The sequence below is a fragment of the Pongo pygmaeus genome, chromosome 2, assembly GCF_028885625.2.
Source record: "Pongo pygmaeus isolate AG05252 chromosome 2, NHGRI_mPonPyg2-v2.0_pri, whole genome shotgun sequence".
Classification (NCBI taxonomy): domain Eukaryota; kingdom Metazoa; phylum Chordata; class Mammalia; order Primates; family Hominidae; genus Pongo; species Pongo pygmaeus.
This window is the reverse complement of record NC_085930.1, coordinates 88,468,404-89,467,782: the sequence shown is the minus strand read 5'-3', so window position 1 is coordinate 89,467,782 and position 999,379 is coordinate 88,468,404. Positions and strand designations below refer to the sequence as shown.

Genomic DNA, 999,379 nt, shown 5'->3' with positions numbered 1-999,379 from the left:
GCATAGACCTCTTACTATGTGCTGGGGGTACCAGACAGAGAAGTGGTCGCAAAATTCATGGGGTTCACATTCTGGTGGGGAAAGGGTAGAAAGAGACAGAGAAGCAATACACCATTAAATACATTATTCAATTAGTGGCAAAATTATTGAAGGCATGAATGCACGAATGGAATGGAAAAGGTTTTTTTTTTTTGATGAAGTGATATTTGAGGTTAGATTAAAACGATGGGCTTGGGTTAGGATCATCTTTAAAGACAGTTACTTTGTGCCAATTTCCTTAGTTCCTTTAATAATTACCCCCCTTTGAGTATAAAATAAGTGGTGATAAAGAGGTTTTTCTAGCTTGTTTTCCTCTTTGTGGTTTGAAAATCAGCACACAGTCACCTGCAGGGTGCTAAGTATATGATCCTGGGAACATGATGTGAAAAATCAAGAACTTGCAGCTGAACCAGCGCAGCCATTGAGAAGTGGCCATCCTCCCACTTCTGGTAAATTGCCTAAAATTTACATATCAATCATGTTAACCTGTCATACCTCTAGTTCCACCCACAGTCCTTCTGTAGGGCTCATCTTGGGTAGACACATGACACCCAGGGAAGCAGTTTGAACTGCAAGTGATCATCTACCTGAAGCCTACAAAATGTCCTGGCATGAAAAGTGTTGTTCCAAAGGGAAGATCTGGGACACTCAGACTTTTACTTTTCAGAATCTGAATTAGAAACTGTGTCTAGAATCACCGGCTAGTAGTGGGTGTAGACACCATAGGGTCATGAAATAGAAGTGAGGATGTTGGAGGAGAGCAGCCGGGATCTGTCAGAGATTGAATAGCAGGCTGAAATCATGAGCAAGGAGGGGCAGGAGAAACAGAGGTATGCCTTACTGAGCAAAGGAGCCCGGAGGGAATCTGAGGAGAAGCAGACAGACAGAAAAGAGCCTAGCCACAGAAAATGATGGCACACAGGGGTGGATCATCATCAGCCTATGTGGCAAAAAGACTTAGGTCAACCTTACATGCAAATCCAGCAGCAAAACCATCTTTACAACACCAATTCATGCTACTATTCCTGCTCTTCCCAACTCTTTGAGTTTACGCCTCTTGCCTTCGCTGATATCACACCCTATTTTCTTGAGTACTAATATTCCAGTGTTTTTAACCACTTGTTAAATTATCCTCACAATAAATACTAGTCACTTGCAGTCTCATAGGGAGTCTCTCACCCTAAGAAGAACAATTTCCTGCAATTTAACAACAATACCCATGCATTCGCCCTTTGACCCAGCATCCTGCTTCTGGGAACTTATCCTGAAGCTACACCTCCAAAAATTCAAAAATACCCATGCACAAGGTTATTCATTAGAGTATTGTTTAAAATTGTAAAATATTGGAAACAACTTAAATGCCCAAATATAGGAAAATGGTTGTATACACAATGGTACATAACACATGATGGGGTATTATGCAGCTGTAAAAAATAATAAATAAATAAATAAATAAATAAAATCTTTATGAGCTGATATGGAACAATTTCCAGAAATCAAATGCAATTATTTAACAACAAAAATGATAAAGAGGACTAGAGGAGAGACACTATAAAAAGCATAAATTCAAAAGTAACCACTAGAATATGAAATATTGAAAGAAAAAAAAAGAAGGGTGAGTCTCTGATTTGTGTAAGCAAACAAGTGAAACTAAGACACGGCCGCAGAGCACTATGGTAACACATGCAGCAAGTACATTGCAATTTTCTAAGATAAACTTGAAGAAACTACCCTGCACATATTGAAACGGCACTGTCTCAACCACCCGCTGATGCAGCAAAGCATAGGAACAAGAAAGTGAACATTGGGAAAGAATTAACTAGTAAACATTTAAACAAGAGGTGTGGTCTAATCATGGGACCAATCAGAACCGTGTTGGTCTTCCTATCACTCATCTGTACTACTTAGTACTGTTTTTATTTTAACTAATTAATTAATACTTTTTTAGAGATAGGGTTTTGCTCTGTCGCCCAGGCTGGAGTGTAGTGGAGCAATCTCAGCTCACTGCAGCCTCGACCTCCTGGGATCAAGTGATTCTTCCACCTCAGCTCACTAGTAACTGGGATTACGGGGGTCGCCACCACACCCGGCTTTTTTGGGTAGTTTTTGTAAAGACGAGGTCTCGCTATATTGCCTAGGCCGGTCTGGAACTCCCAGGCTCAAGCAATCCACCTGCCTCTGCACCCTAAATTTCTGGGATTACAGGTGTGAGCCACTGCGCCTGGCCTGTTTTTATTTTGAAAAAAAAAAAATTTTTTTTTTGTTTTTTGCAAGGTGCACAGGAGGTTGGTGGGTGGGTGAGCTCGACGGTTTCGGGCTACAGAGGTTTCGAATCCATCCCTCTTCTCGTGCTGCGATTTTTGCTTATTCACAGCCCCTTTCCTCGGAAAAGCCCAGGAGAAGTGTTTCAAGTGGTGACCAGCAGAGGGCAGCAGTATCCACCGCTTCCCGCAGAGCACGGCTTGAGGATGTAGACTGTCTTCCGGTCCCACCGGGCGATCGGGAATTCTAGGCCAGGTGGGTGTGACGACGTGCAGCCTTAGCAAAGGACAGGGGTGCACGACAGAGGCACTGGATGGTAAGCACAGCATTTTCTAAATCTCACAGGAGAAAAATCACTGAAAAAAACCACTGGTGTAAAAGCTGAGTCTGTCCTTTGAACCGCTGCCCTGATTTTTATTTACAAATGAAGCAAAAAAATCCTTAAAGATCCATATTCCTAAATTTAGACCTTGACCTCAAAGATCACCTCGGAAAACATACAAATCATTATTTTCTTCATTTAGTCAACTATCTATTGATTTAACCCCTACTTCCTGTTCAACTCAGCATCCCTTGTCATGGGCAAAAAAAGTGAATGGACCCCAGAGCATTGAAACAAATAAATTTAAACTTGGTTAGAAAAATTCCAAGTCAATGAATTTTAAAAAGTGAGTTAGTATCATACCAATTTAAGTGTTTTTTAAATAATGTTTAATAAGCAGGTGAATAATTAGCATTGGCCTAAGAAGGCAGCAATGCTTAAATCACAGAAAAGAGGTATTTCAGCTGTGGCTGTATGTCGGACTTTGTGATTCCTTTATTTCTAATTTCCTTAGTAAGTTATTCAACCTTACAGGGAAACTTTAAATTTTACTTTGCTCTTTTAAATTAGCCTAAGAATAATAATACTGCCAAAATCTTGTATAGCACTTGCTATATGCTAGGTACTTAAGCATTCCGTATATATTAAGTCATTTAATCAATTAAACAACTGTATCAGATAGATATTATATTACCCCATATTACAGAGGTTCAGGGAGGTTAAGCAGTTTGACCAAGGTCACACAGCTAGTTCATGACAGAGTAGGATTTGAACTCAAAAAGTCTGGATTCAGACTCCATGCTTCTAGCCATAATATCATACTTCTTATTATTAAATATTAGCCACAACATGTCCTCCACAAATAATGGCCTTCCATATAGAGTCAGCTCCTTCTCCCTCCCTTGAATTCCTACCTTGGAGCATTCTAGATTGATTGATTACCCTGGTCCTCCCTACCTCCCTCCTTTCCTATGAAATGCCATGTCATGTCACATGAACCTTGACATTTAGAAGATAGAATTCTTTTGTTTGATTCAGGTTTTTTTCCTAAAAGAACATCACACTCGATTCTGATCTTTTTTTGAAACCCTTTGTTGATAATTTAAATGACTGTTTTGTGACTTTTTATAGAAGCCTAATTAAAAATGCATAGTTTAAAAATTAATCACCCGAGTCACCCAGACTCAAAACATCTGTCATCCTCCCTCCCTTTTTTCCCCGAGGTAATTTTGCCAGGTCCTGTGGCTGCTTCCTCCTGTATATTCCCTAAAATGTCTCCTAAATCTTCTTTCCCATTTCAGTAGTGGCTCCAAGTGCTCCTTACCCCCAGCCTGGGCTTTCATAACAACCTCTCAACTGGTCTCCAGACCCCAATCCATCCCACAAACCACTGCCAGATGAAGCTTCTGAAAGCAATGCTCTAGCCGGGTTGTATTTTTTGCTCAGAAACCTTGCGTGGCTTCGCTTGTCTACGGAATTCAGTACTGAATCGATTAAGAGGTAGTCTTCTCACTGACTTAGTTTTACTGCTGCCTGGTACACAAAAATACTTCCTTCTATAGGTAAATTCATAAAGAAACACACACACAAAAGTAGAACAGAGGATACCAGGGGCTGGGGAAAGGAGAATGAGGAGTTAGTGCTTAATGGGTACAGAGTATCTGTGGGGAGTGATGAGAATGTTTTGGAAAAAGATGGCAGTGATAGTTGCAATTAATCCCTGTGAATTATGCACTTGAAAATGGTAAAAATAAAATTAGCCAGGCATGGTGGCTTGCACCTTTAGTCCTAGCTACACTGGAGGCCAAAGGAGGAGAATGGCTTGAACCCAGAAAGTTGAGACTGCAGTGAGCCATGATTGCACCACTGCACTCCAGCCTGGGTGACAGAGCAAGACCCTGTCTATAAAAAATAAGAAATAAGAAAATGGTTAAAATGCCAAATTTTATGCATTTTTACCATAATAAAAAATTTTTAAAGTATACTTTCTTCTAGTCCAATTAGATCAATTGCCCTTTTCTCTCTGAACCCCATTCCCCTGCTTTTTAAGCTTTGTACGAGGCAGAAAAATGTGGTCTCTCCTTATTGCTGACAACTATTTCTCGAACCTTGCAAGGCTTCCTGCTTCTTCCTTCTGGTCAGTGAAATATTAGAATAAAAATTTCAGAATGTCTCTGGTGGCTTTTATTGCTTTTCCATCACAAGTTTATAGGAACATTCTTTTCTTTCTTCTCAGTGAGCATAGGCTTCCTAAAAGCACACAGAAATAGCAAGACAAGTCTATTTCATGGACTCTGCTTTCTAATCAGATGGTCTCATGTGGAATATTGTCTCTGGAGAGGTCGTAAATGGTTGTCACGCCATGTGCTGTGGAGACTTATCTTCTCCTTTTCAAAAGCAGGCTGCCTGGTAGGTTTCCTAGACCATGAACAAGCCAAATTTTTGTTTGAAATTTTTAATATTCCTCTTCTTTTATTAATAGAGAACACTGATTCCCACACATTCAGCTTTATTTTAGGAAGAAATAATTTAGCGCCTAACCTGTTATTTTTATTTATTTATTTAGAGACAGAGTCTTGCTCTGTGGCCCAGGCTGGAGTGCAGTGGTGCAATCTTGGCTCACTGCAATCTCCGCCTCCTGCGTTCAAGCGATTCTCCTGCCTCAGCCTCCTGAGTAGTGGGGATTACAGGTGCCCGCCACCATGCCTGGTTAATTTTTGTATTTTTAGTAGAGACACAGTTTCACCTTGTTGGTCTAGAACACCTGACCTCAAGTGATCCACCCACCTCAGCCTCCTAAAATGCTGGAGTTACAGGTGTGAGCCATGGCGCCCAGACTAATTTAGTGCCTAATTTGTTTAAAATGATGTTATAGTTATTGTACAGCCACTTTGTTGTCACTGAGAGATCTCTCAATTTGAAGAGCTCACATCTCTAGAGGAAAAATTATAAGCAAGCCTTGCTTAAAGAATTCCACTCTAAGGGATGAGGGGCATTCTGGGCCCATGGCTACCCGAAAGCAACCCTCTTTATCTCCATGCTCAGTTCTGCCTCTGCATCTCGTGAAGTCTTCCTACTGAGGCCTAAGGGAAGTGAGGTTCAGGGGAGACCTTTAGCTCTCTGGAAGCCCAGGTGGAGAAAACTGGTGGAAATATTTTTTCCCTATAGGCTGGGGAAGTACCTGGAGATGAGGCTTCAGATAGCCTAGGATGAGGACAAGACAGTGGCAGATGCTGGAAAGAATTTGACCTGCAGTCATCCATGACTCTTATGATGAAAGTTGATGTGAATGGTGCCTCCTGGAATTGTGCGTGGTGACACCTGGTTGACATTGTTTTCCCATCCTTCAAACCACTCCTCTCATCCACAACAGACATATACATACAGCGAAAAACTCATCAGAGTGGCCTGAGACTTCTCAGTTGCAACAGTGACAGCTAAAACACAATGGAGTCACATCAAAGAGAGAAGGACAGCAACCTAGGAATCCTATACCCAGCTAAGATATCTTCCATCTGTCAGGCTGAAAGACATTTGAAGATAAGCAAATAGAAACTATAGCACCACAAAACCCCTTTCCGAGGAAATAAATAAGACTGAAAACCAACCACAGGTGAACCAGAAGAGGCGTCTGAAGATGGAAGAAGATGAACAGAAGAGGTAAAATCACTCAACAGGATGTGGAGGGCCATTTTGGAACCACAATACTGACATTTATTAAAACAATGCAACTGACAAAATATTTACACACCAAACGGTAGAAGCCCAATGCCTCAAGCAAAACTATTACAAATCCAAGGATAACTTGATAAAATTACTATTGTAATCAGGGGCTGCTATATAGTTCCCTTAGCATATGCAGCAGAAAAAAAAGTAAGCAAGAACATAGAGGATTTAAAAATACAATCAGTAAACTAAATGTAACTTGTACTATAGAATGTTACATCCATTGAATAGGGGTATATTTCTCCATTATTTCAAATGTCCAGGAATATCTATAAAAAGTGATCATAAGAAGTGACATAAATCCACAATTAAAACCTTAAAAATTCAAAAGCATTGAGATGTTATAAGACATGATTTTCCATTACACAATCTTAACAAAATAAGACATAAGCAATTTTAAAATGGCCAAACATTTCACCAATTTGGGAATTAAAAGGCAGCTGTTGATAACCTTTGGATTAAAGAGAAAATCAAAAGAAAAATCACCAGCTTTCTAGAAAGCAATGAAAAGGCGTGCACAACATACAAAGTCCATCAGACACAATGACACCCAGCCTGGAGAAGAGTTTACAGCCTTGAATGCCTTCACTGCCAAAGAACCACCAAAGAGGTGCTAAAGACTCACTTCTATAGTTTTCTAAAAAGAACAACATAGTAAACCCAAAGAAACTAAGAAGAGGGATGAAATAAAAATAAAATACAAAGGTAATAAAATAGCATATCTACAGAGACAAAAAATAAACTCAAATACTGCTTCTTGGCGAAGACCAGTGACATTTACAGATAAGCCCCTTCAAATCCTCATTAAGGAAAGAGTGAGCAAGAGAGATAAAGACGGTGAGTGTGAACAAAAATAGGTTAGATTAGAAATGTGAAAGGAGAAATAACCATAGATATAGGAGTGATTAAAATCGTTTAAGAGAATATAATAAGCAACTCTATATAATAGTTTTCAAAACTTGGAAGGATGAATTCCTAGTAATATTATAAATTATGAAAATTGATCCAAGGAAAAAAGTTTAAAATTCTAAATCATCAAAGACAAGCTAGAGATATTAATAAAAGATCTATCATATATTTTTAAAAAAAAACAGCCATAGATGTTTTGGAGACATTAGAGATATTTGAATATGGACTGTATATTAAATGATATTTGGGGATTATTACTAATTTTCTTTGCTGTGACAAGTATGACAAAGCCCTTATTTTTAAAACTTGCGTATTAAGTATTTAAGGAACAAATGTCCTGATGACTGCAACTTTCTTCTTCCCCACACCCACATATCCACACACACACACACCCAAATATGACAATATCATTATAAAACTATAGTAATCAAAACAGCATAATATTGGTGTAAAGACAAAGTGTTCAATGAAACAGGCTAGAGAGTCCAGAAAGAAACCAAACAGATATAGACAACTGATTTTTGACAAGGATGCAAAGGCAACGCATGAAGGATGAGTCACTTTTCAATAAATGGTACTGGAACAAATGGATATCAAAATGGGTGGCTCAAAATCTCAACACACAACAAGCACACACACCTTTCCAAAAGAGTGGGAACCAATGTACCCTATTTACTACTTACATCTTAGTTTTCAGAGTCTGATTCCACAGGCATTATATTAACTAGGGCTCTTTTGTGGTTGAAAGCCACAGAAATAGACTCTGGCAACTAAAGACAAAAGAAAATTTATTCAAGGGAGATATGGATGCCTACAGGATGCAAGTCAAGCCTGGAGAACCAGTTTTATTACGATATCTCCAAGGAACTCCAGCAATTTGACTACTTACTTTAGGGAGCCAAAGCTGAGATGAATTAATTTTAGCATTTGTTCTTCCTTCTAGCACCCACTTCAAGACTCAGAGTGGGGAGAGTGAAGCCAATTGGTCCAGTTGGGTCCCATACTTGTGCTTGGCAAGGCAAGCCCCCTGAGTGACAATCCTCCACAAGCATGCACTTTAGGGAGGAAAGTCATTGCTCCAAAAGGTATCAGGGTGTGTTGCCAGAAAAAGAAGGGGTGATGCTGGGCAGGGAAGAGCAACTGTGATCACCACTGTCAGTGTTCTGCTTGGAGTCTTGGCACAACTGGGTGATTAATTCTTCCATAGAGGGTGTGTTCCTACTTGAGTTCCATTTAACAAGCTTGGGTGTGAAAGTAGTATTAAAGTAGTATTAATTCACATTATTTTTTGAATTAATAGTCAAATTATAAAATATCTTTCTCTGTATCTCCATCTTATTGATCTGGCAGAAACTCAGCTGAGTCATTATTGCACTCAGGGGTCAGGAAGTGACAAGGCTGGAGCCCCATGTCCTGGAACTATGCCTGGAACAGCACTCTCTCTTCCAGAGCACTGAGAGAATGCCGTGAGAGGCCTGCACTCACTGAGCCCCATGAGCCCTTCTGGTCTTGAAGAATCTTCTCCACTCCTCTGCGTTCTTCATTTCGGCCTCCTCCCATCTTCTAAGAAACCAAACTTCTTTCCCTCTCCCTGAACTAATCCCTTCAATGAACTTAAGATTTGGGAGAAAAGTCAAGGAGGGAAGTTGTTTTCAGGGGGTTTCTACGTAAAGCTCTTAATACCAACCTTTTTGGTCAGTGTGTATGAGTCTGCTCAGGCTGCCGTGACAAAATACCACAGGCTAAGTGACTTAAACAGAAATGCATTTCTTCCCAGTTCCGAAGACTGGAAGTGCAAGATCAAGGTATCGGCAGGGTTTTCTTCTGAGGTCTCTCTCCTTGGCTTGCAGATGGCCACCTTTTCCCTGTGGTTTTAGAGGGTCCTCTTCTATGTTTGTCTGTGTCGTAATCTCTTCTTATAAGGACACCAGTCATATTGGAACAGTGCCAGCCCATATGACTCCATTTCACCCTAATTACCCATTTATTTATTTTGAGACAGAGTTATTTATCTTTTTATACTCTGTCGCCCAGGCTGGAGTGCAGTGGCATGATCTCGGCTCACTGCAACCTCTGCCTCCCAGATTCAAGCAGTTCTCCTGCCTCAGCCTCTCAAGTAGCTGGGACTACAGGTGCGCACCACCACGCCCAGCTAATTTTTGTGTTTTTAGTTGAGACAGGGTTTCACCATGTTGGCCAGGCTGGTCTTGAACTCCTGACCAGAAATGATCCGCCCTCCTTAGCCTCCCAAAGTACTGGGATTCCAGGCGTGAGCCACTGCACCCGGCCATGCTTTTGAATCTGGCTCTGCTGCTTATGGCCACTCAGTGGTCTTGGAAAAATTAACCTTTCTATGCCTCACATTTTCTGTCTATAAAATGGGTAATTATAATACTGCCCAATCCTTAGGACTCCTGGCTGGTTACAAGTGATATTACATGAAAAGTTCTTAGAACAGGGTCTGACAACTACTAAGTGCCCAATAGGTGCTAGCTATGATTTGTTATGTAGCAGCCAATTTAAAATCTTACCTTAAAAATTAAGAATCATTGGATGACTTGAAGAACAATTTTATTCTCAAAGTTGCTACACAGATAGAAATCAATACCTCCCTAGCTATCCGAGTGCCAGATCTCTGAAGACCTAATCCATTTAAATTGAACAGTTGAAACAGTAATCATGAAGCCCTGTACTTTATAATAGTCAATGGTCCTTGGACCATTACTTAGCATCCATAGACTCTTGCTTTATATATATTTCTAGCAGCCTTGCCTCTCAGGCTTTCCAGAAGCAGCAAATTAGGAAGTAAAGAAGGAAGGACTTAGAACTGACAGTAGCAAGAAGTGACAGCTGACAGCTTGACAGCTAAGGAAGAAGAGAGAAAATTTAAAAAGCAGAGCAAACAGTCCCACGTGGTCCAGTTCCCCCTGAGGGCCTCCCTGCTGGGAACATGATTGATGTTCTTCAGGATGACCTGCAGACCTGCGTCCCCAGCCAGTAATGGTCCCTCCATCCACTTGGCCATCCGATCTAGAGAAATCAGCCTCCTCTTCAGCTACTTCTCTTTCCTCCTGAAATTTAGTTGGTCACCAAATACTATTAATTCACTCTGAAATGTATCTGGTCAACACACATTTCCCAACACTCTACTGTAAACCCTTTATTACTGCCTGCTGGACAATTGTACAAGGGACTTCTACCTGGTCTTCCTACCTCAAGTCTCAGTGTCTATGGAAAGTATAATCATGGCAAGGGTGGAAGTTGGAGACACACAGTAAGGGTTGCTGAGTATCTACTGTGTGTGAAGTAATAATGCCCACTGTTCTGTTCAAATTAAAAAAAAAAAAGCTCCTCTTGACATGTGCTATTAAGAGTATTAAAAGCTGCTATTTTAAGTTATTTTAGAAAATAAGACTAAATATATGTATTCAGAATGAATTACAGAAAGTGAAGTGATAGCTCAATAATTCAGATCCCAAATACCAGCCTCACTTCTTCCTTACCTCCTCTTCTTCATCCAACTGTATGGATAATTGAAGGAAACTAAGGGGCGAGGGTGTGTCTTGGAGTGTCCCTCAATTCTTCACTTTGAATAGCACAACATTTGGTTTTCCTTTTCTATTTCAGTATCTCACGTTATTCTTCTGTTCAGACACCATCATGAGCTTGATGAAACATTCATCTTGTTTTTGTTTTCCTACAGATATAAAATCTCTACACTGGCTCTCTTTTAATCCTGCCCATCCTGATTTGCAAACCCTTTACAGTGGCACTGTGGCTAGAACAGTTGGCTGTGCTGCTGTGCTGGGTGTTCGCATGTGTGTGGGTTTGCTGGTGAGAGAACGTTTGTGTGTGATGGTCTGCTGCTGCTGCCAGAATCGTTTGGTTCTCTGTGCAGTAGGATGCAGTGTCCAGCACACATCTGGGGTTATTATTTTCCACTCACTTTATGTGAGGCTGGACTCCAGGAGCGGCATTAACACAAATGTAGTAAAGAACTTAAGATCTGTATCTTAAGAGAATTCTTATTATTTTCCCTCTACCCGTACTCTGAGCTGAATGCAAATGTGCTTCCCTGTCTTTAATGCGGGCATTTCTAATAATCAGCATCCTTCTGATCATTAGGTAGATAAAGTGCCTTCCAATTATGAATCTTAAATGGAGCATTTTGCCTGCTCTGACGCAATTTGCCATTTAGCTCAAAAACCTTTTAGTAAGCATATTAGTTGACTCCATTTAGGCAGGTACTTGTTTTGGTTGCTCCAGGAAGCACCCTTTATTAACAACTCCCAGATATTAACAAAATATTGCTGTCAACACATTGTCATCACCTCCATTGCCTGCACATATAGACTGCTGTCCTAGATTTTCCTCTGTCATTTGAGTATGCCCTGTTAATTCCCCATTCTTGCTCAGAATCTCACTGATCTCTGCCATGCCTTGTCCTCAAATCAATAGTGTTCAGTGTCTGTACTCTGATGAATCACTGGACCACCAAGCAGTGCCTCAGATGGCCATGTTGCATTGCCCTGAGACAGACTGCCCTTACACAGTGACATTTTCTCCACTATGTCTTACAGCTTTGAGGCGTATGTCATGGAATGTCACAGAGCCAAGTCAGAACTCCGCTTCCCCGCCAAAGCAAAGCAAAGCAAAGCAAAGGGTGGGCAGAGTTCCACACACAAGTCATGCAAACAAGAAGAGGAGATTTTATTCTTAATATCTACTCACTGACCACCCACTCTCAGCCTTCCCTTGGTTTCTCAGGATAATGCCTATTGAAACTCTAACCTTATACTGTGTTATTTTAATCTCTGATGTGTTCACATTGTGAGCAAGAGTCTGAGAGAATGAGAACACTTCTGTTATTTTTTTTTCTAACCCTTTGGGCTAATTTTACATTTATAGGAAGTAGAAACTGATACAAATAAAATACTTTTGCTTTGAATTGACAGGTGTTGCTTTTATTTTTAAGTGTGGCTTTTGACCTGAATTGTTCAAATAATTGTATAAACCCAGCTTAAGATGCTCTCAATATTTTCAGACCTGCTTATATATTCAGTTTTTGTATGTCTTCATACACAATTTTATTTTGTTTTATTTTTTTGAAATGGAGTCTTGCTCTGTCACCCAGGCTGGAGTGCAGTGATGCGATCTAAGCTCACTGCAACCTCCGCCTCCTGGATTCAAGCGATTCTCTTGCCTCAGCCTCCTGAGTAGCTAGGATTACAGGTGTGTGTCACCGCACTCAGCTAATTTTTGTATTTTTAGTAGAGACATGGTTTCACCATGTTGACCATGCTGGTCTCGAACTCCTAACCTCAGGTGATCTGCCCATCTCAGTCTCCCAAAGTGCTGGGATTACAGATGTGAGCCACTACACCCAGCCTCCATACATAATTTCTTTTCATCCTCATTCTTTTTCCTTTTTGTTGAATTTTCTCTTCTAATCCTTTAAGAAATGATCTAGAACATGTGTAATTGATGCCAGAGAAATATGCACTCCACCTCCTCTGAAAGCCTAGGAATACTAAGGAAATGGTTTATTTTTATTCTTTATTAAAGAAATGTTAACATTTAACTTTTTTCTTATTAGACTTCTTGCTATTGTACAAGATGAGACAATTAAAATGGTCTGTAATTCTCCTTCTCCGATATAATTATTGTTAACATCATGTATAGCCACCTAGTCTCTTATAAACAGAGAAAACATGGTAAATGGTTTCTGCACATTTTAAAAGTAACATTTAACGGTAAAGTGAAGTCAAGATTTGGTAGCAAATTGAAATAGCCTCAATGTCCAATAATAAATTAACTCAAAATGAACTTTTTCCTGAAAAACTGAGGGCAGTCTAATGTAGCTGTCTGAGATTACCCCAAATATACAACTCCAAACTTCTAATTATGGTATGTGTGGTAAGCGTTTTTTAACAAAAGTGAAAAGCTTAGCCACAAAAGAGCAGCAAGCTCAGAAACCTGCAAGAAGACTGGATTTGTACATCAGAAGCAGGAATTTGTGTCCTCTAAAAAATGGCCCACTAGAGAATTATTTTTTATTATTTTTTTAATTTTTATTTTATTTATTTATTTATTTATTTATTTATTTATTTATTTATTTTGAGACGAAGTCTCACTCTGTCACCCAAGCTGGAGTGCAGTGGCGTGATCTTGGCTCACTGCAAGCTCCGCCTCCCGGGTTCATGCCATTCCCCTGCCTCAGCCTACCGAGTAGCTGGGACTACAGGCACCCACCATCATGCCCAGCTAATTTTTTTTGTATTTTTAGTAAAGTCAGGGTTTCACCGTGTTAGCCAGGATGATCTCGATCTCCTGACCTCGTGATCTGCCCGCCTCAGCCTCCTAAAGTGCTGGGATTACAGGTGTGAGCCACTGAGCCCGGCCAGGAATTATTTTTAAAGATCCTTCTTCCTTGTGTTACCATAAAGCAATTTCTTCTGTATATTTGGCTGATGTGTTTTTGAAAGTGGTTATGATCTCCTATTAGGAAGCATGTATACGTCACCTTTCCTTTGAAAAACTAGAGAATGTCAAGTTTTCTTCCTTGCTACAATTAAAACAACAACTTGAAAATATGAACATGTGGTCAAAATTAGATAGGAATGGCTAATTTTTTTTACATTTGGAGGAGCCGGAGCACGATATATATTTCTTTACAACTGCGGGGCTTTTCCAAGGATAGGCAAAGGTTTCAGCAGAGGTTCTCTGACAACATACTTTACCCAAATATCTTTTTAAAAATAATTTGAATTTCAATAATTTGGGGGGTACAGGTGGTTTCTGGTTACATGGATAAGTTCTTTAGTGGTGATTTCTGAGATTTTGGTGCACCTGTCACCTGGGCAGTGTACCCAATATGTAGTATTTTATCCCTCACCCTCCTCCCATATGTAATTATGGTATGTGTGGTAACTGTTTTTTAACAAAAGTAAAAAGCTTACCACAAAAGAGCAACAAGCTCAGAAACCTGCAGGAAGACTGGATTTGTACATCAGAAGCAGGAATTTGTGTCCTCTAAAAAATAGCCCACTAGGGAATTATTTTTTTATTTTTTATTTTTTATTTTTTTAATAGTCTGCAAAGTCCATTATATTATTCTTATGTCTTTACATCCTCATAGCTGAGAACATTTGATATTTGGTTTTCCATTCCTGAGTTACTTTACTTAGAATAATGGCCTCTAGCTCCATCCAAGTTGCTGCAAAAGTCCTTATTTCATTCTGTTTTATGGCTGAGTAGTATTCCATGGTGTATGTATAACACATTTTCTTCATCCACTCATTGGTTGATAGACATTTAGATTGGTAATATTTTTGCAATTGCAAATTGTGCTGCTATAAAGATGTGTGTGCAAGTGTCTTCTTCAAAAAATGACTTCTTTTCCTCTGGGTAGGTATTCAGTAGTGGGATTGCTGGATTGAATGGTAGTTCTACTTTTAGTTCTTTAAGGAATCTCCACACTATTTTCCATAGTCATTGTACTAGTTTACATTCCCACCAGCGGTGTAAAAGTGTTCCCTTTACGCCACATCCACACCAACATCTATTATTTTTTGACTTTTTAATTATGACCATTCTTGGAGGAGTAAGGTGGTATCTCATTGTGGTTTTAACTTGCATTTCCCTAATAATCACTGAGGTTGAGCATTTTTTCATACGTTTGTTAGCTATTTGTATATCATCTTTTGAGAATTGTCTATTCATGTCCTTTGCCCACTTTTGATGGGGTTATTTGTTTTTTTCTTACCGATTTGTTTGAGTTACTTGTAGATTCTGGATATCAGTCCTTTGTTGAATGCATAGTTTGCAAATCAAATATCTTTTTAATGGGAATCATTAAACAAGTCTGGAAAAGAACGTTGGTATTTTATATAAATTTTATATCCAGGGTAACATTTCTACCATTGGTCTATAGAAAAAAAATAAAGGCAAGGAATACTATTCCTCTGGTTTTACCCTAGAATAATTTGCTCTTTGGATCAGTATCTAGGTATAGATTGTGACTAAGCATTGGTTAAGTTTGGGAAGCTGGAGAAAATCGTCTGTGTTTATCCAAAGAGGAAGTTTTAAGAGACCTATGGGCTTCTTTGACTTACACCCATGCTTATTTCACATATTTATAGACATTGCAGCCTCTATGTAATGTCTATGCTCTTAGCTTAGGGCTATGTGGCTATGGCAATACCTCACTCACCATCCTGCAGAACAAGAGCATCCGTGGATTTTATCACCCAATCCACTAGCTGAAGCAGAACATGACCCATATACAACTGGGTTCCCACATGGCTGGAGCTCGGGGCTATGCCACGTTCAAAGAAATAGCAGTCTGATAGAAAATGAACATCAAAAGCCATTTAAATCTTTACTCGGTCTCACAAGAAAACCCTATAAAGAAGAGATCATTTTTAGTGCAAAGTAAATTTCCTTTGCAAAGCCTCCCAAGGTGACTCTCCATTTTCAAACCTTTTCACACTCCTAAGAGTGACTTCTACCAAAACACTATCTTCTCTCTCTACTCTTCAAAAACCTTCTGCCCACATCCAGACCCAGAGGGCCCTTCCACCTCTGTCCCCATCTTCACTCCCTTCCTTGTTCTTTATTCTATGAATGGATTCACACTTGCCTGCTTCTTTGTCTTTTGCTTTTCATTTCTTCTATTAACAGGATTCTGAGCAACAAAGCAAAGACTAAGAGCTGACCAAGCAATCAAAAAGTAAGAACCCAAGAAACTTTCCTTTTTTGGTGGCATTAACAGGGACAAATATGATCAGCTAATGGGATTACAGGTTTACCTGTTTCCTACAAGCATGCCTATAATTTTTGATTCTTTGCTTTTGTGTGTGTGTGTGAAAAAGCCAACTTTCTTCCCACCCACCTCCTTGTTCCAAAGACCCTATTCTCCAAGGGAAATGTTATATGCCTTTCAAGAAGGCCTTTGCTTTATGCCCACTCATCTTCTCCTGTATTCCACCTAATTCATTCAACACATATTTTCGAAACACAGTGCTATGCTGGACCTCATATGAAGCCTGGTTTACAAGATGTATAAGTAATATGCCAAAATGGTGACACATACACAAATGGCCTTCAGAACTGATACTATGTCCTTTATTTTATAATTATACTCAGGGAATATGGGTGATGTGGTGTGGATCACTAATTTCATCTTCAAATGTAATTCCCATTGTTGGATGTGGGGCTGCGTGGGTGAGAGTTTTTGGATCACAGGGTCAGATCCCTCATGAATGGCTTAGTGCCATGCCCTTGGGGGCGAGTGAGTTCATATGATATCTGGTTGTATAAAAGTGTGTGGCGCTTCCCACACACTCTCTCCGCCTCTCTGGCCATGTGAGTGCCTGCCCCTTCTTTGCCTTCTGCCATGAGTAAAAGCTCCCTGAGGCCTCCCAAGAAGCCAAGCAGATGGTGGTGCCATAGTTCTATACAGCCTCCAGAACGGTGAGCCAGTTGAACCTCTTTTCTTTGTAAGTTACCCAGTGTCAGATATTTCTTTATAGCAATGCAAGAACCGCCTAACACAATAGGCAAGTAATGTGTTAAGTACTCAGATAGAAGGTGTATCGAAGGACATGGAGTCCAAGTTAGAACATGGCAAGGAAATGTGTCGCAAGCAGAAGAAACAGCATTTGCAAGAACTCTTCTCTAGAATATAAGGCAGAAAGGAAAAGAGGGTCACAATGATTAGCTTCAAATACTTGGGACACACATGGAAGGCAGTTAAGGCTTGATCTGAGTTACTTCAGGGGCTGAGAAATGGGATAAACAGGCAGGAATAAGAGAGGCCAAATTTACTCAATCTGAAAAAGAACTTTCTTATCCATGGAACAACCTGAATGACAGTGATGATAATACTAGCAAGTACATATATGCCACTTATTATATGCCAAGTATTAAGTGATATGTGCACTTTATGAATAAATATATAAATATTTACTTTATATAATTTTATATATGTCTATGTGTGTGTATATAAATATACAATTAATAATCATAACAGCACTCTGCTACTACTATTCCCAATTCATGGGTACAGAAACCAAGGTATCAGGTAACATGTCCAAGGTGCAATCAGTAGCTGGTGGCCCCTGGATTTGAACCTTGGCAGTCTGGCTCTAGCATTTGTGTTCGTAACTACCCTTCTTTACTGCCAATGGACTAGCACATGTCCTATTACTGAAGGCATCCAAGTAAAGGTTAGGTGGCCCTTTGATAGGAATGCCTTAAAAGGGCTTCCTGCATTGAATGGGAGGCTGAGCCATATCACTTCTGAGGCCCCTTTCTCCTCTGACCCTGTGAGGCTGGTAACTTAATTCAAATTGTCTTTATACTTTCAAGGTTCATAACTCACAACTCGTAACCACACTGCTTCCAGTCTCCTTTCTTCCTTCTTCCACTCAAACCATGAAACTCTATCAGTCCTAGCTGCACAATTTTCCCTCCACATACTCTTGATGCTCTCTCCCAATTCTCTCGTTATATAGGTTAGACCAAGCCTTTCTGGAAATGCCTTTCCATCCTCCCCTCCTGCCTCTCCAGTTCCTTCATATGTTTTCTCTCTCTGTTCCTCTCTCTGTAACTACATCACCCAGGTCGAGAAATTCATCCAGCAAAGACAGCATTTACCTCTGAGAGTGAGTAGAGGAGATGCCCAGGGTGGGAGCAGGCAGGGAGATGGCTGGTTGGGCATTGCCTTTCCCATGGCAGTTTGGCTTTGAGGCCACTTTACTCTTGTGACTAAGAACTCCTCAGGTTTAAACAGCAGAACAAGAGGACAGAGGAAAAGGAAAAAGTGAGCTTCTGTGTGCCAAGCCTGGCCACTCAGGCTGGAGGGCTTTTAGCTGAAGGGTCTCTCAGACTTGGCACGAAAAGAGGGAGCCATTTCCCTTGTCTTTATAGAACCAGGGAGACCTCAGACATTTCTGTTTGTCTTGTGAACAGCTGGTGACTCCTATGTGAATCTAATTAAGCATCTTCCTGGCTGCAAACACTACAAGTTCTATTTTTAAGATTAAGAACATTTTCCTAAAATGTATCTCATAAAAGATTGGCTTCAGACATTTTATCCCCAACACACCATTTTGTGGTGCAGGCTAAATCTCATTATAGAAATTACTCCAACCTGAAGCTTGGCCAAGTCAATAATATTGATTGATGAGCCCAGGATGTCAACCATCTCAATACCATGCTTCAGACCCGACCCATTGTTCTTTAACCTTGTCATATTTGTGGTTAATGCCCCTTCCCCTGGCAGCCCCTCCCTAAAAGAATAAATGTCAAATACAAACCAATTGCATTTGCTTCAGTCAAATGAAGCAAGATGCAGCAGCGTTTCAGTCTGGAATCTGTGCTGCCATTGGAACTTGGAGGGGTTTGGTTGGTTGATTCTGAGCTCTCCTTCAAGTGCACTTGTGGCATGCTTTGTTCTGTCCCAGGCACTAAGATCTGCAGCGTGACATTCCAAGCAAAAGAGACATGCAGATACCAGGTTGCTCAATTTGGGAAAGTAAAAGCCAGAGTCAAAGAAAGACAATCACTGTGGAGTAAATTCCAGGGCTCCTGTGGGATCTGCCTTTATTCCCATAAATACATACTTAAATCAAGCAGTCCCTCTTAGAACTCTGTCTGAGTCTCCTCCTGTTTGTTGCCACCATCATTAAAGGGTATAATCAGGTGACAGCCTCTGTAAATAGGAGCAGAAATCAAAACCAGACAGATTGCTACCTACCTGTAATATATTTCACCTTAAAAAATAATAGTAAAAAATACAATAGTAAAGCAAGGGCTGTAGAGTGAAATATATATATTTTTTCTGCCTAAAGAAAAAGAGAGAGGAAACAAGTTCAGCTAATTCAGAGTGGAAGGTTGTGTATTAGGGACCTCACATTTATCCAAATAGAGGATGGTGTGGTGAGGGGTTGCCAGGGGAGGAAAGCATCACAGAAATAGCACGGAGAAAAGAAAGCGACAGGATGATGGCACAGAGCCAGACTGTAAAAAGGGGGAAATGGTAAAAGAGCCTGAAATTCTTCTTCAAGAATTCTTTCTTTTCAGCTGAGTGCAGCCATGGTTTCCTGTAATTATCCAGTCATGTGGCTGGCATGGATATAAGTGGGGCTTCTCTTTAGAAAAAGAAGAAAAAGAGAAGGGTGTTGGGCCATAGCGGGGTCCTGTGTTGACAGTGGGATAATTTCAGCAGACCTCAGTCGGCAGCTCACCCAAGCCACAGCACAGACTGGCTTCAGAATTCAAAGTGCAGGTATCCTCAGTAATTGCCAAAAGGCTTTTGGATGGGGAAAACAGTTTTCCAGGACCCTCCCGGTCCATAAAGCAGAAAGGTGAGCATGTCATGCTGAAAGGTTGGCTCCACCTTGGTCCTTGGTTGACCTAACAACACAGCCTCAGCTTCCTTCTGTTTTCCAAGTTTCTCTGCTTGTCTGTGAAAAAGGAGCAACCCTTGTACACAGAAGAAAGAGTGCAAAATGGAGGAAATCCTTCTTCAGGCATAATCGAAGCTGAGTCAAAGAGCAGGAGAGAGACCAACCAAAATGAGCCAAACAATAGGGACTTAAATAAAACCCAAGCCCAGTGAGGCCTCTTCAAGAAGGCAGCAAAAATTACAGACATCACTGGAAAGGATGGTGGCCACTGAAAACTGCAGGCAACAGCAGTTGTGGTGAGGAATTGGCTTGGACTAGTGTAATAATCGTTCTGGATATTATGTAATGGATGATTTGGCATCTTGAAAGCATGGGCCAAACTAATGGCCAATGTTGTTTGCATTCATATTTCCCTGTGTTTTTTGCAAGCACTTGGAAATGGTATTACAAATCCTCTGGCCACAAACTCCAACATCTGTGTTTTGCATCCTGCCCTGTAAAGGGCATCCTCACCCAACAACTTCCTGCCACTATAGTAATAAAGGCCATTGCCCACGCTTTCTCATTGTTCCTTCTGACTCTTGACTAACTCTGGCTGTTCTCCTTGTGACCCCTGCAGGGCGCTGTGTGCCCCCTCCTCTTGGAACTGTGCGTAATAAACTCTTCTTTCAAATGCAATTGGCTCCATGCCTGTCATCTTGCCCCACCTGAGTCAAACAAGACCCAGGCACATTGTAAAACAGCTACAAAACATCATTTTGGATTCTCAATGGTGTATGCATTTCTAAACTGTGTTTGTGTGAGCAGTGGTCTGTGAGACAGACTTTTTCCTCACAGCCTATGTGATTCTGAAGGTGGAATTCACAAACCAGCTAATGATGATAACAGCTAACCTGGCTTGACAACTTGCAAACAATGAGTACTTCACATGACTCAACTCATTTCATCCTCATCTCAGCTCTATGTGGTAGGTCCCATCATTATTCCCATTTTACGCATGAGGAAAGGCCCAGAGAGGGTAAGTAAGAAGCAGGAGATGACTCAGCCTGTGGGCAACAGAACTTAGAGGCAGTCTGGCTCCAGAGGCAGGGTTTCTAACACTGTACTTACTCTTACCTCAAATTCACTTGCTACATTTTTAGTTCTTTCTCACTGTGATGGCCAAATAGTCATGAACAACGACAAACATTTACTGAGGCCAAATGTATGCATGTCATTATCGTAGGCACCAGGAATACCTGACTATGAGAAAATGAGTCCTACTCTTGGCGGATACGATGAAAATATAACAGACCAGCATAGCTTCCACCGAGAACCAGTTATAGAGACAACAGATGCTTGCAAAAATAAGAGAGAAAAAAATCATAAGCTTTAGGGGAGCTGGAAAATTTGAGGGTGGGGGTGATTAACTTGTACTTTAAAGGAAAGAGAGGGCTAGAAAATGGACAGCTGAGGGGAAGGCATTTCTAGGAGATGAAAAGGAGAGAAAAAAGGCAACATAGGAAGACTGGCATGTTTACAGTTTGGCTCTATTGATCCTTTTTTTATTTGAGTGAAGGATTAGGTTGACATTAAAAAGGTTGATGCCGATGACAAAGGCTCTCCCATTGTGATGCTCAGGAAGCTAGTGCATAGGCTGAGCTTTGTGGAAGACTTGTAAGTAGAGGGGAGGAGGTGAGCAAACTCAAGAGATTAGGATAAGAGGGAGGGAGCAGCCCGGGAGGTGGGATGCCAGAAAAGAGGATGGTCGGGGCTCACTGAGATTGGGAAGGGCTGAGCTGAGGCCCACTGCAGGCAACAGAGAAGATAGGGATGAGACTGGAACAACATGTCCTTTGGGTTCAGAGGGTTCTTGGAGTCCAGTTCCATCATGGATAAACAAGTACCTGTAATTAGGATTACTGGTGTTATAAGAAACAGTATTAAAAACAACCGCTAAAGTTCTTGCCTTCCTTCCCTATTTCAAGTCCTACTAGAGGCATTTAAAAAGCTGGCATATAGTGGATTTCTAACAACTTGGATTACTAACACAACATGCTAGTGTTACATTTGTCAGTAAATCTTTTGCTTTAGGTTATTTTCTTTTAATTTTTGTTTTATTAGATAAGTAGAAAGTTATTAAAGAAAACAGAAATTTTAGATATTAAAAAGGAATATGCTAAATTACATGTAATCCTACCAGCTGGTCATAATAAAAGTTTTTTTGGTATTAACTAACCTGTCAGACATTATAAGTGTTGTATATACACACACGTGTGTGTTTATGTAATACACTTGTTTTATAATGAAACAATCATAACCAGGCATATGGCTGTATAACCTTCTTTAATTCATTCATGGCATACCGTTACTGTATTTTCATGCCAGTAATTTTATATAGAGAGAGCTGGGTACAGTAGCATGAGCCTGTAGTCTCAGTTTCTTGGGAGGCTGATGCTGGAGGATTGCTTAAGCTCAGGAGTTTGAGTCCAGCCTGGGCAACATAGCAAGACCCAATCTCTTAAAAATAATTATACATACATACATATATATATATATATATATATATACACACACACACACACACATAAAAATGATGTATATATATGTTTTTGACCTAACAGTTACATGAATGTCCCCTGATTTGTTTGAATATTTTACTTGCTTCCTTTTTTTAAGTATTTTACATAATGTAATGTAGCACTAAATATTTTTGGACATTAGTTCTGAGTACTTGTCTGGCTATACAAGTAATTCTCAAAAATAGATGAGAAATGTTACTTCTCAGACTGTCTCCTTTGTTGTTTTCAAGATTTTCTCATCATCTCTACACATCTGTTGACCATAATTTTCTCTTTGGTCAATTTCCTTTTATATAGTCTCACTTGAAAAATGACTACATGAATCTCCCATGGCAATTCCAAAATTCCAACTAATTTATGTAGATACTCCATCTTCAAGGAGGGGGAGCATACATTCCTACTCCTTAAATGTGGGCTATGCATAGTGACTTCCTTCCAAGGAGTATGGCATAAAAGGAGGAACAAAAAATAAAAGTAACTTGACAGTGGAGCAACATGACAACACCACCTCATCCAGGTGATCAAGGTCAACATCAACAGCTATAAATCATGTTGATGTTACATACTCCTGATAAAATGTGATGAAAATGACAGTTTACCTCTGTGGCCTTCCCCCTGCCCCGCCCCCCAGTAACCCAAAACACCAGTCTTATCAGGATAAAAACACCAGACAGCATTTTAATAGTAGGGCATCCTACACAACATCTAACCAATACTCTTCTAAACTGTCCAAGTCATTAGAAACAAGGAAAGCCTGAGAAACTATCACAGCCAAAAGGAGCAAAGGAGACATGACCAACTGTAACCTGGTAGCCTGGATAGAATCCTGGAACAGAAAAGGGACAGCAGGGAAAAACTAAGGGAATCAGAATAAAGTACAGACTCTAGTGAACAGCAATTTATCAATATTGGTTCATTGATGGTAACACATGTACCATACTAATGTAGGATATTAATATCAGGGAAACTTGGCATTGGGTATATTAGAACCCTCTGTACTATCTGTTTGATTTTTCTGTGAATCTACAACTATTCTAAAAATAAAGTCTATTAAAAATGAGCTTAAGAGCATCCTAAACGTGGTTCTTTTCTTGGTGCTGTCTGAATGTGCAAATGTAGACATGTGAACTGCACTTCAGGCTACTGAAGTCAGGCCTAGTCTGGGCCTGCCCTCACTGGTGAGGGTGGGTGTGGGGATGGTACACAGAGCAGAGGGCAGTCCCTGGCCAGATGGAGAGCTCAATGTGGAGGAGCCACCCTTATTATTTCCTCCTGCTTGAATATGTGTACTCATCCTAGAAGCTGCACATTCTTTCACTCCAGCAATACTAACAACAGTAAGAAGAAAAATTCTCAAAATTGAGTGAAACACCGCCACCACCAACCATATCAAGAAAGAACACACCTGCAACAGCTTTCTCTGCATCGATTTAATTTGCCCTCCGACAAGCTGAAGCCTTCATAGGATGGAAAGTCCACCTGCGTGACTAACTCTGCTGGAGAAAGCCTTGGACCTGGAACTTGCCCAGAGAGTTAGAAAAGCTGAGAGTGTGGCAGCAGGGTGCCACCAAGAATTCACTCTCTTCAAGAAGAGCAAACAGGAGCAATAATGCTATTACTGTAGCTGACTGTGTAAAACACGCATAAAACACACCAATAACTTATAAGTTTCTTGTTCACAGCTAACTCAGTTTTTTAAAATATGGGTTACTTGGACTATTTCTAATAAAATAGCTAATATTTGCTAAGCTGAGCACTTGCTACCTGCCAAGCTCTGTTTCAAGCACCTAATATGTATTAATTCATTTAGTCATTGCAACTCTATGAAGTGGTTACTATTATTGCTCCCATTTTATAGATGAAGCTGAAAGAGAGGTTAAGTAGCTTACAAAAGGTCTTACAGAAGGGAGAATTTACATCATAATAGTTTGACTCCAGAACCCAAACTCCCAATCTCTATACCATATAATATGTAGCCTTACACATATATATGTGCACATATATACACATTCATATAGGTATATATGCATATATGTTTGTGTGAATGCACATATCTTTACTATAAAACATTCTAAAACTGGTCAATTCTTTATGATGTAAAGTTCTATTTCAACTGAAACACAGAATAGAAAAATTATTGACTGTTTAAATGTTCAGAACATTTGTAGATGATACTGTACACAAAACAGAAAAGTAATGATTTGATACTTAGAGATGAATTGGTAAATAAAATGCCATTTTCATATCAGTTTTAGCAGATAAAAGCCTTTGAAGATTGATTGAATATTACACAGAAGAAAAGAGCTCTCTCTTAGGACAACTGTCACCAGAGATATAATACTTAAGTACAATTGGAAAATTCTAAATCCCCTTGGAGTTGGAGGGAAGTGGATTTCTCTAATGAGTGCTACTTCCAATTCTCTTAAGAAAAATAATAAAGGCCAGATTGATTTTCCTTTGGAGAGACTGAGTAGGCATTTCTTAAACCTCACTCACAGGTAGCTGACCTCTGACTTGGTATTTTGAATCTGTAGGTCACAGATATGTCATTTTCATGCATGCTTACATAAGTAACCTGGGAAATAGATGATGCTGGCATTTTGAAGCCTGGTTTTTATTATTATTTTTAAAATAATATATAATTTCAAATAACTTTAAGGTAGGCCAGAATTGTTTATTTCTGCACTAGAGGGAAAGCTCCCTCTCACAATAGCCCAAGGAAGCTTGCAGGGAAGCATTTTTCAGCAGCAAGGACAGGGATGAGAACTGGAGCTCTGTGATCCTGAGGGAAGGCTGATTGAAACAGCAGATAGGAGGAAGATTAGAAGCAGCCAAAGATAAACAGAACCCATGAGATTATTCTGAGCATCCTATGCTGCTGTGGTACACATGGTGGCTGAAATTCTCCCCAGGGGTGTGTATCACAAAGCTGCAGGTTTTCCCTCCATGATTAGGAGTACTGCTTCTGTTCACGTTACCATGGTGATACCAAGACCGATTAAAGGGAGTTCTCTGAGGCAGTGTGTTCCATGAACATGTATTCCTGTATGTGTGCATGCCAGGGGTAACACACACACACACACACACACAAACACATACACGCACAAGTCAAATCTAATTCTGATTCTTTTGTTGGGTGGGAATTTGATGCCAGTATTTACTTATTTGGAATCTTAGTCCTCATAAGTAGGTCATCAGTTAGAGACAGGAGAACATCCTGTTATACAGAAATGTTCACAATTGTAACTGTGGGGCTTCCTGAGGCAAAGTTTTCCCTTCTCAAGACCAAAGGTGAAATATAGGTTGGAGAGAGGTGCCAGGGGAAAGGTAAATATGAGAACTGTCTTAAGAATTTTTTTCTTTTGTTTGTAAAGTCCGTTGGAACCTTCTTGGGCAAATCAGAAGCAGCCTTTATTGTGTGTCTAGGTGTCATGAATTCCTAAAAGGCAATATTGTGATGTGGTAAGACAATTTCAACTCCTCTTATTTTGCATTTGGTTAACGGTACCTCCTGGGGCCCAAGTTGACATCCTCATTTACCCATGTTTTTGTCTTTTCACTTGCTCCCAATAGTCTCTAAATTCAATGCAGTGCCTTCTTGTAGCCTCTTAAATCTAAGCTCTTTCCTCCATCCTCACAGTCTCAGCATTAATTCAAGCCCTCACCATCTTTACTAGGACTACTTCAGTAGCCTCTCAGTGACAGTCTCCAGTCCCACTGTTCCCTAGGCCACCATCCACATGACCACCAGAAAGACCTTTCTAAAACAGTTGTAGTTTTGTCACTGTTTTAGTCAACACCCACGCCCCCCACCCTGCCCCACCCCGGCAGAGCATTCAAGGCCATAATCACATTCCCAGGAATTTCTCCAATTAAAATCCTGAGGCCAGCTGAAGTCAGTATGCCCTTTGAGACTTAACCAAAATTTAGCTCACTCTTGAATTCTGAGGAAGGTCTAAGAATCTCCCAACAATTTTTCTTAATTCCTAGGGTTTATGTTCTCTTGGTCTAGCTTACTGAAGTTGATCTGTGACCCAGATATATTCTAGACATTCTATAGAGATGTAACGTATTCTATGCTTATTTTATGGGCAGTATTACGGTAAATGTATTACCTGTATTATTTCATTTAACCCTCACAACAGCCCAAGAAGGCTGACACTATTATTAATTCTATTTGCTGGATAAGGAAACTGAGGCTTAGGGAGACACATGTCTGAAGACACCAGACCATAAGTGGAAAGTGAGTAGACAGTCATGAGGGTCTGACTCCACCACCGTTCTACACTGCCTCCCTTTCTTGCCTCTCATTTCCTGATCATTCATTTATTCATTTACTAATTCATCTTTGAATGAATGCCCTTTGTATGCTAGCTACTGTTCTAAGAATGAAGGCGGATATCAGGCAGAATAGGAAATGATCCCTGCTCTTAAAAGGAAACAGAAGTGTGCAGTATGTGGTGACAGCATTTCAGGAGCAGGGGCAGACCTAATGCAGAGTGCTCTGCACCAACCATAGCCTGGCTCAAGAGTTTAAATCTCCTCATTGCTCTTCAACTAACATCCAGAATTCTCCGTAACTTGCCCTCTTCTACCCACCTTCATCCATCCTGTTCTTCCTCTCTCTTCCTCCCTTTTCATCCTGGTTTTCTCTGCAAACATGCCAGATCATTCCTATCCTCTGGTCATCATCACCCCCAATATTTACCTGATTAGAATGTTTTCTGCCTCCCTCAGTCCCATCTATTCTTCAGCATGCATCTCAAGTCCCATGTACTCAAGGAAGGCCCCCCAGATGCCCCCTGGTGACAATGATTTCTTCTGCTCATGCATTTACATCACACCTTGCCTATTTTTTTCCCCTTGTAATTTTGTTAGACTCCCAGCCCACTGCTTTATTATCACGACCCTTTTTCTCCCCTTGCGTTCCTTTGCAACATTTACTGCCTTTTCGGTAGGAACATGGCATGGCACAATGCTTAACAATTTGGGCTGTTCAGCTGAACAAGCCCAGTTTGAATCCTGACCCCCCTGTTTGTTAGTTACATAAATGTCTCAAGACACACAGCTAAGTCTTGGTTTCTTCCTCTGTAAAATAATGGTAGCAGTAGTAGTATGTTATGACTGCATGTTTGTGTCCCTCCAAAATTCATATGTTGAAATCTCCAGTGTGATGGTACTTGGAGATGGGGCCTTTGGGATGTAATTAGGCTATGAGTGTGGAGCACTCATGCTGAGCTTAGTGCCATTTTTAGAAGAGACATGAGACAGTTTGCTTCCTCTCTCTGCTCTCCATTAAGTGAGGAGATGGCTATCTGTAAACCAGGAATGGGGTTTCCACCAAGAACCTGGCCATGCTGGCACACTGATCTCACACTTCCAGCCTCCAGAACTGTGAGAAATAAATGTTGTTTAAGCCACTCAGTCTATGGTATTCTGATACAGCGGCTGGAACTAACTAAAACATACTGTCTACCTCATTGAGTTGTTATACATACTAAAGGTTGTAACACTTTAGAAAAAGCCAAGAAACACACACACACGCACACACACAAACATGCCACACAACCAGGAAGTCATCTATGATGAGATGTATTTACTAGGTATGTGTTTCAGATGAAGTCTAGGTAACATCACAGTCTGGAGAAATAGAACAAAGATAAAGTATAGGTAACATCATAATCTGGAGAGATAGAACTCTGAACATACAAACAAAGGATCAATACACATAATTCAGATGTCAGCTGGGTCACCTTGCTTGACCCAGACCTGCTGTTCATAGATTCTGAGAAGCCTAATGTTTTCCCTAAGACGTCTTTAAATTCCTTGGGGGCTTTAGGTGTTTGTGAATCACCCATGGCCCTGAGCTCCCTGTTCTGCCAAATAACTCCTCTGTGGTCTCAGTTCCCATACCTTGCCCGCCCTTTCTTCTTAATTTCCATTAAATGAATGACTCACACAAGCAGAGCATTTTCCTGAAAGTCTTGGGAGTTCTGTTGCAGAAATGCAAACTGCTCAAAATTTAATGCTGAAAATTTCTGTTCCTTAAACACCCCCAGCCATTTCCCTCTTAGTCACCTGGTCCTTCTCTCACTTCTTCCCACCACCACTTGCACTGTTGTAGTGGAATTACTTCCAATACACGAGCCTCTGCCAAATCTATGCTCTTACGACCTCATCTTGTTCCTTGGAATCTCATTAAGGTGTTTTTCCAGAGACAGTTGTGTCTTCCTAAGAGGAATTCTGGTCTCTGCTACTAATACATTTTAAAACTCTGCCACATTTAAATTATTAAAAGTATCCATCCTCATTGGAACACTGGCATCTCTGCCACTAACTATGGGCACACCTAGGCCACTTTAGATCTAAAGAATGAGGAGATGAACAAGATGATTTCAACTGCCAAACCATATATGAAAACTGCATAGCTGAAAGATGTAAAACTCATGAAATGTGTCTGAAAGCAGTTAGGGAATATAATGCTAGCTCAAAACACAAGTTCAAGGTTTAAATGTTAGTTATCAAGGTACTCAAGAGGAAAGGTGAATATGTTGTCTATCACTGTGTATAACACATTATGTAAAGATTTAACAGTTAGATCAATGAACATTTATTAGGTCACAGAGTTTTGTATAGTTGGGAAGATGGGAGTGGCTGAGCTGAGTGGCTTCAGCTCAGAGTCTTGAAGGATGCAGCCAAGCTGTTGATTGGGCTTGATGTCAGGAGTAACTGAGGATTTCAACTTGGGCCCCCAGGAGACCCCATTAACCACACAGAAAATAAGAGGGGTTGAATTTGTCTTACCTTATCACAATATTTCCTTTTAGGAATTCATGACTCCTAGACACACCATAAAGCCTGCCCCCAATTTGCCCAAGAAGGTTCCAACCATAATATTTAAAACAGTCCTCATATTACCTTTCCCCTGGCACCTCTCTCCAACCTATATTTCACCTTTGAGGATAAGAGGTGAAAACGTTGCCTCGGGAAGGCCCATAGTTACAATGAACATTTCTGTATAACAGGATGTTCTCCTACCACCAACTGATAACCTACTGTGAGGACTAAGATTGACTGGGGCTAGAGGATATGCTCCCAAGACAGCTCACTTGTGTGGCTGTTGGCAGGAGGCCTCAGTTCCTGGCTGGCTATTGGCAGTTGCTAGCCACACAGGCTTGTCCACAAAACTGCTTGAGAGTCCTCACAACATGGCAGGTGGCTTCCCTAAGATTGAGCGATGCAAGAAAGCGCAAAGAGGAAACCATGATGCCTTTTATGGCTTAGTTTCAGAAGTTTCACACGGCCATTTCTGCCATATTTTATTAGTTAGAAGTGAGTCCATACATCCAACTCACAGTTAAGGCAATGGGAATTAGGCTCCAGGTTTGAAAGGGAATGTCAAGGAGTGTGGGCCTGTTTAAACCATCACTGTGAGAACACCTTTAATCTCTTCAGACCACCTCAGGTGGAATGGTTTTGAACTTCAGGTGAAAACTGAATTAAGTATTGGAAAGTTTAGGGAGGACTCCTACTCTTTTCCTCTCTCTCCACAAGTCCTTGGGGGAAGTTCTATTCCTGTTCTGCAGAGAAAATCTGACAGAGATGTATAGGAGGCAACATGGAGCGGAAGAATATAAATGTGGAGCATGCCAATTTTTAATATTCGATGCCATCCAGAATTATGTCAGAAGCAGAGTGAGATTAATTGGGGAATTAAGTTTCCTCTTTTCTTATTCTATGCCTTTCCCTCTCAAACTCTTCTCCTTAGCCAGGGAGGTTATCAAATGACACGCAGAGTTTTTTTTCTCCATTATTCTTAGCACTAAGGACCCATTAGGCAGCACTGATGTTTCCTGGGATCAAACAATCAATCATTTCTTTCTCTGAAACGAGGACAGAGTGATTACACATTTTGTTCTGCTTTTTGAAAGCTATGGCTGGGGAGCTAGCATACACATGATAAAAATACTTTCCAATTGATACACAGCTATTATTAGAGCTGGTATTTACTTAAATGGTTTGTGTCACCATATTGCATTTACTGTATTGTGTCAACGGAGGAATTTTTAACTCCACAAACAGATTTCTTTTTTTGATGCTGCTTAACTGCTCTGATTTACATCTGCAATTTCTAGACATGGTTTTCACCTCCTAGAAAAGATAGCCCTCTCCCTTTTTTAAATTAAAGTTTTCATTTAAGGCAAAAAAAAATCCAGTTTTAAACCAAGTCCTAAATTCAGAACTCTGTATATATCTAAAAAACTGATCTGGCATAATTGATTAATTCATAGTTTTGCCAAAGACCTTTACTGTATTTAGTGTAACAATATCTCAAATTAGATGCAGCTGGCCAGAGGAATATTCTTTTTAAGCAATGGCTACTGTATAAGATTCGGTCATAATTTTGATGATGAACAGAACAGATGACTAACAGAATCAGAAAGCTAATTCCTGTATCCCAATTCCTTTATTAGGTCTCCTCTTTCATTTCCAACTACTGCATTTAATGCCATCTTACAATGGAGTTCGATGGTTACTTGCCAGGTCAAAAGATCATCATGTTGTCTCAGATGTGAAATCTCATTTATGATAATAGGGACTGACCCAGTAAAAATAACTCTCCCTCTGGATCATAGTGAAAGAAAGGAAAAAAAAAAAAAAAATTAAAGGAAAGAGCACAAAGGACTTGTGGTGTCTGTCTGGATCCCTTTAGTGAACTGCCCCTGAGACAAGCATCCTCAGGGGAAGTGAGAGTACCTGGGGGAAGTGAGAGTACCTGGGGGAAGTGAGAGTACCTGGGGGACGCCAGGAAAAAGAGATGACCCGAAGATGATACTATGCTTCAAGCAGCCCCGAGCAGGATACCTGACATGGTGTAGACACTCATGAGATATCCTGTGAGGCTCATTAGATAATTAGAGGCTCATTTGATATTTTGAAATAACTTAAGTCAATTTAGGGGAAATTAGAATATTTGGGGCCTAGATCCTAAAAGATGGATATATTATTCTCCAAGTATAAATTAGGCATTTTGGAGAAATCTCAACTATTCCAGGAATTAAGGGCATATGTCATTACTACAGGAATAGTAACAACATTGTGGAATTTCACAGAATCTCCCCTTCTCACACTCCTCCTCAAATTTCAAGCCTTTAAAAATATGTTCATTATTTAAGATTATAAATCCTCTGTAGGCTCTTTAGAGAGAATTTGAAACACACATAAAAATATAAAGAAAAAAATCAACCATAAAGCCTTTACTTAGGAACAGACATTGTAAACATTTTGGCTTATTTCTCCCCAGTAATTTTGTAAGCACATGGTTACAGAACTAGGATAATGCTGCATGTAAAGCTTCTTGCATCATGCTTTTCAGAATTTAAAAAAAATAACATTTTATTTTGATTAAAAAGTGAATACATGTTTGTTGTAGAAAATCTGGAAAAAAACAGAAAAGTGTAAAGCAAGAACTAAAAAAAGCACTCCAATCTTGTCACTTCACAGAAGCACTGTTAATATTTTGGTGACCCTCCCTTCTGGGATTTTTAATTTTTTCTGGTCCTTAACAAACCTTTAGACTTACTTGAGAGAGTTGAGGCTATTTCTTGAGTGTCCAGTTACCATTTAACCAAGATGGAAGTTAAAGACCCCTGGAAAAGTCAAGTAGCTTAATAAAAACTAAGTGGATTTCTTTTCCCAGTTGACATTTGTTACTGTGACCCTTGAGGGTGGAGGGAAAGTACAGTACTATCTGGAAACAAAGATGCTTCATGAGTTGCAACCTATGTGATGCTCCCAAGATGGGAGACTTCATGTCCCTGCATTGAGAGGTGGGCTGGACCAAGGGAAAGGACCATGGGAGACAATAATGTATGAATGGACATTCTGGGGTTAAGAGGTAGCTTGAGATGCTGTGAAAGCCTCAATGATCAACTCTAATTCAAAATGTCTCTGCTACCAAAAATTATATTTAGCTCATAAAATTTATATTGAGCAAAATCATGCTAATCAGTGGCCCCTCTTTTCCTCCCATGGGACTTCTTTATTGTGATAAGCTAGGGTCATATAGATTATTGCCAAGAGGAATGAAACTCAATGGTCTCATAAAAACAGAAATAAAAACCCAAAAAATCATTATCCTGAATCTTATGTTTCACTGAAAAATGATTTTACCAAGCTGACTTCCAGGAGGCATCGTGGTGTGGAACAGGCACTAGTGCAGCTCTGCCATGTATTTGTGTGTGAACATTGGCATGTTACTGTTACTCTGAGTTCTGGATTTATCGTCTATAGAACCAGAGCTAACTATTCCTCCTCTGCATAGGTAGTGAGTGGCTCAAATTGGCTAACATGGGAAAGTGTCTGGCACCTACAAAGGAGACAGTGTTTGTTAGTTCCTTGTTTTAAGTTCATGGACTGCCTCTCATGACAGCAAGTGTGGTTGGTATATTGTGGGGCACAGGTTTTGTGCATCAGTGTTTATTGTCATGGATTAATTTGAATATGGAGAATAACAATATTCTTTTTGCTTCTCGCAGGTCTGCAGAATTGGAGAGAGCAAAAAGATTTGAGATAGGAAGGATGTTTCGGTTATATATCTTGAGTAAAGGGAAAGTTTATGACAAACACAGCATATCCTTGTCATTAAAAAGTTAAACAATACATGAGTATATGAAGTAAATAATGAAGGCACTCCACCCCTATCATACACACCACCATGGAAGTAAACACTGTCACCAATTATGTGTGCACAGTTCCAGAACTCTTTCTATTCATCACATGTACATGAACACACATATTTGTGGTTTCACAATATTTGCCCAGTATTGTGGCAATTTCCTTGCGTTAGTGTACCATGGAGGCATCTCGTTTTTAAAAAACAGCTGCAACAGTTTCCCAAAATTTGGATGAACCATAATGTAACTGACCAGTCTGAGAAAAGGAAGAGGTGCAAATGCCAGTTCTTTGAATGCTGTTGGAGCAACTGTGAGCAAATACTTTAAGACTCTTTGAGACTCACTAACTTCATCTGCATAATGGGCAAAAGAATACCATTGCCACCCATGGCATTATTACGGCATTATCACATATTTCAAAGTATTTGACAGACTATAAAGCAAAACCTGATGCTGCCTTTTATTTATTCCTGATTGGAGGAGGAAAGAGGAAGACTAGAGCCCATGCTAAAAGCAGGCACATTTCAGCTGTTTGTGTATTAATGTTTAATGCCAGAGCTTTGGGAAAGTCAGTGATGAAACATTTATGACAACTTGTTTAATAGCAAAATTGTTTGCCTTGGAATTTTAATGTTAGTTCTATTTTGATATAACTCCAAAGACCTTCGTTTCCCTCCTTTCTAGGGTGGTCTATTGTTCACTTAGGCAGAAACCATTGGATTCAGAGGGCTCTTTTTACTAATCTAAAGGAAATGGCAAGAGGGTATCTCCCTGTCCGCTTTATGAAGATAATACAGAAATGAAGCTGGGATCTTTTTCAGTGCCCTTCAAAAAGGTGGGCTGGCCGGGTGTCTAGATTACTTAATTAAAGTGGTTGATGCCAGTAAGCAGTGGGAAGATAAGAGGCTAAAGGAACAATCACTATGGGTCAGATGAATAAAAGCCCTTTCTGTACTCTCTCTCTCTCTCTCATATAATACTGTGGCATCTCACTTCTTACTAAGGCAAGGCTATTCCATCCTCTCGACAACAAGATAGACTTTACTTCGCATCTAGAATGGCCTGCAGCCCTATCTCTAGGTCACCAGCTCTTTCGCAAATGACACCAGCCTATGCCATGCTGATGTTTTCTTCAACTTTTTTCTTGGATGTGGCATTAAAAAAAAAAGATCAAGGCACAAAATCAAGGCCTTTGATTTTTAGGAGAGAGGAAAGGAAGTGGGGTGGCTCTAGTTCCCCAAGTTACTAAGGAAACACATTCCACCAGGATGTTGAAGTTCCAGGATGATAAGAAAGGATACTTATTGAGACTAGCTGAGACTGACGCATTAATGAAACTCAGTATCAGTCTCCACAACCACCCTCCATGAACTAAAGGTCAGAGTCAAGTGCACTTTGAGCTAAGCAGAAGGAATTTGGTTCTCAGACAGATTGCTCACTAAATCAGTGGTCCTCGCAGTTCATACAGGAATTTTTCAACTTCTTGATTCTACCTTGAATAATAAACCTATTGCATAATTCATTGGCTCTTAATCAAAACACTGTGGATCTTCAAAATTGACCAAGTGAGTACCCTAACTTGAAGCCCCTTTTTTCCTCTACCCTGTTGACTAATGAGTGTTTTCTACTTAATAGTTGCTGACACTTGGGAAATACTTTGAAAATATATTTGGGTTTCTTTTGGAAAAATATTTCCATGATCAAAAAACAGATCTTCTCATTTTGTCAGGAACAAAAGTCCAGTTACCAGAGCGTTCTGCTAGCAGTGATAATATGCTCCTGCTGCTGCCTGTGGACCTGGCTCTACTCCATGTTGCATATTTTTTAAAACCAGGAAAGTTTTCCTTAACTGGAGGACTACACTCATCACAAATTTCAAGATGCTTTTCTGCTTTAATTCTCAGGTGTGGTGTTGTTTGTTCTGCCTCCTTGGAAGCAACTTTCAAACTCATTGTTCAAGTGTCCTTGGAATGAAAAAGACAAACCATCCTGTCAAGGGAACAATAGTTTCTACTTAGGGGGAAAGTACATCTTGCCAATTTCAGTTTGCATTGTCCCAAACATGTTTGTAAAACTCTACCCTGAATTATCTGTGATGAATACAGTATAAAGTTAAACCCCCACACGGAATGACTAACAAAAGCAGATGCGAAACAGCTAACAAGGAAAGCAAACACAAAGATAAAACAGCATGCGTCAAATCCTATGTCAATCATAAGAAAATGTTTTTCACATCTAATCATCAAAGATTAAAGGCCAGATATTTAAGGAATGCAAAAGAGGATGTCCTTCAACAAACAATTTAAATAAGGTGAGAAGGCCGTGTGGTGGGTGGAATGGGAAAAAAGAAATTTGAAAGGCAGACTTGGGGTTCGAGGTTCTATCTCTTCCATGAAATAGTTGGGTCACAAGAGGTCATCTAACTAGTTTCCAAGACTGATTGTCACCACCTGTAGACAGAGACAATAGCAACAACAGCTCTCTATCTACCTTGTCAGGAATGAGGGAGGATCCAATGAGATAAGATACATGAAGTCACTGTACAGTGCCATATAAATGTCTGCATTTCTAAAACAAAAGTTGGCAGTTGAAAGAGCAATGGCAAGTGAGTGGATATGACTGTGGAGTTGTGGGAGCAGAGAACGGCCTGCACCTCCAGTCTGACCGCCCCTGTTTCCCTGTCCCTCAGGAAGGCCAGATCATCAGGCCTTTTCAGGGGTATAGGGGGAACTCAGGGGCAGGCCACTCAGCTATGGAGCTAAGCAAGGCTCTGGGACTTTTCTCCTGTTCACACTGATGGCCCTCCTTCACTAATTGTTTCCAGGGAAAAATCAAGTGTGTCCTAGCTTGAAAGAATAATTATTAAATTAGCAGCAGTAGTTCCCAAACTCAGTGATGCATCAAGAATTACTCCGGGGGCCTTTATTTAAAAAGTACTAATTCTCACACTCCCAGACCCCTGCTCACCTTACAAAATCTGAATTGTTGGGGCTCATACCCAGGAATACATATATTTTAATTATTATAATATTGAAGTATCAGATATCCAAGAAAAAGAGTGTCCCCAAATCCCAATCCCAAAACATATCAATTTAAAATTTTTTCCATTTTTAACTTCTAATCCCACCCTATAGGCATATTTAGTACTTTCCTACTTTTAATAATATCGGAGGATTTAATATTCTACAATTTTCATCAGCATTATCTGATTAATATTTTTGTATTTCAATTGTTTCTTTTTACCTCCCTACGCCCCTTCCAGATAACCACTGTTAAAACTTGTCATGTTTTCTTTCCTATCTTTCTCTATGCCAATAGAAACAAGCACATTTTTGGCCACTGCTTCTCTTACAACATGTATCTCCACATCTTGCTTTTTCCACTTAATAATGCATCATATAAATCCCTCCAGGTTCCTAGGTATAGAGCCAACTCATAGGTGCATAATAATCCATGGGGTATTAGTCCGGGTTCTCCACAGAAACAGAACAGGAAGTGCAGATAAATAGATAGATAGAGAGGTGGATTTATCAAGGAATTGACTCATGCAATTGTGAAGGCTTGGTTAAGTCTAAAATCTACAGGATTGGCCACAGGCTAGAGACCCAGGGAAGAGTTGCAGTCAGAGTCCAAAGACAGTTGGCTGGTAGAATTTCTTCTCACTCAGGAGAGATCAGTCTTTGTTCTATTAAGGCCTTCCTGTGATTGAATGAGGCCCACAGACATTATGGAGGGTAATCTGCTGTTCTCAGAGTCTATGAATTTAAATATTAATCTCATCTAAAAACACCTTTACAGAAACAGCCAGAATAATATTTGACCAAATATCTAGACATATGGTCCTGTCAAATTGACATATAACATTAACTGTCATATATAGTAGGGACATACCCCAATTCATTCATTTCCCAATTCATTTCTCTATTAATGAACTTTTAGGTTTTTTTCCCCGTATTTTTTTCTTCTATAAACAATGCTCAGTTATCAAAAACTTTTTATTTCCACTGCATAGAATCTAAGAAAAAGAGATGTGGGGGTTCAGCAGAATGGTTATTTGTAATTTTAATGATGCTGTGGGATCACTTCTGAAAGGAGTTTTTATTGTTCTTAGGGTGATCCTGACACAGATGGGTCAGCTCTAATTATTGAGAGTACAAATATACAACTTTTTATTCTTTGTTTTCTTTCTGAGCTGGAGTTTTGCTCTTGTCACCCAGGCTGGAATGCAATGGTGCAATTTTGGCTCACTGCAACCTCCGCCTCCTAGGTTCAAGCGATTCTCCTGCCTCAGCTTCATGAGTAGCTGGGATTACAGGTGCCCGCCACCATGCCTGGCAAATTTTTGTATTTTCAGTAGAGATGGGGGTTTCACCATGTTGGCCAGGCTGGTCTCGAACTCCTGACCTCAGGTGATTCACCCCCCTCGGCCTCCCAAAGTGCTGGGATTACCGGCATGAGCTACCACGCCCGGCTGAAACTTTTTATTTTTATGCCAGTGTGGAAATGTTGACATAAAACCTCCTCCAGGGCTGAGACCTTAAAATCTTTCTCATTCGAGTGTGATGATGACTTAGGTTAACATATCTGGTAACCGATGTTAATAACTTCCCACCACCCACAGGCATGAAAGGCAGAGCTGTGGGAAGAAGGCTTGGGGACTCCTGAATGGCCCAGGGCAAGGATGGCACAAGCTCCTTAACCTGACTTCACTGGTGCCTTTGTAACTGCTGGATAATATTTTGAATATTAATTTATGTGGTTTTTTTTCTCCCCACTCTGTCCTATTTTCCCCCTTCTTTAGTCAAGCAAGGCTCTCAGGGGAGGTTTATGCCAAAGATGAAGGTAGAAGTGGCCTGAGAAATTTATTTTCTCAGGAGATTTCCTAAGTACTGAGAAGAAGAAGAGGGCGAGAAGAGGTAGAGTGGCAGAAAGAGCAGGGAAAAGATACTAGATAAAGGGATTTGCCCATGCTAGGGGCAGAAGAGGAGAAAGTGATATGGAACTCTGGATGTCACTGAACTGCCGAATGGAGAAGGAAGGACAAAGGGTCTCAGGCAGATGGGGCCTTGACAACCTCCCAGAAGATTCCATGTTTTCTTTTTCTTTTCATTTTTTTTTTTTTTTTTGAGACAGAGTCTCACACCATCACCCAGGCTGGAGTGCAGTGGCATGATCTCAGCTCACTGCAACCTCTGCCTACTGGGTTCAAGTGATTCTCCTGCCTCACCCCCCTGAGTAGCTAGAATTACAGGCATGCACCACCATGCCTAGCTAATTTTTGTATTTTTAGTAGAGATGGAGTTTCACCATGTTGGCCAGGGTGGTCTTGAACTCCTGACCTCAAGTGATCTGCCCACCTCAGTCTCCCAAAGTGCTGGAATTACAGGCATGAGCCACCACGTCTGGCTAAAATTCCATGTTTTCTAAGCATAGCACCCCTCATCTAACCTTGGCTCAGCCCTAAAGACCACAGAACTGTGGTGCAGCTCTGGTTCAAAAAACAGCAATAAAAACTGACATTAATCATTTTGCCAGAAGAATGGGAGGCTAGAAGTAGAAATTATGTTGGTTTAAGGCAGGGTTTCACAACCTTGGCCCTATGGACATTTTGGATAATTCTTTGTTTGGTGGGCTGGCCTGTGCACTGAGGATGCTTAGCAGCATCCCTGGCCTCTGCTCACTAGATGCTAGTAGCATCCCCTTCCCAGCATGACAACGAAAAATATCTCCAGACGTTGACAAATGTCCCGTGGAGGGTAAAATTGCACTTGACTGAGAACCACTGATTAAAGGGAACATAAAGAAAGGTTGTGTGTCTTGAGTTTATGGACAGAGATTCTTACCAGCTGTATGTACTGATATCGATTTTATTATGTGCTAAGGGAGACCACCAAGACATTGTGTTTGTCCCAGATTTGCCTCCCTGACAATGTTTTGCTTGGGCTAATTGGTAGACATTAGCTTTCATTCTCTGAGCAACTTGTCAACAAAGGGATGGCATCCAGAAATGGAGGGACATGGTCTTAATCATACCTGCAGTGGTTAATGGGCCAGTGAGGCTTTCCAGATACTCTAAACCCTTGCTGACTTCTCCTGAGCTGGGGCCTGTCAGCTCTATCACTGTGCCAGGCTGCAACGAGTGCCAGTTCTGGAAAATCTGGCTGCCCTTCAGGGCCTTTTAATTTGACACTAATAAGCCTGATTTAGGCTTTGTATTATGGAGCAGCAACCAAATATTATTGCCAGAAAGGGCAAATAGCTGATGTCAGCGGTCTTTTCTAGGCAAGAAATGAACGTGATATTTTCTCCGCCTCCTCTCTTCTCGCAGAGAAGATGATTCCTGGAGATAATCCACTTGGTTATCTGTGGATGTGAACATAATTTGGAGGCAGCAGTCACTCCAGATGGCCCGCTGAAGCTGGGAGTCCTGAGTTAATTCCAAGCCAAATTTCTCACTCCCTGGAGGAGCAGAGTGGAGGGTGTGTGTGTATGGGGAAGTCCAAGCTTTTCATATCTGGAAAAGAAGACTGGGAGAGGCCAGCATGAATGGCCACTGTCCTTGCCAAATATGGATGGTATGTCTTAGGTGAGTTGTTAAGAAAACTTCCTGACTGCCGGTGTGGACAGATCTTGGAACAGACTGCTGAGGGCAGCTGCAGGATGACTTTTCCTGGAGTTCAGAGCTGCCTGGGTGGTTTCAATGCTCTTGCCTGACTTAGCTAGCCCAGGCATCCTGAGTGACCTCTGAAGGTGTGCCCCAACTCACTGAGCCCTAGATCTGTGTGGGCTTCTGAGGGGTGGGGAAGACATGGGGCCAGTAACATAGAACTATGGTGGATTGGTAGCTTCAATGAGTACAAAAGGAATTCCAGAGAAACTTAGATATTTGGGTGTACATCACTGCTCACTGGAATAAAAGAGAAAAAAAGAGAAGCAAAGAGAGAGGGAAGAGGGAAGAAGAGAAAACCAAAGGGAGGATTTTTACAAAGCATTACACATAGACAATCAAGCAAAAGATAAATGAAAGCCATCAAGATGACTGCAGTGACATTTGATTTAATAGAGTAGAAAGGAAGAAAAGTAGATTTCAGGATGATGGAATGGGACTGTTTCATCATATCAATTTTTAAAATATGTATTTCTTTTTTATTGCTAATTTATTACTGAAATATATCAGATTTTCATCTTTTGTTTTGCAGCTTGGGTCTTGGGGAAAACTCACTTGGGCTTTGGTCTTAGGAACATGTTTCTGTCTATTTTTTTGAATAGTTTGAGGAGAATTGGTGTTAGTCCCTCTTTGAAAGTTTGGTAGAAGTTGGCAGTGAAGCCATCCAGTCCTGGGCTTTTCTTTGTTAGGACACTTTTTATTACTGATTTAATCTCTATACTCATTATGGGTCTGTTCAGGTTTTTATATTTCTTTCTGGTTTATTCTTCATAGGTTGTATGTGTCCAAGAATTTATCTGTTTCTGCTAGGTTTTCCAGTTTGTTAGTATATAGTTGTTCATAGTAGTTTCTTATGATCTTTTGTATTTCTGTGGTATCAGTTGTAATGTCTCCTTTTCCATTTCTGATTTTGTTCATTTGGGTCTTCTCTCTTTTTTCTCGGTTAGTCTAGCTAGTGGTTTATGATTTTGTTTATCTTTTCAAAAAGCCAACTTTTCATTGTGTTGATCCTTCATATTTTATTTTTAGTCCCTATTTCATTTAGTTCTGTCCTGATCTTTATTATTTCTTTCTACTAATTTTGGTTTTTGTTTATTCTTCCTTTTGTAGTTCCATGAGGTGCATTATTAGGTTGTTTATTTGAAATCTTTCTACCTTCTTGACAGGGGCATTTATTGCTATAAACCTCCCCCTTAGCACTATTTTGGCTGTCTCCCATAGGTTTTGGTATGTTGTGTTTCCATTTTTATTTGTTTTTACATATTCTTTCTTTCGTAATTTATTCATTGACCCAATTGTTACTTAGGAGCATGTTGTTTAATTTCCATGTATGTGTGCAGTTTTCACAATTCCTTTTGGTATTGATTTCTAGTTTTATTCCATTGTGGTCTGGGAAGATACTTGATATGATTTTGAGTTTTTAAAATTTGTTGAGACTTGTTTTGTGGCCTAATGTATGATCTATCCTGGAGAATGTTCCATATGCTGATGAGAAGAATGTGTAATCTGTAGCTGTTGGATAAAATGTTCTGTAATTATCTGTTAGGTCCATTTGGTCTAAAGTACAATTTAAATTCAATGTTTCTTTGTTGATATTCTGTCTGATCTGTCTAGTGCTGAGAAGGGGGTATCAAAGTTCCCAACTATCATGTTGGAGTCTATCTCCCCCTTTAGATGAAATAATATTTGCTCTATATATGTGGGGTCCCTAGTGTTGGGTACATGTGTATATTTAGAATTGGTATATCTTCTTGTTGAATTTATCCCTTTATCATTATATAATGACTTTGTCTTTTTTTACCGTTTTTGACTTAAAGTCTGTTTTATCTAGTATCTGTTCACTTTTGATTTTCATTTGCATGGAATATCTTTTTTCATCCCATTTATTTATAGGTGAAGTGAGTTTCTTGTAAGCAGCATATAGTTGGGGCATTTAAAAAAATCCACTAAACCAGTCTGTATTATTTTAGTGGAGAATTTAATCTGTTTACATTCAAGGTTATTTATGATAGGTGAGGACTCATTCCTCTCATTTTAAAAATTGTTTTTTGGTTGTTTTGTATAACCTTTGTTCCTGTCTTTTTTTCTTGTCTGCCATTGCTTATGGTGGGTTTGTTTTTTTTTTTTTTTTTTGTAGTGGTAACATTTGGGTCCTTTCTCTTTCTATGTCTGCTCTACCAGTGAGTTTATATTTTTGTGTATCTTCATGATAGTGGATATTGCTCTTTTACTTCCAGATATAGGACTTCCTTAAGCATTTTTTTTTTTAGGGCCAGCCTAGTAATGAATCCCCTCAGGTTTAGCTTGTCTAGGAAAGATTTTATTTCTCCTTTATTTCTGAAGGATAGATTGGCTACAGATAGTATTTTTGACTGACAGTTTTTTTTATTTTAGCGGTTTCTCACATTCTTTCTTACATCACATTCTCTCCTGATCTGTAGTTTCTGCTGAGAAATCCACTGTTATTCTGATGGAAGTTCCCTTATGTGTGACTTGATGTTTTTCTCTTGCTGTTTTCAGAATTTTCTCTGTCCTAGACTTTTGTAAACTTTCCTGATTTTAAATTTTAAGGATTTCAAAAAATTTAGAACCAGCCCCTGTGTCCAAATAAAGTATGTCACAGGGCTGGATATGACTGTGAGCTACAGTTTTCAACATCTGGTTTTATTTATCATATATGTTGAAATAAAAACAGAACTAGAGAAATCTATAAAAACAGCAAGAACTATTAATAGTTGTTCCAATGTGTGTGTGTATTTTTTTTTTTTTTTGAGACGGAGTCTTGCTCTGTTGACCAGGCTGGAGTGCAGTGGTGTGATCTCAGCTCACTGCAACCTCTACCTCCTGGGTTCAAGAAATTCTCTGCCTCAGCCTCCTGAGTAGCTGGGATTACAGGCATCCACTGTCAAGCCTGGCTAATTTTTGTATTTTTAGTAGAGATGGGAGTTTCACTATCTTGGCCAGGCTGGTCTTGAACTCCTGACCTCATCATCCACCTGCCTTAGCTTCCCAAAGGGCTGGGATTACAGGCGTGACCCACCACACTGGGCCCCAATGTTTATTTACTTGATCAAATCATTCCGGTCCTTCAAAATGCAATATAAGCACAACCTCTTACTAAAAGCCTTTCTAAAGATGCCCTCCACTTCCCACTCCATCATTCCATCCCATCTGCCACCTCTGTGGTCCAAGCCATCATAATACCTTCTGATTATGGCATGAGACAAGACAGCTGCTAGAGCTCCAGCCATCACATCTGCACTCCAAGGAACAGGTTAGGGGAAGGAGGTGAAGTGCAAATGGGCCTCCTTCCAGATGAGGCAGTCCCTCTCAGATAGCTTTCAGCAGCTGTACCCAAGAACTTCACTTACTTATATGTCATTGTTCAGTCCTTGCTGCAAGGGAGTTTGGGATATATAATCACATCATTAACTGAAGTAAAATCAGACATCTGTGTAAAGGGGAAAAAGATTATTAGGTGGGCAATTAGCATTCTCTTCCATGACTTGTTTTCCTGTTTTTGTTTTTTTACAAATATGGGAACCACTCGGACTGCAGTCTCTCCCTCTTACTATCCCAGAGGAAGAGAAGAATGGTTATCAATGGCAAATAGCAGTTGCAGCAGAGCAACACCAAGAGCTGGCTTTTCACTCAGGAGCAGACACTGTGTCTCCTTGTGTTTTTTCATGCTTTACACATTCAGAGAAACTTCTCTAGTAACAAACTATAGAAATGATTCCTGAAAGTATAATCTTTCCCCGCTTTTACTGTTGTCCCCTACAATTCATTCTCCAAACAACCATTGTTTCTAAATACATTATGCTGTGTTTCCCAATTTAAACATCTTTAACGGCTCTTATTGTCCTTAGGACAAGGCTACAAATTTTAGTAAGAACTAGAATGCGTGTGCGACTTAGCAGTGCTGTTCAGCCTCCTTCCTCCTCCAAGTCCCATCTCTCTTGCTCTCATTCTTGGCTTCACCTACACTGGCATTACTTCAATTCTTTGAATGTGTCAAGTTCTTTTTGTCCTTTGCACAGGCTGTTCCCTCTGTCTTGAACTCTCTGCCCCCAGCTGAATGACACTGCCAAGTGTTAGCTGAAATGCTGCCAGGTGTCAACTAAAATGTCATATCCTCAGAGAGGCCCTTCCTCACCATTTCATTCAGAGCACCTCTTCCACCCATTCTTCTTGGGCTCTACATTCTCACTCACAACCTCCCCACAGTTCAGACACTGTATTGATGTCTGTGATCACTTCTGATGGCCAGTCTTCCTCACTAGACTCCATCTAGAGTAAGGACAGATGCACCATTTGGTATGCTTGGCATGCAATCTAGTACCTGACAAATTAGAGGTGCTCAATGAATATCTATTGCCTGAATCTCTAAAATAAGTTAGTATGTTTGTTTGGTGCTATGGTATTTAAACAGGTAAAGGGTATATGAGACTCAGTTAAACTGAGGATGTAAATCCTCGGTTGTGCAGGATCTGCAGGATCTGATATAATCCTAGATTCATAAGTTTTTATGCTGGGTTTGGGGAGACACCCTCTCTCCCCAAACCCAGCACAAAAACTTATGAATGTAGGATTATATCAGATCCTGCACAACTAACCACTTGTCAATACCTAAAGTCACCCCTCCCTTTTTTTTCCTCCTTTATTCTTATACAGAATGAACTTTCTAGGCCTTCCTAGTTCAGCTGTTCTATGCTGGGTGATGAATGTGAGGTGTCTGCTCCTTTATCCTCAATTCAGTTATGTGCATTAATTAAGCACAAATAATTGAGCAGTGGATGGGGGAGAGGGTGCCCATTTATTTACATCTTGGGATGTAGCTCTATTGCTCTAAAAAACAAACATAAACAAATACAACCTTTTGAAATTATTCTCCTTTAAATCTTTGCATCCAAAATGCAGGAAAAAAAAAAGAAAAAAAAACTAGGAAGGGAATTCTCAAGAGAGGTATCATGTAACTTTATCTGAGGATGCAAACTGAAGGTGAATGGGGAGTACATAAACCAAAGAGCTGGCAATGTTTGCAGCTTGAGCAGGGAGAGGCATATCAATTATTGATACTTTTCCTTCTCTAGATGTGTGTGATTCATTCCATGCTGGCTCTAACATATGCAGGGGAAAAGGAGAGAGAAGAATGTTAAGATTTTCTCACTGGCCAGAGTGCTGACACTGGTTTTCTGCTCCAATTAAAGTGGGACCTTGAGAGTGTAGGGGTGATACTCTTTGTCCAGATGAACTTTGGCAAAGTGATGGAGGATGGGAGGCCCAGATGTGTGACCCAACAGCAGATGTCAGCACTGGGATGGTCCAGCTGAGTGCACGTTTATGCCTTTCCTTCTCCAAGGGAGACCTCAGAAGATAGTATCTCACAGGCTTACAACAGATGCTAGTCAGATTATATCCAGATGCTCTATAAACATATGTCAGCAGTTGAAAAGACCTACTCTAATTGAGGCAAAATTACTTTTTCCGATGCTGTAGGTAAAATGCACAAGTAAAAATATAACTCTGTGGTTGTTTAAATACACCCTAAGGTACTTTTTCTTTAGCACACAGAAAGCCCAGGTTGCACAAATATTGTATGTGCTTGCAAGAAGTCTGTTGAAGAGAGAAGAGTGGAGAGAGAAAGGAAGTAGGCAGCCTCTTCAGCTCCCTGTGCTTACAGATGCAATTTCTTAATGGTTTAGGATTCTATCATCCAATTTGAAAACTGTGCTTTAGTAAATTCTCTTTCTTGCTTGCTGATTGAGGAGCTCCTAATGTTAACAAGTTTAATTTATTACATACCGAAGAACATCCAAAGTGTTTTCTTATGTATTTAGTGCAGAACTTGTGTTTTTCAACAAATGCATAACCACCATTTGTTGAGGGTCCACTTTATGCACTGGGCAGTGAGGAGACATCAGTGAACAGTGTTGTAGACAGCTGTGAGCTTTCAAGGAGCTCATAGTGTCATAAGGGAGGCAGACAAGTAAACAGGAAATTACGACACACGTGGAAACACCATGATGGAGAAAGCTTAAGATGCTATGGGAGTATAGAGGAAGCTCGCCAGATGCAGCCTTGCTATGGGGATGGCTGAGAATGCTTGAGGAGGAACAGACATAGGCTGAAGGGGCTGGATGGAGTAGAGGGTGAGGGAATGGAACCCTTAAGACATGAAACATGCCACACAAGACTATATCAGTGGCTATAAATTACACAAGTTCTGATTAGAAGATAAATAACTAAAACTGTAAAAATGGAATGGGCTTCCTAAGAAAACCCCAAAGTTCTATATTATTAGAGGTATGCAGAGACCAGATTAGCAGTTTGGGAAATTACAAAAATACATTTTTGTCCTAGGTGGGAGGCCATACCAGCCAGCTCCATAGTGCCAACCTCAGAGCCAAGCCAAATTTCCAGAGGTAGAGTTTAGAAATGTGCATTTGTTTAAAAGCTTCCAAGGTAGTCATCAGGCAAATCAAAACCACAATAAGATACCAGTGCACTACCATTAAGTGGGAGAAACCATTAAGATGGTTTTTTTTTTTTAGAAAAAAAGGGAAAACAACAAATATTGGTGAGGATATGGAGAAATTGGAACCTTTGTGCATTGCTGACAGAAATGCAAAATGGTATTGCTGCTGTGGAAACTGTGTAGTAATTCCACAAAAGTGAAACATAGAATTACCAAATGATTCAGCCATTCCATTTCTAGGTATATACCCAAAGGCATTGAAAGCAAGGATTCAAACATATTTGCACATCCATATTCGTAGCAGCATTATTCACACACCCAAAAGGGGGAAAAACTCCACAATTCCATCAATAGATGAATAGATAACCAATCTGGTGGTATATCCATACAATGGAGTATGATTCAGACATAAAAAGAAATGAAGTTCTGATATATGCTATGACACAGATGAACCTTGCAGACATTCTGTTAAATGAAACATAAAGACACAAAAGGATAACTACTATATGATTCCACTTATATAAAGTATCTAGAAAAGGCAACAGAAAATGGATTAGAGGTCACCAGGGGCTGGGGATGGGGAATAGGGACTCATTGCTTAATGGTTATAGAGCATCTGTTGGGGTAAGAAATAGGTTTGGAAATAGACAGTGGTGATACAACAATGTGAATGTACTTAATGCCACTAAATGGCAGGCACACTTAATAATGGTTAAAATGGTAAATTTTATGTTATGTATATCTGACCACAATTTTTTTAAAAAAGACAAAAAGCCCTCTCACTGATTTTAAAGCAGTCAGTCCACAGAGCAGTTATTTTTTTTTAATTTTTGATTTTTGTGGGAACATAGTAGGTATATATAATTATGGGGTACAGAAGACATTTTGGTACAGGCATGCAATGTGAAATAATCACATCACAGAGAATGGGGTACCCATCCCCAAGCATTTATCCTTTGTGTAACAAACAATCCAATTATACTTTTATTTTAAAATGTACAACTAAATTATTGACTATAGTCCCCCTGTTGTGCTATCAAATATTAGGTCTTATTCAGTGTATTTTTTTTTTTTGTACCCATTAACCATCCCCACCTCCCTCCCCCTACCCTTCCCAGCCTCTGGGAACTTTCTAATCTCTATTTCCATGAATTTAATTGTTTTGATTTTTAGATCCCACAAATAAGTGAGAACATGTGATGTTTGTCTTTCTGTACCTGGATTATTTCACATAATATAATGACCTCCAGTTCCATCCATGTTGTTACAAATGACAGAATCTCATTTTTTATGGTGGAATAGTGCTCGATTGTATATATGTACCACATTTTCTTTATCCATTTATCTGTTGGACACTTCAGTTGCTTTCAATTCTTAGCTATTGTGAACAGTGCTGCAATAAACATGGGAGTGCATATAGCTCCTTGATATGCTGATTTTCTTTCTTTTAGGTATATACCCAGCAGCAGGAAGGGTGAATCACATGGCAGCTCTGTTTTTGATTTTGAGGAACCTCCCCAAACTGTTCTCCATGGTGGTTGTATTAACTTGCATTCCCACCAACAGTGTACGAGGGTTCATGTTTCTTCACATTTTCATCAGCATTTTTTATTACCTGACTTTTGAATAAAAGCCATTTTAACTGGGGCGAGATGATAGCTCATTGTAGTTTTGATGTGCATTTCTCTGATCAATGATGTTGAGCACCTTGTCATATACCTGTTTGCCATTTGTATGTCTTCTTTTGAGAAATATCTATTCCCATAAGGCAGTTTTGGGGAACCTCTGGACTAGCTTATAGCTTATAGAGCTTACAGCTCTAGATGTTTCACAGGCTAAAAAAGCCAAAGTGGTCGCATGGTTTCTCCCGTATAGGGCAAAGCCAGGTGCAGATGATGTCACCATCACTGTCAACCGAGAAGACCCTGAGCTGTGTTGTGTAAATATCTGCCTCTTAAACAAAAATACACTGTAGGATGTACTTTTTGGATATAGCTACTTGTGAGGACAGATAAGCTCCAAACCTTTTTGATATCTGCCTGAGTCAGTAAGGGGCTTCCCTCTGATAAAAACAGTTAGTGAAATCCAAGGTCTTTCTCCAGGACAGGTGGCAGATGGGGGTATATTTCAGTTCCTGTTGCCCACTTCCATGGATCACTTATGGGTAATTTCATTTCTTAGTGTCAGATAGAAGCCAACACATGCCAACATTCCCTTCAGCAGATACTCCAAATTTCACATGCACATATGCACCTTGAATCTTCAGATTTGCACCAATCTCACAAAAGTGGGAAAGGAGGAAGGTGGGTGCAGTTCGGTGTATTCAGTGTCCTACCCTGAGTTCTCTAAGAAGCAGAGCATGAGACAAAGGCTTGAGTGCCAGTAGGGTTTATTTGGGAAGTGATTCCGGGGAAGAGTCGGAGTCGGGATGGGGATGGGGATGGGGATGGGGATGGAGATGAGCTTAACAGGGAAGGAGAAAAGACTAGGTATACTAAGAGTCATTACTTAGGTGGACACCTCGATGGGCAATAAATAACCCCATAGAACATTTTGAGAAGCATATAGCTGAGAATCCAGAACAATTCATCTAGGAATTGAATAGGGGAAATATTTGTACATTGGCTCAGTTCCCTGCTGGTAGGAATGGCCTCGTGGGCATTCTATGCTTTGGCTTGAGTGTGCAAGGAGTCAGAGCTGACCCATGACAGGAAGTGAGAGGCAAGTAGCCCAGGGCCAAGACCCAAGAGAATGCATTGTCAGGCTGCACCTACATGAAACTGAAGGCTGGGTTGACCTCAGGGGCATAGCAGCAGGTGCAGTAAGAGGTAGGGCCAAGATGATGTGAAGTGGTATACAAGAGGGGGGCAGTGTAGTAAGAAATAATCCTGCAATTCTAAGCAAGTGTGAGACTACTGCATGGATCCAGCATCTTCCCAGGGACCTCCAAAGAGCAGCCCATGAAGCTCCAGACCAGTGTATAGACATGTCTACACTCAGGGGAAAAAACAGGGGTTTGATGGGGAGAAGAGGCAATACTGCTCATAAAAGGGTAGTTTTTACTTGTTTCATTTATAACTTCAACTCCTGCAAACGACAGCAAATTAAACAAAAATAAATTTTATTCTTTTCATTATCCACTTATCCCAGAAGGGATTCCTTTCCCAGAATTTCTGCTTGGTTTCTAAAATTAGAAGCATTCATTTGCTTGAGGTGGTTGCAAATTTAGCTCAATGGTTCTCAAAGTGTGGTCCCAAACTAACAGCATCATCACCTGGGAACTTCTCAGAAACTGACATCATCAGACCCTACTCTAGACTCTTTGAATCAGCAATGCGGGGGGGTAGGGCCCAGTAATGTATTTTAATGAGCCCCCCAGGTGATTCTGATGCATACTCAAGTTTGAGAATTGCTGCCTAGAGCACTAAATAAATCCATCACGTGCTCTCAGCCAGGTTTTTAGGACTTTGAATTAGAAATATGGGCATGAAGTAATAAATCAATCTTCACTTTTATATCAGCAAATACTAAATATGCTTGTATTACATTCCTAGGACTGCCAGAACAGATGATCATAAACCAGTGGCTTAAAACAACAGAAATTTATTCTCACTCAGTTTTGGAGTCCAGAAAGTGTCAGCAGGGCCACAGTCCCTTCCAGGGTTCTAGGGGAGAATCCTTCCTTGACTCCTCCAGCTTCTGTGGGCTTCTGGCATCCCTTGGCTCTGGCTGCGTAACTCCTATAGCTGCCTCGTCTTCTGATGGCCTTCCCCTCTGTGTGTCTCTGAGTCTGTTTGTCTCTCTCTCCTTTCTCTTATACCACCACCAGTCATTGAATTTAGGGCCCACACTGAATCCAGGATGATCTCATTTGGAGATGCTTAACTTAATACATTTGCAAAGGCTCTATATAAGCTCACATTCACAGCTACTGTGAGGTTAAGACTTGGGACATATCTTTTTGGGGATCAAAATTCAATCTACTACAATGTCTAACATGCTGGAATCCAACGTCTTTATAAAATTCCTTATTCACCTTTTTTTTTTAAAACAGGTAAGCGAACATAAAATCCACAACCACTTGATCACTTTTTTCTCCTCTGTAGGCAATGCCAATAGAATCATATGTAACTAGGATGTCTATTTACCAGCTTGGTGTACAAACATTATCACTCCACAGTGATGTTGACTCCTTGTCCCTGACTGCTCAAATTAGCCCCTGTCCCTCCCTCACCCCATATGCTAAAGAAGCATACTAATTAATCACACCCAATGCCTGCTTTCTTACAGGTGATACTTGCCCCAGTGAAGCTGAAGGTCACGATTACTGCCTCAAATACTCACTGCCCTGGAAACCGGCCACCTCTGCTCCAAAGCAAGGGCTTGCTATGTGCTGACCTTGTGTCCCAGGCTCCATCCCTGCTGCTTGTTCCAACGTCTTGCTCTCTGTCTTCCTCCAGTCCGACTGCAGTGGGGTTGGCAGGTGTAGGTGTGGGGGTGGGAGTGGAGATGTGGGTGGGGGTCTTTTCTCTACCACATTACCGAAGCATGGCTGCAGGCTCTCTCAACTTATGCATAAGCCCAGACATACTCCAGGTCCTCCCACTGAGCCACTTCCTTATTTCTGTGTGGCACAGGGCCACCCGGCTGTACAATTCCAAGGGGCACCATTCACATCATATTCTCAGAGAATGGTGCCCTCACACACCATACACAACAACAGCCCTGACACAGGTAGGAAACTGATTCCTCCCGTGGAACCTCTTAATGCCTCTTGGCTTGACTCACCTCCAGTCTGACTGTGAAGAAAGTTCTCTCATCCCCCAAGAGTGACTTATAGTCCAAGTTCACTGGTAATGGGGCCATCCATTCCCCTCAGGGAAAGCTCCACCCCAGGAAGACAATTCCCAAAAGCTCTGACATTCTAAGAGGTCCCAAACTAAATGCTATTCAAGCTTGCCCAATCTTATTATCCTGGCTACAAGTATAACAATTAAAAGACATTTGTAGACATTACAGTGTTGGGAACAAATATAGCTTTTTAAAAAAGGAAAGTAAACTTACTCATGTGCTTGCCAAGTCTCAATCAAAAGGTGCCATATGGAAATGGTATAAATATGATTGGCCTCCAGCACTGGCCAACTTTGAATCTCCCTGGAGCTCACAGATGGGATGCCACATGGATTAGATCCAAAGGCTTGGTAATATGGTCCTCGTCCTTTCCTAGATAGTTCTCGCTGGAAGAGAGTGAGAGGAAACAATATGGTGTTCCACTGGAAAATAAATGGAGGCCTGTCTGTCTGCAGTGCAACCGGTGTTTCAAAAAAGACCTCCCCTTCTCCCTCCACGCTTCTAAACTAGCCCCAGCAGAGCTGGCTTCCAGGTGTAGAAGTGGGTGATGAATGTCACCTGAAAATGAAGAAGCTGAATAGGCACGAGGGCAGGAAGGAGTAGCAACCAGAGTCAACCACACCGGCCCATTTTCTTTCTTTCCTTTGTTCGGCCTACTAGGGCTTCATTTGTACCCACTCACCTCTTAGTAAAGGAGCACTTCTCTTTGCCTCTCAGGTGTCATACCTTTTCCTATCCGGGGCCTAAAGAGAGCAACAAAGTACTCACATGCACACAATTGTCAAGGGGCGGAGCTAAGATCTACAATGTGAACAGTCAGAATCTGTGGCATGGTTCCCTTGAAAGTGATCCCAGACTCCCAGAAGGCCACAGCTACTGAAAGAGGCATCCCATTGAATACCAGCAAAATACTCTCCCTCCTGGTTGGTTCCAGGTTGTTCTTCCCATTGCCCATCTTCAATAGTTTCACCACCCTGCCTCTTTTCACCACTCTTTCCAGCTTTTTTTCCCACATTTTCCCATCTGATGCCAAATGTCCTGGGCAAATGGAACATGGAACACTTCAGGATCTCAACTTCCCTTGCTCAGATTGAAGCCACAGTTTCTCTGACCTCAGGATTCAGTTTTTTATTTTTTTCTACCCTAAAATTATACTGCATATTCCTGCCAGGGTAAGCTTTCTGCAAAACACATTGAATCCATCTGTGCTCCTGCATAAGACGCTTTGAGGCTCCTCACTTCCCAGAAAATGAAGCCGGAGCTCCTTTGTATGACACCCAAGACCTTTTGCTATCTCTTCATCTATCTCCTCAACCTTGTCTCCTAGAACCTGGGATCCAAGCCACACTCAAGTCACAGTCTTTCCTGAACACATCACAGCATTTTATGCCTATGAGCTGTCTTTTCACTCCATCTCCCGCTGCTGAACTCTTACATATCCTTAAAAAAAGAAACTCAAATAGTTCCTTCAAGAAATCATTATGTCTATTTCTCTTGTTAGATTGACTCATCAAGACTAGAGCTATATCCTTTTAAATATGTCTGCTGCCCAATGCAGTCGCTGGCACACAGTAGACTCTTCATGAGATTTTATTAAGAATGTTTTATTGAGCACCTACTATGGGTCAGGCTCCCTCCTAGGCCCCAAAGGTATAGAAATATAATAACCAACACTCTTAGGATGCTCTTTGGGGCAAAATGAGGAATATCCTCTCTTATATCAGAGAATCCTCACTTCTTTATAATTGACTCACAGCACCTAAGATATGTATTAGTGGTGGCTGTTACATGCATGTTTTTCCAGTCACATATGCCTCATTCTAGCCACAAGCTTGTTTCTAAGAAATAGGTAAGTGAGGCTGGGTTCAGTGGTTCAAGCCTGTAATCCCAGCACTTTGGGAGGCTGAGTTGGGCGGATTGCTTAAGCCCAGGAGTGTGAGACCAGCCTAGACAATAACGGCGAAACCCCATCTCTACAAAAAGTACAGAAAAGTTAGCCAGGTGTGGTGGCACACATCTATAGTCCCATCTAATCTGGAGGCTGAGGTGGGAGAATCACTTAAGCCAGGAGGCAGAAGTGGCAGTGGGCCAGTGGCAGATAGCACCACTGCACTCCAGCTGGGGTGACAGAGCAAGACCCTGTCTCAAAAAGCAAACAAACAACAACAACAATAAACCAAACCAAACCAAACCAAAACAAAACAAAACAAAAAAACCAGAAACAGTAAATAAGTGAAATTTTTATAAAACTTTCACTAACAAGCCCTTAAACCAAAAATATTGTTGGTGGACTTATTACAATACATTAAATCTATCTGCTTTGGTAGATACGTATAATTCCTGAAAAAAACAGATCCTTACAAATGAGTAGCGAGTGTGTCATGTGTGTGCACACATGCATGCATGCAGGCATGTTATTAACATTCTTTGGTGTACAATGGGGAAGGCCTTGGGTCCAATTATGTTGCCAGGATCCAGGGTGCAGCTGAATGCAGAACCTCTGCTACACAGGTGTCATCCTTGGCTACTTAATTGTCAAACTACTTTCCTTTGTGATGGCAGATGATGGATGCAAGAGAGAGAAGGTCTATTTACAACCAACTTTTCTTTCTCATGATACTGCCTCAGAGAAGAGAGTAAGAGGAGCAAAATCAAATATTCAATAGAAATAGTAAAATGGAATTCATCTGCCTACACAAAATATAGATGATTCCCTTAATTTCACTCCATTGAACATGATCTATACAAAAATTAACAAACACCTACTGCTTAGAAGTCTGCTCCTTAGGGCAATACTCCTAGAGTATTCTAGGCCCAAACTAGAAGTGGGCTTTTCCCCTGCTGCGGTCATAATTGTTGACAAAGACCCATCTGCAGAAGGCAGGGAGATATGTCCTATCCAGATTTCAAACTTATAGACCTATCAGTGTTGGGAACTGGAGGAGCCTGTGTCCTCCCTCTTCCTTCTTTTCCCTTTTCCCTGTAGCTGACTCACACTCTCAGCTGAAATCTGAGTTCAGAAAGTTCTGCATGCTTGCCTTGCTGAAGGTAACACAAAGCCTCCTTTTCCCAAGCACTATCAACATTTTGGAAGTATTTTCACTCATTTGTATACCTGTTATTTACCTGGATGGCCTAGCAGATAGAAAAAAGAAGCCTTGCTGTCCCTTGTGGGTCACGGGCACATGTTCAAGGCAGGGGAGGAGGCAGCAAGAAGAGGAAGGGGCCCCAGGAAGAGAGCAAAGGAAGACCTGGAGATCCCCCACATCCTTGCTCCTTGGGATCCTATTTCTTTCCAGGCTTCTACAGCTTGTTCTTTGCAGGGAACTTTACTCCCCACTCTAACTAAGGATTTTATTTGCAGCTGTCAGCATGCAAGGCTGAAATCTTGTTTGTGCCCTGGGTTGGTGTGCCCTGGGTTATTATGCCCAGCTCTCAGCCTCAGCCTCAGCCTTTTAAAAAACAATTCACTTACAGGATTGTTTGGATGGCATTAATTTGCAGAACAAAGAGCTGCGAAGAGGAGGAGGTGGAGGAGGACTGCCCCGATGATGTCAGGAAGACTTCTCTCTGGAAAGCACATGTTTCTGGGTGACATATATCTCCTGGGTGAGGTTGGGTGTACTCAAAATGCTGGCTGAGCATTTGAGAGACCACAGAGATGCAAAGGCAGAACTGGAGACTGGAGAAAATCTCCCTCCATCCCAGCTCCTTGAGGGTGGTTGGCTTGTATTTACAGCTGTTTGGTGACCCTAGAGGTGGCTGAGGGAGGAAAGCATTGGCAGGAGAGGGGTCATTAGCAGCTGCGCATTTGTCCTGCTGCCCTTCTGAGTGTTGCTCAATGCTTGGATACTGCTCTGTGTGGTCTCACGCAGTGCTTTGAGCAACACATCGAGGAGGAAGGAAACTTTTTTCTTGAGTCCTTTGCCCAGTTCAGTGCTGACTTCAGTTAGGACTGTTGGGAGCATTTCTCTGAAGACACGGTGACCCTTTTGAAAATATTCAAAAGTTCTGAGCTCCTGTCTGAGGACGTTTAACATAGGGCAGGTTACCAGTTCATCTCCAAACCACCTATGACAGAAAACAGCAGGGAGTGGACCTAGGAAGAGATCAAGACACGCTCTCACAAGGAAGCAGCACAAGTGCTCATTTCTTAAGAATGAGGTTGGGCAAGTCAGGAGGGTAGGAACCATCTGCTCAGTCAAACAAGAACTAAGGAGGTGGGAATGTCCAAGGGGAAGCAGCAGTAGGGTAAAGCAAGGCAGGCAGGTGAGTCATCAAGGGCTCTGGGGAAGTGGGATTTGTTGAAGTGAAACATTGCTGCACTGTGGACCTTCTGCCATGCTTTAACTTTTATACCAGGTAACTAGATATCTGGGATATTTCCTTTTGCAGGCCAAACTCTGGCTTTTAAAAAAGATACGTAAGAAAAGCAAAGCAGGGCTCCGTGAAGACAGGAGATTTGTCTGACTTATTGTTTTATCCTCAGACTTAGAATAATGCACGCAGTGGGTGCTCCATAAATATCTGAGGAATAAGCAGGCTGCCCAGTGTATTCAGTGCAGTGATTTTCTTCTACAGCCTCTGTTTTTCTATGAAAGGGGAAAGTGTCCTCCATCTTTCAAAGGGAACACTTGGGGTGACTAAGGGCTGTATGCAATCTACATAATCTTTGTATGGGTCATTTTAATTGTTTAGTTATTTTATTCCTTTCATTCAGCAAATATTTATTGCGCAGTTAGTACTGTACGGGTAATAAGCTTAGTATATGTGAATACAATGGTAAGCAAAATAGACTGTGTGCACCATGCAGTCTCATAGGCTGTAGTTCTCTAAGACCATTATTAGAATTCCAGGTTTTAATTAACTGATCAGTTTAACCAAGCCAAAGCAACCTACCAAACCAACAAACAAAAAAACTACATCCAAAGCACTGGCCCCTTTGAACTTCAGAACTTCTCATGAACATCAGATGATACACATGACTCAGTCCTCTGGGTTAGAAAGAACCTTGAGAGGACATTTTAGACTGGCCCTTATGTATTAGTCACAATAGGCTGGATTATGCTGCAGTAAAAAATTAACCCTGAAATCTCTTCAATTTAAGACAACAAAGGTATATTCCTCGTTTAAGCAAAGCTCCTTATGGATGGCTGCTTCCACACAGTGACTCAGAGATCTAGTCTGCTTCTATCTAATGATTCAGCATCTAAATAAGTGGCATCCATGTTACCATGACTTGAGATCAACGATTGTAGGCAAATGCCTAGTGGCTGTCCACTGTCTTAGTCTGGAAGTGACACATCCACCTCCCCTCACAGTTCTTTTGCTAGGACTAGTCACATGACCACATGCAACTGGGAGGGGGCTGGGAGGTGGGTGGGAACACATGGATATTTGATGAGCAGTAAATATCTCAGCCACACTCATTCTTTACACAAAACTCCCCTGAATCATCATTCTAAAGAATTGAGAAACAACATTGAAACAATTGATAGATGAGATTTAGAGAATAGATTTTTCAAATAAATGAGTCAATTTCCTTTCTAGGATATTTATCTGAGACTAATTTTGAAATTAAAGGAACATAGTTATTCCTCTTTCTAGTTCAGAGGAATTCACTATTGACTTTGTTGTACATCCATCATTCTTTGATTTCTTTCTTAGGTCAGGAAAACTTCATCTTATGCTGCATATTTTCAGGTGGTAAGGTTTATTTTTTCATCCTGGTAAAAAGAGATAACACTCTAGATTGTAAATTTGTTTTATTATCTCTTAAAACTCTATGGTAGTAGCATTACCTGCCTTCTGAGTGTTTCCTTTGCAACCCTTTGTCTACTGGACTCCTATTTATAATAAATATTTAGCAGATTGTGTCTGAGATGTTAGAATAACATTTGCTTTTTCTAGATTCACTTTTTGTTACTGGATAGAAAGCATCAACTTGTTTCTTTGTGTTTCTTCTGCCATTGGGGCTTTTATTAAATTAAATATTGTAGCATCTCATTTATTTCTAATTCAGCGGCAGATTTCTGCCTAAGTGTGCCCTGATTGTGTCCTCGCTAGCTCAGGCACATTCTCCAATAAACTATAGTTCTGTAATTAGCACTAGACCCATGAAAGAAATATGTTGAAATATGATAATTTATTCCATTTGCTAATATAAGTTTATTCCTTGGTAGCATTTTCCAGAGCCACATGGATTTGATTATTCTTAAATCTTCACTTCCTAGTGATGGTTCTTTCATTATATTATAAATTATCTGATTATAATTCAGTGGCATAAACTCTTGACTTCGTGTTTTTTTTTTTTTTTTTTTTAACTTGTAGTTGATAGTATTTGAAATGTTGGTAGCTTCATTATGGAATCCAAAGGCACTATTACTCTTTGAAATTGGAAAACGCTATTGCCTAACTGGAGTTTATTAGAAAAGAAACCAATTTGGGGGAAATTCAGTAATGCAAACTTGATCTCAGACGTAACCACTAATAGGAACTTTGAGTGAAATTTTGCCTTGCAGCAACTTATCCAGAGAGAAAAAGACTTCTCCTTGGAAGGAAGGCTGAAACTTTTTTGTTTGTTTGTGTTGTTTTTTAGTGTTTCATACTCAAAGGTTTGTAAGGTTAAAGTCATACTCCCTCTTCTTCCTTTTAATTTACTGAACCAGAATTTTTAGGAATTTTTCTTTTGACACTCTTTTAAAATTTTTTGAGCATCTACTATGTGTTAGGTCCCAGAAGAAAAGACACCTGGGCTCCCTACCCCCAAGGAGTACTGGTTCTAATGAGGGGGAAAAGGAAACTCAGAATTACAAGATGTTGCTAGCAGATATGCAGAATCCCAGGGGAGCCCAAGGCAGAGATCCTATTTCTAACTTGCTGAGACCAGACTTTTCATCCTAGAAGAAGCATATCTACGTTGAGACCTGAAGAATGAGAAGCAGTTAACCAGGTGATCAATAGGTGGAAAGAGGAAAGTAGAAATATGAGTACTTTAAGTGGATGGAACAGCAAGTCCAAAGGTCTGGGTGCAAGGGAAAGACCATGATGAGAAACTGAAAGATCGATTTGGCCGGACATTCATGGCATTTGTTCGTTGTATGCACATTATGCAATGCTTTCCAGCAATTGTGGTTTGTGTGAGAGGGGTGACAAGACAGAGAGAAGGTGCCAGACCTGTGACCTTGTCTACCATAAAGGATCCTAGAGGGTTTTGGGTCTTGACTATGAACAACAGACACAACTTTCCCACAGATATTCTCTTACCTGCCATGATGTCACCAGCTGGATGGAATTCATACAGTCCATGAAGTAATAGGAAGAAGACCTCTGTGGTCCCTGCAGCCCGGGAGAAAAGGACTCATTCAGGGACAGAAGCAACACAGTCCTGAGGGAGTCGGGGTATTGAGTGAAGCAGAGATGAAAACAAAACAGGACAGAGTGGTGAATTTGATTTACATAATAAGAGCAGGCAAGGAAGACTGGCAAGTGTGACAGAAAACACCTGTGCTCTAGATGTGTTTGGGGTGGAAGTTGAGAATAGGAAAGAGACAACTCAAGAGACAAGCTGGCATTCACATGCAGGGTATTGACGGGGCAGCAATGGTGAGAGAGACTTTTTAAATGTCTGCCATGCATTAAGAATTTACCTCCTCCTTCAGTGTTTCCTTGATAGACAGGACAGATTTGAAATGCTGAATACAGACTTATATTACTTTCTGGTTGTATTTGTATTTCTTTGAATGCAGTACTTGGCTGAGACTGGACCAATTGGAACCCTAGGGCTCACAGGGTTGTGGAAATTTTCTCATGAGACTGTAGCTTCAACTTGCTAAGTAGAGTGCAGATGACCATTTAGAAATATAGCCAACAGATAATCTCAGTTCTTACTCTTGGGTTATTACTAGGATAGTTCCTAAAGTGATACATTTGGGGATGTCTGCCCAGCCCATGAATTTCTGCATCCAAAAAACTGTTCCCTCACCCATAAGAACTAGCACTCTGGCCAGGCATGGTGGCTCACGCCTGTAATCCTAGCACTTTGGGAGGCTGAGGCGGGCGGATCACCGGAGGTCGGGAGTTCGAGACCAGCCTGACCAACATAGAGAAACCCTGTCTCTACTAAAAGTACAAAATTAGCTGGGCATGGTGGCGCATGCCTGTAATCCCAACTACTCGGGGGGCTGAGGCAGGAGAATCACTTGAACCCGGGAAGCAGAGATTGCAGTGAGCCGAGATCGCGCCATTGCACTCCAGCCTGGGCAACAAGAGCAAAACTCTGTCTCAAAAAACAAACAAAAACAAAAAACAAAACAAAGAAACAAACAAAAAATAGAACTAGCACTCTGCCAGCATGCTAGCACCTAGCACTTCACCCCTGTTCCAACAATGGTTGATCAGACCAGGAATGAGTACCTGACCCCAACTGGGCCAATCAGAGTATTTTTTTGAGAATAAGATATTAAATGAAGAAGATGGCAACTTGGGAGCTGTGGAGAACCACATATGTCCATGAGTTCCCCAAAGCTGAAAAAACAAAGTAATAAAGGGAAAAGATTAAGCAGACTATGGAAGAGAAGCTGAGCTTTAAAACTTAGGGTAGAAACTTTCTGATCTCTTGGCTTTTCTATTTTGGGCTCCAGGCCCTCATGAAACTTTCCCTTAGCTTCTTGCAAGATATGCAGTATCTTTGAAACAAACGTTCCTTTTTTTGTTTTTTTTTTTGTGGCCCAAGTTAGTTCGAAGTAAGTTTTGATTACTTAAAATCCAAAGAACCTAGCCTAAAAAAATTGCCCTTTATGGCCCAAATTCCTTAGGTTATTCAGTTTACTTTCTAGTATTTCTAGACCCATCTGTTTGCGAACTTCTTGTGTGTTAAGGACAAAAGGCCATCCATCAGCCCTGATGATCTGTTTTATCATCAGAATCAGCCAGCCAAGCAGAGGAAACAAGTATCTGCTAGTATTTTGCTGAGAAAGCTCTTAAATCATCTAATCTCCTGCTGGGTATAATTGCGTCATTTAATAGCTTAACAATTTCCCCCTAAACTTCAGCCTGTGTTTGCCTTTATTTATCTATTGCATCTACTAATGAGCTTTCCTTTTTAGGTTCATGACTGGATGGCTGTCTCCGTCAAAATTAGCTATATTTAGAATTTAGGCTGGGATGGGTTTTCCAAAGGGGCTGGTGTTTCTTGTTCTAAGCTAAAAGTAAAACCAGTATCTACTTTACACATAGGGCAGATGAGTATTTGAGAAGCAGACCCTTCAACCCCAAAGCTCTATAACACAAACAGGACTGAGCCCTTAGCATACAAGGACTCACGGAAAATAAAGACTTTCCCATGGTGAGGGGGTGGCCCTAGATCTCCAAATGTTTATGAAAAATGTGATGACCCAGGGCCCTGCTGAATCAGACTCTCTAGGGATGGGGCTGGGGATCCTGAATTTTACATAATCTACCCAGTTAATTTTGATGTGTGAATACCATTGGCTATGAGCCCAAGTAGCAATTCTCAAATCCAAACATAATTGTTAGACTGTGTTTTACAATAAGCTCACTCTCTTCTTCAGTGCAGCAGTGGTATACATCTATCATAAAAATTAAAGCCAATTGAAGTATGTTCCTTTTCTGATGACTGCCACTCCTGAAAAAAAGTGAACCCACTCCAGATCCTCCAGAATTGGAATGGAAGTCACTGGCTCAAGTTTCTTTATTCAGACTAATAAGCTTGTTAGGTTCTCTTGAAGCATCAGGGACTAGGGGATGTGTTTTTGTTTGTTTGTGATAGGGGCAGGAGGCAGACAAATGTCTAGGCAGATAAGGGTGGGTCTCCAGCAAAACCCCACCTTCGAGCTGGAAATAGTCCCGGGTAAATCCTCGAACTGGATTGAGAAACTGCCTTTGAACTTGGCACATTTTCCCCTGATTTTTTTTTTTTTTTTGAGATGGAATCTCGCTCTGTCACCCAGGTTGGAGTGCAGTGGTGCAATCTCAGCTCACTGCAAGCCCCGCCTCCTGGGTTGTCTCAGGCTCCTGTCTCAGCCTCCCAAGTAGCTGGGTTTACAGGGATGTGCCATCATACCTGCCTAATTTTTGTATTTTTAGTAGAGATGAGGTTTCGCCATATTGGCCAGGCTGGTCTCAAACTCCTGACCTCAGATGATCTGCCTGCCTCAGCCTCCCGAAGTGCTGGGATTATAGGCGTGAGCCACCGTGCCTGGCCGCTTTCCTCTGATTGGTCCCCACCCTTCACCTATTTTACATATACCTACCTTTTCCTAATTGGTTTTCTACACTATCATGCCCACCTTTGAGTGATGTCTTTGCTTTAACGTTTTTTGCATACTCACAAACCAATCAGGACGCACTCCTTATTCTGAGCCCATAAAAAACCTCAGATCCACTGAACCAGAACCTCTTTGAGGAGGACAAGGACTTTTCATTAAGTTCTATGGGCATTTTTTACATGTAGTAAAGATTCAGGCCTTCCTCGAATGTCTCTAAATCCTATCTAATGCTTACATTAAAAAAAGATAAGAGCATTCTTAGACTAGATATGGCTCAGTAATATTGGGAACTCTCCTGCCTTCAGGTAGGGGGACCACCCCTGCGTCCCCTCCCCGCCAAGAGCTGTTGCATCACTCAATCAAACTTCTTGCCTAACTCACTCTTCGAGTGTGTGCGTGCCTAATCCTTCCTGGTGGTGAGACAAGAACCCAGGCCTAAGCTATGGAGCAAAAAGACTGCATCATGTGTTTATTTGTTTCAGAGACTTGGAAGAGAACAAGAAATGCCAAGGCAGAATTTCTTGAGCTGTGATTCTCAAACCACCTAGATCATAAAGATATAAAGGGCATTGTTATAAAAGCAGATTCTGGGGCTCTACCTCAGATCCACTGAACCAGAACGTCTTTCAGGAGGATGAGGAGTTTTCAGTAAGTTCAGTGGTCATTTTTTACACATAGTGAATATTCAGACCTTCCTTGAATGTCTCTAAATCCTATTTAACGCGTATACTAAAAAAAGATAAGAGCATTATTAGATTAGATACCACTGGTATCTAGTTCTTGCCAGCCTCTCTCTTTGGGTAGACTAAAAATACTAATGATAGTAATAACAATAGCTAATGTGTTTTGAGCTCTTATAATGACAGGTAGCACTAAGAGCTTTACACGTATTATTCCAGTACATCCACACAATAACCAAATAACGACTCTTCTGTTATTATCTCATTTAATAGATTAAGAACTGAGGCTCAAAGAGGATATGGACATTTCTCAAGATCAACAACTAGCAAGTGGCTGAGATGAGATTTAAAATGTTAAAGGAACATGGGGCCAAAATAAAAGGTGCACAACTGGCATCTAGTGCATATGGGATCCTTCATATGTTTTAACTGGGATTGCAAGGGACTCTTGAGCCCAAAGAGGTTACGTAGGTATGTATTGTCACAGTACATAAGCACAATGGGGAGGGGTATGTGAAGGACCAAAATCAAATGGTAACCCTAGAAGGGTACCTCCAGGGCAGGAACTAGGACCTGTTTGGAGATGAGGAAGTCCTGAGGACCAGCTCCTCTGCGTCCATTCTGATGTCTTGTCTTTGCTCTTGGATCTGCTCTCAGCCTAGACTTTTGCTTATTTGTTGCTTCTGGTTCCTCATCCTTCCTCTTACCGTGTTGCTCCTGTGCCGGACTCCACCGCCTGGTTCCTCCCCATACATTCTCTTAGCTTCCACTCCCACTGCCAGCTGCCTCATTCTCTCAGAATTTCTTAGTTTATAATCTTATTTAATCTTATTAGAGACAAAGTCTCTTGCTGTGTCACCCAAACTGGAGTGCAGTGGCACAGTCGTAAGTCACTGCGGCCTCAAGTTATCTTCCTGTTTCAGCCTCCTCAGTACCTGGGACTACAGGTTTGCACCACTATGCCAGCTACTGGTTTTTGTTTTTGTTTTTTTTCCATAGAGACGGGGGCGGCGGGGGGGGGGGGCGGGTCTTGCTATGTTGCCCAGGCTGGTCTTGAACTCCTGGCCTCAAGTGATCCTCCCGCCTCAGCCTCCCAAAGTGCTGGGATTATAGACATGAACCACTGTGCCCAGCCTGTATTCTTGAGAGATGGAATCTGATTAGCCCAGCTTATCATGCTTATAAGATTGCTGGTAGGGTGCTATACTTGACTACAATCACTTTGGCTGAAGAGGAGAAACAGGGAGGCTGTATATTAAAAACCATGGTTGCCTGCAGGCCATGCTCTATGGCAGGTCTGTAAGCAGAACAGGCACAATTGCCATTTCCAGTTCAAGTTTTTATTCAAAAGCTCTTAGAATGTCTTAGAATGAAACAACTCTTGTTGTCTGCCACTCCCAAGTCCTTGTGATTAGTTAGGATGGGTAAGACTACTTACTGTTCCAAATGTCTTGCCTAGTTGAAAGTAAAGTTTGTAAGCTCCTTTAAGGTAGGGATTTTTGTTTGTTTTGCACATTATTGTATTCCAAGCACCTAGAACAGTTCCTGGCACAGAGAAAGCCTTTGATAAATATTTGTTGAATGAATGAATAGATGATATTATAGCATCCAGCAACTCCCTAATGTTGTGGATCAGACACGGGGAAATCGAATTTACATGCTGCCTTGGTCCTGGCTCCCAGTCAATGTTAATGCCGCCCTAACCAGAACACAGACATGGATGTAATTCTCCAGACAGACCACTTATTATTTGCTTAAAAGCAAACACAAATATTTTTGGGTCATCTGCTGGTTTCAATTCTTGCTAATAACTGAAAATTAAGTGTGTGGCCTGGGTAGGAATCAGTTTCAAGAATTCTCAAGGAACAGAGACACCAAGAAGGCAATGCATTGAAACCAGTGGTTCTCAACAAGGGGCAATTTTGCCCTCAGGAGACATTGACAATGTGTGGAGACATTTTTAATTGTGGTTAAATAAACATAATATAAAATTTACCATCTTAACCACTTCTAAGTGTACAGTTCAGTAGTATTAAGTTCATCTGCATTGTTCTGCAACCTGTCTCCAGAACTCTTTTCATCTTGCCATAATGAAACTCTATACCCATTAAATAGTAACTCCCCATTCCCTCCTCCCTTCAGTCCCTGACAACCAATCACTCTTCTACGTTCTGTCTCTATCAATTTGACTCTAGGTGCCTCAGATAAATGGAATCATACACTCACTTGTCTTTTTGTGACTGGCTTATCTCACTTAGCAAAATGTCCTCAAGGTTCACCCATGTTGCAGCATGTGTCAGAATTTCCTTCCTTTTTAAGGCTGAATAATATTCCATTGTATGTATATACCACACCTTGTTTACACATTCATCCATCAGTGGACATTTGGGTTGCTCCCACTTTTTGGATATTGTGAATGCTGCTTTTATGGATATGGGTGTACAAATATCTCTTTGGAGACCCTGCTGTCAATTTTTTTGGGTATAGCTCAGAAGTAGCCTATGGTAGTAATTCTATTTTTAATTTTTTTTGAGTAACTGCCATACTGTTTTCCACAGCACTGCATCATTTTACATTCCCACCAACAGTGTACGAATGTTCCAATTGCTCCACATCCTCACCCACATTTGTTGTTATTTTTAATAATTGCCATCCTAATGGTTGTGATGGGAGACATTTTTAGTTGTCACAGTTTCTGGGGGCTGCTACTGGCATCTAGTGAGTAGAGGTCAGCGATGTTGCTAAACATCCTACAATGCACAGGACAGCCCTCTGCAACCGAGAATTAGCTAGCACAAGATGTCAATATTGCTGAGGTTTAGAAACCCTGATTTAAACAATCAGGTTAATATTTCATAGTAAAACTCATCCCTCTATACCTGTGTCCTTTCTTTTCTTTGTTGAAGTGCTCAAAGGCAGAGACCACCCCTAAAATCTGGAAAGTGAGGGAGGGCTGAGAAGAATGGCAACATTTCTTTTATTCAAATTTTATTGGAAGTTTACAAATGTATTACAGACATCAGTAAAACATCATATTCATTTTACAGGGCACGGATCTCAAGCAAAGTGTTCAGAACAGTCTCTGGCAGAGCCCACACCAAAGGCCTGTTACAGACCTTCTTAACAAATAGCTTGACACTCAACACAGAACACAGACTCTGGCCTGCCTCACCTTCCCAGGCCCTTTGAGGTTTTGTTTATGCACTTGAAATGAAAGCAGGAGATGGACAAAGCAATCCTGTGGAGGAAAGAATGAGTTTAGGAGAGGAAAATCTGCCGAAGTCCTAATTTGCTAAAAAAAAAAAAAAAAATTAATTAAAAAAATGGAGGACTCATAGTCCTTACAATGTTAAGTCAGGGTCTATGACAGAATCATGACACTTTATGGAAAGATATGAAAATCAACTAGGTAGGTTTGAGAACAGACCTTATTGGTAAGTAACTCTCTCTGAAAAATTTAGAAAAGCTTGGTCAGTGACCTGTTGAATATCAATGGCCAAATGCCGAGGAGAGTGAAGGGATATCTCAGAGAACTCTCAGAATAGAACAAGAAGATTTTTCTCTATCCTATGGATTCATCGTATTTAAAACACAGAAATGTTTTCCTAACACTATGTGACTTTCCCCTCCTTTATATTTCCTTGAGGAAAGCTAGTTTTGTCAGCAGGAAGTAAGCTTATAAAATAGTATGGCTCCCAATAGTGAGTCGTATTTTATGGGAGTCTTGTGTTGACCAGGCTACTATTATGAGAAAATGGAAAAAGAATCCAATTTTTTCTTGATCTTAACCTTGAGGACTACTTCCAAATGGTCATAAGAATAAGCTCTGGTATCTGCTGAGGCACCAGAGGGACAAACCACTGGAGACAAGGCAAAGGCCATTTCCACTTCTCTTGTGCTTAAAGAAATGTACCTCAAAAGGTGGCGATCTGAAACTGCCTTCAACGATTGGCAGTGGAGGCTTGGCTATTGAGTCTTGCATATGCAAATGCTGTCTGCAGAGCCCATTTTAAAGCCCTGAAGGTGCAAAACAGTTGCTAATAGCAACTGTCCTGGCATGAAGTATTCAGATAACTGGTTCAGTTTTCCACTTTCCTTTGTCATGGACAGATCTTCCTTCTTAGGCTTAAGCGTCTGTTTTCTGCTAGAAATACACAAAGAACACTTCTCCTTGGAATTTAAATATTTATTTATTTTTTGTTAGAAGGTGGGATCACATGAAGAATAAGATGAAGTCTTACCTCACCTCTGCAAAATGAAGACTGCCTATAGTAGTTGGCAGAGAACATGAAAATGGCAAAGGAGGTAAAGAGATTTTTTGTCCTTTAGCCTAAGAAGTCAGCTTCCTCGAGCCTCCACAACCTGGGATGGGGGAAGGATGGGTGAATTGGAGTCTCCGAATTACTTATACATATTGGTTCCTAAATGTTCGTAATTATGCTTCCTAAACTGTTTTTGTTCTATGGCAAGAGAACCAAGAGTGGAAAGACAGATATGAATCAGTTCACAAATAAGATTTGTTACCAGACCAATAAGATCAGTTCTGATCAACTGGTCCTGGCTGGTTGGAGTGTTGCAAAGATCTGTGAGGCTGCATCCACATTCTCAGCAAGAGTATACAGTGATGCATTGGTTGTATCTGCTCAGCTTGCAGGGAGCGCAGAGCACATGCCACATATATGTCATCACAGGCCTCACCTGAATTGAACAATAGCTACTAGTACCCAAGAAGCAGAAAGCTGCTGCAGAAGGAAGAAAACATAATCTTGTTATAGTGCAGGAACATCCTACAGGAAATGAGGATTAGAAAGCACTACTTCCACATCCTGTATTAGAAACACAAAATTGCTCATTTGCTTGACTGGTTGGGGGTAGAAAGGAAGGAATAAAAAATAAAAGGTGAAAGTAGAAAGAAGGTGTCAAACAACCCACACCAGGACTTCTTCCTTGGACGTATGAAAAAGCAAGAAACATGGTTCTGATCTCCCTTACCTCATTCACCTTCACACTTGGTAGAGATCCCACAACTATATGACAGAAGGAAAGCACCCTGAATGCCATCCTCAATGCCACCTGGCTGCCAAGAAGCCTTTTCACAGTACCAAGGGTGGTATGGATTGGCAGAGCCACTCAGGAAACTGTCAATGACTTATACTTCCTGGGCCTGGGAACAAGCCAGCTATGTTGCTACTGAATTGAGCAGCAATAGGAAATGAACTCAACTCCGAAGTTGCAGTTCTAACCAAAAGACAAGAAGATCAATATTAGGAGAGGTGGGAAAAATAACAACCAGGGCATTGGAGAAGAGAGAACACTGGAAAAAGATTACTATTCTGGAAATCAGTCTGTTGAAGATGGAATTATGATCTAAGAGGAAGTGAGTACAGGCTCCACTCACAGGAGGAGCTTGTCCAATATGAGTTAATGGTTGTGGTGGAGGAATCAGATGAGGACCTTAAGTTCTTGCCTCAGGAAAGAATGCATTGGGAGTGGGATTCTGGGATGTGATGTGTGAGCTATCACTAGCACGTGGAATTCCAAATACAATGATGTCCTTCTCCTCAATAGGGCATTCACTTGGAGGTTCTGCCATCATTGTAAGGAATTGGCCTTCCTCATTCAGCATTCTCTGTAAGGTTGCATTTGGGGTCAGAAGAAATCTGCAGTGGTAGAATAGAGGGAGGTAATCTTGCTAGTGGACAGTTTTACCCTGAAGCTTGTATGTCATTTCATCTCAAGCTCTGAGCAGTTCAGTGCCTGGATGCTCTCTGGGCATCTAGACTTATGCCTCCAGACCCCTCTGGGCACTGGCCATGTGTCAGTTTTTAGGCCACCTTCTTTCTGCTGATGGTGGTTGAAGCTTTCTTTGAGAAATGTAAGAGGTATTCTGAGAAAAACAGAGTTAGGAAGCAACTTTTACTGGGAGAATTTCTTTCACTGGATTTGGGGCCACAGAGGACAGACATATTTTCAACCGTTTGCTAAGATAAGTGATCTACTTTTCCCCCTCTCTTTTCTTTTTCCAAAATTGCCTTTTTAGTTCATCAATCAAAGAACTTAAAACTCCAAATTGGACTCGCACAATTTCTACCAGAAACCTGCCACTTTAGTAGCACGGTATTGCAAATTATTTCTTAATCAGTTTGCCAAGCAGTTTACAAACTTACTATACAAACGTAATAGAGTTAATTCTCCGGAGGCTCGGATAATTAATGAAGCATTTAGATATGAAGATAGCATGCGGAAAACAGCCACAACCAACATGTGCATTGCTTTTTTAAAAAAATCAGTGACAATGACAAATGTCATATCAATACCTGAAAAGCAAATTATTTTAATACATCCCGAATGGAGTGCCATTACCATGTCCTTTACAGCCTTCCTTTCCTCAGACCCATCTGGGACGGGGTCTGAAATGCTGCTTTTAACATTCTCTCCATAAAAAATACTAGAAAATGTTAACTACTATACTGAAAAGAGATCACGCTCACCTCACCATGGCAGATGGCCACTGAGATACACCGGGCACTACATCGACAGTACATCTCACTACAGGTGGGTCCTCCGATGGATTATTTCAACTGCCACAATCCATTAAGGGGAGGAGGAGGATGGAAGAAACCAAGTGCTTCATTTTTAACTGAAGCAAGGTAGGGAGTTTTATTTTACTATAAACAGCACAACCGTTAAATGTCTTCATTAAGCAAACTCACTTTTGAGCCCATTTTCTGACGAACAATCCTCAAAGTTCAAAATGGAAATACCCTCCCAACAAAGCCTGTTTTTTAAAGACATTGCACCACTGAAATCTCAGCAGCTCAACCTTCCTGGGTAATCCAGATAATCTGGTTACTAAGCTGGTTACACTGGATTCTTTCTACAATCTCTGGGAGCTCTTCGAGGTGGTTGTCACCTGTCCTCTGTTTCATTTCCAGTTCTTCTTTTCCCTGACCTGCCTTCAGATTCTCCTTTAACTTCTACCCTTGACCTGCTTTCTGTTTTCAAATAGCCTTGTTCCTTCTCCAGGCATGACATGTCACACACCATCCCTCCCAGAGCCCCCTCAGAATCCTTCTGTCCCTCAATCCCAAATGCTTAAGTTCATTTGCTTTGAGGACAACCGGTTGTCAGGCTAAGGCAGCAGTTCTGTCTGCCTTGGTAAAGGAAAGCAGATAATACAATCCAGGAAACATGAGCACCAGAACATAATGCCACATTCAAAACAACGTCATGCTGACATCACACAACGGCACCACTCACAGTCACTTTTACTTTCCCCAAGGGATAGATCAACATTAAGTAACTTCAATATTCCCAGCAGGGATGGCATTTCTCACAGAATTTTACTGACACCGGTTGGTTTCTCTAATTGGCAAAAATTACATTTGCAATTTAAAAAAAATTACTACCACTTTGTAGAAAATAAATTCTACTGAGAGTGGGAGCAGACTTAAGGATGGCTCCTTAAGATGGAACGGAGCATAAAATGCTTTGGGTCTAATAGTTATTTTTTTTCAGCCACAAAAAGCCAAATTGAATATGTTCCTTTGAAAAAGGTCTCACTGACATGTAACAAATTTGTATAGAAAAAAAAAAAAAAAAAAAGGTGGTACCAGGCCACCTTTTAATACTACTCAAAGACAATGGTGGATGTGCATGCAAGTCCCCACTGAGTCCTACGATATAGAAATTCCTTTGATATTACAAAATACAAAAATATTTTATCAGAACTCTCATTTACATTGCATTTACAATGGACATGTAAATAACTTAGTCTTGGGTCCTGGCTAATAAACAAATTACTTACTGAAAAAAGGGTCCTAAAAGTAAGAGAACCAGAGAGGATAAAAGCGAGCAGGAAACAATTTACCATCTTGAGAGATGGCAACTCAACACAGAACTGATGGGAAGGAAGTGACCAACCCTGGCCTCGATAGAGTCTACTGTGTTTCCAAAGTGAAATGTGCAAATAATATTCAACATGCCAAGAACTGTGACTACCTATTGAGTCAATCTGTAACCTTGCCTGCATCTACTGACAGTATTTTCCCTTTTCTCCCCATAAGCCACCCCCAAAAGCGCTTTAACATTTAAAACAGTGCAAGTTTCTGAATTTACATTCTTAGCTCCCATCTTCTCCCATTCCCTGATCCCAATCATATTAAGAAATGATACAGTTTTTGCTCTTCTGTCTTTTCCTGCTGTGCAACTGTCCTCTGCCACCTAATGTGGAAGATTTGGGGAGGCCGTAGGAGCTGTATTTGTGCAGCAGCTCATCGCTCGTGACGTATCGCAGGCGCGCTGGCTGGGGGATGGGTTCTCCTAGGAAATAGCCCTCGTTGTCAGACTCTGAAGAGGAGGAGCAGGTGGAACACCAATCATACTCGGCGAAGTAGGGTCCCCAGCGGTCCCCAAAGGCATTCTGCAAAGCCAGGTCCGACACAGTCCTAGGGCACTGGCCGTACAGGTCCCTCCGGGACCCATGCCCCATGCTCTCCTGGAAGCTCCGCTGGCGCATGAATTGGTCATAGTCCTCCCTGGCTCTCAGAGGGGGCCTATCTTTTAACCGAGAGATGGCCTCGCGTTCGCTGGCCAGGTGGAGGGCGTTGTCCGAGCGAGAGCGTCGGGAACGCCTGGACCTGTGAGGTCGGAAACGGCGGTTGTCGTCGCGTGAAGTAGCTCTTCTCCGGGTGCGTTCGCTCATGGGCTGGATCCTCACGCCCTCCTGCCCTGGCAGCTTGCTGCCTGCCATCCCTCCATCAAAATCAAAGCTCTGATGCATCCTTCCGTGGGACTGCAGGTCTCTGTAGCCAATGGGGTTGCTGAGCTGGTGGAGGTTTCCCTCCATCTCCTGGTACTGCTGGGCAGAGAGCAGGCTGCGAACCGACTCTGCGCTCCGGAACTGCATGGACGAGTTAAGAGTGCCCATGTTGCTCAGCTTCTCAGACACATTCATTCCAGAGTCTTTGCTGAGGTCAGGCATGGAAAATCGGGATAGGTGCTCCTGGCGCTTGGCACCACCATCAGCAGAGAGGCCTGGGGGAGAGAGGAGGGGACCACAGAGATTAATACAGATGTGCAGCAATGGGGATCACTGTCACTGCTGGTCATCTATCTAGGGTCATTACATACCGTTGTGCAGTTGCGTACTGCACAAAGGCCCTCTCAGGGGGCACATGTGCCTGTGAGGGGGTTCTCCCCACTCCACAGTAGGTCACTGTCTACCTAGAGGGGCCACTTGCTTAAAATGCATCCAGAGATGTATTTTACCAGTTACTAGTTCCTCCAAAGGCTCATCAAAGTTATTAAGAGCCCACTGTGTATCTTATGCGTGATGCTTCCTCTATTTGGAGTTTCACTTTGCAAAGTACTTTAATTACATTTTTGATCCTAATGATGCACTATAAGCTCTGTAGGACAGATATTTTGGATGAGTAAACTTTAAGCTATAGAGGCTGGATCATGCCCAAGCTGTTTCTGGCAACACCGAACACTGGTTCCACAATACTGGGCCGGTTCACTTCTCTGTTAGCTTGCAGCAGTTTCCTGCTTTGCCTGCTGTCCCTAAGTGGCAGGTGGCTCCCTATCAAAAGTGTCTTGGACACTAAATGACTCCCTAGGTATAGATAGAGAAATATTTACTCTCTCAGACCATTCACTGAATGCTCCGAGGTTGTAAATGGGTCTCTAGCAGCCAGAAGATGTGGGTGGGACCCCAGGGACCTCTCTGTCGCATGAGGAGGGACTTTCAAAAGTAAAGCAGTGGGTCTGATGTTCTCTAACAGCAGGTGCCCCAGCAATGGACCTCCATTTCTTAACTGCTGTCAGATGAGCTCCTGGCATCCCTGAGATGAAAACCATTTTGAAGGTAGTGGGAGATACCGACTGCAGTAACTTCCATTTTGCTCATTTTCAAGCAGAGCTCTCTAAGGAGATGTTTAAGAATGGGCCAGGAGGCAAAGTCTCAGCATTTTCCACTCATTATATATTGCAAGGATCAGCAGTTTGCCCTTTCTGGTCATAGACAACATGCCTTTGGATTGCAATGGACCATTATCGTCCCTGCTACTGATTATTCCTGTCTCCTACCGGGGCCTTCAACTTCCTCTTCTGTGACAAAACCTAAAGCAGTGTTACGAGCACTTTGCAAAATTACTTGGCAATATTTACTAAAGCTAAATACACATATACATATATGAATTATGAATAAAGCCGCTCTGAATATCCTTGCCCATTTTTTGTGGACTTATGAATTTCTGTTGGGTGTACGACCAAGAGTAGAAATTCCACAATTCTCCATCTTCACTCTTGGTTATATATTAAACAGAAGTTAGTAAGAAGGTCCAAGAAATGGACAAGGGTATTCAGAGAAGCTTTCTTGTAATAGCCCAGAAATGGAAACGGCTCAAATGTCAATTATCAGGAAAATGGATACATATATTGTGGTCTTTTCTACCATTCCCCACTAAAAGGAATCTAGGCTCTTTAGAAAAATGGCCAATTCCAGGATAAAGGCAAGGAAATTAAAAGAACCAGGATCTTGTTATGCCATAAAGTAAGAAAGTATTAAAAATAAGATATGGTAGGGGTTTGTCAGAAGAACACAGGGCCTAGCTTGAAGGGGCCCCCACTGGCCAAATCTGAACAATTTGAGCATTAAAATATTTAAGTGAAGTAATGATTTATAAACCACTGAAACAAATAGGAATTCACAAGTCCGTACTGATAAGAGATAAATAAAAACATAAATAAATATATAAACGGGGAAAAGAGAGGGGTCTATGTATAATGGAATGCCAACCACTGTCAGTAGAGCGAGTTCAGAAGGAGGAAGCGGGTGCCAGATTTGGAAAGTCATTTTATAACCATTGGAGGTAGAGTGCTTCACACAAGAATCAAAAAGTGTGCTAAATTTAGGGGGTAAAATTTGATGGGAGAGAGCATTGTTTTAAAGTGTTTCCCTACACATTGCTTATTAGTTGCAAGGGAAGAATTAGTAACTGAACAAAGGTAAAAATCAGACAACACCTTGACCTTAAGTTCAAACTTAACATCCCCGGTGAGATGCAACTGCACCCTGCATGCCTCCAGTTGAGATGTACTGAGAAGGGTATACTATCCCTTATGTAGTATTCCAGTCAAGAATGTATTTCCTGAATGTATTCAGGAGGAGACATTAGACAGATCCCAAAAGGAGGGACATTCGTTATGAAAAAAGGGACTGTAGTCTTAAGACCAGACAAGACTGAGAGAATGTTCTAGATGAAAGGGTATGAAGGAAACATGGCAATTACATGTAATACCTGATCCTGGACTGGAATCTGCTCTGTAGGGAAAATAAATGCTATAAAGTAGGGGTTCCCAGACCTCATGCTACAGACTGGTTAGGAACTGGGCCACACAGCAGGAGGTGAGTGGTCAGTAAGGGAAGCTTCATCTGTATGTACAGCCACTTCCCATTGCTCCAACTACTGCCTGACCTCTGCCTCCTGACAGATCAGCAGCAGCATTAGATTCTCATAGGAGTGTAAACCCTATTGTGAACTGCTTATGCAGGATCTAGGTTGTGTGCCCCTTAAGAGAATCCTCATGCCTGATGATCCATAACTGTCTCCCATTACCCCTAGATGGGACTGTCTAGTTGCAGGAAAACAAGCTCAGGTCTCCCACTGATTCTACCTTATAGTGAGTTGTGTAATTATTTCAGTATATATTACAATGTAGTAATAATAGAAATAAAGTACATAATAAATGTAATGCACTTGAACCATCCCAAAGCCATCCCCACCCCCTGGCCCCAGTCTGTGGAAAAATTATCTTCCATAAAACTGGTCCCTGGTGCCAAAAAGGTTGGGGACTGCGTCTATAAGGATAATTTTTGGTCAACTGAAAAAAAAATGGAACATGGGCAATAGATAAAAGTATTATGCTAAATTTACTGTGGTCAATTGATAATGGTGATAATGTGGGAGAAAATCTTTATTCTTGGGAAATATATATGGAAGGATATGGCGGTAAATGGCCCAGATGGATGCAATCTGCTCTCAAATGGTTTATAAATAAAATGTGCGTGTGTGTGTGCGCACGCGTGTGTGCGTGCATGTGGACATGAAAGAACAAATGTGGCAAAAGGTTAACAATGGATCAATCTACGTAAAGAGTACATTATAGGTGTTGTTTGTTCTATTTTTATAACTTTTTTTAAGTCTGAAATTATTTCCAAATAAAAAGTTTCTTTAACATTGGAATATATTCATCAGATATGATGATTTTTAATTCTGAAGGAAATTTGGAAACATCTGGACACATTTTTGGTTGTCACTATTAGGTTGGGATTCTCCTGGCGTCTAGTAGGTAGAGGCCAGAGATGTTGCTAAACATCCTACAATGTGAAGGATGGCTTCCTTGCCTCCACACAGAATTTTCCAAACCAAACTGTCAACAGTCTCAGAAGAAACCCTGATAAAATGGAATATTACACAATAATGAGAACGAATAACTACACCCAAGAACATAGATGTATCTCGTAGAAAATGCTTGGACATGCAAAAAGAATACGTGCTGTATGATTCCATTTATATGAAGTTCAAGAACAGGCTGAGGCTATCTATAGTGATACAGGTCAGGGCAGTGGGAGGGGGTATGAAGAAGGCTTCTAGGGCACTGCAATTGTTCTATAACTAAATCTGGATGGTGGCTGTAAAACAACACACATGTGTAAAAATTCACTGAGGTGTAGTTTTAATATTTGTTTGCTTTATTTTGTGTAAGTTATATCTCAATAAAATGGAGTAAAAGTAAAGCAACATTTGGCCAGGTGTGGTGGCTCATGCCTGTAATCCCAGCACTTTGGGAGGCCAAGGAGAGTGGATTGCTTGAGCTCAGGAGTTCGAGATAAACCTGGGCAACATGGTGAAACCCTGTCTCTATTAAAAATACAAAAATTAGCTGGGCATGGTAGTGCGTGCCTGTAGTCCCAGCTACTCGGGAGCCTGAGGTGGCGGTATCACCTGAGCCCAGGAGGTCGAGGCTGCAGTGAGCCGAGATCGTGCAACTGTACTTCAGCCTGGGCAACAGAGCGAGCCCCTGTCTCCAAAAAATAAACAAATAAATAAAAAAAAAATAAAGCAATGTTTGTTAAAGGGTCAAATTTTAACATTGGATATGCCTATAAAGAAATTAATCTGCTAAATATCATATACTCCAGTAATTTTTTGTTTTAATTTCGTTCCTGAGATAACTGTCAGGTCAATAGCAGTCAGGCCCTCCAAACGCTTGCTTACTCTGCTGCTTATCTCTGACATACAAATCACAAAAGCTGATTTACAACAGCCTAATCACTTCCAGAGCCTCCCCAATATGAAAGCAGAGAGGAGAGGATAACAACCTAAGATGATGAATGAGTGGTTTGAGTGGATGAACTCTAGTAAGAAAGGAAAGAAAACATCTTCAAACTCACATCTAGAAACAAAAGGTGGACACAATGATCTTTGCAGAGCTTTCCACCCTAGCTCTTGAGTAGAATTAGGATCAGCATAAATAACTTAGCAAATACTATTAATTCCCCAGCATGCTGTTTTCCCGAACCTGTCTTTCATAAGCCCAGAAGTGAAATGTTTTTGAGAGCATCCTGCTTGTGAACAGATTCCTATTTCCATGAGGAGGTAACCTCGAAGAAGAGCAGCTTCTATTCTGCTGGGAGGTGTACTGCCTTCTGGTATCAGGCTTCTGCATCCTGGGAAAGCTCGGGATACCCTGAGGCACCCCCTTGAAAAAGAAAAGAGCTTGATCAGAGCAGGAGGGTCCTGTTGCACAAGCCCAGCATCTACTATCAGTTTTACCTAAATGTAAGCTATTCATTCCCCTGGAGTATGTGTGGGTGGGACTGGAAATACTACCTGCTCACTCTAGAGAGGAGAAATGCCTCTCTTCTGATTCATTCACTCAGATTTTCCTCCAGGGTCTTCTTGCATGCAGAGCATGAACAGAAAGGCCAATGTTGACCAAAGATGAGCAATAATTGTGTACTTGCCTCTAAAAAGGGTAGTTCTGTGGTTACTTTCATTACTGGCAAAATCCAGAATCCTTATGCAGACCTTAAGGCCCTACGTGACTTGGCTCCCTTCTCTCTCTCCAAGATCAACTAAACACTCCTCGCTTAACTCTGCTTCAGCTGTGCTTACATTCCTCCCCCTCTCCCCAAACACAACAATAAGCTTATTCCAGCAGGCCTTGGAAAACTCTTCCCTTTGCATGCCTGACTTCTGTTTGTTAAAGTTAAAGTCCTCGTGTAGATGTCACCTCCTCAGCAGTGTCTATCCTGAACACTCCTTCTAAAGTAGCAAAGTTAGTTGTCTTTTGGCCAACCACTCACTACTGCACTTGACCTTTTTTAAACTACCCACCCTGACTTATTTAAGGTCATACATAAGTTTGCAGCTGAATGAATCCCCTGGGAGCCGGGATCTTCTCCCCACTCTTCACTGTATTCTTGCAAAGCTAGCAGTGCCCAGCACCCTTTGGTGCTCAATACATATTCATGGAATAAACGTAAATGGATTCTCATGTTACCCACAGCTTGGAAAAAAGCAACCACCCTCCGACCTGGAGTGGGTCAGTGCTGTGATCCACATGGGTGGGATTCCAAACATCAAGAAAAAAATAACATGATCACACCTGTCAATCTCCATCTCTGGTGATTCATTATATAGCCCACCATCTGGGGTTTCTCCAGTTTTAAAGTCAAAGTACACGTGATTTATAATGAGCTCCCTGCACTGCAGAAATGTTTTCTCCTTATTAATCACAGCTCTGTTGATGTGTTTAAATTAGCAGCTGATACTGTCCCCAAGATGGAACTGTACTGTCACAGGTCACACTCCAACTTGAGAAACACTCCTTCCCCCTCTAACTATGAACAGAACTGGAGAGCTACTTTCTGGCTGGGTGACTTGGGGAAATTTTTAAACCTCTTGAGATGCATCAGTAAGATGGGCATAATGACAGGATGTGAGTACTAAAGCTGTAGTGATGATTAGATGAGGAAAAATATATCTTTCCTTTTTAAGGTTCATCATGACTATGGTGCATCTGTGTAGTTTTTGTTTCATCTCTCTTCTTGATAGATCAGCAGCTCCAAGAGGGCAGAAACTGTGCTCCTGTTTGCTAGCCCTGACCTCAGTACCTGGTATTCAGTATGCAGGGAGAAGGTTTAGTAAGGCCTAAAATTCCCCAAGGAAAGAAAGCACGCCTCAAGACTGTGAATGCCCTCCAGACATTTACAACTCATACTGATGATTTAGCTCCCTTTCAGGAGGGTCTTTCCTATATTATTTATTATTTATGTGCTGGGGCAGAGACATGAAGAAAATGGAATTGTTTAGAACACGAGTTTGCAAACTACAATGGCCAGTGAACCAAATCCAGCTCACTGCTCACTGCCTGTTTTTGTAAATAAAGTTGTATTGGAACACAACCACACCTATCATTTGCATATTGTTGAGGGTTGCTTTCTGGAGTTGGGAGTTGTGACAGACTGTATGACCTGCAAAGACTCAAATATGTTACAGGCAAACAAATACTCATTGAATGCATGACTGTATGGATTAATGAATTTGACAAAAAGGGCCTGACGCAGTGATATTCACTTGAACGCCAGCCACTGTTGTAAATTATCTGTGCCTCCAAACCGTGGCTGGGATTCCTCCTGTACACAGATGAAGCTCAACTCTTCATTCCATTTGTCTGTGGTGAACACGACACAGTGTCAAAATACTGCAAATCAATAGAATCCAACCTAATGGGGCTCTAACACACCCTTACTCTCCTGTAATAAACACATTTTTCTTTTCTTGTTGTTTAAGCCATGGGGTGTGTGTGTGTCTGTGTGTGTGTGCTCAAGCACATGTGTGATAGGGAGGTGGGAGCTGCAAGCTAAATTTGCCAGAGAACTCTGGCTGCAGCACATAGTCTAGGGCAGTATCAGTACCCCCACATCCTCTGGAGGATCTGGCAGAAGAATCCCACCTGATGGCAAGGAGACACAGATATCAGGTCATTTCCCTCTCAAGCAGAGCTCTGTTTTCTTAATTAACAGAGAGGGTTTTTCCCTGCCAAATAATGCAGGCTTTATGAGAGGTGCTCAGGGTGATGAGAGAGTTAAATGCAGTGATTTATCCACATCTCAAGGGTCAGTGTGACTGGGAGCTACGCAAATGTCCACGCACCGCAGGGGTGCAGGTTCCCACAAGATCCTTGGCCGTGCTTCTACAAAGAGAGGTCAGCATCCAATTCAGCCTGCGGTTCTCCGTGGTTTAACTGCCAACATGAAGGTGCAGTTGGGGCATTCTATGGTACACTGGCATTTCTGTCTGAGTAATGTTTCCCTCTCTACAAATAAGAGGTCTCACAGAAACTGGCGTCTGCAAGAAAATCAATGTTCTTCAAAGAATGCTCAAGGTCTGATGGAACAGAAAGAAAATCTTTGCTGGCTCCCCTCCCCCATGTCTTTGGGGGCAAAAGGTATGCATGCAAGTCCAGAAAGAAGAAAAAGACTAAGATTGAATGGCAGACTTTAGGCACATCTTTCTGTTCCTTATTTATTGTCCTGTCTCATCCCACTCTGCACCAGAAGACAGAGAGCTGTGTTTCTGCCAACTTCAAAGATACATTACCAGGCATGGTGGCTCACTCCTATAAGCCCAGCACTTTGGGAAGCTGAGGTGGGAGGAGCTCCTGAGCCCAGGAGTTGGAGACCAGCCCTGGAAACATACTAAGACCCCCTATCTACAAAAAACAAAAAACAAAAAATTAGCCAGGCATAGTGGTGTGCACCTGTAGTCCCAGCTACTCGGGGGGCTAAGGCAGTAGGATCACGGCTACAGTGAGCTATGATGACGCCACTGCACTCCAGAGCCTTTCAAAAAATAATTTTTTTAAGTATTCACATTTCACATTTCTGTGCGGTAAAGGAAATAGTATCTATTCAACCATGTCCTCCAGACATTTACAACTCATATTGATGATGTAGCTCCCTTTCATTAGGGTCCTTCCTATATGATTTTTATTTTCTTTTTTGCTGAGATAGAAACATGAAGAAAATGGAATTGTTTAGAACAGGGGTTTGCAAACTACAGTGGCAATGGGCCAAATCCAGCTTACTGCCTGTTTTTGTAAATAAATTTGTTTTCGAACACATCTACACCTATTCATTTGCCTGTTGTTGGTGATTGCTTTCCAGATTTGGGGAGTTGTGACAGACTGTATGACCTGCAAGGCCTCAAATATTTACTTTCTGGCCCTTTATAGACACAGGTTGTCAACCTCTGGTTTAGTATGCTGCAGCAAGCCTGAACAGCCCCGTAGTCATGGGCGCTACACAGTTGAAGCCTCTCAGACCATGCAAAAAGTGTCCCGAGGTACATATTTGTTTGTTTGAAGCATGTGTGGTGGTAGCTTGATCAGGTCCCTTGGGATCCTTTTTCCAGCTAAGTCAATCGATTTCATCAACACCCTGAACTTCAAATTGGCAACAGCTGGAGAGATACTGTCATCTGGGCAGTGGAGCTTAAATGCCACCACATGTTTCTTGGTGACAGGGCACGGAATGGCTCAAACAGAGTATGACAAAGAAGGCTGGGGGTGGGGACAGAAAGAGGAGACTGGGACAATATGAATGCACTCGAAAGTGTGATCTGTGGACCAGCCACAATGCCATCCCTTGGGAGCTGGTTGCAGACTCTCAGGCCCTCACCAGACTTGCAGAATTCAAATCCACATTTGAACAAGATCCCTGGTGATTCCCATGTTCATGAGAGTTAAAGGAACACCAAGATGATGGGAGTTTCAAGGATGATTTTCTTTGCAACACAAGGGTGCCTCTACTCCAGGAAACAAGACTCTCATACTCTCAGAGACTCTAATTCAGGGTTTCCCAACCTCAGTACTACTGACATTTCGGGCTGGATAATTCTTTGTTTGGTGGGCTGTCCTGTGCACTTCAGGATGTTCAGCATTATCTCTGGACTCTACCCACTAGATGCCAATTGCACATCCCTCTGGTTGTGACAGCCCCGAAATGTCTCCAAACAGTGCCAAATGTCCCTGGAGGGCAAAATCGCCCCCAACTGAGGACCGCTGCTCTAACAGATCCTGTCCTCCACCTGCTGCTTGACTATAGCCCAAGGGGAGCTCTGTTCCTGTCCACCCAATTGTTGCAGTGAGTTGAACCTGCTCCACCCTACCCTGCAGACAGGAGCCTCATCACAATGGGGGTTGCCGCTCCTTCTTTCTAGAGAAGGATTATCAGGGCTCTGCCTGGTTGGGTGTGGTATGTCCCCAAAACTGGGGAACTCTAAAAGTTATTTTCTCTCTAAACTCTTCTCAGAAAATTCACATTCCTTTCTCTCAGTGGGTATCAAGAACTCCCCAGTTAAGGCCTTTGCTGTCTAATTTTCCTGGCAGGTTTGAAGCTTTTGAAATCCTGAGTTTTTGATGTATCTTTTTTACTTCCTTACTCCAGCCACTGGCCTATCTAGTAGGTCTCAGGTGATCAGCAGATCACAAGTTGGCTTGCAGTCAGTTACACATCTGCCATCTGCTCTGGTGCTACCAGGAGCAGTAATGGTAGTCTAGAGAACGATTTCCTCTGCCAGCTGCACTGGGGAAGGGAAAGGGAAGGGGGAGGCCAAGCCCTGGGGCAGGGGTTGGGGAGGAGGGGAGTGTGCATAACTTCTTACTTCACACTCCCACCCCCCAGGCTTGGCCTGCCTTCCCTCTCAGGGACGGGTTGTTTCAGCCCAAACTAAATAACAGCCTCTTTACAACCATCTGCTTCCAAAGAGGGTCCTGGACTGATCTTGGTTTTCCCAACAATAGCGACTTTGTTTTTTAGCAGCATTCATTCTAGGGACTTGCCTTTGAACTGGAGGTTGGGGAGTGACAAGCATTATAATGGGACTAGAATCACTTCTCTGACAGACCCAGTACAGTTACAAGGACAAGTCAGATAAAAACTTGAGTGTGGATTGGAAGTTTCTTACCTTCTATCCCTTATTACTTGCTCATTCTATTAACTTCCTGATAAATCAGTGACCCCAATAAAGATGGAGTCAATTTTAACTAATACCACTTGTAAAAGTGAAGGAGGAAACCAGGAAGGGACATCTTCCAGAATCATGTGGAGTCAGTTTTAACTACTACCACTCAGCTCCATGGGGGATTCTGGTTGTATTGCCACAAAGCATATTGCTAATTGAAAGGATGCATAACAAATTCAGACCAGTTGAGGATTGTTTGCCAGAGTTTGCTCTGGGTTTACACTGACCCCATGCTGCTTTCTAGAACCCATTAGTCTGGGTCAACAAGCAGACCATGCTGTATTTACTTGGGAAACACTTGACTACACGAGGACAAAAGCTAAATGGCTCCCAAGTGGTAGAGAGTGGGCAGCCAAGAACCTGGGGACCCACTGAGTTGCTTCAAAGATCTTTGACAAAGCCCTGCTATTGCCAGGCACTGGGAGCACAACTGTGAACAAGGCCCTTTAAGAGGACATCGTAGAAGGATATGACCTAGTGCAGGAAAAACAGATAACCAAGTCAGCATAACAAGGTGACCATTACAGATAATAATCACTAGGAAGGAAATAAAGGGATGCTATGGCAGAGAATAAAGACTGGACCTACTTTGAGTGCTGGAAAAGAACTCTGTGTTGGTGACGACTATGGGGAGACCTAAAGGATGAGAAGGACCCCACCCAGCCAAGGGCAGAGAAAAGTGTTCCAGGCAGAGGGAGCAAGAATATTTTGTACTAGAGAAGGTGCCACATGCTCTAAGATGTAGCAGAAGGGTGATGACACTGGAGCGTTGTGAGCAAGGAGGACAGCAGCAGGAATGAGGCTCAGAAGGTGAACAGGAGCCACACAAAGGTTCCTCCTAGGCCACTCTGGGTTTTGAAAGTGTCGGGAGGCTGACGCAGGAGAATGGCATGAACCCGGGAGGCGGAGCTTGCAGTGAGCCGAGATCGTGCCACTGCACTCCAGCCTGGGAGACAGCGAGATTCCATATCAAAAAAAAAAAAAAAAAGAAAACAAAGTGTCTTTCATGTGCTGTGGGCAAAATTTAAAAAAGTAACTGAGAGGCAGCACAGGGGACCAGTGAAAGCATTGGCTTTGGAGTTCACCTTCCAGCTCTGTCCCTTGAAGCTGTGCCTTCTCAGGCAGGCCTGGACTGTTTTGTGCTCAGTTCCCTCATCTGTGAAATGGGAATAATCATACAACCTATGGGAGAAGGTATTAAACGGGTTAAAACACAAAGAACTTAGAACAGTGCTGGTGCGGGGACACCAATGAAATGTTCAATCTTCTTACTGTCCTTTACTCCATATTTATCTGTCACTTTTAAAGCATTTTTACGCATGTTGTCATATATGAAATTGCTGGGCATTGTTATACAATCTTTCTAAGTGGGAAAAGGGAGTTCGGATGATTTGCCCAAGGTCATACAGAAGCTACTTGAGAACTCTTCTCCCACCTCCTGCCTTTTATTACTGTGAATACAAAAAGTAAAAGGAATGTGGCCAGAGTGCTAGCAGTCAGAGATTTGAGGGGGCAGGAGGCAGAGAGAAGTACAGATCCAGTGACACTCCCCAGCTTCTAACCAGCAGCTGCAATGAAAAAAATCCTTTTTATTAATGTATAGTTTTCTATTATATAAATATGAATTACATGCAACAACATGGATGAATCTCATAAATAAAGTAAAAGATACCAGATATAAAATAACATGTATAGTATATCCCATTTATAGAAAGTTAAAATCCACCCCAAATCATCTATGCTGTTAGATGTCAGAATAGTGCTTACTTTGGAGAGGAGGGAAGAGCAGCGGCTGGGAGGGGGCATGAGGGAGCTTCTAGGGTAATGGCACTGCCTATTGCTTGACTTGGGAGATGGTACCATCAGTGTAATAATTCGCTGAGTTGTCACTTGTGATTTTTGCATATTTCTATTTGTTATACAGCTATATAATGTTTATGAGAAATTATAACTGAGAGGCAAGAATGCACTCATGACAATGTAAAAGGTAAATATGCAGAACTCACAATCCCCTACCCCAACACACACACACTTCCTCAACGGCATGTCTCATACACTAGACTTGTATGGCTGGCACACATGGTTCCACCTGGTGGCCAACACACTAAGCTTTATTTAATCTCAAGGGTTAAATTTCCTTTTGCCTTTTTAAGTTGGGATACACCAGGACCTTTATCACCTATGCTCTTACCCCTGGCCAAATTTACACATTTATTATACCTGCCTGTCCACACCCCTCCTTTCCCCATTAGACATATGCATTTCCCACTGGTGTCAGCCAACTTGATGAGGTGGGTTAGATGTTTGGATAAAAGTGGTTTATGGATTTAAGAGGCAAAATACAGTGTACTCTTTTAGGCTTGGGATCTTTGCTTCTCAAGATCTCCCTTCTCTACAGGTAGGGGTTGATAAAGTGCCATTTGTGGGACAGCAGTTCATGACCTCATGTACAATAGACCCAATTACTAGATTGCCTGACAGATGGATATATGGGTACAATGGACAAGAAGATGGAATAATTTTTAAATGGATGGGTGTATGGTATAAAGGATAATAAAGGGTGGGGATAAATAAATGGAAGGATAACTGAATTAATCAATGAATGGATGCAACAGTGATGTAGGTACAGGAGAGACAAAGTTTTGGGCTCTCAAAAAAAGTTAATCTCCAAGTGGGACCTAATTAAACTAAAGAGCTTCTGCACAGCAAAATAAACTACCAACAGAGTAAACAGACAACCCACAGAATGGGAGGAAATATTTTCAAACTACACATCTGACAAGGCCTAATATACAGAATCTATAAAGAACTTAACTGAATAAGCAAAAAACAACTCCATTAAAAAATGAGCAAAGGGGGAGAATGCAAGATTGCCAACTAGATGGAGACAAGAGGAACAGCTCCCACTGAGGGACTGAGATGACTGGCATGCTTTTAACAGATCTTCAGAAGGAGGGCACTGAGAATGGATGGAGGCAAGACACAGAAAGCTGGGAACCCTGCATGGGCTACCCTGCAGAAGGACTCACTTTTGAACAACAACAGCTCAGGGGGAATGGATGAGTTGAACTGGCAAGGAGCAACCTGCTCTTGTCACAGGCCTTGGGAACCCTAGAAGGAAGGGACCCCTTGACCACCACGGACACTTGAGGTGGCAGGGAGGGCTAAGAAGTGTTGGGGCAACAAGCCAGCTGATGTGGAGCCCAGAAGGTTTGCTGTGGGGGTGTCTGTAGTGTAGCATGGCCAGGGGTGGCCATCCCTCTAGACTCAACTTGCTCCCATAAGAGACTTTAGCCCTAGGAGAATTGTTGGACCTGATCACTGAAGGGTGGTCTTGCACATCAGATGGGGCTGGTCTGACCTGAGCACCCCTTAGTCTTTTGGCCTCTTCTGGGGCCCCAGCCTGGCCACACCTGCTTAGACGGCAGTCTTGGGTACCTTGGGGGCCCACAGCATAGCTTCTGTGCCAGTGAAACTTGCCTGACTGGTGGAGAAATCCAGTGAGGTGTGGCCTATACAGCCATGCACATGCTCCCTCCCCATACTGCAGCTTCCCCAGGGCCCATGGCAATGCCCTACATCACTTTGCTGGCACATGTCCACACAGATAGGTTTTGCTTTCCTTGCCCTGCCAGCACACTAGAGTGTAGTCTGCACCCACCCAGCCCCTAGCCACCACTGCAGATGGAGCTTTGGTGGGCATAAAGCCAGCAAGCCCCACCCCTGCCAGCACCCTGCCCTTACACTAATACTGCACAGAGAACAGCAGATACCCCCACACCCTCAGGGATCACTCCTGCTTGCAGGGCACAGAGAAGGCACCCAAACCTGCCCCAGCCAGCACCCTGCCCCAAGCCAATACCACATCCAGTACAACCACACACATAATCTCCAGCAGGGGCCCCCCACTCCACCCATCTGTGCTGCCTCTGTCATTGTGGTGAACACCCACAGGGAGGTAGGCACCCCTGCATCTGCTAGCACTCTGTTACAGCTGCCACACCTTGGCACCTCCAGTGCAGTGGACTCCAAACATTGCAGAGCCAGATAACAAAGCTGAGGCCCAATACGAGTCCCCCAGAGTAAAAGCACAGTCTAGGAGTTGGGAGCTGGTTGTTGGCCCCCTAAAATCTCCACAAAATGAAGCCAGTCAGCTGAATCCATCTTATACCAAAATCAAACCCTCAAAGTCATCAAATAGGATTAAGAAAAAAAAAAAACCCATGCAAAGGTCAGCAACCTCAAAGATTGAAGGTAGATAAGCCCACAAATATGAGAAAGAATCAGGGCAAGAATGCTGAAAATATGAAAAGCAGAGTGCCTTCTTTCCTTCAAACAACCACATCACCTTTCCAGCAAGGGTTCATAACTGGGCTGAGGCTAAGATAGCTAAAATGACAGAAATGAAATTCAGAATATGGATAGGAATGAAGATCATTGAGCTCAGTACACTGAAACCCAATGCAAGGAAGCTAAAAATGATGATAAAACAATGCAGGAGCTGACAGACAAAATAGCAAATACAGAGAAAAACATAACTGACCTTATAGAGCTAAAAAAAACCCATTACAAGAATTTCACAACACAATCACAAGTATTAATAGAATAGAGTAAGTGGAGAAAAGAATCTCAGAGCTTGAAGATTGGCTTTTTGAAATAAGACAGGCAGACGAGACTAGAAAAAAAAAAGAATGAGAAGGAATAAACAAAACCTTTGAGAAATATGGGATTATGTAAAGGGACCAAATCTATGACTGATTGGTGTCCTTGAAAGAGATGGGGAGAATGAAACCAACTTAGTAAACATACTTCAAGATATCATTCATGAGAACTTCCCCAACCTAGCTAGAGAGGCCAACATTCATAAGATACTTCAAAAGAAGATTATCCCTAAGACACATAATCATCAGATTTTCTGAGGTCAAAATAAAAGAAAAAAATGTTAAAGGCAGCTAGAGGGAAAGATCAGGTCATCTACAAAAGGAAGCCCATCAGACTGACAGCAGACTTCTCAGCTGAAACCCTGTAAGCCAGAAAAGAATGGGGGCCAATATTCAACATTCTTAAAGAAAAGAAATTCCAACCCAGAATTTCATATCCGGCCAAACTAAGATTCATAAGCAAAGGAGAAATAAGATCCTTTTCAGACAAGCAAATGCTGAGGGAATTTGTTCCCAATAGACCTGCCTTACAAGAGCTCCTCAAGGAAGTACTTAATTTGTAAAGGAAAGACCATTACCAGCCTCTGTAAAAACACACTGAAGTACATAGACCAGTGTCACTATAAAGAAACTACATAAACAAGTTTGCAAAATAACCAGCTAACATAATGATGACAGGATTAAATCTACACATATCAGTACTAACCTTAAATGTAAATGGGCTGAATGACCCAATTAAAAGACACAGCGTGGCAAGCTGGATGAAGAACCAAGACCCATTAGTATGCTGTCTTCAAGAGACCCATCTCACATGCAGTAACACACACAGGCTCAAAATAAAGAGATGGAGAAAAACCTACCAAGCAAATGGAAAACAGAAAAAAGCAGGAGTTGCTATCCTAGTTTCTGACAAAACAGAGTTTAAGCCAACAAAGATCAAAAAAGACAAAGAAGGGCATTATGTAATGGTAAAGGGTGCAATTCAGCAAGAAAATCTCACTATCCTAAATACATATGTTTCCAACATAGGAGCACCCAGATTCAAAAAGCAAGTTCTTAGAGACCTTCAAAGAGATTTAGACTCCCACACAATAATAGTGGCAGAATTTATGGCCCCACTGACAATATTAGACAGATCATCAAGAAAAAATTAACAAAGATATTCAGGACCTGAACTCAGCTCTGGATCAAGCAGACCTGATAGATATCTATAGAATTCTCCACCCAAAAAAACAGAATACACATTCTTCTCATCACCACATGGCATATATTCTAAAATAGATCACATAATCAGAAGTAAAATTCTCCTCATCAAATGCAAAAGAACTGAAATCATAACAAACAATCTCTCAGACCACAGCACAATCAAATTAGAAATCAAGACTAAGAAATTCACTCAAAAGATACAATTACATGGAAATTGGATAACCTGCTGCTGAATGACTTTTGGGTAAATAATGAAATTAAGGCAGAAATGAAGAAGTACTTAGAAAGTAATGACAACAAAGATACAACATACCAGAATCTTTGGGACGCAGCTAAGGCAGTGTTAAGCAGGAAACTTATAGCACTGAAATGTTCACATCAAAAAGTTAGAAAGCTCTCAAGTTAACAACTTAATATAAAAACTAAAAGAACTAGAGAATCAAGTGCAAAGAAATCCCAAAGCTGGCAGAAGACACAAAATAATCAAAATTAGGGCTGAACTGAAGGAGACTGAGACACAAAAAAGCCATTCAAAAGATCAATGAATCCAGGAGCTGGTTTTCTTGAAAAAATTAATAAAATAGATAGACCACTAGCTAAACTAATAAGAAAAGAGAGAAGATTAAAATAAACACAATCAGAAATGACAAGAAGGATATTATCACTTACCCTACAGAAATACAAACAACCATCAGAGAATATTATGAACATCTCTATGTACATAAACTAGAAAATCTAGGAGAAATGGGTAAATTCCTGGACACATACACCCTTCCAAGACTGAACCAGGAAGAAACTGAATCCCTGAACAGACCAATAATGAGCTCTGAAATTGAGGCAGTAATAAATAGCCTACCAACCACAAAAAGCCCAAGATCAGATGGATTCACAGCTGAATTCTATCAGGTGTCCAAAGAAGAGCTGGTATCATTCCTACTGAAACTATTCCAAAACACTGAGGAGGAGTGACTCCTCCCTAACTTATTCTATGCGGCCAGCATCATCCTGATACCTAAACCTGGTAGAGATACAGCAACAACAAAAAAAAGTCAGGCCAATATCCTTGATGAACATTGACGCAAAAATTCTTAAAAAATTACTGGCAAATCGAATCCAGCAGCATATCAAAAAGCTTATCCACCACAATCAAGTAGACTTTATTTATCCTTGGGAACAAGTTTGGTTCATCATATGTAAATCAATAAATGTGATGCCTCACATAAACAGAACTAAAGATGAAAACCATATGATTATCTCAATAGATGTGGAAAAAGATTTTGATAAAATTCAACATCTTTTCATGTAAAAAACTTTCAATAAACTAGGTACTTAACGAACATACCTCAAAATAATAAGAGCCATCCATGACAAACCCATAGCCACCACCATACTGAATGGGCAAAAGCTGGGAGCATTCCCTGAAAACCAGCATAAGACAAGCATGCCCTCTCTCACCACTCCTATTAAACATTAAATTAGAAGTCCTGGCCAGGGCAATCAGGCAAGAGAAAGAAATAAAAGGCACTCCAAATAGGAAGAGGGAAAGTCAAATCCTCCCTGTTTGCAGATGACATGATCCTATATCTAAAAAATCCCACAGTCTCAGCCCACAAGCTTCTTAAATTGATAAACAACCTCAGCAAAGTCTCAGGATCAAAAATCAATGTGCAAAAATCACTAGCATTCCTATATACCAACAACAGTCAAGCCAAAAGCCAAATTGGGAATGAACTCCCATTCACAATTGCCACAAAAAAAATACATTACCTAGGAATACAGCTGACTAGGGAGGTGAAAGATCTCTACAAGGAGAACTTCAAACCACTGTTCAAATAAATTAGAGATGACACAAACAAGTGAAAACACATTCCATGCTCATTGACAGGAAGAATCAACATCATGAAAATGGCCATACTGCCCAAAGTAATTTATAGACTCAATGCTATTTCTATTAAACTACCACTGAGATTCTTCACAGAACTAGAAAATACTATTTGAAAATTCATATGGAAACAAAAAAGAGTCCAAATAGCCAAGACAATCCTAAGCAAAAAAAAAAGAACAAAGCTGAAGGCATCACACTCCCCAACTTCAAACTATATTACAGGGCTACAGTAACCAAAGCAGGATGGTACTGGTAGAAAAACAGCCACATAGACCAATGGAACAGAACAGAAAACACAGAAGTAAGGCCACACACCTATAACTATCTGATCTTAGACAAACCTGACAAAAACAAGTAATGGGGAAAGGATTGCCTGCTAAATAAATGGTGCTGGGATAACTGGCTAGCCATATGCTGAAAACTGAAACTGGACCCCTTCCTTACACAAACATTAACTCAAGATGGATTAAGGACTTAAATGTAAAAACCCAAACTATAAAAACCTTGAAGAAAACCTAGGCAATATCATTCAGGACATGGGCATGGGCAAAGATTTCATGAGGAAGACACCAAAAGCAATTGTGACAAAAGCAAAAATTGACAAATGGGATCTAATTAAACTAAGAGCATCTGCACAGCAAAAAGAAACTATCAATGGAGTAAACAGACAACCTACAGAAAAGGAGAAAATTTCTGCAAACTAAGCATCTCACAAAGGTCTAATATCCAACATCTATAAGGAACTTAAACAAATTTGCAAGAAAAAAACAAAACCACCCCATTAAAAAGTGGGCAAAGAACATGAACACATACTTTTCAAAAGAAGACATATATGTGGCCAGTAATCATGCAAAAAACTCAACATCACTGATAATTAGAGAAGTGCAAATCAAAACCACGATGAGATAACTATCTCATACCCATCAGAATGGCTATTACTAAAAAGGCAAAAAATTACTGATGCTGGCTATTATTGAAAAGGCAAAAAAAAATACAGATTATGGTTGCAGAGGAAAAGAAATGCTTGTACACTCTTGGTGAGGGTGTAAATTAGTTCAACCATTGTGGAAGACAGTGTGGCGATTCCTCAGAGACCTAATAACAGAAATACCATTCAACCCAGCAACCCCATTACTGGGTATATATCCAAATAAATAAAAATTGTTCTATTATAAAGAAAGATGCAGGTGTTTATGTTTATTGAGCACTATTCACACTAGCGAAGACATGGAATCAATCTGCATAACCATCAATGATAGACTGGATAAAGAAAATGTGGTACATATACACCATAGAATACTATGCAGCCATAAAAAAGAATGAGATCATGTCCCTTACAGAGACATGGATGGAGCTGGAGGCCATTATTCTTAGCAAACTAAGGCAGAAACAGGAAATCAAATACTACATGTTCTTACTTATAAGTGAGAGCTAAATGATGAGAACACATGGACACATGGAGGGGAACAACACACACTGGGATCTACTGGAGGGTGGAGGGTAGGAGGAGGAAGATGATGAAAAATAACTAATGGGTACTAGGCTTAATAGCTGGGTGATGAAGTAATCTGTACAACAAACCCGCATAACACAAGTTTACCTACATGACAAATGTTTGCATGTAACTTTGTGAACTTAAAATAAAAGTTTAAAGAAATGGGCAAAAAACATGAAAAGACACTTCTCAAAAGAACACATACAAGCTACCAAAATACAAAGGAAAAAATTCTCAATGTCACTAATCATCACAAAAATGCAAGTCAAAAGCACAATGAGATACTATCTCATACCAGTCAGAATGGCTACTATTAAAAAGTCAAAAAACAACAGATGCTGGTGAGGCTGTGGAGAAAAGAGAACACTTATGTACGATTGGTGCAAATGTAAGTGAGTTCAGCCACTGCGAAAAGCAGCTTGGAGATTTCTCAAAGAACTTAAACCAAACTACCGTTCGACCCAGCAATCCCATTACTGGGTATATATCCAAAAGAAAATAAAACATTCTGCCAAAAAGACACATGCACTCATATGTTCATCACAGCACTGTTTACAATAGCAAAGACATGGTATCAACCTAGATGCTCATCAATGGTGAACTGGATAAAGAAAATGTGGGGCATGTACACCATGGAATATGATGCAGCCATAAAAAAGTATGAGATCATGTCCTTTGTAGCAGCATCGATACAGCTGGAGGCCATTTTCCCAAGTGAATTAAGGTGGGAACAAAAAATGAATTACCACATGTTCTCACTTGTAATTGGGAGGTAAACATTGGGTACTCATGGATGTAAAGATGGCAACAAGAGACATGGGGGCTACTAGAGGGGAAGGAGGGAAGGAAGCAGGGTTTGAAAATCTAACTATTGGGTACTATGCTCAGTACCTGGGTGACAGGAGGAATCACACCCCAAACCTCAGCATCACATACTACACCCAGGTAACATGCACACGTACCCCCTGAATCTAAAATAAAAGTTGAAATTATAAGAAAAAGTCAACTTCTAATAAAATAGAAGCTATGGAATAAAGGTCTTAGGTAAGAATTAAGTTTTCAGATAATCATTACTGCTTGTATTAGTAACTTGCATTTACAGAGCTCTTTATACTTTTTAAGAGTATAAAATGCATTGGTGCTTCCGGAAATCTGGAAAGACAGCAGATGGACCTTCGTTTGGCAGATGAGGAACTGAAAACAGAAAAAAGATGAGCACCTTGCCCAAGGTCATGGGTGAGGGTAGGAGTCAGTGATGGAGGCAAGAATCAAACCAGGTCTCCAGACTCTAAGGCAACCTCTTCTCAAGCTTCAGAAGGCATGCAAGTCACCCAGGGATCTTCTTAAAATGAAAATCTGAATCCACTAAGTCTGAGATTCTGAATCTCTGACAAGCTTCCAGAAGATACTGGTCCACAGACCACATTTGGAACAGCAAAGGGTCTGGGGTGCTTTCCTTTATCTCAGGAATGTGGAAAGAAAGCCTAGCTCCCCTTGTTTCTCATAACATATCCAGGAAGGCATATATCATAGAGACCAACCAGGGGCTGTACCTGAGCATGCCACACTCCCAGGCTTCTGGCCAGGCAGCTAGGGAACCTCAGGAATAGGAAGAGAAAGCATGGCTTTGCACTATGCTGTGTCCTACTTCTCTTTTCAGCAAAAGTGAAGCTGCCACAAACCCATTATCCTGTCTCTGCCAACAAACAACAAAGCCAGGACTGGATTCTTGGAGAGCATAAAGACCTTGAACAGGGCCATGAAAACTTCTTTTCCTGCTCTTGGTCTCCAATTTCTGTCTCAGCCAGCCTGTGCCCTTCGTCTGGCTTCCTGAGGCAACCTGGGTTTGGCTGGGCTCCCCCTCTGCACAGATGGAATAAGCAGCTGCTTACCTGGTAGGAGCTGAGTACCTGGAGAGTCCTCCAGGGCCCTCAAATCTCTTTCCTCCCACCTTGCAAATCTTTATATCGGTCCAGCTCATGAGCTAAGGAAGCCTTTCCAAACTATCTTCTCTGGATTATGCAAAAAACGATTGGGTTAGCAATTAGGTTTGGGAATTTCTATAGCACTTCTCAAAAACAGGCTTCAGTGCAGTAGGAATTTTCAGAAAGAAGATAGAAAATGCATTGTTTTCCATACTTTGGAAACAGAACCCCTTCTCTATCCAGCCCCACCCTGACTCAAAAATATGTTTTGAGAAATAGTGGTTTACCAACATTGATTCCTTTTAAAATCCAAACATATCTGCTTATAATTTCTGTCTCAGTTACTGTAACTCGGCTGTGTTCAGCCAAACTGGAGCCTAAGGCAAAAGAAAAAAAAAAATCAGTAAAACAGATCCTGTCTTTATTTATAAATTGTATTTTTTTCTTAGTCACAATTTTTTTTGTATGAATTTTAATGCTTAAAATATTCCTTATCTTGACGGCTAGTTTTTTAGCACCCCTTTAAATTATGTAGCCATGGGGGAGGGTGTTTCTTGCCTCCCCCTAGTCCCATGCTGGCCAGACAGGCCACTCCCCTTATACCTTAGTCAAATCTTTGATTTTCATTCGTGAAGTTCCATGTGTTGTATATTTGCTATAAACTGTGCTTTCTAGGGTAGCAGAAAAAAATGACTGGCTCGGAAAGCAGAGCGCACTGCCATAAATACCAGTGAGATCCTGAATAAATCACTTCTCTCCTCTGAACCTTGGCTTTCTTCTGAACCTCTAGCAGAGACGCTCCAAGCTCCTCCCAGCTGAGAGTCTGTGATTTTGATTCCAGATACCACCCATTATCAGATCAGTGTGGATTACGGTTGAGGAATATCTGCAGAGTATCTTTGCAAAGGGAATGTTATCTAGCAAAGTAAGTTTTCATAAAGGGGGTAAAAGGGAGGGAAAGAAGAGCTATGGAATGCTGCCAGAGAAGTCAGAATGGAAAACACTTAGGAGGTTCCTAGATGACCAGGGGGTAGTTTGTTGACAGAAAGGAACATAAATGAGGGAAAGAGAAACCTAAACCCAAGATTTGTCTACCTCATCATCTGTCATTAGTCAAAACCTGCCACCAGGTCTCAAGTAGATGTCCCCACTAGCCCACCCTTTGCCCCCAGAAATTCATAACCCAACAGCCAAGGCTCTCTTCAGGGTGTCATCTGGGAACCACTGCTGTGTCAGAATCACAGAATCACCGGCAAGTTCCCCAGTCCTGTCCCAGACCTAGTGAACCAGAACTTCTGGGAGTGGGGCCCAAGAATCTGCATTTTCAGCCAGTTCTTCGGTTGATTTTTGATGCCTTTAAAGATCCAAAAAATGACTGCTTTGAAGTCATGTGGGTGTGAACAAATGATCAGGTTTCCCAGCACTGGCTGCCCTCACTTGTGGGTGACCTTAGAATTCAGACTCTGAAAAACTGCCTGTTAGGTAACTCTGCCTTGTCACTGCCAAGCAAGGTGTGAGGATTCTGTGACCTGCCAAAGCCCCGGGCCTCTGTCAGACATAGGCTTTCCAGGACGATTTGTGTTACTCCTCCCGCCAAATCCTGGCTGGTGGAGACTGATGACTTTATTCCCTGCTCCTGTCACTAAATGTGGTCCCTGTGCCAACCCAGCCAGGGTGGATGGTGACCCAGCTCCCCTGGAAACTGTTCAGATGGTCGGCACCTGAGAAATCCAACAGGATGCTAGAGACCTGGAAGAGAGGGAGGAACTTTGCTTGGTTTGCCTCCAACTCTTGGCCATCAGAGCTGTTCTCTGCTTGAGCACTTACAACCCCAAAATATCAGAGCAGGTGTGTGAACACTCTGGGAATGCTGTGTGGGTCCTGTTCTCAGCAGGATTTGTGGTTCTGTCAAGCACCCAACTCAGAGCTCCTACCCTTTTGATGGAAGTGCAACTGATCCAGCCTTTAGAAGGACCATTTGCTATTATCTGTATAAATTTATAATGTGCACACTCCTTGATCCAACAGTCTTATTTCTAGGAATTTATGCTATGGAAAAATCAAAATATCCAACAAGAAGAGGTAGGTTAAAATAATTAGGATACAATGGAGTAAAGCACAACTTCTGATGACTTTGAGCTATAAGGACCAACAGTGAAGGATGAACAAGGTACAAGTTGAGTATCTCTGATCTGAAAATCCAAAATGTTCCAAAATCTGAAACCTTTTGGGTGACAATATGATACTCAAATGCTCATTGGAGCATTTCGGGTTTTGGATTTTTGGATTAGTGATGCTTAGCTGGTAAGTAATATGCAATTATAGATACCATGTTTTATTGAGCGTCACTTTATTGCATCTTGCAGATACCGTGATGCTTATGAATTGAAGGTTTATAGCAATCCTACATTGGGAAAGACTATCAGCACCATTTTTCCAACAGACTGTGCTCACTTTGTGTCTCTGTCACGTTGTGGTAATTCTCACAATATTCCAAACTTTTTCATTACTATTATATCTATTATGGTCATCTATGATCAGTAATCTTTGATATTACTACTGTAATTGTTTTGGGGCATCATGAATTGCATCCATATAAAATGGTAAATAATATCATTAAATGTTGTATGTGTGTGTGTTCTAACTGCTCCACTGACCCACCATTCCCCCATCTTTTTCCCTGTTCTCAGGCCTATTTCCTGAGACCTAACAATATTGAAATTAGGCCAATTAATAATCCTATAACGTCTTCTAAGTGTTCAAGTGAAAGGAAGAGTCGTGCACCTCTCACTTTAGATCAAAAGCTGGAGATGACTAAGCTTAGTGAGGAAGACATGTTGAAAGTCAAGACAGGCCAAAAGCTAGGCCTCTTGCACCACTTAGCCAACTTGTGAATGCATATAAAAAGTTCTTGAAGGAATTTAAAGGGATACTCCAACACATGCATGAAAATAAAGTGACCTAGCCTTATTGCTGACACAGGGAAAGTTTAAGTGGGCTAGATAGAAGAACAAAGCAGCCACAATATTCCTTTAAGTCAAACCCTAATCCAGAACAAGGCCCTAACTCTTCAGGTCTATGAAGGCAGAGTGAGGTGAGGAAATTGCAGAAGAAAAGTTAGAAACTAACGGAGGTTGGTTCATGAGGTTTAAGGAAAGAAGCCATCGCTATAACATAAAAGTGCAAGGTGAAGCAGCAAGTGCTAATGGAAAAACTGCATCAAGTTATCCAGAAGGTCTACATAAGATCACTGATGACGATAGCTACACTAAACAGATTTTCAATGTAGATGAAACAGTCTTCAGTGGAGAAGATACCATCTAGCACCTTACTAGCTAGAGAGGAGAACTCAATGCCTGACTTCAAAGCTTCAAAGGACAGGCTGACTCTTTAGTTAGGGGCTAATGCAGCTGGTGACTTTCAGTTGAAGCTAATGCTTATTGACCAGTTCAAAAATCTTAGGGCTCTTAATAATAATGCTAAGTCCACTCTGATTGTGCTGTATATATGGAACAACAAAGCCTGGATGGCAGCAAATAAGCTTATAGCATGGTTTACTGAATATTATAAGCCCACTGTTGAGACCTACTATTCAGAAAAAAAAAATTCATTTCAAAATGTTACCATTTATTGACAACACACCTGGTCACCCAAGAGGTATGATGGAGATGTACAAGGATATGAATGTTGTTTTCATGCCTGCTAACACAGCATCCCTCTTTAGCCTATGGATCAAGGAATGATTTCAACTTTCAAGTCTTATTCATTAAGAAATAAATCTCATAAGGCTGCATCAATAGTGATTCCTCTGATGGATCTGGGAAAAATAAACTGAAAATCTTCCGGAAAGAATTCACCATTCTAGATGCCATTAAGAACATTTGTGATTCATGAAAGGAGGTTAAAATATACGCAATAATAGGAGTTTGGATGAAGTTGATTCTAACCCTCATGGATAACTCTGAGGGGTTCAAGATTGCAGGTATAGTGGAAATAGCAAGAACACTAGAATTAAGAGTGGAGGCCGGGTGCGGTGGCTCATGCCTGTAATCCCAGCACTTTGGGAGCCTGAGGCAGGTGGATCACGAGGTCAGGAGATTGAGACCATCCTGGCTAACACGGTGAAACCCTGTCTCTACTAAAAATATAAAAAATTAGCTGGGCGTGGTGGCGGGTGCCTGTAGTCCCAGCTACACGGGAGGCTGAGGCAGGAGAATGGCATGAACCTGGGAGGTGGAGTTTGCAGTGAGCCGAGATTGTGCCACTGCCCTCCAGCCAGGGTGACAGAGCGAGACTCCGTCTCAAAAAAAAAAAAAAAAAAAAAAAAGAGTGGACCCTGAAGATGTGACTGCACTGGGGCCATCTCATGATTGAACTTGAATGGATGAACTGCTGCTTTTTATTGATGAGGAAAGAAAGTGGTTTCTTGAAATAGATTCTACTCCTGGTGAAGATGCTATGAACATTGTTGAAATGACAACAAAAGATGTAGAATATTACATAAACTTAGTGGATAAAGCAGTGGCAGGGTTGAAGAGGATTGAGTCCAATTTTGAAATAAGTTCTACTGTGGGTAAAATGCTATCAAATAGCATCACATACTACAGAGAAATCTTTTGTGAAAGGAATAGTCAATCAATGTGTCAAACTTCATTGTTGTCTTATCTTTGGAAATTGCCACAGCCAAGCCAACCTTCAGCAACCACTACCCTGATCAGTCAGCAGCCATCAATATGGAGGCAACGCTCTCCACCAGCAAAAACATTATTCACTGAAAGCTCAGAGGATCATCAACACTTTCTAGTAATAAGGTATTTTTAAATTAATGTACACTTTTTAGACAGAATAGTATTGCACACTTAATATAATGTAAATAAAACTTTTATATGCATTGGGAAACCAAAAAATTTGCATGACTCACTTTATTGTGATATCTGCTCTATTGAGGTGTTTTAGAACTGAACCTGCAATATCTCTGAGGTATGCGTGTATTCCAAAATCTGACAAAATATCTGAAATACAAAATACTTCTGGCCCCTAGCATTTCAGATAAGGGATACCTAACCTGTATAATATTAAGTGAAAAAACAAATTGCAAAACATTATCATGAGTCTTTTTTTTTGTTTTTAATTATATACGTGTCAGCATATGCCTAACAGCAAATACCAAAGGAATAGTCAATGGGGGGAGAGTAATTATGGACAATTTCAATTTATACATTATATATTTCTGTAGTTTGTAATTTTTTAAACTATTTTTGCTTGTAATTAGAGAAAACAGTAAAATTTCATGAAAAGATTGGGGGGCCTACCCTTTTCCATCTTGGCCTATCTCCCAAGAGAATCTGAAGCTTTTTCTGGGGCTGAAACAGTCTGGGACAAGAATGTTTAGCATTTATATTTATAATTTAAAAAAAGATGGGGGAATAGTGGGTCAGTGGAGCAGTTAGAACACACACACATACAACATATAATTTATATTGATAAATAAACAATATTTATCATTTCTGAAACACTAAGAGATGCAGCAAAGAAAAATTCCTCCCCAAATCTTGTGCTAAGTTATTCACAGCTGTTTTACAACAGAAAATCTAGAAGTCACGGCAGGTATGAGAAACCACAGCAGGTAGTTTTAGATCTTGCAGGCATCTTAAACCATCCCATCTCAACCCACGCCTCTACCTCAAAGCTCAAAACCCAAAGAAAGGATCCACTGCCTCTGCAGCTGGTTTTAATGGTCATCGAGACTGACCAAACAACACTGCATGATGGTTAAAGGCTCTGGAGTCGGGCTGCCTCTCATTAGTCATGTGACTGTGGGCAGGTTTCTTTTTATTTTTCTTTTTTTAGACGGAGTCTTGCTCTGTTGCCCAGGCTGGAGTGTGGTGGCATGATCTCGGCTCACTGCAACCTCCGCCTCCCAGGTAAAAGCTATTCTCCTGCCTCAGCCTCTTGAGTAGCTGGGACTACAGGCGTGTACCACTGCGCCCAGCTAATTTTTGTATTTTTAGTAGAGACGAGGTTTCACCACGTTGGCCAGACTGGTCTCGAACTCCTGACATCATGATCTGCTGGCCTCGGCCTCCCAAAGTGCTGAGATTACAGGCGTGAGGCACCGTGCCTGGCCTTGTGGGCAGGTTTCTTAACCTAAGCCTCTGTTTTGTCCTCTGTAAAATGGAGGCTCATTCATTCCCAAATAGTTCGTGAATGCCCACTCATCTGTCAGGTTTATCAAATGCCTACTATGCATCAGGCAGTGCTCCAGCTGCTGGGGCAACAGCAGCAAAATAAAATCAGATAAAGTTCCTGCCCTTAAGGAGCACTCATTCCAGTAGGGGAGACAGGCAATGAATAGAACAAATAAGTAAAATATACACTATGTCAAATGGTGCTGAGTTAAATATAGAGAAAATAAGGCAGGAAAAGAATAAGAAGAGCAGTTCATGGAGGACAACATCCAGGCAATACAAGCCCAGCCATACCCAATAAGATAATGTGCAACATAATGCTCTCGGGAGAACCCCCATCCCGTAGTCACCACTCTATAACTCATGCCATGACTACCGTTACTACCACTTTGTCCATGGGGACTCTTCCTCCTGCAGCCAACGCTGGTCCTCTGTAAGTTTTCCTCTATTGGTATTTAATGAGAAGTACCATTGTGAGTATCTTCCACGGGCAAGGCATGGTGCTGGGCAATTTTACATATCCAACCTCATCTGACTCTCATGAACCCCCTAAGAGCAGGTATCATTATTCTCGTTTTTTCAAAAGAGGAATCTGAGGCTCAAAGAGGTTGGGGGCTACCCTGATCACACAGGGAACATTCAAATCCTGGTTAGCCTGACTGAAGGCTTAAGGTCTCAGCTGGGGAGCTCTTCTGCCTCCCAGGTGCAAAAGCAAGACTGTACCCAGCATCCATCTCAGGGCATCCTCAGCCCTTCTTGAGGACCTGAGCCGTCAGCCCACGGCTGGTGGTGCCCTCCAGCGCCACCTCCTGCTTGGTGAGCTATGCTAGGCCCTGATGCTCAAGATAACCTGTAAAGGCAAACTTGGTCCCATTTTGTGATTTGGTTTTCTCTCTCTTGGTCCCATTTTGTGATTTTGGATCTCCCAATCAGAGAGACTCAGCTGCCTATCTTGAACGTTTTCCTCTACAGGAAGAGGGCAGCAGGCACTGATTAAACCAGAACCCTTGACAAGAGAGTGGGGTTTGAGCAGGGCAGATTTATTGAACAGCTGAGGTCAAGCAACCAGAGGATTTCCTCATATTTTATATAATCAAAAAAAGTTCCACTTCTGTTCACTGCCCTTTGCAGCAGTTGGGGGTTGCTCCCATGGAAGGAGCTCCCAGGCTTAAGGAGAGGAGGCAGCGTTGGGGGCATTAGAGGTGGCAGGAGGGGTCATAGTGTGGGAAGGAAGGGCTGGCCTGGTCTAAGAGTGCCCACAGCGGATTCAGAGGGTGACAGGCACCCATCACTTTCTCCACACCTGGAACAACTGAATTACTGGAGCTGGGAAAGCATAGCAACTGAATGTCTCTGCAAGCAAAAAGAAATTTCTGAAAACAGATTCAACTTTAGCTGTTAACAGGATGCAGTAATTTTGCCAAAGCCAAAGCCAGGGATTCTCAAAGTGGGGAGTGGAATGGCTAATGCTTCCCTGCCTAGAAGAGAACTGTAGAGCAAGGGGAGGGGCATGAGCAATTTAAAAAGCATATTTGGCCAGGTGCAGTGGCTAACGCCTGTAATCCCAACACTTTGGGAGCCCACAGCGGGTGGATCACAAGGTCAGGAGTTCGAGACCAGTCTGGCCAACATAGTGAAACCCCGTCTCTACTAAAAATACAAAAAATTAGCCAGGTGTGGTGGTATGCACCTGTAATCCCAGCTACTCAGGAGGCTGAGGCAGGAGAATAACGTGAACCCAGGAGGCAGAGGTTGTAGTGAGCCAAGATCACACCATTGTACTCCAGCCCAGGCAACACTGTAAGACTCTGTCTCAAAAAAAAAAAAAAAAAAAGGCATATGCAATGTTATGATACCATAATTACATTTTAAAAGAAAAAAAAAGTGTTATTTTCACAATACATATCCCCTCCCTCTCCCCTCCACCAAACAAACAAACAAACAAAGAAACAAACAAAACCTTAGTAGTTTGGGGTTATGGCAGGGATTTTTTTTTTTTTTTTTAACCTCGACACTGTTGATATTTGGGGCAGGATAATTCCTTGCTGTGGAGGCTGTCCTGTGCATTGCATTGTGGGATGTTTAGCAGCATCCTTGGCCTCTACCCACCAGATCACAAGCCAGCAGCATCCGATTCTCTCTTGTGACAACCAACAATGTCTACAGATATTGTCAAATGTCCCTTGGGGCAGGGATCGGGGGGTAAAATCACCCAGGTTGAGAACCATCGGATTATGGTTAAAAATACAACACTCAAGTGTTGAGATGCCTGGTTTAATCACTTGCTAGTCTGTGATCCTGAACGTGTTACTTATGCTCACCCAGTCTTGGTTTTCTTATCTATAAAATGGAGATGACATCATGTATATGCTTCACAGCATTAATGTAAAGATTAACCAAGATAACAATATATTAGTAGTTAACACAGTGTTCCAGTTGGAAGGCTTCATAGCTGTTAGCTCTATGTGTGACAGTAGATCTTTGTACCTTGGGGATGAAAAGACGATAGTCTCTGGACAAGAGATTGGGAATGCAAAGAATAAAAAATGCGGGAGTGTTGGGGGGTGGGAGTCTCATGTTTAGTTAAAAAGAGGGCATTAAAAAAAAGACTTGAGAAACACTGGTCTGAACCACGGCTGTTGAAAGCAGAATTGCAGAAGATCTTGCTTCTACCTGGAGTGACAGGAGGAACAAGGAGAGGAGAGACCCATTGAGCCTAGGAGTTTAATCTTGCACTGGCAGCTACTGAGGTTGTTTGGGCTGAGACTTGGCTTTAATGTATAATCAGATTTATGTATTAGTCAAGGGCTGTGTCCTGGCTGCTGGGGGGTCCACAGGGTCTGGAGAGGTGTGAGGAAAGGAAACAAACAATGAAAGGGAGGGAAGATGATTTTTGAGGTGTCTGTGGCAGTCAGCTCATTTTGGCTTTATCTGCTGATCCCTTTCTGGGGAACCTCTTCCTATCAGAAAGACTTGAGCTTTGTGTCAAGCCCCTTTTACCAGCCAAGATTAAGGGCTGATGTCGCCAAGAGTTTTTATTTTATGGAGAGAAATGTGGAGTAGTGGTTCAAACTACACACTGGCAAACTGCTCTAATCCTCACTCATCCATTCATTAGCTGTGTGACCTTAAACTCTGTGATCCTTTGTTCACTCATCTCCAAGATGGGGATAATCACTATCAATGTGGTTGACATTTATTGTAGTTCACTTGACTTTTCCACTTCAGCCCTTAGCTATCACAATATTAACATCTGGATGTCCTGAGAGTATTCCACATCTCTGTTGGTGATAATTATGGCAAATGTTTTTGAGTGTTTACTGTGATCTAGGTGTTGTGTTAAGTTTTTCTCATTTAATCCCATGAAAGAGTTTTTATAGGTGGGGAAATTCAGGTTCAGAATTTAGATAACTTGCCCATGGCCACAGAGCCAGTAATGGACAGAGCCAAGAGTGAACAGTGGTCTATCTAACTCTCAAGATCTTCTTGAGAGAGGCAATGTAATGCTGCAACCTCTGCAATTTCTAGGTGTTTTGGGTAGATTTTGGTAGGGCAAAGGTTACTAGAGGAGAGCATTTTGTGTGCTCATATATGAGCTCTCTTTCTCTTAGGATGAGTGCTAATTCTCTCTCACACATGTACACCCAGAACCAAACCAGGGCACTAGGAGCAGAACCACCCACAAATTATCCCAGAAGCTGGAAACATAGGCACCTGATGAAGAATTTTGGTTTGGCCTTAATACCATGGTTCTCAATATTGTCTGACTGGTAGAATTATTGGACAATTTTAAAACAGTCCCTCACCCAGGCCAAATACCAGACCAGTTAAATTGGAATCTTAGGGGTGGGGTCTAGGTATCAGTATTTTTTTAAAGCTCCCCAGATAACTCCAAGTGTAGCCAAAGTTGAGAACCAGTGCCTGGGTATTTTAGCCTCTGCCTTACATCTTTCCAGTGGGTACCCAATCTAATTCTCTCTTACAAGAGATGGAGAAGGCCTGCTGACTGTTTAGAGTAAGTGTGAAGTATTCACTCTAAACCTGTTGAGGTTGAGGTTGGAGTTCCAACGAGATACTGTCTCCCTTTTCCATGTTAACCAGAGCAAAGCTGAGTGTGGTAAAAGGCCTCAAATCTGAGATGGCTCTTGAGATTTGTAAGGCTGAGCCTTGGTCCCAGTCACTGAATTTGCCCCAAATTGCGAGCCTATTTGGTCTCATCTGTTTCATCACAAGTGATAAGATTGTAGGAGGATAATATTCCATATGATTTCCCCCCAATAATGGAAACTCTTCCTGCTGAAGTCCTGGACCTCAGCCTTAGAAAGGGATTTTTGAGGTAGGATGGAGGGATCCAGATCTTTGAGAGACAGGTGAAAGCCTTCTGTAACTGTGGCAACACCCACCTGGGAAAAATGACAACTGCTCAATCTTTCTTCTTAAGGACCAACAGATATATCCAAAGAGCCCTGATAACAATCTGCCATGGCTAATACTGGCTAATTGGTGCAAGAGAAGAAGAAAAATAAGGGGATTTGTGAATCAACTTCTGTTTAGCCATATGTTTTCAAGGCTTACTGTTTACTTAAGGAAAGGTTTTGTGCTTTAATCAGATTTGTATATTAGTTACTTGGCTAAGCCAGGATACCTGGGGTAAAATTCAAATGTACTGTGTATATAAAATCCAGGATATAGCCAAGAGAGAAATCAGCCCTGAAAGGAAAAATAAGCTATAGCAATAGAAAGAACAGTAGAAAGAGTTCACAGATATTTTTTCTTCTGTTATAAATGGAAAGCTCTCCACCCTGTACTTCTCAATGCACGTGATATTTCCGACCTACTGCCTCTTTGCAGTCTTGCATTTGCTTTCTCAATCACCTCTGTAAATCATCTGACTTTTTCTACTTTAAGACATCCCACTAAAAAAGGGGACCAGGGCAGTGTTCTCAGAGGGATACCAGGAGGTGGAATTTGAGCCAGCAATAAAATGTGAGTGCTTTACCACTCCAAATATAGCTCTTTCCTCTCGACAACTATACTCTCAACACACTGGCCTCCTTTAAGCTCCTAGAACTGGACAAGTTCTCTCTTGCCTCAGGGCCTTTGCATATTAGATAACCTTCTTCCTTTGCCAATTCTTTCCTTTGCAAGGCCAAGTCCTTCTCATCCAAGTCTTAGCTCACACATCACTTCAGAGAGCTTCCTTGACCATCCTTTCAATGCGGTTAACCCTCAATATTCACTCTTCTTTTCTTTGCTCATTTTTTTCTTTGCAACTTATCACAATCTGTCCTTCCCTGTGTGTTTGTATGTCCCCTCCTAGATTATAAGCCATTCTCCACCCTGCTCTGCCCTGAATGGCTCTCTTGCTCTCTGGCTGCTAGGTGGGTTTGACCAATGGGAGAAGATCAGAGGGCAGAAAGTATTTATTGTCCTGGCTCCCTCCTGCTAGGCTGCAGCTTGGCTGCAGCATTCTACCTAGGGCCTCAGTTTCTATCTATCTCCTTCATTAGGTTTTCTTTAATTACCCCTTGAATATGCCATCTGTTTCCTGCTGGAGTCTGACCCACAGAAGGACTAGTCTGATTTATTCACCAATGTACACTTGGCAACCAGCAGAGCGCCTGGCACATGGTAGACACTCAATAAATATTTGTTGAATACATGAATATAAAACAACTCAGAATCAAAAATTTAAAACATCTTTCTCTTCTCCATTCTTTTTGTTTCCAAAAAGATCTTGATCAAACTCTGGTATAGAGAATAGATAAAACAGTGTGGCTGGGGTTGAGGGTAGATGGGGTAGCCCACCAGCATGGCCCCCTCTTAAATTGCTACTCTAGAAACCCAGTACATTAGAGATATATTTTGGGCAGATGCCGTGTGGGAGGATGTGGCACCTTACACAGTTTCTGTAATTGAGGTACACAATATTAGGGGCTGAGTTCAGACTAAATGATATTTACAATTCCATGTTTCCAGGAAGACTTTGAGTTCATCTCTGGAAGACAATAGGGGTAGGAGTGGGAAGGAAATGGGGCTTTATGAACCCACTAAGAGGATTTAAAATTCTTCTTTTGCAGCAGTCCCTGGGCTCAGAGGAAGCTGGAATAAAAGATGTCCTCTGATTTGATGTGCTTCATCCAGTATTGCCAGATAAAGATGTGTCATTCAGATTCCCCTACCCTAATGTGCCCCTATATTAAACAGCTTCAGAAGGCAGAAAGTGACAGAGGTAGTCCTAACTCCTGAGTAGAAAGAGAGGCACAATGGGTGACAGAGGACCTGGACATGTACGGCTCATGGTTCACTCAGGGATGCTGAGCCTTGGGTTGTATAAAGGGGAGCTTGATGGGAAGCTCAGGCCAGGTTCAAATTTTTCTCCTGGAAAAGGAGCCAGAGATGGAAACAGATTTGCAGCCAAGGGCCTGGCTGGGCTTGTTCCAGGAGCTGATAATGATCTTAGTGGAAAACTTCCATTGCTGTACTCTCCTCATTGTCTTCCTCACTTAGGGACCAAAGCTGGGCCTGTTTCTCATCCACAGACTCAAAGAACAAATTAACTCCTCTAAGCTGTGGCAAATGGGAATTCTCTGTGAAGTTTATTGATACTGGGGTGGGGGGCCAGGGGATCAGGGCAGGAAGGCTGAGCTCTGTGAGCTGACAGTCTACTTTCTCACATGTGAAGGCTGGGCTCTATTAGCATTAATAGGTGTAACATGGGCATAATTAGGCCACAGATTCTGGTAGCCTCTTTTGACTCAGACAAGGTTGTAAATCAGATTCAAGGAGACAAGGCTCATCTTTCTGGCTGCAAGCATTCCTAGAAATGCAAGCAAAGTGCTCCCCAGTTATAGGGGTCAACATGGGTCTGGATCATTGACATGTACAGAATCACCAAATCTCACACTCATCCATTGATGTTGGTTCTAGCCTTCTATCCCTTTCTATTAGAATGATTGCTGAGTTCTGGTCAATCTTCCTTCTCCCTGTTAAGTGAGCAATGGGCCGAGACAGAGTGAAGAGGAAGGTGGCAGGAGGTCAGGGTACCAAATAATACAAGTAATAGTTACTCTCAAATAATGAATTTTCCATGTACTGGGCAGGCGGTGAAGTGCTCCATGCATGTTACCCCACACCACCCAGCAGCCCCACTGCAGCAGACATTACATTTACTCAGGAAGCTGAGGGATTGAGAGATTTAAGCCACTTGCCTGAGTCACACAGCTAGAGAGGTGGTATGGTTTCAACCAGGTCAACTGGGCCCTTAAACACTAAGTGTGAATGTGTGTTGCAGCTAGGGACAGAGCAAGAAGCAAAAAAAGCTCTCTCAGCTGCAGACAGGTCTTCTGAAGTACCAAGCTGAGGAAGTCCCTTCCCGTGACATCATATTCCCCTCAGATGTGGTTCAGAATGACTTAGGTTGGGACTAATGATTTCCAGTGGAATTCCCTGTGTTTAGGCCAGGCTTTCTCAGTCTTGGCACTGCTGGCTTATGGAGCTGGATAATTCTTTGTCGACTGGGTATAGGGGGGTGACGTTTTGTGCACTGTAGGAGGTTTAGCGGCACCCCTGATCTCTACCTACCAGAAGCCTGTAGTGTCCTGCACCCCCAGTTATTACAACCAAAAATGCCTCCAAACTTCGAAGTGTTCCCTGGGTGGGAAAAATCACCACCCCTAGTAACTACCCCCACCCATCTCTGTTGAGAATCATTCATCTAGACCACTCTGTTTCCCCTGGGGTAGTGTTTGTGTATGAGTGTGTACCTTAGGCAAAGGGAATTTCCCCCCTCATCTTTTTACCTAGGACCCATTATTCGAGTATAAAGAAAGAAAAAGGGTGAGTTATTCTAGTCTGTTTCCTCTCCTTTCTCATTTCCAGTTATGAGCTCAATCTGCTCCCCAAAGTAAAGACTGAACTGGACTTTTCTGCCTTTTAAAATTGGCATCTTTGATTTCAAAGGCAGCCACTGGGAAGTCTGCTGCTGCCAGGATGAGAAACCCTAGCAAGGTATGAGCTGCTCACTGCTAGGCAGTAGAGTCACTTCTAGGGATGGTCTCACCAAAAGCACAATGTCAGAATCAGAAACAAATCCCTGCAGGTGTCCTTGGACTGATAACACCCTCGGTGGGGGCAGATTTGAGTGGGTTGGATTAATGACTCGAAGAAGCAACAACATGCAAGAATCCCTCAGACTTAGCACAGCTGAGAGTCAAGGATTTATTCCAAGGAAAGACTCAGATAACAGAAATGCACAGAGGTAGAGTCTCTACTCTGCTTGGTAAGAAGCAAAATGAATGAGTATTTTCCTCCATTCCTTGTGCATGGGAAAAATAAGAGAAAAGAGGAGACAGGGTCTGAATAATCTGCAAAGTAGAACACTAAATCCTTGGGTAACAAAGAGTTGAGAAAGGCAATTTTCTAGGAGAGAAAGAATGGGAGAAATATGCCTGCTTTAGCTAAATGGATGGGGAAATTCTGGATGACATTTTTAAGCCATTAAAAGTTTTTGCACCAAGGAAAACACTACGTGTTTTCTTAGTAACTTTGAAGTGGAAGACCCAGACTTTATCTTCTAAATGGTGCCCTGCCTGTTTGCTCAGCCTGATTTGTGATAGCTGCCTCCCAGAGATGTATGATGGTCTGATTTTAATTTGGGGTGGGCAGGCTGAAAGAGATTCCTGGCAGAACAGGACGAGGAACGATCACAGATCACCCACCCGCGCACACACATACACAGAGCTATCTGGGTGCTCAAGGTAATGCCGGTAGAAAACTGGGGAGAGGGAAACTTATTGGTGGAAACTATTCTAGGTTAAACAATCAAACCCACAACAAACCAAGCTACCTTGAAATTTTATATGCAACTTTGGGCTCATGATCTTTTGATTTTCACACTGATTCTAGAGCGGAAACAGGTCCTATTTCAAGATTAGAGTGTTTTGTTGTCCACCTTTTCTGATGCAGTCAGTGATGATTCCAAAACCACCAAATGCTCTTGGCAAGTATTACCCTCTTTCCTATTTAATCCATACTATGTAATTAAGATATGTATCATCCACATGCTTCAGATAATGTGCTCTTAACTCACTAAGGTGCTATTTACTATACCAAGAGTGATTTGATGTCAAGGACATCTTCAGAAACTTTGAGAGGAGATATAATCCACTTTTTCTTTTGTCTCAGCAGGAGGCTAGACTCAGGGCTAAGAGAAGAGGCAGTGTAGGACAGATGCAAGTTCTAACTACAGGTGAGCTCATGGGTATGGCACCTCACCCAGATATAAGATGAGGAGTCTGGGTTTCCTTAGCTCAGTGGTCCTCAAACTTAGTGAATCTATGAGTTCTCTGGGGGCATGTGTTCGAAATGTTGATTGCTGAGTCTAAGCCCTGAGAGATTCTGTTTGTGGGTGTGGGATGTGGTCCAAGAATTTGCATGATTGACAGGCATCCTAGATGAATGCAGTGTAGGTGATCCCTGGAATACTCAAATTGATGGAGTGGATAGTTTACTGTTTACATGGAGAAACAGACTCCCCAAAGCTAGCTTAGGCTGCTTGTACTAGGAAGTGGGGTTTTAGTCATGTTAGTTTTCCACTGCTCTGGGAGGCACTTTACGTATAGGCAGAGGAGGGGAGGTTAAGGAAGGTGATGGTCGGTGCAGAATCACTCATAAGTCCCCTATGACCACTAGAACACTGTGGGAGGGAGATGCTAAAGAAGTTTTGCCAAGTGGCCAGGTAGGAAGGTCAAGGATCTAGCCTTGAGACAAGATATTTAGAAGGGTTATGTATATAAAAAAGGAAGTCAAAACAGTATATTTTGTTGATGGCAGACAAAGGAAATCAGGATTTAAACACAGATCATTTAAAAAACTGCCTATATGTCCAATTCTGGAGGTGTGGTAACACCCATTCAATTGCATATTAATGCAGTCATTAAAAATGATGGTTACAAAAGCCACACACATAAGCTAAAGATAGAATGCAAATGAAGAAATGCAGGCCACAAACTATTCACTATGTTTATAACCAAGTTAGAGAAAAATAGTGAACTAATACGTAGGGAAGAAACTTGAAAATTCATGAAAATATGAACACTGGTCAAGTGGTGAGATTTGGGGTATATTTTCTCTATTTCTATCTTTTTCCAGAATTTTTCTTTTCTGTGTTTTCCTTACTCTCCATATTTTAAAAACTAAATGGCTTGAGTTTTAAAGCCATTTCCAAGTGAATAAGAGCTTTCTCATTTCCCTTTGTGAGATTAACAAATTCAAAAGTTAAGAGAAATGTTCATACATTCTTAAAAAAAATCACTCTATAAAATCTTGCACCAGTCTGGGGAACCCATCACGACACACCACGCCCCAACCCCACCACTGCCGGCCTCCACCCTGGACGTAATTCCCAGCGTTGCCTTTTCAGTAACAAAGTGAGTAAAATCAGCAATCTTTTCTCCCTGTCAGCAGCCATGGTTACTGACTGTGGGTATAGATGACTGCTCACGCCCAAGGAGGTTATAAATAAGCCTTTCGAACAGTTATCAAAAACCAGGACGCTGGAAAAATTTCTCTGGGCCCAGAAAATGTCAGTGAGACCACAACATTGTAGCAGGGGTATATCGCCTGCTGCAACTGCCCACTGATTCCCTGTTCTCCTTGCTCTGACATTGTCCTCGGCTTCCCACATGCCAGGAAAGCAAAGCAGAAAAAGAAACGAGGGATAGATTCTCCTGAGACTTTCACTCTGCTGGTTTTCATCTGGCCCCTGTGAGCTAGGGGTGATGTTCAGAGTCATGAAATGCCAACAACAGGGCACAGCTTCCTTGGGGATCTATGGGACCAGTCATAAGGTGCTCCTTAGGATGTACTAACCATTGAGTGAGAAGACTGGGCTCCATCTAATCTCTCCCTCCAAAATATCTCCTCATAGCCTGAAACCCCTACATTAAAATCACCACAGGCCACACCCCAAAGACTAGAGCTTTGTCTCCAGAAAACCATAGCTGAAATACATAATGGGTGTTTGATGTTAAATTCAAATATGGTGGGGCTTTTAGAGGTGGGGATCAGATAAAAATGTCAGTCCTGGATGGATGGGATACCAATGGTGCAGGAACAGATGCCTGTGGTTTTACCTCCTTGCAGCGTAATCCCTCTTCCTTTGAGAACATGACCTTGATTTCCCTTTGAACATCTTCCTTCTCCATTGTCAGTCCTGAAGTTTTGATGGGTTGGACCTCATTGCCTAGTTCCTGGGATGGGACATGACTCAGGTCTGACCTATTGGAGCTATCATTCTCCTGGCCACTGTGGTTAGTTTAAGAATTTTTGGATGACCAAAGTCAGGCAAACGAGAAGACTCAATTCTGGTACTTTTGGTGACACTACTAGAGAAGATCAATTCTTTTTCCCCTTCACCTGATGTTGATGGACATTGGTCTGCAGTGACAGACAGCCCTCCTGGCTATCCCTGGGAAGAGGCTGCCTGAGACTGAAGCCAGTGTACAGGGAGCTCAGAGACAGAAAGAAACCGAGTCCTGATGACATCATTTGGGCCCCTGGAACTAAACATCTGTGAAGTTTGAAGTTACTTAATCAAAAAAATTTTGTTTACACCCATTGGAGTTAGAATTCTGACACTTCCAAACAAAAGAGTACTGCAATACCAATGAACAAAGGCAATCTCTATGCATTTCCCAAGTATATCCCAGGCTGGCCCTGTGGTCAATGGATAGGACTCAAGGTGAGTTCTAGGTTTTAAAATCTGTGATTCCAGACTGGACCACACATCTTCCTCAGTGACAGGAATGAACAAAAAGATCTGGGCCACACAATTCATATAAGCACATCTGAGGTGTGGCCAGTCAAGTAATGGGTGCCAACTGGTTAAGAGGTTTTACCCAATTATTTAAATAAAGAAATTGGGTTAGAGGATGGTTATCCAAGTTATGCAGAAGAATAGACCTGTCTCTTCCTTAAATTAAATATAGAAGTGTATTGCATTGCAAGGATTACAAAACATTTCAGACATTCTTGGTAAAGTGAGTGGTTCCAGTTGTTGCTTTATATCCTCATGTTGTTGTTTTCTGGTTCTTTCCCAGTTTGTCTGCAACACTGAAAAATTACCCTGCTACCTTCTGGCATTGCACAACTAAGTTTCCCTTGCCAAGGTGTGTAGACGAGGTGTGTAAAAGGCATGGCCTTGACACAACAATGCAACACTGATCAAAGAAGGCAGGAAGCCCTTGCAGATTCCTGCTCCATGTCTCCACTTATTCAGGCCAATAAAACATGCACTTGCAGTTGATGCTGGCCTGAGTAAAAAAACACAGAGTAGACAAACCTTTATCTATGCTAATTTTTTCACATCTATTTTCCTTTGTATCCCAGGACCCACTCCCCTTGGGACACTGTAAACCTCTGCCAATTTCCTCTCCTAAGTCACTGTCATATCCATCCACTTATTTTGGACTTGGCCATTAACCTTCACCTCTAGCCTGGGCTACAAAGCCCCAGATTGCCTCCTAACAGGTCTCCCTGCATCAGCACTTGCCCTTTTCCAATCAATTCCCCACATAGCAGCTGAAGCCATCTTTTCAAAATGCAAATTGGATCATGTCACCTCCCTCACTGCAGGGCCTGACATTTTAAGGGCTTTCCATTGCCCTTATTAGAAAGGCCTACACCATTAATATAGCCCTAAATGGCTCTGCACCATCTGGCCCTTGCTTTCCTTCCAAGTCTTATTACTCTATGCACTCACCCAGCCATAGGACCTTCTGACAACTCTTCATATATTCCTACCACAGGGCCTTTACACATGCTGCTCCTGCAGCATGGAATGCCCATTTCCTTATCCCTGAAGCATCACTTTTTCAGGATGTCCTTTGACTCAGCCACATCCCTCTTTGTAACCCATCCTAGCCTCACACTTACTTATATCATACAGTTGGATGGTTACTGTCTATCAACTTCACTAGACTGTGAGGTACAAGAGGGCAAGGCCCATGTCCAATTCAGCTCAGCATTGCATTCCCAGCACCTTGCATAGGTGGCACCTACAAATACTAATACCAACCAGTATTCAGTGAGCACTTAGAGGGTATTAGACACTGTTCTAAATTCTTTCTATGAATTCACTCATTTAATTCACATTACAACCCTGAAAAGTAGGGTCATTACATTTCAAAGATGAGGATAGTGAGGTGCAGAATAGATAAATCAGTTGCCCAAGGTCACAGAGCTATTAAACTATAAGTCCAGTTTCCAGCTCTGGCACACTGGTCTACAGCCCGTGCTCTCATACTATTCTGCTATAACTCACAGGGTAGGTGCTCATGTCATATTTGCTAAGTGAATCAAAAAATAAACAGAAACGTTCTTTCCCTTTCCCTCACTCCCATCCTTACCTGGAGGTCCTTCCTATGGGACCCAGCTCTCTATGACCAGCCACCCCTTACAGAATGTGGCTGATCCGCAAGGAATGGTCATGTTTCCAGCCTCATCATTCCACACCAGCATCCTTCACCAGGGAGCAGCTCACAGTCTCCAGTTGCCCTGTGGTGTGGCCTCTGCCTAAGGCAGCCAGTTCCAATTCCAGCTCTACTATATACCTGGTTCCCGTGTGTGACTTGAGCCCTGACCTCTAATTTGCAACTAATGCCTTGGTCTCCCTCTCTGCCCTTGGTGTCTCTTGCCCAGGCACCAGCCCCTGGACCATCTCTGCTTGTCTGCCTTGTCTTTCCTACCTCTGACCTTGGCACATCATCTTGGACTGCCACCTCTGACTTCTGTCATTCACAGCTGTGCTCACATGCTTCTCTTTAGCATTGGCAAACAGACAAATCAACAAGCCAGCTGTCACAGGAGAGAAAATGCCTATCCCTTCAGCTAAAGCCATTGTGCAAATCTTCTGACTGTGATTATGACCCTTCTTGTGAGGAATATCAGGCCAGTTAAGTGCATGGCTTTGCAGTCGATCACACGGGGGATCAAGTCCTGGACATCTGTGGCGACTACAAAAAGGTTACTTCTATGAACCTTAGTGTACCCATATGTAAAATGGGTATAATGATCAGATTTATCTCACAGCATTTAAAAAGGCATTCTACATGAAGCCATTAGCATGTCAGGTCATAGCCAGTGGTCTATTATGATTATCATTGGTTACAATCAACATCAGCAGCAGCAGTACATTTACCATGGTCATTCACATCAGCCATAGCATAGTGTTTAAGAGCACAAGTTCTGTAGCTAGAATGCCCAAGTTTAAACTCTGCTTTTCTACTTCCAAGCAATGTGGCCTTGGGCTACTCAGCCTCTCAGTGCCTCATGTGTACCATTTGTAAAATGGGAATAACAACTATGCCTACCTCATAGGGTTGTTGTGAGGACTGAGTGAGTTTAATTTATGGGAAGTACTTAGAAAAATATCCAGTCCATATAAACACTCAATAATGTTAGTTGATCTTGATGTTGTTATTATTTCTACTTCTAATGCTACGATTAAGCAGGCTGCAAGCTGCTTTAGAGGCATGTTTAGGGACTGGCAAAGTTAAAGCGCTTCTGCAAGGCTTCTGCATTGCGGTGGTATAAATGGTGGCTGTGCCTGCCTGAGTCACTCTGTGTAAGCATAAGGGATGAATTGTGTTTTCCAAGGAGAAGGGACTGTACACTCCCAGTTGGGAGGGGCCAAAGCCCAGATCTGAGGCTGACAAGCCACTGCAGCTATCTGTTTTTTCAGATCTGTTCTGAGGAAAAATGCTGCCCACAGAAAGATCACACTTCATGCCAGATTAAACACTACAGACTTATTCAATAACATAAGTTACTGACCATGGAAGAAAAAAGAATCCATCATCTTGAAATCTAGCTTTATCTGAAGGATCAAGGTGCTTTCACTAAGCCTTTTGTGGCACGTACCTGGTATTCAGACTGTGATTCTAGGATTTAAAGATATGCAGATAGTTTAGAATGCTATCTAAAAAAAAAAAAAACTACTGAATTTTCTAGCAAAATTCAAATGTAAACAGTGAGGGACAGCAGCAAAAACACCAACTTTCCAAGTCTAGTCCTCGGTGTATGTGTGTGCAGCGTAGGATGTGAAAGGCTATTTAGGGTCTGCTCCAATGAGGAATGATGAAGCCATGCTTAGAATATTAGCCACCATCTTTCTTCGACACTGTCATATGTGACAGAACCATAGAAATGCACACAAAATGACTTTCTTTAATTCCCTGTTTTTCATGATTTTCTCAGGCTGGTTAGGAAAAAAGGAGCCTGCAGGAGTATTTTCTTTCTTTTTTTTTTTAGACAGAGTCTTGCTCTGTCAAAAGGCTGGAGTGCAGTGGTATGATCTTGGCTCACTGAAACCTCCGCCTCCTGGGTTCAAGTGATTCTTGTGCCTCAGCCTCCCAGGAAGCTGGAACTACAGTCATGCACCACCATGCCTGGCTAATTTTTGTATCTTTAGTAGAGACGGGGTTTTGCCATGTTGGCGAGGCTGGTCTTGAACTTCTGGCCTCAAGTGATCCGCCTGCCTCGGCCTCCCAAAATGTTGGGATTACAGGTGTGAGCCACCACGCCTGGCCCACGCAGGAGTATTTTCAAATCTAAAATGCAAACCTGCACAGCTGGTGGATGGAGGGAGAAGTTAGTAGCCACAACAGGTCAAAACTTGAATCAGTGTGTTCGGGAGGAGAAAGAATTAATAATAATAAAAAATAGCAGGTAACCATTACAGAAGGTCATATGTGTCAAAGACTATATTAACGATTTTAAATGCATTTATCATTTAATCCTCACCAAAGCTATACAAAGAAAGTACTACAGGAACACCTTTATCCATTTATTCACAAAATTCCATGGATGAGGAAATTGAGTTTTGCAGAGTTTAAGTAACTTGTTCAAGGCCACACAACTCCTAAATGATGAAGGTTTGATCTCATTCTAGCAAGTGTGACTCCAGAACCAGTAATCCTAACTATTAATTAATTAGAAAGACAAAAAATTAGGGCTCATGTAAGAACTTCAGAGACTAATGGTGGCTTAATACAGTGCCCATCTTATCAGTTCACTCTGTCATCTGCACCTTCTAGCAGGGTCACCACTAGCCACAGGAGGCTACTGAAATTTAAATGAATTAAAATTAAATAAAATTTAAACTTCAGGCCATTGCTGTTGAGTACTTAAAATGTGTCTAGTGCAACTAATGGCCTGAAATTTTAATTTCATTTAATTTTAATTCATTTAAATTTTCACAGCCCCATATGGCTGCCATATTAGACAGTGTTGATCTCAGGAGTTTTTTTCCCTTGGTTTTATCAGGCATGGTCAGGGTTGTTTCCCAAAAATCTGAGGCAAAGGGGCAGTAGTTGCTTTGCTCAAGGATCCTAGAAAATCATGAGAGTAAATCTCCCATGATGTCTTCTTTAGGAATGGAAACTGCGTCCACTCCCTCCTTAGGAATGGAAATTGAGTGTCTTCCTCACTCGCGCTTTCCAGCATTCCTCAACCTATAGCCCTCCTGATTTCCTCATGAGCCACAATGTGAGGATGATACAGTCAGAGCAGACAAACCCAGGCACATCTCCCCTCAGATAATGGTGCACATCAGCCTCGGCAGAGATCTGCTTAACATGCAGATTCCTGGGCCCCACCTCTGTAGCGTTCTGATGCAAGGGGTTAGGGGGAGGCCCAGGAGCCTATGTTTGAATCAAGCACCCCCATGATTCTAACGCAGGTGGTCTAGCTTTGAGAAACTCTTCTTCAGAGGCTGAAGTATATATTTATCTGCTGTCCTCTTAAATAATTATAGCACATAAATCTTTCGAGAATAACATAACCTGGGCTGGAAGCCAGGCAGTCATCACTCTGCACTAATTGCTCACTTCTAAGACATCAGGCAAGGCGCTTAGTCACCAAGGCCTCATTTTTTTTTTTTTTTTTTTTTCCATCTGAAACATGGGGATGAGGATATCTACTCTTTGTTCTTGGACAAATGGGAACACAGATGTGGATGTATTTGAGGAGGATAGAAAGTAAAACCCACTGCATGGACAAGCTACAACTCAGAGCCTCGTTTTGTTTGTCCAGCAGTGTTGAAATAGATTTCATATTTTAAAAAATCCATATTTTTAACTTCTCTGGAAAAATTGGAAGATCTGACAGGATGCGGCTCATATTAGACTGGCAGCCTGGTGTGATTAAGAGCAACGTTCTGGAATCATATGCACAGGTTCAAATCCCTGCTCTACCACTCTAAATGCTGAGTGACTTTGGGTGAGTACCTCAACTTCTCCATTTCTGTTTCTTCAACTCTGAAATGAGAATCATAACAATATTCCTCCCTCACAGTGTTATGACAATGTAATTAAGCAAGCTAATATTTATGACGTGCTTAGAACAATGTTTGACACATTCCAAGAGCTATATAAGGGTTAGGTGGATACATAAATATCCCAGCACATGGCAACAAGCAGCTGGAGCTGAGCAGTGGCCGTCCCCTTCAAATGGGGCTAACATTATCACAGTCTCTATCCAGATACCATTGACTATGGAATCCTTGCTGTAACGGGCAGACGTATGTCTCCCTCCTCTGGTACCTTGCCCACAAAGGGGCAGATATACTCAGCGCATCTTAGAGCGCTACTCTTCTCAAGCTATCAGTGGTGAAGGACCAGTTTGTTTTTATTTTCATTCCCTTGTGGACTGACATATGGCCCTGCTGAGCATGTCTGAGATACAGCGCAAAGCACAAAGAGCTCAGTATGTGAGTTCTATAACACCCTGATTGGTCTATACCCTGCAATAAGACAAGCCTGCTGAAAATGCACTTGGATGGCACCGCAACATCGAACTGCTGTAAGAGTTTCTAAACACTTCAGTTTCAGTACTAATCTCGCTGCTGATGGGTGATAGTTCTCAGCCAGTGTTATCCTCAGATTCTGCTTTAAGTAGGACCATCACAGAGAAAAATCTACATTACTCTATTTTTTCCCATATTTAAAAATATTTTTTAAATAAATAATATTTAAAATATTAAATCAATAATATTAAATTTTTTTTTTTTTTTTTTTTAGAGATGGTTGTCACTCTGCTGCCCAGGCTGGAGTGCAGAGGTGGGGTCATTGCTTAGTTCAGCCTCAACTTCCTGGGCTCAAGTGATCCTTCCTGCTTTAGTCTCCTAAGTAGCTGGGATTATGAGCATGTGCCACCAAGTCCAGCTAATTTTTATATATATATAATATATTTGTATATATCATATATATTTATATATTATATATATTATATATACACACAATATATGTTATATATATTATATATGATATATATATATACACACAATATATATTTTATATATATATACACACACATATATGTTTGTAGAGACAGAGTCTCACTATGTTGCCCAGGCTGGTCTCAAACTCCTGGCCTCAAGTGATCCTCCTGCCTTGGCCTCCCAAAGTGCTGGAATTACAGGCATGAGCCACCACGCCTGGCCAACATCAGTCTTCCCACGCACACAAAACCAGCTGGACAACTTCACTGGAGAAAGAAGCATGCCATTATCTCTCTCTACTTCTGTTCTTTTCAGCCTGCCTGTCTTCTCCTTGTCTAGCCAGACATTTCTTATGTCTTTATCCGCACTTTGAAGCCAGTTCCCTGGTGAGAAACAGGTTCAGAACAGTCTCAGAAGCTGTCATGGATGATTTGGTGCCCCAAGCAGCACCAGGCTGGGGCAACTGGGCTCTGGCTGCTGTGAGTACTGCCATCAGCTCACAGCTACACCTTCTCCACCTTCATAGGGTACAAGCGGCAAACAAGTTCCCTTGGGCCTCTTTTATAAGGGCATTAATCCCATTCATGAGGTCTCCACTCTCATGACTTAGTCACCTCCCAAAAGGCCCCAACTCCTAATGCCATCACCTTGGGATTTAGGATCTTAACTTAGGAATTTTGGGGAAAACATTCAGACCATAGTATTTTCTTTCTTTAATGCTGCCTTTGGCCAACAGGAGCTGCCTTGCCCCAAGCCCACATCCACAATCTCACCCCCTTGTCACTCCTCAGCAGCCCAAAGCTGATGACCAACTGACACGATGGTACAAAACATCAGCCCCTTTGTCACAAGAAGCAATTGACTCTATAGTGCAACTCATCCATCAGAGTCCCCTGTGGGATTAGGCAGAAGCCAGACCCCAGTGGAGACACCATTCCTCACTTGGCTCCTCCCCGTGCTCTGTCCTCTTTCTCTCACTCCCCTTCTCCTGGGAGCACTCCCTCAATACATCACAGGCATCTGGACCTGTCTCAGGTTTTGTTTACAGGGAAGCCCATCAAAGATAGAAGCCATCTCAAACTTGGGTTTACCTTCCTCAGCAGCCTATTGGAAGAGGGCACATGGCAGAAACCACATTAAAATCCTGAGGACCAGGCCGGGCACGGTGGCTCACACCTGTAATCCTACCACTTTGGGAGGCCAAGGCAGGTGGATCACGAGGTCAGGAGATCGAGAACATCCTGGCTAACACGGTGAAACACGTGTGTACTAAAAATACAAAAAATTAGCCAGGCATGGTGGCGGGCGCCTGTAGTACCAACTACTCAGGAGGCTGAGGCAGGAGAATGGCGTGAACCTGGAGGCGGAGCTTGCAGTGAGCGGGGATCGTGCTACTACACTCCAGCCTGGGGGACAGAGGGAGACTCCATTTCAAAAAAAAAAAAAAAAAAAAAAATTCCTGGGGACCAGCATCCAGTCACCCAGAGATTACCCCCTTGCTATCCGTTTTCGAGGTGAACAGAACCTACCTGTTGCATTAGACAGGGCCAGGGATTCCATGGAGCCCCGAGGGGTCTGCTCTGTGGGCGTCATGTCCTCTGTGTATTTCAGGGAACTGATGGGATGACGGGTCCGACACTGCTGAGTGGACATGCCCCCTTCCTCTTCCTCTTCCTCCTCATATTTGGGGACTTGGATGCTGCCTCGGGTCTCACTGAAACTCTGACTAGACATATCACTGTAGCTCTCCTGAGATCTCAGCCTCCCCGGGTAATAGTCTTCTCGGCATTCCTTGATGAAGCTGCCAGCATGTCCTGTCATGGCCAGTGACGAGCTCCTTTTGGGGTTGCTGAAGTGCTTGCCCCACATTTCGGGCTGGGCCCCAGCCCCTTGCCCTCCTGGACTGTAGGAAGTTCTGATGTTGCACTGGCTGAGGAGCTGCAGAGGGCTCTGGGACTGGTTCTGCTCCATCTTGTTCCCATAATGGTAGGGCTCTTCCCGGCTCCTCCAGATGGGGTCCCGGTTGAGGCTGGGTGTCTGGCTGGACAGGCTGAGCATGTCCATCTGCAGTGACAGGGGGTCTACATCGGCTGACAGCCGGTTGGAACTCACTTGCAGCTGGCTGTGCTGGTTCAGCATGGGCTCCTCCGTCTTGCCCTTGTTCTTGCCAATTTTGGCACTGCGCCGGGACTCCTTGGCCCTGGCATTCTGGAAGGCGGAATCGGAGGAGTCAGAACCATTGGGGTCTTCCCCAGCACTGCAGGCCCGTGAGCAGAATATCTGGCCCTGCTTCGGGAGGAAGGGCCGCCCCAGGAGGGATTTCTTGCAGTGAGCACAGCAGAAACAGGTCTCGGTGGCGTGCCAATGTTGGCCGTCATAGGTCATTTGACCTTGGTCGATACCTAAAAAAAAATGAGAGACATTGGAGAGGCTGATGAGCTGCTCAGAGCTCTGCACTGGGACGTGAAACACACAGCACCTTGGTTTGTCTCAGGATTCCAGGTGCGGCAGGATAAATTGTCAATAAATCAACAATCAGACCCTTATGTAAATGGTATTCATGTCCTATTATGAGAACTCCTATTTGTACCAGTATGCACCTTAACTCATTTGCTCCAAGCACAAAGACTCTAGGTTAAAATGGCTTGTCCATGAATCCTTCTGCCTGGGACACATTTCCCCCTGACAAATAACAATAGTAATATTAACGTATGATCATGTACTGCTTTAAGAGCTTTATATATGTAAACTCATTTAATCACTCAGCTCCTTGAGCTAGCTTTCTAATATTACTTGCAGTTTTCACATGAGAAAATAGAGGCAGATGAGGCTAAGTAACTTACGCAGGGTAACATAACTAGGAACCACAGATGAGATCTGTACCCAGGAAGCCTTATTCTCAACCATGACATTGACACTATCTCCTTCACTCTAGTTAGGCATCTGCTCGAAAGCCAACTCCTCTGAGAAGTCTTCCTATCCACACTAAATAGTGATTCTCCATTACTCTCCACCCTTACCTACTGGAGTTTTCTTGATAGCATTAATACCGCTTTACGTTGCAACAGTATATATATGCATCTGTTTATTATTTCTCTCCCCCGCTAAAAGTGAAGCTCTATGAGGACAGACTCATTGAGTTTCTACAGCATCTCCAGGACCTGGAACATGGCCTGGTGTATGACAGGGCTCTTTGTGTATAGATGGATCGAGTGGATCCCATTACTAGCATATGCTGTTCCAATGGGTCAGTCACAGCAGCAGCTCAGTGAATGCTATGGTGAATGCTTTCTCCAAAACTCCTAAGTTGAAATCCTAAATCCTAAAGTGATGGCATTAGGAGATGGAGCTTTTTGGGAGGTGGCTAGGTCATGAGAGTGGAGACCTCATGAATGAGATTAGTGCCCTTATAAAAGAGGCCCAAGGGAGCTTGTTTGCTCCTTCCACCATATGATGACTCTGCCAGAAGGCATCATCCAGGAAACAGAAAACAAGCCCTCAGCAGACACTGCATTTGCTGGTGCCTTGAGTTTGAACTTCCCAGCTTTCAGAACTGTCAGCAATACATTTCTGTTACTCAGAAGCCACCTAGTCTGTGCTATTCTGTTAAAGCAGTCTCAATAGACTTAGTGGGAAATAAAAATGTGGATTTCAACTCTTGTTAAGGAAAAATCTGCTTTTGGTAAAGAAAAACCTAGACACGGTATTGCCAAAGCTATTGCCCCTCTGGGAGCATAAGTACCCTTTGCTTAATTTCATCAGGAAAGGAAGAGGTACAATTCCTCCCTGTGACAGGTTTATAGAGCCTGGCCACACTGCATACTAAGGGAGCCTCCCACAGCCCTGGGGGTTCTGCCTTCTCATCATCTCTGCCCTTTTCTGGTTATAGGACTTCATCTCCCTGCGGGACACCATTTCCCTGTCATCTTCAGGCCGTGAGCTTTGGATGGGGCAAAAGCTGACCTGGGGCCCAACGTAGGCCAGCAAAAAAAATCTGCTCTCCTGGCACCCAGGGACTGATTCAGGGGTGGGCAAGTGACCTGCACTAAGCCAACACTTCTCATTGCTTTTTCTAAGGCAGGACTTTTGCTAAGGCAGTCACACAGCAGGCTCTTTTTATAGCAGTTGTAAAACTGGCAGAATGGAAACTGGGAGCTGCTGGGGCCCCTTCCTGTGGGGAGAACCTGCTGGGAATATAGCCTCAAGCTATGACTGTAGGGTGGACCAGGACCCTTGCAGTCTCCTGATGCATAATGATACACGGCTTCCCAGAAAAAAGGACTAATGTGGCCTTTATCGTCAGTAGCTGAGAAAGTTCCTCAGCCTGGACTTTCAAGGAAGAACTTCTGGAGACTTATCTAAAGAGGCAATGAACAAGAAATTAGGGAGAAGAAGAGAATTGCAAGAACAAAAGGCCACTGGCCCAAGCAGCCTATCTTTCTCCTCCTCTGTCTATCCCCTGACTCACTTTTGTGTCTATGGAGCCCAGGGAGAGGGAAACGAGGGCAATTCTTCTCATATTAGCTGTTTCCCAAACTATGGGGTTCTCTTTTCATTTTGGAACCTGGCCTTAGAGACTAAGAGGGGATTTTTTTATAAGGATAGGAGCAGCCACAAGGGTCACCCCAAGTGGGAAAGAGGGAACTGTGTGAATCAACTGAATCAACTCCATCTTTTTTTTTTTTTTTTAAGACGGGTCAACTCCATCTCTTACAGCACCAGTGCTCCCCAGCAGAGTGAGAAATAACCAGCTGGGGTGGGGCTAGAAACAGACAACCCCGAGCGCCGTGGACACTTCCTCCCCAGACCCTTGGGAGAAAGCCGAGGCAGACATCACAGGGACACGGGACTCTGTAGTAGTTAAACATAAGGCTTCAGGACCCTGATGAACACAGGTTCAAATCCCAGCTCCATCCCATTGCAGCTGGTTGTAAAGATGCTGAAGGCCATCTGCTTGGGTTCAAATCTTGACTCTGCTGCATTCCAGCGGTGTGACCCTAGGCAAATTGCTTCATCTCTCTTCGTTTTGGTCTCCCCATCAGTACAATGGGGATAATCATAGTACTTGGTAACTGAGTTAATATGCATGGAGTGCTGAGAACTGGGCCTACTGACCACTCTTCTTTTATTGCATTAGGTCTGAAAGCCTGTCTCTTTGCTGAGGGTCACTGCCCAGATGCAGTCCAAGAAATAACTATGAGGCTGCTCTGTCTCCCTTGCCCTCTCCCACCCTCCTTCTTCCTTCTCCTCCTTCTCACTCCCTTTCTCAAATGCCAAGAGGGCAGAGAGCTCATGATGGCATCCCTGGGTCCTTTGGTGAGCTCTAATCAGCACAGCATCCAGAGCAGCTGCGGCTATCCCCACTCCCTATTAGAGGTACACAGGAAGTCCAGTCCCTCTGGTCTGTCTGCCACCAGATGCTTCTCCATGCTTTGGCAAGCACACATGCTCAGATGCAGCAGCAAGGGCCTAGTTCCTCGGGATGGGGGCCTCATGGAAGGAAGGGCTCAGTTTGGGAGAGTGGAGGGGAGGCATATCATAAAGCGGCCTGGCAGGCAGCAGAACGTGGTCCCCGATAAACATCGATGTCAGATGGTCCTCTGAACTGCTCCTGAACTCTAAACATCTGGAAAAGGGCTCTGCTGTTCAACATCTAAGCGTTCCTTTTTTATTCCTTCTCTAAGCCCTTTAAGTACTTCTTGGAGGGTGTGTGTGTCTACTGCTGCCACAGCCTCGGTCTGTTTATAGGACTGTTTACTCTGCTGTGCACAGGCAAAAGTACCGTTGTCCTAGCAACGGCTGCCTGACGCAGGGCCTGCTCTGAGTGGCTGTATAAATATGGAATATTTGTACAGTATGGTCAGAGGTAAAGCACCCAGTGACTGAGGTATGTATGCTATATAGAGCGTGCTCTTTCACTGTCACAGGAAAATTATGTTTGGTAGAAAAGTGGATTTAAAACAAACATTAGGGACAGCATTTTAACTATAGCAGCAATAATACTGCAGGCCACCACGGTCACCTTTTCTGATAAAACACTGACACCCTTTTATGGATTTAATAGGAAAGGAGGAGGGAATGCCAATAAATGTGCTGAGCAGCCAAAGGGAGACAGTAAGAGAAGAAAACCGAGGGGCCATCTGAGGTGTACATGCTGCAGCAACAGAGACATTTTTCTCTCTGCCAAGTACTTAGCAAAAATTCTAAGTGGCAGTTTCTGGAGAGGCTCTTAGCCTCCAAGGACAGAAACAGGAAAAACAGACATATGGATGGGAAGGGGTATTGTTGCCATGGGCTGGTATTCTGCACACATGGACCCTCTCATCTGAGCAAGTGTGCACTTGCAGACTTGAATCCTTGGTTGGGCAATACTGAGTCAAGACATTGCACCATTTTCCCTGACACTGTCCTACCTCTCCCCTTCCTCACACGTCTTGCCACTTGTCACAACTGATCTTCGCATTTCCTAACTCTTAGCAAAAAGAAGGTTTATCTGTTTGACTACTTTGATCTTGTGAGACATGAAAGCTCCTGGGTACTGAGTTGAGGCAACAGGCTGTGAGAGGGGTGAGGATTTTAGGGGTTAGGGGATGGGGAATCTGCCATCATCTAAGCCCCCAGAAGGAAATGCAGCTGAACAGAGGTCTTCACAGCAGAGCTTAAGCCCAGGCCTGAGTATGTGGGACAAGAATGCCCAATGACAAAGCACTGTTGAACACACGATAGGTGTCTTGTCCACAAAGCCAGGGTTTTGATCAGCACACAGAGCTCTCCAAATACTAGCTAATTTTTTATTTGAATACATCACTTCTTATGAACCAGGAAGACAAAGCCACTTTTTTTTGGTCCCAATAAAACCTTTTAAGTGGGGCAAAATGGTCTCCAAAATGGATTATCTCTGTATCTCCTCACTCTAGGTAAGAAATTGGCAGCTTCTGAACAGACTTCTTGGGATTGCACAAGCCACTGGATGATCTGGCTGTGATCTCACAGACATTCAGCCACTGCCAACTTTTTTTTTTCCCCCAAGGTTGGCTCCTTCCCAAGGTGCCAGAAAAGGCAAGTTGAATGAATAAGCCACATGCAGTATGATCTGGAACAGCGTTAAAGGGTTGAACAAATTGGTTATTTGCAGAGGGAAAATGATTTTCACCATCTCAGATCTGCCACTTATTGGGGGAGTTAATAGTTTATGGACTATTTGAGGTTCATTTGCTTTGCATTTGGCTGGAGTAGCTTTTGCTATTTTTTTTTTTAAAGACATACTTGCCAGAAGCCACTGGGTTTCCTTGACAATCCCTCCCCACCAAGAGGACCACTTTGGTTCCTCCTCTGCAAATCCCCAACTTGTCCCAAGGAGGCTATGGAAGGTATCTGTTTAGATTTTCCTTCTGAGCTTCCCCCACTGCCCTGAGCCTTGGTTGTGGGACTGTATGGCACATAGTCCCCACTTGGTGGTGGGCCCTTGACCAAAGCAAGGCTGATAAGATTCTTATTTGGAAGAACTGACCTGAAAACTGGAAGAGACACAGTTCCTCTCCTTTTGAGAATGCAAATACTAAGACTAGTATCACTAGTGAGTCATCTCGACCATTAGGTGAAGACAGCTTCTCCCAAATGATGTTAACAGAAGGCAAATTAAGCTGAGATACAGAGAAAAAAATCGGTTTTGTCTGAACCCTTGATCCACCCCTACCTGAAGCCAGTATACTCCTTGGCCTTTCTAGTGTTGTGGATCAAGAAATTCCCTTTTTCAGTTAAGTTAGCATGAGTTGGGTTTCTATCACTTGCAATCAAAGATATTTTAACTACACCCAAAACAAAGGTGACCCCATCACAGAAGGACCAAGCTGACTGCCAAGTATTGCCTCACCTATATGTTGGGCACAGGTGTCACAATATTCTGCATACAAGGACTCGAAGCAGTGGCAACAGTAGGGTCTTCCCTCCTTCATGATGTAGCGCTGGCCGCCCAGCACTGTCTCACACTCGAAGCAACAAAAGTGTTTCATGTGCCAGTGTCGCCCCTCAGCTTCTGTGCATTCATCTGCAAAGATGATCTGGAGATGGGGAAGCCAAATGGTCAGTGTGTGAGACCCATACAGAAGAACATACTTTAAAGGAAGAAAGCTATGGGGGCCCTGAACTAGAAGGGTAAGAAAGCAGATCCCACTCACAAATAATTAAACAAAAATCCATATGTATATGTTTATTCTATATGTATATCAGTTCCTATACATGGATTTACCTAAAGCATAATTAAACATGATTTCTGGCTTAGCCAGTAATTAATGTAACCACATTTAATAAGAGAAAGAATGTTCTACCCTGGAGAATATAAGGCAGGATCAAAAACTGACAGCTCACAGGCACATTGGACATACATATCTGCTTCATTTGGCCTGGACATATTATTTTTTTAAAAGGAAAATATCATATTAACACTTGTAATCCTGGTTTCTCTTTTGAAAACACAACATTTGCAATGCTCAGTGCACATTCCTACATGGCAATAATAAACTAGAGCTAAGAAGAGAGGCTGCTTTCTAATGAGTGGCAAGTTCTCCGGTTTGTCATATTCTTCACCCTTCCCTAGTGCCTTAAAATAAGTCACCTTCATTTACAGCACCTGCCAGGCCCTTACAAGTGTTTGCATTTTCCCCCAATATAGAGTTTTTAAAGTTTCAAACCACAGATTTCAAAATTTACTATAAAGCTACAGTAATCAAGCCAGCATGGCAATGGCATAAGGCTGGGCATATAGATGAATAAGTATCCAGGCTTAAACTCATACATATATGGTCAATTAATGGTTGAAAAGGAGGCCAAGACCATTCCATGGGGAAAAGAATAGTCTTCTCAACAAACGGAGCTGGGACAACAGGACAGCCTCATGTAAAATAATGAATTCAAACCCCTACCTTGCATCATACATAAAAATTAACTCAAGGCTGGGCATGGTGGCTCACACCTGTAATCCCAGCACTTTGGGAGGCTGAGGTAGGCGGATCACAAAGTCAGGAGATTGAGACTATCCTGGCTAACATGGTGAAACCCTGTCTCTATTAAAAATACAAAAAAATAGCCGGGTGTGGTGGTGGGCGCCTGTAGTCCCAGCTACTCGGGAGGCTGAGGCAGGAGAATGGCGTGAAGCTGGTAGGCGGAGCTTGCAGTGAGCTGAGATCATGCCACTGCACTTCAGCCTGGGCGACAGAGCGAAACTCCATCTCAAAGAAAAAAAAAATTAACTCAAATGAGATTAAAGGGCTAGGGGCAAAAAAAACAATAAAACTCTTAGAAGAAAACACAGGTGTAAATCTTTATGACCTTGAACTAGGCAATGGTTTCTTAGATATGATGCTAAAAGCATAAACAACAAAAAATAAAGTAGACTTTATCAAAATTAAAAACTTTATACTTCAAAGGACATCATCGAGTAAGTGAAAATACAGCTATAGAACGGGAAAAATATTTGCCAATCATCTATCTGATGAGGGACTAGTACACAGAATATATACAAATCACTCTTACAACTCAATAATAAAGAGAAAAATAGGCCAAGTACAGTGGCTCACACCTGTAATCCCAGTGCTTTGAGAGGCTGAGGTGGGTGGATCACATGAGGCCAGAAGTTTGAGACCAGCCTCGCCAATATGGTGAAATGCCACCTCCACTAAAAATACAAAAATTAGCTAGGCATGGTGGTGCATGCTTGTAATCCCAGCTACTCAGGAGGTTCAGTCAGGAAAATCGCTTGAACCTGGGAGGTGGAGGCTGCAGTGAGCCAAGATCATGCCACTGCACTCCAGCCTGGGTGACAGAGTGAGACTCTGTCTTAAAACAAAAAAAAGAAAAAAAAAGAAAAAAGAAAAATAACCCAATTGAAAAGGCAGTCAAAAAATTTAAGTTAAAAAAATTTTTCAGACATTTCTCTGAAAAAGAAGATACACAAATATCTAATAAACACATGAAAAGATGCTCAACATTACTGGGGAAATGTGAATCAAAACCTCAATGTGATACTACTTCATACCCATTACGATAGTTATAATTTAAAAAAAAAACAGATAATAACAAGTATTAGTGAGAAAGTGGACAAATTGGAATCCTCATTCATTGATAGCAGGAATGTAAAATGTTATACTTGTTTAGGAAGACAATTTGGCATTCCCTCAAAAAGTTAAACTTAGAATTATCATATGACCCAGCAATTCCATTCCTGGGTATACACTCAAGAGAACTAAAAATATACGTACACACAAAAACTTGTACATAAATGTTCATAGCAGCGTTGTTTAGAGTAGCCAAAAAGCGGAAACAACTTAAATGTCCATCAATTGATACATGGCTAGACAAAGTGTGATATATACATATAACTGAACATTATTCAGCCATGAAAAGGAATGAAGTACTTACATATACTACAGTATGGATTAACATTGGAAACATGCTAAATGAAAGAAACCAGACTTGAAAGGTCACATATGATTTCACTTATATGAAATGTCCAGAACATGTAAATCCACAGAGACAGAAATAGATGAGAAGTTGTCAGGGGCTAGGGAAAGGGGCAAATGAGGACTGACTGCTAATGGACACAGAGTTTCTCTTTGGTTGATGAAAATGGTCTGGAATCAGCAGTGATGGTTGCACAGCTTTGTGAATATACTAAAATCCACAGAATTATTTACTTTAAAAGGGTCCTTAATGCTATGCAAATTATATCTCAATAAACAAATTTCAAAGTGTGTGCTTCAATCATACTCTAATTGCCATTAGACAACACAAAGTTGTATTCTGAGCACCAATTTTCAGATGTGGAAACTGAGGCATGAAGGTAAAAAAGTGTTCTAGAACCACATAGTTGGACCTGAATTTAGTTTTCCAGCTATCTTTCTAGGAGGTCTCTCCAGAACATCACCATTAGTGTTAGAATTCAAATTAGTTAAGCCTGATCAGCTTCCTCCTAGAAAGTGAGTCCCTCGTAGGTAGTTTGTAAGAAAGAAATGCCCATGTAACAGTAGGCTGTCTGGCTGAAAAAGGGGAGTGTTACTCACCTCCCACACTGCTATTTACAGGGAAAGATAGACGCAAAAAACTCCTTTGCACAGGAGGAAACCTCTGTCTAGGACTTTTACCCAAATTATTCCCATAAAAGTGGTTAGATTTAGAACATTCTTTTTTCTGCTCCCAACTTATAAAGCTAAACCAGGTTTTCTATTTTGTCAGCTTACACGGTAGGGTGTGCTTCTAGTAGGGGAAGAAGGCCAGGCAGAGGTCTTGCGTTCTATCCTGCTTTCTTACATAGGGTACTTCTCAGAGCATGGGGCAGAGACATCGAAATGAAGTATCCATCTGCCTCCTGAATTTTCACTCAGAACTTTTATAAACTGTAGAAAAATCAAATAATGCTACCCATTTTCTTCTCTTTTCTAATCATTTTGCAGCACTGAATCTTGGAAAATGAAGCAATTTTAAGATATAAGTGGCACTCCATTACTGATTATTCCATGAGATTAGGGTTAATATCTAAAGATGCACAATGCAATTTTGTTTTGTTTTGGTTTTAGAGTTCTGAACTTACTTAGGGCCAGTTATATGTCACTTGGGGATCTTCATGGATATAGAAACTGCCTTCCCAACAGGAAGCTATGAGACCTCCACACTCAGTAAAGCAGGCCACAACCCCAGACATTCTAGTAACCAGGGATGGGTGGGGCTTCTCTCCCAAAAGGGTTAATGCAAGAAAATGAAGTTGCCTATGGCTTTCTTCAGTGCAGAAAGCCAGAAGACCGTATGTTGGCTATGGTGCAACGAAGGGGTGATGGGCAGGTAAACCTGCTGGAGTTTGCTCTAACCTCATCGCAGGCAGCACAGCGCGGCTTCAGGCACTCAGCATGGTGCCTGCCACAGTATATCTTCCCATCTTGGTAAAAGTAGATCAGGTCCACCAGGAGCTCATTGCAGACAGTGCATACGAAGCACGGCGGGTGCCAGCAAACGCCGTGGCCAGCACGTGACGCAAACACAGCGATGTCTCCACCATTGATCTGGCCTCCGCACTGTGAGGCAAACAGAAACATCAGCAGTCACACTAGCCCCCATCTCCCAGTGCTGTGCATAAATGATAAAGGACAACCACCATTAGCTGGCTACTGAGTGCTTATGTTCAAAGCAGTCACTATGCTTCCTGCTTTACATAGGCAGCGGGGCAGGTTTTTCTTGTCCTCCCTGAACTCTCCTTTCCTAAGGCTTACAAATAATGTAGAGATACAGTCATTGGGAGAATGAGGAATCACAAAGATGGGAAAGAAAGAAAAGCTCTTTTAGCACAATAACGTACAGGGGCTCTGCACGCAGGAGGCAAACTGGCATAGAGGAAAGCCTCATTATCTTTTAGATACTTTAAACTCCATGCAGAGACACAGCCAGGTTTAACACCAGGAGGAGTGGCTGCGGAGGGAGGTGGGTGGGAGGACGGGGCTTGGAGGAGGTGGGGCCTATACTTTTAGATGGGAGGGAGGGTGGGCACATAATAGCACGCTCACCTTTAACTACCTTCTCTGTGTGCCTTTCAGGTATGCTTTTAGTCTGCTTCCTCTAACATCTTTCTACATAGTCTTGATTGACACGGCACCACTTCTAAGGCCAAACTACGGAAAGGGTTTCTTCCTATCCCTTCCCTACCTTTTCACTCATTTTCTCAAGTTCCCTCTTGATCCTGAAAGAAACAAGGCAGGATCACTGGCCACCTATGCTTACAGTTGGGGTTGGGACAAAAAGAATATGGTTTGAGGGACTCTGAGGGAAGAATAAAGTGTGGAAAGTGGGTCTAGGGAGTTGCTCTTGCTGACCATGTCATGGGCCATGAGGTTCACAGGTTGAGTATAGTTCTAGGGTCCTACAAGAGTGGCTGAGCTCAGGGGACAATGTCTAAAGAGCAGAGAAGTTACCTCCAAATCTTTCCCATGCTATGCATTGAAATGCATCTTAGAAAATGAAGTAAAGACCTCACAAATAGTTTCTGGGAGCTCATCCACGTGTGTGACCGGACAAAAGAAAGGCATCATGTTATCCTTACCTTCCGTGATAATGTTAGCAGAGCTAAAGCATGCAGACATAATCCTATACAACCCTCACATGAGTCATCATTCATCCATTCTATAGATGACAAAACCAAGGAAAAGTAACATGGTCAAGGTCATCTGGAAGAAACATGAGTCAAACTTACGAAAGCTCTTTCTGCCTTCACACTCTTGGCACTATTCTACACAATTCTTGGCACCTGCCCACAAAATGCCCAACCTTCCTTCTCCCTTAGGCAAACTCAGCTTGCCTGGTTCCAGGAGACTGATCTGAGAGTAGCAAGTATTTCAGCTTGCCTGGATGGAGCACAGTGAATCTCAGATCACAACCACTGACCATCGGTACCTTAAGGGTAGGTCCCAGATATACTTCATAAGAATAAAGATCCCACTGCCAAATCGCTAGTCAATTAGCTCCCCCATCCCATATAACTGAACCTTCTCACTCTACCCCTCTGAAATCTCAAAAAACGGCCTCAAATGACATCTGCTTCCCTTGGGCAGCATCCCACCTCCTCTTCTTTGATCCAGTTAACATATCTTCAGCTCTCAACGGGTCTATGCAGAGCTTAAGGAGTTAGATAGGAATGTTCAAAAAGCTGTAGGACTTAGAGAAGTACCAAGAATGACGATCAGCACTGGAAAGCCTATGGCAGCTGAGAGGTGAGGCAAGGTGTATTCCCACTCTGCAGTCTCTAAAACTCTTCTTCACCACACCCTGAGCACTCAACAGGAGCAGAGGAGACAGGAAATCCAGAATCTTGAACTCAGTGAGGTCCCAGGGAGAATGGCTCTTCACTCCCCTGAACCCACTCTCACCTGTTCACAAATAGCTCCTGTCAACATGACTGGGAAGGGCTTCATGCACTTCAATAAGGAACTCTCAATTCTCGGGAGAAGATCATTTACCTCCCCTTTAAATGGCTCTGGTTCTGGGATGATCCTGGGAGGGAGGCTGACCCACGGCCCAAGCCAAATCCATTTTCTAAAGGTCTCTTTTTAAAATATAAATCCATCATGCCATTGCTCTGCTCAATCCTTCCAATGGCTCACCCAGAACTCTGACTTTATCTGAATTCTCTCCCTTCACTCCCTCTCCCCCAGCCCATTGGCCAACTCACTGTTCCTTGAACATAACAGACCCCCTCCTGTCTCAGGGCCTCTGAGCTGGTCATTCCTTCTGCCTTAGCATTCCCTCTGCCCTAAAATCTGCAAGACTCACTCCCTCTTGCACATCTGTGCACATCTTTGCTCAGATCTTCCAAGTGGGGTCTTCCCCATCAACCTTCCTTAAAACTGCAGCTTCCCCACACTTCCAATACATTCAAGTCTCCTTCCTTGCTGTATTTTTTTCTATTTTGTTGATTACATATATTGTCTGACTTCCTCCCCTAGAATCCAACTACTTAGAAGGGCAAGATGAAACTTTCCCGTCTTTTGTTCACTACTGTATCTCAGGCACATAGTAGGCACTCAGTAAAACAATTGTTGGATGAATGAATGGGTGAAAAGATGCCAGAACAATGCCTCTTCATTCCCCTGAATCCATGCTTACCTGTTCACAAATAGCACCTGTCATGGTGACTGGGAAAGGCCTGACATTCCCGCGGCCCAGGTTTTCACGTTTCCTCTGGCTGCTGAAAAGCTTCAGCTCCCTCTTCTCTTCCTCATCCAGGGAGTTGCAATATCGAACCTGAATAGACACACACAATGGCATGAAAGAAGTCACCCTTGCTCCTTAAGATTTCTGAAGCCCATGACTCTGAGTTTTCTCATTAAATACACTCTCATTTGGTTTTATGGCCCTCGCCTGAACTTTAACCACAATGGCCTTGGAGAGATTTAAGGTGAGTCTCTACTAAGATTGCTGACAGCCAAAAGAGCTTACCAAAGGCTCTGAATTCTGGATCCCAAGCCTTGGGCAAGCTAAAGGTTTTGTGACTGCTCCTTATCCTGACTGCCTCACTCTGCTCACCATGTTAAGATCAAATCATCTGGGGTGGCTCAGCTGCCAGGAAAGAGCTGAGAAATTCTCCTTCTTCCAAACTGCAGGCACCTGATACTTTCATCTCCATGTGCCCATGCAAGTGATCCTTGACACCAACAATGACTCTAAGTCAGTGAGCCAGAGCAGGTGTCCATGTGCTCACAGCTTCTGTTCTCCCATCTCATTTTGGAAAAATAGGGAAACAAAGGCGTGAGCCTGAGGAGTTGGACCAGGCATCTGTGATGCTGCACAAAAGTCTCTGCATGTTTATCTTTGTAGAGAGGGGAACAAGCTGCCTGTTAGGCTTCAGTTGAGTCGACTTCCAAGAGATATTTTCCTTCTTGTTAAACATAGAAACTCAGAGAATTAAAGGAGGAACATTAAAGATAATTTGAATCCAGTATCTCCCCTTACTTATGCACACCTTGGGAATTGTGCTATATTCTTGTACTGTTATTTACTTAATGCTGTTTTTAATACTGACTTAGTTTTTTGGAAACTTGGATGCATTTATTTCAAAAGAAAGTATATTATGACTACAGATGGAAAACCAATATCACCTGTAAAAACAAAAACAAAAACAAACAAAAAAAACAGAAGAAACCTAAATAGACTGGGAACAGAACCATGTTGTTAGATTCTAGCTGGTCACTTTGCTTGCAGGAAATCCTAAAACAGAGATTCCCTGATGCTCCTACTTAAAAGTGGAGGTCAGTGTGAGTTAGAGAGATATGAGACACCTGCTAGCACTAAATAGAAATTTCCTCCTTGATTATTCAACTACTCTATCACAAGGAATACAATACAATTTAAAAGACAGTAACTCTCTCAATATGTGGTTTCGTTTTATTTACTGTCATGTCCACATAACACTCAGAGTCATGTATATACCACACTTTGGGAAACACGGTCCCAATTCCGTCTCCTGTCATAATTTGGAGCAATCTGGACACCAGAAAGGTTAAGTGAATTGCTTGGATGATTTGTTACACAGATGGTTAGAGGGAAACCTTTGAACTAGGACTGTCACATCCTAATTTGAAAACCAGGACAGCTGTGGATATCAAAATTGTCTTATCTATGCAAAAAAGAAAATGGTCAAATATTTACTTTAGAATCACAATCACCCTTTGTCTTCAAAAGAGCCATTTCAAATAGGCTAAATCTGCCCACTGGGTCACACACACACAATTCCTACCAACGGGACATTGTAATCTGAATGGTGTTTCTTTTCATAAAAGCACAGTTAACCATAAACACAACAAACCACTAAAATCAGAGAAGAGCCAATCCCTTCCCTCTGTCAAATAAAAAGAGTTTAAAAAAAAAAAAAGTCTTCATGTAAATGTCCCAGAGAGAACTGCAGTGACCTGAACAGCCCAGAATATATGGTTACACCACTGACATTTTGGGGACATGCTTTCAAAGGAAGGCACACCCTTCCTGCTTGTAAAAACCCGCATTTTCACTTCCAAATTAGTTAAACAGGCATCAGGTTACAATGCTTGCTCTCATCTTTAAAGGAGAAAGCATTATTTATATTTGCTTTATAATGTCTGAAATAAGCAGCAGTAAAGAGGATCATAGCTCTCTTTCTAGGGAACTGCTTCAGTTTTAAAGTTTTTGTCCTGCTTACTCAAATTTATTTTTGAGGCTCTCAAATGATCCCCTTTCATTCTAATGTGGGAAAATAAGACTGAAAAGCACTCATTTCCCCTGGGATGGAGCTGCTGGGATCCAGCTCGTGGGTGGGAGAGTTGGTAGAAAGCCTGTGTCCACCTCTCTAAAGGGGTTATTTCTCCTAGCAATTTAAAATTACATTTTTGTTTTAAATGCAGTCAGAGGCAAGTAGACAGTTCAGTTCCATAGGATTACTATTTTTAAAAACCAGATACCTAAAAATGAATTTCTAGCATGTAAACTGATTTCTCTTCCAGCAAAATGATCTTTTAAAACCATGTTTACAAGTTTCTCTTTATGAGCAATCAGATTTCAAGGATAAGAGATGCCCACTTACAGTGCCATGTTTCTGGGTTCAGAAAAAAGGACAGTTTGCTAGTCCACACTTTCAAGAGTACAAAGAACAACCTCGGCAAGTCAGACTTCACCATGACAAAAACACAGATGTTTAAAGCTACAAATCTGGACATTTAATTCTCCTGCAGTGTAGTGTGGAAAACTTGCACACTCATTTAATATGAAATGATGCTGAAAATTCAGCAGAGTCACAAAGCTTTTGCAGGGCTTGAAGTGGTCCAGGGGATCTCAATCATCTCTCCAAAATACACAGGCAACCCACGTGGCATATTCTTCAAGTAAGAAAACTTGGAATCATAGCTTTTGAATTTTAGTGCTCCCTGGTTACCCCCAAATAGCTAGTAGTGCCAGGCATAGAGGCCAATCCAGTTTATAATGAGATTCTGCTTTTTTAGTAATACTCTCTAGAAGTAAATTGTTGGCCAGTTTATTTTGGCTCTAATTAAGGAAGCTAAAACCTAAAATAAATTGCCAGAGTTCTTCTTTGGCTACCTCATTGGTGGCAGATTATGAAAAGGGTAACAATTCATAGAAGGTACTAAGAAAATTCTGCATAAGCCCCCTCTAGCCCCTTACCTCATTGTCATGTGGCGGCAGCTGGTGTAGTAGCTGCTTGATTCGCAGTTTCTCTCCAGGACTGTTGACATAAGGGACTTTCTCTTCTGGGAGACAGCTATAGTACTGGTGTACCTGAAGGACAGAAAGCATATAGATGACTTGCCCATTACTCAAACCATGTGCCTATTCCCACTTACTGGGAAGATGATTCCCCCAGCAGGATGTAACTGACTTCTGCTGCTGTCCTGACCCTTTATGAAAGTCAACAGCAGATGAGTTCCCTATGGTATAAGCAGAGAAATTCATCCTTAAAGCAAGAGTCAGGCAAATCATCCATATCCGGGATTTTTCCCTCTCTCTGTGAGGGAAAAATAAAGCCAGTAAATTTTCCCAGAAACAGAGAATTCAGCAGACATGCTGGTGAACCAGAGGGTAGGGCTTTCTCGGCAGACTCCCCTGAGAGCTGGCTTTACCATTTTCTCTGTTAGTCTCCAGCATGTGACGTGCCTCCCCAGCCAAAGGGATATGTCAGCACCTGCCTCGGCAATGGAGTTAAAGCCAGTCTTTGGCACTCGGCAAACCCCTAGGTACCTCAGCCTCCACCTACATTTAAAGCCCTCCAGGTTTCGAGACTTTTGTAACGCAGGCAGCAGCTGACATCCATCAGAAATAGACTCACTAAATCTGGGATGCAGAGCATGTAATTAAAAATTGTCACTAACATGAGGATTTTTGCACATCCCAGAACATTCCTGTTTACGACTGTTAGGACATATTCTTGTACTTTATGAGGCTCATTCAACCCTAACAACAACTGGGGAAAGCACCAAGCAGCTAATTTTGCCTGAGAAAAGAAAACAGACATTCCACCATTCAGCCACATGCAAAACTAGAGAAAGAAAAAACTGGCTAATACAGAAGGTATGTTATTATATAGGAGAGGCAAAAAAAAAAAAAATAATAATAATCTCACAAGCCCAGATGACATCATGGAAAATACTCTCAAGCATCTCTTATTTAACAACATGACCACCTCTTGCGAAACAAGGCATTCATTCAACAAATGGAGAAGATGGAAGACTGGGGGCTCTGAAAGTCATCATATTTGGCCGGGCATGGTGGCTCACACCTGTAATCCCAGCACCTTGCGGGGCTGAGGCGGGCGGGAGAACCACCTGAGGGTGGGAGTTTGAGACCAGCTTGGCCAACATGGTGAAACCCCGCCTCTACTAAAAGTACAAAAATTAGCCTGGCCTGGTGGCGCATGCCTGTAATCCCAGCTACTCAGGAGGCTAAGGCAGGAGAATTGCTTGAACACGCCACAGCCTGGGCAACAGAGCGAGACTCTGTCTCAAAAAAATAATAAAAATAAAAAAAATAAAATTTGTTACATTCTACAAACTTGATCTAAACTTGGTCTAATTCCTTTGCATTTAGGGAGCCGTGGGTATGAACACATGTTTTGGGAATGCTGGGATGAAGAGTTGCGAAAGCTCTGTCTACTTTGATCTCCAGAAACTAAGTCATAAATGTTAGAAGAGGGGGTGAAAAGGCTTTGTCATGACAAGGCCTTAAAAAATGTGAAAGCTATCTTTGTTTTCATAACTAATGATGGTAACCATTAACCATCATGTGCCTATCATCCTTTTAATCAAATCCCAGAGGCAACTATAAAAAGAATTCTTGTCCTAGACTAGCTAGATTTCCAAAGGCAGGGTCTGTATAAGCCCCTCCCTATAGGCAGTTGGCAGAGAACTATGCCCAGGGGCAGGAATGAATGGTGCCAGGTTCTGAAGACAGCCCACTGTTGACCAGTACTCTGAGAAGAAGTAAAAGCCCAGATCACTAGTTAGTTTGGGATTAGAAGCTGGCAACTTGCCTATTAGAGACTTGCACAGCATTCCATCCTCAGAAGAGTCTCTGTGCCATATGCCTCATCAGGCAAAGGCCAGGTATAAAAAAGCAGGCCCAGTCTCATGTCTTGGGGAATGGGCTTTGACTCCCAAGTCAGAAGATTGCTTGTAGAAAGGCCTTGTTCCATCATTACTTTGTCATTCTCACAACTTCCATTGTCGTTATGGAACATTAGGGACAATTGCTAATATGAGATGAATTACTATGGATGCTTGAAAATGCAGAGTCTAGTTGCGGTTCCATCAACCCTCCTCTTAATCACCTCTAATTACTCACATACCCCCTGCCCATTGCCTAGAGCACAGTCAGGCCTGAGAGCCCTTCTGAACTGGTACTTTGAACCAAGCCCTTTCTGATGCTGTCTAAGGCTGGCCCAAGTTGGAATCTTCCCTGCACCCTCTAGGGCATGGCCAGTAGATCTGGACCTCGAGTCAAGGCTCTGTTGTTTCCCATCTCTGGGTTCCTGAGCAAGTTATGTGGCTGTTCAAAATACTCATCATAAGACTGTGATGATTAAATGAGAGTGTAGGCACAAGCATGTGGCTCTTAATAAAAATAAATAACATGAATACATGACAACAGTTATACTATCAAGCCTGGCCTACTCTAAACAGAACAATCCAGATGCTTCCTGGACTAGGTCTTGCTCTGCCACCCAGGCTGGAGTGCAGTGGTGTGATCATGGCTCACTGTAGCCTTGACCTCCTGGGCTTAAGCACTCTTCCCACCTCAGAGTAGCAGGAACTACCAGCGCATGCCACCATGCCTGGCTAATTTTTAAAATATTTTGGAGAGACAGGGTCTTGCTATGTTGACCAAGTTGGTCTTGAACTCCTGGGCTCAAGCTATTCTCCTGCTGTGGCCTTCCAAAGTGCTGGGGTTACGGGTGTGAGCCACCCATCAGGCCCACTTTTGAATGGGCAGCAACACTGCTGGCTTGTAGAGTGAGACCAAACCCTGAAGCCACTTATATTAGTCAAAGCAAGAAAAATAGGTTGCAAGGAACACAATGGTATTAAAGCTAGTTTGACTTCAGGGGAAAAACGGCAAACTGTTATAAAGGGGGGTGTGTGTGTGCGTGTGTTTTGTTTTGTTTTTGTTTTTAGAAACTTAGCCATGTATATAAAAGGGTCTCATGAGGAAACAGAATATGCCACTGGAAGGTGATTGTACCAAGTTTCTGTTCTCTCTGAGCCCAGTGTCCTCTTACCTCTGCTCTCTTCTCTTCCTGCAGATCTGCTTCTCACCTTCTCAAAGGTTAAGCTTTCCCATAGCACTTGAGTTTGCACAGCATCAGTTCAAGAGTCTGTCCTAGAGTGACTCGCTTTTCTCAATTCCAAATTCCCCAGAGAAGGACCCTGATTACCCTGTCTTGGGCAGTATCCACACCCAGAAATGAGATTAAAGACATTCAATACTTTGAAAATTGGAGAATAAATGAATCCCAACATGACATGACTGAGTGAAGGTGTAGCCAGCAGTGATGGAGGACTCTGGAGAAACTTAGGAGTAAATAAGTCCCCCAGTGTGCTGAGATCCATCCTAAAGACTGAATTCTGAAGTCAACAGAGGCAGTGACTACTCTTTGGGAACACAGCTCTATCTTTCCTGGACATCTTTTATAATTCAAGCCTACTGATAACCACTCAAAATTATTCCAGTAATTCCTCAAATATAGAATATGCTAGAATATCTTCTCACAAGGCAACTAATACTTTGATGGATGACTTAAGAACTTACCTAGGTAGCAAGATGGCCCATTTCTAAAATAAATAAGTTAATATTAATTAACAACCTACCAAATCACTCCCATATCACATGGTAGGTGATGTGGCTTGCTCTGAGGAAGGAGAATGAGTTAGTCCTTTCAGGACTTCCAATCCTCTTCAAAGTCCATTGAAGTCCAGGAGAAAAACGCATCCCTCTAATGTTAGCTTTGTGTCGCCTCCTGGTGTTTAGATGCTGGACTTTCCAAATTTTTCACTGGGCAAAGGGGATTAACAGATGGATGGGAGGGAGGAAGAAACAGCTCTCCTGAATTCTTTGGCTGGATACAGGAATGCTGCCTGCATTTTCCTCTGGCATTCTCCACAATGAAACTACTGTATGGCCCAAAACAAACATCAAGTGAACCAAGGGTAATGGGAAAATACTGAGTATACTTTCTGGCACTACACAAATTAAATTTGGCACAATCCCTGAAAATCCTGCAGATTGTTCATTTTAGTCCAAACATGTTTCACTTGTTCATTTTTTGGAGTAAATAAGCAAATCCAATAGAATTTTGTCAATGATGATCATTACCAAGCTATTACCCATTATGCTGATAACTGTATTTTTCATTCTGTGTGTATTGAGCATATTTATTCAAAAGCATGTCTGTTCAATGTGCTAAAGACTTCGCTCCATTTAGACATCCCCAGATAAAGGTGCCCTGTGATTCCACCCCGGGTGAAATCATACTAGGTAACTTTCACCTAAACAAAAGCATTTTGAACACAATAAACTGGCTTATGAAAATGAAATAGCTGAAGGCCTTTATTTAAGGTGTAACTCTGCAACAGGAAAGGTTTGGCAGCAACTTCAGTGTGTGTCAGACAGATCGCAAGCGCTTTAGTCAGTGCGCAAATGAAGTCTACAAAGCAAAGCCTCGCCCAGCTGGAAAGATGAGGCTTGTTGGAAGGAACTGCACGTTTGACAGCATTTCTGCCTGGGCAGAAAGATGGAGCCTGGAGAAGCAATGACTCTGCATTTGGGAGAAAAGTGTACTAAAACTAAGCTGATTTTTTTTTTTATAAAGAAGTGTGCAAAGCACTTTATTTAGAGCACTGGTTCTCAAACTATAGCTTGCATCAGAATCACCTGGAAGGCCTGTTAAAACACAGATTTCTAATTTAGTAGGCCTGGGATGGGGACATTTGCATTTCTGACTCCTCTTCAGGTCCTGCTGTTAGTCCAGGGAACACACTTTGTGAGTTTTAGAGCTTTCTATTGTTTTCTCTCAACAACCAACATTATGCAGTTGCCAGGCAAATGGTAGGATTCCCCTTTTCTTCAAGAGACCTAGGAAGCCCAGAAAAGGGAAGAGAACTTGTTGGACCTCACCCAATTTTTCAGGTGTCTCCTTCCACACCTAGATATATGATTCAGCAGGGGATTCCACCAGCTCTGGCAAGAACAAGAAATCCTAAGGGCAAAGTGCTCACATTTTTGGATGGCAACATTTTCCTTATCAAAGCATCCTTATTTTCTTAGAGCAGGAACCCACAAAGGAGAAGTTAGACTTTCTTGGCTGATTTCAGAATCAATTGTTCTTCACCATCTAGATGGGGAGGGGGCCCAATATTTTGGCTTCCCTGGGCCACACTGGAAGAAGAAGAATTGTCTTGAGCCACACACAAAATACACTAACACTAATGACAGCCGATGAGCTTTAAAAAATTGCAAAAAAAACTCATAATGTTTTAAGAAAGTTTATGAATTTCTGTTGGGCCGCATTCAAAGCCATCCTGGGCTGCATGCGGCCTGTGGACCACGGGTTGGACAAGCCTGATCTGAATGAAGGAAGCGGTCATCGAACTATTGACTTACTGAGTGACCCTAAGGCTTGAAGCGTTTTTATATACAGTATTTCATAAACCTTCTGCACACTCTGGAGGTGGGTATTTCATACTCATCAGATTGAATATCACATAGTTACAAAGTGAGAGAGCCACCTTTGAGCTTGACTTCCCCATCGTCTCCTTCTGTTCTCCTTTATCAAGAAAAAAGAGACTGAAGAGACTGGCAGATGGATGGGAAAGAAGGAAGAAAAAACCAAATCATACCCAGATACAGTAGATTCCCAATAGGTCTGCATGGCTGACCACAGAAATGATGAACACATTTTCCTTTGGTATTCTCCAGAACATAACCAACACACAGCTCCCAAATAAAGCCAAAATGAACAGACAGTAAGTGAAAAATCTCCAAATTACACAGTCTTTCCACAACACCATGGCATGATGGTAAGAGAGTTGTGGCAGAGTTTTCCCAGCCATATCCATTTTTTTTCTTCCTTAACAATACCCTCATTTTACTGAGAGCATCAACATACTCAGCTAAGAATAATATTTCTGCAGCTCCTTAGTAGCTACATGTGGCCTTACATATTCTGGCCAATGACATGGAAGGGTGTGACTTCTGGGAGGCTCTTTTAAAGGAGGCTAGACAGTTGTTAGCCAAGACCTTTTTTTGCCCATTCCCCCTTCTTTCTGCTTCCTGTCTGGAATGTAAACACAATGGCTTAGAGCTCCAGCAGCCATCTTGTGTCATGAAGTAACCTTACAAATGGGAATGGAAGCTGTAATCTGAGGATAGTAGGACAGAAAGTTATGAGCCTGGACTTCAAAAAATTTTTAAAATTTTTATACCATGGAGCCACCAGACCAACCCTGGATTGCCTTTCTCTGAACTTCTGAGTGAGAAAAATAAACTATTTCTTTATTTACAGTCTCTGTTGCTAGGAAGTGAATGCAATTCCTAAATGATACAGCAGTGGTTTTCAAACAGTAGCATACTTTAGAATCATCTGAGGCCTTTATTAAAGATGATTGCCATTTTCATCCCTCTGAGTCTGAAAAGGAGGCCAGAACTATGCACTCTTAACACCTCAGACCACGCCAGGAGAAACACTAGTTTAAGGAAAGGGCAAACACAACCACAAGGTAAAGGCCAACCCTCCTGAAGTGTAATCTCAGACATGAGCTGATACATTTGGAAGGTTTTATAAAATCCAACTTAACCCAGGGACTAATTCGAACACTGATCCTTTATTTCACATTCCCCCTCACCTGCAGTTTGAGAAGCTTGGAACCTTGTTTAATCTACCTCAATTCGGGGAGGTAATATCTAAAATGCACCTGAGCATCTCAGAAGGCAGGTTGTACAGAGAAGGGAAAGATGCTGCCTGAATTTGCTGCACGTGGTGGTCTTTAAAATAGTACACAGTGGTTCCCAAATGGGGACCTGGAGGATCATCAGGTAGCATTACAGCTGTGAGCAAATAGGGATAGGCTGCTCATGAGGGCCTCTGTGTTCATTTTGCCCCTATTTGCCAGAATTTCATTACCCAAGCAATAGGAAAAAAGTGCCGTTAAGTGGCATTTAAGAGGTGAAATTGTACCAAGTTTGGCTCCTTCCCTTTTCTCCTGGAGACCCACATTATAATTTTAATTGGTTTACTCAGGAAGCAATTTAGGAAACAACAGTCTAATGCCTAATGCCTAAACAATGTCTCCATCATGTTGAACTCCCCTAGGATTAGGATCAAAATCAGAAATAAAAGCTCATTTGCATTATTTTCAAAGAAGAATCTTTCAAAGACTCCTTTCTTTTGTTCACACTTCATGTCTAATTCAACAGTGATTCTTGTTGGATGTCGGTTCAAAACATATCCAGAATCCAGTCATTTGCCACCACCCCTGCAGGACCAGTCTAGCTATGACTAAGTGCTCGCCTGAGCTATTGCTGTGGCTGCTTCTGGACCCGGCTTTCACCTTTGTGCCTCTGCAGTCGACTCTCTATTCAGCAGCAATAACAACTCCATTGGAATATAAACCAGGGTGTGTCACTGCTCTGCTCAAAACCCTGGTTGGTCTGGGTGCAGTAGCTCATACCTGCAATCATCCCAGCACTTTGGGAGGCTAAAGCAGGATGATTGCTTGAGCCCAGGAGTTCGAGACTGGCCTGGGAAACAAAGGTAGACCATGCCTCTAGAAACACTTAAAAAAAAAAAAACAAAAAAAAAACAGCCTGGCTGTGGTGGTGCACACCTGTGGTCCCAGCTACTCTGGAGGCTGAGCTGGGAGGATCACTTGAGCCTGGGAGGTTGAGGCTGCAGTAAGCAGCGAATGCGCCACTGCCCTCCAGCCTGGGTGACAGAGCGAGATTCTATCTCAAAAAAAACCAAAAACAAACAAACAAAGGAAAAACCTCAAAACCCCCCAGAACAACAACCCTGGATTATCTCCCATGCCTCTATAATGCAAAGCCAAAGTCTTCACTATAGCATCATGACCCCACCGCCTTACAACCTGGTTGACTCTGTCTCTTACCATGTTCCTTTTGTTCAGGTCTTTTGCTCACAATGACCTCCTTGCTGTTTCTTTCACCTCATGGCCTTTACACCAGCCATTCCCTCGGCCTGAAAGGTTATTCCCCCAGATATTTACATGGTGTCATCCTCCTTTCTTCCAGTCTTTGCTCAATGGCCACCTTAGCTGCCTTCCTTGACTATCCTAATAAATTAGCACCTCTATCCCTTATCTTCCAACCCAGTACTTCTCAAATGGGGGCAATAATACCCCCGAGAGATATTTGACAATGTCTACAGATATTTTTTGTTATTGCAACTTGGGGATGGAGCCGCTTTGGCATATATAGCGGGTAGAGGCCAGGGACGCTGCCGAACTTCCTACAATACATGGGTCAGCCCCAACAGCAAAAGATCCCCATCAAAATGCCAACAGTGCTGAAACTGATAAACTCTTCATCTGCTTTTTGTCAAAGAACTTACCAGTTGTTGACAAATGATCTATTTGTTTGTTGACTTTCTCTTCCCTCTAGAATGTGAGTACTTAGGACTGTGTTTGCTGTATACTCCTAGAAGAGGGTCTGGCATGTACCAGATACTCAATAAGTGTTTGTTGAATGGATGCAGGCTATATTCAAACCTTACATTTCTAGCTGTCTGGGTTATTAGAGGATCTAGACAGACACATACAGCAAGAGAATAAACAAGTGAGATTTCAAGAGGAACCAGAGTAAAACTCATTAAGCTTCTCTTTCATTCCATCAAAGCATTTGCTTTTTCACCAAAGATTAGTGCTGTGGGGTGGGTGGAGGAGATGCTAAGTAAAGGATGCATGGAATAACTGTCAATATACTGTTTATTTCAGAGGAAGTGACAAAAGCGACACCCATTTGTATTTGAAGCCAGAGAATTTCTTTCAAGTTGAGTTAACTTTGTTTGAACAAATTAAGGAAAATAATTATGTTATGCCCTAAGCCGGTACCATAATTCAAAATCACATGAGTTGCTTTGCTCCTATGCCTGTTCGTTCTCACATGCCCACTCTTTCCAACCCTGTTTATTATTTTATTTAGAATATTAAACTTCAATGTTTTGTTAGAAAATACATTCCATTTAGTTTGGAGCATTATCTGACATTTATTTTATCTTGTGTTAAAGAAAAAGTTGCAGAAATGGAAGAACTTGGGGTTTGAACATTTTCTACTTAAGCTACACTTAAATAGACTCCCTCACCCCAATTTTGTCAAAACACCCTTTGCAGATTGTCTACACATTTGCATATATGCCCTATTAAAAATTCCCCAACAGTTGCTAACTTCATTTGACAACAGTTTCAATACTGCCTTTAGATAAAATACACACATACATAAGTATGAAAAAAGCAGGATGGCAGTTTCTTATAGAGGTAATTACCTGTTTGGATTCTGGAGTCAGATTGTTTGGGTTCCAATAACGGATGTAACACTTACCATCTGCATGTAGTTGGGCAAGTTATTTTATCTCTTGTAGAAAGTTAATATCTCCATCTGTAAAATGGGGACAATAATATCTACCTTGAAGCATTAATAAGAGGCTCAAATGCTATCGTGTAACTAACGAAGAGAGAGGCACAGGCTGAAGGCTCTATATTTCTTGGCTTTGAAGTAGTCTAATGCATAATTCATAAATGTCTATGTTATAAACAGAATTGTGTACCCCCTGTGATTCACATATCAAATCTCTAACCCCTATGTGTGACTATATTTATAGATAGGGCCTTTAAGGAGGTGATTAAGGTTAAATGAGGTCATAAGGCTGGGGCCCTATTCAATAAGACTGGTGTCCTTGTAAGAAAAGGAAGAGATAACCAGGAGCGTGCACAGAGAAAAGGCCATCTGCAAGCCAGGAAGAAAAGCCTCACCAGAAATCAACCCTGCTGACACCTTGATCTTGAGCTTTTGGACTCCAGAACTGTGAGAAAATAAATTTCTGTTGTTTAAGCCACCCAGTCTGTGCTATTCTGTTATGTTATCTGTGATACACAAGCATAAGGAACCGTTGAGTGCTTGTGGGGAAAGAACACACACATGAATGAGAAACCACCCCTAGGTGGAAAGAGGTTATATTTGGCAGAGGGTACAAGACAAGTAGACAAATGACTACAATACAAAGTTAAAATAATGCAAAAGCCATAAGAGGTAGACAAAAACACTACAAAGATTCAATAAAAAATAAGTTAGGTACTGATTTGTAGCATTTGCCAATTTCCATAGGGTATGTGATCCCACTGTGAATCCCACATTCAAGCTACCAATGTGATGTCATTGGATGTGGAATTGGGAAGAGCTATACATAGCATACCATCACACAGCACTCCCACTATACAGATATAATAGGCAAAACAGTCTCAAGAACATAGATAACAGTGGAATAGGATAAATTAATTAGAAAGTGATGAATTTCAAGTATTTATCATCTTTAAAAAATATAATTTATTTAATTATAAGTTTATATAATTAAATTTTCATAATGGCTGTATTTAACAACTGATTTACAAAATTCCTGAAAACTGACCAATTGGCTCTTGCAAGGCAGTATGAGGCCGGCTCTAGCATATCACCGTCAGAAGCTTAAATGGCCGGTATCCTTGGCAAATTCTCTTTTAAAAAGTAAAAAGAGCAGTAGAAGAGCTGTAAAGGAGTTTAAACAGCTAAAGAGCACTTCAAAGAGTATGATGACAACTTATCTGTTGCCGAACTCTGTCTTCAACAGTCCCAACAAATCACACATTAAGCCAAGTTGTCTATCTCAGCTGACACATACTTCAGAGTAGTCACAGCTCTTCTGTCTCTCAGTCTTTACCAAATCCCCAGAATTTTGCCCTTTCTCTAAACTACCCTTTTCTTTTCTCCCTTCCTGTTTTCTTTCTAAACTCCCAGGAATAATAAGAACTGATGAACACTCACAATTATTTATGTATTGGCAGGTGTTTTGTTTTCTCAAAGTAAAGAAGATGTGAGTCAAACATAGTGTAGTTCCCCATGAAGAAGAAAAACAACAACAAAACCCCCGCCCAAACCTTAATAAAACTCCTTTTTTATGCTAGCACGTTGTTATCAAACTGTGTTCTAGTAGGCCAGTGATTCTTACTTAATAGAGAAAAAAAAGATTCTCCGCTTTGGGAATAGCTACTCCAGTATCAACTAACTTAATATTTACCTACAGTATAGGACAAAGAAACTGATGTTGAATGTTTGAGTCCTAACCATGACAAATTCTAAATGTGCAAAATTTGGCCAAGTTAACTACCTTCTCTGGGCTTCAGTGTCCTTATCTCTAGGACTAGAATAATTGTATTCATCTCATAGAGTTACTGTGAGGATTTAAAGTGATGAAAAGGTGGCTCCTGCATGCACTGAAGATGGTGGCCACTGTGGGAAGGTTGTTTCAGGCTTCGGTTGCCTGACATGTGCACACCATCCTGTCTCTGCAGTCCTTAGGCCTGTGGCTTCTGGAGAAAACATGCTTGACAAACATATTGTGGTCTGATTCTGGTCGAGCAGAATTCGCCTTTGGCACAAGTTTCCTCATACCATGCACTTGCTGTCGCTCTATTTTAAAGGTACAGCCTTTGTCAATGGAGAGTTTAAAGATCTAAGCCTTGATGATAATAAGGGGAAATGTTTGGTGCTTTTCTTCTATCCTTTGGATTTCACTTTTGTGTGTCCACAACAATTTCTTGCTTTTAGTGATAAAGAATGAATTTTACAATGTGAACTGTGAAGTTGTTGCAGTCTTAGTGGATTCCCACTTTAGCCATCTTGCTTGGATAAATATACCAAGAAAGAATGGTGGTTTGGGCCACATGAACATCACACTTTTGTCAGATTTAACTAAACACATTTCCCGAGACTATGGTGTGCTGTTAGAAGGTCCTGGTTTGCACTAAGAAGAGTCTTCATAATTGACCCCATGAATTTATCAACCATTTGAGTGTCAGTGACCTCCCAGTGGGCTAAAGCGTGGAAGACACCCTCTTCTTGGTAAAGGCATTCCAGTTTGTAAAAAACCCATGGAGAAGTCTGCCTTTAGGACACTAGAGTCTCCTAAAATTAAGTCAAATCAAACTGTTTCCAAAGAATACTTTGAGAAGGTAAATCAGTAGATCACCCCATGTGTATCTGCACCTTCTCACCACAGAGAGGAACCCCAGTTAGAACCTGCTTTTAGCATTTCAAAGATGATTATTTTTGTAGAAGGCAAAGAACCTATTATGCTTGTATTCATAAACACTACTCTAAATGTTTTGTTTTTGTAATACTGGCTAAGGTTTTTTAAACATGGTTAGTTGCTAGTATAAGGAGTCTTTAGTGGAAATATCTTGATGACTAGCTAGTTAGTTTCTACAGAACACTAGTTCACCTATTTCTTAGATCATGTCTTCAATGGAAACACTCTTCTTTCTTGGCCTTATTTGAATATTTGTCTACACCAAAGTAGTACAACAAGCATTACAAGCTTCTGATCAAGGGTCCCGAAATTTTCTTCCTGAATTTCTTCATATGAAACTGAATTTTTTTAAATTAACAAAGATCGCAGCTTTAAGTTCCCTTAGATTTATAGTTTGGTCATTTTGTTCATGACATCTACATACGTTTCTAGATATTGACCGGTGTAATTGATTATACAGGATATTTATTGAATCCAGGTATTGCATTTTGAAATTATTACAATTATTTTCTTTGCTAGTGTTCAATATAAAATATAATAAAAATAAACATATTTCAAAATAAAGTGACAAAAGAATGAAAATACACTGTGAACTATGAGGCTGTACATAATTGTCAGATTAGTTTTATTATTATTAAAAATAACAACAAAACTAGAAATTAGAATTGCTTTGGGCTGCTAGTAATCATGACCTAAGAATAGTGGCCTAGGACTGGTTTGGCATTTTATAAAAACCATGAAGCATCTAGGCTCTTCCTGTCTTTCTGTACCCACCATCCATGTGTTAGTGACATCTATGCTCAAAATTGCAAAATGGCTACTGGAGTCTCAACCATCACATTCATGTTCCAGGTAAGAAGGTGGGTAAGGGTAAGAGGCAGATGGATCAACAACATTTAAAGAGTTTTACTAGAAGTACTAACCTCCTATTTATAATTCCTTGAATAGGACTAGCTGCAAGGGAAGCTAGGAAACAGGGTCCTTAGTAGGGCATACTGCTGCCCAGAATACAATCAGGTTCCGTTAGTAGGAAAGGAGGAGATGCTAAAACTGGGTGACACCTAGCAATCTGTCTCCAAAGAATATCTGAATTTTGAGTTATCTGTTTCTTATGTGGAGTCCTTAGGAGTGTCCTACATGGTATCTTTTCTGTGCATTTTAAATCTTGTTTTTGATTCTGCACTTCACATATAACATAATTAGTCCATTACCCCCCTCTATTATTATTAGTTTCACAGGGTTATGCAAAGCCAGTCTGAATAAAGTTTAGAAAGCAAAGACAGAAGGAATTCTAGGACCAATTCAAGTTTTCAAGTGTCCAAAGTGATTCATAATGACACATGCTATAATCCAAAGAAAGAATTCTTTTTATAAGAGACTGGAGCTTGCTGATCACAGGACATTGTTGGAAACACATTTTAGAATACAGGTAACCTTTGTTTCAAGTCAGTTCATTTAAGGCAGTTTCATTTCTGCACATTAAATACATGATTGAGAAATGACCAGAAAATATGAAAATGAAGAAACTCACTTATACATTACAAAGGATATATTTCTGACTACCATGGCTACTTTCAGCCTGAGTAACTTGCCTTGCCCGCTAAGTTTCAAATGGATCATAAAAACAATTGTGAGAATTCGGTCTTTCCTGTTCCAAAACACCAAAAGATCAGTGAGGGTAATACCTTGGCCTGCGGGTTATAGTTTGCATATAGCCATAAAACCCTAAAGGGCCTATATTATGCCACTTTAGAGAAACAGACAGGAAAGATGGTTTGGTTTGGATGAGCTAGAGTATGCCACAAATCTCAAACACCACCAAAATATCACTAGTTTTGTACTGCAGTGTTTTTTAATTAAAATTTTTTATTATGGTATATATATATCACAAGATTTGCCATTTTAACCTTTTTTTTTTTTTTTTTTTGAGACGGAGTTTCACTCTTATTGCCCACGCTGGAATGCAATGGCGTGATCTCGGCTCACTGCAACCTCTGTCTCCCAGGTTCAAGTGATTCTCCTGCCTCAGCCTCCCGAGTAGCTGGGATTACAGGCACTCACCACCATACTCGACTAGTTTTTTGTATTTTTAGTAGAGACAGGGTCTCACCATGTTGGCCAGGCTGGTCTCGAACTCCTGACCTCAGGTGATCCACTTGCCTCAGCCTCCCAAAGTGTTGGGATTATAGGCATGAGCCACCATGCCTGGCCTCATTTTAACCATTTTTAAGTGTACAGTTCAGTGGCACTGGGTACACTCACAATGTCATGCAATCATCACCACTATCTCATCACAAAATTTTTCATCATGTTAAACAGAAACTCTACACCAAATAAATAATAATTCCCCATTTCTCCTCCCCTCAGCCCCTGGTAACCTCTAATTCACTGTCTATCTCCATGAATCTGCCTAGTCTAGATACTTCATATAAGTGGAAGCATGCAATGTTCGTCGTTTGTGTCTGCTTATTTCACCTAGCATGTTTCCAAGGCTAATTTCTGTTGTAGCATGTGTCAGAACTTTGTTTGTGGCTATTATTTCATTGCATGTATATACCACATTTTGTTTATCCATTTTTATCTGTTGACGGAATTTGGGTTGTTTTTACCTTTTGACTACTGTGAATAATGCTTCAGTGAACATTGGCATACAATTATGTTTGAATCTCTGCTTTCAATTATGTTGCATATATACCTAGCGGTGGAATTGCTGGATGATATGGTAATTCTGTTCAGCTTTTAGAGAAACTGCCAAACAGTGCTCCAAAGTGGCTGCACCATTTTACATTCTCACCAGCAATGCACAGAAATTCCAGTTTCTCCACATCCTTACCAACATTTATTTTCCAGTTTTTAAAATTATAACCATCTTAGTAGGTGTGAAGCAGTATCTCATTGTGGTTTTGATTTGCATTATATTAATGACTAATGATGTTGGACATCTTTTCACGTGCTTATCAGCCGACTGTATATCATCTTTGGAGAGATGTTGATTGAAGTCCTTTAGTCATCTTTTAACTGAGTTGTCTTCTTGTTGAACTGTATATATTCTGTATCTTAAACCCTTATCTATACCATGATTTTATTTCTGTCTCACACTGTATCCTCCTATAGGTAGGCAGAGACCCAGGTGATGGGGGCTCCATATGGAGATATGCCTCCATGAGGATGGCAGCAGAGAAAAGGATGGTTGGAGCTGAACACTGGCAGTGAAAAGCTTTTTCCTGGATATGATACATGTGACTTCTGTTCACATTTCATTGGTGAAAGCAAGTCTCATGGATATGCCTAACTTTAAAGGGACTGAGAAAGTACATTCCCCCTTTGTGCCTGGAAGAAGAAGGAACCAACCTTTTGTAAATAGCCATAATCCCTGCCACAGCAGGGAAAGAATAGAGTACTATGTAAACAGGATATTACATTTTGCAAAGGTAAACACAAGTGATTCTCTTTATTCATGGCAGTTATGTGCTATAAAATCACAGCAAACACTGAATTTCTGAATACTAAACATTCCTCCTAGGAGAAATATGGGGTTAGGTTCCTGTGAGCCTCTGGTCCCAACATTTTCATCAACCAATTAATCCATAACCTTGTTTCATGTGTGTTTCTGTTTAAGGGCAACTTACTTAATATGTATTGTTGATTCATTAACATTTAACTTACGGCCAACAGCACTATAACTCGTGCCCAACAGCACTATAACTCATGCCTGACTGAAGATTATCTAACATACATATTTTCTTTCTTTCTTTCTTCCTTTCTTTCTTCTTTCTTCTTTTCTTTTCTCTCTCTCTCTCTCTTTCTTTCAGACTGAATTTCGCTCTTGTCATCCAGGCTGGAGTGCAATGGCACAATCTCGGCTCACCACAGCCTCCACCTCCTAGGTTCAAGTGATTCTCCTGCCACAGCCTCCAGAGTAGCTGGGATTATAGGCATGTACCACCATGCCTGGCTAATTTTGTATTTTTAGTAGAGATGGGGTTTCTCCATGTTGGTCAGGCTGGACTTGAACTCACTACCTCAGGTGATCCGCCTGCCTCAGCCTCCCAAAGTTCTGGGATTACAAGTGTGAGCCACTGTGCCTGGCCTAACATACATATTTGCTCCATAAAGCACATCACAGCCTTCTTGCTTTTAGAAACACTAGATGGCACTTCACTATGCTTGGCGCTATTTTAAACAGTGAAATCACCAACAAAAAGCATAAGATGCAAAAAAGTGGCCCTAAATAGACCACTTGTTTATTCAGTCTGTGAGCTGGAATAAGAAAGCATAGAATTAGCTGTTCTACCTCAGCTGTCCATGTATGCATTGGGCAATTCAAATTTTTTATCCCTCAGTGTATGCCTGTTAATGACCACGAGAGTGCTGCAAATATTGATTTTGAGGTTACAAGTAAAGTCTGCAAATGACCATGAAAGTGCTGCTGCAAGTATTGATTTTGGGGTTACAAACAAATTTTGGCAAGTGGGCACATTTGCAAGTACAGAATCATGAAAAATGGGGATCAACAAAATTATAAACCATTTGATCATCATGCAGTAAAGGGCTGAGCCAGGATTTAAATTTAGGTCTGACTTCAAAGCTCATTCTCTATCCATTTCACCCCACTGTCTCCAAAAACTAGTCAAAGGATTACACTCTGTCCTATGTATTTGATGAATCATTGAGCAGTGTAGTCACAGTTCATTCTTCAAGCTTGCAATTCCTGCTAAAACCTTAAATACTAAACAGGCCAGAGTGGCTGCTTAATCATGAAAGCCACATGGATCAGTTTGAACTCCAAAGAAGGTAGAAATCAACTGCATTACTGAGTAATGTGCATACTTTGAATGTTATGTGCATATGTATATAATGAGGATTATGGGAACTAACTCAGGCTTGGTGAATTTGTTTCCCCTTTGGTCTGTGCAAGAGAAGTTAATGTGCCCAGGTTCGTCCTCAACAAAGGCCATGTGGTCCTTGAAGGGACTGCTCCAATTCCTGAGAGTTATTTATGTATGTATGTGTTTATTTATTTTGTGGTAAAATATACAGAATATAAAATTTAGCATTTTTACCATTTTTCAGCAGCATTAAATACATTCACATTGTTGTGCAACCACTACCACGATCTATCTCCAGAACTTCTTTTATCTTCCCATACTGAAACTCTCTACTCATTAACCACTCACTTCCCGTTCTCCTCCCCTTCAGCCCTTGGAAGCCACCATTTTCCTTTCAGTATCTACAAATTTGACAATTTGAGAGTGATTTTTTTTTTAATAGAGTCTCACTCTGTCACCGAGGCTGGAGTGCAGTGGCACTATCTCTGCTCACTGCAACCTCGACGTCCTGGGTCCAAGCAATTCTCCTGCCTCAGCCTCCTGAGTAGCTGGGATTACAGGCATGTGCCACCACATCTGGCTAATTTTTGTATTTTTAGTAGAGATGGGGTTTCACCATGTTGGCCAGGCTGGTCTCAAACTCCTGACCTCACGTGATCCACTCACCTTGGCCTCCCAAAGTACCAGGATTACAGGCGTGAGCCACTGCCCAGCCGAGAGTGATTTTTATTACGTATTGGGAACAAATGTTTTTCTGTGGTAAATTCTCTGAAATTATGGTGAAAATCAATGGGGAGAAAATGAGTCAGACAGTGTATCTACACTTACATTTAAGTCCTTTCATAAGTAACTTTCCTTCTGTTTTTAATAAGACAATTAAGGATCACAGGGAAGATGCTGGCCCCAGCCATTAGTATCTATAACAAATGAAATGATCTGGGAACTCAGTTGTGTGTAGCATTTTCATTGAGAAGACCTAGGAAATAAATCACCACTGATAATTGGACAAGTTATAGCTTCTGAATTATTAGTCTCAGGCCATTCACTTTATTATATTTTACAGATTATAGAATTCCATTTATACAGTACCTCTTCCTGGCTCACGACAGACTTTCTGATTGCTCTAGGAGTGGCATCAGAAGCAACGAAAGGTGTTAGCCAACAATTGTGAGAGACAAGCACTCAGTATCAATGAGGCTCAGACCCAAAAAAGCAGTTCTGGCAGGCACCCTTCCGCATCCCGACAGTCCCAACATCCAGACTAAAACAATGCTCATCCTCATGCTATCACAGTCTTCATCCAAAACTGGAGATACTGTCAGGTGGTTAGCCAACAACAGTGCCTCACTCTACTAGTGCCCTTTAGTTTTGATTATCTATTATAATTATGTCCTTTCTCTTTGTTGTGTATAGCATGCTTTCCCCTTGTTTTAGTTATTCTACTGAGAGCTCTTCTAGACCCTTTTGGAAACTAGGCATAAAATAGATTGAAAAGAAAAAAAAAAAATCTTAACTCTTCTGCCACATGTTTAGGAAGTAACCTTTGAAAATGGGAGTTTCAGAATCCGTTGTTATGTGTTAAGTGAAGGGAGCAAAGATGTGTGAAAAATAACAGACATAAAATGATCTTAAAATTCTGAGTATTCATATGATTTAGTTTTAAAGAGAAACTACCCAAAATTATATTTTACTTTGGCTTGAGTGAATATGAACCCAAGGTCTGGTGAACTGGTTCAGAAGTATATTGAGATGCAGGCTACTCAAGATGGGAAGAAAAATCTTTCATGGGTAATCTAAGATGTGGTATTAAAACGTGTGTCACAGAAGATCACTATTAAGAAGGAAGACAAAAACGCTGAATAACTGGAGCTTTGTTAAAAGTGAAAGAAGGAGGAAAGCACAGCAAGTGCAAAGGCATGGGGTGGGAGGAAGCTTGGAGTTCTTGAAGAGTGGCCCTATGGTCTGAATGTGTCCTCCCAAATTCATGTGTTGGAAACTTATCCCCAATGCAACAGTGCTGGGAGATGGGACCTTCTGGAAGTTGCTTGGAATAGATTAATGATGACATAAAGAGGACTTGTGGCCAGGCGTGGTTGTGGTCACTCACACCTGTAATTTCAGCACTCTGGGAAGACAAGGTGGAAGATCCTTTGAGTCTGGGTGTTAGAGACCAGCCTGGGCAACATGGTGAAACCTTGTCTCTACAAAAAATACAAAAAGTAGCTGGGAGTGGTTGTGTGCATCTACAGTCCCAGTTACCTGGGAGGCTGAGGTGGGAGGATGGAGGATCACCTGAGTGCAGGGAGGTTGAAGCTGCAGTGAGCTGTGATTGCACCACTGCACTCTGGCCTAGGTGACAGAATGAAACCTTGTCTCAGAAAGAAAAAAAAAAAAGGACTTGCTGGAGTGGGTTCATCTCTTTTGCTCTTCTGCCATGTGGGGACACATTCCCTCTTTTGCCCTTTTGCCTTTCACCACCTGAGGATGCAGCAAGAAAGCCCTCACCAGATGCTGGTGCCTTGATCCTGAACATTTCAGCCTCTGGAATTGAGAGAGAATAAATTTCTGGTCTTTATAAATTACCCTGTCTCAGGTATTCTGTTATAGCAGCACAAAACAGACTAAGACAAGTGGCTAACAGACTAAGACAAGGATCCAGTGTGGCTGGATGTTAAGAAATGGTGAATAGCCACTCTAAGAATAGAAATATATTCTATAGCTTTCCACCAAGCAAAGGAAAATGAAGAAAACTGGGAAGGCATCATTAAAAAAAATAGAACCAAAGAAAACAGAAAAAAGCAGAGGAAAAAAGATAGCAAATACAAAATAAAGTGGTAGGAATGATTATAAAAGTTATCGTAATAAATTTAAATGTATTATACCCATCAATTAAAAGATGGATTATCAGTTTGGAATAATAGGAATGCAATATCCATCATGCGCTGCTTGCAGAGTCCCACTTAAAACCATAAGAAAAGTCTTAAAAGAATGGAAAAGCATAGTCTTGCAATTACTCACCAAAAGAAAGCTAGTATGCAATGTTAGTATTATACAAACCAGAATTTGAACAAATACAATCAGGCAGGATATAAAGGGATGTTACAATTAATAGATCCTTGGTCATTTCAAAATTATTAGTGATACAATTTATTGACCAGTTTTATAATGGCCACCAGTTCACTACTTCTATTCCTGAAAAATATTATGTAGCTGTTCATAAACTTTTTAAAAGTTATTTTGTTAAAATAAACTAAAAATAAATAACACATTTATTTATAAGGAATGTTACAAAAGAATAATCTATCAAAACTATAGTATAACCATACGTTATGTTATATATTATATACTATACCTTGTAGGCACCTAAAAACATAGCCTCAAATGCATAAAGCAAAAACAGAAACACAAGGAAAAACAAATCTATAATTACAGAGAAAGATTTTAAGTTGCCTTCATTTGGCATTGATAGACCAAAAAGGCAAAAGTTATGAAAGCTATAGAGTATATCATAGCAATAGTAATTACTGTTCATGAACTCTATCATCTTTCTTCTAACAATTTGGAAATATTGCCATGTTTATTTTTACTTTATAATGGAAAGAAAATATTTCACATCTTTACATTCCGAATGGGAAAAGAAGCTAGAAGATGCAAAGAAACTTGGTCAAGGCCACTTGATCACTGTCTGAAAACAAACTTTTCTGATTCATGACGTTTTCTGCACTTGAATGTTCTCTTTTCTGTGTATCTTCCCAGTCTACATTCCTTGGGTATTTCCCCTGATGTGGTAGGGGAAGAGTGGTATATTAACTGCTCCCTAAGCACTGGCCCTATGTGACAATGAGCAAGTCACATATGTTCTCTGAGAATGTTTTCTTAAATATTAAATCCAAGGTTTGGGCTTAAGAATTTCGGCTCTGTCTTGTTTTGCTTATATCTTAGAATGCTTTAATTCTTGCCCCCAACATCTATGGACAAGAACTTCAGACTTAGATCTCAGTCTTGCTTCCCCAGATAGGCGTTACCAAGAAAAGTGTTTTCAAAACAATTGGCCATTCTAGTCTGGAAAGATATACATTTCTTGAAATGCCAGGTACTGATTAAGTGCTCTATAAGGCAGGAAACATTACTGTCTTCATTTTATAGGTGAGAAAGAATGACCTCAACAAGGTAAAACAACTTGCTCCAGTTATAAATACAGCTGGACAGTGGCAGAACTGGATCAGGTCCCAGCTGCGTCTGATACCACAGCCATGGCTCTTAATTACTGTGCTTGAGAAACACCACAGTAAATGGTCCCACTGATCGTATTTCAGCAGAACTGTTTCTTTTAGTTATGTTTAGTTATTTTAATTTTATTTTTTTAAGACACAGGGCCTTGCTCTGTCACCCAGCTGTAATGCAATGGTGCTATTATAGCTCACTGCAGCCTTGAACTCCTGAGCTCAAGCAATCTGCCAGCTTCAGCCTCCTGAATGGCTGGGGCTACAGGCCCACACCAATGACTGACTGATTTAAAAAAAAATTTGAGATGGAATCTTGCTATGCTGCCCAGGCTGGTTTCAAACTCCTAGACTCAAGCCATCACTCAAGCGATCCTCCTGTCTCAGGCTCCAAGTAGCTTGGATTACAGGTATGAGTCACTGTTCCAAGCCAGAAGAGCTGTTTCTCATGGCATATTCACCATCCAGATGAATTCTTGACTATCCACACAGCAATGGGGCACAAAAGAAGATGGATGTTTCAAAACTATGTTCAAGCCCAACCTCAAATTTATCCATGTCATTTGACCTCCTCTCTCAACACACATAGAATTGCCAAGTGGTTGGCAAACTTAGTTGGTTGGCACTGCAGCTTTTTTCCCTGGTTGCCTCTCTAAGGCTATGATTCTTGCAATAATTTACAGAATGATGGAAGGGAAAGGAGACTATAATAAAAGCCCAAATGTTAGGGCCTACATGTCAGATATTGTCCTTGGGAACATACAGAGATTAAGTGTTCACAATTTTGATCATCAACCCTGAGGAAATTATTACCTTCTCACCAAACACTGGATCCAGTGAGGATGGAGACAGCACCTCTTTTTTCCTAACACCCTTTGGCAAGAGTCAGAAAGGTTTCTCAGGACCCCAGGATTGTAGGGAAGTTAATGTTTACAGACCCCGCTGGGTTGCTGCTAGAATTTTTGGTATCTTTCAGTAAGTTAGGAAAAGACAGCCTCCCAACTAAGAATTAGAAAAAGTCAGTCCCCAAGCTAGATTATCTGATAAAAGTAATGGCAAAAACAGCAATTACTTTTGTACCACTCTAATAATTGCCATAGCAATAACAACTACCACCACTATTTACTGAGTGCCAACTACGTGTTAGGCACTGTCCTTGGGAGCTTAGAGATTATGAAATGAGCCAGTCTGTGGAACTCATTTTCTTGTGCCATCCATCTGGATGTTGATGAGTTTCTGCCCCAAATCTCCTTTTCATTGTGCATGATTAATACTGAGCAGTTCTTTCTGACAAAAGCTTGGCAAAAGACTTAGCTACTCCCTGAGGCAACTGAAGAAACCTTAGGAAGCCTCCACCATGGGCATGGGAGGAAGCTTGCCTTCCTGTTTGCTAAAGAGTAACTTCATTCATTCATTTATTCAATCACTTTATCGAGGTATCAACATATAATAAATCACATGTAAGTATACAATTTGGTAAGTTCCAACATATGTATATACCCATGAAAGCATCAACATAATCAAGATAGCAAATGTACCTATCACCCCCAGAACTCTCCTCCATCCTTTTGTCGTTCCTCCCTCTCATTTCCCTATCCCCAAGTAACCATTGATCTGCTTTCTGTCACTATAGATTAGTTTGCATTTTCTAGAGTTTTATATCAATGAAATCACATAGTGTGTACTATTTTGCCTGGCTGCTTTCATTTGGAATAATGATTCTCAGACTCTGATTCACTTTGCATAGATCAACAGTCCATTCACTTTTATTGTAAAGTAGTAGTATACTACATGGATATAATACAACATGTTTATCCATTTACCTATGGATAGACTTTTGAGTTATTTCCAATTTTTGACTATGGAAAAGAAAACTAAGAGCAGCCACTTAAAAAACCCCAAATGTTTAAAGCATTGTTTCATTTAATTTTCACAACTATGCTGTAGTTAAGTACTGACATCCTTATTTTTCAGAAGATGAGATGAAAGTTTGGGAAGGTGAATTAACTTGGCCAATGTTGGAAAGCAGCACAGCTAAAATTTGAACACAGAGCTAGTTATCATCAAAGCTTAGACTCTCAAACACTTATGAGCCCAGAAGGATAGGTACTCAAAAGACAGAAGTTATCGGAGGCCAGCACAAAGCCTGATGTCTGTATGGGTCTTCCATGAGACACTTTCTACATCTACCTGTGTATGGCTCCAGGCCATCTAAAGCAACATATAAAGACTGGTGTTGGAAGGCTCCAGTTTTTGATTGGACCTGGAAAACTGCCATATTGAAATCACACCTATACTAACAGCTTGCATATATGGGTACTTAATAAACAACTGTTGAACGAATAAATGGCTGAATGTACAAATGAATGAATAAATGAAGGCACAGGCAGATAAATAGATTGAGGAAGGAAGTTAGTTACTTGCCGATTTGGTGGTGGATTAACCCAATCATCCCATGAAATTACTCAAAATATCTCCTGCCTCGTAAGGCAGAGGAGATCATCTTGATACTACATCAACTCTCACACCAGGCTACAGTGTAGACTGCCCAGTCAGCAGAAAGGGTATGCAGCTGTGAATTTATGCAGGAAGTCTAAGTAAGAGGCCAAGTCCCAATCTTTAGGACCCCAGAGTGAATTTACTGTAAAGGTTGGAGATACCTGTCTTGAAAGCTAGAACTCCAGTTGCAGGTCTCTCTTTCTGCATTTGCAAATGAGCCTTGGCCTCTCCAGGCCTCATAATCTGCATGCAAGCCTTGACAAGCCCTTGCTGGTGGAATCCGGCCATGTTGCTGCTGACTTCATCTGGCAGAGGCCCTAAAGCCTGGGAATCCAGGTTCTAGTCCCAACTCTGACAGCTCCGTTGAAAACAAGTTTATTAACAGGCAGTTTTATTGAAAGCTGCACACACAGGCATATTTCCCATTGCCATCTGATGACATCAGTGTATTTCTGGAGCCAAGATAAATACAGCATTGTTCATGTGACTAGATTCCCGAGAAGAGTGAGGTGGACTGCTCTGAAGCCTCCTCCTGCCCTGCCCCCTTCTTCCCTCCCTTCCCAACTCATCTCTCAAACTGCATTGAAAACACCGAGGTGAGTGACAGTGAAGGCTAACTAGGAGATGCAGCTTAGGGGGAATTTAATCCAATTCAGTTGGAGAGACATGCATCTCCCTGTATCATGAAATCCCATTTTGATCTCAGTATGTGCTGATGGAGTAATGAAATAAAGACAACACTCTGCAAATGGCTGGTGAGTCTAATGATGGTTTTTATGGGGGTTTTAGAAGGGCTATTAGATTGTGCATTTCTTTCCTATAAGCCAAAACCACCCAGCAGACCTTGGGAGATGAACCATTTTGTCATTCTTCTCTCCCTTCCCCCAGCATCTGCCAGCCTTTGTCCCTCCTGGTATAAATAGCTTCTCACATAAAAGAGCAAACTGTCAGTAGCCTGAAAGCTAACAGTAAAGCTGGACGCCTGGTACTGTGGCCCCAGCCGGGTGGTGGTGAGTCACAGCTGTATAATTCATGGTCCTGCAGTAAAAGGTATCAGCGCATGCTCTAGGTTAACAGGCCAGAAAGGGAGCTGAAGAAACAGGGCCAGTGAAAGACTTTTAAAAGCATCTTGAGTTTTCCTTTAACAATCAGCCTTGTATTTGGGTGATATCCAGGGCATGCCAGTCAAAGGCAAAAAGACAGGAATGGGATTGGGTAGCTTCTGGGGCACACCCTTCATCAGTATCTGCAAGCAAATCTGCTTCAGTGTCTTGGAGATTCAAATAATGATTCTGATGAGGACAGCAGCTACCATTTGCTGAGGACCTATTTTGTGTCTGCTTTCTCCTAGGATCCTTACAAAGATGAATTCATTTCTTCTCTGTTAGCTACTTTAGACTTGGGCAGAAGCATCCCCGTGTTACAGCTAAGAAAACTGATGCACGAGATGCCCAACGTTACAGAGTTAAGTGACAGAGTCAAGATGTGGCCTCATCTATTCCTAGCAATGTGGCTTTTCCATTAGCCAACAGTAATGGCTCTCAAGCTTTGTCATGCATGAGAAACACCTAAAAGCTTTGTTGAAACAGATTGTCGGGCTCCATCTTCAGAGTTCTGGTTTATTTGGTCTGGGGCAAGTCCCAAGAGTCTACATTTAACAAGTTCCCAGGTGATACTAGTGCTACTGGTATGGGAACCTTGTTTTGAAAACCACCGGATGAGGCAGACCAAATCTGGGTAATCAAGCCATCATTCCATGTAAAGACCCAGCTCAAATGTCACTTCTGCAGAGAGGCTTTTCTTAGCCATTCAATATAAAGTAGATAGATCCTCTAAATCAGGGGTCTGTGTTTCAAATCAGGCCCCCTTCCTGTTTTTGTAAGTAAAGTTTTATTGTCACATGGACATGCCCATTTGTTCACCTATTGTCCATGCCTGCTTTCACATTACAACATCAGAGTTGGGTATTTGCCACTGAGACTGTATAATCCATGAAGCCTATATTTACTATCTAGATCTTTACAGACAAAGCCTGTCAACTCCTTGCTCTAGAGCATATCACCCTTTCTAATTGCTTTGTTAATAGACATCGGTCTCTGAATGTGTCTTGTTATTCAGCTATTAAGTTGTCTGCATCCTTCACTAAACTGTCAGCTCCACAAAGGCAGAAGTACTTGTTTTTCTATTCACAGCTGTCCCCTAGTGCCTAGGAAGGTACTTGGCATATAGTTGGCACTCAATAAATATTTGCTCAATGAATGTCACTATTGAGTGCCCAGGTACATGACGCCGTCTGTACCAATAACATGAGAGCCCCTGGAGGAAGTACAGTAAAGCCAGGGTAAGAGAGTGAGAAGAGATAAGGATAAACAGAGATTGTCGATAGGGAAACAAATCTTTGAAGCAGGGCCATGCTGTTTCCTGCAGTGGTGGGGAAACTGGAGGTGGGGAAAAGATGAATTCCTTAGTCACCAAGGTCAACCTCAGATTAGGAGAAATTTCCCACCCCTAAGTATGAAAGAGCCTGTGTGACTCATGCTGCTCCCCTCCTCCAACTCACATCACGTCTGCTTTCTTGGATCTGATTCCCTGAGTGGAGCAATGTGCATGCTCTTCACTGTGCATGAGGAAGGGGTGGAGGAGGAAGAGCCCACATGGGCACCGGAGTCAGACAAATGGCTAGTTTAAGTCCTGTCTTTGTCCCTCGCTGACTGTGGCATCTTGGTCAAGTTTCTGATCCTGTGAGCCTCAATGATTTCAATGGAGAAATAGAAGATTTTGTACCAAGGATTAAATGGGATTGTTTATTCATGCAAACCCTGTTTATTAAATGGCTAGTATGTGCCCAGCATTATTTTTGGTATTGAGCACAGAGTGGTGAATAAGACAATGTCCGTCTCTAACAGACTCACATTTTGGAAGGTAGCATGGACATAAATAAATGTAAGTAGAGTACTAGCTATGAATTTAACATATGGAAGATGTTACCTCTGTAGTCAAATGGGGGCTCTCTGTTGCCCTATCTGCACCTGGGGCAGAAACATCAAGGGGATGGATGATTAAGCGCCTCCAATTTTCCAGGGGCAAGCAAGGTAGTAGGACTGTCCCGCCTTCATGTCCAGGGATGTCTTGGCAAGCACTGAGCACTGCATGGGCTCCATTCATTTCTCCCCAGTCTTCCAACACTCTCCCCAAATTCTTTGTGCACAAAGTTGGTACTGATTTTATTTCACTTCTGAGTTTCACTCAAATGAGTATGTTAACTTCTGTAACAAATGAGACCTCTGCATAGTTGGCTTCTTCAGTAGCAGCTCAAATACTGCCTCCCCAAAGACGCCGGACCTGACCCATCGGGCCAAATTAGCCAATCCCCCCAGCACCCCGCTCCACATCAATGATCTCAGAAGCTGTTTTTTTGTTTTGTTTTGTTTTGTTTTTATAGGACACATTAAGTGAGAAGCAACTTGTAAAGCACCCAGGAAAATATCTGACACATGTAAGAGTTTTCTAAATATTTACATCCCTATTCTTCACATCACTATGTTTTTTTTAAAAAAATCACAACCTGAAATTATCTTATGTATTTGTTTTCTAATTATTTGTCTTTACTCTTCACATAACTACAGTGCGGTAGAAACCTTAAGTCTCTTGTTTATCGTTTTGTCCCCAGTGCCCAGAACACTGCCTGACACATAGTAGGTATAAAATAAATATCCTTAAATAGGTGAATGAGTGAACAAAAAAAGCCCAATGGCCATTTCCTTTTCACCCAATTTTCTAGCATGCGCTCTGATTTATTCCTTGGACTCTCATGGGGAAAATCAAGTGGAACGCTGCCAAGAAGCCCATAGTCAAACCATTAGAGACAGGTACTAACAAGGTTCCAACTGGCACAGAGGCCAAATCAAGGAGCCTCTGCTGACCTGTTGATCCCCTAAGAGAGATGTGTAGAATATTCTTTGTGGGAAGACTCCCTTTGCACTCTGAGAAGCCTACAGAAAATTTCCCAAGGACTCATTCCCCCCAGGTCTGAGGACTGTGATGTTGCAGGAGATCTCAGGCACCAAGGAAGGTGGGTGGCAGAGCTCAGTACTTCAGCAGATAGTCCCAAAGCCTCCTTGGGGTATCAGAGAATTCAGAATCAAGAGGCTCCATCTGGGGCCCTGAATAACTTCCTCAGGCTCCATAGAGCCAGAGAACCCCACTGGGACAAACTTGTATCTTTATAACAATCCCACAGCAGAAGGCCTGGGAAACAGAAAGGTTCCCATATTGGCAGAATTCAAAATTACCTTATGAAAACCTTTTGAGAAGGCTGAGAAGGACCCTAGGATTCCTACAAACCCTGTGCTTAATCCACCTTCTCCTTCTCCACATAACCTCCCTCTTTCCCGGAAGCCAAACCTTCCTTCTGCTCCTCTTTGAACTGACTCAGGGCAATAGTAATTAGTTAGTCACATACTATTTCACAAGAAAGACGGGAAGGAAACAACTGACTTATTGAGCAACTTCTATGTGCAGACAGAGGGCCAGGAGCATTATAAGCACTCTCTCATCCGTGGCCAGATCAGCCCTGTGATCTCCAGGTCTAATAGTACTGGCTCCAAAGTCAGGTTGTCTGTGATTTTATCTGTCTCTGCTACTCATTAGCTGTGTGATCTTGGGCAAGTTATTTAACTCCTCTGAGCCTTGCTTTATTTACCCTACAGTGAAGACAGGAAGAGTAATTACTAAATAAGGTCGGTTGAGTATTAAATGAGACAATGCATGCAAAGTGTTAAAAAGGATGGTGGGTCCATAGCAAGTGTTCAATGAGAGTCTAATTACTTTTCCATCATCATTATCATCTTCATCAAGAGGAAACTGAGGGTCCCACTTTACTGTGGTCAGAAAGTGGTGGAGTAGTAGAGAGATTTGCCTGAATCCGGAAGCAAGGCTCTTCCCACTGGACCATGCTGCTTCCTCCTAACGCCATGGCTCCCACTGGGCTCCTGAGATTTGAATTGGGACATAAATGGTGCCTGGGTTTGGATACACAGTGGGCTTTTGCCAGACCCACTGCTCCTCCCACCTTGCTCCAGACCCAGAGACTTGGAGCTGGTGGAGGTGCCTCAGGTTTGCTAAGTGCAACCCTTGGCAAGATGTCACCCTCTCTGGCCTTTTGCAACCTAAGCAAACTCTGAAGCAGGTGGGATGGTTAGGGGAATCTGCTTAGAATACAAATCTTTAGGAGCAGCCGAGGGAACAGAAATAACTGATATGGAATAACCCTTTATGTCAAAAATAATGCCACAGGCTTTTATCTCTTCAGTGTGATGCGACCTGAACATTTCTGGTTCTACAGAGGACCCCTGTCGTTGGCCTGTCTCTTAACAGATATTTGCTGGGTGCTGGCCATGTGTCAGGCACTGTGCTAGGTGCTGGGAGGATTCCTAAACAACAAAGCATGCAAGATTCCTGCCCTCCTGGGCCTTAAAGGAAAGTAGGGAAGCCAAACATTAAATAAATTATTATACCAATAAGTATCTAATTACAAGTTTTATAAGTGTTAATAACAAAAATTGCAGGGTTTGCTACAAAGCATGTAACTGAGGACTTAATCTTGTATTAGGGGCCAGCCAAAGTAGTTATTTGAGGAGATACATTTAATCTGACACCTGATGGATGAGTAATAGTCACTAAAATAAAAGCCAAATAAAGAATTTTATACACTCCCAAAAGAGATATTTTACAGCTTTATAGGGCTCAAATCCAACTAATTCACCCCTGTCTCTGGGTAGTACTGGATGTTCTATTTTACCACTTAGAAGACAATGCTTTCGAAAGCCAAAAACTGGGCAATCAAACTTGGTATCTACTCTTCATCCTTCCTGCGACAGTTTGAAGTGAAAGTTGAGTGTTCTGGATGATGAATCTAATTGCAACTTATTCTCTGCTAAAACATAGTTACGGTCAAGGTAAAACTACTAACCTTTGGAGATATTCATATTTAAGAACCCTCCATGAACACTTGGGAGTATCCAAAACATCAATGAAAAAGACATCCACTCAGGAGAAGCAATCTGATGGCCTCTTCAGAGTTTCATGGAGCAGCAAGGACGAGAACTAATATAAAATCCACATGCATCCAATGAAAGCTATCCACCCACAAGACATAGCAGTTATGACCTTCCTGGAGAGTGGTGTAGCATCATGAATCTAAAACCTTAGAGAAGCTTACACATGACCACTACACCTCCAGAAATTATGCTTATGGAGAGGAGCAGGCACATGTACAAAATGCATAAGGTTAGCTGCTGCTGTCTTGTAATACAGAGGAAAGCTGCCAATAAATGCAAGTGGTCAAAACTAAACCCTCAGCTCCATGGTGCTCAATGATGGTATCTTGGCATTTGAGATGGGTCTATTCTCCTTTGCGCAGGGTCATCTGGTACTTTTTGGGATGCTTAGCATCTCAAGGCCCCATGCATAGGCTAGTGGAGTCCCCTAGTTATTTAGACATTAATTGCCCTCTCCCAAACATACATTTCCAAATGCCCTCTAGAGGTAGTGGTACCACTCCAGGTTAGAACCTACCAAGAGAAAACTATCGAACCATTACAAAGGATAATCCAGATCGAAATATACTGATGCAGAAAAATGTTCACAATATATGGCCTAGAAAAGACAGCTCAGGATAAGTGGAGAGCATCATCACATTTTTGTCCAAATCAAAGCAGAAATATACTCCTACACACATAGAAACTTGAATATACAGGCTGATATGGTTTGGCTGTGTCCCCACCCAAATCTCATCTTGAATTTCCATGTGTTGTGGGAGGTACCCAGTGGGAGGTAAATGAATCACTGGGGCAGGTCTTTCCCATGATGGCCTCGTGATAGTAAGTCTCACAAGATCTGATGGTTACTATAAGGGGGAGTTTTCCTGCACAAGCTCTCTTTGCTTGCTGCCGTCCATGTAAGACATGACTTGCTCCTCCTTGCTTTCTGCCATCATTGTGAGACTTCCCCAGCCATGTGGAACTGTAAGTCCAGTTAAATCTCTTTCTTTTGTAAATTGTCCAGTCTTGGGTATGTCTTTATCAGTAGTGTGAAAACAGACTAATACACAGGCAAAAAGGTTGAAACACAATTTTCCTTGGTTGGTGGAATTGTGAGTGATTTTTATTTGCCTTCCTGGATGTCTCACATTTTTTCTTTTCTTTTTCAATGAACAAGTCTTCCTTTTATAAAAGAGGAAAAAGTTATTTTTGGTTTAGAGAACAAAAAGGTGACCTTCCATGGCCAGCTGGTCATGCAGCTCCAATTCTCATTTTGATTTAGTGAAGATAGCAGGATCTGCCTCAGGGATCTGCTAAAGCAGCGTGGGATCCCCACTTTTTCACTCTGCTGAATACTCGACCATATTATAAGGCAGCAACTATTCTAAGCTGGAACTAGAGCATGGTAGGTGCTCAATAAACATTTGCTAAATTGAGTCATCCTTTTTTTGTCTTGACTGGGCCAGAATTCTGCTGAGATGTCCTCCAGTTTTTAACATCACTTTCACCCAGTGGTTCTCCTATTCCCCAGGAACATTGGGTAATGTCTGGAGACATGTTTGGTTACCTCAAATGGGAAGTGCTTTTGGTATCCAGTGGCTAGAGGCCAGGGATGCTGCTAAGCATCCTACACAATGCAGAGGACAGTCACCACAGAAAAGAATTATCCTGTCCAAAATGTCAATAGTGCTGAGGCTGAGAAATCCTCTTCATCATTTGCCCTTCTTATAGCTTGTTAATTATTTTCTAAGTTCTTATTTTAATATTATCTACTGTAAATGTATCATCCTAGCACCTCAAAGAGATAGGGTATACACTATTCACTGTTTGAGTTTGAAATGAAATTGAAGACTTAAGAATGTCTTCAGACCAGGCGTGGTGGCCCATCCTGTAATCTCAGCACTTTGGGAGCATTGCTTGAGGTCAGGAGTTCAAGACCAGCCTGGGCAACACAGTGAGACCCCCTTCTGTACAAAAAATACAAAAATTAGCTGGGTGTGGTAGCATGTGCCTGCAGTCCCAGCTACTTAGGACTGAGGCAAGAGGATTCCCTTGAGCCCAGGAGTTCAAGGTGGCAGTGAGCTATGATTGTACCAGTGCCCTCCAGCCTGGGTGGCAGCAAAACCCTGTCTCTTAAAAAAATAAAAATAAACAAAAAATAAAAAAAGACTTCAGATGATCAACTAGGGGCAGATTCCAGCCCTCTGTTCTGCTACCATTAAACCCCTTATTTGGAGTGAGCAGAGGCAAAGGATCTGAACAACTTCTCTCATCAGTTTTCAGTTCAGTCATTAGAGATCACAAGATAAATGCCTTTCCTTTCTGGCATCATCTGTTATATTCATTATTTTCCCACTATTTTTAAAAGGCTGGGTTTTACAGCTAGTGAATTTTTATGAAATTAAATGCCCGTATTCAAGAAAACTTCCCTAAAAGGGAGGGGACTTTCATTTGCATTATATTCAATTGAAGGCATTTCTCAGGAGAAATAAAATAATAAAGAGTATCACCTGAAGGTATATTACCAACCTACGACCTGCGTGTGAAATGAAAGGTTTCTAACAAAAATGAAAGTACATTACTCTCAACCCTAACTAGTCTTTAATATTTTTACCTCCAGGACAAAGCATTTTTACACTCACTATAATTTCTCTTGATAGAAAAACAGACTTTCTCAGACAGCTAATATGATATTAAACATCAGAATTTTTATTAGTGAAGGGCATTTAGGAACTCAATTTTTTCTTATAGCATACTACACAGCTTTCTAAAAAAAAAAAAAACCTTTACATTCATAAACAGTGCTATATGTAATAGACTTTAAAAGATCTTCCAATTTAAAAATTTGAAGCCCATTTCTTACATGCAATATGACCCCTTCAAACACCATTAATATAGACGCATATTTTATTAGGTGCTATCGAATTTTTAAAATAACTTGAGAAGATTTCCTCTCTCTGCAGAGCTATTTCCTTTTCTAATCATCTGTGTCATAAAGATTTGAGTAAGTGTAGGAAATAGGGAAAATCATCCAAAGAACAACAGAATTATTAGAGATAGGACTACCCTTTCATTTGACATAATTCAAACCACTTGTTCAATGGCACTAATGATTTTCTTTCAAAACAAATCGAAGAAATTTCAGATTTATGCTTCCCAAAGACATTCATTTTGGATGAGTCAAGGGACCTCCAAAAATACCATTAGCACTCACTTTTGAAATCATAAATTGAATCAAAACCCTAGCTTCTGCAATTGTCTTTTTTCTAGGGTCAATATGAGTAGAACGTTTTCTCTGAATCTGCATTTCATAGAATGACGTTTAATCATCTTAGAGAAAACTCTATTTAAGCAGGAAACCGACAAAAGCTTAACTTTGGAAAATTCAGAGCTCAATTTAGCAAGAAGCAACATCCTTCAGGTAAACAAAAGAAAGACGGGCTGCTTAAAGCAGAAGTTGTTGGAAATAAGGTTAGCAAGAAACTGAAACAAGCTCACAGGCATATCTAGGTATGAAAACACACTGTTCAAGTACTGGTGATAGAATGGCAATGTCAAACAAAGTTATGCGGTCAGCCACTACCTCTCTGAGTGTCTAAACAAACTCAATCAAACACTCTCATTCTTCTTAAACTAATTATTTAATAATAAAATCTTTACTAAAACAGAAGATATAACCTCAACTCACAAACTGGGAGAAAGCACTCATTTCTTCCTGTTAATAACCCAACAGAGAATTGCCTTCAATTCTCATGGAGATTATTTTCTGGCAGTGTTTCTATTCTAAGACATTTTCTCCCCTGTAGTGGGAATTAGAACAGAGATCACAAAACAGAAGTGCCTGCAGGTTTCAGGAAGGTAACATAAAAGAATAAAAAGGACTTTGTAGAGACTGGGATGATTTGGTATAATCAAGTTTTGTTTTGTCTACAAGGAATGGCCATCACTCAACTCCAACCAATTATATCCTTACAGGAATGAGATTCCAGATCTTCAAAATTTCAAGACATACCTGAAAAAATCTCTAATTTTGAAGTATTAGTAGCTAATTAAATTTTAAAACAATACCTTGCTGGCCAAACAAATCCCACCATGTCCCTGATTTCATCCGCCAATTTGCAACTTCAAAATTAGAAGAAAATGAGCAATGGCTAATCAATAAGTTTATATTAGTATCACTACTCTTAAGTTATGGGTGAATTCTTGGGTTCTCCTTTATTATAAATAATTTTCTCTATCCAGTCTGTCATTGATGGGCATTTAGGTTCATGCCATGTCTTTACTATTATGAATAGTGCTGCAATGAACATACGTGTGCAAGTGTCTTTATAATAGAATCATTTATATTCCTTTGGGTATATAACCAGTAATGGGATTGCTGGGTAAAATGGTATTAATGCTTGTAGGTCTTTGAGGAATTGTCACACTGTCTTCCACAACGGCTGAACTCATTTATGCTCCCACCAACAATGTAAAAGCGTTCCTTTAAGTATCTGTTCATGTCCTTTGCTCACTTTTTAATGGGGTTGTTTGGTTTTTCTTGTAAATTTGTTTAAGTTCCTTATAGAGTCTAGATATTAGACTCATATATGCAATGGGATACTATGCAACCATAAAAAAGTACAAGATCATATCCTTTGGAGGAACATGCATAGAGTTGGAGGCCATTACCCTTAGCAAACTAATGGAGAAACAAAACCAAATACTGCATGTTCTCATGCAGTGGGAGCTAAATGACGAGAACACATGGACACATAGTGGGGAACAACACACACTGGGCCCTATCAGAGAGTGAAGGCTGGGAGGAGGGAGAGGGTCAGGAAAAATAACTAATGCGTACTAGGCTTAATATCTGGGTGATGAAATAATCTGTACAACAAACTCCCGTGACACCAGTCTACCTGTGTGACAAACTTGCACATGTACCCATGAACTGAAAATAAAGTTAAAAAAAAAAAAGCTAAAAAAAAAAAAGAATTTTCCCTAAAAGCATTGTCACACCTAAAGTTTCCAAGTTAAAATTTCAAGGGCTGATGGCCGGGTGTGGTGGCTCACGCCTGTAATCCCAGCACTTTCGGAGGCCAACACGGGCGGATCATGAGGTCAGGAGATCGAGACCGTCCTGGCTAACATGGTGAAACGCCATCTCTACCAAAAATACAAAAAAATTAGCCGGGCGTGGTGGCGGGCACCTATAGTCCCAGCTACTCGGGAGGCTAAGGCAGAAGAACGGCGTGAACCCGGGAGGCAGAGCTTGCAGTGAGCCAAGATCGCGCCACTGCACTCCAGCCTGGGCGACAGAGCGAGACTCTATCTCAAATAAATAAATAAATAAATAAATAAATAAATAAATAAATAAAACAAACAAAATTTCAATGGCTGTTTAAACTTTAAAACGTTTTTGTCGGACATAGAGAAGATGTCCTGAGAAAGAAATTTTATGTGTCAGAGGAAGTCAACAGTGGTCAAACACTTCAGATTCTGGCACTTCAGATTCTCACAGGAAACATCATGAAAATACCCAGCTTATAAAAGAGCTTCTTAAACAACATGGGGCTGGTGGAGGAGAAAATTTTAAGTATCAAGAAATACAAGAGGCTGTATGTCACTGAGAAAAATGTGGTACACCTCTGAGACGTTTCTAGACAATCCTGGTAACAGTTAATAATGACAATACAGAATGAATTAGCAATGGATCACTCCTGGCTCAATTTCATTTCCCTTCCTCATTTTCCATTGGGGCCCCTGGCATCTTCAACATATTTAGCCCTACCACTTCTCTGAATCAGCAAAGTCTACTCTTCCTACAGAACTAGAATGAGGAAGGACCAGCAAGACAAAGTGAAACACCCAAATCACCAGCATGCTCCCATCCAGAATGGTACCTGTTCAGGCTTCAGACCCGGCGGGACCCAGGCATACTCTTCCAAAGCACAGCCTGAGTCATCGTCTGAGGTCGAGTTCCTCTGAAAGTCGAACATGAGTTTGCTGATGGTCTTCTCCATCTCCAGCGGCATCACTGTCACCATGTGCTCCTCCTGGGGACACTTGCAGTGCAGGCAGATCTTCCTGCAGGCAGTAAAGGTAGAAGGTGAGAAAGAAGAGAAAACCTTTTCTTTTTTCAAGAGCCTGCCAGTCACTAGCCCCTGGATCCCAAACCATAAACACATTCCTTGGCAATGGGCATCAGGCAAAGGCATCGCGAGCAGTGTTCCAGAATATGCCTGTCTTTGCAGAGGGCATGGTACATGCATGTGAAAACAGCATGAAAGGTCAGAGGCCACCAGGTAAGCATGCTAAGGGTGTTTACATGTGGACCCCAGCCTTCTCTTCTAAATCAATACCACAAGAGAAATGGTAATGTAGTTTTTATTTTACTAAGTAGACCACTGGATATGGCCCATGACCACAATTTCCTTGACTGCAATAGCAATTAAATATACATAATACATATGTTGACCAGAAATGTTACTTGTAGATTTAACAAATACTGACAACATACTGCTTTTATAAAAGGTTGCTAAGCCCTGGAAAATGGAAAAAATGGTTGAAAAAATGCAGCTAAAATGTTCTTTAAGAAGAAGAGCAAACACACATATTTTTTCTCATGAAACGTATCTGGCCCTAAGATCTCATAGGAAAGACAATTTCACCTCCATTAAAGATCCCTATAGGTTTGGAATTCTAATTAGAAACCCAAATTTTCCCTATGTTGGTGGGGTTTTTTATATACAAGAAGATCATGCATGTGAATTATTTCAAAAGGTAGCAGCCAAAGATAAAAATCTCCCAAACTGAACATTTCTCTTTTAAGGTTACCATCTGTTCTCTTATCCATAGCTACAGAAATGATGAAGCAATAAATATGTTGATGTCAGCAACACAAAAGCATTTCTAGCTTCCACCAATAAAATAAAAAGAGAAAAAAAAAGAATAGAGGAGGAAAATTTTAGGGAAATAATTTATTCCGTGTTCACTTTTTAAAAATTATTAGTTTCAGTAGCACCTTATAAAGGTGATAAAAGAGCCCAGAATTTTAATCCCCAGATGTGCCTCAACGTTCTGATAACAGCTTTGTGAAGATACAATGTACATACCATAAAACTCACCATTTCAAAGTGTACAATTCATGGACTCTTAATACATTGAGAATTGTGAATCATCACTATCTAATTTTCATCCCCCCACAAAAGAAACCCCAGGAGCATTGGCAGTTATTTCCCATATCCCTCTGCCCCCAGGCTCTGACAACCACTAATCTATTTTCTGTCTCTATGGTTTTGCCTATTTTGGACATTTCATATAAATGCAATCATATAATATGTGGTTCTTTTGAAGCTGGCTTCTTTCACACAGAATGACTTTTCAAGGTTAATCCAAGTTATAGCATGTATCTATCTTTCATTCCCTTTTATTGTTGAATAATATGCCATTGTATAGATATACCACATTTTCATTGATCAGTTGTGGACATTTAGACTATTTTCACCTATGGCTTTTATGAATAATGATGCTCTGATTACTTATGTATAATTTTTTGTGTGGATATTTGTTTGGTTTTGTTTTTTGAGACAGGTTCTCATTGTTTCCCAGGATGGAGTGCAGTGATGCAATCACGGCTCACTGCAGCCTTGACCTCTTGGGCTCAAGCAATCCTCCTGTCTTAGCCTCCCAAGTAGCTGGGACTACACAGGTGCATGCCACCAGGCCTGGCTTTTTTTTTTTTTTTTGAGACAGAGTCTCGCTCTGTCACCCAGGCTGGAGTGCAGTGGCGCCATCTCAGCTCACTGCAACCTCTGGCCTCCCAGGTTCAAGCAATTCTCTTGCCTCGGCCTCCTGAGTAGCTGGGACTACAGGCACGCACCACCATGCCCAGCTAATTTTTGTTTTTTTAGTAGAGACTGGGTTTCACCATGTTGGCCAGGCTGGTCTTGAACTCCTGACCTCATGATCCACCCGCGTCAGCCTCCCAAAGTGCTGGGATTACAGGCATGAGCCACTGCCCTCAGTCGGATACATGTTTTTAATTTTTTTTTTTTTTTTTGAGATGGAGTCTTGCTCTGTCGCCCAGACTGGAGTGCAGTGGCGCGATCTCGGCTCACTGCAAGCTCCACCTCCTGGGTTCATGCCATTCTCATGCCTCAGCCTCCCGAGTAGCTGGGACTACAGGTGTCTGCCACCACGCCTAGCTAATTTTTTGTATTTTTAGTAGAGACAGGTTTCACCGTATTAGCCAGGATGGTCTCCATCTCCTGACCTCGTGATCCGCCCGCCTCAGCCTCCCAAAGTGCTAGGATTACAGGCATGAGCCACCACGCCTGGCCAAAGTTTTTAATTCTTTTGGGTATATTCCTAGAAATGAAATTGTTAGGTCATGTGGCAAGTTTAGATTTAACATTTTGAGGAACTCCCAAATTGTTTTCCAAAATATCTGCACCTTTGTACATTCCCACCATTGATGAATGAGTGTTCCATTTTCTCCACATTCTTGTCACATTTGTTATTGTCTGTCTTCTTTTATTGTAGCTACTATAGTGGGTATAAAGCAGTATTTAATTGTGGTTTCGATTTGCATTTCCCTAATGGCTAATGATGTTGAATATCTTTTTATGTGCTTATTATGTATCTTCTTAGAATAGAGACATGTCTATACAAATCCTTAGTCCATTTTTTTCCATTGGGTTGTGTTCTAATTGTTGAGTTATAAGTGTTCTTCACATATTTTCTGGATACAAGTCCTTTATCAGATATATGATAGGAACATTTTTTCTTCCATTTTGTGGACTGTCTTCACTTTCTTGATGACATCTGTTGAGCACAAAAGTTTTTAATTTCGATGAAGTCTAATTTTTTTGTTGTTGTTGTTGCTTTTTTTTTTTTAATCATTTCTAAGAAGCCATTGCGTAACTCATGGTCATAAAGATGTATTCTTACATTTTAATTGAAGAGATGTATGGTTTTGGCTCTTACATTTAGGTCTATGGTCCATTTTGAGTTAATTTTTGTATATGGCACTAAGTAGGAGTCCACCTTCATTCTCATGTGGCTATCCAGTTCTTTCAGCACTATTTATTGAAAAGAATAATCTTTCCCCATTGAATTGCTTGGTACCATTGTCAAAAAATCAACTGACCATAGCTGTAAGAGTTTATTCTGGACACTCAGTTCTATTCCAGTGGTCTGTATGTCCATCCTTGTGCCAGTACCACACTGTCTTGATGACTGCAGTTCTGCGCATAAGTTTTAAAATCATGAAGTATATATGAGTCATGCAATTTTTGTTCTTCTCTTAAAAAACTGTTTTGGCTCTTCTTCAACCCTTGCATTTGCATTCATAAAATATGAATTTTAGGATTAGTTTGTCAATTTGTGCAAAAAAAAAAAAGCCAGCTAGAGTTTTGACAGAGATACACTGACTTTGTAGATCAATTTATTAATTTGAAGAGTATTGTCATTTTAATGATACTAAGTCTGCCAATCCATGAACACAGGCTACCTTCCCATTTATTTCAATCTAATTTCTTTCAATGATATTTTGTGGTTTTTAGGCACAAGGCTTGCACTTCTTTTAAGTTTATTTTTAAGTATTTTATTCTTTTTGATGCTACTGTAATTAGAATTGTTCTCAATTTCACTTTCAGATAGTTATTGTATAGAAACATAAATGATTTTTATATTGATGTTAAATCATACAATCTTGCTAAAATCATTTATTAGTTGTATTAGTTTAGGTACGTGTGTGTGTGTGTGTGTGTGTGTATTCTTTAGAATTTTCTATCTTATATAAGACCATATCATGTGCAAATAGAGAGTTTTACTTTTTCCTTTTCAATCTGATGTCTTTTATTTCTTTATCATATCTTATTGCCCTGGTTAGAACCTCCAGTACAATATTCAACAGAAGTAGCAAGGGTGGACATCTTTGTCGTGTTCTTGATCTTAAGGGAAAGCACCAGTCTTTCAGCACTAAGCATTACGTTAGCCATGAGTTATTTGTAGATGCTCTTTATCGGGTAGAGGAAGTTCTCTTCTATGCTAGTTTCTTGTTTTTACCACAAAAGGGTGTTGGAGTTTGTCAAATGCATTTTCTGCATCTATCAAGATGATTAGTTATTTTACGTCTTTATTCTATTAATGTGTTGTGCCTAAATTTCGACATAAAAATGTACTTGAAGAAACAAAATCAGCTTAGTCTAACCAAACTGATTTTGGCTTGTCAGATTCCCCCACTTTCTGCTTCTCATCAGATCAGAAATATACACAGATGGAATGCACACCTTGGATCTGGTTTGCATCTCCAAACTCAAAGAAGTTCCATCCAAACCCTGGTTGTTGCTTTTAAAAATAGTCAGAGCTCATTTGAACAGTAACCCTTTAATTAATCAGCTACTGTACAATGGTCAGGTCTGTTGGGAAGCAGTCAGTTTATTTCTCCAAGAAATTTTTATGCCAGTTTATGACTTAAGGAAAAACAAGTTTCAGTGTGTTTAAGTAAGTTGACTAAGCTCTTTGGTGACTAATGCTTTTTACTAGAAAGTCATACTTGAACATCAAAATGTAGAAAACTTTTACCAAATTCCGTCCCAAAATATCCACCAATTAAACTTATTTATTCATGTACTAATTATGCAGGGAAGAGCACACTAATGCCGGATGGACATGATTTAATGAACTGAGGCTCCAGGAGAAGGAATAAAGATAAAAAGAAAACAAAGGAGGAGTGCAGAATCAGATCCAGAATGAGCATCAACAAGTAGAAGGATAAACAGAAAAGAGAAGATGGGGAGGGCTGAGGCCCTATGTGGTCATTCAACAAATAACTCGAGGTGGATGGATCACTTGAGGCCAGGAGTTCGAGACCAGCCTGGCCAAATGGTGAAACCATGTCTCCACTAAAAATACAAAAAAAAAAAAAAAAAAAATCAGCTGGGCATGGTGGCGGGCACCTGTAGTCCCAGCGACTCAGGAGGTGGAGGCACGAGAATCGCCTGAACCCAGGAGGTGGAGGTTGCAGTGAGCCCAGATCGCATCACTGCACTCCAGCCTGGGTGACAGAGCGAGATGCTGTCTCAACACACACACACACACACACACTTTAAAACAAAAACAAAACAACAACAACAACAAAAACCCAAATAACTATCAAGCACTTACCATGTACCAAGGCCTGCTCTAGGTACTTGGGTACCCAACCAAGACAAAGATCCCTGCCCTCTTGGCCTACATTCTCAGAGGGGAGAAACATACAATACATATAACAAGCCATTCAATCACAAAGTATATTAAAGGCAGCAAGTGCTACTGAAAACCAGAAAGAAGCAGGATATGGGAGGTCAGGATGGGGAGGGGACATACACCGAGCCATATGCCCGGCATTTGAGTTGCTTTATACCTTACATACATGATCCCAGATTCTTCCGTCAGTCCTCCAGGAAAGGAAATATTATCTCCACTTCCCACAGAAGAAAACAAAGGCCCAGAGTGGTTAAGTGGCTTGTAAGTAGTTAAGCAACTGAACTATTCACAGCAGTTGATCAACCCTAAATAGTGAGCAGAACATGGACTCAAAGTAGGCTCTAACTGACCACTGAACCAAAAAGTTACTTATAGAAAATCATCTGATTCCAACCACAGAATACACTTTTACTTCTGAACAACAACAACAACAACAAAAAACCTCACACACACACACAAAAGCAAAACCAAGGAGGGGGGAAGAAAAGGAAAAAAACCCCAAAACCCTAAATAGTAACTCAAAGCCACAAGGACCTATCTGTCTTCCATGCTAGCTGCCTGCCTTCCACTTCTAATTTATAATTAACTGGCACTCCCGTGGCAAGACATTTTTCTTTGTAAAGAATTTTCAACCTTTGAGTGATTCCATGACAACCTTTGGTAATGGCTAATTTAATAACCTCCATCTATAAATTGGGAACCCAAGGCCCACACTCTCAGAAGGGGGCAGAGGGTCAGAAGTAATGCTAAGAGGATTTCTCTTCATTCCTGCATCTCTCCCCCTTTGGCAAAATGCACACAGCAACACCCAACAGCTCTCTTTCAACACACTGATTAAAGCTTTTAACCTGAATGAAACATATTCAGAAGTGTGTGGGGAAATATATGATTTGGCTTTTTTTTTAAATAGACATTTATGAAAATAGAACCTGCTAGTAAAGCAGGATTTCGTTAAAAAAAAACATACAAAGGGTGCATTGGTTTCATTCTGTCAGAGCTGACATTCTACCTGCACATAATTGGGTTTGTGAATGACAGGTTTCTGAGGAATAAGCCATGATTCAGAGAGGGGAGATTCTGCATTCTCCTCTACCCCAAAACAACCTCTGCAAATCCTCTACCCCAAAGTTGCAGCATTAAATCATGGCTTCCATATCTCAGAAGCCATAATCGGCCCTTTCATGGCATACACAGTATTGTCAGGTGGAGGCCCTCTCTTTAACTATCTCCAAGTAGCTTGGTCATCTGCACCAGTGACTGTTATCATTTGGAAAATGACTAACAATCTATACCAATTAACTTGCCTGCCGTTACATGAAAGGATTCATCATGAGTAGACTGGGGACAGGGTTGGTGGCGGGAATACTTATCCTTGAGATTTTGACAGGTTATTTACAACACTGAACCCTGAACCACAAGGTCTTGTTTTATGTGAGAAGTGATAGGATGAAGGCAAAAAAGGGATCTTCCTTTAGAACATGATTTTTGAGAAGTTCAAGTAGCAAATAGTAGAAAATGAGATTCGAATGGGATTGCAAACATCATGAAGCCTGTGTTTTACTTTTCTGTTTCTTTTATTCCCCCCACCTTTCTTAATAAGAGGAAAATATATTTTGTAAAAGCACTCACAAGTGGCAACTCAAAATAGAAAACAGGGCTGCCCAAGTTGATGTGGAGAAGAAGACTATGAGCCCAACTTCTCCCAAGCTCAACCTCCTCCCCAAACTCCAGGCACATTCATGGCCTTGAAGTCCTCAAGGTTCCAAAGCCACAAGGCTAAAAACCACCATATTTCCTAGACTCCATGAAGTCATTTCTAGCATGTGCCAAAATATGAAGTAGGTGCTTGGTAATTTGCTAGATGGAAAGAAGAAAAAATACAGAGGCTATTAATGGCTTTTAAGAAATAAATAATTCCTAATCATGAAACTCTTATATAAATAATAATTCTAGTTGTGAGAAACTGTATATCTGGTTGCCAAGACATTACATGGAGATGCATGGGGAATAGTAGGATGTCCCAGTGACTCTAACTGGATAGGTCTGAGGCAGGCTCAGGAATGTGCATTTTCACCAGTGTGCCTGGTGACTGTGATGCAGCTGGTCCTCCAAGCACAGCTCAAGGCCACTCTTCTGTAGTAGCCTCCTAGTAAGAAAGGAGCGCCTTAGAGTGTGGTTTAAAAACAGGTGCGGGTTTTACCAATATACTCGATGGTCTCAGCAACTCTGGGCAATGTACACTTTCAAACTGTCCCAAAGAATCTATGCCAGCCCTTCCTTGCCACCATGTCTTAACCTCTTGCATCACTAGGCAATTCTGCCACTCAGCTGGGTACCCAGTGGGGTGTGAAAAGGCACTGGTGAAAGGCAAGACTACATCAGACATGAGAATAGTGTCTCTTGTTGCCAGCCCTGCCATCTGTCTTGACTTCCACCTCCCTTGTGGTGTGGGCTCCTCTGTCCCAAGTCCATGGCTAGATCAGGTTCAGGCCACTTTCATGCACAGGGACAAGGGACAGACTGCTTAAAGAGTGGTTCAGCCCCAGTACAAACCAAGTGACTGACAAAGAATGCACAACATAGGATTCAACATGGCTATGCCCAAGGCAGGCAAGGCCAGAGGTGGGAAAACACACTTTTGCTAAAAACAACGGCTAAAATAACCCAAAGCTCTCCACTGCTTTTTGCTAAATAACAGATGTATCCTAGATATTTAAATTCTTCCATGACTCTAGCTCACTAAAGGCAAAAGAACAAATTTTTTTTCAGACAGGGTCTGTCTCTGTCACCCAGGCTGGAGGGCAGTGGTGCAATCATGGCTCACTGCAGCCTCGACCTCTTGGGCTCAAGCAATCCTCCCATCTCAGCCTCCTGAGAAGCTGGGACTAAAGGCACATGCCACAATGCCCAGCTAATTTTTGTATTTGTTGTAGATATGAGGTTTCACCATGTTACCCAGGCTGGTCTTGAACTCCTGGGCTCAAGCAATCCTCCTGCCTCAGCCTTCCAAAGTGCTGGGGTTACAGGCATAAGTCACCGTTCCCAGCTCTCTTTTCATTCTTAATAAGAAAAAAAAGAGGAAAACAGTTTCCTCCTTATACTTATTATAACGTTATTACTTCCTTATTCTTAAAAAGCAATATACAACTAATGTAGAAAAAATCAGAAACTACAGATAAGAAGTAAAAGTAAAAAATTTTCAAAACACTCACAATCTCAAAGATAATCACCATTAAACAGAAACAGCTGCTGGTCCTCTTTTCCCTTAGTATTAAGAAACTGGAGACCAGACTCCATTCTATGTGTTCTTCATCAGCCAGAGCCAGGGGATAAAACTCTGGCCGGTAACGACAAGACATGAGCCAGAGCCACCCACACATGCACACACAACACTCTCAGCAAATAGATGTGCATTATTCAATCCAGATAAGTGGGTCTGTTCTGAACTGGTGCCCTGTAGCAGGATCAAGAATCCACTTACGTAATGTAAAAGATACCTCCAACGTGGGAATTACATATAACATATACTTACAGGTATCACAGAGTTAAAAGTTAGGTCCCTTCGATAAAAAAAACATCTGACAACCAGATTTCACTAGCTATCAACTAGCAATTTTCTGTGCAAGTGGAGAGAGATGGGGCATGGATAATTTAAAACCGCTAAGACTTGGCTTTGAATTGTGTCTTTGTACACTAGTCATATAACCTCCAATGCTGTGATAACATACATCACTTCAAACCATATAATAGATCTCTGGGAAAGGCTGACGCAGGAGGAGCTGGGCAGCGGCCTGACTTACTCCATCTGCTCTGTAGCCCATTTTCCCTGAGTTTCCAACGAAAGCATCAACTCTTCACATGCACGCATGACACCAGCCTAAAATGAACCAAACATTCTTTTCAAGTGTACTGCCCTTTAGTAACACCTCCCTCAGGTTTTAGGAGGCAATTAGGTGTTTGGGTAAAGAGAGTTTTTTCTAGACTGCAGGCTGCCTAGAAAAGGTAAGCAAATGAAAGGACAGTGGCTGTTGGCAAGAAAGGCATTTCCCGGTTGTGTTTCACCGAGTCTGTGAGAACTGGAAGCAAGGTCTGCCCTAAGACATTGCTGAGATAATCCTGCCTTGAACAGGTCAGAGTTGTTAAAATTGAGCTATCACAAAAAACACAAGCAACCCTCCTCAAAAACTGTACGGATCATGTGACCCCCACACAGGGCTTCAGCTCCTACCTTATACATCCCTCGCAAAAGGGGTAAGTGGAGAGTCAGAATGCCAGAAAGGAAGGAAGGAAGAAAATACATTCATAGAGGCTGGCCTGAAATCAAATGCGAATGTTCCAAGAGGTAAAAATCTGCTCCAAAAGATCAAGGCCTCCAGATGGCAGGTGTGACCTCCAGACCCTGACTCCTGTTGCTCTAGCCCAACCTGTGCTTTTGACTGAGGATGGCAGGTGAGGGGTGAACAGAGCAGCTATGTTCTATTGTTAACATAATTGCTCATACTTGCGAAGGTTTATAATATTCAATAATTTTCACTTAATTTATCTCATTTCTCTCTCAGCAGTCCTATAAAGTTGGCATTTTTATCCATTTCACAGATACAAAAATTTAGCTGATAAACTCATAAGTGACTTGACTGAAGTTAAGGACCTATGTCATCTGACTCTAAAACCAGTGCTTTCTCCTACCTTGTTTTAGGTACAGTGTCAAAATATTCCTTCTCTTATTCCATCCATTTCCATCCATCTACCTGTCCATCCATCCACCCATCTATCCATCCATTCATATCCGTACATATATCCATATCTATCTATACATCCACCCATCTATCTATTCATTCATATCCATAAATACATCCCATAAATACATCCATATCTATCCATCCATCCATCTATCCATTCATTCATATCCATAAATACACACATATCTATCCATCCATCCACCCATCTATTCATTCATATCCATCCATACATACATGTCTATCCACCTATCCACCCATTTATCCATCCATTCACATCCATACATACATCCCATAAATACATCCATATCTATCCATCCATCCACCCATCTATCCATTCATTCATATCCATAAATACAGCAATATCTATCCACCTATCCACCCATCTATCCATCCATTCATATCCATACATACATCCATATTTATCTGTCCATCCACCCATCTATCCATTCATTAATACCCATACATACATCCATATCTACCCATCCATCTACCCATCTATCCATTCATTCATATCCATAAATACATCCATATCTATCCATCCATCTACCCATCCATTCATATCCATATATACATCTATATCTATCCATCTATCCATCCATTCATATCTGTAAATACATCCACATCTATCCATCCATCCACCCATCTATCCACCCATTCATATCCATACATACATACACACCTATCCATCCAGCCAACCAACCTACCAACCAACCAACTGCCCACCCACTCACCCACCCACCAACATTGACTGAGCAGCTACTGTGGTTAGGCACTGCACTAAGATGCTGGGCACACAACAGTCATTAAGACAGACAACATGCCTGCCTGCGTGGAGTTTTGAACCAAGTGAGGAAGACAGTCAACAGTTAAGTAAACAAACAGATAAACCTGCCATTTACAGATTGTGATAAGTGTTATGACAGAAATAGGGAAATCAGAAAGAGAGGAACTGAGGATGGGTGAGGACAGGCCTCCCACTGAAGTGACATTTGAGTTGTGATGAGAAGACTGACTATGAGGCAGATATGAGAAAAATCAGAGTACAAGTTTTCCAGGCAGAGAAGAAGTGAGCACACAGGTCCTGAGGTGGGGAAGAGCACTGTGTGAGTCATTCTCAGAAGGTGATATTGTGGCCTCCCTCCTCCCCCACCACTGTCTAGATTAATGACAGTGACCAAACTGGCCGGGCCACTGCCTGTCCCAAAGCCCAAGCACAGATGTGAAATTCAGGGGACGGTGCCATTTTAGTGGGTGTAGGAAAGTTCCCATCCTCCCTAACCCGTTTCTCCTTGGAATTTCTATATCCCTCTGTCTTGATACCCAGACGTCAGCATATCCTGTTATTTGCAGCCTTACTGGCTCCTTAACTCCCTGCCCCTAGCCACAATACTTTGTTTTTCCCCTTTTTTGGCAAACACTCTGTCTGAATGAGGGACCCAGGCATGAACCTTGACACTTGCCATGTCTGGGAGCAAGATTTCTATCTCTGTGAGAAAGGAAAAATGGTTTCCTAATAAACACAGAAGCTCAAGGGCGGAGACTGTGACGGGGCCAGCTGGGTATGAGGCTGGTGTGTGCTGAGTGCCAAGACCACACTGCCTGGTCCTATCCAACTCCCTCCCTTCCGGCTGGGCTCCAGCGGCTCTGGCCATCTGCACCAAGAAGCGCTTCTCTCTACCAGGGGTTGCTGAAGTTGGTACAGGGTAATTTCCAGGGGCAGTTGTTTCCTTTTTTTAATATGCCAATTCATGCTTCAATGAAGAATTATATGCAGTGCCCTACTTTAGACTAATTTATCTTGTAACTTTTGAGAAGTGGAAATGCCCTCCCTTTTAAAAATAAGCCTCCTGGGTGACTTTGCTTAGAAACATATAATTTAAAGATCTCTTACTGTACTTTGATTTGCAGAAATGATGCCTCAGTCATTGAGGGGCAGTATCTTAGATTGGGTTTCCCCAGAGTAAGACTCTTGGAAGATATCTGAATCTTGTGGGAGATGATGCCAAAAAGGCCTGACAGGGAACAGAAGAATGAAAGTGGGGAAGGGTAGGATGCCAATAGAGTGTAAGTTAATGAACAGGTAGCAGCTTTGGGCAACCAGAACTCATTTCAGCTGAGGACCTATGGGAGACAGTACAGAACATTCTTCAGATATGTTCCCCTTGACAGTCAAGGAAGTAGGGGTACTCATCAACCAATTCTCAACAGCCATTGGTTGAAGACCACTCCTTGGTGCTCTCTGCCCTCTCCCACAGGTGAGACAAGCAGGCTCAAGCAACAAGGTAGAGTTTCTACAGAAGCAGGAACCATGAGTCCAAAAGGCAGAACAGAGGCAATGCCGAAATACTTGTGGCAGTCAATTTCATTTATTAAACAATAATTCACTGAACATTTACTATGTACCACGCATTGTGGTAGGTGTTGCAAGGAGTTAAAAAAATAAAAAGGAGTTGCTATCTGACACAATGATACAGCCAGAAATAGCTAGACCATAAATTTCAAAGTGGAGAGTTCTTGTGAAAAAGATATTTAAAAGAATGTTCTTGTTCTGAAGAGAAAGATGCTGAAATATATACAGATAAGGGATGATGCTTGCAATTTATTCTCAGATGGTTCAACAAAAATGATATGTGTATATGCCTGTGTGTGTGGAAACAGAGAGGAATAGAGGGAGAGAATAAGCAGCACAAATGTGGCAAAATGTTAACAGAAAAATCTAGAAGCATGTTTGGGAGTTTGTTATACTATTCCTGTAACTTTGATCTAATCTTGTAATTTTACAAAATAAAAAGTTTTAAAACAAAGAAAGTGGTTGGTACTGCGACTCTGTTGTTAGGCCATCATTAATGTGTCAGCCACTGTGCTACAGAAGGTTCCTGGTTAACAACAAATCAGGGAAGGCCTCCTTGAGGAAGCTGGACCCAAAGGTTGCTGAGTAGGAGAGGTTTCTAGGCAAAAAGATAATGAAAGAATAGTCCTAACAGGTGAATAAAGTCATGGCCGGGGGAGAGAACATGCTGTCACTGAGATGTTGACAGGAGTCTAGGATGGTAACAAGATGGCAGCTGGGAAGGAGTTTTGGCTTTATTTTAAAAGCGTTCACAAGCCAGTGAGGAATCTGCCTACCAAGCACACAGAGAGCTAATTCAACTTCGTGATGAGTAGACGGAGTGAGCCCTCAAAGCAGAAGAGCTTGGCCACTGATGGTATCTCCATGGCAACACTACTACCTGCATCCCCACATCACTGTGTCCCTGTGCAAGGCTGTGGGGTATCTAGAAAAGCTCTGATTTCCTCAGCTGCCTGTCAGACCTGCTGCTCTGTAAAGAATAAGCCAAGGTAGATAGAGTTGGTTACTCCTTCTAGATATATTTCTCCACTTCACTTTGTCTACATGCCACCTGTGATTTTATGGCATGCACATTTTTGCTTCATTGGGCATTTATCAGAGCAAGTTCTAAGAGCCCTTCCTTTCCAGATAAATCCTTTGGGGGACCAGTTTCTGAGGAAATGAATGAAAACTGAATTCTAACACACCTCATCTCTAAACTTCAAGGCAAGGATCAGAAGACTCCACAAAACACCTCTTTGTTTGCTTTTCTCTTCCATGCCACCTGCTGAAGTACTCGTTTAGTCTCTACCTTCTCTGTGGACGACGTTGGCTAAACTTAAACAGACAAGATCTGAGGCATAAAATATTCCCTAAGTATTTAAAGGCAGTATACCACAGTGGGTTAGGATCTTAGATTCTGTGGTTACCATAACTTGGGCTCAAATCCTAACTTCACTGAGTTGCCACTAGGATTTAATAACTTAATATATACGACATTCTTGGTATAATGAAACTTGACTATGTGCCAGTGTGCTAGGTCCTACCCTATGTCTAGAGATAAAAAGTCAAACAAACAAACAAACAAAAGTAGTTAGGGTTCTTGTTCTCTAGAAGTCAACCTAGACCCTACTAATCTATTCCAGCTAGGATGGAAAGAGATCAATGGAAAACAGACAAGTGGTGAACAATTCACTTTGATAAATCTTAGCAAATCCTTAGTGTACACTTAAAGGTGTGCTGGACTGAGCAAGGTAAATTCATTATTATCCCTACCAAAGGATTATGTATCCTTGACCAAGTTTTTAATTCTTCAAGGTCATACTAATGACTGTTTTTTGTTCTTTTTTTTTTTTTTTGAGATGGAGTTTTTCTTTTGTTGCCCAAGCTGGAGTGCAACGGCGCAATCTTGGCTCACTGCAACCTCTGCTTCCCGGGTTCAAGCAATTCTCCTGCCTCAGCCTTCCACCATCTAGCTGAGAGGACAGGCATGTGCCACCACGCCCAGCTAATTTTTTCTATTTCGTGGAGACGGGGTTTCACCATATTGGCCTGGCTGGTCTCGAACTCCTGACCTCAGGTAATCCACCTGCCTTGGCCTCCCAAAGTGTTGGGATTAAAGGGGTGAGCCACCGCGCCCGGCCATGACTTTCTTTTCATACCAAGATGCAATAAGGCAGACAGGTTAGAGAGTAAATTAATGACCTGTTGGATGAATCAAGGACTTTAGAGTTACCAAGCCCTTTCATTTCATGTAACTTTTGAATTGCCAATAATCTCTACAAGGTTAGTCAGAAGAGCAGGAGTTCTTTATAGATGAAGAAAGTGAAGTTCAGAGAAGCCAAGTACTGTGGTTACTACTGAATACTGGAGGTATCTGGAACTCCAAGTTTACTCATTTTCCCCTGAGCCCAGGGGCATAAGGTCAGTTTGGCTTCATTTTGGGGGTGTGATTTCTCCAATTTTTTTCAGAAAACATTTTCTGAGTATGTGCCAAGCTCTGTGTCAAACACTTTCCATGCCTTTCTTAGTTAACCCTCAAACCACACTATGAGAAGAAAATTATTGTTATCCTTCTCATTTTACAGATAGGACAACCAAGGCTCCAAGAGTTTGTGGAACTTACCCAAAGCCCTTCACCAAACACCTGAATACCTTTTGGCAGCCCCTCCGGACGGGCTGCACTGGTCCCTTAATCCATGTAAAACAAGATGTGCTTTTTCCCCTGTTCACATAGAGGCCCCCAAATCACTGGCAAGTCATAGGAAATTCTTAAGTGGCTGCTTATTAATAACATTTTCAGTTTATATTAGGCCGCCTTTCATCCAGGGGAACTGGGCCAGCTCCATGCACAGAGAACCATAGAAATTCAGCCATCTCTGGTATGGACGTGAGCCAGCTGGCAGCGGAATCCCTCAGGGGCTTGGCTTGTGGGGATTCTGGCAATGGTCACACCCTTCGAAACTTGACAGGGGCCCTTTAATATCTGTGCTGAAGGGCTGGAGGCAAAAACTTCCCAGAAATCCATGTGCTCAGCAAACAAGGCCAGAGGCTCCGGACGACCCCAGTGGACTTGCGAAACAAGAGAATCCAGCGATCGGAGGTTTACCAGACACCAATGCTGGATGTAAAGCCCCTCAATTCAGATTGAGTTAGACACAACAGGGAAAGACATTATTTTCAGGAGAGACCTGGCTTTAGTCAAGGCCAAAGAAAGAAACAAAACAAACAAAATTCTCAGGGTTTTCTACAGGATGGACAGGCAGCAAAAGTGAGATGCTGATTTCCCTGATTTGAGCTGGATCTATGGAAAGGTTTTTGTGGTTTTGTTCTGAGCTACAACTCGCTTCCTCATTCTTACAGCAGTGAAAGGAAGGAGGGACGTACACAGAAAGAAAATATCGTTTCCTGGTGTTCATGATTTTTTGGAAAGAAGCCCTTGATGAATTGGATTCACATGTCTACAGGAGTAAGGTTTTGAAAATATTAAAAAATTTGTTATACTCCGATTTGACAAGGTGCTTGTTGAAGGATGTACCCCTCCTCCATCCCAGCCCCCGCACTGTGTCCCAAGCCTGCTAGATGTAGCAACGCCAACACACTTTTAGCATAGTTGAGGAAATGAATAAGGAGGAGCCGGGACCGTGGACTTCCTTGGTGCACGGAATGAGTCTTAGTCATTTATTCATTATCTCTTTTTACCACCTCTGTCTTTACTATCCTAGTCCAATTCACCATTACCTCCTGCTTGAGCTACTACAACAGCCTACTTCCTAATTTCCTGCCTCCATGCCTGCCCTTCTAGAATCTAATTTCCACCACTGTTTGTTTTTTAAACAATGATGATAACACTCAGCTCTCCTGCTTAAAATGTGCCATTAACTTCTGACAACAGTGAGAATGAAGCACAAACTCTTTAACCATAGCCTACAAGACCCTATATAACCTGGTCTGTTCCTCTCTCTCCAAATTTATTTTGTTCTACTCTATTCCCCATCTTGCTCCAGCCTCAGCAGTCTTTATTTGTCCTTTGAATTTGCCAAGGCTATCCCTCTCTTAGGATCTTTGCAGCAGCTGCTCCTCGGCCCAAAACACCCTTTCCTCAGTACTTCAGGAGCTGCCCTGCTTTTCACTATTCCCATCATCAACCAGAGACATCTTTTCCTTAACATCAGACGCCATTTTACTTGTTGGTGTGTCTATAATACCTTTTCCCATTGTAATGTAAATTTTAAAATCCTATATCTAGAATAATAAGCATTCAATAAGTAGCTCTTTGAAATTTTGACTCTCTAATACTTAGTCTGAAATCTAACTGCAACCAGTGAGCTACAAACAAGATATGACCAAAGCGTAAACTTAATTTTTCATATTTTTTTTTACAATAACTGAAAATGTGTATTGCTACAATGATGTCAAAAACGTAGAATGTGATTCAACTACATGATGAGTAGTGTTTGGCCAAGATCACATTAAAGAAAGACTGCCTTTGTCCTCAATTAAATGAAAGTATGCAAAAGCTTAAGATGAGGTAGAGACAAATGTATTATAGCTGACAATGTACCATAACTATAGTGTAGTAATTTAATTCTGTTACTGTACTGCAAAATGTCAAGTATTTGAAAGAATGCCTCAAGTACAGAAATACTGAAAAACTCTGGCCTAGCACACAGCAAATGTTCAAAAAGTTGTTAAACTGTTGAGTGAACAATAAAAAGTATCTGAGAGATAGAAGGAACAAGAACTCCTGTGGCCTTGGCATCTGAGACCACGACCCTTAATGTACTCATCTATAAAATGGAAGAAAATCAGGTAACTCTCTCCTTCTAGCTCCACAGGGTTTAACATTAGCTCCTGGGTAATCATGTAGAAAAATGCTGCATTTCTCTGGGCTATCTGCTCTGGGGCAGAAAAACATTTTTTTTTTTCCAGTCTCACATTAACCTGTAGAGATTTCTCTGGATGAGTTTACAACAACCTACCACCCAACTTAGCAGTTCTAAACCTTTTGGGTGACTTGATGCCCTTAAGAATCTGATGAAAGCTGGGATCCTCTCCCTTAAAAAATGGACATATGCACATTCACAGAAAATTTTGCATTAAATTTCAGAAAGTTCATCAATTCTGTCTGGTCCTTTGCTGTCCAGGGATCCTAAGCTAAAAACATCTGGTTTGGAAAACTGGTTAAGTGCAAAAGACCGGCTGTGATATTTTAAACTACCCACAGGGCCAAAGTCAGCGCCTTACATCTCGCAGATGCTCAATTGCTATTTCTCACTCTCTGTAACATTCTTTTAAAAATTCAAAATAGCACATGATATCATAGTTACCATTTAGGATGCTTCATCTTAGCAATTCAGTGGTGCGGGATTTAAAACCATTTTTAAGCATTACAAGGGCAAACAACGTGAGTGTTTAGGCAGCTGGTTAGGCAGCCAAATTGACAGTGAAAAGAAGGCAGGTTCAAGCTTTCTGATCAGTCAGGCCCGTGATTACGCTGCTTTCTACTTATTCCCCTTTCAGAAGCCAGTCTAGCAAGAATCGAAGCTCCTGTTGAGAGACGAGCATGTGAATTCTTTGCTGTGCATTTTCACCCTCCTTCCTAATGAGGCAGGCACTTCGGAGTGGCCCAACCTCCACAGAATGCAAGGGTGGGGGTGTCATCTTTCCAGTCCGTGGCAAGCTCCTAGTCTTGACAGGCTTTCCTGGCAACTTCTGAGATGATGAACTCAAAAGCAAGTAATAGACTCAGGCAGCGATTTAAATGCAGTTCTGACTCTTGATGGATAAGCTGTCAGGGGAACGGGAGAGCTTTAGCTGAGGGCTATGCAGTTGCTGTGCCAGGAGCGCGCACTTCATATCCCCTGACTACCTAACCAATGGCTGGACTGCCAGGAGGATGCCTACAGAAAACAGCCCCTTGTAAAGGAGGTATTCCTCTGACAGCATCACAGCAGAAGACCTGGAGAAAGACCCTACCTCACTGGTAATGAAAAGGGACAGGAGCCCTAAGGTGTTAATCAGAACAACAGGATGTATATTACAGAGAAAGAAAGAAAAAAAGACTATTGAAACTTCAATTTACCAAAAATTAAACTTTCTTTTTAATTTGTATAAATTTAGGGGGTACAAGTGCAGTTTTGATACATGGATATACTGCATAGTGGTGAAGTCTGGGCTTTTAGTATATCCATCACGTGAATAGTGTACATTGTACCCATTAAGTAATTAACTAAAACTTTCAGTAAGCCTGCAGAACATTCACATTCATGAGAACAAATAAAATACAGAGTAAATAGAAAACAGGGTTTCATTCCAGCACTCTTAGGCTATTGGTAGGTGTTCAATACGTATTTACTAAACTGGAAAGAGAACCAACTTCCAGGGGGTATCCAAGGGTTGAGTTAGCATGTAGGGTAAATCTCCTGGGCCAACTGTAGCTCATGGGTACGGGCTGCCTCCAGTGCTGTGTTGAGAAGGACTCTGAGGATGCATTGGGGATGGACAGAAAAAATGTGTCGATTATTTGGGAGGTCTGAAGTGGACTAAGGAGACTGGAGCATGGTGATATAGGTGCCGGGTATTTGACATACTAATCATATGGTCAGGACATTTATAAGAGTAAAGTCCAAACAGCCTGGTGTCTAGTGAAGTGACAAATATCAAACTCAGATAATGTTCACAATCAACCTCTTTTGGCTTCCATACAAAATAGGATCACTGGGATTCATTTTCAGGACAGTAATTTGCATGGTTGCCATAGCCTGAATCACAAGATATACTCAGTTGGGCTAACCCTGCTTTTCCTATTAAGGCAGAAAAGGTATCTGTCATACTGTACAAATTTACAAAACCAAGACGGATAATGAACTGGGATTTAATTTAAAATAGCCAAAACCTCAGTTAACTAGAAACCCCCATTCCTCAGAATACTCCTTTCATGTACCACTTCCTCCCCACCCCAGGTGACAACAGAGCAAACACCTGTGCTCTTTGAAACTTCACAATGCCTTTTACTTTAATTTATATAAATCAGAACATTTTTTACTTAAAAACAATAAAACCTCATCTGGGAAACATCTACTTCTTATAATCTCAAGTACCTGAAATATTTGTAATTGTACATATCATATAATTACACACACATTCACACAGTAAGTCCCAAGATATTTCACATCTATTATGTCTATAAGTCGTGATGGTTCCAGAGTCAGGTGATATGAATTCAAATCCCAAGTTGGCCACTAACTAGCTGTGTGACCTCGGTCAAGTTATTCAACCTCTCTGTGCTTAGTTACTGCAGAATGCAGATGGTAACAAAGCCTGCCTCCTAATGCAAGGATCAAGTAAAATACAGCACATAAAACAGTGAACACCTAGTGAACACAGTGCCTGGCACACAGTAATCTTTAAATATTAAATATTATTTTATTACTCTGCAGATGGAGAAATTGAGTCATGGTGCAGCTGAGGGATTTATTTGAGGTTTACTCAAATAAGCGACAATTGGAACCAGACTCTGGACTTTCTGAATTTAGTCAAATTTTCTTTCCTCTATGCCTATTATAAAGGTAGTTTAGAAGAAGTAGCATCAGCATCCCAGGGGAGCTTGTTAAAAATTCAGAATCTGCATTTCAGCAACGCCCCCAGGTAGATGCACATTAAACTTGAGAAGCCTTGCTCTCTAGCACTCTGTAGGATGCTTGCATACATAACAAAGCCCTGGAGAGCTTCTGAAAGTGAACGAGCAACACCAACACACTGCCCACTGACACCCCCTCTTCACTAGTGCAAAGCATCCAAAGGTCAGACATTCTTCCAGGAAGCTTCCTGCCATTCTCTGGGGGGCTACCACTTCTCATATTCCAGCACATATTCACAACACAGAGAAGTCAGGTCCTGATCTAAAACCTGACCTTTTAGTTCCCCGCCAAGAGTGGCGGACAGTGCAAATTACACTCCTTCCCTGATGAGGCTGAATTCATTCTGACAGTTCGCACTCATCAAGGTCATGGCTGGAAGACAACATATAGATCACCTGATTTAGGACCTTCATGTTCAAGATGAAAGAACTGAGGCTCAGAAAAGGGAAACATACATTTTAGTTAGAACCTGATGTGCACACAACTGGCAATCAAGAGCAACAAGTTGGCTTCCCTCTCTTCAAACTCCCAGCGGTTTGCCCACAGTCACAAGTTCAGACCAGAAGAATTCTCTATGTTCCCTGTAGTCCAGCAAAGCACTTCTTCTACCTGTCTGCAGTTTTTACTTCTCATCTCAGGGTGTCTTCTGACTTTCCAAGCAATCTCACACTTTCATTCCAAAAGCCACATTAAAAGCAGAAGGTGAAGACACCACTATGTTCTGTTTCAAGTCTGACATATTCTCTTGGGTGTTTCTAACTTTACCAAAGATCAACCAATGAGATTTTAATTCAATGGCTAAATAATGAGGTGTTTCTCAAATGAGGGATTCATAAAGGAGCTATATAAGAGAAACAAACACATCCCCAGGGGACATTATATGAAAAGTATAAAGAAGCCTAGAATGGTGGACAGGATTTGGACTCTAATTATCCTGGGTTCAAATCCCAGCATTACTCTTTACTGTCTGTGTAAGCTTGAACAAGTTACTTAACTTCCAGGAGTCCTGATTTCTCAATTACTAAATAGAACCAATAATATTTAGCTGCATGATTGCTGTAAGAATTAACAAGGCAAGTTTACATAAAGCATCTTTCGTAGCAAACACTCAGTAGGCGCTCAGTCTGTGACAGTTATCATACATCCACATCAACATTAACCACAAACTATACACAGACACATAGACACTCAAAACATACATTGCCTTCTATATTAACAGTTACCTTAAAACCTTACCAGATTTTGTGACCACAGAAAATAGGCTGTCTCTTAGTTAAGTCTTGGAACTTTCATGAGCAGGCATCTCTAAGGACTCATGACTGATCAATGGATGCCAAGAAAAGAGCTGGAAAAATTGGCATCTTGCCCAGTTGAAATGAAATGCTAAGAATTTCTGCCTTGGCTACCCTTAACCCTGGATGGGGCTGGAAAATATTTACAAGGTTTGATTTTAAGGAGTCGAGGAGAGGAGGGTGACTTGAAGCCAACAGCACTCCCAGTGTGAGAAGAATGGAGGCAACTCAAGTCAGCCTCTTATCACTCAAGGCAGGCTGGGTGCTGGGTTGGAAAACATACCAACCAGAAGTGGATCTTGCTCCATGTCCAAAGAGATAAAGAAAGGGCTCCTGTGCTACCTTCAGTGCCCCAGGATACAGCACTCAAACACTTACATACAGCAGCTCAAACACATACAGCAGCTCAAACACTAGCACCAGAAAGAAGGGAGCTATCAGAGAACCTCCTGCAGGTTCACTCTGCTGTTCTGAGTGAGCATGACTCTGGCAATGCTTTGTCAAATGAGGCCAGCCCCGATTTTCTTCATGCCTCCAGTTCCAACCAGCAACATCTCTGGATTCTGTGCCCCCTGGAGTGTTAGGTTTCATCTTCCAAGTCAACACTCATATCTGAGTGCTTGGTTCAGCCAATTTGATCTTTACAGACTTCACAGCCAAACATGCGCTAAAGTTTACCCCCTACACCCACCAGGGAAAGGCAGGCTCATATTGTACTTGAAAATCTGCTCCTTTTAATTAATGTACTTTTAGAAATGGTCCATGGTGCTCTAGTGGAAAACATGTGCAGTGCTTAGTCATAAGGAGGGTTTTCGGATTTAAAATGGCTTCGCTGTGAGTTTTGTAGGACAGATGGGGAGAGGAGTTTTTAGCTAAAGGAGAACAGAGTTGCCTTCTGAGTTGCAACTTCACCCAAAGGGAACCTTCAGCTTTGCACTTCCATGGTGGATTGGCAATTGCTCTGATATTCTCCCAGCTGCTTCTCCATTCTGTCTTCCTTTCCCTCCCCTCCTCTTAAAGCTCCATCCAAACTCACACACTCTCTCCCCTCTCTCCAGCCTTGCTTTTTTCTCCTCTGCCTTATCCCCAGGGAAATAACACAACGAGCAAGCCTATGGTTTTCAGACACCAAATAATAAACTGCTCAGACAATAGGCCAAAGAAAAAAGAAAATGAAGTCTCCAAACTCAACTGACTCAATCCCCAAAAGAGATCTTTCACCCCTGCTTGATTCATACACACACACACACACACACACACACACACACACACACACACACAGCATAAAAACCAGAACATTTCATTTTAAATGTTTACAGGTTAAGACAGAGCAAAGGGGCAAATGTCACTCAAAAGCATCAACAAAGAAAACAGATTTGGCCAATACCTCATCCTCAAGCTTCTTAGTTTGCAAATAGCTCATGGTCACCAGCAGTTCCCTGTTTATAAGCACCACAATCACGGAGGGAATGAACAGAGAAAGGTTTCAGTGGGTCTTTAAGCACAAAAGAAAGTCTTTATCCAAATGCCACCCAGAATTCCTATCTGAGGGACAGAGCCTTTTGACTGTTGTGTGTTTACAGACAGCATAGAAGAAATGACCACAGCCTGGGGGCTACTAAATAATGAGGTTTCTGCTAATTCAAGGCAGGCAGGGCAGTTGGGTCATTGAGCCCTTCTCAAATTCAGAGCGTTTGGAATTGATGTTTATTAAAAGAAGCACTAGACGGGTACCACGGTTTGTCATCTGCTATGCCGTTTTATTTGGATTTCCCAAATACCTTGTTGTTGTTGATTTCTAATTTAATTCTATTGGCCTTCAGTTTCTCTGTTAAATAAATATTAAAATTACTGCCCCCTGTTGTTCACAGATCGAGATTAACTGGGAAATATGCTCAACATCCAGTCAGTACCAGGAATTGGGCAAGGGCATTATAGCTGCTATCTTCACAGCAATCCCATGCATTCAGGGGACTTTATTTCCAATATTCATATGAGGAAGCCAAAGTTCAGAGAGGTCAGGCAACTCTCCTGAGATCATACATCCAATCAGGAAGTAAGGGAGGTGGGCTATGCTTAAGGTATAAATATTATTCTCCGTGCAAAACACAGCTCTACTAAAGATGAGTAGCAACCAGGAATGACCAACTCCCAGTTCTGAGTTTCTTGAGAAAGAATTTTATGGCAGACTCCTCTGACTCTTCTAATTCACTTTTGTTTTTCAGATCCCTGTGTCAGAGTTCTAATTCCCCAAAATTAAAAAGAAAGATCTTGGGAGGAAGGGGAGAAACAGCAGTCCACTTGTGTGACAGAAGTAGGCCCACCGGCATGAAGGAGGCAGACTACGAGCCTGGCAAAATTGTACCATGGCAGTGACACAAAACAAAAGCAGACAGACTGGGCCATGGGTAGGCAAGCAGGCAGGGGAGGCCTATTCCTTTCCCTTAGCAGCCAACCCATAAGCTGAAGGCACCGAGATGGTGGCAAAAATTCAGCCTTGGAACTTCTGAGGAGCCAACCAGCAGGTTAAGCACATATTCAGTGGCCTCCCTGGATAGAGAAGAAAATGCTCAATGTCTGCACTGAAAAGAATTAAGAAAGAAAAGGACTGTCTCTCACATGCATAGTTGAAGCAGAAGAGAAATCTAGAAATGCATTGATTCCAACTGGGACCCCGCAGCTTTCTACATGTGACCTGTCAGCTGCCAAAACAGGATGCCTTCTTTAAGGCTGCCTAAGCCCCAGCTAGTTCTAAATGATTTTCATTATACCACCTGGTCACTTTCAGTTCTGCAAAATACGGTAGTTCTGGATAATATACTTTATTCTGTCAACTCAATCAATAGGGTGGAAAGTTTCTTTGAGTGGGAATCATTTGGATAGAACAGTACCAGAGATGGCATCTTTTCTGCTAGCAAAACGTTTCTGCAGGCAAATGGATGTGAACATGTTGCCTTTTCAATACTGTTTTTTAGCAACAACACTTATGATGATAATGACAAAATGGTAACAATGACAATAACAACAACAACAGCAGCTAATATTTACTGAATATTTACTATGTGGCTGCCACTGTGCTCTGCATAGGTCATCTCATTAAATCCTTACACCTATCACCTTAACTATAGATTCCATTGCTCTCTCCACTTTACTGGAAGGAATGGGTAGCTCTAAGTATCTTCAGCTCTTTCCAACTCCAGAGTCTGAGCCCAGGATAAATATCATCTCATACTATCTAACCTCTAAGTTCCCTTCTCATTCTTTAAGCTTCCATAAATGCATCTTTCTTCCTCTATTTCTATCTTTTTCCCTCACATTTCATGGGTAAATCTTTATAAACACACCATTTCAAACAATGCTATTTTACTATTTCTGGCTGCCCCGTGAATCTTTATAGACTGAGATGCCCGATGAAACCAGTATGTTTTAATTTTTACATGAAAAACAGAATTTCCAAGGGGAGGGAGCATTTGATGGAAAGGCAAAACCTTTATAAGCACTCAAGGCATTAAAATCCAAATTTCCAAAATATGGTAATTATGTCAAAGTTGTGACTTACTCTGGAGCCCTTGGGGACACTCATCCTGACCCATCTGTGAAAGCCATCAGCAGGCAGTAAGCCTTCTGAGGAGCAGGATTACAGCAGCCAATTTGGCCTCTAGCAAAGAGGCAAGGCTGCTTCATTTAGTTTAAGTCTCACTGAGATGGTTTAAAACACTCTTTGGGAAGAGATGTGCAGGCGAAGCAAATCACAGCCTTACCAGCTGCAGATTCAGTACACGGCAGTCTATGCCTACATATTCATGGCACACTGGAGCCCTCCCCTGACTGTGCTCATATATGCATTGATATGGGAAGCAGAACTCTCTCACTGGGGAAATAATCTATGTGCCTAAGTTAGACAACAGCCACATTTGGACAAGCGGATGGCATCACATCTGGTATGGATCGCTAACCTCGGTATGATGTGGCCCAGCCTGGATTATTTATGATTCATAAAAGTCCCACTGGACCCCAGCATAGTCCAAGACCACATAACAAAAAACCACGGGATTAAAAATCTGTATTTCATTGCAAGACCCCCATGGCAAATTAGTAATGCTATGATTGGTTTTCGAGAAGCCAAGAGTGAGGAGAACTAACTATGATCACTCCCTCAAGAAACCCAGCGTAGAGGGCAAACCAAATCATGTGTTTCAGCCAGGCTATGCAGTCATATTCTGAAGCTCTGTCACCATTTCTAATCTGAAAGCAGTGTCTAAAATTAAACCTAAATAATTTGAAAGCCATTTCTTTACCTGGAAGTCTCAGCTAAGTCCTTGTTCCTCAGATCCCCTAATGGTTTCTGACATCATGTGTTGAAATGAGTACTGTGCATGAACACTATCAGGTATTTGGTCTGTTAGCCCCTTTCCCCATATTATTATGGTTTTTTAAAGAAAGCTACACTTTTAGAGAAACGCTGCTTCTTCTTAAGCATCAAGATTTAAGCGTTTCTTCAGGACTCCCTAGAGCTGTGACATAACACTTTGTAATTGAGCTTTCTAATAAGCATAGAAAAGGCAACAGGGGTCGCAGGGCCACCAAAAATGCTACCTGGCCAAGAAAACGAAGCCCCAATATCCTCCCCCAATGCAAAGGCCCTAGATCTGGCTTTCTCATCCTCCTTAGAAAATACACTGCTGTTTAATTTGTGAATTACAGCAAATTTCTTACCCACCTCCAGGGAGGATGAAATGCCCAGTCTCAGAGGAAGCTTCTGCCAGACCCTTGGAGCTTGTCAATTGTCCCAGTTCACTTTCTCCCTGGGTCTGACTTCTAAGAACGCAAGCAGGACCCCAGGCAGCCAAAGCATCTTCTCCTCAAACCCCCTTTTCAGTCTGAACCCTTCCTGAAGCTGGCAACAGACTCAAGCCGAGCTGCTCCACATTCCCTCAGGGAAAACAGCACTGCTGGATCCAGACTCTGCTGGAGAATTCACCAAGCAGGGAAAAAAAGTATGACTTCTACTCTTCCTCTAGATCAGCCTGAGTGCTCAGATCGCCTTCCGGAGGACCTCCAGTTTCCTCTTAACTCCCCTTCTTCATGACAATCTGAAGGAAGAAGTCACAGACTCCAGCCTCAGCGTCACCAGCTGATCCTGAGCCAGACCCGGGGTGACTAGTCAGCTGCTCACAGAGCTCAAGCCACTGAACCAGGAAATGTGCTGCTTGGTCAAAAAATAATAATAACTGTCAGTGGCGCTGCTGGTGGTGCCTGAGAAGTCGCTGTTGCAGTGCTTGCATCCTCCGCATGCTAATGAAGCTGTGATGTCAGCAAGTCAGTCACGGCATCTGGACGTCCCATCCCGCTGCCCAGTGCTGAGATTTATTTACATGTAAATTAGCCTTGCCTTCCAAATCAATAATCCCCAAGCCAGGGAGAGGGGAAGGAAGCCTTTGCTGGATGCAAAGGCCCAGCTACGTAACCTCCAAATGAGCATGAAAAAAATCACATATAAGAAGAGAGGCTTTAAAGACACATGCCTATTTTTTTTCTTCTTAAAAGCTGTGCTCTTATGTGCCAAGGTTCAGATCTGGGCACAATTATCAACCTGAACGCCTGTTTCAGGTTATATGCTGCACCAACCTAGGAGTGGAATCAGAGCACTCTTTTTTAAATTAAATGCTGTGCCAAGCCTTCAAATGCCTCTCCTTTTTTTTTTTTTTTTCTTTCTCTTCTCTCTTCAACTTTCATTTTGGGGTGTTGCTTGTTTTTTGGCCTGAGACTATGTCACCTTTGAGTTTTTGTGCACCTTGAAATAAAGCACAAGTGACTCCTTTCCTCATGTGCTTGGGTGGTGAGTTAGTCAGCTGCCCTTTAACCCCTTACTCAATTCCAAGCGCATGCAGAAGAAGACAAAGCATAAACCTTCCCAGGGGCATCTGAAGACCCTGAGACCCTCAGAGAGCATTGCTTCCATCTCCTCATTTTACAGATTAGAAAATGGAGACAACTGGAGAAAGGACTTTTCTAAAGTCACACCAGGATTTCAGCAAGGATGGGTCAGAACCCGCATTTCCTAGAACTCAGATAGAGCTTGTGTTGAATACCTTTTGGGTCTCCGATCTCCATTTTTCTACACCACTAGGCAGCCTAACCAAGCGATCTGGAAGAAAGGAATCTATACATTTGGAGAGCCCTGTGTTCAAATCCTACCTTGCCTTCCTGCTAGCAGTATGATCTTAGGCAAGTAACTTAACTTGTGGGATCTTCAATAACCTCATCTGTACCATTCACTCATTCAATAAATATTTACTGAGCACATACTCTATGCCATTCACAGCTCTAAAAACTGGGTATAAACACAGTCTCTGCTTTCAAGGACCTTATGGGCTACTGCAATTAAACAAACTAAAATATTGAATAGAACTATGCTGAAGATTAACACAATATCACATACTCAATAGCTATTTCTGATATTTTGAATGAAGTTAGAAAAATTCACCGAGGCATACTATCAACTAGGCTGATCACTGTTCCTAGGATCTGAGTATTTCCATGGTCATCTTTAATTGTTTAAAATCATATATTCCTTCAATGCTGCCTGTGCAGTATCCCGGGCCAGGAGACAGGCAAGAGCCAGGCAATATTCTGGACTCTGTGCCTGTGATAAGGAAGCACTGTGAGCGAAAGTGAAGGGTGAGGGAAAGGTTGGGGAGGCTGGGAGTGAGGAATATCCCATCATGCACAGAAGTGTCCCAAAGGACAAAGCAGCTAGCACGGCTCCTTGCCCACACTCCCCCGCCTGGGGAACCCACTCTGATGAGCTCTGCCCTTCCAGCTGGAGTTCCTGAAGCTTCAAATGAATTTCTTTGTTGGATGTGGGGAAGTTAAATTATGTCTTTTGTTGTACGTAATTGTATTAATAATGCTTAATAACTTCTTTCAGAATGCTTCTCTCTAGTTCCCAGAAGACATTTCATGGTGAAAATCACGAGACCCGGAATAACTTCTCAGTAAGAGAAATAAAATACAAGCAAATGAATAACACTCAGCCTTCAGTTTCCATCACACAAAACTCAGAGCGTGTAGGGAGGGAGATGGTCTCCCCAGACTTCAATATCCTTCAAAAAGTCAATTAACAAATCTAACAGTTTGGGGCCCCCAATAGCCAAGTGGAAGCAGTGACATTCTAACCCAGTGTGGCCACGAACAAGTCACTTCAACTTTCCATGCCTCAGTTTCTTAAAAATGGGTACACTACTCTCTAATCTACTCATGATCAGCATGGTCATATAAGAGGCAATTCACAGGTGATCAACAATGAAATAAGACAGCTGAAACATAGCAAGAGATTAATCTTCACCTGGAACAGATGTGACACTTGACTACCAACTTCATAAGAATTAACACCATAACATGGAGTCTAAAATGGATTGCCTGGGGTCAGACTCTGGCTCTGACACTTGCTAGGTCTATGACTTGAGGCCTGAGGTCCTTACATGTAACCTAGGGCATAATGATAGTGCCTACCTTCATGGGGCCATTGGGAGAATCCAATGAGAATTAATGTGAAACATTTAACACTGAGCCTGGTACACAGCAAACACTCAAGAAGTGTTAGTTATTGGTAATATTAATAGAAGCAATCATGCTTCCACCATTAACTTCAGCGCAAATTAGTTAAGTAACCAGTTAAAATTCAAAAGGTGGGGAGAAAGCGGTAAAGGGAAGACTGCAAAATCATCTTTATTCCTAGAGCATATCTCAAAGTTCCATCTAATGTGGGTGAGCCACTGATATGCCATTTTCCATATGATACAATACAAATGCTTTGAATTGCTATGAATCTAGGAAATAAAGGAGTAAAAAAGACCAAGAGGTGGGCCCCCTCTTCTGAAACTATACACCAGGACAAGACAACTATATTTTTGAGATGAATACATGCTTCATCCATTCATTCATATATCCATTCACTCATTAAATAAGCTCCTACTATTTGCCAGTCACCGTGTTAGGGTCTGGGGACAACATGGTGACCAAGATACACATGGATCCTGCCTTAAAAGAGCTTGGCAATCAGAGAGAAGACAATTAAGTAGGCAATTAGAGTAGAATGGGGTGTGTGTTATGGTAGGAGGCATGCAGAGTCCTCAAAGGCCTAATTGCATTCAAGAGAGGGACGGCACAAAAGCACGCTGCCCAAGTCCTTTTGCCAGCACACGCTCTGTGAGCTCAGCTTGGTGATAAGGAAGCTGGATATCTATGCATCACACTTACACAGAATATTAAAATTACAAAATCCACAGACTGTTAATTCCCTGTGGTCATTATTTTCTTCCTGGAGACCATTCTAATGAGGATTTTTAGAAATTATACTGGTAGGTATTAGACAAAGTGAGAAAAAACTACTTTAAAAATTTCGGAGACCTAGTAAATAGGAACAAAACTCATATTGTTTTTCTAAAAAACAGTGAAATTCCACATTCATGACAGCAAACTTCATGCGAGTAAAGGCAGGGAAGAACAGGTAATACATATGAGAAACTCAACCAAATGTTTATTAGGGATTTGTGAAGCAGAGGACACTCTTGTCAGGAGACAAGGATGCAACTGTCGACCTTCAGAACTTTCTGTTTAGGTAGAATGATAGGATATTTATACAAATGACCATAATTGCATATAGTGTATAGGAGAAAGGACAAGGAAGACAAAATTAATTATGGCAGAGGTGATCGGAACCAGGAAAAGTATGATCTGGGTCAGGCCCAAGGTCAAAAACGCTTTTACTTTTTTGGAATTAAAAAACAATTTTATAGTGGGGGAAGGCCTTACTAAACATGTCACAAAATCCAGAAGTATAAAAAGACTGCAAAAATTTGACCTTAGTCAAATTCACCTTCTGCTAGAGGTGTTCCAGGCAGGAAGAAGAACATGAGTAGGAAGGAAAATTATGAACACAAATGCAGAATTAAGAGACGCCTGCATGGACACAAGACAGCAAAACAGCACCAACATGACACTGGCAGGTAATAACAAAGAGACAGCTCCATACATGCTGGAAAATCAAATCATCTTTCCATTCTAGACAGCTTTAGGCAGCATCTTGTTAGAGGATTACAGGGAAAGGTCAAGTATATCTCTACTGGTCAGGTTACAGAAGGGAAGGGTAAGTGACAGGAAGGGTGGTAGCCTCCTAGATGAAGAGCTGTAATGAGGAAGGCTGCAGTGAACAAGTTTTAAATCTCTGTTTCTACGGGCATAAAATAAGAAGGAATGGATTTAAACGACCTAAAGAGGGTCCTAAATTCCTCTTTAGGTCATTTAAAATCTTTCTTGGACCTAAGGAAGACTTCTGAATATTGAGATAAGAACTGACATGGGTCACTCAAGGAAATGGCAGTGTTTCAGTTTTTGGAGAACTTTAAAAAGATAGACATCACTCATCCTAGCTCATTTAGATTACTACCTTCTGGCCCTTCTATTGGGAAATTCTAATTGTTGTAAGGGATATTACCAAAGTTTCAAACCACTCATCTAATAAGGTTTCCCTTTTCAAATGTGTGCATTTGTGTGTGTGCATGCTTTTAAATATTTTACTCAAGAGTAATCCTGATATTTAGATTTCAAAGTCTAATAAAGTAAATGTGGGAGAGGAGGCTGACAAAGAATTGTCATGTAAGTTGGTCTAGCATAGGTGATGATGCAGTAACATATGATCCCAGATGTCAATGGCTTAACACAAGAAAGTTTGATTTCTCTCTCAGGCAAAGTTGGTTGGAGGCCCAGAGGCCTTCCAGGTACTCCATTCTAAGTAGCAACTCAGGGATCTACTCTGCTTCCTTCTTGCGCCTCTGTGATCTCAGTAAATAATTTCCAAGTTACAACAACAGCAGAAGAGAGAACTGAAAAGGCTTTTAGGTGCCTCAGCCTGGAGATGAATGATATCACTTCTAGTGGTCAAACTAGTCCCATGACCTCACCCAGCTGCAAGGAGGCTGGGAACTGTATGCTCACAAAGAACAGGGAAAACAGACAATGGAGGACCCCAGTAATGTCTGCCATAGCTGTCCATTTTAATTTGTGCTATGTAAAGACATTAAACAAAACAAAATACAATCTATTAAACACATAATGCCTTTAAACAAAGGAATGTTTAACATGTAAAAAACTATGATAGTCCTAAATGAGTATTAGAGATCAAAGTTGCATCTGTTTTACCTCAGAACAAAGAAAAAGAAAATATTGTAAATTTTAATTAACTTTCAAGCAACAACAGGCAACCCATGTAACCATACAGAAAATAAATATTTGAAATATGTGAAGCTTCTACAATGTAGGTAAAGATGCATGAGGCACCCACAAAGGTGGAGCTGCATTCATAAAAAAGAAATGCTCAAAAGTGTTATCCTCAACAGTTTCTAGCCAATTTCTAATCCATACTGATAATCTGCCTCCTGCAAAAGCAGAGTATTGTCATTGAAAAACTCCAACAAAAAAGACCTGAATTCACATCTGGCTCGATTACCTCCTAGCAGCATGACCTAGCAGATGACAGCTACCTCACCTCTATGCCTCAGTTTCACCAACTATAAAATGGAGACATCTCTTTATCAAAGGCTTTGGTAAGATTAGATGAACTGAGATATATAAAGTACTTTGTAGAGTACTTAGCATATAGTAAGTGTTAAATCAATATTATTCTCCACTTGGTTTCCAAAGAAGGCAACAGGAAGGAGAGCTGCAAATATAAATGATAAAATTGTTCATGATAACATAATGACAAGCACCCCCTCAAGCCTTCTGTCTTGTCCATTTGTGAAGATTCCGTATCATAAACGCTTCTTATCCACGGACATTTCTAAATCTTGTGAAAAATAATTTGGTACACTTCAAATTCAGAAAAGGGGCCTTCCTTTTTCCCTGTCATCTTAGGAATCTGTCACATTTCATACATTTTAATTATTCTTGATCCCAATAATCTAACACACAAAATTTTAACACAGCCTTTTATCCTCTTTTAATTACATTAATTAAAATGAGAAATATGGACAGGCTAGACTGTGTACATCAAAATGAAAGAGTGCTAAAGATTTTGCTCCCTCCCCACAAAAAGATTAAAGATTGCATCAATGATTTCACCAGGCATACCATTGCACATTTCCATGAAAATATTGTTAAACTGACATGGTGTGCTAGCAAATGGTTTTTTCTTAGACAAAAAAAGCTGCACTTATAATGGCAGCTTTTGGGAACTACTAATTTTCATTAAACAGCTGAAACCTGAATTTTCTTTATGTAAAGGACTAGGAGAACAACAAAGATCTGTACAGGGATGCTTTGGTTTTTCAGTATTCCCTAAATATGAACACTCAGGTTCCTACATGTTTCTCTTGGAAGAGAACATTGGTAAAATGAATGATATCCTAGAAAAAGGCTAAAAAACTCTCTGCCTCATAAAGTAGCAAACTGGCAATAAAGATCTGCTCAAGAAAAATTATTACTACAAAATATCACAGATGTACAAACTGAAATATTGTTTTCCTAAAGGAATGAGGAGGACTGGACATACCAGACATCTTGCATACTTTATCTCATTTAGTCCTCACCATAAACCAAAAATGTAGCATTTATTATCCCCTATCATACAGATGAAGACGCAGAGGTCCAAAGAGGATAAAAGAATGATGCAGGGGTCCACAGCTGAAGTTTGGTCTTGGGTCTGATGACAAAACCCATATTCTTTCCTTTACTTCAGAGGATCACAAATTTCTTCTAAAAACAAAAACAAAAACAAAAACAAAAATGAAAACCAGGTGTGTTCCCGTTAGGGTGTGAAGTGTGGGAAATAATGTATTATTAAAAACAGAAAAATACAGGAGGTTCCCTGGGCCATCAGATTAGATCAATTCCTTTGTACAAGGGAAGAATACATAGAGTGTTGCACTCTTAGATGTGTGTCCTTTCCCTTAGGACTCTCATTCTGGTTCACAGTTCTACATCCTTGGTTAGTTAGGATGATCCATCCTTGGTCAATGTTAACGATTATGTGATTAACCTCTCTCTCTTACTAACCAGACTCTATGTGGCCTAAGAGCAGAGACCATGCCTTTTGTGGCTCACCATTCTATTCAAAGGACCTACTGCTTTGTGGCCTGACAGCTAATGAACATTTTTTGAATTAATAAAAAGCTTGACAATGCTTCTTCTAATCTAGAAATTAGAGGAATTTCAGGGTTATTCCTGTAAGAATATCTCTCTGTTCATTTGCATTCCAACATACTCTTTTGAGTGGGAAAGGAAAGGATGGAGTTCAGCTCACTGAAACCCTTCTTAGCTTTGCTTCCAGGATGCCACATTCTCCTGCTTTCCCTCCTACCCTCTGGCTGCTCCTTCTCAGGCTCTTTTGCTGGCTCATGCTCATCTCCTTGACAGCTTAGTGCTGGAGAACCTGCGGCTCAGTCCTGGGACTCCTGTATATCTACATTTGCTTCTCTGGTCTAGGGTAGGGTCTTAAACACACCTTTAGGCTGATGACTCAAGGCCAGACCTTTTCCATGATCTCAAGACCAACTGCCTATGTCACATCTCCATCTCTTAATTCCCAATTGAGTCCACACCATATCCCCCACAATCTGCTCCATCTGTAGTCTTTGCTGTCTCAGTTAATGGCAACTCCACACTCCCAATGGATGAGAACAAATACCTTTGAGCCATCCTTCACCCCTGACATCTAATCCAGAGGAGGTTGACAAACTATATCCCACAGGCCAAATCTGGTTTGCTTCCCGTTTTTGCAAATACTTTTATTGGAACACAATCATGACCGTTCATTATGTGCTATCTATGGCTGCATTCATGCTACAATGGCAGGGTTGAGTCATTGTAACAGAGAATGTACAGCCTGCAAAGCCTAATACATTTACTATATGGTCCTTGACACTGAACATTTTCCAGCCCTTGGCAAATCCTGTTAGCTCTACTGTCAAAATATACACAGGATCTAACATCTTTCCTCCACCATTATCACACTGGTCCATGCCACTGCCATTTCTCTCCTGGATGAAGTTCCAAGTCACCATCAACTCTTGCCTCCTACCTGGTCTATTATTGCTCCCCTTCAGTCTATTCACAAAACTGCAGTCATCTTGATTCTCTGAAAACAAACATTACAGCATGCCATGCTTCTGCTCAAGACTACATTGGTGATGCTGCTCATCTCAGACTAAGTTCCTGGAGATCTAGGTCCTATTGCTTCTCCGACACTATCTCCTGCTACTGTCTCCCTTCCTGTCACGTGAACACTGGCCCTCAAACATGCCAGACACATGTGTGCCTCCTGGTCTTTGCACTTGTCTGAATATTCCTCCTGCAGAAAGTCATGTGGATTGCTCTGTCACCATTTCAAGTCTAATGTCACCTTGGTGAGGTCTAAGTCTTTCCATCCTATCTGAGATTGTCATCCTTTCGGCATCTTCCTAACATGGCCAAACCATTCCCTACTTTATTTTTCTCCTTAGATTCTTTTAAGAAGAGTTATATTGAAATATAATTCATATACTATACAGCTCACCCATTTAAGTATATTCATAGGGTTGTACAACCATCACCACAATCTAACTTTAAAACTTTCTTCAACTCAAAAAGAAACCCTCTAGTAAGCAGTAGTCACTCCCTACTTGTCCCACCACTCCAGGCCTAGGCAAACACTAATCTATTTTCTGTCTCTATAGAGTTGCCTATTCTTGACATTTTATATTAGTGGAAACATATAACATGTGGCCCTTTGTGCCTGGCTTTTCACCTAGTGTATTTTTGGTTCATTCTGTAGCTTATATCAGAATTTCATTCTTTTTATGACAGAGTAATATTCCATTGTACTAATATACATCATATTCATCTGTTCATCAATTGATGGATATTTGGGTTGTTTCTACTCTTTATTATTATAAATAATGCTACTATGAACATTCATGTATAAGTTTTTGTAGGGATGCATGCTTTTTATTTTCCTTGGATACATATCTAGTAGTGGGATTGCTGGGTCATATAACTCTAGGTTTAACATTTCATAGAACCACCAAACAGTTTTTCAAAGTGCTACTCCAGTTTCACATTCTCACAAGTGATATCTGAAGCTTCCCATTTCTTCATATCTTTGCCAAAACTTGTTATTGTCTTTTTTATTATAGTCATCCTAGTGGGTATGAAGTAATACCTCATAGTGGTTTTGATTTGCATTTGCTTAATGGCTAATAATGTTAAACCTCTTTTCATATGTGTGTTGGCTATTTGCATACCTTCTTTGGAGAAATGTATATTCAAATTTTTTGCTCATTTTAAAATCGGGCATACGTGTGTTAAAATTAGTAAGTTATAAAAGTTCCTTGTATATTCTGGGAACATGTCCCTTATTAGATATATGATTTATAAATGTTTTCTCCCATCATGTGGGGTAGATTCTTTTTCTTGATAGTGTCTTTGAAGCATAAAGATTTTTAATTTTGATAAAGTTCATTTATCTATTTTTTCTTTTTTCCCTAGTACTTCAGTTCTGCTTTTTAAGAGCATTCTTCTAGGTCTGTGCCAGAACTACAAAGTCAGCTGTGGTTCCCTTGTATGTGATGAGTTGTTTCCTCTTGCGGTTTTCAAGATTTTCTTTTTGTCTTTCAACATTTTGATTATGACGTGTTTGAGTGTGAATCTCTTTGAGCTTACCTACTTGGAGTACTTTGGCTTCCTGGATGTGTAGACTAATATTTTTCATGAGACTTCGGAAGTCTTCTACCATTATTTCTTCAAATATTTTTTCAGCTTTTTCTCTCTCCTCTTCTACTTATCCCAGTAAGCATATGTAGGTGTGCTTGATGGTATCTCACATTCTTAGGAGCTCTGTTTATTTATTTTCACTCTCTTTTCTCTGCTCTTCAGAGTACACAATCTTTATTGACCTACCTTCAAATTTGCCAATTTTTTTCTTCTACCAAATTAAATCTACTCTTGAACCCCTCTAGTCAATTTTTCATTCCAGTTATTATACTTTTCAACTCAAAATTTTCATTTTTATAATTCTTTTCTAACAATTTCTCTTCATTGATATTTTCTATTTGATGAGATGCTGTCATCATGCCTTCCTTTAATTGTTTAGAAAGTTTCATGTAGTTCTTTGAACACATTTATAATTGTTGCTTTGAAGTCTTTGCCTGCTTGCTCCAACATTTGGACCCTCTCACGGGCAGTTACTTTTGTTTTCTTCCTGTATATAGGTCACACTTTTCTGTTTCTTTGCATGTCTCAAAATATTTTGTTGAAAAATGGACATTGTAGATACTATATTATAGCAATTCTGGATATTGACTGTGCACCACCGCCCTGTCCCCCTTCTGGAGCTTTTTGTTGTTGTTTGCTTATTTGTCTAGTGGCTAGGTAGCCAAGTTGAGCGAAGTCTGTTTCCCTGGCAGTGTGCAGCTTCTGATGTCCCTCCTTGGAGGGCCTGAGACCAGTTTTCCTATTGATATCACACCCAACAGTTAACCTCCACTAATCACCAGCTGATTGTTCTATTGTTTTGACAATTCCTTTTGGCATAAATTGTTCCACAGTCTGATCTGATGAAAGCTGGCTTCCTTTTCAAGGGTAGGGTGTTGCCAGTCTTTGAGGCTGCCCCTCCCAGTGTGAAAGCGTAGCCCTAGACTAGAAGCTAGGTGGAGAAAGAGCCCAATCTGCTTGGCTGAACACACCCAGAGTGGAGTTTCCATCACACTGATCTGCGTTGTGTATGTGTAGGAGGGGAGGGGCAGTACGTGGCTGGGGTACCTGGAGAAGAGAGGATCATGGTTAAAATGCCACAGACTCTCACTCTTCTTACCAAGATTTAGATTTCCTTGTGTTTTTCCATTTGCTGTATACCCTTGGGACAATTTCCAGAAACTTTAAATGGTTGCTTGTATTTTAAAATAATTTTCAGCAAATGATTGTTTTGATTAAAGAGCCTACCATGCTCCTCACACTGCCATACTGGAAGTTGATGCCCAACACTTAGCATACTTAGATCACGATATGTTTTACTTGTTTATGCTGCTTTATTATGTCAGTTTTATTCAGCCCTCTATCCCCAGGGCCCAGAAAAATACCTGGCACATAGTAGGTCCTCAATAAATATAGGTTGAATAAAGAAATGAAAGAAGAAATGCCCATGACCCACAGCCTATCCTATGTATGCCATAGCCAACCATAAACTGCCACAGCTGATGTTCTGTATCCATGGTTATGACAATTAGTAACCCAAGCTAATCACAGCATAGGGACACTGTCACATCTGTGAATTTCATTAGCCAAGTGACTGATGAAAAAAAGAGAATGAGGAATGTAGCTACAGCTTACATATCCCTCAAACCATTGAACTGGATCCTAGCTCTGTTCCCTCCAATCTTAAATATTCCATAAGACCTATAAATAACTTGCTATAAATAAACAAAGGACATCTAATTTATCTTGGTTTGAAAGAAAGTCCTGCTATAATGGAACTCACCCTGGTATTAGAATTAAGAAGTCTGTGTTTGATTCTTGGGCTATGGCTCTTGCTGTCTGTGTGATGTTGGACAAGTTATTTAACCTCTCTGCTCTTCAGAAGCCTCCTCTGAAAAACGTGAATGATGGTGACAATTGTAATATCTTCACAAAGCACTTTGTATGGTGTCAAATACACCAGGAGTGCTCAGTAAGTGTAAGGTACTATTATTATCTGCCAAACAGTAATCATAGATCTTCCCACTTATCATGCTGGGGTGATCTCTGCATCTGAGTGAAATGGGATAGTTCCCTTAACCCCTTTGTGGGACTCATGAAGGGGTTGGCTCATTTACTCAGCCTACAGCTCTCAACCCCTCACAGGATGGGGAGCACGCAGGTGAGTGGGTTCAGAGGCCAGGACGAGCACTTCTGGGCAATCGGCAGGAGGAGAACTCCATACAAGCCCACAGCAGTGTCTAGGGATTGTCTATGAGCCCCAGAGCTCCAGAGAGCATATGTTACAATGTGCTCTTTTAGTTTTGGCATCTGTGGATGGCTTAAGTGTTAGCTCAGTGGAGGGTCAGTGTGACTGCCTCTTGCATCTGCACCCCGGTCCTTGTCTGGCATCCAGCAGGAATCAGGTTGCACAAATGAACTGAAGATAATAAATGTGGAGGATTTTATTGCTAATGAAAGTGGCTCTCAGTGGGATGGGGAGCTGGAAAGAGGATTGAGTGGGAAGGTAGTCTTCCCCTGGAGTTCGGCCATCTCCAGCCAAACTCTTCTCCGAGGTCCCACTGCCAAGCCATCCCTCTGAAATCAAGTTGCTTCTCTTGGACATTCAGCTCCTTCTCTTCTCTCCTTTCCTGCCACTCTGCCACTCCACCTCTCTGCCCTGCTCCTCTGCCAGTGGAGCCTGGGGTTTTTATGGGTACAGGATGGGAGGCAGGGCAGGCTAGGTTAGTTTTGGAAAAGGCAAAATTTCGGCAGGAAAACAGGAATGCATGTTCTCACTTGGGGCCACGCATCCAGGCTTGAGGGTAGGGCTTCACCGGGGGGCCCCACCCTTTTCTGCCTAGTATTTCCCTGCCTCCTGTCCATATCATAAGGAGACAGTGGCCATGAAGGTAAATTCTGTGTGATGTATTGTACAAAAGTTACCTTCCTAGAACTGCAGAACTAACTCCTCTTGGCTTGCCAGGTTGAGAAAAAGCCCTTTCTTGTTTGTTTGTCCATCATTCTCCTCCTCCAAGTCTGTCTTTCACTCTTCCACCCCTAGGCTAACTCAAACCCTGCAGGAGGTTGCTGGGAATTCTGCCTGAAGACTGTCAACCTTCCCTGAGGGCAAGAAGTTCAGTGGACAAGGCCATCATTTTGAAAATGGCCTTGCAGCCACCATCTTGATCAGGGGAGGACCAGACCAAAGCAGGGTCCAGACTATAAGAAGCAGGTATCAGAACCTGAAACAGTTGAAATGAACAGAAGAGGTTTAGTTATATACCACAATGTGCTTCCTTTTAGAAAACTTGGTAGTATTGGCTGGGTGGGGTGGCTTAAGCCTGTAATCCCAGCCCTTTGGGAGGCCAAGGCAGGCAGGTACGAGGCCAGGAGATCAAGACCAGCCTGGACAACATGGTGAAACCCCATCTCTACTAAAAATACAAAAATTATCTGGGCATGATGGTGCCTGCCTGTAGTCCCAGCTACTCGGGAGGCTGAGGTAGGAGAATCACTTGAACCCAGGAGGTAGAGGTTGCAGTGAACTGAGATCACGCCACTGCATTCCAGCCTGGCAACAGAGCGAGACTCCGTCTCAAAAAAAAAAAAAAAAAGAAAAGAAAAAAGAAAACTTGGTAGTATTAGGACTAACATGTAGGGGTCTGAATCACCAAGAGAGCCAGTGTCTGGAAGAGGGAGAAAAGGTCCCCTGTTGCCAGGGACCTCTGGATAACAGGCACTGTGTCAGGCAGGAGGTGGGGTAAGGCAAGTTCTGTCCCTACCCCTTCTTATTAGCTGTGTGAATTGGGACAAGTCACTTTCCTTCTTTGAGTCTCATCTAAGAATCTCTGCCACATGGGTTTTCTGAATTATATGAGGTAATGCAGGTAAAATTGCCAAACATACAGCAGGTGCTTACTAAATGTTTATCAAGTCTGAGTATCAACACTATCAATCTTGCTCTGTACAGCGAGGGCATCTGAAGCCCTCTGATTTGAGTGGCCATCAGCAGACACCAGTTAGCCCACCCAACCCAAGCCCATGGAATCCCTGACAGCCAGGGCAGTTTTCAGGCTGCCTGTTTATTCTTCTAGCTCCCTGAGATGCCACAGCAAGCAGGAGCCCTGCTGGTGTATCCTCAGGGTCACCAGGGGACAGGCCCAGATGGATGTCAGAGCAGACTGCCTTGGCGAATTATTTAGCACCCTCCTCTGAGGGGGCCAGGCACGCACCTCACAGCCGGCTCCACACACCACACGGCGAGGTAGCAGCCTCTGACTCATCCGTCAGGCACCACATTCCTCTTCCCTTAAATGGAGCACACAGAGCCCTGCTGGGGGGCGGGGGGCTGGCAGCGTCCCCTCTGCTCAACTCATCACAGCTGGGGCAGCTGTGGAAGGAAGGGCTGTTAGGAGCGTGGCCAAAACAAAGATACACAGAGGAGGTTCAGCTCGCTGGGATGAGGGGAGACATATTCTGCACTAAGAAACACCAGGAATGAAAGAAAGTTACAGTCAGCCAGTGGCCGGAGATAGCTGCCCAGGGAACATGGAGATGCTTCCTGGAGGGATCCTTTGGCAGAGCCAAATCTGAGCCACCAGGTGCTATCCACAGACACTCCGAAGGCCCGTAATCCTGTAATCCTTTGGGAATCTCTAAGATAATTGCTATCAGGCACTCCCAGCCACAGGGACAGGGGAGGGGAGGTGATTTATAAGCCAGATTTGTAGGTGACATTTACTGCAGACACAAATCTAATTCAACCCTCACAGCAACCCTTCAAGGTTATACCTACAGTTGCTTATCAGAGATAAGAAAACTGAGGCTCAGAGAAATCAAAATAATTATTAAGTGTAAGCATCCATCTAATTTCTGAATCGATTTCCTTTTTCTTTTATTTATTACTGTTCTTAAATTTTCCATGTAGGGCTTGGTGCTGTGGCTCATGCCTGTAATCCCAGTACATTGGGAGGCCAAGGCAGGTAGATTGCTTGAGCCCAGGAGTTTGAGACCAGCCTGGGCAACATGACAAAACCCCATCGCTACCAAAAAAAAAAAAAAAAAAAAAAAAAAAAATTAGCCCAGCATGTGCCTACAGTCTCACCTACTTGGGAGGCTGAGACAGGAGGATCACTTGAGGCTGGGAGGTCGAGGCTGCAGGGAGCTGTGTTCACACCACGGCACTCCAGCCTGTGCGACAGAGACCCTGTCTCAAAAAATAAATAAAATTTTCATTTAGCCTGCTGAATCTGTTCTTTCCATTCCATCCTAGGATTGAGTCGAATGTGACATAAGGGACACCTGGGTTTGGCCAGTTACATGGGGAAGCCATGAGGTCACCAAGAGATTGACCAGGCCAAGGAAAACAGTTGGAAGAACAGGTACTCCAGGTCTAATCAAGTTTCTTGTGCTTGTCAGTGAATGAAGGATTAAACGAGCTACAGCCCCTCTGCATAGCACCACCAATGACGGGAAATACTGAATATTTTATATACAGCTAATGCCTCTTTGCAGGCTAAATGGAGTTGGGCCTGAATGGAGCCCAAGGGATACTCTTCAAATTGAGGAAATATAGGAACTCTGCAGGACTCCAGGGATCCACAGAATTCTTTGCTTAAAGTCCCCGTGTGTGCTATGAAATGCCTCAGTGAATCGGTCCCATGGGGCCTACAGAATTAATTCCTCTCCTCTGGACAACTTAGTCACTTGCTTGGTAGGCCAGGTGCTTTGAGATCTCCCCCACAGCATGGAGTGTCTGAGCCAGTGGTTCTCACAACATGATCCTGGACCAGCAGCGTCAGTATCACCAGTGAACTTGTTTAAAGTGTGGATTCTCAGGCCCTACCCAGACCTACAGAATCTGTAACTCTGAGCATGGAGTCTGGTCATTTGAGTTTCCACAAGCTCTCCAGGGGATTAGGCACACAGGTTTCATTTGGGGAACCAGTGGTCTAAATAATCCCCAACAACTGCTTTTTATGGCCAAGAGGAGGAAGGGGTGAGCAATGGCAGAGGCTAGAGGAGACTCTGAGGGTCCAGGATGGCCAGTTGGTGGCATGGAGCTGGAATTTGGCCCACATATGCATACTATTGGGTCTACACCAGAGGTCGAGAAACTTTGTAAGGGACCAAGTGGTATATATGTTAGGTTCTGAAGGCCACTCAGTCTCTGTCACAACTACTCAACTCTGCTGTCATAGAATGCAAGCTGTCACAGACAGTATACAAACAAATGGGCATGGCTATATTCCAATAGAACTTTATCAAAACAGGCATCTACAAGTTGTAGTTTCCCAACTCTCTACCTATACAATGGCTCCTCTTAACAACATCTGGATACACTGAGCTCAAGCTCCTAGGAGGCAGCCACTAGCTGGAGCTGACTGATACAGCTCTCTTTTAGTGGGGACACATTCTACACATTTCCACAGTCCCCAGTTCTTCTCTCTGAAACACCAGGGCAGAGAGTCAGTTCACATTTATTATCCTGCTCGTTTCTCTTATTCATCTACTTATATTGACATAAATGCATGTCTGCATACACATACATGTATATATGTATAAAACATGGTTATGTACTTATGTGTGCATGCATGTATATTTTAACACCTACCAGCTTTTCAGTACTTCATACTATATGAATCCCCACCCCCTCGTCTCAATTGTCTCTAAAGTGCTCCAATACCACCATGGTATGAAGCCTGGTTTAGAATTCAGGGATGAGGGCCACAGCTCTTGATCTGTCCTTGACTTTGCAACTTGAGCAAGACCTTGACCATCTCAGAGGCTGTTTCTTCCTGTGTCCAGCTGCAGAAATCATCCCTCTTCTGCTTCCTTCACAGGAATGCTATGAGAGCATGTCAGCAGTACTGTCTGGGAAGGCAACACAGAAGGGTCTGATTGTCGGCAGCCCCAATCATGCCTTCAGCATTGGCCAAAGCAAGGGAAAATGTTTTATTTTGTTTTGTTTCCCTACACCAGGTATCTAAACATGTCCTAAAATTAAAATGGATAACAGTCTACCACATCAGTCCTCTCATTCTCCATCTCATACCCTGCAAATGAGAGATCGTGGAGAGAAATCCCTCCATGTATATTATTTTGCTCAGATTAGCTGAAGGGTCCTTTGGGAAGCTTGGGATGCCAGGCATGCCTTCTAATTCTCTTTTCTCTTTTTTGCAAGCAGCTTAAGGAATCAGAGGTCTTATTTGGAGCCTTCCACCTTCATCCCGTTTTTCTTTCCTCTTCTTCTGTCCCCACACTACCCCAAATAAATAAATAATGTGCACATAATAATAATGATCTTTTTCTCAAAGAAGGAAAAGGGCATATTTAGTGTCACCTTCTTAGCAGTCTAGCTAGAGCCTCGCATTTTAACTTCAGTTTCTTGAACTAAGTGCAGCATATCCAACTGCACATTTTCCTTAGGAGTGTTTCCATGAAGGAAATTCCTCTACCTAATCACTTCCCAACCCCCTTTCTTCAACTTATATCCTCTTTCCCACCCTGTCTACCCTAGAAAAGGTATTTTAAAAGAAAATACATAAATCTTCAGCTTATCTGGGTGGTATGCTCCACAAAGAATCACGAAGATCGTTTGATTGGTTACACAAGTTAATTTTCCATTTACAGTATACAGTAACAATTTATTCTACAATAAAACTAGCCAACCCTGAGAGTCCACTTCAGTGGACACCTTGGCCAGGGGCCAAGATTCCCGGATTCTTTTGCTTCTACTGCTCCTCCCCCTACACTCACATTGGGCCATCATTGCTTTACAGCTGCTTCTCTTTGGGTACACTTCACCCACTCCAGTTCCTGTGTGTCTAAGACACTGAGCATCAGTCTGTGAATGACAATCTGTGCGCCCTGCCAGCATTAATGATGGGGCCAAGAGCATACCTGGTCATCTGTAAGAGGAGCACAGTCTGTCTGAGATATTTACAAAAGGAAAGAGAGGCACTGCTGAAAGAAGATAACTATTTATTGAGCACTTACTATGTCCTAGTCATCCCAAGATAGAGAATAATAATTTCTATCTGAGAGATGACAAACGAGAGGCCTAAGAGTTTAGGTGGTGGCCCCAAAGAAAAACAGAAAGTGAGAGAGCAGGGATTTGGACTTAGGTCTGTCTTATACCAAAACCTGTGGCTTTTAAATACAAGCATGTACTGAGAGTGGGAATATGATGTGCATGTGTGCAAAAACTCTAAAAACAGGAATGTCATCCCTTGAAGACAGCTTTTTAAAAAATTGTCTGTGGACAGTAGAAAACAGTGTTTCAATGATGTACCCATTTCTTTATTGGGCCTAGAACAGCATTTCTCAGCCTTCACATTATAGACAATTCATGCCAATTTCTTTGTTGTTGGAGGCTGTGCCATGTATTGCATGGTGTTCAGCAGTACCCATGACCTATATCCATGAGATGCCACTGGTCACCCTTTCCCCAGTCGTGAAAACCAAATATGTCTCCAGAAATTGCCAAATATTCTTGACGGACAAGATTGCCCCCCTTGGGAACCAGTGGTCTAGAATCATTTTAGAAAGCCTATCTTGTCACATGCTACTTTGGGGTTCATATAAGGTAGAGGATGAGAACACAGATTCTGGTATCAATCATACCTGGGTAGAAATCTCAGCTCTGTCACTTACTAGCTGTGTGAATTATTCAACCTCTTTGAGGCTTTCAGTGTAAAACAGGGACAGATAATAGTATTCTGAGGATTAAAGGAGATTATGCAGATGAAGCCCTTAGCAGACTGCCTGACACACAGTAATAGTGCTATAATAATGTCAGTTATGATTATTAAGAAAAACAGATGTTAGAAGGTGTCAGATTTAATCACTTCATCTCAGATATGAGTAAACTGAGGCTCAGAAACAAGAAGACTAATTTTGGTTAGGACCCAGTCTACTTCTCCAAGAAATATACATATCTGATCACTGTTCTCAATGCCCTGTCTCATTTTACCCCAATAAAATGGTATCTGTGAGCCTCCTAGTATGTTATTTCTGTACTACCCATGCTCTTTCATGTCATAATTGTTAGTATTCCAATTTGTGGCAGCCAAATTATGGAATAGGAAAAGTTGCATCTTTCAGGGAAGACCCATCACCCGTTTGATGCCATGACGAATCAAAGGCAACAGAAAAACTAACAGGATGAACAGAAATGTTAACTTGCATGGAATCAAAGCAGTGGCTCAGAGCAACCCTTATAGCATTTGGGAAGTTACAGTATTTTGGCCTTGATATTCTGCCGAAATCAGCCACAGTCCTGGAACACCTTATGTTTAATTTTACTCAGTGAAAATGTTTGTGCTGCCACTGGTAACCAAGGCTGGATACCCTGGAATCTCAGTTCAAATGCAAAAACGCCATCTCAACATGCTCCAATTTGTATACTTATTTGTGTCTTGTCATTTTCAGGGAGGATATAAGATGAGCTAACTGGCAAAGGGAATTATGTAGTAACTGATGCAATAATTAGTCGCTCACTTGAAAATGTCGGGGATAATTACCAAGTCATATTTAGGAAGGAGCTCTCCCTGGCCAGGGCTGATGTTCAATTACCCTGGATTTAGTGAACATATGCTAGACATTCTGATGTTGGCCACTAGGTGATGATGATAAAAGGGGAAACTATGATAAACCTAGAGGAGAAAAAGTGAATGACTGGTGTGTGTGTGTGTGTGTGTGTGTGTGTGTGTGTGTGTGTGTGTGTGTGTGTGTGTGTGTGTGTGTGTATGTGTGTGTGTCTGACAGAGAGAGGGAGAACGAGACAGGGAGAGAGAGACAGAAAGAGAAAAAATGGGAATGGATATATTAATACATGCCACAAAACACAACTTAGCATGATCTAGGCTTCATCTGGTCACCAAGATACAGTAGAAATATAGCACGGTAATTGGGTCAAGTGGCTCATGGCTCAAAAAAGAACAGTATCATTACATATGTAATACACAGGTATGATTCTACTGCGGTTGTGGGTAGACCAATGGTTCTCAACCAGTATGTCATAGCACACATGAATATACCCCGAATCTTTCAAAATCAGGTTGCCATGTTTTGATCCATGTGTGTAAATTATTTTTTCAATCATAGATACGTACCATAACATCGCTACTAATCTAAAGAATGTGGAATTAAGTTATTTAGCCACTTGTTGTCAATAGGGTAAATTATTACTAATAAGAGGTAAGAAGGACAGAAAATTTCAAGCTGATTTTTCTAAGAGAAAAAATGTGTGTTCACTGGATAATGCTAGAATTTTTTTTTCAATTTTTCCAAAGCTTGATTTAAAAAGAAAAAATAAAGCTCAACTCCAATCCCTTAAAATGTCCTGCCCAAAATTCTAGAGTTTGAAAGGGTTCTACAACAAAAAAGATTAGATGGGTTAGATGAGGAAGGACGGGAAAGCTATCTCTGCAAGAATTATGGGGTTTCTCGGGCTGGGAAAACTGGGAAATACTGGATTAGAAGTCTTTTTTGTAGTCATGGCTATCTCAATGCTAGTGGCCCTCACCTCTCAGTCTCATCTTTCCACTTTTAGAGCATTCAGAGTACTCTGAAACACATATTCTACACGTAGATTGCTGCTTCTGTTTGGAATCAGTGTTCATCCTCACAACAATAGAAGATCTTATAGGAAAATGATAACCTTGAAGAGGTGACGTGTGTTGCAATGGACTTTAGGAGGTTGCACTGAGCAGTTCTGGGGCTTTTGACCAGGCAATGTAAGTATTCCTGTCTGGGCCAACCATTCAAATCCAGAGAGGCGTTGGGGAGGATTCCTCTTTTTGTACCAATAGGTGATTCCTGAGAAAGTTTTAAATCCAATGGAATGGGCAACTAAGCATTGTTCAGCTGAAGATCCAGGGTTTGAAATCTACATTTAGTCTCAGAGCTTTTAGGTTTAAAAGAAGGCAGGAGTGAAAGGACCAGGTGTCTGAATAACCATGCGTGCTCTCAATTTGCCAATAACCTAGTTATTTCTGCAAAGATGGGGTTCTCTCTCATTAAATGATAATTCACTGAGACTTTTCCTATCGGTTTGAGCTCTCCTGAATATCATTTAAAAACCACTGGGTGTGGTGGCTCACACTTGTAATCCCAGCACTTCAGGACGCCAAGGCAGGTGGATCACTTGAGGCCAGGAGTTCGAGACCAGCCTGGCCAACATGGCAAAACCCCATCTCTGCAAAAAACACAAAAATTAGTCCGGTGTGGTGGTGCATGCCTGTAGTTCCAGCTACTCAAGTGGCTGAGGCAAGAGAATTGCTTGAACCTGGGAGGCAGAGGTTGCAGTGAGCTGAGATGATCCCACTGCACTACAGCCTGGGCGACAAAGCAAGACTCCATCTCAAAAAAAAAAAACAAAACAAAACAAAAAAAAACTGTACACCTCTCTTCCTTGGAAAACCTCATTGCTATAATTATCTTTAAAAAACGCTGTCCAAGGGATCTTGATGATGCTATTAAAAACAGAGCCCTGAAGTTGGAAAAAACTTTAGTGATCTTCTCAGATAACCGTGACCCAACCTATAGCACCCCCACACCCGTACCTTCCAACATAAGAATAAAATTCTCTTTTCTTTCTTTTTGATCTTCGTATTTCTCTATTTGATAATGCCTGTGGTCTGAGTTCAGTTAGATCAGTGTTTCTAAAACTTTAATGTGCAACAGAATCATCTGGAAGGCTTGTTAAATACAGATTGCTGGGCCCCTGGCCCAAACCCCAGTGGGTTTTTCAGGGGGTCTGAGGTGGATGGAGCTGACACTTTGCATTTCTAAAGACTTTCCAGGTGCTGGTAAAACTGATGTTGCTGATATGTGGATCACACTTTGAGGAACACTAAATTAGATGCTTAAGCATGAAAGGCTAAGATATGTCTAAAGACTTTGGTCCAGTTCACAGCCAAAGGTTTTACTTTCCTATGCTACATGTCTGCCTTCATTTCAAAAATTATTAGTAGAAAGTACCCTCATGAAGTTCTCTGGTTCCCCTGGACTATCCTGCCTTCTAATACACCGAGGAATCCCAGAGGAGGGGCACGATGTAGCCACATTCATTCATTCTCAGCAATACTTATTCACAGGAAGCTCTGAAATACAGCCTCCATGGTTCAATCGAAGTCCACTTTGTAAAAATCACATATTTAAGCATTTCATTTTGTAGATGAAAATCCTGAAACCAAAACAGGTCATGTGACTTGTCCAAAGCCACGGCGCTGGTAGCAACTGGCCGAGCTGCCTCTAGAATCTAGGGTTCTTGCCTGGTCACCTTCTAGTAAAACGTCCTCTAGCAGGCCAGGCTCCCTGATCAGATGACACATTTTAATTATGTATATCATATTTTTTCCCCATTTGAACAGAAGACTCCCAAAATATAGTTTGATAATAGCAACTATTACTATGCATGCATTTTAATGTGCACAAAAGATATCAGTGTTTTTTTTAAAGCATCACCATCCTATTTATACTACCTTTCCATGTATTTATAGGCTACAGATTACCCTTAAGTATTCTGATCTTAAAAGAGTAACCAACACTCTAAATGACTATTATTCTCAGGGGATAAAGACAATTCATTTTGTAATCTTTTTGTCTTACATCATACATAATCTCCTGTATCTTACTGAATCAGGCTTTAACTGTAGGCGGATTCTTTTGAATCCATTGTTTAGCTATGCAAAATTTTTCAGCAATTAGGAGCAAGGCAAAAAGTTCCTTCCTTTTACTTAATAAGACATTATTTCAAAAGAAGGAGTGCAAAGATTGAAGTACTGTAGATCATAACTTAAACAACCTGGGCTATGACTATGACATATGAGAAAGTTAACTCTCCCTATCTCCTGCCAAAATTTCTTTAGCAATGCACCGAGATTCAAAGACTTCATGACAACTTAAATTGCTTCCTAATAAAGAAATTAATTTAATTAGGAGTTACAGCATGGAATTTCATTTTCTAATGGGCCTCAAACACAAGTGGTTGTAAAAAGTCATTTTGAGATCAAAGTGATTTTGGGTCTGGACGGGTTTTTGCCAGCTTGTTACCAACTAAGAAATCAGCCATTTATTCTTTAGAAGGGTCAGAAAAACTAACATCTTCCCCATGCTGGGCACCTCAATCCACAAAACATTAAAACCCAACCATCTGCTATAAAACTTATGTAACTGAAACTTTACTCACTGAAAATTTTTGCAGGAGTAAGTTGAACACATTTCAGTTTTAAAAAGGCAGCCCACTATCTCACCAGATGAAAATGTAAATGCATATTAGAAATAATTCACTCAACATTAGTTAATTTTTGTGAGTCATTCTCACTAACTTCTTGCTAATGATCTGTCTTGGCAGCAAATGGTTTCATCTAGACTCCTCTTCAATGCTCCTTATTCATTTCAAGGAAAGCATTTAATAAGGGGCAAATGGCAAATAATTAGGCAAAAAAACAAAAACTTGCCAGTCAACTCCAAAGGGAAATTGACTCCTTTCCCCAATAAGTTTCCAATGAGAAAAGATCAGAGAGTTAATTAATGAGTAACCAACCTGCGGATGCCGGGACACCCACACATGCAGTAAGTTGCAGGCTAATGATTAAAGTCCACCTCGTAAACCAAAAAAGGTCAGCCTTTCTAGCTGTCAAGAAGGTGGTGACTTGAACCACATATCAATCACCATTCACATCAAAGGAGTAAGAGGTGAAGCCATTAAGACAAACCCAGCTGGAAAAACCTTGTCCCTTCATTTGATATCACCTATTTAAACAAAACAAATCCAAAACCAAAAAAAAAAAAACAAAACAAAAAAAACAAAAAACCATTACTTCCCTCCCCATCCCATTCCATATTGCAAAATGTGGCAAATCTTTGATCCTAATGAACATTCTTTGGAAACCAAATCAAATAATACAAAACTCTATAGAAACCATGATAACATACTACCTGTGCTAGTAACAGACCTGAAATGAAGCTGAAAATGAGTTGAGAATTTAACTCTTAAGGGAAATTCTTTTTAAATTCCTTACCCAAAGCTGTAATTTAAGGCTGTGATTTAAATACCTTTGATTTATTAAGTTATTTTCACTAGTATTTACTACTTTTAAAACTCTGGCAATCTTTTCCTATTACATAAAGGAAAATAAATGCATTAACAATCTGTATTAGTCTGTTCTCACACTGCTATAAAGAACTACCTGAGACTGGGTAATTTATGAAGAAAAGAGGTTTAATTAGCTCTTGGTTCTGCAGGCTTAACAGGAAGCATAACTGGGAAACCTCAGGAAACTTAACAATCATGGCAGAAGATGAAGGAAAACCAAGCACCTGTCACCATGGCAGAGGAGGAAAGAAAGAAAGTGAAGGGGGAGCTGCCACACACTTTTAAACCATCATATCTCATGAGAACTCACTCACTATCACAAGAACAGCAAGGGGGAAATCTGCCTCCATGATCCAATCACCTCCCACCAAGCCCTTCCCCCAACATGGGGGGATTACAATTCGACATGAGATTTGGGTGGGGACACAGAGCCAAACCATATCACAATCCAATGTAGGTGATAGCTGCTACAGTAACTGTAGTAGACTTGCAAGATATTAACTGTCATTGTCTTGTCAAATGGAGGCTCAGTACAAAAGATTAATATGCACCAATCAGTGAACCACACAGCCAACCATTTGTTGCCACATTGCTCAACCCCAAGGGGAAGAAAGTTGCAAAATAAATGATGTGAAGACTCCATAGCCCTTTTTCCTTGAACCCTACTGGTCATCTGTTCTATTCTACTTCCAGAATGTTCTGTCATCCAGGTCTGAATCCCTCTCACCTTTTAAGGGCTACTTTTCTACTTGCTGTCTTGTAGTTCAAGTATGTTCCTACCTTCCAGACTATAATAAATGCTCCTTGAAGGCGGAGACTCTCTTTTGTGAAATAAATAGCACGTAATATAACGCCCTGCACACAATATGTTTCTTACTAGAGAGCATGCAGTGTGTAGCATATCAATATTGCTTTCACATGGCATTTCTAATTCAACCCTCCCAGAGACTTGGTGAGATGGTTTGACAGAAGCTTAATGACTTGCTCAAGGCCTGAAAATTCTTATGAAGCACAGCTAGAACTGAACCTAGGACTTCAAATGCCACATTCACATTCACTTCCCTTCCCTTTACCACCAAAGCAAGCACTGGTCTTACCTCTCAACCACAGCATCACCAATCAGCAAGCTTCATGGAAGGCTATGAGAGTCAGCCTTTTATCAGGCCTGCAATACACGCTCTCCTGTGGAGCAATATCCTCATGGAGTTAGATCTGGGTTTCTCAACCTCAACACTGCTGACATTTTCCATGGATAATTCTTTGTTGGAGGGGGTTGTCTTGTGTACTGTAGGATATTTAGCAGCATCTCTGATTTCTACCTATTAGATTCAAGTAGTGGCCTCATCTCCCAAACTGTGACAATAAAAGATGTCTCCAGACATTACCAAATGTTTAGGGGAGTGGGGCAGGTGGGGAGTTCAAACCAGCTAGGAACTACTGGGCTGTTGCAGAGGCCAGATTTACCTAGCATGGGGGTGGGCATACAACCCAAATTGACAACCAGAGCATCCCACACTCTTCCCCCATCCCTGATTAGTCCATGAGTGTATGTTATCAAGGCAGGGCCAATCAGTAGGTGTTTTTGGTGGAGAGGGCATTGATAAGAACATTAAAAGAGTGAGAAAGCCTCACTCATGAGATCATGGCACTTTGTAGTTTGGTTTATACTGGTTTGACTTGAGATGTTGAACCTTGTAACCCAGAAAGGCCTGATTAATCTATCCACTGTATCACTGTAGTGCATGAAGTCCGACATGGGCTTCCCTTCCTAGCACAGAGTGAAACCCCAAGTCCTTTTCCAGATCAGCATGGTCTTATAGACACTGGTATTTCCTGCATTGTGCTAATATAGGTGCTGGTCCCTCTGCCAGAGATACTCCCCCAATAGCAGCACACCTCACTTCCTCCAGTTCTAAACTCAGTGTGGCCTTTCCTGACATTTTCTTTGCAGGAGCACCCTCAGCCCACCCCCAGCAACATAGTAGTCACCATCTGACACGCTATATATCTCCTTTTTGTCTATCTTCATCCATTAGACATATCAGATCATGAGGGCAGGGACTTTGTCTCTATTGTGCCCATGTTGGATATGCAAATAGGTGCTCAATAAAGATATTTTGATTAAATGAATGAATCAATCAATCCAAGATGTGGTGCCCAGTCTGAGGGAGGCTGGTTAGCTTCATTTCCATGACTATAAGGCTTAGCAATATAAGGCTTGGCAATTTGAAACACTTAAAGATGAGTCAAAACCATCTCTGCTCCAGGTAGTCCCTGCTCCAGGCAAACACAAAAGGATCACAGTCCACTATGAATCAGGAGAGCATCTGAGTGTCAAAAACAATACCAGGAGCTGGCAGTTCCCACTCTGCCACCATTTCTGCATGTCCCCTCCCACTCCCCCACCACAGTAGGCTCCTTACTGGTTCTTTGTCAGTGGGACAGGGGGGCAAGAAATCCAAGTTCCCACCAAGCAATCATGTTACACCTAATCAGTATGCATAAGATGACAAATCCTGATACAGCCGACTTTGACAAAAAAGGGAAAATTCCAGTGTGGTGGGAGAGAGCCAGCTATGAGATTCCCCTTCACATATTGGTCAAGAAGCAGAGAGTTCATTTTGTTTACAGGGCAGGGGAGAAGCATGGACAGACATCAGAGTTTGGGGCTAGCTCACACCTGGGTGTCTCTTATTCAGTGCCTTCCATCTTCATTTGCAAGTCTCAAGTGTTCCATTTCTGAATCTGCATCTGGGCCCCTTCATCCAGACTGGGTTTTCCCTTGCTGCAGAGCAATCTAGTTATATTTGGTGACTTAAGCTAAGAACATTTCACATCATGAAATCTGGTTCATCAAATACTCAACAAATATTTACTAAGGTCCTACTACATCCCAGGCTCTGTTCCAGGCTTTGGGGACACATCAATGCACATGGGAGATAAATGCCCTGATGTACCACCTAAGGATAGGGGCCTCTTGCCATTTGCACATAGACATCCTTTACTGCCTGCCTGGTCAGACCTTCCTATGGGTGAATTCACATTTCAATGGAACACACTGGAGACATAGCAAAGTGATTAAGAATGCATCCTATCAATCAACCCAACATGGTCTAAAAAAAGTAAGTAATAGGCATAATCTACACCCATAGTTTCCTACCTGATAAGGTTGTTGGGAAGATTAAATGAAGTGCTTCAAATAGGAAACTAAAAATGAAAAATTTGAGGCAATCACCATGATTAGATACTCTGAGGTAAAAAAGCTTATTCCAATCACCCTGCACCCCCATAAGGGCTCCTATACCAACTCTCCTTTCTCCCAGGAAAGTTCAAACTTGGTCACCACTGACTACGCCCACTCAGGTCAACCACAAGCTATGGGAGCCAGCTGGAAGCATAGCCCCTCTACATCCCTTGGGTGAACTGTTGGAGAAAACTGAACATAAAATTGGAAGCTCTCAGCCGATGCAGTAACAGAGTACTGGGCATGAGCCAGCATCATCCCAACATCGATTCTTTACCTCTAAAAAGTGGTTTCCTCCATGGCAAAATTGGTTATTTATGGTCAATAGCACTTTTGCCACAGTTTTCAACACACAAGAAGCATGAGCTTTTCCCCCAGCCCTTCCCTACTAAACCAGGACCCAGGATGCATGATGGTGGGAAGAGGCATGGGAGTCAGGAACCTTTTGTGAAAGACTTGGTTATGTATTTTGGCAAGTCATTTCCTTTCTCTGGATCTTGATTTCCTCAGGGGTAAAACCTCACTGGATTAGATCAGGGGTCAGCAAACTTTTTCCTAGCAAGGGTCAGGATAAATATTTTAGGCTTTGTGGGCCATATAGTCTCTGTCATGACTATTGAACTCTGCCCTTGTAGTGTGACAAGTGAAGACAAGACAAAAGTAAATGGGCATGGATATGTTCCAATAAAACTTTACAAAAACAGGATGCAGGCTGGATTCAGCCAGAGAATCATAATTTGCATACCATTGGATTAGACGATCTATGAGTACCTTCCAGTAACAATTTTCCATAACTTGATTGTATAAGATTCACCTCCCACCTGACCTTACAGAAAATCTTAAAGACTAGAAGCCCTAGGTTAAAAATAAAAGCTCTGGAAATAATAACAACTATCATTTATTAACTGATTGCTGTGTACCAACTATTATGCTAATGACTTTAATGTGCTTTATCTCATTTCTTTCTCAGGGCAATTTGTTGAGGTAGATACCATACTTAATCTATTTTATAAGTAAAGAAGCTGAGACTTCAGCAGTCTAAGTAATCCATTCTACATCATATAACTGGTAAGTGGCAGAGGTGAAACTGGAACTGATGTCTGACTCCTGAGTTCTTGTTCAAAAGTACTAAATTATGGGACCATCACACAGCTGTTTAGACACCTACCTCTGCCGGTCACCCTACCCACTTCCCCAGTTACTCTCTCATGAACCCTCAAGAAGTTCACATGAGAAACCCCATTCTTGCACGTCACATAAATTAAAAGATTGGCCTAAAAATAACACCCAAGTTCACTACTCTAGATGATGAATTGCTTTTTAAAGCATAATAACTGGTTCTTTGACCGGCTCAAGACCTTATGCTGGTAGAATACCTTCGACATGCCTTATTTGGAAGGCAACCACGAGACAAGTGCTGGATCTGCTGATGGAATCTGCAATCTCTCATCCAGGCAAACACAGCCCTATTTAAAGAATTCTTAAACTAAGAAGAAGGGGGAAGAAATTCAAGGACTTACTTCTTACCACAGTTTATCACAGTTAAACTAATCATAAACAAAGCTCTCAAGAAACAGTGACCTTGGAAAAAAATCAAAGGGTAGTGTGGAATGTGCATGAGATCCGCTGGCCAGTGTCATGAGAGGCGTTTCAAGGTGAGGCGCCTGCTGGAGCTCCATCAACGCTTGTGCACCGTCGCACTCTCCGAAACCTCAACAAAGTCTCCTCGCGAGATGGGTGATTACCAATGCAGTCTCTTTGGGGCCTTCAGATGGATGGAGGTTTGTAATAATACAGGTGTATGTTTCGGTGCAGCCACAACTCCCTTCCTCTTGCTTGGTGGTAGACAGCTGCATTCTCCAGAGTGCTCTAATGTCCACAGCAAGCACAGTGAAAATGTTAATGCAACAATTTGATAAATATTTAATGGCTCTTTCCTTAGCTTGCTGATGCGATTAAGCCGGAGCCTCATTACTAAAACCTAGTTTCACCTCCTATTTTATTTATGAGCTTGATTCCTTTACACTAACACACAGCCAGGTTTAGACAAATTGAAGTCAGGAATACAGTGGAAAGAGGAACCAACAACTCAATACCAGAGCATCAAAACTCAGTGCAACTCAGCTTTTGGCAAGAGGTATTGCTCCTGTCTCCCAAGGCGACAGACAAGACTGAAACGGAACTAGACAAGAAACCACCTAGATGAGAAACAGCCCCAGGAATACATATCAGCTGTTTTCATGGTGATGGTGATATTTGGAAGGTGAACAAAAAGACAGGGACCCTCAATCTACTTCTCACTTCCTAACTGGCCAGGACTATTTATTATTAGAGTATATTATACGCTTGACCAACAATAATTTCTCTTCATGGATTTTTGTTCTTCCACCCATGCAGTCCTAGTCATTCTTTGAGCCCAGCTCAAATGTCATCACCTCTCGGAAGCTTTCTTGATCCCTCCTCTCAAGTCAAAATTAATCATTCCTTCTGGTGTAAACCCATGTGTTTTGTTGATAAGGTTATCATAGCTTTTATCTCACAGATTGCCTTTAGTATTACAGCCAGAAATAGTACAGTTGAAAATGAAGACTTGAGTCCAACTACGTGGGTTTACCACTTACCAGTTGTATGGTCTTAGGCATGTTAACCTCTCAACACCATATTTACTTATCTTTAAAAATGGAATGATGATGCCCCTACAGGACTGTTGTGAGACTGCCTGAGATAAATGTTTCAGTACCTAGCAAGCATTTAGATATTCTCCGTAACAGCTAGATATATACATGCCCATATGCATGTAGAAGGAACCTGAAAGCTCCTATCTACCTCCCACATCTTCCCATTTAGGATAAAAAAAACTGAGCCATGTTGGCCAAATTCCAAGCCATAGTAGTGAGTAGGGTCACTTTAAAAGATCACATACCCAGTTACTGCTTTCATTCCATGTCCCATGTCTTCCCTCCACGCTTCCCTCCATACTCTCTGTGTGCATGCCTGAGCTTGTTGGTCACTGAGCTTACTTCTTGTTCCATGTGACTAGAGAAAAAGTTTGGTAGAAGCTCAAGATTTGCATTTATGTTTAGGAGTGATCAGGAGGCCCTGTGTAGGCTTCAACCTCAGCCATGTGCCCTGATTCAGTCTTTACAGGGCCCTCCACTAAAGGGGAATGTTGCCATCCTTCCTTATAGGTTCTTGGGAGCATCTTTGGAGGGAGCAAGTGTTTATACAAACCAAGACCACACCTCATTCCTAGCAGGATGCATACGGACCTCCTCACAGTGCTTGAGGGCAGATGCAGGGAGAGAGAGAGAGAGAGAGAGAGAGAGAGAGAGAGAGGAGAGCCTGGACTTAAGCAGGCCTCAGTTCAAATCCCAGTCTGCTGCCATAAGGCCTCAGGGGCAGATGGAAATCTCTCTAGCGCTCATTTTCTACCTTGTTGAATACAACAGAGAACTCTAGTTACTTACCTCAGCATCTCCTCTTCCTCCTCAGTAGCAGGATTCCAGTTTTTATCTAAGCACACTCACAACTTGAGTAAACAACTGCATTTCTCAGCCTCTTTTGCAAAGACGTGTGGTCATGTCAAAGTTCTGGCCAAGGAGATGCTAGTAGCATTGGGTGGGACAAGGGGAAGTCTCCTTAAAAGAAAGTAACTGTATACTGCTTCCCTGCTTTTTTTTCTTCTTACTGCCTGGAATGCAGACATGGTGGCAGCAGCTGAACTATGGAGCGACTCTGAGGAAGGGAGCCATATGCCGAGGTTGGCAGGGCAGGAAAAAAGCAAGCTGGGTCTCTGTGACATAGTGAAGCTGCTAGACTAGCCCTAGGCAGACACCTTTAAACTTCTTTGAGGAGAGACAAATAAAGGCTTGACTCATTTATGCCACTATGGAGGATTTCACTGTTCTGTGCAGTCCAACTTGATCATTACTTACATATAAGGCTCAGCCAGAATGTAAATAAAACTATGACCTGCAAGCCAAGTCCAGCCCCACAGCCCATTTCTATATGGCCCATGAGCTAAGAGTGATTTTTATAGATAAATATTTGCAATCAATTTGGTAGTAGGAGACAGTAACTCTAAACCTCACTTCCTCAAAAATGAATTCCATTCTTCTCATTGGGAGACCTGTATTTCGGAAAGGTTACACTCAATTATTACCATTGTATTTTGAATTTTGTCAAAAAAAATCTGTAGAAATTTGTTTTCTCATTACACAAGTACCTACATACTAGTCTTGATTTCGCCTCTTGACTTGCATAACCTAAAACATTTACTATTTGGCTCTACAAAGAAAAAGTTTGTTGACCTATGATGTAGAAAAGTCTCCAACATGCTGCTGATCATAAAGAAAATAACTCAATAAATGATACCTGCTACTATAATTAAATCTCCAAAAGAGGCTGGCACAAAGTTACTCAACTATTTATTCATTTTTGTGAGATATTATAATCCTATAGAAAAGTATGGCTTAACTCTTTGTTGATTTAAAGAGATAAAAAATTTCCAGAGTCTACCTCACCCCTTCCAAGCATCCCCACCTTCTTTCCTACTTCTTGGTCATCACGCAAGAAAAAATAAACACGACAGCATAACAAAGACACTTAGAATGCACTGTCTCCCATGTCTCCCTCCCTACCCGATCAGTCACATATGCATTTTTAAGGCCACCTAACACAAAGGGACAAAATGGATATGATAAAGAAGTTTTTGGCAGTGAGTCTCATTTCATTTAAATTTTTCTGGAATGGTTTGGTAACTGAGCCTAATATCCATCAGATATTTCCCCAATAATACCAGAATTGACAGGTGTAAGTTGCCAACCTGGTGCCAATTAATAGAACCCTGGGCAAAGTCACGTACATGATTCTACCATTCAACACATCATAGTAGTGCTTCACCCAATCATTTGGGATCCAGGAAAAGTCTCTGATACATGTATCACCAGGAGCAGTTGAAGCATGAGTTTCAGCCTTCCCCTATATAAGAAAAATTATTTGGCTGAGTTAAACCAGTGGTTCCCAACCTTTTTGGGCAATGGTGCCAAGCTTCTGGCTCATGTTCACATCACTCTGCCAGTTTGTGCCAACTCCTCCCTCCACCCTTCTGTTCCCAACCCTCAGTTGGACATGCTCTAATCTGTAAGACAGTCTGGGCTGTTCCAAATACCGGGGTTGGGAGTATGAAAGGGGGGTGTAGGACCAGTTCAGTGGAGGCCTGATGGAGAAGAAAAGGCGTATGTGCGGCCCATCATGTCTCTCCTTAAGGCAGTCAGGGAAGAAAAGGCTGACTTGGCACTGGCAGTGGGGGTGTGAGCAAATGAATGAGGTGGCCCTGAGTGGGATGCAGAAAGGTGGAGTTGTGTCTTTAGCTGGGTGTTTACTCCTTCAAAATTACCACATCCAGTCCCAGCCCACTGGAAGGCAAGCCAAAGGGAAAGTCTTATGGAAAGAGTGGTAGCTCAAAAGATTTCAACACATCAAGAGAATGTAGGCATGGCTAATGGCTTGGGAGGGCAGAGGATGAGAATCATCCCTACTAATCAGCTATTATCCTTTGCCATGGTTTGAATGTTTGTGTCCTTCTCCCTCAAATTCATAGGTTTAAATCCTAACCCCTAAAGTGATAGTATTAGAAGATGGGGCTTTTGGGAGGTGATTATGTCATGAGGACAGAGCCCTCATGAATGGGATTAGTGCTCTTATAAAAGAGACCCCAAAGTGCTAGCTCTTCCCTTCCACTGTGTGAAGACACAGCAAGAAGGCACCATCTATGAACCAGAAAGCAAACCCTCATCAAACACCGAACCTGCAGGCACCTTGATCTTGAACCTCCAAGCACCAGAACATAAAAAATCTGTTGTTTATAAGCTACCTAGTTTATGGTATTTTGTCACAGCAGCCCAAACAGACTAAGATACCCTTGGTTATAAGAAGCTCTCATGTTGCAAAGCATCTGAAGCAAGCAATTAGCGGGTGGGGGTGGGAAGACATCTTGGATGAAAGTACTGTGGATTTTGTCCCAGCACTGCATGCACTCCCAAATGATATGTACTAGAATGTCCATAACAGCACTTTTTGTAATAGTCTCCAACCAGAAACTAAGGAAACTCCCAGCAACAATTGAATGAATACATTTTGATCTATTTAACAATGGAACCCTATACGACAACTAAAATGAAGGATCTACAACTATACACAAGAAAACAATTGGATCTCACAAACAGAATGTCGAGTGAAGGCAGTCAGGTATGTAAGAGTACATATTGTATAATTCCCTTTATGTAAGGTATAAAAACTGATAAAATCTATGATGTTAGAAATCGGAGGCCAGGTGAGATGGCTCACGCCTGTAATCCCAGCACTTTGGGAGGCCAAGGCAGGTGGATCATGAGGTCAGGAGATCGAGACCATACTGGCTAACACTGTGAAACCCTGTCTCTACTGAAAAAAAAAAAAAAAAAATAGCCGGGTGTGGTGGCAGGCGCCTGCAGTCCCAGCTACTGGGGAGGCTGAGGCAGGAGAATGGCATGAACCCGGGAGGCAGAGCTTGCAGTGAGCCGAGATCATGCCACTGCACTCTAGCCTGGGCGACAGAGCAAGACTCTGTCTCAAAAAAAAAAAAAAGAAAGAAAGAAAGAAATCAGGAGAGTGGTTAGAATTAAGTAGGGATGCAAAAAGGGCTTGTGGGGCACTGGTAATATTTTATATCTTGATTCTGTATGCTGGTAACACTGGTATATTTAGCTTATGAAATTTCATTCAGCTGAACACCTATGATATGTTCACTCTCCTATATGGATATATTATACTTCAGTGAAAAGATCTAGAAGATGTAATGTGGCCATTGAGAGATCTGGAACCCACAGTGTGCTAATTTTGAAAGGATCCCTGACAATTCTTGGGCCAGAGTTAGCCTTAATCACTTCATTTGACAATAAGACTCAAAGAGAAGGAAGATGATAACAGTGGCAGCAACACAGCAGTAGTAAAAATATATAACAGTAAACCAATATTTACTTGACATTCACTTGTGCTAAGTGCACCACAAGTTTTGTCTCATTTAATTTTATAATACCCCTATGAAGTATACAGGTATATCCCATTTAATAGCTGAGGACACTGAAGTTCTGAGGGGTGAGGAAATAGGCCTGACTCCTGGTTTAAACACCCTTTCTGCCTCTTCATGGGACCGAGGAGCTTGTAGCTAAGTGAGAACTTGATCCAAGTCTCCTAATGCTTGAGTCAATGTGCCTCCGTGGTAGGTTGCAAAATGCCCTCCCAAAGATATGTCCATGTCCTGATCCCCAGAACCTGAAAATCGTAACATATTTGAGGAAGAAGCCCTTGCAGATATAATTAAATTGAAGGTTTTGAAATGAAGAGATTTTGTAGATTATACAAGTGGGCTCTAGATGTCACCTCAAGTATCCTTAGAGAGGCAGAGGGAAATTTGACACTTGCACAGAGGAGAAAGCAATGTGAAGATGGAGGCAGCTAGTGGAGTGATGCGGCTGTAACCACGGAATGCCAAGGATGGATTGTTGGCAGCCACAAGAAGCCGGGACAGACTCTCTCCCAGAGACAGCCAACACCCAGACTTTCAAACTTCTGGCTTCCAGAACAGTAAGAGAATAAATTTCTGTGGTTTTAAGCCACCAAGATTGTGGTAATTTGGTACAGCAGCCCTAGGAAATGAACACTCTCCCTAAACATAACACAGCAGCATCTAAAGAGAGTGTTCTACAAAATGGCAACAGGTGTCCTTGAAAAACATGCCAGAATCACCAGGTTTGGAAAACAATGTTAAGTGGGTTTCTTTATGATTGGACTTCTCAGGCCCTATGTCATGCTTATTGTCCCTTATGAATCTTTGAGAAGGAGATATGGTACCATAGACTTTTCCAAACTTGACCGGCCTCAGAACTCTCTTGTGAGGCTCTGCTGGCACATTCTCAGGAAGTGCTGCAGTACACCACACTGAACGCACTGACGGGACCCAAGAGGGAACAAAGGCCTGAAAAGCTAAGAGTTATCACTTTGCCAAGCTCATGATTATTCTTCTAAAGCCCCCTAACACAGTGCAGTAGCTACGAGGGCAAGAGTTGCACTAGATAATCTCCATGGTCCATTCCAAATCTAACATTCTCTAATTCTTTATGTACAACAACAGTTCTTGCCCATGGCAGACACTGCTAATCAATTGCAGCACTATTTCCCTAAGCCCTAAAGGGGCTCCTTTAATTCTTTTTAACCAGAGCTGCAGGCAAATAAAACCTCTGTGCTATTCCTGTCTTAGTAACTCAATGAACAGTCCAAATAAATAAACCATGGCTTGTGGGTTTTCAGAAATGCCTGCATTCATTATTCTCTTCTTGTCCGGGGAAGGACATCCTCTTCCCTGCCAATATCTGTTGATGTTTTTTTCCACTTTTAGAATATGCAACCCTTTGCTCTGATTTTTAAATTAGTACTCCACCAATAACATTCAGTGAGAGGTTGTGGCTTTTGGGGCCAGAGAAAAGAGCAAGTTTGGGGCACTAAACATACAGTTCAACGTTTGTTCCCTGGGAAAGATCAGCTCTGACAGATTAAAAAATATATATGTTTACTGCTTTCTGAGTTCCAAAGCCATTTGTGGGAGTTGTAGTAGATCTTAAAAACTTTTGGATCCCAAATCAATTCCCAGGACAGCTGCATCTGATCAGACTTCCTAGGCAGGAGAGTTCAGAAGCTTGGGGTCTTCAGACAAAACCATTAGCTAGGGTTGCAGTTTTTAAAAGGTGATGAGACACTCATGCCTCACTTGTACAGAGTGCTGAAATAATGTCTCACTCCAAGGGGTTTACAGACCTCCACAAGGGGCAACTATAATTGATCTGGTTTACAATTAATAAAGAAAAAGAAGGCACAGAAATGTGAAGTGTATGGACTTAGCAGCATTGGGAAGCACATTAATCTCTACATCCCCCAGGAAGTAAGAGGGAGATGAGGAAAGGAGGAGAGTAATAAAAATAACTTAAAAATTTTTAATTTCCTAATAATTTTCTTGCAGTGTTAGACACTGGCCCAGGTACCAGTTAATCAGTCAGTCAAAATTTGTTTAGGGAGCCCTCCTAGAAGGAAGGTACTGTCACTGAAGATGGGATTTAAATGATGCAACCCTTGCCTTTAAGGGACAAGGAGGGACAGGGACAGGCTTGTCATATTGAAAATAAAATATTTTGGATCTTGAAAAGTGCTTTGGAGAAAAGTTGGTAAGATAATGTGGCCAAGAAAAATGTGGGCTGTGGAGTGTAGCCACGGAGCAAGGCTAGGCAGGAAGTTCTCTTGACAGAAGGACATTTAAGCTAAGATCTCAATGATGAGAAGCTGCTAGCCAGGCAAAGATCTACGGGAAGAGCATTCCAAGCAGAAAGAACAGCAAGCACAAAGGCCCAGAGATAGGCAGAAACTTGGGCTGGCCTGTGACTGAAGCATGGGTGCCAGTAGCCAGGTAGGAAGATGCCCTTGAGAGGTAGGCACGGGCTAGAACTTGCTAAGGTGGGAGAGTCTCACAGGTCACAGCAAAGTGTTTGGGTTTTGTCCTTATTGCAATGAGAAGCTGTCTGAAGGTGTTAAACAGGGTCATGTTATGATGCGATTTAAGCTTCAGAACCACTAGGTGTTTGGGAAGGTTGTCAAGTAATCAAGGTGAAAAATGATGGCAGCATGGACTAAAGTTGGACCTGTGGAGGTTTGAGATATGTATCTTTTCTATCATATTTTTTATAGAGGTGTGATTTACATACAGCAAAATCCATAGACCTTATAGGTAGAGTCTCATCAATTTTGAAAAATGCCTATATCCATGTATCGCACACTTTATCAAGATATCAAACATTTTCAGCACCCCAGGAAGTTACCTCAAGCTCCTTCCTAGTCAGTCCTCCCTTCCTCTCACCCTCAACTGCTACAATTTGGGGTATGTTTTTGAAGTAGAACTGAAAGGACTTATTCCCATTGGATAGGATATGGGAGGGTAAGAGAAAGAGAAAGAGAACAATCAAAGTTGCCGAAAGTTTTTAGCTCAAGCAACTGGGTAGCTGGAGTTGCCACTTGTTGACACAGTCAAGGCTTAAGGAAAGGAAAAAGCTAGCACTATGTTTTGACACAGCAAGTCTGAGAAGCCGATTGGACATCTAATGAAGATGCTGAGAAGAGAAGTGTATCTAAGTCTGGAGCTCAGGAGAGAGGTCCAGGCTGGAGATGTGACTCCACTAGTCAAGAGTACAGTGTAACATGAAGCCACAGGCTGGATGGCGTCAACAAGGAGCAATAAAGATGAAAAAGACATGAGCAAGCAGGAAGGAGGCAGGAGCGGCTGACCTAAAAAAAAAATTAGAAGAAAAGAAAGAGCAGCAAAGGAAATTGGGAGGTAGGAGGAAGATAAAGCAAGAATGAGACAGAAAGTTATACAAGGAAGCAAGAGGAGGGAATGATCCACTGGGACAAACCCTGCTGACAGGCAGAGGGTGACCTTGACATCTCTTAACATATTTAACCCTCCCTAAAACTCTGTAGGGTAGGTGTCCCAATTATTTCCATATTACGGACAAGGAAACTGAGGTTCAGAGATGTAAATGACTTGTCACATTGCTAATAAGTGGTGGAGCCACTGTTTTGAAGTTTAACAGCTTCCCCGAAGTGTGTTCTGTGGCACACTTAAGAGGTGAGGCTGAAAGGGGGTTCCAGGGTCACATTAGCACAGAACATGCAACATCAAGGCTAAACGGGTTTCTCTACTCCAGGGCTTCTCATAGCCTTTGAATTGTGATTGCTCAAGAGGGAGATGTAAAACATCTTATGTTCCACGCACACATGGTGCCTCTTTTTGTTTTCTTTTTTAGAAGAGCAATTCACCAAACAGGTATTCCCAAGATCCCAGTAAGAGAACCACTGCTAGAAGGCAACACGAGTAAGTTTTCAAAATGTGTTTAAACAAAGTCCAAAGTGCCTTCTTGGACATTACATCACTTGTACCCGAAGGAGAAAGGGTCGACATGTACATACCATTTTACAGATAATGAAGCTGAAGCTCATGAGGTTAAGTGGTCTGTCCTGTATCCACAATTCTGCAGCAATTAAGCAAGAAAAATAATTCCTGATCCATGTGCCCCAAAGAGTAGGAGAAATCAGGTCAGGCCAAGGGAGAATCAGGCAAGAAGCTTAAATGAGGCTTCGTTCAGTCTCTGCCTCTCCTCTTTACAATATTCCCTTTGAGTTCACTTTCCACAGGATTACACTCAGAGTGGGGGGATATACAGAGAATGGAGGAAGGGCTGCAAGTGAGCTCAGGCCTTGAGCATTAGGAAATGGCTTCAACTTTCTTGGGCTGTGTAGGGTGAGGTCTTGTGAAAGGATCCTGTGGGAGGCATTATGGATTGGAGGAAAGAAAGTGGCACCTACATCCAGGTAGAAAGGGCCCTTGATGGAAACATAACTGTCTTAAGAATTCCAAAAGCTGCAGGAATTAAAAGCACTTCACAGTCAATCAGCCTTATCTTGGGTCATCTTGGTTCAGAACTTAAAAAACCCAAAGCAAATCAGCTGGACACTCCTCAAGTTGTTGCCACGAGGGCCTCTGCCCCATGTGGTCTCCCTCAATTCCATCACAGTGGATTGTCTAAATGGGGACCTCGTGGACTGCTGTCTACAGAATGCCAGCATGTTAGAGAAGCAGCCTTCGGCAGAGTGGCAGCAGGGCAGTGGGAAGGGTGGTTACTGGGTACAAATTATAAAGAGAAGACCTCCCACCCCACCCCACCTCCGCAACCCGCCAACAATCCACCAAGAGCAAATGCTTGAGAGCACAGGCTGCATTTAAGAAGCATCCCAGGTAGATGCTTGGAATTAGACAGTTGTAGGTCCAGGTCCCCCGCATGGCCACTTGGTAGCCTTGTGTCTCAGGGGAGTTACCGAACCTCTTCAAGCTTATCCTTCATCATCTGTGAAATAGGCTGGCTGATGGCACCAACCCTCATAGGGTTGATGTAAGGATTTTTCAGTAATAAAGAGCAAACAGCAACGTGCTTCTCAAGATACAGTCCAGGGTTCCACCTGGATATTTCTTAAATGCAGATTTCCAGGTCATACTACAGACCTATGAAATAGACTCCCTGAAGGATATCCCTATGCACTATAAAGTCTGAGAAAGACTGGTAAGACATTAAGTCTGTGCTTGGCAAAAGCTCAGTAAGTTAACAGGCACCATTCTGTATATTGATGTTATCATTTATAATATGGCAAGATGAGACCTCTTCTCCAGCCTGGACAACTTAGTGTTCAAAATTAGAATTTATCTAACATCCAACTCAACAGATGTTTGCTTATCCCCAGAAGCCTGAACAGAGCCTCAATCATCAGAAAATATAAAATAAAACCAGTGACTAATTACAGCAGCCTGGGTGAATGCAGAGTAACCTTTTGCAAATGTTCCCAAAAGATCAAGTAGTAGCTGTTTTAAAGAAAAAGTAGTAAGAAGCAACCTTTGAAAGATGTGATAAGCAATGTCACGTACACGCTCCCTGTGGATTGGCATCTTGCCTGGGAAGACGCTTTGTGAAGAGGGAGACCCTAGTGATAGGTACAAGGATTTCTCTACACAGGCTGGCTGTTAAAAGTCAAATATGAAGCAATTTTCAAAGGCCTCCGGGCTAATCTCGCAGGGAGATCATTCATGAGTTTTCCCAGACATTGAGTCCCACAGTACCTGCGTCTGTTCCCTCCGCTACCCCTACATCTTCCATTCTTCTAGAAGTTGTCCAGATTACAATCTTTGCAAAAATGGATTTTCCTTTGCTGGTCACACAGAGGAGCAGGATATGAAAAAACATCACCAACAAAACAAAACAAAGCAAAAAGAAAAACAAAAAACAAACAAACAAAAAAAAAACTGAATGGCAATCAAATGCTAAGTATCCCAGAAAAGAATTCCTCTCCATTCAGATTTTGAGAAAATAAAAAATATCAAAGAAACTTTTTTGGAACATCACATTTAAACCCTCAATACAATTTCCATAAAGTCTCATTATATTCAACTAGGATTACCATTCTGTGTTTTAGTAGCTAAAAAAAATTATTCCCTCTGCTTCCTTTCATTGACATCAGAATATCGCACAGAGTTTATATTCACCCAGCGCTCTCCTACTTTATGATAGTGATAGGAAGTGCTTAATGTGACTGAGTACTTTTCAGGAAAGATTAAGAAAAATAGCCTGGGGAGCACAGCATCTCTGAGATTTGGTTTTCTAAATTATTTTTTAAAACCCACAGATCTCTGCATACACAGCTACACAAAGCAGCATGCGTGTCCCTCGGTTGCCCCTTACCGTCTTTTCATTGCGCATTTTCTATATTGTTGATGCACTTCAGGGCAAACCCAACACAGGACCACTTAGCCTGCTCCGCAAACAGCTCTACAAAGACCATAAATGTCACCACGAAATTGGTGAGTGCTAGTTCAAACCTTTGCATCTCTCTCATTCCTCGAGACATCTGTGTCCCTAAGGATAACAATTCTGGCTTAAAAGAAATCTTGGGAAAAGGAGCCAAGAGTTTTTCCTGTTGAAGCTAAGTGGGAGGAGGCTAGTGGGGAAGTGGGCTCGATAAAACTGTCTCAAAAATAAGTTCCATCTTAAGCTCACAGAGGGAATGAGAGAGTTATTTCAGTTTCTTAAATGGAAGCACAACCCCAAAAATAAAAAATAAAAGGCTTGTTGATGGAGACGCTTGAAAGCCTGTGTGAGATTGAGGGTATCACTGAGGAAAGATTGCCTTGTAACAGAGCTTTCTTGTATTACACCCAAAGCTGTGTACCATCTGAGGCTGATTCAGGAAAATACTCAAATCTCCTGGTAATTTCCTGCAGACAGGACGTTTAATCATCTCCAAGCCTCCACCGCAAAAGCAAAAAAAAAAAAAAAAAAAAAAAAAAAAGCTAAACCAAATGATTCACACTCTTAAAACGAATCTGCCTTCAGAACAAGAACCGTTTTCTGGTCTTGAAAAGCAGCCACAATTTGTTATTCTAACAAAGTGTTCCTTTCCTCCAAACAGAAATAAAAGTTGCTCAAGGAGGGCTTGTCCTGATTTCTGTTCTGCATTTCTTGAAACTTCCATCCAGTCAACAGTTTCTCCTGGCAGGTTCTCAGAAATCCAGAGAGAGCTGGGTAGTCAGTGACTAAGAACACAGGATCATTTTTATATGCCTCCCTAACCCCCACTTTTTGGCCCCATGGGAAGATGCTTTATTGTAGGATGAGCAGAATTAGTTGCATATATAAATTCTTCACTGCCCAGCTCACTTGACACCTTTATCTGAATTGCCCAACAGGCTGAGAAGATTTGGCAATTGATGATTTGAAAAGAAAAGACCCAGATCTTCCCCAAGTGGTATTTGTTCTGTCTGTACAGACAGGGCCATGTCCGTGTCTCTAATTACTCAACTAGCTGCACAGATAAAAACATTTGTGTACAGAAAGCAGGGAACTCAAAGTATACAAATGATTCACACCACCTAAACAACTGCAAATAAAGGCCAGCCCAGCAAAATAAGGGCTTCTAGAAGCCAAAATAATTTAATATGGGCGGAAATGGAATTTGGCAATCCACACATCAGACTCTGCTCCAATTTTGGAAGGCATGTCTTCCAGCTGCCTCATCTTAATTAAAAAAAAAAAAAAAAAAAGTAAACTCTGACCCTCTGCATTCGATTCTCAACCTCTTGCTTAGGTACACACAAGTGAACAGATGGGTGGGGGGAGCTGAAACCTCATCTTTTAAATCTTACCCAGCACCTACCCACAATCTCTCCTGATTATTTTGGTTTTAAAATTTCCCAGGGCACGGCTGCCCAGGCATCCCAGATTTGTAATCCTAACCTTCACCAAGTCCTGACTCTTCCAGCATCTGAGAGGGTGCATTTGGTAACTTGGAAAGTAAGAATTAACTCTCTCATCTCCAAACTATACACTCCCCTATGTAGAGCTACGAAGGGCCAGGAGAGGGGCCCTCTCCACCTACGCCAATTCAGAAAGAACACATTAACAAATCCAGAGTTGCTTCATTACCGAAGTCCACCAAGAAGAAAATAAATGGATTTTTAAAGTTCTGGGAAAATAAACAACTTTTATCTTTTCAGGGATATAAGCTCAAAATATAAAGGTATGTGGGAAGAAGTAAGTCATGTTTTCAAGTAGATCTTCCTGGAGATGTTAAGAAATATTTTGAATAGAAAATAACTAGGTCATTAATAGTAAATACCTTTTAAATATTTAGGGGAAAATGAATTCTAAGAGAATAAAGGCTATTTAAAAAGCAAGTCCAGGGATGTTTTCATGTTCCCTCTTAAGTAGTCCTAATACAATAATACCACCATCCCCTCGTGATATTATTATTACTATTGCTGGTTAATAAAGTGGCTGCGCGGAAGGTGGCTGACACTCAGACCCTCAGTTCACCAGGTCCCCACCGCGGGGCTCCTGACTTCCCAGCGTCTGGGTGGCAAAGCGCATCTCTCCTAGAGCTTAGTTGCCAGCTGCAAGGCCCCTTTTTCAGGGGAGCTCCTGAAGCCAGGAGCAAACATGCCCCTGCGCCCCCCTCCGTGCTCCGCGGCTATGGGGGGGCCACTTACCCGGCTTAGCCTTGCATTGCTCCGACGCTGCGGCGCCTCCGCCGGCCCGGGAAACTGGGGGGAGGCGGGGAACGGGGATTGGAGACCCAGGGGCAGGGGTAGCGGCCGCAGCTAAGGAACCCAGCGGGGCGTCGGCAGCCAACTGCCCGGAGCCGGAGGGGGCCCTGCAGGGGCTCCGCACAAGGGGGGTAACATTCCCGGGGCGGCAGCTGCTCTGTGCGCAGCTCCGGATCCAGGAAAATCGCTCAGGTCTTGGGGAGAGGAGCTCCAAGCTCTCTGGGCTGCCTCCCGGCTGCTTAAAGGGACGCCTCCCCACCTCCCACTCCGCTTATTGGTGAAAATCTCGAGCCACAGGCCAATCCTAGGCCTGTTCCCAAATTGAGATTTCAATCAAGGGAGCTACTACTTTAAAATTAGAAAGGGCTAATGGAGTGCTGAGCCACCTTTCAAAAGCAGAAGGACACAGGCTCTCTGGCCCTCAGACCAGAGGTCCTGAGAGCTGGCAGTGGCTGGAAGAGAAAGATTCGACTGTGCCACGCACACAAGGAACAGGGGGCATGCTAGACTCCTAGGCTTCACCCCTCCTGTGCCCCCCTCAACCCACTGCTGTCCTTCAAGGCTCATCCAGTTTATCACAGACACTGGAGGCCTTCGTGGCTCTCTGCTCTTGGTGCTCCTAAAGCCTTTGCTTATGTCTCTTTTCAGCCACTCATCACATTTTCACTTTTTTGCTTAATCTGTCACTCCCTTTACACCGTAAATTCTACCAAGGTAGGAGTGTTTTTATCAAGACATATCACTCCCTACCTGGAACGTCGTGAGCTCTCCGTAAATGTTTGTTGATTGATTGAATGAATGAATACACGAAAGAATGAACAATGGAAATATGTCCCATGTTGGCTGTGCCAGTACAATTGTTAATTAAGAGAGTAGTCAAAAGGCCAGGCATTAATTTCACACAAAACTGTGTTCATATATGGACTCTCCCTCTTACAGGTAGGTAACCTGCATTTTAGTTTCCTTGTCTGTAAAGCATGATCATGAAATTTACCATCTCATAGGGTTGTAGTAAAGATTGCATGAGCTCATGTTTAGTCCAGAGGAGGTGCTCAGTCAATAACCTCGGACAACTGAATAGTCAATAGCTGTTGTTATTACTGCAATTAAAATACATTTGCTGGAGATTTGGACTGAGTCTGACTGCTGATTTGACTTTGTCGTGAGCACAGTTATTAATGAAACAAACGTGAATTAAGTGCCAGCTCAGCGCCAGGCCCCATTCCAGGTACTAGGATCATCAATGAAAGATAAAGTCATTGACCACAAGGAACCCACAGTGGTGGCGGGCAGAGGAGGGGAGAGAAGGAAACAGACAAAGTGAATTATGCTAAATGATATACAAGCAAAGACATATGTAAAGGAATGTTTATTGTAGGATAGTTTATAATATCAAAATAACTGAAAACATAATTATCCAATAATAGGGGACAACATTAGTAAATTATGATATATCCATATGATAGAATACTATACAGTCATGAGAAAGAAGAGGCAGAACTAAGTGCACCAGTATGCACTGAGCTCCACAATACATTGCTAAGTACAGTGCAGACAGTAAAACATATTTCTGCTTGCACGAAACATCATGTATTACGTATGTGCACATACATATGCTGTATATGCAAAAAGTACTTCTAGAACTATGCCTAAGAAAACGATAAAGGTTGTTGTTACTGACAAGGTGATTTGAGGCCTAGGCAGATCTAAGAGGATAAGGACACTAACGTTTCATCATATGTCCTTGTATATTATTTGAACCTTTTACCATGAGCTTGTAATAAGGTCCTGGTTCTGGCAAAATGGCAAATGATGACAACCTGAAAATTCCAACTCTGCAAATACCTAGACATGCTAGATAAAATATAACAAAAATTATTTTAAATGCCTAGCTGACTCACAATAAAGAAAGGAAGTCTGGGCACGATGGCTCATGCCTGTAATCCCAACACTTTGGAAGGCCACACCAGGAGGATCACTTGAAGCCGTGAGTTCAATACCAGCCTTGGCAACATAGCAAGACACCATCTCTACACAAAATAAAGCACTAACTGGGTGCATTGGTGTGCACCTGTAGTCCTAGCTACTTAGGAGGCTGAGGTGGTTGGCTCGGCCCAGGAATTCAGGGCCTCACTGAGCCGTGATGGCACCAATGTACTTCAACCTGGGTGACAGCATGAGACCTTATGTAAAAAAAAAAAAAAACAAACAAAAAAAACAAAAAAAAAACACAGGAAAATACCAAGAAATAAAGAGGTAATTAAAAACAAGAGTAAGAAGCATGTAAAGTTATGCTGTGGTTATGAGAGAGAGGGAAGAGTGGTTGGTGGCAGACAAAAGGGTTCTCTTGGTTCCCTAGGGGCTAGGATTGTAATGCCCACACAAGAGACAGACAGTGCCTTGGGACAAAGAGAAGCAGGAAGCTGTTACAAGACCTTTGTAGAAAGCCAAGAATATTCACTGAGGGCTGCACCTTCAATGAACAAATAGATTGGAAAAATTGACAACCAGCTAGGTAAAACTTGTCTGTCTCTACCTGTATAGTGGGTGAGAGAGAAATGTTTTAACTGAGAATGAGAAATCCTAGGCCTGTGTCTTTCTTGAGATTCTAGGAATAATAAAAGTCAAAATCAGGAAGCTCTGACTAAAAAAATTAATATTAAAATTAGTCCTGTTCGTGACATGCCAGGAATGCCTTATAGAAACAAATGAAGATTTCTCTGGCCACTTCTACAACCCAGGCTACAACCAATCCCACAAGCATGAGATCCCAACAGTAAATTATACAACATCCAAGAAACTGATGTTACAAGTCGACAAATAAAAGAATAAGAGGCTCAAGAATTACAGGTCATAAAACAATTGAAATTCTGAAAAGGAACATGGAATGAGAAAGTTTATAAGGATTTAAAACACTGAAGCTAAAATTGAAACCCTTAAAAAGAACAAAACATGATGACTATTCCTCTCCACAGATCCACTAAAATTAAAAACTCAATGGATAGGTTAAATAGACACTACTAAAGAGAGAAATGTAGATCTCACAACACTACACAAATAAAGCACAAAAGGATAAAGAGTTGAAAAATATCTGAGAGATAAAGAGATACGGGGAATTGAATGAGAAGGCCCAATCTGTGTGTAATAGGACTCCCATAGGGAGAGACCAGAGAAATCAGGAAGAGCCAATAACTGAAGATATAATGGTTGAGAATTTTCTGAAATTTTTAAAAATCATGAATCCTCCCATTCAAGAAGCACAAGCCATCTCAAACAGGATAAACATAGAACATTTGCAAGTATTAATTATTCAAAAAACAACAGTTAATAAAAAACTGAAGTGGGGAAAAATAAAGCGGTGTGATAATGCAATGACAGCGGTAAGTAGCAGATGGCACTTTGTAGTCCAAAAGAGAGGCAACTTCTGCCATCCCACATTTGAAGCTGGACTCTATTTTCCTGAATTTTTCATCCCCAAATATAAGGAATACAAAACAATAGCATGTTCTTGAAGACTTAGCTTTGTATTTTCTATGGTGTTCAGGTGCCCCGGGCAAAGTGGCAGAGATCTCCTGGGAAAGATGCATTTATTCAGCCACCAAACAAAAGCAGCAAAAAACAGAAAACAAAACAAAACAAAAAGCCCCAAGTCCCTGCCCTCAGGGATCTTACTCTGGTGGTAGAAGCAGCTATCACACAATGGAGAATAAGGGAATAGAAACTGCTATGGAAACTCAGAGGAAGAATGTCTCAACTAGCTTTGCAGAGAGAGGTGGTAGCTCAGGGAAGGCTTCTTGCAGGAAGTCACATCTACCATGAGGGACCTGGTATCTTTAGGGGAAAAGATTAGAATCAGATCTGCCTTTAAACCTCAGTACTGCCACTTATTGTCTTGTGACTTTGGTCAGGTTGTGTAACTTCTCCAAGCTTCATTTATCTCATCTGTAATGGAATTCTTATCACTAGTCTTGGGGCTGTTTTGAGAATATATATTAAGCATGTAGCAGAGTGCCTAGCCCATAATTAATTTCTACTAAATAGGTATCCAATATTATTATTAGATAAAATCCAGTGCCTGGGTAGAAAAAAAACTCTTATGTTTTCAAAGATGATTCTCTTCTAACAGTTAAAGACAGACACTTCAGTCTACTTTCATGAAACTACCCTGAGAAATATAAATTGTTTACTGAGTATCTATCATATGAAAGACATATCATCATCAAAATACAGAGTTATCAGACCTAGTCTTTTCCATAAAATAATTTCAAATCTACTTCCCAAAATACAACTAATAAGGGCTACCTATGTTAAGTGTCAAATAAATGATTTTCTCCAGTGTTAAATCTTGAATCTGTGACAAAATTCTTGTTCATATCATTAAACCTTCAGATTCCCAATTACACATCAAGTTGAAACAATTCAGTGTCAAGCAGAAGGATTAAATGGACCCTCCTCAGCATTACTCATAGGTTTGTGAATGATGGGGATGATAGATAGAGAGGAAACTTGTAAAGTCCAGCCAGTCATTGCTGGGCTGTGCCAGTGCTTGGTGGAGAAGAACACAGAGCTATCTAGCCAACCCAAAAGTTGTGCCTGCCCTTTGGAAGAAGCACTGAACTGTAAAGTCTTAGAGAGGAAAGAGTTGGGCAAGGGCATGCTCTTCCATTAATTCCTTCATACACCACTTAACAAACATTTGTATAGTATCTACTATGAGATATAGTTTACCATGTAGGCTGGGTATACATGGAGAAACAAGACTAAAACACAATCCCTGCCTTCAGGAGCATAAAATGTAGTAATTTGAGATCCTCTTTACTTGAAAAATAAGGCACTCTGACATTCTTCCTTCTACTGTCCAATGAGTACCTAACTTTTGTAACCATCTTGAGTATACTCCTGGGAGTAAACACCACTTGTTTCACAATGGAAATAGATCTCATGTCTTGGGCTAGCATCAGTTGATTAGTAGTGGCTTCCTGGAATGCTGACTTGATAAGAATTCATGCTGCGTTGGCAGGAAAGCACACTATGATTGGTTAGTGATGTCTGTCATGTGGATGGATAAGGAGTGACAGCACTAATGCTATAAATTTGACATCTTCCATCTAGTCCAACCCCCTCATTCCACAGATGATAAAACAGAACAGATCTTTCTTTTTCCTGTGGCATTTAAATTCAGCAACACTTGCAAGGGCAACCGAGGAGAACCTCCATATCTGAAATGTTGCTGAGAGAGAAAAAAATCTATAGCTTAGAATATTTCTGATGAGCTTTTAAGATATGAACTCAAATCCTTGAGCAGACTTTGTATTCTGCAACAAGCTGACTAAATGGAGAAAGCTAGTAACTTTGATCTCCCCATTAGCTACAAAGTGTATCCCCCTCCACATATACAAGATTATATTCAATATACATAATTTGAGGATGTTTGAGAATTTAAAATGCATTGAGGGACAGAAATGTCTATAAACTGAATATATTTCAGAAACACAAAATGAATAAATACATAAAACAGCAATTAACATGTTATTTAAGAAAGGACAAAGATTTTTATCATTTTATTCTATTAAATGCTATAGATAACATCAGCCAAACAAAGGAAAAGAAAAGCTCTTATTTATTTTCATACAGACACTTTATATCCTGGGGACTCTGTAACAGTAACTAAGGAGATAGGGTTTGTCCCCATTTAGCAGGTCTATGCCCAATCAACACTTAGAACCATCACCCAGTCCAATCACAAAGAATCCAATCCAGGCTCCTTGGCTGCAAAGGACAGAATGGTAAAAATGGACAACAGATAAGCAGTTAAGTCCAACCTCAGCCTCATTCAGATACAAAGAACAAATTGTAGCATTTGATTAATATGCCAGCTCTTCTGTCATGCCAACTGCAAAGTGAATTTTCTGGAAAACCAACTCCTTGAGAAATAGGTCTAATTAATTCAGTTATATAAACTCCAGTGAAATATTAGGGGGAAGGGACAGGAGACAGAGAGTGAGAAGGAGGCTAGGAAGGAAGAGGAGAAGGGAGGAAGCAAGGAAAGACAGAATGAATGAAAATAAGTGAGGAGATTATGAAAAGGATGCTCTGGAGATCCTGGGTTACTTTAAGAACCAAGGTTGGGCACGGTGGCTCACACCTGTAATCCCAGCACTTTGGGAGGCTGATGGGGGCGAATCACGAGGTCAGGAGTTCGAGACCAGCCTGACCAACAGGGTGAAACCCCGTCTCTATTAAAAATACAAAAAATTAGCTGGGCATGGGGGCAGGCGCCTGTAATCCCAGCTACTCAGGAGGCTGAGGCAGGAGAATCGCTTGAACCTGGGAGGCAGAGGTTGCAGTGAGCCAAGACTGCGCCACTGCACTCCAGCCCCGGTGACAGTGTGAGACTCTGTCTCAAAAACAAACAAACAAAACAAAACAAAAAAAACCAAAAGGTATATTCTGACTTAAGACAACAGGAATCATATTTATATTTCAATCAAATGCACTGTTGAAGGTATGGATAAGAAATTAAAGGATGGCCTACTCAAACAACTCTGTAATACATACATTTGTTAGACTAGTTTTTATCCCCCCCAAAACTCAGTCATTGGCATATCACCTTCAGTGTATCTGCTAAATCTGCTTTCACTAAGTACCATGTTTGTAAATTGTCTTATTGAATATACCTTATATTATTATTTATAATGAATAAACAAATTGTGATACATCCACAGAATGAAACAGCACTCAGCAGTTAAAAGGAAATGAATAAAGCTGGGCGTGGGCGTGGTGGCTCATGCCAGTAATCCCCGCACTCTGGGAGGCCGGGACGGGTGGATCACCTGAGGTCAGGAGTTTGAGACCAGCCTGGCCAACATGACGAAACACCATCTCTACTAAAAATACAAAAAAATTAGCCGGGCATGGTGGTAGGTGCCTGTAATCCCAGCTACTCGGGAGGCTGAGGCAAGACAATCGCTTGAACCTGGGAGGCAGAGGTTGCAGTGGGCTGAGATCTTGCCACTGCACTGGGCAACAGACAGAGTGGGGCTCCGTCTCAAAAAAAAAAAAAAAAAGGCAAATGAATAGCAAATGAATAGATGCAATGAGACAGATGAATTTCAAATATATTATGCTATATGAAATGAGATAGACTGAAATGGCTGTATACTATATGACTGCACTACGTGACATTCCAGAAAAGGCACAATTACTATATACTACATGACTGCACTATGTGACATTCCAGAAAAGGCACTATGTGACATTCCAGAAAAGGCACAATTACAGAAACAGAAAGCAGATCAGTAGTTGCCAAGAGTTGGGGATGGGAGGTGAGGATGCTCGAGAATTTAAAATGCACTAGGGGGGCAGAAATTTCTATAAACATACAGGTAGCATGAGAAAATCTTGGAAGGTGGTAGAACTGACTTGTATTCTGAGTGTAGGAGTGGTTATATCACAGTATATTACTCTATGCATACTGTATATTACTATACGCATTTGCAAAAACTCATGCAAGTATAAACTAAGAATTAATTTCATTGTATGCAAATATAAAAACTGGAAAACAAAAACAGACAAAACCCCAAAACTTAAAACCATCCCTTGTAACATTTTGGTTTTAAATATTTGCCTGTTATCTTACTTGCTACTTGCTCTTATATAGATGTTGAATGAATTGCTCAAAAAATAGCTCATGAGGTACTCTTGCCTGCTAAAAACTGGGAACCTAAAGTTGCTCTTTCTTCATTAGAAAGGAAAATGATGAAATTTTAGAGGTGTGTCAACACTAACCCTCAAATGAGACCTCCTCCTTGATGCCTTACAAGGTTTGGAAGACTGAAAAGAGAATGTTTGTAACTACATAGAACTCAATGTTAGTTCTCAAATTGACCCTGCATCCCCCTCACCCATCTCACCTTTTGGGAACAGTGCTATAGATCCAAAGCTCCACAAGGGAAGAGATTGCACCTGTCTTATTGTTCACATCATCCTCAGTATCTAACATAGCAGGCACTTGATAAATATCCATAAAATGAGCACGTGAAACCTCTCTGCAGTGTCTCACACTCCACCCTCCAGGTGAGAAAACTCCTGAGGCAGCACAGTTCGTCACAAGCTGGCATTCCTCCACTGCAGACCACAGAGAGCAAGTCCAGCCCCTCTTCTGCTCAACATCCTTCCAAACCTGAGCCTTGTCTTCTAGCAACTCAGTTCTGTTAGGTGCTGCTTGCGGGACATTGTTTCAAACCTTCTTTACCACCCCAGCCACTCAAAATGTGACATCCAATTAAACAAGAACAAGGAGTTATTGTCAATATTGTCAGGTGAGATGTAGTTAGGTAAGAACACATCCATGCTTTCCAGAGAAACATGTTTAAATATGTAAGGCTAAAATAACACAACATCTGAGATGTGCTTTGAAACATTTAGGAAGGAAGCAGGAAGGTGGGATAAAGGGAGGGAGGTCAAGCAACAGGAAATTTGGACATAGGAAGAAAATGTAGCTAGACTTCGATAATTGTTAAATCTGTTATGTGGAGATACATTGTACAGGTCTCTCTTTTTAATTTATTTTAGAGACAGGGTGTCATTCTGTCACCCAGGCTGGAGTGCAGTGGCATAATGATAGCTCACTGCAGCCTTGAACATCTGGGCTCAAGCCATCTTCACACCTCAGCCTCCAAAGTAGCTCAGACCACAGGCACATGCCACCACGTCTGGCGAATTTTTTAAATTTTTTGTAGAGACGTGGTCTTGCTATGTTGACCAGGCCAGTCTCAAACTCCTGGCCTTAATTAACCCTCCATCTCAGTCTCCCAAAGGTCTAGGATTACAGCTGTGAGCCACTGCACCTGGCCTGTACTGTTCTTTTGATTTTTTATTATGTTTGAAAATGGTCTTAGGAATAAAAAACCTTCAAGCATGATTTGTCCAGGGCAGGGTGGAGTGGGTTTATGCCCTCCTCATTCCCAACACATGATTTCAACATCATATTAATTTGATAAACACTGAACTGTTAGCCAAAACCTGTTTAAGATTAGTTGTTTTTCTTTTTTTTTTTTTTTTTGTGAGATGGAGTCTCACTCTGTTGCCCAGGCTGGACTGCACTGGCGCAATCTCAGCTCACTGCAAGCTCCGCCTCCCGGGTTCACGCCATTCTCCTGCCTCAGCCTCCTGAGTAGCTGGGACTACAGGCGCCCGCCACCACGCCCGGCTAATTTTTTGTATTTTTAGTAGAGACGGGTTTTCACCACGTTAGCCAGGATTGTCTCGATCTCCTGACCTCGTGATCCACCTGTCTTGGCCTCCCAAAGTGCTGGGATTACAGGCGTGAGCCATCGCACCTGGCCAGTTGTTCTTCTTTTTATTTGTGTTGTGTGTGTGTGTGTGTGTGTGTGTCTGTGTTTTCTTTTTCCTCTACACATCTCTCACTACACTATCTATTCTACAGCTGGGTAATTGGGTGTCTGACTTCAAGGGCAGTTCTCATTTTTAAATTTTTCATTCAGCCTTTCAATAAACAAATCAGTACCAAGGGCAAGTACCTAGATCATCCCTACTTGTGCAGATATTAGGGATTTGCAGTCTGCTTCTTACTGCCATGTACCATCCATTCTATATATTTCTAAATGTTTGACTATGACTGTCGACAAAAGAACCAACCTGGGAATTTGACAATTCCGTAGATTTCTGGGCCTCACTCTTAGAAATTCAAATTTATTATGTTTGGAACAGGATCTAGAAATTGTATTTTTAAAGCTTCCTCAAAACCCAACTAACATATTTATTATTTCTCCACTATATCATTAAGTAGGTTAGTAAACTGATCATGAATTCTAAAGACTGAATAGAATCTCTTGGCTACATTTGTGGGAGGGAAAGAGGGAGGAAATTGAAATATTTATATTATCTAAATTTGACTGCCCCTAAATTGAAAAAGCAAACATTCCAGGACAGAGGGGAAACAGATGCCTCTTAAGCTCTTAGAGCATTTCTAGAAGAGGTAACTTGTATGTGCAGGGAATCTAGGTGTCAGTATTTGCATTTTCTGGGCCTAAATCTTGATGCCTCTTTTCTTGGTAGTTATGGAAAGAGTTTTTGGCCCTCTGTTTTTAGGCACATTACTTTGGAGGTGTACACCACATTTGGCCATGCTGACGGGAATCCACTGGCACTCTCTTGTGTGCACTCTCTCTCTCTTTCTCTCATTTTCTCTCTCTGAACCTTCTGCCCCAAACACTCTCCTTTACATGATGTCTCATGTTGATAAACTACTATCCTGCCTACCATTGATTATCTCCCAAATGGTTGCATGACTTTTCACTTTGGGGAGCTTTTTTTTTGTTGTTTTTTTGATCTGTTCCTCTCCTCCCCTCCCCCTACAAAAAGCAGCACTGGGAAGATAAAGGTCACATCTTCAAGGCTCTCTAGAATTTCTCACAATGCTTGTAACAACGCTAAGCCAATTGTAGACACTCGATCTTTACTAATTGATGGCCATAGTTTCCCCACTTACCACTCTGAATAAGCGGAGAAGAGGTATTGCATGCTACTGCCAAAATCCACCTTCAGATTGAATGACTTGGAGCAACTTGCTCACATTCAAAGAACTATTAATATATCAGTAGTTACTTACAGGAGAGAGTACTCTCTCTCAGGGTCAAGTGATGAACAATTACCATAAGCTGCCAATCATAAAGTCTCAATGCTTTTTGCATTTTAGTCTCTTTGCTGCTGTTCCCCTCTGGATATAAAGTTTGAGGTTTCCAGTTACTGAACTCCTAGTTAGGCGACAGAATTTGGGAGGTTTCCAAAAGAAAGCCTTACATTTCCATTGCCCGTTGAACACTCTGCCCTCCTCTGGAAGAGCGATAAAAGAATTTCAAGAATTTGGCTTTCCTAGAATGATCAGCAGAGGTAGAGGAATGTAGAGCAACTATTAACTAAAATAAGTTAAATCCAAAGACATCATTTATCCCTATTGACCCAAATGCTCTTTACCACAGAATTGAAAATTCATAATTGAACACTTTTAAAAAATCTATTTATAATATGAAGCTTTCACCTTCAGATTTATTTTCCAAGATGAATTCTAGAATTGGTGCTTGTAAGACCTGAATTTACCAGCTTATGTACAATTTCCTTTCATTTCTGTGATTATCAGCAGGTCAATTTATATGACTCTGGTAATTGCAATGCGTGGGGTTGATTATTTCTCAGAATTATCTATTCTAAAGAATAAATAATTATGGACAAAACTGAAAGCCTGAACAAAATTGAAAGCTATGGAGTCACAGCTTTCCTGGGGTGGCATAAAAATCACCAGCCTGTAAAAAGTCAACCTTCAGTCTGTCCTGATTTAACTCCCTAGTGAGTTATGCCAATGAGACCAAACAGAGGTCCACAAGTTACCAAGCAGAGTACTACAGCCTTGGGAAGGCAGAAGTCACATCTGGTAAACATATACTGTAAGAGACGGAGTATACATGTTTCTGGAAAATTGTAACTCATAGCAACTCATTTTCTTGATGAGGGTGGCAAAGGCCTGTCAGTTATGACACCACCCAGGTCCAGCTTCCACAGCAAATACTACTACATGATCACAGAACTCTTTCCAGCTGGGCCTGGAACCAACCTCAGAAAGTTTCTCAACACAACTCTCTGATAAAGGAAGCCCTTATCTGGGACAGGTGCAGTGGCTGAAGCCTGCAATCCCAGCACTTTGGAAGACTGAGGCAGGCAGATTGCTTGGGTACAGGAGTTCGAGACCAGCCTGGGCAACATAGGGAGAACCCATGTCTACAAAAAATATAATAAATTAGCCATGTATGGTGGTGTGCATGCACCTGTAATCCCAGCTACTTGTGTGGCTGAGGTGGGAGGATCTCTTGAGCCCAGGAGGTCAAGGCTGCAATGAACCATGACTGGGCCACTGCACTTCAGCTGGGGCAATGGAACAAGACCCTGTCTCTAAATAAATAAATAAATAAAGCCCTTATCAATTGATTCCAACTGGCCTGCAAGATGAACTCCATTTGCCTCCTGCTGAATTAAATGTGGTAACAGTCATCCCACTTCTCCTGTGCGCTAAAGCCACACTTGCATTTGATTGAAAACTTTTTTAAATATAGTGGGGGGAAAAGAGAGAGAGAAAATAGAACAAAAAAACTGAAGAACATGTATATACTTAAATCTGTCCTGCCCACTGTTTTTAGAAATCATTAGGTCCCCAAAAGCCACTCTTTTTTGGGTCCCTGAAAGTTCTGAATGTTTTGTCATTCAACTACCCCGCTTGCTCTGAAGATCCTCTCAGAGCAAAGAAAGGAGGCTTCTTCTCAGTTTTCTTTGATGGCTCCTCTTTCTCTGCCCTTCCTTTTCAAAGAAGTTCCTGCCATGGGCCCTGTCTCTTCTCAGAGCCTCCACTCTCCAAAGGCAAGCTCATTTTGGCTCCTGCTCTCCAGTGGCATCTATCAGGTTCTGTCTGCTGACCCCTCATTTAAGTGCCTGGCAGGCAATGTTCCAAGTGTTGAGGATGTGGCTGTGAACCACACAGACACATTCCTTGCTTGCATGGAACTTAAATTCTACTGTGGTACAGAAAGGCAATAAGCAAATAAGTTCCAAGGGTAAAATGAAGCTCAATGAGGAGACAGAGATGATGGGGAAGGCAAAGAAGTGCTAGAGGAGAGAGTGCTGCTAACTTCAAATTTCACCTCCAGCACAGAAATCTCTTCTAAGGTCCATACTCATGTGTCCTAATTATCTTCTGGGTGTGTCTGCCTGGAAGCCCCACAGGTGCAAAGTCAACTTGTCCACAACTGAAGCATCATCTTCTTCCCTCTAAGTTCCCTTCATCAGGGGAACCATCTACCAAGACTCCATGTCAGACACCAAATGCCATCCTCAACCTCTCTCATCCCCTCCACATCCAAACAGCTTCCATGTATCTCCAATGCTCTTTGCTTCTCTATTGCCCTTCTCTATTCTTGATGCAATGCCCTGCTCCAGGCATCATCATCTCTCTCCGACACTGCTGAATCCGTGTTACTAACTGGACTGTCTGCCAGAGATCTTTCCTCTCCTCTCTTCACCCCTATCTCAATTCTATTTCATACACTGTGGCTGCAGTCATATTGCTAAATGACCCATCTGATCATGTCATTCTCCGCTCAAACTCTTCTGTGACTCCCTTGTGCTCTCAGATGAAGAAACCCAACTCGCAAAGCCCTTTGAGATATGACTCTTGCTTACAATGCCAACTTTCTTTATGAAAATTGTCCCGCAGATCCTGGTCTCCACATTCTTGCTAAACTGAGCTGTTTGCAGGTCCTCTTGCGTTCTTCCTGTTACTATGACTGCTTCCTGAAACAGGTTCTTACCCTTGAGTAATGTCTTCTTATATGCCAAGTCCCACCTTGGACATGTGGGAAGGCTTCTTTGACCACAGGAAAGCCCTTCAGTGGCCCTGTGTGTGGACTAACACAGCAATTAGCGTGCTGTCTGGCAAACCATAGGCATATAATGAATATCTGTTGAATAAATGAATAATTCAATTGACAAAAGCAATGAAAATGTCCCCAAAATAGAGTCTTCTGGAAACTGAATCAACTCATGTAATTGTGGCCAACTTATTTTTGGTCTCACAATTCTGATTCATGGGTCCTCAGTGATCCAAGCCTTTGAGGGAAGGAATTCCCATGTTTGGGGCAAGTCATTTATTCTCTCGGTGCCTCAGTTTCCTCATTTATAAAAGCAGAAAAATAATTTCTGCTTTAGGGACATGTCATCATGAGGAACTGAGTGTATAGAAAGACCCAGCACACTGCCTGGTTCACAGTAAATGGCTCTCCAAATGGTAGCTCTTATTATTTAAAAAAAAAAATTCTGCCTTCGAGTCAGGCAGGGAACAGAAACACTCTCTGAGACTGGTGTCATTTTTCAGCAGTCATCACACCAAGGGGAAAATGAAGAGAATAAAGGAAGAAAAAGCATCCTCTTTATCAAATGCCCTCCTTTCCTTTGAAGATCTCCTCAGCACTTTGGACTCGCTATTCTGTTTTTATTCTGAGTTCATTTAGCTTTAAGCTCACAGTCTTTATTTTAATACACACTGCATTTTAACAAGTAGGTCAAAGCCATTTTATACTTGCAATATGATTACCATAGTAATCGCTGTATTTTATAACCTGCAAAATGCTCCCAGGGAGACCAGTAGGGACAGCTACAGTTTGTAACAAAAATAATAATTTCAGCCCTGCAGAATAAGCTCTTAAAAACTCTCTTGTTGCAAGTATTAATTTTTGAGGCTCCCATAATATTTGGAAACAGCAAATGCTAATGACTAAAGACTTAGTCAAGAGCAGTTAATTTCAGTAGCTTTATGTTTGGAAAGATGATAATAATAATAGTAATAGTAATAATAATAATAATAGCAGCTAATGCTTCTAAAGTGTTTGAAGTAGATTACCCTCAAAAATTGTCTGACTAAGTCCCCTACCTATACGTGTGCTTTGAGTAGTCCCCTTCCATACTGTCTCTGGGTTTGGCTATGTAACTTGCTTCGACCAATGGAATTTTGCTGCTGTTGAGAACCCTATGACCACAGACTTGAGAACAAACTCAGTTGCTATTAGCCCAACTGCCATTATACTAATCATGTAAGCGAAGCCATGCTGGACTATCCAGCCCCAGTCAAGGCAGGCCAGATGAGAAGAACTGCCCAGCCAACCCAAAATCATGAGAAATAACAGATGTATGCTTTTTTTAAGCTACTAAATGTTGGGATGTTTTGTTATACAGCATAAGCTAACTCATAACAGTATTTATGTCATATAAGGCATTCCTCAAAGGGCTTCAAACAAAGTAATTCATCTCTCTACAACAAAACTTTGGGGGCAGTACTATTATTTATTTCATAGATGAAGGAATTAAAGCACACAGATCTGGTAACTTTGACCAAGGTCACACACAATTAGAATGTGACAGAGCCAGAATTTGAACTCAGTCAGTCTGGCTCCTAGACTATACAACACTGACTGTTAACATATTCATTTTTCTCCCACAGAAATATTTATTCTGTACCATAGTTATAAAAAAATTATCAATGTCAGTAGTTATGTCAATAATCAAGACCACAAAATCCTATTGTGCCCTAAGGAAATCTCACAGGAATACATTTTGGACCTTGAACACAGTAGACCAAAAGTGTGTCCACCCATCGACACACCAAATTTCATTAAAAGATTCTCACTGGTACATATGACACTCAGAATTAACTTCAAAAACATAAAGTAAGTAAGGTTCAATCAGACTTTATTCATTTATGTTTTTAAGTTTTTTAGGTCATACATTTCCTCAATTCTTCATACATTTTATTTCAGTCAATTAAATTACAAAACAGTACAAGCTTTTTAAATTCAAAGTCTAAAGTATATAAAGTAATAATGATTCCCTCTCCTTCTCTTACCCTTCAACTTCACCTTGCTAATGTAACAAACTATTAATAATTTAATGTGTATCTTTTTATACTTTTCCTCTAATCATGCAAACACTTATTAAAGGCCTACCAAGTTACTGTTCTTTAACATCGAAAATAAGAAAAAAAAAACACAGTTGGCTACAAACTCAAGAGCATATTTAACAACCTTGTCATTCAAGAAATTTCATAAAAGCCTTAGTTCATTATAATCAAGTATCTTTATTAACTGTATTTTAATTCTCAAAAGTAACAATTATTCTTTCACTTTATACAATCAACAGAAAGGTTAGCTTTCACAACACAAACCAAAAGCCAGTCTTCTGCTCTATTTGGTCTAAAATAAAATTCTTAACCAAAAGTCATTACTATGCCTTTCAAAACTGAAGTCTGATTCTCAGAATGGCCATGCTAGAAGGCAGCCCTGGAGGTCCAAAACAAGTTATTGAAATCACAAACGAACAACAACAACAGAAAACCCAGCACATGCACAAATACAAAAACGGGAGACTATCCCACTTCAGGACAAGAGAGTGTAGCTGACTGGAATAAATTATCTTAGAAGACAAGAGTGTCAGTATATATTGCATGTAGATAAGAACTATGAGATGTCAACTTCTATCAAATGACAGCATCCCAACATATCGCATTGCAATTTTTTTAAAATCCAACTTATTTTTATTTGGATCAAAAGGTTTTACCCCACTGACAAATAGCCCATATTAGTCCATTTTTACACTGCTGATGGACATAATTGAGACTGGGTAATTTATAAAGAAAAAGAGGTTTAATGGACTCACAGTTCCACCTGGCTGGGGAGGCCTCACAATCATGGCAGAAGGCAAAATGCATGTCTTGCGTGGCAGCAGGCAAGAGAATGAGAGCCAAGTGAAATAGGAAACCCCTTATAAAACCATCAGATCTCGTGAGACTTATTCACTACCACGAGAACAGTATGGAGGAAACCACCCCCATGACTCAATTATCTCGCTCCAGGTCCCTCCCACAACATGTGGGAATTATGGGAGCTACAATTCAAGATGAGATTTGGGTGGGGACACAGCCAAGCCATATCATAGCCTTTCTAGGGAATATATAAAAAGTCAACACTAACATAGCAAATGTTATCTTTGTAGCTGCTTGGTTCCATTTTCCTTCTTCTTAAATAACATGCTATTTCAAAGAACCTGTAGATAAAGAATGTGATCAGTGGGGATGGTGAAGATTCAATTCAGATTTCATAAGTACACTTAAGAAAGAGAGGTCTCCTGATCGTTCTATTTGAATAAGATAAACATGAAAGTGATGCAACACAATCTTTCCGTAATGGAATACATACTCCATCTTTAAGGGCTAGAGCCCCATTAAAATTCAGGGTAGAGCTAGTGAGCACTCCGTTAGAATATATGTACATATATATGATGTACACCATAGTTTTTTTTCTAAGTCCATGATTAAGCCATGAGTCTCTAACTTGGATAAGTAATTAAAGGATCATGATGAGAGAAGCACTAATTTAACACAGGAGCCACCACTGAGCTCTTTGTTTTTACTAGTTCATCCATTCAACATTAAATGGATCTTACTAAGCATCTACTATATGCCAGGTCATGGGACAAGTCCTAGGAATATAAGAGTGAGGGGGACATGCAGTGGAACAGAAGATATACCCCAAAGGAATGGACAAGAAGATAAGATGGTAGAGCTGCAGTGGAGCTACAGAAGGAATTTTCCTCCTAATAAGTCTAATTAGACTCTTCAAGTTAACATGAAATGTTTAATAATTGCAACTATGGGATTTCTCAGAATTAATTCATTCATTGAACACTCCTATATGCCGGGCAGTGCTGGAAATACTAAAAGAATAAGACATGGGCTTTGCCTTCATAGGGTCCTCAAGTCAACAGACGAATATGAATAAGAGCCTGGTGGTACGGAGTCACAGAGGAAGAACACATAACCTGGTTATAGGGAGGAGGTCTCCCCATATAAGGTACATCTAAGCTAATACTTTAAGCCTGAATTTCTTTTGGACTTTAAAATGGAATTCCAGTAAAAATATTTCTCGCCAATGATAAAAAAAAAAAAAAAAGCTGCTTCTTATAGTGAGTGAGCAAGTACCTACATAAGACCTCTAGCACAGTAATTGTCAAATTTTAATGTGCATAGGAACTCCCTGGGATCTGGTTAAAATGCAGATTCTCACCCAGTAGGTCCTGGGTGAGACCTGAGATTCTGCAATTTCAACTAGTAACCAGGTAATGCTGAGGCTGAGGACCACACTTGGAGCAGCGAGGCTCTAGCACAAAACAGCCCTCTGGCCAACAGATGTGTTGTGTTTGGCCCATGTAGTGTTCCAAAACATCTCTATTAGCTGCTGACTTTTTAAAATTAGGACATTTTATGTAAAAAGAAGAATTTCCTGTTTCTTTTCAGAAATTTAAGATCAGACCAACTGGGCCCTAAATTTTCACAAGGTGGTAGTAAGCCAGAAACAGGGGAGGAGACCTGTGATCTTTGGTTTCTCCAGTTCCTTCTACTTTCATGGGAGCTCTTACCTCCACTGACTTCACTCTACATGCCTTCCACCCCCTTAGGTATCTGCATTTGTAACTCAGGTTCTAGCAGCCTGAAACTTAACAACCCACCAAACCACCCAACATGCTTCTAGAAGTAGTCCACTCACCTGGCAGGAATTGGCACCATTAATTTATATTAAGAATGTACCTATAGCTTTGTATGGAAACAGCACAGCTCTCTGTTGCCAAATTCATTTGGCTTGGCAAATGGCTGAACTGCTCCAAGGTGGCATTTCAGGATACCCCATTAAGGGGATAACAGCATTTATGGAAGGACCTGTGTGGACAGTGAGATTGCACAGCCAGATCCTAAGAGCCCAGTCTCATTCTTTAAGATGTCAGGAACTGAATGCATCTGGAAACACTTCTCAAACATGAGTCTTGGCCAGAGGTGGGGGAGGGATTCCACCTGGGGAGAACGTGTTTGTCAGCAAATGTGTGAGTAGGCGCTGGCAGACAGAGTGCACATCTTTTTATCGCAGAATATTAATCTGCGTGCTGGCACTTGGCTATTTTTGCATTTGAATGATGTCTCTTCATTTGGACCAGACAGAAATGTTCCGCTTCATGGTTCAGGCTTCTACAATTGCCAGACATCCTCATGAGACATCCCTGCTATCCACATATTAACAGACAAAGTGAAATGGACTGGTAAAATTTTTAGTATCAATTGATGAAAAGTATACCAGAAATCACTTATTCTCTGATGCTTCTGATGCCTGATGTGTCTGTCATTTCCTATGATGAGCAAGATCTATTATTACAGTGGTAGGACCAGAATTAGGGCTTGTAAAAAAGAAAATCAGATCAGTTTCTTGTGTTTGTGCCTGCCACCATACATCTTTTTCATCATTACTTTTCTTTACTGGGGCCATATTTATGAGCCTTGCTAGGGCTTGAATCTATCTTTACCTGTCATTGCTGAATTGTTAGACCAAAACAGCATTTTCTCAGAGTCAGTGATATGAGATAGAGTGAAATTAAAAAAAATAAATAAATCATTGACAAGGAATAAATGCTAAAACCTGAGCCAAAAAAATGGAGTTTAGGGCATATGCATATTAACATATACACATGATCATGCCACACACAGACATATTAATTTTGTGAGAATAATAAGAACAAACAGGGAGAATTCATATCCCCTTGACTCAAACAGAGTTTGGGAATATTAGGATAATTCATTGTATTTGTGTTTGTTGGCTGATAGTGTTTAAGTCTTAACTTTTAAAAACTTTCCAGGACTGAACCTTGGCATAAGTGACAAACACCAAGGAAACTGCTGTAAAAACCCATTAGCCAACAATGCAGGGAAGTCTAAATTGAACTAAGTGGATCTCAGAAGTTCCTCTCCAATGGTTACCAATAATTCTTAATCATATGGTCTGCAAGTGAATGTCATTGTACTAAGCACAATATGGTATTTGCTCATCACAGCTGTGGCTAAATGATCCCATGGTTATCTGTTCCATGCTGGTCTTCCCTTCCAGAATATAAAACCACATGATAGCAGGGCCCACACTTATCCATCACTTCAACCCCAGATCCAGCACAGCACCTGGAACATAGAAGGTACTCAAATATTTATTGATTCATTGAATGAACAGAGATGAAATTAGTGGATAAAACTAAGCTAGGAAACAGTTACTGCCGAAGGAGTTCAGGAGATACTACCACAAATATGTCACTTTGGTATGCTGATGATTTCAAACTGAGAGCACTTGGGAGACAGTGGATATAAGAACGGGCTTTCTCTGGGCTCCTCTTAGTTGTCTGAAGACAGATACTGCAAAAGGGAGTCAATTGTCATGAATCCTCTCCCAGGGAATCTCACCCACCAGGGAACTTTGGCTTACAGGAGAAGAGACCTCCAGGTGATACCACACCCAGACAGATTTTTGTCACAGCCTGTTCTTCGGAAGGCCTACTCATTCTTCCCAAGAATCACTTACTCTCTCCTACGTCGCCCACCACCTCCTATCCTCTTCCCTAAGGAAAGGGTATATAAGCTTTCAAATATCACTGGGTTTGGAATATTCACTTTTCTTTCACGTGGTGCCCTCATGCACATGCATATCTTTATTCTTGTTAATCTGCCTATTGTCAGTTTATTTGATAAACTCAATTATTGAACCCTCAGAGGGTAGAGGGAAAGTCTTCCCTCCCTGACACTGTTCTTAGGAAAGTTGCACTCAGAATGGGAACTTACTCAGAGAAATACAGATTTACTATTATTACCTATAAGGATGGCATTGATGACGTGCATAGAAGACAGATAGGAGCAAGTAGATCAGAGAGGATTCTAAAAGATTCTAGCTAAACAGAAAGTCATTCCTAGTCTGTAAGAACTAGAGTCAGATCCTAATTATCACCATTGTGCTTTTAAGTACTAAATGCTAACTTGGGAACTTGAATTTGGAACTCAAGTCAAAATGATAAGGTTGACCTCTTTTTAAGATTTACTAAATCATCTGTCCTTATTTTTTTTTCAACTGCACTTCGATCATTTTTTAAAGCTCCCAGAACTATAGAACATTCAAATACTCTGAGGAGCAATGACTATATCTAAAACCTTAATGAAAATTTTAAAGGTTGATTTTATTCTCAAGTGCTTCAATAAAAACAAGAACAAGAACAATACTGAAGCCCAAGCAAGAACTCAGGTAGGGTAGTGTGAAATTCAAATGCAAGGTAGATGGATTCCTGAGAAAGGGAGAAAGTCAAGTGTCTTGGCATTCTACAAAAATTTACAACATGTGCAACACAACTGTGCCTATATCGTTTGAAAGAATCTTTTATTGTTTAAAATTGTCAATTGTGGATAAACATGTTGCAAAAAAAGATAAAGAGATTGACCACACCACAGCAGTTTTAATCGTAACCATGAACAGAAGGTAATGGCTTCATTTCTTTACTCTTTCAAGGAAATAGGGTTATATTTATTACCCATAACAACATTGACAGGTTTAACTTCTGGAACCACCAAACATAAATGCCTAAAAACTTTCTTTTACTCTTAACTAAAAAATAAATCCATGCCCAACAGAGAAAGCTTTGTTAGGCAAGAGATACTTAAGTGTGAATTCCACACAAAATTGGGTTTACTTTTGGTTGCAGAGATGTGCCCTCCTTAGGTAAATATAATGGCAAGATACAAAGTACTCTTTCCTTGGAAAGCCTTAGCTCATAAGATTATATATCAGTGAAGTACATTTTTGTAACAGAAACGAATAAATGTTACAGTGTGCACCTGAAGTTCAACTCAACTCCAGAAAAGCAGTTTTCAGTGGTAACATCTAAATCAGGCACCCAATCCAAGCATTTTTCAAATGGCCAAAACTGGAGTAATAGTATCTTTTACACAAATATCTTTCAAATGAATTATGGCAATATAATCTAAGACACGCTCACATTTTCAAATAATAAAACGTAGGCAAAAATTTAAATAACTGTCTTGCATCATTGCTCTCATAGAAATTATGACAACTGTCTATAGAAAATTAGGATATGAAAAGAGGAGGTTGTGGATAGCATTAGTCTCCCAAGCCAAGACTCAACCACTTCATCTAACACAAACCTGGGCATATCTTAGGTCTTTTCTGTCTGACTTTGAACTTGAATGGTGAACATCTGTCTTTTGTCTTCTTTAAAATGAAAGAGTTAGACAGCACAATCTAGACAGTTTCAAACAACTGTAACTAGAATACTTTTCCACTATATAATTAGGTTAGACAAAGACACCACATGAATAATATTGAACTGTTGTGATAGCCTTCAACACCACAGGAGTTTAACAACCCCACTGGGAATCAACCCCACTGGCAGAAAAAAATCTTAGAAGCTGTGACATGTGAGTCGACATATCCAAAGTTAAACAGGTTCTCACTTTAATATCTAGAAATAATATCTAGAAAATGTGTGGCCCTAAGAGAGAAAGTTTTTGAAAAGGTGCCATTTTCCAACAATCTCAAAGGTCATTAGAGTTAGCTGGCATGACATTTAGATACTTCAAGAGACAAAGAAATGCAAACCCCATGCAGGAAATACAGAGCAGCCTGGAGTGTTCCAGACTTCTATAACATCTAGCTTAAATCTAAGGGTCACAGGCTATCTATCTGACCACTCACTTTATTAATTTATGAAGTCAACGACATAGTAAATATAAATAGGACTCAGGGTATCCCAACAGCATTAAGGACAAGAATCTAGTTTGCGTTGCACCTGAAGTTTTCAATCATCGTGCAATCTCAACCAGCTGACGAGGTATTCTTAGAAGACAAGTGTTTCCTTAGTGAATAAGCACCTTTTGACCTCGGAAAGATTTACAATGAGGTACAGACATGTCTAAGGGAAGCCTATTACAAAACTTTATATTGTTTGTGTTATGAAATCTATACCTATTTTGCACTTTAATCATTTTAACATTTAAGAGAATTTGGCCCATCCAAATTACCGGTTGTTTTTGTTATTTCAATTTAAAACATCTTGTTATTCCAGTTACTTGAGTAAGGAATACAGACTTATTTGAAACTAAAAAAAAATCTCATGAAATTTACATATAGTTTTAGGATATTTAGGTCAATGTTCACCACATTTATAAGTTTGATTTATGAGAATTATAATAATTATTAAAAGAGACAGGAAAAGATGTTTTCCTTGGAGAAGGAAGAAGCCAAGCCAGATGATTTAAAAAGAAACCAATTGCTTTGTGTTTATGAATGCATCTCAAAATATAAAGAGTTATTTATGTTTGTAAATGCAGACTGAAGATTTATAAACATGATAGAATAGTAAGACTGAATGCCGAACTTTAGGAAGAATTGGTTAATTAATTGAATGTTAATTTTTAAAACCAAAGCCACCAGTAAATAATCTTTCCTTTAAAGAAAAACTGCCCTCCAGGGGCTCAGAAAACTCATAAAAACCTCTGCTTGTAAGGTGGCCTCCAAGGCCTGATGTGAAGGCCACAGTAGGGATTGGGGCTGATTAATATGTGGTAATGTAACATGTCTCAGGGTAGGCCCAGTATATCAGCTGCCAACAAGTACGAAATCCATGCTGTAGGCCAGGCCCTGTGCTAAGCACTTTGTAGACGGCACCTCTTTGTTTTATAGAGCAGCAATGCAAAGCTTAGGGACGTTAGGTAACCTGCCACGATGACAGGAATAGGACTTGAACCCAGTGCTCTCAACCACCACCCATTTGCCTCCTATAAGAAAAATATCCCATCAATCTAGTGAATTTCTAGAATCTTGCTACTCAAAGTGTGGTCCAGGGAACCATCAGAATTGGCATTGCCTGGGAGCTTTTAGAAATGCAGATCCTCAGCCCTACTGAATGAGGGTCTGCAGGTGATTCTTGGGCACGTTAGAGTGTGAGAAGCAGTCTTCTGGAGCAGGGATTGGCAAACTTTTTCTGCAAGGCAAAAAGGAAAAGCATGTTGGGCTTTGAGGGCTATGTGGTCTCTGTTGCAACCACTCAACTTTGCCATGGAAGCAGGCATGGATGATACACAAATGACTAAGCATGGCTGTGTTTCAGAGACTCATTTTTACAATAATAGGCTGAGGGCGAGATTTGGCCCATGGGCCACAGTTTGCCAACCCATGATCTAGTGTACAGTGGCTACATCACTGAGATGGATATGTTTTCTGATTTGCTAGAAGAAAACTGAATACCTTCTCCACCTTGGAAGGCAAACCCAGCCAACTCCTCTTTCATTGGTAGCAAGCAGCAGATTCACAGTAATACCATTTGCCAACCTCGTCCAACACTTTTTTTTTCTTGAGGTCAGAAGATTATGTCTCAGTCTTAACATCATTTTCAAATGGTGGGCCCAATATTGAAGGAGACAGTGGAAATTCACCCCCCACCCCCCCAAAAAAAGAAAAGAAAAATCCTTTTGGTATAAATAAATCAAATGTATAAGATTTAAATGCAGTAAGATCTTTGGGGAGTTATAAAGAATTGGCCTTGTTTTTCAGTAAACACAATTGCGTAAATGCAACTGGCTTTAGCACATTAACAGACCGGGATGCCTCAAATTCTCAAGAACCTCTGAGCCAATTCCTACATGATGATTAAATATGCTGGACAGCCGTTCTGTAACTGGACTATTTTGCTCCACAGATGAGCCCAGTCTCACATTAGGGAGCACATTTATTGCTCAACTCTGAGTAAAGGCCATGCATCCCATTGCAAAGTCTCAACTTTTCCATCAGATGTTCCCATAAAAAATCTGAATACAGGAATTAAATCAATAGGAATTGCATTATTTTCTTCTCTTTCACTTTTCCTGTTATGAGCAGGAAAGGGGCTTCTCACAATTGGCAGAGAACTCGGCAAAAGAGGTTTAAGAACTGATTTTGTGAAGGTGCTGTAGCCAAGAAGTTTCATGTCCTCCACTTATTCAGGAGAATTTGGAGAAAATAAAAATGAGGTAAACCAGGCAACTGAGGAAAATGGTGCTTATCATGGGCATTCATTGAGTGATTACCATATGCAAGGTGCCATGTGCTCAAGCCTTCATGAGGAGTATCTACCTTCATCTCCCCACATTTCTACATGTGTTATGAAGGAGAACCAATATAGAGAGGAAGAAACTGAGGCACAGTGAGATCAAAGGTCACAGAGCTAGTGGAGACAGTGCATGGATTTGAACCCTTAGACCTCAGAACCTTACTTAATCTGCATTAAACAGAACTCAAGTATTGTTCAGTAGTTTTGCAGTGTCCTCTCCAACCTATGCTAAGAGCAGAAGCCTCCAGTCTCCCCTTCTGCCCCAACCAAGGCAAGGTAAAGTGCCCCGTGCTCCCAGAAGCCACTTGACCTCAGCATGCCATCTACACTGCACTGCCTACTCCTCTGCCTTGCTATCCAATGGATAAACTACGGCACCTCCGCCTGTGCACTATGAACCTTTGGGGCCAGGACATGCTTTTTTGAAGGGGGCTGTCTTATGCGTTACAGGACGTTTAGCAGCCTCCCTGGCCTCTACCCAGTAGATGACAGCAGAAACCCTCTGTCCACCCCACCACCCTCTAGTTGTAACAAGCAAATGTATCTCCAGACATTTGCCAAATGTTCCTGGCGTGGGGTGGGGGGGCATGGTGGAGGCAAAATTGCCCCTGGTTGGAATCACTGCTATAAAACTTTTGAGGACAGGGTAGCTGTCTATGTCATTGTTTCTTTACCACCTAACAAAGGAGATGGCACACAGTACTCCTTCATACTTTATCCCCAGAATAGCTCTCAGCTCTATCCTGTGCATCATCACTGCCACCGTTCTAGTGCCAGCCGCCTTCGTCTTTCGTCTGGACTAGCAGAGGAGCCTCCTGACTGATTTCCCGGTACCCTCCCTGGTGACCCATCCATCTATTCTGCCAAGATACAAGAGTTTTCAAAGCCCAATCTATTCATTCTACTATCCTCCTTAAGGCTTTCCAATGGTTTTCCCTTGCTCGTCAGACAAGACTTCTCTACATGACCTATGGAGCCCTCAATGGTCTGCCAATCTCTGCAGCCTCATCCTCTCACTACCTGTGCTACAGTTCTTTGAAAGGTCCAGATGCCACTGCCCTTTGGTCTTTGCATATGCTGTTCCACATGTGTGGAATGCCATTTTCCCTCCATTTCCCTGTCCTGCCTATGGACCTCAGCATAGGTGTTGCTTCTTCCTGGTCTAAAGCAGGTTCCTTTGTTCAAGGTCCCCATGGAACCAAGTTTCATTCTTTCCTAACCTTCCTCAACATGACCATTTATCATAAAAGAGAGAAGCCACCCTGTCTACTTTTCTTCACTATTGTAATTTCAGTGCCTGGCCCCAGTGAGTACTAAATGAATGTTTATTGACTACACATGCATAATCAGTAACTTAACTGAGAGACACCCTCTCACAATATAGAGGTTTTGCCGATGAGGTGCCCTGAAGGAAAATGGCTCAGTATATGAATTCTGGAATCAAACTGCTTGGGTTCAATTCCAGCTCTGGTACTTAATAGCTGTGAGACCTTGGATAAAACACTTACCCTCCCTGTCCCTCAGTTTCCTCACTTGTAAAATGAGAAAAACAGTACCTACTCTCATGGTATCCTGGTCTATAAAGTATATTAAAATGTATAAAGTCTTCATTCCATGCTTGGGACATGAAAAGTGCTATATAAGAATTTGCTGCTATTATTATTATTATTATTACTAGTAATATTTTTATTTATGCATGATGGGTAAGGTAATGGAGTCATTTTTTTCTGATCTCAGCACAGGTGATAACAGCAGACACAACTGATTTCTTCCAAGTCCTGTGGGAGGAGATCCATTTTCACATTCTACAGACTCCCATGTCATCCCTAAGGTCCTTATAGGGCTGAAAGCAGCTTTACAAATGGTCCCTTGATCAACTTCCATAGAACCAACTCCTGAGTTCATGACAATAGTCCTGCTCCATCAGCTGTGCACCTCTGGAGCAGAGTGGAGGGTGCTAAGGGACTATCACAACCTTTGCCAGTAGACTAATAAAACATTGGGCTTGTTTGCAATGCTGATTAAAATCCAGCCTCCTTGGAAAGTCATATCTATTCTGTGGACCTTTTCCATTCAGAAACTATGGAAACGCAAGTCAAAGTTGTTTTTAGTCTCTTCTTCATTCAACAGATATTTCCAAAATGTAACTTTGGTGCCAGGGGCAGAGATTGGCAGCTACCATTTATTATAGGAGACTGAGCCATTGATCACATTTTGATGAGTGGCTTTTACTAATCTCCGATATACTTACAAGGATTCATCACGTTATTATAGGGCTCCTCCGGTTCACTGAAAGCATATTTCAGAGAAACTCAAGGCCTTTTACTTCTTGCATTCATGTGCAGAATCACTATTCTCAAAGCATAATTTCTGATTCCAAATATAACTACAGGTCAAATTCCATTGTGAAAAACTTCTGATGCATATGTAGGCATAAGATTTTGTTGCCTGCAATGAGCAGACCATTGTTTGGCTGAGATTTGGAAACCCTGTTGTCATGTAAAGATTCTATTGTGTTAGGATTTGTTGTAATGGGATTTAGCCTATAACTTAACTGGAAATTAGCAAATGGACACTTTTATTTCGTGAATCCTGGTGCCAGAAGGTACTGGTGTAAGAACTAGCTTTCTCCTAATGAGGCAATTAATACCTCAACAGGGTCCTTCTAAAACACATTTTACCGCTTTACTCCTCAGAAGGTAGGATAAGTAATAAAATATCAAAAGATGGTGAGATAAACATTAGGGTAACGGGGAGTAAGGTTGCTGACAAGAGGTCATTTTTATTCTCCCTTTATGTAATGAGAAAGAGTAGATCACAACTCAAAATACTTCTTTTTTGTTTGTTTGTTTGTTTTTGAGATGGAGTCTCACTCTGTCGCCCAGGCTGGAGTGCAGTGGCATGATCTAGGCTCACTGCAAGCTCCTCCTCCCAGGTTTACGCCATTCTCCTGCCTCAGCCTCCTGAGTAGCTAGGACTACAGGCGCCCACCACCATACCCAGCTAATTTTTTGCATGTTTAGTAGAGACAGGGTTTCACCGTGTTAGCCAGGATGGTCTCTATCTCCTGACCTCGTGATCCACTCGCCTCGGCCTCCCAAAGTGGTGGGATTACAGGCATAAGCCACCATGCCCGGCCTCAAAACACTTCTTTTAAAAAAGCACTATGAGCACTCAGATTCTCCTTGTACAGCATGACTTCCATCACGCTCTGATCTAACCCAACTAAGGAGCATGCATGCTATAGTTTAGGATGCCAAGTCCTTTGGCTAGCAAATCCAGAAAGGTGAGTCATCCTGCTACAACTCATTGGAAAGAGAAAAATATTCAAAAGGAGCAGCTGAAAAACTAGGCTTTCAAATGCAAAGAAAGGCTTTGCCATTCAAGTTGATACCTGGTATAGATGTTATGTGTCAAATGACATAAAACTGCTTTCTAATCCACAGGCTGTCCAAAAAGTTTACACACTTTAGCAGGGTGGTGGGGGGATAGCATATTCATCATCCTCTTTTCAGATCAACAATTGGCCTCACTGCTTTCAATTTAGGGTTACTTCATCTAAAAAGATGTCAGGAAGGTTAAGAAAAACATATTTTAAAATATAATCAACACACAGTTTTAAAATTAGTTTATCTTGTTTCCCAACTATTCAGACACTCTATACATATTTAGGCCGTTTTAAAATGAAGAAGGACAAAGAATGAACCATAAAGAAAAATACTTCCAACACTAGCATGAGAAAGAATACATAAGCTCTCAAGATTAAAAAATAAATGCACTATGCTAGCTATCAACATATACCTTTTGAGCTAGTAAGTATACTTCAATAGATTTAATGGCCCAATTGGCTTATATACACAAAGAACTGTGTCCGGTAATAAGTCCTGGACCACTACTGGAAGCAGTGAAAGCCTGGGGGGAAAAAAACCTTAATGTTCATCAACAATAAATCAGGATTTTTCCAGACAAAAGGAACACTATACATTCATGAAAAATTAACTCACAGAAAAATGTTACTGGAAGTGGTAAGCACACACTGGCTACAAATGTCCTCTTGATGATCTTGAACCAGTAGGGAAAATATTAAAACACTTCTTGAGTTCTTTTATACAAATTACTTACAATCCTATAGCCTTCTGCCTTCATTCAAAACTAGGTCTTCAGAGTACTTATTAAGGATTTACTAAAATCTGTGCTCATAACTTAAAATTGGATTGCCTGAGGAAGCAATTCCAGAATGGCAGAAGCGAACACCTCCCAAAATGCATTCCTCTATAAAAGCAACAGGAACACTGGCAAAATTGTCAAAATTAACTTTTTCAGAACTTGGGAAATTAAAGGCTTGCAACAAGCAGAGGATCATTTATTTGAGAAAAACAGCTGAATCTCAGCAAGAATAGCAAGCTTTGTGGCATTTTAACTTGCACTATTTTCATCCTCCTCTCCTCAGTTCTGCAACAGCCCTGAAAACCAGCAGTCTGGCAAGAATGGTAGCTGTAAAAACAAGGAATAGAAAAGAAAAGAAAAAAAAAACAGTAGTCTAGCAACCACTGGAAGGGGACAGAATGGGCTTAGAGCACCCAGAGAGTCCCATCCCCAGATAATTGTCACTATTAGACTAGTTTGGCAGTTCCCTGGAAATGTCCCATGAACAGGGCTTATTTCAGTTGACCTGAATCAGAGCAGCTCAGGAGGAAAAGCTCTATTCCCAGGTGTTTGTTGAAAACAATTAGCAGCAGTTGTTTATCATTGCAGGTACCTGAGGCAACAATACCATTTGGGGGAAAACACCAGGCTGGCCAAATTAAAAAAAAAAAAAAGAATTTAAAAGTCTAGAGAATGAGATGAGTATAGAGAGCTTTGGAAAGTTCCAATGTACTCTTGGGGACTTAGAAAGTCAAGAGTATGCAAAAGACTGTGCACATGCCTATTGAAAGACTTAAGGTTCAAATCACTCACCTCTATCTGACCTGCACAAGCAGGAAGTGAAAGCCAATGCAGAGTGTAAACTGCCTGAGCTGAGTACTGAAGATGTGCACCAACACACACACACACACACACACACACACACACGCACACACACAGCCCACTGGCAAAAGGAAGACTTACTTGTCTTATGTATTTAAGACTATATCTGTCCAATTATTAGCTGACCACTAAGGCAAATGATCAGAGACCTCAGTGGACATATATGACAAAGAATACACACATAATAGAATTCATCCAAGAAAGTCACTAAGCAAACAGACAACAAAAGCATAACAAACCCTTGGGTGGGGAGTAGATATGGTTTCCAGGGTTGTAATATTTTTTCCAACATCTAGATTTCATTCCAAATAATGACACAGGAAAACAAATAGAAAAGTATGGCCAATACACAAGGAAAAAAAGCATTCAATATAAAGTGTACCTGAGGCAGCACAAATGTTGGATTTATAAGACCAAGTCTTTATTTTAATTTTTTTAACTTTTAAATTCAGGGCTACATGTGTAGGTTTGTTACATTGGTAAATTTGTGTTATGGAGGTTTGCTGTACAGATTATTTTGTCACCCAGGTATTAAGCCTAGTTTCCATTAGTTATTCTTCCTTGTCCTCTCCCTCCTCTCACCCTTTACCCTCAGGTAGGCCCCAGTGTGTGTCATTCCCTTATATGTGTCCATGTGTTCTCATCATTTAATTTCCACTGATAAGTGGGAACGTGTGGTATTTGGTTTTCTGTTCCTGCGCTAGTTTGCTGAGGATAATGGCCTCCAGCTCCATCCACATCCCTGTAAAGCACATGATCTCATTCCTTTTTAATGGCTGCTTAGTATTCCATAGTATATATGTACCACATTTTCTTTATCTAGTCTATCACTGATGGGCATTTAGGTTGGTTCCATGCCTTTGCTATTACGAATAGTGCTGCAATGAACATACACATGCATGTGTCTTTATGATAGAATGATTTATATTCCTTTGAATATATACCCAGTAATGGGATTCCTGGGTCCAATGATATTTCTGTCTTTACGTTTTTGAGGAATCGCTACATTGTCTTCCAAATGGTTGAACTAATTTACACTCCCACCAACAGTGTATAAGTGTTTCTTTTTCACAACAACCTTGCCATCATCTATTATTTTTTGACCTTTCAGTATTAGCCATTCTGACTGGTGTTAGATGGTATCTCATCGTGGTTTTGATTTGCATTTCTCTAATGATAAGTGATGTTTGTTTTTTTTTCATATGATTGTTGGCCACATGTATAGGACAAAGACTGTAAATCAACTACTATAAATATGTTCAAAGAACTAAAGAAAACAACATCTAAAGAACTAAAGGAAAGTTCTTATGAACTCATTTTTTTCATGAACAATGAAATAGATGGAGAATGTAAATGAAAAGATAAAAAGTGTAAAAAACAAAATAAACAAGCAAAAAACCCCAAATAAATTAAAACTCTTAAGTTGAAAAGCATAATAACAGAAAGAAAAATTCTACCAGAGGGTTGAAGAACAAATTTGAGCTGGCAAGCTGGAGACAGACCAATTGAGATAATCTAGCCTGAGGAACAAGAAGAAGAAAAAAATATAGAAAAATGAACAAAGCCTCAGAGACAAGCAGGACACTATTTAGTATATCAGCACATACATAAGGGGAATCCCAGAAGGAGAGGTGAGAAAGAAAGGAGCAGAAAGAATACATGAAGAAGTAATGGCCAAGAACTTCCCAAATTTAATGAGGAATATTAATTAATCTACACATTCAAGTAGCTCAACAAAATCCAAATGGAATAGATTAAAAAACATCTACTTCTAGGCACAACATAAACTGTCAAAAGGCAAAGACAAGGAGGGAAATGTGAAAGCAGCAAGAAAAAAGTGACTCATCATGTGCAAGGGATCCTCTATAATATGAAGAGTTTATTTCTTATCATATATCATGAAGGCCAGAAAGTAGTGGGATGGCATTTTCAAAGTGCTGAAGGAATAGACTGTCAACCAAGAATCCAGCAAAACTATCCTTATAAACAAAGAAGAAATTAGGACATCCATAGATAAACCAATATTGAGATAATTTATTGCTAGCAGATATGCCCTATAAGATGTACTGAAATTCACATGCAAAAGAATGAAGTTGAGTTCTTTCCTTATACTATATAAAAAATTAACTCAAAATGAATTAGAGACCTAAATGTAAGAGCTGAAACTATAAAACTCTTAGAAGAAAACATAGGAGTGAGTCTTATGACTCACATGCATGTTCATGCATTAGACAACAGTTTCTTAGATATAAAATCAAAATCATAAACAAAAGAAAAAATAGACAAATTGGACTTCATCAAAGTTAAAAAAACTTTTGTTTCAAGAAAGTAAAAAAAAACAACCAAAGAATGGGAGAAAAATATTTGTAAATCATATATTCGATAAAGGACTTTTATCTAGAATATAAAACGAACTCTTACAACTAAACAACAAAAAGAAAAATAATCCAATTAAAAATGGCAAAAGATGGCCAGAAATGGTGGCTCACACCTTTAATCCCACACTTTGGGAGGCCAGCGTGGGCAGATCATGAGGTCAGGAGATCGAGACCGTTCTGGCTAACATGGTGAAACCCTGTGTCTACTAAAAATATAAAAAACTAGCCAGGGGTGGTGGCATGTACCTGTAGTCCCAGCCACTCAGGAGGCTGAGGCAGGAGAATCTCTTGAACCTGGGAGGCAGAGGTTGCAGTGAACCAAGATTACACCACTGCACTCTAACCTGGGTGACAGACAGAGCGGGACTCCGTCTCAAAGAAACAAAAAAAGGCAAAGATTTCAATGAGTATTTCTGCAAACGAGATATACAATTGGCCAATAAACATATGAAAAGATGTCCAACATCATTAGTCATTAGGGAAGCATAAATAAAAACCATGAGATACCACTTCATACATACTGGCATGCAATAATGAAAAGAGAAGAGTTGTTAATGATATGGAAAAATGTGAACCCTCAGACATTCTTAGTGGAATTGTAAAATGGTACAACTGCTTTGGAAACCATTTGACAGGTCCTCAAAATGTTAAATCTGTAGTTACCATGTGACCCAGCAATTTCATTCCTAAGCATATACCCAAGAGAAATGAAAATATACATACACACAAAAACTTGGATATGATATTAACAGCAGCATCTTTACAATAGCCAAAAAGTAAAAGCAATCCTAATGTCCATCAGCTGATAAATGGATAAACAAAATGTTGTATATTCATACAAGAGAATATTTTTCAGCACTAAAAAGAAATGAAATACTGATACCTGCTACAACATGGATGATCCTCTAAAACATTATGCTAAGGAAAAGAAGGCAGCTACAAAGAGACACATGTTGTATCATTCCATTTATATGAAATGCCCAGAATAGGCAAATCCAGAGTCAGGAAGTGGGTTAGTGGTCAGCATGGGACAATGGGGGAATGACTGTTATTAGACACAAAGTTTCTTCTGAGGTGATGAAAATATTTTGGAATTGGATACTGGTGTTGGTTGCACAACTCTGAATATAATAGAATCCACTAAATTGTACATTTTGAAAGGGAGAATTTTATGCCATGTGAATCAAAGCTCAACAAAGCTGTTTGGAAAAAAAAACTGGTAGAAATGGGGAAAAAAAAATAACATATTGCCTGGATCCTGCAGCCAGACTAGTGGATTAACTCCCAGCTGTGTGACCTTTGCAAATTATTTAACCACTGTGTGGTTAACTGTGTGACCTTTGCAAATTATTTAACACTTTGTGCCTCAGTTTCCTCATCTGTAGACATAATGATAGTACCTACTTTAAGGAGTTGTGGATATTAAATCAATTAGCTATTTTTTTTTATTATGGGGGGTTGTTTTCAGGCTTTCTCTGCCCTTATGAGAAAGAAGCAAGGGGGGGAAATGATGAAGCAGGTATGTCTAGAATAGAGAGAGCATGAAGCTGAGGATATCACCCATGAGTACCTCTAATTTTTTATGCTGAGGGAAGGAATGGAGTGGGAAAGAAGGACCCATTTGAAGACTCGGCATGGCAAAGCTGACAAGTAGAAGAGAGGACCAGCTAAAATAGGAAACCACATATGTGTAGGAATGTCATCCACATGGCTGAGAGTCTTCCCTTGGAAAACATGGCAACACAGGATCAATAGCATAAAACAGATGGCAGGACTTTTCCAGGGCTGTTGATTGATTGGGGCTGTGGGCAAAGAAAAATGGAGTGAGAGAAAACGAATATGCCCAGAAATGTCACTGAGGGATTGGCAATGGAGTTGCAGCTGAGAAGAGAGGAAAACTGTGTTAATGGAGCCAAGAATCAAACAATTCCATTAAATTTCTCAGAAAAGATGGTTAGTCTGAAACAAAACTTAGCTACACAGTAGGAAAAAACTATGATTCTTTAGCCTGGAAATGAGAAAAATCAACCATGATATGTGTTAATTGTTTCATTGATTTTATTTCTTTCAACATTTTCTCCCAGATCCTACCACTGGCAGATTTTCCGGTTGGAAACTGATTTTATTGCCATGCTCACAGTTGATGTAGATTTTCGTGGAGGTGATCTGTTTTAAACAGATCTTATTAAAGAGAAGTCTTCAGTAAAAATGAAAAAATACCCCATGAACTTATTTAGCACTTTTGCCCAAAACCCAAAGTAATTTAATACAATTTATCCCATATATTCCCTAGGGCAGCATTTGCTGCATCATCATCTGCAGATTTGGTATTCCTTGAAGAAAAAAAAATGTTTCTAGTAAAAATTATATTTTAAAAATCAGTACAAACTATTTCCCTTTTTAGATATCTACAATGAGCATTAGCATATTAAAGGCTCTGAAAAGACCCGCAGTGAAGATAACTATTATATTTCTTTCCCAAATTCATTTCACCACAGAATCCTCTCTGCCAGAGAGCCTTTTTCAACATGATTCAAAACTGGAGGCCTGTGAAACATACTTTGAGGAATATTACTCTATGAAAAGGCAGCATTATCTATCGTGAACAGATTGGCAACTAGAATCACAAAGAGGAGAAGCTACTTCTTACAGTAGAGTAAGGGAAAGACTTCATAGAGACATCCAGTTTTGATCCTTTTTGTTTTGCCAACTCAGTGAATTTCCTCAGGCACAACTCACGTGAAATGTACTTACAACTACCCACCAGACAAAAGATCTACAAAAGCATTTCCCTCAATGACATCAAAGCAAACCTATGTAACAGGTTACCAAGGGGTCTTGGGTACACGGAGGTATAAATATGGAATGGCATCATTTTCACCAATCTCAGCATTCAACTGTGCTGTGTCAAACTCCCCTCTCCTGTTGGGTGGACAGCTGTCTCAACAAACATCTTAATTCAAGTCTGTAATTTTTCAGTAACTTCCAACTATTGGAAGTAGCTCATTCTGGTTTTTCAAAGCTAAGCCCTGATCTTTGTAAAACTTCTATTTTGTACTTTGATCAACATTCTTTCCCCCATCCCACCATTATGAGTGGCCCAAAAGCTTGGAGTGGAATCTGGTCTTCCTTCATGAATACCCCTGAAATTCCTACTTCCTACTCTGATATTGGGGACAAGGAAGATGATAGGAAAGATGAGATGTGCCTCCTTTTTGGCCTTCGTGGCAGATTAGATGATTGATCAAGAATATACATTCTCGGCCAGGTCTGTTGGCTCATGCCTGTAATCCCAGCAGTTTGGGAGGCCAAGGTGGTTGGGTCACTTGAGACCAGGAGTTCAAGACCAACCTAGCCAACATGGCGAAACTCCATCTTTACTAAAAATACAAAAATTAGCTGGGTGGGGTGGCACATGCCTGTAATCCCAGCTACTCAGGAGGCTAAGGACCGAGAATCACTTGAACCCAGGAGGCAGAGGTTGCAGTGAGCCGAGATCACACCACTGCACTCCAGCCTGGGTGACAGAGCAAGATTCTCTGTCTAAAATAAAAAGAATGTTCACTCTCTGCAAGATACCTCCTTAGGAAGATTACCCTCTACCTCACTGATGTAGGGCTTGGACATGTGGCTCATTTTGGCTAACAGGATGTTAGTAGCCCTGACAGAAGCCGAGTCCTAGAGCACGCATCAGCAATGCAGCTTGCTCTCTTGTACTTCATTCCCTGACGTGAGGAAAAATTTCCCCAGGTAGTTGCTGTCCTTGCAGCCTGGGTACCAGATTAAACACAAAGGAGCAGATGACAGGCCAACCCACATGAACAAAAATAGCTCAATTCACACCTTAAGACAGAGCCCCTCGGCCAATCCATCCCAGAGAAGCTGACATGAAAAGGAAGAAAGGATCACCATTACAGGCCACTTAGGAGTGGATTGTTACGCAGTATTATTATAGAAAAAGCTAACCCACATTCGAATTACACTTAAAACAGGGATAGTTAACATGATTCTTTTCTGTGCATTTGGTGTGAACAGATGGCACCCAGCTGCCCTAGTCATTGGTGTTCCTCTTGAGAGATGTCAGCCACATCTCCTGGCTGACGCCTAGCTGGTGGTCATGGGCTGTTCCCTTAATGCATGTGCATCCTGCCCTATGCAGCATTCCCCAACAAGTCTATGGCCTCTACCTCATCTACTTGCTCTGTTTTCCAACTCCAGTGCCTGTAGGCAGAAGGGGGCAATGTCTATACTCTCCAGAACCAGAGGGCACCCTCGCCCCATTTGTGCCTGGCCATCCACTGTTCAGCTATCATCTGCCATTTTGCCACATCTTGTTGCTATAGTTCCATCAGGTTGAAATCCTCAGACCCTGACTTGACTGGGGGTGGAGAGGAATGATTGACAGTTGGGACATGTTCAGACTTTACCAAGAACCCTCATTACAAACAACACTCCTCCTTCGGCTCTGGGAAGATGCAGTGTTATTATGACTGTAATTTACTTAAAAAATACATCTGCATAATCATTATGATATCATGTATATGCCAGTTAGGTTAGCCTTGATTTTAGGGGTTGTTAGCTAACATGTTACCAAGAATACACAGACCTGGCAAGGTCAGTTAGCATCCCACTGGTAAGGGCTACAATCCAGGGACAGCTACCATATGCACACTTCTCTTAGCCTAGCTTCATCAATGACCAGCTGTTCTTAATTAGCATCAGAGAAGCTAAAACAGGTTCTTATTGGTGAAACTGACTTCTTAATTAGCATGATGGATGTTAGAAATAAGGTCTCTCTGGTCCATTGCAAAGTATTTAGGATGTGTGAAGCAGCTCAAATAGTTTGGAGACACCTCCCACCCTTGCACGAACTGGAAATAAGAATCTACATGAGCCAGTACCTTGCACCCCTTATGATGACACCCATGACTTAATCCCCAACACTATGTCCAGCTAAAACCAGTTGGTTTAGGAGGTTCTCCGACTGAAGAGTCCTGAGTAGAGGACTGAGATGTTGCTGGGTTGGCCTTAAATGAACCCTTCCTACAGGGTGTGGTTGCAGCCTCTAAAACACAAGTTCTCAACCTTGGCTGAATATGAGCATGGCATGCAGAGCTTTTAGATGAACAGCCAGGCCTCACCCAGACAGGTGACATGGGAATCTCTCAAAGTGGGACCGGTATCGGTGTCTTTTTAAAGCTCCCCTGACGATTCCAGTGTGCAGCCAGGGATGAGCATCACTACTCTACGGGACAGTGAGCTGGGATGGCATCAGGCTTGCAGAGTGGGCTTATGAGCTGTTTTGAGCCTGCTCTGCTAATGAATATTCATTTAGTAAATGTCTGTATGTGTGGGAGAATTTGGTCTGAGGCCTGCTTTCATTAAAATTGGAGCAAGGTTAATGAAGAACAGCGAACACTCACCAACTCTAACTTCTTCAGCAGCTTCCAAAAGAATCTAAGAGGGATGGGATCAGATGGGCTTTGGTCAGCTCACAGCAAGTGGGCATCCCACTCACCTCTCTTACAGGAGGGGAAGGGAGATAAGAGCTTTTGATAAATACTCTTCTCTCTAAAAAGACTACCTTTCTCTTTCCCCAGTTTGGCTCTTATATCAACTTGGGTTGGGGGTGAGGATGGCAGGGTCCATTCTCCTGAAATAGAACATTTTGGTAAGCCCTGGATGGTCCCAAATTCTGAAGTTAGAATGGGATACTTGAGCCCCCTGTTCCTACTTTGGGACCTGGCCCAAATTCTAGAACAACAGGAGATAACTTCCGGCAGGTCCCTAACACCATTCTATTACAAATGCATAAACAAGTAGGCATATACAGGAATATATAGAATTAGAGGCCAAAGCCAATTAATTATCTAGGAAAATGCCTTGACACACTTAACTCAATGGTAAAAATAATGCTGGAAGCAAGCTAGAAGTCCTACTTGTGGCCTTTCCTTCCCAGTTTTTAGATAAGGACTAGATTGCTGAACAGAAGACTAATCTCCGCACTAAGCAAACCTCCTCACCCTGGGAAGTCGCCTCTGCTATTACCACTTCAAGGCCCAATCTACTTTAATAATAGGCATCTATCAGAAGAGGGCTGTGAAATAAACAGGCAGTTACAAATACAACAGGCTACATTTACAGGGAAGGAGAACAAGAAGAGATGATATTCCATTTTTTTTTATGTTTTTAATCTTGCATGTCATTCTCACCAGCTGAAATAGTTTACTGTGTCCTTTTTCCACCCACAGCATGCTTGCTGAGTTCTCCTAGCAGAGATCGTGGTAGACAAGAACACCACATGTATTGGAAGCACAGAAAAGACTTTTATCTCAGCCTTATTGAAAGAAAAAACATACCTAATTGTTGCAGACTAAACTGTGTTGCCTCCAATTTCATATGTTGAAGCCCTAACCCCTAATGTAATTGTATTCAGAGAGAGGGCCTATAAGAAGGTAGTAAAGGTTAAGTGAGGTCATAGGGGTCAGGCCTTAATCCAATAGGACTAATGTCTTTATAAAAAGGAGACAACCAAGATCCCCCTCTGTGTGTGTACATGGGCAGAGGAGGACCCAGCAAGAAGGTGACTGCAAACCAGGAAAAGAGCCCTCACTGGAAACCACCGCTTCTGGCCCCTTGATCTTGGACTTCTGGCCTTCAGAGCTGTGAAAAAATAAATCTCTGTTGTTGAAGTCGCCAATTCTGCAGTATTTTCTTATGGCAGCCCAAGCTGACTAATATAATGACATTGAAAGTACTTTCTAAGCATTTAGAAAATGGGTCTCCATTTTATCAGGTGGAGTTCTACCAGCTACAGTGTGGAGACTTTTACTCTATCAAAATTGGTGGTGGTGGAGTGGGGGGCAGTGGGTGATAGAAGCTAGGGGAGAAAAACTCCTACCATGTGCCATCAGGAGGCAAGTTGTGAATGAAAAGTCTAACTCAGTTATTTTTGCTGACCTCATTCGAGACTCAGAGTGAAAGTGGAGCTCAGGCCAATGCACGTGGCACAGTTGTTAAGCACCAGACCAAAAACCCGGAGATAAAAGCTTCCAACTGGTTGTAGAAATGCCAGTTTCCTCTCTTGTTTGCACTGGAGCAAGTATTACAATTGTTAAGCAAGAAATTTCGATCTGTGCATGTTTGGGTTGGAAAAGCGAGCTTTGGAGAAAACAACCCCTGAAAATTTCAAAGCAAAATCTTTAAGTAAAGACTAATTCAGAATGAGCTGTTTTTGAGTCTTGAAATAAATATAACGATATCTGAATTCCTGAAGCTCAGTTAACAGCTGAACAGGTTTCAATAAATACAAGCTATACATTTTTCCTACCCTCCTTAAAGCAAATGCATCCCACCAGTTAATAATACTTCTAGGTCACAACATATGAAATGCTTGAAATATTTTTAAAATAGCCTTTAAAAAGAAATACTACATTGTTAAATAGCATCTTGGATTAATAAGAGTTTTCTTTTAGTATTGCTTTTCTTGCAATTTACCTGCATCTAATCACAAATTCGAGACTGTGGCAGTTTGTCAGTGTAAGCATTGCTGAGTTCTCTGATTCCAGCCACAATCAACTATACACTCTTCAGGATTATACCTTTTCCAGTGAAAACAAACACTACCACAAGTTATTCCCTTTTCCTATTCATCAACGGGCAATGTCTGAATAGATACCTGGACACCAGTTGCTGAGATAGGTACATACTCCATGTGTGAGGGCAGAAAAAGGGAAAGAACAGGAATGGCATGCTTCTCAGGTTCTCTTTGGACTGAAAACTCTGTCTAGAAAGTCAACACCAGCACTAGGTGATGTGAGAGAAAGGAAGTGATCACTTTTGTTGGGTTTCTGACTGCCAACTCATATTCTATCAACTTCAACACATTATCTCCCAGGAAGAGTAAAAGAGACTTCAGAATGCTATTTTGCAAAAGACAGACCAAAGTGTATCTGTTACCATATAATTTATACATCACAGATGCTTCTCTGTTCCTAACTTCTGTCTGTTGTGACCCTCTACACAATCCCTCGGCTCACAGACATTTAACCTGAGCTATGATTTCGTTTCCATATGCTAATCACTTGGTGCTTATTTTTAGAGCATTTTGTGTGCATGTCTGATTTGTCTTCAAAAGAATACTATAGGCCCGGCATGGTGGCTCACACCTGTAATCCCAGCACCCACCCAGGCCGAGGTGGGTGGTTCATCTGAGGTTGGGAGTTCGAGATCAGCCTGGCCAACATGATGAAATCCCATCTCTACTAAAAAAATAGAAAAAATTAGCTGGGCATAGTGGCAGACACCTGTAACCCCAGCTACTCTGCAGGCTGAGGCAAGAGAATCACTTGAACCCAGGAGGCAGGCAGAGGTTGCAGTGAGCCAAGACTGCACTGCTGCAGTCCAGCCTGGACAACAAGAGTAAAACTCTGTCTCAAAAAAAAAAAAAAAACAAAAACAAAAAACCCTGTAAATTCCTTTACAGCAGAGGAACAAAGAACATTCTGATATGACCACAGCATTCTATATAATAACCCAGTAGAATGAGAAATGAGAAGACAAAAAAAAACAACGAATTCCATTTATGGTGTGAGCTTAAAGAATAGGCATGAGAAAAATAAGACCCACTGTGGACATTTATGGGGTTTTGCCTGCTGAAAATCCCTTGCTCTATTTTTATGTGATGGGTATCCTAGTTTTCATTTGGGAACTACCCCCTTTACCACTCTTAAATGAGATAACTGTGTCTAACATAGGAGTATATGGATTTGATCCTACTACTCCCTCAGGCTCCAAGGATTGGCCCCTGGCCCTAAACCTGGCTAGTTGCAGCCCTTTACCTCTTTGTTCCAGGAATTGGTCCAAGACAGACTTGCACCCCAAGTGGCCCAATGAGAGTCTTCCCCAATCTTCCAAACAATCTGTTGTTTGGAAAGAACAGATTCTCTTTCTACAGCCTGCTATGGTATGACTCCAAAACTCAGGTGTTCGAACTTAATGGCCAATGTGGCAAGATTAAGAGGTGGGGGCTTAAGAGGTAATTAGGTCAGGAGGGCTCCTCTCTCAGGAATCAGACGAAACCCTTTTTAAATGAAGCTTCACACAGCATTCAGTTCTCTTGTCCTTCTGTATCCTATCATGTGAGGACACAGCTTTCCTCCCCTCTGGAGGATGCAGCAACATGATCCCATCTTGAAAGCAGAGAGTAGCCTTCACCAGACACTAAACCTGCCGGCACCCTGATCTTGAACTCCCAGCCCCAGACTATGAGAAATACATTTCTGTTCTTTATAAAGTACCCAGTCTCAGGTGTTTTGTTATAGCAGAACACACTCAGACACAGGCGTTCCCAAACTGGTTAGATAAAGCCTAGAATTGCTAGCGTCAAATCCTGCCTGAGAATAATGCCAACTGAAAGGGAAGTCAAGCTCAAGGGATAAAGAGAGAAAATCTGAGCTCTGAATTAGTTAGCTGAGCCCATAGATCTAGTTGTGCCTGAAGCTAATCTACCATTTGCTTTTGCTGGCAAATGTCCTTTTTTTTGGTTTAAACAAGCTTACATTGGAGTGCTGTCACTTACAACCCAAAGTCCCAATTAATACAGGGCCCACTCTCATAGTGGTCTACGTAACGATGTAGTACATCAACTACTTACTAGGAAATGGCAGGATGAGCAGGCAACTGTGGACTCAGATGATATGGGTTCAAATCTTAGCTCTACTGGGTGTCTTTGACCAAGGCTTAACCTTTTAGTCTCACTGTTCTTAACTATAAAATGGATATAAAAATATTTATCCCTTGGGCCAATTAGGTAAACTAAATTAAAACCAGTAGGTGAAATTTGACTGTACCAGCCATTTCCGTATTTCACTTGGTGGCTTAAAAATAGCTCCTCATACCCCTTCCCTTCTCTGCTCTAACTAGATCATAAACTTCTTACTAGAAAAGCAGGACAGAGTAGATAGAGGCCCCCAAAATATGGTCTGGAGAGTGCCAGGAACCCCCAAAATCCTTCCAGGGGTTGCATACAGTAAAAAATATTTTTATGATAAAACCAAGATGGTATTTGTCATTTTCACTCATTCTTTTTTTTTTTTTTGAGACCAAGTTCACTCTTGTTGCCCAAGCTGGAGTACAGTGGCGCAATCTGAGCTTACCGCAACCTCTACCTCCCGGGTTCAAGCGATGCTCCTGCCTCAGCCTCCCAAGTAGCTGGGACTACAGGTGCATGCCACCATTCCCAGCTAATTTTTGTATTTTTAGTAGAGATGGGGTTTCACCATGTTGGCCAGGATGGTCTCAATCTCTTGACCTCCTGATCTGCCCACCTCAGCCTCCCAAAGTGCTAGGATTACAGGCATGAGCCACCATGCCTGGCCCATTTTCACTCATTCTCTAATAAATGTTCAGTGGAGTTTTCTAGAGGCTAAAACCTGCGATATCAGAAGCACATATGATTAGTCTGTCTTTTATTAAGCTAGACATCAATATTTGAAACAGTCTGTAATCCCAGCACTTTGGGAGGCTGAGGTGGGTGGATCACTTGAGGTCAGGAGTTCAAGACCAGCCTGGCCAACATGGTGAAATCCCATCTCTAGAAAAATACAAAAATTAGCTGGGCATGGTGGTGCGTGCCTGTAATCCCAGCTACTCAGGAGGCGGAGGTTGCAGTGAGCCAAGACTGTTCCATTGCACTGTAACCTGGGTGACAGAGCGAGACTCCATCTCAAAAAAAAAAGGAAAGAAAGAAAGTAAAAAACAAAGAAAAAAGAAAGAAAGAAAGAAAGAAAGAAAAAAACAATGTCATTGTTCACACTTTTTTTTGTTTTGGAAAACATGTATGTTAACAAGTAATAAGTTTCTTACATTTATATATTAAATAAATATATACATATATTTTTGAGATGGAGTCTCACTCTCTCACCCAGACTGGAATACAGTGGCGTGTTCTCAGCTCACTGCAACCTCTACCTCCCTGATTCAAGCGATTCTCCTGTTTCAGCCTCCTGAGTAGCTGGGACTACAGGTGTGCGCCCCCATGCCCAGCTAATTTTTGTATTTTTTAGTAGAAATGGGGTTTCACCATTTTGGCCAGTCTGGTCTTGAACACCTGACCTCGTGATCCGTCTACCTTGGCCTCCCAAAGTGCTGGGATTACAGGCCTGAGCCACCGCACCCAACCTAAATAAATATTTTTAAAATTAGAGTTTGAATAAAAGATTCAAAGGAAAATGGACATATGTTCTCAGTTCAGAAAGACCTGGAGAAATCCCAATATACTCACCTTTATAGATCTCCTCTCAATATTGGAGGCTATAGGGACATGAAGAATATAACTATTCCTGTTATGCTGTGAGGTACAGAACAGTACTGTAAATGTGAGAGGTAAGGCCAGTAATCCATTCTTTAAAAAAACCACAGAAATGAGCCATATTATATCCCTTTATAGCAGGAGGGGCATGCTTGTTTGGGAGGGGCATTACCTGCTTCAAACAATGCCTGTGAAAGAAAATGCTCTTCTTAGATAACAATAGAGAAAAGCACCAAATAAGATACGGAAATGTCACACACAATTTGTAGCCCAAATTATAAGCTGTTTCCCCTTACTATACAATCTTTCAGAGAAAAATGAAATGTGCCCCATGGGAATAAATAATAGCTAAAGCCAGCCAAAAATATGGCCTTTAGAAAGAGAAACAATAAAGCATCTATTATTTTTAGCAATTTCTCATTGTTTGTCTCGGGAGGGTGGCTTTTTGCTTTTTTCCTCCTCCTTTCTCTCAAAAGATTCATTTTCAGATTAGTCATAGAGGGCTGGCAAAATGCTGAGAAGTTGAAGGTATTTCAGAGCCGTCTTCTGGGGCAATGCTCCAAAGCTTTTCAGGGAAAATGATGCCACCCTAGCCTAGAAATCTGTGCGAGCAGCAGAGTTGAAGTGAGGCACAGAGCAGCGACCTTGGGTTACTGACCCTTGCCATTTAGCTGAATTTGGAACTGACTTTCTCTGCACTATAGGGAGGAGTTTCCCTAGCAATGATGAAAAACCTGACACAAATTAAATTCTCCAGGACAATAAACGCACATGGAAACAGAAAGGAAGAAACCTTTTAAAAGACAGGAAAGAAAGAAAATGTGCATTAGAATATGTTTTGGAAGAAAAAAAATCCCATAAAAGTGGTAAACACAGGCTATATTGCAGTATTACGGATTGTTAAAAAGAGCTCCCTCTCTATAAAATGGTGCAGCTGCTGTGGAAAACAGTATGGCAGTTCCTTAAAATATTAAACATAGAATTACCATGTAATCCAGCAATTCCACTTCTGGGTATAGTCAATCGAATTGAAAGCAGGAACATGAAGAGCTATTTAAATACCCACATTCATAGCAGCATTATTCATAATAGCCAAAGGACAAAGCTGTCCAAGAGTATACAGGCAGATGAATGGATATACAAAGTGTAATCTATATATATATACAACGGAATATTATTCAGTCTTAAAAAGGAAGGAAATTCTAACATATGCTATGACGTGGATAAACCTTGGAAACATGCTAAGTGAAATAATCCAGTCACAAAAAGACAAACACTGCATGATTCCACTTTGATAAGGTGCCTAGATAGGTTATACTGATAGCAGTCAAATTCATAGAGACAGAAAGTAGAATGATGGTCGCTAGGGACTAGGTGTATGGGAGAGGAGAATGGGGAGACCTTGTTCAGTAAGGACCCAGTTTCAGTTTCAGAAGAAGAAACGAGGTCTGGAGATGGGTGGTGATGGTTGTACAATGATGTAAATACACTTAATGCCACCAAACTGTACATTTAAAAATTGTTAGGCTGGGTGTGGTGGCTCACATCTGTAATCCCACCACTTTGGGAGGCTGTACTATTCTGTTCTCACACTGCTATGAAGAAATACCCAAGACTGGGTAATTTATAAAGAAAAGAGGTTTAATTGACTCACAGTTCCGCATGGCTGAGGATGCCTCAGAAAACTTAGCAGCAGGAGAGAGAAGGAGTGCCCAACGAAGGGGGAAGCCCCTTATAAAACCATCAGATCTTGTGAGAACCCACTCACTATCACAAGAACAGCATGAGGGAAACCACCTCCATGATTCAATTATCTCCACCTGGTCCTGCCCTTGATGCATGGGGATTAATTCAATTCAAGATGAGATTTTGGGCAGGGACACAGCCAAACCATATCAGAGACCTAGGGGAGAGGATCCCTTGAGGCCAGGAGTTTGAGACCAGCCTGGGCAACATAGGGAGACTACATCTCTACAAATAATTTTTAAAATTAGCTGAGCATGGTGGTGCATGCCTGTTGTTCCAGCTACTTGGGAGGCTGAGGTTGGAGGATCACCTGAGCCTGGGAGGTCGAGGCTGCAGTGAGCTGTGAACATGCCACTGCACTTCAGTCTGGGCAACAGAGCAAGACCCTATCTCAAACAAATGAACAAACAAAAAATGGTAAAATGGTAAATTTTTTTACAAATGTTTTACCAAAATGAAAAAGTAAACTGAAAAAGAAAAACAACAGTTCCCTCTGCCTCTTCCCTTGCACTGGGGCACTTTCTGCAATGTGACTTTGCTGAACCTTCCACTAAGAGGCAGAGTCCATCTCCCCTGCCCTCAGATCCGGGTTGGCTCTGGGACCAGCTTTGACCCACAGAATGTGCTGAAAGTGACATTCTGGGATGTGGGAGTTGAGGTCTTAAGAGGGCTTGGAGCTTCTACTTGCACCCCGGGAACCCATACACCATGTAAAAAAGTCCAGCCTAGCTGGATGGAGAGAGAGGCCACATGGAGAGAAAGGCCCTCACAGGATGACAGGCCGCGTGGAGGTACACCAAAGTACCGCAGCCACCAGCCAGCACCAGGAACCCAGTCGTGTGAGTGAAGCCACCTTGGATTCTCCAGAACCAGAGGAGCTGCCCCAACCAACAGCACATGGAGCTGAGCCTTGCCCCGATTTCTGAGAGTAAGCAATGGGTCAGTTGTTGTTCTAAGCTATTACATTTTGAGGAGGTTTGTTTCACAACAACAGAACAGAAACAATCATGCAAATATATGCCATTGAATCGAGAATTTCCCCTCATCTTATTCTACTTCTACTGTTTATTACATTTGTCAAGTCATTCACACATATTCATCGAGTACCTACTGTGCAGCACGATTTTCTTGGCATTTGAGATCTATTGTACATTGAGTCAAAGGCCTCTGCCCTGAGAAAGCTCACATTTTAAAAGGAGGGAATGGCAGTAAATAATAACAAAGTAGATAGTATGTGACAAAGGAAGTGCAATGGAAAAGGAAACAGTAGAACAAAATATTAAGGATTGGCATCAGAAGAAATACAGATACAGGCATTTCTACTTAGTGGGCCTGTACCAAGTCTCTTCTGTGAAAGATAATTTGTCTTTTCTTTCTTATAGTTTTTGTTATCTGACCTTTTCTGATAATGCTTTAATTATATGTAATCACTTCACTAATGGAAATAAATATGGGCAACTCAATTCATTATCTTGATTACAGAAAAAAAATCACACGTTCTCTCACACTGCCACTGCTATTTTAAAGAAACTTCATCTGTAGGCAAAACCTTGAGGACCTGGAGATCCAAATATGCAGGATTCCCATCCCAAATCTAAAAGGGTCTCTGTGGATGTTTTATAGTCTTTATGCTGAACTTGTATCCAACATTGATATTTCATCATGCCTAATGATTTAACTGCTCACAGTCTATCAGTTTTATATAAATTTGTGGTTAAGACCACAAACTTTGGTGTCAGACAGGCTTTGGTTTGAGTTCAAGTTCTACCATCTACAACCTGGTTGACCTGTTCCCTAAGCCTCAGTTTCCTGATTTATAAAATGGGAAATTTTACCAAGCCTCACAGAGTTAAGGATTAAATGAGATGGGCTAAAACATAACTTTTAGCCTGTGACCACAAAATAAGTATGTGATTATGATTTTATATAATATGTAAAAAATATATTTTATAAATACATACAATATATTTAAAATAAGTATATATTTTATATATATTACATAAAACCAACATATAAAATATATTATATACTTAAATATACATTTCATATATGATATATAAAATACATTTATATTTTATAAATACATATATTACATATTTAATATAAGTTGATAATATATATTATACATATTATATAAAACCAATGTATATATATTGGTTTTCATCCATGGCTTCTAGCTCATAGCTCCCATGACTCTTGTTAGTCTGTTGTTTTAATGTTGGAGCGCTTTAAGCCTCAGAAGCAGGCCTCAGGAACCAGAATCTCTCTCTCTCTCTCTCTCTCTCTCGCCTTTTCTTGTCCTCCTTTCACCTGTCCAAGGCTGGACTCTGATTGTGAGTCAAAAGACCCTCATTCCAGAGAGCATCCTGCCCCATACCCTAGAAGAAGGAATGCTACACAGAGAGGAAGCCAAGACAAGTCTGAGCAAACAGGCCTTGCTGGGTTTAGATCATGTGCTTTTTGACCAATCACATCTCTACACACTTGTCAATCACACCTATGTAATAAAGCCTCTATCAAAACCCAAAAAGACAGGGTTTGGAGAGCTTCTGGATAGCTGAATATGGAGGTTCCTGGAGGGTGGCGCGCCCAGAGAGGGCATGGAAACTCCACACCCCTTCCCCCATGCCTCACCCTATACATCTCTCCATCTGTATTGTTATATCCTTTATAATAAAGTGGTAAACGTAACTGTTTCCTGAAGTTCTGTGAGCTGCTCCAGCAAATTAAATGAACCCAAAGAGGGGGTCATGAGAACCCCAACTTGAAGCCCGGTGGTCAGTTTCCAGAGGCCCAGGCTTGCAACTGGTGTCTAGGAGTGAGGGGCAATCTTGGGGACTGAGCCCCAACCTGTGGGACTTGACACTATATCTAGGTGGACAGTGTCAGAATTAACTGGAAGGATGCCTAGCTGGTGTCTGCTGCTTGGTGTCTAAGGAAAACCAGCCCCACATTTGGTCACAGAAGTCTTCTTCTGGGTTGATGATTTTTGTGGTGGTGGTATGAGAATAAAGGAAAACTTGGTTTAAGAGAGTTTTTCCCTAAACAATAAGCATTAGATAAATGTTACCTATTATCATTTTCTTTTCTTTGTTTTCTTTTTTTTTTTTTTTTTATTGAGATAGAGTCTCACTCTGGTGCCCAGGCTGGAGTGCAGTGGTGCAATTTTGGCTCACTGCAACCTCCGCCTCCCGAGTATCTGGGATTGCAAGTGTGTGCCACCATGCCCAGCTAATTTTTGTATTTTTTTGTAAAGATGGGGTTTCACCATGTTGCCCAGGCTGGTCTCAAACTCCTGGGCTGAAGCGATCCACCCTCCTTGGCCTCTCAAAGTGTCAGGATTACAGGCGTATATGTTACCTATTATCATGTGATTATTTTTAGAAGGTATTCTCGGGCATAAAAATCATGATAAAGAACAATAGTCAGGGCTTGACTGTATAACCATGGAATGACTCATCATTGGACACTTCACAGGCCTCTACAGATCCTACTATGAGCATGAGGCCAAAGAGTTCTCTTATCAGATTCAAAGAAAGCTCAAGCCTACAGGTACCTCCCTGGACTAACTGCATTCTAAAGCTAAAGTGACCTTTTAATTATGCATGACCTCTGTGCAGGATCAATCAGAAGGAGTCAAGCTGAAAGCCAGGATCAGAGAGAAGACAAGACACTCTCCCATATATCAGAGTATTTAAGACCCTCCTATCTAGAATAGTCCTGAGACTGAACCCTAGAACTTCCTCTGCCCTCTAAAAAGGGAGTATTTCTGACCCTGGATTAGCAACCTAATGATGAACGTAGGTGATTTTCTTTTGGCACGGAGGAGTTGGGTGCTCTCTGGCATCTGAACTCCTTTTGTTTAAAGAATTCTGCTTTATGAGAGGAAAACAGAGCCTATTTCACACCAGAGAAAGTGAAAACTCAAAACCTCACTTGCCAACTCTCCTGGTAGCTGGGGCACAGGCATGAACAATCACATGAATCTGCAGAGTCTAGAATCTGGGTCTAACAGTACAAGAGATCAGGGATGGGAGTGATGCTGTGAGTCTTTTAACTGACTATCACACGGGCTCCCAGGATTAACAGGGCGGTGTCCGGGTCAGCACACCAAGGTATGTGAGCTGAAGCCTCCACCATTGTGCAGTGGAGCTGCGTCCATGTGGACCCATTCTTGGGCATGATTCTGACTGTCTGACTCAGTAGAGTGATTTTTTTAAATCAGTCTTCACTCAGAGCCTGGTTCCCCAGCCTTCCTAGAGATTCAGTGAGCTTCATGATATCCTTTGAATAATTATCTTACTGCTTAAATCAGTCTGACTTCGTGACTGTACTGTTGCTTGCAGCTAAGAACCTTGACTGATATAACCACCTTAAAACAGCTAACACTGGGTGAATTGCTGACCACATGCCAGACACTGGGTTTGGCATCTCATGCATGGTACCTTAATTAATTCTCACAACCACACTTCAAAGAAACCATTCTTGTCTCTATCTGAGATGAGGAAACTGTTACATGGTTGAAATGGAATTTGACTTCAGGGTCCTGTAGTACAAAAGCACACTCAATTAACTACCAGGTCATCTTCTAACTCCAATCCCTTGTTATCTAGGTCTTCAAAGCAAGAACTTCTATTGTACCTACTACATGCCAGGAACTGTTCTAGGCATTGATGATAAAGTAGTGATCAAAACAAGCAAAATTTCATGCTCTGATTTATGCTTATATTGCTGACTGGTTTTCTTTGATGATCCTATAGTCCGTTTCTGACCCCAGCCTAACAACTTGATCTAACTCCACCTAACCTCACAATCCCAGCTCAGTAGAAACAGCCCAGACTAACAATAACATGCATATGTTGTGGCAAACACGAAGTTGCTGCAGACGAGGCTGAACCATCACAGAATCTGCAAGCATTCAGAATCCTTCTCAACACAGCTCTATGGGTAGGCACTCCAGAATGATCAAATCTGCCATGACAGATGAATTACAATTGCCGTGTCTATTAGATTTTAATTGCTGTATAACAAATTATCACAAATGTAGTTGCTTAACGCAATACCCATTTATTGCCTCAAAGTTCTGTGGGTCAGAAGTCCAAGGGGCTTGGCTGGACTCTCTGCTTAGGGTCTCACAGGACAAACCAAGCACTGGCAGGCTGCCTTCTTATCTAGAGGCTCTGGGGAAGAGTCTGCTTCCAAGTTTCGAGGCTGTTGGCAGAACTGACTTCTTTGGAGTTGCAGGAGTAAGTCCCCATTTTCTTGCTGATTGTCAGTCAGGGGTCACTCTCAGCCCCTACAGGCCACTCTCAGGTCGCTGTGTGTGGCCCCTCCATTTACAAAGCCAGCAACAGCATGTCAACTTCTTCTCGTGCTTTGTCACTTTCTGACTTCCCCTTGTCCTGCTAAGCAGAGAAATCTCTTTGCTGGTTACTCTTTGCTTTCATGATTGGATCAGGCCAAACCTGGAAGATCTCCCTTGTGCTTTTTGCCACATAACATAACACAATCATGGGACTAACACTACGGATAAAGGTCACAGAAACCACTTAACATTCTGCCTACTGTATCACCCTTAGCCTAGGCCTGTTTATTGTATAGCTACAAGTTTAAATAGTTTGGACACAACCAACCTCATTGAGTTGGGTTTTATGTGTTTACTTAAAAGCAGGGCTACTCTCAAAGTGACATGAGAGCAATGGCTTGAAGGACACAAGCAAATATGTGACATGGGTGTCTGGGAGAAGGGCATTTCAGGGAGAGGCAGCTGCAAGAGCAAAGTCCTGAGGCAGGAACTCAGCTACCATGCTTGAGGAACAGCAAGGACGCCAGGCGTCTGGGGCAGAGTGAGTGAGGCAGTGGGCAGTAGGAGATAATGTTGCTGAGGTTCTGAATCCATTGGGGTTCTGAATCACACAGGCCCTACTAGGGCCTTGCAGGACAAAGTAAGGAACTTCAGCTTTAAATCTGAGAAAACTGGGAGCCTCTGTGTGACTGTATTCTGAATTACAATTGGGAGCATCACTCTGGCTACCATGCTGACATGAGACTGTAGACAGGCAAGCTGAGAGAGCAGTTATGGGGTTGTGGGAATAATTCAGACAAGAAATGATGGTGACTCAGATCAGGTGGGTAACAGAGGGGCTAACTTAAAGTGGTCACATTCTGAATGTATTTTAAAGGTGACACCCACAGGATGACAGAAAAAACAAAAGCAGAAAGGATTATGGAGTCAGTAAGACCTGTTTTAAATTCTGGCTTTAGCATCTGTAAGCTACGTATCTTTGGGCAAACCACTAGAACTTTCCATACTTAGTTTATTGGGTGGTAAAATAAAATAGGGCATTGACATAGACCTCATGGGTTTTCGTGAGAATTAAATATGGTAATATGTTCTGGAATCTAGCAGGTGCTCCAAAATTGTCAGTTTTGTTTTCCTAGTTGCTTTATAGTGCATGCTTGCTATTAAATGCCAGATCCCTCCTCCTTTTATTATAACCTCCTTTCTATTTTTCCTAGCCCTGCTCTTAAAAGAACACATAAAACCCAACTCAGGTTACAGTTATAAATGGGGAGGGGAGGACCGACACAGATAATCTGTCACACCCTACAGTTTTTTTCTTGACCTTTTAAGTCCAGGGGTTTATGTGCAAAATGTCAAGGTTTGTTAAACAGGTAAACGTGTGACATGGTGGTTTGCTGCACAGATCATCCCATCACCCAGGTATTAAGCCCAGCATCCATTAGCTATTATCCTGATGCTCTACCTTCCCCAGCACCTCCCCAACAGGCCCCAGTGTGTGTTGTTCCCTCCAATATGTCCATGTATTCTCATCATTCAGCTCCTACTTATAAGTGAGAACAGGAGGTGTCTGTTTTTCTGTTCAGGTGTTAGATTGGTGAGAATAATGGCTTGCAACTCTACCCGTGTTTCTGCAAAAGACGTGATCTCATTCCTTTTTAGGACTGCATAGTATTCCATGCACACCCTACAAAAAGGGTTAAATAACAGTGTGAGAGGCTCAAAGAAGCCCCCAAGTAGGAAAAACATCTTAAAGCTTCTGGCCAGTGGGTATAAAAGTTGGAATTAAAAAGTTGGTTTTGTGTAGGTGTGGTGGCTCACACCTCTAATCTCAGCATTTTGGGATGCCAAGGTGGGAGGATTGCTTGGGTCTAGGAGCTTGAGACCAGTCTGAACAACACAGTAAGACCCCCGTCTCTACAAAAAAAAAAATTAAAAATTAGCCGGGTATGGTGGTGCACACCTGTTGTCCTAGCTACTTAGGGAGCTGAGTCGGGAGAATTGCTTGAGCATGACAGGTTGAGACTACAGTGATTTGTGACTGTGCCACTGCACTCCAGCCTGGGCAAAAAAGCAAGACACTGCCTCAAAAAAAAGCTGTTTTTTCTAATGGGACCCCCTCTGGCTATTAGAGTATCTCTCCAGCATGGAGGAATGGCTCACTTTAAATGAGCTGTTTGTTCAATGTGAACAAATTGAACACTTGTTAAATGAAAATATTAAAAGATACTTAAATCTTAGGTGTGGGGCTTTGATACGGGGGTCTTCATCACAGGCTTCCCAGGTTCCAATAGAATGAATCCAACTAATGTAGTAGGAGGCATTAAGAAATCAGGCACCTGCTACTGATGTGGCAGAAGTGTTAAGGTCTTTATTATTACATTTTCCTTACCACTTAACTAGCTGTGGCACTTTGGACAATTAGCTTGCTCCTCATGTAATTACTGAGCAGAGTAATGATATATACAATATGCTGTATAACAGTGCCCACTACCTAGCAAGTAATCAATCAGTAGCACCTGCTACTGATGTGGTAGAAGTGTTAAGGTCTTTATTATTACATCTTCCTTACCACTTAACTAGCTGTGGCACTTTGGATAATTAGCTTGCTCCTCATGTAATTACTGAGCAGAGTAATGATATATGTAATATGCTGTATAACAGTGCCCAATACCTAGCAAGTAATCAATAAATGGTTAACCATTATTATTATCAACATTTCTATCAATAAAAATAGTTTCTGGGCGTGGGACTTTCACTCAGAGCCTTGCTCACAGATGCACAGCTCTATTTTTTCCTTTTTTCTCTCTCTTTCTTTCTGACATAGGAAGTGTCAAATTTAGTACACAGATCCAAGAAAAAACTTGAGACGATTTCGTAGAAGGCCATTGAACAACACTGCTGCCCTCAAGTTTGACTTCTTTCCTTCTGGTGCTAAATATACTAATTCCTCTTTCCCTACCCACTGCCACCAACAAGCATACTCTTCATTGACCCGTCTAGGTGACTCACAGTTTGCTGTGATACATCTGGAGCTTTTCAGATTCCTGCCTGCTCCCAAACCAACACAGATTTGTGTCATCAGCAAATTCCACCAACTTGACAGTGAGAGAGCTGACATTTACGTAGCCACAGCTTCAGGCAGCAGTGACCAAGCTGGTGAATTTCTAATGAGAAAGGTGTGGGTCTTCAGGAATGAATATTTAACAAGTGAAAGTTTCCAGAGGAAAATTAATCATTTTAACCCATTCTCAGTCATTTTCCTTTCCTTTGTTCTTTGTGTTTCTCTTACCTTACACTTTTTTTTTCCTGGCCTATAGAGCTATAATTGACTACCAGGGTTTCTTCTAAGGGACCAGTCAGGGTGCAGGAGGGCGAATGGAAGGGGGTAGGTAAATGGTTTACCAGACGAGGCTTGTTGTAAGATGGGTAGCTGTAGAGGGAAAATGGCAGAATGCCTTGCTATCCAAATTATTGAGCATCACAGACAATAATTTACAAAGGTGCAAGGTGGTGCTAAGCGAAGAGCAATACTACTTATGCCTGTCCAACCTCCTTTCCCTCTTCTGGAAAGAGCAGCCAAAGTTTCCCTTGGGAACATGCTCCTTCCCCAGTTTTGGGGCGAATGTCAGTTGACTTCCACTCTTCCTTGCAACCAGGCACATGGCCCCAGCGAAGCCCATTTAGTTCTTTCTTGTGTGATTAAGAATTTTAGGCAGAGGCACAGATGGAAGAAGTTGCACCAACAAATATTAGTTCCTACTTCCTTGATCCTTGGGCCCTGTTCTTCTGAAGTCTGCTTTTTCTGCTTTGTCTTTGAAACTGTGAGGCACTCTATGTCTTTCCTCTTTACTGAAGTTAGCAGAATCAGTTTTGTAGCTTGCAATCAAAGAATCCAAAATGATATAAGCTCTAAATCTAGCCTTTCCAAGGACAGCATATCAGTTCAGAAAAGGAATAAAATGAGCATGACTGTATTTACTAGGTGTGCACTGTTATTTATGGCAGGCGAGGAGCTATTTTCAAGACAGCAGGAAAATTGGCACTTAGGCTATCTGAGGATTAATAACTCTCATTCTTTCTGCCAGTTACTGGGGAAGAGTGGAGATGAGAGGGAAGCAGAAGGGCACAGATGTAACTGATAGACTAGGACTCTAGTGGGATTAATTAAGCAAAGCTTGTGGGTTTTTATCAGCATACAAGAAAGGAACAGTTTGAAAGAAAAAGAGATGTATGTCAGAACTATATAGATATGGATTTGCAAGTGTAGCATAATAGAGATATCTTAGTCAAGGATTAGGTTCTGAAGTCAGAATATAAAGCAAAAATAATGTAGACTTAAAATTAACTTACACCATCTCTTGAATCTCTAATAAGGTACAATAAAATTGATGATTCCATACAGGGATATATTATTATAACAGTATATATATCCCTGTATGGATATATTCCATACAGGGATATATTATTATAATGTCCATTATACATAGGACAGACAGAATCTGAAACACATGAAATCACTTTGAGAAGCAAGTGGGTTCCATAAGACTAGATGCACATCTTTTGTCTCACATCCAATGTGAGACAAACCTTACGCATAGAATGGTGGACAGAATCACCTGTAGTATTGTGTTATTTTTATTTTGGGAGGCAGGTGAGTGGCCAAGTATCTAGATAATGCAAGTTAAAAGAGTATCTAACATAATGCCTGTGATCTTAAGAAGCAATTTACTTTATCAAGGAGACTTGGCTGCAATTAGGTAAGCTACCACCAGTTTGCATAACATTGGAAACTTCATGACGTCTTCACAGTTAGACTTCCTGTAGGCCTTGAACACTAAGACATATAGATTATTCTAAAATTCTTTGCTTGTTTTTGCATCCCTGAATAAAAAACACATACAACTCTATGAAAATATTTGACTAAATGCTAAGAGAAAATTCTGAATGGAATTAAACACACAATATGAAGAAAGAGATGAAATGGAAAAAGGTAGATACAATGATGTGAATTACTGGTTATAGCATCACAAAATAACTTAGGCCTGAAAGAAACCTTAAAGATAATGTAATTTAATTTTTTAAACCAAAATGCCTAGTGCATAGAAGGTACTCAGAAACGGCCTGTTGAGTGAATAACTTGCCTTTTTTTAAAATTAGGAAACAACAGTGACTAAAATAATTATTGAGTCCACAGGCATAATAATAAAAAAAAAAGAAGAAAAAGGCAAAAAGATAGGGAGACAAAAAATATGAGAAAATAAATGGTGACCCTCCTTTCAACATAAAAACATCAGTTAAGAAATATAGAATGAATTTGTATTCATTATTTTTGAAAAATTACCATTTTGCAAGTCCCAATGTAATAATTTATTTAAGCAAGAATTATCAATGGATGCTACAAAAACTGGGTGGAAAGGTTTTAGAGAACAAGATATTTTTTCACACAGATCACTTGTTAACTATAACTGATAAAAGTTACCTCGGCAATGGAGAGATCTGGCAGACATCCCCTTAATCAAGTGATCAAACTAAGCATTACCAATAACAGGACAAATAGACATTATGTGCTTCCAGTGACAATGTAAGGGAAGTACACAGCAACACCCATGCAATATTCTTGCCTAAAAATTTTTATCCTGATTCGAGTCATAAGGAAACAGACAAATCCAGAATGCAAGTCATTCTATAAGGTAACTAGCCTGGACTCTTTAAAAAGTGTCAATGTCACAAAAGACAAAAAAACAGTGAAAATTTTTCTACTTTATAAGAGATTAGAACGTGACTACTAAATGTAATATGTAAACCTTGATTGAATCCTGAGGTTTTTTTTTTTAAGGCATGAAAGGACATTTGGAGGACTACTGGGGAGATTTGAATATAGACTCTATATTAGATATTATTGAATTAATGTAATATTTCTTGGGTGTGAAAATGGTATTGTGGTTACACAGGAGAATATCCTGGTTCATAGCTTATACACCCTAAAATTCTTCAGGCTAATGAATCAAAATGTCTGCAAATTACTTATAAATGATTGAGCTCTGAAAAAGAGTATACACACACGGAGACAGAGAGAACAAGAAAGCAAATATAGCAAAATGTTAATGATTAGTGAATGTAGGGGAAGGGTATAAGGGTATTCTTGTGCTGTTGTTTCATTTCAGTAATTTTGACACTTTTTCAAAATTAAAAGTTGCGGAAAAATAAAGAATCAAGTTCAGACAAATCTTTAAATGACACAACCAAGTTGCTGTCCATATGGTCAATTTGTAGCTTAGCCTATCCTTTGGTCTTCCCTCAGACTTTAATAAGGATATTCTCATTAACCCAGAAGCTGTCAAGGCCTAATAAAATTCCAAGTACCTATGTCAAAAGTGTTTGTATCCAGAATATACGGAGAACATGTAAAACTCAATAATAAAAAGACAAGCAATGCTATTTTTTTAAATTGGCAAAAGACATTTCTCCAAAGATATACAAAAGTTCAATAAACACATTAATAAATGTTCAATATCATTATAGCCACTAGGGGAATGCCAATCAAAACCACAAGAGAGACCACTTTTCATACACTAGAATGGCTATAATTAAAAAGACAATAACTAGGACTGATGAGGATATGAAGAAAATGGAACCCTCATTCATACGTAATGGGAATGTGAAATGGTGTAGCTGCTTTGGAAAAGTTGGGCAGTTTCTCAAAAGTTAAGCATAAAGTTACCATACAACCCAGGAATTCCACTACTCCTTAAAAAAAAACCCAAGAGAAGTGAAAATAGATGTACACACAAAAACTTGTACATCCATGGTCACAGTGGCATTTCTTCCTAATAGTAAAACAGTGGAAGCAATTCAAATGTCTATTGGCTGTGGCATAACCATCCAACGGAAGATTATTTGGCTTAGGTAGTAAAAAGGGATGACATACTGATACATACATGATATGGTTTGGCTGTGTCCCTGTCCAAATCTTATCTTGAATTCCCATGTATTGTGGGAGGGACCCAGTGGGAAGTGATTAAATTATGGGGGCGGGTATTTCCTGCACTCTTCTTGTGATAGTGAAAATGTCTCACGAGATCTGATGGCTTTATAAGGCAGAGTTTCCCTGCACAAGCTCTCTCATTTTTTGCCTGCCACCATCCACATAAGATGTGACTTGTTCTTCCTTGCCTTCCACCATGATTGTGAGGCTTCCCCCAGCCACTTGGAACTGTAAGTCCAATTAAACCTCTTTCTTTTGTAAATTGCTCAGTCTCGGGTATGTCTTTATCAGCAGCGTGAAAATGGACTAATACAATACTATAACGTGGATGAATCTTGAAAACATTATGCTAAGTGCAAGAAGCAAATCATGAAAGACTACAGATTGTATAATTCCACTTACATGAAATGTCCATAACACACAAATCTATGAAGATGGAAAATAAATTAGTACTTGTCAAGAGCTTGGAAGAGGAGGAGAGTGACTGCTAATAGGTATGAAGTTTCTTTTTCGGGTGATGAAAATATTCTAAAATTAGATTTGTAGTGATGTTATTTACAACTTTGTGAAGATGCTTAAAAAACAGAATTGTATACTTTAAATGTGTAAATTCTATAAGTGAATTTTATCTAAATAAAGTGCCTTAAAAAATATATACAGTTGACCCTTAAACATCGCAGGGGTTAGGAGTCCTGACCCCTGGACAGTAAAAAAACTGCCTATAACTTTTGACTCCTCAAAAATTTAACTACCAATAGCCTATTGCTGACGGGAAAGTTTATAGATAACATGAACAGTCGATTACCACACATTTTATAGTTATATGTATTATAAACTATATTCTTACAATAAAGGAAGCTAAAGAAAAATTGTTATTAGAAAATCATAACTGAGAGAACATATATTTACTATTCATTAAGTGGAAGTGGATCATCCTAAAGGTCTTCATTCTCCTTGTCTTCACAGCTGAGTAGTCTGAGGAGGAGGAGGAAGAGGATGGGTCATTCTTGTCTGAGGGATGGAGGAGGCAGAAGAAAATCTTCCTATAACCTGCACAGTTCAAACTCGTGTTGTTCAAGGGTCAAGTGAATGTGTGTGTGTGGGCGCACACATATACAATTATGTCTAAAGCGTTTGCAGGAAGCTTTTCCCCCTACTTTTTAATCTTTCTAACGTGAGATTTCTTTCTGTTTGCTGCAACTCAGAGATAAGTCTCCATTTTCCCTTCTAAACTTTCTACTCTAGACCTCTGGCTTAGTAGATAGACAAAGAAAGGAGACAAGAAGCATCACTCTCCTTCCTCCCAGCGTCAGTTAGTATCAAGTCACTCTGAGTTCCTTCCTCCCACACTGGGAACATAAGCGCAAAGCACTGACTGATCAGCCAGGACCAAATTGTCCCTGGGCAATGATCACACGTACAGAATCAGGCTCGAAACTGCTCTCAGAGGCAGCTTGCCTCTGAAGCATCTGCTTTCTTAGACGAATTGGGAGTTTCAGATGAGGAAAGAAAAAACCAGGTTTTAAAAGGGATAGAAAGTGGTTTATGTGCTGCTGAGGAGAAAGGAGGGGAATGGAACAGGCAGGGAGGAGAAAAGGGACATGTACAGGAGGCAGGAGTAGTCACATGATGATTTAGCCTGTCCAGCATCCTGTCCTATTCCTGGAAATAGCTGTCTGATTTTCCAAGGGAAAATGCTCTTTCTCTGTGTGTCAGTCCACTTGGCTTGGGTGGGGCTGAAGCTCAGCACAAAGGGAGGTCCCGTGACCCTGGTCTCAGCCAATCAGTGCATTCATTTTCTTTCACATTGTGATTAGTTCAGGGGTGAGCACATGACCCAGCTGGGCCAATGAGATTCAGGCTCAGGATTTCCGTTGGAAGTTCAAAGAAGAAGAATCTATGAAGATTTTAAGCCAAGATCAGCTGTCAGCAATCTAGCTAGCACAAAAAAGTACTTGCCTGATAATGCAGATAAGAGAGGAGGTTTTATCCCATGGTATCATATGGGACCCTGGGTCTAGAAGCTAGAATCCCTGACAACTTGAGCTACTTTGTTCGTAACTCCTCTTGTGCCTCCTCTGTCCTTCCACCCGGATTAAACCAGTTTGTATTAGTGTTCTGCCCCTTGCGATATAAAGAATTCTGCTTAACATGGAAGGCAATCAGTAGAGTTCCACCATTGCTTCCCTTAATGGTCACCCAGTGACAGCAACACAGTCTGTGATGGTTAATTTTATGTGTCAACTTGCCTAGACCACAGTACCCAGATTTGGTCAAATATTATGCTACATGTCTCTGTGAAGGTATTTTTTTTAGATAAGTTAACATTTATATCAGTGGACTTTGAGTAAAGCATACTATTTTCCATAATGTGTATCGGCCTCATCCAATCCGTTGAAGACCGTAAAAAGAGAAAGACTGACATCCTCCTAAGAAGAGGGAATTCTGCCAGCAGACTACTTTCAATCTCAAACTACAACTCTTCCCTGGTTTTCCAGCCTGCTAGCTAATTCTGCAGATTTTGGACTTGCCAGCCTCCATAATCACATGAGCCAATTCCTTAAAATAAATATCTTTCTATATACATTTATGTGTGTATACATATCCTATGGGTCTTGTTTCTCTGAACAACCCCCACTAATACGCAATCAAATGGTGATCCCAAGACAACGTGTGGGACTTCAGAGTTTTAGGTAGGAAGAACACAATGTTTGCATTCCTTTCCCCAACTTTACCTCCACCTTCAACAATAGTCATACCCACTGTACACAAGGTTCTGTGCAACATCTTTTGCTTTCTTACATCAGCCTAATTCACATCTAATATACCATTCCCATTTTACAGATAACAAGAGATTAAGTGACTTGCTCAAGGTCAAAATGCTGGTAATTGAGAGACCCAGGAAGCCACTTCAGGCCTCCCTTGATCCACCCCAAAGACCTCAACTAAAAGACAAATGGCTCATTTTCTGGGAGAAAATTCCTGAGGATGCTCTTTTCTTTTTCAAAGAGTTGGGGCAGCAGATGTAAAGTTTTAGGAAGAAGTGAGACCACAGACTGATACTCTACACCATCTGCCCCTTTCCCCCAGCACTGCTTCCCCATCAGGATCCATTTGTCAATTTAAACATCTACTTGTGGGTACTGCTCTTCTACAGCGAGTCACTGAATCAAAAGGCCATGGTTTCTGCCCCTGGAGAGTAGGATCTGAGCTCCAATGTCCAAAATGCTGATCTAGCTCACTGTCTTCAGTTGATAGACTCACACCTTCCCTACCCTTCCTCTGTCAGGACTTGACTTTTTACCAGGAATTGGTTGTCACATGAATGGCAAGCTGTTGAGGACAGCTCCCTCTGAGGTTTATGCAGAGGACTACAGGACTCTCTCTGGGTGAAATGCCAGCCATTGCTATCCTTCCTTCTTATGACAGCAGCAGCAGTTTCCACACATCTGGCATTGCCATCCCATCTTCATGACATGTGCCGTACCTGCAGACCACCCTTAATATAATTTATTGAGCATAGTTTTAACTGGCTTTGGTTTTATTAAAAAAACTATTTGAATAGAAAGTTTTATGTAATAAATTATTATATATGAAAACCATTTTTACTTGCCATAAATATAACTTGTAAAAATTAAATTTTGACAACTTATTCAATTTTTCTAGACACCCCTGTTTATCAAAGGCTTTGGGCTTTTGGTTCTCATTTTTTTTTTAAAGGAGATTACAAGTAATAGAGAGTTGTTAACAATCTTGTAATTCTAAATCAAGATCAAACTAAAAGATACGTCATTTGAAAAGGCTCAAGAGTATACAAATCACTTTAGTTCAGGAAAACCTCTACTGAACACTTACTTTATGCCATATCCTGTGCGGGTTACTGTTGACAAACTATTTTAGTACAAGTTCCATCAGACATGGTTAAATAAAAATATTTGGCATTTAATTCAATTATGTTTCAAAATAAAGGAAAACCTTTGTAGATGCTAAGTGCCAATTTAAATATAGAATTTCTTTTCCTAGTTTGTTTATACCACTCTCTTAAAAAGACACCTTCAATTAATGTAACTAAAATGCATAATCTTAAATATTATTATTACACTGGAATTAACGTAAAAGGAAAAAAAACTCATCAGCACCAACTCAGACTTTCCCCTCAAGTTTGTGGGAGAACTTCAAGTATATTAACTTTTCGCTATGTACTTTGTTTAATTTAATGCAGAATTTTTATACCAACTAAAACCACCTTCTTCACCACCTAAAACCATCTCGATGCCATATAAAATCATCTGGAAGCTACTGTGGCATGTGTTCCATATTTTGGAAACACAGATGAAAAGAAAACAAAACAGAGTTTGATACCTGGGTTTGATGCGTGCTCTGCCACTTACCAGCTGTGTGTGTTTAAACAAATTATTTAACCTCTGAGTCTTCAGTTCTTCATCTAGGAAGTGAGAATAACAATATTAACTTTGTTGAGCTGTTGGGGAATAGAAATGAATAAAGTATGCTAAGGGCCTCGTGTAGTGCTTGGTACACAGTAGGCACACAACATATGTTACTACTCTACAATGGGTGGGTATGGGAATCATTGCTGACAACTGGGCATGCCATCTCACATCACCAGGCATGACAACCTGAAAGCCCACAGGGACAAGGCAGGTAACATGAAAAAGGAAAGCGTGCTGGATGGTGTCCTAATAAAGTGGCAATCCAGCGAAGGTTCCATCTTAAGCAGGCACCTGCTTGCTAAGCCTCAGCTGACATTAACCTTTGTTATGTCATAACAAAGTAACCTTTGTTATGTTATCACTCTAAGGGTCTAAGGACTTTACACATATGAACTCATTTAATCTTCATAACCCTAGCAGGAAGGTCCTATTATCATCCCCAGGTTATAAATGAGCAAACAGAGTCACAGTGAGATTAAGTAGTTTGTCTAACCCCACACAGCTAGGAAGCGGCAAAACCAGAATTGAAAGCCTGACATTCTATTTCCAAAGCCAATCAGCCTTCTTTATCCACTAAGGGCAATGAGTGGTTCTCAAGCTTTAGGGTAAATCAGAATCACTTCAAGTGATTCTGAAGTGGTTGTTAAAATAAAATTTTAGTGTGGAAGAGCTTGTTAAAATAAAAATGGTCAGGGCCAATTCAGTCAGTAGAGGAGGAAGGACTGAGAATACGCATCTTTAAAAAGTTCCCAGGTGATCCAGGGACACTCTGAGAACCACCATTCTAGGCTATTCTTCCTCTTCTAAGGCTGATCCAGTGTTCTAGATCTTCTGACCGAATTACAGAAGGAGCCAGAAATGTGGTCTTTGTATGAGGGCTCACTATATTTAAATGCTGGCCACTAATTTTTAAAAATACTACGCAAGCCAAAAAAAAAAAAAAAAACACACACACACACACACAAACAGAAAAGAAGTTAGCAAACCAAATTTGGCCTCTAGGCTGTTGGTTTGTGATTTCTGCTTTGTGTGTCAAAAGTATTTTTAACACATTTATGCAACAAATGTTTATTGAGCACATGCTACATGCCAGGGGGACATAGTGGGAGCTGGGCATACAGAATGAGACCAAGACAGATGAGAACATCTCTTTTTGTGGAGGTTACATTTGGGATGAGGGAGTGGAGGAGCATGGAGAAGACCAAAATAAAAAAAAAAAAAAAAAAAATCACTAAACAAATCAAGGGGATCTTTCCAGCTATGGTAAGCTCTCTAAAAAAGGACAAACGACAGAGTAATAGGCTCGGTGACTTCCTTGGTTATTTACAGCTCTAGGAGGAGGAAGGGAAAGTGTAACATGCCTCTATCACTGAGGAAAAATAGACAAATAGGAGTTGAATTACGCACCACAGCCAAAGTGCTCCAGGCTATGGAGGTCAGAACAACACTGCTGCCTGATTTACCCGCTAATACCAAGTCTGTGACATCATTCCACCGCCCGTCGATTATTTACCTCATCCCCAAGTGTGGAAGGTCAAACCGCTGGTATTTTGCAGTCTGCCTCTGCAGGTGAAATTTAGCTTTAATTGTCTAATTGCTACTCTGGCAACGGCTGCCACAGATTCATTTTCGAACTCAGCACAGGTGCGCCCTGTGGCTGATGTTGTATTTTCAAGGACGAAAGGAAGGAATTAGAGAACCTGATGTCTTCTGCTTCAAGAGTTAAGATGAAGTTATTTTCTTCCCCCAATCAAGTCATGTTATCTCATTTCAATTTTCCAGAGTGTCTTCGCATCATAAATTAAACTGGGTTGCCAAATCCCAGAGCAACAAAAATGGAAAGGTAGTTGGGAGGAAGAGAAAAAACAAGTTTGGTGCTTATTAAAGAAAAACGTTTGTGTCCTTGAAGAACGGTCATGATGTAAAGGAGTTATATGTGATAATAATAATGAAAAAGAAGAGGATGATGATGGTGATGATGCTGTTGCTGACCAGGTCTGCAACTTACCAAATATTCCCTAATTAAAGCCACAGCATTCTAGTCTGAGGGGTGTAAGCAGCTGTAGGCCTATTTAAACAGATTCAAAAAAGTCTATGTGAATTTCTTAAAATAATTACTGCATTCTTGATTCCAGCAGCTAATTCAATTTCAAGAAAACACCTCCCTCCACCCTTTTTTTTTTTTTAAATACTTGGAAGACAGATACACTGATTTTACATGTGCTTTAATTATTTTCAAGTCAGCATTAAGGAGATGAGTTGTAGCCAGTGGTATGTGCTTTTACAAACTTGACATGGAATGGAATGAAAACGCCAAGGCAGAGAGAGTTCTTTTAAAACAGAATGTCAATAAGTAAATTCCAGAGCCCTCTACAACATCATGGACCATTTTAGATATCAGCACAGGTCGAACTTTGCACCTGGAAACAAAGCATGCCAGGTTACTGGGTGTAAGAGACGCAATCCATCAAAATGCAAGGTGCACACCTGGCCATTAGCAACATGGCTTTGTGTTCTCTGAATGTTGTGGGGTGGATAAAGGGAGGATGGGAAAAATTTAAGATTTGGGTATTAGTCGCACTGGTCAAGGTAGAAGCCCTCAGTGTCGCAGTCTCCTTACCTATGGAATGGAGATGATAATGAGAATCACAGCTGCCCTGTCTACTCTCCTCAGGCTGCCAGGAGGATAACATATCATACCACACTGAAAACTAGAAAGTGACAATTCTAAAGACAAACTAAAGAAAGGCTGTTATTATCACGGTCTTCTCCTCAGCTGGACTTATGAGCCACTTGTGTAAAAAGAAGACGTCATCTTAGTTTCTTTGTACCTCTTACCACATTGTAACCACATAATAATGTCAGAGTAGAGGCTTTGTGGGTGTTGTCAGTTTGTAAAAATCTTTGTCCCTCTACACAAGAGTTCACCTAAGGTTTTCTTTAGTCAACTCAGACAATATATTTAAAATATTATCTGATTGCTCAATAAATAGAAAAGAAGAATTTCAGTTCCAGAATAGAAATAGCATCCCTTTTACTGAGATCTTTGCTTTTATTTTCCAACCTAATCTTCATAGTAGTCCCTCAAGATGGATATAACTATCCCCATTTTTGGATGAGGAAACCAAGACTCAGACAGTTTAAATAACTTGTCCAATTTTTCACAACTAATAAGTAGCAGAGGCAAGATTTGACCGAATCCAAAGCTCCCCCATTTCCCTCTAAGTCACGCAAAGCTTGGTTGGTTGATTGTCATGGCTGTGAATCTAAGTGTCCATTATAGTTTTAGTAACTTTTCAACTTACTTGTATGTATTATGAAAAACTTCGTTCTTTCTATAAATATTTCTTACAAAAATATTCCTCTTGCTGGGCATGGTGGCACATACCTATAATCCCAACTACTTGAGAGGCTGAGGTGGGAGGATGACTTGAGCCCAGGAATTCAAGTCCAGCCTGGGCAATGTAACACAACCTTATATCTAAAAATAATAATAAAATTAGAAAAAGAAAGTATTCCTCTTGCCAAAGAGACATAATTCTTTTGGTCCAGTATTCAAAATATAAGTCCAGTTTTCAATCCTATAAGAATGTCAGAAACCCTTCCTATTCATTCTTCAAATTCTAGAACTTGACAGGGGAGATGTATGCAGGAGTGGAATGATAATACATAGTGGCAGCTAAGCCAGGACCATAATTGTCCAACTCTAGCTTGCTTTAATGAGCACATACCTGGGAAGCTTGTTAAAAATGGACTCCCAACCTCCCTAGCACCCCGTTTTGATTCAACGTGCTTAGGGCAGAGCCCAAGAGTCTAAGTCTGTACAAACTCCCTGGTTATTCAGATGCAGGTGGGTCTCAGGCCATATTCTCCATTAAACATGTTCAGGAGCATAGGCAGGGAATTGGGAACCAATAGCCTAGCTTTGCAGCACATTTGAGGCCTTAGACAACTCCACCAAACTCTTCAAATGTTTATTTACAGAAAGCAATTCTTCCTTTCTTGGATATTCCTGGCCCCCATTTTGGGGGAATTGACTGTACTTCATTTTGCTTCAGAACTTCTTGATGGATAACACTATCTTTTGTTGTATGGTCATGGTAGCAACTCTTACTCACCGGGATTGCCTTGTGCTTTAGATTTTAATTGTAGAACAAACTTCAGATAAAAAACCAAAGGTCAACACTGTAAAGACAACAAGGCCCATTCCAGCATTTGCATGGTTTTACTATAATCAAAGCCATCCTTGAAGGGCAGAGCCACCAGAAATGACTGCACATTTAGCTAACTTTCTTCTACTAGTGTTTAAGTGCCTGCAAGAACCACTCTCTCTGACAAATATATATCAATAAGAAGGCAGCACAAAACCTGCTTGTTAGAGGAGGATGCCCCAATATCTAATAACTAGGGTCCTTCAATACTGGCAGTACAGGGAAGATTTTGCTAGAGACTGACCTTCTTCCCCATGGGGCTGTAGTTCCCAACCCTATCTGTGCATTAGAACCAACTATGGGCTTTAAAAATACAAATACATTCTTGGGCCCCATGCCCAGAGATTTTTATTTAAAGGGTCTGGGGAGTTTCAGTATCAGTACTTTTAAAAAGTTCCCCAGGTGAATCTGTTATGCAAGAATTGTGAACATGCAAAGACCTTCAAGTGCCAATCATCATGCCAGCATTAGGCACACAGCCATTCCTCCTTCTAGCAAAGGATCCTTCCATTAGCTAGAGCACAACTCAAGTATAACTCAAATGTTTAGGATGGAGGACTAAGTGATAACATTAAAGTTTACCTTTAAATTTAATTTTTACCTAAAACTTAAGGGATTAGACTTAACAGATTTAATACATGGCTTGACACTGAGGTCTTCACTTGATTTTGCTGTGAGACGTCCTGTGGCATGCCTTGAAAAAAAGGGTGGGAGTGCCACATTGTGGGATAGGCGACAGTGGGGACACTGAGGATTAGATTTTAGTGCCCTGTGACATACTGTTGAGTTTGCCAAGTTAACTGGATTTTTGCATTTGTAGCTATCTGATATTACTGAACTAACCCTTACAAATGACCTAAACAGATTGTTACAAAAAAATCTTTAGATAGGGTATAATTGTAATAATGCAAGCACAAGAAAACGAGAGAGGGGTTGAGTTGATGCGTTTTTTACTCCTAATATAAGCTCTTTGAATGACACATTAGGAAGTAAAAACAATACCAAGAAGTAGTAACCATAATTTGGTAAAAAGAAAAAAAACTCAAAATTTTCAAGATGGCTCTTAAAGTATATATTTTACATACTATTATTGACTATAAACCTTGACTTAGTATTATGTCATGCTTTGGAATAGAGACAGTCCTCAATGTGCACAGTTCCTATATGTACAAATATTAGTTACCCTAGTTTAGTTAAATAACACCAGTCTCCCAGCATGATTCCAATTTCAGTTTCCATGGTATTTTACTGTGAGTAATTTGCATGAAGTACAAGCTTCACTGCTTCAGTCCACAAATCGCTATGTAAATAACAAATGGGGCTGGGCGTGGTGGCTCATGCCTGTAATACCAGCACTTTGGGAAGCCAAGGTGAGTGAATCATGAGGTCAGGAGTTCAAGACCAGCCCGGCCAACATGGTGAAACCTCATCTCTACTAAAAATACAAAAATTAGCTGGGTGTGGTTGTGGGCACCTGTAATCCCAGCTACTCAGGAGGCTGAGGCAGGAGAATTGCTTGAGCCCGGGAGGCGGAGTTTGCAGTGAGCCAAGATCGTGCAACTGCACTCCAGCCTGGGAAAGAGCAAGACTCTATCTCAAAAAAATAAAAATAAAAATAACAAATGTGTATTGTGATCAGTGACCAGTCACATTTCCTTTTTTCAAAGTCTGTCAATGATTGGTCACTGCATATCTGTTATTTGGTTCACTCTCTGACAGCAAAGCATGTAGCTGTGCTGCCTCCTTGTCTCCCAGTGATATACACCTATGTGACATTTTTTAAAAGTAAGTGAATTGGCCACCAAAATTTAAAGTGCAGGCAGAAACCAAAAAGTGATCATGCTGAGAGTGAGATTCAAATAGAAAATAGAATTATAGAATTCTATTTATCTTCTAAATAGAACATAACTATTCTTAAGACTATTTAATAACTATTCTATTTAAATAGAACATAATAGATGTTATATCTACATTACATTACTAGTCAACAGGGTTTGGCTATGCAGCCAGAAGAATGTAATAAGGCAAACTTACCGATGTAAATAGGAAAGTGATTGTGACAAGAAGTCACATTTCAATATCTTGAAATTTCTCTAGGAGTTTCTTTAATGTAGAGTTTTTGGTCAGTGTCATTCCCTCTGGTGAACTCTCAGAGAAATGTCAAGATATTCAAACTACAAAACATAAAATGTTGGAAGCTAATCCCAACTTAAAAAGAAGTATGACAATTTGCTAAGTTATAGAAAACATGCCTGCTCTGTATCACAGATAATATGACAAAGAGAAAGATAAGCACTATTCAACCACTCTTGATACATTTTTTTACAAAGAAATAAAACATTTTGATTTTCAGTGTTACTAATTTTAAATTGCAGGATACTAAATATTCATTTTACTATTTTTCTTATTTCCCTATGCATGTATAACCAACAGTAATAAAGTTTTAATGGTTTTAAAAAACTTCAAAGGTCACAGTAAAAATTTAATTTTTTCCTACTGCTTATTAAGGGTTTTTGCAAAGTTTTGGCTTGCAATGTTATTTTTATGGTTCCATACTGCCATGCAAAGCAAGTATTGCTTATTTTAGCTAATAATAGGAATATGTGTATATAATTTATGGATAAGTAAATATACATGGATTGGTAGCCTATGTTCAAACATTTTCTACTGAGAGAGAGAGAGTGCAACTTAAAGATTTTGGAGACCCCTGACTCAGGCAATGCTTATCAAAAAATACAGGATGGCAAAAGGAAAACTATCTCAGTCACAACAAACTGGATAATCCAAGTCTCAAGGTGTTGCTTTCTCACCTTCATTTGACTCAAGTCTTTCCTCCTGGTCTCCAGTCTGCCCCAGTGGCTGAGACCACCTGGAACACATCTTACCTTGGTGTGCCACCAGGACCTCTGCCACCTTACTGCTCAGACTGGCATCACCCAGCAGCTTGTTAGAGATATAGGATCTCAGGCCCCACTCCGGCATCTTCATTTAAATAAGTTCCCCAAGTTATTCTTATACTCTAAAATTTGAGACGTGTTGCTCTAGATTTCTTTTTTTTTCTTTTATTATTATTATTATTATTATACTTTAGGTTTTATGGTACATGTGCGCAATGTGCAGGTAAGTTACATATGTATACATGTGCCATGCTGGTGCGCTGCACCCACTAACTCGTCATCTAGCATTAGGTATATCTCCCAATGCTATCCCTCTCCCCTCCCCCCACCCCGCAACAGTCCCCGAAGTGTGATGTTCCCCTTCCTGTGTCCATGTGTTCTCATTGTTCAATTCCCACCTATGAGTGAGAATATGCGGTGTTTGGTTTTTTGTTCTTGCGATAGTTTACTGAGAATGATGATTTCCAATTTCATCCATGTCCCTACAAAGGATGTGAACTCATCATTTTTTATGGCTGCATAGTATTCCATGGTGTATATGTGCCACATTTTCTTAATCCAGTCTATCATTGTTGGACATTTGGGTTGGTTCCAAGTCTTTGCTATTGTGAATAATGCCGCAATAAACATACGTGTGCATGTGTCTTTATAGCAGCATGATTTATAGTCCTTTGGGTATATACCCAGTAATGGGATGGCTGGGTCGAATGAAATTTCTAGCTCTAGATCCCTGAGGAATCGCCACACTGATTTCCACAAGGGTTGAACTAGTTTACAGTCCCACCAACAGTGTAAAAGTGTTCCTATTTCTCCACATCCTCTCCAGCACCTGTTGTTTCCTGACTTTTTAATGATTGCCATTCTAACTGGTGTGAGATGGTATCTCATTGTGGTTTTGATTTGCATTTCTCTGATGGCCAGTGATGGTGAGCTTAAGAGGAAATTCAAGAGCAGGCAAAGAGAAGGATTTCCTATGTCATATAACAAAAGACTATCTACTGAAGTCCATATTTTGTATAAGGACTTGCTGCTTCCTTGAGACTGATACCACTCATGAAAACAATAACAACAGCAACAGCAAACATGTATCAAGTGCTCACTGTATGCCAGACAGTGTGATAAACTATTGACGTCATCTCACTTAAGATTCATATGGTCTGTAAAATGGGAGCAATGATATTACTCCCAACACACACACAATAGCAGGTTGTGTGCTCATAGTGTCACTCAGGTGACAGTGAAGGTAAATGAAAATTTGGACCTACCTGCATGAAGGAGGCTGAGAGGTATGTGTGCATATGTGTGCATACATGTGTGTGTGCATGTGCAAGCATTAACCTTAGCAAGAAAAGGCAGGTGCTCATCTTGCATCTCCCATTTTCTTTAGGCTCTCTCTGAACCACCTACCCGAGTTCCCACCTACAGAAAACAAATTTGGGACCATCTTAAATTTGGAGCATGGGTGAAAATACAAATTGATTTCTTTTTAGCAGAAATTGACAAAATTCATATGGACATTCAAGGGACCCAGAGTAGCCAAAACAATCTTGAAATAGAAGAGCAAGACAGGAAAAGTCACATTTCTCTATTTCAAAACTTACTACAAATCTATAATAACACAGACAGTGTGGCACTGAACTAAGGACAGACATATGGATCAATGGAATATAAATGAGAGACCAGAAATGAACCCATGTATCTGTAGTCCATTGATTTTTGGAAAAAGTATCTAGATAGTTAAATGGCAGAAATAATAATCTTTTCAACAAATGGTTTTGAGACAACTGGACATCCACATGCAAAATAAAGAAGTTGAACACCTTTCTCACACCATACATAAAAATTAACTCAAAATGGATTATAGACCTAAATATAAGAGCTAAAACTGTAAAATTTCTAGAAGAAAATAAAGGAGTAAATCTTTATAACCTTGGGATAGCCAATGGTTCCTTAGATATGACCCTAAATCACAAGTGACAAAAAAATATAGATCACTTGGGCTTCACAATAATTAAAAACATCTGTCCTTCAAAGGATACCATCAAGAAAGTGAAAAGATAATCCATAGAAGAGGATAAAATATTTGCAAAGCATATATCTCATACGGGATTTGAATGTAGAATATACAAAAAAAAACTTTAAAACAATAAAAAGATAAATGACTCAAAAATGGACAAAGAATCTGAACAGACATTTCTCAGAAAAGTAAGATATATAATGGCCAATAAGTACACAAAAAGATGCTCAATATCATTAGCCATAAGGGAAATACAAATCAAAACCACAATGAGATGTGACTTCACAACCATTAGGATGGTTATAATCAAAAGACAGACCATAACAAGTATTAGTGATGATACAGAGAACTAGCAACCTTCATACATTGCAGATAGGAATGTAAAATGGTACATCCACTTTGGAACAGTTTGACCCCAAGATGTTATAAATGGAGTTACTATACGACCCAGGAATTTTACTCCAGGAAATATATCCAAGAGAAAAGAAAACATATGTTTATGCAAAAACCTATATATGAATGTTTATGGCAGCATTATTCATCATAGCTAAAAAGCAGAAACAACCCAAATGCCCACCAACACTTGAATAAACAAAATGTGGTATATCCATCCAATGAAATATTATTCAGCAATAAAAAGGAATAACATATTGATACAGGCTCCAACATGGTTGAACCTTGAAAACTATGCTAAATGAAAGAAGCCAGTCACAAAAGACTGAATATTGTATGATTCAATTTATACAAAATGTCCAGAATAGGCAAATCCATAGAGAAAGAAAACAGATTGGGGACTGCCTAGGGCTCAGGGAGGGAGAGGTGGAGGGAAAAGTGAATGCTAATCTTTTTTTTTTTTTCTTTGAGACGGAGTCTTGCTCTGTCACCCAGGCTGGAGTGCAGTGGCGCCATCTTGGCTCACGGCAACCTCTGGCTCCTTGATTGAAGCAATTCTCCTGCCTCAGCCTCCTGAGTAGCTGGGATTACAGGCACCTGCCACCACACCTGGCTAATTTTTGTATTTTTAGTAGAGAGGGGGTTTCACCATTAGTCAGGCTGGTCTCGAACTCCTGACCTTGGGTGATCCTCCCACCTCGGCCTCCCAAACTGCTGGGATCACAGGCATGAGCCACTGTGCCTGGCTGTGAATGCTAATCACTGGGTGATAAAAATGTTCTGGAGTTAATGGTGACAGTTGAACAACCATGTGAATACACCAAAAAACGTTGAGTTGTATACTTTATATGGGTGAGTTGTATGGTATGTGAAATATACAATATCTCAATAAAGCTGTTGGATAAAAATAAGGGCCTAGGGCCACTTTCATTATTTACCCATCCTAAAGACAGTTCTAATGATTCAGGTCAGAGGCTGGAGCTCAGTGGCTCCCCTTAAGCCTGGCCCAGCCCCACTTCTGTACCCGCCTGCTGTTAAAAACAGAAATATTTTTATTCTTGAGGAAAAATGAACATGATGATGAGTGGCCAGGCAATGAGGTCTCTCCAGGTCCTGGGCTATAATTAACACAGCCACCAGCTCTGAAGCCACTTCTCCCTGGAATTTTCTAATACTCTCTATGGAAGAGTCAAGTTTCTAGTTTGGTCCCCCTTCCCCAAGGGGGCAAAGAAGCCAGCAAGCCAACTGAGCTTGTGTCTTGGTCTCTAAATAAAAACAATTCAGCCAAAGGAAGATGGTTGGGAGAGAAGTGATTGTTAATGTGGTACAAGTGTGACACTGAATTTCTCTCTTTCTCCTCATCTAATGAGATTTTCATTTTAATTAGGCTGACTCCACCCGCCATCTCTTCTTAACTCCATATACTAACAGAACATGAGATTGCATCCCAATCCAAACTTTCTATCTGGGTGGGTTTGAGCAGCAAATAATTTAGAGAAGTTAGACTGTGAAAGGATCTTACTTGTCTAATAATTTAATTAGCCGAGATATTATGGGCAATTTACACTTCACTGATGACATCCCCCAATGCATGAGTTAACGTAGAGGAAAAGCGCTTTAGCAAAACGCTAGGAATGACGTTTTCATATACCCCTGAGATTCCAAGGACATCGGCTCACCAGGAAAAGCCAGACAGAAATCTACATGCATGACTCAAAGTACTCAATTCCCACTGGTAGTTACTCATGTTGCTTCAGAGGAAAGAAGACTCTCAAATATCAAGTTTAACATAAATACGTCTGTTCCCTGTGTACTTTCCAAATTTTAAATGCTGCAAGTTCTTTCCAGACCTCTAGCTAAAAGGAAAAACAAGGTTAATTGCTCCGACCCCCGCAAAAGACCAGTGCAGACTAGCAAATATGTACATACGCAAACACGCACACACAGAGCACCTTGCTCTAATTGTTTCGAGAGGGGTGCAGATTTCTCATGGAGAATCTGGCAAGCTTGCCTGCTATGTTCCACAGCCATTTTCCAACCCCGTAGACTTCTCTTCTCATTTTTTCAGTCAGTATGTAATTTAGACCTGCGAGGATTTAAACTACAGGGCTATAATTTGTTATAATGTGTGTTTCTTTACTTTCTCTCTTTTTTTTTTTTTTCAGGACAGTTCTAAACTGCCATGGCTCTTATGAATTAGATGAAGATGTAGTAAAGACCTTAAAATGAGGCCTAAAGGAAAAAACAAAAATTCTTCCTCCTCCAGCTCTTGTTGGAGTTCCGAATGACTTCCTAATCCTGCTGTTTCTGGGCCAACCACCCCCACCTTTCTCTATTCCTTTCCTAAGAATCAACTGCATCTCAGCCTGTTCTTTCTTGGCTCTGCCAGAAGGGAGCCCTCCTGCATGCCTGGGACCACCCACAGACTGCTGGCTCTGTTTGGACAGGAGGACCTAACTGCAAAGAGGGAACATCTTGCCTGTTTCCAAAAGGGGGGTGAGTCACCTTGGTTCAAGCAGTCAGCTCTTAGCAGCAGTTACACACTCCTGCCCTCACCCCGATGGACTTACATGGCCAGAGTCTGGGTGGCATCTAGAATAGGGGTATCCAAGTGGCAGCTGATGGACCAATGCTTGGCTGGCCAGAACATAACTACCTACTGAGGTTTATGAAATACACAGATTTCCAGGGCCCGCCCCCAGAGGTTTTGATGCAGAAGGTCCTGGCATGGTAACTGAGAATCTGTCCTAGGTGGCATTGATGGACAGTGAGGCTTGAGACCCACTGGTTTGGAAACAAGATACTCAAGGTAAGGTTCTCAAGGAAGTGAGATAAGGTAGAAATGAGGGAGAAGACATGTCTCTTAACACCAATATCATAGGAGCCTTTCTGGGTGTCTTTTGAAAGAGGACTCACGTACTGGGGTATGTGGAGTTGGTCAGAACAGGGTTTCTTAAAAGGTGAAAACTTTGGAACTGAACAGACTTGGCTTCCAGTTTCTCTGAAACTGACAGACCCAGCTTCCAGTTCCTCATTTGTTATTTAGGTGCTGGGAAATCTTGAACAAGTCTGAGCCTCAATTTCCTCAAATGATAAATGGGAATGGTGAGGCTGAGGATGATAAAGGGTAATCACTAACAATTACATTGTGCATACTTTGTGCTGGCCACTGTTCTAATATTATAGACATCCATTTGCTGGGATGTTGAGCATGAAGTCAGATATTTCATATAACATGCTCAGCATATTGCCTTACACATTGTTAAAGAAAAGCTACTGTTACGGTTTTATGTCCTCATTTGGCCAGAAAGATAACTGCCCTTACTGTCTCCTTAGGCAGGATGCAAACTTCCACACCCCTCCAGCCAGCAGTTTCCTGGCCATGCAGCCCCCGCTCCCATCCCATCAGTGATCCAGTTTCTCATGCTGTCCCTGTAACATACACCTTAAGGTTCTAGCATGAAAGGCCCTGGTTAAAATAAAACTGTTCTTATGGAATAAAATACTTTCCTGTTAGACTTCAGATATAATTTATTTTTCAGACCAATTACTTAGCAGGATCCTAAAGAGTTTAGGATAAAAAAAGAATACAAGGGAAAGCAGAAGTCAAGAGTGTAAACTGGGGTAAAATTTGCATATCCTTTCAAGTTAAGGATCTTCATCTTAGGATCACAGACACGTTGGAAAACCTATTATAATCCATGCACTCTCTCGCCAGAAAATCCTATGTGGGCATGTGCAGATATAAAATATTCTGCATATAACTTCAGGGGATTCATTACACTGATGCCCATCAATGGATGCCCTTGGGAAATTGTGGCCTATAAGTTAAAAATCCAGCCTTTTAGTTCAAGGGTTAACAAACTCTTTCTTTTCAGGGTCAGATAGTAAATCTTTTTAACTCTGGAGGTCATATGGTCTCTGTCACCACTACTCAGTCCTGCCACTGTAACGCAATAGCTGCCACATATGATAATGAAACAAATCACATGGCTGTGTTCCAATAAAACTTTATTTACAAAAACGGGCTACAGTTTGCTAACCCTTGCTTTGAGTTTTGGTATGCCACCATGAGTCACTACCCATTCAGGGAACATGTAGGGCCCCAGGCTTCCACAGAGTGCAGTCTGACAAGAATGCTTTCTTCCCCGCAAGCTCCCCCAACGACCCCCTGCCCCCCTGCCCCTCCACCACCCCAGGCTTGGCTAAATACCTTCACAGCTTAGTAGTCTAGATTTCTAGGACCATGGCAGCTTCAAGGAGGTCTTGCTTCTCTCTCATTTAATTCTCTCCCCAGACCCTAAAAGTATCATGCCCTCTAAGCTGTTCTCATTAAAATCTCCTTCTATATAAATGAACCTGTCTAAACAGCAATGTTTTCATCCCTTGAAAATGCAGCTGCACATACATTTACAAGATTCAAGTGGAAGTGATTAACCTAGGGGTACTGGTTCATCCCAAGTAGGTCTTGAAGGGAATAAAGAAAAAGAATAACATGGCCTAAAAACCTAGAGCAGGCCTGGGTTGTCCTAAGTAATTACACAAATTACTTAAGTGGGGTTACCATAGGTTAGAAAATTGCCTTATTAGTTTTGACAAATTTCATGAGAAAACACTGCATCTTTAGATGCGGCATGATTAAAACATAATCTGCAGACGGCAGGAAGAGAACAGCCACTCCATTTTCCCCTGTGGTCATGTTTTTTTAAAGAACCTTTTAAATAATAGACACGGTTGTAATCAGATGCTACCCAAAGATAGATATGACATTATTAACCACGGAGAAGAGCCTGTTTCTCATCCTCCTCTGCTAGATTTGCGCTATCCAATACACAGGATATACATCTGGGCTGATAATTAAACATGTTTAATGTTTATCGTAGCTGTTCTACGGAACGTGTTGCCACAGACTGCCTTTTGTATCCTTAGCTTGGACTTACTCTCGGATGAATGTGTGAGTGGGATGTGGGTGAAGTCACCTTGCCAACCAGACAGAAAGACAAAAATCACTTGATTCGAGAACCGTTTGCAGTTTTTCAGCCCAACTCCCAGCACTCTTTCTTCATTTCCTAGGAATCTTTTCTTAATGTAAAATATCTTCCTGTTGACATGAGAGGGAGAGTGGGGGGGAAGGCTGGTTTTCATCCAGAGGAAACTGTTGGCTAAAGAACAGTAACTTGAAGTAGAGGAGTCTGAACCCCAAACCACACATGACAAGATGAGCACATTGAGTGTCCCATTTAGTCTGTGATTCAGACGTCTCAGTTCCTCTTACAGATATCTTCTCAGCTACATCATACAATTAAAAAACCCCTCCATGACCTAACTATTGTAAATTCTTGAGTTCACTCAATTTAAAAACCTTCCAGGGAGCTTCAGCGTGAACAAGAGGCTATTTTCACGGCACCCCCAGGCATGCAACGTGTTAGAAAAAAAGCATCGTCCCTCATGGGTCAATTAATTTAGAGGTCAGCTACCTCACCATCTGAAAAGATATATTTGTCTGTCCTGCAAGCATCTACAACTACAGGCAGACATTGCCCAAAGAATGGTAAACAAAGGAAACTTTTTACCCGATAAATATTTGGTCTTGATACGGGAAGTTCTCTTTTCCCAGCGGAAGCAAATGAAAATACCACTATTACATTTTTTCACAGGAGATGAGCCTAAAAGATGCCTTTGAGACACCAACGATCTCCATGCTGCAGGCTTTGGTATTTAACACAAGTGAAAGGGGCTTTGCCCTGCAATGGGAAGCCATGTTTGGTTTTGTTCTTAGAGATCTGTCTGAGTTTCCTAATTAGGAAGACGCCTGGAGAACATCAACAGGTCAAATATTTATTCTCGGAGAAGAGGCCAGGCTTGCCTAACATGCTCTCCCGATGTGTAGGTGAGTCACTTCCAAAGGCAGGAAGGATTACAAGCTGCTGAGTTCACAAATGGCTGCCAACCTCAGGAGTTAGGGCCTCCTTCCCCAACTGTGCATGCATCCCAGCTCACCAACCCACCGGGGGGCTCAGCATGACACAAAGGCCGAGCTCCTGCTCCTGGGGAGGTCAGCTCCAATCACTGCCATTTCAGAAAGCCCATGAGTGTTTCTATTCCAAAGAGTTATGCATAAGACCAGTTGGCCTGGAAAGGTTATGACCTTGAAGAATGCTGGGAGTCAAGAAGACAGATAACTGGCACCTATGATGCTAAATTCCCGTTTCCTTGGTTCCAGAATGTTATTCCATCACCCACAATCTGCTCCTTTTCTATTCTCTGCCTCTCTTTCCCTCTTCCTCTCCACCCCACCCCTACACCTTTGCATCAACCCCTTAAGTTCCTTTGAATAAAGCAACACAGCCTTTCCTTCTTGGTCTTTCATCTGTCACTAATTGGGATCAGTATTTTCCAGTTACATAAAGAGTGCCTGTGTGGCTTTATAACATATGCTGACAAATCATTTGGCAAACACTTTCTTTTGTTGCAACAAACTGCACTGTGGAGGACCGTAGCATTGGCAACCAAATATGTACACTCTTAATGAAGCAACAGAGATAAGAAATCCATCTTGACGCTGACTGCAGGCTCTGGGGAGCCAAAATCGTATTAAAAAGGAAAATAGTGATCTATTATATAGGATGGATGTTTGTTGGAATGATTTCCAGATGGATCCAGGAGGCTGAAGAAGAGAAATTACTAAAGAATTATGCGAGGTTCACATGAAGGTGCTGTTAAGTCACAATTTATTTAGGAGGAATTTGCCCCAGCCTCATCATGTAATTAAAACCTTATAGAGTGCCTTGTAAAGCAGGATAGTGCACCAGGTTAAATGAGAATAAGAGATTAAAATCACTCTCACTTGAGAAGACATGATACTTCACTCATTTAACTCAACAAGGATTACTGAGAACCCACTATGTGCCAGACTCTGTTCTACGTCCTTGGGATACATCAGTTAATACAAAAAGATTCCTGACCTTGCATTTAGCGAGGGAGGGAGTGACTACATTTAGCAGGGGCAGACAAACAAAAAATAATTAAGTAAATGCTAAATACATTAGAAAGTAGTAAGTACTTTGCATAAAGAAAAGCAGTACACTGGGCGAATTGAGCATGCTGGGGAAAGAGTGTTAAATTTTAAATAGATTGTCAAAGTAGACCAGGGAACGACTTGAAGGAAGTGAAGGCATTCTAGGCAAAAGGAACAGTTGGTGCAAAGGTCCTGTGGCAGGGGCATGTTCCAGGAACTACGAACAGCCCAGTTTGGCTGGAGCACAGTGGGCCTGAGAGAGTACAGTACTAGATGAGAAATGAAAGAAACTGGGGGTGAAGAAAGGAGCTGTTGATCACATGATGACTGAGGGAGATGGGGGAGCCACTAGAGGGTTTTGATGAGAGACCTGACATGCTTTCCAAGGACCCCTCAGGGGGCTGGGATAGAAGGAATGCTGTTGCTGGAATCCAGGCAAGAGATGACAGTGACCACAATCAGGGTGGTAGCAATGGAAGTGGTGGGAGATGGTCAGAGTCTGTATATATTTTAAGGGTAGAGCCAACAGCACTTTCTGGTGAACTGAGTGTGAGGTGCAAGAGCAAGAGAAGAGTCAAAAGTGACCCCAAAGTTTTTGGCCTGAGAAAAATGAGATAAATGGAATTGTCGTCGATTTCTATGGTTGGGATGGGATTTGGGGAGAAGACCAGGAGTCCAATTTTGGCCCTGTTAAGCTTGAGATGTCTGGTAGCCAACGAAGAGGAGACAATGAGGCAGCCACTGACTATGCAAGTCTGAGTTCAGGGAGGTACAAATCTGGGAGTTGGGGGCACATGGAGGATTTAGAGCCATGAGAAGGGTGAGCTCACCAAGGTAACAGGCATTTTGTCTACAAAGCCCTCCAAATCCAGAAAAGGTTTTGGATTCTCCTCACTATCCACTCTGAATCAGAATGCCCCTTGAACAAACACAACAACAGACAGAAGAGAGAACCAGCAAACTCTGGCACACATCAATCACAGCCTTGGTCAGCTGAGAATTCAGTAAAATACAGAGTTATGTGAAAGCTTGTGTGAGCCTTTCTGAGAAAGTAGAGTGGATGACTCCCGATTATTTTGAAAATTATATGGTACTTCTAGAGAAAGAAGATAATGGGAAAAAACAGCATGAAGTCTAGAGCTCCAGTGTGCAGTCAAAACAGGCAAAATAACCAGTTACTAGAATTAAATTCTCAATTGAATTCATATTTCCTGTGCCTACTAAGTGTTTGGGTCTCCCCTGGAGAAGGCTCTCACCTCTCCTCCCTGCTCCCTAGGGTTACAGAAGCCGTGGGAAATATCTTCCTCTTTCATGCAAGAAGCACTTTATACCTCTCATAAAGCTCTTCTCTTCACATTTTAATATATTGATTGATTGATACTTTGTCTTGTTTCAGGGAGAATTTAAGGCAGCTTATAAGGGTATAAAAAATACAAGATGGCATAAATTAAAAATAGGAACAAAAGGAAAAGAAAAACGAGGACGGGAACATGAAATGGGTCCAAGAATGAGGCTAAATTGCATACCAAGAAGACGTATGGGCCACAAATTTGGTTCTAAGTTTGTAGCAGCCAATGTGGAAAAGGAAAAATTATACAATTACACAACTTGCTGTGTCCAAAAAGTAAAATCAGTCCAAGTGCTCTGGGAAAATTAAAACACTCACATGCATCCTAAATAACATTATCCCTTCTCCTCTTTGGGTTCTCAGCTTATGTCCTGTCTATAGGAGCTATTCAACAAATGTCTGTGGATAAATGAATGGATAATAAATAACATAAACTCAGTCACCCCTTCATTTGTCATTCATTCATTCTCATCCCATAAATATTTCCTAAGCATAAGCTATGGTGTTAGGCACTGAACTAGCTGCTGGAGACAGGTTGGTCAATAAAACAAAGATGGTCGCTGCCTGCATGTTTTTTACATTATGGCAAGACAGTGAGACAAAACACAAGCAATCCAACAAACAAAATAATTACAAAGTGCCTTGTGCTATGAAAGAATAAGATATCGATTAGAAGTAATATACAGACTTGGATGGGTGTGGTCAGGTAAGGCCTCTCTTAATGCTTGAGACCTGAAGTAAGAAGAAGTTGCCTACATAAAGAGCTGGGGATATTAAGAAGGAGCACTGTGCAAAGATCTTGAGGCAGAAAAGAATCCAGCCTAATTGAAGTACAGCCCAATATGCCCAGAGATCACTGTGGCTCTAACACAGTGAGCAGGGAAGAAAGTGGCATGAGGTGACGCCTATAGGATCACAGCAGGCAGGGCCACCGTGGGAAGAAGTTCGTTTTACCCTAAATGCAATAAAGCATTTTAAGCCAGGGAGTAGCACCCAATGTACATTTGAAAGATCACTCTGGGTTGGGTGCGGTGGCTCATGCCTGTAATCCCAGCACTTTGGCAGGCTGAGGCTGGTGGATCACGAGGTCAGGATTTCAAGACCAGCCTGGCCAATATGGTAAAACTCCGTCTCTACTAAAAATACAAAAATTAGCTGGGCGTGGTGGTGCGTGCCTGTAGTCCCAGCTACTCGGGAGGCTGAGGCAGAAGAATCACTTAAACCCGGGAGGTGGAGGTTGCGGTGAGCCAAGATCATGCCACTGCACTCCAGCCTGGGAAACAGAGTGAGACTCTGTCTCAAAAAAATAAAATACAATAAAAAAAAATCACTGTGGCTACACTTTGGAGAAAAGTCAGGAAGGGGAGAAGCAACAAGATCAGTGAAGAGGCTGATTGTTGTCTAGGCAAGATGGATAGTGGCATGAGCCAGAGAGGTGAGAATAGAAAAAAGGAGGGGGTAGGCTATAGAAAAACTGAAGAAAATTTGAAATCATCTGCATTTGGCCAGTAGATTGGACAACTGACAAAACGCGGAGTCAAGAACAGCCCAAGGTTTCTAGGACAGAGGTGGTGATGATGAAAGTGGCAACATCAGCTAATGGAAACTGAAGCCGCATCTACACTGGGCTCTGTGCTAAGCGCAAGGTTTGAATTATGCCACCATCTCAACAGCTCTGTGTGGTTGGTACTATCGTTATCATCATTTTACAGATAGGGAGAGACAAAGATCTGAAGCGTACAAGATCACAAAGCTCCAAAGTCCATGCTTTGAAGTATCAGGTCTGAGATGACAATTGTGTGTGTGTGTGTGTGTGCGTGCACGTGTGTGTTTGGTACAGTTACCTGGCACCTCCTCAGACTTCCTGAATTCAAAATCCAGAGTTAGGGCCCAAGTACTCATCTTTTTTAAGAAGCTGCAGGGGTGATTCAGGTGTGCTCTGCTGTTGAAGAACCATGAATCTCTGCCTGGCCAGGTCTCCAGTAATTAAACAATTACATTCAAAATACACTTAATTGGTGACAACTAAGGAATCATTATTTCTTGCTTTTGTTTTTGCCTTTGTCAAGGTCTTAGGTGCTAAAATTCAGCCAACTGTTTCTCAGATTCTGCTTTTAGCATGGGATGAGGGGGAGGGGGAGGAAGGGTAAAACCACCAAGGAAGAACAAAACACACTCATCAAATTGTTCCAGGATCTTTCTTAGAAGCTGAGAGGGATTGGAGCTTCACAGATTATTCAAGGGTAAAAGGGCAAGGTTTAGAATGCTTCCCAAATTTAGAAGTCTTACTCCAGACCATTCCAGATGAACGGCTTTCTAGGTTTTACCAGTCTCCAAGAGAGGCGATTCTCTCATCTGCCCTGGCAATGAACTCTCACTGTTTGATAGCTTTGTGTGAAAGTTCCTTCTTATATCTAACTTAAATCCCAGGGGCTTATTTAAACTCATTTCCTCCTCGACTGCCAGTGGATATTCAAAGGAGTTGGCCTTGATCTTTGAAGCCATCCTTCATACTAAATAATATGAAGGACTTTTCTGTAATCGTTAGAAGAAAAAGAAAGGAATATATAAATTCAGCAAAAAAAAAAGAAAAAGGAGAAAAATTACTCTCAATTTCATTCCCAGGAGTTGTCTTCTATAGAAACATAAATTGATTTATCACATACATATGTTAGCATCTGGAGTGGAAACTAAGAACTATAATTATGATTAGAATTGTTGAATTTTGGAGCTGGAAGAAAATGAACTGTAAAATATCTATACTTATATGTAACATCCACTGTAATTTAATTAGGCTTTCTCATTTCATTCTCTCACTCATCATACAGGAAGGGACTAGCATGCCCTTCTGAAAGCAGATGAGGAAACCAAAGCTGAGAGGGGTTATGAGATGCCCAAGGTCACAATGGCCTGCTATGGAAGCAACAGGACCCAAGTTCCAAAAGAGAACTAGTGGGACGTTAATATGGTGGTTCTCAACCAGGGGCAATTTTGCACCCCAGGGGACATTTAGGGATATCTGAAGATATGTTTGGGTGTTGCATGAGGAAAGTGGGTGGTGCTACTGGCACCTAGAGGTTAGAAGCCAAGGATGCTGCTAAACATCCTGCAATGTACAGGAGGGGCCCCACAACAAGGAATTCTCCAGTCCAAAAGGTCGAATGTGCTGAGATTGAGGAACCTTGCCTTAGGAAATTCTCCATTGGAAGCCTTCATTATTGATAGACCAAGAAATAGAAGCACAAAGATTTAGGTACAGAAAAATATTTATTCTTCTCAACTTAATAACTCAATTAATTATTCTCTTGAGCTAACTAGAGAGAGTTTACTTTCCTACCAAAGGATCTATCTGATTCATTTTGTTTGGCATTTCACAAAGCTAGTGAAACTTAAAAAAAAAAAAAAAGGAAAAGAAAAGGGGAAAAAAAAAAAAAAGTTGGGCATGGTGGCTCATGCCTGTAATCCCAGCACTTTGGGAGGCCAAGGTCGGCAGATCACCTGAGGTCAAGAGTTCAAGACCAGCCTGACCAACATGGAGAAAGCCCATCTCTACTAAAAATACAAAATTAGGCGGGTGTGTTGGTGCATGCCTGTAATCCCAGCTACTTGGGAGGCTGAGGCAGGAGAATTGCTTGCATCCGGGAGGTGGAGGTTGCGGTGGGCCGAGATTGCACCACTGCACTCCAGTCTGGGCAACAAGAGTGAAACTCTGTCTTAAAAAAAATAAATAAATAAAGCATTCAAGGAATAAGTATGATTCATTTCCTTCCAAGGCCAGAGTGAAACCTTGCTTTGAATATGCTCAACTATTACTGTCTCTGTCTTCTTAAAGGGGCAGGCTAGATTCAACTGTGGAAATGATAAAAAGATTGCTACTTGGGAAATTCTTCACCTAGTGGTTAAGAGCCAGGAGTGCAGAACCAGACAGTCTGGGTTTCAATTCCGACTCTATAATTTATTATCTGTATAACCTTCAGCAAGTTACCCAAACTCTTTTTACCTCCCTTTCTTAATCTACCAAATGGGGATAAAAGTTTGAACTTCCTAGGCTTAACGTGATCATCAAATGAGTAAAATACTTAGTACGATGCATGATTTTAAGTATTTGCTGCTGCTGTTGGTATTATTATTACTGTTCTATTGATAAAATAGGAGAATGGCAGGAACTTTTGGGTTTGAGAAAGATTTTACTGGTAAACAGAAATTAAAAAACTATAAGTTGTACCCAAGTTCAACTTTGGGCATGACAGTTTTTTAAACTTAGAAAGCATACAATGTTCAGACAGATGACTGATACATGCAACCTTTGCAACTGTTCTAAGGGCTAAATGTGCCAAAGATGTCCTAATAGACCAACACTGAACTCCTGATTACTGTGTGCCACATACTATGCCAAGCATCACGTCACAACACCTCATTATTGTCCCAGTGTCATGAAGTAGGTACTTTTAAATATCTTCCTGTTACCAATGAGGAAATAAAAGCATACCAATGCCAAGGACCACGCCCAGGGGCACTCAGTCAGTTCATGACAGCACCAGGACTAAAAGGCTGGTACACTTGACTCTGGCCTGAGTGCTTAACCACTGAGTTATATTGCCTCTGACTATCTTTTATCCTGGGAACAAAAACACAGTGTGAGCTGAGGATACATGATGGCGAATGAGTTTCCCTCTAACGGAGTTGAACAACACTCACTGTTGTTGAATTTTCTTTTTTGGCTGCTGCATTTTCTAGCTAGGCTGTCCACTAAGTCCTATAGCTTGAGGAAGCCTAAATAAAGCACACACATCCAAGAACACCTGCTGAGATGCCTTCTGGAGAGCATTTGGTCTGCCCAGACCCTGGAGAACAAAGGAGGAATTGTATAAACCACATTCATCTTGGAGGCTCCAAAACAACACACTCATACAAAGGGTGGCTCCTGACAGACTGAGCAGGCTGCCTGCATGGAAGTGATAAGTCCAAGACTGAGTGAGGTGTCTCCCATAACTGGAATTCCTTCTCTCCAAGATCAGGCATGCCTACCAGTGGGGAAGTCTCGGTTAGACCAGCCCATTCCACCTCTACTTTCAGCTCTCTATGCAACACCCCTATGGATGGACATCTAATGTTCAAAGCCAATGGCTGTGGGGACCTGGCAGCCCTGTTCATAAGTCCTAGATGGATATTCTTAAAAAGCGGAACTGGCGGGAAGCAGTTTTACAAGTGGGAATGGGTGTGTCTGTTGCTTACTGCTGAGCACAGAGGTCCTACAACATATGAGAGCTCTGTGGGGTTCTAAGGAAGTCACAAATACTCAGCACAATCTCCAAAGCCACATAGGTGATGCCAGGCTCAAGTGCCAAGACTGAAAAATTATGAAAAGAACAGTATGTCTCTCTGTTTCCAGGTGGCACATAAAACACTGGGATGTGGTTTGCATGAGACACTCTCTGGCATAGAATCTTTTCTTTCTTTTCAGCACGACATAGAACCAGGGCTAAAGAGGCCTAAGACATTGTTAAATTAGGTTATTCCTGCTCCCTCTCTCTTTATATCATGTTCTTATTACTCTAAAATAACTTCTTTTATTACTCTAAAATAACTTCTCTAATTATATGTCGATGCATAAAACTGAGAAAAAATCCCAAAGAGACAGAATTAAATAACAGAAAAATCATCCATAATCCCACTACTCCTGCATCCCCTGTCTTAAGATTTTAGTTGATATATTTTTCTATTAATTTTTCCAGAAACATGTTAAAACAAAGAATGGTTTCAAATGGCACCTACTGTTGTATAGGCTAGGTTTCCCCCACTTAACAACGTATCATAAACTCAGATTCTTTTCAGTGCCTGGCCATAGTTTCTTTAGGTTCTTAAAGTGATCCTATGGCACATACAGATTAGAAAACTGAAACCAAGTGTAAAGTAAACAGGCTAAGGAAATAAGCGAGTTTGGTGGCAGAGTTAAGACGAGACTCATGTTCCCATGTCAAACTCTACCTTTAATTTACCAACAACCAGAATCAGCCCTTTCTGGTAAAGGGCCAGGAAGAAAATGTTTTAGGCTTCGCAGGCTGTACAATATCTGTTGCAAACTACAGTCATGAGCTGCATAAACGCCATTTCGGATGACAGTTCACATGTTCAATAGTGGTCTCATGAGATTATAATACCATGTTTTTACTGTACTTTTTCTATGTTTAATACACAAATACCATTTTGTTACAACTGGGGTTGGCATATATTTGCAAAGTAAGAGGCTACAACACTAACTTATTTTATCCTTATAACAATCCCTTGAGACTTAAATTATTTTCCTCATTTTACAGATGTAGAAACTGAGGCTCAGCGGGTTAAGAAACTTGCTGTTGTCACAAAGCTAATAAGTACAGAGCTGAGATGTGACCCCAGATAGGCTAACTACAGAATTTATATTCAAATCCCTAGCCTCTCTTGCTTTCTACAAACACTGCACAGATGTATAATCTGAAAGTCACCTATGAATAGGTATTTATTACTACCTCCATACTGACCAAAATAATGGCACTATAATCCCAATAAGTCAAACATGAAAGATTACCTAAGCTATGCCCAGACATATGCCTATAACACATTGAAGGATGTGTCAGAGAGATAGGCTCCTTTCTGAAAGTAAAAATTTTTAACTGACCCAAATAAATAAGACTTGGAAAATCATCATTTTATAAAACGAAATCCATGAGTAGAATTCAAATATGTTTGGGGTTATTCTGTTTTTTTAAAAAAGTACCGCCCTAGCTTCTAGCACAACAGAAGAGCTTTGGCATGACCAGAGGAATATGTAAAGGAATTCATAATTTAATGAATGACTTTGGGGAGGTGACCACATGAAGCAAACATGGGATGAAAGAAGAAAGAAGAACACAGACAGCCGTTTGTAGCGTTCCTCCAGACCTGTGGCTGGGTGCTTCATGCCTCTGTCTATCACAACAATCAAAGAATCAAAGAATGCCTGATGACTCATTATTACCACCAACACTCAAAACCCTACAGCCATCCGAAACTTTTGTTCAGTCGTGCAGAGACCACCTCTGCATTCTTCGCTAAGGATAGCCCCATCAGATACATGCATCTACCCATTTATTGATCGTTCACATATGCTAGGTAACTGGCTAAGTGCTTTACAAAAATGCTCACAACTCTGTGAGTTAGGCATTACTATTCCATTTTACTGATGGGAAAACTGAGGCTTGGAAATGTTAATTAATTTGCTCAAGGTCACGCAGCTCATAAGTAGCAGAGCCAAAACTTGAATCCAATTTTCTCTAATTCCAAATTCTGTCTTTTTACAGTGCCTTAGGAATCAAGCCACATACGGCCAAAAGCTCCCATGATATATCAGCAGCAACGTCTGGCCACATGAGTTATAGATCCAAATAAAACCTTTAATCACAAAGGATTGGCATTATCTTTGTGTGTGTCTAAGTTTCAAGATCTTTAGTCATCACAAAGACAAAAGTAACAGTGGCTTAAAGAAGAGAAAGCTAATTTCTTTCCTGTGTACCAGTCTGAGTATATGCAGACCAGGGCTGATTTGGAAATTGCACAGTTTCAGGAACCCAGCCTCCTTCATCCCCAGTGCACCACACCAGTACAGTGTTACCATCATCCACAGGTCAGTGGTGGCTCCCTAGCACCATAGTCACATTCCAGCTGCTGGGAAAAGGGAGAGAACTTGCTTCTCCTTCTGAGTGCAGGAGCCAGTAATTTCAGTCATCAACCCTTGAGAACTGACAGACGAAGCCTGCCTAGCTACAAGGGAGGCTGGGAAATGTAGTCTTTATCCTGTGCCCTCCTAAATTTCAGCATAAAAGAAGACAGGAAGAAAGGATATTGGAAAAAGATAACCAGTGTGTGACACAGTGGGGTAAGAAATAAGGTCCTCAAGGCCTTACCATGACACACAAAAAGAGAATTAGTTCTGCTACTTTCTCTTGCTGAGTGCCTTCTTTCCAGCAGCCCAGGGCACAAAGAGGAAGGAAATAGTAACAGTGACAGGGAACACTCAAAGGACTGCAGAGTAAAAGATATGAAAGTCACAAGAGAAGGGACAGAACGGGGTTCTACTGTTTATCCTCCTACTTCCAAGTAACAACACTGGACACCAATCTCCTGCACAGAAGTGGGATGTGCAGAGTTAACAGGATGATGACTTAGAAGGAAGTGAACCCTTTTGAAGGTGGAGTGGAGGCGCTTTCACTCAGAGCAGCCAGAGCTGAACTGGGCCTACTGCTATCCCAGGCTCTGCACAGGATTTCAGCCCAAAGCCAGTTCACTGGGTCACTGGCCTTATTTCCAAATGCCATCACTATGATATTGCTCACAAGTGATTCCTTCTTTCTAAGCACAGGCAGTTACTCCTGCTCTTACTTTCAATAGAAGGGAAAAGTCACTTACCGTAGAGCACTATTTTCTCAAATGTTCAAAAGCTTTTCAAGAAATATTAGGAGGTGGTCAGATCAGGATTGACAGAAATTTCAAAAAGGGTTTCTTGGGGAATCCCATAAAGAGAAAAACAATAGCTATTATAAGGTGTGTTATTTCAATGTGCCAGGCACCATGTTAAAGTAACATAGATAATCATTATATAAACATATACATTAATGAGTACATATATGTGTATGTATACTTTTCTACTCAAATATACTTTCCGACTCACACAACTCCATTTTACCAAAAACAAAAACAAAACAAAAAACTGAGCCCCAGAGAGGTTGTGCAGGTATCCCAAAAATGCACAGCTAGTACATGTAAGAGCCAGGGTTTGAACTCAGGATTCTCAGACCCCAAAAACATTAAGCAATTCTAACACCTACATACCTACATACACTGCTACCACTTCACCCTCCCCAGCATTGCCATACTAGTCAAGGTCCCTTGAGAAATAGAAACTATTTAAATACAGGGGGACCACAGTCTGCGTATCAGAGGTTCTAAGAAGTTGCACTAAATTCAAAGTCTTTATAAAAGAATAATAACTTAAATGAGCTCATCATTTTAAGGATATTCTGGTAAAGCCTTTTGCAAATATGAGAATACTTTTGCACAGTGTGTACCTGATAATGTTTTGCACATTTTTTATTTTCAGACATGGTATTCAGTTACTTTTAAAGGGGGAATAGGGGAAAGGAGGAGTTATTTACGTGTGTAACACTTACAATTCTATTGTCACCGTGGCTGCATTGTAATCGTTTGGGAACTGACTGTCCCATTTTTTTCCGAAAGGTTGAATTTTTCTTTCAAACTGAGAACTAACATTAATAAGGGAGGCAAGTCAGAGGCAAATGTTCCACCTGAAAGGGGCAACAGCTACTGAGCTCCAACCAGCCTTGCAGTGCTGTGGCCCCAATGTGAAACTGCCAATTTCTAAACATTAGCAACTGACTCCATTCTTTAAGAAAATTTCTATGGGTCAAACAAACACATTTGCAGGACTATTGTTGTCTGTGACTGCCATTTTGGTACCATTGTTTGAGTTAACCAAGGCTTAGGTATTTTGTGAATTCCATTGATTCTGGTAGGAAAACAGTAGAGAGAAAGAATATAGATGACGATTCAATACAGATCTTAGAGTACACTAGAGCTGGACTCTACTCTTGGCTCTACCACTTACTAGTGATGTGACTTTCCAAGACTTCTTCACCTCTTCAGAGCTCAATAAGATGGATATAATGATATACCTACCTTACAGGACCTCTGAGAGGATGAATGTTGACAAGGCATGACATTCAATTTACCATAGTCCATGTTGTAAATATCCTTATTTTGACCTCCAACTATTTGTGGAGCTATTAAAACCTCCTGCAAACATCTAAAAAAAGATCATCTTGAGATGACTCTGCTTATTCAGGCACCCAACCTCAGTTCATGGAAGTCTTACTTATACCAGAAGAAACATGTTAACTCCAGGGCTACTGGCAGAATAAGGCTTGTTTCCTTCTCTTGGAAAGTTGAGAAGATCTCCAGATAACTCATATTGGGCCACAAAATCACTGAAAGAAGCTTGAAGATCACTTTCCAAACCCCTTACATTATAGATGAGAAAACTGAGGCCAAAGCAGCTGAGGATCACCCAAGGTTAGAACAAGGCCCACATCCCAAATGCACATTCACAGAAACAAGCTCTTTTCATGTGACAGTGATTTCCCCAGGTCCCAGCCAGGTGACATCTACAATCTACAAAATCATGAACTCACCTAACTTTCAGTTTCAAAACCATACTTGTCCAGCAGATCCAAAGCAACCACCTGAAACCAGGGTGTGACACTGACAGTTCGCTGGAAAAGCACTTTCTTCTTTTTGTCTGTCCATTTCCTTCCCTCTCTTCCTCTCTCTTTTCCCCCAACCCCTTCTTTCTCTCTTTCTCCTTGTCTCCTGCCCTCTCTCTCTCCTTCTTTTCCATCCTTCTTCCCTTCCTCTGTTCTTCCCTTGTTTTAAAAATATGTGACCCCACTCCCCAATATAAAACTCATGTGCATAGCCAGTTTTAGCAAATTTGGTGTGTGTGTGTGTGTGTGTGTGTGTGTGTGTATACTCACCATGTTTGGAAAATGAATTCCTAGAAATAGAAGGGCTAACTAAGCCACTTATATGGGATCCTTATAGCCCGGGACTTACGGAGATAGTTTTGCATCAGCGCACTGGCAACCCTCCTCTGTGTATTCCAAGCCCTCAAAGCCATGTCATTTCTCTAGCTATATTTTCTCATACTCTCCACTCACTTTTCTACACAACGGTTAGTTAATTCTTCCAGCTGTGATGTTTGTGGTGCCCTCAGGATACTAGGTGACTCTCACCACAGCCCTATCACCACAGCCCTATCAGCAGTTGATTTTCATGCTGTTTCCCTGGCCACTTCCTAAAGAGCAGTTTCCCGTGAATTTTGCATTTTTGACATCTATTGTTTATAGATTTCCTTGGCATCTTCATGGCACCTTTAGCACCATTTTTTGCAGCCCTTTCCTGATATCACAGGGCCGTAGTGTCATAAGACCATGCAGTAATGGCAGGGGAGGGGGATGGAGAAGTCAAAGACTGACAGCATATTCGTACTGTGGAAAGCATAGAAGGGCTGTACTGAATGCTTATAATTTTATGTTGCCTTGGCATCCATTCTAAATATAAGTTTAACTCTCTCATGCCAGAGACAGAGCTCAGTGTCACTTTTGACAGTTTCCAGTTCTATACCACACCCAAATGGCTCAAGCCAGGAGCCAGAGGTAAGAACTTAGCAGAGATAAGAACTAGCCCACCTAGCAGACTGGGCTCCCAGCTTTCCCTGCAGTTTCCTTTACATGAACCATTTAGGCATGTGCCTGTGAACTTAAAGTGACCCACATCTATTCCCAAATATGTATAGATGGTTGCCACATTCTTTTCTGTCTCCCTGCCTGGGCTCCCTGAACTCCCTGTGTGTGGCGGCCTCCAGGCTTGCTGTGTGCCCCCAGGGTCTGTAAGTAATAAAACCTCTTAAACTTTCACATTGCAATTGTGTCATTGAAGCCCTGCAGCAATCAGACCCCCGAGCCCCACCCTGACAGTGAGGCCACCTACAGGGACCCATGCAGGTGGATCTCCTGCTGGTGCACTTTTGTCCAGGCTGCTGGGGACGGTTGCTACCAGCTAAGTCGATAGAGAAACCCAGAGTTTCATTCAAAACAAGGACACGTTAGTCCTCATCAGCTGAAAGACACTCCACTGAGCAGTCATGAGAAAGCAACTCTCAGTGCTGTAATCAATCTATGAACATATAAAAACTAAAATACTTCTAACACAAATAGAGCTATAATAAATCAATGCTGATACATCACTGGCATTTAATCAATATGAATTTTTGAAAAACTGCTGAACAGAGCAGAGTTAAACAAACTAAGTATGCAAGAAATTTTAAAAAAAGGTGGGGGTGAGGAGAGTTTCCACCACCCAGACACAACCATCATTAGAATTTTGGCATATTTTCTTCCTGCATTTTCTAAATGTTTTTAAAATAATAGGAACAAATATACAATTTTCATTTATCAATATATCATAAGCTTTCCCCATTTCATAAAACTCTTTGTAAACATCATTGTTAATCGCTATATTATTTTGATTAATACTCCAGTCCCCTATTGCTAGACCATTTCATAACCTCACGCTAAATATTTTTGTTATTTCCAATTCATAATTATGAAAAAATAGCATTGCTATAAATACCTAAGTGATAGTTTTTTTTTTTCTTTTTCCTCTTTTTGGATTTTTTTCCTTATCAAGAATTCCTGGAAATGACAATGTGGAGTCAAGGGGCATGAATATTTTTCAGGTTTTTGATAATGCCTTGCCAGAAATTTTGAACAAATATATACACCCAGCATCAAATGTATGAAATTATCCACTGCCTGCACCTCATCAGCACCGGGCACTATGGTTAGCAAATAAAAAACAAATCTCCCTCCCGACAAAAGCCTTTGCTGACTTAACAGGTAAAAGCGGCATCTCACTCTTTCTTGAATTTGCACTGCACTTATTACTCAAGAGCTGAATTTTCATATCCCTATCTATATGTGGACTCAGCTTCTCTACATTTTCTTTCTGTTCATGTCCTTTGCCTATCTGGAAGGCACTTTGAAAGCAAACAACCATCATTTATGAAAAAGAGAATGGGTTCTGCTTCCACCTTTTAATCTTTAATTTTTTTTTTAAACTTCATCTTTTTACTGCTAACCTAGCACTAACAAGTGAACTTTAATGCCAGATAATCCATTCCCACCTACAGAAGAGAGACTTGGTGCTTCCTCCCCAGGTTAGAATACAATTATTGCTGGACTGCTCATCCTCTGCCCTGGCATCCTTCTCATCCCTTAGTACCCAGAGTCCACAGAGGCCAGCAGGAGAAGAAAGCTGCAAGGGCTCAGAAGGCGACGGAAACTCAATTCCCACAAGAGGCACCACTGAGAACCATCTCCAACAACAGCTTTCAATTAGAGAGAAAATTAGAGATCTGTCAAAACCGATCTCAGCATCCATCACTTCCCCTATCTGCTTCCCAAGATGCATGGAGACTGGTGCTGCCAGACGCTGGCCCCCGCCATGCTGATTTGCCCACCGAGCAAGACGCCTCAGGAAGCTGCTCATGGAACAGAATGGAAACACAGCACTCAGGAGCTCAGTGGCCTGAGGAAACAGCCGCCTGTCAATTCTGTAAGTCAGTGATAGGCTTCCCGAAAAATTTTTTTTTGTGTGTTTTTTTTAAAGGAGCAAGGTATTTATAAACTTGTCCATGAACTATTATTGTAAATGGGTAAGAAATATGTACATGTGAGAAGAGAAACAGGAAAAGAAAATGGAAAAATATATTTGGCATATGACCATGTAACATGACATCTAAGTAAAAGCACTAAAGAGAATTTATGTATTAAAATAGTCAAGGTCATTAAGCAAACAGCACAGTAATAGGTGTTGCAAGCAAAAATCATTAATGGAGGCTAAATTGGGTGGGCAGAAGTATGATGAGAAACATGATATTTGCAAAGTCTTAAAAGTGTCCCCCCACAAGATACTTATTACAAAGAGAAAAAGAGTTTTGCAGTGGAGGAGCCTAGTAGTCAGTACCTTAAACCAGTGATCAAAGTAAGCATAACCAGTAATGTCACCACATCACCTGCCCCCAACATGCTGCACTGAGAAGGGCACAGCATCACTTCTGTGGTCTTGTCAAAAAAGCCAACCTCAGGCCAGGCATGGTGGCTCATGCCTGTAATCCCAGCACTTTGAGAGGCTGAGGCAGGTGGGTCATTTGAGGTCAGGAGTTTGAGACCAGCCTGGCCAATATGGTGAAACCCCATCTCTACTAGAAATACAATAATTAGCCATGTGTGGTGGCACATGTATGTAATCCCAGCCATTTGGGGGTGAGGTAGGAGAACCGCTTGAATCAGGGAGGCGGAGGTTACAGTGAACCAAGATCACACCACTGCACTCCAGCCTGGGCGACAGAGGCAGACCCTGTCTCAAAAAAAAAAAAAAAAAAAAAAAAAAAAAAAAAAAAAAGCCAACCTCAGTTTAATCATGCAAACATATCAGAAAACTCAGATGGAAGGAAAATCTAGGAAAGACAATGACAGGAACTGTGGCAGACTGGAGGACGAGACTAGAGGAGACAGGACAACTAAATGCAATGTGAGATCCTGGCTAGGATCCAGGATCAGGAAAAAACAACATGCATGGGAAAGCTGCTGAATTTTGAATAAGGTCTATAGTTTTGCTGGTAGCACTGCATTAATGTTAATTTCCTAGTTTTGATATTGTACAATGATTTTGTAAGATATTAACCCTAGGGGAAGCAGGGAGAAGGGTGTGTAGGAGCTCTCAGTATTACCTTTGCAACTTTCTGAAAATTATTTCAAAATAAAAGTATTTACAGATTACTGAAGTTTAGTTATCTAAAAATAAATGTGAATAAAAGATTTAATATTTTCTTCCCTCTCCCATTGAATCATTGGGTGTATGTGCATTGGAGATGAAAGAATGGGGTCAAGGATGGCTGGGGAAGATTACTAAGTCTCCTATGGATAGGAAGGTGAGCCAAGCCTTGAATGTGGACAGTCTAATTATGGAGCCTGACACATAAAGAAATGCATCACTTTAATAACTGAGGAGGGCTATTGGGCAAGTGATTATGAAATGGTAGAAACAATCCTGGATTTTGAGTCAAAGCCATGGATACAAATCCTCAAGTGTTGGCCCCAACACAATAAAGCTTTGAGATCTTGAGTCAGTCACTCAGTATCTATGGAAATGGAGATAAACAAACTTTATTGCACACGACTATTGTGAGGATAAAGTGAACAGAGGTGTCTGAAAGCATTAGGTAAATGGGAGAGCCCTGCTATGACAAGGTTGTTAAAATTACCAAGATTAACAATAATATCCACGTAGCCAAAATAAGACCGTAATTTCACTCCTAAGCTACAGCATCCTAGCATCTAATGGTACCCATCCCATATGGAAGCAAATCTGTCTTGCCTTCTGTCTGACCTTGGAGCCTGGGGCCACCAGTCTTCATGTGTGGTCAGTATTAAGCACCATCTGTCCTGAGTTAACACAACTCCTTCTAGTTTAAGCAATGAACACAGGCTGCAATGGCTAAAGCCTAAATAACTGCAATATGAAGAAAGGCTTTCCCATCCTGTTTGTCACTTCAGATGCATAGTGTTCACCTCCCAGGTGTTTACCCATCTAAATTGTGTGATGAAATGTCTTTTGAACACTTTTAAGGGCAATTAGATGCAATCAAGTTCTCTTCTTGCTTAAGACTCCTCAGCAAAGAAGATACTAAAAAACAAAAAACAAAAAAACCAAACAAAAAAAAAACAATAAGTGGCTGGGCTGCTTTGCAAATCTTTTCCTGCTGTACTTACTTCCTTGCAGTCACTCTACCTCTCCCCTCCCCTCCATAAAAAGCCCTAATGATTGCGACATTCATGACCTCTATTGGGGTCATTTTTCTCACTGCTCATCCGTATGATAATATGAGATGAAAAGGAAGCTGTATGTTAGGGCCATCTGTTGTTTAAGTCTCTTCAAGATCCATTCCCCCTTCTGGTAATAATACCTAGGTTTTCCTCTGGGGGTCCGCCTGCCTCTTGCTCTCAGTCTCTGTGGGTAGCTCCCACGGCAGCACAAGCTGAGCCAGAATTGGCCAATCAGCATAGTCCATCCATCCTCCTATGGTCAGAAAGTTCAGGGATGGGTATGTGCCTCACCTCAGAGCAAGGAAATCTCATGAGGCATGCAGGAGTGTCTGGAAATGGAAATCTCTCTTTTCCTGGGGTACTATGTTAACAGGATGTAAGCTTATGGCTGCTGAGGGCCCTCCTGCAAGCACAAGAAGGGGGCCTATCCGAAGAGAAGGTAAGACCAGGGACAGTAGGAGAGAGAGAGGAGAGAGAACCTCATGGGTGGGGAGAACTCTACTGAAATCATCATACCCCCTGTGTGCAGGCCTAAAGCCAGGGCTACACCCGCCCCACCTCCCCAGTCGCTGACTGCTCAGTTAAATGAGCTGATATGCTTTTTTGCATCGGTCACTTTAAGTTTGGTTTCTGTCCCTTGTGACCTAAAGTGATCTGACTGTGAAACCAGGAAAATAAACATTAAACACTACCTTCTGTGAACATGGAAGGTGCTACCAGCATACATCTGTAGTTTCTGCGGGGGGCAGGCCTGGCTGCCCAGGGTGACCCACATCATCTCACATACCTCACCTTAGGGTCATAGGAGGTAAGTATCATTTGCAACTAGCAGGTTTAAGGAGCCATCTGAAACAAGGGAATAGAGATTTTCTGTGTTGAGCTAGCTCATACCATATTCAGCCCCCCAAAACCCTGTCTAGCCTCATTTATCTTTTACTTCCCAAGTCTCTGACATTCCAGTCACCCAGGATGCCTTTCTCTTCCCTAATTCACAGTGTGCTGCTTCATGCTGTCATGCTAATGCACTGGCTCTCAACTCCAAGTTCCAAGCCTAAGACCTCCAGTGGGAGGTTTCCCAGGACTTCTCCAGATGGAGTTGGTGGCCATTACTATGAAATCTTATAGCAGCTTGTAAGGTCATACTGCAGCATTAGGTACAGGTGACCATGTGATGAGACAAATATTGATGCACAAATGTTCCCACCCTTCCTCACCCTATGAATGCAAGTCCTGGATTTGCCCCACTGGTGTCTTCATCTCCATCTTATACCGTCCCTGTACCCTGACGATGAAGTCTGAGGACTGAGCAGGAGCTGCATTTTCCAGAGGACTTTGTTTAGATCTCTGAAAAGCTGAATGGAGAGAAAGTGAGAATGAAGCAGGAGAAACTGGAGAGATGTGAGGGCTAGGGTTGAAGAAAGAGTGTTTTCTGAGGCACTTGCAAGAGAAAGACAGGAACCAACAATGGGTGGAGGAAGCGGATAGGTGGAGAAAATAGGGTTTGTAAAGAACCGTTTCTGAGTATCCCTTCATTATGTTTCAGAAGAGCAAGAAAGGATGGATGTTATCTTGCGGTTACCTTCAGTTGTCAAATGTGCTTCTTTCTTCACAACACCTCTCTTAAACACACCAGTTTCTGACCTGCATGCACCAAATACACACACAGACCAAAATGCACTGCCTTCATTGCAATGTAATTTTACTAAGTTCAGGGAGCATTTCTTGAACTATTAAAACATGGCTCTTGGTGTTCAGCACACAGTACCTCCATGCAAGTTCTTTTTATGGCCATAAATGCATCAGTTCCTTGCCAAAATACTGTGAGGAAAAGGATTTTATAGATGAGGGAATAAGGATTCAAAAAGAGCAAGGACTTGGAAAAGGCCAAAGAGCCAGGAAATACCAGAGACTACATACAATTCAACATTATCTTTCCAGTAAACCATTTTGTGACCTTCCACAAATATTCCTAGAATCTGGATAGTACTAAACACCATGTAGAACCCAGCGGGGTCTCTATCCAAGACTTTCTCAGACACCATAGCTGGGCAATTCTTTATAGGTTAATCAGATAGGTGGTTAAAAGTCCGTTCCCTTTCTTTGTTTTAAAATGGAACCTGGGGGCTGGGCATGGTGGCTCAAGACTGTAATCCCAGCTCTTTGGGTGGCCGAGGTGGGAGAATCCCTTGAAGCCAAGAGTTCAAGACAAGCCTGAGCAACATAGCAAGACCTCGTCTTTACAAAAAATTTTTTTACAAAATTAGCTGGGTGTAGTGGTGTGCCTGTGGTCCTAGCTACTTAGGAGGCTGAGGCAGGAGGATCATCTGAGCCCAGGCATTAGAGGTTACAGTGAGCTATCATCTCTGCACTCTAGCCTGAGCACAGCTTGAGACCTTGTCTCTAAAATAAATAAAATAAAACCTGGGGCCAATTTTGATATTAAAGATATGCTTTCTTCCTTTGTTCCTTCTGGTAACAAGACAGTAAGCACATCAAAATATGGACCAGCAGACCCCCAAAACCAGCACAATTACTGGCACAGAGTAGGCATTCAATAAAGACCAAAGCTTTCAAGTCCAATGTGGACTTAGATCCTAGTCTGTCCTATATAATAAGTCTCCATTCTTCTAAGAGTTTTGTCCAGAAATGACTGCTTAGATTTTCTTCCTGCCATCCCTCAGCCAGGGCAGGGGGCCATTCCTCAAAGCCATGGCAAAAACTGAACCAGCAGAAAGGAACCATTAGCTTCTCCAGGGCAAAGCTGTAAAATGGACACAAAGTGAGTCATGGACAGCAGCTTGGACAAGAACCAGAGCTCATCTGAGGACGGGCTGTCATTTTCATGTGGTTTCTGGCTAGCCCTTAATAAAATTTAGTGCATAGCTGACCACCACTGGGTTTTCTTCTTTCAAAGCACACACTCAGACAGAAGGCCAAGGAGGGTGGCTAGGTTTTTGAGAGCCACAGTCACATGGGAACTGTCTTCCCCCATGATTCAGTTGGGTACTTTGCCACACAACAAGTAGTCAGTGCGCTGGCCTGCCTTCCGCCTGCTTTCCATAGCCTGGCAACATAGCTAGAGTCTGTCCCTGTGAACGTCAGGTTACATAGCCTGCCCACCTTCCCACAGTACATTGGAGCTGAAACTCTGCATTGGCATGGAGCAGATCCAGAACCTCAAAGTTTCTGCCAAACTCACTTCAATAACCAGGCCCAGACAGGGGCTGCCCAACGTGCATTAAATGGCTACATATGACACACCTGGGAACAGTAGGTTGGAATATGCTTCCTATAGTTTTGAAGACCTTAACAAAACAACCAAAATATTTCAATCCACTTTATGTATCAGTTACTGTTCTCCAGGGAAACAGAACCAATATTATATATAAATATTATGTATGTATAATATATATACAATTTATAAAATATATATTTTATATATATTATGTTAACATACACACACACACACACACACACACAGAATGAGAGAGAAAGATTGATTTTAAGGAATTGGCTCATGTCAGGGCTGGCAAGTCTGAAATCTGTAGGGCAGGCCAGCATCCTGGAAACTCAGGCAGGGATTCCAGGATGTAGTGTGGAGGCAATTCCTTCTTTCTCAAGGAACCTCAGTCTTTCCTCTTAAAGCCTCCAACTGATTGGATGAGGCACACCCACATTATAGAAGGTAATAGGCATTACTTAAAGTGAACTGACTGTAAATGTCAATCATATCTAAAAAATTCCTTCACAGCTACACCTAGACCAGTCTTTGACAACTGAAACCACTGGATACCATAGCTTAGCTGAGTTGACACATTAACCATCATACCTTAATTCAACACATGTAATTTAGTGGCTTTTAATCTTTGGACTATGGAGACATGCAAAATTCACCCATTTTAAGCGTATAAATTGGTGATTTTAGTACGTTGACTGAGTTGTGCAGCCATCACCATCATTCAGCTTCAAAAGACTGTTATCATTCCAGAAAGATCACTCATGTATGCAGACCCTTTTGAAAATCTTATTCTGGCTGTAACAAACAGGTACAATCCTATAGTTTGTTTATGCCCAGCATCCAAGTCTTACCATTGTAAAAACTTGGAATAATATCTCGCATATGTGCATAATTTTAGATGGAGTTTTAGGGGTATACTCCTGTAAGCTCGGCTCCATATCTAGGTTGAAGCTCCAAATGTACACATCCTTCCATCCAGCCCTTCCATTCCGTCTACTTGGCCACTGCATGTGTCTAGACCTCCATCATCTCACACCTGGACAACTGTACCCTCCTTCCAACGTGTCACTGTTTCCAACATTTTCTCCCACCCAACCATCCTCCATCCTCTGGTCAGAAGGGATCTTCTAAAATACAAATCATCCTTCACTCAGAGCCTGTCCAGACCCCTTCATCACCTGTGGTATCAAATCCAGAGGTAGGTCTTATTACTCTCAATAATATACATCAGGCGGGCCTTCTCTGATCAGCTATTGCTCTGACATTCTCTAGCCCCATCTCTGGCCACTGTGCCTAGGACACCTCACTTAATAAGCATAAACTACTTATCACCTCTTCACCTGGCTAACTCCATAGGAGCACCTGAGGCTTACATGGAGTTAAGTAGTTGCAACTTCTCTCTGTCCCATATATTGAGTATATTTCTATTGTTGAACCCACCATGTCACATAACACCATGCTTCAGACTTTTTCTACCCTGCTGGCTCCTTAGAAGCAGCCAGCCAACAAGCATTTACTAATCCTGGAAGCAGAGAGCCAGGTTAAATGCTAATCACAACTGTATTCTTCCAAGGTATGATTGTCTGTGGCCACGTAATTATTCTAAAATGTTTTTTGTGGTAAGTGGTCGATACTGTGCTAGGAATTAGCCTACAGAAGTAACAAGACAAGTTCAAAAAGGGCACATGTAAAAAGACACCCATTGCAGTTGTTTCAAATAGCAAACGAGGGTACCACAGGATGCTTATTCCCATCATCTTGGAGGAAAGAAAGAGTGAGTGTCCAGTACGAAGGATGTGGTGAAATAAATCACAGTAAATCATGCATAGAGTATTAGGCTGTTATTGAAACAGCAATGTGGATACATATTTATCTTAGGAGTTACTATTTGCTATTTATTTAAAAAGTGGCAAGTTATAATAACATGTTTATATAGAGGTATATGAATTAGATATTTTATATAAGCAGATATGCATGTATATACACATATAAATATACACAACCACACAGAGTTTAGAAACCAAAAATTTACCAGTGGTTAGAATTATGAGTGGGTAGGTGGTAGGTAGTAGAATTATGAGTGATCTACAGGTGTATTTTTAAATTTCTTTTCCCTGTCCCTAGTTTCTAGTTATTTACAATGAAAATGTGATGCTGATCAGGGAAGAGAGAACACTGTGGTTAAGAGAAAGGGCTGTGCTGTGCAGGTCTGGACTCAGCTGCTTCCTATCGATATGACCCTGGGTAAAATAATCCCCTTCAGCCATCAATCTCCCCGTTTGAAAACGGAGTCAGGTCTCAAAATCATGCTTTTCTCATAGCACTGTTGTGAGGTTGATGTGAGCCAACAAACATTAAGCGTTTAACCCAGATGCTGACTCACAGCCCTCCAATAAATCGATAACTTTTAAACAGAAGCAGGTTTCAGGAAACAAATGGATATCAGTAAACAAATATGCACACAATGTTCTTTCAGACAACATTGCCAGAATGTACGTGCACAGGTTGCTCTCCAACATCTGAACAGGAAGACAGCCCCAGCTGGGTGGGGTGAATGAGATGGGAGAAGGGATAGCCACTTGCCAAAACATCTGTGCGATTCCAAACAGCACTAGGATCTGCTCTGGAGGCATCTGAAACACCGCATGTAAGCTTGTGCCCTGCCAAGCACATGACCCAGAAGCCACCACCTTCCTCAGTCCTTCCCAACAGTATGTGGTTTCTCATTAATGGGCCCCAGCAGCTGGCTGTCCAGCAGACCCAAGTCTCTTGTGCGGCTTTGGACCTCATAAAAGCTCATTCCTATTAGCTGGGGAGGGTGGCAGGGAGGGAGAGGAAAACTGGAGCAAGGAGAGAAATGAGCTTCCACTGCAAGTCTGAAAAGGAGAGAAATTAACTCAGTGCTTAAAGAATCAGTGCTGTCCCCTCTGCCCTGTGCCAACAATGGAGAAGAAGAAATCTGGTGTAACAGCTAGTTGTCAGGCCAAAATACAGGAAACCATACTGACTTTCTCCAAGGAATTCATTCATTTATTTTGATCACTTAACCTAAAGTGGGTCTTCTCCAATAATTAGTTCTCTTCTAGAAACCATAGTTTTGCTGTACTTTCCCTCCATGGCATTTATTAAAATAAGCAATTAATAATATGTATATTAGTTTACTTTCTTATCTCCATCTCTAATGATATGGGGAAACTAGAAATGGAACACCACAGATCTCATGACAATCACGCCCCCAAAGAACATTCTTCCCCCTTAAATGCCTGTCATTTGAGGCACTATAAAATTTTCATTATAACCATTTTAATGGCTCCCTTGAAATATCTACTAACTAGCTGAAAAGATGACAACACGGTCCATCGCTTCATCTGCATTTTGCCCAAGGTGAAATATGCCTTTCTATATTTTAGCATGAAAGCCAGACCCTTTAATAGCCTTTAAGCCTGTTCTAATTGCTTTCATCAATAGTCACTGTCACCCTCCCTGCCTGACTTTTTATGGTGTCAAGTTGTATCAAGGGGAGAGCTGGGGAAGAGGTAACACTGAAAAGTTCAGCACACAGGCTTTTAAAGTATTTAGGCAGCCTTTCTAGCTCAAGACTTATTTTAAAGCTTCATGTCCTATCTCATTACTTCTGAAACTTTGTATTTGAAGTTCAAGTTATACATTGAAATTCAGCAGATATTTAAGGAGTGCCTACTGTGTACTAGGTACTGAGCTGAGTGCTGCCCATATGACCTCACATAAGACAGATGAAGACCTTGACTTCATGGAGCTTCCATTCTGAGAGGGAGTGGACAATAGACGTGGAAACAAATAAATGAGCAAGGTAATTTCAGGTGGGGGCAAGTGCAATAAAGGAAACAGTGAGATGGCAGAGCACTTGAGGTGGGGTAGAGGTATGAGCAGAAGACCTGAACGTTTAAAAACATCTGCCATGTGAAGGGCCAGGGGAATGGTCAGCTGGGCAAGACAGTCAGCAAGTGCAAGGGCTCTGAGGCCGGAACAAGCTTGGTGTTCCAGAAACAGAGAAGAGGCCAATGTGGCAATTACATGCAATTAGACAGACTGATATCCAGGGGCATTCCGCATGTGCCCAAAGGAGTGCTTCTCCAGAGCCTAGCTTAAGTCCTGCAGAAATGGTGACTTGGCTTTACCCATCCATAATCCAGGAAAAATCAAGCCATCTTAGATCAACAAGGCAGAAAGGCAAAAGCCATTAGTCTTGATTTTCTAGCAGCTCTGCACAAGGTTCTGCTTACCACCCACACACTCTTTTATTAAGCTAAAATAAGCCTCAGATGAAAACTGTTGCCATAGGTGAAGCTTACTTTAACATATGGTTGATCCAACTGAAGAAAAACACTTTACAAATGCATTTTTTAAATCCCGATTTGCTTGTAGAATGGTTTTGTAAAAAATATTTATCATGTGTCTGGTCTACTGATGTGTTCCAAACGCTGGGGAACAAGGACACGTGTACTTGTCCAAGGGCTCCTTGGTAAACTGATAACGAAGGCGCTCTTCCTTCATGGAATTTGGCTTTCAGGGTTTGATTTGATGCAGTTTGCCAAAACATAAAGAGGTAACCTGTGGTTTTGTAAACTTGGTTAAGGACAATGTGTTTCTGGCTTGAAAGCTGGCTGGCATGTTTCAGCAGGACAATGCAGCTATTCAAATACTCTCTACTGAAGAAAGCTTTTCCTCTCTCTCAGAAGGGGGTACTTTTCTAGCAGAACTCTCTGTTTGGAAAGGTGAGCAGCATGGGCAGAGAGAAGACAGGACTGTGAGATCAAATTGGGATGGGATGGAACATGGGGAGGGATCAGAGCTTCCCCTTGGCTGTGATTGAAATTGGCTAGCAGCTAACACTCAATGAGCACTTGGTTTGTGTCAGACAGTATGCTAAATGCTCTTCACATGTTAATCACCTATTCCTTATGAAAGCTCTATGAAGTAGATCTTGCTATTACCCATCCCCATTTGGCTAGATCGGCAAACTGAGACACTGATGTATCAGGTCACACAGCTCCCGAGAGGCAGATGTTCTTTGGCAATGAGGATGTGTGGGCCTAGTAGGCACTCAAGGCTCCCTCCATTCTAGTCTGAAGATGAAGTCTTTTTCTTGACCAGTCTAGACCAAGATCTATCAACTACCATTTCTCAAATCCTTGCCATTTGCATTCAACCATGAGGCTATCTCTTCTGCTTGTAGCCCACCACCAATCACTGTAGCAATTTCAACCTTTTCAACCTTGTCTATACACATCACCTTTATTATTTGTCTTTACTATTGTTTAAGCTTATTAAATTTTTATTGTAATACATTTATTTTATTTTATTTTTTTCAAGACGGAATCCTGCTCTGTCACCGAGGCTGGAGTGCAGTAGCACTATTTCAGCTCACTGCAACCTCCGCCTCCCAGGTTCAAGCAATTCTCCTGCCTCAGACTCCAGAGTAGCTGGGATAACAGGCGCCTGCCACCACACCCAGCTAATTGTTGTATTTTTAGTAGAGAGGAGGTTTCACCATGTTGGCCAGGCTAGTCTCAAACTCCTGACCTCGTGATCCGCCCACCTCCATCTCCCAAAGTGCTGGGATTACAGGGGTGAGGCACCGTGTTCAGCATAATACATTTATTTTAAAAGGAAACTTTATATTCCCATAGAAAAAACAATATACATTGTTATAAATGGAAACTGACCATTTACAAAAACGACATGAAATGTCCAGAACAGGCAAATCTATAGATAGAAAGTAGATTAGCGGTTGCCTAGGGCTGTGGGGGAGAGGGATTGGGGAGATGATGGTTAAAGGTTACACGGTTTCCTCTTGAGGTAACAAAAATACTTGAGAATTGCCATGAGGGATATATAACTCTGAATATATTAAAGGCATTGAATTATACACTTTAAATGAATGAATTGTGTAGAATGTAAATTGTATCTCAAAGAAGCTGTTTTAAAAAAGTTAATGCCCTCAACTTAAAATGGCAAAGTAACAGGAAAGTGACTTGTTATAAAAAAAAATACTATAAAAGTCAAAATTCTCCTTAAACCCTATAATCTCTCTGCTGACAGATCTGAGGACCCACCTTCTCTGTTAAAAAAGGGAATGCAAAAATGAACTCATTTGCACACACACTCAATGGGATACAGTAAAAAAAAAAAAAGACAGATAATAACAAGTGTTGAAAAGGATGTGGAGAAACTGTAATCCTCATTACATTGCTGGTGAGAATATAAAATGGTGCAGCAACTTTGGAAAGCAGTTTGGTGCTTCCTCTGTCTTAAGGATAGAATTATCTTATGGTCCAGCAATTCTTCTTTTTTTTGTTTTTCCAGACAGAGTCTCGCTCTGTTGCCCAGGCTGGGGTACAGTGGTGCACTCTTGGCTCATAGCAACCTCCACATCCCGGGTCCAAGCCATTCTTGTGTCTCAGCCTCCTGAGTAGCTGGGACTATAGGCATACGCCACCATGCCTGGCTAATTTTTGTGTTTTTGGTAGATATAGGTTTTCACCATGTTTGCCAGGCTGATCTTGAACTTCTGACCTCAAGTGATCTGCCTGCCTTAGCCTCCCAAAGTGCTAGGATTACAGGTGTGAGCCACTGCGTCTGGCCAGATCCAGCAATTGTACCCCTAGGTCTACACCTAAGAGAACTGAAAACATGTCCACATAAAAATATCTACACAAATGTTCATAACAACATTACTCATAATAGCCAAAATGTGAAAACAATCTAAATGTCCATCAAATGATGAGTGAATAAACAAAATGTGGTACATGTATACAATGGAGTATTATTCAACCATAAATAGGAATGGAGTACTGATACATGCTACAACATAGAAGAATCCTGAAAATATTTTGCTAAAGGAAAAGTAATCAAACACACAAAAAAACACATATTGTATGATTCCATTTGTAAGAAATGATCAGAAAAGGCAAACCTGTAAGAGACAGAAAGTAGATTAGAAGTTGTCTAGGACAGTGCTTTGAGTTAGGGTGAAATGGAAAGCAGCTGCTACTGCCTATCAGGAGGTTTCTTTCAGCGGTAATAAAATTATTCTAAAATTGTAGTGACAGTTGCACAACTGTGTGAATATACTAAAAAAAATTGAATTATATAATGTAAATTGGTAAACTGTACGACATGAATTACATCTCAACAAAGTGGTTAAAAATACAACGAAAACTTAAAACATGCCATTGCCAAATATATATATATCATCCCAGTAAATTCACTGTGACTTAATAGTAATTGCTGAGCTGCACACTGGCTTACACATGTAATCCCAGCACTGTGGGAGGCCAACGCAGAAGGATCACTTGAGGCCAGGAGTTCTAGACCTCATCTCTACAAGAAATAAAACATAAAGAATACTAATTACTATAATTTGAATATGCACCCCAAAAATATGCACTGGAAACTTAATCCTCAATGCAACACTGTTGGGGTGTAGGGCCTAATGAGAGGTGTTTACGCCATGACAGTGAAGTAAATAATTAATGCCAATATTGTAGGAGTGGGTTCATTATAAAAGGGAGAGTTTGGCCCCCTTTTTCTCTCCTCCTTTCTCTCTCTCCTTTATCTCTCCTCCTTTCTCTCTCTCCTTTATCTTTCTCTCTCTCCTTTAGTACTCTCCTGCCATTCCACCCTCCATCATGGAATAACAAAGAAAGAAGGCCCTTGCCAGGCACTGCTTACTTGATCTTGAACTTCTCAGCTCCAGAAATGGGAGCCAATAAATTTCTGCTCATTATATATTACCCAACTTCTCTTATTCTGTTATTGAAGCAAAAAACACACTAAGAAATGCCTCATCAATTAATTATCTAAAATACCTTGCACACAACAAATGCCAAGGATTATCTATTTAATAGTTGGGCAAACATTATATTAGGCCTGCCAGGGTTGGAGCTCTGATTGAGAAGTTCAAATGAGTTATAAACCCAAGATTCTATACAATCAGCTTCTCAGAAAAATTGAAGTGCTTAGCTTTTTTCTCAGAAGTCTAGGGCATAATTGATCTTTCTAAGCTTCAGTTTCCTCATCTGTAAAAGGAAACTATAACTCTTAGAGTTATTTTTTATCACATAAGCTCCCATTTTGTTAATTCCTTCCACCAATATTTATGATGGAAGGCCATAATATGAGCCAGACACTGTTCTAAACCAAAATTATACAAAGATGAATAATTCAGAGAGGTCCCGTCCTTACAAAGTTTTATTCTAGAAAGGACACATTTTCTGCTAGATCTAATATATTATTAAACTTTACAATATGATGTCTGAGTGTTAAGTGCTGTGAAGAAATTATTAATGGGGTAAATGGGATAGATAGAAGGTGAGGGATGAGGCAGGGCAGGCTGCTATTTAATAGAGGGTGATCAGGGAAGTCCTCTTTGAGGAAGTCAAATTTGAGGAAAGCCTAAATGAAACAAGGGAACACGCCATGCTAAGATGTGAACAGCAGGAGCCACAACTGGAAGATGTGGTGTACTCAAGGATCACATCTGACAAGAGCAGAACACACAATGGGGAGAGTGGAAGGCCGTGAGGCTGGTAAAATGGGAATTTGGGGACTAAAGGCCACGGTCATAAGGTCTTAGATTTTATTGTCAGCTTGAAGGGAAGCCATTAAGAAGGTTCTAAGTAGAGGGGGATATATAATTTTAGAAGATCACACTGCCTGTGGTGTGAAAGGATTATAAGAGGCCAGACTGGAAGCAGGGAGGCCAGGGAGAAGGTTGCTGTCAGAAAGAAAGTAAAAGAGGGAGGTAGTTGGACCTATGATGATAGCAAAGGACACGTCCACAGAGGTAAGATAGAGTTGGGTTTTGAAAGCAGAGCTGATCCAAGCTTGCTGAGAGTCTTACGTAATGTGTGAGAAAAAGGAACAATCAGGAAGAATCTTGGGTTTCTGCCCAAAGCAAAGGACTAGACATCAGATATAAGTGCTTAGGGCAAGGTCTGGAACTGAGAAAGTACTCAAAAAATATTAACCACCATCCTGCCACTATCACTATTACCAATATCATTATAACTACCATTATTATTATAACTTCCTCCATCCCACCTCCACCCTCATTACAGCTACCACCATCATGACAATCACTATCATCACCACCACCATCAAAAGCAAAAAGACAGCATAGTACTGGAAGTCCTAGCCAGAACAATTAGGCAAGAGAAAGAAATAGAAGACTTCCAAACAGGAAAAGAGGAAGTGAAATTGTCTCATTCTGCTGATGACATGATCTTACATATAGAAAGTCTAAAGACACCACCAAAAAACTATTAGAACTGATAAAAGAACTCAATAAAGTTACAGGATAGAAAATCAACTTACAAAAATTAGTAACATTTCTATACACTAATAATAGACTATCTGAAATATAAATTAAGAAAACAATTCTATTTATAATAGCATCAAACAATACTTAGGAGTACATTTAACTAAGGAGATGAAAGGTCTGTATACTGAAAACTATTAAACCTCAATGGAAAAAATTAAAGATGACACAAATAAATAGGAGTATATCCTGTGTTCATAAATTGGAAGAATATTGTTAAAACGTACATACTACCCAAAGCAATCTACAGATTCAATGTAATCTGTGCCAAAAATGTCAATGTCATTCTTCACAGAAATAGAAAAAATAATCCTAAAATTCATATAGAATCACAAAAGATCTTGAATAATCAAAGCCATCTTGTACCAAAAGAACAAAGCTGGAGGCATCATATTACCAGATTTCAAAGTATATTACAAAGCTATAGTAATCAAAACAGCATGGTACTCATATAAGAAGGTACATCAACCAATGCGATAGGATGGATAGCTCAGAAATAAACCAACAAATTTATAGTCAATTAATTTTCAACAAAGTTGCCAAGAACAGCGGACAATGGGGAAAGGAATAAGTGTTGATAAAACTGGATATCCACACACAGAAAAATAAAAATGGATCCTTATCTCACCACTTATAAAAAATTAACTCGAAATAGATCAAAGACTTAAATGTAAGACCTGAAACTGTAAAACTATTAGAAGAAAACATAGGGGAACAGCTCCATGACATTGGTCTGGGCAGTGATTTCTTAGATATGACCCCAAAGGCACAGATAACAAAAGCAAAATAGACAAATGGGATTGCATCAAACTAAAAAGCTTCTGCACAGTAAAGGAAATGACAGAGTGAAGAAACAACCCACAGAGTAGGAGAAAGTATTTGCCAAATCATACATTGGATAAGGGGCTAATACACAAAATATACTACAAGGTGCTCAAACTACTCAATAACAAGAAAACAAATAACCCTATCCAAAAATGGGCAAAGGACCTGAATAGACATTTCTCAAAGAAGACATACAAATGACCAACAGATACATGAAAAAATCCTCAATATCATCAGAAAAATGCGGATTAAAATCACAACGATCTATCACCTCACACCTATTAAATTAGCTATTATCAAAAAGATGAAAGCTATCAAGTGTTGATGAGTAAGTATATGAAAAAAGGGAACTCCTATACACTGTTGGTAGTATTGTAAATTAGCCATTTTGGAAACAGTATGCAGTTTCTTCAAAAATACTAAAAATAGAATTCCCATATGATCCAGCAATTCCACTTCTAGGTATACATCCAAAGGAATTGAAATTGAAATGTCAAAGAGATGTCTGCACTCCCATGTTCACTGTAGCACTATTCACAATAACCAAGATATGGAAGCAATCAAAGCATCCACCAATAGACAAATGGATTTTTAAAATGTAATATATACACATGCACAAGGAAATACTATTTAGTCTTTAAAAAGCAGGAAATTCTGTCATTTGTGACAACACAGATGAACCTAAAGGCTAAGCGAAATAAGCCAGGCACAAAGAGACAAATAATGTATGATCTCACTTATATGTGGAATTCCAAAAAGTCAAACTTCCAGAAGTAGAGAGTGGAATGGTGTTTACCAGAGGCTGGAGGCAGAGTGAAGCAAACAGAGAAAGGGGGAGGCATTGGTCAAAGGGTATAAAGTTTCACTTTTACAGGAAGAATAACTTTGGTGGTCTCTTGCAGAGCATGGTGACTGTAGTTAATAATAATGCAATACAATATTATTTCAAAATATTTAAGAGAGAATTTTAAATGTTCTTACAACAACAAAAAAATGTTTGAGGTGACAGATATGTTAATTTGCCTGATTTGATCATTGCATGATCTACACATGTATCAAAACATTACACTGTACCCCATGAATATACACAGTTAGTTTGTCAATTAAAAACAGAATGAATTTTTTTTTTAAAAAAAGAGAAGTCTGGGCAACATATTGAGACCCTGTCTCAAACACTCAATCAATTTATATATGTGTATATGTATATATATGTGTATATATATACATGATATACGTGTGTGTATATGTATGTGTATATATATGTATATATATGGACAGACAAGGGGAGAAGAGGCAGGAAGAGGAGAGAGAACCACATAAGAAATAAGTACAAGGCAGGGCGTGATGGCTCATGCCTGTAATCTCAGCACTTTGGGAGGCCAAGGCACGATGATTACTTGAACCTAGTTCAAGACCAGCCTGGGCAACACAGCAAGACCTTGTCTACACAAAAAATGTAAAAATTAGTCAGGCATGGTGGCATGAGTTTATGACCCCAGCTACTTGGGAGGCTGAGGCAGGAGGATTGCTTGAGGCCAGGGGGCTGAGGTTGCAGTGAGCTGTGTTACACCGCTGCACTCCAGCCTAGGTGACAGAGCAAGACCCTGTTGCCAAACAATGAAAGAAGAGGGGAAGGGACAGCAGAGGAGGAGAGAGGATGGGAGGGGAGGGGAGCAGAGTGGGGCGAGGCAAGGTGAGGCGAGGAGAGGAGGAAGAAATGAGTACAGGTAAAGGAAGCCTACATCCAAATCAAGGAATCTGCTCTGGACATGCATAAAGTGAAATGCTGACCTATCATGGGATGTTACCCAAGTTACAGGGGCTAACTCATTTCTTCCACCACTCTTTCTCCAACTCATCCTCTACACATATTCATGTAACCTTCTTTTGATGTTTACAATCTCTTCAGGGACCCCTGTCTTCACAGACTTTTACCTGGCCACATCCTAGTCCAACCCCTCTCTAAAACATGTCCCTCCATCCTTCAATCCCAAATAGCCTGATGCATCTTCCCAAACTCCTGGCATGTATGTACAGAAAATTCAAGTCTCAAATGAGTATTTCAGTATCTACAAAACTGAAGTGATATGCCCAAAAACAGCATCAACCTACAGCAGGTACATTCTATCAAATGAATCCCTCCCCCAACCAAAATAAGAGAGAAGCATGCACAAGAAACTGCCACATTTTTTGGATTGAGCCTTGATGGTGAGATACAACTATTTACTATTCTAGCAAGCCCCGAACATATATCAAACTGCCTGTGAGCTCTTAGAAACCCATCGTTTAGCATTTCCTCTCCAAACACTGCAATATTACATAATATGATTAACCTCAGATTCCCAGTATAAAATCCTAGAACAGAAGGATCCCAGAGCTAGAATGGACATTAAGATGGAATAGAGTCCATCCTTCTACCCCCAGACAGAAAGGGGTACGTCTACCTAGTGGTAGGATAGATCAAGAGCATCTTCCTTTGCACTGTATTTTTAAAACATTAATTTGTTCTCACGAAATGCTCATGCTTGTTTTCAAAGTAGAAGACAAGCTGCAGACACTATTTCTCCCAGTCTCTGGTCAGTGCCATTCGCTTTCTTTCCTATGTTAGTGGTCAGCGCGCTGCAATCATTTTAAGAAAGAGAGCAAATCCCTTTATCCACGATCAAATCCATGCCAATATTTTGGGGACCTGTCTGAGTGTGGGGAGGAAAGAGAAATGATGACTTTTATCCAGTGAACAAAATTCCTTATAATTAGGTTGGTGGTTTCTATGGTAACGAGGAGCTGACTCTTTTATTTGAAATAAAAAATAGCAACACTCCAGCTGTCCTTGCCGTCCGGATGCTCCAAAGCAAATGAGAGATTTGATTTCACATTTGCTAGGACTGTTGAGGACTTAAAACCACGTATTTTACTTGTTGTCAAGTTTTGGCGAGACACTAAGTCCCATTCCTCTGAGAAAACAGGTGTGAAAAACAAAAGCAAAAAACAACCAAAGCAAAATAATTTTCCTTCTCTGCAACCAATATGGCTGTTTGTTTTTTCTTCCTAATTATCATTTTTTAAAACTCAAGCCACTTCCTGGAAGGAAACTATTGGTGGTTCATCTTGAAAAAGCATTGGCGATCTCCAAAATATATTTCTACATTTACAATAATAGCATCCTTTCTTACTGGGGGCTTTATTAGGTGCTAAGTACTCTGCCAAGGGCTCTCCCTGCATCACCTCATTAAATGCTCACAGCAACCTATGACAGGTCCATTTTAGTGATGAGGTTTAAAAGGTTAAGTAAATTGCTCATCGCCAGCAGAAGCTAAAAGTCCATTCCAGTTCTAACTGATGGCAACGCCTATACTGTGTAGCGGTTGGACTAAACTATTCTGCTCTTACTGTCACTATATAACCTAGACCAGAAATCATCATTTACAGGTTACAGGTGGAGACCACATTAGAAATGCCCCACAGATGACTGCCAAACTTGGAGGACTCCTTGCATGGCTTCTGGGCCACTTTCCTTCTTTCCTACCTCCATTCCATATGGTGCTAGGGTGCCAAGGAATACGGGAAATCATGATGTCCTTCGGGAGGATCAGCTTGTAATCCACACACAACAGTCAAGAAGGCTTTGAGGGATGCCGATAATTACAATACCAGAAGGTTAAACAATGTCAACGGTGGCCTGCGCTGGGTGCTGGGGGAACGAGGAGGAGATGAGAGGTTATCTAACAAGACCAGCAAGGCCTATCATAGAAGGTGACACTCCAGCTCAGTCTTAAAGGAAAATTAGATGTTAGTCAGGTTACAGTGAGATAAAGAGAGTCTTTCGGGCAGAGAAAAATGGCTATAGAGAACTTGAGGTAAGAAACAGAATGGCACCTTCAGGGAGTCTTGGCAGGAAGGCATGGCTGGGGTGGGCCAGAAGAGTCCAGCAAGGCCCATGACACGAAGTGACTTGCTTGTCTGAGTGGGCTAAGGATGGTTGATGAGAGAACAAAAGAGAAGATGGTAAGTATTGGTAGAACATATGCTTCTCCTTCATGGTATCCTAGAAATGTGAACTAGTTTGAAATTGCTTTTGGCTGTACACAGCTCTGGGGACCATATAATCCCATGGACCACATGGGATTATAACCATTATCTTTGATTGTCTGTTTCCACGACTGTCTCCACCAAGAAACCACAAATTTTTTTAATACAGGAATTTTATCTTACTCATCTTTATGCCATGTCTACTAAGGGGCCTAGCATATAAAAAAATTAACAACTGCTAAATGAATGAACATAAATGGTTAACAAATATTTCCTCTTTTAAATATATAAATATAAATATTAATTGCTATATATCAGCCTTAACTATTAGCCAGCTGCTGTGCAGAGCACTGTACATACATTATCTCATTTAATCATCACACCTGCTCTATGTGGAAGGTACTATATTAGCCTCATTTTATAAATGAAGAAAAGTGAGGCCTATAGGGGCTGAAAACTCTCCTAAATCTACAAGGCTAGTAAATGGCAGAATCAGATATGGAGCTGTGTTTCCATCATCCCAAAGCTCATGCTCTTAGCAGGCTATGGTGCAAAAACCAATCTGACTGATTATTGCAAGAACAGATGCTTCTTTGATTGAACAGTCCTGACACACAGTAGGTACACAGTCAAATTCTATTGATTGGAACAATAATTTAAGAGGTTCCTGTGTGCAATGTACTAGACTATGTTCAAAAATCAATATGGTGTGCCCTCTGCCTGTAAGGAGATCCCGGCCTACTGATGATTGGGGAACTCCAGGCACAATGGCTTTGGAGGTGGGGGGGAGGGCTGTGTTTCTGTGGCAAGATTCAATCTCAAATAGAAACAGAAAAATAATTCCTTTGTAGGTTTTTAGAATGACCCTTTGATATATTCGGCCAACTCAGAACCCTTCTTTACCTTTCAGTGATAAATCAACCTTGAAATCGTTTTGGGATGCCTTCTCCTTCCTTTCTCTCAATGCAAGCAGTTTGGATGAGGCTGCTCTCATATTCTGATCCGGGAGGATCTGTGACCCAGATACAGCAAATCAGAGCATTTAATCTTCTTGGCCACACTTCAGGGGGAAGTTCAGAATCCTAGAAATTTTTCCTGGAGCTATCTGGAGAGCCAGGGTCTTCTGATTCCTCGGGGTGCTGAGAGGAGATTTAACAACGACAAGCCATCTGACCTACAAGGGTGCAGACAGCCCGAGTGTTGAGTTAATGTGAAGGAGAGAGCTGTGCCCTGATAATGGTACTTGAGAGTTTGGATGCAGCCTTGCCTGGGTATCTCAACAACCTCAATCAAAAAATTATCATGGTTTTACTTAAGCTCCTTTGAGATTCTGTCACCTGCAACACGAGTCAGCAAATACAGTTCCACTGTAAGTGAGAGATGGAGAATGGGTACATGTGGTGAACCAAGAGAGGCTGGAGAAAAACATGAGGGTAGTGGGTATGTTCAGTTACTCTTGAAGGTCCTTTTTATTTGCTGCATTAAGGCACATTCTACAATGTGGCATTAAAGCCTCCACTCAATTTCTCCACATACAGCATTTGCTTAATACTTAATTACTGCCTTAGGGCACTAGAGTCAGTCCCCTGGTGACCAGGAGGGGTTAATGCAGCTTCCAAGGAAGACAAACAGGAAACACATTCATTCATTCAATAAATATTTATAGAGTACCTTCTATGTGCCAAGTACTAAAGCTGAACATTTGCTGAAAAATTTTATCTCATCTACGTCAAAGGGGACTTCAGATATCTTTCAAGTTAAATAAACCTCACTGATCCATAAGATAATTAAGAGGAAAAAAGAACAAAGACACCCTCCCCACCATCTCCGGCCTTCCATGCACTTAGAGGAATAGCTTTCAAGTATAAGCTGAGAGTTGCCAATATTTATTTGGAAGTAAATTAGACCCTACAGAGTGTGGAAAAAAAGGAGAATGGGAAACGAATTGGATTACTGAGGAATGCTTTCTGGAAAGAGCAAAGATACGCCTGAGACAGAGTAAAAAGAGGGCCTGAATACCGATGTCAAAATTGAGAGGAGAGGTGGTGGAGGGAGATTGTGAGAACTAATACAGCTAACGTGCTTGGTGCAGAGAAGCTAAACCAGATACTCTACTCCAGGGAGCAACCCCTAGGAATCTGCATGTTCATCAGGGTCACCAGGTGATTCTTTTGCCAACTACAGTTTGAGAGCTGCTATAGTAGTGATAATGTCCCCTGCACCCCAATTCATATGTTGAAACTTAATCTCCAGTGTGACAGCATTAATAGGTGGGACCTTTAGGAAAGTGATTGAATCATGAGGGCTCTATCCTCACAAATGGGATTAATGCCTTTATAAAAGAGATTGGAGGGAGCATGAGTTTCACCATGTGAAGATGCAGTAAGAGGGCACTATCTTTAAGGCAGACAGCAAGTCCTCACAAGACCTTGAATCTGCTGGTGCCTAGTTCTTGGACTTCCCAGCCTCCAGAACTGCAAGAAATAAATTTCTGTTGCTTATAAATTACTTAGTCCAAGGTATTTTGTTATAGCAGCCCAAAAGGACTAAATGAGAGCAAAGATGCCAGGCCCCAGGGTCCAGACAACCATTCTGCTTCCCGGCTTTGAAGAAGAGGCAGCAAAGTCCTGAACCTGGCAAACAGAGGCAGTGTTGTCAATGTACCATGCCTAAGTGGGCATCTAAACACTATGTAGAGTCCAGTGAAGTCATTTAAAAGCAGCTGATCTGAAAAACAGACTGGGCTGTTTACAAACCTCTTGGCATATAAGTGAATGCTACTGCCTAAAGAATTCAGTATCTGCAGAGGTGGCACAAATCACTATCTGTTGGCTAAGAGTCTTAAGCTCCAAAAAGGTTCTTTTTTGTTTTGTGTGTGTGTGTGTGTGGTTTATTTGTTTGTTTGTTCGTTTTTTTTAAACGGAATCTCACTCTGTCGCCAGGCTGGAGTGCAGTGGTGCAACCTTGGTTCACTGCAACCTCCGACTTCCTGGTTTAAGGGATTCTCCTGTGTCAGTCTCCCAAGTAGCTGGGATTACAGGCATGCGCCACCACCCTCAGCTAATTTTTGTATTTTTAGTAGAGATGGGGTTTCACCATGTTGGCCAGGATGGTCTTGATCTCCTAATCTTGTGATCTGCTGCCTCGGCCTCCCAAAGTGCTGGAATTACAGGCGTGAGCCACCGCACCTGGCCTCTTTTGTGTGTTTTTTGACAAATTCTACGTGTTTCTGTGACAGTTACAAACAAAACACATCAACCTTTTGCCTCACAAATGGAACATCTGAGAGGTAATATTTTATAGCACTGTTGTCCAACAGAAATAAAATGTGAGCCACATATGTAATTTTAAATTTCTACCGGCCGTATGGGAAATAAAAACAAATGGAATTAATTTTGACAATACATTTTATTTAAGCTAGTAGATCTAAAATATCATTGCAATATGTAATCAATAAGAACAATTATTAATGAAATAGTTTATATTCCCTTGATCACATAAAGCCTTCTAACTCCAGAGTGTTTGTCAAATAGAGCACAGCTCAATTAGAATAAACCACATTTCAAGTATTCTATAACCAAATGAAGCAAGTGACTACTGTACTAGACAACGTAGATCTATAGAAAGGGGTGATAAAATTTCAAGTCAAGACCTAAATGTCCTAACAAGAATTCTGAGATGAACGTATTAGAGGAAAAAGCCAGTGAAGGCAAAGAAACCATGTTGCAATATTGCTGAAGAACCAGCCAACACACACATATTTTCTATTACATATTTTTAAAAGAGCTATAAAAACCATTTTTATAAAAACCATCTCCATTACAAGTGGAAGGAAACTGGGCTAACACCCACCTACCCTTTCTCTACGGATTAACAGAATCAAGGACTTCCACATACTTTCGTCATACCTTATATTTCAGGTTCCACTTGACTTTCAGGCATTATCTCCTGGGCAAAAATCAAGACAAGACATTTCCTCCTTGAGGAACACCTCAAGTTGCTGAACAGATGAAACAGAGCATTAACCTCCACGGGTGAAAAACATTCAGTCCTTCAGAGACAGCCTGGATTAGAAGAGATTTAGAGCCGGACATATCAAGGCTAGAATCCTGTGTCTACCCTTCCAGCCTGGCAAAGAAGTGAATTTAGGTAAATAAGTTATCAGTGCCTCGATTTCTTCATTTCTACTGTAGGAGTAATCACCGTGCCTACTTCAGGCAGATTTCATGAGTCAATGCTTGTAAATGTTTCCCATGGTGCCTGGCACAGGAGCTCAATATAAGATAAATGGCATTAGCAGCATTATTAATTATAACAGTTTTATGAAAAGCACTCGTGTAGAATTTATTACCAGGCCTGGGCCTGGGGGGAGAAAGTGAGACACTCATCTTGGGTGCAAAATTTAAGAAACACCAAAAACCTTGGTGATCAAGAAAAATATTTTCATGCACTATTTTTAAAGATTGAAATTAATGCCAAAAAAGTCAACAATGAGCAAAATATCAAAAATCTTAAATAAATCAGGGTTAGTATGACTTATTTTCTTTGGGCTTAGGCTCTGATATGGCACTGAACTGCACTGTTAATGTCCTGTCTTTATTTAAAATTGATTTAATTTATGTAAACTTTGATATTTTGTTCCTCTGCCAGGAGGGTGGGGACAGATTATTGCACTCATGGGAAACTGGGAGGCTCTTTGTCACCCAGCCCCTCATGTCACCCTGAGGTGTGACAAAGGAGACCAGAGCCCCAGGACAGGAGCCTGCAGAACCGAATGAAAGGCCCAGCTGGGAGGGAAACAATGAGCGCTGTGTATTTCATATGATAAGAACAGTCCTGAAGGCGCACCCATCCATCAACCCCCAGAAGAGTGAAAGGCACCAGACAAAGATTGGAGTGCACCGCTAACCCCTCCTCTTCATTTTGAATTTCATCTGCCCCCCCTTCCCATGAGGCCTCCTTATACAATGGTCCCCTCTGAAGGGACCTGCCTCCCCTTCGCCTTTCCTTAGAACACAACAGCAGAGATCAGATGCTGCAGAAACTGAATCTCCTCCAGACAACGATGATTTAAATGGCAAATAAATACAGTATGTGGGAGTAATCAAAATCAGCGAGACGCAAGCCTCATTTCGGGCCCAGATTATTTTAAAGCATGAGCAGAATTGTCAATGAACTGTAAAAGAAAGAAGGATGGAAAAAGCAAAACTAAAAACCCACCACCAGCCTGGCACTGCTGGGATGGAAAGATATTTCACATTTTTTTCTAACCAGAGCTGAACCATTCACCATCGGTGAGATGGCGGCCTTGCTTCCCTAGCCTTCTGTGCAGTCTTACGTTTCAACAACATAACTGTGCTACAGTTATGCTTTAGAGGTGAAGTACAGTTAAAGAGCTGCTAAACACATAACCTTGCTGAGGATAAAATGCATTCTTCTTTTCACACATCTGTTTCTCTTACAGTTCACTTCAGAAGACTCTACTACATTTTCCCATTTAGTGTTAGGGAAGTGTCTGAATTCTGCTGGTTCCACATCTGATACAATAAAAGAAAAGAAAGGAAACCCCATGCAACACTCAAGGATGAGTTCCTGCATGATGGCTCCCTTGCTCTGTGGATGCCGAATTTGGTCCAGGCTCTTTTGGCCCATGGGATTTTGGGAGGTGTGACATTTTCCTCTTCGACTGCCCTTGGTCTAGTTGCCTGCTCTCTAGCTGTTTCTCACTTGGGTTCAAGCATCACCATAAGCACTACATCTGAAGAACAGACCACGGTTTTGGAGGACTCCACCTCAGAATCGAGGGCTCTTCTTCCAAGTAGATTGCCTTCCATCTGATGCTTTCAACTGATTCAATACCAGCACACACATGTCAGGATTTGATCATCTCAATCATCTTTTTAAAAATGTTCTTTCCAACTTCCCAAGCATAAAGAAAAACAATTGATTTCAATAGTTTAGATCATTAAACTCTTAGGTGATGAAAGAAAATTTAAATTTCGTTTCCTATGGGGCTATGATTAAAAAATGACGACATATTTTTAGGACACTTTTCTTTACAAAATGCTTTCATATCAGTTAGTGCCCACCAGAAACTATGTTCTGATTCTCATTAAACCATTCACAATAACACATTTCTGTAACATAGCACAAGAGATGTGCACATTCCAAGCTGTGGAGGAAAACCTTTGGCAGAGAAAACTGAAAATTTTCCCTGAATCAACAAGAGTCAGTAGTGAAACTAGGTGGAGCCTCAGGCTGTTTTCCTTCTAGTCCCACATTCTACGCTTTCATCCATGCTTCTCAAAAGGTGCCTCATCTATTTTTATTTTTGAGAAGTCAATAGATAGTCCCTAAAAAAAAGGAAAGAACAAAGTGGTTCTATGGCCAAGTAAGTTTGGAAAAATGTATATTAGATCCCCTTCTAGAAAATGTGTGACACAAATTATTATATTTAAAGCTCCAAATCCTGTAATAAAAAATAAGGCAAGCAAACAAATTGATAAATTCTGACCTCTCTTTGACTCAGTGTAATGTAATATTTCCCAAATAGTGGAAGCCCTCCTCACAATATCTTCCACTTTCACATTCATGACATCTCTGTCTCATCTGGATGAGAATTTTCTCATGGAGATGGTCTCAAACGGGCGCCTAAAGATATCTCACATAAAAAGAAAAGGGTATATATTACAAATCCCCTTTTCCAACTTAATGATTGCTTCTTTTAACTTTGAGTTTCTAACTCTTTCCTTAAGCCTCTGTTTTCTCAATAGGAAAATGAGAATAATAAATTTCATCCTCTTCAAGTTATGAGGATTAAATGAGATAAACCAATTAAAACACAGCATGTTAAAGGGTGATGGTCAGCACCCAATAATAAGTTAGCTGCCGTTTCTATTACTATTACTACTACTACTTTTATGAACTTCTACCATGGTTCAACATAACAGAAAAAGTTCATTGTGCCAGGCTTGCTGTACACTGTGCTTAGAGCTGCCACAGAAATTCAGCCAGGTATAGAACTGTTCCTTCATTCTCTGTCTTTTCACCTTCCCCAACCTCTCACTCTGCCCTCCCTTCTCCATCCGCAATTATGCCTCCTTTCCCATCCAATACCACTTCTTCTGTTTAAATCCTCCAATGACCTCTACTTTCTATGTTCTCTCTAGTGCTCAGAGGCCTTCAATAGGGACTTTGAGAATAGAAATCAAGAAACGACTCAGAACCACAAGAGACCAGGAAAAAAATGACCCAGAATGCTTCTCTCCTACTTTCAGAAGAGAAGCACACTGAGCCATAGCACTTATCAAAGGGAGCACTCTCCATCATGCTCAGTTGACATGTTTCTTTTACTGAGGCTTTGATTTGTGACTAAATAATTATTTAAAAGTTATTCCTGGGTGAGGCCATGCACGGTGGCTCACACCTGTAATCCCAGCACTTTGAGAGGCCAAGGAGGGCGGATCACTTGAGGCCAGGAGTTCGAGACCAGCCTGGCCAACATGGCAAAACCCCATCTCTACAAAAAATACAAAAATTAGCCAGATGTAGTGGCGTGTGCCTGTGGTCCCAGCTACTCCAGAGGCCGAGGCACGAGAATTGCTTGAACCTGGGAGGCAGAAGTGACAGTGAGCTGAGATCATGCCACTACATTCCAGCCTGGGTAACAGAGGAAGACCCTGTCTCAAAATAAATAAATAAATAAATAAATAAATTCCTAGGCAGAGTTTCAGCAATACATGTCAATAAAGACTTGATTTGACTAAAATTACCAAGCTATAGAGGCACAAATTTCTTTTCTGTAAGGCAGATAACAAATTAAGTTCTTTCCCCTAAAGTCGTGAACAAAGATGTCTTAATGACTTACAACTCGGCAAATGTTTGCTAAACAGTCCATTTTGTAGTTCTGTCATCTCAGGCACATTTTTCTTTCAAATGCTAATATGCATTTAGGGACTATGATTGAGATCAATACTCCTTTTCAGGTTCTCATTTGAGTTGTTGACGATTATCAAATAGATTCAAAGGCATCCATTTCTACCATGCTATACTAAAAAGCCATCTTAAACCAGTGAACATAAATCAAACACATTTATGGATTTACAGTATCCTTTCTGCACACCAAAGGCACTGGCAAAAACACTCCTACCAAGTTGGAGGTAAGAAGAACAGATATCAAAGCAATTATAATATTAAACACACAAAATCTAAACAGACATCTGATGTTGCCAAGATTCTCAACACCGAAGTTATTATGCCAAAGAAAACCAAAAGAAAATCTCAAAACTAGCAATTTGTAAAACAAGAACGCCAATCAACTTCAATAAGCTCTGTGCATGCATGTATGAGACCACAAAATGCTACATTGGACAAATGTTAGGGGCTTGTCTTGAAACCACAGAAACAAAAACACTGAACAGCAGGACTGGGAGTAGATCCCCAGACAGCCAGCTGCGTGCAAGTGATCTGTTCCCAGGGAGGGTGGATCCACCTTTAAAAATATACCACGTGAGCTTATATAAAAAGAGAAAGATGGCCGGGTGTGGTGACTCATGCCTGTAATCCCAGCACTTTGGGAGACCGAGGTGGGTGGATCACTAGGTAAAGAGATCGAGACCATCCTGGCCAACATGGTGAAACCCTGCCTCTACTAAAAATACAAAAATTAGGTGGGTGTGGTGGCGCCTGTAGTCCCAGCTACTTGGGAGGCTGAGGCAGGAGAATCGCTTGAACCCTAGAGGTGGAGGTTGCAGTGAGCCGAGATCGCACCACTGCACTCTAGCCTCGGTGAGAGAGAGACTCAGTCTCAAAAAAAAAAAAAAAAAAAAAAAAAAAAGAGAGAGAAAGACTAGCCCTGGTGCTTGATGGGAGAGAAACCACTTTGTTTTGGCTTAAAACTCCTTACGTCTTAATTAAACATGTTTGTAATGTTTGTCCTGAGGTACACGGACACATTCTTTCCAAATGCAGTTCCATCTAGCCTGTGTGTCACTAAGAGTGCCTAATGAGGCCATCTCACTGACGGGCTGAAAATGGCAAGCAACCTGGTAGACAGACTTAAACAGCACTCAGAATTTAATGGGCAATCTTTTCATCCCTGAAAAGGAAAGGTTACAAGGACCGACCTGCAGGGTTGCCTTTCCATGGTGAGCATGAATAACCATACCAGTTGTTAAAATATTGAAATACTTATTGACACACGGCCATTTCTCTGGCACCTTCTCTGAGACAACCCCACCATCACCAAAGGGTTAATTCATGGCCTCCAAAGCATTAATTAAGGGGTCTCCAAAATCCATTTCTAGCACTATAGCCAGTATTGGTTGGTAATTTCAGGAATCTGTACCACAGTATTTATTAAATAGCCTGAATATTAAAATACTTTGAATATGTACCTGACTATGAAAGAACTTCAAGTCTCCTTTTCATTCCCTGTCTTACTTCAAGGGTAAGAGGAGGATAAACCCATCAACTAGGATCTTATAGAGGTAAATGTTGCTTTATAAGATCCCAGATAAATTAGATAAATATCTATTTCTTTTAGGATGGGATGGAAAGGTAAGCGGGAGTTCCCTGCCCAGGCCTCTGCTGCCAGGGCTCTGAAGCTGAAGTGTTTATATACCCTGGTCTGCCTACAGATGTCAGCTCCTGAAGGGCAAGAACTACATCCTATTCCCTGCCATGCCCCTAGTTCCTAGCCCAGTCACCACAACAATGCCATTATTGTGCTAAATGAAATAGTTCAGGGCTGCTACCTGTCAGTCTTGAAAGGCAAAGGTTAGGCTGGGTGGCAAGTTAAATGTTCAGTAATTATTTTTATTAAGTAGCCCTTTGTACTTTAAATTTTTATTTATAAAATGTTCACTATTTCTGTTTAGCTAATCACATATGGCTTCTCCACCAAGGACATTACTGTGTATCCCTCCACTACCACCCTTCCACCAAGAACATCTGGAAATGTTTGGGGGCATTTTTGGTACTATGTGTATTTAGTGAGTGAAGGACAATTGTGCTCTATGTGTGATTCAGTTCTGTACCACAGAGAATTGATCCAACTCAGATGCCTCAGAAACACAGATTATCTAATGAACTTAACTTTTCTAGAAAATGAATTTCTTAATGAAAACTCTTCTCCAGTTTCCTCACTCTCTTTTACCTGTGTCTGGACATCTGGTCACAGGCTAGGTGTTTCCAGTGTCTAAATTATATTCCTCATAGATAGGCATGGATTAGTTACCTCTGAATCATTCCTCTTGCAAATCTATGCCTGTGAAGTTGGCAGCCTGGGGTGATAATTAAAACATTTAGTAACAAGCACCAAGAGGTCAGAAGAGAGGTCTATGTAAATTAAGGGACTAGACTTTCTTCTTGCACACTGGGTATCAGCTATAGGAGTGGCACCCTTTGGTTAAAAGGCAAGATGTGGAACGTGGAGCCACTCGACAGTGGTAGGCAAGGGCTCAGGGAAGTCACATGCTCAAAGGAAACATCCGTGGGCATATGATGGCATATTATGGTGACCAACTCACTGTCCCATGGGAAGACCACTCAGATGAAGAGTGAGGTCGCTGAGCCACAAAATAAAGCTGAGTCATTTGGAACTTTTGGGTCTATACTGATTTATCAAAAGCATCTCAGGTAGGGTGAACAGGATCCCTTTTACTTGAGTGGCAGAAGAAATAAAAACTGAATGATGAAGGTCACCATAATTCATTAAGAACACTTAAACCTAACCCTTGTTATACACTACCTTAAGTGACCTTCCCCAAAACCTTTTGAAGTAGGAATTGTTTTCCCATTTCATGAATGAGAAAGTCAAGACCCAGAGAGCAAAATATCTTTCCTGAAGCCACAATATAAATAAGCAGCAGTGTCTGAAATTAGAGTCCAGATACAGTCTGTTGTCTTTTATGAGTAGTGAAAAGAAAGGAAAGAAATGGAGAAAGAAACAGGAGGAGAAATCAGGAAAAGAAACCAAGCAGGTATTCTGTAATGTGCTCTACCTGTTTGGAAAGTAAGCAAAATTATAAGGAGTACAAGAAATAAAGTAAGGCTTTCTCCTCTATTTTCACTTCCAGGGGAATTCCCTTCTTTTTTTTCCCAAAGCCAATAGCAGCTCCGCTTTCCTCACCAAGTTCTTCCAGATCTAGGTCCACAAACCAAGGCAGATCCGTACCTTCTCAGAATTCCTTGAAGGCCCGAAGTCTGTGTCACATAAACTAGATTTTGTCAAAATCTCTCCCACCATTCAAATGCCACCTACTTCTTAGTGTCTCTCCTTAGATGTCCTCTTCTCTGCCCACTCTGTGCCATTTTATGGCCCCCTCCGCCTTTCCCAGCTGCAGTACCCTCACTCCCACTGGGACTTTGTCTTTCTCACGGTGACGTTTCCACTGAATGCTGGCAGATGGATTCTCTTTGGAGGAAATTATGTCTATAAGCATAATGTATAGTATCAAAGTATAAATGCTATCAGCATCATCACCACCACACTGACTTAGTATTAGCCTCGTACAGTGTGCCAGGCACTATGCCACATCCTTTAGGCCTGGTTGAATAATCTTCATTCCAACCCTATGAAGCAATGACTATTATTACTGCCTTTTACACATGTGAAAACTAAAGCTTCAAAAGATTACGTAGCTTGTTTGGTGTCACACATGTCTCTTTCTCTTTTCGCAGTCCATGGAGAGCAAACTAGCAACCTGTAAATACTCAGTGGAACATAATTCATTCATCCGTTCGCTCATTTGTTGGTTCATCCATTCATTACACGCCAGACAGTTCATAAACAAAAGAAGAATAAGTCCCACTCACTGCCCTCGAAGCAATCATAGTCAAGTGAGAGTTTGACTTTCCCCCAAACAAGCGCTTAGTAGAAGGTGCAATAATGGGGGAGGTTCAGGTCCCTAAATAGCTCAGGGAGCAGGCATCCCAAAGGAGGTAGATTCAGGTGGTCATGAGTGTCTTCCCCTGCTAAAGTCCCTGGCAATGGGGTCTTCTGGTGAATGTCCCCAGTTTGTAGAATACTCAGGGCAAGAATGACTTGCCCTTTGGTACTATCCTGTGTCCTCAGCAGCAGAGCACACAAGAAGTCCACATCACTCCTGTACCAGCCACTGTCACCTCCAAGAGTTTGCTTTGTAGTGATCTGAGGGCCCAAGCTCTCACTATTCTAAGCAATTATAAATAGAATCCTGCAGAGAAACAAAGTCCCCTGCCTTATTTTTACAGAGGATTGTTTGTGGCACTTACAAGCAGCTTCAAATGAGTACACAGGTTTTATTTCCCTGCAGACTTTAACAACATCTTGCCATGAGCTGAAAATCTGGTAGGCACTCCTGAAAATGTGCCAGCTTGCAGCTACATTCCCTTTAAGGCTTAAACATATTTGGAAAATAAATTTTTTAAACATTTTTTAAAAATTCAATACTTTCGCTGTAGAAAAATTGACCACCAGAAAACAAGCCTCCAAACCTGGTTGTATGAGTTACCTGTGGCATAACAATGCTGGATGCAAGACCTTTGCAACAATTATTTTCCATGCATCTACAGAGTTCAGCCTATCTAGGCTGCACGCCCTCACACACCTGGGGGTTGGCTGACTACGGCTCAGTCTGGCCGGTCTACTCAGCTCTACTGTGTGTGCCTCTCATTCTTTCCCTGGAATGGTCAGCTCACTAGGCACATCTTTCTTGTGATGATGGGGGAGTGGAAGAGCGAGAGCAGAAGTATGTCTACACTTCCTCAAGCCTCTGTTTGTCTCAGGTTTGCTGATATCCTATTGACCAAAGCAGTCCCATGGCCATGGGTGAGCTCGGAGGCAGAGTGGGAGGGCAACACAAATAGCATGGACAGGAGGAGCAAGGAAGAATCAGGGTGACTGATGTAATAAAAGACCATGCTAGTCCTGGTAAATTAGAGAGACAGTGGCCATATGTTCTAAAACCCACAGTAGGCTCGACTAGTATTTTTATGTTCTTCCAACTGAAAAACACATCCTGGGAAGAGCAGTCTAGATGGCAAAAGGTGGACATTTCTGAGATGTGTTGCTGGTGTATTCCAGTTGATACATGAGTCACGGGGAAAAATACAGTCAGCCATTCATATCCATGGGTTCCACATCTATGGATTCAACCGAGGATCAAAAATATTTTTTTAAAAAACCCAATAAAAGCCGGCATGGTGCCTCACGCCTGTAATCCCAGCATTTTGGGAGGCCAAGGCGTGCAGACCATCTGAAGTCAGGAGTTTGAGACCGGCCTGGCCAACATGGTGAAATCCCATCTCTATTAAAAATACAAAAATTAGCTGGGCACAGTGGTAGGCGCCTATAATCCCAACTACTCTGGAGGCTAAGGCAGGAGAATTGCTTGAACCCAGGAGGCAGAGGTTGCAGCAAGCTGAGACTGCGTTATTGCACTCCAGCCTTGAAGACAAGAGTGGAACTTCATCTCAAAAAACAAAACAAAACAAAAAAAGCAATACAAATTACAATACAGTAATAAAAAATAATACAAATTTTAAAAATGCAGTATAACAACTATTTACATAGCATTTACATGATATTAGTATTATAAATACCTCAGAGATGATTTAGAGTATGTGGGAGGATGAGCATAGGTTATATGCAAATACTATACCATTTTATTTCATGGACTTCAGCATCCTTAGATTTTGGTATCCCCAGGGGTCCTGGAAGCAATCCCTCAAGGACACCAGGGAATGACTATATTTATAAACTGGGACTGTACTGACAACTAAGAGGGATGTCACCAATAAATGGAAATATTAAAGTACCTCCAAACAAAGGTTGTACATTTCTTACAAAGCTAGAGTAGAGTTTATTTACTGTCTATAACTGCTTAAAAACAGAAATAGCAACAATAATTACAAACATTTATTCAGCAATTAGTATGTCTTGGGCATTGTGCTAAGCACGTTCTACCCATTATTCCTCTTAATTTTCACAATAAAACTATGTATGCGTACTCTCTCTCTCTCTCTCATATGTAATGATTATATCAATTTTACGAGTGAAAAGACTGAAGCCAGTGGTTAAACAACTGGGCCAACAACTCACAAACAGTAAAAGGAGGTGTGAGGACTTGAACCCAGGTCTGTCTGGTTCCATGCTTTTTACCACTCTGCTATACCATCCCTCTCTGTAGTCACATGAGCCTCAATGGGCTTGCCATGCTGCTCTCTTTATTTATAGACAATTCCAGAGCTTCTGAATCCTCTTCAGTTACTGACAGAAAGTCTATTCTGACTAAAAACACCTACATTTTACCCAATGCCTGACTAGTCTAATTTAGCATTTCTTCCAATCGTACATTAACTAAGACAGTTTCTAGGGAGAAGTTAGGACAAGACTCAAGACATGAGGTCTGATTGGCTACTGCCAATCTATGAATATAAATCGTGCAGAGAGGAAATCAACAAAGCTCCAAGGAGCAGAATAGAGGGGAAAAGAGCCCAGCATTTGGCATCAGACATCCTCGGTTCCTTTTCTGTAAAATAAGACTATTCATTGATTATATCCCAAATATAAATTAATATAAATTGATATATAAATGTATACCAAAATTTAAAATGTATTCTTTTATTCTGTATATGTGTACATCAAAGTGAGCTGTTGCCAGAAGTTATTTGATATAAGCTATACCACATATTCTGTATCAAATTCTTCTAAGATTTTCTAAATCATTTGTAGATTTTGAGATGTGTTGGCACATACTTTTGTTTGAAACAGTTGTCACTGGTAAATGATGCCCCTTCTGAACCATAGCTGGCATAGGGAACCACACTAAGTTCTTTCAAGGACATTTCATCAATAGCCATTAGGACCCTGGATCCTGGCACTTTGTTATGACCAGATGCTACTGCTGCATCTTGGCCAATGACTGGGTATCAGCTCTTCCCACATGACCTGGATTGTAGGGACCCAACCTTGGCCTCTACTGACATGCACACCACCACCCCCTGCCCTGCTTCCTTCTCTGAAGCCCTGACGAGTGCTGGCCACTCTGGAACAGTGGGCAGGTACTGCACTGGTCCCACCTCAGTCCACTCAGCCCTTAGGGACCTATCACCCTCTCTGTTGGTGCTACTCCCAGGATGTCTTCACCACCACATTGCTTTGGTACCAAAGTCAATCAACAGCATAACCATAGTACAGCTATTCTGGGGCCCAGTGACTAAATCTCAACCCTGAGAAATACTTGTTTTTGCATGCTGTATAGATTCCTGTGTTGTTTAAAGGAGCTAATGTGTGAGAAAATGTCTTCTAAAACAAACAGTAAATATTGCCTTAAACATGATTTTTAATCACCAAGTGTGCATTTGGTAAAGCATAGAAAATTCAAAATGTTAGTCCTTCATTATTCTCTTGGTGCAGTGGTGTGCAGCTATAATCCCAGCTAGTGGGGAGGCTGGGGAGGGAGGATCGCTTGAGCACAGGAGTTCAAGGCCAGCCTAAGCAACACAGTAAGACCCCATCTCTAAGAATCTGCAAAGCATGTAAAATAAATCAAAAGGGCTAAGCTTGTTAGTTCAAGTAGTTAACAGAAAGGGGTGAAAATAGTCCTTCATGGCCTGCTTGCATCATCTAATAAGGACACCACTCCCAGGATAAAAGTCTGTGTAGTAAATGTGAATATTTTCACTACATGTGAACAGTCCCAAGACTTCCACTCCTGTTGATGCTGTCCCAGGACAAATGGGGATCTCCTGAGTGCAAGAGATAGATCATATCGGGACAAGGCCTTTGAAGCTCATGGGAATAGAAAGGCAGATGGTATAGAAGAGCAGTAGAAAACATTCTATTCATCAGGGCCCTCTACAGAAACAGAACCAATAGGCAATAGAGACTTGGAGAGATGGAGATAGAAATAGAGGTAGAGATATATAGAGAAATATAAGGAATCAGCTAACACAATTATGGAAGCTGGTAAATCCAACATCAGCAGAGTGGTTCAGGAGACCCAGGGAGAGCTGATGGTCCCATCAAAGACCAGCAAGAGCCAATATTGCAACTGAACGCCAAAGGCAGTCACAGCTGCGGAATTCTCTCTTACCGAGGAGAGGGTCAGTCTTTTTGTTCTAATCAGGCCTTCAGCTGATTGGATGAGGCTTACCTACATGGTGGAGGGCCATCTGCTTCACTCAAGTCCACTGATTTACATGTTCATCTCATCCAGGAGCACCCAGAATAATATAGGACCAAATATCCGGACACCTCAAGGCCCAGCCAAAATGACACATAAAATTAACCATCACAAGCAGCCCCAAATCAGGCATGGCTTAACTGTCATTGGTTGTGGATTAGTGTAGAAGTTTCCATGTTCCATGGGTCAAGAAAAGCCCAGAAGACTTAAGAATTCTGGAGATTTTACAGAGATGAATTTTCTAGCACAAAGAAAACTCCACTAGAAGGGGTAGGGGGTTGAGGGATAGAGAAAAACCACAGGGGGAAACCATTAACAGATAATGAATCATCATCTCAGCTTAGCAGCTCCTGCTGCTTCCTCTCACAAAATAGCATCTTTGCCAGGCAAGGTTATCTGGGAGGGGAGGATTTACTCATAAAAAGAAACGCTGGAACCAGGACCTCTAACTGTGTGTAGGGGTGTGTGCGCGTGTGTGTGCGCACGCGTGTGTGTGTGTGCGTGAGTGTGTGTGCGTGTGTCTGTGTATTAAACCTCCCCAGCAGAATATTTAACCAAGGACACATTTTCCCCTTCTCTAATTCCTTAGCCCTTCCTCCTCCTCTGTAAATCCTCTAAACATTGCAGAGCCTCAGGCTTTGAGCCGGCCCTTAGTGCTAGCTCCATTCTCTCCTTAAATGATCTCATTCACAGATTTAAATACCATCAATATGTAGATGATTCCTGAATTTATTTTCCCCAGCTCAGACCTTCCCTACCAAAGAGCAATTTCATATGGTATGGCTTAATATAGCAACCAATAAAAAACCTCTCGCTCATATCATTTTTTTGCTCTCTTTAAAATGATTCCTTCTAGTCATATGATTTGTAAACCCCCCCCAAATCATTAAATAATCACCCACCGCCATGTTATAACCTGTGTGGATCAGTGATGAGTTCAGATGCAACCTAGGTATACCTACTGGTATTTCAGAACCACTTGGCATGGCTTTCTCACTCCTGCCTCTATCCCACTTCTGCTAAACAGCACCCAGCATCCAGGGCCAGGCTGGGGATGTATGAGAGAATATAAAAAGATTAGAAACCTGCTCAGAATAAGTCTTCTGACAGTTGGTTCATGCCTGGGAGAATAAAACTTCCATCTAACAAGACTGACCACCAAAAGTTCTTTTGTTTCCTTTTTGGAAATTTTTTCAGAATAAGGGACAAGTCAGGTCATTTTGGTGAGTTTTATTGGGAAGAACAAAATAAAATTAATCTCCTTGGTATAATTCAGTACATTCACAATTCGCCTCTGCATTTCAAGGAAGAGCAGAAGCATACGCTCAGTGGCCAGGCTTTCAGAGCCACTAACGCAGTTCCCGTTTTAACATTCCTAGGGAACTGAAGCAGGTTACTGCTAAAATTGGATGAGGCTCGGCGTCTTAACATTTATGGATGTTAAACCAAGCCAGTGCTGGGTTTCCAACATGCCATAGGCTCAGCTTAAGGAATTTTAAACCAATGACAAAAGCATGGGCCTGCTTCCTTGTCAATAACATCAACACCTCCACCTCCAGACAATCCCACTGCCATGGTAAGTCTGGCTTTACTGTTTTTGATTTTATTTTGTCCCAAGCCTAGAGAAAATGGGGATGGTGGAAGCTATTTAATCTCAATGTCTTTGTTTTACAGATAAACAAGGTAAGGCACAGAGAAGTCCAGTATCTTGCTCATGGTCACACAGCCAATTTCTCAATATCACTATCTTAGGCTCCCCATCTGTAAATGACAACCACAAGCTGATCTCCCTTGTAGGGTTTCTGTGACTATTAAATTTTGTGTCAGACAAACTCAGCACAAGCCTGACCATAAAAAGCAAAACAGATGTTTGGCATTAATAATCCTCTCCAGACTTATCCTTTGTAGTCAGGGAAGCTGTTAAGATTGTCAGAGAAGGCCGGGCGCAGTGGCTTACTCCTGTAATTCCAGCACTTTGGGAGGCAGAGGTGGGTGGATCACCTGAGGTCAGGAGTTCAAGACCAACCTGGCCAACATGGTGAAACTCCATCTCTACTAAAAATACAAAAATTAGCTGGGCGTGGTGGTGCATGCCTGTAGTCCCAGCTACTTGGGAGGCTGAGGCAGGAGAATCACTTGAACCTAGGAGGCAGAGGTTGCAGTGAGCTGAGATCACGCCACTGCACCCCAGCCTGGGCAACAGAGCAACAGAGACTCTGTCTCAAAAAAAAAAAAAAAAAAAAAAAAATTGAGAAATCAGCAAGTCTTGCTGCAGTGTATTCAAATGTTCCTACCACCATGCATATTTGGTTTAAAAAAAAATCAGAAAGGCTACTCTAAAATTAACCCCCTTCTATCTTTGAACTTCACAAATGAGACCCAACAGTGGGGAAATAAGAAGAGGGAAATCTCCCCTTCAAAAACAAAATGGCCTTTCCTACAGACAAAGGATGGCTTCTAGGATGGCAAGGGATTTGTCTCCCCTTTATGAAGTCAGCCTAATTAAAGAAACTTTTCTATCAGTTCTTCAATTAAATACACATCTCCACAAAGGAAGCCTTGTTATGCGTGAGAGACTGCCCTCTACTGTGGATTTTCATTAGTGCAGTAGGTGTTGGTTTGGAGACCTGGGGCAGGCAGGGGATCTAAGTCCATGAGTCTGGAAGGATCTGTGCCAGTGGAGGACACTGACTTGTTCTTCCAGCGCTGTCCCCACTGAAATGGAAAAGGGCAACCCTAAGGGTTCTCAACCAAATGAAGAATTCTAGGGGTGCAGCTGAGATAGAGGAGATGTTGCTACAGACTGACACACACATCCCTGCTGTCTCAACCTTGAGGACAGTTAAGGGCTCACAAGTAGAATAAAGGCTAATCAGCCCCTGAAGCATCCCTAAATTTCAGAGAGATAGCAAATTGTTACAAAATACCAAAGTGGTAGGCTTAAGGAAACAGCCATAGGCATATGAAAATAAGTCTGCTCCTCTTTCCGTATTTAAAAGGGGTTGGAAAATTCTTAAAGATAACTGTGCTGTTCTGATGTCTCTTATGGTGCAGCGACCCGGGGAAGGATTTCAGACTGACATAAGAAAGAATGATCCAGTGGTCACAGCTGACCAATGATGATGAGCTTCCATCTCTCAAGGTAATCAAACAGATTCTAGATGATTCCTTAGGGATGGAGAGAAATCTCAAGTTTCCAGCTCCAGAAGGAGAGTTCGTCTACATCAGTGGTTCTCAGAGTTTGAGACTTCACAGATCAGAAAAACATCCAAAATAATTTTGGAAAATTACATAGGGTTTAAAGACATTTATAAAAATGATTATTTAATATGACTATGACTTCCTAGAAGAAGAGAGCATTTAAAGCACATTTAATGGCCAGGCATGGTGGCTCATGCCTTAATCCCAGGACTCTGGGAGGCTGAGCCAGGTGGATCACTCGAGCTCAGGAGTTTGAGACCAGCCTGGCCAACGTGGCAAAACCCTGTCTCTACTAAAAATACAAAAAAAAAATGAGCTGGATATGGTGGCGGGTGACTATAATCCCAGCTACCTCGGAGGCTAAGGCAGGAGAATAGTTTGAACTGGGAGGCAGAGGTTGCAGTGAGCCAAGATTGCACCACTGCACTCCAGCCTAGGTGACAGAGTGAGACTCCGTCTCAAAAAAACAAAAAACAAAAAAAAAAAAACAGGAAGAAAAACAAAAACAGGCATCATTATTCTTTACATTGAATGAATGGAGTTGAATGCACTTCAAAACACCTAATCTTCACATTTTGTTAAAGTGATTCAATGAAAATATTATAACAGAGCAGCACTTACTTATCCATTACTTTTGCAGAAACTTTCTTCAATAGTCAAAAATGTTGATAAAGCTATTTTCATGTTGGAAAAAAGAAAAGATCCCATCCAATCCAAGTGTTTGCAATTGAACATGTTTGAGCATTTGGAATCAGCAGAGCAGAAGGTTTTGAGAAGGGGGCAGAAACAGCACCTGTTGTCTTACCTTCCTGCTCCTGGGGAAGACAGTGCACCACGCAGGGCAGCACTCCTGTACAGGATATCTTAACTTGGGCCTTGTGGTTTAACTTAAGAGACTCCCTGAAAACTGAAAGCTAAATTAGGGTGTAGACTACACTTGTTTGAGCATGTGCAGAACTTCCAACAGGTTCACAAAAGGGCCCATGAACTCAAAAATGGAAAGCCACTGATATAAAAGGATGAATTCCAAAATACATGTTATTGGAACCTGTAGTAGATTGCAATACTGGCCCCAATTTTCACATCTCCCTGCATCCACACCTTTACTCATCATGGCTATCATTCATGGAGTATAACTGCCACTCCTTCCTCACCTTTGACTTGGCCTCATGACTTGCTTTGGCCAACAGCAAATGGGTGGAAATGACAACGTGCCAGTTCCAAATTTAGGCCTTTAGAGGCCTCATGTTTCCCAGCTTGCTCTCTTGTGCCTCCATCCCTGCCAGAAGGTGAGCACACCCAGGCTGGTCCCAGGAAGAGGATGAAAGATGTGAGAAGCACAGCCACTCGGCCAATCCACAAACTCACAAGTGAGAAATAAGTGCCTAGTTTTGCACACCACTGAGATTCTGAGATTAGTTGTTACACATCCTTACAATGGCAATAGCTAACTGATACAGGACCCAAATTCCAGAAGTTTCCTAGAGTAGAAGAGGGTGAACTGATGCCATATGGCAGAGTAGTAGAAGATGGTGATAGGAGATGCAGTGCAGCTTCTTTCTCCATCTCATTCCCACCCAGCTTCTATATAAGCTCTCTGGATCTTTGCCTATTCACTGGCTCTAATAGAAAGTTAAGTCCCGTCTCCTCAAGCAAAGAAAAACAAATGAGCTGAGTCCTCATATTCAGTTATTTTGGTTGCTGAACTCCAATAGATGTGTGAGTTTTTCAAATATTTGCAGAGTATCTTTTTGAAATCCACCTTTAATCATTTTTACTTGTAATTGTTCCAGATATTTTATAGCCTTGCCTACATCAGCAAGCAGCACATATAGCGCACAGTTATAATTTTGTTTTAAAAGGCAATATGGAACATAGGCTATTGAAATAAATCTAAACTCTACAACTGAATAATTTTTGACCTTGTACAAGACACTTAGCCTCTGTGAGCCCATTTTTTCATCCACAAAATGGGACTCTTACTTATTTCAGAGAGTGATAGAGAAGACTAAGTGAAGTAATGTATACATTACTTGGTTATGGAAGGTGCCCAGAAAATTCCATGTTGCTGTGCTTCTCGACATGGACTTGAGTTGCAGTGTGGAGACACCAGTCAGGGCAGGGGCAAGAGCTCGGGTTTCAGAGTCAGAACTGGATTCTTATCCTGGCTCTTCCATGTACCAGTTATGATGAACAAGCCACTCACCCTTCTGAGCTTTGGTTTCATCTTTTGAAAGTGGTAATTTTAGAAACAAAAAGCAAAACCAAAAAATTCAGACGTGTTTGTATCATAAAATAATATATGCACAATTTTAAAAACTGTAAAGAGCCAAGAAAATACAATGATATTCTTATTCCTGGATGGGCCACATGTACATGTTTAGGGGGCACTTCTGTTTTAATGGTGCTTTAAAAAAATTATATATATGGAGAGACAGAGAGCCAGGATCTCGCTCAGTTGCTCAGGCTGGAATGCAATGGTGTGGTCTTGGATCACTGCAACCTCTGCCTCCCAGGCTCAAGTGATACTCCTGCCTCACTCTCCCAAATAGCTGGGACTACAGGTGTGTGCCACTACACCTGGCTAATTTTATATTTTTTGTAAAGATCAGGTTTTGCCATGTTGCCCAGGCTGGTCTCGAACTCCTAGGCTCAATCTATCAGCCTGCCTTAGCCTCCCAAAGTGCTGGGATTACAGGCGTGAGCCACCATGCCCAGCCAATGGTGCTTAATAAGTGAAAGTCAACTAATGATGCTTAATAATGGATACTTAATAAATACTACCGAAATCTATTTATGAAAACCCCTATGAACTTAAATGAGATCCATTTAAGAACTGGCCAATCGCAAGTGAAAATGCAATTTAAAGAAGTATTATAAGAGAGTGGAAAACTATATAGCTCTATTATTTGCAATATTATGATTAACATTTCTTTTGGTGTGAAGAGATGATGTCTACGAATCCATATCCTAGAAAATAAAAGAGTGAATACAGGATTCAAAGTTTCCTCATTTTATGGGCACACAGAATGGGTGACCAGTGGCAGGGAGAGCAACTGCCACACAGAGAATTGAGCTCAGTAAATCCCCACTCTGAAAACTAAGAACTACCATCTAAGTGAAGCCTTTATGTTGCTTGTAATCAAACCTGTCTCTGATTCACATACTGAAATTTATTAAACATATGGGTCATCTTTCCGAAAAAATGTTCAATTTTATTATTTTTGCACAGCTGTGAGCTGATGTCGCAGGCTCTCCAACTGGGCATTGGCAGAGGTGGGATTCCAAAACATCTTTGCAGCATGGACTCTGGGGTCTGTGTGCAGAAACTGGGCTCTAGGATGAATGTCACAATTAGTTCCATGTGTGAGAAAGGGTGAGATATTATATATCTCTGCATTGTTCCTGCTAGATTTCTTGTTCTTTTCATCATCACATAGTTTTAAATAGCACTTTTGTATCCCTGCTGTGGGACTCAGATTCTCAAGGATAAACGAAGGAGCTGGAAACAAAATATGTAGATAGACTAGGTCCATCAGGACCCTGGTAATAAATAGCCTAAAATCAGAGGATTCATCTGAATATGGACACAGGAGACTTTAGAGGAAAAAAGTTAACACGTAACTAACAACTATCATCTTTTCCTGTGGTAAGAATAGTCTGATTCAGTCAGGGTGAGAGAGATTAGGAAAAAAAAAAAAAAAAGAAAAAAAAATTCAGCCAGTTAGAAAAGCTTCTTCCTATTACAGGGAAGTAGGAAGGGCCTTCTTTGTTAGCATGGACTCAATTTCAAGAGCAGAAATCAGGCGCCAACAATAATAGCTAATAATACTTTCAGCTATTGCCAGGCACTATGCTAAAGCCTTTACAGATACTATACATAATTTAATCTTCACAATAACCTCATAAGTATTATGAACTTCATCATGCTGAGAGGGAAATGGGGCCTTAATGAGTTTCAGTATCTTGCTCACAAACAGGTATCAGAAGTACCAGAAATTAAACCCAGGCCTGTCTAAAACCAAAACCTCCCCCAAATAATATCCACAAAGAGATTTGAAACATCAATCTCTGTTCATCTGGAATCAGATATCTTAAGCACAAAATCAATTTTTATGGAACAAAAAAAAAACTCCTAAAGGAGAAAGGTCTCACACAGTGCCCTCATCTGCTCAACCCTCTCATCACCACCTGCCAGTCTCTATGGGTTAGGGCTTAGTTTGAGAGAAACGTAGGCAACCAAAATCTTATGCAATTAAAACATGTATCAGTTCTCAACTGCCCATTATAAAATAGAAGTTTTATATTTATAACTAGTAAAATAATTTTTAAAATATTAATATTTTAAAATAATTTCTTAAATTTTTAGATGACTTATACACTTAGTTTGAAAAATACATTAGACCCAGATTCTGGTCTCAGCTATGCCACCAAATATGTTTCCTTAGGAAGAGTCACTTACTCTCCCTATAAATCAATTTTCTTTACTGGATATACCAGGTACTTCCCAAGAGTATTCTGTTATCTAAGATTCTATATAAGTCAAAGAAATAAAGGTAGTTTTCTCTGAAATTATTTAAGTAAAATATTTTGTTTATCACGAATTGAGCAATAGGGTCTGGGAAGAAAGGAGGTCTTAAATCTAGAAATTTCTCAATGTACTCTTGAAAGATGATGCATACTGAAAAAAAATTTAATGAGCCAAAATATAGTCTAAAGGTAACAGAGGCAATTGTTATTTAAAGACTAGTGACTTTCATACCAGGGATAACATGTTCATGAAGGCTGACTTTGGTAAAGTGAGTTTTCTAAGCTTGAGGCACCAGTATCTCAGGCAGTGACAGCTAAATTTAGAGGCCTCAAGGAGGCCACAGCATGCTAGCCAGGTGAGCTAACAGAGTCACTCTGGAGACTGCTATGAGAGAAGGACTGCATTCAGGCTAACTAGCTTAACTGCAAGCAAGCAAGAGACTAAAGAAACTATCAGTACCATCCTGTCTCTTGATTTGACTATATCCCACGTGCTTCCTGGAAAACTAAAGCTGTGGAAGATACATCAACATGCTCACCCCCCAGATGGTTCACTTAGACAGACTCAATTGTCATCTCTTAAGATCAACCTTATAAAAGTTTAACAAGAAATGTGAACTGACATTTATGGAGCATATGTGAGGCACACTGCATAGGTCATCTTATTTAATTTTTACAAGTGTACTCTAATCAGGACCTGGGTGTCAATGGGAAAGTTCTGGAAGGCCAGGCCAAGTTCTTGAGCCAGAATGAATCTCTTAAATACCAGCATCATGATTCTGACTGATTGCCAGGTCCTCCATCCCTTGTTTTAAAACATAAACCCAAACATACAACAATAAAGATAAGCACAACCCAACAATAGTTGTTACTTCTTTTTATACAGTGAGTTCTGTAGACAAAAGGATGCTGCCCTGTTAGGATAAGGATGTTGCAAAAAGAAAATTCCCCTAGTTTTCTATAATACACAGAAATCTTGGAGAGGTTTCCCTGCTATCTGGTGACCCAGGAAAGTGCTGAATACAAAGTTGCTGGCAGCTGGTTTAACTTATGCAATGCATTTCTTGACATGGTTCTCAAACATTGTGGAAATGAGAATGCATGTAACAGACTTGCCTGAACTTCATATTTCCCTTTTCAGTTTTCCTCCTGAGCCTCTCCCAGTGGCCTGGCTAAATTCCAGAAGCAAACAGTATCCTCATATGTTCTCATCTCTTTATTAACTTCTATAGCAATAACTTCAGATTCCTTGTCGTGCCCTCATTTTATTAAAATCTGTCCATCAAGAGAAACACTGAGCAGCCCACTTTTGCCCTGTACCCATCAGAGGTTTTTGCACTGGGCCAGAAATTAAGCTCACAAATTGTGATGATTTTTACAACAGAAACTCTCCAAAGGGGAATTATGTGTTTTTGGAAGAATTCTGAGCATCTCTCTGACCTGACTACGAGATGGCTCATTAACAAGCGCATGTGAGAGCAGAATGGAAGGGAAACTGATGAAAACCACTTTTAAGTGTCTCCGGAAAAAAAAAAAAAAAAAAAAAAAAAAAACCTTTGATCTTTATATGTCTGAAAGATGATGTACGTGGTCCTATCATGTGACCTGGTAAGAAACAAACAGCAGGAAAAGAAACCTGAGATCTCATCTTCCAAATCAACATTCCACTTGAGTTCCTCTATTTTATGAACAAATGAAGGTATCCTAGAAGCTCCTCTTTTCTTTTCCTCCCCAAATATGCCAGCCTTTGATTCTCAAGCTATGATAAGATGGATGTGGAAGTGAAAAGAAGACTCTCATATACACATATTTGGACAAAAAGAAGAAGACTGAAAATGCCAGCCCTCATTTCTAATCAACCAATAGAGAGGGGAAAAGAGCAGAGTAGAATATAGGAACGGAAGCTATTTTGAAGGTTTCCCATGGTTACAGCTGCTATGGAAATCATGTTCTTCTCTGGGGTTTTCAAAGATATCCAAGCCCGGCTTCAATCACGGTTTAAAGAAGGAGAACAAAGGTAGAACACGGACAGAAATTGCTTCTTTTATTTAAAGTTTTAAAAGGTTCCAAATTGGGATGGTTGGAGGTTTGGTACAGGCACTAATGGTAGTGGTAACCTCAAAAGACTCCGTATCAGAGTTGCCCAGCAGGGGACAAAATCAATCTCTCATGGTCTGGAGAGAAACCTGCACTTTCTGGACCTAGACAGGGAAAGATGGATCTTTTTAAAGCACAAATCGAATCATGTCACTCTCCTGTGTAAAAGCGTCCAACAGCTTCCCACTGTTCTTAGGATAAAATCCTTAATATCCATGACAATCTGGTCTGGGCATCCTGTTCCACATCATCTCTTTCTCTGCCTTGTTTCCTGCATGGCAGCTGCCTTCATTTTCAGCCCATCAAATGTGGTAAGAGGCTTCCTGCTTCAGGGCCTTTGCACCTGCTGTTGCCTGTGCTAGGGACACTCATGCTCCCCTCACCCCATCACATGGTCACCTTTCAGGTCTCACGTTCAATGGCACTTTCTCTGGCCCCTCACCACCCCCACCAGCTTGGTCAGGCCATCCTGACCTTCCCTATAGAGCACCTGCTGCAATTTATTTAATCTATAATTAGATGCTTCATGCTTCATGAGCACAAAGAAGCGGAGTAGAAGCTTCATGAGGGCAGGGACTAAATCTCCACCTTCCCCTGCTGCACCCAGGCCTTCATTCAGTGCCTTGCACATGCACTCAGTAAATATTTAATGAATGAATGATTTAAGAGGATGTCACAGGTAGATTCTACCTGTCTCTCCCTCCCCAATGTCAAGACATGGTATTTCTGTAAGCCCCAATCACCACATCTATGGCAGCTTTACAGGAGTCTCATAAATATGGACTAGAGCTACAGCTTAGGTAGGGCTTAGGTCATCACACAATGTCAGATCAAGTAGAGAGTGATCAACCAGGGGCATTTGCCCCCAAGGGACATGTGGCAACATCTGAAGATATTTTTGGTTGTCACAACCAGCATCTAGTGGGTAGATATCCAGGAAGCTGCTAAATGTTGTACAGTGCACAAGAATGCTCCCACAATAAGAATTATCTGACTCAAAGTGTCAATAGTGCTGAGGTTCAGAAACTCTGGTGTAGAGAGAACATTCCCCTTAATGATCCATTTCAGAAATGATTTTGTAAATATTCCTCATGATGCACTTATGCCATCTTGGAGAGTGATAACCACCTCTCCTGGTCTATCCCAGCAGGTTTTTCTCCAATGTTGAAACAGACGCTACTGCTTCAGTTGAAAACTAGAGAAAGTTGCTGGCTTGCACTAAAGGGCCATAGTGCATTAAAAAATATGTATCTTTAAACGCTAACATCTCACTTAGCATGGCAAGAAGCCCACACCACCAGAGGCATTAAAAAACTGAAATCAACTAGAACTTGGAAAGTCATGTCCTTTCTGTCTTGCTCACACTGGGGCTAGGCACCTTGAGTAGAATGCCAGGCAAAAGTGTCCATGCATATCTAAATTTTTAATTCTCTCTCACTGTCTTTCCCACAGGGATGAGTTGATTCAATGGGAACTCTCCTGTCACAATCTTGCCAAAAAGAGCCAGCTTTCTCTCTACTGGATTCCCTCTATCCACATCCCCTAAATGCTTCCCACTTTCATGTAGGTAAAAATTCCACTATTAGAGATGCACTCCTTTGGATCCACCATTTCTCATACAAAATGAGCCCCTTAAAATGCAAATTTTCTTAGGAAATATAAATCTGCAGTAATTTTTATTTTAAAAAGGGTGAGTAGCACCTTACCTTTAAGCAGAGAGGAGTTTCTTTTAACTCAGGAAATGAATTGGTATAAGAAAACTGGGCACCAAAAAATGAGGGACTTTGTAGAAGGTGGGAAGTTGGATTGGGTATATGGGGCCAAAAAAGAAGTAAAGAGTATTGAAAATAGTATCACTAGCTGTGTGACACAAGGCAAGTGACTTAACCTCTCTGTGTCTCAGTTTCCCCACCTATAAAATGGATATAGCAGTGCCAGCCTCAGAAGGTTGTGGGTCAAGATCAAATGCAATAATGCAGTAATACAGAACAGTTCTTGACCCATAGTATTCAATGAACAGTTTATAATTTTATTTAGGGCTGGCCATGATCCAGTTCAGAGAAGACTTCAAAATAAAGAAAAGAAAGCTGCTCGAGGAAGAATACCTACACATTGTACACACAGGTGGCATTCAATAAGCATGTGCTTAATGTTTCATTCATTCATTTATTCATTGCTTTGACCCAAATGCCTTAAACAGAACCCTAACTTTATGCTCAGGATGGCAATAAATCTAGCTCAACTTCATTTCCTAATATCCCACACAGATGGTCGTGTGACCACATTCTGGCCAGTGAGGTATATATAGAAGTCATGGGTGGATCTCCATGAAAGGAAGATGACTCAATTGAAACACTGCTTTCCCCTTTCCTTTTTCCTTTCTTTCTGCCTCAAACACAGTATAGTGATTGTGTAAGGTGGGGGAATGGGAGCTGGGCAGAAAGAAACCCTCTTGTCCCCTTGAGAATGAGAGGACACATTGAGGATGGATGAGCAGAGAGAGAAGCATGGGTTCCAGGGGAGGCATCAAGCTGGCATACAACTCCTGAATGCTCAACTGGCTGGGTGAGGTGGTTCATACCTGCAATCCTAGCACTTTGGGAGGCTGAGGCTGGTAGATCACTTGAGCCCAGGAATTCAAGACCAGCCTGGGCAATATCACCAAAACTTGTCTCTAAAAAAATACAAAAATTAGCCTGGTGTGGTGGTGCACGCCTGTAGTCCCAGCTATTAATACTTGGAAGGCTGAGGTGGGAGGATCACTTGAGTCCAGGAAGTCGAGGCTGCAGTCACACCACTGCACTCTAGCCTGAGTGACAGAGTGAGACCCTGTCTCAAAAACAAACAAACAAAAACACACACACACACAACTAATTGCCATTTAAGCCACCCTTTGTTTTGAGGAGGTAGGGGTCTGTGTCCTTATAGCCAATAACTACACTGTTTTTATTTTACAGTATAGTGTCTATACCCTTTCCTGGTCATGTTTTTCTCATGGCTTCAACTACCAATCCTCAACTGTTGTCTTAGTCTGGTTTTGGTGCAATAATACCTGAGGTGCTAATGATAAAGAACAGAAATTTAATTCCTTACAGCTCTGGAGGTTTGGAAGTCTAAGATCAATGCACTGGCATCTGGTGAAGGAGAGAAAGGGAGAAAGAGGGAGAGGGAGCACACATGAGCAACAGGGGGCCCAACTTGTCCTTTTATAAAGAACGCTCTCCTGAGAGATGGCATTAGTCCATTCATGAGGGCAGAGCCGTCATGACCAAATCACCTCTCATTAGGCCTCACCTCCCAATACTGTTGCATAGGGTATTAAGTTTCCAACACAGGATTTTGGGGGGACACATTCAAACCATAGCAACTACCTAAACACTAGGGACTCTAATATTTTTATCTCAGGCCCTAGTCATATTCTTAAACTAATCTAAGATATGCCAGAATATCTCAATCAGAATGTCTACAAGTCACTCAACCCCATCTTATTCAAATTAGACTCTTTCTCCCCTCCCCACATCTGCTCTCCTCCTCTTCCTAGCTTTCCTGTTTCAGGTATTCAGCATCACTCAGCTTCCCAATGGAGAACCTTTTCCTCTCTTTCAATCCTTCAATCTTGAATCAGTCACTGAATTTTCAGGATTCTTATCCTGAAACGGCTCACAGATTCAAGCCTCATACTGCTCCAGACTGGGCTCTAAGAGGGGACAAGGGGTCAGGGGAAAGGGCAGATTCCAACAAAGGCCTTCGCAATGCTGTATTTTCCACCAAGAGCTCCAGGATCATCATTTTTCTGGAGCTGACATTGGTGCCTGAGGCATGACTTTCAGTAAAGAGCAATACAACTGCCTCACAACATGTTTCACAACATTCAGCCTCTACGGTCAAAGCAAAGTAGGTAATTAGTACAATTATCCAGTCCATTGAGTCTGATATATTTTTCTATTCTGAATTCCTTGGGTACTTGATGGTGGCCTTGAGGCATGGCCATGTATTTTAGGGAGTATTTTGGAGGTACTTACATCCTCCCCTCCCCAACCAGAGGAACTCATATAACTGGTAAATTAATGGTATAGTTTGAAAACATAGTTTTTCTGTTTCTCAATTCATACTTTTTTTTTTAGATGGAATCTCACTCACTTTGAGTGAAATGGGATGATCTCGGCTCACTGCAACCTCCACCTCCCGAGTTCAAGCTATCCTCCCACCTCAGCCTCCCAAGTAGCTGGGATTACTGGTGTGCACCACCATGCCCAGATAATTTTTGTATTTTTAGTAGAGACGGGGTTTCACCATGTTGGCCAGGCTGGTCTTGAACTCCTGACCTCAACTGATCTGCCTGCCTCAGCCTCCCAAAGTGCTAGGATTACAGGCATGAGCCACCGTGCCCAGCCTCAATTCATACTTTATCCCATCAGGATGAAATAAAAATTCAAAAGATTTGTCAAAGGTCCAGTAAGGTTAGCCATCAAGAGAACCACTAATGGAACAGTTTATCAGGCAATGAAGAGGGACTCTCCACGATGCAGATAATACTGCTCCTGCTGCCATCTTTCCAAGATACCAACCGGCGTCTGGTACTTGCATTTGGGAATAACATCAATCCATCTCAGCTGATTTCCTCTGTGATAACTTCATGACTATTTATGTGAAACTTCAAAGGCTAAGAAATGCTAAATAAACATGGAGACAAGTTGCTGAAATGTTAAACATTTGCCCCGGCTGACCTCACAAGATTTTGCTTGGGGAATTCTTCTGAGTCCATGTAAATTATCACTGGAAACCAAATGTGATGATAACATCTTTTAAAAAAAATTTCATCCTAGGCCAGACTGAGGAAGCTTACAAACCAACACAAGATTATTTTTAGAATGTTGGCTACTGCAGAGAGAGAGAGAAGAAAAAAACAAGAATATGAGTAGAAAATAGAAAAATAAAACATAGATCACTTTTTCTCCAAAAACTGCCCTCAGTTTTTCTATTCTAGCTTGGGAACTTTGGGTGTTAAAAAAAATCTAATTAAAAATCACTGCTGCTATTTCAGTTTAAGTGAAAGTAATATGCCTTTAAATTTTTTTAGATGAATACATTTCATTTTTCAGGGCTAATCTTTCATAGTATTTTAAATTGAATATCTTACTGTGAGTTTTTCATTTTCTACATGGATGATGTTAAAATGGCTTTCTCAAATATCATTTTTTTCTTTTAATTTTAAGTAGCTAGGACAGGTGTGAGCACCAGGATAAGAAAAAAAAATCACAACCTTTAAGAAACAAAATAAGCAGGGCTCTTTTCATGGAATCCATACCTACTGTCACGAAAAACAAAAACTGAAAGTGAACTAATTGTTCAGTGAAAGAGTCGATGGGTAAAAATAGGTTCCATTCTTATCAGACATCATCATTAAAAAACATTCCCTGGGCAATTAGATGTTTTAGCCCCAAGGAGTGGCCATTAACAAATAGCATTAAAGACATATACTCAATAATGAGACTGAACAAAAAGCTCTGAGTCTACGGGCTTGACAACAAAAGTTAATGTTTATTAAATACCTCTATTTGTCAGGTGTCGTAATTAGCATTTCTGGGAAAGTTTAATATGTGCCAGATACTTTTGTAAGCTTATTAATGTGTATTATCTCACTTACTCCTTGTATAACTCCATGAACCTCATAGCATTCCTCCTGCATTAGATCCCATAACAATGTTTTTGAGGAAGGTATCCTTGTCTTCATGTACAGGAGAAACAATAAGGATCAGCAAAGTTAAGCAACTTGTCCCCCCTTTTAAGGACCAGACAGAGCTGGGTTTGAATGCAGGTTCTGTAATTTATCAGCAGTGTGAGTGAAGTCAATACCAGGACTCTGAGACTCAGTTTTATTCTGTAAAATGGCAACCTACCTTGTAAAGCTGTTGTTACCACTGAAGGGAAGGCATATCAATAAGCACCTACTACAGTAGGGACCACAAAGTAGGGGTCCAGCAAACATTCGTTCTCATCCCTTTCTTTTATGTTTGGTTATTTTCTTTCTTTGCCTAATGGGGAAATGTTAGGCATACACTTGGCCAGTTGTCCTTACTCATTGCTAGGACTATTGAGGAAAGAGCTATTCAACCCTCCTCATTGCTACAATGTGCACCCAAATTTCATGACTCCAGCATAAACACAAAGTCCCTACTAAGAGGATTATGCCCGCCCAATCTATTCTTCTGAGTGTCTTCCAATGTGTGGCACACGTATCGATGATGGGAGCACCATGTAGTGAGGCTGGTAATGTTTCTTGGTCCAGGCCCTGAGTGTTCAATCTGGGGAAAAATTTTCTTTTTGTATACTTATGATTTGTGTACTTTTACCTATGCATGTTGTATTTCAACACAAAGCTTGTTAAAAGGATGTCCACGCTTGCACATCCCTTGGAAGAGTCTTCATTATATGCCATTGGGTCTCATACCCTAATCATATATTAATACTATGCCTTAAGGTACCACCTGCCCCCAGTCTCAGCCCCTGCCTCTTCCAGCCTCCCATTCCTTCAAGTCCTTTCTTAGAGCTTGTCCTTAGGCTCCAACTTATGTCTCCCTCTTCCCATGACCCTTTATCTTGGCACTCACCCCAGTTATAGAACCTGTGTTTCTCAACTTCTGCCCTTACCCTCTCTAATCTTTCATCCAGCTTGTCTTTCCCCAGCCTCAAACCCCGGATCTCCATTTAGAGTCAGACGCCCCAGGTCCTGCCAGCCCTCCTTGTTCCCACCACTTCTCTCATCACAGGCACTATGCCCAGGCCCAGCTTTTCTACCTGGCTCAGGAATTCCCACTTCCTGCCCTTGGAGTTCAACCCTTTCTGCCTGAAACCATGGTCTTGCCTACTCTTACACTTGTCTTTTTTTCTCTCTTGTTATCCACCAGTTTCCTTTCTAAATTAAGCTCATCTTGATTTTTAAGGGCTAGTTTTAAAGAAAATGCTAAGTCAATAATCACTAATTTTGATAGCCAATGCTTGCTGAGTGCTTATCATGTGTCACACACTGCTCTCAACACGGTTCGTGTATTGACTCACTCAGTCCTCCTAGCAACCCCCTAAGGAAGGTACTATTCCAATCCCTGCTTTGTAGATAAGGAAAGTGACACTGAGGCCTGGAGAGATGAAACAACTTGCCCAACCACACACAGGGGCTCAGGAGCAGATTGGGGCTAGAAACTTATGCAGTCTGAGCTCCGAGCCAGAGCTCTTAACAGAAGCACAACACAGAAGCTCCTCTCCGCAATAGGAAAGGTCCTTAGACATGGCCAGAGGCAAGGAGGGGGCCATGAGTGACTGGGCTTGGGAAGAAATGTTCTAACCAATACAGTCTGGGAGGAAAAGATGGAGATGCCAGGCCTGGCCCCTTTCCAAATGGCACATAATAGTTTTCTCTTAATGAGGAAGGTGTTCATGGAGGGTTCCGGTGATGTCCTCTTTTGCCTTCTCCCCTCTTTGAACACTGATTAGGAGGAGGATTGGCAAGAAAATGCTCATTACGCAGTGAAGAGAAGAGGAAGGGAATCCTTAGGGCATGCGTGTGTGTATTATGTGGTTGTTAGTGAACAGGAGGAATGGGTTGGTTATTGGAAAAGGTGGAAACACATGAATGTCCTTTGAGAAGCTCCGACTCACCTCTGGACATTCTCATTTTGACTGTACTAAAAGATTCAAAGAAATAGACGCTTCACAGAACACTTGCATAAGGAGGACAAGTCTCTAACCAGCAAAATGCTTTTCTTTGTAAAAAGCAAAGTTTGATTTAAAAATAAAGACTACTCAGCAGTGTGGCTGAAAAAAGCCAAAACCTGCCTGTAATCCCAGCACTGTGGGAGGTCAAGACGGGCAGATCACTTCAGCTCAGGAGTTCAAGACCAGTTTGGACAACATGGTGAAACCCAGTTTCCACTAAAAATACACAAATTAGCCAGGCATTGTAGTATGAGAGGCTGAGATAGGAGGATGGATTGAGCCTGGAAGGTCAAGGCTGCAGTAAGCTGAGATAGCACCACTGCACTCCAGCCTGGGCGACAGAGTGAGACGCTGTCTCAAAAAAACAAAAATAATTTTAAAAAAAATCATGGAAAGCCAAGTGTGAAAAACAAATAATAACAAAAATAAAAAACATATATAAAAGAAAAGCCAAAACTATCCCAAAACCATCAGCTGTGTTCACAGACTTCTAAGGAGAGGCAACAAGAAAAATACCTGAGGCCACATCCTCCCACTCTCCCCTCCCACCCCTGAACTCCTCTCAGCGTTCTTCATCTTTTCTGAACCTTAGATGACTTTGGGCACCTGGTAAAGCCTGGAACAGCTTCTCAAAGTAAAATGAGTGATTAAGATATATAAGATTATAAGGAAAACCAATTACATTAAAATATGGTTATTCAATTTTTTAAAAAATTTGATGTAGTGGAAGTTCTGGCTGGAGCAATCAGGGAAGAGAAAGAAATAAAAGGCATCCAAATGGGAAAAGAAGTCAAACTATCTCTCTTTGCTGATGATGATTCTATATGTAGAAAATCCTAAAGACTCCACCAAAAGGCTCCTGGAACTGATAAATGATTTCAGTAAAGTTTCAGGATACAAAATCAAGGTACAAAAATCAGTAGCATTTCTACACCAGTAATGTTCAAGCTGAGAGCCCAATCAAGAATACAATCCCGAATTTCCGGCCTGGCCAACATGGTGAAACCCCATCTATACTAAAAATACAAAAAAAAAAAAAAAAATTAACCAGGTATGGTGGTGGGTGCCTGTAATCCCAGCTACTTGGGAGGCTGAGGCAGGAGAATCACTTGAACCCAGGAGGAGGAGGTTGCAGTGAGCCAAGACTCACTGCACTCCATTGCACTCCAGCTTGGGCAACAAGAACAAAACTCTGTCTCAAAAAAAAAAAAAGATTGTAATCTCATTTACAACACACACACACACACACGCGCACACACACACACACACACACACAAAACTAGGAATACATCTAACCAAGCAGGTGAAAGATCTCTACAAGGAGAACTATAAAATACTGCTGTGAGAAATTTCAGATGACATAAACAAATGGGAAAACATTCTATGCTCGTGGATTAGAAGAATCAATATCTTTAAAATGGCCATACTGCCCAGGGTAATCTACAGAATCAATGCTATTCTTACCAAGCTATCAACATCATTTTTCACAGAATTAGAAAAAAACTATTCTAAAATTCACATGGAACCAAAAAAAGGGTCAAATAGCCAAAGCAATCCTAAGCAAAAAGGACAAAGCAGGAGGCATCACGTTACCCAGCTTCAAAGTATACTATAAAGACTACAGTAACCCAAAGAGCATGGTACTGGTACAAAAATAGACACATAGACCAATGAGACAGAATAGAGAACCCAGAAATAAAGCCACAAACCTACAGCCATCTGATCTTGAACAAAGTTGACAAAAATAAGCAACTGGGGAAAGGACTCCCTATCAATAAATGGTGTTAGGATCATTGGCTAGCCATATGCAGAAGAATCAAATTGGACCCTTACTTTTCACCATATAGAAAAGTTAACTCAAGATGGATTAAAACCTTCAATGTAAGACCTCAAACTATAATAATCCTAGAAGAAAACCAAGGAAACACCATCTGGACATCAGCCTTGGGAAAGAATTTATGACTATGTCCTCAAAAGTAATTGCAACAGAAACAAAATTTGACAAGTGGGACCTAATTAAACTAAAGAGCTTCTGCACAGCAAAACTACTATCAAAGGGTAAACAGACAATCTATAGAATGGGAGAAAATATTGCAAACTATGCATCCAACAAAGGACTAATACCCAGCATCCATAAAAACTTAAACAATTCAACAAGCAAAAAACAAATAACCCCATTAAAAAGTGGGCAAAAGACACAAACAGACACTTCCGAAAAGAAGACATACTAGTAGTCAACAAATATATGAAAAAATGCTCAACATCACTAATCATTAGAGGAATGCAAATCAAAAACACAAGGAGATACCATCTCACACCAGTCAGAATGGCTATTCTTAAAAAGTCAAAAACAACACATGCTGATGAGGCTGGGAAGAAAAGGGAATGCGTATACACTGTTGGTGGGAATGTAAATTAGTTCAGCCATGTGGAAAGCAGTCTGCAGAATTCTCAAAGAAATTAAAACAGAACTACCATTTGACCCAGCAATTAAATGCCACAGAAAATAAATCATTCTACCAACAAGACACCTGCACCCTCATGTTCAGTGCAACGCTATTCACAATAGCAAAGACCTGGAATCAACCTAGGTACACAGCAATGGAGGATTGAATAAGGAAAATGTGGTACATATACACCATGGAATACTGCACAGCCATAAAAAAGAATGAAATCATGTCCTTCTCAGTAATGTAGATGCAGCTGGAGACCATTATCCTAAGTGAATTAACATAGGAACAGAAAAACAAATATTGCATGTTCTCACTTATAAGTGGGAGTTAAATACTGGGTACTCATGGATGTAAATATGGCAAAAATAGACACTGGGGACTACTGGAAGGGGGAGGAAGGGAGGAAGGCAGGGGCTAAAAAACTACTTATTAGATACTATGCTCACTACCTGGGTGACAGGATCATTCATACCTCAAATATTAGCATCAGGCAATATACCCATGTAACAAACCTGCACATGCACCCTCTGAATCTAAAATAAAAATTGAATTTATTTTTAAAAATTAAAATAGGATGCAGTAATATATGTCCTTCTTATACATTAGCATATAGGGTAAATGGATATACATACACACTATATAACTTAGTATATAGTATACGTTATATAGTATATCAGTTATATGTATTATAAAACATTATCATATAACATATAACTCAGCATATATGGTAATAATACATACAACTTAGTATACATGGTTATATTTATTAACATATGATATACAAAGATCTGGCCACAAGTCTAATAACTACCATAATTTCCAAGTGGTAATGGGCATAAAAAGTATTTCAAGATAACTTTTCTATGTGATAGAAAAACATCCAGAGTTTTTGTTGGTGACAAAACCACAGGTATTGCTAATGCAATTACTGTGATTTGTTGTCTTCTTTCATATTTGAGGGAAATGCTAAAGCTCAAACAGGGATTAGTAGAAACAAAGATACAATTTTTTTGTTTCCCATCCGAGTTCAGGGGTGCTCTGAGTTTTATCTGTAGACTCTCAGATTCAGAAACCCTGTTCTAGAAAAACGCCAAGAAAATGTCAGGGCTGAAGGGGGAGGTGTGTTGGCTATAGGGGTAAGAAGCCTGAGAAAGGATTTTTTTTTTTTGCTTCGTTGAGTCAATAATTACAAGGCAGCCTGCCCGTCCTTTCACACTAAGCTGACTTTTCACAAAAAGGCACTTCCTCTCAGCCACAGGCTTAGAGAGGGCCTACCCAGGTCAGCAGGCAAGCAAAGCCACAGAAAGCCCCCTGAAGCCTCTCTCCCCGCCGGCTTGCAGTCTGGTGGCTGATGCTCAGACAGCTGTACTCACCTTTTGCTACCTCTTGCCTCATTTCCATCACATCTTCAAAGTCATCTGTATCTACAGGCTGCTACCAATTGCTCAGTTTTAATCCTCCCATTTTAAATCATAAGTGATTAAGAATGTAACAAAACAGCAAAAAAAGACTTGTACAACTTTTTTAAAGAGCTGCCCTTTCACAAAGAGTTTAATTAAGAGAGGCTTAAGATATCTGAGTTATTCTCACAGTGGGAAGTAATGGGTCGAAAGAACACTGGCAATAAGTCCTTATTATCTGGGTTCTGGGCCCAGTTTCAAATACGTAACTCCGGTAAGTCAACCTCCTCATGTATAAAATAAGGATAAGTCAACCTTTACTTACTCATGTATTAAATAAGCATAACAGTTCTTTAAAAGAAAAAAAAATATTTGGGAACTTCTCATGTGCTAGATACTATGCTCAGTGTTTCACCTTCATTATACCACCATTTCCCAACAGGAAACCTGTTAGCTTTTGATACTCCTATTTTACAGATGAGAAAACTGAGGCACAGAGAAGCTAAGTGACTTGCCCAAGTTTACAAAGTCAGTGAATGAGCAAACAGATTCCAGCCTGAGCCTGTTACATACCCTCTGTATGGCATCACTGCTGCTGGAATTTCACAGGAATATTGGGCACCAGTCGATTTTCTCCCACATCTAATTTGATAAAATTATGTATGAGAAAATACCTTGCCTGCTGTGAAAGGCTATGTAACACATTTCATTCTTTATGACAGTACTCTGGGTACCTCCTTGCCTCAAATCTGGGTACCTCAAACAGTGGTATGGCATCCCCATGCAGTCTGTCCAATACTGCAGCTGTACTGCCCAGCTTCAAACATGCTCAGATCTCAGCCAATGTGCCCCTGCCAAGGACTGAAAGAATCCACTTCCCACCAGCACAGGCTGGAAAACAAAAACACCCATAAGCAAATTTGGATGTCCACAATGGGAATATGGGCTCTTAAGTAAAATGTCCCCAGGCCTCCCATCTAGGCTTAACACATGTTTTTCCACATTCTGATGCCTGGAATATAAGCTAATTCTATGCCCTGAAAGCATCCTCACTCACCTTCTTTCTTTGAAGACAATTAAGTCTATAACTCCTGCTTATTTATGCCCTGTTTATTCATTTATTTCATCCAAACATCACTTTTAGTATCCAACATTGGAAGTGATCTGTTCCATCAAAGTAGCTTAGCACCTACATTCCTTGAAAAAAGCCTTCAGATATCAGCTCCATCATGAAACTGCATTGAAGCCAGAAGCAAACATGGAGTGAGTTTGCTTTAACTTTCTCATGTCCTTCTTTCCTTTCACTGGACCAGGGGGTACTTCAGACTGGAAAGGACCTGACTCACAGTCACTTACTCATCTCACCAATTATGTCTTGAGCATCTCTCAGGTGCCTGGTGTAGCTCTAGGCCCTGGGGAGTACAACAGTGGCTCAAACAGACATGGGCTCTGCCCTCCTGGAGCTTACAGTCTTGGGGCAAGGAGGACATGGGTCAGAGAAATGGTCCAAGAAGGTGGCATTTAATCTGAAACCTGGAGGATGAGAGAAGCAGCAGCCAGCGCTGGGAATCGATGGGGAAAGGACGTTCCAGACAGAAAAAAACACATCTAAAAAGGATTGAAGGGAGGCTTGACAAAATTAAGTGCAGGTGAGGATGAGAGGCAAAGAGAATCTTACCTGCTGATGGGACAATAAACTAACATAACCCCTCTGGAAAACAACGCATCCTTATCTTGTAAAGTTACAGGTACATACACCATAGCCTGGCAAATCCACGCCTAGGTACATGCTCCAGAGAAGTTCTTGCATGTATGTCCAAAAAGAACACATGCAGAGCCAAACAAAATACCATTAGGGAGACATACTTCTGGCAAAAAGCAAAGCAAGGACATGATAAATTTGTAACTCAAGAGAGTGGTACACCTCCTGTGGAGGGTGGGGAGGTGGGAAGAGAATGGAAGCAGAAAAGATAATAACAAGGTTCTTTTTCCTAAAGCCAGGTGGTAGGCTCAGGGGTGTCCATTATATCACTATTGTTTATGCCTTATACATATTTTATCAACATTTTTGTATCTGCTCAATGTTTCATAAGAATCATTTCTTTGTATCTGACTGCTTTGTGGGGGATGGATTAGAGGAAGAGAAAGGCAGAAGTAGAGAGAACTATTTAGGAGGTGAGGGTAGTTGTTTAGGCAAGAAGTAGTGGAGGTTTGGACTACAGCAGTGTTGTGGTGGGAGTGGAGAGAAACAGATGCTTCCAGGCACATTTATCCTGTGATTTCCAAACTGGGTTCAAGGTTCAATTTAAAGAAACATTTCTGGAGGTTGTGATGGGAAAAGTGAGGGGGAAGAGTTTTATTCCCTAATCCACTTAACCCCTTGACTTTTACAGATGTGTAAATCAAGACCCAAAGGTGAGTTGAAAAAATGAGGGGGCAAAAGAGACCAGTACTGAAATCCTTAACACCCAGCCCTCTGCCTCATTCCACCTGACCTTGTGGCAGAACACAAACTCACACTGAACCCAAATTCACAGTCTGCTAACACCAAAATTCAGTAGCTGATTGCATTATCGAGAGTTACATGTTGACAGCATGTTGGTCCCTATCTATGATAAGGATGCTAGGTCTTATTTCCATAGAGACTCTACCAGGATAAAATTATTTAACGGTATCTATCTTAAATACAAGGGGATGAAATCCAATTTAGTGGTTTTGCAAGAACGTGAAGTTGACAAATGAAAATAATGAATAAAAATGGTGTTCCGGTCATGTAAATTTCACTACAATAAAAAAAATTTTTAAATGAGATTCCAAAAGGTTTGTTGAAGTTAAGTGCTTAGCCATTTAAAATTAGCCAGCCATGTATTGTAATCCAAATTGATAGGTCTACACATTTTTGAAAACCAATTTTTTTCTATTTAGCAATATTTACCTAATTAAAATGCATATACGATTTGATTCCATAATTCTACTTCTAGGAATTTATGCTACAGATATTTTCACACATAGAGGCAATGATGATGTACAGACAAGAATGTATACTGAAGCACCATTTGTGATCACCAGAAACTTAAAACATCTTAAATGATCATCAGTGGAAAACTGGTAAAAAATAAATTATAATAAAGCTATATAAAGGGACATTATATGGATGTTTTAAATTTTTAATTAAGAATAGTTATGTTGGCCAGGTGTGGTGGCTCACACCTGTCATCCCAGTACGTTGGGAGGCCAAGGCAGGCGGATCACTTGGGGCCAAGAGTTCAAGACCAGCCTGGCTAACACGGTGAAACTCTGTCTCTACAAAAATACAAGAATTAGCCAGGCATGGTGGTGCATGCCTGTAATCCCAGCTAGTCTGGAGGCTGAGACACAAGAATTGCTTGAACCCTGGAGGCAAAGGTTGCAGTGAGCCAAGGTTGTGCCACTGTACTCCAGCCTGGGCAACAGAGGCAGACTCTGTCTCAAAAAGAAAAAAAATAGTTATGTATACTGATACTGAAATCTCTCCAAGATCTATTGTTGAAGATCAAAAAAAGGGGTAGTATCTGGGTGTACCACCATTTGTGTTAAAAAAACAAAGCATATGTATTAATACATATACACATACATACATACATACATACATATATATTTATACTGGCATAAGTATTATTTATATGTACATATATACTATATATATATCAAGAAAGGCCATCTAACTTTAGATATATAAATTTATGATATCAATATTATAGTATTTCATGGCATATGAGGCCATAGTAGGCAAACAAATTTTATTGAATGAATGAATTCCCTCTAAACTCCTTATAAATCAATTTCCCAGTGCATTCCCCTTACTTGTGAAAACTTGACCCCAAAATGTCATCCGAACTTTTCTCAGACATCTTTTATTACCAGTTTAACACTCTTCAGATAATCTGAGAAAGCTGTCAGTAATAACCATCAGAAAGATAATTACAGCCTAAAGACTTTCACACAAAACTATCCTGGGACACAACCAACAAGATCTACTTTCTAGCAAGAAAATTTTTTGGATGATGATTATTTAATTAAGAGGTTAAAAAGGCACATGCCGTTTTGTGTTTGCACAAAAGCTATAAGGTTTCAGCCCTCACCCACACTCACATACAGTAGCACTGTGGCATACTTCTCCACATATGTAATGTGAACTCAATCTCTCTGCTTAGTCTGCTGGTAAAATGATAGGGGCTATCAAAGGGATTAATCATATTCCTTCATTCTATACCCTTTAATCCTAAAATAAGCAGTTCTAAATGCATTCCAAAACAGCATATGTGCTTTCTCAGATGGTGAAATCAGCATTACATGATGCACTCTTGAAATGTCCCAGGTTATTCCTTGATAGATAATGACATAAATTTACAGAGAAGTTGAGTACGAAAAAAATTCTTCCTTTTAATATCTATTGTATCTAGTAACTTATGAAAAGTCAAAGTTTCAAATGAAGTCATCCTGCTTCAAAACAGTATATTCTGCAATAGCACACTTGCCCTTAGCAAGTGCTCTGAAAATGAAAAGAATGATTTTGGATTTTCAACCATTGAGAACATAGTGTGTATCCTATTGTTAGAAATGACTGTCCTAGCAAATCTTTTGAAGTAGTCAAAATTAATTCTTGACCCTAGGGCTATACCTGGTATGAGAGAGCTTCTTATCTAATATAAGCAACATCTGTAGTCAGTAATTTTAAAAAAAATCCATTTGGGATGAAATTCAGCTGTGAACAATTGAAAACCAAAAATAATAGCAGCTTATACAAGACAGAAATTAACTCCCTCCCATTTAAATATAGTCTGGAGTTATGCAGTTCAGGGCTACTATGCTACCTCTATGGTCATCAGATACCTAGGCACTGCCTATCTTTTTCTGCTTTCCTCAACACAGGGCTTCCAATGATCACATCCACACTCTTGTGGGCAGGAAGCAGGGAAAGAGAGGTAAATGGTTTCCCCTGAAGAGCACTTCCCAGAAGTTGTACATACCACTCACATTTATATTCCTTTGGCTAGAACCTAGTCAAATGGCAACCCCTAGGAGCAACGAGGGCTGGGAAATATTGTCTTAATTCTCAGGTTATGTGCCAGACAATAATTTGAAGTTTATATTTCGAAGACAGAAATAAACAATGAATGTGGTGACAACTAGCAGATCTGTCACATTAAGGACTCACAAAATACGTATATATGTTAAATCTTAAATGTCCTTCCTGAGATATATAACCACACATTCATTTTATGGTGGGGGAGGAACTTTTGCCCATGAGTTTACAGATTAGAGTACCTTACATTTCATGCGTAAGACACACATATAATGCATTCTCTTCAATTTCCAAGTCTAAAAGATTTTTTAAGAGCAGTGTCAGAACCTAAAGACACTGTTTTGTTTTTTTCTTTTTAAATCTAGGTCCTTTTATAATTTCTGCCTCATCCCTAATCTTTTATAGTTGTTTTTCTCAAAACCTAATTCAACTGTTTGTTTGTTTAGCATACATTTTTGAGACATTTACAAGCATTCAGCTGAGTTTCCAGAGAAATAACAATTCTTTCTTTTCACATTCATATTTCATGGGTTCACAAAAATAACTTATGTAATTACAACAGCAGGTAAAGCAGCATACACCTATTTAAAAACAAACACAACTCACTCTTGGTAAACATACAACTCTGCAACACAACTAGAGGGATCAAAAGAATGAGAGCTTTGGAGAGAGACCTACTAACTGCATGTTTTACAAAGGGAATGGAGATTTTCTGGTTCCTCCAGGAAATCAAGGGGGTTGAGTAAAGAAGTTCTGTTCTCTTGAATTTCTTCTTGCCAAAATCTTCTTGGTTGGCTATCTCAACAATAAAGCCCAGCAATACTATCACTATGTGCTAATGATGATGGGGCCTTTCCTGATTCTACAGTCTATCTCCCTCAATTTATGGATGAGGAAAACTGAGGTCTAGAGAAGTTAAGTAGGTTTCCACTACCAGAGGAGTACTGTGCACTTCCCAAAGGGATTTGCTGCTGGCAAGAGTGTCTTATGCAATCTCCATGAATGGGAGGTTGCTGTTGGCATTTGAGCAGGACTATCTTTATTTGGTGGCTCTCTCTCAGATTACAGAATGTTTACTATCACTGCCCAGCTCACTGAATGCCAGCAGCACCACTCTCATGTCATTGTAACAAGAAAAACAGAAATGCACCTCTGAGTGTCCAAATGCCCAGGTCTCTAGATATAGAAGTGATTTTTTGATGTTGTAGATGTTGCTGTTTTATAGTTATTTTCCTGTGTTCTTTTGCGTTACACTATCACAGCTGTCAATCTTGTTTACAACCAAGGGCAATTCCAAATCTAAGGAAACTTAAGAGGTCTTTCAATCTTCTTGACAGAAGTGAAACAAGCTCAACCAAAACATGAGAGTATGTCTACTATTTTAATAATTCCTAGGAAAAGGCCAGGTGAGGTGGCCTGTAATCCCAGCACTTTGAGAAGCTGAGGTGGGAAGACTGCTTGAGCCCAGGAGTTCAAGACCAGCCTGGGCAACATAGCAAGACCCCATCTTAAAAACAAATAAATAATTTCTAGGAAAAGAGATGCTATCATTCACAGAACACAGAGTTCATCAATCTACACCTATTATCTAATGGATATTTAGATTGGATTCACAAATAAATAGAAACATTAGAAATGGTTACATCTTCATTAAGACAACAAATGATAATTTCTCACACATCTGTCTGCTAGGATACTTTGCCTAATTTTCTAATGAGCTGTTTAATGTTTATTTTTAATAGAATTGTTTTTCATATTTTTTAAAAATTGGGTCTCTCTATAACATAGGCGCTCCAAATAATTTTCTCAATGTTTTTTGACTTTTGACAATTTTCAAGTTATTCATGTCAAAATAGTTCATCTTCCTTTATGACTTCCCAGTTTCATGTCATCCATTCATGTATTCATTCATTCAAAATATTCAGGATTTTTGCTAAACACCAGGATTTTTCTGGGTGCTAGAGAATTGAACCAAAGAGACATGGAACTAAACATGCTTATGAGGTTTAAATTCTTGTATAGGCTAAATTAATTAATTTTAAGGCAGAATGAAAAACAATCCATTAAAAGTATAATATGTCGGGTAGTGATAAGTGCTATGAAAAAACAGAAAAGAGAGGAAGGGGAAAGGGAGTGAGTGAATGGAATGTTATTTTACAGGCCTGGGGGGCAGTGAGGGAGCAAACTTCATGGATATCTATGGCAGGTACCCATAAGGGCAAATGCCCTGAAGTAGGGATGTGCCTTCTGTCTGGGGCACAGCAAGGTGGCCACTGTGGCCAGACGATAGGGAGTAAGGGGAAGAAAAAGTAAGAGAAAAATATCTAAATTTAGACATGTCTTTTACTTACTAAATTTGTAAAGACATTCATCCATAATACAGTTTCAATTTTTTTAATTAAAAGTTTTTGATTCATCTCTTAATTACTTCAACCATTTATTGTACCTTTTTCCCAGGGCTTTTTTTAAAAAAAGGTTTAGGAGGTACACATGCAGGTCTGTTACATGGATATATTGCACAATGGTGAGATTTGGGCTTCTAAGGTGCCCATCACCTGAATAGTGAACATTATACCCAACAGGTATTTCTTCAACCCTCCCCCATCCAGCCCTCCCCCTTTTACGATTCCCTTGTGTCTATTATTATATTTCCAACTCCCCAGGGCTTTTAAACATCATCTTTCTCATCTACCATTGTCCCATAATGACTTGGATCTAGTTTTGAAGATGCTCTAGTCTGTCGCAGGGATCTCTCTATTCCTGATGCAGTACCATACTATTTTGATTTCTGTAGGCTTACCCTGTATTTTACAATTAACTTCTCACAAATCTTTAGTCATTTTCATACACCTTTGCTGGTTCTATTATATTTTCCATCTGATGAAAGATCCTAAAGATCATCTATTAAACTCCATAGTCTCTAAGTGATTGTGAAGAAGAGGAGGTGAAGAACATACTCAAGCTCAAGGCAAACAAATGAACTCTCCTTCCAACCCAAACTCCTAGCCTTCAACAGCTACCTATTGTTTAACTGTAGTCTAAATGACTTTGTGATAAGAAAGCTTGTGGATTGCTGAACTGAACAGTCATTTAAATCATTTAAGCAATATAAGTTTATCTGTTTATTTGGTCTCTCTGATGTGACTGTTAAGTCTTGGAGGGCTGGGCTTGGGTTTGGACTAGTGGTTCTCAAACTGTGGTCCTGGACCAGCAGCAAACCCGGGAACTTATGGAAATGCAAATTCTAAGCCCCAACTAAGAATTAATAACGGGAAACTCTGAAGATGGAGCGAAACCTTCCAAGTGCTTCTAGTGTATAATAAAGTGTTAAAAACCACTGATTTCGGGTCTATACCACCCATCCAGAGCCAGGTGTATTACATGAGCTGGAAGTCTGTGGTCAGAGCCCTAAGATCTAAAGTTAGTTTCAACACCAGCTAGCTGTGTGACCAACGTAACACAGGGAAGTACAGGCATGCCACAGCTTATCACACTTTCCTTTATGCACTTTGCAAATATTGCATTTTTACAAATTGAAGGTTTGCAGCAACCCTTTGTCAAGTAAGTCTATCAGTGCTGTTTTTCCAACAGGATATGTTCACTTCATGTCTCTGTGACACATTTTGCTAATTCTTGAACTGTTTCAGACCTTTTCTTAATATTATATCTGTTACGGTGATTTGTGACCAGTAATCTTTGATGTTACTATTGTAGTTGTTTTGGGGAGCCACAAACTCTGCCTATATAAGATGGCAAATATAATTGATAAATGTGTGTGTTTTGACTGCTCCACAGACCAGCCATTCCCCATCTCGCTCCCATCTCCTCAGGCCTCCCTAGTCCCTGAGACACAAGAAGATCAAAAGTAGGCCAATTAAAAACCCTCCAGTGGTCTCCATGTGTTCAAGTGAAAGGAAGATTTGCACTTCTCTTACTTTAAATTAAAAGCTAGAAATGATTAAGCTTAGTGAGGAAGGAATGTCAAAAGTTGTGATAGACCAAAAGCTAGGCCTTTTATGCCAAAGAGCTAAGTTTTGAATGCAATGGAAAAGTTCTTAAAAGAAACTTAAAATGCTACTCCAGGGAACACACAAATGATGAGAAAGGAAAACAGCCTTATGGCTGATATAGAGAAAGTGTGAGTGGTCAGGATAGAAGGGCAAACCAGCCACAACATTCCTTTAAGCCAAAGCCTAATCCAGGGCAAGGCCCCAAGTGTCTTCAAATCTATGAAGGCTGAGAGAGGTGAAAGAGCTGCAGAAGAAAAGTTTGAAGCTAGCAGAGGTTAGTTCACGAGGCTTACAGAAAGAAGCCATCTCTATAACATAAAAGTGTTAATGAGGTGAAGCAGCAAATCCTGATGGAGAAGCTGCAGCAAGTTATCCAGAAGGTCTAGCTATGATCATTGATGAAGGTGGCTACACAAAACAACAGATTTTTAATGTAGATGAAACACCCTTCTATTGGAAGAAGATGCCATCTAAGACTTTCCTAACTAGAGACGAGAAATCAGTGCCTGACTTCAAAGCTTCAAAGGACCGGCTGACTCTCTTGTTAAGAGCTAACGCAGCTGATGACTTTAAGTTGAGTCCAACTCTCACTGACCATTCCAAAAATCTTAGGGCTCTTAAGAATTAGATTCTGCCTGTGGTCTATAAATAGAACAACAAAGCCTGAATGACAGCACATCTGTTTACAGCATGGTTGACTGAATATTTTAAGCCCACTGTTGAGAAAAATTGCTGAGAAAAAATATTCCTTTCAAAATATTAATGCTCATTGACAATGCACCTGCTCACCCAAGAGCTCTGATGAAGATGTACAAGGAGATGAATGTGTTTTCATGCCTGTTAACACAGCATCCATTCTGCAGCCCATGGATCAAGGAGTCATTTTGACTTTCAAGTCTATTATTTAAGAACTACATCTCATAAGACTACAGCTGCTATAGTGATTCTTCTGAAGGATCTGGGCAAGGTGAATTAAAAATCCTCTGGAAAAGATTCACCATTCTAGATGCCATTGAGAACATTTGTGATTCATGGGAGAAGGTCAAAATATCAACATTAGCAGGAATTTGGAAGAAACTGATTCCAACCATAGATGACTTTGAGGGGTCAAGACTTCAGTGGAGGAAGGAACTGCAGATGTGGTGGAAATAGCAAGAGAAATAGAATTAGAAGGGGAGCCTAAAGATGTGACTGAATTGCTGCAATCTCGTGATCAAACTTGATGGATGAGGATTTGCTTATTATAGGTAAGAAAAACAAAAGTGGTTTTTTGAGATGGAATGTACTCTTTGAAGATGCTGTGAACACTGTTGCACTGACAACAAAGGATTTAGAATATTACATAAATGTTGTTGATAAAGCAGCAGCAGGGTTAGAGATGACTGACTTTAATTTTGAAAGAAATTCTACTGTGGGTAAAATGCCATCAAACAGCACCGCATGCTACAGAGAAAACTGTTGCAAATGGAAGAGTCAACTGATGTGGCAAACTTCATTGTTGTCTTATTTTTAGAAATTGCCACAGCTACCCCAACCTTCAGCAACTGCCACACAGATCAGTCAGCAGCCACCAACACCCAACAAGACCCTCTACTAGCAAAAAGGTTGCAATCTGCTGAAGGCGCAAATGATCATGAACATTTATAGCAATAAAATTTTTATTTTATTCTATTTGTTGGAGATAGGGTCTCACTCAGTTACCCAGGCTAGAGGGGAGTGGCGCCATCTTGACTCACTGCAACGTTTGCCCAGGCTCAAGTGATTTTCCCATCTCAGCCTCCCCAGTAGCTAGGACTACAGGCGCATGCCACCACACCTGGCTAATTGTGTGTGTGTGTGTGTGTGTGTGTGTGTGTGTGTGTGTGTGTGTGTGTGTATTTTTTGTAGAGATGGGGTTTTGCCATGTTTCCAGGCTGGTCTCAAACTCCTGAGCTCAAGTGATCCTCCTGCCTCAGCCTCCCAAAATGCTGGGATTACAGGTAGCATGAATCACTGCACCCAGCCATATTTTTAAATTAAGGTATGCATATTATTTTTTTAAGACATAATGCTATTGCACACTTAATAGACTACAGCATAGCGTAAACATAACTTTTATCCATACTGGAAAACCAAAATATGTGTGTGACTCGCTTTATTGCAATATTGCCTTTACTGCAGTGGTCTGAAACCAAACCCTCAATATCTCTGAGGTATGCCTGTCACTTAAACTTGTAGCATCCCCTTCCTCATGAGAACAATATGAATATTGGTGTCTATCTCATAAATGATTTTAATAATTACTTAGAATATAATATTCCTGGCACAATGTAAATGTTTAGTTAATGTACCTAATATAATAATCAACTCAGAAGTTATTTTTATTTTGTTTCAGATAATTTACTCTGCTAAACCTGGATCCTTTCATATTGGATCTAAAAGAAATCAGGAAATGGGGTAGTACAATTAACATATTTTTTCTGGTTGTGTTGACAGAGAAGTAAGGGGTGGAGACAGCAATCTCTGGCAGGATTTTGTGGAGTTGGGACCCATTTCTAAAATTGCTAAGAATTTCCTTTTCTAAGGATGCCTATTTTTTCCTTTGAAAATGAATTATATAACATAGACAATAATTAAAAGGCCCCAGGGTCAAAAGCTCTTCCCACAAATAACTGTCCACACACTATTAGTTCATTTCCTATACACTCCCCTGGCAAGGCCCAACAAAAGCTAAAAGAAGATGGATGGACTTTGTAGGGTGACCTGAGGGTCAACTGATTCAGTGAGCTGAACTCATCAATACAGACAGCAAATTCCATCACAGAATTCCATCCACTATTAGTAGCATGTATTAGGTTGGTAAAAAAGTAACTGTGGCTTTTGCCATTACTTTTAATAGCAAAAAACGGTAATTACTTTTGCACCAACCAATACAAACCTTTCCTGTTGCAAGCATCCAACTGTGCCTCGAAAAGTCAAGTATAGCATATTTCTCACAAAGCTGCCCCAAAGTCAAGGCCCAGCCCTTTCTTGCCACAGTGGTTTTATAAATAACACATTTAGAACACAAATACCTAATGCATGCGGGGCTTCAAACCTAAATGATAGGTTGATGGGTGCAGCAAACCATCATGGCACACACGTATACCTATGTAACAAACCTGCACATTCTACACATGTATCCCAGACCTTAAAGTATAATAAATTTTAAAAAAAGAATATAAAACTGCTTATGCTTTATTACCAAAACTATTATGGTAGATTAAATGGTACCCTTTCAAAAGATATGTCTACCTCTAAATGTGACCTTACTTGGAAAAAGGATCTTTGCAGATGTAATTACGAATCTTAAGATGAGCTCATCCTGGGCTAGGGTAGGCCTAAATCCAATGATAGGTCCTTATAAGAGAAGGGAAGGGAAACAGAATACACAGGGAGAATGGCATGTGATGATGGAGGCAGAGATGGAAGTGTGCATCCACAAGCCAAGAACACCAAGGATTGCCAGCAGCCACTGGAGGCTCAGAGAGAGGCAAAGAACATTCTCCCTCAGAGCCTCCAGAGGGAACCAACCCTGATGACACCTTGATTTTGGACTTCTAGCCTCCAGAAAAACAGACTAGAAGGAAATCACAGACTAGTGCTAAGTGTACTGGTGATTGGATTATAAAATTGTGCCTGTTTTTTGCATAAATCGCTGGACTTTGTTGCATTTTCCAAACTGTCTAAACTGCATATTTATCATCCAACAATTTGATCAAAATTATTTTAGAATAAGAAATACACCTGCCTTAAAAATGTTTTTATCAAGGAGATACAGAGGACTACTAGAGGGTAGAGGAGAAAAAGGAGGGCAAGGGCTGAAAAACTACCTATTGGGTACTATGCCCACTACCTGGATGATGGGATCATTTGTACCTCAAACTTCAGCATCATGCAATATATCCATGTAACAACTCTGCACATGTACCCCTTGAATCTAAAAGAAAAGTTGAATTTTTTGGGGGGAAAAAAAAACCAAACTTCTAAATAAAGACCCAAAACACTTCTAATATTAAACATTGAAATAAAATGGAAGCTATGCATACATTTAAGAAAGGTTAATTAAAAACCAAGATAATTAAAGAAAGATAACTATTTACCCAGTTTGTGGTGAGTCAGTTGAGTGATGGTGGTCATAATGATGACGGGTTAAACCAAGGAATAAATGTTTGCAAATCAAAGGTTGTAAGGAGCACCTCCTACCAACTCAAAGCTCAAAAACAATTTAAAAATACATGGAAGTCTTACAGGAAAAAAAAAGCTGTTACGCCAAAATTTTACAAAAAAAAAAAAGTTCCATCTCCCAGAACCCAGGAAAACATATGTAATGTGTCCTTCTCTGTGGCTACAAATATGCCAAACCCAAAAATGTAGAAAACTTCCCTCAATTATCTATTGTCTCCAAACTTTTGGCTTCATAAAGATGACAGGAGCTTGTCATTGTGTTTCCGAACAACTCAATATGTTGCTGGAGGACTTTCAAAGGCCGAGTCACCAAGGATGCAAATAACAGGGAGTACCCCTGGGTGCCTGATTGTGGAACAAAAGACTTTAGGAAATTATATTATCGGGGTAATTTCATAGTGTTGTTGAAGAAAGCAAACACCTGCATTCTTTTAATAAGTCCCCTGGAGGCCTAATTCCTCAGCACTCAAAGTAGGAGAACCCACTCTGGGTGTTATAGGTACATATAATGAGCCAGTTTTTAAGAATTGTGAAAGCAGTTTCTGCATCACCAAGTAGTTTACCAAACATAAAAATCAAATAATGTGCTCATTAAATGCCTTCCAACAGTCAAATGTGCTTGTATCTGTTTTGCCAATGTGACACCAAAGGTCGCTACATATATTCAAAAGCCTAGGTCCAAAGGCTGGATAACGACCATCTTGTTTATTTTTATGTTTGTTGACGTATAGTTGGCTGCTGAAAGGAGGTACTGTACATTCCCTCCCTTGACTGATCCCTTTTGTAGAGTTTTCCTCTAGGAAACATTATGCAAATGGCATTTTTAAAGCTGCCCTCCCCCCACACAAACTTTCCCAGACAGCCCAAATTACACCCAAGTTTTTAACAAGCTGAATGAAGCCCCATTTAATGTAGTCAGATCTGATTAGAAAACTGCAAGTGGCCTTCTGTGGAACTGGAAGTCATGTTGCATTCGATTCCGTTTTTCTCAAGGTGGCACCTTTCAGACACCTCAGTAAGCTCAACCCCACAACCTCTAATCTGAAGGAGTTTCCCTTTTAAGACTCTTGCCCCAAATAAACCAACTAGTCCAGGGTTCTTCAGACATTTTGTTCTGTTTTAGACACTAGTCAGATCTCATCCCCAGGCCATAGAGAATATAAAACTGTTTTCCCCAAGGTACAGGTTTATATTTAGACCAGAAGAATGAAATGCCAGAGCTAAACACATTCTGGGTTCAAGAGCTTGTAATCTGGAGCCTCAAAGACCTGACTTCAAATCCTGATTCCATTACTTATTTACCAATGTGAATGAGTGCATGCTACCTAACCTCCCTGCGTCCCCATATTTAAAAAGTGGAAGATAAAAGACACGTCTCAGGAAACTGTTTTCAGTATGAAATGAAGTGATTCCTGAAAGAAACCAAGCACACAGCAGGCCCTCAATAATGTCTGCTCCTCCTTTACTGTATCTCCCAGAAAGGGAGGGCTTAGCTGCTGAGATGACTTGCTTAGCACAGATGCCCCTGCCAGGTAGTGACTTTATGCCACCCCACCATTCATTTCATCCTTCCAGTCATGTACACTCACTCACTGGTTTCTTTCAAATCAGTAGTCACAAAATCTGATGTCTGCAGCGGCCAACCAGTAATGTAAATGAGGAAGGCAGGTCCGGTGTAAGACAATAGGGAATGGTGGAAACTGTGAAAAAGTTGAACACGTTTCATCTTAAAGGAAAAGAAGAAATATTAGACTAGTTTTGCCAGATATTGTCATCTTTCCAGAGAAAGCCCAAATCTGAATTTGTACACAATATCTTAAATGTTAGCCACTAATTTAAAATTTAAAGCCTGTGCAATGCTAACAAAATACACCTACAGGCCAGATCTAATCTCAGGAGTTTCCAGAGTGTGATCTCAGGTTCAAATTTCATATAAATATCCATGTTTCTCATGCTTCAGAAGAGGGAGCTTCTACTTAGGGACTTGTGATCATGTAAATGGAAATGTTTAATGTGGCACAACAGGAGTCAAAAAAAACTCATACTTATTAAGCAGGCTGGGGGAAACTGATTAAGTATTGCCTTGATGATGTGTGGTTTTTATCACAGACATGAATTTCCATTGTCCAGTTGGTGGGACACAGGGTCTAAGAAAGGCCCTTTTTTATGTACTGACCCAGGGGCAGAGTTTGAAAGTTATCTTTCTGTTACAGTTTACAAACTGTTTTTATAAATATCATATGCATAATTCACTAAGGCAAAACGATTGTGAGGTTGTAGGGTCCAATTCTATCAAACTCCATTTCACCTAAAGTGAGTGTGTAACATGCAATATGAATCTATTATTCCATCAGAAGTCTCATTCCTTTCGAACCTAAAGTCCTACACAAGGAGGCCCTCCATTCTATTTCTTCTGAGTTTAGTCCATGAGACAAGAATCATCACTCCCGTTCACCAAATGAAAGGCTTTTACTCATGGTGGGTGATATGGTTTGGCTGTCTTCCCACCCAAATCTCATCTTGAATTCCCACATGTTGTAGGAGGGATCTAGTGGGAGGTCACTGAATCATGGGGGCAGGTCTTTCTGAAGCTGTTCTGATGATAATGAATAAGTCTCATGAGACCTGATGGTTTATAAAGGGAAGTTTCCCTGCACAAGCTCTCTTCTCTTGTCTGCTGCCATGTGAGATGTGCCTTTCACCTTCTGCCATGATTGTGAGTCTTCCCCAGCCATGTGGAACTATAAGTCCATTAAACCTCTTTATCTGGTAACTTGCCCAGTCTTGGTCCCAGTGCAGTGGCTCACATCTGTAATCCCAGCACTTTGGGAGGCCAAGGCAAACAGATCACTTGAGGTCAGGAGTTTGACACCTGCCTGCCAATATGGTGAAACCCCATCTCTACTAAAAATACAAAAATTAGCTGGGCATGGTGGCACACACCTGTAATCCCAGCTACTCAGGAGCCTGAGGAGAAGAATCACTTGAACCCAGGAGGCAGAGGCTGCAGTGAGCTGAGATCATGCCACTGCACTCCAGCCTGGGCAATAGAGTGAGACTCAGTCAAAAAAACAAACAAACAAAAAAATTGCCCAGTCTTGGGTATGTCTATATCAGCAGCATGAAAATGGACTAATACAGTAAATTCGTACCAGTAGAGTGGGACACTGCTGAAAAGATACCTGAAAATGTGGAAGTAACTTTGGAACTGGGTAACAGGCAGAGTTTGGAACGTTTAGAGGAAGACAGGAAAATGTGGGAAAGTTTGAAATTTCCTAGCAACTTGCTGAACAGCTTTGCCCAAAATGCTGACAGCGATATGGACAATAAGGTCTAGGCTGAGGTGGTCTCAGATGGAAATGAGGAACTTGTTGGGAATTGGAGCAAAGGTGACTCTTGTTATGTTTTAGCAAACAGACTGGAGGCATTTTGCCTCTGCCCTAGAGATCTGTGGAAATTTGAACTTCAGAGAGATGATATAGGGTATCTGGAAGAAATTTCTAAGTAGCAAAGCATTCAAGAGGTGACTTGGGTGCTGTTAAAGGCATTCAGTTTTAAAACGGAAATAGAGCATAAAAGGAAAATTTGCAGCCTGACAATGCACTAAAAAAGAAAATCCCATTTTCTGAGGAGAAATTCAAGCTGGCTGCAGAAATTCGCGTAAGTAACGAGGAGCTGAATGTTAGTCACCAAGACAAATGGGAAAATGTCTCCAGGGCATGTCAGAGACCTTTGCCACAGCCCCTCCCATTACAGGTCCAGAGGTTTTGGAGGAAAAAATGGGTTTGTGGGCTGGGTCCAGAGTTTCCATACTGTGTGCAGTCCAGCGACTTGGTGCCCTGTGTCCCAGCCACTCCAGCCATGACTAAAAGGGGCTAAGGTACAGTCTGGACTGTGGCTTCAGAGGGTGGAAGCCCCAAGACTTGGCAGCCTTCACATGGTGTTGAGCCTGCAGGTGCACAGAAGTCAAGAACTGAGGTTTGGGAACCTCTGCCTAGATCTCAGAGGATGTAATGGAAACACCTGGATGCCAGGACAGAAGTTTGCTTCAGGGACAGGGCTCTCATGGAGAACCCCTGCTGGAGCCCCCATACAAAGTCCCTACTGGGGCACTTCCTATTGGAACTGTGAAAAGAGGGCCACCTTCCTCCAGACCCCAGAATGGTAGATCCACCGATAGCTTGCACTGTGTGCCTGGAACAGGTGCAGACACTCAACACTAATCTGTGAAAGCAGCCATGAAGGGGGCTATACCTTGCAAAGCTACAGGGGCGGAGCTGCCCAAGGCCATGGGAGCCTACCTCTTGCATCAGCATGACCCGGATGTGGGACATAAAGTCAAAGGAGATCATTTAGGAGCTTTAAAATTTTACTGCCCCACTGGATTTGGGACTTGCATGGGGCCTATAGCCCCTTTGTTTTGGCCAATTTCTCCCATGTGGAATGGCTGTATTTACCCAATGCCTGTACACCCATTGTATCTAGGAAGTAACTAACCTGCTTTTGATTTTACAGGTTTATAGGTGGAAGGTACTTGCCTTGTCTTGGATGAGACTTTGGACTGTGGACTTTTGAGTTAATGCTGAAATGAGTTAAGACTTTGGGGAACTGTTGGGAATGCATGATTGGTTTTGAAACGTGAGGACATGAGATTTGGGAGGGGCCAGGGGTGGAATGATATGGTTTGGCTATGTCCCCACCCAAATCTCATCTTGACTTCCCATGTGTTGTGGAAGGGACCCAGTGGGAGATAATAGAATCATGGTGGCAGGTCTTTCCTGTGCTGTTCTCTTTATTATTATTATTATTTTTTTTTTGAGGTGGAGTCTCGCTCTCTTGCCTAGGCTGGAGTGCAATGGCATGATTTCAGCTCACTGCAACCTCTAACTCCCAGGTTCAAGTGGTTCTCCTGCCTCAGCCTTCTGAGTAGCTGGGATTACAGGTACGTGCCACCATGCCTGGCTCATTTTTGTATTTTTAGTAGAGATGGGGTTTCGCCATGTTGGTCAGGCTTGTCTCAAACTCCCGACCTCATGATCCACTCGCCTCGGCCTCCCAAAGTGCTGGGATTACAGACATGAGCCACCTCTGTTCTCATAATAGTGAATAAGTCTCACAAGATCTGATGGTTTAAAAAGAGAAGTTTCCCCGCACAATCTCTCTTCTCTTGTCTGCCACCATGTGAGACGTGACTTTCACCTTCTGCTATGATTGTGAGGCTTCCCCAGTCACATAGAACTGTAAGTCCATTAAACCTCTTTCTTTTGTTAATTGCCTATTCTGGTGTATGTCTTTATTAGCAGCGTAAAAATGGACTAATACAGTGGGGAAGAAACTTGTTATAGATTATATAACCTACAATTTCCAGGCCCTTGAACCCAGATATTTTTCCTCCTCTTGCACCCTGTCTTTATTAAACCCTCTTGAAACCACAAACATATATCAAGCTCAGGTTACAGGCCATGAACAGTGGGAGACACATTACATGCATTCCCCCACCACAACCTCACGAGACAAGTAGTAGTATCCCCATTTCTCTGATGAGAAAAATCAAGGTTCAAAAATATCAACTCACTTGCCCAAGGCCATTCAGCTAGTAAGAGACAAAGCCAAATCTACAATTCCAACAATGTCTTCAAAGCCAGTCCCTTTAACCACTCAGCTATAATCCTTTCATATAAACCCTTATAAGCTTCATAGAAGTTTCTGTGACACTGGCTAGAAATATACATTTCCCCCAGAGATCATTCCCCATGACTCTCCCATACACAGGCAGGTTCAACCCCTTTGATCTCAAAAAGCTCAAGATCTGGAAGTCATTCCCATTAGGGAATGCTTCCTCTCTCTATAGGAAAATCCCTCTGGGGTACTCATTAATCACATGGTTAAAGTATAACCTTTGAGTTTTTTGAACCAAGAAACCACAAAATAACAAATTTATTAGGCTCTCACTCATCCCAACAACCTTAAACTACAGAGGCATTAGGAGGAATGACAACCTTTCAACAGAATGTGGGTATCACTTTCACGGTTAAAAACAAATAAAATTTATTTTGAACAAAAGATGACTGACATCAATGCTCTGTGTTTTCTCAGTAGTCATCAAGCACAAATTGTCACTCGGGGTGATTAAACAAGGATTAATTACCAGGTTGCTATACAAGTTGAGATGTTTCAAAGTTGCAGCCCAAAGAGCACATAAATGTACTCAAATTTTTAAAAGAACAGGGGTGCAAATTGGCACCATCTTTTCAGAGGACAATTTGGCAAGAGCGCTTAAAATTTGAAATGTTAACCTCCTCCCACCTAGTCATTCCAATTATACCACAGAAGCATAAAATTGGGTAAAAACACACAGGCATGTTGTAGCATGAGAAAAGCTATCATTATATGATATATAATTAGGAACAATGGAAAACAACCAAAGTAGTCACGAAGGGAGAAATTTTGACTCAATCATAATCCATACAATGGATTCTGAAAACTAATAAATACGTTAGATGTTTTTGGCTTTTATATACTGACATGGAAAAATGTCCAGAAAGTATTTCTAAGTACAAAAAAATCTATAAAAGACAATATGTAGAATGTGTATTTTCTGTTAAAGCAATATTAATAAATAATCTGAATGAACCTAAGGAAATAATATCAGACTATAAACAACATATATCTTTAGCTTAGGGGTGAGCAAACTGATTCTGTGTAGAGCCAGATAGTAAATACTTTCAGTTTTGCAGGCCATAAGGGCTGTCTCAACCACTCTGCTACTGCAAAAGCAGCCTCAGATGTTACTAAACGAACAGGCATGGCTGTGTTCCAATGAAACTTTATTTATGGACTCTGAAATTGAAATTTTGTATCATTTTTACATGCTACAAAAATGTTACTCTTCTTTTGATTTTTTTTTCAACGATTTAAAAATATGAAAACCATTCTTAGCTAGCAGGCCATACAAAACAGGTAGCAGGCTAATTTTGTCCCACAGGCTGCAGCTTGCCAACCCCTGGTCTAGAAGGTATGAAAAAGAAGGGGTTCCCCCTCTATGATATGTATTTTTTAATTTGTGCACATGTGTGAGATATTTTAATATCTTTTAAAATAGTTATGTCTATTCCCAAAAACAGGTAATAATACAGATATATTATTATGGCATAAACTGATATATTTCCTGTAGAGAAAAAAACCTGTAAGGTATTTCAACTTCTATCAGGGGTATTATTAAACGCCAACGACATAAAGTGAGCCAACCTGCAACCTTGTTATCAGCTAAGTATCTTTCCCTGCCTTGATGTTAGGCATAACTCAATCTATGCTTCCCCCCGCCCCCACCCCCTAAAACGCCTTTCCTTGTTTTCCCATTTCTTGGTGTGTCAGTGACTGAGGCAGAGTGTTTTTCCTCTCCAAGCAAAATAATCAGTGGGAACCCATTTCTTAGCCAAATTACAATTCATTAAAGGAAACCAGGCCGGCATCACCCCGAATTGCTGCCTCAGTCATCAATCAACACAATCGCCCAGGCAACTAAGGAGGGAGGCTTTTCAAGGCGCAGTCTTGGCTAGCCCAGTGAGTGCTGCCTCTGGAGCAACTGCATCCCAGCCAAAGCATCCCGGCTGGAAAGGCGGCCGTTGTCTGGAGACAAACAGCTCTGCATAATTATAACGATCTCACAACACTCCCCCTGCACTGGGCATTCCATGTCAGTTGCCCATGAAAGTGGGACTCCAGGAGGCTTGTTAGGAGAGCCCGTCTTTTAATGCTCAAGTTGAATCTACATTTATCAGCAAAGCTGAAACGTTAAAGGGATTACAAGGGGCTTAGAATCCACTGGAGGTTCATTGATCTTGTCTTGCAAGCCTCATCTCCACATGCCCTTTAGAAAATGCTTTGGTCTGTTCCCTAGCTCTTTGGTTGCCTTTCATTTTACCACCGTTCTCATCTAAGTTGGAGGGGGTGTTTCCTCTAGCCCTGATTCCAAAAGATTCTCAGATTCCTTTATTCTAAACTAAGAGAAGCTATTTACATGTTCCCCTAGATAGTGATATAGACCAGGGGTCAGCAAATATTTTCTGTAAAGATCCAGATACTAAATATGTTAGGTTTTCTGGGCTATACAATCTCAGCTGCAGCTACTCAAGTCTGCCACTGTAGCACAAAAACCTGTTCATTCAGGATTTGCAAGCTCCAATCACTTCCGGTCCCTGACAGGTAACCTAAATATTTGAGCCATAGATAAGATGTAAGTAAATGAGTATGACTTTGTTCAGATAACACTTTCTTCTGGGTACCAAAATCTGAATTTCATGTAATTTTTGTATGTTGTGAAATATTATATTCTTCTTTTGGTTTTTTCCCCAACCATCTAAAAATGTAACTCATGAGCTATACAAAACAGGAAAAGGGTCACATTTGGCCAGCAGGCTGTATTTTACTGACACCAATCTAGACCTTTGCTATTCAAAGTGTGGTCCCTCAACCAGCTTCACAGCATCATCTTACATAGAAATGTAAAATCTCAGGCCCCACCTCAAATCTATAGAATCAGAATCTGAGTTTTGGACAAGAGCCCCCAGTAATTTGTATGCAAGTTTGAGAAGTCCCAGCCCAGAACACAGACTTTTGAAGTCAGATGGGGACAAAATACCATTAAGCAGTTGGCTGTGTAACCATAGGCAAATTACTTAACTCCTCTGAGACTCAGTTTCCTTACCTATTAAAATGGATGTAAATAACTGCACTTACCTTCTAGGGCTGTCATGAATGATAAGGTAGAAAAAATGTAGAACACTTTCCTGGCATTGTCAAGCTTTGAAAGGGTAGCTGATAGAGAAACTTACTTTCTCTTTGGGGGAGATGAGATTGCTCATTCAGGATTTGCAAGCTTCAGTCACTTCCAGTCCCTGACAGGTAACCTAAATATTTGAAGAGTTCCCTGAACTCAACTAGATTGCTGGAGAGGATGGTGAACTGAGGTCACGCCTATCTAAGGGGCAACTACTCAGCTCCTGCCAGATACTGTTGGAAATGCAGGAAAGTAGCCCTGATGTTACCTGATCTTTGGATTTTTCAACAGAAGCTGGAAACCTGGGCTTATGTTAGAAAAAGCTTCCTTATTTAATATGTTGTATGGATCAAACAAAACCTACCTGCAAGCTGGATTTGACTTAAAGGCTTCCAGTTTGGGAGCACTGCTTAAGAGCAAGTAATAAGAGGCAGTGAATCACAAAAAAATGAGCCAAATTTGGTTTTGGAGCCAAATTCCAGCAGCATTCTCCCTAGCCAGGTGACCTTGGGTTAAGTTACTTAACAACCCTCAGCCTCAGTTTTCTCACCAGGAAAATAATCACATCTACTTTATAGGGTTTAGTGAGGATTAAATTAAAATGTACGTAAAACACGGAAGCATGATACTGGACAAAGCAAGCACTCTTTCTTATTGCTGATGCTGTTTTGGTATTTCTGTAATTATTACTATTATTATTCATCAGTTCTTGGTATGTAGATATGCAAATCTTCACTGTAAAAATGGCTATTTTTCTCTCCCTGTTCAAACTGGTTGCAAACAAGCAAGGCCGATTAACCCCCTCTCAGAAAGCTATCTTGTAGCAGGGTAAGCTAAGTGCTTAGTTATTAATGATTTTCTTCTGGCAGCAGTCCATGAAGATACCCTAATCTTCCTTAATGAAAATTTCCTCAGCAGCCCAGCCCGGCAGAGTCTCCCCTAGGCCACCCTGAAGTGATGTTTCTTCCAGGATAGGTCACCTGCAGGGAGCACCCTGCAGTGGCCACCTTTGCTCCCCAGCTGCCTTACATCAGGTGGAGGAGAAAGGTCCTGCTGACAATTGTGAGACCTTTGTACTCTAAGACCCATAAATACCTGTGTCTTGGAGGTTTTTGTTTTTTTGTTTTTGTTCTTTTTAGAAATTCTAAAAAACCCCACAATTGCTACCTAAAGGTGTGGGTGACAACAAAAATGGAAAGAGTATATGATCACTCAGGAAAATACCCATAAAATATACAAGACTTCAACAGGACTGTGGGCATCTTTCCTGACACAGAGGAAGACTCGACGTAGGAAAAGCAATTTGCCATACACAGTGCTGGGTGTTTTAACTCAGTGCTTCTCAATCTTTAATGCGTAAAAGAAGCAGCCAGGGATCTCGTTCAAGCTCAGGTTTGGATTGAGGAGGTCTGGGGCAGGGCCAGAGACTTTGCATTTCTAACAATCTCCCACGAGATGGTGATGTTGCCGGTACCTGCACCAGGTGCAAATGAGCACGATCCTCTTCCCTTGCTTCATTTAGGTCTCTGCTCAGATGTCACCTTCTCAGAGAATCCTTTCCTGACTACTTTATCTAAAATCTGATTAGTAGAAGAAGGGCAGGAATATTGTTTTGTTCTTTGCTGTGTCACCAGAGCACCTGGCGCAGAACAAGCCCTCAAATATTTGTTCATTAGAGAGCTGCCAATTTGACAGGTGAGGGAAATGGAACTCAGGGAACCTGTCATTTGCTCAAGGTTACACAGCTTGCTAAAGCCATTGCAAATGCCAGCCCTGCTCTGTCTGGACTTCAAAGCCCCACCATGTCAGAGGGAAGCAAAGTTTGTTTACAACATACTTCCTCCCTAGAACTTTAGTGCCGTCATGCCGAGAGGCAGTAACACAATTCTATCCTGTTTTTAAGAGATGCCTGCTGTGTGGACAAAGTACTGGAAGGGGACCAGAGAGGCCAGTGAAGGGGACAATGTGGTGAACAAGGGCAACAAGTGATCATCTTTGGGTTCCTTGGTATTTGGGGTGAGAACAGTTCCATTCTCCCTGGGTCAGACCAAAGGCAGCGTTCGGCCTCTGTGTAAGGCCTGCCTTTTCTTCCTACCCAGGCCCAACTCTGTCTCCCAGGGGCTCATGCTTGCCCCAGTGAGAGGGGTGTAAAGTGGGTTTCACACTGCCAAAAAGAAGACCGTGCTGTGTAACCCAGAAATAGTTATCTCTCTTCTCCAAAAGATCACCCAAAAGTATGCCCATGGGGAAAAAGAGGGGATAAGAGCAAGGAGCTGCTGCCTTTCCAGCAATGGGTGGAAGTATCATAAAAACCCTATTCATGGAGCCAAAGTGGTCTTTCTGCTGGGGTAGGGCAATTACTTCAGCATGAAAATCTGTAAAGCCTGTTGAAAGGGTCTCTTTCCAAAAGAATAGTTCCATAACGGGCTGAAAATAAAACACTTGTTTTCCCTTTGCAAAATCAGCTAGATTAAAACAGCTTAAAATTCTTCAAAAGGCTGTGATCATGAAGGTCTAGAGTGGCCCTGGACCCCTAGGATCCCCAGATACACTAGTTACGTCTCCTCCTGAGCAGTGGTTGAGGGGATGCTAAAAATCATTAACAAAATTAGAAAATATTTATTATATGCCTGGGACTGGACAAAGCATGTGTTTTTCAAGATCTCATTTAATCCCGACAATCATGCTCTGCATTAAATGCCATTATTATGCCCACTTAACAGTAGGTAAACTGGGAACTAGGGAAAGTAGTGACAGACAGGTGATCAGGGATCACACAGTGAAGGAGAGAAGTCAGGCTACACACCCACCCTGTGCCACTGCCCCACAAAGCCCCTGTTCAGAAGTTGACCTAAGGGCTGCAGAGTAGGGGAAGGAAGGAAAGTTGGAAATCACTTACTCTGCTGTTCATTACTCTGCCTCTCCCACCCCCACTAGAGCACAAGATGCATCAAAAAGGAAGCACTCAGTAGTTTTGTCATGCTGGATTTGGTTTACAAAATAAGGCTTCTACACCTATTCTCATTTTTTCACCCATGTTCATATTTGGGACAAACGAGGGGCTGGGCTACAGCACACCTATTTGGGCTACCACATCGGTACCACTGATGAATGTCTATGTCTGCCAATTACACATTTATAAGGTCGCCTGCCTTGACTCTGACACAGAAGTTATTAAATGCTCGGGAGCCATAAGGGTTGTGCTCAGTGCCCTGAAACAAAGGCAAAGAGGCTGCCAGACCCATCCGAAGCAGGAACAAAAGCATTTAATTTCTGAAGGAGCTGGTTGGGAGTTTTCTTATAACTGGGTGCCCAGCACACATTACAAATGGGGAAAAGTAGAGATGCACTAATGCGGTGGGGGTGGGGGGGGGCGGGGTGTGGAATCAAAGCAGGCTTTTCTGCCTAGCATCCAGAAAAAGCCCTCTTCATAAGCAGCTTGAGTGGTGGAGAAAGGGGGAAAGATGCGCTAATCCAAGAGAGAATGTGTTATGATATTGCACAATTTTCTCCTGTCACCAGTTTTTCCTTTTTATGAAGACGCCAGGGAGGATTCACCTCTTGCTTGAAATCAGCAAACTGACAGCTTGTAAGCCTGCACCCCAACTTTTCCCAACCAGAGCCCCAGCAGCCAGATGCATTGGGAGGGCACCCAGCTCCCTTGTCTCCCAAACGTAATCATTCCAATCCAAGCTGGGGCTTCCTGGAAGTCAACACTCAAGGCACATTTAATAAGAAACATCTGGCCACCGAAGAGGGTTGACACGGCGCAGGCGGGCAGCAATGGATTTGCGGTTGGGACCCAGAGTTACAGGCGCTGAATTAAAAACACAATTGGAAAACACCAGCTAGTCCAGGGAATCCTACACAGACAGCACTGTGGCACTTGGCAACACTGCCATGCCCAGGGTGAATTGTTTTGGAGTGAGTTACCTAGACACATAGTGCCCGTGCTAGGGATCCACAGTTCTCTCTCACATCAGGGAAACGCAGCCTTGAGCCCGGCTCTCCTGCATCTCCCAGTGTCTGGCCACCACTTCCACCTCCAATATTTGTAGCAGATGTAGCTCCGCTCTTAAAGAAACAGCCTTTGCATTCTTTCCATGTGACTTACAAGTGAGATTTAAGGCGGGGGGAATATATATATATATATATATGTATGTATATTACATATTGCATATTTTTTCTTGCTGTAGTGTTGTGCATTTAAGGCTTCCTACCTCCATTTATGCAAGGCGAACCCAGGGCACTGGTCACCACAGGCGTTACATGGCTGGCCTCGCTCTATCCGCCCCAGTCCGGTCAACTTCAAAACAAAAAGACAACACACGCATGTCTCCACCACAGGGTCCGCCTCCACAGCCCCACTCGTGTCCCTGGCAGGATGGCCTGCCCCTCCCACCCCACCTCCTGTGATTTGAGTCAACTGCTCTTCTTCTGTATGGGGGACACGGGGCGGGGCGCTGCCAGTGCCCCAGGGGTGGTCTCCCGCATGTTTGGGGAAGGGTGCGCGGACCCAGGCAGGCTGCCTCGGGCATGGGCACCACACCACCAAGAAATGGCCACGGCTGGGGCTTTGTCTCCCCCTGACACCTTGGTCACGGGTTTCTAAGAAACAAAAGCAAGACCATTCAGTTCCCTGGAGTCCGCAAGAAGCGAGCATCGCGCCCCCGCCCTAGACCGGGCTGGTGCTCCCGGAAAGGGGGCAGCAGAGGACACCCCAAAAGACAGCCCTAAAGTCCAAGTCCCCGCTAGAGCTCCAAGTGGCTGGACGCTGGAGCTTTGGTGCTGGGATTCCGATTTGCCTGGAGGGAGGGGGCTTTCCAGGGATCCCCCAGACTGTGACCCTGAGGGCCACGGTTCGGGTCTCACTGTCGCCCAGCCGGGGGGTCGGAACTTAACCCCTCCCGCGCCTTGGAGCGCTCTCTCGCGCCCTGGACGCGCCCCGCCCGCGGGGCCGGCTTACCTGGGGCCACAGGTGCGCAGCCGCGGGGCGCAGTGGGGCTGCGCGCGGGCGCTCGCGGCCGGCTGGAGGTGCCTGGCGATCGGCCCCGCTCGAGCGGGGGACACTCACCGAGCGGCTGGAGAGTCTTTTCCGGGAGCTCCGGCTGAACATGGCCGGACGCCTCCTGCTCGCAGCGCCGTCCGTCGGTCCGTCCGCGCCGCGGCCGGGAGAGCGGGTCGCCTGGGCGGGCACCCTCGGCGGCCGCTGGCCTGGCTGTCTCCGCCTTGCAGCCCCCGGCTCGCTCCGGAGCGCACGCCCTCCTCCCTTCCCTCTTCCTCTCCCTCCCCGCCCGCAGGTCCCTCCCTCTCTCCCGGCATCCCCCCGCCCTCCTGGGTTCGCCCCGCGGTCCACCGGCTCTTCCCATCCCTCCCCCGCACCCGGCTGGGGCCACTTTCTCCCTTTCCCTGGCTTCTAGGCCCACTGGGCACAACTCCCGGCGCTCACCTGGTCCCGCCCCCGAAGGCTCGTCCCTCACCCTTGTCCCCAGCCTAGGGGCAGGGACCGTTTCACACCCCCCTGCCACTGTAGCTGGGGTAGGCGAGTGGAGATGGAAGGATGAGGGTTGAGTTTGTTTAAGGTATAATCCACATACAGTAAATTCACCCTTTTTTAGTGCACAGTTCTGCCAGTTTTGACAAATTCGTACAGACCTGTAACCACCACCACAATCAAGCTATAGAACAGCCCTCTCACCCCCGAAAATGGATTATTTTAAAAGTTTGTACCATGCCTAGAATCTAGTGTTCATTAGGTGTTGGGAGAGGGAGAGGAAGAGGAAGTGGAGGAGGAGGAGGAATTATGCCCCTGTCTAACTGTACAATGCCTGGAATATAGTAGATGCTCATTAAGTAAGTGTTGATTCATTGCATTCAAGCTTTGAAGCCATTGCGCCTTTAGTGCCTTTTTAATCCCATTACCTTTTCCGTCACTTACTAGTTGGTGATCTCCTCTTTGTACCTCTGTCTCCTTATCAATAATAATTTTTTAAAATGATGTAACAAGAGTCCTTATCTCACACCATTGTTGAGAGAGCTGAGTTGGGGCATGTATAGTTATTATAACAGGCACAAACTCAGGCTCATTAAAGATTAGCCGTCATGGCCTGGCATGGCTCACACCTGTAATCCCAACACTTTCAGAGGGGGAGGCAGGACAATCTCTTGAGGCCAGGAGCTCCAGACCAGCTTCGGCAATCTGACTAGAACCATCTCTATAAAAAGTAAAAAATTAGCCAGTCATGGTGGTGTGCACTGTAGTCCTAGCTGCTTTGTAAGCTGAGGCAGGAGGATCACTGGAGCTCCGGAGTTTGAAGTTACAGTGAGCTATGATGGCCCCACTGCACTCCAGCCTGGGTGTTAGAGCAAGACCCTGTCCTTATAAAATAAATAAAAATAAAGATTAGCTGTGAAAGAGGGAAAAACCTAGTAAGTCTGAGAGGTTCAGGCCACATGCCTGCTTATTATTGATGTTTCTACTCAAATATCACCTTCCCTGAGAGAACTTTCCTCGCCCCCGCTGTAACATCTCTCGTACTAATATGATCTCGCACACACTAATATGTGTAGCATACATTGAAGTGATCTTGTTTGCTTATTTATTTGTCCTTACCCAAACTCAAGTTGCACAACAGAAAGGACATTGTCTTCTTTGCCTCAGTTGCCCTAGAGCCTGTAGCAATGCTTGCCTCTAGTAGGTTCTGTATAAATATTTCTTGAAAGAAGACATTCTTCTCGTTGTCAAAAAAGATAACTGTCCAAACTTAGTGTTTTACAGATGAGACACTGAACTTTGATGAAGAAAAGGTGTTTGCCTGGAGTGGCACAGCAAATGAGTGGCAAGGCCAAACCACCTACACCCCAAATTCAAAATAATAGGGGCCACAACTCAGACACACCCAGTGTATCAGTGTCAGCTGATTGTCCTCATGCCTAGACAGTAAAGTTCGGTTTGGTTTCTGGGCTGGAATTAGGGTGAGGCAAAGAAGGCCTTTACTTTGGGAGCAAAATGTACTGGGATGCTAAGAAACTCAGTAACCAAGATAAACCATGTTTTTATTCAATATTCTAAAGAATCAAAGTTAACACCAAAAAAACTCCATGACGAACAGAATATCATTTTAAACAAAGACAGGATTCTACCCTATACTTATATAACCCTGCCTCACTCACCTTACCTTAATCCTGGCCCTGGTAAAAATGTTCCAAAACTCAGGGACATTAAGGATAGACTTCCTTATATTGCTTTATCTAAGTTACTCACCACCAACTATCACCATTAGATGATATACCCACCAGAGGGTAAATGCCCCGGCTTTTCTATCTCTTCATTAGCCCAGGCTTAGCACAGCGTCTGGCTCATTTCAAATGCTCAACAAACATTTGTTAAATAACTAAATCTAAGGCAGCAGATTAGGCAGGGGGAGGGGGAGGGGATGTTAGCAATCACAGCCCCAGGTTATAGTCAGTACCAGGGCTGGATGCTCACCTGGCTTTCTCAGCAGGGCACCACACACCCAGCTCTGTACTGCAGGTGGCCTTGTATCTGGAGGAAAATGCCAGGAGGTTAGGGAAGTGCTCATATTGTGATTGTGGATATCGCCTATTAGTATTTTAATTATGAAAATTCTTAGCAAAGGTCAATAACAAAATTAGTGCATTACAAGTTTCCAACAGATGGAGGGTGAATATCTTGAGGAAGTGTTGCCTTATTCAAATTCCCTCAAAGGAGCTACAAGAGCTGGGAGCAGGTGTCTTGCCTCAGATGTGGCTGGTGGAGGGTGCAATGATAACAACATCATTGGGAGCATGTGTGGAGTGTTTCTGGCCTTTAACTTTTGTTGTGTGGTCAAAGAGGAGATGCCAAGAAGATGTGAGTGGACTTTAAATGTTGTATGAATAAGCCAGGTGCATCTGGCCCAATCCCAACCCACAAACAGTGCTCCAAGGGTTTCTCCTGATGCTTGCCATAAAAAGAACCCCCTCCTAAGCCCAGTCTCCACTGCTCTATTTCCTGTGAGTTTGAGCCAGTATTCTATGGGCTTATTTACCCCTGAGGTTCATGTATGAGAGGTAGTGTCTTCCTTATCTATTCAAAAACCACTTTATCTTGCTTAGAAAGACAAAGTTTAGTAACCCAGGAAGGAAAAAAACATTCTTGCTGTCAGCTGCAGGTGAATAGTAGACAATTTTCTTTTGCTTTATCACTGCATTTGCTCTTCATAGACATCTTTGATGTATGTTCTTTCTTCATCTCTCAAGGCAATACAGTTACTAAAGGAACTTGAAGAGATCCTCATACACAATTGTCAACATGGGAAGACGCCTTTGCTATAATGTAAGGTGGAAAAACAAAACCCGAATAGACTGCCTGTAATTGCTCCTAAAATATGCATCAAGAAACTGGAAAGAAATACACAACACGATAAAATGTATTGATCGTGAAATTATAAGGTTTTGTTTCCTTTCTGCCCCCTAAATCTATTTCTTATAATGAACCTCTGTTCATTTCATAACCAGAAATGTAAAAGTATTTGTCTAAATTGAGAATTGTGCCCTTGTTGCCTGAGGTCTTCTTACATCAAATCTGGATCAGCTGCAGCGAGAAGCTCTGTGTCTCCCCTTCTCTTGACTTATATATAGGTTCCTGTCTTGTGTAGTTTGGCTTTTCTATTTTTTTGTTTTTTTGTATAAATCTGTGACTTTTAAGCCAGGCAAAGCTTCGGACCCACTGTTCTCAGATACCTGCGGGAAACCTCAGCAATGTGTCCAAAAAGTACTTTCTAAACTAGGAAAGAACACAGTAGCTCAGAGCAGCTTCACACATGTGCACACTTATTTCCGTGACCTACCAGAAACAACTCTGAATGTGGCAAAAGGGGTAAAATCTCCCTGAATAGTAGCCAACACTTAGCAGCTCTATCAAAGTGTCCTCTGAGTCAGAAGTCTACAAATGGTGATTTTAAAAAGAGTATTTAAAGCCATAATGGTGGGGGAGTTCAGGATGACTGGAAAGATGGTTTTTTTCTTAATGGTGGGTTTATAGAGGGGCTTTCCTTCTCCTTCCCAATGAGCACTCTTCTGTAGTCTATACATTTTCTTGTCTAGGCATGAATCAGACATATGTCATCAGAAAGAATTAAATCAGGAGATAACTGGAATAAAGAGAGCAGTGCAGGTGGGATATTTCACAGGATTTAAATAATCTTAAATGTATAAGTATATCCTAATATATTTAAAGCAAAAATATCTGAAAAGATATAAAGTACTACACTAAACAGCATATATATTTCTCTTTGAAAAGCCTTGGAATTGTATGGTGCCATGGGCTCAGCTTATCCTGAAAAGCAAATTACAAAAAAAAAGGAAAACTGTAGTTTGAGGGACAGTCACGACAGTGTTGTTTCTAAGACGAAAAGAAAAGTCACATGTAAATACCTAACATTAAAGGATCCATTAAGTAAAAATAAATAATAGTACATCCTTCCAATGGCATTCTGCCCAGATGTTAAAAATGATGTAGGATATGAGAAAATTTGTGTGAATAATGTTCCACTTTACAACCAGGCTACAAAATAACAATATGAATTTACATTTGCAAAAGATTTAGGGTACCTCTTATACTTTCAAAGATACACACATATTTGGAAAAAAGAAGTCCAGCGACTATAACAAAAAATGTTACTGGTTAGGATTGTTTTAGGGATTGAATTTCAAGTGATTTAATAGTTTCTCTTTTGCTTATCTAATTTTTAAAAATGGAATGTGTTTTCCTTTTATAATAATTAAAAGTGAAAGTATAAAATAATTACTTGACTTTTTGAAGTTCTTGAAGACTAAGAGTTATCTATAGATGATAAAATATAGGGGGCTTTTGTTACTTTCTCTTATCTATATATTTTTAATTTCTACAGGAAGCAAGTATTGTTTTGAATTAAAAAACACTTTGAAACTGGAAATATAAGTGGGTTTCAAATATTCATAATTATTGTATACAACAAATACTAGTTTTCTTTAGAAAGAAAAAATTTCAAATTTTATTTCTTCACAATTTTGTAGAGTTGTTTTCCCCATGAACATATGTGTCTTTTGTAATAATAAAAAAAAAAGTATATTTTTGGTGCAGCTCTTCTGTCACTGCCTTTAACCAGGGATTTGAGGACTTTTGAGTACTGTGCTCCCTGTTTTCCCAATACTCCTAAACAAGCACAAATATGCAAAGTTGACTTTTTGATAATCCCTTTCACTTGTGTTCCAGTCTACTGTTTGCAGAATACATTCAAAAGTATTATATTGGGACTCCAAGACTCACAGTGAGGTCAGAAAAGGAAACAAACACTCGCTGAAGCTGTGTGACTTCCCCGACAGGTATGCTGGTAAGAGAAGGGGGTTTCAGGAGGAATGAAGCCTAGGTTTGTTGTCCCAAGTTTTCATGATCCCTTCCCGTCTTTGGGGATAGCTTTCGATTAAGATGTTCTCTCTCTCTCACACAGACACACATGCAAACACACACAAGACTGCCCTGCTGTGCGCCTTCTGGGTGCACCCAGTGCCCCTTCACACAAAAATGCATTTGAAGGACCAGCATGGGTCTGAGGTAACAGCATATTTTGGGGGAGTCGAGTGGACTTTCTCTCGCTGTTTTCCCCTTGACTGCATTTGTTTCCCCATAATCCCCAACCACTCTCTCCAGTTCACCTGGCAAAGCTGCCCCTTTCCCTGAGCTTTCCTCCAGCCTTTGTATCATTATTTTGCATTGGCTGAGTTTGTCGTAGCTTCCGTCAATTGAATAGAACCATGAAAACGGGAGGAGAGGCAGTTTCCACACACACTATTTCCCCTGTTTCACTAATCTATGCTTGAGTGTCATCGAGAAACCAATGTTATTGGTATGCCACACAGAGCTCATTTTTCTCCTCAATTCTAACTCAAAAATAAATTCTCTCTCTCTCTCTCTCTGACATACACACACACACATACACACACACACACAGACAGAAAGAGAGAGAGAGAATGAGAAAGAGAGAGAGAGAGACATTTAATGGCCTCTGTCTCACTGAGATTCAGAATTACTGAGTGGTTCCCAAACTTTCTGTGCTATACTGTCCAATAGTAGAATTTTGGAGAGTTCAGTTGAAGGGATTAAAAGACTCAAAACAAGACCAAACAGGTCAGTAATTAGGACAAAGCAATTGCAACTGTAATGTAGGACTGGTTGTCCTTTTCACTCGGCCTTTATCGCTAAGCCTCTTTATAACAATGTCTCTCAAATTTGGCTGCATAGCAGGAATGACTTGGGAACTTTAAGAAAATTCTAATGCCCAGGCCACACCCCAGGCCAATTAAATCAGAATCTCAGGGGTACAGCCCAGCCATCAGCATTTTAAGAACTCCCCATGTGATTCCAGGCTGCAGTTGTGTGGCAGAACTGTGGACTGCATGACCTTTTAGGCAAAGGTTTTTCATGGCCAGGTTCTTTGGCTGAGATTTGAATCTGCTATGCTTTCTTCTTCTTACCAGAAGCTGTGTCCAGCTTGACACCCACTGGAATGACCTCATCAACAGTAACAGTTTATAACATATATCTGAAGAGGGTAGGCCTGGGGTTCTGCAGGGCTTTGTGTTTGCTATGCCTGGGTGCAGGCAGCCGAGTGTGGAGCACTTAGGACAGGGCTAAACCCAGCTGTCTTGTAAAGGAATAAAAGAATGGGTGAGGGCTAAGGAGGGTGACAGAGGAGAATCACCTTATTGGCTGTGCAGACACGGATTCGGGGGAGAGATGTGTCCAATGGGGACTGCTCAAACAAAATGTTATTCAGTGCCTGAGGTAGCCCCACCGCAGGATGTAAGGAATCTTCTGTAAAACCATATTATTTTCAGATGCTTGACGTGCCTAGATCTTAGGGAATCCTGGAAGAGGGCTGAGCTTTGTGTTGAGGCTGGCAAAGGGCCATGTCTGAGCTGGCTTCTGGTAATAAGAAGGAAGTCTACACCTGGGCTTCAAGAGTGTAAAGTCAATTACAACAAATTAATTAAGCTCATTGGTCAGAATGTGTTGGAGCACTTGTGCTGGGCTCATGGCACCCTGTAGAGATCCACTGGACTGAGGCCTGGTTAATGCTACAGAAAAGGCTGGCTTCTGTACTCAAATGAACATCATTCGACAGCTTCTGATCACAGAGGACAACCAAACTGACAATGTTAATGAAATTATTAAAAAGTCTCCAGTTCCAAAAAATAGCATGAATTTCACTTCTCACATTTACCCTAGCTTCCCAACAGACAAACAGGTTGCGTTAAAGGCCCAGAGCTGAGTGATTATTTCGGTTGAGGCAGAGTTTTCATGTTTTGGGAACAATTTGATCAAATGGTCTGATTTTTCAAGGTTTCAACCAATTGGCCTGTCTTACCTGCAATTTCCATGAAGTTTTTCTTTTTCTTTCCTATCAGCCCCCTGAAAACCAAACCTGACATAATATCTTGATAAGGCCCGTTCCTGATTCTTTCCATCTGGGAAAGTTGTCTCATTTGTCTAGCCCAGCAGTTCTTAACCCTGGCTACACACTAGAATAATCTGGGGAGTTATTTTCTTTAATATGTCATGTCTGGCCCCATCCTAATCAATTAAATCAGTATTCCTGAGACCAGACAATGGCTAGTTTTTTTAAAGCTCTCCAGGTGAATTTAAAGTCTAGTCAGGATTGAAAGCCTTGAATCCATCTCTTTTCCCATGATTTCTTCACTCATCCTCCTAGATTTTCCTTCTCTGTGCTCATGCTACATTATCCTCATCCTACCTTCGTACCTGCCATCTCACTATGCAAAGTAGACAGTATATCTCTTTTGCATAGATAACAGGAGAAGGAGACAGATCAAGACGAGACCTTCAATTCTTTGCTTCTCAAAGGTGATGTCAGAGACCAGCAGCCATGAAATTATCCGCAAGCTCATTCAAATTGCATAATCCTAGTAACTCAGAATCTGCATTTAAACAAAACCCCTAAGCAATATGAATGCACACTGGAGTTTAAGAAGCACCGTTCCAATTAACCCATAACACATCCTCCTTAAAGGACCATCCTACAGCCCCTCTGTGATTTGCCAGAGTGGAACTATGTGGTTCAAACCCTCAGTCTCCCCAGGTATTGGCTTTGTATGAAGCCCTATTTTAAATGCTTCTACAGACCACCATTCATTTTAACCTTGCTACAGCTCTGTGGGACTGGCTTACTATTATTCCTAACTGGGATAAAACAAGGTTCAGAGAAGTGAAGTGACTTGTCTAAGCTAGTGACGGATTCAGGATATTAATACAGGTTCCATTTGATTCCAAAGTTGGTTCTCTTTACAATAAAACAGATGTCACCATGCTTCATGTAGAAACAGGTGGGCACAGAGTAGGTGAGACAGCTGGTGCAATCCTAGCTCTTCTTGCTTTGGACTGAAACTTGCAAGACCCTCTCTCTGCTGCTGCCTGAAACTTGCAAGACCCTTACTCTGCTGCTAGCAATGAAAGAGAGACCAGTTGTCCTGCTCCAGCAGCAAATCAATATCTCACCTTGGAAATGACTAAAAAAAAAAAAAAAAGTGGTGTTCTCATCACCACTGAGAACTCCCCCAAGAGAGCACAGTCTGTTTGGCCTCTTGGCAGGACCCTTCTGGATATGTAGTTCATTTCCTCTTCAGCAGAGAATTTGGTCTCTTGAGTATTAAAACGTATGCTTTTCTTTTGTGTTCTCTTTTTGCAAGCCAAAAATCATCCAACCAGACAACCGTTTCTCTGTCATGTATGGGACATGTACAATTTTAAATGGTTGTTAAAAAAAAAAAAACAATTGGAACTTCAGTTTAAATGGACTAAAACTTCCTACGTAGCGTGCAACTGGGGTCAGTATGGCCAAGATGTTAAGTGCCCGGGAAGTCACCTCTTTTGTCTTTTAAACAGGATAATCAATGCCATAGACTAGGTTGAAAACTAGATCCAAGCAGAGGCCCCTCGCATTCCTTGGGCATGTAAAATGGACAAGTAGTAGACTGAATTGTCATTTCTTCACAAAAGTGGTTGCCAGGATTTGGGTCTGTATGAGTCAGAGCAGCCTAGCTAGTCCAATGAACGGCAAGTCTCACAGGCCTATCAAAAGAGCTGTTTCATGCTTTTGCTCACATCATAGTCTGATGCAAGTGAGGCAGGGGAGGGGGTGAGAGGAGGGGAAGAGCAAGTGGGAAGGTAGTGCTCTGCTCTGCCCAGACATTCAGGCCAATAATTCTTCTAAGGGCACATCTGCTATCTTCCAGAACTGCAATGTCCAATATGGCAGTGATGTCATATGTGACCATTTACATTTAAATGAATCAAAAGTAAAAATTCACTTTCTCAGTTGCATTAGCCATATTTCCAGTTCTCAAAAGCCAGGTGACTAGATTCTACTATACTAGATGCACAAAATAGAAGATTTCCATAATTCCAGAAAATTCTATTTGACCGCTTCCTCTAAATTTCAGAGTGCTCCACTGGATTGTCTGAATCTGACCTGCAGACAAGAAAAGAGAAGGTGAAGAGTCAGTGAGAGTGATGGACATATTTTCCCCAAATTTCATTGGCACAAGCTTGAGACATGGCCTCCTTTACTGCAAGAGAACTGGGAAGCATCATCCAGCTTTGTGTCTAAGAAGAGGAGAAGCACGGATAGGCATGAGCCCTTGGGCATCCCTGTCCCAGTGGCCTTATCAGAATTGCAATACTATATCTCACACTGCATTCCTTGTATTCCTAGGAGAACTGGCCAGGCTTCTAAAGAACATAACCTTATTTTGGATTAGGCCTCAGAGATGTTAACTCTTGCTGTCAGTAAGGGTTGACTCAGATGCAGAAACTCAGACAATATAGTTAACTACTTCACTTGAAAGAGAAAGCCTCATATGACATTCATCTCATCAATGGCAAAGTGTATGAAAAAGTGATTCTGTTTTTATATTCTAAATCAGGAGTTGGCAAATTTTTCTGTACAGGGTCAGATAGGAAATATTTAAGGCTTTGTGGATCATACAGTCTTTATCGCAACAACTCAACTCTGCAATTGTAGTACGAAAGTGCCATAGATGAAGGAGAGTGACAGTGTTTCAATAAAGCTTTATTTACAAAAGCAGGCGGTAGGTCCAGCTTGGTCTAGCATTGTTTGCTGGCTCCTGCTCTAAGTCTTCAACAGGTCCTCTTCACTTCATAGCAGACTCACCTTTCTCTTCTTCCCGTCTCCTCCAAAAAAGAATGGTAAAAAGAAAAATGGAAATGTTGGTATATGTAGAGAGCCAACATTTTGCAGTGCTAAGCACTTTACTCAAGTTAATTTAATTCTCACAACCCCTTGAGTAAGATTTTTATGGTTGCCCATTTACTGATGAGGAAGCTGACACACAGAGAAATTAAGTCATCAGGTTTAGCTCATGAAGAGACTAAGATTCTAAGTGTGACGACATAATTCACTGTAAGTCACTGGTGCATGAAGCAGTATTGTTTAATATCCCCCACATGGTAATCAGGGAAAAACTTAGCCATAGACATTATCAGAGGGAGGGAACTAGAGCAGGGCATGGGGAAAAAAAATACATACCTGAGTTGGTAGTTGATGGGATTTGTTTGTGAACACCTATGACACCTGTTAGGGGTGGCAAGATGGCAAGAAGAATGAGGAGCAAATGTGTAAACCATGTAGGGGTCTGTGGTCTTGCAATGGCAGATGGGGAAGTCATTATTGTGATGAACACAAGGCTTATTAATGTACAACAGTGCCCAGTTTTAACCCTTTCCTGTCATTTTCAATAAAGGGAATTTTGTCTTTGATATCTGCTTCTCCTTTCCCCAGTTTCTGGCTTAGAAAAATGCAAAATCAGGATGTTGGGCAAAAAGAAACAGGCCCAGGTAGAACAGAAGAAAGGAGGAATGATTTTTGTTTATTAGACATTTCATGGGCTCTCGTTTGTTGTGAAAAGTCGGGGTAATGGGCAAGGCAGAGAGAGGGATGAAGGCAGTCAGAGAGGCAAAATCAACCTAAATACTGTATTGCTGAGAGAGAACAGAGGTCAAAGACAGAGAGCATGAAAGGGCAAGTGGGCTGCTCTTGGAGATGTTAGGGTTTGGGGTGGTGAATGAGAAGCTCTGGTATAACTGAGCAAGTCAAGAAAGAAAGAGAAAAGGATTTTGAGAAATGCTACCATGGGTTATCAGTTGGGCCCCTTATAACATTCTCTGGGTATTTCAGGTAAAGTTTCCATTGTAATTATTTTCGCTTTGGAAGATGTGACTCTACGCAGAGATTGGACTACGTGGGGCCTTGGGATTTATTTGGGTTACACTAGCAAAATGTCTCCATTTTTTGCTTCCTGAATTGGAGGAATCCAGATTATATGAAAAAAAAAAAATTACAATAGGCACAGCAGTCCAAGAATGGAAAAGGCTAGCTCTCGAGATAGAAAATTTTCCATCTCTACAAGCGTTCAGGTAATCACCTATTGTGACATTGAGGAGGGAATGCAGGAGCTGTAGGGAAGTGGGTTCCTCAACCTGGCTGAGCATCAAAAGAATCACAGCTTTCACAACCCACAGCCCCAGGCCCCTTCTATTTCTGTCATGTTGTGGAGCGCTGACCTTTTACAAAAGCTCTCCAGGGGATTCAGAGCTTTGGGAACCAATGATGCCAAGAGCTGGGCAACGTGATTTCTACTGCTGCTTCCAAGCCTGACAGCATTATCCTCCACGAACCTCTCCTTTGTAAAAGCATAACATCATAGGAGTATTTAGCCAAAGCACATTCTGTTAAAAGGGAAGTGTGCTTAAAGGATCTCTCAAATAAGGAAAGAGAAATAGAAGGAACAAAGTCACTGTGAAGTTACATCCTGCTTCTTTTTGGGTCTCCTTGGATGATATTTTAGACACATTAAAGTAGTGCACTGATTTATTTATTTTAAGGGCTTTTTTTTCCAGGTCTTTGGGGCTCCACCCTTTCTCTGCATTCACTCCTTAAACTCCTTTAATGAGAAAATAGTGCCAGGTGGAAAAACAAAAATAGAGAAGAGGTTCTCAGGCCAGTCACAAAAATTATTCTAGAATCCAGGTAATTGTGGCTGAGAGGTGTATCTGGAAAATGGTGAGTAAATTACATTTTTGTAAATGCAGCCCTACGTGGAAAGCTGTGAGGCAGCTCCTTATGAAAAAGGCTAAGTTAGAGGAAACTTTCTATAAACCGAGTGGGTATCAAGATTTTTATCTTTAAGGTTTTCCCCTGAATTGCAAAAGTAATGTGTCTATTTTAGAAAATATGGGACACACACTTAGAAAAACAGAAGAAAAAAACTTAAAGTACACATAATTCCATCACTGCAAGAAAACAATTTTAAATATTTTGGAGTATAGCCTTCCAGATGAACACATATATACACACAAAGATACATAAAACCTTTTTCAAAAAATTGGGATCCAACTATACCTATTTCTTTGCAACCTGCTTTTCCCCCCCACTTCATCTGTCATGATTATTTTCTCACACCACAAATAGTTTTCCACAGCAGTTTCCAAAGGCTGCATAAAATTCTATCCTATTAAACCCCATTGTTGGACATTGAGGTTGTTTCTAATTTTTGACATGATAAATAATGCTTCTCATCTGCATCAGCATTATTTTAGATGAAGACACGCAGATATACCCAGTGATGCCAAATAAAACAGTGCCATTGCTAAATGTGATCTCATGTTTTATGCATTCTAAAATATTGAAGCTGTGGTTTGGGAACTGGTTAACTGTGGCTCCAGTGTGCAAATATACCACTTCTTCTGGGGCTGAGCTGCGGCCAGCCAGGTCGCCTAGGAGGGTGGGGGTCAGGAGATAAGCACCTCCCCTCAGGTGCTCCAACTCCCTGGGCTCAGGAAATCTCTCTCTGTCCTTCCAATAATAATATTCGAGGGAAAAAATTTGATGGCTTCTGTTTCAGGTTGAATTTTGCCACCCCACCCCCCAAATTCATATGTTCAAGTCCTAATCCCTGATATCTCAGAATGTGACTGTATCTGGAAATAGAATCTTTAAAGGGGTAAGTAAGATAAACATAGGTCATTCAGGTGGCTCCTTACCTAATATAACTGGTGTCCTTATAAGAAAAGATCAGGACACAGACACACACACACATACACACACACACACACACACACAGACACACAGGGAAGACCATATGAAGACACAGGGAGAAGACAGCCATCTGCAAACCAAGGGGAGAGGCCTCAGAAGAAACCAGCCTTGATCTTGGACTTCCAGCCTGCAGAATTAGGAGAAAATAAATGTCCGTTTTTTAAACCACCCAGTCTGTGGTACTTGGTTATGACAGCCCTCGCAAACTAAGACAGCTTCCTAACACATCTTCAGAGAAATGTTTCAGGTGAGTCAGAGTCCTAAGAGCAGGCAGCTGGAGAGTTAGAGTCAGAGAGATGGGACTTGAAATGGAGGGTCTAGGAATCAGGAGCTACCTGATCTTCGGCATGCACCTGCATGCTGAAATTTTTGGCTACATATTACATATTGGCTACATAGGCAATACAGCTAATACGTGGCCAAAAATTTTAGCATCCCAGCCTCAGCATCCTCATCTTTATACTAGAGACCAAACTCTTGTGATAAATAACACCCATTGTATTAGTCCATTTTCAAGCTGCTGATAAAGAGATACCTGAGACTGGGAAGAAAAAGAGGTTTAATGGACTCACAGTTCCACATATCTAGGGAGGCCTCACAATCATGGCAGAAGGCCAAAGGTACTTTGTACATGACGTTCCAAGAGACAATGAGAGCCAAGCCACAGCAGAAACCCCTTACAAAAACATCAGATCTCATGAGACTTATTCACTATCATGAGAATAATATGTGAGAAACTGCCCCCATGATTCAATTATCTCCCACCAAGTCCCTCCCACAACATGTGGGGATTATGGGAGCTACAATTCAAGATGAGATTTGGGTGGGGACACAGCCAAACCATATCACCTACCTTTTGGAGGATTCTGAGGATGCCAGACGTGAAAAGCGCCTGGCACAGTACTTGGTATGTAGGAGGCATGGGATGAACTGTGTTAGCCAGTGGCCTGCACAAGCTTATCTTCACCTTGTCAAATAAAGTGAGTCTTAATTAACCATATAATATGTAAAAAGATAATTACACATTTGGAACTTTTGCTTTAAGGCAGATTCACTTTGTTTAGCCCAGACAGTGCTTCTTAAAAACACTTCAAATTAGTTGTCAATATTTTAACAACAGGAGATTCTACACAAATTCTGGATTTCTGGCTATTTCAAAAATCAACAGATCTGGAAGCCCTAGGCCGCCATTCTCTGGCTCTCTGTGGTTCCTGGGCAAGGGACGTAGCTGTGTCACCTGCTGGGCCATGTAGCATTGAATCTGTAACCTAGACCCTAATGTATAAACTGATTTTTATAAATAAAAATACATACATGCATACAAACGGAGAATAAATGTGTGTGTGTGTGTGTGTGTGTGTGTGTGTGTGTGTGTATGTATTCCTTAAGTCCCATGTCTCTTTGCTTCATTATTTCAACATCTTTCCTTTTTAAAAAAATTCACTTTGATTCCAGATTCATGCCTTTGGTGTCTGATTCAACAAAACTGGTCTAAAAGCCCTATTGCACCATACACCCTAGAAATGTGGATGAAACTACAATTCCCCTAGTTTAACCTCTCATGAGGCAATACGGCTAATATGTGGCTAAAAATTTTAGCCTTGAAAGGGGCTTCAGAAATTAGCTAGTCTTTGTAAAACCCTCGTTGTTGCTAGAAACCTCAGAGATTTAGGAAAGCTTTTTGTTATTTGATTTGATTTTTACAAAAACAAAAAACAAACAAACAAAAAAACCCAGGACCGAAAACAAAAAACAAAGGAATTCAAACATTTAATTAGTCATGTTAATTTGTTTTCCTTTCCCTCCAAGCAATCTCCAGGCATTATTAAAATGCTCCCAGGTATTTCCTAAAACAGGTTTACCCAGCCCTGTGAACCTCAGCGTTGTCTTGTATCAGTTGCTAGGTAACTGAGGAAGATTTATGCACATCTATTGTTAATTTTAAAGACAATTTTCAGCTCTGCCATAAACATCGGTAGAAGCAGACACCACACTTGCACTGAGACATTACTCTAGCCTTCCCTGAGATGGGGCATTCCAGGGCATGTCTACAAAATCCAAAATATTCTGGTTAAAAAAAAAAAAAAGGAAATGCTGGTAAATTCCCAGCTGTCTGCAAAAACAGTTCAGCAAATTTGAGACATTTGGGCCCATCTCCAGTACCCTCTTGTGCCAAATCTATTATAAGTTTTATTCAAAGAGTATCATCTGCCCTCCCAGTTTGCCTGCATTTAATTGTGCATTTCAAGTTTGCCCAAAATTTAATATTGTGCTTCTCTCCCCCATTCTTTCCAGCAGCACCAAAATTTAGTCCTTTGTATCCCAGAAGCATCTGCAAAATTATTTCTCAACCCAGTGGTTTCATTACTTTTTAAAGGGTTCTTGTTAAGCCCAACAACCATTTATACTGGTTTTGACCAACTATATGGATTTTGTTGCCACTGTTTGGGTAAGTGATGGGGGGACCCAGTTTATATGATGGGCACCCAAACCAATGTTTTATAGAGTGATCATAATTATAATGACCCTTGGCTTGTGGGAAGCAGTTCATGTCTTACTTCAAGCTTCCCGGGGCATTCCATCAACAGATTCTCACCACAACCCCATAAGAAGCATGTTTCGTGGCATCGTCATTCTAGCTTAGATGACTTCCTGACTTCAACACTGCTAGCTGGTGGTCTGGCCTTGCCTCCTCCTAACTCGTCCTCTGTATAGTCTCTAGAGAGGTCGTTCCAAATGGAAACTCAAACATGCCAGTATCCTACTTAAAATCAGCCTGATGTTTCATGGTTCACATTTGTAACATGGAAGAGAAGGGCCTCTGTGATCTAGCCCCTGTCTACCTCTTCAGCCTCATCTCCCGTCACTCTTCCCTCACATTTTGCACCCCAGCTGTGCTGCCTTTTATATAGTTCCCTGCATATCATGCTGTCTTCTTGTCCCTGGGTCTTTGTTCATATGGCTTTCTCTGCCAGAGATACCCCACCATCTAATTATTACACCAATGCCCAATACCAAAGTATTCTCTGACCCCATCTCTGCCTCACACCTGGAGAGTTAGATGCACTCCCCTGTGCTTCCAGAATACTCAATGCATATCTCATCAGTGCATCTATGGAATTGCTTTATAATTATCTGTTCTTCTGTCTGTCTTCTTCTAAACCTAAAACTAAATGTTTGAGGATTTTCCCAGGGAGTGCTTATACCATCTTCTTCCTCTGAGTATCTCCCAAGCCTAGCACAGTGCCCAGCACATCATGAGCATTAGTTTGTGGCAGGGAGGGAGTAAAAGGGAAAGGGAGGGAGATCATAAGAGGGAGGCCAATAGCACCATTGGCCTGATTCCACAGATAAAGCAGCCCAGCCTCCAAGAAATTCAGTGACCCAGGCAACACAATTAGCAAGTGGAATAGCCAGCATTTGAATGGGAGGAAGATCCTTAGAAATAAGTGAACACAGGCTGGGCGCGATGGCTCACGCCTGTACTCCCAGCACTTTGGGAGGCCGAGGCAGGCGGATCGCGAGGTCAAGAGATCAAAACCATCCTGACCAACATGGTGAAACCCTGTCTCTACTAAAAATACAAAAAAAAAAAAAAAATTAGCTGGGTGTGGTGGCATGTGCCTGTAATCCCAGCTACTCAGGAGGCTGAGGCAGGAGAATCACTTGAACCCGGGAAGTGGAGGTTGCAGTGAGCCGAGATGGCACCACTGCACTTCAGCCTGGTGACAGAGCAAGACTTTGTCTCAAAAAAAAAAAAAAGAAAGAAAGAAGTGAACACATCCTTTCATACAGTGGAGAGAGCTTCTGTTTGCATACCTGCAGGGACGGGCTGATCACTGCTTCTCCAGGCAGCCATTTTCATGGCTGGTCATCTAGGCTACGAAACAGTTCATTCTCTGGAGGTACCAAGCCAAAGCTAGTTTCCCAGTGATTCACATCAGCCCGGTTTCACTTTTGTCTTCTGCTGTTAGACATTTCCTCTTGTCAGAGCAGAAACCTCAGACTTCATATTCTGTGGATAAATCACCCTTGAATTGCTCCCCCCTTCCTCAATCACCGTCAAAAAATGCAAAAATAACCAGATTCTTAGCCTAAACACAAGCACTTTCCATGTACTATCTAATCCAAACATCCCAAAAACACAAGTTTAAAAACATGCTGGAGATCACACAGCTAAAAAGTCACAAATCAAGCCTAGACCCCAAGGGGTCTAACTCCAAGTTCATGGACTTAACCACCTCACAATACTCTTGCCTGTCTGAGCCCTTTAGCTATTCAGCAGTGAAAAGCTAAGCAGATTAAAAGCACATAATTCTCTCTCTTTCCCTCTCTCTCTCTCTCTCCCTCCCGTCCCCCCCTTCCTCCCTCTAATACTGGGTTTATGAAGACCTAGCAGACCTCTCTCCTCTGAGGATTATTTTTCAAAATGAGTTTCTTTCTCATCCCCCCTCTCATCCCAAGCCCCATCTGAGGAAGAAAGATCGCTGGGCTGCTGGCTGTGCACATACTGTGTTATTCATGGGGTACGCACCAGGATGGGCCAGCTCATTAGGTTCAAAGCCTCAAATTAATTTTACATTACTGTCCCCGTAGGTGAAAGGTCATTTTTTATCTTCTTAGCCTTATCCACCACCCGGGATGAAATTGGATCTTTAGGAAGGAGGGGACCACGCTCCCTATTGTACCAGCTGTTGATGCTTCTCTTCTTTGTTGTGAGTGAAACTGTACACACAGAGCTGAGATTTAAAACACACACACACACACACACACACACACAAACACCAGAGGTGGTTTTTGTTGTTGTTGTTTTGAGGCAAGTTCTCACTCTGTTGCCCAGGCTGGTGTGCAGTGGCATAATTATAGCTCACTGCAGCCTCATACTCCTGGGCTCAAGTGATCCTCCCACCTCAGCTTCCTGAACAGCTGGAACTAGAGGTGTGTACCACCACACCCGGCTAACTTTCAAACTTTTTGCAGGGATGGAGTCTCGCTATACTGCCCAGGCTGGTCTTAAACTCCTAGCCTCAAGCAATCCTGTTGTTTCTGCCTCCCAAAGTGTTGGGATTACACACTGAGCCATTGCATCTGGCTGGCGTTGTTAAGTAGGAACATTTTGTAAATTATGGAGCAGAGTAATGATTAAGAGACTGGTACTGAGTGTGTTGAGAAAGCTAGAGACTGAAACAAACTGCTATTGCCAGGGTGAAGCTGATGGAAACTAGAAGGTGAGAGGCCCTCTTAAATCCTCCAACTTTGCCATCTCCCTCTGGTGCCTCCTAGTGGCAGAACCAAATGTGGCACCAGCTGGTCAGGAGAAAGGGCAGCCCCAACCACTGCATCACAAAACAGTGGTTGGTGGGCTTGGGGTGAGGGACAACAGCTTAGTAATTGGTACTTGCACTCATGTCTATATCAAAGATGTGTTTTAATAACAATTAGGCTGGTTCAAAGAGGCTCTGGTGGGTTTGGAGTGGCCCACGTTCATGGGACGTTCCAAGCATGGTCCCAATAACCTCCCAAATGATGAGAGGAGCCACCTCCCCCACAGAGAGAGGCTTGGTTTCCAGGTTGGGCTGCCCCAGTTAGACTGAGCTGGATCAAAATTGCAGGGTAGCCCTGGCTGGATCAAAATTGCATTGAGGAGGGGAAGAAAGCGGCATTGAACCCTGCCCGCTTGTATTCACAGTAGCTATTGTCTCACCCACAATGGTGTAATCAGAGCGAACACACTAACCAGTGTTTGCTTTCCCCCTCCCCAGCCTTCTCCCAACATTTTCTCCCAGCTTGATGAAGAGGTTTGGCATTCAAAGGATGGGGAGGGTGTGTAATACCGCAAGAGTGATGGGCAACCCCTGGGGAGTAGAGGAAACAATCTTCTCTTCAAAGCTCCAAGAGCTTCTACACGATGGATGCCCTGCTGAAGGATGAGTTGCCATGCAGCTTTGGAAGATGATACTGTCAGAAAGACGCAGAATCTTGCCCTTTCCCAAAGCAATGCCCATCAAAAATGCCCCATGAATATCTTGGAGCCAAGTGGCATTCCTTAAAGACAGCAGCTGCCAAACAGCAGGAAAAAGGCCAAGGTAGAAAGGTGGGATTTGGGCGAAGAAAGCAAAATAGAGCCACTGCAATTTTAAAAATCAGCTTAATTTTCAATGATATTCACCAGGAAGATTAATAGACTTAATAGAACCTATAAAGCAGGGCAAAGGGGTTCCATTTATTATACATCATGCTTTCAATTCAGGTCTGTTCTTTCTCAAGAACAGAGACTTGGTGGGGCACCCACCCCACTAGAGATTAAAGCTCCAGAGTACAGCTGAAGACCAGAGCTGGCAAAGAAAGGACTGCTCTAAATCAGGACCCAGCAACCATTCTGCCCACAACTTTTCTGAGTTGAACTGGCCTTGCAGAGGAGGGCAGTGAGTTACCAAATAGGAGCTTGCCAGCCGAACAAGCCCACCTTACCTATTCTGGCCTGGAAAGGGAGAGAAGTTAGAGGTTAGGTCTTTTTTATTTTGGTGGAACACCAATGGCTATGTATTGGGCATCCCTAGCTGGCCAGCTGGTAACTGGTTCTTAGATGTGGTTGAGCTCTGCCCTATACGGTTGGGTATAGATGTGAAAAGGCTGGTTCCTGGCTTAATACCGGACACAGGTACCCGTAGCCCCTTCAAGGATGATGCAATGAGAACCTGTCATTTTGACTTCTCAACATTCTTTATTCCATCTTCCGGTAAGAGCACCACAAATTCCTGTGGGGAGCCATCTCTTCTTCACTTTCAGCCCTATAACTAAGTGTGGTGCATTGAAATGGATTTTAGGATTTTTATTGAAACTGTCAGGAAGAAAATAAATCTCTTTTGGTGGCAATGGAAATAGTTTATGCATTACTCAACTATGGCCACAACAATGCTATATAAAGAGCCCTCATATAGCTCAGCCCCACATATCAGAAAGTGTTTATTATCATGCTAACAATTCCTCAGATTAGCTGGCATGCCTCTGCTTCCAGCTGCAAGCCTGCGTTCAACTGAAGCAGCTTCTCTCTAAATGTCTTTTTTTTTTTTTTTAAAGAGGCTACCTGCAGCATATCCTCATGGTAATTCTAGAAGCACAAGAGAAAGCATATGGAAACAGGCCGTTCCTCTTAACACCTAGGCTCAGAACTGGCACGCTGTCATTTACAACCACATTTCTTTGGCCAAAATAGAGTACATGGCTACACCCAACATCAGTGAGATGGCAAATGCACTCTACTGGTGGAAGAGACTACAAAGTCACTGGCAAAAGGCAGGCATGCAGGATGGGTGAGGAGTTGGGAAAAATCATGCATTCACCCCCACAGTGTAAGCTGCCTTTGCTGGTAGCCATTTTGCTATGGGATGGGAAAAGTCTCCCTGAATGAAGCCAACAGGAAGGAAAGCAGAGGCAAGAGATGGAGACTGAGACTTGATAATATTGTTCAAGTCCTTGAATCCCGCTATGTTCTGACTTTTCAGTTAAATAATTAAGTCTGTTTCAACTGGTGTCTGTGATTTGCTACAAAAAGACACCTCACCCAACTGTATCAGTCAGCCAACAAGGAAGGTCTAGAGTGTCAAGTCTGAGAGCTGTGGCAGGATTTGAAGGGAAGGCAAGATAGAGAAGCGGGTCCTGCAGGAAGAGCCTAGAAAGGCAGCCAGAGGCAACTGGATGTGGGTTATATGGAATGTAGCTGTGCAGGGTGCCCTTGGAAAGCCAGCCGACATGAAGGAAATATGGAAAAGACACTGCATCATTTGAACACTCCGGATCAAAGGAATATAGGGGCTCTTGTTTCTCCAGCATCTAATAGATACAAACAACACCAGTGTAGTCCATACTGACGTGGCCCATATTGCATAACCCCAAAGTCAGAGCATAAGTTCTGGAAAAGTGTCAAAGGACTTCTAGGAACATAAGTACTAGGATAAGTCGTTGATCTTGGGATTATTAAAAAAGAACCAGAGGCTGGGCACAGTGGCTCACGCCTATAACCCCAGCACTTTGGGAGGCTGAGATGGGTGGATTACTAGAGGTCAGGAGTTTGAGACGACCCTGGCCAACGTGGAGAAACACTGTCTCTACTAAAAATGAAAATAAAAAAAAAATTAGCCTGGCAAGGTGGCACATGCCTGTAGTCCCAGCTACGCAGGAGGCTGAGGCAGGAGAATTACTTGAACCAGGGCAGTGGAGGTTGCAGTGAGGCAGCTCTGTGCCACTGCGCTTCAGGCTGGGTGACAGAGCAAGATTCTGTCTCAAAAAGAAAAGAACTAGAGTTGGGTGTGGTTGGCTTATTCCTGTAAAAACAGCATTTTGGGAGGCCAAGGCAGGAGGATAACTTGAGCTCAGGAGTTTGAGAACAGCCTGGGAACATAGTGAGACCCCATCTCTACAAAATTACATATTAAAAAAATGAAGCTTGGCATGGTTCTGTGCACCTGTAGTCCTAGCTACTCAGGAGCCTGAGTTGTGAGAATCGCTTGAGCTATGAGTTGGAGTCTGCAGTAAGATATGATCGTATCACTGTACCCTAGAATGAGACCTTGTCTCTAAATAAATAAATAAAAATAAAGAACCAAAGATTTCAGGGGAGCCGAGGAGGCTTTTGGCCTAAGAGGAAGAATCTTTAGGACTCAAACGTTTGAGTAGCCTTAGCAACAACATTCACTACAGCCATTACCATGTATTGAGAAAAGCCATGTGCCAAGCACCAGCCTAAGGATTTGTCATATATTAAAGCATCCAATCCTGCCAATAAACCATAGAGGTAGGTATTTTATGTCCATTTTACAAATGAGAAAAATGAAGTCCATGAGGTTTCAGACATCTAAGGGCCCTGAGCTGAACCTCTGCCCTGCCGCAAAGCCCTTACAGTGAACACCAGGCTAGGAGCCTCCCTAATGGATGATTCTTTGTTCTGTCTGACCCTAGAGCTTGGCAGGGACCTTTTAATTAGTACTTCCTTCCTTTGCCCTTTTAATAGCCTTCTGTTCTTTGAAATTTGGGCCCAGTATCAGACTGGAGAGAAAAATATCCTCTCTGTCAAAAACTTTTCTACAGTCTCATTGTAGAGAGCAGTTGTGGCTTCCCCTGCCTGGCACCCAGTCTCCCTTCTTCCGGTAAGAGCAGCCAGGTTTCCTTTGAAAAATCACTTCCCCCAACCTTCAGTCTAGGTGACAGATGTGGGGCTGAACCTGCAGAGCTGATTCTATACCCCTGCTTCTCACCCCAGGGGTAGGCATCTGGGCCATAGTTGCTGATTAGTGCAGTCCATTACCTCAGACAGGCACAGTGTGGTGGGGTGGGGCCATGTGTCCTCAGGGGCTCACCTTATTTCGGTGCCTCAGTCTCCTCACGTGGGCATGTGGCGTGCCAGTCCAATGGGAATCTTTGCTAGGATTTTGTTGGGACTACTGAGAAAGTGGTTCTCTCTCTTCCTCTCTCTGGTGGGGGTGGTGTGCTGTGGGATATGGGGTTAGACCTCTTAGTAGAAGGAAGATCTGATGAGTCCAGAGACAGATTTTTCTCAGCATTGTGTGAAGGCCTGGGCCTGGCTGTGCCTATGGTCACCACTCCCCTGGGCTTTCCAGTAGCATGCACCAGTCATTCCCTTTTGTGGGAAGATCAGGGTTTTGTTTTTGTTTTTGTTTTTGAGACGGAGTCTCGCACTGTCGGCTGGGCTGGAGTGCGGTGGTGTGAACTCGACTCACTGCAACCTTTGCCTCCCAGGTTCAAGCAATTCTCCTTGCCTCAGCCTCCCAGTAGCTGGGATTACAGGTGCCTGCCACCACTCCTGGCTACTTTTTTTTTTTTTTTTTTTTTGTATTTTTAGTAGAGACGGGATTTCACTATGCTGGCCAGGCTGGTGTTGAATCCCTGACCTCCTGATCTGCCTGCCTTGGCCTCCCAAAGTCCTGGGATTATAGGCGTGAGCCACCATGCTCGGCCAAAGATCAGTTTTAAATGGGGTCGGGACAGGGGCGGGGCAGCAGAGTAAAACAAGTGAGAATTGTTTGAATAGCTTCAGACTGCAGCATCTTCTGGCTTTTCTCTCCTCTTCTAACCCATGAGACACATAAGTAGTAAACTAGGACATGGGAAGAGAAAAGGACAAACCTTTATGGTGTAATTTTCTTCCTCTTTCTCTCCCTTTCATGCATCATGCAAAAGAACACAGCCACTGTGGTACTATACACACCTGGGCACGAAGCTCAGCTCAGCCAATCCCCAATTATAAAAACATGGACAGATGGACAATTTTTGTAAACCCCTGGGTCCCTGGGAAATAATAATATCAGCTTCAGTCTTATAAAATGGACATTTTTATAGATCAAAAAAGTTGTTGAATATTGACAATTTCACATCACCCCAACAGGGCCCACTGTACATAATTTTGTCAGCATTAAATAAGATGATACACAGGCAGTTCTGATCATAATGCCTGGCCACGAGGTAATGACCAGTAAATATTAATTGCTAGTGCTACTACTAGGATGGCAATGACCATGACTGCTAAGAAGCCGAAGCACAAACCAAAGGGAACAGAAAGAGCAGCCAGAGGCTTTCAGCAGTGGATTTTGGACTTGATTGTCAAATCTGCTTGTTTCCTCTCAAATCTTGCCCTTCAGGTTTTTTTGTTGTTATTGTCTCCTCCAAGACAGGGAAGCCAAAAGTTCACAAAGGTAAAGCAGGAAACTCCACGCCTCAGTGGCTCTATTATTCCTCCTGCAAAGATGCTCCGGGATCCCTGGGTTGTCTAGTGTTCTGATGACTGGGGAAGAGGAAGATGGGAGGGAAGAAAGAAGGGATGATGTTAGAATTGCCACACATAGCCGGGCACAGTGGCTCATGCCCGTAATCCCAGCACTTTGGGAGGCCAAGGTCGGCGGATCACGAGGTCAAGAGATCAAGACCATCCTGGCCAACATGGTGAAACTCTGTCTCTACTAAAAATACAAAAATTAGCTGGGTGTGATGGCGCATGCCTGTAGTCCCAGCTACTTGGGAGGCTAAGGCAGGAGAATCCCTTGAACCTGGGCGTGAGCCGAGATCGCACCACTGTACTCCAGCCTGGCAACAAAGTGAGACTCTATCTCAAAAAAAAAAAAAAAAAAAAAAAAAAAAAAAAAAAAAAAAAAAAAAAAAAAGCCATGCATATTTTTAAACATCTTGATGTCAATAAAAACAGTTTCCAATTCAGGGACAACTGGGGCACTTGTTTTGATCATGGGTTTCTCACCCACCAGCCAGTTATTTTGGTTAAAACAGAAAAGCATGTATTTTCTGAAAGGCAGCAATTTGATGAGTAGTTTATTCTCCCCGTTTCCCAAAGCTTCAAGGTGTTATTCCTGAGTTATTCTAGCTATTCCTCTCTGCTTGGGGCCTTTGGAAATGTTCTTCCTTGAACCCAAACATTCTCCCCTCTTTTCTTCACCTGGTTCACCCCTGCAGAGTGCTGAGCTCCAATACGACTTTATGATAACTTTTCACACACTCCACATCCATCAACCCTTCTGTTACATGCACTCATATCACTTGGCAATTTTTCTTCACAAATGTGTATCACATTTGCAGTCTTATTGTTCTGTGTGAACTGTTTGTGGAACATCCATTGTCTCCCACTGGACTCCAAGCTCCAGGATGGCAGGTACTGACTGGATCTACTTTATTTTCCACTGTCCCCAGGACCTAGCCTGATGAATACCACATGGTTAATACTCAAAAAATATATTATCTGTATGAATCCATCATTCAGTCATTCATAATAATTAAGTGAAAGCATTCATCAGTGATAGAGGCTTGGACCAAATCTTCCCCACTGGAGATGAGTATTTGAATTGGGGTATAGAAGGGATGGCATCAAGGATGTCACCTGGTTCACCCTATAAGGGGAAACAAAAGGAAGGAAAAATCCTTTGACTCTGAACATAGTCCAACTCATTGTGAAGTCTGGAAAGGTGACTGAAAGATATACCGGCGTTTTATTAAAAATCCTGCACATGCAAATATCGACTACTGAACTTCAGACACCACCAACAGCCGAGAATGAATGAGACATGTTGGTGATTAGTTTGAAGTGAACAACAGTAATACAGAATGGAAGGAATTCCAGTTAGAATTAAATGGGGGAAGGGACACTTACCCTGTCACCATGAGATGGCACTCCTGATCACAGATCCTTAGCTGGTGGCAGTGCTGGTGTTTACAGCCAGGTTTTCCAGAGTCATTGTGGTTTGTGAAAAGGAACAATCACAGCAAATCTAGGGAGAGAACACTTTGTTTGGGTTACGCTTGTCAATCAAGTGGTAATTTATCTGTTGTACATTACTATCTCCCCTGCTAGAGAGGGAACCTAACGTAAGAAACTGGGCCTTATTTTACCTTTCAATTTTATCCAGAATACATGCCTTTGCATAAACGAATGAATGATTATTATTATTGGTATATAGCCTCTGTCACAAAAACAAACTATAATCAAAATTCACAGATCAAGATAATTCTCACTCCATAAAATATGCATTAACAAGAAATATTTATTGAATACCTACAATGTACCAGGCAGTATATTACACATTGAGAGGCACACAGGGACTATGTCCTCAAAGAGTTTAATTGCCTGGTTAGGAAGCATCTAGTGAAAGCCCCTCTGGATCCATGTAACAGAAGCTCACTCAATTTAACTCAAGTAAGGAAAACAAACAAAGAAAAGGGATGTGGAATCCAAGAAATAGAAAACATAGGCACTAGAACTAGAAAACCAAAAGTAGAGGCCACTTCATTGTGTCACTCAGGCTTGTCTGTCCACTTTCTCACCTTGCACTTGACCCAAGATGGCGGCCAGTCCTAATACTACACCATGACCTCAAAGATCAAGTGCTCACCATAACGGATTTACCATGGCTGGGGAAGGTATAGGGGTGGATCATGTGATTTGCTGCCTACTTACCTGGGCTAAATGCACGTTGCCCCTAGAAGACATGGCAAATGATGGCTGGCATTTCAAATACAGGCAAAAAACATACACATACATGAAAAAATAGCAGAGGAAGGGGCAAACTGCAGAGGGCATAGAAGTCCCTGGAAAGGAAGAAATGATGATAGGTTTGGTCAGTAAGAAAGATGGCAAAAGAAAATACAATGGGGTGAAAGAGTTGGTCCCAAATTCCAAAATTCCAAACTTCAATAATAAGGAAGAGTTTGAAACCTTCTCTCACATGAGTCCTGGCTGTGATTGTTCTAATTGCTAAAATGTCCCAGATGGTTTTGTTAGCAAACCCAAATCCTCCAACTGCTTGGAGGTGATATTTCAGAAAGGTCTTTTAAAATTATCTCAGTAGTACCATTGACTCCTGTGATCTGTGACTCTGGACAAGAAATGTCTTGCCTTCTGTGGTATTTGCACATATATTGCTAAAACCTACTGGGAGTCTCTAGCCTGCTTCTCCCCATTCTACTCTGAATATTTCCTCTTGTTTGTTGTAAAATACAACTAAACATGTGGCAGTATAGGGCGGAATCAAGAGTGCAAGCTGCAGAGTCAAGAAGCCTGTAGAGTTTGACCTTCGTGTTGTCACTTCCTGCTTAGAGACATTGGCCAAGTTTCCTATCCTCTCTGAGCCTCAGTTTTCTCATGCGAGGATAATAAGAGTGCCAACCTCAAATAGTGCTCTGTGAGGATAAAGTGGAAAATGTATCAAAAGGACACAGTGCAATCCTTTGCAGAATAAGGACAGTCAACATTAGCAGTCAGCTTTTGCTATTAAGAAGTCTGAAGCAGAAAGTCACTAAATAGCTGAGATGGATTTACAAAGGAGAATGTGGCTAAGAAAGACTGGCTAGGAGGAGTGGAATGCGGTAAGGAGAAAGGACACACATGGAAAATAATGTTTCATTACAATCTGAAGGTGAATATAGAGCAGAGTCTGACCTCCTCCTCCTGTTGCTGCTTATTTAAATAGAGAGGACCCAGGCCTGCTACGTTTGCAAATGCTCCATTTCCCCTCTGGAACCCATTTTTTGATGTGTTAAATAGATACTGTCTAAGAACTTTCCAGCACACAAATTCTATGAATATGGTTTTAAAGGGATTTTCCCCTAATTTTCTCCTAATGATCAACAAATTATAAAATAGAAATGAAAATAAAGTATCCCCAACCACATATTAAGTTATTATCAATTATTTATCATACAAAGACAATGGGCTTAATTAAGTCAACTCCCTACTCCCAAGGGAAGAATGAGATGCAATCAGCCATTGGGTTTTGCAGTTTGGTCTTTGGTGCTCTTCAAGATGAGGGGTCCGGGAAAAACTACCATGGATTGTAAGAAACCAAGTGAAAAAATGGGCACACAGTAATGCTACTCACTTGCTTTGTGGACACGTATATAGATTTAGGAAAATGCAAAGTAAAAGTTCTATAAAGATACACCCCAAACCTGTAACCTTCAGTAAAGATCATGATTAGAAATAGTGGTCCAAGGGCACTTTAGCTTCATCTGTGATACATGAAGTTTTAAAAAAGAGAATGTATTTATCCCTTGCTTAGGTAATTAAAATTTAATTGTTAAATGGGGAACCTTGTTTAGGGAATGGTTGCCCAGGGAACTGTAAGAAAAAGAAGTTTAGCTGGTTGATTTCCCTGAGGACAGGTCAGTGTTCCGACCCCCGCTATGTTGCCCCAGAACTTAAGAGGTGAGTTTTCCAACTTAATTATTAATTGAACAGAAAAAAGTGACTTTCTGGAGACTGAGGGCTAATTTTGACGTTGATGTCAACATGTAGATGCCTTTTTATAAAAAAAAGCATCTGGTTGTGTTTTCCTAACTATTGTTAAAGCAAAATTAGGTGGGAAGACAAATGTATATAAATTGCTATTTTGGGGGACTCTTGAGAAAATAAAAATATGAAATAAACGGAGTATCAAGCAAATTCGTTCAGCAGTGGATGTAACTGCATCGTTAACTCTTTCTCTGTGAGTTGCACACACACACATACACACCTCCTTCCTAATCCCTTTCCTACAATTCTCAGGAGTTTAGAAGTGAAAAATCATATAATCAACACTTTTTTGAATGATTAATGGAACAGACACGTAATGGAGAATTTATAGGCACAGATCTTCCTAAATCTTCAAGCTAACCTTTGGTCTCAACTACTTCCTCTATAATCTTGATCAAATCCACTGTAAAACCACAAATACTTCCATAGTCTCCATGTGCAAAGCATTCTGTACTTTTCTTTCCCCTGTGTCTGTTAGAACTGGTGTCAAATTCTCCCTCCTGCTATGCCCATCATCTCCGTAAGAAAAACAATTCCTCTTTGTGCCTTTCTCTATGGCATTCTGAATATCTAGTACTTCGTAGGAGATACTAAAAATAGTAAGACAATTTAAAGCTCCTTTTCTTTTTCTTTACCAGTAACTGTGGGGGCCGGGGGAAGCAACCTAAAATATAAGAATTAGGTTAAGAGTTTGCTCTCTGATTGTACTGGGCCCATGGAAATTAAGGATGCTTTTAAAATCCAGGGTTCAAAAGGTCACTTCAGGACCATGAGAAGTATTGCGGGAAGAAGCCATCCACCAGCTAGAGGCACAAGAAAGAGAATCTTTGGAAATCTAGATTATGATATTGGAGATTAGAGAGTAGCTTGACACACAGAAATAATCATTTCACAAATGTAGAGGAACCTCAGACTGCGCAGACACAATTTTTTTTTTTTTTTTTTTTGAGACAGTGTCTCACTCCGTTGCCCAGGCTGGAGTGCAGTGGTACGATCTCGGCTCACTGCAACCTCCGCCTCCCAGGTTCCAGTGATTCTCCTGCCTCAGCCTCGAGAGTAGTTGGGATTACAGGCCCCCACCACCATGTCAGTCTAATTTTTGTATTTTTAGTAGAGACGGGGTTTCACCATGTTGGCCAGGCTGGTCTCAAACTCTTGACCTCAAGCGATCTGCCTTCCTCAGCCTGCCAAAGTGCTGGGATTACAGGTGTGAGCCACCATTACAGCCCCAAACACCATCTTAAGATCTTGTTTAATATTCATGACAATGCAATCATTGTCCCCATTTGCCAGATGAGAAAACTTAAGCTTAAGGGGGTGAGGTCACATAAGGAGCTGAGAATTTAACTCAAGCAGACTAACGCTAGTGCTCTCATGCATCACTACCCAGCAGGGAGGGAAGGAGGCAAGAAGACAAAGAGAGAAGGAAAGAAAAAGAACAGGTGGATGTTTAGTTCAAAGAGAGTGAAATTGAGAAATTCAGTTTTAAGAACCGCAAATACATACCTTGAATCCAAGTGATGTTTGGAAGGGGAGGTAAATCTTAGTCATGAGGTTCACAGAGCAACCAGGAATAGAAATACAGCAAAACCAGAATGCATCCGGACGCCAAAGGAAAGTATGTCAATCAGGGACCCAATAGAAACGGCTGTCACACTTGAGTTAGGAGAAATGGAGGAAGATTTATTTAGAAAGGGGACATTTAGAGCGGTGCATGTGCAGGAGAACAGGAAGGCAAGCGAACTAACCTTGCAAGGGCTCACCATCTTCAGGTCTAAGGGATGAGGGAAGGAAGCTGTTAGCAGAACCTTAGGGAGTTGTGGAGCTTGAGAGGAACAGAGACCTTAGTCTGGGGACACACAGGCTGGCTGAGACCTTGGAAGGAAGGGCACCCATCCTTTCTTCTCCCGCCTTGCAATCTCCTGCGGGGGTTCTGCATTAGCTGAACCCAGCTAAGTGCCAAAGAGCAACGGTTCCCTAGGCTAGATGGTCGGCCACTAGGGGCAGCAGAGGGGATCTGGAGGGGAATCCCAAGATACCCAGCCCAGAAGATGAGGGCAGAGCTGGTACCTGGAGACAGGTGTGAAGTGGATTGAGTAGATAAATCTGAAGGAGGGGAAGGAGAGAGCTGAGGTTGCCCTTTGTCTCTGATATTAACAAGTGATAACGTAATGTGAAAACACATTCAGCCACTGGGTGGGAAGTGCTGTTTTAATAGTGGGTTAGCTATCACCTGGGTGAAGCTTCTTCGAGTTGTGCAGATGTTCACCTAGTTGATACCATGTAACACACTGCCTTATGGGAGTGTATTAACAGTTACCTGGGTTGCTAATACTGGAAAATGACTATGTGGGAAAAGGACGCCCAACTATTTGGGGAGCTGGAAGGATATATAGAGGTGAGAGGAGTGATGGATAAGGCATCAGACCCAATGGTCCCTTTACTCGTCACTCAAAGGCAGAATCATGGAGGGAGCCTCTTTATTCATATCTGGACCCTATTCCCAAGGGCCCTTGTTGACAGAGTTGGGAATGAGCTATGTTAAGAAACAAAGAGCCGGGGAGGAGCCAAGATGGCCGAATAGGAACAGCTCCGGTCTACAGTTCCCAGCATGAGCGACGCAGAAGACCGGAGATTTCTGCATTTCCAACTGAGGTACCAGGGTTCATCTCAGTAGGGAGTGCCAGACAGTAGGCGCAGGACGGTGGGTACAGCGCATTGTGCGTGAGCCCAAGCAGGGCGAGGCATCACCTCACCCGGGAAGTGCAAGGGGTCAGGGAATTCCCTTTCCTAGTCAAAAAAAGGGGTGACAGACGGCACCTGGAAAATCGGGTCACTCCCACCCTAATACTGCGCTTTTCCAACGGGCTTAAAAAACGGCGCACCAGGAGATTATATCCCGCACCTGGCTCGGAGGGTCCTACGCCCACGGAGTCTCGCTCATTGCTAGCACAGCAGTCTGAGATCAAACTGCAAGGCAGCAGCGAGGCTGGGGGAGGGGCGCCCCATTGCCTAGTTAGTTGTTTGATTAGGTAAACAAAGCAGCCCGGAAGCTCGAACTGGGTGGAGCCCACCACAGCTCAGGGAGGCCTGCCTGCCTCTATAAGCTCCACCTCTGGGGGCAGGGCACAGACAAACAAAAAGACAGCAGTAACCTCTGCAGACTTAAACGTCCCTCTCTGACAGCTTTGAAGAGAGTAGTGGTTCTCCCAGCACGCAGCTGGAGATCTGAGAATGGTTAGACTGCCTCCTCAAGTGGGTCCCTGACCCCCGAGTAGCCTAACTGGGAGGCACCCCCCAGTAGGGGCGGACTGACACCTTACACGGCTGGGTACTCCTCTGAGACAAAACTTCCAGAGGAACGATCAGGCAGCAGCATTTGCGGTTCACCAAAATCCACTATTCTGCAGCCACGGCTGCTGATACCCAGGCAAACAGTGTCTGGAGTGGACCTCTAGCAAACTCCAACAGACCTGCAGCTGAGGGTCCTGTCTGTTAGAAGGAAAACTAACAAACAGAAAGGACATCCACACCAAAAACCCATCTGTACGTCAACATCATCAAAGACCAAAGGTAGATAAAACCACAAAGATGGGAAAAAAACAGAGCAGAAAAACTGGAAACTAAAACTCAGAGGGCCTCCCCTCCTCCAAAGGAACACAGCTCCTCGCCAGCAACAGAACAAAGCTGGACAGAGAATGACTCTGACGAGTTGAGAGAAGAAGGCTTCAGACGATCAAACTACTCCGAGCTACAGGAGGAAATTCGAACCAATAGCAAAGAAGTTAAAAGCTTTGAAAAAAATTAGATTAATGGATAACTAGAATAACCAATGCAGAGAAGTCCTTAAAGGACCTGATGGAGCTGAAAACCAAGGCACGAGAGCTACGTAACAAATGCAGAAGCCTCAGTAGCCGATGTGATCAACTGGAAGAAGGGATATCAGCGATGGAAGACCAAATGAATGAAATGAAGTGAGAAGAGAAGTTTAGAGAAAAAAGAATAAAAAGAAATGAATAAAGCCTCCAAGAAATATGGGACTATGTGACAAGACCAAATATACGTCTGATTGGTGTACCTGAAAGTGACAGGGAGAATGGAACCAAGTTGGAAAACACTCTGCAGGATATTATCCAGGAGAACTTCCCCAATCTAGCAAGGCAGGCCAACATTCAAATTCAGGAAATACAGAGAATGCCACAAAGATACTCCTCGAGAAGAGCAACTCCAAGACACATAATTGACAGATTCACCAAAGTTGAAATGAAGGAAAAAATGTTAAGGGCAGCCAGAGAGAAATGTCGGGTTACCCACAAAGGGAACCCCATCAGACTAACAGCGGATCTCTCGGAGAAACTCTACAAGCCAGAAGAGAGTGGGGACCAATATTCAACATTCTTAAAGAAAAGAATTTTCGAGGAGGAGCCAAGATGGCCGAATAGGAACAGCTCCGGTCTACAGCTCCCAGTGCCAGCGATGCAGAAGACGGGTGATTTCTGCATTTCCATCTGAGGTACCGTGTTCATCTCACTAGGGAGTGCCAGACAGTGGGCACAGGTCAGTGGGTGACCGCACCGTGCGCCAGCCGAAGCAGGGGCGAGGCATTGCCTCACTCGGGAAGCGCAAGGGGTCAGGGAGTTCCCTTTCCAGGGGTGACAGACAGCACCTGGAAAGTCGGGCCACTCCCACCCGAATACTGTGTTTTTCCGACGGGCTTAGGAAACGGTGCCCCAGGAGAGTATAGCCTGCACCTGGCTCAGAGGGTCCTACGCCCACGGAGTCTCGCTGATTGCTAGCACAGCAGTCTGAGATCAAACAGCAAGTCGGCAGCGAGGCTGGGGGAGGGGCGCCCGCCATTGCCCAGGCTCCCTTAGGTAAACAAAGCAGCCTGGAAGCTTGAACTGGGTGGAGCCCACCACAGCTCAAGGAGGCCTGCCTGCCTCTGTAGGCTCCACCTCTGGGGGCAGGGCACAGACAAACAAAAAGACAGCAGTAACCTCTGCAGACTTAAATGTCCCTGTCTGACAGCTTTGAGGAGAGCAGTGGTTCTCCCAGCACGCAGCTGGAGATCTGAGAACGGGCTGACTGCCTCCTCAAGTGGGTCCCTGACCCCTGACCCCCGAGCAGCCTAACTGGGAGGCACCCCCCAGCAGGGGCAGACTGACACCTCACACGGCCGGCCAGGTACTCCAACAGACCTGCAGCTGAGGGTCCTGTCTGTTAGAAGGAAAACTAGCAGAAAGGACATCCACACCAAAAACCCATCTGTACATCACCATCATCAAAGACCAAAAGTAGATAAAACCACAAAGATGGGGAAAAAACAGAGCAGAAAAACTGGAAACTCTAAAATGCAGAGCACCTCTCCTCCTCCAAAGGAACGCAGTTCCTCACCAGCAACGGAACAAAGCTGGACGGAGAATGACTTTGACGAGCTGAGAGAAGAAGGCTTCAGACGATCAAATTACTCCGAGCTACGGGAGGATATTCAAACCAAAGGCAAAGAAGTTGAAAACTTTGAAAAAAATTTAGAAGAATGTATAACTAGAATAACCAATGCAGAGAAGTGCTTAAAGGAGCTGATGGAGCTGAAAACCAAGGCTCGAGAACTACGTGAAGAATGCAGAAGCCTCAGGAGCCGATGCGATCAAATGGAAGAAAGGGTATCAGCCCTGGAAGATGAAATGAATGAAATGAAGCGAGAAGGGAAGTTTAGAGAAAAAAGAATAAAAAGAAATGAGCAAAGCCTCCAAGAAATGTGGGACTATGTGAAAAGACCAAATCTACGTCTGATTGGTGTACCTGAAAGTGGCGGGGAGAATGGAAACAAGTTGAAAAACACTCTGCAGGATATTATCCAGGAGAACTTCCCCAATCTAGCAAGACAGGCCAACATTCAGATTCAGGAAATACAGAGAACGCCACAGAGATACTCCTCGAGAAGAGCAACTCCAAGACACATAATTGTCAGATTCACCAAAGTTGAAATGAAGGAAAAAATGTTAAGGGCAGCCAGAGAGAAAGGTCGGGTTACCATCAAAGGGAAGCCCATCAGACTAACAGCGGATCTCTCGGCAGAAACCCTACAAGCCAGAAGAGAGTGGGGGCCAATATTCAACATTCTTAAAGAAAAGAATTTTCAACCCAGAATTTCATATCCTGCCAAACTAAGCTTCATAAGTGAAGGAGAAATAAAATACTTTACAGACAAGCAAATGCTAAGAGATTTTGTCACCACCAGGCCTGCCCTAAAAGAGCTCCTGAAGGAAGCGCTAAACATGGAAAGGCACAACCGGTACCAGCCACTGCAAAATCATACCGAATTGTAAAGACCATCGAGACTAGGAAGGGACTGCATCAACTAACGAGCAAAATAACCAGCTAACATCATAATGACAGGATCAGATTCACACATAACAATATTAACTTTAAATGTAAATGGACTAAATGCTCCAATTAAAAGACACAGACTGGCAAATTGGATAAAGACTCAAGACCCATCAGTGTGCTGTATTCAGGAAACCCATCTCACATGCAGAGACACACATAGGCTCAAAATAAAAGGATGGAGGAAGATCTACCAAGCAAATGGAAAACAAAAAAAGGCAGGAGTTGCAATCCTAGTCTCTGATAAAACAGACTTTAAACCAACAAAGATCAAAAGAGACAAAGAAGGCCATTACATAATGGTAAAGGGATTAATTCAACAAGAAGAGCTAACTATCCTAAATATATATGCACCCAATACAGGAGCACCCAGATTCATAAAGCAAGTCCTGAGTGACCTACAAAGAGACTTAGACTCCCACACATTAATAATGGGAGACTTTAACACCCCACTGTCAACATTAGACAGATCAACGAGACAGAAAATCAACAAGGATACCCAGGAATTGAACTCAGCTCTGCACCAAGCAGACCTAATAGACATCTACAGAACTCTCCACCCCAAATCAACAGAATATACATTTTTTTCAGCACCACACCACACCTATTCCAAAATTGACCATATACTTGGAAGTAAAGCTCTCCTCAATAAATGTAAAAGAACAGAAATTATAACAAACTATCTCTCAGATCACAGTGCAATCAAGCTAGAACTCAGGATTAAGAATCTCACTCAAAACCACTCAACTACGTGGAAACTGAACAACCTGCTCCTGAATGACTACTGGGTACATAACGAAATGAAGGCAGAAATAAAGATGTTCTTTGAAACCAACGAGAACCAAGACACAACATACCAGAATCTCTGGGATGCATTCAAAGCAGTGTGTAGAGGGAAATTTATAGCACTAAATGCCCACAAGAGAAAGCAGGAAAGATCCAAAATTGACACCCTAACATCACAATTAAAAGAACTAGAAAAGCAAGAGCAAACACATTCAAAAGCTAGCAGAAGGCAAGAAATAACTAAGATCAGAGCAGAACTGAAGGAAATAGAGACACAAAAAACCCTTCAAAAAATAAATGAATCCAGGAGCTGGTTTTTTGAGAGGATCAACAAAATTGATAGACCACTAGCAAGATTAATAAAGAAAAAAAGAGAGAAGAATCAAATAGATGCAATAAAAAATGGTAAAGGGGATATCACTACTGATCCCACAGAAATACAAACTACCATCAGAGAATATTACAAACACCTCTACGCAAATAAACTAGAAAATCTAGAAGAAATGGATAAATTCCTCAACACATACACCCTCCCAAGACTAAACCAGGAAGAAGTTGAATCTCTGAATAGACCAATAACAGGATCTGAAATTGTGGCAATAATCAATAGCTTACCAACCAAAAAAAGTCCAGGACCAGATGGGTTCACAGCCGAATTCTACCAGAGGTACAAGGAGGAGCTGGTACCATTCCTTCTGAAACTATTCCAATCAATAGAAAAAGAGGGAATCCTCCCTAACTCATTTTATGAGGCCAGCATCATCCTGATACCAAAGCCTGGCAGAGACACAACAAAAAAAGAGAATTTTAGACCAATATCCTTGATGAACATTGATGCAAAAATCCTCAATAAAATACTGGCAAACAGAATCCAGCAGCACATCAAAAAGCTTATCCACCATGATCAAGTGGGCTTCATCCCTGGGATGCAAGGCTGGTTCAATATACGCAAATCAATAAATGTAATCCAGCATATAAACAGAACCAAAGTCAAAAACCACATGATTATCTCAATAGATGCAGAAAAGGCCTTTGAGAAAATTCAACAACCCTTCATGCTAAAAACTCTCAATAAATTAGGTATTGATGGGACGTATCTCAAAATAATAAGAGCTATTTATGACAAACCCACAGCCAATATCATACTGAATGGGCAAAAACTGGAAGCATTCCCTTTGAAAACTGGCACAAGACAGGGATGCCCTCTCTCACCACTTCTATTCAACATAGTGTTGGAAGTTCTGGCCAGGGCAATTAGGCAAGAGAAGGAAATCAAGGGTATTCAATTAGGAAAAGAGGAAGTCAAATTGTCCCTGTTTGCAGATGACATGATAGTATATCTAGAAAACCCCATTGTCTCAGCCCAAAATCTCCTTAAGCTGATAAGCAACTTCAGCAAAGTCTCAGGATACAAAATCAATGTACAAAAATCACAAGCATTCTTATACATCAATAACAGACAAACAGAGAGCCAAATCATGAGTGAACTCCCATTCACAATTGCTTCAAAGAGAATAAAATACCTAGGAATCCAACTTACAAGGGATGTGAAGGACCTCTTCAAGGAGAACTACAAACCACTGCTCAAGGAAATAAAAGAGGATACAAACAAATGGAAGAACATTCCATGCTCATGGGTAGGAAGAATCAATATCATGAAAATGGCCATCCTTCCCAAGGTAATTTACAGATTCAATGCCATCCCCATCAAGTTACCAATGACTTTCTTCACAGAATTGGAAAAAACTACTTTAAAGTTCATATGGAACCAAAAAAGAGCCCGCATCACCAAGTCAATCCTAAGCCAAAAGAACAAAGCTGGAGGCATCACGCTACCTGACTTCAAACTATACTACAAGGCTACAGTAACCAAAACAGCATGGTACTGGTACCAAAACAGAGATATAGATCAATGGAACAGAACAGAGCCCTCAGAAATAACGCCACATATCTACAACTATCTGATCTTTGACAAACCTGACAAAAACAAGAAATGGGGAAAGGATTCCCTATTTAATAAATGGTGCTGGGAAAACTGGCTAGCCATATGTAGAAAGCTGAAACTGGATCCCTTCCTTACACCTTATACAAAAATTAATTCAAGATGGATTAAAGACTTAAATGTTAGACCTAAAACCATAAAAACCCTAGAAGAAAACCTAGGCAATACCATTCAGGACATAGGCATGGGCAAGGACTTCATGTCTAAAACACCAAAAGCAATGGCAACAAAAGCCAAAATTGACAAATGGGATCTAATTAAACTAAAGAGCTTCTGCACAGCAAAGGAAACTACCATCAGAGTGAAAAGGCAACCTACAAAATGGGAGAAAATTTTCGCAACCTACTCATCTGACAAAGGGCTAATATCCAGAATCTACAATGAACTCAAACAAATTTAGAAGAAAAAAACAAACAACCCCATCAAAAAGTGGGCAAAGGACATGAACAGACACTTCTCAAAAGAAGACATTTATGCAGCCAAAAAACACATTAAAAAAATGCTCACCATCACTGGCCATCAGAGAAATGCAAATCAAAACCACAATGAGATACCATCTCACACCAGTTACAATGGCAATCATTAAAAAGTCAGGAAACAACAGGTGCTGGAGAGGATGTGGAGAAATAGGAACACTTTTACACTGTTGGTGGGACTGTAAACTAGTTCAACCCTTGTGGAAGTCAGTGTGGCGATTCCTCAGGGATCTAGAACTAGAAATTCCATTTGACCCAGCCATCCCATTACTGGGTATATACCCAAAGGACTATAAATTATGCTGCTATAAAGACACATGCACACGTATGTTTATTGCGGCATTATTCACAATAGCAAAGACTTGGAACCAACCCAAATGTCCAACAATGATAGACTGAATTAAGAAAATGTGGCACATATACACCATGGAATACTATGCAGCCATAAAAAATGATGAGTTCACGTCCTTTGTAGGGACATGGATGAAATTGGAAATCATCATTCTCAGTAAACTATCGCAAGAACAAAAAACCAAACACCGCATATTCTCACTCATAGGTGGGAATTGAACAATGAGAACACATGGACACAGGAAGGGGAACATCACACTTCGGGGACTGTTGTGGGGTGGGGGGAGGGGGGAGGGATAGCATTGGGAGATATACCTAATGCTAGATGACGAGTTGGTGGGTGCAGCGCACCAGCATGGCACATGTATACATATGTAACTTACCTGCACGTTGCGCACATGTACCATAGAGCCTAAAGTATAATAATAATAATAATAATAATAATGATAATAATAATTAAATAATAAATAAATAAATAAATAAATAAATAAAAAAGAAAAGAATTTTCAACCCAGAATTTCATATCCAGCCAAACTAAGCTTCATAAGTGAAGGAGAAATAAAATACTTTACAGACAAGCAAATGCTGAGAGATTTTGTCACCACCAGGCCTGCCCTAAAAGAGCTCCTGAAGGAAGCACTAAACATGGAAAGGAACAACCAGTACCAGCCACTGAAAAAAACATGCCAAATTGTAAAGACCATCAAAGCTGGGAAGAAACTGCATCAACTAACGAGCAAAATAACCAGCTAACATCATAATGACAGGATCAAATTCACACATAACAGTATTAACTTTAAATGTAAATGGGCTAAATGCTCCAATTAAAAGACACAGACTGGCAAATTGGATAAACAGTCAAGACCCTTCAGTGTGCTGTATTCAGGAAACCCATCTCACGTGCAGAGATACACATAGGCTCAAAATAAAGGGATGGAGGAAGATCTACCAAGCAAATGGAAAACAAAAAAAGGTAGGGGTTGCAATCCCAGTCTCTGATAAAACAGACTTTAAACCAACAAAGATCAAAAGAGACAAAGAAGGTCATTACATAATGGTAAAGGGATCAATTCAACAAGAAGAGCTAACTATCCTAAATATATATGCACCCAATACAGGAGCACCCAGATTCATAAAGCAAGTCCTGAGTGACCTACAAAGAGACTTAGACTCCCACACAATAATTATGGGAGACTTTAACACCCCACTGTCAACATTAGACAGATCAACGAGACAGAAAGTTAACAAGGATATCCAGGAATTGAACTCAGCTCTGCACCAAGCAAACCTAATAGACATCTACAGAACTCTCCACCCCAAATCAACAGAATATACATTCTTTTAAGCACCATACCACACGTATTCCAAAATTGACCACACTGTTGAAAGTAAAGAACTCCTCAGCAAATGTAAAAGAACAGAAATCATAAAAAACTGTCTCTCAGACCACAGTGCAATCAAACTAGAACTCAGGGTTAAGAAACTCACTCAAAACCACTCAACTACGTGGAAACTGAACAACCTGCTCCTGAATGACTACTGGGTAAATAATGAAATGAAGGCAGAAATAAAGATGTTCTTTGAAACCAACGAGAACAAAGACACAACATACCAGAATCTCTGGGACACATTCAAAGCAGTGTGTAGAGGGAAATTTATAGCACTAAATGCCCACAAGAGAAAGCAGGAAAGATCTAAAATTGACACCCTAACATCACAATTAAAAGAACTAGAGAAGCAAGAGCAAACACATTCAAAAGCTAGCAGAAGACAAGCAATAACTAAGATCAGAGCAGAACTGAAGGAAGTAGAGACACAAAAAACCCTTCAAAAATCAATGAATCCAGGAGCTGGTTTTTTGAAAAGATCAACAAAATTGATAGACCACTAGCAAGACTAATAAAGAAGAAAAGAGAGAAGAATCAAACAGACACAATAAAAAATGATAAATGGGATATCACCACTGATCCCACAGAAATACAAACTACCATCAGAGAATACTATAAACAACTCTATGCAAATAAACTAGAAAATCTAGAAGAAATGGATAAATTCCTCAACACATACATCCTCCCAAGACTAAACCAGGAAGAAGTTGAATCTCTGAATAGACCAATAACAGGCTCTGAAATTGAGGCAGTAATCAATAGCTTACCAACCAAAAAAAGTCCAGGACCAGATGGATTCACAGCCTAATTCTACCAGAGGTACAAAGAGGAGCTGGTACCATTCCTTCTGAAACTATTCCAATCAATAGAAAAAGAGGGAATCCTCCCTAACTCATTTTATGAGACCAGCATCATCCTGATACCAAAGCCTGGCAGAGACACAACAAAAAAAGAGAATTTTAGACCCATATCCATGAAGAACATCGATGCAAAAATCCTCAATAAAATACTGGCAAACCGAATCCAGCACCACATCAAAAAGCTTATCCACCATGATCAAGTGGACTTCATCCCTGGGATACAAGGCTGCTTCAACATATGCAAATCAATAAATATAATCCAATATATAAACTGAACCAAAGACAAAAACCACATGATTATCTCAATAGATGCAGAAAAGGCCTTTGAGAAAATTCAACAACGCTTCATGCTAAAATCTCTCAATAAATCAGGTATTGATGGGACGTATCTCAAAATAATCTTAATAGAGCTATCTATGACAAACCCACAGCCAATATCATACTGAATGGGCAAAAACTGGAAGCATTCCCTTTGAAAACTGGCACAAGACAGGGATGCCCTCTCTCACCACTCCTATTCAACGTAGTGTTGGAAGTTCTGGCCAGGGCAATCAGGCGGGACAAGGAAATGAAGGGTATTCAATTAGGAAAAGAGGAAGTCAAATTGTCCCTGTTTGCAGATGACATGATAGTATATCTAGAAAACCCCATCGTCTCAGCCCAAAATCTCCTTAAGCTGATAAGCAACTTCAGCAAAGTCTCAGGATACAAAATCAATGAGCAAAAATCACAAGCATCCTTATACACCAATAACAGACAAACAGAGAGCCAAATGATGAGTGAACTCCCATTCACAATTGCTTCAAAGAGAATAAACTACTTAGGAATCTAACTTACAAGGGACGTGAAGGACCTCTTCAAGGAGAACTACAAACCACTGCTCAAGGAAATAAAAGAGGATACAAACAAATGGAAGAACATTCCATGCTCATGGGTAGGAAGAATCAATATCATGAAAATGGCCATACTGCCCAAGGTAATTTATAGATTCAATGCCATCCCCATCAAGCTACCAATGACTTTCTTCACAGAATTGGAAAAAACTACTTTAAAGTTCATATGGAACCAAAAAAGAGCCCGCATCACCAAGTCAATCCTAAGCCAAAAGAACAAAGCTGGAGGCATCACACTACCTGAATTCAAACTATACCACAAGGCTACAATAACCAAAACAGCACGGTACTGGTACCAAAACAGAGAGATAGACCAATGGAACAGAACAGAGCCCTCAGAAATAATGCCGCATATCTACAACCATCTGATCTTTGACAAACCTGACAAAAACAAGAAATGGGGAAAGGATTCCCTATTTAATAAATGGTGCTGGGAAAACTGGCTAGCCATATGTAGAAAGCTGAAACTGGATCCCTTCCTTACACATTATACAAAAATTAATTCAAGATGGATTAAAGACTTAAATGTTAGACCTAAAACCATAAAAACCCTAGAAGAAAACCTAGGCAATACCATTCAGGACATAGGCATGGGCAAGGACTTCATGTCTAAAACACCAAAAGCAATGGCAACAAAAGCCAAAATTGACAAATGGGATCTAATTAAACTAAAGACCTTCTGCACAGCAAAAGAAACTACCATCAGAGTGAACAGGCAACCTACAGAATGGGAGAAAATTGTTGCAACCTACTCATCTGACAAAGGGCTAATATCCAGAATCTACAATGAACTCAAACAAATTTACAAGAAAAAAACAAACAACCCCATCAAAAAGTGGGCAAAGGATACGAACAGACACTTCTCAAAAGAAGACATTTATGCAGCCAAAACACACATGAAAAAATGCTCATCATCATTGGCCATCAGAGAAATGCAAATCAAAACCACAATGAGATACCATCTCACACCAGTTAGAATGGCGATCATTAAAAAGTCAGGAAACAACAGGTGCTGGAGAGGATGTGGAGAAATAGGAACACTTTTACACTGTTGGTGGGACTGTAAACTAGTTCAAGCATTGTGGAAGTCATTGTGGCGATTCCTTAGGGATCTAGAACTAGAAATACCATTTGACCCAGCCATCCCATTACTGGGTATATACCCAAAGGACTATAAATCATGCTGCTATAAAGACACATGCACACTTATGTTTATAGCGGCACTATTCACAATAGCAAAGACTTGGAACCAACCTAAATGTCCAACGATAGACCGGATTAAGAAAATGTGGCACATATACACCATGGAATACTATGCAGCCATAAAAAATGATGACTTCATGTCCTTTGTAGGGACATGGATGAAACTGGAAACCATCATTCTCAGCAAACTATCGCAAGGACAAAAAACCAAACACCACATGTTCTCACTCATAGGTGGGAATTGAACAATGAGAACACATGGACACAGGAAGGGGAACATCACACACCGGGGACTGTTGTGGGGTGGGGGGAGGGGGTGGGATAGCATTAGGGGATATATCTAATGCTAAATGACGAGTTAATGGGTGCAGCACACCAACATGGCACATGTATTCATATGTAACAAACCTGCACGTTGTGCACATGTACCCTAAAACTTAAAGTATAATAATATTAAAAAAAAATCAAAGAGCCATAAAAGACAGAAGAACATGTTATTCTGGCAGAGGATTTTCTATGTTCCTAGAGGGCTTTGAGGTATAGTGAAGGGAAAAGTTAAAAATACAAAAAGCAAAAGCAGCTCCTTTCATGGGGCTGTTTGTTGTCAGAGCCACAGGTCTTGTTCAAGGAGCTGTGATCACCGCTACTTCACGTTGGCAGCTAGGGCACCCAGAGAGACTACAAGTCTTCAGAATGGTGAGGAGCAAAGAATGGCTCTGCCTGGTACAGGTAAGAAAGGTTCTGCCTGGTATAGGTAAGAATGTCCGCCCAGTGGCCAGAACAGGATGCTCTGGATGAGAGGGGCTTGGTCTTAATTGAGTAAGAGCCAGGTGAGGAAATGGACCAGCAGCCCAGGGGGCCAGTCCACAAGGACCACTACACATCACTGGGATACTTTGGAAATAAGATGCCTATTAACTCAGATTTTTCTTAAAACACAGGTGAGATGCAAATTGGTCCCAATATTGACAGCATAGAAATTATCTTCAGATAGAAGCAAATGACAGTATCAGCCAATGCAGACCTACCTCTGGAGAAAATTTTTGCCACTAGCTTTTATAAACTGCAAGATTCAACTATGGAACATGCAAGAATTGCCAACTGACCATCACTTAAAAACAAAATCTGGATAGATAAAATTTTGGAAGTGAGAAATGCATGATATAGTGCTGCTTCCTGGGGGCCAGTTGTTTTGTTATTTATACTTTGAAACTTTAAAATCTTTTGGCGCGGCATGGTGGCTCATGTCTGTAATCCCAACACTCTGGGAGGCCAAGACAAGCAGGTAACTTGGTCCCAGAAGCTTGAGACCCACCTGGGCAACATGTGAAACCTTGTCTCTACAGAAAAGACACAAAAACAGGCTGGACGTGGTGGTACATGCCTATAGTCCCAGCTACTTGGGAGGATGAGGTGGAGGATCATCTGAACTCCAGAAGGTTGAGGCTGCAGTGAGCTGAGATCTCACCATTGCACTCCAGCCTAGGCAACAGAGTGAGACCCCGTCTCAAAACAAAACAAAACAAAAAGACAGAGAGAGAGAATAAACTTTCTAAGCAGTTGTCTGATTTGTGAAATTGCAAAAAAAAATTTGAAGAGAGGGGCACAGAAAAGGAGGAAGTGTTCTTTAGTCAGCGAATAGATGAAAGGAATTTGTTTTGAACACACACATTATTAACTTGAACACATTTGTTCTCTGTCCCCATCGAATACAGGTTGAAGAAATATTTAGAGAATTCTGCCTTGAAAGGGTAAAAAACTAACAACCTGCCCCAGTCAGTCCCCCATGGGTATCGAACTCTGGAAGATTTTGTTGGAGAAGTCTGAGAGTCCAGTTCTACAATTTTACACAATTTGTTAAACGTAAAACATTGCTTTGGCTTCTCTTACTGATTTTCCTTTCTCTCCCATTTCTGACAAACTCAAATTTACTGGGTGCCTGCTATATGCCAGGCTCCAAATGTTGAACATAACTTATTTTGTTTCATACCCAAGGGGCTGTAAAGGACACACAGACTGTGACCGCAGACACATTTTAGACTTGCACTGTCCAGTACTGTAGCCATTGGCCACATATGGTTATTGAAATTTAAATTTATTGTAATTAAGTAAAATTTAAAATTCAATCTCTCAGTTGCACTAGCTATGTATCAAGCACTCAATAGCCACATGTGGTTACGACTATGGTGCTGGACAGCACAGATATAGAGCATTTCTATCACTGCAGAAAGCACCATTGGATAGCACAGTTTTAGACCTTTCAGAGTTGTCTCTACCTCCTGTGAAGTCATTTTAAGCAGAAAAGCTGCCATTCATTGAGCACTCCTCTGGGCCAAGCAAGCAAGATTCTGGGTCAGTTACATAAGATCATCTCACCACAGCTCACTGCCTCATGTCTCAACCCATTTTAATTTTTTTTTTTTTTTTTTTTGTAGCGCCGTGGTCTCACTTTGTTGCCCAGGCTAGTCTCGAACTCCTGGCTTCGAGGAGTCCTTCTGTCTCAGCCTCCCAAAGTGCTGGGATTACAAGAGTGAGCCACTGGGCCTAGCCTCACCCCATTTTAGAGATGAGGAAACCTGAGGATAGAGAGGCCAAGTAGCTTTCTTACCATCACACGGTAAGTGAGCGGCAAAGCCCAGGGGGTTTGACTTTAAAGGCTTTGCTAATTCTGATGGCCCCACCTTCTAAGGGCGTTGCCCCCAAGCGTGAGTGAATGCACCACTGTGGACAAGAAAGAGCTGCTGGGGATCCTGGCCCTTTTGACAGGAAAAGTGGCCATGGGGTCAGACAGGCTAGAGGACCAAGGCTGGTTCTGCCAATGACCATGTCAGTGACATTGCCCAAGTCACTTAGATCTCTGAATATATGTACAGTGGTGGAGCTATGAGGATTAAATGAGAATATACACATAAGCACTTGGCACAGTATCTGGCACACAGTAGCCATTTAGTACATGGCACACGTGAGTATTACTTCCGGAGCGAATCCTTTTCTTCTGTTTAAGCAGCAAACAGCAAGAGTTGCCTTGCTGCCTGCAATACGCATTTCTGAGTCTGGCATGCCACCTGCTGGTCACTCCTGGATATATCATCCAGCCCCCTGGTCTCCCCAGAAGGGCCAGCGCCCAGAGTGTTCCCAGGAGACTGGGCTGTAAAACAGGAACATCCTATCTGAGTATTCAGATATTTTTTTGTAAAGTCCCTTTCACATTCTGGCTCCTCTGAGAACTTAGGATAAGCTTAGATCTTGCTAAGTTTGCTGAAATCTTCTCTGTTGCCAGGCAGATAGAGAAGACGGACTTCTTTGGGGCCCTGTGCTCAACATTAGACTATGTTGCCACGGTCTTCTAGCTGCAGGCTATCTACAAGCACAAGGTCTTTACTATTATGGCTAGCATTCCCTTTGATCTGATGCTGAATATAAGTCCCACCTCTCCACCCCACATCCTATCAATCTAAAAGTCCTGTTGGGTTTTTCTCTGTGAAATATATTTAAAATCTGTCTAAGCCCCTTCGTATTCTCTGCCACCATCATCCCTCACCTGGACCACTGCATTACCCTCCTGATCTTCTTGCATCTCCTCCCTTCCCCCTGTTGTCTATTCTTCATGCAGCAGCTAGAGCTGTAGTCCCACCTGCGGTAGCTATGGAATGCCTTGAGGAACATTCAAGACCTACCAACACCCAGGGGCCAAACCCTGACTAATTAAATCAGAATCTAGGGGTAGTGGGTAGAAGGCCTCTCAACATTCGTAGCTCATGAAAGCTCCTGGATGATTATTTTTATTTTTATTTTTTCAGACAGAGTCTCGCTCTGTCACCCAGGCTGGAGTGTAGTGGTGCCATCTCGGCTCACTGCAACCTCAGCCTCCCAGGTTCTAGCGATTCTCTGGCCTCAGCCTCCCAAGTAGCTGGGACTATGTGTGTGCCACCACACCCAGCTAATTTTTTGTATTTTTAGTAGAGATGGGGTTTCACCATGTTGCTCAGGCTGGTCTCAAACTCCTGACCTCAAGCGATCTACCTGCTTTAGCCTCCCAAAGTTAGATGATTCTTTTGTGCATCCAGGATTGAGAATCACTGAGCTTCCAGTTCAGACCAGCAGTAGCAGCATCTCCTGGAGGGCTTGTTAAAATACAGACCACTGAGTTCCACTCCCAGAGCCTGTGATTCATTAGGCCAGAAGTGGACCTGCGAATTTCTATGCCTCACAAATTCCCAGGTGATGCTCCTGGGCTGAGGATCACACTTTGAGAACTACTGTTGTAAAAATATAAGGTGGACCATGAAACTCCTGTTTAAATGACTTATTACACTTATATACGTATATTTTAAAAATTCACCTTCTGTCCCATGGCCTGTCAGGCAGGGTGAGACCTATCAATCTAGAAGTCCTGTTGGGTTCCTAGTTTCTGGCCTCTCACACCCTCTGCTAACCACTCACTGGCCTCCTATCTGCCTCTAGACCACCGCAGGTGGTCACCTGAAGACCTTTGCAAGAGCCTCTCTCTCTGCTCAGATGGTGCCCCCTTTAGCTCTTCTGTTGTCTGATTGTCTCTCAGTCTTCAGAGCTCATAGAAATGTTACCGCCTCAGGGAGACCTTCCCTGAATGTCACATTCAACATGTGCCTCACCTTCCCCTCACCCCTTGTTCTCTATCTCAGCAAACTGCTTATTTCCTTTATAGCATCTATTACAATTTGCAATTATGTTATTTCTGTTCACTTGAAATACATTTACCTCTCTGCCAGAATGCAGACTTTAAGAGGGCAGAAACTTTGCCTTCTTGTTCACTCCCTGGGACACAGTAGGTACCCAATAAATGGTTACTGAATGAAGGGTTGAAGAGAAGCACGAATCAGGGAGTGTAAAGGTAAGAAGTAATAGTACTAACAGAAGTGGGAGCCCTGTCCTGCTTCTGTTATATCCCCTGAGGGATTCCTGTGTGCTCATCTTTTAATATTACATCTTTAATTCACATAACCAGGCAAGGTAAGGTCATATTCTCTTCAATTTACACATGTGGAAATTGAGACCTAGAAAGGCAGGGACACTTGGCTGAGGTCACACAGCTAAAAATGGCAGAGCCGGCCATGAATTCAGGCTGCCTGTATCCATTTTCATGCTAAGATATGGAAGGAAGGAAAAAAGAGGCAGCAAAAGGAGAACTGGAAAAGCTGTTCCTGCAGGGCATTTTTTTATTTTGCTCTAAACTCGTAGCCAAGGTAAAAATATTAAAACAGAGCTGAAATCAAAGAACCCTTGCCCTACTTTCTAGGTCTGATTCTCCCAGAACCTCTTCAGAAGAGAGTGATCAGGCAATGATGGGTGTCTCAACTTTTAAGACTTTTAAAATAGCTGGCTCAGAGCCTTTGGAAGAATAGCACAGGCAGGAAACGGCAAGGCAGGATCTGAACCCAGCCCAACTTCCTGCACTGCCTGCCCAAGCTTTCGCACACAGCACAGAGAGTATCTCATTCAACGTTCTTTTGCAGTGGCCCGCCTCCTTACTGTGCTGGTTAAGGTAACATTCTAGATGCTGTAGCAGATAACCAGTCTCCTCCCCAAACTCAATGGCTTCAAGTAATAAAAATTTCTCTTTCATCTCCCAAACAGTCCAAAATCAGTGCTCCTAGTTTGCAGGCAGAGTAGTCTCCTCCAAGCAGTATTTCAGAGACCCAGGCTTCTTCCACCCGGTGGCTCTTCCATGTCTAGCAGGTGGCTTCCCATTGTGGCTAGGGAAGGGGAAGGAGGAGCATGAGATGGGCCAGGCCTGGAAGTGGTGCATGTCATTTCCACCCACATGCACTGGCCAAAACTCAGCGACATGGTCATACTTAACTGCAAAAAAAAAAAAAAAAAAAAAAAAAAACCTTGGGAATAGAGCCTAGTGGCCAAAGCTATCTCACAGCCAACTAGTCTCATTTCCTGAGAGTCTGATGAGTTTCTGCGTCCCCCCACCCCCCCACCCCTTCCCTACTGCCCCCGGACATCTCCTCTCACCGATAAAAGAATTATCATAATTATAGAGAAGATTTCAAATGCAACCAGGAGAAGGGCCACCTTGATCTTAAATTCAGATCATACAGAGGTAATGACGGGTCTCCAATGTTCCTGCATAGGAGGCTGAAGATTTAGGGAACGGCAGGGGAAAGAAGAAGAGGTTAAATGTACAATTTACTCAAGTCCAGGCCTGGCTAAGAAAGGAAGATGTCTCTGTCCACCATTTTGGTGTTGTTAACAAAGTCTACCTTGAAGCCAATTCTAGATATTTTAGAATTTCATCAATTAAGCAAACATTTATCGAGCCTCCAAAGGTTTGCAGACATAGTCCTAGGGATATTCCTTTGGGATATCAAATAAAGGAATGAATGAATATGAGGTGAGGTCAGCTCTATTCTTTATCTGGTTGAGATTTTGAAGACACTAGTAAAAAAAATTTGACACAATTATAATAATATCCAGGACTGTATTCAACACTTGATATAAATTATCTCATTGAATCTTCCCAATAATTCTGTGAGGTAAATACTATTATTACCTCCAATTTACAGAAGAGGAAACAAACCTAAAAACTTGAAATAGTTGTCCAAAATCTCAATTGCTCCCAAGAAGAGAAAAGAATGATTTTTAACTACATGACACTGCCTGTATTATGAAATTACAGTGCTATCTGCACATAGAGACAGGCATAATTCAATTGGCTTTCGAAAATAGAAGGAGGTTTAGAGTTCTAAACAGTTACTGGGCTGGGCGAAGTGGCTCACGCCTATAATCTCAACACTTTGAGAAGCCGAGGTGGGAGGACTGATTGAGGCCAGGAGTTCAAGACCAGCCTGGGCAACATAGTGAAACCCTATCTTTACAAAATTTTTTTTTAATTAGCCAGGCATGGTGGCACATGCATGTAGTCCTAGCTACTTGTGTGGCTGAGGAGGGGGGATCCCTTGAGCCCAGGAGTGCAAGGCTGCAATAAGCTATGATTGTGCCACTGCAGTCCAGCCTGGGCAACAGAGCAAAACCCTGTCTCAAACAAAACAAAAAACAGTTACCGTATCCAAGAACAGGTCGTAATTGGGGTTAAGAGTCCCCTGTGTAATTTTAAAAGTGACTCTGAAGCCAAGCAAGCTGTATGACCCTGGAGGAGGAGATACTTTGTCTCCCTATTCTTCAGTTTCCTCTTCTGCAAAGTAAGGAAGCTGGCCTAGACGCACTTGAAGTTCCTTTCTCCCTCTGTAAAAGCAGCATGGCAAATGGAAAGGGCTGATATTTTCATAAGCCAGATTCAGGGAAACCCTTTCTGCCTAACTGAGCCTCCATTTGCCCATTTATGAAATTGGAATTAGGTCGGATTTGCTAATTTTTCTCTCCCTAGTGTCTGGCACAGGGAAGATAATAGAGGCTTAATAAACCTTGGTCACCCCCTTAATGTCCCCACCTGATTGGAGATGGCAGCAATCCATTGCATGCACAGAAGGCAGAATTGCACGAATAGAAGTCTGCCTGTGAGCTCTGAGCTGCTTCTGAGAGCACAGAGTGTCAACCTCCATCCTGAGGCATCGTGGCCATTTTGGGAACAGCTGGCTCCTGGCCCAGAGAAATGGCCTGCAGTTGAGGATGCAGAGTGTAACGTTTCACAAAGCCTCCCTTGCCACCTCTGCCCATACCCCACACCCTCTCCCTCATGCGAAGGGCAAACTCTGGCCCCAACGAATCTGGATTTCCAGCATTCACTCAGAATCCCCAACAGGCAGGTTCACGACTTTGGGGCACAGAGTTCAGAGAGAGAGAGAATATTAGATGTCCCCGCAGGCCTCCCCAGCAAGCTTTATTTCTTAGTATTACTTCAGGGATGCTCCCAGGAGCCTTGCCCGCCTGGCAGATATTGAATAAGGCAGAAGCCAGAGTGGATGAAAAGCAGCGTCTTGGAACGGTTGCCTGGTTACCAGTGACCTGGGTCACGTGGTCTCCTCCCTTTGGAGCGGCCCAGGGCGAGCCCGCAAGGAGTAGGAGTGCAGGGGCGGGGCATGAGTTCCCGGGAAAGGTGGGGAGGGGAGGAGAGGCGGTGAGAAGCAGCTCCTCTACACTGCGCTTTCCTTCCCCGACGGCCCGACAGCCCCCATGTCGGGCCAAGACAGGAGCACCGGGCCACCTGGGTGGGGAGCCTGGCTCTCTTGCTTCCAGGGTGGAGGATGTGGACAAGTTAACTCAGCCTATGGGCACCTGTCTTTCCTCACCTGTAAAATGAGTCTAATAATAGTGCACACCTCACTCAGTTATGACAAGGCTGCAAACAAGAAAACAGAGAAAAGAGGCCCAGCACAGGGCCGGGAACGCACTAGACTGAACGTGAATACACTGGTATTGCCCAGCGGGGCTGGGGGCTAGAGGCCAGGCAACAGAAGTCCTGAGTCAGTACGGCTACCTAATGTGACAACCCTGGGCACAATGCAAACACATGCCTGTTGTTCCGCGGGCGGGAGAGAGGTACCCAAACATAAAGCCCCACTCCGCTTCTGTGGCCCATCCTGTGCTGTGTATTTGCTATTTAATGCTGTGCTCCCTTGGGCATGGAGCTACTGGAGAGGAGCATGCAGGCCCTCACAGGCACCCAGGAGCCTTCCCCTGCAGTGTGGCCCACCAGTGCCCATCTGCTGCCAGGTCCCCTACACTGAGGCAAGAGGACCCGGGGAAGGGAAGCCAGGCATCCTCCTTTCCCACGGGCCCTTCACCCCAATCCATGGTGGACAGGTACCCCCACATCTTGCAACCTCCATGTCAGAGGCTCTAGCATAGGAGAAAGGCTTGCCCTGCCAGTTGCCCCCTGAAGGCACCACGATGTCATCAAACACTAGGGCAGGCATGACGGCAGTCATGTCCTACCCAAATGCTGTGAGATGTGCATGCTCAGCCTCCCGCGCCAGTGCCCTGCAGACAGCAGACTGGCAGCTGTTGGGGGGAAGAGAGAGAAGGGATGTGAGGAGGGGATAGCAGGGGGTTGGGGAAGCTGGCACTGAGAACCCACCTGGTGAGGGAGGGGCTGGACTGCACTTGAACTGAGGCTCTTAGCCTGGGTGCCTGCTGTGTTATCCCACAGACTTCATTGACAAACTACACATTTACAGATAAGATTATGAAGAATTTCAAGACACGACAGTAGAACATTAAATCCCTAGCACAGGCTTTTGTGTCACTGAGCTGGTTGCACACCAGCCAACCCTGTTCTGAGTTTTTGTCGTGGCTCTGTCACTAACTCTCCCTCTTCGGGCCTCGGTTTTCCTTTCTCTAAATGAGGCGGTAGGGCTAGATGGTTTCTAGACCCTCTTCCTGCTTTTATGTTTCATGATGTGTCTCACTAACATGCTGTGTGGACATGAGCAAGTCCCTTCCCTTCTCTGGGGATCAGTTTCCCTGTCTATAAATTGGGAATTTGGGAATCCTGAAGGTCCCTGCCAGGGTTACTATTTAGAGAGATGCCTTTTCCTGTCCCCTCCTGTGTTTGAGGGGACTTCTTTTCTTTTGCAGAAGGAAAGACAAAGTTGCCCAGCAGATGCTGGGGTATGGAGCTGGATGGAACATTCCTTTTCTCCTTCTGCCCACACTGGTAAGCTTGGGGACTGTGGGGCAAGAAAGAAGGGAGGGAAAGCTCCTTAAGGAACAGAGAGGCAAAGAAGCATCGCGTGAGAAGGTAAGCAAGCAGGCAGCCTTGGGAGATGCTTTCATTCACTCATTCATTCAGCAACAGTGAAACAGCAAAAGAATGTAACACTCACCGTTTTTGTGTAAGGGGCTTTAACCCATCCCTGCATGTAGGCTAGGATAATTTTAGAGCACTGAGATAATATACAAAAACAGCAATCATGTAGTTTTAAAAGCTAACTCTGGGGTTATAGGAAAAGTATGTAAACAATGATGTTTTGTTGAAGATCCATATAGATAATACACAAAAACAGCAATCAGGTAGTTTTAAAAATAACTCTGGGGTTAAAGGGAAAGTATGTAAACAACTGTGTTTTGTTAAAGATTTATAGGAGCATTGTGACCTGACCAAGGACAAAGAAGTTCCCAAACTCCTCAGGCCCTCACTGGCACCCAGATGTCTGCAGTCATCAGTTACATCTTGATCCCAACTCCCTCTTCTTCCCCCGCCTTTAACGTAAAAAAGAGCCTGAAATTCGTGCTGACTTAAGATGGCATTTTAGGATGGTAGTCTACCATTTTCTCCGTTTGCTGGCTTTCCGAAAAACCTCTTTTTCCTCCCACCAAGTCTCATTTCTTGAGTTTTGGCTTTCCAGCAGAGAGCAGCTGAACCTGGGTCCGGTTACAATTCATTCATTCATTCGTTCATTCATTTGCCTGGATGGTTGCAGCAGCCTCTGCCCCCATCTCCCTGCTCTGTACTCACTCCCTTTCAATCTTCTGCTCCTCACAAGGGCCTAAGAGAGCTTCTGATGTGATAAACAGAACCATGTCATTCCTCCTGAAAGCCTTTATCAGTTAGAATTAGGTTTAGCTGTGACAGAAAATGCACACTAACAGTGGCTTCAGCAAGATAGATGCTTTTGTCTCCCTCCCAGAAGCATCTGGCAGTTGGCTACCTGAGACTATGGCAGTTCAGCGGAGTTAGGAATCCAGGCTCTGTCTACACTGTGGCACCTCCAATCCTGGCTTTCATTTCCAAGGTCACTTCAGAGTCTGAGATGGTGCTGGGGTTCCAGCCATTTAATCTATACCCCATATAGCAGCAAGGAGGAGTGGGGACACACATCCCCCTTTCAAAGATACTACCCAGAAGTTGCATACACCACCCCAGCTTGGATTCTAGCAGCCGGAGCTTAAGTCACATGACCACATCTGCAAAAGAGGCTGGGAAAAGTTGTTCTTATTCCAGGCAGCCACATGCCCAGTTCAACTTTGTGGATTTTATGAATGAGGACAAAGGGGAGAATGGATACTTGTGGACAATTGTTGATCTCTGCCACGTAGTCCTTCCATAGCTCCCTACTGCACTTGAAATAAAACCCAAACTCTTTCCTATGCCTGCAAGGTCCTGGCTGTTTTCCCACCCTCTCTCTTCGCTCATCCTGCTTCAGGCCTGCTGGCCACTTCCCGGTTTCTCAAAGACCATAGTTGTTTCCCGTCCAGGGCTATCCACGCTGTTTCCTGGTTGGAATGCCTTCACCCGACTCTATGAAAGTCTGTCCCTTCTCCTCTTCTAGGTCTCAGCTTGCATATCACCTTCTCACAGAGGCTTCCCCAACCACCATACTTCTCCTCATAATTTTTTCTTGGGTCCTTTTTTGTTTCTTTATAGCATGAAAGACGCCTTGGAACTAGCTATTAAATTATCTGATAAGCAAAACAAAGCACGAATGCTTGCATCCATGGTTGCTCCCCTTTTTGGTTTGTCTCCCCCATTCAAAAGGAAGTTCTATGGGGGAGGCTTTGTGTCTTGTTCACAACCCCATCCCTGGAGTTTCTCTCTCCAACTATGTATTGTTCTCCCACTAGGTGCCAGGAACCTAAAAGACAGTAAGCACATTCAGTTTTCATCTCAGCCGCAGGGCAGCCAAGAGGTGAGGATTGGGGTTCATCTCCTGGAGAGGAGGCAGAGATCTCAGCAGAGACTGGGATAAAGGAGTCCAGTAAGATTGTGAGAAGAGCCCTGCAGCTGTCAGGAATGGGATTAGGGTTCCTTTTAGCCTCATTGCTGGCTCCATCCTATGTCTCCACCCTTATGTGAATGTGTTCCTTTGTCCTACTTTTAACTTACATCAGACTCTTGTGTGTTCCTTACCCTCCTAAGCAGCTTTGCATCCTTTCTGGAAGAGGGTGGGGGTATAAACAAACAAACAAATACACGATAAAAATAGAGGAGCTATTTTGGTGTATCTAGTTGCCAGGAATAGAAACCTACCCCAAGCAGTGCCAGACGTCTCTGAATTACAAAGCCAAGCGAGCATCCAGCAGTTTACTTGCCCTATCTTCCTGAGTGTCTTAAAGAACCTCAACTGGATGTGTTCAGAAAGCAACTCAGTCTCCCTCAAACTGGTCTTCCCCCAGTATTGGTAAACCAATTGTCTAAGAAGCCTACTGGCTACCCTCAGTAGGTAGTATTAATATAATGTAGCAATTTGCAACAGGGTTTCTCAACCTGGGCACTACTGACATTTTGGGCTGGGTAATTTCTTGTCGTGGGGACTATCTTGTGCATTGTAGGATATTTAGCAGCATCTCTGTCCTCTATCCCTAGATATCAGTAGCACTGCAGCCCCAGCTGTGACAACCAAAAATGTCTCCTTTGAGAATCACTGGTTTAGAAAAAGGACTTGAACCTCAGACTCTGTGTTCACATCTCAACTCAGACTGTGTGCTATGGAACCTTGGACAAGGTATTTAAACTTTTTGTGCCTCAAGTTACTCCCTTATAAAGTGAGGAAAATCATAGTTTCTACTTCATGGATTAAATGAGCTAATATATGTAAAGCTAATATATGTAAAGACTTAGAATGATGCCTGGCACCATATTAGCTATTATTATTACTTTTGAAATTACTCCTTACCTTCCCCTCATTCCTTAACCAAATCCATCATTATTTCTAGATAATTTTAATTCATGAGATAATTTTACTCTAAAATCCACCCACCTTTCTCCAACATCACCCTTGCCCAAACCACTGGCATCTCTTACCTCTGAATAAGGCTTTCTGCAATTCTCACTCAACGGAGAAGCCAGTTTGATCTATTTAAACCCTTCCATGCTGAAAACCAGTCTACCAAGTCCCATTGTTCTTAGGAAAATGCCCTTCACCAATGGGCTAGAGATTAAACAAACATGACCCTGGTCCATCTCTACAGCCTGTCTCCTAACTTCATCTTGTTTGCTAATTTCAGCCACAATGTTTTCTCTCCATTTCTCAAAGATAAAATTCCCCCTCCTAATTTCAAGGCCCTTAAGTGTTCCAAACCCTTTGCTTGCAACCTCAGACAAGGCTATTTTCAAAGTAGTGATCAAGGGCTTTTTTCAAAGTAAAGACCAACCACTTCCCTGGAAAAGCAGAAAGAACGTAAGTGATTGAGCCAGGCAGGACCGCCTTGTCCACTGGGGTAGTGTATGCACTGCACAGACATGCTCAGCTAAGGAAACAAGTAGGGACTGCAACTCATCCCAAGCTCCGCTTGTCAAACCACACCCTGGTGCAAAGCCATCTGCTTCCCAAGCTGTTTTTGTGCAGAGCTGTGCTCTTTGAAAGAGGGTTATTTTTGCTAATTTGCAATGAAGGTGCCACACAAGCTAGTGGCAACCCTATAGTCAGAACACACAGTAGGTTGATAGTAATGGAGCTACATTTTAACATGTACATTTCTTGTCTCCTGTAAAGACACTGAAGATAAGAGAAGAGACCCATTATGCAAACTGACTAGCTCTCCTGCACTCTTTCTTTCTATACTTAGAAAGTGAAGCTGGGTGCAGTGGTTGGCACTTGTAATCCCAGCTAGTCAGGAGGCTGAGGCAGGAGCATCACTTGTGCCCAGGAGTGCGAGTCCAGCCTGGGCAATATGGTGAGTCTCCATCTCTAAAAAAAATGCTTTTTAAAGCGAGATGTTCTTGTATCACTGGTATTAGTATAGAGCTGAGGCAGGCTTGAGTTAAAACTGTCCCTTACTTTGTACACTGAGCAATTGGACAAATTTCAAGTCTTGGAGTGAAGCAATTAGTACTTTTCATAATTAAATTCATAATAAAATACCTTCTGGGAATGCAATATCTTTTTAAATTAACTATTCTTATTAACCTCATTCATCTGTCTCATAAAAAATGTAAACTAAGCCTAGCCATAAAGAACACATATCCCAGCAAATATAATTAGCATTAAACATTTAGCCTCGCAGTTAATATACTTCTGAGCCAAAAGGGACCTCAAAGATCACCTAGTACAAACATTCACCTTAGTAATGAGAAGCTTGAGGCTTAGAGGTTGAAAGCGATGTGCCCTGCATCACTGGGTTCAGGTCATTGCTAAGAGTATACCCAGGTCTCCTGTTTGCTAGGCCACACTAGAAAAAGAAAAGAAAATGAAACCTCACTTCTTTACCAGGTAAGTATTGTACATGAAACCCGTGTTTCTGATTACTTGGTCTTTATACAAGGGGTACTTTTCCAGGGTACTGGTTGGTGAGTCTGTGTCCAATCAAATTATAATCAATTATAAAACAATATTGATTATAATTAATAGTTTTTTTGATACAACATATTTGAGAGTATCTCTCTCAGACAAAATACAGAGCCTGGGTTGCCAAAGCTCAGGCAAAGACAAGTTTTATCATTCTTTTGTTCTTTAATAGGATCGAGGCCTCTGAGACTACCATATTTTAAGCAAACCTAAGACCGGCACGTGTAGATTTGCAGAATAAAAAAGTGAGTGCTTCCCAGAAAGGGATGACCAAAAGATTCCAAGAATATTTCCCTTGCATATTTAAATGAGAATCAATTTTAAAAATCCATTTACACCCATTTTGAACTCTGTGTCACAGAAGTCAGCATTTAATTATGTGCACGTGTGATATCCCAGTGAGTATAATTGGGGAGTTGACACTGAAGTGCACAGAACAGGGTATGCTGCATTTGGGCAGACCCAAGTTAAATCTTGGCTGTACCACCTACTAATCATCACCCTGTACAAGTCACTTCACTTCTCTGAAGCACAGCATATGCTGCCATAAATGAGAACACTAATAGCTACCTTCCAGAATTGGGGGGATTAAATAATATAAGAATACCATACTATTTTTAATACATTTTATTAGCGGAATGGGATCAGAAAGACTCAGCATACTTAGGTAAGCTGAGCCTTTTTGATCCCATTCTCCCAATAAAACTGTGGGGTCTTTGTAAGGCCTTTGCCTATTATCTTCATCTTGGTGTCTGCAATGCCAAATATGAGGTCTTATATAAAGTATGTACTCAATAAATGTTTATTGAATTAACAGAGGAGTGTGGGAAAGGGTTACGTCTTTCCTTTATCTGGCACTAACCAGCAGTAGTGGGATGAATAGTCCCTGCTCCACCCCCAAATACATCCACATCCTAACCCCTAGAACCTATGAATGTGACCCTTATTTGGAAAAAGGGTCTTTGTAGATGTAATTAATGTAAGGATCTCCTGGATTATCTGGGTGGGACCCAAACCCAGTGGGTCCTTATGAGACACACAGGCAAAGACACAGACACAGAGGAGAAGGCCATGCAAAGATGGAGGCAGAGATTGGAGTGATGTACCCACAAGAACACCTGGAGCCACCAGAGTCTGGAAGAGCAAAAGGAGAGATTCCCCTTTAAGGCCGCCAGAGGCAGCATGGCCCTGCACAGTTGGTCTGACTTCTGCTCCAACTTCTGGCCTCCACCACTGTGAGAGAATACATTTCTGTTGTTTTAAGCCACCCGGTTTGTGGCCATTTTTTGCGGCAGCCGTAGTAAATGAATACACCAGCACGTAGGAGGCACTCATGCTTAACACTGGAACTTAATGCTGAAACACTGGAAGTGTCAAGTGAAGGAATTTGGACTCATGTTTTGATATCAAATCCTTAAACTCTACTGTACACCCAAAGCATGTTATCAAAGCTGGCTCAACTATGACCTAGAAATTTGGGGTACAGTACATTAACCTTGGAAATTCCATTGTAAAAGGAGCCAGAAATTCTGATAAGCCACTCAGATGACGCTACTTATTTTCCTGGGAGGATACACCAGGTACTTCCTCTAGCCTGACCCAGACCAGCCACCCATGGAAGACAGTGCTAATAGATAGTAACTGCTTCTTGCTGAGCATCAGAGATGCCATGTAGACATCCTGATGGAGGCACCAAAGAGCAGCTGGCAATTCAATCTAGGGCTCAGGGTGGATCAGAGTCAGCCCACAGCGTGGCTCCCACCTCCAGCCTGAGTTCCAGGTGCATGTGTCCAGTTGCTCCTTGACTCTCCCCTCGGATGTCTCCCACCTGGCATGTGTAACAAATGGGGTCAGGGGGATCAGGGGTCTGACTGAACCCCTGATCCCCGACCCCATTTGTTACTTCGCCAGTGTCTTCCATCTCAGAAACAAGTCACTTTGTTCTTCAAGTTACACTGTTCTCTTGGATTCCTCTGTTGGTCTCACATCCCTCAGCCAATCATGGTGGTACTACCTTAAGAAGACATCTAGAATAAAGTCACTTGGCACAATTTCCACTGGTACTGCAGATCACTGTGACTTCTGGACCTCCCGCCTCCCTTTTTTATTTTTATTTTTATTTGACAGAGTCTTGCTCTGTCACTCAGGCTGAAGTGCACTGGTGTCATCTCGGCTCACTGCAACCTCCACCTCCCAGGTTCAAGCAATTTTCATGCCTCAGCCTCCCGAGTAGCTGAGATTATAGGCATGTGCCACCACGCCTGGCTAATTTTTGTATTTTTAGTAGAGATGAGGTTTACCGTGTTGGCCAGGCTGGTCGCGAACTCCTGGCCTCAGATTATCCACCTGCCTTGGCCTCCCAAAGTGCTGGGATTACAGGTGTGAGCCACCGCACCCGGCTTGGACTGGTCTATTTTAAGAGCTTTTTCCTAACTAGTTTTTCTGCTTTTCTTCCAGCCTGATGACATTCTATTCACCGATAGGCAGCCAGAGAAAGCTTGAAAGCTTTTTAAAACCCAAGTCAAGTCAAATGGCTTCCTACCTCATTCAGAAAGGAATTCAGGCTTCTGATCCTGGTTCCTAAGGAAACGTGTCATCTGCCCCCATCCCAATATCCTGCCCCATTCTCCTCTGCTTTCATCTTTTACTACTCTCCCCTCACTCATAACTCAAGTCCCCTGGCCTCCTTGCTGCTCCTTTCAAATGCCAACTGTGGGGCTGGCAAGATGGCTCATGCCTGTAATCCCAGCAGTTTGGGAGGCCAAGGCAAGTAAATCACTTGAGGTCAGTAGTTTGAGACCAGCCTGGCCAATATGGCAAAACTCTGTCTCTACTAAAAATACAAAAATTAGCTGGGCATGCTGGCTGGCACCTGTGATCCCAGCTTCCTGGGAGGCTGAGGCAGGAGGATCGCTTGAGCCCAGGAGGTGGACATTGCAGTGAGGCAAGATCACACCACTGCACTCCAGCCTGGGCAACACAGCAAGACTCTGTATTAAAAAAAAAAAAAAAAGCCAAGCATACTCCTTCCACAGGGCCTTTGCATCTCCTGTTCCCTCTACCTAGAACACTATTACCCCAGACACCAGCATAGGCCCATCACTTCCATCATTCAGGATCTAACCCCATGGCCACCTTTGAGTACCCTCTATAACAGTGCCTCTCCTGTCACTCTCTGATCCCTCTGCTTTAGTTTCCTTCTTTTCATATTGCATGGCTTGTCCACAGAATGACCTTGGACATTAGGCTTAAAAATTCCACACCTTCCTGAGAGATATCCACAATTTAATCTGAAATCTCTAAGAGTTGTGTGGCCTTCAGATTCTGAACGGGGAGAAAAAGCCAAACTCTGGTCAAGTTCATGTGTTCTATATTAGTCAGGGTTCTCTAGAGGGACAGGACTAATAGGATAGATGTACATATGAAAGGGAGTTTATTAAGGACTATTGACTCACACGATCACAAGGTGAAGTCCCACAATAGGCCGTCTGCAAGCTGAGGAGCAAGGAAGCCAGTCTGAGTCCCAAAATCTCAAAAGTAGGGAAGGTGACAGTGCAGCCTTCAGTCTGTGGCCGAAGGCCTGAGAGCCCCTGGCAAACCACTCGTGAAAGTCTAACAGAACAAAAGCTGAAGAACTTAAGAGTCGGATGTTCGAGAGCAGGAAGCATTCAGCACAGGAGAAAAATGGAGGCCAGGAGATTTAGACAGTACAGTTTTTCCATGTCTCTCTGCCTGCTTTGATCCTAGCCACACTGGCAGCTGATTAGATGGTGCCCACTCAGACTGAGGGAGGGTCTGCCTCTTCTAGTCCACTGACTCCAGTGTTAATCTCCTTTGGCAACACCCTCACAGACACACCCGGGAACAATACTTTGTATCCTTGAATCCAATCAAGTTGACACTCAATATTAACTATCACACACCTTTATCTACAGAGTGAAAGAAATGCAAAAACCAACAGTGTATGGGTGAGAAGTCATGAGTTACATGAATATAAAGAATGTAGGTGAAGCCATCACTTCTTCTTTAGGCTTCTCTTGAGAAGTAATTCAGCTGGCCCATTAGACATCCCAAGATCTAGCCATACCTTAGTTATTAAACTCAGCAAACCCCAAACCTGAAAGTGCCGATATCACTGCTTCCTTTAAGATTAAGCATATTTCGACCCTGGGGAAATTCATGATTTTTAAAATATTTACGATAATGAAGTCATAATATTAATAAGTGTATAAGTATTTCATGTTAAAATGTATACTTTATGTGCTTATTATATTTACAAGAATTTGGTCTATTAGAATGAACAGATCAGCCTAGTAATACTCATTTCAAATATGTAATTGAGTAATAATTGATCTTGGCTTAGAATTTTAATTTGAGACCTTATTAAGATTATATATATTGTTAGAATATTTAAGACACTTTAAAAATTACATTTATTCTCTTAATTTAATAAATTTATATAAATTACTTAGGCACCTAGGAAGATTTATCAATAACACAAATGAGCTTACTAAAAAGTGAAACTGAATACAAAGAATTTATAAATGTACCTTACAATGTTTGATAGTGTTGGAATTAATTGAGTTCACAAATGGACTCAAACATTCAAATGATCTTTAAAAATGATGGCTCACATTTTTTGAGACTTCAAGTAGATGTATAAGCTGAGCTTAAACACTTGCTTTTTAAAAACATGTGCCTTTAATAAATTAATCATGGCCAGGCGCGGTGGCTCATGCCTGTAATCCCAGCACTTCGGGAGGCTGAGGCGGGCAGATCACAAGGTCAGGAGATCGAGACCATCCTGGCAAACACGGTGAAACCCCGTCTCTACTAAAAATATAAAAAATTAGCCGGGCATCATGGTGTGCGCCTGTAGTCCCAGCTACTTTGGAGGCTGAGGCAGGAGGATGGCGTGAACCCGGGAGGTGGAGCTTGCAGTGAGCCGAGATGGTGCCACTGCACTCTAGCCTGGGCGACAGAGTGAGACTCTGTCTCAAATAAATAAATAAATAAGTAAATAAATAATCATTAATTTCTAAAACCAAGATACACTTTGAAATGGTCTTTTCTGTGCACCAAAACCATCGAGGATTTCAAACATTATTTATTTATCTCTTTTATGCCTCATTAGAAAATAAGCCCCACAAGAATGAGTATTTTGCCTAATTTATCACTGGACTCCCAGTTCTTAGGGCTGTGCCTGGCATGTAGTAGGTGCTTAGGAAAATTTTGTTGCATAAAGGCAAACACCCTTTGCCCTGAGTCCTACAGGATTGCTGGGTGCATCCTAAAGAGACTAAAGCCCAGTGATTGCCTAGAAGACACCCAAGATCCTGAATCAAGTTAGATCCAAGGGTTTGGGGACAGTCTTAGGACGTTGATTTCCTGGGCCTTCTGTTCCTCAAAGGCACCTATGCCTGCTACCTCCTCCATGAAGTCCTGCACTGTACCCAGAGTATGTTACACTGGGTACATGTAACATGACTCAACATTGTAAGGTTACTTTTGTACTTGTTTCGTCTCCTCTCCTGGTGGGCTGAAGAGTTCTACATTTCTTTATCACCCAACTCTCTCACATGCCTTTTGAATGAGTGAATGAACTAATAGACAAACAAATGGTGCTTTCGTAAAGCATACTTTTGTGCTTATTGCTCCATAGAGATTAACGGCCCAGGCTTTAGAATCAGACGGAATAAGCTCAAACCCCAGTTCCGAGGCTGGTGGTATGTGACTTCAACCCATGTTTAAAAAATATTGTGAGTATTGCATACTTTAAAAATAAACATTAACCTCAATCTGCTTACCAGGCAAGATAAAGGGAAAAGCTAAACTCAGGGCACCAGTGGAATCATTTAAAATTGTTTGCTTAAGATATGTCAATAGATACCTGCAGATGTGAAGGCTTACCAGGACACGCAGGCCTTTTAGAGAAGAGCTTCAGTATGGTTTACATTTCAGCCTCAGTATTTATAAACAGAACAAAATCCGGAGGGAAGAAGCCTGAGAAGATAAGCCTTTAGGTAAATAGTTCCAGAGGCACCAGAAGCTGCTTCCTGGGATGGGCCAGTAAGGCTTAACAATGGAGAGGCTGGGTGCAGTTGGAGAGCAGGGTGGGAAGGAGAAGTGGAATAGACCAGGATTTTAGATCAGTACTTCTTAAGTTTTAAAATGTATTAAAATCAGCTGGGGATCTTGTTAAGTACAGCTTCTGATTCATAGGTCTGTGCTGGGGGTCTGACATTTTGCATTTCTAACAAGCTCCCAGGTGATGTTGATGATGCTGGTCTGTGGACCACACTTTGAACAGCAACATTTTCTGGTATGAAAGCATTATACATCCCTCCAAAAAGAGCAGTGAAGACAGAAATACAAACAAACAATCCCCTCCCCAAAATACAGATAGTGGCCAGTGCTTTGTTTTTATTCTCATCAAGTTAGGTGTCTTAGAAACCGTATCTTAATATAAACCACATTGAAAAAATGCTGGTAAGATTTATTTATTTGCTCAACAAATATTTATTGAGAATCTACTAAGTGCCAGGGCTTGTTTCAAATTTTTAGGGTACAGTAGTGAGCAGCCTGCCCTTAAGGAGTTTATATTCCAGTGTGGGAAGACAGACTCATAAACACTTAAAGACATACACAAGCCAAAAAAAAAAGGCTGAAATTGCTTCAGGTTGTGATAAATGCCAAAGAAAATAAAACAGGGCTATGAGTCAGCGAGTGGCTTGGGAAGAAGGGCTTTTGGAAAGGGCTGAGAAGTAGCCAGCCACGAAAAGTTCTAGGGGGAGAGTGTCCATTTGAGAGATGGCAACAGTGTGGTTGATGTGTAGTGACCAATGGGGAAAGAAGTAGACAAGGGCAAGACTATGGTAAGCAACTAGGGTTTTATTCTATTTGTGATGGAGTTACAGGGTTTTAAGCAGGAGAGTGATATGAATAGTTAGAAAGATTATTCTGATCAATTTAAATATCATCAGTAGTGGCACAACCAGCCATTTTGTGCCTCCTAGAATTTGGAGGACACGGTGTCACTTATGAAACAGTCTTGCTGAATGTAATTAAGGCTTTAGATCTAGCATCTAGTTTATAAGAAACACAGGAGTTAGCGGAACAAGTTTAAGTACGTCACGACAAAGTACACTGATAAATCCAGAAGATGGGATCACTGGCCTCCTTTTCACCAAATTCGTAGCATGAAAACAAAGGAGATGCTTAAGATTAGAAGAGAGTTAAGAGATATAACGATCAAATGTATGCAACATGTGGATCTTAATTGGCTCATGGTTCCAATACACCATCTGTAAGAGACATTTTGGGACAACTGGAAATACTTTAGGATGGAAACAAGGCCTTAGGAATTATTTCAATTATGTCAGATGTCATAATGGCATTGTGGTTAAGGAGAAGAATGTTCTTATTTTTTAAAGATGAATATTGAAGAAGTTAGGAGTGAAAACTCATGATGTTTGAATTTCTTAATGATTTGCTTCTAATGAATAGAATATAGCAAAAGGGGTGGAATGTCACTGTTATGGTTTGGCTGCGTCGCTCCCCCAATCTCACCTTGAATTGTAATAATCCCTACATGTCAAGGATGAAGGCAGGTGAAGATAATTGAATCATGGGGATGGTTTCTTCCATATTGTTCTTGTGGTAGTGAATAAGCCTCACAAGATTTGATGGTTTATAAATGGGAGTTCCCCTGCACAAGCCCTCTTGCCTGCCACCATGTAAGACTTGACTTTGCTCCTCATTTGCCTTCTGCCATGATTATGAGGTTATGAGGCCTCCCCATCCATATGGAACTGTGAGTCAATTAAACCTCTTTCATTTATAAATTACCCAGTCTCAGGTATGTCTTTATTAACAGTGTGAGAACAGACTAACACAGTCACCTCTGAGATTAGGTTATAAAAGGGTGTCACTTCCATCTTGCTGTCATTTTCTTTCAGGCTCTTTCCACTTGCTTACTCTGAGGAAGCAAGTTGCCATGTCATGAACTGCCCTATGTAGAGATCCAAGGGACCGAGGGCAGCTTCCTGGCCAACAGCCCCGAATTCTGCCAACGACCACAGGGTGAGCTTGGAAGCAGATCCCTCTCCAGTCAGCCTAGAAATGACTACAATGCTGGCCAACATCTGATTGTAGTCTACATAGTCTGTGACCTTCAGGGTCTCTAAACTATACCTGGATTCCTGATCCACAGATACGATGAGACAGTAAATGTGTGTTGTTGTAAGCTGCTAAGTTTCAGGGTGATTTGCTATGCAGCAATACATAACTAATACACCATTATATAGGTAGCTCATTTAACTAATCTACTATTAAGGGGCATTGGGTTATTTCTAAGACTTTGCTATTGAAAAGAATGCTACAATACACTTCTATTAGTCCTACTATATTTTAAGGAAATTATTTTTAAGTTACACTTAAAAATCTATGATTTTAAGAATTAACAAATTGCCCATTGCCGAGATGGAGACCACTTTTTTTTTTTTTGAGATGGAGTCTCGCTCTATCACCCAGGCTGGAGTGCAGTGGTGCTATCTTGGCTCACCGCAACCTTCACCTCCCAGATTCAAGTCATTCTTCTGTGTCAGCCTCCCGAGTAGCTGGGATTACAGGCATGCACCACCACACCCAGCTAATTTTTGTATTTTTAGTAGAGACGGGGTTTCGCCACATTGGCCAGGCTGGTCTTGAACTCCTGACCTCAAGTGATATGCCTGCCTTGGCCTCCCAAAGTGATTACAGGTATGAGCCACTACACGTGGCCCCAGAGGTGGAGAACACTTTTGCAAATACTGAGTACTACCAATTTTTTCATCACTCGATAGATGAAAAAAATTCCCATTGATCTTTTAATGTATATTTCATTGATTATGAAATAAACTGGGTGTAATTCATTTGCTTGTCATTTCGTTTAAGTTTTCTAGAAACTGCCTGTGTCTTTTCACCATATTTCTTTCTTTTTCCTTTTATTCTCATTCTCTTTCTTTCTTCTTTATTCTGACTGTTCTTTTATTTTTCTTCAGCAAACATTTTTTTTAAAAGCAAGTTATTTATCTTTGTAAATGGAAATAATGCCTTAATCTGGCAAATGTGTGGAGAACATTTTTCTCCCAGTTTAGAATTTATCTTTGGACTTTGTTTATGGATTTATTTTTTCATATATATAGATATTTTATTTTTATATGGTTAAACTTTTATCTTTTCTTCCTTATAACTTCTGAGTTTTGCATAATTTCTAAAAAGATGTTCTTACTCAAAGATGCTGCCAATGAGAATGATGATGGTGTTGCCAGAGGGAGGAAGAGAGGAGGAGGACGATAAATACTTGCTTTATATAATATATTATGTGCCGGTTACTGTTCTATGAACTTTGTGCATATTTCACTTAATCCCTGAATTACCCTGTAAGGGAAGTACCATTATAACCCCAACTGACAAACGAGGAAACTGAGGTCTAGAGAGAAGTAAGTTAACTTGTCTAGATTTTAGAGGCTGTGCTCTTTACCATCATGCACTTGCAAAGGCTGTTTTTGATGCTGTTCCTCGTGGATTTTATGCCAACACAGAGCACTTTGGTCTTTGTGACCGCAAAGCCAACTCCATTTCTTGGGTGCCAGGGGTAATTATAATGCTTTTTCATGACCAAAGAAGTCTTTTATTCCATAGAAAAATGGAGCCATAAATGATTTAGCACACACAAGGAGGCAGAAATGGAAATCGTTGCTGAAAACCAGCTCTTATCTGAGCGATGAATTGGGGCTGGAACAAGAAGCGTGGCCTTTCAGAATTGCTCACATCCTATACCAATTAAGTGTTTGGGGAAGCTGACAATGGCTTCCTGATGTGGAAATCACTTTGAAACATGTAGGCTGGTAGTTAAAGCCATTAGTTCCTCTTGGGCTTCAAGGACAACTACAAAGAAAATATTTTGTAAATTGCGCAAGAAGCATGCATTTGGCAACCCCTGGGTTAGCCCGAACTGGTCAAGCAATTGCTTTTAACACTATTTCCTAAATGGACTAATACCTGGTGGGGAGATAGAAAACAAACCTCACTTCAGAAAGACAACTTAGAGCTCCTTAAAAGCTGCAGGTCTCTCTGCCTCAGACAACCATTGAGAGAAGAGCTACGCTCTTTCCTTGGACAAAGAGTTTTCATTTCAGTCTCAAGATTGAGGGGATGCAAATAAGCCCAGCACTTCTTGCCTGACCTTTCCTTGTTGAAAAGCTCCTGCATCATTCTCAGCAAACTATCACAAGGACAAAAAACCAGACACCACATGCCCTCACTCATAGGTGGGAATTGAACAATGAGAACACCTGGACACAGGAAGGGGAACATCACCCACCGGGGCCTGTCGTGGGGCGAGGGGATGGGGGAGGGATAGCATTGGGAGAAATACCTAATGTAAATGACGAGTTAATGGGTGCAGCACACCAACATGGCACATATATACATATGTAACAAACCTGCACGTTGTGCACATGTACCCTAGAACTTAAAGTATAATGATTAAAAAAAAAAAAAAAAAAAAAAAAAGAGCTCCTGCAGAAAGCCCAGAAGGACACCCAGGCAGGCATTTCTAGGTGCCTTGAAGTCATATTGAAAGCTGAGATACAAAGAGCAAGAGAATAGGAGGCAAGTCGAAGTCACTAACTGGAAAATTGCTTTATCTGGAGTTCTCAGGGGCCTATGGCTCTTAACCAGTGGCAGCTAATAAGAAATATAGTTGAGCGCTCACCGGAAATGTTCCAGTCGGGACTAATTTTCTTTCTTTCTCTGCTTGCTCTTGTGAAGCAAGGTTATAAATTTTCTCTTCTGTGAGGAAGCTTGCTGGTGTGAAAAGGCAGTGTGGCAAGAATGAGGAGGTGTTGGCTCTAGTCTTGGCACTGTGCTTTAACTACTTTAATGTCCTGGACACAGCTGCTTTGAATCACACCTACACTGAGCTGTTAAGACCCTGGTTTTGAGAGCTGACTCTCTTACTCTTTGATTCCCTCATCTTTAAAATGGGAATAAAAATAGCAGCTCCCTCAAAGAGCTATCATGAGGGTTCCACGAGAGGCCATGTGCAAAGCATTTACAAAGCTCCTGGCATGTTTCAGCTCAGGGTGAATGGTGCCCTCCAGAGTTGTGCAGAGGATCAGTTCTGGCCTGTCACATACTGCATTGGTCTAGGTCAGGGTTCTCCAGAGAAACAGAACTGACAGAATAGATAGAAATGGAGATAGATCTATCTCTAGGTTGATCTATCAATCTATCTATCTATATATCTATCTATCTAATCTATCTATATCTCTGTCTATCTATTATATCTATGGAGAGAGAGAGAGAAAAAGAGAGACTTTAAAGAATTGGCTCATGTGACTGTGGGGGCTGACAAGTCCAAAATCTGCATGGCAGATGAGCAGGCTGGCACCCCAGGGAAGAATTGGCATTTCAGCTACAGTCTAAAAGCCCCTGAAGACAGAACTCCTTCTTTCTTTGGGGACATCCATCTTTTTCTCTTAAGACCTTCAGTTGATAGGACGAGGCCCACCGACATGATGGAGGGTAATATGCTTTCCTCAAAGAGTACTGATTCAAATGTTAATCCCATCTAAAAAATGCCTTCACAGAAACATCTAGACTGGTGTTTGACCCAAAACTGGATACTATGGCCTATTCAAGTTGACACATAAAATTAACCATTACACATAGTAAGTGGTCTTCTATGGTCTAAATGTTCATGTCCCCCCAGAATTTGTATGTTGAAATACTTACTCCCTGAGGTGATGAGATTAGAAGATGGGGTTTTTGGAAGGTGATTAAGTCATAGGGGTAGAGCCCTCATGAATGGGATTAATGACCTTATGAATGATGCTTGAAAGAGACCTCTCATTCCTGCCATGTGAGGTTAGAATGAGAAGACGGCTGTCTATGAGAAAATGGGCCCTCACCTGACATTGAGTTTGCGACACATTGATCTTGGACTTTCCAGCCTCCAGAGCTGTGAGAAGTAAATTCCTATTTTGTGTGTTTTTTTAGTTTAGTTTTTTTTTTTTTTTTTGAGACAGAGCCCAGGCTGGAGCGCAGCAGTGCGATCTCGGCCCATTGCAACCTCTGCCTCCTGGGTTCAAGTGATTCTCCTGCCTCAGCCTCCTGAGTAGCTGGGATTACAGGTGCCCGCCACCAAGCCCGGATGATTTTTGTATTTTTAGTAGAGACAGGGTTTCACCATGTTGGTCAGGCTGGTCTTGAACTCCTGACCTCGTGATCCACCCATCTCAGCTTCTCAAAGTGCTGGGATTACAGGTGTGAGCCACAGCACCTGGCCAATTCCTATTGTTTATAAGCCACCCTATCTTGTTATAGTAGCCTGAACAGACTAAGTCATGGTCAATAAATGTAGTTAATATTCTTCTTATGATATAGTTATTATTTCTGTTGTTGCTGATCTATCTATACGCCCTTTTAGGCCCCTTTTAGTCTTGATATCTTCTGTTGAACAACATGCATCTGCATTTAGGGAAAGGAAACAGAAAGAACTGCAGTATTGTGCAAGCAAATGGAATCTGAGAAGGATATAAACGGGAAAATCCAGTTTTCTCAACACTTGGTCATGGAGTTGAGATGAAAGTTGGGCCAACACCTTCTCCATAATAACCTTTCCCAAACTAAAACACAGATTATATGTAGCATTTATGTATTACATAAACTTCAAATAGCTAAGAGATATTGAGTACTTACTATATACCAGCCAGTGTTCTGAATGTTTTAATTAACACAATGAGCTTCACAGCAACCATATGATGCGGGTGTCGGTGCCAATATGTTCCATCTCACTGATGAGGAAGGTGAGTCCAGGGAGTGTAGGGATCTTGTCCAAAGTCATACAACTAGGGAGCAGGGGGACCCAAATAAGCCACTGTGTCCTATTCTAGAGCCTGTAGGTCCTGACCACACGTCCAGCATGCAAAAAATTGGAGTGCTAAAGCAATGGGATGAGGGAACTTGCCACTGCCTAGAGACTCCACTGCTGTGTGGCAAGGACACTGTAAAGGTGAGTCTCTCTAGTGTGCATAAAGTTCTTTTGGAGAGCCTGCTAAAAACGTGGATTCTCAGGTCCCACCCCTAGAGAGACTGATTGAGTAAGGCTGGGGTATGTCCAGGATCCACCTGGGATCCCACTAAGTCTCCTGCTTTTGCCCTGGTCATGCCGGGGCTCAGAAGGCTCTCAGAGGTGCATCCATTCTGTGGAATTGTGAAGCTGAGCAATAAGCACTGAAGAAATATCCTGGCTCACTAAGAAAGATGAAGACAGCACTGCTACCAAGTATGCCCATGGAAGTTTCTGTACCTAATAATGACTAATGTACTAAAAGTGTGTCATAAGAGAGGTCTTATGAGCCTTGACAAAGTCATGAGAGACATCCAGAATTCAGTGTACCATCACCTAGCACTATAAGAGTTCTATGTCCCAGGAAGTATGTGTAAGAATGCAGAATACTTGTCAAGTTCAAAAGTCTTTGGATCAAAGCAGAAAGAGATTTGTATATAACAGCCACATACAAAATCAATCAAGCAATAAAATGGCTGCAGACTTTGGAATGTAGACAGAAAAATTAGGCAATACATGGAATATGAATTCAGGAACGTCGGCTATGGGAACATCCCTCGCTTGAAGTTAAGGGTCATTGATGTAAAGTCCAGCGTGGCTTGTCGGGGATTTGGACAGACCAGCATCTGGTTCTTATGTGTTTGCGGAAGGGGGAGTAGACAGAATAACGGCCTCCCAAGGATATCCATGTCCTAATCTCCAAAACCTGTATACATGCCTTTATATTACCTTACATGGCAAAAGAGACTTTGCAGATGTGATTAAGTTAAGGATCTTGAGATGGGAAGATGATCCTGGGGTACCCGGCAGGCCCAGGGGAATCACAAGGGTCCTTACAAGAGAAAGACAAATGAGTAAAAGCCAGAAAAAGGTGACATGATGATGGAAACAGAGGTCAGAGAGAGAGGGAGATTTGAAGATACTATACTGCTGGCTTTGCAGATAGAAGAAGGAGTCATTAGTCAAAGAATGCAGGCAGACAATAGAAGCTGAGAAGGGCAAGAAAACAGATTCTCCACCTAGAGCCTCCAGAGGGAACGCAGCCCTGCTGACCCATTTTAAATATCTGGCCTCCAAAACTGTAAGATAATAAATATGTGTTGTTTAAAGTCACAGAGATTTGAAGTAATCTGCTGCATCAACATAGGAAACCAATATAGAAGGTTTCCCTCAAATTTACATGGGATGATCTCATAGTTTCCTTAGATGGAGTAAAAAGAATTCCTCTGGTTGTCTTCCACCCCAGACCTGTGCCCAAGGTAACCTCTGGCTCTACAATAGGTATATGAGCACACAACTTTTATTCATGCCAAGAGTGAGATCTGAGACATAAAAATCTTCAAAGACATCAGAAACATTAAGAAGAATATGTTAAAACTTAGTAGTTTATATTGTCATGATGTTAAAAATTTGAACGTTTATAGTGGCAGCTTATAATACCAGTTTAAAACGTGTCATTGAGTACTTGATTTAGATTTGTGATTTTAAGTCAAAACTATACTACATTAATTTTCTATTTTGGAATATTTTAAAGAACTTTAAGTCCATTGATTTACATAATATTCATATTCTATATATGTGTGTATTTATATATACACATACACACACACACACACACACACACACACACACATATATATGGTTCAAGCAGTTCTCCTGCCTCAGCCTCCCAAGTAGCTGGGATTACAGGTGCCCACCACCACGCCCAGCTAATTTTTGTATTTTTAGTAGAGACAGGGTTTCACCATGTTGGCCAGGCTGATCTCCAACTCCTAACCTCAGGTGATCTGCCCGCCTCGGCCTCCCAAAGTGCTGGGATTACAAATGTGAGCCACCGCGCCCGGCCTAAATCATGTAAGTATTCAGAAAGGTCTGCTGAGTGAGATAACTGAAGGACCTAAGACAGAAATATAATCTGTTAAATGCACAAATGTGATACAAAATATTTCAAGCCTTTTAATTAAGTCACAAATGAGACAAACATTAGTCGAAAGGTTTTTTTAAAGTAATTGAAGAAAACTATGCTAGTAAATACATAAAATGATAGAATTTGTAAGTTTGAATCAAAAGTTTAAGGAACAACTAGGTTTCTGAACTTGGAAATGTAATAAACTGAATATCAATTCTTTTTTACACCTAATACCATCCTTGACCACACTGTGACATCTCATATCAGTGGCCTATAAGGCATTTGATCCTAAGTCCAAACCAAGTGGCAGGATGCAAGCCACATATGACGATGTACATTTCTGTGCAAAGTCGCTTTTTCTTTCCCATTATAATTGGATGCCCTTCTTATTAGCACTTTGAATATTTGTTCCTTTTGTTCCTACTGGAAATCACTGGGGTGAATAATGTTGTAAAACCAGTTGATTGCCTACCTGGCAGACAAACATGCCCCTAGAGCTACAGCAAAAATTGCCTTCAAAACTTTTTTGGAAAAATCACTATTTGATATTTAAAAGAAAAAGTAATATTCATGGAAAAAGACTAACTTCCTGGTCTGGAGTTCTTGTTTAAAAGATGGGGCCTCGTTATGTCATCCAGACTGGAGTGCAGTGGCACAATCATGGCTCACTACAGCCACTAAATCCTGAGCTCAAGCAATCCTCCCAGTTTAGCCTCCCAAGTAGCTAGGACTACAGGCACGTGCCACCACACCTGGCTAATTTTTAAACTTATTTGTAGAGACAGGGTCTTTCTATCTTGCCCAGGCTGGTCTCAAACTCCTGGCCACAAGCAATCCTCCAACCTGGGATTATAAGCCTGAGCCACTGCATTTTGAGATGCATCTTGGAGTTATTCGTCTTTCTGAGGTACATATTAGAGGGGAGCAGTATCATCTTTTTAGGGCTTAGGACTTCTAAGGATCATAAGCCGCTTTGCAAAATCACCTCTAAGATGAGCAGAGCACTTGCTTGGGCAGCACATATACTAAAACTGGAGTTGTACAGGGAAGATTAGTGTGGCCGCTGTGCAAGGATGACACACGAATTCGTGAAGTGTTCCATATTACAAATTAAAATAAAATAAAATAAGCAGATTATCAGTGCAATGGTCCAGGCATACTAGAGCAAGACCTCTCCTGCCATCTGTTGGTGATAGGTGGTTTCCCATGCTCACCAAGGTTAGTGGCAGGCTTTGATGGGGACCCACAGCTTTGCTCATAGCTATGACGTTTGTAAAGAAGAAATGTCTGACCACCCTATTTAAAACAGCAACATGCTCACCCCATGGCATCTGGCATTCCCAATTCCTTTTCCCTATTTTATCTCTCTCTCTCTGATACTTCTCACCTTCTGACACACTAGTTTTGCTTGCTATTTTACACTTCTGTACCAATCAGAGCATAAAGAAAAATCAACGTGCCGAGGCAAAGGGAACCATGGCATCTTTGCACACTCTAGGGTATGAAAGTTCTTGGTGCTCAGGAAATGCCATCCCAGACCATGATGGTAGATGAGTGGCCATCATGGACAATATGGTCAGATTTATTACTGGAAAATAATTGCAGGGTGGTTTAGTTGTTGATTTGCTTGTTTTCTCTCTCTTCTGTCACTGCCAAAATGTAAGCTCCAAAGGGAAAGAGATTTTTGTAACTTTTGTTCACTGTTTGTGGCAGAAGCAACTAATTTCCTCAGTAACAATTCTCTCCTTCTTCCTTGTAGTAACAGACCCCCCCACCTCCACTTAGTACGAGCTGGGCATGTGGTGGCCAGCTGGAAAGTACGTTTCCCAGCCTCACTTGCAGCTAGGTGTGGCTATGCCAATAAAATATTGCCAATATGTTGTAAATAAAAATTATGCTTTACCTTCCCTGTCTTGCCTTCAAACAATTGCTGCCTTCCTGCAGACTGGATGCAGACCTTGCGAGGAGGAACCATATGAAGACAATGGCTTGAGAATGGCCAAGATACAAAACAGAAGGATCTTAGTCCTCCGATGTTATGGAGCAAAGTCACCTACCAGTCCCAGAATGCCTGCTACCTCTGGACAGCAAGAAAGAGAAATAAAAGTCTACCTTATTTTGGAGTCTCTTTGTTAAAGCCTTTGTTATGGACTGAATTTTATGCCCAGTCCTTACCCCCGAATTCCTATACTGAAGCCCTAACCCTAATGTGACTGTATTTGGAGATGCTTATAAGAAGGTAATGAAGTTTAAGCGAGGTCAGAAGGGCAGGCCTCTAACCTGATAGAAATGGTGAACTTGTTAAGAGGAGGAAGAGACACCAGAAATCTCTGTCTCTTTTTCTCAGGGCATACACACAGAGGAGAGGCAATGTGAGGACACAGGGAAAAGAGGCCTGTTTATAAGCCAGAAAGAAAGGCCTCCCCAGAAACCAACCCTGACACTACCTTGATCTTGGACTTCTAGCCTCCAGAATTGTGAGAGAATAAATTTCTGTTACTGATACCACCCAGTATGTGGTATTCTGCTAAGGCAGCCCGAGCAAACTCATGCTGTCTCTTAGCCTTGACCTTAACTGAAACTGCTGCACCCAGGCCTTAGATGAGTGCCTAAAAATTAGTAGATATGCAATGAATATTACTTGGTTAAAAAACAATATGCAAAGACAATATTTAATTTGTGCAGTGCTACACAAATATAAATGATTACTGGACTCTCATAAATTGTACATCTGTCTATTTATCCACCCACCCATTCATCTTTTTGTCACCCTGGTTGTGTTTACAACGAAAATAAAGTCTCATCTTTGAACTCTTACTGTTTCCTTCACTCCCACAGCCCATCCCAAATCTATCAGTTGTCAGCTCCTATTAATTTTACCACCTGTATCTCTCTATAGTTGTTTTTTTCCGTACAATTACAATGATCACCACTCCAGGTCTCATTTATCTCTGACTCTATAAATGCTTCCAAAACTTTCTCTCTTCAGTCTCTGTATTTGATCTATTGCAAAGACTTGTTATTGCCTCTTTCAAATTCATTTTGCTTTCTTTCCTAGGAACAGATGCCTCATTTTATTTTCTATGGCAATGTACTGTGTGAAACAACCCCATTTCCCCACTACTCCTACAGCCACATGACTAAATTCTGGCTAAGGAGATATAAGTAAAATTTGTTAGGTAAGGTTTCTGAAAAACCTCTTTAAAAGAACAATAGAGAACTGAAAATATGCCACTTTCTACCCTTTCCCCTACTCCTATTTTTTTTTTTTTTTTCCTGTCACCTGGAAATTTGGGAGTGATTGCTGGAGCTCTAGCAGTCATACTGAAATACGGAAGAATGAAGAGAGAAGGAGAAAGAGAAATGAACTCTGTCCCTGATGAAGTCATGGAGCTGCCATGCTAGTTCTGGATTGCCTACCTCCTACATAACAATGAAATACACTTTTTTTTTTTTTTTTTGAGACGGAGTCTCGCTTTCTCACCCAGGCTGGAGTGCAGCGGTGCAATGTCGGCTCACTGCAAGCTCCGCCTCCCGGGTTCACGCCATTCTCCCGCCTCAGCCTCCTGAGTAGCTGGGACTACAGGTGCCCGCCACCACGCCCAGCTAATTTTTTTTGTATTTTTAGTAGAGACGGGGTTTCACCATGTTAGCCAAGATGGTCTCTATCTCCTGACCTCGTGATCCGCCCGCCTCGGCCTCCCAAAGGGCTGGGATTACAAGCGTCAGCCACCGCGCCCGACCTGAAATACACTTTTAAATACGTAAGCCATTGCAGTCTGATCTCTAATTAGCTGATTAGGGAGCCCATTCCTTCACTGCTGTCAGCTTAAGCTTGCTGATGCACATATTGAGGGCAGCTATTTTGCAAGCAGTGATGCAGGGCTTAAAAGAATATGAGAAAACACTATCCTGGAAGGTAAGTGGGAAGACTATCAATAGCCTCATTTTACACGTGAAAAAACTAAGGCTCAAGATCATACAGTTAGTAAACACCAGAGAAAGGAAGAGAACTGAGGCCTCAAATGATGCTGAGTGATGGCAAGGGGTGGGACTTTGGTGTAAGCTCTGGGATTTGGAGATTGTACACAGGCACATGCATGTGTACACACACACACACACACACGTGTACACACACACACACACAATGGGTATTTGAGTGGATGCCTGCTTTTCTCATGCCTCCATCCTATCTCCCCTTTTCTCTTCTGGGAATCATCTCTTTTTCACTTGAAGCTGTTGATCACCTGACTCTAGACTGGCACAGGATCCCAGGCCCCTTGATATTGTGATTGGTCCAGAAGTGGTCATGTGACCCAATCAGAGCCAGAGTTCTTTGGAAGACGACTACTTACTCACTGTGTGTGAACTTGAGCCTATTTGTAACTCTAAGGCTCTGTCTCCTTACCATCAAATGAAGGTTTGTCTATTACCTGGTGTATTTTGTGTTTGTGAGGATGAGGTGAAACAATAAAAGTAAAAGGCCTGGCGTATGGTGGCTGTTCGATGATCATTTGCTTCTAGTAGACATGTTTAAAAACTCTCTTTTTTCCCTGGACACCATACAGGGTAGGAACTACACACAAAATGAACAATTAAGCACCCAAAGCCCACCTAAATATTTTGTTTCATTTGCTCATTTGTTTCCCAAGAGGGGTAAGTTCCCAGTTTCCAGAAGAACCACTTTAATTGACTTGCATTATGAAAAGACAGATCTTATGGACAAGCCCCATCCCTATCTGTCTCTAGAATGGCCATTGTAATAAATGAAATAAATAAAATCTTCACTTCTTCTTCATCTGGAAACTAGAGACATTTTTACTCCAACTTGACTCAAGAGTCCAGAAACTATGCAAAACACAAATGGTTTGGGTGTGGTGATGTATTTATTCATAATATATTTTCAGAACATATTAATAATGGAGAATAACACTTATTCATATACTGAATATAACTTTTCCTGGAGCACTCTAGATCTTGTTTGGAGTTGGAGAATACTGCCAGCCTTTTCCTAATCTCTTTGGTCTTTGGAAGTGGGCAGGGTTTCTCAAACCAAGTGTCTTCCACGGGCCATTGGCAAAGGCTTCCCTTCATCAACTTGGAAGGGCAGAAAGATCATGGCTTCAGCACTTCCATTTTGGAAAGAAGTAACAAAAAAGTGAATTAATGAATGATTGGAAAGACTCATAGCATTTTGTACTCCACAGTTCATTTCTTCACACAAACGTCCATTACTGCAGTGGGCATGAAAACTGGCAGGGTGTTAGGCTCATGGCCTGAAGAGAAGTCACGTCACCAGCCGATGTTTTCATGCAAAAGGCAATCGTGATGATTCAGAACCTGGTTTTGAACTTCTCCAGGTGTGCTCGTGAGCTGAAGGTCACGCCCATTCTGTGCATCCTCTGTCTTTCTACTGGTAAACTTGGATGTCATTTTAGAGTATCTTGGCAAAATGGTGAGAGGATCTCACTTTCCCAATATCACTCTGTAATGAGGCTGCTTGGGGGATCCTCCATTTGATTGTAGAGAGACCAAGGCACCGTAGGCTGAAGCAACGAATATTAACAACACTAACAACAATAAGGATAAAGTCCAAGTCTCTTCCAAAAAAGGCATATCCAAAAATAAGGGTAAAGAGCTGGTCTTATTTCATCCAAGTGATTCTGTGCACAGAAAATTGTCCTTCTGTTCCTCCCTTTCATTAAAAGTGTTTATATTTCTGAGTCAGATGATCATTTAAATACATACAATATTAGCACCAAGGCAGCATATTTTTTTCCCAGAGATCACATGAAACTGAATACTTATTTAACATAGTTAATAGTTGGTACAATCTGTGATATCACTAACATACTTATTGGCTGATACTTGCCTAGAAATGCCAAAAATACCTTTTATACAACTCTTATAGCACCTTGATGACGGCTAGATTGTTTTAAAAAAATTCATTTTAAAAAAGTAACAATAAAACATTTACAGATGAAAAGTAAACAATAGTGTACCGTGATAATGAAGGATCACTTTGTCATATTACTACATGCAAAGGCAGTCATAATAGAATCATTTTACGTACAAAAATATTACATCACAATAAATAATTTCAAACATAAATATTAAACTTTACATCATTAGGAGAGTCCACATATATACATACACACATATGTGTATATATGTATGTGTATATATGTATATATGTATATGTACACATTTACACACACACAAGCATACAAGTCACACACACACACACATGCACCCAAATTAAGGTGGAGGTATTGCATTACTATCCTTCATCCATCCCATAATGGCTTCCTCTTCAAAGCACCTGAAATAAACAAACCACAAAATATAAACCTACTGCCTCAAATGCCGTAAGTCAGGAATAGGCAACTGATAAATTTTTACATATAGAATTTAACATTAACACTTATTATTTTCTCTAGATTTTATTTTTATTTTTTCTGAGTCACAGTCTCACTCTGTCACCGAGGCTGGAGTGCAATGGCATGATCATGGCTTGCCGCAGCCTTGACCTGCTGGGCAAGCAATCCTCCCATCTCAGCCTCCCAAGTAGCTGGGTCTACAGGTGCAAACCATCATGCTCAGCTAATTAAAAATGGTTTTTGTTTTTTTTTTTTTGGAGAAATGGGAGTCTCACTATGTTGCCCAGGCTGGTCTCAAAATCCTGGACTCAGGTAATCCTCCTGCCTCAGCCTCCTAAAGTGGTGGGATTATAGGCATGAACCACCAAGCTGGCCCTAGATTTTAAAAGTAATGTTTGTTTGCTATAAGAAACATGGAGGTTTCAGGGAAGTAATATAGAATAAAATTTAAAAACCCGCTAGCCTGAAATCCCCCCACCTGAGATAACTGCTCTTCATATATTGGTATTTTGGTATTTCCTTCTAGTCTTTTTTCTATAAATATATGTTTATATATGTAAATATTGTATATATGTATATATGTGCTATATAAAATTTATCTTCTTAGATACAAACTATATAAAGTACATATATAATAGTGATCTCTAGTGGATACCTGCTGATTTTTGCATGCCTCCATCCCATCTCCCCCTTTCTGATAACAAAATGCCTTCTTGTCCTTTGGGAACCATCCCTCTTCCAACTGAAGCTGTCAATCACCTGACTGTAGGTGGGTACAGGATCTCAGATCCTTGGATGTTGTGATTTGTTCAAAAGTGACCATGCGACCTAACCAGAGCTAAACAGAGTTATTTTGCAGAAGGCATGCTAGGGGATGAGTGTTTATTTGAATCATAAGTTGGAAGAATGATGTAATCCTAGAGCTGCCCAGGACCATGGTGTTGGGGGCAAAGATCTGCCTGAGAATGAAGCCATTTAAGAGGCTGGTTGATGAAGAAAGAAAGAGTACTGATGACTGAACTTCTGGATCTAGCCATGCCTGAAGCTAGCATACTTCTTGGATATCTCAGTTACTTAAGATAATAAATTTCCTTCATTTGGTTAGCTCCTTGTAACAGAAATAATCCTAAATATCAAATAGGTACTCTTGTATCAGGATTTTCAAGAGCCTTACACGGTAATGGGCTACTGGAAGCTTGAGGGAAGATGCAGGAGGGTCACATGAATTGGTTGAGCTTATCCCTTGCAGCTGAAGACACTGGGATGATAAAAAGAGTGACCAGTTCCGTCTTTTACTCAGCAGAAGAATCACTTTCTGGCATAATGTACTCAGGTCAGGGATTGCCGAACTTTAACATGCATGACCCCCGTGGACTTTGTTAAAATGCAGATTCTGATTTCACAGGTATAGGGTGAGGCCTGACATTGTGCATTTCTAACAAGTTCCTAGGTAAAGCTGATCGAGCTGATTCTTGGAACACACTATGAGTAACAGGGGTGTGGCACAATGGAGTGATTAAGAGCACTGGCTTTAGTGTAGGACACTCTGAGTTCTGCCGAGGGAATTTATCATTACCTTTTCTTTTTTTTTTTTTTTGAGACAGAGGCTTACTCTGTCACCCAGGCTGAAGAGCAGTGGCGTGGCATCGTCTTGGCTGACTGCAACCTCTGCCTGCCTCCCAGGTTAAAGCGATTCTCCTGCCTCAGGCTCCCAAGTAGCTAGGACTACAGGCATGTGCCAACACACCCAGCTGAATTTTGAATTTATAGTAGAGATGAGGTTTCACCATGTTGGCCAGACTGGTCTCGAACTCCTGACCTCAAGTGATCTGCCTGCCACAGCTTCCCAAAATGCTAGAATTACAGGCATGAGCCACCGTGCCCAGCCTCATCATGATCTTAAGCAAGTTGCTTAATTGTTGTGGGCCTCAGCTTCCTCATATGTAAAATAGCAGCTCCTCCACACAGTTTTGTTGTGAGGATTCAATGAAATATTGCTCAACAAATGCCATTGTGGTTTTACTATTACATTCTTGGGATGTATTTCTCAAAGGATGAGCTGTGATTCACTTGCATTAGAATTCTGTGTATTAAAATTACAGATCCCTGAATCTACCAGAGACCTAATCAAGCAGGACCCCTAGAGATGCAGGCCAATAAACAGCCTTTTAAATAAGCTCTGCAAAGAGCTGGTACCAATCCTATTGAAACAATTTTTAAAAAATCAAAGAAGAGATATTCCTTCCTAACTCATTCTATGAAACCTCTATCATCCTGATACCAATACCTGGCAAAGACACAACAAAAAAAGAAAACTACAGACTAATATCCCTGATGAACACTGACATGAAAATCCTCAACAAAATACTAGCAAACTGAATCCAGCAACATACCAAAAAGATAATCTACCATGATCAAGTGGACTTTATTCTTGGCAGGCAAGGATCATTCAACATATGCAAATCAATAAATGTGATTCACCACACAAACAATTAAAAACAAAAACAATATGACCACATCAATAGATGCAGAAAAAGCATTAGATAAAATCCAACATCCCTTCATGATAAAAACCTACAAGGCATAAGACATCAAAAGAACATACCTCAAAATAATAAAAGCCATCTCTAACAAACCCACAGCCAGTATCATACTTAATAGGCAAAAGTTGGAAGCATTCCTCCTAAGAATTGGAACAAGACAAGAATGTGTACTCTCACCACTCCTATTCAACATAGTATTGGAAATCTTAGCCGGAGCAATCAGGCAAGAGAAAGAAAGAAAAGACATCAAAACAGGAAAAGAGGAAGTCAAATTATCTTCCTTCACTGACAATATGATTCTATACAGAGAAAACCCTAAATATTCCACCAAAAGATTCCTAGACCTGAAAAATGACTTCAGTAAATTTTCAGGGTGCAAAATAAATGTACAAAAATCAGAAGCATTTCTATACACAAATAACATTCAAGCTGAGAACCAAATCAAGAATGCAATCCAATTTACAATCACCACAAAAAGAATAAAATACCTAGGAATACATCTAACCAAGCAAGTAAAAGAGCTCTACAAGGAGAATTATAAACATTGCTTAAGGAAATCATAGATGACACAAATAGAAAAACGTTCCATGCTCATCTATTGGAAGAATCAATAGCATTAAAATGTCCATACTGCCCAAAGAAATCCACAGATTCAACAAAATTCCTATCAAATTACCAATGTTATTCTTTACAGTGTTAGAAGAAGAACTATTCTAAAATTGATATGGAACCAAAGCAGAGTCTAAAAGCGAAAGCAATCCTAAGCAAAAAGAACGAAGCCAGAGGTATCATATTACCGGACTTCAAACTCTACTCTAAGGCAGCAAACTAAAGGTAACCAAAACAGCATGGTACTGGTACTAAAGTAGACATATAAATTAATGGAACAGAATAAGGAACCCAGAAATAAAGCTATACATCTATAACCAACTGGACTTCAACACACTCAACAAAAATAAACAATGGGGAAAGCATACCCTATAATAAATGGTGCTGGAAAAACTGGCTAACCATACACAGAAGAATGAAATTGAACTCTTACCTCTTACCATATACAAAAAATAACCAGGATACATTAAAGACTTAAATGTAAGACTTCAAACCAGAAAAATTCTAGAAGAAAACCCAGGAAATACTCTTCTGAACATTGGCCTAGGCAAACAAATTATGACTAAGTCCTGAAAAGCAAATGCAACAAAATGAAAATTGATAATGGAGATCTAACTAAACTAAAGAGCTTCTGCACATCAAAAGAAACTATCAACAGAATAAATGGACAACCTACAGAATAGGAGAAAACATTTTTAACCTATACATTTGATAAAGGAATAATATCCAGAATCTATAAGGAACTGAAACAAATCAACAAGAAAAAAACAAATAACCCTATTAAAAAGTGGGCAAAGGACATGGACAGACACTTCTCAAAAGAAGACACACAAGCAGCCAACAAATATAAGAAAAAATGCTGAACATCACTAATCATCACAGAAATGCAAGTCAAAACCACACTGAGATAACATCTCATGCCAATCAGAATGGCTATTCTTAAAAAGTAAAAAGATAACAGATATTGGTGAGATTGCAGAGAAAAATGGAATACACTGTTGGTGGGACTGTAAATTAGTTCAACCTCTGTGAAAAGCAGTTTGGAGATTTCTTAAAGAACTAAAAATAGAACTACCATTTGACCCAGCAATCCATTACTGGGTATATATCAAAAAGAAAATAAATCATTCAACCAAAAAGACACCTGCACTCATGTTTATTGCAGCACTATTCACAATAGCAAACGTGGAATCAACCTAGGTACCCATTAATGGTGGACTGGATTTTAAAAATGTGGTCTGTATACATGATGAAATACTATGCAGCCATAAAAAATAATGAAATAATGTCTTTTGCAGCAATATGGATGCAGCTGGAGGCCATTTTCCTAAGTGAATTAACACAGAAACAAAAAAATCAAATACCATATGCTCTTGCTTATAAGTGGGAGTGGAACACTGGGTACACATGGACATAAAGTTTGAAATAATGGACACTGGTGACTCCAAAAGGGAGGAGGAAGGGAAGGGAAAACTATTTATTGGATACTGCTTTCACTATTTGGGTGATGGGTTCAAACGAAGCCTACATCTCAACACACTATATCAGTGTAACAAACTTGCACATGTACCTCCTGAATCTAAAATCTAAAAGCAAATAAATAAATAGGCCAGCTCTGTAGAGGGGAATCCATGTCTAATGGCAGAGAACTGATGGCTTCAGTCACGTGAGGACAGAGGAGCAGGAGATAAAAAGGCAGAACAGTATTGGGTCAGCTTCAAGATGCTTAACTGTAACCCGGCCTGATCCTCCCACATTTGCTCATATAGGCTACAGAAAAAAATAAAAGACAGACAGACAGACAGACAGACAGACATAGGACTACTTACCTTAGCTATAAAACTCGCACCTCCAGGCCAGTACCAGACGATGGAGTGCATTTCCCACAGTAACCGCCGCATTTCCCTATGACTCGGGTACCATCCTGCAAGGAGATACATCATGTTAGCCTACCTGCTTGGTTAATGCTTTCAGGGCCTGCACTGGCTTTTTGGGAAAACGTTCTTATACAGACAGTAAACAGGCCTTCTGAACTGACGTGAAGCCCAACATACTCACCATAGTCTAAAGCAGGGGCTGGCAAACTTCAGCATGTGAGCCAAATCCAGCCCACCACCTGTTTCTGTATGGCTTGCAAGCTAAGGATGATTTTTATATTTTTAAATAATTGAGAAAAAGTAAACCAAAAATAATATTTCTTGACACATAAAATCATATGAAATTCAAATTTCAGTGTCTATTAATAAAGTTTTATTGGAATACAGCCACATTCATTAGTTTACCTGATGTCTACAGCTGCTTTCATGCTGCAAAAAAAGAATTGAGTCTCAGCTTCATACTCATTCTTGGTGCACAACAAATCACAGTGACATTGTTTTAATTTGAGAGTGTTTTGAGTGATGTGTGTATTGCTAGATCATTACAATTTATGTGCTTATTACCAGTGTATACCATTATGACAAATCAAGAAAAGAAGAGAAAGGTAGACTTTGAATGTTGCACTTTTAAGGTACAATGGCATGTGGATTATTTTGTTATCACATTTAGATGACAAAGGATTGTGATTATTATGAAATGACACTATAGCTGTGCTAAAAGAATACAATATATACCATCACCAAACTAAATACTCATCACAATATTCCCAACTCACAGAAAACCAATGGTCAAAAATTCAGAAAATTTAAAATATAAAATAAAAATAAAAAACATGAAAATGAGTAAGTTTCCAAGTTGCTCATTTGTTAGCCAAGCAAGGAAAACAATTTACCAATGGTGAGTTCATTAAATCCTGTTTAATAGCAACATCTGAGGGAATGTGTCCAGAGAAAACAAACTTAACTACCCTTTTGGCAAGGACTATTGCTTGAAAAGCTAATAACATTGGGAACCACATTAATAGTCAATTGAAAAACAAAGCAGATTATTTTGAGTGGTTTTCACTGGCTCTTGATGGGTCCACACATATTACTGATGTTATTCAGGTGTTATCATTTCTTTGAGGAGAAAATGCCCAGTCTGAAGTGACTAAAGAATTAGACTCTATGAAGAGTCTAGTGGAACTAGTGGAATAGTGGAATAATTTGTGGAATAGTGGAATAGTTTACGGAACAAGTACAGGTGAGAATATTTCAAAAAGGTTGGGAAAGAACTGCAGAACAACTGAAGTGGAATCTGCTAAGATGTGTTGACAACTGATGGTAGTAAAAATATGTGTGGAGCATAAAAAGCTTTAATTGGACAAATTTACAAAGCTTGTGAAACTGTTAGATGTTTAAAGCCTATGGTTATTCACTGTATTATTCATTTGTGGGTACTTTGTGGAAAATATTTGACCTATCAAGTGCTATAGAACTAGTAGTATCAATAGTGGACTTTATTTTCTACCACGGACTTACCCATCATCCATTTTGTGAATTTTTTGTCAGAACTGAAAGCTCAATACCTTGACTTGTCTTACTACACAACAACTTGATGGCTTAGCAGTGGGGTAAAGTTTTATTTTGATTTTTGAGCTCAGGGTCAAGATTAAAATATTTTGAACTACAACTGCTCTCAATCACTGTAATTCAACACTTAATGGCTCTGAATATTAGCTTTTGCTTCAGAGTTGATCATGTTTCTTAATGGATTGTACCTAAAATTACAAGGCAAAACTGTTCTTATAGGCAAAACTTATACTGTGATAAAGTAATTTCATTGATAATACTGTTTGGATCACAAGTAATGTTAGATTGTTTTATACACTTCCCATGCTGTCAAAAGTTAAAACAGGAAATGACTTCTCTATTACACACAAATTTAAAGTGGATATATTTTCTGAGCTTAAACTGCAGTTCCAGCACTGTTTTTCAGACTTTGATATAAATGCAAAGGAAATCTTTATATGTCAAAATCCATTTAACTAGCAATTGAGGAGCTTCAATCTCATTTTCAATTGCAAGTGATCAATATGCAATGTAGTGACATGCTAAAAGGCAACTATCAAGAGAAAACTCTAATAGAATTATATACGTGCCTGCCAAGCCATGAATATGCTTAATTAACATTATATGGTTATGGACAGATATCAGTGTTTGGCAATATCAATGCATGTAGAAAGGCATTTGGAAAGATTTAAATACATAATATCTCATTTCAGGTCAGCATTAACAGATAAACATTTACAATCTATTTTGATAATAGAGAACACTAATTAAGCGAAATATTTTCCTCCCCAATATCCCATTCATCTCCTCAGGTGATCTGTATTAGAAACAGCTATACTCAGTTATTATGATTGTATTCTGAATTTGACCAATAAAACAATTTTGTGCAAATTTGTTTTCTCTCTTGACATACAAATATATCATTGATTTTGCCTCTTGGCCCTTCAAGACTAAAATCTTTACTATCTGGCACTTTGTAGACAAAGTATGCTAACTCCTAGTCTAAAGACCTGCGTTCCATAGAGTCTGTCTTTGCCTCTGCAGATTCATCTGGTACCATTCTGTACTCAACACATGCATTTCTTTTGGTTGTTCTTCTGATATGTCCCATACATTACAAGGCCTTTGCATGTGCCATTCTCTCTGATTGGAGTTCTCCTCTCTCTCCCTCTCTGTGCATACTGTACCACCTCAATTTTGGCCTGTTAAATTCTTCAGAACTCAGTTCAAAGCCCATTTCTTCTGAGAAACTGTCCTGACCTGGTTATCTGCTGCAAAGCACCCTGTAATTGGGTAATTCTTTCTTTAACATCTGTCTTCCTACTGGAATGTCAGCTCCATTATGACAAGACCAATATCTTGTTAAAACCTGGGAGTATCCAGAACCTACCACAGTGTGTGGCTCATAATGATATGAAATATACATTTGTTAAATGAATGAATGAATGAAAGGCTGAAGCTGAATTCTTCTTTTGGAAGTGTAGTTAAGAATGCCCTGCTCATCAGTTCCCCTTATGCTTTACCATGCTATGAAAAAGTCCTTGTTTAATTATGGCCTCATATTCCATTTTGTATAATTACCACGTCACATAATTCCACCCCTCCACCCTCTGCACCTGCACAATATTTCATATTTTCCACTTCTGGAAATAACACTATGATGAACATATTTGTGACTACATTTTAGGATTTTTTGGGATGACATTCTCAGAACTAAGTCAAAAGTCATGAAGATTTGCTTCACACAGCTGAACTAAGAAAGCCTCTTGAAAACAATGGATAATCTCATTGTAAAAAAGAAAGATGAATACAAAAATATAATTAGAAGAAATAAGTTACAGTATTTTATTTTTATTTTTTTTGAGACAGAGTCTTGCTCTTGTCAGCCAGGCTGGGGTGCAATGGCGCAATGTCGGCTCACTGCAACCTCCACTTCCCGGGTTCAAGCAATTCTCCTGACTCAGCCTCCTGAGTAGCTGGGATCACAGGTGTGCACTACCATACTTGGATAATTTTTGTATTTTTAGTAGAGACAGGGTTTCACCATGTTGGCCAGGCTGGTCTCGAACTCCTGACCTCAACCGATCTGCTGAGATTACAGGCGTAAGCCACCGTGCCCAGCCAAGTTATAGTATTTAATAGTACAGTAGAAAAATTATATTTAACAATATAATATATAAATATAATAAACATTTATATAAAATTTATGTATAAAATTTATATATATTTTATATATTTAATATATTTATATAATATAATATATAGTATAATGTAATATAATCTTATGTGTGATATGCTATACTATATATTATAATAAAATAATACAATATATAGTATTATATATTAATATATTATAAATATATTTACTATAGATAGTTAACAATAATTAGTTATATATTTCATAATAGCTAGAAGAGAAGAATTGTAATGTTCTCACCTCAAAGAAAAGATAAATGTTTGAGGTGTTGGGTATCCCACTTACCCTGATTTGATTATTACACGTTGTATACATGAATCAAAATATCACTAGTATAACCAAAAATATGTACAACTATGATATATCAATAAAAATACCAAAGAAAGAAAGACAAAAGAAGAACAGTGCCAGTTTAACAATAAAATAGGATAAAATAGTTTCTCTTAATTTTTAAAAATTCGTAGGCATTTGATGATGAATGGAACTGAGTTGGGAGAGTTATTTCTATCCTCCCACCTGGTCTTGGTTTTAGAAGCCTGTGGTAGTTCTGGAGCTGGCCCATACCACCAGCAACTGATTTTGACGCCAGACTAACTGGTCTTCAGTGAGGAACTTTCTCACCAGGCTTAAGTATAGGGCCAGGGCCTTCACGATACAGGCAGACAAAGAATGTCTTCTGTATCATCAAAACTTATGCTTTACTCAAACTCTCCTGACCCAGCAGAGGCGCTAACCTGAATCAGACTGCCTGGAGCTTGTACTGCATCTTGAACAACCTCTTTACGCCTCAGTTCCTGGTACATCTGTAAAATAGGGATAATAATAGTACTCCCTCACAGGTTTGCTGTAAATGAGATAATGCATGTAATGTGCTTAGCATAGTACTTGGCCTAATATATGTGCTCAATGAATATTAACTGCTATTATCATAAAGGTATTTTTAATGTGTAAATATCCATTATAGCCTGTTTTCAGGGAAATGAGTAAAAGTCTGGGTAATTATAAAACTATAAAATTTAAAAAATAAAGCCAATACTGGATTTATACCATTACTGCTATCTCCTTAACTGGGATTCCATTATTTAATTTAGATAAAGGCTGAACTAAAACTTATTGATCCTAAAGAATAAAAACAGCCACACGGAGCAAGTAAATATCAAAAACCCAGTTGTCAAGCAGACAGTGTCTATTTCAGAAAAGAAATATATTAGAAGCACCCACTCACATTCCTTAAAACACTAATTTTTATTTCTTCATTAAAGCAGGCCTTCTAAAAATCTCTTTTCGATGATTATTTTGTTAGCCTGGTTTGAGCTATTACATATAATGGAATGAATTAATCTCTGTTCCATTAAGAATAGTTTGTATTTCACACTTTTCACTAATTCTTCTATTTTTTTTCAATCTATATGAGGAGGGCAGATTGGCTTCTTTGATTTAGGAAGACCAGCATATCTTTGACTGGAGTGTGCTAATTTAAAGACTTATTTAAAGTCGTCAGAGGGTGCTGGTGGTAGAAGCAAGCTGAGTTCGGGGTGGAGGTGGGGATTTTGATAAGAAAATCCATACAGATAGTAATGAACAGAGATTATAATGATTACGGTATAATGTTTATAATGATTACGGGGCTAAAATCTGCCTGGGCCAAGATTACATGCAATGAAATCTACCCTTGAATGTCCCTGAAATTGCCCATAAAACACAGCATATAGGGTTTTTTTTTTTCTGAATATAGCCCTGGACACTTACCTATATATGAACATATGCATAAATGTCTAATTTCTATAGGAATATACAGAATAAAAATTAGACTACCTAAAATGTAAATGTACGGCATTTTACTCTACTGGTCTGTGGTATGATTTTTACACTTGGTGGAGAGTTGGATTTTCATAAGTTGACAGCAAGTTCGGAGGCAGCCCAGGTCGATACATGAGAGTGGACTGCACTGAGCATGTGTGTGTGTACACATGCATTTATTTCAGGTGCCTGAACTCCACTGTTTGCAAGTGAACTGAAGGATAGGAACTGAATCCATCTCCTCTATGGTAATACAACTTTCGTTATTCTTTAATTTCAAAGCAATTCTTTGATTTACAGCCCTTGCTCTAGCACAGGAATGTCTGTTAGACCATATCTCTTAGAACAGTGGCCCTAGTTCTTCCCTGACCCTGAAAATTCCTCTGGCACACAAGGAAGACAAAAAGCCCTGTAAGCGCCTCTCACACCCAGCCAAGACGTGATCATCCTTTCATGCTGCCTGTCTCTGAAGGCCTATTCCAGAATCTTCTACCTGGAGGAGACCAAAATGGGTAGCTCTGAGAATGGGCATGGGGAGCTGTGGTGGAATTCTGGGTGGGGCTGAAGGGAACTTTCACATTCTGGCACATTGGAGAGTTGAGGGTATACAGCATCGCTGGCAGAGGAGTTTGAAATTCTGACATTTTCTTTCAGCCTTCATCTCTGGGCCATGGTCTCCTTTCTGTCTGTCTGTCCCTCATGCAGAGATCTAAGCAGAGTGAGGAGAACTTTACGACCCCCAGCTGAGCTGTTGCAGCTAAAACATTTGCCCAGAAGTCCACCCCCAACCAAGGGGTGTCTCACATGACTTATTCCTGGGGTCAGCTGGCAGCCATGTGGACAGGCTAAGCCCGGGCTTACACTGCAGTTCGATGTCCTTCCCACCAGCTATCTCAAGCCAGCTCCCTTAGTCACCTTGGCCAACTTCCGAAACAATATGGTAAACCTCAGGGCTATGAAAACATTATAACATTAATAGCTAGTACTTGTGCTCCTGCTATTTGCCCAGTAGGATACCAACAGCTTTACATTTTTATTTCATTTGTTTCACAATAAGTCAATGAGAAAGGGGCCACTACAGTCCCCATTTTATAGATGAACAAACTGAGTCCCCCCTCTCCCCACCCCCATTTTCCTGGAAGTTAAATAACTTGCCCAAGATGGCAGAGCCAGTGGGCACAGACTCTGGCAGTCAGATTTCAGAGTCCACGTGCTTTACCTCTGGGCTCTGCAGCCACTGACGGTTTTCACTGTGGCACTGAGGGCTGAGTTGCGGCAGGTTGGAGAGGCTGATCCCACCACCTGCTCAACTTAACATCCCAAGAATTTGACCTTATTCTCACCTTGTTGTCCCAATCTCCTGGTGACAGCACAGCTGGGAGGAAGACACAGATTTAACGTACGTAAGCTGCCCAATAAATAGTAGCTATTTTAACCATAATTAGGTTAAAACCAGAGAAAGAGTGCTCTCCATTGTTCACAAGGAAGTCAACAGTGAACTTGATATTGAGACTGATTTTGACCAGTTCTGCTCTTGGAAGTGAGACAGCGTTGCTGTTCTCTAAGTGGTACTGGAGATCTAGTTTTACCTGAATGAATACAGCTCTCCTTTAGTTTTGCTTGGGGAAAACATTTTATTGCCAAGGAGGTTTGGAAAATTGAGATTTTCATTTTTTTCCCCCTCTGTAACTCCTGGCAGAAAAGCAAAAGAAAGTGAGGAATGATTATTTGAGAACTGAAACAGGGCTATTTGGAAAAGAGAGTATTATAACCGGCCAAGGTCTGAGCATCCCAGAGAAGACTGGGCCACAGGCCCCCGGGGGCCAGACCGTAGTAGGTGTCGAGTGGGAACAGGATATGGCACAATTCTTGAAGTGTGTTTCATGGAACCCTGGTTATTTGGGGGAAATTACAAGCTGTAACTTTGAAAAGAAGGTTTTGTGGTTTGCTTCATTTAGGTTAGTGGTTCTCAAAATGTGACTCCAGATCAGGGGCATCAGCATCATCAGGGAAATGGTGACAGATGTCAATTTCTGGCCTCTCCTCAGACTGATCATGTGGTGGGTTTGGTTTTGTTTTGCTTTGAGATGGAGTCTCACTCTGTTGCCCAGGCTGGAGTACAGTGGAGCAATAACGGCTCATTGCAGCCTCGACCACCCAGGCTCCTCCTCACCTCAGCCTCCTGAGTAGCTAAGACTACAGGTGCACACCACCACAGCCAGCTATTTAATTTTTTTTTTTTTTTTTTTTTTGTAGAAATTGGGTCTCCCTGTGTTGCCCAAGCTGGTCTTGAATTCCTGGGCTCAAGCAATCCTCCTGCCTCAGCCTTCCCAAGTGCTGGGATTATGGGCACAAAACACTACATCTGGCCACCTGCTTGTGTTTTAACAAGCCCTGCAGATGATGGTGAAGCACTCGTGAGTTTGAGAACCACTGCTTTAGTGGAATGCTGGCTAAAGTCACACAGGTTTATTTCCTGTATAATTTAGTCCCACCTCACATGCTAATGCTTGCTGTGACTCTTCAGGAAGGAAATACAATATACTAGCATTTTCTCCCAAACGTGTTGGGCGGTGGAAGCCTATTTTCAGGAAGCATCGCTAGGAGATGCTTCCCTGGACCACATGGGGGAAGTCAGACAGCATTTCTCCAGACAGCTGGGGGCTAGAGAAGGCTCAGTCCCAGCTCCCAGATACTCATAAGGAGTAGTCGACAGGCCCTGGAGATTAATTTTAAGCTCAGACTCTCTGAGCTGCCAAAGAACACCAAGATTAAAAAAAAAAAAAAATTGCCGACAGGCAATTGTCATACCCAGCCCCCTCCAGCCCAGGCATCTCCCAAAAGCCTTGGGGAACAGCAGTGTAGTGATCATTCTTTCCATAAGGTGGCGCTCCTGGCTTTAATTATTTTTAGTTTCTGGCCGAAACGGTAGTAACTAGCTAACGAATAGAATTACAATTTACGTTACAGTTTATCTACATGGGTTTCCTACAATCACATTTTTATTTATTTATTTACTTATTTTTTTTAACAGAGCCTCACTGTATCACCCAGGCTGCAGTGCAGTGGCACTAGACAGGCAAATTTTTTATTCCAAAACATCATATTGTACACAATAAAAATACACAATTTTTATTTGTCAATAGAAAAGAAACATAATGTATAGATTTTGGAGGGAAGAAATGGGGGAAGAACATTATAATTTCGGGGCACATTCTAAAGCTCATGCACTCTCTCTCAGCTATCTTTATTCCTTTCAGTGCAAGGAAAAATATTTAATGACTAATTTACGAGTAATCAATATGGCTATTTAGTTAATCGGATTTGAGGTCATTGATTGGCTTAGATGGAGAAGAGAGAGAGTGAGATAGCTTTTTTTCATAGACACAAACTTAATCATGGCAGCTAGAAAAAGAGATCAGGAAGCAGATTTTCCTGGAATGTCCCAATTGGACATTTCTCCTCTTTGTCAGGTGAGGGAGGCAGGTTCAGCTGCTTTTTTATAGTCTTATTTTGATTAGGTAGAAGTATTTGCAATAGGGTTTTCAGATTTAGAAAATAAAAATACTGGATGCTTGGTTAAATATGAATTTCAGATAAACAACATATACATGTTTAGTATAACTATGTCCCATGTAATGATAACAGTACACTTATTGTAAACAATGTTCATTGTGTACTTAAAAAAAAAAAAAAAAAAAAAAGAGACATGGTGTCTCACTTTGCAGCCCAGCCTGGAGTGCAGTGGCGAAATCATGGCTCACCGCCCCCTTGACATCCTGGGCTCAAGGGATCCTCCCACCTCAACCTCCAAGTAGCTGGGACTACAGGCATGCACCACCATGCCCAGCTAATTTTTAACGTTTTTGCAATACCAGGGTCTCACCATCTTGCCCAGGCTGGTCTCAAACTCTTAGGATCAAGTGATCCTCATGGTGTATTTGAAATTCTAATTTAACTGGGTGTCCTGTATTTTATCTGGCAGTTCTGCCTTGTAATAAAACCCTACTTTCCCAGCTCTCTTCTTTGTCTTCCCCTATTTCTGAGGCAACCCCAGGCAGGGCTCCTGGCTGAGGTGGGACTGGAGAAATGGGCCATGCTTGGGTAAACTTAGACATTTTTCATGAGCCGGGTTTCTGCCCCACATTCTTAGGACTCCAGAGGGAAGGCTGTAAGTGGCAGCAGTTTCTGACCTGGCTGTACATTTGAATCATTTGGGGAGCTTTAAATTCTACTCCTGCCAGGGCCCCCCACCTTCAGAGATTCTGATTCAGTTCATCTGTGTGGGAAGGACCTGGGCAGGTGCATTTAAAAATTCCTCAGGTGATTCTACTATACACCCACGGTGGGAAACAGTACACAGTCGACATGCTCCTCAGTTTACAATGGGGTTATGTCTCAATAAACACATCGCAAGTTGAAAATATCATTAAGTCAAAAATGCATTTAATATATCTAACTTTCTGAACATCACAGCCTAGCCTAGCCTACCTTAAATGTACACAGAACACTTGCATTAGCTTATAGCGGGGCAAAATCATCTAACACAAAGCCTATTTTATAATAAAGTGTTCAATATTTTGTGTAATTGATTGAATACTGTACTGAGTGAAAAACAGAACAGTTGTATGGGTACCTGAAGTAGGGTTTCTACTGAGCGTGTTTTGCTTTTGAACCATAGTGAAGTTGTAAAATCAAGTGGAACCGTTGTAAGTCAGGGACCATCTGCACAGCACAGTGATTCTCAAGCTGTACTGTGCCCATCACCATCTGAGACCTTGTTCAGCTGTAGACTCTGACTCACTAGGGTCTGGGCCCCAGAACCTGCATTTCCAACGGGCCCCCAGGTGACACTGATGCACTGCGTAGACCACACCTTAACCAGCCAGATTTTAGATGGTGAAAAACTTATTATTGTAGACACTGTGTGTGTATCTCTAATTCTCCAGATATCTCGCTTAATAAGTTATCTGTATTCTAGCTCCATCTGTATTTCAATTTTTCTAAATAAAAAGAAGAGGTCATTTCCCCTCGGTTCACAGAATGAACCGCAAGCTGGCTAACTGAAAGATGTCTGAGCCACACGCTCGACAGAGGCTTCTTCCTGCTTTTACCTCCCTGGTTAGGTGGTTTTTCTAATTACTTGGATGGTTCATATGTTCACCTCTCGAGGAAGAATTCACCAGAAGTGAACAAGGCTCTCACACTTTAATCACGTGTAAACACTGCACCCTAGGTTTATTTCCTAAATGGTCTTCCTGACACTACAAAATGGCTTAAGTGGGAAAGCACATTCGTTTGCTCCTTCAGCACCACTACCACAGTAATAAAGACAAGAACGAAAGAAAGAAATAAAAATTCATCTCCCAACCCATCTGTAGAACCTTACCGGTGACTTCTTGATGTCAGAGACAGCATAATTCCCTTGTGATATCCATCTGGCAGATTCAGTTAAAGACAGGCCGGTTCCATAAAGGTTGATGCTAAAACGACCCTGGAATACACGACCAACAAAGGAGATTTTCAGTTCATGTGATGTCCCCAAAAAAGCAAAGGCAAAGGTGATACAATAAAAGGTACTTTGGAAAAGAGAAGGATGTTGATTAATTGTGATAGCTACTAATTATTGATGGTCTTTAGTTTTGTTTGTTCAGGGCCAGCCACTCTTCATGCATCATCTTAGTCATCCTCGAAAGAGCTCTATGAAGGAGGTTTTCTTTACAGATAGGGAAATTGAGGCTTAGCGGAAGTGATTAACTTCTCCAGGATACGGTAGGAGTCCAACTCACATCCTCCTGACTTCAAAGTCCTTGCTCCATTCGGCCTCCCTAACACAGCAGTCCTGATGTTGCTCACAATTATCAGATTCCTTCAGGAACAAAATGTCACAGTGTAATTTTTCTAACAAGATCTTGGTGCCAAGCTTACTGGGCTTCCAGCTCCCTGGGGCGATTAGCACACCGCGTACTAAGCACAGCACGGCGGGACTTCAAAGAAGAAGCGCTTTCCCCAGGACGGTCAGCAGAGGGCAGGGTTGGCCTGCTCAAGACCACCTGGGCCTGGAGGATGCGGCTTCCAGGCTCCGGTTAGGGAGATCTCCCAAACCCCTCCAAGGGTGCCTTTCAGAACATGGCCTCTGGTGCCTCAATATTGATTTCTAAAGAGACGGTGGAGCAGAAAGACCCTCTCGCTGCTTTCTCCAATTGTCTCTCTCACTCTCTCTTTCAAAAATGACTCGCAAAGGTATCTGAAATACTTTCTTCTTGAGGCTTTCTACTCCACAATGAGCAGTTTCAGAGCTAAAAATATTCCACATGAACACTCCTGATTGCTTTCTCTCTGAAACTGACAAGCCAGCACTTTGTCAAAACAGTCTTTTATAAACAAGAAGAGAGGCAAGGAGGAGCTCACAGCTGATCAGACCCGCGTGTAAATAAAGTTCTTTCACCTGTGATTAGATCCCGGCCAGATCTTTTCTCACCTCTTGGAACCTCAGTTTATTCATCTGTAAATGGAAGGCACTAAAACTCTCTTCCCTCTGAGCACCGTACAGAGGACTAAAAGAAATCAGCTATGGCTGACGCTTAGTAGATACGCAAAAAGATGGTATCTGTCTTACATTTTCTAATTGTTTTGTAAGTGTTCGTGTGATCTCTTCAATATAACAGTAAGCTTATTGAGAACAGGGCCTTACTATTGCTTTGTTTATTGAATCAGCTATGGTTTGTAACATATGACTAGCCACTTAAATATTATATCCTAGCTCCTCAATTAGGATTTCCAGGACTAAGTGTAGCTTAGAGGTCTCTCAATGCCAGTTCCATAAATATTGACTAACAAAAGTTTATAAACACTTCTAGAGTGCTAGATTCCACAAGATAGAGGTGACCAGAGGACTTAGTTTGGACTAAATCAGTGGTTCTCAACAGGGCACGATTTTGACCCCAGGGGAAATCTGGCAATGTCTGGAAACATTTTTGTTTGTCACAACTGTGGGGGGCGGGGAGTGGTGCTGCTATTGGCATCGGGTGGGTAGAGACCAGGGATGCTGCTGCGATGCACAGGACAGCCCACAACAGAGAATTCTCCAGCCCGAAAAGTGCTGAGGCTGATTGAAAACCTGGTACAAAGGGTAGATTTACCCTAGAATCTTGCTCCTTTCTTTACTTTCAGCATGACCTCAGGCAAGGAGCCCATCTGTAAAATGGATTAGTAAGACTTAACCTGTGAATAGGAGGTGATTAGATAGAAGGCACAATGTATGCCACTCATTACCTGGCAGACAGTAGGTAATATTTAAAAAATATTTCTGGGCTGAGTGTGGTGGCTCACACCTGTAATCCTAGCACTTGGGGAGGTTGAGGCGGGTGGATCACCTGAGGTTGGGAGTTCAAGACCAGCCTGGCCCAACATGGTGAAACCCCGTCTCTACTAAAAATACAAAAATTATCTGGGTATGGTGGTGCGTGCCTGTAATCCCAGCTACTTGGGAGACTGAGGCAGGAGAACAGCTTGAGGGCAGGAGGTGGAGGTTGCAGTGAGCCGAGATTGTGCCACTGCACTCTAGCCTGGGTAACAGAGTGAGATTCTATCTCAAATATATGTACATATATATATATATGTATCATTTTTATGACAATATGCTACAGAGGTTCATGATTCTTATGTGGCATGGCTGCCGTGCTCAGGTGTTTTTGATTGTAGCTGCACTGAAGCCTCCTCAGACACCAGATTCTGTATGTTGCATTATTCCATTGGCCATTTTTTTTTTGTTTTTTTGTTTTTTTCGAGACAGGGTCTCACTCTGTCACCTAGGCTGGAGTGCAGTCGCATAATTTTGGCTCACTGCAACCTCTTCCTCCCGGGTTCAAATGATTCTCCTACCTCAGCCTTCTGAGTAGCTGGGACTACAGGTGTGCACCACCATGCCCAGCTAATTTTTTCTTTGGTAGAGATGGAATTTCACCATGTTGGCCAGGCTGGTCTTGACCTCAAGTGATCCACCTCCCTCAGCCTCCCAAAGTGCTGAGATTACAGGCATGAGCCACCGTACCCGCCACCCCCTCCCCCCCAAATTTTCTTATCTTACTATCATTCCTGCCCCCAGGAGTGGGTCCACATAATTCAAAGTGCCCGGGCCATCCTAGTGCCAAGAATACCCCTCTTTTCTCCCTCCATTCTGCTTTCCACTCAGACTGCCTGTCCCACCTGTACTGCAAGAGAAAGGAGACTTGATCTGCTTTGGCACTGAAGTTTTCGGGAGGTCCAGGCTGCTGACCCAGCTTCTTTCTGGACAATGTCCCCAGCTGACCTGGGCGTCCAGTGTCTGAACATGCTCAATATATACGTCTACTAAGTCTGCCTTCCCAGAGGGGTTGATGAACCCAGATGCAACAGGAGATCGTCCTCCTCATTCTCCTTCTGCCCTTTCCAGTTTAGGGATCTGGATTTCAGCAAATGTCCTAGCTGATTGTTAGCACTCTGAAAGTTGAGTTCCACCAGAGAAGTAAAGACCTAATGTTCTTTCTGGCTCTGCTCTGGGACATCTTTGCCCTTAAAGGCCTTATCTTCAAGGTCTAAAGGGCACATGAGTTGTAAATACCACCTTCTGTTGCCTATTCTAAAGAAGAGTGATTAAGAGTTATACGTTTACTAGATGGTCCCTAAAGGTTTGCAAAAGATGTGCTTAGACCAAAGGATAATCCTGTTTTCTGTTGCACAAGAGCAAATGTTGCAGAAATCTTGCCTGAAAACAGAATCAAAAAGACACGTCTACTATCATGGATATGAATTCAGACACACTTATGTTCAAATCCAGACTCTACTGAGCGGCAGCTGTGTAGGTTTGGGCAAATCCTCCCAATTTCTACCCTTACCCTCCTCCTCTTTAAAAAGGAGGCATTTTCATAGAATACTGTGGTGATTTAAATGATACATTGAGTAGACAATACTGAGTACAGTGACTAAAGCATAGACACGTAATAAATGCTAGCTATTAATACCATCAATAATAATAGTGTCACATCTATTGTCATCAGGATAAAAAATATTCTGGTTATGTTTCAAGATGAGGGCTGTCGGGGAATCCACTCTTATTAATAAATACATCCACAAAGCAATAGTTGTCAATGAGGTAAAAGAAAGAAATTCTCAAGCACAACATCATTCTGCTTTGATTCCTGTGCAATCACTAGGTCAAAGGCTGAACCACCCACTCTGAAGCAGTCTCCCCAATCGCGCTTTCTACAAACCTTTTCCTGGAAAACTGATTTGAAAAACTCACATCTTGCATCAGTGTAGCTGGTGCTCAATACATGTCTAAGGAATTGAATTCTTAAAGTACCCAATATGGTTTGAAGAATGAGCTGGGAAAAAATACAAATTAGCCTCTCACAAGCTTTGGGTTTTCCCATTTAGGAATTGCTTCATTGTCAGGATTTAGCAAATCGATCAGTTCATTTGTCTCTGAATTATTAAAATAAATGAATGCAAATTACTTTTCATTTACTTAAGCTTCCCAAAGGATGTGCAAATAGAAACAAGAAAATCCTGAGACATTTGAAAAAGGCAGGACAGGGCCAATCTATTAGCCACTAAAATGCAACAGATACCAATGGGGTTTTTGAAGCCATCAATTGCCCTAAAAAAAACTGTACTTCAAAAGTTTTTGATTCCTGGGTAATGGAAGAAAGGCTCTTTTTATCATTATGTCCTTTGTTTATTTTCCTTCTCCCCTGAGAGCTTCCTCTCCACTTCTCTAAAACGTTTAGCAATGCTCTTCTAAAGCTTGAGGCCGAAAAAACGCCTTGTTAAAACAACGTTCAGATGTGTTTGTCTTCGGACGTTCTCTGTAGTTGGGGGTAAATCCATCCTATGGAGACAGGGCTTGGGATTCTGAATGCATCACAGAATCCCAATCTTCAGACTTCTGAAGGTTCACAGGCAAAGTGAGAAACTCTTGACAGAGTTTAACAACAGCTTTGTGAAGACCTCCTTTAAACCAAAGAGAAAACTGGCCAAGTTCTCCTGTCCAGAATCACTGAGTTCATTACGTTTGTCCTGCCTTCCAAGGGCAGAAGATTCTTGTAAAAACCAACGTCTGCTTTGCAAAACTAGCCCGAGCTGATTATGACAGCATGTTTCAAAAGACAAGCTAAAACTTGCCACGCCTCTCTCAGGCAAGAAAGTGTAGAAACACAGAATGGGCAGAAAGATTGCTGCTGAGTGGCTCTGCTGAAAAGCCATCCAGCAGAAGATGATGAATTTGCACTTCCGGTCTGAACACTGCAAACTTTGTAGAACTGAAGTAGGAGTAACAGGTTGAGTCAATGACATCCACAGAGCCCCAAGCCTTGGTCCCGGAGGACTTCTAGAATATATTATTATCTCATGGATATTCATTAACCTGTCATCCTCTCTAATAGGCTATAAATTTCTCAAAGGATGAATGTTTGTGAGTCTCCAGTAAAAAGGATGGTGCCTGGCACAAACTGAGCACTTAAGAAAGGTCAGCTGATTTGTTGCTAAGACTATTCTAGAGCCATTTCTGACTACCATTCAGGAACCAAAGGAAACCCAGATAGGTCTTGAAAATTTTGAGATCTCCAGGTCCAACTTTATTTATTTTTTAAAAAATTGGTTTCAAGCTTACTTTGAAAAATTTAGGAAACCCAGCAAAGTTAAACATTAAATTAAAAAAAAAAACCTTACCAATGTACCCAACTAATATTTTGAAAAAGTCCTTCCAGACTTTTTCTGTTTATACATTAAAAGAAAATACAGATGGGATCATACTGCATGTACTGTTTTGCATCTTGTTTTTTCTGTCTAATCCATGTAAAGTGTTTTTCTATATCATGCAATATTCAGATTCATAAAGGCTGACAGTTGTGTGTTGGCACTTGCTTGAACTGGCTTTTGAGAGTCAATTGTCTGCCTTCTTCCTAGCCCTCCATTTAGTGACATAATGTTGATGGCTTGAAATCAAGTATAGGGAGAATATTTACACCATGGCAATTGACAAATGTTACAAAGCAGGACTTTTTTTTTAGAAGTGTCAGTCATTAAATATTTACTAGCACTCGGCTGACTGTACAATATTCATTTTATTAACCACCACAATTTGTTTAACCAAGCCCTCGCTACCCAACATCTAATTTGCTTCTAAGTTGACGTGTTTTGTTGAATGCAGAAGTTAGGCATGTAGCTATGATCATTTCCTTAGGACCCACTTTCAGGAGCTGAATTACGAGATTAAATTCTAGAGCATTTGAGAGGGTCTTGATACATGTGGCCAAACTGCCCTCCAGAGCAACTGTTCTAATCACATTCCCAGGAACAGATGCAACTGAGGATGTTCCCGGGAAAGGTGGGAGGTGAATCCCTGGCAAGGGGGAAGGCACCAAGGACATACCTGTGGGCACTTGGCGGCGCTGTAGCAATCCCCGGCTGTGGCAAAAGGGACGGGATGTCCTTCACTTGTCCTTGCAAACTGTAAGTCAGTGGCTGTGGGGTGGAGAAGGGGTTAAAGGCAGGGGAAAGTAAGAGTGGGAGAAAGGCAAGGAAGGAACAGGGCATTAACAAGGAGACAGAAGGGAAGAAGAGTAAGAGAGAATGGGAGAGAAAGAAGCAATGTGAAGTATTAGTGGGCAAATGGATCCAGATGCTCACTTGCTTTTTCCTCATTATATTTGTGGTTCTGGGAGCTTCATTCCCTGAGCTTCATCAGCCCTGAATGTCTGTCTCCCCACAGTATGGAAGCCAAAAAGGGGGTTTCAAATGACTTTGGAATTGATTCCTACATAAATAAATATTGGAATCACCTCACTTAAATGTAGCGTAATTGGCTGGTTGAGAACCTCCTGTTATCCTGCATCACGGGCTTCAGGCCAGGGGGAAATAAGCCAGGAAGAAAGCATTTCCAGCTACTTAGGAGCAATTCCCTGAGGTTTCCTCTGTCCTCCCGTGGCCTAGGCACTATTACTGCCAAAATGTGGAGCAATTAGAACCCCCATCTTGAAATTATTAATGGCAGTTTCTCAAGTTTGGGGCTAGCCTGTAATTTTTTATTTTTTAAAGAGCCAGTAAATACAAGGCCAACCCAAAGTGCATGTTGTTAACCCCTATTGCAGCTCCTGAGATGAGCTCTGCACATGCAAAGGGAGGAGTTAACCTGAGAATCCTGCAAAAGCTGTCTGCCAGGGAGACTGGAGGCCAGAGGCAGGTTTCATCTTTCTGCCTCGTCTTTCAGGAATGGCCTTAATCTTTCTACAGTTCACTACACTTTGGTGAAAGGGAAATCCCAGTGCTCCATTCTGCAAGGAAAGGGGCCCTTGCCTGCTTCAGCGTGTAGAACCCTTGGGTCTTAGCTGGGGTGTTTTCCTAAGTGGCGAAACTGCAGACCCTCTGCCTTTAGCCCTCATCATTCTAGCTCAAGGAAATTTAAAGTATCTTGGTACAAATCACGTTTAATCTATCTCAAGAGAAAAGTAATGCAATATTATGGGTATAATGTTAATGAGGAAAAATTAATTATTCATTATTTCTGTTTTTCCTTTATGCAAGGGAACATGTTGAGGTATTTTAGCTGTCTTTAACCACTCCTATGATTAATGTCCCCAACAGAGATGCAGTGTTGGCGAGAGTATGTGTTTAGAGAGTATGAAATCAGCCCACACACAGGCTAGTTTAGAAAAGGTAATTCTGTGTTCCATTTTTCTTCTGCACATTGACGACTGAATAAAATTAGTTTTACGTCTGTGTAAGCATGTACACTGTGCTGGTGAAAGCTGGGGTGGGGGTGGTGAATGTTGCCCATGACTTTCTTGGCTTTGGGGTTTTGTTCTACCTTGAACACTTCTGCTACCACCTCTGCCTCCCCCACACTGACCCCTGTGCCTGGCTAACCCTAACTTGACCTTAGGGTCTCTATTTCAATGTCACATTTTCTGGAATGCTGCCCTGACCTCCCACATTTCAATGGTGCTTCTTTCATGCACTTTCATCTACTTCATTCATTCATTCATTCAATTCATTCATCACAAATCAGAGAGAGCACCTGCCTTGTGCGAGCCACTTTCCAGGCACTGGGGATACAGCAGTGAACAAAAGAGACAAAACTCTGCCTGCAGGACTATCCTCGCCGCACTTTAAGCTCCCAGTGTTCTTCCTCTCCATACCCTCAGCACCTCCCTGCTAGGCAATGTGCAAGACATGCTTGCTGTCTGAATGGAGAGAAGAATGCACACATTCCCAAAGGACTCCTCGCTAACTTACTGATTATCTGCATGCTGGTAAGGTCTATTCTGATTTTCTGAAAACTGGAAAACCCAGCGGCCGTGTAATCCTTCCGACATTGGCAGTCATCACGCCGGCTCCCGTTATAGGGACATTCCGTTGGGTTGTGTAACCTAAATTATACAGAGAATGTTCTGGTAAGGATGGGAAAGCATTTCCAGGGATCTCCAGGCCTCTGAGATCTTCTGAGCCTGGCTCTCCTACCTGTGCCCATAAACCTCGGAGAAATTCTCAGAGTCTCCATGCACCAGTGTCACATACTCTTTGGGGTGGTCAGAGTGCATCCCCGCACAGAATATCTGAAAGACCATAAATAACCCATGAAGAGTGGCTCAGAAATGAGGTAATGAGAGTGGTGATCACTCACTCTAAAAATATTCTTGAAATAATGACTGGTATCTGACATTCACCTTCAGAAGCTTTCCTCTAATCATCAGGAAATATTCACCATCTTCACTGGCACCTTTGAGTCTTTTTACCTCCTTGCAATTCTGGGGTAACTCACCTAGAAAACACCAATCACAAAAAATAGGGTGTGATGCTCCGAGATGTGAATTATCTGCCTATAGAATGAATGATATTGTTCACATTAAAACTTTTTAGCAAAGGGAATGATTTCTTTCAGAAAAAATTCTATATTTCTAAAAAGGGCAGGCAATCAAATGAACAAAGATATCCTGTTCTTCATGCTAAAGAAAGACAACTTCAGTTGGCCAACTTACAGTTATAGATATTACGGCAGGTTTTTCGTTCTTCTGGCTTCAGATCAGTGTGGCATAAGTGGCTGGGTTGGTCCTCATTGGTTAAACATTGCACAGATCTCTGCATCACTCCAACACCACAAGACACTGAGCACTGTAAGACAAATGAGAGTCAGTGGCGTGGCTATGGAATGTGGGAGGCATAGACTTCTGGTGGTGTGGAGCTCAGAACCCTGATGTCATCATATAAGGGTGTCACTTCAGACCCTGTGTCACTGAATATAAAAAGCTGACATTTACTGAGCACTTACTATGGATCAGTCTCTGTGCTAAGCTTTACAGATTCATATTCATGCATTTATAAAAACATATATATGTATAAAACACTTATATGCATGTATAAAATTTGTGTAATTTTACACACACACACACACATAATTTTTTCATTTAGGCCTCACAGTACCCCATGAGATAGTATTACCATTATCTTATTTTTACAGGTGGGAGATTGGGGCTCAAACATTAAGGAATTTGTTCAAGGTCATAGTGGAGCCAGGATTCAAACCCTAACTGCTTCCAACTCGTCATACACTTTTGCCTGATCACTTTTCATTTCTTTCTTTCTTTTTTTTTTTTTTGAGACAGAGTTTTGCTCTTGTTGCCCAGGCTGGAGTGCAATGGCACGATCTCGGCTCACGGCAACTCCGCCTCCCAGGTTCAAGCGATTCTCCTGCCTCAGACTCCTGAGTAGCTGGGACTACAGGCACACACCACCTCGCCCAACAAATTTTTGTATTTTATTAAAGCAGTGTGTAGAGGGAAATATATAGTACTAAATGCCCACAAAAGAAAGCAGGAAAGATCTAAAATTGACACCCTAACATCACAATTAAAAGAACTAGAGAAGCAAGAGCAAACACATTCAAAAGCTAGCAGAAGGCAAGAAATAACGAAGATCACAGCAGAACTAAAGGAGATAGAGACACAAAAAACCCTTCAAAAAAATCAATGAATCCAGGAGCTGGTTTTTTGAAAAGATCAACAAAACTGATAGACCACTAGCAAGACTAATAAAGAAGAAAAGAGAGAAGAATCAAATAGACACAATAAAAAATGATAAAGGGAATATCACCACCGATCCCACAGAAATACAAACTACAATCAGAGAATACTATAAACACCTCTACGCAAATAAACTAGAAAATCTAGAAGGAATGGATAAATTCTTGGACACATACACCCTCCCAAGACTAAACCAGGAAGAAGTTGAATCTCTGAATAGACCAATAACAGGCTCTGAAATTGAGGCAATAATTAATAGCCTACCAACAAAAAAAAGTCCAGGACCATTCGGATTCACAGCCGAATTCTACCAGAGGTACAAATAAGAGCTAGTACCATTCCTTCTGAAACTATTCCAATCAATAGAAAAAGAGGGAATCCTCTCTAACTCATTTTATGAGGCCAGCATCATCCTGATACCAAAGCCTGGCAGAGACACAACAAAAAAAGAGAATTTTAGACCAATATCCCTGATGAACATCGATGCAAAAATCCTTCATAAAATACTGGCAAACCGAATCCAGCAGCACATCAAAAATCTTATCCACCATGATGAAGTTGGCTTCATCCCTGGGATGCAAGGCTGGTTCAACATACACAAATCAATAAATGCAATCCATCATATAAACAGAACCAAAGACAAAAACCACAAGATTATCTCAATAGATACAGAAAAGGCCTTCGACAAAATTCAACAGCCCTTCATGCTAAAAACTCTCAATAAACTAGGTATTGATAGGACATATCTCAAAATAATAAGAGCTATTTATGACAAACCCACAGCCAATATCATACTGAATGGGCAAAAACTGGAAGCATTCCCTTTGAAAAGTGGCACAAGACAGGGATGCCCTCTCTCACCACTCCTATTCGGCATAGTGTTGAAAGTTCTGGCCAGGGCAATCAGGCAAGAGAAAGAAATAAAGGGTATTCAATTAAGAAAAGAGGAAGTCAAATTGTCCCTGTTTGCAGATGACATGATTGTATATTTAGAAAACCCCATCGTCTCAGCCCAAAATCTCCTCAAGCTGATAAGCAACTTCAGCAAAGTCTCAGGATACAAAATCAATGTGCAAAAATCACAAGCATCCTTATACACCAATAACAGACAAACAGAGAGCCAAATCATGAGTGAACTCCCATTCACAATTGCTTCAAAGAGAATAAAATACCTAGGAATCCAAATTACAAGGGATGTGAAGGACCTCTTCAAGGAGAACTACAAACCACTGCTCAATGAAATAAAAGAGGACACAAACAAATGGAAGAACATTCCATGCTCATGGATAGGAAGAATCAATATCATGAAAATGGCCGTACTGCCCAAGGTAATTTATAGATTCAATGCCATGCCCATCAAGCTACCAATGACTTTCTTCACAGAATTGGAAAAAACTACTTTAAAGTTCATATGGAACCAAAAAAGAGCCCGCATCGCCAAGTCAATCCTAAGCCAAAAGAACAAAACTGTAGGCATCACACTACCTGACTTCATACTATACTAAAGGCTACAATAACCAAAACAGCATGCTACTGGTACCAAAATAGAGACATAGACCAATGGAACAGAACAGAGCTCTCAGAAATAATACCACACATCTACAACCATCTGATCTTTGACAAACCTGAGAAAAACAAGAAATGGGGAAAGGATTCCCTATTCAATAAATGGTGCTGGGAAAACTGGCTAGCCATATGTATAAAGCTGAAACTGGATCCCTTCCTTACACCTTATACAAAAATTAATTCAAGATGGATTAAAGACTTAAATGTTAGACCTAAAACCATAAAAAACCCTAGAAGAAAAGCTAGGCAATACCATTCAGGACATAGGCATGGGCAAGGACTTCATGACTAAAACACCAAAATCAATGGCAACAAAAGCCAAAATAGACCAACGGGATCTAATTAAACTAAAGAGCTTCTGCACAGCAAAAGAAACTACCATCAGAGTGAACAGGCAACCTACAGGATGGGAGAAAATTTTTACAATCTACCCATCTGACAAAGGGCTAATATCCAGAATCTACAAAGAACTTACACAAATTTACAAGAAAAAATGAACCCCATCAAAAAGTGGGCAAAGGATATGAACAGACACTTCTCAAAAGAAGACATTTATGCAGCCAAAAGACACATGAAAAACTGCTCATCATCACTGGCCATCAGAGAAATGCAAATCAAAACCACACCAAGATACCATTTCTCACCAGTTAGAATGGCGATTGTTAAAAAGTCAGGGAACAACAGGTGCTGGAGAGGATGTGGAGAAATAGGAACACTTTTACACTGTTGGTGGGACTGTAAACTAGTTCAACCATTGTGGAAGATAGTGTGGCGATTCTTCAAGGATCTAGAACTAGAAACACCATTTGACCCAGCTATCCCATTACTGGGTATATACCCAAAGGATTATAAATCATGCTGCTATAAAGACACATGCACACGTTATGTTTATTGCGGCACTATTCACAATAGGAAAGACTTGGAACTAACCCAAATGTCCACCAATGATAGACTGGATTAAGAAAATGTGGCATATATATACCATGGAATACTATGCAGCCATAAAAAAGGATGAGTTCATGTCCTTTGTAGGGACATGGATGAAGCTGGAGACCATCATTCTCAGCAAACTATCGCAAGGACAGAAAACCAAACACTGCATGTTCTCACTCATAGGTGGGAATTGAACAATGAGAACACTTGGACACAGGGTGGGGAACATCACATACCACGGCCTGTCGTGGAGTTGGGGGCAGGGGGAGGGATAGCATTAGGAGATATACCTAATGTAAATGACGAGTTAATAGGTGCAGCACACCAACATGGCACATGTATACATATGTAACATACCTGCACTTTGTATACATGTACCCTAGAACTTAAAGTATAATAATAAAAAAAAATTATATTTTAAGTTGAGACAGGATTTCACCATGTTGGCCAGGCTGGTCTCGATCTGCTGACCTCATGGTCCGCCGACCTCGGCCTCTCGAAGTGCTGGGATTACAGGTGTGAGCTACTGTGCCTGGCTGCCTGATCACTTTTCAAGACTGAGAGCTGCCTGGTCCAGAGCCAGGGGGCTGTGACAGTCTTCCAGGGCAGTCCTAATTTAAAATATTCTTCCTTGTTGTAACCCAATGCAATGAAGTATTTCTTACATAGAAGCACTAGAACATACAGACTTCTTAACAACATAAGCAACAATAACTACTCCTTCTGTAACTCTTACGAGTATCAGATTTTAAGTATTTTTTTAAAAAAATTTGCAGTAAAATACATATAAAACATTTGCCATTATAACCTAAGTGCTTTGTATATACAGGCTGAGTATCCCCTATTGGAAGTGCTGGGGACCAGCAGTATTTTGCATTTCGGATTTTTTTTTTCAGATTTGGAATACTTGCAGTATTACTAGTTGGATATCCCTAATCTGAACATCTGAAACCCAAGATGCTCCAAGGAACATTTCATTACGGTGTCATTTCGGCACCAAAAAATGTTTGGATTTTATAGCATTTTGGATTTTGGATTTCTGGATTAGGGATGCTCAACCTGTGTAAACTCATTTCATCTTCACAAGTATCAGTTTTGCAGATGAGAAAACTGAGACACAAAAGTTATGCAACTTGCCCAAGGTTGTTCACCTGGGAAGTGGAAGAATCAGGGTTCAGACTGTCTGGCTTCAGAGCCCATGTTCTAAGCACCAAGCCACTTTGGTAAACAGAAGGAAGTCCCTTTGATCCCTGTCAGCCCATTTCAAGTTGCTAACTCCAGGGTTTCTCCTGGAAGTAGAGTTACTAAGGAGAGTGGGTTAGGCAGGACATGTTTAAGACAGGGTTGAGATCCAAGGGGTTTCAGATTTGAGTGCTCAGTCTTCTACTTACGCTCCCCCAGTTGCCAACTCTCCAGGTGGCCGAGACAGGGCACTCCCTCAGGTAACAGGGGTGAACACTGGGGGGCTGTGTGCCCGGGCAGTTGATGGTGGTTTGGTAGCTGTATTCATAATTCTCCTTCCCGGTGTAAATCTCGCTGCACGAGACAAGCCTTTGTTTGTAGCCTTTTCCACAGGTCACTGAGCACTGCAAAGACAGGGATTGAGAGGAGAGGTTCGAGCAGTTCCTGGGGGCAGCCCACAATAGGCCCCTGACCTCCACACCGAGCGCTGACCGTGTGACTATGCTGCAAAAATCTCCCACTTCATTAGCTTATTTATTCATTTCAAGCGGCAGGCCCTGAGCGCACAGGAGACAGGCAACCCTACAGGGTGCCTCTGGGATCTGGTGCTTCCACTGGCATCTTCTCAGCCCCCACTGCAGGTGGGGGTGCCTCAATCCCCTTCTGGAGGTTTCGAAGGGAGGAGGAAGGGGAGGTGCTCCAGCTGTCATTCATTCAGTTTGCATCTTCAGTCCAACTGCACAGGTTGGCAAACTGCTCTTTTCTAAAGCTATGATGACCAGCAAATTGGGAGGGGAAGAGGAGACAGCAGCTGACCCGTGAGTCGGCATTTTGAGTGTGAAATCCAAGCACTGAGCCAAAGGGGACTCTGGGACTGTTTTCCTTCCCTCCTTGGTGCTGTTTGCTTTCCTACCTGCCCTCCATTTAATTTCCTTCTCTTCTCTCTCTCCCTGGCTATAGATTTTTTTTTTTTTTTTTTTTTTTGAGACTGCATCTCACTATGTTGTCTAGGCTGGAGTGCAGTGACATGATCTCCGGTCACTGAAACCTCCATCTCCCAGGTTCAAGTGATTCTCATGCCTCAGCCTCCCAAGTAGTTGGGATTACAGGCGTGCACCACCACACCCAGCTAGGCTATAGATGTTGACTGGCATGTTACCTTTCTGCTTTTCTACCTCTTGCTCTATATCATGCCCTCATCTGTACTCTTTTATCCTAACTCTATGGCATTTAAACATACTCAACCAATACAGAAATGCAGAAGAAATACACATCGTTATAGTGTCCCAACTTTCAACCTCCTTAGCTAAGTTTTCTTTTTTTTATCATTTCCCATTTAAAAAATAAAACTGAGTTACAATTAATTTAGTTTTGATGATATTTTTAGGCAACAGCATTAAATAACTGGTCATCTTTTGTAAATGTGCTTCATAAACTTGGGGTAGAGTGCCGGTATTCTCTAGACTTATGATTCTTGGGTGAGGGTGGGAAAAACACCCCAAAACAGTATGCCACATGTGGTGTGTTATGCTTTTTCTGGGGTGAGGGATCACAGCTTTCATCAATTCTCAAGGGCAGTTAGAAGCCACAGTGTCTGCTCTGCCCTAATGTCTCCTGCTGCTTTTAGTCACATAGTTTTCTTCTCCTGCACCTTTTCCAGGGAAAAGGCTCTCCTTGAAGAAATCCCAGAGGCAGGAGAGAACAAGTCCAGCTAGAGGCACACAGAGCATCCCTAGGCCTTCCCTTCCAGTTGGCTCGAGACATAGAAATGCTCTGTGTACATTTCTTCCTTCTTTGGCTGCTGCTGTTCAACCGTTTGAAGGCCAAGTTGACGCCAGGCCAGGAAAGTGTAAGGCCAGCCCGGGGTGTTTCATGCAGATGGCTAACAAACTCTGTCCAAGCTGTGGGTAATCTTAGTGTTTGACCCAGTGCTTGCATGCATTGAAGTCAGTCCATACTAAGTTAAACAAAGTTGTGCGTTTGAGAGGGGCAAGGAATGAGACTCTTGACCCCTACAAACCAGGAGCAAAAGTAGTCCCCTGGCTATTTATGTGGCAGGGCTCAGTGGGAGACAGGCATTTGCTGATGGAACTGAGCCCCAAATATGGTCAGGCTAAACGCAGAGGCCTCCACATCTCTGTAAAGAAGCTGGCAAGAACAGATGCTCTCAGCTAGCTGATATCAGCATTGTGAAAATGTTGACTGCTGCTGGTTTCCTCAAACCATTTCAGAGAGAAACTCATACTGTAGACTCTGCATGCCTTGGTGTATGTGCTTGATTCCACATGAGCATGTATTACTTTTCTAAATTGAAAATAACAGCAAAGCAAAACAATAAGACTGTGGGCTCCCTGCATGAGCTGTACACTTCAGACCCTGCTAGAAAATGCATGTGTCAATCAGGACTGACAGAGCTCTTCTTTGCCAGTCTAGCTCGGGCCTCCTCCAATTCAGGTGGAGTAGAGCTCAGAGAAAAACACACAAAGAAGCCTCCAGGTAATAGAGGTCCCAGAGAGAAGGCATGTCTTCTTTTCTAGAGAGAATGCTGGTGCCAGTCCCTTTCGGCCCCTCTCCCCTCATTGCAGGTTTCCTTCCCTGTGGTCCCTGTATCTGTGCTAAATACTCTTTCCAACCCTGTAGTTGTTGCCCATAAATTTGCAGACTTTTCAATTCATGATACACCTGTGAATTTACAGAAATGTGGAAGGCTTCCTTTTTTCTTTTCAATCTTCTCCCTGTCTCAACTTTTGGGGGTTATGGTTATATTAAAGCTGTAGGAGTAATATGACTCAAGTCCCATAATAAAAGTGCTACACAATAGATAAGCTAAGATGAAGATGTCAATCTTGGCCAGGTGAAAGGTGAGATCCCCTTGTGTTGGGATCTGGATGGGTTGGAACCTATGCCTCAAACCCAAATCAAGAACTATTCCGAACACTCATTTGGATTCCACATGTTCCTGGCTGGCCAAGAGCAAATCAATTTCGTAAAGATCAGAACCATATCTCCTCTTCACTCTCTAAGGGCATACGGTACTATTCAGGGCATACCGAGAAGATGCAGGGTTGGGGTCAAGCAGGGTTTCCCAGCCTCAGCACCACTGACATTTGGGCCAGATAATTCTGTATTGTGAGGGCTGCCCTGTGCACTGTAGGATGCTTAGCCCCATCCCTGGCCTCCACCTTCCAACCCTAGCCAGTAGGGTCCCCTTTCCCCAGTTGTCACAACCAAACGGTCTCTAGACACTGCCAAATGTCCCCTCGAAGGACAAAATTCACAGGAATAAAGGATAGGGAGAGATAATTAGAAAAGACTTTGAGATCAGCTTTAGTGCAGGAAGCAATTCAACACCCAACACACACATCATCTAAATGCAAATACTCTTCTCATTAACATGTGAAATTGCTGCCTGTCAAACTTTGAAGAGACCCAGTGGCAGCAATCGTATTACCTAACAATTTTCAGTACCTTTACTGTGAGTCCAGATGCCTCCCTTTCGAATCTCTAAATGCTTTTGGGCAAATGACAACTGGTTTGAATGCTACAGATCTCTCACACAGATATGAACATATTATGATGTTTGAAAATAATATAATCATGCTATGATTACTACTGGCTTATTACCATTAAAAAGGGTCTAGATAAGCATTGTACACAGGAGGATACATGAAAAAATGGTACTTGAGATAATGTGGATATTATAGAAAATTATTTTCTTCCTCTGAAGCTGTTTGTTAAACAGGCAAAACACATCTGGTTTATAAAAGGGGTTTGTTTGCCCCTTACAATGTTTTAAAAGCAAAAATTTGAGCCCCCATTTTCAAGTTAGGAAATCTCATCTACTAGTCCAGATTTTTAGCCTCTCTTGAAATATCAGGTTTGGTAACGCTAGACCACATTTCTGCATGGCCCCAGCTGGAGTGAAAGAGATTCTGCTCCCTTCACACAGCATGTGCTAGTTTGTCACAGTTGCCACCTCTCCCTGTTGTATCCCTGGCACTACAATATTTTCTTATACTTAACTGTCTTCAGGCACCTCAAAGCATCCTATGAGTTTGCAGCACCCGTAATAATTTCTTCTTTATGCCAATAGGACATCAAGGTGAATCACAGAATGTAGACCTGAAGGGACTTAGAGACCATCTCACACATCTCTCCCACTTTGCATACAAGGAATTCTAGTTTGGGAAAGCTGAGGACTTGTCAGAAAACACACAGTTCACAGTGGCAGATCGGGCGGGTAGCCTCAAGTCTCCCACATTCCTGCACTCATCCCTCTGCCGCTCTCAGGCCATGGCTGAGCTGACGATGGTTACAGTCCCCAGGACGGTACCTCTGACCATTCTCCTGTGATCCAGACATACTCGCAGGGTTGCAAACTACAGCTTTCGCGGTCCGACGGCCGCTTGCTCACGTCACAGCGTGCACCATGCACCTCGTTTTTGTTGTCATCCACACACACCACCTTGCGGTACCTGGAGCCTTCGCCGCAGGTCTTGGTACACTGTTAAAGACAAGCAAAAGGGAAGAATAAACCATAGTTCCTTATATCCTGTGACTGTAATTATGTGTTTACCTGTCTACACAGCCTTTAAGATCATAAGAGCCCTGAGGGCAGGGATTGCCAGAGAACTTCTCGTTTTGTTTTTTTTTTTTTTTTTTTTTTTGAGATGGAGTCTTGCACTGGAGTGCAGTGGCACGATCTTGGCTCACTGCAAGCTCCGCCTCCCGGGTTCATGCCGTTCTCCTGCCTCAGCCTCCCGAGTAGCTGGGACTACAGGCGCCTGCCACCACGCCAGGCTAATTTTTTATATTTTTAGTAGAGACAGGGTTTCACCGTATTAGCCAGGATGATCTCAATCTCCTGACCTCGTGATCTGCCCACCTCAGCCTCCCAAAGTGCTGGGATTACAGGCGTGAGCCACCACTCCCGGCCAAGAACTCCTCATTTTACCCCAGTTACCTAACAACTCTGTTCCTGGCATTCACCACCCAGCTGTCTAAAGGAAGGAAGGAAAATATAAATGAGTCAATCTCAGTTTAGAAAGGACCTTAAATCCTATTTACTTCAAACACCTACTCACAAGTGACTTGATTTAACACTTATGGCTGAATGTTTACCAAACTGGTGTCTAAATACCTCCAGGATCAGGGACATCAGTACCTGCCCAGGTAGCCATCTCATTTCATAATATGGAACCAAACAAATCTCCTTGTATGTTCCAGGCCCTTGTCCTACTTTTCTATTCCAGGGAAGCATAAAGGAAAGTTTCAGCTCTCACAAGTAATCTCCTGCAGCTATTTGAAGAGGGCTTTCCTGTGGCCCCAGGTGCCTTTTCTTCTACAGGGGAACTGCTCTCATCCCACATCATTCTGCAAATATTCACTAAGTTCCTATTAGGTGTCAGGCCCTGTGACGGGTCCTGGGTGAACAAGAGCGCACACAAATGGCACATTCTCTGTTTTCAGAGAGGAGCTTATATGTTAGTAGCAAAGGCAGACAACAAAGAAGATAGCTAGGTAGTGAGATTTAACAATTACTGTAATTCCATTTTCCAGATGAAGAAAATGGGACTTTGAGAGCCTAAGTTACTTGCCCCAGGTCACACATCTCTTTGTGAGGTAGACAGGACAGCTATGTTTATTCCCATAAGCCAAGGGATGATTACAGAGCAAGTAGTATGTTTCATTCTAGGATAATCTCTATGTCCACAGATTCTTATTTGTTTAGCTTTAACCGACAGCAAACCCCACCCCTGAAGTTTATCCTTAGTGCCCTGTGTTGCTAAAGGTCACTGAAAGCCTATTGTATCTAAAGCCTCCGTGTCACCCAACATTTCAAGACTCTAGACTACATTGGGAAGCCCCAGTGAGCTAACTGAAACCTGTACCAAGGACTGCTGCAGTTTCTTAATTTAGGCCAGGGATTGAATACCCTGTTGGCAACGGGCTTATCTAACAACTGTGATTTTTGTTGTGTGGTTAGAATGTTGTCTTTTCTTTTCTTTCTTTCTTTCTTTTTTTTCTTTGAGACAAAGTCTCCCTCTGTTGCTCACGTTGGAGTGCAGTGATGTGATCACAGTTTGCTATAGCCTTGACTTCCCTCCTACATTTTAGTCCCAAGTAGCTGGGACTACAGGCATGAGCCACCATGCCCAGTTAATTTTTTGTTTGTAGAGATGAGTCTCACTACATTGCCCAGTTTGGTCTTGAACTCCTGGGTTCAAGGGATCCTCCTGCCTTGGCCTCCCAAAGTTCTGGGATTACAGGCATCAGCCATCATGCCCAGCTAGCACACTGTCTTTTAAAATGTCTAATTTTAGTCTGTTTACGGAGAACTACAGACCCCACCTCTCTTTTTCATCTAATGGGCAGCCTTTCCTTTTATCCCTGCCTTGCCTCAAAGGCATTTGTGTTTGGAACTCAGCTTCACTCAGAAATGTCTTCTATGATATGCCCTATGTCTTTTTGTTTTTTGGTGATAAAATACACAAAATATAAAATTCACCATTTTAACTATCACAAGTATACAATTCAGTGGCATTTAGTACATTTGCAATATTGTGCAACCATCAACCCATCTAGTTCCAGAATATTTCATCACAGCAAAAGGAAGCCTTGTACCCGTTAAGCAGTCCCTCCCCATTCCTTCCTTCCTGTAGCCCCTTGCAACCACCAATCTGCTTTTTGTCTCTGTAGATTTTCCTATTCTGGGTATTTCACATATATGGAATCATCCAATATGTGGCCTTTATTACCTGACTTCTCTCCCTTAATGTTTTCAAGGTTCTTCCATATTGCAGCATGTATCAATATTTCATTCCTTTTTAAGGCTGAGTAATATTCTATTGTATGGATATACCACATTTTGTTATCTATTCCTCAGTTGATGGACATATGGGTTGTTTCTCATTTGGCTATTGTAAATAGTGCTGCTATGAACATTCATGTACAAATTTAAACACCTATTTTCCATTCTTTTGGGTATATATAACTGGGAGTCGAATTGCTGGGTCATATAGTATGCCCCGTGTCTTTTGTGAGCTACTCTGTTCCTTTAGGAAGGAGAAGGGATATGCTGGCATTTCCTGGTAGCCCCTTGTCACTTGCAAACTTAAAATTTCTGCTGCTTGGGAGTAAACCTCAATATCTAGAATATGGAGTCACTCCTCATTTTTCTGGAGCATAAACATAACTTGAAACCACTGTGAGGTGAGCATGGAGGAGCAGAATCATTTCAAATTAGTGCAGGAGGCCGGCTGAGCCCAGTTCCCTAGCTCATCCCTAGCTCAGTGGTTTTGGGGTTTTCTATTCCCCTAGGGAAAAAATGTTTTTTTTAATCATTAAAAAAGTGAGATACAGGGCCACTGAATGTTAAAAAAGAAGAAAAGAAAAATTTAATCTGTGATGTGTAGATATATGCAAATACTTAACTACCCATAGAAAAAGTAATTCCTTAGAAAATTAGGACTTAGGTGACTCTGAGAAGATCCTAATTATTGCGCAGCTAAACCTGGACTAAACCTTCCAGTATCCTCTCGTTTTCACTAATCCACAAGGCTTTAATCTGCATCAATAAGTAACAGTTCAGAGCAGAAATACAATGATTCCTAAATACTTTATGCTTGTTAAGCATTTCTCTCTCAGTCTTAAAGAATGGTTAACTACCATAAAAACTATTTTGCTAGCGGTGGAAAAGGGAGCTGGGAAAATTTACCTTGAATATAACTTTTACAAAATTAAAAATTAAACTAAGTAAATAAGTGACTTGCCCAGTGTTTCCTAATTAGTCAACAGCAGCTCTGAAAATCACATGGCAAGGGTTTTCTCCTGGAATCTTAAATCCTAACTAGGGTATGGGGGCTGGGTAATCAGAAAACAAATCCAGCCCATGCTATTAGGTTTTATCAGCTCTTTGTAATATGGCTTCCCCCTCAACCCTCTATGATTTATGACTCTTTCCCCTGTCCTGGAATATGATCTAGAATGTTCTGAAAAACAGTTGGAAAGTTCAATTAGCCTCATTTTAATTTCCAAAAGTTTTTCTCTAATTTCAGTATGGCTTTTAGAAAAATCTCTAACACAAGTAACACCACCAGCCTCCTTGCATTTCATCACACACTATAATTCAGAAAGAAAATAATCACAGTGCTGGACTAAATCAGGCAGCTCGCCCATTGTTCTGCAAGCTACATGTGCCTTTAAACGTGCTGAAATTAACAGAGGGAAAAGAACTTTTCCAAATTTGAGGGTGAGGAAGACCTAAAGTAAACCGTGAAGGTGGTATTTTATTCAGCCAGGTAGGTTGGCCACAGAGTGATGGTCTGAAAAGGATCATTTAATGCAATGGGTAGAAATTTTCTTTGCTTAAAGATTATAATCAAGTCGCTTTACACTTTCAAATATATCTTTTGGTGCAATTCCCTAACCATGGGGGGAATTCACAGGCTCTACCTTTTAAGGTTGTTGATTTTCTCCACGGATGAAAGACCTTGTCTTCTCTAGTGCAGGGTTACCATTGTTGCACAGTGTACGGACGGCAACTCACAGAACCACAGGGTTCCTGGGTTTTTATGTCATGAGAAGCAGCAATGACAAATCGGTTTATCTAGCGTTGCTTTAAATGGCAACAACAAAAAAAGCAGTCCTTACTTCAAAGCTCATTTTAAAGTCAGGTATACAGAATTTAGACATTTTTGCTCCCAAATAGTATATATTTGCTAGGGGATGGGGTGGGGAGAAGGAGGCAGAAATAATACTGTGGAGACACTTTGTAACTTTAAAGTCATTCATTCACTCAATCAGTATTTTACAATGAGCCAAGGTCTATGCTGGGGCCCCGGAAGGCAGCCCCCATGGCTTCCTACTCTGCCTCTCTCCCTATTAGGACACCCAGGGTGGCAGCTATTCCCAGCTTGGGGGTCTCATGTGTTAGCTCAGCTGGCTAACTGGTGACCCCTGGGGTTTAACACCTACGGCTACCTTGTGCAGTTGTGTAAGCAGATGCGGGTTTCCTAACAGAGTGTGTAATTGAGTAAGAAGCCACCAGGGAGAGAAGAGGAAAAACAATGGGGCAATTCCCATGATGCTGCAAAGGCGGGTCCAGGTAGCAGCAGATGAGCAGGAGGAATGACGGAGGACATCAGTTCACCAGGCAAGGAGGGGAAAAGGACATTCTGAGGAGGGGCTCAGCATGCATGGTGGCTGGAGGTGAGAAATGGCATGGGTGGAGAAGTGGGGGAGGAGAATGACCACAGCATTTTGGGGTTTTCAGAGCAGATTATTTGTGGTTTGGGATTTTTAGAGCATCCCTAATGCCTAATGCCTGGAACTTCACAAGGTATTGATAAACGCTGGTTGAATAAATTAATAAAATGAGCAATAAAGAGTTCGTATCTGGCTCTGTGCGCACATCAAAACCTGGTCATTCCCTACTGTTAACTTCAGGAAAATCTTTTAAATCAACTGACCAAGAACCTGCTGCTCATTTCTAACTTTTCTGTGTTAAGGAGATACACTTGGAAATCATTCTACAGCTGATCTTAATAAAAGTCCTCAGACTCCAAGTATGTATCAGAGTGGCCCAAGTCCCCATACTGCACCAAACAGCAACGAGGTGAGCAGTTCTGCAACAGTCAGACATATCTGAGCACAGCTTGTCCGTGGCATTGTGACAAGAAAATAAAACAGCTGTTCTTACAGGAAAAACAGAGTTTGACTGTGCTTTTTTTTTTTTATTTTTAATGTTTTTGAGACAGGGTCTTGCTCTGTTGCCCAGGCTGTAGTGCAGTGGCCTGATCATAGCTCACTGCAGCATTGACCTCCTAAGCTTAAGCAATCCTCTCACCTCAGCCTCCCAAGTAGCTGGAACTACAGGACCATGCCACCATACTTGGGTAATTTTTTCTATTTTTTGTAGAGATGGAGTCTCACTATGTTGCCTAGGCTGGTCTCAAACTCTGGGGCTCAATGATACTCCCTCCTTGGCCTCCCAAAGCGCTGGGATTATAGGTGTGAGCCACTGTGTCCAGCCTGCTTGACTGTTCTAAAAGTCATTTTAGAATGCATTTATTCTATAGAGTGAAAGATGAAAGTCCATCAATTAGCAGGTACTGTTCTATGTTATTTTCCTTCCCTCCTTCCTTCCTTCCTTCCTTCCTCCCTCCCTCCCTTTCTTCCTTCCTCCTTCATTCCTTTTTTGCTCCCATCTTTCCCTCCTTCCTTTCTCCCTCCCTTCCTTTCTTCTTTCCTTCCACCCATCCATTATTTTGTTCCTCCATTCATTCACAGATTCATTCATTTAACAGGTATCTTTGATGTTGTAGGTACCATGTTAAATGATAGAGAAGATTCTGGTGAAAAGCTCCCTGACCTTAAATAACTGATAACATAGATGAGAAAAACAGGCAATGAGAATTCCAGGTGCTAACTGCCAGAGTACAGTAATTTGAGTGTGCTATGAGAGCTGAGTGGAGGAGCATCTGACTCAGATTTAGTGGGGTGGTGTGATTGGCAAAGGATTCTGAGAGGAAGTGACATCTAGGTTGAGGCCTGAAGGATAAGAAAGGGTGACTGAGGTGAAGGTCAGAGCAAGGTGGTCTTATGATGAAGAGGTACTACAAGAGAAGAGTGTATTCCAGGTAAAGGGGGAAAAGAACATGTGTAGGACCTGTGAAATCTATTCCTCAATGGTGCAGATGCATAGCCCCATACGATCACAATTCAAATTTGACCAGAAGGACCTCTGCTGCTCTAAGTGAATTTATATGTCAGACTGTGATACTATTAACAAGTAAATCCTTTGTGATAATAATTCTCAAAAGAATTAAAAAATCTTTTTTAACTTTTTTCTTCCAAACAGCCTCATGAGCATTATAATTCTAAAGTGGGTAAAACTGACCACTGCGAGGACAAATTCCTCACCTGAACCTGGCGGGTGATATTAGAAGCCCAACACTGTAAGATGCAGGCCGAGCCAAACTGCTGTCATCACCAGAAGCCTCCATCGGAAGGTCACCGTACTAAAAAGAAGTCTACTTTGGGATGGCCTAAAAGGTGCCAGTCGCCATGTCGAATCATGTCATCTCACCAAATCCTCACTGTGACCCTTGAGCAAAGTCTGCCACAGAATTCCCATTTTGCAGAGGAGCTAAGTGAAGTCTAGAAATTCAGAGTCAACTTTTCAGAGCCACACACTGAATAGAATTTTGCTTACAACATGTTGTTTCTAGGATGTAAACAAAATGAGATGTGGATGTGTGGATAGAGCATTTTTCTCTTGTCCAATTATTCTGCCCTATATCTGAAAGTCTGGGCTCTACTCTCATGGTATCAAGAAGGCACCCTGATGCCCGTTTCCCCTGAACAAACAATGGGCCTCACAATGAACAGGAAGTCCTCTGAGGGGCTCCAACATCATCAAGACTCGCCCGGTGACATGGCTTAAAGTCTGATAGCTAACTAGATCAAGAATCTCCTTTTTAGAAGGGGTAGGTGTTATAACCCAGTAAAGGGAATACACTTTGATAGCAACTCTCCAGTAAGAAGCTTGGCAAGTCATTAAGAGGAAAATAAAATAATTCACTTTAGATATATTTGGCATGGGATTAGTGAAGATAATGATACAGAGTGTAGGTGCCAGAGTTCAAGCTTCTGAGCTTCAAATTCCAGCCATATTATTTACTAAATGCATGATCATTGATAAATTAACCTACCTAAGCCCCAAGTTGCCCCTATTAAATGAGGATAAAAATATCAATACTACATCGGAGAGTTATGGAAAGGGCTGAATGAAGTACTTCATGTGAAAATACTCAACATAGTGCCTAGTTTGTAGCTTAGTAAACAACAAGCTTTATTATTTTTATTATCTTCAGTATCAGGGCCATTGTACTATACAACTCTAGGGGATGCTCCTCACATTGTATAAAAATGGCATCCCTCAAAGTTGTGCAGTGTACAACCTGTGTGGCTGTACAGAACATCCCTGATGACCATGGCCATGGTGAGGGTGCAGAAACTGTGCTTCTCTAGGCAGATGCCTGGATTATTTCTCAAAAAGAGGATGGTGCCATATCCTACGGACCTAGCATGAAATACACCTTGCCAACAAACTGGTGGGTTTTAATAGTCCAAATAGGGGATTATTAAAAGGGGAAGCAAAAGGCAAAGTGCATACTCAAGCAAACAAGAGTTCTGAGGTGGTGGCCAGGGACTGCTAAGAAAGAAGGGGTATCCTGTAATGGGGGGCTCCCGCACATCCCATTCAGTGGGCTGAGAGGCTGCCCTGTGGCACACTCTCTGACCTCAGGTCAAGACATCACTAGGTGTGGGAGAAAAGTGGAAACGTGTGCCTGCATCAGTGGATATCAGGTAAAACGGTGGCTGAAAGAATGGATGTGAGAGGAGGTGGCAGCAAGAACGGAGGTGAGGGCTGTGATTTAGGGGAGCCTGAAGGGTTCTGTCTTATCAAGTGACCACCCAACTTACTGTTGAACAAGGGCGCTTTTGATCATTAAAGTAGGAAGAATTAATAATTACATGAGGACTACCCCAGGCAAACAGGAGGCATGGCCACGCTTTTCCTGATTTGATCAATTAAGGTAACTGCCCAGTTACTGTCATCCTTCACTCTCAGTCTTGCTGCTTCGGGGACATTCTGAGCAGGCTGTCAGCAGGCCTTGCATGTATGGGAAACATGAAGACTTTTGGTGGGGCTTCTCCCCACCTCCAGCTGCCCTGGGCCTCACTCTGCCAATGACCGGCCTCCTGTAGAATACCATAGGAATATCATAGGAGATACTCCTATGATATTCCATCCACTTTCACCACCCCAGTATTCCTTCCTTAGACTCTCCACTTTGGGTGAAGGCAGATGAGAAAGCGTGTTCCCAGGAGGGTGACTATTAGACTCCGTTTTTCCTGTTACTCAGAGTCTTTTCTCTTTGTGAGAATGGCAACCCTCTAGTAAGCTTCTTAAATAGAGGCCCAGGCCAGGCTATCTCCTGAAGCCTTCTATTCTTCTACAGAGTTTAACAGCAATATTTGAGTAAGGTTTAAAAAAGATCCATCTGCACGACACATGCAAAGAAGTAAATTTTAGGCATATTTTGCATGATCAGAGAAGAGGAATTTCCTCAGTGCATATGTGGCAAGGTTTTTCTATTCTTTGGGACGCAAAAGGAATTGTAAACAGAGTGTGCATTTTCATGATTGGCTCTAGCATTTTCAAAAGCTGGCTAAAGCACAAGCAGTCAGCTTAGATTCATTTCTGAACACTCTCTTACTTTCCGCTCCTCAGGGCAGGGTTGAGTTTAGCAAGACACAAAGAGGGAGATGGAGAGAACAGGCCATGGTAGGTCTGAAAAAAAGAGAATCAAGAGGTCACACTGAGGGGGAGAGAGAGAGAGATGAGGGAGTCTCCTCTTCCCTCTATATCTGACATTGCCAATCCCCAATCCATAATAGATAACACTATTATCTCCAGTTTTCTCAGAACAACTCTGCAAAGTTATTTTATGCCCACTCTACAAATGGATAATCCAAGGCTCAGAGAAATCAAGAATCCTTGTTCTAAGTCCCTTGGCTAATGTGTGGCAGTGCTGGGATATGAACCAAGTCTGTAGAATTTTATAGTCTCTAGGGTTCCAAATAACTCGTGTGGCTCAAGAGCTGTTAATCTGAAATGTAACTGCTTTAGGCATTCCTCCCTGCCACTGTCTGGCGGGAATAAAAAAGTAAAGAAGGAAAACAGCAAAAAGACTGAGTAGATGGAGAGGGTAAGTTTCCTAAAGAAAAGAAATTACTGCAAACAATGGAAGTAATCCATGAGGAGGCGAGGGAAGAGGAAGACAGGGCTGGGCAGCTGATCCCCATGGGGTAAAGAATGCAGTTCTAGTATTTCATAATGGTTTAAGAGAACAAACTTAGCATCAAGTCTTGCTTCTTCCACTTGCTAGGTGCTAGGTATGTGACACTTGGACAAATGACACAGATGCTGTGAACCTCAGTTTTCTCACCTGCAAAATGGGATGATGATAATAATAATAATACTCACCTTGTCTGGTGGTTAAAAAGATTAAGGGAAGCAATGAACAAAAAGTACCCAGCACAGTGCCAGGGATACAGTCTAACTGTTCTCCAAACCATACCCTTTCTTTATGTTCTGAAAAGCTCTTCATGGTGGGGAATTTCCTGTCTTATTTTTCATTATCTCTGCACCTCAAGCAGCATGCATTTTGTTTTTTATGCCAACATCAGTGGATATGGTTTTGCTTTCTAATTCTTTCCCCCCCTTTTCTACAGTTTAATCTTCTGTTCTGGAAACAGAGGTTACCTCCTACAAAACCTCCCTGGCCAAATTTTCCCCATGGACACAATGTTTTCCTTAACCAAACATTAACTTGAAGCCAGGGAAAAAGCCAGTCTTGTCCACTTCTGCACGGACCATCAACGGAGCAGTTTCTTCAGATACCATCCTTTTTTTTTTTTTTTTTAAATGTTAGAAATCTTTCACTAATTAATCACGGTTTCACATGAATGCGTATCTTCTACCTGGCAGCCAAAGTCATAGAAAGAGGAAAAATACAGAGTAGGTTCTACCTAAAGTCTGCCCTGTGGCTACTTAAACAAATACAGAATGACCAAATCTGGAGACACATATTTAAAATATTCCTTCTATCTCCCCCTCCTTCTGTGAAAGGTATCTGAATGCATTCGGCCCATGGCCTGTTGAAGTTTTTTTTTTTTTTTTTTTTTTTTTTTTTTCCTGAGGCGGCCAGACTTGGAACACTAGGAACACAGACAGACAGACATAGGAATTGCTTAAAAACAAGAAGTTCTCTCGCCCTTGTTGGAGCGAACGCGCGAGTCTGACAGTGAACCTTTTGGGAAAGAGCCAGCATTGTAACCATGCTCGGTGACTTCTCTGGCTTTATAGGGAACAGATGTGATGATAGCAAGGGGCGCACACGTGAAATGCCTGGCAGGTACCACTTCGTGGCTCTACTTACTTCTTGCCATTCCTCTGCCCTCCAAGTGTAGACGGGACACCGTGGGCCTTGGCAGTCACGTTCCGACTCCGGTCTGGTGTACGGGTTGCACTCGGTCTCTCTGGCTATTTTGTGTGTTCCGATCTGACAGCCCACATGCCTCTGCTGTACGCCTCGGCCACAGGACACAGAGCACTAAGAAGACACTGGACGTAAGTGGGAGCTTCGGCTCATTTATTTTTGGGGGGGCCCGGGGTGTCGAGGGTCACAGAGGAGGGGAATGTACTCCTAATCCAATGACTTTCATAGCTATCACATCGCTTTCTAATTTGCAATGAAAGGGATCCTAGATCATGTCTTAAACCTGGAAACTCACTGCTTATCTTATCCATGCTGGAGAGTGAGGAAGGTGCTCAAGTTTGGAGGAATCCCTCAAGTTAATGAAATTCTTGGAGGATTGAAGAGGTTGATAAAAATCATTATGAATCATTTAGCACAACCTGGAAATAGCGCTGCCATGAGAAATGAAAACTTGAAATGATTTCTATCCTGGAGGATTTGAGACTCATAAAAACTGGAGAGACAGTGTTGTACAAGAAGAATTTCTTGGCAGATTAAAAATATAACCCAAGGAGAAGTAACCCACTGAAGATTTTAGGACCTTATAAGTGGAATTATTTTCTCCAGTCTCTTCCTTTTCTTGCTCCTATTCACGGAGATAAGGCAATATTTTTTTAACCACGGAATTCACTAAAGAATTTGTGTCTATTTACAACCTCAGATGAATATATGAAGAATAAAAGCTGACAGGAAAAACCATTTCCTCGGGCTTAATGTTTTCAGCCCTTGAAAAATATTGTTAATCATGTTGAAACATTTTGTTGACCAACTTGCAAAACACCATATTAAATCTGCAAGTAACTTTCCTCTAAATTAATTTTTTAATGGTTTCCTCATTGCTGGGTTTCATAATCTCACTTATGGCCAGGCCAAGAATTATTGTCTTGATTAAAGTTTTGACAGCCAGAAACTAAAGGCTACATTTGGAAAGAATGGCATATTATTACACTTAGCTATTAAAAATTATTTCCAAATTTTTGTGATAGCTCAGCCTCCATTTATTGGTCTGGTGTTGAGAAAATAAGCTTAACATACATTAATGCCATATTCCCAAGAGGAAGTCTTCTTAAATAATTGAATCATGATCTTTCAAACTTGAAAAAATTATTTTCCAATTAACCTGTAGCAACATTCAACTTTCTTTGAGGCTATTAATGGAAATTTACTATCAAGAATCACACCCAAATGTATTCTGCTGAATGTTGATTTTCTCTCCGTTTCAGATTTTAAGAAAACAGGTAATGATATTTAGAAGGTAACTTGAGAAATCATATTGTTTCAGATAAATCTATGCCAGAGAGGAGAACCATATGTTCACATCAAAGCTAGCTGAACAGAAGAAAATATTTTGGATCAACATAGCTACTATTGTTTGGGTTCAATTGTATTAATTGGATTGAATGAGTTTGTGACCCACAAGAAACCAGACTTTTAAAGTCATTATGTCCTGGGTGTAATGGGAGGATTCCTGAACACAAGTGATGACCCTTTCTATAGAGAATGGCCATTTAATGCTCATTAGAGCGACATGAATAATATTTCCCATTGATTACACTGGAAAAGAATGTACTGTAACATGGTAGAGTTACCCCATAAATGACAGAAATGTTCAAACATTATCATCATCAATAAACAACAACCAAAAAGTCTTTTGACTATTTCAATTTGGGGTCTTAAATATAAAAGAGCACATTTCTGGAACAATATATCCAAATAGAAATACAGAAAGAATATTGTAAACAAATTTGAGTTTGGTACAGGGCTCAACTATATGCAGAATCTCATAATGTTTTAATAACCTAAAGAAAAATGAAAACATACTTAAAGACTTTTAGAATGTATAAGACTATTCAGGCTACTAAATAAATGAAACCTCTTTTTGATGCTATTGTAATTGAAAAAATTACTTATGGTTCAACGAAGGCACGGTACTAAGAGCCATAAGTATCCAACATTTAAAAAATCACTTCCTACAATGTTTGATAATTTTTCAAAAGACAAATTAAGACACAGGAAGGTTCAATTATACAATATGTCATTCTGGCTTTTGATTTTCATGATGCAAAGCCAGCTTTGAAATACCACATTCAAAAGTTTCTACATGACTTAAGTGCTCACAGCAAGGTACAAGCCTGCCTTTCTGAATAATGCATTCACAGTAATCTTTGCTCAAAATGAGGTACACTCCATCGGAGTTAGTTTTCTGTGTTCAACTTTTCTTCCTGTGCTATCTCAAGGGAGGCAACAGTTTGCATAGAGAGCCAGCCAGGCTTGCTTGGAATTCTGAGAGATTTGTGCAGGCACCCCATGAATAAAACAGCATCAGAAAGACCTCTGTGTGACCCTGGAAGCAGTGATGGTGGTGGTATGTGTATATGTGTGTAAATCCAAGTTTTCTTGTTCTGTTCAGTATACCTTTTAGTTTGTTTGCAGATGAAAACATCTGAATGGCCTCTATTAATGTGCTCCCCCCACAGCCATTATCCCACCACCACAGTCTATTCGTGCAGGTTTCAAAGTAGATGTTTTTCATTCTGAACTCCTGAGCTGGGAGCTGTGTTTCATCTCTCTCTACTCCCCACTGTGCAATGCTAGTATGCAGAACTCACCAACCTAAAAGGGGAACTTGATGCTTATTTCCATAGACAGAAAGAATTTCCATGGAACTTTTGATGTTTAGGGAATCATAATATATAGTTGAAAACCTAGAAAGAGTTTTATATACTTTCTTCCAGGATTACTGCTGAAATTATGGTGATGACATTAAAGCAGCGGTTAGTTTGAAAAATAACTATATAAACCAACTTTTATAAGTAATAATAATAATAATACAAACTTTTACTAAGCACTTACTATATGCTAGGGTTTCTATACTAGCATACAGTATATGCTAGTATACTGAGGTTTCTCAATTAAATAATTCTTTTTTTTTTTTGTGGAGGTTGTCATGTGCATTGTAGAAAGTTTAGCAGCATCCCTGGTTTGTACCTACCAGATGCTAGTTGCATTCCCCCTTATTCCCCCACCAAGTTGTGACAAACAAAACTGTCTCTAGACATTCCTAAATGTCCTGTGGGGTACAAAATCACCCCCAGTTGAAAGCTTAGCTCTAGGCTAAGCATTTTACATAAAATACCTCTGGTACTTCCCAATAAACCATTTAGGCAGATACTCCATAAATAAATAAAACAAACAAACAAACAAAAAAAAAACAGAGATAATCACCCTAACTCAAGCAAAACCAAAACCAAAAACACAAAGTAAAATTTGTCTTAGACAAGGTAGCATAGCTACTGCGAATGTGCATTTGTGATCCCAGTTTTTAAATGGGTGCTAATATGATGCAGTCTTTTGTAGCAGGTCAGTGAGGGTGTGGGAGAGAGGCCTGTCTTCAAACAATTCAATATCAATGCTCATGCTTCAAATACAAACAAAATAAATGGAAAGCACAAAATACGAAAGCAACTCTAGTTCTCCTCACTGACCACGTGCATATGGCTTCCTGAATTTCTCAAAGAACACATGCCACACATTTGCCACATTTCTCCATTAAACACTTGAAGGACACTTCAGAATGACACCACAACCCAGCTGCTCTAGTTGTAATTATAAGAAAAGTCTTAATCAAGAATGGATGGTAGATTCCTAATGCAATTTGCCAGTTTCCATTTCAGCATTAGCACTGGAGAGCTTTTAAAAATTGATGTTTATTTCATTGAATGTAAGACAACACTGATTGCAAAACACACCATTATATTTAGTAGCATTAAGAAAGACAACAAGGGCTGTTAAGGAAATCATGACATTCCATAGTTTGTGAAGCCCATCCTGACCACAAAGGTGTTGAACGTGAAGAAGACCTGCATCTCAAAACTGATGAATGACTTGATTGCATTAATTCATGACTGATGAATGTGTTGGTGTGTTACTTTCATTCTAATCTGATAATTTATTCTTTTTATTTTTGATCTTTATTTTCAAAACTCTATAGAGATAGGATAAGTTAAAAAAGTTTTACTGTGAAACGCTTTTGTGTCATGGGAATATTGAATCTTCACATTTGTCAGTCTGAATCAAGAACTTGATGCTAATTTTTGTCTTACAAGTTCATAGGCATTCCTTAGCTCTTGATTAAAAATATCTAAACAAATTAAATGTAACCTTTTCAGAGAGAGAAAAACCCTTTAAGGCTTCAGTAAGGATAATTCCACCCCCCCTTCAAGAAAAGCTGATTTTCTTTACGAATTCAAGATGTCAGAAGACCCAGAAGTGAAATATTCCACTTTAAATCTCAAAACATCAATACTGGGGGAGAGACTGTAAAGATTAGCATGGCTATCATAGTTTCTATCCAAATATTCTATATATCATATTATCATCAGACCTTTCGATGTGATGAGAAATTAAACCAGTTATTTTTCCTACCTTGAAGACAGGATGACTAGGCTGTAACTACCAGCAGAAAACAGAAAGACCAGATATAAAATCTTCTAAATATTGCTGCAAGTGGACAATCATTACTCTTGCTTACTATCACAGCCTTAGGGATATTCTTGTTTACCACTGGATCATTAGGAAGCCAATAATCTTTAATCATGCAGACCGTCTTTCTCCATTAACCACTGGGTCTGATTATTTTCAGGTACACTTCTAAATTGCCCAAATTGAATTTTACCCATGCGGTACTTTGTCTTGCCTGCTTTTATTATTCATTTCTACAAATCAAATCAGGACATTATAAGGCTGGCCACAGACCATTATATAACCGTGTTTACTTGCATTTTCTACAAAGGTGACTTGACTTTTCCAAGCAATCATTTTGAACAGGTGCAGTTTTTTCTGGGGAGGCATTCTGATAATCCTATTACCTTATGTTGGCAAAAACCCCCAGGGTTTAAACCTAATCATTACAGCTTTGTAAGCAATTTTAGGCTTCCCATCAAGATCACATGATGCTGGATTAAAACTCACTCTGTGTTTACCAATAAAGAGCAAAAGATTCTTTTAATTATCCTTTGTGAATATTGGCTTTTAACATGAGCATCATTTACATGCTCTGAACTTAATATTCAGAGGTAAATACAAACAGATAAGTAGAGGCCAAGGAACATAAAAAAAAGTAACAGATCATGAAAGTCCACAAGAGACAAGCTAATTAGCGTGGTATCTTAAATAATACTAGCTGCAAGCTTTTACATGAATCGAATAGCTCCAAAAAATAAAAGGGATGGAAGTTAACAGATGACAAGGATCACTTAGAAAAACATTAAGAAGGATGACTGGTATGAAATACTGCCTTGAATATGCTCCCTGAAGGAAGGCAAAGGAGGAACTAGCTCTGGCTGGGTATAGATTTTTTTTTTATTGTTAAATTAAAACAAACAAAACCCCCATGTTTCATTATGATAAAGGCCTTGAGAGGGATGAGGCTACTGCCCTGGAGAATGATGACTGGAGGATACGGAGGGCAGTGATGCCAGATCAGGGCATTGAAAATACATTCAGGTTTCTGAAGGAATTTTCCATTAGTCATATTGAAATGGAGGATTCTCAAATCCTCCCCACATTAATGTATGCTATGGCCAAAGCTGCTTTGGGGCCTTAAGAATCAAGATTCTAGGCTCTGGAAGAATCCATGCTAGAGCCCGCCAACCTTGAACCTAGATTCCCATCAATTATCTGGAGTCATCTGAATGATTCTCCACTGCATGGAAGCACCGGAAATACGGTAAAACTTCATTGATTCAGATCAGTGGAGAGAAGGAGCAGCATTAAATACAGAATGTTTTAAAAGGAATTGAGCCTTATTACTTTTAAGTTAGCACCTTCAACCAAACTAAGAAAATGTGCAAGTGTGGAGTTACCAGATCTATTCTAAGGATTTGATATGAATGGCTTTAGTTCACATATCCAGTGTTTATAGATTAAACAGAAGCTTCTAAAGTTCCTGTTTCAAGTTCAACAGGGAAACTCACACCCAGTTCCTGACTAGCTTATGAAATGTTTAGAATTAGTGGTGTCTAACTGTAATCAGTGTCTTGGGTACTCACACCCTTCTCCATCCCATACACACATAACACTTGTCCAAACAAAATATTACTCTTGAGAGCCTACTAGATTCAAGACCCCTGCAAAGCACTGGGCATTCATGATTGCATTAAATCTTCATAAGAGCCATGTGTAGCAGGCTCAGGAAAATTAAATTACCCAAGGTCATATAGCTAGAAAATAACAGAGAACTCTCCCTCCTTTCCTTCACCTTTTGTAAACAAGCAAACAGGCAGAGGTATTTTCTAATACTTTCTGTTGATAGCCCTTTCTTCAAGAACCTCCAAGATAAACTGAGACTCAATTTCTGCCAGGTGACCACAGTCAGCTTCAGTGCAGTCAGAGTTAGTAGTTTTCTACGTGGTGATAATGCAATGCCATCAGTGAAGTATTGAGGGGCTGATCTGTGCTCCATCTGACCCCTGTTTCCACTTAGAATTCACCCTCACAGCCACCCCTAATTATAGGTATTATCCAAAGCTCCAGAGGCTGAAGCCCAATGTCACACAGCTAGTAAGTATCCTGACTATCTAGGTAATGATTCTCCCCTCCCAGTCCCTGAGCTCCCCTCGGTAAAACCAAAACCGTGCATAGAAACACAAGTGAACACACTGGGGTCAGCCCCGTGGCCAAACGTAAGGAAGCAGTCAGTAGAGGAGAAGCATTGCTCACCTGACTCCAAGCGCCAGCTTTCCATTTGGGGCATCTTCCTCCTCGGCACTTTCTGTGCCCATGTGGCTTAGCCAGGTGTTTACAGTAATCACTCTCTAAATGGCTTCCATCTTTTGCCATGCAGTAAACATTTCGTTGTTTATGCCCTCGACCACAAGAGACAGAACACTGCAATATAAAGCAATGGCAAGGTTGTTGTTGTTTTTTAATCACACGGAGTTTGAGAAAAAACCTGCGTCGTGAGATGTTAAGACAATGCCTAACAAGAGTTACCATTCCCCTCTTTTATAGAGCCAGTTTGGATAATATCTCAAGGCTTAATAGGGAAGGAAGGTGGCATTGAAAAAAAAAATGTCCGTAGCATTACAGCAGCAATCCTATGTGGCATTTTTGGCTCACTCAAGGGTGTGGGTAAATCCTGAGAATTGGAGCCAAAAATAAAGCTCATGAACCTGAAATTACCATGAAATTCTGATTTTAAGAAGTCCTACTATGAAATAGTGATATATTTCTTCAACAAAATGCCTTGTGATTCACTGATTGGGATAAAGGTGCGTTTCCAAAACACAACTATGTTCAATTTCTTAATTAAATGATTTAAGAATAAAACTCTTCAACCATTTTCCAGAGGATAAGCTCTCATTTTCCCAGTCCATTGGGAAGAGGTGAAAAAGGCACGTTAGAAACTGAAAGGTAAGCTAGCAGGTAAGTCTGTGCCAATTTTGGGAGGGAGGCATTACCTTTCAACTTTGATCTGCAGATTCACTGGACTGTTTTAAATGTGACCTTGTCTGACCACATCTGAGAAACTTGACTTTGATTTCAGATTAGGTTTCTCAGAAAGGTTTAGGAATCAAAGTGCCCGTGGAGTCGGGACAAAAATTTGATATGACAGCTTCTTGTAAAACAGGCAAGAGGCTGGCCCCAGTGAGTGTGCTGAGATATGCAATGTCCATTCCCTCATTAGTGATTACAGAAGTCATTACCACTCAGATCATAAGCTGCTGGCTCAGGTTTTCAAGACACATTATTTCCCAATATAATGGTCTTGCTTTTTAGAGGGAAATGAATTTAAGAATGAAGAACAAAATGTGAAAACGCAATGAAAACAGATTTCAAGTGTCACTTCCTTCTATTCAATATTTCTTATTTCCCCCACTAACTTTGTAATTTTGTTAAATTACCAACATGCCCTTTTATGCCTAATAAATAGCACCATGTGAAACATGCAACTCATGAAACATATTAACTCAACCACTATTACCAAGCATGCTCACAGTTACCCATTCATAAATGTACCAGACATGTTTTTCTAGTAAACACAAACCACTATAAAATTTCAATAGTTGCTCATAGAGAAATGTGAAGTACGTATACTAATACATTTGGCTTTAATTTTTTTAACTTTAGAAGGTGAAAATGTTGCTGTTTTCATTTGAGCTCTAATCTGATGAATATTATGATTTGGAGTAGTCATTCTGAAAATCTTAATGGAGTATACAGGATGGAAGGAAGGCACCCAACTTGAAATATCTATACCAAAACAAAAATATTAATCATTCAACCTATAGTGTTTGATCTATATAAAGACTTTGCAGTATAAGTCTAGAAGGCTTTTAGAATGAAGTTCCTAGAAGTATCTCCACAAATCTCTAGAAGTGGGCTAATGACTTGCACACAGATAATCCCTATTAATAGTGACCAATTTTAATATTTTAAAATGTTTCTCCCGAAAGAAAATAATATAAGGGTTCAATTAGATTTGGAGTGAATTTATTTATTTATTTGACAAACATTTATAGAGCAGCTACTATGTTCCAGAAATTATGCAAAGTACTAGAAATGTAGCAATAAACAAAATTGACAAGTCTCTGCCTTCATGGAGCTTACAGACCAGTGAGGGAAGCTGACATTAATTAAGTGATGACAAAAATAAATATATGATTATTCATTGAGATAAGTACTAGGAAACAAACAGGCTGGAGTGGTTGGAAGAGGGCTCACTGGGGCACTTCCTGGGGTCAGGCAGCAAAGCTATGAGCTACAATTATGAGTTTGGATTTTATTCTGCACAAGATGAAAAATCACTGAAGAGTTTCAAGTCAGAGTAAGACATGGTCTGATTTTTGTTTCAAAACATTTACTTTGCCTGAGTAGAGCCCAAGTGGGAATACAGTGTCAGTGGAAATGAGAAAGTGACTCAGGAATGCTTAGGTAGGGGAAGTTGGGAGGCTGAGGCAGGAGAATGGCGTGAATCTGGGAGGCGGAGCTTGCAGTGAGTGGAGATAGCACCACTGTACTCCAGCCTGGGCAAAAGAACAAGACTCCATCTCAATTAAAAAAAAAAAAAAAAAAAAAAAAAGATATATTTTTTGAAGTAGAAATGATGGATCTACTCTAGGGTGGAGAGGAAAGGGCAGTACCAGGGATAACTTTCAGGTTTCTGGTTTGGGCAACTGGATAGATAGTGATAACACAGAGATGGGGAAAACTGGGAGATACAGCACTGGGAGTCAAAGATATATTTATTTCTAGGAAATGAGTTGAACTTAAAGGATATAGAATCATGGGTGGTAAAATTTGCTTGACTACAGTGAAGAAACATAGTTGTATCAGAGTAATCAAATGAACATGGGTGACCTTAACACAAGTCTGTCTGTAGGGACAGTCATTTCAATATACAAATAGTCCAAAGAAGCTGTCTCTTAATATATAAGAGAAAAGAGAGTTGTTAGAAACATTAATTAGTAATCTACTGTGGTCATCAGAAGTTACAGCCTAAAAGTTGGCAACAATCTGTAGAGGAAGAATTGGAAAAGGTACAACTCTGTCCCATTTATGAGCCAGGAACTGCCCTAAGACTTTATACGCATCATCTAATTTAATCATCCCAATAACCCAGTGAAACTCAGTAATAGAGATAGGTACTATTAGTGGAGACAATTGGTGTTTTCAGAATCGCATAACCACAATGCTTTATATAGTGCTTCCCACATGACTTCAACACAAATGAATACATTTCTGTTGGAAACAATAACAGCACAATGAAAAATAGTTAAATTATCACCAACCTTACTGACAAAAATTCATCTGAGGTATAACTGACATCTATTGCTAATGGAATGAAGATGGATGAAGTAGCTTCTAAATACAATGCCTTATCTTTTCACTATCTGGACTAGCTGCAACCTACCCATTCCAGTGTTTTGTTTTTGTTTTTAAATTTGGGGACTTGACTGGAATTGACTTGGAAAAAACAATGCAGCACTTGCCATACATATTATCTGCCTAATATTGTTAAGATCTAAAGGCAATTAGGAAATTCTCAAGGTATCTAATCTGATAGCAAATACTCTTCTTTTAATGCTTTCTAACTTACCAATGAAGAAAAGCAGCTGCTCGTGGAAATGTTCAAATCTAAGAGGTTTATTAATGGGCCTACTATGACCTGATAGAGGGGCTATCATTTTGATAATCAAATAAACACAAGTTTCAGCTCTTACATTCTGAGGGAAATTTCCATCCGATCATTTCCAGTCCTTTCTCAGGCACTGACTTTTACATCACCATGTGTCACTGAGACATAATCGTTAAATTTAGTGAGTCACCTAGTATGTGCTATTTATTGGTTACACATCTGATAGCTCTTGCTCTAGGGAATATTTAATTCCTCAAATTCATAGCCAAAAAGCCTCCTACTTTGCCAATAGGACTCTGACTTTTTTTTTTTCTTGGGAAACAGCTGAACTTTGTGTAACAGTATGATTTTCCTCCCAACTTTGAGCAAGACTCCCAGACAATGTAATCTCTGCTTGTTACTTAGCAGCACCAAGGTCAGCATCCCAAGTGCCTGGGTATTCAGGCTTTTGTTTCTGTGGGGTGGCTTGAAGGGGATGTTGAAATGCGGTGTTTTGTTCAGAGATTGTGTTAACACTTTTCACTAATTGAGGCCTAAGAGCTTGAAATCCTTGCATTTCAATTTATCTGGTGGAAAGGAAACTCAAGACATGGGCCATCTGTTCTTAACCTCTATTGAGGGCTCTCTCTCAAGCAGTAGCACTGGATATGGTGCAGACGAATTTGGGTTTGGTGTGCTGTCTTTGGTTTTAGGGAAGACCCATATTGGTCCTTTCACTTATACAGAGGAACATGGTTTCTTAGTTATTGAGAAGCCAGAAAACAGCCCTGGTGTGTCTGCCTGAATGAGAAGAGCTGGAGAACTAAAGAGAATGGGATCCCTGGGGTTGCTGAGGCTGCCAAGGACTTGGACATCCAAAAGAAGATGGATTTCTACACAGAGTTGCTAAAGATACCATAAGGAACTGAGAAGGAATAAGAAGGGGAGGGTAGAGGCCAGAGATGTACACAGGATCTGGCCAGAAAGAGGCTTCTGGGTGGGGCTGGAAGATGCTGGGGCTTAGAAAAAGCAGGGGCAGTCGGGTGCCATGGCTCACGCCTGTAATCCCAGCACTTCAGGAGGCTGAGGCGGGCAGATCACAAGGTCAAGAGATCAGGACCATCCTAGCCAACATGGTGAAACCCCGTCTCTACTAAAAATACAAAAATTAGCTGGGCATGGTGGCGTGCACCTGTAGTTCCAGCTACTGAGGAGGCTGAGGAAGGAGAATTGCTTCAACCTGGGAGGCGGAGGTTGCAGTGAGCTGAGATCCTCCACTGCACTCCAGCCTGGCGACAGAGTGAGCGAGACTCCATCTCAAAAAAAAAAAAAAAAAAAAAAAAAAAAAGGAAAAAGAAAAAAAGAAAAGCAGGGGCTTAGAAAAAGCACTAGAAGGGGATTGAATGAGGACCAGGACTGCCTGAGTTATGGCGGATGCGTGCTATGCAAGGACTAATGGATGGGCCAGGGGGACAGCCCTAGCACAGTGTCTGGGCACAGTTCTATGTATCTAGGTGATTCCCATCTCCAAGCGGTCTGGATTGATGAGATTCTGTATACATGAAATATGAAATGGGGGTGCTGACCAACTAGTCCATATTTCCAACCACAGGACTGGCTGACAGCAGGTGAGAAATAACAAGCACTGAAAGGCCAAGAGAAATGTCATATACTGGCTCAAGTTGTCAAGGCTCTTCTGATCTAAGGATTTTTGACAACAGATGGCTAACCATCACTCAGATAGGTGTTTTGAGACAGGAGACTGAAGGAATTACTATTCAAGCCTTTCCCTTTGTGAGTCTACAGACTATGAAAATAACATCTAAATCACTTCATTTAAAAAATATTCAGTTGTATCTTTTCATACAACAACAAACTCTTCTTGATTCCACTCTCCTTTCAACTTTAACAAAACATAAAATCACAGCTCATCTGGAAAGTATGTCATCAGAAAGGATGCAACGCATATGCTCAAGGTTCAGGACTGTCTTTGCCAATGACAGTGACAAATGAAGTGACGCATGAGCATCACACTGTTGGGGGAGGCAAAGGAGATGCCAGCCTGTACCTACTATTCCACTGAAGAAAGACCATAAACACAAGGATACACATTTAGTGATCAAAGTTTCAAACATTGCTCAATGGAAGGCCTGGAAAACCATGTGGGGCTTACCACATGGAAAAAAGATAGTAGCTGCAACTCACACATGTTTACTTGCTGCTTTCCACACTGTAGTCAGTCAGCAAATATTTATGGAAATGAATGAACATATGAAAGCTATAGCCATCACAGAGGTGTATTATAAACCAATGTCATGTTTTTGTAAAGGTCGGAAAGAAAGAACCACCTGGAATCTGACTCATGGTGCTAATGCTGAACTCATTTGGCACAAGTTATTTAGATTCAAAAAGGCCACCCCAAGAGCACTCTCTTTCAGTTTGAACGGAACTCCTGAAAATCACACTAGCTACCTTTCATTGTGTTCTTATTATGAGTAGGATACTGGGATAAAGAACACTGGTTTCTCTCATTTAATTCCAACAGCAGTCTGGTGGCTCAGGCGCTATTAGGAATTTTTTTGTATCGATAAGGAGACTGAGGGTCAAAGAGGTGACGTCACTTGCCCAGGGTCATAGCACCAGGAAGCAGGAGAGTTAGGCTTTACATACAGCATGGCTGGTCACTCTGGCTCATGACTTTAATCCCAGAATTTTGGGAGGCAGAGGTGGGAGGATCACTTGAACCCAGGAGTTTGAGACCAGCCTGGGTAACATGACAAGACCCCATCTCTACAAAAAAAAAAAAAAGAAAGAAAGAAAAATTAACTGGGCCTGGTGGTGCACGGCTGTTGTTCCAACTGCTTGGGCAACTGAGGTCGGAGCATTGATTGAGCCTAGGAGTTTGGGGTTAGTGTGCTACTGCACTCCAGCCTGGTTGACAGGGCAAGACACACACACACACACACCCACCCCAGCCCCCACACACACCCCACACACCCCAACCACTTTAATCCTTAAGCTACACTGGAAAAATGGCCTGGTTAAGACAACCAGTTGCTCACCTCTACTTACCCATGGCAACAACAGAAAGCAAGGACCTCAAGAAATGTCTCTTAAGACTATTTTAGAGTTGCCTGATTCCTCAGTCTTCCAGGAAGAGAGTAGCTATGCAATGTTAATAGTTCTGACTTTAATACCTTTTCTCACAACACCTTTAGTGCCTGTGAAGAAAGACACTACAAAAGGCAAACATACAATCCCATAAATAAAGGGCCACATTTTCCCTTGGCTGAAGCTACCCTACTTTTCTCTTGGACATTTTTCAGGGTTTATTAACTCATTGAGGCCTGCCAGATGCCACATAGTAAATTACTATTTCCCTTGATGGGTGAATGCTGTTTACATGGTCAAGAAGGGAAGGCTGCAGGTTGTAAATTTTGGCCCCCTGGCAATTCACCAAGGAAAAATCTCTCGAATGCTCAATCTGCAGGGCATCTCAAAGATTATTCTGTCCATCTATTTATTTTACAAATTCAAGACTAGAGAAAAGGAGACATGTTGTGCCCAAGGTCACACAGCAGGGAAGGAGAAAATGCAGGCTGAAGAAGCTTCTGTCCCTAGCACAGAATGCTATTTGGCTCCAGTTGCAATGGGGGCCTGGGGCTAGGTTCTGGTATTGTTCAAAAACCACAGCTAACCACGCACTCTGATTCTTTCTCACCCCCAAGCAAGAGTGTGACAACGTCTTGTTTCAAAGCAGCAGCAAAGAGCAAATTCCAAGGGGTGCTTGGGTGCTGCCAACACAGGAAATGGCAGCTGGGGTGGTGGGGAGGGTGCTTGTCTTCATTTTGCTCTAAAATGTTGCAAAGGTTTGAGAGTCAGACAGGCCTGGGCTGGAATCCTACCCTACCTGTCATTTTACCAAGGTGCCACTAGGGGCAAGTGACTTCACCTCTCTCAGCTCAGATTTGTTCTCCGTAAGACGGGAGAATAGTAGTATCTGTACCCAATATCACTGTGTTACAATTAAATGAGGCAATGCATGCAAAGCTCTTTGTGTTTCAGCCAGACAGCATAGAAATGGTATATTTTTTTGCATCATTACTACTATTATTTCTATTCAGTGGACCCTTTTAGAATATCTCTTAACACGAAGTTTAAAAGGTGAGTTTAAAAAAATTTTGTTAACTAATGGAGTCTAACATTCTAACAGAGGCATTGATAGGTAAAGGTAGGACTTTGGTAAGATCTCATCCCTGTGAATGGGCAAAGTGCTTTTCTTTCCAAAGGTCTCAGAGAAATCAATCCATAGAGCAGTTATATACGTTGAAGATCCCTTCTGTAGTGCCCTTTTCTCTCTTAGAGACTATTACTTACCAATATTGTCTCTTGTCACCAGAGTAAGGAGAGGACAGATGCTATATCTGAATGCCATATCCCTTTTCTACTCCATCATTCCTTACTTACACTTAGGTTTTCTCAAGAACTCCTGTGTTTCTCCCTTGTCTTTTGTTATGCCATTTCTTTAAATGTCCTGAGCCACAGAAGCAGCGTCAATGATAACCATTACAGAATCCACAGTCACTCACTTCCCTGCCACGCCCTGCTCTGCTGTGAGAGTTGTCACAGTCCTTTGTCAAAAAACATATCTCCTTATTGGCAACGAACTCACTTAGGGGAGGTTTTACAGGCTTCTCACAAAACAAGAATGACTCTGAACAGTGGCAGCGACAACCAAAATATTGAGGAAAAATGGAAAGAAAGCTTTACCAGGAAACAAGGGCTGTGACTTCAGGGCGTAAAGCCAGTGTTGACAAGGCCTGCCTGATGGCTGTTTATGTCTGGGACCACCCTGGCACTTATTACCATGAAAAGGAGCTGAGAGCGCCTGAGATTGGCAGGGAACACCAAGGAAGAAAGCGGATGTGGGAGTCACGGTCATCCCAGCCGGATGGGGCATTAGGCCATCCTCCCGTCCCCACTGCCCCCCAACACTCCAGCCTTTGCAATGCTACAAAGGTCTAAGAAAAGGAACCAAGATTCACATGTCAACTCTTGGAGCACAGTCGAAGGCTGCTGTCAATATGAGAACCAAGTAGGTGGCCCTGCATATGCTTAGTAAGGGAGATGGCAGGGCCAGGCAAATAAAGGGAGACGAGAGGCTCACATCTTCCACTCCCACCCCATCACCCCCAGGAATATGGGGGACAGGGCTCTCCAGTTCCCCAACCTTTGATCTCACAATGTAACAACTTCATATTAGAGGGGAAAATAAATTTTAACATTAAATATAGCAGTATATGAAATTAGTTATGCAAGCTATGAAACCCAAATTAGGGCTCTTTTCGTTCTGCAAGAGTGGAAATATTTTACCGTTGTTTTCCCCATCAAGAAAGAAACAAAAACCAAGGAAATCTGCAAATGTAGCACCTGGTGAATTCTATCGTGGCTATATCCAGGGGTACCCTGGGGAACTGATGACAATAATCACCAGGCAGTGTTACCCCTCATGTGGGTAACAGGGCTCTATCTCTATTACCCTGTTGATTCCTCATTCCCAAACACATTGCCTGTTTTTGTAGGACTTCTTTTCGCTTTCAAAGTTTACCTGGTGATTATTTGTAACCTGACATCAGCAGAATAATGATGTTCACATTTTTCAGGAAAGAGGCAAAGATAATACAAGGACCCACTCTGTGCCTGCCATGAGATTATTTATGAAAGCCGTCTGGAAGACAGGGAGGGCGGTGGGTGAGAAATTTGTTCCAGAGGTGAGTGAAGTTGTGTCTGAGTAAGTAATTGGTGGGAAAGCTGTGACTGGTAGGAACAGTGACCAAAGTTTCTTGGTACTCCCAAGGTGGACTGTGATTGAAGGCCTGGACTGGAGAGTTCAAGGCTACCTGGAGATGTCAGTCTGCTGGGAGATGACAGTGCTGGGGCAGACCCACTTGACATAACTTATGCTACTGTCAAAAGCAGTCAGGGGACAGAGCTGGAAAGCTTCAGCCACCTTCTGAAATGCTTCTGTAGAGAAGTGATCAATGTACCTAACCAATGTCTGCCCCTTGGATCCTGTCCTCTTCCCAAAGAACTATCTATGTGTCAACAAGTCATTTAAAAGACACCAGGACACAGTTCATTCAGTTGCTTCCTCCAGTCTTGCTTTCTCTGCCTGTCTGGCCCTTCCTCTGTAAACTCGATGTGAAAGGAGCATCTTTACAGGCCAGCATGTCAGGTAGACTATCCTGAAAATTTTATAACATTTTTGGGAAGCAGCTTATGTAATTAATTTACTTGTGGGTGGATATTAATGTCAACTCCAGAACTAAGATGTGCATACGTGTCTGAGCCTGTATCCAGAGAAATGTATCTCAGCAGCAGGGATAAAGGTCATTTTAACCATTATCGAATTAGATGCTCATCCTCCAATTTAGCATTGCTCTATCGGGAGTTTGGACAGCACACAGTCACTCTCAATATGCATTACTCAAGTCCTTTGTGGCTTTTCTTGTCTCCTCTTCCTGCCTTCCTTCTGGTTAAAAAAAAAAAAAAAAAAGGCTCAAAAGTACCACTATGAAAGGGCGGGATGAGAAGTAATAACCAGATAAAATGTAAATGGCTCACAACACGGAAGACTTGGCATTGAAAAAGGCTAAAATTACGTTTGATGGTTTTCTGCAAATTCAAATAATTCCTACACTACTCTGAGATGTATTCAGATGGAAATCGAAAGACTGAGGCAGAACGGTGTAGCAGCTATGAACACGGTGTTAGGACAGTCAGACCTAGTCTGACTGGAGGTATCTTTCTTTGTTATTTTTTGCAGGATGCTTAACTACTGCAAACATCCATATTCAATTCCGTTTAACAGAGATATGAAGTGATGACGCCTACACATCTCAAACTTAACATGTTCAAAACAGAAGTCCTGATCTTCCTCCACAAATCTGTTCTTCCTGTAGGCTTCCCCATTTTCATTGGTGGCAACTCCATCCTTTCACTTGTCCAGTCCATAAAATGGGAGTCATTTTGACCCCTTTCTGACTCTTGCACCCCATAGTCAACTCTCAGCTAATCTTTTGGCACTATCTCAAAAATTCTTCGAAATCCTACCACTCCTTACCACTTCCCTTGTGCCCACTGTCATCTGAGCAATGCTTTCTCTCATCTGAGTTACTACAATGGTCTTACCACTTCCATCTGTGTTCCTTCTGTACCCTCTGCCAAATTCAGAAGCCAGAGTCAACCTTTAAAAACAAATTCATGTTCCTACTTAGTGCCTCCACCCACCTCTTCACTGCCAGTCCCTTCCTATCTCAAAGTGAAAACAAAAACTCCTTCCAATAGGCTAACCCTCCTTCCTCTACTTGCCCAAGAGTCTGCCTCCATGTTCGTCTCCCTCAGTTTCATCTGTAATTTCCTATCCTATTATTCACACCCTCAGTTCTAGCTACACTAGTCTCTTTGCTATCACTAAGAGATGCCTGGTGTACTCCCGCTTTCAGGCCTTAACCTGTAATACTCTTCTCCCAGAAACTCACATGGCTTCCTTTTGTATTTTCCCCTATCTTTGCTCAAATATCACTTTCTTAATGGAGACTTCCCTAAACCTCCTTTTAATTAATTTAATTAAGCTCTAATTTAACTTAATCTAATTCTCACCTACTCTTCTATGCTATCTCCTATCCCTCTTCACTAATTTATTTTTATCTATGGCAATTGCCATCTTCTTTCATAATACATATTTGACTTTTTTGTTTTGTTCGTGATTTGTAGCTTGTCTCCACTTCCCACTAGAATGTAAGCGTAATGAGTTCAAAGGTTTTTGTGTGTTTTTTTCACTCCTATATCCAAAATGCCTAGAATGGTACCTGGTTTATAAAAAACACTCAAACATTTATGGAATGTACAAATGAATGCATGAAATGAGTGAATAAATAATATCCAATAGAACCTAGAACCACTTATCTCACAAGAATAAAGATTAAGTAAACATTCTGCACAACGCTCAGTTTATTGTTAGAACCAAATAAATAACGATTGCTGTCTCCTGTCTCTTATATCCATTCAGTCCAAAACTAGCCACATATTCTTGTGGTTTAATATTTAACTCATATCTACAGAACTAAATGCACAGGGGACATCTAAAGGGAACATTATCTGAGAATATCATATAAAACTAGCAGACAAGAGGCAGAAGCTAGGAACTCAGAATACTACACTGCCCTGCAAATGCAAGAAACATTGACAGTGCATTCTTAGCCACTGATCCCACCACATATCCTGAGTGTCATATAATATTGTTTCCTCTCCCTGAAGATGCCATCTTAGAGTGACATTTTTGTCAGGTGGGTGGAAAAATGTAAATATATATATATATGAAAAACAGAATACAATGAAACGTAATACACAAGAATGGGTTTTATCCAGGCCAGGTATTTTCTTTCTTCTGGCTGGAAACATCTAAAAGCATAAAACTGAAGATTCACTCTTCTGTTCCAAAAAAATGTGTTTCAGTAATCCTGATCAATTTTTTAAATAAGTTTTCTTTCATTTAGAAAAAGCCTTGCTTTCAAAGTATAGGATATCCAGGACTCTAAAACCAACACTGAGCCCAAGATTTTGTAGAGTGAATTTGATAGAATGAAATCATAGCCACCCTCCTGCAAACTCTGTACAGCCAGTCCCCACCAAGTCTACCTCTTATGGAGAGTACTTTTTACCCAAATGTTAGGATCAGGCCTGTCGAGAAAGACCAATTTTTCTTAGCTCAGTAGGACCTTTCCTTACAAATGTACTAATTCTCATCATTTTAGGATGCTGTAAAAGTCCAGGGGGAAACTGATCGATTTCAAAGCTCTGGCCTGAGGTTGCTGGGTGACCCAGTCCAAATTTGAGTTTCTTTGAAAGCCGTTCAAAACCAAGTGAAATGTAAAAAAAGGTCCTATTCAGAAATGCAAATATTCAGCTATCTCTGACTTGTGATAAGTAAAATAAACAAAATCAGGAATCTGGCTAAAAACCCTTGGGAAACATTCAGATTCCAAGGACTCAGTCCCAGGGACTTTTATAAAGCAAAAGAGGGCTGAACTGGTTTCTACTCAGGCTTGTTTCTTTTATGCGTCACAAACCAAAAATTCATGTTTCTAGAAGTTTTGAAAGCTCCCCAAGAGAGGCAGTGGAAAAACATGGGGCTTTGGAGTCCATCAGGTCTGGATCCAATAATTATTGACTGTATAATTATTGGGAACCTTTCTTAACTTCCCTGAATCTCAGTTTTTCTATCTGCACGATAAACATCATAAGACCTATTTTGCAAGGATTATAAGAGGATTGGCAATAATGCATACAAAGGACCTGGTCAAGGCCATGGCTCACATCAGATGTTTAATAAATGAGGGCCTTTGTTATTATTTTCCACTTCTAGTCAAATCCATTTGGCCATTTGCAAATGGGCACCTTTATGTGCCACATCAGGAAATGTAAGACAATTAATCGTCCACCAGTTGGTAACTACTGAAGTGGAGAAAGTCATTCATCTAGATCAGTGAGCTTTTTAGTGGTGGTGGTATGTCTTTGTTTGTTTAGAGGCAATTTCTCTTATTTAAAAAAATTTTAATTTTATTTAAAATTTTAATCTATTTATTTACAGACCAGGTTATCAGACTGGCTAATTTTTGTATTTTTGGTAGAGCTGGGATTTCACCACGTTGCCAAGGCTGGTCTCGAACTCCTGGGCTCAAGCAAACCACCTGCCTTGGGCTTCCCAAAGTGCTGGAATTACAGGCATGAGTCACCATGCCTGGGTGAGATTTCTCATTTTTTAGGGATTCTTTCCTAGGCAAAACATTTGCATGTGCTCAATTTATAGCCTAGAATTACTGGTAAGATTACAGTTAGGCAAAAGTCAAAATTCAATTTCTAATTTTAAAGGGCTTTTCACATAGCCAATTGGTAATTTAAGGTTCCAATTAATTCTGAAAGGCAGCATCCACTTTCCTTATGGAAAACCAAGATATCTTCCACATTGGGCACCAGTGCGTAAGTCTGTTCTTTAATAAATATTTCTGTGGTCGTCCATCAAATAAAGTTTGAACATTGCAGGGAAAATCCAATGTTTCATTAGAGTGTAGGTCCCACCATAAAATTTCTGAGGTTGATGACAGTGTCTTGGGTTTATTTTCTTTGCCTTTCTTCTACCAATAGATTTCTTCTCCAGTCTCAAAGCTTTGGAGTCACTACTAGTGTTTATGGCCATTGTCAATGACCTTTTTAAAGGAAAAGAATTGAGATTGATTTTCCTTCTGGGACGAAGACATATCATCTAAAATGTTTTCTGACCCTCTGATCTCAGAGTTGTGCCTGCCATTTTGAGTGTGTTTGTGTGGCATGGGGGTTGGGGTTGGGAAATATATAGCATTTGCCATCTGCTAGAGGAGCAAAGATTTGCAGAGTGGAAAAGAGGAGGTGCAAGGAGGTAGAACTGCAGAAACTTGCTTCCCCAGAAGTTCATGTATAGGAAAGCCAAGTTAATGCCACATATTTGGAAAAGGTGATCTCCTATGTATAGTTTTCTCTGATGGGTTTTTTAAAAACCCAGATAAAGTGGAAACATCTGACTGTGAAAACTTGGTGATCTCTACAACATAAGGATTTCACTTCCCTTTGAGGAGGAAGGGAATGATTTTATAACCTCAGACTTCTCTGACTTAACAAATAGGGACTTGGTATCAAATATGTCTGGTAAATGCTGATGTTCTACCCCTCTAATGCCCATAGGAATATGGAAAGAGAAATTCTGCTGTGAGAAATTCATAGAACTACCTGGCAGAAAAGGAAGGGTGATATTGCCTCCCAGGGAACATTTGGCAACGTCTGAAGACATTTTTCACTGTCACAACCGAGGGGGTATGCTATTGGCATCCAGTAGGTAGAGGTCAAGGATGCTGATAAGCATCTACAATGTCCCAGACAGTCCCCACAACAAAAAATTATCTGGCCCCAAATATCAATAGTGCCAAGGTTGGGAAACCCTGCTTCATACCTATTCACAATCCATGGAACACTTTATGTACGGCTGTCTTAGTCCCTAATCAGAAATTCTCAGGTAAAATGCTCACTAGAATTAATCCTACTTCCAGAAGAGTTCCCAAAAGAGAAACTCATATACTCAACTCTGACGCTCAAGTCTGACCAATTCCTAGGTACTGCTGACCTATTCATATATTCAAATTCTATCACTGATATGGGAAGCTCTGTTTGAAACATAAACTTAAAAAGGAGTCTCTATATATGAACTATCAGTGCTATCAGACAATGCTAACATTATGAACATGATGAGGATATAACCCTTGTTTTCTTGGAAATGCCCACCCACATTTATGCTGTTCTTTTAAAGTTTATTACTCTTGTCAAAGTTGCCATGCAGAATGTCTATTGATCAGCTGGGCACATCTGCACACATTTACAATATCTGCCACCTCTTTTAACCCTCAACCCCGCCCCACAAAATGAGTGATGGTGCTTGTTGATTTGCAGATTCACGGTCTGGTGAGACAAGTTTGAGATCTCATATTTTCAGCTCACCCTTGAAAACCTTTCTTGGATTTGACTGACCTTGATGGCTCCCTGGAATTTCACCTACATTTTATGGGAACTTCAACTCTCCAGAGAGAAGAGCTTTCAGATAGCTACAGGACTTGCAACTATGACTTTTAGCTTTCACTTTTGAATGAGGCTCCAAATGTCTCAATGGTGGCGCTATTTCCAGATTTGGGGTAAGCCAATTCTTTGTTGTTGGGGTTGTGCTGTGCATTGTAGACTATTAAGCAGCATTCCCGGCCTCTACCCACTAGATGCCCATAGCACCTGTATCCCCATCGTAACAACCAAAACTGTCTCCAGACATTGCCAAATGTCCACCGCAGGCTAAAATCACCTCCTGATTGAGAACTATTGAATTATACTAAGGTTCTCAGAGAGTCCTTCAGCAAGTTCTCAAAACTGAATTGATTCAAATTGACTTGGTGAGGTCAGGGCACACAGAGATTCTTTGTTGTTGGGGGTTGTAAAGGGCCTGCTGAACATCCGCTCAATGAGGTCAGGGGCTTCAGCTAAAAGGGTTGGGAAGCCCCCATCTATAGAAAACGTGCCGTGTACAACGTGAAATCAATTCCCATGCACAACAATGAAGATCCCAATTACAATGAACAAACACGTTCTTCTGAACAGCACTTCCTCCCTGACATCATGTCCATGACCCTGCACCCTGCGGGGGGCTCGGATATGTTACGTCTGATTCAAAGACAACCAAAAAGAAGGAAATAATGATTTCACCAAGAAAGGACACATACCAAGGCAGGAATAGGTAAGTGGGCTAGGCGGGGCTTTTATTAATCTCAAGGAAAACAAACAGCACACATTTTTGGGAAAATGCTTTCATTTTCAAACGAATCTGGATGTGGACTGGGTAGCAGTCGATTAAAAAAAGGGGCAGTCTGCATATGGCCAGATATTTACTGGAATTTACTAGGAAGAGATGCAATGAAAGTCTAGATTCCCCTGGGAAAAGGGAAGCAAAAAAATGCACCATTCCCAGAGGCCTTTCAGTTTAGCTGCATTGGTGGGATGGGGAGGAGGGAGGAGGACAGAAGGCTTAGGAAAGAGAAAATCATGGGAAAAAGCCAATAAAAAAGTAGGAAAGATTCTGTTTCTGCTGAGCTCTGACTGCCACACCCCACTCCCTTTTTTATCACATTACAGTGCAAATCTCAGATTAAAAACAGCTTCCTAGAATGTGTTAGAATTTTTAAAGTTGTGAAATAAATCCAGATCTACTCTTTACTTCCTTGTGAGGGAAAAAACACACTCTGAATACATTTGTTTCTTTAAGAAATTTTATAAAGTAACTTATTTTGAAAATTTTCCAACTTATAGAAAGATTGCAAGAACATCATAAAGATCTCCCTTATCCCCTCATCCTGAGTCCCCAATTGCCAACATTTCACCACATTTGCTCCTCCCATCTCTCTCTCTATATGCTATTATCATTTTGTCTTTCCCTGAACAATTTGAGAGTAATTTGGAGACATAACATCCCATCATCTCTAAAACTCTTGTTTCCTCAAATCGAGGACACTCTTTTACATAAATACCATACAACTCTCTAAGTCAGGATATCATCATTATTAATACAGCAGCACTAAATAATCCTATGTCTTTCTTTTTAATGATTTCCTTCTACCAGTTAGCTCTTTACTTCCATATTTCTGGGCTAATGTGATAAGAAGTTCAGCACCTGAGTAGCTGAGCTCATTCATTCATTTCAACATTGTTTATAGTATGCCTAGTTTGAGAGAGGCACCCAGTTTGAACCGTGGGTTTCATTAGGCAGAAGGAAATTAAGGTATGGGGCAATTAAATAAATGATTGGGGAAACAGGTTTTTCACTTAAAATGTGTTGGCTCTGTCTATATTTCTTCCTCTGTCCTAGCTAAGAAAAAGGAAGCAAACACAGTCTGCATTTTCCCTGTTGTATTTCCCTCTGTTCATCTTACCAAGTTCCCAAAACATAACTGTTTTATTATTCACCTGCCACACGGACTAAGGAATACAGAGGTAGTTGTGAGAATGAGGGGTGATGAGAGGAAGAGGACGCAAGAACAGGGTTCAAGGTGGTCGACTGTCCTACCAATGGGAATGAACAAGACTCAGCATTGCTAAAAGAAGAGTTCAGCTCCTATAGCTTAATTTTAGCTCAATAAATAGTGTGGAAGACGTTCCAATGCATTGAATATGCTTTATTTCAACCAGAGAGTTATTATGGTGAGATCACATTTTAGTAAATTTTACCATTTTTCATAATTCACTTGTAAGTGCTATAGCATCTTACTTTCTACAAGGAACCTCATCACCGTGAACATCTGTAAAGTCACCTGACTGGCTCTAATAAAATCTATCATCCTGACTATCTATATACCTACCAAATAAAGAAAATACTTAGATTTATTACCTCAAGTTATTCCATTTCTACTAAAAATGCCAGAGATAGCACCCAATATGTGCTTAATACTGGTTGCTTTTTTCTTAAAATCTTCTGAAAACCCCAAATCTTGCTCTTTTACTTGGTTTAAGACAATTTTCTTATATTCATTCCCAATTTTCTTTGCTTATCCCCTAAGCAAAACTTGTAAATGGCTCAATTAGTTTCAGAACATTTCAAATATTAATAGTTACACTCTGGGATAACATAAAATCCTACATTGTAGACATACCCTTTCCACTCAGGTTACATTTTACCATTTCATCAACTAAACAATGAGATGAGGGGATTATATCTTGGCTTAAACCAGTAGCTTAAAATTCAGAAAATCCTAAGTTCAAATCCTGGTTCAGCCACTTCCCAGCAGTGAGACCTAGAGACCACTACTGAGCAGTGAGATCAACTAAGCAACTTCTCTGATGGTGCTGACTTCATCAAGTAGAGAGGATTAAGTTAGACAAATGTGGGTGAATTGTTCAGCATAATTCTGAGCACAAAGTAAATGTTCCAAAATGTAAGTGGTTGTTATAATAAAAAAAATCAAAGTCCCCACTATAATTATGGGAGGAAACACATTGTGTGAAAAATTAAGTGGGGAAAAAAGTCTGCTCTTTTGTGGATAACTGAAGCTATCAATTCATTCACTTTCTGAGATATTTCAGAAGAAAATGGCTTAGGGAGAATCATTTGAACTATTTCTCATTTTAGTGCATAGACAACCTGAGAGTGAGCATAATAGATTAATCAGTGCTTCTAAAAACAGACCATCTGTCAGATTATAATTTAACTCAGGATATTGCCCTAAAGCGGGGGAAAACACTCTATCTGGCCACTGAGAAAGAGAACTGATGACAATTATCAGTCAATTTGCAGTCAATGTTGTTGCATAAATTTAAATTTCTTGGGGGCCTCAGTATAGAGTAAAAATGTGAATGAATAAGAGTTTTTTTTTTTTTTAAACACTGTGGACATTAAGTTTTGCAAAATTAAATGACTACATTTACAGTCATGGAGGAGAGACACTGCCTCAACTCAGTTTCTTCTGATATATCTTTGAAACAGAGCCCTGCAAAGCTAATCTGCTCAACCTTCACCTACTGGGTTCAATGAATATGAAAAGCTGCCTTCCTGAAACTCTTCCTTCAAAGAGGAAATGATCTCCTGGAATTCAAGCTTCTACAAGGTGGCTACCTGGTGTTTTCCACTTTTGCCTTCTCCTAAAAAGCATCAATCAAGCCTTGCCCTTTCAACCCACTGAACACATAAACATGCTTTCTCCTTAACTGAACTTATGGTCATGATGAACTTGAACTCTGAGATGCACAGAGGAGAGTTTGTTTTAACAGCTGCTTTTACAATGAAGCCCTGGAGTTACTACTCTCAAGACCCCTGGTTCTGATAGGCCGTCTTTTCACTGTCCTCTGCATTTTCTAATGCCCAGCTGTCAAGGAACACCCACTGAAGTTTTCCAAAATAAAGGCACAAAACACAAGAAAGGCAAGAGAATGCTAATCACTGGATGCATGGGCATCCTATGTGGGGACCCCTTACATGTGGAATAGGGTTTTTCTCCCCAATTTATTTTTATAAATTTATTGATTTCTTTGCTAGTTTATTATTAATTGTTAGAGATGTCCTGTTGCCTGAGGTTGCCCTGTCCAATACGGTAGCCACCAGCGACAGGTAGCTATTTAGAGTAATTAAAAAATTACATTAAAAACGCAGTTTCCTTGTCACTTAACCATGTTTCAAGTGCTCAGTATTAAACACATGTGACTAGTGGCATCCATAAAGGAAGGCAAAAATACAGAACATTTACATCACTGCAGAAAGCTACTAGATTCTTTTGGCCAAGGCATAAGCTCTTTCTCATAAGAGAAAGGGGATGCAGATCTTGCTAAGAGTGATGGATTTCTGGGTTCAGCCTACATGAGTCATCTTCCATACTACCCCCGGACATGCTTTCCTTGGCTGCCAATTTTCTGTTTTATAAATTTCAGGAAAGAGAGGTTATGGTTGTTAAAACCATTCATGACAATGATCCCACTTTAGATAAAACAACAGCAACAAGCAAAGAAGATGGTGTGGAGATCTGCACATTCCACATCTTTTAACTGGTACCCATTAAATAACAAAGGGAAAAAGTACCCTCAGACCACAACTCTCCACCTTGTATGGAGGCCAAGGACCCAGCAGGGAGAAGGCAGATTAGGTTCTCCACTCATCCTGGCTCTTAGACCACTGAACTCACATTTGGGTTCTAATGGAATGGTGATTGGAAGCATATTCTCCGATAGGAGGTTTTTAAAAGTTCTGTGCCATCAGCCAGGCAGCATCTGTCACTTAAAATGACTGGCCAGTTGCACATTTAAAAGCAAAGATAAAATTGCTAATTTATACTTACTGAATAAACATCAGCAGTATCCATGAAGGTACCTACCCTAATAGCAAGTTGTATTTTTATTTTTATGGTGGTGGTGAAGCTGCCAGGAAAACCAAAGTATCAGTTCTTTAATTACATGTGTTTAGTATTCATTTAATACTAAAATTTCTCTTGCTCAATTAGAACAAAGAGCTCTAACTTATTCACTGCTGTATCCTTAGCACCTGGAACAGTCCCTGGCCCACAGCAGGCACTTAGAAAGTATTTGTTAAAAATTGATTTTTTTTTTTTTAAAGAAACAACCAAGAGTTTTTTTATTCTGCCCCAACCCCCAACCCCTGGCATTAAAATAAATCTTCCTCAACTGCCATCACTAATCGCCAGGATTCCCTCCTAGCCAATTATGCTTGGACTCAACCTCTACCTCCCACTCCACATTCCAAAGTTTCTATTTCTTTCCATTCCAGAAGGGCAACTCCACAACAGGAGTGAGGGAGAGGACCTGTACTCCTCCTCAGAGTCCAATAACACTATGTGGACTTTTTAAATCCATGAAAATAGAACCTGTCAAGCTACCACAAAATAGCATCAGAAGGCAGGATCAGTCTTTCATAGGCAAACAATCTCTGTAAATACTGAAAAAAGATTATTAAAAGCCTGCTAAGTTTTGTCTCCAGTGAAATAGATGCAGGCAAGTATTTTGGTTGTTCTGAACACATTAGAGATGAATGCTACACAGAACTAAGGTAAACTTTGTAAATTCATATGTCATAACACTTTGCTCCACAAAAAACTATCTTATTTTTTATACTCCATACTGATACAGCCAACTAATGTGGCTCTTGTTTTTTAAAGATGCTAGCAATATGTTTAAACATGCCTTCATTGCAGTAAAAGTATCATATTTATAAAAAATACATATGCATTTAATGTGATATTCCTTATAGTCAAAATCTTGATAGCATCCTCCTAATCTGGCTAAAAATGTATCCGTAAAATGAAAGAGAGGAATATTTTGCCATTCCCTAAACAACAGTTGTTGGAAGCTTTTGTAATTGCTGGTTATGGGAATTTACCAATAACAGGAATGAATTTGGATTTTCTTTTGCTGGAACCAAATGGACAATGTCATAATTAGCTAAATAATGTTGAGGCTAAATGAAGTTTGAGTTTTAGGCACATCCTTTATGGAATATAGACAGGAACCTAAAAGTTCATTCTGAACATAGGTTGTTTCTTTCTGCCAAGACAAGATTAATAGTCAGTACCCTAACAATGAGGTCCTATCACTGAAGTAGATTATCTGCTAGTCAAATGGTTCCTAACAGCACCTCCCTCATGGGTTAAAACAAGAGGGTTAATGTGATGTGTATTTGCTTAATTTGGCTTGTTACACAGTAAACACACAGCAAATGTTAGCTATTGTTATCTTCATTTTCTTTGGAGAAGTTATCTTATTTCTCACCTTATTAAAAATAAACTCTAACTCATATAGGGACCCTCCTTACCTTGGTCCTTTCACCCATGAGTACCATAATAACCTATACTGCAAAAAGGAGGCTCAGGAGGAGGATGAGGTATCAATAGGCCTCTGGGTCATTTTTATGATTTAGGTTTTTTTTTGAAAAGGGTAGGCTCTCTTGAAACTTCCAAGGTAGTTGTTTTAGTATTTTATTTTCCTTCAATAAGAAATGCTTTCTGAAATGTATTGCAGTGAACAAATAACAAAATTGACAAATGCTGTAAGCCTTTTACAGTTATCTGAACACACAGAATAAAGTGTAATCAAATTTATGCACATTAGGTTTGCTTTTTCCTGTACCTAGCTGTCTCTTATGTGTTCAGAACCATTTCTTCCAATCACCTTTGTCTTCTGGCTATAATTTATCATTATCTACAAATTCAATAAATGGAGCATGCATATTTCATAGTTGAGACTCAATAACTCAGGACAACAGTATTAGAAAAGAAAAAATACCCAACAAAATGTTAAGCCTCATATATTTTTGTTTATAAATCTAAGCATCATTTCCAACTCAGAAATATGTTTTTAAAGTATCTCTTTAAAATACATACTTGAAGCTGTCTAATTACACAAAGCTAGATACTTGGCTATTCAGATTTGAGGGAGGGGTTGTACAGGTTGGAGGGAATTTACAAAATTAAAATGTATCTTTTTAAAACCAAAAGAAACATATACATTCATTTCTAATCCACAGAGCCTACTTGCCTTTACAGTCTGCTGATAAACACTGATTTTTAAAACATTGTATATAAAATTAAATAACATGAAAAAATAAATATGCTTTATTATATAACACATATAAATCTGTACTGCTCAAAATATTCAGAAAATTCTAGGTGTGGCTGCTTAAAACTGTGTTTAGAAAATATGGTAGTGATATTTACAATCTTTATTTCTTCTAGGGAGAGAAGCAGTGAGGTTATAAAATACTGGTATCAAACATTTTCTCTTCCTACCTACAGAAGCTGCAAACTTTAATACGAAAATGAGGTAGACAAAAATTCATAAGTTAGCCAGGCAGAAACAAAAGCATAATTCCTTCGTGAGCTCATAAATTCTCATTATTTGGGTCGACAAGCATTATTCCAATGCACCTAAAGCAAGGCTCAGAGAACATTTTTAGGTTTGTCATGAAAAACCCAAACAAGCAATTTCTCCTAAGGAGAAGCACAGTTTCCAAGGTGATCAGCAAGCAGGTTGACAGGGCAACGCACAAAGGAACACCGAAGACCCATCTTGGATACATGGTATCACCTAGCAGACTTTTAATCTGTGATTATCTAGATGAATTAGCTTTCTCTCGAATGCTCTGGATTTTTAGCCTACTTTCTGCTGTGGTTTGACAGTATAGAGCTCTCCTTCCAATTTACTCCTCTAGTCATAGGACATATGCATTGACTACTTAGTGTCCTCCTGGGACTGACTGCAGGAGTCAACTGAAAGGCATGTGAGTTTAAGAACCTTATTTCAGGCTGGGCGTGGTGGCTCATGTCTGTAATCTCAGAACTTTGTGAGGCCAAGGCAGCGGATCAACTGAAGTCACGAGTTTGAAACCAGCCTGGCCAATATGGCGAAACCCCGTCTCTACTAAAAATACAAAAATTAGCCAGCGGTGGTTGTGGGCACCTATAATCCCGGCTACTTGGGAGGCTGAGGCATGAGAATCGCTTGAACCCGGGAAGAGGAGGTTGCAGTGAGCCGAGATCGCACCACTGCACTCTAGCCTGGGCAACAGAGCAAGACTCTGTCTCAAAAAAAAGAACCTTATTTCAAAAAGAAACATTACCCAAAAAAGAGTCCAAAGGCCCATTTTAAAAAGGGTAGAAAAGGTTGAATTTCTGGAAGATATTTCTCACCATCATGATTCTTAAATCCGCAATGACTTGAGCCAGAACCAATGGCTGATCTAAGATGGGGACTTAAACCCTAGGTTCACAGAAGTTTCATTTTAGGGATGCTGGAAGCTATATTAATAGTGATTTGGGGTTTCTTTCCTAAATACTGCTCTTTAATAACAAGTGTTGAAGTAGGCTATCTCCATTTTGACCTTGGAGAAGGCTAATTCACACAGCAGCAGTTGCTTCTTGACATCATCTAATGCATGGGAGTCCTGGGAGAGAGAAAGCAACCAGGCAGAAGGACTAATTGCTACCCTTGGTCTCTAATAAATCTAAGTTGCTTTCTGTTGAAAGCAACATGTTAGCACCTCCAACATACTTTTTATTGTTGTTAGTTTCACCGTCAGTTACAATGATGAAGCACCATGGAAGTGGCTTTATGGCTATTAACACCATTACTGAGGTATGCTTACATTTGGAATTACTAAGATATTATACCAAAGCATCCACAGAAATAAACATACAATTAAAATCAAAATTCTACAGTAAGAATCTGAAAGACTGCCCTCTCACACATATATTTAGGAAAAGTAATATATTACAAAGATATCTATTTAAATAAAATGCTTTTGATTTAATTTTTTAAGATCACAATTAAAAGCCTTGCAGAAGTGGCCTTGCTCTTAGACTGTAGAGGCTTTTAAACACATATTTGAATAATGATCACTTTATAAAGAAACCATTTAAATCATATAGGCAGCAAAATGATTTTTAAAATGCATGCACTTGCTTCTGTGCATACTAGAGCATTATAATTTCTTTCTCTCTCTCTCTTTCTTCCTCTGTTTCAGAAAACTGTGTGCAGGCCCAAGGAGAACAACTACATGAAATAAACCTTATGTCTTCAGTTACAATAATTAGCAGTTCATGTTTTAAAATTTAAACATTTATGCTCTTAAAATATCTGCGGGGGAGGGTAGTGATCCTGTGTAAAAAGAAATTTAGCGTATTTAGAAAGTGTTTAAGGAAGAAAATACCATGGAAATTAATTTATAATTCTCTAAGACTTATGTTTTTCCCCCTGTTTTCCCAAATAATTCTTCCTGGAGAGGTAAATATAGAATAATCAATGGAACTGAGATGATCAATGGAATTGAGTCTGGGAAGGGAAATGCAGGTTTCTTTTTTTCACCAAACCACAAGAACATGCAATAAATAGGCTTGTGTGTTTCTTCCTAAGGGTTAAGAGATTTTTTTTTTGGTCAAAATTAATGAACTACGACTTTGTGGAGAGCTAGTAGACTTTCTAAAACATAACTCTGGTACTGGTATTGCTGTTGGTCGAGTGAACTGGGTGAAAATACAATGAGCTTAAGACAGAATTTCATGAAAAATAATATATAATAGGAGATGAGGGAAGTTGGGAATGTCAGAAGATGTTCCTGACATTCTAAGGTTATTTCTGATCTTCAAAAATGTTCATTTGGGAAAGGTGCCACTATTGCAGGGAAAATGCTTCTAGTGAACTGACTAGAGATAGAACAGACCAGAGCTCTCTGACTCAGAGTGGCATTTCTAAGTTCTGGAAGAAAATAATTACAGTCCAGCTAAACAGTACCAGTGGAGATAATGCTCCAAATTCTTCTAGATTTCTACTTAATACAAAGTATGGTGAGTATATAGTTAGTGTTACACCTGCAGACACGACCCCAGCCATTGAAACCCTTAACTCTTAGAAACGTCAACAGGTATTAACCATGTCACTTCACTTAATCTGCTCTTTAGCTGGTTTCAGGGATGGTTAAGACTTCTGAGAACCATATTGGGTAAAAAAAACATTCTGGATATGACTTAATATAATACTAAATTCAGCTTCAGTGCAATTAATGTATTTACAGGATCATTTTTACTCTATTTACATGAAACAGCCCTAACGGCTCCACAGCTTATGGGCACAACTTAGCCAAAGTATTGTTTTGACACAGCTGATCCTTCTGTTTGCCAAGAGCTGCCCCAGAAGTTTGCATCATATTTACAGTGGCAAACCTGTCTCACCATGTCAGCTGCTGGCTAAGCAGATAGCAAAGGAAGACTAGGACCAAAGCAAAAAATGGTCCCAAACAGGCTTCCTGTCTCTGTGCAAGAGAGAGAACATTTCCGACACCCTAAAAGGCACCAGGTCACCTGTTCCATTTTTGGTCTTTTGCATTTTTAAATGATTTTAGTCTATTTTGTGGGCACAGACTTTGTAAAAATTATGTTCAGAGCTGTACCCGAGTCACAAAGGCAAATTACTGTCACTGAAGAAAAATTGCTTTGGCCTCAATAAGCAGGTATCTTTCCCAAAAAGTCAAAACTACTATAGCTTAGAAAAGGAAAGAATGTGTGCTATTGTCTGTTAAAATCACTATGTATGTGTGTGTGTGTGTGTGTGTGTGTGTGTGTGTGTACTTAGGCTAAGAAAAGGCAGCTACTTCTTGGCACCAGGTCCTGTATGAGGTACACTTATTCTGTAAAGTCACTTTCGCAATATCATAAAAAGTTAATTCTATTATGCGCCAATATGGAGAAAATAATAGACTATTTATAGCAGAGTTTCTGGGATGCCCTTGTAAGTGTGACAATTATCTGCCGCAGAGGAGTGCCCCAGAATACCTTGGAATTAGATAGTTTGGTTAACATACATGAATAGTTAGGGCCGTACCGAGCTCCAAGGACCAGTACTCCATGCAGCGTCGTGTGGACAAGCATTTGTGTTACACTGCTCACGATCAGGAGGTTTATCAAGAATTTCACAGCTCAAATCTGGAAACCGTTCGCCGTTGGACCGCTGACAGACCACCAGTCTTGTTCTTATGCCTCCACCACACAGCTTAGTGCACTGGAAGAAGGAAAAGGAAGGCTGCAGTTATTTTGTCTGAAAGGCCAATGACAAATTTTCTTTCTCCCTAATTTCTTGGCCAAACTCAATTATGGCATTGGGCAAGGTAAGCCTCTGACAGAACCAAGGTGAATTACTAATAGTGATACGTAAAACAGACCAAGGCTCTCCTACCTTAATGTCAGGTATTAGTGATTAAGTGCTTTCTCTTCACTTGCACTGAGGGCTTTTGCATATATTATCTAATCAAGAGGAGTGTAATTATTTGTCCCATCTTATATATGAAGCAATTAAGGTGAAGGGAGGTTAATTAACTCGATCAAGGCCAATCTGTTAGCAAGTAACAAAGATTCTTTCTTTTTTTTGAGATGGAGTCTTGCTGTCACCCAGGCTGGAGTGCAGTGATACGATCTCGGCTCACTGCAACCTCCGCTGCCCAGGTTCAAGTGATTCTCCTGTCTCAGCCTCCGGAGTAGCTGGGACTACAGGCATGTGCCATCACACTCGACTAATTTTTTGTATTTTTAGTAGAGATGGGGTTTCACCGTTTTAGCCAGGATGGTCTCGATCTCCTGAGCTCATGATCCTCCCACCTCGGCCTCCCAACAAAGATTCTTTGAGAAATACCAAACCAAACCAAACCAAAACAAAAATAAACAAACAAAAACTACCCAATACCAAACAAAGGAGATAATGACTTAACCGGTTCTATTTTCTGGCAACTTCTAAGAAGCTGTCACCAATCCTTGGCTGTTCTCTGACTCCCATCTCCATAGGCTTTTATGACACTAACCTATTTTACTGTATCTCTGAATGTGAGGACAACTATGACTTTCCTCTCGGATGAATAAACAGCATGGTGGGAACACTGGATAAGGTTCTGACTCCTGGCTAGATCTAAACTTCTGAGGCAGGAACACACTGTATTTCTTGGACAGTGCTGCTCCGCTCAAATCCAGCAACACTGACATTTGGTTTCCCTGCTGTGTCAAGGCCAGATCTCCCACAGAATTTGGAATGATCTGGTCTGTGCTGACAGCAAAGCATCCCAGCAAGTTCGTGTACTCTCCTGGCTTGAATCCAATTACAGAAGCTTAATCACAGGCCCCACAGGACAGAACTTTGCAAGGAGGTTTTGGGAAATCCACAATACATGAGTCACAAAGCCTCATTCTCTTTTCTCTCCCTTCTCAAAGCTCTCCAGAATGACATAACTGTCAATGAAAGTCAACAATAATCCCGTTATGACTGCCTATGACTACTAGGTTATATGGCTGAAACCATGAAATGTGGACACGTGATTTCATTCAGCCAAGGATGTGGACTAACATGCCCATCAATCTCATTTGTCTTTTTCCCCCCTTGGCACTGGGACCTCCAAAGTGTTATTTCTCGTGTTTTATTTGATAAATGTTATAGTCAAGACAGAACAACTCAACAAACTTTAAATATGTGCTCTCCCTGTGGATTCAAGAATAGAGAGATATATTCTTAGTTAATTAAACACAAAACAATAAGCATCTAGGCCCTATGTATAATAGGGGCTCAAACCCCCACTTAATCACAGTATTATTAATAATTATTCTTAACATTAATTATTACATTATAGTAGCAGTTAACTGATTAAAGGCTATGTGCTACACATTTGACAGATACTACCTCATATCATGGTCATAAATACTAAGAAGTTGGTGCTATTACTATCCTTATTTACAGATGAGGATATAAATATTTGGCAAAGATACTACATTATTTGCCAAGGTCACAAAACTTTTAAGAGCCAGAGCTGGGAACAGGACACGGTTTTCTCGGCTTCCAATACTAAGTTGCCCCTTATCAGTCGTCACAGGCAACCCTGAAAAGGTAGCAGCTAAAGGATTCCATATTTGAGAAAACACAGCTAACTACTCACTTCTGCAATAAAAATACATCATCTTTCATAGGAATTATAACACCTATTCAATCTGGCTTCATTAGGGACTTGGAATGTTGGGAGACATTATGCCATGGGAACAGGGCATAACACAAACACCCCAAAACTATGAAGAAGAGGGTAAGACTTCCATGGACTGATTTAACACATATTTTCAATCACTTTAAAAGCATCTATTTTTTATTCATCAGAGGTGAACAAATAACTTAAACCAGTATTTATCTGTATTCTCACCTAATTTTCCTCACCTGTGTACCCAAACTGTCTCTTAGTGGTAATAGGAACACTTTAAAATAGTCCAGAATTTAAGATGACAGGTTTCCTAGTTAATTCCCACCCCAGAAGCTTCTACTAGAGCTAGTTCTTCTTCCTGAAATTAAAATCTGAATGATAAATACAGTTTAGTTAACACAATTCCTCTGTATTTATAGACGGATAGTTCACTCTCACCTCTCCCCAGCTGCCATAAGCCCACTGAGGACAAGGGCCGGATTCACAGGCTCTTTGCTCATCAGGTTTTATTCTCTCCACACAGTCGTTTGCGGTGTATCCATTTTCATCCTGACATACAACAACACGCCGCTGGGATCCGCCAGCACAGGTACTGGAACACTAAACACATCAGTCGACAAGTTAATCCCCACTCAATCTCCATCTTAGGGACATAAAAGCAGCTGGTTGAAAGGTTAAGACAAATGTGCTGAAAAGCATTCTCAAGTCATCCATGAAGGACAAAAAGCAATCAGGAAAACCCAAGAACTTCCCCATTGTGGGGCTGTTTCAAGTACACATCCTATAGACACACCTGGAGGGCAGAAATGTGTCTTCTCTTCCGACGTGCCTCAGGCCCTCTACAGAGGTTCCATAAATGCCTAGTGTGACTTCCAAAGCAGGCCACTTACTGTCTTTATCCCCTCTGCATCTCTAAGAGGTACAGAGGTGTTGATGGACACCAATTTACTTGGAAATTCTTTTCAAAACTTCAAGTGCCTATTTAGAACCAATATTTGATTTCCCTTTCAACACAGAAGTCAAATTACATGCTTAATGAATTGCCAGTTGTTGAAATTAAGCTTCTGTATGAACTCATTCAATTACTCCAGGAAAACATCACGGAATGTCATTTAGACATCATTTCCTAGCAGATAAAATGTTCCTTTCTCTCTCTTTACAACAGCCTGAACTTCGGTGGCTAATGGTAGTAAGACTTATTTATTTTTTACTTCCCCAATGAACTTAATTGAATTTCATCATGACAAACCTCTCTGTGGCTGCACTTTCAGCCTAACACCCTCTCTTTCATGGTTTGTCATGGTGTAATGTTTGCATTTCATTTCATTTCCCATACAAGCTTTTCATAGCTCACTTATTTACACCTGAAGTGTTTTCTTCTTTCCATAACTTCCTTATCTTTTTAAACCCAAAATGTTTGCTAGTGTCCTTTACTCTGACCCTTGTAAAATCAGTTTGCCTATAAAATAATCATCTGGTCCACAAAGCAATGTATTTCTCGTGATTTATCAAGACTCAAACTGCATTTGCAAGCATCTTGTTAGTTCCAGGTTCTGAAGGCTGATTTTTGCTTTCTAGCTAATCGTAGCTCTTATCAGTGTTATTTCAAAATAGGCTCTATCAAACATTGCTTCTTGCTGGTCAGCTTCTTCCATATCAAGATGTGAATACATTTTGCTGCTTATTGAACTGGACCACTGTTAATTTCCCTGCCCATGCTGGTCAAATTATAAGTGTTTTTAAATCAGTACCTACACTTTCATTTTATATTGGGTTTAATTTTTTAATGTAGAGCCGGATAACAGATTTATTAGTTCCTCTTGAGAAAATATTTAGGTATTTTTCAAGTTATAAAAATGTTACCTTTATCTTTGAGGATTCTGGTATACTTACTCTAAATCTCAAAATATTCATTTCCTATTTTTTTTTTTTTTTGAGGTGGGGTTTTGCTCTGTCACGCAGGCTAGAAAACAGTGGTGCGATCACAGCTTACTATGGCCTCAACCTCTCAACTCAAGCAATCTTCCCACCTCAGTCTCCTGCATAGCTGGAGACCGTTGGTGCACACTACCACACCTGGCTAAATTTTTAAAATTTTTCGTAGAGACAAGGTCTAACTATGTTGGCCCAACTGGTCTCGAACTCTTGACCGCAAGCAATCCTCCTGTCTTAGCCTCCCAAAATGCTGGGATTACAGGAGTGAGCCACCATGCCTGGCCTTACTTCCTACCTTCCTACTTTTAAGCAGCTCAGTACATAATAAAAAACAGAGAACTATTATTTTAATTAGCTTTGTTTGGGGACCAGAATTTAAAATGTTAGGAAGGGCCTTTCATGGTATAAATAGATTTGTCATCTATATCTTGGTCCTTGAGTTTTCTCCTTGATAATATAATCTTGTATCATTCCTTTATTATGTCACCTATCAGCTTTACTGCCCCAGTAAAATGGCACACTCCTCGAGGAAAGGCTCAGTGTTTTAACTTGTGTCCCTATTATCCTCCATAGTGCTGGTCACAGGATTTGCTACCTGGTCCAGTTAAAGATTCTGGAAGGAACAGCTCTAGAAACTCCATGGTATTCTCTCTCCAATACGGCTGATGGGTGCAAGGATGAACACCTGATCCATGGCCAAGCAATCCACTGGCCACCCAGGGAGTGACTGGATGCTTCCTACTGAGAATCCAACTGAAGTGCTGGTGATAGCTCTCAGCTTGGGCCAAGCAGTTGCACTGCACATTCTTGAGCTGTCTGAATCCTGAGCCTGCTTGGGTCTTTATACTCCCACAGACAGATGAAGTATTGTACATAACCTTTCTCCAGGTCTAATTTTGCCATTATTTGATTAACAGGGATTCTTAGTTCCATTCCTCCATGTTGCAGACTTTCAGTCTGGACTTTGTTAACAAAATCCCTGTCCTCTTTAAATGACAACATTTTCTTAGGTAAACATTTATTTGAACAAACTTTGAATCTATTAGTAAAACGTACTTGAAATTTGTCATCCACAATGGACAAAATAAAGGAGAATGGCCTTTAGAGAAGCAAAGGGTGATAGACATTTGTTTTTTTCTACCTGCTCAAATCAACATCCTTTTCCTTACATCTGGCAGCCCAATTTCCTTTAAGAAAACATTCCTCCCCATGGCAGATGCCATCTTGGTCTATCAATTAAGACACTCTGCCCTATTGTGGTCAGAGGTGGGCAACCGGACTTTCCTGGGAATTTGAATCCTCAGCAGAATAACTCAAGAGTGGCATAGGCTTAAAAGAGATTCATTAAGACAGAAACTCTCTAAAGAAATTATCCCTTAGTTACCCCTCTATCTAGATCAAGGGTTGGCAAGCCACAGCCCAAAGACCAAATGTGTGCGGCCACCTGTTTTTAGAAATAAGGTTTTATTGGAACAGAGCCATGCCCACTTATTTACATATTGTCTATGCCTGCTTTTGTGCTGCAACTGTACACAGCTGATTAGCTGTGACAGAGACTGTATGGTTCACACAGCCGAAAAGATTTACTATCTGGCCCTCTGCAGACAAAACTTGCCAGCCCCTGAGATACAGCCCTGAAGATGCTCTGGTCCCTGTCCCTACTGCAGCTAAATGAACAGCTTTGTTTGTTTTTCTTTCACTTGAGTCAGTTTCTGTTCTTTTTTTTTTTTTTTTTTGCAAAACTCCTAATTGGTAACACACCTTGCTCAAGTGTATACAGAAGTCTATTATAAAATGAAATTCTTACTCCAGAAACCACTGAAAAACTTGATTCCCATTCCCCAGTGTTTGTAACACTTCGCCGCCTTTTCTGCCATGGAAGGCAGGAAGACCATGTACAGTTTGTGTACCATGCAATGCAATGCAAAGATGACGTACATCCTTCATCTTCCTGGGAGTAGGTCAGACACGTCAAGCTAGGGCTGAAAATCACATTGTCCAGCTTCAGCCTCACTTAACTTAGGGGAAAAAATATCCAAACAAAAAACAGGCACAATGAGGAAAAGAATGGTATTACCCATCGCCACAAAAAGCTTACCTAATCCTCCCTAATTGGGAGCTCTGCCCAAGGGCAGAATCATTCAATCTTAAAGGAATGCATCATATCCAAATGTAGTCCTAAATAAGCATAGCACTAAAACGCTTTCTTTAAATCCTAGCGCTATCATTAGACTACCCATGTGTGAGCCTTGAATTTTGTCAACAAGGAAAAACCATGAGACACTTGGTGATTACTTCCCTGGATCACCTTTTACTTTCTCAGAGCTGAAACCTCTTCTAATCTAGGCAAAGGAAGCCCAAAAGTGGAAAGCAAGAGAGGGGGATGGGATAGCGAGGGTCTTGGGCAACTTGGCAGCTGTTCTGCACACAACCAGCAAAGACAGTGGGTGCAAATGCTCAGTGGCTAATTAGTATTCATCAGAAAGTCCATCTAATTTACTGAAACATAACCGCGGTGGGAAACAGACAGCTTCCTTCTAATTCTTTTTAGCCCAGAAACAATTAAACAGAATTAGCAGTACTAGAAAGAAACTAATAGTAAACAATTAAAAAGAAGACCCCTGAATAATTAGTAAACACCTAACTACATCCCTACCCAGGTCCTTTAAAACCCTCCCCCTCCTGCAGTTCCATTTAACATGTCTGGTATTGCACAGCATATTTTTTTTTAATTATTTAGTAAAATCTTTAAAACATTCCAAAGCATACTTTTCTTTTGATATCAGATATTTGTCAAGGCCTTCCTAATTTGAAGGACAATGATAATAATAATAAAGACAACTGTCAACATTTATTAAGTTCTCACTCTGTGGCAGGCGGGGTGCAAAGCACTTTATTTGCATCATCTTATTTAATTCTTACAGCAACCCAAGAAAGCAGGAATTATTGTTATCCTCATTTTACAGATAAGAAAACTGAGGCTCAAAGAGGAGAAGGGACCTGCAGAAGGTCCCCAAATTTAAAAGTGTAAGTCTTTGGATCAAACCTAGGCATCTTCCCTCAGAGATTGTGCTGATAACCTTAAGGTTACGGTACGTCTCTCCTAAGCACAAATCTTACCTAGGCTAGTATTTCCCCCTAATCCAGGACAATGACCTACTACTACAAATTACACAGCAACCATGCCACTTTGAGACTGCACCCTTCTGGAAAATAGTAGAAAGGAAAGTGACTTTCATTAAGAATTCCCTTTCAGAAAAGTTTATCTGTCTTCTTAATTCCCCTACAGGTATGAGCTGCCTGTGGCCTCCAGGATGAATCATGATGGTACTTACAGTACCTCCAGGAGGACACGTGATCGTATCACCTAGCCACGATATCCCTTTTCTCCACCCAATCAAGACAGCTTATAGGTGGACGCAGGCAGTATCAGTATCATCAAGGGCTGTAATTAACCCATTACAAGTTACTCAAAGCAAATGAAAATGCACAATGTCAATCCCCTGTAAAGAAAAAAATATGCTCTAAAGGTGTTCCTAGTCTCTTTTCCCCTAAACCCAACCTCAAGTGAAAGAGAAGCAAGCAAACTTCAGGGAATACTCACTGCTCCCCAGGGGCCAGTTCTCCACTGGTTTCCACCGAGCACGTGGGTGCGGCTGGGGCTGGCGCTCCGGGGACGATAGTCCTCATTTTGGAAGGGGTGCTGAGCTAAGCCACTGTCTGGGGTCCTTTGAGGGCATGGTGACATGGAACAGTCCTGGTCAGTTTCTGGGATATAATCCTGGTCACACTCACTCCGATCGATCACGTGGTCACTGTAGTTGACACACATCACTTGCCGGGTTGCCCTACCTTGCCCACAGGTCACAGAGCACTAGGTTGAATGTTCAGAAAGAGAAAGGGTCAGTCATTTGGTGGAGGGGTTGACAATTCCTGAATGTGCATTTCTGTAAATGGCCCACCACTTTCCCAAATTGCTCAGGCCAAAAACCTTGGAATTACCCTTGTCTCCTCTCTTTTTTTTCCCATCCCATATCCATTTCAGTGAGAAATCTGTCAGCTCAGTATTCAAAATCACAAAATATAACCCTTTACAACAAAAGTCAAATCCTATCCTTCCTTTCAGTGATTTTCCAGTTCATTTGAATAATATCCAAAATCCTTACATCGATCTACTAGACCCTTTAGGATGTGGCCACTGACTACCCCTTTGACCCATCTACCATTCGCCACTCACTGCACTCCAGCTATGCTGGCCTTACTGATGCTTCCTGAACAAGCCAAGAACACTTCCATCTGAGGGACTTCATACCTACCGCACCTTTAGCCGTACCACTTAAATACCCATATGGGTCATTCCCTCACTTCACTCAGGTCCTGCTCAATGTCAGGCCTTTTTTAACCACCCTCTCTAAAAGCACATCCCATCTTTCTCTATTCCACTTCTCCTCTTGACTTCTTTCTAGGACTTATCAGTACCTGTTGCTATATTACATACTTTCTTATTTGTTCATTGACTGGATCATCCATTGGAATAATCTCCATGAAGGTAGGGGCTTTATTATTCATTCTTCATTGCTCTTTCTCTAGCAAGCTTTCACAAATATTTGGTGAGTAGGCAGATGGATCTTAGAGAAGATGAACTGACAGATGGATGGATAGATGGATGAATGGATGCATAGATCAGTATTTGGAAGCTCAAGACGTGAGAGTGAGATTATATACTATTTATTGAGTAGTACTTTCTGCTAAGCATTTAGTGTACATAATCTCAAATAATCCTCACAACAGCACTGTAAAGTAGTATTCTTTTCCGTCTTCTTTAAGAGCAGAGCAAACTGAGACTCATGGACTTAAACCAGATTGCTCAAGGCCATGCAACAAGTAAATGCCAAGGTCTGGGTTTTTACACAGCTCTATTTTATTGCACCTCTCAAATTTCTCTCTCTATATTATGATATTTATTGAGATATTAATCTCCATTCTTCTTATGCCCTCTCCTCACCTATACTAATCTATTTCTTGAACTCTGGGCTTTTTGCAGAGCAGAAAACAGAAGCTGCCTAAAGATAAAAGTTCTATTTGTATAAAAACCCATAGATGGTGCTTGGTGTACAGCAGGCAGGTTCACAGCACTGGATGAGGATTCCCACTTCCCATTCTTGTCAGGGGAAACCAAGAGCCACTTGATTTTTAGGGACCATAGGATGCAGGAGGAATCTAGACTCAGAGTAAGAGCCTTTCCCCTCACTCTCCTGACATTTTTGGTCCTCTACAAACCTACTGCATACTAATATGACTCAGTGAAGACTGGGATTTCTGATCAGCCCAACAGGACAGACACTCAAGCAGACTGTAAACCGATTTATCCATTTTTTGAAAGTGTGCATTCCTTAAACATTTAGCTAAGAGTCCTTGCACACTTGGCCAACTACACATAAGTGGAGCAGAACAATTTAAATCATAAGACAAATCCAGCTCTGAAATATTACCCATTGACATTTCCAAGTGGCGCCCCCCTCCGCTGACTCCTCATACCCCTCAATGTTTCCCCCATTTCCCCTAATTCCAAATAATCCACTGGCTTACAGAGCTCCAGTCCAAGGCCTTCCATTGCCCACAGGGTGTCACAGAACATTCTTCCTTTGCCACTGGTCTAGGCAGGGTAGCACAGGCACTCTCGTCAGCCACAGAGCCATTCTCATCTCGGCAGCTGACATATCTCATCCGGGTACCTTTCCCACAAGTGGCTGAGCACTGGATGTTGGAGTAAAATCATGCAGTTATGTTACATGGAATGGCTGCTTACTGGACAGTAGCCCACTTTCTATAGTCATGTCTGAGAATATTAGCCCCCATCCTGCCCTCCCCATTTCTCCCAGTCTATTTCTTACTGGGGTCCAAGACCCAAATCGCCACTGGGTTCTTGGTGCACTGTATGTGCTTCTCCTCGTTTCCGGGGCAGCTGGAGGAGGATGACAAGATGGTAATTCACAGTCCTAGATGTGAAGGGGGAAAAAAACCAAAGTCACTTTCAAGTCAATGCACTTTCAAGTTAATGGTCATGGTGGATAAAAGTGTAAAGGCTAAGAATTCTAAGGCTTCAGATTTCTGTGTGAATCTGGGCAAGTCACATGACATCTCTCAGTCCCAATGTCTTCAACTGCAAAATGAGATATAATCTTAGTCCCTTTGTAGGTGCCTTAATAAAGGGCAGGGGTCAGCTTGAGGATTTTTAAAGCCATAGTTATTCACCCCTTTGTCTAAAAAGAGAAAAAATATTGTAAAAGGACATGTAAGTCATGAAATAGCAGGATATCATTTTAAAATCATTAGTTGTTAACGTTTTAAAATTCTGAAGGCCAAATGATGTTCTCACATTTCAATTAATTTCTTAATCAGAATTTGCTAATCATGAACTTGCTTTCCCAGTTTGCCTAAAGATAACATCAGCATCCCAGAATGTCAAATGTAGATATAAAAGGTGTATTCAACTGGCCAATGCCTGGAATTCATACAATACCCCTCGATCATGCAGACGAAGTCCCTGTTATGAACTGAGGTCATCTGTGTACAGGTAATATTCCAAGTTATGCAAACAGGAACAAAAGTACACACCTGCTCATATTCACTCTCAGCCTCAGTGGTTAGCAATTACCCTGTGATTTAATACATATTCATCAAATGCCTGAGTGCGCTGTGCACAGTGCAAAAGTGCTGGGGCTTGATGTCAAATATGACTGAGACATCTTTGCCTTAGAAAATCTATGTGTGGAATGTGAAATTTTGTTACTTGGCTCCAGACTTTGCCTATTCCTCTGTTTTTGGTCCAAAGAAAGCCACAGGGAACTTTTTACAAAGTGAAGAAATTATCCACATACTGCAATGGTGGGAGCCATCCCATAGTCAAATGGATATAATAGAATAACTTAAAGGGAAATATATTTTGAATCTGAAAGGGAGCAGCCAAGTCCTCAGTTCATGATTGCTTTAGATGCCATAGCTAACATTTTCCAGGCATTCATCATTTGGAACAGTTCAATAAAATAATATATATTTATTATAAGTCACATATGTTGGTTGGTTAATTGATCAATGATGACAACATGAACAGCATTGCCATATTAATTTATTTTTTTAACACTCTTTACCCATTAACAACACCCTTCGAAAGGCAGCAGATTGAGGGTGCTCAGGATGGAGATAGTACATCAGCCACATGGGGCTTCACTCTGAGTGTGAGTTCTGGGAATAGCCTGGGTTCAAATGCCATCGTCAGCAATTAGCAAAGCTGCTATGCAAACTCAAGTGTTCTCTTTATATATTCTCTTTACATACATGATGCCAAAATCAAGGCCCGTATAGAATAGTAAGCTGGTGAGTAGTTATCCACCAGCTTCTTGAGAAAAAAGATGTGTGTGTTTATAGATATTGTGTGTACACAAACACACACATATTACATCCATGTACATACACATACATATGTATATATATGCTTATTTATTGTAAATTTTACTGATATAAAGGATGTATAACAATTTTGAAATAACAATAAAATATACAATTATTTATTTTAAATTCCATACAGCCAATTGATTCTCACAGAATACATTTGTCGATTTTTGCTGAACTTTTGAAACTGTTGCCCACCTATGTTTGTAATTGCCAAATGAGTATAGTTCAGGCATGAATGTTAGTTGATATTTTCTTTATGTTTAAGGGTAGGATGAAAGTGGAATGATGAAGATGTATGGCCAGAACTTGACTCACTGACCAATGATATGGAAGATGTCTTTGCTGAATCAGATACCTTTCAGATATTAGAAGAATATTTCCACATCCTTTTGTTCTATTCACAATGTAACTGCTACAGACACAAGACTCTTTTACATTTAATCTGCATCATTAACATTTTCTCCATTACTTCCTTAAGTCTAACCAATCAACCAAATAATAAATTAAGCCCTGAATTGCAGCCCTTGCTGATTCCGGTGGTGTAAATACTCTCATCATGGCCATTTTCAAGCTATGAACTTGATGTCAATGAACACAGAGCTGGGGAGAGATATGTGGCCGCACACCCTTACATAGTACAACCACCATACAGACACATACGTACCTTGTACAAGTTAAATTCTGAGTGTTTATAAACTTTGCTTTTAATACCATATATTTAATTATAGGTTTATATTTTCAGTTTTTAGTAATGGTTATACTTAATAATCAGTTTGCAAAACTCCTGCAAAATTGATCGATTGGCTTTTGTGAGCTGGTACAAGTTAGCTCCAGCAAATCACTGCCTGAACATGTGACACTAGTTACTGAATACGACACTGAAATCATTTTAGAAATATGAGTTTAAGAAAATGAGCCCAAAACCCAACATTCATCATCCAATAGGAATCAAAAGCAAAACTACACATACTTCAAATAACCAGAGAAGAACAAAACTGACACAAGATATTTGATTATAAATGCAACATATAGGTAAATCTGGATAAATTAATCTACTAGTTGCTCTACCGACATACTTATCTATGAAAGGATTTCAATTTTGTCTAAACAGCTGGGCAGTTTGGTACCTTGGTCCCCAAAGTCAATAACTGAGTTGGACAAAGGAAATTTACCTGGGTATCAGTTGGTCTAGTTGCTGCATTACAGTCATTGTCATCTACCACTGACATATAAGTCCCAATGATGCATTTCACTGCTCTCAGCTGGTATCCCTGTCCACAAGTGACACTGCACTGGAAGAAGGAGGATAAAAGGTATATACAATTCAGCAAATTTTCTCTTTCCCTTACTTTCCCCATAACATTCTGCAGGAGAGAAATATTTCCATCACAGTAGGCCAGAGGGCTGGTGCTCAATTAGGTCGAAGTGGGTAATCCTGCTCTGTACAAATTATACTGATTCATTATTATAATGACTCTTGGAATTATTTCTGCCTCCCATTGAAATTATATTTATAGGGGTTCAACTCATTAACTGTGAACTCCTAGAAGGAGCAGACTGCATCTCCATCATTTTTACATCTTTCACACTACCTAGCAGAGTGCTGTGGCTAAAATAGGTAACTAATAGAGCTCTGTGACTTTTTTTGACTTCTAGGAAATTATCCTGAAGAAATAACTGGAGTTTGCATCAATATTTTTATAAGAGACAAAAAAACTGGACACCACCAAAATATGCAACAACCCAAAGTTCAACATCACAGCATACAGGTAGTTAGGAAAATAACGTAGCCACTAAAAGGCAAATTGTTAGATTATAAAAAGCAGTCTAAAAACAATAAGTAGAGGAAGTGATGCCACAGAAATGGCAGACTAGGGAGCTCCAAGAATTGGTCCCTCCACTGAAGCAACTGTTAAGCTGGCAAAAACGGGAACCAACTTTTTGGAACTGTGGAATTTAAACAAAACCTTGCAGAAACTAGGTGAATGCTTAATAAAAAAAGAAGCCACTCAATTTTGGCACTTCTGATTACCCACCTACCACACTACATATTCCTCTCAAATGTGCAGGGATCTTTTTTAAAGAGAGACCATATGTTAGGCTGCAAAACAAGTCTGAATATGTTTTAAAAGAATGAGATCCCATAAGCACAATGGAGTGAGGCAAGAAATCGGTAACAGAAGAAAAACTAGAAAATTCACAAATATGTGAAAACTGAACTACACATTCTTAACCCATAGGTCAAAACAGAAATCATAAGGGATATTAGAAAATACTTTGAGATAAATTAAAATGAAAGCAGAATATAAGAAAATTTATGAGATGCAATGAAAGCAATGTTCACAGGAAATCTATAGTTGCAAACACCTACACTAATAAAGAAAAAAAAATAAATGAAGAAAGATCTCAAATCCACAACCTAACTTTACTTCCTAAGGAACTAAAAAATTAACAGCAAGCTAAAACAAAAAAACAACAAAAGGAAGGAAATAATAAAGATTAGAATGAAGATAAATGAAACAGAGAGTAGAAGAATAATAGAAAAAAATCAACAGAACCAGAAATTGATTTTTTGAAAAGATCAACAAAATTGATAAACCTTTAGCTAGAATGACTAAGAAAAAATGAGAAAAGACTCCAATTACTAAATATCAGGAATGAAGGAGGGAACATGTCTACTGACCTTACAGCAATAAAAAAGATTATAAGAGAGTACTATGAACGATTGTATGCCAATATATTAGAGAATCTAGATAAAACATGCAAGCTTACACAAACTGCCTAGAAACAGACAAATCACAAAAACTGACTCAAGAAGAAATAAAAAATATGAATGGACATATAGGAAGTAAAATGACTGAATCATTAATCAAAGCCTTCCTCAAAAAGTTTGTACCAGTCCACTCATGAATTTTACCAAACATTTAAATAAACATTAATACCAATCCCTTTCAAACACTTTCAGAAAAAAAAAATCAAAGAATAGGAGAACACATCCTAACTTATTCTATGAGGTCAGTATTACCCTAACACCATAGCCAAAGACAACACACACACACACCAGATTAATATTGCTTATACAGATATAAAAATTCTCAGCAAAGTACTAACAAATTGAATCCAATAGCATACTAAAAGGATAGTACATCATGGCCAAGTGGGATTTAGTCCAGGAACATAAGGCTGGCCCAACATAAGAAAATCAATCAATGCAATACATTACGTTAATAGAACAATGGAAAAAAAAAACATGATTATCTAAATTAAAGAAAAGCATTTGATAAAATTCAACATCTTTTCATGATAAAAAAATTCAGAAAGCTAGCAATAAAAGGGAACTTATTCAACATCATAAAGGGCAGTGAGGAAAAAAACCCACAGCTAACACCATACTCAATAGTAGAAGAGTAAAAACTTTTCCCCACAAGATCAGAAACATGACAAAGATGCCCGCTTTCACCACTGCTGTTCATCATTGTACTGGAAGTTCTAGCCAGAGAAATTAGGAAAGAGAAATAAATACTAATAAAAGACATGCAAAGAAAGTGGGAAGGAAGAAGTACAACTAATTCTATTTCCAGATGTCATCATACTGTACATTGGAATCCCAAGAATCAATTAAAACTATTACTAGAGCTAATAAACAAATTTAGCAACATTGAAGGATACAAGATAAACAGAAAAGCCCATTGTGTTTCTATACATCAGCAATGAACAATCCCAAAAGTAAATTTAAAAAAAAATTCAATTTACAGCAACATCAAAAAGAATGAAATACCTAGGAACAAGTTTAAACAAGGAGGTAAAAGGCTTTCTATGCTAAAAACTATAAAACTTTGCTCAAGAAATTAAAGAAGACCTAAATAAATAAAAAGATATTACATGTCTATAGATTAAAAGATTTAGTATTGCTAAGGTGACAATATTCCCCAAATTAACCCACAGATTCAGTGAAATCCCAATCAAAATCCTAATAGCGTTTTTGGAGAAATGAAAAAGCGGATTCTCAAATTCATATGGAATGACAAGAGACCCCAAATAGCCAAAATGATATTGAAAAAGAACAAAGCTGGGGGAATCATACTTCACAATTTCAAAACGTACTATAGTGATCAAAACAGTCTACTGGCATAAGAACAGATGTATAAACTACTGACATAAAATCTACAGTCCAGAAATAAACCCATATATCTATGGACAAGTGACTTTCAACAAGAATGCCAAGACCACTCAATGGAGAGAGAACAGCCTCTTCAGCAAGTGGTGCTAAGACAACTGGATACCTACATGCAAAAGCATGATGTTGAAATCCTGCCTTATGCTATATATAATAATTAACCCAAAATGGATCAGTGGCCCAAACATAAGAGCTAAAACTAGAAAACTCTTTTAAAAAATGGCAGAAAATCTTCATGACATTGGATTCGGCAATGACTTCTTTGTTTGACATCATAAACAAGGGCAACAGAAAATAGACAAATTGGACTACATCATAATTTAAAACCTTGTGCATTAAAGGACACTATCAACAAAGTAAAAAGGCAACACAGGGGATGGGGGAAATATATGCAAATCATATCTCTGTTAAGGAATTGACCTCTAGAATCTACAACTCAAGAACAACGAGAAAAACAGATCAAAAAATGAGAAAAGGAACATTATTGAACTATACATTTAAAATGGTTAAGAGAAATTCTATGATGAGTTTTATTTTACTATTAACAAAATTCATTTTTTTTTTAAATTGGCAAAGAAGTTGAATAGACACTTCTCCAAGGGAGATATATTCAAATGACCAACAAACACATGGAAAGATGATCGATGTCTTTTGTTATTAGGGAAATACAAATCAAAACCATAGTAAGATAAATTTATCTTACTTGGAATTTTAAAAAGGGAAAATAACAATTTTGGCGAGGATGTGGAGAGAATGGAACCCTTGTATTATATTATAATAAAAATGCAAAATTATGCGGTTGCTGTAGAACATCATTTGGTAGTTAAAAAGTTAAACCCAGAGCTGGGCGCGGTGGCTTAGGCCTGTAATCCCAGCACTTTGGGAGACCAAAGTGGGCAGATCACGAGGTCAGGAGACAGAGACCATCTTGGCTAACACGGTGAAACCCCGTCTCTACTAAAAATACAAAAAATTAGCTGGGCGTGGTGGCATACACCTGTAATCCCAGCTACTCGGGAGGCTGAGGCAGGAGAATCGCTTGAACCCAGGAGGCAGAGGTTGCAGTGAGCCAAGATCGCACCACTGCACTCCAGCCTGGGCGACAGAGTGAGACTCTGTCTCAAAAAAAAAAAAAAAAAAAAAAAGTTAAACTCAGAATTACTGTATGATTCAGCAACTCCAATCCTAGATACACATCCAAAAGAAGTGAAATCAGGTACTGAAATAAGTGCCTGAAATAAATATTCATAGCAGCACTATTCACAATAGCCAAAGGTAGAAACAACCCAAATGTCCTTTGAGGGATAAACGGATAAACAAATTTTGGTATAGCCGTACAACGGAATATTCTTTGGCCAAGTACTGATACATGCTACAATATAGATGAATCTAGAAAACACTGCGGTATGTGAAAGAAGTTAGACACAAAAGGCCACAAATTGCATGATTCCATTTCTATGAAATGTCCAGAATAGGTAAATCCATAAAGACAATGAAGACTGGTGGTTGCCAGGGACTGAGGGAAGAGTAGGGTGGGGAACAACTGCTTAATTCAGTGGTCCCCAGACTTTTGGGCACCCAGGACCAGTTTCATGGAAGACATCTTCCACAGACGGGGTGGGTGGGGGTGGTTTCGGGATGAAACTGTTCCACCTCAGATCATTAGACATTAGATTCTCATAAGGAGTGCACAACCTAGATCTCACAGTTCACAATACGGTTTGCAGTCCTATGAGAATCCAATGCTGCCGCTGATCTGACAGGAGGTGGAGCTCAAGCGGTAATGCTATCCACCACTCACCTGTTGCTGTGCAGCCTGGTTCTTTACAGGCCATGGCCCATGGCCCATGACCCAGGAGTTGGGGACCCGTGGCTTAATGTATACAGGGTTTCCTTTTGGGGTGACGAAGTTTCGTAACCAGATAAAGGTGGTAGTTGCAGAACATTAAGAATATACTAAATGCCACTGATTTGTTCACTTTAAAATGTTCATTTTGTATTATGTGAGTTTCACTTCCATTAAAACAAACAATTGGCAGAGTACAGTCACAATATTAATTTTAAAAAAATTAGAAGAAAATCATAAACATGTTAGCAACAACTAATTTCTTCAGTGTAGAGGTAGGACTGGGTTTGGTTTTCTTCCTTTTGCTGAATTACATTTTGCAAAATTTCTCTTATGAATATTTACGACTCTTAAATAACACCTCCAAAAAACTGTTCCCCTGAACTGCATGTTCAGTTAAAGGAAAAAAAAGATCTCTGATTATAAGATGTGCTAGGAATGGCCTGGTGTAGAGACAGATAAAAAATAGGCCTGTCAATTCTAATAGATGTTATATTCAGATCTTGTCAGTGACCCTAAGCTGTGTTCTCCTCCTATTATTCTCTAAAAGTTATGCAGATATAGACAAAAAGAAGATGAGATTAGAAGTATAAGTGAACTCTCCCTATTAATTCAGACATGATTGGCTATTTGGACTGTGGATGCTATGAAATGGGGAAGATTCAGAAGAGTGCCCATATCAGTGATAGAAATTGTAAAGGTGCCATAATAAAACTGCTTCCACTTGTTGCATGCATATTTGGAAATGAAGATAGAGGCTAAAAGACTGAGTGGCTGTGGCTGGTCAGGGTGAAGGGAGGGTCATTCTTCAAGAGATTACGTAAGTGACAGCAGACAGCTGTTCTACTTCTAATGGGAACTCAGAGTGCTACTTAAATAGTACCCTGAACGCTTCTGCTTCTATATTAGGAAGGACTTCATTCCGAGAGTAGTGGCTTCTCAGATGCAAGCCCAAGGGAGACTTTCACTCTCTCCTTTAAGAATAGCTCAAGTTAAGACCGCGGAACCTACAGACTGGAGGACTCGGAAAAGATTATTTCCAAGCATGAGGGTTTTGCAAACTTTGATCTAATTAATTATGTTTGAAGAGTCTGGCTTATTTATGAGAGGTGAGCTTTGTAATTGTGACGTTGGGAGCCAAAATATCTTTTCCAAATCTCATTCCAGACCTTCCTGGCAGAGACTCTGGTGCTGGATCACCTACTGTAACAGACCCACAGAGGCACGCTAGAAGATAACATCAGCCAGACATGAAATCTGTTGTGAATTTGTTCAAATGCTCATCTGCTCAAGCTAAAGGGCAAAGATAGGCATGTGGGTCTGTAAAAGGGTAATCAGCTCCAGGAGGGCAGGCAGCAATCCTCGAAAGGGGGGCAAAATAGTTGCAGAGTTACATGTGCTTGATCCAGTGCCATGGAGGTGTCCTGCATGCCACCCGGCACAGCGGTTAAATCTCCACCACTGGAATGCTCCTTTGCAAGTCCTCTCCAGATAAGAAGGAAAGAATGTAGCAGTTAAGAATCTTATCGTTCAAAATACCTGTCCCCAGGGACCCGCCTGCCAGGATGCACATTCCGGCTGCTGACAAGTCTGCATAGATGTTGGCTTGGTCTCAGGGTCACACATTCTATCATTTAATCGATCTTCACCAAACTGACACCAGACCTGGCGGTGCTTATGCCCTTTTCCACAGGTGACCAAGCACTGTAATGAAAAGCGGAGCTAGTCAGGGTCATTTCTGATCAATGTGTTGTGGTTTCTGGGGTTATTTATTGATGAGTAGGAACAGGTGTGTCCTTTTCCCACAGCAATCCCTCTCCCATAGCAATTTGTAAATATACTAAGCCTCATTTTTTTCCTTTTCTTCATTCATTTTATATTTATAGTCTCTGAGCCAGTTTCGAGCACAAAATAAACTCAACATAGCTCCATGCTATAAAATTTGAAAAACAACATTCATAATTTTATAGCATAGGAGTTAAGCGTGGGGAATTATTAATCAGATCAACCTAGGTTTTAACACTTATATAACCAGGTCACAAGATCTCTCTGAACCTCAATTTTCTCATCTGTAAAATGAGAATTAGTGTCTACTGCAAAGGGTTGTGAAAACTAAATGAAACAAATCCAAGTAAAGCTCTTGGTACAATGTTCATTTAATAAATGCCAAATATAATCATCATTTTATCCATACTTATTGTAGAAAATTTGAAAACTACAGAAAAACATAAACGAAAAAATTATAATGATCCAAAATCTCACTACCCAAGGATAACCATTATCAATATTTTATTATTTTCTTTCCAGTCTTTTTAAGAAACTTTGGATTATAGTGAATTTACAGTTTGATCTCCCAACCCCCATTTTATCGCATATTGTTACAAAGGTTTGTTACTTAGTTTGAAATTATACTTCAGCATTAGCTATCTAAGTAAAATTTAAACCTACCACTTATTTTATCTTTTTTAACCAAATACTAGAGATTTTTAAGCAAAGGTAATTTGTTAACCTAGAACTAAAGCACTAGGTTTGTAGTTCATTTGTCCAGGAATCAGATACTGTTAATCAAATACACTGTTAATTGACTACCATTTCAGGAGCATTAATAGTATCCTTTTCAGATTTATTTGATGGTGAAAATAAGCAGTTAATACTGCACTTATAAGGATGGGATAAGAGCATGGATGTAGGAGCTGTAGCAGGGAAACTTTTTCTTTCCCCATATTCCTGATTTGGCCCATAAAAAAGGAAACTTCTGTTTCGTATTTCTTATTTCCCTTCTTCCCCTTAAGGAATGTGGAGTGAGTCCTTGCTTGGTAAGAATCTCCTTGGACTGTGTTAACACTGGGCTGTGTTAATAGTGAGTGCTAATACTATACCATAAAAGCATGAAAGAGGCTGCATCTTCTTTCTCTTTTTGTCCTGGGACCATCTGTGCTAAGCAATGGAGGGTCTGCCTTGTGCTTCATAAAGTAAAGGATGAGAAAGGCATAAATCTGGAATACTCAGTCTGGTCCATTTCTTTCTTTTTTTTTTTCTGAGTTTTATTTTTTTTTTCTTGCAGTTGGATGGGTAAGTCAGAGAGGTCACTCCCTGGGGTCTAATTCTCTTATTTCAAAGTCAAGGAAGTAGGAAACTTCATGTTGACTTCAGATGTGAGCTAGTATAGCTTTATGATTAATAAATCCATGATTTCCTTTCAGTGACTTAGCTAGGGCTCAAGGAGGAGGGAAGGTGATGGAATGGAACTTCAAAATCACAACAGAAGCTACAACAGTGAGTGATCCAGCCAAGCCCAAAGCACCTCTGAGGTCACTGGTAGACTAGTTACATCCAGTACGACAGTCATGGTGCAGGCAGAGAACTGGAGTTGTTTTCTCAAGGGAGACAAGGGAGAAAGGGAGAGGTGGGAGAAAGGTGCACAAGGGTTTGCCTTAAATAGACAGCACCAGAACTAGAATATAACAGATGACCTAGGGGAAATAACAGCCCTCCCATCTTACCTCTGACCAGTCTCCAGATTTCCACCGTGGACAAGGGAACTCATTGCACCTCTGAATGGTAACTTTCTCTTGATGTGTGCATTTGCTGTCATCCAGTACATCATTTCGGTTATTGACACAAATAGCCCTTCTTCTCTGGGTCCCACCATCACAGCTTTTAGAACACTGTAGGGACAAAATAAATAAATAAAACTGTTGCTAAGTTTCTTATAAAGTATGCTCAAGATCCTGGCTATGTTGTCTCTTCCAGCTCTTAAGAAACAAACACGCAAGCTGGCCAACTCTAGTTGTTATTTTGGTGGAGATCTTTTCATGTTATCAGTTTGCTTACCAGGTTTATAATTAAAGTCAAAATTAGCTCATTGGCATACAAAAATAAAACTGGGAATGGCTTGTAGAGTATGCAAAAGAAATCAGTTGAGTTGTTCCACTTCTTCCAATTTTCCACACGTCATGCCCATGTCAGACATTACAAATCAACCATGGCTACTCTATTCTGGAAAGCTTGAATGGGGTCAGGCATTACAAATCAATCACGGTCATATCTTCCACACAGCCTAAATGGGGCTTACACACCTGCAAGGAGCCACCATCAACTAATCAGACAGCATCCAAGAAGACTCTTTGAGTGAGAGCCAACTTACTTCAGTCCAGGCAGAATAGCGCCAGCCACCCGTGTTACATTCCCCTGAGCATTTTTCACGGTTGCTTGGTTTGGGATGACTGCTGCAAAAACCGTCATCAACCTTCTCGGTCTTCCCATCCAGCCTGCTATATTTGGCACAGTAGATGTCCAATGTGCGGTAACCCAAGCCACACTGGGCACTACATTCACTCCTGCTGGCAACATGCCACCTATGCAAAAATAATGGGGCAAAACCAACATTTCTGTTAAAAATATATGCCTTATCTATAGTCAACCGGTATTCAAAGAAGAGTTGAGTTCCTTTTTCTTTCTTAACTCGAATACCATGAAGCCCAAAGCCACAGTCAGTTGCTAAAATCTAATTTTAAAACAACATATCCATGTGTTTTTCATGGCTGCCAATGTACAAAGAAGTCACAGAATGACAGCCAGAGGTGTTATCTTTGCGATGATTTTACCCCGACAGTCAATCTGAAATTCAAGCTACCAAAAGGAAAAAAAAATTTTTTTCAAGTGTATTAAAACCTGTGTACATTATTATCTGTAAATAAAGGCTCTTAAATTCCTTGAAGACATGGACTATATTTTATACAATTCAATTATACACTTTAAAATTAGATTTGAATCTATAAATCTCTGTCACCTTTGTATCCATACTACCTGTAATGAGATTATGGGGGGACATAGTAGGTATTCAGTACGTGCTGGCCAATCGTCTGGTTCTTTTAATACCCTAGGAATATGATCAGCAGTGCTTAAATTTTTTAAAAAATAATATTCTTAAACTAAACAGAATATTCTAAATAAATAACCTTAAAACGTATTGTTGATTAGATTTAGAAATCCAGAAAGGGTGATTTCCTTGTACTCTTCATTGGATTTCACTCTTGACTGTTCACTCATTACTGCTTAGAAATTGGGTGGTTTGTTCGTAACCAATGTCCTGAGACTACTTCCATGTGTACCTGTCCAGGGTAGAACTCAGGGTAAAAAAGAGTTCTGGCCTCATGCTTATCTTGGAATTTCTCATGAATGCCCCAAAGTAGGTCAGAGTTGACCATCTGGCAAGTAAAGTGGGCTATGGAGATTTTCCAATAGAGTGACACCATATTTGGGGGATTTTGTTCTAACCCGGAACATGTTCAATGAGAAATTGTAAAACAATGCTTTATCTCATCCTGTCACAGTGTAGTGGGGCAAACTCTCACTTCCTTCAGGAAGTGTGGCAAAAATGTGGCCCAATTCAACAGAAGCATCTGGAACTTTCATCTGCCCTTTGATTCTTGGCTACCTTCTCTTTGCCTTCGTCACCATTTCCTTCTGGAAAGGTTATTTTCCATCCTGGATGAAGAAGGAAGGTGTCCTGCCTCCACAAGAAAACACGCCAGCAGCTTAGCATGGCACAGTGGCTCGAGTGCCCCTGACAGTAATATCATCCCCAGAATCTGAGCAGAGAATCTTGAAGAGTCTATGGAAAGGGCATAGCACTGCCTTAGAAAAGTTCTTAAAATGCTACCCCCTGCTTTGTAGTCTCTCCCTGGATGGTGACCTTCAATGTTTCGTGTTCATTTAGTTCATTTCAAGGGACATAAAATACAATTGTATTTTAATACTATATTTCAGGAAACCATATTCCACAGTGTTGTTAATAAGTAGAAACTGAGAAAAACAAGTGGAATCCTGTGTGTTTTTATTGCAGGGGAAGTTGTGGGATTAAATAATTTTAAGAACTACTGAATTCAAAAGGTTTTATATATTACAGAACTTCTCAAGGCCTTCAAAACGTTGATCAGCATTATTAACCTCCACTTGGGGAAGGAGATTCTTGGTAAGGCTTCTCAGAAATACTAGTGTGCTATGGATGGATCATCTTTCAAAATGAGTGATCCACAACCATGCTTTTAGAAAAGCTATTTCAGAGTTTGACCAATCAGTAACAATCCTCTCTTCAGTCTTTCAGTTTTGGACACAGCTACTTGACAATAATTACTGTAATGGTTATATTGACTGTCAGTTTGATAGATGCAAGATAGAACACCTTATTTAGGCTTTGTTTGTGTCTGTGTATTTTTCAGTGAACAATTTTATTTTCCAAACAATCTATACAGGCCAGTAAGCTATGCATTTGAATGTTGACAAATAGGCATGATCTTCTGGTTAATTTTAGGAATGAGCATGCACCTGTCTAATGAGGCCTTGGAAACTAATCCTAAACTCCTGGTTTTTCTTTGCATTTTAAAATTCCTAACCCTATGATCTTCACATCTACTGAAAGATCTGGACATAATCCCTTCACCTTTTCTTTAATTAGAGGTGCTATTATTACCATTGGAGCCTATGATCTGACCTGCTGTCCTTGTTTGGTCTGAGTAGAGTATATATAAAAGTTAAGTGTCAAAAAATAGTGACTTTCTCCAAATGGGAAATTTAGAATTTAGAATAGCTTAGTGTGCTAGCACACCTACTATATGAAACACAAAGAACTGAAGCCCTAATTACACCTAGGTATTGTGACATTATTTTTCATAAAAATCAGAGTATGAACTATAGAATCAGAAAGACCTGGATGTGAGTGTCAATTAAGTGACCCTAGTTGAAACACTTAGCTTCACTAGGCCTCAGTTTCCTCATCTGTGAGATGGAGGGAAACAGAATCTATTTCACTGGGATACTTGGGGGATTGAGTGAGGCAAGCCATGTGTAGCATTTCACACATATGGCAGACATTCAAGAAAAGTAGCTATTCCTGTTATAATTTACTATTATTATTATTATCATTATCCTTGGTGTTTCATTCTCTAACCAAGTTTTAAGTATCATGTAACTCCACATAAACCAATGAGCAGAAATCTATTGGAGATCTTTTGCATCATTTTACACAAAAACTCATGGCTTCGAGGGTACCTTTTAATGTATTAGCTTTATAAGCACTGTTTAAATTTTATGTCTAAAGGCTTCCAATGCAGGAGAAACTTTGGAGAACACCACATAAGTCAGCATCATCACAAATTAAATAGTGGCTCACTTTGGAATCTGCTCAAAGTGAAAAATAGTTTTTCAAAATAACAGCTCAAACATTATCTCCACTCTCAAATTGGTGCTCCATGGGTAAACTTAAAAAGAGGGTTCTTAAAGAATAATTTATTTTTTAGATCACATTCTATTATTCGCAATGCTATGTATAAATCCACCATCTTTGTGATCATAGGAGCACACTTAGCACTGTAGGCAGGAGTTCTGCTGTATCTATAGTTATCATCAGAGACTCAACCAGTCCCGTTCTGATTCAATCAGTGGAGAAAAAACAGGTAAGGGGCTCCAAGCAAGGTAGGGAACAGGGATGGGGCAAAAACTCATGGGAATTATTTCTTTTCACAAAGGAAGAGAAGCTACCCAGAATAGAATCCATGAGTAACACTCATCATTATAACTGAATTAAGAATAAAAATAACTCTCTCCTAGGGTATAAGCACAGGATCTAGGTGCAGATTTAGATTTCCGTCACTCCATTAACTAGTTGTGTGAGCTTGGGCAATTTGTTTAATGACTCTCAGCCTCTATTTTTCTTATTTGTAAAATGGTAAGAATAATAATATATAAATCATAATGTTGTTTGAAGAATTAGTAGGGTATTAATTATATTAACAGAATAATAGATAATGGGATAATATAAGAACTATCCTATTAGTAAAAGAATATTAATAGGATAATATATAACTATTAAAAAATAGTTTTTAGTAAATGGTTGACTCTATTACCATAACCATTACAGAGTACTGGGGAATATAGTGATAATTTGATATAAGGCTACTCAGAAAATGTCACCATTCTCAATTTATTAAGGTTGTTCCTCAAGGAATCTATCCACCAATTCATTTTTTCCCCAAACTTAAGTGATCAATTCAGTTTAGCAGTTAGTTAACTGATTATTTTTTCCTGAAGAGACTTGAACTTTAATTTAACTCAATTGGCTGAAACAATGGGTTTATATGGACGCTATCTACAACAAGAATATTGCCTAGTATAAATGTCTGCCTTTTAATGTCTTCTTGTTTTTTTTTTACAATGACTTTTGTCAATATATTTTGGCAAGCCAATTTCACTAGGGCAATGAGCTAGAAAGTCAGTGACACTGGGTAGAGGCTAGAAAGATCCTGGGCTTTGAAGTCAGAGCCTTCAGGAAGAACTGGCAAAAATATGACACTCGTACCATAACTGCTCCTCTCACTCCCATGGCAGACATTAGTAGTCAACCTCAGAACTCCTCTGTTTTCTCAGAGCCTCAAATAGGCCTTATAATCTGCACTAAAGCACTATAGGCAGCCAATACCCTTTGATAGGATTTGGCATTGTAATGTGGAGCCTTCAAAATGCTTAAGCATTCACTTTTCTGCTCATAAATGGTGAGACCTTAACACATTCCTATACCACTCTCCACTGAATTTCCCTTCTTAAAAGGAGGATAAAACAGCAACTCACCTTAACTGCATTTAACTGTCATGCAGACTATAAAATGCAAGCCCCGACTACTTAATATTTCAATATGACACAGTCAACTTTGCAAGCAAATAGAAAAGCTTCAGAGTGCTCTACCCACCCAGTATTTCCTGCCTCGGATTTTACACTTTTCTTAAATACAGAATTGTTTGAATATCTCAGACATCTGTATATACCTTTTCTTCTTGTTTCTTCCATGATGCTACCTTAGTGTACTGCAACTTTCAGGTGTGTAGGAGTTCTTCTACTGGGTGGTATACACTCTCAGTAGGTAGATGTAGGTCATTATGGGTACTTTAAGGGATGAGGTTCTCCCCCTTTTCTTTTGACTTTCAAAACAAGTTTTCACATACAATGTGACTCAATCATAATGCCAATACCTACCCAGCAAGTTGTGAGGATCAACCGAGAATGTTTTTTGGCAAGTGCCATACTCTATTAGCTATTTTTAATTCTTAGGTGAACAAGAAATCTGCACATGTGTGTCTTGGATAATCAGTTCCAGAGGGATGGAGAATTGGTTAAAGCTTATTTCACTGAAACACAAGAAAGGAGAACTAAAGACCAGCATCCCTTCCTTTTGCTTCTCCTGTTGGGGCCTCCTGCGAGACTCTCACAATTCAGTAATAAAGGCCTTGAGAAAACAGTGGCCCACCTCAGGTCACAGTCTGTGCCGCAGGGTTCAGTAATGGGTCCAGGCTGGGGCAGCCGATCGCATCTTTGATCAGAAACAGTAAGCTGATCAGATTCCCTGGTGCAAACAAGTTTTCGTTTCCGTTCCCCTAAGCAGAGAGGGAAAAAAAATTATTCAGGGAAAATAATCTATTCCATAAACTATTTAGACCCCAGACTGGCAAGCATTTTCTTTAAAGAGCTAGATAGTAAATATCTTCAGAGCGTAGGATCTCTGTTGCACTATTCAACCCTGACATTACAGGGCAAAAGCAGCCACTCATAGGCAATACATAAACAAAACTGTCATGGCTGTGTTCCAATAAAACTTTATTTGTAAAAGTAGGTAGGCCGGGCGCAGTGGCTCAAACCTGTAATCCCAGCACTTTGGGAGGCTGAGGTGGGTGGATAATCTGAGGTCAGGTGTTTGAGAACAGCCTGGCTAACGCAGTGAAACCTGTTCTCTACTAAAAATACAAAAATTAGCCGGGCATGGTGGCATGCACCTGTGATCCCAGCTACTCGAGAGACTGAAGCATGAGTATTGCTTGAACCCGGGAGGCGGAGGTTGCAGTGGGCTGAGATTGTGCCACTGCGCTCCAGCCTGGGCGACAGAGCAAGATTCCATCTCAAAAAAAAAAAAAAAAAAAAAAAAGAAAAAAAGAAAAAAAAAGTAGGCAGTAGGCTGGATTTGGCCTACTGGCTGTGGTTTGCTGACTCCTCATTTAGACAAAAGAAAACAAAATAAATAACGTATGCTATGACTACTAAAACCATGCCTCTGGAAAATTACAATGGCAGAGGTGATTTTTGCTTGGTTTTACACATGTGTACAAAAATTTCTTAGGATGAAGAAACCTAAAATTTCCTGAATCCCTTAAAAAGTTCAACTTCCCAGCCAAAAATGACCAGACACATTCGAAGAAAAGAGATTAGAGAATGTATGCAGATAGAAGGGTTTGCAGTTTGCATGCATTTGGCTATTAAAAAAAAAAAAAAAGATAAAAAAACTTCTCAAATCCCCAGAACGCAAATTCAAAGCAGATACCTTGGCAGGGTTTACTGCATGCTTGCCACGGCCCATGACTGTTCCAGTAAAACTGCTGAGGTTTATCTTCAATTGGAATATTGAAAGAATAGCGTACGTCGGGGTTGTATAACTTTCCCACCGACAAAACCTAGAATATGTGGACAAAACAGAAAGGAAGTGGGTGGGCTCGGTGATGCCAAGCAGAAGAAAAGGGTGGTGGGCTCATGGTCAAGTTTTTACCTGAAGCAAAAGTTCTTGCTCAATGCGATCTGTTGAGTTAATTCTTTCTACGGCAGTCTCGGACCCACTGTACTCTACCACAGCATTCCCAATGCGAATTTCCCTTTTGGCCATTGTGACAACAAAGTTTCCATTTAGCAAGAATTCACCTTTACTGCTTGATAAAGCTGTAGGTGAGGAAAGAGAATAACACATTGATCTGCTGTCAATGACTAGCTGTTTGAAATATGAAGTAACACCTGGATAGGTAGAGAGTCACTGTGCACAGAATAGGGACTTTTGAGCCAGACAGGCATGGCTTCAAGTCCCAAGTTTGCTACTTGCCAGCTGTGTGGCCTTGGGAATCATTTTCCATCCATCTCCATTTCTTTATCTCTAAAGTGGAGATAAAAGCACCTACTCCCTCGTGGTATCTGTGAAAAATAAAATGTAACCTAGGTGTCCTAATAAACCTTGAGCTTGTTATACAAGACCCACAGTTACAGAATTTTAGATGGAAGCAAAAGTGTTTATATGATTTGAAAATATGTATTAGTGAACTGAACACTTATAAAATTGGTTCCTAGACAAATCTATATATACTAGAATTAGTCAAGCCTGTTGAATCTTTGTTAAGTCTTTTTTGTTTGACAGATGTTGAAATCTGAAAATCCATGGTTAATATGATGCTCAAAGACCTCCTTTTCAGTGTAGCTCACTGTGGTAGCCAGCCTCAAATATCGCCCCAACCAGCCTTGCTGCATGGTATTCACACTGTGTGTCATCCCCTCCCACATTCAATAGGAATGACTGCAATCAGTAGGACAATGCAGAAACAACAGAACCTGACTTCTGAGTCAAGGCCAAAGGCACTATGGCTCTGCCTTGCTCTTCCTTGGACCTCTGGTTCTGGAAGAAGCCAGCTGCCATGTTGTGAGGATACTAAAGAACCCACAGAGAGGCCTGCAAGCAGCAGGGAAGTACTGATTCCTTCTGCCAACACCCTCTGAGTGAGTAATCTGGGAAGTGGATTCTCCAGCCCTAGTTGAGTCTTCAGATAATACTACATTCCTAACTGCCATCTTGACTGCAACCTCATGAGAGACTTCAAACCAGAAACACCCATACATGCTGCTCCCAAATTCCTTATATGAGAAACTGAGAGATAGTATATATTTGTTGTTCTAAGCCACTATGTCCTGAGATAACTTGTTACACGGTAAAAGATTAATACACCAACCCAGAACATTATTTCTAAACCTGCAACTGCCTCCCATTGTTAGCACATATTACATACTTTCTATCCCCTTTCTCACCTTTCTCCATGGCACTTTGTTTATACTCTCTCTTCCCAAACAAGAAATGTAAGACCCATGATGGTAAGAATGTTGGCATCATTTTATTCACTACTATATCCCAGTTTCTGAAAGAGCACATGGCAGGTGCTCGGTAAATATGTATCTTTGGGGAAGAATGAATAAATCTACTCCAGATCTTGCAAAAGATGAAAAAAATCAGTGATGCTGCGAAAGTGATATCGGAGAACTGCTTGAATCGAGTGCCAAAATGTTGGCCAAATGAGAACCTGGCAGAGTTAGACCAGTTATGGAATCTAAAATAGTCAAACCCATAGAAGCAGAGAGTAGAGTGGTAAATGCCAGGGGCAGGAGGGAGGGGGGATGGGGAGATGTTGGTCAAAGATGCAAAGATTCAGTTAAGCAAGATGAATACATTCTGGAGATCTAGTGTAAAGCAATGTGACTATAGTTAACCTTACTGTATTGCATACTTGAAATTTGCTTAAAGGGTAGATTATAAGTGTTGAAAGAAACAAAGAGAGTGGGAGAGAGAAAGAAGAAAGAAAAGAAAAGAGAGACAAAGAAAGACAAGGAAAGAGGAAGGAAGGAGGGAAGAAAAGAAAAAAGAAAACAAAAGGAAACGGTAACTATATGGGTGATAGATACGTTAATTAGATTGGTTTTGGTGATTATTTCACAGTGTATAGGAGTAGAAAAACATTAAGTTGAACACCTTAAATATATTCAATTTTTATTTGTCAAGTATCCCTCGATGAAGCTGAAAAAAGAAACAGGAAAGAAAATTGACAAGGAGGATGAGACAACAGCTGCTTCAGAAGAAATTATTTATTTATTAAAAGGTCAAGAGAGCTTATGGTGAAAGTTAATAAATCTCTAGAAAGCGTTTCTAAAATTGACTCCCTTTCAGATTTTACTGTTAAATTCAGACTTTCAGTCAAGAATATACTACTTGGCTATTATGTGACTTGATATGAAAAATATAAGCAAAAATATTTATTAATTGCTTTATTCTTTTCAAAACCTTGGCAGGATTAAAATGAAGATGTAGTTGATGGTCAAATACAAATAAATTTATTTTCATAAATTTTGATTAATTTCTCAAGATAAAATCTCAATCACATCTTTTCCTTTTAGTAGTTAATTCAAAATTTTGATAGTGCTGCTTTTTTCTCCCCTGGTACCACTGCTCCTTGAATAAGTCCTCTGGAGTGTCGGGCTTGACATGAAGCAGGTATTTAATAAATCAGAGCTACTAAAAATTTGGGCTCTGAACAAAGACTAGAGAAAGGCCCCCCTTACCGTCTGTAATTTGTGCAAGAGTAGCAAATTTTAGTAGTGAGGATGCCCTTGAAAGGTACAGGCCATATATTTAGGTGAATAAAAGGAACAAGGACATTTAACTCACAGATGGCAAATAATTTTCATCCCCAGTGCCAATGTCAATCAATTGGTAACAGCTGCCCAAGAAACCATGCTGAATGTGATTCACCGACAGCATCATGTCTTAGCATCATATTGATGATAGCTGTCTTGGTTGTGGAATGAGGAGTGGACAAGATGTCTTAGGTATTAGCCAGATCCTAACTCATCTTTCATTGATGCAGGCCATCTCATCAGTGTAGGTGACACATTATCTTTCACCACTCAGGAGAGAAGCAGTGTGTACACAGAAGAGGTTCCAAGGAGTTAGGTTAAGTAAATATTATACCCTTATGTGGATATTAAAGAGGGCTGAGATGAAGCTCTGAATATTTGTGGTTCAGCAGCAGCAGGATCCTTAATTTTCGTAGACATGGGGACCTCACAGAGTTCATGCAATTGGACACTTTACTGACGCAGGGCTATTCCTTCCAGGATTAGGAATTAACTGCATTGAATTCTGTTCCTAATCCAGCACTTCATTTACCAGAATTCTCACCCATGTAAACAACATTTGGCCCCAAGAGAAGAATAAGGTGCCTTCATTTGAAATGATTGGGAAGGACGTGGTAACACAGGGAAATGTCAAGATTAGCTTTTAAAAGGATAAAATACCCTCCAACTTCTTTGCTCAAAATCCTTTGGAAGTCACCACTACCTATAAGATAGTACAACCTCCTTAGCATAACCTCCCTGTAACTTTACAGATCTTAGTCTTCACCTATCTTCCTAGTCTCACTGTTCACTCCCACCAATAAACCTAAATTTCAAGTCCTGTGTATTTCCAGGTCAGCCATATATCATTCTACATGGTGGCAGTAAAGTGAAGTGGTTAAGTATGTAGCGTCTGAAGTCCGACCAATAAGGATACCAATCTTTCCCATTTTCTATTTGTATCACCTTGGATAAATTACTTAACCTCCCTAAGCCTCAGTTTCTTCCTCTGTATAATGAGTTTTTTATAAGATTGTTATATGGATTAAATAAGAATCCATATCAGCTTTAGTTCCTGGCAGATCAAAATGCCTTTGTACGTACTGTCTCCTTATCACAACTCTATAAGGTAGTGTCTATTATAGAAGCCTAATTTATGGGTGAGAAAGGCATGACTTAAAATAGTTAATTTCCCAAGGCCAGGTGGCTCCTAATCATGGAAATCCATCTCCAGAGTCTATAAACTACTAAAATTTTCCAAGAAGGGGGTCAACAAACATTTGTTAAATGAGTAAATGAGTTCATGCATTCGTTCTCTTGTATACAAATAGAAACTAAGTATGTTTGTGTTGTAGATTTTCTTAAATGTAAATTGTTCATTTTGTTAGTCTACATGAGCCCTTGAGCAAAGCAGCCATTTAAAAATCCACTTTTTCGACTAATAGACATTGGAGAGTACCAAAGGTGGGAGGGTAAAAGGAGGATAAGGGTTGAAAAATTACCTATTGGGTACAATGTTCATTATTTGGGTAACGGATACTCTAAAAGCTCAGACTTCACCACTACCCAATATATGCATGTAAGAAACCTGTAGTCCTACCCCTTAAATATATAAAATGAGAAAATAAAAATTTACTTTTATAAGCCCAAGAAAGATCCCAACCCATAGTAGGTGCTCAATCGATGATGCTGAAAGAATAAGTGACTGATGGAGTCTGACACTCATGACAAGGAGGATAGAGCGCTTCCAGCCAAATGACTCTTTCTCAGTCAGTGTAAACCTCTGACAACCTCGTCTTGCCTGCAGCTCCTGCAGCGTGAGACCCACCAGCCATGAAAGAGGCGGGAGTTTCAGTGGGTCACTGAAGCCGAGGTTGTTTCCGTGGCACCTTGGGCATCCTGAGGCTGCTCCCTAATGCGGGTCATTCAAATGGTGACAGTATGATGTGCTGTCAACAAAATCACCCAATTCTTTCAAATGAAGTTGCATGCTAGCTACCCAGCTGATGTCTTGATAAAAAGGGGGAAATAAAATGTCACATGCCGGTTCTGTAAATCAAGTGACAATCCAGTGTGGTCATATGCAAAGAATGATAGTCTATTCTGGGTTAATTTGGGGGGTCTTTTCCAATGTCTCCAGGCTTCCTTTCATGTTTTGCTGACTCAGGGTGTTTAACCCTTCCGTGCATATTCTTTATTTCAGTAGATGTGAGTAGGGAGAAAGAGAGGAGCACAAATGATATCAGATTCCTCTTACGATCTACCCTGATAAATGGTTTGGCCCCAGACATCCTTAAAATCATCAGATGAAAAAAAAATCCTATTTATCTTGCACTGCATTGATTCCCATCTTCCCATTGCCACAATTAATCAAGAGCTAAGTGTACTGGAGACAAATAAGTATCACAGAAATGGCTACTTTTTCTTCTAAAGAGATAAGAACATGGTGGCCCTGGGTACAATTTGGCTTTAGCTCAACAGGAGGAAGGGGTCCATGTGAAAGGATGACCTTTGACAGGAAGGCTTTCTGCTTTGGTACTTTGTGAAACAAATAGTTTCCTGAAAACAAGAGCCTAATGCCCAACCTCCCACTAATGCGATTAAGGGAGCTAATTTCCTGGGTTGGTTTCTCTCCCATTGCACCCATCAGAGCTGGGTTGCTACAAAAGGCCCTCTCTCCTGGAAATTGCTGCCTCCTAGAATACACAGAAAAGTATGGCTTGGCTGACACTGAAAAAAAACATAAGGGATAAGGATGAATATTGCTTAGCAATGGAATAGCTGTGACTGGACTCAACGCGAGACTCAGTGTGGGTTGTAAAACCTTCTCAGTGCATTTGCTGCATCTTCCCTCAAGCCAAGAGTAAATATTTACACATGCCAGACTTGATGACAACGTCAAATTCTTCCTAACTTGTTGAGTAACCACCGTGAGGTTCAAAGGCTCTGAGGTCTCGACTTTCACACTCAGTGGACTGTGACTTGCAATATAGGCTTGCACACTTTTCATTTGCTTCTAGAGAGATTTCCTTATGCCAACAGGTGACTTTCCCATTCTATTCCATTAAAGAGTCATAACTGGCTCAGACTGCCTGTCCCAGATGACAAATCTTCTTTAATTTTGTTTTCATTCTTTACAAGGAGATTAAGAAACCTCCACTGAATAATAAAAGGTTATCAGGAGGCCCTCCCTGAATTCAAGCGCTTGATGTGCATTGGTTAAGTTGAACTGAATTGAGGCCACTACTTGGAGGGAGACTGTTTATCCAAGAAAGAGAAGGATAGCAGAGAATCCTTCTCTCTTTCGAAGAGAAGAAAGGAGCAACTCAACATGGCCTTCAGGTCTCCGGAAATTAATTTATAAAGCAGGCTGCATGCAATGCTGTTTGATTTAATTAGGAAGTAGTAAGGACACAGCAGCCACATGCTCAAATTTATAACCAAGTGTACAAAGAAAAATACTTGCCCCATTCTGCAGCTGTGCAAGGAGAAATGAAGGATTCCCCCAAAAAATAATTTGAAAGCAGTCTTCCAAGAACTTTGTTAATTGTCTTATAAAGTTGTCACTCATTTGGATGTTTCGGGTAGTGAAAAGCTGATGTAGTGATTGAGTAATTAATTCCAAGTAAGGCTTTACGGCCCTTGAAAGAAGAGGTGAATGTACATTTCCAAGGTAACCTCATTCTCCATTAAGCACACAGTAGGTAGTCATTAAAGACGGCATTGATAATGGCTGTTCAACAATTCAGCAATCATTTGCTTTGTACCTATCACATGTAGGCTTCATATCCGTAGCTTAAGATGTAAAGACCCTGCCCTAACTTTAAAACACTAGTGGTCGTATAATAAATATGTAACTAGTCTTGTCATCTCAGTTGAGGACAACTCCATCCTTCCCATTGCTCAGGTTTTGACCTTGGAGTTTTGAGATTCCTTTGTACCTTTAACTCTTGTGTACCTTTAACTCCTTTGTACCTTTAACTCACACACTATGTTCAATCCATCAACAAATCATATTGGTTCCAACTTCAAAAGATATCCAGAATCTAACCACATACTGCCACTTTCACCGCTCCCATTGGGGCCAAGCCACCAGCATCTCTCTCCTGGATTACTGCAATGATTTCCTAATCAATGGCAACTGCTTCTGTCCTGTACACACTTCCCCCACCATCTCTTCGCAATGTACCAGCCAGAGTGCTCCTTTAAAAACATAAATGCAGTAAGATGTCATTCCTCAGCTCAAAACCTCCAGTGGCTCCTGATGTCTCTGAGTCCAAGCCAAAGTTCTTATAATGGTTATATGGTCGTGTATGACCTAGCCTTGTTTAACCTTACCTAGGAGTGTCCTCTGTGCTCACTTGGCAACAGCCACACTGCCTCCCTCTGTTCTTCCCTACTTCAAGGACTTTGCAATGGCTATTCCCTCTGCCTGGAATGCTCTTCCCCTAAATAGCTTATTATCTTGCTCTATGATTCAAACATTTCAACTCTACTGTCCACATCTCACCCTTGGTATCCCAATTTGCCTTAGGCTGCTCTGATTTCTAGCAGCACTTATCACTATAGCAGTATGGAGTTTTCTTATCTATCAGGTTACTGTTTATTGCCTATTGTTTATTGTCCCACTAAAAAGTAATGTCCAAGAAGACACAAATTTTTTTTATCTGTTTTGTTCATTGTGCCTAGAACAGTGCCTGGCACATATTAAATAAGTGAGTGAGTGAGTGAATGAATGAATAGTGATAGCAAATGCCATAATGGAGTCATGTATAAATATCATACTTGATTAGCATGCTTAGCTGAAGGCTCACTGTCTATCTATGCAGCTTCATGTAGACATTCCAAAATAGAGATATAGACTTTAATTCAATTCAACAAATACTCATTTACTGGCTGAATATGTCCAAATGCTTAGATTAGGGGCCTCTATACAGGTTGAATTCAGATGAATAAATAGAGTTCTTGCCTGGATATTACAAGAAAGAAAGTACATTCATTTCTTTTAAAGATTGACTGCCCAGCAAGACAGCTTTAATTTATTCTAGATCTGAGTATAAGCCATGCTGCTCTTCACGGCTGGGAAGAGTTTTGTGTAAGGTGACCAGTTAAATCCCTTTCAGTCATGACTCTACTCTCCATGTCGTCTTTCTTTTAAATGGCAGTTAGGCAAATTTCACAATCACTTACAGCAATTTACAGAAAAATAAAGTGAGACTGGGCTGGGCATGGTGGCTCATGCCTGGAATCTCAGCACTTTGGGAGGCCAAGGCAGGAAGATTGCTTGACGCCAGGAGTTCAAGCCCAGCCTGGGCAACAGAGTGAGACATCATCTCTATAAATAAGAAATAAAAATAAATAAAAAGCAACTAGCTGTGCATAGTGGTGAGTGCCTATAGTCCCAGCTACTCAGGCTGAGGTGGGAGGATCACTTGAGCCTGGGAGGTTGAAGCTGCAGTGAGCTGTGATCACACCACTGCACTCCAGCCTCGGTGACAGAGTGAGACCCTGTCCCAAAAATACAGGGAAGGGAACACACAATGGGGCTTGTGGGATGCAGGATGTGTGGGCAAGGGAGAGCATCAGGAAAAATAGCTAATACATGCTGGGCTTAATACCTAGGTGATGGGTTGACAGGTACAGCAAATCACCATGGCACATGTTTGTTTACCTATGTAACAAACCCGCACATCTTGCACATGTACCCCAGAACTTTAAATTAAGAAATAAATAAATAATAAAATAAGATGGGGCTGGGCTGAGCAAACTGTTGAAAATCAACACAGGGTCATCAGTATGTTGTGGTTTAAATATAAGGAATAGATATGAATTTATCATGCACCTAGGTTCAGTGAGAAAAGGATAAAAAATCTGTGTAGTATTGCTATTCTAGTAATGACTTGAGAAAAATACGGGTCGCCATAGAACCTTTTGCAATGAACAGGCATAATGAAATACTGAATAAGTCTACCAGTGGTCTGCTACTGGTTAGAGCTGATAACATAAAAATTAAGTCAAGTAATGCTTCTAATAAAACATTTGCAAGTCAGTTCCCCACAGGACAGCTTTTTGAAAAGACTCAATGAGAGCAAGGATTTTATGCTGAACTTAGAGGATAAGTACTTTCAAAATTTGACTTGGGGCCTTTGTATTTTTTAAGATCCAGAGTAAATCTCTTGATATCAAATAGTGCAGCTACACAACTTTTCAATCAATACTCTGAGGGCGTATGTATGAGGGAGAAATACAATGGTGAATTTTGAGAGCCACTTATTTTATGAAAATCCATGACATCTGAAAGCTCTCCCTCTGCATGCCAGAGAAGGAAGGAAGTAGTATCTGGCCACTGCTCCATAGAACCAGAACTCGCGAGTAGCGAGGCATCCCATCTCACCTAAGTAGTTGTCATCATCTGTTTCCCCTGAGAAACTGTGCTGCCGCACATCAATATTGGTAGCACCAGCTGGAATTCGGACCACAGTATTGTAACCTGAAAAGAATTTAGCAGAAATTCAGTACTCCACAGAATGGTTCACTTTCTCTAAGTATGGAATAAAAAGTGGACAACAAAGGAATAGAATATAATTCTCATATAATTCTATTAGGTGCCTTCTCGTCGATGGATAATCCACCATAACAAGACTGATTTTTATGCTCGACATTAATATTTTTGCATATTACACGTGGTTACCAATTTTCAAACTTTGACCATATTCCTTCTCGTGGTTCTTAGGAGCAGATTCTTACCATAATGTACTGTATTAAATGTTCCTGCCACTGTTTTGCATGAAGAATTATCGCCACCACAAACCCCACATTTATCTCTCCGGGCTTTTGAGTTTAAAACATGATCGCATCCAGCTTGCTTTTAAAAAGAAAAGATTTGAAATAAATGTAAGTATTATAGAGATTATAAAATGGCAAATAATGTGTTTCTTTTAATCGTGTGCACTAAAAATGACAAGAAAGTCAAGTCCCTTAAAACTTGCAAAGGTTGAAAAGTGAAATTATATACTGCCTTGCTATTTAAAATGTAGTCCTTGGACAAGCAGCCATGGGCACCTTTGATGTGGTCAGGAATGCAGAATTTCAGGACCCACCCAGATCTACTGGATCAGAGTTGGCATTTTAATAGGATTCCTCAGGTGCTTCATCTACAGATAAAAGTTTGAAAAGCACCAGTCTGTAAGTAAGCACAGTAATTTTTTAAAAAATTGCTTAGGAACGAAAAAAAAAGGGAACAGGTGAGAACTGTATCTAATTAAAGAGCTCATGCCCCATCTCAAGGGAGTAGCTGCTGTCCACTCCAGACTATTGCTGCCATGAGGGAATGGGAGCCCTGTGTTGACATTTTTTCCCAATTTTCCAAAGAAGCTGGAAAAATTGATTTTATGTAAAATCCCATACGTTTAAATATTGGCTATGAATGCCAGCCAAAGTACGACCATGGGCCTCCAGTTTGAGGCCTGAAGCTCCATCAAGTGGCCTCCTGAATTTCTCCCCATATTAACACAATGCAGCCATGTACACTGAACTCTGAAACATACACTGACAATGACCAGAAGACCAGAAGAACAGAGTCCACATTCTTTTCCATTTTCTTCATTTGTGTGAACTAATCTTTGAGGAAAAACTCAATGTGTTGCTTTGAAATGGACAGACAAGGAAATCTGTAGTATAAGCTATTAGTCAGTGGGTGATGCCCTTAGGGGCTCTTTCAATCAAATCCTTCCAACCAGGAACTCCAATGTGCCTTTGGACCACGGGCAAAAAAAGAAAAAAAACAAACAAAAACAACCAGAGGCATCATCTCAGAGCCCAACCGGGTTAGGAATAATTTTTGACTAACAAGAACGGTGAAATGGTATCTAGCCCCTGAGAAATCACTGCTCTGATGCTTTGCTGTTTCCCAGAAGTTTCTCAATTTCCCTTTCAAGAATAATTAATTAACAGGAATGTCTCAGGTAGAAATGATCGTGGTTAAAAATGCAAAGAGAAACTTGAGTGAGGCCAGCTCTTCTTCCTGACATATTTCTCGACCTCAGCTACTCAATCTAAAAAATTTGCTGTCAGAAAGCATTTGGGAAGTATTTGCTTAAGCATTGAGGTTATAGCAAAGGAGTGTGTGTGTAAATTGTTATAATAAATTTTTAAGGAGACGTTTTGTGCAAGACCCCCACAGAGACTGAAAATGTCAAGAAAAATCCAGGGCAATGGTTCCCAAACGCTGGCACTACATGCATCAGAAAAAAGTGATATTGATGCTGTTGCTGATCCTGGGGCCACACTTTGAGAACCACTGCCCTGGCAATAGTGTACAGATACTAGCAGTTGCTATTCTATCTAGGAAGCCACAAACCACAGGTTGGCAGCAGGAAAACACAGTGAAGAAAACACCATCTGGGACTTACCCGGCAAAGGCCCTGGACACAGATATCATTTGTGTCCTGGCCACAAGGAGTTCCATCTATCACTCTGTCTCGAAGCTGATAGTAGGCTGTGTTCCCTGCCACTCTGCAGAACAACTTGCACCGGTCCTTCATCAGAACTAGAGAGGAGAAACAATACAACTTGACTTTTGTGCCTGGCCTCGGTGCCGGCCGGCCAATGGTGGACAGATAGACCAGACACACTTACTTCCACTGTATTTAGGGACCCAGCGCACATTGGGAAGCAGACCATTGATGTTAAAATGCTTCCCGTCAAAGTGAGCACACTGTTCATCTCGGAAGTCTCGCTTCTGCTTGAGACATGGCTCCGTGTTGCAGGACTTAAATTTCATTCTACGTCCTACACAGTATTTTCCACCATTTTTTGGTCTGAAAAAAAAAATGTGAAGAGCACACACACTGTATTATCATGTATTCCTCTGAACATCACTCCCTCATTCATGACTTCCTGTCTTCTAAAGAAGTAAATCTAGGGTGGCAAATGACAGAGGAATGGGCAAGAGCTCTGAATCCTGGTTTTGCATCCTGTCTTCAATACCATGATGTGTATAACTTTGGGTAAGTCACCTGACCTCCGCAAGCTTCCCTTATATTTGCAAAATGGGATGTAGCTATCTTGCAGGCTGTTGTGAGAATAAATGTTAGAATACATAGCTTAAAGTGTGAGACACAAAGCCTGAATCTGAATCTATTAGGCCACTTTTTGTTCCTTTTCTTCCCAACATTCATGGTACTTCAATGTTAAAAATGTAGAAGGTGAAAGGTACCCAAGAGTAGCTTGGAATACTCCCTATCTTCCTTTTGTACCTTGACATATTCACAGGAGACCATCATAAACTTGTTCCCTCACACCTCCATTCATTCTGTCCCTCTACACCCTCTCTCCAGACATCCATTGTTTTTGCTTGTTTTGTTTCACAAATAAAATGGAATAATGGGAATGTGTTCATATTTTGACTAACTTAAGAGGAGAAGCAGGAAAGAGCATACTGGTTTCATTAGCTTTTGTGTGACGAGTGTACGGCATACGCCTTGCAAAGCATCACAGTGCAAATTTAATCTCGGCACGCAACCCTGTGCATGTATATTCCAGATGTGATCCAGAGAGTAAATTATACAACACATCTACCAGCAGTCAGCAGCATGCCAAATTCATCATGGAAACAGGAAGATCACAGACTCGTAGGACGTTGGGGCTCACTCACCCAGGGCTGAAACAGCTCAGGTTTCACAACTGCCCTAGGACACCCCTGCAACTGAAAGGACATTTTTCACCTTTTTTCCTTTAGAATGAATCTTTCAGAGTAATCCGGACTATAAAAAATGGGTTTTTGGCTGGTTTGTTTCAAACAGGAGTTTTGGGGAATGAGAAATATATCCCTGCTCATGAAATATAGAATGAGAGGGAGAAAGAGCTCTAGAGTTGGATCTTGGTTCCAATCTGGCCCTGTCCTCACTGTGTGGCCCTAGACTAAGTTCTCAGTCTTCCTGAGCTTCAATTTTTCCCCTTCTTTACAATAAGTGCACATAGTAGATACCATAAAATGTTAGCTACTATGATACTACACGTCAACACTGCCCAATCTAATCTGATCCAATTCTGCAGTTGGCTTGAGCACCCACTCTGAGCACCGAGGCAGGACTCAGTGCTCCTGCAGTGTGCCCAGGTCCCACAAAGGCCCTCCTAGAGAAGCTTGTCCTGATACTGTTATAAACGTACTTGTTCGATCAAAGATTTGCAACATAAAGTAAGAGCACCAGCTTTGCAGTTACAAGCTGGGGAGGGTGACTTTGTGTAAGCTGTCTCACCTCCCTGGCCTCTATCTTCACATGTAAAACAGAGATGATGCTGTGTACCTAAAAGGCTTGTTGTGACTCTGAGGAACTTAGCAAGAAGTCTGATCAACATTCACCATTATTTATCGTAAGGAAGACTGCATTTAGGGACGCAAAATGGCACATACCACAGTCATGTCTACGTCTGTCTGTTTCTGCATTAAGCACAATTAAGCCCATATGCTGTATATCTGCACTATTCATTCAACCTGGGAAATCTCCTTCATATCTTATCCAAGGCTAGGGAAGAGGAGGTGCTTTTATACCAAGTGACAGGACGTTTAGAGAAGTACTTTGCCCAAAGGTCACACAGCTAACAAAGGAGGAGAGTCAGGACTGGAATCCAAGTCTCCCAGACTCTTCTCTGTGCACATTTGCTACATTACCCACATGCTGTGGTTCAGAGTCTTTTTTTTCTTTTCGTTTTTGGTGCCATTTAGAGATGCAGAATGGGTTTCCTAGATCCAAGCCCTTTTCTCAGTACCAAGGCACTCCAGTCTCATGCATAAAATATCACAGATTACCCATGAATAACAGATCAGGACTGTATACCTGCTCAGGTGAAACTTGTTTTAAATGTGCTACAAGGAAGACCCCCTTCAATTTTTCCTCCAGTTGAAATTATCTTTATGGAATCTTTTTAGATGTCCCAGCTGACTATGGTGGATCAATCACTTATTTACTGCCTGAAAGTAACTCATACTTCTTTCCCTTTGAACATAAAGTTTTTTAAATTGATTTTTTTTGTTCTCTTACATAACAAGTCTTAGCTGATTCTTGAAATTTATCAAATGCAGTAGTTCTTCGGACTGCAAATAGTTATTACTTATAGGTGGCTTCCCTTCAGATGGTAACAGTTTCCACCTTTGCTTGCTTTGACCACTATAACATGGCAAGTAGTATTTTGGGATTTATTTTTATAAAAAACATTTTTTATAAACACACAAAAAATACTATATCTGAGAGGCAATACTCCTGATGGTTACAAACACGGACTCTGGAAACAGAGGGTTTGAATCCCAGCCATGCCTCTTAATAACGATGCAATCTTAGGCGAGTTGCTTAATCTCACCAAGCCTCTGTTTGCTTATCTGTAAAAGGGAGATGATACTAATATCTACTTCATAAAGCTGTAGTGAGGGTTAACTAGATTAATACATTCAAAGCACTTGCACAAAGTGTGGCTCACAGTAAGTGATTAATAAAAGTTTAGCTATTACAAGATTTGGCAAACTACCATCCTGTGGGCCAAATCCAGCCTGCCACTGATTTTTGCACGGTTTGTGAGCTAAGAATAAGTTTTACATTTAAAGTAATTGAAAAAAATTTTTACAAAGAAGAAGATTTTGGGACATATGTGAACTATGGGAAATTCAAATTTCAGTGTCCATAAATAAAGTTTTATTGGAACATAGCCACACCCACATTGTCTATGTTTGTTTCTCCGTGTATCAGCAAGGTTGAGTAATTGTGATGGAGACTAAATAAACCTCAAAGCCTAAAATATTTACTATTTGGCCCTGATGGAAAAGGTTTCCTGATCCCTGGACTATTCTTGTGTCACTGTGCTACGTTCCAAATTCTGTCACTGACTTTGCTGAGAGGGGAGCCCAACCCAACTCTCCCTGACCAGAAGCTCAAGACTTGGCCTCTCTTCCAGGCTGTCTCCCTTGAGACAGGCCTCTTTCCATATCAAAACTTGGTCTGCAAGTTGATTTGCTTTTATGTAAAGGCAGGTTACAATTTCTTCCTTAATTATTGACATGACTTTAACAAATATAAATTGGCCTTCTGAACTATATATGTTGCCTCTCTCCTAGACAATATGATTGCTGCCTGATTTACATGGACTATGTAATAGAGAAAGCTTTAGCCAACCAAACTCATCTTTCAGCATGGAAAAAAATCATTTTATAATTTAATTATTTAGCTGAATAGGAGTATTTTTTCTAGGTAGGCAAATATTGAAAATAATAGGAAACATAGCTTTAAAAAATAGTAACCACATTTCCCAACTATTAAGATCCTTTTAAAATATTGCATGTCAAATAGGGATACGAAGGGTTTAAGGAAATTGCTAGAGTAATTACTATTCTGTACAGCCAAATTGGATCTTTCTTTCAAGTACATATTACACAGCCATGCCTGTTAATACATAGAAAGGAAATTCAAGATGATGCATGACCAAAGCTATAAAGAAATTTTTGCAGAGGTCATCACAGGTACAGTCTATCCTCAAGGAAAGCTAAACTTTGGTCTGCAAAAGGGTTTGAACAGAAATCACCTTCTACGTTTATGTACAATGAATTAGGGTAGTCAGATTTAGGGTTGGCACAAGACATTTCTAAAGATATAACAGGCAGCCCCAGAAGGCAGTGTGATTCCTGTGCCTGGAGGTTTTTAAGAAGGGGCCTGATGGCCAATTATGAAGAATGCTGAAAGGCTATTCAAAGATTAGATGGGATGGGGTGGGAGCTGTACCAGCCCATCTTTAATGATCTTTCCAAATGGGGCAGTCTATGAAACTGGATTCTTTTACTTATTCATTAGTTAATGGCTCTTCTGCAGTAACCAATTCTCAACATTTCGAAACAAGTTCATCCAAACTGAGTGCCTCAAAAAAAGCCTTGCTGTAATTCCTTACAGCCAAATGAGAAATTCATTTTTTTGGATGAAATAGACATATGTCTTGAATATGTTTTTAAAGTAAGATTTCATAAGCAGTTGCTGTGGAGAGAGCCTAAGGGGGAAATATCTAGTTCACAATCTTTTTTTCCTCAAATCTATGAGTTTATTATTTTTAAATTTTAACCTATCTCCTAATGTAAAAGTAAAATAGAAGCACCGGAAAAAGAAAATGCTGTGCCTTTTCTGAGGAACTGATATGATTTTTGTTTTTGATGGACTGTAACAATTCTACGTACCATTTTGTTTCAGCCACAAGGAAGCTCTGAGCCAAATTTTGAGCACAAAACAAGTATAGGGCCCAACAGCCTGAAAATACATCTTCTAGTTCCAAAGATCAGTCTGGTTTTGGTACTGTTATGTTTTGGTGGTTCTGATTTTAAATTTTACTCTATTACACATGTCTTATAGGCTGGGTGACCATATAATTAATTGCCCAATCAAGAACATTCTGAGAGTGAAAATGGGAGCTATTAATAACTCCTTCAGGGGAAGAGATAGAACGAGGGACCATCCTTGCAAACCAGAACTATGATCATCTTATCTGTAGAGCATGGATCAAAATTGAGATTAAAAAAATAAAGCACTTAAAGACAAAATATGAGGGCCCCACCTGTAACAACATATATACCAGTTGAGACCAAAATATCTTGTGACCAAAATTAGAAAGCATATGGTCTCTACAGCTTGTTCGTGGAGTAGAGCATAATCTCATGTACGTGGCAAGGCTACTTCTCTTTTTTGGCTTTTATGCTTTCAGGGGGGAAAAAACTCCTAAGAATATACTATAAAGTCTCTGGATGCTAAATAAATACACTCTTGAATCAGATAAATATTGTGAAAAAAGAAAAAAAACAATCCAGTGTCCTTAATAGAGACATACCTTGTACCTTGGATTCTAAAAACAGAGCTCTCCATTATATTGTAAGGGCTCGTCGAACTGACAAAAGGCATATTCCCAGTGAGGGGGGCAGCTGTTCCCCTCAAACTCCTTGAGAAGCCTGACAGCAACCACTTCTACGTTCTACATAATGAACCATCTGCTCTGTGAATTTCTCTGAACAAGCTTTTAAACTGAGATTTGGATCTGATTTTCCCTTTTCTATGTTCCTTTCTCTTTTCAAATTGACTCCCCCAGAGCCATTGTAACCTCCGTATTCAGAGGCAGTCTCCTTCCTCAATTAACAGGGACATCCTAAAGTGCAAATAACTTGGAGGAGTTTTAATGAAATGATGTCAGTGCTGACACTCAACTAGGTGGATTGTTTTTTTTTTTTTTTTTTAAAAAAAAAAACAAAACAAAAAACAAAAAACTCCTATAGCAAACAGCAGGGACAAGGACCTCTAATTGAGATCTTTAATGATTGGTTCTTAACTTCTGAATGTGAGGATCTTTGTTGCACTTTGAAGCTCAAGATCCTTTTCTGCTGAGATCTTTACACTGGGTGATTTTCTTTGTCTAGCCCATTCCAATTATGGAGTGATTTATCTCTCTCCACTTTTCACATTACTTCTAGAATTGCTCAAGACTTAAAAAAGTATTATTTTTAAAAAAGGCCAAACACTTCTCTTGAATGGAGTATTCTTGAGTCAAAAATGTTTAAAGTGCTTATAAAGTGGTCACTGTTTGCAATATCCATACCCTCATGATAGCATTTACTATAAACTAATAACTTTGCTCAATGTAGCCACCAAATAGTTTTTAATGTGCAAAAATTCATCATATTAGTTGTTACGATACAAGGTTTTCTTTTAAAGCTTCAACAATACAAGCAACAAGGATGTATAGCTGAGTTTAAAAAGCAGTATGAGCCTTCTTTTATATTATATGATACTTATTTTATATTATATGGTACTTATTTCATATAATATGTATTTATACCCACAATCTGAAAAGTCTGAAATGACACACACCGAATTATTTTTCAGTGATTATTTCTCATGGGGAGTAGGCAGGAAGTAGGAATAGTGTGACAACTTCTAAAATATTCTATATGTTTGTGTCTGAATTTTTTTAAGCATGATCTACATTTATACTAATATTTAAAAAACTAATTCAAAATATAGGCTATATAGAAAATCCAAGGCTTATTCATTTTTAGCCACAGCTACAGTGTTAGTTTTATGGAACAGAGTCTATAGCTCATAGCCCTTTAGTTATCTTCCTTATTGACCACTACATGGACATGAAATAAGGTTGAGTTATGAACAAAAATAAGTTAAAGTAAATTAATCATCACCTGTGATTTGTAGTACAGAGTGTTGAGATCAGGGCTTGCAAACCAGTTGCCTACAGCTAGATTCTTTTTGATTCACACAATTCAGATTTTTCATAGAAAAGATTTGGAAGCTTTGCCAATATTAGACTCTTTTCTTACCTCCGAACAATCAGCCAGACCTGAGTAGTGCCCTGCACTTGGTCTCTACAATACAACTATTGTATTACCCGAGCCTACTTAGTTCCTTTAGTTCACCTGTTTGCTTCTCAGTACCATAGAGTTTGCTATCCGTGATCTAAGCTATTAAAAATAAATGAGACTGCTAGGGGAAATCATTTTACAAAATCCCAAAGCAGCTAGGGTCTTAAAAGTGGTTGCTGGTTTTTACATCAAAAAACTATTCCTACAGATTTCTTGGTTCCCAGCCTAAATAGGTTCCATGGCAAGTCTGAGAAAGTGCCATACAAACTATTACTTACTTTTACTTACCTATTATTTTCTATTCCTTTTCAACTATGTATATCTTAGATCTATGTAAAATTGGATGTCATTTTTCATAATGAAGATAGCAATTTATTATCTATAAACAGCCTTCCCCCACCCTCCACCCCACCCATGTCTGCTATGACAAATGCTGGGAAAAAAAGTCCACAGACTTTATTTAAACATGTCAGTCCTAACAAGGTTAGGCTGGTAGAGGTTGCCATGGTCACACAATGAGAATTATTCTGAAAGGCAAGAGACTCCCAATCTGTAAAATGTCAGGTTGTGGGATGGGGACCTCAGCTGTCTCACCTGTAATACAACTAGATTGATTAAAAAAGTAATTCCTCATCACAGAACACATTATTGGTGGGAAAAAAATAAAAAAATAAAAAGTAATTCTTGATTTGGGGTCTCAGGTCCTTTGAGGTCTAACCAGAAGGAATATATTAGTCTATAAACTGTATGAAAATGTCCAATTTTTTTGCTTCCATGTGAAAATCTATCTAGTCACTCCATTAGTGTGCTATCTTAAGCTCTGAGTGTAGCGGGGAGAGTGAGACCTGCCTGATTGTCAACACTGGGAAACAGACCGACCACAAAACCATCATCTGTTTGGTAGATAAAACTTTGAATAATAAAGGATCTTGAGAGAAAACAGTAATACAGGGGGAAGTGCCTGGGAATAGACTTTGGGTACCGTGGGTCTAAGCAGCCCTTGAAGTTTACGTTCTTTCTAGCTCTCTAACTTGGAACGTGCTCTTCATCCACCAAAATTATTCCCTTTAGGAATTTCATGTTCCTGCCATGGCAGTAATAACGGTTATACATTCTAGGACTTACTCTGGTCTGTTGCACTCTCGAATGGCTGTTTTGATGCCTCCTCCACATGTTCTGGAGCAGGTTCCAAAGGGACTCCAACTTCCCCAGGATCCATCTGTCACAGGGACATCCATTTCTTTGGGAACACAAAATCCATACTTGCAGTGCTGTATTTAATAAGGGGAATAGTGAGGGAGACTTGGCGCTGTGAGTTGTTAGAGGACTGGCTGTCCTTTTAAACACACCATACTGTAATTCTTTTCCATGTGAGGGTTTGAAATTTTGCAGGTTCATCATCTATATGAATAATGGAAACTATAGGGATTTTAATCTCACACTTCGTGATTTTAGGCTGGGTCTTCCTTTACAGCTTACTTGAATAAAACTGGCCAGTGACTGGCTCCAGGCTGACAGGGTAACTCCAATGGCAAGCTTCAAACTGCTCAATTAGTTTACTTGGAAAAACCAGGAGTGGAAATGGGAAGGGTGGTTATAGACAGGGCCAAAATGAGTTATAAGATTTGCATAGTGAATTTCCATCAACAAGGCCTAGAGAAGTTACAAGTCTGGTAAACTATAATGTTTTATTGCTCCCAATTTTAATTATATTGGAGAGGGGGGGAAAAAAGTGAGTTACATGATTCCTATAAACACACTCCAGGAAAGCCGTCAGGATGAGACGAAAGCAAAACAGACACACTACAGAGAGCCCTAAACTTTATGACTTGTTTGTTACTAACGGTTTCAGATTCTCCAGCCTGGAGCAGGAAGAAGGCCATGACGTTTAAAAAATAATAATAAAACAAAATAAAACTCCTCAGCAGGACAAGGGAGGAGAGAAGCCATTCCAACCCTCTGCCATTGTTGGGGTGTGAAGCCCTGACACAAAGCCGAGGTCACTGAGCAGTGGACAAAGGAACAGTGGCGGCAGTGGCCACAGGAGGGTGATGCCCCGCGGCTCGCTCAGATCTCTGAAGAGGAGCTGGTGGCGGCTGTTGTGATTTATCCCCAGGGAGGACACAGCCGCCAAGAGGGGAGAGGCAGAGAGGTTTGAAGGCCAGGGGGTGGGGCAGTATGCAGGGAAGGTGGAAAAAGAAGAGGTAGGTGAAGGTCTCAGTGGGAATAGCAGGCCCCACCCCCACACAAGGCTTGGTAAACAATTATTTAAACAGTGCAATTAAGCTTTCTCCAGTCTGCCTGGCCTCCTCCCTCGTAATTATCCTCTTACAGTATCTGAGGGCACGTCCCTTTCCCTGGGCTGTTTGGCTGAGGCTTAAGATGTTCTGCATCTGAACCCTGGGTGACTCAGGACCCATGAAATGCGCACTGAGGCAGTGGGGACTACGTCACCCTCTGGAAATCACTTTATATTTGTCTTTACAGTGGTTGTGAACATTTCTTAGAAAATATACATATAAAAATAAATGAACAGATGGACAGCTTTGTCTAGAGTACCTCTGTCCAGTAGACACAAAACATGAACCACATATATAATTTAAGAATTTCTAAAGTCATATAAAAAAACTAATAAAAAACTTAAATTAATTTTAATATATTTTATTTACCCAATCCATCTAAAACATTGTTATTTCTACATGTAGTCAACATAATATTACTCAAGAATTTTTTTTTTTTTTTGAGACAGAGTCTTCCTCTGTCACCCAGGCTGGAGTACAGTGGTGCAATCATGGCTCACTGCAGCCTCAACCTCCTAGGCTCAAGTGATCCTCCCACCTCATCCTCCCAAGTAGCTGGGACCACAGGCGTATGCCACCATGCTCAGCTAAATTTTTTTATCTTTTATAGAGACAGTTAGGGGTGGGGGTCTTAGTATGTTGCCCAGGCTAATCTCAAACTCCTAGACTCAAGCAATCTGCCCTCCTTGGCCTCCCAAAGTGCTGGAATTACAGGCATAAGCCACCACACCTGGCCTACTAATTAGATTTTTTAATGCTTTTTTTTTCATACTAAGTCTTCAAATCCTGGGATGTATTTTATACCTAAGTTCATGTCAACATTTTAACATAGCCACACGTGGCTGGTGGCCACCATATTGGACACAGCAGGTCTAGACAGACAAAACTTAACAAAATATAACAGGTCTCACTGGGACTGGTAACTCTTTTACAAAATAACTCCGTGGCCTTGGATGAGTCCTTAAAGTCTATTTCCACCACCAAAAAATGGGGACCTACTGGCCAAAATTATTTGGAATATAACATGGGACAAAGTATGTAACATACTTAGTATACAACTTAGCACATAGGGGACCCTACTTAAATAACAGTGGCAATGATAATGGCAAACATGTATACTGCACTTAATATTTGTCAGGCACTGTTCTAAGCATTAAATGTACAAATTTAGTCCTCGCAACACACTATAAAGTAGGTACTATTATTACTTCAATTTTTACGAAAAGAAAATGAAGGGACAGAGGGGTGCCAAACATCACTAAGAGGCAGGAATGGTACTGAAATATAGACAAGACTTAACAGTGCATACTCTTAACTGGGACACACGCTGCCTCTTAACTGTGAGCAAAGGGGACAATTTCTGACATGTAAATAAGGACTGAAGTTTTCACCAAAAGTAAGATTAATGAGATGGCTAGGTGAGACTGAGACTCCAGATTATTCACTCAATATCCATCCTCCCCTTTATCTTGGCAATAGAACCTATATTTTCCAAAGTTTCCCTATGGATAGAGGTGGTCAGAGAGATGTTAGCAGAATTCACTGGGTAGGATTCCTGAAGAGGCCCTTTGAACTCTTTGGCTTCATTTTGCAGGGAAGTCAGACTCCATGGCTAGAGCTACCACAGCCATTTTGTACCTTGAGGACAAAATTAAGGAGTTTTCTGGAAATACATTTTTTCCCTCTTAACACTTCAGACTTCAGTTTCTGGATCTCTTTATTCTATAGATTTTACTTCCACACGAGAGCAAATTCCAAAAGACCACTCTTCTCATTAAGCGTTACTATAAACCTCAGAACAAAATAAGGGGGTAGGTTTATTAGAGCACTACTATCTAGCACTGCACTCAAATGTCCTCATAGCTGCTTTTTAAAAGAAAACTTCTAATTCAAAACTGATATGGAAATTAAATATTTCTTAGTGATATGACCATTGACAGGTGTCCAAAAGAGAGGAAGAACTTCAGAGGAATATGAAGAGTGTCTGATATGACAGATGCTGGGAATGGGGGCTGTTTGGGAAACATGCACCAAGATAATCTATTTTACCAGGCAAATTCTACAAATAATAATCACATAGCAAAATTACTATTACATTATAACAAAACACTAAGTGGCTGGTGAAATAAGAGCCAAAATAAAGTCAGCCTTTATTTAAAATGTCCAAAACCATTTAAATAATATTTTATAGAAATGTATCTTTTCAAGAGGTTGGAGTGGGGACTTGGAGGTTGATTTTGTCCAAAGGAAACTTGAAACAAAAGAGTTTCAAACCTCAGACTCACAAATAAGGTTAAAACGAAAATGCTAATGGACTTAAGAGAGTGGAGAAAATAAAGAGACATTAGTGAGTCATTCATCAAAATAACATTGTGTCAGCAGCCCAAGACAGATTACTGCTGCAGGAGCAGAACAGAAAGAAGAAAAAGAAAGAAAAAACATTAACCCAGCAGCCAAGGGAGGCAGAATGTGCTAGCATATAGAGAAAAGGCACATACTGGCAACTCTATGAAAAAGAAACAAAGCAAAACACTCAAAGAATTTCTATGCCAACATATTCACCTTCTTTGGCATTTCTAGAATGTGTAAATACTCTTCAGGATATTTATATATATCCACATCTTTAATAAAAGCTGCTAGACATGGCCACTTTTCTAAAACAACTAAAAATGGACCTATCATTTTCTCTGCACAGTTCTTCTCCAAAAGCATCCTGAGCCTGCCTTGGGAATGCCTTGAAGGCTCCTGCTCTTGCTACAAGCACACCCATTTGCTTGTGTTTAGCAGGAGCAGGGTCTGCTGAAAGCTCTCCTGAAGCTCCCCATCCCTCGGAAGATAGAAGATTACCCTACGATCCCTCTTCTTCTGCAAAAACAGAAGATTGGGAAAAGACACAATTGACATCCTCCAAGTTATTCTGCATTCCAGAATTGGTTGGGTAACCATACTGCTATCTGGAGCTTGACAGCACGTTCATGACAGTTTTACTAAATGCAAGTCATTTCATCACATGATTGAAAATTTTTCTTTGTTGTGTTTCTTTTGCAGCAATAACATGTGTCAGAAATAGACACAGTGGGTGGGTCCATCAGGTTAAGAACCACAGCTAAATAACAGTGATTTCACTGAGATCAAACAGATTCAATTTAAGTAATATAATGGGCTGGTTCTAACCCAAGCCAACTAACCAAGTTGTCAAATAGGTGTCATGTTTATTGTCATCTCCTACCAACTGGTAGCAGTTTTTTGGGTCTTTGCGTTTAGAAGGACTCTGAGGCCACATCTTGATTTTGTAAGAATGAGTGTCATATTCAATTTTTAATGGCTGCCATGCATTCTCAGACAAAAATATGATTTTGTGGCCACCAGTCCACTAAGTTACATGCCTTGCAAAGATTCAACATGTCTTGCAAAGATTCACTCTTTGGCCAAAGAGATATATTTGCCTTTAAACCAATGAAAGCTCTAGAAGCTATTACGCTTGTATCCGTATAAACTTTGTGTTAGGTTGCTATTGAGGAAAGCTGTATTCTCAATTGATGAGGTCCCAGCCACAGAGAAATGAGAACATGAGCTGACTCTGTTGCCAATTTAAGTCAAATACAAAAGTATCTTCATTATAAGTTTTTATTTTGGCATTGGACTTTATATTTTTAAACTTTCATATCCTCGGGATCCTTTAACACTGAAAAAAAGCACTAGTCTTCCTCTTTGACCATCAGAAACTGGAGGAGCTCAGTGAGCTTGAGTTAGGGCCACTCCAGTAGGCCCTGCTGCCCCTTCAGACAAAGCAGTAGAGGAAATGAGGGTGGGGAGGGGCTGCACCAAATGATCTGAGTGACTGTGGACAAATCACTCATTGTGACTTGTCCCTATAAGATCAGGGAACAAGGAATTAAGTTTCATCATCTCTTAGGACCTCTTCCACAGAAACATTCTGGGTGCTACCAATTCTATAAGGTAAAGTGGAGGAAAAGGAAATGAGATGGGAATAAATTATTAAAAGTAAGTAAAGTGGACAATGGAAAGAGGAGAGAAAAAAGGGAAAAATATATATAAGGATAACAAAACACTCAGAAATATCATTCAGAGATTGTACCCTTGGTAAGTTACAGATAGAATGCCAATTTCCATGTATTTTTTTTTTTAATCAGGATTTATATCTAAAACTTTTTGTAACCAAATTTTTGGGCTGATGATGGTATCACTAACATGCCACCATTTTTTCTAGATGCACACTAGGTACAGAAGGTTAAGTTAATCATACTCCTAGATGCATGAGACACTGTTACCATTGGGCCACAAAAGTAGCAGATTTTGTTTAGCTATTAACAAATCAGTAGGAACAATTATAACCAGCTCATGAGAACTTGGATTTGGATATATCCTGAATGACATTATAGCTCCTTAAACGGAATAACACCGGTTGGCAAAAGCCTGGTATCATAGTAGTACCTGCAATAGATGTACTATATTTCTATATTTCCTTGATTCTAAACTGTTCCATCAACTTACCAATAGCTGTCCAGTGTCATCCCCAAAAGAGAAGAAAAAGAAACACAATCTCACATTAAATGTTCCCATAGGCACACTGGAATTTTAGAAATGTTTAAATGAGAGAAAGTCTTAAGTTGAGAGAATGTCTTAACATTGAAGCAATAATGATAGGTATATTCTCTGGTATCAGCATTATGCTATAATCTAAGTTTCACAATTTTTAATTGTCTAACTTCTAAACATCTGTCCTCTAAAAAATATTATGCATGCTAAAACAGACTGCATTGTCTTATATTCTAAACATCGGTGTCTGATCATACACCCAAAATCTTGCACATTTCTGTCCTAAGACAGAAGGACAGAACAGGGCATTACTTGCCTTTCCAGGCTCGCACTCCGTCCCATCGGCCCAGGGTGTGTGCTGAGTCCGGCAGCCTTTGTGTACTCCGTTGACGTTATTGCACCAGAGCCGTCTACACTGCATCTGCTCAATTCAATGAAATGGCAATTGAGTGACAAGTGATTTATTTGGCAGTATCAAACAAGGCAAAGCTTGCTTTCAACTAATGTTTCGCCAATGATATAGGGTAAGTGGGGAAGGAAATTCTCTTTTTGGTATGATAAATGCTAAAATATTTCAAGAGATATAGACAGCAGCCCATAAAGCACATTTCTATCCCTGGTAATGGATACCCATGTACCCACCACCAAGCTAAGGAAAGAAAACTTCACAGGCACAGCTGAAGGCCCTATGTACTCATCCTCGGTCCCTTTCCCTTCCTTTTCTTACCAGAAGTGACCACAGTCCTGAGTAGTGTTCATCACTTCATCATTCCCAACACTTTCATTACAAATGCATATAAATCTCCAGTAATAGCATTTAAGCTTTACAACTGCGCCATACTGACATATCCTACAACTTGCTTTCTTCCTCCTCTAAACGCTGTTTTTTAGATTTATTCCATTTGCTATATTTAGCTCTATTTCAGGGCACAATTTTAAAAGATTTTTTTATCTTTCCTAATTATTAAAATAAACCACGCTTATAGTAGAAAAGTTGCACAAGTATTAAAAGCTTATTGTTTTTAAATAGAAAAAGTTTCAAACTACCCAGTCTTTTCTGTAGCTTTTTCTCCCCTTTTAGAGTTGAGATCATACTTTATAAAATTGTTTATCTTGTTATCTTAACTTAAAATTATATCAGGAGCATGTTCCCAGACGTAGATCATTTTCAATTGCTATAAAAGGGAGACCCTATAATTTGTTTAACCTTTCTTTTGCTTGGCATTTCAATGACTCCTAATTTTTCCTATCACGAATAACACAAAAACAAATATTGCCATGAATCAAGTTTACTCAAAATTTTGTTATTATTTCCATGGAATACTACTGTACTTCTCAATTCACCAGGCAATCTCTGAAGACACTCCCAGCAAAAGAAACACACACAAGTCACCCCAAAAAGACAAAATGGGCTACCCCATAGAAGCACAGTTCTGATCATCTGCAACCTGATAACTGCTAGATGATATCACTGGCCCAAACATCCACAACACATGCAGCAAAACTATCACACAACCACCCCAGCTGAGGCCCCACCAGAAATGATTTCACACCCCAGGTGGTCACAGGATGCTACCTTGACGAGCTAAAACACAGAAACATGTTTGTCTCATGAATTACCTCTTCCGAATCTAGAAGAGTCCCTATAATTTAGGTCACCTGGACAAGTCGAAGGGCATTAAAGGCAACAAGGAGAGAAAAAAGCTGAGCTCTGTAATTCCCAACTCCGTAACCTTGCTGCCTTTGAGCCTCAGTTTCACTTGTAAAATGAAAGTGATGATGGCATCTCCCTTTTGGACTGTCACGAGGATGAAATGAGAAAGTGCAGGTAAAGCACTATTTAACACTGAGCGGTAGTACTGTTGTGTCATCCTCATAATTATTATGATCACTAATATGCAATTTTACTCTCAGCTTTTCCTTGGGTAGTTTATAGTCGAGTTAGAATCCAATGGAAAACTATGAATAAAAAGAAGTGCAGAATCAGTAGATGAGGGCAGAAGTGGCCCTCCTACACTTACCATATATGGGCACACCTGAGAACCTGGTCCAAAAATCAATTCACATTGTTTATTCACGTTGTAAAGGATGCCTGGCAGTTGGACAGGCAAAGGGTAGGGTCTGGATTCAGGTTCGTTAAGCAAACACTCGCCATAACCAGTGCTACGGAAACACACAGAAACACACAGATGGTGAGAACGGTGGCTGTCAAGGTCTCCCCTAGGTAACAGTAAAGGCCACCCCACCATTGTAATGGTAGAGAGGACAGTTACTTTTTAACATGTGCTTTATTCTTTACATCCAAGATTAAATCCAGATGCTGAAGTTACATTTTTGCTGTTTACTTTGCAGAACTACATGCAATGAATACAACATAGCCAGTAGGAAATATACACCTGTTACAAAGTTGATCACACGTCACAGCAATTATCTGCTTATGTTTGACTATCTTTCCCAACAGACTGTAAGCTTTCTAAGGGCAAAGAGAGTGTCTTTTTCATCGAAGCACAGGGCCCTGTCCATGACAACAGGTGATTAGTAAATGTTTGCTGAAGGGATGCGTGAGCGAATCAATGACTCATAGAAAGAAAACACCTTACACCATCTGGTTAAAAAGAAAAACAGCAACCCTCTGGTTCTTTCCATTTTCAGCAAACACCTCTCCCGGAAAATTCACACCCGTTGAGTTCTGATTAATAAAGCCTCCTCTGCCCTGTGGTTTCAGAAATATACACCCAGTGACTCTGGGACAATCACTTAACCTTTCATACTTCTGAGCGAGAAGAGCAATAAATCTGTGACACAGGGGCATTGTATAATGTAATTGGATCTTTGAGCAGCCTAGCAGGAAGCTTAAAAAACAAAACAAGAAAAGAAAGGAAATAGGAAAAAAGAGAAAAGGGAGAGGGAAGGGGGGAGAGGAAGAGTGACGCAGAGAGAGAGAATGTCCTCAATTCAACAATGTGGGAGCTGCTGCAATTTCCACTTATCCACGGAATCTGCTTTGGGATCACCTCACTACCCCACCCCTTTTCAGGCCAAAATTACTAAATTAGAAGTGCATAAATACCTGTGGCCTTCATTAAGAAATCACATTCATAGTCCTTCTCCCAATGTCTGAACAAATCTCAAAACTTTACCCAAAATGAAGCAACATCTCCACATCCTCTTTAAGACTCCAACCTTTTCTTTAGCTCAGTCTGTAATCTTCTAAACTCTGTCAAGGATATCAACTACACAGATGTCAGAGAGCATTTTCTTTCTTTCTTTCTTTTTTTTTTTTTTTTTTTTTGGCTTGTCCAAGGAATGTCAACAAAAATAACTCAAAAGGAATGTTTGACTTTATATTGTCTTTCCCACAATTAGTTCACTACGTGTAGGCCAGGCACTAGAAGTTTGTGCTAAAAGAATGTTCAAGTCTTACTCTAAAAACTCAGTGATATATTTTCGACTACACTTTGACCACATCCAGGGGTTGGTGTAGAAGTTCAGTGTTGGAGCCATGACATGCTGGGGACTCTTAACTCCTTCTTCTTTACATTTGTTGTTGTCATCATGAGGCATGTTAAACCTAAAGCCAATGAGACAATGATGAGAATGTCAATAAACACCAAGGGATCATGTTGTTCTAATTGCTTCAGGAATGCATCTATCTAAGAGAAAAAAATTTAACTGCATTTTGGATAAGAACCTGAACCCTAGTAAGCAGAACAAAATGTAAGACAATTCGAGATAGAGTGTAGATTAAAATATAATTCTCACCCAACTTAATACAAAGTGTAAATGCATAAAATGTATTTTAAAAGATGCGGGCTGGCCCATGTATTTGGTTTAAGTGTACTTTTAGGAATTGCAGAGGCTCTGAATATGCTGTAGTTGGTGCTAGAATACAGTAGTTGGAATTCCTAATAAGCTGTTAAAGGGCAATTTATAGAGTCAAGAATTTGGCAGCTTATGATAACATGAATATAAAGAGTCAGGGAAGTGTCAAAAACTGAAGCCAAGAGCTTTCTAATAAGAGGCTCACTATGGGTCTTGGCATCTTCCCCTTTTTGGATCAGGGTGACAAATTATATACCTGCATAGGTATATCATTCTAAAGGCATGCAAAGTTTGTGCACAATAAAACCCATGAAAGGTAGTGGTATGCGAGGAAACCAGAGGCATGCCAATTCTACTGGTGTAACTCAGAGATGGCAAATAGTTTCATGCTTCATGCCAACACCAATTGATTGGTACTGGCTTCCTGAAAAGCCAGGCACAAAAGGGTTCTTAAATTAATCCAGGTTCCGCCTGTGAGAAGGCTATGAAGGATTGCCAACGTCCTTATGGGCCTGGAAGGGAATGCAGCAGCATGAACACATACTTGCCATTCTTAGCTTAGCCAGAAGGAGTGGAAAAAAAATAGGAAGTATTTCCTAAATCCAGAAACACCAATTCTGTGACCCACATGCCATTCTCAGCTCAGGCAATTATCCACTGGGTGACAACCTCAGAAGGGTCACCTTCCCTCTCCCTGGATGACTATCCCCAATCACAAAATTGATGCAGGTAATTAATTTAGCATTGAGGGAGAAATTCCCTTCACTAGTTCATCTTGATTACAGAAATAAGTGAGTCAGACAGAAGCATGTAGACTTGCATCATATAAAAGTTGGAATAAAAGCCTATGGAGTCTATTCCATTAATTTATCACATCTCTTTTTCTTTAAAGTTTATGCCTCTTAATACTTGCCAATAGAGAGAGAAAAACTCGATCTTAGTTGAACTTAGAAATAGTTCTTAAAACGTGAGACTCTTAGGCTTAAGAATCTATTTTCTTAAAAGAATAAATGCCTTGGTTTCCGTTCCCTGATGCATAATCAATGCAATCCCTGCATCAACAAACTTAAAACAAGCAAGGCATTCAAATCTTAGCGGTTTCTTTATGGTGGTGTTTATTTCTCATCCCCGGATGATGTTTATTCCCCACTCCCACAATTACTTGATAAAGTCAAGTTTATTTCATCATGTAAATAAGCTGAAAATTTATTTTCCCTCAAATGTTACTCACATTTGCTCACTGCAGGAGTTAAATAATAATAAATGCTTATTGGACACTTACAAACAATAATAACCATGACTTTTCAGCATTCACAATGCACCAGAAAATGTGCTAAATGCTTTAGATGCCTTATTTCATTTAATCACTTATTTTACCCATTGAATAGTATAGGTTGAACATCCCTAATCTCAAAACCCCAAATCCAAAATCCTCCAAGATCCAAAACTTTTTGAGTGCCAACCTGACACCAGTGGAAAATTCCACACATAAATGCGTAACACAAACTTTGTTTCATGCATAAAATTATTTAAAAATATCATATAAAATTACCTCTAGGCTATGTGCATAAGGTATACATGAAACATAAATTTCTTGCTTAAACTTGAGTCCCATCCCCAAGATATCTTATTATGTATATGCAAATATTGCAAAAATCTGAGACAATCCAAAATCCAAAACACTTCTGGTCCCAAGCATTTGGATAAGGAATTCTACACCTGTACTATTATTATCTGCATTTTGCAGATGAGAAAACTGAGTCATAGAGAGCTTTAATTACTTGATCAAGTCCCACAGCCACTAAGCTGGGGAAGCTGGAATGGGAATTCTCTTCAAGGCTTCCTTGAGTTTCACAAAGGTGCCTCAGAAACCACAAGGATAGAGAGGATGCTGACTAAGCAGGTTGGGCCTGACACAAATGCTTAATGGAAAGCCATACCTCTTTTAAGTTCTAAATATGAGGCATTTGACTGTATTTCCTCTGGAGAAAAGAAAAGGGGTGTGCTCTTAAAATATGTTTGAAAGGTACTAGTTTAAAAATATACCTGTTACATATTGAGCTAAATTGGAGACACCTGTGTATATGCATCTTGCTCTGTGCCTCATACACTACACTTCACATAGGGGACCTTAAATGTATGAATGAAAATCTCGTTTAATAAATGATGTTAGCTCTAAGTAAAGTTATCATCTGCCACACAAATTGATCTATTAATATCCTTTCAGAAAATTATTTCAAAATAGATAGTATAAGTAATTTAATCATCCTAGAAAGAAAATAATGCAGATCAAAACTCAGAATAATTTCTAGTAAATTTGCAGTGTTTTGCCCCATGTTCTAACCGTGCTCTATCTCTAAAAAACAAAAGGGAAAGGCCATTTCATAATGGCCACTTAGTGACCACAATTAGGAAATGATTCCTTCTTTCTATCTTTGTTCATTCTCTTTCCTGAAAAAAGGGATACTACTGTTCCCAGTGCTAAATGTCAGAATTAGAACTGTGTATAACTAGAATCAGGAATGGTCTGGATTTGTAAAAATCTTGGGGGCCACAGTAATGGCGGGGGACCCTCCTAGACAAAGGTGTTAAATCAGGAAAGTTCTCTAGGCTAATATATCCTCTGCTCCAGTAGAAGGAATGGAAAGACCCCATTTCTCCAGTTCCCAGTAGGAAGGGAGAATATTAGACCTTATGTATTAAACTTGAGCAGTTAAACTGAAGATACACACAAGCTATGGCTGAAGAGAGTGCACTGCATTTACTCAACTTTGGGAAGTCAAAGTCATTTGACCCAATTAGGTTCAAAGCTCTTCAACCCTGCAACTCTACTATGACTCGGGAAGTCTCTTACACACTCGGAAGTCAAGTAAATGCTCACTGATGCGAAGGAATAAAAGGTTTAGGTCACTCCAAATTAAATGAAATTACTGAAAGGTAACTCACACGTGGCCCAGCTCATGGGCGATCGTAAAAGCTGTACTCAATCCACTATCTTCACTAATAGAACAGCTTCTGTAGGGATCACAAATGGTTCCCAGTTCAGCCAGGCCTATTAGAAGGAAAAAAACCAACAAGGATTTACTCTAAAAAGCAATTGTGGCTTGAAATAAAAACATGTAGTAAACTGTTTTAGCCATAGAAGATACGCACAGAGAACTCACCTAAGGTATCACATTTGTCGTGAGCTCTGCAGATATCCTGTCTGAAAGCAAAGCAGACTTAGGCCTTGATGACATCAAAGAGTAAATGTCAATACAAATAAATACTGTAGGGTCGTCTAGGCATTCACAACAGTACACACTTTGGGGCGGGGGTTAAAAAAAGCAAATTCATAAGACCAGAGTTTCAAAACTCAAAAAATTTTTGGAATTGTTGATTTAAGAATTATAAACTACTATATTAAGAAGTTATCTTCTGTGATCAGGGTGGTCACAGAGCAGAAAGAAATCTCTCCAACCAGGATTTTCCCAATACCCTGGGGTAAATGATTCTAGTTTTGTAAAGATTCTTCGAGAACATTCCTGAGAAGGTGCAAGATACCTTTGTTTTACTTTCATTTAAGAGGACGTGCTCATGACCACAATCGAGATGGCAGGAGGTAGGAGGCATAATTAAGCCAGCACGCCTCTTTGTTGCTACAGTGTTTCAACATTTTGAGATAGTAGCTACCATAGAAAAATTGGGAGGTTTCACATTTTTAAAAAATTCATTTTTCTGGCTTTTGCAAAATCACAAAAGCTGGCAACACTGAACTCATATACTACATGGCAACGCCAGGTCCATCTGAATAGCAGCTGCCCTTGCCTGTTACATAAGGCATTTATTTTCAGGTCTGCCTAACACATTTATTCCTCACTTGGCATCTATAGGTTCGTGGTTCTCAACCAAGGTGATTCTGCCCTCCCCACGGGGGGCAGTGGCAATGTCTGGAGACATTGCTGATTGTCACAACTGAGGGGAGGGAGTACTACTAATACGTAGTGAGCAGAGGCCAGGGATGCTGCTAAACATCTTGCAATGCACAGAAAGAATTATCTAGCCCAAAATGTCAACAGTGCCTAAGCTGAGAAACCCTCCACTAGCAGGTGACTATTAGGAATGCATGACCACATCCCATCAACTCGACTTGAGACTGAAAGATCTGAGGAATAAGAAATCCATATACCTTGTTAAGAGAACAGCAGTATCATGATGGATTCCACCTGGACTGTTCTTCGAATGCTGCCACTGGCAAAAGTTTTTTAATGTTGTCTGAGCATTAAAAGATATGGAAGGCCCATCCTAAATACAGAGAAGAATTATGGTTAATCTGTTGTACCAATACCAATTAGATATGCCATTTCGGATACAGATAGAAGAAAAAAGAAAAAAACTTTATTACCTGTTCATTATGAATCACAATTAAGTTCACAATAACAATATTAATTAAATTTCCAATACTTGGGTCTTTATAGATAGAGGCTACCTGCAACCGAGATAAATTTTTCAAAGTTAATTGTGAACTCCGTGTAAGCAATAAGCAAGTCACGTCTTACGCTGGGCTCCACCTCTTTTTTACGTTTCTTGCAACATATGCATTTTGTGGTTGTGAATTTTTCATTCACTCAACAATCGTTTTTGTAAAGTCTCTTCGTAAAATTCATAGATCACAGTTTTAGGTAACAGTGAATTCAAACAAGTTTAAATTCCTCTGAAATTGCATTGCCACGTGACTTAACAGTTCTCTGTACCAGAACACTGGATATTAATTTTCCATCAAGGTCTTTCCTCTCATCTGAAGTCCTAGATTGCCAACTTATAGAATCTCACATTGGGTGCATGTTAGCCAACACTGCTGTTCTCTAATGTTTGCCACCCATTGTGTCCTTGACAACCTTGTTAACCTGGTGGGGTTTTTATTTTTGCAGTATTATAATTAATTATAAGAGCTAACATTTACTAAATGCTTATTGTGAACTGGCTGAAAACTACATACACATGCATTTAGTCTCTATACAGCAAAACTCTGGGCTGAAAACTACATACACAAATGCATTTAGTCTCTATACAGCAAAACTCTGGGCTAGGTACTATTAAAATTTCTGTTCAACAAATGAGGAAACTAAGTCACTCAGAGAAATTAAGTCACTTGTCTGAGGCTACACACTGGTGAGTAGCAGAGCCAGAACTCTCAACCTAGGGCAGTTTGACCCAAAGTCCATGTTCATAATCAAAATTCTAATGAGAGATCTGAAATTAAGAGGTGAAAATGAGGCTGTGCATATGTGCAGGCCCTGATTAGATGTCCCCTTCCCTCATGGGCATGAGAGGGCTGGAGTATCTGGGACTGAGCAGCACGTGGGGGTGAGAGGGGCATGGAGGCCAGGCAGGGTTCGGGGGCGCAGAAGGGAATGGGTCACAGCAGTGAACAAAAAGGCAAGGAGTACCACAGGCCACAAGGGGGGAAGAAGAAACCCGAAAGCTATGCCCAAACAGGATTGCTTTTCACATTCATCTGGGGGATTTATTAAAAATAAGTTTTAGTTCAGGTAAATTAGGGCTCATCTATTAAAAGAAAAGTTATGCTACGGCTGAAAATGAGAAAGAGGAGGTCTATACGGGCTTTTCTGGAACCATCTCGAATTGTTCAAAAAGATAGCAATGTGTAATACAGTACGTGAAAATGCCTCCTGTTTGAAAAGAAGCTGTATATGCAAACATGTTTGCATAAGAAATACCTAGAGTTGCACTGCCCAACAGTGGCCATTCATCACATGTGGCTAGTGAGTACTGGTATGTGGCTAGTTCAAACTGAGGTATGCTGAGAGTGTAAAACACACTGGATTTTGAAGGCTTAGTATAAAAAAAGTGAAATATCTCATTAATAATTTTTAAAATAATATTTGATATAAAACATATTGCTAAAATTAATTTTACCTGTTTATATTTTACTTTTTTTTTTTTGAGGCAGGGTCTCACTTTGTCGCCAAGGCTGACATGCAGTGGCACAATCCAGGCCCACTGTAGCCTCAAACTCCTGGGCTCAAAAGATTCTCTCACCTCAGCTCCCGAGCACCTGAGCCTACTATAGGTATATGCCACTACACCTGGCTAATTTTTTTTTTTTTAATAGACACCACGTCTTGCTATAATGCCCAGGCTGGTCTTAAACTCTGGGCCTCAAGAGATTGTCCCACCTCAGCCTCCTAAAGTGTTGGGATTACAGGCATGAGTGACTGCACCTGGCCATTTTCTTAAAAACTTTTTCTTTTAATGTGGCTACATGAAAATTTTAAATTAGAAAATTTTTTTAAACTTAAATACATTTGAAATTAAATATGTGGTTTGCATTATATTTCTATTGGGCAGTGCTTGTTAGAAACATATACAAAAACTTTCAACAGTGGCTGCCTCTGGGAAGGGGCGTGGAAGTCTGCATAGAGAATGAAACTCATTTTTTAACAATAGTCTTTGGTTCTGATTTTTTAAAAATCATGCAAATTTACTGTAGTTTTAATTAAAAATGGGAGTAGAAAAATAGAATGAAAGCCTCCTAGGCCTCACTCCCCAGGCTACTTCATTAGACTCCTGGGGAAGAGGCTATTTTTAGAAGTTCCACAGGTGACTATGGTTCACAACCAGCCTCCCTAATACTACTGAATATCCACAACTGGCTGTACAAAGTTCCTAAGTGAGGCAAAAAGCCTTGGTTTTGGGAACTGGACAAGCTAAAGGCCACAGGCAGTGTCCAAGTGATGTATGAGCTTTACCTGACCATGGGCAAGTGACCTAACTCCTCTGAGACTCAGTTTTCTTATCTATAAAATGGGCATGATTGATAATCTCACCTGGCAGGTTGCCAGAAGGATTCAAAATTATACCTTTTAAGTAAGAAGCACATTGTCTAACACAGAATAAACACTCCATATTGATAACCACTGTTGTCAGTTTAAAAAGGCAACCAACAAATAACCTTAAGTTCTCTTCAGTCACTTGCCTGAATGGCTGAAATGCCAGCTCTGAATGGTCCTCCAAAGCACTGAGTAGAAACCCATTCCCCAATGGCACATTTAGAGACCTCATAAATCACCTTCGTTTGAATGTACTTACAATTGACATTAAAGTTAAAATATAGTGTTGAAGGTTTTCTCCATGGTATGAAACCATTCTGTTGTCTGCCACCACCAAGACTTCTACAAACCGTGGATAGGATAAAAAACGTTTTGTCCTTCTGTGGGTCCTCTTTTCTCTTGTGTTGTCCGTCTTATTACCATAAGCAGAAAATGCCTCTGTTGCTAAGCCGCTGTTTAATGCTGCCATGTCATCAGCCAGGTTAATCCTTTCTCCCCATTTTCTTGCTCTGGTTTTCTTCTTGTCTTTACGGTGCCTATTTTTGTGTTCTGTAACAAATCAGATGGTATGCATTACATTTCAAGCCACATCTATTTTATATTAAGAATTTAATTTGACACATTTTAAATTGATGCCTCTGTGGTCAAATTACGTACAAAAACAAGTCCTCCATACCGAGGACTCTACAGATGCACCTCAATCTGTACTCTCACCTAAGTGACTAAGGATTTGAGATTAGCTTCCCTGGGAAGCTTTCATACTTGCTCATTTACGGTATTAGAAAATCAGGCCCGAGCTTAAGGGAAACAATTGCATATGATTCTTACTCATTTGTTAACAAAAGCTTTGCTGGGATTGATTCAAGGAATCTCACGCTCACTGTTATTTGCCATAGATATATTAAGGGCCAGTAATGTAGCTACAGAGCTTTAAAACACTTAAATGGAGGCTGGGCACGGTGGCTCATGCCTGTAATCCCAGCACTGTGGGAGGCCGAGGCAGGTGAATTTCATGAGGCCAGGAGTTTGAGATCAGACTGGCCGACGTGGTGAAACCCTGTCCTTATCAAAAATACAAAAATTAGCCAGGCATGGTGGTGCACGTCTATAATCCCACCTACTCAGGAGGCTGACGCACGAGAATTGCTTGAACCTGGGAGGCAGAGCCTGACGTGAGCTTAGATCGCGCTACTGCACTCCAGCCTGGGTGAGACAAAGGGATACTCTGTCTCAAACAAACAAAAAAAAAGGAAATGTTTCATATATATCACTCGTGCTATTCCATGAGTTCTAATACAAAGAGGTCTGAGAGGTGGACAGGCTAACAGACGATACAAAGGAACTGTAGAAAATGCACAACCAGGTATTTTATTACATTATTAGATCATTTCAATACTTAAAATATAAGAATAAAATCACAGCAATTCAATGTCTCTGAATTTTTAATTAACTTACTCCAGGGCTCAGTTAAGGAAATAAATTAAACTCCAGGAGTCTGGGCAGGCAGCTGGGACCATGATTTATAATGTCAGATTAGCTCCACTCATTTCCAGCTCATGCCTAGGCCTCTTCTTGGGTTCTCCACAGTCTTGCTGCTCAGAGTAGGGTCCATGGACCAGCAAAATTGACAAATAGAAGCTTGTTAAAATGCAGATTTTTTGGCCCCACCCCAGGCCTGAATCTAAACTTAACTAGATCCCCAGGTGACTGATATTAACACTGAAATTTTGAGAATCGCTAGTTTCCAACTTGGCTTGAAGTTTATATTGCTGATGAAAATACTGAATTTTTGCATCATCAACTATGCAATAAACAGAATAAGCATTAAAGTGCCTGCCAAAATATACTTTGAGTAAAAACGGAATTTAATCAGTTAACTTGACAATCAGATCATAAATGTGCTTTAATGCTTTAATGCCACCAGTTTGTGGTCTAAAATAGGCAACAGAATTGTACAATGAAGAAGTATGCTTACCTAACACATAAGGAATAGAATTTGTCACATCAATACCAAAGGTAAAAATAAAAATTAAAAACAGTTAAATTGTAAGTGGTTTCATATTAGAAGGGCCTAAATATTTGACCATTATAACCAACTGCTAAAAGAATCAGTTTAGGTCAGGATGCGCATTTTGCCTGAGTGTTTTAGTCATTATTAAAATACAGTGGTCCCCTCTTTTTCATGGTTTCGGTTCCCTTGGTTTCAGTTACCTGCAGTCACCTCAGTCCTAAAATATTAAATGGAAAATTCCAGAAATAAACAATTCATAACCTTTAAATTGCATACCATTCTGAGCAGTGTGATGGACTCTGGTACTATCCTGCCCCATCCTGCCTGGGGCTGGAAATCATCCTTTAAGGTAGCTATCTACCCTGTATACACACCCCACCTTGTCACCTAGTAGCCATTCCGGTGATCAGATCAACTGTCAAGGTATTGCAGTGTTGTGTTTAAGGAATCCTTATTTTACTTAATGACAGCCTCACAATGCAAGACTAGTGATGCTGGTAATTCGGATTAAGCCAAAGAGAAGCTGTAAAGTGCTTCCTTTAAGCAAAAAAGGTGAAAATTCTCAACTTAATAAGCAAAGAAAAAAAAAACGTTGCATGCTGAGGTTATTAAGGTCTGTGGTAAGAACAAATCTTCCCTCTGTGAAATTGTGAAGAATGAAAAGAAGCTGGTGCTAGTTTTGCTGTCACACCTCAAACTGCAAAAGTTACGGATACAGTGCACAATCAGTTTATTTAAGATGGAAAGGCATTAAATTTGTGGTTGGAAGACAGGAACAGAAACTTACTGGGTGATGGCAATCAGGTTCGGTGCTATGTGTAGTTTTAGGCATCCACTGGGGATCTTGGAACATATACCCCACGGATAAGGGAAGACTACTATAGTAAAATCTGTCCAAACTGTCTAACAAATTTTATGCAGTCCAGTTATAGATAACATCACTAGCCAAAAACCTGGTACATAAGATGTAACATTAGATTCTTCTTCTAGTTTTTCTTTCAAGAACACTCATATATGTATACCAATGCCAATGGATATTGCATGTCTACCAACTGGCATTTGTATGCATATATGAGCTTTCAATATATGCATACCAGGACCAAATCAATTGTTAAATCATCAAATGAATGTAGACTAGATATTAATCAAGTACTTACTATGTACCAGGCATTGAATTCGGCTCTTTTATGTATGTTATCTTACTCCTTTCAAAGCGAGAAAATTACCTCTATTTTTCCAATGAGGAAAATAAGTCTCAAAGAAATTAGCAACTTATTCAAAGTCACATTGCAGGAAGTGGAGGTACAAGGAATCAGTTGTAGATTTGCTCAGTTCCCGAAACTGTGCTCTTTCGATTAGGTGAGCTTTCTCAACAGCTACGGTTTGAAATGAGCTCACGATTTGGTGAACATCTTCCAAAGTAAATATGAATTGGGAAAAAGACAGTGCCTGGTGGATATTTTCACGAAGATTTTTGCTTTTTACAACAGGTGTATGGAAGCTATGTTGAAAATTGAATTTTTTTAATACATTAAGAAAGTATGTCACTTATACTGTGAAAAAAAATAATCCTTGCTTAATGTCTTCTGTAAATATTATAATTTGATTTATTACAGTAAGTAAAGTGTTAGACATTTTAGAAGATTTAAAGTCTCTATTAGTTTTCTATTTCTCATTTGTTGATTTCTGATCTAATCTCGATTTCTTTTCTTCTGCTTGCTTTAGTTTTAACTTGCTCTTTTCTTTCTGTTGTCTTAAAGTAGAAGGTTAGGTTATTGCTTTGAGACCTTTCTTCTTTCTTCATAGAAGTATTTACAGCTATAAAGTTTCTTCTAAGCCCTGCTTTAGCACCATCCCATGTTTTGGTATATTGAGTCTTCATTTTCATTCATCTCAAAATATTTTCTGCTTTCTCCTTTGAATCATTGTTCATTTAGGAGTGTGCTGTTTAATTTCCACATACTTTTGAGCTTCTCATTTTTTGTCTGTAATTGATTTCTAATTTTGTTACATTGTGATCAGCAAATATGTTTTGTATTACTTTTATCCTCTTAAATGTATTGAAATTTGTTTTATATTCTTGCATCTGGTGTGTGCTAGAGAATGTTTCATGTTCACTTCAGAATACTCTGCTGTTTGTGGGGTAACGTGTCCAATAGATATCTCTTAGTAGTTGGTTTACAGTGTTGGGCAACTTTTCTACTTCCTTGTCAATCTCCTGCCTGGCTGCTCTATCCATTATTGAAAGTGGGGTGCTGAAGTTTCCAATTATTATTGTTGAATTGTCTATTTCTCCCGCCATTTCTGTCAGTTTTTGCTTCATGTATTTTGGTGTTCTGTTATCAGGGGCATACATGTTTACAATTATTATATCTTCCTTATAAATTGACTTTTTTATCATTATAAAACACTTTGATGGACTTTATTCTACCAGGAAAGTTAAAGAAGCCAGTCACAAAAGACCACACATCAAAGGACTCCAGTCATAGGAAATATCTAAAACCGAGAAATCTACAGAGACAGAAAGTAGAGTAGTACAAGTTGGACATCCCTTATCTGAAAACCCCAAATTCAAAATGCTCCAAAATTCAAAACTTTTTAATGCTGACATGACACCACCAAGTAGAAAATTCCACACATAAGTATTTAACACAAACTTTATTTCATGCCCACAATTAATAAAACTATTGAATAAAATTGCCTTCAGCCTATGTGTATGAGGTGTATATGAAAGATATATGTTTAGACTTGGGTCCTACATTCAAGATATCTCACTGTGTATATGCAAGCATCCTAAAATAAAAAAAATACAAAATCTGAAAGAATTCTAGTCTCAAGCAATTTGGATAGAGATGCAGTGGGGAGATTGGAGTGTGGTTAGCTAAAAAGTACAGATTCTTTTTCTCAAGTGATAAAAATATCCTAAAATTGACTGAAATGATGATTAAACATATCTGTGGATATACCAAAGAATCATTAAATCGTACAGTTTAAATGGGTGAATAATATGTATGAGACTTATGCTTCAATAAAGCTGTTTAAAAAAGAGAAACTATATCACTAAGTTTGTGAAAAGTAAATAATCCTTAATGTTTTCTGTAAATATCATGATTTTATTTATTGGATTTACTTAGAAAAGAGTCCAGCAGTGAGAACAACACTCAGGAAATGTTGTATGGAATTCTTTTTTTTTGACCGCTAAGGGGAAAAACAAATGTATTATCAGAATCATCAGAGAGGACTTGGGCACAAGAAAACCTGCAGATGAATTAAGGCCATAATTGGAAACAAAGTATACTTATAAATAAAATCAAAGAAATGAAGGCATTAATCAGAAAAAGCCTACAATTTCTACCAGCAAACAACTCATGTAATTGTAATATTTCTGGAGGATATTTCACCCACAAGTAATCTGTGTATCAAAGAAATAATTCAGCACACTCTAGGTGGCATGAAAATGTAAAACCCAAATTATTTCTTCAGGATCAAAAGCAATATCTTCTAAAACAGAATGCTCCTCAGTCTTTTATCAATCTGACCTTTTTCTCCTAATGAGTTAGAATCATATTTATTCACCTAATTAGTCCAACTAATTTCTATCACATTAACCATTTTAGCAAGCAACTTTGAATTTCTCATTAAAAATAGCATTAAAAATAGACACTATATCTTATATACCCACTCAACTCTCTTGCTTCTGAATAGAATTGTAATAACAGAATAGTTTTCACCAATGGAGTACACACTGTTAGGATAAACAGAAAGTGACCCACATTTCTCTTTTGTGAGCTTTTAGTATAATGCTAAAGGAGGAATAGAGGCTAGTGTTTCAGGAATTTGCAAAGTCACTTTGCTTACAGTTTAATCAGAATGGGCTACATAATAAAATTTCACTGTCCTGGAAAGCACTGTAAAAATGGTCTGTGTATTCTTGCTCTTCTTTTTTTCCTCATACGTAGTTTTACATTTATGATTAATTTTTAATAATAGTTTAAGATTATATACCATACAATTTTCAAAGTATGAAGTTCAGTGGTTTTCAGGATATTTATAGAGTTCCACAATCATGGCCACCATCTAACTTTAGAATATTTTCATAATCCCAAGGAGAAATCCCATACCTCTTAGCAGCCATTCCATTCTCCCCTTTCCTCAGCCCCTGGCAATCACTAACCTATATTGTTGTATTTATGAATTTGCCTATTCTGATATGTCATGTAAGTAGTCATACAATATGTGGCCTTCTGTAACTGGCTTCTTTCACTTAGCACAATGTTTTCAAGGTTTGTCTATGTTGCAGCATGCATCAGTATTCCATTACTTGTTACTGTTAAATATTCTACTGTGTGGATATACCACATAATGTTTATCCATTCATCAGTTGGTGGACATTTGGGTGGACATTCAACCCAATTGAATAAGAACATTGCTGCTATGAACATTCATGTACAAGGTTTTGGGTGAATATACTTTTGTTCTTCTTGTGTATATACATAGCAGCAGAGTTGCTAGTTCATACAGTAACTCTATGTATAACATTTTGAAGAACTGCCAAATTGTTTTCCAAAGTGGTTACACCATTTTCTTGCTTCTTCTTGAAGTTCAAATAAGACATTTCAAAACAGGACATCATTTTTTCATGTTTCTTCTTCTTTGAGGGTTCCTCAAAAATTAATCATGTTTACTTAATTAAATAGCTTATGAAGAACCTGGCCTAGCTCAAATCCTAAAATAGCATATTGATGCCTCCAAGTAGTAAATGCATGTTTGCATTAGAAGAAAAGTGTAATACTTAGCAATCTGAATCCTCATATATGCATCTAAATAAATTTAGACATGTTTAAAAAATCTCTAACTGGCAACTGTGTTTCCTATTGCCACATCATAGGTATTACACTTCTAACATTTTATTACAAGGACATGAGTTAATATTGGCTTTTGCAACTACTTTGGCGTCGATGCTCACAAAAGGGAAGTAGTCACGCTTACACTGCCACAAACAGCCAATGTTTGAAGAACTCATGCAATGAAGGGAGTGAGGCCCGATTTAAGTCCTATTTGACCTTGGGCAAATAACTGACTCCTGCTCGCCCTCCGTCCACCCACTTATAATGTGGAGTAAGAACAGTACCTATTTCATAGAGTGGCTTTGAGGAATTATTGGAGATCATGCATGCAAAGTACTAGCACAGTGCCTAGTGCATAGGAAGGAATGAATAAATATCGTTATCATATTTTTCTATTTTTTTGCCAGTCACAAAGTCATAAAGTGAGTTGGAACTAAAAGGAATCATTTAAGGTAGAGTGACTAGGTGTGCTTAAAAACAATTTTCTGGCTTACAATAACAATTTCAAAGCCATGAGCTATATACTCCTAGTGGGGCAAATCAGCACAGAGTGTGCCTGACTGCATTTCTGACATCCAACTTTTTAATACTGTGAAAAGAGGAGGAACTACAAAACCAGAAGTGCTGAGGTGAGGGCTGGTCTTCACCCTACTATCCCATATGAAGGATCTTTTCTGAGTCACTTCTCTGGGCCTCAGTTTCCTGACCTTTAAATGGGCATATAAATACTTGCTTCCATCTTATGGCTATTTTGAGAATTAAATAAGAAAGCATATAGAGAATTTCTTATAAATTGTAAGTTAAATTTTTTAAAAATTCACTCCTGGAACATCGATTTTTTGCCAAGTACTGGGCTAGATAAGTTGAAATAAACAACAGCAATGACAAAACAAGAATAAAACGTGGGTCCAATCTTTTAAAAAAAGGATTATAAAAATTTAAGATAGTATCCTTATTTTAAAAAACCTCACAGCAAAAAACTTTAACATCTGCTGATTTATTGGTAAAAATGTTTTAAATGAGCTTCATTTCACATTGCAATACAATAAAATGCACAGTATGTTACTAAATAACTGGGATTATTTCAGCAAATGCCAGCCAGGCCTCGTTATTCAGTGGTTACTCACTGAAGTGTTTCCCACCAAATGGGGTTGGGCCAAGGAGATCTGAATGTTAACATTAACAGTTGGGAAGTTAATTATTGCTCTGTATTTTGTAAGGTTTATCAAAATTTAACTGAATTTCCTCAAGGCGCTGGGCTACCTTGTGACTTCACAGAGCACAGGACCAAAGGGAGGATTCAGGAGCAAGGCGAGACCCCTTTCTGCTCCACCCAAGCTTGACAGAGAGAAGGAAGTCTGCACAGGAATCATCTGTGGTTTTCCACTTGGATTCTGGAGCCAGGCCAACCCTGGTTCCCATTCCTCCCCTAAAGCTACTCTAGTTGCCCTTTCTTGTGTCATTTCCTGCTTTAAAGCCTCAGTTTCCTCATTTGTAAAATGATGGTAGTAACAGCATACTGCAAAGAGTAACTGTGGAGATTAAAAGAGATAATACATAAAATGCCCTTAAAGCAGGGCATGACACAGAGGACAGGTCCATTACATATTTAACATAATAATAATTATTAGTGGTATTGTTTTACTTGTAGCATGCAAAACATCTGCTCTTTATAAATTAGTATATTGACATTCTCAAACAAAACAATTTTGTTTTAGAAAGAATCTTTGATGGGGTGCAGTGGATCCTCCTGTAGTCCCAGAAATTTAGGAGGTGAAGGCAGGAGGAATGCTTGAGGCTAGGAGTTCAAGACCAGCATGGGCAACATAGGGATACCCTGTCTCAACAAAAATCAACCAAACAAACAATAGTGTGAGCTGTTGTTTTTTTGTTTTATTATTATTTTTTTTAAGTGATGTGCCCAGCGTCAAGTAGTGCTACATGCATAGTGCTGACAGTAAATAAATACAAAGAGTGGTGGCAGAAGAGATTGTGGCTAAGACTCACTTTGGGCTGGCCTGAACCTTTATAAACAATGTTTCCATGAGAGTGGTTTATGGAACATTAGTCCCATAAGACAGTTCCAAAAACAAATCAATTAACTTTGCAAAACACTTAACACAGCATGCACATCTGGAACTTTCTCCATGCACATTAGCATTTTAAGAGCCCTGAGAAGTCTTGCAGGAAAGAAACCAGTTTACATGTGTTGAATCGCATGATTGCCAAACTTATGGGATCTTTGCCAAGTTAAGAGGCAAGTGACGGGGACAGCACCATCACTAGAACTGTAACAAGACGCAGGTGGGATGTGTGGATGGGCTTCCCTCTCAGGGAGAGAAGGGCGTGCGAGTGGAAGGCAATAACTGAGAAGTTTCTTGGCTTTTAAGGGGCGGTGGTGGGCAGTGGAAGGTGTCTGAGGGTTCCCTCACTACCTTCTGAGGGGGTGGGTGCCTCTAGCTACCTGGGGAGTTAAATTTGCTGACTTGGGCATGAGAGCTGGGTGCACTACCCCTAAAAGCCCTTCTGTGTCCTTTTCATTCTCCATTCTGTAGCTCCTTCAACTAAGTGTGATAACAACAATGACTGTAGGCTATAATCACAGTGGCCATAATCCTACTGGCCAACGTTTGTTGAGTGCTTTTCTCTGCGTCAGGCACTCTCCTAAGCACTTCATATGGATTAACTTGATTATTCCTCAAAGCAACCCGATATGGTAGGAACTATTACCTTCATTTCAGAAATGAGGAAACTGAGGGACACTTGAAATAACTTGGGAAAATATTTAAAGTATCTATTTAAAGTTGTATAAGACGCTGAACATCCCAGGGCCTGTATTTTACTAAGAGACTATTTAGTTTTGCTATTAATATCCTGCAAAGTACTCTTTGGGAAATGTTGGTTTCGATTCACTCCATCTCTTAGCAGTAGCAGGAGAGTGACCTTTCTGTCTGGCAGGGTGCCAGCTGCCCACAGCCACCCCGTTCTGGCTGCAGTGCGCTTGCCATGGCTGCCTCTCAGGCTGCTTTGTGCCACGGCTTGGCATCTCCCAGGCTTGCACTCTCCAGTAGAAATAAAAGGCAAGTCACAAGTGGAAGTTAGAATTTCTAGTAGCCACATTTTTTTAACGTCAAAAGGAACAGATGAAATTAATTTTAATAATAGATTCTATTGAACCCAATTATGCAAAATATTATTTGAACATGTGACACTAGCCACATCTCAAGGGCCTCCTGGTGACCGTATAGGATGGTGCATTCTAGGCAGGAAGTGTTTGCAGAGTGGATACCAGAGACAGCGTGTTATGGGAGATAAGAGTGTGAGCTCAGGAATCAGAGAGACCCGTGTGTGAATCCAAGCTGCTCTGCATTCAATCTGTGTGACCTCTGGTGAGTCACGTCAGCCCTCTGTGCCTCAGTTTCCTCATCTGTGAAAAGGGAATAATGACAGTTCATGCCTAATAGGGCAGTAGCGAGGGTGAAATGACTTAGTCCACATAAAGTGTCGGAACAGGGCCTGGTGGGTAGGAAGTACTCTGGTGGCACGTGCTGTGCTGACTCATTACTTAGAATGAGCAGCAGGTTAAGGCTGCTGGAACGAAGTGGCTCCCAAGCCTGCTGCTGGGATCTGCCTGCTATCTGACATTTCACTACAGCTCGTGGGTGGCCCTGAAGCTGAATGTGGTGCCTGTGGTGGGTCTAGGTATCATTCTCATATCAGAGATTAAAGCGCAGTTGGGCTGGAGCTCTTTAAAAAGGCATCTAAGCAACTCGTAGGGAGTGTATCTCCCACATTCTTTTGATACACAGGTCTCCTAGTTTACAGGCACTGAAGACTGGTTTATAAGGCCTGCAACTGAAACCCTTTCGCATCACAATGTCCATGTTCCATGACCATGCAAGTGAGTGACCACAGGGGCATGCTGTACTCCAATGACCAGTGAACCTTACTGGTCTTCCTCCCCAGCCACAGGCCACCTTCCCCAATACCCTGGCCCAGCTCCCAAAAGGCTTCATTGGTTTATTTATTTTAAAATCATATTTGGTTGCTGTACACTCAGCTCTCAATGTGACAACTTAATCCCTTAAATGAACTAAAAGCTTTCTATCTTTCTCTATAAGCTTGAGACAACTTCTTGAACAGTCTCACCAGTTCATTCTTAATTATTCCCACACTTAAAATAAATACAATGGCACTTCCCAAAGCTCATTTGAGTCATACTTTTGAACATCCCCTTTCCAGGCACCATCTGCAGCTTTTCCTTGTGTCACAGCCTGGAAGAACACAGGACTGGGAAGTAAGAGGCCTGTGTTCAATTTTGCCATTCGTTCTAGCTCCAAGATTAGGAGTCCCTTCGAAGTTCTGGGCCTTGATCCTCTTATCCATAAAGAGAAGGCCTGGAATAGAAGTTCTCTCTAAAGTTTCCTCCAGTATTAAAAATTCATGAATTCTTATATTTTATAAGATAAGAGTGAATAATGATTAAAAATGAAGTCCTGAGTTTCCAAAGGGGCAAAAGCCAACAGAGATTCCCTCTGAGCCACTGTCACTCTCAGAAAGAGTATGGAAGAAACAGTCGGCAGGGCGGCAGCGTAGAATAAGACAGAATAACTCCAAAAGAGAGAGACCAACACAAAAGGAGTGGACTTTTGCTGATGTTAAATTATATTAAGGGGAGTACAGTCTACACATCTCCATTACTCAGTGGGAAAATTTTATTTCGGACTTGCTAAAACAGATAATAGTTTCTGAAAAACCACTTCTATTTTCTCTAATCTGACTTGTTACAATGAAATAACATGAAGTGTGAGAATTAGGAAACTGGCTTGAAAGAAAAAAAAGTATACAATCAAAGATACAGCTGGAAAAGCATTTAAATTGTCCACAAAGCACAGAATGGAAACTTTCAGGATTTAGGGAGTTATATCTTCTATCCCTCTTCAGCAGCAGGGCATGTGGTCATTAGGGCTGAATCTCATACTATTAATACCAAACTCTTCTACCTCTGCCTCTGTCTCATTGTCCCTCTAGCTCTCTCTTTTTCTCCTGTCTGCATGCACATACACACATGCAACATACATGCAAAACAACACAGTTGCATTCTTACCTATGCAGAGGCTCCTCTGGACCTGTTTTCACCCATGAGCTAAGACAACACATTCCCATCAAAAAGTACAGTGGTTGGACATGGAGAGTTGTGTTTCTGGATACAGATGAGCAATAAAAATGACAACTGCCTTTTCTCTTGGCCTAGACCATGGCTTTGAATAATAAATCCCAAATAAACCTCTCCTATTCCATTTTTTGGACAAGCTCTATACTGCATGCTCCACTATACTTTCTTGCTGTGTAGTTCTGGGACTGCATGAAATCTACGGTGCATGAAGTATTGGCGATAAAATAAAGAAGCTATGTGTGAAATAAGCATTTACAAATTAAGAGACTTTTTGAAAGAAAAGCCACAATCTGGGAGACAATATTTGCAAACTATATCTGACAAAGGACTTATATACAGAATAAAGAACTTTCAGACTTCAGTAATAAGAAAGCAAATATTCTAAGTTTTAAAAAATGGCTGAAAGATTTGAACAGACACTTCACCAAAGAAGATACATGGATAGCAAATATGCACGTGAAGAAATAGTACTCAATATCATTAGTCTTTAGGTAAATGCAAATGAAAACTACAATGAAATTCCACTAAACCCCTATTAGAATAGCTAAACTTTAAAAAACAAAAGCAGAACAACAAAATGTTGACAATACCAAGTGCTGGAAAGGATGCAGAGGAACTGGAACTTTCATACCCTGCAGGTGGAGCTACAAAATGGCACGACCACTTTGAAAAATATACTAGCAGTTTCTAATAGGGTGAAACATACAATAACCACACAAGCCAGTAATCTTATGCCTAGGTATTTGTCCAAATGAAGTGGAAACTTATGTTCACACAAAAATCTGTATGCAAATGTTTATAGTGGCTTTATTTGTAATGGTCAAAAACTGTCGCTCAAGTGGGTAATGGTTAAAGAAATGGTGATATATCCATTCAATGGAATACTGCTCACCAATAAAAAAGGATGAATTACTGATACAGGCAACAATGTGGATGAACCTCAAACACACTGTGCTTAGCGATTATTTATATATTCTGCAAAAGGCAAAAATATAGAGACAGAAAACAAGGGTGGGGAGAGGGGCTGATTACAAAGGACACCAAAAACTGTTCTATAACTTGATTATCATGATGGTTCTATGACTGTACACATTTGCCAAAACCTGCAGAACTGTACGCTAGGAAGGGTACGTGTTACGGCATGTAAATTATACATTAATGGAAAAATGGAAGGAAAACACTAGGAAACACGAATGGAAAAAAAAAAGATTTGTCAAAAAATAAAAAAAAATTAGCAGAAAAATTCTCCAGCCAATCACATTAACTTGAACTTTTTCCACACAGCAACTGCATTTTTAACACTCATTCTAATTCTAATGTCATATAAGAATTGGGAATCAATAAAAAGGAAGACTTGTGCCAACATTTGCCTCACGTTTGACTTTGCTCCTTCTCAAAGCCCACTACTCAGTCACATGTGCATACCGCATCAGATCTTGCATTTACCCATGCTCTTTTTGTGATATTCAGATTATTATTAATTCAGATTTTGTGATATTCATGGATGCACAGAACATCCATGCAGATATCTGGTCCAGAGGTAAAAAGTCAAATGAGAAAACACAGCCGTAAATGGCTATAATAAAGACTCTTTTATGATACAATTATCATAAAGAAACCATCTTTGGCAGATACAAAGGTGCAAATGTTAAACCTCAATGCATGATAAAATAGCACTTTATTAACCAAAGTGGGCTTATCCCCTCATATGAAGAAACTCAAGAAACTTTGCCATGTGTTACTTTAAAAAGACAGCCCACTCAAGTGAAAGGTCTGAAGGGTTCTCAGGTTAACACCAAAATCCTCCTGCCTCTGTCAGCTAGATGGCCCTCTTCCAGAGCCTTCTGCCGATTCTGAAGTCCCTTCTAAAGAAAGATGTGCATCTTAGCCAGTTTCAGATGATTCCTATGAAGGTGAACACGTTATCAAGTATTCACCCTTGTAGCACCCCTTTTCTTCAGCAGGGAATGGGTTTCTAAAGCAAAGTGTCAGGAATCCCTAAAATATGATTAGCAAGAAACAGAGAAAGGTCCTGAGATGGCACAGAAGGTGTAAAGCAGGCAGCTCTTCTGGCTGTCTTTGGATCCAGAAGCTTAATTAAAAAGTTTTGGGGGCCAAGTGTGGTGGCTCACGCCTGTTAATCCCAGCATTTTGGGAGGCCACAGCAGATGAACTACTTGAGGCCAGGAGTTTGAGACAAGCCTGGCCAACATGGCAAAAACCTGTCTCTACTAAAAATATACAAATTAGCTGGGTGTGGTGGTGCACACCTGTAATCTCAGCTGCTTGGGAGGCTGAGGCACAAGAATAGCTTGAACCTGGAAGGTGGAGGTTGCAGTGGGTCAAGATCACGCCACTGCACTCCAGACTGGGCAACAGAGCAAGAACTCTCAAAACAGCAACAACAAAAAAGGTTTTGGGGAATACGCATATCTCATATGTCAATGAGTCCTAATCTCAGGTACAAACCTAACTTGCCACCTTACATTCCTAATTGCAAACTGGCCCTTCTGGGCTTCAAAACACAGGTGAGGGAGACCCTTTAAGGATAGAAAAGGTGGTTTAATATTTCAGTCCATGATGGAATGCAGATATGACAGTGGTCTCCTAAGATCGTAATACTAAATTTTTAACTGTACCTTTTCTGTGTTTAGATACACAGATACTTAACATCACATTACAATTGCCTACAGTATTCAGTACAGTCACATACTGTACAGGTCTGTAGCCTAGGAGCAATAGGCTATGTACCACCTAGCCTAGGTGTGTGGTAGGCTATCCCATCTAGGTTTGTGTCAGTGCACTCTGTGATGTTCACAAAATTACCTAACAAGAATGCATGGGTCACACACACCCTACGCATGACAGCACTGTAAATTGAGGATCTTCCTATTGATAGGAACATCACAATGAGAGCTATCGAGGCACTTCAGACAAGGAGTCAAAAAACCTCCCAAAGATACTGCCTTTTCCCTTCAATTAAATCACTCGGAGAAGTGGCTTAATGGCCCAGGGGCTTTGCTCTGGGTACCTGCTCTGGCCTTGGAGGCTGGCCTTGCTTTTCTAATCATTGCAACTGCAGCCTGACCTGATGATGATAAAGATGAAGCAAAGACTAAGAGCAATGGAAGGGAAAAAGGGGCTATACACAGCAAATCTCAAACTAGAATGAAAATAGCAATTTTAACAATAGCAATGATGACAACAAAGTGAAAAGTTGCTTAAGAGACAACAATGAGTTGCAATGTGTGGACCTTGTTTAGATCACAATCTAACTGATGATTGTAAAAAGGCATTTTGGGGACAATGAGAAAAATTTTAATATAGGTACTGTGTAGGCAATATTAAGGAATTATTGTTAATTTTGCTGAAACATTATTTATAATATTACTTGATACATATTATGTATCAAATATTAATAATATTATAGTTACTTAGGAAAAGATCCCCACTTTTCAAAGATTTATCACGAAATATTTAGAGATGGTATCTTGGGTTTGCTTTAATACACTCAGCATAAAGAAAAATAAGCAAATGTAGAAAAATCTTAGTCATTATTAAGATTCATCGTGTTTATACTGGTTCATTTAATTATTGTCTCTACCTTTATGTATGCTTGAAGATGTTCATAATAAAATGTTTTTTAAAAACAAAATGATAATTTTAAAAAAAATTTAATGAATAGGTGGGAACAAATGAAAGAAGGTACAATTCCTGTATTAGAAGTTTCTTTTTTACTACCTCTTAATGACTTTATTGGAATACTGCTCTATTAATACCAAAGTTTTTTTTTTAAAAAAAGGAAAGCAGAATTTTTATAAGTACCATTCAGTAGATCAAGTTGAAGAAATAAAGAATGAATGTATTTAAAACAGTGATTTTCTAATAATTTACCAAGGATTTTAGAGGTCATTGCTTATATTGACTGTTTATTAGACAGAAAGTCATTGAAGACTATAAAAAGGAGAAAAAAATGTATAAACACTGATGAAGAACAAAAAGGGGAAAATGAAAGCAAATCAGGCTCAAACCATAAATCCCAAATGGCAATAACTGTCTTTAAAAATTCATAATCAGTCTTGAGTTGCAGTGCTAGCTTTTTCCCTTTCTGCATGCTGTGGACAACTTTGTTCACCTCTCTGAGTTCAGCTTTCTCATTTGTAAGATGAGAATGATCAGAGCATCCTCCTCCCATGAACTGTTGCAGGAGTAAATGAAATAATCATAATGTGCTTCCACATTGCCAAGTACACAGTTCCTTAAATGCTGCCTGTTCTTGATCTTTACAAGGCTGAAAGGGTCTAAGAATGCAGAAAGTGTGTGGCGAAAGTGCAGGCAGACAAGTTCCTAGCGTAAGTCACTAATTAGCCACCAACCATTGACCTGCTTGGGGCCCAGGCAGGATTCTGAAGTCAGCCAAAGCTTTCGTCACTGCCTGGAACCCACAGGCTGCCCCAGAATGTTTTACCAAAAGCCCCCTCACGGGTTTGCTCCCCAGCTCTGTCTCTCACTCCATTTGGGTACCACTCGAAGGGCAGCTAACCTAATCAGCTAATCTATGCCAAATTATTAATGGGATCCAAGAGGTTAATGTGTAACAAGCATACACTCCATCAGAGGCCTGCTGGCGACAGACACAAGGCCTCTGTGAGTCATTAGAGTCTTGGTGGGAATTTCAGGCACCAGGCAGCCTTCCTCAAATCAAATCAAATTCCAGACAGGCATTTAAAAATTCCTGCCAGCAAAAAGAGTTCATATATGAATGCAGTCAAATCAATACCGAGGCCAAAAAGTATCCCCTAACTAGACCAGGACATAAGGGCTGAAGAAAATGGTATGTTGATGAGCTTTATAACCTCGGGCAAATCAACATTAAGGTCTTCTCTGTGTCTCAGTTTTCCAATCTGCAAAATGGAGTTTGCGGTAAGAATTGAAATATGTAATCCATGTAAAGTGCCTGGAACAGAGGCTACCACATAATACATGCTCAGCAAATGTCAACTCTTATTAGTATCATCTAGGGAATGGAAATTAGATGGTAGTCAAAGAAGATGCTCCAAAAACTGAAGTTAAGAAGGGGTTTGTAGGCCAGGCATGATGGCTCAGTCCTGTAATCCCAGGGAGATCCTGTCTCTACAATTTTTTTTGTTGTTGTTGTTTAATTAGCCATGTGTGGTGGCATATGTCTTTAGTTTTAGCTACTTGGGAGGCTGAGGTGGAAGGATCCCTTGAGCCCTGGAATTGAAGGCTATAGTAAGCTATGATCGCACCACTGCACTCCAGCCTGGGCAACAGAGTGAGATTCTGTCTCAAAAAACCAAACAAACCAAAAAAGGGGTTTCTAGATAGCAGTTTCCATTTGTGTTTTCTATGCAATTTGGCCCACAGTATAGCGCATTGGAAACAGATTGGATTAAGGCTCAGACTCTCTTCTTCCTGGCTGTGTGACTTTTTGGACAAGTTTCTCAACCTCTTTGAGCTAATTTTCTCAACTGTAAAATAGGGGTAATAATACCTACCCTACAATGCTGACCAATGTATTACATATGATAATGTGTGTCAAGTGTGTAGCATAGTGATCCCATATACACATAAGAGCCTAACAGATGATGGCTTTCATTATCATCTTATGTTTTCCAGTCTTTGTAACTGCAGCCTGGAAATCCCAATCAGGAAGTGATGGTACCTTCTAATGGGAGTGATAAACAGAGTCCCCAGTGCCTAATGGAGATTAAATCTTAATAATACCAGGGTCAGTCCAACAGGCATAAGGCAATTTAGCTGGGTTGAATGGGAGATTCAACTTTAACCAGCCACAGATGTCCCAAAGAAGTAGACACAAGGCAGGATTTTTATCTGTCTGGTTATTGAGACTGCCTCGTTCCAAGAAGATAAAGGACCGATAATCTCCACTTCTAAGGTCCTAAGATCCTAAGAGACCAAAATGTGGCTTGGCTATTGGTCTCCAGTAACAAGTTCAATAGGTCTAGCAAAATAAATCCATGCCACTATCCCCATTTCATTTTATCTGTATTTTCTGATTATGAAACTATTAAAGAAACATGGCATAGGAGTCACAAAATGTAAGAATATAAAATATCAAAAGTAAAGACTGCCTATGTTCCTAGTAACCATAAATAATCACTGTTAATATTTTCATGCCTTTACTTCAGATATTCTGTTTACACACATGTACCCAAATAGAGTTTATCATTAAAAAAAAAAAAATCCTACCAAACATACTAGTTTATCACCTGCTTGTTCACTGAATATATATTTCTGTGTTTGGTAACATAAATTCAGGCCATCATTTTTAACAGCTGCATAGGAATCCATTATATGCCTGCCCCATAATGTATTGATCTGTCTTCCTCCTAAAGGGCACTTAGGCTGTTTCCAGTCTTTTGCTATAATAAACAACACTGTACTGGATTTCATTCATAAACACCTTTACACAATTGTCCGACTATTTCCTTAGGCACAGCATTGATGGGTCACAGAGTAGACAGTTCTTAAATGCCTTAAGAAACAAAAATCACCTGGCCTTGCTGAGATGGGAAAGTGAGGGAGAAGTTTGAGTTAGAGAAAAACACTTGCCTTCCAGGCCCAGGCAAACAAAACAGCCTTCTTCCCTGCCTTTCTCTCACCCACCTACCGGGAAGCACTGATAAGAACCACTAAATCCTCTTGTGCAAAATTCAGGGTCAAATAGAGAGTGTCTGTGAAACAGAGCTTGGGATTTCATCCGGAAACAAGCAATGGGAAGGATCCGCAGGAAGTGTCTTATAAAAGCAAGCCACTCTCCAAAGGGCTCCCATAGGCCTTTTGCTTGTCCCCCTGGTGTGGGGCTAGCAGGCAGTGAGCAGAGTGAATTTTACTGAGGACCCAGTATGTAAAGGGCACTGCAGTCACAAGGGCATGTCATAGGGAGAGAAGACACCCCACTTCCCATCATGAGCCCTAAAGAACTCACAAATAGGATGAAAAGACAAATATATGCAGAGACATCCAAATGGCCCAAATGTACACACACAGACATAACCAGTGATGACAAAACAGAGACAATCAGGAAAGGCAGCCACTGGGCCAAGAGAAACTTGCAAGAAAGAGAATGTTTAAATGTTGCATTGGGTACAGAGGAAACAAGGGGACAGAAAGCACCCTCAGCCTTGCTACTAGCTGGCAGGGTGACCTTGGGCAAGTCCCCTAAACCCTTCATGATTACCCAGAAGCACTAGGCTATTACCTTTGAATTTTAGTATTTTGAGTTTTCCTTTCCTCATTGTGGTGTTTTGTTTTCTATTTTCATGAACCTTAAAAAAAACCTATCATTCTGTGATTGTCTACCACATGCTAAATAAACACTGTCCTGGGAGCTTTCATTATTTCATACTCATTTAGCCCTAACTTCAATCTTGAAAGGTACATGTTATCCTTACTTTACATTCTAAAGTGTGCTTGAAGTCATACAACTCACCAGGAATTGTAAACCAGGAGAAAACTGTTCCTGGTTTTCTCCTCCTGGCACAGAGGAGTTGCTCAATAAAGACTTGATGGCTAACTGAATAAATGCACGCATGAATGAAGAAACGGAGCTGTAGACTCCTTTATAGACCCATAAAGTTTTCATTGCAGTAGACTCCTTCTATGCTTCCCTTTTTAACGTAAGTTATCTCAGAATCCTTTTTTGAAAATTAGGCATACCTCAAGATTCAGAAATGACCAAGACATATTCCATCTGCATGTGAAAGTGTCACAGTCATTGTGTCTTGCCCTGCTCCTACTCCCATGATCTGGTAACTAAAGGGTTACACCGAGCTCAGCAGGAGACCTCTCTCCCAAGGCTAGGGAAAGTTCGGATGAGTTGGTGTTGAATATATAGGATATCACTCCTGGGAGGAAGCATCGTAACATCCTGCAACTTCAGTTTCCTTATCTGCACAGAATTAGATTGTTGGCCTAGACCAGACTGCTAAGGACTCCTCCAGTTCCAATATCCTATCATCCTATGAGAAGAGGAGACATGGAAAGCACTGATGTAGAAAGTCAAGTCCACAGCAATGCCAACAGCAAGTGACAGATAATGACTACTGCCTTAAACCCAACTTTAGCAGTGACTCTCAAATTTAGCTAAACATCTGAATTACTTGGAGCACTATTAAAACCACTGATTCTTGCTTCATCACATTTGCCTGGGAGAGGGGTTTGTTTTGTTTTGTTTTAAAGAATCTGCATTTGTATGAGGCTCCCAGGGTACTTCTAAATGTTACTTTTGGTTACCAACCACTGCTCTTGATTGGGGGTTGGGAGGGAAGATGAATCACTGAATCTGAATGGATTGCTATTGCTAGGCAGCCCCTTTTCTCTCTGGCAAGAGGGACTACTCCCACCTCAACCTACTTTCACTCCCTGTGCAAAGGCTACCTGGTTCCAGAGGTGTCCTTGACCTGTTGGTCCATTCCTCTGATACCTGCTGGTGAATCGTGCCATATTCTAAACTGTTCTGAGAAGCTGCATCTGAATTCAAGGAAGGGGTGCAGAAGTAGCTGGAAGAGAGAGACCAGAGGGGCACAGCCCCGCAGCAACCTTTGGAAGAGCTGGGCTCCTGGTTCATTACATGGGATGAAGGAACAGCACGCCATATTGGTCAGGAGCAAGCAAACACTAGGAGGAAAACTGAAAGTACTGGCATTGTGATTTGGAAGATGGTAATTAAAGGCCCCAACCTTAATAACGACTGGAACCCAAATAGACTTTTATTTTATTTTTTTTAACTAAGGCATCTTCATTGTCTTCGAGCTTGACATTTTTAAGATTCACTCTTCTTTGTGTTTTTAGCAGGATTTGACAATGACATTTCCTCCAGCCCAGGAAATCAAATGTCCATTAACTTGCATAATTAATATTTTAAAATGAACCTTGAAGATTTTTTTGAATCACAGTACTAATTAAGACTTTCTCTTTCTGCCCCCTCTCTCTTTTCCACACAGACTCCTGCACAGAGAAAATGGGTCACGGAATAAGACAGAGAAACATGGGTCATCATTGTGGACTAGCTGTGAGATCTTGGGCAAACTACTTCATCTCTGTAAATCTCAGCTCCTTTTCCAGGTATTATACAACGGAGTTAGGAATGGTAACTACCTCATAGGTTTGTGATAAGGATTAAGCAAGGTGGTGCAGGTACAGTGCTTTGCATAATGCATGTACAGAATAAAACAATAATAAATAGTCATTTTTAAAAATGTTGACCTGTAGCCGCTTTAGGGGAGAAGAATATCATGAAGTGTCATTGGTCAATAAATTCATCAGTGAAAAAAATATTTCAGTGTCTTCTAAATATATACTAATAAGATGGAAGGAGGGGAATTGCAAATTTCATTTCTGTATGTTATGTATACATTTCATGTTATGTTTACATTTATACACATGTCTAAAATGTGTACTTGCTAATATAGATTTGGGAAGTCAAGAAGTTTAGGTCAATGGTCTTACTAGCACAGTCAAAACTGTGATAGATGTCCTGTCCATTAAACTTGCTGGTGGCTGGCAGTCTTGACTCTATACCTGCTGCTGAAACTACTGTTTTTGATGTATCTAAGTATACTTGCCCCTCTACTCCTCATATCCCTTGGCTCTTTAGAGTCTGACAGAATGCTTTAGTTATATTCCATCTTGTTATGGTGGTAAGAACACAGAACTGGATGGGATAAAGCCAAAAGACCTACAATGTTACACCCTTAAATTTGGCTACTTGTAGGTTATAAATGGTCAATGTTATCTTTGATTAAAGGATTCACTTTAGAAATAATAATTCCAGGAGAGAATAGGACACCACGTGCTATCCCAGTGAACAACCTGGTACAGGTATAAGATGAAGTAAATGATCCTCTGGGGAGCATTTGAGGAAACTCCCTGGTGGTCTTGAATTTAGGCCTTGTTTGGAGATACCAGAAAGACCCTGAGATGCTATTTAATTTGGAGAAGCAATTTTAAAAATAAAGAATAGAACGAAAGATAAAGTTTTAGAGACAGGAAGTCCAAGAATTTTTTTTTAAGTATTTTCACGAACATCCTAAGCCACAGGACCAAATTGAGGAATTATTTCATAGGATAACCTATCATCAGGCAGAAAGTAACCAGGCTTCTGAGGCAGTGAAGTGTTGCTACAAGACTGCAGACGAAGAAACACAGACAGAAGCTTTCCAGGGTGCCCAGAATGACATATCCGTGACAATGGCCAAACACATCAACGCAAAACCTCAAAGAATCTGGCCAGGATGGAAGGAGACTAGCAGTGGGCACACAGGATTTGACTGGTTGATTGGTACCGCACAGCATAACGTACAGGTACCTTCCTACAGTTCCTTAAGTCACAGAACATGAGCAAATCTGAAGTTTATAGGAAACATTCAACAAACACATATATGTTTTCGTGACTTCCATTTATAAGACATTTCTGTAACCCTACATGGTGAAACAAACAAAAAATACCCAAATGAACAGAAGATGCCAAAAAAAAAAATACATGCCTTTGGTGACTGAGGGTGCTACTATCATGACCTGAATATTACTCAAGGTTAAGCCTAAAAATCAGCAACTTCTACAGAAAAGGCGGCTCTGCCCATAGAGGGCATGGAGTCACTGCTTTGAGTTCAAACCCTGACTTTATAACTTCTTAGCTGTGCACCTTAGACAAGGTACTAAACCTCTCCTTAGTCTCCACATCTGTACAGTGGGGTATGTATCCCTACCTCATCTGAGGACTGAATAAACAATAATGCATATGGTTGCACTTTTTAGACTTAAAGAGAGCTACATCTCTGTAGTATAGCAATTTACCCATCTCAAAGAGCTGGGCTCTCCGCTTAAGCAAGAAGCAAATACCTGAGGTGTCACATGCATGCCTTCCTGTTGAGGGCTCTCTCTGGGGGGCGCTGCGCCTATAAATGATGTGGGGTTTGTTTTGTTCCTCTTCATCTTCTTGTTCATCCATGGACTGTAGTGGTTCAATAAAATAATCCCCATCATGAGACCGGAATGTGCCCAGCTGCAAATGAAGAGAGATAGGAGGTTGATTTAACATAACTCAGTCATTGGGAGGAAAAAAACCAAAAGAACATTTTCAAGTAGAGATGGCGTCATTTTACCCAATCTCTTTTTCAGGAGGGTTGTTTCAACTGAAAATGCTGCAACATATGCGGAGAAGTGGTCTATTTCCACTCTCTGTCATATCAGTACATTTTCTAAAAATTATTTATTATTTACTATTCTTATTATTTTAGAGATAGGGTCTCGCTCTCTCACCCAGCCTTAAACTCCTGGGTTCAAGCAACCCCCCCCCACCTCAGCCTCCTGAGTAGCTGAGATTATAGGTGCATGCCATCACGCCCAGCTAAATTTTTTACTTTTCGTAGAGATGGGGTCTCAATATGTTGCCCAGGCTGGTCTTGAACTCCTGGCTCAGCCTCCCAAAGTGTCATATCAGTAACTTATTCTTGATTTGACTCCAGATGATTGTACCTGCTATCCAAATCTGTCTCTAAGAAATACTTCCTTAGAGGTCAAGTTCCAATCATTCCTACAGGCTGTCAAAAGAGTCTTGGAAACTTAGAGAGCCTGGAAATTTAGGGACAAGTATGCACTCCAGCAGGAAAAGCTGGCCTACTGAAGTCTTCCCATTGATTCAAATTCAAGAGGCATATGTTGGCCACAATGCATTCAAGGTGGTATCACCTGTAATGCTGGCACATGATCCTCTCACCAACCCTTTCCTTTGCAAAATAGGGGAGTGATGTCCTGCAAGGCTTTGAAGCCAGATTGCCCTAGGTTCCAATTTCAGCACCACCACCTACCCATTCACCTTGGGCAAGTTCCTTAACCACTCTGAGCTTAAGCTTCCTTATTCATCAGCTGGGGATAAAGATACTTAATGTAAAGAGTTACTGTGCAGATTAAATTAGATAATAATAATTAAGTGCTTAGCAAAATGCCTGACACCTTGCAAAGGCTTAGAACTCATGAACGGTTTTTGGTGTTGCCAGTGTTAGCCTCTAACCATTAGGATAAAATTTGCTCTTACTAATCATTCTAAGCACCTTGCAAGTCATTTTTGCTCCTTTTCACCCCACATACACAAGTTTTTACAAATGATAAATGATACCTCAAGATTGAACCACCCAAACTAAAAATTACAAGAACACTGAAAAATTCCCCATGCCAAGTTGCTGAGTGGTGTTTAAGAGGAGAAATCAAGCTCCACTCTTCTCCTCCACTTTCCCATTTCCCATGCTGGAAAAAAAATCTGATGCCTTGCATCCTTCCATTGACACAGGAGAAATGACTCCCTGAACATCAGCAGCTGAATCCGCATCAGCATCATCCAGGAGCTTATTAGAAATTCAAATAATTGTGCTCCACCCCAAATCTGGTCTACTGAATCAAAATCTCTAGGGGCAGGGCCCAAGAATTTAAATGTTAATGAGCTCCCAGGGTATTCTTACGCATGATAAAGTATGAGCAGCACTAGGCTAAGACATTGGTTCCCCAAAACAGCTAGCTTCAAAATTGCCTGGGAAGGTTTTTTGTTTTTGTTTTTAAATTAGATTTAGGGCATTACCCCCTACTCACAGATTCTGAATTTCTAGGGATGGATCTAGAATGTTTTTGGTTTTTGTTTTAAAAGCTCTCCACATGATTCATGAGCCCCTGGTTTAAGAAAAGGGCAGCTCAGGTGTGGGCAGACTAAGAGACAGAGTAGCTAGTTGCCAGAGAAGCACTGATTTAATAAATTTATTCTCTGCCTGTGTTCAATACACAACTCTGGTGTTCTCTGAGCACAAATCAGAGAGCATATCACAACATGTGAAGCCTATCAGAGACATGAGTCCTGGGAAAGAGCCAGGGAGCTCAGCTGGTGACGATTTGCCACCTTTGATTGGTAAATGGGGAAACCAAGACACAGAAGGAGGAAGTGATTGGGCCCAAATTCCCCTTCAATGGTACAGAAGCAGCTGGACAGCACTGAGTCTAACCTGAATTTAGTCCTGTCCCTTTTTATGAAAGAACTCTGAGGTTCTCTTCAGGAGAACAGGATCAGTCTCTGGTCTATGGTTAAGCGCATGGATCGGAAAGACCTGGTTGAAATCCCAACCCTGCCACTTACGAGCTGTGAGATCTTGAGCAAGTCTCCAGCTCTCAAAGTCTCAGATTTTTTTTTGTCAGTAAAATGTGTTGTTTTGAGGATTGGGTTCTTGGAGGATTTGGATGAGATTATACATCTGTAAACTACTTATAATAGTGCCAGGCAGACATTAATAGTAAGAGCTCAATAAATCATATCAATATGATGCCAAAATTAATTGTGCTGTTGATTCACAAAGGTGGGCCTAAGAGTTATCTTTTCCTGGTTAAGGTGACTATTTATTCAAACATATATACTAAGTATATACAACATACAAATCTCCAATATAGGAGAAAAATGAGTTGATGCTGACCCTGTTGCCAAGGAGAAGAGGATAGAACATGTGTACCAAGAACCTTGACACAAGGGAGAACATACTAAGCATCATAAGAGAGACTCTCAGAAGTGTCTATGAAGGGGGAGGGGGAGAGATGACATCAACATGGGGAACTATGAAAAGGTCTTCTGGGAAAGAAGAGATGTAAATTATATACACCTCCAAAGAAGGGTAGGATTTGAGCATGTGAAGGTGAGTGAGAAGACCAAGTAAACTCAAAGGCACAAAGGCAATGAAGACTAGGATTGAGGGTGGGGTGCAGAGAAAGCAGGGTAAAACCCATGGCCTGAAATGCAGGATTTGCGGAGGAAAGATTGGGAGCTGAGACTGGACATGTGGATGTGAGTGAGTGCACTGTGACCAGTCTTAAATGCCAAATGGAGTTAGCGATCGAGGAGAAAGACTGGAGAAGAAGCCCAGTGCAATATTTCTTAGACATCAATCCTAAGGAGAGAGGGGGAGAAAAGTGAAGGGGGATAGATTTAGGGTAGAGATGTTCAGGAGAGGTGGGCGACCCATCTCAGATGAAATTCAGAAAAACTGACAACTGACTAGGGGTGGCAGGATGGTACAGCCCACTCCAAAATCTGGTAGACTCTGGTAGACTCTTCAAGATTTTCTGGAAGACTCCTAGGCGGAGAACTAGCAACATCTTGATGCCACTGCTACAGAAGTGGTAAGGGGAAGTCTTGGGAGGAGATAACTTCCAGAAGGAAGACAAAGGGGCAGGGGTTTTGGAGCTAGATTGATGGCTGAAGATACGAAGAACCAGAACGCATATCTTTAAGATGTATGAGGGCCCTTTTCCCCAAAAGAGGCAGACTGCGAATTAAACGCAATATAAATGAGGTTATCACAGTCCGGATAGTCGTTTCTGAAGCCCTAGTCCTCAGTTCCCAAAGAAACCACGTGCGCATTACCACCTAAAACTGCCAATGAAAATGAAGGTCCTGCGCAGTAAAATATTTATACAACTGCTGGGGCCACTAGGCTTCAGCGGGTGTGGAGGCGGGGAGAGAGGAGGAGTAAAGACTGTTTACAAACTTGACGTACACACGCAGTCCTATCCCTACGGTCCTGGAATTGGGGGTTACTATCTTGGAATCTGGGGGCACTCCAGGCTCTGGGCTCAGACGGCTGACTTCTGCCTACCCGAGCCTTAACCTTTCAAAGACCCGAAGGATTCCAGAGCTCTTGCCCTAGGTCCTGGGGCAGCGATGACTCACTGCAGCACCCCCTCCCACTTCGCCAAGCTGCCGTCTCCGCCCACCCCCAAACAATCTCTACAGCGCATTTCGGGAGCCACGGCTCCGGGCGCTTTGCTGGGGGCTAAAGGGGTTTATCCCTTTCCTTGAATCCCAGCAGGCTAGAACTACCCCCTCCCAGGCTTCAGGCTTGCCACGCTCTCCACCCGATCCTTCCATCGAAAGGCAGAAAAGGAAGGATGTGCTTGGGAACTTTAAGACCCACGAACGACAGCGCACTGATGGAGCAGCCCAGTGTCCGGGGGTGAGTATCCAAGGCCCCACTTAGAAAAGGGAGGGAGGGGCTGTGGGTGCTTCGGGAAGAGTAAAGGCATCACCGGGCACAGTGCCTACGACCCCATTGCGCCTACAGCGCCGTGCGCTGGGAGAGACTGACCCGGGAAAGTTTCTGCGTCACACGCGCGTGGCAGAAACGCACGTCGCTTGGGAAAGTCAAGGACCACCCTTGCTCAGGCCAGAACCGTACCGCAGCGACTCCTCAAATGTCGTGGAAAAGTGGGGGGCAGATGCCTTGTAAGATCCACTGGAGGGCACATGCGGGGGTCGGCAGAGAGTCGGGGAACCAACGTAGATTCCCTGCTAAATGCGTATTTGGCAACGCAAGAAGGCGGCCTCCCCGCCCTGCCTCAGTCCCTAGGGAAACTAGCGCCGCAGGCTCCCTCTCTCCACTCCCTGGAACCCGTGAGTAGTAGAAACCCCAGAGGAACCGAAATCACGTCCGGACAGCCTCTCCAGGCTGTCTCCCACTATCCCGTTTCTCCCGGCCACCCCGCCAGTAGGGTGCAGAGTTGGACTGCGCTGCACCCCCACTCTCGGTTCCACCCCAATTCAAAGCGTCCGGGGTAGGCTCCGCCTTCTCCCCCGCCCCCAGAGCCCTCGGCCCACCCTTCCGTTCCTGGGACGGGACCTGCTCCCTGTCAATCCAGTTCGGCCTCGGGGTTCCTGGCGCGTGAATAAAGGCCCTGAGAGAAAGCGGGGACTCTAGATTACGCACCGCCCTCCACAACACACACTGAAGGAACTCCCAGTGCCTTGGGCAGGGGATCCTCAGCCCCACATCCCCGATGCAAGGCGCACCAATAAGGAGTCTGGTCCGCCCTGCGCTCAGCTGCTCCGCTCCCGGGTGGCCAAGTTTGCTGCAGGGAACCGCAACTCCAGTAACTTTCTCCGAGTTTGGAAACTGACTTCCAGTCCGCCTCGCAGCGTTGGGCAACGCGCCGCTGAACCGAGTCCAAACTCCAGAAAGCTCTGAAACATCCAGAAGCCCCTGGGGGCGGGTGTGTGCGCTCCACGCCAGTGTACGCGCACGCACAGAGCTAACTACCCAAACTATACGAGTTTCTAGCAGATATTCAACGCCAGAGAGGAGCGGAGCCTCGCCACAGTGAGGGTCTCTAGGCTTAGAGGGCAATTAAGTCTTCCAGAAGCGGGCGACGAGGCGGAAGGGGAGAGGAGGTGGCGCGCGCCCACTTACCATTCCTGAGCAGAGGCTGATGACGGCCGTGTGCTCGGAGTTAGTATTGACATAGCCTTTGTAGAAACAGTGCTTGAGTTCCGCTTCCTCTTCGGAATAAAACTTGGTCTGATTCACCCCGGGCGTCCCGAGGAGGGTGACAGTGAACAGTGGAGCGATAAATCCGGCATTGGCGGTGAGATTAAATAGAAACTGCTGGCCGAAGGCGGAGAGGCGGTAATGCGCCTGGGAGGAGGTAGAGGAGGAAGAGGAGGAGGCGAAGGCAGGCCAGGGGTCAGTGGCAGAGTTAATGCTCCGTCGCGTTCTTTTGAAGTGGGCGTTCGTGGGAAAGGGTTCTCCGAGAGCGTTCACTCGGATGGGAGACACGATTTCGTATTCGCTCAGGGTCTCTAATAATTTCACTGCGGAGAGAAGCAGAGGTATATGAACCAATAATTCATTTTTCCTTAAGCTTTAATTTAAAACGAAGGTGGGGACTTTGTTCTGACCTTATTTTCCAGCCCATTCGAGTCAATCCCTTCACCCTTAATCAGTGGACAAATATTTGCTGAGCACCTACTATATGCCAGTAACAGGACCTGTGCTAGGTGCTGAGGATACACTATTCCGAGCCAGACAATTAATAAGTCAAAATATATATGATTTCAGATATTGATAAATAACCTGAATAAAATAAAACATGACGCTATCTGGTGCCCCCAATTACTAAGTTACTTTAGTTTGCGGCGTGGAAGTGGGGATGGGGATATATCTGGCAACAGCAAGGTGGGGGGGGTTGCCTAAATTCGTTTCCATAGTGTCCCTCCCTAGCAATTGGTTGGGGATGACCCAAAGAAGGGAGAGGCTGCAAAGCGGGAGATAATTCTTTCTAGGAAAAGGACAGAAGCCTCCGCTGCGGGGTGCCCCTGCCCGGGAGCGAGGACCGGGAGGCGGCGTCGGGGCCGGCGGGGTCCCGGGGGCCGGAGCCTGGTTACCTTGCCTCGGGTGCAGCCTGTCCTTGCGCACGGCCGCCGCGGCGTCTGGGCTCCCCATCTCGGCCAGGTCCCGCACCAGGAGCGTTAGCAGTGTGGCCCAGGATACAAACTGCATGGTGCTTCCCACCCCTCCCTCCGCTGCCCCCACCCCCCTCCCTCCTGCCCTCCTTGGCTGCGGCGGCGACGCGAGGCAGCGGCCGTGGAGAGCGCGCGGAGCCCGGCGCCCGCCGCCAACTTTTGACTTTAGGAGTCGCTGAGGTCTCGCTGCGAGGGTCCCGTCTGCGCTCGGCTGAGCAACGCCGCCGCCTGCCGAGAGCTGAGCCGCTCGGGCCGCAGGAGGAGCCGGAGGAGCAGGAGGAGGAGGAGGACTGGGGCTCGGCTGCTTGGCCGCATAATGCCCAGCGAGCGGGCAGGAGAAGGCGAGGAACTTGCGCTCCGAGGCGCGCCGGGCGCCCTGTGCTGGCCGGGATAGCTGAGCGGCTTCTTGAATGGGGGGCTGGGGGGGCGGAGGCGGGGGGGCCGCGGGTCCACAGCCTCTCAAATGCCCCCGGTGCACGCCTCTAAGAGGAGGAGAGGGGAGGAGAAAGCGAGACGAACGGGGACCGCCTCCTTCCAGACCATGTCCCCTCCTCGGCCGGCCCGTGCGGGACTCGCAGCCGGAGGCCCTGCCGGCTGCAAAAGGCGGAGGCCAGAGGCGTCACCAGCGCCGGGGCAGCTGTTCGTGGTCCCCGCCACCTCGCTGAAGTGGGGTTTTCTGAGATTCCCTGCCCCGGGGAGGGAACGCAAGGAAAGTCCTCTCCCTTTCCTGGCGCGCGTGCAGCCACTTCCCCTCTCGTCTTTTTCCTCTCCTCTCCTCTCTCTCCTCCCTTCCGAGTCTCTTTTTTCTCCTCCCCCTTGTCTCTCTGCTGCTGTGCCTCTCGGACTCTGTCCCTTCTCCCCATTTTCCCCTGTGATGTCTGTCTTCTCCCCGCCCCACCGTGTCCCTCTCTGTTTCTCACATTTCTCCTTTTCCTTTCCTTTCTCTTCCGTCCCCATCTCTTGCCACCAGTCCCGTTCTTTTGGTTTCTTACAAGTGAAAGTGGCCCAGCGCCGGAGCGCCTTCCCTTCCTACACTTTTTCACTCGGGAGGAGATTTGGCACCTGAGCTCCGCTCTCGATTTAATCGCCCCCAGTCAAGAGTTTTAGAAATGGGGCTCTTAATTCTGCAGGTCGGAGTGTGTTTCGAATACGTGGTCACTTGAAAATTTCGCAAAATATTTAAGCTGTGCTTTCCACCAACCTCTGTCACCATTCATGGAGGGTCCATAGCATTCTGTAGGTCCCCTGCCCCAAAAAAGGTTAAGAACAAATTTTGGCAGCAAGAAGGGGCGGGGACTCTGGCTCCCCTCACTACCCGTGGGTTTAGAGATGGGAGGGGAAGGGGGGATGGAGTGTAAAGTTGTAGATCCCTGTGGGAAGCACCAGTCCCTGGAGGGATTTCTCAATCACTTCCGCTTGCTTTCAGCCTGAGAGATGCTTGGAAAGACTGGGAAAGACTGAAAGCAGGCGCTTCAAGCTACACCTTCGTGTGTGTGTGTGTGTGTGTGTGTGTGTGTGTGTGTGTGAATTGTTCAATCCTGGGTGGTTCAGTGGCGCTTTTTCTTTAACCAGCCCCCAGGAAGATAGAGTTTCAAGAGGAAAGACATGACAATATCGTTAAAAATATATAAATATATGACTAATAAATATATATTTGCCCAAGTATCCTAGAACGGGGGTTGAGGTTCTGTTGCGTGGTAGGTTAGCACTCAGGACTAGAAATACCAAAGATTGCCAACACCAGGCACCAAATCGCAATATGCTAGCAATGTCAACTATTCTTGAGATACTAATACATATATTTCTTCTGGTGAAGGGTAAAAATGACTTGGCAAGACGAATTTGCTAAATAATTGTTAACCCAAATTGATAATGTTACCATCGTCTTATTACTGGAATTTCATAATGGGTATATAAAATGTAAGGATGGAAAAATAACACCTGTATTGTGCACAATTAGAGATTTTTAGAGAATGGCATTTAAACCTTGAACCTCCAAATTAATTCACTAAAATACCTTTCTTCTAATACACAATCTTTCTTTTTATTATAACAACATTCCCCACAATCACAGTGTCTGGGAGTTGCTGAAAATTTAGTAAGGAACAGAACAATATCAAGAAATCAATGTATTGGCTGATTCCTGTGGAAAATATTCCAGTACTTCCATTGTAAAATTACTCAAAAATATAGCACTTTCCAGTATTTCCCATTAAATCTTTTTTTCTCTTTCAGTTCAAATCCCTCCTGACAAAGAGATGTTAACTAATGGTATAGAAATTACGATATGTAGGGACAGAAGCCTCCTTTGTGTACTCTCTCTCCTTTACTTTCTTTGTAGGACTTTGCTTGAAGAATGAACTTTGTCTACAGTTTTAAAAAATTGATCCATAAGAGCTGATAGGCCAGAAAGATACAAAATATCTCTTGGTGACCCCCTGAGGTGACCAAGAGCCTAAGTTTCTGAATTTCTCATCCTTAGTGAGTCTGCCCATCTTGTCTTCAGTGTATTAGCTGGCTTCTGCATTTACATCTGTAAAAAAGTCTTAAAGAATCTTAGGAAAATGTCTTTTAAATCGTGAGACATGAAAAGGACAGTTGAGCTAACTAAGCAAGTCAGGCAAAAATCTTTTGTCTGAATAATTACTCTTTGTCTAAATAAGTACTCTTATTCAGTACTTACTATGGGGTAACATTTAGCATTTAATTTAATTCTCAAAACAGCTCTTTCAGGAAGTCAGTGTCAGTAATCTCATTTTACCAATAAGGATACCGAGATCTGAATAAGTGAAATAATTTGACTCCCCTCAATCCAGTAAGTGAGAGACACGATTCAAACTCCGTTTCAGTCGTTCAATCCAAGTTCATAACTATTATCATATGTCATGAATAACTGATTAATCTGAAGCATTGCTAGATTTTTGGAGGGTTGCTTTGTGGGAAAATGGCTAAAATCATTCAGAGAATTGCCTCAAGCTTTTATTCTATGTATAACTTTTCTTTAGCTCTCTCTTATTCTTCTCATGCTAAGTATTTAATGATAATCATGTCAGCGATTTCATTGATATTTCACAGCTTTTCCCTCAGTAGTTAGAAGAGATCTGGCACATAGTAGGTATTCAATAAATATTTATTAAGACTAGGCATGGTGGCTCACGCCTGTAATCCTAGCACTTTGGAAGGCTGAGGTGGGAGGATTGCATGAGGTCAGTTCAGCGGTTCAAGACCAGCCTTGGCAACATAGCAACCCCTTGTCTCTACAAAAAAAGAGAAAAGAAATAATAAAGTAAAATAAAATAAATTGGCCCCTCATAAAAATTTGCTCTGAAAGAAGCAAACCTTTTCAAGGTCACCTGGAGTTAAAGGAGGGACAGTTTTTAGCCCGTTTTCTTCTTGGGACTTTACTGGAATTGAATGGTATTGTAGGTTAAGTGGAAGTCTTCATTGGCTGATTCGTCATGAAAATTAGATCCCAGAGGAGTGATGATTGATATTAGTCACTAGGGAGAGATAATCCGGCCAATGGAAATGACAGTGATGACATCACAAATGACTCTGTTTGCCTAATGCCACTGGAAACAGCAGGAAGGAGACTTGAAGCAAAGCCATCAATTTCCACAGAAAGGGGAAACCCACACCCAAATGGTAGGGAGGGCCCAGGAGCCAGAATTCAAGTGAATAGTTTCCTGAGTGGTCAGCAGCGTCAGGTGATTTGGGGAACAGATAAGCCCCTGGTACTTGGTAGCACTGCATTCTGGTGAGTGAATCACCAAGCTGGGACCTGATGCTGGCTGAGCTCTGTGACCTTGGGCCTAAAGAATCTTAGGGAGATGTGTTTTACATCACAAAAAATGAAAAGGACAATTGTGCTAACTAAATAATTTGGGTTCCAGTCTTTTGTCTGAATAATAATAATGAGAATCTTTTCTTGAGTACTTACTATGTACCAGACCATGTGTACTATGTCCTCTCTGATCCAGTTTCCTATTTGCAGACTGCAGGGGGTAGAAACTGTGTTGTCTTTGTTTGCCCTGTGAGTGAATGACCTTAGTGTATTTTTTAAAAGTCTTCTAACTACTGACTTCAAGCAACAGGTAGTGTAGAGAAAGTAGTTTGTATCATTATTGATAATAACCGTAGATGCCCTTCATTGAGTTCTTTGTGCTAATTATTCAATCCTCATAGCTATCCTGCCATCTGGTTTTTACCCTCCTCATTTTACTGAAAATAAGAGCCAGCAAAATTAAGTGACTTTGCCTGGCATTATGGGTCCAGTTACCTCCAAAGCTTGTGATCTCCATTAATCAGAGCAGCCTAGTAACGTAAAGACTTTCGCCTAATTGATCTTCATCATTATAGCATTTATATTTGGCCTGATGAATACCATCTGTAAGAACATCATTTTTTCTTCTAATGCTAAATCTAAAGTTCTGACTAGCTTTTCTTGACCCTACTCTGAAAGTCATAGTTCCACTTTGGAGGTGGCTCTGTATAGCTCATGACCAGCTTATAGCAGTTCTACGAAGGTGATCCCATCTTCAGCCTGTTCACTCACCAGGAGCTCCTTGTTTACTTGTCATTCTAGAAGACCATACTCACATTATTGCTCAGGCTTTAAAACTCCATATGCATCCCACTAATCTTTCCTTTGACTGTATTCTTAGGGCTTCAAATCCTTTTTCTCCTCCCTCTACTATCCTTGAAATGAGAGCTTCACACCTGGGGTTCAACAGCATAACTACAAATGGAATTCAGAAGTGCTAGACTTCTAGCTTTGATCCAAACTACTTCCAAACTGCAGCCAAATTAGCAACACAATGTGTGCAAATACAATTTTATTATTATCTAAAAGTGTACATTTGATGTAGACAATTGTTAAATATATGGCATCTTTAACTAGCAGGGAATCTGATAACTCTAGGAGTATTTTGAGTCGTGCCAGAGTGCTTTATGCTCCCTGAGTCCAGAATTTTCCCTTTCCTAGTTTGGTTCACACTTGTTGTTGTGTTTTGGTGTCCTTTGTTAGTCTTTAAGGTACACAAGGGCAAAGGACAAATCTATTTTCTCCATGGTTACATAGTAGGCACTTCACAAATGTGCCTTAAATGAATGAGCTTACTATTGCCACTAATTTGGTTCTAGTTTTCAGAGCCAGGTTTTTTGTTTTTAATTTAGAAAAGCCATTCTTTTACACACACACACACACACACACACACACACACCAGGAATGATTGAAGTAATTTTTGTTTCTTACTGTATTATTACTCTTAGGAGGCAAGTCCTGCTTTAATCAGAATCATCATGGTTCCTTTTTTCTGGAATGAGACATTTCCAGAGCTAGGCTTTCCCCAGTGGGTACTTCAGGATCATGAGTAACAAGGCACAGGGCCTCCCTTAATTGCTCAGCACAGCAAGTAAGAGTTACACCTATGCTGTGGGCAGTTTTGGTATCCTTTGCATGTCCTAAAGAGAAGGTAATAATGGTTTGCTGCCTCACAGAGATGTTATGAAAATGACTAGATCAATGAAAGTGTTGGCTTAGTGCCTGGCATACAGGAAGTAAGAATGTTCAAATCAGCGGGCTTATGTGAACCCACCCACTAGTCAAGGAAGAGTGGTTCCTGACTCCTGACCCAGAGAGCCGCTAGCAGACTAGCTTTCCTTTCTCAGTTAACCTCCCCACAACCCCACTCCATAACCAATTTATGGGCCTTTCTCCCCTAGAAAAGAAAAAAAAAAAACAAACAGCCATTTGTGTGCAAATGGGTGTGTATTTTTTCATACTCATCTTTACTGTTAGCCCTTCATCCCTCTATAAAATGTTTAATGTTTTAAACAGATTTACTCCCTACAGTCTGCTTGGATTAGTAGTTTATATGGATTTAATTTAGCATTTTCTCAAGTACTGGGCTTTTTTTCTGGCAGAATTTTTCAAATAGCCAAAACATAATTTTCCCTCTGAATATTAAAAAACAAAAAAAAAGATTTTTACACAACAAATAATTTTTACACATGCAAAAAAGTAATTTTCAAAAGTAAGCACTTCTGCCAGATGATGCTTAATAAGTCTGTCCTAATGGTATTTATCTTAATGCTTACTTTCAGGAACAGTGGATAATACCATATTCAGTCCCCCTGACAACCCCATGAAACAGGTGATGTCATTAGTCCTACTTTCTGGAGGAAATGAAGGCACAGAGAAGATAAGTAACTTGCCTGAGGTTGCACAGCCAATATGCAGCTGAGTGGGAGTTCAGTGCTAGCCTGTTGGATTTCAGAGCCTGCCCTCTTAAATTGCTACGTGACACTGACTCTCATATGTATTTATGTTTTATCAAGCTTAATATAGGATAAATTGTCATGCTTAGGGATATAGTCTCAAAGAGTGGAAATTCAGACATTTGTAGAAATGTATCAGGACAGTTGGGGACCAGGAGGCCAAAAGGGGGTATGGTTTAGGGAGTCATTGACAGATATGGGATTCTGGATATCAGGACAACTGGAGTTGAGGAGAATGTCTTCCCAGCATCCCAAACCACTCATTCGCCTAACAATTAGACTGGCCCTTGGGAGCACTATTCTTCTTCACTGGTCTCATTGCCACAACCATTCTCACAAACTCCCATTGCCCTCAGCTCAGCCCAAGTCTTTGTATTGTTTAGGCTGTGCTGTGGGCCCTGCTCTAAAAATAGCATATGGCAAAGAGGCCTGTCTTGTAGTTGCAAAAGTGGTGTAGGATTTAAATTCCCCATGATGAGCTAATTTGGGGGCCCACTACAAAGATTTTCAGAAAACTTTTCAAAATAATCTCAACTACTGTGACTACGGAACACAATGGCAAGGGACTGGGAGCAGGAACTAATACCTTCATTATCCAAACTAATGTGCATACGTTTGAAATGTACAAAAATGTAGATGTGTCGCATGTGACAACTCGACCTGGTAATGAGGTTTGGGGGCATCAAATCAATGCTAGTTATAAATAGTGTATTTGCCATGTACTGCCTTTGGATTAATTAGCATCCATAACATAAAATAAGTTGTTTCCTGAAATGTAAACCTAGCAATTAGCGCTTCATCAAGTCCCTATCAGATGTTAGAAAAATAATTGGTTTTGCAGGTTTTTTTTCACTCGAAACAGGTCTGACAGTACATATTGGTGGCATTCACAGCAACATAACGGTAATAAACTTCAGCTACTGTTGGGCTCTTTGTAAGCGGTACAGTTACTTAAGCAAGAGTTTGGAAGTATGCTTTTCTTTTAGGCACCCTCACCATGGTAGTGAGTACCTACATTCTAGTTATAGTCAGTAACACAAATTAACTCATGTAAATGTTTTTAATCAGTGTTTCTTACAGCTGATTATTCAGCTCATTAACTCTGATCATAGATCTGGACTTTGGAAAACTTAACATTTGTTCTATGTTACCTTTTAGAACAAAATGGTGGCTGAGGTAGAGAAATGACTTGTTCTCTGACTGGTGACTTTGGTCCCTGCATCGAGGAGTGGCAGAGGTCTCAAAAAAAAAAAAAAAAAAAAAAGAAACCTGACAAAATTCGAGACCCTCTCCTCCACACTGACCAGGTGAAAACGGAAAGGAACCATCTAGAGACAGTAAATAAATGAAATATCAGGCACTTGTTAAACAAAACAAAAAAAAAAAAAAAAGGAAGACCCGTATGTTTAGCATATAAATATGTCCAAAATGTATTATTCAGCAAGCAAGTCTCATAGTGTTGTTAGTCTAATTGGGTCCTACTGTAGTAAAAATGAAATAAAATAGCAACAACAAAATCTCAGCCTGTGCTTAAAATATGATATACAGAGAAAAAAATGTCTAGAAAGGTGGATATACATTCACCTGTCACCAATGGTTCTTTCTGGAGTAAGAATTTTGGAGATATTTTACACTTTCTACATTTCAGCGGCGCCAATTTTTAGATTGTTTGATTATTTTTACAACAAGAATATAGTATATTTTTAATGAGAAAAATTATGTTTTTCTTTGTAAATATACAGATGATATGTAAAAAATATATATGATAGTATCACCACTCTTAGGGAAAACTTTTCTCATAAGTTATATATAGGCCTAGCTTTTTCTGTAATATTCAACGTGTTTCATTACTTGAAAATAACCTTATATATTTTGCATATATGAGAACAAATACAAGGAAGAGATTTATGATGGTTGAGTCAGGCTTTTGAGGGAAACTTGTGACTTAGAAATACAAGTATTGGATATACAGTAACCTTGGATTTAAGACATGAATGGAGAATAATACCTGAATAACAGGAAAAAATATATAAGCTTTCCCAGCCCTTGACTAGTAAACAAGAAAGACATTTGTTTCTTCATTCAATAAATACATTATTCAAACACCTACCGCCTGCTATGCACTTTGCAGATAGCAGAGGCGTTCACAGCTAGTGGGGAAGAGAAGCAGAAAATAAGCTAATACGTGAACAAGTATATAATTAAATATTGTGCTAAGTATTGTAAAAGAGATGAAAAGAGAGCTAGTGTAGATCAGATGACCAGAGAAAACCTCTTTGAGAAGTGATAAGCAAATTGCAACCTAGAGAATAAGAAGGAGCCAGGCCCTAAAAGAATAGCAGGGAAAATATTCCTGGCGGAGAGAACAGCAGGGCCAGGTCTGAGCTAGAAAAGAAGGTGGAGTTTTTCAGAACCCAAGAAGCCCTTGCACCTAGGGTTCTATGAATGAGGAGGAGATGATTTAGAATGGGGTTGGGGTATACTTCAAAATAACCGAACGAATGGTATTGGAATGTTCCTAACACAAAGAAATGATAAGTGTTTGTGGTGATAACTATTCCAATTACCATGATTTAATCATTACAGTGTATGCTTGTCTCAAAACATCACATATACCCCATAAATATTTACAGCTGTTATGTATCCATAAAAATTAAAAATTAAAAAAGTTTTTAAATTTACAAAATAAAGAAACAGACAAAAGAATGGAATTCAGAGAGAGCCAGGAGCCAGCTGATATAGGGCCTTTAAGGTAAGGAATCTGATTTTATTTAGAGTAGAAGGAGTGCCATGGAAATATTTTAGGCAGGGGCATGGCAAGATGCCCTTTTTGTTATTTTTAAAAGATCACTCTGGCTGCTGTGTGGAGAACAGAGTCGAGGAGGCTATTCTGCTATCCAGATGAGAAATCGAAATGGCTTGAACTTAGGGTGGTATTTGTTAGTAGGGGTGGCAAGAATTGGATACATGTAAAGTATATTTTAAAGGTAGGATTAATAGCACATGATGAAGGATGTTATGATGGGGATGAGAGTAAGGGAGTATCAAGAATGAGTTCCAAAATTATATGCAGATATTGCTCTCTCCTATACACAAGTAACACCCAGCTAAAGAATATAAAATAATAAAATTTCCATAAACAACAGCAACAAAATCACTGGGAATAGAAATGACAAGAAACCTGCATGGCCTATATGAATTATGTTTTACAACGCTAATGAAGACCTCAGAGGAGATGTGAGTAAATTGAAAGACGCCATATTCTTAGGATGACTGGAGATCACAAAGATGCCTGTTCTTTCTAAGATAGTTTATAAAATGACTAGAAATAAAAATGCCAAGAATTTATTTCTGTTATTTCATTTTGTTTGAATGAGACTAATTAATCCAAAATTTTATTTGGGAAGATAAACAAACAAAAACATCTCAAAAACTTTGAAAATGAAGAGCAATATGGAAAATCTAGTATTAATGCCAGATATTAATAGAGAATTTAGAGCTACAATAAATAAATAGGGTGATACTGGATTGTAAATGAACAGAAAACCCAATGGGAGAAGGTAGAAAATCCAGAAAGAGATGTAACTGTGAGAATTTAGTTTCTGATAGAGATGGCTTCTCAAACTGATTGGGAAAGTCTAGGCTACCCAATATACACTGCCAGAAATGACTTGGTAGCCATCTGATAAAACACACACTCACACAAATAATCATAAAGTTGAATCTATACTTCATACTTTAAGTGCACACTTGATCCATATCAAATGGATCAATAAATAAATGTAAAAAATTAAACCAAAACTGATGTAGAAGGAAATAGGAAGGAATAATTACTTTATATCTGTGGCATAAAGAAGGCCTTCTAACTATGACTCAAAATCCACAAGCCATAAAAGAAAAAAAAATGAAATATTTAACTGCATTATAAAACAAACAAATTCTGCATGATAAGAAACATTATGTCTTGGCCCATTTTGTGTTGCTATAATAAAATACCACAGACTGGGTAATATATAGTGAACGGGAATTTATTGGCTTATAGTTCTGGAGGCTGGTAAGTCCAATATTAAGGTGCCGGCATCTTGAGAGGGCCTTCTTGCTGTGTCATCACATGGCAGAAGGGCAAGAGAGGGAAAGAGAGACAGAGAAAGAGAAGGGAGATTAAACTGCTCCCTTTTATAATGAACCTACTCCCTTGATAACAGCATTAATTGATTCTCCCTGTCCTCATGACCTAATCCCCTCTCATTAGGCCCCACCTCCCGGTGCTTTTGCATTACGAATTAAGTTTCCAACATATGCTGTTTGATGGACGCATTCAAACCATAGCACATCATAATCAAAATTGAAAGTTAAATGACAAGCTGAGGAAAAAATATTTTTATCTCATAGCACAAAGAGAGATTTTTCCTTCGATATACAATAAGAACCTACAAGAGATACCAATTGATAGCTCACAAGAAATGAAATACAAACAGTACAAATTTGTGAAAAGGTGCTCATAAAACTATACCAATGTGAGCTTTTCAGTAATCAGATAGGCAAACTATAAAGTTTGATAAACACAGTCAATTACTGAGGCTTTGGGGGAACTCTTATGCATTGTTGAGTGAGTAAGTTGATATAACTTCTAAGGAGGCAATTTGACATTTATCAAAACTGCAAAATCATATACCCTTTGACCCAGCAGCCTACATTTTACATATCAGATATATTTGCATGCGTGGAAAATGGCATGCACAAGCTTCCTCACTGCAGTATCATTTCTAATATCAAAAACAATGAAACCCTAACCTATAGCAGACTGATTTAACAGATGAAGATATTTGCAGACAATGAAATATAATGCATCTTCAAAAAGAATGTGTATATATATATATGTAAAAACTGGAGAAAAATAGTATTACATAATTTTATTTGTGTATATATTCTAAAGAAACTCTGAAAGAATGTGTAAGAAACTAAGGATAGTGGTTACTGTGTGCGGATGATGGGGAATTGGGAAGATGGGGTATGCATTAATTTGCTAAGGTTGTACATTACGGATTAGTCAGGGTTCTCCAAAGAAACAGAGCCAACAGAATGTATGTGTGTACACACACACACACATATATATATACACACTTATATGTGTATGTATGTGTATGTGTGTATATATGATTTATTATAAGCAATTGACTCACATGATTATGAAGGATGGAAAGTCCCTAAACCTGCTGGGTGAATTGGCAAGCTAGAGACTCAGCAAAGCTGATTGTGTAGCACCATTTGGGATCCAAAGGCCTGAGATCCAGGAGAGCTAAAGATGTAGTTCCCATCTGAAGGCTGGTAGGCTGGAGACCCAGGAAGAAATGATGTTTCAGTTGAGTCCCAAGGTATAAAAAAGCCAATGTTTCAGTTTGAAAGCTGTCAGGCGGGAATAATTCTCTTACTTGCAGAAGGCTCAGCCTTTTTGTTCTATTCAGTCCTCATTAGGCGAGGCTTATCCACATTAAGGAGTGCAATCTGATTTATTCAATCTAGTTATTTAAATGTTAATTTCATCCAAAAATATTCTTACAGAAACACCCATGACAATGTTTGAGCAAATATCTGGGCACCCTGTGGCCCAGTCAAGTTGACACATTAAAATTAACCATCACAGGCTACCATAACAAAATAAATATCACTGACTAAGTGGCTTAAGCAACAGAAATTTATTTTCTCACAGTTCTGGAGGCCAAGTCTACTATCAAAGTTCCGGCAGAGTTGATTTCTTCTGAGGCCTCTCCCTTTGGCTTGCAGACAGCCACCTTTTTGTGTGCCTTCATATGGTCTTTCCTCTCTAGCTCTTCATCTTCTTATAAGGACACTAATGTTGGATTCTGGCCCCACTCTTATGGTCTAATTTAATCTCATTGCCTCCTTAAAGGCCCTATCTCCACATGCAGTCACGTTGGGAGTTAGGGGGTTAGAATTTATTCCAACATATGAATTCTGTGGGAAACACAATTCAGTCCATAGCAGGGGATAAGGGTAGGAGGGAGACTGCCATTGTTCACCTTTTTGTACCGTCTTGGTTTAAACTTCCTAAATGCATTATCTGTTTTTAAATATCTTAAAAATGAACTCCCAGTTTCTGCTTCCAGCAACTTGGAGGATGGTGCCATTCACTGGGTTGGAGAAGACTGAGGAAAAAAAAAAGTTTGATAAGGTGGGAATAGGATGGAGATACTGGAGAGACACTGCAGTAGAATGTCAGTGAGGCAGTTGGTGTCCAGGAGAGGAGTCTAGGTTGGAGGTGAGAAAAGAGGAGTTTTCTGCATGGTTACAAAGTCAGGGGGAATGCATCCGATCACCCTAGGCAGTGTTTCTCAAACTTTATTTGGCATGCATCAGAATTATCTGACGGGCTTGTTATAACATAGGTTGTACAGCCCTATCCTCCAGATATCTGATTCAGTTGGTCTGGAGTAGGGTCCAAGAGTCTGCCATTCTAACAGTTCCGAGGGGATATGGATACTGCTGACTGGGGGCCCCACTAGGAGAACCATCAGCCTAGGGCAATGATTCTCCACTCTAGCCTCATATTAATATAACACGGAGAGTCTTGAGGAAAAAAAATGCGATTATGTGGGACCCACTCCACTGCAGACCAGCTAAGTAAGAACCTCTGGAGACCAGTCCTGGGCACTAGTAATATTCAGAAGCTCTCTCATTAATTCTGATATGCAGCTTGAGCTGAGAGCTTCAGACCTAGGGAAAGATGTCAGAGAAATGAGAGAAGGCCAAGAACAAAGGCTTTAGGATGTCTGCCTTCTAAATGACTAGTAGGCAAAAAAGGAACCAACCAAGAGATTGAGAAGTGGAGAGATATTGGGAAACCCGGGACCTATACTCTGGTGTCATGGAAGGCAGTCATTAACTCCCACCCATCTACACTGGGTTCTGGTGACACAGATACAAATAAGACCTACACAGCCTTCAAGAGCTTCCTTAGTGTTAAGGGCCAAGACACTCTTCTAAAGAAGTGATGGCATAATCAGTCCACTTCTTGATGCATGCCCTAGAGGGATACTTTCTCATATGCTCAAGGACTCATGTCAAGGATGTTCATAGCATTGCTTGTAAGAGTGAAAATCTGGAGCCTACCTGTCCTCAAAGAATGGCTACATTATATAAAATGGCATGTTCGTATAGTGGAACACTATACAGCATTTCAAAAGGGTGAATCAGGTAGACATCAACTTTCAAGATCTCAAAAAATATTGTCAATGGGAAAAAAACCAAGTTGCACTATGATATGTATATCGTTTATAGGAAAAACAACTCACACATATATGTGTTTGTGTATAAAGATATGAAAAAGGTCTAGGAGGATGTACTCCCAATTCTTACCTGGTGAACGGAAGAGGGGACAAGTTTGTGGAGGATAGGTAAAAGCATTTTAGATTTTTTGGTAATGCTCTTAAAATTGTTAAGCCTTTAGGATTAATGCCCATATTGAACTACCTCAATGTTGTACTAATTTAAACTTTTAAACATTGCTTACAAATGTCAATAACACCTATCAACTCTAAAGTTAATGTATGTATACACTAGAATTTTTGACTTTGTGTGGGGTTCTGAAATAATGCAACCTATATCCCCTTCTGATTTCTGGGTTAATTCAAAGTCTTCACTGACCAGAAGGAATGTATCTCCCAATCCTTTTCCTAAACCGAAATAGGGCAGAAACTATAATTTAAAGAAAGAAGAAAAAAGTGAAAACATTGCTTAGCCATTACTCTTCTGTGAATCTGTCTGCAAAAAAAAGTGTGTTTAAAATAGCATTTCAAAGATACAGACATCATCCTTTCCCCACCTGACTGGCAGACATATTACAGTTATTTAGTCAGGGGGCTGCACTGAATGCAGCTCTGAAAATGTAACCAAGATTTACATGTTGCAGGCCTCTGCCTTTATACAGCAGGTAAATGATGCTGGAAGATTCTGTAAGTAAAGATAAAGAAATTCACTGAAGCTCACTTTAGTCTGAATATACTTTTAACTTTTTAGAAAGATGAATACCTTGGAGCTACCTGTATTGAGAAACCTCAGTTGTCTCCCCGGAAAGCAATGACTTTTAAATTCTCAAATATTCATTTTCAGAGTGGGAAAACAATCTCCACATGTGTAAGTTCTAGATGAGCAAGGATCTTATCTGTATCATTGGCATTGTATCTCCAGTGGCTAGCATAGCACCTGGCATATAGTACCTGCTCAGTAAGTATTTGTGGAATGAATGCAGCCACACAAAAGAAAGAGAAAAATAAAATCATGAATGAATTCTGTATAATGTTGAGCAAAAGAAATCAAACAGAAAAATACATCCTACATTTTTCCTTTATGTAATGTTATAAAACAGACAGAATTAATTGATAGTGATAGAAAGTGGTTACTTTGCGGGGGTAGTGTTTGGGAGGGAATAATGGAAGCTAATGGGATGCTGGTCATGTTCTGTTACTTGATTGGAGTGGTGGTTGCATGTATGTGTTCACTTTGTGAAAAGTCATTAAGCTATACAATTATGATTTGTGCACTTTGCGTGTTGTTTTTAAGATTTATTTAACATAAATCAAATCAACTTTTTCCAGGAAAAGAAAAATCACTGTCAAATAAAAGCAAGTAACTGAGGTTTTGAAATTTTGATCCTTTATGTTGTGGTTGATCTTATCTTTGGAAAATTATTTTCCATCTCTAAACATATTTTCATTTCACATTTCTGAAGATATAAAGTGTGTAACCTCACGTCCAGGGCTTAAATGCTTAGCTGTCTCTGTTCTGAGGCCTTTGCTCTTTCTTATCAGAATTAGCTGATGGTAAAACAGCTCTTGCAGGATTGGAGGCAGCTCTGCTATTTGTTTGTTAGCACCCATGCCTTTTCTTGCCCCTAATCTTTTGAAATTTCCAAACACTTAACAGACAACAGAGAATAGTGAAAGAAAACCAGAAACTTCAGAACTGTGCAATTTAGGAAAAATATGTGTGTGACATTTCCCACCATTTAATTCCACCAGACTCACTAAATTTTCTAATGTTTTCTCTTCTGTCTCCTTCTTTCTTTCTCTCCCTCATTCCCTTTTTGATAAAATGAACAAAAACATTTTAAAAATCCTTGAACCTAGTAACTCAGAAATTCAACATAGACACATGTGCATGTACGCAGGTGTACACACACACACATACACACACACACACTTGTCCATGCACAAAGTGATATATTTACAAGGTAATTCACAGCTACAGTGTATGAATGGCAATAGGTTAAAGGCAACCTAAATGCCTTAACCAGTGAAAAGGGGACTGGTTAAGTATATGACATTTAACAATAGAAAAGTGTGCTTCTATAAAAAAGAATGAAGAAGCTCTCTGTGTTCAAGATCTATAGATAAGTGGACTATATCTTAGATAAGTGGAAAATATCAGGTTCAGAGCAGTGTGTTTAGACTACTGTACTTATGAGTGCATAAATTATTCTAGGAGGTTATACAAGGAACTGAATATTTGTTTGTCCCAGAGGGGGATGGTATACACGGGCAGGAGAGACTTTCTCCTGTATACCCAGTGGTTCCTTTGATATTTGAACCATATTATGTATTGTCACATCAAAAATAAAATTTTTAATATATATAAAATAATACTTTGGGCAAGAAACCCCCGATTTTGCCAAGGATGTAGAATGATGGTATAAACTCACAAAGTACTATTGGAAGGGTAAATTCAGACAACATAACAAGAAGGTAGTTTGTCAAAACATGTCAAAAGCTTCCAAATTTTCTTTTTGAATACATATTTCTGGTCCTAAGAATTTATTTTTAAGAATGTAACCTTGCAGTGAATGTATGGCTATAATGGAGCACACTGAAGGCCTGGACTGCAGAAATATTGGGAAAAAACTAGACACATAAGGCCGAGGCGGGTGGATCACGAGGTCAAGAGATCGAGACCATCCTGGCCAGCACGGTGAAACCCTGTCCCTACTGAAAATACAAAAATTAGCTGGTCATGGTGGCACGTGACTGTAGTCCCAGCTACTTAGGAGGCTGAGGCAGCAGAATCGTCTGAACCTGGGAGGCGGAGGTTGCAGTGAGCTGAGATTGCGCCACTGAACTCCAGCCTGGTGACAGAATGAGACTCCGTCTCAAAAAAACAAAACAAAACAAAAACTAGATGTATAAAATAGAGGTTCCACAATGAGAGCACATTGACACAGGGAGGGGAACAACACACACTGGAGCCTGTTGAGGGGATGGTGGTGGAAGGGAGAGTGTCAGGAAAAATAGCTAATGTCTGTGGGGCTTAATGCCTAGGTGATGGGTTGATAGGTGCAGCAAACCACCATGGCACATGTTTACCTATCTAACAAACCTGCACATCCTGCACATGTATCCTGGAACTTAAAATGAAAATTAAATTAAATTTAAAAATTAAAAATTAAAAAACTAAAATAGAGGTTCTGCATAAATTATGGTACAGCTATTTATTAAAAAAGCAATTTTGGAATATTTAATGACAGAGGAAATTGTTCATAATATTAAGTGAAAAGTATACAGCATGTACATCCTATTTGTTGCCAAAAATGCATCTATATAACTGTTTGTGTAGGTATGCTCACATGTGTATAAAACCAAAATTTAACACTTTTATTCTAGGTAATAGAAAAATGGATTTTGTTTTTTAATTTTCATTCTTACATGGATTTCCAAAAGGAATTATACTAGGCTTATGTTTTATGCTAGAAAATTTATAATAAAAGAATTAGGCCAGGCGTGGTGGCTCACGCCTGTAATCCCAGCACTTTGGAAGGCCAAGGTAGGCGGATCACCTGAGGTCAGGAGTTTGAGACCAGCCTGGCCAACACGGTGAAACCCAGTCTGTATTAAAAATACAAAAATTAGCTGGGCGTGGTGGTGCATGCCTGTAGTCTCAGCTACTCGGGAGGCTGAGGGAGGAGAACTGCTTGAACTCAGGTAGTAGAGGTCGCATTGAGCTGAGATTGTGCCATTGCACTCCAGCCCGGGCAACAGAGCGAGACTACGTCTCAAAAAAAAAAAAAAAAAAAAAAAAAAAAAGAATTAATGAGGATATTTTCTAAAGGTACTACAAGTAAATCCTGCCAAAATATCATAAGTGTGGTCCTGAAAATTCAGTTGCATAACAAGCAGCGCTGCATTAAATTGAGGTTGATGAAACGACAGAATTGAGACTTCTGAGACGGACAAGAGCCAGTTGCCAATCACTTTATATCCAAAGTGGTATTGTCAAGGGATGCGTGATCATGGGCACTGTCTCCATATGGAATGTGTTAACACTTTCTGATAATTGTTACTTTCAGACTGATTTTTATTCTTTTTAGGAAGTATGTAAATATTTACCCCAAATCAAAAACAATACACATAATACATAGATAACACACACACACATATATATATATGAATGGTGATATAATGCTTTTAAAAACTACTTCTAATCAAATTACCCCTACAATATTATTTTTCTTTTTTATTACTTTTTTATCAAGGTGAGATTCCCATAGCATAAAATTAACCATTTTTAAGTGAATCATTAGCATTTAGCACTTTCACAATGTTGTATAACCACCACCTCTACCTAGTTCCAAAACATCTTAATTATCCCAAAAAGAAACCCTGCACACATTAAGCAGTTGCTTCCCATTTCTCTCTTTCCCCAGCCCCTGGCAAACACCAATCTGCATTCTGCCTCTATGGACTTACCTATTCTGGACATTCCATAGAAATGGAATCATACAATATGTGGCCTTTTGTGTCTAGCTTTTTTCACATACCATGTTTTCAAGGTTGATCTATATTGTAGCATGTACCAGTACTTTATTCCTTTTGATGGCTGAATGATATTCCATTGTATGAATATACCACAATTTGTTCATCCATTCATTCAAGATGGACATTTGGGCTATTATTTTGGCTATTGTGAATAGTGCTGTGATGAACATTGGTTCATCACATATCTGTTTTGAATCCCTGATTTCAATTCTTTTGTGTGTGTGTGTCGAGGAGTGGAATTACTGGGTGATATGGTAATTGTAAGTTTAACTGTTTAAGGAACCACCAAACTGTTTTCCACATGGCTGGTATATTTTAAATTCCCACCAGAAATGTTCAAGGGTCCCAATATCTCTACATTCTCTCCAACACTTTTTATTTTCCATTTTCACAAAATAGCAATCATACCTAGTGGATATGAAATGGTACCTCACTTTGGCTTTGATATGCATTTTTCTAAATGACTAATGACATTGGGCATAATGGCTTATTGGCCATTTGTATATCTTCAGAGAAAGGGATATTCAAGTTTTTTCCTCATTTTTTAAATGGGTTGTCTTTTTGTTGTTGAGTTGTAGGAATTATTTATATATTCTGGATATTGGACCCTTATCAGATACATGATTTGCAAATACTTTCTCTCATCTCCAGGGAGAAAAAGGTTCTATAGGTTGTCTTTTCAGTTTCTTGGAAACATCCTTTGATGTACTTGTTACTCATATTTATAGAGAGAAATATTCTTATTTTCTGTTCTAACTTCGGCTAAAATTGTATCTTGGACACATTTTTGTGTTTCTACACATTATTATTATTTTAATGGCTGCATACTATTCTGTCATATTCCTAGTCATTCCTGGATTGTTGGCAAATTATTTAAGATTATTTTGGTAACAGAAATCAATTAAATTTAAGGAATAATTTAACTACCAGGCATTAGGAAGAATAGGAACCAGGTGGCTTTAAGGATTGCATGAGTTTATAGACTGCCTGAAACACTGCAGTAAACTTGCCTCCTCACTTCTGGTTTCTTCATCTCTCATTTCAAGCTCTTATACAACAGTATCTTACTGGCTCAGCATGGATTGGTGTGTACCCCTGTAGGGCCACAGTACTGCACAGCCCAGATCCCCACTTCAGGACTGAGGTGCTCATTCTCCCATGGTCCAGCAAGCTGTTCTTAAAGAGATGGAAGGGATGGCTTATGGTCTACTGTTGCGCTCTCCCAGGTAACACTGCAATGAACAGCTTGTCCTTTTGTGTTATTTCATTTGGATAAATCCCTAAGAGTTAGATTATAACAACTCCTAAGCATTTGTATGTTGCTTACTAGAGGACTTTGCCAATTAACAAAGTTACCAGCAATGAGCAAATGCCACTCAGAATTTTCAATATACCTGTAACTAAAAAGGAGACAGAAAGAGACAATGTCATTGTGCCAGGAAATCTGCCTGGTAATTTAAATAAATCCTATGTTGTCCACTAATATCTCCTTTCTCCTTCATCTCTAGTAATAATGATACTTTAAAAATGTATAATATTATTTGAGTCATTGCTGCTGAGAAGGAAAGCTATATCTTAACTTCTCCCATAGCTAGATATGGTTACATATTAGACACATGATTATGTTCTGCCCAGTAAAATGGGAGCAATCAATATGCAAAACGCTTCATGCCTTTAAAAGAAAGGAGCATGCTTTCCACTTTGTCTTTCCTCTTTCTGTTGGTTGGAATGAGAGCATGGTGGGAAAACATCTTGTACAATTAAAGATGGGAACAACCGAGGTCGGATGGCAGAACCAGAAGATAGAAGCAGCCTGGGTTCATGACAGTATAGAACCACCACACCAGCCCCAGACTCTCGTGCCTTATTCATTATATGGGAGAGAAAAAGAAAATCTTTCTCATTTAAACCATCAGTATTACGGATCTCTGTGACAGCAGCTGGACCTGTACCCTAACTCATACACAATATTTGTCTTCTCATTCCATCCTTTAGTGTTAATTATTTTAGAAATTAAGAAATTGGAAGATTGCATATATTAAGGAATTCACCTCAGGGCTTCACACAACAGGGAAGTCCAGATCAAATCCAGGGGTCTGATTGCAAAGTCCATGTTTTCTCACCGTTCTTTTCCTGAAGAATTTATAGTCCTTTTCTGGAATGCTTTCTAATGCCTACAAGCAATTATCTGATTCAATGGTCACCAACTGGGTGTGCTACAATTCAGTTTAATTCTGACACTGTACTTGAAGTTAGCGTTAGATCCGGTAAGTTAAAGGGTCAGTTCTGTAAGATCATCCCTACTTCAGATGACAATTGCAAGTGCCAAACCTCCCTTACTGAGGACTGACGAGCTATGCATTGGGAGTTCCCTCAACTCCCTCCTTGGATTTGGCAATTTGCTAGAATGGCTCACAGAACTCAAGAAAATAGTCTACTTACCCTTACAGGTTTATTATAACAGCCAAGTGGAAGAGATGCATAGGACAAGGTATCAGGAAGGGGCACAGACTTTCTCTACCCATTTCAGACGCACCACCCTCCTAGCACCCGGTTGATGTCATCACCAACCTGGAAGCTTATCAGATTTTCTTGTTCAAGAGTCTTTTTTTTTTTTTTTTTAACTCTTCATTCTGGTCTGATGGTTCAAGAGTTTTTATAAAGCTTTATCTCAACCTTCCCTTTCCTTCCCAGAGGTCTGTGGGTGGAGGTGAAAGTTCTAATCCTCTAATCACTTGGTTTTTGTGGTGATGAGTCCCATCCTGAGACTATCTTAAAATCACCTCATTAGCATGAAATCAGGTGTGATTACCTGGGGCTCCTTAGGAATAATAAAAGACACTCCTGTTGCTCAGGAAATTCCAAGGGTTTTAGGAGCTCTGTACCAGGAATCACAAAAGTCCAAATATATTTTTTCTTACGTCTCACCTTTGTAGGAACCTAATTTTCAAACTTCTACCTTGCTTACTATATGGTAAGATTTTTATACACATTATAAATCACAATATTCACATTGTTGAAGATATACAAATAAATGTCTAAAATTATATCTTTTTCTAACTTTCCTGACTTAATTTTTTTCTGACTTCTAAACAATAAGAAAGCTATTCTTGGGTGATCAAAGCCACCCTTCTTTTGAGGCCAGGAAAGCTTTAGAAATTCAGTGACCTTTAAGATAAATCCATTATTATGGATAGGGTTTTACATAATCAAGATTTTTAGTTTCTAGTCTTTAGTGACAGAATCGTAATTCAAACTAGTTTAAACAAAAATAGAAAAATGTGTTGGCTTAGCTAATTGAAAAAGGAATATCCTGCTTCAGGCACAGTTGGATCCAGGATAGCTAATGACTCCATTAAAGAGAGGTCCCTCCCCATCTCCTGGCTTTTTTACCCTGGGTTGGTTTTGGTGTTAGATAGGCTTGTTCCTGGTAGAGGAAAGAATGGATACCAGTTCTCCCAGGCTCACCTTGTTAGCAGCTTCATTACTCAAGCCAAAAACAAACAAACAAACAAACCACCAGTGCCTTTCTCCTGATAAATCCAGCAAAATATACAAACGGTGCTCCCATCCAGGCAGGTCTGGATCTCATGCCCACTTTGTCAAAGATTGGCCCAGCTACATTAAACCCATGGATTGAGCTTGGGCAGGAGTGGTTTTCCAAAAGACCAAAGGGTGCTATAAAACAGAAAAAGGGGAGAAATGGAACAACAGATGTCCATTACAAGTTTTACAGGTGGTGCTGAAGAATGGAAAAGGAGTTCCAAGTGAAAGCAACAGCCTGAATGAAGGCATGGAGATACGCTAGTCAGAAAGTTCAGATGGGCAGGAAGACTGGGGAAAAGAGAAAAATCAAGCTGGAAATGTGCTGTAGAAAGTCTTGAGAGTCATAGTAAGGTGTCTGTGCCCAATTTTAAAAACAATAGGAAGTTAAAGAGGTGTCCAAAAATGTCATCACATATTAAAAGTATAATACATCATCAAGTATAACTTAAAATCAATTCATTTTCTTTGTTTTATTCAGGGTCTAGTATGTAGTTATTCTTCATTTAGAAGGCATTTATTTTCAATTAAAGTATATAAGCTTGTATAACCTACTACTGGGAAGATTTTTTTACATTGTTGAATGCATCTATCTCCACTAGTTTATTGAATTTCCTCTTGCCTGTAACTTCAGGCTTTGGTTAAACTGAAACATACATATTAGTATGGGCAATCCCAGGTGAAGAACCAGGGAACTCTCAGAGATAAATAAAAAGAAAGCAGCCAACCATGAATCCTTAGACCTGATGGGCAATTTACAACCTCACCACTTCAAGGCACTCATTTATTCTTCAGTTAAAGTTGTTCTCTCAACCTTAGCACAGACTTTGGAAAAAGAAATGTGTTTTGTTATAATAATGATTAAAAAGTCCCTTTGGAGGAAATAACTTGCTGATTAAGATTGATTTTCTCCTCCTTTCCTCTCCTATTTTATGTGTGTCTTCTCTAAAAACAAAAGCAAGAAAATGGTTGACCAGAGTCCAGAGTAATGGGCCACGAAATTCCCAATGGAGGTCAACTGAGGTTGACTATAACTTGGCTTTAGTGGCCTCCCTTCACTGTTGGCTTAAATGAGGAAAGGTTTTGTAGATAGTAAAATGCTACCTGTGGGTTTACTATCATTATCTCAATAGCCAGGTGAGATCCATGAAGTGCATTGCGATGGTTGCCATTTTTACTGATAAGAGGCCCTGATGACTGGCCTTGGCTTCTCCAACAAGATGATCCTGAGTTTTTGTTACTTAACATGCCTGAGCCTCCATAGCCTCATCTGTAAAATGGGACAATAAAAGTATCGAATACGGGCTTTGGTGAGGATTAGATGAAATAAAAAGGATGAAAAAGCATTTAGTTCAGTGTTGCAGCAAGACCAACTCATCCTAGTTTTCCTGGAGCTTTCCCAGTTTTAGTACCCTGAATCCCACATTTTAGGAACTCTCAATCCCAGGCAAACTAGGATGGTTGGTCAGCCGAGAGTCACGAACTCAGACAACTCTCTCAGAAAGGATTAGCTATTTTTATTTTACAGGAGAAAAGTGAAGATTAAATACTTAGCATGATGTGAGGAACACATTTTAAAAGCCATCTTTTATGGTGAAAGAATTAAACCTGTTTTTTGAAATGGGGTCTTGCTATGTTGCCCAGACTGGTCTCAAACTCCTGGCCTCAAGCCATCCTCCTGCTTTAGCCTCCCAAGTAGCTGGGATTAACTGGCACACATCACTGTGCTGGCTGCAGAATTAAGCCTTTAAGAATCACATGTAAGCCTTCAATATCCAAATCCTGTACTTTTTCCATTTGCTCTTATTCATTCTTTCATCCAATTCTTTGTTCGTTCACTCATCTCTTCCCTCATAGAACTTACAATTTAGAAGAGAACACATTTGGTAAATAGTTATCTTACAAATGATTCAATTTGCCATTATACTAAATAGATTTGATAGTAGTGGCAGGCAATCAGTCATGAGTCAATTTTTTAGGGATTTCCCTAAATCTGTTCATTCTCAAATGTTTCCACTTGTGATCATGTTTTCTTACAAAGTGGACACCTTGGGCTTTATAGTACAGCTGTTGGCCAAGGGAGAGGAGAAAGCCAATTGGCCTGAAATGACGACATTTGGTCTGGTGATTGGGGTTTCTTTTTTTATGTTTTAACACGAAGAGCAGAAGACCGAAGCAATACAGGGTCTGTCCTATTCCCTGTCTCACAACTGATTCATAGTAGGCTCTTGACCCAAGGGGAGGCCATTCATGATCCATGCAGGTGAACCAGGTCTGCCTTTCCCTGCCCAGAGTAACAAAATGTGGAAAGACCCAAAAGTCTTACATTCTAACCCTTTCTATCGCCAACCGCAAGAAAGGAAAAATGGGCTTTCCAAATGTGTTTCCATTACAGGATCGAGTCATCTATTATTTTCATTTCAGCAATGCCAGGAAATTCAGCATCAGCCAATCTCGTCCAAAATATAATAATCTTTCAGTATTATATTTATGATAACATCTCATAGGGAAAGAGGATATTTCACCTGGGAACCAAGGCGCTCAGGGAGACTGACTTTCTTCAGCAGCACCATGTTATTATAATAAGTTTGAGAGAGCTCTATGCTGGGTTAAATGCAACTTTTCACCCCCACTGGCATCGCAAACTAAACTGAATGGAGAAGGCAACCTCTAGCAAAACAGGATTAGATTTCACAAAAAGATGTGGAAAGGGATACAAAATTGCTCACCGTGCCTCCTGCAAAAATAGAACAGCCTTTGCTGCACTGTTTCTATTCAAAAGCGACTGCTTTCTTACATTGAAGTTTAGGTGGCTGCTTGTTTAAGAAAATCTTTACGAAGTTACGTATTTTATTTTACTTTCTGTTTTCTATTTAGGATGCATTTCATGGAGGATTTTTGGGTGTTTAGATTTGGTAGGAAATGCTGTGATTAGGTCCCAGGAAGAAAACAGTGGTTAATTTTGGTCTGGGGCCTCACTGGGTCAGGCAATTAGGAGATTGTCAAGGTGGCAGCAAGTACCAGGGGCCTGTTTAAAAGAATGGCCTCGAGTATGTCAGCAGCACCATTTTTATTAGAATTTTCTTTCAATTTCTTCATTTTTCTTTCTTTTTTTTGAGATTGCAACAAGTCTGTGGCTATTTCTTAAAATAATTTAGTGCAAAAGTTGTGCCCCTTGCTACTCTGAGATCTTGCCCAAGATTTGAAAATGTGCCCAACACAGATGTGATCTGATACTTCAAATAAAGAAAATAACTTCAAAAAAACATTTTTCATGGTGGTGTAGGCTCGGGGAGTGTTAGAGAAAAGCCACATCTGTTTTTCTCCTCTCTTTTCTTTTTTTTTTTTTTTTTAAAGGAAGATTCCTTGTTAAACATCCTAGCAGGAAAGAAAAAAGGAGATATCTTGTCATTGTAATATTGCAGAAGTAGTATGGGCTGAATTGTGTTCCTTTAAAATTTGTCCTAACCCCTAGAACCTCAGAATGTAATTGTATTTGGACGTAGGACCTTTGAAGAACTTATTAAGGTAAAATGAGGTCAAATGGGTGGGCCTTCATCCAATATGACCGGTGTTCTTATAAGAAGAGGAAATTTAGACACAGACATGTGCACGCACAGAGGAAAGACCATATGAGGACACAACGAGAAGGTAGCCATCTGTAAGCCAAAGAGAGAGGACGCAGAAGAAACCAAACCTGCCGACACCTTAATCTTGGACTTCTAGCCTCCAGATCTGTGAGAAAATACATTCCTGTTGTTTAAGCCACCCAGTCTTTAATACTTTATTATGGAAGCTCTTGTGATCTAATATACTAAGTCAGATCACTATTTTCACCAAAGGATGTTGCCAATGGGCCATGGTCACTCTTTGAGGAGAGAACAGCAGCTTGCCTTCCATAGCTCTTTGTTGTACTTTCTTAGCTATCATCTAAAAGCGTATAGAGAACTCAGGGAATTCAGGTTCAGTAGAGTTATTTTTTGGTGGGAAGGGAAGCAAGAATGTTTGTTGGTCATATTTATTAATTTGAATGCATTTTAATATGCTTAATAAAATTCTCAATCATGCATAGACTATAGGATAATTTAAAAATGAATATTAATATATTTTTAAAAGGTTTTGGCTTCTTTGTTCTATGTCCTAATTGTTTTTTTGTTTGTTTGTTTTTAACTTAAAAAGACAAGGTTTTGTTTTTTTGTTTGTTTGTTTTTTGTTTGATTTTTCCCTGAACTATGTAAGTTGCCTGAAATTTCCAGGCTCAATGCCAGAGTGATTAAGACTAATACAGCCATAGATGGAATAAAATTCAGTTTTTTTTTTAAGTAACAATGTCATATCAAAAGCATTTTTATGCCTTCTAATCAATGATGAATTTTTTAAAACATTTTTAGTGTTAACTGAAGAAATAATTTAAAATCATTATATGTATATTATTGCAATTATGCATAACTGTATGTAGAGTATATATATTATAATTGTACAGCTAGGTTTAAAAAAAGCCTAATCCTAGAAAAATTAATGTAAGAAAATATACTGAGCAGTGATTACTTTTGGGGAATGGGATTATAACTGTCCTCTTCCCACCAGCTCGTTTTCATCTTTGCTTTCATTTCTTTAATAAGCATGTATTACTTTTATAATTAAAGAAAATTATCCACCGCCAGTATGAAAATATCTGTGAGTTCTTTATACATTACTAAATAAATGAGCTGACCACCAGGTGTAAACACCTGGCCTAAAGCTGAGTCCAGAGTATGAACTCAGTCAAGGCGAATTCTTTCTTTATGCATAGTTCAGACTGGTTTCCAACCATACAGCAGGATGTAGGTGTCCCAGGGTTAGCTAAGGATTGTACTACCAGAGACACAAAACCGGGAGTCAACACAATTTTAAAATTTGGGTTAGGAGGTAGAAGGAGAGGTTATGTAGGTTTTAAAATTAGTAGAATTCAATCTTTTTAGTGAATTTATATTTTGTATTCCTCAATGGTGGACTGGCATATTTATTAGGAATTTATCAATTATATATTTTCGTGGAATTGCAAATGCCATGAATGCACCCCTTCCCCCAAAAAGATACTCTCCTCTGGAAAGATGGGTAGACAAGTAAATAATATATTGTAAGTTAGAGTAGGATACAACCTTGAAGTTTCAATCAAAAAATATTCTAGGCTGGGCGCAGTGGCTCACGCATGTATCCCAGCACTTTGGGAGGCAGAGGCGGGTGGATCACTTGAGGTCAGGAGTTCAAGAACAGCATGGCCAACGTGGTGAAACCCAACCCCGTTTCTACTAAAAATACAAAAATTAGCCAGATGTGGTGGCAGGCACCTGTAATCCCAGCTACTATGGAGGCTGAGGCAGGAGAATCGCTTGAACTCAGGGGGCGGAGGTTGCAGTGAGCCAAGATCATGCCACTGCACTCCAGCCTGGGTGACAGAGCCAGATCCTGTCTTAAAAAAACAAATAAATAAAAATAAAAAAAAATTATAAAGGCATTATAGAATCTTGGTATAAAATACATTTGGAACCATTGAGATAAGTAAGAGAGTTGTTTCTTGAATCAGGCTGCCCTTGTAAGTTGACACAAGACACTGGAAGAATATCTAGGTGCTATGGAATTGTTCAGGACATGTGGCTAATTTCCGTAGTGAGATTGAAACTAGGGCCAGTTTCAATGTTTTTTATCTTGCAACCCTGTTTCCTGATCCTCCTCCTTCCCTAGTGGGGAAAAATCCTGAAGTCACTTTTAGAACAGCTAAGGAAGTTGTGTAATGATGGGCACGAAAGGCTGTTAACTCTAAGGAAGGCATTTTCAATATAATCTAACCAACTGTGGAATTTAGAAATTCTAGATTTTTTTTTTTTTTTCTGAAATACTGGCAGGCCTAGAACCCAGCAAAACATAAAATATATGGCACTATGCAATTTGAAGTCTTATTTGTCATTCCTGCAGATGGATGAGTAGCTTCAGTGATGATGAGGAAGGACTCATGCTTGTCAGGGTTGTTTCTCTGTTTTTGTTTGTTTGTTTGTTTTTAGACAGGGTCTCACTTTGTCACCCAGGCTATAGTGCAAAGGTGTGATCACAGCTCACTGCAGCCTCAACTTTCTGAGCTCAAGCCATCCTCCCAGTTCAGTCCCCAAGTAGCTGGAACAATAGGCACATGCCACCACACCTAGCTAATTTTTAAATTTTGTAGAGACAGGGTATCCGTATGTTGGCCAGGCTAGTCTCGAACTCGTGGCCTCAAGTGATCCTCCTACCTCAACTTCCCAAAGTGCTGGGATTATAGGCATGAGCCACCACGCTTATTAATTTAATCTATTAAATTAAACGCCCAGCCTGTCAGCATTGTTACCTGACATAATTCTATCAGGTTCTCTGTGGAGTGGAAAAATGAGTAACAAGGAAAATCTCTGATAGTTTTGCCCTGACACATGGGAGGATCACAAATCTTTGTATTCCTAAATTCTAAGCTGGATTCTTAACTGAACAAAGTACTTTATTTTCTACTTTAGTGTGAGTTGACCTGAAACTTTCGGCCCCAGCCAAGTTACAAATATACCCTACTAGGACTTGGCCTTGTTCACAAATTCCTAACTGGAGTCCCATTTGACTAAGGTCTAGCTGAACCTTACAACCGCAGGAGGACTCACTGTAACAATATGAGCTTTCATAGCCCTGCTATTTAAGATTCTTTCTCTCAGACTAAATAAGCAAAACTGCTCCCAGACATCCATCATGAGTATCACAGACTGACTTGCATATCATATAACTTCGAACTGGATCGTTCAATTCCTTCAGGCTTCCTGAATTTAGTTAGCGGCATCTGCTAATGCTAGAAATGTGTTTTGAAGATATTGTATCATTTGGCCAAGAAAATGGAGGGCCAGATGGCTTTGAAAGAATATTAAATGGCAGAAGGCTCTCTTGGAATACTTCATTGTTTCTGGAGTTCATGCTTATAATATTTCTTAGTGTCCTCTTTGGGGCAAAATTTTGCTATTTTTATCCAAACCAAAAACAATAAAGAACATGCATAATTTCAGGATAGTTTTTAAAATAAAAACAATGAAAGCTTTTCACACAATGGTAAATTTGATTTTAAATATTTCGATGGCATGGTGGTTAGGATGTTTTTTCTTACTGACATATTCTGGTTTATTAGGGAAGGCATAATATTTACTACTAGCTTTCAGCAATGTATTCCTATGTGGAAGGAAAATTTTTGAAACCTGAAATGATAGCCTTTGCTCCATAACTTGGAAACTTAAGTGTGCAATGAGAGGACTCAAAGAATGAATGCTGATCTTTAATATCCCTAAAATTAATATTATAATGAACAAAAATTCTTAGAATGATGCCTGGCTCATTATAATTGTTCAATAAATTTAATTGCTATTATTAGTGAGCTCTGGACTCAGAAAGTCAGTTTCTTATTTGATGTCTCAACTTGGCTCTCTCACAGGTATTTCAAACTTTTCACATTTAAAGTTGAGGTATTTAGTCTCTGTTCCAAATCTGGCTCCTTCCAAAGCCCTCTTCATCTTAGTAAATAATATCCCACATTATTCAAGCCAGAAACCTGGAGCGCCATACCTAATACGTTTCTCTCTCTCAAGACTATATTCATCTATCACTAAGTCCTCTTCGTTTCTTTTCTTTTTAAAAAAGTATAATAGAGATGAGATCTTGCTGTGTTGCCCTGGCTGGTCTCGAACTCCTGGCCTCAAATGATCCTCCAACCTTGGCCTCTCAAAGTGCTGGGATTACAGGCTTGAGCCACTCCGTTGAGCCCTCTTCATTTCATAGTTCAAAAAATACAGAATTTATCTACTGATCTCTATCTCTATTGCCAAACCTCTAGCCCAGGGCTGTCAACCTCTGTACTACTGAGATTTTGAAGCCAGACAGTTCTTTGCTGTGAGAGGCTGTCCCAGACATTGTAGGATTGTTACCAGAATTCTGTTCTCTCCCCACTGGATGCCAATAGAATTCCTCCCCGCCAAAAATATTTGCCAAATGTCCTATGAGGGCAAAATCTCTCCCAGTTGGAAACCTCTGATCCAGTACAAATTACTATCATCTTCTCCTTCAACTCCTACAGAGCTTTCTTACTGGTCTCTCCCCAGTAAGAATAAGACCCATCGTTATACTCCTTAAAGCCTTTCTCCATAGAGTAAGAGTAGCAGTGAGGTCTTTATAACATGTGAATTTCATCAGTTCATCTCTCAGTCTAAACATTTTACCTGCCTCCCTTCATAGACAGGAAAAATAGTTTCCACTGCGTTCATCTTCATGGAGTCCCAGTCCTCTCTCCAGCCTGGTTTTGTGCACCTGCCTCGCTGTGCTCCAGCCATGGTGGAATTCTTCCAACCTATACCAAGCATCTGTGCCCTTCAGCACCTTCCCACGTGCTGCTTGCTGCCCAGAGTTCTCTGCAGTCTGACTCGGCACTCATCCACCTAGGACCCTCCTATTACTTTTTATCAAAAGACTCTGGTTGTTTCCAACAATGCCCTCATCACAATTTTCAGTTGCACATTTTAAACCTTAGTTTTGTTGTTTGTTTCACACGAGACTATAAGTTCCTTAAAGGCAGGAGCAAATCTCTTTTATCCCTTATTCAATACCATCACGCATCAAGTGTCTTGCACATAACGGAGAATCAACGCATATTTGTAGAATGAATGAGTGATGAATGAATGAAACATAAAAGTAGTTTTGGTTGGTAATTGCTTTCCCCATTTCTTGCACTAGGGGGTGCCAAATGAAACAAATAATACTTTTTTTATTTTTATTTTTTTAACAGTATTTGGGAGGCTTGGATGTTCCTTTCCCAGGATACCATTTAAACTTGGTAGCTCAGCAAATAGTTCTTCTCATTCCATAGTAGTTACCAGGTTCAAAGAGTTGTGCTAATTAAATGATACATGCCTGCAAAGTGCTTAGTACAACAGTGTCAGGCAGTTAGAAATACTAAATGCTAATTCTTACTCTAATCTATTAAATTATGATTGAAAAATTCAGTTTACAGCAGCCTTCTCACCCAAATGGTTAGAGGAAGTAGTTTAAAGCTGAGAAGTGCTACTAACTTACATTTCCCTTGAACGACTCCATTTGCATTGCCCAGGGTTTTCATTATTTGCATTGAAACATGTAACTTCTGACCCTTATCAAAATGTGATCACATACAAAATAAAATAACTAAGATTTGAAGAATAAAGTGTTTAATGAAAATATTAGATTGGCTTTAAGTTAATCCTTGATGTTCTAATTCCTAAATAAAAATGTCATATAATGAGATACTTATCTGAGAATTGTCCCGACTCCATTTAAATTTATCAGGGTTTCTCAAAAGCCCTATTACTGTGAAGATATTATGACACATTTCACTAATTTGGAATAGCTACAGGTTCAGTGTATCCTTTTGCCAAGATAGAAGCCAAGTCTTGAGCAGTGGTGTCAAAAGCTAACATGTTGCTTTGATTCTTTTCAGCATATTTCAAGCTGCAAGCTATTTACAGCCTTCACTTCATCCAGTATGCTGAAATTCTACCATCTAAGGGCATTAAAACCTCCTAGATGAAGTCGTATATGAAAAAATAAAGGGTGTCTTGAAGATAACCGTTTCTTATGTACGGAGTAAGGGATTATTTTTCGCACTGCAAAGAAGTTACAGTTACAAAGTGCAGTAGTTGTTTACCATTTGCTGCTCTCCCTTTAGATATTCAAATTGCCCCAATTTCTTTATTTTTCTGTGACATTTATATTTTTGTGCCCATTAGATCATCACAATGAAATGCAGTGTTTATTCTTAAGTCCCAAGAAGGTATGTTACCACCTTCCCAAGCCTTTGCCCAAGGAGCCATTATAATTGGAAGAAAAATATTCCAAAGGAAAGTTTACTGAGGACAAAAAAAAGGACCCAAATAATAAAAATATTTTTGGCAGTCACTTCTGTGGTTGAACCAAAGAAAATAATCCAGGAACTAGTTTGGGATTTCATTCATCCTTCATGTCAGACTAGTTAGCTCAGTTGGGTATGAGATGACACTAGGAAGGCACCATATTATCCAAGTTGTAGCCCTCTTTGGGCCTGTTAGCTTTGTGGAAGCAAATAACCATCTTACAAGCAAAAGCTCTTGTTCAAAGGGCTGCCTGGCCTAGGGACTCTAGAGAAATAGTTTCAAGTTGTCTGTAGCAGTCAAAACATACTATTCAAGAGTTTTGTCCTGTAATGATAGGGTTCTATTATTTTTCAAGGCAATATATGTCTGTATATCTTTGTCTCTCTATGCATGTATATTAAACCAGACTTCAGGATAGCATCACACATTAGGTTGGTGCAAAAGTAACTGTGGTTCTTTCCATTAAGTGTAAAACTGCAATTACTTTTGCACCAACCTAATAGTTTGAGGTAGGGGTTGGGTGGGAGAGAAGGAGAATCAACTTATTAACATGCTCATCAACATGTCATCTTGGTTGTCTTCTCCATCATCATTATCATCACCATCATCATCGATATCATCATCAACATCATCACTGCTCTAATGTTCTTATTATGAGCCAGGCACTAGATGACATTATTTATTTGGGTAGGCTTAATTATTCCCATCTTATAGTTAACAAAACCATGGATCTGAGAGACTGTCCAACTCACGCAAGAACACCCAGTTAGTAAATTTCAGAGTGAGGATTCAAAGCCAGGTCTCTCTGATGCCCAAGTTCATGATCTGAACACCTACATGCTTATGCTAACCTCAGAGTGATGGGCCTGCCAGCTTCTGTTCTATGTGATCTGTGTGTCCAAAGATTGAGTTATCTTCTTTCTAACAAACACTTTATTGGGGGAAAGTATAAAACTCTTTTGAGGGGAAACTTACAGTGACCCAATTTCTCATGACCTAGATTCTCCCAGTTAGCTTATAACTGATACCCTTAAAAAAATACATTATGAAATATATTTCTCAGTTCCCCTAAAGAGTACACAGTGCTCAGTCTATGCCTAGGTACAAATGAAATGAAAGCCGCCTCTTAGACATCTGACACTCAGCAATGCCATAGAGATAAATTCTGCCTTTCTATAAGAAAAAACAAAAAATGTAAGTCTTTGGGGATTTTTCTCTTTTCTCTTTTCTTTTCTTTTGTCTTTCTTGTCTTTTCTTTTCTTTCCTTTTCTTTTCTTTCTTTTTTTTTTTTTTCTTTGAGACAGGGTCTCACTCTGTTGCCCAGGCTGGAGTGCAGTGGCATGATCTCCATTCACTGCAATCTCTGCCTCCCAGGCTTAAGCAATCCTTCCACCTCAGCCTCTTGAGTAGCTGGGACTGTAGCCATGCACCACCATGCCCAGCTACTTTTTGTATTTTTAGTGGAGATGGGGTTTCCCCATGTTGCCCAGGCTGGTCTTGAACTTCTGAGCTCAAGTGATCTACCTACCTTGGCCTCCCAAAGTGCTGGGATTACAGGTGTGAGCTACCACACCCAACTAGAATTATTTTTCTAAGAGTATGTCCCTTATTTTTGCATGTAAGGAAGGGAGGTGAAGATTCAGTGGCTCTATTTCAGGGACACTGTGAAGGTGTGCTTAATAATAACAGTAGCTAACATTATTGAGCATTTATCCATGCTCTTAGGAGAATATCAGTCAATGATTTAAATGTTTTATGAACACATGTATAGGAGATAATTTTTAGTTTACCTATTGTTTTTTATTTTATATGTGGGGATTCTAAGGGCAGCAATGATATTTGATCCTCATAGCTCCTATAGTCCTTTGTACATAATAACTACTTATCAGATGATACTGAGTTATTACTATAGCAGCAGAATTACTATAGTTTCTAGTTTACGCTCTCCACAGGTAATGTCTTCTTTGATTCTTGCTGTATGCATAGTACCCAGCACAGTGCCAAGAATATAGTAGGGACTCATTATTAACAGTTAATTAACATTGAGTTTGGACTAAAACTTGCTTTGTAACCATTTGCTGTATCCTGAACTATGTTAGACGCCTACCGTGTACTCAAATACATTTCATATATTCCAATGGAAATAAAATATATTTCCATTGGAAATTTCTAGAATGGCCTTTGGCTGAAAGAGTAAAGATTTGACCTGATTTGACTATTTGCTGTTTCGCTCCCTGGTAATGGATTTGCACTAATCCATCCACCCAGTTCCACTCTGTTATTTGAAATGGGGCTGCCCACGGAGTGGGGCCAATCAGCAATAACATCTTAGAGCTTGAGTAAAGGGAGCTGCCCCCTACATCGATCAAAACCATCACCTTCACTTCTTTAGTTATTGCTATAGTAATAGAAAAAGAAAAAACAGTCTTGCAATAATAGAAGGATAAGTTCAGGAGCAAGTGAATACCATCTGGTCAGAAACTTTATATGAAAATGCTGGATGTACCCCAAACCTGCCTCCTTGCACCCCATTAAATTAAGTTGTATTTCCTAAAATGAGGTCTGAGCTTCCAGGTAGCATGTAGGGCCACTTTGTGGGGAAAGGTATTGTTTATTTCTCAGCAGCTAGCCTCAAAATATTCATGGCTTGGGCTAAAACAAAAACAAAAACAAAAAATTACCCTTTTAAATGAGCCTTAAATAAAAAGAAATTTCAGTATAGAATGACTTTGAATGGCAAAGCAGCCAGTAAAAGGAGGTGGAAAAATTAGCCTGTTACATTCAGGAATGTTGTTTTGCAGACTTGTATAGTGGAGAGTCTAAGAACTTGCTATTGGAAGACCTAAGTGTAAGTGGCAGTTTGGAGCCTCCCTGTGTTGACCTTGAACAAGTGATAACCTTCCTGAGGCTCAGTTTCCCCATCTGTAAATCAGGGATAGATCTCTTGACTAAGCACAGCGGTGTCATAAAGGTCACTGAACAAGTCTCACGTTTGTAAAGAGTCTCAAATATGGATGTTTGACATAATCAGCAAATGAAGTTTCATTTAATGTTCCTTAGAAAAACTAACAAGATGGAAAGAAGTTAATTATATTGCTTTAGATTTTTGTTCCATTGCTAGACCACACTATTAATTTTAGGTATATTAAAAATTAATATCTATATTTTGTAAATTCTGCAATTGTCTTGCTTTAGCACAAGTATGGTGCATTGCACTTTCCTTCTGTTAAAAGCATTAATCTGCTTAATGTAATATTTAAGTATGTAGCTTATTTTTTTTGGACTGGGGCAGCTTTAGAATGTCTTTAACCGATTTGGAAGAAGTGCAATGGGAAGCTTGGGCTGGGGTCTCCCCTTCAGGCAGCATTTACGTAGAAGCTTGCTGTTTTTACTTGTATCATTATTTACTCGAAAGGGCTTTGGGCACACTGGTAGAGGTCATAAGAGTTAAAGCTATTGACTTCCACCCTGGCTACTGGTATGTGTCTCATCCATATTGGGCATTTCTTCATTAAAAAATACTAGAGACCTCAAAAAAAGAAAAGGACCTGGGCCCTTTTTGACTTCTGAGATGCTCTGTGAAATTCCTATGGTGATTGAATGTGACCAGAATGAGGTTCTTTTTGGAAACTCTGTAACTCAAAAAGCACATTATAAATGAAAGAGATAATAATTAGCAACCCAAGTGTCCATTGGCAGATGAATAGATAAACAACGTGTGGAAGATACATAAAATGGAATATTATTTGGGCTTGAAAAGGAAGAACATTCTGACATGTGCTACAACATGGATGAGCCTGGAGGACATTATGCTAAGAGAAATAAGCCAGTCACAAACAGATAAAAATTGTATGATTCCACTTACATGAGATATCTAGAGTAGTCAAATTTATAGAGACAGAAAGTAGGATGGTGGTTGCCAGGGGCTGAGAAGCGGGGAATGGGGGAGTTATCCTTTAATGGGGTTTAAAGTTTCAGTTTTGCAAGATGAAAAAGTTCTGGAGAAGGATGATGCTGATGGTTGCACAACAATGTGAACATACTTAATGTTACTAAACTGTACTCTTTAAAACTGTTAAGATGGTAAATTCTATGGTATGTATATTTTACCACAAACCAAAATTTAAAAAATTTTAAAAGGAGGTAATTATTCTTATTTATTTTAATCAATTAATTGCCCAGTATAGACCAGTCAATGGAAATAATTTAGAACTATGGTTCCAGTTTGGAAATTTAGATGAAAAAAATGGAGCAATGAGATTTCCTTCCTTTCCTCCCTCCCTTCTTCCCTTCTACAATTATTTATTGAGCTTCCACTTGTTTACTGGCACTCTTTGAAGATCTGGGGAATTGGGACGAGAACAAAGTTCTGGCACTCACAGATTTTACATTCTAGTGGGAGTGGACAATAAACAGGAAAATAAATAAGGTCAGGTAGAGATAAATGCCATGAAGAAAAACAGACATGGAAGGTCAGATAGAGAGTTAAGGGGTAGCAGATGCTTCTTAGGGACCAAGGGAAGGCTACTTGCAGAAAGGCCATTTGAGCAGAAACTTGAAAGAAGTGAGGGAGTAAGCCTAGAAATACTTGAGGGAACAGCTGTTTCTAAGCAGTGAAGACAGCAAGTGCAAAGGCCCTGAGTTTGGAGTGTGCTTGGCACGCCCAGGAGACACTTAGATCTCCCTCGTGGCAGAGGATGAGTGAGTGAGGGAAAGGATGGTAACAGCAAAGGTTGCAGATACAGCTAGGAGCCAGATTAGTTAGGGCCCTGAGGGCCATGTTACAATGTAGGAACTCAGGCCTAGAGAAAATAAGTGACCAAGCCTAATCTAAACACACTGCTCTTCCACTCTGGAAGCTGCTTAAGAGCATTAACAGCCTTTCTGGTTTACTTCCACCTGGAATTTCTGTTGACTATATAGATCCATGTTACAAACCTTGCCCAATCATTTTCTGGTTCATCTTGCTGAAACCAAAAGTTCAACATGTTAATTATACTGTATGTTAAAGATGTTTCATGCTCTCTTTTTCTAAGTCATGACTATATAGATAGATATGCTTTGGAGGAAGTGCAGAAAGAGGTGGTGAGCTGAAGTTGAAGGACATTCTTTTGTTGTGATGATTAATTTTAATGTGTCAACTTGACTGGGCTAAGGGATGCCCAGAGTATTGGTAAAATACTATGTCTGGATGTGTCTGTGAGGGTGTTTCTGGTAAGAGGTTAGCATTTGAATCAGTAGACTGAGTACAGAAAAGCACTAATACAGGTGGGCATCAGCCAATCCATTGAGGGCCCAAATAGAACAAAAAGGTGCAGGAAGGGCAAATTTGATCTCTGTTTGAGCTGGGACACCCATCTTCTCCTGTCTTTGCATGCTGGCATTCTTGGTTCTCACACCTCTGGACTGGGACTTCCATCAGTTCCCCTGGGGCTCAGATTTTCAAACAAACTGAATTACACCACTGGCTTTCACTTGTAATTCATTTTGGAATGGTTTTTAAGCTAAGTCTAAGCAGAATTTTATAAGAGTTATAATGTGCACAATTAGGCAAGCTTAAGTTATATATTTGAACATATTTTAAAAAGCTATGCATATTAGATGCACAAAATTATAATACTTTCCATCAAATGTTTTTAAATTTGCAAAACAGATCCCTAGCTAGCAGCCTTTTGGTTTTCAGGTATGCTGTGTGTGTCTTTTGTTTTTTGAAACCAATGTTCTTAAGGTTATTATTTAGTATTGATTTCTACTTATGGACATTGAGGGTTTTTTTTTCCCCAGAGTTTTAAACATGCCTTATTTTCTAGCCACACAAATCAAATTCCAATCTTAAATGTGGCAGAGGTAGCACGCAATTACTCTAACTGGAAATTGTTCTGTGGTTCTGTAGCTACGTACAGATGCTTCCCAATCTGTGAATGGCGGACAATTCCACTTGGCCCACCTCCCCAAATTGTTGTTTGGTGAACTGAAAGAGAGAGTTTTAGAAGTAAAAGGGCCTATGCAAATGCCAGGCATAGTTATTCCTGATCTGCTTTCAATGGAAGAAGTCCCCAGCTCTAAAAAGCTCTTTGTGGCTGCTAAAAGTGCTGGGACCGTGGTCTTCAAACACAGCAGTATGACAGCCTTCTCTCTCTTTGACTGCTAAACCACTGCCAAAGCAATCTTTTGAAAGCAAATCTTGATTCTGCCACTTCTGTTTTGAAATCTCTTCATTGACTCTTTAGAGCTTACAGGACAATACCTAAGCTCTCCTTAGTATGGCCGAAAGGGCTCTTGGCTGTCTCTTACCTCCTCTCCATGCATACCCAGCCCTGGCTAGTGACTAAATGCAGCAGGCTTTACACAGCTCAGTTCCTTTGCTGTATGGCTTTTGCCCCCTTGGTTAGTATCTTGAAAAGGATTGGCCTAACACACAAGATCTCCTTCCTGGCTCCCTGTTTCTGCCTCCACTTTACCTCCTCCTCCTATTGATCCTACAAATTCCAAAACCATCTGTGCTAGTAGGCGGAGTAATTGGTGTTGAACAAATGTCTATTTGGGTAACAATGTTATTTTTTAAAGTGGGCATTTTAAAAACATTGCTGCTAGATGATTTTGGAATGTATTATACATCAAAATTCCTCAGGCCCAGCAGGTTTCTCAACTTGACTTTTCTTAGTTATTAGTGATATTGTTTGGATGTCCTTGGTACACACCAAGAGAGTGGCAGAGTGAGCTGCTCAGCAATGTGCAAGAAACCCAGTGACTTCTTTGAGATGAAGTGTTTCTTCTGGCTAACTTTCCACAATGTGTTACAGACATACAACGAATGGGCAATCAAGGTCCTTTAAAATCATTTCTTCTTAAAAAATAGACTACAGTAAGTGTAACTGTGCTATTCGGTGAATCAACATGTGTTTATCACATTTGCAAAGCCCTGGGTTGAATAGTCATTCATATGTAACTTCTGCATATTAGAGTTTCTAAGCTGTTTTCTTCCTTGCCAGTTCTTCTTGTGTCTCCAGTGGTTTTATGTTCATTTTTTAAGGGATCAGTGAGAGGACATAGATAAAGCTCTTTGCAAAGTGCAAATCCGTATGCAAATGTGAGGGTTTTAAATCGCTATTTCATCACTAGGTATACAGTATCCTTCTGCCCATTAAACTGCTTCTTGGTTGTGATGGATCAAGAAATTGACTTACGAATCTACTGACTTCTCAGCACTTCCCAGCTTCTTTAGAAGTTTTCTGGGAAAGGAAGGAAACCATGAATGAGGTCCACTCTAGAAATCTGTCTTCTCATTCCATGCCCTGCCAGTCAAGGCATACCCAAAATACGGGCTTCGGGACAGATAAAACTTGAGACTCCTATTTCTTGCAGGGCTGAGTTCAGATCCCCAGATGTCACATAGCAGTGTGTGACCATGAGCATGTTACTTCACCTCATTGAGCTTTAGTCATCTTATCTGTAAAATAAGGACAATAAGAATATTCTCCCTCCTTCTATCAGGTGAGATAATACAGGGAAAGCTGATGAGTATCAGATTTAAAAAGCTAGGTACTTAAATGCAGTAATGCATATGGCATAAGTAGTCAGTTAACATTACCTGCAATCATATCATCATTATTGCTTATCATTATCATTAGCACAAGGTCTTGGGCAATTTCAGGCGTGACTAGCTGCAATCCACTCCATTGTCTCTTACTCAGAAAACAATGGTTCACAATGCAAAGAAGTGAAAGTGTGGTTGGTCTGAATAACCTTGTTTCTGGCCCAATTTATTTTTTCCAATAGAAGCCTTTACATACATTGATGCCTTAAGTAAAATTTGTAATGCATTTCTTTTGCTGATCTTTACACAACTGATTGGGAGCCGCCAGGGTTGTAATGATACCATGTTCACACAGGTGTACTGGTCTGGGACAGTCACCCGATTGCTACCAACTGCCCTGTGTCCTTCTGTATGGCTGCCAAGTACCTGCTTTGTGATTGACAGCTCAAGTTCCTAGGCATGAAAAAAGACTGGTTTTCAATAATAATAATTTTAAAATAATCATTATGATACTAATGGGAGCAGCTATCCTCTACTGGTGGCTACTCTATCTAGACTTTGTGCCTCATTTGTGTGATTTTCTATAGCAGTCTTATAAGTTGAGTCCTTGTACTGCCTCATAGTTGAGGAAACTGAGGTAAGAAAAGATGAAGTAAACTGCCCATGAAAATACAAATAGGATACAGCAAATCTTGTATTTGAACCCAAGTAGTCTAACTTCAGAGTCTGTGCTCAGCCAATAGTCTATGTTTGCTTTGCCATTTCCCTACCCCTCTCCATATTCTTTTTCCTACAAGTTGAAGAACGATAAGGGATGCTGTAATGATAGGAACTCACATTCCTTGGGCACATAGTATGTGCCGGGAATTTCCCCCCCTTTCTCGTTTTACACTTCTTCTTTTTTTTTAATGTTCCCATAAAACTTTATTTACGGACACAAAAATTCCTCTTTTATATTTAAAAAAGCCCTAGGAGGGGAGGAAAGGCATTCATAGTGTCAACAGATGAGGGAACGGAGGCTCTGAGAGGCTCTGAGAGGCTGGATTACCTAAAGTTTTCAAGGAGCTCTCTGGCTGCATAACCCAAACACATTATATTTTCCACCACAGATATTCCCCAAGCAACTAACAGTTATAAGGCTGTGAAACAGATGTGTGGCTATACCAAGATACATGGTAAAGACTTTATGTTCTGTGATCGGAGAGCCCATGGCCACAAACTGTCCAATCGTGTTGACTCAATGAAAAACAGAATGAAAATATTTTCTCCTGAAAGGGAGAAAAAATAACATTTTTAGCCAGAGCCAAGGCTTATACACCATGGCACCCTTTTAAGCTTCTCCAAGTGCTATACAGAGCCCTTGATGGTTTTCTGGTAGGAAATGTCCCCGACACTGACATCCTATTGCATGACAAGAAGACAACAGTGGCAAGAAGGAGCTTTCCCGAATGTGACTCCAAGATGTCATTGAGATGTTGTCAGGTTCTAAAATAGTCACTTCCATCCGAAGTCTTACAGGGTAATTATAGCTTTGCCATTATTCTTGGCCTGGCTGTGATCCACGACTCTGCTCTCATTACCTCCTGCTTCTTCATCTTGGGTCTGATAGAGCCCTTTCATCCAGATGTGGGGACCAGCTGAGCATTCTGAGCAAGTTCTGCAGACCAGCTCTCCCCTAGACACCTCTGAATGTCTTGGGGCAAGTCATGAGCAAAGAGAGTTAAGGAGCCAACCTTTAAACAAGAACAGAAGGAACCAGAGAAAATGGAACATGCTGGGTGGGGCAGAAGTGTGTTGTTAATTTTTTCTCCAGGTTTGGGTGTGTATTTATAGGCTGTTAGAAGGAGTACAGGGTTTTAGGTAGATAAACTTCTCTATTGAAAGGGAAAGGAAAAACATTTTCCCTGCCTTCCCCCCATTTCTTTTTAAGGCCACAGTTGAAGTCATACTCACCTTCCACTGTGAGGCACGGTGATGTTTTTCCAATTGTCTGGAGTCAGGTCTGCCACACTTCCTTGACTGTATTCCTTCTTCCTGTCAGAGACAGGTTCCTGTGGTCAGGCACGCAGCAGGCTCCAGCCCAGCGTGCCAACTCAGAAGTCAGGAGCCACGGTGTCCCTCAGACATTGATCTGTCGCGCAGGGCTCAGACTTCTGAACTGGGACGTGACTGGGGAGACAGAATAAGTCCACACACCGTGGCTGAATTCATGGAGTCTTTTGCCTATCTGCCGCCCTACAATGGTACAGTCACATGGCTCTTAATGACAGGGACATGTTTTGAGAAATGTGTCATTAGGTGATTTTGAGGTTGAGCCAACATCAAAGAGTGTACTTAACAAACCTAGATGGGATAGCCTACTATCCTAACAGTATAGCCTAATGTTCCTAGGCTACAAACCTGTACGACATGGTACTCTCCTGGATACAGTGGGCAATTGTAACACAATGATAATTATCTGTGTATCTAATCATAGAAAAGGTACAGTAAAAATTTGGTATTATAATCTTATGAGACCGCCATCATATATGCAGTCCATCATGGCTGAAACATCATTATGTGATGCATGACTGTATTTGATTTTTTTAAAATAGTATTCTGCATCTTAGAGGGGGCTTGACCATGAGTCCATGCAGAGAGAGGAGCCTGAGCTTTATCTCCCAGAACCTTAGTTTCCTTATCTGCAAAATGGGAATAATGGTAATAATTATATCATGGGAAATGGTTGTGAGTAATTGTTTGAGATAATGATAGTAAAGCAGCCAGCACTGCTCATGGTAGCAATGATGTACAGGTTGAGTGTTCCTTATTCAAAATAATTGGGACCAGAACTGTTGCTAATTTCAGATTTTTTCAGATTTTGGAATATTTGTGTACACATAATGAGATCTCTTGGGGATGGTAGCCAAGTCTAAACATGATTTTTTTATGTTTTACATGCACCTTATACTCATTGCTTGAAGGTAATTTTATACAATATTTTTCATTGTTTTGTGCATAAAATAAAGTTCTGACTATATTTTGACTGAAGTCTGTCACATGAGGTCAGGTGTGGAATTTTCCACTTGTGGCATCATATTGGTGCTCAAAAATGTTCAGATTTTAGAGCATTTTGGATCTTGAATTTCAGATTAGGGATATTCAATCTGTACATCATCACTACCATAGGCAGTGCTTGTGGCTTTCCTGGCATTATCTCAAATAAATCCTCACTGCCACTTCCCATAATATAATTGTTCTCATTACTCTCATTTTACAGATAAGGAAGCCAAGCTTCATGGAGATAAAGAAACTTGTCCCAGGTTACATGGTATCTTGGTTTATATTCTGCCTTGAAGCAGAACTCAGGACAAGGATTCAAGTGAAAAGAGCTTATTTGAGATGTTCAGAAGTACCAGTAGGGCCATGGGAAAGTTAGACATAGAAGAGAAGGTTGCTAATATAGGGCATAATATACCAGTGAGAAACCAGAGTGTCAATCCACAGGGAAGCTCTGGAAAACAGTGTAAGAACAGATACCCCAGAGTCATCCCTTCCAAAGGATGAAGAATCTGTAGTATATTTTTACACCAGCTTCTGCCAGTCATTGGTTAAGGGTGGATGGTATGGAAATGGTGTGTTCATTCTTCAGTTTGGACAAAACTCCTACCAGGGATTCCTAGAAAGCCCCCAGCCTGACAGATCCAGATAATGGTAGTTGGAAGCCAGCCAGACTGCACCGAAGTAGTGAACATCAAAGAATTTGTTAAGAACCAACACTTCCTGCTACATACACTTAATGGAAAAGCCAAGGCCACAACACTCTTGGTGACCTCTTGTCACAGAATAACCCAACCCGAAACTTAGTGGCTTAAAACAACCATTATATTTATTCATGAGTCTATGGGTGTGCAATTTGGGCTAAGTTCAGCTGGACCATTCTTCTGCTGATCTCACTTGGGGTCACTCATGGGACTGTACTTATCTGGTAGCTTAACTGGGAGCTACTTATTCTTGGGAGACCTAAGCTAGGACAGCTCCTCTGTTCATGGGGTCTCATCCTCTAGCAGCTAGACCAGGGGTCAGCAAACTTTTCTTGTGCCAGATAGTATTTTCAGCCTTGCAGGGCATTCAATCTCTGATGGCACTACTCAACCCTGCTGTTGTAGCATACAATAAATCATAGAAAATGCAGAAACAAATGGGCATGGCTGGGTTCTAACAAAACTTTATATGGAGACAGGAGGCATGCCAGATTGGGCTCATAGGTCATATTCTGCTGATCTCTGAGCTAGACCAAACTTTATCACACAAGGCTGCACATTCAGAGACAGTCAAGGCAGAAGCTACAAGACCTCTTAAAGCCTAGGCACAGAAGTCAGACAGCATTCTGTTGGTCAAAGCAAATCACTCCACCAGGCCAGATCCAAGGGTGGAGCAGTAGACTTTGCCTTTTGATGGAAAGCTCTGCAACATCATTTCAAAGGGATGTACATTCAGGTATATGAGAAATATTTCTGTCCATCTTTACCATTAATCTACCTTCCAACCCAGGTCTGTTTTGGATTCCAGAGTCTCTATATTTAACTACCACACCCTCCTCCCTCTTTATTTTGCTTCATGTAACTGGTTGAGGGACGAGTTCAGGAAACCCAGCAGATCCTGGCAGCTTTAGATCATATTCAGGTCCAAAATTTAAACGAGGTTCTTGCTGCTCCAGGTAATGAACCTTGCATCTGTAATGTGTTAAATCTCAACCTTAGAAATGGAACTTCTAATTGGCATGAGATATATATATATACCCATTACTGGGTATACACCCAAAGGATTATAAATCATTCTACCATAAAGACACATGCACACGTATGTTTATTGCGGCACTATTCACAGTAGCAAAGACTTGGAACCAACCCAAATGTCCACCAATGATAGACTGAATAAAGAAAATGTGGCACATGTACATCAGGGAATACTATGCCCCTGTAAAAAAGGATGAGTTCATGTCCTTTGCAGGGACATGGATGAAGCTGGAAACCATCATTCTCAGCAAACTATCACAAGAACAGAAAACCAAACACTGCATGTTCTCACTCATAAGTGGGAGTTGAACAATGAGAACACATGGACATGGGGAGGGGAACATCACATACCAGGGCCTGTCTGGGGGCGAGGGGCTAGGGGAGGATAGCATTAGGAGAAATACCTAATGTAGGTGACAGGTTGATGGGTGCAGCAAACCACCATGGCACATGTATACCTGTGCAACAAAACTGCACATTCTGTACATGTACCCCATAACTTAAAGTATAATAAAAAAAAAAAAAGGAAAGAAATGGAGCTTCAAGGACCTAGAGAATTTTCTAGTCTAGTCAGTTACCTCTTGTGGGAAGGAGTTCACTCTACTAATTGCCCAGCAAATGACCATTTAGAGTCTGCTTGATGACCACATTGGACAGAATCTCACTACTCCAGTCTTTTTCCCTTCAGTCACCCATATGTCTCAGCCATCCCTCCATTCATTGAGTCATTCAGCAAGTATTTATTGAGCACCTTCTGTGTACTAGGCCCTGATTTAAAGAGAGGTACAAATAAACCTAGTAGCTTCCCTCCTGGAGATTATAGTCAGTTCATTTCCAGCATGACATCTGTTTTCAATTTTCTTCCTTAATCATATGACTCTACTTTGTCCTTTATGGTCTTTGTTTACTGGGTCTAGAAGAGTTGTTCTTAACTCACTGAGAATATTTAGAAATACTCTCCCCACCCCGCCTTCATTGTCCTGAGATGAATTTCACAGATACATAGGAATCTACACAATTGCAAGAAAAAAAAAACCTCATAATGTACTAGCTATAACAAAAAGGAGAATTTAAAGGAGAAGTAACTTGTAGTAGAATCATGCATATTTTAATTGGTAAATTTTCCAAGATTCAACTAGATTAGGTACAGGAATAATTGGATGTTAGTACTACATGTAGAATCATTGTTTATACCAGAGGTAAGCAGACATTTCTGCAAAGGGTCGGATAGTAAATATTTTAGGCTTTGTGGGCAATACTCAATTCTGCTGTTGTAGTGTGAAATCAGCCATAGGTAATATGTAAATAAGTGATCATGGTTGCATTCCAATAAAACTTTATTTACAAAAACAGATGGTAGGCTGTATTTGGCCAGCTCACCATAGTTTGCTGACTCCTACTGTATACAATAGTTAGAGATGAAGACTGATAAGGATATGTTATGTTATGTGGACAATTCAAACATCATTAAGGGTATTACTGTCAGTGATACGATTTTTCAAAATGGTGGTACCTTTTAGCAAAGTTCTGAAGAAAACAAAGTGAAATTCTCTCAATCTATAGAGTAGTTACTTTTCTGGGAAATTTAATGTATATCACTTAGCCCATTTTTATGTAGCTTTAGGTAATTATAAACAGGTTTTCCACCTATATGAGTGTCCTATATGATATTTTCAAGGCATTTGGGATACAGAACTATTTTTCGTTACGAGGACTAAACTGGGCACTAACAGAGGTTTTGCTTCCTTGGTCCCTGCCCTTTAAATGGCTCTTCTGCTCCCAGTCTCTGTGCCACCAAAAAATAACTCCACCCCTAATTTCTAATGCTTCCCTCATTGCACAATAACATCTCCTATTGAGAAGCCAGTCCTAGACATGCCCGCCAGGATTAGCCTGCTAGGGCTGCCATACTGAATACCACAGACTGGGTGGCTTAAACAATAGAAATTTATATTCTCACAGCTCTGGAGGCTGGAAGTCTAAGATCAAGTGTTGGGGTTTGGTTTCTTTTTTTTTTTCTTTTTTTTTTTGCGATGGCATGTCGCTCTGTCTCCCAGGCTGGAGTGCAGTGGCGGGATCTCGGCTCACTGCAAGCTTCTCCTCCCAGGTTCACGCCATTCTCCCCTCTCAGCCTCCTGAGTAGCTGGGACTACAGGCGCCCGCTACCACACCTGGCTAATTTTTTGTATTTTTAGTAGGGACAGGGTTTCACGGTGTTAGCCAGGATGGTCTCGATCTCCTGACCTCGTGATCCGCCCGCCTCGGACTCCCAAAGTGCTGGGATAACAGGCGTGAGCCACTGCACCTGGCTGGACGTTCGGTTTCTTTTGTGACCTCTCCCCTTGGGTTGCAGATGGCCACCTTCTTTCTATGTCCCCATATGGTCTTTTCTCTGTGTGCACATGCTCCTGGTGTCTTTTTCTCTTCTTGTAAGGACACCAGTCCTATCGGATGAGGAGCTCATCCTTGGGACCTTATTTAATCTTAATTACTTCCTTAAAAGCCCTATCTCCAAACACCGTAACATTGGGGGTTAGGAGTTCAACATATGCATTTTGAGAAGCCATAATTTAGTTCATAACATCTCCTGACACTGTTGCCTAGCCATCTTCTCATTCTCCTTTTTTTTCATGGTCCAAGGGAAGTTCACTCCTCAATGCAGCCTTCTTGGTCAATGGTAATGTCATATACCAAAATACCAATAATGGCCAATAATAAAATATACTGCTTTACAGGTCACCTTACATTTGGCAAAGTAGTCTGTTTCTTTTTTCATTTAATTTTTTAAAATTGTAAAGCATTTAAAATAGAAAAATGCAGATAATTACTTAGCAAATACTCACATAGCCACCACCCAAATTTAACAAATGTTAAGATTTTTGGCATATTTGATTCAGATTACTCTTATGAAATAAAATACTACATGTTCAGTTGAAGTGACTTCTATATCACTTCCCAATTTCATCCCCTTCCTCATTCCCTAAAGTTGATGTGTTTCCTCCATATCATTGTTTTTATACTTTCAGTCTATGTGCACATATCCATACAATATATAGAGTTGTTCTATGTGTTTTAACAATATTTTTAGGTGGTATTGTACTGAGCACGTCATTCCACAATTTCCATTTTCCACTTTACATTATGGTTTCAAGAATTATCTGTGTAGACCTAATTCACTCTTTTTTAATTTTTCCTTTTTTGAGACAGGCTCTTGCTCTGTCATCCAGCCTGCAATGCAGTGGTGCAATTTTGGATCGCTGCAACCTCCATCTCCCAGGTTCAAGCGATTCTCCTGCCTCAGCCACTGGAGTAGCTGGGATTACAGGCATGCACCACCATGCCCAACTAATTTTTGTATTTTTAGTAGAGATGGGGTTTCACCATGTTGCCCAGGCTGGTCTCAAACTCCTGACTTCGGGTGATCTGCCCTTCCCAGCCTCCCAAAGTGTTGGAATTACAGGCGTGAGCTACCGTGCCCTGCCAAATCAACTTCTTTTTAGTTGTTACGTGGTATTTCATTGCATGAATATGCCACAATTTATGCATCCATTTCCCTATTGATGAGCATTAAGCTTAAGCTTGTTTCCAAGTTTTCATATCATAAACATTTATGTATGTCACCTTATGGCCATGCATGAAAAGAACTCTGACTATGAGTGGATTAGTGGCACATATTCTTCCTAACATAGCAATAGGTATCTCAGGACTGTCACAGCACTTGAGTGATGCCAGAGGGATCCAGGTTTATTCCTTCTCTCTGGTCTGCCATCTTTAACAGGTACACATTTATCATCAGGTTTGGTTTTTCTCATGGTCACAAAATAGTCCCAGCACCTCCAGGCATCATGTCTATGTTCTAGTCAGGAATAAGAGAAAGGAGCAAAAGGCCAATAGAGCAATTAGTTATATTGTCCTCACAATTAGTTATATTGCCTCACATTCTGTTTGTGAGGCAGAATGATGTTCACTTACACCCCACTGGCCAGCACAGTGTCACATGGTTCACCCCTTAGCCAATTCTAGGAAAGTTTCTAGAAGGCAGGATGGTGTACAAGGAAGCTGGATCAGTTGACCAGTTGTATCTGCCTTACTACCCAGGGAATAATGGCTGAATTGCAGGATATTCATATCCCCAGGACTTCTAGATATTGACAACATGATTGCCAATATGGCTGACCCATTTTATAGTGTTACCAATGAAGTTTGAAAGTTCTGTGGTGGCTCACATCTGTAATTCTAGCACTTTGGGAGGCCAAAGTGGGAAAATCACTTGAAGTCAGGAGTTTGAGACCAGCCTGGGCAATATGGTGAGACCTTCCCTCCATATATATATATATATATATGAAAGAAGGAAAATACAGTTCTGCTTCCTCATGTCAGAATCAAATAATTATGATGAACCTACTGTTAGCATGATGCCGGATGAGGTCACATGAAAAAACAGACAAAGAAAACCCCCAAATGAATGCTTCCAGAGCCTTAAGTAGATTGCCTAGAGCTTAGAGCCTGCTCTAAGACAGGCTTGTTGGATCCCTGTCCTGCTATTTACTGATGGGTGATTCTGTGTAAGTTTTTCTGAGCCTTGATTTTCTCATCTGTAAATGGGGACACAAGTAGCATCTATCTCTATCTCCTAAAAATGTTAGTGATTAAAAGAGATAATGCCTATGGAATGGCTAACACAGCACCAGCCATAGACGGAGTCTGCAGTCACTGTTTACTATTGAGATTAATGTCATTACCTAGAGAATGTATGCCATGTGTAGGCTGACAATATTTTTTGAGCCTCAAATTAGGAAATGGATATGATGCTTTTGAGTCCACTCATGGAAAAACAGAATATTTGAAATACAGCCATTCTGAAGAATATGGAATGATTTATAATATCTTAATATCTAATATTGATTTCTAATAGCTCAATAGAATGTCATCTCTGCCTTCTAGAACTTTGTAGAAAGTACAGCATGTTTCAAAATATGAGCCTCAAATAGGAAAAAAAATTGGGTAGACTAACTGAGACAAATGACCATTAACTGAACCCTTATCTTACTCCTTACTTTGTAGATAAACAGATGTGGACTTTTATTTTTTGTTTTTATTTTTTTGTCTTTAAGCCTTCAAAGAACAAATTTTAGAATATGAACTTCAAATTTGTTTTTTTAATAACATTTAACAGTCAGAGTTAAGAGATGAATAATATGGAGAAGTGGGGAAGCGATGGAAATTATCAATAATTTTTTATAAGGGAAAGTTTAAGAAGCTGGTGTTATTAAATCCAGAGGAGAGAAAGTTAATGAGAACTGTCACAATTAAGCCCCTGAACATTATCTTCACAAGGAACCAAATGAAGTAGAATAATTTTAACTAATGGAAGAAGGAATTTTGGGGGTCTTTTTGGAGAAAAATGTTCCAGAAACAAATGCTGTTAAACCTTCACTATAGTAGTCAGTGACCTAAAAATCAGACTGGCTGCTGCTACTTTTCTGCAATTGTCTATACGTCTTTCAGATCATGAAAAAACTTGATCTTTAATAATTTTATTACACAGTTCTGAACTTTAAAAGAAGTGACATGCTTTGTAGTTGGCAAAGGTACCATTCAATGTATATTACCTGAAGTGTCTATCTGTCAGGCACAAAGTTAGACTCTGGGGATATAGAAGAATGCCTGCTGGATGTAGAACCTGCTGTCATGGAGCTTATAGACCATTAAAAGACCCAGAAAGGGCAATAGGAACTGACAAAACTATGATGGATGCTACAGGAGCACAGGAGAAGCCACTTAATCTTGACAGAGTGGAGTGTGCATGGGGGGGTCCAGGAAGGCTTTCTGGAGGAAGCGAGGTCTAAGCTGAAATCTGGTGAGTGAATAGGAATCAGCTGTGTGAAACTGGAGGCCTGGGGAAAGCTGATGGTTGGAGGTGAGGAGGAGGTAGGAGCAGAGGTATAGCAGGTCTCTCATGGGGAGAGTGAGCCTGGGAGACGGGATAAACTGGAGAAATGCAGGGCCTACGCCACTGTTCTTTGTGTATAACACTTTTACTTTCATCATGCTTCTCTATGGTTTTTCATTGTTGTCTTAGCAACCATGATATCGTCATACTATCCTAAAAACTGTTGAAGAGGCTCCACTTTTGAGAATAAGCTCTGGAATAAACCTCCCCTCCATTTTCTCTTTACCTACATGTTGGCTAAAAAATCAAATAGTGGGGTAGGGGAGGGGAGGAAGAGCTGGAACAGAGACATATGGGCCTATCTTAAGGCATCTTGCCTCTTCTATTTTAGTAATTTATCCATTGGATTTATGGCTGTGTAACTATTTTCTGCGTAGCATTATGGTTAAGAGAGCGCATCCTGAAGCTAAAGTGCCTGTTTCCAAAGGAGGCACTGAGAAAGACTGGCAATGTGGCCTTGAGCAAGTAAGTTAACTTCTCTGGACCTTAGTATATCCATCTGTAAAAGGGGAATAATAGCACTTCCTTACAGAGCTGTTGTGAGCATTACCTGTTAAGGTAGTAAAGTGCTTAGAACAACACCTGGCACGTAGTTAACCTTCAATAGATGGCCAGCCATGATCACCATTTATTATTTATGTTACATGGAACTGAATGCAGGGATCAATAATAATAATAGTTCTCATTGATTGAGCATGTACTATGTGATAGTCATGGTACTTCTTGGCTTGCCTTCTTTATCTCGTTTAATATTCTTAACTACCTTATAAATTAGCCACCTCTTTTTACAGATAAAGGAACTGAGGCTTAAAGAAGGTAACTAGCTCGCTCCAGGACAGTGGTGGGTTGGGGACCTGAACTCAAGACTTCCCCTCAAATCCAGCCTTGCATTACCTTCATGAGGAAGATTAGGTCCTGGTTCTTTTTACTTTCTACTCAGAGTGTCCTGTTTTCTCTAGAGCTGTGTTGGTAGACTTGTTTTAGAACTGTGTGGTCAGTCTGGAAGTATGATCAGCTCTTTAAGAAACCTCCTAAAAGTTATGTTAATAAACATGGCTTAGATAAAGTTTGAGAGTTGGCCACCATAACCAAAGATCAGCCAAAGGAAAATTACCAATGTAATGTGTGTTCTAAGAATCAACAAATGTGTCTGGATGCATGATGAGTGTTCATGCGCCCCTACTAGGGGCACAGATGGGAAGAAAGTATTCCCAGTCCTCCACTGCTCACCCTGGAGCCCCAGAGGCCTACCTTGGAGAATCAGAACTGACTCAGACTCAATATGGCATTTGTGAGACAACAGGGCCCCGGAGTCAAGAGCATAGGCTTGACGTTCCAACTCAGTCAGATGTGAGGCCTGCTTCCCTCCCTTCTAGCTGGGTGAAAAGAGCCAATATTTTCCATTTCTCTGAACCTCCATTTCCCTTACCTATGAGATGGGGATATGAATACTTACATTCCAGACTCCTTGCAGACATATTGTGAATATTAATTGAGATAAAGGGCATGAGGGATGTAACACGCTATGCTGCACATGGTTAGCCATTATTCTTTAGGTCTAAACATCAGCATGTACTCAATGCTTTGTTTCTGGAAAGGGTACATTACTTCCCAAATGATTTTTGGAAAATGTGCCCTGATGAAAAGAGACAGTGTAAAAAAGGGAGACATAAATTCTGAGAGGGCAGAGACCTTGTGCAGAGGACTAATGGGAGAGGCAGTGGGCTGAGAGTGGAATGCAGCACATTCTCCATATACTGTGATATCTTGATTCCTTCCCAAGCTTAAGGGAGCCTGAAAATTTGGGGAAAGAATGCTAGTATTGGAAAGTGAGAGAAGATGGTTTCTTGGATGGGGAGTTGGGTGGTCCCATCACTCCTTCCAGACATAGATTAACAATGACTTAATTCCAGAAATACTGTCAGCCAGTAAAATAAATAGACTAATGACTGTGGGCAAATTGTATGTTAATGTATCTAGGCATTGTTTCCAGTCTGACCCTTAAATATATGTTTAATCAATCTAGATGGATGAGCCATCCTGCTCTTAATTAATCTTTCTGGACATTTATAGAGAAATGGCAAAGTCTTTACGAAGACCTTATAAATGTGTTTAAGCTTAGTATGGATTTTTATTTATGTGCATAGCATGAGCAGTCATTACTTCTAAATGATGGCTTGTTTTGAATGTTCTCAGACCTTCATAATGTTTTATTTCCACCCTTGGGAAGGGAATGGGGGGTGAGTCGAAAGAAAACATGTGATGGTCATTTTCCATGGCACGAGCTGGCTAACCTTTCTGGACTGTGCATGTTTGTTTGGATTTTAGAGCATTACAAGTAAGGAGGCAGGAAGAAAGAGTTGGGTGCACTCTCTTCAGGAGGGCTTTGTTGGGAAATGGTGCCACATTCGGAGATTCATCTCAGTTGGAGTGATCCTGTGCTCAATCTCCTCTGCCACAGAAATCGTCAGTATCACAAAGCATTTCCCTGGGGCTCAAAGGCCAGCACTTACAACAAACAGCACGGCAGTGTTCAGCTGCATTTGTTGTCATGGACTTTTGTTGTGTCAGACATTTCTGGCGATGAATCATCTACTGTGAGTTTGGGAGTTTGGTTCTGATGCTGTTTGCTGTAGGGATTGACTTAAATTGGAGTCAATTCTTCTAGGACAGTACGCTGTGTGTGTGTGTGCGCATGTGTGTGTTGCAGATATGGGCATTATCATTCAGTCTTCAAGCTCCTTTTGTCCACTAAATTTTTGTGCCCTAGGATCAATTACTTTCATTATTTTTGTGATCCAACCTTTAGCTTCTGACATTCATTTGTATTGAATTCCTACTCTAGCTGGCACTGTGCTACGTATTGAGAATACAATGGTACATACTATAGACTAAATTCCAAGAGTTTATATTCTACAGGTTTAGAGTAAGTTGGAATTCCAGATATTGATAAGTGCCCTTTAAAAAAAAAAATGAAACAAGGTCCTGAGATAAGGATGGCATGTTTAGAGCAAGAAGAAAATCCAGTGTGGCTGGAGGAGTGTGGACAAGGCAGGGAGTGGGTAGAAATGTGGTCAGTGATTTGGGCTAGTGCCAGGTCGAGGTCTTGGTGGGTCTCCTGGGGCACAGAAAAGAGCTTGGGTTTTACTCTAATTGCTGTGGAAGCCAATAGAGGCTTTTAAGCAGAGCATGACACAATGTGATTTAGTTTTCAAAGAAATCTTGTTGGCAGTTGTGTAGCCTTTCTACTCGAAGCCTGGTCTGTAGATAGACTGGCAGCATGAGCATCATCTCTGAGCTTTTTAGAAAGGCACACTTTTGGGACCCACTCAGGTTGCCTGAAGCAGCATCTGCGTTTTTGATAGAATCCCCAGTTTGAGAACAGCTCTTGTAGAGAATGGATGGGGTCAGATGAGGAAAAACAGCTTTATAAGCCCCCACCCTTACTCTTTTCTCAGCTGTAGAAAGCGGATTGTTATAGACAGATTTCTAGACATATCTCAGTGGGCTGACCCAAGCTTACTTCCAAATTCCACTCTTTTTTTTTTTTTTTTTTTAGATAGGTTCTCACTCTGTTGCTCAGGCTGGAGTGCAGTGATGCAATCTTGGCTTGCTGTACCCTCGAATTCCTGGGCTCAAGTGATTGCCCCATCTCAGCCTCCTGAGCATCTCAGACCACAGGCATGCACCACCATGGCCAGTAAAGTTTTAAATTTTTTTGTAGAGACAGGGTCCTGCTGTGCTATCCAAGCTGGTCTACAACTCCTGGGCTGAAGCAGTCCTCCCACCTTGACCTTCCAAAGAAAGTGCTGGGATTACAGGTGTGAGCCACTGCACTCAGCCCCAAATTCCACTTCCGGTTGGACTAACATAGTTTTTTGTTTGTTTGTTTATTTCCCTAATTCCTAGGTGACTCTCCTTCTTGCCTTTTACTCAGCAGCTGAACTACTGATTTTTCTTTTGGTGTTCCATTTATTTATCTTTCTATGGATTCTGTAATTTCATAGCCCCTCAATAAATGACCACTATTTCCATCATAATTCTAAGTAGCAATTGCATAAAATATCCATATCTTAAAAGAAAGATAACAGGACTTCATTATAAGGATGGTATAAGTTTGACACTCATATTTGTAGGCAGGCTGTTATTACTAACTTGGTATTACTACCACTTTACCATGAAGGGCTTTCTGAATGCTGTTGGCATGTGTGTCAGTTAGGATTAGGTTTGGCTTAAGCTTTTAAACTGCTAATAATAGTTTACACAAAATAGAAGTTTATTTCTCTCTCATGTCAAAATCTGGAAGGTGGACTGGAATTGTTTTAAAAGTTCTATTTCATAAAGATCTCAGGTACCCAGACTTTTTCTATTTCTTTTCACTGTGTCCATTCTCAAGCAGACCTCACGGTCCAGGATGGCTGCTTTACTCCCTGCTATCTCATTAAAATTCCAGCCATCAGAAGAGATGAAGAGATGGTGCAAAACAAGCACTGCCACAGACCTTTCAGAAAGGCTGTTAGAACTGCCGCATGGGCTGGGCGCAGTGGCTCACACCTGTAATCCCAGCACTTCGGGAGGCCAAGGCTGGTGGATCATGAGGTCAAGAGATCGAGACCCTCCTGGCTAACACAGTGAAACCTCGTCTCTACTAAAAATACAAAAAAAAATTAGCCGGGCGTGGTGGCGGCTGCCTGTAGTCCCAGCACTTTGGGAGGCCGAGATGGGCGGATCACGAGGTCAGGAGATCGAGACCATCCTGGCTTGATGGTGAAAACCCCGTCTCTACTAAAAAGAAAAAAAAAGAATAAAAAGAAAAAAAAATTAGCCGGGCGTAGTGGCGGGCGCCTGTAGTCCCAGCTACTCGGGAGGCTGAGGCAGGAGAATGGCATGAACCCGGGGGGCGGAGCTTGCAGTGAGCCGAGATTGCGCCGGGTCTGCACTCCAGCCTGGGCAACAAAGCGAGACTCCGTCTCAAAAAAAAAAAAGAACCGCTGCCTGATGCTTTCACTTATGGATTGTTGGCTAGACTTAAGATACCTGGCCCCAACCATGTGGCCCCCAGCTCTGAGAAGTATAGTTTTTGTTTTGGGTGGTCAGGAATCCCGCTAAAAATCAGATGTCTCTGACTACAGAGGAAGTATTAGGGAACAACCAGCAGTTCCCAGCAGCATATTTCAGGGAATGTGATTTGGCATATAATCTAAATACATATTGGTATCTCCCCATTAAATTTAATCTAGGCTGCATATTTTGTACCGTCATCTCATTGTGGTGTCTTGTAATTCTTTCCACTTTTCTTTCCAAAGGAAAAGCGGTGTCTGATTTGGCAAGAATACATTTCTGCATTCAAAGTTGAAATGTGAAGATAAACCTCACCCACTTGGAATAGGATAAAAGAAAATCCCCTGGATAGAGGGAAATATGCAAACAGTTCTATTACCATGTGTATCTTTTCCTGAGCTGGGTCTTTATGCAACAAAGGAACTGGAGGTAATCCATGCCTCACCGTGGAGTGTTCCTGACTCAGCAACCAGATCCCATCATCACTGTAATACCAGAAGAATGGAAAAAGGTGCAAAGACTGGACTTTCAGAGGAATCTGTTTTTTTTTTTTTTTTAATTTTAAAGCTTAGGTCTGAAACGGGTGCATTTTAAATATTTCAGCACAGTGCCTAAGAGGATAGGCTGCAAAGTGAGCTAGGCCCGAGTTGAGAAATGGCATTTCTACTTACAGCTGGCTATTTTTGAACAAATAATCACTGATCTCAGTATATATGCTAGTAAGTGAAAAAAAAAAAATGATACTGTCTGTTGAGCATTCATTTGCAAATTAAATGAGACGTTGCATACACAGCACTTAGCACAGTGCTTGTTTTATTGTAACTACTAAAAAAGGTTGGGTATTACAGATTCAGCCCATATTTCAGAGAAAAAAGAAATCTATATTTTTTCAAGAGATTTTTAAAGGATATTCTTGAATCACATTTACGATTTTATTGATCACTTATTGGTTCACCCATTTACTCAAAAAATATTTGACACCTACTATGTGTCAGGTCGTAGTCAGTATTATTTGTTGGAGGGAACAGGAAATACACCAAAATGGATAACACAGTTTCTGTCCTTAAAGAAGCTCACTGCTCAGTGGAAGAGAAAAGAACTAAAGAGGCAGATCAGTGAGAAAAATGTGCAATATAACACATTATTAAGATGAGAAGAGAGAGTTAAACCATCAACATCATTAACTCTGTGGCATTTCCTTAAGATATCATGACTTATAAGACATCCTTTTCTTAACATCAGGTAAAGCAAAATCTTTCATTAAATGTGTATAGTGATTCTGAGTCCCACGTTAGTTTCAGAAACATGAATATGCAAAGAAAAACAAAAATGGAGGAAAATAGCTATTGGAGGTAGTAAAATACTTTGGTATTGTCAGATGACACAACGTTGGTTTGGTGAGCTAGCTGCAGGTCTGTGGACTAGAGCCCCAACAGGAAAATTTCAGTTGGGAATGTCTTTTTCATCAGATGGGGAGCAACTCATTGCTGTGGCAGGGTCTGGTGCCAAGAAGGACTAGTAACAAATTTTGGGGTGGTTTGTCTGTTTGGGGCTTCCTGTACCTGGAAGCTAACTTGTCTCTATTTTCCTCAAACGTGTAGTCAACCTGAAGAATCATCATAGCCATTGCAGAAACCCTTTGGACTCTTGCTAAGAGTGTGAGATGTCATAAAGTCTTCACACCATTTTCAGCAGTCTGTCATTGAGTGATGAGAACTAGGCATTTGACTTGTCTCCCTCCAAAACTGATCATAATACCACACCTACCCTTCAATTTGTAGCTTCTTGTTGCTCTTAGGATAAAGACCAAAACATGGCCTAGGCCTGTGTGATCTAGCCTTTGACCATCTCTTGAACAATTATCACTTCAATAGGGAGATCAATTCCATAATCATTTTTCATATCTATGTGCCAAGTGTCCTGTACCATGCTTCTCACTCTCTCTGTTCTAGTCCCTCTGGCTTTCTTGTAATGTTTCAGTCGTTAACTTAGCATGTTTTCATTTGCTTCAGGATCTCTGCCTGCTAGGAGGGTCTTTCCTTCTATTCTGCGTTATTATTCAGATTTCACCTCAAGAGCTTCACCTCCTCCTGAGAGCTTGCCTCACCACTCCCATCCCTCCCATCCCTCCCATGGGTAAGGTGGGAGAGTTACATTTGAATTACTATCTCAAGGTTTTTTATTGTTAGAATTTGTACTACCAACCAGGTCAGTAGACATTTTTTCCAATCATTTTTCTTCTGATTCTCTTTCTTGGAAATTCTTGAGTATTTCTTTCTCTCTAGTCTCTGTGGCAAGTTATTTATTTATTTTTTCCCTATAGGCTGCCCTGCTCATAAGCTCTTATAGACATCCTATTCTCTACAAGAATTGGGTAGGTGAGGAGAGGAAGGATATTGATAATAGTTAGCAACTGACATTTAGGATGCCATGTCAACTTTGTCAGCAGGTAGCCATCCTGCCTGGGGACTAGACAGCTCCCCACCTCCACACACTGTTAACATGGAGGTTCTGTGTCCTAATTCTAGCAATACTCCCCTACCCCCACCCCCACCTTGGACTACTCTGATCTGGCGGCTACAGGAATACCTGTCTTAATTGGCCAGGCTGGGTTTCCTGGCTGATCACTATGGTAAGGGAGAGAGGATTACCCTACATTTAGTTCATTGGGGCCCATCCCTAGAGCTAGGCATGGCGCAAATCTGACTCTACGACTGGTACCCATCGGGAGATTAACACTTTGCACTTCTGCATCTTTTACTCTTGGTGACAGTGTTTTCATGCATTAAAAGCCTACTCTCTACTAATTCCTAGTGCTAATCTCTAATAAACAAAGCAAAGCATACAGTGAATAAACATACTATTAAGTTGGTTGAACTGCATTTAGCATCCATATGTAGAAAGCCTTTCAGAAGAGGTCTGATTATTTAGATTTAATTGCTCCTCAGAAAAACCAATCACTTCTGGCACACAGACATAAAACTCTGCTTGCTTACACCTGTTCTAAAAACTTTCTTTCAAGGATGGCTCAGCCTCACTCTACCAGCTGTCAGATTAGAAAAGTGAGGATTTTTTAAGTTAGGAATTTAGTGAAAGAAGAAAAGAAAAGGTAGGTGTTTCTCTAAGGTTCATCGCAGTTACCTGGAGGGTTTGTTAACACACAGATTTTGGGGTTCCACGTGCATAACTTCTGATTCATTAGGTCAGGGGTCAGGCTTAGGAATTCATATTTCTGACAAGCCCCTTGGTGCTGCTGCTGCTGCAAGGACTGAACTTTGAGAACTACTGAGCTGTAATGATTCTGTTTGACAATTTGAGGATGAGAATAGAATTTGTGCATAGTTTATCATGCTTGTTTTTGAAAATCTGACCACAAATTTGTAAACATCAAGAAAAGAAAAATAGCTCAGAGGAGTCTGAGTTATGTGAGCTACGTAAAATGTGTCAGTCTCAGAGGAACATGAACATGGGACTTCATTCATGACCCCCTCCCACACACATGTCCGGGAGCAATTGTTTATAGGCATTTTGTTCCTATTTAATAGTGGCCTTACCCATTATCTTCCTGTTCCTGGAATTTGTGATGCAGAGAACAATGTATATAGCCAATCAATAGCTTATGTTATTTTAATGTAAATTCTTGGTAAACATCTTAGGAACTGCCTCTTCATTTTTTCCTTAAAAAACCATTTATAACTGTTGCTAATCAGAGTATATTCAAGACAACTTGAGTCTATGCTCTGGGATGGTCATCTTCCATTAGGGGCTGAAATAAACTCTATACTAATTATATTTTCTGAATCTCATTATGTAAGAGTGACATCATTTTCAGTTCAGTCCAGGAAAGTAATTACATTATCACTTTTAGTGCCTATGCACCTGTATTAGTCTGTTCTCACGCTGCTAATAAAGACATACCCAAGACTGGGTAATTTATAAGGAAAGAAGTTTAATTGACTCGCAGTTCCACATGGCTGGGGAGGCCTCACAATCATGGTGGAAGGCAAATGAGGAGCAAAGTCATGTATTACATGGCAGCAGGTAAGAGAGCATGTGCCGGGGAACCCCCATTTGTAAAACCATCAGCTCTCATGAGACTTATTCACTCCCATGGGAACAGCATGGGGAAAACCACTCCCATGATTCAGTTATCTCCACCTGGCCCCACCCTTGACACAGTGGGGATTATTACAATTCAAGGTGAGATTTGGGTGGGGACACAGCCAAACCATATCAGCACCTAAGTTTTCTCTTAATTGTTCCCTCTATTAAAACCTAAAAATGCCCTCTCCTTCCTTCAGCAATTGGCAGCTCTTCTTTTGCCCCCCCTTTCAGCATTTAGTTAACCACAGCTGGACTGAAGAGCTCACTTTAGGAACTGACCAGGCTCCCAGGAATTCTGAAGGGCACAGAGGTGTATAGGCAGCAGGCACTTTGCTAATGGCTTTCTGGCATTATGGCATTTAGACCTCTCACCATTCATGTGAGGTAGGGACTAATTGCCTACCTCTCAGAGAGGAAACTGAGGCTGAGAAGAGGTTATGTGGCTCTTTGCTCAGCAATAACTCAACATAGGTCAGTCTGATCTCAAGTCCATGTTCTCCATAGCCGAGTTGTACTGTCTATCAGGTGAAATTGCAAGAGGAAAGTAAACTACAGCAACTCCTTCCATCATGATCCAAAAAGCTCCCCTTTCTCCCTCAGACTCCAACCCTATGCACCCAGCTTTCCCCCTAATCTGAAGAAAACAGTGAAAGGACTATGATTCCTGAATACCTATTAATCAGAGAAAAGCAAAAAATCCCTACCACAGCATGTTACTATTCATACCGTCATCGCTAGTGAGAAGTTATAACATCCATTATTTTGATGGGTGCTGGAGGGAGGATAAGGATGAGATCAGCCCCAAACAGATCCAGAAATTATTGGCAAGTACAGTTGCGGGGTGTGTTTTGTACCTTTTTCAACCTTTCACTGAGGATAAATAGCCTGTGACAGTAAGCAGTTATCTGTTTGAAAATGCAACCAAAAATAAAAAGTCTTACAAGGGGAAAAATGAAGAAGATCAGGAATGGAGAAAGAAGATGATAAGGAGTGAGTGTTGTATTTTTCTCCTTATCAGAGAAATCCATTATTGCACCATATTTCTTGTCCACAAAATGATTGCCCCTCAGTTTATTTCCAAACTTCTGACCCCAGGTTTGTTACTGGGTGAAAAAAAAAAGTGAAAAAACAACCCTAGGTTTGTCTGAATGCATTGATAAAGGTAATCTTTTGTTTTTAATTCCAGATAAATGTAGAAATCCTGCATGAAAGTTAGCTAAAACTGAAGCTTGGCTAAAAGAATGTTTATAAATAGTTGGGATGGAAAGACAAGAGCATGGTGGTTTTTTTCTACGTTTGCTCCTGGAGAAGGTTGTGTGTTTAGATTTGCTCTGCAACCTGCCAGGCGGTTTTGTGTGGGTTTGGACTTGACTCCATGTCCTTTGTATTTATTGTTTTAGAATCACTGGCTCCGATAAGTCTTCCTGTTCAACATGGATTTTCAGTAAATGGCAAAGGCCCCTTAAATCTGTCCTGAACAGATGGGCCCCAAACCTTCACAATAACCATGGGTGGGCATTCATTGAAGGTCTCATTGTCATGTTTATTTACTCATTTCAGAGGTAGGAGGTTGCCCCTCAGCAACTCTGGGGATGAACGTAGATGCTATGAGGATTAGCAGTTGAAAGCTAGTGCAAGCTAACTGGTTGGGCTTGCAGGAAGCCGGCTGGAACCATAACCCAGTCAAGGTCAGAGTGGAATGCTATTATTGCCGCATTAGCATTATCATCATCACTGTTGCTTCCCAAATTATCCTTTAATGGGTCCAATTTACCTTCAAGTCTGTAACTAAGACACAGATCACTTATCTTCTGTGCAGCAGTCATTAGAAATGTCTAGGGCAGATTTCAGCCCTTCCAGCTCTAAATCCAATCTTGATCTTTTCCAAAAGTTACTCTGCTCCTATTTGTCTGCTTAAGATTGGCCATTAAACTTTGACTCATAGACGGTAAAGCTGAAATTGGTGTTTATGTGCATTTAGGTTGCACGTAGCTTTTGTGCTCATCAATGGTGCCTTTAAAAATATAATTTTTTTCAGTGGTTCTACTATGTTTAGATATAAGGTAAAAATAACAGAAATTTCCCAGAATACCACTGCTGTAGAAATTGATTTTTCTCCCTTGACTTTAGCTCTTGGATTTGGCTTTTCTTAGACAAATTCTGCCTGGAATAATTATGAGTATTAGAAAAGGACGGATGTAAACTATCTGATATATAATCCGTCATGAATACATTTTAGTTCCCTTCCAACTGTGACCCTATAACTGCAGGACCAGCCCAAACTGGCCCTACTCTGTTGATAACAGAATGTTAAGGTACCTTGCAGGTATAACAGCCAAGCCTGTAAGTCATGTAGCCAGGACATATGCAATAGGAAAAGCTTTGGCCTCTAACAATACCCAGAACTGAGGACTCTCCTCCTGGAATCAGGAAGACCTTTTCCCATTCTCCTCATGGAACCCAGAAGACCTCAGAAACAACATAACTGGCACAGGAACTCTGGAACTTTTACAAAAGTGAGGGGTCCATTGGCCCAGAAGACCCAGGGCTAAAATCTGCCTCAGCATACTTTACCAAAGATGATCAAATTTGAAGCCCTCCAAATTTGAAGATCCTGCCAAGTCAACATTTCTCTGTCCTTTCTCTTGTCCTCCAACTCCTTAAAACATTGTAGGGGATAGATTTGAGCTGTGCTTCCTGTCTTCTTGGCAGTTGGCTTTGCAATACACCCTTTCTTTTCTCGAAAGCTGGTGCCACAGTTTTGGCTTCTGTGCACATTGGGCAGTGAACACAATTTTCTCAGTAACACCACTTTCACAGTGTTCATTCTTCTGATCTTAGAAGGTTTAGAATCCTTCCAAATTTGTGCACTGACTTTAGAGTGAAAAGGAGAGTTATTATATACTCAGTTCTCACAATTAACGTGCTGACTTTCTTTCATTTGCCAATTTAAAAATCTGACACCTAGAGTCCACCTTCTTTTGTTTTCGTTTTCATTGTTGTTATTGTTTTTGAGACAAGGTCTCTCTCTAGGCTCATTTTTAAATTTTTTTGTAGAGATGGGGTCTCATGATATCACCCAGGCTGGTCTGGAACTCCTGAACTCAAGTGATCCTCCTGCCCTGGACTCCCAAAGTGCTGGGATTATAGGCATGACCCACTGTACTCATCCCAGATTGAGAGCTTTTTTACGTCAAGTGCTGTTCTAGGCCCATTTCTGTGTCCTCATCACCTAGCATGGTGCTTGGCTTATAGAAGGTATGCATTAAGTGATTGCTGAATTAAATGGTCTCATTTCACTCTGTGGTTCTGCATAACGCTAAGTACCTTAATAAGCACAGCATGATAGAATATGATAAAATACAATAACATAGTTGAGCGTTAGAAAGGATAACATTTTAATGATGAGGAAATAGGTACAGAGAGGTGATGTGACTTGCCCAAGGTCACAGAGTCAGCAGTATTGAGATGGGCTTCAGGTCATGCCATCTCAACGTGAGGTTCTGCTTACCACAAACTTCCTTTATAGCCGCAAGTATTTTAACATATTTTAAATATATTACCCTTAAAATTCACATTACCTCATATGTGTGTTGAAGTCCTAAACCCTAGTATCTCAGAATATGACCTTATTTGGAGACACGTCTTTACAAAGGTAATCAACGACCTTCAAATGAGGTCGTTGGGGTACACCCTAATCCAGTATGTATGACTGGTGTCCTTGTAAAAACAGGAAATCTGGGCAAAGAGATCAGCACAGAGGAAGATAGTGTGAAGAGTCACAGGGAGAAAACAGCCATCTATGAGCTAAGAGAAAGGCCTAGAATAGACCCTTTCCTCACAGCCCTTAGAAGGAACCAGCCCTGCTGGCACCTTGATTCCAGACTTCCAGCATCCAGAAAGGAGAAAGAAGTTTCTAATGTTTAAGGCACCCGTGGTACTTCATTATGGCAGCCCTAGCAAACAAACAAATTTTCATGTTAATTTCCTAGGGATACCATAAAAGAAAACCTTCACAGACTGGGTGGCTTAAACAACAGCATTCATGGTCTCATAGTTCTGGAGACTCAAAGTCTGAGATCAACATATCAGCGGGGTTGGTTCCTTCTGAGGGCTGTAAGAGAAGGTTCTGTTCCAGGCCTCTTTCCTTGACTTGTAGAGGGCTGTCTTCAAGTTCATGTGGTGTTCTCCCTGCTGTCTTCACATCATCTTCCCTCTGTTATGAAATACTTTTCTGTCTCTAGGCAAATCCAAGGTTTGCCTCTCTGCACTTTCACAATCCCTCATTTTTTTTCATTTTTATTTTTTGGGAATGTGTAATTCATTTTTATTTTTATAACTGTAACTTGACTATTTGAGGACTAACTTTTCCCAAGTAACTTTTTTTTAAAGTTTCATTTTAAGTTCAGGGGTACAACTGCAAGTTTATTACATAGGTAAACTTCTGCCATGGGGGTTTGTTGCACAGATTATTTCATCACCTAGGTGTTAAGCCTAGTACCCATTAGTTATTTTTCCTAATCCTCTCCCTCCTCCCACCCTCCACCCTCCAAAGGGCCTCAGTGTCTGTCGTTCCCCTCTGTGTCCATGTGTTCTCATCATTTAGCTCCCACTTATAAGCGCAAACATGCGATGCTTGGTTTTCTCTTCCTGTGTTAGTTTGCTAAGGATAATGGCCTCTAGCTCCACCCATGTTCCTGCGAAGGACATGATCTCACTCTTCTTTATGGCTGCATAGTATTCCATGGTGTGTATGTACTGCCTTTTATTTATCCAGTCTATCATTGATGGGCATTTAAGTTGACTCTATGTCTTTGCTATTGTGAATAGTGCTACAGTGAACATAACACATGCATATGTCTTCATCATAGCATGATTTATATTCCTTTGGGTATATACCCAGTAACAGGATTGCTGGGTCGAATGGTATTTCTGTCTTTGGGTCTTTGAGGAATCACTACACTGTCTTCCACAATGGCTGAACAAATTTACACTCCCACCAAAAGTGTATAAGCATTCCTTTTTCTCCACAACCTCACCAGCATCTGTTATTTTCTGACTTTTTAATAATAGCCATCCTGACTGGTGTGAGATAGTATCTCATTGTGGTTTTGATTTGCATTTCTCTAATGATCACTAATGTTGAGCTTTTTTTCATATGATTTTTGGCTACATATATATCTTATTTTGGGAAGTGTCTTTTCATGTCCTTTGCCCACTTTTTTATGAGGTTGTTTGTTTTTTTCTTGTAAATTTGTTTAAGTTCCTTATAGATGCTAGATGTTAGAGCTTTGTTGGATACATAGTTTGCAAAAGTTTTCTCCCATTCTGTAGGTTGTCTGTTTACTCTGCTGATAGTTTCTTTTGCTGTGCAGAAGCTCTTTAGTCTAATTAGATCCCATTTGTCAGTTTTCACTTTTGTTACAATTGCTTTTGGCATCTTCATCATGAAATCTTTGCCTGTGCCTGTGTCCTGAATGGTATTGCCTAGGTTGTCTTCCAGGGTTTTTATAGTTTTGAGTTTTACATTTAAGTCTTTAATCTATCTGGAGTTAATTTTTTTTTTTTTTTTTTTTTTGATACGGCATCTTGCTCTATGGCCGATGCTGGAGTACAGTGGCGTGATCTCGGCTCACTGCAAGCTCCGCCTCCCGGGTTCATGCCATTCTCCTGCCTCAGCCTCCCGAGTACCTGGGACTATAGGCGCCCGTCACCACGCCCGGCTAATTTTTTGTATTTTTTGTAGAGACGGGGTTTTACTGTGTTAGTCAGGATGGTCTCGATCTCCTGACCTCATGATCTGCCCGCCTCTGCCTCCCCAAGTGCTGGGATTACAGGTGTGAGCCACTGCATCCAGCCTGGAGTTAATTTTTTTATATGGTGGAAGGAAGGGTTCCAGTTTCAATCTTCTGCATGTGGCTAGCCAGTTAGCACTATTTATCGAATAGGGAGTCATTTCCCCATTGCTTGTTTTTGTCAGATTTGTCAAAGATTAGATAGTGATAGGTGTATGGTCTTATTTCTGGGTTCTCTATGTTCTCTATTCTGTTCCATTAGTCTACATGTTTGTTTTTGTACCAGTACCATGATGTTTTGGTTACTGTAGCCCTGTAGTACAGTTTGAAGTCAGGTAGCGTGGTGCTTCCAGCTTTGTTCTTTTTGGTTAGGATTGCCTTGGCTATTTGGGCTCTTTTTTGGTTCTGTATGAATTTTAAAATAGTTTTTTCTAATTCTGTGAAGAATATCAATGGTAGTTTAATAGGATTTCTTTGAGCAGTGGTTTGTAGTTCTCCCTTGTAGAGATCTTTCTCCTCCCTATTAGCTGTATTCCTAGGTATTTTATTCTTTCTGTGGCAATTGTGAATGGGAATTTGTTCCTAATTTGGCTCTTGGCTTGACTCTTGGTGTATAGGAATGCTTGTGATTTTCGCACATTGCACATTCTTACACTTACTATGAAAGGTGATGCTTTTACAGCTTCATTGATTTATTTTTATGTATTTATTATTTTTTACTTTTTAAAAGACATGGTCTCACTCTGTTGCCAGGACTGGAGTGCAGTGGTATGATCACAGAGCTCACTGCAGCCTCGAATTCCTGGGCCCAAGGGATACTCCAACTTTAGCCTCCTAAGTAGTTGGGACTACAGGCACATACCACCACACCTGGTTTTTATTTTTTATTTTTGTAAAGACAGGGGTCTCACTATGTTGCCCAGGCTGGTCTCAAACCCCTGGCCTCAAGTGATCCTCCTGTCTCAGCCTCCCAAAGTGCTGGGATTACAGGCATGAGCCACTGCGCCCAGCCCAGCTCCATTTTCATTTACTTTTGCCTTGTCTCAATCTCTGCCATTCTCTCTTTGCTCTCTTCTGAGCTGCCCCAGTCTTCTTTCACTCCAAATTCTTTCTCTCTACCTCCCACCTCCACCTCCTGTGTATTAGCGTGCTATTGTTTTGAAAGAAAATGTTACAAATTTAGCGTCTTAAAATAACACAAATTTGTTAGCTCACAGTCTTGTAAGTCAGAAGTCTTGGTGGCTACCTGGAGAGGTTCTCTACCCAGGGTCTCACAGGGCTGGAATCAAGGCGCCAGCCTGACTGGAGTTTTACCTGGAGGCTCTGGGAAGAATCTACTTCCAAGCTCATTCTAATTTTGCAGAATCCGGTTCCTTGCAGCTGTGGGACGGAGGTCACCTTTTTCTTGCTGGTTGCCTGCTGGTGATTTCCTCTCGGATCCTGGGGGCTGCTCTCAGATCCTCCCCACAAGACCTCCTGCAACTTCAAAGCAGGCAATGGGGTATCTCTCTCGCATCAAATTCTTCTCACACTGTGAATCTCTCTAACTTCTGCCACCAGCTGGAGAAAACTCTCTGCTTTGAAAGAATTTATGTGATTGAATTAGGCCCAGCCAGCCAATCTCCCTATTTCAAAGTCAACTGATTAGGAACCTCAATGACATCTGCAAAATTATTTTACCATGTAACCACAGGAGTAACACCAAGGGGTGAGCATCATGAGGTCATCTTAGAATTTTGCGCATCACACCCTGTTATGCAACCTAAGGTGCAACAGCAAGTAAGAGATAAACTGAGGTTGGTAGGTTATTCATTTGTAGGTGATGGAAAGAATTCAAAAGGGAGTTAGAATTTTGAATCCAGGGTCAAGGTTCAAAAAAAGATGTTCATCTGAGGAAAACCATGCTCTTTGATCCAAGTTATTTACCAATCATAATTGTAAGAGCAGCTATCATTTATTAAGGGCCTACTAGGGGTCAGTCACTTTTGAAGGTGGCAGTGCACTGCTGGCATTACTTCAAATTTTAACAAAAATACTACAAAGTAAGTGGCATGAAAGAAGAAACTGAGACATGTAGAAGTTAAATAACTTGCACAGATGGTAGTGACAGCCAAAATTCAAACCCATATCTGGAGAGTGCAAGGCCTGTGTTCTTTCCAGAGCCACCAGCTTCTTTCCTGGCAGGACAGCCCACAGATCATGCATGGGATTATCTGTTGATAGAACACCATTGTAAATGCAACCTGTTCAATGAGATGATTCAGACAGCATTTTCTGATAAAATTCAATGTTCCATAGATAGTACTATGAAGTAGGCCCTCTAGGTTCTGGAATTTGGGGAAATTACATTATCTTCTGAAAGTGAACTGAAATGCGGAAGGCTGGTGATTAAACGCAAAATCAAATAGGAGAATGATTTTTTTTTTTTTAAAGGAGGCTCAGAGTGGCATTCTGTGTTGATATTTCCCTTGGGGAAAGAATAATCCAATTTTTAGATAGAAAATATTTTGGACTATAGAAGTGTAATTAAAAAGGCTGTACTAGGGTCTGAGAGCAATGCTGTCTCTAGTGTCCAATTCCCCTTGCTTAAACTCTGACTTATCATTTGATATCTATCCTTTAATAAGATGATACTTTGTCTAGAATAATACATTGAATTCTGACATGAGATACTTTCTCTCTTTTTTATTCCTTCCTTATTAGATCGGTAAATCATTCAATAAACATTCAGTGAAAGCTGATTATGTTCTACGCATTGTGTTAGGCATGGTAGATGGAACATCATCTCTGCCCTCCAAGAGCTTCCAGTTTGTCAAGTGATTGCTGTTCATATCCTTTCACCAGGTGATGTGCGAGGCAAGAAAATAAGATGGGGGCAACTAGTGGTGGTATTCAGAAAATATGGGTGGAATCTGTGGAAACTGAGCAGGCCAAACAAGAGTTTTCGAGAATTATTTCCAAAGTCTGATCCAATGCTGTCCAATAGGACTTGCTATGAAGAGAAGAATGTTCTAGATCTGCACTGTTCAATAGCCGGTAGCCACACATAGCTGTTGAGCACTTGTAATGTGAGTCGTGTGACTGAGGAACTGAATTTCTAATTTAACTTTAATTACTTGGCAAACAGCCACATGTAACTAGTGGCTCCTATATTGGGCAGCACAGAAAATGTCCACACATATCTGAAGCTTTTCATTCTATCAGTTATTTTGAAAACGCTCTGCTGCTCTCAGTGTATTTAATCTAATATCTGAGTTATTTCCTCATGTAACTTAATCTTCTCAGATTAGTTTCCGGTATCAGTGTAAACATACTGCAAACCAAACAATTTTTAGAGGTGGAATCACAAAGCAAACAATATATTTTTAAACAGGCTGAAAAAGATTATCGGCCTAAGAGGCATACCGAGGAGTGGAAAATAATTAGTTGGATCACGTTATTTTAATCCCGTGTCTGACTGTTCTGAGCAAACTCCTCTCGCCATTTGAAGAAAGTTGCCAACATTTACCCTCCTGTCTTTTGAGGGAACATGCCAAATATGCTTTCATTTCATCCTGTTTAGACAGTAGTTTTAATGCCCTTTTCTGATGTTATCCCTGAACACACAATTAACAGATTTCTGCTAAGATCCCAGCTGCAATGAGAATTGTCTGTCTGTCACTTGTGTGTTGCCTCAACCCTGGCTCATTTACATTGCTTGGCAATCAGATTCAATAACTTTAAGCTGTTCTGCCTGAACAAATGAAGGTCTATAGCATTTCAGTCCAACCATTTTTTTTCATTTTCAGGCAAGTTTATCTCTTCTTTTCTCAGCCTCCGCCAAGCCTGTCATGCCACTCTTAATAGGCTGTGAAAGTGTTATGGGTTTTTGACCATTTTGCCTCTCTCAGGGCAATTTGATGCCAAAGATATAGCAGTACCTTCCCATTTCCTCCAGTCAACAGCTTGTCTTTCCTGGCTGCTTTATTAAATGGGTGTACATCCATGGTAAGGAGCCCTGAGATTTTCTGGCATGATAAGATGGACTATATATTGAGGCTGTTGTTTCAGATTCCAGCCATCATCCTCTCAAACCAATAATAATAATTGGCAAACCAATAAGAATGTGTCCTTTGGGCACGGTTCTACGAGTCCAGCACGTGGGCCCTTCTCTCGCAGGGTCAAAGGAAAAATCGTTTAGCTAAGTGAGGATTTTTGAAAGAACTGTGTTAGTTTCTTCAATGTCATTTTAAAGTAACTTTTTTTTAAAGCGTCATATAACATGTAACTGTAGCACATATGAAATATAGGAATGTGAAACAAAGCTAATAATCCATATATCCTATGACCTAGCAATTTCAATTTTTGGGTATCCATCACTGAGAAATATTTATACGTGTGCCAAAAGAGTCATATTAAAGAAATATGATGACAACATTTGAGATTTGCAAAAGAGTTAAAACTGTCTAAGTGTTCATTCATAAAAAGATTGGTTAAATGAATTATAGGACATCCCTACAATGAAATAATTTGCAATCATTTGAAGAGGACCCAAATTTATTTATAAGTGCTGATACTGATTGATAGTTAAGATGAATTAAGAAAAAGAATCAAGTTACAGAATAGGGTATTCAGTTTGCTTCTATTTGTGTACACAAGAGGCTTATTTATATCAAGAAAGCCTCAGATGCCCAGATATGTACTTGTATATGCATAGAAAAAATTGGAATACCTGAGAAACTATTAAAAAAATGGTTATTTGAAAGAGCTAGAGTTGTTTTGCATTCATTTGTACTATGATGTTTTTGAAACCAGGAGCACGATTTAATTTTTCCAGTAAAAAAGTACTTAATAAAAAAGACAATAAAAATCATCTGTAAGCCCGCTAGTCAGAACATTTTTTAATATTTTGAAGTATATCTTTCTAGACTTTGCTTTAACCTATATGTGACATATATTAGGTAATATAGTGCATCCATTTTGTGATTTATGCTTTTCCCAAATAAAAATCTCTCATGTAAACAAGTACTTCTATCATTTCACCTTTTTGTTTGTTTTGGACAAACTTTGTTGACCAAATGGTCACTTTTTGAAAAATGTGTCATACAACATGTAACTGTAGCATGTATGAAATATAGCAATGTGAAACAAAGCTAATAATGCGTATATCCTATGACCTAGCAATTTCATTTTTGGGCATCCTGTCATTGAGAAATATTTACATATGTGTCAAAAGAGTCACATTAAGGAAAGATAATGACAACATTTGAGATTTGCACAAGAGTTAAAGCTAAGTATTCATTCATAGAAAGGTTGGTTAAATGAATTAATTAAATGGATAATTTATTAAAATAAGTGAACAATAATAGAATCCACAAATACTCCTATAGTTTCACTTTTTTGTTTTGATAAACTTTATTGAGCATAAAATGCACAGACGGCAAAATGCACTCATTTTAAGTGAATAATGTTTAGACAAATACAGACAAATGTCTACAATATCGTTTCTAATGGCTACATAGAACTGCTTCTTACCAAGCAGTAATTTCTGTTTTCCTGGTCATAAAGACTAGTTTAGGGATGGGTCCATAAGCCAAGTCAGCCCAAAGTGAGCCATTCCTGGAATTTCTGGTGAAAATACCATATTTGATTGCCAGTTCCAAAGAGATGGATGTTTAAGATGTTTCAAATGTTGTACTGTTATAAATAATGCTGAGATAATGAATATTTTTGTAGCCAAGTCATTGCACACATTTTTGAAAGAACTATGGACTCTCCAGGGCCATTTTAAAGTAATTACTTTTACAAAAAATCATGTAACATGTAATTATGTTATTTTCTTAGTCCAAGTGCCTAGAAGGAGAAATTCTGGGTGGAAGAATAGAAATGATCTATTGCTAAATTTCCCCTCAAGAAAGAATATGCCAATTTATACTCTCCCATGCTCCAAACCTCTACCTATTATTTTATCTCCTCTACTTATTATTATTATTGCCACTTTGGTAAGTGCAATCAGACATATATTCGAGCAAAGCTTACTGCTATTTGACCAAGTAGATATAAGAGTTTGGAATTCATTAAGAAACTATGACGTCACAGAAGGAAGGTATGTTTTACAAAGCAGCTTCTTCCATTTGCAGGGTTGGTTCTCTCTCCTTCCTTAGGTAGGTGATGCTCCACTGTCATCTTCTCAGTGAGGCTTCCCTGCCCAGCCTAGTTACATCTGTATCACTTGTACCTCTTTCTTTGCTTTATTTTTCTTCATAACACATCCTGACTTTTTTCTGTTTTGTCTATTCCGTCTCCCTGTGCTAAAATATAAGCTTCATATGAGCATGACTTCATGCATTGTTGACCCTTATATGTGTATCAAGCGCAGAGTAGACCTCCAATCATTTGTTGGCTGAATGCAAAAATCATACTTTCAAGTTTATAAAGCACTTTTATCCATAACTTACCACTTGTTCATGACAACATCCCTGTGAGATGCAAAGAGCTAATTCCTTCCCTAATCTTCCCAATAAGGAACTGGGTCTTCAAAGGATCAAGTGACTTGTCCGAGGACATGCATACCTTTTCTAACTCCAAATCCAGCTTCCTTTTCACCTCCCATGGCACCTCTCTAAGCCTGCACACAGTTGCAGGCTTTTTATCAAGGGATGAGTCTGGATACCTAAATTCTAATGCTGGCTTGGCCACTAAAGTATGTACGCAGCTTCAGTAAACATTCTCTCCAGGGGTATAAGTCTCCTCCTCTGTCAAATGAGGAGGGCAGACCAGATAGTCTAAGGTCTCTTCCAGCTTTACTATCCAATGACCCTAAAGGGAAATATCCATGACTGATCGGTGGAGGCCATTTCTGCCACATTTATTTTTTATTTTTCGTTTTGAGATGTGGTCTTACTATGTTGCCCAGGCTGGTCTCAAACTCCTGGGCTCAAGTGATCCTCCTACCTCATCCTCCTAAGTAGCTAGGATCACAGGTGCACATCACTGCATCTGGCTCCTAATGCATTTAATTTCATAGACCCAAATTATCTCCAGTCTATCTCTGGCTCTAACAAAGGTCCCATGCAAGAAAGTGGGTCACCACTTACATGTTTGCTTATCACAGGAGGAGGCGTCAAAATGAAGTACTAGCCAACCTGATGGCAGAATATTCTATTCTTAGAACGGGGAATCCCAAGCTTTTGTAAGTTAGAACATTTTGTCTTAAGTACTTTGAGTATATAAACACTCCTTCTAGTAGTAAAGATTCTTTTAGTCACAAGTGCCAGAAACCTGACTCTAACTAACTGAAGCAAAGATGGTAGTTTATTGGATCACAATCCTGAAAAGTTCAGGGGGGATGTCAAGGTTCAGGTAAGGCTGGATCAGGGGCTCAGATTCCGTTAGAACTCTGACTTTCTTTGTCTCTCAACCCTGCATCCACCTATTTTGACTAAGTGGCTGCTGGTTACTCTTAACTTATATAGTATCCCCTTAGTTCACCTAAGTTTTCCCAGTAGTTCCACCAAAAGTACCAAAAATTGTTCTGATGAGCCTGACGTGGGCCACAGGCCATCCCTCTGCAATAGCCTCTCTAGCCAGGGAGATAGAACACACAGACTGGCGAGGCCTGAATCATGTACCCACCCCTCGATCATAGCGCTAGGTCTTATCTTCTACAGACCATATGAACTGAGAGAGAGAAAGGAGTAAAGGAGTGATTTCCCATATGAAAACAAAGGTACTTACACCAGAAAAAAGGGGATGTGAATTGGGCAGGGAAAAAGAGCAAAAATTCACCGTCCTTTTGCCATTCTTTCTTCTCTTTCCTTCTACCCTTCCAAAGAGCTTTAGGAAGTGGTTTCTGTTATGATAGTGGTAGTGGTGGTTGCTATAGAATGAGAGCATTTTAAAATTCATTTGGTTGTGAGCTACTGGGGGACAGATGGGAATCCTTTACTCCCCATAAGGTTCCTGGAGATACCCAGGCCTGTTCAAATACCATAGCTAGTTATCACTGCATAAAGAAACAGCCAGAAATGCTTGCCCAGGAGCTACCCAGGTTTGCTGGAATTTCAACAGGATCAATGGACAAAAATGTGCCTCAACAAGATATTGGAGGGGTCAGATCATCGACAGCCCTGATGTGTAGGCCCAAGGAATGATGCTGACCAGATCCTGCCAGCAATCTGGGAGCTGGAAGGCCTACCAAGTATAATTTGGAATCTTTTGAAGAGCCAGTTATTCAGGGCCTGGAGATTTGACAGGAAGAAATTTCCTGTGTCCTTGTTTCCCCTTCAGAGGACACAAAAGGACAAGCTTCTTGCTAACTCCTCCACTACTCCACTTCCCTCCTCTCTACCCTAAATCCAAAGACAATTTTAATATTTTAGAAAATACTAAGAGAGAGGACTGCTTGTGAAAGAGGGAAGTAGTCATAGAAGATCGATTGACTGATTGACTAAACCTTCCCAGTTTCTTCATCCACACATGTGTGCACTCAACTGCCATCGGATATCATGCGTGCCTTGGGTGATCTGGGAGTGAAGAGATGACTTACTTAGTCCTTGTCCCCAAGATGCTCATGCTCTCTGGTTAAGGTCTTAATAGATTAAATCTTAAGAAACTACGAAAATATAAAGTAGGGATTGACACACTACAGCCCATGGACCAAATTCAGCTTACCATCTGTTTTTGTTGATAAAGTTCTAATAAAACACGAATATACTCATTTGCATAGGCTCTTGTACTTTAATGGCAGAACTGAGTAGTTGCAAGGCAAAACCTAAAATATTTACTATCTGGATCTTTAGAGAAAGTTTTCCAATTCCTGATACAGACCATAGTGCATATCCCAGAATAGGAAGATGGTGGTGGGATCTGAGGAGGTATCCCAGAGGAGGCAATACGAAAGCTGAGACATGAGGGATGCATGGGAATTAACCAAACAAGGCTAAGAAGTCAGGGGAGGCCAAGACAGAGGGGACTGCCTGTGCCAAAATGGAGATAAAAGAGAGTGCAGTGAGTCCTCGGAATTGCAGGAATGGCCAGACCGGAGATGTGGGCTGTGGCCACATTATGATTCTTCAAAAGTCAAGAGGATCCTTGAAAGTTTTAAGCAGAGGCAGGGCTGATCAAGCTTGCTTTCTTGAAAGTTCACTCTGCAGTGGAGTACAGTGAGCGAAGGATGGGTTGAAAGTGGACTGCTTCCTTTCCCTCCCGTTTTCCCCTCCTCCACCTCTCAAAATATTTAGCCTCTTGGAATCAGGCCAGTGTAAGTGTCCAAAACTGTCTGACCTTGCCGTGGTGGCCTGAGGATACCCACATGACCTTGTGGCCCTCCACTCTGCCATGGTCTTGTCCTTCCCCACTCAGGGCCGCCTGGTCCTACGCATAATGTAGGAGCAGGGGGAATGGGGGCTTAGGATCCAGTTTCTCCACTTGACACTTGCAGCCCCTTCAGCCTCCAGACAGAAATTTGAGTGGCAGTAATGGGATAAACAGTTTAATTTAATAGTAACAGAAGAACTGGGCCCAGTGCAAGGAATCTCATTGCCCTTTTTCAAAGTGACTTTCCTTTCAATGCATGATATAGCAGGGCCATTGGGGATGCAGAGAAATACAAGGGATTGATTTTGCCTGGCAAGGGGTCAGATCGTAAGAAGCGAGTTTAATAGTCACGCTATGAAACGGACATGCAAAAGGATACAGACAGATCACACCTGCGGTTGGCGAAGCTAAGGATGAGGCAAAAGGGAAAAAATATATTTTGTATCTCTGAATGTGAACTACTGAATACCTTTACAAAATAGTTAATAGCTATCCCCTATGTTCAATGTATTTGGGGCTTTATTTTTGCTTCTTTATTTAAAGGAACAAAACTTTCTTGCTAAAGGCATATTTTTGGTTCCTTCACTTATAAAGTTACTAAATGTAAAACCTGCTAAAATGTTTCCAACTTAAATTCATGAAAGTTACTTCACTTTTAACATTCTCATCTCCCCAGACAGGAACCTCAAAAGTTGGAGCTTTTAATAACAGGCAGGCTGTTGCAGCAAAGCCTGGTGCAGGCAGGTATGCAGCACTTTCCCATGCCTCCTTTGCCCTTCTTGGTCATAAGCCAGGCCTTCTATTCAGCTGAATAATAGACAGCGTTCTGATAATCCCTGTCAAGTGTTCAGTGATAACTAAGGGATTAGCCAATTGGATTTGAACCTTGTCTAGAAGATAGAAGTTGGTTCAACTTGCAAGAAATGGGCATTCAGAGTGGATGGAGGAAGCAAAGATTTCTCTACAATGAAGTTTCATAGACAGCTGTATACCTGGCTGACGCTTGAGGCCAAACCTTGTTTTTCACAGTGCCGTTGGGAATACCACCGCCCTATCAGAAGCTGAGAGAAGGGAGGTATAATAGTCCATTCTTGCACTGCCTTAAAGAAATACCTGAGACTGGACAGTTTATAAAGAAAAGAGATTTAATTGGCTCACGGTTCTACAGGTTGTACAGGAAGCTTGGCACCAGCATCTGCCCTGCTTCTGGGGAAGCCTCAGGGAAATTTTACTCATGGCAGAAGGCAAAGCAGGAGCTTGCACTTCACATGGCAAAAGCAGGAGCAAGAGGGAGAAAAAGACAGTGTAGGGGAAGTGGGAGGGAGCCACACTTTACAACCAGATCTTGTGAGAACTCACTATCTCTAGGACAACATCAAGGCATGAGGGAGCCACCCCCAAGACCCAAACCCCTCCCACCAGGCCCCACCTCCAACAATGGAGATTACAATTCAACATGAGATTTGGGCAGGGACAGATATCCAAACTATTTTACAGACAGCTCTCAGTTATGCACTCAGAAATCACAACAGTGGCAGGAAAATCCACACGCAATACATCCACAAATGGGGATGTCTTGCAAGTGGTTGTTGCATAGAGATGACTCTGTAATACATTCTCCAGCACCTTTTGCCATCCCACTTAGATTTCACTTGATAAACTTTAATTGTCTGCACTATTTTTATTCACTAAGCAGCTGGAAGGGTATGGAAGCAACTCATGTGGGAACAAAACTGTCTGCAGAAAATGTATGCATATGTGAGCCAGCTCAGGCACTTGATTGAGGCAGATACTCTATCCCCCCTCTTTCTTTCTACCTTTGCTATGGTCTGAATGCCTGTGTCTCCCTAAAATTCATGTGTTGAAACATAACTCCCAAATGATGATATTAAGAGTTGGGGCCTTTGGAGGCTGATTAGGTGGTAAGGGTTGCTCCCTCATGAAAGGGATTAGTGCCCTTATAAAGGCACTTGAGGGAGCCCTTTACCCTTCCACCATGAGAAGACACACATAGAAGGTGCTGTTTATGAGGAACAGGCCCTCGCCTGACACCAAATCTGTTGGCACTTTGGTCTTAAACTTCGCACAGCCTCCAGAACTGTGAGCAATAAGTTTCTATTGCTTGTAAATAACCAAGTTTATAGCATTTTTGTTATAGCAGCCCAAATGGACTAAGACAATCTTCCTTCTTCTGCTTCTGCTCTTCTTCTTATATACTACATAGGGATCAGGGGTTCTTTAAGGAGAGCTCTAGTTAGCACTTTGTTTGCTATGAATAAGATAGAATCTTGAAATAATGGCTTCATTGTTGAACAGACAAGAACTCTGGACCTGAAGTGAGATGTGCAGAAGTACAACTCCTGACTCCCTTGTGTATGATCCTAGAGAACTTGAGCAAGTGATTTCCCCTCTTATAGCCTTATTTTTGTCACCTACAATGCCAAGAGGATGGTTCTGACTTCATAGGGTTGTTGAGATTACTCAATCAGATTACAAACAGCAAAGGTTCAGCCTGCGCCTGGGTATTAGAATTCTGTTCCAAGAGCCAAACAACTCACACACTACTTGATATAACAAGGTGGTCATGTTTACAGAGCTGTGGGCACTGTTTCCTAATATCACTGTCACCAAGTTGCTCCATCCATGTTTTCATCAAATGTTTGTGGGTCACATCTTATGTCCAAACCATGGGTAAGTGACAGCAGTTAGAGTGCGGATAGAAAGGAAGGGACGAGAAGTAGACTGTAGACAATTTTAACTCAATAAATGTTTACTAAACTCATATCATACTCCAGGGCATAATGATCTTGTGTACAGAGTTATGGAGGACACAAATATGATCCCTGCCCACAAGGACAGAACTCCTATAATTACAGTTTGGAAAAAATATGAAAGTGTAGAAAGGATATTAGGGTATCAAAAGAAAAGCCAGAACAAAACTAGGAAGGGTGCAGATAGAGAAACAGGTGTATAAATTACACACAGACATCCAAACCTTTTCTTTAAAAATCATGTTGCAGGTGCATGTATGTCCTCTCTCTCATCTATATGCCTGTTGAAATGCCACACAATATCTACCCCCAGTGCTACATCACCTGAGGAGTCTTTCCACATTGTCAAAGGGTCACAGGAGAAATCTCAATCTTTTGCTCTTTCTCTGTCTCTCTCTTTCTCTTCCCTAAGTGTTAACATGTTATCTGTATAGGTTATATGTATATCTGTATATATGTATTTCTGTTCAATTACTTAGATTGGCTGTCTACATTGATTAGATTTTCCTTGCAGTTTGTCTGCGTGGACTCAGTGCTTCCTGAGTGATGGCAGCCATATGATGGAACCAAAGCATCTCAAATGGCGTTCGCCTACCAAACCAAACAACCACGTGTTTACAAACACAGCTGTAAAAAAATTAGGAAATCAAGAACGATTTACCTTTTCTTCCCAACACATTACTGCTACATGATTTTGTTAGAGACCAAACAAGGGAACTTCAACTAGACACCGGGAGGTACAGCTGTGTTTCTAAAAGCCACATGGGGTTTTAATAATTCAGAGTTTACATTAAATACCTCTCAGTATTAACAAGGTGCAGAATAAACTGTTTGCTGATGACGCCCTAGCCTTCAGATAGGATGAACTCTTTGCAGTAGCTTATGTTTTACATTGGCAAAGCAGGCTGTTACAGTCAACACCCTGGGGGCCTGGAGTCAGTTTATCTTTCAAAGAAACCAGGTAAAACCAGGCATCCGAAGCTGTTTAAATACAGTCTAGAAACAAACCAAGTGCTTGGCTTCCACCAGAGAAACTAGAATCTCAGCTCTCAATATGCAAACACTAAGGATGTTTGTTTTCACCTCTTTACCGGGAAGATAAATGTAGTTTACTCTTAGAAGAGGATCATTTGGGGCCATTTATTTCCTTTAACTTCAAACAGAAGTAACATAGAGGGACCCACGGTGTTTAAAAGCTGGGTCCTTTTGTTAGTAAGCAGGCCTAATGCCATGTGCTAATGTTGTAAAGCATTAATGGGGATTCCCAAGTTCTAGTCCAGGAGCCAAGCTGGGTCACCAGAAACTGGTCACATTTACTGAAGAAAGATCATTGCTGTGGATTTATTTCTGGGTCCAGGAAAGGGCATTTTGTTGTGATCTTCCTTGAAATTTTCCCTGCAGACTTGGGTGGACTGTTAACTAATTTAGAGACAGCTAAAAATCCTTTTAGGTAGTGTAACTTTCACTTCTCCTAGGTCTTTGTTTTTATTTTTATTTTTCCCTTTTGATAGAGCAAGATAAAAACAAAAGGGTGAGAATTCATGCCTCATCTCTTAAGCTGCCCTGGTGATATTTACATACAACTGAAAATTGCTATAAATTCTTCTCAGTCTTTTTGTTGGTGAATTGTTAGAAAATGCTGGAATACTTTATTTTGGCCTGGCCCCAGCTCCATTTAAAATGCCATACACAGCAGGGCTGAGTTTGTTCATGTTCCTTTGAGGATAGGGAAGCAGAGGAAGTTGTGCAAGGGGTTTGGAAATGGATGGGTTGAGGGAGTAGAGTATGGAGAAGGCCACACAACGAATCTCCAACAAAAGATAGTTTATTTGTGCTACCAAATTCGCCTTTCAGGAAGAGGCCGTTTCTGACCTACAGCAAATCATGACTGAGTGGAGACTGCAAAATAGAGAATTGCTTTGAATTTCAAATTCAGTGAACTTAGAGCATCTCATCTCATTGTTAAATTCAGCAAGGAAAAAGAAACTCATGTATCCAAAGTTAAGATAAGTGAAGGGGAAAAAATAGGATGAAGATGATCTAAAAATTGTATTCAAAAGAGAGTATTCAAAATAAATAGAGAACGTTTAAGTGAAATTCATGTGTATGTGTGTGTATACGTGTGTGTGTACATATACATGTGTATGTGTATGTATGTGTATGTGCATATATATGTGAATTTTTAAGACCTAGATTCAGATCTTTCATCTACTGCCTACTAGCTGTGTGATCTTGAGTAAGTTATAGAATCTCTCATAACTTTAGTTTCCAAATCTGTAATAGTGCCAACCTCATTGAGATGTTGTGAGATTGCAATTAAATACTACAGGTACCATGCCTGGCATATACAATGTGCCCATCAAAAATCAGCAGCTTTAAAAATTGTATTCAGCATTTTAATATCATGAATGGCAAATTGGTTTTATTTCTAGTGTCAACTCTGAGTAATTCATTATGACTGCCTGACGGGGCTTTACAGAAAAGTATAGGGTGATCGATTATTGATGTCTGCTAAGGCACAGAATGGGAAAGTGTATTTGTCATCCTGAATCTAGTAGAAAGGTCACAGGTCACAAAATGTCAGGAGAACTGGTCTCTTTGCCTCCAATTAGCTGGACAACATGGGAACATCTTTTATTCCCCGTGGGTCTCATTTACCCCAATATAAAATAAAAGAGCATAAGTTTTTTATTTCTAAGGTCTCTTTGAACCTGAAAATTCTGATTTTAATCTGAAAAACAGCACCACTGTTTCACAGATTTGGAATGTTGATACTTTTTTTTAAAAAAAATTTTTCATTAAGTCCATTTGTTTATGTGAAGTTATTCTATGGCTGTGTTTTGAGTAGCGTCCATCATAACATAAAACAAAAGGGTGCAAGGGTGGTAAATGAAGTTATATTGAAAGCTTCCTGCTCACTGGCTGTGCACCCCTATTTCAGTCAAAATATCTCTGGGCCTCAGCTTCATCACCTGCAAAATGGAATAAAAATTATTTCTGTCCCCTCCTAACTCTCTGAGATGTGAAGCAAATTAATGAAGTAACGTTTCTACGGTGCTTTGAACTTGTCAGAAGACAGATCTTATGTGATGCTAAAGTATGAATATTCAGATAAAAATGTGGCCCAGAAATTGCTTCATATCATTGCGATACAAAGCACATTAAGATCCATTGGATGTACTACAGCTTTGTTGTAACACAGTAATGCTTCCAGAAGGAAAAAGAGATGGGTAAAAAAAAATCCAGACTCCATCATTTTCCTTTTAAGTTGAGTCTTGTCTTTCCTTAGTGTAAATCACATGGTCTCCACCAAGGTTAAGAACATAGAGCAGAAAGAAGCTTGGTGTTGGAGTAGTCGACTTGGGAAAAATGGCCTCCACAGGGGTAGATCTATGTTTGTTACTTAAATATGCTTAAAACCAACCCGCTATTGAAAATACACAAAAATGAGTCCACATAGAACAGAAATATCTTGGCCCTGTAAAGAGTGATGACAGTTGATCCTAGTGCCAGAGTCTGTTCTGGGGAATGATGTCAAATCTTGCAAGATGTCACACTATTCCCCAAAGCCAACATTCCCAAGGATGACTGTATTAACAACAGGGGAACAAAGTGCCCTCAAATCTCACCCTGGACAGACTTCCAGGATAGAAGAGAAGATACACCAGGATAGGTAAATAGAATAATTTTGCTTCTTCCTGGTCACTTGGAATCAACATCTTCAGCTACATCTACCTAAAGCAAGGAAATGGAAGACAATGGAAAGTGCCATCACTTGCCTCACTTGATCTTTCCTGTCCTCTTACCCGTAGATTCTAGACAGCAGTGACAAGAGTGGCAGCCGTGGCTACTGCTGCATGATTTTGGAATGGAACGCTGCCTGAGTTTCAGCTGAGGTGTATCAGTATGGCAGATTCAAAATAACAAGGTGAGTAAGACAAATCCAGACAGATTTTTAAATAAAATGTGCAATAAACTGATCCAGTACTCCTGACAGACCACCCTTCACCTCCACTCCCTACCCTCTTAAGATCTCTTCGAATCTAAAAATACTGATTCTAATCTGCAAAATAGGACCACCTTTGAAAAACAGCACTCAAGCCCCACCTTTGAGGTTATCAAAAGAAGCCAAATTATGGACAGTGGAATTGTGTAAACAGATTGACAAAGCAATTTTTGTGTGCAAGCAAATATGTGCTGTGTTATCCTTCATTTTGCTTTTTGGGAGAGGGGTACAAATACTATCATGTGACCCAGGGTCAGGAAACTACAGTAGGCAGGTCAACTCCAGCCCATGGCCTGGTTTTGTATTGTGAGCTCAGAATGATTTTTACATTTTCAAATGGTTGGAGTGGGGTGTGGGGAATCAAAAAATATTTTATGATGTGAAAATTAACTTAAATTCAAATTTCAGCATCCATAAATAAGATGTGATTCCACACAGCCACACTCATTTATGAACATATCATCTATCTTTAAGGCCCCCCTGGAGAGCTTTGAATTGTACCCTCTGTGTTTGGAAGACTTACATGACTGGTGTCCGACTCAGGCCTGAAAAGTATGACTAAAAGAACTGTGGCCCACGGACCTCCTCCTTTCAGGGAATTAAAGGCGAAAGGGTTGACCAGCTCCTCTGATGCTATCATGGGGAGAATGTTGTCACAGGCTGCATTTCCAGAATATGCCGGGAAAGGGATGCGTGAGCATTTCCCAAGGATCAGATATAAGACAGGTGAGAGAAAGTTGGTATGGGCTCTTCGTGGTTGCCTGGAGGGGTCCTCATCAGGAAGAGATTCCCACTAAAGACCTAGAGGTTGAGAAAGGGGTCACAGGGATTACTTGGAATAGCGGATGCTTTGCTTTCCTGCTAGCCCAGAAGTTGCCCCGCCATGTACAAACCTTTCTATCCAGATAGGAGTTAACACACAGAAGGTAATAGGGAAGGTAAGAGATACTGAGAGGAAGCCGTGCTCTGTCCATTCTCTCCAGCTTTCCCAATACTACTTTCACTGATTCAAGTTGAAAGAGATGGGGAAACCAGAAATAGATCATATTTATTAATGTCAGGAGCCATGTTCATCCAACATATGGCTTACGCCATTTATCCAGCAGTTCCAATTACACCAGGGCTCTGTATCCATATTCTCATGTAAGTGTTCTGAAACTTTATGAGACTGATATTAATTCATCCATTTTATAGGTGAAGAAATGAAGGTTTAAATAGTTTAAATGACATGTCCAAGGTCTCACGCCAGTGAGTGGCAGAGCCAAGATTTAGGCCTTGTGAATCCCAAATACATGCTCTTTTCCTGATATATTGGGCAGCTCTCATCTTTGGAGTGATACTTCTGGTGTCGTATTTGTGTCCAGAGCCCTCATAACGGTAGTGTTTATCAGGTACTTTTGTTGTTAAGGAACGAACATTTCACAGATTACCTTATGAGATGGGAGTTTATAGCAACCACACACATTTCCCTAAGTCACCTAGCAGTGGAATTTAAACTCTAGTGTGGTTGTTCCAAAACTGCAAGTTCTTACCCTGTGCAGATGGCCTTACAGTAATACTAAATGTGTGGCAGTGGGACAGTTTAGAGTCATCCAAATGATTTTGCACATATTACTTCATTAGATCCTTGCAGCAGCCTGTGAAAGCAGGCAAGGAAACTATTGTCCTTATTTTTCAGGTGAGTAAACACAGGCTCAAATGCTTAAAAAGTAGCACCCAAGGAATATTTGTTGAATAAATGAAAGAATAAATATACCCCACCCCTGGTGTATGTGTATGTAGATATCCTATCACTGGTCTATGATAATTTGTTCTTTAATTAGATGATAAGCCACGGAGCCCCCATCTCTGTGTCCTATATTTCCCAGCATAGTTTCCCATCCACTACTATGGATGGGAATATAGATGGGTATATAATGGATGCTCTATAGATGTTAGTATAGATTCTTGCTACCTTATAACAGAAGAGTCTTGTTCTAGGCACGTGTTTCATATTAAGTAGCATCTCTGTGGGGGCTCAGTGTAGCTGAGATGTTTATTTACTTCAGGGCCAAACTTTGGGGTAAAAATACCTAGATATATATCCTGTTGCTTTAACCTACTTTTGCTTTATTTTATTTACTTTTGACACAGGGTAAGGGTCACACTCTCTCACCTAGGCTGGGGTGCAGTGGCATGATCATAACTCATTGCACCCTCAACTCCTGGGCTTGCAGTGATCCTCCCGCCTCAGCTTCCCAGCTAGCTGAGAATACAGGCATGAACCAGCTAATTTTACCTGGCTAATGTTTAAATGTTTTGTAAAGATGGGGTCTCACCATGTTGCCCAGGCTGGTCTCAAACTCCAGGCTCAAGCGATCTTCTTGCCTTGGCCTCCCAAAGTGCACCTGCCCTGCTTTCATCTAGTTGACCATATTTCCATGAAGTTAGCAGACATCATTTTTAATTCAACTCTGCCATTTATTGGCCATCTGACTTTGTACAAGACACAACATAAAATTGTATCTTAAACTGTAAAATGGGCTTTACTCTGAGCACTCTAAACATAAAAATTATGTTTATTTATTTTCTATTTTTGAAACAAAGTCTCACTCTATCACCTAGGTTAGAGTGCAGGGACATGATCTCAGCTCACTGCAACCTCTGCCTCTCAGATTCAAGCAATTGTCATACCTCAGCCTCCCGAGTAGCTGGGATTACAGGCATGCATCAACAAGCCTGGATAATTTTTGTATTTTTAGTAGAGACGAAGTTTCACTCTGTTGGCCAGGCTGGTCTCAAACTCCTGACCTCAAGTGATCCTCCTGCCTTGGCCTCCCAAAGTGCTGGGATTACAGGCATGAGCCACAGCACCTGGCCTAAATTATTTAAATGGAGTATCCAAACACCACACCTGGCTTACAGTAGGTACTTGATAAATGGTAATCATTTTTATTGGACATGCTCAGCTGATGGTTTGATTTCCTGAGTTTTGCTATGATGTCTTCAGATCACAAAGAATAACATTTTGTTCACAGGGAAGGAACTGGGTTCTGCTATTATGTCCAGACAACAGGAGGCAAGGTCTGAGAGTGTGCAGATATACTAATTTGGGGGCCATAACTGAGGGCAACAGGTTGTCCACAAAACAGGCCAAATCAATGAAAGTCCTGGGATAGACACGACAGAACTATGTTTTGAGTTCCTTGTCTAACCTTGGAATTAGTAGATTTATTTTAAAATGTCCAATCCTGACTTTTCCAATGGATCATTCTTTAAAATGTCAGGCATATTAAACTGAGAGGATAACCTTTCATTTACCCAGGTCTGAACTCAGCCATTTTTGCCATTCTTATTTGAAAGCAGTGATTACTTTTGAAGGATGAAAGGATTGCATGATTGGAAAATAAGATTGCGGAAAAAGATTTTTTAAAACGCTCTATCTGGACACATTTCCTCCCAAATAAATTGAGCTCACTCAAGAAATTAGATACCACTAAAGCATGATTTTCTTATTCATCAACTAATTAATCATGGATGCAATGGCTAAGGCAAAGTGATTTTACCACGTAGATATAAAATGCGGTTTTGCAAGCAAAAACACAATTCTTTCAAAACAATTGATGAACATCTTTCATGGAAATGCCTCAAATATCTTTTCCCTGAACAAATAGGGTCCTGCTTTGGTTCACAATTTCTTTGTGCATCAGTTTCTTTCTAACTTTAATATAACAATAAATTGGGAATCCATGTTTTCTTTTATTTTTTTGCTGCCCATCACTCTGGAAGAACTATGTTAACATCACTATTAAAGTCCATACTTGTCATTTTGCAAGCACTTCTTTTTCTGTTGGTTGTCTGAATGGATAGCGTGCTCCTTGAAGGAGGATCTACTTCTTTTTATTTTTGTCCTATTTCCACCCCTTTACCTAGCACATAATAGGTAAGTGACAAACGTTCTTTGAAATGGAATTGAATGGCCTAGGTATTTCCTGCTGAGAAAGGCCAACCTTGGCAATATGTGAGTAACAGCAAATTAGGTAAGCAGGAAGGAGAAGTGAGCAGCAGTATCATTTCATGTGTGGTTAATCTGGGAAATTCACTTCCCACTAGTTGGAAGTATTTGATCTTCTCTAAGTAGGAAGTCCAATTAGAATCTTCCATACTAATATTATTTGGTCACAGACTCCCTTTACTTCCTTAAATGTCACATTCTGCTGGGAGTGTCTCATGCCATAAAACACATGGCTAGGAAGCCTGTGGCAAATTGAACATTCTCCAGACTCTCCTTCCTCGACTTGTCCCATCTTTTCAAAGTGTTTTCATGTCACACGTCTCCAGCATGAACGGAAGCATCCCCAAGTTACGAAACACTCACAGCCCACAGGCTGAAGGGCAGGCACTTGCTTCTAGCCCAGGCAGATAGAGCTGCTCTCCTCTGGGCAGCAGTCTTTGCAATAATAGCAGCATGTTGCTCTCAGTATCATCCCAATCTAAACAACCAATATTTAAAATGACTCAAACCTTTTCTTTGGGAGCCTGAAAGTTTGCAGAAGACCTCACATGGCCCCTTTTGAATCCCTCAGTTGTATACCCCCTTTTGTTTTGGGTCACAAATGCTGTTCCTTTTCAAGCACTGGCTTGTGAGATCATTTGGATTTGATCCTGCTGGCCTGATACTACATACTTGGCTGGCTGGGACTTCCTGGCTCTGATGATGATACTATACAGCAGGAACAGAGAATGAGTCTTAATAAATCAGTCACCCTGTTCTTTGGCAATTTATAAGGTTCATTGTACAAAATATGTGATATATTAATTATATACAATTATTTAATTGTATATTAATATTATATATTAATTACATATAATGTATTTTTAATATGCAGTAGTTACCTATTATTTAGTGAACATGTTCCCAGACCACTAGCGGATACCTGAAACCACAGATAGTTTGAAAGACTATATATACTATGATTTTCCTATACATACAATACCTATGACAAAGTTTAATTTATAAATTAGGTACAGTAAGAGATTAACAACAATAATAGAACAATTATAACAAGATACTTATGTCAATGTGCTCTTTCTCTCTCAGAATATCTTACTGTATTGTACTCTCCTATTTTCACTGTGGTTGATAGCAGGTAACTGAAACCACACTGCAGTCCCTGTAGATAAGCAGGGACTATAGTATTATGTAATCCATATACAATTGACTTTTGAACAACATGGGTTTGTACTGTCCTGGTTGACTTATACATGGATTTTTTTTTCAATAAATACAGTCAGCTCTCTGTATCCTTGGGTTTCATATCTGTAATTAAATACAGCTCAAAAATACAGTAATTGCGGAATGTGAAACCTGCAGATACAGAGGGCTGACTTCATATATGTGGATTCTGCAGGGTTGACTTCAGGACTGGAGTATGTGAAGATTCTGGTATATCTGCAAGGATCCTGGAACCAATCCCCTGCCAACACCAAGGGATGAATGTACACAGATATTTTTATTTATCTGTCTATCCATCTAACTGTCATTTCCTACCTATCCCAATTCCAGGGGCCATCCTTCACATCATAGTTAAATTTGCAACCCCTGGAGCTGTATAGTACAGCTCATACAACTGTACACAGCAGCCCTGATCACTATTATCTGACGTTCATTGAACACGTACTATATTGCAGACACTGTGCCAAGCATTTTCCACAGATAATCCCAGGAATTTTCATAACAACCTTTTCAAGTTTTGCTGTGTGTCTTTTACATAGAAGGAACTGAGGTTCAAAAACTACCTTGAGGAAGTTTACAAAAAGGTAACATATCAGGGGAAAAGTAGAGTCTACAATCAGCAAGTATTATTAACAAGCATGTTCTACCTGTGATGCTCAATGAAGGGATACTTCTTCCTAGGGGGGCATATCAGACCCTCCTCTCTATGGGTGGGATGTGGAGTGAACAGGGAGGTTGCAAGAGCATCATCAATATTGTAGTTTAATAGTAGGAATTTTTTTTTTTTTTTGGGGGGGGATGGAGTCTTGCTCTGTCGCCCAGGCTGGAGTGCAGTGGCGCGATCTCGGCTCACTGCAAGCTCTGCCTCCCGGGTTCACGCCATTCTCCTGCCTCAGCCTCCCAAGTAGCTGGGACTACAGACACCTGCCATGACGCCCAGCTAATTTTTTGTATTTTTAGTAGAGACGGGGTTTCACCGTGGTCTCAATCTCCTGACCTCATGATCCGCCCACCTCGGCCTCCCAAATTGCTGGGATTACAGGTGTGAGCCACCGTGCCCGGCCAATAGTTGGAAATTTTAAAACAACTTACAATTTTTATAATATAATTGAGGGAAAGTAAAGGTTGTCAAATCTTGCAATGTAGTGATATATAGAAGAGGAGTCTATATTCAGAGTTACAGTGACTTAATGGAGGAAGAGGGAAGAGGTGAGCCCCTCCCTGCAAGGGGTATATTTCAGAAACGCTGAAAGTTGGTGTGAGATATTTAGGCTTATCCCAAAAAAAGCATGGGTTGCAAAAGGCTAAGAAAGTTGCAGCTAAACTGATCAAATGAACTCAATTATAACCCAGTTTCTATTACTTTAAAGTTATGTTGACCCAGAAAAAGCTAAAAGTTGTATTTTTATTCCAGTTTCCACTATATGGATTCAATTCACTCAGCAATGACTTAGTTTTTCATTTCCCTCTGTGAAGTTCTGGCTGGATTAAGCTGGGCATTGCATGGCATATATACATTCCCTGCTATGGCTGTGAAAATCAGGCCTCGAAACTAGAAGATTCATGGTTCTACAAGCAAAACCAGCACTGCAAGGCCAAAGAAAGATTAGAAAAGGGGTATTTGGGCTGAAAACAGCTTACCTGAGGATGCAGGGGGACGGGGGGGAGAGAGAGGAGAGAAGAGAGAGGAGAGAGAGAGAGAGAGAAAGAGAGACAGAGAGACTGAGCAGCCTGACCTCCAGTGTATTCTATCATGTTGTTTGCCAATAGACTGGAACCCTCCTCATCACACTAGCATTGACCAACAAACTGAATGCTTATCGTATTGTGTTTTTAATGAACAGTGTTACTTGGCAGATGTTTTTAAACTATGGCCTGACACAAATATGAGATGCAAGAATGTTTTTGTTTGTTTTAGATGTCTCAAGTAGTCTTCACTTTCTTTTAAGAGAGTATAAAATCGTAGTACTCTGACCTTTGGCCTGGAGGTTTGTGTGTGACACCCACAGGTCCAATCAGAGACCTCTCCTAAAATTTGTTGGAACTTGATGTCTTTTTTATTCTGATCAAGGGACCTTGATATAAGAATCGGGGCTGCTGGTTACTACAAACTCCACTTTGTGAAGAAGCACTGTGACAAAAAATAGAATGAAGCCAACATTCAGGGTTTGAGTGTCCTAAGTTCAAATGTTTGTACTGCCTCTTCCTGAGTGACCCTAGGGTAGTTACATAACTTCTATGAATTTTAGTTTCTTCATCTAAAAATAGGAATACCAAGATGAAAGTTAAGTTATATTATGTATTAAAAGTACCACTTCGAGATCCCTGGGCAAGATGGCCGAATAGGAACAGCTCCGGATGGTGGCTCCCAGTGAGACCAATGCAGAAGGTGGGTGATTTCTGCATCTCCACCTGAGATACCCAGTTCATCTCACTGGGACTGGTTAGACAGTGGGTGCAGCCCATGGAGGGTGAGCAGAAGCAGGGCAGGGCATCGCCTCACCCAGGAAGTGCAAGGGGTTGGGGAACTCCCTCCCCTAGACAAGGGAAGCTGTGAGGGACCATGCCATGAGGAATGGTGCATTCTGGCCCAGACACTGTGCTTTTCCCATGGTCTTTGCAACCCACAGACCAGGAGATTCCTTTGCATGCCTACGCCACCAAGGCCCTGGGTTTCAAGCACAAAACTGGGCGACCATTTGGACAGACACTGAGCTAGCCACAGAAGTTTTTTTTTCACACCCCAGTGGTGCCTCGAATGCCAGCAAGACAGACCCATTCACTCCCCTGGAAAGGGGGCTGAAGCCAGGAGCCAAGTGGTCTTGCTCAGCAGATCCCACCCCCATGGAGCCCAGCAAGCAAAGATCCACTAGCTTGAAATTCTCACTGCCAGTACAGCAGTCTGAAGTCAACCTGGGACACTTGAGCTTGGTTGGGGGAGGGGTGTCCACCATTCCTGAGGCTTCAGTAGATGGTTTTCCCCTCAAAGTGTAAACAAAGCTGCCAGGAAATTCGGACTGGGTGGAGCCCACTGCAGCCTCACAAAGCCACTGTAGTCAGACTGCCACTCTAGATTCCTCCTCCCTGGGCAAGGCATCTCTGAAAGAAAGACAGCCGCCCCAGTCAGGGGCTTATAGATAAAACTCCCATCTCCCTGGGACAGAGCACCTGGGGGAAGGGGCAGCTGTGAGCACAGCTTCAGCAGACTTAAACATTCCTGCCTGCCAGCTCTGAAGACAGCAGTGGATCTCCCAGCACAGTGCTCAAGCTCTGCTAAGTGACAGACTGCTTCCTCAAGTGGGTGCCTAACCACCGTGCCTCCTGATGGGGAGACACCTCCCAGCAAGGGCCAACAGGTACCTCATACAGGAGAGCTCCGGCTGGTATTCTGGTGGGTGCCCCTCTGGGAGGAAGCTTCCAGAGGAAGGAGCAGGCAGCAATCTTTGCTGTTCTGCAGCCTCTGCTGGTGATACCTAGGCAAATAGGGTCTGGAGTGGATGCCCAGCAAACTCCAGCAGCCCTGTAGAAGAGGGGCCTGACTGTTAGAAGAAAACTAACAAATAGAAAGCAATAGCATTAACATCAACAAAAAGGATGACCACACAAAAACTCCATCTGAAGGTCAACAACAGCAACAACCAAAGGGTGATAAATCCACAAAGATGAGAAAAAACCAGTGCAAAAAGGATGAAAATTCCAAAAACTAAAATGCCTCTTCTCCTCCAAAGTATCACAACTCCTCACCACCAAGGGAACAAAACTGGACGGAGAATGAGTTTGACAAATTGACAGAAGTAGGCTTCGGAAAGTGGGTAATAACAAACTCCTCTGAGCTAAAGGAGCATGTTCTAACCCAATGCAAGGAAGCTAAGAACCTTGATAAAAGGTTAGAGGAATTGCTAACTAGAATAACCAGTTTAGAGAAGAATATAAATGACCTGATGGAGCTGAAAAAGACAGCATGAGAACTTCAGGGAGCATACACAAGTATCAATAGCTGGATCAATCAAGTGGAAAAAAGGATATCAGAGATTGAAGATCAACTTAATGAAATAAAGCATGAAGACAAGATTAGATAAAAAAGAATGAAAAAGAATGAACAAAGCCTCCAAGAAATATGGGACTATGTGAAAAGACCAAACCAACATTTGATTGGTATACCTGAAAGTGACGGAGAGAATGGAACCAAGCTGGAAAACACACTTCAGAATATTGTCCAGGAGAACTTCAACCTAGTAAGACAAGCCAACGTTCAAATTCAGGAAATACAGAGAACACCACAAAGATACTCCTCAAGAAGAGCAATCCTAACACATATAATCATCAGATTCACCAAGGTTGAAATGAAGGAAAAAATGTTAAGGGCAGCCAGAGAGAAGGTCGGGTTACCCACAAAGGGAAGCCCATCAGACTAACATCAGATCTCTCAACAGAAACCCTACAAGCCAGAAGAGAGTGGGGGCCAATATTCAACATTCTTAAAGGAAAGAATTTTCAACTCAGAATTTCATATCCAGCCAAACTAAGATTCATAAGTGAAGGAGAAGTAAAATCCTTTACAGACAAGGAAATGCTGAGAGATTTTGTCACCACCAGGCCTGCTTTACAAGAGCTCTTGAAGGAAACACTAAATATTGAAAGAAAAAACTGGTACCAGCCACTGCAAAAACAAACCAAAATGTAAAGATCATCGACACTACAAAGAAATTGCATCAACTAATGGGCAAAATAACCAGCTAGCATCATAATGACAAGATCAAGTTCACACATAACAATATTAACCTTAAATGTAAATGGACTAAATGCCCCAATTAAAAGGCACAGACTGGCAAATTGGAAAAAGAGTCAAGACCCATCGGTGTGCTGTATTCAGGAGACCCATCTCACATGCAAAGACAAAGACAGTCTCAAGATAAAGGAATAAGGGAAGATTTACCAAGCAAATATAAAGAAAAAAAAAAAAAAAAAAAGCAGGGGTTTCAATCCTAGTCTCGGATAAAACAGGCTTTAAACCAACAAAGATCAAAAGAGACAAAGAAGTGCATTACATAATGGTAAAGGGATCAATGCAACAAGAAGAGCTAACTATTCTAAATATATATGCACCCAATACAGGAGCACCCAGATTCATAAAACAAGTTCTTAGAGACCTACAAAGAGACTTAGACTCCCACACAATGATAGTGGGAGACTTTAATACCCCACTGTCAATATTAGACAGATCAATGAGACAGAAAATTAACAAGGATATTCAGGACTTGAACTCAGCTCTGGACCAAGCAGACCTAATAGACATCTACAGAACTCTCCACCCCAAATCAACAGAATATACATTCTTCTCAACACCACTTCACACTTATTCTAAAACTGACCACATAATTGGCAGTAAAACATTCTTCAGCAAATACAAAAGAATGGAAATCATAACAAAGAGTCTCTTTAGCTGTGTCCCAGAGATTCTGGTACATTGTGTCTTTGTTCTTGTTGGTTTCAAAGTGCAATCAAATTAGAACTCAGGATTAAGAAACTCACTCAAAACTGCACAACTACATGGAAACTGAACAACCTGCTCCTGAATGACTACTGAGTAAATAATGAAATTAAGGCAGAAATAAATAAGTTCTTTGAAACCAATGAGAACAAAGACACAATGTACCAGAATCTCTGGGACACAGCTTAAAGCAGTGTTTAGAGGGAAATTTATAGCATTAAATGCCCACAGGAGAAAGTGGGAAAGATCTAAAATCAACATGCTAACATCACAATTAAAAGAAATAGAGAAGCAAGAGCAAACAAACTGAAAAGCTAGCAGAAGACAAGAAATAACTAAGATAAGAGCAGAACTGAAGGAGACAGAGACACAAAAAACCCTTCAAAAAAATCAATGAATCCAGGAGCTGGTTTTTTGAAAAGATTAACAAAGTAGATAGACCACTAGCCAGACTAATAAAGAAGAAAAGAGAGAAGGATCAAATAGACACAATAAAAAATGATAAAGGGGATATCACCACTAATCCCACAGAAGTACAAACTACCATTAGAGAATATGATAAACACCTCTACGCAAATAATCTAGAAAATCTAGAAGAAATGGATAAATTCCTGGACACATACACCCTTCCAAGACTAAACCAGGAAGAAGTTGAATCCCTGAATAGACCAATAACAAGTTCTGAATTGAGACAGTAATTAATAGCCGATGAACCAAAAAAAGCCCAGGACCAGACAGATTCACAGTCAAATTCTACCAAAGGTGCAAAGGGGATCTGGTACCATTCCTTCTGAAACTATTCTGAACAACAGGAAAAGAAGGACTCCTCCCTAACTCATTTTATGAGGCCAGCATCATCCTGATACCAAAACCTGGAGAGACACAACAGAAAAAGAAAATTTGAGGTCAGTATCCCTGATGAACATCAATGCAAAAATCATCAATAAAACACTGGCAAACCGAATCCAACAGCACATCAAAAAACTTATTCACCGCGATCAAGTCGGCTTCATCCTTGGGATGCAAGGCTAGTTCACACACACAAATCAATAAACATAATCCATCACATAAACAGAACCAATGACAAAAACCACATGATATCTCAATAGATGCAGAAAGGCCTTTGATAAAATTCAACATCCCGTCATGCTAAAACCACTCAATGAACTAGGTATCGATGGAACGTATCTCAAAATAATAAGAGCTATTTAAGACAAACCCACCGCCAATATCATACTAAATAGGCAAAAGCTGGAAGCATTCCTTTTGAAAACCAGCACAAGACAAGGATGCCCTCTCTTACCACTCCTATTCAACGTAATATTCAAAGTTGTGGCCACGGCAATCAGGCTAGAGAAAGAAATAAAGGGTATCAAATAGGGAGAGAGGAAGTCCAATTATCTCTGTTTGCATATGACATGATTGTATATTTAGAAAACTGCATCTAAAAAAAGCCCTCAGGCTCCTTAAGCTGATAAGCAACTTCAGCAAAGTCTCAGGATACAAAATCAATGTGCAAAAGTCACAAGCATTCCTATGCACCAGTAATAGACAGAGAGCCAAATCATGAGTGAACTCCCATTCACAATTGTTACAAAGAGAATAAAATACCTAGGAATACACTTACAAGGGATGTGAAGGACCTCTTCAAGGAGAAATACAAACCACCGCTCAAGGAAATAAGAGAGGACACAAATTGAAAAACATTCAATGCTCATGGATAGGAAGAATTAATATTGTGAAAATGGCCATACTGCCCAAAGTAATTTATAGATTTATGCTATTCCCATCAAGCTACCACTGACTTTCTGCACAGAATTAGAAAAAAAAACTACTTTAAATTTCATATGGAACCAAAAAAGAGCCCATATAGCCAAGACAATCCTAAGCAAAAAGAACAAAGCTGGAGGCATCATGCTACCTGACTTCAAAATATACTACAAGGCTGCAGTAACCAAAACAGCATGGTACTGGTACCAAAATATATAGAGAGAGGCCTCAGAAATAATGCAACACATCTACAACCATCTGATTTTTGACAAACCTGACAAAAACAAGCAATAGGGAAAGGATTCCCTATTTAGTAAATGGTGTTGGAAAAACTCCCTAGCTGTATGCAGAAAACTGAAACTGGACCCCTTCCTTACACCTTATGTAAAAGTCAACTCAAGATAGATTAAAGGGCCGGGCACGGTGGCTCACGCCTGTAATTCCAGTACTTTGGGAGGCCGAGGCGGGTGGATCACGAGGTTAGGAGATCGAGACCATCCTGGCTAACATGGTGAAACCCCGTCTCTACTAAAAAATACAAAAAATTAGCCAGGTGTGGTGGCAGGCGCCTGTAGTCCCAGCTACACGGGAGGCTGAGGCAGGAGAATGGCATGAACCCGGGAGGCGGAGCTGGCAGTGAGCTGAGATTGCGCCACTGCACTCCAGCCTGGGTGAGAGAGCCAGACTCTGTCTCAAAAAAAAAAAAAAAAAAAAAATGGATTAAAGATTTAAATAATGTAAGACCTAAAACTATAAAAACCCTAGAATAAAACCTAGGCAATACCATTCAGGACATAGGCATGGGCAAAGACTTCATGACTAAAACACCATAAGCAATGGCAACAAAAGCCAAAATTGATAAATGGGATCTAATTGAACTAAAGAGCTTCTGCACAGCAAAATAAACTATCATCAGAGCGAACAGGCAACATACAGAATGGGAGGAGATGTTTGCAATCTATCCATCTGACAAAGGGCTACTATCCAGAATCTACAAGGAACGTAAACAAATTTACAAGAAAATAACAAACAACCCTATCAAAAAATGAGTGAAGGATATGAACAGACACTTTTCAAAAGAAGACATTTATGCAGCCAACAAACATGAAAAAAAAGCTCGTGATCACTGGTCATTAGAGAAATGCAAATCAAAACCACAATGAGAAAGCATCTCTCACCAGTTAGAATGGCTATCATTAAAAAGTCAGGAAAGAACATATACTGGAGAGGATGTGGAGAAATAGGAATGCTTTTACACTGTTGGTGGGAGTGTAAATTAGTTCAACCAATGTGGAAGACAGTGTGGCAATTCCTCAAGGATCTAGAACTAGAAATACCATTTGACCCAGCAATCCCATTACTGGGTATTACCCTAAGGATTATAAATCATTCTACTATAAAGACACATGCACACGTATGTTTACTGTGGCACTATTCACAATAGCAAAGACTTGGAACCAACCCACATCAATGTTAGACTGGATAAAGAAAATGTGGCACATATACACCATGGAATACTATGCAGCCAGAAAAAAAGGATGAGTTCATGTCCTTTGCAGGGACATGGATGAAGATGGAAACCATCATTATCAGCAAACTAACGCAGGAACAGAAAACCAAACACTGCATGTTCTGACTCATAAATGGGAGTTGAACAATGAGAACACATGGGCACAGGGAAGGGAACATCACACACTGGGGCCTATTGGGTGTGGGGGACAAGGGGAAAGATAGCATTAGGAGAAACACCTAATGTAGATGCAGGGTTGATGGGTGCAGCAAACCACCATGGCACATGTATACCTAAGCAGCAAACCTACACATTCTGCACATTTATCCCAGAACTTAAAGAATAATTAAAAAAAAAAAAGTACCACTTCGAGTGCCTGATACATCATAAATGCTAAAAATAAAAGTAGAGGCTAAATAAGACTCCTGCTGCATTTATCTCTACATATTTTGAATAACTGCCTTGCTCTGTGTTCTGCCTTGTTTTATTTATGTAGTTCTTGGCAAGGCTAATCCACAGTACTCATAATAGCTTATATAATAGCTCAGCTTTGCTGTACCACAATGGACTGAAACTTGTTGCCCCCAAATTCATATGTTGAAGTCCTAGCCCCCAGTGTGATGGTATTTGGAGATAGTGCCTTTGGGAGATAATTAGATTTAGATGACATCATAAGGATGGGTACTTCATGATGAGATTAGTGCCCTTATAAAAAGATACCCTAAAGAGCTTCCCCACTCCTCACCCCTTCCCATTATATGAGGATACAATGAGAAGGCTGCCATCTGCATGTCAGGAAGAGCACCTTCCCTGGGAAACCAAGTTAGCACTTTCCAGCTTCCAGAACTGTAAGAAATAAATTCCTGTTGTTTAACCCACTCAGTCTATGGTATTTTGTTACGACAGCCTGAGCTAAGACAAGCACATAGTGTTTCGTTTATAGTAAATATGGCAAATAAAGTTTATACTTGTTGGGATATACTTGGTAAGAAGATAGTGGAATGTCAGTAGTCTTAGTTAGCCATGGTCTGCAATTTCAGCTCTCTAGAAAAAGTAAGCAGGGGAAATAAAATCAAATTTTTTTAAAAAGAAAGAAAAGCAAAAGGAAACAGGAATGACAGCGGATGAGAATGTTGTTCTCCAGCATCTAAGTCTTCTATGTTTCTGGGAAATTGTGGCTGCTGAATTTTAGCTACAACTCACGTCTGGGTTTAGAAATTTTTTATAGAGGTAAATTAATCATTTTTTTAAGCTACAGCTATGCAATACAATTCCTAAGCTTAAAAAACATTTTTTTAAGCATTCATTCAGTGATATTTATCGAGGGCTTTCTGCATGTCAGGTACTCTTAAAGTAGCTAGAGATACAGCAATGATCAAATAGACAAACATCCCTACCATTTTTTAAGTCTCTCTTTTTTTTATTGAGGTAAAATTTACATAATATAAAATTAGTCATTTAAAAGTGAATAATTCAGTGGCATTTAGTACATTAACAATGTTGTACAACCACCACCTCTACCTAGTTCCAAAACATTTTCATACTCCAAAATGAAAAGCGTGTGCCTGGGAATCAGTCACCCTCTACTCCCCAAATCTGACCCCTGGTAACCACAATTTATGTTCTATCTCTATAGGTTTTTCCTATAAATGGAATAATATGTGACCTTTTGTGTCTAGCCTTTTTCACGTAGCAAAATCTTTTCACGGTTCATCTACATTGTGGCATGTATCAATACTTCATTCTTTTTTAAGGCTGAATAATGTTCTGTTGTATGGATATACCACAGTTTGCTTATCCATACATCTGTTGATGAACATGTGGGTTGTTTCCACCTTTTGGCTATTGTGAATAGTGCTGCTATGAACATGCATGTACATGTTCTTCTTTGAGTACCTTTTTCAATTCCTGTAGGTATATACCTAACAATAGAATTGCTGGATCACATGTAATTCTATATTTAACATTTTGAAGAAATGTCAAATTGTTTTCCATGGTGTCTGGCACCACTTTACATTCATACCAAAAATGTATGTGAGTTTCAATTTCTCCACATTCTCACCAATACTTTTATTTTCCATTTTTTGATTGTAGCCATCACAGTAGGTGTGAAGTAGCTGTCATTGTGTATTTGGTTTACATTTTGCTTATGCTTAGTGATGTAAAATGTCTTTTCATGTACTTGTTGTCCATTTCTTGGTTGGATATATCTTCTTTGGAGAAATGTCTATTCAAGCAAGGCATTTGTGTACTTTTAAATTGGTTTGTTGTTTATTGTTGAGTTCTAAGAACTCAACTCTTTATATACTCTCCATGCTAGATCCTTATCAGATATATGATTTACAAATATTCTATTGTATTTTATAGGGTGTCTTTTCACTTTCTTGGTAATGGCCTTTGAAATTACAAAAATATTTTTATTTTGGTGAAGTCTAGTTTATTTATTTTCCATTTTGTTGCTGTATCTTATCTAAGAACCTATGACCAAATCCAAGGTCACGAAGATTTAGTCCTATGCTTTTTTCTAAGAGTGTTATGGTTTTAGCTTTCATATTTAGGTCATTGATACATTTAGTGTTAATTTTTGTATGTTGTATGAGGTTGGGGTCCAGCTTTATTCTTTTACATGTGGATATTCAGTATCCCTACCATTTTGGAGAAAAATTATAATATCGTGAAGATAATGAAAAGTAAATTGACATTGTCACAGCCAAGAGGAGCCTAAGAATACTTAAGAACTAAATGTAATATGGTACCTTGGATGAGATCCTGGAACAGAGAAAGGATGCTAGGTAAAAACTAAGGAAGTCTAAATAAAGTATAGACTTTAGTTTATAATAATTTATCAAACTTGGTTAATTAATTGTGACAAATGTACCACACTAAGGTAAGATATTAGTAACAGGGGAAACTGGTTATATATTGGTTCCCATAGAGTATATGGAAACTCTCTGTGATAGCCTCACAATTTTTTGTAAGTCTAAAAATATTTCAAACTTCAAAGGTTATCTTAAAGGTAAACCAAAAGCATTAAAAAAATGCCAGTATCTTGGAAGAAACCGAATGAAACATGTTCAAGATGTCCACATCGAAAACCGTTAAGCATGCTGAGTGAAACTGAAAAAGACTTAGATAAATAATGAGACATACTGTGTTCATGGATTGGTAGACTGATTATTGTTTAGATATTAGTTGTATCAAATTTGTTTACAGATTTAGTGCTATCCTAGTGAAAATATCAGGAAATGTTTATGTAGAAATTAACAAGTTTATTTTATAATTTATACAGAAACACAAATGACCAAGAATAGCCAAAACAATTTTCAAAAAGAACAAAGTTGGGACACTTACATTACCTAATTTTCAGGCTTATTATAAAGCTCACGTCATGACAATGTGGTCTTGAAATAGACATGGCATATAGGTCAATGGAACAGAAGAAAATTCAGAAATAGACCCACATACCCACAATTGATTTTTTGAAAACGTTTTAAAGTAATTAAATTGAGAAAGTAAAGTTTTTTTCTTATAATAACTGATGTGGGAACAACTGGACATTCATATTAAAAATTAATTTTGATGTTTTCCTCATGCCATAAACCAAAATTAATTCAAAATGGATTTTAGGTCTAAATATAAAAGCCAAAACTATAATATTTGTAGATTAAAAGATTTCTTTTTAACTTTAGAGTAGGCAAAGATTTCTTAGATTAAAATAAAGGAAAAAAATAAATTAGACTTTATCAAAATGAAAACTTTCTACTCTTCAAAGGATACCTTTAGGAAAATCAAAAGGCAAGCCACAGACTGGAGGAAAATATTCTTAATACATGACTCTGACAGGGGACTTGTATCTGGAATATATGATTCGGAATATATGAAGAACTCCCAAACTCAATAATAAATGACAATTCAATTAAAAAAAAAAAACAGGCAAAAGGCTTGAAAAGGCACTTTATGAAAGAAGATATAAAGTTAATAAACACATGAAAAGATACCTAACATCACTAGCCTTCTGGAAAATGCACACTGAACCACAACAAGATGCCATTTCACAGTACTAGAATGGCTAGAGCTAAAATGACTAATAATAGCAAGTGTTGGCAAGGATGCAACTGGGACCCCCCATACTATGTGTGTAAAATGGTACGGCTTTTTTTTTAAAAAACATTTTGGCAGTTTTTTATAAAGTTAAACATGCATTTACCATATGACACTGCAGTTTCACTCCTAGGCATTTAACAAAGAGAAATGAAAACATACACCCACTAAAAGACTAACGTCAACAACAGCTTTATTCATAATAGGCAACAAGTGAGAACAACCCATAAGTCTATCAATAGCAGAATGGAGAAACACATTGTGGTATACAGTTGATCCTTGAGCAACATAGACTTAAACTGCATGGGTCCACTTCCATGCACATTTCTTCAACACATATACTGGAAAATTTTTTGGAGATTTGCAACAATTTGAAAAAACTCACAGACAAACCATGTAGCCTAGAAATGTTGCAAAAATTAAGACACGGTATGTCCTGAATGCATAAAATATATGTAGATACTAGTGTATTTATATGTTAATTGACTGTTTATGATATTGGTAAGGCTTCTTCTGGCCAACTGCAGGCTGTTAGTAGTGAAGTTTTAAGGAAATCAAAAGTTATGCCTGGAGTTTTTACTGTGATGGAGGTTGGCCAAGGGCTACCTGTATTCTAATGGTTGATACCATTTCATAGGATCATTGTTTGCAATAGTGAAACTAAAGATAATCCAAATATCCATAAACAGGAAAATGGATAAACTGAAATATTCACATAATGGAAGACCATGAAAACTGAACATTAATGAATTCGAACTTCATGCACAAAAATATTAAGTGAAAGAAACAAAACTTAGAAGAACTCATGCAGTATGATAGTCAAGTGACATAAATTGTTTAGAAATTCTTATACACATAGGAAAAGTAGGAGGAAGAAAAAGAGAATGATGAACCCAAAATTCAGAATAGTAGTTTCCTTTCATAAGAGCTCCATGAGTTCGGGGCTTCTTGTCTGTTTTATTTTTAATGTTACTGTTTTCCGGTTCCTAGAACATTACTTGATACATAATAGTCACTCAAATAAACATTTTTGAAGAAATAAATAAGAGGAGAGGGGGATTGATATGGGCAGTTGCAGAAGGACTGGAAAAGTTTTATTACTTGAGCTGGATGATGGGTACACAGGGTGTATGTAACAATATTCTGTATAATACATGGATGTGAGTATATAGACTTTTATATTATTAAACGTTATAATTTTTTTTTTGAAGACAGGGTCTTACTCTGTCACCCAGGCTGGAGTGCAGTGGTGCAGTTCCGGCTCACTGCAGGCTTGACCTCCCTGGGCTCAGGTGATCCTCCCACCTCAGCCTCCTGAGTAGCGCTGGGCCTACAGGTGTGCTCCACCACACCTGGTTAATTTTTTGTATTTTTTTGCAGAGACAAGCTTTCACCATGTTGCCCAGGTTGGTCTCAAACTCCTGGCTCAAGCAACCCTCCCATCTCAGCCCCCAAAGTGCTAGGATTACATGCATGAGCCACCGTACCCAGCCATAAAATGTAATAAATTTTCAAATTAAAAAATACATTGTTGAACTTTCATATTGAACATATTATCAAAGTGAGGAAAAAAACAGACATCCTCACTCCATCCCTCAGACCGGACTTCCTGTTGCCTTTGCCTTGGGTCTTACATTTGCCCTCAAAGGAAGAGGGTAGGAGCAATGGCTATAGGGTGGGTGAGTCACAAAATGAGCCTCAGAGAGTTTGGTTATTCTCATATTTTAGGTAAAAAGTAGATTGAAAAGAGCATTTTACATTACAATTTTACATCAAAATGACCATGTTGCTGTGTCCCACATTGTCCTGCGTAAGAGCTAAAGAGAGAAAAAGAAACAGATGGGTAGGTTCATTTGGGGTGGACTTGAGGTCATGGGTAGCTTTTAAGATAGAGAAGCATTTAATTCTACTTCTTTCCTTTCTTTAGCTCTAGACATAATGTTTACAATATATGTATGTCTCTTTCAAATGAGTCAGTAAAGAAATGCCAGTACCAAGATGTCCCGAAAATATAATCTTAGAAAAAGGGGAAAAATGGCCCAATCTAATCACATGACAGCCTGCCAAAAACACCATTTCCCTAGCACCATAAGGATCAACTATTTTTTTGTTTCTTTTACATATTTTTTTTTTGTCTTTCAAAAATAAGCCATGTGCTTAAACAACTTGGAGGGTGAATGTTCTTATTAGTTTGCCTGTTGCCACAGAGTATTTTAGTTCATTCCAGCAAGTTCTGGCTGAATGCCTATGATGTGCGTAACACCTTAAGGAAGTGTGGACCGCGGTAGGTTCTAGTTCAAAAGCAGCTCAAATACAGAAACCGCCACCACAACCTACTTCATGAGTTAAGGAGCTGGGTAATTTCACTCACTGCCGTATTATGGAAAAGTCTACTTTGGTATTGTTGAATGTCATATGTGAGGTATGGAGTTTAATGCAAAGGACTAGGAATTGCATATTTTTTGATTTGGAAAAAGAGGGAAAAAAAACATGCAAACTAAGCGTTCAGTGCTGATAAATGCAAAGGCTTACTGCTCACTCTGAGAAGCATATCCTTATGGCTGAAGTTCACCAGGGGAGGTGCTGGGAGCCAGTGACTAAGCAATACTCTAATCCCACTCTGGTGCAACCTGTTCCTGAACTTGGATAAGTCTAGGTTTGGTTTTCACATATATACCATAAAACAAGCATCCTTAAGGTTTCACTTAGCTCTCATATAGCCTTTGCTTCTCTTGTACTACTTTTGTGTCTTCTATACATACCCACAGTTCACAGACACACACACACACACACACACACACCCCTCTTAGATGAGTGTCTTCAAATAGTTTTAGCAAACATTTCTAGAGGATCCAGCTAGGGTCTCAAACATAGAAACTCTGAGAGAATCATTTGCAACATATGTTAATTGAATTACTGCATCAATAACTGAACTCATTCATTCAATATAAATTTATACTATTTATGAGAACATGGTTAATGTCTCCCAAACTTCAGTCATTTACACATCACTATTATGAATTGTGCTATATACTGTGTATAATCTGGAGCATTTTAGTTTTTCTTTAAAATGTCTCATTTTTACTCAAATGTAGTTTTAAAGCAAATGCTATATTACTCTTTTATAAAAAGAAAACCAATACTAGTTGGGAAATATTTCTTTAGGGAGACACAAAGAACAGTTGACTATAAGAGAAAATATTGATAAACTATATAGTAAGAACTTTTATTCATTACGAAAACTTAAAGATACTGAAAGGTAAATTGCAGACTGCAATAAGATAATCTGCAATACCTAGGTACACACAATCTACAAATAATTAGAATCAAAATATGTTAAAGTGACTAAAAATCAGTAAGAGTAGCACAAAGAAGCCAAAAGAAAAATGGGCACAAAACAGCAATAGGCATTTCACAGAAGAGATAAACACATGTATGCAATAGATGCATGAAGAAATTTTTAGTATTATTAGTGACCAGGAAAATACAAATCAAGATTAGATGAGATACCATTTTATAGATACTTGAGGGGCCCAAATGTAAAAGGCTGACAATGCCACGTATGGGAAAGGATGTAGAACCACAGGATTTCATATTCGTTACTGGTAGGAGTACAAATTGGTGCCATCCCATTGGATTCGAGTTTGGCATTATCCATACCCGTTATCTCCTCTCCATATCCATTATCCATTATTCCCATACTCTCTGACCCAGCAGTTCTACCCCATTGAAAAGCTTGCACACACTCAGGAGAGACGCACACGAGTGTTCAGAGCACTGCTGCTCACAATGACAAAAGCCTGTAGACAACCCAGGTGCTCATCAATCGGCGAGTGGATGCATAAACTGTAGTATATTCATAAATGGAATGATATATGGCAGTCAAACTAAATGAACTGCAGCAACATCAATAATATGGCAATATATTAAGTGAAAAAAGTTCCTAAATATTGTGTAAGCATGATACCCTTTTCATAAAGTTTAAAACAACCAAACATAAGGACAAAAAGCTTAGAGATGAATACAGAGGCAATTAAACAATTTAAAAAGAAGGCAAGAGAATGGTGAGCATGGCACACGGGGTCAGATAGAGGGACGCAAAAGGACATAACAGGTGTGGTATCGGTAGATGGATAATGTCCACGACTGTGAAGATCTTAGCTTTTCTCTTGCATGGTGAGTTTAGGGGTACTGATTACAGTATAAAATAACTAGCAAAATAAATATAAGTGGGTGATGCAAGGACCAATAATGGCTGTGTCATAGAACAAGTATTGTAGTTAATCTACTTCTGTGCATCTGAGGTTCTTGAAGAAAACAAACACCACTTTTTATAAAGTATGTATTTCAAAAAGTAGAACAATTTTTAAAAGCTGTAAAGACAGCATCTATGAAATCATTCTCTGTACCATCAGTGCTGTACATAGCATGGAAATCACTGCCCCGTCATATGACAGTGAGTAAGAGACTGCTTCTTCTCTCTAGAAATTTATGGCTGGCAGGGGAGGCACAAACGTGGGTAATTATAATAGAATCCACGAAGTGATAGGATAATCATAAAGAAGTAAGAACGCAGGGCAGGGGGCATGAAACCAGCCTGGGCATGGTAGAAGTCATCCTAAGAGGATATAAAATCTAACCTTGCACTTCAAACAGACAGATATTTTAGGCAGGGAAACCCCAAGAACCTGAAGATTGGCCGGGCGTGGTGGCTCACGGGCCGGACGCGGTTGCTCACGCCTGTAATCCCAGCACTTTGGGAGGCCGAGGCAGGCGGATCACGAGGTTAGGAGATCGAGACCATCCTGGCTAACACGGTGAAACTCCGTCTCTACTAAAAAATTACAAAAAATTAGCCAGGCATGGTGGCGGGCGCCTGTAGTCTCAGCTACTGATGAGGCTGAGGCAGGACAATGGCGTGAACCCGGGAGGCGGAGCTGGCAGTGAGCCGCGATCGCACCACTGCAGTCTGCCCTGCAGAGCAAGACTACGTCTCAAAAAAAAAAAAAAAAAAAAAAAAGAACCTGAAGGTAGAATATTTGAGTTGCTAAAAGTTGTTCCATTTGACTGGAGCAGGGAAACAGTGGAGTGAGAAGGGAGAGAAATGGGGCTTGGGAATTTGACAGGGGCCTCATCATTAGGAACCTTGGACAATGTATGATACTCTTGGGGCCTTATTTTGAGAGCTGCAGGAAGCCATTGAAGAGTTTAAGCCAGGGAGTGATATAATTAGATTTTTTCCTTCACAAAAAGCAGGACCCGAGGCAGAAAGCATCAGTTAGATGAGGTAGAAGCTGGGTCAGTTGTCCAGGTGAGCCATGGTGGTGACTGCAAGTATTGACAGTCAGGATGGAGAGAAGTAGGCAGATTAGGGAGTTATTGAGGAGGTGGAATTAGTAAGACTCAAAGATCGATTGGATATAGGGATCAAATAAGAGGGGAATATTGAGAATAATTTTCTATAAGGGCAGCTAAGAGATAGTAGTGACAGACACTGAGACTTGGGCACTTGGGAGAAAGAATATGCAAATCTTCTTAAATGATGCATTCCATTTGGCTAGACATTGGTTCACAGTATCTCAAAGCCTTCACAGATAAAGCTGACGTCTCTCCAACCAAGTCTAATTTACAAGCTCTAGAAATGGCAGATATCCTATTCTTGTTTCTAAACACCTGGACTGAATTATTAAAAGACTCCTCACAGCTACCATGTGAGAAACCTTTAAATAAAGGTTTCTCAAATCCATGAGCTAACATTATAAAAGCTGTTTCACTTGATTTTCAAAGTAGTTCCTAGATTCATTACTTCCACAGCAAAAAGTTTAGGAGTATTGCTAACTATTTGTGCCATTGACTTCCAGAATATAAAATGAGGTCAGAGTTCCTCTGAAATTATTTTTCTTCTTTTTAAAGGCAAAATAATGACCTAAGTATGGCTATATTGCACAGCAGCTAAGTAATGAAATCTTTTGCTTTGAGTGCAACATAAAACAACTGCACATTTTCCTTTCATATTTTGGGCCATAAACATGTAAAGAAACCAACGTGAATTTCCTATAAAATGATTGCCAAAATGAAATTTTCTGATCATTTGTTTAAAAAAGGGAATGCATGGGCCTATCTCCTGTAAGAGTACTATAAAACAGCCAGGACTATGGTCATTTTTATAGATAATTCCGAGAAACCTTTAAAGCAAGATGGTCAGGGGAGTGATTGCCAGGATGCAGGAAATACTGGCCCATTACCTCCAGATCAGTCCCCGAGGGTTACTGTTCATATCTGGCCTTGGGGACAGGAGTCAATAAAAATTCGTGTTCATAATACTTTATATACTCACATGCAGGCAGAAGGAAGGCTAAGGGAAGTAGAAATAGCTTATTACATAGCACATAATAAGGACCATTAATATCAGCTGCCAATTCCGACACTACCAATGTGTGTGTTTATGTGGATTGTAGTGTCACGTGGTAGTTACTAGAAGGGAGTTTGGTGTTAGAGAGATTGAAGTCAAATTGTAGCTTTGCCACTTAAGCAGCAATGTGATTTTGAACATGTTTTCTAAACTCTCTGACCTTATTTTCTTCAATGGGACAATGTACCTCTTCCTTCAATTTAATGAGTTAATACATGCAAAGACTCCAGACCAATATATCATAAGCATTCAATAAACAGAGATAATGTAAGTAAAGGAACATAAATATATCCTAATGATTCTTAGCAGGCTAAAATCTGATATTAGATCTAGGTGCCCAGTGTAACCAAAACATTGTAAAATACTCCTTACATTTGTGGATGGTTGATTTTTTAACATAGTCTACAGTAAGCATAATAATATCATATTTCATTGACTCCAAGATGTGTATTTTGTATATCTGTATATATGTGTATTTTGTATATGTGAATAAGAAGTGTTGACTTTGCCTGCACATACATATCAAAACCTGTGGAAAGAATGACAGCAGATTGGAAGAAACTTTCAGTAATGGAACATTCAATAATGGAACATTCAATAATTCAGATTCAATAATGAAACATTCTTTTAAGAAACACTACATCATCGATGCCCTTGTTGACATGGAGAATGATGCTGTGAAGAGACAGACACTGGTGACCTTGATTTAAAAAATGATTCAGAAAAGCTGGACTTCTCTGCTTTTATTTTTTTTTCACGTGCACAGAAGTAATGTTAGATAAAAATATATATATATTATATATATCTCACTAGGACTGTTTATTAAATAGAGCACTTTTGATCAATATGAAATAAAAATTCTAGTGATAAAGTTCAGTGTTATAGTTTGTCAGCCTGTGCTCACTGTATTGGCACATACACAATAGACTGTCGTCTTACAACTGATGACAACTTAGCTTTATGGAAATATGGTAAACCCAGAAAGTAAGGACGACAGAGAGAATTTAAAGAAGTTAGAAAACTGAGCTGATAAAGGAAGACATACCTGGGTTCAATCTCAGCTCCTTCATTTCCAGTTAACTTTGGACAAATGACCATCCTTCTAAGTCTCTAAAATGACAATTTTACTTAAGTCATTGAGTAAATTGTGTGGGTTAAATGACATAGTATAGATAAAATGTTTAACACCATATTTGTGCAAGTATTTCAATACTGCAATAAATGATTGGTATTACAGGCTGAGTATCCCTTATCCAAATGCTTGGGAACAGAAGTGTTGTGGGTTTTGATTTTGGAATATTGGTATATATAAATTCATATTTGTATGAATTTATGTTTCATGTATGCCTTATACACATAGCAGGTAATTTTATATAATATTTTAAATATTTTTGTGCATGCAACAAAGCTTTGACTTTGTTTTGACTGGGACCCATCACATGAGGTCAGGTGTGGAATTTTCCATTTGTGGTGTCACGATGATGCTCAAAAACTTTGGATTTTGGAGCATTTCAGATTTTAGATTTTTAAATTAGGGATGCTTAACCTATATTGTTATTATGGTAATAAACAATCAACTGGTAAACAGGAGGAATAAATGACTGTCAATCAAAAAAGTAGGGCTCTGTGTACTAACATTCTTAGAAAACCATTGTCATTAACAGGGATTTCAGACAAGGCTTAACCCGGGAGACTTAAATGCGCATACACTAACCCCAAGATGTACAATTGAACTGCTTCATATGTGGGCAATTATGAAGAATGCTCTAGGATGAATAGTGCTTCATTTAACAGTGGTTAATGAGATGCTAGTACGTTACAGATACCTATGCCTTTCTTACTGATTCTCAAACTTGAGATTTCATTTAAAGAAAAAATAATTATAGGTCTCTGGTGTTGACTTGAATCATTTTGTGTTACTTAAATATATACATATAAAACTAGATGTAAACAATTATAAAGGTCAAATTGAATCAGAGGAAAAATTAAAGCAACACAAAACCAATAAAATAAAAAATGACTGCATTTGTTAAATGTAGTTGCAAAGTTGTTTTGCTGAAACCTAGTAGCTGTTTGCTACATGAGCATGGTGGTTTTGTTGTTGTTGTTGTTTTTGAGACGGAGTCTTGTTCTGTCACCCAGGTTGGAGTGCATTGGCATGATTTTGGCTCACTGCAACCTCCACATCCCAGGTTCAAGTGATTCTCCTGCCTCAGCCTCCCGAGTAGCTGGGATTACAGGTGCATATCACCATGCCTGGCTAATTTTTGTATTTTTAGTAGAGACAGGGTTTCACCATGTTGGCCAGGCTAGTATCAAACTCCTGACCTCAAGTGATCCAGCTGCCTTGGCCACCCAAAGTGCTGGGATTACAGGCATGAGCCACTGCACCAGGCCATGAGCATGGTTTTGATTGAACAAAAATTCATTTGAAGGCAGAGAGTACCATGACAAATACCAGAGGCTGGGAAGGGTGTGGGGGTTGAGGGAAGGATACAGAGAGACTGGTTAGTGGGTACAAACATACAGTTAGATAGAAGGAATATGGCCTAATGTTCAATAGCAGAGTAGGGTAACTATAGTTAATAACAATCTACTGTATATTTCAAAATAAATATCTAGAAGAGAGGACTTGAAATATTCCCAATGCAAAGAAATGGTAACTACTTGAGGTGATGGATAGTGCTAAATATCCTGATTTGATCATTACATACTATATGCCTGTAACAAAATATCACATGTAGCCCATAAACATGTACAAATACCATGTATCAATTTTAAAAATATAGATGCTCACTTAGAAAAAATCAATTCATTTGAGATCACCCCATCTGAAACACTGAGTTGGGTGTGATGAGCAATTTTCCTATCACGTTTCTCTGTTTAAACCACAGGAAAACTTTATCCCTTGTTTGACATACATTTATTAAGTCTGCCTTGATTCTTTTCTCATTATCCTGTAATAAATACAGTGTAGTTCCAATGCAATCATAAAGCTAAATGCAAATAAAGACATCACCTTATCCATTGCTTTGTAACATTATCCATTGCTTTGTAACACCACAATACTCAGGGTCTTAAGACAGCAATAATCTCAGTAAGGCCTCTGCAAACTGTCTCATATGTTTTGGCTCTGTGTCTCCACCCAAATCTCATGTTGAATTGTAATTCTCAATGTTGGGGGAGGGGCCTGGTGGGAGACGATTGGATCATGGGGGCGGATTTCCCCTTTGCTGTTGTCATGATAGTGAGTTCCCACAAGATCTGATGGTTTAAAAGTGTGTGGCACTTCCCCCTTCACTCTCTCTCCTGCTGCTATGGTAAGATGATAAGATGCGTTTCCTTCACCTTTGCTCTCTGCCATGATTGTAAGTTTCCTGAGACCTTCTAGTCATGCTTCCTGTTAAGCCTGCGGTACTATGAGTCAATTAAACCTCTTTTCTTCATAAGTTACTCAGTCTCAGGTAGTTCTTTATAGCAGTGTGAAAACTGACCAATATACCATCATCTTATGAAGGCAGACCATTAGAATCTAGGTGGTTTCAGACTGGCTAGCAGGGCACACTTGACTCATGGTGGGCAATATATGCATTAGGGCCTCTCTTCCATAAGCAATTCATTTCTCCATCTCTGCAGCTGAGAAGAGTCAGCAAGTGTGGCTCCACTGGTCCTTTTTGGTCTCTAGTCACTGGCAGAGATGATGTGTATTTCTACTTCCCACTGACTTTGAAAGGAGCCTTGGCCTGCCTGTCCCTGTGTCTGGCAAGCTTTCCTGTCCTTGTATTTCCCAGTTGTCAGTTTAGCTCCCATGGCTTGAGGGATGGCTCTGCCACCCAGAAAGAAACAGGGAAGGTGAGAGAAGCAAGACCTGTCTTGCCTCCCATAGACAATTCAGACACCCTGAACTTTTCCTTTCTGCAGGGAGGGCATCTCTTAACCTAGCACCCTTGAATGCTGCCTGGAAGAGGAGGGAAAATCCTCCAGAGTCCCCGAATGCCAGAGATGAACTTTCCCCATTCTGGCCTCCCCCTGTTGTCGTGGGCACAGTTAGCATGATCCGCTTTTGTCTACCTCTTATATTTGAGATAACAATGTTAATGACTGAGATGTGGCCTGCAATTCACCCATGACATTCCCATAATCTATGTTGGCTTTTGTATTAGTGAAAGACTCATATTAAAAATACTTAATTGAAACAGCAGAGGTGTTGACTACTCAGAGTGGATGCTGGCCATTGGGATGGAGCAGGGTCCTGGGGGCCCCCTGTGATGCTAAACATTAACCCTTTAATTGATGAATTGTGGGGAGGTCAGGAATCATGAGGGGAGAAGGAGATAGTCTCTGGACAGTGCAGTTTGCTAACTGGTCTGGAAATATTTTAGAACTTTGATATCTGTGCATCTGTACTGGTGATGCCGGTTGAATAACTGGTTATTTGATGTGGTGTGCATATATCCTAAAACAACAGGGTGTGTACCGAGAAAGAATTGGTGGACCAGGACCAGATTTCATCATCCAGTGCTTTAACTTGCTGTGTGACTTTGGGGAAGTCATGTCATTCCCTGTACCTCAGCTTTTCCATCATGCTAAGTGATTTTGAGGCTTCTTCCTAGTTGTAACATTCATTTTCACAATTTTAAAGCCATGATCCAGGCACCGTTTTTATTCTTTGCTACAAAGGACAGTCAATATTGTGATTGAGCACCTGGGTCCTTCTACTTGGTCTGAGCCCTGCTGAGTGATCCAGGGCAAGCTCTGTAAGTTTTCTAGGCCCCATTTGACATACACCACACAGGATTATGATGGGGGTTAGAGGGGCTGATGCCAGAAAAGTACTCAGTACCTTGCTTGGTCCAGCAACACACAATAGGTGTTAGTTCTTACTAGATTTAATGGCTAGAGTGGGGTCAAGAGATACAGAACATTGCTCTTCATTTTGCAAGCCCAACCATGAATGCTGAGGTTATTTTTTGAGTGCAAGCTGCCCTAGCTCCTGAGTTCCACTCCAGGTGTTAATGGAGCATTGAGACAGAGAGGGAGCCATGGCATCGGGCCATGTCCTCGGAGCGTGTGCCAGGCATGGCCCAAGGGCCCATTCTCTGATGTCTCAATCTGTTCAGCAGGACTCTACCCCATGCCAACTTTGTCTAAGCCACAATTTTTTTTGAATTCATGGTGTAGTGAGATGTTCAGCAAAGAATTCTGCCTTTATTGGAATTTGGAAGTGGTATTTGTAGGCCTCTCCATTTCAGATGTTCTCTTAGTCCATTTGGAGGTGTGATTAGACCAGGGAGTAGTTGAGGCTCTGGGGAGACCATCTCCCAGTTAGAATTTTCCTTCTAAATTATAATCTGAAGGACATCGGCGTGTAAAAGAACAATGGAGACTTAGAATTTTAATATAAGGGAGAATAAATGGACACATTGGTAAATTATAATTTGTTGTAAGGTAATTGAAGTCCTAGGAATTTAGTAGCTGATATTGTTCAAGGGTCCAGGAAATGTGTTGACTTTAGGCTTGGCTGGTTTCAGAACTCTAGGCTTGCATTTTGCCATTTTATTAATCCCAGTCAAAAAAAGAACACTTCACATCATTCCAGCAAAATCTCAGGTGGAATTCTCATGGGTCCAACTTGAGTTATGTGTCCTTCTCTGATCCTACTGACAGCAAAGGAAGACAGTGCTCTGGCTGAGCTGAGGCCACAGACCATCCCCTTGGGATGATATGGCTGATCAGATGCAAATCCAGTAGCTTTCCAGGGAAAAAAGAAAGTGTTAAAAGGAATTATTAAGTTCTGACTTCCCATACTAAGAATAGGGGAAAGGCTGGTTACCTCAAAGGAAATTGGAGGGTTTGTTCCTGAAGAAGCCAGTCAAAACCAACAGATCCCATTACAAGCAAGGGTTTAGAATGAAGGAAGCCATCAACGCACACAGTCCCACCAAAAAATGGGTATCTGGAAACTTTAGTGAAACAGCTGGATAAACCTGGTGTCAATTTTGACAAATCACTTTTCCACACTCTTTTCTTACAGCAACGTCCTCCAGGTTCATTCATTCAGGAAGCCTCTGTCCAGCCTTTACCATGCGCTGAGTGAGAAGCTGAGGATAAGGAAAGATCAAGACCCCCAAGAAACCCTGATGTCTGGCTGAAAGCCGAAGCATGACACAACTTTGCTATATTTCTCTCCAACAAGGATTTGTATATTTTCACTTTCTCCTCAAGTAACACCTGGACCTGCTCCTTTCCCTTCAAATGCTGAGGGCTCAGTCTCCAAGTTCCTTTGTGAAACAGGGTGTACCATCAGAGACGCAGGTAAGAAACCTGAACTGCATGGCCTTACATAAACCCCACCACACCTCTGTCCTGGGCTCCTTCCCTGCAACAGGTGTGAAGACAAAAGGCTCATTGTCCTTTGGAGCCTATAGGATAAACAGAAAGAACATGTCCTTGCTGGTTAATCTGCCGGTGATAAAGAGTATTGTTTTATCTCCTGCCATCTCCATGTTCCAAGAGATGAATTCTATTGTGACACAAAGTCTGCTTTGTCCTTCCAACCCACTGAGATGTTTAAATTGGCCTTTCGTATATTCCTTGGTTGTCACAATCAGAGCAATGAGTTGTTATAATGTGTTGAGAGGATCTTTCCCCCATGACAAGGAGACCATCATCTACAGAGATGCTATGATGCTGAGAAATAATGAGCTTCTTTTCTGCTCTAATTTTTTTTAATTAAGACTTTTATTTTTTGAGCAGTTATAGGTTTAGAGAAAAATTGAAGGGGAAGTACAGAGCATTCCCATCTTCTCTCTCACCGCTTTCATCTCTGTTTCCATACATTTGCTACAATTGATGAGCCAACAGCCATATGTTATTAACTAAAGTTCACAGTTTACGTTAGGGTTCACTCTTTGCTTGTACATTCTATGGGTTTTGTCAAATATATGATAACCTGTATTCTCCATTATAGTACAATACAGAAGAATCTCATTGCCCTAAATATCTCCTGTGTTCCCCCTGTGCATCCCTCCCTCCCACCCCCTGGGGAAAAACTGATCTTTTTACTGTCTCCTGTTTTGCCTTTTTCAGAATGTGAGGTAGTTGGGAGTCATACAGCATATATATATATATATATATATATATATATATATATATATATATATAAAATAGCCTTTTTAGATGGATGTCTTTCACATAGCAATATGCATTGAACTTTCCTCCATGACTTTGTGTGGCTCAATAGTTCATTTCTTTTTGTTGCTGAATAGCTTCTGCTTAATTTTCAAAGTGTTTAATGTAAGAAAGCGGTATAGTCCAGGTGCAGTGGCTCAACACCTGTAGTCCCAGCACTCTGGGAGGCGGAGGCGGTGGATCACTTGAGCCCAGGAGTTTGAGACCAGCTTGGGTAACATGGTAAAACCCTGTCTCCATAAAAAATACAAAAATTAGCTGGAAATGGTAGTGTGCGCCTGTAGTCCCAGCTACTCAGGAGGCTGCAGTGGGAGGATTGCTTAAGTCCAGGAGCTAGAGCCTGTAGTGAGCCATGATTGTGCCACTGCACTCCAGCCTGGGTGACAGAGTGAGATCCTGTCTCAGGAAAAAAAAAAAAAAAAAAAAAAACCAACAACAACAACAACAAAATGGCAGTATAGTTGTCCCCACCCTCATCTCTTCCTTTATGGGTATTTCCCTAATTATGAGAGATTACCTGTGTTTTAAAAGGTGGCTTACTGTACGCATTGAGAGAATTAAATGACATTTCAGACCAGTTCCAAGTACCTTTTGCAAAGCTAGAGAAATAAAAGTGAATTATAGTATCTCAATCATAGCGTAAAACTAGAGAAGGTCTGTTTGGGCTTCAGGCAACATTGGTGTTCTTGGCAATTTTACCCAGAAGAATTTATATTCCTATAATTAGTGTTTCCTCCAAAATTAATGATCACCTGATTGATTTATTTCTTTCCTAGCAGCACTGGAGGTCCCACTTACCTAGTTAGTAATAACATTTGCTCTTAATACATGAGTCAAACAGTTTTCTTTTTTCCTTTTTTTTTTTTTTTACATTTCCAAAACAGAATACCCTGCAGGAAGAATGGGATGGCAGTGGAGGAGCTCTCACTCACGTATCGTGTAATGTGGGAGGCAGGGATATGAGATAGTCATAAAGGGTGCAGGCTTCAGAACCAAATGAGTGTGGTTGGTGTTCCTGCTTACATCCTACTAGCTGAGTGTCCTTCAGGTCGTTTCTCCTCTCTCAGACTGAGTGGACTGTTTCCTAAAGCACAGCTCATAACAGGCTGTAATAGTAAGACTGTTGGGAAGATGGAAGGAGATCAGTCATCCCTAGAGAGCATTAAGCACAGTCTCAGCCACAAAACACTTCCTCAAACACGATGCAAGCCACAAAGGGCATTTAGCCTGCGTAAAAAGGACATACTGAGGACAGTGTAGATGCTCACTAAATTAGTCCTGACTGATCAAGAGGGGAAAGAGAGGGTTAATCTTATCATATGTGGGCTCTCAGAGAACACAGAGCTATAGAAGGAAGCTGACTTAATAAGGGTCAAGCATGATGGGGGAGATTAGGAACTGTGTGCAATCTAACGGAACCACAGATAGCACTTCTAGTACTTTTTCCTTTTGGCCCTGCCCCTGCTGAGACAGGGCCACTGCTAATAACTCACATTCTTCTCTTCTCTCCTCTCAAAAAGCCCATTTCCTGAGCGAGTATATGCTTTGGTAAGGTCATTAGTGGTCAACATGGTTCCCAAGTTTAGTGAATACTTTCAGATAAAACTGAAGGGTACAAAATCACTCTTTCCTCTCTCCCTCTCCTTATCCTACCTCTCACAATAAAATGACTTATCTACTAATTACAAAGACCTCAATAGTGGAAGAAATCCATATCCTACATAACATGGAGAGCTAGCTATGTACCCTTGGCATCACTTTTTATCCTACTTTTACTTTTTACTGACTTTCATTTACTGAACAAAGCCTCCTTTGCCAAAGGCAAGGTAAATAAACTCAGTCACATCCTGTCTTCCTTACATCTTTGTTTATCCACAAACCATTGAATATACAGATGAAAATCCACTAAAGCATGCTTGAAGCAGTTACACGAAGGCCAAATAAGATGGGAATGGAAATGCCTGATGTTAAGGGAAGATACTACCTAAAATGATACTGAGCTGGCCCGTGTAATGACATGAAAACAAAAAAAAAACAAGATAAACAAAAGATGACTAACTGCTACAGTTAGGAACGGACTCATTTGTGTAAAGAAGCAGTAATGAAAAAGACATTAACAGGAATATAAGAAAGTGTCTGTATAGTTAGTGGGAAGAAGATAAAGCTTAGCGATTAAGAGCACAGACTTGGGAATGAGAGTAGATTTCAAACCTGGCTCCACCTTTTGCCTTTTTACCTTTAACTGGACAACTCAGTTGACCACGCCAAACCTAAATTTCCACATGTGTAAAATGGGATAAATTAATACCTTTCTCAGAGTATTGTTTTTTGAAGATTTGATAACATAAAATGTATAAAAAGTACTTAGCGTTTGGCTTCAGGTGGATTTTCATTGAGAGTTAGCTCTTTAGTATGTTAGTAAGGATCTTGAGGGGTATAGAGCATACAGTACTATGCAAAATTTACCTCCATAAAACCTTGTTTTTTCCTTCAGAACACCCTGGGAGGTTAAGGTTCTGCTAAAAACAGTTTGGGAAATGCTGCTTTAAATAAACAGAAGACTTTGGGGGAAAAGGGCTGTCTCGAATAGAAAATTAGAAGTTTGACAGTGGTGCTTGTGGCTACTCCTGTAAATTTGGGGCATGAGTTTTGGGGACAGGATTGATTGCAGCGTCAGTACAGTCCTCATTTCTATGGAGAATCAGATTACATATATATCATTGCTACTTAACAGCAGCTTTTCTGGGACCCAACTAAAACAAAGACTCCTTGCCCAAGTTGGTTGCAAACTTTGCAAAGGAAAGTCCTCTTTTTTGACCCGTATCCAGGTGTGATACAAAATAGCAAATGTAAGAATCTATGTTTGGTCATTTCTGCTTTCCAGCATAATTTCACAAAGCCCTTAACTCTGACAACATGCAGCTCTCCGGAGGGACGCTCTGAAGACAAAACCCACACACCCGCAATGTCTCTTGTCTGACTCACTATGCTCTTTAAGAGGTAAAGGGCCCTAGTCGTTGCCTTTTTTTACACTCAAGATAACATGGCCGAGTTAGTAATTACGATTCTGTAATCTCTATCCAGATGTCTTCTCACACCCAAACCTTGCCATGATTTTGCATGTACTGAATATTCACCACCTATATGTAAACTGTGAATTGAAATATTGCCCTATTATGAACTGAATTAATACCCAGGCTCAGTCTATAGTCCTTGTAAGACTTCTGAATATAGCTAACTCTAATTCTTTAAAAGCTTGACTTTTTTCTTTAGTCAACAGGCAGCAGGCCTCTGTCTTCTCTACCCTACTGCTGGATCAGAATTTCCCCTTGTATCCCATGAACATAGAATCCATCACCTGCTCCTTGGGGAGGTACTATGAGCCTGGAAGAAGCATTTTGAGCCTCTCTGGGGAAGAATAAGCTGCATGTAAGGTTATGGGTATTTTATGATCTATTCTAGATGGATAATTCAAGGTGCAGGCTCACAGCTTGATTTGTTTTTTTTTTCTTTTCTTTTTTTTTTTTTTAAAGGAAGGTAGCTTAGCAGTGAAACTCATTTTCCACAACTCCCAAAGTGGTATTGCAATAAATCTGTGAATTTAATCAGCCTCCTCTGTTGAGGCAATCTCTTCTAATTGGGTTCTTGTGAGGGATAATAGACATAATGACAAAAATACTTCATCTCTGGAAAGGAAGCCAGAGTCTCATCAATAATCTTGATAATAAAGATCGCATCCTCCAGAGAAATGGAGCACAGGCCCCCAGTGCAAACCCCAGCATCAGGCTCACCCTGTGTTAGGGAATATTTGCATTTTAGGTGATGATTCTGTCTCCCTGCTTCCTGCTCAACAGCAGGAAAATTAAAACCTTGCAATGTAACTATCTCCAGGACCATATTGGCCAAGTAACTCCCCAGACTACTAAGTGGGTTTCTGGAAGTATTCCAGAAGATTGCAATGGAGTCATGGGGAACTGCGTTATGAAGAAAACAAAGCTGGAACACAGAATCCAAACTTCATGATTTTGTTTCCTTTCCCTGTCTCTGGCAGGCGATTCCCACTCTCCTCTGTCACTCCTGGCAGTTATGGTGGGGCTTAGAGGGGTCCTGTCTGGAATGTAACACGCACAGCTGATGGCTGTCAGCTGGCAAAGCAACCCAGTGAAGACAGGGAGTACTGGAGCTAGATGCCACCTGCTCCTCAATTATTGGACAAATATGACCTCCAGATCTGGTTTTGTCTGTCCTAGGTGGAAGGGGTGGAGAGAGAGAAATAGAGGGCATCCTTGGAGGCTGACCTTTCCAAGTTGCTCATCCCATTTAAAGGGTTTGGAGAACAATGGCAGATGCATCCTAAGTTTTTCTATCCTGGAAAATGAGAGAAGCAAAGCATGGTAATTGAATTAGAAGCAGGGAAAAAAAGAATTTCACAAGGCTGTCATCTGTCCCAGTCCCACCCAACTTAGCCTGACATTCCTCTACCCTCTTCATTCTCTGCATGAAAACATTCTTGACACATCCCCTCTTCCCTCATGGCTGGGCACTGATGGTCAACAGATCACTTTGGTGATTAACACAGGAACTCACCTGTGGTCAGCACCCACAAGGCCAAAAATGGACGAAGAACTGTGAAAAATGCCATCTTCCCTGCAAAAAGTGCCACAAACACTCACCGGTTCAACAAAGAGCTAGTGTGTTTCAACTCCTTAGCCTCAGGCCCCACTAGCCTGTGAATAGGGGCACTGATGGGGCAGAGATGTGATAAAATCCCAGCTTCCCTTGTTTTAGTCCCAAGTTGTGGTTTTTCTGTTTCCTCCCACTGGACAGCTTCAGTATGAATTGCTCCCAAAACCAACAGTAAAATTTAACCTCTGCTCCTTGCAGGAGAAGAAGATCCTCATCTCTTTGGGGAATTTGCTTTTGGTGCAAGTCTTGCTGACCTTGGCATGCCTCTCATATACACAAAAGCTGTGGGGCTTCCAGATGATGCTCTCATATACACCACAGGCTCCCAACAAAGTGGATCCCTGGACAAGAAGCATCAGCTGCACCTGAGAAGTCATTAGAAATGCAAATTCTCAGTCTTACACAGCCCTACTAAATCCGAAGCCTCAGAGATTTGGCCCAGCAACCTGTGTTTATAACAAGCCTCCAGGCGATTCCAATGCACTCTTAGTTTACCACTGATACAGGCTGATCATTTCTCCAGTGTGCCTCACACTTTCTTTCTTGTGTATTTGGTCTTTCTGTCCTTTCCATTCAGCATCCTTCCTCCTTCTGTATCTGACCGACTCCTATTCAGTCTTTAAAGCTTTCCATAAAACACCCTCCTATTTGTAAGCCTCCTCTGACACCATCCTCTCCACTGAAGCAGAATTAACTGCCCCTTTATTTCTCCTCTGACAATACTTTGGGCATCCATTGATACATTATGTTATAATCATCATGTATGTATCTGTTTTCCATACTAGACTGAGAGGGTGAGAAAATATCTAATTCAGCAAATATTTTATACAAAATATCACAGGCCTACCATTGGGTTAATTCCGGTGATGCCAAAATAGAATAATAAACTCTGATTAAAAAATAGGACAGTGCCATATTTGCCTAATTCATCATTGCACGCCAAGTGAGATTTCAAATCCCTGGCTTAAAGCCTCGCCCCACTGACATATACTAGTTGTGTAACCTTGGGCAAATTATTGAACCTCTTCAAATCTCATGCATTGCAGGGAAATGCTAATAATATTTACCTGCATGTTTCATCATCATCATCATCATCGCATCCTTAGCAACTTGTATTATGCCTGATACAGAGAACATGGGTATAAGTGTAAAAATTTTTTTAAAAGGTCAGAGTTCTGGACAGATATACTATACTTCTTGTAGAACTTGACACTCACCCTAAGCAAATCTGACTTTACATAAAATGTTTCATAAAACCTGCAAAAAGGTGCAGAGAACTTCTGTATTGCATCCCTAATTTGCCCAGTAAGAGGGTGATCAATATTGAGAATGCTGCCTGAGTTATTTCAAGGTTGTATTAGGTCTGTTCACTCCCCCATCCACTCTCACCACCTTTAAACTATGACTCTGGATTGCAAACTTGGTTTCACATGAGAATCACCTGGGAAGCTTTAAAAACAAATCCTGATGCCTGTGTCTTGCCCTGAAAGAGTCAGATATATTAATAATTAACACAGGGAATGGCTTGGGCATGGGATCCCCAGGTGATCCCAATGTCCAGCTGTAGGTTTAAACCACTGGGTTAGAAAACCTACAGGGAGACTAAACCGTGGCTCAGGATGAAAAGTTATGTAAATCAACAGGTCTTGCTATTTTTGATAAAATTAAAGTATGATGAGCCTGCTGGCGGTTGTGTGATCATACTAAAACAACTGAAGTGTTCACAGAAATGTTTTAACTAATGTAACATTCCAGATGGTTAGGACTTCTGGAATAGAATGATGCCAAAGTCAGCCAGCCTCTATAATAGCCTGTGGATGATTCTTGTAGCTGCTCAACTACCCTTAACTTTCCATTTTGTTTTTCAGTCTACATAGCTCACCCCTCTTGCCCTCACCAGGCAAACGAATTTCATTCATCAACAATGCACCAAAGGACTGTAGGAGGACTCCCTTCCTGTCAGCTTAGACTTTTAGTTTCTGAAACACCACCGTCTGTAGAAGCAAGGCTGACAGACATCTTGAGACTGGTATTCTCTCTTGGCTACAATTTAGAGATTGTCTGTGATGACTGGCGCCAAGAACTCCATGGATTAAGCCTCCTTTTTTGGCTCCCCATCAATCTTTCCAAGTGTTTCCCTCTTCTTGACCTTGTTTCTCTGATAAAGCAGCCTGAGTATGATGGCAAGGAGGTGGCTTACTGGGACGGGGCCCCAGTGCCACTGGAGCAAGACTCAAAGCTTTGACTGTGAGCTATGGTCATCCTCTTCTTGAACTCTGGTTAGGACCAATAATGATATGTCTGGCTACCAGAAAAGAGAGTTTATTTCAATAGTAATTATGTAGGAGAGGCAACTCTGTCTTTTAAAATGTGAATAATGCTCAAATTATTGGGGAGATAATGAGGAAAAAATTAAATAATAAACAAGCCTACGGTAGACTTTAAACACTACTTCAAGGACAACAGCTACTTTGACAGTCAAGTTTTTTTAAGTCATGCTTGCAGATAAGTACTAGCTCGAAGTTTCTTCTTTTCTTTTTCTGCTTTTCCTGTGCTCCTGCCCCATTTCTTCTTTTCTTTTCCAATCAGCATTTTCAGGGGCAAGGAAAATACATCATGGTACCCTCAGCAGAGAAGTGAAAAGGGGAGAGGAAGGACAACCAACCCTCCTTGAGAGTTGCATGCATGCCAGGTGCATTACGTCACAGAATCTCCTTTAATCCATACAAAACCCCATGAAGGGATATTATATACCTATTTTTTTAATGAGGAAAACCTGGCTCAGATTATAAAATACAATTTTGCTAAGAAAGCATAGCTAGCAAGCATGAGAGCCAGGATTCAAATTATGAGGTATGTGATTCCAAAGTCCAATTTCTTTACATTACACTGAGGTGGCTGGTAACTGCCCTCTTCCAGCCAATCAGTGATACTCTGTTTGACTTTTCTACAGATGGGGCAAAGGCCCCTTGGTCCCCTTGGCTCACCTGCTTAGACTAGACCATCAGGACAGCTCTGATTTCAGTTTGGGTCTCTATCTTGTACCCTAACTCCCATCATCATCTTCTCAACAAATGTCTATGCCTGTGACCCTGGGAGAATGAGAATGCGTGTAAAAAGCTATGGGTGGGAGCTCCATGACCACAGGGGAACACCCACATAGCAGTTGATTCTGTGGAGCCTAATTCTATAGATTCAGCAGCTTCTTTATTTCTCAAAGCAGGTATTCCCCACATCTGTAGGAGATGGAAGGGAGAGAGTCAGAGAAAGAGTCCCAGGCAAGCAAGAAGCTGTGGGAGAATGTGCAGCAATAAATTCAAGTGCCATCTGCTCATCATCAACTCTCCAGCTCAGGTCTTAACAGGCCAATGCAGTGATGGGAGGGAGCACCCAATCCAGTGACGTGTTTTGCTTCTGGCCAGGCACATTTCTACCCTTTGGAGGACAGGACATTGCAGCAAAGGGAATTTTGAAGTCAGGCCCCACAGATTATATAAGATAGAACACAGGAAAATGAACCATTCTTCAGAACCCTTGAAGTTCTTGTATATTATTATCCAATGATAGATGTGCTTTACCATTCACACATGGGAATAAATCCTAAAAATAATAACCTTTTCATTAGAAAGCTAGACTATAATTTTTCCAAGGGTCAAATGGATAACATGCATATTTTTATAAATCTCTTTGGGCTGTTGGAGCACTGGTTTGGTGTTATAGCAGCAGAAGGGGTTTTGCTGTATTTTTCTCTCTTCTTTCTGAGGTTGTGGTTGACAAACAGGAATTCAAATTTTGCAACTCTAAAATGATACCCCTACTTCTTGGTTTGGGGCTGTTTTTCCAGGATCAGGCACAGATGGTGTTTCTGTCTCCTCCAGAGAATATTTTTGGATGTAAAGTTTCTGAAATAAATTATTCAACTGAGGCCAAAATAGTCTCTGGAAAATAATCATATGTGCATAGAAAATAAGAGCAGCCTGGTCAGGGCTGAGAAAAAAATGCAGCTGGTTTTTAGAAATGGTAATATTTGTACTAATATTTGTATTAGGAATAGAATGAGATCTGGAATTTTGGAAGTGAGTGCTGTTTTACTCAGAAAATTTGGTGATTATCTTCTCTTTTCTTTTCCTTTCTCCCTCTCTCTCATTCTCTTAAGATTAGTGAAGAGCAGTCAAGGGTTAGTACTTCTGAAACTCTAACGACCATATGAATTACCTGTGGATTTTGTTAAAATGCACACTTTGACTCTGTATGTCTATAGATTCTGCATTTCCAACAACCTTCCGGGTTAGGGTACTGTTACTGGTCTGCAGATCACTTTGAGTGACAAGTGCTGGAGGAAGTTTAGATAAATTATATAATGGAGTAAAGCTATGCTTTGCCAATCTAGTAAATTAATTATTTTATTTTTTCCTTTAATAGGTATTTATTGAAACCTGCTTTGTGCTGGGCAATGTGCCAGATGTTGGGGATAAAATGGTGAGCAGACAGACCCTGTGCCTGTCTTTATTGAGCTTGGAGCCTAGTATGTATGACAAACTTTAATCAAATAATCATACATTGAAATATTGCAGCTGTAGTAAATCTAATGAAGAAGGGGTACAGGTGCTATGAGATCTTAAAATAGGTGCCTTCATTAGAGGGCTGGAAAAGGTTTCCCTGAGGAAGGGTATTGAGCTATGAAGATAATAACAGTAGTCATTATTATCATCATAGTGAGCAGCTAGCCATGATTTGAACATTTCCTTTGGGCCAGTAGTAGGTATATATCTGTCCATTATCTCATTTAATTCTCACAGCAACCTCCTAAGGTAGGTGCTGTTGTTATCCAATGTTACGGTGGAGAGACCTGAGGCTCAGAGAGCTTGCACAAGGTCACACAGCTAGCACACAGCAAATTCATGACCCAAACACAGAACCATTTAACTCTTTCAAGTTGTCATCCAGGATTTTAACCAGAAAGACTGCTGAATCAACTGAATCAGCTTTTTAGCTCCTTGTTTTAACAGCAGCCATATTGGGAACTGTTCTGCTCCTGCTGGTGTGATGTAGCAGCGAAGGCTCTGGGCAGGAATGAGGAAACATGACTTTGGGCCCTAGCTTTGCCAGTAACTTGCTGGGGGATTTGGTCATGATGGTGACCACTTTTCGAGCACTTTCTGTCTGCCACATACTTTGCTAAGGCTTAACAAATGATTATTTTGCAAGATCAGAGTTATATATTAATATCTGCATTTTACTGGTGGGGCAATGAAACTTGGAGAAGGTTAAGAGGCAAAATTCGTAAGAGGTAGGGCATAGGTTTGAGAGGTTGTTTAGCGTAGTGCAACAGTTCTCGAAGTGTAGTCTGCAGGCCTTTTCAGGGGGCAGGTCATCAACACTATTCTCATACTAACACTAAGATGTTATTTACCTTTTTAATATTGTGTTGACATTTGTAATGATGACTCAAAAGCAATGGTGAGTAAAGCTGTCAGTGCTTTAGCAAAATAATTTTTTATTCATGATGTTAATTGTGTAAGTCGAACTAGCTTTTTCCCTAGATATATGAGTTGTTTTTTTTTTTGTTTTCTGTTTTTTTTTTTTTGAGACAGGGTCTCACTGTCATCCAGGTTGGAGTGCAGTGGTGCAATATTGGCTCACTGCAACCTCCACCTCCCAGGCTCAGGTGATCCTCCCACCTCTCAGACTACCGAGTAGCTGGGACTACAGGTGCACACCACCACATGTGGCTAATTTGCTTTTGCATTTTTTTGTAGAGACAGGGTTTCTCCATGTTGCCTAGGTTGATCTCTGACTCCTGGGCTCCAGTGATCCTCTAGCCTCGGCCTCCCAAAGTGCTGAGATTACAGGTAGGAGCCGCCAGGCCCAGCCAAGGATTTCTTATAAATACACTCACACAGATAAAGTTTCAGAAGATAAAAACATAACTGCAACTGGAAACAAATGCCTGGAAATATATGATAGATCAATTATCATAAAGGCCTCTGGGATGACACCCCAGAAGTAATTGTTGCCAATAATATCATGAGAGCTTTCAAGCAAAAATTAGAATTTTGGAAAACTTGGATCTGCTACTATGAGCTTGTCAGCTTCCTAGTTCTTGATGCCCTTTTAAAATGACAGTAGTGTTGACATTAACAGACTGGTTTAAAAAAAATTGGTGGTGGGTGGGGGGGGTGAAGATCTGTAAAGCTCAGTGAACCAAGAGCTTCCAAATGTCCATTGTATAATGTTTAAAAATCATGCATGGGAAAAAGAACTGCTGCAAATATAAAATGGACCCATGGATTTTGGGTATGGCAAGTTCATTGATATGGTTTTAGATTCCACATTACAACTAACCTTTATGAAATATCACTTTTCAAGTTTTTTGTACTATTAAAGAAGAACAGCTACAATGATCTAAAAAAGCTACTAAACAGTTCCCCCGTTCCAATTATGTCTCCAAGTTGGATCTTCTTCATCTGCTTCAATCAAAACCACATATCACAACAGACTGAAGGCAGAACAGATATGATCATGAAGCTGTCTTCTATTAATCCAGATGTTAAATGTAAAACAGTGCTACTCTTTGTACCAAATGCTTTATTTTGGAAAATATAATTATTTCTCTTAAAAATGTGCTATTTATGTTAACATAGGAGTTTATTGTTATTTTTAAGTGAGTGAATAAAGAAATATTTTTAAATTTCTTAGTTTTAAGTTTGAATACAGTAAATATTAATAGGTATAATACATATAAATAAAACTCTTTGGGGTCCTCAATACTTTTTAGGAGTATAAGGGGTTCCTGAGAGCAAAATTTTGAGGCTCCTACCTAGTGCATGAGAACATGGGCTCTGGAGCCAGGCCTGCCTGGGTATATCCTATTATCTCTGGGTTTTTTTTAACTTTTATTTTATGTTTAGGGGTACATGTGCAGGTTTGTTATGTAGATAATAAACTCATGTCATGGGGATTTGTTGTACAGATTATTTTGTTACCCAGGTATGAAGCCTATTACCCAGTGGTAATTTTTCTTGCTCCTCTCCCTCCTGTCATCCTTCACCCTCAAGTAGGCCCCAGTGTCTGTTGTTTCCTTCTTTCTATTCATGAGTTCTCATCATTTAGCTCCCACTTATAAGTGAGAACATGCAGTATTTGGTTTTCTGTTCCTGGGTTAGTTTGCTAAGGATAATGACCTCCAACGCCATCCATCCCATGTTCCTTCAAAAGACATAATCTCATTCTTCTTTATGGCTGCATAGTAGTCCATGGCGTATGTGTACCATATTTTCTTTATCCACTCTGTCACTGATGGGCATATAGGAAGAGATGTTGGACCTTGGGCAAATTATTCCCACTTTGTCTGCACTGGTTTTATAAGGAATATAGAAATAGTTCCTACATTCTAGGGGTGTTATGACTGACAAACATGTGGGCACAGATCAGTTAGCTCTTGTCTAATTTGTGAGTGAGTATTCTTTCCACTAGATTCACTTTTCCAAGCTTTGCTGTCCATATTTCTGAGGTTTTTTTTGTTTTTTTCTGAGACTTCAGCCCAGGCTGGAGTGCAGTGGCACAATCTTGGCTCACTGCAACCTCCAATTCCCAGGTTCAAACGATTCTCCTGCCTCAGCGTCCCAAGTAGCTGGGATTACAGGAATGCACCATCATACCCAGCTAATTTTTGTATTTTTAGTAGAGATGGGGTTTCACCACATTGGCCAGGCTGGTCTCAAATTCCTGACCTCAGGTGATCCACCCGCCTTGGCCTCCCAAAATGCTGGGATTACAGGTGTGAGCCACTGCATTCAGCCCATTTCTGAGATTTTTAAAAGCCTATATTTACCTTAGCTATTACATGCTTCTGTAAATATATTCCCTCTGATTGAACAAATTTCAGATCAGTATTCCAGCTAGAGATGATGCCAGTATAAAAAACTCTATTTAGCCTCTGAAAGGAGTGTACTTGCATTGTATGGACAAAGGAAGTTACTTTGAAATTATTCCTAGCTCTGCCATAGATTTGCTCTTTGGATTTGAACATAGATACTTTTTAGAATTTGCTCAAAATACTCTGATCAAGTATTTTGATTATGAACGTTAGCAACAGGCATCCAGTTGCATTCAGCTTTCCAAGCAAATATTTACAGAGCCCCTTCTGTGCAATTGGCACGGTTCTAGGTGTGGGAATGAAACAGACAACAGCAAACAACAGGAATGCGTATTCTGGGTGTGTATATCATGGGAGAGACAAACAATGAATAAATAAGCAAAATATATAGTGTGTTGGCTGATAAGAAGGACAATGAAGAAAGACAAAGCCGGGAGAGGGGAGAAGGCCCTGGGGTGTGAATGTGGGCTGCAGTTTCCCTTCCCAGTCAGGAAATGCCTTACTGCAGAGGTGATTTTGGAGTGAACCATGTGGATATCTGGGTGAGAGAATTCTAAGACCAGGGAATCGCATCTATAAAGACATAACCAGATTCTGCCTGATGTGTTAGTGTGGTTGAGTTGAGTGGGCAAGGCAGGTGTAGAAGATGTGATCTAAGAGGTATGAGGTGCCACACTACATCATATCGGCCTGGACACCCTGATTTGGAAGTCACTGGAGACTTTTGAGAACTGACGTGATCAGAGGGATCCTGGTGATCAGTGTGGTAGCAGTGGAGATGGTGAGACATGGTCAGATTCTGGATGTATTTTGAAACTAGAACCACCAAGATTTGCTGATGTATGGGATTTGGGGTTTGAGGAAAACAATGAAGTCTAGGATTATTCTAAAGCCTGGGTAACTGGAGGGATGGAATTCCAAGAACCAAGGCCAGGAAGACTGAGGAGAGGGCAGGTTTCAGTGGAGGTATCAGGGAAGGGACCAGAGTTTAGATTTAAATGTGTTCATTTTGGGGTGCTTAATAGTCATCCAGTTTTTTTCACACTCTCAAGGACGAACCAAATTAGTAAAAACAGCCAATTTACTGCTAGGAATTACTAAAAAAAAGTGGCTACATTACTTTCTAGAAAAAGAAAGCCTGAAATCTTACATATAAGAATTCTTTTTTTTTTTTTTTGTACATCATGTGGTGCTGTTCCAGAACTGAACACCCTATGCCAGGTGCGGTCTTATTAAAGTTCTGGAAGAAAAGACTATCTGTTCTGAGACACAATGCCTCTACTTGTGGAACTAAAAATAGCTCAGCTCTCAGTCCCCAGGGCACGCAGTTCTCTAAGTGTCCATCCACTGCATGGCCACATTAGTTTGACAAGTTTTCAAGGCTCACCTGTCCACTACTCACACCACATCTGGGTTTTATATTTTAATTTTAATTTTGCATGGCTCCTTTTGCCTTTGTCACGAATGTGACTTTCTCTACTTCATCCTTCCCTCTCACAGATGCTATTGTTGGGTATGGCTGCCTGAAATATTATTGTCATTAATAAGAAAAACAGCATTTCCCAATTTAGTATCATCTGTAGAAGTCATTAACATGTTGTTTGCACTTTTATCCAGATATTTCAAAAGGATGTCAAATAATATGGATAATCATCTTACAATTAAAGTAAGGGAAAGCTTATCTTTTTTTTGGAGGAGAAAAAGGGACATGTTTTCTGTTGTTTCCAATAGCTCGTTTGCTCAGCAAACAGACAAGAAAAAGGTAGCAGGGACAGATTTTTTGATAAGAATGTCAATTCATTCGTGGGTCGGGGAGAATTGTCCAGAAGCTTAACTGACGTTCCTCTTCCACATTATCCCACATATAATTTTGAAACAAAGACAAGCAGGAAACGCAGATTTCATAATCTGAAATCTCTTTAGCTTCATCAAATGCCAAAAAGCAACTGCAATGGCAGAATAAAATACACTAATGTGTTTTGACACAATAATCGTGCCTGTTTCTCCTTAATGAGCCAGGCTGGGGATTTCCAACTTATAGAGGCAAAGAAAGGCTGTCAAACCAGCAGATGTGCCCCATACTTGTAAGGGGCATTTACTTAATGGGCCATCTGAATACTTGTCTACATGTCAACGATGATGCAAACATGACACCTCTCAGCTTGAGAGTTGCTCTTGTGTGCAGACAACTTTGTGAAGTCATGGGATAGCACTTGGAAAGGAATTTTAAACTGGGAATACATTTCATGGCTCAGCTGCAAGGCTGAAGACTGCAGGAAGGAATTCACTTTCAGCAACTATGTGAATTCATGGAGTAGGTCCATGCTATTTCAGTTCAGCACAGCTGGCCAACTGTGAAGCTTTATTTTTCTCTTCTTAGAGCTGACTGACATCTCTTTAATGGTTTTGGAATGACTGTTGCCAACACTTTTTGATAATTTTTGTTTTGTTTCTCTCAACTGGGATATTTCTTCTCACCTGGGTGATTTCCCATCTTAAGAATTTTTCAGCTAATGTATGAGGGTTTTTTTTTTTTTTTCTTGATTGCCTGGAACAGACATCAACTTGTGTTAGCTTACTCACAAAATGAGGATCTAGCATAAAGATGCAGAGATTTTGCAATGGAAGTGTAAGCAGAAATACAGCGAGGGCTCAGGAAATGCTAGAATAGGCAACATGCTCTTCATCTCTGCTTCTATCTGCACATCTGCTTTATTTCTTTGTCTCAGCAGACTCACAATCTCTGCTCCTCATCCCGCATGGTGGGGAAAGACGCCCACCCACAGCTCCCCAGGCCATCTGTTAGAGCTCCAACCACGTGGAATGACGGAATCCATTCTGTTCTCTATCTCTGCTCTAGTTTCAAATTCCTGGGGAAAAATGACCCAGCTCACTTCAGTCTCCCACCCTTGGTCCAGTGGGCTGCAAAATTTCCAAGCGTAGCTTCTGTTAGCTCCTTGCTTTGGGTTAGGTGAAAATGAAGGGAATAATTGCGAGCTGTTCAGATTCACCAAGAAACTATCTACTATTGTTGGGGGAGAATGCCCAGGGACAGATGAATTTGGGTAAGGGATAATAACAGGACACTAGAAAGGAAAATCCCAATTTTATTTTCCTACAGAGTCAGCATCCCAAACATTTTCCTTCACAGAAACTGACAAATAATCCATGGGGGCAGCTTAGCAGATGGGTTGAAAAAAGTGACAGGCTAATCATCAGTTTTCAACACCTTGATACATCAGACTTGGCCCTTGCTACCTCATGCATTACTTAAGCACAATGCATCTCCCTCTCACTGTGTCATGTGCTGGAGGAGAATGTGAAGTTCTGTCTGTCTTTAGCAAACATGTTTCAAGTACTGTCTGAAAACCAAATGGAAGAGGGTAAACCTGATAATCCACTTGATTTTAGTTTTAGGACCTTGACACATGGGCAGATGTCAGTTTGCAAGGATTCTGTGTACTTTAAGGAGCGTTTTCTGAGCATGTCCAGTACAACAGATGCTCTTAGTTAGGTAGTTGTAGTTAGGATTTTTGGGTTCTAAGTATCTGAAGATTGAAATGTATCAGCTCATTTACTCAGAAAATCTGAGCTAGTGCTAGCCAAACCAAATGGTTCAAGCAAATGTCATCAGTATTCGGCCTCTTCCAGTCTTTTTACTCCTCTATCCTTTGTGTCTGCTTCACTTCTACACAAGCGTTCTCTGTGTGGTGGCTCCAGATTTTATATCTTCTAGTAGACATTTTTTTTAAAAAAAGAAAAGAAAAAGACTCCCCCTGCCCCTTCCCCCAGCTCCTTTCTCTTGTGCATTCCAGTCGAAGTCCAGGTTCTCCTTGGTAACATTCCTTGATTGGCTGTGACTGGGTCATGGACCCAGTCCTGAGCTGATCACTAAGTCCAGGATGAGATGTTGCTCTGATTGGCTAAGCTTGGATCTTGTGCCCAGTCCTGGAGTTGGAGTAGAGGCAGCTTTAACCTAACCACAGGGATGGGGCTTGCGGGAGGGGTGGTTCCCCAAAGGAAACCCAGGATACTGACACCCAAAGAAGGGGGAAGAGAGGCTATGAAGGCAGAACCCATAAATGTCTACTACCCAGGCTAAGGAAGGAGAAACATACACTACTTGCTCTCATAAAAACCTAATGGTGCTAGGTATTTCAAGTGAGGTGTTTGGAAAACACAGATGAAAAGCTATTAATTCTGAAAATCTAGACATCAATGAGGGTTTTTAGAAAAGACAACATCTGGTTCTAGATCCCTGAGGAATCGCCACACTGACTTCCATAATGGTTGAACTAATTTACAGTCCCATCAACAGTGTAAAAGTGTTCCTATTTCTCCACATCCTCTCCAGCACCTGTTGTTTCCTGACTTTTTAATGATTGCCATTCTAACTGGTGTGAGATGGTATCTCACTGTGGTTTTGATTTGCATTTCTCTGATGGCCAGTGATGATGAGCATTTTTTCGTGTGTCTTTTGGCTGCATAAATGTCTTCTTTGGAGAAGTGTCTGTTCATATCCTTTGCCCACTTTTTGATGGGGTTGTTTGTTTTTTTCTTGTAAATTTGTTTGAGTTCATTGTAGATTCTGGATATTAGCCCTTTGTCAGATGAGTAGGTTGTGAAAATTTTCTCCCATTTTGTAGGTTGCCTGTTCACTCTGATGGTAGTTTCTTTTGCTGTGCAGAAGCTCTTGAGTTTCATTAGATCCCATTTGTCAATTTTGGCTTTTGTTGCCATTGCTTTTGGTGTTTTAGACATGAAGTCCTTGCCCATGCCTATGTCCTGAATGGTAATGCCTAGGTTTTCTTCTAGGGTTTTTATGGTTTTAGGTCTAATGTTTAAGTCTTTAATCCATCTCGAATAAATTTTTGTATAAGGTGTAAGGAAGGGATCCAGATTCAGCTTTCTACATATGGCTAGCCAGTTTTCCCAGCACCATTTATTAAATAGGGAATCCTTTCCCCATTGCTTGTTTTTCTCAGGTTTGTCAAAGATCAGATACTTGTAGATATGCGGCGTTATTTCTGAGGGTTCTGTTCTGTTCCATTGATCTATATCTCTGTTTTGGTACCAGTACCATGCTGTTTTGGTTACTGTAGCCTTGTAGTATAGTTTGAAGTCAGGTAGCGTGATGCCTCCGGCTTTGCTCTTTTGCTTAGGATTGACTTGGTGATGCGGGCTCTTTTTTGGTTCCATATGAACTTTAAAGTAGTTTTTTCCAATTCTGTGAAGAAAGTCACTGGGAGCTTGATGGGGATGGCGTTGAATCTATAAATTACCTTGGGCAGTATGGCCATTTTCACGATATTGATTCTTCCTACCCATGAGCATGGAATGTTCTTCCATTTGTTTGTATCCTCTTTTATTTCATTGAGCAGTGGTTTGTAGCTCTCCTTGAAGAGGTTCTTCACGTCCCTTGTAAGTTGGATTCCTAAGTATTTTATTCTCTTTGAAGCAATTGTGAATGGGAGTTCACTCATGATTTGGCTCTCTGTTTGTCTGTTATTGGTGTATAAGAATGCTTGTGATTTTTGTACATTGATTTTGTATCCTGAGACTTTGCTGAAGTTGCTTATCAGCTTGAGGAGATTTTGGGCTGAGATGATGGGGTTTTCTAGATATACAATCATGTCATCTGCAAACAGGGACAATTTGACTTCCTCTTTTCCTAATTGAATACCCTTTATTTCCTTCTCCTGCCTGATTGCCCTGGCCAGAACTTCCAACACTATGTTGAATAGGAGTGGTGAGAGAGGGCATCCCTGTCTTGTGCCCGTTTTCAAAGGGAATGCTTCCAGTTTTTGCCCATTCAGTATGATATTGGCTGTGGGTTTGTCATAGATAGCTCTTATTATTTTGAGATACGTCCCATCAATACCTAATTTATTGAGAGTTTTTAGCATGAAGGGTTGTTGAATTTTGTCAAAGGACTTTTCTGCATCTATTGAGATAATCATGTGGTTTTTGTTTTTGGTTCTGTTTATATGCTTGATTACATTTATTGATTTGCGTATATTGAACCAGCCTTGCATCCCAGGGATGAAGCCCACTTGATCATGGTGGATAAGCTTTTTGATGTGCTGCTGGATTCGGTTTGCCAGTATTTTATTGAGGATTTTTGCATCAATGTTCATCAAGGATATTGGTCTAAAATTCTCTATTTTGGTTGTGTCTCTGCCCGACTTTGGTATCAGGATGATGCTGGCCTCATAAAATGAGTTAGGGAGGATTCCCTCTTTTTCTATTGATTGGAATAGTTTCAGAAGGAATGGTACCAGTTCCTCCTTGTACCTCTGGTAGAATTCGGCTGTGAATCCATCTGGTCCTGGACTCTTTTTGGTTGGTAAGCTATTGATTATTGCCACAATATCAGATCCTGTTATTGGTCTATTCAGAGATTCAACTTCTTCCTGGTTTAGTCTTGGGAGAGTGTATGTGTCGAGGAGTTTATCCATTTCTTCTAAATTTTCTAGTTTATTTGTGTAGAGGTGTTTGTAGTATCCAGCCATCCCATTACTGGGTATATACCCAAAGGATTATAAATCATGCTGCTACAAAGACACATGCACACGTATGTTTATAGCGGCACTATTCACAATAGCAAAGACTTGGAACCAACCCAAATGTCCAACAATGATAGACTGGATTAAGAAAATGTGGCACATATACACCATGGAATACTAAGCAACCATAAAAAATGATGAGTTCATGTCCTTTGTAGGGACATGGATGAAATTGGAAATCATCATTCTCAGTAAACTATCTCAAGGACAAAAAACCAAGCACCGCATGTTCTCACTCATAGATGGGAATTGAACAATGAGAACACATGGACACAGGAAGGGGAACATCACACTCTGGGGACTGTTGTGGGGTAGGGGAAGCGGGGAGGGACAGCATTAGGAGATATACCTAATGCTAAATGACGAGTTAATGGGTGCAGCACACCAGCATGGCACATGTATACATATGTAACTAACCTGCACATTGTGCACATGTACCCTAAAACTTAAAGTACAATAATAATAAAAAAAATTAAATAAATAAAAAAATAAATTGCAGACAAAATATTCAAACTGGAAAAAAAAAGAAAAGACAACATCTGTGATGGGCCTTGAAGGATAAGGGTGAGGCTGGGACAGGGCATTCTAGGCAGAGGGAGCAATGGTTAAATATACTCAGTGATTTCTAAGGGGGTGGTACATTCCGGAGAACGTTAGACCAGTGTGTATTGAGGACTTATAGGTTGATATAAATATGACATTTCTGACGTTTGAGGCCTGAAATGTTTCCCTGTCATCGATGTATAAATGTATTTACTGAATATTCACATATATAAGCCTTCAGCTCTCAAATTATATATAAGCATGGACACATTACATGCAATGGTGAAATTAGCAGAGACTTTGAATTCAGTCAGACCTGGTATGAATCCCAGCTCAGCCACCTACTGGCTGTATGACAACAGAGAAGTAATTTAAATATTTTAACCTTCATGTTTTTATCTGTAGGAGGGTGACCTATCCACTGCATATTGTCTTTGTGAGAATTAACTGAGTTCACACATGGAAATTACCCAAAATGGTGTCTGGGATATAATAGACACTCACTAAATACCAGTTACTTTCTCTCTTCCCGCTCCTCCTTTGTATATACCCACACTGTTTCTAATAAGAGCATGAAATTGATTTGCTTTATTACACACATAGCGACCACTTGTTGACCACAGCATTGGAAGCTCTGATTGGGCTGTGTGTAACTATTCTTTTCTGTGCCCAGCACCGTGGGAGGCTGGCCTTTTAGGATTGCAGTAACTGACTCCCATGCCCTCTACCTAACAGTAGGTTCAAAGAAATAGGAAGCCAGCAAGAGATGCAGGGAGGAAATAGAGTCAATTTAGAGTTCATATTCCAAAAATTCTCTTCCTGTAAAGTTATCGGAGTTCTTGTCAGACATCCTTCTCCATCCACCTCCCATTCTTTTCTTCTCTCCCCTTCTCTCTCCTGATAACCCCTTCCTTTCAGTGTTCCTTAAGGCTTAGAAGCACACGCAGCACTCTGACCATTACTAGCCTCACAGCATGGCACTATCCCTTGTGCTGTCCCTACCCCCTGCCCTCACCTTTGCTAATTACTCCTTTATTAATTTCTCCTCAAATTACCCAATTTGACTTTACCATTGTTTTCCTATTGGGGCCCTGACTAGCCCTGACATCAAGGATAAACATGATGCCATCATTAACTTGATGAGGGCCCCTCAAAAAATCAACTGAGATAAATCAACTTGTAATTCTGTAGATAAGGGGGGAAATTCCCCAGATTGAATGGAGACATTTTGTTTAAATGTAGCTAATGTTTAAAATCATTACCTTCTTAAGAAGACCTATACTTTCTTCTGGAGCATGGTGGTGTGTCCTTCACTTGGATTTCACAGATTATAAACGACCTGATAGTGAGCCCAATATGAGAAACAGTTGAAGATTTTTTTTCCCCCTGGGTTGGGTTGGGGGCAGGGGGAATGGGCTTTTGATAGTTTTTGAGTCTCAAAATTGTTCCATGTAGGTTAGCCATTTCAAAAGCCAAAAAACCCATATTTTTGGATAAATAATATCCAGTAAATAACCCTCCACTCTTCTCTTTAAATATTGACACCAAATCCTATTAAAAAAAAAACTCTGTTACTTGTAAATAAAAGGTACATTGGTTCAAAGGGTCAAAGTGGAGAAACATCATAATGAGTCAAGTGTCCATGGCATAACTTTGAATAATATCACTTTTATACCATCCAAAGCCATTGGATTTCAGGCAGACTACTAAATTTAACCACAGGGAATTGCTAACGTTCTACCATTTTTTTGACCTACAAAATGACAATTTCCTAGGGTTCAAAACAGATGATTCTTGCTGTTCTTTAAGAGAACATAACCTTCATTTCCTCCCCATTTTCCTGTGAGTATTTTCCCCTTATTTTAGTGGGTGGATGCCAGATTTTTCTCTGATGGTTCCTCTGATGAAATATCTAACAGATGAGTAGACAAACTTTGTCACAATATTTAGTTTTTTATTTGTGAGTTAATTGTGTAAGTTCTATTAACTTTGTTCCCTATATTTCCCATATGGTACTTTCAATAAACATAAACAAAACAATATAACTCCAGAAGATAAAATCTGATTGCCACTGAAAGCTAATGCCTAGAAGTATATGAACTATTAATAATCACAAAGCCTTTGCTCCAATACCCTCTTGGCTATTTAAAAATACTATTCTCAGTTTAAAGTTATTTTAAAAGACATCTAGTTTTAGCAATAAATACTCTTTTATTCTGACATTTACTTTAAGTAACTGTGCTTTCTTATAAAACAAGACATAGCCTACTAACATTCAACCAATACTACCACATTCTTCACAATGCTGGGTTGCATATGTTTAAGATTTAAGGTTAAAAAGTGGTATTTTTCTTAAGGTTAAAAAAAAAATCATCCAATTACATACAAGCCAAGATTATGCAATGCATTTGGATCTGTGCATGGGAAGAATGATGAGAGACTCTTGCTATGGGGATTATTTGGGGTGTGGTTCCTCCAAAGGGAGTAAGCCCAGGTTTTAGAGAAAGTTTTCAAAAAATTATTCTCTGAAACTAAAGCTACTAATGTCAACATAATATCATGAGATTAGTTCTTTGCAAAAGGAACATAATAAATAATAATCTATGTATGCATTGCTTGTAAGACAAGTGTGTCACCTAAAGGCATCTAAAAAAAAAAACTCATCAGCAAGAATCCCTTGTAAATATTTGTACAGTACAAAATGTAGCCCACTTAACTGAAACATTATGCTACAAAAGGTGATTTTTAGACAGAGAATTGTGTGAAATTTTCAGAACTGTCTGTATATGAAATCTTTTTTGTCCTGTAGTTATATCATGTGCCTAGGATTTTTCATTTTCATTTTATTTTATTTCTATCGATTTCTATTGATTTACTTAGAGACAGTTTCATTCTGTTACTCATTCTGGAGTGCAGTGGCACTTTCACAGCTCCTGCAGCTCTGAACTCCTGGGCTCAAGCCATCCTCTTGTCTCAGCTTCCCGAGTAATTGGGACTACAGGTACATGCCACCATGCTCGACTAATTTAAAAAAAAATTGTAGAAACAGGGTCTCACTACGTTGCCTAGGCTTGTCTTGAACTGCTGGCCTCAAGTGATCCTCCCACCTTAGCCTCCCAAAGCACTGGGATTACAGGTGTGAGTCATCGCACCTGGCATCTATGATTTTTTAAATAGGAAAATATAACTTCTGTTTTTATAGGTGTATTAGTTTCCTGTGGCTGTTGTAACAGATTGCCACAAATTTGGTGGCTTAAAACAGCAAGAAATGTATCCTCTCATAGTTCTTGAGGACAAAAGTCTGAAACCAGAGCTGAAATCACTGTGTTGGCAGGTCCTCCCTCCCCTAGACACTCTTGGGAAGAAGCTATTCCTTGCCTCTTTTAGCTTCTGGTGGCTCCTGCATTGCATTCTTTGAAGGTGGCCATGTCATGTCAGTCTTCAATGCCAGCATCGTCAAATCTCTCTCTACTTCATCTTCATGTCACCCTTTCCTCTATGTGTTTCTGATCCCCCTTTGCCTACCTTTTATAAAGATACATGTGACTGCATTTAAGGTCCGCTTTGATAATGCAGGATAATCTCATCTCAGATATATATTTTAATCACATCTGCAAAGATACTTTTTCCATATAGGGCACCATTTGTAAATTCCAGGGATTAGTACATGAATAATGTTGTGGGGAGGTGCATTTTTAAGACTACTACAATAGGGAATGTTAGATAAAGCAGAATAGTGAACTGGAAGGACTAGAAGCTAGGAAACCAGGCTCAAGTCCTGGAATTTGTCTAGGTTTCCTTGGGAAAGTCAATTATTTGAGACTCACTTTCATTATCTATAAAATGGGTATTGGGTATAAGGAGACAGATGATATCCCTAAGTTTTTTGTTTCAAAATTATATTAGGCATAAATAAGACAGATCTGCCAGTATTTATCTTTCACTCTCTAAGGAGAGGGAGAAAGTTCTGGGATTTGGTGGCTACAAACTTTTCAACCACCAGAAAAGTACAAATGATAGTGGAATCAGGGTAAGTCTCTGGCCCGTATCATATATCCTGCAATAACATTCAGAGATCACAAGCAACCTTCTGACTGTTAATTCTGTGCTTCAAGCACCTTGATTTCAGGAAGTCCTGACCCCTAGAAAAAATATATATTTTATTATAAATTGATGGATTGCCCTTCTGGCTCAGAAACCAGACTTCAGTGATTTCATTACACCTGACCACTACAAATTGAATTAATAAAGTATAGTTCCTTAGTCCTCCAAATGTGAATTGCATAGTGAGCCTTATTCTGAAAGATCCTGACATTTATTAATTTAACAGACACTTATATAATACCAATAATAATAATAATAATAATAATAATAATAATAATGGTATTTCACATGCATTGAAGACTTACTCTGTGTAGCCATAAAGATAAACACTCTATATTAATTGTTTCATTTGCTGTCCACAATTTTCCAGAGAAACCAGGTGTTACTCAAGAAATCATCATCAAATACCTACTGAGTGCAGGGCATGTCATGGTGCTATGGAATATAAAGATGAACAGGGGCCTTGACTCAAAGTAACATAATGTCTAAAAGAGGAGACAAATATTAAGCAAAGAGCCACAGAAGCAAATGTAACATTTACAACTGCATTAAATACTGCCAACCAGCGGGAGGTACATGGTGCTATTAAACTGGTTGCAGAGGAAAGATAAATCATTTTGAGAGAAATTTTGTAATTTGTCCCAGGTCACAACCTAAATAAGAAGAGTCTGACTTTTGATCCAGGACTGCTGACTTGGAAGCCCCATTGGTAACTACTATGCCATACCTCTTGTCTGTTTTCTCCATCACTGTTTGAAGTTTAACATGCCCGCCTTTTCTGTTGGCAATCTTTAAGTGGTCATTTTCCCACCATGACTGCTTGGCTCCAAAGTTTAGTTTTATTGACTCTTTTGAACATTCCCAGTGTGTGGAAATTTTTAAAAGAGCCCTCAAGCCATTTCTGGAGACACAGACTTTAGATCTCATTCTATTAAGAGTTTGATTCCAAGCCCACTTCTGAAAAGTGAAAGTATGTACTCAGTAAATTCCTGAAACTGACAAGAACTCTTTGGCTATTACTCAACAATGTCTAATACCATGAACTAAAGTGGTGAGTTATTTCCGCACTTCACACACAACCCCCACAATCCTTGAAAGTGGAGTACTAAACTATGTTTACCACTGGGTGCAAAACCATTTCCCCTTAAAGATAATCTGAAATAATTTGATAATGATGGTGGATTGGAAGGCAGTGTTGATACAAATTATTTAAATTTGCTATGCTTAAATTTTCTTAAGTAAACACATTTTGTATACAATAAACTATTCATATTAGATTTTTCAATTAAAGTTCACACTGTTAACTAGATATGACATTAGTAAACACAACTATTTCCTCTTACATTAACATAGCTACATTGAGTGTGAACTTACTTTTAGTTCTTTTTCCCCAAACTATAGTCAGTTTTTCATACATGAACAGTACATTTTTACGTGGGCAGGGCCAGAAAAAGCCAATATTCACCATGCATTTTACAGTTCCTATAGATAAATATTAGCAGAAGTGTTGGCTTTCCATCCAGTTTAATTAAAAAAAACACTTGGTTTTAAGTATTTTCCCCCGCTTATATACAATATCATTATATAATGGAAATTAGCCATTTAAAAAAACTTTAGACATTTTATTTTTTATGTTTTTATAATTTGAATTAATGGCAAAAATAACTTAAAAGAGCTTTTTTTCCCCTTTGGAATAAACAATCAATTTTGAAGAGAGTTCCCTTGAGCTGCTAAAAGGCAAACTAGTTAGCAAATCAAGAAGTGACCCCACGGACTTGCATAAACACTATTACACACCCAATAGGAAGGACTGTGACCAAGTAAATAGCACAATTCAAACTCAAACACCAGCAATACAATTGCTCAGTCCCATTTAAATTGGTGACAAATGCCATTTAATCCCAAGTAACTGCTCTTTCATTCATCACGGTTCCCATATATCTCTATAATCTATTGTAGCAGAAGATTCCTAAGAAATCATTTTCTTTCTGCCTAGAACCGGTCAGCCCTATTTTAGAAATCCTAAAGTAAATACTTATAATCCCTGTTCTCTTTAAGTGATCACTCAAAGAGGACATGACATGTTCTTTTAAGTGCCAAACAGCTGGTTCATTTCCCAATTAGAGGAGAGCACTGTAAATGATAGTTCTAAATAAATATGTAATATAATCTACTGATAAGGACAATGTAAATATTTACAACAATTAGGGAAACAAATGTACACATATTTGAATATTCTCCAGAAGATGAAATCTATCCATTGTAATATTTGTCAGAAAGAGTCTCTTTGGTGGGTTCTTCTCAGGAAGTTGTGCCACTTGGGTGTTTTGCTGTTAAGCTGCCTCAGGCTCTAGAAGGGGTGTACAGGAAGGAGATTCTTATGAAGGAGCCCTTTTCAACAAATTGCCTTCCAAACTGGAAGCTGGATTCCTTGCTCTCATGGTTTCAAATCTTGGATGGGGTGAAACTGGATGCCCCTTGCCCTCAACCCCTTGGTGAGATGCACTGAAGGACTACAGAAGGGAAGGACAATACACAGAGTTCGCAGGGGCTTGGGCAATCTGTCTTTCTAATTACATCCCTACATTAGTTTTCATACACACATGGTAACCACAAAGATTCAGAACAACACTTCAGTTCAAGAGTATTTTGTTTTCCAGATGAGGTTGTATTCCTCCATAAGACCCATAAAAAGGAAAAATAGAACACTATGAAATACATTACAACATTGCAACCAATTTTATGGAAGCTCTTGTTGAAATTTAGGTCACTTGCTTGGGCCTTAGTTTTCCCATCACTGAAAAGGGATAGTGCTACAGTCCTTTCCAGCTTCCTTAAGAAAATAGTTAGAACATCTAAGTATTATACTTCAACTTAAAAAAGATGGACTATTCTCTGATTATAAAAATAATAAGTGATCATTGTAATACAAGGATGAATGAATAAGACAACTAAAATAACTTCTTTTCCATTGTCAAAGTTTTCCCATAAGTGTGTGTGTGTGTGTGTGCGTGTATGTGTGTGTGTGTATAGACAAACATTACATATACAGTTATGTACCACATAATGACATTTTTGTCAAAGAGGGACTGCATATTTGATGATGATTTCATAAGATTATAGTGGAGCTGAAAAATTCCTATTACCTAGTGACAAAGTAGCCATCATTACATTGTAGTGCAACACATTACCTTTTCCATGTTTAGATATGTTTAGACACATAGATACTTACCAATGTATTACAGTTGCCTACAGTACTCCCTACAGTACAAACATGCTGTACAAGTTTGTAGCCTGGGAGCAATAGGCTATTCCATATAGCCTAAGTGTGTAGTAGGCTACTCCATCTGGGTTTATGGAAGGACATTCTATGATGTTCACACAATGTTGCATTTCTCACATTTCTCAGAATGTATCCCCATTGTTAAGTGATGCATGATTGTGTAGACTATGCTGAATATTCATATGTAAATATTACTCTGTGATCTAACTATTGTGAACATTTCTCCATATCATTAAATGCTGTGTGAACATATGACTTTTAATGCTGTACAATATTCCTTTGTATGGATAAGTCATGATATATTTAATGGTAACTATTGTTGGATGATTAGGTAGTTTCTAATATAAGTTGTCTCTTGTAAAAATGCCTGTCCCTGTTGTGTTTTAGTCTTTCAATCTGTCTTTGATCTTTCATGGTAGATTCAAATGCTAAGACTGTGAAAACAGGAAGAAGCAATTTTGAATCCCTACCTACTACCTGTCAGCTGTGTGATCTCTGTAGATGTTTAACTTCTCGGGGAATTTCACTTTCCTTATCTGCCAAATGGGGACCACAGCTCTGTCTTTTAAAGCCACTGTGAAGGTGTGTTGATACGTATGTCATGGGCATGCCATACAGAAGGCTCCTTGTAAGAATCAGGCTCCCTCTCTTTCCTTCTTTTTCTTAATCCAGGATTCCAAGGTGCCCATGATTAGGTTTCATTCTCTGTGAGAACCCTGGAAATTGTGTGCAAAATTTTGTGAGTATGTTCAGATGTTTTTTGGGAAAAAAACTTCCACAATATAAGAATCACTACAGATCTCCTTCCTGGCCTGTGGCTTTCCATTTTGCCATAAAATGATGGGACTGATATTTGCCCGGTCCCTAATGGCTGCTTTATTGGCTTGTATTTCTCTGTTAATATCTCCCTTATCTGTTGGTAAGCTTACTGTTCAGTATGAACCTAGCCTGACACACAATTTCTATGCTGAAATCCCAAATTCCAAGGCACACTTTCCACTTCCTGATACACAATAAGCACACAATAAATGTTACTTGTCACTCCTGTTATTATATACATGAGGAAATTTTTAGAAGAGGCACATGCATCTTAAATTAAATGCTAGTTTGATTATGGAAGATATGTTGCATATGAATGGATCCCTCTCTCTCTCTCTTTTTCTCTCTGTCTCTCTGTCTTTTATGACAAGACCTGTATGGAATTGGCCAAATTCTAAAACATTTCCAGGTTCCATTTATCTTGTATAGGTTTATAAACAGATCGAACAGCCAGAGATTACTATTTCTTTTATATCATAACAAAAGGATGTGTAGTGGGGGAGAGGAATTTGGCAATAGGCAAACATCAGTTTAAGACTTTAAAATGGAATGAGGGTCCATCTGTCTTGAATAACTTAGACCACAAGTTGACTACCAAAGAGGAAACTGCTGAAATTCTTCTCAACTTTGCAATTCTCTGATCTCACACATGGTGCCTTTGACAAATCTTTCTAAAGCAAGTATGTTTTAGAATGTCCATTACATAGCTGGAATGCTCAGGTTAGTGGGCATACTAAGGAAATTTCCCCATTTTGATCTCCCAGGAGTGGGTCACTGATGCCACTGTTAGCTTTTTAAATAATTGACTCCTAAAACATTAGACTTATATCTTTCTGCTCACAGCAACAGCACTCCATGACCTCACTCAAGAAAAAAGGAAGTTTTGTTTTGTTTCACTATGCGTAACAGGTGCTTTTGGAAATATCTGGAAACTATTTCAGACCCATCAGAAATGAATATTTAAGGAAAATAGAGCCTGGACTCAGAAAAAATGATAGCATCATTCTCCTTTGTATTTTCAGAAGCCAAAACCAGAGGCAGTATCCCAAGTCTTGGAGTCTGTTTCCTCTGTTCCATTACCCGTGCTACATAGGTCAATTATAAAAAGTTTTTTTCTGCCATCTACTCTTGCCTACTGTGGTAGGTTATTCAGTTATGGCCCCCAATGAAACATGGCTTTCTGTCTCCATGCCCTTGTGCAGTCACCTCTCACACTGAGCTTTGGCCACTGGGACATCAAAACATGTAATGCAAGCAGAGGCTTATGCATTGGAGCTTGTCTCTCAAAATGCTGTCACCATATGAAGAAGCCATGGTATCTTTCTGGAGATATATGAGCCAAGCTACAGCCAGCATCAAACACCACACAAGAGTGAGGTCACCATGGGCCATCTAGCCTAAGCTAGATAACTGCAGTTTTGTGTGTGAGGCTGGAAGAACCACCCAGCTGACCCCAGCCCAAAGTGCTGACCCAAAATCATGAGCAAATAAAATGGTTGTTTTAAGCTCAGAAGCTTTGAATGCAGCAATAGATAACTGAGACACCTATCTTGATTTGGTAGAGACTGACAAACCCCATGATTGCTGGCTGTTCACCTAATATATTCATGCAGCTGACTTCTCCCTATACATCATGAGGGGCTAAGAGATGAAAAGACAGGGCAAATGGATGAAGGAAGAAAAAGATAAGACAGCATGAAAGAAAGAGATGGCTTTCCCTTTCTCAGATCTTTCTATTCTCTGTTTAGTTTTTTTTTTTTTTTTGGATGGCTATGCTGGGCTCTCTTTGACTGAGTAGCAGAACAGAATGTTAAGATTAAGGAACTAAAACTTGCTTCTCTGTCTCAGACATTATTTTTCAAAAGCCTTCCCTCCCTCCCTCCCTCCCTCCCTCCCTTCCTCCCTTCCTTCTTCTCTTTCTTTCTTTCTTTTGTTTGTTTTTAGACACAGAGTCTTGCTTTGTTGCCCAGGCTGGAGTGCAGTGGCACAATTACAGCTCCCTGTAGCCTCAAAATCATGGGCTCCAGGGATCCTCCCACTTCAGCCTTCCAAGTAGCTGGGACTACAGGCATGTGCCACCATGCCTTGGTAATTTTTTTTTTTTTTTAATAGCGACAGGGTCTTGCTGTGTTGACCAAGCTGGTCTTGAACTCCTGGCCTTAAATGATCCTTCCACCTCAGTCTCCCATTACAGATATGAGCCACTGCACCTAGCCCAAAAGGTTTCTTGAGGGAACCAGACCTTATGTCTGATTGACACACTTAAACACCAAGGGACTATCTCTTAATGGAATGCTATTGTATTCTGAGGCATGACATTAATATCATTGTAGGCTGGCCTGTTTCTTACACTTGACATTCTGAAACATGAACTGCTGTCCTTGGCACAAGTATCAATGTGTGGCTTTACCAAAGCAAGTTTTGGGGTTTTTCTTTCCCACTTCAACTAGAACGTAAGCAGTTACCCACGAAGTAATGCAAATTCCTCCCCCCAACCTACACAATTTCATATTAAGCTTAGAAAGTTATAGCTTTTAAAACCTTTTTTCTTTAACCTAAGAACTGCTGTTTCAGCTCAAATGTAAATATGCATCAAAATCATATAAAATCAATACAATAAAATGACACCCTCTAGATCTTTAAGTTTTAATATGTTTTCCAACACAGTTTAACTAAGGAATAATATCTAGGATGTTCATCTAAGAAAATGAATATACCCTCCTGCTGCCACATACCAAATGCCCTTGTATTTGTTTAAAACAGTATTCTGGAAAGGATAGAAAAATGGAAGTAGAAGAGTCCCTCGCTATCTTCTAGCCTAACTCTTATGTGATGAAGGAAAATCTGGAATTAAAAAGCTATTGTTTGTTAGGATTAACGGCTGTTGGATTGCTCGAAAGAACACTCCTAAAATTACATGGATGGACAAACAGCCTGAATAAAGAAATGAGCAAACTTTCCCAAGAGTTTCCTTGGCTGGCTGGGTCACTGACTGGCAGCTGACAAGGTTTTCAATAATGCCGACTCAGCTGGTTCTATAATGCTGTGTGCCTCAAACATAATTAAAAGTGTTAAGAATTTTGTAGACTTTATCAGAACATATTCTCCCCACATGCCTTCAGTGACCTGGTCACAACTACTAGAGACAAATAACTCTCTCATTTTACTCTGTGTGCTAAGGTCATTGTACCCTAGGCAACTTTCCTGACTGTATCTTCTCCAGACCTAGGAGACTCCAAAACGTACCCAGATGAATTGTGTGGGGTCACTTCAGCAACATCCCTTTTCTTTCTCAGGATGACAGCAAACAGTTAGGGTTCTTGGTTATTTATGGAGAGAAGAATGCATATGGTTCTGGTCATTTTATGTCAGCTACTTTTGTTAAGTCCATCCACACATTAATGAAATGAGATAGGACTTGAAGAGCTGAAAGGGACTTGAGAAATCATCAGGTTGCCCCTAACATTTTACATTTTGGAAGCCGGGGGCTGTAAATGTCAAATGGTTTATGAGCATCTAAGTCTTCTAACTGCTAGTGCACTTTTCCTATGCCACACTATAAAAAGATAAGAGTCTGTGTCTTTGCATCCAGAGCTGGGATAACCATGAAGATCATGCACGTCAAATTCAGGGTATAAAAATAGTTATTAGTGACCAAGATGAGACAATGCCGAGTATTCTTAAGAGATGAGAGTAAACACTTATTAAGCACCAACCTAACATCTTGCATGTATTTGGTACAAAGTAAATTGTAGTGATTATTTTCTCTGTCTTGTATGTGATTATAGATGTGTGGGTGATTTTAAGAGTGCTGTCTCTCTTATTAGGCTGTTGGTCAGGGAGGATACTCTGCCACCCGCCCTTGCTGTGCCAGAGTACACATCATGACATGATCTCAGCATTCTCTCCCACTGATTCTCACTGGTGCCTTAGAACTCTTCTGAAGATTTCCTTCCAGCCTCCACTATCAGGTCGGCTCCAAATGAAACTTACCATGCTGGAAGATCAGGATCTGTGTCCTGTTCATCTTTGTAGCCCCCTACCAGGACTCTCATAGTGCTTTGTGCATAATAGGTACTCAGTAAATATACCAAAAACATACAATCAGCTTAACACCAATAGGATAATTACAAGAGGGCAGCAAGGGGAAAATTAGAGGTTAGGGATTGCTGTTTATTCTGAAAATCCCAAAGCTTTCTAAAACCTCTTGCAGGGTGGCTGAGAGGAGTGACTCAAAGGACCAGGTTTACACTAGGTCTTAGCTCCTCGGAGCTCCTTTCATATTTAACACAAGAGTGCTGTCTAGTGGGTCAAGGGGCACCTGGGCCTGAACTGAAGTCATGTGGTTCCACTTGGGGCTTCCAAGTCAGTGGCGCCAGTGGTGGTTTCTGCAATTATTTCAAACCAGCGTCTCCCCCTTGGCCTTGGTTCTGGATGTCTGTGGCTGGACATTCACCAACTCTGGCTCCACTTGAATAATCCAGGGAGGTGGCCCGAAGCCAGAAGCTACCCTAGTGACCTAGATCCCATCCCCCACTCTCAAATGGGCTTCATTTAATGGCAAGAAGACTTAGGGGGTACACAGACTCTTTGAGATGAGTTACCATCTCATCCCTGAAATGAGGGAAGGAAAACCAGTCCAAAGGAAGAGATGAGAATTTCTCTGCCCTGAAGTTAAGAAGACTTAAAGTAATCATCAAAATGTGCTCATTGATAATAAAATTAGAGATGAATCAAATCTAATTAGACCTGTGTAAGTCTGGTGAAATGGTTAATTAATCTTAATTGGCTACTTCTGCATGTAGCCTTGCACATCCATTTCTTAACACCAAATAGAAGCATCATAGTGCAAGTCACGGACGGTATGCTGAGTGTCAGCTTGCATGGATGAGTAAACACTACCAGAATGGATATAGCATTATATGTATTTATAACAAGGGTTTCAAACCGGGAACAAGCTGGGATTCCAAATGTCCAGATGAGGAGTAGGACAAGATAAAAGAGTAGAGAGAAGTAGTGATAAATGCATTTCTTTTGGCTTAATCAGTGAATTCGATATTTGTGCACTCTCTTGGCCACTCAAGAGACTCATCCGCAGGCTACATTTGGCTAGTTCATGTGACTTTTTAACCCTGGATTAAGAGACTTTACATAAATGAATTTAAACTATTTTAAACATATACCCCTATACTCCAATAACAGACTAATTGTTGGGCAGGGTCAGATCATTTTCCAATTTTCTTCACTTCCCTCTATTTTCACTAATCTGTCAATACAAAAATGGGCCACTGAGATCTCAGGCACATTCTATAGCTATAGAATGAGAATCAGGCAGGGGAAATATTGAAAATATTTAACAGGCAGTATGGTAGAGGAATTGGCCACTGAGAATGGATGCTAGCTGAAGAACTGGACCCCCCTTAGGAAGTGAGGCATTTTGTTCCTGAAATATGTGAAGGTTTGGGGGACATAGAGAAGGGGCCAGGGAAGCCAAAGTGGTAGAGGGGACGGTTTGGAGGGCTTGGGCAGTGGCTGTTTACCCACTACTAAAGAAATATTTAAATTTAAGAATACAGCAATACTTAACGATATGTATGGCCATACTGGTTAAGTGTGGCTGTATTCACCATACTTGCATATTACGAATAATAAAAGTAACCGATTGGGTAGTCGGGGCATACACCCAGTTCTACTTGTATGCATTTCTATTTAGCTCACCATTTGAAATCTTAGTAGCACACAGAACACTTACAACCTAATGATTTTCATGTTCATACATGACAAGAGATAAACTCAATCACAGCCTCAGAGTTAAAGATCTTAGATAATGATATACGGCTTCCACCTCCCCCAAGTACTTTAGAGAAAAAAATATATATATATGCTTGTATCATTTAGTCTAGCTCCACTAATAATATATGATTAACAGTGAATTCAGAAAGGGGAAGGGAAGTCTGTTGAAGGGTGAGCTTAGGCAAGGTTGACTCTAAAATCTGCTAAGGAATCTGGTCACATTTGTCATAACCCAGATGTCTAAAATGACAGAAAATACAGTGTGGTAGAAGAGGATGGTTTTTAAGATAAGTTGAATGAATGTGAATCCCAAAGCTAAGGTGAGATCCTTGAACATAGTAATCAACTTTAAAATGGGCATATAGTAGCACAAGTTATTCGAGATATTGTGAATATTAAGTAGAATAATATAAATAGTGCTGCCCTTGGCATGAAGAAAATACAGACATGTATGGTTCTGTAATATGAATTAGGCCATCTGTTGCTATAATAGGGGAATGTCCTTCACGTAATGCAGAAGACATTGGTTCATATGTGATGTTTTTCTCCTAGGCAAGGGGAATTGGACTAGCAGGAGTCCAGTTGAAAGCTTCAGCAAAAAAGGAAAATGTCCTCAGCTTGGCCTTCTGTATTGACAGCAGGAGACATTTCAGTTGTTTTTGAAGAATATTTTAACACACATCCCCACACCTGGGGCTCAGAGATGGGCACCCCCAGCCTTGCTCAGCTCTCAGCTCATGGCAGGTTGTACTTCCTCCCACTACTCAGAGCTCCACTTCCATTTGCACCTGCCAGCGCTGCTATAGCCAAGGCACTGCCAGAATTCCCACTTTATTTGTGAGTGTGTGCATGTATGTGAGTGCATTTTTAAGATCCGTCACAGCAGCCTGCAGCCATGCTGTTTCCTGCCTGGGTTGGTCCCCATAGACTAACTGTTTTTGTTAGTGTTCTGGTTACAAAGGTGGGTAAGTTTTTAGTGGTCTGTCCCTAACCTTATAAAACATGATCTTGGTTATTGTTAGGGCTTACTTTTTCCCAACAGAGGATTTTTAGGAAAGCATGTATCACATTATGAGGTGACGTGCCTGTGGACAATAGGAAAGGGAGGTTCTGAAATGGCGCTATTGATATGGGGTAGACCTGAACTCATTCTCCACAGTCTCCAGAAAGGGGGACACATTTACTGATGAAGGTTTCAGGTAAGTGGAATGCTATTGAGGCTTTTGGGTTGTTTCCCAGGCATTTGCAAAATAGCTAGGTCTCAATCAAAGTGGAAGGCCCGGCTTTCATCTGGGCCTTGAGTGCATCTGTTCAGTAGCACCTCCTGTGTTTCTACTCCTTACTCTATATACATTCTCTTATCACAACTCTGAACTTAAACTGAAAACAACGACCCTTACAATAACCCTAAACTTAAAATGATGAGGTATGTTTTTATAATCCCCATTTTGCAGATGAGGAAACTGAGGTTGTCAGAGGCTCTGGGATTGACTAAGGTTTTTTAGCCATCAGAACTCAAACCCTAAGCTCTTCTGACTCCAGGGCTAAGCTCCTAAACACCACCAGTATCTCAGATGGAAGGGTACATTTGCCTGGCCCTTTGTTAAGCTCTGGAGCAGCTTTATCCAATAGAAATATAATGCGAGCCACACATGTGAGCCACATATGAATTTTTAAAAATTGCGATAAAATATGCATGATATGAAATTTACCATTTTAACTATTTGTAAGCATATAATTCAATGGCATTAAGTACACTTTACAATGTAGTACTACCATCTCCACTATACATTTCCAGAACTTTTTCATTACCCCAAACAGAAACTCTGTACCCATTAAACAATAATTCTCCATTCCCTTCTCCCCCAGCACACTGGGCACATCTGTTCTTTCTATGGATTTGCCTATGCTAGGCACCGCACATCATGGAATTATACAATAGTTGTGCTTTTGCATCTGACTTATTTTATTTAGCTTAATCTTTTTGAGAGATGATCCATGTTGTAAAATGTATCAGAATTTCATTCCTTTTTAGGCTAACATTCCCTTGCATGTATGTTCTACATTGTTTATTCATTCTTCTGTTGATGGATATTTGGGTTGTCTCACAAATGAATTTTTAAATATTGTAGCCACATTAAACAAAGCCAAAACAAAAAGGTGAAGTTTAATATTTTTCTATATTTTGGTTATATTCTAGATTTATAATGATATTGGATATATTTAGTGCAGTGTGTCAAAATTATTTCAAGATGTTATCACTATAAAAATTATTAATGATGTATTTTACATCCTTTATTTACTACTAAGTGTGTATTTTACACTTATAGCACATCTTCATTCAGACTAACTGCTTTTCAGGTGCTCAATAACCACCCGAAGCTAGGACCCTTATTCTGGGCAGTGCTACTCCAGAGATTTAGTTGGAGACCTTCTTTGTTTGTTGTTTGTTTTTTTTGAGATATGGTCTTGCTTTGTTGCGCAGGCTGGAGTGCAGTGGCATGATCATGGCTCATGGCTCACTGCAACCTCGACCTCCTGAGCTCAAGCGATCCTCCCACCTCATCCTCCTGAGTAGCTGGGACTACAGGCATGCCTCCACATGCCCAGCTAGTTTTCTGATTTTCTGTAGTAAGACTTCTCCTACTAAGTTGCCCAGGCTGGTCTCTAACTCCTGGTCTTAGGCAACCCTTCTGCCTCAGCCTCCCAAAGTGCTAGGATTAGAGGCGTGAGCCACCACACCTGTCTGGGGGGTGGGGTGAGTGGGGCTTCTTAATAATGTTCCTTTGAGCCCCAAACATCAGTTATATACATTTTCCATTTAGTCTCTGTGACATTTAAAGTCCCCTTTTCAATAATCCACAATCAATATGTTTCTTTGTAATACTGGATATTATAAAAGATATAGGAGAATATTACATGGCTGAGATTATGCCCAAGATATATGCATATAAAAATAATACAAAATGGTATGGTATTCATTGCCACAAAGCAAGGGATACACGATGGCTACAGTCTCTTGAGCAAATACAGTCGCAAAATTATAGTTTCTCTGATTTGTGAATTTTTAAATGCAGTTTATGACACATTAAAAATAATTCTACTTAAGCATTTAACAAATTATCTTAATTGGAAAGAATTGGTTGAACTGTGTGATGTTATAAGTATTTGACTCTTTTTGTCCTACAAAACTGTCAGTTTCTTATGATTCAACCTAATACATTGTTTCATCAATGCACACGATATTAGCAAGTTCTTATGAAAAAGTAGACTTTCAGGGGATCTTCAAGGCTGCATGCAATTTACATGGGCATAAAGGAAGGTGAGGCTGTTCCTAGGGGATGGACTCCAGCACAGAGAAGGAAGTTAATAGAGTAACAGCAGCAGCAATGATACCAATAGCCACTGTTTCTTGAATGCTTATAATGTGACAAACTCTGTGCTGAGCATTTTGTAAATTTAACCTCCTTTAACCCTTATTAGAACCTTGTGGGTTAGGTCTTCTTGTTCCCATTTTGAGATTAAGATGCTGAGGTTCAGAGAGATAGGTAAGTTGACCAAGAACACACTGTTATTTCTGACTCCACAGCACCCACCAGTCATCCAGATTTACTGGCAACTGAGGAGTTCCTGAAGCATGTGGCTTCCTGTTTAAAACAGGGATGGTCCTGGGCAAATCAGGACAAGTTGGTCACTCCAGTGCCAAAACTCTTCCTTATCCAATTACGACAACTTTGGGGCCTTTGCCTGCCAGTCTAAAGAGGCCTTTTCATTAAGCGTAAAGCAGACATGGCAGGTACTGATAGTTTTCCAACTTTTCAAGCTTTCTCATTGTTGACCTAAGCCAGCAAGAACATTTTCTTACCGGACTAGGAATAGTTAGAACAAATGTTGGCAAGCACAGGCATCTCACAGTGAAGCTGGGTGTGCTGCTTAGAGCAGAGGCTTCATGGACTCTGTCACTCCAACCTCTACGGCAGGAGTTCTTAATCTGGGGAAGAAGTTGGATGATGTCCATGAACTTGAATGGGAAGAAAAATTACATCATTATTTTTATTCACGTCTGAGATTTAGCATTTCTTTCAATGATGAATGCGGGCAACAAACTACAGTAGTATTAGCTGTACCTGTGACTTCAGCACTTCTATAATTTGTAGATACTTTCATATCACATTCCAGTTGTTGAGATACTTCAAACCATCATTTAAACTCATCCATACTTTAAACCTATAGTTTTTATCAGTCCTACTACTAGCTCTTGATATTTAATGTATTGATAAATATGTATATACTGACGTGTTTATTAAAATATATTTTTACAAATATATTTCAGTCTAATTAGTTTCTTGGCAATCTTACGCTACCTATTTTATGCAATTTAAAGCATTATTCTGAGGAATCCATGGCCCATAAGAGGTTAAGAAATCTTGCTCCAAACCAAGGGTGACAGACTAACTTCCTTAGATACACATTAACACTGTTTCTCCACCTGATGCCACTTCACCAATCTAATGCTTCTTTAGCAGAACTAACCACTTGCCTGGCTTGCAAAATCTAATCGAAGGCTTGCACTGAGTTCAGTGAAAAGATGTTGGGCCCAACCAACTCTATTTAGAAACGAAACACATGCACCATCTAGAAGTAAGAGAGAGGGTTTCAGCCCTGGAAAGAAGAAGCCTCCCCTAACTCAGTCCAGCCCACCCCTCCCTCCATAGCCATTTTTCTTCTCTGACCAATTCTGAGTCCCTTTTGTGAATAATATGGCTGGATTAGTTTGCTGAACAATTGAACAGTTGAACAATTCTCAGCCTCTGTCCTTGCTTTTGTGAGTAAAAAATCCTTAATCTTATTTGAATGCAATTTAATTCCCTAGAGAGCTGAGTCTTTAGTCTCTTAGTTTTATAAAGTGAGTGCTTAGAGAAAATGCATAAGAGCCAACACAGTGCTTCTTAAAAGCTAGGTCAATCTACCAAGGCAATAATTAGAAAAATGTATACCCCAATCAGGGAGAGGAGGAAGAAAAGAACTTCTCCACAAATTACTTTTAGGACATTTAAGTGGAATTGAATTAGAACATCAAGGGCCAGACAGCTTTCAGGAGGTCATTTGATCTAGTCCCCTGTTGCCGGGCAAGGGCACAGATGTGAAAATCTAGCCCATACTTTAAAAGCTTTAAAGAGGGGAACAAACATTTTATGTAAGCAGGTCCTGCAAGGTGAGTCAGAGAAACTTGTAGATTTAAAGAAAATATTTGTAATGAATTAAACAATAGCATGTAGCTCATTAATTAGCCAATTAATTAATTAGACATATTTATTGAGCCCCTGCCATATGTCAGAGACTGTCCTAGGCATTTAAGATATATCAGTGAGCTTCCATTCCAGTGGAGGGAAACAGACAAGTAATAAACCTAGTAAGAAAATGATAAAGTATGTTGGAAAGAGATCAACGCATTGAAAAACAGGGAATCGAAATGGAAGTGCTGAAATGTGTGCAGAGAAGAGTATCACCATAAACTTGTAAGCATAAAAGAATAACTACATGCTAAGAGCTTAGAATAGTGCTTAGCATGATATATTCTCAATAAATATTATGTATACACATAATACGTAGTCATATATTACATACGCAATATATATATGACATTTTGCTTAGTTTTTTTTAATATAAGATGGGGTTGAGTGCAAGAGACAGATATTGATTTTGACTGATTTAAGCAAAATGTGATTTCATTAGAAGGGTGGGGCAGGCAGCTCTGGTCTAGAACAATGGAACTAAGTTCTCTGAGGAACATTCAAGAACCTTATGCCTGCCAAGAACACCTCATGGTCTCACCTGCCTGGGCCAAGGCAGGTGCAAAGAGCAAAGAAGATTGTCTCAGAGAGAGAAATGCTGGAAAGACGCTGCAGTGGAACTGAGAGATGAACTCATTCTAGTTAATTCACTATTATCTTCAGGTTAATAATGAATATTATTCACTAGTTATGGAATACTGTGAATAAGGTGGATTTAGTTTCAAAATGAAGATATTGGAAGAGGGTGTTATACACTCCAAATTCCACCTGCCATGACCAAAGATGATGTCAAATTTAATTCGATGGGTTTTAATTTAGTATATAATATGTATTATATACTAAATTATAAATTATATATTACATATAAATTTATATTATATATTATATATAAATTAGAGTGTATATATATACTATATATTATCTATATACTATAATTTCCCTATCTAAAAAATTACCACATTTTGTTAGAAACAGACAGTCTACAACCTCAACTGTGGTTGTAGAAAACATTTAAGTGGATTCTGAAGAATCAGGTAATCTCTGACAAGGGAATCATCATTCCAAACATAATCAGCTGGGTAACAGATGAAGTGAAACCCAATGACACACATTCTCTCGACTTTAGAGCATCTGTTTTCAAGCTAAAAAAACAACATTGGATAAGACCGTGTGCCCAGCCCTTGGCTCCATTCTGCATCATCCTTTTTTGCCACCTTAGATTGGATTTGTCCATCCGCTTACAGTTCTGACCCAGGAACTTGTGCATTCCCCAGAACGAAACCTGACCACATTCTGGCTGAGAGGTTTAAGGGCTCAGCGGTCTATTAAAACTTGCTGCAGTGTGTCTGAGAGTGTAATGACCAATTCATTGTGATTTACAAAACTTTCTCATGTGGGACATAATAATTAAGCATGTAGTAATTGTCCTTGAATAATTTAAACACTTGATTTGTCCCTTGAATTTCTCCCAATACATACTAAGCTGGAATCTATTTGCCACACCACCTTGTCTGCATGTTTTACTCCAATCTCCAGGCACATCTGTTCCCTTATCCTCGTGGAGCTTACTTTTGGTCAGAAATCTCTCCTGTTTCAGTGAATCTTGCTTATTTTGGATGTCAACATGACGCAGGTGTGTGAAGATTTAGAGAAAGGATCCGAGTCTCAGATATATGTGATTTGGTTTCAAATATGGTAGGTCAGAGAGACTTGATTTTTTTTATGACTGAATGGGGTAGTAATATATTTGGACATATGGAATTCACATTATGTCTAATTTTCTTCAGTTTTCTTGGTGGAAAAGCCATAGCAAGAGAAACGGCTTTCTTTTCCCTGTGGTTTTGCTTAAGCAGTGGAGAGTCACCAACCAGCATTTGGTTCTCACGTTGATCCTCTGCTCAGGATGAAGAGTCACGAGGCCATAAGTTAACAATAAGATCATCTACTATCACATGTTGTGGAGGTGAAAGCTGTTCAAATACAGACCCATAAGGGACCTTACCACACTGAGGAAGTACCTAGAGAGAGAAAGAATTATAGTAATTTTATAGGAGGAAAAATCTAAGCCAGACATATCAAATGTCTACTCCATGTATACAGAATTAGGACCTAGATCTCTGTCTCAACTCCTTAAAGACTTCAGATCCAAAATGGAATATGGATATGATCCAAGATGGTGTGAAAGTGTGATATATTTCCCTATGTGGGTAGGCATATCTTGCTTACTAGGTGCTGGGACCAGGCACTGTTCTAAGCACTTTACATCTATTAACTCATGTAAAATCTCACAATAACAATCTGAGTAGATACTCACATTGTCTGGATGTTGCAGATGAGGAAACTGAGGCACAGAGGTGTTAAATGCCATGCCCATCATCACAAAGCTAGCAAGTGGCAGAACTGGGATTTGGAGGCAGGCTGATTGGCTCCAGAGTCTGTGCTCTCAGCTCCTACGCTTACTGTTGGTTTCACATGTGTTTATATTAATGTATATCTGAAGCAAAAAGATAACTAGCTATGATTGCTTCAGATAAGCCTAAGGTATGCAGAGTACTGATAATCTATTTGATACAGGCATGGTGCCGAGGTATGCTCACGAATGGGTCAATCCTTCAGTAACAAGATCTTCAGAATGGGGAGTGTAATGTTTTATCCTACTAAAGTAAAGCCAATACACCTATGTTAAATTACAGATTGATTTTAAATTACAGATTTACACAGGCATACTGAATATCTGTGTGTATGACTTTATTCCTTTCAATGCTATATTGAGGGACTATTTTCCCCCCAAAATGGCAAAAATTTTGAAGGCTGTATAAGAAAGATTACATTTGGGAAACCAATTCTAGTCCAAATCTTCTACTTTACAAATGAGGAATTTAAAGTCCACGTGGGTAAAGTAACCTGCTAAAAGTAACACAGTTAATTGTGTGAACAATGGTTAATGCTTTTTTGAACACTTATTATGTACCAGGTTCTATTCTCTTTTCTTTGGTTTTTGTTTGTTTGTTTGTTTTTGGTTTTTTTTGAGACAGAGTCTCGCTCTGTCTCCCAGGCTGGAGTGCCGTGGCACAATCTTGGTTCACTGTAACCTCCACCTCCCAGGTTCAAGTGATTCTCCTGCCTCAGCCTCTGGAGCAGCTGGGATTACAGGCATGTGTCACCACGCCTGGTTAATTTTTTGTATTTTTAGTAGAGACAGGGTTTTACCATGTTGGTCACACTGGTCTCGAACTTCTGACTCCAAGTGATCCACCTGCTTTGGCCTCCCAAAGTACTGGAGTTACAGGCATAAGCCACTGTGCCATGGCCTCAGGTTATATTCTAAGCATTGTTGAGCCTTATAATTTTAAAATTTAATCAATGTTTAAGGTAAATATGATTACCCTATTATTGTTATTATACTCATCGTACGGATAAGAAAACTGAGGCTTAGCAATAATAAGTAATTTGTCCTAAGGTCAAAGGGCTGGAAAGGGGTGGATTTGGGGTCTGGACTGCAGTCTTTCTAATTCCAGAGCCCAAGATGTCAACTATGCAGCTCTACGTCCAAATCGTGTGAAGCATTAGCAGTTAATTGCAAAGCAGTTTCCCATCTATATTTCTTCCGATGTCATACACCATCCCACTGCCCGGTTTACTGAGATTCGCTACCATGAAATGTAACTTTATTTTTTATTTTTATTTATTTATTTTTTTGAGATGGAGTCTCACTCTGTTGCCCAGGCTGGAGTGCAATGGCATAATCTCAGCTCACTGCAACCTCTGCCTCCTGGGTTCAAGCGATTCTGCTGCCTCAGCTTCCTGAGTAGCTGGGATTACCGGTGCCCGCCACCACACCTGGCTAATTTTGGTATTTTTAGTAGAGACAGAGTTTCACGATGTCGGCCAGGCTGGTCTTGAACTCTTGACCTCGTGATCCACCCACCTTGGCCTCCCAAAGTGCTGGGATTAACAGGCATGAGCCACCGCGTCTGGCCGAAATGTAACTTTAGAAGGAAAACGTAGAAGGTATTAATACTGAAGTTTACCCTACCCCTGAAAAACCAACTATTTGAATTTCCAAGCAGAAAGCTATTAACCTATTTGCCACTGTAGCCAAAGTTCTTGATTTTCATGTGATGAAATAATGCCATTGGAATACAAAAAACAATTTTAATAGTACATTCACAAACATTTTGTAATACTGTGATGTTTTCATAACAGTACGATGCAACTTGTTAGAGATGAGCCAGATATAATTGAACTTCTCTGAGAATTCTTCATCTCAACCTCCTCCTTGTTTCATATTTTTAAATTTTACTAGACACTGATAGGATTTCAGCAACAAACAATAGCCTTTAGGTAAGTCTTTCATCAGAAAGAGAATCTCAAGTTTCCCTTTATAAACAGTGCTTTGATGAACCACCACCCTTTGGTGATGATCAAATGAAGCAAAGTTAATAGCATTCCACTCTCATTTCCCCTTGAGGACACTGGCTGCACCAGAAATATCGGTGCTTTATTTGGAGACTGCCGATCCCAATATTCTGCTGAAAAAGTGGAACCCAATGAAGCAAAGCTGCTATATAAGTAAGAGAAAATAGACTCCATGGAGGGTGTGATCATAGTTTCCTGGGTTTTCTCTCATCATAGTTGTAGTAGTGTTATTATCTCCATTGTATAGACTGGGGAAGCTGAGCTGAGAGATGTTAAGTTTTGTTCCTGAGGCCACACAACCAGTGGGGAGTGGAACCCAGATGGCACCCACATCGGCCTGCCTGTAAATGCATGCTCTTGCCGTCATTCCATGCTGGGGCAGGAGAGTTGGCAACACACGAGGAGGGGTCCTTGGAACATACACATTCCTGTGGATGATCTCTTCCTCATTACTTCAGTTGCCTAAACATTTTGAGTGTGATTACAGAACTGAATTAATTACTGATGAGGCAGCTGGCCAGCACATAGAAAAGTCTCACTCGGATTGGGTATGTTCCCTCTAAGTGGAGAGTTGGATGGACTGTGGAGCACGGTTTTGCTCTTCCTAAGAGAAATGGCTGGGACAATTGGCCAGTGCCTGGCAGCCTGGGCTTTGGTTACAAATGATCATTACTCGAATTAAGAGCTGTAAATCAGACCATCTAGCTTTCTTTCCCCATGAAATGCATTGCACCAAGAGTTTTATCATCTGGAGGTAGAAAGTAGAAATCCCATAATAAAAAATTTTTGTTATTGAATACCAGGATGTGTCACAGCTCAAAGAATTTTATTTTTTCCAGCTATTGGAATGAGTGTGATAATGTCGAATCATAAAAAGGCACTGACTCCAAGATTTAAAACTACCCTCAGAATAGTATCTGAATGGCTTACCATGGCCCACAGGGCCTTCCATGGTGTGCCCATCAGTTCTCTATTCCCCCAAAAGGTCATGATCATTCCCATCTCAAGGCCTTTGCTGTCCCCTCCACTGGAATACTCTCCCCACGATCTCCTCAGAGTTGGCTCATCTTTGATCCTGTCTCAGCTAAAATGTCACCTTTTCAGAGTCTTTCCTCTGTGCTGGGCATGACCTTTCACATGACCTCTTACCCAGGCTGGAGTGCAGTGGCATGCTCACAGCTTACTGCAGCCTCGACCTCCCAGGCTCAAGCGATCCTCCTACCTCAGACTCCTGAGTAGCTGGGACTACAGGCATGTGCCACCATACCAGCTAAATTTTTGTGTGTGTGTATTTTTTGTAGCGATGAGGTTTCATCATGTTGTTCAGGCCAGTTTTAAGCTCCTGGGCTCAAGTGATCCACTTGCCTTGGCCTCCCAAAATGCTAGGATTACAGGTATGAGCTGCCACTCCCAGTTGACCTTATGATTTCTCATCTTTACAGCACTGATTGCTGTCTGGATACCTGTGCTTTGTTTCCCTGTGACATATAGCACTGTCTCCATGACTAAAAGGAAATCTCCTGGAAAGCAAGAATGGTCTCTGATCAGCACTTAGAACAGCACCAGACATGTAGTAGATGCTCAATAAATACTTGGAAGTTTAAAGCAATGAAACCAAGGACAGAAATGCAGATTATATCACTGTTTTTTGAGGGTGGGGGGGTATGGGGGTGTTTTTACAATAGAAGTACCCAAGTTAAAAGGGAAAGGAACATTTATAATGGGAAAGATTATTAGTGAATTTATTATTAGCTCAATCTCTTTTAGTCTCAACTAAATTCTCTTATTTCCATTATACATCATCTACAGGCTTCTTCTTTCCAGTTCTTGAACCCACTGATGGAAACCATATAACACCCTCCCTGCTCCAATCCCCTCACCTCTTCCCCCACAGCTGTTTTGCCTTCTTCCTGTTGGTTTTCACCAACCTGACCATGTCATTTCCCAGTTTCATCACATGCCAGTGCCTTTAAGATAAAGTCAAACTTTACCATGCCCTGGAGAATCTTTTGCAATCCTGCCTGTGCTCACAGCTCTAGCTTCATTATTCCCTTCCTCTCCAGGCTCCAGCCACTTTTCCTTCCACTTCCCAAAGTCACCATGTTCTCTCTTGCTTCTGGGCCTTTGCACATGCTCTTCCCTCTGCCTGGAACACCCCCATTCCCACCCATACCCCCAATTCAACACACAGACACCAACTCATGTTTCAGCTTTGAAGCAGAGGTCACTTCCTTCTGGAAGCTTCCCCAGCCATCATCCTGTCTCCAGTCTGAGCTCCTCCTGCACCTTTACCCACTACAGCACTCAGACTACACAGTTGTTTCCAGCTTCCTAGCTTGCCTCTCTCATTAGGTTGCATTTGTCTTGCATACCTCTAGTGTTGAGCATGGATCTTGGCACTTGGTTGTCACTTAGTATTTGTTTTTTTAAGTGAGAGGGTCTCCCTGTGTCACCCAGGCTGGAGTGCAGTGGCACGATCATGGCTCGTTGCAACTTCAAACTCCTGGGCTTAAGCAATTCTCCCGCCTCAGCATCCTGAGTAGCTGGGACTACAGTTATGCGCCACCACATCTGGCTAACTTTTTTATTTTAATTTTTTGTAGAGATAGAGTCTTGCTATGTTGAGCAGGCTGGTCTCAAATTTCTGGGCTCAAGTGATCCTCCCTCCTTGGCCTCCCGAAGTGCTGGAGTTACAGGTGTGAGCTACTGCATCCAGCCTCAGTGATTAAAAATAAAATAAAATAAAGGGATGCTTTATTTAGGAAATCTCTAAGTTTTAACTTGGAGACTTTTCACCAGCTGTCGAGTGTCTGCTAGGCCCACCATGCCAGAAGTCACTTTGGCCCCCTTTCCTTGTTGCACGATCACCAGGAGGCACTGTAACCCCCTGGGGAGTCTTAGCTCACAGACCTTGCCATTTAGAGTGTAACATAAGAAGGTCGGTTCTGGAAGCAACATTGTCCGTGGTGGTACCTTTCAGCCCAGCAAAAACTCAAAAAATAGGGTGGTCTCAGCCAAGGGTCAAATTGCAGATTCGATGCTTTATGTGTTTGGCAGCGCTCTAGAGACAAATACATTAATCATGGAGGTATGCAATCTGGTTGGAAAACTCAGGCCAGATAGAATGACATGGGGAGAAGTGCACATGCAAACACGCACAACCATGAGCTCTTATTTGTAAAAACCACATTAATGGATGGCAGCTCCCTACCTCTGAAGTGATTTATAAATTAAAATAATTGCTTCTTTGAACTGTTCGGATATTAATTGACCTATCACTAATGTACGCACAGTCTCTAAACCATCCAAACATTACCTAAACATTTTTATTCTCTTTATTCTGGAAATCCAAAAAACCCACAAAAAATAGGCTCTTTGTTCTGGTGCCAAGGGTCATAAAGAAAAGCCATCATTTTTGATGACTTTGCAATTCTTATTCTATTTCTTCATCAGATTAATTCTATGTGAAATAGTGAGTACTCTGAACTCAAATGAGTCTTCCCACTCCCCTCACTTCTTAACAATCTCATTCCCAAGGACATGGATTCAGTTCCAGTTCAGATTTCTGGTAACAAGAGGAAGGCAATTCATTTTTTTTTTAAATTAACCCTAGCTTTGAGTTCATATCCCAAACCACCCCAGACTGTGGGCACCCGGCATTTCCTTTCTAGGTAAAATGAGGTAGAAACTAAATTGGCTGAGGCTCAGATGTGCATAGACTATGACAAGCTTGCCAGGGGTCCATTCTGCAAGGGTGACCTTGACCTGTATTGAAAGGCAGGCAGAAAAACACAGTGCTTAAGACAGGAACTCTAAGGCAGTGGTTCTAAACCAGGGGTGATTTTGTCCCCCAGGGGAATTTGGTAATGTCTAGAGACATTTTTGGTTGTTACAGCTTGGGGTAAGAAGAGAAGGTGTTACTGGCATCGAATGAGTAGGGGTGAGGGATGCTGCTAAATATCCTACAATGAATGTATAGCACCCCCTCAAAAAACCACAAGATTATCCATTCCAAATGTCAATAGTGCTAAGGCTGAGAAAAACCCTGCCCTAGAGTCTGATATACTTGAATTTACATCTAGGTTTGCTCCTTAGTGGCTGTGTGATCTTGGGCAAGTTTCTTGATCTCTCGCAGCCTCAGGCATCTCTTCTAGAAAATGAAAATAGTGATAAAGCATCTTCTTTGTTGGCATTTTGTCAAGCCCGGTAGTTGTGAAGTTTTAAACTTATTTTCTATTTTTATTAATCTATTAATATTAGTGTACTTTAAATGGAAATGCCTATTGTCGTGTTTTGAGGGGAAACTATAAACATTTCCATTTCCATTCCAAACCAAAATTTTATTTTCTCTTTAAATTAATGCATAATAGAAGGATATAAAATAAGTAATTCTATCTATAAGATCGAAGGATTTGAAAACTTTTCATTTAGTGTGGCTAAGTAATATTAATTTCAAAATGTCAAAAACCCATTCTGTTACTAGGAAAAGATCAATATTTAACATGTACATTTACTGGCGTCTACACAGATCCGTGGTTTTTAAATTGGAAATACAATGATATTTACTTTAATTCAAATAGTAAAACAAAAACAAAAACCCAGTTCCCGTTGGGCAAAAACTCATCACTCTAAAATGCCTGAGAGAATGGAAGAAAATGGAAATATAAGTCATATTCTGATATTTTTCCATATGACGATAATACGTAATGTCAGATTAAGCATGGGAATCAGCAAATATGACTTCTATATAACACTATATAAAATTTAATATTTGAGTAAAGAAATCATGTTTATATTAAGAAGTTTCCCGAAATTGTTATTTAAAATAAGTGTTTTGGTATCATATGGAATGAGTCTGCTATTGTTTCTATATAACGTTAAAAAATACTGTCCCAAAGTAATTTGATATGTGAAAATCATTATCTCCCAACACTTCTTACTGCCACAGCTCCCACTTCCTTGTGCTAGTCATTATTTAATGGGTTAAAGAGCACAGTCTTTTGGTTATTATGCAAACATTTTTTGAGTGCTGACTATCTCTTTCCACCAAGATGTGTGTTAGGGTTATAACTATGCTGTGGAACATGCAAATGGTCAGGAGGCGGGGCAGCTAATGAGTGAGGACTCAGAAAGAGATAGCTTGACTTCTGGCTGAGCCACGTCTTAGCTGGTAGCCCTTTGGCCACCTTCTCAACTTGCCTGAAGCTTGGTATCCTAAGCTGTAAAACATAGGCTGACAGAATCTTTCTATCATTTTGTTGAGAGGATGCTGGTACAAAGTCCCTAGCTTGGGGCTTGCTGTTTATTAAAAATATTGCTCAAGGGTGGGCGCAGTTGTTCATGTTTGTGATCCTAGCACCTCAGGTGGCTGAAGTGGGAGGATTGCTTGAGGCCAGGAGTTCAAGAGTAGCCTGGGCAATGTGGCAAGGCCCTGTCTCAACAAATAATAATAATAATAATGAAAATAACATTTTAAAAATAAAAATTTTTTAAAATAATAAAAAAGAAAATTCCTCAAAAATAGTTAGCTGTATTAGTATGACCACTGTGTTATTTTTATAGTTGAGAAATGTCCTGGCTTTGGAAAATGGACGCCGTTTTTCTACTGGGAAATTTAAAAAGCATTACAAACCAGAGGCTGAATAACTCATATTTCCTAGCATAGTGTGTATAAGCTTACCAAATGGAGCCAGCTGTCGCAAAAACAACCCAGGGTTGCTATTGTTTTTTCTAAACTTCTGATGAACAACTGGCTGCTTAATCCAGTAGCTGGCCGACTTCTCTACATTGCATTGTTTACATATTTTCCTTAGACACAAGGTAGTGTTGGGAAACAAATCCTTTAGCATTCTCAAATTCAGAGCTTCTGTACACCCAGCTAGCCAATAGCAAAATCCTAAATGGTGGGGAAGAAAAAACACTCAACATGATAAATAAATATATATGCAATACTTTTTTGGGGGAGTGGGGGTTGGACAAGGACTCCCTCTGTCACCCAAGCTGAAGTGCAATGTTGAGATCTTGGCCTTCCACAACCTCCACCTCCCGGGCTCAAGCCATCCCCCCATCTCAGCCTCCTGAGTACCCGAGACTACAGGAGCATGCCATCATGCCCAGCTAAATTTTGTATTTTTTTTTTTTTTTATAGACAGGGTCTTGCCATGTTGCCCAGGCTGGTCTTGATCTCCCAGGCTCAAGCAATACTAGGCTCAGGCGATCCACCTCCCACAGTGCTGGGGAGAGGGTGGGGGGTGGGTATTATAGGCATGAGCCACCATGCTCAGCCTCTTTTTTTTTTAAATACAAGTAGTATTTATTGATTTTATTATAAAAGCAATGTATATTTCTCATTGGAAATACCAAAACTCAAAAAGAGAAAAATGCAAAGATTTGCCTCTAATCTCAATGCCCAGAGATGATAATTCTTCTGTTTTGCTTTTTTTTTTTTTGCATGTATACATAATGTGTTACTTTTCCTTCAACAAAATTTTCTTATTTCATTTAATACTCTTATCAGAATCACTAAATGTTAATGTATTAGAGTAAAGGTCAGCACATTTTTTCTGTGAAGGGCCAAATTGTAAGGATTTTAGGCTTTGTGGGCCATATAGTCTCTGTCACAACTACTGGATTCTGCCATTTTAGCATGAAAGCAACCATAGACAATCTGTAAATGATTGGGTGTGGCTGGATTCTGCCCATGGTGGCCTGAATTTCTCCCTTGGCCTATAGTTTGCTGACTCCTATATAAGAGCATCATCAGTTGTTATAATATTAGTAGTTTATTAAAAGTAATTATACTTGTTTAATAAGTGTTATCAGTAGTTATATTTCATTATAATAGTTATAATTACTTTTTAATCCTTTGTGTCTTGGAGACTCCTTGAAGAGATGTCTTGTTCGTGCCTATTTTGGGGAATTCGATATAAAAAGACAACAACCAAGCACGAAAGAGAATGGTTTTCTGGAGGTTAAGAAACACAAGAACTCTGACACTGCCCATAATTAAGGGTGTGCTGTTGTCCACCACCATAGTTTCCTAAATTCCTAATGTGGTCTTGAGAGCAGCGTTCTCGTGCATGGTAGGAAAACGCTGCCTGGTACTCCTGGCTCTGAAAGAGCCGCTGCATTATGTTACACGAAGACTGTGACTCCAACCCTCTGCCGCAGCTGCTACCGAGATCTCTTGCTTTCTCCAGTTATAATGTTGGTCTTTCCTAGATTGTTCTAATGGGGAAAAAATATTCCTTTAATTGATTCCTTTTTGTTTGATTCTCTTGAAGCACAGAAGCATTGGGTTGTAGGCTGTGTTTTTTGGGAAGCAAACTTTAGGACAAATATTAGCATTCAGGAAGCTTATTAGGGAGTGCTCCGGGGATCATCACTTGTGGATTGGAATGGGACAGAGGTGGGATAGGCAGAGGGAGAAGTTGGGCTGTGTTACAATCTCAACAAAGGCCTCAGCTGATCCCATTGGAAGCTCTAAAGCTGGGGTGGCCCTTCAGAGTTGTCCAGAGTTGGAGAGAGGGAGTATGGCCTTTATACACTGGTGTTTACTAGTTTTTGGCTGAGGCTACCCCAAGAAGGGCAAGGTGCTCTCTTCAGCAGAGTCTTTTTGCAAAGACGGTCAACAACCAAGTGTTGGCTTCTGACAACACTCCCAGTAACTGGGAGAGTAATCCCTTCACTCCTGCAGGGGTTTCTGGGTGGTATGGCATGTCTACCATCTCATGGGTAAAGTCTAGAGGAGAAACTTGCTCAAATCAATGCTCTGTTCTTCGTTTCAAAATATCATTGTAGTATCGTTTTGAAGCAGTGTGAAAGTTTAAGTCTGGTTTAATTAAGTCATTTGGTTTAATAGCTTCATTCAACCATCTTATGAATATCAAGACCTGCAAACCCTCTATATGTAAGATAATGTTGTATGTGTGAGTTACATACAAAAACAAATTCAAGGCATGAGTCTTGTCCTCAGAGAGCTTATAGCATTTTGGGAGAATTCAGGAATATGAGTTATAAGGTAAAATGAAAGTTGACAGTATTGGGATGATACAGCGATTCCTGGTCCTAAGAAACCGTGGTTCAGCGAACTCAAATGCATAAAGAATTCTCATTTTATTTTTTAAGCCATTGCCCTTTATAAGTTTATTAATAACTGGTATTAGTAACAATCATGGCTCAATTTCTGCTGCATGGAAGCCTGAAGTCAGAAACAGAATGTAGCTCTGTGGCAAAACTTGGAGACTGGCGTCATGGCCAAAATTCGTTGTTACCAATAGACACAGAGTCATCTGAAATCCCCTACCTTAGCTAATCCAGCTCTTGTACCATGATCTATTACATTCTTCTGGATGTCACTTCCCCCCCTCCCCCCCCAACCCGGTGATTGTATATAATTTACCAGAATATTATAATACATTGCAGATATTACTCGTGGGTCCCATTGAATAAAACTACCACATTAAAAATGTACTTTGGCTCACAAATGGAATGCAGCTTCAGCTTTTTCACCTGCAAGTCAAAAATGAGGTCCCTGTACAATTAAAAAGCAAAAGTGGGACTTTTTACTGGTGCCTGGAGGATTGTGAGCCAAGTTCTAGTTTATGAAAAAGTATATGTGGAATTCAAATGAGGGTAAAAGAGATCTCATTCAGAATACATAAAATACCAAAATAATTGCTTCTGTGAGACATACATGATGGCATATATAACTGCATAGGATTTTGTAGATTTTAGGAAATACTGGACATCAAATTTGGTTTTCCCCAATGAGACAATTCTGCACCAATGACCAAGGTTTCATTCACTTATCCATTTATTTATTCATGTATTCATTCCTTCACTCAATACAGGACTGCTGTGTTGTGGATCTCCAGGCAGCACTGTTCATATCATTGTCTATGTGGATGGAGCCCCTGGAGCTTAGCAGTACACACAGCCTGCACAACCACATTCAGTGGCCTTAACTAAACAATATTTACTGGATGAGTGTGTTCCAGGTGCTGTTCCAGGCTAGGCATTGAGAATAGAGCAGTGAGCAAGACAGACTTGATCTTGCCCTCATGGAGATTTATTTTAGATAAGGCCTACAAAAAATGAATAATTATAAAAATCACATAAATACGAATTTAAACAAGTGCTATGAAGTATAGGAATAGGATAGTCTATGGACCTCTGACAGTGAGACCTACTATTCTGGACTGGCAGGAAAGAAATTCTGAGGAAGCAGTATTTAAGTTGAAGCCTGAAGACTAAGTATATTTATATTATGTGAATACTGGGACTGGGGAGAATGTTTCAGAAAGAGGGAACAATAAGCAGGTCAGGCCGGAGCACAAGATAGCCAAGGAATTCTTCCCGGGTGCAGAAATGGGAGACGGAGGAGACAGGGCTAGAAAGACAGTGAGGCACCAGACCTTTCAGGGTTTTGGAGAATGTGTTGACGATTTTGGCCTTCATCCTAAGAAAACTTGCAAGACATTGGATGTCCTAAGCAAGAGAGTGACCTTAAGCTACGTCGCACTATCTGCATTATGGAGAAGGCATTTGACATGGACAAGAACATATATGGTTGACAAGATGGGGGCCGTTGCAGTAACACAAGTGAGAGGTAGTGGTGGCTTGCTCTGGGGCAATGCCAAAGAATATGATATGTAGACAGATCAGAGAGATTTTCACATGGAATGTCGTGCCCTAATCTCACTCTTTGTTATTTATTGGCCAGCAGCTCTGAGTTATTTTGACCTTTGAGTGCTCTCAGGCAATATTAATTATCAACTATTGTGAGTGACTCTGTGAAAGGCAGAATTATGTGAGTAAACATCAAAGATCACTGAAATCAAGTATTGCATTTGGCTATTAATATATTACATAGCTAATAAAACAGTCATTGCCCTTTTATGTATCAAAAGCCCATTAGTCAACCTCAAATTTAAGCCCTCTGTCCTCTTCCATATCATGTAGTACCTACCTCTATGGGATTGTGGCAAAGATTCAAAGAGAGAATATATCTAAAGTATTGTGCACAATGCCTGCAAGATCATACTTATTATTAACTACTTTTTACTACTGCTATTACTCATGCCTATATTATGTTGGGGTTTAGGATGAGATTTAATTACATTCTTTTCCCTCTAAGTTGGGTACCAAAATTTGAGTAAACAGTTACAGGTGTCAAACCAAGAGAGATGAAATTATTAGTTTTATTGCTGATATTGCTAACTTCAAGAATGTGGATTGGCTTTTCTGCCAAATCTAGTGATTGGTACAGATAACAAAATGAAACCTGTATATCTGTACATCATAATTTCTCCTTTGCCTCCCTCAGAAAGGGTATGAGCAAGACATGAACCCTGGTCCTCACCCAGGTATACTTATATCATGGAAAAACTGAGGAGAACATGCTCCTTCCTCAGGTGAATCACAGAGCAGAGAAGTTGAGAGCCTGAATCCTGGAGCTAGACTTTTTGAGTCATCTTGGCTGTGCCACTCATCAGCCAAGCAGCAATGCAAGTCTCTCAGTGTTTCTGTGACTCAGTCTCCTCATCTGTAAAATGGGAATGATAGTCGTACTACTTGCTAGGACAAGTGTGAGGATTGAATGAGTGCAAATATTGATCTCTGGAACATAGAAACTCCAATATATGTTTGTCATTATCAATATTTATGAGGAGAATTCAGAAAGCACTGCTCCATATATGCCTCTTCAAACCCCCTAACAGAAAGATTATTCCTCTCCCCAGGGGAAGAGCCAATGAGATGACTGGAAGAGAAGCACTGCTCCCATACTTCTCCTTCCTGAGGGGTGGGGTGTGAAGCCCTCCCTCTCTGCTGAATATTGAGCAGAAGGAAGGAAAGGTTTACTTTCCCCATATTCTATTATTTGACATAGTTGGCCTCCAACAACCTGACCTCTGCAGGTCCCTGTCTCTACCTGGAGAGAAAGAGCTTTGTCATATTCATCAGTATATCCTTCCATTCTATAGGGCCACACACTGGGCTTTGCATCCAGTTGGCACTCAAGCAGTGCTTGATGGGTTTGAAGATGAGCATCTTTCTCTGAGATATTGTGTTCTTATTGGATTAAACAGGGAGGGGCTGCTGCCTGGTAGCAATACACTGGCCATGAGTGGGAAGTGTGAATGAGGTCCCCCGGTCTGCCCCCTTTCTCTGGGCCCTCTGGCCATCTGCACCCTGATTTACACCCTGAAATTGTAGGAAACCGGAAGCTAACTAAAACTTTCTTAGCGCAGGGCAAACACTTTCTACACTGGCTTTCCTCACTTGTGCCTTTTTCCTGATCTAGAATGTTGGGCTTCTCTGGCAGAAGCAGAAATAAATAATTGAGAAAAAGCTTATTATCAGATGAACACATTATGCATTGATTTGTTCCTGCATGCGTATTCTCATAAGTTAGGTTTAATTAACTGTACAATATAGTGGAAGGATTAAGTGAAATATGGGATAGCAACTGGGCAGGATATTAGGCGGTCATGGACATTAGTAAATAGGAAGATTGAGTAGCTACACAGAAAGCATTCACAAAATCATATTGAGTAAAGCCTAGCACTGAACTGTAGTAACAGTAATACTACAATCCTAACATGAATCATACACGTTTCCGTCATTATACTTGTTACTCCCCAAAATAATTGTTATTTGTCTGCTAGGTATTATCCACCTCCCGTAATTGCAACGTGTGTTAAATGGGACTTGGGCTATTTTGTTGGTCTCTATATCCCCCTGGCCTTGTGGCAGAGTTTGGCAAACTATGGCCAACCAGCCAAATCTGACCCACTGCCTGTTTTTTGTAAATAAAGTTTTATTCGAACACTTCCAGACCCATTGGTTTACATATTGTTCATGGCTGCCTAGGTGATAAAACAGTGAAGCTAAGTAGTTGTGTCAGACACTGTGTGGCCCTCACAGCCTACATCTTTTACTATCTGGTCCACTATGGAAAATGTTTGCTCATCCCTGGCCTAAACCACTGACTGACAAATATTAAGTGCTTAACAAACACTGATAGAAGGAAGGAGTGGAAGAAGAAATGAATACACACGGATACAGAGTGTAAGAAAATGCAGATAAATCAGAACTGTGAAAGGAATAGGACTGTGCTTAGAAATTTTTTTCTTTTTAAATTCTGTTATATTTTGTTTAACAATATAGGTTGAGTATCTCTAATCTAAAAATTCAAAGTCTGAAATGCTGCAAAATCTGAAACGTTGTGAGCACCACTTGTTGGAGCATTTTGGATTTCAGATTTTCAGATTACGGATGCTTAACCCATAAGTATAATGCCAATATCCAAAAATATTCAAAATCCGAAACACTTCTGGTCCCAAGCATTTTGGATAAGGGATATTCAAACTATATATATATTTTAAAAAGGAGAAACAAAATTTGAAAAGTAATACTACCATCTATGTAAATTATTGAGAATATAATTTGGAGGTCTTGTGGTTCAAGAATTGCTGCAACTCTAGATTACTGAGTGGTTTGCTCATGTTTTTGTTTTTAGTTCAAAAGCAAAGTGCCCTCATCACTAATTGCCCTTCTAATTGTAAGTTAACAGTGGGGAAAGCAAGCCCATGGGGATTACTTGCAAAGCTATTTTACAGCAGACTATGTGGGTTGTCCACACATGAATGGAATAGACCCAACTTGTATAGTAATGTAAATAATATTGAACGACCTGGTCATTCATCAAAATTAAATTGATATGCGGCCCCATGAGGCTTGGTTGTCTTAGTCTCTCCTCTAGACATAACATTTATCTGATAACTTACAGAGCTTCCAGACCAGCTCCAACCTCCTCCTTAGCTTAGCTCTTCTTACTTTAGCCTTCATAATAAGCCTTCTTTATTTAAAACTCTATTAGCCAAGAAAAGATTAATGAGCCTTTACATTTTTAAAAGATCAAAAAAAAAAAAAGAAAGAAAGAAAATAGAAGAGACATTTTATTTGTTTCACACAAGGACAAAAATTGGTCTCGCTCACTGGCTTCATCCATCTTTATGCTCCTGTGAATCTGGTTGGCTCTTTTGTACCCATTTGTTCATTTGCTTAATGGTCCTTTGGGGCCTCTCCAACTAGTAGCATAAGCCAGAATAGGAGAAGCAATCTATTTGCCAAAAGGGTACATTTAAAAAAGTCATTTTGCCTACTCCATTTCATAAAGCAACAATGGTTGTAAGAGCTCTGGGACATTAATTTTTCACAGGCAAAATATTCATCTTAATGCATATGGCCATAGGTTCAAAAAGTAATGTTAAGCTTGTGTATGTTGGCCACAGTAGTGCTATTCAAGACTTCCTCCTAGTTCCCTGTTGCAAAAGACTTTTACCCCACTGTGTTTGGTGTTTTTCTTTGCATTTCAAAGCCCTGGAATCAGATGCAATTGAGGTTGCATGCTGGATTTTGGGGGCACATATGAATTTACATGCATTTATGTCTTTAATGAATATTAAAATGGGGGTATTTTTCTAAAGCGACTCCAAACAGGGTGGAAAATCTGACTTTTCTTTGTTTTAACCAGAAGTTGGTAAAATAGATGAAACACCCCAGAAAGAGACATGGTCACTTGAGTGACCTCATTAAATATGGCTACCCTGTCCCTCCCAGAACTCCCATTTTTTGCAGTTAGCCATTAACATGGCTAGGTTAAGTAGCATCCACTTATGATGAAGGTGCAACTTGCTCTTTTATTTGGGAGAGGAAATAAAATTATTCTGAAGCTCAGGATGATACAGCTCTTTGTAAGGTTAGCTTCATAATTGATCTTTCTTGAGCGAGAGGTGAAATGTCTTAGACTGAACAAGATGAGGCAGCAGGCCTGATAAAATGGCACTGATGTATATGAACACATAGAGAACAAAGAGGCCAACTGCAACAAAATGCCAACAGACACAAAAGTCATGCCACCAGAAATGGAGCAGAAATGCTATTTGTGAATCTGCTTCATAAAGGACATATTTTTTTAAGCTAATAACATCTTTCTATACAATTTCACATGTACAATATCACTTAAGCCTCTTTTTGCTCCATATCCAAAGCTACAGGAAGTCCAGCAGCCGTGCACTGTGCTTTTATTAGGTTGAGTATATCCAGATGATTTTAATAAAGTTTTAAAAGGACATTAGTTTCCTGCTATTTCAATGAAAACCACTTGCAAGATGAATTTAAAGCAACAGGTCTAGTTCTTCTCAACACATGCCCTTTTTTAATGCAAATATGCCACCCTTTTCTCATAACCAACAAAACTACACACAAATACAACTAACAGCTGCATGAGACATGGGAGAAAAATATCATCCTCATAAATGTTTAAGGATGAAGAGATGGTAAGAGTGATAGATGCCACTGTATGCTGCTCAGATTCCTCCTAAAGCATTGGGGTTCCTCTGACCTCCAACTGCTGGAAGCTCAGAGTCTTGGCTACTGGAGTCTCTCTCTGGGAGTTGTCCTCAGCTAAATGGTGGCTTGTCCCAGGCCATGTGCACTCTCTAGAGCTCACAATCCAGTAACTGGTCAAAATGTGCATGGGGTGGAAGGGCAAGGAGAAGTGTATAAAGACCCAGTCCCCTGATGTCAGATGACCTGAGGGACCATCCTAGTTTCAGAGCTTCCCTTGGGAGCAACTGAAGTCCATGTTGTGACTGCATTATAATTCAGCATCTCCTTCTGCCCAGTTCTCCTTCCTGCAACCTCCCACTGAGTTTTATCTCAAGAGAATTCTTGCCCTCACCCCCATGCCCTCCCCATGCAAATCTCCACCTCAGAGCCAGGAATGTTTTGGATTTCAAATATTTTTGGATTTTGGAACATTTGCATTATACTTACGGGTTGAGCATCACTAATCTGAAAATCCGAAATCCAAAATGCTCCAATGAGCATTCCCTTTGAGTGCCATGTTGGTGCTCACAACGTTTCAGATTTTACAGCATTTCAGATTTTGGGTTTTCAGATTAGGGATGCTCCACCTATATTGTTAAACAAAATATAACAGGATTAAAAAGAAAAAAAAATCTAAGCACAGTCCTATCCCCTTCACAGTTTTGATTTATCTGCATTTTCTTACACTCTGTACCCACGTGTATTCATTTCTTCTTCCACTCCTTCATTCTATCAGTGTTTATTAAGCACTTTATATTTGTCAGTCAGTGGTTTAGGCCAGGGATGGGCAAATATTTTCCATAATGTGCCAGATAGTAAAAGGTGTAGGCTTTGAGGGCCACACAGTGTCTGAGACAACTACTTAGCTTCACTGTTTTATCACATAGGCAGCCACGAACAGTATGTAAACCAGTGGGTCTGGAAGTGTTCCAATAAAACTTTATTTACAAAAAACAGGTAGTGGGTCAAATTTGGCTGGTTGGCCACAGTTTGCCAAACTCTGCCACAAGGCCAGGGGGCTATAGAGGCCAACGAAATAGTCCAAGTCCTATTTAACACACATTGCAATTAAGGGAGGTGGATAATATATAGCAGACAAATAACAATAAGTTTGGACACTACCAAGTACAATGAGGGAATTCTAACGTGTATGACTCACGTTAGAATCATTCCTTCATGGGAAGGAATATTCTTCACCATCTTAGGTTGGGTTCCCTGCTCAGTCTTATCACATCTTAGTGGGTACTTTTCCCCTGGACTTTCTAAAATATTGAACCACAGTACTCAGACACTCATTGGGGCCATCACTGACCCCTGAAATATAAAGAGCATAAGTTGGCAACCACTTCTCTTAATAATTTTTATGGTCCCTTTTTGCTTAAAAATTCTATGATGCTCTAAGCCAGATAGTTCAAGATTCAGTTCTTGCATGGTTTATTCACCTTTTCCGTATGTGTTTATGCAGCCTGTGTCATTGTTATGAAAGGATCAAAGACATGGAACCCAATTAAGAAGGGCAGGCATTTCAGCCTGAGGCATGAGAGGGCAGTGGGAGAGTAGGGTAGGGACAATTATCCGGGCAGAAGGAACTGACATACAGGATAAATCCAAGATAGATCCAAGAGGGTGTGATGCTTTGGGGAACACTGTATGTGGCTATGTGTTATGGGAAAGGCAAGGGCAGAGATGGTGTAGAAGAGTTAAAGCTGGAAAGGCTGAGTGGTAACTATGTACCAATGAGCCTTAAGGCATGTATCCTAAGGACAAGGAAGAACCAGTGAAGAGTTATAAGTAGAAGAAATACATGATACATTTTACACATTGAAAACATCACTCTGAAGATTGGACAGAGAATGGTTCGGTTTGCGGACAGAGAGGTGAGATAAGACCTTGTACCAATCATCATTAGTATTACTAAAAATTGTATTAAAAGATTGCCATCATTTTTTTTCAAGGTGGGTCAAGAAATTAATGTAATGGAGTGTGGCCAGTACTTAAAAAAAGGAAGAAGAAAAAAATAAAAGAGCATAAACATTACAGCACATGGCACATGTAAGGGGATTGGTTCATGAAAGTCTTATGTAGATTACTGTGAGTATGTACATTACTGTGTGAGCTTGTGTGGTTGTGTGTGCATTTTTACTGGGTAATGACTGCAAATATATTTCTATATGTTGAGGTCAAAGAAGTTTGCCCAGCATGACTCCAGACCTCAGGAAGCCTTACAAATGCCTGCTACAAGTCACCATGGGAACCAGGTGTCAGCCGTCAACAAAGCAGCACAAATCCATCTCTCTCACTAGAAAAATGGGCTCAAGAGAGCAGGTCCTATTGCTGATACTTAAGAACCTACCAACAAGTTCAAATTAAAAAGATTTGCCTCAGACAACCCAGAAATGGACTGCTATGAAAAGATGCATTGGTTTAATGTATTTCATGTTTGTCAATGGCAGTTCTGGGCCATCTTTGTGGTGTTAGATATTTGTGGTCTCCTCAACTTCCTGTGGTTCGGTCACTTTTTTGCTTAGCCTTTACCATGGGAGAGCAGGGACAAGCCATCTGTGCAGGAAACTTCAAAGATGTGTTTTGGTTTACATTCTGTTACAATGAAGTCAATGCAAATTGTTTTTATGTTGTTTTTAAAAAATTTGTTATTTTACTTGTTTTTGGAAGGGGGATAATCAGGGGAGTGAACAAGCACTGACCATGGTTTATAATATGGTGTGGCCTGACCTTAAAAAAAAAAAGAAGTCCAACAGATGTTAGTGTTGATTCATTGTTTTCAGCAGGAATCTACATTTTACTATTTTTCAGACTCTACTTGGATGCAGATTTGTCTTAGCAGAGGAAAATGCTAAATTTCTATTTAGATATATTCACTTTGCCAGTGGCAAGTTGCCATACTCTTGTCCATTTCTTATTTTTTTCAGAAATAGCACAAACACTTCCTTGAACTCGAGGCTGACCTGAACTTTATTTGATGCCCTTTCAAAGGCCAACTGAGAGGCATTATTCCTCATGGAGAAGGCACTCAACTAGAGTTTAGAGTGAACCAGAAGGAACCTTAGGGTGAATATAATCCAATTCCTGTTAATTTTGCAGATGAGGATGTTGAGCTTCAGAGAAGCAATGTGACTTGCCCAAGGATACGAGCTCACTGGTAGTAGAGCTGGGCCTAGAAACAAACTCAGGACTAGACAAGGCTCTACTCAGTTGGCCTCACTGCCTCTTCAAATGCTTGGCCACATCTCCTTCAGATGGCAGTTTCATGGAAAACACCGGCCATGCAAATCAGATGAAGGTCAGCATAAATTTTGTTACTGGCAAGAAGATTTCTGAACTGAATTTTGTTACTGGCAAGAAAATTTCCAAACTAATTGATATTGTAGAATTGGACATTTTATTCATTGGTTATTTTATTATCATAGAAGGAGTCTCCAGACAAAATTGGTAGTTTATTCACGGTACTTACTATTTCAGATAAGGTGGAAGAAAAAGTAGCCTAAGGATAGTTACTGTTTCTTATCTGATATACAGAATATTTTCCCCTTTGAATTATGATTATTGAAAGTGCATAAATGATATCCAGAGGAAATATTCAAATCACACACTGGAGTTGGAATCAAGAAGGGAAGTTTTTAATAATTTAGACCAGGGTTCTCAAACTCAGCATTATTGACATTTGGGACCAGACAATTCTTTGTTATGGGGGCTGTCCTGTGATTATAGGATGTTTAACAGCATTCCTAGCGTCTATCTGCCAGAAGCCACTAACACACCCCTAGTTGAAACAACCAAAACTGTCTCTAGACCATGCCAGATGTCCCTTGGGAAGGTGAAATAGTCTGAGTGGAGATTCACTAATTTAGACAAGTTTGGGTGTTTAAAATGTAAGGGGATAACTCTTTTATTAAAAGTGGGGGTTCTTATTTTTTCTGATTATAAATGTAATAAATACTTATATTTTTAAAATACGGAAACACATTACTGAAATAATAGCAAAATGCCAAGGTATTACTTTGCAATTTGGTATTATTGAAAATGACTGAAAGGTCAGTCTCCACATGTTGTCACACTCAACAAAAGCACAAGTCTGACATCCAAAAATCAATGAAAATAAATTTAACTTTCCACCAAAATCTCCCTAAGAGATATGGAGACAGGAAATGTTGTTCATGACCACCGAAATGCCCTAAATTCCGTCTTCACCATCTATTAATTGCTTTCATCACAGCAGATAACAGTTACTTTTTCTCAATCTCTCTTCTCCCTCCAACTTGACCCCACATTCCGACCCCTGCTAGCTGTGCTGTCTCCTCTCCCTGCCTATGCTTTAGCACTTATCAACTCATTTCTTCTTCACGTGGTTCTCTGGCCTTTCCAACTAGATCCTTGTAACCTCTTCTATGTGGCTGACTTACCCATTACCTAGATCCACACAAGAAAAGACCTGGAATCTCCATTGGAATGTTCTGAGATGAGGCAAGTTGTCAACCTTTATATAAGACTATTTTTTTTATCACAGTCATACTATAAAGAAGAAAATAAGAATCAGCAGCAATTCTACTAACAAACCACACAATTAACAATTTAGTAGATGCCTAGGTAGGTGGTTTTAGCACATGGAGCTGTAAGAAGGGAATCAAGGTGAAAGTAGGTAGTTTGCATTCCCCAGAAATGAAGGAAAAATAAGATAATTTGACCTTTGCTTCAAAATCCTTTTTTTTTTTTTTTTTTCTTTTTGAGACAGGGTCTCGCTGTGTTGCCCACGCTGGAGTATGTATACATGGCTCTCTGCAGCCTCGACCTCTTGAGCTCAAGCAAGCCTCTCCACTCGGCCTCCAGAGTAGCTGGGACTATAGGCACACACCATCACACCTGGCTAATTTTTTAACTTTTGTAGAGACAAGGTCTTGACATGTTAGCCAGGCTGGTCTCAAACTCCTGGGCTCAAGTGATCCTCCTGCTTTGGCCTCACAAAGTGCTGGAATTACAGGCATGAGCCACTGCACCTGGCCAACATCCGTTTTTCTATTGAATTATAAGGCTGACTTTAGGATATTTCAGTTTAATGGAATCAACGTCATTATTTAAGTGTTTACTATGTACCACAGTATAAGCATTTTACAAGAATGTCATAGGTAACTTTCAATACAACTACCAAGACAGGTGCCATTAATAGTTGCAATTGACAGATGAGGAGCTTGAGTCTCTCAAGAGTTATGTAAGCTGCCCAAGACCACATAGCTACTAATTTTTACTTGTAAGTGCAAGAAAAATTCCCATACTCAAGAATGTCTGGCCTTACCACTTCCTTTCCCATGTGTCTGTCTTTGAACACCTGGTGTGGCCAGGTGAGGAGCATCAAGTTGCCATTTCCACTCATCTTTCATCAAACATACAGAGAGAGGTGAAGAAGGGCTGGTCCGATGGGCCATAGGAGACAGTTGGCCCATAGTTTCTATGGTAAGAACCTTTCTAAGTAGTATTCATCCTCATGCATGTCAGCCATGCCTGTGCTAGCTTGGAAGTATCTTCAGGCCATGTTACTCACAGTGTGCTCCACCATCCTGCAGCATCAACATCACCTGAGAACTTGGGAGAAGTGCAGAATCTCAGGCCATACCCCAGACCGACTGAATAGTTCCCAAGATGATTTGAATATAATGATTCCAATATCTGAAAAGCAGGTCCGAATACAAGGATTCCACATTCCAATAATTCTCAAACTTGAGCATATATCAAAATCACTTGAAAGACTTCTGAAAACAGATCACCGAGTCTCCCTTTCTCTGTAGGGTTTTGGATTCTATGTCTGGAGTGGTGCCCAATCATTTGCATTTCTAACAAGTTCCCAGGTGGCACGGGGGCCACAGTTTGTGAACCACTGCTACAGTCAAATAAATGAAGAAACTCCTAAAAGTTAAACAAAATTAAGCTAGGTGATTTTCTATCAGATCTTCTCAGAACTTAAATATGCAAATACTCTGTTTCTCAAATCTTTGGCCCATTGAAACAATTTTTACCAAAATATCACTGTAGATTAGTCTTCCACAAAATGAACCTAGGGGACCATTGGTCTGCAAGCAATAGAGTCTGGCAATTTTGACTTAAAAAAAATGCTGAATGTAATAAAATGACCTTTTTGGTTGGGGGAGAGAGAGTCCTGGTTTTGGTGTCAGGTCAACACAGCTGTTGTGTCTTTTAGCAAATGAATAGCACATTTCTCCAAGGGATTTGTACAGATTGAAAATAAATTCTAAATTATTGAGATTCATATAACATAGACCCGGAATGAAAAAGGGACAAAAAATATATCTGCAATGACATTTGAATTGCTGTTTCATCCCCCCTATTGAAATATAAGCCAAGAATAAAACATTGATTAAATAGAGAGCACTGACATTTTACTCCTGTGGTGCTGGATGCCAGCCTAGACAAAGAGCCGGTTAAATTCAGAAGACAAAGAGTCCTTTTGTGAGGCAGTCAGCTCATCTGGGAGAAATATTAAGTGAAGTCTCTAAGGATAGAGTTCTCCAACATTTTTACCTACAACACTCTTTGAGAGACAGTGGGTAAAATCACACTCAAAATATATGAGGAAGGAGGTTACAGGCATTTATTAAAGGATAGTTGGGATCCATAGAAAACTCAACTTTTGTCTCCAGTGACGCCACTTTATAAAAGGAAGTGAAAATCAAAATGGCCAATGAGAGATGAGCAAGAAAATACATCCTTCCAAGTAAAGAAAACATAAAGTGTCTCTTTTATCACATTATGGGTAGGAGATACAGCAGTGGATAAGATGGATATTTTCTCTACGCTCAAAGATCATACACTGGAATAAGGGGTACAGGTTCAAAGCTAATAAAAGAATAAATCAAGTGAGTGTTATATTTGAAGATAAATAAGGAGAGGAAATGGAGAATAACAGGGTTTGGGTAGATGCTTTTTAGGAAGTGTGCTCAGGAAAAGCTGCTCTGATTTATTTGAGCTGAAAAATAAAGACAGAGAAAAAGTGAGCCACGTAATGTTTGGGTAAAGAGAGTTCTAGAAATCCAAAATACTGTGTGAAAGGACTACATCCGGAAAGAAACGAGGATATTTACGGAACTGAAATGAGACATTTATTGAACATTTGCCTTGTACAAGTGATCATGCTGAGTCATTTGTGAGTGTGAGAGTGTGTGGTTGTTTGTGTGTCAGGATGGAGTGTAGGGGATGTGATGCTGTTCAAGGACTAGTTAGACTTGGCCTTCTGTTTTGGGCCTTTTTTTTTTTCCTGTGATTCATTCACTCAGCCCCCAGATGCTACATGATGGTTTCCACCATGTTAATACAGAACAAATAAGCCATTTGGCTGTGTCCAGTTCTACATGTAGAGTCATGTATTGTGTTCTAACCATTGCTCTTGCTAAAGGTTTCTTTTCGATCTCCTGCCTGTGGTTAAGAGCTATTCCTTGACATTCAGGCTATATTCAGTTTTGCACAAACAACTTTAACAAGTTGAAATTGCTCAACAACTTTAAATATTTAATGAGGCTTGTCACTCTCTTCATTGTGGTGCTACAATGAGAGATGAAAGAGGCTTTGGACCAAAATTGGGGCATGGTGGCCCAAATCAATTCTCCTTATATATATTATTGTAAAAGAGTGTCAGATGAATGGATACTTTAGGTAGATTTTAAATATAAAGAGATAAATTAAGTATTTATTATAGTACAGGTAAAGATTTTTTATTTTTTATTTTTTAAGACAGGGTCTCACTCTGTCACTGAGGCTGCAGTGCAGTGGCACAATCACAGCTCACTGCAGCTTCAACCTCCCCAGACTTAGGTGATCCTTTCACCTCAGCCTCCCGAGTAGCTGAGAGTAGAGGTGCATGCCACCACACCCAGCTAATTTTTTTGTATATTTTGTAGAGACAGAGTTCTACTTGTTGCCTAGGCTGGTCTCAAACTGCTGGCCTCATGCGATCCTCCCACCTTGGCCTCCCAAAATGCTGGGATTACAGGCATATGAGCCATTGCACCCAACCAGATACAGACTTCTTAAGCAAATACTTACAAAATGAGTAGGCAGGGGCTACAAATATATGTAGAAATGATTTGGGCAAAGAATATTTTAGAAAGTGAGTATGCAGATTATTTTTACATTATTATATTATTATAACTAAAATGAAAGTAAAACACATGCAAAGAGACCCCAAAAGCTTGGGATTAATTATCAAATCCTTTTCCTCAGTCACACAGAGCAGGGCATTTCTTCCTGAAAGACAAAAAGGACTGGCAAATGAATTTAAGGAAAGCGAGACAGCTTGCTTTCTAAAGCTCACACTGGTAGAAAGCATGCATTTATCTTTTCCTCTGTGATTTCTAATATTTTAAATCTGAGCATTTGTCTTCTAAAAAGTTCTAATCCCTGATACAGAAACTTTCGCACTGTCATAGCAGAGCAGAGGCCATGTGATTGCTTCATCACTCCAAAGTCCCAGATCCTATATTTGCTTTGTGCTTTTAAGTGTCATCAAGTTAATCAAGGCTGGCTGAAATTATTTGAAGACCAGGCAAAAATCTGCTTTTCTTTCCTTTTCTGCAATATGGCCTGATTTTGTAATCATACCCACATGAATCTGGCCTGTGTTGTTAGAAAAATTATCTCCTCATTAAAAACAAATCTTAATAGGCCTAATTTGGAGCCTGCTTTTGTCTGTAACTTGATCAAGAGAGTAATGAGTATGAACCATGCTAAACAGAGGGAGACTAAAAGGAAGTCAGAAACATTCAACAGTGCAGATTACAGTCACATCAGCATGCTTTTGGTATGCAAATAAAGCACACTGGGCAACAAAATAAAATATAAACGGCTTGCTTCTATTTCAGTTCTTGACACTCTTAGGGCATGTGGGAAAACCTAAGTCTCAATGAAAGGATTCAGTTTGAGAAACATATAATTGCTCTTTTTGGGGCCTCTCTTTAATTTCCTTAGTTGCAAAATGGGGATAATAATGTCTGTAATTATTATAATAGGGTGGTTATAAGGATTAAGTTAGTAGATGTAAAGCATTTAGAATAGTGTCTGGGTTTCTAGTCCAGCACATAGTTAATGATAGCACGTACCATAAGGTCTAGCTGTTATTATTGTTTTTGTTATTATTTTTGGCTCCCCTCCTCCTGCCACACCGCATTCTATGTGAGCAGGAACACCAGGAGTAGACTCACAAAATTTCAGAACTTTTGAGTATTGCTTCCAGAAATGTGTTCCATGAACTTCCACTGTTATTTAAGATATTTGTTGTATGAAAAAGGATTTCTCTGATCAATAACTTTTGGGAAATGCTAAGTTTAATAAAATCAAAACCGTTTTTGCCATAGGGTCTTTTAGAGGGCAAGGGTTCAGGAAAAGAATTATTTTTTCCTCGTACATCACTAGGCTCTTGGCCAAGACCCCTATGACAAAAGACAGATTAACAAAAGAAAAGCAAATGTATTTAATGTCATGTATTTAACATAAACACGTTTATATTTGTATTACTATAAATACAGATTTTTTCAATATAAATTTTATGTGACACAGGAGCCTTCAGAAATGAAGATGCAAAGACAACAGGGGAAAACCATGTATGTTTATGGACAGTCATGCCAAAGTATGATTGGAAGACAAAAAGTTACGGTCTGATGGTAATAAATGGGGTGGGGTGTTCTCGGCAAGGCCTGTTTCTTTGGATTTCTTTTTGGCATCCATGTGACTTCCCTTTCCCCTGGGTATAGGGCAGGACACTGTCACAGAGCCTTTAGTGGAGAACGGAGGAAGAGGGCAAGAGAGTAACCTCCCTCGGTTTTATGGCCTGCTTCAGGGAATAAAAGCATCAGGAATTCAAGTTTATTGCCTGCTTGGAAGGCAGGGGAAGAACTTGGAGAGAAGGTCAGAGAGACCTTCCTGCTTCTGCGGCTTTTTTCCGGTTTTCTTCAGCTGAAACTTCTTGTATGCTAAGGTACCATCTTTTGGAGTATTGTGCTCTGAGCCCTGTCAAGATCCTTTAATATGCAGGCAATATGAATCTCACGGAGGGTGATATTCTATTCAGTCTTTCCTAAATTTATTTGACCACAGAGTGTGTTTGTTCTAGAATGTCTTATAACCCTTCAAGGAACATTAGTTCTTGAAGAAAATTATGGATGAGGACTCAATGATGCCCAAAGAGGAGAATGACTTCTAGGCTCTTAGCTAGTTGTGGGCAGAGTCCTGACTTAAGCTTGGGTCTCGTGCTTCCTATCCAGGATGCTTTGCACAAAGTACACAGCTTGCTCTGTCCTGGATTTCTGCAAGAAAGGATCTTGGATGAAATGAGAAGTAAAGCCTGCAGGTTAAAAACATGGTCCCTGAAGACACAGGGGACTTGGGTATAAGTGCCCACTTCCCACTATATGATCTCATGCAAGTTATTTCACTTTCTGGGGTCTCCTTTTTTCCCCTTTGTGAATGAATATGATGATTACACTTGCCGTGTGAAGTTGTTGACAACTTATAGAGAAAATACCTGTAAAGCACATACATTAATTATAAGCAATTTATTATTGTTCCTGGCACATAGCGAGTGCTCAAAATATGTTGCCAATTATTGGTCAGTAGTGCTTTAAAAGTGAAGATCCCATGATAGGGACAGAGATCGGATGACAATTGCTTGTTTGCTGAGAACTTCCTTTGAAGGTTTGTCAGTGGAGGCTGCTCTAGAATGCTCTAAGAGAAAAGGAAGCCCTCTGTATTACTGAACCAGCCCTCAAACAAATCACCGTTTTATATTAGTGTCATCGAGAAAAAAAGACTGCTAATGATTACTGGTCAGGGTAGAAGATTTTGGCCCAGGCTTGAGGTCTTTGGATTCTACTCCAGAAATTTCCAAGACAGGAAGAATCAGAAGAACCTCTAAACCAATACTTCTCAATCAGGCTGGGAGTGCTATAGTGGGCCAGGGATCCGGGGCCAATCTGTCTACTTTCTGAAACCAGTCCAAGATCAGGTCAGCATAGACACTGAGAGTCAGCTTTTGGAAACCTTTATAGTAATTTGCAGAGTAATTTTATGTCTGTTGGATCCAAATGATGATTTTAAAAACGGGGCTTGTATTTGTATTACCTTTACATTATTTCACTTTTCTAGTAATTTATTTTTCTTGTGTTTTATAAAAGCATCAGTTTAGGTCAGATTGAAAAATGAAATAAAACTTGTCCTTTATTTCAGAGAGTTTGAGAATTGATCTAGAAAAACGGTTCTCAAAACGATGTCCTGGGCCAGCAGTATCAGCGTCACCCGAGAACTGGTTAGAAATGCAATTCTCATCCCTACCAAGATCTTCTGCATTAGAAATTCTGAGCTAGGTCCCAGCAATCTGTATTTTAACACTTTTCAGGTGATTCTTATGCATACTGAAGTTTTAGTTGTACTGGGACCATCTCCAGGATAAGTGTACCTTCTTCTAAATTTATTAGAACAAGAACAGGTATTACATCCCAAGCTCTGTTGTGCAAAATAATTTAACACCATTTCTCTAAAACCAAATTAAATTTACTTTGAACTACCGTCTATTCAGGCTGATATAATTTCAATCTCATTTATTAATAGAATTAGGTTCAATTACAAGTGATGAAGACCCAAAATAATAGTGGCCTAATCAATAAGCAGACTTTTGAAAAAAAGAAAAAAAAAGAAGAAAAAAAAACAACAAACCAGGCAGCAAGGGTTCTCTTGAGGCAAATTCTGTTTTCTGCCACACAACTCAAACCCCATGAGGAAAGAGAACACAGAGGCCTGCCTACCTTCTTTAATAGCAGGAAAACTCAAGGAGGACCCAAAGCAAGTTTCCAAAGTACCATCCTGCTCCATCAACAATGATATTCCATCATCCCCTATGATAATCCTGAGGCCAAATCAATACCTAGAAGGTTTGAAGAGGCCCGCTCTGAATAGCTTGGAGTTTACACATTAGATAGGTTTATTTTCTACTTCTCTCCTTTAACCATTGTCTACTGAAGTCTTTAAGACTTCCTTCATGGGTTTTGGAACACAAAAGATTTCCTTCTTATCTTCATTGGTCTGTCAAGGATTCTCTCTTCTGTAATAGATTTTTATTTTCTTGGTACATTTTCTTGTAACTGAAATCCTCAAGCTAAAAAAGATGGATGGAAGCACATTTTGCAAATTCATTCTCATGTCTCTGGCATTGATTCAAATCTCTAATTGAAAAACTAGTTTCCAAGGGGCACTAATTAGGTCTCGAGATTGATGCTTTGTGCAAAGTTTAGTCTTTTTCTAGTCTGCCACATTATGTAGTTTCCTTTTTTCATCATCTCTAGTTTGTAGCTAAGGAATTTTATATTTCTATTGGTCTGGGCTATGGGCGACAATTTGTATGCAGTGATTTCTTTTATGTAAGTGAAAATGTTGGCACTTTAGAATAAATTTTGACACATTTCCAATATCTACTACTGTATCTAATGAATTATGTAGCATTTTTCTTAATGTGCTTGAGAGCCAATTATATATTTGTTGTATATTCATTTGGTTGCCAAATCTTAAAAAGGAAATATTCAGAATACCAAATTAGATTTACTCCTGTTTATAGTCTCCAGTGTTGTATCTGTCCCATGATATGAATCTCCACCAAATCCCCAGAATACATAAACTTCTGAATTTAGATATACTTGAAGCTGATCTTTCTTCACCCTTATTTACTTTTTTAGCAAATACTTTTAGAAACAAAAACAGGAAAAGGTAGAATCTTATCAAATCAAATATTATGTCACATTAATTTTATAGTAATAACTTGTTATACAATATGGATATCAACCTCATTCTTTACTTCTTCTTGCTTTCATATTCTAATATAGCTTTTCTATCACTTTTCTTGCTTAATTTTAAAGAAGAATAAAAGTGCTTGCAATTCCATTTAAAAACATCCACTTTTGAATATTTTGGTTCATTTTGTTCTAACCTCAGAGAAAGATATCTTTTTAGAAACACTGCCTTTTTAAATATATCCATATGTATTTTATTTATATCCATATGAAATCACAAATTCAAACCAAAGTGTATAAAGAAAAAAGTTGGCTGTGTTTTGTTGCCACATCTTTGGATCCAATTGCCTAAAGATCAGGCAAATTGGCATGGCTTCTGTAACTAGAAGTTAGCTGTTAGTGAAACTTTTTTGCCAAATTACTTGCACAGTGTCACTCCACTAGAGCTCTGGGTCAGTTGGATAGACCATTTTATGAATTTCAAGACAACATCTAAAATATATGTTGTTTTGCAACATCTTCTCCCAGTAAGTAGTGCCAAAACTTGCTCCTCTGGCTTTGATAAAGTGAATTGCAACAGGGAAGCTGAGTTAATTGAGGGTGAGATTTAAAGTTTTATATTTTAATGTTTTTCTGTTTAACAAGATGCAGTGAACACTGTGATAGTAGTGAAATATAATTTCCTTCAGCAGTCTCTTTGAATGACTCAAACCCTGATGTATTTGCTCTTCCCTCCTGAGTGGAGAAAGAATGATGGATTCAGAATAGATAGGGGCCATGACTGCAGAAGATTTTTATTTCTGATTAGACCCTGACAGCCACCTAGCTTGTTTTAGAAATTGAAGGAAAAGAATTTTTTTTTGTTTTGTTTTAAAGATACAGTGAGAGGGAGGGTAAGAATAGCTATATTACTTATGTTTAGCCCCAAAAAGGCAAATATATCACATACTTGATTTCACCCCTCTTCTGCCCTTGACAGACACTGCTAATCAATCAGGTCACATTTCCCACTGAGCTTAAATATAGCCTCAGGATTTTTCTTGGTACAGCCCTCTGGGCAGCTGCTACCAATCTAACTGGGTTGGCTTATGAGATTGATTTACAGAGTGCATTATTTATTCATTTATTCAACATCTATTGAACATCTAAACTGTGCCAGGCATGTTAAAGGCATTCAGGAGCAAGACATGAAACTTAAATTCCAATGAAAATCAAACCTTTTTATTGCCTTTTTTGGTCCTGCACATTTGCTTGGCATGCAGTAGGTGCTCTATATCTATATATCTATCTATATATCTAGCTATATATATCTCACATTGCATTTAATTGGTACGTGAAGTGCATTCTGGCATCAGCTGACCCAGCTGAGAGGTGAAGAGTGGCTATGGTTCTCTCTCAAATAATAAGAACATTTTTTCCACCTCAGTTCACTTCCTGCTCAGGGTCTATTAAAGACAAATTCATCATCAAGATCAGTTCTCAACTCGGTAGGTTTTGAGGGGCAGGGGGAGATAGCCACAAAAAGAATCAGACACAGAATCTCATCTCATCCCTTAAATCTGACCTCTGAATGTCTTTTAGATTTGCTGATTGGATTCTTGCTAGAACACAATATCAGACTTCATCCTCAAAGGAAATAAATTAAGCTGCCCCACACGAGGACAAATGGTTGACATTGTGCTCTTGCTAACATCTTGTGTGCAGCTGTGAACAGCTGTGTTAGTGCCAGTTAAGCTGTGATAGCATCATTGGGGAGAGAGATAAAGGGCAATTCATTCACAAAGCACTATTCAAAGGGTCTCACAGGTGTGCTCTAAGGATTGGTTTTCTGCTATCTCTCTTCTATCTAAAATGTAGACTGACTTAAGGTGATTGGGTAATATAATTCTGACAAAATTACAGGACATCTCCCTCCAGGAATGGTGTTTTAGGAATATATGCTGTGAAATTCATACACAAATAGGAAATAGAAAAAAGCATTTCCCACTTGAGAAGAGGATTAGCATCTGACTCTGCAGTGAGTCTGGGCATTTATTCATTCCCTTATGAATAAGCCCCAGTTTTCCCCCTCCTCTGGTAGAGAGAAGCACAAAATGTGCCAAGAGAGTGGCTCTTTTAGAAAACAGCCTTAACACCCTTATTTGAAATTTTACTCCCCTCCCACCCCACCCCCTCCAGAAAAAAAGAGGCCACCAGCTGTTTGTCCACCAACACAAATGGTCAGCTCTTTTAGTGAACAAGAACAGGGTCAGCTACTAACTACCAGTGAAGGGGACAAAATGAGTTGAGAAAAGGGATATCTTGTGAAAATAGATTGAAATGGCATTTGGACGTTTGTTTTAAACAGAATTCAGTTTGCCATATGAAGGGGAAATAGTGTGTATGGGATGCCCGCTTGAAAATTTGAGCAAGATAAAGCAGTAACATTTAAATGGGATAGAAATTCTAGGTCAATGTTCCCAAATGCTGGCCCTAACCCTGGGCCACATCCCCAGTACTGCTGAGTGAACTTGTTTAAGCTATGGGTTCCCTGGTATCACTTTGTGTAGAAACACTGGAAGCAGTGCCTGAGCTTTTCCAATCAATTCCCCAGATAAGGTTAGAGTATACAGCTAGATTTGGGAATTACTGGTAGAGCCCAGGCTAAACAAACAAAAATACAGCAGATCAAATACCTAGAGGAGAAAACTGCAGACAGAACAAGAAAAATGAGATGGAAGGCCTGCCCCTCTGTCTAGAGCCAAACCAATAGATACAATTTTGTAATCAATAAAGGGTAATTAATTGAAGACTTCTTATATATCCAGTACTGATCCAAATGCTCTCTATTCCTTCAAGCTTTTAATCTTTGAAGCATAAGAAACTTTATGAGTGAAGCTTCCTTCACCTGGGACACACACACAGTTTAAAGCAGATGGACGATCACACAGCTAGTAGGTAGCAGAGCCAAGCTTCAAACCCAGGCAGTCTGGATCCACAGCCTGTGCTCTCAACCTCTGCCTCTACCTCATCCTGTCTTTCCTGTGCAAATGGAAGGCCCTTGGAAAATAACATTATTAACAAGTCAGTGCCTTGCCTCAGGGAGCTCACAGAAATTCTTAGTATAGTGGAGCCAGTGCAGTGTGCAATGTGCAAAGAGAAACTCACAGGTCACTGCAGCAACACAGAGGAGGCCTGACCCAGGATGGGGAGTGGGCTCTCTGGAGGTGGTGATGCCAGATCTGAGATCTTAAAGGATGAGTAAGAGTGAGTCAGAAAAAGATTGGCGGGTGGGAAGGGCGTTGTAGGAGGAGCAAAGATAAAATAGCTGCAGGCATCTCTAGGCTTCTCTCAGGAGAAGGGTGAATGGATACAAGGTGGTAAGAATAACAATCTACTCAATTACTGACAGTAATTATTAGTGATTATGGTATAGTTGAGACTATTCTTAATAATTATCACAATTGTTTGTAATATTGAGTGAATAGTGATTATAGTGTTCCACAGCCTATTGCTGGGTAATAAATTATTCCAAAACCTAGTGGCATAAATCAATTTTTTATTATACTCTTGGAATTTATGGACAGAAATTCTGACTACGAAGGTTGGGTGGATTGAGTCTGCTTCTCAGTGTCTGGGGCCTCAGCTGGCGTTAACTTGACTAGCTGGGGCAATGAACAATTGGTGTTGGAGTGCTTACTTCCAAGCAGTGTGGCCTATCATCCTGGTGGCAATGATCGGAAGACTGGACTAAGATGGGACTTCTGACCAGAGGTCCTCCATGTGCCTTCCTCAGCATGGTGGCACTGGGGAAGTGGAACTTCTTCCAAGGTAGATCAGTGCTTCTAGCAGGCAAGGTGGAGGCTGATGTCTTTTTGACCTAGCTTTGGAAGACAAAGTGTCATCTCCACGACAGGCTGTTGTTACAGTACTCATAAGAACTTCCAGATTCAAGGGCAGGAGACAATAGCTCCAATTTTCAATGGGAAGAACACCAAAGAGTCTGGAGCCAAGTTTTAAAATTATCACATATGATTAGCATGTATGGAGTGCTTCCTATGTGCTGGGCACTGTGCCTCTATGCTTAACCAGAGATACTCACTGAAAGCTCATCGCAACAGTAGGAAATATGTGCTATGATCACCCCAGTTTACAGATGAGGGATCACAGGGATGGGGGTATATGTAACTTATCCAAGGTCCCCAGTAAGTGCCCAACTTTGGAATTCAACCCAGATCTGTAGGCTTAAAAGCTTAAGCATAACCTGTATTACTGGGTATTCTTTGTAACTCAGCCCCGACTCCTGACCCAATGTGTATAGTAGGCTCATTGTGAGTGCTTGTGAAAAGAAAGAAAGTCTCAGCAACTATATATCTAAGGGGACCCAAATAGGGACTTTGGTGGGAGGCAATATAATGCTTGGCAACTCCCATATTCTCTTTTGCTCTTGGCAGACATGAAATCCTTAGGAAACAAGGGCTGTGCGGACTTTGGGCTTGATCTTTACATGTCTCATATAATTGCTCAAATAATTCTTTCTATGGTGGCCTCACCCCCAGAGACCTTGTGCCAGGATTCTGGAATTAGAGACAACTACAATTTGGTAAAACTTCTGAATCAAAGTTCTCTGAGATTCAGGAAATATGAACACAAGTTGGGAGCATTATTTTCCAGGATTATGGAAAGATATATTAATATTTTCACTGCTTTTTATGGCTTATTCCAATCAGAAGAGTCATCAATGGCATTTAAACCCAAACTAATTTTGTTTTCATTTATCCACTCATCCAACATTTATTTTTTCACTCATCTTAGTGTGTTCCAGACACTGTGCTGAATCATGAAGACACCATGGTGAATAAAACAGACATAGTCTCTTCCCTCACAGAGCTTATACTCCAGTAAGAGAGACAGAGAGAAACTAAGTAGATAACTCTACAAATATATAATTGCTAATTCTTGAAAGTGCTATGAAAGAAACTAATAAGGAGATAAAATAACAAAAGGGCAGAGGGTGAGGTTGGAAGTCTCTAGAGGGGTGATAGTTAAGCTGAAACTCAAAGGAAGAGAAGAAAAGAAAGGCCATGACCCTATTTATTTTTACTCTGATTTCTTCTTTGGTCCCAACCTTTTTTTGAGTTCAAACCCTGTGTTCCAAAGGAAATTATGCTCAAAGAGCATTAGAACATTGAGGCCAGAAGAATCTAACTGGTCGTTATTCCCATATCAAGTTCGTGTGCCCAGACTCGTTATAGACTGAGCCCCTTCCCTGACAAAGTTAAGTCTTGAGATGTAAGGATTGACCTTATTCCCCAGCAGCAGAGATCTGAGTCCAGCCCCAACTGCCAGCCTCAAAGTGCTCAGTCGTTGGTATGCCCACCAAGATCCTTTCATCCTCATGCAAACAGTGTTGATGGGCCATTCTGCCTGTCTTCCAGAGACACCTTCAAACTGCAGAAGTGGGCTAGGCCTTCAGGCTAGAAACCATTGAAAGATGGGCTTCCAGGCCTGGTGCAGTGGCTCACGCCTGTAATCCCAGCACTTTGGAAGACTGAGGCAGGCAGATCACAAGGTCAGGAGATCGAGACCATCCTGGCCAACATAGTGAAACCCCATCTCTACTAAAATACAAAAAATTAGCCGGTATGGTGGCGCACACCTATAATCACAGTTACTCAGGAGGCTGAGGCAGGGGTACTGCTTGAACGTGGGAGGCAGAGGTTACAGTGAGCTGAGATTGCGCCACTGCACTCCAGCCTGGCGACAGAGCAAGACTCCATCTCAAAAAAAAAAAAAAAGAAAAAAAAAGGTGGGCTTCCAAAAAGCTCACATAAATGTTGCTTTTTAAAATCAAACCATATTTATATTTAGCAAGGTACTGACATTTAAGGAAACCTGGCCTTGGTGGGATGGGGGGGGGGGCAAGCTAATAATTACCCCTTAATTTATTTGTTAAAGTTTAGATACTCATTGACCTAGTGAAGAAGGTCTCTAGTATTTGAGCTCCTGACAAGTGTGGCAGTTGCAGGAGGTGACACAGGGGGATTCAGCAGGACTGGAGACCTTGGGTTGGTGCATTTTAATAGTCTGTGGAATATCAAAACATGCAGTTATTATTTGAGACCATTCTTTGGAAATTGTTTCATTCATGTGTGTATGTACATAGAATATAAATATGTAACAGCATAATTAGTATGCATACATGGACTTATTTAAATTTTAAAATAGCAGCTAATAACTTATTGCATACCTACTAATCTCAGTTCTTAGAACAACCTAAAAAAATTGTTATGATTATAATGTTGTATAGGTGAGGAAGTAATAATCTATCAAGTAAGACTTTTATTGTCCACCAGAATACCCACTGGATATATGGGGCTATTTCGATTTAAGTTATTTAAAATTAAATAAATTTATAGTTCTTCAGTCACACTAGTCACATTTCAAGTGTCTAGTAGAACATTTCCATCATCACAGAAAGTTCTGGTAGACAGTGCTCTGTCTACCAGAACTCTAGTTTCTCAGCTCTGGCACTAGACATTTTGGGCTGGCTGATTGTTTGCTACAGGGACTTATCCTGTGCATTCCTTGTAGGGTGTTTATCAGCCACTACTCCACTAGAAGTAGCACCTTCCTCCACTTGTGGCAACCAAAAGTGTCTCCAGACAGTGCCAAGTATCCCCTAGAGAGAGAGAGCAAAATCATCCCTGGCTGAGAACCAATGTTCTAGATTCAGCCTAAGGGTTATGAGCTGAGGGGGAACTCCAGGAAGGTGCTTTAAATACTTTGAGTTTAACTTTTCCCATTGGTAAAAGAAGCTTAAAAAAATAGAATATATTTTCATGAAATTTTGTGAGGGTTAAATACTGTAGGTTAAGAATTTAGTAGATAATAAAAGTGGATTACAGGAATTTTTGGACTCAAATGTCCTTACTCTGCCCTTAAACCGATGTCTAGATTAGCTGATGTGGCAACTGGAAGCCTGGAAATCAAGATTTCTGCTTGCTCTTCTATTACCCTATCCATGAACTTGGGTTTCCATGTTTAGATAGCTCAAGGTCTGGAGACAATGACAAATTTGACTTTTTAAGACAACAAACCCTGGGGACTTAGAAACTCTTTAGAAACAAACAAGACTCTAACTTAATACAGAAAATCATCATTCTGCTTCATTGCCCAGGTTTTATCGGAGTGGCCTTGAGAGTGTACGCAATGATGAGGCAAGCAATTAATAAGGGAGGATTTTAAATGTCTCTATAAAAATAGGATGAAAAACTTAGATCAATTATAATGAAAATAATTAAAACACATTAATTTGGACAACTGTCAGTAAACTATTGGATGTTTCTATCTCAACTGTCTAAATAGGCATTTGGCCCTATTACACTCAGACTACTAGTTAGTAAGTGAGAAAGATAAGTAAATGTGTAGTTTTAAAGTTGGTACCTATCCTTGCTTTTTTTTTTTTTTAAAAAAAACAAATATAGTGGTTTGTTGGGCTTACAAGGGAAACCATAATCAACTTATTCTTGTCCTTGATATTTTCCTTGGTTTGTAGGATTGAGTTGAATGTAACTTTCTGAGTATGAAATTATCAGTAGATTGGACTATGTGAACTAATCTTTGACCTTTTTTTAACCTATTATAAAGGAAATTCCGTAAGATTTAAAACTAATGCATTGAGCAGAAGAGTAAAATAGTTCATTTCTTCAATTTCTATTTCAATGACTGATACCTGAGAAGTCACCTGTCTATTAGAAACAGAGTTCAAGTTCACCATTTACATAATCACCTGGTCATTCACCATGCATTTACAATGTATCAGGCCCCAGGTAAAGAATTAAGTATTACATCATTCATCTCATCTCAACTTCATAACCGTATGAAGGGGGAATTATTTCCTTTCATTTTGAAGATGCGAAAAAGGCTGAGAGTTTGGATAACCTGCTAATAAGGGGTATAGCCAAGTTTCAGACTCAGGTCTGCAAAATGTCAAAGCTTTTGGTCACCTGCCCAGATGCAGGTGAGCTACAGATCACTGGTGAAGAAGATATTTCTTCTGACATGTAAATCCACACCTAGCTCTCCTCCACACCAGTATCTCTGCTTGCTGCATTTGAACAAGGGACATAGTGTTATCTGTGTCCTTTGGCCTTGTTAATTCATTAAGCCAGATTATGAATGAGTCATTCTTCACAGCCTCGCTACACAAAATATATTTTTTTAATATGACGAGTCAGCCAGTATCTCTGGATATTTTCTAGGTTACTCGTTCATCCGAGAAAAATTCTGAGTAGCCATTTAAAAAAAGGAAACAGGTTCTATGCAAATCAATCAAACCAGTCCAACACCACCAGCCCCCAAAAAAGAAAAATATTCAAAATGGTCTCAAAGAAAGAACTCACTAATTTAGAGTTATTGAAGGGAGAGAGAATTCTGAATAAAATATTTTAATTAAAATGAGTTAAAAAAAAGAAAGTCATTATCTTTGTGATACTTGATGAATGAATGAATCAATCAAACTGGAGTGCGGAAAGTATAAAATGATATCAACTGGGCAAAAATAGAACCATGTGGAGAACTCACTGGGCCTAGTTTGATGAACAGATGAGGGATTTTTGAATATAGTTTTTCATTTACTTACAGGTCAAGGGGCTACTATAGTTTCAGGGGAAAAAACTGTTCCTATAAGCTGGTGGATATTACCCTTGCAATCTTTTTATGCTGTAATTTTCTTAACTAACTCTTTAAGATGTAAGGTAATAAACTCCCCAGACTCTACCAAATAGTAAGAAACGTTGAGTTGTTGGGAGTGGAATTCATGAAGTCTTCTTATATAGTCAAATGTTTACAGCAGCACAATTCACAATTGCAAAAATATGGAACTAGCCTAACTGCCCATCAACCAATGAGTGGATAAAGAAAATGAGTGGACATACATATATAGACATACATGTCATATGCACATATATACTATGGAATACTACTCAGCCACAAAGAGGAATGAAATAATGGCATTTGTAGCAACCTGGATGGAACTAGAGACCATTATTCTTTTTTTTTTTTTTTTTTTTTTTTTTTGAGATGGAGTATCTCTCTGTCACACAAGCTGGGGTGCAGTGGCACAATCTCAGCTCACTGCAATCTTCACCTTGTGGGTTCAAGCAGTTTGGAGACCATTATTTCAAGTGAAGTAACTCAGGAATGGAAACCCAAACATCATATGTTCACTTTTATAAGTGAGAGCTAACCTGTGAGGATGCATACACATAAGAATGACATAATGGACTTAGGGGGAAGGGTGGCAGGGGGGTGGGGGATAAAAGACTATACACTGGGTACAGTGTATGCTGTTTGGGTGACAGGTACACCAAAACCTCAGAAATCATCACTAAAGAACTTAGCCATGTAACCAAACACCACCTGTTCCCCAAAAACTATTGAAATCATAATAATAAAATATAACTTTATAAAGGACAACCAAGTATGGTTACTTCTATTTGAACTAGTTACATTTGGTTCCACCAGGAACAATAACTTTTCTCATACTAATAACATGGGAAACTAAATTCTAATTTGATGTGCTGGTATTTATTTTTGCCTTGGTAAAACATTTAGTCCTATCTCCAATGTCTGTCTAAAAGAAATAGACATCTAACTAATACAAAACAGGCAGACTAGCTTTATTAGTCCATTCTCACACTGCTAATAAAGACATGCCTGAGACTAATTTATTTATAATTTATAAAGGAAATTTATAAAGGAAATTTTATAAAAGAATTTATAAAGGAAAGAGGTTTAATTGACTCACAGCTCAGCATGGCTGGGGAGGCCTCAGGAAACTTACAATCATGGCAGAAAGGGAAGCAAACACGTCATTTTTCACATGGTGGCAGGAAGGGGAAGAATGAGTGCCCAGCGAAGGGAGAAGCCCCTCATAAAACCATCAAATCTCAAGAGAACTCACTATCATGAGAACAGGATGGGGGAAAAGGCCCCCATGATTCAATTATCTCCACCTGGTCCATCCCACAATACATGGGGATTATGGGAACTGCAATTCAAGATGAGATCTCAGTGAGGACACAGCCAAACCATATCACTAGCTAATGAATAATAAATAATCTTGGAGGAAAGAAAAAAAAAAACACGGAAATTAATTTGAATGTGTTAGACATCTATTGCTGATAACAAACTTTTTCAAGTCTTAGGAGCTTAAAAGAACACACATAAACTATTTCACACTTTATGTGGGTCAGGGATCTGAAAGGACTTAGTTTGGTGATTCCAGCTCAGGGTCTTCTCATGAGGCTGCAATCAAGGTATCAGCCAGAGAACAGTCATACAAGGCATGACACAGGCAGAAGAAGCTGCTTCAAAGCTCATTCATAGGCCTGTTGGTCTGAAGCTTCAGTTAGACACCATGTGGGCATCCAGGGCACTATTTCTAACACAGAAGCTGGCTTCCCCAAGAGTGTGTGATTTAAGAAACAGAGGGAGAGGGAGAGGGACAAGGATAATTCAATATGGATGCCACAGTCTTTTTATAACCTAATTTTGGAAGTGACATCTCATCTGTATGAGTCTGTTCTAACATTGCTATAAAGAAATGCCTGAGACTGGGTAATTTTTAAAGAAAAACTGCTTAATTGGCTTGTGGTTATGCAGGAAGCACAGTTATACAGGAAGCATGGCTCAAGATTTAGAGGCTTAATTGGCTCATGGTTCTGCAGGAAGCACAGTTGTACAGGAAGCATGGCTCAAGGAGATTTTGCTCATGGCAGAAGGCAAAGTGGGAGCAGGCATCTTCACATAGTCAGAGCAGGAGGAAGAAAGAGAGGTCGGAGATACTTACACACTGATAAAAACCAGATCTAGTCAGAACTCACTGTCACCATGGCAGCACCAAGGGGGATGGTGCTAACCATGAGAAACCAGCCCCATGATCCACTCACCTCCCACGAGGCCCCAACCCCAGCACTGGATATTTGATTTGGGTGGGGACACAGAGCCCAAACATACCACCATCAGTTCCACAACATTGTGTGTTAGAAGCCAGTCAGTAAGTCTGGCCCATGCAGAAGGAGAAGGAAAGGATTAAACAAGGTCATGAATGCCGAAAGGAAAAAAAGCACTGAGGATATCTTAGAGGCAGCCTACCACCAATGAGTTTTTTTTTTTTAATATGCTGTTAGCTACATGCTATAGATTATCCAGAAGTAGTCGTCTCTGCAAAGCATGTCCTGGGGACACCAGAGAAAAATTAAAATAAAGAGTAAATGTTTCTAAACCATGTTTTGGTGCTTGGATTTTTTCCCTGTGAATTTTCCCCCTAAGCCATTTAAGGAAAAAAGATTTTATTCACATATATGACAACCATTCACCCAGAGCTGGCCATCCAGAGGAGCAGAAATATTGTTCACTTCCATGGTATAACTTGAGAAGAGTCAGAGAACCTCTCCTTTCAGAGCATCTTCTAAAAGAAGCTCTGTGATGATCCTTGGGGTATAAGACATTCTCAAGAGAAGAAACACCATCCCTAAGGGGCAAAAATTGGCTCATGCGGGCAAAAAGTCCTTACTCTTAGGGTGTGATGACGAAAAGAAGGTGGATAAAAACTGGTGTAGAACAAGCCAGTAAAGAGAGTTCTAAGGCAAGGAAGGCTTTGAGGAGGGAAGGACTGGGAGTCAGATTCAGCTCTGGATGAAGAGGGAGAGACGGAATTTGGTAGAGTATAAATGGACTGTCCCAGACATGTGCTGGGCTGTAGTTTTACTTCTCAACCTGATGTTACCTAATTTCTACCTTTTAGGGATTCCTCACAGTTTATGGCCCATGGAGAGTTCCTTTCTAGTTTTGTAGTGCACCTGTGTACAAACTCATTTAAAACATGTTTGCTGGCATTTCTGGAAGATTTGAGGTTGGTGGAAGAGGTTGTAGCTTGTGTTTAGTTTGCTATCTTGGAATGAAAAATGTTTATTACAGAGCCAGGGAAAATGGCTCTGTTTTCTCCTATTCCTCCTTCCTCCCACTCCTTCTGAATAGAGGTGGAATCTGCAAGCGGTCAGGAGGAAAAAAGGACTAGAAAATAGGCACGGAGTGTGTGGAATAGAGTTAAGGAAACTGAAGTAGCAACGAAACTTGCACCATCAGCCACTCTATGAGAGTCTGGTCCTAACACTCATGGTGTATCTACATTTGCATTTTCTCATTTTTTGAATGAAGGGTTTGTATAAAATGGTACTTAAGTTTGACTCTAGCTTCAACAATATATAATCCCATAAAATATCATATCTATCTTCAAATATAGATGTTAGAATTGTATGTCTTTGGGTTAGGGCTTTGATTCTCCTCTTGCAATTCAAATACTCAGCAGACTAGTAAAAGTTTAGCTGTTAACCTATAATTGTCACCTTTATGTGAACTGCATATATTCACAACATACAGAGAAAAGACTCCAAGTCTGAGGACTCTTAATGGATTCAGTATAAGAGTCAAGGATCAAGTCCTTGTGGGCCCTGGTCTAGGACTTGGAAGACCCTGAAGACATTTAGCCCAAATCATCATTTTACCTAAAGTCAGGCTATTACTTTGAATCTCATGAAATTCACATTTTTGTAGACGAGAACTTGTTGAATTTGGCAATGTTACATAGTCAAAACTAGAGTTTAGCCAGTAGATCAATGTCCTTTAATGAGAAGCATTTTTTAATTAAATCACATTTTTATCTATTTTAGGACATTTATTAAATAATTGCCACTGATTATTTTTTACCATCTTCTAAATGCAAGGTGTAACTGAATGCGAAAGTGGCAACACAAGAATAGGTGTCTATTTATAATGAATTAGTGTGAAAAACAGAAAGTTATTATTTTTCCATTTCAAAGAAAGGTTGTTCATTAATAAATACAGTCAGTCCACTTGCAGTTTTAAGACTCTGCTTTCTCTTTCCACTTTTTCCTTGTACAGTTTGTAACAATTTCTAGTGGAAATGGCCCCAAAAATAAGAAACTCTAGCTTACTGATCATGCAGAAAGCCATGGAGGCAGGAGTTGAAAGAGTGATGGTGTATGGACTCTTCTGTTTCAGCCTAGTTTTACTAGGTCTACTCTGAGATTCTGTGGAAATCTAGAGCAGATTCCATTTCTAAACTAGCAAGTGAGTAAACTATACATGGAAGCTGAGGCTTAAAGGGAGGGAGAAAAGGAAGAAGAAGGAGAAGGAGAAGAATTAGGAGAATTAGAAGGAAATGGAGGAGAATTAGAAGAAGTGAGAACATTCAAAGAACTTTGAGAAGAAGAGGAATTGGAAACAGAAGAAGAACTGGGGGAGAAACAGGGAAAGAAGTGAAGAGAATTGTAGAGGGAAAACAAGTGGAAGAGGAGGAGGAGAATGAGAAGGAAGAGAGCACTCATGGTTTCTAATACATGATCACTAGCTTGGCCACTATAAGAAAAAAGAAAAGAAGTAAAGATTGTTTCTTTAATCATGACTTTATTCCCCCTCTCCTTCCAAAAGAACTTATAGTGACTAGGACAGCAAAGGAGCAGGAACATTCTAGAAGTGCTTTGAGAGAAAGTTTATAGCTTTAACTTCTTTTTCTTGTTCTTCTTCCAGTGCCGTACAGTGGCCCAGACAACCTGAATTAGCAAATTGAGAGTAAAACAAACAAACAAACAAACAAAAAAGTGACAGGCATTCTCTGGAATCTCCTTCTCATCCTTTACAGCCTACCCTTTGGGTATTGCTGGGTTTCTGTGAATTTTGACCTTTCTGGTAATCAACCTGAATAGGCCATATTCTGAAAACATATTGGAAATGTTGTTTGACATGTGGATTAGGCTGTGTTGACGAATAGTGTGGTCTGTCAGATATTTCACAGAACACTGCCACCTGTAGAAAATAAACCCCTCAGTGGCTGTGTCTCAGCTCCCGGCATATGTGGGAATGTCTCATATCACTTTCCATCACTTCTCACATGTATCAGAGGCCTTACATACCACTTTTCAAGTTGTTTCCTTATTTACATGTCACCGTGGTCAACAATTCCCAGGACAACATAATCAGCTATCTTAACCAAGCCAATAAACAAGTCCAGTAAATAAATAAAGAATCTCTCTCTATATTCCCTCCTCAAGGTCTTTCTCCCAGAACTGTCTTCTCTTCACAAGCAAACTCTAAGGCTGAAGATATTATTTGTACACACTCTGGTTCATTGGCAGTATACATTTTCAATCTGCCAAAAATGTGAAAAGGAAGCATGCTGAATTTAGCTTCTCCCAGAATTGAATTCAACTGGATGTCAAACTTCTAGTAGGACTTGTAAAAGTTCCACTGTTGTTGGCATCTGCAGGGAGAGCAAAGAGACAGCTGTAAAAAGCATCTTCTCGCCAAAACGTGATTTGGGAAAGGTCATTTTATTACATGATTTATTTATATTGTTTCTCCATGGTACACAACGTTCTGATGGGGATGCAGAGCATTCTGATGTGGACACAGAGCCTGGAAAAGGAGGAGAGGTGTTTAAAGAAATCCTCAAAGCCTGCAACTCAGAGGCACCATATGGGCCAAGGAGATGTTTGATGTATATTCTGAAGGCTGTTTTAAGCCTTCAACAGGCTGCAGCTTTTCTGTATCAATCAAATCAAAAAAGAAGTTCTATCATGATAAGATTGATCTCCTCCACTGTCCTCTGAGACTTCATCAGTAAGAAACATGATTAGAAGTAGGTCGTGCTTCTATAGTCAGCAAAAACAATCAAGACATTCTTCCCCTTTCAGAAATGAAAAAAAAAAAGTCAGCGAAATCAAATTTCTAATGGTTTATCTTCTTTACATGGTATGTTGTCATTTTAAAGGGCTTACATTTTCTCTTCTGGATTTCTTTTCCCAAAGACGCATGCGTTAGTTACATTCCAAACAGACCTACAGTATTTAATAAGGAAAGTTGAATATCTTTTTAAATAAAAGCAGATGGGCAGTTTTGTTTATCTTCACTTGGCTCTATCATTGTTTCCTAAACACGCGGGTGGGATTTTTTTTTTTTTTTAGCTTTCAATAATTTATTAAAAGAATTAAAAATATTTATTTAAAAAACGCACACACACACCACCATTTCTCTTATTCTTTTTATTTTTTTTTTATTATACTTTAAGTTCTAGGGTACATGTGCACAACGTGCATGTTTGTTACATATGTATACATGGGCCATGTTGGTATGCTGCACCCGTTAACTCGTCATTTACATTAGGTATTTCTCCTAATGCTATCCCTTCCCGCTTCCCCCACCCCATGACAGGCCCTGGTGTGTGATGTTCCCCACCCTGTGTCCAAGTGTTCTCATTGTTCAATTCCCACCTATGAGTGAGAATATGCGGTGTTTTGTTTTCTGTTCTTGCGATAGTTTGCTCAGAATGATGGTTTCCAGCTTCATCCATGTCCCTAAAAAGACATGAACTCATCCTTTTTTATGGCTGTGTAGTATTCCATGGTGTATATGTGCCACATTTTCTTAATCCAGTCTATCACTGATGGACATTTCGGTTGGTTCCAAGTCTTTGCTATTGTGAATAGTGCCACAATAAACATACCTGTGCATGTGTCTTCATAGCAGCTTGATTTATAATCCTTTGGGTATATACCCAGTAATGGGATGGCTGGGTCAAATGGGATTTCTAGTTCTAGATCCTTGAGGAATCGCCACACTGTCTTCCACAATGGTTGAACTAGTTTACAGTCATGGGTGGGATTTTTAATATCAAGTTTGTAATGGTGACTAGTAGGATTTACTGGATAAATACTTCTTTGACCATAAATTTTGTTTAACCTCTCCCTGATGTACAGTCCAAGCTAAATGTTGCTGGTTTTTGTTTTTTGTTTAACCATTGTTTTCTGTTAGTTTACTGCTAGTATGTCTCAGACATGGAGGTCAGGTGATTGAATATAAGAACCAAATAGAGTTTTTATTCTTGCCTTTAGATCATAGCCAGTGTTGAGACTTTGTTAAACCTCTTGTTTCACTTAGTTGAAAGTACTTTATACAAAAAAAGCAAGAGGAGCCAAATCTGTTGAGAAAGTAGAGAATATGACTTGGCTTCTAATGGTTCCCCTCAACCCAAACAGTCACAGGCATCTCTCATTTTTGTTTCTACAAATGTTTATATAGGTAGCAACTATCAGTATCCTCTTGCTCATAGTAAGTTATTTGATGGTGCAGACTCTATCACCATATCTTCAAAAGCGGCTGACTAGGGAATGCACACGGTATGAATCGTATTCTCTGATAATGTCTGTGGATATGTTTGACTGATTTGCCTCTTAGATGATCAAGTCTGATGTCTCCGTGGAATTCCATTTGAGAGAGATTTAAAAATTAAACATTATGAATATTCAGCAGTGCTGCCTGGAAGTTCAGCTCCAAGTGACTTAATCACTTTGTCTGCAGTTTTCCTTAAAGAAGCCATTGTTTGAACTAGGAAGGCAATTGTTTTTCTAAATAGAAAAAATTAAAAGCTAAATACCAATACTGTGTGAAACAATCCCTTGACATGTTGAATTGTAATGTTCTTAAAAAAAAATCACCCTACCAAGGCCACCTTTAGAAAACAAGATTATTTCTTAGTGGCATCTCTCTGCTTTCAGGAACATTGCATTAGAGTTTCCAAAGAATGCAGGGCCCATGCAGGTTGATTTGCATTAAGTCCATTTTGCTGGCCGGGCGCGGAGGCTCAAGCCTGTAATCCCAGCACTTTGGGAGGCCGAGACTGGCGGCTCACAAGGTCAGGAGATCAAGACCATCCTGGCTAACACGGTGAAACCTCGTCTCTACCAAAAATACAAAAAAAAATTAGCTGGGCATGGTGGCAGGCACCTGTAGTCCCAGCTACTCGGGAGGCTGAGGCAGGAGAATGGTATGAACCTGGGAGGCAGAGCTTGCAGTGAGCTGAGACTGTGCCACTGCACTCCAGCCTGGGTGACAGAGCGAGACTCCGTCTCAAAAAAAAAAAAAAGTCCATTTTGCTGTTATTTGCTCTTTGTCAGAAAAGGGAATCATAGGTCATAAAAAATCCCATTCAAAATTAGGAAGAGCATTCCAATAATTGGGATAAAAATAACAATGTAGGAGGGGCAAAGATATTAAGAAAAATTATCCCAAACTTGGATATAAAGCAAAAAGATTACTGTGAGCCCCTTCAAAGTGATATTACTAACTATTCTAATTAGCCCACCTAAACAGATACAAAACAAACACCATAATAGACAATCTGAATGGCTAGTGAAAAAAATATTTGGATTACTGAATATTTTCATACTTCGTAATACAAGTAAGACAGAAAAATCTCAAAGGCTAATGAAAAAATTATTTGGATTACTGAATATTCACATACTTTGTAAATATTAAGAGAGTAAGAGAGTCAAAACCAGGACCAGTACTAGAAACTGTGAGTTGCCTATTTCATTAGCCAGACCACCTTTAATTGAGTTCCTTGTGTAATTCCATAACTAGGCCACATTGGATCAAGTCCAAAGCCAGGAGGTCTTGTACCAATTTCTGCCCTACGGTAGATAGTGAGGCTTTCCACCTATAATCTAAGCATAGTATATCAATTAGTTAGAATACAATTAACTAAAGACATCGCTAGCTAATAGTGAGGCTTCCCAGCTATAATCTAAGCATAATATATTAATTAGAATGCAATTAACTAAAGACATCGCTAGCTAATTAACATATAAAAGCAATAACACATTACGTGTACTTAGCATTTTAGAGTTTGGAAATAATTTCTCACAAGTCTTAATACCCCAACTTTGGAAGGGAGGTACTATTACCCTCATTTTATAAATAAGGATGTAGATGCCTGTGGAGGTCAAAAATTACTTGGTCTTTAAAGTTCAAAGCCGGGAATGGAACTCAAGTCTTTTGTGAGTTGTAAGCAAGGCTGTGTGGTCAAACACAGCTACAGTTTAGTTATGATTTCAACACTTACTGGTTGAGTAACCTTGGTAAGTCACTTCACTTTTCTGAACTCAGTTTCTTCATCTTTAATAAAGGGAAAACACTATTACTAAGTCAATGTTGATTCTTAAAAAGCATTAAAATAGATCATTCATTTAAAACACTTATCACATTGTCTGGCTCACAGTAAGCACTCAATAAATCTTAGCTATATAGGAAAAGAAAATGAAATGACAGTACAAAGTTGATTTCAAAAGATTCCCTCAACATATTCAAGGGGAGATATTGAAACTACTTAATGTAGTTCAATGTCCAATTCCCAAAAAGATAAATTATATTGAGAACTCAAGTGAAAATTAGTATGGTATATGATGTTACATAGAAACATACAGTTCATCATGTTTACTCTGATTAATAAGGCAGGAAGGTGAATGAACATATCAGAAAGCTTCTGAACAACAGCACTGGGGCAATAAACTTATTTCTAGTTAGTCTTCAGTTAGCCTGAAAATCAGTAGACATTTTGGTTTATATATGTTACATATGTTTCTACAGCTTTTTTAAAGAACAGGGGCTTAAAAATAATTAAAAGAGCGAAATTTCAAGATTATTTGAGAGCAACTAGGATTCCCTTTTCTGGAGCCTCTACTAGTAGTGATTCACTGTAACATTTACTTGACCTTCCAGTAAAGGCTTCAGTTTATTTAGGGAAATGAGAAAAACGGGAACATTAAAGAAATCATAGAGTCACAGAGGCTGCCAGGGTTGGCAAAGTGATTACAAACTCAGCAGCCTTGTGCCTTAAGCCCCTTTCAAGAGACAGGCTCCTGGCAAATCCAGGGCAGACCACCAAGCTATTTGCAGGCAAGTTTTACAGTGCAAAGCAAGCCAAACTTAACTGCTAGAACCGTGATGCTCAAGTGGCATTGAAAATGGGGCACTGAAAGGAGTCCTTAGGAGCTAGCAGTGATGGCCTTTTAATTTAGGAAAGATAAGAATGCACTGATACAGCTGGAAACACAGTAGCAGTACGTTTTCCTAAGATAAAATTCACCTATGTCACTTTCTGAGTAAGACATAACAGGGACCAGCAGAGGATTCTCAATTTTGTTTTCTTTTTAAATTATTTTTATTTTTTTGAGACGGGGTCTTGCTCTGTCACCTAGGATGGAGTGTAGTGGTGCAATCACAGGCTCACTGCAGCCCCAACTTCCTGGGCTCAAGCCATTCTCCCACCTCAGTCTCCCGAGTAGCTGCGACCACAGGTGTGTGCCACCATGCCTAGTTAATTTTTTTTTTCATTTTTCATGGAGACAAGTTCTTACTATGTTGCCTAGCCTGATCTTGAACTTCTGGGCTCAAGTGATTCTCCTGCCTTGGCCTCTCAAAGTGCTGGGATTACATTCGTAAGCCACCATGCTCAGCCTTTTTCATTTTTTAAAATCTTTATCATTTTATAAATAGTTCCTCAAAACAAATCAACAAAAATCCCTCTTGCATTGCCTTATTATAAAGACAATGTATTTCCTTCCTTTTTTTAAAAAAAAAAAGTTTACATGAGCCTATTTCCTTAAAAAAGATCTTTTTGGGAACTTCATTGATAAGCAATGAAAATCCAGTGACCTATTTATCCTGGAATCTCCTTACCAGAAGCCCTTCCCAGCCATTACTAATATTAATATTATTAAACGTCAACATTTCAGAACAGTTTATTCTGGGTTGTCTGCGATGGAGAAAGGGGATGAGAACCATTTTCAAGGGCTTTTCTCGTGACATTTGCTCTTCTGCTCCCAGAGAGAACACGTCAGCTCCCTCCATCCACAGCTGCACATGCGTCCGCTCTGATTGCAGTGCCCGGGGAATGCGTCCTCACCCCTCAGAGGGACCATCAGTGTTATCTAAGACCTGGCAAGGAGCCACCAGCGGGCAACAGTTTGTAAACAGATTGGTTCCTTCCTGGTCCTCACAGCAAAGAAAAATAAGGGTTGATTGAAGAAACTGTAGGAGAGCAAAAGGTGTCAGGAAAAGGCCCCTAAACTTGGAAATCAGGCAGAAAGATTACTGTGAGCCTTTCAAAGTCATACTAACTATTCTAACAAGCCACATAAGGGTCATATGACTCTCTCAGGCTGCGCTGTTCATTATGGTAGCCACTAGTCATTTGTGGCTCTTTAAACCTGAATTAATTAAAATTAAATAAAATTAATTTAGTTCCTCAGTCACTCTAGCCACACATCAAGGGCTCAATGGCTACATGAAGCTGGTGGCTATCATATTAGGAAGCACAGCTAGAGAACATTTCCGTCATTGCAGAAAGTTCTGTTGGACAGCTGCTCTAAGGCAAGGGAAGTTTCCCTTAAAATTGACTATTAATTACAGCTCAGACTTTGTAAAGTTAGACTTTAACTGGTTGAAGACTGTTAACTGCAAATGACTTTTGTTCTGTAGAGATGTAAATCACTTTTATCCAGAAGGAAAGATAGCCCTACAGGTTACTCTTTTTCTTTTTCTTTTTTTGCCTTAAAGGAAATTAACCAATTTTGCATCTAAATTTGCAATCTTGTTCCAGGATTTTTAACTGACTGAATATATATCAGTTTCTTATATCCTCCTTTAAACCAGCTTTGTCATCCTGCTGTGTCCTCTCTTCCTTGCTACTGAGTTAAAGAAATCCTTGACATGTGCTCACCATATATGTGAGAGGATCATGTTTCTAACTTTTTAAAAATTATACTCCGACAAAGGGATTGAACAGATGCACCCGGTAGGAATTTGATTTAAATAGGTTCTAAATTCAATATTGGGCAGATTGTTCTCTTGGCAAAATTTATGTAAGTGCTTCTTGGCTTTTCCAACAACTCAGCAGTACGGCACAGAGATTGAGTCCAGACTTTGAAGAGCTGGGTCAAGGTCCACAGAGGCTACTGTCAGGATGATACACAAGAAAGTAGTAGAAACAAACTAAAAGAGAAAGAGTGGAGGGGGGTGGAAACTTTTCTTTCTCTCTTTTTTTTTTTTTTTGAGATGCAGTTTCACTCTTGTTGCCCAGGCTGGAGTGCAATGGTGTGATCTCAGCTCACTGCAACCTCTGCCTCCCGGGTTCAAGTGATTCTCCTGCCTCAGCCTCCCAAGTAGCTCAGATTACAGGCATGCACCACCACGCCCAGCTAATTTTGTATTTTTAGTAGAGACGGGGTCTCTCCATGTTGGTCAGGCTGGTCTGGAACTCCCGACCTCAGGTGATCTGCCTGCCTTGGCCTCCCAAAGTGCTGGGATTATAGGCGTGAGCCACCATGCCCTGCATCTTTCTCTATTTTGTATAATACTATATAGCTTCATTTTTTAAAGTAATGAGCCCATGGAAATACATAAAGTAAAAATAAAAGTTGCATATACAGAGAGGCAACTTAGTATTGTGACTAAGAAGATTTTGACATCACACATAACACAATTAAAGTCAACACTCTACCACTTACTAGCTGTGGGATCTTGAGTAAGTTATCTGATTTCTTTGAACCTCAGTTTCCTCATCTATCAAATAAAAATCGTAACAACTAGATTATAGAGCAGTTGTGATGATGAAATTAGATAATGTCTGGCACATAGTAAGGACTGGATCAATACCAGTTATTCTTGTTATCACTTCAGGAAACCTAGAATTCCATAAAGTAATTCACTGAAAAGGCAACATCTAACGTCTCCCATCTGATCTTGAAAATTCATAAGAATTTTGCATTCTCCTCCATGCTTTATTTCATTTTAATTTGTACATAATTTCCTCCCAAATGCATCCAGTAAAGATATGCCATATTTATATTGACTTTGCCTATTCTTAAGCTCAGGGTATCATCAGAAGTACACATACCCTAGACAGGAAAGCATGGCATCCGTGATAGATGTTAGGTTATGGGTTCAATTTTTCTGAAATGAAACTTATTTTAGTTGACTTTGAAGAATCAAGAACATCAAATAAGATACAGAGAAACATATACATATCAGTACCAGTACTACCACCACCACCACCACTACCCAAACAATGACCAGACACTACCTAAAACTTACCAGAATTCGCCATTTTGAAAAATTATTGCTGGTAAAGGGAAAGAAGAAAGAAAAAGAATTTCAAGAGAAAGTGAAAGAGGCTAGGATGGGGGCAGAGGAGTTGTTTCCTCTGCCTTCTAGAATACATAATTTAAAGCAATTTGACTGTTAGTATATAGAAGATCCCAGAGAAGGGAAGTTCATAAGCAAATGCCTCTCCAAAGAACCCAAAGCAGCCCTGAGAGACTTTCTAGGAGAATCCCTCTCCCAGGCCCAGCCCCCAAGGGGCACATAACCAAGGTTCTTCTGCTTTGCCGATGGTAGTGTGGAGACACCATTATGTGTGCCTGTAGATTTCTCAAGAAGTTAGGATAGGAGGAGAAACAAGCAAATAGTAAATCTTTTAGTCCCATATACTTGTCACTGACTCCCATTACTCAGAAGGAAGTCCAAGCTCAACAGGTCTGATGAGTCCCACCTGGATTCTGGCATTCAACTGTCACAAGTGCTCTACCTTGTTCTCTCTGGACTCTGGCATTCAAATGATGTCATAAGTGCTCTCCGTCTTTTCAGCAGACCCTCTTCCTGGCAGGGAATGCTTGCATTGGACATAGTTAGCTACCACACAGAAAGAGCTCACCCTCTACCTGTGTCTATGCAGCCATATCCAACCAGCACAGGACACTGATTGGCTCACCTTGAAACACACCCCTAACAATGAGCCAATCACCACAGTCATGAGACTCAAATACTTTCATTGGCTAGTCTGGGTCACATGACCACCCCTGGGGCCAATGGTTGAAATCAAGCACATCTGAACCAAAGGAACTGACCATGATTTCCACAGTATGAAGGAGGAATTGTGCCCCTAAAAGATGCTGGGCAGTCTTGGTTCCGAAGAGAATGGAAAAAACTATTACGTATGAATGTACATAACAGCATTAGTCACAATAGCCAAAAGGTAAAACAATGCAAATGTCCATCAATTGATGAATAAACAAATTATGGCATATTTATACAATGGAATATTGTTCAACCATTAAAAGGAATGAAGTACTGAATCTATAACATGCGTGAACCTTGAAAACATTATGCTATATGAAAGTAGCCAGTCACAAAAGGCTACGTATTCTTTGTCCACTTATATGAAATGTTAGACTAGGCTAATCCATAGAAACAGGAAATAGTGATTGTGAGGGGCTGGGAGGAGAGGGAATAAAGAGTAATGGTTAATGGGTATGGAGTTGCTTTTTGGGATGATGAAAACGTTCTGGAATTCAATAGTGGTGACAGTTGCACAATTCGGCGAGTATTCTAAAAAACACTGAACTTGTATTTAAAAGGGTAAATTTTATGGCATGTGAATTATATCTTATCTCAATAAAATAAAAATACCATTGCTCCAACACTAATGTCTTCACTAGGTGAAGTGGTGGGGCTGAATAGTGCTGGCATTACCACTGGATGGAATGAGAGCTAATGGTAAATTCGTAGCAAGTATTAAGTGAAAGAATTTTTGCTAAAATAGTCCTCTTGTTCACATTTACCCAGTCCCCTTAAATGATCCTTTAGTATTACTTTTATTTTATTAGTCTCTATACTATATTACTTAAAAGACTATTACCATATTACTCAAGAGTCCTTCCCTAGGACATAAACGGTCTTTGGCTGTCAGTGCCCTTTAAATGGTTTCTGCTCCCTATAGCCCATTATTTTGAGAAACTTGTTCAGCCTCTACTTCCTGAGATTCTTCCCATACATTGCTTAGCATACTGCGTGGGAACATGGCAGGCACTCAGTAACTGTTAACTCCCAGTGCTATTATTACTGATCCAACTCTGGGGTCATCATAAAGAGGCCAATTCCTAGTATTGCTTAGGCTTCTTGGAAAAAAGCCAGTTGAGTGTTTTTTTTGGATCCCGGCAGTCAACAGGATGCATAACTACCCCCTAAATTGGTTGAAGTAGTGATTTGTTAATGAATGGAGGTAAGGGTGTGGCTTAGGAAACACAAAGGAGGTAGCGAGGCACCCAGGGACTGACAAACCCAAGCAGTCATGAGCATCCCTTGGGCTGAAGATAGGGGAGGAAGTATTGTTTCAGAATTTGAGGAAGGAAGGCAGAAATCCTCCAACTTGTCTCTCCCACCCTCTCACTTCCTTGTCAGGGTTGTTTTCTAGCTGAACTCAACTTGAAGCTAGCTGGCCAAGGAGAGCCTGAGGTGCAGTCTACAGTTGTCAGCCTCCCAGGGCAAGAGATAGGTGAACCACTACTCTAGGGAAAGAGAGAGAATAACTATGTTTTAAAAACCTGGAGTCAAATATATGGTTAATTACCTATTCACTCCTGGTGGTTGAAATTCTCTTTATATAGGAGGCCTGTCATGGTTCTGAGTTCTGGTAGCCTCCTTCCCTTCATTAGCAAATGCTGCCATTAAACAACAACCTAAGCAAGTTGGAGAACAGGCAAAGGCAACTTGAGCTACTTAATTTCAAAACTGCAGCTTTTTGAACAGCATTAAAGTCTGTTTCTCATAGAAGGCAAATTAGTTAATTTCAAATGTGGTCTGTGAATATCAACAGACCACCCAAATATTTACATATTTTATACCATCCTTCTAGTGGGTTTCAAAAAAAAATTTAAAACCCAGCTAGTTTGAGAGAAAAAGGGGGTACTCATGTATATAAATTGTCTGCATTAAGGGCCAGTTCCATATTAAAACAACATTAATTATTCATTTAGTGAAGGAGAAAAATTTACCTATCATAGAAAAACCCCTAGGGTGATATTGTTTTCCACAAACCTGCTTGTAAGCCCAATAACATCCCAAATGTCACTCTTATTCAACCTCTGTCCCTGGAAATGAGAAAAGGCTATGGAAAGATAAACAACTGAGCACTTTATTGCTACATCGTGTCTTAGAGGTTGAGGTATTCAAGTTCTCTCAAACCCGGAGGTCAGATCCAGAATTCCAGAGCTGAAGGACTGTGCATGGAAAAAAAAAATCCCTTGCCTCTGGCTCTTTAATAAAGTCAAAACTTCGGGGAAAGTCAGCAGGGTCTGTTTCAGGGCTGGGATTTCGGGTCCTGGCAGAAAAGGACCCCCTGAGGAGGTGTCTAACACCTGGCTGAGTTTCCAAGTCCCCTCTTCCCCACTCCCCAGTGACTTTCTGGAAACAGAACAATCGTTGTCCAAACTCAACTCACAGTAGTCCACCAAGAGAAAAGTCTATTGTTCTGCCAACTGGAATGCTTTAGATTTTCAACAGCAGATTGAGGGCATGTCCTAGGGACCCAAGGAAGAAGAGTTTCCAAAGAATACATTTTTATTTGCTAGAAAACAACCACCTTGTTCGCTGAATCATAACAAAGTCAGGGATCTGAATTTTTCTACCCTACTGAAAAAAAATTGCCTTTGCCACTCCCTTCAAAATACTGTGGAATCATAGCAGTGGTCTTAAAGAATGTTCATTGTTGTTCTGGTTTTGATGAACTGGAAAGTTTGATGTGCAGCCTATTTTCAGAAATCTTGTGTGTGAACTTGACATTGCTAAGGGTGCAGGGTTGTTAAAATTTTGAGAATAGCAGCTATCTACCGGGAGTCACCAAAGAAGCCTTGGGGAGGTCCAACAACCTACAAAGACCCTCCCTGTCACTTGTTGGCATGGGCTGAAACTCAGCCTTTAGAGGTTATTTATTTGGATCCTTCAACTTTGTTTTTTAAGAAACTCATATTCAAATGCAAACACCACTAAGAAAGCACACTTTTGGAACTGTTGGATCCTTGGCAGTTTGGGGAAAGGTGGTAGAGGGCAGTAGAGGGTTGACATGGCTTGAAAAGAGGGTATTGAAAGAGTGCTAAAAATACTTTCACCTACTTTATAATTTTTGTGAAGATTTATCACTGTAGCCCTAATTTCTTTCAAAAGAGAAAGGCTTAAGTTAGAAGATCCCACTTATAGTTGTGTAGCCTTTGTCAAGTCTCTTAAAGTTCCTAAGCCTCAGTTTCACCATCAGTAAAATGGGACAATACATTATTAATTTTGTGTGGATTACATGAGATCATTTATAGGAAGTTACTAACATGGTACTTAGGACATGGTAGGTGTTCAGTAAATGTAATATGGTGGTGATGATGATGATTCCATCTGCTCCCTACAAATAGATAAACAAGGAAGAACACTTAAATGTGTACAGAGAAGGGGAAAAATAAGGAAGAAGCAGATGGCTGGAACATTTCAATGGCAGCTGGCTCTCTGTTTCACTACTTCTGTCCCTTGCTGGGAATAGGGAGGCTTAATAAAGGAACCCTCATTGCTTTCTGTACAGCTGATTGGATTTGGAGGAGAGAGGGAAACACAGGGGAAACCATAAATAGATGCAGCTGTCTGAGTCCTCAGGTCTGTCCTTGGGAGAATATTTATTTAGCTCAAAGGAAACAGTTTTATTTGGCAAAGTATGATTTTAAAATTTCTTGCATCTGAATACTAACATTTCCTCTCTCCAACTAACTGCTTAGAAACTTTAATAATGTGGCCCTATAGATAGCCTTTTCTGTAGCTACTAGTCTATCTAAAATTTAACTTGCTTGATATGGGCCTATCTCAGACTACATTGCATCATGTAGTGATGAGATGGGGTAGAAGTAGGGAAGAGAGTGGAAAACAGAACAAAAATACTATTACTAGATTTAAGGTCAAATTGAGCATGTGGGTTTAACAATAATCCTAATTTTCTCATCAGCAGGGTTTGCAATGGAAGGAAACTTGTGTGGATAAGTGTTTAGTCCTCATAAAGAAGATTCAAAAGCCATTCCACTATTTTTAAGTAATGGAAATAATTTCACAAGCACAGAGCTGTGAAAATTTAAAAAAATATATTCTTAACTATTACTATTTTTCTATGCTTATCTAATGGCTTGATTTTTCTGGTGGCATGTTTAGCATCTTTAAAGAGAAAACTTGTTTCATTAAGTTAGTAATGTATGTTTATGATGGACATGTGTGCAACCATCTAGGGAGAAAGGAAGGAAAGAGGAGAAACTGGTGTAGAACTGAGCTCTGAGGTTCGCCAAACTGCCATCTCTGCAGTTACCAATGGGGCACTAGGGTTTTCTAGATTTTCTGCCATTTTCATGTAGTCAATTTCTAGCTGTAGGAACACACCTGTCTTTCAAGCTCAATGCAGCACTGTGTCAAGTGGGCCCTAACACAACACTCTGGGGCCACCATGTCTCAGAGATGGTCTGAAATGGGCTGTAGGACTTCAACTCCAAGGTGTGATACTGGGCCATGGACTGCCTCATATCTGTCTACCTGTGAATGTTGTCTCAAGATCTACTTTACAGGTTCCTCTCCACCCAAATCTAAATGAAGGTATCCTTGGTTCCTCTTACTCTTACATTTTGCCAGACATGTTAGAAATCCTTTTAGGCTTATCTAGGATTCCAATGTACATGGATCTTCAGGGCTACCAATGGCCACATGCGTATCTCCTGGGAATGGAAATTCCTATAAACACTCTGTATACAAACACTAGTAACTTTCTGGCCAACAACCCCACTTGGTTAGCTGCTATTGATGTTAGTGTTACCCTCCATCCTTCCTCCCAATTCTGGTAATAAGTACAAAACCCGGTAAAATATCTTCTTAGAAGAAGTTTGAGGTTGCTTTTAGATAGGGAGACTAATTTACTCCTATTGTCTCAGCATTATTTCTTTTTAGCATTTGCATTTTTTTGTACCTAATAGGTGTACATATTTGGGGGATACATGTGATATTTTGTACATTCATGTAATGTGTAAAGATTGCATCAGGGTAATTAGGATGTCTACCATACTTATCTTTTCTTTACCAGCATTATTAATATAACCCCTTTCATCCCTAAAATTGTTGCAATTTCAGTGATAAAGTATAAGATCACATGTTTCAGTTTAGGTAAAGTTATGTTGCTAGAATAAAGAGACCCCTAAAAACAGTGGCTTAAATAATATGGATATTTATTTCTTATGTAGAGTCCTGAGATGAACTGTCATCCAAGTTGGGAGGGTCTCTTTTCCACAGGATCCTCCAGGAGCCAAAGTTCCCTCCATACTGTTATTCCACCATCTCTTAAGTGGCTGGGTTTGTCTGCATGTTTAAGTCTGGGTCCTATGACCCAGCTCACAGGAAGGGGTAGAGGAAGTTGGTTACAGCTCACAGGAAGGGGGAGAGGAAGTATGAAGGAGAGTATGTCTACAGGTTGAAGGCCCAGAATCCAAAACCACACATATTATTTCTGCCCCCATTTCTACTGGCAAGAACCCAGTTACACAGCCATGCAGAGGGCCTTTTTCTAAGTTCTTTGCAAAGCAAAGCATGGGGCAAATGCTTTTGTGCTATTTTATTAGGGAATACCATGCCAAGAAGCAGAAGTGAGTAAAAAATTGAATGTGCAAGGACGGAACAAGATCAAACAGGAGGGTGCATCACTGAGTTAGCTGACTCTTGGTATCAAGTGAGATCAATTGTTCTTGTGGGACCATGTCTTCTGAGAGGTCATGTATATGGTTGGAGAATCTATTCATTGGTTTTCATTTCCTATTGGTAAAAGGTTCAGAGACATTAAATCCCCTGAAGTTTCAAGTTGCACATCTTTTCTTCCTTGCTTTCTTCCTTCTATTCATCCACCCAACATATCCAACACAGTTCTTTAATGTACAGTTCTATGAGTAAGGAAAAATGCATACAGTTGTGTAACTACCATAATAATTAAGATAAGGAAAATTTCCATCATCTCAAAAAATTCCTTTTTGCTCATTATTAGTCAGCCACATAAACAACCATTGGTCTCTCTTCTGTTCCTATGTTTTACCTTTGTAGGAATGTCACATAAATGGAATCCCACGGTATGTAGACTTAACATAATATATTGATGTTCATCCATGTTGTTGAATGTGTCAATTTTTTTTTATTGTTTAGTAGTATCTGTAGAATGGATATAGCACAGTTCAATGGTCCATTCATTAGATGAAAGACATTTGGCTTTGATTTGATATTCTTAGGAATAAGGTGCTTTAACTATTCACATTACTGCTTTTGTATGAACAAGTTTTCATTTGTCTTGTAAATCTCGCAACATACTTGTGAGGTACATATTAATATCTCTATAATACAGATGAAAAAATTGGGTCTCATGGAAGTTAAATAACTGACCCAGTGTTACAGAGCTAGTTGAGTATTGAAAACTGGATTTCAAGCCATGTGTCAAGCCCATGGTCTTGGAGAAAAAGACACATAAACAAATGGTTATATTACTATGAACAAAGGTTTTATATATATATATATATTTATATATATATTTATATATATATTTATATATATATTTATATATATATTTATATATATATATATATTTTTATATTTATATATATTTATATATTTATATATATTTATTTATATTTATATATATTTATTTATTTATTTATATATATATATAAATATATATATGTATATAGTGCCAAACAAAACCATGGAATCTAAGAAAAGTGTGCCTAACCCTTTTCCTTCAGGCGATCATGGAAGTCTCCAGGTTAGATCTAAAATTCTGGGTCTCAAAGCATGAGTAGGTGTCCTTTAAGGAGACAGATAGTACAGATAGTAGCAGGGCTGTATAACATAAGTATCCCAGTGACTCAGTTTTGTTGCCTCCTGCCTCCCAAGCACCTGGAACAGTATTCCACATATAGTAGGCATTCAATAAATATTTCTCAAATGAATGAATGCATTTCCACCAAAGGGCACAGTCTATGTAAGTGCAGGTCACTTGGTTCACATTAAATCCCCTTCCCTGATACGTGGCCTCTCCTTCAGATGTTAGAGAAATTATTCAGTTGCTATTCATGGAGGCCTTTGCAGAAATTATGACAGGATTTTTAAATTTCCAGTGGTCCAGTGGCCACAACCTCCATCCTAAGCCCTGGGATTCAAGAGTCTTTATCTCTAACAAGCCCTATTCGACAAGCCAGGCCTTGGCCTCTGTGAACAACCACGAAGTGCAGGCAAACAAAAGGGAGATGTGAAACTTTGGAGGCAGGCTTATCTTTCAGGGCTCTGCCAACTCCGTGCATGTCATGGATTCTGTTCCTTGTCTCTAAGGCATCTGCTCAAGTTCTTGCCAAAGAAGACTAAAGCCCATGGAGTGGCAGGTCCCAGGAGAGAGAAAAGGAAAGGGCAAGCTATTATTCAAGAAGCTCTCTTGAAAGGGCGGGGGGTCTTAGTAGCTATGTTGGGGTGTCAGAAAGGCAGGTGGGCAGGTGGACTACCTTCTGTCCTTTATGTTTCCTTACTCTAAATGTAGCACTCGCTATTATAGAAATTTCGCAAACACTATAAATCATAAGAAGAGTCTAAAATTATCTTTATTCCAACATTGAAAGAGTAGTTCTTAACATATTAGAATTCATACTTATATGTTTAGAGGCATACACAGGCACACAGACACACACAACAGAATGATCCCTGTAGCCTACTTTTCTACATAATCAAGTATCAGGAACATTTTGCATATCATTAACTATGAGTCACCCAGCTCATTTTAAATAGCTGCATTTTGTTTGAAAACTAGTTTAAACAATTATCAGGATACACTTACCTTTAAATCGTTTATTGTTTTTTGGGAAAAATCCTCATATGGTGGCTTTGGTGTGGGTTTTGGGTTTGAGTCTTACCTTCTGACATTTTCAGTCTGCATAACTTTGAGCAAGGGACTTAAGTATGTGGCCTCAGCAGTAAAAAGAGGATGATAATAATACCTACCTCACACTTCTCTTGCAAGGATCCAATGACATGATTCACATGAAATACTTGGCATGACACCCAACACACAGAAAGCCCTCTACACACATTAGCTATGATTAGTAAAAAGAAAAAAAAAGTGCAAACAATACAGAAAAACATAAAATTTAAAAACCACCTACAATTTTCCCAACCAGAGATGACTGATATTAACTGTGTCATATTACACGTGTGCTCCTGAAACCAATATATTGCAGGCATCTTTTCATCCCGAGTAAGTGCTCTATAGTCTCTATCATTGTTTAAAAATAACTGTAGAGCATTCCATTGATGCAAATATACCAGGATGTATTATTGACAAAGAAGAAAATAAAGTTAAGTCCAATAGAGCACACGTCCTGGATTATAAGCCTGGCCAAATCCTCATTGTGCACTTTTCTAACGCCAGCTAAGAATAATCTTGCCAGAAACTCAAGCTCTGCAGACTCAGGAAGGATCTGAGAGCTGTGTTCCAATTTCCAAATCGGAGCTGACCTTGATTGTTCTAGGACATTACCCTTCACCTGCATACTATGCTATTGGCACTCAGAAGAATTAAAACGGGAAACAGTCAAGTCGTCCTGGTTGCTCCTGCTGATTCAGCAAGCAGGGGACTCCCCCAGAGAATTCATGGTGGTTTGGCAGCCTGGGGTTCAGGATCTGCTGAGGTTCCAGCCTCCTGGGGGCCAGATGAGGGGCAGACTTGTTTATACTGCATCCCAGACCAAACAGCTGGGGAAACTGTAACCCCTTTAATTTTGCCCTGCTGCCTTGAAGAGGAATTTGATTATACTACGCAAGGGAGAAGTTTCTTTTTCTCATTCTTTCTCTCTCCTTTCTTTCTTCCTTTGACTTTTTTCCTTTTCCTCATTCTCTCCCTGACTTTTTTTTTTTTTTAAACCCCCTCCTCTTCTTTTCTGTCTCTTTTCCTCTTTTATTCCTTCCACCTTCCATAACAAATAATTTTGGGAGAAAGTTTTAAAAACAGAGGAAATCCTTTATTTTTAGAGCCAGAAAGATTTTTTTCCTTTGGCCAAAGATTTATTTGCAGCTGAAAGAACTAGTGAAATAAATGGGCCAAAGGCCTCTTTCTTATTCAGGCAAAATGTCCATGGAAAGTACTGAAAAGGCCAAACCTCATGGTGACCTTAGAGATTATATTTTTGGAAGAAAAAGATTGGAGTTTGTTTTCTACCCCTGCCCTGACCAGGCCTCCTTCCAGCACTCTGACCCAGCCCCTCCAGTTGGGAAGTCCATTCCTTTAATCAAACGAAATGGAGTGGAATTCAAGAGAGGGAGAGCCCAACTCCTAGCTGTATGTCATCTGCCAATCTGACAAATATCAGTTCTACATTCTCTTCCAAGGCATTAATCAACATATTCCATGGGATGAAGACCTGTGGTCTTCAGTGAGAACCCTCAGTTCAATCCCTATTTATTTATTAGAAAGGCAAAAAGGGTAGTATAGTTAAACGCATGAATCCTAACTCTTTTATTTACATGCTTTGGGTCTTCAAGAATATGACTCAGTCTCTTCAAGCCTCCATTTATCCATCTACAAAGGTAGGAACAACAATGGCACCCATCTGGCAAGGTGGTGTATGCAAAAGGCTTAGTGCAATACCTGGCTCAGGCAGTTTGCAGTCATTGGTAGTAATTATTAATAATTCAGTTAGCTGTGAATCCAACTCATCAAACTATCATCTAGCCCATGCTTTCCAAAAGGAAAAGCACACATCTGTTTATCAAATGCCCTTGCTGGAATTAAAGTGCATGCTGTCTGGAATATTTTATTGATCTATCAAAAATAAACTATTAAAAGAAGAAATAAAGTCATCCCAGGATGACTTGAACCTCTGCACGCTCCCAGCCATCTCTGGCTGAACTCATTTTCCTAAATGTTCATAAAATGTATATAATAATAAGATTCTGAATGCTAGGTACATTGCCTTATGGTTTTTAGAATCCACATATTTCTCATGTTTGAAAACTGGAATAACATATTCCTGTCTCCAATTCCCTGGCCTTGCTCCCAGTCTCTGATTTCTCTAAGATTGCTGACAGTGGTTTTGTAATCACATCTGCAAGTTCTTTCTGCATTCTAGAATGTAATCCAACTTGAACTCATTAAATGTCTAGTTCTTCTTTTATTATCTCTTGTGCTATCTTGAGCTTTAATTCCCTCTTTAAAAACATGTGTCTTTAAAATATATATATAAAAGTAATACATATGCATGGCTAAATGTTTCAAAAATATGGTTAAGCAAAATGAAGAGGTAGAAAATCATCAGTAATTCTAGCATGCTGAGATAATAGTGTTTCCTGATTTGAGATAAAACCTTCTAGTATTTTTCTTTGTAAAAATAGATACACAGGCTGTTGGACAAATAAAGCATGAACATATTTCCACATAATTAGTTTTTTCTACAACCATATTTTTAGTGTTAGCATAAGATTTCAGTGTAGTAATGTGAGATCATTTTTACTGAGCTCAGCCCCTTTGGTTGAGCATTTTGGCTTTTTGCCTATGAGCTGTATTATTAGTGTTATAGTCACTAGTTTGATAAAAGAAGTAGGCGTTCAGTAAATAATTATTGATATCCTTAAGTAGGGAGGCTCCAGAGGCATGACAATGTTGACTTCACAAGTAGAGACACTCTGCCTTGATGCCTCTTGTTCTCATGCTAGATGGCTGACCTCAGGCAAGTCACTCCACTCTTCAGGGACACAGTTTTCCTTCTGAGAATTCTCTCCTGTTAAGGAGCGGGGGTGATAGATAGTGGCTTCCAGAATGGACTCTTGTAAAAGTTAAGTGCAACACTGAATATAGATGCTTGCAGCATAGTGCTTGGCTCTTAGGAAGGACCCAATAAATGATAGCTATTGTTACTAATATTATTTTTGTTATAAGTTTTTATATGGTCCAAGGTCTATGTACTTTGAAAGTAAAGATGTTGTTGGAGGTCAATGAGTCCCCTAATTCAGGGATTTACATTTTGAGCTCAGTGCAAAGTGCGTGGAATCTGATAGCACACTGTAGATAATATTAATATGAAGACTCATGCAGAGGCACTCACATAATATGCATAATTAGCTCTGCCATAACAAGATATATGCATTCGTAAAAATCATCATGTGAGGCAAAGCACCACAGGTATCATGGGAGATGGGGTATGGCAGTGGTTCTCAACCACTCACAATCCTCCATGACTTTCTCCCTCTCCTCAGGCTATATTTGGCAATGTCTATAATCATTTTGGGGTGCTACAATGGGGAGTAGAGGAATCAGGGCTACTAGCATCTAGTGGATAGATGCCGGCCAGGGTGGTTGCTCAACATCCTACAATGCACAGGACAGCCCCACCCCGCTCCCCCAGCAAAGAATTATCCAGCCCAAAATATCAGCATTGCTGAGGTTGAGAAACCCTAAGTATGAGGGCACAAAACTCAAAAACTTGTCAATGACACATTAAAAAACAAAGCAGGCCGGGTGCGGTGGCTCACGCCTGTAATCCCAGCACTTTGGGAGGCCGAGGTGGGCAGATCACGAGGTCAGGAGATCGAGACTGTCCTGGCTGACACGGTGAAACCCTGTCTCTACTAAAAAAAAAATACAAAAAATTAGCCGGGCGTGGTTGCAGGAGCCTGTAGTCCCAGCTACTCAGAAGGCTGAGGCAGGAGAATGGCGTGAACCCGGGAGGCGGAGCTTGCAGTGAGCCAAGATCGCGCCACTGCACTCCAGCCTGGACGACAGAGTGAGACGGATAAATAAATAAATAAATAAATAAATAACAAAACAAATAGGAATTAACAACAACAACAAAAAATGGTAGCACAGTTTAACCCATGTTAAATGGTTAAGAAATGCATAGATACAATAAATATTGCACTTTTCCTTGTCAAAGACCTGGCATCTGCCTGTGGAAGTCAAAGTGGAAAGGGTTGCTGCTTTTGAGCTATTGTGAAGTGGTGGGAGGGGGTTATCTAGAATCAGAGAGAAAGTTGCAGCATCGGATGTGCATGGCGTGGCTCATGACAACGTGGTGGTCTGAGATAGATGACAGATGGTGGAGGTGTATGCATTTTGTGTATTCCTGTCAGGTGCAGTTCAGCTGGGTACAGTTTTCTGCATTCATCTAGTGTTTCTTGGGGATGAAATTGTGTATAAGCAAACGTGAAATCCAGTTGTGCTCAAATTGTTCCCTAATATATCAATACCATTGGAACAGATTCATGATTTCAAAACAAGTCTTATAGCAGAACTGACTTTACTTACTTAATTGCACTGAATGGACTTGACTAAAACTGTAATTTATAGCACCAGTGATTCTTAAAAGTATGGCAGACGTTATTAGCAAAAAGACTTTTAACCCATAGAAATTACCAAACAGAAACGTTTTAGGGAAATAAGTAGGGCCCTGTTTACACAAACTCTTTCACATGCCACTGTCACAAGACTTTTCCATGACTTGGCAAGTGGCCCATACTATTAATAACAAAGTCTACTTAAAATCTTGTATAATGCTGAAATAGTTAAGGACAAATTATATGATATGTAACATTTGCTTCAAAATAATCTGGGTTTGGACAGCCTGTGGGAGGTGCTAATAGGAAACAAGATTGGCCATGAGTTGAATGAAATTAGGAAATGAAAACATAAGGTTTGGTTATCTTCTCCCTACTTTTGAATAATAAATAGAAAAAGAAGAGTAATCCATTTAAAAATCATGTACAAGCAGTGGATTTGCAAGCAGGTTCGTATAAATACTGATTTTAAAATAGAGATGCCATTTTTGAACATACGGTTTGTGTGTTGCCACTGTAATGAAATATCATGCTAAAAACATGGGCTGGGCTGAAAGTATTTAAAGCATGCTTACTTTCTTCAGGTTCCAAAGGATGAACTATGCTGAGTAGAGCATGATGTTTAACAAAGGCAGTTGTCAAAGGGAAAAAATTAACATTCAAGTCATGGTCAGTGACAAGACAAAATACTTGGAGTGGAGTTCACCGAGCTGAGAATATAAGAAGCCCTAACAGGGGAGGTGAGACTGAGTCAGGACGTATGTTGATTCTCTCCGTGGGAAACTTGACTAAGCAGAGAATCCGTGGTTATGAGCATGGGTGAGCGTTAGAGCTTGACCTTGCCAGGGAGGCCTGGTTTCACTAAGTGGCCTTGGGCGCTAATCTAATCATTGTGAGAAATTTTATTTCCCTTCAGGTTTGTGAAAACTGGATTCTCCTTGTAATGAAAAAAAGTGCAATGTAAAGAAACAACAAAATGGATGCTTGTGATAATAAAGACATAAATTGGAATAGACTCGCAAAAACTCCTAAGTGATTTTGAGTCGCTCTATGGAGGATCTGATGAAAACTAGAAATACTCTCCCCAGAAAAAATACATATGTGAATTCACAAAACGTTTGCCTGTCTATGAATTCACAGACCCTTTAGTATCCATTCAGGACACTGGGTTGAGAACTGGAATTAGAAGCTGTGATTGGTCCAATCCAAGGTTGCAGTGAGGGGGACACAGGTTACATGTGCAGCTGTTGCTTCTGATGTGTTTCTCCAGCCTGAACTACTTCTACTCTCCAAGTTCTGCTCCATTCTTTAAAGACCCCCTACTTTTGGGAGGCCTTTCTCAGCCTGTGCTATCTACAGAAGTTTTTCCTCTGAACTCACAGTAACTCTCAGTGTTGCTATTTTGGTCCTTAAGCATACATTCTCTTTGAATGCTTATCTCTGGATGCCTGAGAGAGAGAGAGAGAGAGAGAGAGAGAGAGAGAGAGAGAGTGTGTGTGTGTGTGTGTGTGTGTGTGTTTGTGTGTGTGTTACCTGTCTAACTTGACTGCAAGCAACTTGAGAGCAAGACCATTTATCATACTTCCTGGTATATCTCCCCAGTATCATGTAGAGAACTAACAGACGGGCAGACACGTGGTTATAAAGTAGGTTCCCATAGATATTATGGAATGAATTAATGAATCTTCTACTCCTTTCCTTACTCGTTCCCCTAGTACTTTAAGCTTAGTGCTCTCTATCACTTTTGTCTGGAGCACCTTTCTCTACCAGAAATCCATAGCAAACTCCCATGGGGGTCCTGAGGGTGAAAGCTCAGAGCTCTCAGGGAAGTCCTCCATCTTCCAGTTTCTTCCTCTCTCTGCCTCTGCCCTGTTCCCTGGTTCCACCCCATCTGCCTCTGGAAGACCTCTGTCAGGTACCTATGTGCAGCACATCACATGGCAATGATTCCCTGTGACACTGCTAAGAATACATAACGTGCCTTGAGTATGGGGTGCGCAGATGAACAGGTTTACTTGCTTATTCATTTATTTTATTGTGCATTTGTAACATTATAACCATATATCCTGCCCATAATTTCCCAGAGAATATTGATTAGGATGAGTCTAAATTTTAAAATGAGAGAATAGGTTAAAGAAAAATAGTAAGTAAATAATAGTTCGCTTCCTACGGTTTTATATCAGAATTTGTGCAGATGGGGTGAATGTTCATATTCTCTGAGCACCAGGTGGGCCATTAACAGGCAGACGTGTTCTTAACATAAATGTCTTCATGTCCTTCTCCCTTCCTTGGAGGCGGCCCTAGGATGGCAGGGACAGGGTCTGAACCAGTCATGTAACTCCGAGAACTGGTGCTTAGGGATGGTTGGCTGAATTGAGTCATGTTGTATTGAATTTAAAAATTCTGTCTCAACATTAGCTTTCCCTCCTCAAAGCACTATTGTGTCTGTCTATTCCCTGGAACAGAGGGAAAGCAGGAAGATGGAAAGGAAAATCACAGCTCTGCTTCTCCTCAACACATCTCCAAGTGGTCCAAACAGACCGCTGCAGAAGCCTAGCCTAATTGAATCCCACTGGATGCCCTTGTTTATGTCTTCTTCCTCGTTTTTCTATCCAGCTCTAAAGCCTACTTATGGATGTGTAAAGAGCTTTCTTTGACTTTAACACAATTAGCCAAGGATTCTCAGAGCCTCTTCACCACAAGGGCAGGTTTCACCCACCCAAGCATTTGCTAACATCACAGAACAATGATGATTACCTAGCTAATGGTGGAGGGGCGGGGGTTACGGAAAGAGAGGAAAAGCAAAACATCAAAATTGCACAGAGGGAAAACTTAGCCAACTAACACCTGCCAGAAGAGACTAGAGGGTGGGGCTGGAGTGAGCAGGTTCCGCTAGGCTCTTCCCTAGGGAGGCTGCTGAAACTTCCCAACTCTGAAGGTCTTTGTGTGAGAGGTGAGGGGTGGGTGGAAGTGAGTGAGTCCTGCCTGGGAGGCGAACAAAGAAAGGAAAAGGGAAAGGCAAGGGTGCTTCCACTTCTCAAGGTAACATACTTGAATGAATCCAGCATTGAAATTAGCCCTAATCACTGGTGATTCATTTTGAAAAATTACAAAGGGCCTTTTTCCCCCTCCATTTCCGCTTTAGGGATTTCCCAGGCTAAAAGGGCAGCCCAGTTTGAGTCACTGGTTTTAAGAAACCAAGAAATGATAACGTGAAACAGATCAACTGCACTCCTGAGGGCTGTTAACCCCGTGTTTACAAGAATTCTTTTAAAAATCGTTTACCTACAATCAAATCTGAATCCCTGTAAGTCCATGTACTAAGGTATTCCTGCCTTCTTTTTTGCACTGCAAAAAAGTTTGAATGGTCAGAGGCTCCACCTAGAAAAAGTGACAAGTTGAAATTATAATCACTTCTGTTTGTTACTTGTTACTGGGTATAATAAGGACCAGCTCTCCTTTATGGGGTATATGGTTAGGTATCTTTAATAGAGAGATTTCACTAGAGCATCAATATCATTTCACTTTTATTTGACTAAAAAATAACAACGACCGTTTTTGAGTGCCTAGTATAATCTAGGCACGTTAACATACATCATTTCCTTTATTTCTCACAAGAATCCAATGAACTAAGTAACACTTCCTTGCTGAACAGTTAAGAAAACTGAGACCTAGTTAATAAGTGGCCCAGCCAAGATATGAACCTCAAGTTTTATCTGTTTCAAACTATATGTCTTTCCATTCCCCTTATTGTGTTTCTAGAAACTATAGAAAAGACTTAGGAAAAGCAAGAAGGAGTGGGACTCAGCACAGCAGTCAAGGGAAACACGACTTATCACACAGATCCGTAACATATGACACATCTTTTGCTATGAGATAACTGACCAAACTCATGTCCGAATTCACACATGCTAGTCAGTCTCCACAAGTCTCCTTGGGCATGCGCCTCAGTGTCCCCTATGTGTTCCCCAGTCAGACGCCCTCCACCCACACTAGCACCATATTTATAATCTTGTTAATGGTTGGGAAGAGGGGAAGCAGCCATTTGTGGGCCATGCTTTTTCAACGATTTAATTCCTAGTATTTGTGAGCACCAAGAGCGTAATGCTCAGCAATCACTCATTTCCATGAGGATCTGAGATTCTGAAAAGAAAGTCCCATCATCATCGTGGGTTCTCTTTTGTGATTTCCAATTCCAGGAGTTTCTCCTCTCACTATGAAATAGTTGAACAGCCAGAGTCAGTATGGATGGAAAGAGGGAAATAGAGTTGACAGGCTCAAAAGCAGGCAGAAGATTAGCAAGGGAGGGGAAAGAAGAGTCTTCCATGAGGGATCATTTTAAACATTCCTGCCATCTTGTTGCTTTATTTTCTAAGCATCAGTTTCAGTGCTTAATGATAATCTATGGGGATCATCTTCCCAGAGGCAACCTCCTTATTCATGGACTGTCTGAAATTGATTGCTCAATTTAGCCGCGATAAAAATAAAGTACAAGTGCTTCATGTTCCATAATTACCAGAGAGAATAGCTTGGAGTTCTGGGGACCAAGTCAGGTCCTGGTGATGTCTCCTAACAAGTCCAAATCACGTTGATTACCGATTGCCCCTTGGAGAGCCCGTTCTAGTAGAAACTTTTAACTTCATAATGTGCTGCCACACATGGACTTCTTAGCTCCCTCTATCCCCAGGCCAAATACCAGGGCTAATGATTGCCCTTCGGTGATGTTGTCCAGACCCTCTTCAGCCCACTCTCACACTCTGCAGCATTCTTGGAGGCTGCTGAAAAACTGGAGCCGGGCTGGCTTATAAAAACAAGGAATTTGCCGCCTCCTTAAAGATCCCATCCCCTCCCCTCAGCATACTCTCCCTGGGAGGTTTCACATTCTTTGCATCGCCCAACTCCCCAAGCTTAGTACTGAGCCTGTGGCTTGTTTGGGTGGAATTGAATTAAGGTAGAAAGGGCACATATTGTCATCATTTCCATTTACAGATGGTGAAATCAAGACCCTTACGTTAAAGTCATTTGCCTGGTGTCACAAACGTAATTGAACATAACTGGTCAGGCTGGCAGCAGATGGAGTCCAAGTCTTAAGGAGTATTTTAGTGGTCATTGGAGATAAATTTTGAAGACATGGATAAGATTGGATGGTAGGTACCTAACGTATCAGGAGCCTCAAAAGATAAGGGACAGAGTGGCAAGAGGAGATGGTGATGTGAAGGAGCTGTGGATAGGCCCGTTTAGAGCCATGGGCTATCAATGACTAAGGAAGTGAAATTTGTCTTTGCCAAGCTTAACTGAATGTGAGTTTTTAAGAGTGTGGCTCAAACCATCACTAACTATGGGAAGGCTGGAGAAAAGATATTAAATTTCTCTTTGCCCTATTCTCAACATTTCTAGATAATCAGAAAATGTAGATCAAGGTTTCCAACAGTGGCACTATTGATATTGGGGACTGGGTAATTTACTGGGGGAGGTTGGCATCCTGTGCATGGTAGGATGTTGAATGCCATCCCTGGATTCTATTTGCCACATCCTAGCACTGCATGTACACTACACTCTCAATTATGGCAATTAGAAATGTCTCCAGACATTGCCAAGTGTCTCCTGGGAAGCAAAATATCCCCCCAGTTGAAAACGATGCATCTAGATAAAGGCCTTAGTCCAGTGGTAGGCATGCAGCAAATGCTGAATAAGTCTTTTTATTTTTCACTTTCCTTTATGCTCTTCCTTTCCCACATGGTGTCATCCCTTTCTAAATGACTCTTATGTCCTCTCTTTCATCAGTTGCATTCAAAACCACCTCTGCAGAAGAAACCTGCCAATTGCATTTACATTGTGAGTGTTTTCATTTTAATATGGGCACATCACCCTAAGCCACGGACACCATCTCTTCTGAGTCAAGTTTAGGCACCAGTGAGCTGGATAAGGCATGTATTTTAGAGACATTTCCTTCCTAACCTCTCAGAAAACAGTCTATGCAAATGGTTTGTATGCTGCCCACTTATAAGACATAAATGAGTCATTCCCAAAGTGTGTTAGGATGTGAGTGTTATGTACTAAGAGAGTTTTGTGGTTAAATACATTTGAGAAATTCTGGGTTAATTAAAATTAAACAAGTCTCTCTACTTCTCAGGTCTTTTCAGAATCTTTAAGATGCTAACATATGCCATGAATATTCATGAAGGGATACGATTTATAGCTTTTTACAAACTTATTTTCACAGGCCAAGGGTCAGCAAACTACAGTCTATGGGCCAAATCTGGTCTACTGTTTATTTTTATAAACAAAATTTTACTGGAACACAACCACGTCCACTCGTTTATCTATTGTCTATGGTTGTTTTCATGCTATTAATACAATGGTAAGTTGAGTGGTTGTTACAAAAACCCCACAAAACTTGAAGTCTTCACTATTTGGCTTTTAAAAGAAGAAATTTGGCCGGGCGTGGTGGCTTACGCCTGTAATCCAGCACTTTGGGAGGCATAGGCGTGTGGATCACCTGAGGTCAGGAGCCTGGCCCACATGGTGAAACCCCGTCTTTACTAAAAATACAAAAATTAGCCAGGCGTGGTGGCAGGTGCTTGTAGTCCCAGCTACTTGGGAGGCTGAGGCAGGAGAATCACTTGAACCCAGGAGGCAGAGGTTGCATTGAGCTGGGATCACACCATTGCACTCCAGCCTGGGTGACAGAGCGAGACTCTGTCTCAAAAAAAAAGTAGAAATTTGTCTCTCTTGTTAGAGGCAGAGTATTCCATGGAATACATCCTAGGAAACATGTGTTTAGAGAACCTCAATATTGAAAAAGATTTTAAAGGTCATCTAGCCCTCTGTGGTTGTGTGACTTCACAAGGGCCATGTATGATATGGTTTGGCTGTGTCCCCACCCAAATCTCATCCTGAATTGTAGCTCCCATAATTCCCATGTGTTGTGGAGAAGAACCCAGTGGGAGATAACTGAATCATGGGGCATATGGCATCCCCCATACTGTTCTCATGGTAGTAAATACATCTCACAAGATCTGATGGTTTTATACAAAACTCTTTCACTTGGTTCTCATTCTCTCGTCTGCCACCATGTAAAATTTGCCTTTTGCCTTCTGCCATGGTTATGAGGCCTTCCCCAGCCACATGGAACTGTGAGTCCATAAACCTCTTTTTCTTTATAAATTACCCAGTCTCAGGTATGTCTTTATCAGCAGTATCTCAGGTATGTCTTTATCAGCAGCAAGGACACTTTATACAGTGTCCTTGAGAATCACCTGTGGAGCTTGTTACAAATGCAGATTCCTGGGATCCTTTCCTGACCTACTGACCCAGAATGTGTAGTGGGAAAGCCTAGGAACTGGTATTTAACCAAATCACCCACCCATTCATATGCACAGCTAAACTGGTTACCCCTGATCTAATCCAACTACCAACCCTGTACCTCAATCTCTCAAGTATCCTCAGCATGACAGTTCAGTTTCCCTCTTCATACCTCTAATGGTGGAGAACTTACTACTTCCCAAACAGCCCCTTCTATTTTTACTCTGCAATAATTATCAGAAAGTTCTAATGTTGAACACAAATATGTCCTCCAGGAATGTCTGCACATTGGCTTTTATTTTCTTCCACTTCCACCTCTTGCCAGCTGTGAAGTGTATTTAAACAGGAAGGTAGAGGCCAAACTTACCCCCAAACATCCACACAGAAAGGCTTTTCTGGCTCTTTCAGACAGAGTTGAGCTTGTCCTGCCCTGTACTTTCAAAGTGCATTGGAGGTTCCTCTGTTTGTACATTCTCCACATTTCTGCAAGTTAGCGTGGTGGTAGAAAGTACAGGCATCTGACAAAGCCAGATAAACTTGGGGCTCCATCCTAGCCAGCTGCTTTCTCATTCTGGGCCCTTGGGTAAGTTATTTTACCTGAGGCCTCCATTTTCTTATCTTGAAAAAGGGTGTGATATTAGTACCTACCTGGAGATAAGAGTTCTGAGGCTTAAATAAGATATCCCAGGTACAGGGCTTAGCACAGAGCCTGGTTCACAGGAAGTGCTCAATGGGTGTCAGCAAGGAAGAGGATTTTGGTGATCTGTCCCCAAAGGGTGGTAAACTTCCCCAGGGAAGGGGTCATCTATAAGTTACTTTCCTTTGAATCCCCGGTGCCTGTCACACAATAAATGCCAACAAAGAAAAGATTTATTAAAGAAATCATTAAAGACTGAAAGAGAGCAGTAAAACAGTGGTCAAGAGCAAGGGGACAGAAAGATGATGAGCCTAATTTCAAATCCCCTTACCACCTGTTGCTTCCTGTGTGGTCTTGAGGTCCTGTGAGCTTGGCTTCTCTAAGCAGTCTACTCCTGAGTAAATGCAGCCCCTCCCAGGATGGTTGTGAATATTAAATAAGAAAATTCAGGCAAAACACTTAGCACATTAAAAAAAAAAGTCCAATGAAGGCTATTATTATAATAATGATTATGAAGACTACCATTTATTATTAATAGTATTTTCTCAACAGGGTCTACTGGTGGCTGGGATAAGAGACTTGCTTGGAAAAGATGTCTTTCTTTGCTCATGGAGGGGAGAAGTCTTATCTCTGTTTTCTTCTACTTCCTCTCCTTAGATTCCCTTAGGAGATACATAACCAAGGGAGCAGCTTGAAATTTGAGACTAGGCTAATGGAACCCCATGCAAATTCACCTTGGAGTTATACACACAGAAAATTTTGTGGCCACATCAATCTGTACACAGTGAACATTTCTCTCAGTGCCATAAACCAGATACCCTTCTACCCCCAGCTGTTTGTAGCATTTTAGGTGCAGACTTCATTAAACTCCTAAATAAGAAAATGAGAGTACTCGAAGGAGACAGAGGAATATCTTGGGTCCAAACCAAATAGAGGAGAAACCGTAAATATGAGGGCCCCAAGACATCAACATTTATACTCAGAAGGCTCTTCCTATTACTAAATCTGGCTGTTTAATCCCTCGGAGATTTGCCCTTGATCTCCTTTCTCTGATTTGCTTATGGCCAAATCTGAGCACCTGGAGCTTCTACAGAGGTCAGATAAGTTCAATGTTGAATGCCTTACTCTTTGCTCTATGAGCTGAACACTATTCTAGATGCTGGGAGTAAAAGGTAGACATGCACAATTTTTGCCCTTATGGAGCTCATTGTTCAGTAGGGGAGATAGATGTCAACCAAAGAATCACATGAATGAATGTAAAATTACAGTGAACAGTGCAATGAAGCAAAGACTCAGGAGTGCCTTGAGATCATGTCATAGGTTATTTGTCTACAGGGAAGACAGAGAACTCTTCTATCAGGACCTGGTAAAATCAATGGGATCTGATGAATGGGCAAGAGTTATGCAGATGAAGGGAGGAAGGGACTGGTATGGAGAATGATGTCAACAGAAGGAATAGCATATATGAAGGCCCTGTGGCAGAAGGGAACAAGCATGATAAAGCAACTGAAAGAAGTCCTGCTTGATTATAAAAGCAAAGAGCCTGATACAAAATGAGGCTGGTAAGGAAAGGGAGGTCAGACCATGGAGACACACAGCCACCTGGCAAATACGGTCTTTATGGCAAGAGCAAAGAAAAGCCACTGCAGAGTTTGTACCTCAAAAAATTCAGAAGAGACTAGACTGAAGAGACCAGTTGGGAGGCTGTTAGGCTATCAGGAGATTGGTGGTGGCAAGGACCAGGGTAACGGGCACTGACGGTAAAGAGAAGTGGATATTGGATCTGAGATATGGAACTGAGATACCAACATTTTAGAAAATGCATAGCTTCATTCTTCTCAGAAATAACTTGGAATTTACAGGCCTCCAAAGATAGAAAACAGAAGGTTATTCAGTCTTACTGGGCAATACTAATGGATTTTACAAATCCGTACTGCTGCATCATAAACTCAGCTTAATAATTATTGGGGCTGTACACTAGCATCAGTCAGACAGAATGGAGTTCAAATCTCAGCTCACTCACTTCCTAGCAAGTGATTAGCAATAACCTTCATCCTGTCCCTCAGTGTTCTCATCAGCGCAATGGAAAGGATGGACCATGCTTTGTGAGGTTATTACTGGGTTAGAAAAAGATGACATGAGGATTACAAGTGGGTCACGTGTATAAATTGCCTAGTACTGGTCTACATACGTGTTATCCCTTATTTTCATTAACAAAACACCCTCCAGTAGGATTGGACACAACATAAACATGAAGAGTGGTGATTTTTTGAAGACAAGAAAGTGATACCATATCTCCACTTTTGAGCAGAATGAAAGATCATGGTCAGTCAGCAGGGGCTGGTGAATTTAAAATCATAGGAGTAGAGCAACTTCTCAGAAGACAAAAGATAGGGCAATATGTTTCCTACTTTTGTGGACCACAACCCTCAGAAAGAAACATATTTTATGCTGTGAGCTAGTAATATACTCAGCCTCCATTCTTTTATTCAGTTTCATTCAGAAGAAAACTCTGGTTATGACTCACCAAAATGATTTCCTCACCCTAGGGTCACAACCCACAGTCTGAAGAACACCAGGTTAGGGAGTTCACATGCAAGTCCTTCCAGGAAGCCTTCCTGGAACACCCTTACCGGCTGGAGGTTGTTACCACACTTCCATTTCCCTGGCTTTTACAAATTCAGGCTGTGCCTCACCATGTATTCATAACTCTTCTCTTGCCTCCCCAAATGAATTCACTGTTGGTGTATCCTTCCCCTACTACTTCATTACTTTACATGAAAAAGACTTGCTTTGAGAAGCTGGGATAGTTTTATATTTGTGCTGGGGGAGGTACGGGAAGGCAGGGAGGAAAACCAACATCTCTTCAAATTAACCTGCATTGGCTGAGCGGCTGCTCTGTGCCTTGCACTGAGCAAGGCCTAGGAGGAGGATGGGACCTTTCCAGACTCCCAAAGCCTTGGAGGCTGTGCAGAATCTCAGAGTGTGGGAGTGGAGCACATGGTCTTCAGCATGAAGCCTCTAAGGGCTCCTGGACAGGGGCATGGCACCGTCAGACCTCTGCCCTATGACAAAGAAGCATCTTTAGTAATAGAACAAGACTCCATCTGCCTAAGGAGAGGAATAGCACAGCTGTCCTTGCTCCACTTTATGAAATAAATGATGTGTTTGCACTCAAAGTTCACTCTCCAGTGTGAAGTGCACAGAGAATCAGGTAGTGATTCTGTGCCGGTGCTTCATTCCAGCCGGCTGAACAGGGAAGCGATCTTGTTTCTGTTTGGCTGTTTAAGCTTAGAATGGAGATTCAGGACTGAAGCAGCTGAGAAACTAGCCCATGGGTGAGTTCCTTCCAGCCATGATAATGTAGAGAACTACAACCATGGACTTGTTAGGAAGCAGACAGTGCCAGATTTCAATTTTCTTCTACTGTTTACTAGCTGTTGATTGCGAGTATGTTTCTTTACTTCCCTGAGCGTCTCTTTTTCTGGCTAATAACATCTATAGAAGAGGGTTGCCAAGGGCATTAAATTAGATAAAGCCCCCACTACAGTCCCTAGAACATCATAAGCCCTTAATAAATTGAACAGGAATTAGAGTTATTGTTTCTAACACTCAACACAGCATAAGTGAGGGGGTGGGGGGGGCAATCTCCCTAAAACAGCGTTTCCTCCATAAAGCCAAAAGGACATAGTTTCCTAGTGAGAAAACGTGAGAAAGTTAGGCCCTGACAGCTCCTGGGACAGTAGGAGATGTTATCTCAGAAGGCTCCGTGTTATGCTAATGAGCAGACATTACTTAGCCAGGGATCACCTATTAGCACTTCTGAGAACTCTATTTCAGGATTCATGTTGTCTTTGAGCACAGGCTGGGAGACATGGAAGGAAAATACCCAGGAGATTTATGCTCTCAATTGTACATAGAATTCTGGTTTCCTTCTGCAATCTGTTTGCTACTGCTTACTTTTCAGAGTTCTCCAAAGTTCTTTGCATTTTGTCCACAGTTTTTGGTTGCAATCAATGGGAGAAACTGCGTGATATGTGTTTATTCCATCTTAACTAAAATCAGAGTCCTCAGGAAACAGTTTTTCAGGGTGTTGTATTGCATTCAACCTCTATGGCACGTGATCATCCACAAATAGTATGTACAGAAACTTTAGATTGGATTAACTAGAATACCATATTTCCTGAGCATGCCAAATACCCATTATATTCACATTCACTTACTTAAATACAATGGAACAGAACTACTTTTCACATTGAGAACATACACAAAGGGATTTCAATGCCTGTCCTTGAATCAGGAATGAATTGGGAATAATGACTGAATTTTTTCTTCATGAAAAGTGTAAACATCTATTAACTCACATTATAGACTCAGTCAAGTAAGTGTTGAATTAGGCAATATATATTGCCTCCATGTTTTCAGACTGTAATTTTTTAAGTATCTAACTTGATAAAGCAGCTGTGGGTTGTATTTATGTGGAATCACTGATATTCACAAGAACAGCCTCAAGTTTACTTTTTATGGCAGACAATAGATTTTGAAATTAAGTAATTAATGGTATATTGCCGAAAAGTATGTCCATTTATAAGGATCAACTAATTCCCCAAAGTAGTGTCCATTTAACCAAAAAGGAAGTGATCCACACCTCTAAAAATATCATTAGAGGGCCAGTGATGACTTTAGACACAGTATGTGCTCAAATTCACAGAGCTGACAATGTGCTGATAAAGATAAGCTAAATTCCAGAAACAGTTGTGAAATAGTTTGGTGGTTAACATCAGAAAACAACAGACTTATTGGAAATGATAATGTAGATATTTGCATAGTAATATGTACTGAACAAAATGTTTTTATTCAATTGACTATTCATTCCAAAATCATTTATTAAGTGTGCATAATGTGTCATCATTTAACTAGATGCCCTCATAGTCATAATTTGCTAGTCATCCTAGGTGTACTTTAGCCAAACCTTATAGGTAAAAGTCTGAATTAACAGAATGGATATAATGAGACTTATACAAAGATACATTGTTGAATTATTAAAATAATAAACATTAAGATATTTTCCATTTAATGTTCTGCAAACATGAAAATTATTCACACATATTTGGAGGACTGTGGACCCCAAGTATAAGGGGCAAGGGGCATGGGCTTTGGAATCAGAAGCACCTAGCATCAAATCCTTGAAATTAATTTAAACCTCAGTTTTGTTATCTGTAACCTTTAGAAGATGACAGTACCTATGACAAAGGATCATCACCAAGTATTGCATGATCTAATGCAGTTCTAGTTTTTGGTGAAATCAAAGACATGGTAAACCTTCAATATCTATATATCCCAGTATCTAACCACTATGTAATATAGTGTTTATTTGCATGGCATATAAAATGAATTATTTCTCAGTGGTTGATATTAGTGCCAAATATATGAGTTTGTCCTATTATCTATGCTATTTAAGAAGAATAATTATATAGAGAAAAAAATTGTTAGGTAATATGCCAACATTAAATATTTGAACTTTTGTGTTTTCACAACTTCTATTCCCTAAATGAAATAAGTTTAATACTCATCCTATTTTCTTGGGCTGTTTTGATCTTTATCACTTACTAAGCACCCACAATATGTGACTAAGGATCTACAAAACCCATGTAAGAGATAATCCCTGCTTTCACAGAGTTTACCTGCTAAAAAGACAAGATGTACTTTAAAAGGGAGTCTTTGGGAACGAGGATTATTTTTGTATTGCTAAACTGTGCCAGAAAGAAAGCAGTTCATTCTCTTATCTCTTCCTGTCTTGTCCATTGAGCTTGTGGTTTATAATGAGATAAAAATTTAACCATTTTCTTGCACTTTCAAATGCAAATGAGTCTTTCATTTGAGTGAGCAGAAAGCAAAGCTGAGATGTCATCATACCAAGGAAGTTTAGGAAGTCCATAATCATTGTAGCAATAATTACTATCATTTTTTAAGCATCTTCTGAGGGCTGGGCTTTTTGCTAGGTGTTTTCCCATTTAATCCACACAATAAGGATGTATTATTATTGCCTCCACTTCACTTTGGTGGCCAATGAGGCTTAGAAATGCTTAGTAACTTTCAGAAAGCAAAGTCTGGATTTAAACTTGACTGTCTGCTTTTTTGACATGACCCTTGTTAAAGCAAATTTAAAATGGGAACCAGGCCTGAAGAATCCCTGAGCGGACAAAGCCAGTTAGGCCTCAACCTTGTTTGATTTGCAAGCATAAGTGAAACTTACTTTGAACTATTTCTTAAAAATGCTTATATTAGAGAAAAATAGAACTTCAGCTCAACCAGTAAGAAGCAGCAAACAAATTTAGGATTATATAACTACAGACTTTCCAGGGGATTGATCAAATAAGGCAACTGTATAACTGTAACCAGTGAAATATTTTCTCTGCGCTACTTCCATGTTCATCCTATAAAAGCTTTTTCTCCCTTGTGTTCCCTTGGTGGAGTTTCTGAACCACTTTTGGTTTGGAGTTCCTGGATTCATGAATCACTATTTATTCATATAAACTCTTTAAAAATTATATTGTGCCTGAGTTTACCTTCTTAATACTCTTTAGCTCAATTTAAGAATATGGTATGCTATAGAATGCAAATGCCTACTCCTCCTGGATGTCTTCTCTGTTATCCTTTCTTCTACAGGTAAGGTTCTGATGATAAACACATGGCAGTTGAGCCACAAATCCCCTCACTTCCATTTCTGGCAGACATTACTAATTGATCACAGCTCCCTTTTTCAGTGAAACTCAAGGACAGGAGAATCTTCAACACAGCATTCCAAAGCAGTCAGTCTCAACAAATTGACTGTAGTTAACAGCCAACATCTATTTGACATCTCTGCTATAGTACCTTGTTTATGACTCTATTAATAGCACATATGACATTATATTTTAGTTATTTACCTCCCTTTTAGTTTTTGCTGAGACTGTGAGACTCCAGTGGCAGGCCCATTCATCTTCCTCAATCCAGCACCCTGTACATAGTCTACTATGTAACACAATGGGCACCTAGTAAAAGTTTCGTTGGATCAAATGTAAGTACTTTTAGTTTAAACCCGTTTGACTACCAAATGCCATACATCCATATGACTGTACTACTGCCTAATACTAGCTTTCAAGAACTTTGCCAGGTGACTCCTGAGCTTTATTCCAAAATTTTCCTAGGTAATCATCAAGTGTCTCTCATTGTGTCTCTTTGGGTCCACAAAATAAAAGAAATGAGAAATGAATTAATTATTAATATCCTGGAGAAGTCTTTCTCCCTTTTTAGTTTATTTCAGCCAGAACCACCTTAGGCTGTATTCTGTGTGGCCTCTGTGAGAGGTGCTATGTGGTACAGAGAGGAATAAGACTTGTTCCCGGACATCAGGGTACTCACAGGCATGTGGGGAGGCAGCCATATAATGACAGTGGGGTTGTCATGGAGAAAAGCAGGTAACACCTTGGGTGAATGAGGCTTTGTCCAAGAAAATCTTGAAGAGTGAAAAAGATTCATCCAGGAGGGAAGGGAAAGAAGGATGTTTAAAGCACAAAAAACATTGTGCTTCTGAGTCTAAATCCAGGCATTCCAGGGATGTGACTGTTGATTTCAAAGTCCTCAAGATATACCTTTTATCTCTCAGAATGCTTTGGGATCTTCCAAACAGAACTTCAGTAGATCTGCCCTGAATCTCTGGAGGCTGCCATTGTACATATGCTTTCTACACCAACACATGGAAATAGTCTTTCATTTATTTATTATTTCAATGCAGCGATTGATCATGGTTGTTGAGGGGGATCATGCATTTTTAAGGATTTCAGCACACCTTTTACATACCCTGAGGGTCCACCTTCTGAAATCAATGAATGCCTCATGAGCATATTCTTTCAGAACTGAAACCTTCAAAAAGAGGCACATAATTTCCCCAATTTCCTATGAAAGACATTATTCAAATGTCCTCAAGTGACGGATGGTCTAATAATCTGCAAAAACGTGCTCCTTACACTCTGAGGTCAGCCCTGTTTTATTTAAAAGTTTGCACTCATACAAGTACCATCTGGAGCCCACATCCTCTGCCTTAAGCTTCAAATAAATCCTGATTTACCGCAGAAACATTTGCCAAGAGTCTGCTTGCTAGAAAAATTACCAGTTTCTCCCCGTTTGAGGCATACCTTTGCAATAAATGAACATAGTAGGCATTTAATAAAAGACTGCCCGTTGGGATGCTCTTTAGGATGCTAAAAAAGTTACCTGTAGGGGAACAAAAGTTGGGAAACTGCAGCTACACCTTTTTGTGGATGGGGAGGAGGGAAGATTTGGCAAGACTACACAATTTTTTTTTTTTAATCTGGGTCATCCTAATCCAAATTAAAGCTGCATGTGCTGCCTCGACATTCTGACTCAACACCGCTGCAGTTTCCTTACCAAACATTTTTCAGTTCTCGGTCTGGGGCAAATTTTGATCTGATGATGTACATAGGTAGAAGAAGAATGGATGGATGCTTGAAGATGGACTTCAAATCTCAAAGGGATCATGTGCTATTGTGTTCCTTGAAAAGTCTGAGGAATGCTTTATGCTTGGTCTAACCCACAGCCTGCTGGTGGCATGTTTGTAGCTAACACCTTGCAAAGGGGAAACAGGGCCTTGGTGCTCATGTTTTCTCTCTGGGACAAAAACCAAGGTGCATATATGATTTCTTTAATAATTCTAAGGTGTTATCCAAGCTCGGTCCCGGGTCCAATGCACTCTGAAAAATGCCTTAAGCATTTGAGCTAAGCCACTGAGTATGGTGATGAAGCTAATCTAGCCGCTCTGTTTTTGTGCCAGCCAGTTGATCCACAGATGCTCTGAGCATTGATCTGCTTGCCAGGACTGGAAATGGACCACTCCTGTACTTTTTCACTGAATTCCCTTAAAAGTGGAAAAGCATCCCTTTCCTTTTAAAATAGACCCGGAAGCACAGTCAACTACCCTTAACTCTTTTTCAAGCTTGATTCATAGTTTTTTTTAAATCAATTCCTGGTAGGAAGTGGGTCCTACACACGTGTATTTTTTCTTTTTTTTTCCAAAAATGGGGAAATGAGTAATTCCTAAGTAATGGGCCAAGAAGGAAACCCAGAACTTCAGCAGGCTTTTCACCTTTTGAGTGAACAATCATAAAAGCTTTATTAAAGATTATTTTTTTTAAATCACCCACAATTCCATGATCTAACAATAATGTTTTTACCATTTTTGTTTTTAAAAATATAGCCTTACTCTAAATGTTTTTTAAAATAAAATTGTGATTCATAGTGTATAAACTTTTGAGAATGCATTTTGTTACTAAAAATCTTGTGACCATTTTTGTAGATACTTAATTTCTAAATATTTTCAAAAACTTAGGCTGTTTGAGGGCCATGTAATAATCCACAAAATCTTCTTTGAGAAATTACATAAATTCAACCCAGGATATACATCATAGTAGTTAATAAGGGGGACTCAAGTTAGAAAGAGCTGAGTTTAAATCCTGGCTCTCCCACTGAATAAGCATGAACAATATATAAATTAATAACATAATAACATTCATTGAGCATCTGCTATGCGGCAGGCAATTTGCTAAGGGCCTTACATGTATTAATTTCACTTAATCCTTATAACCCTGTGAGGCTGGTACCATTGTTATTCCTACTTTGCAGATAAGGGTATGAACAGAGACAAAGGAATGTTTAATACTTCAGCTCACAAAGTAAGTACCTGCACTTGATCTGGCCATGCCCACATCACCAGACTGAGGTTCCACACTTTTCAACTAGCCTTTGTAAGTCAGGTCCCACTGATCACTTCCCTGAGAGTCTGAGTCCTTCCCATCCCCAGCCTTAGTGCTGCCTCACAACACTCACTCCTTCTAAATGCCACTTACTTCAGGAAGCCTTCTTAGTGCTCTTGACATATACTCTTTTGGCAACCTGGACTTTCATTTAGAGCACTTCTTAGATTTTGTAACTATGAGTTCGACACCCACCTCTTCTTGCTGGAGGGAGACACCATGATTCCCTCACATCCATATCCCCCCTCCACAGTGTGGATGACTGACTTATTAGTGAATATCCTTCTCAATTCTTTAACCATTAATACGGTCCGTTCCCATCAGCTCATTTCTAATTCTGTGGCCTTCAGCATGACCAAGGGGGAAGAAGAAGAGATGAGTGAAATTTCTCAATTAAACTGTGGGTAACTTTAGGAAGGAAGGGGCTTTGAAAGCCTTATTCATTCTGTGTTCCTTTCAGAACAGAAGCTTGCATCTGCACTTGCCATTTTTGCCAAGACAATCTGTGGAGGGCTCTGGAGATAGTGCTATTGCGTTCAAACTACTTCTTTGACAACGTGACGCTTCAAGTCCACAGAACTGTCCCCAAATATACATTTTGGTGGAGGAGTGGAATAAGTGCTTCCTAAAAAGTGTTTCTCTAAGGCTCACTGATTCCACACATTACCTTGGGAAAAAGGACACCATCGCCTCGATCTCCATGGCCAAATAAATAAAGGAAATGGAATTTCACAATGCATATTAGCACATTAGAGAAGCCGAGAGGTCCTGCAGGGGAAAAAAGAAAAAAAAAAAAGAAAATAATGTGACTTTGCTTGATTCTTTCTAAGTTTATTTGGCCATGTTTGGCTGTAGAATGCTGTCTTACACTGGAAGGTGCCAGAAGCAGATCCTGAAATAAAGATTTAAGTGGAAGGAGTTTCATTTGGGAGGTGAATTTGTAGGAAGCACTATAAGGGGAGACAGAAAGTGAAATTGGAAAGGGCACGACACTGACCTAGGGTATATTAATAAGTAGATTTACCTCTGTGGACAGCTGGTACTCAATCTTGCTAGGGATGACTGGGAAGAACACGCCTCAGAGGTGTTTACAGGAGGAGTGAGGATGCCGAGTATCTAACAGCCCTCATCAGTCATAAACCGAGGGCTGCTTCCAGGGGTGCTAACTCACTGGCATTTTCAGACTGCCCTGCCTGGCACCCCAAGAACAACTTTAAGCTGAGACTAGCAGTTGCTTCCAACAGAGCACTTGAGTCATCATGCACAGGAACTGCGAGTGCTGAGGAGACACTAATGGGACAATGTCTGTTGCACAGATGTCCCCCTCTGCCTTTTTGTTTTTCATGGGGGACACCAAGTAATACCTGAGGAAGTAGTACTTGAGGAACATAATTTGGAAAACAGAATGCCCAAGACATCTGAGCAGTTCCATGAATTTCAAGAAGCTATCATTTAGTTAGACACACAGAGCCAACATTACGCTATAGCTGGTCAAACTCCAAAAGGAATTCCTGTAAATGCCACCAAATGACAAACAAATAAATCTCAAGGCTCAGCAGAAATAGCCCTGGAAAATCATAGCTTGTGGGATGCTACATCAAACAGGCTTCTAAGGCTCCAAACTAAGAGCCAGGCTCTAACTTGATCTGTCTGTGAAAGAGGAAAGTCATCTTTCCCACAGCCAGAGGGAGGGAGAATGGCATAGTAACTGAGCCTTATGGATGGTGACATTGACATCAAGCTACAAGGATCCTGCTCTTAAGGAACTTACATGTTAGTGAAGTCAGATAATGTCAACAAACCTACAGAGAAAATCATTGTAGCTAGTGGGATTATGAAGGATTATGAAGAGGATAATGAGGGAGAATGTAGCTGGCAGAGAATTACTTTAGGTTGAGTTATCCAGAATGGCATCTTTGAGGAGCTGAAATATGAGCTGGCACTGCCTTGATGCAATGGGTCAGAATGAAAGGCATCTCAGGAGGAGGAAACAGCAAGTGCAAAGGCCCTGCGATGGGAACAAGATAGAATATTTGAGGAATGAAAAGAAGAACCTGCAGTATTATAAGTGAAGGGCAGGGTGAGATTAGAAAAGACTAGTAAAGAAGGCTGCAGCCAGAAATTATTGGGTGGAAATTTGACGCGTTTTGTCTTCCATTTCCTTGATCTTAAAAAACAGCTTTGAAAAGCATCTAAGAACATTTGGTGAACACCCAATGATGCTCCCACATTCCTAGATGTCTGAGGGACCCTCAGAAGGAAATCATCGAGGTCTTTCTCCATGTGGGCATGCCAATTGTCTCATCCTGTTCTTCAGCATCTCCCACCAAGATCTCCAGTGGCCTCACAAATTACAACCAGTCTCTAAAAGCTGAATGTCAACCTGCCGTTCAAAGGCCCTGTGTCCCAGTGCCAAAAGGCAGTAGTTTAAAGAAACAGGGAACAGTTTTGCTGGGGCCTACTTCTCGTTGGAAGGAGTGTACAAAATCTGACCTTGCCAGTGGGTGGCCTCTATCCAGCCCTCTAGGCATCCTCCAGGTGGTTCTCTTGTGGACCACTAGTCAGTGGCTCTGGAGGCAGGATTCCCAGTGGTGCAGCCACAAAGCTTCACCTGGGCCTGGCCTCTGAGGACAATATTAAAGGATCTGTGTTGGGAATGCAATTAGTTCTGTATGGAAAAGAAGGCTGATTCTTCACTATCTGGCAAGGTCAAGGCCAGGAGAAGAGAAGGAAGGAGAGGGCAACTCTTGGTCTCTGGAGAGACAGACATCCTTGCAGAGATCTGTCATCCATGGGATCACCATTGGGGACCTAGACAAACCTCAGTTTTATGTCACAAGAGGTTATTTGGTCCCTGGTATGTGTTGAGAACTGAACTTATACAAGAATGAGTAAAGCACAGGTCCTATCCTAAAGATGATGTCTTGCAGAAGGAAACATCTGACCACCTGGTAATACCAGGCGGAATGAAATCTGTGTCAGAAAAGATGTTCAAACAAGAAACTTCAGGAGAGCAAGGGAAGAGAAATGAAAAGGCTCATTGGCTTTCTCTTACTTGATGGCAGTTAGTTAGGCCAACCAGAGGCATGTAGGACTACATGTGTCCCTTGTCACACTCATGAGTTGGGTTTTTTCAGGCTGTGAGGAAGAGACCACACTATGTCAGACGATGGAGTATTATGAAGAGGAACAGGGAAGTCAACAGGACAGGGAAACAGCTTATGAGGTGCTAGAACAATGGGCCCTTGTCCCTCAGGCTACAATAACAGTTCTGAGAGTTGGGTGTTTTGACATCCCCTCCAAAGAAGCTTCGTTCTCCCATCTTCACTACCTTTGCCTTTGGCTTTGGCTGTCCCCTTTACTTCTAGGTCCTTTCCTTGGTATCTTGTTTTCAACAACCCCCTAGACAGAAGCTCTATTTGAGTGTGAGCATCACCTCTTACTTATACTTACCTTGGGAAGTTTGCTTCATCTCTGTGGGCCTCAGTTTCCTCATCTGTAAAAGGTGTATATCAGTGGTACCTACCAGTGATGGATTTTATGAGAAATTTAAATGAGTTAGCACAAGTAGACAGGACAGTGCTATTTTCATTAGATTAGGGTGATTATCTCCCCTCCCACTAACTGTAGCCAGGGTAGCAGGATCCCTTGGGCAAACTCTGATGGTTTATGCTGTAGGTAAACTGGTGTCCATTTTCTTGAAAGGCATTTGTAGGCATTAGAAGTATAGTATCTCCTGGGTGCTTAGAATCTCCTAGATCCTTTATTCTACATCACAGTATCTTTCAAAATAAATTTTAAAATGTTTAAACCTTATTATAGAATAATATAGCTTCATTAAAATTATATTAAATAGTCTAGCAAAAAGCAGATGAAAATCACAGAGTAGAGGCTGTATGATCTTTATGTGCCTGCATCCCTCCCTTTTGGGAACCAATTCTCCTGATTACATAGCAATCTTGCTTGATCCGTATGGTTTTCGTGGACATGACCCAGATGCAGGCATGGACCAATGGACCAGACTCTCCTCTGGGACTTTTGTTGGAGCTACTGAAACATGATCTTTTCTTTTGGAACCAGGAAGACATGATTAAGTTTGAAGCTTCTGATGGTGAACAATAGAGAACAGCTTTCTGGATGGCGACAAAGAAGGGTGAAGAGTGAGAGATCCCCAAAGACAGAAGACCTGGATCTAGTCATATGTGAAATTAGTAGCCTCTGTATATGAGCCAAAAAAATTATATAAGTGAATATACTTTCTCTTATTTTATTTCTGCTTAAACTAGTTCCAGTTGACATTCTATTACTTGCAAGTAAAGCAATTTTGGCCAGCCTTTCAGAAGGAATGCTCCTTCCATTTGTGTATACATCCTTTCAGTCTTTCTTTCCTCTTATTTTCTTGCATACATAGTTTTTTTTTTTTTTTTTAACAAAAAGGGGCCTTGATCTACAAATGTTAACACTTTTTTCCTTCCTGATTCTGTTGTAAAATTTACTGCCTATGATTAGCATCCAAGTGTTTCTGAGAGAGGATAGAGAACTTCTGCTGCCTCCCACCCCCACCTCCACCATCCTCTGCTCCGCAGGAAGAATTTCACAGGGCAAGAAACTATCCCGTGACATTTACCGATTGTCAGCTCCTTTCCTGCTCAGCGCCATGCTGCCAGACTGGAGACCCTCGGCTTTGATAGACTTTGGTCTTAAGTCAGCTTGGACTCCTGCCTGGTCTTTCACAGCCCTTTTCTCTTAAAGTCTCCAAAATCAGCTTTTTCCATAAATATCTTACTACCTTTTCCTTAAGTGTAAAGAAATTTAAGGATGGGCATATTATATATTAATAGTGATCTAGAGACACACTGCATGGGCAATAGTTTCAGGAATCCAAAAACAGATTCACAGAATATGTTCAGCTGCCAAATGACCATTTGGAGTTATGATCGAACGTTTAAGATGCTGTAAGAACATGGTAGGAATTATACCTGTGTTTTCTTTTCTTTTCTTTATTTTTTGAGATGGAGTTTCCCTCTTGTTGGGCACCATCTTGGCTCAGAGCAACCTCCGCCTCCCGGGTTCAAGCGATTCTCCTGCTTCAGCCTCCCGAGTAGCTGGGATTACAGGCATGCACCACCATGACTGGCTAGTTTTATATTTTTAGTAGAGATGGGGTTTGTCCATGTTGGTCAGGCTGGTCTCAAACTCCTGACCTTAGGTGATCTGCCCCCCTCGACCTCCCAAAGTACTGGGATTACAGGCGTGAGCCACAGTGCCTGGCCTATACCTGTGATTTCTAAAGAAAATCGGAGGTGAAGTGGCTTTTGCTTTATAATTAGCATGATGAGATAATGCAGGCTATAGAACACTGGCTAATAATTATGGTGCTTACTTGCTCTCCTTATAGCTCAAAAATAACAACAAAGTTTGTTTTGCTAAGCCCTCCCCTGGATTTGTGAATTATTTGTTTTTATTATTTGAAGATAAACCGGGAAAAAAAAATCCAACATGGGGGAGTTTTTCTAATACAGAACACTCCAGTTGTCTTTGGATGTGGATGCCACACTTAATTTAATAACAAGCAAAGCAGACCATGCTGGAAGCTCTAACAGAGGAATGTGTTTATAATGAAGGAAATGACACAGGTCAGAAAACAAACATGGGCTTTGAAACCAAGGATGTTGGTCATGCCTGCCCCTCCTTATTCTGCTGGGTTACTTGGAACAAGTCACTTCACCTTCCTGGATTCTGACTCCCCACCTGCTGCCTAGGGGTGACAATAATCCCTGCTCTGTTCACCTCAGGCATGAAGAAGAACAAAGGTGATAAAATGCTTTAGAATATTTTGATTTTTTATAAATAAACATAATGAACCATAATATTATTCTAATATTTAGATACCATTCTCCAGAATTTACAAAATGCTCACACATCTAATAGATGGTGTTATTGCCACCCCATAGATCACAGATCTCAGCTCCTCAGAGGAGTGGAAAGAGATTCAGTTTTAGAGTCAGACAGTCAGGGATTTGAACCCCAGCTTTGGCTGTGTGACCTTAGGCAAGTTAGTAGCCTCTATGGTCTTGTTTACATCCTTTGTGAAATGGGGATGAGGTAACACTTTCCTAGTTGTCCCAAACCTTTCTGTTAGATAGCAGGTATGGATTCCTTTATTACAATAAGCACAAATACTCAAATCTTAGGTCCAGTGAAACAGATAAGAACAGCAATGACAGTAATATTGTAAGAGCTATCATTTTTGGAGCCTTTCACTGTCTTGGGTGCTTTTCTAAAACCTTCACACATATTAATTCAGTAGCGCTCACAATAGCCCTATGAGGAAGGGACTATCATTCTCCCCACCTTCTAGGTGAGGAAACTCAAGCATGGAGGGGTAAAGTATCTTGCCCTAGGTCACCCGGCTAATAAGTGGCCCAGCTGGGATTTGGTGCAGGCTGTCTGGCTCCAGAGCCTCCCCTTGTAACCTTGATACGGGGCTGTCTCTCTAATTGCTAACATTTATCACATGCTTACTACATGAGTGTCACTCTTCTAAGTAGTTTATGTTTACAAACTCTTAATACTCTCACGAGCTGGCCGGGTGTGGTGGCTCACACCTGTAATCCCAGCACTTTGGGAGGCCCAGGCGGGAAGATCACGAGGTCAGGAGATCGAGACCATCCTGGCTAACATGGTGAAACCCCGTCTCTACTAAAAAAAAAAAAAAAAAACTACAAAAACACTAGCTGGGTGTGGTGGCGGGCACCTGTAGTCCCAGCTACTTGGGAGGCTGAGGCAGGAGAATGGCATGAACCTGGGAACCGGAGCTCGCAGTGAGCTGAGATTGCACCACTGCACTCCAGCCTGGGCGACAGAGCAAGGCTCCATCTCAAAAAACAAGCAAACAAAAATACTCTCACAAGCCCTAGATTATAGCTACTGCTTAGTTGTTGTTTTGTTTTTTTTTTTAAAGGATGCCTAGTTGAGTTTGATTTTCAAATAAATGACAAATAGTTTTAAAAATATAGATATGCCCCATTGATTATTTATCTGAAATTAAAATTAAAACTAACTGGACATCCCATATTTTTCCTGGCAACCCTGCCCTTAAATGATAAGGTGGGAACTAATCTAGTTCCCAGTCCTGAGTGGGCCTTAGTGAATGAGTAAGTGGTAACTCCTATCACTATTATTATTTTCAGGTCTAGACATTTGTTTTCAGTTGTTCCTCTAGCCCAAGTAAATTCAGAAGTTATATGCATAAATAGATTAACAATTATGAAAATGTTAATAGCGTAGAATAATAGTATCTCTGTAGCTTTTTCATGAAGATCAGATTATCTAAATGTAATCTCATGACAATCCTGTAAATTAAATATACTCATTTAATTAATGAGAAAACTGAGCCTCAGGGCCCTTACACAATTTGCCCAAAGGGCGTACAACTAAAATAAAGTGGATCTTCACATCTTCACCTGTAGTGAGTATGTGAGCCATGTTATTGCATACCAGGTTTTATAACAAAGAACATATTTGTCAAGATAGGAGTTTGGAGCCTAGCTTCAACTTCTGTTAGTGGCAGAACACATCCTAAAACTTAAGGCACAGTCACCTAGAACTGTAAAACCAGTCAGTATCAAAAGAAGGAAAAGGCATCTTCAAAATCACTATTACATTTAGCAATAGGATTGTCAACATACTTGTTTTTTCCTTGGCCCCGGTAATATTTTATGGTGCTATAATCCTCGGTGATATGTATGTACGACTTCCATTTACTGAAAAGTTTTAATGTTCTAGACACCTTGGGAAGATCTTTACCATTCCACAACATATTCTTATGACAAATACATGACACACACACGCTACCATGCTCTTCACCCGTGGCTGTTGCAGACATTACTAGTTGATTATGGAGCTGTTTCCCTTTGAGTCTGGAAGTGACTGCAGAATCCTTATATACACACATTACTTTGGGCAGCCACTATTGGTCAGCTGCAGCTAACATTGAATGTCATACCTAGTAGCTACTTATGATAATCTCCTCCTGCTCAATACCTTTATCTTTATAGCTACAGTGAAAAAACAGTCAACTCTGAATGACGTGTGATTAATGCTACTTTATAAGGACTGTTTGGTAACTCCCAGAAATGGAATCCATCTGAGATGTGATGGTTCAGAGGCTGCAGCCTGCTGCAGCCTAACTGCCACTTATAAAAAAAGAGGATGCACTGTGAGGAGCCTGGAGCTCTCTGCCACCAAGCCAGTTGCAAAGCCACCATTTCCAACATCTTGTGGTTGCTGTGATGGTCTGTTGCTTCCCACAGGAGGAAAACTGCACACTACTCTGTGCCAGCAGTGAGGCCTTAAGTCCTGCCTTTTCTTTGAGGGTTTAGGTTTCATTCTCAGACAGTGTTCTCATAGGCCAAACGACCGGGTTGAGGCTGGGAGTGCCCTTGGATCATGACACAGTACAGATTTAGGAGGGCCGTTACCCTGGCTTCCTAGTCTGTAAACCAAGCCCAGTGGGTTCACCTCTTTGTGCCCCCAGTTCCCCTACCATCCCCCGCTGACACACTCTAGCCCGCACATAATGATGCTTTTCTTCTTTCCCTTTCTTGGGAAGAGAATGTAAGAGCTTCATGGACACACCCAAGGCATTGTTAGTGAAAGTTCAAGAGGAGACAGTGACCTGGGTTAGGAATGAGCAGAATCAAAATTAGAGTAGGAGGGAAAAAAGGAAACATTATTCATTAAATCTACTGATTCCTAAGATAATAGGGTTTGAATAGGATCCCCAAATTGTATAAAGTCCTCAACTTCTCCCTGTCATTGTCAAAACCAGCCTAGCACCAGTTTATTAAGGTCAAAACACACCCCGAGAAAAGGGAAATGCTATTCAGAGTGAACAAATAAAGCAAAAATGTAACAAGCTTGGGAAAGTAGACAAAGGGAATAGTAAATTGGAGGGGTACACAGGAGAGGAAAGGAAAACAAGTCAAGGGTCTAGAGCAGAAGGCCAGTGAAGGTACATGGCACATGTGAAGGGCATTAGTGGTATGTACTACTCTGAAGAGCAAGAGTTGCATTTCTAAACACTGACATGTGTAGCAGCTAAGAATTTAGACCTTTACATCTGGAGGCTGAATTCCAGCTCCCTCCTGTGAGTTTTGTGGCATCAGGCAAGTCACTTAAATTCTCTAAGACTCAATTGCTTTATTTATAAAATGGGACCATTAATAGTAACTGTCTCATGGTGCTCTTTTGAGAACTTGTCTGGCACCTAAATAGGGCAATAAAGTATGACACTGCTATTATGTAAGTATGTCCCCAATACATTGCTAAAAAATTTGTAAGTTACAGAATACGATTAAATGATTCCGTTTATGGAAACATTTTCTTTATACATAAATACATACTCACAAAAGAAAAAACAACATTGTAGGATATAATAAATTCCTCTGCAAAGGTTTTAGCCTGTAAATTGTTAAGTAAATGAGTTCTGGGATCCTCTCCAAAGAACCAATGTATCAATATGTTCAGCTCCCCCGTTCTTTGTTCTTCATTTTAAAGTTTAACTTCCTCATTCTTTATGTCTCCTTGCCCCTAGTTTCAGTAAACAACCCCCTCCTAGCCTCTATCACCTAGCTCCATCCTGAGTCACCCCCGGTCACCTGCTCCATCCTGAGTCACTCCTAGTCACCTGCTCTGACCTGAGTCACCTTTAGTTACCTGTTCTGTAACTGTCCTTCCCACCAAACTACTCACCCTGCCACTCCAGCTCGTACCCCTGCTCTGTTTAAAATAGCCAATCAGAATTAGCTTAGACTGTGTGGTCCAACCCTAGCCAATAGGTGAAAGACACAGCAGTAGAGATTAGCTGTGTTAGGATAAGAACCCCTTCCCCTCCCTTGTTCAGGTGTGCCCTCACCATTGCTCAATCCGCGAGACCCACCCTTCTATAGAAGTAAAATTGCCTTGCTGAGAAATTAAATTTACGTTCGAGTGCTATTTCTTTTGCAGCACCGAAAATTTATTTCTAACACCATAAAAGCCTAAACTCAAACTATTAACCATAGGGAACAGAAGTGATTTTTTTCTGCCTTTTATCTTTCTGTATTGTGTGGTATTTATCTTTATAATAAGCAGGTATTATTATAATATGAAAATAAAGATACAACTGTAAAAGGAACAAATCAAATGACTACTGACCCTAAAGCATAGGGCATAATGTGGGGTCTGTAGGAGGACAGGCTGGCCAGGACATCCTTGACAAATAAACAGGTGCTCCCTGCCAAGGTAAGCCTAAAGGACAGAAAGGAAAATAAGACTTCTTGCTAGAAAGAATGAAAAATGAAAATTAAAAGGAGGCAGAAGTGTTTCATGATACAAAATGGAACAAAATGTACAGGGTATGAGGCATCCACACAACACCCAATATTTTTCATGCCAACAGTAGATGAGACCCACCTTCCACCATTTTTTTTTTTTTTTTTTTTTTTTGAGATGGAGTCTTGCTCTATCACCCAGGCTGGAGTGCAGTGGCGCAATCTCCGCTCACTGCAAGCTCTGCCTCCTGGGTTCATGCCATTCTCCTGCTTCAGTCTCCCAAGTAGCTGGGATTACAGGTGCCCACCACCATGCCTGGCTAATTTTTTTGTATTTTTAGTAGAGACAGGGTTTCACCGTGTTCACCAGGACAGTCTTGATCTCTTGACCTCGTGATCTGCCTGCCTTGGCCTCCCAAAGTGCTGGGATTACAGGCGTGAGCCACTGTGCCCGGCCCCCTCCACCATTTTTAATGGAATAAGGTACTTTGTGTTGGCTTTCACAAAGATCACGTTTATTCCTCTGTCCGTGGCTGTGTCTGGCCTATACTTTAGGTGACTAAAGTTTGGGAAAACAGAAATTTCTCTTGAAAGAAAATTTAGAGTCTACTTGCCAAGTGAAGAAGAATTTATAGGCCCACCTTTGACTGAAGTGTTCTGAGCATTAGAAAATAATGGCGAAATATATAAAGACAAGCTTGCTGAATGGATTAAAGCTTTTGAACCTATAATTAACCCAAGAAGCTGGTTTTAACTGAATAGAGAGGGAATAGTGAATTTATTGCATTATTCTGGTTGTAATGAATATTCATCATATGATTTCTCAACCAACATATGATGAGCAAAAATAACTTTCTTGCCTTTCTGTCTTCTGAAGAGGATATTGACAAGATACAAAGCATCTGAAACCACATCCATTGTATTTCTATTTCTACCTGGGTCAATGAAACTATGAGCTTAGTGTTCTTAGGAAACTCTGGGGCTGGAGGATCCACTTCCTAGGTGGCTTGCTCACATGGCTACAAGATGGTGCTGGTGGAAGCCTCAGTTCCTTTCTACATGGGATTTTCCACAGGGCTGCTCGTGTGCCCTTCAGCATAGTGGCTGGATTTTGGCAAAGCTGGTTATCTAAGAGACTGAGGCAGGAGCTGCAATTCCTTCTTTTATTACCTAGCCGTGAAGTCACATAATAGCTTCAGAAGTCAGCATAGACCAGACTTAATTCACTGGGAGGGAAATGTACAAAGGAGTAACTAAGAGGAGGTGAGGATTATTGGAGGGCATCTTGAAGGTTGGCTCCCTTAGGCACCAATATATACTGACAGTTTTCAGAGCTTGCATTGGAAGCAGTGTTGGGCAGAGATGGTACTCTTGGTAGAACCTATCAAAGCCTGGATTGTGGGTTGTAAGTTTTGAATAATCACAAGACCAGATACAGCCTTGTCTGGAGGCAAAGGATGGACAATTTGACCTCTAAGGGGTGTCTGGGATCTAGCTTGGATCTACTTCCAAGTTATTTCTAAGCTTGGGATCCTTTGCCCCAGAACTAAATGGAACATCAGTGAATTGATTAATTCCATCAATAAAATTTTTATAGAGTACCTACTATGTGTGAGGCACAGTACTTGGCACTGTAGCTATCCCTGCTTAATAGTAACCATCCCAATATTCAACTGTCCCAATGAATAGTTGCTGTCCCAATAGTAACTCCCAATGAAGTGACAAAGGAAAGATAAGCTCTTGGACATCGGAGGTGGTGATAAGATGACAATAAGGTTGACAGTTTTATATTATGAGGCTGAAAATGGGGGATTTGAATCCAGAATGAAAAGGAAGCACTTTCTCTTCTATAAATACTTACCTTATTAATGAATTATAAATTTTCCTAAGAAAAATTATAGTATGCCATGAAGACTAGTCAATGTCAGGGAAGTGATTAAATTGAGAAGTGATGAGCAGGAGGTATTTGAAGAAATGAGAGTGGGGAGGGAGTTGTAGGTAAGAGGGAACAGCATGTGCAAAGGCCAGGAGGTGGGAATATGATGAGGAACTCCGAATCCTGAACTGCCTGCCCTATACTTTGGGAGTTTCTGACAACTGAGATCCACATGGCTCAGTGCTTATTATTAGAAGAAAAATCTTAGTCATTTAATACCAAATTATTTCTTCTTTCAGTTCTGGATAAAGACAAGTACATTATTTGTTTTCCAGATTCCCAGAACATCAAGGCATAGTTACAGGGCACATCTTAGAAGAAATCTTCTCTTAAATCTGCTAGAATAGGAAAAATATATGAAATAGAACAGAAAAAGTTTAACAGATAATTTTATTGCTAACAGCTCTGGTTTCTTTCGACGTCCAAAATTAAAGTGAACAGTTCAAGGAATATAGTGAAGTGGGTATTCCTCTCTTATGACCATTAGCATCATAGATGTCATCTCATGCAGGCAAATAAATAATTACAAGGGATACTCAGCTATTTGTATCAACAATCAATTCCATTCCTTTCTTATGATCTGAAATAACCTCAGATACAAAAATCATAAATGAACACAAGCAAGATCATGTAATGGTCCCTTTAAGATAAACCTGGCAGTGTTTAACTAGAAATTACTGACTGTTCCAAAAATGACATTCTGTGTTCTGCAGTAAGATGGAGAACTTTTGTGTGTGTTTTTCTTCCCTCCCATTCGGTTATAACAATGAGTCACCACTACCTGCAAAGCTAGACATGCAGATTCGCATCTTGTGCCAGAAAGCCCAGGTACCAGTTAGCCAGGATTTAAAAGGAGAGGGTAAAAAAGTTTAATTTACAGACTTAATTAAACATGAAAGTTTCCAGGGAGGAAAACACATCTCCTAACCACCATCCCCCACTTTTTAAAATGTATCTATTGATCTTCATTCCAAAGATGTTACATACATTAGATAACTAATTTTTAGTGATTTGTATAAAGCATTCATTTGCCACAAATCAGAAAAACTGTAATGAGGACTGATACAAACAAAACTCCCAAGTTTTCTCTGACCACAGCACACTTCTAAAGGAAACTCATTACACCCTATTTCTATAAAGGCTGTCTCTTGTGCCCACCTGTCCTTGGCTTCCAGGAAGCACAGAGAAGGTGAGGTAGTGGAAATATGGGCTCAGAGACTCCTACAAAGATGATTATTAGGTACAATGCACAGCAGCCCCAAGTTACCTCCTAAGACAACTCCCCTCCCTGCCCTTTTCCCCCCAAATGAGAGCTTTCCAGCCAAGAAACCTGACTCTTATTTTCATAATGCTTCAGGCATGCATAGCAAAAGAGCAGCTCTTTCTACCCCTCCAGTTTAGGCAAGACCTCATCATCTGGGTTGAAAAGTTTGAGTTTCATATCTTTGTCTTTTTGTGCAACTGAGTAGCCAACCAGAAAAAAAATAAGAGAGTGAACTCATACTATATCTTTCCAGAAATAAAGAAAAAAGTAAATAATGAATATGAGCACACGCTTTTAAAAATATCTCTATGAAGCTAACATAGATGTAGATATAAATGTATTTCAAGATACCCATTGGGTTCCCCAGGCATGGATGGATTGGCTTATAAATTATTCCAAGATCTCTTTAGTGTCTGCATATTCAACCTGAATTATGTTTCAAGTCCTGAATCTCTCTTTTCCTCAGCTTTAATGAAACGTGTCCAAAAGTCATTCCCATGACTAAGTGAAAAACGAAAGATAAGCTCCTGGACGTTGAAGTTGGTGATTAGATGACAATAAGGCTGACAGCTTTATATCATGAGGCTGAAAATGGGAGATTTGAATCCTGAATGAGGAAGAAAAACTTTTTCTTCTATAAGAACCAACAAGTCTCTTTTCTGAGAAAAAGGGAGACGTTTTGACTGTGAGTGGGAGTTTTTAGTTCCTCTAAAGGGATATTTCAGGGGTATGTTGTTCACCAGAAAATATTACCTAGATGAGATTGTTCATCTACTAGACCAGAACTGTTTTTAATACTATGTTCTGTACTGTTAATGCTCAATAAATTGTTAGCAGCAATATTCCAACAATGATAAGAAGTCAAGTACATTCATTGTTCCGGTCTCTGCATTCAGTTGTTACTGCCTTGAACATAGTCATAATGGACAAAGGCAGCCAGGCACTTTGTTTTTCAGAGAGAGGGTCTCGCTCTGTCACTTAGGCTAGTATGTGTTTTCTTCCCTTCTTTTCCCATAGTGAAATGGGGTGATCACGGCTGACTTCAGCCTCAACCTCCTGAGTTCAAGCCACCTTTTGACCTCAGCCTGATTAGCTGAAACTACAGGTGACTGCCACCATGCCTGGCTAATGTTTTTATTTTTTTGTAGAGAGGAAGCCTCACTATGTTACCCGGGCTGGTCTTTAACTCCTGGCCTCAAGCAGTCCTTCCGCCTTGGCCTTTCAAAGTGCTGGGATTACAGGCTTGACCTACCGCTCTCAGCCAAGGCAGGCACCTTTACAGGGATCTTCATGCTTGAGATGCTTATTTATTTTTGTATGCCATCCACAAAAGGACTTCTATGCTCTTTGTATTTTTCTAACGAATTTCTCTAATATCTTAGGAGCCTCAGCACTAATGTCTTTATTTTCACTTTTAACCAAGATTTGTATAATTTCTCAAATTCATTCCCACAAAGAAGACAATGACATGAAGAAAGATTTTGAGAATCCATCATTCTGTAGGTTCACCTTATCTCCTTTCATCAAGAAAGAATCCCCTTTGAGTTGGGAAATATTCTTTCCTTGACTTCAATCCTTTGGTTTTAATGGGAGTTGCCTATCAGTTTAACACACCCACCTGTTTACATGGGTGAGGATGTGACCCAACTAGGCCAGTCATCATGCCCCACGTAGGATTGGCCCAAGAGACCCACACGTGATCAACATAGGCCAATGCAAGTCCTGTCTGAAGTTGACACCAGAGGTACCCCTTTGACTCTGATGATGAATCTGGGAAAAAGTGAGCCTGGGAGCTGCCATCAATCCTGCCTCTGGCCATGGGGAAAAGGTGATATAAGGAAATGGAGCCAACACTCAGAAAGAGGTAGAACTGAGAGAGGGAGAGAATGGATTTTGAGTCCCATCTCTGGCATTGTTCATTAAGCTCATCCTTGAAATATATGCTACCCCAAGACTCTTTCAACTAATCATCCCATTTTATTCTTTTGCTTAAGGTAGTTCAGATTGGGTTTCTGTCTCTTCCTGATTAATTCAGGTTCTAACCGTATTAAGAAGCACCTTGCACAGTGGTCTGCCTAGAGTAGATACCTAATGTATGTGGGTTAAAGAACAACTGCTTTTATTTCTTAACAGGTGAACTTTAGAAAGGAGAAGAGGGAATTCTAAATTGGATGGCTGTCTGAATTTTACTGTTACCATTAGCACTAATAGAGACACTATTTCAGGTCTACCAACATTTCAGGTCATACTCTGTGAAGTGATTAAAGGTATAGACCAATGCTGTCCAGTGGAAATACAACTTGAGCCACATATGTAATTTTAAGACTTCTAGTAACCACATTTTAGAAAGTAAAAAGAAATAATTGAGATTAATTTTAACATTCTGTTTAACCCAGTATATAAAAAATAATCATTTCATCATTTAATATAAAAATTAATAATGAGATATTTTTAAAAATTTCTTGTACTGAGTCTTCAAAATCCAGTATGTATTCCATACTGAATCCAGTATATATTCTGTACTGAATCCAGTATATATCACATCTCAATTTGGACTAGCTACAGTTCAAGTGCTCAATAGTCATATGTGGCTAGTGGCTACCATATTGGACAGTGCAGCCGTATTTCCTGATCTTAATCCTGGTTCTATGAACTTGGGAAACCTATCTGATTTATTTGAGCCTGAGTTTCCTCATCTGTAAAGTGGAGATAATAATAATCATTCCTTCACTATAGGGTAGGTGAGGACGTAGAGATGAGTGGGTTGGATGAAGTTGCTGCCCACACTGAGCTATATTCTACGGGGAGCAACGGACAACTTACTGCAGTAAGTATAAACAAATGTCAGATAGTACTAAGACAACAATATAACAGGTTATTGAGATAGCAAGTAACCATGAAGGGGACTGGGATAAGAGCTTAGATAGGGCTAACAGGGAGGGCCTCTCTGAAGAGGCAATCAGTTAGGTACTCGCAAACTCAACAATGAAATGGAGCCAGCCACATCACAATCCAGGGTACAAGGCCAGGATCTATGTCCCAGGAACTCAATAACTATCTCTAAGAAAGAAAACACAAAAATAAGTATCCCAGGGAAGACTCCTGAATGGCAACTCATATGCCAGCAGCCAGCATCAAGTCATTTTCTAAGTTTTTGTGCCGTGAAGTGCTGGCGACAGCTGTTTGGTGTCCTGCATACTTTTCTCAGGCAGCCCTTGCATCTGTTCCACACCCCTCAAGAGAGAATTAAAGAGAGAAAACAAACTCTGTTGACAGAAGGAGGTGTAGGTCTTTATGGCATTTTAAAAAATCAAATTAGAGCAAGGTAATTCCAAGCAACTCTAGTTTTAAAAATAGGTCAGTCCAGGTACCATGGGTAACCCTGACAGATCTTTTCCACAAGCATGTGAAGAATACAGGTTTCAGGACAGTCCTGAACTTGCGAGGTCCTGCAGAGGCATACTCTGTGGGCGGTGCACATTTTGCTGTTGCTACTGCCAAGTCCAAATTTGCCCTGGCTCGGGGCTGGACCCACTGCTCACGGTCTTGTTTTGACTCCTTCTGTCTGTTTCTCTTTGAAAGCAAATTGCCTCCCCTGGCTGTTTATGACATGTTTCAGGCAGCTGGCCTGGCAGTCTCTAGAATGCTTTCGAGTTTGTCATGCAGGTAAGCAAACTCGAGGTTAGCTGCCGTATCACGGCAGCAAGGGGTTCAGAAAAGGGTTTGTGTTAAGCTCTTGCTCAGCTACTTATACATGTCAGCTCCTTTCATTCTCCTCAAAACAACCCTAAGAGAAAGATATATTCCTACCAACATTTTACAGTAGAGGAAACTGATGCTCAGAAAGGTAAAGTCATTTCCTCAAAGCCACACACCAATTCAGTGGTGTCTCCAAATCCCCTGCTCTGAGCTGAATGGGAACAGTTAAGGCTAAGAGAGAGGGGAGACACCTGGGGTGTCATGTGACAGTCCATGAAGTTTTTCCTAGGTAACAAATTCAAGCAACTTGAACTTGATTCTCTATCAAGACTTCACACTCCCAGGTCACTGTGGATAGATTTTCCACATTGTTTCCAAGTTGGCTCCAAAGACACCAGATCATGCGTAGAAAAGACGCACTTTGGGGGCACAGGAAGTGTATCGGGGGAACAGAATCCAGAGAAAGATAATGAAGAAGTTGGATCGGCACTGCAAAGCCGGATGCTAAATTCATTAATAGATGCCTTTAGGAGAGTTTTTAGAAGCTCAGGATCATAAGATTGAAGCAAGAATTTGAAGAAGAAATAGAAAGCAAAAACAGATCACATTATTTATCCTCACAAGATCATACTTCCACCTGCAGCAGTAATGGTGCTTTACATTGGGTTGCATCACATAGGATCTAAACATGAACCCATGGATGACTTGCCTCCTACCTTTTCTACCCCAGCCCACCCAGCGTACTCTCACTGCTTCCTTGCAAATCATGCTACCTGCCTACTTGCCAGACTCAATGCTTTCTCGTTCCTTACCATCCTGGGTTATCTTTGAGCTCCCTGTCACATTTGACAATGCTAGTCACTTTCTCTTCTCAATACTGTACCTCTCTTGCCTTCTGTGACATCATATAGTAGAGTCTTAGTTCTATGTTGCTGTGTAACAAATTACCCTAAAACTTAGCATCCTAAAACAACACATATTTCCTATCTCTCAGTTTCTGTGGGTTAGGAAGCTAGGCACAGCTTACCTGAATCCTGTTTCAGGGTCTTGCGCAGGCTACAGGGAAGGTGCCAGCTAGAGCCATAGTCCTCTCAACTGGGGCTGGATCCATTTCCTGGCTCAGTCATTGATTGCTGGCAGGATTCAGTTCCTCATAGGTTGTTGGACTGAAACCTTCAGTAGTCACTGGCTGATCACTGGAGACTGCCCTCAATTCCTTGCTATGTGGGCTTCTCCATAGAGAGCTTCATCAGACCAAGTAAGTGACAGCAACAGAGAGAATGCCACAAGGTGGAAGCCACAGTCTTTTTTAACGCAAGTGTGGAAGCGACATCTCATTACTTTTGATGTATTCTGTTCACCAGAAGGAAGCCACTAGATCCAGTCCACCCTCAAGAAGAGTGGATTATATAAGAGTGTGAATAGCAGGAGGTAGGGACTGTTGGCCCACCACAAGAAACACATGTAATATCTATTGAGCACTATACCTCATATTTCTCAATGCCAGTAAGTGATGGCCACATTTGACATTACATTCTCCTGCTCTCCTACCTCCCCAACTACCCTTGGGTTCAACCCAAGATGATGGAGCAATTATTGTGCCATCAGACATAAGAAAACTTAAGTACCCCTCCTCTATCCCACTCCATACATACATTTTTTTCTTCCCCACAAGGCAGCCAGAGTAGTCTTTCTAAAACCCAAATCTGATTATGCCACCTTCTGTTCAAAACCTTGCAATGGGTTCTCAATGTCCTTTGCTTTGAAGACCCTGCATATGGGACCTACATTTACCTCTCCAATCTCTTCTCTCCACATCACTTCTCTCCTGTCATGTTTCAGCCATAGTTACTTTCTTTCAGTTCTTTAAACACGTCATTTTCACTCACCTGTCTGGCCTCTGCCGAATACACCTCTTAACTTCCAGCCTCTGCACTCCAAGAAAAGGGGAGTCCTTTCTCTTACCTAGAACCTCCATGAGGGCAGAGATCATGCCTATTAGTTTATCAATCTGTTCTTAGTACCTAGCATGGTGCACAGTGGTACTCAACCATGGGTAAAAGAACATACCTTACAGAAGATGCTGGCAGAAGGTCCATAGACAAAGGGGCTATGGGACTTGATGAGTTCAGGATTTGCTTCCCAACATCTGCCTCCTGGACTCTGCCTTCTCCTGGGATGCCCTCCTAAGAGCAGAAAGAGATAACATCATACGTTTAAGGCACTGTGTTTTTAGGGTGGCCAAATGCATGAAGAAGAATTTATATCAAGTGCTTTCTTTCATATTGGAGGTTCCTGACATGTGTTTTCAAATGAATGAATGACTTAAGAGACCCAAGTACAAAGAACACCTGTCAGTCTTAAAAATAACATCAGCTAGCATTTGTTAAATACTTTCGGTACGTCAAGCATGGTGCTAGGTGTTTTACATGTAGTAATCTCTCATTTAATGTTTACAACAACACTATGGTTAGGTATCCTTATTCCTATTTCCCAAATGAGGAAAACGACACACAGGAGGGCACAGTGATTTGTCCACAGACATACAGATTATAAATAAACTGAATTTGGACAAAATGATAATGACTGCAATGGTTTACTAAGCCTTTATTATGTGCCAGGCCTTTTACCAGTACTTGATTTGGGTTATCTTACTTAATCCTTCTAGAATCCTATTAAAATTGGGAACAGAGTTATTCTTGAATTAGAAATGAAGAAACTAAGGTTCAGAGAGTTTAAGAATATTGCCGCTGATGGCACAGCTAGCAAAAGGAAGCGCTGAGATTGATTTTTTTTTCAGAACATACTTTATTATAGTGATATTTTAAGAAGAATTTAATATCCAAGTATGAAATATTTCAAGGAGTATGTTAAAACCATAAGCTGACAACAGTGGCCAAGGTTAGCCCTCTCTCTTTCTCCCTAAGAACAAAAGGCTGGTATAAATATTTAGGAAGCTTGAAATCATGACTTAAAGAAAAAAATGAAATATCTTAATGAATTTTCGGTCTATTCGATAGTGAAATCAAGATTAATTTAAAGCCAGCCACTAATATACCACTCACTTGCATTTGATTCAAGAAAAGAAAATATGTCAATATATAAGAATACAGAAATGTTTTTATTTCCTGTTGTCTTGAAAACAGTTACTAAAATGTAATTCAAGATATTGCTGGGTTTCTCATTTGTATCATGAAGGTGACAGCACAGACAGTAACAATTTATAACATCATGACTTTCCAGGGTGGGCACATACCCGCTATGCTCCTTATGCTATTGCCACTGTCCTAACTGAACAGTTGTATATCTCCCTCCCTTACCCAGGGATTTGAACCCCTTACCAAATCCTTACCTGGGATTTGAGCCCAGGCCTGTTTAGTGCCCAAGAATATGCTATTATCATTAATGAACCACTTCTCACACGGTCCTTTAACTCACCTACCCAGGCCACTGTACTGACCACAAAGCATAGAGAAAATTTGTTCCTCAATTGCCGTGATATTGGATTCTTGCTCAAAGAAAGGCCACAGACTCTCTGGACTCTGAAAATAACCATAGCAGGCTCCTCTGAGTCCTCGCAGGGTAAATGAGCAGGAAGGTTTTCCAAGTCTTCATCAGGTCCAGTGGTTTTAAAAGCAGGCCAATATTCAGAATCAGCTGGAAGTTCTCACAAGCTACATATTCCCAGGAGCCATCACAGACCCGTGGACTCAGAAGCACAATGGCCAGGGCTTAGGACTATGTTTTAACAAGCTCCTCAAGGACTCTGATGGTCAGCCAGATAGGAGCCAACAATTCCTCCCCAAACCCCTGGTCCCAATCACAACTCCACCCCATGAGGCCCCCAAGCCTGCCACATCCCCATTTATATGCCCCAAACGAGAATGCTTCAATGCCAGCTGGTGATTGAGAAGAAGCAGGTTTGGCACCCAAAATAGCAAGAGTGATACATGTCTAATTCTACTGCTGATTTTTTTTTTCATTATTTAATCAAAACATATATTCTTTTCTGGATACCACTATAAACTCCCTTTTTGAACATTAAAGAAATGATGACAATGATATCTATATTTATGGGATATTTACTATATGCTTTATATACATTATCGCTAATTGCAGCAAGTCTCCAAGGTACATTTTATTCTTTCCATTTTGCAGTTAGGAAACCGAGGCTCAGAGCAGTTAGTTAACTTGCCTAAACATGTCCCTCCAGCAAATGGCAGGACCAAGATTTGAGTCTAGATCCTGATTCAACTCCAGAGCCCACGTTTCCTCGATTGTCCACTAGCTGTGTCATCTGGGGAAAGTTACTTAACCTGTCAATGCCTTAATTTCTCCATCTGTGCAAAGAAGGACACAAAAGAACCTCACTCATAGGGTCATCATTTAGATTAAATGAAATAATTCATGTCAGACAATTAGCACAGAAATATTAAATATTAAATTAGTTGTTTTTTATACCTGGGCTTCCCAAATATGTCTTGGAAAACACTTGAGCTCTCTAAATAAAAAGGTCGCAAACTATTTCAGCATGTGTGCAAATTCCAGCTTACTCAGTGACTCTCAATGCTTATTAGCATATTAAAGACCCAGAAAAATTCCACAGTGAAGAATCTAGTTTACTTTACCCCAAGATGGAAGATACAATTTTTTAAACAAATCTCTTAATTTTCACTTAACATTTCGGTCCTACCCAAGAAGGAAAGGGGCCTTTTACGCCCAATTTGGAATGGAATTACTTTGATAATCTCACCCTTCGCTCATGCTTGGAAAAGGCCCTACTAGAAGAACATACCATTAAGTACTTGCTTTGATACTGGCTGTTAATCCCATGGCCCAGCTTGACATTGTCTCTTAGCAACGTCCTGTCCTTTTCCCCTTTTCATTCTTGTGCCTGTAACAACACTTCCTCTCCTCTGATTTCTCTTCGGCCTCCGGCTTTCAAGGCCCCTTAAGCCTCCTGTACACAGAGAGAAGCAGGAGCTGAAGGCCCCATGCACATACTTATGTTAATAGCACTGAGGGGAGGAACAGGCTGTTCTGGGGACTGCTTTCCAACTGTCACATAAATCAGTCAGAAAAAAAAGGTTACTTCTTTCACAAAGACACTGCCAGCGTGGAGCAGCAGGTCTTGGCAATGCATTGCTCCCCCATTCCCCGCCCCCTAAGCTGAGCTTCCGTCATGTCTCCCTCATTCTCAATTCTCCAGGCAGGAGGGGATGAAGGATTTTGTAGACGTAGAGGATTTCCAAGTCAGAGGGGACCTCTGAGATCATCTAGTGCTAAATCAAATGGAAACTTCTAGTAAATATCTCTGCCTGGGTCCTTTCCCCAGAGATTCTGGAGCAGTTATTTGGAAGTGGGACACAGGAATTTTTTTTTTTTTTTTTTAAGCTTTCCAGTTGATTCTAATGTATAGTCAGGATTGGGAAGTACTGACGGACTCATATTCTTGTGGAGAGACTGAGGACCAGAGAATGTGAAACTTCCTTTAGATCACACAGACCATTAGTGATAGGTGGAGCCTTCATTCCCAGTGTGTTTTCTTGCAAAATGTTATGCTGTCACTAAGTCCTGGGGTAGAGAGGCAGAAAGACCTAGACAGTGGTATTATTAGAGTTTGGCATCCCAATCACTTGGGAAGCTCTTTTAAATATGCCTTCACTTTCCTTGTTTCCCTGGACCTACTGAGTCAGAATCTCTCTCTTTTTAAATAGAGACAAGATCTCACTGTGTTGCCCAGGCTGGAGGGCAGTGGCATGCCCATAGCTCACTGCAGCCTCCAACTCCTGAGCTCAAGTAATCTTCCTGTCCCCACTTCCCAAGTAGCTGGGATTACAGGTGTGTGCCACCATGCCCTGCTATTCAAAAAAAAAAAAAAAAAACTGTAGAGATAGGGTCTTGCTACGTTGCCCAGGCTGGTCTCAAACCCCTAGCCTCAAATGATCCTCCCACTTCAGCCTCTCAAAGTACTGGGATTATAGGCAAGAGCCACTACCCTCAACCTGAATCAGAATCTCTTGAAGGAGCCCTAGCACGCAGATTTTGCAGAAGTCGTTGGTGTTAATTTTGACATATACTTCAGTCTAAGAACACTAGCCTGATAGAAAGAACCACAGATTTGAATTAGAAAAACCAGGCTCCAAATCTGAAATCCATCAAATGCTAACTGGTTTTATGAACAAGTAATATGACTTCTCTAACCTTCAGTTTCTTTATCTGCAAAATGGGACCACAGAACTAACCCTCTTCATCCTTCAATTTTATAACTAAAATGTCATTTCTTCTAAAAAGGCTTGACTGAACTTTCAGACCAGTCGAGCCACCCACCCTCCCAGGATACATTTTCAGAGAACACCTCATACACTCCTGCTTTGTGACAGTGATCACAATTCATTGATTAAGTAGTATGAGGCTTAATACATGTTCTTTAATGAATAAATAACTAATTATGATTAAAGAGATGTGCAACGGATTACTGGCTTTCTGTCTCCACTACTAAAGTTCAATAAGATAGGAAGGTGGGCTGTCCTGTTCATTGCAGTATCCACAGCACCTGGTGTGAAGCTGGCACTCCATAAACATTGGTTGAACAAATGGCTGAACAAATGACCAAAATATATAAAGCACCTGGCATATGGTAAGTATGCAACACATGTTGCCTGTTACAATTATTTTCAGGCTAGGTGCTGTGGCTGATGCATGTAATCCCAGCCACTCTAGAGGCTAAGGTGGGAGGATCATTTGAGGCCAGAAGTTCAATACCAGCCTTGCCAACAGAGAAAGACTCCATCTCTAGAAAATAAACAATAATAAAAATAAAATTAGCCAGGCTTTGGTGGTGCATGCCCGTAGCCCCAACTACTCAGGAGGCCGAGGTGGGAGGATCGCTTAAGCCCAGGAGTTTGAGGATGCGGTGAACTATGATCATACCAGTGCACTCTAGCCTGGGTAACAGTGAGACCCTGTCTCTAATTTATTAATTAATCTTCAGAGAGGCCGGGTGTTTTACCGAAAGACACACAACAGAGCTATTTGAACTTAGTCTACAGGACTTGTTTGTAATTCATTGTGTTTTTCTGCCTTAAAGTTTTTATATTGGGGGCAGGATCTAGGAAGAAATGGCAGGCTGTCTCTTTCAGCTAGAATGAGCTGGAGACCTGTCTGGCTCTTGCACACCCTCAGTCTCCACTGATGTAATCCACGCGCACACACACACACACATTTGCAGACTAAGATGGCTGTTGGCCTTGTTCTACTCTTGAGAAAATTTTGGTTGATAAACTCCTTGAAGGCAGTCACCATGGTTTTGGCTTCCACTGCAAGACAGATCCATAGGAGTCCTATGATTTGCTGATGATAAACTTGTGAGCAGTAACACTGTCTGGATCCTAGCACTAGTCAAACATGATGGGGCCAGATATCTGTGATAATCTTTGGATTTCCTCATTGGCCATCATGCTGTCTGTGATTCTCAGGAAATAGGTGACTGGAGGGGCACAGAAGGGAGGTGGAATTCACATTACTGGCTGTTTAACACACATTGGGGAAGGGAGTTCAGAATAAGACTAGGGGTGAATGTTTCTGGGAATGACTGGATGAATGCTTGTGTGTCTACACTAGCATGAAAATCAAGAAATATGAAAGTTTTCATTTTAATAGCTTTCATTTAGTTAGCAGTTATTAGGCCCCAGATGCTATTTCTAGTTCTTGACAGACATTATCTCCTTTAGTTCTCTGGACTCCAAGGGATTGAAATCATCATCATCAGTATCATCAGGGGAGAAAAGTGAGGCTAAGAGTAATATGCCAAATGTTACAAACACCTGTATGAGGCAAGACCGCATTGGAACCAGGTTTAATCAATGATTTCAGAGCCTTCCTTAGCACATTCAACTGGTATTTATTGGGCACCTTGTATGTACCATTTTTTTTTTTTCTTATTGCAAGGAATGTATTACAAAGACGCATGTTCTTGTGGGACTTAGATTCTGTCAGGAGGAGACAGGCCAAATCTAAGTTCTGTGATCTGTTAGAAAGTGATAGTGCTAGGCCAGGCATGGTGGCTCACGCCTGTAATCCCAGCACTTTGGGAGGCCAAGGCTGGCGGATCACCTGAGGTTGGAAGTTTGAGACCAGCCTGACCAACATGGAGAAACCCCATCTCTACTAAAAATACAAAATTAGCCAGGCGTAGTGGCACATGCTTGTAATCCCAGCTACTTGGGAGGCTGAGGCAGGAGAATTGCTTGAACCCAAGAGGTGGAGGTTGCAAATGAGCCGAGATGGCACCACTGCACTCCAGCCTGGGCAACAAGAGCAAAACTCTGTCTCATAAAGAGAGAGAGAGAGAGAGAGAGAGAGAGAGGGAGAGAGAGAGAGAGAGAGAGTGCTATGGGGAAAAAAAAGGGCAGTGCAAAAAGGATGGGGAGTGGGTGGGAGACTGTGGACATGGCATGTGTGATGCAAGTTTCCAATTTAAACAAAGTGATCTGAACAGGCCTTGATGATAAAGTCACATTTGCAGAAAGAAGGGAAGACTTGTAAGAGGTCTTTATGCTATGTTATGCCACGTTCGGGCTGCCTCCTTAAAATGATTGGATGGATGAGTGAGTGAATAAAACTACTATTGATTAAGTACCTACTATATCTCAGGGGCTGTGCTAAGCACTTTATCCATAATTTCTAATTGAACCCTATAAGAATAATGTAATCTTCATTTTTCAGATAAGGAAAATGAGACTCAGCAAGAATAAAAAAGATTGTCCAAGTTGGGTACAGTAGCTCATGCCTGTAATCCAGGCACTTTGGGAGGCTAAGGCAGGGGTAAAATTTGAAGCCAGGAGTTTCAGACCAGCCTGGGTAACCTAGCAAGACCCCATCTCTACAAAAAATTAAAATATTGGCCAAGCATGGTGGCACGCACCTAAAGTCCCAGCTATCCTGGAGGCCGAGGCAGAGCAATTGCTTGAGCCTAGCAGTTTGAGGTTATGGTGAGCTATGACTGTGCCACTGCACCCAAGCCTGGGTGACAGAGGGAGACTGTGTGTCTATAAAAATATTTTTTAAAAAAAACTGAGATTGTTCAATACCAGTTAGTGATGGGACCAGGATTTAAATTCCATTCCTCCAGCTCCACAGCCCCTGCTCTTTTGATGACCACAATGCTTCCATTCTTTCTTGGACTGACAAAGAGTATGGGGAGGCTGAGGGCTGCTGAGTGGAGATGCACAGCCCCCAGGCCAACCCCAAAGGCATAGATTATGTTCCTTTCACCCTTGCACAAAGCCAGCCAGCCCTGACTTGAAGAAGTCACCCTGCATCACTCCCTGATACAAGGATGCTGAGTCTGGGTGCTCACACCTGTAGGCGGCCTGGTTGACCTGCTCAGTTTTCCCTGTGTTGCATTCTGTCTTACACATCCTCAATTTTCTTTTACATGGTTTTGACATTTCTTTCTTTAGTGGTGATAGCAGACAGATGTGAAGATGCAGTTCCTAAGAGCTATACTATTCGCAAATGTCAGAAAAATGCAAGGTTTCTGGAAGTTCACTGCCCTCAGCTCCCTAAGAGCGTTGCTCTTTCACCAAGGAATGGTGGAACCCCAGGTGCTGGAGGCTAAGCATCTTCCTAGCATGCTTTTGAAGGAACTTTTCATAAACTTGTTGGAGTCTCATTCTTGACTTGGCAAATGTGGCTCTCATCAGTGTTCTTCCCCAAGTCTGACCTCCTTCCCTCATGCTGCAATTCCTCCTTCTTGTGGACATTAGGAGCACATCATCTAAGGGGACTTGCTGAATGCAGTTCTACCCAACCTACACTTGTGTTCTGTCTCCCTCCAGCTTCATGAGTGGTAAACTCATGAAAATATAATACAATATAAACATTGTAAGTAAATGACATCCACTTAGAAGTCTGCAAGGAAAAGAGGTGGGTTGCTTGAGTGAATTTGATAATTCAATAAAAATCGTACCAAGACATTTAGGCATGAATGTGAAATGACATGAGTGCTTTGAAAGTTAGGAGCACCACAGAAATATACTTTGGAAATAATGAAGCAGCAGCAGCTGGGGAGAAGGATGGTAGAATCCTCTCTGGGCAGCCCAGAGTTTCACAGTCTCGGTCCACCCTATGACCCCAAGCCAACCCCAAAGGCATAGATTCTGTTTCTTGCACCCACTGTACATACATATATTAAATACTTATATAGCATGAGGACACCTTGTATTTGTTAAAACATTTTCATGTTTTGAAGGCACTGTTCATGGCCATTAATTTATTTAATCTCATTCAAGCATCAAAACAACCTAGTTAATGGGATGTGGTGATTTAAACCTCTATTTTGCAAATGAGGAAACAGAGACCACAGAAGCTCAGTAACTTGTCCAAGGTCAAAGCGAGTGAAGGATGAGAGTATGATTCATGTCCAAGTGTCCAAAATCAAACTCCCATGTTTTTTCCCTGACAAGGAAAGGGTGCTTGATACCAGATTCATTTATAGGTATAGGATGATCACACCCTACCCTACCTCTGTCTCTCTCTCGTTCCTATGTCTCTATTGTTCTCTTTCCTCTCTCTCACCTTCTTTTTCTCTGTCTCACCTTGGATTTAAGTTTACTCCAAGGTGAATGTGCAGAAAAGCCTCATTATATGATTATTTCACCTACAATGTGATCCTGTGACAGGGACCCCAAGAGTGACCTTGTAATGAGACCTTAATAAATTGCTCTGGAGTCCAGAGTTGGCTGCATGCTCTGGTGCTCTACAGCAGATAAAATCCTCACTAGGGGCAGCATGTATGATAGCATCCATGACGGTGTAGACTCACACACCGGGAGAGATGATCCAGGTTGCTTAGAGTCAAGGCCAAAGCCCCAGACCTTTGGGGCTCTTCCTGGTCCCTCCTTTACATTCATCACACTTTGATGTATTTGCTTGTCCAACATCTGTCTCTCCATTAGATGGAGCAACATAAGGAAAGAACTATGTGTGCCTTCTTAACTGCTTGTCCCCTTGGTCTATAGCATTGTGTCAGTCATTGGGTAAGCCCTCACAAAGAGAGGCGGAATAACTGCATCAATGAATACATGACGTATTGATGGAATAACAATAATTTCTCATGTCACTCTTCTCAGAAACACTCACATTGTCCAAGATTCTCATTGAAGATGCATCTTAACCTCTTTAGGATTTTCACAGGGAAGGAGTTCCACATGAACAGCCTGTTCTGGAATGAGTGGTGATGAGATGGGATGAGAGCATTTTCTCAGTGTTTCTCAAATGGTACCATGCAGACCCTTGGGTATCAACTCAGCCCCATCACCAAAACCAATAGTGGTTGGACCTCAAGGAACAGGACCTTTGGGGAAGCTGAGAAGAAGGGCAGCTGGGGCCTGACTTCATTCTCTCAGGATTCCCTTCCTGTGAGCCTCCGGATATTCTATCCTGAATGTAAGGCAGATATGGAGAGATTCTGAGTCAGGGCCCAGAAGGTGAGATTCTTATGAGACAATAAAAATTGGAACCAACTTCTGGCCTTGCTGGGTCTGTTATTGGAATTAAGCCCATCTTTTTTCATTTTATTTAAACTGAAGACATTTTCTGGCAAGGTGTTAGATTGCCACCGAAAATGTCAGCCAAGGGCTTACGAAGTCAAGGCCTGAGAAACTTGTATCAATTTATGCTCTGGGTAAAAATTCATATGAGATTTAGCAGCCTGGCAGGTTCATTTATTATATACTCATTTGCATGTCCTAAACTAAAAACCTGCAAGGAGCTGTGTATAAGATTAACAACAAAGGCCAACGTGGCCTCTTCTATCCCAAGTAAGGATAAACTGATAGATGAACTGTGGAGGGCACACTAGAGTGATCTTCTTCTCTAGTATAAGAGCAGAAAAGAACTGAACATTTTCTAAGTTCCAATTCAAACCTTGATCAAAGATCCAATCAAAATGAACCTTACCAATAACAACCTGTATTGAATATTGAATATGTACCAGGCTTTGTGCTAAGCACCTTTCATTTATATTGACCGATTAGTCTTCTCAATGATTTCATCAAGTGGGTTTTATTATTTGCTCTATTTGATAGAAAATGAAAGAGAGAAACAGAAGTTCCCAAACTTCATTCAATATGCCTAAGCTTGCAAACCAGCAAAGACCGGGATTAAAGGCTGGGCAGTTAGCCTCTGGAACCTCTGCCCTTAATGTTGGTTAGGTAATGAATCCAACATTCAGGAATATAATCAAAATGCTCATTGCAGGTTTAGTTGCAGTTTGAGACTCCTTATGGTGGCAGATAGTTAAACCTCATAGTACAACATTTTTTCTTCTTCTAGTTCCTGGTACAAAGAGAAAGCACTAGAATAATTAACTGGAAAATTCATTCTCCACATGTTTTGCTTTATATCAATAAATTGGATAGGTCAGGATGCTCTCCTGTCTGTCCCCTGGGATTTTGAAGAAATGTTTAAATCACTTTTGTATACTCATAGCATTTGAGTGGAGAAAAATCTAGGGATTATCTAGGATTCTTAACAGCCATGACAATCAGGATAAAGAACATGGCCATAAAGAGGTACCCTGATAGGGGAATGGCAGGATTTACCTACTCCTATGCATCTGATCTTTGCAGCAAGCTTAAGTCAAACTTGCACTTCATTCACAAATATACAAAAAGATGCCCAACATCAGTAGTATGGAAGGGAATTAAAATTAAATGATTTTTTTACATATCATTTTGGCAAAAACTTCTGAATTTTGATACTATCGATCATAGTGAAGGTGAGGAGAAGCAGGTACTTCCATAGATTGCCAATGAAAGGATGAATTGGAATGGCTATTTTGGAAGGTGATTTGAAAGAATTAAAAATGTATACCACCTGTGAGCCAGCAATTCTAGTTCTTGCTGTCTACCACCAGGAAACACTTATATTCACAAGAGTGTTCACTGCAGCATAATTTATGGTGCCAAACATTGGAAATCTTAGAAATGTAATATGTCCATCCATGGAATATTACACAGCTCGTGAAAAGGTAAATTTCTATGACTGACAACAAATAAAATGCATAAGACATACTGTTAATTTAGAAAACCCATACAGCATGGCATCATCCAATTACACACACATACACACACACACACACACACACACGATTGTATAGAAAAAAGAGTGCAGAGGTACATAAAAGACTCAAAGATGAGACTACTTCTGGAGAAGTTCTAGGGATGGAGAGCAATAGCCAAGAGAACCACCCATCATTCAACAAATATTATTTAACATCTTCTCTGCCAGGCACTGATGCTACCCTGTGATGAGCAGACCAAAATCCTTGGGATCATGATGCCAATATTCTAGCATTAGTATTATTGTTAAGCATGTGTATGGAACAAGAATGAATTTATATATTGCTTGTAATTAAAAATAAATAAAAATAAAAGCTAATAATGAAATCACTCACAATTTGAGATAAACAAAATGTCAACTGATTATTTTGGATTTTAAGAGTACTTGCAAATAGTCCCAACCACAAATGTTATATTGGTGGCTGTCATGAGGCTACTGTAATTCCTCAAATGGTCCCCTTTGGATGGTTGGCACAGACAGGAATGCATACAGGAACAATCTCATACACCTCAAACACCTGCACACAATTTTGACAGTTGCTTGTATTAATATTTTTGGGGAGCATCATTAGACACAAAGTAGGAGTAAAACCCAATCCAATTATACGTATTTTCACAAAAGATATGTACAGGAATAATCTTAATGGCACTATTAAGAGGCCTAAACTGAAAACTACATAAATGTCCATCAGTGGTTGAAAAGATGAATAATCTACTATATTCACACAAAAGAATGACATATAGCAATGAAAAGCAATGCATTAAAATGAAATGTAACAATGGATGAATCTCATTGACAGTGGTGAATGAAGGAAGCCTGACTCAAGAGTAACACACTCTAATTCCATTTATTGAAAGTTCAATAAAAGGCAAAAATAACACACGATACTAGAAGGTGGAATAGTTGTTACCCTTAGGAGGAAGCAGTAGCTTAGGTGCATTATAAAGGCTTTGTCAGGCTCAGGATTGTTCTGCTTCTTGATCTGGGTGCTGGTTGCCTGGATGTGTTTATGAATTGTGTTGAGTTTTACAGTTGCTACATGTAACTTTTTTGTAGGTATATCCTACTTGCATCACAAGCTTACCAAAATAAAAATAAAAACATAAAGCCCTGAAATCCAATTTGTATTTTGGAAACTCATCTTTGTCAAGTCACATGCCTTCTCTGGGCTTCAGTTTTACCATCCAAAAAATGGGAGAGAAATTTGTTAGCTGATCAGAAAAGGCTGTTCCAAATTTATGCCCCTGTGTCTCACCTCTTCCATTCTAATAATTCTTTCCTGAAGGAATTAAAAAACCTAGAGAATGAGGCTTGTAGAAGGCTTATAACATCACATGTGTCCCACTTTCAAGGCACTTGTTATAAATTAAAGACACCATCAATGAGCAACGGAAATTATGTCTTTCCAGGAAAATACACATAGTTAATTCTTTCCCAAAGTGCTTGTGGGATAAGTAGGAATACGCCAAACGCTGCCTCTATCACACATCCTACGGTCATGCCAATCCAAACAGCCTGTGAGGGGAGAGTCAGCAATTTAGGAGGCAGGGCTGTTCCTGGGAGGAAGGAGGCGGCCACTATGCTCATGACTGATGACCTGTTTGCAAAAGCACTTCCTCTCGGAGGGGAGCTGGTTCGTAATTTTCCTCTTACTGCTACTGGAAGTCCTTGAATGGCAATATCACAACTTGTACCCATTCACAACAGGAAAGGTTGACATCCGCAGATAATCTTGGCACATGAGGAGGAAAAGTCCAGTACTGCCTGTCAGCTTCTATATAAGAACCAGGAAGATAATTTCTATAGTGTATACTATGATGTAATCGCTACACTCAAGGTTGGCCTTCAGCCAGGGATTCTTTTCCTAGTTGTATCCAAGCCCCACTGATATTTGCAAGGCAGGGACCCCAAAGAAATAAACTCAAGGCCCTGAACAGACCCACTGTGTTAACTCTATTTAAGCCCACAGACATGGACTCTTGGGAGAGTGAAGCAGCCTCTGATGAGTGGGGGTGTTATCCTGACTGTTCAGAGAGCTGGGCCTCATATGAAGGGCTGGTTCTCAGAGGAAAGCTCAAATTAGCCGCTGAAAATAACCAGACACAAAATCTGATAGGGGTTCTCAGGTCATCTAGATCAGTTCCTTTCAAATGATCAGAGGCAAAGGACCAGTTTTGTTTCATTTTGTTTGGTTATTTATTTGTAACCATTCACAGGCCAATATATTTTTTTTAATTCAAGAAAATTGAATGATTACAAATGGAATAAGGAGACAAAATATAAGCCCCATTTTTTATTAGTTTCAACAGACATTATTCTGTCCAGCGGCTATAAAAATTCAGAAATTGTCCTTGATCTAGGTGCTGGTTAAATAGATTTGTTTAACTTGTGCAAATCTGTGGAGTGGTAAGCAATGTCTGCAGTTACCCACTGTGAAACAGTGGTAGTCTGTGGATTTCAGGAGTGGTACTCATTGAGATCTTCACACTCTCTCATGAGTACACTTTTTTAGGAATAACATAATGTTCAAAGTAGGGGAAAGGGTCAGGGGACAGATATTGTAATGAGGATGGAACCCAAGATAAGACAATGGAAAAATAGGTATAAAAGTATTAAAAGTAATGGCAAAAACCACGATTACTTTTGCACTGACCTAATAAGAATCTCAGAAATCAAGACTTTAGCGAGGAAGCAATTTTTGGTGATAATGAAGGAACTTGCTGTTTTCACAGGAGGGAGGTCGAGGGACATCAGTAAATAACCAGATTAATTACCTAGAATGAGGCACAGAGATCTCTGCTCATTGGGTTCAGCACATCCATAGGCTAAACAACCAATAGGCAGTACATGAGATATTGAAGTTCTGGTTTAGGTCAGCCTGAGAACACCAGGCAGGTAATGCATTACTTCTTTCCACCCATTTCCTGCTCACAAATTGCAGATGGAAAACAGATTTTTACAAAATCAATTTTCTTGTTTTATCAAATACCAAATATAAAAGCTCATGTCCATATAATCACAGTTAATGATTCTTGAAAGCAAATTTAGAATTAGGGGCAATTACAACAAAACCTTAGCAGAGTAAGTTATAAAACAACTTATTTTCAGTTATAGGAATAATTTCCCACTGAACGCAACTCTTCTTTTTTTTATTTTTTTAGTGTTTTTGGAAAAGGGACAAATGTAAGTAGGTAAGACAAAATACTGAAATTCTACAAGCATTTTAGTTTCCAGTCCAAGACAGCTGTTGGGTGATATCACCCATTGTGAAAACAGCCATGCGTGGAGGGAACTGGCAGATGAAAAGCAAGAACACTCAATATGGGGTGTGTAAATGTGCTTTCTCTGTCTCCTCTGATTTTCCTTATAGCTAGACACACCTAAAAGTGAAGTTACATATGTGGATGTTTATATGAAGAATAAAGGACACAAGAAAGGATTCAAGAAATGAAAAACGGTGGAGGAAGATAAACATTTCAAGATTCAGATCATGTTGCTGCCCGAATTCAGAGTGTCTCTAAGGAAATAGCTAGAAGGGGTTTTCAACTCTCAGCTTCCTTCCAAGGAATAAAGAATTTGCTGTGAGCAAAAAAACATGCCAAGAAAATGCCAATTTGTGTCACACTAACATCTTTCTTAAGACTGAACGTGGACTTCGGAAATGTGAACCTTTGGCTCCGGTGAACACAGTCAGCCTTGAGGGTTTGCAATTAGGTTCTTCAGAAGGACTAAAGGAAATCTGAGAGATCAACTTAGACACCCACTAATTAGAAAATGCACCGACACCAGAGACTTGTTTGCAATGAGTGGTGGGGTCAACATTTCCATGCCACCTGACATGAACTTAGAAAAATGGAATCCCTGAAAACGTTTGGAAATGATTTTATCGGAGGCAGAGAGAGACAGCAACTGCTGGAGGGAGGAAGAGAGGACAAAAGGCAAACCAAAGTGAGATGCTGTAATCGAGAAGACTTGGCGAGAACAAATGGAAGAACGTTCGAACTTCCTTGTTGCAGACAAAACAACCTTCAAAGGCTACCTTTTTCCTATTTGATGGGGTAAAATTGCTTCCACCAATGCATTATACTTATTTAAAACTCTCCTTTCTGCATTTATAATTTTCATAGATGCAGCTTCCTCCAAACTTAGGTAATGAATGTAAGATGATTCTCCCTTGGGGGTTGTAAAGACAATCTAAGAACAAGTCATTTCAGAGTAACAAAATTCACAGCCGGGGATACTTTCCATTGCATAAGGCACCTACCCCTAAAGCTTTCATTGTTTCACTCTTAGGCAGTTATGTCATTATTTTACTTACCTCATTGGGGAAATCATTGTTTAACAACCAAATATAAATGGGGAAATAGTCTTCTACTTTATCTTCTCTAGGATAATAGCTTCCCTCCCCCACTTCCCTCCACAGAAGGATTAGTCCCAAATGGGTGATGAATTGCTCTAAACAGTCCGACAATCCCAGAGAGAGAAATGAGAAGAAAAATAACTAGCTGATTACCAATAGGGAACAAATTGGCCACTTGAGAATTCAGTGGCTAGAATGACAAATGAGAAAATGAAAATCCTCATCAAGGGACTAGACTTGCTGATTAGTCCAAGTGCAGATGACCACTTTCCATGCCTCTCCTGCCCTGCTGTGCGATGATTTACATCTGATTGAACATTATTTTGTATTTGGGACCATGATTTCTAAAAGGGTGTTTGGAAAACTTTGAAGTACTTAATTATAACCAGGAGGCATTTGGGGGCTGAGCAGTGAAATGGAAGATGCTCTGTGTTGGGCTTATGGAATGTTCATTTAGAGAAGAACCCATGTCTGCTTGGTTTGGTCTGGTTTTTCACTCCATCACCCCTTAAGGCAGCTTTCCAAGGTTTTCTGGACTCTGGAAGAAAATAAAAATGAGAAGCGTATTCTTGGCCAAGGGATCCACATTGAAGGCAGACTCCAGGATTTCAACATGTGGATAGACTGGGCTTTCTGTTAATCATCAATTACTGAAAATAGAAATAATTTGGGACTCCTTTGAAGGGAGGCCATTTTTATGAGACTTCATTTGAACCAATCTATCAAGGGAAGTTGGGTATATAATGAACCATAGACATTCTTAATGGTGCTAAGTCATATATGCATGAAGAAATAAAACAGGACTATCAACCATTATCCTCCAAGTGGACATAGTCATATGAGCTACAGGAATTATGAGGAAAAGGGGAGGTGGAGATTTTGAGTCAGGTGATCAGGATAGGATTCAGAGAGAAAGGGTGATAGGACTCAGGCCTTGAAAGAGGGAAAGAGCTATAGTAATTTCTGGGTGGGAATCACTTGAATGAAGAATAGTACTGATTTTTTTTAAATGATTTGGTACAGAGTAGAATGTGTGTCTTAAGCAAAGTGGTTTTCAGTACAGGAATCTGGAAAGATAGAACAGAACATAAAATTTTACATGTATGAATGGGTCTTTAACACCAGGCAGAGAATTGGGTTTGATTCTAAAAGTACCAGAGGTACATTAAGGATTCTAAGGCAAGTTAGACCTGTTTTAGAGGTCTATTTTCCTCATCTGACAAAAAGAATCAGCACAACAGCATTCTCTGTAACTTTTCCAACAAGTAAAATCAACATGTAAGACTGCCATTTTGATTCTTGTTTGGTTTGTGGGACCAGTGCTGTGGAAGATAAGAATGAACTAGCACAGTGCCTGGCTCTAGGACTCAATACATATTGTTAAATGCATGAATGAAGCTGAACTATACAGAACCAGAGTACTGTTTCCTAGAACAGATGAAGAAGACCTTATTACCTCAGACCTCTCAAGAGGTATCAATAGAGAATTTGATGGGGGCCCTGGTTGGAAGTTATGTGAACCTGGGCATATAACTTCACCTTTTTGAGTCTGTATTTCATCACCTGAAAAAGCAAAGGTGAGTTTCATAAATGAGCTTTAATTACAGGAAGATTTTATGTGTATTTTTGGGGAAAGAGATGCCATACATGGCTTGTGTTGGATTCACAGGAGTCCATGATCCAAGATATGGTTAAGAACCACTGGATATTTCTTTTAAACTATAAGAGTCTGTGACTCTGAGACTCCAGGGATGATTTTCCTCCCTGGAAGGACAATTGGAATATCAGACCTCACAGCCCTGCCAATTTTGTTACCTTGTAGGAGGCCTGTGGCTGATTGATTTGACTGAAATGAGGAGGAGAGGATGTTCTTAACTGTCAACCCAGCCTCAGATTCCTCAGCAATTTAAGAACTATTATTGATCTGATCAGCCATTCTGGAACATAATTGACCATTGAAAGAGGCAAATCATTGAAAGGCAGCTGTTCCCATCAGAACATGACACTGGCAACATGTAACCTCTGACACAGCTCTTTCTGTAGAATGTTTCCTCCTTCTTCTTCCTTTTTTCAAGTGGGCATGTTCACAGTGGACTCTGTCATAAGATTATTAGACAGAATAACTAGTTAATGATGGGGAAAGCATTTGGAAAGATGAGAGATACACTTCTGCTCTTAAGGCTATTCTTCAAAACAATATGCAATGATATTTTTGTTGAATGGATACACTCAGCACTCTGATTTGGAGACTTGTCAACAATGACATAATGCTGGCCAGTTAACATGAGCAGTTATAATGAAAATGTTATAACCCTAGAAGCTATTGTCAGTATAAAACTCTAGCACAGAAAGCTAGTCCCAGTAACTTATAATGAGGCAGCACTCTTAATGATTTTTGGCTTCATGCATTAATGAATAGAGATGTAAAGGATAAAGGACTTATAATGTAATAAGGAAAACTCAAGAAAAGATTCAGCTCTAATCAAAATAAATTGTGTTTTTAGATTGATTTTCATAAGTTCAACTGTTACCCTTTATTTATACCAAAAAGAAATGCATCATGCTAAGCTGATTCCTATAATTCAGAAAAAAAATGGACATTATATTTTTAATATATTTTAATATAATATCCATAAATTGCAAATGTCAACTTACAAGAAAGAAAAACCTATATACAGGCAAGAATAGAGCATCTATTCTTGCTAGGAAGAGAAAAAAAAATTCCTATAAATGTCAGTAAATTCCTTTTCCCTTTTTAAATAGTACTCGTTGTTTAATTGAAGAGTTGATTAGCACCATTAAAAATCCCACCTAAAGGCCAGGCGTGGTGGCTCATGCTTGTAATCCCAGCACTTTGGAAGGCCAAGGCTGGTGGATCATGAGGTCAGGAGTTCAAGACCAGCCTGGCCAAGATGGTGAAACCCCGTCTCTACTAAAAATACAAAAATTAGTCGGGCATGGTGGCAGGTGCCTGTGATCCCAGCTCCGTGGGAGGCTGAGGCAAAGAATTGCTGGAATGCGGGAGGTGGAGGTTGTAGTGAGCCGAGATCGCACCACTACACTCCAGCCTGGGCGACAGAGTGAGACTCTGTCTCAAAAAAAAGAAAAACAAAAAACAAAAAACCACATAAAATAGCAATTTTATTAATAATAGCAATGAAATGTATTATGATTACCTTTGCTTTCTATTCTTTCTCCCCCCTCCCAGTTTCTTCTAAATAACTGATGCTCCTTACTCCGCATCAGGCATCTAGAACCAAGAGGAGACAATTTCTTCCAAGAAAGTGCATTAAGAACTCCAATTTACTTCACTTATAAAGTCCTATAGACAGTACTATTAAATAATGAGTCAAGATCACTCTATTTAGCACCTAACTATTCTAGTCTTGTTCGTATCTTAATGTTCTGTTTTTTTCAGCATGAAAGCAGAAACTTCTACTCTATCTGCAATTTTCTTCCTTCCACTGGCAGCGATAATATTTAAAAAGTACTTGGCATCACCCAAATCTGTCTTCCAGCGAGCATCAGAATCCTTCTGATTGTGATTGCTCCCAATTGCCTAGAATTGGAACAGACTAAAATATATGGGTTAACTCTGGAGCCAGGCCAATGGCACAACATATGGTAGGTTGCAAGTAACACAATGTTTCGCTCAGTCTTCCATGGTATCTGGCAATAGGATGTTACCAATAAAAATTCCTTAAGCTGAAAACTGGCCCAAGTTGCAGTTATTCTGCATGTGCAAGTTGCATCAGACTCTATGGTATAGTCTATGGGGGATCCTATGATTTCCCAAACTGTCTAATCTCTTCCCATATCATTGCTTATGTTCTCAGGAGAGCTGGCTTAATTTGTGTTTAAGACGATATTGATTTGTTATTCTAAAAACAACTATTGTTTTGGTTTTTGTTGTTGTTAAGAAACCAATCTGATTCTGCTGCAGTAGAATCTACAATTGCACTGGGGTAGAATTCTTATCACAGTGAACAGCAAGGGGCAAATGGGTTATGTAGGATAAAAGCTAGGCTTATCTTTATTGGAACTCTCATTGCTTCTGAGGATGAGACACCCTGACTGTATAGATGGTATACCCAAACAAAAACACACAAGGGCATTTACCAGATGTCATTAGCCATTTAGGTTATAACACACTTACGTGCCAAAAATCACTTTAATTTTCTGGCATTTTCATGGCAAGATTTATTGTGCATTCATTCTGTAGTAGATATTAATAAATCCCGCATTATGGTTAGCTGTCAAAAACAGCGGGAATTTTGTGGTGGCTCTTCTTTGGCATCTGAAACACAGCACGGTATTTTCACTGGAATCTTCCAAATTATTTTTCTATTTATGGAAATAAGTTCTCACTGCCGAGGCATTACCTCTTGAAAGTTTCATGCTACCCTTAAAGGGTTGGAGAGAGTGACTGGTTTTTAAATCTTTTTGGCTCCTGGAATGTAGGCTGAACTCTAAGGGATCCTGTGCTCTTCATTCATTCTTCATAATCACACCTCCCTCACCATGTGGGTCTTTCCATGTCACAGATAAGGAAACTAAGATTCAGGAAAGTTAACCAGTCATCCACAATGACATACCTAATGTGTGGTCAACCCAAGCTAATTCAATTGATTTGACCCTTTCTACCAGAGTCCCAGGCAGGCTGCACCTCTACATGTCTGACCTTTGGGGGGCTCCCAAAACAGTGATGCAGATTTGGTGAGCTCATATGAGAGAAGGAAACGTTAGACAGTACATCTGTATCATTGCCATGTATGAGCCTGTGTGATGTAGGAGAAGAGATTGTAGTTTCTAGTTTCAGCTGTTACTATATTTCTCTTCTTTTGAGAAGTCACTGTTCATGTCTTTCATTGACTCTTTAGTCAAGAGTGGGTAGGCCATGCACGGTGGCTCACGCCTGTAATCCCAGCACTTTGGGAGGCTGAGGCGGGTGGATCACGAGGTCAGGAGATTGACACCATCCTGGCTAACAAGGTGAAACCCCGTCTCTACTAAAAATACAAAAAATTAGCCAGGCATGGTGGCAGGGGCCCTGTAGTCCCAGCTACTCAGGGAGGCTGAGGCAGGAGAACGGCGTGAACCTGGGAGGTGGAGCTTGCAGTGAGCCAAGATCATGCCACTGCACTCCAGCCTGGGCGACAGAGCAAGACTCTATCTCAAAAAAAAAAAAAAAAAAAAGTGGGTAAATGTGTGAGCAGAGTGGTTCAACTGCTACGTTCTTAGGGCTGACACTGAAGGATTCTAACTCGTGTGCTTACATCATAGCCTGGGAAAATGTAGTTTGGGGGTCTCCTTTTCAAGATCCTACCTCTCCATCCTACTTTTAAATTTGAGAATTCCCAGAGTTCCACCCCAAACCTGCTCTTCTCTAGCACTGCCTTCTCTGTGGGTAATCTCACCCTTTCTTGGTTCTTGTTTTAACGTCTCTTGTCTGATATTAATATAGCCACTCCATCTTGCTTACGGTTGCTGTTTGCATGGTATCTTTTTCCATCCTTTTGCTTGCATCCTATTTATATCTTTGAATCTCAAATGTGTTTTCTGTAGACAGCATAGAGTTGGACCTTGTTTTGGTTTTTAATTCAATCCAATTATCTCCAACTTTCAAATGGATTTTGTAATTATTTATGTTTAATGGCATTATTGATAAGGCTAGATTTACCTCTGCCACTTTGCTTTTGGCTTTCTATGCCTCAATTCTTTTTTGTTTCTCTGTTTCTCCTTTAATGCTTTCCTTTATGATTAATTGATATCTTCTGGTATAACATTTTAATTATTTAATAATTTTTCAAAAGGAATTATTTTCTTAGTGTTTGCTCTTAGGCTTATAATATACATCTTATCAAAATCTACTTTATATTTATACTAACTTAATTCCAGTGAAACATAGAGACTTTACTGCTATTATACAACTTTATTTTCTCCCCATTTTATAATATTATTGTTCAATATATTCAATTTATATGCTATAAACCCAACGGTGCATTAAAATAATTATTGCTTTATATAATCTTATGTATTTTACAGAACCTGGAAGAAGGAGGAGATCAAGTACATATTTATAGTTTATTATGTAGATCTTAACCATTTGTAATTCACTTCATTTCTTCCTATGGACTCGAGTCATCATCTGGTATCATTTCCCAAAGCTGCTTTGCTCAAACCCATCTCCTTTGTGTTGTTGTTTTCAGATGTACTACATTTCTATACACTATAAGTCCAACAATACAGTTATATGCACACTGTTTTATATAAACACATTTCTTCTGAAATCAGTTAAGAGAAAAAGGGAGAAGGAATGTGCAGTTACATTCACTATTTTTTTTTTTTTTTTTTTTTTGAGACAGGGTCTCTGTCACCCAGGCTGGAGTGCAGTGCATGATCTCAGCTCATTGCAACCTCCACCTCCCGGGTTCAAGTGATTCTTCTTCCTCAGCCTCCCCAGTAGCTGGGATTACAGTCGTCAGTCACCATACCCGGCTAATTTTTTTGTATTTTTAGTAGAGATGGGGTTTCACCATGTTGGCTGGGCTGCTCTTGAACTCCTGACCTCAAGTGATCTGCCTGCCTAGGCCTCCCAAAGCACTAGCATTACAAGTGTGAGACACCATGCCCAGCCTACATTGACTTTTTAATCTTTATTATTATTATTTCTTTTAGTGAGGTGAAGTTCATATAACATAAAATTAAACATATCAAAGTACAGAATTCTATATCGTTTAGTGCATTCACATAATATTGCATCCGCCATCTTCTTTAGTTTCAAAACTTTTTCGAGTCAACATGGGGAAACCCCGTCTCTACAAAAATCATAAAATAGAAATATTAGCCGGACATGGTGGCGAGCGTCTCTAATCCAAGCTATTCAGGAGGCTGAGGCAGGAAAATCTCTTGAACTCAGGAGATGGAGGTTGCAGTGAGCCAAGATAGTGCCACTGCACTCCAGCCTGGGTGACAAAGCGAGACTGTGTCTCAAAAACAAACCAATCAACAAAAACAAAAAAACTATTTTGGTGGATGCAGTGGCATACCCCTGTAATTCTAGCACTTTGGGAAGCCGAGGTGGGAGGATTGCCTGAGCTCAGTAGTTTGAGAGCAGCCTGAGAAACCGTGAGACCCCATCTGTACAAATAAATTAAAATACATTAAAAAATTTTTTTTCATCATCATAGTTTGTACTCAGTCACTTCCCATACTCCCATCTTCTCCCATCCCCTAGTGATCGCTAATCTGCTGTCTCTATAGGTTTAGCTATTCTGGATATTTCATATAAAAGGAATATACAATATGTGACCTTTGTCTGGTTTATTTCATTAGCATAATGTTGGCATGGTTCATTTGTGTTTTAGCACTTGTCAGTACTTCTTTCCTGTTTATGGCTTAATGTATACTCATTTTATGTATATACCATAATTTGTTTATCCATTTACCTATTGGAGATTTGCATTGTTTACATTTCTATAATACCTTTTGGCCATAATGAATACTGCTGTTATAAACGTTTGTGTACAAGTTTCTGTGCAGATCAGTATTTTCATTTTTCTTGGATGTATACCTAGCAATGGATTTGTGGGTCATATGGTAGTTCTATGTTTGGCTTTTTAAGAAACCACCAAACTCTTTTCCCTAGTAGCTGGACCATTTTACATTTTGACCAGCAATATACAAGGGTTCCTATTTCTCCACATCCTGCCAACATTATTTTCTGTTGTTGTTGTTTTTTTTTTTAATAGCCAACCTAGTGGATGTAAAGTGGTATCTAACTGTGGTTTTATTTACATTTGTTTAATGACCAGTGAGGTTTAATACCTTCTTATGTGTGTTTGGTTATTGGTATATCTTCTTTAGAGAAATATTTATTCAAGTTCTTTGCCCATTATTTTTTCTTTTGAGATCGAGTCTCACTCTGTCACCCAGGCTGGAGTTTGTGGCACGACCATGGCTTACAGCAGCCTCAACCTTTTGGGCTTAAGCAAGCCTCCCACCTCAGCCTCCAGAGTTGCTGGGACTACAAGCACACGCCACCACCATGCTTGGCTAATTTTTCTATTTTTATTTTGTAGATATGGGGTCTCATTATGTTGCCCAGACTGGTCTCTAACTCTCAGGCTCAAGTGATCCTCTTGCCTCGGCCTCCCAAATTGCTAAGACTATAGCTCAAGCCACTGCACCCAGCCCTTTGCTCATTTTTGAATTGGATTGTTTGTCTTTTTGAGTTGTAAGAGTTCTTTATGTATTCTAATTACTAAATAGACCCTTATCAAGTGTATGATTTGCAAATATTTTCTTCCACTTTGTAAATTGTCTTTTCACTCTCTTGGTAATGTTTTTTGATGCCCCAAAGTGTCTAATTTTTCTGAAGTCAAATTTTTCTATATTTTCTTTTATCCCTCATGCTTTTGATGTCAAATCTAAGAATCTGCTGCTGCCAAATGAGTTCATGAAGATGTGTCCCTAAGCTTTACAATTCTAGTAGCTTTATATTCTTAGTTCTTATAGTTAGTTTGTTGATCCATTGTTAGTTAATTTTCATATATAGTGAGATGGGGCCCATTTTCATTCTTTTACATGTACTTATTCAGTTGTCCTAGCACCATATGTTGAAGAGACTATTCTTACCCCATTGGATGGTCTTGGCACCTTTGTTGAAAATCAATTGACCATAGATATTTGGGTTTATTTCTGACCCTTATTTTTTTTCCATTGGCCCATATGTCTGTTGTCCTGCTGATACCATAGTGTTTTGATTACTGTTGCTCTGTATTAAGTTTTGAAATCAGAAAATGTGAGTTCTTCAACTTTTAAAATACTGTTTCGTCTACTTGGGGCTCCTCACATTTCCATATGAAATTGACGATTGGCATTTCCATTCCTGCAAGAAGACCATTAGAATTCTGATAGGGATGCACTGAATCTGTAGGTCACTTTGGAGAATATTGGTATCTTAACAACATTGAATCTTCCAATCCATTAACATGGAACATCTTTCCATTTAATCAGGTCTTCTTTAATTTTTTTTTCAGCAATGTTTTGTAGTTTTATGTATATAAGTATTTCACCTCCTTGGATAAATGTATTCCTAAGTATTTTATAGTTTTGCCTACTATTGTCAAAAGGATTTTTTTTCGTTTTTAAATTGTTCAATTCCAGCATATAGAAACACAACTGATTGTTCTGTGTTAAGTATGTACCCCACAACTTGTTCAGATTTTGTTCTCCTGATATCTGTTAGTTCTTTATACCTGGATTCTTTCAGCTCTTTGAAAATATTAATGCAGCTAATTTACAGTCTTTTCCTGGTATGTTCAATGTTTGGGTTTCCTCATGGATGTTTCCTCTCATTTTTTCTTCCCTGTGAGCCATGCATTTCTGATTCCTTGTATGCTTTGTTCTTTTTGGTTGAAAACTGGACATTTTGAACATTGTAATGGGGTAACTCTTGAAGTCAGATTATCTTCCTTTTCCAGAAATTGCTGATGCTGTTCATTGAGAAGTGCAGTCATCTGTTTGTTTAGTGACTTTCCTAAACTGTGTTGCAAAGACTATATCCCTTGTCAAGTGTGGCACTGATGTCTCTATTCTGTTATCTCAGCAGTCAGCCAAAGGCCTGGCAGAGACTTTGTTGGATATTTTAACCCAATAAAGAAAGAGTAAATAAGGTGTTTTGTTCTTTTAAATTCCCCCTGACAGATGCTGCCTGGAAGGCCATTTCAGTCCAAAGGGGCTGATACAATGGCTAAATCCTGCCCTAGTGCCTCAGTGATCCACCAGGCAAATCAAAACATATGACCCTTAAAAAAAAAAAATGCAACCCTGATCTTTGAAGCACATGGTTCTTATCTCCAACCTGGAAATAGCAAGCCACACCAGGAACATGAACTGTCATCCACACAGATACCAGTTGCCCCAGGGAACAAGAGATGGTAGCTGCTCCATGAAATGCTAAACTTCACCAAAATATATTACTTCGAGCACTCCCCTGGACAGTGCAAGTGTTTGACCGGCTCTAGATTTTAAAAATAGTTAATTCTGACAATTAACTCTTTCTCAATAGTTTTTTTTTTTTTCCAGGGGAGGGACTGATTTTTGGAGCTTCCTACTTTGTTACCTACACAATGACATCCCTCTACACTGTCTTTTACACTTTTACTGCTATTCCTTGGTTTTTTGTGTGGATTCAAATTATTGTCTGATGTCACTTGGTTTTCAGCCTACAAAAATTCTTGTAGCATTTCTTGTGAGGCAGGTCTTCTAGCAACAAATTCCCTCAAATTTTGTTTATCTAGGAAAGTATGTATTTTGCCTTTCATTTTAAAAGATAATTTGGCCATTTCTTGGTTGATAGTTCTTTTTCCCTTCAGCATTTTAAATATATCATTTCATTGCCTTCTGGCCTCTATTGTTTGTGATCAAAAGTCAGCCATCTATCCCATCAGAGTTTTTTGTGATGAGTGATTCGCCTTTTACTACTTTCAAGACATTCTCTTTCTCTTTGACTTTCACATATTTTACTATTATATGTCTGAGTGTGGTCTATTTGTATTTATTCAACTTGGAATTTGTTGAGTTTCTTGGATAAGCAATTTTTTTTTCATGAAATGTGGGAAGTTTTCAGTTATTATTTTTTTGAGTTTTTCTACCTTCTCTCTGTGCTTTTCTTCTGGTACTTCTATTACTTGTATGTTGATGTATTTAATTGTGTCCCACATTTCTCTGATGCAGTGTTCATTTTCTTTATTATTTTTTTCTTTTTTTATGTTGGGTAATCTTTATTATATTCAATTTGCAGATTCTTTCTTCTGCCAGCTAGAAGCTACTTCTGAGCCCATCTAGTGTTTTTTAAATTTTGTTATACTTAACTCCAGAATTTCTATTTTGCTCTTTAAAAAATATATATAAGTTCTGTCTCTTTATTGATATTCTTTATTGGGTAAGACATTGTCCTCATCCCTTCCTTTAATTCTTTAAACATGTTCTCCTATAATTCTTTGAACATATTTATAGTGGCTGCTTTGAAGTTTTTGTCTGCTAATTCCAATATCTAAGCTTCTTTAAAACAGTTACTTTTGACTGCTTTTTTTCTTTTAACATGAGTCACACTTTTCTCCTTCATTAAATGTCTTATACATTTTTTGTTGACAACTGGACATATTAGATAATATATTGTAGCAACTCTGGATATTGATTCCAGCTCCTGTCCATCCCCTAGCCCTCTGCAGCTAAGGGGATGATATTGCTGCTGTTTTCCATGTCATTGATTTATTTGTTTAATGACTTAGTTAACTAACCCTATGAAGTATTTTTCCCTCTAGTGTGCAGCCTTTGATGTCCTTCCTCATATTATTTACTTTTTTTAAAACTTTTTGCTGAGTGATTTAGGATCATCCATGAATTGGCATGTAAGCCACTTATTGATCAAAAGTTACCCCCTTGGCAATTAAATTTTTATCATTTATCACTGGAGGTATAAGTAACTTGGAGGCTTCTCTGACAGGTGAAGAAGTTTACACTTTTGCTCCCTGTCTACCCAGGAACTAGTCGCTTTGTTTCCCCCCCGCCCCCCACCCCCCATTCACTCCTAGGAGGGTGCAGCTTTGGGCATACACACAGTCTTCCAGATTGTTAGGGATACATGTGGTTTTATTTTTAAGTATAACTCTTAGGAGTTGCTTCAGGGTTAGAGTAGGTTACTATTCAGCCAGTGTTGAGTTGGAGGTTATCTTTAATCCATAGTGCCAGTGCCAGCTTGCATTTTTTTGGGTGATGGATCTGTGTGCAGCATGGGAAATTTTTCAGATTTGCTTCATTTCCTGTTCTGATGCTCTCAAGTAGGTACAACCAATCACTCATGTACAGCCTTTCCAACCCCCAAGGCTGACTGTGCTCCCAAGGAGGACTCTTCTTGATTGTTTCTTCCCATGATTCAGTCTATTAAACTTCTTTTTTTTTTTAATTTTAATAATATATTGTATTTAACTCAATATATACAAAATTATTTAAACATGTAATCAACACAAGTAATTATTTATGAGGTATTTTACATTCTTAGTTTTGTTTGAAGTCTTTGAAATCTGATGTATATTTTTCACTTACAAAAAATTTCCATGTGAAATAGCCACATTTCGAGTGCTCGCCAACATGTTGCCCTTGCACAGTCAGCTCTGGACATTGATCACTTCTCAGTCTGCTCAACTACACAATTTTAGAAGGGGCATTTCCTCCCAGAGTTTAGCAACATCTTTATGGATATCTAAAGTATAATAATAATAATAATAATAATGATAATAATAAAAAATAAAAAATAAATTAAAAAAAATAAAAAAAAGAAATGTTATTGAAGTCAGTTTAAAATCAACAAACTATGTAAATATTGAGCATCTTTTTACAGCAAAAGCCAAATAAGGCAGTTCTTATCAGATTTTTTTCTTATTGTAGTAAAGCAACTAACTGAAGATTGTATTGTATTTTGATAATACTCCATATTTAATATTCAAAACAATAAAATCACTGTTTTATTTTAAATGTCAGCCTCCTTCAGGGAGAAACACTTGCTAGATAGCTGTGTTGAATTCACACAGTCAAACTTCTCACAGTAGAAGCCAAAGATATCTATAAAGATATTGCAGTCTATTAAACTTCTAATTGCTCTGTTGTGCTTGTATTATGGAGCTATGAGCACCCTCTTAATTGCTCTCTACCAAGATTTCCCTTGTTTTTGACAACACTCTAGAAATGAAATTCTCCATGCTGTGCTCCAAATGAAGTCAGTCTCCTCAGGCAGAGCTATAGCAACCTGCTTTTCCCCCTCGGCTAAAGTTCTATGCCACTGCCGAAGAGCTCAGGGTGGGAAGAGAAACCTACTGCTAGAGTGATGAACCTACTCTATGAGCAGACATTAGGAAATGATAGTGGTCCGTGGTTTTTCTAGCTTGACCCTTCTAATATGGGACTCTTGTCCTACCAGCAAGCTGATCAAGAATGATTGGAGTGCAAAATTCTTGGCCTGCCACGTCTGACCTATAACTGCTGTTCTTAAAGTGGGGGCTAGGTGGAAGGAGCACCAGTCCTCTCTGAATAGAGCTTCTGCAATGTGGGGCTTGTGGCTTGTGGAGGAGGATAGAAAATGTTAGCAGTCCACTCCTTCCCAGATGATTCCATAAGATGGACCTGGCAGAGAAGTGTCATGTCTCAAATGTCACAGACTGTCACTGTTCTTATTGAGATTTAGTAAATATACTTGAGTGAATATTTCTCCAATTATTGTAGGACAATTTCCAGAAGCTTTAAATGATTTTTTAAAACTATAATTTTCTTTAATTAAATGGTTGCTTTATTGGGGAGAAAGTCTGCTGGTCTCCCCCTTCCATCATGCCAGAAGTTGGTTTTCTGTCCTATCTTTTAAATGTCATCTATGAGCTCATGATGCCCATGTACCTGTCTCTAACCTAGCCTTTCACCTGGACACCAGACTTCCATATCCAGCAGACTACTTGTCATCAAGCAGTTTTGGTTTTTCTTCCTCATAAATGTTCTCTTCAGGCCTTTGTTATCTCAGTAAATGAAACCACCATCTACCCACTTAATCAACTCAGAAACTGAGCATCATCCTTAATGCCTCCCTCTTGTCAACCACATGTAATCCATTAGAAAGTTTCATTGGGTCTGTCTCTCAAATATGTCTAGAAACTGCTTATTTCTCTCCAGTTCCGTGACTACTGACTCTGAATCATTCCCCTTCACTTGATCTATTAAAATAGCCTTCTAATGGGCTCTCTGCTTTCGCTCTTACTGCCCCTCCAATCTGTGCCTCACACAACCCCCCGAGTGATCACTGTATGTATATTTCCCCTACATATATGCTTTAACCCTGGCTTCAGCCCTGTAGGAACTGGCTGCTCTTTATCTCTCCTTCCATTCTCGTCTGAAGCCCCTCCCTTGACCTCTGTATTATAGTCACATGGTCCTCTTTGCTAGCATGCTTTCCTTTGCCTGGAACACTCTCCTCCTTCTCCCTTTGCGTGGCTGGCATTCCTCCTCTTCTCTGCTTGTTTTAGCTTAAATGTCACCCCCTCTAAGATGCTTTCTAGGTGGCTTCTCCTTTGTTATTCTCTGTTGTTTCAGCCCATTCATTTCCTTTACAATTCTTGACATGGTTTGTAATTATTAATTTGTTTAATGATTTATTCTCTGCTGCTCCTACTAGATGGTAAACTCCAGGACAGCAAGAACCTCATAGTTGATTTGTTAAGAACCCTGAAATAAACACTTAAAAATAATAAGAGCTCCCACTTACCAAGCATCAAGTATGTGCCAGAAATGTTCTAAAATATATATGAATATATATGTCTATGCATACACATATTTACACAAAAATATGCATATACATATATACATGTATATATATACATCTATATACATATACACACATGTGCACATTCATTCAAATGCACACACTCATTTAATCTTCACAACAACCCTATGAGGTAGATACTTTTATTATCTTCATTTTACAGCTGATTAAACTAGAGCACTTGGAGGATGGGTGACCCGACCCAACATCACACAGTGAGTGAGCTGCTAACCCAGGTTGCTCCAGAGTCTATGCTTTTAAGCATTTCAGCTGCTTCTCAGTGCAGTGACAGGAACAAAGCGGGTACTCAGTTAATATTTGTAGAATAAATAAACAAAGGGTGAAACAAAATGGAGATGTTATCATCCCTAAGAACAGTGCTGTTCAGCAGAGCTTTCTGAGATGACGGAAATGTTCTACATCTGTGCTGTCCTATACAGCAGTCACTAGACACACATGGCTACTGAGCACTTGGGATGCAGCTAGTATGACTCAGAAAATGAATTTTTTGTTTTGCTTAATTGTAATTAATTTAAATTGCCACATTGTGGCTACTGACAACTGTAGTAGACAGTGCAATCTAAGATTTTTGAGATGGTATCATTGTTAATACCTTGAGGTTGACAGTCTTGATAAATTGAACTCCGAAGACCGATCACAGAATTCTCCTCTGCACTTTTTTCCCTAGTGTCCTCTCCCCTCAGTTCTTCAAACATCCTTTATCCTCCCACTTTACTTCATTCCAGCCGATTGAACCAAACCTTCTTTCTCACATGTGGCTCCAAAGCCATTTTCCCTATTCTTTCAACAGTGCCCTAAACAGTCCCTACAGAAGTATTGAAGTAGTCAACAAACATCTAATGTCTACTTGGGATGGAACACTGGCTCAGGTCCTGGGGAGGAGTGGAGGGAGACACAAAGACAAGACAAGGTACCTGTCTAGTGGTGAAGTGGGGGAGTTAGACTTACACACTAACTCATAGTAAGGGCTCAGTCAAAAGAATGGTGTTGGGGGATGGGTGGGTGTCCAGGTATGTAGCCTCAGAATTCAAAACTGGGGTTCCGGAGTGCCCGCTTTGCAGAAATTGCTGTAAAATGGCACCAATTTTACTCACACTTGGACTAAAAGAATAAATGAAGTCATGGCTTACTTTAAAAACTGAGCTTATGACAGACATGAGACAGTCTTACTGACATCTAGAAAGAGACAACTGGCCTGGATAGAGGGAACTTATATTTCTTACTCTAATGGCAACACTACTTTTTACAGAAAAAGAATCAAAGAAATAGTAAATAAAAATCAGATTGAGTCGAATATTTAAAAAGAAGAAAAAAAGTAGTGCATGTTAATCCTCCAATTCAGGGGCAATTACTATTCATATTCTCAACCATATGTAATAACTGGCGTAGTGAAAATGCATTTCTTTCCTCCCACCATTTGCATACTTGGAATCTCACTTACATTGCATGTAGGTTAGAGAAAAAAGATGCTGCTTTGTTTGGATTTTGCTTTTGCTGTGGAATCCATTAGAAAGCAATGTGCTTTGTATGTCAAAGAGCAGAAAGGCCCCATTTCCTCTTTTCAAAACGTTTTTAGCAGAAGTCAACTACTGTATTTATTCCATGCAGTTCTCCATTTGATTACTCAATGTGTGCTAGCCACAGAAAAGCAGTGATCTTTTTTTTTTTAAACACAAAGGACTTTCAATCTTAGGATGAGTCTTATAGCATCATACCTTTGAAAGTGAAATTTTTAGGCAGTTATCTAAATGTCACACCATAAGAAGCATTTAAACGCATAGCAACACCCAGCTGATGTCTAAGTGCTTCATTTTTCATACAGATATATTATCAGTGCACTGGTAGAGTGACTGCGTCTTTGATTTCCCCAAACTTCCTCAAGTTTACTCTTTTCAAAAAAAGTAGCTCCTTACGTGCAAAATCAAATGAGATTTCATTTTGATGCCTAAGACTTTTCTTATAGATTACATCACAGATTAGAAGGAAAAAGAAAACCCAAACAGCAAAGAACTAGATCAACTCTTCCAGTCTACTCTAGACTGAAGAAAATAGCTCCTAAGACATAAACTCCCTGCTTGTGTGTTAACACCACACTTTCCCAAAGTGTGTTCCTAAGAACACTAGCTCCATGGGTTGTAACACAAAGAAAGCATTCCATGGTGAATTCCATGAGGAATTGGAATCTTTTTTAAGAGACAATGGAATCTTTTAAGATTCCATTTTTTAAGAGAGGAAATGGAATCTTTTTTAAGAGACAGGGTCTTGGTGTGTCACCCGGGCTGGAGTGCAGTGGCATAATCATAGCTCACTGCAGCCTCAAACTCCTGGGTTCAAGTGATCCTCCCACTTCAGCCTCCTAAGTAGCTAAGAACTACAGGTGTGTGCCACCACACCCGGCTAATTTTTGAATTTTTTTGTAGACCTGCGATCTCACTATGTTGCCTAGGCTGGTCTGAAACTCCTGGCCTCAAGTGATCCCCCCTGTCTTGGCCTCCACAGTGCTGGAACTACAGGTATGAGCCATTGTACCCAGCCAGGAAATACAATTTTTGAAAGACTAAACAAGTTTCTAAAATCATTGCACAATTAAGTAGCAGAATTAGAATATAGAGTGGGCCTGTTTGAAAGCATCAACTATTAATGCCATACTTTTGAGGAGCAGACCCCACACTTGTAACCAAGCACTTGAATTTATCACTCCTGCAAGTCAAGACTTCACCTATGAACCAGCTGTCCTCTGCCAGCCCAGCTTCATGGATGTGCAATCTCTACAGTTGCACAGGGTCCCGTGTTTGGTTTAGTACTTTGCTTTTGCTATCTTTAAATACTTAATAATTTTTAAATAAGAGGTCACATATTTTTATTTTGCACTGAGCTTCACAAATTACAAAGTCAGTGCTATCCACAGTACCTAAGCTATAATTAATACAAAGCTTTAAAAGCTGCATAGAGTTTAGCTGAAATTGCTGCCCAGTCTGAAGGAAAGTCCTAGAAGCTAATTTTGGAAGATGCTGTTCAGTCCTAGGTTATGAAAAAAGGTTCTGCCCTTTTACAACTCTAGCAGGAAGAGCTAAGCTCCCAATATTCCGTCCATTAATGTCCCTGGTGAGAGTCTTCAAAACTCATGAGCAACAATGCAAGAATTTCCCAGCCTCCAACATGTGACCCACTTCTACATTATTGACTCCAATAAACTGACCAATTAAATGTTTTTGTGGTCACAGAACTTGTAATTATGTGGTTAAAGATGCTTCAGATATATCACATTCTTTCACATTGTGGCAGAAATTATTGGTTAAATAACTCAGCCATATCTATCTTCCTTGTCCACTCTGCACAAAAGAGACTGGAAAAAAGCTGGACACTTGCTTCTTTCCCATCCTCCTTTGCAGGTAAGCATCACTGTGTGACTTAGTTCTGGCCAATGAAATGGGAAGGAAGTCTTCTGGGATGCAAAAAGCTTTTTTTTTTGTTAATAAAAAGGAGAATGCCTGTACAGGAAACGATCTTTTTCAATACCACTCTGTTGCCCACTTCCTACCTTGATGTTGTTTGGAGCTACGGCACCCATCTTGAGATAATAAGGTAAAACACATCACTATGAAAAACCAACAGCTGAATTTAGAGTAGACAGGATGGAAGGGACCTGGTGATATTGTGGAGCAACTGAACCAATGCTGTCGACTGCCTAGTTAACCTATTACTTGTTTAAATCTCTGATAGGCTATATTTTTAAAATTTTGCAACCAGAGTTATTCTTAGTCTAAGCATACAACTTTGAAAAATGTGATCCCTTTGACGAGATAACAAGCCTTCCATTACCTGCTGCAGGTGACCCAGTTTGCTGGCTGTTGTGGGTAGCTCAGAACAGGACTCTAAGGCACCTTGGCCCTCCCTCTGCTTTAAAACTCAATGCCAAACTGTATTCATTCTTGTGGTACTGCCTGTGTCTTAACATGCATCCCAACACCTGGCACAGAGCCTGGCACTGGCAACCTCTTAGGAAATTTGTTAAATGAACTGATAGTACAGCATTCTGTCACTTTCCTCAGCGACAAGTCTCATTCTTCAAAAAGTTTTCCTTTTGCAACTGAATTTAAAAATGAAATACCTACCACCTACCACTTAAAGTTTTGCTAGGTGATGGCTTACCAAAAAAAAAAAAAAAAAAAAAAAAAAAAAGGAAAAATACTCTTGTATGATGATTGAGGAATACTGAGTGGAAAACTGATTGGTTTCTACAAGGCATCATTGGTCCTTGCCAGTGGCCAGTAGGATGTGGTTGGTGTGGTGTGGTGTGGAGTGGAAGAGAAGTCAAAAGCAAAGGCTATGGTGCCAAAATACTTGGGTTCAACTCCCAGCTCTGTCACTTACTTACTGGGTGCCTTTAGCAAGTTTTCTCTCCTCTCTGAGCCTCGGTTTTCTTATTCTAAAATGGGAAGAGTATCTAAGAAAGGTTGTTGGAGGATTAAATACATGAGAGAATGAAAACCTGTAAAGTGCTTACCACAAGCATGATACTTAGTATTCAATAGATTTTAGTTATTGCTTTTCATCTCAAGTGCTACCTGGGACTTACCTCTCAAAAATTTTCAGAGCATTGAACACATCTAATATCTATCTTAGAGAAGGCATACGGTAAATATTTAATAAAAATTAAATTTAAAAAAAAGTAGGTAACCATGGATCATCTCTAGAGATGATCATCATATCAGACTTACATAGTATGTTAGAGCTTGGGGTCTGGAGTCCGATGGTCTGAATCTTCCTCACAGTCCAGCTTTCAGTTAACCTCACAGTGCCTCAGTTTCCTTAATTGAAAAACAAGAATAATAATAGTACCTTCCCTATAGGGGCTTTAGAGAAGTGAGTAGGTTCTGCCTAGTGTCTGACACAACAAGTAGTCCATAAAGGTTAGCTCTTTTTAATCCATCCCACAGGAAGCTCTGATGTGCTATGCTGGGTAGAAAAGTATATTTTATAAAAATGTCCCTGTTTTGCTCTCTGAAACCCTGTTGAAACCTTTCGACATTCAGCTACATGTTAAGCACTGGGCAATCTTGGAGTTCTTCCACCATCTGTGTAACTGTGAATCTTAATGTGCTAAGTATATAACATACACACATCACCTCTCATTTAATAAAGCAAATTGTTCCACACAAGGGTAGCAGAGTTCTCATTTGCAAGCTCAGATCTAATTAGCTCTCTCAATGCAATTTGCAAGTTGGATCCAGACAGATCATTGGGGAGCACTTGCTCTGGTGAGCTAAGAGGAACTGTAGGCCCATTCTGCAGTTTGCCGCAGATACTGCATATTGTAGCAAAATTGTGTCTATTTCTTCCCCTATGAAATCCTAAAAGCAGCTCTTCCCAGCTGGCTGCAGCTATGGGCATCTTCCTTCCTTCCACAGTTAGAAGAGGATTGTGGGGGTTTAGTAACAAACTTTTATGGAGACTGGTAAGGCGAAAAGGAGCAGGTGCGAAACAACATCTCACACAAGGGGTGAGACAGTCAACAGGCAGAACCAACCCTCACTGAGGTTCCTGTGGCACAGAGAAATTAAAGGGAGGCCAAATGAATATCATTTGTGGGCAAGAGGTAGATCTCTTGCAGGTAGATGACAACGGTGTGTGAAGGAACTTTATTCTAGGACAACTAAGCATAAAGCAATAGTGGGAAGCAGAATCCCAACTCAGAGGGAGAGGATGTAAGAACATTTATTACATCTCCCCAGCCAGTGTTCATGCTGTCCCTGTTTTGATAGCGAAACCTCGGTGTCCTTTGAGGAATCTTCTAGGTTATGTGTTTAAGGCGTTGCAGAAACTGTTCCCTCGACTGGTGGGGGTGGGAGGGACCAATGACCCAGGTCCAGCCAGAGGGAATTTTTTCAGCTTTTGCTGAAGTAATTTAGAAAGTCACTTTCATTCTCTGTGGAAGCTAAGCTGGCAGGATATGCCCCCAGGGCTGCTGGGGACATCCCAAAAGGAATCTGCTTGAGAATGAAGCCAATGCAGAGGAAGGAGTGAAGAGGTGAAGAGAGGCAGGTCGGTTGGATCATTGTTTGGGAATCTGCATCCAGCCAGCCATGCATCCCCTGGACTTTTCAGTCACAAGGCTGGTAAATTCCCTTTTTGCCAAATCCAGTTGAAGTTAGTTTCTGTCACTTCTGATTCATCACTGAGGTAAAGGGGAAGACATACCTATTTACAGTATGTGGCAGTTTTTCCTCAACCACCAAGTCTTTAATGGGATCTCTATCTTGGTCTGCGGTGACCAGATTTTCCCAACCACTTCCCTATAGAATCAGGATATCTACTCAAACAGAATTTTACTAATAGAATGGTGGAACAGAATGTTCAAAAATCAGAACTATTCTGAAAATCTGGGACATGTGAAGGAAACACACGTCCTGAAAGTCATAATCACACAGTCTTGTTACCCAAGTGAACTCCTGAGGCATGCATTTCAAACTCACATTTCTCCATGTAGTAATTGGGCTAAAAATATCTTGCTGATACTGTTTGGCTACAGAGTGAAACACATTGCTCAAGGTGCCCTTACCCCACCTCTAAGTGAGCTAGTCAATGTTTGGACCCTGCAAAGAGTCCCAGGTGGAGAATTCAGCCCTCCTGCCATCTTGGCCATTTAGGAGTGACTCAGCTCAGTAACTTGGTTCCTCAGCATCTCAGTAGCTACTTGACCCTGTAGAGGTGACACGCTGTGCCTTAGAAAGGTACTCGTAGGAAGCAATGCAAAGCCACATTTGTTCACTGCCATCCTACAGTCTATACATTGTACATGACCACTTCAGAGATGATCTATCTTCAGTTCTTATGAGTAGGCAGTTGGCAAGGGAAGCATAATCCTTTAGCTTCTGGTATAACTGATGGAATCATTATTATTATAATTATAATTATTATTATTATTATTTTGGAGATGGACTCTTGCTCAGTTGCCCAGGCTGGAGTGCAGAGGCACAATCTCGGCTCACTGCAACCTCTACCTCCTAGGTTCAAGTGATTCTACAGCCTCAGCCTACCAAGTAGCTGGGATTACAGGTGCCCACTACCACACCTGGCTAATTTTTGTATTTTTAGTAGAGACAGGGTTTCACCATGTTGGCCAGGCTGGTCTTGAACTCCTAACCTCAGATGATCGGCCTGCCTTGGCCCCCCAAAGTGCTGGGATTACAGGCGTGAGCCACCATGCCTGGCCATTATCTTGCTTTTGTGATCAACAGGACGATTGCTGGATTAAGTACTTACTGTGTACCAGGCACCATGTTAAACATTTTACATTTACCAGTTAAATATTCATAAAACCCCATGACATAGGATCTACTGATGTCTCCAATTTACACATGAGGAAACCAAGACTCAGAGTAGCTGAGCAAAATTTACACATTAGCAAATATTGGAGCCAGAGCTATATTCTAGAGTCATCCCCTCTTACTCCCATAGACCATGTTCTTAATGCTTACTATTATATGTTCAGACTCTTAAAAGAACTTTGCTCTTTTTACTTTGGACCATACATTTTTTTAAAATTTTCCCTGCTTTTCCTGAGCTGTAGAATTTTTATTTTTATAACTTGAGAACTTTTAATAAGAAATTTTGGAAGTAACTGATTAGGCCCAAGCATAGCAGGAGTACACAACAGTAACATTTACTTAGTGCCTTCCCTGTGCCTGTCACTGTGCTGGACTTTGGGAATACAGCAGAAAACAAGGTCTCTGGCCTCATAAGCAGCACAGATAGAGAAGCAATGACAAACGCAGGCCAATTGTGTTCTAGGGGAAACCGAGGATTAGAAAGTCAGATGCTTTCATTCTGGTATCTGCTTGCTGTAAAGCCAGTTGGTGACAGACACTTGGCAGAATTGTTTGCCCTTTGGGACCTCTGTTTCTAATCAACCAGGGTAAGCTAGATGATCTCCAAACCCCCCTCCAGCACTGCCAGTTGTTGAGTCTCAGATTCTCTTCCTGGGTTCTTCAAGAGTAAGCTATGTAAGTAAACACATGCTAGAGTATAGTTGTCAAATATAGTGAATGTCAGAAAAAACTGGGAGCCTGTTAAAAACAAAAACCTCCAGACCCATAACCAGAGAGCTGCATCCAGAAGCTCTGGGATGGAGCCAAAAATCTGCATTTTTAATAAGTCTCACAAGAGATTCCGATGCACCAACTCTGGTGTGAAACCCTAGTATTCACAAGGGACCTTATCAGAAATGCAGAGCTGGGGCCGTGTCCCACATCCACTGAATCAGAATCTGCATTTTACTTTCTTTCTGTATGGATGCTAAGCTGGTAGTGTATGTGCCCAGGGCTGGTGGGGACACTCTATGGGAATGATGCTTATGTACACTGAAATGTCCTTAGAAAGGGTCCAACCTGGTTAATCTCAATATCATGATCAGCACTGATACCAAAGAAACCACACTACCCCTTATATATTAGTCATTAGTTTAGCTTTTCTGATGGGAGGCTTTCTGAACCAGGAGAAATGTGCAATTGCTCCTCTTGAAAGCATGGTCTGGAACAGTGTTTTTCAAATTACATTTGGCAGAGCCTTAAGCTTCAGTCTTGCAGGGCCACCTGGGGATAGGGATTGTGTGAGGCAGCCTGGACTGAGCTGGCCTCCAGGCTACAAACTCTATTTCAAACAGAACTGCTCCTCTTTGATCAGTTTTAGAAATTGGGATTACAGTTTGATTCCCTTTGAAAAGAAAGTTTTGCTGCTTTAATATTTTTCTCAATCAGCATGGTGCTCCACAGGCTCCATCAATGCCATTGGTACCTTTCCCATAAAAGCCAAGAGATGGACTTAGGGAATGAACCTGATTCCCTTTTCCTCTGTGCTTCCCTTGGGGACAGAGATGTGACCTTCAAAATGTCAAAACCCACTCCTGTTCCCAGGAGGACTGTTAAGTTACTCTCCCTATTCTATTTTAATGTTCAATGACCAAGGCAGACGCTAATGTGGAAAATTCTGAATTTGTCTCATTTACCATTCCTATGTTTGTCCTCTAACAAAAGTTCCGTATATCTTTTCTTATAAACCAAAAGGTTCCCACCAGTCATTGGAACTTTGATATTTAAGGTAAAAAGCAGTAGTCTGGATCTTTCTTCTTAGACCAAGTGTTTTGGGGATATCTTCAGTGATTAGTATTGCTTGGTGGTCTAGATTTATAGCCTCAGAATTCACTTAAGTGAGAAAGCGCAAGAGACCCACTGGAATCTTGGGAGTAGGATCCAGGTATCAGCACTTTATTTCAAGGTCCCTAGATGATTCTAATGTGTAAATGAGGTTGAGAGCCATTGCCCAGTAGACTAGATTTGGCAGCACTAGAAATTTAGTCCTGTAAGACACATGCTCACCAGTCCTCCTTCTTCCTTTCTTGGTCCCCTCTCCCCTGCATCAGGGGACCATTTATTCATTCACTCACTCATACATTCATTCACTCAACAGTTACTTAATAGTCATCTGCTATGTACTAATTTGGGACTAGAAATTAGAAATTCACAAGTCTTGTCCTTGTAGAACTAACAGTACTACAAACAAAATGATAATTTTTAAAAAGGTTTTAGGTATAAATATGTAGCTATAAAGAAGGCAAAATAGGGTGTCAGTATAGTATGTAGACATAGCCTCTCTAAGAAGGTGATATCTGGGTTTGGGGTTGACACCCAAATTCTAAGACAGGAGGAGCTACAGTAAGATCTGGGGGAGCAAAATCTTAAACAGTAATAAGTGCAAATGTCCCCAAATAGGAATGAGCCCTGTATATTCAAAAGACACATAGAAAGGTCAGGGTGGCTGTAGCAAAGGGAATGAGTGAGGAGTAAAGCACAAAAGGAAATGACATCCTGTGGTAGCTGAGAACCAGATTGCACAGGTCTTTACAGACCATAAAAAAGATAGTGGAAGAGATAATGTCTTAAATAACTTTAACAGTGGGAAAATATCTACTGAAAGACTGTACTAGTCACATGAATCATGGCCTATATTCTAATGCAATGGTTTTCAGTTACATTTTACTTGAGTTTTTGGAGGGGGAGGAGCAGAGTTGGTACTGTGCTTGGGGACACATAAGAGAATTGCCTGGAAGAGGAGTTCTTTCAAGTTCTATGGCATGCATCACCCGTCTTCCCCATAGATGTGATTTTTTTTTTCACACTGCCCTAGTAGTAGGACCCCTACCCATATTGAGCAACTACTCCTCACAGGAGTGGGATATATCCAGTGACATCCAAAACCAACCATATTCATGCTTGGGATTTTCATTCACCCTAAACTGCAGTCCAGTTCATTCACTCTAAGCTTTAGACATCTGTACTCTCTGAATCTCTCTACCAGGAGGTCCCACAGCACCTCAAACACAACAAGACCAAAATTCAACTTATCTTTATCCATAAAATGGCTGATTTCTCCTCCTATAATCTTTTATGTCGGTATCAGTATGACTCCAAATTAGCACGTAGTGGATGTTCACTAAATAACTGTCACATGAACAAATGAATCAACTTCTAGACCCAAGAGAGAGGAGACTAAGATAGGAAGGACGAGGGCTGGTGAGCATGTGTCTTACAGGACTGCATTTTCAGTGCTCCCAAATGTAGTTTACTGGGCATTGGCCCTCAACCTCAGCAGCACATTCGAATCATCTAGGGACCTTGAAATAAATATTGATGCCTGGATCCCACTCCCAGAGATTCCCGTGTAATTTGTTGGGGTGTGGCCAAGGCATGAGTTTTCAGAGCTCTCCAGGTGATTATCATGTGCATCTCAATTGAGACCCACTTATTAGTTTTTACTAAACCTGAAGCGATCTTTTCCTGGGCCTCTTGCATCTTCTTTCTTAATTGAATTCAGTGCCACTCTAAATCTAGAGCTACCAAACATTGCTAGTCACTAAAGATAGCCCTAAAACGCTTGGACTAAAGAAAGATCCAGATTGTTGATATTACCTTAAGTATCAAAATCCCCATTGACTGATGGGAGCACTTTGATTTATAAGAAAAGGCACATGGGGCTTAGGAGACAAACTAGCATGGTATATGAACTCTCCCTTACCGCCTCCCTCACACTTTCCAAATTTTCACAGAAGTCTCCCTCACTACATTCAGTCTTAGAATAGGAACATAGTTTATTTTTGTAAAATCCATCAAATTCACCAAACATTCCCTCCTTTGCTGTCATTATTGTCATTTTCATCTTAGCAGGCTGTAAATATCCTATGAGCACAAACCAATACTGCTTTTATATCTGTCAAAAGAAGGATCAAAATTACTGCACCATGCCTGCTAAACACCTGCAGGCTTTGGAATCACATAGGCTGGAGTTCAAATCTCAGTTCTATTATAATTTAATTGGACTGGAGGAAATCACTTAATCTCTGTTTCCTCATCTGTAAAATAAGCATAATGATAGCCCTATCTCACAGAGATTTAATGAAAATGAAATAACAAATATTCTTGCTTTCTATTGAGGCATAAAAATTACCAGCCAGGTGGGGTGGCTCACACCTGTAATCCCAGCACTTTGGGAGGCCAAGGTGGGCGGATCACGAGGTCAGGAGATCGAGAGCATCTTGGCTAACACTGTGAAACCCCGTCTCTACTAAAAATACAAAAAAATTATCTGGGTGTGGTGGTGGGCGCCTGTAGTCCCAGCTACTGGGGAGGCTGAGGCAGGAGAATTGTGTGAACCTGGGAGGTAGAGCTTGCAGTGAGTTGAGATTGCACCACTGCACTCCAGCCTGGGCGACAGAGTGAGACTTTGTCTCAAAAAAAAAAAAAAAAAAAAAAAACAGAACACACAAAACCTCTGCTCCTCAAATGCTCAGGGAAACTGATTTGAGTAATAATAAAACTCTGGGCAGGGCACGGTGGCTCACGCCTGTAATCCCAGCACTTTGGGAGGCCGAGGTGGGTGGATCACGAGGTCAGGAGATCAACACCATTGTGGCTAACACAGCGAAATCCCGTCTCTACTACAAATTCAAAAAATTAGCCAGGCGTGGTGGCGTGTACCTGTAGTCCCAGCTACTTGGGAGGCTGAGGTGGGAGAATGGCTTGAACCCAGGAGGCGGAGCTTGCAGTAAGCCAAGATCACGCCACTGCAGTCCAACCTGGGCAACAGAGTGAGACAACGTCTCAAAAAAAAAAAAAAAATTACCCCAATATTTACTGGCTTAAAACAATTGATCTTGTATGGGTGACAGAGTGAGACAACGTCTCAAAAAAAAAATTACCCCAATATTTAGTGGCTCAAAACAATTGATCTTGTATGGTTCTGGGAGTTGATAGGCTCAGCTAGGTAGTTCTCCCTTAGAGTCCTTTACATGGTTGCAGGCAGTGGGCATTTAAGCCTGGATCATCTGATGGCTTCTTCATTCATATGTCTGGTGTCTGGGCTGGGATGGCTAGAATAGCTGATGGTGTCTAGCTAGGTTTCTCTATTCTCTTGTGGCTACCTTGGGCTTCCTCACAGCATGGTGGGCTCAAGGTTGCTGACTTCTCATACGGCAGCTGGCTTTTCTCTGAGTGAATGTTCCAAGAGACAGGAAGTAGAAGCTGCTAGTCTATTAAGCCCTGGAAACAGTCACAGCATCACTTCCTCCATATCCTCCTGCTCACTGCTATTACAGTGCTCAACTGGCTCCAAAGGGAAAGGTCAGAGACTTACCTCTCAATGGCAGAAATGTTGATAAATTTCTGGCCATGTTCTGTCCATCACAATGTATAAAGCCTATGGTGCAATGTCTGGCAAATCTTAAGTTATAGTATTTCAAACAGAATATATTATAATAGTAACTAAATATTATCCTAATCACCTTATACTAATGTCCCTTAATATTTTTATAAACATAATGGAATATAGTATCAGCAACTGTGGGGGGGAGGGGACAGGGAAGAGTGACAATTATAATCATTGAAAAGAAACATTTACCTCCTTGTCTGAGGCATTGAGTCACCCTCAATTTGTTGGGCACCATGGGACTGTAGGAAGTTGCTGTCATAATCCTTCCAGTGCAATCATTGTGAGGTCGCATAGAGGAAGGGGCAGCCAGGGAGACTCAACTCATTGCCAGTGCAGGATGTGTTGAGTGCCTCTGTGTAAAAGGTGGCACCATCAACAGGCAACAGGATGTGCCAATGTGACAGTGAGTCACTGAGTGAAATCATGGCTTCTAAGGTTCTGATGCCTGCTAGGCTGGGAGCAATGAGATTGGCCCAATGTCCTATCCCCTCCATGGAGAAATCAAGGAAGTTTAGTCTCAGGACATATATTCGGAGAGGAGAGAACTTGCTGTTTCAACTACTTTCATCATATAAGAGTATTGTATTAGTCCCTTTTCATGCTGCTGTGAAGAACTGCCTGAAACTGGGCAATTTATAATGGAATGAGGCTTAATTGACTAACAGTTCTGCATGGCTGGGGAGGTCTCAGGAAATTTGCAATAACGGCAGAAGGGGAAGCAAACATGTCCTTCTTCACATGGCAGCAGAAGATAGAAGTGCAGAGTGAAGTGGGGGAAAACCCTTTATAAAATTATCAGATCTCCTGAGAATTCACTGTCATAAGAACAGCAGGTGGGAACCACCCCAAGATCTAATCAACTCCCACAAAGTCCCTCCCCCAACACGTGGGGATTGCACTTCAGATCACAATTCAAGATGAGATTTGGGTGGGGACACAGAGCCAGACCATATCAAGTATTATACTGGATTCTTTTTAGGGCAAAGATGATTTACTATTTTTCTTGAAATGTATTATGATGAAAAAATCAAAATGAGCCAAGCTAAGCAAGTAATATATTAGGCTTAAAGATAATTCTTTGTGATGACCAAGTTGGGTTTGTCCCAAGTATGTAAGGTTAATAGACATTAGAAAAGCTAATTGCTATAATTCCCCACATTAATATATTGTAATATTCTCTAAAGGTGACCTTTGGCATCACATCCCTATGAAATTCCTCTCTCACTGAATATGGGCTGGCCTGTGACTTCCGTAACCAATTGAACATGGCAGAAGAGAAGCTGTGCCTACTCCAGAAACATATCTCAAGAAGGCTTGGCAGTGTTACTTTTGCACTTTAGGATCCTTCAGCCACCATGTAAGAAGTTCACCTACCCAGCTGCGAAGACCTTGTAGAGACCACGTAGAGAGAATGAGGTCTGAGACTACATGGAAAGGACAGCCTCAGTCATTTCCTTATACCAGCTATATTGAGATTTCTAGCCATCCCTACCAAGTCACCAGACATGTAATGAGCCATCTTGGACAGTCCCACATCCAAATTAAACTTCCAGATGTTTGCAGCCCCAGACATTCTCTCACTGCAATGGCAAGAGAGCACACAAACAAAAGCAAAAGAACCATCTTGCTGACCCCTTTCACCCACAGATTTGTGAAACATAATAAAAATGGTAGTTATTTCAATCCACTTATTACTTGCATAGTTTGTTGTAAAACAATGGACAATGACAACATATTAAAAGAAAAAAATGTATAAGGTTATCTTCAAGCTTACAGAGAACACATTTGGAAAAACAATCTACATTTATTCATGATTTTAAAAAATTCTGAAGTAAAACTTGGGATCAGAGAGTTAATTTCCTTCATCTGATAAAAGGTATCTACAAAAAATCCACAACACCCATTATACGTGATAGCAAATTCCCATCTTGAGATCAAGATAAAGACAAAAATGCCCACTGTTACCGCTTTTTATCAGAAGTATACTGCAGGTTCCAGTCAGTGCAGTGAGGCAAAGAAAAGAAAAAGCATCAAGATTAGAAAGGAAAAACCGGAATTGTCATTATAAAATGATACTATTTTATATGTATGAAATCCCAAAGAAACTTCAGATATATTATTTTCATTAAGAGATAAAATCTGGATAGAAAATCAATACACAAGAATCAATTATAGTACTATATATTAGAAACCAGAAGATAAACAATTTAAAAGACAGCATTCATAATGGCATCAAAAATATGTAAGAATAAGTCTAACAAAAGAGTTGCAAGACTTGAGTAAAATTATAAAATGTTATTAATAGGTATTAAAGAATACCTAGATAAATGATCATAGATTGGGAGCCTCAATATTGTAAATATATAAATTGTCCTCTGATGAAATCACAATGAAATTCCCCAATTTTTTTGCACACAATAAGCTGATTCTAAAATGTATATGGAGTTTCAAAGGATAAATAAGAGACAAGAACACTATGAGGGGACATCACCTACCAGGTATCAAGAGTGACTATTAAGTTAGAAGTAACTGCAGTCAGAGATAGGCCAAAATACCAGTGGAACATTGCAAGTTTAGAAATAGACCAGTGTTACAGCCATTTGCTGTATGGCAGCGGTTACATGGCAGTTTGGTAGGGAAAGTACACTTTAATAAATATTGCCAGGAAAATTGAGTATTCATGTATTTTTTAAAAGAGAAAAAAATCACACATCTATTCTACACAATATAAAAAATGATTTTCACACATTTTTACTTTTCAAAAGATGAGAAAAAAGTTACACCTGTTTTACACAATATACAAAATAATCCAACTAGTTTAGAATAGGACAGGATAAACTATAGAACTTAGAAAATAATATAGAGGAACATTTTCATGAGTGAAAAGTAGTAAAGAATGTCTTAAAACACAAAAAGTGTTGACTCTAAGGAAAAGGTTATAGATTTTACTACATTTTTTAAAAACTGTTCATCAGAAAGATAACTATTAAAAGATTGAAAAGATGAGCCATCGATTGGGAGAAGATATTTGAAACCTGTATAACCAACAGAGGGCTCCTTTTGAGAAGATATGAAGAACTCTTCTAAATCACAAGAGGGACAATACAATAGAAAAATATCTGCAAAAGACTCCAGTCTCTTCCTTTATAAAAGAGGAAACTCAAATGACCAATAAATTCTGTGCATGAAAAGGTGCTCAACCTTATTATGAATCTGGAATATGTATATAAAAACAAAAATGAAATACTCTTGCTTATCTAATAATTGACAAATCACTTTAAATTGAAAATACCAAATGTTGAGAGAATGTAAAATATTGGGAACCCTCTACACAGCTGGTATAAATGGTACTTTTTTTGTTATCTACTCAAGCTGAAGACAACTTATCCTCAATTATTTCAATCTTGGATGTATACTTTAGAAAAATGGGTACACACATGTCCTAGGATTATTGTAACCTGTAATTGTGCAAATCTGGGATACCCATCCTGCATAGAATGGAAAAATTGTGACATATTCATACAATGGTATGCTATGCGATAATGAAAATGAACAAGTTACATAGATAAGTTTAACAAACATATATTGAACCAAAGAAGCCAAACACAAAAATATGAATCCATATCCATAAAAGTTCAAAAATGAACATTTATAAGAGGTAAAATTAAAAAGGAAACAAGGAAATCACAATGGTAGTCCCTCCAGAAGAACAGGAGGGAGTTTTGAAGGAGAGAGGCTCATGGACTGCTGGCCATGATCTTTTACGAGCTGGGGTTGGTAATTATATTGGTATTTATTTTTATAATTATTTCAACTAACTATAAAAATGTATGTATATGTACTTTCCTGTGTGTTATATTTCATAATAAATGAAGCAAAAATGGTACAAAATCAAGGATGTGCACACAAATATTTTGTTATGAAGTATTAACTATAACTATGTTTATTATAGGGGGAAACCCCATACTTTGAATCACTACTTTGGATTATGTAAAAGAAGGGATCAAATACATCACTGCACACAGAAGAGAGGTTATACAGCCTCTAGAAATTATAGAAGAATATTTCATGGCTTCTAAAGATAATTGAGATACATATTTAGGTAGGAGATGATGTTTATCATACATTATGCACAGATATTTCAATGTTTTAAAACAAACTTTGAATGCTAATGCATGAAAAAAGATTGGGAGAAACACATTATAATGTTAACTATGATTCTATTTGGGTGGTGACTTTATGAGCAATTTTTGTTCTGTTTTGCTCATTTGTATAGTTTTAATTCTGAGCAATGAATATGGATTACTTCTGAAGGAAATAAAAGGAGACAATATATTCTACTGGGAAACAATAATGAAAAAAGAGCCTAGAGATCTCAAAATGGAAATAAGAAATGTGGTATTCGTTAATATGTGTATTTGGAAAACACCTGGAATCCTACCAGCTCCGATGAGCCCATTTGAATATAACTTTTCCCTAACAGTGGCCACCCACTTGGTTCCCCTTTCCCAGCAGGCACAGCTCTGATAGTGAAATCAAATTCTGGCTGTCTGCTTTGGAATTAAGTAGGGCAGTGGGGTGGGGGAAGGTGAAGGGATCCTCTGAGAACAGCCTGCTCCAAATTGAAAGGAAGTGAAAATCCTCCACATGTTGCAGGGATTGCTGGTAGATCATCCCCCAGTTCTCCTCCATGTGTTCTGCTGCCTCTTATAGAAACCAAGACAGGAAAAATGAAATGTACCTAACGCAGGAAATGAGGGTAGTCATTTGAATTATACGGTACCAGAACCCTGTATAGTGTTTTGGGTGGGGTGGGCAGTGAAACGAAAGGCACCAATCATAGTGCTCAGATCTGACCTCACACTGGGAAAAAGTAGGTATGTGAAGACACCAAACGATGGTGAGTGGAGAGGACTCCAGAGTCAGCACACACACATTCCCAATAGCCAGGTGGGTTCAACTGCTGCATACCTGTTAGCTCCTCAGGGTGGAATTTCCCAACTGCTGAGCCATGGTATGCTGGTTTTCCCTACGCTATTGATCCCCTCAGCCCTAGAGGTAATGGTCTCACCTCTGGGCCAGCACTTCTGACAGCAGGCACTTCATAAATTAGTAAAATAGAGGAATTCACAGAATATTTTTACAGCAGGTAAAGAAAGTAAGAAAACATTAAGTGGAAAAAAGATGTTAATAGCCATTAGCATGCAACTACTATAATTTTTATTATCCTTTTCCATGTAAAAAGACATATAAAGAACTAGGAAGCATTAGAACTACCATAGGTCATGCTCTCATTAAATAAAGTCGGAAAAAAAAAAAAAAAAAAACAAGGGACGGGGGTGGGAGTTGGAGAGGGGCTCATAGGTCAAGGTACTATTTTTCAATGGAAGGCTACTTACTGTTAATAGGTGCGCTATAAAATAAAGAGGAGTCAGATGAATTTGGGGAAAACCAAGTTTTTTAAAAGGTATATGTCATTTCAGGAATTCCTAGGGCCTGTAACTGACAAAAATATATTGCGACTTTCCACAAGTAGAAATAGCATAGAATTATTGGGCCAAAGCATTTCGACCATAGAATATCACCTGAGGAATACACTTTGCAAATTGCTACAGTAATCTCTCTCTCACTGCTGCACCCACGCTTCACTGAATGTGTGATATAGAATGGGCTTTGATCCTCTCCCACCTGATGATACGGTTGTCCCCACACTGGCTTTTTTCTTTTACTTATGGCAAGCGATCGGCCTGATAAAGCTGAAACTACTAATGGGCTATTCAGGGGCTTTCATCCACCTGAGTCCAAAGCCTTTGCAAAATGACTTCCCGGAACTCAGAGGCAGTCTGTTGCTGGAGCAGTTAGCACTTCGCCAGGAAATAGTTTGTCTTCGTTTTCAGTGTATTTTTCTTTTCTCAGAAGAAAGAAAACAAACAGTCTCAAGTAAATGAATAGAGGAACGTGCAGAATTCTCTTTAAAATGGCATCTCCATGACTTTGCCAAATAAATGAAGATATATTTTAGACATGTATACTTGCTTTACATATAACTGTGATTTCTTGTTACTTTGCTGATTTTCTTTGAAAATGGAATATAAATATTCAGTAACAGGAATTGTTCTGTTGATGAAGTCCAGTTAAGTTGTAATAAGAACTAAATTGATTAAGAACATATGGCTAAGAATCATGTAGCCTCTTAATCTCACTTTTTCTAAGCTTCCAGGTAGCCCTTTATTTTGCAGTAATGGAAACTCCAGCCATCTGAGCAGAATTCATATGAAGTCTACATGCCAAAAGAAATAGAATTTTGCATTTATTTTCTGTTTCTACTTCCACTTGGAAATTATCTTTTTCCCCCAAGAAACACATTTAAAAGGATATAAAAGGGGCTTTCTGTTTGGGGCCAGAACCAGAAAAGGAAAGACAATGGAGAAAAAAAATATTAGCTCAGCTTTTCCAGACTTGAAATAATGTGTGATTTTTGCAGTTTCTCCAACTTTTGAGACTAGGTCTGGTAGAATGCTTAATTCTTTCAGCTGACGAATCACCTTTCCTCTATGGGGATATTAATGCCAAGTTAAAATTTCTCCATGCGAATAAGGAAAAAAAAATTTGAATACAGCAGAGCTGGGACTACATTGATAAATAAAATCATTCTGTCCCTACCCCATTAATTCTCCCTTTCACCGTTTGGAGGTCCTGTGGGCTGAAGCAGTACATCATTTAAATAGCACCTTCAGGTGTTTCACTGAGACCTAATTAAAATTGATGTTGTCATCTGGTGTTTCCTTCTGCAATTTGTCTAGCTCCACGCAAATTGCAAAACAGCTCTTCATTAGGACTTTGTCCTTCTTCAAGAAACTACCCAAGATTTCCTTTAGGTGCTCCAGAAAACGATTTGGCCAGTTGGGAAAAAAATCTTAACAGTCACTAAGTTCACTGATTTCCTTGGCAAGATATCCAAGTGGTCCCTTTGAATGGTTCTGCTGTGACAGGTAAGGCGGTATCCCCCAAGACTTTCCATTCCATAATTGAATTAAAAAAAAATTCTTACGATTATTTGTTCTCACAAAATGTATGTATCAGTCTCATACTATGAACCTTGGAAATAAGGCTACTTATAGGCAACAAGACCCCATCCTTTGGTGGAGCTCAGACTAGCAGGAAGACAGACATCAACTAGTAATTAACAATAACATATAATGAAGGCATCAGGAAGAAGGAACTGGTGCTGTGTATTTAACGTAGGGGTCAGGAAGGACACTTCCCTGAGGAAAGGAAATCAATATACCTCCAGAAGGATACTGAGTGGAGATGAGGCTGGAGAGGGTACCACACTCTCCAGGTATGTGCTGTGTATCATCGGAATAACAGAGCTAGACATTTGCTTTCTATCCTTCACGCTTTTGTTCAAGTTTTGCCTTTAGATTTACAAACTAAAGACCAATTTCTCCTCATAGAAGACTATTAATAAGTTTGTAGCTATGGTCCTTTCTTTTGTGTTTCTTTAGAAAACCATGATTTAAAAATAAAAGCTACCATTTATTAAATGTTCACATTGTGTCAAGCCCATCGAATTCTCACAAATGTTTTCATTTCATCAACTTTTGAGAGAAACTGGAGTTCAGAAGTTTTACTCAACTAGGCAGTGGCCTAGCTAGGAATCAAAGCCGGATCTGAGACATTCAAGTGTCCAATTTTAACCAGTTTACTGGGGTTTTCTTCAATGTTCACATCTACAAACCACTTCATCAAAATGATGAGGGGAGTGTTTGTTAAAAAGACAGAGTTCCAGCCCTGCTCCATGCAACACCCCACCCCCCATCCCCAGCGGCTGTTTTGAGTCTGAATCTCTGAGGATGTGGACTGGGAATTTGCAGTTCAGCAAGTTCCCCCAGGTGCTTCCCATGCATTTGAGAATCAGCACACTCCACACAGCTATGCACTTGTAAGACGGGGGTGTGGGAGAGACAGACCACTGCTAAGGCAGTTTACTGTACTCTTGTCCACGATCTTGGATTGTTCTCTTGGCCATTTGATGAAATGCTACAATGCAGAATGGTTATGATTTTCAAACCGCAAATAGTTTAGCCCCACATTTTGGCAAGATATCTAGGCAGGGCTCAGAGAAGAGCTGCTTCTTCAGGCTTCAGCCAAGCTGTGAAAAGTGAGGTCTTTTGAGAGGAAGTGAGATAAGACAAAAACTTAAAAAAACAAACATTCTGAGGCCGGTGTTTAAAAGGCCATTGGCAAAATCTATAGCCTAACTAGAAGTGAGCTAAACAAACACATTACTGGGCCATCCAGGAAACATGAAGCAGATGCCTGGAAGTGGGATGTGTGTTTTCAACCTGGGTAGAAATATCCCGGGGAGTGATGATATGGAATCGGACACAAAGTTCAGATCAAAACAACAAGGGAGATTTGCAATGGGCAGTGCACCCAGGATGGACAGGAGATGTTCCAGTCAAGTGGTTCAGAGCAAGTTCAGGATAGGAGGGGAGACCTGTGTCCAACCTCACTTAAACTTATATGCTTTCATTTGTGCCTCCTCGTGGAATTATCTCATGGCCGCTATTTGAAAAAGGAATGGCAGTGGAGACCTAGTGGCTGGGGCCAAAGCTTCATAGCTTTTGAATAATGAAAAAATTGTGGTGCTGCCTACTCTTTCCCGTTACATAATATAAGATAAAAACAATACCGATTCAGCAACATTCCGAGTTTTCCTCTGAGACTCATTCAATGCTTTTTTAGAAATGCAAACTATCAATTTCTTGAAGAAAAAAAAAAAAGGATTTTGTGTGCTTGGCTAGTGCCCTCCACACAAGATTAATTCAGTGAGATAGTGTTCAGTAAAGTACTTAGCAAACTCCCTGGCACAGAGGAGGCACTCATGCATTGCTAGTTATTATTATTTTTAATAATAGCAACATATATTGGCAGTTGAATTTTCTGTGGTTTCCTTCCCTTTAAAAGGATGCTAAAGCTCCCCTTCTATGGATGCATTTTTGCTAGTGTTTTACTATTTGGTATTGTTTGAACCTGGCTCTGCAGTAGTGGAAGTTGCCCTTAACTTTCCATGTAGGCCTCTGTCGTCAAATTCAGATTCGAATTCTCTGGTACAGTTTCCTACAGAGCTCTTTCTTTCCCACATTTCCCTGTTGCATCATGACATTTAATTAGTTCTCATTCTTGCTTGCTTTTAATTAAAGAAACACTGTGCTCCTCTTGGAATCATTCACTGAATGCCATCTGAACTCTTGACATTTAGTTAGAAACTTGCATTTTGCAGGGTTTTTGTAACATGAATATTTGATGATTAGAGTAATTCAAGGCCCTCTGTAAACAGAAGCTCATACCTCTTCTTTCCAAGTAGAAACCACACTGAAGGACCTGCAATAATGTAGAACTTCCTATCATCCATGATGATGCACCAGCCTGTCCAACTCCATTATCTAGAGTCGTGGTTCTCGATCAGAGGCAACTTTGTCTCTCAGGGGACATACACAATGTCTAGACACATTTTGATTTCCACGATTGGGAGGTAGAGGTAGGTAGAAGCCAGGGATGCTGTTAAATCTCCAAAAATGCACAGGATAGTCTCTCACAACAAAATTCTCTGAACCAAAATGTCAATGGTGATAGTAATGAAGTTGAGAAACTCATGTCTGAATTGCCCCTTAACCTCATGATCAAATATGTCTGTTTCTTGGGATTGTAAGCATGCTAAAAGAAAAAGCTGGCTGGGTGCAGTGGCTCATGCCTGTAATCCCAGCACTTTGGGAGGCCAAAATAGGTGGATTGCTTGATCCCAGGAGTTCAAGACCAGCCTTGGAAACATGGCAAAATCCCGTCTCTATTAAAAATACAAAAAAATTAGCTAGGCCTGGTGGCATACACCTGTTGTCCCAGCTACTTGGGAGGCTGAGGCAGGAGGATTTCTTGAGTCTGGGAGGCAGAGGTCGTGGTGAGCTGAGATCATGCCACTACACTCCAGCCTGGGCAATAGAGACTCTGTCTCAAAAAAAAGGAGCTAAAAAATTAATTTAGATTTTAACAGGGTACACCAATAGCTTTCTAAAGCAAAGTGCTATCTATTTTGTAAAATCAAATGTAAAACATGGTCCATTTACAAAACAAATGATATCTTTTATACATATAAGGTATTTTATAGTATGCAAAAACAGTCACATATCACATTAAAGAATTATACCTGACATCATAACCATTTTATAGAAAGAATTATTTTTACCTATTGCATCCCTTGAAATGGCTTTTCAACTTGTTGTAACACCTTAATTATTGAGAAGTCACCAACAAATCTGTCATGTGTCAAGTATTCTAGAAGGAAATAAAGGCAGGGTGTAGGCTACTCATGTGTCTCTCACTGGTCATGAGTGAATGAGTGAACTTTCCCAGGAGGAAATGGAATTTTAGGGACAGACTTGCAAGTGGTAAATTATATGGTATGTGTCACAATTGTGCCACATGCCTGATTTATAAACATCCATATTTTTGAAGGGCAAATAATGAATTAGAAGTGATTTTCTTTCCTGAATTATCTTGTTTTATAGAAACTCATACTGAGGGGGTGATGGTCATGAAAATTCCCAGCCTCTGGTCTGTTCTTTGTATGGCTTTTACTGTGCTGTGATCCATAGAGCATAACTTGAAAATTTAGAAAAGAAAAGATCAGGGAAATCAGACGCTGAGCTGTTGTTCAGGTCCCCTTGGCAAACTAAAAATATATGAATATAAATGTTAAATGTGTCAAGCTCATTAGACACTCAACGGGCTCCCTTTGATTCTGGAAATACCTTAAGGGCAGAAATCACTGAGAGAGAATCAGGCCAGAGACAAGGCTTCAGAAGAGTCTTTGCTGAATGTGAAATGAGTTCTTGTCTCATTCAGCACTGGCATTGAACACATTACTTTTTGAACCCTGGCTTTAGGAGGAGGCAGGCTTGGGATAAAATGTCAGTTTGACTGCTTGGTAGTTATTGGAAATTGTTGAAGTTACAGAATGATGCTGCTCCCTCATCTGCTAAGTAGAGATAATACTTCTTGGGGCAGCAATGAAGATTAAAGTTGTGATGTAATAGGCTTAGCATGGAATTTGAAATCCTTCTCAAAGGGGCTGTGAAGTTCTGATTTATGGTCTTTCTTGCTGGTATGATCTCTTTTTGTGATACTTCTTCAGTGTACATATATACTCATTCTTCCCTGAGACCAATGCCACTGTCCTCAATCAGACTCTTGACAAGTTTTACAAACCTCCTGTGAATGTGATCAAACCCTACCTCTACTTACAAGCCTTCAAAGACTCTCACTTTTCTAAAAGAGCATCTTCCTTTGCCTGCCCCATTCAATGTTGGGACTGCCTCTCTCTCACACTCCCTGTTGCTGTACTTTAGTAAGGATAGTATACATCAATGTTCATAGCAGCCCATTCACAACAGCCAAAAGGTGGAGACAACCCAAATGTCCATCAACAAGTGAATGCATATACAAAATGTGGTATATTCATCCAATGGAGTATTGTTCAGCCTTAAATGAAATTGTACACATGCTACAGAATGGAAGAACCTTGGAAATATTATGCCAAGGGAAATAAGCCAGCCACAAAAAAACTAATATTGCAAGATTCCACTTAAAGGTGGTATTAGAATAGGCAAATTCATAGAGACGGAAAGTGGTTACCAGGAGCTGGGATGGGGGGAAGCAGAGAGGGAGAGTTATTACTAATGGGTACAGAGTTTCAGTTTGGGATAATGTAAGAATTCTGGAGATAGATAGTGGTGATGGTTGTATAACTATGCAAATGTACTATGCCACTGAACTGTACACTTAAAAATGGTTAAATAGTAAATTTTATGTATATTGTTCCACAGTAACTATTTTTCATTTTCTAAGAAAAATTGTTTAAAATTATGCTTAAACATAATTTTATTGAATATTTATCATATACCAAATATTAGTCATTTATATAAGTTAATTTAATGCTTACATTAATTAATTTAAAGATTTTTAAAACTCTTGGAAGTCAGTGATATTGTCATTACCAGTAAGGAAACTGAGGCCTTTAGAGGTTAAGTAAACCCAAGGTCACACAGCCAGGAAATAGCAGAGCTGAAATGGAAACTCAGGTATCAAGTTCCAAATTCTTAATCACCATGTTTACTCCTGTACCTAGTTTCTGTGTATTGACAACTGTCATATTTTGAATCTCTAGCCCAGATCTTAGAACAATGATGAGAATATTGATGCTTGATGAACATTATTTTGAGTCTCTTAAAAAAATTGGGAAGGAGTTCCTATGATCCTGATTTAAAGATGAGAAATATGAAGCACAGGGAGGTTAAATAACTTATTCAAGTTCATCCATCCATGGCAGAGCCAGGATTTAAGCCCAAGGCAGTTGAATTTAAAGCTATATCCTTAATGTAACTGTCTCCAGTAGCCCACAAGTACCTTAACATAAGACAAATTTTTCCCCCACATTTTTAAGTTTTTGAACTGGGGATCCGTCTTACAATGTATTCCTAGTTCAGTGTTTTCTCTGCACTTTAGTTTGATGAATGGTATCTGCAGAACTCGGGAAATAAAGAATGTAGCAGATGCACAGGATCAGTTTGTTAAAATGTGATCTGCCTTACGATGACCAAAAACTAGTCCTTAGGTATGGATCTAAATGAAAGAATCAGGAACTCGGGTGAGTTGTGTGCAGGAAAGAATTTTCTAGCAGCCCTCACTGAGACACCCCTGAGGTCTGGAAACCTTGGCTATCCAAGAACAGACTTGGAGAATATGCTTTGTGATTTTAGAAAGTTTAAGCCATTCTGGCGATCATTAAAAAGTCAGGAAACAACAGGTGCTGGAGAGGATGTGGAGAAATAGGAACACTTTGACACTGTTGGTGGGACTGTAAACTAGTTCAACCACTGTGGAAGACAGTGTGGCGATTCCTCAGGGATCTAGAACTAGAAATACCATTTGAACCAGCCATCCCATTACTGGGTATATACTCAAAGGATTATAAATCATGCTGCTATAAAGACACATGCACACATATGTTTATTGCCGCACTATTCACAATAGCAAAGACTTGGAACCAACCCAAATGTCCATCAGTGATAGACTGGATTAAGAAAATGTGGCACATATACACCATGGAATACTATGCAGCCATAAAAAAGGATGAGTTCATGTCCTTTGTAGGGACATGGATGAAGCTGGAAACCATCACTCTGAGCAAACTATCACAAGGACAGCAAATGAAACACTGCATGTTCTCACTCATAGGTGGGAATTGAACAATGAGAACACTTGGACACAGGAAGGGGAACATCACACACTGGGGCCTGTCATGGGGTGGGGGGGAGGGGAGAGGGATAGCATTAGGAGATATACCCAAAGTAAATGACAAGTTAACGGGTGCAGCACACCAACATGGCACATGTATACATATGTAACAAACCTGTACATTCTGCACATGTACCCTAGAACTTAAAGTATAATTTAAAAAAAAAAGAAAGTTTAAGCCATTCTATTTACATTTTGGTCACCCCTATTATAGCCACCTTTCTCTATGGCATGTGCTTCTTTCCCTTCTCAGGGGCAATCTCTGCCTCTATTACTAAGAGCTGAGACCCTCTGTGGCCCCTGGTTCTTTTCATGGGTAGAACCACCTTGCCTCAATTCACACTGTTGCTTATTTGCCAGTTCTACAGTTGCCCTCAGCGACTGCAGAAAGTAGGACTGAGCATCTTGGAGTTCAAACACAATGAAATATCTAAATCCATGACCCCCGTAAAGATACTAAGATGCTGTGGAATGCAAACTCCATCAGTGAATCAAATCTGTTGTATTCTGAAAGAGTTATCTAACAACCTTGAATCATTAGGCATCATAACTGAGAGGTGGGCCAATTTTCCTGCTGTAAAACCAGCTTTTCATAAAAATAGGCATTCTTGATGTCATGGGCAGAATTAAACGACCTGAATGCAACCATGCAACAAAAGAAAGAAGGGCTAAGACCTTTTACCACTGATTTTTCTTTCTTGGAGAATGTCTTGCATGTTCCCAAATTTAGATCTGGAGAATTTACTTGTAATAATAATTAGACATTACCATGACAACAGCAATGTTTAAAAATTGCTAGTAGCAAAAGAAGTCACTTCCCAAGGAAAGATTTTTGTGGAGAAAATAGATGTAATTTCTCAAGGTATACAAAATAATATATGGCTACCTTAAAATATCCTAAAACCTTTCCAATTATTACCGATAATGTAAATCAAAAATGCAGTAGAAGCAGGAGTGGTGGCTCACACCTGTAATCCCAGCACTTTGGGAGGCTGAGGTGGATGAATTGCTTGAGGTCAGGAATTTGAGACCAGCCTGGCCGACATGGTGAAACCCTATCTCTACTAAAAACACAAAATTCACCAGGCATGGTGATGCATGCCTCTAATCCCAGCTACTCAGGAGGCTGAGGCAGGAGAATTGCTTAAACTCAAGACGTGGAGGTTGCAGTGAGCCAAGATCACACCATTGCACTCCAGCCTGGGCAACAAAGCAAGACCCCGTCTCAAAATAAAAGATTAAAAAAAAAAAGCAGTAGAAATTTCAATGTGATGGAGTCACAACAAATTTAGAGGTTGACCTGACTGTGACTCTTTTTGCATACTATAAAATATCTTATATGTATAAAAGATATCATTTGTATTGTAAATGGACCATGTTTTACATTTGATTTTACAAACTAGAAAGCACTTTGCTTTAGAAAGCCATTGTTATATCTGTTAAAATCTAAATTAATTTTTTAGTTTTTTTTTTGGTGGGGGGGTGGGGGACAGAGTCTCTCTCTGTTGCCCAGGCTGGAGTGTAGTGGCGTGATCTTGGCTCACCACAACCTCTGCCTCCCAGACTCAAGAAATCCTCCTGCCTCAGCCTCCCAAGTAGCTAGGACCACAGGTGCATGCCACCAGGCCTAATTTTTTGTATTTTTAAAAGAGACAGGGTTTTGCGATGTTGCCCAGGCTGGTCTTGAACTCCTGGGATTAAGCTATCCACCCACTTCAGCCTCCCAAAGTGCTGAGATTACAGGCATGAGCCACCGCACCCAGCCAGCTTTTTCTTTTAGCATGCTTACAATCCCAAGAAACAGACATGTTTGATCATGAGGTTAAGGGGCAATTCAGACATGAGTTTCTCAACTTCGTTACTATTACCATTGACATTTTGGTTCAGAGAATTTTGTTGTGAGAGACTATCCTGTGCATTTCTGGAGGTTTAGCAGCATCCCTGGCTTCTACCTACCTCTACCTCCCAATCGTGGAAATCAAAATGTGTCTAGACATTGTGTATGTCCCCTGAGAGACAAAATTGCCTCTGATCGAGAACCACAGCTCTAGATAATGGAGTTGGAAAGGCTGGTGCATCATCATGGATGATAGGAAGTTCTACATTATTGCAGGTCCTTCAGTGTGGTTTCTACTTTATAGGGTGAACATACTTTTATCCTTCTCCTTGACAAATCTGAAAAATTAAATTGAGAGTTCTGTAAAGTGGCGCTGAATTACGTGGCTGACTGCTGAGGCTTCTAGAGGATTAGCCATACTTGACTAAATTAGCATTTGGGATTATGTCAGCATAGGAACTCAGAAAGTAAAAGCCAGTGAGGTGGGGCTTTGATTCCTATGTTCTAAGTGCTTTTTAATTTTGGTGTAAAAAAAGACAAATGGCTAACATTACCCACATTTAACTCAACATCACACACACACACACACACACACACACACACAGACACACACTTTCTCTCTCTCTCTTTCTTTCTCTCTCAAGTTCCCAAGTTTCTATGCTCATTTTCTAGGTGAGACAGCAAAAATTCAGAGCAAATAAGCCCACCAAACAGCAATTTCTTTTTTTTTCTTTTGGAAACAAAAAACCCCACCAATTTCTCAACCTCTAGGGAGAACTTTATCAAAGTTATTTGCTGTGGCTACCTATTAAATGATAACAAGATCTTTGGAAATTATCTGTTTCAGAGGTATGTGAAATATAATATATGTGTCATGCCTAGCATTTTGATTACATCTTTCCCTTAAAGGCCACTGAAGACTCTGTAGTTTAGTTAAGGCTTCAAATTTAAAGTGATCAACAAAAGCGCAGATTAAGTGACTCATCTAAGGTGATGCAGATGGAAAATGAAAGACTGAGAAGTGAACGCCAAGGGGATTTTAAAGTTCCTTTTCCTGAGTTATTTTTTATCCCTAAGTTCTGTCTTCTGTCTTTTTATTTCCTCATTCTGCTCCCCTTAGCTTATTTTGTCCATACAGTTTTTGGCTCAAAATAGATGCTCAAAAAATATTTACCACTCAATAAAAGAAAACCTCAAATCACAGATACCATGGACAATAAATCGATTTCCTATTGAAGATATTATTTGCCTTAGAAGACATTGTAGCTATTTAAAAGCAAAAGTGCTGATTGGCATCACTTTAAATTCATGGCTACAGATCTCAAACACATGTTCAACCAGTGCCTGGCAATTCTACTGTGCAGAGCTTCCAATTCCCTACTTTCTCCAAAACAGTTCACAAATAAACATTAGAAATTTCACGGACATCTTTGGTGGACAAATACTAAAATAAAACAAAGTTTGGCCCACTACAGCTTTTAAAACGTCTGTTTGTGATGGAGCATATCCACAAACAGTGGGATATGTAAAAGCCAGTCAAAAGTCTCCACTGGAGCTTTAAAATGAACAGCTCGTAAGCCCCCACACACTGCCATTTGAAAAAATAGATGTCATGCCTTCCTTTCTTTTCAGATATTCCATGAGCATAAACATAGAAAAATCAGAATCTCATTACATTTGTTACTCTCTGCCTTCTCCATTCAATCTCATGTCAAGGAAACAGAAAAGAGACTCTGGCAAGTATACCTCCTAATATCCTTGCTGGAGGAGCTCACTGCCATGGCAACCTCATGCACCACATGTCACATGGGAACACTTGCAAAATCTCAGAAGTTCTGCACGTTGCTATAATCGCAGATCCAGGCACTTTGGATACTCTGTCTCTGACAATTGTCAGAGCTTGAAGCCAAAGTAACGGCCTTCCAGCTTACCTGAGTATACTTTCCTGAGAAAGCTTAATGGGATTCATGCTATACAGTCAGATTCATACAGTATTTCACTTTCATGGCAGCTTTGACAGAGGTCCAAATGAGTACATCCAATGACAAAGGAACAGATACATAAATACATCTCACTTTTGCTCCTCTGTCTTGCAGTACTTCAACTATTGCAGTCACCCATTATGTCAATTCCCTACCTCCATCGTACTTTCTCAACCATCTTTTCCTTCGAATACAGTGTGAGCACTGCAGCTGGAGTGATATTTTTAAAATGTGAATTTGACTGTGTCATCTCTGTGATTAAGACTCTCTAGGATCATTCCACTCTCTGGAACTCCTTGTCCCCTGCTTCCCTCTCCACCTCCTGCTTGAGCCACTGTCCCAGTATGTTCTAGCCTCCAGTTATCCCAAGCTCTTCCCTGTCCTAGAGTCTTCATGTGAGCAGCCTCCCAGCCTGAGAAATTTCACCCCTGGCTCATTCTGCATCTGTCTCCATTCAAACTGTGCCTCTGCAGACACGTCTCCCTTGAGGACTTTATCTACATAGGTCTCTCCTTTCATTCTTCATTGATGTACCCCAATTACTTTTTTCATAGCAACTGTCTCAGTTTGCAAATACTTAATTAGGAATAGTTGTACTGACTTATATATTTCATCTTCTGTCCACTCAAAGACTATAAGTCTATGTTTATTTCACCCCCCAATGTAGAACAAGTGTCTAACTGTGCCTGACGTGTAGTAAGCACAATAGATGTTGGCTAAATGAATGAACGTATATCATTAAAGAAAGAGGATAACAGCATTAAAGGGACACATTTGCCTAAGAGACCAAATTTAAGCTTTCTGCCCAGCAATTATATACACCCAATTAGCCCTCTTTATCTTTGTCTGCTCTGCCTTCTTGCCCCTTAACAAATTTGGTATTTATAGGAACTCAGGGATTTTCAACATGGTAAGACCCAAGGAAACCCCAAATTGGTCCATTGCTTGTTTCATGCCCAGACTTTTGACCCCTGCATATTTTAAGAAAAATCTAACTTTGATTCATTTAAAGTTAGTGAAACTATTTCATCTAATTGCCTCTTTTTTTTTGTAAATCAAAACCTTCTTTCACTGACACAGGAAGTCATATTTTGTCAAAACTAGATGAACATGAACCCAGAGAGACTTGAATTCTATTGTAACCTCAAAAACCACAAAAATGGAAGGAATTTGGGAAGTCAAATGTGTCCCTGTGCCTTGTCTATAGGGCCTAACATTTTGTTCATCTTGTGAAGATTTGTGTGTTTCCAGTTTCACCCCTGCCATAGTTCTTGGTACAGGCACGTGATACAATGGGGAGATTCCCACTTTAGAAGGCAGTTTTCCCAGTAACCCCCTTTAGCCTTTGAGTTTCTAATGTAACCTTTGAAAACAGCTGGTCCAAATTCCATCTTGTCCCAGACCCACACAGACCTCCTCTGCATTATGTTCAATTCGAGGACAAAGGAAGTTCAGGGAGGAACACTGAGCAAGATGTGATTTGGCCAAGTAATTATAGCCACTTTGCAAGCAGCCACCCGGAATGCAGATTTTATTAGCTTTTGTTTTACTTATTTTTTAGAAAAGCCTTTTAAATAACTTAAACATCTATATACATTTACACTTTTTTTTTTCAAAGCTGAGATGGAAGGCTTAACCCTCCTGCATACTGTCTGACCCATGAAAATAAACCCTTGACATTTATGAGTGATACCTCCTCATGACCAATTAATCCCCATACACAAAGACTACTACAGTCCTTAATTCTCCCCAATGAAGTATAACATTTAATTAAATAATTTGCCTGACAGCTTCTAACTTTGAAGGAGAATTGTATATAAGCAATATAATGTAAGAGAAAAGAAATCTAGCTCTAATTCTGGAGTCAGACCACCTTAGGTTTAGATCTTAGCTCTTTCAGCTATAAATTATTGACCTCAGTTTTCTCTGAAAAGCAGAGCTAAGTAATAGAAATGTACACTTCAGAGTTACTTTGAGGGTCAAATATTTTAAAGGCAGGTAAAATACTTAGTAGAGTCCCTGGCATAGTCCCACATTTGAAAGCTATGAGAAAGATATTTCCATGCACTCCTAGTAGGAATACAAATTGGTATAACCACTTTGGGAAATGATACAAAAATATTGATTGAATTTTAAAGCTTGTGTATTTCAAGACCTAGCAAGTCCGCTTCTGTTTTTACTATTTACACCAGAGAAACACTTGCACCCAAGGAGACATATACAAAATACTCAGAACAATGTGTTTTGTAATAGTGAGAGACTGGAAACAGCCAGAGTTCTTTGGCTTTTAAGTAGGAGAGGCTAATTCCTGTAAGAAATGCCCTTACATATTTCAACAGGTTAACAGTTTGAGGTGGAGGTTCACGGGGAAGCCTTCAATGTGGTGATTCAGTGACCCAGCTTTCTGTGGCTCTGCTGTTCCTAGGACCTTGGAAACTTCTGCTAGATCCTTTGCATCTAGTTAGCACATGGAGGATGAGAAAGGATGTTCATGAAGTTTCAACAGACCGGGCCTGGGAGTGCCATATATCACTTCTGTCCACAGCCCATTGGCTAGAACACACTAATTTAGTCATAGTTAATCATGATGTAGTCTAGATGCAGGTTCAGGGACATAGGGAACCAGGGCTTTGATGAACAACATCTCAGTTCTGACACAAATACAAGATTAAAATAATGAGATAGGTCTATGTTTACTAGCAAATGGGCCTTCCAGGACATATTCTGTGAAAAACTAAGCAAGTGACATGTCATAGGATGGTTTCCTGGGAAGCAGACCATGAGATGGAAGTTAGTGTTCTGGAAGTTCGTTAGGAAAATTCTTGGCATCAGCATCTAAGGAAGCAGGATTGGGCAAAGGGAGAAGCTGAGTTATGATGTGGGCTCCACAGCAACCTCAGCCACCCCACAGGCAGCTCTGAGGCTAGGAAGATCTTTCTGAGTTGCCCCAGTTTTGGCCAACATGGCAAGACATTTATAGTCTTACAATGAGCTTGCATGGGAACTAGTACATTGGTACGAAATGGAACTGGATCAGTCACTGACCATTGCCTGTCCTCTGCAGGGGTGAGCCTGAGGGTGAGGGGGCTATTGCAGCAGAGGTGGTCCAAGAAGGGGCTGAGAGATGCAGACAGTCTACTGGAAGTGCTCCCTGATGAGGCAATGAGTCCTTCACTGAAGGGAGATTTGGGCAATGCGTAACAGTGTCACCCCACATAGCTAAACTATGTAGGCAGGATATTATTACTGTAAAAACAAAAGAACATGCTTATTTTCTCTGACTAAATTTCTATGTAAATTCATAGAAAAAACCTGGATAAAAAGCTGGACATTTTGTATAATAATAAGTAGATATCAGAGTGATGCAGCTCCTTTTGAGTAAGGAGGCAGGTCTGAGAGATTGAGGGCAAATGTCAAAAGAAACTTCAACTATATCTGTAACTTTTAATATTTTTGAACAAAGAAAGTGAATTGCTATTTTGCTTACCTATGTGAATTTAATAAAACTATTGAGGTGGGTTTACTGTACAAGTATGTATGATAAGAATATTAACCCAGACAATATTCTACATGTGTCAGGACCTTCCATTGCAGAAGCATCACATAAAAATAGCTTTTATTTATTTGAAGATTGATCAACTTTCCTTCTTTCTTCTTCCTCCCACAGCTTTTTGGCCAATTCACTGCTCACTAACATCTCCATCAAAGGGTGACTGGGTTGGGGCACCGGGTGTGGGAAGGAGAGGAAGGAAACGAGAATCGGCAGTTTCCATTACTTGCTAGCAACTCTGGTAAATAGGTTTAGCAGGGGGAAATGTTGAAAATCAGTTATTCAGATTATCTGAGCTTGTCAACCATCCATGTTACACCCTCCTCCCATTAGCATAGACTCAGGAGAATTGGCCCTAATTGCATTTGCAGTGATAGTGACTGAAACAAGACTGTTTAATGATTATGTGGCTCCTTAAACTGATTTTTTTTCTTTCAATTGGCACATCCCAACAGAATACTTTGAGGAAAAAGGCATTTTCTACTTTATTCTCACCTATTAAACATCTACACATCTTTCAGGATAATGGATAGTCTAGATAGACCAAAGACAACTTCTTCGAATTTGAAAAAATATATTTTATCTTTTATTTTGGTCTGGCAATAGAACAGTTTATTTGGGATATCCAGGTAGCAATAAAAAACATAATAAAATCAATAAGAGACATTCAAATATTTGAATGTCATTCAATATTTGAGTAAATATTTGTTGAATTTAGAGGATTTAAGAGCAGAGTTATAATACTGGCATTATAAAAAAAATCTTCTAGGTTTTAACGGTAAAAACACTGAGTTTTAACCGAACAATTCCAGCCAATTCAATTTGAATCATTTTTTTTCCTGGAATTAAAATGCTGTGTTGAAAACAAGCTTGGAATAAAATTCGAAAGACTAGGATTCTAATTCAGATCACCACTTTACTTAGTGATTTTGAGACAAATTTCAGATTCTGACTCAGTTCGTTCAGCTACAGATGATTGTATGAGGAAAAACCCTACATTTAATGTTTTACACATATTCTTATATTTATAATTTTTACCCCAACACTGATATTAATGAGCTGTATTGTAGGAGGCTTTCACTGGTAGCAAATGGAACTGGATCTTGACCCAATCACATACTGGTTATTTGATGTTAGTGAAACTAAGTGGCCTCTCCAAGATTCTACTTCCTTATTTGTAGCATGAGGTCACATATAATTCATATATCACTGGATTGTTGTGAAGGTGAAAATGATAAAGTGCATAACATCATGCCTGAGACCTAGCAATCCCATAATAAAAGGGAGTTATCCTCAAATTTTAGCTATCCCACTAACAAGATACACTGTTTTTCTCCTTTTCTAAGGAAAAACACACATTGTAAAGTAAGAATTCTTCAAAGACAACTTGAAGACATCTGGGAATTCTGAAGCCTGAAAACTTCATGAGTTCATAGCAGTGTTCACTAATTCCACTGATCTAAAGACAAAAAGGAGAGTCAACTGCGTGCCCAAACTCATTTCTGATGATTTCTTCCATCCTACCTTTTCTGCCTCTCTGGGGGTGGTTATGCCTGTGAAAAACATCGAAGCTGTCAGGAACAGAGTCAGCTTTCAAGATTGGAATGTCAAAGTAGAGTCTTCTTTTCCTCAGACCAGAAGGGGCTTGGTTGGGTAAGAGTTTCCAGATCTAAATGGAGACAGGACTGGGATATAGGAGCTTGTATAGATAAACAGCACAAACACCTTGGGTAAGTGATACACCAAGAGAGATCAAAATAGGGTAGGAACACGATCCTAAAGCTACATGAGATAAGAAGCCAAGAGATCCTGTCTACAGGCTGATTTGTGTTGCAACCAGAGGCCAACTACACTCAAGAAAATTCTAAATGATGTAATTGGTCGTGGACACTTTTTTGTAAAAATGATCGATATTTTTTTCTTATAGGGATAAAGCTTAAAAGCATGGGATGTAGCTCCATTAGGAAATATGAAGTGAGTTGGTATATTCCAGGTAGGTTAGACTGAGATAATTATAAAATTGGGCTGATCTTACATAGAGAAGAACTTGATTCCTAAAGGTGTTGAAGGACAAGATGGGGACAGTTATTAAAGTGTTCAGGTGCTGTCCTTTGTAGTCTGTAGCCTATTAAAATAATACACAACTGAACACAGACCCAAGGAAAGGGGTTCCACTCATCGCTAGAATGTAAACTCTAAGAAGATAAGGATTTTGTCTGCTTCATTTACTACTGTATTCCCAGCTCCTAAAAGAGTATCTAGCACTTAGTATCTGTTGGTAAGTACCTGTTGAATTAATTAACCAGTGGTGACACTTTGGAAAGCAGCTAGTCCATCTGTAAGATCGTTTTCTCATCTGTGAGATGAGTCAGTTAGATTAGATGTTTCTAAGCTTATTCTAGTTTTAAAATTGTATGTTTCTATCAGAAATGATAAATGAAAAATGTCCATTCCTTTTTCATCTCCATCACCCATCTCACATCTTCCTTCAGTGCCTATGTGATCTGTTTGAGTATAACCAGGTGTAGAAAAGTACTAAGTGATATGAGATGACTTCAGTAGTCCAGGGACTCTTTTTCCCCCCTCTGTAAAGAGCCATTTGCTTAATTTAATGTACATTATAAAAACAGAATTCGTTTCTCAATTTCATTTATAGTCATACTATAGTTCACTTTTCACATCAATTTAAGGTACAAGGAAGTCAACTTAAAGAAAGTATTTTAAGTAAATTATAATGCAAGTTCTTCACAGTTGTAGCACAAACCACAATGGTAGGACACAAGCAATTGCTATTTGAGAAATAGGCCTCTTCGTCAGTACTTGTGGCACGTATCTTAAAACCCGACTTTCACTAGTGCTCTCAAAGGAACTAAGTCACAATTCAAGTGAACATACCATTTAGCTGAGGGCCCTTTATTCCTGTTTATGGTAAAATAATTGCCTTACTTGTACTTTTAAAAAATATACTTTTTCTGCTTCTGACCATAATGGGCTAACTGCCATTAAAGAGACCATCTATCATAAACAATTAGAGAACTGGATAGAAAATATGAAGCCACTGTTTTTGGATAATAGGCAGCACAAAACTATGATCCCTGAGAAAAAGGAAGGAAATGAGCTGATGCCTATAATTGCCCTGATTTTTTGCCTGGAGATACTGTCCGAACTGCTACTCTGGAAAGGAAAACCCAGGTGAAACATGGGGCTTCACCAAGTAGAGGAGACAGGGATCAATATTGGGAAAGCTGAAATGACTGGAATTTGTAGGGCAGAATATGGGGAAGGAAGGAGCTATGTAGGGAAAGAGCTCAAGAAATACGCACAAGGGGGTTGGATGCGGTGGCTCACGCCTGTAATCCCAGCACTTTGGGAAGCTGAGGTGGGCAGATTACTTGAGGCTAGGAGTTCAAGACCAGCCTGACCAACCTGGTGAAACTCTGTCTCTACTAAAAATACAAAAATTAACCGGGCATGGCCCGATGCGGTGGCTCCTGCCTGTAATCCCAGCACTTTGGGAGGCCAAAGCGGGCGGATCACAAGATCAGGAATTCAAGACCAGCCTGACCAACATGGTGAAACCCTTTCTCTACTAAAAATACAAATATTAGCTGGGCGTGGTGGTGCATGCCTGTAATTCTAGCTACTCAGGAGGCTGAGGCAGGAGAATCGCTTGAACCCGGAAGGCGGAGGTTGCAGTGAGCCAAGACCACGCCACTGCACTCCAGCCTGAGAGACAGAGCAAAACTCCATCTCAAAAAAAAAAAAAATTAGTCAGGCATGGTGGCAGGCACCTGTAATCCCAGCTACTCGGAGGCTGAGGCACAAGAATCACTTGAACCCAGGTGGCAGAAGTCACCGTGAGCGAAGATCGCACCACTGCATTTCCAGCCCGAGTGACAAAGTGAGACCCTGTCTCAAAAATAAAAATAAAAATAAAAGAATATACAAAGGACGTTCTTGAGTTTTTGGCTGATTATGGAACTATATACGGTAAGACTCCACAAGTGAAAGAATAGTACTTGGAAAGACAATTACTGAAGAACTATAAACTGAACAACTACCAGATCTCCTCCTGAACTGAAATATATTCAAGTTCCAGCCAAAGTCGAGACACACTATTGAATTTATGCATCATTTAGTAGAGACCCCAAAATATTCATGCCTCAGTAGTAATGCAAAATTGTCCCTACAATAAAAACTACAGTAGCTCCCCCTTATCCACAGTCTTACTTCCTGGAGCTTCAGTTACCCACAGTCAACTTCAGTCCAAAAATATTCAATGGAAAATCTCAGAAATAAGCAATTCATAAATTTTAAATTGTACACTGTTCTGAGTAGCATAACGAAATTTCAAGCCATCCCACTCTGTACCACCCAGAACATGAATCATCCCTTTGTCCAGTATATGCCACCCTCCCATTGGTCACTTAGGTTATCAGAATGACTGTGGCAGTATCACAGTGCTTATACACAAGTAACCCTTGTTTCGTTTAATAACAGCCCCCACATGCAAGAATAGCAATGCTGGCAATTTGGATAAGCCAAAGAGAAGCCACAAAGTACTTCCTTTAAGTAAAAATGTGAAAGTTCTTGACTTAATAAGGTAAAAAAAGTCATATGCTGAGGCGGCTGAGATCTACAGTGAGAACATATCTTCTATCCTTGGAATTGTGAAGAAGGAAAAAGATATTTGCTAGTTTTGCTGTTGCACCTCAAACTGCAAAAGTTACCACCACAGTTCGTGCAAAGTGCTTAGTTAAGATGGAAAAAGAGTTACATTTGTGGGTGCAAGACATGAACAGAGAGGCATTCCAATCAATAGCAATCAGGTTCAGGGGGTACTGTCCTCAGTTTCAGGCATCCATAGAGGGTCTTGGAAAGTATTCCCCACGGGGGTGGGGGGAGGGGAGGCTACTGTACTCCATACTTGTTCTAATAAAACTTTTTAGAAATCTCAAAAAGATTAAGCTAATCTACATGAAATTTAAATGCTTGCTAGAACAAAGCACAATGCTCTTTAAAGGAGCAAAACTAAATCCAGACAATCAATACTGTAACACAATGTTCAGCAACATGCAATAAAAAAATTACTAGACACACAAGAAATTAAGAAATAAAACGTCCTTTCCATAAACAGGAGAAAAATGCATCAACAGAAAGAGACCCAGAAGTGAGAGAGATGATAAAATTAGTGGACAAGGATTTTCAAACAGCTATCAGTAGTTTAAGTATGTGTATAAAAACATAAATGCAATGAGAGAAATGGGAACTGTAAAAAAGAACCTAGTGAAACTTCTAAAGCAGGAAAGTATAATATCTGAAGTGAAAATATTCACTAGATAGTTGCAATAACAGTTTGATATTGCAGAAGAAAAAGGTCAGTGAGCTTGAATAGAACAGAGAGGAAAGTACAGAACAGTGAGCTTGAATAGAACAGAGAGGAAAGTAAGTTCAACCATTAGTGCTGTAACAATCAGACTGTATTGAAAAAGACTAACTTTGGTTCCTACTGCTTACCACACGCAAAAAGTAAACTAGACACAGATCGTGGAACTAAATGTGAAACCTAAAACGATAAAATTTTATGACCTGGCCATAATGGATTTCTTAGACCATAAAAAGTACTAACCAAAAAACACCAAATTGATAGATTTCCTCAAAAGCAAAAACTTTTGCTACTGACAAAGCACCATTAAAAAATAAGTCAAGTCAAAGACTGAAAGAAAATATTCACAATGCACATCATAGAGTTGTATCTGGACTATAAGAAGAACTTTTATGACTCAATAATAAGAAGACAACCAAATTTTTAAGAGGAGCAAAAGATTTGAACATATACTTCACAGAAGAATATAAGGGTCAGTAAACACTAAAAGATACTCAACATCATAGTCACCATAGAAATGCAATTTTAAACCGCAATAAGATACCACTACACACCTACTAAAGTAGCTAAAATGTGAAAAGGCAGATATTACCAAGATTTGGAGAGGATGTAGGAGTACTGGAAATGTCATACATGGGTAGTGAGAGTGTAAAATAGTACAAACATCTTAGAACACAATTTGATAGTTTCTTATAAAGTTAAAGACATGCTTATCATATAACTCATCAACCCCTTTTCTAGGTATCAGCCCAAGAAAAATAAAAAACATATGTCTGCTCACAGATTGCTTGTCTACTTATGTATGAATACTTGTTGAACACAATATGAATGAATCTCAAAAATATTTTGCTGAGTAAAAGTGCCCAATCCCCAAAAAGTACACGTCACATGACTCAATTTGTTTGAAGATCTAAAACAGGTAAATCTAGTCTTTATTGATAGAAAATATAATGGCAGCTAGGGTTAGGGTGGGAGGTTGCCTGGGCAGAAACAGAAGATAATATTTTAGTGAATTGGGAATTTTATGTGTCTTGATTTTGGTGATCATTATACATATGTATTCATATATCAAAACTTAAACTGGACACTTAAAATAGATACACTGATTTTGTCTCATGTAAATTATACTTCAATAAAGTTAATAATGTGTGCATATTTATACCCTTCTAGGGAAAAGATACTACAGACTTCCACCCACACATCTTTCATGTCACGCATCTTTTCAATTTTTCTTTTCAGATTTGTGTTATGCTGTCTCTCCTTTCCTACTCCTAGTTTCAGCCCCACCACCACCACCACGTTTCATGACCATCTCAGACAAACATAATTAGTGACAGTTGTCATGACAGTGAATAACCTCAGAGGTACAAAAAGAAAACTGCACAGACTGTTCCCAATTAGGTGGCAAACCTGTGAAAGGTTTGTAGCATATGAATTGAGATCTACGAATCTATCTATAATCTTCTCATGTTAATGCCATGATGCTTCATTTAATTTTTGCTTACACAGATCTCTAACAACTCTATTTTTTTCTTCTGAATAAAAACTAAGAATGTTATCCCAAGTCTATGCATCCGAATGTCATGGGTGCATAGGTGAAGGAAGGCAGAAAGAAACTTGGAATAAAATTCAACAGCTGTAGTCATGCTTTCATTATTTGAAAGCCTTTTTGGACCAAAGATAATACACTGTGGGTTTTGTTGCCAAAAACGTCAGATTTTTGGTTTCAGCTCATGATCCAGAAGCTGAAAGTGTGTCAACTTGGTAATAGTATCCAACAATAATTCAGTTCTATAGTCTTTGTAGAATGATGGACAAAATGAATGTCAACAACATTAAGCAGCCAGAAACCGAAGGTAAGTTGTGACCTAGCAGCAAGGAATAAGAGAATCTTAACAGATGTAATTTATAGAATTACTGTTGATGAAGTTAGTAACCTTTAGCAAGGAGACATAGAATCAATAGCAGCCTGGCAGTTTGCAGCTGCAGAAATTTATGTGGAAATTGACCAGGAAGTAAGGTGCAAGAGGAGTTGGCAGAATATTTAAACCAGATGAAAAAATTTCAGGTGAATTATAAAGTGTCCAAAATGTGGAATTAGAATGATTTCTTCAATTTCCTACAAAATGGACCAATGTTTATGAAAAGCATCCCAAATGTAAAGAATTATACATTGATAAATGTACAGAAAGAACATTTGGGTGTTTAAACTGTGGCATTGAAAGTGCAGAATGAGAAAATACATTTCAGAAATTCAGTGCACGCACTTATATTTATCAGTGTACCCTCTCTTTCTCTGCTTAGATTTTATGGTGTTATTATTGAGATGCTTATAATACAGCCTACTCAATTGGAAAATTGGAATACTGTTATACAGAGTTAATCAACAGACTAGGTAAGTGATAAGGCCTCAGAGAAGAAGAATATTAGAGCTCAACTCCAGCACAATGAGTTGTTAACACTCTTGGGAATGTATAGCTGTTAAACAAAACAAGGAGACCATATTGCTCTGTGAATTCAATGGGATCTAATGGGAATTTCAGAGTAAATTTATTTTTAGGTGTGTAGGAAGCCTAATCATTTAAAGTGCTTTTTCTATTCTGAAGCAATTCATCCCACCACATCTTTTCATTTAGTACTGATCAGTTGCTTAAAAGATTAGGAGGTGAAAGGATGCACTCCAAAGAGAGTGATCCTTCTTAATATTTTGCATTTAAAACTCCTTTCACAGCCTCCTACGAATCTGTATTAGCTCTCCTGTCACAACTTAATGTATATCTTTTGGCTTCAGAAAATTTGGGGGTGTTTAGGATGTTTATATTTTATACTAGTAAAACTTACCTAAAAACAAACAAAGTGCTCCCCAAAAATAGAAGGTACCATCAAAGTGACAAAACAATCAGGTAATTGTGGGCAACTTAGATGCTCAAGTCAGCAGGAGACAGGTTTATATCCTCAAACCTTGCATACTGCTGTTCAAAATATTCATTTAAAAAGTGATAGTAAATAAATCCAACTTTTTATAACTTTTTGCTGTTTATTCCCTCACGAGTGTGTCAGCCTTAAGTCAGTGATTAATTTTGGAGTCAAGGTCCAAATGCAATTGGACCTGCCTGTAGAAATAACACTAATATTTCATAGAAGTCTTTCTCACTTTTCACTGTCATATTCAGAAACCCCAAATAGAACATTGCATTAAAACTAAATGAAACTAAAAATGACTTTTATGAAAGAGGATAACATTTTTAGCAGTGACTTTTTTGACTTGGGAAGATTGGGAGTTTGAATACTGTGCTGGGCACACTAGCGCTTTCCATGACACCAACTCTTGTTAGCTGCCTACATTTGTCCCAATAATAATAGCAACCGCAACTACAACTAACGTTTATTTGTTGTTGTCAATGTTGACATGGATATGGAGAAAAGGTCACACATATACATTGCTGGTGGGAATGTAAATTAGTTCAACCTCTGTGGAAAACAGTATGGAGATTTCTCAAAGAACTAAAAATAGAACTACCATTTGACGCAGCAATCCCACTACTGGGTATCTACCCAAAGGTAAAGAAATTATTATATCAAAAAGACACCTGTACTTGTATGTTCGTCACAACATTATTCATAATAGCAAACAACCTATGTGTTCATCAATGGTTGACTAGATAAAGAAAATAGGGTATGTGTGTATGTATGTATATATATATGTATACTATGTATGTATATATATATACACATACATACACACATACCCTATTTTATGTGATATAAATATATATAGAACAGAATACTATGCAACCATAAAAAGGAATGAAATCCTGCTCTTTGTAGCAACATAGATGGTGCTGGAGGCCATTATCCTAAGTGAACTAACTCAGAAACAGAAAACCAAACACCACATGTTCTCACTTAGGAGCTAAACAATGGGTACATATGGACATAAAGATGGAAATAATAAACACTGGGGACCCCAAAAGTGAGGAGGGTTAGGGGTGAGGGTTGAAAAAATACCTTCCTGGTACAATATTCACTATTTGGGTAATGGATACACTAGAAGCCCAATCCCCACCAATATGCAATATACTCATCTAACAAGCAAGCACATGTACCTCTTGCATCCAAAATGTAAAATAACAAACAAAAGAATAAAATTGACTGTTGTCTCTGTTCAAATCACTATTCTAAGTCCTTTCCATATAACCCACTGAGTTCTCTGAATAATCCTACTCATTAGTTATTTCCATTTCTATTTTGCAATTGAAGAAACCAAAGCGCAAAGAATAACTTGTCCAAGATCACAGAGTTTAGGAAGTAATGAAGCAGGGCTTTGAGCTTTGCCTAAAGTGATGACCCATAAATGCAAAGGGGATACAACAGGAGTGGGTCCATAAAGTCCCACCCAGAGAATGCCCGTCTGCCAGAAAATTTCGGATTGAAACAGCAAAAACCTAAGCAACTGATAGCCAGGTATGGTATTTTTCGATGTCCAACTATAGAACTGAAAAGATCTTTTCTATGGTTAGTCTACTTGAATTTCTGTTAAAGAAGGAACAAATGCCAAACGTAGGGCAGGGTACTGTTTGACAGAAAAGAAGGAAATTTTAGAATTGCTTTCTGGTGGTATCACTTATTGCTTATTGTTCTCCACCAAAAAGCAACTTTTAAAAATCAGCAACGATTTAAGACTGTGGCTTGCTAAAAAGGACAGATTTTTCTGGTCTATTATTCTGGAGTGGGGGCAGAGTGGATGTTTGCTTAGCAGGCAGAGAGCTCAGTACTTTACATGTGGCATGGCATGGTAGATAAGGTTAGGAATTATGTCTTTTTGTTTTTTGTTTTTTAACGGATTTGGAACCTAGGCTCAAAATGTGCTAAAGGTCACATAGCTACTAGGTGCTAAAGTGATGATTCAAATCCCTGGTTTATCTGACTATAACAGCTCTTGCTCCTTCCATGATCCTACCCTTGCAATCCCACCATAGAAATCCTAAATACAAATAAGGACAGATATCATTGTCCAAAATGAGTTTCGATTGTCGGTTCATCTGTTGAGATCGACATTTTGGCTTTGAAAAAGAAAATTACTGGTTAGTGTTTCACCCTATTTCAACCTCTCTTTCAGCTTCCACATGAGATGATTCCCTTAAAATTTTAATGCTTTCAAACAAACCAAATCTAGAGATATTAGATTAGCTACAGTTTCCAAACAAACAAGGTGTAGGAAGGGTGGGAAAATAACCTGACCTTGTTCTTGAGATCAGAAATGCTTAAAACCGTGTGTTAAAAGCCCGAGGGAGAAATATTCAGTACTTTTCACAAGTTCAGCTCAGGCTCCATCGCCTAATCATTTTCTTATCGCCAAATATTACATATTTACACAGGTGGTTCTCTGATTTAATTGTTTGAAAGCAGTCACTGGAAGCAAAGCTATGTGACTCAGCTTTGGTGATGCACTCCAGCTGGAGTCTGACAGGTAAATAATTACCACTAATCAAAGCCTAGATTAATTCAGGTTCTTCAAAGTCAGATGGGGGAGAAGGGGACAGGGATTATTAATGAACTGTTAGGAATATCGGGAGAAATAAGAGCAGGACAGTCTAGTCTCAGATGAAAACAACAAAGAGAACAATTAACATCAATAAGACCTCGGGTGCCATGTGTATTACAGCACAAAGATCTTTGGCTGGGCTCCGTTATTCCCCATTCAGGCATAATTAGTTGGGGTATTTTAGGAGCCTCTCTGGGTCTATGAAACTGAGTTGGATGATGAGCTAGGTCCTTTTCGGTTCTCACAGGGTATAATTGCATGATTTCCTTAAGCAGAATTCAGATTTCTTGACATCAAGAGGGAAAATCTCTTTCTCTTGCTTCTGCATGAGTAAATATTGTTTAAAATAAAAATTAAGAATGAACACATTTGCTCCTTAAAAGCAAATCATATGAGATGAGTGCATATTAAGTGAACAAACTTAGATGGGAGGGGGGACTAACCATCCCTAGGGGGCCCATGGATTTCAATATAAATTTCCATGGAGTTATTATGAAGGATAACTTCCCCGAGGCTTTAGCCCCTGCATGATGGATTCAAGAGCTTTACTTAAAAGTCAGCCTGTACTGGCTTGTAGAAAGCTTTCGGCCTCTTTTTGCAAGTCATTTTTCAGCTTCCTGGTAATGAACAAAACAGGTCTGATAATTTTCAATAATAATCTCAGGAAATGTGTGGTGTAGGACTGCAGCTTTCAAGCAGTTGACACAGAAATCTAGTTCAGTCAATGTGGAGAGTGGTGCCTGAAGACGCCTTTTGTGTTTTGGGACCAGCCAGGAGCGCTGTATCAGCCACAACAAGGACATATTTTGACTGGTTTTCATCAGTTTGACTTGAGTGGGTTTTATTTTTTTTCTTTTTCTTTTTCTTTTTTTTCTGCCTCTTGTAAAAGCATTTGGCTCTGAAGCAGAAAAAGAATTTTTTAGTTGTAATTCAAAGTACTCTTATTGTCTCATAAAATGTGAGCTAGAAGATTTACCTTACGGTTTGGCTGCTGGCTGGAAGTAAGCAAGAGTCCAGTGCATCAGGGGAAAATATTAAATGACCCCTTAAGATTCTCTTTAGCCTGAAATTATGGTCCATACCCTTTTCACTCTGAGAAGAATTCCCAACAGGTCCTTGAATGAGGAGATCTGGGAGAAACATGCCCTCTTTGGTCAGAATGAGCACCCCAAATATAACAATCCAAAAGAAAAATAGCAACATCTTAAGGAAATGGTTTTGAGTGAGATCTTCCAAGACACAATAGTATGTGCTGACTCAGGGAAACAGGGCGACATGCTGAAAACATTTGCAGGCCTGGAAAATAACTGGTTTAATAATTCAAGATGCTTTTAAGTTACACAAAACTACATAAAAACAAATAAACCTCCATTCCCAAAGTGATGTTATATGTGAGCCACTCGTGAAATGAAAGAAACAGAGCTTAGAATCTGATGCAAGTTCAGCTTTGTGAACCTCTTAAACAACTGACAAAGAAATTTACCACCCCACACCACACCCCAGATGGACTAATGGAAATATTCTTTTCATGACTTCAAAATATTTAGATGGAAAGTGAAATATTTAGTCAATACCCTAGATGTATTTTCATCTGGGTATCATGCACCTGAGTGTTTCCAAGGGGATTTTCCAAGTGTTCCTAGGATATACATCAGGGTGTCTCAACCCTGGCACTAGTAGCACTAGTAATGCTTTGGACTGGATAATTCTTTGTTGAGGGAGTTGTCTCCTGCAAAGTGGGATATTTAGCGGCATTTAGTTTCTACTCATTAGATACCAGCAGCATTCCCCAAGTTGTGACAACCAAAAATGTCTCCAGATATTGCTAAATGCAAAATTGCCACGAGTTAAGAATATACTTGATTTTTACTCATTAAATCCAAAATGCATCCTATGAGATAGTGTTTCTGTTATGATCCTATTTGTTCCAATTTTATAAATAACTAAATGTGGCTTAGAATGCATTAAGTGACCTGTTCGATTTCACAGTCTACTAAAGACAGGACTTCAACAGAGCCTACACTCTTTGTCCTAACACTGTAGGCACTCACAATTTGACTTAAACAATACTGTAGATGCTCTATGGTCTAAGAGTTCCAAACATGCAGAAATAAACACTTTCTTCAAAGAATCACAGAATGACTCTATTCAAATGTCTTCTCAGTTCAAAGATGTCCATTGGAAGTCAGGAAGGACCACACAGTTGTCCATGCCTGGATGTGGGTAGCTGAGCCATATGTAATTGCTTCCATTTGCTGCTTATTACTTGTACATTCTTTCAGTTACCTGAGTGGATAGCTAAGTCTAAAGAGCCCATCAGATCCATCATAAAGCAGATGGTCAAAACACTAGTTGACAGTAAACATATTGTGACAATGGAAAGGGAAGAGAATTTGTGAGATAAGCATGCCTAAGGTTTTCTGTTTAGTAGCCCTGGAAATTTTTGAAAATTAACTTATTTTAGCTTCTCATTCCTTTATCTGAAAAAGAATAATTGTAGCTATCTTACAAGGTTGTTGTAAGAAGATAGTACATGCAGAGCCCATGATACAGAACTTGGTATGTAATAGGCACTTAATATATGACAGCCATTATTGTGATTCATTTAATGGCTATGAGACACAACAGGAGATCCCTCTGTTTTCATGAGATGATTGGTGGAGGAGAGGAACCTGATAATGTTTACTGAGCTTTTACTACATGCCAAGCAAGCACTGTACCAAGTGCTTTACATGAATTATTGGATTTCATTCATGAAGTTGATTCTTTGCTGGTTATATTAAGCACTCTTTCTTTTGGTTTGTTTACTTATCTATTATCTGTCTTACTTACTTACAGGAGGGCAAGGAGCATGTCTGTTTTCTCTGCTATATACCAGTGCCTTATACCTCAATCAATGTTTGCTGAATTAATAAATTAATGAATCTGTGAAAGAAAGGATGAGCCCTCTAGAAATGATCTTTGACTCTCTTCTATCAAGTGCTCCTGATTCTTTCACAAGCAGCATTTCTGGGATGCATTCATTTCTTTATCATTCCTACAGCCATAGGCCTCCTCCTGACTGTCATGGCCTTGAGTCTGGACTGTGGCAGCCACATCATAATTCTTATGTGGTTCTAGCTTCTTCTCACTCCCAGCCAAGCTGCTCGCTGCTGCCAGGGTAATATTCCTCCCACATCCTCATCAAGAAGCCTTGGATGGATCATTGTCATGGACTAGGTCCAGACAAGCATCTTCCACTCAGAACCAAAACCTTTCATGATGGACCCCAGCTTGCCCTAACCCACCTCACCTTCTACCACTTACCAATCCCGCCATTTATTTGGTGTATAGTTTATTAGGTGCCTCTCAGTACCAGGTACTGTGTCCTAGGTACACTTACAATCAAACATGCTTCCTGTCCTATAGAGCATAAAAACAATTGCAACATGGTATCAATCCATTTGAAAGGAGCTGTACAGGGTGCAAAGTAGGTTCCTGGGAATGTCTGTAACCCACACTTGGGAGGTCAGAGAAAGCTTCCTAGAGGAGAAAAGATATCACCTGACATCCAAAAGAGCTTTGTTAGAAAAAAAAGCACAGAGAGAATACATGTGTTAACCCTTGAGAAGAATGAGTATGGCTCTCTCAAACTGAAAAAAGGTATTATCTGGAGAGTAGAGTGTGAAGTAGGTGGAGGAGAGGAGACGAATGACAGATGCTTTGAAGAAGTGAGTGCCAATCACAGAGAGGGGCTGTTACCCACTTGAACCCTACTCTTAAGACGATGAGAGATCACAAAGCAATTTTGAATAGGTTAATTGAGATGTTACTGCTTGAGATTAAAAGGGGGTGTTACTGCAATGGACACTTAAATAAGTTACCATTTCTTCCTTATAAAATATAGGCTTATAAAACAAATTCATACTCTGGTTCCAGAGCTGTAAAGGAAATGTCAACTACAGTGTAGAAAGGTGATTTTGGCCTTGGAGCCTGGGAGAGATCTGAAGAGCCCACACTCAGGTCTTGCCTGAGCTCTGTCAACAACTTTGGTTCTGCTCTGTGCCTCGGCTTCTTCATCTGTCAAATAACAGGGATTAACTGACTATATGACCTCCCAGGCCTCTCCCAGCTCCTCCCTTCTCTGAATCCTGGCCAGTGGTCATAAGGCTGAAGATTTGCTAAGAGTCACCCTTGAGGAGCTTGTTAAAAGTTCTAAACTCACTCTCCAAAATGCAGGTATTGTGAATGTTGACATTAAAAAAAAAAAAAAAAAAAAGTACTCCAGGTGAATCTCAGGCAGGGATTCCTCAGATAAAGCTTTGAGAAACTCTGAGAAAAATGAGTCTCTTCATTTAAACAGGAATGAAGCCTGGGAAGGGCCCACTCCTTCAGGCATTGGCCTGTGAATCATCAAAAGGAGACTCAAACCCCCAATTAAACCTTTAGAATGTAGAAGCCAAATAAGAATAGATCATCTCAAGGAATTGAAATGGACAGAATAAAAATCCCCCCCTAGTGCTGTAGTGCTGTGCCCTGCACCGTGCCAAGCACTTGATCCTCATTAGTGACTGTCAGTCACAGCCAGCTGCATGGGCAGATGGGCTGCATGGTCAGGTTCTGAAGCTACGGGGCACAACCAGGGAGCAAGGACACCTTTGGCCTTTGTGGTGAGGAGCATGCATCACAAATGATGATAGGCTTTGGTTAGCTTTTCTAATATCCCATAATTTGATCATTGATGTTTCCACCACATATCGAACAGGTTTGCCCTTTGCTTTCATGTTGCTTCCTTAACATCTTTTCATTTTAACTGAAACAACTAACATGTCAAGATATTACCATAATATATGATTGAAAATATGCCACTTTTTGAGAACGTGCTCAAGGGAATCAATCTCCCACATTCCCCTTGCCTTCCAGCTATGCCATGAAGTAGGTAAGATCAAAATCGAATGCTTCTAAGAATTCATCTTTGGAAATCGTTGCAGGAAATAATCCATCAACCTTTGAGATACGCAGCCCCTTAAAATCAGGGTGATTCCCTGCATACAAAACCATAACTAACGTCAAATTAGAATAAGCCTAACATCCGGTACTCTTAATCAACAAGAAAAAAACAATGGAACCTAAGGAGAATTAGAATTCAAAGGCGAAATGCAGATTCAGAATTAACCAAGGAAATAGGTGTTCTGACATTAAGAAATATTTCTTGTTGTCACCATCAGAATATTTTTGGCATTGAGGAAGATGACACAATAGCCTAAATAGGATGAGAATACTGAGCTTTTAAGCAGCATTTGCCTTGATTTTTACTTTAAATTCACTGGACCCTTCTGCTACAAAGATTAATTTCCAGAAGGAACTTATTCACCAAGATCCAGTACTAATTACTTTGTCAGTGTAACTCCCATGGAGAAGAAAGCTCATATCTCAGAGGACAGGGCAGCATAAGTGGGGCAAAATGGACTTTGGAGGCAGACAGACCTGGATTTGAATGCTCGCTCCACCACTCTCTAGCTGTGTGTCTTTTTCAAGTTGCAAAATTTCCCAAAGCCTATGCTTCCTCAGCTGTAATGGGAATAACAACCAGGAATTTAAAAATGTATTGTAAGAATGAGAGAGAGGCTGGGCACAG

General features: G+C 40.6%; 2 protein-coding genes, 6 long non-coding RNA genes, 2 other non-coding genes and 1 pseudogene across 21 annotated transcripts; 7 read left to right on the top strand and 4 right to left on the bottom strand.

The window, feature by feature from the left end:
* Positions 1-43,117: 43,117 nt before the first annotated feature.
* On the bottom strand, positions 43,118-43,330 carry LOC129034493 (small nucleolar RNA U3). Its single transcript, XR_008501955.1, has one exon. It is a non-coding gene; the product is annotated as a small nucleolar RNA U3 (small nucleolar RNA).
* A 6,313-nt stretch (positions 43,331-49,643) lies between these two features.
* Positions 49,644-58,657, bottom strand: LOC129033729 (uncharacterized). Its single transcript, XR_008501658.1, has 4 exons — positions 58,171-58,657; positions 54,380-54,975; positions 51,118-51,290; positions 49,644-50,518 (listed from the first exon to the last, which is right to left on the bottom strand). It is a non-coding gene; the product is annotated as an uncharacterized LOC129033729 (long non-coding RNA).
* A 10,866-nt stretch (positions 58,658-69,523) lies between these two features.
* Positions 69,524-416,526, bottom strand: PRICKLE2 (prickle planar cell polarity protein 2). Of its 5 annotated transcripts, none has more exons than XM_063661879.1 (9): positions 416,273-416,526; positions 415,527-415,612; positions 169,951-170,134; positions 134,296-134,409; positions 131,251-131,388; positions 128,469-128,672; positions 124,484-124,670; positions 118,140-119,012; positions 69,524-70,909 (listed from the first exon to the last, which is right to left on the bottom strand). In XM_063661879.1, the coding sequence occupies exons 1-9, from the start codon at positions 416,420-416,422 to the stop codon at positions 70,035-70,037; spliced, it is 2,811 nt and encodes a 936-aa protein (XP_063517949.1). In that variant the 5' UTR covers positions 416,423-416,526; the 3' UTR covers positions 69,524-70,034. The 5 variants fall into 5 exon arrangements, with proteins under 5 accessions (XP_063517949.1, XP_063517950.1, XP_054338651.2 ...); XM_063661880.1 differs by having other exon boundaries at positions 416,381-416,526; XM_054482676.2 differs by lacking the exons at positions 415,527-415,612; positions 416,273-416,526 and adding an exon at positions 350,099-350,119.
* On the top strand, positions 74,460-77,344 carry LOC129033728 (uncharacterized). Its single transcript, XR_008501657.1, has 4 exons — positions 74,460-74,494; positions 75,480-75,720; positions 76,706-76,882; positions 76,999-77,344. It is a non-coding gene; the product is annotated as an uncharacterized LOC129033728 (long non-coding RNA).
* Positions 145,665-146,408, top strand: LOC129033727 (thioredoxin-dependent peroxide reductase, mitochondrial-like; annotated as a pseudogene).
* On the top strand, positions 158,651-172,721 carry LOC129033731 (uncharacterized). Its single transcript, XR_008501660.2, has 4 exons — positions 158,651-158,779; positions 161,467-161,520; positions 165,348-165,470; positions 169,876-172,721. It is a non-coding gene; the product is annotated as an uncharacterized LOC129033731 (long non-coding RNA).
* On the top strand, positions 416,307-427,144 carry LOC129034183 (uncharacterized). 2 transcript variants are annotated; one of them, XR_008501771.1, is made up of 4 exons: positions 416,307-416,457; positions 419,569-419,644; positions 421,565-421,682; positions 425,809-427,144. It is a non-coding gene; the product is annotated as an uncharacterized LOC129034183 (long non-coding RNA). The 2 variants fall into 2 exon arrangements; XR_008501770.1 differs by having other exon boundaries at positions 419,569-419,738.
* A 61,695-nt stretch (positions 427,145-488,839) lies between these two features.
* LOC129034359 (U6 spliceosomal RNA) lies at positions 488,840-488,942 on the top strand. The gene has a single exon (XR_008501858.1). It is a non-coding gene; the product is annotated as a U6 spliceosomal RNA (small nuclear RNA).
* Positions 488,943-492,701: 3,759 nt separating this feature from the next.
* Positions 492,702-664,708, bottom strand: ADAMTS9 (ADAM metallopeptidase with thrombospondin type 1 motif 9). 3 transcript variants are annotated; one of them, XM_054483816.2, is made up of 40 exons: positions 664,197-664,707; positions 663,223-663,623; positions 657,851-658,013; positions 635,189-635,478; positions 632,481-632,564; positions 632,265-632,380; positions 631,261-631,301; positions 631,043-631,148; positions 627,699-627,845; positions 626,296-626,437; positions 624,591-624,695; positions 618,540-618,685; positions 610,661-610,842; positions 610,435-610,571; positions 608,771-608,888; positions 608,418-608,513; positions 599,373-599,539; positions 599,151-599,280; positions 598,086-598,212; positions 592,932-593,142; positions 592,288-592,452; positions 590,324-590,488; positions 583,934-584,053; positions 581,201-581,305; positions 580,896-581,063; positions 578,911-579,180; positions 573,810-573,971; positions 571,250-571,426; positions 545,362-545,529; positions 538,543-538,716; positions 527,865-528,035; positions 523,741-523,935; positions 518,810-518,942; positions 518,498-518,592; positions 518,292-518,386; positions 518,067-518,200; positions 516,205-516,296; positions 510,181-510,285; positions 499,196-499,290; positions 492,702-494,156 (listed from the first exon to the last, which is right to left on the bottom strand). In XM_054483816.2, the coding sequence occupies exons 1-39, from the start codon at positions 664,309-664,311 to the stop codon at positions 499,201-499,203; spliced, it is 5,808 nt and encodes a 1,935-aa protein (XP_054339791.1). In that variant the 5' UTR covers positions 664,312-664,707; the 3' UTR covers positions 492,702-494,156; positions 499,196-499,200. The 3 variants fall into 3 exon arrangements, with proteins under 3 accessions (XP_054339791.1, XP_063517948.1, XP_054339792.1); XM_063661878.1 differs by lacking the exon at positions 538,543-538,716 and having other exon boundaries at positions 664,197-664,708; XM_054483817.2 differs by lacking the exon at positions 632,481-632,564.
* Positions 538,621-567,103, top strand: LOC129034237 (uncharacterized). The gene is made up of 4 exons (XR_008501785.1): positions 538,621-538,733; positions 554,422-554,529; positions 560,297-560,535; positions 563,862-567,103. It is a non-coding gene; the product is annotated as an uncharacterized LOC129034237 (long non-coding RNA).
* On the top strand, positions 661,517-989,304 carry LOC129034236 (uncharacterized). Of its 5 annotated transcripts, XR_008501781.2 has the most exons (5): positions 661,517-661,992; positions 744,944-745,059; positions 775,671-775,951; positions 785,936-785,992; positions 787,966-788,275. It is a non-coding gene; the product is annotated as an uncharacterized LOC129034236 (long non-coding RNA). The 5 variants fall into 5 exon arrangements; XR_008501783.2 differs by lacking the exons at positions 785,936-785,992; positions 787,966-788,275 and adding an exon at positions 984,178-989,304 and having other exon boundaries at positions 661,519-661,992; XR_010125720.1 differs by lacking the exons at positions 785,936-785,992; positions 787,966-788,275 and adding an exon at positions 963,288-965,994 and having other exon boundaries at positions 661,519-661,992.
* Positions 989,305-999,379: the final 10,075 nt, after the last annotated feature.

Bases quoted from the DNA above. Each gene is read 5' to 3' on its own strand.
- PRICKLE2 (XM_063661879.1), bottom strand. From the start codon at position 416,422: ATGTTCAGCCGGAGCTCCCGGAAAAGACTCTCCAGCCGCTCGGTGAGT. The intron at 131,389-134,295 runs GTAAGGGGCTAG...GTGTCTATTCAG, and splicing joins TGCCGCCACATGACAATGAG to GTTCGATATTGCAACTCCCT. The intron at 124,671-128,468 runs GTTAGAGCAAAC...CCCCATCTCCAG, and splicing joins GCTGTGCTGCCTGCGATGAG to ATCATCTTTGCAGATGAATG.
- ADAMTS9 (XM_054483816.2), bottom strand. From the start codon at position 664,311: ATGCAGTTTGTATCCTGGGCCACACTGCTAACGCTCCTGGTGCGGGAC. The intron at 618,686-624,590 runs GCAAGTAATGCC...TATTAAATACAG, and splicing joins CGGAGTGCGAGCCTGGAAAG to CACTGCAAGTATGGATTTTG. The intron at 590,489-592,287 runs GTAAGATGGGAG...TTTTCATTACAG, and splicing joins AATCTGGAGACTGGTCAGAG to TGCTTGGTCACCTGTGGAAA.